The sequence below is a fragment of the Pleurodeles waltl genome, chromosome 6, assembly GCF_031143425.1.
Source record: "Pleurodeles waltl isolate 20211129_DDA chromosome 6, aPleWal1.hap1.20221129, whole genome shotgun sequence".
NCBI classification, from domain to species: Eukaryota; Metazoa; Chordata; class Amphibia; order Caudata; family Salamandridae; genus Pleurodeles; species Pleurodeles waltl.
In genome coordinates this window covers 997,492,356-998,645,788 of record NC_090445.1, presented here as the reverse complement: position 1 = coordinate 998,645,788, position 1,153,433 = coordinate 997,492,356, and the positions used below count along the sequence as shown (strand labels likewise).

The following is a 1,153,433-nucleotide window of genomic DNA, read 5'->3' as shown; positions in this document are numbered from 1 at the left end:
TGGTGCATCATAAGTCCCATGCATCAGCATCATCCTGTGTCATGCCAGTATGTGTGGGTGACTGCATTATAGGTGTTCCCACTGGTGACAATTGTGGTGAGTGCGGTGGGGACGGTTGTGGTGAGAACCTTGGTGGTGGAGATTTGTCCCTAACCACTTTTACCTTAGGTTGCATTTCTGTCTACTGAAAAGCATGTTTCCTTTTAGATTTGAGTGGAGGTAAGGTTTGTATTTTTCCAGTCTCTTTCTGGATATGTAACCTACTTTGTGTATGGTCCGGTTCTTCCATACCTAACTCCTGCTCAAATCTATGTCTTTCCTTGAATTGGCTGGAAAGTCCTTGCTCTTCTGTATAAGAGCTTCTTCTCGGCTCCGAAGCTGCTTTTTTCGGTACAGAGGTTTCTGTTACATGTTTTTTTGGTTCCGAAGATATTTTCCTTACTTTGAGCGAATCGAACTCTCGGTGTCGAGATCGTTCGGTGACGGAATCTCGACCGGAGTCGGAAGTCTTCGGCAATTCTTTGGCCTTTTTCGGTGCAGATGATTGGTCACCTTCCTTTCGGTGGGTTGAGCCATGGCCTGCTGGCGGTGGCGTCCCCATGGACTTAAATGTTTGTGTGAGTTTTGGACGGGGCAGGTTTATTCACTGTTCGCTGCACCGTCGAGTGTCGTTCACTTTTGGATTCATCCGTCCCCTGGATGGAGATGCTTTCCTCCTCTCCGACGTCAAGTTGATCTTTCGGTTTCAACGCCATTTGTAGTCTTCTTGCGCGTAGATCCCTCAAGGTCTTTTCCGATCGAAACGCTCGGCAAGCTTTGCAAGTATCCTCCCTGTGTTCAGGTGATAAACACAGATTACAGACCCGGTGCTGGTCTCTATAAGGATACTTCGAATGACACTTAGGACAGAAGCGGAAGGGGGTCCGGTCCATTAGTCTGGGACGACGGATGTGGTCGGGCCGACCAGGCCTCGGTGAAGAGTGGAAGCCCCAAAGGGCCGCCGGAGAACTCTAGATGTCGGTGCCGATACACTAACACTAGCCCGGTAACGAACGATATCAATACCGTCGAAATTTAGATAATTTAGCTAACTTTCCCGAATCGAAATACGGAGCGAAGAGGAACAAGTCTGAACCTGATGGCGGAAAGAAAACAATTTAAAATGGAGTCAAAGCCCATGCGCAATGGAGCCGAAAGGGAGGAGTCACTCGGTCTCGTGGCTCGAAAAGACTTCTTCGAAGAAAAACAACTTGTAACACTCAGAGCCCAACACTAGATGGCAGGATAATGCACAGCATGTGTATATGCAGCTACACGTGCCACCGAACATATATATACATATATATACACACACGCACACACAGTTGCCAGCGTACATCCAAAATGCCTATGCCTTTCAATTTCGGTAAAGGTTTGGAGAGTACCATGCAGTTTAACTATAGGCATGTTCAAGGTTTGGTGATGTTTTGTTTTTGGTTTAAAATCTACATTTAACCTTCATATCTGATGCAATATATGGTTAGCGGAAGCCTTTCGGCTCAACCAGTGTGTGTGTGTGTGTGTGTGTGTGTGTCTATATATATTTATTTGGTGCAAGCTGAAACTGCCACACTGGCGAAGAGTTGTTGCAACAAATTCTTTTGACTTCGGAGAAGCTGAATAAGCAAGAAATCTCGAAGTGGTGGGAAACCAAATCGCTACAGAAATATGTGGAAACGGGACATCTCACATGGGTTGAGAATTATGATTACTCCTAGTTACGAACATCCAAATCCAGAGCTAATCAAGGAATAGGCAGAGCAGAACTGTGCGAGCTCAATGGGCACGTTAAAAACCCTAATAAAATATGCAGAGATCGACAGAGCTAATCTACTTCGAGAATTGGATCGAATTAAAGATATATCCAAGGATGAAAACATAGCTGTAGTGATTTAATTCATGAACGTAATTCAAGCTAGACTCCAAGTATGAAGAAGAAAATAAAATGAAAAAAGCGATGAAATCCTAGAGTGATCACATGGACCAAGAAAGGGGTCAAATCTATACATTTGCTAGACATTTTTTACATTTAGTTAAACAGAGACTAAATGAACAAAATTGGTCCAGACGAGATGCATCTCTTAGTGATGTAAGCTCCTATAATGATCAAGCAGGCTTGAGCAAAGACCTAAGACCTACAGCAACTATCCATTTCTGATCAATTACTTTTTTTTTTTTTTTAACATTGGCAAGGAGGACAGACCACAGACCGGGGAGAGGAAAAGAAAAAGCAAAAGGAAACTGAGGAGGGGCACTCAAGGGAAACGACAATATAAAGGAATTTATTACCAGGAAAATGAGAAGCAGTAACAACAGGTAAAGACCATAATACAATAATCAATTTGATTCAGTCAATTTTATCTGAAGCAGAGACACAATTATTGCCATGGGACTCTTTCAGCCAAGAGTAAAAAGTTTTACTATGCCCAGTCCAGGAAAGACGTGTACCTGTTTATTAGAAAACAGAAAGATTGATATGGCAACCTACGTTAACACCATCAGGGAATATCATTCCAAACTTAAGAGATGGCATGAAAATGATTTTTTGAATGATAAAGTAAGATTTCTTTGAAATGACGTACCTAGACTGCCTATTTTTCACTTGATAACCAAGAATCACAAAAATTCCACTGGGCCACAAGGGAGATCTATTTCAGCTCACTACAGTTTTTGGATAATACATCTAAGTGTATTGACTCCTACTCAGGGGCTTTTGTAAGGAGCTCACAGCCAGACTCCACAGATCTTCTTAGAAGGATTTTTGACTTTCAGTGGGAAGCGGACATGCTTATGGTAACACCATTCTAGTATAGTCCACGAAGATGGTCTGAGTGCAGTCAAACATTACTTAAGGTCAAGATATTATAAAGCACAATATCATGTTGTGCGACAGGATACAATTTTGTCTTATCAAGAACATGTTCTTCTTTGATGGCCAAGTTTATGAGCAGCAACGGTGTTCCGGCTTTGCCCCCAGATATTCTAATTAGCAGATGGGCTGGTGGAAGGAGCAGGTTGTCTTCGGCAAATACAAAGCATGGACTTAACACATAATTCTATGGGTAAGGTTCATAGAAGTTGTTACTAATTTCGAAATGGGACCAATCGCAATTATCAGCATTCATCGATGAACTTAACACTAATGATTTAAATTTGACCCTTCCTGGCAACATTAGTGCCACCAAATGTGTATTTCTAGTTGTAGAACTCACTATACAAAATGGGAAGGCCATTACCACTGGGCACTAGAAACCCACAATGGGGAATCGCATCTTACATGCTTGCAGCTGCCATCCTGAGAGTCTGAAAAAAGGCATGCCATAAGCGGAATACTTGGCAGCGAGACATTTTTAACACTGACACTGGTTTTAAAGTCACCAGTAAAAACACAAGGGAAAGATTTAGATAAAGGGGCTATAGCAAAGGAATTCTCAAATCAGCTCTTCAAAGAGTGGAAAAACTCATGCACGAGGGGGTACCCTTCAACAAACATCTCACACATCCACATACAGAGAATAAACAGACATTAAGATTCATTACTTCCCATTACACTGACCATTATTCAGTAAGGAAGATTCTGCCAGACAATGGTATTTGTTGACAAGTGTCCCAGTGACAGCTAACAAAATCTTTCTTAAAACGCTTATCACCTATAGAAAAGCTAGATCATTCTGAGATAGGCTGGCTACAAATTACATCAAAAGTGAGAAATCATCTTGGCTAAAACCTTGGACAGGCTTCTAAAAAATGTATCACATTGAAAGCGTGTAAACATGGCGAACATATTACAGCCATACAAAACACCATTCAGACAAGAACTGAAATTGACAAAAACTTGACATGCAGAAGTAAATATGTAGTATACCTGTTGAAATATGACTGCAATAAAATCTATACTGGCAGCACAATCTTGCAGGCTCATAAAAAGATCTTGCAGTATGGGCTATTAAAAACAGACAATGGCTATCTCACACCAAGACATTTCTGGCAGTCACATCAGGGCAATGTGGATGCTCTGCAATACTCAATTGATTCTGCCCCAAAAAACCTTGATGCAATAGGGAACAGAACCTTTGCAGATTAGAAGCTTAGTACATTTTAAGGCTGGACAAACTAGAACCATATGGTTTAAATGTGAATAAAAAGCTGCGTGTTTTTATTTCATTTTTGTTTTTCTCGCTGTAATACAGACATGACGTTTTTGAGTTGAAATAGTTTTTATTTAACTTTTTTTTCTTTTGACAGGTTCTACACTGGAAGCTGTAAGTGTGGCAGCCTAGGAGGGAGAAAGTAGGGTGCGATTGGGCTATTTTCTTGTGTTTATTTCCTTTTCAGGTAAAGATTTCGGCAGTATTCTGTATTCATTGTATTTCATGTTTATTGAAGCTGGTTGCAGATCCACTTTGTTGTTTTTATTAGATGTATCATAATTGATCAGTGTACAGAGGAATGACAGCCCACTTGGGCCACATTGATTCAACCATGGTTTATTAGCATATTTGGGCATGTTATATTGAAAACATAATGGATACTGCCCAGCATTTAATTTTGTCTAAGTCACCAGATATATGTATTTAAATAAAATATACCTTAAATTGTTGTCCGAATATTGTTTGATTTAATCATAGTGCAGTAGTACATTTGGGGATGAGGAAGTGTAAATAAGCTCTTTTGATTTAATCAGGGTTTAGTAGTACACTTTGTTATAATGTATGGCAAAAGTAGTGGACACTGCACAGCATTTCGTTTGATGCAAATCACAAGATCTGCTTCTTATATAATCAAACTATTATTTAAAATCATGTTTTGCGTTGAACTCTTAGTCCACTCGGATGCTACGTACAAAGCATTAATTACTGCTGTTTATGTTATTATTTTTGCCCATTAGAAGATGACCTCCATATGTTCATACCAAGGGAATTGCTGTTGTCCTTCACTCATTCATGTTTTGTGCACCATGCCTCATGTATAAATAGTGAGTGCAAAATGGCACCCGGAATCGTGACAAAGGTCATTTTGGGACCGAAACACGTTGATGCAGAGCAATTAGTCATAAAAACACTCGGTCCTATTAGTGTGGAGTGCCCTGTTCTTCAATATGGTTGGAGTCTTTGATTGGAGATAGTCTGTGTGTGTGTGTGTGTGTGTGTGTGTGTACACACACATTTAGTTCTGTATAGATAATATATACCACACACATGTATATACACACAAATTCACATAGTGTATGTGCAGACCTTAATATGTATTTAGATGTGCAGGACATGAAATGCTATTTAATATAATTGTAAAGTGTGTGGTACAGACATGACTCATAGAAGACTAAACCACACGTTTAGCCTCGCCTCCCCTATACACCTGTATATATGGTTTATGTCATTCATTTTTTTTTATAAACGCATGCAAATGAAAAAAAGAAAAAAAAGTATTTCACCACACTCAAAAGACCTCTTCAATGTGATATCTTCCTTTGCGCATAAATGTGACTCCTTGCATCTCGGTTTTCGTTTTGCCTCTGGTGAATTCCAACCCCTTTCCATGCTCAACAATGCAGTAAACCGAAAATTGCATTATACATATGTGTATATATGTGTATGGAAGTGAGGAGCCCACCATCCTACTACACCAGCGTCTTCCTAGAGGAAATTTACCTTGCTAGTTTTCGTCTGTGAAATTCAGCAGTGGCATTTACAGCCACCATTTCCAAAGTTCACCATGCATCAGTAACTGTAACCCGATACTGACCACTTAAAGATAGCAAGCTGTTTCATTTGCTTTTGGTAACTATTTAAAGGAAACCAGAAAATAGAGGAAGCAGAACAGCCATATTATCTTAACTTGGCAGCCCTGCTTGCGATTTCTGTTAACGATAACTAGATAGCGAATATTTAAGCATTGGGGCCGCCAGATAGTTATCCCCCAATAATGGTAAACCGTTACAACGCTATGGAAACTAATTATTAAAAACAATGCTATCTTTCCTCGTCTGTCTAATATTGCATACAAAAATGAGGAAAACATTATTAATGCAAACGGAACGGTTCACTTTGCTTATGAAATACGTTGTTACTTTAAGTCTATGACAACTCCAAATAAGAACGTTCTGAAGGATAACGGTTGCTCATCTTCCTCAGTGGCAGCTCAGAAGCTCTCAGCATCATTTAGTCTTGCAGTTTTAGACAGACACGATGTGTGCATGCATGCAGCCAGTGAGGAGTGAACACAATGATAAACCAGGCCCCATCATATGGATGAGGTTTGACATCCTTTCACGATAACTATGGCTGCAAAAAGGTGCAAAGATCACCATTTGCATTAGGTATATAGAACCCACTCCATATATACAACCACCACTTTACCAATCCAATATATGTATTTTGAGAAGTATAACTTTAGCTCAATTTAATTACATCAATTGAATAAACACGTCTGAAACTAAATATTTTGAAAGAACAGCCTAGGACTGAAAAAGTTGTGGCCCCGTGCCATGGAGACATCTAGTAAACCTAGATGCCAGCTGCACAGTGGCAGAGTTAGTCACAGGGCAGATACACTTTATATGTGACTGACACAGCCCTAGGCCTATGACCCACACAGAGGCACTGACGTTTTGGAAAATGCGGCTCAATGGATCATTTCACATTCTGGGTCTATAGTACGGTACTGTATTGTATTGTTTAACATACATGTAGATTTCATCAGCTGGTTTCAACCCGGGAGAGAGGATGTGGTCAAAGACTGACAGTCAAACTGAGGCCGCCTCTGTTTCTCAACAGGTCGGAAATGCATCCGCCTACACACTTCAAACTAGCGCTTAAAGATTAGATGGAAGAGCACATGGACTTCTTAAGAGAGGTGCAATACTTGTCATGTAGTCCTGGTGTTACTTTTTATGAGGGATTACTATATCTTTAATGGGAACTATTTAACATTTTAATTATGAGACACGGAACACTCATCCAGAAACAATGAGTGCTGCACATAGACTGCGCTACAGTTAGCCAAAGCACAAAGAAGTGGAACGGGTTACGTATTGATCAGGAACCAGCTATACAGTTGAATGAGAGACCGCTTTTATAGAACTAAAGTGGGAGAGGGATGATTTTTGCAGGCTAAGGCTAGCACATTACCTTTAGATCTGATTAAGCGTCTCTGCCGTTCATGCTGGGCACTCGCTAACGTTTCTTGGAGGGCCTACTGACATTTAATAGAATTGCTATTGTTCTAATGAGAATGTTCTGGCACTTCTCTGGGGGATATGGAACGAGGGTGGACTTAAAAGGCTAATATTGCAGTTATTTCATCGAGTCAGATTATTTTGTTTTTGTTTACTACTTGTGGAGCCCTTTTCAAACAACCCTTTTATATGTATGAAATGTCATTAGACTACACCTTCGGAGGGGTACACTGGGTCCAGACATCTAAAAATACTTCCTGTAGGTAACTGACAGAAGAGAATTGAGGCTCACACCAAGGAGCTCTCAGCCACATTAGTAACATTAAGTGTGGCACAGTGAGTTTTTAAGACAAGCAATCGGTGACAATCAAAGAAGGACTAACATGCCATGCCGCAAGGGATTGCTCTGTGGGCACAAACTTCAACTTTTCTTTCTCATTACAACTCCAGCTGAAAAAATGTACTAAAAAGCGGCATCACTCAATTGTAAAAGGGAAATGACTTGCAAAACTTGTTCATCCAATTGAAATCTTTGCTGGATAGTCAACAGTTAGCAAGCAGGTCTTGGAAACAATTTAGAAAACAGGTAACTGCTGCTGAATAGCTAAAACCATTACTGGCTGCAAGGTTAGTTGATGGTGAATACTGTTTCTAGCATAAGTAAAACACTGATGATACCATCACAAAGAACTGTAAATTTTGCTGACAGAATGCTACCAACAACTTCTCAGACAATGAGTTGTTTCATAAATGGGCGTACAAAAGGAGATATCCTTGGCAATCCGACTCGGACAATATCTTTACCTTCCAAAACAAGATTCTTACTAAAGGTGAACAATGGATTTTTTTATGTTTTTTGATGCCTTGGCTGTATCCCAAACTATCCTGCATCACCAGGCTCTTTTAGGCTTATCCACCGATTTCACAAGCAACCTTTGAGACGTGGCCTTTGGAAAACGATTCCTTTTAACCAGAAAAGGAGACCCAGCTACAATAGACTTTGACACAGATGAAAGATAGATTAATGACAGCTAATAGGTTTTTGGCTAATCAGGCTGCTTCCACTTATATAAAAGTGCTTTTCACAATTTATGTCTGATATTAAAAACCAAGCTGTGAGTCACACTTATGCTGCTTCTGTTGGAAAAAATAGTAATATCATATTTAAGTCTTCAGTATGCAGATAAAGCAAAAACAAAGCTATCGGGTCTGTGAGTTAAAGAGCAATGTCATAAGAAAAGTGGAAATATTCGGAGTATATGATTAAATCAGTAAAGAACTTAATATTAGACTTGGAAAAAGACAATAAGGATGAATCTTGATATAAAAAATAAATAAAAAAAAAAACACACACCAAGTCACGAAAGCAAGAGATATGAAAATGTTCCGAAACACTATAGGTTAGGAATCTTTTTCAGCAGTAGTAAAGTACACAATAATTATAAATTAGAAAATCTGGGGAACCGCAAAGAGCAGTTTTAGATATAATTAAATGAATAATTGCAGAAGCAAACCTAATTGGAGTTCATATTGCTACAGAAGGACCGGATGTTCTTTATAAAACCTAAGGTTGGGGGTAGGGGTTGCTGCATCAAATAAGGTTAGGACACTGGAAGAAGATTCATTGTGGTGTGGAAATACAAGACATTCCCATGGAATACTGGAGTATGGAAATACAAGACAAACCCATGGAACACTGTAGTGTGGAAATACAAGACAAACCCATGGAATACTGTAGTGTGGAAATACAAGACAAACCCATGGAATACTGTAGTGTGGAAGTACAAGACATACCCATAGTATACGGTAGAGTGGAAGTACAAGATGCACCCACGGCACACCACAGTGTGCAAGTACAAGACGTATCCAAGGCATGCCATAGCATGGAAGTAAAAGACATAACCAGAGAATGCCGTACTGTGGAAGAGCAAGACATATCCATGTGTTTTTTTTGGCTCTGAAGGAGCCCCAATACCGGTACCTTCGTCATACATTTGTCAAAAAGAAGAAACTTGCAAAGGATGCTCAACTGTTCCATCGTTTTAATGTATAATTAACAAAGAAATGTGCTTTATTGTTTAATGTTTCAAACAGGAAGTCTTGTTAACTTCATGTCAAAGTTCACATCAAAACTACAAAATAAAATTAAAAAACTGTGCCAATGTAATATATTCCTGTCCTGAGAGACATACACGGACTGCGAGTGCATCACACAGCTACTTTATCCACTGAGAAAAGAATGGCATTCAGAACAGCAATACAAGCACATAAATCTTTGAACAGCTAGGCTACAAATTATATGAAAAAGGCTCTTCAGTTAATATACACTATCTTGTAAGATCAGATCTCCCAGCACCATACAATCGTACTTGTTTGCGGTTCCCACATAAAACACACCGAACCTCTGTTGTCATCAAGCACCTGCAGACCAATTACTTTTACACTTGGAACTCATACATTAAGTGTAAATGGTCTCTTGGCTGAAATACTACACTAAAGCAGTCTCAACTTGAGAAACAGAATTGGAAAACTCGTAACTTCTTAGGTACAACAATCTAAAACAACCTTTCAGGTGAACTCAAGGAAGACGAGAATCTGTTCTCAATCCAAAAGAAGCTGAAGACACTCTTATTTCACTCTCATTAGAAGGACTAACCATGGATAACAAGTCCTGAAACTAAGATAAGAACACAAACATGTTCCACCCAGTGCTTAATCTGAACTTGGAGTTGCAGGTGGAGCCCACCAATGCTCATTTTGGGGACTAGCACATATTTTTCCTCATGCCTTAACTGTCCAAGTACTAATGAGAAGACAGAAAAAAAACAAGGAAGAAAACAAAAACAAGTCACAAAGGGAAAGCAGGAACCTGCAAGACAGAGATAAAGGAGCAAGGTGTTAGATTGTTGATTAAAGAGACATACAGTGAAATATAGAGCTCATTTTGGGTGAATAAACATTTAATGGCACCTGCTTTGGGCTTCTGAGCAAAACTTTGGGCATCTGCACTAAATCTTTCAAACTAAGCACTGGTTCCATCTGAAGGGCCCATATAACAGATCACAAACACCCACCATTGCCCGTTTCTTTTAATGCTAATCTTTAGTTCATGGACATGTGTGTTGGTGTGTACACTTTTGAATTTGCCATACCGAGCCTCCAAACCTTTACAAGATGGGAATCCCGGTTTGAGGAAATAGGAAATATTAAGTGCTCTACAGGCCTCTCACTATGGGGAGTGAGATTTTATCAGGTCGAGCTATTTTTAGGGCCTACTGGTCCTTTCTGGTGAGTGAACTAGAGGTGGAAAGAACAGGTTTTCGGTTCATTCAGGAATGAATAAGCAATAAAGATGCATTTAAATCTTGTTTTATCTTGACACATTTCTTGTCTGTTCAAAGACAGAGCTCAAATGCCAGTTTGCTTTATTACTAAGTGCTGCTTATCTCATCCTGAAAAATTGTGTTTATTTTTTTTCCTCTTGCTACAGTTAGATGATTTTATAAAGTGAGCTTTCTGACAATCATTGAGAAGCAAAAAGCTTTCGGAAGTCAGTTTTTTTTTTTTTTTTATAACACATTTCGTTACCTTGTAAATAAATAGTGCAAATATTTCAAAATATATCAGTAATTACCAACGCATTTTTTGCAATTCAGAAGTTTGATGGATGAAAAGATTTAAATAGCAGCAAAACAAATTGTAACACTTTTCTCGTGATGTCCAAATGACAAATATTTGCAGAAACTCTGTGTCAAAACATTACTGTTTGTACACTATTTAGTGTTAACATTAAAACCGCAGGCCATGTGGAAATTTTGTGGCTATTTCAATATAAAATGTGCTGATTGGAAATGACAGTACGCTCCCACTTCATGCTTTAGTTAAATATTCATTAAAAGTTATCATTTTGAACCATTATTAGAGAGAGAGTCTTGCCCAGCCCTAATGAACAATGCTGTTCATGAACTAAGAGCAGAGCCACTGGAATTGTGCAGCAGTAAAGGTCCAAATTATGTGGCAGGTTTGAGTAAATTATGTGGCAAGAAATGGCAAATTATGTGGCATACTGCAGCACATTTTATAATATTACTTAATTATTTTCTCATTTTTAAACGTTGTAATACAATGTAACACCCAAATAGAGCAATAAGCACCAGTCCAGCTAAGCAAGGGCCTTTAACTGCTTGGCAAGACATGTGTCACATATTTATGAACTTTATAACTGTTTTAACTAGAATCATTTTTTGTTAAAGTCTGTAGATTATGCAGTAGATAATGGATTATGTGGCAAATGTTGCAAACCTATGCTAAAATCGCAGCGGCCACACAGTCGCATAATTCCAGTGTTTTTTTTTGTTTTTTTTGGGGGGAGGGGGGTTGTTGTTGATGTGGAGGCTGGCAGGAGGTGGGGGGTAGATGTAGATGGATCCAATGGCTCAGCGGTACCGCACAGGGTCACATAACATTCCAACCCAATCTAACAGCTCGCACATGACAGCAAATGACAGCAACTAAAGTGTAGGATGACCTTGGTATTCACTGAGGGTGCATATGAAATATGATAATGCCATATACAAACGTTTAAGGGCCCCAACTCCTTCTCTCCCACTTAATAGCCTTAATCTGTTTCTTAATGGAGGGTATTCTGTGGTGTATGTGCTCCCCATCTGGGTAAGGCCCTTAATTCCCAATAAATTCAAAGCATGTATTAATAGACTGAAACCACCAGAGGGGTAGTATGATCACCTCTTCTAAATTTACAAGAATTAAAACTGGGATTACGTAACAAAAATAGAATACTTTTATTCCTTGTTAATAAATTAGTTTTTAAATCGAGGATGGGAGCATGCACTCTTGTACAACAGTATTTTTTTTACGTTTCAAAAATGTTTCGTTTTGTAGTTTGCAGGTTCCCTCTTCCTAAAATGCAACCCGACTTCCACCCTCCTTTATCGAACCAATGTAAATCCTTAGCAATGGAAAATAGAGATTACTTGTTCACTTGGGAAAATAGTGTGAAGAGAAAACTGCTTTGACTTGGTATACTGTTTCCTACCCAAGTCCAATAAGTCCCAGAGGGTAAAATGTTCTCAAATCGGATTACAAATGTATAAATCTCAGAGGAATTCAACTGCCCCTCTCCTAAGGGCAGTGATGCAAATGTTTATTATTCTGACTGAGGATGCAGGTTTTATGAAGCCAACCCAGAAAATTCAAGTGCTGTAGGAAGAATGAAATGCTTGGTATGCTGAATAAGTCCTCAAGAGAGGAAGAGGACAAGCATAGCCAAAGTCTGCCGGGAACAGAGTGAAGATGCAGGGTTACAATCCAATGGTGCTCTAATTAGGTCACCTAAGACTGTATTTGTGTATGTGTATGTGTGTATATATATATATATATATTTTATTTTTTAACTTAAATTAAGATGTCCACCACCGTGCGTGGTGTGGGGGTTGGATGCCGGTTCCAGGCCCTGCAACCAATCACTGGATGGCACCCCACTCCTCCCCCACATGCTGCAACGGTTGGGTACTGGCCAGGCAGCCATCTATGCACAACCTTTGGCGTGCATGGAGTTGACTTCAGTACAGAGTATGGCCAGCAGCTGTGCAGTGTGTGGTGTGTGGTTGGGTGCAGGACCTGGTCTGCAGTCAGGGCCTGGGCTTAAACTTGTGTAGCTGTGCACGGCTAAGTGTAACAATAAGAAGGATGTAATTTTAAGTAAAGCAGAAATACTGGCTTTGTCAAAAAGTCACAAATATCACACATTGTAATGTTTAATAGAAGTGAAGGTCATAAAATCTTTTCAATAAAGCATTTAAAAAAAGGTGGAAAAAAAAAGCATGTCTTGAACTTCTTTTTGTTTTTAAAAAAAAAACTTTTCACAGCACAAAGGGTAAAAACGGAACATAGAACCAACCACTAGAGGACCCTACACGCCAGCCGAAGAGCACAGTGCTCCAGCTCGAAATGCTTTAAATAGGTTAAGATCTCCTGGGGTGCTGGGATTAAAGATCCAGGAAACTTACTGTTAGTTTTCAGGATTTTTTTTTTTTTTTTTTTAATGCTGTTCAGGGGCTGCTGCACTTTCTACAGCCCCTGGCAACATTAAGCATTATGGTTGGTGTTGCCCCTACCTCTTCTAGGGGCACCAAGAGCAAGAAAATAAAATACTTCAAAAGAGCTCTACAGTATGATTGGGCACTCCTTCCCAGAGATGTGAGTAATAGGTGAAGGGCTCCTGCTGCTCATTTATTATTCTTTAATCATTTTTTTAAAATATATTTAATTTGAGCTCCCTGGTGCCCACCTGGGTCCTGGCAGGAGCCAGCTGCATTAGGTTGCTGGCAGCCAGCGGGAGCATCTTTCTTCACCCCTTCTGCCGGGCAGGAGCAAAGGAAGGAAATCGATTTCTATTGCTTATCCGTACTCTCCCAACCAGGGAATTGCAGTGTCCAAGGGATGGGGTCCTGGGAACACTGCAATCCGGCTCTGGGGACCCCATACCCTGGAACTCATCTTCAGGAGGGGAGGCTCCACACAATCCCCTACAAACACACACCCACACCCACACACAGAGACACAGATAATACACTGGCCCCCTGGGGCCTATGAGGCTTCAGAATGAGAGCTGCATGCCCATACCCATTAAAAAAATATCAGCCTCGGAGGGTGGTGGGCCCCCGGGGCCCCTACGAGGCTAGAGGAGGGCAACCACGTGCCTCCCTACCCCATTATAAAAATAAATATCAGAACCAGGGGATGGAGTCCCTGGGGCCTCATGAACACCTCTCCCCAAAAAACCCAATTCACCGACCTGCACCCTGGGGTGTGTTCAACAGTTTTGTCGGTACTGCCGTTAAATTTTCCTCTGGAAAAAAATAATGTGGAAAACGCATTTTGGGACCCCCGTTTTTTCAGCCCCTGCTTGAGTGACCTCGAACCTTTCCAGGAAGGTGCTAAGGTGGATGAGACTATTTTATGAGAAGTTTCGTCAAATGGCGCCAAAGTTATGAGCAAACCAATAAAAATAATTTCTAGGGAAACATGTTCCGTTGGATTACACCCAATTGCCATATTTAATTCAGTGTTACTACAGATACCAAGGGCCTGTAAATGATAAATGAAATGCTACTTGTGGGTTGCAGCACTTATTGTGCCACCCACTTGGGCAGCCCTTTAAAACCTGTCACAGACCTGCCATTCCACCGTGTGTGCGCAGTTATAAACGGCCATTTCTACCAGGTGAAATGTATTTAACAAGGTGGGCTTTAGTTTTAAGTTTTGCATTCATGATAATGAAAACCTCTCAGATTTGTATTCCTTCCTGGTTTTTGTGTATGCCTCCCATCCTTCAGGGTGCCCCAAAGGAACCAAAAGCCAACTGATATCAGTGAGCTATGGGAGTGCCAAGAACACTTCACAACGTTTTGAAGACACTGACACACCTGTGGAAATTCCCCTCTTATGCCTGCCCTTCAGCTTGAGACTGCTCATTAGTGTCTGTTTAGTCCAGTGAACAGCAGTATTCCCCAGCCGCAGTACAGGACTATCCTCTTTCGTATTATCGTCCACATTACTCTGCTCACTGAAGCCTATTTAATTATAATGCTGCTTCCTTTATTGTACTGCCTCTTAACCACGATCAAGTTAATCTCATTATTAAACTGAGCCTTTGCTGTTAAAAATGTTATGTTTCAAGTCAGCCAGACATTCACTTTCCCTGGGGGTGAAAAACAAGAAGTCTTAGGTATGCAGAAGGTGCAGCATTCTATATGCACTTTGCTTTCGCCTTAAGCTACACAACAGAACTGATCACACCGCCATCCAAGGATGCAACATTTTTCATCAGTGTTGTTACACACATGACCTGTAGGGCTTTCATCCATCCATCATCAGGACTCTCTTTTGGACACTGTCCCTGCTGTCACAGGGAAGGAAGAGTTCCCCAGCAAGAGAAGTAGCCCTACCTGCAAAACAAATGCTTCGCTTTAACGCTCCCCTCTGTCCTTTCTCCCTGGCAACCTTGTTTCTCTAGCAGGAGAAAATAAAAAGGTTCGAGTTAGATGTCCTAGGAGATACTCATTTGTCAGTGGGCCAGCCGATTCACCCTTCACGCTGCGAGTCATGGCACCTGTCCCCCTGTGGCTTCAGGTGGCGATTCAAGGTACGAGCTTTCCATTCTCACATCTATGCCACAGTAGAAGCAAGGGGCAGGCAGGGATTACATGCTGGTGCCGTAGTCTACCATGATCTCAAAATTCAAAGTATCTTGCTTGCCAAGCCGGTCTGCAGCATCACCTACTTTCCAAAGCGCTGGTGGGCGCCATGTTGAATCCCCGTTTCTCAGCAGGAGGCGGCGATGGCAAAAATAATACAAGAGCATTTGAGAGTCCGCCACGGGTTGCTTCTTACAGGTCACGTAGCTAGTTGCATCACCTACAAATCTTCTTTCTCTGCGCTTCTCCGTACATGCCCGTGACAACCACCCCAAAGTGGGAGCCAAGCAGAAATGTGGGTACTTCTCTGTATGACTGGCTCCACTCCAACCATTTTTCACTGTGCGAAGAAACATTTGACATTTACAATTACATTTTGTTGCTCCTTTTTTATTGCTTTAGTATAGCAGCAGTCTCACGTACCATTTGCTGCTCAAAGGGTGCAAGCATTGTTAAAGTGAGTATTTTACATTGGAAACTGGGATAAAGTGGCAAGTGAACATGCAGTGCTATTAAATGAAGTTTGGATTCAGGAGCCAAAAGCACGTATTGCATTACTTTACAACTCCCGTGTGCAGCAGTTGTAAATGTACTTAAGCTCCGGGAGAAGAGTAAAGCTAGTCTCACTCGACTTGGAAGAATGAAACTGCATAGGCACAATCCACGCAGATGTTCTGCTCCAAATGCCATACATTCAAATATTGAATACAAAACACACAAAATTAATAACCTTTGTATGTTATGAAGCAAAAACTGGCATTTTCATACCTTATACAGACTCTCAGGGGTTAGTTTAAGTTAAGAAGTGCTTCTTCTGGGCTCAACCTCAACTCTGTCCCTTTGGCTTCGTGACTCATTGTGAGACTGACATCTTAAAAGCTGGCTGTCTGGTCTTAGAAGTCCATATTAGTGATGTTTTACTATAAGCCATTAGTTCGTAGTTCACGTGGCACAAAGTGGCATGGACATGCGTTAAACGTGCCCTATCGGAGTCTCTGATCCTGAAACAGAATGAGGAATCTGGATGGTTAGGTCCTATTAAGACCAGAAGTAAATATTAGCCCTCACCCTAATAGTATGTGTTTTTTGCAGTTTCAATCTGGTCCAAGAATCTCTTTATCAAATGCAGATGGAGGCTATTTTGTTACAATAAATACAATAAAGAACACCCTCAATGTACTTCTTGAAGCCTGCAGCCAGAAGCCAATGTCAAATTCCTTGATCTGTGATACCTGTGCTAGACATGTTAAAAACTGTTATTTACAACATTTACGATATGTGGGATGTTACGAATATGATGTGAAACTATAGGTTTCTTTGAGAACATAACCGTTCCTACTTATGCATCATATAAGCATACCCAATTTTTACTACTTACAGGACATAGTGAGGTACACCCACACCTGCCTGCTAAAGAGGTTCTCCTGATAGGAGGAAGAATTCTTAGAGTTTGGAGCTCCGAGGAACGGTTGAGTCTGAGCCTTATCTACCAAACGGAAGGTGGAAGATTTGCGGAGAGGGGCCATTGGTAACAACAAAAACCTTGGCAGGAAGTCAGGGGTTGTGGAAGCAGCCAGAGGCGCTTGTGTCAAAGGAGTGCCCCTTGTATTCACCTGTACCTCTACTAGCCGCTACTTGCTGTGGGCAGCCTCCCACGACATCTCCTGCTGCAGGCACGTACGGTACAGCCCCCCCCCAGGTGGCTGAGGTGGGGGGTTTGCAGGTGATTGGTATTTGGGGAGCTCTGGTAGAACATGGGGTGCAAGAGTGGTTGTGCTTTCAACTGTGATCACACCATGGCATCTTTTGGTACATCGGGCAGGCAGTCTCCGATGTAGCTTGCACCCCCTACTCTCTTTTAATCGCATCAGTTATCTGTGAAAGATATTTGGAAATTGGTGATTATTAATATAATGGCAACAGCAACAGCAATAGACTGGATCACCATTACTACTGATAACAGTGGATACATTGGAGCAGTCTGAAGCTCCGTGACAGGTGATAAATGTTGTATGCTACATTTACCCTGATTTTTAAGCTGGCATGAGAACCACAACAAAACCGCCTCAAGTGTTATGTCTGTTAACTTCCTAGGAGGTTGGGAAGGGCAGTTGGTTTTGAGTTTAGGCTTAGGGGCAGCTTATGGTCTAGGTGACGTCGGTGGAAGGCATGGAGCAGCTTTAACAGAACACATGCCCAGGGAACTACAAGACCACTAACCTCAAATGTGCCAATATTCTGAAGTTGTGAGTGGTGGCTGGTATATCGCCTGGTTTCCTTCCTTTCCTTGATTAACGTTTAATAGTGTATGGCGGCACAATGACAGTCAAAAAGCTTAGCTATGGAAGGGTAATTTCTACTAGGACCTGTGAGAAAACAAAGTCAAATCGACTCAGAAATAAGATTTTTTTAGGTAAATGCTTCAACATGACAACTCAAATCCTGCTTTTTTTTTCCCAAACAATGGAGGCAAAGGTTGTGTTTTTTTTGCCCTACGGTGGTCTAACGAGTCCAGGAGACAATGGTAGATAGAGGATGACATGGGCCTACCACCAATATCACAGTGGCTAATGATAGAGGATTGGATAATGTGCCAGAAAACAGTCAAGCTATGGCCCAAGATGAGGGAGAGTTATATCCAACACTCAGATTTCACTTTGCCAGATACTGGGTTTTAGCCTATAAGTAGACCAGAGATGTCTGAAAGACCCACAGAATTGTCTCAGACCCCAATTTATGCCACAAAGACTTTGAATAATCTTTTCAGTAGCACTCCATGTGAAGAGATTCAGAGCATCTGCAAAATCAGGGACACATGATCTTAACTGAAATGCTTCATGTAATTTAAGGAGTATGTGCAGTATTCAGAGTCCCTGCAATGTTTGGAGATAATTTTGTCCCCAATTCTAGAAAAAAAATAAAAAAATAAAAAATAAAATCAGCAAACAATCCTATCCATAATCTGAATTCCATATAACCAAGCTACACCCTCTTCTACCACGGTGTATCTAGCTTCTTTCTCAAATTCATAGATTTCCCAATGTTGGAATATACACAACTTAATTTTTAAGCATGCTAATAAAACAAAACCAGGATATAACTAAGTAACCCCATCATTGGGCAAACAATTGTTTTTCTATCTCATCTTTGCTACTTTGGTTTTCCTTGCAGGGTCCCCCTTGCCTGAGCAGTGAAGGCCAGTGTCCGTTCATGTAGTAGGCTTGCAGCCTGTATTTGAAGAAGTTGCACATTTTGGTTTCTTTGTTGGAGTTATTCCCTTTGATGGTGCGACTTTTTATGAGCCTCATAGAAGAGGAAGTGATGTGGCAGAGAAGGGATCTACTTGAAGAGGCATGCTAACCGATATCCTTACCTTTTTGCCTTTAGCTGCTACATAAGGGCAGCACCCTTAAATTACATCTTAAACCCCTTTTTAATGCCTGGAAAATATCCTCTCCTCCATCTCCCTTCACACAAATATTTAAGCAGTACTGGAGAATGTAAAGTAAATGAACCTCTTGGACTAACTGGTTAAAGTTGCACTTACCCAAAATGTTCTCCGACTGGATTTTGAGTGGTAAATTACCTGTCTGCTACCCAGAAGTTGTAAATTTCCTATGAAAGTGCAACATTTTTGTTTAAAACTCACATTTTCAGTTTCACAATGTTCTTTAAGAATTGGGTCCCTAATTAGGTCTGGCGTTAACAGACATTTTTTTATTTTTTTATTAAACTTCTATTTCTCTCTCTTTCTATCGGCTGGCTTTACTGTGGGTGATCGCATTCTGCTCTACCACAAGGAGCATATTGGCACACAAAGTACTTTTGTTCAGTGCCAGGAACTACTGTGGCAATCAGTGGCGTAACAAAAAAAAACTGGAGGGGGCCCTCCTGCAAAGAACATGGAGGGGACCCCCTCTCCAGACTCACGGTAGGTGCTGTGCTGAGGGGGCCCCTAGGAGAGAGGCTGCCGGGTCTTTGCTATGCCACTGGTGGCAGTGAGTTCTTTTTTAGACCAAAACCCTTTTTCTCTTTTTGCCAGTGTTTGTTACAATGGTGAGGGCCTGGCAGCTCCCACAACAATAAAGTGTTACAAAAGCCATGTCAAAACGAGACATGCATCCACAAAACCAAAAGACTTACAAAAATTACGGATGGGTTGACTTTGCCAGTGCTTGTTTATTTTCATGCTTCCCATAATCTTGTTGAAAATGGTTACACTGATTTTGTATTAAGAATTGTTTTTTGGAAATACTAGCATGCATCAACACATTTTACTAAATGATGGTTAAAAAATATCACCTAAAATATCTAGTTGCAAGACTTTTTTTTCCTACTTGCATTTTTTTCTGAACATTTTATTTTGAAAGCAAAGAATCACCACTCTTGCTTACGAGATTCTGCAAACATTTGCATTTAATCAGTGAGCATTCTGGGAGTATTATACTTAGGCCTCATAACGTTAAACTTTTCAAACGTGTGCACACTTTTTTTTTTTTACGGGAACCACTCTCAGTAGTGCAGTGTGACCTTAAAGAATATATTCACAGCGCTAACCTAATAATGAAGGCTTTTCATTGAGGAACCATAAATACAAGTTCGAACAGCATTAAAATATAAATGCACATATTACCTCAACTGCAGATAGTTCCCTTCTCTGTAAACTGGCAGCCAAGGGGTTTGTAATGCAGAGGGTTGCGCCTGCTTGTCCCAAGGACAAAATAAACATGAAAACTTGTTGCCCTTAACCCCAAACAACGTATCCCAGGCGTCAGGCAACAGGAATTCCACACCCGTGTAAATGCTGTAATGAATCTTTCTATACATTGCCTGTTTTAGGAAATCTGCCTTTTCTGTGAGCTCACCCCAGATTTTTGACCTTTTGCAGGAACTATATTTTTGCTAACATTAAAACTTTGGGCACTTTACCCCTTCTAATCAGTAGTAAAGTCCCCCTTTAAACCTGGCTGAATTTACATATTCCTAATAGGTGTACGTAACTTACCTATACGTCCTTAATATATAGTACAAGATATAACTAGGGTCTGGAAGTTAAATGCCACTAATGGAAGCAGCACCTATTGTGCCATCAATTACAGTGGCAATGCAAACATGTTTTAGGCAAACCAGTGTAAAAACTACAATTCATCCTTTCAAAATGTGAAAATGAATAGGTCACCACTATGTAGGCCTTGCAGGCCACAAAGCAGGGTGCGTGGTATTTAAAAGTAGAACACTTAGAAATGTTATGTTAACATGACTAGCCCCAAAAAAAGCTATTGTTCACAGACGGGAGGCCAGCTGGTAAATGCAGAAAACCAGAACACTTTAAAATACTAATACTTTTTCTCAATAATAGCACATGCTAGAATAATAATTACAACTAATTTAATAGTCATTAAAAATCCAAATTGATAGCTAAGTCAGATTTTTTATAAATATTAGGGAAACATAACTCCTAGAACATTACACTTTCCCCGCCTGAAGTTCATGGAGGTTAATTTGTGTTTGCTCTAAGACTTCTCCCAATCAGGGATTAGCAAATGAACAGGTGCAAAAAGGTGTGAAAGGACTCCACGGAGCCAACAAAAGGCTGGCCTGAATGGACAGAGAGGACTCCTTTGCAGCTCATATAATATGCAGCATAGGGCTATGGGCATCCTTTATGAAACTACATTGTCAAATCCTGCTTGACAGGTCTTCTGAGTTTACATACAACACTAAAGGTTCACTTAAAAGGACGGGAACAGGATGGGAAGACAATTCTTGTGGTACCACTGTCTGGTTGCTGATGGACACTTCTTTGCTCTAACAGACTTCAATTTCACTCCCCCAATTAGGATGTGCCCAGGATTCATTCCCACCCACTGATTCATGCCAGGCTTTGGCACCTCCAGCTACCCACTGCAGAACATTTTCTGGACCTGATGAAGAACTGAAGAAGACTAGAGCTGTTGTCTGGGACATGAGCAGAGCCCTGAAAGGACTGGATCTGCTCCAGTTTGTACCCAGAACAATGAAATGGTGTCCAGTTGTCATAATGCTGACATGCTGCTGAAGCTATAGGGACACAACAAGCTACAAGAGATCTTTTCTGGAATTACCCAGCTAACCAGTGGCAACAGGACCCTTCCGTTGACCCCTACCTGACACCTTGAGGTCCTCGGGGCTTTAGAAGTGTGCACTCTTGTGGTTGATTGGGACTTAAAGGACGCATAGCCTGATTTATTTTTGGTAGACTAGTTACTCCTTCACAATGGTGAAGGATATCTTGTCCATTGAAATATAAATCATGTTAATTTCCTATGGGAATTATATTTTGGCTGATAGGATATTGATCACCGCCATGACGGAGTAAACGGTCTGTTGAAATCTAAATCAGGCCCTAAATCAGAGGGTAAACACTTTGACCAAGACAAACCTGCCTGGTTTATCCGGCCTGCGCTCCATCACATTCACCCTCAAATTACTCCTAGGTCCCGGTCTATCACAGTCATTGCCAACTATTGCCACTTTGTGCTTATTGGCACTATTCATACATAAATATGTAGAAAAAAAAATCGTATCTCTAGTTCCCCTTATTAGATTTTTGTCATTTTTGTTTCCTTTTGTTTAATGCATTTACTCTATTTTGCTAATTCAGTTTGGGATTTTTAGTGTTTTGCATTTTGACCATTACTTTTTTGGTACTGCATAAATACTTTACTCCATAAGTTAAGCATGTGTGCTCTGTGTCATAGCTACCAGAGGTGGTGCTCAAGTTAACTTAGCAACTTAAGATTTCATCCTGACAAGGGTTGTGATTACTCCTTGAAGTGGGTAGTCCCATCAATTAATAATCCATTTTCTAACAGATGCCAACAAAACTGCAAGCATATGCCTCGATGCAATCTGCTTCATCGTACACAAAATTTAACTAGTACAAAACACTGAAGAAGGACTTCTCCACTACCTTACCCGCAGAGAACGCACACCACAAATCTTGAAAACCCTTCACTGGCAACCCACCATGATTCAAAGTATCCAGGAGCATTTCATGTTCAGAAGAATGGAGAAAACATGGTTATTCCCCAAGAGAGTTCCATCACCCACTGACTCTGGAATAAAACCCAAAAGGATAGTCTTTCTATTAACAAAAGCATGGCTGAGAAGTAAACAGTCCTCGCCAGCACAACAAGCCAAGAAGTTGAACACAGACATTCAACGAAAATTTGGGAGCAGCTCCACCCAACATAACATTGAAATGCCCTCGTCATAAACTGCCTCGCCATCAACACTAGAAGTGCTCACTGTCATGTTGTCACCTGAAGTCCTACAATCTTCCAAATGGCATATGGGACTCTAACCAAAGCACCTCCCACATTTAATAGACATATTGAACAGCGTACCCTACCTTCTTCTAACCTAATATAATCAACTCAGCAGGCCATAGAAAAAAGTCACAATCTTTGATCACGGACATCCTATAATGACAAAAAAATAACAACGTAGTCCATCTTGGGGGAGAAGGAGAAATAAAAAAAAAATAAAAAAAATAAAAAAAAATCTTGAACTGACATCTCAGGAAGGCATATAAAGGAGGTTTTTAATAGTCTTCCCGAGGATCTCTCCCATCCCCCTCACTACGCATGACCTCCTGCCAAAGCCACATATGAAATCATATCAAGAACCTGAAAGCTAAAGTATCAGCACACTAATTAGGCCTACAAAGCTAATCATAGCTGCTTGCATAACACATTATAAACACGCGTGCCTGTCTCATTTCCTCATTCATCACACAGCAGGGCTGCACGGGTCACCATACATCTCATGCAGACTTCCAACCACACACCCGTGCAGTCTAAAATGCTACCCACGTGGACAGGCGCACCAACGTGGTTAGTATCGCTATACAAATAACAATGCAATTAGGCGTGTAAATTGTGGCACCATTTCTGTTTACAAGAAGAATTAAAGCGATGATTAATACTTATTCCGTACATGTGGAAAACGTTGCCAACATGCACTTTGATTTGCAAATAACCTTCAGGATGCCTGTGCTTAATCGACCGTCCTCTTCGCCACAAATATTTCTCCGTTCTCTTATGTAAAACGTCATACAATTCTTGCATTTCACAACGGACCTAATTTGACCCTAAAAAAACCCAAACAATTGTTGCCAAGCCTTAGATTCCTCTGTAACACTGCCATCGTGTGGTAGACTGCTTAAATGTGCAAAACAATTATCTGTGGAATCTGTTCCAAAATTCCAGAAATCTCAGTAATATATTGTTCAAAGACCCAGCAATGAATGTGCATGCCTTTTTATACAACGGCGTGCCTGAACGTATACATTTACAATTTTTGCTGATGAGAAGTGGATCTGTTATTACCTCCTGTGTCTAGGGTAGTCTATTTCTATACTACTACAATCGTTTTCCCACAGTGACACTGTGCTGAAACAGAATGTTTCATGCCTGCATAAAGCAATCACTAACCCAAGCAGGATCAGTGTTTCAATGCCTGCCTGAGCCTTCTAACCACAGTCGTAAGGTTGCATAGGACAAACACCACGATGGTATTTTAATTGAGGACTCTTGTTAATGATGGGGAAGACGATAGGTAAAGAGAATGCTACAGAATAACAGTGAGGGAGGCAAGCAACAATGGCAAAGCCAACAGTTTGCACCATTTGGCTGCCAACGCAGACATATTGACTTTGCTTTCCACCAATACTGCTCAGCATCTCACACACCCTTACTATCCCCTTATCTTCAATACATATACACTCACTCTATTTCACTTAAGTTCTCTCCCTTTCACCATCTTCTTACTCAAACCACCCTTTCTCTTTTGTATCACACACCATACTGCTGTCACCTCGCTCAAACACCTTTATTTCATTGGGAATGTTTTGAAAGCTTGAACATAGCCACAGAATGCAAGGTAACACTGAAGGATACATAGCCTATCACCTTACAACATTCCTACCCAAATCTCCTTTTTATACTGCTTTCTCTTTCACAAATCCGCTTTTCCACCTACTGATTCTTTAAGTCTACCATATATATATATATATATATATATATATATATATATATATATATATAAAATGTCACTTACCCAGTGTACATCCGTTCGTGGCATGAGACGGTGCAGATTTACATGCTGTGCATATCCCGCCATCTAGTGTTGGGCTCGGAGTGTTACAAGTTGTTTTTCTTCGAAGAAGTCTTTTCGAGTCACGAGATCGAGGGACTCCTCCCATCTCTGGTCCATTGCGCATGGGCGTCGACTCCATCTTAGATTGTTTTCCCCGCAGAGGAAGAGGTAGGAGTTGTGTATATAGTAATAGTGCCCATGCAATGGAGTAAGTATGTATGTACATAATGTGACTTAAAAGTGATATATTTACAAATTTACAAGTTTTATTTTTATCAACTTATAATGGCTACAGGCTCCCGGGGAGGTGGGAGGGCGCATGTGAATCTGCAGCGTCTCATGCCACGAACAGATGTACACTGGGTAAGTGACATTTTCCGTTCAATGGCATGTGTAGCTGCAGATACACATGCTGTGCATAGACTAGTAAGCAGTTATCTCCCCAAAAGCGGTGGTTTAGCCTGTAGGAGTTGAAGTTGTTTGAAATAATGTTCTTAATACTGCTTGTCCTACTGTGGCTTGTTGTGTTGTTAACACATCCACGGAGTAATGTTTAGTGAATGTATGAGGCGTAGACCATGTGGCTGCCTTACAGATTTCTGTCATTGGTATATTTCCTAGAAAGGCCATGGTGGCACCTTTCTTTCTAGTGAAGTGTGCCTTTGGTGTAATAGGCAGTTCTCTCTTTGCTTTCATATAAAAGGTTTGAATACACTTAACTATCCATCTGGCAATGCCTTGTTTGGATATTGGATTCCCTGCAGGAGGTTTTTGGAAAGCTACAAACAATTGTTTTGTTTTGCGAATTTGTTTGGTTCTATCAATGTAATACATTAGTGCTCTTTTTATGTCTAATGTATGTAATGCTCTTTCAGCTACAGAGTCTGGTTCTGGAAAGAACACTGGGAGTTCCACTGTTTGATTTAAGTGGAACGGTGATATGACCTTTGGCAAAAATTTGGGATTTGTGCGTAGAACCACTTTATGTTTGTGTATTTGTATCAAGGGTTCTTGTATGGTAAAGGCTTGTATTTCACTTACTCTTCTGAGAGATGTGATAGCTATTAGGAAGGCTACTTTCCAGGTTAAGTATTGTATCTCACAAGAGTGCATGGGTTCAAATGGTGGACCCATGAGTCGTGTTAATACAATATTGAAGTTCCACAAAGGAACTGGTGGTGTTCTTGGTGGAATAATCCTTCTTAGACCCTCCATAAATGCTTTTATGACTGGGATTCTGAATAGTGAAGTTGAATGTGTAATTTGCAGGTAGGCCGAAATTGCTGTGAGATGTATTTTAATGGATGAAAAAGCTAACTTAGACTTTTGTAAGTGTAGTAAGTAGCTTACAATGTTTTTTGCGGATGCATGTAATGGTTGGATTTGATTATTATGACAGTAATAAACAAATCTTTTCCATTTATTTGCGTAGCAATGTCTTGTAGTAGGTTTTCTAGCCTGTTTGATGACCTCCATGCATTCTTGTGTAAGGTCTAGATGTCCGAATTCTAAGACTTCAGGAGCCAGATTGCTAGATTGAGCGATGTTGGATTCGGGTGTCTGATCTGTTGTTTGTGTTGAGTTAACAGATCTGGTTTGCTTGGCAGTTTGATATGAGGCACTACTGACAGGTCTAGTAGTGTAGTGTACCAAGGTTGTCGTGCCCAAGTTGGTGCTATTAGTAGGAGTTTGTTTTGACTCAATTTGTTTACGAGATACAGAAGGAGTGGGAGAGGGGGAAAAGCGTAAGCAAATATCCCTGACCAACTCATCCGTAATGCATTGCCCTTGGAGTGAGGCTGTGGGTACCTGGATGCAAAGTTTTGGCATTTTGCGTTTTCTTTTGTTGCGAATAAGTCTATTTGCAGTGTTCCCCAGCTTTGGAAGTAGGTTTGTAGTATCTGGGGATGAATTTCCCATTCGTGGATCTGTTTGTGATCCCGACTGAGATTGTCGGCTAACTGGTTTTGAATTCCTGGTATGTATTGCGCTATTAGGCGAATGTGATTGTGAATCGCCCAATACCAAATCTTTTGTGCTAAGAGACAACTGTGTTGAGTGTGTCCCTCCATGTTTGTTTAGGTAATACATTGTTGTCATGTTGTCTGTTTTGACAAGAATGTGTTTGTGGGCTATTAGTGGTTGAAATGCTTTCAACGCTAGAAACACTGCTAGTAGTTCTAACTGATTTATATGAAGTTGTTTCTGCTGAGTCTCCCATTGTCCCTGGATGCTGTGTTGGTTGAGGTGTGCTCCCCACCCTACCATGGAAGCATCTGCCGTGATCACGTATTGAGGCACTGGGTCTTGGAAAGGCCGCCCTTGGTTTAAATTTATAGGATTCCACCATTGAAGCGAGGTGTATGTTTGGCGGTCTATCAACACTAGATCTTGAAGTTGACCCTGTGCTTGTGACCATTGTGTTGCTAGGCACTGTTGTAAGGGCCGCATGTGTAATCTTGCGTTTGGGACAATGGCTATGCATGAGGACATCATGCCTAGTAGTTTCATCACTAAATTTACCTGAAACCTTTGGTTTGGGTGCATGCTTTGTATTACGTTTTGGAATGCTTGTACCCTTTGTGGACTTGGAGTGGCAATGCCTTTTTTTGTGTTGATTGTTGCTCCTAAGTATTGTTGTATTTGACACGGCTGTAAGTGTGATTTTTGGTAGTTTATTGAGAACCCTAGTTTGTGAAGGGTTTCTATGACGTATCTTGTGTGTTGAAGACACCGTTCCTGCGTATTGGCTTTGATTAACCAATCGTCTAGATACGGGAATACATGTATGTGCTGTCTTCTGATATGGGCTGCTACCACTGCAAGGCATTTTGTAAATACCCTTGGTGCTGTTGTTATCCCGAATGGTAACACTTTGAATTGGTAATGTACTCATTGGATTACAAACCTTAAGTATTTCCTGTGCGAAGGATGTATGGGTATATGGAAGTACGCATCCTTGAGATCTAATGTTGACATGTAGTCTTGTTGTTTGAGCAAGGGGATTACGTCTTGAAGTGTCACCATGTGAAAGTGATCTGATTTGATGTAAAGATTTAGTGTTCTGAGATCTAAGATGGGTCTTAGAGTTTTGTCCTTTTTGGGTATTAGAAAATACAGGGAATAAACACCTGTTCCTTTAGGATGATTGGGTACTAGTTCTATTGCGTCTTTTTGCAACAACGCTTGGACTTCTAGTTGTAATAGATCCATGTGCTGTTTGGACATGTGTGTTCTTGGAGGCACATTTGGTGGTAATTGTAGGAATTCTATGCAATAACCATGTTGGATAATGGCTAGGACCCACGAGTCTGTTGTTATTTCTTTCCAGTTTTGGTAAAAATCTGTAAGTCTCCCCCCCCCCCACTGGTGTTATGTGTTGGGGATTTGTGACACTGAAGTCACTGTTTATTTTGAGGGGTCTTTGGAACTTTCCTCTAGTTTTAGGGAACTGTCCACCTTTGTATTGTCCCCGAAAGCCTCCTCTTTGATACTGGCCCTGGTATGTGGGTCTGGTTTGTGAGGTTGTGGGTTCTGTGCTTTGGGCCCGAAACCCCCCTCTAAATTGTGTCTTCCTAAATGTGCCTCTGCTCTGTGGGGAGTAGAGCGCGCCCATGTCCTTGGCCGTATCCGTGTCTTTCTTCAGCTTCTCTATAGCTGTGTCCACCTCTGGCCCAAACAACTGCTGTCCATTTAAAGGCATATTAAGCACAGCCTGTTGGATTTCGGGCTTAAATCCGGAGGTGCGTAGCCATGCGTGTCTCCGAATAGTGAACGCTGTAGTCACAGTTCTTGCGGCTGTTTCTGCTGCATCCATTGCCGAACGTATCTGGTTGTTCGAGATACTTTGGCCCTCTTCCACCACTTGTTATGCACGCTTTTGGAACTCTTTGGGCAGATGTTCTATAAAGTGCTGCATTTCATCCCAATGAGCCCTGTCATATCTTGACAACAAAGCCTGGGAGTTGGCAATGCGCCATTGATTGGCCGCTTGTGCTGCAACTCTTTTCCCCGCTGCATCAAACTTAAGACTTTCTTTGTCGGGTGGTGGTGCATCTCCCGAGGTGTGTGAATTAGCCCTTTTACGTGCTGCGCCTACTACTACTGAGTCAGGTGTCAGTTGTTGCGTGATGTACACAGGGTCTGTAGGGGGAGGCTTGTACTTTTTCTCCACCCTAGGTGTGATGGCTCTGCCTTTGACGGGCTCTTGAAATACTTGTTTAGCGTGTTTCAACATCCCTGGTAACATTGGAAGACTCTGGTACGGACTGTGTTGACGACAAAGTATTAAATAAAAAGTCATCCTCAATCGGTTCAGCGTGCAGTGTCACATTGTGAAAAGCAGCTGCCCTGGACACCACCAGCGTGTAAGCAGTACTGTCTTCAGGTGGTGATGGCCTCGCTGGGTTGCAGTCTGGACTATTGTCAGATACTGGTGCATCATATAGATCCCATGCATCTGGGTCATCCTGGCTCACCCTTGTGTGCGTTGGAGATTGCATCATAGGTGGGGTCGCAATTGGGGATGGTTGGGGTGAGTGGTGTGGTGATGGTTGTGGCGAAAAGCGTGGTGGAGTTACTTGTTTTGCCACCTTTGCTTTCGGTTGTTTTTCTGTGTCTTGGAAAGCAAGTTTCCTTTTCATCCTTATAGGAGGGAGAGTTCTTATTTTCCCCGTTTCCTTTTGAATATGGAGCCTTCTTTGCGTTTAATCTGGCTCCCCTGCTTCTAGCTCTTGTCCAAATCTATGGCCTTGTAGTTGTTCTGAAAGGCCTTGTTCTTCGGAGTAGGAGCTTGTTTTCGGCTCCGAAACTGGGTGTTTTGGTACCGAAACTTTTTCTACAGTCTTTTTCGGCGACTTATTTCGGAGCCGGTCTCGAGTCTGGTCTGAGCCAGGTTCTCGGTGTCTAGTATGCTGCGTGCCGGGATCTCGACCGGAGTCGGAAGACTTCGACACGTGCGTGCCCTTTTTCGGTGCCGATGGTTGGTCACCAATTGTACGGGTTAAGCCATGGCCTGCCGGCGGTGGCGTCCCCTGGGCCTTCATGATTTTGGCGTGAGTTTTGGCCGGGGCTGGTTTACTCACGGTTTTCGGCGCCTGCTCTGTTTCGGGCTCGTCCGAGTCAGAGTCAGCGATGGAGAAAGTCTCCTCTTCCTCGACGTCACGGTGTCCTGACGGCACCAATGCCATTTGAAGCCTTCGTGCTCTCTGGTCCCGAAGCGTTTTCTTCGACCGAAACGCCCGACAGGCCTCGCAGGTATCCTCTTTGTGTTTGGGGGGCAAACACAAATTACAGACAAGATGATGATCTGTGTAAGGATACTTGTTGTGGCATTCGGGTCAGAAGCGGAATGGGGTCCGTTCCATTAGCCTTGAAGACGCACGCGGTCAGGCCGACCAGGCCCCGCCGGGGAATCGAAGCCCCAAAGGGCTCCCGGAGCTCTTCTTGATTCGGTGTCGATGTGCGTTAACTAACCCGATACCGAACGTCAACAATACCGTAGAATTTTCCGAGATTTAACTAACTTTCCGAACCGAAACATGGAGCGAAGAGGAACAAGTCCGAACCCGATGGCGGAAAGAAAACAATCTAAGATGGAGTCGACGACCATGCGCAATGGAGCAGAAAGGGGAGGAGTCCCTCGATCTCGTGACTCGAAAAGACTTCTTCGAAGAAAAACAACTTGTAACACTCCAAGCCCAACACTAGATGGCGGGATATGCACAGCATGTGTATCTGCAGCTACACATGCCATCGAACATATACATATATATATATATATACATATACACACACACACATATACATACATATATACATACACACACACACACACACTCACTCTTAAAAAAAAAAAAAGTTACAGGGACGTTATAGTTAGGCTCTCATTTTAAACGTACAAAACCATAGAAATTCGCCTGTTAGCATTATCTCAAATAACTATCATTCGTACTGTAAGGTAACTAACTCGCACACCCACCATGCACAGTTTTCATCAAAAAGTTTACTGCAAATATTTCAATGATATTATCAATTATCGTATCAAAGATGTCATGAGTGTCTTAATTTGTGGTGGAATTAGCAGTTAGTTTCTCAAGGGAATTTCTATGTTTTTTTATAAAAATCTATTTCCCCAACTATAACATTCTGTAACCTTTGTTTTTTTTCCAGTCAATTCTATATATATATATATATTTTTTTTTTTAACGTAAAGTAATTTTCATTACTATACGTTAATCCAAACACCGCCGCACACGGCCTGCGGCCCAGCGAACCTCCTATAACCACCAACCCCACGCTGCGCACGGCCTCTGGTCATGTGCAGAGGGAGCTGGCCACAGGTTTGCGTGGCTACCCCCACCCCACCGGTCGATCTCGGGCCCATGACCTCCATCCCCCAGGGCTATGTCACCTGGGTGCCCCCATGGCACCCAGTCAAAAAGGTTAGGGACTGCAGGGGGAAGCCTGAAGGCCCGTGGTCCCACCTGGCTCCCCTCCTCCTCCAGGAGCCGGCACTGCTGTCACAGAGAGCACGTTGCTACAGGTGCTGCTCCCTCTCTGTGAGAGAAATAGAGGAAACCTCGGCTTTCACTAAGTGAGAGCTGTCAAACAGCTCTCACTAGCTGGAACCTGAGTGTTTGCTCTTACTTGGTGATAGCTTTTTGCTCTCACTTGGTGGTAGCTTTGACAGCTAAGTCCCAAGCCTGGACATCACAGGACATAGCAGGAGCCAGACGTAGAGGGTGGCAGTCCTGATAGGGGGCCACATAGCCCCGCACCACCCTTCCAACATGAAGGACAGTCATCATCTTTAAATTCAGCCCTGGGGAGGTGGCGGTCCCCAAGGCTGCAGGGGGCTTCATTTAATATTTGCCCCAGGGAGGTGGTGGTCCCAATGGCTGTGGGGGCAGGCACCCTCTGCATTTCATTGTATGTTTGGCCCCGGGGAGAAGACAGTCCCCTGGGCACAGGGGTGGGGTGTCAACAGAACAGACCCCCCCGCACCATTCCCCGCCCCTTCAATAAAAGCATTGTGCCCCGGGAGGTGGTGGTCCCCAGGCCCCACGCAATTAATATAATCATTGCCCTGGGGAGGTGGTGGTCCCCGGGTCTTCACTAAGCCTAGGGGCCCTGTGCGCCCCTTATTTTTGACATGGTCCTGGGATCTGGCCAACCCTGGGCTTCATTAAAACAAGCACAGGAGACTTTTTTTTTTTTTTTCCCGGATCCGCCACGGCTCTGCAATTTATTTTTTATTTTATTTTTTAAATGCTTTTTTGCTCCTGGGGAGGTTCCAGAGCTAAGGGGTCAGGGTGTCGCTATCCTGGCCCCCTTTTTAAAAAAAAATCTTTTTCTGGGACTCCGCTTCAGCCGAGTCCCAAGATGGCTGCCAACACTTTTTTGTTGATATTGGCAGCCAATCAGATCTCAGCACGAGATGGGGAGGGCTCCCTGAGCCTCTGTGTCGCTATATAAACACATTTGTTTTTTCTTAATTTTCTCAAAAACTACTGAATGGATTTTCACCAAAAAACAAAGAGGGTGCTTTCTGGACCAAGAGTTACCTTTCTGCCAAATCTGTTGTAATTTCATCCAGTGGTTTGGGCGCCATTCCTGTTCAAAATTGAAAAATGCATGGGAAAAACAGTGTCAAGAAGATTCATCAAACAGTGCCAAAGTTATTAGCAAAACAAAAAACACTTTTTCTATAGAAACTAGGTCCCAACTAGAACTACCTAGAGGCAACTGCCATTATTTTATAGTCTGTCGCCACTAGGTATATTTAGGACCATGTTTCCATAGAAAAAAGTTTTTTTGACTTGCCTATATCTTTGACAAATCTTCACAAAATAAAAAAATAAAAATAAAAAGTGCCCTGGTGGTTCTTGGTGCACACTGAAAGTTTTGCAGTGATCCGTCAAGAGGGTGTCAAGAAAGAAGGGGGGGGGGGGGGGGGGGGAAGGGGGAGTGTTTAAAAAGAGTTGCATTTTCCATGTTAATTCACAGCCACTCACAGAACCACTCAGACCCTCATGCACACCCAGACAGGGTGTCTCTGGTTGTGAGAGTCTCTCTCACACCTATTCTCACATGAAGAGAGACCAGACTGTTTGGCTGTGTGGGGTAGGGTGGTTATCAGGTGTTAGCCGCAGGCTGTGTGTGGCGGTGGTTGGATTAACGTATAGTAATGGAAATTAATATACGTTAAAGAAACAGAAATTCACTGAAAAAAAAAAAACAAAGATTACAGGGACATTAAAGTTAGGCTCACATTTAAACATACAAAACCATAGAAATTCACCTGTTAGAGTTATCTCAAATGTAACTCGTGCCCTACAGTAACTATAACTCACGCCCTCGCCATGCACTTTTAATTACCCCACAAATTACAGCACTCATGACATCTTTGATAACATCAATGTAAAGTTTGCAGTAAAAACATTTTTATGAAAAAACTGTGCATGGCGGGGAATTTTTTAATCCGCAGAGTTAGTGAAACAGTTAAATGAATATCTTACAACCATAAATAGAAAGTGGTACCAGGAGTGGAATGTGCTAGGTACCGATTCTACCTTTCTTTTCTATAGAGATAACGGTAGCAGACATCCATTATGAATATCTGTCCACTTACAAAAATGAAAAAGCATAAAAAAATTAAAATTACATAAATTCAAACAGACATGAATCATATACTGTGTAATGGTGTCTGCAGATTATAAACAATCTATCGACAGTTTTACATGATTACTCTATCTAGGATTTTTGCTTAAGCATTCCTTGTAACTGCATAAACAGTTCATATTTTCTTTTCTACAGCTAAAGTGTCTTCTCTTGCCTCATAATGAACTTCAGCTTTTGCAGGACGCTCGTTTTCTGCCATCAAGTTCACTCAACATGAGAGCTAAAGATTACATTTCCTATAGACCTTAAAAGAGAAGTTAGATTAAGGGAGCGATCACACACAATGATGCAAGGATAGAAAGGGATATCCAGGCCCTACATTTTACCGATTCCTTTAATAAAATGAAAGTCGCCTGAAATATTCGAGTCCCTTCCTGTCCTCATGGTATGCAACCAGTCACCAGCCGCGGTGCAAAACAGCTGCAACCATCTGCTAGAGAATTTACAGAGGCACGTGGGTATCTTAATTGTTGCTTAAACTGGAGCAAATATGCAGGGTATGGATTGGCCTGGTTGATAAATGTGTGCCAAGTCATGGTGCACCCCCAAAATATCGAGGTAAGAATGTTGACTGCCTGAGGATGCAGGACGCAAAACGGAATAAAAAAAATACTAAAAAGATAAATTCCTATACATTTCGTATAGCTAACCCAACATATGTACCATCTCTCTCTATATTATTATACATATCTATATCTATATTCCAAAAGGCTCCCACTTTAAATTAAGAGATCGGCACTCCGGGAGTGGTTGCATAGCGAAAAATATTTAGCTGAGGAACCTGTTTGAGAATCCTTGATCTTGCCGAAACAAGTACCATGCCGTACTTGCATTTTTAATTTTGTGGTTGTCCAAATGGCAGTAACAGCTTTTATGAAGATATATTTCATACAGTCACAAATAAATAGCCCAATGTTCCATGACTCCTTAGATGGACCAAAAAACGCTGTTACCAAATGTAACTCAGCACGCATTATTATGGAGGTCCTCCTCCAATAGTATGGGCTGCCAACAATTTTCCAAAGTGTCATAACTTCACAGTGTTCATTACCCCTCATCAACCACAAATGAATCCTCGCCTGAGTCTGTCAAACGACTTCACATCGTCAGCAAAATTCATAGTTTGCGGCGGTTTAGGCAATATACCAATAGTAATTTCCAAAATCCTTTCACCCCAAACTGCTGAACTCTTATGTCTTATGACGGGTGCCTCCGTAACCGTAAGGGGGACGGGTGCCTCCGTAACCGTAAGGGGTAAGGGTGGGCTCACGTGCAAATAATCACAAAATATGACACTGAGCACTCCTGGGGTGTTGAATCCATGTTTTTTACTGAGCGCAAATGTGTTTTGGCGAAATGTGTTCCTTAAATGCTCCTTAAAAATTACAACATGATGGTTTTCACATAAGTTTAAAAATCATACAAACGTACATACATACATACATACATATATATATTCAAGGTGCATAGATACGGAGTTACAAGTAGTGAATCTAAACATCCTCTAAGTGCTTTTACCTTTCAAAATTATGTTCCTCGATTTTCTGTCCATATTAGTATACCACAATATTCCTCGCCTCAATATTCCATAGTTACCTGAAATCTCCTTACCAATATAATCAGTATTTCTGGCACTGATCTTTCCATGAACTACCTCAACTTGCAATGGGTGGTAGGTGAGAGACATTTTCATAAAGAGTGGATGATCTATCATGGCACTCTTAAACCAGAAAATCCCACCATTAAAGATACTTATAATGTTTCCTCTAAACAGTTTCTGAAATGGACTTCATCTTCATCAGGGCGCGCACATATCTACCTATCACACAGGTAGCATTTGCCGATTTCAGGGCCATACCGCAGGATGAAAAAGTCTTCTCGCTGACTGCTCCATTCTCTTGGACTCTCTGTCTGAAGGAATAACAGGGAAGGAGCCTGGTGCCGAACGAGCTGGACAGGAGGCCTGGACCACTAAACTCTACGGAGTCGGATGCTTTGATAAAAATCCCAGATCTCCCGGAGCCACCCTGTACCACCTTGCAACAGATCTGTTCACAGCTGGCGATGACAAAGGCCCAATATAGGCTCCGTAAGCGCATCATTAAATGGAAGCAAGGGTTCTGCTAAAGCCGAAGAAGGATGCAGGACCTCGGTCAATATGTTAGTTTTAACCTCAGCAGCCGGCAATGGAAAGTCCAACAAATTTGTCACCTTCCTGACCACAGAATGGAAGGAGGCCGCTTCCTCTGTAAACTTCCCTGGAGATGAAAGATCCCACTCAGGGGAAGCGTCCAGCCCACTGGCTGAGTCTAGACCCTGATATTCTCCCAAGGGCTCAGCAATCTCTCCTTCTTCCAGCAGCTGTCTCTGGTACTCCTGTTCTTTTAAGAGCCTCAGTGCTCTCCTCCCCGACCTCAACCTGGCCTCCAATCTCAGCGTCGACAGAGTTAGCCGACGTAAACACCAGCTTCAGGACCGATAGACGCAGACCACGAGAAGGAGACACATTACGATCCAATCGGGACCCATCCGTCACCAGAGCTGATCCCATCGGCGCCGTGGACACATGAGGTTCCAACATCGGCGTCAACTATGAGGCGACGTCATTGGTGCCGCAGGCCTATAAGGCGATATCATCAGCGGCGTAGGCCTATGAGGCGATGTCATCAGCGCCGAACTGGCACCCTCAGCCGGATAAAAAGGCATGAACAGCGCTGACTTATATGGAGCCAGAGAGCCCAATGAGAATGCCAAGAGACCCGTGGGACCAGCCGGTGCACCAGCAGGGGCCATAGCATTAAACATGGCATTCAAAAATGCCACCGGATATGCTCTCGGAGCAGGGAAGGCAGGATACCGCTGATCTTCCTGCGGCACTTGCGCCGGTCGGGCTCAGAATCCTGCACCCCAGGCGAAAAGCGAGGATTCTTGGGGTGCAACCACCTAGAAGACCGATGGGGCCGGAGAAGCCTGTGGGCGTTGAGGCTGTGAAGTCACCGCAGGACTAATCTCCCACGTCGCCATGTAGATGGAGACCTGGATCATGAACGACCTCTAGCCGAACAACGCCAAGAGTCGTGTCGGGGCCGCTTCTTCGAAGAGTTATGGAAATATGATCGCCGATGACTTCTGTGCGCTTTCTTCGCCTTAGCCAGAAAGTTTGGCTTCTTCATCGCCTTCAGATTCATCCTTTGGCAGGACACACACTCCTCCACGTCATGCTCCGAACTTAGGCACTATAAGCAGTCATCGTAAGGGTCTGTGACCGACATACTGCCCCCGCACTCCCAACAAGGTTTAAACCCAGACTTTCTAGGAGGAGACATTGTAACCAGAGACAAAAAGGACACCTTCGAAACATTAGCTCCCAGAGAGCTAGGAGAAAACTGTTAGCATCAAAGGCATGGAAAAAAGGGAACTGGCGTGAGCACGCCGGCAAGAACCGCTTATTGCCACAGTGACGTCAGACAGTCGTGTGCGAAGCAGTGCAATCGTAACGTCCTCCTCGATGTGGAGAGCTGGGAAGAAAATTTTCCGTAGAATGTTGGCGCACTGGGAGAATTCATAAAGGTGAGGAATCTACAGGTAGTTGTATCCATCAGAAAGCATTTTACTTAATGGAGTTATAATCTGGGTTGGGTGGAGGATGAACAACAATTTGACCCTCAATCATGTATTTTACCAAGCTCCTCTAAGGAATTTTGGTGGCTCCCAATCACGCCATAAAATGCAACTTTACTCTAAAAGCGTGGGTGCCAACATGCAGCATAATGCTCAGAGAGTAGAGCTTCTGAGACTAAGTCCATCCTGATGGCCTCCTGCTGCTGTGTTTAGTTCAAACCCCAAAAAACACAAAAAATCCACAGCTCATACGAATGAACATCGGTGTAGATGTACAGAACACAACTGTTGACATAATATTCATGTTTAAGAAGAAGTGAATGTTAACAGTTAAGCATGTATTTAGTGTGAAATTGTTTTGGTGTAGTGCACATCAAAGTGAAAAGGGATTCCTTTAAAGGACCGGAGTACCAAAGAAATTAATTTACATTACAGAAGTGCTAGTTAATAAATATGAGAGGGCTCACCTTTGATGGATCAACAGAATAAAGGAAGATAAGTGGGAAAGCAGCAAATCTCATTTCCCTCGAAACCTAGTCCTTACCAGATTCTGTAGGCGGCCACCTCTGCTCTCTGCAACATCTCACCTGATGCCCCACATTCTAGTGCCAGAGCTCTTCAATATATTTCAACAAGCACCTCATCCAGTAATGGTCTGCAGTAATGTGCAATGAGAGAAATCCAACCATTCTCTCACCCCAGTCTCATGTTTGCAAGCTGTGAGCATGAAAGTTCTGTTGGGCAACATCAGTCCATTTTCAGGGCCCATATGGTGTTCTTAAGCCCCCGCTTTCCCGTAATATCAGATTAAATTAGGTTTTCACTAATGAAGCTTCTGGGTAAAACTACATCAAACCTGCAGATCAGAGGGAAAGGTAAGCCAAGTAAAAAGTGTCAAGAGGGTGTGAATCACAATTAAACCACGGGGCAATATATTTTCCACACAAAGACATTTTTTTGTAGAGGTGCGCGAAATTTAAACTCTAAGCTCGGAGCTATGAAACTGGACTTTGCAACCCTGGAAAATAAGATTTCTGCATGAACGTTTTTGTTACAGCACTCAACCACTAAACATGTAGTTTGTTCTCCTGAAAACGTATGTTTTTTAGAGGGTCTCCATCTCATTTTCTAAGATGATAACTCTTCAAAAATCTGTGTTCAAATGAAGATTGTAAAAGTAAAATTAAATAGGTTTACAGCACTTCACAGGAGAATCCTTCACATTGCTGTGACTTCTAACTTTTGTCAGCGGGTTAAAAGAACTTGCCTAGCGAATAAGTCCCAGGGTGTTTCTTTTACCTAGCCCCAGGTGCAGACCTACAGTGTGGACAAAACTCCAATTATACTAGAGCCATGCTCCTGATAAACACATCTGGCATGAAAAGTCACTGCGGAGTAAAATGCGTCTTTGTCTGGCTTTTTGTTTCAACTTATCGTATGTGCTGTAAGTGGGTGTGTAAATGACTAGAAAACGTTGTAGAACAGTTATCGCCTCCTGTCCTATTAAACAATGTAATTATTATAGATAAAACCACAGATTGATAAAACTCTCTACAAGTGACCACCCAAACATAACGTGTTCCATGAAGGGAAAGTGATGTATCCTCACAGCTTCCCCAGAATGAGCAAATGTCAACTGCACACAATTACTTGATCTGAAAACAGGAATGGGAGAGAGGGTTAAGTGGTTCATACAGGCAGGGGCCCCTGGTGACCAGTCACTTTAGACCATTCAACATTTACAGGGTCTGTGCTCTGGAAGAATTCTTTGCCGAGTGGGAGATGGTGGAAGATGTTCTTGACCAATGACGTGGACTAAGCAATTAACATGGTGTTGACAGAAGCCAATCAGTGCAACTGATACAATAGGTTAGGCTTCACTGGAAAAACAAGCTGCAGGGAGGGAAAAGAAAGTCATTTCCGGTATTCAGTTATGAAGCCCTTGATGTTCTATTGGGAATTGAGGGAGCAGCATATGTGTCACACTTTAGTGACAATTAGACCAAAGAAATCTCCTGCCTTTAGGGTAAGAAGGGCTAAGGGTGCAGTTTCTGGCTTGGATACCTCTCCATCATCGAGTCCATCTCTCTGAGCAGACAATTAGACTCGGAAATTAAGTGGGCTACTTCCGAGGGGCTTAAGGATGTGCAAAAATGTGCATTTTATAGAAGTGCAAAATGTAAACTATAAGGCAAGTTGGTAATCCCAAGAAACAAAACACAAAGAATCATTGGCTTGGCGCCCACCTTTGTTGATCTCAGTGCTAAACAGGCTCAGAGTCAATCAAAGGTTGACTAGAAGTTTCTATTGGAAAGAAGATCAGCATCATTGTCCGGAACATTCTGGTTCAGCAATGTGAAGTGAAGCCATGGATTCCTCCACACAGTCACCAAAGTTGACAAGCTGAGACCTGCTGTTCATACACTAAGCTGCACCACAGCAGACATTCTGACCAGAAACATGAAATGTGCATGTCCTTCAACAGATGATCTTGGCAAGAACTTTGCTACATTAGCTTTGCAGCAGTCAGATCTAATGAATTTATCCTAAGCAGTATGGGGCCTTGGACATGCGCACTACGGAAAATGAAGCCAAAGTAAACAGATGATCCCCCAATGTGAAGTGATAGCGAGGACCACTAATTGAGCTGGGGAGTGAGAAGAGAAAAGCAGTTCATCTGAAGCAGAGCTGAATGTCACATTGATTGACTTGGACTCAAATGGAGGCAAAAATGCAAACTTCATTTGCAGCCTACACCTAGTTAAAGGGCCTTGGTCCGTCAGCAAAGAAGCTAAAATTACAGTAAGGAAGTAGGAATGGGGTGGAGAATTAGAGGGTGGTTTTAAAGACCCTACCACACCGAGCTGTCTCTTTCTCAAAATTCCAGGTAGGTCTACCTAAACATTATTTTGATATTAATTAAGGATTTGCATAAAAATTAACTAAACTGACAATAAATCTCCTTTCTAGCTAATTGCAAGAAGGTATGCATACATGAGAATGTTAATAAAATTTTTTTTTTAAAAAGCTGACTGAAATAATCTGTTACTAGTAATGTCAAAGACTTAGAGTACGGTTATCGAGCGATGAAGAGGCGGTCTTGCCATTCCTTATGCTTAACTGCGGGGGTCTCTTGTCCATTTCATTAGGCACTGGATGGTCATCTAACAAATATAATGATCCACTTGCACAGATCCATTTTATCATCTGCTTCCTCACTCCAGTCATTACCTCATAACAGGAGCCAGACTCCTATACAGACACTGAATAGCCCGATCCTGAAATTGCAAAATATAGTCCCTCCTCTCTGCCCAGGGCAACATCAGATGAAATGCTGTAAATGCATTCTGCCACTTGTGGCACTTATGGTGGAGGTTGAGGAACTCATGGTAGCTCAGTGGCATGAAAAAAGTGTAGTGAATCCTATCTTGTTTTAATGGGAAGCAGGAGTTAGCTTAGCCTTCTGGCTTGTAAACGTTGTGCCCCCATCACCCACTGACTATTACCCTACTTAGTTTGCTCTGTTTTAGCTCATTTTTTAAATTATATCTTTCCAAGATGGTTGCATTGTTTTTAGTTAGGTGAATGTTTTGTTTCATGTTATCAGTGCCATTGTGCTAAGGCATCACTATCAGCGACGAAGATAAACAACCTGTAGGTATTCATATTAGGTACTTTCCCTCTTTGTGCTTTTGAGGGAATTGTTTATGTAATTGCTGTAGGAGGCTGGACTGGCTTGTAGTGAGTACCAAGGGGTACTTGCACCTTGCACCAGGCCCAGTTATCCCTTATTAGTGTATAGGGTGTCTAGCAGCTTAGGCTGATAGATAATGGTAGCTTAGCAGAGCAGCTTAGGCTGAACTAGGAGACGTGTGAAGCTACTACAGTACCACTTAGTGTCATATGCACAATATCATAAGAAAACACAATACACAGTTATACTAAAAATAAAGGTACTTTATTTTTATGACAATATGCCAAAGTATCTTAGAGTGTACCCTCAGTGAGAGGATAGGAAATATACACAATAGCAAAAATATGCAGTATAGTCTTAGAAAACAGTGCAAACAATGTATAGTTACAATAGGATGCAATGGGGAAACATAGGGATAGGGGCAACACAAACCATATACTCCAAAAGTGGAATGCGAACCACGAATGGACCCCAAACCTATGTGACCTTGTAGAGGGTCGCTGGGACTATTAGAAAATAGTGAGAGTTAGAAAAATAACCCTCCCCAAGACCCTGAAAAGTGAGTGCAAAGTGCACTAAAGTTCCCCTAAGGACAAGGAAGTCGTGTTAGAGGAATAATGCAGGAAAGACACAAACCAGCAATGCAACAACTGTGGATTTCCAATCTAGGGTACCTGTGGAACAAGGGGACCAAGTCCAAAAGTCACAAGCAAGTCGGAGATGGGCAGATGCCCAGGAAATGCCAGCTGCGGGTGCAAAGAAGCTTCTACTGGACAGAAGAAGCTGAGGTTTCTGCAGGAACGAAAAGGGCTAGAGACTTCCCCTTTGGTGGACGGATCCCTCTCGCCGTGGAGAGTCGTGCAGAAGTGTTTTCCCACCGAAAGAACGTCAACAAGCCTTGCTAGCTGCAAATCGTGCGTTTGGCGTTTTTGGACGCTGCTGGGGCCCAGGAGGGACCAGGAGGTCGCAAATTGGACCTGAAGAGAGAGGGGACGTCGAGCAAGACAAAGAGCCCTCACTAAAGCAGGTAGCACCCGGAGAAGTGCCAGAAACAGGCACTACGAGGATGCGTGAAACGGTGCTTGCCGAAGTTGCACAAAGGAGTCCCACGTCGCCGGAGACCAACTTAGAAAGTCGTGCAATGCAGGTTAGAGTGCCGTGGACCCAGGCTTGGCTGTGCACAAAGGATTTCCGCCGGAAGTGCACAGGGGCCGGAGTAGCTGCAAAGTCGCGGTTCCCAGCAATGCAGCCCAGCGAGGTGAGGCAAGGACTTACCTTCACCAAACTTGGACTGAAGAGTCACTGGACTGTGGGGGTCACTTTGACAGAGTCGCTGGATTCAAGGGACCTCGCTCGTCGTGCTGAGAGGAGACCCAAGGGACCGGTAATGCAGCTTTTTGGTGCCTGCGGTTGCAGGGGGAAGATTCCGTCGACCCACGGGAGATTTCTTCGGAGCTTCTGGTGCAGAGAGGAGGCAGGCTACCCCCACAGCATGCACAAGCAGGAAAACAGTCGAGAAGGCGGCAGGATCAGCGTTACAGAGTTGCAGTAGTCGTCTTTGCTACTATGTTGCAGGTTTGCAGGCTTCCAGCACGGTCAGCAGTCGATTCCTTATCAGAAGGTGAAGAGGGAGATGCAGAGGAACTCGGATGAGCTCTTGCATTCGTTATCTAAAGTTTCCCCAGAGACAGAGACCCTAAATAGCCAGAAAAGAGGGTTTGGCTACCTAGGAGAGAGGATAGGCTACTAACACCTGAAGGAGCCTATCAGCAGGAGTCTCTGACGTCACCTGGTGGCACTGGCCACTCAGAGCAGTCCAGTGTGCCAGCAGCACCTCTGTTTCCAAGATGGCAGAGGTCTGGAGCACACTGGAGGAGCTCTGGACACCTCCCAGGGGAGGTGCAGGTCAGGGGAGTGGTCACTCCCCTTTCCTTTGTCCAGTTTCGCGCCAGAGCAGGGGCTAAGGGGTCCCTGAACCGGTGTAGACTGGCTTATGCAGAATTGGGCACATCTGTGCCCAACAAAGCATTTCCAGAGGCTGGGGGAGGCTACTCCTCCCCTGCCTTCACACCATTTTCCAAAGGGAGAGGGTGTCACACCCTTTCTCAGAGGAAGTTCTTTGTTCTGCCATCCTGGGCCAGGCCTGGCTGGACCCCAGGAGGGCAGCTGCCTGTCTGAGGGGTTGGCAGCAGCAGCAGCTGCAGTGAAACCCCAGGAAGGGCAGTTTGGCAGTACCAGGGTCTGTGCTACAGACCACTGGGATCATGGGATTGTGCCAACTATGCCAGGATGGCAGAGAGGGGGCAATTCCTTGATCATAGACATGTTACATGGCCATATTCGGAGTTACCATTGTGAAGCTACATATAGGTAGTGACCTATATGTAGTGCACGTGTGTAATGGTGTCCCCGCACTCACAAAGTTCAGGGAATTGGCTCTGAACAATGTGGGGGCACCTTGGCTAGTGCCAGGGTGCCCTCACACTAAGTAACTTTGCACCTAACCTTTACCAGGTAAAGGTTAGACATATAGGTGACTTATAAGTTACTTAAGTGCAGTGTAAAATGGCTGTGAAATAACGTGGACGTTATTTCACTCAGGCTGCAGTGGCAGGCCTGTGTAAGAATTGTCAGAGCTCCCTATGGGTGGCAAAAGAAATGCTGCAGCCCATAGGGATCTCCTGGAACCCCAATACCCTGGGTACCTCAGTACCATATACTAGGGAATTATAAGGGTGTTCCAGTAAGCCAATGTAAATTGGTAAAATTGGTCACTAGCCTGTTAGTGACAATTTGAAAGTAATGAGAGAGCATAACCACTGAGGTTCTGGTTAGCAGAGCCTCAGTGAGACAGTTAGGCACCACACAGGGAACATATACATGCACACCTATGAGCACTGGGGCCCTGTGTGACAGGGTCCCAGTGACACATACATATAGGCCACAAACCTATGAGCACTGGGGTCCTGACCAGCAGGATCCCAGTGACACATAACAACCATACTGAAAACATAGTGTTTTCACTATGAGCACTGAGGCCTGGCTATCAGGATCCCAGTGAGACAGTGAAAACAGTGACAAACACCCTGACATACACTCACAAACAGGCCAAAAGTGGGGGTAACAAGGCTAGAAAGAGGCTACCTTCTCACAATTGCCGCCCCAAGCATGTTGTGTTATCTACTGTTTGGGAACAGACCTACATCAGGCGTCCGATCAGATCTGTATCAATGCACCCTACACAGACAGATTCCTACCAGATACCATTGACGCTATCAATGCTGCACATCGCCTTGACGCTGACCCAGTCTTTGTGTCCCCACAGAGTCTGATCTAGAGACCTCATTTCAAGGTAAGGAGGGTTGGGTGGCATTCTCATGAACACGGCATTAGCAGATTAGGTTTATCACACCTAGCTCTCTGTAGGTTAAGGGTAAGGTTCATCATGTTAGGGTATTAGGACACACATCATATCTCATGTCATTTTACGTTATTGCAAGATGGTGTGGGTCTTTGTATTAATGACTCGTGTTCACAATTCTGTTTCTAGCATTGTTCATTATCTTTATCATTGCAGCCCATGAAATTTATCATAGATTGCAGTATTGTTAATAAAAACTTCACTGCATCTCGTTCATTGCTTGTGTGTTTGAGACATGCTGTTCATGTGATAAAGGGGTAATCTCAGTTCAACCACGACACTCCCTGAGATGTCACGCTCTTGACTCCATGCGCAAAGGCTGCTACGAGTCACCTTTTACTCTTTAGGTTTTTGGCGAGGTACTGCTGGGAGCCGGGAGGGTTGGGACAACAGTTGCAACTTGTTGTAGGACTGGCATAGTAGCCTATAAACATAGGTACTGTCATCATTAAACCAGCAGTCTTGCCTAGAGCAAGATTCAAACTATGACAAACTCCTTTGAAGTGGATAACTTAGCGTTGAGAAAAAGGACTTATGAAGCTTCTAAAGCTCAATCCCTATGCAAGGACTTTTCATTTTTGGCAGGGGCTATGTAAGAAGGTGAACATTGCTCCGAGTAACTTTATAAGACGGAGAAACAAGCTTGCTTAAATTTTTTGTGATGCAATTAGGGTTTCTGTGTTGGCATCCAGAGCATATATGTTAGCTTAACGTCATATGTGGATGACCGACTGGAATGCAGATGATGCAGCTTTTCTTAAAATTACCTTTCTTGGTATTAATTCATTTGGAGACAATCTAGATAGAATGGTTACAAAAGCATTTAAGGAGCAAAAGCATGAATTACCATACAAGGGCAAAGGTTTAAGTTCAGCTTATGCCAGTAATTGGAAATCAAGTACACAGTTTTCGCGATAGTCAAAGTATTTACACCACAAGTCTTTTCAGTCTATGAAGTCTGCAAAAAAACAGATTCAGTATACACACCTTCAAGTCAAAAGCAAATTAGTTCCTGGGTATTGGAGTACTGTGGAATATGCGAGCCCCGCTGAGGCTCAAATCCAAGAGTTTTGTAAAACAATTTAGGAAGAGTTGCTTCAGAATTTCACCTTCATAAACAAGCTCCAAGATTCGAGTTTTAACTTTACGGCCGAACCCAGAAACCAGTTGAAAGCACAGGCATTGTGGAAGGACATTTCTTTACAACAAATGAAGGTAGATGTTCAGATTCCTGTTAAAGAATATGGGCTCTTGGCCTATTCTGGAATTTTGCAAAATATTAGGTCTAAAGATAGTCAACTTTTGGGTGCTTATTGTTCACTTGAAGATAAACTTGTAATTACTATAGTTCCACCAGAAAATGTACGAAGAACCTTAGATGTGCAAGATGTTTATCTCTATGTTCTGATCGCTGGACTCAACAGGAAGTCCTGAGATTTGCACTACGGGATCAACATTTTCAATCTGCAGTCCTTTCGTTGCATTTCATGTTGGCCCTCCACTGCATTTTGTTGTACATAGGTAAAGGCTCCTCTGGGGACCTGCTTCAAGGATAGGTATCCTTCTACACTCTTACCTAGACAATTGGTTAATTCACTCAGCATTAAGATTAGACGGTAAAGGATTTGAAATTGATAATTCCTCAGGATCATGGGCTGCTAATCAATTGGGAGAAGTCCACATTGAAGCTAGAACATGATGTTGAATTTACTGATTTTGCGCAGACCTAAGACCCTTTTTTCCACATCAAAGGATTCTGAAACATCAGTAACCAGCTAATCTGTGTCAAAAGGTCTCAACATAACATCCTAGATGCAGAAACAGGGAGACTTGGTCTTTAACCTGATGGTAGTTCCACGAGTCGCATACCAATTGTGGATAGTACTGTAGCATATTCTCCTTCGCAGAAAAATATGCTAGGAAGAGGGTCTGTGGATCTTTTCACCCAGCACATAAGGGTGTGGAGACACCTAGCATAAGACTTCAACAATTCATTTTCAGTATGACCCATTAAGTCACACTAATGATACTTCAAGCTGAAACAAACTTCAAAGAGCTTTATTACAAATTAATGCTCAGTGTTACATAAATGATTCTCAAAACAAGACTATAAAGATACAGATTCATTATAGGTTGTCTAAACCTCCTAAGGAAATTCAAACAAACTAACATCAAAAACACTAGACAATGTGTGACAGACACACATAAGCGCAATACAAAAACCTGAAAAGGATAAAACATGTGCTGCCTAGTTCTGTTCGTTATTTAGCTTGTTCTAAGCCTGCATTCTTCAATAACCTCAACAAGGGGAACCCTACGAATTAATAAATCCATTTAGTATGAGCTGGGACAAACACAGGCAAAAAGCACATAAAGGACAAAAAATTGGAAAAGGGAAATCTGCGGAATCAAACGAATAACTAGAATTTACAAAAAGGAGGTAAAAAGGGAAGGGGTCAGCTTGTCAGAAGCTCAGTCAAGTGTCTTTTCTTGGTCAAGGAAAAGTCTTTCTAAGACTGAACAAGGAGCAAACAGTAGAGAGGAATATACCTCTCAGAGTCCAAAGGTTTCAGCAAGCAGTGAAGAATAGAAAAGCCTCTGGGGTCTGGAGTGGGGCTCTGCTAGGAAGGTGTGGGAAGTGCTGCAAGTCCACCTGGGGAAAGGCATATTCAAGTTCATAGGGCAAGATGATCCGCCCATCCATCACTCCAGATGACGCAGAAGATGTACTATCCAATGAAAATTGATCATGCAAAACAGCAACATTGCCAAACGTTCCCATTACCAACAGATCGCAAACATTTCCACCTGGTCTCATCCATGTGAACTGAAACATGTGTAGAAATCACTTCACAGTTCCTGAATGTACTGTACTTCCCAGGCTTACTTATGGGTAAGATAACAGAACATCTATTACCAAGATAGCATTCTCATGAGAACGAAATCTGGAAGAAAGGTTAATGCTAGCAAGGATGACTAAACATTTTCTGCACAGTCAAGAAGCAGGGCCTTGCAGGCCTCACTTAGGTTAATGCAAGTGAATTAAAACACATTCATTTATGTATTTTATATACATTTAGCATCTCTAACCTTAAATTCATTATTAATGAGCTAATAGACATATTAAAGATTTACAGGAATAGACTCCATTAACCCTTTATGTAACTATAACATATTACTGTCTTCTCTACGTTTACAAGTCATTAAAAAAAATAATTTTCCAATTAAAACTAATAATATTTCAATGCAAACTGTTAACATCATGTACTATAACAGAAAGGCAAAATAATACTTTAAACAAAGTTAAAACATTATACCACATGGTTTTCATCTGCTGATCTAGTGTCAATGCACATTGAAATGATTTTCAGTGCACCACTTTACAACCATACTATTAGTACTTTAATTAACACAATGCATAAATTGTCACGCATAGATGATCACTGACATACGGGACAATACTAAAATTTCTGCTTTATCAATGGAGATGAGAAACTTTCTTGCAACCTGGAATCACCTATCTAAGGACCTTAATCAACTAGTCAGAATGACACATGGCATTCTGTTTCAGCATTGTTCCGCTCCTCCTTCTTTCCTCATCTGACACTGATGAGGACTTGCCCAGTATGGGTACTTCCGACCACTTCTTTTCTCAGGTACCCAGAGTTGACACTGGAAGCTGTGGGGTCTCTTCAGTTTATTGGCTCTGAGGTTGTCTGGATTGGTTAACAAAACAAAAGCTTCTTCAGGGGACTAGATATTGCTCTTCAAGGACCTAGATTGTGGCAGATTCGAAAATCTTATTTAGGTAATGAAATGTCTTTCAGAAAATAGGGTGACTGCAAAGGGGAAGAGCATGGTGGTGCAATTACCCCCCTTTTGAACTTTTATCTACATTAGACATAAAATTTAAGACCTCATTTTTTCGGGTGGCTAATACCATACCGAGGAGTCTGTGTGAGCTGTGGGCATTTTACTACAGAGCTCCTTTGCTCAGACTTTTTGCAGCAGACAAAATAGTACTAAGGCGAGAACCACTGTTTATTCCTAAGGTAACTTATTCATTTCAATATCTACAGGAGATCGTCCGTTGAGCATTTTCATTGTCCTTTTAATTTCACTGGCATTTATTCATTGGATTAGAGGAAAGCACTTTAGATTTATCTAGAAAGAGTTTTCCCTTTTCATCAGGCAGACTGCCAATTTGTGAATTATTGTCCTGCCAAGAAAGATCAAGCCTATTACTCCACTGTAGAGATACAAGATCAAATCCTTGATTGTGAACACTAGAGAGTCTTAGCAGACATGTTTAAAATTACCAATTATGTCCTGTTCTATACGAGACAAAGCACAAAAAGGTACAATTGGTGTAATAAGTTAGTCTCTACCGCCAGAGGACATTCTTTGTACTAATGACAAGTGTTGTTATGGAAAATGTCACTTACCCAGTGTACATCTGTCGTGGCATTAGTCGCTGCAGATACACATGCTGTGCACAGTCCGCCGTCTGGTGTTGGGCTCGGAGTGTTACAAGTTGTTTTTCTTCGAAGAAGTCTTTTCGAGTCACGAGACCGAGGGACTCCTCCCACTTCGGTTCCATTGCGCATGGGCGTCGACTCCATCTTAGATTGGTTTCCCCGCAGAGGGTGAGGTAGGAGTTGTGTATGCTAGCAATAGTGCCCATGCAATGGAATGAATACGTATGTACCAAATGAAGGTTAAAGTAATATATTTACAAATGTACAAATGTTGAAGATATACTTCCAAACGGCTACAGGCTCCCGGGGAGGGGGGTGGGCGCATGTGAATGTGCAGCGACTAATGCCACGAACAGATGTACACTGGGTAAGTGACATTTTCCGTTCGATGGCATGTGTAGCTGCAGATACACATGCTGTGCATAGACTAGTAAGCAGTTATCTCCCCAAAAGCGGTGGTTCAGCCTGTAGGAGTGGAAGTAGTTTGAAATAAAGATCTTAGTACGGCTTGCCCTACTGTGACTTGTTGTGCAGATAACACATCTACACAGTAGTGTTTAGTAAATGTATGAGGCGTAGACCATGTTGCTGCCTTACATATTTCGTTCATTGGAATATTTCCTAGAAAGGCCATAGTAGCACCTTTCTTTCTGGTTGAGTGTGCCTTTGGTGTAATAGGCAGCTCTCTCTTTGCTTTAAGATAGCAGGTTTGGATGCACCTAACTATCCATCTGGCAATACCTTGTTTTGAAATTGGATTTCCTGTATGAGGTTTTTGAAAGGCAATAAATAGTTGTTTTGTCTTTCTAATTACTTTTGTTCTGCCAATGTAGTACTTAGTGCTCTTTTGATGTCTAATGTATGAAGTGCTCTTTCAGCTATTAAATCTGGCTGTGGGAAGAACACTGGTAATTCTACTGTTTGATTTAAGTGGAACGGTGAGATAACCTTTGGTAAGAATTTTGGATTTGTTCTTAGAACTACTTTATTCTTGTGTATTTGAATAAATGGTTCTTGTATGGTAAACGCCTGTATTTCACTTACTCTTCTTAGAGATGTGATGGCAATGAGAAATGCAACTTTCCACGTTAAGTATTGCATTTCACAAGAATGCATGGGTTCGAAAGGTGGACCCATGAGCCTTGTTAAGACAATGTTGAGGTTCCATGAAGGAACAGGTGGTGTCCTTGATGGTATAATTCTCTTTAGGCCTTCCATAAACGCTTTAATGACAGGTATTCTAAACAGGGAAGTTGAATGAGTAATCTGCAGGTAAGCAGATATTGCGGCGAGATGTATCTTTATGGAAGAGAAAGCTAGATTGGATTTTTGCAAATGTAGTAAATATCCTACTACATCTTTTGGAGACGCATGCAATGGATGAATTTGATTATTATGGCAGTAATAAACAAATCTTTTCCATTTACTTGCATAGCAGTGTCTAGTGGAAGGTTTTCTAGCTTGTTTTATGACCTCCATACATTCTTGTGTGAGGTCTAAGTGTCCAAATTCTAGGATTTCAGGAGCCAAATTGCTAGATTCAGCGATGCTGGGTTTGGATGCCTGATCTGTTGTTTGTGTTGTGTTAACAGATCTGGTCTGTTGGGTAGTTTGACATGAGGTACTACTGACAGGTCTAGTAGTGTCGTATACCAAGGTTGTCTTGCCCATGTTGGTGCTATTAGTAGGAGTTTGAGCTTGTTTTGACTCAATCTGTTTACTAGATATGGAAGGAGAGGGAGAGGGGGGAAAAGTGTACGCAAATATCCCTGACCAATTCATCCATCGAGCATTGCCTTGGGAGTACCTGTGTGGGTACCTGGATGCGAAGTTTTGGCATTTTGTGTTTTCTTTTGTTGCAAATAGATCTATTTGAGGTGTTCCCCAAATTTGAAAGTAAGTGTTCAGTATTTGGGGGTGAATTTCCCATTCGTGGATTTGTTGGTGATCCAGAGAGAGATTGTCTGCTAGTTGGTTCTGGATCCCTGGAATAAATTGTGCTATTAGGCGAATATGGTTGTGAATTGCCCAATGACATATTTTTTGTGTTAGGAGACACAACTGTGTCGAGTGTGTCCCCCCCTGTTTGTTTAAATAATACATTGTTGTCATGTTGTCTGTTTTGACAAGAATGTATTTGTGGGTTATCATGGGTTGGAATGCTTTCAACGCTAGAAATACTGCTAACAGTTCTAAGTGATTTATGTGAAACTTTCTTTGATGTATGTCCCATTGTCCTTGGATGCTGTGTTGATTGAGGTGTGCTCCCCACCCTGTCATAGAAGCATCCGTTGTTATAACGTATGTTGGCACTGGGTCTTGGAAATGCCGCCCTTTGTTTAAATTTGTACTGTTCCACCATAGAAGCGAGATGTATGTTTGGCGGTCTATCAACACCAGATCTAGAAGTTGACCCTGTGCCTGTGACCATTGTGATGCTAGGCACTGTTGTAAGGGCCGCATGTGCAACCTTGCGTATGGGACAATGGCTATGCATGAAGAAATCATGCCTAGGAGTTTTAATACTATTTTTGCTTGTATCTTTTGTGTTGGATACATGGCCTGTATTAACTTGTGAAATGTTTGAACTCTTTGTGGACTTGGAGTGGCTATCCCTTTTGTTGTGTTGATTGTCGCTCCTAAGTATTGCTGTGTTTGACACGGCAAAAGGTGTGACTTTGCATAGTTGATGGAGAAACCCAGCTTGTGAAGGATTTGTATAACATAATTTGTGTGATGTGAACACTTTGTTAGCGTGTTGGTCTTGATTAACCAATCGTCTAAGTAAGGGAACACGTGTATTTGCTGCCTTCTGATATGTGCAGCTACTACTGCTAGGCATTTTGTAAAGACTCTTGGCGCAGTTGTTATTCCGAATGGCAACCCTTTGAATTGGAAATGTATTCCCTTGAATACGAACCTTCGGTATTTCCTGTGCGAAGGATGTATCGGTATATGGAAATACGCATCTTTTAGATCTAATGTGGTCATGTAGTCTTGCTGTTTGAGCAGTGGGATTACGTCTTGTAATGTGACCATGTGAAAGTGGTCTGATTTGATGTAGGCGTTTAGTGTTCTGAGATCTAGTATTGGTCTTAAGAGTTTTGTCTTTTTTTGGTATTAGAAAGTACAGTGAGTAAACTCCTGTGTTCTTTTGTTGACGTGTACTAGTTCTATTGCGTCCTTTTGCAGTAATGCTTGAACTTCTAGTCCTAGAAGGTCTATATGCTGTTTTGACATATTGTGTGTTTTCGGTGGGACGTTTGGAGGGAGTTGGAGAAATTCTATGCAATAACCATGTTGGATAATTGCTAAGACCCAAGTGTCTGTTGTTATTTCCTCCCAAGATTTGTAGAACTGGTTTAGTCTTCCCCCCACTGGTGTTGTGTGAAGGGGTTGTGTGACTTGTGAGTCACTGTTTATTTTGAGGGGTTTTGGGACCTTTAAATTTTCCCCGGTTTCTTGGGAATTGGCCCCCTCTGTATTGTCCCCGAAAACCTCCCCTTTGATATTGTCCCTGGTAGGTAGGTGGTCTTGTTTGTGAGGTGCTGGTTTCTGTGGGTTGACCTCGAAACCCTCCCCTAAAAGTTGTTTTACGAAATGTGCCAAATGTGCCTCTGCCCTGCGGGGGAGTAGAGTGCGCCCATGGCTTTGGCTGTATCGGTGTCCTTTTTTAATTTTTCAATTGCAGTGTCGACCTCCGGCCCAAACAATTGCTGTTCATTAAACGGCATATTGAGCACAGCCTGTTGTATTTCGGGTTTGAACCCAGATGTGCGCAGCCATGCGTGCCTCCTTATCGTGACTGCAGTATTTATTGTCCTTGCAGCTATATCCGCTGCATCCATGGAAGACCGTATCTGATTGTTCGAGATACTTTGTCCCTCTTCCACCACCTGTTGCGCTCGTTTTTGGAACTCTTTGGGGAGGTGTTCGATGAGATGTTGCATCTCATCCCAATGAGCCCTGTCGTATCTCGCCAGGAGTGCTTGCGAGTTGGCGATGCGCCACTGATTTGTCGTTTGTGCTGCAACCCTTTTTCCCGCTGCATCAAATTTGCGGCTCTCCTTGTCCGGAGGTGGTGCGTCGCCTGATGTATGCGAGTTGGCTCTCTTACGAGCTGCCCCCACAACTACTGAGTCTGGTGTCAGTTGTGATGTAATAAAAACAGGGTCTGTGGGCGGAGCCTTGTATTTTTTCTCCATCCTTGGAGTTATGGCTCTGCTTTTAACTGGCTCCTGAAATATCTGTTTCGAGTGCCTTAGCATTCCTGGAAGCATGGGAAGGCTTTGATAATGGCCATGGGTGGAGGACAGGGTGTTAAAGAGGAAGTCATCCTCAATAGGCTCCGAATGTAGCGAGACATTATGGAATTCGGCTGCCCTAGCTACCACCTGTGCATATGATGTACTGTCCTCAGGTGGTGACGGTTTAGTTGGGTACGACTCCGGGCTATTGTCCGATACTGGAGCGTCGTAGAGGCCCCATGCATCCGGATCATCCTGGCTCATTGTGGTATGAGCTGGTGAGTGTGTTAATGGTGGAGTTTGTGCCGGTGATGCATGAGTTGATGGTGGAGGAGAGGGTGGTGGAGTTACCTTCTTTACCACCTTTGCTTGTGGTTGCTTGTCTCCTTGCTGGAAGTCAAGTTTCCTTTTCCTTTTGATTGGGGGAAGAGTGCTAATCTTCCCTGTATCCTTTTGAATAAAGATCCGCTTTTGCGTGTGATCTGGCTCAATTGTTTGTAATTCCTCCTCAAATCTGTGTTTTTTTTTAGTTGAGAGGACAGTCCCTGTTCCTCTGAGTAGGAACCAGTTTTCGGTTCGGTTGCCGGGTGTTTCGGCACCGAAACCGTGTCTCTGGATTTTTCCGGCTCCGACAAGATCTTTTTTCTTTTCGGCGTCGTGCCCTCTCGGTGCCGACCAACTTCGGTGCCGCTGTGTCGTTGCCGAATTTTTTCTGCGTCACTCTCTCGGTCCCGAGATTGTTGCGTGCCTGTATCTCGACCGGAGTCGGATGACTTTGACAGCAGCTCGCCCTTTTTCGGTGCCGATGGACGGTCACCTACTTTCCGGGTTAAGCCATGGCCTGTTGGCGGTGGCGTCCCTTGGGCTTTGTCAGTTTTTTCGTGTGATTTTTGTTTCGACGTCTTACTCACGGTTGGTTGTTCTTCGACGTCGAATTCTTCGGAATCCGACTCGTGGATGGAGAAAGTTTCTTCTTCCTCCTCCTCGAACCGTTGTTGTCCTGTCGGCGTGGACGCCATCTGCAACCTCCTGGCTCTTCGGTCTCGGAGCGTTTTTCTCGACCGAAACGCGCGACAGGCTTCGCACGTATCCTCCTTGTGCTCGGGGGACAGGCACAAGTTACAGACCAAATGTTGATCCGTATAAGGATATTTATTATGGCATTTAGGACAGAATCGGAACGGGGTCCGTTCCATCAGTCTCGATGTTGCAAGCGGTCGGGCCGACCAGGCCCAGACGGATGATCGAAATTACCCCGAAGGGCTACCGGAGCTCTTCAAGATTCGGTGTCGATTTGTTCTAACTAACCCGATACCGAACGAAACAATACCGATGAATTTTTCCGAGATTCTGACTAACTTTCCGACCCGAAACACGGAGCGAAAAGGAACACGTCCGAACCCGACGGCGGAAAGAAAACAATCTAAGATGGAGTCGACGCCCATGCGCAATGGAACCGAAGTGGGAGGAGTCCCTCGGTCTCGTGACTCGAAAAGACTTCTTCGAAGAAAAACAACTTGTAACACTCCGAGCCCAACACCAGACGGCGGACTGTGCACAGCATGTGTTTCTGCAGCTACACATGCCACCGAACACACAGTTACCTTCACACATCCTTGGGTGGCATGCTTAATCATCGGGTCCCTCCTCACACCAGGACTAACCATACTTGGTGTGGGCTACACCTCCCTTCAAAATACAGGAGGAGCTCTTGAGGATTTTGATGGTCGGGGCACTATGAGAGTCAGTGGTGAGGTGGGGTAACAATGTTGTCTTGGAAGCATGTTTTGATAGGCTGCCCCAGAGAGGATGTTAGGAGGGCCTAAGCCATTTTCTCTTTTTAGGATTGGAGTAAGAATACCTGTCTGTAAGAAGGGGCTTGCCTCACAAGGTAATGACTGAAAAAAAAGGAAGACTTAACTCAGAGTAATGGAATTACTGATAGGTAATTTCATGGTTAATGCATTTTCACTATAGGGGACTTATTTAATGAGCCTAGAAGTCAGGAAAACGTTCTTCCTTTGGTGTGCATTATAGTTCCATCAAACGTGTAGCAATTATTTTGTGAAGTTTCTTTTTCATATGGTTATACTACAACATTTAAGCTTGTCGGTTTCTAAGCCCAGAAAAAACAGCTGCGTTTGTGGTGAACATTAAAATAGAAAAGTAAAAAAATACCACTGATACAAAATAGTTCTGAACACAAGCATTTGGTTAATTTCTAAACCCTTTCAAATTTCTTAAAAATGAGAAATAAGGGCCAGAGAGAGTGTAAGGTATTTTTGCTCAGGGGCACATAAAATGGTCAATTCTGAATCAGACCAGACCCTCCAATGCAGCCACTAACTCACATGTCTTCTCAGACAGACGCTTGCTGGCCTAAAGGGGAACAGAATTTTCACCAAGATAACACCATAACCTATGATAACATGTATAAGTGTGCAAGCATTCTTCCACTATGAGATTTAGTCTCGGTGTAATGCCTTAACCCTCCTGTTTGGGTTCAATCACTTAGGGCCTGAAGCTCAAAACACTTGTAGCTGCAAGTTTGCAATACACAAAATTAAATGTTTTGCAAATGCAAGTGTTATGAGACGAATACAAGTGATAGTAATGGTTGTAAAATATTTCCAACCCACAAGGTAACTTTTGTAAACTCTTCTTAATCGAAAATAGGAGGCGGAACGAAAAGGGTGTTACCCCTTCTTCTTGTGAGTCACAAAGGCATGCGACGATGCAATTACAGTCAAAGACCACTAGTGGTTACCAACCCTCAAGTTGGCACGGTTACTTATGTAGAATAGGGAGCTGCCAATGGTCCAGAGTGCCACTGCATGGTCCCCCTGATGTTTTCCTAGAAGCAAAGATTTTCTGAATAAGCACCTGCTCCTTTAAGAGACAAGAACTTCTTTAAAGAAGAAAAAAGTGAGTTTCAGCTAGGGAATGAAAATGCAGGGAAGCAGGATTGCTGACCCTTGGAGGCCTTTGTTACTGTGTTCGCAGGGCACTGGAGAATTTCTGCTGCCTAATTAATGTTCATCAGACAGGAAATGTTGCCACCTACTGTAAATCCACATTCAAGTGCAATGGATTAGTACATCAGTTGGCCATGCAGCATCCACGTCTTGAGCAAAACGCCAACTACACAGTGACCAGGCCTTTTGAACATCGGGCTCATGTATGACCACAGCCCAACACAATATCAAAAAGTTGTAAGATTTATTGGTTAAAATTAGGACCAGTCTAAAAGGATGGTGTGGCACAGTAAAAGTCAGTTACATGTACATGAATGTGCCCCCAGCACGACTGGAATTTCCATATGGTGCTAGAGACTCCCTGCCTAAAAGCGGGAAAGTCAGTGGAACACTTCTGAGCAGGTTACTTTTTTGCCTGTGTTTGAAATGACAGCACCAGGCTGTTCTACATAAATAAAACTTTAAGAACATAAACTACATTAATTTATAAAATGTGCATTTTAATGTAGGAGGTGAAGCAGGCCTGGTTCTATTACTTTTAATCTGCATTTCCTTATACTTCTACAGCAGCATTTAGTCAGTGCTCTTAAATTTTAACAGGTAAGAAAACTGTGCTGTAAAGAGAAGTGGTTTACCCAAGATTGCCTAATGTGGTTAAGGACGCGTGCCAAGAAGAGAATTTAGGTCAAACCACAGTCACCAAATGAAGTCATTAGACCACTTCTCTTGACAAGTCTAGGCCTGCTGACATATGGTGAAAACAGGAAATTTGCTGGGGCAGAGCCAGCTCTTTTTCTTGCCTCTCAACTTCCCCTGCTGGTTTTTACACATAATTTAGTGAGCTGCTGCCTAATAGAGTGCAGGGCTCAAAACATCTACTCCGCCACTCGATATGGTGAGTCATATTTGATCAGGTGGAGCTATATTTTTAGGACTTATTCGCCCATTATGGCAAGTTGACAAAGTATACGTATTGTTTTCAGTCACAAATGAAGGGACAAGAAAAGATGCCTTTAAATCTTGTTCTTGTAAATCACATTTGCTCTGTGTTCAGGCAGAGGTCAAAGGTCAGTTTGTCTTACAATTAATGTTTCTGAACTGCAAAGTTCTCCAGAATTTTGTAAGGTGAACTGTCTGACCTGCTGTTTACAGTGTGAAATAACAGGCTATAGTATTTTAGGTTTTTCCTAACACACAACATTTAAATGACTAAGTCAGCTGTACAAACATTTCATAATATATATCAGTAGTTGTGAAAGGCCATTTTTTGTATTTGTGTGATGAAAAAAATATTTTAATAGGATGAAAATAAATTAGAATACCCTACGTGTTTATGTGCAAAGGATATGTTTTCTGAAACCCGATTTTCACAGATTGTTAATACACTATATAGTTTTATCAGTAAAGCTGCAAATTAGTGGAAAGGTTTTGGGACATTTCTTGGAAATTTACTGAGTGTAGACAGTATGCTACCACATCATGTTTTAGTAATATATTTTTTCAAATTGAGTGTTTAAACAAACTGAGAAACACTCCTGCCCGATGGCAATACTATTAGCAAACTAAAAGCAAGTCATGGCGCATGTGTCCCCAATACGTGGGCTAGTGTCGTGAGATACATGCAGCAAATTTTAGTCTACTTAATCAAATAGAGTTTTTCTGTACTGCAGAAATGTTGAGCTCACAAATTTGAAGGTGCAATCATATGTGGGAATAAAGAAAAAAGCGATTCTGTAAACTATTTGCCTAGGATGCCACAATTTGAGACCTGTTTACAGGTCAAGTACAGTACAGTTAGGTTGAGTAGATTATTTAAGTTACTCGACCTGCAGGTCTAGTAACATTATAATTTTTCGAGGCCTGTGAGCGCCTGCTAGTAAAACACAAAATACATACATTACTTCAATTTTAAAGGTGCGAAAATGCAGTGCAGTATCAAGCTGTTTCGCTTGAGTGCACTCAGGAAGAACACCTGCTAGAAAGGATAGCTCACAGGAGTTCGGCACATATTGCAACAGGTCACATGTTGGAATCCCAACAGCTTTCCACCATTCCAAAGTGATTAGAAGGAGTACCACCGAGTTGGGTGCGAAGAAAGTGAAACAACACACAAAGCACTGCACTGAAAGACAACAACAGTCTTAATACTAATTATACACAGCTGCAAAGCAAGTGACGCAGCTACTCTTTTCTAGCCTACTTTCATGTTTTTACAAGTATCATCATTTTACCAAGAAAAGGGTTACCGTTAAAAGGGTATATCTACTCAGCTTTGCATGTGGCTACCGTGGGCCTTTACACACTGAACATATGTTAATCACTAAATGCATACATGAGTATTGCAGATATAGACCTGCGTCTGCCTTAGCTCCTTTCCAACATAAAGCAGCATATCCCTGATCCTCTTTGCTATCACCCACATGTTAGTTTTACAAACTATTTACATTTGTCGTATGTACCTCCCACGTCGTTGTGTGGTGCATATCTCAGCAAAATACTCGGCTCGCCCAATAAATAACATAAATCACTTTTTTTGTAATCATCTATAGATACTGACTTCTAGAATAAAGTCTACTAACACCTTACTTCTGGCAGGCCATGCAGCATACTACCCTAGAGCGGTGGCTAAGGTCCCAACCAAAAACAACAAGTGATGGACGGAATGTTGAACATTGTCAAACACTCACCCCCAGTCACAGATCTGGGTTTAATCCATCATTCTTTTGCTCACCATGCCACCCCAGTTTTGACCCAGCCATATGCAAATCAGTCTTGACCCTGTTCCTCATGGGAACAGTCCAGCCCGAACTGCCAAGCCAGGTCCTCACTGGACCGGATCAGCAGTTCGGGCTGGACTGTTCCCATGGGGAACAGGGTCAAGACTGATTTGCATATGGCTGGGTCCAAACTGGAATGGCATGGGCAGCAAAAAAACGATGGATTAAACCCAGATCTGTGACTGAGGGTGAATGTTTGACAATGTTCAGCATTCCGTCCATCACTTCTTGTTAAGGTCCCAACCTCCTTTCAGCTGGCTACATTAGGTAGACTGCATTGCGGCCCCTTACTTTTTAAATGTACTTCCAAAGTTTTATATAATTCCAGACTTCTATACAGTGGCAACAGTCTTATGAAAGTTAAGAAGTTCTGGTCTCTGCTAGTAAACCTATCACTAACTCTTGGACTACGGTGTCCCTTTTTGCATCTGACGTTGTGTCCCGATCGTTTATATTGCAGTCAAATAACTGAATAGCTCTAAAGATAGCTTATCCAAAAGCTGCGTTACACTCACTCCCATAGATCGTTATTAACATTATCTGCATCTTTTTTCATAACTTGACAGAAAATAGAGTAGGTACTAATGACCGGAAACCGGATGTACTTGAGCATTCTCTGGGAAGCTGAAAGAACACATCAGCAAAGTTGCCTTTGAAGGCCGAGGCAAACACCAAATAATGCATCTTGCACATTAGAGGCCACAGTATAGCCACACACAAGCCTCTTTACTTCTGTCTGGGGAGCCCATGAAGGAAGAGGAATCATAGGGGTCTTGAGTTACTCTTGGTAGTCCCAGTCAAAACAGTGTGGAATGTCCTATACAATCCCAGAGAGTTCTCGGTCAGCAACTTTTGAAAATAGGAGGGAAAAAAAAGCATACTCTGGGGTGGTTTAAATATAACTGAAGGATAAGATACGGCGGCCAACTTTGTTTCTAATGTGGCAGAGATATTGGGATTACTGGAAGCAACCAAACTGGCAACAGGAACATGAGTTCTTGTGATTCAAGGCATAATGATGGGGCGTTATTTTTCCCACCTAGGACAGATTCAGGGTGCTCTAAAAGGGGATTTTAAGTCTGTCTGTCTCTTTAGACATTTAAGGGGTCTGATTTTATCTACAGAAGGGGACGGGTTTTAAGAACCTCAACTTCCTCATTGACCAAAGCTCTTTAGGGGAAGGATCCAAACCCAACCACCCCAAAATGACTTGACACAGGAGACCAGAGTCTTTGCTCGTCCCACAGACCTCAAATATCGATCCCAAATAAACATTCACAAATGCACTGGTTGGACTTTTTTTGGTGTAACTGGTATGCTTGACGTTTGGTCTCTCCTCTCAACAAGGTACATCCAGTTCTTCCGGAGCTCGCTCAATGTCCCGTGAGATATCACTGAACTATCTTTGAACCATACGAGACTCTTCCTGTGGCACTGCTCTGCAACCATTACATAAACAGACAGGCACAGCTCCTCCGTTAGGGTGAAGGAGCTTCGCACCCTCACTCACCCTGCCAGCAGCAGCAGCTGCAAACCTTTTGTGCATGTGTGTTTGGCCAGTTGGCTCTGGCCGGCCAAACACGCATGCAGAGTAGGCTCTCTCCAGCCTGGCACTGTTGAGCAGAGCTGGAGAGAGCAGGGACAAGCTCCCAGTCTGTCTGGGAGCACCCTGCCTGGGCGCTCTGAGCAGCGTCAGGATTGGCCGCAGGGCAGGCTGGGAGCCTGTGCTTGCAGCAGCGGCACTGTGGTGGTGGCGGAAGCGACGATCCAGGTCAGTATTTATTTTTGTCTTATAATTATACCCGTACAATCCGCCTCCCCCACCCACCAGCACTCCCCCGCCCCAAAGTGCCGCCCCACCCCTGAAAAGTACTGCGAGACGCTCCTGTAAACAGACCAATCAAATGGAAATTGCTCAACTAACAGCAGCAGTGCCGCAGCGCGTGAAACAAAGGCTTCCAAGAAGCATCACTTTTAAGTACTCCGCTTTATTTAATAAATCATGCTCTTAAGAGAAGAAAATGGACAAACTAAAATGCTTTCCACAAGAAAAAAATATCCAAAAGGAAAAACAAACCACTGGACACCGGTCAAAAGATAAGGAAATGGGAAGAAATAGGTCTATGTAGAATAATAAGCACTGGTGATCCAACGAGCTCATTCCATCCCCAAGAACCACTGGGTTGGGGAATATTTAACGCCTATTATCGAGATTAGGCATATGGATTAAGTGCTCTTTATATGTATTTATATCAAATAAATTGATAGTTGCAGTTCTCTGTCTAGCCACACGGTGGCAGACGTTCCCAAGAGTTGCGATTAATAGTTAAAAGTAACGTAAAAGGCCTGGCTATGATATATTCATACAAGGAAAAAAGGCCAACGAGGTAATTAAGTCTTGCTTGCCCGCCTTCTCTTGCAGAACCTATTAAGACCCACCCTCCAGCTCTCCAGAGTTCTCAAAAACGATTTATCCGAATACAGCCCAAATTACTTAGAATAATGAATAAAATGGCTGAAAACTGCATACCTTCACACAGCCAAGCGTGGCGGCAGGAATGTGTGAAAGCAGGTCTTAATGACGCAGAAAAAAGGGCTGAATAATGCAGGCCCATGAACTGCTAAAGCTATCAAAGACGAACTCGCAATAAACAAGACGACACTAATTCTCTTACCTTTTGCTTTCAGTGACTGCTCGATCCAAGTGTTTGAAGATATCCTGAAACAGAACGCAGCTGGCTCGACTATTGATGTCATACCCGTACCCACGCTTCCAGTACTGCTTCAGGTCATTCAAATACTCTAGTACCTGCAAGGAGACACCAGATCATCTGTTAGATAACCAAAAGACTTGCATTATTCTATAATGGGCAAAAGCCAAACACTCCTGGAGAGGTAACAAGAGAAATACAATTTTAAAAAATACATACTTGCAGAGCAGAGTCACTTTGCAAAAGGTAATTTATTCTGTAAAGATCTACAAGTGATAACCAGTTTTAGAAACTGCGCTTAGGTAAATGGGAGTCAGGGTTCAGTATGCATGTATTCAAGTCAATAAGCCTGGGAGTAATTTTAATTTCACCAGAAAAAAAAACTGAGTAATTTTGGTAATTCCACGTTCCTGTTTGGTACGGACTTACTGATAACACCATTAAACGTGCTTGTGTACAGGAGCACATTTAGCAAGCGGCAGCTCGCACTGCTGTTTATGTTACATTGCATCTAGCGCTATTTTGGATCTGAGGCTGCATTTTGCACCAAGAAACTTAAGCTAAATGTCGGGAGTAGGATGAGGGCAATCCTATCCCAAGTGAAAATTTAGCGAGCACATGCGCCTACTCGTGCTTGCTATTCATGCATGTTCTGTTGCATTTAGCTCCTTTTCTTATCGCAAAATGCATTCTTTGGGTCCATTTTGGACGAGAGGGGGGGATTCGTGTGACAAGAAAGTAGTGCTAAATGCAGAATTTCTCCTCTAGCCAATTTCTTTTTAGGGAATCCTACATGATTATGCTACGCAGATTTACACGAGTTAAGTCCACTCCTAATAAGGAGTTGGCTGGTAATTGAAAAGTCTCTAATTTACAGAGAAAGTGCTAAATCCAGAGGTGAATCTATCATTGAGACAAGTCGGGGGAAATGGGAGGAGCAGATTGCTGTACGGCGTATGTTAAGGGAAAGTCAATTAGAGTTTTACAATAGAAGTTCAAGCTGGGACAGATTATGCTGTAACAGAGACAGGAGTACTTCAGTCCATAAATCGCTAGGGTACTCTGTGAGGGACATGATGGGGAAAGATCCATAGGGTGTCCAAAGGGACAGTGCGGAAAACCAAATGACGACATGGGATTGCCAAGACAAGTTCTATGGTGAGTAAATGGGGACCGATCTTGCGGACATTCCTCGGTAGCGAATCAGACGTAAAGCTAGAGAGGCAGCAGTAAAAGAGGTAGAATTGGTAGGTGAGATGGAGGGAAAGACAAAAGAACATTGACACTCATGCCCAGGGTTGCCAAGAGAGAGCGGGGGTAGACATCAAAATGCAAGGAGAAATCATTGTGCTGGACAGAAATTATGAGGCTGGAAATGAGGCCGAATAACTGTCGGGAAATGGGAGGCATACAATGGAAGACAAATTGCATCAGATTCTTAAGGTTATACAAGGTGAGCAGGTGATTTGGGTCTGCCAGAGAAAGCAGAATCAATTATTTAAAAGATGCAGACATCAAGCAAAATTAACCCAAAACACACCAGTCAATAGAATTCGCATTCTTTCCTCCTTCCAAAGTACCATTATGGTAAGCACTGATATATATGTTTGCAGGCACGAAGTTAAGCTGACCAAGTAGGAATAAGTGAGATGCACAATAGGCAGATGGTGACAAGTAAACAAGCCCCATGCAATAACAGCAGGATTCAATGGGTATGTGAAGAGCAGCCCTCCCAAATGTCAGACTGGGAAATCAAGGAACCCGACGTTATTCTGCACCAGAAGGCGTATGTAGTCCTGCAAGTGTGCGGCACACACTGCACCAGTTCACTACACTGCTCTACTGTCTGCAGGTACTGGCTTAAGCCATTTCCAGTCCATAATGGCAGAGGTTTGTGAAATAGTTAGTAAAATAGCCCTTCATGAATATAGTGAGAAAAATGTGCCGACATATTTTAGTGGAAAAAAGAAACATACATACATCATTACATGATAATAAAAGAAGCAAACTACCAAACACTGATCAAATTTGTCATCAGGCGAGTGCCCTAGAAAGCAAAGGAAACGAAGTCTATCCGATGTAAAGGCAGTAAAGAGAAACATGAACTTGAAGCACAACATAAAGAAATGTACAATCATCATAACTAGCATTGCTTAATACCTGTAAAAAGTCCATGAAAAACATCTGAAAAGTTCCCAGTAAAAATTAAATTGTCCATCTTACCAAATCCACATGCAATGGTAGTAACCGCTAAAAAGATGACCTTTTATGAAAGAAGAAACAAAATAAAAAGGATTAAGAAAAAAGTAACTGGTTCAACCTACAGACCAAGACCACCTTCATAAGAATACTGGAAAACCGCCAAGCCCCATGTAGTTACCCGTAACACAATGTTCAAGTGGTATTACTGTGAATGAGAAAAGAAAAAAAAAATAGAATCACAGTATCTGGGAGAAGGTCATCTATGTATGACAGACAGACCCTCAGAAGATATGTGGCAACACTTGATAAACTGGAAAAAAAAAGGCGCATTATGGGCCTTTTGAAGGTCAAGTGCCACCCTACAAGGTTGTAGTACCACTTAGTTATGCTCCTCAAGCTCAACGGAATCAACTTTATCTATACCTTCAAGATTGTTAGTGACGAGTCTAAACGGAACCATACCTTTTAAACCTAAAGTCTGGAAAATACAAATTATTACATGCCTCTGCAACCCAATCTACAACAAAGAAAGCACTTAATCCATCTGTTTCTCTAGGGACTGACTGAAATAGGTGTCTCGCAGAAGTCTCATAAAACATACTCAAAAGGACAGTTTCTACAAAGGTTGCTTGACAAAAAGCATATCTTGTAAGCCACAGTGGACATATCTATTCATCATCTCAGCTTTCAACAAGGAGGCATTGACCAGAACGGACATAATACTTAAATCAAACAAAAACAAGTAGCAGCAAACGTTTGAAACCCAAGTGTGGAATATCCACAGCCTAAACTAATGCTATGCACTGAAAAACTGGCTGCACACAAAAAAGATCAAACATACTACTCACTCCCAGATTTATGGTAAAGTAGACGACACAGAAGACAGGGAAGGCCTGCAGGCTTTGTCCTTCTAAGGTCTGCTTTTACCCATCATAAATACTCAAGGGTCAAATGTTCTGCCCATTAGACAACCAAAATCCTCTCTTGAGAAGGAGGAACTACTTATCACGGTTCGGGAGAAGTATCTGTCACTGTGGCATACCCAAAAAAACACTGACTGGACAGCCAGCCTGCCTATGATGGCTATACGTCAAGAGAAGGAAGGGAGAGACCATCAAGTAAAGATGTTGGAGACACTAACTTTGACATCCACCAGCCATTCTCATGATATTTCTGGGGAGGGGGGGCAAAGGGGCACTGGCAAAAAATAAAACTCTGTCCTGCTCTCCTCATGCAACTGAAGGCAGCATCAGACGTGTTGAAGTAGGGATTTGAGAAATGTCAGGTTCACATTCAACACTCAAACGCTTAAACTCCTCAGGCTGCATGGCACACTGGCAGTGAACATGCAGGACTTCACACTTAACACCACGAGAAGAGAGGAAGTCAAACATATATAGCAGAAAGGAATAAGATCCATGGCAAGAGGTGGAACTCACTCTGCTGTAGAAGCCTCTCCTACAACAGCAAGGCAACCTCTAGGCAAGACCGTTGACTGCACAGTTAGAGCTAAAAGATGAAACGCAAGGAGACACTACTTGAAAATGGGTCTAGCTAGCGGAGGTATGCACCCTGTTCAATTAGGAACCAAAATCGTAGTTAGGGTAAATCAGTTACACACCATAAATTAACATGTGCTCAACTTCTGGTACCTTGGCACACAGCAGGCAGGCTTAACTTAAGAGGCAATGTGTAAAGTATTTACACATCACTTCAAATAGTAAAATGGTATAAACACTATACAAAAACAATACACACCAGGTTATAAAAGTAGAGCTTAAATTTGATGAATAAAAAAAGACCAAAACGTGAAAATCTAATAAGCACAAGTCGAGATATGAATTTTTGAAAGAATATTTGTAAATGTAGTGCTTAAAAGCTTAAAGTGCCATCTGTGGCTATCTGGTCGTGCTACACCGGGGTAAATCCAATGTTCACACCACCCACGATGGATCGTGGGCCTGCTACAGGGATCAACCTTGTTCCTTTGATAGAGTAACTTGTATGGAGGACTGCACTGATGTTAAAGATCCGATGCAAGGAGCAGAAGAAACGGTCCAGAGGCAATGTGTTGATTCCAATTTGCAGTCAGGGGATGCATCCTCGCAGTCATGCAGCCTTCGATCCTCGAGAATTGGTACAGCATCAAACCCTTTGTGATGAAGCTGATATGCTTTCGTTGAGCCACCAACCAGTGATGCTAAGGCGATGCGACGGGGCTGAGGGCAATGCACTGGTTTCGAGCCATGCAGTTGGTGATTCAATGCCTTTGTCCTCAGAGGCAATGCGTCCGTTCCGACCAGCGCACCGACAACTATTTGTGGATTTCTGATGAAACAGCTGCAGAAACCAAATTCCAGCGGCCTAGGACTGGATTGGCACCACTTGGCAGGGTAGGACTTACAGCTGGCAGAGTCCAGAGCTGTTGCAAAAGTTAGTGACGTCTATGATGTCCCCGAGACTTCAGAACAGGAGGCAAGCCAGCAAGCCCATGGAGTCACTTTGGTTCTGGGGGATGTAGAGATGCAGGTCCAGTCCTTTTAACGCCCAGCCATGGTGGGCAGAAGGGCAGGCCCAGCAAAGCAGGAGTCCAGGGACATCCAGCAGAGTTCCAGCAGTGTGACAGTCCCTTCAGTACAGCAGTCCTTCTCCCTGGTAGAATGTCCTCAATCAGTAAGTGTACCGATTTGGTTGGGTTTTCGGTCCAGTACTCAAATCCAATTGTGCCTTTGAAGTGCTGGAGACTTTAAAGAGAGGCATATGAAGTGCACAAAGTCCCTGCCCATTCTACCCTAGCCCCAGACACTACCGGGGGTTATGCAGCCCACTGTGAGTGGTCAGGACCCAGCCCATTCAGCTAGGTCAGCTCCTCCCTCCCATCCTACTTACAATGGGCCAACAACATGCAGATGGCCACTCAGTCACACCTAAGTTCCCTGTGTCTGTCAGGAGGGAATGCACAAGCGGTAACCCACCCAGAGACCATTCAGAGAAAGGAAGAGGCACAGACTGATTAAAGTAAGAAAATGCCAACTTTCTTAAAGTGGCATTTTCAGACTTACAACTTAATATATAACTTTACCATAAGTTGTGATTTTAAATTTTGAGTCCAGACACTCCAAACTCGAAACTAATATCTAGCCCCAATTGGAAATTACAATTATGTAAGATGTAATAAGGCAAGCCTCATGTTAACCTAAAGGAGGGATCGGACTTGCAGTAGCGAAAAACAAATGAGAGTTTTTCCATCACCGGGACCTGTAAAACTGAAAGTATATGTCCAACTTTTTTTTTAAAATACACTGCACCCTGCCCTCGGGGCTATTAAGGGCCTACACTAGCGGAGACATATGTATTAAAAAGGAAGGTGTGTGCCTTGCCTGGTCGAAATGGCAGTTTAAAACCTCACACACAGGCTCTACAGTGACAGGCCTGAGACATGCTTAAAGGGCTACTAAACTGGGTGGCACAAACAGTGTTGCAGGTCTACTAGTAGCAGTCAAGTTATAGGCTCTGGTCACATGTAGTGCATTTTACTAGGGACTTACAAGTAAATGAAATATAGCAATTGTGGACAGGCCATTGTTACCATGTATATGGGAAAGTGCATATACACCGTAACACTGGTCAGCAGTGGTAAAGTGTCCAGAATCCTAAAGCCAGCAACAACAAAATCAGCAAAACAAGAGGTCATAAGGAAAAATTTGAGGAGTGAGGAGGGAGGCAGGGGGACGATGACGCTAAGGATGCAAGGTCTAATGCACTGCTTCAGAGATATAATGTGGGAGGAGCTCTGCTAGTCATGTGAAGTTCAAGTGTTCTTCTACATGGACCAGTGTAGTAGCCCAATGGGTCACTCTAGAAAGCTCCACAGGAAGGTCATGGATGGAAGACATCTACTGCCTATGCAAGGGGGATCTGAAGAATCTTAGGGAAATTCTAGAAGACCCGCAATGAAGAAATAAGCTAAAGACATTTGGGGGTCCACAGAATTATTGAATCATTGTTTTTAAAAAAAAGTTTCACTTTAAAGTGTCCCAAGACCAAAGGCAGAAACATTCTCTATTTGTGGACTAAGACTTGCACCAAGTGTAACCAAGAAATTACCATAAGCATCATGTCAGTTATCTAACAGATGGCCATAGAAAAGTTTTGAAGGAAGAAGATTTTTCGTGGCGATTTGTCGTGGCCCTGCCTCACCCCTGCCCAAGGCAAAGAGAAATTTCAGTGGGCTTATCAGAACACATCAGAAGCAGTTCGGGATAAAAGTTTATCAAACTAAACTCGATGAACTGTTGTGAAAAGAGATCTTAAAGACTGCTACACCCTCAGGCTTTTTTGGTTGAGAAAAGGCTACCAATGTCTTAACACCAAAAGGTTGCACCATTGTGATGTCCATTAGAGTGTATTCCCAGAAAGCACTTTGGGGGTGAGGTGAAGGAGGATGAGGGAGTGTGAGGCTGGGCCCAAGCAGAGTCCTGCAGACCCGATATAATATGGGGCTTGCAGGAAAATGCAGAAAAAAATAAGCAGGGTAGGCCAGAGGCAATTCAAAAAATAATTCCTCAGAACATCCAAGAGCTAGGAAGTTAACTAGAGAAGAGAAAAGCACCATATTTACATAAGTCTTTCAAAGAGTATTAAATAAATACAGAGGAAAACAGCATAAAAATACTGTCAACCAAGATTTTTTTTTTTTTTATTACAGAAAAACAAGAGAAAAGCAAATGGAAGATGAAGAAGTGTGAGTAAACAGGAGAGGTAAGCACACAGAAGAAGGGCCTATGAATCGTTTCAACGCAAGAATAAATCATACTTTCCTTTAAACAGGGTCGCCACTGCTAACAGCTTCCTATCATGGCCTGGATGGAAACTGCCCATGATGAATTGGATTATTTAACTGAAAAGCACTATTGGCAATCATCCTGGAATGGTCTAAGTGCGACATTCCACCATCAGATGTCACTCTGCTGAAGGACGAGCACATACTCTTCCGATGAAAAATTTAATCCAGAGCCTTTCCCCTTGCTCAGGCAAACTTGGTGGATTCCCCAATTTAAAAAAGTTTAAGCCAGCAAAATCAGAAATCCAGCTCTTCCCCTAAGGTGCTGACTGGTGGAGCACTATTGCGTAGCCCAAAGAAATTAGTACTTGGGCTGCTCGGCTAACGTAGTCTTGTCTCTGTATACGCAGGTGGCCAGGTCAGAGTAGTCAACACCTGTTTCTGCCCAGTTGTGAGTTTTAAAATGAATTCCACATGCATTAGAGACCTTCTACCAATCTCGAGTGGTTAATGCTTTAGTTCTATCTAGTTTAGATTATACAAACTCAAATAATTGGACATCTCGGGTCACGTTTCTCCACTGTCTCTTATCATGGGGCTGTACAAACGCAATCACATATTTTATGTGCTGAGATCTATCACCAGGTTATCTATCTGAAGCGGGCCATGTTTAAAACAATGACGGCAGTACAAAAGGTCATCTTTCACGAGACCTGGAATTTCTAGCTTGCAAACTCATCTGGTACGATCCTCCTCAACCCCCCCCAATGCTCCTCCAACTTCTGTCTTCATATGGATCCTATGGCAAATTCAGTGAACTACAGAGGCAGGTCTTTTTTCATAGTTGCATCAAAACTCTGGAATACGAGGACATTCAGCCCACATTCTGAATTTCATTTAACTAAGACCACAAAGAAGTCAGAAAAAACTGGATTTATAATCAGTTGTTCCAATTTAGATCTAGATGTAGAGGTTAGATTTTCTTTAGCACAAAGAAGCTGTGAAGACGTGTTAAAAAAAGAAAACTAACATGACATAACATAGCAGCTCCCTCAGGCAAACACAGGCCAGCTCTCACAGTCATAAGCAGATTGCTAGCTTATATCCCAACAACCACACACAAGCTCTAGCATCATTTCAGCAGCAGCATACTTTGTATCCAACCACTTTTAAGAAGGGAGTAGGACTCCTAAAGCCTTGGTTGGGAGTAGAAATTGAAGGAAGAGTACCAGTAAACAGTCTCCAGGAGGCACCAAAACTATCTGGGATAATCTTCTATAAAAGGTAATAAGTACACACCAACTAAACTAAACCAAACTCTTACTTCATTTGGGATGAGCACCAGTTTTATGATCAACCGCAAATTTAAAGCACTCCGGTACCATAAAAAGTACGGTCTTCATTTCATTAACTCTGCAATGATTCATAAAAGAAAAGAAAGCTAAATAACGTTCTCATGGAAAACCTGGTATCTCTGGCTTAGAAGAGGAATAAGCGGAAAGCCCAGGTCCTTTATTGAAGGACAAAGACCGATATTGCACCAACATTTAAGTTGGACATGTCTCGGTGAAACTGGGGACAAATAATGCTTGTCAAAGCAGAAAATACAATGCGAAACCTTGATGGAAACTTTGTTCTATAACAGGATTGTTGATATTGGGAAGGGCTAGTGAGTGAGACACAAGAATCGTCAGTCTCAGAGTACACAGCTACTTTAAGAATGGAGGACGTCACCTGATAGGTTATTTTTACAAATTCAGGGTTCACATACCCTTTTCTCCCAGTGATTTACTGACACCGCCCACCATCTGCCTTGTTTTTACTTGCTTCCGGCCCACCACCCAGCTCAAACATCGCTCTGTTACTGCAATAAAGAAACTGGAATACGTCAATCTGTTACTTACCCAAAGGATAAATATGCAACGTTCCCCAGCTATAGCACTGTGGTGTAGAATATCAGGCAGGATTCAGAGGATATGGAGATGCATGGAAGTCTGCATAGTTCAATAAGCAATTATGTACATATAAAAGCTTTGCATTGCTCCTCTGGATACAGTTAAAAATTTGGCATGCTAGGGTACAATCAGTCTCCCTTTCTGCCAGGAAGGCTCGTGTGGCTTCTAGCTCACAAGTGGAGCTAAATAAATTACACATTTAGATCAATTTCCTGACCCTCTTTTAGCTTGCTCACTGCATTGTAGTTTTATCATTTATGTTTAGAAGCACAGAGACAGGCCACTCGTCTATTTTAGAAGCTTGTTTACATTTTTTATATTCCAATTATGACTCGCAGCAAATGCAAGAAAAACAGATGTGTGGGTGCATATGAAATGGCACTTGACATGGACTGACATTCCATTCTAATGATTTGTGAAGAAGTTCATAGGCCAAGTTGAAAGTTTCAATCACAGCAGGTGGATTTCTAGAGTGACGTTGTGTAGACTCCAAGCAAGGTTTGTGCATACTGGTTTTAAGACCTTTATTTGTCTGGAAACTAGTGGTGTGTGCCCATCAAAGACCTATTGCAAGTGAAATGGATTTTTGTTATTACAAGTGTTGCAAGACCAGCCGTGCACTGTGAATTTTCGTGTAGGCGGCCTGAAGACTTAAACGAGAAGGGATTTGTTACTTACCTTGTAAGCATCTATTTGTGGCATGCAGTGATGTAGATTCACGTGCTCTGCATACTCCTGTCATCTAGTGTTGGGCCTGGATGTGTGCAGGTGGTTTTTCTTCAAACAAAGCCTTTTGAGTCATGTGCTAGTGACTCCTCCTTTTCCATGATACTGCACTTGGGCATCAACTCCATTTCTATTCTGTTTTGCTGCAGGAGGGTGAGAATACAGTGTACATTACGTGTACGTTTTGAGATGTTCATGTGAGAAAGAGCAGAATAAACAGCAACTGCCACAGGTGTCCGGAGAGAAGGGTGGGGGTATGCGAATCTATAGCAATACATGGCACAAACCAATGCTTACAGGGTAAGTAACAAATTCCGTTTGAGGCATGTGAGGTTGTAGATACACATGCTCTGCATACACTGCAAAATTATAAGCGGTGACTAACCTGTGGGTGTTGCAGTTGGTTGGAAAAAATATATATATACGTAGCACTGCCGGACAGACACTGGCTTGATGGCATGCTAAAACATCCACACAATAATGGTAGGTGAAGATTTGTGGTGTGGACCATGTAACTACCTTAGGTTTGTCAGCTATGAGAATGTTTCATAGAAAAGACATGGATGCTCCTTTTTTCGAGTAGCTTGTACTCTTGCGAGGAGTAGGTAAAGGTCTTTTGGAGTTAGACTAACAAGGTTGAATGCATTTTACTTTCCATCTGGCTATTCCCGATTTGGATACATGGTTGCCTTTATGTGGAGGTGAAAACGCAAGATAAAGGTTAGTTTTGCAGAAAGATTTAGTTCCATCAATAGAAACCCAAAGGGCTTTTTAAGAATCTAGTGTATGAAGAGCTCTTTCTGCAACAGAAACTGGTTGTGGGGAAAAAAATAAAATAAAAAAAATAGCAACTCAATCGACTGGTTGATGTGAAATTGAGAAACCACTTTAGGGAGAAATTTAGGGTTGGTGCAGAGACTCTCCATGCGTCTTGTGAGGACAACATTGAGGTTTCATGAAGGTGCAGGTGGAGGCTGTGGTGGAATAACTTGTTTAAGCCTCTCCATGAAGGCTTTAATAACTGGTTCTTTGAACAAAGAAAGGTATTGCCTACTTTGGAGATAGGCAGCCATTGCAGTCAGATGGAATCAGATATATATAAACGCTAACCCAGCCTTCTGTAAATGAGGCAGGTAGCAGACAACGTCTTGTACACTGGCTTTGAAAGGATTGATTTGTTTCAAGTGACAGCAGCACTGTCTACAGGCTTCCTTAAGAATGTCCAAACATTCTGGTGGCAAATTAAGGTAACCAAACTATGACCTCAGAAGCCAAATTGCTACGTTGAGAGCTTTGAGATCTGGGTGGCCGATTGTTCCTTGGTTCTGAATAAAAGTCTGGTCTGTTGGGGAGCTTCTTGTGGGGGACTATGGATAGATCCAATAGTGTTGACAAGCCTAGATGAGAGCTACTAGGATCATTGTGAGAGATGTTTGCCTGAGATTCCGAAACAGAAATGAAAGGAGGGGAGAGGAGGAAGAATGCGGGCAAATATCCCCGGCCAACCCATCCACAGTGTGTTGCGCTTGGATAGAGGGTGTGGATACCTGGTGGCAAAGTTTGGGCACTTAGCACGGTCTGTGGTTGTGAAAAGGTCTATTTAAGAAAAACCCCATTTATGGAAGTATGGAAGTAGAACTTGTGGGTGGAGTTACCTTTCGTGGACTTGCAGCTGCATCCTGTTTAGCAGGTCTGCAAAGTCGTTGCCTGGGAGATAATCTACTATTAGGTGATTGTTGTGATGCAGAGCCCATTTCCAGATGGTCCGCAATAGTTGTGAAAGTTGGGAAACTGTGCCGCCCCTCACCTGTTTTTGTAGATAATACATGGCTGTCATATTGTCCTTTTAGACTAAGATAATCTTGTGAATAAGCTGAGAAAAGAAAGCTTTAAAGGCTAGGTGAACAGCTTGGAGCTCGAGGAAATTGATATGGTTACCCTGGTGCTTGGCGTTCCATATACCCTTTGTCCTAAGGTCTTTCAGATGTGCACCCCATCCCATGAGGCGTCCATTGTCAAAGTTAGGTGGGGAACAGGGTCCAGAAGAGGCCGCCCCATCAACGGGTTGCTTGTATTCCACCACTGCAGAGAGCAAGAAGTCTGTCAGTCTACCAATACCAGACCCTGTAAGTGATCCTATGACTCAGACCAGTGACGAGCTAGACATGTCCTCAACAGACGCATTTGTAGACAGGCATGGGATATTATAGCGATACAGCAGGTCATCATCCCTAGAAAACGCAGGACTGTCTTCACTGTTATTTGCTGGTTTGGTTGAAAATGAGGTAATAGGGCCTGAAAATTCTTAACTCTTGCAGAATTGGCATAGGCTAACACGATTTATATGTTCAGGAAAGCACCTAGATATGGTTGTATCTGTAGAGGTCATGAGATATGGGAACACCGAATGTGAATGACAGGCTGTAAAGTAGGTCTATTGTTACCAGACTATACTGGTGACATTGTTGCCGGGTTGTGGCTTTTATAAGCCAATCGTCCAGTTAGGGAAATACATTAATGTGTTTGACAAGATGTGCCGCTACTACTGCCAGACATTTGGTGAAAACCTGTAGTACAGTTGTGACCCCATGGACTTTGAAATGGTAGCGTTTCCCATCCACTATAAACTTGAGATATGTACGATGGGCTGGGTGTATTTGTTTGTGAAAGTATGCATCTTTGAGATCTAGTGTAGTCATGAAGTTGCCCTGCTGAAGCAGTGGAATTACGTCTTGCAGCGTCCATGTGAAAATGCCCTGAAAGTATATATTTGTTCAGTGGCCTTAGATCTAGGATTGGCCGCAAAGAGACATCTATTTTGGATATGAGGAAGTATATAGAGTATACTCCTCAACCGTGGTGCAGGAGAGGGATGGGAGCTAGTGCTCCTTTGAGAAGGAGAGCTTTAACCTTGAAGTTTGAGGAATGTTTGATGGTCTGAGAGCCAATGAGGGTGAGGTGGAATGCTGGGAGTTGCGCTAATGAGCTCCAGACAATAACCATGTTGGGTAACATCCAACACCCACTGGTCTGTTATTAGTTGCCAGATGGGTAAAATAAAATTGCATATGCGCCCCCGACAGGTGTAGTGTGATCAGGGGGAAAGTAAAGTGAGTCACTGTTTATGTTTTTGGCGACACCACTTGGGGAAGCACTTTTGCTTCTACCTTTGGTGTTGTACCCTCTATGGGAGCCCCTAAAGGACTTTGTGTCAGATTACTGGCTCTGGCCACAATGGTTGGAGGTGAAGGCTTCTGGCGTGGTGGTCTTTGAGCCTCTGCGATAGATGGAGTGGCAAAAGGAGCCCCTAGATATAGGGATCTGATGAGCTCCCATGAACTTCGCTGGCACCGTATCTTTTTATTTCCCCCCCCTCCCCCCCTAACATCTCATCGTCCTGTAGGCCGAAAAGATGTTCCCTGAAATACGCAGCCATGCATGCCATCAAAGGAGTATGCATGTATTAGTAGTCCCGGCTGCTGTGTTCGCAGAGTCAAGAGCACATCTAAGTGACATGTTCGATATTAGTTTACCCTCAGCAACTAATTCCTGCCCCCTTCTCCTGTGCTCATCTGGGATATGTTGGAGGTGTTCCTCCATCTCATCCCAGTGAGCACTGTCATATTGTGCTAAGAAGCCAATGGAATTGAGAATGAGCCATTGATTTACAGACTACACTGCAACCCGCTTACCAGCAGCGTCAATTCTTTAGCTTTCCTTATTGGGCAGCAGGGTGTTGTCTGACACTTGGGAATTAGCTCATTTTCTAGCACTTGTTACCACTAGGGGGTCATGTGATACTTTCCCTCATATGTACACTGGATCAGAGGGAGAGGCTTTATAATCTTTATATATATTATAAAAATAAAACTATTTAAAAAAAAACAATCGGCCCTTGGAGTGATAACCCATGCCATAACACGGTCCCTAAAGATGTCCTCCGTATGGCAGAGCATGCCTTTTAACATAGGCAGGTATTGTGTGTCTGAGTGTAAGAGAGAGACTTAAAAAAAAAAAAAAAAAAAAAAACATCCTCTTCTAGAAGTTTGTGTTGTTGTATTCAATGAAAATTACCAACCCTGGCTAAAACCTCCTGGTATGTGGTGGAGTCATCAGGAGTTAATTGGTGTGTTGGGTACAGGTCTAGGTCTGTATCACCTTGTGGATCTACATGGTAGGAGTCCCAGGGGTCAGTGTCTTGGAGAACATGAAAAGAAACATCTGCAGTGTCGGGGGGAGGGTGTCATATCCAAGGAGCCCTGATATGAGATACCCAATGGCTCTACATCAGAGTGCACTGAAAAAGGCATGTCAGGTAGAGGTGGTGGTTGTGGTAATGGTGGTGGGGGAAGGTGGCGTTGGAAGCAAAGGGCTGATGGCCTTGTCTAACGTTTTCTGTTTGGATAAAATGGGTACATGAAAAGACTCCTGAAACAAGATGCCTCTCCAGACTCCAGTGAAAGTCTGGGATCTGATTCCAGGCTGGCCTCAATGGATAAAGCCTCCTCTTCAGCCAATGAAGTCCCTGGGTGTTGTCATGCTCGATGTCCTGATGTTCAAAGAGAACAAGCGTGTTGCCGGCAGATCTTCTCTGCATCTCGAGGGGAGTGCTCGACAATCACTGAATGTTTATTTCAAGCTAAAAGCTCGACAGGTTACACAGTCAGCCTCCATGTGGTCCAGGTAAAGATGCAGGTTACAGACCTGGTGGGAGTCTGTCCAGGTGTACTTTGAGTGGCAACGTGGACAGAATCGAAATGGTGTTCGTTCCATTACTGGGATGGCATAGTTTGAAAAGTAGATCCACAACGAAGATGGAGGCCCTTGACAAATTTTCGTTGACTCGACTGTCGCTTGTGGATCGACGCACAGAAGAAGAAAACGCAATCCAAGGGGTAACAGAATAATACCAAAAGAGAATCTGACAATGGTCTCGACTTAGATCAGTAACATACACGTCCGAACCCGACAGTGGATAAAACACAATCTAACAATGGAGACAATGTCCATGCGCAGTATCACCGCGAAGGAGGAGTCACTCATTTTGGGTATCAAAGACTTTTTTTTTTTTTTTAAGACAACAACGTGCATACATTAGAACCCAACACTAGATGGCAGAATTATGCAGAGCATGTATTTGTACAGCTGCACATGCCTTGAATAGGTTACTACTTTTTTGTACAGATTATATGCAACAGCCAAAAAACCTAGCCCAAAACAGCACATTGCAATTTTAACAAATATTTGCTTTTCAGACATTTTATACCACGCAAAAACTGAAATGAGTCATGCACATCTATAAATCTTATACACACCATGAAAAAAAGTACATAAACTTACATTATGCAGCATTTTCCTAGCTACCACGTACCATCAAACACACAAAGTCACCCAACAAAAAAATAGTAAGAAGCAAGAGAGGGGAGCAGCAACACTTGCCTTACTGTCCTCTTCATCAAACACGGAGCACCACGGTGAGATCACATTGTTAATTGCCAGTTCAAAGGAGCAGGTGAAAAAGGCCACTTGAGCTAAATCTGAAATAAAATGAAAGCTGTTTACATGCAAATGAAAAAATAAAGCATGTAAGTGGTCGGCATATATACTATTTGGTGTAGTGTTAAAGTTAATGAAAGGCATCATTCAATGCATGAATATTTGCTTTGTGATTGGATGAAAACGTACAATCTAATTTTCACATTTTTTGAAGAGTTCATAAAGTTGATGAAACAGCATTCAATTTACACCCTGAAATGCCCCATAGGGAAGAGGCAAAAAGGTGACCTTTTCCACAGACATATCACACTTCAGGAGTATCTGCAACACCCAGTGTGCACTTAATATTTTGTTAAGCTTGTCCGACTGTCATTGTAAGGTAGGAGACCTAGCAATGACAGCTTCAGGGAACTTTAGAGATGTGTTTGGCAGACATGTGAAACAAAACTGTATGCATTTTTACTTTTGGTTGTAGCGTTTGGGCGAAATGTATTGAAAAGGTAGAATTTTAGGTTTGATTTAAAGCTTACCCAGTCCAGACTGAGGCCCACAAGCCCCCACCTACCCCCATTTGCACTGTGCAGGTCAGCTGTAGCTGAATCAGGTGTTTCGTTTCATTGCTATCGTCAGAGCTCATTATACAGAGGAGCTTCAAATGTCCACTCTGGTCCTCCATATGCCCATTTTAATCTTTAGCATCAGAGTGGTAAATTATTTCCCTGAGATTTCCTGCGGAAAAAAGTCTTAAAAAGAAGCCAAGCAAAAGCACTTCATTTAGCATCACCCATCTTCACAGGAAATGACATAATTGGATTTTCTGTTTACCCAAGGCACCCTGCACTCCTTCCACCTCACAGGACCTGCTTAAGAGACTGCAGCTCGAATGTGCCACTGGTGTGCTAAGGGCAAGCCTTTCTGTGCCCGTCCACTTCTAGACTGCACCCAGAGCCAGGAACTCTGGATTCCCCCCCCCCCCACCCACCACTACCGTGCCATGCTCCTCACTGTTCCCAACCCCAGCCTCACTTGCTGCACTGCTGCCACACCGCACAACACAGAAGTGTTCACATGCACCTCCTGCAAGTTCACATGCGTACATCCACCAATCCTTCACCAACACCACCTAGCTCCCCACTCGTTCACACAAACCAACCACCTGCACACACAGACCAAATACCACACATACAACAAGCCACGCTCCCATGCATACTAAACACCCACTCGCTCAGCAAACACAGAGCAATGGAATTTGCTGCACGACAATTCTCTGGACTTTCTCTTCCTCAAAGAAACAAGGCTAAACCGTACCCCTGCACTGGACATCGCCTCAGCCATCCCCACCAGCTAAAAGATCACTTGGCAAGAGTGCCAGCACAAGCATGGAAGTGGAATTGCATCCTATACAAAGATACAGTCAGCTGCACCACCTACGCGGGAACCCCCACAAGCTAGGTGGAACAGCTCACCTTCAAGATACGCATCATAGGCAACTTCTCTCTGGGCGGCACCATTGTAAACAGACCACCAGGACCCTGCATCAATTTCCCCAGGGACATAATGCCTCATTATCAACACCAGCACTTTCATTCTTCTCTAGGTCCTTAACTTTCATCTAGAAGACAACACCGACTCAAACTCTACTGCCTCACCCAACATGTTACCAAACTCACCTACAATGCAAGACACCTAATCAACCTGAATTTCTCCTCGATCAGCAACATCACATCGACAAGACAGCAAAAAAAAAAAACTGAACAGACCATGCCCTAGTCAGTTTCAGGATACCCTTCCTGCACCACTACAGACCTACCTCTACTATAACAACCCGCTGCGGCTGGAAAATCATCACAGAAAAGGTGAGGGCTTCCATTCTCTCTGTACCCTGGCCCAAGCACACCAACAACTTGCCAAAAGCCATCAAGAACCTCAACAGCTGGATCACCACATGCGCAGACACCCTGGCTCCTCTCAAGCACAATCCAATGGCTAGAGTCCAACCACATGAAAGCTGCTACAGAGAGGAAATCAGGCGCATAAAATGACAATGCAAGTAACTGGAGCACAAATGGAAAAAAAGTCAAGACATCAAAGATAAAGACATCTTCAAATCAACCCTAAGAAGCTACCACCACTAGGTACTGAACAGCAAGCACTCATCTCTTGCAGAGCGCATCAACACCACTACTAACAGCCTCAAGGAAATCTTCGTCAAAGAGGTCACTGTGCCCCCTGCTGCCTTGAGTAAAGTCTCCCCACGCCCACGATCTTTGCAACAAGCTCTCAGAATTCTTCTGCAACCAAATCACCTCCATGAACGGCAATTTCGACCTTCAACCAAGCCCAGTCACTGTCTCAACTCAACTTACCTTCATGTTGACAGAACAAACCCAAACCTCATGGACCACCATCAAAATCTTTGCTACCATAAAGATCATCGACTCAGTGAGCCTATCTGACCCTCTCCCCCATAATGCCTTCTCCAATGAAGTACTAAAACCCACCTTCAATGCCTCCATAGACTCAGTCACATTCCTAGTCACCTGGAAACATGTCAACATCATGTCCCTGCTCAAGAAACCATTGCTGACCCAGCCACGCTGTCCAACTACAGACCTTTCTCCTTCCTACCATTCAGGGAAAAGGTATAGGAGAAACTAATCAACCAATACCTCAACGACCACCTCAACAACCACCAGCTCCTCAACCCTATGCAGTTCAGATTTAGGCTTGACCACAGTACAGAAACAGCACTCATCACCACCACAGGCGACATCCAAGATCCCTGACAGAGGAGACAAGTCAGCCATTATTCTCCTGGACCTATCTACCGCATCCGACATGGTTCAAAATCCAAAAACCCTTAGATGCCTGCATGACATTGCCCTCCAAAGACATCCTTTCCACTGGAGGTGCTCATTCTTCATGGATAGAAGACACTCTGTCAGCCCGACACCTTATACCTTGGAAGCTGGCCAACTAGTGTATAGTGCCTGAAAGTTAATTGCTCAGCCCCACTGCCTTCAACGCATAATCTCTGCAAACATCATCTGCACAAACCACCTCAGCATCCTCTCCTACGCCAATGCCAGGCAACTCATACCCTCCCTTTGGGACAAGATTCCCAGTACAAAAAACAAGCTCATAGTCTGCATGACCAAAGTCGCTAACTGGATGAAAGCCAACTGTCTCAAGCGCAACACCGACAAGACAGAAGTAGTGACCTTCTGCAAGAACACCTCACTACAGGACTCCAACAGGTGGCCAGTTGAACTCCGGTCCACACCCAGCAGCCACAGCAGGACCCTCGGAATAATCATCAAGAGCAAACTGCAAATGATTTTGCATGTCAACACAGCTACTAAATCCATTTTACGGACCCTGAGGATGCTGAGGAATATCTTCAAATGGCTCTCAAGCAACACTAGAAAAACAGTCACTCACACCCTTATCAACAGCAAGCTGGATTACACGAACACCCTTTACGCCAGGATCACGAAGCAGCTCACTGGAAGAGTGCAAACTATCCAGAAGGCATCAACCAGACTTATCCACAACGTCCCACAGAGAACTCACATCACCCCACACATTAGAGAGCTCCACTGGCTTCCAAAACACAAATGCACTCATTTCAAAACTCTCATCTACCTGAACAGTCACATCTCCTTCCATCAACCATCCAAACACCTCTGCTCCAAAGGATTCCTACTGGCATACATTAACTAGAACAAGATCATGAGGATAGGCATTCTCTAATATCACTCCTAAAGCATAGAATGGCCTCCCACTTCACAACGGAGCCTCCACCTCTTTTCCTGAGTTCCTCAACTAGCGGAAGAACTGTTTTTTCATTTAACCAACCCACCATAGGAAGGGACATGCACGTGCCTACACACACACACACACGTTTACTTTTCTCCCCCCTCCTCCACCCCACTTGCTCAGCATGAGGATTCCTTTGAGGGTGATAATGTGTTTTAAAAATACACATACTGTTAGAAATGGGGTCTCTAGTTGGCAGTCAGTTTACACCCTGTGCAAGTGTGACCCTCACTTTCGTCAGGGTAAGGCATATACATAGCTGAGATAACCCCTGCTCACCCCCTTGGTAGCTTGGCAGAAGCAGTCAGGCTTATCCCAGAGGCAATGTGTAAAGTTGTTGTACCAACAAACACAGTAACAGTGAAAACACGACAAAAGGACTTCGCACCAGTTTAGAAAAATAGCCAATATTTATCTAAATCAAACAAGACCCAAAATGACAAAAAGCCAACATTTTTTTTTGTTTTTTTTTTTTTAAGTAAAAAGTAAGTGTCTTAATCCATAGAAATCAATAGAAGCGTTGTTTTAGCACAAAGTACCTGGTATGCATGAAAAATAAAGCTGCTTGGGCAAGCATGAGTTGGAAAACCAAGGGCGGCCCTGTGTCGACTGATTCTCCACCAGGTTAGCAGTGGGTCGGCTTCCGGACCAGCAGCCTCAGGTCCGAGCACTATTGTTGAAAATGTTGACGCTTAGGGGAGATGCGTGGAAAATCCACACACAGCAGTGATGAATTTGCACTGAATTGGCGATGCGTCGATTTTTCAGATGCAGTGCATGTGCTGCGGCCATTTTTCTGCTGCTTTGCTCTGGTGCATGGATTTTCTCTCTGGTTCTGCCAGCTTTTCCTTACAGGGGCCCAGGGAGTGGATGTGGCACCACTTGGCAAGTCAGGGGGTCTCAGCAAGAGAGCCCAGGTGCTGTCAGATTAAGTCTTTGATGCCCCTGAGACTTAACAGGAGGCAAACGTAGTCCAAGCCTTTAGAGAAACTTCACAAGCAGGATACACAGCAAAGTCCAGTCTTTGTCCTCTTTAAGGGGCAGTACTCCTCCCCCAGCTCTTCTGCTGGGCAGAGGTTCCTCTTGATCCAGATGTTTTCTAAAAATCAGGGGGTTTGGGTCCACCACTTATACTCATTTCTGCATTTGAAGTAGGCAAACTTCAAAGGAAATTATTTTCTTCACAAGATCCTGCCTTGCCCAGGCATGGCCCTAGACACACTCCAGTGGGTTGGATACAGTATTGTGTGAGGACAGGCATAGCCCTTTCAGGTGTAGTGTCAGCTCCACCTTCCCCACTCTAACCCAGGAAGACTCATTGATATATGCATGACACAGCTCAGCTCCCTTTGTGTCACTGTCTGAAGGGAATTCACAAACAACCCAACTGTCAGTCTGACCCAAACATGGGTTCCAAAGGCAGGCAGAGGCACAGAATGGTTAAGCAAGAAAATGCCCACTTTCTAGAAGCGGAATTTTCAAACATATAATCTAAAAATCAACTCTACCAAAATACGTTTTTTTTTTTTTTTTTAATTGTGAGCTCAAAGACCTCAAACTTCACATCTCTATCTGCTCCCAAAGGGAAACTACACTTAAAATATATTTAAAGGTAGTCTCCATGTTAACCTATGGGAGAGATATGCCTTTCGATAGTGAAAAACAACTTTGGCAGTATTTTACTGTCAGGACATATAAACCACACCAGTACATGTCCTACTTTTTTAATACACTGCACCCTGCCTATGGGGCTACCTACACCGTAGAGGTGACTTCCATGTAGTAAAAGGGAAGGTTTGAGCCTGGCTTGCCAGGTCAAATTGGCAGTTCAAGACTGCACACACAAACACTGCAATGGCAGGTCTGAGACATGTTTACAGGGCTACTTATGTGGGTGGCACAATCAGTGCTGCAGGCCCATTAGTAGCATTTGATTTACAGCCCCTGGGCACCTCTAGTGCACTTTATTAGGAACTCACTAGTAAATCAAACATGTCAATCAGGGATAACCAATCATAATCACAATTTATACAGGGAGCACTTGCACTTGAGCAGTGGTAAAGTTTCCAGGGTACCAAAACCAGTCAAAACCTAAATCCAGCACACAGTCAAAAAGACAGGAAGCAGAGGCAAAAAGACAGGGGAAATCATACTAAGGATGGCATGTCTAACACATACTGTAACATAACACCAGTGTATTTGGTTTTACTGCAACTCAAAACAAGATTTAGTGTCCCACTGTATTTTCCTGCATAAGCGCTCACCAAGGATCTCTTCTGGGAAGCCCTCTTTCATTACTGCATCTGTTCCCCACATTCCAAAGTAACTATATTCACATTTTCAGTAGGTGAGAAAGGGGGCCTCACTTTCTTGGTAAGTAATACAAACATCATGGTGCACCTTTGTTAGGCAGGTATGTGATCGATGGTAAAAAGTAATACCAGTGGCAATATATGCGCTAGAAGGCTTTCAGGAAATAAGAGTCATTAGACAACAACTAAAAAGCACAACCATCAGTAATATACAACTCAATAATTGCAGCCTCACAATAAGAAGGAAAAATGCAACCACAATTGCTACCTCTTCCGCACATTACCCAAGCCTGAAAATGTATTTTCAATAGCAACACTCCAATATGTCTGGCATGGTCAATGCTTGTTTAAATAAACTGCGAGTGAGCCGGCGAACATGGCTGCTTCCAATGCACCTACTCTGCTGCCTGCTAAGCACCGGCACTGACTGGGCCTAAAATAAGGGACATTTTCAAGTAGCTTATCTTTGTCTTCTTCAACTACCACCAATAGGTAGGTGGAAACAAGGGAAATACTTTAAAAGGAAGGGTAAGAATGACCTTAAACAAAGGGGAGAACCTTAAGTTCTCTCCCTTAGAAGGTGGTTAAAAAAAACATTTTAGTGATGCTGCATAAACTAGTGCTTGAAAGTCACGTTTTAAATTCTGGATATGCTTTTGGTAGTCTGCTGGGTGACATTCTGAAAGCTGAATTTGTTTCCTTTCACTCGCATAAGCACTAAAGTAGTTTATTTTTCTGTCTTCCTTCCCTCCGAAAGCAATCAGTATTTGTTTTTACTCTTCAAAAGGTACGGTCTTCTTGCCAGGAAGAGATACTTTTGAGATTGCAAGTGCTCTATGCTAATTATCCAAAGGCACTTAAAAACCAACCAAATATAGCCATGCTGTTCACTTGATCTTTACAGTCCATTAACATAATTGGCCGTACGAGCTATTTTTCATCACAGGAAGGGCTAATGTCATCCTGGTAGTGGCTGTGTCATTATTTGTCTGATTGTCATGGGACTAGTTTATTATTCACATATTTAATTAATGAGAAACTGATTCACACATTCTGCTATTGAACATCCTGTATAGGTGGGATTAAGATTTTGCATGTTTTGATATGGTCATGTATGTGTTTCTAGGCTCATCATTTAGGTTCTGGATCCTTAAAGCTACAGTTACACTCGGACAAAAACGAGAATACTAGGTGGACTGCACTTAATTTTGAGTGCAGTGGCTTCAAGATTTAAGATATTGTTAGAAAAAAACAAAAATTGCATAATTAAGTAGTTTTGCAAAAGGCATCCAAAAGGGCCCGATTTACAGAATGTGCATGCAAGTTCAACTTAGAGTGCAGAAAGCTGAATTTGCAGTTATAATTTCTGTATTTGCAAAAAGATTCCAATCACAAATTTCACGGGGGAAAAATCTGATACTATGGCAGGGTTTTTGCAGTCGAATGTACAGGCTTATGGATTAAAGGGGAACCAGGGTGGCCATGCAAATTGCCTCACACATCAACAAAGAAAGAACTGTGCAGGTATTCACCAACGCCTTGAGTGGCCATTTCGAGCCAGGAAATACATGCAAATTTCAACCTACAAATGATAAGAATGAGTGAATTTCCAAGGCGGTAAGAAGTATTTAAACACCCCCTTATGCCTTACATAAGTTAAGCATGCTGTGGGGGTGAGGGTGGAGGTGAGGTTTTCCAAAGTAAAATATTTTGACTGATGGACTCTAGATATAAGAGCTGACAATTAGGCCGAGAACAGAACTGGCTTTTCAGAGACTGAATTGTTAATGTTGGGGCTCGTCCTTTGCTGCAGACCACTTGATCAATGTTAGTTTGCAAAGGCACGATGAAGACCAAGACCGTAAACTGGTCGGTGATCGAACTACAAAGAGAACACTACTGGTGACCCAAACGAAGCTGTTAAGTGCCACTCACAGGTGTCACACGATAATCTTCCAGGACCCTCTGGTCTAGGTTTTGTTGTCCAGGATCACTTGTCCTTGCTCAGATTGCCAGTGCAGAGGTCTCATAATTTACAAATATTTCCATGTTCTTCATGCACAACTCACACTTCACGTGAGATATCTACGTAAATCTATAACAAAAACGGACACTATATAACCCTGCACAACTTTGCACATTGACAATTTTCAGGCCTTCTGTTCAAAGAATCAAAAAAAAAAAAATCCTTCATTCCAATTTAAGATTCCTCCGACAGTCTTCCGTATACACAAGAACATTAGCATTACCTGCATTCAGATCCTTCAAAGGCACATCTAAGAGAGCTGCCATTTTCTCCAGAACTCTCTTCATCTCCGGACCCTCCTTGAAGGCGTCCACCTGATGCATTGCTGTGTCATTCTCCTCTATATAGGTTACAAACTTCTCACAGTGGTCGAAGAATCGCATCAAGTAATCATTAATTACAGGTTCGGAGCACGGGGCATCTGTGAAGTTAAAAAAACCATGGAATTTAGCTATTACATCAGTTCACCCCCAAACCAGTCAGTAAAAACAAGAAGCCATTGATCAGAAAATGCACTGCTATATTTAATAAATATGCACAATACGAGTGCAACCGTTTTTTTAAAACCCTGGTTTCCTCTTTATCATTAATTCGCCATCCTACTTTTTCCCCCCCAATATCTACAGTTTTGTATTTCATTAGAACTAAATTTTTGGAATGTGGCAAATTGTTATACAGCATGTTGTCAAATGTGTTAGAAAAAAAAGGCATGAATGAAAGAAAAAAAAAAAATAATAAAATCCTAAAAACAGAGACACGGGATTTAAACATACATTCCTTGCACAAACCCTTAAGAGAGGTAAGCCTTCTCCACTGACATCCGATGTGATCTGCAGATCACCGCAATCCAGGGACAACAACTTTTGTCCTTCTCAAATTCATAAATTAGGTTCCATTACCTTGCCAAATAGGAGCACTAGTCGCTTTTTTTTTTTTGGTGAGAAATACCCCAAATGTGGTACTATTAAAGGCTGAAAGTGTCTTCGATCTCTCAGTAGCTTCAATGTACATTTTTAACACGTTTTAGAAAACAGTGGTCCCTGAGAGCGAGAGACCACACCTACAGTGTGATGCAAGAAGAAGGTTGCTTCTAGCCACTGCTTTTAACCTACGACAGACCAAACGGGGTATTTGTAAGCAGTGTGGTAAGGGAGCGATTGTGCGAGATGTCTGGAAAGAGCTAGTTATAGACCTTAGCCACTTGACAAGTGGATAATCTGCCTTCAGTACAGTCAAAAAGCTCTCGCTGCCCAGCAGCCAAGATAGGCAGCAGGGATGACTTTAAAATTAACATGTGCCAGGACTACAGCATGGTGGAAGCCCAGGCAAGGCTGGCACTTACAACTAGGACAAGATCTGGTGGTCGCACTTTATGACCTTTAAAAACAGATCCTATCCCTGAGGAACACAGCACACTGTAAAAGATTTTGGCCACTTGAAGAAAATGGATAGGAGTGACAGGAAGTGCAACGTGTGTAACGTGCAGTAACACAACACAGAATTAAATGCAACACACACCACCGACATCTTAGATACGAGCAAGAAATGGGGTGCAGTTATTTTAGTGTTAAACCAGTGAAGGAAACTACTGCACAACTCAAGAGGTAATTGAAACACCAGAAGGTTTTACATTTTCATTTTTGCTAAGCAGTGCTTGAGGCTAAAACGAAACTATCAATAAGAAACGACTTTCTGGAGTCAACATATAATGTTCACTCGCACCAACTCACTGGCATCAATCTCAACTCCGGATACTTTTGTGCATATAAAATTGATTATTCGTAGCAAGAAAATGTGCTCTATAGTCTACATTTATGTTAAAGTTCAGACGAAGGAGTCGCTAAAGGCTTCTGACTAACAAGAAGATTACATCTTAAGCCATGACTTCTGCCCACATACTTGATTATTAGATGTTGATCAATAAAAAAGAAAAATATATCGTAATGTCTTTCACTGAAAGTATCCTGAACTGGAGCAAATTAGTATTAAATGCTAAATTAGCATATGTGTGCCTAACCTGCGAACAGAAGATAATGGCGTAGGAGGACTCGTAGGTGGTCAAGACAGTTCTTTAAAAAAGAAAAAAAAACGAATTAATCAGTGGTTGCCAAGTAGCTCCAACTCAAAAAGATCAAGCTCGCTAAAGTCTGCTGACATCCTGCATTGTTGTAATGATTAACTTGCTGCCAAGGAGAAGGTCATTTGCATTTTTGGTTAACGAAACAATCCAAAAACCATCTAGTGATGTCTGTAAATGTAAGTTCTGGTTCCCCAGGTCATTGAAGAGGTCAGCTATAGATATAAATAGAAGCTGAATAATAAGGGGGAAAGGACTGACCTCTGCGGAATGATGAACTTGAGACCTTTGAAACAAATAGGTGGTAGGGCTACTGTCTGGAAACAATCGGACAAGGAGAGAAATCATGTAGAGTAAGTTCCTTTATGACGGATTCTGACAGACTGGTTATGAGAATGGTTTGATTAATACCACTGAAGGCAATCAAGTGATCTGCCCAGAAGAACCAGCAAGGAAACCTCCACAGTTCAGTGTTTCCACAAGCCTGGTAAGAATAAAATAAGCAGTTTGTTTCCACAAAACTATGGAGATGATTTTGCAGAAGTCTGTGAAGATGTGGAAGAAGCTATCTTCAATATAGTTATCTAGATTTGATGGATTTAATTAAATTTTTTCGGAAAAGGTTTGATGGCAGCAATATTTCAAACTTTAGAAACAATGCGCAAAGTAGGAGAACTGTCAAAGATGTGCACGATCTTCCAGTTAGAGACCATGGATCTAAAGACTGGTACAAAATTACACCCCAGTGCTAAGCAGTAAGCAATAAAAAAGGCATAAGACCACACAGAGGCAGACAATTTCTGGAAACAGAAAATGTCAGCTTTTGATACAGTCGAAAATCTGGTAGGATTGGGCTGCCACCTAATGTACTGACTTTCCAATCAGAACAAGCAGGCCATGAGAAACCAGGAGCAGCGGTGGGCGGATTCATGAAGGGTTATACTGTGAACCCTCATCCCAAGTTCAAAAGCCTGAACCTTCAAGCAGAGGCAAATCCTTAAACCCCAGATCAATTAGGTTTGTGAAAACACTGGCGGCTAAAGAAGAGATGCAATACTTTAGTATTTCACATGGAAAGTAGAATGCAGAACTGTACAGATGGGAATTTGCAACAGTCAAAGGAGGCACACTTTCTAAAGTGTTCAGAGCGCCAGACACAGTCAAGTCCTATGGAACACCAGCAGTAGTAAAGGTTGTCAACTGGAGTATATGGATTGGTTGTGTTTTGGTGTAATCCATCATTCTTCATCCCTCACCCTCATATTGCCCAACCAACCAGCTTTCACCAAGTTGCCTCCAGTGAGCCCCATATAGCATCTAAATATTTATTGAAGAAATGTTTTAAAAAAATCTAAAGATAGATGACAGATGAAGTTGTAATTTCCTGCTATCTGTTCCCCCTAACCACACCTTACCATACCCCAATCTGTGACTGGCTCAGGGTGGTACACTAACTACATCAAGCTGGAACCACGTTGAGGAAGGATCGGAGTTCAAGACAACTCATTTTGGATACTCCCCACAGATTCGGACAACGATAAACCACAACAGCAAAAACTACAGAATTGGCAAATAAAATCAATGTCCCATCAGTCATTCATGGTACTTGATTGATTCATATAATGGTTACTTGAATTTTGAGGAAAGCTCTAGAGCCAGAGCGTACAGGAGAAAGGGCTCCAAAATCTGCCGGGCACCTATTTGGCCAAATAACAAGCAACTTATCAACGATCTTTAACAGCAACAAAGTTTAGCAACAGACCTGAAATTGGTGAGAACCTTCAAATTGAGAAAGATGCTTTTTTCCTTTTTTTAGTCAAAACTGTATCATATCCTCTCAAAGTCAAAATGGATCCTCTTATTTATGGACGTTTTACTGATGAAACACAGTGGAATTAGCATGTAGAGGAAATGAGTTTAAACAACAATACTAAATAAAAGAGTCTTAGCTAGATTTCTTATATTACTTCAAAGATTAGCAACTCTGACCTGTGTAAACACTTATTTGAATGTTGTCTATATTCATCATTTCAGAACATATGCTCGCTGACAGATTGAGCCAACGCACCCGCTTTCAATTATTTGCAATAAAAGTCAGGTCAAGCCCTATTCAAGCTATTTTAATATCACCCCTTATGCGCCCAACATGGTCCTTCCAATTCTTAAGTTCCCGCCTAGCTCAATGAGGGGAGGGCAATTGAAGGTTGTGGGGCTTAAATCAAAACTATTTGTCATTTGATAGTCACAAGTTTGGTTATATGCATTATTACATGATATATTTACCAACTGAATCCATCCTCATAGATATAGGGATCGAGTATATGGCAGAAAATCCCCATCACTGTTAAAAAAAGATGTCACTAGATCAGCAAACTGCTACACTTCAAAACTATTACTGGTTAGCAATCCAAATTTAGTAAAGTAACACTGCAGCACTCTCCCCAGCCCTTGAAAGCATTGACAACTCCATCAATTTTTCAGAAGGATTTCAAAGAAGGTTTTCGGTATGATCCCTCTCCCCCTAAACCCCCCCCCCCGACACACATTTTCTCATGCCAAATAAATACATGTCTGCAGTACAGAACGGTCTGCAGCCTTTGCTACACTTTGTCTACTCATACTCATCCTCCATGGGCATCTGTATTCCTGTTTTCCCTTGTTCATGCACTTACAGTTTCCTTTACAATCTCTGCAGCTCAGACATGGAGATGTTTAGAGTCACTGTTCATTCCGCTCATTATAGCGGCATGAGTCAGAATTGTTTCAAATACAATTCATCTCCTGTTTTTTTATGAAAGCAACTAACTGGAGACCTCTTGCAGTAGGTCACCAGTTTTTAACCTCAGGTCTATGAGCTTCTGGAGGATTACAAATCCTACTCAGGCAGTCCGCAACTGTTAGAGCCCACCATATCGATTTGCCATTCAGAAATATAAACAAATTAAAATTTCAATTTTTGTATACTTTTGGTTGTCAATTAAAGAAAATATTTCATTATTTATTTAACTATTTGATGTATACTTCTTTCAGTGTTTCAAATCATAGCAATTGCTTTAGCTGAGGGCCTCAGCTTCCAGGAGTGATTCAGAAGGGAGTTCACAGAACCCACAAGGTTAGGAACCACTGCTTTATGCCAGTCAGAATATAAGCAGAATACTGCATTATATGCATGTTTAACTAATTCACTTTGCTGTCTGGTCAAACAATGGATAGGAATGTTTAATGCCCTGCCTAACTATATTCCCATTAGTCGACTTTCCCAATGCACCTGAATCAAACAGTTGTTTGCCAACCAGATGCCCAGAGCAGATGAAAAGGAGTAGACAATTTGTAGCAAAAGCTTCAGACCTATTGTTGAGGTCACGAGGAGCTCTGGTAGGCTAAAATTGTATTCTGGTCAAATCAGTCTGAACCTCGCCCTGGCAATAAGAAGTACAGCAATTTGGCTGAGCAAATTGGGCAGGACAAAGAGTATCTTAGGCGGTCGGTCCTAGAGCAGAAATGGAAAGCCAAGGCCAGCTAAAGAACTATGGAATGGACTGCAGCCAGAGGATTCAACTGTGTTTCGTATTTGTTCAGCCATTTCCATACAGTTGACAGGTCTATAAAACAGATAAAGACCACCTTGTAAGTGTGCTTGGATTTATTTTTACCTGTGTCAAATCGATGTAATTAGCCATAGTACATGCATTCCTCAATCGAAGCAATGCATATCTATTAATCCAATATCTGGTTTATCATGTTTTGGTGACATTTTGTTCACACTGTCACGGATGTTAATGTCTTAATAACGACCAACTATTTTAGTTCATTGTTAGATGCCACTTTTTAGCAATATTAGGGATTCTCAAGTCACAGGTTTGAGTGAGCTAAACGAAAATGTATTGCTGTTCTCAGATAACAGAAGTAAGTAGTTTTTAATTATTTCAGCCATTTCAAACCATAACAATTTAACATAAAAACAGTATATGATTTCATTGTAAAGTGCAAATAATTTCGTCATACAAGAAGCATAATGTTGTTGCTTTACATCATCATACAAACTAAAATAGAACATGTAACATTCTAAGAAGTCACATTTTTGGCAGCTGAAGAAACCTGCCGACAATAACGTAACTCAGTCTTGCGGGGGCATCATCAGCAATACCAAATGCTCTAATAATGCGGAGACCATAGTGGAGAATGCTGTTCCCAGGGCAGGCACTTGAAACCTTAAAAGGAGTGGAGAACCTTAACACACTGTCTACTCTCACCAGCAAAAAAGGCCACATCTGCAAGTCTGCCAACAGAAATGTGAAAAGCAGTGGTGTCAAACACGCTGCACATCATATTTCTTGCCCCAAGAGCAAAAGGGCCAGACGTAGCAAAGGCTTTTCCCCCAATTCTGTGTCTATAGGAAAAAGTGTTCGTACATATGGCCCATAGTCTCTGCACGGACTTCAAATCTTGGTGCGTCTCCTTTCTAGCACCCATAAGAGTTAACATGGCTGTACCTTGTGACTCTTTACTGTTATCAACCAGGCACTCACTTGGGATCCTCTCAGGTAGTCTGCACTTGGGGGGCACCACTGAAGCCAAGGGGTTACCAGCTTGAGGCTTGTTCAGAAGGTCCTGCTGTGGAACAATTAACTTCCATGTGGGAGATAAAACTTAAAACAGCTTGCCAAGCAGCATGAAAATCCAGGACCCTGGAGGACTGCAAAGACTTTGATATTAAGATGATCTCTATTTAAACAATTGAAGCCTGTGGAGCAACTAACACTACAATAGCAGGTAGAAGACAGGCAGGGCGAATGGGAATCAAGTAATTGCCTCTTAGAAGCCCATCACATCTTAGCAAGAAAAGATTTAGAGGGAAAGAGTTTTCAACTAATCTCAGAGAGTACAACCCTACGTTCTATGTACCCTTTCGCAATCTCTTAGCCCATGTGATTTCTCACTTTTCCAGCTTGAACTCCGTCTTCCCGGCTGCCTGAGCGCAAGCTTTCGCAGTTTCTATTCCTCTCTCATTCTTCTCGTTTGGGCAGTTCTAACTCGCTATCCATCACTTCGAACTCTTCCCTTTAATGCATAGGTTAGTCACGTTATTGTGTGTGCAGGCAAGCAGGAATAAGCCAGAGTTACTCTGGTACTCTCCCGTGACCTCCACACTGGGTTGGTGAGCCAAACAATATTCAATCTCTCTCAGTGGGACAGTCAGTGCCTCTCTAAGACATGAGGGTTCTTGCAGTCTGTCGTATTTCTTCCTTCTCTGTCTCCCCATATCATCCTTATGCTCAAGGGCAGCAAGCAGGGTTCTTCGAACACCTAAGAGGTCCTTCACACGATTCCCCTGTGACAGACAGTGCACCTATCACACATACCAACTTTAACTCCCCACATTCCTATTCGACTTCTAGATCTTCCAACCATCACCCATTCTGCAGGTGCACCACAGATCACAGTGCCTCTAGTTTCTCCTCATCTAAGCCCTGTAAAAAAAATCGCAGTTTGATCCCCCTGTCACTGTAATGATACCACAGAGTTCAAGTGTGTGTGTAGAATCTGTTTCAAAAACAAGTGGTTATCAGTTAGAGAGGACAACCAGTAAATCATTCCCCACTCAAAAACAGCCAGAGAGCTACTGGACAGTCACTGATGCCCAATGATGAGATGCAGCCATAACATAATGCACCTCAGCAAGACCCAGAAATAACTGTAATCAAGATCATTAATCATGGTACATTAATCACAATAGCCTGTTCCACTGACTAATAACTACAATAGTGCATACATACTCAGTGCTAAAATGTCACCAAGGAAAAATATAAAGCATTCACCTATTCTCACTTAAACAACGCCACTAAGAAATTCTTAAGGCAGAAGACAAAACTCTGAAAATCATTAAGAAACAAGCAGATATTGCCCATTATTCAAGTATATCAGGTTTTGTTCTAGAGCCTCTGTGGTTCACAATCTAATCTGGGAGCAGCACATTGACAACACTAGACGCAAAATGGGCTGAACGGGCTTCTGACCAGCATGGCTCTGAACCTTACACCACAGTTCCGGACAGATTATTGTACAAAAGGTTACAATAAAACTGCTGCTGTCAAGCAAATGAGCATTATAAGCCAGACAAACAAAACTGCATCATTATCCTGGCAAAGGTTATCCGACTCGTGGATAGACAAAGGGAGTGCCCGTCTGGAGGCTTTATGTGACAATGTTTGCCTCATGGCAATGCAGAGCCACACGGGTATCCTTTTATGCCAGTTTGAAGCAAATTGTAAACTAAAGCCAGGGTGATACTGCACAACATAACCATTTTCCATCTTGGTTTCCCGGATGACAAAAATGGAAACAAAATTATATGGAATCACTGAAACACGACAGAAACATATTCCTTACTTATTAGCAGCTCCTTTCTGCTATGTTACTTCAGGCCATAAATTGTTCTGTCTCCTTCAGGCCTGTAACACGGAAGCCACACCTTTACTACTGCACTAAGCCTGAAATTCACCAAAGGCCCCCACAGGGAAATCTCTTCAGGTTTGTAAATGGAGAGGAGGATGGTTTGTTTCAGAGCACAGCATTTCACCTACCTCTACGAAAAGACCGTCAAATGCACCTGAGGTTCACCCAGGAGTCCGAAATGTTGTGTGTAGGCCATGAATGCACACGAACCCCAGTCTAGGAGCCTATTTCACTTATTAGGGCACGGTCACACTAGCCAACTACCTCAAAGAGAATAGGACCTCTGTGAAATACCTTTACACAGGGTAGAATACTACGATGATTCCAATGCCCTTATATAATAACTCATCCTTTTACTACTTTCATGCCCTTTTCCCCCTTGTCATTGCTGTGGATGCTGGAAGCAGTGCACTTTATGTCCGAAATTACAGACTAGCCGTGGTGATAACAGTTGCCACCACATGCTATACAGACCCAGAGGACTTCCACTAGAGTTCCAAAAATCTGCAAGTAACAACTGCCTTTTCTGCAAAGGTCATCTAACAGGCTGAACTCTTGCACCAAAAACAAATGGTTGAACACTCACCTCAGTATTTTCTATAAACAATACAGCTGGTGTAGAGGCAGACCACAGAGTGACATGGCACTGCAATTATGCAAATCAATTTTTCATAAAACTTGATAAACGCACTAAAATGGTGACATCTCAGATGATGTGCATCAATTACTACACAGAGCCACGGATACGGCATAAACTAATGGTTTTAGGAAATTTTAGAAAGCATAGGTTTACAAAATAACACGTTTAACAGTTTAATAAACTGCCACAGTTTTCTGCAACTAGGCCCACCGTGGGAGAAACAGTCCTGACCTCAAGTCATTTTAACCTAGGAGCTTTACTCAATAACTCTACGTTTAATTTCAATAAAAACACTCTTCAAATTCGAAGTGATGCAATCAAAAGTACTTTAAAAAAATACGAAAAGACATTATTTCACGGAAAACAAAATAAAAATAAAATTAACAAGGTACAAACTGAAAGAACATATATTTACCTGCGTAGTACGAGCATTATATTAACACAATTGGGCCCTAAAGGCTCCCCCGGGTTGACTGAAAAAAAAAAAAAGCCATCTCTCTCTTCATGAGACAATTTTTAACTGCGTGCGATTTTCTCAACTATTACTATTTAAACATGCAGGTGGACGTGAGGATCTAAAGAGGGACATACTTGGTAATAACACGGCAAATCTAAAGCATTGACACAGGATGAACAACAGCACCAGTGCCTGAACTGGCATAGTCATGGAAATATGCCTAGTCTAACAGGTTGATCCTTTTCCTGAAATTTGTATCTCAGTTTGGGCCTTTCATAGTTTAATATTCTGTTAGGTGAGAAAGCGCAGTTTACACACATAGGCTAAACTTATAAGGGTGGGGGGGTTAAGGGGTCAACCATTACATGTGTTTAAAGACTCTATAATCACAAAGAAGTTGGTTAATCCACAGGTTACAACCACACAGATAGATTTTGATATCCAACATACATTTCAAGAATAACACATAGTGAGAGGTCAAAGTGAGAAAACACATGTGGTATGACAATAGGTGTTTCGGGTGTGTCTGCATTAGTTATTTATATACACATTACAATGATTTAGAACGAAGTAAAAATTGGAATTGGGACAACTGGAAATTCGCCAGAGGTGGCTGGAAAAAAAACACCCTTGATGAAGTGCTCACATAAGGTACTAAAGGTATCCATTGCCCCTCTCTATATGAAGTTAACCGAAAACTAGAGTTTGTCTGACAGGGTTAGCTCACTTGGTTTCATTTACTTGGTAAATACTTAATTATTCGGTATCAGTATTTGTGGGCTGTGCCATTTGCGTTCAAAATAATGGACAATACATAAAATGACCCTAAGCTGATTAACGGGACTCACTTTAATACTTGTTTAGAGTCCATTCTGTGGGTGGGACTTTTGATCTATTTACAATGATAGAAATTGTTGAAGGGTGCTCCTTACTGCCTAGCATATAAGGACAATGATTGTGGCTACGTACTCTATATCCCAGGTTTCAGCCCTACAGGTAAAATAATAAATGGTTGTTGTCTATATTTAACAGCTTGTGTCCTGTCCTCTCTCAGAGAGATAGGGCTATTTGCCGAGGAAACTGAATATTTTGACACTTTCTAGACACATTTCAATAAAGTCGCAGCTCTGTGGTAATAGTCCTGCCAGCAGTGGAAGGTCTTGGCAGGCTGGTTGATGGGGAAGCGTCCCAATACAGATTCTTTTAGATCTGCCTGCTGTGCACAAGACCATTAACCACAACCGCCTGGTCAAGACCTTGGGCGAAGCCAGTTTACAAGATACTAGCCTTAACTGACAATCATTTTTCACAGTAAAAAGGGAACAAATTGTTGCTTTGAGGATGTTTTTTTTTATCATAAGTTAACATTTTCAGCTGCCCTGTCTTACAAGAGTCAATTTCATGCCTGGAGAAGGCCATAAACAATGGCTCCAGAGAAAAGGGGGGGGTTCTATTCTAAGAGTCAGATTAAGTATAATGAATATAAATGCATAACCTGGATTGACGAAATCATTCACAATATATATTAAATATTTCAGAACAGCTAAAAAAAAAAAAAACACCAGCTGACATATAAGCTGTTTTCTTCCAGTCAAGTGATTACTATGGCGTCTTGGTCTGGTGCATCAAGTGCCTTCTAAACTAGTTTTGGTGGTGAGAACGAGCTTACCTCTCTGCACGTGGCCTACTGCTGTCTGTCCTACCCAAGACAAAATAGTTTTAGCTGACATTTCCTAGGAAGCACACAAGAGGATAATTTATTGAACAAATCTCTAGTAAGAAAATAACGTCAAAGAGGTTTCACAACTTCGTGAATTTAGTTCTCAAAAGCAAAAAAAGAAAAACAACCACACATTCCATTTTTTATTTAAATGCAATCACAAATCAATACAATTAATCTGGAGTAAGGGTGCGTTTACTTAACTCAGGTCCCAAAATGCGTACGACCGAAATGATGACTCATTTTAAAGAGTGGTTTAGGAATAAGCTCTTACCCTACTTAAAAAAAAAAAAAAAAAAAAAAAGAACATACAGACCATTGTGTAAAAAAAAAAAAAAAAAAAAAAAAAAAAAGTTAAAAAAGAACAACTAATTTTGATTGCTCCTTAATAATCAACATTACGAAATGGGATGAACACACACAGCATTTCTGTAAATGTTTACTGAGTTTGAAACCAATGGCAATTTTATTTAATTTGCCTTTCAGTGTTATTAAAAAGCATATGTTCATTGTACACACTGTAATCGCGGGTGAAGCCACTACCGTGTACTGTGTTTAGGGGTCGCTCAAGAATAATAATGGATAGGCAATTCTACCTTTTTAATATATGTTGGTAATTTAGTGAATTGGATATGAGTTTGCAGTGTCATCTCTAATCAGGGCTCCAAAATTCAATTAAGATGTCTTAAAATCTTATTCTTGTCACATTTGCTGTGTGTTTATAGACTAATGTCAAAAGTCTGTTTGTGTTCTTGCAATGCAAATACTGTTCCTTCTGACTGCAGAGTCCCAGTATTTTGTAAGGTGAACTATCTGACCTATGTGAAATGAAAGGCTTTTTGTATCAGGTTTTTCCCAACACACAACATTTATATAACTAAGTCAACTTTACCAACATTTCAAAATATATTTCAGTAGATGTGAAAGACCATTTTTGTACTTCTGTGTGATGAAAATAAATATTTTAATAGGATGATAAAAAGTCAGAACCCTTTACTTGGTGATGTGCAAATGATAAATGTTTTCTGAAACTCAATTTTCACAGATTATTGTTAATACACTATATAGTTTTTCAATAAAGCTGCAAGTTAGTAGGAAGGTTTTTGGATATTTCTTGGAAATGTACTGTCTGTAAATGACAGTACGCTACCTCACCATCCTTTAGTAATATAATTATTAAAAGTGAGTGTTTAAACAAACTGAGAAGCACTCATGCCCTGATGGCAAAGCTATTAGTAAACTAAGAGGCAAGTCATGCATGGATCATGTGTACCCCATATGTGGGCTAGATTTATTATACATGGAGCAAACGTTTACTGTATTTAATCAAACAAAAAAGGATTTATTTCACAGCAGAAATGCTGAACTCATATTTGAAGATGCACTCATGTGAAAATGAAGAAAAAGGCTACTGTAAAATACACTATTTGCCTAGGATCACCCAATTTGAGACCCGTCTCTGGGTCAAGTACATTACAGTTAGGTTGAGTAGATTATTCAAGCTACTGCACCTGCAGGTCTAGTGACATTTTTATGATTTTTCGAGGACTGCTAACCCCTACAATAAATCTTCAAATATAATCGCCAAGTTTTATGAAAGGCTGACCTGTTTGACCCTTTTATTCAACAAAGTTGCAAGTTGTAATTTCGGATTTTAGTGTGGTTTGAACCTGTAGAAATTCTGAAGGCAGGGGGCCCTTGTGAGCTAGCCATCGGTGACATGGCTCTGACTCCTTTTAAGTGCATTTATTTTGCATGAGCTGGGAAAGAATGAACTCACACCTTGATTAAACAGCCCTAAATGCAATGTTAAGTGGGTACAATTTTAGAAACCTGTTCAATCACTAATGCATCATTGTCTGACTAATGTTGTGGTGAACTTAATTTGCATTTTATTGCATGAAGGGGCGCCTCTCCCTTTACGTACCTCTGAAAAGATGATAGGACTAGGGAGCAGATATCCCATATTTGCGCCGAGGCATCATGTGAGGTCTGACCAGAAACAAGCTCACAATTATAAATGGAAAAAACTAAACTAGGAAACTCAGGTTGCAAAGTGCTGCTGGACTCTCTCAAGGTCACTTCCTATGTAGACTACACTATTCCCTCTTTCATCATCAAATCACTCCAACAAATGGCCCCCTACACTCCTCCTCTACATTATGAAAATGTAAGCCAAGGAAAATTCTCAAGTGTTCTTAGAATATCTCTCTCCTGATAAAAATAAAATAAAAATCCAGTGTATCTAGCCTACTTCACCACCTTATTCCCTATTATGCATCTTCCATTCATAGGGAAAACCATCAAGAAAGCAGTTACCACCCAGCTAAGAGAGTACACTGGCAAGAATAACGTTTCACATAACTATCAATCAAGCTTCATGCCATGCTACAACACTAGACTGCCCCGTTTCAAGTAATTGATGATGCTCGCCTCCTCACTGACTGGAATGACCCATGTCTCCTTTTCGATCGCTCTGCAGCCTTCAGCACAGTCTACTATTCAGCTCCAATCCACACCCTGAAAATAAGTATGGGACTTTAACAGATCTTTCAATGGTTCACATCCTATCTCATCAACCTGCACCAGCTCATGCAAGTAAGCGCACAGGATAGCAGAGGCACCATCTTTAACCTCTACATGGTAAATCTTAGATCGAATCTTGCAGTCAGTAGCATCATCAATAAAAAGATGATACCCAACTAAACATAACAAAATCCTCACCCCACATCAGAGAGAGTCAAATCGATGTTAAATAAATTCCTTAAGCTAAACCCCACAAAGATTGAATTCCTCCAGTCTGCCAACAGCTCAAAACAACCGCAGATTTAAACTGAGCTCTCAAACTTAAAACTGACAAGTTTCAGCTGACAGACCAGGGACCTGGATATAATCATACTGTAGGCAAAACATTGCAAGAAGGAACAAAAGCCTAACATTCTCTGTTTTTGCTCCCATGATCTTGAACAACAACTTGACAATAGATCAGCAGCATATCTCCTACTATTCGGGAAAAAAGCTTTAGACAAACCATTTCAATAAATACTGCCCCTAACCAAAGGTTACCTGTTACCTTCCTCCCCAATAACTTTATCTTACCATGTGCCACGACCCATGTTCAGCGCGTTGTTGCTCTTGAGCAGAGTTTGCGCTGTACAAATACCAACACCTAAATACAAGAAGGTGGCCACAGAATTTGAACAGGAAAGAGACGACACGACGAGTACACAAAAGAAAAGTAGGGGGAAAGAGAAAGGTGCTAACAGTCTGTGGCACAAATGAATAGGAGAAGAGGGGCAATGTTAGCGATGGAGACGGTTGGGGAGCAAAAGTACAAACAAAATTTGCTGGTATAAAAATCATATTTGTTTTGAGAAAGCCAATGCTAAACCAGGGCAGGGTGAACCACGTATTGGTAAATCAAAACCAAAGGAATATTCATGATCCTACAAGAACTTTAGCAATATATACTTTGGAGTACCTTCAGATGGTTAACAATACAAAGAATGATATAAATGATGGATTGAGAAAAACATTTTGGAGAAAATACTCCAATTTTAAGAAATGTGTTTCTAAAAAAAAAAAAAAAAAAATAGTAACGTAACTATAACAACATTATTTTGTAAATTCCTATTTCTTCGTGAAGGCTTTTCAGTGATGACGCCGTCTTCACACTACTGTATTTGCTACTTATCACTAGAGAAGACTACATTATTACATATATATATATATTTATTTTTTTTTAACTTACAAATTTAACTGTTGCAGGCAATTATTCAAAAAAAAAAAAAAAAAAAAAAAAACACAAACCCACAACAACACACTAACAATACTCGATGTTGCTCGTCCTTAATACAGAGGACTAGACCTCTTCCAAAATCTAAACAGGTTTCGGGTGCCATTTGAAAATGCACTTCTCTTGAACGACGGGAGCACCACGTGAAGAGAACTCTTTAAAACATTGAATAAGCATCTCTGGCGCATACTCGTTTCTTTCTAGCTCGGCTGGCTTTCTCGTAAACAGTTACATTGGGCAAGGTTGCAAATGCTCGGTTTGTGAGAGCGGGAAGGTCTTCCCTAGACTGCCCAATTCTAACTAAAGTCAAAATTCACACAAACACAATTCTGTCCATTATGACGCCCTGTGCTGTACTCCAGCTCTCCGTCGTTTGACCTAAACCCCAATCCTAGCCTGCGTCTCACTCCGGGATCAGAACGGCCACAGAAAATCAGAGAGACAACTCCACTTTCAGATGCGCAGGGCACTTCCCTTTTATTGACAACCATCCACAATCTCAACTCTAAGACCAAGTTTTCAGAAGATAAAGTATTGAGAAAACTTCAAAACTTGGATCGTCCCTATCCACAGGCATCCCCCTTTTCAGCTAATACTTCTCATTTACACACCTTACATGGTATTTCCTGTGCACTTTTATTCCAGCACACTAGCGCCCTGATTACAATTGATACAAAAAAACACCCGTGCCCAAACCTGTTTGAGTAGTTGCCGGAATTATGAGCTGAACGCAGTTTAATACACCCAGTAATTAATACGTGCGGTAAAGTTTACACCACTCTTAAAATTCCGTAGCACAAACCTATTAAAACTATCCGGATGTGTAGTGTTTGGTACAGTATGCACTAAAGCCTGCATGTGTTCACACTATTTGCAGGGACATCTAGAGGATTTCTGTGGCCTCATGCAAGCCCTATTTTGCTCCGGCCCAGTTCATATTAACTTTAAAGCACCGATTTCAGCAAATTCAGGCCTTCGTGATTACCAATAATATTGACTTATACCTTAGCCTTTGAGAAACCCAGTAGCTTAAAGTGCTAAAACATGTGTTTATTACATATGCTCCTGAAAGTAAGCTTTCCCTCTCCAAGTACTATCTGGCGACAGCACCCTTACTTACAGTGAATTTTACTAATTGTGCCATGTATAAACCTCTGCATTAGTGAGCACCACGGAGGAAGCACACTGAATGCACCTGCCAATCAAGATCTCTTCCAAATGACACTATGCAAGGGGTGGATTAGTCTCCAGGTTGAGACTGGAGAGGTAATAGCGAGGCAAGACAGACAGGGGGATAGACGTAGAGCGAAAGGTAAGGAGGTGTAAGCAACGTAGCGTGAAAGAGAAAAAAATAAGAGCAACAGACGTAATCTAGAGAAAGACTAGAAAGAAAATCAGGGTGGTGCGATATTGATGGGGAGGGAGGTGTAATCATGGAGTGGCTGAGATACAGTTAAGGTCTTATGTACTAAGTTGCGTTAGAAAGGGGGCCTTGGAAAGTGGGGGCTCTGGCAACTGTCCGCTTTCCAAACGACGCCTTAAAGCGTCTCTATTTGTGGAAAATGTAATAGGAGCTGTTATCATACCTGATGCACTGCAAACCCCAGGACGCCGGATTTTCTTTGGGTGCGATAAATACCTTTATCTCCACTACAAGCGTGCACTCATGAAACCTCTTTCACGATCTATAAGCAAGTTTACTCCAGCAAAATCTGTTTTTTAATAACTTTCATCCGTTTGGTAACAACTAATCTGTGTCTGGAGAAACTAAGGAACGTGTGCCGTGAAAGGGAGGGCCGAGGGGCACAAACAGAGATATTCAGTGAGAGAATGGGGACACGTCAGCTGCCAGTGCGAGTGCTTAGCGCGAGCATATTTTTTAGAGAAAAGCCGATCCAGGAATGATTTCGATTTACTTTAAGGGGGGGGGAGTGGGGGGGGGGGGGGGAATAGAGCAGTTGCAGGAAAATATTTACAGCAGGACACGTCGCGTGATCAGTGTACCTTGCAGCTCTATCTCCGAGGCCTCTTGGTGGCCCTGAAACCTGTGTGCCAAGCCCCGGATAAAGGCCTTGGCGCTGTCCACACACCGGTGCTTGGAGCTGGTGATGAACTGCATCTGGCGGTGCCGGAATCGGTCCTTGGTGAGGAGGGAGGGGAATGATGCCGAAAGCCTGGCGGCCAGGTGCTCCATATCCCGCTCTCCCTTCCTCACCAGCTGCCCGTCCATCCATTCCTCGTACCACATGGGCCAGTCCCGCAGCTCGCGCACAAGGGCGGACTGGGAGCCGCCCCCGGCCCCCACCAGCCGGTGCACCTTCTTCATCTTCTGGATCTGCTTGCGGGTGGGGTAGCGGGTGCCGTGGCGGATGACGCCCACCATCTGGAGCGGAGTACAACCGGAGGGCAGAGCGGTGTCGTGGCCCCGTGTCCACAGCGGGTCGGCCCGCAACTCCAGGTTGACGTCCTCATAGCGGGTCTTGGTCCCGAAGTAGGATGACTGCAGCGAGGCCTCGGTGGAAGCCGCGCAGCCCCCGGGAGAGCAGAAGCGAGCCACCGAGAGCAGGAGCAGCAGCGCGGGGCGGGGAGCGCGCCGGCCCCATCCGCACAGGGCGCCCTGCATGCTGTCACCGGCCGGGGAAGGGACCCAGCACTAGTCCGGTCCGAGGACTCGAAGTCAGGCGCCCGAACTCCGTGCAGGCCCCGCCCCCCGCGTCACTGCCCTGGGAAGCCACGCCCCTCTCGCCATTGACCTATGAAGCCACGCCCCTTGCGTCATTGACCTATGAAGCCACGCCCACATGCTTTGGCCCACACTGCGTTAATGTAATACAACTAATTACAGAGTACAAAGGATTTGTTCCCACCCACACTGTTCAAAGTGAACTTGTTTTGTCCCTTTAATGAAGGAGGCTGAGTTTCTACTACTACACTTAGCTCTAATGAAATGGGATATAATATATTTGTCTTGTGAAGCGGAATAGTCTGGCGAGTACCTTAGTGAATGTAAACTTGGATTTGAATAACTGGTCATTTCATGTCCGCGCGTTGCTGGGTTTATAGTAAAAGTCGGATTATGTCGTTTCAAGATGGCGTATGTTCTAGCCGAATAGTGTTTTTCTTCCCATTCACGCGTTTCGTTTTGATGTTAATCGGGCATAGCTTCCTTTGGTGCTCTTTAAAGCAGCGATGGCTTTCCCTTTCGTTTTCGCTGTGCACGTTAGCAGCAAGGGAGGTGCTGCCACGTTTTGAGGAGGTCCTCTGAACTGAAGTTGTGCCGATTCTTGTACGTAGTCTCGGCTAGAGATGGGCGAGAGACAGCAAATTAACCACCGACGCAAGGGTCTGGCTTGGCTCTTAGAGCTAGATTTGTAGCAGAAATATTATTGTTGCTTTGGATGTCACATTAATCATCTATGCATGTCAATCTTTGCATTTCGTTACTTGGAAAATTACTAGATTAATTGTAAAGTGGTGCAGCCTATATTAATGTGCATTCATTGTGGGGTAGTCATTTTGATTGATATGGTATAGCCCTAATCCTTCATGTATAACCAACTAATTCAATTCCATGTGATTCTTTATGATGTTAATAGTTTACACTAAAACTATAACAGATTTCTGAAGATAAATGTTTTAAATTTTACAAAAGTGGAGAATGCAGTTCTATACTAAAGTTAAAGCAATGTATTAATAGTCATTTCATTTTAAAGCTACTGTAACACAAACACTGACATTATTAATGACGAATTTGTAATTCTGAATGTTATGTGTCTATTGCTTGATATAAATTAATGTGCCATTTAATTCAAATTTATTTTGCTTAGCCTAAGTGAAGGTCTGCAAGTCCCTATTTCCTGGCCGTGCAGAAAAAGGTTTAGTCATTCTTGCTAATATCAATCAATCAATTATGGATTTGTAAAGCGCAGCTGATCATCCATAGCGTTTCAAGGCACTGATTGTTGGCATGCTGCTCATTCGAAGAGCCAGGTCTTGAGGTCTTCCCTGAACTTCATCAGTGATGCGGTCTGCCTGAGCTTGAGGGATAGCGCGTTCCATGTCTGGGCTGCCAGGTAGGAAACGGATCTTCCTCCTGCTGTGCTTTTCCGGAACTAGGGGACTGCTGGGAGGAACGGAGATGTCTGTTGGGTACATAGAATGTGAGGCAGTGGTTGAGGTACCCACTTTAATTTACATCCATGTCACGTCCCAAAAATCCCTGTATTTCTGAAGATGAGTTGGGAGTCATGGTGGATGAAATCATAAGAGTAGAGCCACAATTGTTTGGAGCACAAGTCCAGCATGCTCCTCTCTGTAGAAAATGGAAATGTGACAAAGGATAGTCAAGAGAGTGAATGCTGTAGGCACCACCCTGCGCACACAGGAGGTCATTAGGAAGAGGTGGAAGGACATGAGGGGAAAGGTGCGTTCCTTGGCCTCCAGGCAACACATGGAGTCCCTGAAGACTGGTAATGGTCTTCCCAGTGCCCCATTACAACTCTTTCCCTGGGACGAGAAGGCCTTGGCCATCCTGCGGGCTTGACAGGAATAACTGGGAGAGTGGAGTCTGGTAAGTTACAACACAAAAACTGTCACAAATCATCAATGTCCGGTATGCTCACATCGCATTTCACCTTTTGCCACAGTTTTGTTCATCTACTTTCCCAACATGCAAAATCCAAAGTTGCAGAGATGTAAGCTTGTCAATGTGCATTGTCGTACATAACATCACATGTATTAATCCACATTACATGTCATATGTTGAAATGGGGCCTGTAAGTGTTTTAATATCAAAAGATCATCCCAGGACCCAGGATAAGTGTCAACATGTAAATATATGGGCCAACCTAACTGCAGTGTGGCAACATATATGTAAGACTACACATTTGTCAAGTGTTGGGAAGTACAGAGAGTGACATGACTACAGGAGGCCCTGTTTCTGTACATAAAACCAACAGGCCTTCTTGCAATTGTCAAATACACATGTGTGCCATCTCTCAAATAATGTACTCTCCCCTAGGAGTTTAGTATTTGTGTATTGTGGGGAGCCAGCAAGTGACATGACCCAACTACAACAAGGCCATATTTCCATACCTCAAACCAACAGGCCTTCCTGCACTTGTCCAAATACACCTATGTGTCATCTCTCAAAGGATGTTCACTCACATGAGAGTGAGCAATCTACATATTATGCTCAACTCAAAGACCTGGTATCCCAAAATGAAACTACCGAGGACACAAATGACACCTTACCAAGTTTCTGCATCAAGTATTTCTAAGTCATTAAGCTGCTTCATCAGATTTGTAGTGGCAGTTAACACATTGACTCAGCACTGCTCATTTGATGGCTACAGCTACAAATGTAACAAGGTTGTGTGTTCACCTGTATCTCACACAACTAGCCATTGAAATGGTCAAATACACAGCTCCTCTCCACTATGTTGGCTTAACTGTTTCTAAGATGTCATGTTCATTCTCTCATCTAAAGTGCAACTGATCAACACATCTAATTGAGTCTAATAGTTTCTGCAAGCCTTACACGTCATATCAACAACTTCAATATCGTGGTCAGTCAACAAACCTACCACTTAAGAGTGTCTAAGTTCTCTGCTTATAGTGACACAATGCCTTTGGATATAGATTCCACACTTTAACCAAAAACAGCGTACTCTATTTCTCAACAGGTCAAGCTGGCACGGTACCTGGCCAAACATTGTCCACCAACCAGACTCCCAGCCCACCTCTGGATGAAGCCCTCAGCGATGACGACACTCCTGGACATGTGGATGTGGATGGTGGTCCTGGCCCATCTGGGCAGCATGGTCAGACGGCAACAGTGAGTCTCACTGTAGCCACAACAAAACCTCTCACCCCAGTTGCTTCAACATCACAGATAGCGTGCCCCCACCACCTGTTTACATAGTACAGTTGCTAACCTCTTATGGCCCCCACTATTGGATCCTAAGGTGCAAATCAACAATCCGGACACTGAGGATCCAGGATCCATTTGGAGAGGGCACAAGGGCAGACTGAGGCCTCTGGGGCCACTGAAGACCAGGAAACCATCAGCCAAGTCTTGGGGGTCTATCATGAGTCTCGAGGCGTGATGGGCCTGGTGTTCACCGAACTCCAGGAAATCAGGCAGCAGCTGCGAGGGACATGAACCAACATATGGAGGCCCATAACTCGTAATTTGGCACCCTAACACAGGTGATTAGGGACATCTATTCAACCCAGAGCAGGGCCTTTCCCCCAACATCTACCCCTTCCTATGGGCCAACTACATCAAGCCCAAGTCTATCTGTGGCAGACACAGGAAGGGAGGTCCTGCCAGAGGACCAACCACCTTCAGACACCCCTGCCTCTATAGCAGTTGACCCCCCCCTCGCAAGCGGGAACATCCATGTAGAAATCCAGGAGGGGTGTATGGCAAGACACGCACCATTGCAGGCAGGAAACTTCATCCTCAATGTCCTCCTTTGTGTATCACTCATTCACTTTGTGGACTGATTGTGAAACCCATTCCATTTCTGATGGGAGGAGTACTCTGGACTTCAGACTTCGATGATGTGGCATCTACTCCTATGATTTCATTCACCATGACTGACCCCTTCACCTTTTATTTATGGTACTTTTTGTCACAAGTTTGTTTTCACCCTTAGCACTGCAATAAATTCACCAGTCACAAACTCATTGTCTGCTGTCTTAAATTTCACATTAACAATGTAGATATGTAAGAACATGTGAACCATACAATGAAAAAACAAGCTACTTGTGGAAGCAGGGATATGTTGCATGTACACAGTGGCCAGCTCAGAATTACAACCGTTCCACACAAACACATATATACAAGTGTCTTGTCAAAGAAGACATGTTATTACATTGTTCAGCTCATAGGCTGTCAATATGTCTGAAACATAGCAAATCATACATGATTGAGTCATACAGGGTAAATGATCAGATTTACAGATAAAGACCTCAAGACCATGTAAGAAAGAGATATATCAGACACTGTCCTGTATAATAGGCAAACGTAATTGGTTGATGTCATCATCTGGAGCCATATTACCTACCTCACAAAAGGAATCCAACAGCATATAATGCAAGACTCAGTACAACAGTTTATGATCACAGGGTCATTACAAGCCAGTGCTTCTGCATCTGGTGGTTTAACACAAACAAATGCCAGTGGTATGCCACAGGCACTTTGGCCTACAATAATGAAACACATCAGCAGGTACATTTAGTTCATACAAAAAGAGTGTTCAGTCAATGAGGAGGAAAACGAACATGAATTCAGCCTAGAACTGCATATTGTCTGACCACATGATGACACACATGATGCATCAGACAAGGAATAAGTCCAATGGAGTCTTTGAAACGTCCATCCTATCACTGTGGAAGCTGTCTTGGCACAGGTCTTGTACACCCAAAGTCTCTGACCTACATTCCCAGGTACAATCCATGTCCACTTCGTATGTCCGAACAGCATCATATACCTGCCAATGTCACAACTCAGAAATGTGACAGTGAAGATGTCATGGTGAAGGTCCTGAACATACTCAATACCAAGTAGTATAGGTATGAAACCATACATATGACACAATTCACATAGCAAACATCTGGAGAACCCAGTCCGTTATAAATCTCACACAAACAAAGCAACAGCTCCAAAATTTGATTGCGTTAAAAGCTTCACCATCAGACACACTTTGCCAGTATTTGCCAGAGCTTCAGCTTCCAAACTTTTCCAACAAATATACTTTTCACATTGAGAGAGCGTAGTTTAAATAACACATATTAAAATGAAATGCTCATATCAATGCTTAACGATGTTGCATAGAAAACGACAATGATAGTGATTTTGCTTAAACGTGCATTTGAATTATGACTATAATGTGTGTGGCCGCCAATGTATACGCAAACTAATAACTTATAAATAGAATCATTAATGCTATGGTTAGTCAAATTATATTAACGATTACGATATTGCATTTGTATAAAAAATCTCATAGGCCTTAAGTTAGCGTGAGCTATGGGTTTTAGTTGCCTGGCTCTCATATTAAAAGCATTTTTCTGTTTTCCAGTGTGCTGACTCGCAAAGGGCCTTAACCGTGCAAATGTTCTTTTTCTTCAACTTGGAAGATGAATGTATCATTACAATCCTGTTCTCATCCGCATGCTTGCTGCTTTAGTATAAGTTTTCTGCACAAGATTGAAACAAATGTAGAATAATGTAATGTACAAGGACGTTTAAACCATGGACAAAGGAACTCATGACCCGAGAAGACGTGCCAAGATGTGAAGTAACCCCCGGATGTGCCACCTCCGAAGACGTCAATTATGAAGACCAATCAAAATTTTATGAATAAATGTGGGGTGACAATTGGTATTACCTAATGTATAATTTGATAGGTTAAAGATAGTGGGGTATAGCAATTGTCCAATAAAAGTTTGGGGGAAGGTATCACGAAAAAGGGATAAAAACCCATGTCACAGAAGGGTCGAGAGAACTAGGTAGGGAATGCTATTGATTTTATCCAGAAACTCTGTCACTCTGTTTAGTGACTTGAGAATTATAGAACCATCCTCATCCATAGACTGCCCATGTTAAACTTCTTCTCCTTATGAGGGAAGTGTCCCTTATGCCCTATGGTTGAGTCCTGACTGATGGCGTTTTGACTGCTGTCCTGAAGACGAAGACTGATTCAGTGCGCTGACCTAATCCTTGGAGGTTAATTATGACAATGCAATTTGTAATTTGTCTGTTTGCTTTTCCTTTCTAGGTACCAACTGCTCCCTTTGGTAGAGACCTTAGTTAGATGTTTTCCAAATTGGTCTTCTAAATCGTTTTGCATGAAGCCCAACATGCTGATGCTAATCTGTGGTTAGGACAGGAATTCACTTCAACTGACGCAAATAGACAAATGACTGACATTACGCTATGCTGAACTGAGACGTATATGACATTTGCTGTATTCTGATCTATGCATTGTCAAACCTAAAAGGGGAGTATCCTATAACCCCCGCCTACTTAGGATACTAGTCTAAACATACTCACAACAGTTAGCAGGCAAGGGACAAATTCAATAATTATTTGAAACAACCAATATAAACTCTTGGTTTTAAGGGGTAAATTATTTGCCCTTATTTATTCCATTTATTTGCAAAATACAGCATCAGAATCATTAGAGAACAACCTGTCTCGTATTCTATCATTATAGTGTAGATATATACAATTCTATATACATTTTATATTTATCACAAACATTTCTCACAAACAGTACACAAATGATCAAAAAATTAACAATAATCTAAAAGAAAACATGTGCCCATCTACAAAACTTTATATGATAGTCACTATAACACAGTTAACAATGTGATATAATACCATATGGTGATCAAGGGTCTTGCACCCAGCTGTACAATACCTAAATGTTTTTTGGAAAGGTATAATGTAGTGCTAAACCAATTTTGTTTATCAATTAATTATCACTCCAAAACCCTTGATTCTACTAGAAAGATGTCGACGCGTTTCGGCCTTAACACTCAGGGCCTCGTCAGGACTGGCAGGGGGCACTGGCACCACTGTCTTTCCATTATGTTGAGTGTCCAAACTTATGACGATGGAGATTTGGCAGGTTCTAAAGTGCACTAGGATGAGCCATTGACAAGTCGAGAGTAGAATTTGCGGGTCGAATTCTACTTGCGTATGTAGGAGCTGATAAGGAGAAAGTAGCGGCTGAGGCTTCAAGTGAAATCTCTGTAAAGTTCTGAAGCGAATGAGTTACCCTTCCTGTAGTAAACCTGCAGATTTGTGTTGTCATTTAAGGTACTCGCAATAATTTGTATTAGTTGTGTGAATCCAGTGAAGAGCGGACGAGCCGCAAGACTTTGTCAGCTGCAGTGTGTGTGAGTGTGACGTCAGTGGTGCCGAGCTGAGATAGGTCAGTTGTCAAGAGGGGTTGCGCACGGATTGGCTGCCGTCCGTGAGAGGCAATAGGTTGAGAAAGGTGGGTGAAGAGTGTCCTGGGAACTAAGGGCCAGATGTGGCAAGGGTTTAGCGAGTCGCAAACGGCGAAAATCGCCGCTTGCGAGTCGCTAAAGCCTCATTGCTATGTAGAAATGCATTTTGCGAGTCGGATCCGACTCGCAAAATGCATTTCCGACTCGCAAATAGGAAGGGGTGTTCCCTTCCTATTTGCGACTCGCAATGCTATGCATTTTCATTTGAGACCGCGATTGCGGTCGCAAATGAAAGCGCAGTTACCATCCACTTGAAGTGGATGGTAACCCAGGCGCAAATGGGAAGGGGTCCCAAAGGGACCCCTTCCCCTATGTATCTGGAAAAAAAAAAAAATTCAGGGCAGGCAGTGGTCCAATGGACCACTACCTGCCCTGAAAAATACCGAAACTAAAGGTTTCGTTTTTTTTCAAAGTGCAGCTCGTTTTCCTTTAAGGAAAACGGGTTGCACTTTGAAAAAAACAACTGCTTTATTTAAAAGCAGTCACGGACATGGTGGTCTGCTGTCTCCAGCAGGCCACCATCCCAGTGAGTGCCCTGAATCGCTATGGGGTCGCAAATTGCGACCCACCTCATTAATATTAATGAGGTGGGTCTGTGCGACCCCACAGCGACTCGCAGAAGGTGTCTGAGACACCTTTCTGCATTCCAAATTGCGAGTTGCAATTTGCGAGTCGCTGGGACTCGCAAATTGCAACTCGCAATTTGGAATTTTGCTACATCTAGCCCTAAGTCACTTCTGATTAAAATACAAATAAGAGAAAAATCGCAAAATGAATTTTGTCAAGGCATTTAAGAGCGCTCTGAAAGGAGACGTATATATTGTAGCAACTGAGGGGGAGCCTACACCACCCGAGGGTACTCCAGCTTATATATTCATGGAAGAGAAAGGTGTCGTGCCTTGTCTATGGATGAAACATTGGCGCAAATTAACAGAGAAAGAGGGATGTTTAGCATTCCCAGAACATGGGACGTTCAATACGAGGGTGCTAGAGAATTTGATACACAAAAACCACCTCCGAGGCCAGCCCAGTATGAAGCTTTAGCGGTTTGGGATCTAATGGCTCTTAAACAAAGGCAAGAAAAGTTTCAGAGAAGACTGAGAAGGGCAGAAAAATCTTATGCTGAGGCTAGATGGGATAACGAGAGTAAAATGTGGAGAAGGGGAATTGTTGACAGACTAAAATTGTTCCCAGCAATAGCACAGGGAGAAGAAACACAGGGAAAGAAAGCCTCCTGTAAGACAGATAAAGACTCAAACAATTCTAAAGAAAATAAAAGACCTTGGGAAGAGGAAGATGATTCAGACGATGAGGAATTCATGGACAGATTATTACATGATCGCCCGCCACCTTATGCGGTGAGCGACAGTGCTCCAAGCACTAGCATGGATCCTGGGAACCAGACGCAGGAAAAGGGAGTTGCTGATACGGTACAGACTAGTGATACGGTTTAGATACAGAATGGTGTCACTGTACCCACTGCACCAGACATACCGATACAGTTTCAGCCTCCACCGCAGATACAGAGAATCTACCCAGACGTTCCAGTGCTTGAGACTACTACAAATCTGATAGTGCCGCCAGACCCGATATATACGAGATCAAAATTAGTGCAGATTGAGTCAACTCCGAAATGGCTGTTTCAGCCACAGCCACAACTGATACCAGGGTACAACCCAGTAGCTGGTCCGCCATTAGTGCCTGTCTCGGGTACTTTGGAACAGACCTACGGAGTTACTGCTCCACGAAGCCTGGGACCAGGTCAGACACCTGCCGCCATATCATTACCGATTACTGTGGGTCCACCAGTGCCATTGTATGCGCAAGGCAAAACTGGCGTATGTGACCAGGGAGTAATGACTCAAGATGTGATAAGAGGAGGGTCTATGGGAACTCCCCAGATAATGGCCCCAGGGGAACAAGGAGTTGAAAAGCCACGATCTTTAATAGACCTTAGCCCAGTAGGAGCACCAATAGAAGCAATGTGTCAAGCAGGGCTAGGGGTTCTAACCCCGCAGACAATGAGTACAAACACCTCACAGTCACCGATGATACATGCAGGGAGCATCTCACTGCAGGGTTTCACAGTTCAACAGCTAAACAAATGGCTAGAAAAGACATATACTTCACAAAAGGCCGCAGTAACTACAGTCGAACCAGAAAAGGAAAGGCAAAATGAGTACCTAAACTTCGTAAGGTTAGGTGCAGAAGCTGCTGAATTAGTGGAAGGTACAATGGGGGTAAATAGATTGGAGTCATACACAGAAGCAGAATTAAGATTCTTGTGCCCCAAGATTACCAAAGAAGTAGGCAAGGTGCATCAGAGATTAGCTAACCTGGCAGATAAATACAATGTTGATATCGGAAACACTAAACACCTGAAAAGAAGTTACAGATTGGATTTTGACTCCAAAGACTTTGAGCACATGAGATCTACGGGAATGAAGGCACATTTGAAAGAATTGTTGCAAAGTGCGCAAGTTTGGGGTGCGCTGGAAAAATGGGAAGGCAGGTGGGCAAAGAAGAGAGATAAGGAAAAGGGTGACAGTCCAGGGTCAATTCAAGTCAAGGCCTCACCCGATCTGGAATCAGTAAAAATATTACCTATGAGAGAAACAGCTGGTGGTGTCTTAGTTCATGTACCTTGGACCAGAGGAGACATCCTATCTTTTACCAATGATTATCCTAGATTGAGGAAGCCGATCGAGTGGTACCAACAGACAGACAGGTTTGTGAAACTTGCAAAGTGTCTTTGGGAAGACTTGAATACTTTATTCGAAATAATTGTTCCGCCTGATTTGTGGCTTGAGTGCAAGAGAGGAGTAGATTGGCCGACGAAGGAGCCGGCAAGGGATAAGGTGACCGGGGCACCCTCTGAAGAGGTGATGAAGTATTATCATAAGGTGATTGAGTTTTTGAAACAAAAGGTGTCGCCCAAGGTGACTGATTGGCAGAAGATTGACCGGACCTCACAAGAGGTTAAGGAATCTGTACACGCTTACTATGAGAGATTGTTAAAGGCATTCAAACACTACAGTGGTACTGAGACTATTGAACCGAAAGACATGAACTATCTCGTGTTTAGATTCGTCGATGGACTGAGACCAGAAGTTAGCCAGATGATTAAAAATCATTTGATTTGTTGGCAAGCGAAGCCGATTGATGAAGTGTTGCAGTATGCAAAATACTGTAGTGATGAGATTGAGCTGAAGCAGAAAAAGCTGAAAGAGAAAGTGATGGTGATGCAGATAAGGGTTGCACAGGCAGGAATACAGGGACATGGAGTTCAACAGATGATACGGCAGCAACCGCAAATGAATGGGGCGTTTCAGACACAGCCGAGAGGTTGAGGCCGAGGGTTTGTGAATCGCGTTCCGGACTTGAATACCGTTGTGGTTCAAAATGACGTACAAGGGGCAAAAAGGATGTCACCATGTCACGCGTGCGGGGGCGTGGGGCACTGGAAACAGGAGTGCCCGAATATGGTGCAGGATGGTGTTGTTCAGCAAAGCGCTAATGTTGGTACATTGCAAAATGTAAGAGGCCCAAAAATAAGACATCAAAACCCGAATTTTCAGAACAATCTGGTACAAATGCAAGGGGTACAGCCCATGCAGCAGATGCAAATGGCACGTTTACAGCCAGTGCAAATGCAACCAGTACAACAGCAGGTTCCCATGGTACCTAGACAGCAAATGCAATTACCAATGGCTCCGATAGGACAGCAACAGGTGATGCTTCCTCAACAGGTCACAGGCCAGGTAATGAGTCAAAATAATATAGTACAACAGTTTCCATTACGAGGTGAACATGGCATGAATGGAGAGTGGTCAGATGATGGCTCAGACAGCGAAGAGTGCAGGCTTGCAGCATCCTTAGAGGTAGATCAGAGGGGTCCATATGTGAAAGGAAAGGTGATGGGCTACAAAGTCTCATTCTGGTTGATACCGGAGCTACGCGCTCTACAGTCAGAAGTGTGGAGGTTCCAAAATTACCACTTTCAGGGCGTACCATAAGGGTAGTTGGAGTAGCAAACCAATATCTGACAAACCCGATTACAGATCCAGTATAGGTTGAGATCGGCAACTTCCAGGGGCTACATAGGTTTGTAGTCTGTGATTCAAGTACGGTATCCCTACTGGGAAGGGACTTATTGTGCAGGACAAAATGCTCGATTACCTGTTCCAATGATGGAATCGAAGTACAGACAAATAGTGACGATGAAGGAGACGAAGGTCAGTTTTCAGAAGAAGAGACAGGAACAACAAATGAGGATTACCCTTTAATTACCCTGTTCCCAATGCTTACCATGATCGATCTACCTGTTGAGTTACAGGGAACTGTGACAGAGAAGGTGTGGGACCTGACAGGAAAAGAAGTGGGACTAATAAAAGGCGTAGAACCAGTTAGAGTCCAGGTAAAGCCGAATGCGGTGTTTCCTCAGGTGCCACAATTTCATATGGCACAAGATGTCCTTATCGAAGTGTCACAGAAAATTGCAGATTTTCTAAGACAGGGAGTTCTGAAAGAGGTCTTGAGCAGTCCGTGTAATTCTCCGATAATAGATTTAAAGAAGCCATGTGGAAAGGTTCGAATTGTGCAGGATTTGAGAAAAATAAACAAAGTTGTGGTAAAATGTTGCCCCGTAGTGCCCAATCGAGCAGTGATCATGTTTCAGGTTCCATGTGATGCTGAGTGGTTCACCGTTATAGATCTGTCACAAGCTTTCTTTTTGATACCTCTTCATGAGGACAGCCAATTTTTGTTCAGTTTCAAATTCCTGGATAAGGTGTACAGTTGGGGCAGAATTCCACAAGGGTTTTCTGAATCACCGTCCATCTTTAACCAGATACTGAAAAAGGATTTGGAATCCTTAGTACTGCCTTTAACTCGACTTTAGTGCAGTACATTGATGATTTGCTGATTGCATCTAAAACTAGGGACAACTGTAAATACAATACCATTGCCTTGCTGAATCATTTGGGAAAGAACGGACACAAGGTGTCACCTAAGAAGCTGCAATACTGTCAGAAAGAGGTGAAATATTTAGGGCATCTAATTGAAAAAGGGTCCAGGAGAATATCAAAAGAAAGAATAACAGCTATTTTGCAAATGAACCCTCCAACGACAAAAAGAGATGTCAGTATGTTTCTGGGAATGGTGGGCTACTGTCGTCAGTGGATACCCAACTTCTCGATCATCTCGAAACCCTTAATAAGACTGACAGGAAAAGAAATCAAGGATGAGCCGTATACCATAGCTTTGTCCAAAGAGGAGCTTGAGTTATTTATGCAATTAAGAGAATGCATGTGCAGGGCACCAGCGTTAGGCATGCCTGATTACACGAAGCCTTTTCTACTGTATTGTCATGAACGTGATGCCTGTTCTTTGTCTGTTTTGACACAGGTCCATGGAGGTGCAAATCGCCCTGTAGCATATTTTTCAGCTACCTTGGACCCAGTTGCAGCAGCCTTACCGGGTTGTTTGCGCGCAGTTGCAGCAGTTGGTCAAAGCCTTACGCAGTGTGAAGGCATAGTCATGGGATATCCCTTAACAGTAATGGTTCTGCATTCAGTTGAAATCTTGTTGACTCAAACTAAAACTCAGCACATGACAAATGCTCGTCTCACTAAGTACGAGACAATCATTCTGGGGTCACCAAATGTCTCGCTCAAACGATGTACTGTATTGAACCCAACAACTCTACTTCCTGTTGAAAACACTGAAATTAACTACGAGGAAGGGTTTGAACATGCCTGTCTTGAGGTAACCGAATTATGTACCAAACCATGTCCAGATATTCAGGACACACAGTTGAAAGAAAATGACTATATCATGTTTGTCGATGGGTCCTGTTTAAGAGATTCTGTTGGAACACTGAGAGCTGGTTATGCTGTATGTACCATAGCTGGTATCATTGAAGCCTCCTGGCTTGAAAAGTGTTCTCCGCACAAGTGGCAGAATTAATTGCCCTTACCAAAGCATGCCACGCAGCTGTGAATCTGAGAGTCACTATCTATACTGATAGCAGATACGGATTTGGAATTGTACATGATTTTGGCCAACTATGGTCACAGAGAGGTTTCATGACCTCTTCTGGTTCTCCTGTGAAAAATGGTGACCAAATAAAGGATTTGTTACATGCAATTCAGTTACCTCTTGAAATTGCCGTGGTGAAATGCAATGCTCATGTTAAGTCGCAAGACTTTGTGTCCATGGGAAATGGTTATGCAGACCAAGTTACAAGGTTTTGTGCATTGAACTGTATATCATTCAAGGAGCAGTGGGAATTGTTACCGCAAACTGAAAATGACACATGTTTGAACCTTGCATTACGAGTGGTTGATACTCTAGATTAATTAAAAACATTACAAGGACGTGCAAGCAAAGAGGAAAAACGTTCCTGGCAAATAATGCAATGTGTACAGAGGGCCGATGATTTGTGGGTCTCAGAGGAAGGAAAATTTGTCCTGCCAAACTGCCTTCTATCTCAGTTTGCCAGGCAGTATCATGGACAGGCTCACCTTGGGAGGGATGCAATGATCAGGTCATTTAAAATCGACTGGTTCAACCCAAAATTCAGACATGCTGCAGAGGTTATTTGTCACTGGTGCATCATCTGTCAACAGATGAATGCTGGAAAGGGAACAGTGGTAACCTTGAGCCACACTGGGAGAGCTGGCGGTCCATTCAGCAAAATGCAAATGGACTTCATTGAAATGCCTGTTTGTGGAGGATTGAAGCACGTGTTGGTGATTGTGTGTGTTTTCAGTCACTGGATTGAGGCCTACCCCACACGTAGAAATGACAGTCTTACAGTTGCAAAGCTGCTACTTAGGGAATTAATACCAAGGTTCGGGATTCCGGTCTCTATAGAGTCAGATAGAGGCAGACACTTCGACAATGAGGTGATTAAACTCCTGTGTGCCGCACTCAACATCGAACAGAAACTGCATTGTAGCTATCGCCCCGAAGCATCAGGACTAGTAGAGCAAATGAATGGTACTCTGAAATCGAGAATGGCAAAAATGTGTGCAGCTACCAATATGAAATGGCCAGATGCATTGCCCTTAGTGCTGATGTCAATGAGAAACACCCCTGATAAGAAAACAGGACTATCCCCCCATGAGATCCTCATGGGCAGAGCTATGAGGTTGCCAGCAGTACCTGCAAATGCTCTAGTGAATATCACAGGTGATATGATGTTGGACTACTGCAAAGGTTTGGCTGATGTGATTCGCTCTTTCTCTCACCAGGTAGAAGCTAACACATTGCCACCGATTGGAGATACAGGCCACACCCTACAAACTGGTGACTGGGTGGTTGTCAAGAAGCACGTGAGAAAATCGTGTTTGGAGCCACGCTGGAAGGGGCCGTATCAAGTAATCTTGACAACTACCACTGCTGTGAAGTGTGCAGGAGTTCCAAACTGGATACATGCCAGTCACACAAAGAAGGTAACGTGTCCTGCTGATGAGGAACTTGAAGTTTCCGGCACAACAGTTCCAGGAAGAGAAGTCTCAGGGCTAGAAAACAGTCAAGAAGGAACTGAGACTGCCAGAGGGCCCACTGAGAACACCCTCGTCCCTCAAACAGTGAATGAGTTCGAGAGAGGTGACAGAGCGCAGATCTCAGTAGAGGCAGCAGGAGAACTAAGTCAAGGAGAAGTTCTCCCAGAAGTAGACAGATACGGGTTAGAACTTGAACCCAGTAACGACCCAGAAGAAGAAGAAGAAGGAGAAATAATAGAAAGAAATCGGAGTGTACCATAATCTCCTGAACCAGCTGCAGGTCCATCAAGTGAAAACACCATATCACAAGAGGAGGGTACTGTCCAGCGTTCTGAAAAGACACATTGAAAGAAGACGCATAAGGGTGATAACTGGCCAGAAAAACCACTCTTAAGGATAAGAGTCACACCAAATGAAACAATAACAGAGGAGAACGATACATCCCGAGTAGAAGACCTAAGTGAAGGAGAACAGCAAGGTGAACGAAGGCTGAAAAGAAAGAGAGTCGCAAACAGAAGATATACAGGTCCTGAATGGGCGTATGCTACAACATCTGAATGGCAACAAGAATTCCTAGCATTCTGTTTTGATCGAGAAGTACCAGGCCAATACTACAGTACCTGAATAAATCAAAAGGAAAGACCTGGTTAAAATCGAAAATTGAAAACTAAGAAAAGAGACTTTATAAATTACCGAATGTGACATTAAAACCGGATTTGACTTTGAGAAACCCGATTACGACAAATTGCTAACCTGATTTGACAGAAGGGGTCCTGGTGTGAGTGAAAAATGCTGTAAATATACGCAGAGAAAGAAAGAAAAAAAAGAGAGTTCTAAATCATCCTCTAGTTGATTGTTATTCTACTATCTGATTCTATATAGACATGGCTTATAATAGAAGTAGTAACAAGGGAAGTAAGGTGTGTGGTTGGTTAGGTCTTATAATAGGTATTGTGTGTGCAATAATAATTGTGGGAGTGATTGTGGGAATGCCATGGATAGAGAAAGAGACTATTAACGCTACTTCAAAACCTGAAACTACAACACTAACACTGTGGGAAAGATTTGAGCAGAATGCAAGACACTTACATGAGGGAACTAATTCAAAAGGGGAACTTTCTACTAATGTCTTCTATCGCTTGCTGAATGAGTATGTGGAGACCATGGATGCGAAAGACTGTTATGTGTGCACTAAAATTCCTTCATCTGTGCAGGAAGGAGTTACCTACCATAGCCTTCCTCTAACCTATGGGATTAGCTGCAGTTTGCTACTAACAAGGTTCTATAATCAAGAGCATGTACAATACTTTTATTCAAATCTGGATGTTGTGTTTTCTTTTGTGCCTGTGATTGAATTCCTGAACAAACTGGCTAAGGAACATGATATAAAAATAGAGGATTCTTTGAGCCAACGCTTACATTTGGAACTGCTTATGCACATCGCAATAATTTGACTTGCTTGCTATCACCTGTAGAGAAAAGCTTTTTAGATAATACTGATGATAGACGCAAAGCATTGAAAGAAAGTTTAGAAAAAGGATTAGAAAAACGCACATATGCAAATGATTATGCTTACACTGCAATCAAGACACAAGGCAAGCTAGCTATAGATGCATTACATGTAGGTAGGCTTTGTAAATATAGGCCAAAATCTGAACAGGACAATTTGTTTGTGGGAACGAGTGAATGCAGACGTGTTTTTGTTTCAGAGTAAATGGACATTTATGTTGAATGGACAGGATCCAGCGATCCCTGGGATCTATTACATCTGTGGGCTTAATGCTCATTACCGTCTCCCTAAGGGATGGTATGGGACATGTTATTTGGGAATAGTTTTCCCAAAGATTTACCAGATTGATGACTTAAAACAAATACCTAAAACGTCTGAATTACAACATGCTAGACAAAAACGAGAATCAGTGGCTGCTGTCATTGGTGACATATTTGGAGCAATAATCCCTTCAGTGGGGGTTATCTTGAATTCTATGAAGATTCAAAAGTTGTCTACTATCGTGGATAACATGTTGACAAATTTCACTGGGGCTATACTCCTGATGGATACTGAACTTGCTGCAGAAAGAGCTATGACTCTTCAAAATCGGCTTGCTTTAGACATTCTTTTAGCAAAGAGTGGAGGAGTCTGTAAGATGCTCAACGAGCGTCATTGTTGCTCGTTTATTCCGGACAATAGTAAAAAGATTAGAGGTATGCTTACTAACCTAACTAGAGATAGTACAGATTTGAAAGATTTGAAGGAACCTGGTGTATGGGAAAAATTTGGAAAAGGAATTGCCAGAGTAGGGAGCTGGTTTACCAATATTTGGAATGGGGTACTTGCTAAAATACTAATGGGCCTATTAATTGTTCTGGCCTGTCTATTAGGATTCTGGGGGGGCATCTAAAATCAATGACAAAATTAAGAAAAATTGGACAAAAGATCCAGAAGAAATGAAGAAAGTGAAAGAGAGAAAATGTTCAATGAAATATGGGAAAGTTCACATAAAGGGCAAGATGTTGAAATGTGCATTATGCGCAAAGTGAAAAATTAAAAGTGAAAGATCAAAAGGGAAAGGTTTGTGTGATGACGAGCGTCATCAGAGGAGGGACTGAGAGAGCGTAGTTTAAATAACACATATTAAAATGAAATGCTCATATCAATGCTTAACGATGTTGCATAGAAAACGACAATGATAGTGATTTTGCTTAAACGTGCATTTGAATTATGACTATAATGTGTGTGGCCGCCAATGTATACGCGAACTAATAACTTATAAATAGAATCATTAATGCTATGGTTAGTCAAATTATATTAACGATTACGATATTGCATTTGTATTAAAAATCTCATAGGCCTTAAGTTAGCGTGAGCTGTGGGTTTTAGTTGCCTGGCTCTCATATTAAAAGCATTTTTCTGTTTTCCAGTGTGCTGACTCGCAAAGGGCCTTGACCCTGCAAATGTTCTTTTTCTTCAACTTGGAAGATGAATGTATCATTACAATCCTGTTCTCATCCGCATGCTTGCTGCTTTAGTATAAATTTTCTGCACAAGATTGAAACAAATGTAGAATAATGTAATGTACAAGGACATTTAAACCATGGACAAAGGAACTCATGACCCGAGAAGACGTGCCAAGATGTGAAGTAACCCCCGGATGTGCCACCTCCGAAGACATCAATTATGAAGACCAATCAAAATTTTATGAATAAATGTGGGGTGACAATTGGGATTACCTAATGTATAATTTGATAGGTTAAAGATAGTGGGGTATAGCAAATGTCCAATAAAAGTTTGGGGGAAGGTATCACGAAAAAGGGATAAAAACCCATGTCACAGAAGGGTCGAGAGAACTAGGTAGGGAATGCTATTGATTTTATCCAGAAACTCTGTCACTCTGTTTAGTGACTTGAGAATTATTGAACCATCCTCATCCATAGACTGCCCATTTTACACTTCTCCTCCTTATGAGGGAAGTGTCCCTTATGCCCTATGGTTGAGTCCTGACTGATGGCGTTTTGACTGCTGTCCTGAAGACGAAGACTGATCCTGTGCGCTGACCTAATCCTTGGAGGGTAATTATGACAATGCAATTTGTAATTTGTCTGTTTGCTTTTCCTTTCTAGGTACCAACTGCTCATTTTGGTAGAGACCTTAGTTTGATGTTTTCCAAATTGGTCTTCTAAATCGTTTTGCATGAAGCCCAACAAACTGATGCTAATCTGTGGTTAGGACAGGAATTCACTTCAACTGACGCAAATAGACAAATGACTGACATTACGCTATGCTGAACTGAGACGTATATGACATTTGCTGTATTCTGATCTATGTTCACGCCGTGCTATGTTCTTATGTTTGTGATTCTTGCATTAATGAAAACTTATCACAGTTGCCATATCGTGACTATGCTCTTATGTTTCCTGGTATTAAGATTAACTCTTTTGCTCGTAGATTGTAATCAATAGGGAATAAAATTCATAAAAATTCTATCAAAGGTGTGGTTATTCATGGCTGAAAGGTCATGGTTGCGCCGACAATTTGATTAATGTCTTTATCCAAAGTAAAGTGCATTGTGGTGGTAAATATTGATGACATTATTGATATATTGCTTGACATATTGATCAGTTATCTCGTCCTACTGTGTCTCTCCACTGGGTCACAAGATTCATTGGCCTAAAACGAGTCCTTATGTGTAATAAATTAACATAGAAGGACGCGTTATCAACATCATCACAAGAGTTCATTGTACAGTCAAAGTCATGACTTCTCATGATATACTTACACCCATGAGAAGCTGTAGATGAGATCTTACCCCAAGACAGCTCCTTCCTATTCACCACTATCATCTTCATTTGGTATTTCCGGATTCTCACCCGGTGGCACCGCAGGCTCCCCATTCTCTGGGATGTAAGCGATGTTCCTTCGTAGGACGATGTTATGGATCATGCAGCATGCTACAGTGATTGGACACACCTCCCTGGGTGAGTAGCGGAGGGCTCCCCCCATTTTGCCCAGACAGCGAAATGGAGCCTTCAGGAGCCCAAAAGCCCGCTCAACTGGCCGCTGTGTTGTTCCATGGACCTCACTGAAGCAGTCTTTCCTTGATGTAGTTGGATTCCTCAGCGGTGTTAACAACTGAGGACGGTTGGGATATGCTGAATCTCCTGTTTTGTTGTGAGACATAGGTGCCAGAGTGCGTCACATACTTCCTGATTGTAGCATCTGACATTGCACACACAAGATCACAATAGATGTAACTTACCAACAAGCCAGGCCCTCTCCGGTTGCAGTTGTGACATCATCTGGGGTATGGTGCTGTTCCACATTACAAAGGAATCATGGGCTTAAAAAGGGAACTGGCCACAGACCTTTGGAATGTACATATCTGACAAGCAGACAACTTGCACGTTGATCAAATAGAAGTGCTTGCTGTTGCAATAGACTTGTTCACTGGAATGCAGTGGCACCAATGCAATATGGGTGCTATCAATGGCTCCCACAACACGTGGAAGGTGACCAAATCCCTTGAAGTCAACCTTCACATTAAATTCTCACATGTGGGGAACCTGATATAGGCCCTCATTCTGACCTTGGCGGGCGGCGGAGGCCGCCCGCCAAAGTCCCGCCGTCAGATTACCGTTCCGCGGTCGAAAGACCGCGGCGGTAATTCTGACTTTCCCGCTGGGCTGGCGGGCGGTCGCCTTCAGACCGCCCGCCAGCCCAGCGGGAAAGAGGCTTCCACGATGAAGCCGGCTCGGAATCGAGCCGGCGGAGTGGAAGCTGTGCGACGGGTGCAGTTGCACCCGTCGCGTATTTCACTGTCTGCGCAGCAGACAGTGAAATACATGTAGGGGCCCTCTTACGGGGGCCCCTGCAATGCCCATGCCAGTGGCATGGGCACTGCAGGGGCCCCCAGGGGCCCCGCGACCCCCCCTACCGCCATCCGGATCCCAGCGGTCGGACCGCCGGGATCTGGATGGCGGTAGGGGGGGTCGGAATCCCCGCGGCGGTGCAGCAAGCTGCGCCGCCGTGGAGGATTCAATGGGGCGGCGGTACACTGGCGGGAGCCCGCCAGTGGTGCCGGTCCGACCGCGGCTTTACCGCCGCGGTCGGAATCCCCATTGGAGCACCGCCGGCCTGTCGGCGGTGCTCCCGCGGTCCTCCGCCCTGGCGGTCAAAGACCGCCAGGGTCAGAATGAGGGCCATAGTCTTCAATGCATTTCCTCACTGCTGACAACACGTCTTTTTAAAACACCACTGAACATAGGTTGTGAAATACCACAAGATATAGCCACTGTATATTGAAATGACCCTGTGGCCAGGAAGTGTAATACTGACATGAGTCTCACAATGGGTGGTATACATTTTGTATTATTGTTTTGAGGCATGAGATCTGGCTCCTACTGATGACATAGATCTTGGATTGTTTGCCTATTCAGACGGAACTGCTTTATTGTGTATGTTCTTCTATGGTCTGGAGGTCTGGAAATGGACGGTAGACTAGTGGTTGTCCCATCCTCCCTCTCCCTATGTGTAGAATTAAATGAGTTGGAGCATTAGTCACTGTGTCCAGACCAATATATCTGATGAGTAAGACCAAAGTCATGTGACAAAACATTATTGACTGGAAATACATTACACCCATTATACATCAAAACTGTCTGCTACTCAAGGTCCAGCTATGATCCCAATGGTGGTCTAGACATGTGTCTACAACATGTATTGTAGTGCATTGTATTGTATTAGTATTTATATAGTGCTTACTACCCCTGACGAGGCATCAAAGCACTTTTCGGAAGTAGCACGCTACTCCAGAACCCAAGAGGAATTAGTGGTGGATTAGTATAGGGAAATATGAGTACAGTTTTCAGTTTTAGTATTATTATGAGGTAATTTAAGCAGAGGATATGTGAGTTTGTTAGTTGGATTGACTAGATTAATGGAGGGATAGAGGAGGGGAGAATCCAGAAGTGTTAATTGGGAGTTTATGTGCACATAACACACCTATCTGCTCCTCTTGAGATTGTAAAGTACGTTCTGACCACCAAAAATATCGTCACCTGTGTGGTACAGTGCACTGTAATTGTACGGCATCTGTGACCAGCAACGCATTATACTGATGATTGTGTAGGAGAATCTACATATCAAAGGAGCTTTACATCTGTTGAGATGTTTCTACACATTGATAGATGTTATGACACATTTAACAGTCACCGAAACTGTAGTTTCAACTGCCAAAATAGTGGATGTCTGACATTGTTCATTGGACCTTAGGAACCTCCCACCACATGTGGAACTCAACTGCGCGGTGGGCGGTTCCAACCACGGCAGACACAGCCATAGGCTAACGTTAAAAATGTGACGGTCGCAGCCCAATTGCTGTGCCTATCGACATTGATGAGCATGTACGTGGTGTACATGTATGCTGCGGTTTGAAAAATATCCCACTTGCCTCCTGACACTGCTGCCCTCAATACCTCCACCACTTCAGCTGCTGTGTGCCTCCTATGGGAGCAATCATGCTAGGCCAAGCAGGTGAAAAGGCTGCTGCCTTCTCTCCAGAGGAGCTGGAGAAACTTGTTGATGCGGTCCTTCCCTGTATGGTCAGCTCTGTGGCTCAACAGAGTAATAGGTAACTATCTCACATACATATTTGACTATGTTCAAAACCTCCTTTCCTTCCTCACATGCTAAAATGTGCCTCTGAATCCCAGTGAGTTATTTGGAAGTCTGTTGTCACAATATGTGGTCCATACATAGGATGTACAGGTTGTGGATTGTGAAGCCCTGTACTCTGAGTATTTAAAATGACATTGCGTTGTGTGCTGTGTGATAAGCCCTAGAGCCTCCTTGTCTTGCATTCATATATCTATGCAAGTAAACTTTGCAGCCAAACAATGAATTATCTGATGATGGTAAATAACAATACACGTATTTGCATTACAGCAAGTGCTGTGTAGATATACTGTTTGAGTCAATTGAGGATGTTGTTAACAATGTGTAAAGTCCCACAAATCACTCAGCTTAGATCAGGCCTTGGCAAACTGTGGTATGAGACCAATATAAAACTTGCTGTGCCCTTCAGCGTGACACACAATCCTGAACTCACACATAGGATGGCCACAGGATATACCGTCATGCATAGAAGTGATGGAAATGTGCTGTTCATGTAGGTTCTGTATGCTCAGCCTGCAGAGGACAAGGCTGGTGAACGCCTTTTCACAGTATGGGACTTAGCCCATTGCAACTGAGGCACTGGAACCACTTCCTGATGACCTTTTGATCCCAGGATGTGGCCAAAATGAACCTTCAGAAGCAAGATTTGTCCTGAATAATGTTACATAGACTACATTAGGAATAAGCACTGAGGTAACCACCTGGTCTGGTACTTATTTCCATTGACCCTCATTGTCAATGTGTGTCATTGCCTAATGGCAGGCCCCTGTTGTCACATTTCCAGAAGTCATGTTTGTACAGTACAGGCCTACTGCACAAGTGACAAAACCACAGTGCAGATAGTTGGTTAATGCAGGGGAGATCATGATATGTGAATCACTAGATGTGATTCATGCAACCAATCAGACCAAAAATACCTTGATATGTTGAATGTAAACTCTGTAGGAGTGCCACATATGGTAAGAGGTGTTTCTTGTGATACAAGCAAATACCACACAAACCCACTCCAAAGGGGTATGAGATTCCATTATGTAGACCACATTTCCACACATCCACAGAGAAGAAGCTTACATTGACACCTATGCTAGCACTTTCATTGTCACTTAAGTCTTACGGTGTAGTCTCTACCATGGTAGTTGCCTGTATGGACCATATGCAGGGAGTCAATGTGTCTGGATGCAAAGGTGTCTGTACAGCCATGCACAAGAAGTTTACCCTTCAGAAGGTCACAATGGTGTGTTGTGTTTCCCAGTGGCTCACATCACCGTACATGTTGCTTGGCCCTGGGCTACATGATGTTAGTGGACTTGCTTAATGAGTGTAAGTCATGACCAGATTTGTGGATAATGAGCAGATGACTCCAAAAGTGTGTATTTATATCCCCTTACTTATCACCATGTGTACTTTACACATTTTGTGTGTTGACTATTACAAAATGCTTGTGCTAGGTGTTTCCAAAATGTGTGTTAAACAACCACTTACCTTGAAAAAGTACAATTGTGGCCTCTTCATTTGTCTATTGCATCCATACAGGTCAACACCCAACAGAAGCAAGGGATTTGGAGAGCCATCACCCGGAAGGTGTGGACCCTGGGGGTCTATCACAGGCAAAAAAGGTGGGAGGACCTGAGCCGCTGGGCCCACAAGATTGCAGAGGTCCAGCTGGGGCTGTCCTCCCAACATGGGCGGGGTACATACCAGACCCTGACCCTAACCCCCCTGATGGCCCACATACTGGTGGTGGTCTACCCTGAGCTTGAAGGGTGTTTGAAGGGAGCACAGCAGCTACAAGGGGGTGAGTCCTGGGCAAATTCATGCCTGTTACGTTGGCAGGTTGATGTGTTAGAGGCAGCCACCCCCCATTAATATTGGGCGTGGCCAATGTGCGATACATAATATGAGTTATTGTTTGTGTAGGTATGGTGATTGGTACATGGTGATGTGCCTTGCTTCTTGTCCTAGTGACCAAGGACACAACAGAGTACGGTCCAGTACTAATATACTCTCCTAAGCAGACACATGACTGAGTGCAGTGGTCAATCATCTCATGTTGTTTCATGCTCTGGGTGTCATTTGTACCCAACAGTCCACTTGTCTCCAGTGTGTCAGCCACAACATGAAGCAACATGAGGTAATAGATCACTGTACTCAGTCATGTGTCTGCTCAAGAGAGTATATTGGCATCTGTACCCAACAGGACACTTGTCTTCAGTGTGTCAAGAGTGCTAGTGCCTCATTACTGTCTCTCATGTTGTGGTGGCCATCATACATGTGACATAGCATACATAGGGGGCCATTCCAACCCTGGCGGTCGGTGTTAAAGCGGCGGCAAAACCACCAACAGGCTGGCGGTAAAAAAAATGCAATTCCGACCCTGGCGGAAACCGCTAACAGAGACCGCCACTTTAACACACCGCCCGCCACGGCGGGACAAACAAACAGTGCGGCGGTCACCGCCAACAGACAGGCGGGAGACAATGTACCGCCCACCCTATCACAACCCACCAATCCGCCACCTTTTCCGGGGCGGTAGCCCCGCCGATAAAAACACGGCGGAAACAGACATTTCAAACGGAAAACGCTCACCTCCATACACCCAAAGAGGAATCTGGACAGCATGGATCCCGAACTCCACATCCTCCCAGCTATTGTCTTCCTGCTCCTCTACCAGGAGCACGAACGCCGACGCAGAAGACAACGGTGAGTACTGCACCTACGACACAGGGGTGGGAGGAGGCAAAAAAATTCGGGGACACACATATGCGACACACCCACCCTCACCCACTACAACACACACATCAATGCATAGCAACATATCACAGTTACCCCCCCAAACCCCCCGGAAGAATGCAAAGACAAAAGGAAATGATTATAAACTTAGAAATATATTGTATGACTGAGTATAAAATATATCACACATCTATAACTTTATATACATAAATTGTCCAGTCCGATATGTGTATCAGCCATTGTTCGTGGGCCACTGGGCCAAAATCACATGGGCAAAGCCCACACAGGATACCTGACTCCAACGGAGAGAACACTGCAGGGCCATCAGATAGGAAAACTACAGGCACCTCAGGGGGAACGGAAGGGGGGGCACCTCAGCCAGATGAGTCCACGACGCCAGATCCAAGAGGGGCCTCCATGGCCACTGTGCCATCCTGGGGAGTGCAAAGCCACAGTCTCTCAAGTCTCTACAGTGGGTGGCTTGCCCACTGTGCCATCCTGGGGAGTGCAGAGCCACAGTCTCTCAAGTCTCTACAGTGGGTGGTTTGCCCACAGTTCAATCCTGGGGAGTGCAAAGCCACAGTCTCTCAAGTCAATATCAGTCTCCACTGGTACTGGAGGGGGACTAGTGCCCAGAGTGCTTCGTGCAGCCCTGCCCGACACAGATGCGGGCCTGCCCCTTCCGCCAATGGACCAGCGGTGCTTGAGGTGAAGGGCTCAGCGGAGCGGTGCTTGAGATGAAGGGCCCAGTTCAGCGGTGCTTGAGATGAAGGGCCCAGTTCAGCGGTGCTTGAGACGGCGGTGCCCAGCGGAGCGGTGCTTGAGATGAAGGGCCCAGTTCAGCGGTGCTTGAGATGAAGGGCCCAGTTCAGCGGTGCTTGAGACGGCGGTGCCCAGCGGAGCGGTGCTTGAGATGAAGGGCCCAGTTCAGCGGTTCTTGAGATGGCGGTGCCCAGCGGAGCGGTGCTTGAGATGAAGGGCCCAGCGGAGCGGGGCTTGAGATGAAGGACCCAGTTCAGCGGTGCTTGAGACGGCGGAGCCCAGCGGAGCGGTGCTTGAGACGGCAGTGCCCAGCGGAGCAGTGCTTGAGACGGCAGTGCCCAGCGGAGCAGTGCTTGAGATGAAGGACCCAGTTCATCGGTTCTTGAGACGGTGGTGCCCAGCGGAGCGGTGCTTGAGATGAAGGGCCCAGTTCAGTGGTGCTTGAGACGGCGGTGCCCAGCGGAGCGGTGCTTGAGACGGCGGTGCCCAGCGGAGCAGTGCTTGAGACGGCGGTGCCCAGCGGAGCAGTGCTTGAGATGAAGGGCCCAGTTCAGCGGTTCTTGATACGGCGGTGCCCAGCGGAGCGGTGCTTGAGATGAAGGGCCCAGTTCAGCGGTGCTTGAGACGGCGGTGCCCGGCGGTGCCCAGCGGAGCGGTGCTTGAGACGGCGGTGCCCAGCAGAGCGGTGCTTGAGATGAAGGGCCCAGTTCAGCGGTTCTTGAGACGGCGGTGCCCAGCGGAGCGGTGCTTGAGATGAAGGGCCCAGCGGAGCGGTGCTTGAGATGAAGGGCCCAGTTCAGCGGTGCTTGAGACGGCGGTGCCCAGCGGAGCGGTGCTTGAGACAGCAGTGCCCAGCGGAGCAGTGCTTGAGATGAAGGGCCCAGTTCAGCGGTTCTTGAGACGGAGGTGCCCAGCGGAGCGGTGCTTGAGATGAAGGGCCCAGTTCAGCGGTGCTTGAGACGGCGGTGCCCAGCGGAGCGGTGCTTGAGACGGCGGTGCCCAGCGGAGCGGTGCTTGAGATGAAGGCCCCAGTTCAGCGGTTCTTGAGACGGCGGTGCCCAGCGGAGCGGTGCTTGAGATGAAGGGCCCAGTTCAGCGGTGCTTGAGACGGCGGTGCCCAGCGGAGCGGTGCTTGAGACGGCAGTGCCCAGCGGAGCAGTGCTTGAGATGAAGGGCCCAGTTCAGCGGTTCTTGAGACGGCGGTGCCCAGCGGAGCGGTGCTTGAGATGAAGGGCCCAGTTCAGCGGTGCTTGAGATGGCGGTGCCCAGCGGAGCGGTGCTTGAGACGGCAGTGCCCAGCGGAGCGGTGCTTGAGATGAAGGGCCCAGCGGAGCGGTGCTTCGGATGAGTGCCCAGTTCAGCGGATCAGCCCATGGCGTGGAGGTCATTCGCCACCTGACCTGTGGCTGGCTGCGCCTTCCTGCACACCTGGGATCGGCCTGGTGGGGCCCTCCTGGGCAGCAGTCCCGGGCCTGTTGGTCTCCTCCTGCCCACCTGGGATGGGGCATGCGGGGACCTCCTGCTCAGCTGGGCTGCTGGCGGTCTTATCGGGCGTGCTGCCCTTCCCAGCCTTCCCTGGTCGCCTGTGGCCCTTCCCCACCTTTGTCGGTGTGCCAGGTGGCACCACACACCCTGCTGTTTTTGCGGCGGTGGGCTGCCCGTGCCTTGGCTCCCTACTGAGCTGCCTGCCCTTGAGGGTGGGGGACTCCACAGTCCATGGCAGACTGTCTTCTGAGGGCCCGCTGTTGTGGTGGCTGAGGTGCTGACTGGAGTCTTTTTAGATGGACGGGGTGGGGGAGTTTTTGGGAAGAGGTCAAGTTTGGAAAGAAAAATAAGTTTAGGAAGAGAGGGACGGGTAGGTGTAGTAGGTATGGGAGTGGAGGAGGAGGTTGTGGTTGTAGGAGTTTGAAGTCTGGTGTCTTTGGGTGCAGGTGCAGGTGCTTGTGCTGGAGGCTGTCGTGAGGTGGATGGCTGTTGGGTGGGTGTCTGCCTGCGTTTGTGTAGCTTGGAAGAGGGGGTGACAGACACACTGGGAGAGGACACAGGGGACGTGTGAATGGTAGTGGGAGTGGTGACTGCACGTGTGCGGGGGTTCTGGTGGGTGTGCTGGTGATGGATGTAGTGGCTGAAGATGTTGTGCATGCAGGTGTGAGTGTAGACGTGACAGGGAGGGAGGAGGGAGACGAGGAGGAGGGGGACACAGTGGAGGCAGTGGGTGTTGGTATGTCTGCATGTGGATGTTGCTTGTGTGAATGCTTGTGTGATGTGTGGTGCTTATGTTTGGGTGAGCTTCCCTTGGGTGTTGAGGTGTGTGCAGGCTGGTCTGATGGTGTGTCTGGGATAGGCAGAGGTACAGGGGATTGGGTCTGGGTGGAGGAAGTTGGAGGGGGGAGGCTAGAGACAGGGACAATTGCTGCCATCAGTGCTGAGGCCAGAGTGTTGAACGATCGCTGATGGGCAGCCTGACCCGAATGAATGCCCTCCAGGTATGCATTACTCTGGTGCACCTCCCTTTCTACACCCTCGATGGCATTCAAAAGAGTAAACTGCCCAACAATGAGCGTCCGCAGGAGGTCAATGACCTCCTCACTGAGGGCAGCAGGGGTGACTGGGGCAGGGCCTGAGGTGCCTGGGGCGAAGGAGATGCCCACCTTCCTGGGTGAGCGGGCACGGGGCAAACGCTGAGGGGCTGCTGGGAGGGTGGTGCTGGTGCGCTGGGTGGCGGCTGTACCTGTTGAAGCGGGGGGCACGGATGTTGCCGCCACCACAAGGGAGCTCCCTTCAGAGGACGAGTCGCTGTCACTGACATCCGCACGAGTCCCCGCTGTGGAGCTCCCCTCGCCCTCCGTCTCACTGGTGAAATCCGAGTCAGTTGCATGGCCCGCCATGGCCATGTGAGATGCAGCTCCCTCGTGCTCCGATGCCACTTCTCCTCCGCCTGATGATGCTAATGCACAAATGAACAGGAAGACAACAAAAATGGGGGGTGGGGAAAAAGAAAGAAATGTTGAGTGCATGCATTGGCGACACCGTTGGCGGACAGGACAGACACAGAAGCCCCCTGCACTACGCCGCGCACTTGGGGTCGACTATGCAATCCGTGGGACATGGCCTACAAGCCTATGGGCGACCTCTGCTCCCATACATGACACAGGGCAATGAATAGCTGTACTTGGCACCCTACAGAGATGGGGGCGGGGGCACAGGGCCATGCCTTACGGAGGGGCCTAGCCTACAGATATCGCACTGGCCTAGGGATACCCACAGCCCTCCTCCCCCACCCAGACACCTCCACTGCGCGCAAAGTAACCAGGATTTGAGTGTACTCAACCCCTTGTGTCTGCTGTGATGTCCTCACGCGCCCATCCAACTCGGGGTAGGCCACCGCCAGGATCCGGGACATCAGGGGGGTCAAAGTACGACGTGCACCCCTCCCACGTTGGGAGGCCATCCCCAGCTGAGCCTCCGCCGTCTTCCTGCTCCAGCGTCGGATGTCCTCCCATCCCTTCCTGCAGTGGGTGCCCCGTCTCTGGTGGACCCCCAGGGTCCGGACGTCCTTGGCGATGGCACGCCAAATACCGATTTTCTGGTGGGCGCTGACCTATGTGACATGTACAGGGAGAGAAGAATAATCATCACCTTCTGCATGCTCGATGTGAGTGGCCCCCCATCCCCACCCCCGCACATGCTCTCATCTGTCGTTTGATGCATGCCTCAATCGCTCCCCTCCCAACCATCTTTCATCCACCCGACTCAACACAGGCATTGCCCACAAAGCATGGTCCCAGTGTACTTACCTGTTGGTCTGGAGGACCGTAGAGTTGCGCATACTGGGGGAGGACCCCATCCACGAGTTTAACCAACTCCTGATCAGTGAAGGCAGGGGCCCTTTCCCCAGTCGCATGAGCCATTGTCTCTTCCAGACCGTGGTCACAGCAGCACTTGCAGTGTAGGTCCTCTCCTGTGGAAGATCAGGTATCGAGTGATTAAGCTGATAGAAAATGGCGGACACGGCCGCGGCGGTGTGTACCGCGGCGGTGCGTTCCGCGACCGCCGGCGCACATCGTCATTGGCTCCTGAGACCCATAGGGTTCAATGTTAACCAATGCAGCTTTGCGCCGCGGTCTTCGACCGCCTACCGCCACGGTGTCCCACGCCAGCGCATTGACCTCACATCCCATTGTCGCACTTCACAGGTCAGGCAGCCGCCATTTCAAGGGCCCACATGCCTTATTTTCTACTGCGTCACACATACCTAGGCCTTGCATCGACACTCATACAAGCCATTCAATGCATTGGGAATCGTGTTATGTGCAAGTTGTGGTTACGTACCTGTGGGTTGATTGACTCTGTGCTCGCTGTTGTCCTTCATAGGCACCGTCCACTGGGACATGCGAGGAGATGGAGAAATCTTCCAGTGTACAGACCGCTGGTGGACCTGTCGACAATGGAGGAAAGACATGTCATACTGACATACAGGCTTGACCGAGCCACTATACAGAAACTGTGTACCCAGTTGGAGCCAGACCTGATGTCACCAATCCGCCAACCCACAGGGATCCCCCCTCTAGTGCAGGTGATGTCAGTACTCCATTTCCTTGCAAGTGGGTCATTTCAAACAACAGTGGCCATATCATCAGGGATGTCCCAGCCCATGTTTTCCAAGGTGTTGTCCAGAGTGTTGTCTGCCCTGCTGAAACACATGCGGAGCTACATCGTCTTCCCTGAGGTGGGGGATTTGGCTACAGTGAAGGCTGATTTCTATGCCCTTGGACATATCCCCAACATCATTGGTGCCATTAATGGGACACATGTTGCTTTGGTCCCCCCCAGCAGGAGTGAACAGGTGTACAGGAACAGGAAGAGTTATCATTCCATGAATGTCCAGATGGTGTGTTTGGCGGACCAGTACATCTCCCATGTTAATGCCAAGTTCCCTGGGTCAGTGCATGACGCGTACATCATGCGGAATAGCAGCATCCCTTACGTGATGGGTCAACTCCAGAGGCACAGTGTGTGGCTATTAGGAGACTCTGGTTACCCCAACCTGTCATGGCTACTGACCCCAGTGAGGAATCCCAGGACAAGGGCAGAGGAACAGTACAATGAGGCCCATGGGAGAACTAGGAGGGTGATCGAGCTGACCTTCGGCCTCCTGAAGGCCAGGTTCCACTGCCTACATATGACAGGTGGATCCCTAATGTACTCACCAAAGAAGGCGTGCCAGATCATCGTAGCCTGCTGTATGCTTCACAACCTGGCTTTGCGACGCCAGGTGCCTTTTCTGCAGGAGGATGGTCCAGATGGTGGTGTTGTAGCAGCTGTGGAGCCTGTGGAGAGTGAAGAGGACGAAGGCGAAGAGGACGACATAGAGAACAGGAACACAGTAATACAGCAGTATTTTCAATGACACACAGGTAAGAATCCACACCGGCATATTACATATACTTAACCCCTACTACCTCTCTACTGTCTGTCCTTTTCCCCCAGTGTATGGTAACTGAGTTGTGAATTCCCTTCCAATTTCAGAGATGTGGGCCCCACTGCGTGACATCTGCTTTATTTCCCCATGGATTACAGCTGTGTGACATTGGTATGTTGGCATCACAATGTGAATATGCCATTTGGCACGGTAATGTCTAATACATTTGTACATAATCACAGCCAGACTCCAGATTGTTTTATGCAATAAGTGTGTTTATTACAGTGCTCTAAATTGTTGGGTGGTTGCAAATGGTTGAGGTGTGATGGTGGAGGATTGTCCATGGCAGAGTCCAGACTATCAGTATCACAGGTGCATTGTCCAGATGCCTGTGGAAAGTGGAGCAGGGGCAGTGTAAGAATGGACAGGGTGTCAATGTGGGACAGTTGGATGACAATCAGGGAGGTATCCTTTGCTGGCGGGGGTCTTGGCATCTTACTCTGTCTTGTTCCTGGATCTCAGGGCCCGCTTACGGGGTGGTTCACCTTCTGCAGGGGGTGGGGTTCTGGTGGCCTGTTGGTCTTGTGTAGGGGCCTCCTGTCCACTAGCGCCGGCGGAGGTGGTAGGCAGTTCTTGGTCCATGCTAGTGTCAGGGGCCCTTTGTGGTGCAACAGTGTCCCGCAATGTGGTGACTAGCTCATTCAGAGCCACTACGATGGTGCCCATGGCGGTACTGATGTTTCTCAGTTCTTCCCTGAACCCCATATACTGTTGCTCCTGCAGAAGCTGGATCTCCTGAAACCTGGCCAGGACCGTCGCCATCGTCTCCTGGGAGTGGTGGTATGCTCCCATGATGGAGGAGAGGGCCTCGTGGAGGGTGGGTTCCCTGGGCCTGTCCCGCCCCCCCCTGTCGCACAGCAGCCCTCCCAGTTCCCCTGTTTCCCTGTGCCTCTGTCCCCTGGACCGTGTGCCCACTACCACTGCCCCCAGGTCCCTGTTGTTGTTGGGGTGGTGGGTTAACCTGGGTGCCCTGTAGTGGTGGACACACCGCTGATTGACGTGTCCTGGGGACAGAGGTATGGGCCCGCTGGGTGGGTGCTGTGCTGGTGTTCCCAGAGGGGGGAAGGTCTGCTGTGGCCTGTGGCTGTCTGAGGGGAACTGACTGTCTAGAGGTCCCCGATGGGCCGAGCTGGTCATCTAGATCCAGGGAGACAGAGGTGCTGTCATCACTGTGGGCCTCTTCTGGGGGTGGAGTGGACATTTGTGGACCCTCCTGCGTGGTGACGTGGCGTTCGGGTCCTGCAGAGGTATAATAGTATGATTATTGCTTCTGTGTGTGCCATAGAGTACAATGGGTGGGTGCCCGTGTACCCCTGTGCTTGCATTCCTGTGTGGGGGCTTTTGTGAGGGTGGTTTGGGGGGGGATGGGTATGTGAAGTGGGCATGCTTAGGTGATGGGTGTCCATGCTTAGTGGTCGCATGCAGGGCTTGGTGTTGGGATGGGTGGGTTGTGAGGGTGAGACATTTGCAAGGAGTAGGTGTGATGGGGGTGGGGGTGGGGGTGAGGGTGGGGGTATGAGTTGGCATGCTGGTGGGGTTGGGGGGATGTAGTAATTAAGATATGACTTACCAGAGTCCATTCCTCCGCCTACTCCTGCGAGGCCCTCAGGATGCAGGATCGCCAAGACCTGCTCCTCCCATGTTGTAAATTCTGGGGGAGGAGGTGGGGGTCCGCCGCCAGTCCGCTGCACCGCGATGTTGTGCCTGGATACCATGGAATGCACCTTCCCCCGTAGGTCGTTCCACCTCTTCCTGATGTCGTCCCGATTTCTTGGGTGCTGTCCCACAGCGTTGACCCTGTCCACTATTCTGCTCCATAGCTCCATCTTCCTGGCAATGGTGGTGTGCTGCACCTGTGTCCCGAAGAGCTGTGGCTCTACCCGTACAATTTCCTCCACCATGACCCTGAGTTCAGCGTCAGAAAACCTGGGGTGTCTTTGCGGTGCCATGGGGTGGTTTGGGAGATGTGTGGGGTGGATAGTGTGGTGCTAAGTGTAGTGATGTGTATTGGTGTGTATTTTGACGTGTGTGGTAGTATAGCTGGGTGACAGTGAATTGCGCGTCTGTGTGCTCGTGTCTCTTATCTCTGTGCGTGTTCACGAATCTCTAGGAGTAGGGGTTTGTGGGTGATGTGGGTGTGTGTTTTATATTGTATTGGGTGTGTGGGTGTGGTGTGTGTTTGTGTATCAGGTGTGTGTATTTCGAATTGTCCAATGTGGCTGTGTTTTGTATATGTGTGTGTATTTTGAGCGCGGCGGTGTGTACCGCCAATGGAATACCGCGGTTGAAAGACCGCCGCGTGGATTCGTGTGTCGTGATAGTGTGGGCGTATTTCTGTTGGTGTGACGGTGGAGGTTTGGTCATCGCCAGTTTCTCGCTGCCCTTTGGTGTGGCGGGCTTTTGTGGATGTCTGCATTTTGGCGGTTTGCCTGTTGTGGGTCCGAATGACCGTGGCGGTTTACCGCGGCCGCAGCGGTGTTATGGCGGCCTTCTGCACGGCGGTAAGCGCCTTTTACCGGCGAGGTTGGAATGACCCCCATAGTCCTTTGTGTGCAGTCACTGGGCAATACCTTCCCCTGGTAAGTATGAAATGTACAGTCAAATGATTTGGGTAACATCACTGTTGGCACCAGTATTTGTGTCTACATGTTAGCATATGCACCTTGCACGTTTGTAGTGTCAATTACACTACTGTTTCATACATAATCTACCTATCTTCATGGGATGATATCTGATTCCATCACATATGTGTGCATGACAAAATCTCTTTGAAAATAGTATTATATGATGGGCATACAGTTCATGCGGTACCACAGACAGGAGTGTGTCAACATTGTTTGTTGGGTCACACATACCTTAACCCATTACTCCATGTCATTTATCATGAACAATTGCAGAAGCTATGAAGGATATGACAGTAATTACTTGCAATGTGCATTTCCATGCCAATTATGTTGAATCACTCGGCTAAGTACTTTGCACATGTCAACTGTTGAAGGTTCATTACCTGACTGTTGACATGCATCAGGGAGTGGCATGCAGAAATGCTGAAATCATATGAGTGTGTGTACACTCAGTAATCCAATGGAAAATGTGTTTGCATGACATAAATGTACAGAGATGTGCCTTCCCATCAAGGAAAATGTTAAAGGCCCTCTTCAGATATTGGAAATTCCATGAGCCACAACAACATTCAATGGATCATTTCCTTTTAGTTATGCAATGTTAGAAGGATATTCTCAGCAATGCCAATCGCAATGGGAGATTTTTCTAGGCCTAGCTAAGTCATTGTGCTGTGGATATTTGTAAACAAATCTCCCAGACAGTTTGACCAGATTGTCTCCAGAGTACTTCTCTGTGCAAGATGTGTTATCCAGCAAAGCAACATTAGTACAACTTCCATTACACTCTTTAGACAATGTACATATTGTGAAATTACCATTAGTGAGTTTTTACAGTGCGACATGGGTGTATCCATGTCACCTTCTTCGGCCTACTGTACTTCTTCCTACAACATGGCTGGATTATTTGCCCATCTTTTCATCATGATGTGGTATTATGTTTATAAATATTTGCTGATTGCAGGGCTTTGTGTGGAATCTGTGAGAATGTCCCTAGCAATGCTGTTATATTTGATGACAACAGGTTAGTGAGGGGTGCTACAAGAGCCAAAGCTTTCAAGGTTACAAGGTCTCCTACTTGATCCATGGGTAATGTGACTGGACAACTTCACTCATGCAATTGAAGATGTCTGTCATTCTCATTTGTCTGTGTGCAAATGTTTATAGTTCATGTAGCATGCATGCATGTGGTGCTGCAAATATTGGAGGCACTTTAGAGGAACTTGTGGCTGGGGGCTACTGTACATTATGGTAATGTTTTACAATCAAAGCTGTTGTTCAAATGTGTCTAGACACAGGGACTGAACCTATTTGTATTTGTCATTTCAGCATCATCACAGGCAAGCAGAGGAGATCAGTGGGGAAGCAGCTCGCCACTGTACCACCGGTCACGAAACATCAGACACAGATGGACCCAGTGGCTGAGTGAGTGAGGGGAGTGCAATGGAGGAGACCAGCTCCACATCATCTTCTTCTGAGTCGACCTCCAGAGGACACTCCCTAGTGGTGGTGGAACACTCAGGACCTACACCTGCTTCATCCTTGTCCACCACCCCCAGTTCCATCTCAATACCCCAAGACACCACCCTAACACCCCCAGACACAGTCACCACATCCATCATACCCCCAGACACACCCTCAGACACAGTCATCATATCCACCATACCCCAGACACCACCCCAATACCCACAGACATGGCCACCACATCACCATACCCCAAGACACCACCCTAACACCCCCAGACACAGCCACCACATCCACCATACCCCCAGACACACCCTCAGACACAGTCATCATATCCACCATTCCCCAGATACCACCCCAACACACAGACACAGCCACCACATCTACCATACCCCCAGACACCACCCCAACACTCACAGACACCACATCCTTCATACCTCCAGACACCATTTCTACCCACACAGACACAACCACCACTCACACCATACCTCCAGACACCACTCCTACCCACACAGACACATCCACTACTCCCAACATACCCATCACATCCATATCACAGCCAACCAAGAGACGCAAACGCCCATATTCACACACAAAACAGACACCAACAAAACACAAACATATTTGAGACACACACACACCAGCACCAACACCCAAAGCCATACCTGACACAAGCACTTCCTTAACCTCCCATTCTCTGCTCCCTCCTGCACACCTTCTCCATTTTCCCAAAGAAAGTTTGATGTTTGCCCTTGCCTTTACCCCTGTGGATCCCACTCCTTCCTCCCAAAGCAAAAAGGACCCTGCCCACACTCCAACCCATCCCTTCCACATCCAAGTCCTCCCCTGTGACACCTGCCCCCTCCCCTGAACCCAACCATATCCCACCCAAGCCCAAAGAGGGGACCCTCCGAAGACCTAACCCATCACTTCCATAATCCAACCCCATACTGCCTAAGGGTGATCATTGAGGTGCCTGGAATGCCCACTAGATACCCCTTACTGTGGAGGGTCCAGTGGCAGTGATCTGTGAGTCAAGCTGTGGGGCACAGCATTGTGCTCAGTGCACTTTTTACCAAGGACTGGCCTTTGTCCTTTACTCCATTTTTGGAGTGTTGTACATAGAGTTCAGTTGTTTGCTTTGGTACACATTGGTCCTGCAATTACTTTTCTACCTTTTTGCTGTTCATGAATAACTTGGGTGGTATCACTACAGTTGTGTCTGTTTCGCTGTGATTGATGATCCATTTGATGTGGTTGTTAAGATCTGACTTTGGAACCAGTGCTGGAGTCACCCAGGACAAGGGGAAATGTTTGATGGATGGATGTAAGGGATGTAATCCAACTGGGGTGGCATTGCATTGGATGTTGTTTTGTATGGTAAGTATTTATTCATGGCCTGCCCACTGTCAACATCTATTGGGTTACATTTCTCCAACTGATGTAGGTTGGGCATTTGTTCAATGTGTGCAGGCTAGAGGTTTCTTTGTCCACACATGGAGGGTGCTCAATTGTGCTACCTTCCTATACATTCGAATTGACATGTGTCCATTTTAATGTGTGCACCTTATACTTACTTTACCTAAATGTGTGACCCATGCTGTTACTGGTGTATTTGAATTCTAGACTTGCACTTACACATTTGCCACATCGGCATGACACTTGGTTATACTATTTATCGTCCATTATATTCACCAGGTCACAGTTCCTGTGCAAATAGTGTTTTTGAGGCATTGGCAAAGTGAAATTTGTCCCACAGCAGCAGCCTTCCTGGGGTCCCCCTGATGCCGCCATACCTATGCTGCAGGGATTGTTTACATTGTGTGCTTTGGATGTTTGTCATACAAATTATTCTGCATCCTATTTACCTTACATTCCCTTGAAATGTGGGTGATATGTGTGAGTCCATTACAAGGATATTTCAGGGAAGGTGTGTTTGGGTTCACTGACACATCCATACAGATGTATGTGTTCTGTGACGACAGGCAATGGCATGTGGACAATGTGAGAGTGTCACTTCAATTTGTAGGTGTGATATTGATGGGAATTTGCTGTTGTGTGACACAGTATTGTGAACACATCACTATCCCTGAAACTGGGATATGCACATATATCAAGTTTAGTAGAGTGTGGCAGTGCAGTGTCAGTGACCTGGCCAAAGGTGGCACGATGGGGCTGTGATAGGGAAATACGTTGTGTAAAAGTCCAGAGCGGGTACATAACTTATTTGGGCAATGGAGCACAGCTCACATACCAGGTCAATGGCAGCCTGTCGAGTTGCTGTGGAGTTGGAGGAAACGGGTAGGTGTTTGGACTACCATCGTTTGCATCCACGATTTCGTACACCATCGAGCAGCACAAGCAGCAGCAGGACTTGTAGAATTAGATCCAGGATGTGTGTCGCTGCCTACAGGTACGTTTGGTCTTATATCCCTCTGTTTCCGCCAGCTCAGATGTGGCTTGACCGCCACTGTCACCTCAGAGGAAAGCAACATCGTGGCTGGGACGACGGTTGCAGTGGTAGTCTGCCTTCTGATAGATGCATTGGCCTATCTCACCCACACAGCGGCCTAGATTTTATGGTGGTGTGGGCAGGACCACGGCAGTCTTTCATCTATCTAACCGCATGTATTGCAATACGACGGTCGAACCACCCACACTTCGGCGGTTGGGCCACCGCCGTAATGGTCCAGGACCGCCAAACTTGTAATCGGGCCCTAAATTCTTACATTCAATATGTATGCACATGATATTTTAGACATCATGACATTCCTGCAACAATATTTATGTAGCACAATATTTTTTTCAAACTTTTTTCTAAACACGACATAATGCACAAGACTTGGGCCCTCATTACGACTTTGGTGGTTTCCGGGCAAGATCGCAGTACATAATACTGCACCATACCATCAGTGCTGGCGGTACAGTGACCTCCGTATTACGAGTCACAAAGTGAAAACCGCACAAATACAGCCACAAATGCAACACCACCAGGCCTACAGACGGCAAAAGAATGACTGTCCGACCACCAGTTCTGCCACTCCGACATCATTCCATCCACCCTATCATGTGTCAGTTTCCTGCCCAGCAGTCCATGCATGCGGAACACAATTGGCGGTGTGCACCACTGCAGTTCAAAAAGGTACTGCCAATAGTAGGCAACACTACATTGGATACCCCACACCTGGGACCCATACACAAACCACACACACCGGCTCACGGCACTATAAAACACCTCCCCTCACACACCCACAATCCCTTGAGATTACTACGAACAGCAAACATAGCGATCATCAGCCCCAAATCCTGCCACAAGTGCACTTACAGCCACCATCACCCCAACATCAGACCGGCATACATGCACACCATACACCACATGCGCACTCAGCGCCACTGTCAACACCCCCACATGTATCACACCAACCCTACCTGCAGACACCACCACCACATTCACTCACACATCCCCCCCCTCCCACTACATCTAAACGCCCACAGTCACCCACCCAACGGTCATGTAGCAGACACAGCATCCAAGCACACACCTGCACCCAAATCACCTCCACGTACACACCTCTCAACCACTCCCTCTACCTCCACTCCCATACCTTTGTACCATGACTGTCCCCGTGCCTCCAAGAAACGTTTCCTTTGTGTATTTTCCCTGTTCCCTAATAATGAACTAGTCCCTGGCTCCCCAAGCGCCCTGTTACCCTCCCCACACCTCTGCCTTCCACCTCCCAGTCCTCCCCTGGTCATTGCCATCCCCCTCTCCAACCTAAGACTTCCACCCTAAACAGGTCCACAGTCACCCCTCACAAACCCAAGACCACTCAACCAAAATCTAAGGTTAAGCCCAAACACCCCCTCCAAGCATAAGGCCCCCCCCCCTCCAAACCCAAACCCCCACTGCCCCTCACCCCTGAGGTGCCTGCATGCCTCATTGATGCCCCTGCCCAGTGGAGGCCAACAGTTTGAAGTCAGTGGTCAAATTGGGTCCTTATTCTTTGCCCAGTGTGTAAGCGGCACTATGGACATTCCGGACTGGCCCTTGGGCCCCTTTTTACATAGTTGTCATTTGGCTTTTTTACTGTTTTTAATTAATCTGCACCACTGCACCATTGGTGTCGATGGCAACAACCTTGTCCTGTCTTTCCTTTCACATGTATGCGTTGTTAAAATGTGATTTGGCGTGTGTGTATGTGTGTGTTGGTACAGGTGTTTGTTTGCGTGTGTGTGTGTGGGCAAGAACAGGGCCTAAAACAGAGCTGTGTGCTAGCCCCAATGCTTTTTAATCTCTATATGGCTGACCTAGAGAAGGCTCTTCAAGGAGCAAACTTGGTCACCCCAAAAATTGGGCCTCACAAATTGCATTTACTACAGTACGCAGATGACCGGGTAATCTTTGATCACGGCAGAGTCGGCCTACAGAGGGGACTGGACGCCCTGAATTCTTACAATAATACAAACAAGCTAGGGACCCAACCCCTGGAACAACTACATGTACGTTGCGGTGGCAAAATTTAACTTGGTAACTGCAAACAGGTCACCGAAAGAAGTAAATTATGCTGTGATAAAGAAAGCTTTAAATAAGCACATTTTCTAATGATATAACTTTAACTTGCGAATCCCCCCCAGCCTTTACTTTGGACTGATCATTCAGTTATTAGTTTCTGGATTCCCAAGCAAATAGAGATTGATAAAATGCCTAAAGCCCACAAAAAGCTATCCAGACATTAGTGGAAAATCACTCTAGACTCTTGCCAAGGAGTTTGAATTTACCAACACATGGATAGGCACAGACGTCTACCAAGCACTCTTACATTTTCATAGAGTCCTAAGCTCAGCTCTTGACAAGATTGCCTATCTTAAATGGTATCTCAATTCCAAACATCGATCCCATGCTCTTTGGTACACAGCTGAATTGAGGACAGAGAAAGCTGGTTGTAAAAAATTAGAAAGACGGTGGCAATTAACCAACAATAAAATTGACAAGGAAGCCTATAGAGCAGCCTTAACACTGCATCACTGTGACATAAAAAGAGCCCTGAAAACGTTCATCTCTAGGCAGATTGATTAGGCCGGATATTCATCAAAAGTGCTGTTTAAAGTGCTTAACGCTTCATAAAACCTGGAGCTTGCTCTCAAGAAGTACTTGCATCACAAGACCTCTGTGATTCTCTAGCCAACCACTTTGAAGGCAAATGAAAGTGATTTATCAAAACTTTCCTAGCTTTCCTAAACAAGCAGGTAAGGAGATTAATCTTGTTCCACCTCCCACTGCCAGAGCCTCCTGGCTAAGTAAGTTTATTGATTTCTCGCTGTAAACAATTGAAAAAGCGCTTACATTAGCCAAATCAGGTTCTCCTTTAGATATCTGCCCTCCCAGGATCTCTGCTGCTCTTTCCAACCAGCTCGCCCCTGGTATTTGTTCTTTATCAATTTATCAGTCAATATCGAGAAAATTACATCTGCCTGGAAGGCAGCTCAGGTCATGCAGATGTGAAAAAGGCCAATTTGGCAGCGACCAACCTCACCAGCTATCATCCTATCGCTGCTTCCTTTATTGGGCAAGCTTCTAAAAGGACTAATAAGTAAACAACTTATAGAGTGCCTAGAGACCAACAAGATTCGCCACCAGTCCCAATCTGGCTGTAGACCCTCATACAGCACAGAGACAGCCCAGGTAGTGGTCATGGACCTTATCAGATGCTCTCTCTCAATGCTAATTTACCCTCTATGCTCATGTTGCTGGACTTGTCCACAGCGTTTGAAACTGTATCTCATCCCAGACTACTCCACAGGCTGCAGGAGTTTGAAATTCATGGGACAGCGTTACACTGGCTCTGTGATTTCCTTTCCAACAGAACTCAAACCATTGTGATGGGTGCATATAAGCCTCACACAATGTCTCTGAATAAGGGTGTGCCTCAAGGCTCTTGTCTCAGCCCTACGCTTTTTAACATATTTGTTGTACCCCTTACCAAGATTGTTAAAGATTTTGGTTTCGAAATAATATCTTAAGCTGATGATACACAGCTAATAATTTCTTTTGACAAAGATCTGGTCAAAGCAAAAGAATGTTTCTCACACAGGATGAAAGCTATAGCAGCTCGGATGACCTCCAGCTGAATCCAAGTAAAACAGAGATTTTGCTGTTTGGCACGGCCCAACAGCTTTGGGCCCTGGATTGGTGGCCTTCTGAACTGGGCACAGCTCCAACGCCCAAGCAGGTAGTCAAAAACTTGGGAGTCCTTCTTGACCAATCCCTCACCATGAAAGCGCAGGTTTGGTCAGTCACAAGTTACTGTTTTCAAACGATGCGCCTGCTTAGGAGAGCTTTCCCTTTCCTCCTGCTCACAGCGAGGAAAACTCTGGTTCAAACTTCTGTTATCAATTGTTTGGATTATGGCAATGCTCTATTAGCCTTGGCAAATGAAACGTTGTTATCAAAACTTCAAGTTGTGCAGAACACTGCAGCCCGTCTCATTTGGAATCTTCCATTTGGGGCTGCATCCTCTCCTCTTCTGCGATCCCTACATTGGCTACTGGTCCGGAAGAGAATTGTTTTTCAGATCTGCTGCCTAATTCATAATGTTCTGATAGGGAAAGGTCCCACCTACCTATCTTTGAAGCTTACCCACTATCGCCTTTCTAGACTCCCAAGATCCAGTGACAAAGGTTTGCTCACTGTTCCACGGATTAGGAAAAGGCTCGATCTGGGGGCAGGCCATCTTCCTTCCCAGCCTCTTTCTATGGGAACAAGCTGCTGCTTCATATTCGTACATGCACGGACCACCTTCTATTTAGGAAAGCACTTGAGACAGCTTTGGTGCCTCCATTTGTCTGTGACCTACTGCTGCGCAGAGATACCACCTACCTGATTTGTGCGTGTTATAAATTAAAATAACAACATAACAACGTTGAGGGAAGAGGATATGACCCGATATAAGGACAATGGAGAGCTGCCAGGCATAAACTCATCATATGAGGCAAATAACATCCAGCCATACTTGAATAATGCCCTGGGAAAGAAATGTCTGAAAGACATACAGTGGGCCAGGATAGTGTAACTAACTCTCAATCATGAAATTAAACCCAGGAGGGAAATCTTTAACACAGATAGTCAAATGCAGACTACGCAGTTATAGAGCAGAGTCCCTGCCACATCTCATGAGAGCGGTTCGAAATGAGCTGAACAATGCAATTGGCTCCGACAGGCAATGGCAAATATTAAATAAGTGACATCAGATCAAGATACTCGGTAGAGGCAGAAGTAAACAGCCCCCTAGAGCAGGGCAGCATTGCTAGCCCCCGCTTACTGGATAGTGAACATAGAACACTTGATAAAATCTGAAAAGTACGTGAGAGCGGCTCGAAGTGAGTTGTACAATGCAACGGGCTCCGATTGGCAATCGGGAATCCAAGGAACTGACACCAGGTCATGCTACTCGGCAAAGGCAAAATAAATCAGTCAAGTCACCCAGAGCGGGGCTGCACCATGGGATCCCCGCGGACCGGATAGTGAACATAGGGGCCAGATGTAGGAAACTAAAAAATTGCGAGTCGCATTTTGCGAGTCAATGCGACTCGCAAATTGGTATGCCAGGAAAGAAACCGGTCCGATTTAGCGACTCGCATCCGGACTCGCAACGCTGTGTGCGAGTCCGCAGATTGCGAGGTCGCTGTTTGCGAGTGTGCAAAAAACGAACTCGCAATTAGCGAGTTGGTGTCGCAAATTGCGAGTTCCCTCAAAATTGCTTGCAGGTGCAGCAGAACACTCCAGAAAGCACACCAAAACACTCTGGAAACACTTCCTGGCACATGATGATGACATTACAGCCAGGAAGTTAACAAATACACCTGGGAGGAGGCTGGACCACACCCTTTTACAACCGCCAGTCTGCACACTGAGCTAGCTGCAGCAGCTATGGAGGGAACTCCCCGAAAAAGGAAAATTAAATTCTCAGAGAGGGAGCTTGAGGTGCTGACAGAAGAATGTTGTCAGCACCATGATGAGCTCTTTGGGAGAGCTGCCCTCACTGTTCCAGAGGCCACCAAAAGAAAAATCTGGCAGGAAATGCAGGAGAAAATCAATGCCCTGGGGGTGAGCCACAGGACAATTGAGGACATAAGGAAGAGGTGGTATGACCTCCGCTCCCGGACCAAGGAGAGGGTGGCAGAAAGGCTCCGGGAGATGAGAGGCACTGGAGGGGGACCATCATCTGTGCCACCACCCACACCCCTTGAAGACAGGATTGAGCAAACCTTTGAGCCGGAGGCAGTGTGTGGATTTGGGGACCTGGACACTTCAGAGCCCAGCACATCAACCGGTGAGTACCATGTGATAAGCCTGTACCCCTATCAATGTCATACCCCACCCACCATGTACACATGTGCATGCACAACCAAATTAGCTCCATTTCAGGGTAGAAAAAGCCAGAATGATGCATTATGGGAAATGTAGTCCAATAGGCAGTGCATAGGCAAATGTTTATTAGGAATTGTGCAACAGATACTAGACACTGACAGTGTGTTCCCCATGTCCCACAGGTCTCCAGCAAGACACCCCCTACACCCCAAGCACCCAGGCCCAGGAGGACACCCCAGGACCCTCCAGCACCCCCACATGCACAGTCAGCAGCATTCCTGCAGTTTTAACGCCTGCTGCAACAGGAACGCCAGGAGCTGCCCCAGCAACAGCCAGGGAGGATACAGGTGCGAGGACAGGGCAGCCACCACAGCGCAGGCGTCGCAGGGCAAGAGCGTCTGATATCCGGATTCATCCTCCAACCAGCAGTGAGGCACATCTGCTGCGGGGTCAGCGCCTGCAAAACACAACATTGGGCAGGATCAGTGGGGTGCTGCACCGCATTGAAAGACAAAACCAGGCAAGCATGCGGCACCTCAACAGGCGGATGGACCTGATGTGCCAGAACACTGGGGACATTGCCTCTGCCATCAGGGAACTGGCGGCCGGACTGCTGGGTCAGGCAGAGGCTGGGCGGCGCAGGGATAGGCAGATTATGTTAAGACTGGACAGGATGGCCACATCAATCGGCAGGCTAGCCATCAACACAACAGGCCTGTCGAGGAGGACAGTTGGCCTGCAAATTGAGATGGGCCATTTTGCTGGGGATGTTGCCAGGGGCCTGGGACGTCTCACACATATCATTGAACTAATGGAGACACGTGAGATGTCGAGGGCCACCGGGGAAACACCCCAAGATAGTGAAGAGGGCTCCACAGTGAGCAGTGTATCTGCCACTGACAGTAGGGTGCTAAGGAGTGGGAGGCAGAGCACCGTAGATGCGGCTGGGACCAGCCAGGCTGGCAGGAGGGGCAGGAGAAGTTAGCCAACAGCCCGGACAAACAAATGTGGCACATGGCTTTAATGTGCCACATGAGTGGTTGGCATTTCCCTGCCCATGGACAATTGAATCATGTATATAGTTCATCCATTACATTATTAAAACAGTTATTTCTCTTCCACTTAACAAAAGGAGTGTCTGGTTAATGGGTGAGTATGGTGGGAGTTTACACGTACCGTCCAAAATATTGCGTTGCAATGTGTTCCCGTCTCAGTCTGCCTTGATTAGCTAGACTCCTATCCCCATGATGGCGGTGTGGTTGTTCTTGCTCTTCCTCATCAGGATCTGGGTCTGCAGGGGTGAGAGGTAGCCCACGTCTGGTGGCTATGTTGTGGAGGATGGCGCATGCGACCACAATTTTGAAGGCGGTAATGGGGGTGTATTGGAGGGCGCCTCCGCTGCGGTGGAGGCATCGGAATCTTGCCTTCAGGAGTCCGAAGGTGTGCTCGATCAGGTTCCTGGTCCTCTTATGCGCACTGTTGTATTGCCTCTCTGATTCATTGCTGGGTGTTAAAAATGGAGTCATGATCCATGGCCTTAGAGCATATGCACTGTCACCTGTTGGGCACAAAAGTACACTGTTAGTAAGTCCAGATAGTTGTGCACAGTGACCTGTGTGTGTGTCTGCAAGGTGTATGCAGCTCTACCTAGGAGGTATCCGTCTCCAAACTCCCCACGTTCCAGGCGTTGATGGATCCCACTATGTCTAAAAATGTATGAGTCATGGGTACTGCCTGGAAACTTAGCTACGATGTCCGTGATGACGTAATGGGCATCACAAACAACCTGTATGTTGAGTGAGTGGGTACACTTTCTGTTGCGAAAAATATGTTCCAGATTAGCGGGGGGCATATTTGAATGTGTGTCCCATCTACACATCCAATGACCTGGGGGATGTGGACAATGCGGTAAAAGTCCAGCTTCGTGCTGTTAATTTCTGCCTCATTCCTTGGTAAGTATATGAACTGAGACCTGTGCGCTACTAAGGCATCTAGGAATGCCCTGAGGAACCTTGACACTGCACTTTGGGATACCCCACCTGCCACGGCAATGACCCCCTGATAGCTCCCTGATGCCAAGAGGTGCAGTGCGCATAGTACTTGCACATGCGTAGGGATGGCGCAGCCACGCAGGGTCTTGTGTTCTAGCTGTGGTTTTAGTAAATCTATTAATTCTAGAATGGCAGCGCTGCTAAGGCGGTATTTATCATAGATCTCCTCTTCAGTTTGCTGGAAAAGGGTCTGCCTTGTTCTATATATCTTCTCCTGTCTGTGGCCCCTCCTCCTCCTCTGCTGGGCTGCGTAGACTCTCCTCCTCACTGCTATCAGGTATATGTCCGCCATCTTGAGTGACCCAGATGCCTTCTGGGTCTCCTTTTATACTTTGGTAATGGTTACCACCTGCTCTGAGTTAGTGGTAAATGCGACTTGCAAACTGGGTTTTTTGCGACTAGTCGCAATTTGCGAGTTGCAATTGCATAAGCTTTGCGAGTCGCAAATTGCGACACGCACATTTCGGGTCGCAAAAGGGGGTCGCAACGGGTGCGACTCGCAAACGGGGCACATCGCTTTTTGCGAGTCGGAAATGGGCTTTTTGCATCCCATTTCCGATTTTGCACTGTCGCAAATTGCGATTCTGCCCGTTTGCGAGTCGCAAACCTTTGCTACATCTGGCCCATAGAACCTACGAACATGTAGATCAGGTAGCACAGTGATAAACCAGCTTCTAATCAACTTGCAGGCATGTTTTGTACATTGTTATTTTAGTTAAAGTGGTGCGATGGAGCAGCTACAGTCAAACCGAACTACAGCATTACTCCAATTAACTTGCAGGCATATTCTCACATTGTTATTTTATTTAAAGTGATGGGGTGGAGCAGACACAGTCAAGCCAAACTATATAGCATATGCACTTTTTACGCTAGGACAATCTGTAGTGGGAAGGCATAGGTTTGTGTTTTTTTGTTTTTTTTTAGTTATGTTGTTATGTCATTCAAAGTGGTGGGAGGGAGTGCCCACAGTGAAGCCCCACTATAAAGCATAAGCACTTTATATGCCAGGACTATGCGAACTGGGAATGTACGAGTTTGTCTCATTAGTCATACTGTTATTTTACTTAAAGTTGGAGTTGTGTTGCAAGACATGATACAGCCTAAACGCAGTGGTAGCGGCCCTATTTTTTTTTTTTTAGAAAGCATAAGCACTCCACAAGTTATAATTAGTTGAACTGGGAACGCAGTGCTTGTTTTTAATTCATATTATTACTTTTAAAGCTGTAGGATTAAGCCCTATGATAAACGACAGCCCTTGCATAGTGGTAGCGCCACATTTTTAAAACTTTGGGGCTTATTTACAAGCTCTTACGCAGCCGGTGCGTCACTATTTATATGGGAAAAGTGACGCTCCGGCTGCGCTAGGGTCTTGTAAATACGCCCTTTTATCTGATCTAACCAGAGCCAGCTCGGCGATCCATAAGACGCCCGGGCAAAATCGTAGGCAAAAGTATGAGTACTTCATTAGAGAGGCCCATGCGCATGGGGAACGCATATGTTGGTTCCTTAGGAAGATCGCTTATTTATAACACAGGGGCTGGGCCGAGCATAAGTGACTTAAGATGGACAGTCCAAATACAGATGCATAGGCTCGTCTCCTCATTTTTGTTTTGAATTTTAACTTGTAAAATCACAATGATTTTAAGCAAGTATGCAATAAACTTTCATTCATTCAGTGTCTTAATCATGATTTAGAATGATGTGTGCATATGCTTTTATTGGCCTCATTAGGTGGCAGTTTCAACCAAGGACTAGAGGTGGGAGGGACAGCAGTTATTTTCCTTAGGAACAGGAGCATTAATGTATGTGATTCCTATGTAGGGTCTGGTTGCCGGTATATTTGACGTGAGTATGAGCTTGGTCGGATAGATGCAGTGTACCCTGAGTCTGCCTAGTGACAGAATATGGCTTGTGGTATTGAGAGGACTCTCACAGAAGTGTCAACTTTGGTGGTGTTCCTGTAAGTGACACCAAGACAAGATAGGGGAAGTAAAAGAGTTGGTAGATGGCCACTAGTTCTGTCCTAAGCTACTCCAGGGTGTTCCTCTTTACTTTATTTTTTTTCTCATTTTTTTCTCATTTGAACACTTACCATTGCGGCCCGAAGTGACTGGAAGATTTTTTTACTTCTATGACTCGGTAGGCATCCTCTGGCCAAAAAAAGGGAAAACAGAATACAAGTCACTTTGACAACAAGTGAAATGTCCCTACTAAAATGAAAGTAAATAAGATAAAGATAAGGGGTAAAAGAGATTAGTGTTCATGTGTTATATAATAAACCTTTATGGCAATATTTCACAGGGAGGGGCAAGGAAGTAGTGACAGACCTAATATTAAAATATGATTGTTTTGTGAATAATCAGATGTTTCCAATGCAATTGCTTCAGTTGATGCATTATCATTACTATTTTAAGATTGAAGATACATTTTACCACTAACCAGTTGGAATTTCCATGGACAACAACAAGGCACCAGCATATATGAAACTTTATGCTTAAAATAGAACAAGGATGGATTTTGATTAAGCAGGAATGAAAAAGCATATAGTAACATGGTGGAAACACATTAACAATGTTTTGGTGTATGGTGAGACACTGAAGTAGAACTATTAAGATTTTTGGATTAGATGAAAAACATTAGTAACATAATAAGATATACCCTAAACATAGGTAACCCAGAGTTATCCTGTCTAGATGCACAAATACTACAGAATGGACTTGAATTTATAATGCACTTATATGTGAAACAATACAGGTAAACGTAGCATACAACATGAAAGTAGGTTTCAGCAACCACAGTTAATTGACCACAGTTAATTGACAACATACCGTGTAGTTAATTTTGATTTTTGAAGTGCATAATATCAGATACTGAAAAATATACATTTAGAGAAAAAAACAAATGCTGTAGAAATATTTGGTCTGGGGATATAAAAGCGCAATGGATAGAGCACTGATGAAATTGAAGAGTAGAAGCTCTAAAAATGAAAAAAATGTACTTAATAGAACAAAGATGATATTACCTTACACAAAAAAGCAATAAAAGAAGAAAAAGTATTCAAAAATAAATATGCACTGAATTCCAGAATCTTAAGTATCTGTAGAGGGGTGAGTGGAAAGGGAGGTAGAGAAAAAAAGAACACGCCATAAGCCTCTTGACCTGCTGACCTCAGTAGCTCAGCTGGTGAAAGGCGTGTGCCAGCAACCCTTGGTCTACAGCTGAACTGACTAGTAATCCCTGCGATTCTTTAATATAAGGTACCATTATTGTAAATATATTGATGTATAACAGGATACAGTGTCTTGTGATTAATAGTAGAATGACTTACCAGGGGATGATAGTAGAGAGGCTGCCACTAGCCCACCGACGACCAGGATACAGTTTGGAAACCAAATACAAAGGCCCGCTCCAATAGTAGAAACACCAGGAGACAGGATGACACTGAGTACTTGAAGTTAGAACAGGAATTCTGGAAAGGTAGCAAGCAAAGCTCAGTATCAGGAGGAGATGGTTAACCTGGGCTGCCCTAACCACTCGAGGAAACAGAAGGTGAGCAAAACAATAAAGGCATTCAAAAGGTGCAAACAGTGCGACCACAGCAAAGATCCCATCAACCTCTGTTGCAAGATATTGTGTAGTCCTGTGACTTGTGCTTAAATCCTCCTTCCTCTTACTGACCTGGAAGTGTCTGTAACCTTCAAGCTTCTTCCAGAATGTTCTGGCTTTTCCAAAATGTTACAGCTCTTCCAAAATGTTCTGGCTCTTTCCACCTTGCCCTGGAAGTGCTGATCTGTGTTACTCTGGAACTGCACCTCCTTTATCCTCCCCAACTACGACTAGGCAATCCCCTACAATCTGCAAGGCTGGCTCATAGCCAGTTTGTATTGTGGAGTCTGAGAAATGTGACCACTTCTCTGCCACACAGGACACAATCCACAAAGAGTACAAACTCCATGATTTCTGAAACTGAAGGAGGCATCATTTCATTTGTTTTTGTGAAAACGTACTGCAGCTATGAAAAAAAAAAAAAACAAGACTTGCATATGAAATTAAGAAAAAAAATGACAAAAAGACTAAAGAATGGACGACAGCAGGAAGGCTACAAAAGGCATGAGACAAAATAAAAATTCAAAGGATGAGGCATACTGAAGGTATACCGAATATTGACTACTTCTAGAAAGTGTTAAAAGAGTGGTAAAAGCACTTGAGATGGTGCCAGAAATCTGAGAATTACATCGGTTTCAATACACAGCAGGGTGTTGGAATTCCAGAAACAAGACTAAGGGAGTAGAACAAAAAGAAGGAAAATAAGAAACAATAAAACTACAACAGAGGATGAATTCCATCATGCTACACTGTCGACTGTATGCAGAAGGAGAAGGGCACTTAAAAGAGGGCATGAGGCTAAACATATGGTGAACAGAAACGGTATGAAGGGTAGAAAATATATTGAAAGGCAGGATGTTTCAAAGTCAATTTGATATTCTTGGGTTCCAGCAAATGTAATTACCCCTGCAGGTGGGACATAGGTCTCACCAATGCACTTGGTTATGCATTAAGATGTAGTTATGTTATAATAACCTCGTGAATTATGGAGGAGATGTAAGTGAATAACTGCGAGTGATGTACAGCAGGAATTATATAAAAGGGTGAGACCGCTGTGAATGTGCCCTTTTTACTGGGAAAGATTCCCAGAGACTGATATGGATTTGATTTTTCCAGGTAGTTCGGAAAGACAAAAGGTGCACAGTCACCTTAATAAAAGAGGTCAAAAAGAGGAAAGGCAGTAAAATGAATTTGTTGTTGGAATAAGAGAATCGTCCTCCAGGTTCTTACTCAGGAGAGTCATCTTGTGGGAGGGCCACTTTTGCACCATTATATTCCGCGCTCCAGCACGATTCAGCATGTAGACCGGGAAGCTTCCCAGGGGCCACTGGGGGGGCACCAAGCTCCTTCTCATTTTCACTCACAGGGCTATTCTCAGTGCACGCGGGCAAAGAGTTTTTGGAGGGGCCACGCCTTGGTATAAAAACAGGGGTCATTAAAAAGTTCCAGTAGATTGCAAACATCTTGTGCCCCGGTCGGCCTGCACTCAGCTTTTATCCTGCTGGGGGGTCCCAGGTTTCTGATGACAGAGGATTTGTGGATCGGGCCTACTGCTTGCACCAGTTCAGATACGATTAGCGTTGTATAAATTTGACTAAGGTATGTGAGATGATTTTAGTAATGATGTATTTGCCCATCATTTAACATGTGTGTTTAATTCATATTTAGGAAAAGTGGAGGTACTATGAATTAATAAAATGTTATTTCCTCTTGGATAGCTATAGACACATAATATAGAACAAAGCACAACATATTTGGTATAAGGGCTCAGTATGACTGATCCTCAGTTAAACTGACAGAGTGAAACCCCATCTCTAAGTCTTTCACAGGTGGGGGCTCACAATCAGATATGCAGTGTAAAAGCTCTGCTGTGAAATCTGATGAAGAAGGTGCCACACCACCAGCCAGTTTGAACAACTGACTTGATAATTCTTGAGAATAGTGTACTTTGGATGTTGGATGGAACTTTTAAATCAACACCGCATCCTTTCGCCAAGACTCTAGCTGCAGATTCTGCCAATGTCATCTAGAATCATCATTGCATCTCTTATGTACAAGCCCCAAATTGCGAGATAATAGAATTTGCCTTTTAAAACCCCTTTTTAACTTTCAAATATTAGAACTTGTCGCCAAGTCATGATTGCTTGCTTACATGGTTATAACAGTTAATTGTGTTGCCGGTTCACTAACGGCCGGATGTGCAAAAATGCAATTTTGCATTTCTTTAATAGTGACTTCAGAGAACTCGCTATTTAAGAAATGCAAAACACTATGTACAGAGATTCTGATTTCCTAATAGCAATTCCAAAGTAGGAATCGCTATTAGGAAATCGGTATTAAGAAATCCTATTGCATTTTAGTCAATGGGCCGGTTTTGCATTTTCTAATTAGCAATATTTTATTAAGATCTTTTATTTTTTAAGAGTAGGCAGTGGTCCGTGGGACCACTACCTGCTCTTAAAAAACGTTTTTGCATGCATTCACAAAGGGGAAGGGGTCCCTTGAGGTCCCCTTCCTCTTTGCGAATGGGTTACCACCAATTTGAAATTGTTGGTAACTGCGATTGTTTTGCGACCGCATTCACGGTCACAAAACAATCATACATACCTCTGCGATTCGGTATTAGGAAGGGACGTCCTTGACACACCACTTCCTAATACCGAATCAGTATGCAATCGCAAATCCAATTTGTGATTCGGTAACAAGTTACTGAATCGCAAATTGGACATTTACATACCAAAATGCATTTTTGTGATCGCAAACAGCCCTTTGGACCGTTTGCGATTGCAAAAATGTTTGATACATCTGGTCCTACATCTCCTAAATGCCCAAGTTGCATTAAGGAAATACTTTGTACATCATAATAGGAATCGCAAATAGGGAATCCATATTTGTATTTCCTATTCTGGGAATCGTAAATTGTGATTTCTACAAGGTAGAAATTGCAATTTGCGATTCCCCAAGGGCCTTTGTATATAATAAAATGCTCTTTTGCATTTTTCTTAACAGCCCGAAATAGCAATTTGGATCGTTAGGAAATGCAAAAGGGCTTTGTACATCTGGCCCTAAATTCTTCACTGCTGTGGAAAAGAAAACAGCCAGCAAGGATACTCTGCTGGAATGAACTTGAGATCCCAGACATAGCTCTTACAGTTGCTATCTAGACTAATATTTTTCTTGCTCAATCAAAAACATAAACACAACTGTATCTGCTTTCGAAAGTTCTCCTAATCTTGGTACACATCAACCAGTTCTTAGATTATAACTTTCTTGCACGTAAACAAACCAAGTTACCCAGGTAGTCGTTTTTTTTAAAGTACCTTTATTCTTGCTATGTATTAGTCTATCGCATTTAGATGAACCAAACCTTTTTTTATTTTTTTTTATTGTAGTGTAAAGATTTGTATTAATTTAACAATAAATATTTTTCTACTTATACTATATCCTTTCATCCAAACTTACAATATACATTGTGAAATAAATAACATAAAAGCATTACTAATGCATTAATATGAGATATGCAGTACCTAACTATAATTAATTTGTAACAATTGTTAAGGAAAAAAAAACAATAAAAATCCTGAGAAAATAATAATTGATTTTGAAATGGCAGAATCATCTGTTGTTCGAAAAACGTGCTGAGAAACACATATACAAGGGTGTTTTTTCCTTTTTTCCCTGGCAACTTGGGAAAAATACAAAAAAGATCCTTAGCAGCTGACTAGTCTGATAGTAATTGCAGTTTGAATCAAATAACCTTGGCACCAGCTTTTGTTCCTCTTGCACAGTAGATGATTTTTACACAGCCATAATAGAATCAGAATATTTATTATAGAATGAAAAACGATTGGCACGATTGCTAAATTACATTGCTAAATTACTTTAAAAAAACATGGATTGACCACCCAAACAGGGCAGATCACAGAAGGTTTGCAAAATTCCATATTGAATGGTGGAACTGTTACCAGATAGGTTTGGGGGGAGGCGCAAAAACTAATAATGCTGAAACGAATAATTTGCAAAGTACATTCGAATTTCTACCAGTTTCTGGAAATTTTGAAAAAGGAATAAAGTTTTCTGGAAATAAGAGAAGGACAATTGTTTAAAAGTAATCCAAGAATCAGCAAACAAAAAAAAAAATGACTGTCTCTGTAAGGATTTGCTCAACCTGTCCAACCTGCTCAAGTAAGAGCGTAATCCTGTAGGAAGGACTACCTGTGTAGTCCTTCCAAATGGAGTGTCACGTTCACATGCGGGTCTTATGAGATTGCGGACTAGCGCATGAACAGAGAACCTACTTGTATGCTGCACAGTTTAAAGCCATGTCCGAATTAGAACCTGTGCTTGGCTTCTCGTCTTGTGACAGGAGAACCCCCACACTATTTTCTGGACTTTGCTGGTTCCTGTTTTGCCTCGCTGTCCGCTTACAGTCTTTCTGACTTAATTGTACTATTGGGACAACCCTTTCTTTCCCTGCTGGCCCCACTCCCTGCATCCATTAACCCTTAGTTAATTCCTGATGTGCAGAGTCTCTTCTTCCATTTGCCAACCCTGTTTCTGCATCCTCATAGTTTTTGCCCTACCCTACATACCTGGAGGTACTTACCTGTGTTCCGTGTAGCCTTTTCTTGCTTATGACTTCAGCAGGCACCAGTTCCTCAGAATTCCTCACCTTCAACAGTACATAGCTGGATCCATTTCTAGTACTGTCTTGTGGAATTTTCTTGTCGTCAGCACTCTTTTAATGGATCTTGGGAAGAGTCTTCAACAAAGGAAAACACATCAGTAACATCATCATTCAGATCAGTGCACTGAGCCTGTGGCTCCAACAAACTTGTGGAAAAAATGACATTCAACATATGAGAGACTATTGAGATGAACAAGGGGGTGATGATCCTCTATATTTGATATGGGTTGACATAGCAGGATTATTTGGAATTCCTGACCAGGATAAAAGATGCTTAGTGACCCTCTCTCCTATGCTAGGTAAAGGATTGTCAAGGAGGGAGGGTGGAAGAAAAAAGACACTTATAAAATCGATGCCTGTATATCAATCATGATACTTATTGTGTTCTCTGTAATTTTTTAGGAGCCACAGAGACTGGGTCGTCAGACTAAGATATGAGTCCACTGAGGTGCTAATCCTAAACCCTTTTATCTTCTCTTCCTGCCTCCCTACCTACTCCTTTCCCTACCTCCTTTTACCCCGAGGCATAAGCCACAGAACACCTGTTCCCGTTTTTAAGTGCTCTGGGGTTGTTCCTGGGAGAACTATCTTTGCTCCTACAGATTTCAGATCCACAGTGAGTGGAGCCTTGACAGTCTTCTTTCAAAGGATCAGCTAGTTGGTATGTTTGGTGGTATGGACTACTTGGAACATACTACCTACATCATATACTACTAATACATTGTCAGTTAATAGCAAAGCAATAATATAAATTCACTTTCCTGTGTTTAAAATCACATTATTAGATTGGATACTTTAAAATATGTTTAAACATGTCCTACCTTCAGCAGCCTTCAGTTTCAAGAAAGAGTAGTATTTTAATAGCCTACTACTGTCTCTCTCTGATAATCTATATAGAAACTATCCATGTAGAAATCCATACAAATCTGGAAAACTGGTAAAATGATAAAATACCCCCAGGAAAAAAGTAATTTGCCATCTAACTGCAAAACCTTAAAACTCTGAAAAAGTTAAATAATTTAAAAAAACACTCCCAATAAAAGGAGGAAAGAAAGGAACGGTAACATCCATTTTAAGTTTGAATTGGCGCTCACACAATTCCTTGCAACAAAAACTTTGATGGTGACCAGAAAAAAAAGTTGAGAAAACAATATATAAAACAAAACAAGAATGTAGTGGGCGAATAATGAAAATTCAACCTGCCACATTTGAAGTTAAGACCAAAAATAAGTAAAAAAATGAAAAGGCTCCTAACCAAAAAGAAAATAATAATCTTCACCTGGTAAGCGCAATTTCCAGCAACCAGAATTGGGGAAATATCTTAACAAACATATAAAATATCTAAAATACAACATTATGTAACTGACTAAGCTCACTTAAGCTTTTCCTGCAGTAAATGTTCTCTTAGTAAAGTAAAAGTATACATTTAAAAGTTCCTACATGTCCAAAGCAGCATCGTCTGGCCTTCACCAACTAAAAACACAAACATAAATGCCACAAATATGTGAAAAAATGCCAGTGGTAAAAGTAGAAAAAATGCTACTTCTACCACTGAGTGGATAAGAAGGTGTGGGAAAGTGATTTAACAATGTATTTTAAAAAGTTATGTAATTAAAAAAAAATATTCACAAAGGTATGTCAAGTAAAAATAGGAGATGCATATTATACTATGAATTCATTAAAATCTGAGAAAAAAGAATAAACTTGTTATTAATTTTTTTAATAGTGAAGATTCATTGTTTAAAAAAATAATTATGAAGTATACTCTTAAAAAATACAGTTTTTTTTTGTAAAAAGATTATGTTATCAAAGTATAAAATACTACCTGTACTGAGCTCCTAAACCCCCAGCCTACCGCTTCTACAAAATCCAAACTTATAGCAGTTTTTTTTAAACCCTATCATCCAGCTCCCAAGAAATTAAAATCATAGATCTTCTAAACAATAAGTGATATTCACAAAAAACAACAATAGTAATTGCTAAAATTAGAGTATTTTTAAAATTGTGTTTGGCTTCTTTTTATCCTTTAAATGTTACAATCCATAAGTTTGCTTTGGATCCCCCACTGGCCCTCTTTTTCACCCCAAAAATATTATAACCCAAAACATTGCTTTTGAGATGGTAAACTCTCCGACCTTGACTTTTTAACCCATTAAATATTACAAGATAATGTTGTTATTGGGGTGTGAAGCCCCATTTGTGTCCATTATAAAATATAAGCAAACACCCTATGTAATTTTTAAAACTCACAATACTATACATTTACTTTACTCACTTATCACTACATGTACTTACATAACTATATATGTGCATATATTTTTTTACAAAAAACAAAGGGTAAAGGAATGTTATAGTTAGGTGATAATGCAACTGTAACTCAAACCTTTAAGTAACTATAACTCGCACCCTAGCCATGCACAGTGTTGTCATCAAATATGTAATTTAAGATGCAGCAGTCATGTTATCTATGATGTTATAGAAAATGTCATGAGTGATGTAATATGGGAGGTAATTAGCAGTGGATGGTGAGAGCAGGAGTTACAGTTTTTTTAGGGCTCAAGTTAGAGTTACTTGAAATAACTATCACTGGTGAAATGTAGTGGTTTTGTTCCTTTAAAATTATGTATTTCAACTGACATTCTCACCATAGCCATATAGTTGATGTAATCTTTGTTTTTTTCAGTGAATTGCTAAAGTTTTTTAAATGCAAAGGAAAGTGTTATTGCTATCCTTAACCATAACATCGCTTGAACCTTTGATTTCTTTAGTGAATTTCAACTGTTTATAACGTAAAGTGATGTTTAATTATCATATGTAACAGCAACCCTGTGCCACGTTTGGCAAAGGAGAGGTGAGGTAATACTTTTGTTTTTTGCTTTCTTGACAGTTGCTGTGCGGAGTTGGTGGGTATACCAAAGGCTGCTGTCTAGGTGTAGTTTCTTTCTCCATATATGCTGTTGTGGGCTATTTATGCATTTGAAGGCTGACAGGTCCTTGCGGAAACATTGAGCTTACTGAAGGTGAGTCAGGTGTTTGTGGTCTGTGGACAGTTTATGTGTAATGCTTTTGACAGCCATTCATTAAATAGTGACACTGCTTGAAGTCACCTAATGTCTGAGAAGCAGATATTGAGCTGGTAAATATGCTTTCCAGAGAATGCAGGTCCAGATCCCTCCAAGCAAGAACTTGTATTCTGGGTGACAAGGGTCATTTGGTATTGTAACCTTTTGATATCATAGGGTTAAAAGAATTGGCAAGATGTTCACTTCCCTGCAGAGGTCTGAAAATATGTAATGTTGCCAGTGTTGTTACAAATTATGTCCAGAAGTGGGTTGGGTCTATGTTGAACCGTGTGAATGCAATGCTTTGAATCAAATGAATCTACTTGCTGATTGGAGCTCAAGTTTTGTGAGACCTATGTTGAAGGTAAAACAATGGGGTTATTTAGGACAACAGATATATATTTCAAAGGAAACAGGGGAAAAGTACTTTGTGTCATTAGGAATTTGTTAGGGTTTGATTAGAACTTTGTATTCCCATGAGTGGGAGTTATTTCACATACAAGGTGTGAATGGATTACTAATGCATAATTGCAAATACTTCGTCCTTTTAAACACAAAAAACAGTGCTAGGTAGAACTAGTCCACACCTCCCACAGTGTTCCTCAATATCAGATCTGGTGCAGACATCACCTACTCCCAGCCGCAGAATGGTAAAACTGCAAAGCAGATAAATCTAGAAAAATTAACAGCATTGTAACAATGATATTTAACACATTTATCATAATTGCTGAACTAAAGGAAACATAAGGATTACTGGAATAAAAAGCCCTGAAGAAGTTTCCTTTCTGAACAAACTATGTTGGCTTAGGGTATACATGATTTTATGAATATGAAATAAAGGATGTCAGAACAGAAATAAAAAAGATATATGAATTTGGATGATTTTGACTTTTCTTTTTGGGTGCACCACTTACTCGTTTTTCTACTTTTGCCCTTTTTCAAGCAGTCTCTCATGATAACTTTATATTAAACAAATATTGCGTGATGCAAGATTGTAGCTGCACCATGAGCTACTCGTGCTTCATTTAAGAATAACCAGTCTATTTCCATGTTGATGATTATTTATATACTGTCTTTTTTATATGGCCTATCCATTAGTGGACATGCATTGTTGTTCTTTGATCAAAGGAGGGTGGTCAGGTAAGGCCAGGGGTAGTAGTTTGGTGGGTATGGGTTGCTGGAGTACATCCATCGTCCTTTTGTCCAAAAAGCATTCAGGTTGGTCGAGCCTCAGACCCCTACACCACAGCATACAGATGAGATACATTTACTTTTATAAAGAGCAGTCATGTGAGAGGGTTTTCCCCCTAACATAAAGGAAAAGTTGAACACGCAGGTCTGGGTTTGGGTGAATAGCTTCTTCTTGGAGGCAAGAGAAAATGTTCAGACCTACACCCAGTGGTATCAAATATGACCTCTAAAAAAGAAAATGAGAAAGTTTTGCTGAGAGTACAGCTGTCCACAACAAAGGATCTGGAATTAGTATAGCAAGGCCCCATTTTGAAGGATTTAGCTTAGTTGGTTAACAGGTACCTGTTCTAAAACACAGCCATTGATGAGTTTCTGTAAGCCATATGTGTACGGACCAGCAGAAAGGTGTCATCTGCATAATACAGAGCAGGAATACATCTGGCACCCATACTTGGCATATCCAGCACTCTACCCAGCAAAGCAGATTCTAGATCATAAATACGCAGAATAAAGAGAACGGGGCAAGGCACAACCTTATTTAACACCTTTGGCTGGTTTAAATGATTCAGAATGCTCACATTTCGGGCCAAAACGAACTCTAGCTTGCAGGTCTATATGGAGGTGCTGAAGAAAATTCAGCACACCTTAGTCTACCAACATATTTCCTAATAAAGATAAAAATTTTACTCCATTGACACAGTCAAATGCCGAGCTGAGGTCCATAAAACTTAAATGTATCCAACTCTTATGGAATGTAGTAAGTATCCCAAATAAAATGTGAAGATTGGTCAGTTTTGCCGAGCCCTGATGTGAAACCATACTGCAAATCTGATTTTGTTTCCCCATCTGTCAACACTAAAATCCTCAAAAGCAAAACAGAGAGGGTTCATGAATTGGGAGTTTTGTGGAAATAAATGGTCCTGTGTACATTACTCCCATCAAACTTAACCAAAAATGAAGGTACACAGTTCCAAACAGGAGGGAGTGAAGAAAGGTGCCCGTGAGACAACTCTAGTTAGAACAAAAGCCCTCACTCACCAATTGGTGACATGCTTTATCACCTGGCTTTTGCTCCTCGTCAGGCTGGCACTGCAATGCCTGACAGGCCCCTCAAGTGGGCTCTTTGCCGGAGATCTTTTGAGTGTAGAAAATGCCGGTTGTTGAATGCTAGAAAGTTAGATTGGTACAGGAGAATGTATGAAAGTGAAAATAAAAATGACTAAAGGTCCTCAAAACTCATATTTAATCAGGATCAGACCCTTTTCATGGTTAAAAACAGTGCTGTAGGGGAAAAGATTAGTTGTGATGTCTAATCAACCCTCAATCAAAAATATATGGTATGCTGTCTACAGTCCCTAAAATCAGAGAGTGTGTAGAGTGTCAGTACAGAAATCGCTATACTGCCTCAATAAAGGTCAACATGTTTCTCGCATCTAAAGTAAAAAATGATCGGTGCGATTCGTCAGGACCAAACCTACCTAATCCTCGTATTGTAATTAGCTGGTTATTAAGTCGTTTCTCAGGTACCTAAAGGGAAAAAGGAAATACATAAACCCATATCACAGAAAAAGTAACGTGCACTGTGAAGGGATAGGGGAGTGGACCACACAAGTGACTTTTCCCCTTGTGTAGGGTGTGCAACGTGGTAAGACAAAAACAAACAATACATGTAGTCCTCATAAGTTAAGAGGAAATATCCTTACCCTCCCTATATTAAAGGATGGGCCCCATTGGGATAGCAGCAGGCATCAGTGGTCCAAGCTGGTCTGGATATCTGCAACATCATCCAGGCCAGGAGACTTGGTGGATGGGCTCTTATCGATCACCAGTTTATCTCATCAATAGACAAAAAGCTACAGGAATGACTTAGTTGGAGGTTTGAAATGAAGGGATCTAATTCAAATGGAGCCAAAACAATACATGTTACTAAAATGGGCAATTGTCACTGGTCGTCTATTGTCTGGGTCTTTATTAAAAAAAACAGATGTTTATCATTTTTCACCAGCTACTAGAATATCTTTCTATGCTAGCATCTAACAAATCCCACCAGACTTGCTCACAGATTACACCTCTTCTGATAGCTCCACTATGTTTATGAGCTATTCCACGTAGGGCGATTTTGTTTGTATTGCATGAATAATCACATAAGGCTAGTTTAAAAATGGAATTAGCTACAAAGCAAAACTGGTGGAACTAGACTAGAGACCTTATCACTGATAATGGCCTGTTTCAGGGTTTAATTTCTTTGATGGAGCAACAAATGATAAGTCTTTATGGGTTGCTAAATTACAGAAGCCACAGAAATTATACATAGGTTAGTTTTTCACAATAATTGATGGATGTAAGTCGTTTTACAAAATCTGGTGGAGTGATACGTGCCCATTTTATCCTGAGGCCTCTATATTTGTTAATTTCTTCACGGGGAACCACAAAGGGACATGCCTTGTAAGGGTTTGGAAGAGAGAAGCACAGGATCAAGGGATTATGATCACTAAATTCCGATATCAAACCTGATGAGTGTAAAACATTGCTAATATTATCAGTGGACACAAAAATATAATCGACAATAGTTAACTCACTCTGCCTTTAAAAATGGGGTGGCAATATTCCCTTTGCATGAGTGAGCATTTAATAAATTCCTTTACACTATCAGCATTCTGTAGAGATTTTCCATGTTTGCCTCGTCTTAGTAATAGATTGTGATCCATGGCAGGATATTCATACTCTCAAGAACGTATAGAAGCATAGGAGGGACCAATTTTGGCTTTAAAACCACCAGCCAGAATGTGTGAGCAGCCCAGATATGATCTTTAAATCTTGCGAGAAAGTAAAATATCTGATGTAACAAAACAGATTACAAAAATGTTTTTAAATCAGTCCACACAAAGGTGTCATTATAAAAATTCACCAGCGAAATACTAAATGACTTTTCTCCTTTTACATGAAAACCCTGTAAATTAGGGCTGAGATCAAGGGACAACAGTGCAATCCAGTAATATAGACACTCACATCAGGAGATCTGCTTGATATCTGCCACAATAAGTTGAAGACGCAGGTACTATTTAAGTAGCATAATCATCAAGGTTCCCACCCTTCCAATGCCCAAATTTATTGAAGCAAGGTTACATCAAAATACCTTATCCAGTCGTCTCTCTGTATTTTAGATGTTCCATGAAGGAATGTTTAATTTGTCTTTCAGGATGGTCAGCTGTGTTACTGGTTGGGCAAGAGGACGAGAAGCAGGACGTACTAAAATGTTTGATTTGTGGTCAGTCTCATTCACTCTTCCAGATTTGGCCAGACAGTCATTAGAGGTAGCTTAAATGAATAAAACAAAGAAATATTGGTGCAGGGTGCAAGAGTGGGGATTTCAGCTTAATATCGGTTTATGAGGTAAGGCTTACCAACTCCTCAGGGAGAAATCCCCACCTTTCAGGCCAATGGACCTTTGACGTCAGGGTGAGATTAAACAGAAGCTGTACATCAATTAAATAAACAGCATCTTTCCAAGTATTATTTTCAGTCAATAATAAGAGTTGGTGTGCATTTAAAAACTTTATTTATCAGTCTTTTTAATAGTGCATCTTTATTGAAATCAGCAAATGATTGTCATCAATGTAAATTATTAATTAATAAATCAAAAAAATATTCAGTATATCCGAATAAATGCATTCGGCATATTTCATCAAGGAAAAAACCCTATTCTAAGATCAATAATGGTTTTGGATAGGATGGGAAAAAGGTGTCGGTCAGAACCCATAAAGAGCTTCAAATAGAAAGATTAAAGCATAAAGCTTTAGAGCCAAATATCAGTTATCAATCAAAGAAGAACTTCCCATAAAGAGAGGTTCAAGGAACTCAAAAGAGTCTCACAGCAGCATAGATTCAGGCAGGGAAAATGAATAAGTCTGGAGGGACCTCTCGAATGAGACTGGCCACCTACTCTAGGAATACGCACTATGGAACAGTATATCTAAACTTTTGCAGCATGTTTTTTCTCTGTCCTCACTAAAATGTTTTGAAATTAGCCCCCACAAAGGTGTCATCATAAAAATTCACAAGCAAACTGCTAAATGACCTTTTTCCTTTTAAGAGAAAACTCTTTATTTAAAGGCCAAGAAGATAAAGGGACAAGAGTGCAATCCAGTAATGTAGACATCCACATTGGAAGACCTCTTTGATGTCTGCCACAAGAAGATGAAGATGCAGATACTATTTAAGTGGCAAAATCATCAATGATCCCACCACACCAATGCCCACATTTCTTGAAGCAAGATTACATCAAAATACCTTATCCAGTTGTCACTGTGTATTTTAGATGTTGCAATGTTCCATTAAAGAATGCTTTATTTGTCTTTGAGAATGGTCGGTTGTGGTTCTAGGCAGATGAGAAATGAAAAGCATAAGGTTCTAAAATGTTTGATTTTTGGTCAGTCTCATTCACTCGTCCAGACTTGGCCATACAGTCATTATGGCATAAATGAATGAATTAATAAATATTAGTACAGGGTGGGGAAGAGGAATAAAAAGGGATGCATGAGGCTGAAACAAGAGTCTAGGTGGGATTGAAAGACAGTCTTTAGAAGTGGCTAAAATGCATAAAACAAATACATATTTGTGCAGGGTATTTCTGAGGAATAAGAGGGGTTGCATAAGGCTTAAACAAGAGTCTTGGTGGAATTGAAAAAACAGATAGGTTGTAAAAAACCCAAAGGTACAACCTTGATAATGAATTTTAAAAGCATGAAAATATGTCCAAGGTGGGAAACATTTTTCAAGTTGATTACCATGTAATCCCCCTTGCCTATCAGTCTGGCCCACTCAAGCTATTTGCTGACCATAAATATTTCATCCAAACAGACAGGTAGGTTTATGAAGTCAATGGACAGTTCATTTTTTTAGTAATTCAAAAGATTTTCATTTCTCATTAAATAAAGGAGGGAAGTTAGAGAGATTCATAACGTTCTTGACTGTTCTTGATGGCTTGTGGAGGGCATAGTAGATACTGTTGTATTATTGGCGTGTTATAATGTGGGTAGTAGAGGAAGTAGGTAAATTAGGGATGCACAAGGGATAACATGAGCCCCTGATGCAGCATCCGGTAAACAGCCCTTACAATGAGGCAGGAACCAGGCATAGCCTTTACAACAACTCAATTACAACAAATGCATCTTTACCATGAGTGTCTTTACAATTATTATTTTTTGCACCAATATGCCTTTACCACATATAACTTTACAATGAAAATGCAAGTATTTTACAGGTACAGGTATGTCTATTATACATTTATATTTATTACCTAATGGTGATCACCACTAGGTAGTTATATTTAGGACCTTGTTTCTATATAAAAAAGTGTTTGTTTACTTGCCTATATCTTTGGCGCCGCTTGACGAATCTTCACAAAACTTTTAAAAACAAATTTGCCAGTCACGTCAGCTGCTGTCTGGAAAATTATAGGGTGATCCGTCTAGGGCAGGGGGCGAGAAAAAGGGGTGGTCCCAAAACATATTTTCCCCTTTTAGCTTTCCAAAGGTAATTTGAACAGCAATAGCGCCTAAACTACTAGTTGGAAATACACCAAATTTGGCAGAAAGGTAGGCCCTGGTCCAGAAAATGACCTTTCTTTGTTTTGGTGTAGATCTGTTCAGTAGTTTTTGAGAAATTAATGGGAAAACAAATTTGTATTATATTGGGACGCAAAGGATTTGTGACCCCTCCCTATCTCGTGCTGAGACCTGATTGGTTGTCAACACTTCAACCAGGAAGTGTTGGCAGACATTCTAGGACTTGGTAGCTGAGCCCCAGAAAAAAGTGTAAAAAAGAAAAAAAAAGTGGCCAAGGTACAGACACCCTGACCCCTTAGCTCTGGTGTTGCTCAGGGCTAAAAGCTTTTTTTTTTTTTAAATGTTTGGCTGGATACGTGGCGGATGCACAGATCAAATGAAGATTGTTTAAAACACAAAGCGCGAGCTCCCACGCTTCGTGTTTATTAAGCCCTGGGTGGGCCAAGTCCTGGGGCTTTCTTTTTTTTTGAGTGTGAGGGGGCCACTTGACCTCCCCGCTGCCCCGGGGATCACTACCTACCCTGGGCAAAGATAAAAGGATAATGAAGGGGGTCTATTTTGGACTACCTTTAGCCCTGGAGGGTCACCACCTTATGGAGCCGCTGATGGCCCTGGGGACAGCCACCCTCCCAGGGCCACCTCTTGTTATGCCCCGGGGAGCCCACCCCAGGGGCATAGCTGTTTGTTGTGGCTGCAGAGCTGCAGCCAAGCCACAGCAAACACTTCAGTTTTTTACAGCGGGACCTGTCAAACAGGTCCAGCTGTCAGAAACTGAAGCTTTCATCTCTGTCCCCTGCACAGGTTACAGAGACAGGGATTACATGTTTCAGCAAGCAGGAAGCTGCTGTTAAGAGGAGCTCCTTGCTTGCTGAAGCAATGGCATCGCAAGGTAAGCCTAAAGGCTTACCCTGCGGTGCCAGATAGCCTGTAAAGGGCATTTTGCAAAAAAAATAATCTGTCAAGCAGGGGCTGACAAAAAGGAGGGGGGCACAAAAGCGTGTTTCCCATCTTAATTCCCATAGAGATTTTAAACACGACTACAGCCAGAACTGCAGGATGGAATGACACCAAATTTGGTAGTAAGGTAGCTCTCATTCCAGACAGAATGCTTTTTGTTATTTGGTGTAAGTCTGTCCAGTAGTTTTTGAGAAATTAAAGGAAAAATACATTTGTTTATCTGGGCAGAGCCTAAGCACAAATCTTATGGTGAGATCTGATTGGCTGTGAGCACTTCAACCAGAAAGTGATGGCAGCCATCCTGGGACCAATGTCCATGATAGCAACACATTGAAATGCATTGTAGTGAATGGCAGATTTTGAGGGTCACAAAAAAGGAGTGGGCATAAAGGTTGATATCAATTATAGTTACATTATGAATCATTTGTTAATGGTACCATACTAAATTTAGGAATTGTGGTGTGCTCTAAGATGATTTTATCCTGGTGGGATTACATCAATCATGTTTGAGAGAAAACTGTTTTCTCTTGATTCTTTTCATAGAGGTTATGGAAGGTGCTCCGGAAGCTAAAATGAGAGCAAAACTTAAAATATTTAATTTACAGAGGAACAAAATGAAGGGATTCATTTTGTCATAGAAATAATGGTTTGTGCTGTAGAAAGAAAAAATAGCACATGTAGGGATTCATTTTGTCATAGAAATAATGGTTTGTGCTGTAGAAAGAAAAAATAGCACATGTTTTAAGTGAATTCTCAAATATCTTTCTCTTCTGTTTCATTAAAACATTCTGACTTGTTGACTGGAACATGCACTAAAAAATGTTCTAGCTAACGTATCAAGAACTATCAGTTCTATTAAGGATACAGAGGCAAGGATTATGCTCCTCCTTCTTTGCTGTTTAATAAACTTCAAAAGCACAGTAGCTGATGAAAATAAAACTTTTATAGAAACTACATTTCCATTAACAAACAGTGTGACATCATGTCCTTTACACCAATCGCAACACAAATCCTCGTATATAACTTGTTGGCACCATCATACATCCTATTTTTTTCGTCCATCTGTTGAGCAACTTCATAATCTGTGTTGGAACACTCAGCCACACTTTCCATAGAAATCACCACAAAACCAGGCGGGTTTTGAACCTTAAATCATCAAAGGACCTGCTTGGTCCGCAAAATGATGGGTTGGCAGCAACTTTGTGCGTTATTGACCCATTCTTCTGGACAGAGTCTAAAAGAAGGGAGAGAGAAAAGCTGCATCGTGATACTCAGACATCTAGGGCGAAAATCACTAGAAGCCATTAATCAAATACAATATAGATACACAAGATTTGTATGTTGTAGAGCGAAAGGGTGGGATAATCCTCGCCTCCGTGATCTTCATAGAATTGTAAATTCTTGACGAGTTAGCCAGAAAATATTTTATTCTATGTCAGGGCCAGAGGCTTCGGATTATGCTTGTTTGAAGCTGTTGAAGTTCTATGGAAGCCACATTTAAAATCAGTTTGTAGTAGAAGATTTAAAAGTAGACTCAGCAGACCAGCCTGCTGCTCTCATTATGTCCTGAAGATGAGACCTTTAGCCAAAGGATTTGAATGCCATGGTGCCCTTCTCTGAATGGGCTCCAATTTGGAGGTGTCTATGCCTGCTTCTGAGAGAATCCTTTTCACTCAGTGAGCCAGAGTGGCAGATGACACAGGATGAAACAGTTCCTGAAGAACAATCAAAAGTTCACCCCCAGTAGATTGACGGAACGGTCTTCATATTCTTTCAAACATTGAACAATACACAATTTTGGATTGTATGGAAAACTAGGATAAATAATTTGTCTAGGAAGAGTCTTACTTCTCCTAGAAATAGAAAAGGTGATGCCATCCGGTGAGTACACTCAGCCCGAAATGTCTAAGGTTTTGACATTTGACATCTTTCTACATGATACTAAACACAGTAAGATAGTCAATTTTGCTGACAGTTGTTTCCTGGATAAGTCTGGATTGTCAGGCAGTCTTTGAAGACATTTTAAAATTATATTGACATCCCATAGGTTAGAGTATTTAGGGAGAGGAGGATTAGACAGACGAATGCCTCTCCTGACTCCACTTACCAAAGGTTGTTCACCATTTGATCTTCCCTTAATAAGGCAATGACCCACAGAAACTGCAGATCTGCAGTTATTGACAGAAAAGTATCCCAAACAACTGGATGCCATTTCCGCTAGCAATTTAATGCAAGAGGTAAAAGGGGACCCAGGGCATCCAAAGCCTGTGCATTGCACCAACCCAGCCATTTTCATCAGGCGGAGGCATAACTTTTATGGGTACATTCTGACCAGAATGGTGCAATGAATGTAAGAAACTGTTCCAAAAGGTCTGGCACAAACCAGCGTGTCCTGAAATGCACCAGGCCATGAGCTGTAGTTTGTCTTGAAGAAGAAGAGGATGAGTCAGGCCAGCCATGTCCATCAGAATTTCCAGAAACTGGTAAATCTGGAGTGTAAAGTCTTGAGACATCTCCAACAGAACTGGGAACCAGGGCTGAGCTCTCCATAGGGGCATAAACAGGATGAGCTCCGCTCGTTGATGAAGAGTCTGAGAAGGTACCCTCGGGATAATGAAGAAAGGAGGAAAGTCATAATGAAGGGGCCCTCCAATGTTGGAAAAAGGCATCCATGGCGAGAGTCATGGGATCTGGTCTCCAGGAGTAAAAGCGGTTCACTTGGTGGGACAGACATGGTGTGAAAAGATCCGCGTGAATTCTGCTCCACCGATCCTGAAGAGCTTGAAAGACTGCATGACGGAGCTTCCACTCACTGGCATCCCTGAGAAAACTCGAGTTCCAATCGGCAACTATGTTGCATTGACCTGGGAGGTATTCTGCTGTCACCGAAATGTGGTTCTGGAGACAATAATGCCAGAACGTCTTTGCGATCTGCGCTAGAACCTAGAATTGAATACCCTCTAACTTGTTTATGTAACAAACTGCTGAAATGTTGTCCATTCACAGCAGTACGCAACAACTGGAGTGGGGAGCTAAGGTCTGTATTGCGAAAGACCGGCTAAGAGTTCTAAACAGTGTATGTGCAGACGGGTTTCTTCTCGGGACCAATGTCCTCCAGTGGAAACCGCACTGCATCTGACACCCCAGCCCCACTAACTGGCGTCGGATTCCAAAACTAGGTCCGGACGGGAGCTGAATATGGCTCAGCAGTTCCAGGCTGATATGTGTTCTAACCACCTTTGTAGATTGCTCCTGGTGTCGGGAGTGAGGGTTATGGAATCTGAGTATGCTCCTCCCCTCTGAAGATTATGTAATTTTGGGCGTTGAAGAGCTCTGTTGTGTAAAGGAGCTGGAAAAATCACATGAATATCGGAGGCTAACAGGTCTACTATCCTGGTGAGCACTCTCGGCGATAAAGCGTTCTTGGGGAAAGTGGGCTGGATCTCCTTCCGGATCTAGCATAATTGCTGGGCAGAGAGGTAGAAGAGACGATCTCAAGTCTAAAAAATTCTATACGACAGGCGGGAGACAGAGCAGACTTCTTTGCATTGATCAGAAAGCCTACATCTTGCAGGAGTTGAATGGTCCAATCCAGACTCAGAAGAAGGATCTGTACGTCTTGGGCCATGAGAAAAATGTCTTCTAGATAGACAATCAGGCGTACTTCTCTGGAACAGTGATTCTCCACCACTGGGCACATGACTTTTGTGAAACACCATGTAGTCGAGGATAGTTTAAACAGGAGAACCTTGAAATGGAACCACTGGCCGTTCCAAACAAATTGAAGAAACTTTCAAAATATCTGAATGGAAAGATAGGCATCCTTTAAGTCGAAGCTGACTATCCTGTCACCTTGAAAAGATTAATCCCCTCCATTCTGAAATATCGGTATAGGATCCAGCTGTTGAAATCCCACAAATTGATTACCAAGCAGAAACCACCCCCTCTTTTGGTCACCACAAAGTTGTTTCTGCAGAAATCTGAAGGGTCTGAGTGACAAAGGCCTATTACATTTTTGACCAGGAGTTGGTCTAATTCTTGTTGAATAAAAGACCGATCAAGTTGGGAAAATGGATAGGAGTTGGTAAAAACGTTTGTTGAGGAGCCCCAAAGCACTTCAGTTTGAACGCTGAAATTGTGTCCAAAAACCACGGGTCAGAGGTCAGGGAGGACCAGTTGGTCAGAAAGAATTGGGTTCTGCCCCCCCAGCACAACTGAGAAAGGTTGAATCAGACTTACCCTGGCCGTTAGATCCTGTGGTGTAATTGCTCTGGGAGTGAAAAGAACCCCTGCCATAGTGGTTTCGGCCACCCTGTATTCTGGCAGGATAGAATAGTCTATTTTACAAGGAGTATCCTCAGCCTCCTGCAGTTGTGGTAGACTTGCAGCTATCGGAAAAGGCTCAGCCAGATGGGCTGTCTCGATACTGACTGCTCCTGGCAAAAAGGCGCTGGTGGAAGACCTTGTTGAGCGAGGATTGGGCCCTGTCTAGAGCCATAAATGTGTGAAGAAATTTCCCTATGTCCTTTACAAATGTGTTGGCCAAGGGACCTGGTTCTGCAGATGCTAGCTCAGTGAGTTTGTCGTCAATGTGCAACAGAATTGAGCGCCTTCTCTCCATAGATATTGCGCAAATGGCATTGCCCAGTAAACATAATGTGCGTTGCCCCACCCAACCAAAGTATCTGGGCCAATGGGTGCGTCACTTTCTTTGGCGGAGACCATCATGTTTAAAATTTTACAAAGTGGGCCAGCCACGTCGAGAAGCTTATCCTGGCAGGAATTTCAGGGCCGGTCGATCCCTCATTTGGGATCCTTAGATGACCTTTTAAGAAAGGTGGCAAGTTTAGGGTCAAGCTCTGGGGTCATAGCTACCTTGTCCGGGATGTCCAGTCGGGGACATTCGGAGCGGAGGAGATTCCGGACGTCTTTACCAAAGCTTTTCCAGAGCCAGTTGTGAGCTTAATTAGAGACTGAGGGAAGAGGGGTCTAGTCCGAAGAATGGGGGTGGACAGTAGTGTCATAATCAAAAATCAATGTGGAGAGTGAGTCAGAGGACTCACCAGGAGGTGCAGCAATGACTTGGTCGTGGTTGGCATTGCAACAATATTTGGGCTGGATAATGGAGTTGTCGTCTGAGTCTGAGGGGGTGGAATGGGGATCGTCAGAAACGTTGTCTGGTGAGACACTAGAGCCAGTGGGGGCACTAGTAGATGGGTAAACCGCAGAATAGTCATCATCAATGGAAAGGTCTGGGACAATCGGGCCATTGTCAATGGGTGGGGCAAGTTAGGAAGCTGGGATGGGCTTATGTTGCACACTAGGGTTAGAGACCTGGGAGAAACAACTGCTCACAGAGAAGGTTCTAGCTCCTAAGGGTAACCTGTATAGCCAATACTTCTTGCCCAATTGAGGGCAAGGGAGATGTTTTTTAGCTCAACCGCTGAGGGATCCGACTCAATGTGCTGAGTCCAGGCGTGCACTCGCAGCTCTGATACATGTCGGAAGAGGGCCCGTGGCGTGTAGGAATTGCATGTGTGCAGCAGGCAAGAGGACTAAAGTCCCTGCGCTACTGTGCTGTCTTATCCAGGTGACTGATTGACCCCTGATCTGTTCGATATAAGTCAATAAGGATGCTCAATGAAGGACCACACGCCAATTATGAACTCAAGTCAGCTTTACTAGAATTTCAGGTAAATGTAAGCATTTGGCACATCAACGAAGTAGAATGAAAAATAGCAAAAAAGAGCATTTATTTATATATGAGCACACAACAAAGAGCATCTATTCATATATGAGCAGAGAGTTCATTGACATCTATTTATAAATATAAGCAAAGGATTCATTGACAGATATAAGCTTTGATTAACTGTATACGAAACGCATATTTCAATTACTGCAGCAAGCTCACACTAAGATGTTCAGAAAGCAAAATATAAACGAGCTGAATACTTCAGATTATAAACATAGTGCAGGCATAATAATCAATCATAGTAGTAGAGCAGAGAAACAAAGGCCTTCCATCCCTGGGTGGAACTTAACTTAGTCCACAAAATGCTGGGAAGCCCTATACCGCCCGCTTGGACCTGTCTCCCCCTTGAGCGTCACGGTCTCTGAACAGCAAAACAGGGAGGCAGCGCTGTGGGCCTAGCGATGGCAGCTTTCACAACCCCATCTGCGAGCTTCATTTCCCTCACCCGCACTTCAGTGCTTAAATAACCTGAAGCTTGGATTCTATCCCTTTCTCGCATTTTCTAGCTATGTTATCAGCACGTGTCCCTTTGCTGCTGTGCCATTCCCTAGCCATTGTTTTCATTCCATCTTTTTCCTGTACTCTCGTTCTCAAGGTTGAGGCGACCTCCGTCTTTCTCTCCTACACATCCTGTTTCTTACTCATGCAGCTGCGAATAATTTTATCAATGGAATGTTGGAAAACAAACTTGAAAACGACATTGTGGACTTTTCCGCGTTGTTCAGGTTTTAGCAGGCATCACGCTCATCCACCCTGTTCAAGCTAATTAACTCTTCGCGTCACAATGTCTCCCGCACCTTTCCCTATACTGATCATGTGCTCAATCTCCATGCCTCCTACCACCCCTCCATCGGGTGCCGAAGTAGAAGAAAACAGCCACTAAGCAAAAAGTCACTGGCTGATTGCGAACAATAATCAGGCAGATATTAAGAGCACAATAGTACTAATTATGATGAATATAGACAAAAACACATCAGAGTACTTATCTGTTGCGAAAAACAGCAAAGAAAGAGGACGTATGATGGCACCTACAAGTTATATACAAGGATTTATGTTGTGATTGGTGCAAAGAACATGATGTCACACTGCTTGTTATGGGAAATGCAGTTTCTATAAAAACATTGCATTTTCCTTGGCTGCTATGGTTCTGAAGTTTAGCAAATAGCAAAGAAGGAGAAGCATAATCCGAAGCCTCCGGTCCTGACATGGAATTTCAACACCAGCAGAAGACTGCCAGTAAACTCCCTGGTGATCAGCAGCTTACAGTGTTCTAATGAGCAACTAGAGAGCTAATATTCAAAATTTATGCCAAATGTGCACCACATCTGAATGCCATCTTGATGAACTCAAAGTGGAAAACTGAAAGTATTTTCTACTGACGATACTGCAGTGAATAAGGAAATCAGGGAGCCAGGCCTTGCGTCCAACCCCTGCAATAGGCATCTTACCCAACGTAAAAAAACAAAAAACTAGGAATTCACTGGGAAAAAAACAAAGGTTACAGGATTGTTATACTTAGGAAACAGAATTTTAAAAAACCTTAGCAATTCACAAAAAAAACAAAGGTTACAGGGACGTTATAGTTAGGTTCAGATTTTACATGCACAAAACCATAGAAATTCCGCTGTTAGAGTAATTTCAAGTAACTATCACTCATGCCCTAAGGTAACTATAACTTGTGCCCTCACCATGGACTGCACTGATATTTACCCAAGATATTACATCACTCATGACATCTTCTTTGAAATCATTGAAAATATCACTGCATCATTTGCTGTAAAGTTATTGATGAGAAAACTTTGCATGGCGAGGATGCGAGTTATAGTTAACTTTGGGCATGAGTTATAGTTAGTTGAAATAACTCTAACTATAACAGCTGAACTTTTATGGTTTTATGCGTGTAAAATCTGAACCTAACTATAACGAGTATAATGAGATATTTGTGTTCAATTTAAAATAAAAAATGTATTTATTAAAAAAAATCTATAATATATTTTTGTATTTAAAAAAAAAGGAGGGCAATGAGTCCAGCTGGACTCTCAAACCCCCAAAGCTCAGAGCAATGGGGGTTTATTTTAATTTTAATTTTATTTTTTAGACCTTTATGGGATTTCTGGGACCGCGAGGGTCCCTGTATATGTTTTTATTTATTTACATATCTTACTTCTAAAAATAAATTAATCAAAAGCCCTTACGGGCTGCCTGGCACTGTGGGGGAAGGCTTCCCTCATAGAGCCATTGCTTCAGCAAGCATGGAGCTGCATTGACGGAAGCTCCGTGCTTGCTGAAGCATTTCAACTCTGTCACGTGCAGGGGACAGAGATGAAAGCTTACATTTTTGACAGCTGGGCCTGCTTTACAGGTCCCTCTTTTATTAACTGAAGTGTTTGCTGTGGCTTGGTGGGCACCCCGGGACATATCAGGAGCCAGCCCTGGGGGGTGGCAATCCCACAGGGCCATCTGTGGCTCCTCGAAGGGGGCCACGCAGCCCCCCTCCAACGTAGACATAGCACCAGGAGTGGTGGTCCCCGTGGCTCGGGGGTCCCATAGGGATCCCCTTTGTTTGTTTAATGATTTGCCCTGGCCCCTGCTCTAAATACAGTGTTGCCCCAAGGGTGGTGGTCCCCGGGGCAGTGGGTGGGGCCTCAGAGCTCCCACATATAAATAATAAGCCCCAGGGAGGTGACGGTCCCTGGGACTTGACCCACCCAAAGGCTTTACAGTAATGAAGGGTGGGAGACCGTGCTTAGTTTTTTTTAATTTTATGGCGGATCCGCATCTCCACCGCGTCTCTTCTTGTAAAGTAAAAATAAATGCTTTTTAACCCTGGGGGGTCCCTTTGTGACCCCACCACCAGAGCTAAGGGGTCAGGGTGTCCATACCGTGGCCCCTTTTCTTAAATTTTTACTTTATTTTGGGACGCGGCTTCAGCCGAGTCCCAAGATGGCTGACAACACTGCAACGGCTTCTGTTGCTGAATTGTTAACGGCTTCTGTAGCTGAAGTGGTACCAGCCAATCAGATCCCTGCACAAGATCAGAAGGGGTTGCAAAATCTTTTTGCGTCCCTAGATATGCAAATTTGTTTTCCCCTTAATTTCTCAAATACTACTGAACGGAATTATCGACAAGTAATTTTTGAGCCATTGCCGTTCAAAATCCCTTAGAGAAAATAAATTTTTACTCAGCCCCCCACCCCCAAGCAGATCACTCTAAAACTTTCAAAGCAGCAGCTGCCGGAACTGTCAAATTTTTGGGGAAAGTTTCGTGAAGATTCTTCAAGCGGCACCAAAGATATAGGCAAGTAAAAAAATGCTTTTTATATAGAAACTAGGTCCTAACTATAAATACCTAGTGGTGACAAACACACACAGGGCAATGGCATTTTTAGAGTTTAGGGTGGGTATGGATTTTTGGGTGGCAAGGGCATTTTTAGGGTTTAGGGTGGGTATAGGTTTTTGGGTGGCAAGGGGATTTTGGGGGTTTAGGGAGGGTATGGGTTTTGGTTGGCAAGGGGATTTTTAGGGTTTTGGGTGGGTGTGGGTTGTTGGATGGAAAGGGGATTTTTAGGGTTTATGGAAGATATGGCATTATGGGTTTTTGGGTGGCAAGATTATTTTTAGGGTTTAGGGTGCATATACGTTTTTGGGTGGTAAGGGAATCTTTATGGTTCAGGTGGGTGCAGGGTTTTGGGTGGCAAGGGTATTTTCAGGGTTTAGGGTGGGTGTGAGTATTTGGGTGGGAAGGGTATTTTTAGGGTTTAGGGTGAGTATGGATTTTTGGGTGGCAAGGGTATTTTTAGGGTTTAGGGTGGGTATAGATTTTTGGGTGGCAAGGGGATTTTGGGGGTTTAGGGTGGGTATGGGTTTTTGGTTGGCAAGGGGATTTTTAGGGTTTTGGGTGGGTGTTGGGTTATGGGTGGAAAGGGGATTTTTAGGGCTTATGGAAGATATGGGATTATGGGTTTTTGGGTGGCAAGATTATTTTTAGGGTTTAGGGTGCATATAAATTTTGGGTGGCAAGGACATTTTTAGGGTTCAGGGTGAGTGCAGTGTTTTGGGTTGCAAGGGTATTTTTAGGGTTTATGGTGGGTGTAGGATTTTGGGTGGTAAGGGTATTTTTAGGGTTTAGGGTTAGTATGGATTTTTGGGTGGCAAGGGTATTTTTAGGGTTTAAGGTTGGTATGGGTTTTTGGGTGGCAGGGGTATTTTTAGGGCTTATGCTGGGTTTAGGGGTTTATGGGTTAATAAAAATTATATATATATATATATATATATATATATATATATATATATATATATATATATATATATATATATATATATATAAAATTATATATATATATTATATTTATTTATATATATACATTCACATACATACATATGTATGCATGTATAAACATATATGTATATATACACATATACCTATATATATATTTTTATATATATATATATATATATATATATTTTTTCACTGAATAAATCAAAGGTTACAGGGACGTTATAGTTCTGAATTTACTCGTACAAAACCATAGTGATTCAGAAGTTATAGTTAGAGTTATTTCAAGCAACTATAAATCACACCCCGCCATCCACTGTTTTTTCTTCAATAATTTGACTGCTTCTGTTTCATATATATTTTAAATTACATTATTAGAGTTGTAATTAGCAGTGCATTACTAGGCGCTGCAGCCAACCCCCATAACCACCCAACCCACACCAGGCACAACTGAATGGTCTGTCTCTCTGGGTGTGAAATTAGGTGTGAGATGGTGTCTCTCGGTGTGAGAGTGTTTGTCTGGGTGTGAGAGTAGAGGATGCGTGAGGGTCTAAGTGGGTCTGTGAGTGGGTGCATGAGTGTCTGAGTGGTTCTGTGAGTGTGTGCGTGAGGGTCTGAGTGGGTCTGTGAGTGGGTGCATGATGGCTTAAGTGAGACTTTTAGTGGGTGCGAGTGTCTGAGTGGGTCTGTGAGTAGGTGCATGAGTGTCTGAATGGGTCTGTGAGTAGGTGTGAGAGTGCTACTATGAGTTAATGAATTAGGCCCTCATTTGGACCTTGGCGGTAAAAAACACCTACCGCCGTGGCGACGGCTGCCAAAAGACCGTCGCTGCGGCTACCAACCATCCGCCATAACATGACCACAGCCGGATTTCCACCACAAGAATGGTGGAAATCCGGCTGTGGCCATGCCGGCAGATGGCACAGCGCCACGCCAGTACACTGCCGCCGGCCGTATTATGAGAAATAATATGGCCTGGCGGTGTTCTGCTGGCGGACGCTCCTGCTGGCAGCAGAGCCCTGTCCCGTCTCCTGCCGGAGGACCCCCTGGACACAGGTATGAGGGTGCTCCGACAGGAGAGAGGGGTGTTGTGTGTGTGTGTGGGTGTGTATGCCTGTGCATGCGTGTATGCAGGTGTGTGTTGCGTGTTGTATGTGTGTGCATGTCTGGGGGTGTGAGTGCATGTATGTTGAGGTGTGTGACTGCATGTGTGCGTGTATGTATGAAGGTGTGTGCCGATGTGTGTGTGAATGGATGTATGCATGCATGGATGAATGTGGAAATGGGTGTGTGTATGCGTGTGTGTGGGTGTGAAGAGAGGGGCGTGTATGATGGGGGGTCTGGAGAGGAAAGGGAGTGGGGGGAACCTGTGGAGGGGTAGGGGTGGTAAGGAAGCCACGAAAACCATGGCGGTAGGCGGGGTCATAATCCCGCAGGCGGTACAGTGATGGCTGCCAGGCTGGAGATTGATGTCTCCAGCCAGGCGACCATTACCACTGTGGCGGTCGGTGTGGTACATTGGCGGTTTGGCTTCAGCCAAACCGTCAATGTCATAATATGGAGGAAAGTACCGCCAGCCTGTTGGCAGTACTTTCCTACACATTACCGCAGGCTGCCGGGGTCATAATGACCCCCTTAGTGTGTGAATGACTCCGTGAAGGTTTTTTTTTTGTTGCTGATATTCACAAATTCATTGCGACCTTACACGAGGGCCGCCCTGAGCGCTGCAACGTATTTGTGAATATCATGTGATGTGTAGAAAAATATTTTTAAGGACATATTTCACCCTCATAGACCCATATATCACAGCGCTGGGGTCAGGGTACCTCCACTCTGACCCCTTATGCCACTTTTCATTTTATTTTTCAGCCCTGGGGACAGTGTCCCGATACCTAAAATGGTGGCCACAACTTTCTGTTCAGGTTGCAGCCAGCCAATCACAGCATTCCTGTTGGCCTGCACATACGCGAAAACTCCGCCGCGATCGCAGCAAAAACATCACACAGGATGCTTGACTCTAGATATACACATTTATTTCCCCTTTAATTTCTCAAAAACTACTGAACAGATTTACACCAAATATGCAAAGACATAATTGGCTAACAAAACGTACTTTTCTGCCAAATTTGATGTAATTCCGGCCAGTGGTTCGGGCTGTAGTTGTGTTCAAAACTCCTATGGGAATTAACATGGGAAATGCAAATTTTTGACACCCTCCTTTTTCTTGGCCCCCGCTTTATGGATCACCCGAAACTTTCCATGAGGGACAAGAATCACTGGGGCACTTTTTTGGAAAAGTTTGTGAAGATTCGTCAAACGGTTCCACACATATAGGCAAGTCAAAAAACGCTTTTTCTATGGAAACATGGTCCTCACTATAACTACCTACTGGCGACCGCGAGTAGATCATAAGTATATATATATAAATATATATATATATATATATGTATACATATATTACCTGAAAAAAACAAAGGTTATTGGGACGTTATAGTTAGGCTCACATTTCAAGTGTACAAAACCTTAGAAATGTGCCAGTTATAGTTAGAGTTATCTCAAGTAAGTATAACTCGTGCCCTAAGGTAACTATAACTCACACTTTGATATTATCAATGATGTAAACAAAATTTGTGGGTAATTAGCAGTGCATGGCGAAGGCACAAGCTATAGTTACCTTAGGGGATGAGTTATAGTTACTTCAGATAACTCTAACTATAACTGGCGGATTTCTAAGGTTTTGTATGTTTAAAATGTGAGTCTTACTATAACGTTCCTGTAACCTTTGTTTTTTTCATTGAATTTCTATGATTTTTTAAAATTCTCTTTTCTAACTATAACGTCCCTGTAACCTTTGTTTTTTTCAGTGAATTTCTATGATTTAAAAAAAATTATATTTCCTAACTATAACTTCCCTGTAACCTTTGTTTTTTTCTGTGAATTTCTATGTTTTTTTTAACGAATAGTAATTTTCATTACTATACGTTAATCCAACCACCGCCATGCACGGCCTGTGGCCAGGCCCCTTGGCCAACATCCTATAAGCACCCAACCCTACACCTTGCACAGCTTTCACCCATGTGCAGCAAAGGTTGCCCGCAAGACCTGGCCTGCAGCCAGACCCTGCGGCCAACCTTTGTAACCACCCGACCCATTGCTGCGCATTGCCCTTTAGCTGTGCGTGGCGGGAGTTGTCCGCAGACTCTATGGGTGTGAAAATAGGTTTGAGAATAGTTGTGAGAAGGTGTATCTGGGGTTGAGAGTGGCTGTCAGGTTGTCTGTCTGGGTGAAAAATTGCATACATCAGTGTTTTAGGGGGTGTGTCAGTGGGCGCAGGACTGAGTGGGTGCATGAGAGTGTCAGTGGGTCTGCGAGTGGGTTTTTGACAGTCTGAGTGTGCCTGTGAGTGGGTGTGTGAGGTCCTGACTGGGGCTGTGAGTGAGTGCATGAGGCTCTGCGTGGGTCTGTGTGTGGGTGCATGAGTGTCTCAGTGGGTCTGTGAGTGGGTGTGTAAGTGTCTGAGTGGGTGTGTGAATGTGAGAAAATGATTGAAAGAAAGAAAGAAAGTGAGAATGAGACAGAGAGATTTTTTTAGGCTTTGAAGTCTGATTTACTTAGAATGAGATATCTATGTCAAATTTAAAATAAAAAAATGTATTTATTACTTTAAAAAATATATAATAATTTGTTTTTATGTGAAAAAATAAAAAGATAAGAGGGAAATGAAGCCAGCTGGACTCAAACCCCAATGCTCACTCTGAAGGTCGGCGGCCGCCACACACAGCTATGGGTTTTCTATTTATTTTTTTTGTCCTACATGGGCTATCTGGGTCCGCAGGGGAGCCCTCAAGGGCTCCCCCAAGGTCCTATCTCATTTATTTATTCTTTTTTTAAATATATATATATACCTTTTAATAAAAAGGCCTTTCTGCGCTATCTGGCAGCACAAGTGAAGCCTAGCGGTGCCATTTCTTCAGAAAGCAGGGAGCGCCAAAGTGCACACAGCCCTGGGGAGGTGGTGGTCCCCGGGGCTTGGCTGTCCCAAAGGGACCCCCTTTCTTTTTTTAAATAATACCCCGGGGGTGGTGGTCCCCAGGGAGGCGGGGAAGGGGGCGAGCTGCCCCCCACTCATAAATCAGTGTAGCCCCTGGGAGGTGGGGGTCCCTTTCTTTTTTTAAATATTTGCCCTGGGTGGTGGTGGCCCCCGAGTCCCAAAATAACTGCCAACACTTCCTTGTTGAAGTGTTGGCAGCCAATCAGATATCAGCACAGGTACAGATGGATCCAAGGAGGATCCGCGTCCCTATATATCAATAATTTTTGGCCTTACATTACTCTGAAGCCACCGAACGGAGTCCCACCAAACCACAAAAAGCATAGTCTGTGGAACAGAATCTAGCTTTGTGCCAAACTTGGTATAATTCATTCAGCGGTTGGGACTGTAGGCATTTCCAAAGGGCCTATGGAAAAATGAATGGGGAAAACATGTTTTGGGACCACCCCTTTTCTCAGCCCCAGCTTCACAGATCACCCTGATACTTTCAAGGCAGAAGCTGAAATAAGCAAAGTATATGTTTTGATTTTGTGAAGATTTGTCAAGCGCCACCAAATTTATAGGCAAAACAAAAAACACTTCTTCTATGGAAACTAGGTCCTAACTATGACTACCAAGTGGTGAAAAAGGCATGCGTGGTAAAGGCATATGTGTGGTAAAACAATTTGAGGTAAAGACATTCATGGTGAAGACACCTTCATTGTAATGGAGTCATTGAAAAGGCATGCGTGGTAAAGGCATACATGGTTCCATAAAAAAAACGCAGCATCCACACAGACATAACCTTTGGCGTGAGCTTCTACCTCTACAGATTGGGAGGAAAAGTTTATAGAGCAATTGCTTGTGGAATTGATGTTTACAAGGAGTTGAAAACATGCTTGGTAGCAGTGGCAACGTTATTTGCAGAGACGTGTGGAAATATGACTTTTGTCAGACTCTGCAATTTTATTTTCATTGGACCCCATGGCACAAACCAAAATGTTGTCTATGAAATTGGAAGAGGTAGGCTTCTTAACCTGAGAGCCATCAACCGGGATGGAGGTCGCTTTCCTTTTACCCATGTTGATAAATAATGGAGCCAAAAAGGTTGCACCTACCTAAAACTGTAACACTTTATCAAGGCAGAGATGGAAAATCAAAGAAAAAGCATATGACAGCCTGTGACAGGCACAGACAGGCCCGGCCTTGACCCAGTCTTATCCCTTGAGCATCCCACACAGCAGTAGACCAATGTACTTTTTATACAGACCACAGGACTGGAAAGGTGCATTCTCCTCTTTCCATCACCTCTATTGCCTTCTGAGCAATGACGTTCAATGAAGCTCAGCAGGAGACCAAGAAACGTTTTATGGTGTCTCTAGTAGGGGAAAGGTACTTCCTCCTTTTTTCACCCACCGCATGGCCTTCTCGTGTACTTTAGCGTGTCCCATAGAGTGGGAGCTGAACATGCTTTTTAGAGTGTCCACAGAAGGGGAAAGGTCCTCTTCCTCTATCCATGCACCTCCTGGCCTTCTGGTCAAGGAAGTTTGCAGTCAGCTTTAGTGCTTCCCCTGAGAGCCACTCTGTAGGTGGGCAGAACCCTTATCTAGAAAAGTATCTTTCTTTATCAACACTACTATAAGCTTGGGAGCATGGCCAAGCAGAAAGTGGAGTGAGAGATACTCTGGTGCTGCTCCTGCAAGCCAGCCAGAAATCGTCGCAACTCCTGTGTACTATGGGAGGATCTGCAGGCTGATCTCACTTGGCAGAGACAGCTGAGCAGACCAGGATTAGAAGAGGTTGACGGGACTATCGCACCCCAGTAACAAGTGAGAAAGGAAATGCAGCCTGTGGGCTGCTGCCCTCAAGCAAGATGGAAGCAGTCAAGAAGTTGCCAGAGTGTGCCAACACGATCAGAGCTCACATTGAACTCTGTGCTGCTGCTGAAAAAATGATCGGAGCATTTAGGGCTTGGCTGGGAGCCTGCAGAAAGCATTGGGAGACCCAAAAGAGGAAATGGAACAAGACCGTGGGCAACCATGCTGGTACCTGCTGCCGGCAAGTACCAAGAGTGGAACCTACAGCCTCCCAGATGGGCCGGATCGCAGGGCAGTCGCAGAGGATGTGGGTCAAATCACATTGTGTCTCCATGCATCATCAGCAGTCCGCGTGGGGTAAAAGACCTGTTCTGTGCAATTTCTGCAGGAGTCCAGTACCAATCATGAATTATATTAAAAAGGCAAAACTTCGGGTGGGCTTCCTGCGTACTTCTATCCAGGGCAACTATTATATCTGTCCAGTCCTCCGTTTCGAACTCCATCTGGAAGCTTATCTGCCATTTAGTGCGTAAATTGTCGAGGAGGGGCTGCAAATGAATATGATGTGTAAGAACATCATATATGCCCGCCATCACGCCCTTAAAGCGAAATCCACATCTCAAGGTAAGACAGTCCGGGGAGACCAGGAGGATACAGGGACTGGCTCCCATGCTACATAGGAGACAGTGTTCAAGTTGCAGGTATCGGCACTCCTGATGGGGGTAGATGCCATATTCCTCTCTCAGGCTCGCAAATGATTTCATTTCACCATTCTCAATGATCTGGTCCATACTTTCAATGCTGGTTGAACTCCATTGCACCCAATGGAGGGTGGCTCCTCCAACACGCAGGCCGCATTTCCCCATAGAGGGGCCCGCGAGTGAAGAGAAGAGTGAATGTCAAGAAGGTGGTGTGCCCTGCACCAGGCTGCATGCATCGCCCTCAGCATCGGGCTGTCGGGGCATGACTGAGGGGGACCGATTCTACAAGACACTGAGTCCGCCCTGGTTGGATAGCAACATTCGTTCCGTAATGACACATTGTGGTGGATCCAGAACCTCAGGGAGCATATACACTAACTGGGAAAGATGAAAGGCAAGGGCATAGTGTTCTCCTGATCGGAGCTCCATGCCTCCACAGGAGAGCTGCGCCATAAGTTTAGCTGACGATAAACCGGGACAGGAGGAGCCCCACGCAAAAGCTCTGATCGCTGTATTAATCACCCTAAGAGATGAAAGAGGAGCTTGAATGGGTAGCATACCTAGCACATAGCTGAAGCGTGGTAATGTAACAATCCTCACAGCCTGTAGCCTGCCCCACATGGAAAGTCCCAGATGGGACCATTTCTCAAAATCCATATTCATATTGGCAATGAGTGGGTCTAGACTGTCCGCAACCATATGGTCTAATCCTCGGTTAACGAGGATCCCCAGGTATTTGAGGTGAAGCGGCATCCACCGGAAAGGAAAGTTGTGGATCTCTGCCCACATGGTGATGATGGAGAGGGGCAGAGCTTTGCTCTTGTCCCCGTTCACCCGATACCCAGATAGGGTCACAAAGCCATCATTAATCTCCAATAAGGCCGGGAGGGAGCAGCCTAAGTCTGCCAAGGTGAGTAGGATGTCATCTGCATAAATGTAAAGCTTGGACACTTCCCCTTGCAGAGGTATTCCAGTAAGGAGGGGAGATTGGCGGATAGTTGCTGCTAGTGGTTCCACAGCAAGGAGAAATAAGAGTGGCAAGAGTGGGCAGCCTTGTCTCGTCCCTCTGCGTATTGGAAAAGGTTCTGATAGAAAACCACCACAGTTGACCTGTGCCATGGGGTGATCATTCAGCAGTCTTACTCTGGCAATTAATTGTTTGCCCAGACCAAATTTCCACAGGGTCACGAACAAGTAGTCCCATTCAATACGGTCAAATGCTTTTTTAGCGTTGAGGGACAAAGCTAAGGCTTCATCTGTTATGTTCTTGGCTTCCCACAGGGCGTGTGAGAGAGTGCAAAGGTGATCTCTAGTGATGAGTCCCGGGACGAACCCTACTTGTGTATGATGTATTAAGGATGGGATAACCTTGCATAAGCGGGCCGCCAGGACGCTGGCAAGTATTTTGATATCTCCATTCAGAAGGGAATGGGGCAAAAACTGCCACAGAGAAGGGGTTCCCACCGAGGTTTGGGTATAACCGCAATTATTGCTCTGTTTGAGATAGAGCCCAGTGATCCCTCTCGGTTAGCTTCTCAGAGAGCTTCGTATATGGAGTCAACTACCTCCTCGCGGGCCCATTTGTAAAATTAGATAGGGAAGCCGTCCTTATCCGGTGATATATGGTATGGGAGATTAGATATGGCCTGTGCTATTTCGATGTTGCTGATCTCCCCGTCTAGCAGGGTTTGGCCCTCTTTTGACAGGTGGGGGAGGCGAACCCCCTCAGGAAACGCCTCCACTTGGGCAGGGCTAACCACATTTTCTGGGGTGTACACACGCTAGTAGAATGTCGACAACTCATTGACAATATCCTGTGGTCGGGTAAGGAGCTCGCCGTTGGCGGACAAAATAGCGGGGATGGCCTGTGCGGCTTCCCTCTGGTGAAGCTGAGTTGCTAAGAGCCTGCCATTCTTTTCCCCCTGTTCATAGTGGCGTCCCTGCAGACGTTGCAGTGCATATTTGGCCTGGGACGTATACAGTTTGTTGAGGGCCACACAGGCTTGCCACAGACGCAGGCCTGCTGGTAGTGAGAGTTGGGCTGTGTACTGTTGAGTAAGATACGCAATGTTGCCCTCCAGTTCTGCCTGGCAAGCTATCCTTTGCTTGTTGGCCTGCTCTGCATTGCGCATCATTTGCCCGCGAATGGTTGCCTTTGCAGCCGCCCACAGTACCCTTTGGGATGAAACAGTGCCCTTATTATCCTGCATGTAGGTGGAGACATGGGTCATAGAGTTGTGCTTTGCCCTGGGGAGTGCGATAACGATGTATGGCTAAGCGCCAGGGCTTTTGACCTGGGGTAGCAAGGCCTGTGTCAAAAGACAGCATGAACTGGGAGTGATCCGAAAGCCACACTCCAGTATACAAGAGTTGCAGACCTGGGCCACTGTGTTTTATGTCACAAGAAAATAGTCCAATCGCGACTGAGTACTGTGTACTTGCGATAGAAATGTGCATTCTCTATCTGCTGGGTGTGTAGGTCTCCAATAGTTCACAAGCTCATGATCTGAGGACAGATCTGATAGTATTACCCTGTTCTGATTGCTGCCGACATCTATGGGACCGGTCCTGTCAAGCACTGTGTCTCAACCTAGGTTCCATTCACCCCCTATAATATAACGGGGAGCCCCGATCTCGGTAAGAAGACTGCTGATCTGAAGGAAGAATGAGCTTTTGGGGCCTCTAGGCGCATATACTGAGCCAATGCAGAGCGAGAAGCCCCCAATCTTCAGTTTAGCAAAAACATATCTCCCCTTTGAATCAGACTACGATTTCATAACCACTACACACTTCACAGGCATCCCACCCCCTGCAGTCCACGACTTTGGGCAGCAACTAAATATCGTTTTCCCTACCCAGTCTCGACACAGTTTACTGGATTAATCATCATCATAAAGATGAATCTCCTGAAGGGGAGCCATATCAGACCCTTTTGACTGGAGACAGGAGAGTACCTTCTTTCATTTCACATAGTGGGCAAGCCGTTGATGGTCCAGGACAAGACCTGGAGTGGGTGGGAGGAGAGAGGGGCCCAGCCAGCCATGACGGCGGAGAGAGCGTGTGATGGACAGGAGTGGGGGAGATAGGGAGGCCAGGGGAGAAGAGGTGCTGAATGGGGCAGTGGAGGAGTAGCTCTTGAAGGGAGGGCGGGAGGGGGGATAGGGCTGTTCGCCAGAGTCTCGTCAGTGTGGGGGGGGGGTGTGAAGAACGCCAAGTGCCTTCCTGGGGTAGCTATGGGAAGTTAGAGTAGGGTGAAGCGGAGAAGACATAGAATTGGATGGGAGAGGTAGCGGAGACAGAGAAAAAGGGAGGTGGAAAGATCTAGGCAGGTGAGAAGGAAAGGAGGAAAGTGAGAGGGGAGGTGGGAGCAAGGTAGGGACTGGGGAGGAAGACGCGCCCGGATGGGCCCTGGCAGAGACAGGGCGCAGAAGGCAAGCTGCGGCTAGGAGGAGGGCTCGTGGGGGGGTGGGCAGTGTAGCGTGAAATGTCAAATGCCAGACGGGACTAGGTGTGGTGCTGCAGGTTCACAGGGGAGTCCAGCCGGGCCACCGAAGCCCGGGTAGGGTGTGTCTCTCCTGAGTAACCAGCTTCGCAGGCGGGGGGACATGCAGATACCACCACAGATAATAATAGCAACTGTGGGGCAGTGGTAGGTAGTAACATTGACAGTAAACAGCCTAGAACACATTGGCAACGCATAGCCGGAAACAACTTGAACAGTGAAACATCATAACTCTTAAGTCATAAATCATAAGGCATTGTGGGCATTAGTCCTGTGAATAGTACCATATAACACAACAACAGCACGCACATTGAATCTTGCATAACACCGTTATAACACTAAAATGAATAATATGATACGCCAGTTAGGTGATAGGTGAAGGGGGAGGAAAAGGAGGACAGAGAAAGCCAGAGCAGTAATAAAGCAGTGCAGTAGACAGCAGGGCTTAAGATGGCCTTCTGATGGGCAAAATCCTTGATCTAATTATGACATAACTAGGCCACATCACATTTAAGCGTGCAACAGTATACTCAGCTGTCCGTCGCAGCAGGAGTGTAACTCTCAGGGCCCCATCGCATCCCGACTGACATATAGGACGCACATAGCCGCTAAGATTTCAGTTGGAGATGTGAAGAGGCTTCAGAGCGAAACAAGACTTATCCCTATCTGATTGCTGAGTATAGTGCCCCACTGCTTCAAGCACTTGGTCTCTATCGCCATGGGGTCTCGAAAGCCTCTCCAGGTTCCTTTGTCTATTATGAGGGTCACCGTTGCATAGATTCTGGTCTGTCGGGGAAGCATGTGAAGGTGGTGCGTCAGGGGGGTCACTGGTCTGTCCCGAGGGCAGGTCCGGGGAGGTCGTGTCCATGGCCTGGTCTGACAAGCCATCCAAAAAGAGCAGTAGATCTTCCGGCTCATAGAAATCCTTTGACTTGCCATTTTTGGTGATCCACATTTGCGCTGGTTTGAACAGTCCATATTTCACGTCCATTTGAAGGAGTTGGGGTTGAAGTGACAGCAATGCCTTGCGACGGTTGTTCATCTCGTATATGAGACCTTGTATCCCTCAGTTCTGAATGAGCCATGAGAGCGGGCTGCCATAAGGAGTTGGCAGGTCTGTCCATGGTGCAGTAGGCAGGCAATAATCGGGCAGGGTCGAGTTGCGCCATCCTGCTGCCGTGGGCCAAGGCAATGCACCCTCTGGAACGCCAACTGAGAGTCATAGAGCAGGCCTGTGACTGTAGGGACGGTGTTCCGAAGAAAGTCTTGGATGTCTGACCCCTCCAATTGTTCTGAAAAATCAAAAAAACTGACATTGCCTCTGCGACTCCTGTCTTCCAGGTCAATGAGCTTACAGCTTCCTGATCTCGTTCCGGCATGGTATTAAAGTGGTTCTCCATTGTCGTTACATGCTGCTCCAGCTCTGTCACTCAGGACTGAAAACCTGCAATATCCAGGAGTATGGATTTAGTCTCAGCCACCAACGTAGATATAGTACAGTTCATTCCTTCCAGTCTGCAACCCACAGCCGTAATTTCCAGGAGTATGCATTTCATAGTAGTGTCCTGCGCTGGACAAACTGAGGTGATGAGCAAGTCCACCGGCTGTGGTCCCTTGGCAGATGTCATTGAGCGTGAGTGTTGAAGAAGGGCTTCAGAGAAGAGAAGTTGCCGTGCATGCTTACTAGAGGGTTTAATGGCTAATTTGTGCTGGGCATCTCCAGGCCAGGAGTGTAGGTGCTGGAGGCTCCTGGTGTTACTGTGGGACTAGTCCTGAGAGGCAGTCGGGTCCCTCCCTCTGGGAAGGACCACCCCTGACCTGCTGCACTTCTAAACTGCAGGTGCTGGGCCAATGCTGCATCCAGTAGGACCCCCAAGGGGCCAGGCTCTAGCCTGCTGTGACTCCCAATGCGGAATGGGGGGAGGTGTTCAACAGTGAGCCCCCAAGATGTCAATTGCAGTGGTAGGTGCTAACAGGGGGCTGCAGTCTCCGTAGTGTGCTCCCTGCGCTCAGCCAGCCTCGCCTGGTTGGTAAGTGAGGCCGCTGCCTCGTTCAGCCGAGTAGGCCACTCTTTTGCGGCTGCAGGGGAAGACAGGCACCCGCCCTGGGGGGCCCCTCTCCTGGTTGCCTGGCTGGATCATGCCGTCAGCAGAATCTCTTGGGTTGCAAATGGTAGCCCTCACTGCCCCCGAGGCACCCCCGTCTCCGCCAGGGACCGCCGCTGCAAGGGACTCCGGAATCAGGCGGCCATCAGCATCCGTGGCCAGACCCGCCCCTCCCCCAATAATTATTCTTAATAATAAGTAACGTGGCGAGATCTCATTTACATTAGTCCATTAGCAAATTGCTCTCCGCTAGATTAAATGATTGAAAGATCGCAACCATTTTGGGCCTTACTTGGATTCTGATGTCAATGATTTCACCCTGCTCTTATCCAGTGGGTGACAAGGAAGAACATTTTTAATCCCAATGCACTAATCTTCATCCTGTTCTAAAATGAATTACTAACAGTAAGGGAAGCAAACTGCACTTCCTCAGACTGGATATTACCACAGGTTGTCCCAGATTTGTTTTTAGACGCTCATGCTTTAATCCTGAGATATTATTAATCTTAATGGTGGGATAGCATACAATACATGTAAGTGGCAAAATATGTTCATTGGTCTTGATATTGACATGGAAGAATAAATCAGTAAGCTCACATTACACATGTTGGCGTTAGTACTAGGGTCATGCTCATTCTGGTCTGTATCAGTGGTCACCTCACTCCTTTCATTCCCATGGGGAGGGTTTTAGCTAAAGGATTAAGTGATTGATCATTAGCCTTTAAGGTTTACATCTAGCGGGAGTTCACCATATAAGGTAGCCATTTTCATCACCAGAACTCAGGTCATTAGGATCATTTTGTAATGGCACATTACTAGTTTCTTTTGTTTTAGTCAAAACTTGTGGTGTTGTCAGTAGTGTTGATGTATGTTCAGCTCCTCCAGTGACTTCTCCATTATCAAGAGTATAGAACCTCTTCATAAAACAGATAATGATGTGGAGCAGATAACATTCTGCGTGGTTGATTTCTTAGTTGAATGCACATTGTTTGCTCTGACAAGGCATACTCAGAAATAGTGAGTTTCCCAATGATAAACATGAACAATCATCACCTTATTGCAGGCAGGTGTCCAGGCTCAGCATGTAGTAAAAAGCTACTACACTTTGATATTATTCAGTTATTTTGACCACAGTGGCATATCAGGAAGGGAACACAAATGAAGCACATTTTTGTTATTTCTGAAGTGTGTGAGAAACAAATACTTCAATATGATCAAAACAAATCGTTGCACTAGGTGCTGCAATTTCCACACATTTTCTTCTGTGCACTGAATAGTTTTATTAGTAAAACTGTCTGTGCATATGTAATGGTGATTTTAATTGAAAATGGGTTGTCTGTAATGGCAGTGTGCTACCAAACCATGACGACCTCACTCTACACCACTCCACTCCACACCACTCCAAACCACTACACTCTACTCTGCACCACCCCACTTTACACAAGTCCATGCCACTCCACTCTATACCACACCACTTTACATCACTGCACTCTACGTCACTTCACGCTATGCCTCTCTACTCTGTACCACTCTATTCTGTGCCAATGCACTCTTCACCATTCTACTCTCCGCCAATGCAATCTACCCCACTCTGAAACACTACACTCTATGCCACTGCACTCTATGCCAATACCCTCCATGCCAATACACTTTACTCTGTAACACTCAGCTCTATGCCCCTGCACTCTATGGCAATCCACTCTATGCCACTCTAATCTACCCCGCACCACTCCACTCTGTGCTACTTCACTCTACTCTAAAACAACCTACTCTATCCCACTGCACTCTATGCCACTTTACTCCACTCTGTGCCATTTCACTCTATGCCACTGCACTCTACGCCACTCTACTCTTAATCACTGCACCCTACGCTATTGCACTCTACACCACTGCACTCTATTCTGCATCACTGTACTCTACACTACTGCTCTCTATGCCACTCTGCACCACTGCACTCTGACACTATTTTGCAACACTGCACTCTCTGCCCCTGAACTCTATGCCAGTCTACTTTGCACTACTCCACTCTACAGTACTCCACTCTACGGCACTGCACTCTGCGGCAATATTCTCTACTCCTCACCGCTCTATGGTACTGTACTCTTCACCACTCTCCACCACTACACTCTATGCCACTCAACTCTGCTCTGCACACTGCGCCACTCTACTCTGTGCCACTCTACTTTGAGCCACTCTACTCTGTACCACTCCACCACTTTAATCTGTGCTGCTAGACTCTGCAACACTCTACACCAATGCACACTACACCAGTCCACTCTATAGCACTCCAGTGTATGACACACTACGCAAATCCATACTATGCCACTCCAATACACAACAATCTGCCACTCCACAGTACTCCATGGTACTCTTTGTCATTCCACTCTACGATACTCTACTCTTCGTCATTCCACTCTGTGTCACTCTACTCATTGCCATTCCACTCTGTGGCACTCTACTCTTCGCCATTCCACTCTGAGGCACTCTACACCACTCTTTGTCATTCCACTCTGTGGCATTCTACTCCACTCTTCGTCATTCCACTCTGCGGTGCTCTACTCCACTCTTCGCCATTCCACTCTGCAGCATTCTACTTCACTCTTTGCCAATCCCCTTTGCGGTGCTCTACTCCACACTTCGCCATTCCCCAATGCGGCCCTCCATGATACTCTACTAACTTTTAGCCATGCTGAACTGCAGCCACGCTGGTGTACACCATGGCTAAAACATACTGATACAGCTAGTAGCTCTTGCATAGGCGTGACCTATTGGCTTTGCCAATACTTGTTTTGCTATCTTTTTGTTCCTTCTGCGGCCTTCTTCACTGTGGGTCGCCCCCAACGCTTCTGTTTCGCTGCAGTTGCATTTACTGATCCTTTTGTGGGGAGTGGCTGTTGACCATAAATAACCTTTGACATTAAGGTGCCTGCCTAAAGGCAAGATATCGCATATAATATCTCTACAGTGTGATGTTGTGAAGGTCATTTTAGTGTACATACTGTTTTGAAAAAGGCTTGTGTCTGAAAATAAGTGTGCATTTATCATTGACTGTGCTTTTGAAAATGTGTGAAGGACAAACACTAATTACACATTACATCATAAACAACTTTTGATGGGTTAGTAAATGCAAAAGTAAAATATGGATTCTAAAAACATACTTTGAATTCCTCGTACACTACCTTACTTCCGCCCTTAATCGGTTTTAGTTTCGGCAGTTTTCATGTTTTGTCTTACATTGAGCAGTAGACAAACTCCCCTAGTTTTAGTTCTAAAAATACATGAACGTTTGTTTCAAGCACAAGCTTTTCAGTTTTGGTATGCAATACATATATTAATTCAACCAAGAAAAGCTTCTAATTTAGTAGACTGGACTGCACAAAGGAGAGCAACTAATAACTAGCTGAAGAGCTACCAGTATGCCATGAGCTACTCGTTGGAGAAGAATGTTTTAAACAAACAAAAACACTAGTCTTAGGTTTGGAGGACACAATGTATATAACATTGAACTGTGAGTAGGTAAGTGTGAAATGACCCACTAGATCCTAGGTGATGGTATGAAGTAACACGCTCCAATACCCACAAACATCCAGGGGCGACAGGGGCTCTTTAAGGAGACTCTCGAACCTCTAGCAACAGGTATAGTGCCTGACACCACTCTTTAGTATTTGAACGAAATAAAAAAAGGGCAGGCTGTTTCTAGGTCTGTTAGGGTATTCGCATACTGCAAATTATTAATCTTTAATTACATTTGGGATACATTTTTCTGTTGTTTTATTCTTTATGATTTCATCTGAAAGACAGTGACTATTTCTAATTGTTTAATTGCTGATTAATAATTTGAAGCATGAGCATATCCTAATAGACCTTGAAACAGCATTGACCTCAAGAAACTCTGGAGACCAGATGATCTGTAACAGAGGAGGTCACAGAGAACATGCCAAGAAAAAAATCACAAGAACCCAGACCCAGGAACAACAAAGGTGAAGGGACAGAAAGCCAAGTGATGAATTATACTAAAGTGAAATGCCGGGAGTAACTCAAGAAGTATTGTCAGCAAAGGTGTAGTGAGAGAACTTATTTTTGTACTGATTCTGACTTCACTGCTTAGGAAATAAACCCATTTAACACAGAAGTCTCACCCTATAGTTTACCATGGGTCAGCCTCCAGAGGCCCATTTCCCACAACTTCCAGGCTTCCGATTAGTTAATTCTAGAGGTAATGTAACTGTAATGTGATATTGAGTGAATGGCATGTGGAGTATTTAAGATCTTTTGGTGTTTTAAGTGTGTGATAGCCCCATGTTCCTAGCCCCATCCTGAGCCCGAATCCTGATGCTGTCCCAGTCTGCAAACCATCTAAACTGGCACATGCCTGATCATATCCTCTTGTTGTCTACTTAAGAGGAACCGATTAATATACTATCACATATTTGGACATTTAACATTCTGTGATTGTTCTCTGTCAATAACCCTGAAAAGAAATCTTCTGAGTTCACGAGATGCACAGAGTCAATGCAGGTTTGGGGAAAATCAAGCACACAGCTTCATTACAGTTTATTTATTCCTGTCTTGAACAGCATAATAATTATTCTAATATGAATAAAGCACTACATTGGTTTCATTCGAGACTGTTGAGGTCCTTGATCATGAGTTTCCCTATGAATATGTCTAAAAGAGAACTTCTTGTTATGCGTGGGCCGGCCGCCGACCAGCAGCGTCCCATTTTCAAACAATGGCGGCGTGCACAGTCTGTTTTCCGTCCCGTCAGACCCTCTGCAGTCTTGTTTGGTGGCCTGTGGTGGTGTTACGGCTATGTCCGCAATGCACCGATATACATTGCTGGTAGCTGAGTACCCACTGTGACACAAGTTCACTACCTCGGTGCCTCTTGCCTGTTTGGATCCCTGGGGCGATATCTTGCACGTTTCTCTTAATCCTATTACTGGGGCCATGTTCTGTTCTCTTCTTCCTCCCAGGTTCCTTTGCTTGTTCCCAGCATGTTCATGTTTGGTTTTTTTTAATTCCTAATCCAATATGGTGTGTTCTCTGTTTTCTTTTACTAAGCACTTCCTTATCCAAAATGGCGATGTTTCTTTCCTGTTTTGTCTCTTCCTGCTTTGTGGTATATAATGGGTGGATTCTTCTTTTCCCTTGCGTTGTAACACTTCTTGCTTGGTGATGTTTCCTCACTCCTGTTGACAGTCCTGTTGATGGTTCCTGTTGGCAGTTTCTGTTGGAATTTCCTGCTCGGTTACAGACTCTGCATCTTCTTGTCCATGGCTCCTGGTATTCCCTGGAATCTTCGTTCCTTCTTTTGGAATTCCTATGTTCTGAAGGTTTTTTCCCTTCGGGGTTTTTCTTCTGTGGGACTCCTTCTGAAAGACATAGGCCCTCATTCTGACCTTGGCGGTCTTTTCGCAAGACCGCCGAGTTACCGCCGCGGTGAAGACCGCCGACCGCGGCGGTATGCCGCTGTGCGCATTCTGACCGCTGGGAGCGTTCCGCCGGAAAACCGCCAGCAGCCACACTGGCGGTCGGCGGGAAAGTGGAGACTGGTCAACCTCCACCGCCACGCCAGCAGAACACCGCCCACAGAATTACGACCCACATTTCTGTGTGGCGGTCTTCTGTTGGCGGTCTTCTGTTGGCGGTCACCTCCCCATGGCTCCCGTCGCCTCCCGGAGGACCAACACACAAGGTAAGTTGACCGTCCGTGAGGGGAGGGGGTGGGGGGGTGTTGTGTGATGTGGGCGTGCATGGGGGTGTGCGTGTGAGTGTGTAGAGGGGGTGTGTGAGTGCGTGTATGCGGGCGGGGGGTGCTGCTGTGTCTATGGGTAATGTGTGCTGTTCGGCAGGTGCGCATGTCTGCATGTATGTGTGCGGGTATGTGTCCCCGTTGTGTATGTGTGTGTAGGGGGTGTGTATATGTGCATGTTGGGGGTGTGTGCATGTCGGGGTGCATGTATGTGCATGTCGGGGTGGGGGTGGGGAGGGGGTTCGTACCACCTCTGGGGGGTGGCAGGGGGGTGGAGGGTGTGGGGGGAGGACTCGGGTGGGTAGTGGGGGGTGGGGGAGACCCCTATCAGTGCCAGGGAAGGAATTCCCTGGCCCCGATAGTGCTTACCGCCATGGTTCGCACGGCGGTTCCCGCCCGCAAGAAACCGCGGCGGTAGGCAGGGTCATAATACCCTTGGCGGTCTTGGGACGACCGCCGGGCCGGAGTGCGCAAACTCCAGCCCCGCGGTCATGACCGCCGCGGCGGTCGGAGTGGAGAAGTGGCGGTCGGTCGCGGCGGGGACCGCCGCGGTCAGAATGCCATTTTTAATACCGCCGGTCTGTTCGCGGTCCGACCGCCGTCTCTCCGCCGACCGCCAGGGTCAGAATGAGGGCCATAGTCTGTCTGTCGAACTCCCCCTCAATCCAACAAGAATGGTAAGAGGAGGTCAGAACGTAACAACATCTAGGCATCATAACGTCATTCATTGAGCTTCTTAAAAAGAGTCACCTTCTCAAAATAATTTATGTGTTTCATGAGGTACATTGAGGAAAGACAGTCAGATATGAAATAAACAGGATATAGTGAGTGCACATTCATAAACTTCCTACTTGTCAGATAGAACAGAAGTAGCAGAGACCTTTCGTAGAAGATTTCCATAATGGTTAAGAACAGTAGAGCATCTATGAAAAGACTCATATATCCAACTGGCACATAACTTCTCACACTGCATGTTTTAATTAATTTCTAATGCCCTCTCCTGCTCAAATATCAGAATAACTAATAAAACGGGCTAGAATATTTTTTCTAACCAAGTTCCCAATAATTACACTAGCAACAAGGCTCACAGCTGTCTAATTAATTATTACTCATATTTAGTCATCCCTTTCATCCACCACGCGGTGTTCGTTTATTCAGCCTATCTGTTAAGCAGTTTCTAAGTTTATTGACAAAATCTATATGAGTTTGCAGGAAATCTATCAGTTTCAATCCTGCAATAATTCAGAGACTCTGAGAGATTCTCAATTTTTCCTTGTCTACAGTCTCAGAGCCAAATGAATGGAAAGCTAGAGCTATTATCCCTTGCTAAGAACAAGTTAAACAAAACAATCACAGACAATTTCCCTCCTCTCATGTTGCTTCAGCATTAGAAAATGTGAATATAAGAATTGCAGGTATGCTACTGTCCACGTACCTGGAAGAATTTGAAATCTTACCCCAATTGCAATTTGGAATTCATGGAGGTAGAGTCACCGAGATTGTCCTGGTAATAGTGGTGACTTAAATAACTACCATTCCATATTAGCAAGGCACAGCGGGTATAATCTTTTAAGACCAACACACTACATTCAAAACCATTGACCATTTTGTTCTTTTGATGAGACTTGGAGAAGTAGGCCTTCTGATACAGTGGAAATCTATTTTACATTATTCCTCACAGATCGTTCCCCCACTCTTACTCTTCCTTTCGAAGGGTTTATCTTTGTAACCTATTGCTTTAATATATGTACAAAACCCCTAATACAGGCCATAAGATTTCTCTTGTCAAGCAATTACCTTTGCAGGTGATACCCATCAGGCTGTGTATTTAGTCAATTTTATCCCATGCTCTACCTCTATCTGAATGAATGTTTGACAGATATTCAACACAGTATGAGTGCTATTATACGCAAGGCAACCAGGGGTGAGTGTGTCTATATTTGTGCTAAACTTGCCATGTCATGCTGAGCGAGTTCCCTAAGATGCTTTTAAGGAGTATGTAGAAAGAACAGAATACTTGCAAAATACTTCTTGACTCTTCATGTACTCTTTTATCTATGTGGTGCTCCAACTCTAGATCACTGTGATGGAAAACGGGGTCCCAGTGAGAATCAGCATGGAGTGCAATGGTGACATTGTAGACCCTGCATTTGGTTCCCCTACATGTAACTAACGCAGCGGTCACTACAACTGATGCATTAAACTGATGGGAGTGTGATGAGGTCTCTACTATTACTCCGTGTGGACAATTTGCCAAACTCAGGTCAGAACAATGAATATTAACAAGGATTGGCAAAGTCAATAGGTCTCTCTTATGGAAGAGCTATTGGCTTTACCAATGTGTTTTAGCCATGTTGTTCACTAGCGTGGCTGCTGTGCGGCATGACTAAAGGTTAGTGGCTTAGAGGAGAGTGGGGTGGAGTGTCGCTGAGCGAAATGGTGAAGAGTGGAGTAGAGTGTTGTAAGTGGAGTGGTAGAGAGTGTTGTGTATTGTAGTGGCATAGTGTGGAGTCATGTGGAGTGGCATACACTGGAGTGGCATAGAGTAGAGAGGACTGGTATAGAGTGCATTGGTTTAGAGTGTTGCAGAGTATAGTGACGTAGAGAGCAGTTGAATTGACTGCAGTGGCATCAGCGGCATACAATGCAGCATTGTAGAATGCAGTGGGATAGATTAGAGTTGTGCATACTGGAGTGGAATGGCACAGAGTGGAGTGGCGCCAAGTAAAGTGGTAAAGAGTGCAGTGGAATGGCATAGAGTGCAGTAGTGTAGAGTACAATGGTGTAGAGTGGAGTGGCGCACAGTGGTGCAGAATGGTGTGGCGTAGAGTTGAGTGGCACAGAGGGCAGTGGTGCAGAGGAGAGTTGAGTAGCACAGAATGCAGTGCAGTAAAGTGCAGAGTAGAGTCGAGGGGCATAGAGTGCAGTGGCATAGAGTGGTGCAAAGTAGACAAGTGTAGAGTGGTGCAGGATAGAGTATAGTGCCACAGAGTGGCATAGAGTTTAGTGGTGGAGAGTGCAGTGTTGCAAGTTAGAGTGTCAGAGTGCAGTGGTGCAGATTGGAGTAGAGTGGCATACAGAACAGTGGGGTAGAGTACAGTCATGCAAAGTAGAGTGCAGTTGTGCAGAGTGCATTGGCATAGAGTGCAGTGGTTAAGAGTAGAGTGGTGTAGAGTGCAGTGGCACAGAGTGGAGTGGTATAGAATGGAGTAGAGTGGCATGGAATGTAGTGGCATAGAGTAAATTGTTTCAGAGTAGAGTGAAGTGGCGTAGAGTGGAGTGGTGCAGGGTAGAGTGGAGTTGCATAGAGTGACATAGAGTGTAATGGCATAGAGTAAAGTGGTGTAGAGTGCAGTGGCATAGAGTGTAGTGGGTCAAAGTAGATTAGAGTGGTGTACAGTAAGATGGCATAGAGTTGACTGTTACTGAGTAAAGTGCATTGCCGTACAGTGCACTGGCATAGAGTGCAGTGGCGTAGAGGGCCGGGCTGCAGAATGGCTTAGGGTAAAGTGGCGTAGAGTGAAGTTGTGCAGAGTAGATTGTGGTGCCCTAGATTGGAGTGGTGTAGAGTGCAGTGGCAAAGAGTGAAATGGTGTAGAGTAGAGTGGGCATAGAGAAGAGGGTTACAGGGTAGAGTAGAGAGGCATAGAGAGAGTGACATAGAGTGCAGTGGTGTAAAGTGGAGTGGTGCAAAGTATAGGGCAGTGGTGTGGAGTGGTGCAAAGTAGAGTGGAGTAGCGTAGAGTGGAGTATTCATGGTGTGGTAGCACACCGTTATTACAGAATTGAAATGACCAATACATTTGTATAGACATACAGTTTTACTAATAATAAAATGTGTGGAAATTGCATCATCTAGTTTAATGATTTGTTTTGATCATATTAAAGTATTTGTCTCCAACACATTTCAGAAATAACAAACATTTTGCTTCATTTCTGCATTCCTAACTCTGATGTATTTTCATATACTCTGAAATACTTACACAGTTCATTTAAACATGGATGTGTGGTTGAAAAAAAACTCTTTCCCACTTGCAGTATCCAGCACAATTGTCACTTAAATCCTAACTTTGAAGTTAGAGAAAGAGAAATGAACAAACATTTAACCTAGGTCTTTGAATGCACTGCAAATGTGACGAGATAAGAAGCAGATTTAAAGGCCTATTGACAGAAAGTTAATTCATGGAAGGATACAGAAAACATGATTTAGGCAATGGGAGGGACGAACTGAACCTGGACAGCCTAAATCAAATAAAGGCAGCAAATGAAAAGCCAGAAAGTATGGGTTACAAACCACAGAGCCAACAGTAATCAACGAGCGGAATGCATTCCTAGGTCATCTTTCTGAAAGTCCCCAAGATGTCTTTAGCAAACCAGAGCGCTGTGCCATCTGGTAGGCTGCAATCTAAAAAGCAGCAACGGCTCTGGAAGCAGACTTTAATCCCCATATCAACCCTAATTACAAACACTTGCTTTTGTGCTAGGCCATCAGTGAGAAAGCAAACTATACCTAAACTATAACTTTCACTCTAGACTATGTGAGCCAGCATGAACGTGTACCAATGATGAATGAATTAAGAAGGTGAGAACACAGAAAATAACCAATTGCAAGCCTTTGTTTTGCATCGCTTGATCCTGCACAAGCTAAGAATGAATTTGAAGCCCATCCTGCCACTAGGATTACCCCTCAAATTCTTGCATCTATGTTTGTAGAAAACAGAGTCAACTCTGGCTAAAAAGACAGTGGAGAAGGAGTCCTGTGTGCACAAGGTGACAGCATTAGCTATTTAAGTTGCACACTAGTTTGCAGACTCTCGCTAGTATGAAAAGTCTACCGCTAAGTGGGAAATGTGGCAGTGACATGCATGGGCAAAGCATTTGGACCTTGTGAGGTAACCTATTTCAGCCCACAATAAGATGAAGGAGTTTGCATGTGCATAACGGAGCACCTGCCCTGAACACCCAGGCCAATGTCAAACAGCCAGTATGTGCTCTCACCAGACAACCACTCCCATAGCCTTCACCTGCTGACAGGGAAGAATAGGTCTTCCTCTTTATTCTCAGCTGTTAATCGGAAGACACAACTCAAACTCTGAAAATCTAAATGCAAGATCACCATTCAGGGACTGAAATTGTTGCCTTGATTCATATCACCATGTCTGTGAACATGGAGGAGTCCTGCGACTCAAACCATGCCCTCAACTCACTGAATTAAATGCATAGATAAATCCATATGGGATAGTGGACTGCTCCCTTGATGGGCACCTTCTTAACCGTGACAAAGCATGATAGCGAGTAAATGAAGACCACATTCTAAGTCAGGGTATGTAGTGCTGACACACTCATCAGCTACCACCCTGCTAAAGCACAATGGCTAATTTGATTATGTGATCTACTTGCAGATCCTAAGTTTAATGCATTGTACTGATCTGCACTATTAGACTTCATTGCTGCCTATGACCACTGTAAATGGATAAAACCACCAGATACCTACCCACTTTCTCTGCTTAGATAGGATTGCGATGTTACAAAAGACTAAACTTTTGAATATTCTCACCCACTGAGGCGTGGCAGAATGCAATTGGGAAATCCCAGATCAGGTTATGTAAGGAACATCAATGATTATATTCTGATTCTTACTACCACAATATTGAACATCATTTCAGACTAAAAGAATTTCAGAAAGTGGATTAAACCAGACAAGATCAAATGCGAATGTATGAAATACACATTTGCTTTTATGGAAACATATGTGTTCTCCAGCAAATGAGTACAAGCAGATTTGAAACAGATAGCAGACACTCAGGACTGAAACTACCGCACAACGTCACCGCGGTACCCATATTCTTAGGAATGGTGATTTTTGGCGGCCACTCCATTTTGCACTTGTCCCCAATCACCTACACCTTCTTTGAACTAATAAGAAGGAAGACAGAATTGACCTTAGTAAGAATGACAAGAAAAGGCATTTCGAACTACCAAGAATGCCCTCCTTCAGGATGCAACAGTTAAATACTTTGACCCCAAAAAAGCAACAGAGCAGGTAGGTGATGTCAGTCCATATGACCTGGAAGCAATGCTCCTTCGAGAACAAAAGACTGATAAAAGGCTACAAATAGAGTTTGCCAGCTGGACCCTTACAGGCACATAATGAATATTCATATTATGAGAAAGAGGGAATCGTGATTAAGAGGGAATGCCAGTGTTTCAATTTATTCGAATAGTACCTTTTTGGACACTGTCAGGGTCATGACTGACCGCAAGCCACTAACACCCCTATTATTTAGCACCACAACCCCCACTGACCATTGAGAAGTGTGCCCTCCAACTGCAGGTGTAGAACCTTGACATCCTGTACTGCCTAGGGTGTGAATAACCCAGCACACTCCTTGTCCATACATGTCTGGTGAAACGCTACTACTGAATGCAGAGAAACAGACCTCATTGAAGAACACATACAACTGGTTGCCTACGGGGTTTGCCTGACAGCAATATAAATGGATGAACTCAATGATACTACCACCAATGCTCACAGCCACCAACCCACATGATACAAAGCTTGAGAGCAATTCCTCGGAGGACATTCAAACTGAGATGCTGCCACACAAGCTAAACTGTGACCTATCTGAAAAAAATGAGACACAAAGCAAACTAACCAATGAAAGGCATAGTACTAATTGTACACTGAATTGTGATGCTTATATCTTAATACGTAGAACTCCAAGGTCAACAGGGAATGGAACAATTAAAGTTACACTACACAATACGGTGTTGCTGCCAGGCTTTACCAATGTGGTAGGTCTCCTGAAATGTTGAGCTACAAATTACCATAATGACAGAAGATGAAAGCCAGAACTAAGCTAAGCTGCACATCTGTTTCTGCACCTATAACTGATGACTTGTTAGTTGCTGGTCATGAATGCATGCATCAAATACTCAGCAGTATAGCTGAACTTGTTGCTTTCATTACTTTTATGTACTTTGCGCCCAAACTTGAAAATAACCTAATGACCTATAGAATCTCAGAAGAACTCACGAACATCAACAGATTACCAGTTTCAAGGGGCAGAGTTAGAGGAATACCTCAGAAGACAATGGGTGATGACACCCAGATAGCCACAGACAAACGGGGTGGTTGAATGCTTTTTGTCAACATTAAAGAAGACCATGCGCTTTGGAGTAGAACAAGCATACATGGAATGCGCCATACACAATTGTCTAGGGACATAACATAATACTTTTGCATTATGCTATTCACTACATGCTTGGCTCATGCTGTTCGTATGAGCAGTCAGGGACACTAACCTTAATGAATTGGCTTGGACAACCCACTGCTACCACTAGGGCAGCAGAGAACAAAGTGAAATGATCCCACAACACAAGCATAAGTTCAAGAAGAGAGACCAGACTGCATGCCTCAGATGTTAGTGATGAGGTTCTGCTCCACAATCCTTATCCCGGAGGTAAAATCAGCGTGCCATACAGGGAATGTGACACATCGCAAAGGCATAGGTATAACTTTGAAAACAGACAATGAACGAGTACAAGGGACCACATCAAGTTTCAAATACCTCCAGAGGTAATTGACAGCACCACTAGGTCTGAGAATGAGGAGACCACCAGAGATTAACGTATCTGGCACGAGCATCAGGAATAGACCCGAACAGTCCATGACTCAACTTAAAAGACAACAAGCTCCTGAAAAGGAGGCTTGAGGATTGTTTCCATTAGGAGTAGCAATTAACACAGAGGACTAGAGTGGTATGCACTCTGCTAGCATGCCTTCCCACCTCAGAGATGAAGAGAATTTGAACCATACTTGTGATGCAGTCAAGATATATTAGTCCAGTGAATCAGACACTTTATTTTGCTCACTCCCATGTCATTTGTTAGTTCATCCTAATTTGTTTATTTTTTCCTTTCTCTTCCTTTGTTTGTGTTTCCCTCTTTTTATAAGAAAGGTGTTAGTTACAACCTGTGGCACCTAAGTGTGATGTCATAGCCATGTTGTAGAACTCCCCCCATAGCTGAACACGGTTGGGAGAGAAAGAATTACGGAGTTGAGCTTGCACTGGTGTCTATCCATGCTAGGTAACCACGTGAGAGTGAGTCTTTACTTGTGCCAACCTCACCATGTCCCATTAAATTAGATGGTTTTGTGGGCATGTGACCTCCTAATATTAGGCGAAGGTGACACATAACAGAGCAGTGACATCTACTAATAGGTCGACTCAAATCTTTTGACTAAGAGAGGAGTAATGAGATCATCCAATCAAACTATGAGAATTAATAATCATAATCAACAACAATATGCAATGAGGAGTCAGTAATTTATATGCACCATGACCTATGTGGTCATGAATCACCATACCAATTTAGTAAAGTTTAAACATTTATTGTCCTTAAATTGACAATGCTAAGGTCACGTAAATGATGCACAAAACCAAATGATAGTAATATAGAATCAACAAAGGCTGTCCAAATTGTCTGAAGAATCTCAATTTTGTAAGAGAAATTACCATTAAACACTCTAAGAGAATTATGCAGACTAGCAACATAATTATTTGGAAAAAAGCAACAGAATACATTTAGTTGTGCAACTGAATCAATTACAATGAATAAACATTCAAATTAAATGTTGCATCAGACCTCCTAACTACCAAATTCTAATTTTGAAAAGCATATGTGGGCAGGGCTTTGTCACATGCAAAAATTAAAAATAAGACAAAAATTATTTTGGAAAACCTCTAACTATGGCGCTAACAAAAATATGCAGTTGGATTTCTAAAGGGAAAAACAAATGCCCATTGGTTATACCTCTCCGAAATGAGACAGCAGCTTGCAGAGTGTTCATCAGCTGAGCACAGAAACAGCAGGTCTTTAGAGATCAGGAACATGGAAAAGAAAAACAGTTCCGTAATGTTGGGCCTAATGTAAATGATGTGTTAAAATCATAAGCTAAATATCAGAGCTGCAAATAACTGACACTGGCAAGAGCTGAACAGAATCTGACTGCACAGAAAGCTAAACAGAAACTGACTCTGAATGGAACTAAAAGGAATCTGACTTCCATCACCTAAAGCTTGCTAAATTAAAGTCCCAAAAGTTACTAGCTAGGCCTCTATTGGACAAGACCGTGAGGTGGGTTAGTGCGCAGCCAATAAAATTGCATCTGGACTTCAGTTGTATCTTTTTTCATTACTTTTCCAAGATAAGGTCAGGTTCATGCTCCTCTACGGATGGAAGTTTCTGTAATAACTAACGTTGCTTCCATTAAAAAAACTAAGGCTCATTGTTAAAAGGTGCAATTTTTATCACAAGGAGGACAGAGAACGCAGTAGCTTACCACTATGAACATTTAACAGGATGTCCAATAAATAGTGTTTGCAAAGCGTTTCAGTAAAATCAGCATAACATTTAAACACTGTCTTTCTGGAAAAATACTAAAGTGTAGGCCTTTTTATTCATGCTAAAACATGAAGAATAAAACATTTCTAACAATTTGAAACCATTAGTTTTGTAGTACAATAATATTATTTATGTTTTGTCAGTACATGTAGTTATAACTGATCAAAATACATTTTAACAGATATTTATTACATCACAATGAACCCGAGGTTTTTAAACATGCATGGTTTATTTTTCCTAAAGCATGTTTCTCTATTTAGGCCTTTCAATACATGTTAATCACTTTGCTTTGGTTATACATTTTTATTAGTAAAGTTTGCTCTCTAATAATTCCTCCTCTGGTGGCTATATGTGCCATCACAAAAGAACATACACTAATTCATTAATGAGACAATTCAAAACTTAGTTTGTTTAGTATATCTACAGTTAGGCTTTCTCAAGTTTTCAAAATTTCTCAAATTACGAAAGTATCCGCTTCTTATGTTTTCCATTTCTATTTCTTCCCTCCTCTGTTTTTTTCATCCCTTGTAGTTGTATGAATCTAAACAGTTTGTAAAATCCAATCATGCAAATAAGATACACAACCACTATTAATAATGGTTTTAGTATTGTTCCCACAAAACCCTGACCAAGATTTCCCAACCAGTTTCCCATTTTGGTAAAACTTTTGCCTATACGTTCCCCCACACTTTGTTGTTTCAAATCCTTTAATTCAGAATTCAAATTTATAAATTTTCAATTCAGCTCCTCATTTCCTTACTGTTGTCAAGGAAAAAAGTGTAACAATGTTGCACCTTAAGCATCCAACAGATTCTGCCCTCTTTTGCTGAAAGGCTGTCTAATGCAAGACTGTTTTGAAGAACGTTTGAACGTACCATAGTAATTTCTGTGTCCATAAGAAATATGGTCCCAGAAAAAACTGTTAACATTTTGTCCACAATTGTTGACAGCCTTGTTTTCCTGTCATTCAGAAAAACTCCTACAGAAGGAATAATTGTTCCCAATATATCCTCATTTATTTCTGAATAACTTGCTCTTTTTGATCGGGGCCTTAATTTCTCATGTGTATCATTTATGTTGTCAATCTGGTACATTTTCGGGAAAACCACTCCTAAGTAACAAGTCCGATACTATCCCCTAGGAAGATATTAATAAGCATTTCTTCCACAGATGTAATATACACCTGGAATAGCAGGATCCTGTCCATTTAGCATAAAGTCCCATGTATTCTTAAATAGAAATACATGTCTGCATTCACTCGTTCCCACAAACTTAGTATCAGTTCTGGATTGAGGCCTGTATTTACAAATCTTTCCTACATGTTAGTAATCTAAAGCAAGCTTCCCTTGTGTTTTAGTTACACTATATACATGGTCATTCTTGTAAGTGGGTTTCACTAAACCCTTCTCTATTTTCTCCTTTATTGCCTTTCTTCTATCATCCGTCTGATCCAGGAACGTTTTCTCAATTGATGAAAGCGTACATGTGAGGTTATTCCGGTGTGCATAGGCTGTCCCAAAGGCAGAAAACCACTAGACACCAGGGATAAAAAAAAAAATTGTTTACTTTTATTTTTTTATGTTTGGGGAGCGACCCCTTAGGCAAGGGTCGCTCCCGGGGGGGTGGGGGGGATTATTATTAGGCCGTTTCTGCCCCCCGGGGGGCAGACACCACAAGACACCAGGGAATTTTTTTTTTTATACTAACGCATAAGGGGAGCAGGGCAAAATATTTTTAGGCCTTTTCAGCCCCCTGGAGGCAGATCGGCCTAATATAATTAGGCGGATCTGCCCCCGGGGGGGGCAGAAACCTCTAGACACCAGGGATATATATATTTTTTGATTTACTTTATGTTTTTATGTATGGGGAGCGACCCCTTAGACAAGGGTCACTCCTGTGGGGGGCAAATTGTATTTAGGACATTTCTGCCCTCCTTGGGGGCAGATCAGCCTATTTTTGTTAGGCCAATCTGCCCCCAAAGGGGGCAGAAACCTCTTAACACCATGGATTGGTGTGTGTGTATGTGTGTGTTTTGTTTGGAGGGGGCAGCCCCTTGGGCAAGGGTCTTTCCCATGGGGGCACATTACTGTTGGCCATAACTGCCCCCCTTGGGGGCAGACTGGCCTATTTTGGAAGGCCCATCTGCCCCCAAGGAGGGCAGAAAGCCCACCAGAGAACAGGGAAGATTTTTTTTTCAAAATAAGAGGTTGGGGGTATGGCCATACCCCCACCTCAAATAAATGGGGCCAAAGTTGTTCTGCCCACCAGTGGGCAAATTGGGCAATTACCCCCGATCCACACCCCGGGGGGACAGAAAGTCTACTAGATGCCAGGGAATTAAAAAAAAATAAGAAAATAATGGGGTGGTGGCTACCAACCAGTAAGGGCCTGGTTATGCCCCCACCCGAACTGAAGGGGCTAACAGTCTTTTAGCTCTCGCCCGCACACTAAAACATCTTATCCCATGGCAAGCAAGAGGACATTTGATTATTTTTGGGTTTTGTTTTACATTTGGGCCATGAGAGCTTGGTAACTCTCAAAATCGTCCCACTTGGAATGGTGAGGGCTGTACTTTTTTTTACTTTGGGACGCTGCCATGTAGAAAAATCCACAAGACCTAGACACATCTGAAAACTAAACATCTAGTTGATTCCAGGGTAGTGTGCTTCACATGCACCCCGCACTATTTCCTTACCCACAATGCCCTGCAAACCTGCAACTTTGCTGGAAAGCACACATTTTTCCCACATTTTTGTGATGGAACCTTCCGGAATCTGCAGTAATCCACAAAATTCCTACCACCCAGCATTGTCTCATCTATACCGATAAAATTTCTGCTGCACTTGTCAGCCTAAAAATGTTTTTTTTCAAACTGCCCTTTTGGACCCACTTTGGTTCCCCCTCAATTTCAACGTGTTTTTGGCTCTGCCCTGTCACAAACACTTGGCCCACCTACACAAGTGAGGTATCATTTTTACCAGGAGACTGAGGGGAACGTTGGGTGGTAGGAAATTTGTCCCGGTGCAGTGATCCCACACAGAAATGTGGGAAAAGTGGGATTTTTTAGCTAAATTTGTGGTTTGCTGAGGATTCCGGGTAAGAAAATATTCGGGGATCCACGCAGTCACACCTCCCTTGGCTCCCTCGGGTTTCTAGTTTTCAGAAAGGTCTGGGTTTGATAGGTTTCCCTAGATGGCTGCTGAGCCCAGGACCAAAAACGCAGGTGCCCCCGCAAAAACAGGTAGTTTTCTATTTGATCATTTTGATGTGTCCAGATATTGTTTTGGGGCATTTCCTGTTGCGGGCACTATGCCTACCCACACAAGTGAGGTACCATTTTTATCGGGAGACTTGGGGGAACGCTGGGTGGAAGGAAGTTTGTGGCTCCTCTCAGATTCCAGAACTTTCTGTCACCGAAATTTGAGGAAAAAGTGTTTTTTAAGCCACATTTTGAGGTTTGCAAAGGATTCTGGGTAACAGAACCTGGTGAGAGCCCGACAAGTCACCCCATCTTGGATTCCCCTAGGTCTCTAGTTTTAAAAAATGCACACGTTTGGTAGGTTTCCCTAGGTGGTGGCTGAGCTAGAGGCCAAAATCCACAGGTAGGTACTTTGCAAAAAACACCTCTGTTTTATTTGAGAAAATGTGATGTGTCCACTTTGTGTTTTGGGGCATTTCCTCTTGCGGGCACTAGGCCTACCCACACAAGTGAGGTACAATTTTTATCGGGAGACTTGGGGGAATGCTGGGTGGAAGGACATTTGTGGCTCCTCTTAGATTCCAGAACTTTCTGTCACTGAAATGTGAGGAAAAGGTGTTTTTTAGCCACATTTTGAGGTTTGCAAAGGATTCTGGGTAACAGAACCTAGTGAGAGCCCGACAAGTCACCCCATCTTGGATTCCCCTAGGTCTCTAGTTTTCAGAAATGCACAGGTTTGGTAGGTTTCCCTAGGTGGCGGCTGAGCTAGAGGCCAAAATCCACAGGTAGGCACTTTGCAAAAAACACCTCTGTTTTCTTTGAGAAAATGTGAGGTGTCCACTTTGTGTTTTGGGGCATTTTCTGTTGCGGGCACTAGGCCTACCCACACAAGTGAGGTACCAATTTTATCAGGAGACTTGGGGGAACGCTGGGTGGAAGGAAATTTGTGGCTCCTCTGATTCCAGAACTTTCTGTCACCGAAATATGAGGAAAAAGTGTTTTTTTAGCCACATTTTGAGGTTTGCAAAGGATTCTGGGTAACAGAACCTGGTGAGAGCCCAACATGTCACCCCATCTTGGATTCCCCTAGCTCTCTAGTTTTAAAAAATGCACAGGTTTGGTAGGTTTCCCTAGGTGGCGGCTGAGCTAGAGGCCAAAATCCACAGGTAGGCACTTTGCAAAAAACACCTCTGTTTTCTTTGAGAAAATGTGATGTGTCCACTTTGTGTTTTGGGGCATTTCCTCTTGTGGGCACTAGGCCTATCCACACAAGTGAGGTACCATTTTTATCGAGAGACTTGGGGGAACGCTGGGTGGAAGGACATTTGTGGCTCCTCTCAGATTCCAGAACTTAATGTCACCGAAATGTGAGGAAAAAGTGTTTTTTTAGCCACATTTTGAGGTTTGCAAAGGATTCTGGGTAACAGAACCTAGTGAGAACCCGACAAGTCACCCCATCTTGGATTCCCCTAGGCCTCTAGTTTTCAGAAATGCACAGGTTTGGAAGGTTTCCCTAGGTGGCGGCTGAGCTAGAGGCCAAAATCCACAGGTAGGCACTTTGCAAAAAACACCTCTGTTTTCTTTGAGAAAATGTGATGTGTCCACTTTGTGTTTTGGGGCATTTCCTCTTGTGGGCACTAGGCCTATCCACACAAGTGAGGTACCATTTTTATCGGGAGACTTGGGGGAACGCTGGGTGGAAGGACATTTGTGGCTCCTCTCAGATTCCAGAACTTAATGTCACCGAAATGTGAGGAAAAAGTGTTTTTTTAGCCACATTTTGAGGTTTGCAAAGGATTCTGGGTAACAGAACCTAGTGAGAGCCCGACAAGTCACCCCATCTTGGATTCCCCTAGGTCTCTAGTTTTATAAAATGCACAGGTTTGGTAGGTTTCCCTAGGTGGCGGCTGAGCTAGAGGCCAAAATCCACAGGTAGGCACTTTGCAAAAAACACCTCTGTTTTCTTTGAGAAAATGTGATGTGTCCACTTTGTGTTTTGGGGCATTTCCTGTCGCGGGCACTAGGCCTACCCACACAAGTGAGGTACCATTTTCATCGGGAGACTTGGAGGAACATAGAATAGCAAAACAAGTGTTATTGCCCCTTGTCTTTCTCTACATTTTTTCCTTCAAAATATAAGACAGTGTGTAAAAAAGACGTCTATTTGAGAAATGCCCTGTAATTCACATGCTAGTATGGGCACCCCAGAATTCAGAGATGTGCAAATAACCACTGCTCCTCAACACCTTATCTTGTGCCCATTTTGGAAATACAAAGGTTTCTTGATACCTATTTATGACTCTTTATATTTCAGCAAATGAATTGCTGTATACCCGGCATAGAATGAAATACCACTGAAGGGAGCAGCTCATTTATTGGCTCTGGGTACCTAGGATTCTTGATGAACCTACGAGCCCTATATATCCCTGCAACCAGAAGAGTCCAGCAGACGTAACGGTATATTGCTTTAAAAAATCTGACATCGCAGGAAAAAGTTACAGAGTAAAACATATAGCTTTTTTTCTCATCTCAATTTCAATATTTGTTTATTTCAGTTGTTATTTTTTGTAGGACACCCTTGCAGGATCTACACAAATTATCCATTGCTGAATTCAGAATTGTGTCTACTTTTTAGAAATGTTTAGGTTTCTGGGATCCAGCATTGGTTTCACACCCATTTCTGTCACTGACTGGAAGGAGGCTGAAAGCACAAAAAATCGTAAAAATGGGGTATGTCCCAGTAAAATGCCAAAACTGTGTTGAAAAATTGGGTTTTCTGATTCAAATCTGCCTGTTCCTGAAAGCTGGGAAGCTGGTGATTTTAGCACTGCAAACCCTTTGTTGATGCCAATTTCAGGGAAAAAACCACAAGCCTTCTTCTGCAGCCCTTTTTTCCAAAAATATTTTTTTAAACAAAATGTTCACTATATTTTGGCTAATTTCTTGGTCTCCTTCAGGGGAACCCACAAAGTCTGGGTACCTCTAGAATCCCTAGATGTTGGCAAAAAAAGGACGCAAATTTGGCGTGGGTAGCTTATGTGGACAAAAAGTTATGAGGGCCTCAGCGAGAACTATTCTAAATAGGCAAAAGAATGCCTGGCACAGGAGGAGGAAAAGGCCTGGCAGCGAAGGGGTTAACAGGATGTCTAATAAATAATGTTTGCAAAGCGTTTCAGTAAAATCAGCATAACATGTAAACACTCTCATCTTTGTAAAACCTGTCTAACTCAGAAACTGAAGTACTCTCTGGACAAGGTGTGTAAGTAGTTTAAACTTTATCAGAAACACTCATGCTTAAGATTAATAACAAACTTATCAACACATGTACAGCTGCCAATCTAATACACACACACTTGCACCCATTGTTTCTATTGCAATTGGTATTCATGGCCTGTAAAGAATCAACAAGTGAAAGAAAAAAATATATATTCATGACTATGCAGGCAAACAAAAATCAAAATAGTCTTCAGTTTTCTTTGTGATTATTTACAGCAGCTTTCAGGCTCTCTCCAGAATTTGTCAAAAATCGGTTTAACAGCTTTGTCAAAATCAGTTTTCGAATGTCTCTCAGTAGATCACAATCTGCTGATCGCTAACTATTACTTCCAGTGTATGTCTTTCTTGCTCATTTGACAATGTAATTTCAAAACTCAGCTCAATTTTGACTTCAAGTTCCAAAATGTAGAACTGGATTCTCACGATCAAACAAAAGGACATAAACTTGTGTTCCCACTCATCAGCTGCAAGCTGCGAGGTATACACATTCAGGACCTGAGTATCTTTTGTTTTAATTTTCGACTTGTACCAATTTCTTCTTCACTCAGATCTGTTCCTTCTGTTTTTTCTGCTTCTTCTTTATGCTTGACAACAAATCAGAAACTTTTCAGTTGCATGCAATGAAGGACATTTATCTCCTTTCACACTTTTTCTAGACAGTGATGGCACGACTGGAATTACAATTCTCCTTCATTTAGCAGGAATTTGACAAGCTCTTCTTTGACTTTGACTTGCTTTAACTGCATCATTAGCCACTTCAGAAGGAGTCAAATCTGCATGACTTTGATTCAACTCAACTCAACTTTCGGCTACTTCAGGAAATGAGATCTGCTTTATCTCTTTTTCCTAATCGTCTGCTTCAGAGAGAGTCCTCTGATTCAGACTTGACTCTCCTGCTACTTCCACTTCTGCTTCTGGTGATAGAGGAGTATCAGGATTGTCTTCTATTTAATCTCTCAGAGGAGTACCTGAATTTGGATCTTCACCAGTTTGCTCTGTCTTCACTCCTGCAGTTCCTTGTTTTTTCTTCATAACTTGCTCTTCATGAGACTGTACAGTTTCGTTTCTGCTGGTGCTCTCAGGAACACTGGATTTATATCATCCAAGGGATCTGGCACTTTACGAGTGTGGCTGGCAGGAATCCAGTTTGGAATTCAAGCACACTTCACAGCAGTCGTTGTTTTCAGGATAACCTGGAAAGGCCCCTTCCACTTAGGCTCCAAGCAAGTCGTCTGCACATGCTTCTTGATCACCACCAAATCACCAACCCGAAGACTGTGATACTGGTCTTGGGATGGTGGCACAGCTGTAGCTTCCACCTGGTGAGACAAAGAGCAAACCACACCAGCTAGACTCTTGCAGTAATCCAGCACTAAGTCATCTGTTATGCTTACAAGCTCATTTGTGAGAACCGCTGGCAATCTCATTGCTCTGCCCATCAGTATCTCATGAGGCGAGAAACCAGTCTTTCTTTCACATGCTCATCAGAACCAAAGGTAAAGCATCAGGCCATTTCAGATTTGTAGATGCACACATTTTTGCCAATCGAGCTTTCAGAGTGCCATTCATTTGCTCTACTAATCCAGAAGCTTCAGGACGGTAGCTACAGTGCAGCTTCTGCTCAATGTTTAAGTCTGAACATAGCATTTTTATCACCTCGTTATTGAAGTGACCTCCTCTAGCTGATTCTAAAGCGGCCGTAAAACCAAATTGTGGGATCAACTCCCTAAGTGACAGCTTTGCTACTATGAGGCTATCATTTCTACATGTAGGTAGGCTTCAAGCCAATTACTAAATATACAAACAATCGCTAACATGTATCTCAAACCACCACACACAGGCATTTCAATGAAATCCATCTGCATTCTGTTAAATGGACCACCGGCTCTTCCAATGTGGCTCAAATTGACAACAGTTCTCTTTCCCAAGTCCATTTGTTGGCATGTAATACATCTGTGACACATGGCTTCTGCAACCTGTCTAAATTTTGGATGGATCCAAGATTGCTTGAATGTTCCAATCATTGCATCTCTGCCAATGTGAGTTTGACTGTGATAGTATTTAGCCATTTGTGTCAGTAGACATTTTGGCAAGACCACCTGTCCTTCATTTAAAATCCAAATTTCATCAATTTCTCTTTATCCTCTTTGATTACAACCCAATTTTATCCAGCTTGTTTTTTCATCTTCTGGAACCTCATCTAGCAATTTTTTACTTTCTTCAATTATGAAGTATCAATCACTGTCAACAGAAAGCTTTGACTTGTCTTACAGTATTTGTTACATTTTTCCAGTCTTCATTTAAGTGCCACAATTAAGTGTAGAAAATCTAGCAATCTGATCTGCACATGAATTGCCTATAGAGATAAAATCATTAACTTTCAGATGAGTAGCAAACTTAACAACTGCAACCTTTTCAGGTAACTGTAAAGCTTTCAGTTAATCATGAATTCTGTCACCGTTCCTTATTGGTGAACTAGTCATGGTTATGAAACCTTGCTGGGACCATAACTGCCCAAAGTCATGCACAACACCAACACCATATTAGCTGTCTGTAAAAATCGTAACTTTAGGCTGTGATGAAATACAGAATTCTCTAGTAAGAACAACCAATCCAGCCATCTATGCAAAAAATAATCCTTGAGCTGTGAAGCTTCAAGTACACCAGAGATGGTGCACACAGCATAAACAGGTATCAATGTTCCCACCTTGTTTCTTAGACAGGACCCATCAACAAAAATAATTTGATCATTTTTATCTACCGTTGTATCCTGAATATCAGGTCTGGGTTTGGTGCACTGTTCAGTAACATCCAGGCAGTAATGTTCCACTTCATTACATTTTCAAATTCAGCAATGTCTATAGGTAACAAAGTAGCAGGGTTAAGCATAGTTCACCTTTTCAGGGTAAAATGGGAAGAGCCCAAAATAAGAAGCTCATACTTTGTCAAACGGGCATTTGTCAGGTATTGTGTCTTGGTCTTGATAAATAAGACCTCAACAGTTAAAGGATGACCCATCACAATGCTCTCACTCTGAGCAAGGCTGACTCCAACCCAAGCCACATTTTTCAAGCAGCCTGGCAAAGCTGCAACAACTGGATCCAAAGTAGCAGAAAAATATGCTACAGAATGATTTACGCCACCATGTACCTGTGTCAGGGCAGAAAGAGCACAACAATCATGTTCATGACAAAACAGTGAAAATGTAGTTTAGTGTAGTCAGGCATTCCCAGAGCTGGTGCTCTTCAAAGACTCTCTCTCAGCTCAGTAAAAGCTTTCATACATGCTTCCTCTAAGGGCACAGGATCAGTAACGTCCTTGTGGGTCATTCTTTGCAAAGGCTTGGAAAAAACAGAAAAACTGGGAATCCATTGGCAGCAGTAACCCACCATTCCCCAAAACATTCTGACATCTCTTTGAGTAACAGGAGGGTTAATTTGCAATACAGCTGTAACCCTTTCTCTGGACACCTTTCTTGCACCTTTCTCTATTTGATGTCCCAAGTACTTCACCTCTTTCTGACAATACTGTCATTTTGCTGGAGACACTTTGGCCCTCATTATGACCCTGGTGGTCAGGGATAAAGTGGTGGTAATACCGCAAACAGGCTGGCGATAAGTACCGCCAAATTATGACCATGGTGGTTAGATCTCCGAAAGACAGACAATGTATCACAACGACCGCCAGGGTGGAAACAACAGTCACCACGGTGGTAGCTGCCTACAGCCAGGCAGAAGACAAAGTTCCACCCACCATATTATGACATGTCAATTTGCCACCTTTTTCCGGGGCGGTACCAACGCCATCAAAAGCCTGGCGGAAACACTGCACAGAAGTGAAAGGACTCACCATTAGAGACACAGGGAAGAACCACGCTGCCATGGAACCCAAACTGCAAGTATTTCCGATGATCTTCTACGTTATGCTCCACCACGAACACCAACACCGGAGAAGACGGCAATGGTGAGTAAAGCAGCCTAGCACACAAAGGAAGGGGAGGGGAAAATGACAGTGACACACATGCGCACAACACACACACCATACACACACCATACACACAACCAGCTGCACAAGAAAACAATTTATCCCCGTAAATCGTCTGAATAATTCAAGGATAACAGGAATTGACTAAAGTGATTGTAATAAGATCAACACAAGATTAATAATATGTTTTGCCAATGCAACAGATATGTACAAATGTACAAAAAAGGGACACTGCCCAATCTTCAGTTCACGGGGGCCACATGACCACAGGGAAAAGTCCAAGGCCCCATTCGTTACCTGCACCAATACGGAGAGAACACTGCAGGGGCATCAGTTGGCAAATAAGCATGCACCTCGGGGAGGGGGCACCTCAGCCGGATGCGGGAAGAAGACCACTGGTTCTGGAGGGGTCAACATGCCCTGTGCTTGGACCTGGGGAGTTTAAGGCCACAGTCTCTCGAGTGGGTGACTTGCCCACTGGTTCTGGGGGGGAGCAACAAGCCCTGTGCTTGGTCCTGGGGAGTGCAAGGCCACAGTCTCTCAAGTGGGTGTCTCCCACAGTGGTTCTGGAGGGGTCAACATGCCCTGTGCTTGGTCCTGGGGAGTGCAAGGCCACAGTCTCTCGAGTGGGTGACTTGCTCACTGGTTCTTGAGGGCGCAACAAGCTCTGTGCTTGGTCCTGGGGAGTGCAAGGCTGCAGTCTCTCAAGTGGGTGACTTGCCCACTGGTTCTGGAGGGGGCAACAAGCCCTGTGCTTGGTCATGGGTAATGCAAGGCCACAGTCTCTCAAGTGAGTGTCTCCCACACTGGTTCTGGAGGGGGCAGCAAGCCCTGTGCTTGGTCCTGGGGAGTGCAAGACTACAGTCTCTCAAGTGGGTGACTTGTCCACTGGTTCTGGAGGGGGCAACAAGCCCTGTGCTTGGTCCTGGGGAGTGCAAGGCCACAGTCTCTCAAGTGGGTGTCTCCCACACTGGTTCTGGAGGGGGCAACAAGCCCTGTGCTTAGTCCTGTGGAGTGCAAGGCCACAGTCTCTCAAGTGGATGACTTGCCCACTGGTTCTGGAGGGGGCAACAAGCCCTCTGCTTGGTCCTGAGGAGTGCAAGGTCACAGTCTCTCAGGTGGGTGACTTGCCCACTGCTTCTGGATGGGACAGGCCGCACAGCAGCCCATGGAGGCTGGATCACATGGCATCAGCCGGAGGTGACGGCTGTACTGTGGTGGTGGTGGTAGTAGTGGAAGGCTTCTGCTCAGCCCCTGCACCCTGCGATGGCTGCAGTGTGGTGGTGGTGGTAGTAGTGGGAGGCTCCTGATCAGCCCCTGCACCCTGCGATGGCTGCACTCTGGTGGTGTGGTAGTAGTGGGAGGCTCCTGCTCAGCCCCTGCACTCACTGATGGCTGCACAACCACGGCTAGCGGTGGGGCTCTGTGACAGCTGCTGCTGCAGACTCCTTCCCCTTCTTTCTTGCTGGTGCAGGCTCTTCCCCTTCTTGCTTGCTGGTGCAGGCTCCTTCCCCTTCTTGCTGGCTGGTGCAGGATCCTTCTCCTTCTTGCTTGCTGGTGCAGGTTCCTTCCCCTTCTTGCTGGCTGGTGCAGCCTCCTTCCCCTTTTTGCTTGCTGGTGCAGCCTCCTTCCCCTTTCTGCTGGCTGGTGCAGGCTCCTTCCCCTTCAGTATTTGTGGCCTGGAATCCTTTCCAACACAAGCAGGTGCTGATGGAACTGGGCCCATGGACTGTTTGGCTGAGGTGCTTGGCTGGGTTCTTAATACCCTGGCCATACGTGCAGGACGGGTGGGGGGAGATAAGAGGTCAATGGTGGAAAGGAAAAGCTTTTAAGGGACATTGGGGCGGGAAGTGGGAGAAGTAATGGGAGTGGAGGATGAGGGAGTGGTTGTTGGAGGTGTTTGCTGGATTTGGGTGCAGGTGCATAGGTTGTATGCTGTTGTGAGGTGGATGGCTGGTAGGTGTCTGAGTGCTTGCGTTTGTGTACTTTAGAAGGGTTGGACAGACACAGTGGGAGAGGACACAGCGGACATGTTCATGGCTGTTGTGGGGGTGTCTGGCAGTGAGGTGTGTGTTCTGCTTGGTGTTGTGATGATGCAGGTAGTGTATGATGATGTAGTGCATGCAGGTGTGAGTGTGGACTTAACTGGGCTTGAGGTGGAGAAGGAGTAGGAGCGTGAGACAGTGGAAATAGTGGATGTTGTTGTGTCTGCAACTGGATGGTGTTTGTGTGACTGCCTGTGGATTGAAGTGTGGTGCTTGTGTTTGCCTTTGACACTCTTGGGTGTTGTCTTGTGTGCATGCTCGTCTGGCAGTGTGCTTGGGATGGTTGAGGAGAATGGGACTGGGAAGTGGAAGTTGGAGGGGGGATGGTTGAAACAGGGACAATCGCTGCCATCACAGAGGAGGCCAGAGCCTGGATCGATCTCTGTTGGGACGCCAATTCACCATGAATGCCCTCCAGGAATTAGATTGTTGCATCTGGGCTACCAGCCCCTGGATGGCATTCATAATGGTTGACTGCCCTACAGAGATGGATCTCAGGAGGTTAATAGCCTCCTCACGCAGGGCAGCAGGGCTCACTAGGGCAGGGCCTGAGGTGGCTGGCGTGAAGGAGATGCCCACCCCCCTGGGTGAGCGGGCACAGGCAAATCGCTGAGGGGCTGCTGGGAGGGCGGTGCTGATATGGGGGTGGCGGCTGTAGCTGAGGTGGTCAAAGAGGTGTCCGCCACCACCAGGTAGCTCCCATCAGAAGAGGTATCTGAGTCTGTATTGTCCCCTCCAGTCTCCGCCATGGTGCTCCCCTCACCCTCCATCTCACTGGTGCCCTCAGTGTCGGTGGACTCTGCCTCCAGGGTCCTGTGGGATGCAGCTCCCTCTGGTGCCTCTGCTCCTCTGTCAGATGATGCTAATGCACATAAGGACAGGACGACAAAACAATAAAAGGGGGGAGAGAGACAAAGGGTACACTGGGTCAATGACTGCACCAACACCACCGTTGGCATACACAGCACCCTCACACACAGAGTACAGGCTTACGCACCATGCATTGCACTACCAGTGATATTGCTAGCCACCAAGGCGGGAGGAGGAGCACACACCGCCAACTGCAGCACACCTGGGACCCACGCAGCCCTGATCAGGAGTGGATGCTAACAAGCTAGGTAGGCAGTATTTCCCTTTCAGACCCGTAGCCACCAGAGGATCTACACTGCTATGTCTGGCATGGCCTAGGGGCACCCACTGACACACAACCACCACCCGGATACCACCCCACCAGGCATAAGTTGTAATGATAGCCACTGTACTCACCCCCTTGTGGCTGCTGTGTTGCCCTCAAGCGCCCATCCAGCTCTGGTTAGGCTAGTGCCAGGATGCGGGCCATCAGGGGGTGTTAGGGTTCGACGGGCACCCCTTCCTCGTTGGGAGGCCATTACCAGCTGGGCCTCCGCGGTCTTCCGTGCCCAGAGTCTCAGGTCCTCCCACCGTTTGCAACAGTGGGTGCTCCGCCTGCCATAGACCCCCAGGGTCCGCACCACCTTGGTGATAGCACGCCATATACCCTTCTTTTGATGGGCGCTGACCTGCAGAGGCAATACAGACAGGAGAACACCATTAGACAAACAGTCCAGTCAGTTATACAAATGGCCCACCATACACGCTTACAGCACTATTGGCACACCCATAGCCCAGCACTCAATGTGTACCCAGCCAGGAGGACATCCCTCCCCCTTACACAATGCCTTCACACACACCTCCATACATGCATGCCACATGCATCGTGCCCACAGTGTACTCACCTGTTGGTCTGGAGGCCCAAACAGCAGTCCGTACTGGGGTAGGACCCCATCCACCAGTCTCTCCAACTCCTCCGAAGTGAAGGCTGGCGTCCTTTCCCCGGTCACACAGGCCATGGTAGGTTCCAGACACAGGTCACAGCAGCACATGCAATGTAGGTCCTCTCCTATGGAAGGTCAGGAAACAAGTGAGGAATATGATAGAAAATGGCGATCACGTCCGCAACGGTGCATACCGTCACCGCCGGCGTAGATCACCTTTGGCCACTGTACCCCATAGGGCCCGATTTTAACCAATGAGGAATTGCACAGCTGTTCCAAACAGCCTACCACCACGGCGCACAACGTCAGCGGGATTACCTCACGTCCACCTGTCCCTCCACACAGGACAGGCGGATGCCATTTCAGTGGGGGGAGCAGGCCTATGGAATAATGCTGCATCACAGGAGAAATAGGCACATACTGTACATATCACACTGACACATTTCATGTATACAGATTGCAAACTCCTGTTGTGGCTCCATTGTTCAGTTTGTGACAGGCTCCTCACTCTTTTGTCCCTTAGATTCCTACCACTGCGGATGAATAGAAGATTGAGACATACCCCGTGTACAGACCCCTGGTGGACTTGGCTACACTGGAGGACAAGCAAATAATACTCACCTATAAACTGGACAGGGCCACAATCACAGAGCTGTGTGCACAATTGGAGCCAGACCTGATATCTGCTATCCGTCACCCCACTGGGATCCCCCCTCTTGTGCAAGTTCTATCAGTGCTCCATTTCCTGGCAACTGGTTCTTTCCCAGTGACAGTGGGCTTGTCAGCTGGAATGTCACAGCCAATGTTCTCAATAGTGCTGACAAGAGTGTTGTCTGCCCTAATAAACACATGTGCAGCTACATTGCATTCCCCCAGGTTGAGGATTTGGCCACTGTGAAGGCTGAGTTTTATGAAATGGGACATATCCCCAATATAATTGGGGCGATTGACGGAACACATATTGCATTTGTCTCCCCCTGCCAGAATGAACAGTGAAAGTTTCCACACTATGAATGTGCAGATGGTGTGCTTGGCGGACCAGTACATCTCCCACGTCAATGCTAAGTATCCTGGGTTGGTGCATGATGCTTTTGTCCTGAGGAATTGCAGCATCCCAAATGTGATGGGCCAACTACAGAGGCACAGGGTGTGGCTAATCGGTGAGCCCTGGTTCCCAACCAGTATATGTTAGTGTATGGGTATGGTGTTGGCTATATAGGATAGTGTGTGGCTAAATGTTGTCCCTCAATATTTGCAGGTGACTCTGGTTACCCAAGCCTATCATGGCTGCTAACCCCTGTGAGGAATGCCAGTGTAAACCACGATCCAAAAATACTTACAAATGCATTTACAAAGGAGTTTAGACACGGAGAGTTGGAGTGGAGAATCAAGACCAAGGTCTTATTTATTTTGCTGCAGCAAAGAGAACAGATTTACAACTGGCATCCCCAGCCCGAAGTAAAGTGTGCTAACATGGTGCGTTTAACAGTGATATTTATACTCATACATCAAATGATACATAAAATACGTGACACGTCATACAGGAATTTAAGGAGGGAATCAGCACACTGGTTCCCGTCCTTGCTCTGTCCTTGACTCCCTTCTGCAGCTGTCTGACTTCTCACATTCTGAGAATCCTTCAAAGGATTTCATGGTTCAAAGATATAGATATCACATTCAGGCCTTCCTGACATATATTATCATCCTTTCCCTCCCCAAGATACAACAGCCGAGGTCGGATAGTTTATATTTACCACATGATTATAATGAGTAATGTGCCCCAGCTAGGGAAAGAAACCAGCTGCAAGCCCGTTGTAGAACCAGGCTTTTTACTAAACAAATATGTATAAGATAGCATATGCAATAGGTAGTGCGTTTAGAGAGAGAACTCAAACTAAATGTCTATATGGAAAAGGAGCAGTACAAAATGGATTCTTACAGTTGGCCCTTTTTGAGTTTTCTCTCAAACATAACGAACATTCTCACGAGGTGTTCTAAATCTCCTCATATATGTTAAATTTTACTCCCACAGCCTTTGAATTGCTGTTCATGGGGACATAAACGACGGGTGGGAATGAGCAACCGGTATCTTTTGTGAGAATAGTGGGATCGATAGCCATTAGGGATTTGATCTCTTCTCTCTGCATCATAGTTCGATTTGTTTCTTGTATTTTAACTGGAGGAGGCTTACACATTTTTAGTCAGGAACATAGAGCAGGTAAACACTGTACTAACAAACAGCTTAATACTATAGCTATTATTATAAACATTATGGGCCTTATTACAACTTTGGAGGAGGGTGTTAATCCGTCCCAAATGTGACGGATATACCACCCGCCATATTACAAGTCCATTATATCCTATGGAACTCGTAATACGGTGGGCATGATATCTGTCATATTTGGGACGGATTAACACCATCCTCCAAAGTTGTAATCAGGCCCTATATCTTTGAAAAACCAGCCCGCCCGCTGAGCCAGGACCATAGCCATGATAAGCTCAAATTGCCTCCATCATATTGGCCCCCCTTTTCAAATACCTGTACTGCTTCTTTTATTTTCCCAATATCCAATTCTATCTCTGATGATTTGTTGACAAAGTAGCAGCATTTTTGCTGATACTGATGTTGGATTAAAACACATATTCCTCCTTGTTGTACCGTAATTAAATCTAGAGCAAGACGATTTTGTATAGCCAATTGGGCTGCAGAGTTTATTTCTAGCTGTACACTTCCTATGGCCTCCCAAGTGGCGTTAAATGCAATGGCTAATTCAGCGGACATGTTCATCATTGCCAGCTGTAAGTCGAAAACTCCAAATCCCGGAATAAGAACGTGTAGTACTTGAAATACCCAGTTCTTTCGTTCCTCCAATATGGGCGTCCCTCGTTTGTACCTATGAGCAAAACTCCCCATGTTAAGGGGCTGGGAAGATGTTATATTTGATATCAAAGTAATGTTGGGTCCTAAATATGCCAGCGAGCATATCCCTTCCCAATTTAGAGGGAGTACCTTATACGCAGTTCTTCCACAAACAAAATACATGCCTCCCTGGACTTGTAAGTTTATAATGCCGTACTTTACGCAGGGCAAACCCACACTCTCGGGTGTGTCATGCTCAGAACTATTACAATACTTGTAATCCCTCCAAATTTCATTTAACAATGATACATTTGCCCAGGGTGCAACATAGGAGCATCTAGCCGTCCAGAGGGGGCCAAGGAAAACCCATGGCAATATTAAAGGTGAATTCTTCCCATTTCTATCTCTTTCAGTTGAGGGATCATATAACAATTCTTCTGGATCTAACCGGAACCTCCTCTCCTCCCACCGTCAGGTTCCAATAATTTACAGTGTAATTGTGCTGAGTCCCATTAATTAATGAGGTCCAATTTCTGTCTAATTTCTCCTCTCCTTCGAGTTCCCAGTTCCCCTTGTTATTATCAAAGAACAGAGTGTAAACACATTGTTCGGGTGGAACCTTCCCCATGTATTTTGCCTCTGGGTTTTGCCCATTGTGATGCTATTAATTGTGTTTGACCAATGACTTTGTGTTTCACCACTGCGCATATTAGTTGCTCAATGTTCACCAGTAGCACATTATGGCCCTCATTCTGACCCTGGCGGATACAATCCGCCAGGGCCAAGGGGCGCGGGAGCACCGCCGACAGGCCGGCGGTGCCCCTAAGGGCATTCTGACCGCGGCGCTAACGCCGCGGTCAGACAGGGAAAACTGGCGGTCTCCCGCCAGTTTCCCGCTGCCCTGGGGAATCCTCCATGGCGGCGCAGCATGCTGCGCCGCCATGGGGATTCCGACCCCCTTCCCGCCGGCCTGGCTCTGGCGGTTCTTACCGCCAGAACCTGGCCGGCGGGAACGGGCGTCTTGGGGCCCCTGGGGGCCCCTGCAGTGCCCATGCCCATGGCATGGGCACTGCAGGGGCCCCCTAACAGGGCCCAACTAGGCTTTTCAGTGTCTGCGATGCAGACACTGAAAAGCGCGACGGGTGCTGCTGCACCCGTCGCACGCCTTCCACTCCGCCGGCTCGATTCCGAGCCGGCTTCCTTGTGGAAGGCGCTTTCCCGCTGGGCCGGCGGGCGATCTGATTCAGATCGCCCGCCGGCCCAGCGGGAAAGTCAGAATACCCCTCGCGGTCTATTGACCGCGGGGCGGTATTCAGGCGGCTTCCGACGGGCGGGCGGCAACCGCCGCCCGCCTAGGTCGGAATGACCACCTATATGTTTTGTTCAGTTCAGCTGCCTATTGGCTTTGACATGGCATTAGCCATTACATTCTGTATTCTGCCTATTGGCTTTGACATGCTGTATTCAGTTTAGCTGCCTATTGGCTTTGACATGATATTAGACATTACATTCTGTATTCATCTTAGCTGCCTATTGGCTTTGACATGATATTAGACATTACATTTTGTATTCAGCTCAGCTGCCTATTGGCTTTGACATGACATTAGACATTACATTTGATATTTAGGTTAGCTGCCTCTTGGCTTTAACGTGGAGTTAGACATTCCAGTTGAAACATTACAGATGTCTGTATTCTTCCAAGCTGTGTTTTTCCACAAGATGGACCAAGCTGTTTTCTTCACTCCAGACCTTAGCTGATAAGAGCACGTAGATTTTGTGTTTACCTCGCAATCCAGTCTGAGACCGGAATGGCTCAAGAGAACTGCCCATTCTCCAAGGCCGTTCAAGTCTCACACTGAGTTTGCTTTTAAGGATGGCTCTGGGCTACAGTGAGTTGGATTCAAATCTGCTTGACTTCAGGCTGAAGCTAGATGTCAGTTGCCAGTCTCCCATTTGGGTAGATAATCTCTTTCTCGCAGTTGACCGGAGTCATCAACTTGCAGACCCCAGAAATATGAAGCTGAAGATAGGCCCTACTTGCCCATACGGTGATGAATTTTGACTTTTATGCTTTGCTTTGATATTATAATCATATATATTTGCTGTGTACATTGCAACTGAGAAGTACTGGGATATATTTTGCTTTCATTGCTGCCACTACTGTGTGCTTGAAATCTACTAATTTGTCTCTCAAGAACTTGTGGGTGGGGAAGAATTAACAACAATAAAGGTCTTCTTTGAACTCCGAAGTGCATTCCAGCGAGGTTCTGTAAGCTCCGACTGGAGATATGTAGGAAGGCAGAACATTATGGCATAGCCATCAGTCTTGAAAGTCGAATTATAGATTTCTACGTGCACAATTTAAAAGTGTAATTGTTTTTTGTTGTTTAGAGAATTACAGAAGCACGGCAGACCATGTTTGAAAATGCATGTGTAGTTAAACTACCTGATGGTGCTGTGAGAAACATGTTTTCTTGCTGTGATAAAGCATATTTAGAAAATGTGCCTTTTGAAAGCAATGATGTTCCTTTTGTTCTTGACAGAAGGGTTTGGATACTTTTATCTGCTTACAGAAAAATGCAGGAGAGATGTAGGCAGTTAGAACATGAAAATAAGAATTTACGTGAGCAAATTAGCCAGAACACATTAATGCAAGATAATGCTGAAATATATAAAACTGCTGTTTTAGAAGAATCTGGGGGTCATTCAGACCTTGGCGGACGGCGGAGGCCGTCCGCCAAGGTACCACCGACAAATGACCGCACCGTGGTCAAAAGAGCGCCCGCCGGCCCAGCGGAAATGCCCCTGCAACGAGGACGCCGGCTCAGAATTGAGCCGGCGTAGTTGCAGGGGTGCGACGGGTGCAGTTGCACCCGTCGCGTATTTCAGTGTCTGCAAAGCAGACACTGAAATACTTTGTGGGGCCCTCTTACAGGGGCCCCTGCAGTGCCCATGCCATTGGCATGGGCACGGCAGGGCCCCCCAGGGGCCCCGCGGCACCCCCTACCGCCATCCTGTTCATGGCGGGTTTCCCGCCATGAACAGGATGGCGGTAGGGGGTGTCTGAATCCCCATGGCGGCGGAGCGCGCTCCGCCGCCATGGAGGATTCAATGGGGCAGCGGTAAACCGGCGGGAGACCGCCGGTTTACCCTTTCTGACCGCGGCTGAACCGCCGCGGTCAGAATGCCCTTGGGAGCACCGCCAGCCTGTTGGCGGTGCTCCCGTGGTCGGTGACCCTGGCGGTCACCGGCCGCCAGGGTCAGAATGACCCCCTCTGTCTTTTCCCATTCCAGTAATGAGGGGGTTAAGACAGCTATGAGCCAGTCTGAGCCTCCGTGTGAGCCAGGTTTTTTGGCAGTCGAAGAGCATTCCTTAACTGATAACACGGAGGACAGAGCTCAGAATGTGATTTACGAGGTACCCTCGCAAAATGTGCAGTTACTGACACAAGCAAAAACGAAAGATTTTAGAGTTTCTTACTGTTTGCACTAAGCAAGAGACACCGAGTTTCATTTGCTTGTTTGATTTTTGGAAACAGTATAGCCCTCATCTGAGTGAAATCTTAACACTTTGGTATAAAGTCACTAGGAAAAAATATAAGCAGCTGCGCGCTTGTGATTTGGCAAATGAAATAATGCAGACTTTAGGTTTCTGCGCAGTGCAAGAGGGAAACACTGATTTACATGTAAATCAGGGACAGGGGAAGAAAAGAGTGCCCCTAGCTAGGATCATACACTGGATCTGGTACATGCAAGCCAGGGCTAGAGTTACTGCAGCCCTACATGAACAGGTGCCACAAGCCCCTTTTCAGGATGTGGAGAGGGTGCAGAGTACCACAGGTAAAAGAGTCACCAGTGAAATTGAGTGCACCATTTGATTTTGTGTCCCCTGAGGATAAAAAGCATGTTTGTTTGACTAATGATTTATTGACTGAAATGTTGTTTTCTAGCACAGTAGAAGGAACAGTGTTGTACAATGTGTGTCAGACTTTAAAGCAAGAGCTGCGTGAGATGTGTCATTTTTATACTGATTCTTGGTTCACTGCCAATGGTTTGGCTGTTTGGTTTTCCACATGGCTTGTGCATAACTGGTTCAATTCCCTTGCAGATGTTAAAGAGAAAAATTCAGAGTCTGAAGTGTCCACCCAGAATTCTGACTTAGTGGGGATGGCTAAGTGGGTGCACCAGAAATGTGAACAGCTGGGAGAAAAAGCCACTTACAGGTGGGCAGAGATTAGAGAGATGCACATTCCCCTAGATTTGATAAAAACTGTGCAGCACGCACAAGAGCAATCTGTCCCACAAACAGTCACAGAGCAGTTGGAGAGAGGAAAGTTACCAGGACAGATATGACAAATTGATCAGGTTTTAGGGCGAGTGATTGCTGCAGATTCCCAAGGAGAAATCAAAATTATGCTGATAACTAGAAAATAATTTGATTCATTCATACAAATTGGAGACAGAATGGCCCAACTTGTCAAAAGTGCAGTGAATGGAGGTTTGGTAAAGAATGAGTCTGCCCCAGCCCTTCTGACAGTGCAAGAAAAGGGAAGCTGTGGTGCAGCAGATAAAAACCTCAGTGCTGAGGTGTGGGTTAAAGCCCCAAGTGACCCTCCAGAACCTGCAGAAATTATAACGAAGGTCCCCAAAAACGTCTTGCTGATTATAAAACAGGGAAAGGAAGAGGAAGGGCACATTTCAGATGACAATTGTTATTTGCAAGAAAAGTCATACTTTTTTCTTTTGCAGATTCTACCACGTTTTGCCACTGTCCCTGAGTGTGCTGTGTGGTCCCCCTTCAGGTGTGTGAGTGTGGGGTCGGGGAAGGGACTGAACCCCCAACCTGAACCTGACTGAGTAAAGTGCAAGCACCATGGATCCATTTTGCGCAACTGGCGCCTTCAGTTCAAGTTCAACTTGTTTGATTACATTCTTCCACTGGAACTAAGCAACCTTAACAGTTAACTGTCTGTGTTTTTTCGTGTGGAACTCTGACTTTCACTTATCTTCCAGCCAACCTTTCAGCTGGACCGTGCACCTTTACATGAGTAGAACTCATGCTACATCAAATTGCTATTTTAGAGACACTATTATCTCATTCAGAGTATAAAAGTTTCAGTCTTTTCTGTGTAGATGTAGCTGATGTGAAAGGTTATAAGATCTATATGTTAATCCACTTCCATTGCTTCACAGTGACTGCTTTTATCATTCAAATCTGATTTGCTTATAATGTTTTTTGTGCTAATGTTTTTTTGTTTTTGTTTGAAATAAGAGGTATGTGAAACAAAAATGCATTGGTCATAGGGTGGAATGTGATGCTATTAATTGTGTTTGACCAATGACTTTGTGTTTCACCCCTCGCATATTAGTTGCTCAATGTTCACCAGTAGCACATTATATGTTTTGTTCAGTTCAGCTGCCTATTGGCTTTGACATGATATTAGACATTACATTCTGTATTCTGCCTATTGGCTTTGACATGCTGTATTCAGTTTAGCTGCCTATTGGCTTTGACATGATATTAGACATTACATTCTGTATTCAGCTTAGCTGCCTATTGTTCTTTGACATGATATTAGACATTACATTTTGTATTCAGCTCAGCTGCCTATTGGCTTTGACATGACATTAGACATTACATTTGATATTTAGGTTAGCTGCCTATTGGCTTTAACGTGGAGTTAGACATTGCAGTTGAAACATTACAGATGTCTGTATTCTTCCAAGCTGTGTTTTTCCACAAGATGGACCAAGCTGTTTTCTTCACACCAGACCTTAGCTGATAAGAGCACGTAGATTTTGTGTTTACCTCGCAATCCAGTCTGAGACCGGAATGGCTCAAGAGAACTGCCCATTCTCCAAGGTCGTTCAAGTCACACACTGAGTTTGCTTTTAAGGATGGCTCTGGGCTACAGTGAGTTGGATTTGAATCTGCTTGACTTCAGGCTGAAGCTAGACGTCAGTTGCCAGTCTCCCGTTTGGGTAGATAATCTCTTTCTCGCAGTTGACCGGAGTCATCAACTTGCAGACCCCAGAAAGATGAAGTTGAAGATAGGCCCTACTTGCCCATACGGTGATGAATTTTGACTTTTATGCTTTGCTTTGATATTATAATCATATATATTTGCTGTGTACATTGCAACTGAGAAGTACTGTGATATATTTTGCTTTCATTGCTGCGACTACGTGTGCTTGAAATCTACTAATTTGTCTCTCAAGAACTTGTGGGTGGGGAAGAATTAACAACAATAAAGGTCTTCTTTGAACTCAGAAGTGCATTCCAGAGAGGTTCTGTAAGCTCCGATTGGAGATATGTAGGAAGGCAGAACACCCGTAAGAATGAGTACCAAAACATATGGGAAACATTTTATGTGTGACATTCTCTCCAGGAATCGGGGAAAGCTTATATTCTGGCTGGGTATTAGGGAGCAACGCACACCTAGGGTACTACTGATATTCTCGTTGGTCACATTTCCAAATGGTATTGGGTACAAGACACACTTCCCCTTTTCCATATTCTCCTGGTGAGACTGGTACTTCATAAAGTCCTATTGGGTCATCGGGGTGTCTGGACAAGTGCTGGCAAATCCAGCAGTCAGTGAGACTTAATGTTTCGGCCAACTTCCCATGAACCTTTATTAATGGATGTGAGGTGGGATTTTGCAACAGTGATGTAACACCGCTGGACATTGTACATATTAACCTGAGGGTCACTAGGTACTTCATTATTGTTTTGTGTAAATAATTATAAGGCCACTCTTCTCTATTCTCTCAAGGGATGTCTGTCCTGCCAAATGGATATATTTTCATAACTTTATTCTACTCTCCTCCTTGTTCCTACTACCTTTGTAGGGTGCCGCTTTACTTGTCTCCACCACCTATGTGTGTTCAAGAATATACCCACACAATTACCAAATATCCAAATGCAAAGTATTGAGACCACTATACTAATAATATATATATATATTTATAAATATCTGAGTTTCGTGCAATGTTCACAACCCACTAGAGTTCAGCAGCGTCGAGCTTCCCACTCTAATAGTTTTGCTGCACTAGTTGGTCCATAAACAATTTCTTTGAACACTGGGCAATAGGTGCCGGATTGATCCTCGGTCCCTTGATCACTCCTTGTTGGGCATTACTCTTGATGGGAGCTCAACTCCTAGTGGAGGGCGCGATACTTCAAAGCTTTCCTCTGGTACAGTTCGTTAATTGTTCAGTATTTCTGCAAAGGGAAGGGAAGAGGCCAGCAACTGAAATCAGGTTGGTGATCTGCTGGGTACTTAACAGAAGAGGCCCCTTTCCCGCTGGGACTACAAGCTGTACCACCCCTAATGACTGGCCACTTCTGTAGAACTGGGATTAGTTTCTCTCATTACACTGTGGATAGCCACAGAACTGTTAACCCCACTTACACACGCTCTTATAGCAGGTAATATTGTTGCACAAGCTGCATCCCACTATGCTTGTGTTCATGTTGAGACAGTGTTATACTGACTAATGTTCTGGTATCGTTGCACAGGCTAGTCACCCGTGTTCATGTTCATGCTGAAGTTTTTTTTTAATCTGCACAATCATTTACAACCTCATCGCCCAACAGGTGCGTGACAACAATGAGGATAGCTCGCTTTAATGCTGGTACATCAGGTGCATCGGAAATGCCTGTGTCATTGAATGCAGGAAACTGTATTTCGTGGAGACAGGCGTACCATATTCTACTGAGCAAGGGATTCCGTGACCATTCAGAGAAGACCTCAGTTTCAAGTTCCAAGCTGGGAGCTATCAGGGTGATGTAAATGTAGTTTGTTGTGGGTGCCACCACTGTACACACCTTCAGAATTCTGTTCATTTGGATGGGCGAGGACGCAGGTTGTATCGATGGGTTTGTTGATCTTCAAACAGCAGACCTTCGTTGCTGGGCTGATGTATTACCTCAGGGGCAGGAGTAGTAATACTTGAATCGTGTGGAAGTGTCTCCTGCCTCCCTACTTCACTGTAGTCAGGGGGCAAAGGTAATTCTGCTGTTGGAGTAGATTGTAGTGGAATCGGTGCACGCTTACAATGGCTAGCATGTGTCCAATTTGTCCTTTCTTCCACTTTCACTGCTGTCTGTGTAGCAAGCAGTACCTGGGCCGGCCCCCGCCACCTGGGCTGAAGACTGTTGGTTTCTTTGAAAGTTCTTTGTCATAAGCCAGTCCCCCGGCTTGAAAGGGTGACCAGGGCCTTCAAGAGGAGTCGGTAGGCTGGCCTTGACCTGTTGGTGGATCAAACGTAAATCTTTAGTCAATTGTTTACAATAGTCTACAAACAAAGGATACTGGACTTCAGAAAGCTTCTTTGGCCACGGTACCCCCCCAGATACTGGCTGGCCTTCCTATGACTCTCTCGTAGGGGGATAATCGTGACTTGCTACTAGCAGTTGTCCTAATGGACAGCAACGCTAGGGGCAAAGCATCCGGCCATTTTAAATTAGTCTCAGTACAAATCTTGGCTATTTTGCTCTTCAAGGTGTAATTATACCTCTCTACAAGGCCCGCTGTTTGTGGGTGATTTGCAGCATGAAATCGCTGTTTGATGTTAAGGGCAGTACAAATTTTTTCCATCACTTCATTAGCAAAGTGGGGGCCATTGTCGCTCCATACTATTCTAGGTAATCCATATCTAGGAAAGTACTTTTTCATTAGTATCTTGGCAGTAGAGAGGGCACCATTGTCTTTAAATGGGTAGGCCTCTGTCCATTTTGAAAACATACATACTACCACTAACACATATTTTAGTTTGTTACATGGTTCCATGTGGATAAAATCCATCTGTATAGCTTCAAAGGGGAGATCAGGAGGGGCAAAGTGACCAGGGGTGTTGGGGTCCCTTTTCCTGCATTGTGCATTGCACACACCATACAACTCTAGACCAGGTTATTAGCAGCTTTGGATATCATAGGATTACTCCAAACGTGGTCCAAAGTTGTCTTGATGCCTTGGGCACTGATGTGTGCAGGACTATGGGCCATAGTGACCATAGCGTGTACATAACAATTAGGTAACATCCATCTTCTCCTATCTGTGTCATCTGTGTAACAAACCTCACTGTCCAGTCTACAGTTCCTCTCCCACTGCTCCCTTTCCTCTGCTGTTGCTTCTGCTTGAATGTCTCTCACACACTGCAAGGTATTTTCTTGTACTCCGTTCTTGGGCTCCCACTTGGTACTACTCTCAACGTATGCATTGTCAAATGGTGCTTCTTCTGTTGCTTTCGCAGTAGAATCTGCAAAAGCATTTCCTCTTCCTATGTCATCAGTAATTTTCTAGTGAGCACTACATTTAATGATTGCGACCTGACGGGGCAAGCCGAGAGCATTCAGAAGTGCCACAATCAAAGTGCCATGCTGAATGGTAGTGCCATGTGACGTGATAAAGCCTCTATTCGCCCAGAGTCGCCCAAAATTATGAGCTACTCCAAACGCATACTGGCTATCACTGTAGATATTAACACTAAGATGTTCACTTATTTCACAAGCTCTGGTGAGGGCAATTAATTCTGCAGCCTGTGCTGAATGTTGCGTGATTCTATGAGATTCGACCACTGTTTTTAATGTGGTGACGGCATAGGCTGCAGTAGTTGTACCATCTGGTAACTTGAAGCAAGACCCATCTACAAACAGCTCTCCCTGTGGGTCAGATAGGGGAGTATCTGTTAAGTCTACCCGTCCCTTGGTTTCTTCCTCAGTGGCAAAAAAGCAATTATGGTCAAATTCCACATTGTCCTGAGGGAGGGGTAGTAACGTAGCTGGGTTCAAGACATTGCACTGCTTCAAAATGATATTTGGACTGAACAATGTTAATTCATAACCCGTTAGACGAGCACTGGTGAGGTGCTGCGTCTGTGTTTTGTTTAACAAAATATCAACTGCATGAGGAACCATCACAGTGAGCAAATTGCCACCAACAAACCCTTCACTTTGTTTCACCACAGCAGCTGCAGAAGCCATTCCTCTAAGACAACTAGGCAGAGCTTGTGCCACAGTGTCCAAGGTGGAAGAGAAGTATGCACAAGGGCGATGTCTCCCACCTTGAACCTGTGTCAAAACAGACAATGCACAGCCATGCTTTTCATGCACAAATAAAACAAATGGTTTGCTGTAATCCTGATTACCCAATGCAGGAGCAGAGCACAACGCCTTTTTTAATTCCTGAAAAGCCTCCTCACATTCGTCAGTCCAAGGTACAGGAGAGGGCACACCCAAAAGTGTCAGGGCAAACTGTCTGCAAAAGGATGTAAATCCCAAAAATGCTTAGACTTCAGTGGGGGGGGGTGGTGCAGTCATAGTATGAACAAGTTTTATTCTATCTGGATGTAATCTCCTTCCCTCCTTAGAGAGGAGGTGTCCTATATAGGTGACCTCCTCTTTACAATACTGCAATTTTGGGAGGGACACCTTATGACCCAGGGTTGCTAAATTATGTAATAATGCAACAGTATCAGTTTTACATTGAGCAATAGAATCAGAGGCAATTAAAATATCGTCAATATACTGCAACAGTACAGAGCCCAAAAGTGGATTGAATTGGTCTAGTTGACGTTTGAGAGATTGACTATATATGCTGGGACTCTCCACAAATCCTTGAGGAGATGTTGTGAAGGAAAATGATCAACCAAATATTGAGAAACTGAACAAATATTGGCTTTCTGGAGCAATCGGAATCCTGAAGAAAGCATTCTTCAAATCGATAACTGAGAAATAACAAGCAGTGGGTGGTATCGTGGTGTAAAGACTATTCATGTCTGGGACCACAGGAAACTGGGGAATTACTATTTTATTGATTTCTCAGAGATCAATAACTAGTCGATATACCATGTTATCAATAGCTGATTGGTCAACATCTGATTTATTAGTATCAATTTGTTTCTTAACCACAGGGAGTATTGGGCTGTTACAGGGGCTGCCCACTATTTCCTTTATTACACCTGCATGCACGAGGTCAGAAATGACTGTCTTGAGCCCTTTTTTGCTTGCTTTAGATAATTTGTATTGAGGAATACAAGGTAGCTGGTTTGACTTTTATTATAATAGGGCCGATATCCATAACGTCTACATCATATTTGCCAGTGGCACATAAGAGAGGGTCTACCTCCTCTAGCTCTGGGGGTAAGTCGCATTCCTGCAAAAACATGCACCGGGTAGGGGCAGTGCTACCCATAGTTATAAAGACACCATCCAATGAACAGTGAATAACTGCATTTAATTTCTTTAACATATCCAATGCAAACAAGTTTTCATTGCAACATGAGGTTAAGGAGAGAGGCCTGTCTACTGTAAATGGTGCTACAGTTACTCTCATAGGTGTTGAGATGGGGCTCACTACGGGGATCCCAGAAATCCCTATTGAAGTGGTGTGAAGCCCAGACAGGGGAGCCCCGGGGACTGCAGCATGTGCAATAGATGTTCTGGTGGCGCCAGTATCTAGAAGAAACTTATGGCCCTTCCCTTCGATATTTACGTCAATATAGGAACCACTCAGATCTACAGGAATACTGACTTGTCCCTGGCCCTGTCTGTGGCTGTCCTAGTAATCGTATAACTCAGAAAGGGAATCACCAGCATAATATTGTCGTTCAAATGCATTGTCAAAAATATTAGTGTTAATGCCTGACCTGGTTTACATTCTGCAAATTTTGACCATTTCTGCCTCTTCCTTGCCCTCGTGGGTTACCTGACGCATTCCCTCTATCAAGTGACATGCTCTGTCTCCCTTCCAGCAATGGGCAAGTATCACGCCAATGGCCATCCTGTTTACAGTAGACACATTGGTTGATATTCAATCGGCGGTCTTGGGTTGGTGCAGATACACCTTGCCCTCGGCCCCTTCCCCTTTGTGGGCCACCCCTCAGCTGAGGGAATGTGTCCCGCTGGGGATATGCCTGCTGTAATAGTACCTTTTTCTTCAATTCTTTTACTGACTTCTCATTCTAATTCTAATTCTTCCTTATACCTGCTCTCATAATATTGTGCCATCTGTAAGATCTCTGCCTGCCCTTTTGTCATCCACGAACTCTCTGTTGCTTTGAATTTTTGTGATATTTCAGGTAGGAGGCCATTAACAAAATGTTCCACAAATAACGTGACACCTGTTACGGTGGCAAGGTCTTGACCGCTAAAATCTGTGAACGCTTGTTCAAATCTAGTAAAATAATCTGGGACATCTTCATCTGTTTTTTGTTTATAAGTGGCAAGATTTCCCCAGTCCACAGCTTGAAGGGGAATAACAGTTTCTAATATATAGTCAATATTTGGTCAGGTAAATTTAAAATGTCCTGGTGAGGCACGGCTCCTGGTGCCCTGTCTGCTTCATGTTGTTCTAATGCCCCCCATGCAGCCCCTAAGGTAAGTATGTCATCTACTCTTCAAATTTTATTCCAGACGTCAGGGCCCAATAAAACACCAAAACAATAATCAATGTCTTTGAGGGTCATGGTGGTGGTGTAAATTGTAATTCTAAGGTCATGATAGAACCCGACTGGATTCTTTCGAGGATCTGGCAAGTCTTTTTTTATAGCCATCACCTCCTCTCTTTTCCATGGGATATGGACAAACTGAGCCACAAGTACAGGAGGTGGTTGGTTGGCGTCAGCTGCAGCTTCGATTGCAGCAGCAGTTGGAGGACCAGGATGTGCTTCCCTCATTGGGTATCCCCTTTCGTACATCTTGAGAACATCTTCTCTGGCTAAAACTCAAATGCGTACTCCCTCTGTCATGTCCTTTTTATCAAGTATACAAGCCATGCTGTCACGCCAAAGTTGGTTTAATTCCTGTTTATAATTGAGAGGGGTAGAGTCGCTAATACAACAATTCCAATCCTCCTCCAATTTTTTGATCATATACTGAATTGCTAATTGTTGGTCAAAATGTGGCATTTGTTGTGCTGTTTGTATAATATCGGTGTAAGTGTAAATAGGATTTGCCATCCAAGCCTCTGACTGTTTTTTAATAATCTGTTTTACATCCTCCCCAATAGTGGAGTGTGTATTAGGGGGCAAAGTTAACTTCATGGGTGTACCCCACGTGGGCGACAGTGGATGCATGGCTGTATATTGTCCATTTGGGGCATTAGGGGTAGAAGCCATTATTTGTACAGCTGTGTTGTTTGTGAGTGGTGGCGGAACAGGGGACAGAGAAACTAGGACCCGGGCCGAGGTCTGTGATTGCTATGGCACATGCTGAAGCAACGGTACAACTGGATTGCCCAAATTCTGCCCTTACTGTTGTTGCTGGGCTCCTATGATAGGTTGGACCACTACAGGGGTGTAAGGTGGAGGTGCAGTGGGGCTATTATCTAACAATTGTAGCAATACCTCGTCTTCTTCCAATGCATGTTTGGATTCTGTCTGTTTTGATACATAACTTCCCTCCACCTGGGATCTATGGACTCTATCTTCAAAATCAATTCTCTTCTGGGTTTGGGAGTGGTGATATTGCACCGCATTTTGCATTATTGGTTTTCGTTTTTCTTTCTCTACCAATTTATCCGCCTTAATTTTCCTCTTGGTAGCCTCAGTCTCCCATTTTCTATCTACATCAAACATGTGCTGTCTAGCCTTTTTATGAAACAAACATTCCTGCAGGTAGGTTATTTTCTTTAAATCAAAAGATCCATCCTCCGGCCACTGGAGGTCATGACAATGTCTAGTATATCTGCGCCATATACTGTTATACAAATTATTTTCGAAACCATAATCCTTTAATATGTCCCACCCTGGTGTTCCCTCTTTTGGGATTGGTTGTCTTTCGTCCAAATGTGGAACACGATTTCAGCGAAAACAACAACATAGCCCTTGCCAACATTTTTTATTTCCCATATCTAACTTTTTAAATTTCAATATGTAACATGCAACAAGGTAACTTTTCTCAAACCCCCTTTATCAAATGCTTACCAACCTACAAATTGGTCCAGGCCTGGACAAAATATTCAAAGTTAACAAAGCACGTGCAATACAAATTATTAAACGGTACCTTTACAAATACAAATTTACCAAAAACTAGTTATTCCCAAATTGATAACAGTTATCTAAAACAGTTATTCTTTCAAATGCAAGTTGAACAGACAACCGGTCAGCGTGGCACAGTCTCACCTGATTATCTGTTTTTCCCAGATCTCTCTCCGGCCGCCTGTGTCAGACTAATCAGTCAAGTTCAAAGCCGATGTTCAGGATCTTCGTTGGGACGTCGTGAAAAGCGGGGAGAGGCCTGCCCGGTGGATAAGATGCAGCTGCTTTGAAACTATGTCTTTGTGAAGGGGCCCCTGGAATCTACACCTCCGGAACGGCGTCCCCCCACTGGCAGCACGTCTTGTGACAGCGCTATTGGAGACCTCCACTGTAAGATACCGGACGAGCCCCCATTTGTAAAGCACGATCCAAAAATATTTACAAATGCATTTACAAAGGAGTTTAGACACGGAGAGTCAGAGTGGAGAATCAAGACCAAGGTCTTATTTATTATGCTGCAGCAAAGAGAACAGATTTACATCTGGCATCTCCAGCCCGAAGTAAAGTGTGCTAACATGGTGCGTTTAACAGTGATATTTATACTCATACATCAAATGATACATAAAATAAGTGACACGTCATACAGGAATTTAAGGAGGGAATCAGCACACTGGTTCCCGTCCTTGCTCTGTCCTTGACTCCCTTCTGCAGCTGTCTGACTTCTCACATTCTGAAAACCCTTCAAAGGATTTCATGGTTCAAAGATATAGATATCACATTCAGGCCTTCCTGACATATATTATCATCCTTTCTCTCCCCAAGATACAACAGCTGAGGTCGGTTAGTTTATATTTACCACATGATTAAAATGAGTAATGTGCCCCAACTAGGGAAAGAAACCAGCTGCAAGCCCGTTGTAGAACCAGGCTTTTTACTAAACATATATATATAAGATAGCATATGCAATAGGTAGTGCGTTTAGAGAGAGAACTCAAACTAAATGTCTATATGGAAAAGGAGCAGTACAAAATGGATTCTTACACCAGGACAAGGGCAGAAGAATGTTATGATGAGGCACATGGGCGAACCAGAAGGATAATTGAGAGAACCTTTGGCCTCCCGAAGGCCAGGTTATGGTGCCTCCATCTAACAGGTGGATCCCTGTGCTACTCTCCCAAGAAGGTCTGCCAGATAGTAGTGGCATGCTGCATGTTGCACAACCTGGCCCTCAGATGCCATGTCCCTTTTCTGCAGGAGGAGGAGACTGGAGATGACCCTGTAGACAGTGAGGATGAGGAGGCAGAGGATGAGGACAACATAACAGTACTTCCAATGACACACAGGTGGAGACAGTGTAACTTTACATTTCAATGACTTTGGTTGTATTCTGTGTGGCATTGGCATGCTGGTATTTCCCAATTCTATGCCCACTTACTGTTCCCTCTGGCTATTCATTTTGCAGATGTTGGAGATATGACAAAAACTCCTGGTGTGATCACAACAGCCAGCTACAGGTAATTAATTCTATGCTAATTCTATGTACAGTTCATTTGCACTGGTTGCACCTGTTTCAATCAATACATATTTGAAATACATGACATACTCGAAATCGATTTTTATCAAAGAGTGTTTATTGAAGTGCTAACATATGGGGGAAAGTGCAATGGGATGAGGTGATGATGGAGGAAAGTCCAGGGTATTGTTCCAGTCTGTTTTGTAGCACAGGTGCATTGTCCAAGGGGACATAGGAAGGGGAGCAATGGCAGTTCAAGGTGGACAGGGTGACTGTGTGGGGCTCAAGGGGGACAAACAGGAGAGTCTCATTTCCTGGCAGGGGTCTTGCCAAGTGTCTCTGGCTTCTGTCTGGATCGCAGGGAACATTCGCGGGTGGTTCACCTTCTGCAAGGGGAGGGGTGCTGGTGGCCTGTGAGTCCTGTGGTGGGGCCTCCTGGCCACGAGCGGCAGCGGAAGTGGAAGTCTGCTCAGATGACTGGCTAGTGGCAGGGACCCGCTGGTGTGAGACTGCCTCCCTCATAATGTTGGCCATGTCTGCCAGCACCCCTGCTGTGGAGATCAGGGTGTTGTTGATGGCCTGCAAGTCTTCCCTGATCCCCTGCTACTGTCCCTCCTGCAGTGGCCTGTTCTCCTGCACGTTGTCCAGGATCTGGCACATCGTGTCCTGGGAATGTTGGTAGGCTCCCAGCATCTAGGAGAGTGCCTCCTGGAGAGTCGGTTCCCTGGGCCTGTCCTCCCCCTGGTGCACAGCAGTCCTCCCAGTGTCCCTGGTGGCCTGTGCCTCTGTCTCCTGAACCGTGTGCCTACTGCCACTGACCCCTAGGTCCTGGATTGTCTTGGGTGCGAAGTGTAGCCTGGGGTCCCTGTAAAGGTGGGCACACTGCTGATTGACGTGTCCTGGGGACAGAAGTTTGGGTACGCTGGGTGGGTGCTGTGGTGTTGTTTCCTGATGGGGAGGCTCTGTGGTGGTCTGTGACTGGGCTTGGGTAACCGGCTGTCTAGTGGTCCCTGATGGGCCAGGTAGATCGTCCAGATCCTGAAGACCAGAGTTACTGTCATCACTGTGGGCCTCTTCAGTTGGGGGACTGGATAGTGATGGCACCTCCTCCTCGGGGACATTGGCTGGGGTACCTGTGGGGATGTAAATGATGTGTTATGGTTAATGTGTATGCCATATTTTACATCCCTGGCTTCCCCTCTATGGTTGGTGTTGCCCTGACAGCTTTTATTTGTGTATGTTGATATATGGTGAGATTGTTAGTTCTCTCTGCTATGCATGCTTTAGTGAAGAGTGTCCATGCATGGCCGTGAGGGTGTCCATGCATTGGTACAACATGCAGGGATTTGCATTGGGATTAGTGGGATGTGATGGTGGAGTGTGTGGGATCGAGTGGAATGATGGGGGTGAGGGTGAGGGTATGTGATGGCATGCAGGTATGGGGGGGGTGATAATTGTTGAAAGTTGACTTATCAGAGTCCAGTCCTCCTCCGACTCAGGCCAGTCCCTCAGGATGCAGTAATGCCAAGACTCGCTCCTCCCATGCTGTGAGTTGTGGGGGAGGGGGTGGGGCTCTGCCACCAGTCCTCTGGATAGCGAGCTGGTGTATTGCTGCTATGGAACGTACCTTCCCCCGTAGGTCGTTCCACCTCTTCCTGATGTCGTCCCTTGTTCTTGGGTGCTGTCCCATGGCGTTGACCCTGCCCACGATTCTCTGCCATAGCTCCATCTTCCTTGCAATGGATATCTGCTGCACCTGTTGTCTAAATAGCTGTGGCTCTACCCTGACAATTTGCTCCACCATGACCCTTAACTCCTCTGTGAAATGGGGGTGTCTTTGTGGTGCCATGGGTGTTATGTGAGGTGTGTTGGTGAGGGTGTGTTGGGTAATGTTTTGGGGTGTGTGATGTGTAGTGTGTGAGTGGTGTATGGGTGTGAGTGGTTCTAGTTGGCTAGGTGCTCTTGGTGTCAGTCTTGTGCCAATGAATTGTAATCGTAAAGGGTTGTGGGTAATGTGGGTGGGTGTTTTATAGTGGTGTGGGTGTGTGGGTGTGGTGTGTGTATGGGTGTCAGGTATGTGTTGTTTGAATTGTCCAATGTGGTGTTGTTTAGTCTGTGAGTGTCCATTGTGAGCGCTGCGGTGTGTACCGCCAATGGTTTACCGCTGTTGAATGTCCACTGTGGTGATTCGTGGGTCATAATGTGGTGGGTGTTGTTCTGTTGGCGTAATTGTGTGGGTTTTGATACCGCCAGTTTATCATGACCTTTGGTCTGGCGGATTTGTGTCTGTGACTGGATTATGTCGGATTGGTGTGTGTGATAATATTGTGAATGGATATCCGCCGCCGTGGCGGTAAATTGGCGGTTGTCAACATGGTGGTAAGCGGGATTTACTGCCAATGTCATAATAAGGGCCTTGTAGACGGGTCTCGGAGACCGCGTCTCTGATACCTCGGATCCGCCATCATTCCGCCGGCTGCATGGATACGACGCCGCGCTTCCCTGGCAACGAGGGGACGCTACGCCGCGGCAGCAGCGTCAACTTCCTGGTTCGGGGAGTTAAACAGACGACGGACAACGATTCGGACGGACGGAACGCCACAGAGAGGACGCCGACCGTAGGAGAAGACGCGCAGGAGACGGAACCCCCGAAGACGCAGGACCCCTTCAACGGAACGGGTGACCCGACGCTGGAGGCCGGAAAGACACCGAAGACGTGAGATTCCCGCCACGGCCCCGGAGGGTCGTGGCTTTGGAAGTTACAGTCCCTCTTAGGGACGAGAGGGTCACGGGGAACGGAGGGCACTGGGGACGGGAACCAGGGAGGCAAGAGAAAAGGGAAAGAGGGGCACTGAGTCACAAAAGGAAAGGAGGGAAGAGATTAAGGAAGTGTACAGTCACCAAAAGAACCCCAACCCTTCCACTGTGACACACCCCACCGCCCACCCCCCCCTGCTTGCTCCCTTTTTCCCCATTTTTGAGCACAATAATAACTCCCCGATCCCTCAGAAGGACTTACCCTTTCTTTCTTTCCTCCATGCTCCCGGAATCCGAGCGTGAAGTCCGCTTTCCCACCATCAGGACAAGACCGGCGAAAGAACCTAAGGAAGAAAGAAGAACGTAATTAGAACCAATACCAGGAAGAACCAAATAGACCTAGAAAAGTATAAAGACCGAACAAAGTGAATGTTCTGTGAAAATACAACAGAGAATAAAACTTACAGTATAAAACCCCTATACTATTTCTCAGAATCAGTTTCTATATACGCTCGTGTACATTAGCCTACCACAGTGGTGTCAGAAGTGGGATTCGGTTCCCTGGATAGGCTAACGAGCGGTATCCACCATGAGCGAATCTCCAACACTTGAGGACATGATTAAACAACTCGCAGAAGGACAAAGGCATCTGCAGTTGGTGTGGGAAGCACATCAAAGAGAGGCTAAGGAGGACAGGGAAGCTTTACAATCGGCCATAAAGAGTCAGGCTACGATTTTAGCCAGTAATCAATTGGTACATGAAACCGCATTACAAAAGTTGACTGATACAATAGCGGCCAGTAAAGTACATCCAAACGTCCCTAGCTCGGTCCTACAAAAATATCAGGAAGGCGAGGACCCAGACTCTTTTTTCACCAACTTTGAGCGGGTAGCCTCATCCGCTCAATGGCCTGTGGACCGATGGGGTCAGTATGTGGCACCCCTACTTACTGGATTCCTACAGACAGCCTATCAATCCGCCAATCCGGACGGTACTACCCCTTATAAAGATATAAAAAAAAATATTCTTGCACGTGTAGGCCATGATACGGAATACTATCGGTTAAAGTCCCGAAAAATAAAGTGGAGTACGAACGAAGACCCTCGCTCCTTCTACTTCCGGGTGAAGGACTTGGCTTTGAAGTGGCTGGGTCCCATAGGGACCACCCGGGAGGATGTCATTACGACTATTATCTTGGAACAATATTTGGATTCCTTACCCCCTAGTACTAAGAACTGGATCCGGCAACACCCAAAGGTGGACACTGAGGTCGCTATCGACCTAGCCTGCACTTACCATCGCTCCACAGAAATCAAACCCTTATCACCAAGGCCCTTCCAAAAGAACCCCACACCTCCACCAAAACCCGTGCCCAGATACATTCCGGAAGAAGCCCGGTTCCCTAAACCAGTGGAACATCACCCTATGCAGTCCCCACAATGTTTCCACTACGGAGAATGGGGTCATATTGCAAGGATATGTCCTAGGAAGCCAGAAGGCCCAGAACCCATGGAAATCGGGGTCACTCGTCGTAGGGTGCTCTGCACGGGGAAAGGGAATGAGAAGTTTAAATACACTGTTAAGATAAATGGACAGGCCATCTCTGCATTAATCGACTTGGGATGTAGCCAATCAGTAATCCGGAAAGACCTAATCAAACTTAATACCCTAGCCACAGATCAGTGGGTCTCTATCTGTTGTATACATGGAGACAAAGGAAATTATCCCCTTTCAGTGGTCAAAGTAGAATGGGGCCCCTTTCAGGATCTGGTCCCAATAGGGGTTATGGACCGCCTAATCGAAGATTGCATTATAGGAACTGACTATGTCCGATTCTACAATCTCCTAGACCAGACACGCGTCCATAACATACTCCCGGACTGGTGGGCCAAAGCCCATTTCTCCAATGTCACCACTGAAAGCCCTCCCAACCGGAAGAAACTCACTCGAACAGAGAAAAGACACGAAAAAGCTCGATATCACGAAACCCGAGAGACTAAGGGGGACCCTAAGATAGTGGCAGAAATTAGCAGCACGCCCATGTCCTTTCGGACCAGTCAGAGAGAAGACCCTACCCTTTCCCACGCATGGAGCTCGGCCAAAACAGAGATCACCAATGAGGTGGGTCCTTATTTTCTTGTCAAGAAAAACCTCCTATATTGTATAACCACGACTGTCACGGGAGAAACTAAGCAGCAGTTAGTAGTCCCGGAACCATATAGGGCCCAAGTATTATTTCTGGCCCATAACCAACCCGGGGGAGGCCATTATGGCCGGGAAAAAACTGAAGAATATCTCATGCGTAGATTTTATTGGCCCGGGGTCTATGCCCAGATAAGAAAATATTGCTCCCAATGTCCTAGATGCCAGTTAACTGAACCAGGAATGCCCCGAAAAGCACCTCTATACCCGTTACCCATCATTGATATCCCTTTTAGCAGGGTGGGTATGGACCTAGTTGGTCCTTTGCTTCCCTCCTCTAAAGGACACACCTACATTCTAGTTATAGTAGACTACGCGACTAGATACCCCAAAGCCATTCCCTTGTCCAGTATGACAACAAAAACAGTAGCACAAGCCATGATAACAGTTTTTTCCCGAACAGGTTTTCCCCAGGAAATCCTGACAGATCAGGGTACGCCCTTTATGTCAAAGCTCATGAGACAAATATGTCAGATTTTGGGAATCACTTAGCTAAAGACTTCGGTCTACCACCCCCAGACAGACGGGTTGGTAGAACGATATAATCGTACTATCAAGACATTGTTGCGGAAAACTATAGATGAGTCCGGTCGCGACTGGGATCAGAAACTTCCCTTGGTCCTGTATGCCATACAAACACACGAACAGTCCTCTACGGGACACAGCCCGTTTGAATTAGTATTCGGGAGACAACCACGTTGTCTCTTAGACATGGCTGCTGAGACATGGGAGGAGGAATAGGAGGAAGGGAAACCCCTGCTTGAATATGTCCACCAATTAAAAAGTCAATTACAAAACCTGTGGGAAGATGTCCATAAACATTTAGCGACGGCTCAAACCCAACAAAAAACTTACTATAACAAGGGAAGCAAACTACGCTCTTTCCTCCCAGATGATCAGGTCCTCAAAATGCGGCCCACATCTGACCATAAACTAATCGCTAAGTGGCAAGGCCCCTATAGGGTAGTAAGAGCAGTCTCTCCGGTTACCTACCTCGTAGAGGTAAACACCCACCCAAGGAAAACCCAGATTTACCATATAAATTTATTAAAACCATGGAGATCTACAGAAGAGGCAGAGGGACAAACAGCCACTGGGTGTTTTGTCTCACCATGCAAAGAACTTGAAATAGACCTGTACCCGCTAAGACCAACAAATCCCGATGAAAAACCCGGTATTAATAGGACCCTCACCGACACTGAGAAAAATCAACTATATTCACTTATAGAACAACATCCCCGTTTCTTTTCAGAAAAAACGGGTAAAACTACGCTGATCCGCCACGATATTAAAACCCCTATAGGACACATAGTGCGTCTTCGTCCTTATCGCATACCTGAAGCACGGAAGCCCATAATCGAAGACGAAATCAATTTTTTTTTAGCACTAGGTGTCATTGAGCCCTCTACCAGTCCTTGGAATTCCCCTGTAGTATTGGTCCCAAAACCTGACGGGTCCATTAGATTTTGTATCGATTTTCGCAAACTTAACGATATTTCTTTATTCGAAACATACCCTATCCCCAGGGTCGACGACATCTTGGAAAAGTTAGGGAAGGCCCGATACTTATCCACTCTTGACTTGACAAAGGGTTATTGGCAGATTCCCCTTAACCCGGACGCTAAGGGCAAAACAGCCTTCTCAACCTCGTCCGGTCTCTATCAATTCACAGTTTTAACTTTTGGTCTTCACGGCGCCCCCGCGACATTTCATCGCCTGATGGATCAAATCTTAAAACCATATCAGACCTTTACCGCAGCATACCTAGATGACATTGTTATCTTTAGTGAGACCTGGCACGATCACTTACGCCATCTTCATGAGATCTTTTCTGCGTTAACAGAGGCCGGATTAACAGCCAACCCTAAGAAGTGTATATTAGGGAACACTGAAATCTCATACCTCGGGTACATAATAGGGAACGGCACTCTCCAACCTCAGAAAACTAAAGTTGAGGCTATACTCCAAGCAGCTAAACCCAAAACGAAGAAAGATTTACGGTCATTCCTAGGCTTAGTGGGGTACTATCGACGATTCATCTGAAATTATTCGACCATTGCAGCTCCTCTGACTGACCTATTGACTAAACATAACCCCACGAAACTCGCACAATTCACTGAAATCCAAAACTGTAGTTTTGAATGGTTGAAACAATCCCTTACCAAAGACCCAATATTAAAATGTCCTGATTTTTCGAATACCTTTCACCTGTATACTGATGCCTCAGACGTTGGTCTCGGGGCTGTACTCAGTCAGCCCGATGATGTGGTGTTCGACCACCCTGTGGTCTTTATAAGTAGAAAACTGTTTCCTAGGGAGACCCACTACCCTACTATTGAAAAAGAATGTCTCGGCATTAAATGGGCGATTGAATCCCTGCAATATTATCTTTTGGGTAGATCCTTTGTCCTCTACACCGACCATGCCCCTCTCACGTGGCTCGCCTCCCACAAAGACTCTAACTCTCGAATATTGCGATGGTTCCTAGAGCTTCAACCATTTACATTCCAGGTACGCCACGTTCCTGGCTCCCAACAGGGTCCCGCCGACTACCTCTCACGGTTTCCTCCCTCTTCTTCCTCGGTACTCGAGCAGTCCCGTTCATGGGAAGGGGAGTGTAGACGGGTCTCGGAGACCGCATCTCTGATACCTCGGATCTGCCATCATTCCGCCGGCTGCATGGATACGACGCCGCGCTTCCCTGGCAACGAGGGGACGCTACGCCGCGGCAGCAGCGTCAACTTCCTGGTTCTGGGAGTTAAACAGACGACGGACAACGATTCGGATGGACGGAACGCCACAGAGAGGACGCCGACCGTAGGAGAAGATGCGCAGGAGACGGAACCCCCGAAGACGCAGGACCCCTTCAACGGAACGGGTGACCCGACGCTGGAGGCCGGAAAGACACCGAAGACGCGAGATTCCCGCCACGGCCCCGGAGGGTCGTGGCTTTGGAAGGTACGGTCCCTCCTAGGGACAAGAGGGTCACGGGGAACGGAGGGCACTGGGGACGGGACCAGGGAGGCGGGAGAAAAGGGAAAGAGGGGCATTGAGTCACAAAAGGAAAGGAGGGAAGAGATTAAGGAAGTGTACAGTCACCAAAAGAACCCCAACCCTTCCACTGTGACACACCCCACCGACCCCCCCTGCTTGCTCCCTTTTTCCCCATTTTTGAGCACAATAATAACTCCCCGATCCCTCAGAAGGACTTACCCTTTCTTTCTTTCCTCCATGCTCCCGGAATCCGAGCGTGAAGTCCGCTTTCCCACCATCAGGACAAGACCGGCGAAAGAACCTAAGGAAGAAAGAAGAACGTAATTAGAACCAATACCAGTAAGAACCAAATAGACCTAGAAAAGTATAAAGACCGAACAAAGTGAATGTTCTGTGAAAATACAACAGAGAATAAAACTTACAGTATAAAACCCCTATACTATTTCTCAGAATCAGTTTCTATATACGCTCGTGTACATTAGCCTACCACAGGCCTTTATGTCCATTTTCACTCAAATGATTCAATAAGGCAATATTACCTTGCCTGCATGCTTCTCGTGTTTTTGAAGCAACCAGTAAGTCATCCATGTACTGAACCAATGTTGATTAAAAATGCATTTCCAATTATTCCAAATTCTTTTTCAACACTTGATAAAATATTGACAGGGATTCTGAAAAGCCTTGTGGAATTCTACACCAGGAATACACAAAATTGCCAAATTTGAAACAAAAGAGAAACTGACTATCCTCACGTAGAGGCACTGAGAAAAATGCTTGTGACAAGTCCACTACTGTGAACCATTTTGCGTCAAATGGAATTTGGAACAGAATCACAGCTGGATTAGGAATCACTGGACAACATTTGACCACTAAATTATTGATCTTTCTCAAATCCTGAACTATGCGAAATCTCTCGCTAGGTTTTCGCAAACCCATAATAGGTGAGTTACCTGGGCGTCTCAACACTTCTTTCAAAACTCCTTGCTAAACAAAATCTGCAATTACAGGAGTAACTCCTTCAATTACATCTGGTGCCATGTAATATTGGAGAGTTTTCAGGAAAACGGCATTAGGTTTAACAGTGACTTTGACTGGTTCCACTCCTTTAATTAGACCAATTTATTTTCCAGAAAGATCCCACACTTTCAAATTACCTGTGTCTTGTAAATCAGTTGGCAGGCCGTGTAATGTAAATATAGGAAAAATAGTAATCAATTAAAACTCTTCATTAACTAGATTACAGCTCATTGGTATTCCTCATCATCACTATTTGTTTGGATTGCAATTCCATCATTTGTGCAATTAATTGAACATTTTAATTTGCACAACAGGTCTCTTCCTAGCAGGCATACTCGACTTGAGTCACAGACTACGAATCTGTGCATGCCTTCAAAAGTACCAATTTTAACAGGAATCAGTTCAGTAATCAGATTCGTCAGGTGTTGATTCGCTACTCCTACAACTTGTACTGTTCTCCCAGAAAGTGGCACATTGGGAACTTCTGCAGTTCTGACAGCAGAGCGTGTAGCTCTTGTGTCTACCAAGAATGAGACTTCATGACCCCTGACTGTCCATTTACATAGGGACCACACTGATCCACCTCTAAGGAAGCTGCTAGCACACATTCTTCTTCATCCGAACTCTCACTCACAATGTCATCACTCAATTCATCCTCACTGCGTGAGGGGTACCTTGTTATCAATTGAGGATTATATTGACTTAACCTTTATCCCATGTTCTGATGAGGAACCACTACCTGCTGCTGTGCCATTGGAGCTTGGGGTATTTGCATTTGATGCAGTGGCATCATTTGCATCTGCTGTTGCATTTGCTGTTGTGGCACCTAAAAACGAGGCACCTGCTGTTGGGAAATTTGCTTTGGTGGAATCTGCATTTGATTATTCATATTCTAAACGTTTACATTGGGATTCCAATTTCTCTGTCCTCTCAAATTTGGAAAAAGATTATGTTCATTCATCTGCACAACACTTTCTTGCACCATCAAAGGACACTTCCGATTCCAGTGTCCAAGACCCCTGCAAGCATGACAAGGTATATTTTCTTCATTGTCTGCATATCAACTTGATTAACATTAGTATTCAGATCAAGACGATTTCCATTTCCACCACCACCATGTCCTCTTCCTCTCGCCTTTCCCTGACTCTGAATCACATGCATGTTTCCATTTTGTTGTGGAATTGCCTGCATTGCTGATTATGCTGCTCTAATCTGCATCATCATCGCTTTTTCTTTCAGTCTTTTCTGCTTCATTTAAATTTCATCACTGCAATATTTAGCAAACTGCAATACTTCATCAACTGCTTTTGCTTGCCAGCAAATCAAATGACTCTTCAGCATGTTGCTAATTTCAGGTCTCAATCCCTGCACAAACCTGAACACAAAATGAATCATGTGTTTGGACTCAATTGTTTCTGTACCACTGTAATGCTTGAATGCCTGCAACAACCTTTTATAATATGCATGTATTGACTCCTTTGCTTTCTGAGCTGTCCTATCAATACTCTGCCAATCAATATATTCAGGGGAAATGAAAACTTTTGTTTTTAAACATTCAGTCACTTTGTAATAGCTTTTCATTACTTCAGGAGGTGGTGCACCTGTAACTGGATCTCATGGAGGCTCTCGTTGGCCAGTCAACACCCCTTTTGGATTCAGTCAATAAATCAGCTGGGACCACTATTTTTAAAAGAGCATTTAAATCCTCCCACAAACATTTTGCAAGTTTCACAAACCTATCTGTCTGCTGGTACCATTTCACTGGCTTCTCTCTCAATCTCGGGTAATCATTTGTAAATGGCAAAATATCACTCCTGCTCCACGGGACATGAACACAATTCCCCCCAGGAATTTCTCTCATTGGTAATAATTTTACTGGACTGTCAGTCTGCTGAGTGTCTGAGTTCGAACTCACAGACTCTCTTTTCTTCTGCTTTCTTTTGTTCACCCATCTGCCTTGCCATTTATCTAATTGTCTCCATGTTTGAATGCTTTGAATTAATTCTCTAATATGAATTTTCATTCAAGGTGATCTCATGTTTGCAATGCCTTTTGAATAAAATTCTAATCTGTAATTCTTATTTAATGGTTTGGATTTCCCAATATCTACTACATAATGATCTGCAAGTTCTGATAATTTCTGATGTGCCAATCCTGCTCTGTTTTTGACATCTTTACACATGAAACGTAACTCATCTTCATTACATGAGTCAATTTCTATTTAATTCACATTTTTCCTCAATCATTTAATTTCATTCTAATTTTAATCTTGCCAGATTCAGTGTTTTTTCTCCTTCAGCAACTGTTTTCACTCACTTTCTCCAACTATTCTGTTAATTGCTGAACTGTCAAACCTTGTAAAGAAACATAAGTATTCACATTAGGCACACATTGTGGAGTATTACATGGCAGACTCCTCACTCTTTCAGGTGACTAGAACTGAACTTGTATTTGGAGTCTCAAAATGTTGTGAAATCCTAGAATAAGTTAAGTCTATAAGCGGACCTGTTTTATCAGAGGTCTCATTTACTGGAGACATAACTCCTGCAGTAACATTGAGTTTCTCCATTTCTGCATTTGAGTTAAAACGATTCTGCATATTGCTCTCTTTATTACCCTGGGCATACAACAGAACAACTGGACAAATTGTGACTGGAACTGTTAATGCTTCTGGGCTTGATGAAGTATTCTGATTCCTTGAGTAAATCACTCCAGAACTCTGACTTGTAAGTACTGAGGACGTTGACTGCGATATTGTTACTGGAGTATACCTTGGCATTGTCTGAGCTTGACTAACAACTTGCTCAGGAGTTACTGAATTAGGTGTAGACTCCATCTGGACCATCATTGGTTTCTGAATAATCTGTGGTGCCACTGGTACTGTAATACTAGGTGCAGAACTAACAACAGGAACCGTAGAATATATTACAGGCTGAGCTACATTTTGAATAATAGGAGTCTAAGTTACTGTTATAGCAGGAACATTAGTTGCGACTTGTACTTTAATCTGTTTTACCACAACTGGAGGTGCACTTGGACTAGTATTAGTACCTTGATTTGACTCTTCTGCTGCATATAGAAGAGGACGAGTTCTCAGTAATTGTGTTATAAATTCATCATCATCTGAGTCATTATAAGTCAGCAATCTTTTAGCTTCATCTGACTTCAACTCAGTTTCTTCGTAATTCTTATTCTTTTTTTTTTTACTTAGGTCTGACTGTTAGGGTTTGTACACAGCAAAGAGCATGTCCCCTCTCACTGCACTAGTGGGTTCTGTAATAGCTCCCTTTTAAACTTACTATTGAAAGCCTTTCTTGTTACCTCACCTTCCCCCCCCCCTAGGCTTCTGTGTATGTAGTTTAATGTGCTGTTTTGTTTACACATTGGGCCTTGCTTTTACCAAGGCTTCTTTAAAATACTCCTCCCTAGGCCATGTGTTAATCCAATTCATTTGTATAATAACTGAAACTCTGCACACCTTTCAAGAACATGTGCAGCATGTGAGGACCACACCCAGCTCTTCAAACCACACCCAGCTCTGCACACCTTCCAAGAACATGTGCAGCATGTGAGGACCACACCCAGCTCTTCAAACCACACCCAGCCCTGTCTATAAAAGGCATCCCCCGAGCCTCACCCAGTGCTTGTGCTCGTCTACCTCCCGCTTACCTGAGAACAGATCCCTCGGCGCTGGCACTCCTGCTCTTTACAGACTTTCATTGACTTCAATGGGCGCAGCTTCTGGCTCTTCCTTCTTCCGGTTTCCGGTTCCTCCTTGCTTCAGCCTCTCTCCTATGAGTAACCTGCAAAAGAGAAAGAAGACAAGGTTAGACTGATCAGTATCTCTTGCCAGCAACAAGTAAGTGCAAAACCTTTTATTACCTGAAAGAACTTTGACAACAATTTCTGGATTCGTGTATAGACAATTTGAAACGAAATACCTTCCACGAACATTGTGATTCAAACTCTTTGTTACAAGAATATTTTGCAGAACTTTGTGAAGCAAACATTGTTTTTTCTCATGGAACTTTTAAGAATCCAGTGGAATTTTAGTGGAAACCATTAACAGCAAGGCAAACAGTAAATCAAGGACTTGCACAAATTACATGCTGTATTTTGATGTAAAAGTACAGTATTTGTTTTATAAAAGATTCTGGAAATATGGGAAAAGTGAGTCTGCTATTGGGAATTTAGGCTTTAGTTATATTATGATGAATGTTTGATATTGGTAATTCTGATAACGGTATTTGTTTAATGTTTTAGAAGCTTTACAGTAATAGAAAACACATCCCAGAGCAGTAACACATTCCAAACCTGGAAACTAGAGACCAGGATCCAAGAGGTACTTTTAGAAGAGAATTTCTAATAAATAAAGGGATAGTCAGGAACCCATTTAGGAATAGGTTGCACTTATCTGTTCTTTGTTTATGTTTCATTAGGCACCAGTTTCTACAGAAGTCAGAAAGGGCCGCAGATTTGTGCAGCACTTCAACAGTGGAAACGCAAGAACGGTGTTGTCTCTCTTTTTTATTTTATCCACTTCCCCCCTTCCCTTGAGCTTCTGTTCTTAGTGCACTGTTTTAAAAACTAGTGTGCTGGAACAAGCAGTTTCAGGGTGGGGTCGGTTTGTCTTTAACCTCCATCAGAACTGAACAAGAACTCAGGTGAGCTGGGCTTTGACACTGACACTGTTCCAGTGCAGGAAACATTCCAATACCTTGTAAGGTTTCTGCTCTCCAAAATTTCTGCTCATTGTCCCATTTAGCTTCTAACAATGTTTTCGCAGCTTTTCTCATATATCTCTCAAATTTTAATTTCTCTTGTTGTCTGGCTACTAGCTCCCAAATAGCCAATGCTTCATATTGTGCTGGTCTCGGAGGGGGCTTTAATTCATAAAGTACTCTTCTCAGATTTATTTTTTAAAATTCTCATATTAAAACTTTCATGAGCAGGAAAACCTAAACTCCCTTCCGTCTCAGTTATTTTGCACCACTTTTTTAACCAAATACATGGCAATACAGCAGGCAACCTTGTGTACTTATCTCCCCTCTGTGCTCCTCCATTGTGTTGCTTGCTCTCATCTGACTACCCTCGGTTGATTCCTTTTTGTGTTTATCCCAGGCCCTCTCTCCCACCTTCAGTTGTCTGTGTTACCCCCAGACCCTCCCTCCCATCCTCCATTGTACGGGTTGCCCCCCTTGCTCCCTTTAAGTTGCCTACTGAGCCATCCACCCGCCGCAATAAATAAAAAAGCGTTATGACTTGCCATGTAATAACTTTTATTCCCTAACTTTTTAGGTCAAGCCTAGCGGTGTGCAAGCGCTCCTCTCTCAACATGTTGTAATATACTCTGTGGGCTTCAACCGTGCCGATCTCATGCCCATCACTTTCAATCGTTCCTGGGCCTACCTTTCAAAATTCCCTTGATTTCCTAGATAAAAGCTTTACGTTTGTCCCGCCTTGAGGCTGTCTTGTTATGCCTTGCAGACTGACCCTGTTACATGGATTATTGCATGATCGGCCATATACTTTGTGCGATAGCAAGGCTTTTTTTCTTTTGTCTCTCCCCTTTGCGCTCCATGGTGGCAGGAGAGCCACTATGCTTCAGCTTGTTTTGTTAGTCTCTTGCTCGTGTTCTGCTCCTTGTTTCGGGGCCCTTAGCTTGTGTCCACGAAACGCGCTCAGCTGAGGCAATTTGCCAACCAGAATGTAGCCGTGTATGCGTGTGTACACAAACTTTAATTCCTGATATGCTTTTGGAGGCCACGCGGCTCGGCGCTATGCTCATAGTTTCATATTACTGTATTTTTTTTTTAATTAACTGCTCCTTGGACTAAAGACAGCAGCTCTAAATGTTGTGCCACATACCCCCTGTTGTGGCAATAAAGCATTATGTTGTTGTGCTGAATTGAGGACGTGAGATGTGTAGACTTGGACTAGTTAATTTCTCTCCAACATATGCCTGACACCTGCTGGTAAATCACATATGTCAAATGTCTCAGAATGGCTTCACCCCAGACAATAAACAATGACTAATTCTGTGTAAAGTTCCAGCTTCATGCAAACATGAATGTCATTCCCAGCTGATCCTCTCCCTCCAACCTCCACGAAGGAATGAAAGCTATCGCCAAATGCATGAAGAGCAGCTGCCTCAAACTCAATTCCGACAAGACGGAAGTCCTCCTCTGTGGCTCCACCCCCTCCGCATGGGATGACTCCTGGGGGCCGCCCACTCTCAGAGCTGCCCCGACTCCCACCGACCAAGCACACAACCTAGGATTCATCTTGGACTCCTCATTATCCATGACCCAGCAAGTCAACGCCACCTCCTCCTCCTGCTTTAACACCCTCCACATGCTCCGAAAGATCTACAAATGGATACCCACTGAAATCATTAGAACAGTCAGCCAAGCCCTCGTAATCAGAAAACTGGACTACTGCAATGCCCTCTACGCAGGAACCACGGCCAAACTCCAGAAGAGGCTGCAACGTATTCAGAACGCCTCCGCATGCCTCATCCTGGACATCCCTCGCCACTGCCACATCACAGACCACCTGAGAAACCTGCACTGGCTCCCAGTCAATAAGAGAATCACCTTCAAACTCCTCACCCACGCTCACAAAGCACTGCACAACACCAGACCAGCTCCCAGTTAAGTATGGATTACATCATGATGTCGGCAGGTAGGGATGTGCAATGCAAGACTGTGTACATTTCAAGCCTCGCCTACTGTAGTACTTGGGTGAGAGTAAAAAATGTTCTAGGTTGACAAAGATTTTTGAATTACATTAAGGACACAGAGGTGGGGATTATGCTTCTCTTTTCTTTACTGCAAAAATAAAACAGCCAATTAAAACATTTCAACATTCTAGTATTCAAAACATAATACATATCACATGAACAGTGTATGACATCACAGTCTTCCTCCAATAACTGCGTAAATCTTCAAGAAGGCAAAACACCTGATCCTCCAAGAGCAAACACAACTCCAGAGTGGAACCATTTCAACTCGAACGTAATTCAGTTAATCAGGACTCAGACCTGTTTTCCATCTGTACCTGGGTAAAAAGGAAAACATCACTCAATAACGTTCAACATTGCATATTTGAGTCAATTAACAAGGGTGGGATGTTTGAGCATATGAACACAATAAATTCATGAAACAGGTTAAATAAACCATTTCAGAATTGCCATGATATACAGTTGGGTGAGAAAATCCTCACCTCCGTGTCCGTAATAGAATTGAAAACTCTTTGTCACACTAGCAAAAAAACATTTTATTCTATGGCAGAACCGGAGGCTTTGGATTATGCTTATTCAAAGCTGTCCCACTATTATAAAATGCCACATCCACAATGAGTTAATGGTAATACATTTTAAAAGTAGAATCAGAGGACCAGCCTGCAGCTGACATGATGTCCTCCAGGCAAGAACTTAAGACAAAATACTTGGATGCCATAGCCTCCCTTAAAGTTTGACCTCCAAAACATGAAGTGTCCATGTCAGCTACAGACAACAACCATTTAACCCACCTTGCTAAAGTGGCTGAGGTGACTGGTCTTAAAGGTTTCTGTAATTAAATCAGTACCTGACACCTGGGGATTGTCGAAACTCTTGAGTGCGATCCTCATATGCTCCTATGTTTTTAAACATTTTACCACACAAAGATTGTGATTAGCTGTAAATGTAGGATAAGTGACACAACAAGAATGAGTTTAGTTCTGTTGGATAAATGAAATAGCACTCCAGTAGGAGAAAATACTATACCTGTTAGACACCAGCAGGTCAGAGACTTGCCTGCAAAAAACAAGGCATAGAAGTACAGTAAAATTTGCGGACAATTGTTTCCGTGAAAGATCATCATTATCAGGCTAGGAACAAATGAAATTAAGAACCACATCAAAGTACCATAATTCAGCATATTTGTTTTTCAAAGCTGAATCAACTGTATGTATCTCACCAATTTGGAGACTAGAGGATGTTCATCTTTCCCATCTATAAAATGATGGCCGTTGAGATGGCCGATCTGAAATTGTTAATAGAACTGTACGCTAGACCCTGGTCTGCTAAAGAAGAAAGAAAATGAACTATGAGGGATAAATCTGTGACCAAGGGATCCACCCACCTTTGTCGCACCAACAAACCCATCGCCGCCAGGCTGTGGCAAAGCGTTTGTGCATGTGAGGGGCCCAGGATTTTTAAAGTAGATAGAAGATCAGTCCAAAAGGCCTGGCATTTGCCAATGTCTCTCAAAACCCTCAGGCCATCAGGACCAACTGATTTGATAAAATTAGAGGATGAGGGTTATCTAAAAAGCCTGAGAGAAGGTCTTGGAAGATTTGAATCTGAATTGGACTCTGTCAAGACATTGCCAGCTACAAATGCAACCAAGGCTGAGCTGTCCACCAGGGAGTAACTAGGGTTAACTCATCTGATTGATGCTGCGCCTGCGCAATGACTTGTGGAATCATGAGAAAGAAAGTAAAGGCATAATGGAGAGCCCCATACCAATTCTGTAGGAAAGCATCCTAATTCCTTGCAAGAGGATCTGGTCTCCAACTGAAGAACACTGGGAGTTGGGCATCCAGACGGGACGCAAAGAGGTATGTCACACAAGGACCACACAGGGTGTTGAGTTGGCAAAAGACTGAGGCATGTAACCTCCAATCGCTGCAGTCTTTCAGAAACTGGGAATTCCAGTATGCAATCACATACATACTGCCTGGAAGACATTCTGCAATCACAGAGATCTTGTTTTGAAGACAGAAATGCTCAAAGTCTTTGGCACTCTCCACCAGCAGGTGCGACTTGGTTCCCCCCAGTTTGTTGATATATCTAACCACTGAGATATTGTCTATCCACAGAAGGATACAGCACTGCGTTTTGATAGGGGACAAACTCTGGATTGCAAAGGAGCAAGCAAGAGGCTCCAAACAATTTATGTGTAAGTGAACTTCCGTGGCAGACCAACAGCCCCCATTGAGATCTGACCACATCCCGCTCCTGAGCCCCATCAGCTGGCATCCCATTTGATCACTACTTCCAGAGTGCAACCACAAATGGCCTTGCCATTCCAGGCCTCCAGGTGGTCCAACCACCAAGAAATCTCTGTTCTGGTGGAGAATTTTGAGACGCTGAAGGGTTGAATAATGTAGCGGGCCAGGAAAAATTTGCCTGGATGGAATAGGGCTGAGTCCCATCAGCCAAGCTAGGGATCTCGAAGACACCGTCGAAGATAACAGAGATCATCTCAATTCCCTCTTGATCGAAGCGATCTTCTGAGATGGGAGTTGTAACATCGCTTGAACTGAATCTACTCTGAAACCTAGAATAGTTTGAGCGGGAATCAAGCAAGACTTCAGAACATTGATTATAAATTCTAGATCCTGAAGTAATTTGATTGCCCAATGCAAATGAAGAAGAACTTTGTCCCGACTCTGAGACATAATGATTATGTCGTCCACATAAATTAGAAGATGCATGCCTCGAAGAGGTTCAACCACTGGTTTCATAAACCTGGAGAAGCACCAGAAGGCTGAAGGCAGCCCGAACGGAAGGGCGGCAAATTTGTACTACTGGAATTTCCACCAAAATTGGAGAAAACATATGTGAAGGGAAAAATAGGAACTGAAAGGTAGGCGTCTTTCAATTCCAGAAGCACTAACCAATCATCAACCTGAAGAAGGTCCCTGAGCAGGAGGATACCCTCCATTTTGAAATGGCGGTAAACAACCCAAGTACTGAAAGTTTTACATTGTAAGAGGAGACTGCTCTGGCTGAGGTTGAGGGTCTTTGAAATTAGTTTTGCGAATATGCTTCGCAGGGGGGAGGAGACGCCTCCCTAGAAGAGTATGATAAAGCCAGAGATTCTGAGTCATCTTGCATCAGATCAGAGGGCTGTGGGCAGATGTGGCCAAGCCTTGTCCACAAATTGAGAATCTTCAAGCTGAAGATTTGATACCAAACTTAGAGCCCCATGCTCTTTTTCTCCAACAGCATAATTTGTCAATGGGGGCAGAAAAGGTTGCAGTGCAACCGCCAAGGCTATGTTGACTGAATTCTAAATGAAATTATCAATTGCCTTCACCAAATGATCCTCAAATTGAATATCAGTTGGATCAATGTATTCATAATAGCCTTCAATATCATCATATAGTGCACAACCTGCCATAGTTCACCTTTTTCACTTTGTTATGTTCCTTGGCAGTTTGGTGGTGAAGACAGAAAAGGGGGGGGGAGTAACCCTAAGCAGGCACGTGGCAGTAGGCTTATTGTAAGTAAGGGTACCCACTAGTGAAATTTGTAAGAGAGTCTGGAGTGAGGTGTCTGACCTCTCTAGCAGCGCTCATAATCCAAAATTTGAAGCCTAACTGGATGTAGAGGAGAAAGTTGAGGGTGCATCCTGCAGAGTGGTTGACTTTTACCCTAATCGCTCCTCAAACAGTGTGCTATCACTTTGCAGGCACCTTGCTCATGCGCGATCAAGCCCCTGCAATAAACAGAGAACTGTGCGACTATCACGCGTCCCACTCCTTTCTCCCTCCAGAAGGACGGATACAAGGCTGTGCTCCAGATCCCTGAAGAGGTTCTTGGCAAAGTGGGAAACAAGAACACCGATGATATCCCATCTTGGAGCGTAAAATTTACAAATGCTTTTAGTGACCCAGACGTCAGCTTTAGGTGTCATTTATATTCACGTTTAAAAGCCTAAAATAGAAAAAGCTGCATTGTCAGGTATTTTAAAAATGCTCATGTTTTATTATTTTGGTGATGGACATCGTGCCTACCGGAGCTGACAATGTGCTAACAGGATTAAAATAATGCTGAAGTATATTTTATACATTAGAGTAACCATTAGCAGTGAAACGAATTTGATTTATAATGTTTTATGTGATGTATTAGTATAAAGTTATGTGGGCAGAAAAAAAACACTTCTTTGTCATACTTAATGTGATGCTTTAAGGAAGATTGGAATTATTAATTAAATGTTTTTGCATATTCTGATGATATATTATTAATGCTGAACATATAAGTTTGCATATTATGTGTGTTTTATGAATAACAATATTAATGCATTATATTTCTTGCGCTAGCATAACTAGGCCTGCAGACTTCATATTTGTAGTCATGTAAGAGTGATGAATCATTTATTTTCCCTTAACATGGATTTTTCCACTTGGGTGCTTCTCATGAATAGTGAAGAGTCCTATTGTTCACTGTATAAGATTTGTTTCCCAATGATCTTGATTCTAGAACATTCATACCTGGAGATTGAAAGCTAAAGTAGTTGATACTGTTGAACTGGGTCTTTCTCATGAGAACTGTTGAAACCATCTTACTCCATGAGAAAATTCGGATTGCAACAAGTGATGTACAAAACTGAAATAGTCTACTGGATTCACACAGAAAGGAGAGACGACTTCTCACCAAACCTGAGAACTTTCTGTCATGTCAACAACTCGATTTGTGAAAAAATTCTAATTGGACATTGTGCCTTTTGTGTGATGTGGACTCATCGAACTGACCAAACAGTTTGGAGTATTTCTAATTATGGATGGACCTTGTACGTTTCAGTGAGTCCTCTTTAGAATCTTGTTCTGTATACTTGCCCCTTGGATGTTTCCTGATTTCCCTGTGCAGCCTGTGTTTTGCACTTTTTCCTGGATGATGCTTCTAACAGTCTTCGCTGATGATCTACATGATTTGCTGAAGAAACTGAATTGAATGCTGACCCTTGGAGAGGTATATTCTATTGCAAATGCTATTTTCCCCTGACCTACTTTTCTTTAGTAGAAGTTAACATCCTGACACCTGCCTATTTTAGTTTCTAGCTAGTGTAACTTAGCCCGAAATGATGTTTTTCAAATTCTTTTTTGTCTTCCTTTTTAGGGTCGAGCCTGCGTTGCATGCGCTCGCGCATGCGTATCGCAGCGAGACGCTTTAGGGTTTAGAAAAGGGCTCGGAGCCCTGTCGACGTCACATCAGTGTTTTTCATTGGTTAGTGGGCGTGCCTATTAAAATCTGCTTGCTTTCATTAGTCTAAGGCATGCATACGTCATACCTTTTCCGGTGGCTAGCCCTCCTCGAGCGCAGCGACCAAGTACAGAAAACATGCGAGGCTCGCTGTTTTCTGTCCGGCTCGTGGACTACTTTTTCTCTAATTTACTAGCGCGATTTCGCTTGGCAGAAGTCGAGCGCTTTACATAGTTAAATGCACTTTTTCGGCTTACGTACATAAACTCACTTTTGCCGATAGGTGAAAAGTCAGGTTAAGAGTTTACAACGCTATCAGCTCTAACATGAGCAAACGCGAGACCTGTTGAATTGCAAATGCTTGTTGTCTTTTGTCCCCATGTGTTAGCCTGTTCCTACATGCTTGTCCTAGTTTGGTTATCCATAGGGATAACATGTCTAAATCCTGACTTCTGAATCTTTATAATCTGATTTGACTAATGTATTCACAGTCTGATTTAAAGGGTATTTCTGTTTCTCAAATTGTGTCATTAATGATATGCATTATTCTTCTCGGATGTCTAATGGTGTTGATGCTGAGTAGATTAAACTTGTTTAGTAGATTTGGTCAACTCATGGTTTTTATTTACCTTTAAAACTTGATTCTTCACACTATTTAAGTGACTTTGGCTTTGTGGTTATAAAATACAGCTTTGAAAGTTTCATTAATTGGAGTTTTCTTCAGTGGCCACATTGTTCACGGTGGTTAAATTTGTTGTTGGGTTAGAATTGTTTGTGTACCATAAACTACACTTTTCACTGGGTCCAAAATCCCATTGACCTTCGGGAAGCGTTTTTGAATCCTGTTAAAAACAGTTAAGACCTTGCAATGGGGAGGGAGAAAAACATGGACCTCGTGCTCGTACCAGTCGCTTAGTTGTTAAGCCGGAGACGGTAACGAGCGCAGGTGAAGTGTTTTCAGTGGTATTCTTCACACACAAACGATGTAATATCAAATAAATTGAACTGCTCTTATCTCGCAGTTCCTAAGCAAAAAGGAGAAGAAGAAAGATGGTGTCAGCAAGTTATATAGGCTGCATAGGGACATGAATGGAGGAAGAGTGTGATGCCATACACTGTTAATGGGATATGTAGTATGTTTTCCATTACTATAATGTTGAAACGTTCTTATTGTCTGCTGTATTTTTGCAGTAAAGAAAAGAATAATCCAAAACCTCCGGTCCTCATTTGATAACACGTGGTTCAGGGATACTGTAACACTATCCCAATTATCTGACACTATTTGAATCTGAAAGTGGATTTAAGTTCCATTGGCTCATACTGAGTGGTTCATAACATACTAAAATAACATTTTGGAAATGTTAGCAATATATGCTTCGAAGGTATAATAGTGCATTCCTGTATAATTATTACGTCCAAGTCGTTGCTTAGACAGTAGAGAAACCAGAATTCAAAATATTTTTTAAGACTAGCCAGTATGTTCCGGTGATACTATCCTAAGTATGCAACAGGTTGGCACACTTCCAACTTTCGTTCTCCCCTTCAAATTCAGCATGCAGCGTAGTTAAAAGATGCATTTCTGCTGAACGCAGCAGCATGGCCCCCGTTACTGGCATCTTCAGCAAGTGAAGTCCGCAACCTAGCTCTTTAATAGACCTCTGCTCACAGTGACAGCCCAGTGGCTTGGCAGAGCTTCTTTCAACCAAGAAGGCGCATCTTCCCGAGTGTTTGACAGAGGGCGTGGCTAAACTCGTCATACTTGGGGAGCGCGGCTCCAGGATCACTTGGGAGCGAGGAGCGTGGTTTATCCGGGATGGCCACTGGGGTTAGTGAGAGTAGTCCTCTAGTGTGACCTGCACTTAGTGCTGGACGGCTGCCTTTTAGAAGCTTGTTATTTGTATGTTTTAAAGTTATTTGCCAGCGTTCGTTTTCTATTTAGTTTCTGTTGAACACTTGTTAGCATTTTAATTCCTCGTTTCTGGAATCCGCGTGTGTTGTTTTGTTGGGCGGGACTTGTTGCGGGCTTTTTTTTACCATCCATTGAGCTTGTTTGGGAATTCTTTTTAAGGAACATTGTGCTTGTTTTCCAGTTCAGACCTGGCAGCGCTGGGTAGAAGCAATCGCGGTTTTGGAGACCCTCTGTCGGGAGACAGGAGGTAAGCCGCGCGTTCGGAAACCTGTCGCCTTTTCCGGGACATTTGACAAGTGTGCTGTAGGAATGCACCCGGTGGCTGGGGAAAGCTCTCCCGTTACAATGGTTGTATTTTAGTGTGGTTTCCATAGGTAATTATATGACGTAGGGGAATGTTACCGACTATATTTCCCCCCCACCTACACATCAATACGTGTTTTATTTTATTTGCTGGTTGCCGCTTGGCTGCTTTTGAACGCTGCCAGAGAAGGGTATAAGCAGCAGGGAGAGGAAGGTACAGCTGGACAAGATGACGGTATTACATAAAGCCATTTAGGCCAAAGTTTAAAATATAACATAATTTAACATATACTACTTTACCCTGTCTTTAATCGTGTTACTCGCTTTGAATGTAGCCGAGGCGCAACATATCGTTTTTAATTGTCAAAAAATATTTTCTTGGTCGCCCTACAGGTGCTTGCACTGGTTGGTCTCTTCGGGGAACCAACGTCGAATGAACATGTATATATTTTTTTTGGGGCGAATATGTCAATGAAAATAAATCCCATTAGTTGTCGTTGGTTGTAGCATAGAGGAAACCCTGGCGATGGATGGGGGCGCGTGTTGCATATAAAACGTTGTCCCCGTGTCTTTGAGATATTGATCATAGTTACACATCTGTACAGCATCCTATTTATATAACAAACAAATATTCTCTCTGGCTGGTTTGGCCTTATGTTCTGTTATTTAGAGATGGTGTTAAATAAAAATGTAACCGTTACGATGATAAAAACTCTTTTTACATAGTGGACTGACAGTGTCAGTCTTGTACGTTTGGGCGAAGCTTTGGTCCTGCTCTAGGACTTCATTCCTTTGAATATGTTGCCCAGTTCCGGTACAGGAGGCAACATATAACTGTGAAATCTTCAGCTACAGTCATTGTCTGTGTACATATGGATGGGTGAGTTGTTTTTGCAGTAAACCTGACCTGTTTGTGGCTCTCGAAGATTAATGCTAGCCATTTCTTAGTTAGGCGCACAGGGCGAGTCGAGTAATGTAGCTTTCAAGAAGTATTTAATGTTTATTTCTGATGGTTCGTTGAGCTGCCTATTTTTTTTTAGTTTAACGAGTGACATTTATTATTATATTCCATCAACAGATGGATGCTACTGAACAGCATTGGGAGAAAACGTTTGCCTGTTGGAATAATACATTTTTTAGTGCGCTCAGCCATCTTAACCCGGGACAACAGATGGGTATCATAACCATGGTTACGTAAGACGCCTGGCGCTATGTGCAGTCGTAGCATAACATTTTTGCAGATGAAGATTAACTACTTTTTGAAAGCAGAAACAAACTTTTACCTCGTTCTACTTGTTACATGTAATGTAGATACTGGCACAGATACCCAATATCGCCTGTGATTTAGGATTGGGTGGGAGGGGTATGTATTTTGAAACCTACAGGTGTGTCACTTGGTCATATGTCTTGTTCTACTCTGTGTACACTGCTGCATTGTGCGGAGAGGTTGCCTACATTCGGCATATTTATTCATCATTATTAAATTGGGTAAAAGCCCGCCTGAGCTCTACGTGCTGAAAGCTTGGAAGAGGATTATCTATTAGATTTAAAGCACAACACAGTGCTATTGTTAGGTTTTAACGGGGAGGCTGTGTAATCCAGAGACAGCCTGGACTTCTGCATATTCTCTTCATGATGTGCTTTTATCTAAATAAATGTATTACTTTGAGTTAAAAAGGTCATTACTGTGCTCACCTAATTCCACCCCCAACCTTAACTTTGCTGCCTCTGTCTTACAATGGCTAGAGTGGTTGTGAGAGGGTGTAATCATACAGAGTGAAATGAATTTCAGTGTATCCCACTTATTCAACATGGTTGTTTCTGCTAACAGATGTTTATTGTAATATAAAGGCATGTGCCTCATTAGAACTTTGTCCACCGAAGACTCGGAAGTCTGGGTCTGTGTCTCATTTTCAACATAACTTCTGCCTTTATAAATTATTAATGCTTGATTCATTTTTAGTAAATCTGTAATGTGGCTATACAGAAAAGTGTCTTGGATCTGGGCCACATAGACTTGTGGTGGACATCCTTATTCAATATGCCTTTTCCAGGCACAATTTGTAGTCTATTTATTGTGATACTTCATTGTTTTTGCAATCCTTGAGGTGTAGTGTTGGATGCCCTGAGTGTGGGTAGTGGCCATCTATCTGGATCCTAATTTACATTTTAATTTTTTTCTAAAGTTGTTAACATGTGGATGGTTTTACCAATATGTCTGTTTTTTTTTTTTTCTCCACTCCCAAATAACGGTAAGCTCCCTTTAGAGAGAGAGTCTAGTAACTGAAGTGTTTTAATTTATTGTGATCAACTTGCTATAGTCCAAGTGAAAATCGTACTGTGTTTTCTGAGCACTGAAGAGCCCCAGTTAGGGTGGAACTGATCTTGGGTTGCTTGTGTTCTGGGAGGACCTTGCCAGGCAGTTTGGGCTGGACTGTTCCCATTGGAGCAGGATCACGTTTAGCTGGTTGATAAACGGAGCGACTATCAAAACATGAAGACCATAAGCCAGTCTGTCAGTCTTCCTAAACATTGAAAGTTGAAGAAGTCCTTTAGACAATAAATGGCTCGAGCTGCCAGGTTTCGCATCTCTATCATACTGAGTGTCTTTAATGGCTTTTTGAATAAATGTAATCATGGGATTGTGTTTGTGTGTTGTTTTTTTTTTTTTTTTTTTTTTTTTAAGTTGTGGCCCCAAACAGTTAGTTTCCTTTACTCTCCTCTCTACTGTTCTGCATTGCTATGATGTACCAATAGTCGATATTGTCATAAAACCTTCTATGTGGCATTTCTGCACTGACATTAGGTTTGTAAAATTCTTTCTGTATTACTAGAGCATTAATCGGAGAGCTGAGACTGCCTCTGTGGTGTTGCCGATTTGTACTTAACTGCGTCTTTTGAGTGGTACATATTTTCTTCGTTGGCTTTCTGGCCTTACATAACTGTGTGTGTGTGTGTGTGTGTGTGTGTTTTATATATACATATATAAAAAATAATAATCTCCTAGAGTTGATTGCTACAAGGCAGTTGTAGTTGGGATTGTTTTTTCATAGGAAGAGTATAATATATATATTTTTTTGTGTGTGTTGCTAATAACTTTGGCACAGTTTTGACGAACCTCTACAAAACGTTCCGAAAGGATGCTAGTTTGTGCATGGAATTAGGTTAATTCGTTAAGCAGGGAGTCCCAAAACAGAAAATCCCCATGCATTTGGGTCCTCATGTTGAGGACCCAAATAATTGCACTACCAGATCCTTACTCTTGGATAAGGACGCTCTAGATCAATTAACTAAGGGCTCTATGCATGTGAAGGGGCACACAATCGATTTAGTTTTTACAAACATAGAGGAGCTGATTTCCATGCCTCCACTCCCTCTGGCCTGGACTGACCACTTCCTTATAACCCTCAAATTAGTCATTCCTATTAGTAGAAGACCTTCTCATATTACAGTTCAACCCCTCTGACGCTGGCATAATCTCAAAGCCAGCGCCTGGATTAACACCTTGGAGAGGTTGAAACCCTCTTTCAAGGACAATATTACGTGCTTGCTAGAAACCTTCAATGGTGGGATTTCTCCTGATGTGCTGCTTCTTTTTTCTACTAAAGCCGGAGATTGTCGTAGGAAAGGTGTTCCATGGTCCCCCCCACCACCTTCACCACATTAAAAGAGAATGTAGGAAATGGGAAAGAAGATGGTGAAAATCCTATGATGATTCCTTAAAACATGAATATAGGAGAACCATTAGGGATTACCACGTAGAAATTAAATTAGCCCAATCAACTTGCTATGCTGCTAGAATAGAGCTGGCGTCAAACTCCCTGAGGAGATTTTTCAGGTATTTAAAAAAACTATTCAGCCGCATCAGAATTCTGTTCTCATGGAGGCCACTCAAGAATCAAATCAAATCATTAACATTTATAAAGCGTGCTACTCACCCGTGCGGGTCTCAAGGCGCTAGTGGGAAGGGGTTACTGCTGCTCGAAGAGCCAGGTCTTGAGGAGTCTCCGGAATGCGGAGTGGTCCTGGGTGGTCCTGGGGAGGGTGTTCCATGTCTTGGCCGCCAGGTAGGAAAAGGACCTCCCACCCGCCGTGGAGCGGCGGATGCGAGGGACGGTGGCGAGGGCGAAGCTGGTGGAGCGGAGAAGACGGGTGGGAGCGTAGAAGCTGAGTCGACGGTTGAGGTATTCTGGTCCCTTGTTGTGGAGGGCTTTGTGTGCGTGGGTGAGGAGACGGAAGGTGATCCTTTTGCTGACGGGAAGCCAGTGCAGGTGTCTCAGGTGGGCGGAGATGTGGCTGTTGCGGGGTATGTTGAGGATGAGGCGGGCGGAGGCGTTTTGAATTCGTTGCTGACGTTTCTGGAGTTTTGCGGTGGTCCCAGCGTAAAGGGTGTTGCCGTAGTCCAGGCGGCTCGTGACGAGGGCGTGGGTCACGGGCTTTCTGGTGTCGGCGGGGATCCAGCGGAAGATCTTCCGGAGCATGCGGAGGGTGAGGAAGCAGGAGGAGGATACGGCGTTGACTTGTTTGGTCATGGTTCCATCTTGCAGGTTGGTCTTTGCGCTGGTGGGGTCCTTGGTGAGGGAGAGTATCAGTTGAGTTTCGTCGGCGTAGGAGGTGATGATGATGCTGTATTTGCGTACAATGTCGGCGAGGGGGCTCATGTAGACATTGAAGAGTGTCTGGCTGAGCGAGGAGCCTTGTGTGACGCCGCAAATGATCTCGGTGGGGTCTGAGCGAAAAGGAGGGAGGTAGACTCTTTGAGAGCGGTTGGAGAGGAAGAAGGCGATCCAGTCCAGGGCCTGGCCTTGGATCCTGGTGGAGCGGAGGCGGGTTATTAGGGTGCAGTGACAGACTGTGTCGAAGGCAGCTGAGAGGTCGAGGAGGATGAGGGCGACTGTTTCACCGTTGTCCATCCGGGTTCTGATGTCGTCTGTGACTGAGATGAGGGTGGTTTCAGTGCTGTGGTTGGCTCGGAATCCGGATTGAGAGGGGTCGAGAAGGTTGTTGTCTTCAAGGAAGTTGTTAAGCTGCTTGTTGACGGTCTTCTCTATGACTTTGGCAGGGGAGGAGCGAGATGGGGCGGAAGTTCTTCAGGTCGCTTGGGTCAGCCGTAGGTTTCTTCAGTAGGGCGTTGACTTCAGCGTGTTTCCAGCTCTCGGGGAAGGTAGCAGAAGAAAACGAGGAGTTGATGATGGTCTGGAGGTGCGGGGCGATGATGTCGTCGGCTTTATTGAAGATGAAGTGTCAGGGGTCCGAGGGGGCACCGGAGTGGATTGAGTTCATGGTGGTTTTGGTCTCTTCTGTGTTGATGTGGGTCCAGGGGTTGAAGGTGATGGCTGGGGGTGTGGGTTCAGTGGTGGTCGGCTGGGTCTGGTGTCCGAAGCTGTTGTGTAGGTCGATGATCTTACGATGGAAGAAGGTGGTGAGGGAGTTGCACAGGTCTTGTGAGGGCGTGATGGCGTTGGCGTTGGGGTTGGAGAGCTCCTTTACGATGTTGAAGAGTTCTCTGCTGTTGTGGCTGTTTTTGTCCAGTCTGTCTGTGAAGAAATTCCTTTTGGCTGCGCGGATCAGGTGGTGGTATGCGCGGGTAGTGTTCTTGAGGGCAGTCATGTTGTCTGCGGTGCAGTCCTTAGGCCAGGCTTTCTCGAGGGTGCGACAAGTTTTCTTTGATTCCTTAAGGGTGTCAGAGAACCAGAGAGGTTTTTTGGTGTTGGACTGTTTTGGAAGGCGTCTGAGGGGAGCGAGGTTGTCTGCGCAGTTGGTGATCCAGTTCGTGAGGCTGAGGGTTGCGTCGTTGGGGTCGGCGGAGAAGGTGGGTTGGTTGTCGATGATCGTGGAGAAAAGCTGTTCGTCGGGGATTTTGTTCCACTGTCGACGAGGGATGGGTTGAGTGCGGAGGTGGCGAGTCTCGCGTCGGAAGGTGAAGTGGACACAACTGTGGTTGGTCCAGTGTAGAGCGGAGGCGTGGCTGAAGGAAACGTGTTTGCTGGCAGAGAAGATGGGGTCGAGTTTTTGTCCGGCGATGTGGGTGGGGGTGTTCACCAGTTGCTTGAGGCCGAGGTTGTCGAGCAGGGCGGTGGTGTTGGGGTCGTTGTTCTGTTCTAGATGGAAGTTGAGGTCGCCGAGGAGGATGTAGTCTGGCGAGGGCGTGCGGGCAGATGAAGTCGGTGATGGAGTCGCTGAAGAGGGCGCGCGGTCCGGGGGGGCGGTAGATGAGGGATCCTCTGAGGGTGGTCCTGGGGTCTGTGCGGATCTGGAAATGCAGGTGTTCGGCGGCGAGGGGGGTGTCTTCGGTGGAGGTGGTGACGCTGATGGAGTCTTTGAAGATGATGGCGATTCCTCCTACTTGGTTGGTGCGGTCTTTCCTGGAAATCTTGTAGCCTTCGGGGATGGCTATGGCGATGTCGGGGGCCGAAGAGGCGTTCATCCAGGTCTCAGTGATGAAGGCGACGTCTGGTGCGGTGGAGTCCAGGAGGTCCCAGTGCTTGTGGACGGATCGAGCGTTGATCAGGATGCATTTGAGGTGGTTGATGGCGCGTGGGCTGGTGGTCGTGGTTGTTTCGTGGTGGAAGGTAAGTTTGCAGGTGTGACATGCAAAGGGTCCGTGGGTACTGTAGGAAGTTGGCTCTGTATGTGCTATTTCAAAGTAAGGAATAGCATGCACAGAGTCCAAGGGTTCCCCTTAGAGGTAAAATAGTGGTAAAAATAGATAATACTAATGCTCTATTTTGTGGTAGTGTGGTCGAGCAATAGGCTTATCCAAGGAGTAGTGTTAAGCATTTGTTGTACATACACATAGACAATAAATGAGGTACACACACTCAGAGACAAATCCAGCCAATAGGTTTTGTATAGAAAAATATCTTTTCTTAGTTTATTTTAAGAACCACAGGTTCAAATTCTACATGTAATATCTCAGTCGAAAGGTATTGCAGGTAAGTACTTTAGGAACTTCAAATCATAAAAATTGCATGTATACTTTTCAAGTTATTGACAAATAGCGGTTTTAAAAGTGGACACTTAGTGCAATTTTCACAGTTCCTGGGGGAGGTAAGTTTTTGTTAGTTTTACCAGGTAAGTAAGACACTTACAGGGCTTAGTTCTTGGTCCAAGGTAGCCCACCGTTGGGGGTTCAGAGCAACCCCAAAGTCACCACACCAGCAGCTCAGGGCCGGTCAGGTGCAGAGTTCAAAGTGGTGCCCAAAACACATAGGCTAGAATGGAGAGAAGGGGGTGCCCCGGTTCCGGTCTGCTTGCAGGTAAGTACCCGCGTCTTCGGAGGGCAGACCAGGGGGGTTTTGTAGGGCACCGGGGGGGACACAAGTCCACACAGAGATTTCACCCTCAGCAGCGCGGGGGCGGCCGGGTGCAGTGTAGAAACAAGCGTCGGGTTTTCAATGTTAGACTATGAGAGATCTCGGAATCTCTTCAGCGCTGCAGGCAGGCAAGGGGGGGATTCCTCGGGGAAACCTTCACTTGGGCAAGGGAGAGGGACTCCTGGGGGTCACTTCTCCAGTGAAAGTCCGGTCCTTCAGGTCCTGGGGGCTGCGGGTGCAGGGTCTCTCCCAGGCGTCGGGACTTTAGGTTCAAAGAGTCGCGGTCAGGGGAAGCCTCGGGATTCCCTCTGCAGGCGGCGCTGTGGGGGCTCAGGGGGGACAGGTTTTTGTACTCACAGTCTTAGAGTAGTCCTGGGGTCCCTCCGGAGGTGTTGGATCGCCACCAGCCGAGTCGGGGTCGCCGGGTGCAGTGTTGCAAGTCTCACGCTTCTTGCGGGGAGCTTGCAGGGTTCTTTAAAGCTGCTGGAAACAAAGTTGCAGCTTTTCTTGGAGCAGGTCCGCTGTCCTCGGGAGTTTCTTGTCTTTTCGAAGCAGGGGCAGTCCTCAGAGGATGTCGAGGTCGCTGGTCCCTTCGGAAGGCGTCGCTGGAGCAGGATCTTTGGAAGGCAGGAGACAGGCCGGTGAGTTTCTGGAGCCAAGGCAGTTGTCGTCTTCTGGTCTTCCGCTGCAGGGGTTTTCAGCTAGGCAGTCCTTCTTCTTGTAGTTTGCAGGAATCTAATTTTCTAGGGTTCAGGGTAGCCCTTAAATACTAAATTTAAGGGCGTGTTTAGGTCTGGGGGGTTAGTAGCCAATGGCTACTAGCCCTGAGGGTGGGTACACCCTCTTTGTGCCTCCTCCCAAGGGGAGGGGGTCACATTCCTAACCCTATTGGGGGAATCCTCCATCTGCAAGATGGAGGATTTCTAAAAGTTAGAGTCACTTCAGCTCAGGACACCTTAGGGGCTGTCCTGACTGGCCAGGGACTCCTCCTTGTTATTCTCATTATTTTCTCCGGCCTTGCCGCCAAAAGTGGGGCCTGGCCGGAGGGGGCGGGCAACTCCACTAGCTGGAGTGTCCTGCTGGGTTGGCACAAAGGAGGTGAGCCTTTGAGGCTCACCGCCAGGTGTGACAATTCCTGCCTGGGGGAGGTGTTAGCATCTCCACCCAGTGCAGGCTTTGTTACTGGCCTCAGAGTGACAAAGGCACTCTCCCCATGGGGCCAGCAACATGTCTCGGTTTGTGGCAGGCTGCTAAAACTAGTCAGCCTACACAGATAGTCGGTTAAGTTTCAGGGGGCACCTCTAAGGTGCCCTCTGGGGTGTATTTTACAATAAAATGTACACTGGCATCAGTGTGCATTTATTGTGCTGAGAAGTTTGATACCAAACTTCCCAGTTTTCAGGGTAGCCATTATGGTGCTGTGGAGTTCGTGTTTGACAAACTCCCAGACCATATACTCTTATGGCTACCCTGCACTTACAATGTCTAAGGTTTTGTTTAGACACTGTAGGGGTACCATGCTCATGCACTGGTACCCTCACCTATGGTATAGTGCACCCTGCCTTAGGGCTGTAAGGCCTGCTAGAGGGGTGTCTTACCTATACTGCATAGGCAGTGAGAGGCTGGCATGGCACCCTGAGGGGAGTGCCATGTCGACTTACTCGTTTTGTCCTCACTAGCACACACAAGCTGGCAAGCAGTGTGTCTGTGCTGAGTGAGAGGTCTCCAGGGTGGCATAAGACATGCTGCAGCCCTTAGAGACCTTCCTTGGCATCAGGGCCCTTGGTACTAGAAGTACTAGTTACAAGGGACTTATCTGGATGCCAGGGTCTGCCAATTGTGGATACAAAAGTACAGGTTAGGGAAAGAACACTGGTGCTGGGGCCTGGTTAGCAGGCCTCAGCACACTTTCAATTGTAAACATAGCATCAGCAAAGGCAAAAAGTCAGGGGGCAACCATGCCAAGGAGGCATTTCCTTACAGGTACGTTTTGGGTTGGCTTGGAAGCAGGTGCTGGAGTGCCCTGGGTTGAGGGCGTGGAGGGTGATGGGGTCATAGCGGTGCAGCGGGGTTTGGGAGTGCTATGGGCCAGGGGTCGTGGCGCTGGGCGCGGGCCAGGCACGGACGGGTGCAGACGGGCTTGCCTTTGGCGCGCCAGCGGCGCGGTCGCGCAGCGGCTGCCATAAGAGGGAGGAGGGGGCGGGAGGGGTCAGCTGGAGGCAGGGGACTGGAGTGGGGCGACGAATGGAAGCTGGGGGGGGCGGGGGCGTGCAGGAGGTGGCGGCGGGAAAGCGGAGGGAGGGGGAACAGGTAGAGGGGAGAAAAGATGGGGGAGGGGGGGTTAAGGGTGGCGGGGAGTTTAGGAAGAAAGTTAGGAGGAAAGTTAGGAAGATAGGGGAGGGGGGTTATAGAGGTGGAGGTGGGTGAGGGTGAGAGGTATAAGATAGATGAGGATGAGGGATAGAGTGAAAGGATAGGAAGATTACAGAGGAGGTGGCGAGTGAGGGAGGTCAGGGAGACGAGACAGGAGCAGGAGGGCAGACGCGGGAAGAACCAAGCAGAAGGTAAAAGAAGAAGAAGAGCAGAAGACAAAAGATCGCAGAAGAAGGTAAAGAAGAAGAGGAGCCGAAGATCAGAAGCCAGAAGAACACAGAAGAAGGTAAAGAAGAAGAGGAGCCGAAGATCAGAAGCCAGAAGAAGGTAAAGAAGAAGAGGAGCAGAAGAGAGAAGAACACAGAAGAAGGTAAAGAAGAAGAGGAGCGACGAGCAGCAGAGGGAAGAGCCAAGAAGAGGGACACAGAAGAAGAAAGCACACGCAGGTCGTGGTGCAAAGGAGAGAGAGTAAGAAGCACACAGAAGAAGAACACAGATGAAGACAGAAGACGGGGAGCAGGAAAGAAGAGTACAGATGAAGAACAGATGAAGAAAAGAAGCAGGAGAGGAGGTGAGTAGCGAGGGGCTGGGAGGTGGGGGGGGTACTTACTGTGAATTCGCTGGGCTTGCTAGGAGGTCTCAGGAGCCTGGGCTGGTGGAGCTGCAGCGGCAGGGGGAGCGACCTACCCTTGGGTCTGAATACATCAACAACCTGGCAAGGTTCTTCCAACAAAAAGCTTTGGATATATATTCATCTCTTACTACAGTTGTCGTTCAGTCCTCAGAGGTGATAGGCCAGCAGACCTTGTATCCTTCCACTTTTTCTGAATTTCTTCCTATTTCCAAAGATTCGGTGATGAAATCACTTACCACTCTTAAGCTGGGTTCCCCTCTCGATCCATCCCCCCCCCCCCCTTATGTGTTGGCATTAGGTGCTCCAGTCACTGTACCTGTTATTACTGATCTGAACTCCTCCCTGTCCTGGAGCATAGTACTGGAACAGTGGAAACATGCCATCGTCAACCCCCTTTAGAAAAAACCTAACCTGGACGCTGCCTTGCCTAGTAAAACAGACCTATATCATTGTTGCCTGCTCTATCCAAAATAACCGAAAGGCATGTTAATACTCAATTATCCTGCTTTCTGCAGGATAACCATATCCTTCATTCTACTCAGATGGGTTTTAGACCCCTTCACAGCACAGTCAGCTTTGATTGCAGTCACAGAGGAGGCTAGAAGGCGTCTGGATCAGGGTACTGTGACAGCAATCCTTCTTCTGGATCTTAGTGCTGCATTCGTTACTGTTGACTCTGCTATATTACTTGTTAGAATAAGAGGTCTGATTATCTGGTGCTGTCCTGGACTGGATCGCATCCTTTATGAATGGTAGATTGTATCAGGTCTTGGACAGGTCCTACTTTTCAGACCTTGTTAAGAGCAGTTGTGGAGTGCCACAGGGGTCTGTTCTTAGCCCCACCTTATTTAACATTTATATGTTACCTCTGACAGAGGTTGTTAAGCCATTTGGGCTGTCCCTAGTGTCGTATGCTGACAACATGCAGTTGGTAATATCACTATCTACAAATTCCAGCACAAACAGTTCATTACTTGTCCCCTGCCTTCAAACTGTAGCGGGATGGATGTCCTAAGTAGGCTTAAGCTCAATGATAATAAGACTGAGGTAATGATACTTCAACATCATCCACAGCTGAGATCTAATCCTTCTATCTTGGAAGGTTGGGGAATTCATCTGCCTCCTAAAGAAGTCCTCAAGAGCCTGCGAGTCTGGCATATCATGTCAATAAGGTCTCTTCTACCTCTTTTGGCTTGCTTAGGCTTTTGAGGAAGGTTTGTAGAAGCCTTCTATTTGTTGCCAAAAGACTTATCAGACAGGCACTGGTAAGTTCGCCCCTGGATTATGGTAATGCTTTGTATATTGAATCTTCCAAATTTGTGATTTGAAAGCTGTGGCTGGCGCAGACTGCCTCGGCCCGTCTGCTTCTAAATATACTGAGGCATGAATCACTCAAATCAACAATATCTTCTCTTCATTGGCTTCCTGTGGTACACCGCATAAGACCCTGTGCTACATCCACAGACCTCTCTATACTAGAGGTCTATCTTTGCTTAGGACATTGGCGTCCTTTTATACACTCTCCAGACACCTTAGATCCTCTACAGCCCCCCCAGCCATGATTCCTAGAGTAAAGAAGTCTAGATAGGGTGGAAGTTCTCTGGCCTATCGTCGGGCCAAGTTATGGAATTCCCTACCACTCAGTCTTTGCCTCACCAGCCATGAACTATCCTTCCAGAAAGCTCTAAAAACTTGGCTGTTCAAAGCATAACCACTCTGTCGGTTTTCAGAGTCTCGCTTCCACGCTGGGAGGCCTTCGGGTAGCCATGCTCTTTATGAATTTACATAACATAGACTTCTTTAAGACTTGTTACCGCAAAAACTACTGAATGAAATTATAACACATTTGGCAGGCTGCTGGATATCGGCCAACAGAGTGTGCCTTTTGTGATTTGGTGTAAATCTAAGTCGTCTTTGAGAAATGTAGGTAAAAAAATATTTGTATAGCTGGACGGTTGGGTCTGCAAGTTCCTCAAGACTGTTGATAGAGTGCCAATTTAAAAATGGAGCATTCTGATTTGGTCGAGGGATCTTTATTTGCCTTGTGCCACCTCACATCTCGCGGGAGTCAGACTCATGGATTTGGTCCCCTGTTTTTGAAGTGAAAAGCAACATAAGGGGACAGGGATCTAGGGGACCCTCTGGGAACAAAAAATAACAAAAACAACATAATATGCTGCAATATTGCCAGACACCTGTGGGGTAGCGGAGGAAAAAAAAGGTGGCCAGGCTGCCTTCACTATTTAAAAGCCACGGGAAACCCACACCCGGGACAAATCTGTTTCCCTGCCTGCACAGGCAGGGAAACCTGTGTTTGCTCCCGCTTGGCAGGAGCATTTTTGAATCTCCTGCCATGTAGAAGCAAACACCAAGTCCTTTCCCAGCGGGTGGAAAACTTTGAAAATGTTCACTCCTGCTGGTAATGGACCTTTTATTCTGTCTCCTTGCCCACACTGATCAAATTAGTAGCTGCTCCCTCCAGGCAGTAGCAATGCTGACTCCCACTGCATGTGGGAAACTGGCTGGGGTAGTGGCTCCTAGGGGTTCTCCCAGCAGCCCCCAAGGAGTATATGGTGGGTACCAGGGGGCACACCTTTTAGTGATGATCGTCCCAGGGGATGGAGTCACAGACCCTAGCAAGGCTTTGGAAGGGGTGCCATGTGGCTCCCCTTTGTTTTTAGTAATGGCCCTCCATGTTAATTCTCAAGTCCTAACAAGGCTTTGTGGGGGGGAGGGGGGGGGGAGAGAGAGACATGCTACCGATTTTTCCTTCTCCACCCCTCCCCTTTTAATTTTAGTAGGGTCCCCGAGCTGGGGTCCCCAGGGTCTAATGGAACTCTGGGAGGTGTACTGCGTGGGTTACCAGAAATAAAAAAAAAACTGGCCTAATGAGGCTCGGAAAGGAGGGCCACGCACCTCCACTCCTTTATTTGGAAAACAGACCACATAAGGCCCGGTGGCCAACCCCTTGCCCCCACCCCCACGCAAGGATATTTGTTTTACATATGGTAATAAAATATTAATTTACTTTAAAAACCTAGAAATTCACTAAAAAAGGTTAAACTAACATTATACTTAGGTCTGATTTAAAAAAAAAAAAAAAAGTTTTTTTTATTATTATTATTATTATTTTAACCCTAAAAATTAATTGAAAAAAACAAAGTGAAAATATTGTGTGTGTGCGTGTATATATAATAGATATAAAAATAATATTCCAAGAGAGCTCAGTAGTTAATGGCATATTTTCCTTGTCACTTTTTGCCAGCAATATAATCCTTTATCTTGCTTTAGAGATCACATTGGTGGCGAACTCTATTATCACATCAAGTTGTGGCTGGCCCATTTTATCACCAGGAAAAGAGTCCTACTGCTTTTGAGAGAGCTCTCAATGTCAGTAGTCGAGACCCTGGTTGGGCCTGTTTTAAGCTTCTCAGATGTTACGGAATATTTGTATTGGAGACTGCCAGAAGCCAGTTGCTTCGTGCGATGTGATGTGATGCTGGACACTGGAATATGACAATATTCATTCCATTGAACATTAATACAGCAGATAATTAGGTGGACACGTTGAAGCGATTTATGAGACCTAAATCATGTTTACTAAAGAAATTTAAAAGCTGTATAAGATATCTGAGTTATGGTATTTCATTTTCAGACAATAGCCACAAGTGTTCAAGAGCTAATTTCCATTGTATTTTCTGAGGATGAAATGATAACTTTTGTATGGAAAACATCTTATTTATATGTTAATGTTAAACCTACATGAATGAGGAAACTGACAAGCTGACTTTTAGGGCCTAATCCTGGCATTTCTAAAACTACTGCTTTTGTGAATTCAGGTTCCGTTGGAGATTATTTTTTGTGATTTGGTGGTGCAGTACCCATGGGGTCCGCAAGCAGTTCCTTGTTGCTACATTGGTTATGGCATGAACAACATGCCAGTTACCCTTTATTGGTTTGTATTCATGTCAACTAATTGTTTCACATGTGTTTTTAATAAATGAAAGCTACATGATTTTTTTTTTTTTTTTTTTTTTTGTGTCGCATGAGATTAGATTTATCTACTGTTGGCAGTTTGTGAATAGTAAATCAACATCTAGTAGATAACAGCATATAAATTTAGCCTTAAACTTGTATTTTCTCGAGCTAAATCGGTAGGCTCCGACAAAGGGAAATCCATTCTTTATCTGTTTTGTAAAATGGTAGGTGGTCAATGCCACTTTGCAACCCTTAATTCGTTGTATTGCATGAAAAACATGGGCTTAGTCAATTTCTAAGTAAAATATTATTTTAAAATGCACCAGTAGCTTTCCCGCTCCTACCCTCCCCCCTCCCCCCCCAGTCTTCCCCCCCTCTCCCCAGGTATTCTAGTCTGAGACGCCCTTTAAGACTCATTGGAAGATCAGGGTGTGTTTTCTCCTTTTTTTAGGGTTGAGCCTGCGTTGCATGCGTATCGCAGCGAGACGCTTTAGGTATTAGAAAAGGGCTCGGAGCCCTGTTGGCGTCACGTCAGTGTGTTTCATTGGTTCGTGGGCTTGCCTAGTAAAATCTGCTTGCTTTCATTAGTGGAAGGCATGCACACGTCATGCCTTTTCCGGTGGTTAGCCCTCCTCGAGCACAGCGACCAAGTACAGAAAACATGCGAGGCTCGCTGTTTTCTGTCGGATTGTGGACTACTTTTTCTCTTATTTTCCTAGCGCGATTTCGCTTGGCAGATTTGAGCGCTTTACACAGTTAATTTCACTTTTTCGGGTTACGTACATAAAAGCACTTTTGCCGATAGATGAAAAGTCTGGTTAGGAGTTTACAACGCGATCAGCTCTAACGTGAGCAAACGCGAGACCCGTTGCAGTGCAAATGCTTGTTTTATATATGTTCTCTCTCCCTCCCTCTCCCTCAGAAATACCTGACAAATTTGTGTTAACTTATTTTATTCGACCATGTATATTTATATTCATGCACTCTTAACTAATGTTAAGTGCTTAACAGCGGGAAATGTAATTACGTGCCATAAAAATAGTTTCTATGTGGTCAAGTAATAAAACTGATTCGATTTTTAATGATGCACATACCGTCTGGGAAAAAAAACACTTGTGTTAGCAGTTTAGGAACAGAACATGTATTTTAAAAATGTAGCTTAGGGCTGAACGGGTCAGTTCTTCCCTGCGTTGATATCAAAATTAGTTTTTAGAAATATTTTTTTAAAGAAAAAAAGTGCACACGTAGTGAAAGTGCCATGTAGTTTCCAGCATGTATATTGCAGAAAGTACCATTTGCTGAGAACGTTCTTATTGGCGTCAGTGCTTGTGTGACGTTTGGGTTGGAATTGCACACTGAATGTGAAGCCCACTTATTATTGTATATATATTTTTGTTTGTTTGTTTTTTTGTTAATGCAGGATGAGTTCTCGGAACCAGGGGTTCGACTATACTGTTTATTTCCTGAGTTGTTCTTCAGAAAAAACTTGTGCACACAATGACAGTCAAGTAGTGCATATGATGAGTTTAACAGGGATTGATAACATGTAAATGACTTAGATCTAATTTTGGTGTGGTAGTTAAGACATTAAAAAACTACAGTGCTTATGGTGATACTTCTAATTTGACTCTTTTGTTTTTGAAGAAAGAAACAAAAAGGTGGAGCACATATATGAAGACTTCATTGTCCATACATCAGCAATCCTGTCCCTGGTTTAGGAATAATCGCATACACTAAAGATATTTTTGAAGCAAACCTGACACACTATTTATTTATTTTCTGAAGGACCTAAAAGGAACAAAAATATAGGGAAATAGGAAACAAGGGTTAAATCAAGCCAGAAGAATAATTCCTAAAAAAATAATAATATATATTGCCGTCTCCTTCCGTGACCCTAAAGTACATTTCAATTTCAGGTGCCATACCCTATTCTATTCTTTCCTTTTCCACCAGTTACGTTCTACAAGGGCATTTTAGGTTTTTATTTATTTATTTATTTAAATTTTTTGCTTTATTTTTTTCTTCGATTGGGTACTGGGAAGTTAAGAAGCAATTTGCGCAGATGTTTTGCCAACGCAAAGACTTGAACCTAGTTAACAACTTCCAAATTAGTCAGTTCTGACTGAGACCCACATCCTCACCCTTTGCACTTAAGTAAACTTGACTGCACATTCCAATCACACATAGCACTTGCACACTGTAAGTATTCTGTCTGCAAGCTTTCTAGAAAGTTTTGGCAAATTATTTTTGGGAGACCATGAAAAGTTTTCCTTGGTGGACCATCTTGGGTATTACAGGACATCCAAAGCAACCAGATCCAGAGTTTTCTGTTCTCTTTATATCGCTTGTAACTTTTTATTCTTAAGAGTATTGCAGCTCAGATTTTGAGAAAACTGAAATGCATTTCGTGCCTACTTTAATTTTCCTTCCAGTTGCCACTGCACTATTTCCTCTCTTTAGTCTGCTAAAAGCCAGGTCACCCATTAATATGCCTTTCAAGTTAATTGTCGGTTTTCTGGGCACTTTAATATAGCCTGATGGCATGTTTCAAAAGCAATTGCTTAGACTCTGAGGTATCCCAATTGGTCCCAGAAAATATTTTTGTCTCTGCAGGTGAATCAACTGAGACCAGTGAGAGAACACATAGAATTGGGAGATGTGCTTCGCTCCTCAAATTGTTAAGGGATCGATGTTTGCTTCCAACTTTGATTATCCCTGTCACACAGTCCATGGAACTAAGCGTATCATTCAGCGTTATCTGTTTTCCCGTAATACAACCCTTGATGAGTAAGTTCTGCCTGCAGTCTTCTGTTTTGGCCCATGCTTTGTACTCTACCAGTTAAACTATTCAATGTCATTGCATTGCTTAGCTCCTCCGCTGCCAGGTCTTTTGCCTTTTCTGTGCCAAGCCTTTTTTGGCTATTTGGGGTAGTTCGCGTTTAGGCCTTCATAACTTTTTGTCCACATAAGCTCCCCCCGCCAAATTTAAGCTTTTTTTACCAACATCCTAGGGATTCTAAAGGTACCCAGAGTTTGTGGGTTCCCCTGGAGGAGACCAAGTAATTAGCCACAATACAGATAGATTATTTTTTTTTTGAGGGGAAAAAATGGGGGGGGGGGGGGAAGTGCTGCAGAAGAATGCATGTGCTCCCCCACCCCCCCTGCAAAGGCATCAACAAAGGGTTGCAGTGCTAAAATCATCACCTTCCCAGCTTTCAGGAACAGGCAGACTTGAATCAGAAAACCAACATTTTCAACAGTTTTGGCATGTTACTGGGACGTTCCCTGTGTTTTTGTTTTGTTTGTTTGTTTGTTTATTTTTGGGCGTTTTCAGCCTCCTTCCAGTCAGTGACAGAGATGGGTGTGAAACCAATGGTGGATCCCTGACATCTAAATATTTCTGAAAATTAAACAAAATTCTGAATTCAGCAAGGGGTTATTTGTGTAGATCCTTCAAGGTTTTCCCTTTTATAAAGTAACAGCTAAAATACAAATAACAAAATTATTGAAATTTTAGTTGAGAAAAAAAAAAAAAAAAAAAACACCAGCCATTTCTGTTTGTTTTTTTTTCCTTTTTTTTTTCTGTAACTTTTTCCAGTTATGGCAGACTTTTAAAAGCAATATACCGTTATTTCTGCTGGACTCTTCTGTTGCGGGGATATATAGGGCTTGTAGTTTCATCAAGAACCCAAAGTATCCAGAGCCAATAAATGAGCTGCACCTTGCAATGGCTTTTCATTGTATATCGGGTATACAGCAATTCATTTGGTAAATTATAAAGAGTGAAAAATAGGTATCAAGGAATTTTATGTTTCTGAAATGGGCACAAGATAAGGAGTTTAGAAACGGTGGTTATTTGCACATCTCTGAATTCGGGGTCCCCCATGCTAATGTGAATTACAGGCCATTTCTCAAATTGACTTCTTTTTTACACACCGTCTTACATTTGGAAGGATAACATGTAGAGAAAGTCAATGGGCAGTAACACTTGTTCTTTTATTGTGTTCCACCAAGTCTCCCAATTAAAAATGGTACTTCACTTGTGTGGGTAGGCCTAGTGCCTGTGACAGGAAACGCCCCAAAACGCAACATGGACAAATCACATTTTACATTGAAAACTGACGTGTTTCTTTTGGAAATTACCTAGCTGTGGATTTTGGTCTGTAGCACATCCAGCACTTAGGGAAACCTACCGAACTTGTAGTGTGATGTGTGTTGTTGTTGTTGTTTTTTTTTTTTTTTTTTTTTTGTTATTTAGGGGAACCCAGGATGGGGTGACTTGTGGGGCTTTAACCTGGTTCTGTTACCCAGAATCCTTTGCAAAGCTCAACTTGGCAAAAAAAAAAAATTTCAGTAATGGAAAATTATGAAATCTGAGGTGAGGCACAAACTTCCTTCCACCCAGCATTCCCCCCAAGTCTCCTAATTAAAAATGGCATCTAGTGAGCTTTCTGCCTAACCTAACCCTGCCTAATCCCGAGAAGCGGATCAGGGGTAGTTGCACCATCTGCCCACAGGTGGGCAGAATAACTTTGTCCCCATTTAAGGGCCATACACCTATATTATTATTCTTATTAATATTATTATTATTTCTTACCTGGTGTCTAGTTTGCTTCCTGCCCTCTTACACCCCCCCCCCCCACCTTGGCAGAAATGGCCATCAGTAATGTGCCCTCATGGGGAGCAACCCTTGCCCAAGGGGCTGCCCCCAAACAAATCCCACCCAACACCAATCCCTAACGCCTAAGTGGTTCAGAAATAGGCCGATCTTCCCCCAAGGGGGTTAGAAATGGCCTAAAATAATATGCCCTATGGAAAATGGCTCTTATGTAAAATGAAGACAAAAATCCCTGGTGTCTAGTAATTTCTGTACCCCCTGGAGGGGGTGGGGGGGGGGAGAGAGAGAGCAGATTGACCTAAGGCACCTAGCACTGGTTGTGGACAGCAGGATAAAGCCATTGTAGCCTCTCCTTTCTGGGGGCACTAAGTCCTCCCTTAAGCAGGATTTGAAATTCTGCAGTCTGAAAAGAAAATTATAAGAGTGTCCATTTTATTAAAAAAAAAAAAAAAAAATTCATCTATCTGCCGATGTGTGAACCCACGGACTTGAATTCGGGACTTGGAATCCAAAACAAAATGATTGCTCATCTAACTAGTAAATGTAGTCCTATATGTGAATGTTAGAAAAAAAATGGTGATCCTTAGGTCTGGCCTAAATTTATAGTGTATAATGGGCATTCATAAACAGTTAAAAAATAAATAAAAAAAATATGCTCAAATATACATCCAAAGAGAGATTTGGGACGGCCTTCTTTATTCATTGTTCTGACTAACTGTTACATCTTACTTCAGCCTACCACAGAATACTATATGGGTCAGATAACTTGAGCTATTTGATCTCTGTGAGTGATGTCATTTGCTATCACATGCACAGCCACCTGAACAGAAGTGCACTTTTGTACTGGATGGTGGGCCAGTACTTTATCATTGCCTTCTTTTCTTTATATGCTGTCTTTTCTAAAAAGAAAAAATATATATATATATATTTTTTTATTATAATCGTTATGTGTTTAAACTATGTCTTCTGTTTACACTAATTTAAAGCCATTAGTGAATTTTCTTTGCACTAATACAAATTGTATTTTCATGTGGTATGTATTAAAGCTAAAGTGGTAAATTTTACTTGTTCCAAGTATACTTGCCTGCTGGGAGGGACTGGATATGGGCAATATATTAATGCAGTCATTTTTTTTTTTATAGTATTACCCAGTGAAGACAGTGATGGAGTAGCCAATGTGTTATGGTTTTTGAGGTAGGATCTCATCATGCACCGCTCTTCTTTTCATATTGATTAAGTGATGCTCTGTTACCTCCCCATAGCCCCCTGACCTACTTTAGTTCTAAAATACCAGCTTTAAAACCTGTTATCCTGCAGTAGATATGTCTAGCTTGAGAAAAATGTCTTTAGTCCAGATGCAGATTAATTGTTTAGCACAGTTCATGAAGACACAGTTGACAAGAGGACGTTATCTGCGTTGATGTGAATGCTGCAGTGCGTGAAGGCATTGAGAACAGCAGTCGTAGCGAGGGCCCAGAATAGTATTCTGTAAATTGTGGAACTTGATCAATGCCTAACAGTCACTGACTCATTTTCTTTAATGTGCCCTGTTCACATTATGTCTAGTCTCTATATGCTACTGAAGCTGTGTAAAGCATGTTGGGAAGTTCTATTTGGGCAATATTTATTTTTCTGCTTTGGAAACTGCCTTTCCAAGTTTTATCTTGGATAAATAAAATGCATATAATTAAAGCCATAATATAATGCTCCTATTCATAACAGCAATTCTCTTTGGTGCTAGACATTTGTTGAGCCCGCAAATCACTGCATACTGCATCGTATAACTGGATCGACATAAACCGTAATGACAGTCTTACATAGGCACATGTTTGTAAATGAGTAAGACGAACAGCAGCAGCCCTTTGTTTGCTTCTGTCATTATTTTAAAAGTTTTTTCAAATGACTTTGGAAGATTAATAACTCTTGATGCTGCTAGTGCCTGTCTTCACCTTCCCTCGCTAGCCTAATACTTTGAAAGTATGGGCTAAATTTAAAGTGCAGAACAAGTCCAGTAGGTTTTAAAATACATTTAGAAAGGAGTTGTTACAATTTTAGGTGTTTATAACTTGGAAGGTTACTTGAAGGAATGGTTCAGTAAAACCTTGTACATAGTATTCACTTCTAGACGCTTATGCTTTGTGAAGTTCATCTTCACAGCCTTTTCTTGCCCAACCCAAACCTGGTATCTGCCTCCCAATATGCAGTAGAATATATAAATGTTTCTTGTCCCACCCACACTCTAAACCTGTCTTATGTACTTTTAGTTCTTTATGGTGGTTACGCCAGGTCATCCTTTCTCTGACCTTAATTTCTTGCACCCCTCACTGCATACTTGGCCATCCTAAAAGTTTGTGGGTTTGCTGCCAACCCCTCTTCCCTGCCGTTTTTTTTTTTTTTTTTTAATTTATTTTTTTTAATCCGACTTTTGTCCAGATCCCAGTGCCAAAGCGGCAGGGGAGGAGAAGCTGGCTCCTGAAGGCGGTTATGGCTAACATGGACTGGAGGTACAGGACAGGAAGCAGGCAGCAAAAGAAAGGGGGAGGGGCACTGCAGCGGGGTCCCTGGCCTTTCCTGTTTCTACTTCAGTCTCATGGGAAAACAAGCAAGCTGGGACTGGCAAGTTGTTTTTTGGATGGGCCAATCTGGTAGGGTTGGCTCCTTCCAGGTGGCATACATAGCAGAGAGCAGCCTGTGCAATGAGGCAGATTAGCATATTGCGGTTCGCTGCTTGGTTATTGCTGGTCATTGCATGGATGTTGCTGCTGGCCGCAACTGAGGTAACTGTTTTGTAGCCAACACGCAATCTGCGCTGTGTTGACTGAGTGCAACTATCGATCCGGCTTAGAAGGTGGAACATAAGGCAACATGTGTTGGCTGGTGAAGGGGGATTTATTGTCACAGGAGCAAACTGAGCAGTGTGGCTGCCTCGAGAGTTACGAGGGCTGGTTTTTATTTTTTTTCTCCACTAGAGGGTGATGGGAGGAGGGTGCACAGCGACAGAGGCCGACTGCTCTCTTTCTGCACATGGGGCCACTGGCAGAAGCAAAGGAGCAGCGTGATGGAACAAAGTCACCAGAGAGGGCGTGGATGGAGTCAGTCTAGTAGCAGAAGCAGGAAGGTCTTGAGCAGGAGGCCCAATGAAGACAGAAGTGAATCTGGGGCAAGGAGGCAGTGCAAGAAGCCCGCTTGCTGCAGGGCAGAATAGGAAGATCTCACCCAGATGGCATGGGAGGAAACGTGGCAGCAGGATTTTCCTAGGCAGGCAGGAGGGGCCAGGCCTGGGGATCAACATTAGGTGCAGTACCTGTTTGAGAAGGCATGAGAGGCGACAAAAGAGCTTTGCCACAAGTGAGTTTTGGTGCAGGATTTGGATGGTGCACATGCATCGGTTTGTGCAGCAGGTTGAGAGTGGGTGGAGTGACTGAATCACCGGGAGCAAGAATCGGTCCAGAAGGCCCCAGCAGACCAACTTTCATCAACCCAAGCTCCCTGCACCTGCAACCATGTCAGTGTTGCGGGGAAAGAGGCGCAAGGCTGACCTTCACGGTGGCGACTTGGGTAATGGACTAAACAAGCATAAGGCTTACTCCAGTTCAGTGGTTTCGCTTCCACAGCAGTTTCTGATAGGTTAGACGCAGAAGGTTCATGGTAACGGCAGTCCGAGGACTGTGGTGAGCATAAGGGTGCAACGATGAGCCAGAATTGGGTTATCGGGGGGGGGATTGCAAGTAGTGTTAGGTCAGGTGCTGGCTGGGGAGTGCAATTGCTGTGGTAAATATTTGTATTCTATACAAATATTCCTCAACAACAAGCTCTTGAGTGTGTGAGTCAAATTTTGATGGATTCCTATTCCAGCCCCTTAAACAAGTTTATCAGTAAATGTTTGGAGATAGTCTTATATAATAATTATTTTGTGTTTAATGGGACTATTTTCCAACCGACTAAAGGAGTTAGCACGGGAGTGGCTTGCGCTCCCAGTGTAGCCAACCTTCACGTTGGAGCCTTCTAAAAAAAAAAAAAGTTGATCTACAATGAGATTGCCCCCTTTTTTGAGAATATTACTTGGTGGTCTAGATACATAGACAATGTGTTTTTCATATGGAAAGGAGAAAAAGAACTATTGGAAGAATTCTTTGAGTGGCTCAATCTATGCAAAGCAAACCTTTAGTTCACAATGAACAGTGATTGCAACCAGTTTGAGTTTTTAGATGTTCGTATCAAATATAAAAACAAATGTCTTGCAGTATCACTGTATGTCAAACCAACAGCTAGGAACACTCTTTTACATTTTGACAGCTATCACCCCAGATGTCAGAGGCAAGGCATTCTGTTTAGCCAGTTTTTGCGCATTAGGAGAAATTGTACTGACATGAAGGACTTTTTGGAGCACTCTGATGTATTAGCAGAGACATTCTTGCAAAGAGGTTATCCTCCAAAATTGATTAAAGATTCCCTGAAAAGAGCAAAACACTGCAATCATCAATCAATGTTTCAAAAAAATGAGCAGAAGGTGAATGAAAGGTTGGTATGTGCTATCCGCCACTCTAAGCCTTAACAACAAAATCAGACGGATTATAAACTCCCAATGGCATATCCTAAACGTTAGGTCAGATTTGGAACCATTGAACAAACCTCTGTTTGCCTTTAAGAAGAACCACAATTTAAGAAACATTCTAGTCAAGTCAGTAGTGAATATCTGTAAAGCACCTGTACAGAAGTCCATCACAGGTTATGATCCAATTAAGGGTAACCATAAATGTGGAAACTGTTTAGCCTGTATGGGAGCTATAGTTTCAGACAAACCATGTGTAACAACAGATTTATAGACTTGACAGTTATGTCAAACTGTCGATCAAAGAATGTTATCTATCTGATCCTGTGCCCTTGTAACTTAGGGTACATTGGCGAAACATCTAGGGAGTTTAGGACTAGATATTATGAGCATAGATCATCTTTGAAGACCCAGAAACAAAATGCCTAACTAGTTACACATTGGTCTGAACACAAAGAAGAGGAAATTAGATGGACGATTCTGGAGAAGGTCGTTCTTAAAAGTGGTTATGATATGGACAAGATCAGGAAGAAACGTGAAGCTTATTGGATTTTTTATTTAGATACATATGAGGAGGAATTAAATGATGAAATTCCCTGGCATAATACACTATAGGGACTCTTTAGCAAAAGATCCTGCCGTGAGGTATGGGTCATGACACTCAGACCTATAGAGTAAGAAGTTGCGTTCATTTACATGTTTGTATTAGCTAGCTTCCTTTTTCTATCTTTTTTCTGTAATGAGCCCCTGCCATAATTCTTTTTTTGTCAAAGCACCTGCTGTTCTACTTCGCTATATTCGGGAAAGGTTTGTATTATCTCCCTGCCTTTCCAAGATGGCCGCCACGTTTGAAAGCGTTTTTTGAGAAACTATTCTTATGAGCAGTCCTTCTTTGATGTTTTGTTTATATTGAAGCCGCTACGAGTTAGAACAGGATTGTCGTTAAGGCTACTGACGCCTAGTACATCTTAGACCAAGCGAACGGTTATCTAGTATGAGGAGGCACAATTGTAAGGCACGTTTTTAAAGATACTTACAAATGCATTCACAAAAGAGTTTTGACACGGAGAGCCAGAGTGAAAAAAATCAATGACCTAAGGTCTATTTATTTTTGCTGCAGCAAAAGAGGTCAGATTTACAACTGGCATCCCTGGCCCGAAGTAAAGTGTGCTAGCATGGAGCGTTTAACAGTGATTATTTATACTCATACATCAAAGGATACATAAAGTATGTAAATAATGATATACGTCATACAGATATTTTAAGGCGGTAATCCGTTTCCACACACCGGTTCCATTCCCTGCTTTGTCCTCGACTCCCTTCTGCAGCTGCCTGTCTTCCCACATTCTTGAGACCCTTCAAAGGATTGAGTGGTTCAAAGGTATAGATATCATTCTTTCCCTCCCTAAAATACAACAGCCGAGGTTGGTTAGTTATTTTTACCACATGATTATAATGAGTAACGTGCCCCAGCTAGGGAAAGAAACCAGCTGCAAGCCCGTGGTGTGGAGCCAGGCTTATTTTACTTAAATATAGATAAGATAACATATATGTGATAGGCAGTGAGTTCAGAGAGAGAGAACTCCAACTACACGTGTTCAAGGAAAAGGAGCAATACAAAATGGATTCTTACACATCCCCTGGCTGTAAGGTAAGTGGGAACTTACAGACCAGAAGAGAGCTTTATCTTTTTGTTAGAAGAAAGAAATGGTTCGGTCGTGTAGAGTCTGTTATTCTTATATGTATATTCCACGACCGGCGCAGCAACCTGGACGTTAGTTCGACCTTGTCGAAGGGGTACGAACTGCAAGTAACACTGTCACGCGTCAGTACATGTCTTTAGTAATATATTGCTTGCCGTGTTTGAATGGTAGTCAAGGCGAATGTTTACACCTAGTGCATGTTCTTTAGAACCTATTAGTTAGAGCGGGGACACGGCCCATCTGTGATTGCTCTAGATGGATATTTCCCCGAAGGACTCAAAAATAAGAATCAGGTGGTCATTTGACACACACAGTGCGAGCGCTAAGTGAGAGCTATTGTATTGGTGTTAGTATTAATGTTTAAGTCTTTAATTGAGTTTGTGTATATGGTATTACGGTTAAATGTATTTATTATTTTTTTTTCACACTTTGGGTGTTTCTATTCACTGGTGCTGTGAATATTCACATCCACCTTTTTGGCTAATGGTAACTTTCAGATTAAAATTATATGTTAGTGTAATGTACAACATAGAGACCCTTAGAACTGAAGAATACGTTCTTTTAATTCTTTGATTTAGATATATATTGTATTTCCTTGGTGCTCTAAATGCATCTGCCCTGAGGAAGGTGGTTTGAAATATCCAATGTTGATTGGATCCACCGAAAAGCGCGTCGGCGATGGAGTACTGAATGTTGTGTTTCTTACAAGAAGATAAAGGACAAGAAAGATGTGTTAAGTCTGACACATACCTTTTGGAGACTGATAAAGAGTGGCAGAACATAAACATAGCAATATAGGTGGACAATACATGCAATACTGCCATTATTGTGAAAGGAGGAGCATCTCCTTTTGTGAAAATAAAGGACAATGAATGTGTGATGTTTTGGACATACATCTCACAAATTTATGGAAAGTGGCAGAAGATAAATGCATAGGGTGAATAATAAGTGTTACACTGTCACTTATTGAAAGAAGATTTATCTTCCTTTGAGATGCATATCAGAGTTTTGGTTATCCATTTGTCACTCTATCAGTGAAAGATTTGTTGTTAAGATTGATTGAAAATATTCTTTTTAGATATGTAATAGATCTTTTGATTATTGTTGGGTGTGTGTTTGTCTTTTAATGTCTGTCTTATTGTCTTGTTAATCGTGGTTTGTTGGGTCTGTTTGTTGTTCGAAGGTTTTATTGATGGATGGTTTTCATTTGTTGTTAAATATTAGGTTCAATATATATATATATATATATATATATATATATATATATATATATTTTTTTAATAAAAAGGTTTTTTTCATGCTTTAAATATATATTAGGATGATTGTTGCCTTTGTTTGTTTTATAAGATAGGAGAGTCTTACTTTTTGTAAAATGGCAATCTGAATTACAACACACAGGTAAGAGTTGTAATTCACTCGCCAAGTGATCCTTTTTGGCCATGGGCATGAGTGCAGGATATAGCTATGTAGGAGCAACCACAACACATGGTTGTAGGATACACGTGGCAAGGTCTGCAGAGCCAGCTTGGAGACTGCTTCTTCTCAGACATCTTACCCCAGCAATATCCCTACACGCCCAAGTTATTGTTGACCACTAATGCAGGGCTGGTGGCTATACCCATGGGCAGGACCACTCTCCTATACTCTGAAAGCTGGCGTATTCGCAAATGCTGGCAAAGAAGTTTGCTGGGCAGGAAAGGCACAGACACAGCTTGTGAATCACACTGCTGAGGAGAATGCGGACACAGCGGGTGGCACAGGTGCATCATCACAGATGTAGTGATGGGAGGAACATCGACTGGGCCAGCATCAGTAACTGGGCAACCTACAGTTAATGGAAAATGGGGAGGTGAGGTGTTTATGCTATTAATTGTGTTTGACCAATGACTTTGTATTTCACTACTGCGCATATTAGTTGCTCAGTGTTCACCAGTAGCACATTACATGTTGTATTCAGTTTAGCTGCCTATTGGCTTCAACGTGGCATTCGACATTACATTTGGTATTCAGTTTAGCTGCCTATTGGCTTTAACATGGCATTAGACATTGCAGTTGAGACATTGCAGATGAACTGTGTTTTTCCACATGATAGACCAAGCTGTGTTTTTCAAATTGAATGCACACCAAACCCTAGCTGATAAGAGAGCATAGATTTTGTGTTTACCTCTCAATCCAGTCTGGGAACGAGTCAAGTTTGGAGACTTGGCCACTCTCCAGGTTTATTCGGTTCCCACACTGAGCCAGCATTTTTGCTTTTAACGGTGGCCCTGGGGCGCAGCGATAAAGATCTTCCAGGACTTTAGGCAGGAACAGATGTCAGTTGCCTGTCTCCCGTTTGGGTGGAAAATCTTTCTCGCAGTTGAACCGGAGTCATCAACTTGCAGGCATTAGAAAGATGAAGCAGAGTGACAGGCCCTACGGTGATGCAATTTTGACTTTTATGCTTTGCTTTGAAGTTATGCTATAATATAATCACATGTATTTGCTGTGTACATTGCAACTGAGAAGTACTTTGATATATTTTGCTTTCATTGCTGCGACTACTTTTAAACGTGTGCTTCCAACCTACTAATCTCTTCTTTCAGGAACCTCGTGGTGAAGTAATAATAACAAATGTCTTCTTTAAACTAAGAAGTGCATTCCAAAGAAGTTTTGTAAGCTCGGTCATAAGATAAGATAAGAGAAGGAAAGCAGACATAAGGACATGGCACTGGCTACAGTGGATCCCACTACTGCATGGGGTCAAGCATCGCATACCAGCAAGCCTGCCGGTGCTTATAGAAGACCTTCACCGGGCGATTCACTGAAGATTGCCAAGGAAACTGGGTTAGCGAGCCTCATGCCCATAGCAGTTTAGGAGAGGTTATGGAAGAAGGAATTTCTGCACATTCTTCCTACTAGACATAAGGTGGGGCTTAGACCTGGTCACACAAGACAAAATGGATGAGGAGAAAAACAGATATGCAAGCCTAGGATAGAGCACTTTATAGAGAACTGGCTATAAGCCTTTACGACACTAGCAAGTGTAGTTGAAAAGTTCTCTCAGAGCTCAGTGCCACTGCTGCGCTATGAAGAGAAAATTCATGATGAATACTGCAAATGTCAAGGGGATGCCTTGCTTAGGTATGCTCAGGTCTTTAGGGAAAAGATGCAGACTTGACCTATAATAGAGTGGGATCACCAAGATGTGGTGCTATACACAAATAATGGCAGCAAGAAAGGGCGTATCAAAGGTCAACCACCTTTTTTGCTCCTCAAAGCAGGAGGGGCCCTTTCAAGCATGGAGGCCCAAACACTTCTTTAGGAGCAAACACACCTGGGACGGGGCAGCAATTTTCTGGAAGTTAGACCAAGGTGAGTGTAAGTAGGAGCGGCCTGTAAGTTTAGACATGCCTGCAGAGGGCTGCACCACTCTGATTGTAGAAGAAGTAATCCTCAGGCAGAGAAGAAAGTGGTCCGCCTCACCTTCCTCCAAAATAAAATAAAAAATTCACAGAATCAGCTGGACTAGCCAGGGCTTGGGAGGCTGAGACCGATCTGGGGCCCATACTCCAATCAATGTAGACAAGTTTCAGCAATTATTGAATGGGTACCATAGGCAAGCCGATCAGATATTGGAAGCTGTTTTGAGGACTAATTTCCTTTGATGGCTCGGGGGTATATCACATAAGCCAGAATCTGCAGTCTGTCGGAGCATAGTGAAGTGGTGAGATAGAAAATAGCGAAGAAAGTCAGCATTTGCCGAGTTGCGGGTGGTCCCCAAGAAGGAGCCAGGCAGCTATAGGGTGATTCACCAGCTCTCGCACCCAAAGGGGTGTCAGTAAATGACAGCTCAAGGCCAGACAAGCTTACAGGCCTCGTGGTGGTGACCTACTTTGCAAAGATCTACAAGGTGAGAGGGACCTGCCGAAGTTGTTTAGATGAAGGTCATGATGAAAGGTTGGGGCGTATGAAGACGCCAGATGGGTAAGAGGCTGCCCATTGGCTTTGATAAACTGAGACCCATCCAGAGCAGTGTTGGGGTAGGATGCCGCAGTTTATACAAAGTGACCCTTTTCAGAGCAGCTTTCACTATGGCGTCCTTTGTGGCATGGAGGGTCAGTAAGATGGTAACCCCATCTAGGTCTGAGTCAGGGGTGTAATTCCTGAGGTGGTGTGATATGACTCATGGGACAGACTATGATATTATGGCTGAGTTGCTCCAAGGCAGAACAGGGAGCCAAGAGTCTGAGGTCTAGGCTAATCTGCATAGCAGTGCTCACTTGCTTCCCAGTATGCATAATGCGCAGCTATGTGTTACAGGACTCCTTTAGACACTCCTCTCTTTGTACACTAAGATGGTACTTTCTTAGGCAAGTATCAGTTTTCAGCAGTACTGAAACTGCTCAGTGCAGCCAGCTAACCTGCAAGCCATTTTTGAAGTCATTCCTTTAAGATCCGGACCGCCAAAGTGGCAGCCATCTACTGCCTGCAGGAGCAGGATATTAGGCAGCTAGGCGGTTGAAAGTCCTGGGCCTACAAGTCCTACATCAGGCCTGATCAATGCCAACGCCCTGTGTTGTGTTTTCTGCTTCTGTGATCAGCAACTGGCACCTGGATGGTGTTGCTGGTTGGGCACTTACGCATCATGAGGGCTCAGAGATGGGCCAGCTTGTGTAAGCAGTACAAAGGGATATGGCTAAAGACTACAAACCTAGTGCAGCTGGAAGTGAGCAGATTTGTTTTATTTTCTTACGGGACTAGATGTTTGCAGATTTGTTACAGTATCAATTAAAAAAAATTATTAAGACAGTTAAGTTATGGTGTAAGCAAGAAATGTGACCCTGGAGAGCATTGCAGGATAATAATCTCTCGATATTGAGGTGTGTTTTTTTTTTTTTTTTTTTTTTTTTATGTCCTCAAAGTGTAGGTTAAGTACCTGGCTATCTGGGAGAGATGAGATGATTTGAGGTAGTCGTGTACTATCTTAACATTGGTGATTGGCAAGACTGCTTTTTTCATCATTGAACTCCAAGTATCTGTGGTTGAGCAGGGTAGAGTCTACAAAAACCCTTAAGGAACTGGACCAGAATGCCTGTCTGTTCAGGGACTCACTATGGGGTCGCAAAATGCAACCAACTTCATTAATATTCATGAGGTGGGTCTTTGCGACCCCATAGCGAGTCGCAGACGGTGTCTGAGACACCGTTCTGCATCCGATATTGCGACTCGGAAATTGCGAGTCGCACCAACTCGCAATTTCCGAGTCGCAATATCGGACTTTGCTACATGTGGCCCTAAATGCAATCCTCCTGACCTCACAATATCCGTACAACTAACAACACCAAATATTACAGCCAAATTAATAAGCACTTGAATCAGCTGTCTTTTACAATATGGAGGTAATGTGAAATGTAACTAATCTGTAAGGTTATTTGCAACATTTTTAATTGCGTCTATCACTTAAAGAGTAAGGTCATGCACTGCATTTGATGTGTTGGGACTTGCATAGCTGCTAGACGAGGTATGGATTGTGGTGCAAACGAAAGCTTGTTGTTATCAGTGCTTTTTTTTTTTTTTTATAACTGTGCCATAACTTCACTTTTTTCGCGACTGCTGGTGTGTGTGGGTGTGTGTGTGTGTGTGTGTGTTTTTTTTATTTTTTTTTTATTTATTTTTTAAACATATGTTATGGTGTTGTAACCAAAGCTAACCATAACTCCATTAACTTTTTAAATGTTTTTTTCTCAGTGATCCTATATTACAAAGTGTCAGTCACCAATTTGTAATTATAATTGGGTCACAGTTCCCATAGAAAGAGATTTTTGTTTTGCTAACATCTTTGGCTCCATTAGATGAATCTTCACTGAACTTTCCAAAAAAAGGTCTAACTCTGCTCTTTCCTAGAACGTTTTGTGTTGATCGGTGAAACGGGGCAAGACAAAGGTCGGGCCGTCCCAAAAAGTTGTTTTCCAAGTTAAGTCCCATGGGACATTTTGGGAAGCAGTACAGAAAAACGACTTAAGGGAATTGTGCCAGATTTTGCAGAAAGATAGAACATTACTTGGGAAGCATGTTTCATTATTTGGTGTAAATCTCTACAACTTTTTAAAGAAATTCATGTTTAAAGAGGTGCTTGGACAGTCATGAAAGGCAAAATTTTTTTAGTGATATTGTGTCACCATAAATGTAAAAACGAATGGCCTGTGTTTCTCCGTGAACACTTTTTCTCCCATCTACCCTTCTAGTCCTGCAAAATCGAATGATTTGTTGCTGGCTGCACCGTGCAGAATAATTTTGCTCCTTTCATTAGAGGTCTCTGGTACTCTGTCCCTGTATCGCCACTTTGCCAGAGAGGTCACTTTACACATGAAGATGTTTTTTTGTTTTCCTAATACCTTTGTAGTGGTTTGAATCTTCACTTACGTATCCAAAACCAAAAGTTCATCCAACTCCGCTCCGTCCGAAAAGTTTTTGGGGTGATCCGTCAAATAGGCCAAGAAAAAGGTGAGGGGGAGGCCCAAAACATATTTTTCCATGTAAATTTGTACATGAACTTTGGAAAGTTATACTCAAAGGCTTAACGGAATTACACGAAATGTGGCAGAAAGCTAGAACTTTACTCGGAGCATACTTTTTATGATTTGTTGTAAATCTGCTGAGCCATTTAAAAAAAATTAATGTTCATAATATAGTGAGCTCTCGAGGCTAGTCCTGCAGGAGTACCCAAGTACCACAAAGCAATTTTATTGGTTGAGAGAGGATCCCTAACCACCTAATCCTTCCTCGCCCCGTCGACTTTCTTGATCCCACAAGACCGAGCAATTTGACTGGCTAGTAGCAACAAACAGAAATGTTGCGTCTGCCATTTCTAGACTCTGGCACGGTCTAATTTGACGTGCGATGACTAACATGTCATGAGTGATGCAATATGTAAGTTAATAAACTGCATCTTGGGGCACATGCTGTAGTTCGCCCAGTAAACTATAACTGGTGATTTTGTTTTTATTTTTTTATAAACAATACTATTTCTATTATTACACTAGTATGTCACTTCAACCTTTGGCAAAAATATTACTACCTAATTATACCACCACATTAACCTTTTGTTTTTGATTGTGTGCACATGAAATAGATTTTTTTTTTAAACCTTAGAAATTAATTTATAATTAGGTTCTGAATTTACTTGTACAAAACCATAGAAATTCACCTGTTACAGTTAGTTATCTAAAGTAACTATCTCAAGCCCTAAGGTAACTAACTTGTGCCCCCGTCATACTGTGTTTTGTCACAACTTTTACTGCAAATATTACGTTGATATTATCAAGGATATCAAAGATGTCATGAGTGTCTTAATTTGTGAGGTATTTAGCAGTGCATGGCGAGGGCACAAGTTATAGTTATGTTAGGTAACTTATACAGGTGAATTCTATGGTTTTCTATGAGTAAATTCAGACCCTAACTATAATGTCCCTGTAACATTTTTTTTATTTTATTTTATTTTTTAGTCCTTTTTTATGGTTTTTTTAAATTCTATTCTTAACGTATAGTAATTTTTATTACTGTAAATTAATCCAACCACCACCTTTGGCCGTGCACAGCAGCGGTTGGCCGTAGGGCCGGAGGCCAACCCCCTATAAGCACCCAACCTCGCACCGTGCACGGCCTTCACCCATGCCCAGCTGTGGTTGCCCGCAAGGCATGGCCTGCAGCCAGCCACCCAACCCTACCCTGCTGTCAAAGCTGCAGCCAAGCCACAGCAAACAGCTATGTCCCGGGGGTGGGCACCCAGGGACACAGCAGGAGCTAGCCGTGGGAGGGTGGTAGTCCACAGGGCCATCGGTGGCTCCTCAAAGGGGTGAGGGGGCGCACAGCCCTCTCCAGCGTAAATAGACCCAGGGAGATGGTGGTCTCCTGGGCTGTGGGGGAGGGAGGGGCCATGCTGCCCCGCTCATGTTAATATATCGCTCAGGGGAGGTGGTGGTCCTCGGGGCAGCCATCGGGCCTCCTGCCGCATAAGAAAAGCATTTTTCCTTCGGGAGGTGGTGATGGTCCCCAGGGCTACAGGGGAGGATGGGTGGTGGTGGCATGGTACTGCGCCCCCCCCCCCTTACACATTCAATGTACCAATTCCCCAGGGAGGTGGTTGTCCCTGCTGGGTTGGGGAGGGGGCATGGTGGGGTTGCACGCGCCCCCCCCCCCCCTCCCCTTACATCATCTCCCACCCTGCACATATGTTAATCTATTGCACCTGTGAGGTGGTGGTCCCCGGGGTTGTCAGGGGGAGGCCAGTGGGCCTCCCCCACATAATAATACGTTTTTTGCCGCTGTGAGGTGGTGGTCCCGGGACTGTACTTTTTTTTTTCTTTACACTTTTTGTGTGTAGCGAAAGTTAATCTGCGTACTGAAAGCTTGCTTTCTGCCAAATTTGGTGTAATTCTGTCCAGTGGTTCGGGCTGTAGTCTTGTTTTAAGGTCCTATCGGGAAGGCTTTTTTTTTTTTTTTTTTTTTTAAAACCCCTTCCTCTTTCTCGGCCCTGCTTGACTGTTCACCCTAAAACTTTCAGTGCTCAATAAGAATCACTGGGGCACTTTTTTTGGAAATGTTTTGGAAGATTCGTCATACTGTGTCATAGATACAGGCAAGTCACAAAAAGTGCTTTTTCTATTGAAACCTGGTCTTAACTACAACTACCGAGTGGCAACCACCATTAGGTAATATATATATCTTTTCTTCTTTTTCATATTTCCTTGTTTTAATAATACAACTTCACCAGCTGCTATTTTATAGGAATCCCAGCTGTGATTTGGATTGCTTTGCCAATGCTTGAGTTAGGAATTTTATGAAAGCCTTAGCTTTTTGATAACTATTATCAACTGCAACACCTAATAAAACACTGGTTGGACTGGTAAAGAAAATCGCCATCCGTTTATAATAATAGCTATTCTTGGACCACGAGTAGTTATTTTGTGAAACAAAAACCTGAATTTCACTGGATTTTGTTGTATTCAGAGGTGAATTACGTATTGACAAGTATCCTATTGCAGAATGGAAGACTAACACTATATTTTTGTGTAGAATGAAATCAATGAACAATTTAGCCCCTCCCTCCCCCCAACTAAATCAGTTTATTCTTGGTATCAGTGATGGAATACTCATTCCTGTTCTATTGTTTAATTGTCTTTGTTCGATGGTGCCTAAACATTTCTGAGATTATTTACTTTTGAAGAGCAACTTGGAGCCTCCTATGGGTAAAGGATGGTACTTTTTAAAGTGCTGCCATTTTTTTTCTTAAAATAGCTGTATCATGTTCAGGGATGTGGAATTAAATACAATATCTACTTGTTCATGGGACAGGTTGCATCATATATCTATCTACCTGTTCTGTTACAAAACAAACAAAAAAAAAATACAAAATCTACTTATCCCTTTGATGCCATGTAGTGCTTTGACACATTATGGTAGCAATTTCATTGTAGAAGAGCTTGGATAATAACCTCTGTGATTATGCCAGGGCTAATACTATAGCAGGGCTTGAATACAATACATTTTCTTATTTTGTTTTGTATTTCATCTATTTGGTTATTTTGCCACCTTTCTGCAACAACTACATACTGGGGCTGGAGGAAGCACTAAGCAGTAGTTCCAGGGTTGATGTGCCTTTGAGTCTGTGCAAACCTACTAACTTGAATGTTTTAAGGTTTTTCACCAGCTCTTCTCTGATCTTTTCCAATACTGAGAGGTTGGAAATTTACTCCTGACAAGGGCAGAATTAGAAGTTCTTCCGGGGATGGCAAGAAGTGGTTGGAAGGAGAGAACTTGTAAACGCTCAGATGTTTGCATGAGCAAATCTACACATGCATATTTGTTCATGCTGAAATTCCGTTCACAAATATTTTCTAGGAGTATGATTTCCTGGTCTACTTCTGTAACTGCTTGAGAATTCATGAAAGCCATAATGCTGCACTAACACAGAGACATGTACAATGGGTGCACTTTTGTGACTTTCTTTAAGAATTGGGCCCCTAATTACATTGGGCGTTAACCAAGACCTTTTTGTTTTCATCAATTTTATTTCTCTCTCTGTCCATCTATTGGCTGGGTTTGCTGTGAGGAATAACATTCTTCTCTTTCACAAGGAGCATACTGGCACTCAAAGTAGTTTTGTTCAGTGCCAGGAACTACTGTGGCAATGTGTGCTTTTGGAGACCAACAGGTGTGTTTTTTTTTTTTTTTGTTTTAACTTTTTGCAAAAGACTGACCACCAATACAAGATTGGATGGCTTTGCAGATACTTGTTTATTTTCATGTTACCCCTAGTCTTGTTGAAACCGGTTACTCAGACTCTCCATTATGAATATTTTTTTGGAAATACTAGCATCCAGCAACACATTTTACTAAATGATGCTTAAAAGAAATGGTACCTAAAATTTCACAGTAATTTAGCAAAACGCTTTTTCACAGTTGCATTGTTTTCAGAGAGCATTAAGGGGGCATTACACATAGCCTCATCTTGTTAAACGTTTCGTGTGTAAACTTTGTTGTTTTTCTTTTTTTTTGGTGGCACCACTGTCAGTAGTGCAGACCGAGCTTGCAACTTGTTTTTTTTTTTTTTTTTTGAGCACTCACCCTAATAATAAAGGTTTTGTATTGATGAACCATAAATACAAGTTTGAACAGCATTAACATATGGACGCAAATATTACCTCAACTGCAGGGGGTTCCCTTCCCTGTGAACTGGCAACCAAAGGGTTTTTGTTGCTGGGCGTTGGACCTACTTGTCCCAAGGGAAAAATAAACATGAAAACTTATTGTCCTTGACCCCAAACAATATGTCCTGGGCATCAGGCTTTAGGAATTCCACACTCCTACATCTTTATTGCCATTTGCGTTTGTTTGCTTTAGAAAATGGTGTGTAAAACGTTACAGATAGTTTACAAGACTGATTAGGGCAACAGCTGTCTTTCTTTTTTTTTTATTTAAAAGATCTGCAGATGATGTGTTGCTGGCGTTCACTCTTGAGTCCAGACTGTCTCAATTATGGTAACTGCTGTTCTAAAAAAAAAAAAAAAACTTTTTTTTTTTTTTTTCTTTAGTCCAGTTGTTAATAACTGATATCCACAAAAAACAAACTTCATGCAGCTCTGTATGTATTTCGTTTGTTTTTATTAACCCTCCCATGAGCAAGTCAAAACCTCAAGAATAAACTTGATTTTTGAGTATTTTCTTGAAACTGGTGTATTGTGACTGCTCACCTAGGAACATGGGGAGCCAGGTTTGAATCCCGGCCTTGACTCTCCATCCTTTAATTCGTGGCATGTCACTTGCTCTCCCATTTTATATTAAGAAATAAAAACCCAAAGATTCCTTTACGAGTAACGTTTCAACTCTGATAAATGCAAAAGGTGGATAGCAAATATTTTGTTACACGGACATGTATTTTGTGCAACCTCCATTATGTTAAAGAAAACTTTACCAGTCTGCTGTTAGTGATTTGGTTTGGCTCTTTATTATGCATGCATGTACCTGAAGAAGGTGTATCTTTGCACCAGAGAAAGATGTATTTTGGCCCAGGAGGCAGACGACTTTGAAGATTGATGCAGGTGTATTTTTTTTGAGCCGTGTTTGAAATAGCAAAACCTAGTTGGCTTTCAGTGTAGGGGGTAAGGGTATTCCAGTTAATCTGTTCCTTAACAAGTGTAATTTGTTTTTAATTATGATTCCTAAATTGCACGCTGTTGTATACGACGTGGTGAACTGGCCCCAGTTTGTAAGTTCACTAAGATGTTGATGACGTGATTAAGCACCAAAGATGGCCACATCTGTTTTTTCGGGGTTAAGCTGTAAAGAATTGTTTATTCTGACTTCAGTGGTGTGCAAAAGTTCTTAAAGGTTGTTAGAGGATGTAGAAAATGTACTTTCCAAGCCGCTGATTAACTCTATATAGCAACACTAATGGGTGAGTCTTGAATGTCTGCTTCTTGCCTCCCACTTTTTTTTTTTTTTTTTTGAACGGTTTTAAAAAATTCTTTTTTTCAAATGGAGCCGGACACTGGGTTACCGGGTTGAACACGGTCAGTAAAATGAAGGCAGCTATTAGTCAGTCGTCCTGATGAATGAAGTCTGTCATTGAGGTCTATGACCAAATACTTTCTTTGCTGTAAGTTCAGAATGCTCGATAGATGGTGGTCAAGAATATGATTCTCTTCAAGAAATTTGGAAAGTTGCTGTGGGCTGCACTTAAAAAAAAAAACAAAAAAAAAAAAAATGCAGGGGAGGGAAGCGGAGGAATGGCCCAACAATTAATTAGTGGCCTTAATTATGACCTTTTTAATGGCAGCAGTTTACCAAGTTTTTGGGACATGACCAGAGGCAAAAGAGGACACCAAATTTCACTTTGTAATGAGAGATATTTGTTGGCGCCATTAGGCCTGCTCCAGACATGAACATGGATGATGGAGAGAAAGTAGCTTTTTAGCTTAGAAAAAGGCATCTATCCGCATGGAAAACAAAGTTAGTGATTCAGGTAGGGATATAATTGAGTATTCTGTCTGTCAGGAAGTCAGAGTAGTCAAATAGCAGTAGCGATAGTGAGCATGGAACCAATGATTTGCCGACTTCTGGGCAGGCTAGACTATTAACAGGTGGCAAAGGCTTTGTCAGTGGGCCTGCAAGCTGATTCAGTGCGCAGAGCATGTGAGATCCTATTACTTCGGTAATAGCTTTCTTGTTGGTCTGAAATCCATTGCATATATGATTTTTATCGGAGCACGAGAAGAAAATGTGCTCTGCCTTTTTGCATTTCCTTTTCATATCACCAAGCTTTATTAATGGCAAAAAGAAGAAATAGTTGTCTGCTTGTATTATTCGAAAATTGTTGTCTCGTGTGACATTTAGTCTGGCAGAGGCTGACTAAGGTTGAATCTGTCACTGTTGTATAAGAGCAGAGTTAACCAAATGACTGGCATGAGCCACCATTGCTGTTCTTTCAGAGGCACAGCCTCATTTGAACCACCTAGATTAATCTGAAGCTTAATTTTCTCGTTAACCTTGTGTTGAAATTCAGAAAAATAATTGAATATGAAAGAGTCCAAATCCTACCTTTCACAATGCTCTGGTGTGATTTGAACAGCTTGCAGCACTACATAAATGTTGAGACATTTAAATATCTAAGTACATTGAAGTAAAAAAAACTCACACCAGTCCTATGAGGGAGAGCTTATACCTCTCTATAGAGTGTGATTTGAATTGAGAAGTGGCACAAAAAAAAGCACGCATTGACAACATAAAAGGTTTTGCCTAGGTGAGATTTATTGTCTCTGGAGGAGTGACATTTTAGGGTGTGGTTTGGTGTGGAGTGTCATTGTGTGGTATGAAACGTTGCCGTAGGTGCCACTGAATTGCCCTACAGCACTTCAAAGTCTCCAGCTATATAAGTGGAACTGTAATACAATGTTGCCATTTATCACAGATTTCAATTATGTAAACATCTGGTGCCTTTGATTCGATAAAGGAGCTTGCTATCATGTTCAGAGTTTCTGAGATAATTGGTTTGTCTAGCAATAATCATGTTTTTGATTGTGAGGGACTAATGGGCATAGGAGCAATATGTTATCAGATGGTGTTAAAAGAGATGGTGGCAGAAATGTTGTGGAGCTACAAATTTTAAAAGCCTTTTCGAAATGGGATAAGCAGATGTGCTCAGTACACAATTATGATAGTAACAATCACCTAGTTGTTTTAAGAGGTGAACACCCTGGCGGAGGTTTAAAGCAATGATGTTCCAGAGTTGAAACTTGAAGAGCTCTGTGATGACTCTGACGTTGGGGTGGGGGAAGTGATGGGAATGGAAGAAACAACATAGAGAAGTGGTATTTGAGAGGGGGGAGGAATCGCCATGGAGAAGAGGGGTGGGAAAACAAATCCTATCTCAGTCGAAGTGAGCAGCTGACAGTTACTAATTTAAGATCAATCAGGATTTATAAAGAGCAGCGAATCACCCAATAGGGTATTCAGGCGCTTGCAGGTCCCAGCGGCTTATTCGAAACAGCCAGGTCTTGAGGGCCATTTTGAATTCCGGAGTGAGGTGATGGTCCGGAAGTGCGTGGGGAGGCTGTTCCAGTTTTTTGCTGCAACATAAGAGGAGGAGTTTGCTCCACTTCTGCTTCAGTAGATTCAGGGATTATGGGCAAGTGAAAGGGAGGCATAGCATAGTCTTCTTGATGGTTTGAAGTTCAGGCGGTTGTTAAGGTATGCAGGAAAAAGAATTTAGCTGCAGCAAATACATTTTCCCTTTATGGATAAATAGTCTGTACCGCTGCAGCAGTACTTAATTTGTAACAAAATAAATGCTGGGATCCTCATCAGGAGGCTACTGCAACATGCACCACACACTCCTACAAGTGTGACATTCAGACTGTTCCAGATCTCCCCTCCCCCCCCCCCCCCCCAAAAAGCTGTAAGAATGGCTTGGGTGGCAGATGATATTTATTTTTTAAGGTGTATTAAATTAATAAACCACTGTTGTGCTAATTTCTAAATTAGACAAACAGCGCCACCATGTGGCAGAACGACATAAGTGCCGGTATTGCCAATTAAGTGCCCGTGCCGAGTACTAGAAACCACTGGCTCACATTAACCGGTTCTGTGCCAGGGGTGTAATGGTTACGTCCGCCGGCACAGTGCTCCTGTGCCGAAGACATAACCATTACGTCCCTGGCACATGAGCTTGGACGGAGCGCTAGCGCTTCCTCCGTGTGTTTCCCTCCCACCCCCCAGGGCAGAAAGCCCACCAGAGACCAGGGAAGATCTTCTTATTTTATATATTTTTTTTTGTACAAAATAAGAGGGTGGGGGTATGGCCATACCCCCACCCCAAATAATGGCGCCGAAGATGTCCTACCCACCAGTGGGCAGATGGGGCAATTACCCCGATCCACACCCCGGGGGAGCAGAAAGTCTACTAGATGAAAGGGAATAAAGAAAATAAAAAAAAACATTTTATTATAATAGTGGGATAGTGGCTACCAACCAGTATGGGCCTGATTATGCCCCTGCCCCAACTGAAGGGGGTAACAGTCTTTCAGCTCTCCCCGCACACTAAAACATCTTATCCCACGGTAAGCAAGAAGACATTTGAATATTTTGAGTTTTGGTTTTACATTTGGGCAATGAGAGCATTGCTAACTCTCCAAATCGTCCCACTTGGAATGGTGAGTGCTGCACTTTATGGACTTTAGGACGCTGCCATGTAGCAAAATCCACAATACCTAGACCCATCTGAAAACTAAACATCTGGGTGATTCCAGGGTGGTGTGCTTCACATGCACCCCACACCATTTTCTTACCCACAATGCCCTGCAGACCTCCAAATTTGCTGGAAATTACACATTTTTCCCACATTTTTGTGATGGAACCTTCTGGAATCTGCAGGAATACACAAAATTCCTACCGCACAGCATTGTCTCATCTATACCGATAAAATATTTGCTGCACTTGTCAGCCTAAAAATGTCTTTTTCAATCTGACCTTTTGGACCAGCTTTGGTTCCCCCTCAATATCAACACGCATTTGGCTCTTCCCTGTCACAAGCACTAGGCCCACCTACACAAGTGAGGTATCATCATTTTTACCGGGAGACTGAGGGGCACATTGGGCTGCAATTTTTCCCGGTGCGGTGATCCCACACAGAAATGTGGGAAAAATGTGTATTTTCTTTTTTTTTCTTTTTTGCTAAATTTGAAGTCTGGGTTTGGTAGGTTTCCCTAGATGGCTGCTGAGCCCAGGACTAAAAACGCAGGTGCCCCCCTACCCCGGAAAACAATAATAGAGATTAAGCCAAACATGCATGTGATAGCAGTTTGTGCTCAGAGCAGGGAGGCATGCAGTGGATGAACGGGAAGGTGAGTGCCATCTGGGAAAAAAAAAAAAAAAAAAAAAAGTAGTGGCAGTCAGAAGTTGTAATTAAAGGCCAGTTTTTATGTTGGATTTTAGGGATATAGATGATACTTTTGAGACAGCGTGCAATCTGAAGATGGAAGACTGTAGAAATTAACAACATTTTCAATTGAAGATTGTACTAAATGATCAGCACTGGAATCAGGCAAGTTTTTAGGAACCAACCTCTTATCTGCATCCATTAAAGGCCCGATTTAAGAAAATTGGAACAGGTCATAAGAGGCCATGATAATGTATGCCTGGAGTCATTCCCACTAAACGTAGGAAGTTTTACAGTAGAGGTGAAACAAAATATTATAGTGAAGAGAAAAATATATATTTATTTCCTGAAGGGTAAGAAAGGTAGCTCACTTGTTGATGCAATCACTGCAGAGCAGTGCTTAACCCCTTCGCTGCGTCTGGTGAGTTTTGTGGCAGTCTGGGAGTAACTTTTTTTCTTATATAGCTGTATAATCGCTTGGTAATACAGGTTATGCCATTTCATAGCGCAGCAAAGCAGGTGCCATGTTTAACAAAATCACTATAATTCATTTGCAGTTAAGCTGCCTCTTCTGTTATTCAGTCAATGTTTTTTAAAAGTTAGACTGGGATTGCCAAATGTAGAGGAATACATTTCTTTTAATTTTAACACTCAGAAGTATATGGTTGCCCCTTTGTCTTTGCTCCTAACTCTTTTCATCCCCTCATTCTCTCGGTTAAATGTCCCAAAGGTGCCTCTTTGTGGCTTGTTTGGTGCTATGAAAGTTTAGGTAAACAAACTAGAAAGGGTTACATCTCTAGGGTCTCCCAGCCAGTCTGTAGGAATGAGGCAAAAACATTCCAAACCTAGCAACCTTGTTGTGTCCTCTCCTGCAGCGACAGGCCTGGGAGGGTTGCTGTGGCACCTGGCATACATCCACAACACTCCAAATGAAAAGACCTTGTCAGTTACATTGCTAATAGCTGTAACTCTCAGACATTAGAAACTTATTGCATAGCAAATGCTTGTTTTACAAATGGACTAGAGAAGAAAATGAAAGTGAGAGCTGATTTAAAGATTATTTTTTTTTTTTCTTGAACACCTTCCTTAAATCATAAGTGTTTATGTAGTAAACATTTTGAGCCTTTGAATTTCGTCAAGGTACCCTCAGATTTTATGTTAAATAAAAATGAAGCACAGTGAAGTCAAGTTTATTTGCTTAGGACCACACAGTCTTGTACAGTAGGAAAGCCGGATTTGATCCCAGGTTTCCTAATAATGCCTATTGAGCGACAGGCTGTCTGTCTCTCAGAAGCGAAGGACAATCCCCCGCATGATACTGCAGCATAGATTTGCTAATTTTGCGGCACAAATATGGAAACTTTGCTGCATTATTGCAGCACTTTATTTTACTCGTATTCATTGTGGAATTGTGGTGTCTTGGGGGGGAGTGGTTCTAAGTTCCAGAGCCATCCGGTGTAGGACATCAAACCTCTTCCTCAGGCGCCCTAGGGCGCACTATTGTTGTGGGTGGAGGTGCATTGCCACAGCTCCATATAAGCATGTTAAATATTGCTTTGGGCGGATCAGTGCTATGGGGATGGGTGTAAGCCCTTCAACAATGCAGCACTAAACTCCATGTGACTTGCAGGTGCTGTGTGCAGTCTACATACCAAATATGAAACCATTACCATCACAGCCCCTGTGCTAGCAAACCCCCTCCCCAGGCTATTCATACCAGTAAATGCCTTTAGCAATATGGTACAAGAATGGCATTATCAAAATATTGTTGGACTGAAAATCTCTTTGGAGTTAGTAATAGGGAATGCATGCACACTGGGACAATATTTTTGTAAACAAAATATAGGACACTGTTTCTGTCAGGCAATATTTTTGATAATGGTATTCTAACACACTACCATCCTTAGCATGTTGGTAGCATATTTATTTATATAATCAGTGGAAGTTAGTTGCATACAATGGGCGTTCCTTGATGCATACACTCATCATTCCCTTATTGCGTAACATTTCCCCAGATCTTTATTCCTGTACACTATTTCATTCTCTTCCACATCAGGCTTTCTTCATGCTCAATTTCCCCTGGTAAATCACTGTTACTCCTCCCCCCCCCCCCCACTTCTATCTCCCTTTTTGTCTTTTTCACTCATTCTAACCAACTTTCTTTCTTGTCTCTATTTCTCTCTAAACTTGTTTTCTTTTCCCTACTACCCCTCACAACCCCCTCCTCCCTTCCTCTTTCCCTTCTGACTCTTAGGTCCTCCTCAGCTTTCCATTCCTTACCTGCTTCCTATGACCTTCCCTCTGCCATTCTTTCCTCCTTCGACCAGCCTACCATCTCTTCACCCTTCTCCCACTTACATCTCTAAATCTCCTTCCATGCTGCACTTCTCTTGCCTCACGGCCTTATTCCCCATCTTCTCATTGCCTCTCCCTAATCCTCCCTCACCAGTCATTCACTGTACTACCCTCTCATGTGTTCATCTTTAGTTCATGTGCAAAACCTTGCATTATAGTTCCTGTTGATGGGAACACAAATACATTTCACCAATATACACCTATGAACGCGCATGGACAATACAGAGTGTACGCATATTTAGAGATACCTCTAGCTTATCAAGAACATAATAATTGGCTTGATGGCTCCCTACCCCATACAACAGTGGTTCCCAACCTGTGGTCCGGGGACCCCGTGGGTGTCTGGGAAGCCTTGTCAGGGGGTCCGCGAGAGCCTAGAAAATTAAAAAATATTGACAAATTAGGCCCCCATCTTCCAGGAATGACTCAGGCGGGGGTCCCTGGATTCCCATGATTATTCAGTGGGGGTCCCTGGGTTCCATTAATGTTAAAGTGGGTGTCCACAGAAATCAAAAGGTTGGGAACCGCTGCCATACAATATTACCAGTAAGGTTAGGTCCACTAAGTAATGACGGTCCTACCTGGCCTTTATTGGCCACCTATACACCACATCCTGCGGTTGGAAATTTAGCAGTAGCTGAGGTTCGTCGCTTATACATTGAGTTAACAGCAATACATAGACGATTAGTACAAATTCACGTTTGAAGTAGCAATGTAAGGCCAGATATCCGGTACCTCCTTAAATTTGGTGGGGGGGGAAACAGTAAGTTCCCGCAGCATGTAACGACCTTGGAGACCAAAACAACGTAAACTATTCTGGCTCGCATGCCACAACAGTCTTCACTATTTAGAAGGATGTAGCTGCCGTTTGAAAGCACCTGGAACGTAGGTCTAATCAAGGGGACTGGAACTCCCTTAAGATAACAAGCCAAGTTTGCAGATGAGGCGTTACACGCCCCATGCAAGGACAGCTGTTTACAAATCATCGAATGGCTGACTGAAGTCTCGCATTCATTACATCCCAAAGGGCAAGCACATTGTTAATATTCTATGTTTATCCTGAGGTCCCGTATAGGGGAAATACTGCCTCCAGCGTATTAATTTTTTGTGCTAACCAAAACGGAGTTTCTTCTCGTTTGGCGGGTACTTTACCCATAATCGAATGTACAGTCGCAGTATTTATACCTGGTGTTACCGCATGTGGGTGTACTGGAGCAGCACGTGCTGGGTTTGTATTTAATGTTTGCATCACGAATTGTACTAGGTAAAGCACATCTGTATATTTCTGTTTCAATGTGCTACATTAAACAAATAAATCAAAAAATGTAAAACAAAAAAAAAGGACTTTAGCTATCCACCATAGACATCTGTTATAGGGATAGCAAAAATATAGGTGCTGATTTACAGTCTTTTCTGCGGGACGTTGTGGAGTGGAGGCAGAATGTATAATGTTTTCTCTCCTGACAGAGGTGGGGTCAAAATGAGGGTGTGGTTTAATACTGCTTTCCCTCCAGTGCAGGTACTGTGTCATTCTGTTTTGCACCTCTTTTCACTTTGTTCGTTTCAGCAGTAGCCCTCCAGTGCTGCTGTTTTTTTTTTGTCCCCACTCAGTCATGGTTCGTTTCTCTGACATCTTGACAGACCAGTATCGCCGAGACCTAAGATAGAAATGCAACACAACGTCAAACTAAGGGAAGCAGTTAAAAACACTGAACAACTGCACAGATGGCCTGGCATTGCGCCAGCAATGAAGTGAACTATGGCCCATAAGAGAAAGCATCGACCCTAAATAAGGTGTGATGACTGTGACCTGATGAACCTGTGAAAGATGGGCCATCAGGTCAGATTTCCAACAACGAAGCCCGTGGAGCTTCCATGATTGTAAATAGGTTGGAAAAACTGGGCGCCCTGGGAATTTCCACAGATGTCACTATGGTGGTCATTACAACCCTGGCGGTCGGTGTTAAAGTGGCGGTAAGACCGCCAACAGGCCGGCGGTAAATATTTTGCAATTACGACCGTGGCGGAAACTGTCAGCAAAGACAGCCACTTTAACACTCCGACCGCCACGGTGGTACAAACAAACAGCGCGGCAGACACTGCCAACAGACAGGCGGAGGACAAAGTACCGCCCACAGTATCACAACAGGCCAATCCGCCACCTTTTCCGGGGCGGATTCACAGAGGATAAAAACACGGCGGAAACAGGATTCCGAAGGGAAAACGCTCACCTCTTCACAGCCCACGAGGAACTAGGACACCATGGAGCCGGAACTCCAAATTCTCCCTGCAATAGTCTTCCTGCTCCTCTACCAGGAGCACGAATGCTGGCGGCGAAGACCACGGTGAGTACTGCATCTACGACACAGGGGAGGGAAAAAACGGGGACACACACACACGCACACGCACACGCACACGCACACGCACACGCACACACACGCAACACCCTCACCCACTACAACACACACACACACACACACACACACACACACACGCAACACCCTCACCCACTACAACACACACACAAATACAGCATGACACATTAGTTACACCCCCAAAACCCCCCCCGGAAGAATGCAAAGACAAAAGGAAATGAGTGTAACCATTGTAATATATTAAAATCAAGTATGCAAAAATATAAATATACACCATTAACAAAAAGTACACCAAGCATACAGGGAGTGCAGAATTATTAGGCAAATGAGTATTTTGACCACATCATCCTCTTTATGCATGTTGTCTTACTCCAAGCTGTATAGGCTCGAAAGCCTACTACCAATTAAGCATATTAGGTGATGTGCATCTCTGTAATGAGAAGGGGTGTGGTCTAATGACATCAACACCCTATATCAGGTGTGCATAATTATTAGGCAACTTCCTTCCCTTTGGCAAAATGGGTCAAAAGAAGGACTTGACAGGCTCAGAAAAGTCAAAAATAGTGAGATATCTTGCAGAGGGATGCAGCACTCTTAAAATTGCAAAGCTTCTGAAGCGTGATCATCGAACAATCAAGCGTTTCATTCAAAATAGTCAACAGGGTCGCAAGAAGCGTGTGGAAAAACCAAGGCGCAAAATAACTGCCCATGAACTGAGAAAAGTCAAGCGTGCAGCTGCCACGATGCCACTTGCCACCAGTTTGGCCATATTTCAGAGCTGCAACATCACTGGAGTGCCCAAAAGCACAAGGTGTGCAATACTCCGAGACATGGCCAAGGTAAGAAAGGCTGAAAGACGACCACCACTGAACAAGACACACAAGCTGAAACGTCAAGACTGGGCCAAGAAATATCTCAAGACTGATTTTTCTAAGGTTTTATGGACTGATGAAATGAGAGTGAGTCTTGATGGGCCAGATGGATGGGCCCGTGGCTGGATTGGTAAAGGGCAGAGAGCTCCAGTCCGACTCAGACGCCAGCAAGGTGGAGGTGGAGTACTGGTTTGGGCTGGTATCATCAAAGATGAGCTTGTGGGGCCTTTTCGGGTTGAGGATGGAGTCAAGCTCAACTCCCAGTCCTACTGCCAGTTCCTGGAAGACACCTTCTTCAAGCAGTGGTACAGGAAGACGTCTGCATCCTTCAAGAAAAACATGGTTTTCATGCAGGACAATGCTCCATCACACGCGTCCAAGTACTCCACAGCGTGGCTGGCAAGAAAGGGTATAAAAGAAGGAAATCTAATGACATGGCCTCCTTGTTCACCTGATCTGAACCCCATTGAGAACCTGTGGTCCATCATCAAATGTGAGATTTACAAGGAGGGAAAACAGTACACCTCTCTGAACAGTGTCTGGGAGGCTGTGGTTGCTGCTGCACACAATGTTGATGGTGAACAGATCAAAACACTGACAGAATCCATGGATGGCAGGCTTTTGAGTGTCCTTGCAAAGAAAGGTGGCTATATTGGTCACTGATTTGTTTTTGTTTTGTTTTTGAATGTCAGAAATGTATATTTGTGAATGTTGAGATGTTATATTGGTTTCACTGGTAATAATAAATAATTGAAATGGGTATATATTTTTTTTTGTTAAGTTGCCTAATAATTATGCACAGTAATAGTCACCTGCACACACAGATATCCCCCTAACATAGCTAAAACTAAAAACAAACTAAAAACTACTTCCAAAAATATTCAGCTTTGATATTAATGAGTTTTTTGGGTTCATTGAGAACATGGTTGTTGTTCAATAATAAAATTAATCCTCAAAAATACAACTTGCCTAATAATTCTGCACTCCCTGTAGTAGTCCAGGTAGTGCTCCAATTAAGTCAGTTGAACACTGGGCCCACACGGTATGGGCGAGGCCCACACAAGATCCCCGACTATGATGGAGAGAACACTGCAGGGGCATCAGAGAGCAAGAAAACCGGCACCTCAGGGGAGGTAAAGGGGGGGGGGGGGGGGGGGGGGGGGAGGGTGCACCTCAGCCGGTTGAGTGCATGACGCCAAATCAATGAGGGCCACATGCCCACTGTTCAATCCTGGGGAGTGCAAAGCCACAGTCTCTCAAGTGGATAACAGTCTCCACTGGTTCTGGAGGGGGCATGGTGCCCAGAGTGCTTCATCCTGCTAAGGACAGAGGTAGTGGATGTATCTCTCCACTGGTTATGGATGGGGCATGGTGCCCAGAGTGCTTCATTCTGCCCGTGACTGACTCAGTAGCGTCAGTGCCCTTGGCGCCTCATGGGCCAGCGGTGCTTGAGGCGACGGTGGTGCCCTCTTCAGCGGTGCTTGAGGCGACGGTGGTGCCCTCTTCAGCGGTGCTTGAGGCGACGGTGGTGCCCTCTTCAGCGGTGCTTGAGGCGGTGGTGGTGGTGCCCTCTTCAGCGGTGCTTGAGGCGGTGGTGGTGGTGGTGGTGCCCTCTTCAGCGGTGCTTGAGGCGACGGCGGTGCCCTCTTCAGCGGCGCTTGAGACGGCGGGCTCCTTTGCAGTGACTCAGCTGCTGGCGGTCCTCTCTGTCCCAGCGGGGCTTGTGCTGGCGGTCCTCTCTAGCCCAGCGGGGATGACGGCTGTGGCCTCCTGGGCAGCAGGGTTGATGGCGGTCTCCTCCGCCGTGCTGCTCTTCCCAGACTTTCCTGCTTTCTTGTGGCCCTTCCCCACCTTGGAAGGTGTTGCAGCTGACTCCACACTCCCACTGGGACCCTTGGGAGCGGCTTTGGTGGCTGGAGTCTTCCCCCTCTCCCGCCGGGCACTGGCCAACTTCTGATGCTTCACAGGTGGGGGACTGTCCATGCCACACTGGCTGCCCTGGTGGCTGGTGCACTCCATATTCCGGTGACTACAGGCACCATTGGTCCCGGAGATGTTGTGGCTGAGGTGCTAGTTCGGGACCTAGGAGACGGACGGGTGGGGAGGTGTGGGAAAGAGGTCAAGGTTGGAGAGGAAAAGTTTTTGGGAGACACTGGGACGGGTAGCTGGAGGGGGTTTGGGAGTGGAGGAAGAGGTTGTGGTTGTAGGAGGTGTTCGTTTGCTGACTTTGGGTGAAGGTGCATGCGCTGGAGGCTGTCGTGAGGTGGATGGCTGTTGGGTGGGTGTGTGCCTGCGTTTGTGTATCTTGGGAGGTGGCGTCAGACACACTGGGAGAGGACATGGGACGTGTGAATGGTAGTGGGGGTGGTGACTGCACGTGAGCGGGGTGTGGTAGTGGGTGTGCTGGTGATGGCAGTACTGGCTGTAGATGTAGTGCATGCAGGTGTGTGTAGACGTGACTGGGAGGGAGGAGGTTGACGACGAGGAGGGGGACACAGTGGAGGCAGTGGATGTTGGTGTGTCTGCATGTGTGCGATGCTTGCATGAGTGCCTGTGGGATGTGTGGTGCTTATGTTTGCCTGAGCTTCCCTTGTGTGTTGACGTGTGTGCATGCTGGTCTGTAGGTGTGCTTGGGATAGGCTGGGGTACAGGGGATTGGGTCTGGGTGGAGGAAGTTGGAGGGGGAGGCTAGACACAGGGACAATGGCTGCCATCAGTGCTGAGGCCAGAGTCTAAAAGCCCGGTGAAGGGCCGCCTGACCAGAATGAATGCCCTCCAGGAATGCATTGGTTTGTTTCAACTGCCTTTTTACACCCTGGATGGAATTCAAAATGGTAGACTGCCCAACAGTGAGGGACCTGACTAGGTCAATGGCCTCCTCACTGAGGGCAGCAGGGGTGACTGGGGCAGGGCCTGAGGTGCCTGGGGCGAAGGTGATGCCCACCCTCCTGGGTGAGCGGGCACGGGGCAAAGGCTGAGGGGCTGCTGGGAGGGCAGTGCTGGAAGGGGGTGGTGGAGGCTGTACCTGTAGATGGGGAGGGGGGCCACAGATGTTGCCACCACCACAAGGGAGCTCCCATCAGAGGACGAGTCTGTGTCGCTGGTCTCAGCTCCTGTCCCCACCGTGGAGCTCCCCATCCCTCCATTCCACTGAAGTCCGTAGTGTGGCCCTCCATGGCCATGTGGGATGCAGCCCCCTCGTGCTCCGGTGCCACTGCTTCTATGCCTGATGATGCTAATGCACACAAGAACAGGGAGACCACAAAAAGGGTGGATGGGGGGGGACGACAGAAGAAACACATGTTGAGTGCATGCATTACGGCTACCGTTGGCGGACATGACAGACACACAAGCCCCCTGCACTACGCCGCTCTCTTGGGCTCCACTGTTCAATTCCTGGGAAATGGCCTACTAGGCTATGGACGACATCTGCACACATGGATGACACAGGGGCATGACTAGGTGTACTTGGCACTCTACAGAGGTGCAGTGGGGTGCCACATGGCCTGCCTTACGGAGGGACCTTGCCTACGGAACTCGCCCTGGCCTAGGGAAACCCACAGCCCACCTCCCCCACCCAGACACCTCCTCCTCATAATCGGCAGGATGAGAGTGTACTCACCCCCTTGTGGCTGCTGTGATGCCCTCAAGCGCTCATCCAACTCCGGGTACGCCACCGCCAGGATCCTGAACATCAGGGGGGTCATGGTGCGACTGGCACCCCTCCCACGTTGGGAGGCCATCCCCAGCTGAGCCTCTGCCGTCTTCTTGCTCCAGCAGCGAATGTCCTCCCATATTTTCCGGCAGTGGGTGCTCAGTCTGTGGTAGACCCCCAGGGTCCGGATGTCCTTGGCGATGGCACACCAAATAGCTTTTTTCTGGTGGGTGCTGACCTACATGATTTGTACAGGGGGGGGAGAGAAACTTATTACCAACTGCCCCGTCACAGTCATTGGCCCCCATCTCTACCCTTGCCATGTGGCACATGCACTCCCCATCGTTTCATGTACGCAGCACTCTCCCCCTTCCTTCTTCCATCCACCCCTCTCCACACAGGTATAGCCCATACAGCATGCTCGCAGTGTACTTACCTGTTTGTCTGGAGGACCGTAGAGTAGCGTGTACTGGGGGAGGACCCCATCCACGAGTTTCTCCAACTCCTCCGATGTGAAGGCAGGGGCCCTTTCCCCAGACACTCGAGCCGTTGTGTCTTCCAGATCAAGGTCCTCTCCTGTTCAAGATCAGGTATAGAGTAATTGAACAGATAGAAAATGGCGGTCACGTCCGCGGTGGTGCGTACCGTCACCACCGGCGTACATCGTCATTGGCTCCTGGGACCCATAGGGTCTAATGTTAACCAATGTAGCATTGCACCGCGGTCTTCGACCGCCTACCGCGACGGTGTACAACGCCAGCGCAGTTACCTCACATCCAATTGTCCCACTTTACAAGTCAGGCAGCAGCCATTTCAGGGGCCCACATGGCTTAATTTTTAACTGCGTCACACATACCTAGGCCTAGACTCAACACACATACAGGCCACTTTTTAGATTATGATTGGTGTTGTGTAAGCTGTGGGTACGTACCTCAGAGTTGTTTGACTCTGTGCTCGCAGTTGTCCTTCATAGGCACCGTCCGCTGGTACATGTGAGGAGATGGCGGCATCCTCCGGTGTACCGACTGTTGGTGGACCTGTCGACAATGGAGGAAAGACATGTGATCATCACCTACAGGCTTGACTGTGCCACAATCCAGGAACAGTGTACCCAATTGGAGCCAGACCTGATGTCAGCAATCCGCCATCCCACAGGAATCCCCCCCCCCCCCCCCCCCCCCCCCCCCCTCCCCCCTCAAGTGCAGGTGCTGTCAGTGCTCCATTTCCTTGCAAGTGGGTCATTTCAAACAACAGTGGCGATAGCATCAGGGATGTCCCAGCCTATGTTTTCCAACGTGTTGTCCAGAGTGTTGTCTGCCCTGCTAAACACATGCGGAGCTAAATCGTTTTCCCTGAGGTGGAGGATTTGCCTACAGTGAAAGGCGATTTCCATGCCCTGGGACATATCCCCAACATCATAGGTGACACTGATGGGACACGTGTGGCTTTGGTTCCCCCCCCCCCCCCCCCCAAGGAGTGAACAGGTGTACAGAAACCAGAAGAGTTATCATTCGATGAATGTACAGATGGTATGTTTGGCAGACCAGTACATCTCCTATGTGAATGCCAAGTTCCCTGGCTCCGTGCATGACGCCTACATCCTGCGGAATAGCAGCATCTCTTATGTGATGGGTCAACTCCAGAGGCACCTTGTGTGGCTATTAGGTGAGCACCTGGAAGCTAGTCAGTGGGAATGGTTGTCTGGGTCTGGGGGATATCCCTACAGGTTAGTGTGTGTCTAACAGTTGTCCCTCGCCATTTGCAGGTGACTCTGGTTACCCCAACCTGTCATGGCTACTGACCCCAGTGAGGAATCCCTGGACAAGGGCAGAGGAATGCTACAATGAGGCCCATGGGCGAACTCGGCGAATAATAGAGCGGACCTTCGGCCTCCTGAAGGCCAGGTTTTTTCCTTGGGAGATGGCCCAAACTCCTTGGCAACACAAGTACCGACAGCCCTTTCTGGCATATATTGACTATAAAAGGCATGGGATGCAGGGTCGTAGAAATAGTCTATCCCTTATACTCTTACATCCGTAGAATGGGAAACCACTAACCCATTAGCATCAGTTCAATAGGAGAAAAGTGAACAGAGTTGAGTGACAAAGTAGCATTTCAATTTGGATTCCAATGTATACTGAGAGTCCATGAATAACAATTTATTCTTTCAATTTTCTCTGGGAACTCTCCAGTAAGAATTGTAGGGTGGAAGAAACCAGCCAACACATTTTTCATCCTTCTCGATAATAACAGTTCGGCAAAGTGTATGCTGGTTTCTTAAGAGCATGAGCTTGGCCACTGCGAGAAATAATACATTTCCTCCTGGTAGAGAAGCTTCCTAATGGCCCAAGCAGGGCCCCAATTCTATTAGGAATCGTGTCATTCCTCAGTTCATTATGAAATCCCCAGCACAATATCGCGACTCACCGGGGTGTTGTGATCCCGGTGCCTCTATATAGTTGCAGAGGTACTCAGTAAATTGGGTGCAGACTTCTCTGATGTAAACGAATTACGGGGTCACCAAGCCTGGCAATAAGCGCTGTGTAGGTCTTGCTAAGTCAGTAACAGAAGGCTCGGTCCATGGCAGCCCTCTCCTGGCATATAGGGGTCTCCGAAACAACTCTGCACACAGTGGGAGATTATGTCTCGCACAACTTGCAAGAATGCAGCAATACCCAAATCTGTCAGGGTAGATTTCTCTGCCCCTCATATCTGGTCTGGGCTTCTCAAAATTTAACCCAGGGGCTTCCATGTAACGCACCATTGCAGAGGGTTGCACTCAATGTGAAAACACAGCTTACTGTCCAGCACTGTTACCTCCATGCACTGTACCATTAAAAGTACATGTTCATTCAGCACACATTGTCTGTGCGCACTGTTCAGCACTTAATATTTTCTATACTGTACCTCGGTGTGCTATTTGCACACACACCGCACAACACTTTATCCTTAGTTTATTGTATTTCCAGAAAGCATACATAGACCCAGCAAATGATTTCATTGCGCACACACTGCACAGGCCTGAATCTCTTAAATATTCGATTTATTCCTCAAAGCCATACATCTACCCTGTACATGCACTAACTACACATGCACTGCACAGTACTACTCTATCCGTGTACTGTACTCTTCCCAGACACCCCTACTTCCAGCACAGAGTCACTACTCCTGTGCTGCAGAATACTCCACATCTGACTGATATAAGCCGAGGGGGAGTTAAGCACACAGCACAGGAACTTTTAAAAAGGCAAGTGAGCCTGTATGACTCACTCCAGTGAAGCAGAGTAAAAAGGTCATTTTGACTACTACAACTGATCACTACACTGTGTGCTTCCACCACTGCTTCACTCCTGGTGAAGGTAGCCTTCCACCACTATGAGGGTAGCGCTTTGGGCACCTCTCCTGGTTCAGCAAGACTGCAATCCCTAAGATACACATGATCCTTGTTAACCTATGACAAAAAAAACAAGCATTAGGGATACATACAACAGTACATTTGAGCACTCGAGGCGGGGATACACATTTTTCACCATGCAGAGGACTTTTTTGTCCAAGCTGTTTTTCTTTCTAAAGTGGATGAAGTGCGTTTGTTAAGCTGTATGCTAGTCGCTATTTTTGATCAATTCAGATGCATCTGCAGAGCATTAAGGCAGTATTAACACCTAACGGTTTTAGGTCTGGTTTCTGGTACCTTGACAGGACAGTATGATGGTTCCAGCCATGGATGGCTTATGGTCCTTTTTGAGAGCCGTGTGTAGATCTTCGCATTTGGTGAGCTCAGATGTACTGCTAACTTACTGTAAAACTTTCATTCTTGATGCATTAAAGTGGTCTGCCAAACCAGTACTGTGGCTGGATGAGCTCAGGTGCATTTACTGCCATAGCACCGTGGTGGTCATCCCTAGCCTCGAGTGGCGTAAGGTGCACTTTTGGACTTTTACAGTGATCAGTGCCTGGGTTAATACTATGACGAAATTACATAGTATTTTGTGGGATCGGTTCAGGATGGAGTCCAGTTTCAAATGGAGCAGAGCATGCGGGGAACATTTTCTAGTTACTTTTTTTTAATAACTCTGTTTTATTCATTTTCAGGTTATATATCAAAAGGTAAACAACAATAGAAATAAATGTGTTGCAGTAAGTCGTGCTCGCAGTACCCAGATGCAGGAGATAAAGGAATATGAGTCAGATGCACAACCTAAATTAATCTGTTCTCACCCTCTGGTAGCTTGGCACAGAGCACTCCGGGTTAACTTAAGAGGTAATGAGTAAAATATTTGTGCAAAAACTTTACAGTAGCAGAGTGAAAAATAGAGAATATTTATCTGGGTAAAACCAGACCAAAACCCAATAAGTAAAAGTCGAGATAAGAATTTTTAAAGATTAAATGTGAAGATAGTGCTTATAAGTTAATAGCAGTCAAAAGGTTACTTGAGGTCATGGGGGACTGGTGCAAATCCGAAATCCCATGCTGACCGCAATGGAGGGTAGGCCTGCTACAGAACACATGCAGGATCCACTAAGAGTACCTTTGATGGATCAGTGTGTCAGTGGCGAGGACACGATGTGTCTATATTTTTACTGCACTCTGTGTTGTTGTGGGGCTCCGTAGAAGTAAATGTGATGGATCGGGTTGCGCAGAGAATTGTCACCGTGCAGTCAGAATCCATTGTTGTTTGGCAGCTGTCGATGAGAGATGTGCTGCTTTTTCTCCTGCACTTGGGGTGATGCATCACTTTTTGCAGGTTTTACTGCAGAGCCCACTCCTGAGGCCCTGGACTAGAGTATGGCACCTCAGGCAAGGGTAGGACTCAAACATGGCAGAGTCCAGCAGCACCAGGAGAGTTGCAAGAAGTCTTTGATGTCGCACATACTGCAGAACAGGGGGCAAACCAACAAACCCTTGGAGATTTTTGGTTTGAAGGATGTAGAGAGCAAGTCCAGTCCTTCTCATTGCAGGCAATAAGCAGAAAGCAGCAGGCCAACACAGCAAAGCAAGTGGCAAAGTGGCAGTCTCTGCTACAGCATAGCATGCAGTAGGTCCACACAGCTATGCAGATGCAGAGTGGCAGTCCCTTCTGGCATGGCAGCACAACAGTGCTTCTTCCTGGCAGAGTGTCCTTGGTTTCAGTAGAGATCTAATTTGCTGGGGTTGAGGGTCCAGTAATGTGCCTTTTGAAGGGAGGGAGCCTTTAAAGAGGCCTTTGAAGATCACAAGGCCCCTGCCCTTCCGTGGCACCAGACACTCTACAGGGGGGTTATGCAGCGCTTTGTGCACAGCCCTGTTCAAGTATAAGTGTCTGCTCCTCCCACTCATCTAGCCCAGGAAAACCCATCAGCCTGTTGAAGGGCCACCAGGATGCAAATGTCACACCCAAGCTCCCTTTGTGTGTGATTGTCTAGAGGGACAGCACAAAGCCCAGCTGTCGCCAACCCCAGAAGTGTATTCAGAGAGGGGTAGAGGCACAGATTGGTTAAAGTAAGAAAACGCCAACTTTCTAAAAGTGACATTTTCAGACATGCAATTTAAACTCTGACTTCACCATAAGTTGTGATTTTAAATTGTGAGTCCAGAGACACAAAACACCTTTTTTTCCTATTTTTTCCCAATTGGAAATTGCATTTAAAAGATGTGTCCCCCCCCCCCCTTGTGTTCAAATAACTGTCTTTGAGATATTTTGCAAAGACAAAATACAAAAAAATCAAACTAGCATAAGAGTTAATTAGGAATCTATTATCAATAAGTAAACTTATCAGTTTCTAAGCATATGTTGCAAAGGCTAGTAATATATCAATTAGGTTAGGACATTTGTGGAAGTACACTTATTGGATAAGGAAGCGATTATTATAAGATTAGTGCAACTCCATAGAACGTAAAAACTACATATAATATTTCTTGATGTGCCGCTGATGACTATTTCAAAAGAAATATCAAACCAATAATAAGGGTAGGAGGATGGAGAAGGACAGGATGGTGGGGAGAGCAGTTGTAAATGTGAAAGATATGAGTTAACGTGCTCCATAGCCGTTATGGGTGCACTTTAAGTATCTGCTTGGGTAAGAATGGTCCCATTATGTTCCATGAAATTGTCTGTGTGCCAAATTTGTATTAGAGATCTTGAGGGTAAGATGGATCGTATCACTGAGGTTATGTGAAACTCTAAGTGTATTACCCATGCCCACCATGAATGATGAGACATGACTGAAGGATTTCCATTCTGAGTGAATAACTTTAATCACAGTTGTTAGAAGGAGATCCAGTAGTGCCATGTCTTTATAGTTAAGATTGAATGCATTTGGCCTGCTCCATGGCCCCACTACCACCAGCAGGAAACTGAAAGTAAAGAGTTGAAGAAACAGGGAAATTCTCTCTGAATAGAGGTCCATAAAGGTTAAAAGAGTGCACTGAAAGTGCATATGTTCGCATGACACTGAAGCAGAGTCGCAGTTCCAGAACATATCATTATTTCTCAAATTCGTTCTGTGTAGCTTTGCAGGGGTCCTGTGCAAATGGTTCAGTGTGAAGAACTTGGAATTAATCCGAGTGGGGGCAATCTTATTACATAGTGCATTTTTACCTACCATTAACCAGTCCTCTTCCAAAGATATGGGACAGGATGTCAGGACTAAGGTGTTTAGCCCATTTAGCATACAGGGCCGAATCTGACCTTGTTGGGGAGAGGCTAAAGCCTCATACATTTTGGAGGCCAGATGTCCTGAGGATCGCCATGACTGCAGATTGTGTATAATAGATGTTCTTTGGTGCATGAGTATGGCTGCTTTGACTATAAGTTTTAGGAACCTGAAGAAGCCAATGTTGGGAAGACCAAAGCTATTTGCATTTCTTTGTTGCCATATAGGTCTCGGATTTGATGGATACCCTTTGAAGCCCATAAGTGTGCCATAGTATCTGAGAAATCTTATTTTATGTTTTGGGTTCTATCAGAGCGATGTCATTGTATATACGTGCCCTGAAACTTGTAATTGTTTATCTAGGGACTTGAGTGCATATGCAGTATCGAAGAGAATCTTCTGGGAGTGTGAGGGTTTGAATTTAGACATGGTGCGGTACGTGATAGCACTGAAAGGAGAACATAGGATGTTTGCAATATCAAGCCAGCCGGCAGGGCACCCCAATCCAATGCTGTCGTGTTGAGGGATAGTGAAAAACGAATTTGAGTTTTTCATTATCTGGACATGATAAACACAAAAGTGCATGTCCAACGTTTTAAATATGCTGCACCCTGCCCTGGGTCTATCTAGGGCCTACCTTAGAGGTGATTTGTATATAATAAAACGTAAAGTATGAACCTGGCAAATGGGTACACTTGCCAGGTCGAAATGGCAGTTTAAAATTGTACACACAAGCTCTGCAGTCACAGGCTAGATACATGTTTGAAAAGCTATTCTAGTGAGTGGCACAGTCAATGCTGCAATCCTACGAGTAGCTTTTAATTTAACAGGCCCTGTATACATTTAATGCACTTTACTAGGACTTGCAGGCAAATGAAATATTCCAATTGTGGAGAAGCCAGTATTGCCATGTTTAGAATACAAAGCACTTGCACTTTAGCACTGGTCCACAATGGTTAACTCCCCAGAATCCTAAAAGCCAGGAAAAACAAAGTCAGAAAATGGGAGGTCAGAGGGCAAAAAGTTAGCAGAAACATGCCAAGGGTGCCAAATCAAATCCGAATGGAGAGAAGGTTGATTTAATGATAAACGGTTACAACCTTGGCCAGCGGTCTGTTACAAAAATACTTCATTTTAAAACTTTTTATGGGATTAATGCATAAAATGCAGAAATCTATGTATTCAACATTTTAGTTCCACCCAGTAATGGCATTGAAATACCTCTGAGTAATTTGCTTGCTGGTGAGAGCTGTCTGCTGTATAGTCACATCTTTGATTTTTCATAAAATAGCATGGGTAACTACCTGCTGCAATGTACAGGCAGTGTGTAATAGTTGAAAATATTTAACACTGCAAGTTATTGGGCACTCTTCCATACTTTCATCTGAAAGCTGAACTCTTTGGTTTTTAGATCAGTTCAAGACTACATCTTCTGTATTGCTTTATAAACCTTATTGCGTTTTCACCTAATTTATAATATAAAAAATAGCTTTAAAATGTACCATTTGCTGTTTGTCACACTTTCCTTAGCGATAGAACATTCCTGACCCTGAACCCCTCTTATATTAGCCAGACTCACTTGCTTCATGTGTCCACCTCGCTCCCAGCTTTTACACTCCACCATTTTGAAAAGTCACCTGCCATCACTGTTTGGCAGGGTATCAATAACTAGCCCAAGCACAATTGTTAGTTTAGGTTTGCAGAACTAAAACCGGTGGTGCTGCTGGGTATTTAGCCACTGTATCTGTTTCTACCTGTGCAGCCTTTATCTCTCCATCTGTGGTATTACTAATAGTGGCAAAAGGGTGCAACAGTATGACTTATTTCTCCTTGAATTATTCATTTCACATGGGTACATAAGGTATGCTGTGATGTTGTGTATAAACTGTTGTTCAAGTTGTCATGTTGGCCCTACTACCTGTACAGTGTGGGTTGCTTCACTTGCTCCATCTTGTAAGTGTAGTGGCTGCTCTTGGAGTTAGTCTGCCTTGTGCATTGCTTTACACTTGCTGAATTGCTAACCCTCCTTCCCAACTGTTGCAGTAGATGAACATGTCATGGTCCCTGTGATGTCTCTACCTAGTAAGACAAAACACTGTTTGCTTCCATCAGAATTTATTGGCCGAAGGGAAAAAACAAACTGCTTGACATGAACTCAACACAAGTTCAAGCGAAAAAAAACTGAACTTTTATGGGCAGCTATTGCCCTTAGGAAATACTGGAAATGTTTCATTAACTGGTTGTATTTCATTACCTTTTATTATATAGAATGGTTTGGAAACATGGTGGAGCCTTTAATTGAATTCAGGGAGCCTGCAGGAGACCTGCGTTGCACAGCAGAGTCTTCTGATGAGACAATTGGGTTAGAGCATGATTAACATATGATGAGGCTAAGTAAAGGTCACTGCTATTGCAATTTGTTTTTCTCTTGCTCAATACTAGCAGAATGTCTTCGTAAGATTAGTGAAGTAAGGTATGGAGCCAATATCTGGCAGGGGAGATTGGCTTCTTATTCAGGTAAATGAGCTACTGATCAACAATTTACAAGCTTAATAACTTAAGCCACACAATCTAAGAAGGGTACTAGATTCTGCCTGCTTTATCTCCCCAATTAGCCTTTTGTGTGTTCAGTGTTAGATTTAATCCTTGTTGCAGGTGGTACTTGTACAGGGGTGAAACTTAAAAGCTTATTATTTTAGGCACTCATTAATATAATTTACAATTATGATGTATTTATTACAGAACGCAACTGAAAATTCTTAAAAGAATAAGAGTGCAAGACCTTCCAGGTGCTGTTACAATCATTGTGCTATCTTATAGTAGATTTAAGAGATCAGTGAGGTTGTGGAATTTAGTTATGCAAGGTACGAGTGCATTTTCATGCCTTTCTCCAACAATGAAAATATTATCTGATTCTCAAGTTCGTGAACATCAGTACAGCCATCTGTAGAAGTGGTAATCTTACTTGCTTGGCTGAATCGGGATCTTGAGCTCTGAATTAAGAGCAGAAGTACTTTGGTACGTCTGTCACTGTCTTTGGTTTCATCCCATTAAAATTGGTTTTGAAGATCTACGATGATGGGTAGTTCCTAGGGGAAAGAATGCACCAACTAAGGTGTTCTTTTCTGAAGCCCTTAGTTGCAAAGGAGCCACTTATTCAGTTCCAAGTACTTGATATGATGTCCACGGGGTAGTTTGAGGGACATTTCTACTGGACAAAAGAGGTCACTTATGCTCCAGCCTCTACCCACTTTAATGTGACTTGATGACCATATGTGGTGTTTCCCATCTAATCTAACTAATTGTTTAGCTCTGTCCTTGCAAATGCTGGATATTCCACCTTAGGAGAGTCTTATAGTTTGGGGTCCCTGGGGATAAATTGTTTAATTGACACTGGAAGAAAATTGATAACCTTCGATATTGATAGTGAAGACTAAGACGATTTCTTGTTGATCCTTTGACAACCTTCCACATCCCTTTTACCTGAAGCTGTGCTTGCAGTCACACTACAGAAATATACTCCTAAGAAGGTAGATTCCCTTCATTTTGAAGTGCATGGTAATGATCATGACAGTGAAGCCTTATACTTAATTTTGTATTTTTTTGTGTGGGTCAGAGTCATTTGCCCATGTGTTGGGTCAAAATAAGTTTGCTGACAAATCAGTTTGGCATGAGCTCTATGCTAGTTATTCTGCCGTTCAAGGCACGTTCTGCTACTTCACTTCAGGCACCATGATTTTGTTCCTGGATAGGAAGAGGTCCCTTTCCCTATTGCAAGGGAACTAAAAGTAAATGTTGACCAGGGTTTGAGCAATGGCTTTCTCTAAGCTTTCCACTGCTATACTTGATATTGCCTTTAAAAGCTGCCTCAACCCCCTCCAATATCCCCAACTCCCCTTTCTGAAGCAGAGAGCGGACTGCTGGAACTATCATAGCTTCGGTAAACATACCTTCATCTGCCTTGCCTTTGATTCCTGCTTGTGCAACAAAACTGGATCTGGATTCCCCCAATATAAGGTTGTAGACAGTCAGTTTTCTGAAACCTTAATTCTGCATTGTTGGGGTGTATTGTCTAGTGTCAGTAGCTCCATAACATTGGGTGAATCTTCTTTGACTTTCCCTGGTCTTCAAGAAGTCTATAGGTGGAGTTCAGATGATGGGGTAGGGAGGTCTGTGATGGTAAGTCATAGGGAGTCTGTGGCACCTACACAGACCAGACATAGAAATTGGAATATGCTCCAATGTTTGGATCACTTTTACTATTCAGTTTGCTGGTACTTAACTCTGCAGTAGTCGGCAAAGAAAAATAGTTTGCTGATAGGGTGGGAAAAAGAGAAGTATTGGAGGGAACATAGTGAAACGTGTTAATTTTTTCCTTTTCCTTAGTGCTTGCTGACAATTTGACTTTGGCAGCATCTGCTTTTTTGCATATTGTTTGCTGCTGTTTTGGAGTAAGGAAGTGAAGGGCATACTTTTCTTCTCCAGTCTGTAGAATGTTGATCTAGGCTTTGAAATTGCTCAATCCTGTTTAAATTTTTCTGACTAAAGGTTTCTGTTCACTGACTGATCCGGAGTCTCTGACTCTTTGAGACTCTGTTTTCGCTTCATAGAAATAATTTACTTCTTCAGCCCAAGCTACCCTTTCTGAAGATGATTAAACTTTTTCCCCAATAGACACGTTCAATTTGGTATTCCTAGGCAGTTACCAAGCAGAAATATTGGTTAACACTGGCTAACATGCAAATTTAGGAGTTGACTAACATTTGTGGGTTTTTTCACACCCAGCGTAGGTACTGTTTTGAAAATGTTTTTTTTTTTTTTTCCAAACGCGTTTTATCTGGTAATCTGTGATTGTTAAAGTTTTGTGCACATTCCAGAAGGAGTTTGAATTGTGAAAATTGCATAAGTCTATGCAAGTCTCATACATCTTTTTTGAATCTCATTCTTCGTTTTTCTGGATCTGTTCAATGGTGAAGACAACGGAGCAACACTGCATTGGACAGGCTCAAGGGTTCTTTCATGAATAGTGTAGTTACTTGGACCTTTACTTAGTGGGTCAGGTAGTCTGTCAGAGTTAAAAAGTTTGTTACATGACCATGGGGATTGTGTTAGTGGGTGGTTTAGGATTCCAAAGTGCATAAGGTTAATGTCATGGACAAGACATTTTGAATTGCAGTGTGAGGGAGCTAGATCCTGATTTCAAGACTGGTTCTGTGAAACTTGGGTCTTGTTATAGAAATCTGTGGTTTTGGTCTAAAAGAACGAATTAAAGATTCTGACTTGTCTGGCAAAGTTATTCCTGTAATTATGTTTTTGTGGATGTGTGATTGTAGTGTAACTTTGAATTACAGGTCACTCTGTAAAATCATACAGCTCAGGCCTATCCACCTTTGCACGTTGTCCCTTCTTGGATGCCTTGGTGAAAGGAGTGGAGTGGTTAAGTGTGAAGCTCTTGTATATTGTTTGGTAAAAGAAACTGCTAAGTCATATGTTCCAACGAAATGCGCTTAATTTTGCAAATAGTGTGTCTTTGTGTTTTTTTTTTTCTTTAGAGGTTTCTTTTTGCAGATGCTGATAAAATATTCTGTTTGTCGGCTTCAATTAAAAGAACCGTTGAGGCATAGGGATCTGATGATTATTGAAAATCAGCGTGAGTCGGCTTTTAACTAGGAAAGTGGTTGGGATTTGACTACTCATTTTCACTTCAGTTCTCTAAAACCCTTCTGTCTCTAATTTCCATGTGCTGAAATCTTTCAGGTGCATTGAATTCCAATCTGCAGTACAGATCTCTCTCCCCTGAAGGTACTGTACTGTGATGGATATCTTTTTGGCCAAGCAGAAATGCCAGTAGTTCCTGGCTAGATCTGCCAGACGTTTTGATTTTGTCCCCCAAATCTGTTTATGCATCAGTTGACTGACGCATTGTCCATCTTTAGTTGGAGAGAGCAACACACCTTGTTCTTAATCGGGCATTTCACCACAAATGATTACAGTTCCAGGCAATTGATTTGAAATATTTTTTTTCTTGTTCAGGTTATCAACCTTCCATGCAGATAGTTGCACATTTAGCTCCCGTGCTTGAGCGACTTGCATCCAACTGCCTGGGACTGAGCAGAAGATTCCCTTCCAATTCTTGGCCTCCATATGAACCAACGACCATTGATTTTTGGGGTCCTGACTGCCCACCAGACCCCAAGATTCCTCTTTTTATTCTACCTTCACCAGTCAGGATCTCTAACGCATCTGTCACTCCTTTCTGGGTGGGCTATGCAGCTACTAGCTGCTAGGTACAAGATTTGTCTGCTCGGGTTCTCGAAGGCCAACAGGACTGCCTTTTGCAGAGATGTATCAATAGCATCCACATACTTCTAATCAATGTAGAGCAATGGACTATATCCACATGCTCTTGTCTGAAAAACACTCTCCAGGCACCTGGAACAATGTTTTATACTGGTGTATTGGGCTGAACTTATCGCTGTAACTGAGTGAAGTACACCACACCAGAGGTAACCCTTGTGTAAAATCACCTTTGGATTCACAGGGCACTCCGAAACCCTTCCACCACATTGGAAGTAGAGTGCCATATTAGGAAAGGCACATAAGGAGAAGCGGGAGGGAGAAAGTGCGTTCTACGTACAACACTCCTAGAGGGGACAGTGCACCATTACGGTCTGCTCTTCATTGCAGTTCCAATCCTCCACATTTCCGGGTGTACCCGCCATCTGTTCAGACCTATCGCTGAATGTAAAGTGGAGCAGCGAGAGATTCCTTATCCTGCTAAATGAAGATTGCCAGGCACGCCTGTAAAACTATTAATTATACACAGGAAGCATCATGATCCTTATCAACCTGCTGATCAGTGAAGAAAGAGGAAATGCTTTTCCTTGGACACATTTATATGGACTAAGATTTGAATTGGTAGAATATTGTTTGTTTATTTCAAGGACTCAGGGGAGTCGTAATCCTTGTGTAATGTTTTGGGGTGCAGCACAGGTAAACTGAATATTGAATGCAGAATCTAAACATCCAGCCCTGACACCAAAGTCTGCTCATCAGACCTACCAGTTTCCTAAACCTGTTCCCATTGAAATGGTTTGTTAATCCCACTACACAATGGTTGTCCATTCTCGGGGAAAATGCAGCATGCGCACACTCTCTGACCAAACTCTGGATCTAAAAAAAAATAAAAAATAAAAAGAATCCAGGAGTGCTACATATTTCATTTGTAGTTTAATTATTTCTTCTGGCCATTCCCTCCTGTGGAATACCCCTTCCCCAAAATAGAATAGTCTTCCCGTTGAGTCTTCCAAGTGGCTGTAGTGCCATTTGATTTCTGGTCTAGCTTCAGAGAATGTGGATGCCTGTGCTTTGCAGACTGATCTTTTCATGAGCACATCCTTCCTTCATTGTAGCACCAGAAAACCTAGTCCCAGCCTAGCATTGAAGCTAGAAGCCATAAATTGCCCCCCCCCCCCCCCCAAAAAAAAAAAAGTTTCGTCTTTCAACACATTGCCCTGTGATTCTCCTTTCCACTCTAGAGGCTAAGAGAAGTGCCGTCCTAACCCCAGTGTTGCCATAAAATACATTTTCCTTTTGGGAATTAGACCTGCCTTGTCTAAATTAATTGTTTCTCATTTGGTATGGAAGGTTGGTAGTACTTTGCACTTCATGAATAAGATCAAATTTATGAGGCATGATCATGTGACCATACTGAGCCTGAAGAGCTGTCGCAGACTGAGCAGCTTGGTGAAATTCCAAAGCACCAACAATAGACTGAAGAGGAGATTAGCAAAATGTAGAAACTGGCCTTACCAGAGGCACTTACTAATAGGGTAAAATGCAAATCAGAGACAGTGGAATTCTGTTTTTTTTTTTTTTTTTTTTTTTTTTTCCCTTTTTCTTTCTTCTTAGCCAATTTCCCCCAGATGAATATCCTGCTGTAGATGAATACCTTCATTCTGGACATGTCTTAACAATCAGGAATTGATTGTATTGTATTTTAACAGTGGGGGCAAGCCTTTAATCTGTACTGCAAAAAGGTAATGTTGCTCGCAAACCTGGCAAAATGCTATAAAATTCTTACAATGGTGCCGTCGTAGGTAAAGTCTTTGATTTCCTTTACGATTAGGTCCTTCTCCTCTTAGGAAGGGGAGGGGTTTCGGAACTCAGGCTGGATCAGCTTTCACTAAAACTTTATCCAGAAACTGTCTGAAGAACCAGTCATTTATGAAATCTTTTTATTTATTTGTTTATTTTTTTATTTTTTTAAGGAACCTTCTAATTATACTCCCTGCTCCCAGATCCAGTTCTCCCTGTATGTAAAGGACAGCCTTTCGCCTGAAGGGGGGAATTTCAACTACTCTGTAGCTCTGCCCAGCTGGTCTCTGCATAGACATAACTTGAGTGGTAAAGACGGGTTCAGCCTTGCGAGTCGTGTACATCCTTCCATGGTATACATTTGAAGGTTTTGAATGTGCAAGTGATGGGGTGGCTTAAATACCTAAACAAAGTGTTTAATTTTTAATTTTTTTTTTTTAATTCTTCTTATCAGTTATCATTATACAGAAAATACATATACATTTAACAGACTCCCAACATTCAGGAGAGGCAGTAGGTAAGATTGAAATATGTAAACGTTTAGTATAGCACTTATGACCAAATACAATATGCGGTGAGGTCATAAATCAACTATGTATCAATATAGCAACTCCCACCAGAAGCGTAGAAACAAATGCATGTAGGAATCCTTTAAGTTGATGCATCAAATTCCGGGGATTCAGGGTCAGAAGGTAGTCCCTCAGTTGCTGCCAAATGTTCTTTGACCGGGGTGTGGGTGGCTGAAGGGTGGCATACAGTTCACAAGTAGTATCACATTATGTCGGTCTTTTTAGCCAGCCTTTTGTTGTAGGCTGTGTCTTTGTACTTCAGTGAAGACCCATCGAGCAAGTGTTGTACAATTTTGGATATCAGTCCAGTACCCCCACCGTTTGTAATGATCAGCGTCAGAGGAGGGAATTCCTCCGGTGCCAGCTCGTATGTTGGTATCAGGGCCCACAGTGCACTCAGGAGGCGACAAAGTATAAAATAGTCGCAGGAACCGTTCGTCTTCTGTATGGGAAAACACAAGGCCGTCAGGGAAAAGGTCTCCAAAAGTATGAGGATCCAGTGCGCTCAGTGTTCATTTAACCAACTTCTTCTGTATGAAGACTGAAACAAAGTTGATCATAATTACAGATTATTTTCTGAGCACAAACACTAGAAGGTAAAAAAAAGCCATAGCCCATGTATCTAGAATAATTCTAAACTGCAATAGCTTTGTACTGGCAAGTAAAGTTTCCTAAATGTGCAGTGAATTTCAAGGTATGTTAATATATGTAATTAAACATCTTCTATCACATTCAAACATGTATACACATGTAATTACCAACCATCACAGATCAAAATCCCAAACCCAAATATCACTATGGTAACATTATAGCCCACAGCCAAGACATATGTAGTGGTGGTTAATCCCCTCTCCTGAATTTTGGCCAAAGCAACTAGCAAGGGCTATTATTTAAAAAAAAAAAAAAACTGATAAAAATAATGAAAAATAGCTATGATAATGCTGCATTGCATATATTGAGGTTAGAGTGTTCTAAATCAAAGATTGATAAGGACACTAAGGTTGATTCAAGTGCTGGATGAGGAGATTAACGTCATTTTATGTGTTGAATTCTTTCATATTGTTGTCTCCTTGAGCTTCTGAAATTTTAAACGTAATCAACATTTCAAAGATTTTTAAAAACATTACATTTATACTTGAAACAAGTCTGGGTTTGAACCCAGAAAATGGAATTGTTAGCCTGAAGAAATCCAAAGCATGTCCTTTCGAAAAGCACAGAAAATGCATTCATTCAAAATCCACCTTCTAAACAAACAATTTGTGAAGAAGACATAACCATAACACTTAATTGCCACACCTGGCGTCATTCTTGTTGTACATGAACTATGCACATCACTTGGCTGTTTGATGTTAAGTGTTAATAGGTTCCATACCATTGTACGAATTTCAGCTCCTTCAAGATGTTGTAAAACTATGACGTAATGAACTATAAACTCCTTCCTCCTGCCTTCCATGATCTATTGTGCTACTAGTGAGGACACAGGCCTTTCCTCCTTGGTCGGCTTTCCATCCCTGCCCCTTCGTGTCTGAGCCATGTGGCCTTTTGTGCTGCCACTGTCCCTCACGCTTGCCCTCTGTGCTTAGCTTGCAGCTCCTGTATGCCTTCCCTCTATTGCCCAACTCTACTCTTGTCACCTCCTCTGCCTGCCCTGAATGGTACGATGTGATGTCACTTCCCATCCCACTTGCCCTCCATGGGTAGCTTGTTATCTCTATACCCCCCTGCTTCTGCCCTCCATGGTCTATTAAGCTGCTACTGCTCCTCCAGTAGCTGCCCCTATTCCTGCACTCCCACCACCTTTTATTCCATCCTAGGAGTTCCTACCCCTATCCTCTCCCCTCTCCCCCTCCCTTCCATGATCTGTTGTACTGCGACTGCCTCTCGTTTCTGACCTACATAGTCTGCTTGGGAAGGGTGACTTAAGTGCATACAGTGGCACAGCACATATGATAGTACTTACAGGTGCAATAATCTCTACTAGCAAGCCTTTTAAGGTGTGTGTGTGTGTATATATATATATATATATATATATATATATATATATAAAAAAAAAAAAAATCATCTTTTTTTTTATATAGTTAACGCAATTTAAATAAAAGATGATCTTGTCACGGTTTACACTGGGCTTACCGTCGAAGTTGATGAGAGTTGGGGAACGACCCCAGTTCCGGCAGGTTCTGCTCTGGCCGAGGTAAGGGCGACCCCTTCCGGTAGCCACGGTGCTGTTTGACAATAGCAAGCCACTACAGTCTGTGCCCTCCAGAAGGAGTCCCAGAGGAAAAACCCCAAAAGGGTAAAAAAAACTCCAACAGGAACTCCCTGAAACAGAAGGAGGACACAAGGACGTTAGAGCTGAAGATCCGAGAGTACAGGAATACTGGAGACGAAGATGGATCAAGAATAACTGGCTCCACAAAAGGAAACCAGCCGGAGTGTTACTACCACCAAAGGAGTGTTGCAACGCAATGAGAAAGAAGCTAAAGTCCCCTTATATACCCATAGACAGGAAGTGAAAAACAGGAAGTAGAAATACCACCATCTTGGATTGGGGAACAGGTCATGTTAAATGATAGGGAACATGTGCCTAGAAAAGGAAAGCAATGCATGCAGGGAAGAGAGGATGTGAACAGCATGCTCGGAAAGGAGGAAGCATGCATAAAAAGAAATCATGTGCATGCAATCGGCTTTTGCCCTTGTAACCAGTAAGTAAGTGACAAGAGGGTTTCTACATGTAAAAGATTATGTAAATGCACCTTTAGAATGTTCAGCGCACTAAATGCGCTATACGCAGCAGGTTCGAGACCCGACTCCGAGTCTCTTCCCCTGCCGCGTCTGCCCTTGATGTGTGAAGCAAAAGAAGGGAGCGCGGCGAGTGCCGCGACCCCTGACCTGAGTCGCGGCTTCTCCCGCGGCCCGCCTGCAAGCCGCGGTTTCCCCCGCGGCGTGCCTGCGGGCCGCGGTGTTCAGAGAGTGCCGTGCGGCGGCGGCCCGTGCTTGTGGCCGCGGCGCAACAGGAGGTCCCCCTCCCCGAGGCCCTAGGTTTGTGAGGGAAGAGCCGGAAAAAGCAACGGACCAAAAGAGGAGCATGAACCGAATGGGCATCTTCCCAGGAACAATCACTCATAGGATAGCCCTTCCAATGAATAAGATATTGGAGGCGTCCATGGAAAAACCGAGAGTCACAGATTTCCTGGACCTCGTACTCGGGCACATTATCAATCAACAGAGGGGGAGGACAGGAGAATTGTCTGTGAAAAGGATCTGGAAGGTGAGGTTTGAGCTGAGAGACATGGAAGATACACCCTGTGTTCCAAGTCTGGGGCAGGCGAAGACGCACAGACACTGGATTAATCTTTTTGAGAATCCGGAATGGACCATAATAACGGGGTCTAAATTTGTTCTGAGTAAGTCGGAGAGGTAGAAATCTAGAGGAAAGCCAAACTTTATCATGGACCTGATAGTGAGGAGCCTCACAACGTCTCTTATCAGCCATCTTTTTCATGCGTGACTTAGTGGCCACAAGGTTTGAATGGATAACACGTTGGACACCCCGTAGCTGTCGAACATAAGAGGAGATGGCAGGAAGATTGGAGGTATCTTTTAGGGGAGTTGGGAAGGCCTTAGGATGGAAACCTTAAGAGCCATAGAAAGGGGAGACTTTCGAGGCACTGTGTATGGAGTTGTTGTAGGAGAATTCTGCAAGTGGTAAATAGGTAAACCAATTACTCTGCGTAGCATTGCAGAAGCTACGTAAATATTGTTCGAGGCCTTGATTTAGTCGTTCCGTCTGTCCGTTAGTTTGGGGATGGAACCCTGATGATAAGGCCACTTCAATTCCCAAGGTCTTACAGAATTGTTTCCAGAATCGGGAGATATCTTGAGGATCCCTATCCGATATAATGACCTGAGGTAATCCATGAAGTCGAAAGATTTCTTGTGAAAAGATTTTACCTAATTCTTTTGCAGTTGGTAACTTTCTTAAGGCCGTGAAGTGAGCCATCTTGGTGAAGGAGTCCACGGTTACCATTATTACGTGATTTCCCATTGAAGAGGGTAATGAGCACATGAAATCTGTGGAGATAGTGTGCCATGGACCTGGGGGAACTGGAAGTGGGTGAAGTAATCCTACTGGTTTAGTATGAGTTGTCTTGGCTTGAGCACATATAGGACACATATCTTCAGTATCTGTCTTAAGAGTTGGCCACCAGAAGGAGCAAAGCAGAAGTTCTTGGTAGCTTTCATTCCTGGATGACCTGCGATGGGGGAATCATGGCACATACGTAAGGCTTCAGTCTGTACTAGTTTAGTGGGTAAGAACAGGGCCTTATCATGATAATAATACCCTTGATCTATATGAAGTTGCGGACGCAACTTATTCAGCTCTGTATCTTCTAGACGGGCATATTCGGACTTGACTTGGTCTAAAAAAGTCTGTACTAACCCAATGATCTTGTTATTGTCAAATAGGTTCTGTACAGGAGAATCGCTGCACTGAGGGTAACGTCGGGACAAGGCATCCGCCAGGATGTTCTGAGAACCAGGGATATATGTGATATAGAAGTCATATTGGCTGAAAAAGAAAGCCCATCGAACCTGCCGGCTATTCTGACACTGAAAGTTTCTTAAGCACTGTAGATTTCTGTGGTCTGTCCGGGCTTCAAAGGGTTCTTTTGAGCCCATCAGAAAGTGTCTCCGTTCTGTGCATGCGGTCTTTAAGGCGAGTAATTCACGTTCTAGCACGGAATAGTTCCGTTTTGAGTCGGATAGAATGTGGGACAGGTAGAATACCGGGTGCTCTAAATCATCATCGTCTTGCCTTTTCAGTAAGGCAGCCCCAATGGCTCTTTCGGATGCGTCTGCGACAACAATGAATTGTTTGCTGGTGTCTGGGTGTCATAGAATGGGGGCTTGAATAAAGGCTTTCTTTAAGTCTTGAAAGGCTAACTCTGCGTCTTGTGTCCAACAAAAGCCCTTCTTTAGATGGTCTTTTTTAAGGGTTTGAGTAATGTAGCTGGTTCTCTGGGCAAAGTCTGCTATAAATTGTCGATAGAAATTGGCTAATCCCAAAAAACACTGAGTCTCCTTGATGGAAGAAGGAGATGGCCAATTCAATATAGCTTGCACCTTGTCTGAATCCATGGCGACTCCAGTTTGGTTAATGCAATATCCCAAGTATTTTACTTCCGTCTGATCAAACTCACACTTTTCAGGTTTGCAGAATAAATGGTGTTGTCGGAGTCTCTCTAGAACTTGGCGAACATGCTTAGAGTGTTCCTCTGGGTGAACAGAAAAGATTAAAATGTCGTCGAGATACACCACTACTGTTTGTTGCAAAAGATCGGAAAAGATAGAATCCATGAACCTTTGGAAAAATGGAAGGGGCATTGGTGAGTCCGAATGGCATTACTCGATATTCGTAATGACCAAAAGGTGTTCTAAAAGCAGTCTTCCACTCATCACCTTTTTTTAATTCTTAAAAGATGGTAGGCTCTTCTGAGATCCAGCTTGGTGAATCTCTTTGCCCCTCTGACTGCTTCTAGGATGTCCTTAATGAGGGGTAACGGGTACCAATCCTTAATATTGATCTTGTTTAATCTTCTGAAATCAATACAGGGACGCAAATCTTTAGTCTTCTTATGCACAAAGAAGAGACGAGCCCCTGCAGGTGAAGAGGAGGGAGCAATCAACCCGCTCTGTAGGTTCTCATCAAGGTATTCTTTAAGAATCTGCTTCTCAGGTTCTGTGAGAGAGTACATTCGCCCGAAAGGAACCACTGTATCTGGTTCTAAAGGAATGGCGCAATCGTATTCTCTATGGGGTGGCAGTTCAGGTTTTTCTGGCTTCTGGAATACATCGGCATATTCCTGATAATGCCTGGGAACTCCCTGTAGGACGTTAATAGAGCATCCCACCTTAGGGGGTGCTGCTAAGAGACCTTTTGGGGACCAATAATCCCCTGCTAGGTTGCAGTGGTGTTGGCAAAAGTGAGAGGATAAAGAAATAGTTCTTGTTTCCCAGTTGATGTAAGGGTTGTGCTGTGTGAGCCATGGAATTCCCAGGATCATGACGTGGTGTGATGATGAAATTAAATCAAACGAAAGATTTTCTTGGTGTTTTCCTAACTGTAGACAGAAAGTAGGGGTGGTATATTGTACGGGTCCTGAGGCCAAGAGTGATCCATCCACCGTGTGTACTTGTTCTGGTACTTCCTTAGGTATTTGTGCTATCTGTCGTTCTTTGGCCCATGCTTCATCTAAATAGATGCCACTGGCTCCTCAGTCTAATAAAGCCAGGGTTCTTTCTTCATGGCCATCAGTTAAGTGAAGGATAACTGGTAAAAGAAAAAGAGCAGTTCCTTCCTCCCTGGAAGAACAAATGGAAGGTATTTCATGTTATCCCGTCCTCACCCTTCTCACTGAGGACGAGAGTTGGCGTTTCCCAAAGGCTTGGTTGGACGAATGGGGCAGGTGCGAATTAGGTGACCAGCTGCACCACAATATAGACAAAGTCCCTTCCTTCGTCTGTGTTCTCTTTCACTAGCTGATAAAGGTCCTCGAGACGTATCAATCTGCATTGGCTCTTCCTCGGTAGCCCCCTTAGGTTCAGAACGGACTTCTTCGGTACAATGAGGGAAGGTGCAAGACGTTACTGAATGTGATGGCAAACGACTCTTCTTTTTCTCCATTCTTCGTTCATTCAACCGATATTATATCTTCAGAGTCTGATCCATCAAGCCTTTAAGGTTTTCTATTCTAGCAGAGTGCACCAGTTCGTCCTTAATGTCCTCTCTGAGACCTCTGCGGAACAGTGTCACCAAGGTACGTTCCACCCAGGATGTTTCGGCTGCTAATTGTCTGAAACGGGTGATGTATTGTAATACATCTTGATTTCCTTGTTGGATATCGCAAAGAGCTTCTTCTGCTGAAGACTCAAGTCCAGGGCGTTCAAACACCTGTTTAAAGGTAGTGACAAAGGTGGAATAATTAGACAGACAGGGGTCATTTCTTGTCACTAAAGGAGTGGCCCAAGCCAAGGCTGGCCCCGATAAGGCGCTAGTCAAATACCCCACCTTGGTCTTGTCTTGCACAAATTGCGAGGGGCGAAAGGCAAAATAAACAGTTAAAGCATCCAGGAATTCTCTCAATTTGTTAGGATCCCCGAAGAAACGAGGTGTAGTGGCGGATACTGAGGGGACATCAGTGGTCCTGGATGCAAAGGCTTGTCGATAGACGGTATTTTCAGTACGTAGCTGTTGGAGTTCTTGAGCCTGTTGTTGTATAGTCATGAGCAGGGTCTGGCTGGTGGGTTTCGTATTTGCCACTGGATTATCCATGGTTCCGGACTGCAACTGGATTTTTGGGCGTTGCAATCTGTCACGGTTTACACTGGGCTTACCGTCGAAGTTGATGAGAGTTTGGGAACGACCCCCGGTTCCGGCAGGTTCTGCTCTGGCCGAGGTAAGGGCGACCCCTTCCGGTAGCCACAGTGCGGTTTGACAATAGCAAGCCACTACAGTCTGTGCCCTCCAGAAGGAGTCCCAGAGGAAAAACCCCAAAAGGGTAAAAAACCTCCTACAGGAACTCCCTGAAACCGAAGGAGGACACAAGGACGTTAGAACTGAAGATCCGAGAGTACAGGAATACTGGAGACGAAGATAGATCAAGAATAACTGGCTCCACAAAAGGAAACCAGCCGGAGCGTGACTACCACCAAAGGAGTGTTGCAACGCAATGAGAAAGAAGCTAAAGTCCCCTTTTATACCCATAGACAGGAAGTGAAAAACAGGAAGTAGAAAAACCACCATCTTGGATTGGGGAACAGGTCACGTTAAATGATAGGGAACATGTGCCTAGAAAAGGAAAGCAATGCATGCAGGGAAGAGAGGATGTGATCAGCATGCTGGGAAAGGAGGAAGCATGCATAAAAAGAAATCATGTGCATGCAATCGGCTTTTGCCCTTGTAACCGGTAAGTAAGTGACAAGAGGGTTCTACATGTAAAGGATTATGTAAATGCACCTTTAGAATGTTCAGCGCACTAAATGCGCTATACGCGGCAGGTTCGAGACCCGACTCCGAGTTTCTTCCCCTGCTGCGTCTGCCCTTGATGTGTGAAGCAAAAGAAGGGAGCGCGGCGAGTGTCGCGACCCCTGACCTGAGTCGCGGCTTCTCCCGCGGCCCGCCTGCAAGCCGCGGCTTGCCTGCGGACCGTGGTGTTCAGAGAGTGCCGCAGCGGCCCGTGCTTGCGGCCGCGGCGCGACAGATCTGCATACAGAGGCAAAACCTGATGTAGTAACAAAGAAATAACAAATTATATAAATGTGCATGAAATACAAATAGAATTATGGGCCTGCAGGAATATTCTTAAATTAACTGTACAAATCTGTACACTTTTTTTTATTTTATTTTGTTATTCTGGAACCACTTTCAGTAATGCAAGCTGAGTGGCAGCTGGTCACTGTATTTCCTTAGTGCACGCGTACTAACATCAAGGTTTTAAAAAAATGAATCTCACATAGTTTTGACCATCTTATATATGTAAATTAATTCGTTACCTTAGTAGATAAGCCTCCCATCCACAACTATTTTAGGGTACTGTGATAAACTGACATCAAAAGTATTTGTGCTGCAGGGGTTTCATTGTACTTGGCCAGTAGTTAAAAAAAAAAATGAGTGTCGGACTACAGGAATTCTCCACCCTTCGGTTTCCTGCAGACATGCTGGAAACATGCTGTTAGAGTAACAAATTAGTTGTTTAAAATGAAAATAAAAAAATCCTAACCTTTGAGTGGATGCTTCTCAAAAGAGAAAGATGGCTTTTAAACTGGCATGAACTGAACAATGTAGGCTTCTATAAACAATTAAGGCTATGGCGTCACAGAAAAAAATCAATAACATATAAAAACTATGGGCCTCATTTCGACACTGGCAATCTTGAGACCGTTAGTCTTGCCGTTGAGTTCGGACTGCTGCACTCCAGGCTCTTCGACTGCTAAATTAGGACCCTGGTGGTTAGACTGCTGCCTCCACCACCGCTAGGAACAAGTTTCCCGACTGGGTGGGGGTGGTCAGAGTCGTAGTCGGCCATGGCGGCACTTTGTTCAGCACTACCGTGCTGATCACAAGTCCATTTTCCACCAGCCTTTTCATGCTGGTAACCCTGCCAAGAAAAAGTTGGTGGAAACCCAGTGCTGGGGGACACAGGGGGACCCCTGTATTGTCTGACCATGTTGTGGGGAGTGCAAGGGCCCCGCCCCTGGCCCTCAGAATGCAGTGTCTGCTACGGCAGACAGTCTGTATTCTGAGGGTGCTGGGGGCACCATCTGTGTAATGGCATTGGCCTCGGCTCCATGAGGCGCTGAGGTCAAAGCTGCTGCACGGTTTTTAGTGGACTGACCGACAGAAACCTTGGACTTCAGAGGTTTCTGCCTCTCAGCCCAGTGCAGATCTTGTAATCGGCCCCTGGGGGGTTGGGGGGTGCCAGCTCCGCGACAGTCTCCTCTACATGGGGCTGGTGGGCCAAAAGTCGACCTGCCAACCTCATAATGAGGTCTTATGTCTTTAAACGAGTCTCTTACGTCTGGTGAAAGAAATGTTGGCCCTTCTCTAACTCCGATGTTAAATGTTACTAAGGGCCTCATTCCATGAACCAAGACATTCGCGTTGACAGTCAGAGCGCCGCACTCGGATTACAATCCTCGGGGGAGAATCCGCCAGGGGACCATCGGTCCACTTGGAACATGGCTTCTGACGATGTGACAGCAGTCTGAGTTGTACTCAGCCAGTGCGGTGCGGAACTCTGTGCCGTCTTGCTGATCTCAAACCCCCCTCACTCCACCCACACCCCTCAACCAGCACCACCACCATGGCATGGAAAGACTGACAGTGCAGCACCATTGGAATGCACACTGTGTGCTGTGCACACAGCACGTATTTTGAAGATGTTCGTTGCCCCCCCCCCCCCCCCCCCCCCCCCCCCTTAAAGGAGCAGAGTGCTATCTTGTAGCACTGTTCCTGCCGGTCTGACTGGCAGGAACGCTCAATTACAATGCTCCCGCCAGTCAGAATGGTGGGGACATTGTAATAGGGCGGGGAGGGCAACCGAACTTTAAATGAGGCAGTTTGTCTAAACTAATGCCTTCCTTGGCCCATGAAAGTGTTTTAATTTTTTTTTTCCTTTGCTAGAAGGGTCTGAGGGTGTGGGAGTTGTAGTTTTCCAGGTGGTCACTGTAAGCTTAAATCCGAAAAGTACACGGTTCCTCATAAGCAGAGAGGGGTAACAAAGGACCTTCTGTACTTAAGAGCTAGAACCCTCACACGCCCACTGGGTGTCCTGCTTCATCAGGTCTGCTCCTCGTCGGACTGGCGCTGCAATGTCACCAGGGGGCTCTTTGCCGGAGATATTTTGAAGTGCGTGCCAAGGAAAAGAGTATGAAAAAAATTCAGACCTACTTGAAAGAGAGGTGAGCTGGAGAAAATAGATTAAAATTGGCTTGAGTAAAACACATCAACAGATTTATTGTACGCTATAGATCTCTGTCAAGGTTAAAAACAAAGGGGAGTAGAAAGGAAATAATGTTCCTCTACTCTATCCAACAAAATGAAGGGTAAAGGGACCGTATCTCTTGCCCTAACTACAGGTCAACATATTTCATGCTTTGGTTGTCCCTATGAATCACTTGGTGTTTCATCAGGACCAGAAGAAAACTCCTTAGCTACTCTTAAAAATACCCAAATGAGTGTGAAAATAAGTAGAAAAAACTGTAACTTACATTAACATCTATGCAAAAATGCCCAGAATAGGTCGACATGTGAGGAGAGAACAGATCAAAACAAACCCAGTAAAAAAATCACAGAAACAATAAACACCCTAGTGTGATAGCATGAGTGCATGTCATCGCTGATTACTATGTGTAGCAAATACATTTGCAAGTCGTGAACCAGTCATATCCGATAGGCTACCTGTAAATAAAATAAAATAGTAAAATGGCTTACCCTCCTATATTAAGGGAAGGGCATCATGGGCAAAGTGCGAGCTGAGAGACTGTTGTTGCCTTTTATTGAAACAATAGTAATTGATAGAAATGTATATGTACTGCCACACGCCACTGGACACGAACATATCAATTTCAATGTTATCAAAGCTAGTAAAGAAATAAAACGATCTGTATTCTGAGAAATCGGTCCCCAGACTATAAATGAGGTCATAAGGTCTAATTACTGGCATCCAAGTGGATATAAGGAGGTAAAATTATAATTGCGAGAAGTGGGGGGGGGGGGGAAGGGGTTAGCCCATCTGAAATCAGGGTCTAGAAAGAGTGAAGATGGCTACCAGTAAAAACGTATGGGGGGGGGGGGAGGGAAACCTTCATAATGAAGGGAAGCAATTATGGTTATATGGCAGTACAGTATTCAGAGAAACAGCAGATAAGTAAACACAATGCTGTAAACTAAAAATAGGGGTTCAGAAAATGATGTTGCCCTTCCTGTTGAATTTCTAAAAACGGGCTCGAAAAAAACAGTCCGGTTGGGCAGTTAGAGTAACTGCATCATTAATGCAAGGATGCGGGTGTGCTGTGAGCCTATTATGAGGGTGGTGCAGATCCCACCCGAAATCTCAAACCCTTCCTATTAGGAGGGAAAAACATTATGGGAGTTTGTAGTGTGTAGGTAAGAACAGACCAAAGGAAAAATTCAGTTCAGGGAATGCTGGCACATTGTACAGGAAGAGACTGGGGACTGTATAGCTTAATTAGGCATCAGACGAGTCTTGCAAAGAATGAAATTGAAAGTAATACTCACAAATAGTGACAAGGCCCCTGCTTCGTGACCTACCTGCGGCCGCACACCCGGAAGTAGCGGGATTGAGAGAGCAGCTGTGTTGATATGGGAGGTCATTGATGGGGAGCCAATCAGGGAAGAGGAAGCCTAGTGACCAGAAATGGGGTATTTAGGTTAATTCAATAACATTTATTGGAAACAGCTACTAAGTGTTGGCTTAAGTTTCTAATTAGCATTACATTCTTGAAATGTCCAGTAAGAATAGAAATTAGATCATCCCCAGTGGGTGTTTGAAACTCTGTTAAGACTGAAGTAAATTGACCTACTTTGCTCCTGTGAACAGAATTATCAAGATCCAAATGCAAAGCGTGCTTGCATTTTGTTTTTTTACAATACCTTATCTGTTCACTGCTGCCATATTTTAGACCAGTTAGAAACTTGAAACTAAATTTACAAGTTGAGATTGTGTCTACCGCTATGAATGAGCTGCGCCCAAGCGGGTAACCATCTTCCTTTTTTTTTTTTTTTTTTTTTCCTGTTTAAAAAAAATATATATATCTTTATTGTGGTGACCAAGGATACAAGTGACCATAGGACTGGGCAGCAAAAACATTGTGTAGACAGTGTAAAAGAATCTACAATAAGACCATATAAATGTATCCAACAGCCCCCCCACCCCAAAACCTCTGTGCTTGTGCATATCTTCTCAGACAGTGGAGTACACATTCTTACAATAAGATTTTTCAATATAATTTGTAACCCATCTGTCAGACATGTTCACACTCACTAGGTTCCCGAGGGGAAGTCCCCGTAAGAGGCTATCACAAGTCGGCTATCATGACAACCCATGCTCACATGAGCAAAGTAGGTCAACCCATGCCCTTAGATCATTGTCTAGTTTTTCATTGTTCCTGGTATGTTTCATTTACATTTCCTCTGCTGTTTCCTATTCAGAGAAGTCTCTGTGCCAGTCCATATATCAAAGGCATTCTGCACTCATCCACTTTATGGCTATTCAATGTTTTGTTAATATGAAGCTCAACAAAACAAGCTTCTTAGTGAGTTTTCTGCTTGAGGGGGAAGGGATCAGACCCAATAATGCAGGTTGCATGTCCCATTGTATGCGCTACCCGGTAGCTCTTTTCAAATTGTTCAATACCACCTGCCAATAGGGAGACAGGACTGTACAAGTCCAGACCATGTGTATAAAGTTTGCCTGTGAGCAGTGGCAGCTGGCAGCTTTAGGAGGGACTGGGGAAGGCATTAAAAACACACGCACACACTCTCATTCTTACACACATACACTCACACACACTCATTCTTTCATACACACACGCACATACATTAACACTCATAACATTAAAAAATGCATGCACCAAACATCATTTTAAAAAACATCACACACACAAACACACGCATACTTACCTTCAGCCTCGGAGGTCCCAGGAGGGTTGAGACTGCTGCCTTCCCTTATTGGCTGACCTTGTGTCAGCCAGTGAGGGAAGGCATCGGTCCCAGCCTCCCCACAGAGTGGGATGGGGGCAGTGAGACTGCTGACCCCACCCCACTCTGTGACAAAGTGTCATTGATTGACACTCGCCCTGTACGCGTCAGGCTTTGAACCTGAAGCGCCCAGGGCGAAGTCAGTGGGTGACTCTTTCCTCGTCACCCAGGGGAGGGCCTCGAGGCACCTTTGCTGAGCCGAGGAGGTCACACCCATAGGAGCTGTGACCTCCTCAGCCCAGCAAAGTTCAGCTCAGGCAGCCAGGAGTCTGCGCAAATCGTGCATGTCTGTTCCTGGCTGCCTGACCTGAACATGAAGAGTGTCTGTCAGGCTGACCTTTGTTCAGCCTGACAGACACTCTTTATGATGAGCAAAAGGTGGGTGTGTGTGGCCCCTCTGCCCTAAAGGATGGGCCGCACCTGCCTGCCTGTGAGTATCCATACTGGGAGCAGGCCTCGGACTGGGCAGGGTTAATCATATATGCAGTGTTTTTGGGGAGAGACCTGTTTAGTGAGTATAGTTATATTGGACTAATTTGAATCTTTCCTTTTGATAATGATTATTACCATTGCTGTCCTGGAGAATCAGTGTTGAATTTGTATTTGTTGTCCTGCTTTATGTGAGGGTCATTGGAAGCTACATTAAAAAAAAAAGTTAGACATATTAGGATTTAGTTTGTGTTGGGCAGCAGTTGAGAAATGTATAAACAGTGATTGCAGCCACTAATAATCAGACTAGGTACATTTATTCAATCTTTCTTATAGCAGAAGTCTGAGAAAACCTGTTTTAACTTAGTCCTGGTTTTATTCATTCATCCCTGAAGCTAATCCTGCATTTTTTTATAGGGCCAGAGTAAGATCCTGAGATCTGTGATATTTTGTTAATGTTTAATTTGATTTCAAGGAAATTGCTGCTTTGTAATAATATATTTATATAATTATTTACTAAGGTTTTACTTCACTTTACAATTAAAGATTTAATTGATTTGGTCTTAAATCCCCTGACCTTGGTAAATGTTTGGTACGTTTCTTTGCTAAGATCAAATATTAAGGCATAATAAAACAAATTAATAAACTGCCATTTTGTGAACAAACATACTTGGAATTGTCCAGATGTGGTAAGAGTTACAATTATAATGCATCCAAGTGCATTGCTCATGACTTTCATATTACGCCATGATGTGAGTAAATCATACTTGCAAAAGCTTGAAACTTTTTTAGCATGCAGAATAACCACTTTGGTACATTTTTTTAAATTAATTTGATGTCTAGTGGAAGTAGGATGTTAGTTTTTGGAAACTGTGGCTGCTCACTTTTTGAAGATAAAAACATTTTCTGGACACATCACATCTTTTTTAACAGGTCATGGTCTTTTCTAACTGTGTTCTTTGAGGACGTTTGTTCGGTACAGCATTATATTGCCTTGTAGTCTTTGTAAAGTAGTCTAGATAATGGCAAAAGTACTGAATGTTTTCATTTTGAAAGATTTTTCTTGAAATTTATGAAACAATCATATGCAAAGAGTTACAAACAAAATGTGTTGCCGTAGAAAGCATACATCATAGTACATCTAATTGATTAGTGAATGCATAATTGTTTTAGAAGAGAGTATATTTAAGAAAGGGAAGTATTGCACAATATAAACAATTTACGAATATGGGCAGTAAAAAAAAAAAGAAAATGGGAGGGGAAGAGGACCCCGCAGAGAAGGATGAGTGTTGGATATGGGAATAGATAAGAGTGGGTAAGGACTAGTTGTGGATCATCTTAAGTTTGGGACTCAAGATGTGGGGGTAGTGCAGGAATATTTGCATTGATAGTAATTGGCATGTGAACGTGTTGGGGGGTGGGGGAGAAGTGAGAATTAAGTTGCTGTTCCTGGAGTTTTGGATTTTTGCATGAGCAGGTCTATTTTATTCAATAGGTTACATGAGCATTGGGTGTTTTAAATCTTATAAAAATGTGTTGAAGGCACTTATGGTGAAGCGCACTCAACAAGTATGATGCAAAAGTTTCTTATGATTTCCACTCACCTAAGATGATTATCAATTCCTGTTAGGAGGTGACGGTCTTGGCGGCTTATGTCTGTTGTGGGTAGGATTGCCACATGGCTGTTGTGGGAGCATAAATGTTAAATTGAGCTACTGTTCTATGTTTTCACTGTGATTTAATGAGCCATTCAGCTGTTCAAGCCATGATTTCTGCACATAGGCCAGAGGAGAGTAAAGTCTGAGCACTGTTTGGTAGCTACCTCTTTGTTTTCAAGAACAAAAGGAACAGATAGATAAGTAGGATAACCGCAGATGTTGTAACCGCAGCTGTCTTCACACCTTTAAAATGTATTCATGCTTACGAAACCAACTGTCTGCACACATGCCTGACTTGGCTATTTCTGTGTATGTCAACAAAGTTTAAACAGTATATAAAGATTGCACCAGTTGCATCTGGCAGAGCATACTTGGAAGCTGACCATTTCCTATCTCTCAGACTCAAGCATAAAATAAACATACCTCCACAACTTTGTTTGAATGCCATCTCTCATTAACAGACAAGTGTACCTGATTCGTTTGCTTACACAAATTTTCTACCTGCAGCACCAATACTTTGATGTCACCACTGGTATTTTAGTGTCCATAGTGTTATGATTTAGTGATGTTTGTTTATTGCTGGTGTTCAATTTGTTTCCAGGAGAGTTTGAGCATTGTATAGTGAAAACTCTTGTGACCTAGGCAACCAGTCTGAACTCCACAAAGCCAGCATTTGTCAACATCTGCAAGGCCCACTTTGCCTAGAATCCCAGGGGTCTTAAATGATCTGTGTAATGTCCAAATTTTGCATTGTGCTATTACTGGGCAAATTTAGCTTTTGGTTGAAGAAACCCATTCCTCAGACTACTGTTTCAGTTATGGGAGGGGCTGTAGGCAGCGGGCTCAGAGTAGAGCCTTTTGTTTTGGATAGCGTTACTTTGTTATTATGGTTGGCAAAATTTAGGGTTTTGCGTCTACATGTGTTTATGGTGTTAGTTTAGTAAACAGTTTGAGGTATGTTCTATGCGTCTTTTTTTTTTCTTTTTTTTTATTCCGTAGACTGCTACTTGAAATTTCAAAACATTTTAAAAAGTTGAAGTTGTTTAATCCATATGTTCTTTGTAATTCTGCAGATGTTTGGGATGCTCTGGGGTTTCCAGGTCTGATAACTAGGATGCCTTAGTTTGCCTAGTTAGTGTAGTTAGTTGAAGTACCATCATTCTTAACTTTCATGTTTGCCCACAGTGACGCATGATCTGAATCTTGAACCCTGTCAAATCATTCAAAGGCCTGAATGGTAACCCTGATAATGTCCTACGAGTGCAAGACTTTTTTCTTCATAATTAGGGTTGAGATGAAGGTGTAGGAAGTATTATTTAGTTAGGCCCATAGTGGTACGTCAGGTGTGTCTGGTTGCGTATACCACACCCATTTGGCAGTTAAGGACATTGTGTGGGTTTACTCCACCTTGTAATTTATTTTTTCTCTGTATAGTGTTGGAGATTCTAGCTTTGTTTTTCTGTATAAAATCTGAGATTAACTAGTCTGTTTCTATAAAAACAGGCATCGGCAAAGTTAATAGGCCTTCCCCCATATGCTACCTATTGACTTTGATAGTGTCTTTTAGTCATGTGATACAGCAGTGTGGCTGCTGTTAAGCATGGGTTAAGAAGAGTGGAGTGGCTTGGAGAAGAGTAGAATAGTAGAGTTGTGGGTGTAAGTAGCTAAAGCATCAATAGAGACTGCAGATACGGTGAAAGTATCAAATAAGATGCTTTATGCCTGTGTTACATGTTAAAAGTAGGAAAGCTAACTGCATGTTCACGAATAATTTTGAAATGCTATAAAAACTAGTGCTTTGCAAAAAGATGAGGAAGAAAACACGTTAGCTATGCAATGGAAAGATTGCAAATGAGTGAGAGTGATGCTTGGGGAGTGGTAGGGGGTAAGCCCACTAAATAGTAAACAATACACTTTTTATCATAGCACATGTGCCGCATAGTTGAAACCTAATTAGAGCAAAGCTGTAGAGGGAAAATAAACATAACAAAGTTCACTTGGGAGCAAGCACAATTTTAACATACTATTCGGCACTACCTTGTTATGTATTTGGGAGACCATGTGGACACTAGATGTTTTTAGCTTGTCTAGAAGGATCTCTTTGAGTATTGTGGTGTCTTCTATGTTGTCTTTCAGGCGTAAGCCAAAGTTTTTAAGTTTATTTTCCTTGCCAGCATAGTTTGGTGTTTTATGTTTTGAAGGGTACGGAGATCATTGAGAGGAAACATGTTAGTTGATCTTTCCGAGAGGCAATGCGATGGTGGAATCTGCCACTCTATAAAGAACAGAACGTTATCCAAGTAAGCCTCCACCTTGTGTACGTTGTTAGACATATTATGGGTGGTAGCACAGGTTCCATAGCTAGTAAAGAAAGAATTGGGGAAAGTGGGCAAACTTGTCTAGTTCCTTGGAAAAGATTACACTTATCAAATAAGGATCTGGTATCATTCATACAAGCTGAGGTTTGAGCGTATAGAGCAAAAACCATCCTTTAAAATTTCTCACCCACATTGAGCTTCTGGAGAGTTAAGTGCAAAAAAGACCATTATGAAAAACCTTTTCTGTGTCCATTGTTGAGGGATTTTAATGAGTTTCTTCTCTGTTACATAGGCATAACTTTGCCAGCCGCAAGCCTTCCCTTGACTAATTTCCTGATTTGTGAATTAAGGGGTAAGACTTTTTCTAATCTTATGGCAAGGATTGTTGTATAATATTGGCCTATGCTTTTTCATTTCGAGAGCATCTTTGTATCTATGAACTACAGTATAATAACATCTGAAGCAGTTCCCTGAGTCTTCGCAGTGTTTGAATAGTTTTCCAAGGTGAGCATTTAACATATCATGGACATGTTTGGGACTCAGTCTGCAGGTTCATCAAAGTAGGTTGTCAAAGGCTTTGAAGGAAAAAGAGGCCAAACTCTTTTTGGCCAAGGCAAAGAAGGGTCAAAAGAGCCATCGTAGATCCTCTTCCCATGCTTCTTCGAAGAAGCATAAGAAACAGCATTGTCATGACCCTCTGCATCGTTCAGCTCGGATCAAGGTCTCTATCTAGTCGTTGCCGTGTGACATGGGAGGTGAGTCCGACGGTGACTCCACAACCTCAGAGCCTTGAGGCTTCTCCAGCTCCGTCAGTCTTCGAGGTAGTTGCACATCTGGACAGTCCTCAATTTTCACCAGCTGCTCATGAGTCCGATGTTCAGCAAGCACAGGTGCAACAGGGAGACCAGTGGTATCCTGCCTTCCCAGCTCCGGGAGCGGATCTGGCGGCATTTTTGAATGCCATGTTCTCTGTGTTCTCTATGTTCAGTGCAGTGGCCCCTGCTGGTGCACTGGCTGGTCACACGTGTCCGTTGGCTTTTTTTCGGTGGGCCCCCCCTGCTCCATACAAGGCGGTGCCCTTTATGCCATTCTATCTGGCTGAGGTTGCCGGACCGGCCCCGATGATGTCACCTCGAGGCCCTGTGGTTTCCATGACGTCGCCTTCCAGGCCTATGGCAACGATTTCATCACCCCGTCAGCCGGCGCCGGTGGTGAAACCGCAAGTATCTTCGACGCCATTAGGATCTGTGCCGGCGCCGTATCCGAGTGATGGATTCGACCGAAGTCACCCTTCCTCTCCTGTTCCACGTCCGGTATTGAAGCCGGTGTCTTTGACGTCAGCCAATTCTATGTAGACGCCGAGGTTGGAGGCTAGACTGAGGTCATGCAGAAAGGCCTTGCGACTCTTTGAGGAGGAAGGGTATCAAAGGCAGTTGTTGGAGGAGGGGGAGATTGTGGATTCGGCCAATGGGCTTGACACTTTCCCAGAATGGGACTTGTCTACACCAGGGTAGTTCACGGAGGAGGCAGCTTCTTTTCACACAGTGATTAGGAAGGTGGCGGACTTTTTAGATCTTTCATTGCCTGCTGTGGAGGTTAAGACTAACATCTTAACAGAGGTCCTGCATCCTTCTTCAACTTCTGTGGATCCTTTGCTTTCGTTCAGCGATGCTCTTAGGGAGCTCATCTTAGAGCTTTGGAGGAAGCCTGTGTCGTTGCCTGCTGGGAATAGATCTGTAGCACGAAGATACAGAGTGGCGTCTGGTGATCTGGGGTTTTTGTCGAGCCATCCTACCCCAGAGAGTCTGGTGGTTCAGGCCTCTTGCTCTACACGGTCTGCTCCAGGCTGCTTCCCTGCGATTCCATCAGACTGGGGATCCAAACGGATGGAGCAATCCGCAAAGAAGACTTTCTCGTCTGGCAGCATGGCTCTCAAGGCTGCAAATGCTACCTGCGTGCTGGGTAGATATGTCCATGCCCTTATGGACTCTGCGAAGGCCATGGTTCCTGACCTACCGCAGGATGTACAGAGACCATTTGGTGAACTCCTATCTGATACGCAGGCTGCAGCAAAACAAATAATCCAGTCTGGTCTAGACTCTATGGACTCGGTGGCCAGGGCAGTGGGCACATCTATTGCTACCAGGAGGCACGCTTGGTTGAGGTCCTCTGGGTTTTCTTTGGATGTACGGACCACTTTATTGGATTTGCCCATTGATGGGGAAAAGCTGTTTGGCGATAAAGCGGACTCTGCCCTAGAGCGCTTTAAAGATAGTCGGGCCACGGCGAAGTCTTTGGGTCTGCAAGCCTCCTCTGCTACCACTTTCAGGTCCTTTTTGGAGGTTCAGGGGGTTTGGCCGTGGAGCCATTTATCGAGGGAGACCCCAGTCCATGGTCCAGCAGCCTACCAGCCTCCCAAATCGATCCTTTAGAGGGTGGGGGAGGGTTAGGACCAGAGGGGCCATCCAGCAGCACCCTGCATCATCCTCTTCCTCTGGGAAACAACAGCGAGGGAAGCAGCCCTAGTTTTCTCCCATTTATCGACCATACTTCTCCTGTAGGGGAAGATTATGTCTTTTTCTCCACGAGTGGGAGTTAGTTACATCAGACTCATGGGTTCTAAACATTGTGGGGAAAGGATATACTCTCCCTTTTCAGGAGTTTTCTCCTCCCATCCCTCCCAGTCCCTCGTTTTGCTCAGAAGACCATCTCCTGTTGTTACAGCAGGAGGTTCAGATCCCATTGTCAAAGGGTGCGGTGGAGTTGGTTCCAGAGCAGGAAAGGGGTCAGGGTTGTTATTCAAGATCCTTCCTGATCCCCAAGAAGGACGGTCGTTTGAGACCAATCCTAGACCTGAGGATTTTGAATTGGTTCCTCAAACAGGAATAATTAAAGATGCTGACTCTGGCACAGGTACTTCTGGTGTTGAACAAAGAGGATTGGATGGTGTCTGTCGACTTGCAGGATGCTTACTTTCATATCCCTATTCTCAAGTCGCACAGGAAGTATCTCTGGTTTGTGGTGGGGTCGCAACACTACCATTTTGCGGTCCTTCCGTTTGGTCATACTGCAGCACCTCAAGTCTTCACAAAGGTGATGGCAGTGGTGGCGGCAAGTCTCAGAAGGAAGGGTATTTCTGTATTCCCTTACCTGGACGATTGGTTGATCAAAGCCAAGTCTCCAGAGCTTGTGTTGCGTCACTTGCAGATGACAAATCAGTTGTTGTTCAGGCTGGGTTTTTTGATAAACATACCCAAATCTCACCTGGAGCCCTCCCACTGCCTCCTGTTCCTAGGGGGCAGTACTGGATACAACATTGAATCGTGCCTACCCTCCGCGGATTCAGGACTTTCAGGCGTTGATTCCAATGATTCAAAATGAAGCGGTTGTTCCAGTCCTCAAGGTCTTACGCCTGCTCGGTCTGTTCGCTTCTTACATTCTGTTGGTCACGCATGCACGTTGGCACATAAGGGCTCTCCATTTGTGCCTCCGCATGCAGTGGTTTCAACACAAAGGGGGCCTTGGAGTCGATATCTATCTCCAGAGACGCTGCAGCGGAGTTACGATGGTGGGCTGTGGATGGCAACCTTTCTCGAGGAAGGCCGTTTTCACTGCTGCCTTCGGTGGCCACAGTCATGACGGATGCTTCCACTGTCGGGTAGGGAGCTCCTCTGGGGGACCTGGAGATCAAGGGTCGTTGGTCTCCAGTGGAACAGACTTTTCATACAAATCTGTTAAAATTGCAGGCAATACCTTTGGCTCTCATGGCCTTCCTCCGTCCCTTTGCGGTCAGTCATTTCAGGTCCTGACGGACAACACTACCGCGATGTGGTATATAAACAAGCAGGGGGGAGTAGGGTCGTATCTTCTTCTCTGCAGAGAAGCTCTGTGACTCTGGTCCTGGCTTCGGGACCATCAGATTTGGTTGGTAGCGAATCATTTGGCCGGGATGCTCAACGTATGTGCGAACACTCAGTCAACATTTTTTGGCCGATCACGAGTGGCATCTCCATCCGGCTCTGGTCTTACACCTCTTTCAGATGTGGGGTTTTTGAAGGATAGATCTGTTTGCCACTCTGGAGAACACGCACTGCCTGTCATTCTGCAGCCTCCAGTATCCGGTGCAAGGAGCTCTGGGGGACGCATTTCACATCTCTTGGTGCAAACCTCTGCTTTACGCATTTCCCCATACCCTTGATTCCTCGGGTTCCGAGGAAGATTCGCTAAGACCGAGCGCAGGTCATTTTAATAGCCCCGGATTGGCCAAGAAGGGTGTGGTACACGGACTTTCTCCAACTCTCGCTGTGCCCTCCGCTCAGTCTCCCTCTCAGGGCAGACCTCCACTCAGTCGCAGGGGCAGGTTCTACAACCCCACCTCCAGAGCGTGCACTTTCATGCCTGGAGATTGAACGGGGCAACCTGAGTTCCTTTTCTCTCCCACCAGATGTAGTGGATAATGTTATTTTATCGGCCAGGCGACACTCCTCTGACCATTTATGCCGGGTGAAATTTGTGGCGTGGTGTGGAGAAAGACAAATTTATCCTTTGAAGGCCCACCTTTCTCCTATTTCATTATTTGCTTTAGATTTAGCAAAGAAGGATTGTGCAGAGGCTATGGTTAAGGGTTATTTAGCTGCTCTGTCAGCCTTTCTTTGCCTTCCAGATCAGCCCTCATTGTTTAAATCACCTACTTTGTTTAGGTTTCTTAAGGGTTTACTTAAGTTTCCTCCCACTCCTTTTCATGTGCCTCAGTGGGACTAAAATCTTGTATTAACCTTCTTAATGTGGTCACCTTTTGAGCCCATGCACTCTTGCCCGTTAAGGTTTTTAGTGCTTAAAACTGCTTTTCTCATTGCTATAACCTCGGCTAGGCGGGTTAGTGAGCTTCAAGCTCTTTCTGTTAAACCCCCCCCTTTACCTTGCTTTGCCCAGATAAAGTGATGTTGAAAACCCAGGCGGTTTTCCTGCCAAAAGTTGGCACCCCTTTTCATATAGGGCAGACCATTACTCTTCCATCTTTCTACCCTCCTCCTCACTCCTTGAAGGAGGAAGAAAGGCTCCACCGTTTGGACCCTAAAAGGGCGGTTAGTTTTTATATTGAAAGGACAAAAGACTTTCACCTGGAGGATCAGCAGTTTGTGGGGTATATTGGAAAGAGGACGGGCAGAGCAGTCCATAAAAGAACAATCTCCAGGTGGGTCATTCTTTGTATCAAGATCTACTACTCGTTGGCGAACAAGGTTACCCCTGAGGGTATCGGAGCCCACTCCACCAGGGCTAAGTCCGCTACTTCGCCCCTGGCAAAGGGGGTGTTCCAGTGGTGGATATTTGCAAGGCAGAAACTTGGGCGTCCCTTCACACCTTTGCAAAGCATTATTGCTAGGACTCTGAGGTTCGGAGGAACAGACATTTTGCACGATCTGTGTTGCAGGATTTCTTGGTGTAATCAGGCAGGCACCCACCTCCGAGTGCAGTACTGCTTTGGGACTCTATTCATAAGGGGAGGAATCTACAGGCACTAGGATATGTGATTGTTTAGATGTATGTGTATATTGATGTTTTTCCTGTATAAATAAATGATGGTTTTGATTATATTTCATCATGGAAGTTGTATGTATTTCTTGGATTTATTGTGGGGTGGGTTCTCACCTGTTCACCTCAAAGGCACGTAAAAAATGGGTGAAACCGATGTCAGCACGCCGGTGAGGACCTCTTATTGGCACGGTGACGTCAGACAGTCGGGTGGAACCATGCAATTGTGACATTCTTGTCGACGTGGGGAGCTGGGAAGATTTTCCGTTGGATGCTGGCGCAAGGGTGAATTCATAAGGTGAGGAATCCACAGGTAGCTATTGTATCCACCAGAAAAAGCGTTACCGAAGGTAAGTAACTTGTTCTTTTAGCAGAAGTGTCCATTAATTTCTTTTGTATGATGTGTCCATCTTCTGGTCCGCTAATCCTTGATTCTGTTTCATTGATTCTAGAGGACAGACATTGGACATCCTGCCTCAGCTCTTCCAGCTGACTTGCACAAGATCTGTATTAATTTTGGTGCTCAGTCAGGTCGTGTAGTGAGTTTAAACATTACAAAATCAGGTCCATCTGAGCTTCGGGGTTGGCCTTTCCTTTGGCAGTGTATAGGATTGGTGGATCAGATTTTGATCTTTTCTGACATCCCTTTTGTTTTTACAGGTAGGCGTATTAGTTGGTGCGAGGTAGGCTGTAGTATGAGCATGAGGTGATTGTTGTACTTGCTGAGACTGCGCAAAAGCAGCTGTTTAGATGACTAGAAGCTTGAAATGCCACTCTCCAGTATTCAGTTGCAGACAGTAGTGGAGAACAACCACAGCATCTGAAACCACGGGAAGTAGTGAACGATTCACAAAGCTGAAAGAAGAGTGGAAGCAGGGGACAGACCGAGATTGTATCATGTATAACTGTCCTGTTCCTTGGAGTCGCAGGGCACAATCCAATGATTAGAGTCTGAAGTACTGGAGAGCAGACCCATTTTAGTGCATGGACGCAGACGGTCACCACCTTCCCAATCCCTCACATTAGTTTTTGGTACGTCCCTTTACCGCCAAGGGACAAGCGTCTGTATGGATCTTGTGTGATGACAAGCTGTGAAGTAGAGGCACTAATGGTGTCCTTGTGTACAGTATTGCTGTTTTTTGCGTCAGTGGTTTAGAGCCATAGCACCAGTAGACTTGGGCCTCAGTCCCGAGCCAGACTGCCATATTATTTAGCATTTGTACGCTTTCAGTCACACTGTTCCTCAGAAATAGCCTCTTGCAGTAAGTGAATGCCTGAGAAACTGGCCCACACAGAATCTTATTGGCTGAGAGAGAGCTGCTGCCTGTTGCCATACTGTGGATATAGTTCACTTTTATCTATGAGCGCTGCTGGGTCTGAACACTACAGATATGAGCACTACTTACCATTTATACTGTACACCACATCCTTTCTACCTTAAAGAGGGGGGCACCCAGTTAAATAATTCTGGGACGATACTGTGGGCCGCATAACGTGTGTGCTGTTGGATGCTCTACAGAGTTAGGGAGATGGTCGGTGTCAGTAGACTTACCGTTCTAAATCTGCGTGAACAGCTCCTGGTCGCGTTCATGGTAATGTATTCCTGGTGCTGGAGTATTTCATCCTCCTCAGAGACCAGTTGTCCAGGGATGTACCCACAAGTCTGGAGGCTTGGTGCTCATGTACGTTGGGGTGTGGGTGAAGATAACTCCATTTCCGATGACTGGAAGTAATCATGTTCCATCCTATTTTTATTTATTTATTATTTTTGGAGCAGGACAGTCCAGCCCGGCTTTATTTCCAGGGTGGCATGGTTTACTGTCATGCATGAAACATGCATCCAAAGCCTCTTATTTTGGGGTACGGAATAGAGGGTTTGGATTGAATGTTTCTGAATGTTCTCCAATGCCTGGGCAGATTTTTCCGGACTTGCTGCAGGACACTGGATCAGCTGGCCATCTTCCTCGGGCTCAAGGGAAGGTCCAGGAGCCCAGTGTCTTCTGTCTTTATTTGATCATTGTGGGAACATGTATTGGGTTTTAGTTGAATTGTGGACTTTAATAAGTGCATATACCAGTGTAGCCATTATCTGTTAGTGTACCTGCAGCCTTACATATCTGTCATTTGTGTGAGATCATGAGCTGCAGTTTAGAAGGCATCAGTATTCTGTTACTATCCATAAATGGCCATGTCACTGGTTTTTAGATTTACAATTGCACCAATAACATCACTTCATCTGTTTTGTCCTTGTAAACGCCAATTTTCTTCATAGCGTATGTTATGTGATTTCAGGAGGTAGAAAAAATATTTCTTTATCAAAGATTTTTATTGAATTTCTGTGTTTTCCTGCTGTGAACACTTTGACTACTAACACAGCCTCCGATGGGCCCAGAATGTAGCTTATTTCTTTCTATGCCCATATCCCAGTTGTCCCTGCCCACTTGGTATAGGGTATGGTCTACAACCATGCCCTGTACCAAGTTTTGATGCCTACCATACCTACTGGGTATGGACTGCAATTGTTCTCCGCGGGCACTGAACACAATTTGTGGCCTTTTACCAGTAGTAGTTGTCTGGCACAATCAGGACGGTGCCTGGAGAACCCACCCAGTGGGCACAGAACATTCTCCCTGCACCTTGGTTTGCAGTCTGCTAATGTCAAGACGTGTAGCTGTGATTAGTACCCATGTCTGCAATCTTCATTCCGAAATTATGTTAAATATTTAAATGAAGAGCTTGTAGTTGTGATGACTCGCATATATTTAGTTTTTCTTCCTTTACACCCTGTAATCCTATCCATTGATTTCTTTTTTTTGTGTAATTTATTTATAAAAAATATTTAAAAATTTAGATGTTGAGGAGTAGTGGTCGAGTACGTCTCTTAGTAGTCTGTCGAGTACGACATCATAAAGCGAAGGACATCGAGGGGAGCTTTTGGTCATTTGTTGATTCAATCAATCAATCACGATATTTATAAAGCGCGCTATGTACCAGTCAGGGTTTCGAGGCGCTGGGGGGAAGGGGGGGAAGCGGGGTGGAGGTGTGCTGCAGTTAGCGGTCGAAGAGCCAGGTTTTGAGGAGTCTCCTGAAGGCGAGGAGGTCCTGGGTCTGGCGTAGAGATGTGGGGAGAGAGTTCCAGGACTTGGCGGCGAGGAAGGAGAAGGATCTGCCGCCGCAGGTCTTGTGCTGGATTCGGGGGACGACGGCGAGGGCGAGGTTGGCGGATCGAAGTTGACGTGTGGGGGCGTAGAAATTGAGTCTGGAGTTGAGGTAGGAGGGTCCGGCGTTGTGAAGTGCCTTGTGAGCGTGGGTGAGGAGTTTAAAGGTGATCCTCTTCTCCACCGGGAGCCAGTGGAGTTCCCTCAGGTGAGGGGAGATGTGACATCGGCGGGGTATGTCGAGGATCAGTCGGGCGGAGGCATTTTGGATACGCTGGAGTCGTTTGATGTCTTTGGTTGGGATGCCTGTGTAGAGTGCGTTGCCGTAGTCAAGTCTGCTGCTGACGAGGGCTTGGGTCACCATCTTTCTGGTCTCTGTTGGAATCCACTTGAAGATTCTGCGGAGCATGCGGAGGGTGTTGAAACAGGAGGAGGAGACGGTGCTGACCTGTTTGGACATGGTGAGTGCAGAGTCCAGGATGAAGCCGAGGTTTCTTGCGTGGCTGGCAGGGGTGGGTGGGGGTCCGAGGTCGGCGGGCCACCATGAGTCGTTCCAGGCCGAAGGAGAGCGCCCAAGGATGAGGATTTCCGTCTTGTCGGAGTTGAGTTTCAGGCGACTGTTGTTCATCCATTCGGCGATGGATTTTAGTCCTTCGTGGAGGTTTGTTTTGGCGGTGAGTGGGTCTTTGGTCAGGGAGAGGACGAGCTGGGTGTCGTCGGCGTAGGAGATGATGCTGAGGTGATGCTGGCGGGCCAGTTTTGCGAGGGGGGCCATGTAGACGTTGAACAAAGTAGGGCTGAGGGAGGATCCTTGGGGGACGCCGCAGATGAGGTTGGTGGCTTTGGAGCGAAAGGGGGAGAGTCGGACTCTCTGAGTTCTGTCGGAAAGAAAGGATGAGATCCAGTGGAGGGCTTTGTCTTGGATGCCGGCTTCCTGGAGGCGGGTCAGTAGGGTGCGGTGGCAGACTGTGTCAAAAGCGGCTGATAGGTCGAGGAGGATGAGGGCCGAGGTTTCGCCGTTGTCCATTTGATGTCTGATGTCATCTGTGGCGGCGAGGAGAGCAGTCTCCGTGCTGTGGTTTCGTCTGAATCCGGATTGTGAGGGGTCCAGGATGGAGTTGTCTTCGAGGAAGTGGGTGAGTTGTGTGTTGACGATCTTCTCGATGACTTTTGCTGGAAAAGGGAGGAGAGAGATCGGACGGAAGTTTTTGAGATCGTTGGGGTCGGCCTTGGGTTTCTTGAGGAGGGGTTGGATTTCAGCGTGTTTCCAGCTGTCCGGGAAGGTGGCGGAAGTGAAGGAGAGGTTGATGATCTTGCGGAGTTTGGGGGCGATGGTGGCGTTGGCTGTGTTGAAAACATGATGAGGGCATGGGTCCGTGGGGGAGCCTGAGTGGATGGTGTTCATGGTTGCCATGGTTTCTGCGTCGTCCACGTGGGTCCAGGCGGTGAGGCGGCAGTCGCGGTTGGAGACGTCGGGGGGGGGGGGATCTGGCGGTGGGCCGGTGTTGAAGCTGTTGTGGATGGTAGCGATTTTCTGGTGGAAGAAGGTGGAGAGGTCGTTGTTGGCGTTGGCTTTTGGATTTGAGAGTTCTTTCACGATGCCGAAGAGTTCTTTGCAGTCGTGGGCGTTGTTGTTGATGCGTTCGGTGAAGTGGGCGCGCTTGGCGACGCGGATCTGTTGGTGGTGTTCACGGTTTGCGTCTTTGAGGGAGGCGAGGTTGTCGGTCGTGCGTTCTAGGATCCATTTCTTTTTGAGCTTCTGACAACGGCTTTTGGAGGTGGTCAGTTCGTCTGTGAACCAGGCTGGTTTTTTCTTTCCTTGGTTGGCGGTGGGCTTCTTGAGTGGGGCTAAGGTGTTGGCGCAGTCGAGGATCCATTGATGGAGGTTGATGGCGGCTGTGCTCGGGTCGGTCGCGTCGGGTGGAGGGTTTTTAACGAGGGTGCTGGTCAGTTGGTCTTGGGTGACTTTGCCCCAGCGGCGGTAGGGGGGTAGATGGATGCGGTGCTGCTCGGTAATTTTCTTATAGGAGAAATGGACGCAGTGATGGTCGGTCCAGTGGAGTTCGGAGGTGTGGCTGAAAGAGATGTGGTTGCTTGAGGTGAAGAGGGGGTCGAGGGTGTGTTCAGCGATGTGGGTGGGAGTGTTGACCAGCTGGCGGAGTCCGAGGTTGAGGAGGTTGGAGGTCAGTGCTGCGGTGTTGACGTCGTTGTTATTTTCCATATGGTAGTTTAGGTCTCCCAGGAGGATGTAATCCGGGGAAGCGAGGGCGTGGGTGCTTGCGAGGTCGGCGATGGTGTCGCTGAAGGGGGCTCTTGGTCCTGGAGGGCGATATATGAGGGTTCCTCTGAGGGTCGTGTTGGGGTCTGTGTGGATCTGGAAGTGGAGGTGTTCGGCTGTCTTGAGGGTGTCGTCAGTGTGGGTGTGGATTTTGAGGGTAGCTTTGTGAGCGATGGCTATTCCGCCGCCGATTCCGTTGGTTCGGTCTCTTCTGGTGATTTTGTAACCGTCCGGTATGGCGATGGCGATGTCCGGAGCCGAGGAGTCGTTCCACCAGGTTTCGGTCAGGAAGGCCACGTCGGGTGCAGTTGATTCGAGCAAATCCCAGAGCTCGATGGCGTGTTTTCGTGCGGAGCGGGTGTTGATGAGGATGCAGTTCAGGTGGTTGGGGTTGAGTGATTCTATTGTTGGTTTTGTCGTTCTGATGCAGGAGAAGTTGCAGGAGCGGCAGGAAAAAGGTCCTTTAGTGTGCTTCGGGGACGCCAGGAAGCACTCCGTGGAGGAGCCGGTGTTGAAAGCGCGGAGTTCGTTGGCTGAGTAGCGGACGCGGGGGGCGTGAGGACCAGGGGGGGTGGCGCTGGGCGCGGTCCAGGCGCGGACGGGCGCAGACGGGCTTGCCTCTGGCGCGCCCGCTGCGCGGACGCGCAGCACCAGCCATTAAGAAGGGAGGGGGGAGGGAGGAGCAGCTGGGAGGCGGGAGGTGGGAGGGAGGGGCAAAGGGGGGCGCGAGGGGGGCGGGGCCGCAGGGAGGCAGCGGCAGGGATCGGGGAGCGCACAAGGGGCAAAAACACAGAAAACGAGCAAAATTAAAGGCAGTCACAATAAGAAAACCACACAATCCGAAATACAATAATGGCACAATACACGATCGGGGAGACAGCAATCAGGGGTGCACAATGGGGGCAGAAGCGCCGGCGGCGAGGCGCAGAAAAAGCGAAAAAACAACTTACAGGACGGCGGAAGCGGCACACGGGTCAAGTGAGCCCACTAGCCACCAGGGATGAGGCGCAGGAGGATGCCTGCGGGTGGAGGAGGGCCTCGAACACGCAAACGGCAGCGTGGACGGGGGACACAGGCAGGAGGCAGCAGGTTGGTGCTGCGGTCGTCGGGGGCGAGCTCAGGACCTGAAACAGGTTGATTGCCTTTCAGCAGCAATATAGATGTGCCTGGCTTGAATTTTTCAGAATTAAGTTTAAACTGTTTTTATTGGGGGAGTTGTATGAAGAATCATAGCAGAAAAACCTCCATGCACATCTAAGAATTTTTAAATGTTCTAGACTAAACTTACTCTAGGGTCTTCCCTACACAAGAGTTTGTATGTTTTGAAGAACGAGTTTTAGATACTGTGATTAAACATGTAATCGTAATCAGATACAAAACAGCAAATTCATTGAAAGTAAGCTAGAACACCTATCCCTCTCGTCTCGTTTTAGTGGGGAGTTGAGGAACGTAATACCTTGTCCTGAAGTATCTAAATATAGGAGATCGTTTATGCTAGTGAAAACGAACACTCTGCTCTGCTTCCACCGATCACTGCTCAAATGGGATGAGACTGAGAATAGAAGTAATGTTAATTTTTTTGACTCATAGTGGCTAAGTGGCGAATAATATGCATTTTGATATGGCTATTATACTAACAAAGCAATAAATAGATATAGCTTTATTTATTGCACTCTGCTGTCACTGCTCAAAATTATCTATCAGAAAACAACCTGGTTTTGTAAGGCAGGCACCTACGTTTTTGGTCCTTGGCTCGGCGGCCATATAGGGAAACCTACCAAACCCAGACATTACAAGAAACTAGACATCCGGGGGAGTCCACAGAGGTGTGACTTGTCTGGATTCCCCAAAGTTTTCCTACCCAGAATACCATGCAAAGCTGAAATGTTGTATAAAAATTCTATTTTGTTTTTGCATTTCTGTCACACAAACTACAGGAATATGCCGGGTTCCACAAAATTCCTGATACAAACGCTACCCCACTTGAGTGCCTGTACCTAGTGCCTGTGTCAGGAATGGATCACCCCAGGGGTCCACAGTTGCCCTCGTGTAAGGACAAGCATTGACCGTTGTGTGATCTATTCCTGACACAGGCACTAGGCCTACCCACACAAGTGAGGTACCATTTTTATCAGGAGACTTGGGGGAATGCTGGGTGGAAGGACATTTGTGGCTACTCTCAGATTCCACAACTTTGCAGCACCGAAATGTGAGGGAAACGATTTTTCTTTTTTGCCCAAATTTTGAGGTTTGCAATGGATTCTGGGTAACAGAACTTGGTGAGAGCTCCACAAGTCACCCCATCCTGGATTCCCCTAGGTGTCTAGTTTTGAAAAGTGCACAGGTTTGGCAGGTTTCCCTAGGTGCTGGCTGAGCTAGAAGCCAAAGACCACAGCTAGGCACTTTCAAAGTCCGATTTCAATGTAAAAATGTGATGTGTCCATGTTGAGTCTCCTGTCACGGACAGTTGGCCTGCCCACACAAGTGAGGTACCATTTTTATCGAGAGACTTTGGGGAACACAGAATAGCACAAGTGTTACTGCCCCTTGCCTTTCTCTACGTTTTTTCCTTTCAAATGTAAGACAGTGTGTAAAAAAAAAAAATGTTTAAAAAAATACACTTCTATTTGAGAAACGCCCTGTAATTCACATGCTAGTATGGGGACCCCAGAATTCAGAGATGTGCAAATAACCACTGCTTCTCAACACCTTATCTTGTGCCCATTTTGGAAATACAGTGGTGTCCTTGATACCTATTTATGGAGAAAAGAGTGGTGGTCAGTTATCAGGAGTCTACTGCCCAGATCAAATGTTCCCCTATTGTGATTCATTTTCGATATGGAAGGAATACAGTGAACTGCCAAAGGTAAGACATTGGCTACTAATATTTACTGGAACAGATTCTAGTGATTCTAGAGACATCGCTTTTTTTTAATCTCCCAACAATTCTGCAAAGTGTTCTCCAATTTAGGAGCACTAAGTTGCACAGCATGTGGAGGTAGTTTATATTGTGGAACCAGAGGCAGAACGGCAGGTGCAGCATCTTTAAATTGAGCCTTGTGCACAGCCTAAATGCTCTTGAGTTTCTATGTTGGACACTGATTCACTCAATAACTTGCTTTGTTTTATTTTGTTCACTAAGTCATACGGTATGGAGTGAGTTCAAGGAATGTTTACGTTGTATCCTAATTGGATTGAGAAAGAATAGTCCTTTATATGTGGCCGGACATAGTGCAAAATGGACAGCCTATGAAATCTTTGGTTATTAAGCAGGAGGCATGGCATTTTTTTTTTTTAGGCTAAAGAGAAGTTTATTAAATACATTTGAAACAAGTGTTACAGAACTACAGTAATTGTTATAAACCTGAAGATTTCACAAGGATCGTGTGAAGAACTATAATAACTTATTGGCATAAAATGAGTTGCAATCGTAATAAATACAAGCAAGAGAAGGAAAAGGGAAATAAGAGCAGGAAGAAGAGTAATTGACGAGAAACCATAATTGATATGAGTAAAAGGGAGAATACTGGAAGGATAAGTTTAGGGATAGTCAATATCAACAAAGTTTGAGCAAAAACCATAAGTATCATACAGTGAAAAAGAACAATATCATTCATGGTGGTTCTGGTACTTCTTCCAGTGAAGGCTGGTAGGTAATAGAGGTCCGAGCTGAAGCATCCAAAAAGGCAGTAACTGGAGACCAAATAATGTCTCTTTCAATAGCCAGGGAAATGGGTTGACGTAATCTTTATGAAGTCTGAGTATAACAAACACTGGCCCACCAGGCTTGAGATTAAAGTTCAGAAGAGTTTTTTCAATGTTTCGTAATTAGCTGAAAAGCATCTACAAGTAATAAAGTATAACGATTTGATATGTATTATTTTGCCAAATATCTGAAAATGTTTGAAAAATAGAATGGAATGTTTGTATGAAAGATGGAATTCATTTGGGCCCTAGCGCTCACCCAGAATTGTGTGGATGGGCAGGGGAAGAGCATATGAAATGCATTTGCAGAGGGAATATTACATGTCCAGTAATGTGTCAGGAATTCAGGGTTTATCTTATGTAAAGTAACAGGAGTGACCATAAGTCAATTATAAAATAAGAAAATACAGTTTGAGTTGGTGGATTATAAATTTTAAAAAAAACATAGAGTTAGAGTGGTGTTAGAAGGTTGTGATGTTTTCTGAAGTTTCAACCATATTTTATCCCAAATCTTGATAGGCCATGAGACTTGGAGATCTGTTTCCCATTGTATTTCAACTTCAGATATATTTCTGTTGTCAGATGGCTTAGTAAGTAGTTTGTATATGGGCGAGGCAGTGGTGGAAGTGGAACGTTAAGGAGTGAGCTGACTATCCCAAAATGCAGTAGAATATGTGAGGTCAGTGTATTTAAGATACAAGCGCTGGCATGATTTAAAGTATTGAATTTATTACACTGTCTTTCGGAGATTGTAAAGTAATTGTGCTTGTGGAAATGTAAGAAAAGAGTGATTTAATATAAATTGGTGAATCCAAAGTAAACCTTTGTCTCTCCGGGATTTCCAAAAAATAGGTTTATAGTTTATTCTTAGCAGTTTGTTATGCTAGGTAGAGGGAGGAATTGGTCTTTGTCAGAGAGGTGAGATAAGAGCATTGATCTGAGTAACTTCAATGCAGTTTAATAGGATATGACATTAACTGTGTAATTTGGGTAAAGGTTAGTAATTCTTTAAAAAGGTAAGGGTAGTACAGTAGTATGCAGGTGCGGTACTAGAACATCTGTTGGATTACCATGAGTTGATAGATCCTGCTGAAAAGGCACAAATCCTAGTGTAAGGATCAAAGTTTGATGTATAGAATGTTGGCAGTAAAATTATCCCTCTGAGTTAATTGGCTCATCAGAAGAACTATTAAATAAGAGGTGTAAATAAACTTGAATTACATTGGATTAGGATAAGAGATATTGGATCCTCAAAAGCTTGGTACAAAGTAAAGAGGCTCAACCCTCTGTAATGGCCAGACCCTGTCAGGTGCTTACTGATTTTTTTTTTTTTTTTTTTTTTTTTTTGAATAAAAAGCTTCCCAATATCACACAGAAAGTCGGAGGACAAGGAAGAACCAAAGAAGAATCTCCACACAAAGTAATAGGGAAAGACCATGCTCTTGATTAGGCAAACAAAGCAATAGAGCTTTCATAATATACATTATGAGAATACAAATGGATGTAAGATAACATTAATACTAAAATAGATTTGAGAGCTTCACTTGCTAAGATTGAAAGTCAGTGTGTTCCTTGCCCTCAGTTGCTCTTATCTATACTCTGCAGAATGAAAGCTGGGGGTTGGTTGCGCTGAAGACGCCCCAATGGCAAGCCCGCCTGCACCCAAATGGGATTACGGGGGCCAGGAACACTGTCCCATCAACTTCAAGTAAGTTAATTTACTCTTCCCCCCAACGTTGTGCTCTTAGAGGAGCTACCAAGAAAGAGTGCTTGCGCTTTATTGATCTGACTTGGAACTGCAGTGTAGGTACTGCTCTACCCCCCACCGCCTTCACATCCCTCTTTCCAAACCCACAAGTAGCGCCACCTGCATTTTGGAACATGTACGTGATCAATTGCAGTCCTTCACAAATTACAACTCTTTTCCCTCCTGGAGGAAACAAAACCAAGCATAGTTTTTCTGACTGAAACCTGGCTCCTTACGGAATCAGGACCAGATTTGTCTAGGCTTGCCCCAGGCGAATGAATATGAATATATATATATATATATATATATATATATATATATATATATATAGAAGAGATGGAGCAGACAGGAAGGGTTCACCATTATTTTTAATGATATTTTCAGATGCTTAAATGAACCTATACCCCTCCCGGACTCAAAGTATGGCATTCACCATCTCCCTGACCCTCACTTAAACCCTTCTCCGGTGTGCTCTTCTATAGGCCCCATAGCCCCTGTATCCAATTCGCTGTAGCCCTTCCAGGCACCATTGCCAGCTGGGCAGTCAACAAACCCAAAATCACAATACTGGGCGACTTCAGTATACACTTGGAAGATCCAACAGGCCCGCAAGCCTCTGCACTCCTAATTTGCCTTGCAGCCCTACAAATGTCCCAAAAAGTCATTGGCCCCACTCAAGGGAAAGGTCACCTTCTCGACCCCCACCATCTTTTATAATGTCCCCCATGTTAACATTCAGGAACTGATTGCTGTGGTATGACCAAACATCACTTGATCTCCTTCCTGATTGACACACCTGATGATAAATCACTCTCCAGCCCTATCACTTGGAGACCACAACTGGTCAAAACTCCACAGTGAAAACATACCCTTAGGGGATCCAGTCCTGATCTAGGCATGGACCCATAGATTTGGGAACAAGCAGGTCACCGAGTGGATAAGATAGTCTCTGGATCAATCCACCCCTATCAAAACACTTAAGCAGTACACCAAGAAATAATCTACTCTGCGGTATAACCTTCCTCACACAAAAAAAGGAATGAAAAAAAAGCGGCAAGGAATAGGAGGAGACACTATGGAGGATCAAGTAAAGCAAAATATTGTGAGACTGAGTAAATATCACTCTGGAGAAAAAAAGCACAAGCAGCCTGCTTTGAAGCCAGGATTAACAATGCCCCTAACTCCTTGTGTGAAATGTTCCAAATTGTGAAATCACTGATGGAACCCACCCCATACACCCCAGAACCGACAGGAACGTGTTGCAATGACCTCGCCAAATGTTTCTTTAAAATATTTTTTTGTTTTTAATCACGGCTATCTAGCCACCGTTGCCTAACTCTGATTGACATCCCTACTTAACCAACAATAACCAGGCAGCGAAGGAAGGTGGACTTGCAAAGTTTCCTAATCTCACCCTGGACAGCTTTACACTTCTGTTCAGCAAAGTCAGATCAGGTTCCCTGTATGATCCAGCCCCATTCATATCTCACTAAAGATGCCAAAGCCACCTTTCTGGTCAAGTTAAAAATGGCATACCTATTTCTGACAACAAGTTGAGTACCTCACACATGGAAACATGCCATGGCTAAAGCCCCCATTAAAACAAATTACCCTGGACCCCCTTTGCCCAGGTAACTACAAACCGATCTCACTTCTCCCAGGTGTCAGTAAAGTTGTAGTAAAACATGTCAGCTCGAAGCTCTCAGATTTTCTGGAAACAAGCCTTTTCCTTGATCCTACCCAGACTGTGTTTTTCTCTAGACCCAGAACAGAAACTGCTCTCTTGGCGGTAGTAGAGGAGTCAAAAGTACTGCTTCATCAAGGTGGTATAGCAGCCATCATACTACTTGACCTCCGTGCATTAGACACAGTGAACCATGAGATCCTCATTAAAAGAACGAATAGTGCAGGCGTTTGGAGACCAGTACTACATGGCTCATCTTCGTTCCTGAAGGACAGCCCTTTCAAAGTCTTTGAAGGACCTTGATCCTCGTAGACTCTCAATACAGTGCCGAAAATCACAGGTCTCGTCCCCGAGTCTGGGAAAAAAAAAAATAATATATATATATATATATATATATATATATATATATATATATATATATATATACACACAGGGAGTGCAGAATTATTAAGCAAATGAGTATTTTGACCACATCATCCTCTTTATGCATGTCGTCTTACTCCAAGCTGTATAGGCTCGAAAGCCTACTACCAATTAAGCATATTAGGTGATGTGCATCTCTGTAATGAGAAGGAGTGTGGTCTAATGACATCAACACCCTATATCAGGTGTGCATAATTATTAGGCAACTTCCTTTCCTTTGGCAAAATGGGTCAAAAGAAGGACTTGACAGGCTCAGAAAAGTCAAAAATAGTGAGATATCTTGCAGAGGGATGCAGCACTCTTTAAATTGCAAAGCTTCTGAAGCGTGATCATCGAACAATCAAGCGTTTCTTTCAAAATAGTCAACAGGGTCGCAAGAAGCGTGTGGAAAAACCAAGGCGCAAAATGGCTGCCCATGAACTGAGAAAAGTCAAGCGTGCAGCTGCCACTTGCCACCAGTTTGGCCATATTTCAGAGCTGCAACATCACTGGAGTGCCCAAAAGCACAAGGTGTGCAATACTCAGAGACATGGCCAAGGTAAGAAAGGCTGAAAGACGACCACCACTGAACAAGACACACAAGCTGAAACGTCAAGACTGGGCCAAGAAATATCTCAAGACTGATTTTTCTAAGGTTTTATGGACTGATGAAATGAGAGTGAGTCTTGATGGGCCAGATGGATGGGCCCGTGGCTGGATTGGTAAAGGGCAGAGAGCTCCAGTCCGACTCAGACGCCAGCAAGGTGGAGGTGGAGTACTGGTTTGGGCTGGTATCATCAAAGATGAGCTTGTGGGGCCTTTTCGGGTTGAGGATGGAGTCAAGCTCAACTCCCAGTCCTACTGCCAGTTCCTGGAAGACACCTTCTTCAAGCAGTGGTACAGGAAGAAGTCTGCATCCTTCAAGAAAAACATGATTTTCATGCAGGACAATGCTCCATCACACGCGTCCAAGTACTCCACAGCGTGGCTGGCAAGAAAGGGTATAAAAGAAGGAAATCTAATGACATGGCCTCCTTGTTCACCTGATCTGAACCCCATTGAGAACCTGTGGTCCATCATCAAATGTGAGATTTACAAGGAGGGAAAACAGTACACCTCTCTGAACAGTGTCCGGGAGGCTGTGGTTGCTGCTGCACGCAATGTTGATGGTGAACAGATCAAAACACTGACAGAATCCATGGATGGCAGGCTTTTGAGTGTCCTTGCAAAGAAAGGTGGCTATATTGGTCACTGATTTGTTTTTGTTTTGTTTTTGAATGTCAGAAATGTATATTTGTGAATGTCGAGATGTTATATTGGTTTCACTGGTAATAATAAATAATTGAAATGGGTATATATTTGTTTTTTGTTAAGTTGCCTAATAATTATGCACAGTAATAGTCACCTGCACACACAGATATCCCCCTAACATAGCTAAAACTAAAAACAAACTAAAAACTACTTACAAAAATATTCAGCTTTGATATTAATGAGTTTTTTTGGTTCATTGAGAACATGGTTGTTGTTCAATAATAAACTTAATCCTCAAAAATACGACTTGCCTAATAATTCTGCACTCCCTGTATATATACGTTAGCTGACATTGTTCTATTGTTCTATCATATGACACAACATATCATTGGTATTTTATGCTGATGACACCCAACTTCCCCCACATTAAGACCTTGCCTGGAGAGAGTAGCAAGCAAGATGGCAGCCCTGCTTCAAATTTAATGGAGAAAAAATGATGCTCATGCTACTAGGCAACAACTTCAACCCATATCTGAATCTAGGCTGGCCAGATTGTCTGGGTGTGGCCCCTCCACCCAAGGCGGTTAAGATCCTGGGAGTATGGTTGGACAAATAATTAGGCATGAAAGTCCAGCCACAAAACTCTGTGCCTACTGCTACAGCATTCTTAAAATGCTGTGCAAAATACTACATCTTCTCTCTAGAATGCTCATAGTCCAAGCATTAATTCTCGCCTGCTTGGGCTATGGAAACTTGTTACACTTGGGTACAACAAAAGCTATGACCAAAAAATTGCAAGGGTTGCAGAACACATCAGCCTGCGCCCTCCATAATGTCCCCAAATCCAACTCCGCCCAGCGAGCCCTAGTCACTCTACAGGCTACCCGTTGAGCAGAGTGTCCATTTCAAAGCTCAATGGATTGTTCATAGGGTACTTCAACTAAAAGGCCCTTTCCCCCTCAGGCCACTGATTTCTTTCTTTATGCTAAACGGAGATCTTTGATCCTCCTGTACCCAGCTTACTCCGGTTCCACCCATCCGAAGAGTGAGAAGTGAAGGGTAATCCTGAACTAGGTGAGCTTGGGTTCCATAAACTGTTAAAAGCATAGTTGTTAGAAACCAACTGCTGCACACGGGGAGTGGGGACAGTTGTCAGTGTCGCATTGCCAGCGTTGGGATGCCCTGATGTAGCCATTCGCTTTATAAATTCACACAGAATAGGATGTCTATGTACAGGACATGAGTACAACTGCAGGCTATTTGAAGCTGATATGGTGGTTAAAGTTGTAAAAGGTAATGTAAATGCCACCAAGGCTGGCAGTGGTGCAGTGAATCCTGGCATTCCACAGACACACCCAGGCAGTAGCAGCAAAGGTGAAGATACAAGACTGAGGAAATGTCGACCTAAGGAAGTAGTGATGGGACGGCAGTCACTGTGAAAAAGGTATTAAAAAAAAAAAAAAAAAAAAAAAAGTAGCTGAAATGCAAGAAACAGGAATGCATTAACACACACAGTACAGTAAAGGTAGGAGTTGCTGCACCGCAGCAGTTTTAAAAATCTTTGGAAAAGAAGTTGTTCAGACAGGAATACTGCCACAGGAATCCAGATTACCAGGTCCATGCATGAATAGCTTATCCAGCGTAGGTTTTTTCTTTGAAGACTGGTGCTTGCATTCATATGTATCACTTAAAATCAGGACAAAACATTCCAGAATCCAAACAGTAAACTAGGACTGCATGAGCTAAGTTAGCCTCTCCCCATTGGACCTACAACACTTGACAGCTTTACACTTCATCAGGTGCCAACACTGGACTGATGCAATCAGAGATTATAATACATCTTAATCATTATCCCATGCCTCGGGTATGGTCAAGTTAGAAAATAGCCATAGGTAAGCTCATTCCTGCAGACGAAAAGTGAGCAGAAAATTCTAGGAAATGCAGTGTTTAACAGGAAAGGCATCTGAACTGTTGCATAACCAAGTGTGTTCAATCATTCAAGTTAATTGTTGATTTTTTTCTGAAAAGCAGGGAATACATACTCAAACATGAACAAGCCCGTGGCTACTGATAAATACACTCTTTGACTATAACTATCTTGGCTGTCAAAAAGCCTCCAGTGCACCAGGAATTAAAGGGCAAAACTGTTTTTTAATTTATTTTTAGAGACGTAAATTCACTGACTTAGATAAACAAAACAAGTAACCCATCGACCAAGAGGTGGGGGAGGGGGTAGAAATCATTAGGAAAATGCAAAACAAATATATACAGTAATAAGCAACCAAAATCGTCAGCAGTCAAACAAATATATATCGATTATACAGAATAAGAGGGACGTTCCATAGTGAGAGACTGAATATGAGAGCAGATCTCATGTGTCCTGCTCAGAAAGTGCAGCTGTTCAAAAATTCTCACCTCCAATTCCAGGGATTGGGGATCCTACTAGAAAGCCAAGATTGTGCCAATTCGACTCTAGCACGTGATTGCAAAGAAAAATATACCCAATAAACGAGAAGGAATATCTGACGAATGTTCCAGAATAATCAATGTCAGGTCAGTCGACCCTGGAATGTTCTGAATACTGTACATCTTAGCAAAGATATAGCCCAATATAGCCACACAAGCAGCAAAGATATGAACTAGGTTAGTGCTTTCACTGCCGCACCGAATGCAGTGATCATCCGACCGAAGTTTCATGAGAAAAAGACTGTGTGGGGTATAGTAAAGATCGTTGATACATCTCAGATGACGCACCTTAACACATGACACGTTGAAAATTGACTTTTCCAGAATATTACCGCTTCTGAGATCACTTGCCATCACTGCGCTGTTAAGGAGTTGGGCCCATTTGTTGGCCCTCACCTGAAATGGATCCACACTATGGTCCCTGGAATGCTGATAGATTAACCTACATACTAGACCAATATTTCTCCTAGCAGGGACTTTAGCAACCAACTCCCGCAAGACATTATTCACACACCGGATCTCATCAGAGAGGCAGCTAGCAAATGACAAACTTGTTGATATTGGGGAAAAAAAACATTTATGGGGCAACAATACTACTGCCCCAAGATATCCAAAGGAATAGATGCGCCCAACTTTAGTAATTGACCAGGGGTAAAAAGTCTAGCCTGTTACCAATATCCACAGAACCAGTCGCGTACACTAGAACGTAGATTGAGGTTATCACTGAGATAGGTGAGCTGATTCAATGGGGTGAGATCAGGGAAAATATGCTTTAGAGAAGACCAGACAATATAAAAAACATTTAGGGTCTTAAACAGAGTCCTCTTAAAATGCATTGTGTCAGGACCCCCACCCCAAGACCAACCAGGGTCTTTTTTAAAACAATGAAACAGATGGAGGTAATTTGGGAGAATAGTCATTTTTATAAGATTACAGCATCCGATCAGACCTAGATAAAGACAATGCCACTTGTTAAAGATATTTGAAGACTAGGGGAAAGGGAAATTCTTAACATTGTTCTAAATAGTAGAATACTCAACTGTGATATTTCAAAAGATCACAGCACTTAGTCCAGCATTGGAAAGTGCCTACAGACGTCCTGTGTAGTGGTAGGCACAGGAGCACATGAGTGAATGATGATCGCATCTTGGTCAAAAGTAACAAATTAAAAGGTTATCACCCAGTGGTAACTGTTGAACCTGGCTGTCCCTATGGGTACTCCTGCAAACCTTTTGCCTTCACCCTCCTCTTTTCTCAACCCATTATTTTGTATCTTTTAGATTTTAGGACTCTGCGCACTTTACCACTGCTAACCAGTGCTAAAGTGCATGTGCTCTTTCCTTAAAACATGGTAGAATTGGATTATGCCCAATTGACACATTTCATTTATTTGTAAGTCCCTAGTAAAGTGTTACTTCATGTGCCCCAGGGTCCAAAAAAAAACTGACTAGGGGGCTTGCAGTACTGATTGCCCCCTCCACACTTAAGTAGCCCTGTAAACATCTCTCAGGCCTGCCATCGCATGTGTGCAGTGTTACACTGCTGGTTAGACTTGGCAAAAGAAACATTTTGCCAGGATCTAACCTTCGTTTTGAATGCACATAGGTCACACCTAGGGTAGGACGTAGGCAGCCCAGGAGGCAGTGTAGTGTATTTAAAAAGTTGGAAATGCTTTTAGAAATGCTTTTAGGTTTTACATATCCTCGTAGTAAAATAATCTTACATTTTGTTTTTCACTACTGCAAGGCCTAGCTCTTCTATAGAATAATGCTGGTGTTACTTTAATACATGTGTTAAGCTGTAACGTCCAAATAAGAACGGGCAACCAGTTCGTGTTTGGTGTCTTTGGAACTGTAATGAGAAATCCTCTTTTATAGTAAAGTTGGATTTTGAATTACTATTTTGGAAATACCACTTTTTAGTGCCTGCAGCCTGTCTCTGGGTCACTCAGTGTAACTGACAGTTGAGCGGTGTACTCTTCCTAACAGCCATACACAATAGAGGGCTTAGATGCGCCTGAATGGGTCCTCGCTGACAGGGTGGGGAGGCTGAGTTTGGTACAACCCTACTTGCACTTAAATAGGCTGCGCCCGGCATCCACACAACAGCTGCCATGCGCCCTGTAGTTAGTCTGGAGCCAGGTCAGGGGAGACTGGAAACACGTGCATTTCAAAGGGAAAACACTAGAGGTTTCTCGCACTTCAAGGGAGACGCCTAGTATCTGGCCTCCAGGTGGTTCAAATGGGGCAATGATAATCCCTGATTCTCAATGAGAACTGACAGGGCAGCAATTGAGGGGACACTGTAACCCTAGGAGTTTCCAAGAGGGGGCTGGGGATTTGGATTGAGAGCAAAAGAGAGAAATACCAGGACCTCTACTTACTCAGATGTCTCCACTTTGGGCACTGCTGGGCTCAAGGATATTTTGGTTTCTGATTCTGGATTCAGGTTACTGTGGCAATCAGAATTATTCAGATACAAGGGTCTGGACTCGGATTTCCCTGTAATGACACCTCACTTTAAAACAGGAAAAACTAAACAGATCTTTTGCATTAGCTAACATCAAATCAACATATTATTAATTCACACTAGAAACATTCACCAGTATGATTCAAGAATTATTCAGGAGCTATGAACTGTAATGATCTTGTACAAGGATTTCACTGAGCGAAAATAACTTTGTTAATCACAACAAAACTACTTTAAATTCTTCAGTAGTTTAGGAGTTCAAGAGTCATATTGCAAATATGCAAGGGCAATTCGATTATAGTTATCAATTGTCCGAAACGTCTTTAGAACACCAACATCAGATTCTGATTGAGAAAACCAACTATGAGCACAAGATCCAGGACGGTGCAGTAATAAGAAGAAATACAACTTTTCTCTAGTGTCTTTTCAGGTACCAGATTGAACTGAATATTATTGCTGGCTTTAGATAAGTTTGATTACTCAGTGCTGATCAAGATCCCAAATTAAACAGAACAACTTTTGTTACCTTATTTGGGATGACTTGTGTCTTTTTGCCTGCGCATGAAAGTGTAATACGAAAGATGAATTGCAAGCTGCTGCCCTTTACAAGTACTGTGGTAACTGCGGGGAAGAGTGGAAATACTATGTTGGAACCTACGAAGTGAGTCACTGTGAGGAAAAGCCTGTTGCTGTGAAGGTATGGATGTCGCTGTGAAAAGAGGACTGCCAATGTAAGGGGAAGGCTTCTGAAGACTAGAAACATGTAAGCGTTGCTTTCAAATTAAACGAGGCTAAGTAGGGTTTAGGCTGAAACGCCAGCTTTTATAGCCGGTCTGAACCAGGTGCAAGGAAACGCATGGGAAAAACAAAGGAACCCGTTAGTTGATAAATGTGCAATTACATTAATAACTGTCATTTTTTTTGTTCCATTAGAAGAATCACTTAAAGAACAGGCAGTTGTCGACAGTTGACATGCGCTTCCTGGATTACCTGGGTGAAGCCCAGGTGTTCAGAAGTTATGTTGACAACAAGCATTGGTCGAGATCTGTTTTCAACATTGCCATTATATTAATAACTGAGTTTTCAAATTACACAAGGTTTCAAAGGCATAACATGATTGAAAAGAAAGTAACATCTCTGGTCTCACTCATGGGGGATGTCGGGGGGGAGATAAGGCATGACTATCCCTGCTTATTGCTGGGACCATGACACTTGGTATGACCTCAGTGGAGCTGAATTGAAGTTTTTGTGCTCTTCATGACTGAGACTGGGCCCATTCGCACCAAAACCTTGTTGGTTGCACTGTACCTCACCAAGACGTTCTGTCAACCCACTCCTTTGTGCTACAGAGGTGACGACTTGCGGGGAGCACCACCGCAAAGCTCCGGCCCAGCCGACTGAAAACAGGATCTTTGCACTACAGCGACAACTGGCCTGCTATATGTGCTGCAGCAAAGACTATCTGCAACACTTCTCATCTCGCTGCGTCTTCCATCCCGAACCAGACTCTTTATGCTGGACTGGAAAGGTTACTTTCAGCAGGACTGACCTGGTCCCTGTATCCGACATGTGCTCCATAGCGTTCGGCCTAAAATGACTTTCTCCCAGTCTCTCACAACTAGATAGCTATGAGTGGTGATTTGGGCTTTTTGATGCTATTTTCATTTGAATCTTGAAAATTGCATATCTTCAGTTCTGTTGATTTTGAATTTTGTCGTTTTGGTCTTGATTTATTTATTAAAATGTGCTCTGTTTTTCTCATTTGGTGTGGGATTTTTCCTGTGTTGCTTTTTTAGCTATTACTATTGAAGTTCTGCATACATACTTTACACACAGGTGCTGAGCAGTCAGCCTTGCCTTACAGGCAGGCACTGGTTAATGTGGGGTTTGCTAATGCCTCATCCTGACAAGGATTGTGATTGCCGCTTGGGTAGGGTTTCACCTCCCTTAACCAGTAACCCAATTGCTCACAGTAACCCAATAGCATGATCTTTTATAACTGAACTTGCATGTGCAGGACGCTAAGAAAAGTCTCCCTGATATGGTAGTTGGGTAGGCAGTTTAAGCAGTCAGCAATTTTTAAGCACTCCTAGACCATCATATTATCTTGACTCATAATTAAAGCAATTATCTGTGAAACATATGCATCTGTCTCCATGTTAATGTCATATAATTCCACCGTTTTTCTTTTTGTATGAGAAAATCGGAAAGCTCCCCAATGGGACGCGCTGGGGAAGCAAACTAACAACGGAAGGTGGGCGGGCAGGGATGGGGGAGCAAACAGAAAAGGAGTGGTGGAAAAGCAGGAACAGCAGCTGATAGAAGGTGGTGAGAAAAAGGAACATGGAGAGGGGAAGCGGTACAAGAGGAAGATAACTGGAAAACACATGCAGTATTGGAAATTATTTAAAAGAAAAAAGTATCTTCTAAAAAATGAGCAGAGGAAGTACACAAGTCATGTGTCCAGGTAGCAGGGGAGAGACGAGCTCAAGAACAGGCAAGAAACCTTTGAAGTTCACGAGCATGAAACAAATTAATGCCATTGAAACCAGCCAGTCATAACCCCACTGTAAGCTAACAGAAGGCACTGTCTTAGAGACCTAAAAAAACATCCAAAATTTGCTCCAATTGCAGAGTGTTTTCTTTGTGACGGTTAATTGTCCTTTTTAAATTTATCAACAAATTCTGTTTAAGGCCTGCCTTTGATTTATCGGCCAAAATTCAGAAGTCCTATTGTTTAATTCGATTTTGGTTATAGTGACCGTCCTGTAACAGCTGTTTGAGGGATGAGAGGAGTTGATAGATCTCAGATGATTCTCTTTGATAATACTTTTTTAACAAAGAACATTTACAAATTCATGTAAAAGTTTCTTTTGATCTTTCTTCTTAAGACCCATTCTTAACCTTCCACAGTTGTGCGATTCCGTGAGGAGTACAAAAATCCAAAGGCATGGATATGACGGACTCACAAAGACCAAATGCATCCTGTTTGGTATGTACTGCCAACCCAAATAAGCAGAGTAAATGAGCAGAGCTTGGAGATTTGGGTGTCTTCATTACATTAAAATAGAGTTAGACCACATATTTGCTCTTGGTGCTTTGTGGCTAGTGTTATTTATCGTTAGATTAAGGTTCTAAGCGATGAACAAGTTCAATCAGTTTTATTGTGAAAAGTCTCTGTCATTGAGTTGTTATGGATTGAAACTTTTCATATCTTTTTATGACTGTTTCCATTTAAGGGTGTCCACTCTGCTCTAAGACCTTACTTTTAAGGAGTAAAATACACAACATCCCTGCCCTCTTAAAGTTGTTTTCTGAAGCACCCCAAATTTGGGGTCCTTTCATTTGTACTCCTCCTTCCTGACTGATGGTGGCTTTTGCAGTTTAGGGTTTAATACATACCAGTGAGTGCGCTGGAAATCTTTTTCTATATCTTTAGCTCTTTCACTCCCTCTTATTAACTTGTAGGACAGGAACAATCAATACCTCTGTGTATTTTGCAGCTACGTGGGTCTGTCTCAGTTTTTTTCTTTCTTTTTTTTAAATGCCCCTTTCATCGCTTCGTGTTCCCGTACCACTGCACAGATTACATTACATAGTAATATCACTGGTGCTAATACCCTGTCCAAAATCTGTCTTCCCAAAAACGAGCACCTTGAGCACCCTGGAAAAAGCATTCAGTAGACTTGCCAGTGTCAAAAAAATTCACGCTGTGAGGATGGAATGGGGCTTCAAGTTGATGACTGCCTGAGAGGCACTTCTGACCATGCCCCACACTGACCTCCCACCAACCCAAAAACAGAAGCTTACTGAGGCTGCTGCCGGTGTACGCGGGTGTTTTAATACCCCTTAATGGACATCACCTGCTAAGAGCCTCCAAATCAGAGCTGGAAAACCAGCCGGTGAAAGGGTTTCCAGCTTTTTTTTCACAGGGTGACTCTATGAAGGGACACACTATTTTGTGACATGGTGGCACGGCAGCTTGAAAATTAGTACATGGTCCATGAACTATGACTGCTCAGTGGGCCCACTACACTGATAGCGTGCAGTATGGGATTTGTTGTGCAGTAAGCGAGATTTGTTGTAGAAGACTAAAAAACATTTACTAGAGCAATATCTTCACAGAATCCAGTGGGTAGCACTGCAACCTAGTTCCACCATATCACACCCACAGTTTAGTGGGCAGGAAGGCTTGTTGCCTCCGCAGTGGGCTTCTAACTGCTATAAGCAATAGGGAACTGAGAGAAATACATTTGTATGCAGGCTCTTTTCCATCTCCACTTTCTCGCATGATCAACATGGCGAGGTGTTGTGTGATTATGTTGGGCCTGGGTAAGCCATTGGTGTAGGCCCTTGTGCCCTTAGTGATTGATAGTATTCAGTCCACATAACCCATATCTTATAATTGTTTTGGAGCTGACTATGTGCTTTGTAAACGTTATTTTCCCCATAATAGCACATCTGCCAATTTCCAGAAGCCAGTCTCATGTTTGGTGCTATTTCAGACACTCTCTTCAGGCAATGTCCCATTTCAACAGGATACACCCTATCCCCAACCACAGACCAGGGCATTGTGAACCTCCCTCTTCATCAGGGTGTCCATGTAGTGGCATCTTTGAGTTTGGTCGGGGCAGGAATGGGGGATGGGAGGGGACCAGTGGTTAAGAGTTTGAGGGGTCTGCTAATTGTTGTATCTTGGACCATCTCTGTCTGAGACCGTAACCTCAGAATAACTGTCTGGGTTGTGTGGTTAAAGGAACCCTTTCTGACCAACAATGGGACCTGTCCTCCAGAGATTTTCCAGGGTAGAGTATACAGAATTTCAAGTTCTTTAGTTCGACCAGGTGGAGGCTGACTTATACTGCCAACAGCTGTGGTACCATCCAAGTCTTCTTCCGTTCATTGTGCACTGTCTATATTTTCTTGCCATTTCTGTCTCTGGGTTATGAGTGGGTCTGTTGTGTTTGCAACAAGAGATCGATATAGCCCTGCTTTCCTAGGTGCTTTAATGCTAGTTCACATATAATGGGTTATCTGAGAGGGATTCATTTATTGATGGCACAGGGTCTAATATACTTCTGAGCTGCAAAAATCGAGAAAAAAAAATGAATTCTGCAAATAAAATTAGCTCCTGTGTTCTTCATTGAATTTTACACATCTCCTGATTGGGAGTGCCTTATTCTGTCCCATCCTGTGACATATGGGGACATTTGGGAACTTGGCAGCCAGTTTCCCTCCCAGAGTGGTGCAACTTTTGTGGGTTTCTGGAACCATTTGCGTTTTTAATGTACTGTGCCAGGACCGTAATGCTGACTTTGTGGCCTCTGGCAAGGAGGGTGGCTTCCTAGAATCATATAGCAAGTGTGATTGATATATAATTTTTATTTATTTATTTTTTGACCTAGGATTTAAGCCAGGTAGTAATGAAAGCAGTTGGTGCCAGGCCTTCCGTTCCTTCAGTGATCTGTTTTTCGTATATTATTTAGCATTGAGCGCTCTTCAGCAGTCTCAGCTGTTCTTCCAGTTGTTACATTATTCTTTACAGCATTGTGATTTCAGTTGGGAGTGTTTGAATGGAGTCCTCAGCCTCCGATATTCTACCATGTGCCTCTGTAACACTGTCAGCCGCGTTGTGCAAGTCTTGGTAGATTGAGTTTTTGCGGGAGGAGGAAAGTTCCAGACTGCTCTATCCAGTCTTGCTCTGTAGGGATTCTTGTGATTCTTTAATCACTTGTTATATGGATGTTGTGGCTTTAGAGAATGCGCCCGAGCTGGCTTATCCGAATTTTGTCAGTCTAGGACCATGTGTAACAAAGTGAATTTTGAATTTGTTGATCTTTCCTTGTGTAGACGTAAAGAGCGGTTTGTCTATGCCTAATGTGAGTGGCCGGCAATGTTTTTTTTTTTTGGGGGGTTTAAGTGAGAACCTGTGCCAGAAATTGTGGCTCAGTTTGTCATCTGTTTGTGTATGCTCATGATGTGTGGTAACCCAGCTCACTTGTCACCTCTCACTGCCTGTGCATGGTGGGATAAAAGGATGATGTGCCCTACGCTCCGACTCCCACAGTGATTAGTTCTGGAATGGTATACTTGCATACTTGTCTCAGTGGCCAATATTCACATTGGCAAGACTTGGAGAGGTGTGATTATTCTCCTCTAGTGGTACATGCAAGACGAAGGGGACATCAGCTCGTATTCTTCTGTTAATGTCTACATGTGAATTTCGCCATGCTCAGCACATCTGCCTCTGTAGTCTTGAGTCACTGTGGGGGCTCCCAGCGCTGTAGATCTGCTGCAAACCATTCAACGCGAACCTCATTCGCCAGTCTGGCAGATGGCTTCTTGTTCCGATCATCTCTGCTCCACAATAGGCAAAGTCCCACCTCTGGATGGCTGAGGCTTCACCCTCGCAGTAAGCTCCTCATTCGGGCCCGCCTCCCGGTTCCTTTACGGATGGGCACCTGAAGTATTTCATGGCCTGTGCCAGCTCATGTCAGCTGTTTGACACGCAGTTGAGGTGCCCTTTTGCTCCACAGCTGGCAGCTTGGTGGTTCTTTCTGGAGTGCTTGCTGTTACCTGGTCTCTTGATTCGCCAAGGCCCCTATGTTGCCTAGTGCAAGCTCACCCTGTCCCGAGCCCTTTGTTCCAGAGATCGGCTCAGTGACAGGAATGTTCTAGGGGGTGGTCTTTGCCTTCACTGCTGTGTAAGTGCCCCCAATGTAATGGATTGTCTGATGTTAAAGGCTTTGGTGTGGAGCTCAATGCTACGCGTCATCCATCTTTGTCCAGTCAGCCGCACCCCCCGAAAGTTGGAGGGTTTTCTTAAATTGCTTACCTCCTCCTCCACTACAGTGGGAACATACAGCCCACTGTGTACTCAGGCAGACACTATACAAGTACTTTATTTGGCAAATAGCAAGCTGATGCCTGTTTAACCCAGCAGTGTAGTTTACCATCGTGAGCACGTCGAAAATGCAATATATAAATCCCCTCCCCCAGATCTTATTTTTTTCTTTCTTTCTGTTGTCTGTAAAAGACATCTCTGTTGATAACTGCAACAACTACTCTGTTAGTTCTCCAAACCTAAGGAACAATGAATTGGATAGCTGTGAGAGTGCAAAAAGATTTCATTGTTATGAGTCTTTCGCTTCATTCTACATGAAGTCAATCCTCTTACCTGCTGGTGTATTTTCTATGTTAGAATGTGAAGTGATTTCGATAATCTCATCCTGGCTATCAGTAGGTGTGATGTGTTTTGTAAGTAATAGATATGTCAAAGAAAATGCACTAATTCAGTGCATCCAGAAAATGAATTCATTGGCACTTGCATAGATAAGTTAAACACGCTGACCTAGGAGAGCTGTCCCACCTCTTTTCTAAGGATGCCACTAAATACAGTAGATCAAAGTTTTTGAAATATTGCTTCCAGAAATGTGGGGCAATGGAAAATATTTTTGAGATGTGAGGGGTTAACAGATCTCAGTCCTCACTATTTGCTGCCCCTCTAGTGAATAAACAAAACGTGTCTCAGAACACCCAAGCTATCTTATAAAGAGCAATACTTTATACTTGTGGATAACACTTACTACTTATTATTATTTTTTTCTCAAAGATTTTAATGATAATTTTTTTTTTTTTTTAGACATCCAGATTTTGTAAGGCAAAATAACTAGGACACCGTGAGGTAAAGCAAGTCTGTCCAGGATTGTCCAGTGTGTAATTTAACTAGTGTCTTCTTTTGGTGGAATGATCATTATAATCTTTGGTTATAATGGCTAGCAAATTCAAAAACCGAAATATGAAACATCTTTTCAATTCATAATGCTTATGAAATGACAATCCTAAATCTATGCATAGTGAAGAATACACTTGGGAAAACTAGTCAGCGTTTCCAAAGATTCAAAAGTCTCTAGAGACCCATTAATTCAGAGCTCATTTGAGAAATAACTGCATCTGCATGCCCTGGTGATTCTCCTTAATTCTTACCTTTACGTTCTGAAAATGGGTAAATATTGGTGACAGAGTCATCTCTGGTAGTGTGTAAAAAGAAAATTGTGACAATTATGTGTTTAGTTATAGTCCCACTTCAAGCAATTTGACAGTATTTGTAATTATCATTTAAAAAGCACATTATGCCCACAGGCGTCGAAGAGATGCTCACGGACGAAGCATCCAGATAAGCAAGCCAGGGTATAGGGAGCATTAGGAGCGGGAAAAGAGCCAAGTTTTAATTGTTTTTTGAAAGGCGATATGGGAGTCGGTCAGTAAGTGATCCGGCCATGTGTTCCAGAATTTAGCAGCCACTACTGATGTAGAGGAGCCACCCCATCTGGATCTCTGAAACCTTGGAACAATAACTTATATCGACAAGACCTCAGTTGCCTTCCAGGACAATACCACTGAAACACTGATCTTCAAAATAAAGAGCCCTGCTGCTGCGAGGCCTTATGCACAATACAGAGGGCCGTGAAGTTGATTCACGTCATAACAGGAAGCCAGTGAAGGGAACACATGCCCTCTGTAGCAGAAGAGCATTTAGGTATATATGTAATACCAACCGAGCAGCCATGTTCTGAATCATCTGAAGTTTCTTGAGAGATAATTTGTTAATATTTAAATACAATGCATTGCAAGACAAGAGGTAATTAACGCCATTTCTACTGCTGATCTTAATTCCAGAGAAATGAAAGGCCAGACTTGATCAAGAATCTTGATAAGACAAAAACAAAAACTAGTAGTGTCAAAAGTAAGGGTGCTATGAAATATCACTCCCGGGTTTTATACCGAGTGAACTGATGTGGAAAGAAGGGCACTCATCTCTGTCCACCTTCTATTTGACCACACGATTGAGCTTCAGAGACCAGGATCTCTGTCTTTTTAGCATTTAATTTCACACATTTGTCCTTCATCCAGATCCCACTGTTTGTCATACACTGTTTGACCTTCTCTGCAACGATTGACAGATCCTCAGAAATAGATATTAGTAATAAATGGTTTCATCTCTCACACAAGACCACATCTAGCTAATGTTAAAACAAAAAAAAAAAAAAAAGCTGCTTGGGTCAGGAACTTGTGGCAGTGTAATGTCTGGTGTTTCTGAAATGGTCTGACACATTTAATACTGTGGAGCATCCTATTTTAATTAAAGAGTTGGTAATTTTATTTGGAATCAAATGGAAAGCCAGAAGTTAATTGTTTCCCTTTTGGACAGCTGAACACAGCCAATGGTAATGCTAGTCTGATTGTTCTCTGCTGTGGTTTACCATAGTGGTTTTCACTTTCCCTGCCCATATGTAATGGTTATATACAGCTGCTGGCTGTGGTCATCTGGGTACCATAACTTGATTTTAGGGTGCACACTGATCGCCCCCAAGATAAAGGTTATGATGGAGAGGGTTTTTAAGATATATGAATCGGCCTCAGCAATTTACCTTACATTTGGACACAACTGAGGTGATGGTTGAAGGCGCCATCTGTCTAGAGCCTAGAACAATTGCACTACTGTTCTTTTAAGCAAAGATCTGGCTGCTTGCTCTAATTATAATAGTTTGTTAAAAAAGGTTAGGGATGTGAGTGGTGAAGGCATGCATTTTTTTTTATCTATGCCTCACAAAAATGGTTTTAATAAATCCGCAGGAGTGCCTTTAATTGATGAAATCAGTCATTCTGTCTGGGTGAGATTATGCATGTATTGATAACTCTAGATTCCACCTTATTCAATAGGAAAGCTCCAACTCCCCAAAAACAAAGCATAGAAATGTACATTTAATGAAACTGAGTGATCATAATACTTGAGAAAGTTGTAGGCATCTTAAGATCTGTGTGGCTAGAAGACATGACTTTTGTAGGGACCCTTTGTTCCTGGGTTGGTCACCCTTAACTTAGCTTACTTCCCTAATTTGTGCCTTTTATAACATACATGTTTTATTCTGCATTTTAGCAAAGCCTGCTTTTAGCAATTATGTGACATATTTTATCAGCTGCCTCTTCTAGGAAGGCAGAGTTTACTCTGCATGTTTTATAAAGCCATTGTATGACATGTAATCTGCATCTTTGTCCAAAGCCGCCATGTATGGTACATGATATGCGAATTTGTGTTGCCAGCTCTATCCTCGAGGCACATCATTACATCAGGCCCTTGCTCCAAACTCTGTATGAGTTATTATATAAACAACACATAGGCCTAAGGAGGGTAGAGGGCATTCTTGTCCTGACAGTTCTGGGACGGAAACCACAGTACAGACAGCTTTGCTGATCCTGGCGCTGACTCTTCAGCTTCTCGAAAGGATTGCTAGCCAGACAACATGCAGACCCCTGCTATTCTGTTCATGTATGGGGTTGTGGCTACTCCATTAGGTCGGGCCAGGCAGAAGGTTACAGCTACTATTCTCTCAGATCTAGACACAGGGTCTAGTAGGATTCTATAGAATCCCTAGACTTTCTACAATCCTACAGAATGGTGGGGTTGTTACTCTCTTTACTTTGGTTGTAATGATGATCACGTGTTCTGTTTAATCTGCCTTATTATCGCAGCACATGCTTTTTATACTTGGATGCAATTGCTTCATTAAATGTATTGAAATCCAGTCTGCATGCTGTGTCCTGCCTTGACATGATCGAGTAACTGAGTGAAAGGGGTATGATCTGTTTCCACAACCTCCCTGAGGAGTCAGAGCGTCAAGTTTAGGTTGCCACAAATCACCTCTCCCCTGATAGGGTTAGGTGAGGCACTGCGCAAGTGGGCTTGACACCTGAAGGGCTCATCCATTATTGCTCAGCCGTTTGGCCCTGCTTCAGAAGAATATTCTTGATGTACAGCTGTGATGCAAAAAGCAGCTGAAGCCTTGGAATTGACCTAACCCACTGAGGAGTTGAACTGTAACATTTTGACTGAGATCTTGCAACCCTCTTCCTTAATTGGGGGGGGGGGGGGGTCACACTTGCTTTTATTCAGTAAGGTTTTCTTTGATGGTAAAAATGGATTTTGGGCCTAACGGTCAACAGACCAATTCAGACAACAAAGGCCTGCTCCCCACCTCCAAGTTATGGTCTCTCACATATCCCTGGAAAGTTTGGTAGTTCAAGCCTTCAACCTCCTCAAAAGAAAATCCCCTCCATTTACCATGCCCCCTGCCATCCCCACCCCAGCCCCCATGGCTATTCACGAACTAGAGTTGAAAAAGTTTGACTTCAGGCAAAAACATGCTTTGCTTCTGGTAGTCTTTCCCGCTACACTGGTTATCTACACAGGTTATCTTCTAGCCATTACATTCATGCCCTCTCGGAGTTGGCAGCCCTAGTCTGTGATGGCTTAATTGCATCCAAACAGATCTTTAAATGTGTCCTGGAATCTGTGGATAGCATTTCTTGCTCCATGGCCATTGCTGTCATGCTGTGCCTACGTATGTGGATGTGTTTTGGCCTGTCTGGAGGTGTCCAAGCCACACTCCTTGACATAACCTTTAGCGTTGAATTGCTGTTTATAGAGAATGTGGATTAATCTGTTTCATGTGCTAATCCTTGCTTCCTGAGTGTGACTGTTTGACCAACAATACCGAAAGCTTTCTTGGTCCTCCATAAAAGAACAGCCCTGGCAGAGGCAGCCTTCTTAGCCAGTTCACAGGTTCCTGCAGCTGTACTGCTCCTTTTGTGGTATTTGTGGGCCTTCAGGATCCCATTAGATTCTATTGTTGACTCAGTTACCTCAAAATCTGTGTTTTTTTTTCTTTTCTTTGCAGCACCATCTTAAATTCCAAGTGGTGGAGGTCTCACTTATTCACTATGTTAGACTGTTACATTAAATTACTTGATCATCCAGCTAAGCCTCAAAGGCAACATCCTTTCTTTTCTGGACCATCCTCCTTGCACCAGGATGTGTTGTCTGGGAAATGCCTTAATTATGAAGGTTGGAGTCCTTTCTTGCTGAACAAATGGCATTTGTGCCTTTTGTAAGAAAGTGGTACAGGTTTCTGTTTGCCAAGAAGAGTGGGGGGCTAAGACCCACGCTGGATATCAACCTTTTTGAACTTGTTTATTTGGCAAGACAAGTTCAAGATGCTGTCCCTGATCCAAGTCTTACTGTCTCTGAATGCATATCTCCAGGATGCCTGTTGTCATCTTCCTATTCTTCCCTTTCACAGACAACACATGAGGTTTATGGTGAGATCCAAGAATTATCTGTCAGGTTCCTCAGGCGACTGACTTCTATTCTCAACTTTGGAGCGATGGGAATATCTGCGAATCCAGGTTTTGACTGTCCTGGTCTCCCAAAGGTAGGGGCGACCCCTTCTGGTAGCCACAATGTTTTCGACAATGGAACGTCTAAGCAGATGGTGCCCTTCAGAAGGAGCCCACAAGAGTTAAAACCCAAAGGGGGAAAAAAAACTTTGATGGCGATAAACTCTGGGGATACTGATGGTAGAAGGCCTGGGCTGCAGCAAGGCTTGAAAGGTGCAGATAAGGCTAGTGGAAATGCCCGAACCAAGAGAAAAGAAGGGATCAGAAGAACACGAGCAGGATCGAGAAGGCACCAGCAGGAGGGAGGTGTCTTGCAACACAAAGGAAAAAGGCAGTTCTGCGCCTTATATACCCAAAACCAGGAAGTGACATAGAGGATGTAGTGAGGCTGCCATGATGTACTGGGAAATGCTGGTGGGAGTACATGATAGAGCCAGTATGATGGACTGGTTAAGTAATAACCCTTCCTCATTATTCTGGGAAGAAGAAACTACAGAGCAAGAATAAGAACCCCAAGGAGAGGAATGCCTCCAGCTGAGTCGACTAGAGGTTAATAATGGCCCTTGATGGTCTCTTGCAGGACTCCCCAAGATGCAGGTAAGTGTTTAGGACGTCCCACTGTATAACATGGGATGCAAGGGAGGCAGTGGAGAACCTTAGATCATGTTGTGACCCGTGACACTACCATTTTTTGGTTCTACCATTTGGACTGACAGTTTTTCCATGTATTGCTAGGTAAGACATGGCAGTTGTGCCTGCTTCGCTGTGATTTATTTTACTAGACAGTCCAAGTACGGAAATACAAGAAGTGGTGGAGGTCTCATATATTCACCATCTTAGAGACTGTTGTGTTAAATTACTTGATCATCCAACTAAGCCTCAAAGGCAACATCCTTTCTTTCCTGGACCATCCTCCTTGCACCATGATGTGTTGTCTGGGAAATGCCTTTATTATGAAGGTTGGAGTCCTTTCCTTGCTGAACGAATGATTCTGAAATACAAGAACTTCTGACAAGTCCTGTGCTGGTCAGAGAACCCTTTCAGCAGACCAAGACTTCTCCACAAGTTGGGTATTATCTTCAATGCCTATAGGTCCCTTCTCTATCCTGTATGCAAGCTCCCATCTAGGAGCAATATTAGAAATGACCCCATAATCTTTCCTCTCCTCAGAGAATCACATTTTCTCGAAATGTTTTCAGGAGTTTCTGATGGGTAACTCTATCTGCAGGCTCCCCACTTCCTGAATCTTCTACAGGTGCCACACTGGATATGGAAATGTCAAATTGCTTTTCTTTGCTAGTAAGTTGCGCCTCTGCTCTGACATGTCTTCATAATCCACCTGATACGATGTCACAGGGCAATACAAAGACGTGCATTTGTGTGTGGAGTTTAGCCTATGGGCATTTCTTGGTTGGAATGGATGCTCCATCTAGGAGCTGGCACCCACCCAGGTGTGGAACTCTGACGTCCAGTACTTGCAAGGTACATCACACAAGGGGGAAGGACTCTAAAGGGACAGTTTTAAGTTTGGGGGGGGGGGGAGGTGAGTGGGGAGTTTGCTATAGGGACAGTTTTAAGTTTGGTGGGGAGTTTGCTATAGTAGTACTTATATTAACTTGCAGGTGGAATAAATATACAGTTGTTCACCACTACAAAGAGCAGCAGTGTGTTCCTTCATTCAGAGAGGGAGCCAGCAAAGCATAATTCTCATCAATCCCAAGAGGAGGTGATGATGCCCCATGCCACCCACACCTGGTCAAAGATGGTCCCCCATGGCAGCTGTACTTATGAAATTGTCAGCCCAGGAGATCATTGGCAGTCCGTGGAGTGACTCATGGGAACAGTGCCATGCTGCCCCTAGAATCAGAATCTGAAGTGCTGCCTGATGTTGAGCTGGTACTGGAGTGTGGTCAGGTATCCGGAAGAGTAGTTGCCGATATGAGTACAGCTTTTTGGCCGTCCAGGGCCAGTTGCGGGAATGGAGCTGCACTCCTGTGCCCAGTGGAGTGGCCCACGGCGTTGCTTTTGGGGTGGTTGTTATGCATTAAATATCAGTGACTGCAAGTTCCTGGGTCTCCGGTAATCTTGAAAATGTTCCACCCAATCCCACTCTGCCTTCAGGGTGCCAAGAGTCCTCTGTTCAGGGCTCACCTTAAGTCTGGCAGGAAACAGTAAGACGTAAGTGAGGCACATGGTACGCAGCTGCCGGTTCACTGCTTGGAAGGAAGATTGTTGGCGTTGGACTGCAGTTGTATAATATGGGACTATTGCGATCTGTACATTGTCCATCAGAATGGGCGCTGCCTTCCTAAGCGCTTCAGAGGAGCACGTCCCAGTCCCTGTAGTTTAGTATGTGGGCCACAAATGACTGCTGCGGCGCACCTGGCAGTGGGCCTCTCTGCGGGGACCTGGTGTGCTCTCTACAGAGTGAATAAGTCCAACACTCTGGTCGGTGCCACTGTGCTGGGGAACCAGTCCTCCACATCAAGTGTGGCATCAGGACCTTCTGTTCATCCGGCATTCTTGTGATTCAGACATTATTACGGCTAGCTCACCCTTCAGCATCCTCTGCAATGCATGCTCCTGTAACATTTCCACCTGCTGTTGATGGTGTACAATGATGGAAGTCTGCTTCCTCTTCCAGGGTCTTAAAATGGAGAGGTTTTTGACTGTCAGCTAATTTCCTATGATCATCTTTAAGAAAGCTGAGATCTTTGTTGATAGATCCTAGGCGCTGTTCAGTAGCTGCTCTGGAGTTGCATATCATCTGCAGATTGATGTCTAATTTGTCCTGTGGGGGAGCCAGCAAGCATGGGTGACAGTGTAAGAGGATAGTCAAGGGTGGCCGAGTCTTCAGCTCCCCTCTAGGAGTCGTGTGCATAGTCCACATCAACCTCCATGCCTTTGGAATACAAGGTGAAAGATCTTACCAGCCTTGTGAAGGAGTATGTGAAGAGAAGCGGCTTCAGGTAGCAAAGATCTGTTCCCGCAGGGATTGTCCTCCGTGGTACAGGTGGCCAGGGCTGTGCCCAGAGGATTCCTCCATACCTGTAATGTTAAACGCAGTGTGTCTGGAGAGGGAAAGATAAGCCTCGCTCTCCCTGCTATGTTGGTCTGCACAAGGCACTCTGAATATCCCACAGGCAGTGCCTCCAGCCAAGAGGGTGTAGTTCAGTTCTGCCAGGCGATCCCAGGCCCTGGTGTTGACCGGATCACAGGGACATCGAGTGTTAGGAATCCAGCTTGTGCCGGTAGTGCTGGTGCCGACAGGGACCTCTAGCACTCTATAGGGTCCAACACATAGGCATTAATCAGGGCCTGGAATTGGCAATTTTCAAACTTCCCAATTCACCGCTGCACTCGGGCCCCTCTGCCATCTCACTGTGTTTTCACTGAAGGTGCACTACAGCCCTGCGCTGCTCTACGCGGCTCCCGATGTCACGGAGCCCCAGGCTGCAGTGTTTCAAAGATGTCAGTCCATGGGGCTGAGCCACTGCCCCTGCGTGCCTCTGGTGGTTTTTATGGCAAGGTCAATAGAGCCTTTCCAACCGACCACCGCTTCTCAGCCGCCATCTGCCGGTGCCGAAGGGGCCCACAGGACCTGTTGTGTGTGTGCGGGCTAAGTGGTACCTGCCCTCTTTTCACCTGCCATTCCCAGATGCTCCAGGCCTCTGTAGTTTCCCACAGAGTGAAGCCGGGTCAAAAACTCTGCTTAATTAGGCCCCCTCACAGCAGTTAGGTCCCGGAGCTCACAGCCGATCTCCAGCTCATACCTGCTGTAGCCTCCATTCGTCGGCATCTTTAAGAGATACCTCCGGGGCAACAGCAGCTGGCGGCCTTGTGCAGGGCTCCTCTCGAGGGATGGAATGCAGGGTTGGCTGCCGGTTCAAAGCTGTGTCACAAGCATTCCCCTCAGGCCTCCGGCAGGAGGCTAGAGCACCATGCGGTTTGCCACCTGAGGGGACTACACCACCGCTGTGCCTGTCAGGGCATGTCAGTGGCTTTATTCTGTGCCTTGTGTGTGTGTGTTTGGGGGGGGCTGCATGCAAGCTGGATTATGCCGTGCAGGATGCCCCCTTTAGTGCCTGATAAATTTGGATGTCCTGGCCCAGGAGCTTCCACATTATGCAGCCTCCATCTTCAGTGATTAGCCATGCCTCCCTTATGCCACCTCTGGAGGAAGAACATCATGCGTAAATTCAGGAGTTCCCAGTCCCTTGTGCTAACCCTGCACAGATCACAGCTTTCACCTAGCCTGTACTAGCACAATTTTGCTCCTCTCACTCCATTTGGTGTGCCTGCATGCTCCAGGATGCCCGTAGTCCACCATAATGGGCTTCTGCGAGTGGCTCTGGCACTGGTTGAGCCGGTTTTGGTGCTTGATGTCCTCACTCTGATTAGCTTATGTCTCTGCCAGTGCCACCTTCAGAGCTGCTACACAACTAAGTAAACTTTTCAAGGCCTTTACCTCTTAGTAAATACTTTGGAATGCTTGTGGAGCTTTTTGGGTTGGTTTCAGACCACATTCAGATGTCATCCATCACTTATGATGGTAGCAGTGTGGCAAAACCGCTTATTCTTACTGCCCCATGCAGGTGACTATCCAGCCCTGCAAAATGTCAGTGCTCTGGATACCTCACCAGAAGTGAATTTAGAGTGTCCTATTGGGTATATTCCTAATTCATAGCTGTTTTGCATAAGGCAGTTGAAGTCTTGAGGTGCCATTCATGATATGTAGAGGAGAGAAACGGCAAACTCCTCCGTTTTTTTTTTACCTGCCTCTTCTGCTGTCAATCTTTTTGTCTTTTATTAAGGCAATACTGAGCCCCATCTAGTTTGCTCTGAGAAAACCAACCTTTGCACCAGCGGTGATCAACCCTCATTGCCCTGCATCTGGGGATCCAGGAGTCTTGACAATGCCCTCTCTTCCTTTAGAGAGCCGCCGTGTGCAGGCTTCCTTTTCTCCAGACACAACTAATTGTGCACAGTGAACAAGATGTAGCTGATAAAGAAAATGGTTACTTGGGAGCATTCCTAGAAGTCAAATGGACCAAAGTTTCACCTGCTGATCAGCTGGAAAATGCCAGGCCAAAATCTATACATTTTTGATGCTACATGTGCACACTTTTCTGTCAGAGCAATGAGTGAAGGAAAGAACAGATAATGCAGCTGGAACTACAGCAAGACACTAATAAGCAGATGTTGAGCTCCATTTTTGTGAAGACTATGAGGGAACCTCGAAAAGGGATACAGTAAGCTGGATTAAAATGACTTGACTTAACTAAATGTGAAGTTCTCACTTTGTTGTGTCAACTTCAGAGCAATGCTATGCTATAGCATTGCATTTGAAACTTGTACCTTTGCAATAATGCTAAGGGTTTCGTATGCTTTGAGCAGTATAAACGCAAATTCTCAGTTCTAAATGGAAATGTACATGCATGGGCATACTGAATTTGGTAGTTAGATCCATGGGCTCCTCATATCTCATCCCCAGGCATGCTTGGATGTGCTCGATTGTTTTTTTTTTTCAGGCGATAAACAAGCAAATGTCATGGACATGCCATTCGATGAAGCCCACCTTACCAGTGAGTAGACGGTGTGAGCCATGGAATGGCTGAAGCATGAAAGAGACATGTTCTAGGAACCGACTTCCCTTTTGTGACAGTTCAGTTATCAGTTTCTCAAGTTCAGGGGGTATTCCTAAGACTGCCCTTTCAATGCCACCAAACCTCACAACTTCTTCAGCAGAACAAGTTCTTTTGTAGCTACAATTGACATGGTGGTTCAAGAGGCCATTGTGGGTAGTAGCAAGTTTCCCTCCTCCTTCCTGTCCCCGTTAAACTCCTTTAATCCACTCTTAATGAAATGTGTTATCTGTGGGCACAACCTATTTCTTGGTGTGCTGGCAGTCCATCACCACAGTTTGTGTCCTTCAGGTTATTGATCAAGCCTATGCTCTCCCGCAGCTTTATCACCTCCCATTCCTCCAATTCTGTTGTTAAATTTATATGACCAGGCCTGCATTTTTGCACCAAGAGACTTTAGCTCTGAGCAGAGAAGTCCTGGAGTGGGTTTCAGGAAAACCAAATCAAACTGGGGTTTTCTCTTTTTGCAGTAAAGACCTCTGTCCAATTCGAGATCTTCATTCTTTGGACACTTTGCCCCACAAGAAGAAGTTCATTATGTTCTCCCTTGCGCAGTTCCTCTTTGTCCTGGAGCTGTAATATGATGGGATTGGGGCCCCTGACTTTTTCTATTTTGTTGTAACGATTCTATAGTCACATAGGAAGAATCTGCATTTTGTGGTGTCCTCCACCCACCATCAATTAAATGTCCTGTCATTTGGCTTGACTTTTCTTCCTTGAGCCTTAACTGACGTAATGTCGGTGGCAAAGGCACTTATTCAGAGATTGAATCTCTGTTCATGTACTTCAAAGATTAGCTGCTGAAACTACGATTTCTGCAGCTAGTGACGGACCACCTACTGGCTGCTTTCTCCTCGTTTTTGATGAACGTTCCCAAGTCCATCTCCGGCCCTCCCAGCATCTCTTCTTCATTCAGTCATAGCTGGATATTGCCTCGCTCAAGGCTCTCCTGCCTACCAAGTGAGTTCTGGATATTCAGGCATATTCTCCAATGGTTCTTTTGTTTTCAGTGGGCCCGCCCTACCATAGACATAATTTGCACTTCCTGAGGTAGATTCCTGCTGTGGTGGCTGGTAATTGACCACCTCATATTCAGGAAGCCCTTCTGACCTGCCACAGTAGTGATTAGGGCTGTCATCTTGTCGAGCTGGAAATCAGAGTCCGCTGGTCTCCTTGGAAGCAGAAGTTTCATATCAACTGCTCAAGCTTCGGGCAACCCACTTGGCCCTCGGAGGTCCTGCCCTCCAGCTGTGGTAGGTCAATGCAGGAGCTGATCAACCACACAATTCTGATTTGGTATGCCAACAGGTTACTATGTGCTCAAGGTTATAGTCTTGGGCTCAGGCTCCTGATGCATGGCTGGTTGTGAACTTTCTTGCAGGGTTGACAATTTGAGTTAACGCCACCTGGCCAACCATTAGTGGTGTCTTCACCTGCAGGTGGTTCAATCAATCCTTGTTCGCTGGGGTGGCCCTGCAGCAAACCTTTTTCTGACTTACAAGAACAGATGCTGCCTGCAGTTCTGTGGTGTGCAGGTCCTGCTACAAGAGCGTATGGGAGACTTAAAGCATCTAAGGTGGAGTTCATTGTTACTCTGAGCGTCCTCCCATCCTTCTGATCGATTTTGAATCCTTGGGTTCAGAGGAATCTGCATCATTGTTGAGCACAGATCTTAATCGTGCTGGACTGCCCATGGAGGCTGTGCTACTCTAATTTGCTGCAGCTGTACCTGTGTCCTCTCCTTCGCTCCCACTTGGAGCATACCTCATCTTGCAGTGGGAGTGACAAGCCATGCATCCAACCCTCCACAACCTCCCCCCTTTGTGCCAAAGCTTTCAGCCTGCCTACAAATGTGGTCAACATAATTTTGTCAACCTCTTACTCCTCCACCACGTCTGTTTATTTAGGGCTATGAATCTGATTTATGGGTTAATACACCATGCAGTAAGTTGATATGGGTGTTTTTATGTGATGTATTACAATTGGCCTTACCTCTTACCTGACATGCCTCTGCTGTGGGAACTCTTAAAGGATATTTGTCTGCCCTTCTAGTCGTTCTTTGCCAGGACAGCCATTGCTATTTGAGTTTCCTAAAGTCCCACCCTTTCTGAAGAGATTTGTTTCCCCATTGGCCCTTTTTTGCACTTTTATTTGGTGCTAAACTTCCTCATGTGTTCACTCGTTGAAACGCTGCACAGTTGTCCTTTGGAGCTCTTGAATCTCAAATTCGTCTTTCTGATTGCCATTGCATTATCTAGATGCGTTGGTGAGCTGCAGCTGTCTGTTCAGCCTCCTTTTACGTAAATTGTTTCCACATAGGCTGATCAGCAAGCAAAGGCTTCCTTACTTTCTAAAGTAGTCACTTCTTTGTACTCGAGCCAATTAATCACCTTGCTGATGTTTTCCCATTTCCTCATCCACCAAGAGGAGGGCTAATAAAGTCTAGATCTTCGTAGTGCCTTCAGTTTTTACGTTGACTAGACCGATGAATTTCAGGTTGATCATCTTTTCCTTGGTTACACAGGCTCCAAGGAATGTAAGGCAATTCAGAAGCCAATAGTTTCAAACTTGGTCATCCTTTGTACTGCGATCTATTACGCCCTTGCCAAGAAGGCTGTCCTGGTCACAAACACGATCTCTCTGGGCTAGGGCATCCATTTGGGTGTATAAGAATGTGGGAGCTTTGGTACGTGTTAGCAGAGCACCTGCATGTAAATATGTTTGAACTGCAGGCAGTCTGCCTCAAAATGAAGGCACTTCTTTTTTCCAACTCCTTGTGTCCTGTAGAGCAACGTTCAGATTCTGTCAGACAACACTACTGCCATCCATTACAGCAACAGCTGGGTGTAGGCTTGCACACCCTTTGAAAGGAGGTGATTCACCACTGGCATGGGGCTGGGAATCTCTCCTGTAGGAGCTTATCACGCAGGCTTACTGTGTGTGAGGGTGGATGCTCTGTCGCCTTTTACTATTGGACCATGAGACACTGCTTCCTAAAATAACAGTGATTTTCCATTCATGGATATATTCGTCATGGCCCAGACCAGAAAATGTCCTCAGTTTTCTGCTGTACACTACCTGTGAAGGGTTCCCTAGGGGAATGTGTTGAGGTTCATTTGGTCTCCGGGCCTGCGGTATATATTTTCACTACTTCTGTTAATCTCAGATGTGCTGCAGGAGGATCAAAGAAAGCTTGTGCTCGCCCCAGATAGTGGACAGATTATCTGCAATGCTACTCTGTTCCCATTCAGCATTCATCCTATCTGATCCAGTACAGAGAGGACTTGCTCTTCCAACAGAATTTCAGGTCCTGCACATGCCTGGTGATTGAGTGGTGTCGAATAGAGTCCTTTTTTGGCAATCCAGATGTCATCATGGTATCCAGCATGCCTGTCATCTACACAGGTCTCTTCTTTGGTCATTGGTTCAAGTAAGAAAGCTTTAATCCCTTTTAATGCTTATCTCTGACATCTTAATATTTCTATTGCTTCTTCAGCAGGAGGGTCTGGCATTGGGTATTGTTAATGGTAATCTGGCTGCCCCATTAACCTTCATGTGCTTTCCTGATCCACCTTCCCTGTGTAGATAGCCACTAGTGGGATGGTTTTGAAAAGATTTGCTTTTTTTTATCTTCCTACTTATCCCTTTGTTGTTCTTTAGTACCATCCGAGTCTTGGGTTGACTTTCTTGATACCATTCTTATTTCAGATGGTAAGTAGTCAAACTGGATAACTATGCACCAAGGAGACTGTTTTGTTGATGGCAATAACTTCTGCTCTGGGTTCCAATACTTTCATGCCCTCTTAGATTGTCCACCTTGCAATTGTCTGTATAGATAAGTTTGATACTTCGCAAATGACAATCCTCTTCTCCTCCAAGTCCAGTTAATGGCTGCGGTGTCTTAGTACATTGAAAATATGTGGCAGGATGGATTGGACAATGAGCTTTTTTGTGGGTTTTTCCAGAGCCACAAATGGCAAGGTGATTCCCATATACACCATCCCACATTGGGGCACCCCCTATCTCAAGGTCGCCTGTAATTTAACCAAGAAAGATCTTTGAGAGGACAGGGTTGTGCTTATTCCATTGAATTCATTGATGTTTCCGTAACTCTTCTAGAACTGATAGTTGCCAGGAAGCTGCATGTTAATGCTTGCTTACTTTTGCCAATTACTAATGCCTTGCATTGCATTGCAGGCATGCAGTGACTGGTATTTTGCCTAAGCTGCAACATTATCTCTTTGGGTACCTGACACTACTGAAACATTCCTCTATGTTTTGAGACTCCTTCATAACGTGCAGAAGATGTAGCCATCAGAAGCAAAAGTTACTTACCTTCTGCAACAACCTTTGTAATTGATACATATTCTTCCTGCATATTCACCAGTCTGTTCCTCTTCTGGTGAATCAGTGCTTGGATTAACAAGATCCCAAGATATGCAAACCTCTTATGTGCTGTAATTGTCGCCTTTGTCGCTGCTGTTTTGATTCCGCTCTGTATGCCTCAATAAGATTCGGAGCAAGTAACAGCAATTGATGGCAGTTTGTACCCAATATGCTCTGGTGTTCAAATGTATAGACTTACAGTCGCAGCTCAGGCTGCATGGCAGCACCGACGATATGTTGCTAAGAAAAGCATTTTCAGAGCAGCCTGAAAGGATCGTTCATAAGGTGAGTAATCTGCTAGAAGATTAAATGTCCATCAGAAATATTACCACTGAAGGTAAGTCACTGTATCTTGTAGTACAGCCTCTTGCTAATTAAAGTCAAATAAATGCATAATATGTTGATTACTTTAATATACATTACAACTCTACTAAAGTGTGTTGCAGAAGACAGTCATTTGTTAATTTGGTCCCTCGTTAACAGTGCAACAGAAGTGAAATATGCGAGTACTTTTCTGCAAACAAAAATAAAGGTTACCCTAGGGGCTCCGGGTTCAGTAGGTTGGCCAACATTCCTTTGTTATATGTTCTCCTTACAACAGTCTGCCGCAGATATCTTGTGACTTTTTTCATGCAAGACGTACCGTGCAAAGAGTCATACAAAATGCCAGCGAGCCACATTGTAAGCTATATGACTACTTAATGTTAATTTTACATATTTTCTAATGTAGCCTGGTAAGGTTACTAGGCCATATTTAAAAAAAAAAAAAAAAAAATCCCAGTAGTTGACAGGGCAAGGAAAAGTTGATGGAAAAGATGCTCCCTTGCCAAATAAAAAGTACATAGAATCTGTAGTTTTAGATGTGCATGTGGAAATCCCTTTCAGGACAACAATACGTTGTGTTTTAAGTGAAAATATTTTAATGATGGTTTACTTACTGAAAACCCTGTTAGAATGTTGGCAGTTGGCTGGTGCACACTGCTTTCAATTCTAACAACTTCAACATGCACATCTAATTCTATGTCCGGACCGGAGGCGAGGATTATGGTTATTCTCTCCGCTTTATTTTTACAGCAGCCATTTCACACTATCAACCCAAAACAACCTTTCTCAAGAACCTTACGGAAAGAGGAACAACATAACATAGTCCAATCAGCATAAGGTGAGTCCCTTTATGTCCCCTCCTTGTGTTCCCTCCCTCTTTCTTTGCTACTCTGCAGCCACCGTTAAGTTCCTCCTCAGAGTTCGGCATGCATTACTGTATAAATTTAGTCTTTCTGCCATTTGTTTATAGTAATCTGTCCTTTTCCGCACTAGTATTACAGAGGGTCCCACTGATTGTTTTTTCAGCATTCCTCATGCAACACACGCAACACCAGTGTTTCATCTCAGTGCAGGCATATATATGTACGAAGACCCCCTCCACACACTAGAGGACACCGTTGCTTCATTTTGAACCATAGAGACCCTGTAAAACGCTGCATTTGTGGCATTAAATTCTATTGTGACTGCTGGTCGCCCTGGGAGCTTTGAAGTCCCTCTGCTCCTTATCTCTGCTGGCAGTACCTGTAAGGTTTACACCCCTGCTAGGGTCTGTATAGGCAAGTCTGCCTTTATTGCGGTGTGGCCGCCCCGAATGTGCTCTGCATGCTCAATAAGGCTCCTAAAACCAAGAGTTGTGGTGAATATAGTATTCATTTCAGGTAACCTCCTGCCTAAGCACCGTAGGGACACAACGGGTGCTCTGCCCATATTAAAAAAGGCCATTTGTCTCAGGGGTTACCCTTTGGAGAGCATTTAGCCTCCAATTGCTGTTTACTGTGTACTGTGTACTGAATACTGCTCAGCCTGTGACTGCCTTACAAATAACTGAGCCCCTGCCACAGTCATGCATCACTCTGGGGACTATGGGGACCATGAGGGAAACCCTTTCTATTTTACCTTTGACTTTTGTGATGCAGTGGATGCAGAACAATAAGCGCTGTGGCAGAAGCCACCACCTGCTGAATTAACACATCCTCATGATCACTGTTTCACCATTCTGCTGATTCCTCCCTGATGGACCGCCCCACCCCGGCGCATAAGGTCCTGCACCATGGGCAGCTGTGACCCCTTGGGGTGAATCGCAAACATGTCCAGGGAGTGGATTTGGATGCTTTGGACCACCTAATAGGGCATTCCTTTCACACCCCAAGCCAAGACCCACTCCTGGAGGTCTGCCTCCCCCCAGCCTGCTTAGCACTCTCACCTCCACCTGACTGGGATGAATCCCTGGCATAGGATTCTCGTGAGGGTTCGGACGGCGACCCAAGTCCTTCCTGGCCGCAGCATCCATCCCCAGACCCAGTTGCCTCCATCCCTAAATCCTACTCCATACCCTTCAGATACGCTGGTCCCCAAAGAGTTGATGCATCCTCATTCCTCTGAGTGGGCTCCAGCTCCCAAAGTGGTGACCTATGCTGTAAGAAGGCTGAGGAAGCCTCTAGAAAGACTTGAGCCTGCCTTCGGGTGGAATGCCTCTGCCCTCCTGTGGAAGGCAAGGTAGCACTAACACCAGAAATAGATGCATGAGTGACTACCTTTTTAGGCAAGTACATCAGAGACCCTAAAAAGGGTATAAACTGCTCCTGGCATTAATGTCAGGACAAGGTACTGGATGTGGCACACCCCATTATTGAGATCCTCAACATGGCGGAGAATGCAAAGCAGTCTGGGTCACTCATCTTCCCCAGTATCCTCACTGTATTGGCACAGCAAGCAATAATATTCTTGAGCAATGCCAAGTGCGCCCTGTCCATGGAACATGGGAGATCCCTTTTCATCAAAGTGGACCCCAAGCTGGGCGATCTCACAGCCTCCAAATCTGGTCTGGTAGCATAAGGGGGGCTCTTTGAAGATTATTTTGTGAAGGAACTAGGCAAATTTGTTGCAACCTTTATGTCCCTGGAGAAGGCCCAGGTTTTGCTGAAAATGTTCCACCCACGGGTTTTCTCCGGGGCCTGTCAAGGTAGAGGACACTAGGCTGACTTCATTGTTTCCACCCACCCTTCCAGGGGTCAAGGCTCTAGATGTGGACAATGGCAAGACCAGTCCACGTATAGCAGTTTTTGTCCATCCAAGGGACCCCACCATTGGGGTGGTAGAGGAGGATCCCATGTAATATTCCACTCCAGTGGCTCTGGTCAGTGTTCTCCCTTCTTCCCAACTTAACTAAAATTTGTAGACAATTGGAAACACCTCACATCAGACGTTTGGGTCTGTTGAAGCAGATATGCTAATTAGACATTATTAATAAATGTTTATGTATTTTGATTAACAAAATTTATTGAGAAATTAATCGTAGAGAAAATAATGTGCATGTTTGAAAATGTGCCCACAGAGAATGGTAGCCACTTATACGAAAGTTGTACTAAAATGATTAAAGATGCGTGAAATAATTAAAATGTGTAATAATAATGTAGTAATGTGCCATAATGAGATTTATAACCTTTGTTTTGCATTATATCATAGAGTTAACTTAGCCGAAGTTGTGGCCTAGTCTTTGCCAGGCCTCATGCAGAAGCTGAAATATTAGAGCATGCTGGAGGTAAGCGACCATGATAAACTAACCTTGAACCACCCAATGTTGAAGTCTGCTTAACTAGAGTTTTCTGCAATGTTCCGACAGACAGGAGATGATGGAATCAAATTGCTACAATTATGGGTAGAGTAGACGAGATGTACTTTCCCAGGACTCAGACAATAGAGACACTGACTGAAGAGGAAGATGCAACATTTTTGATACCTGTTGAGCCGGATGAGGAGGACATTGTACAGTGAACCAATCAATGAACTGATAACTCTGAACTACTAGAATTCATAGATTTGAAGAATTGAATGTATTGGGTAGCGTCACATATGGTGATTAATGAACCAATTAGGAATTAGGGGGATGAACTGAAAAACTTGAAGTCATGGCAAGGGGCTAAAACTTCAGATGCGAGGGGAGAATTGATGACGTCAAGAGACGCGGTTCGAGATTCTGTCATTGGGCTCATGCTCTTTGAGAGCTTGATGCATTGCTGATCGATTGATGACTTGAAGACGAAGACTGACTTTGTTGCTGATCCTTTCCGTGGATAGGTAGCTATGACAATGTGACTGATTAACATTTGTGCCTTTTCTTCTAGGTACCAACTGCAATGTTTTGTAGTTTTCCTTCTAGCTAGATTTTTTTCCAAATTCATGCGAAAACGATTTAGAAAACATGAAGTCCCACATGCTGATGCTAATCTGGGTTAGGTAGGGTACCTTTGGGTGACGTTGACAGTGACAAATGATTGACGAACTGATTGCTGAACACTGCTATTAATGTCGATATATTCATCTTTGTTGGCTTATGCTGAAGCTTTTGAGCACATGTTTTCTCAAGTTCTGATTAGATTGTGTTATTTGTGGTCTCTAATAAACTAATTCTGAACTGATCGAATAAAGTTTGAGTTAACCTTATGCACTGGAATTGTAACTAATAGGGAAATAAAATTGTTAAAACGTATATTGAGTTGTGGTTATTCATGAGATGTTACTAATGATTAACTTAGTAGGTATTGATTGATTGTATTAAATATTGATAAATATGCTTCCCTTTTTAAGTTTATTTCCTAAGGACCAGGTGCGCTCGCAGGTCCTTAAAAAAATGATGATTTTGCATAACCAATTTTACTCCACCCCCATACAACGGCAACTTCCTCATCCACTCAGGTTATCAGAACAAGATTCTGCACTGATATCCCAGAAGGTGGAAGAACTGTTCTCCGAAGAGGTGACTTCCCACATCTCTCTACATCCCGGGGGGGGGGGGGGGTGAGCAAACTGTTCATAGTGGACAAAAGGAATGGGGTTGGCACCACGTTACCAATCTGCGCAAATTCAGTGAGTAGTTGATTTATCGCCACTTCAAAATGGAAGGGATTCAACTTCTATGGGACCTTCTCCATCCTTCAGATTGGATGGGCAGACTAGATCAGAAAAGACGCGTATCTCACGGTCCTGATCTTTCCTGTGCACTGACGATTCCTTCAGTTCATCTGGGTAGGACAAACGTAAGAGTTTACTCCCCTACCCTTCGATCTTTCATACGTACCTTAGTGCTTCACCAACGTTTTGAAGCCAGCCAATAGCATCTGCGGTCCCAATGGTTTTGGCTGATCTTACATCTGGATGACATCCTCATTATGGGCCAGTGTTGGGAGAAACTCCAGTCTCATCTTCAAACAATGGGGCATTTGTTGGAAAGCCTGAGTTTTGTCATGAATGTGAAGAAGTTGTTGTTGACTCCCTCTCAAACAACTACCTTTCTTGGATTTGTCATAGATTCTCACTAGGCTATTCTGAGTCTGACAAAGAAAAAAGTGGCAAAAATAACCCAAGAGCTATGCGAGACACTTGCAAAGGAACAAACCTCCTTGAGGCAAGTAGGGTGCTTGGTGGGCCTCCTTTCTTCATTGATTTCAGCCATCTTTAATGGTCCTTTACACTACAGGGACCTTTGGGGCATGAAGGCTTAGCATCTCAGATGGGGGTGCAACATATTTGGAGATGGTTCCATTGATAGTGGTTCACGCACATGAAAGCATGGAATGGGAGAGCGATTTTCAGTTCGCATACTAGATATCATTATCTTGCAAGGCTCCAGCCGAGGGGGCTGAGGTGTTCGCTGCAACGAGTTATCCACTGAGGACAAGTGGCCTTCTGAAGAATGACAGTTACACATCAGCTGTCTCGAACTTCTGACAAGTTAATTTGCAGTGCGCTGTTGGACCAGAGAGACACAATGCTATGTGCTGCGGAAGATGGACAATGTGTCTCCTGTCCATTATATCAGTCACTTGTGAGCTCTGGTGGAAGTGGCCAAGGGTTTTTAGCACATTTGCCTAGACTGGATCATTTCACTAGTTGTGGAACACGTCCTTTGCAAGGCGAATGTGCGGTCTGACTGGAATTTCAGGCATCTTCAAGACTCAAGCCTATGGAAGCTCCATCCTCAGATTTTCAAAACCATCAACGTGAGATGGAGGTCCATTTTCAGTGGATCTGGTTGCCTCAAGGCTGGATCACCAGGTGGGGAGAACTTCAGCTGGAGACCAGATTCCATGGCATCAGCGATAATTGTGTTTCTCCAGGATTGGAGTCAGGAGAGAGGTTATGCTCCCCCCACCCTCGATGATCACACGCCTGTTGGTACCAGCGAGGTGCCAAGTGGCAGATCCTCTGTTTCTAAGCCTGACCTGGAGATCGCAAGTCTGGTATCCAGTTCTTCTAGAACTTTCCTGGGATTCTCCAATGCCCCCCCCCCTTTGTTTTAGATGTTTTCTTGGCTCCCCAGGGAAGCCCTCATTCTCTTGTTTCCACTGGCAACTTTTTCATTCAGCTATATTGGCAGGACATCCCCCTATTGATGGCATTCCCAATTCCCTTCTACTAGAGACAAGATTTTCAGCCCTTTTGAATGTGAATTTTGTCCTCAACTTTTTCCTCTCTTGGCAGAGTAGAAATGACTTTCCTGGAAAGAACTTGTGGGCAAAATGACTGTGTGGTTGTGCCTTATCTCATGCAGGAGAATTTCCAACATTAAGGCACGTAGGGTGTTTGCCTCGGAAGGGGTTACTTTTCATGTCTAGACGCACGCAATGTAACTCAGTTAATATCCGGTATTTGGAGACCACCCAAAGTTGTGTTGTGAGATGTATTAAGGCATAATAGGCCTTGACAGAAGAACTCTGGCGTCCTGGCAAATGACAACTTCTCATTGCTTTTTGAAAGCCTTTCCATGTAGTCTCCTCCCATACCATCGCTAGGTGATGCAAGAGGCTGTAATTGATGTTTAAAAATGTGGTGCTCATTCTGCAATGCAGGTGCAATGGCGTTGAAAGCCTCCTCCCTGCGGGCTTGATTGGAGGACATCCTGAATTTGGGAGATTGGTCCTCACATTCTACCTTCAAAAAGTTTTACTTTAAACCAGTGGTAGATGGGGCCTCCCTCGTGGTCGGGAAACTTTGAGCAAACCTAATCCTCACCTCCAGTCCTGACAAAGAACTTAAGCTTTAATAGCTATCGTAACAAAGTTTCAGTTCTATTAAGGACACGGAGGGGAGGATTATACCATCCAAGATTTACTCCAGACCCACGCGATACAGACCCACCTGATATGGAGGGTAAATAAGCAATTTTACATACAATGTATTACGGTAAGTATCCATTTTATGGACTTGGTGATCTGTTGTTTCCGATACGCTATGCTGAATATTAGTGATGTTAAGGAATAGTACAGGTTCTTTTTATGTATATACGTGTACAGGTTTTTATCGGGCATCAATTTCATTTATGGATATTTAGATTTTTCTCCAGGAAACGATTCAGGCAAGGGGTGGCGTGAGCACCATGAATGGACTTATGCTGATTGGACAATGTTATGTTTCTCTGTGGTTCTTGGGAAAGGTAGTTTTGGGTTGATATTGTGAAATGGCTGCTGTAAAAATAAAGCAGAGTATGCGTAATTCTCCCTGCCTAACTACAAGTCCATTCTCCAGCCACTGCTGTCTGAAGTCCTGCTTTAATTTAAAACAGGTATCCAATCTACTGAATTCTTTGCACCTGTACTTCTTTGCCTGTAAATCCAGAGCTGTACAATTTTTGTAATTACTCTGTGGTTTCTAAGGACCTATCTTTGCAGTGCAAGGATAAAGATTCTAGAGCAGACTGCTCTTGCTTTAAACAAGTAAATTCATATAAAGCCAAGACATATATTTTAAAACCGAACTGTTTTATAGCCTTTTGTTTGGGCCCAAGATAAGTTGTTTTTGCCACTGCTTCACTCGTTTCTTGATATGGACTTGTGTTCTGTTCTAGCCCTACTATGCATGTATCATAGTTTCATAAGATGTTTATAGCATCGCGTATGGTCACCATGGTCATCATGGTCTCAAAGGATTTGTTGAGCGCAAGTTAAATATTAGTTTCTGGACAATGGAGATTATTCAGTGGACAAGAGCCGTCCAAGCCAATCGGGTGTTTTACATTTCACTGGTAGTGGCTTGGTTGATAAATATGCAGAATGAAATCACAGTCAAGAGAATGTATAATGTAATAATAATTACTGCAATGAGTGGTAGGTCTGCTGACTGTACGGGACTTGAGAGGTTTCGAATTATAAAGTTTGCTGCTCACCCTTAGGAATCCTGTACGTTATTATAATAATGGATTGGAGTATAATCATGAGCAAGATTTGCATTTTGTTTTATTATTTGTACAAACTAAGCCTGAGGTACTTTAGGCCGCTGAATACTTTCAATGTGACTAGTTTACTGAGAGAGAAGAGGGTGTCACCGGAATCGGGTGTAGGATCTGCATGCTTTAGTACTTTAACTCAGGATTCTGATTACATGGACATGCCCCCATCCAGTAGCTTTAAGTTACACAATCAAGCACTTAAGTAAAAAGGCCTCCAAGGTTACCGCACACGCAATGTCAGTCAACGCAGTACTCTAAAATAAAATTATCTTGATAAGAAAGATACTACAGCTATATATTGTTAAAAAAAAAAAACTAATCAATGCTTCATGTGCACCCTGCTTTCTTTTATCAAGGTAGAAAACTTGTAAAAGTTTTCACAATTGCCTGATTGATCTTATTCCCTTTTCTCTAGCTTGTAATAGATAATTAGTAGAGCATGCTTACACGTCACTGTCAATATCAGATGTAAGATAATAGCGTTTTTGGATGTGAGTAGGCATGTTTGACATCATTTTGTTGCCAAATGTCGCTCCTCTGTAGTGTATTCTGTGTAAAAGCCTCCCAGGTTTGAATTCCTATTTACTGGTTACAATTTTTCTTCTGGATACTCTTGATGGGCATCTGGTTTTTTGACCGTCATCAGGACTGCTACGGTGAATATTCCTGTTAATACCATTGATTCTTGGAATTGGTTATTGGTGGCTCAATGGTTGTTGTATCATAGCGGAAAATGCCTGTATGAGTAATTTAAAAGTTTTTCTGCTTTACTAATGGACCCAAGGCAATGAACCTTAGAGGTTTAGTGTGAGACGGAGTGAAGCTGCAATCAAAACACTTAACACTTTCTTAATACGTCAGTGACATTTTATGAGTCCATGATGAGAGTTTTGAAGAAGGTTTAGTACTATCAATTTTCTTACTTGCTCATCTTTGATCTGATTTCTGATTCTATTAATAAAGTTAAACCGAACCATCCATAAGGCAAGTTCAATACAATACAATTTCCTTATCTATACGATGGCTTTATAAAAAGACAAATTAGTTAGCTAAAGGAACCCATAAAGAGTCGAAGATGTGAAAGCATTTAAAACCCCTGTAGTGAGTTTCAGGCAAAATGTCTCCGACTGAATCTAAGTGTCAAAAATAATTCAGCTCAAAGTGAATCTGAGTAGTATCTCAGAGCATCTGCAAGAAATCAGAGTATCAGAATGGAGGAGAGAATTGCTGCTGAAAGAGGCCAAGCATCTAAGGATTCTTTGCTAAACCTCTCTCTGAAAAGCATACTCATCCTAATCTAGGATTGAGACCATTTTGAAACTTGTAACTTCTTTCTTTCTCTTCAGCACTCATTCGACCAATCAATTTCGATGTCTTCATGAGAACAGGACAGCTTCTATCAACAAATCTCTCTAAACAAAGCAGCTAAAACATTATTTATTTTGTTCCAACATTGCATCTAAACTATCGATTGGAAGCCAGTTATCACCATTTTAAGAAACGAGAGAAAGTTCATGATTATTGTAATACATATTTGCAATTCAAATTTCCTTTCCCATATGCTCTTTCTATCCAGCTTATTCATAAAGAAACAGGTTTTCATGATATTAGTATTTTATTCATTAGTTAAACCTATGAACGTGCGAGGGTTAAATATACTTCATAGCATCGTTTATTGCTAAAGTTTCTAGAATTTTTTTCTACGTCACTATTGACAAATCGAGAAAAATATGTGCTCGATGGTGCATCACTCAAGTAAAACCCACAGATTGTTGCCTTGTGCTTTTCAGCTGGTGAGATAGCACAGAAAGGAAAATAAATACATTTCTTTGTCGTTTTCAGGCCTACACCTTATTTCTACACACAATATTTTTGTTAATTAAGTGGTTGCCCAGTAGAATGGTAACTTTTGTGTGCCTGCTAAACATACACATTTAAATGTCCACTACTGAATCTAGTAGAACCAGTTCTAAATGTTCAATTTAAAATTCCACTAGTGGCATTCTCTAGAAGGATGGGGAAAAAAATTGTGTATTTCCTAGAATGTGTTTTCCGTTACTGTTGAAATGCCCGTTATTATAGTAGCATGTTTTATCTACCGTACCTCTGATGTTTTACTACTTCTAAGCCTGGAGGCATGCTCCCATAGTTTATTTGTAAAAGTGTTGCATTCTGTAGCATGAGACTGTGCTTTCTGTTGTGAACTGTATTGCTTTTTGAGGATGTCAGCAGCTGGTACTAAACTGAGGAGGGTAAAATGAAATCCAAAGTAGAGTAACAGAACAGATCGTCTCACTGAAACTGTATTCTGCCCAGTCTCCTCCTGTACATCACTGTGTATGGTGCCAGAAATAACCATTGTACGCGCTGTTATAGGGAAAGACTGCTTATTGTCTCATTCGACTTGTGGTATGAAAGGAACCATGCTTTGACTTGCACAAATTGGAATCCGCCTGCATTCATTTCTGGAGAAATGTGATCTCATTGTTTTAATGTCACTTACTGATAACTCCCTGTGTGGCGCCGTAGCACATATTTAGTTTCCTTTTAAGAGTGGAAAAGAAAGCTATTGAGTCAGAAAACACTACAAAAATTGAACTGATTTATCAAGTTGTACAAACTGTCGTGGTGGTATATTAAACGTATGTTCAAACATTTCATTTAAAATGTTAAACTTCACAAAAAAACGGTAGGGCACGCATTCTAAATGAGATGGCATTCCCGATGCAGGCATTTTTATACTTGTAATTATAGATACCTTTGGGGGACAATTTTGGTAGTTCGGTATTCTGAGCTATCTCTTGGGCATTTGAGAATTACATGGACAGTCTGTGTAACTGCTCTTATTTCTACAGGTAATTCCAAAATACCAGGACTTTCTGACTGGCATGTTTCCCCAGATTTGGTTTTATGAATATGTCCCCAGAAACAACCCCAAGGTAATTCTGAGTACTGTATACGTGGCCTTACTCACAGCTGGAATTCCGAGACCCTCGTAATGGGGGCCTAGGGTATGAATTCATGCACCAGCGTTGCTGCGTCCATGTTGAATGCTTTTGACACTTCAGAACTGAAGGAATAAATGTATCTACTTCAAGGAGCCTGGGGCAGAGTTGGTAACACCAGAGCTGTAGATGAAGTGAGCTACATGTAGATGCAGTGAGCTGAATTTTGCAACTCGGCCCCTGCAAACATTTCCTGTTGTGCAGATGCTGACCCTAGGAGTGCTGATAGGGTTGGACTTCACAGCGTACTTGGTGCCTTACCTTGCTGTCTCTTGTAAGTGTGAAGATTTTGGTGGCATTGCGATTGAGGTTCCGGTTTCTGCAGATAAGAACGACTGTGCACTTACACCTCCGTGCCATTGGTGCATAAGTTTTAATAGTGGCATAGTTTCTGTACCCTTGAGCTGGCCTTGAATCTAGCATCCTGTGCGTAATGAAATGTGTGGGCAAAGAAAGTGTATTCGTATTTCTCCTTGTTAACCCCTTCGCTGCCAGGCCTTTTCCCCCTCCTGTGCCAGGCCTTTTTTTGGCTATTTGGGGCAGTTTGCGCTTAGGCCCTCACAACTTTTTGTCCACATAAGCTAGCCAAGCCAAATTTGCGTCCTTTTTTTTTCCAACATCCTAGGGATTCTAGAGGTACCCAGACTTTGTGGGTTCCCCTGAAGGAGGCCAAGAAATTAGCCAAAATACAGTGAAAAGTTCGGTTTTTTTTTTTCAAAAACAAAATGGGAAAAGTGGCTGCAGAAGAAGGCTTGTGGTTTTTTCACTGAAAATGGCATCAACAAAGGGTTTGTGGTGCTAACATCACCAGCTTCCCAGCTTTCAGGAATAGGCAGACTTGAATCAGAAAACCCAATTTGTCAACACAAATTTGGCATTTTACTGGGACATACCCCATTTTTACAATTTTTGTGTGCTTTTAGCCTCCTTCCAGTCAGTGACAGAAATGGGCGTGAAACCAATGCTGGATCCCAGTAACCTAAACATTTCTGAAAAGTAGGCAAAATTCTGAATTCAGCAAGGGGTCATTTGTGTAGATCCTAAAAGGGTTTCCTACAGAAAATAACAACTGAAAAAGAAAAATATTGAAATTGAGGTGAAAAAAACATCAATTTTTCTCTACGTTTTACTCTAACTTTTTCCTGCAATGTCAGATTTTCGAAAGCAATATACCGTTACGTCCGCTGGACTCCTCTGGTTGCGGGGATATATAGGGCTTGTAGGTTCATAAAGAACCCTAGGTACCCAGAGCCAATAAATGAGCTGCACCCTGCAGTGCGTTTTCATTCTATACTGGGTATACAGCAATTAATTTGCTGAAATATAAAGAGTGAAAAATAGCTATCAAGAAAACCTTTGTATTTCCAAGATGGGCACAAGATAAGGTGTTGAGGAGCAGTGGTTATTTGCACATCTCTGAATTCCGGGGTGACCATACTAGCATGTGAATTACAGGGCATTTCTCAAATAGATGTCTTTTTTACACACCCTCTTATATTTGGAAGGAAAAAATGTAGAGAAAGACAAGGGGCAATAACACTTGTTTTGCTAATCTATGTTCCCCCAAGTCTCCTGATGAAAAAATGATACCTCACTTGTGTGGGTAGGCCTAGCGCCCGCGACAGGAAACGCCCCAAAACGCAACGTGGACACATCACATTTTTTGAAAGAAAACAGAGGTGTTTTTTGCAAAGTGCCTACCTACCTGTAGATTTTGGCCTCTAGCTCAGCCGGCACCTGGGGAAACCTAGCAAACCAGCGCATTTTTGAAAACTAGAAACCCAGGGGAATCCAAGATGGGGTGACTTGTGGGGCTCTGACCAGGTCCTGTTACCCAGAATCCTTTGCAAACATCAAAATTTGGCCCCAAAAAAACACTTTTTCCTCTCATTTCGGTGACAGAAAGTTCTGGAATCTGAGAGGAGCCACAAATTTCCTTCCACCCAGCGTTCCCCCAAGTCTCTCGATAAAAATGGTACCTCACTTGTGCGGGTAGGCCTAGCGCAGGGGGGGCATAAAAGGCCTAAAATAAATTTGCCCCCCCCCCAAACCCCACCCTGGGAGCGACCCTTGCCTACGGGGTCACTCCCCCTGCGTGACATTGGTGCCAAACAAAAAATCCCCGGTGCCTAGTGGTTTCTGCCCCCTTGGGGGCAGATTGACCAAATGGCCTAAATACAATTTTCCCCTCCAGGGGAGAGACCCTTGTCCAAGGGGTCGCTCCCCATCTGTAAAACAAAAAATCCCTGGTGCCTGGTGGTTTCTGCCCCCCTTGGGGCCAGATCGGCCTAGTCAAAATAGGCAGAACTACCCCCCGGGGGGGGGGCAGAAATGGGCTAAAATAATTCCCCCCCCCCCAACCCCCCCAGGGGAGCGACCCTTGCCTAAGGGGTCGCTCCCCTTGCGTGAAATTCACGTAAAAAAAAAACTCCCTGTGGTCTAGTGGTTTCTGTCCCCCCTTGGGGGCAGACTGGCCTCATCAAAATAGGCCAATCTGCCCCCAAGGGGGCAGAAATGGCCTAAATATAATTTGCCCCCTAGGGGAGCGACCCTTGCCTAAGGGGTCGCTTCCCACACCTAAAACAAAAAAGTAAACAAAAAAAATAAAAACAAAAAAATGTATCCCTGGTGCCTAGAGGTTTCTGCCCCTCCCCCGGGGGCAGATCGGCCTAATAGCCCCCCAGGGGGGGCAGAAAAGGCCTTCCAAAAAAATGCCCCCCCTGGGAGCGACCCTTGCCCAAGGGGTCACTCCCTTATGACAATTTAAAAAAAAAAAAAAAACATCCCTGGAGTATAGTGGGCGTTTCAAAAGCCGGATTGCAAGCAATCCGGCTTTTGAAATGCTTGGAGAGACTTCAAAGGGAAGGAAATACATTTCCTTCCCTTTGAAGCCTCTCCGGGCCAAAGCATTTCTCTTTCTGTCGTGCTGGAAGCTGAGCTTCCAGCGCGATGGGGGAGGCTCTGTGATTGTCAGCGCGCGCTGACGTCACAGGGGGGGTGGGGGGGTCGGGGTGGAAGGGGAAGGGCTTCCCCTTCCATCCCTGACTTGGGGGGGGTTGAGGGGGTGGCTAGCGCTCCCTCTGGGCTGTGTGCCTAGGACGTAATGGTTACGTCCTGGGCACAGCAGCACTGCCTCAGGACGTAACCATTACGTCCTGGGCACAGAACCGGTTAATGTGCTATACAAAGTAGGACTTCATTTGTTTACTTCTGCTTCCTGAGATGTAGCCTTTCTGGTTATTTTTAAGTATTGAATGCCAGGTAGTGGAAGCTGTTTGGTTACAAAAGAACTATTAAAATTTACAATGGTCTCCCAACACCCTGGTTGCTTAACATTGGTTGCTTTTGTCACTTTTATTTACTTGCTTCCTATTCAGTGGCTTGTCTTTCTCTTTGTTGATCTGTATACCTGCAGTCCTAATTTGTAGGAAAGTTTAAATAAAACAAATATATATGTGTATGTATATGTTTGTGTGTGTGTGTGTATGTATGTATGTGTGTATATATATATATATATATATATATATATATATATAAATAGTTATGCACTCCATGAGAGTGCATGTTTTCCGTGTCTTGCCTTGTGTGCTTTTCACCTACCAAATACCTGCTGTTTATGGTCTGTAGCTCTGTTCCTTATGCGCCTTTCTTTCAATATAGAGCGCTTCTCTCCCACCCTGTGATTTGTGTTCTCAATGTTTTGCTCTAGCCAGTGTGGCTGTCTCCCTTGTGTGCTGCTTTTCTTCTCCCCCACCCACCCCATCCTCATCCTGCATAGAATCATTTTTTTTTTTTTTTTTTAGCTTGCACTCTTTGCCCTCCAGTTTCATCCTGCTGCTTTACCCTTCCCACTGCTTGTGCGCCCTAATACCTCCTCCTGCTGTTTGTTCTTTTTAAAAAAATTTTTTTTAAATAAGGCAATTTTAGACTGGCCACATTTCTGTTGCTTATTGCTAGATATACATATTTAATACTTATAATATAGTAAGATAGAATACAAAAGAAAAAACAAAGACGAAACCTGTTGGCTTTGCCAATGCTTGTTTGGCTATGTGGTATAGTTCACATGTAGGACTCCATAACTTTTTTTTTTTTTTCCCCATATAGGGTATCCAGGCCGAATTTGTGTAATACCTAGGGATTTTAAAGGTAACCACAGTTTGTGGATTCCCCTGCAGGATACTGATAAAATAGGCAAAGTAGAGCAAACAAAGTTTGAGGTTTTTTTTTAGAAAAAATGGGGAAAAGTGCACTAGAAAAGTGTCTGTTTTCTTCCTAAAAATGGCATCGACGAACGGTTTGCTGTACTAAAATCACCATCTTCCCAGCTTTCAAAAAACCTAATTTTGGACCACTATTTTTGGCATTTTTAGGTTGAGCGCACAATTGCTTCTTCAGTCTCTGGGCTAGTAACCAATCCCCTCACTTTCACACATTCATGGGCTTGCCTTTCAAAAATCCCTTGACGTAATTGCTTTACATTTGTCCTGCCTTTTTGTGTGGTTTTGTTACTGCCTTGAAGACTGACCCTGTTACATGGATTATTGCACGATTGCTGATGTACTTCAGTGTGGGGCCGAACTATTTTTCATTCTTTTGTCTCTTCCCCTCATGCTCGATGGCGGCCATAGCACTCACAGGGCAGAACAGCTCAACCTCTATTGGTAGTATTGATGCGCTTGTCACGTTGTTCACACTGTTACCTAATCAGAGTCCTTTCTTTTGGCTCTCCCATTCATGCTCCATAGCTTTCACAAAAACACTTGTAATTGATAAATGCTTTACGTAAAAGACACAAATCTTCAAAGTGGCTCTCCCGACACAGCAGGAGAACCGATATTACAATATTCACTGCACTCGGGGAAACTCGCCTCTTAATGCTTTGCAGGCAATTACTTTTACATAACATTTGTGCTCATAACTCAGCTTGTGGTGGTGCTAGGACAATGGGACCACCACCAAAACTTTCATGACAACGTGCTCTTTCTGTCTACATCATCTCTGGGTCCCCTGGAATAATAACCCCTCCCACCATTGTGTTTTTTTAAGCTCTCTTATGGCTAGAACTCTAGTTTTACAGCTGGGAGTAGTTTGTGTTTTAAGGTCCTTGTTAGTAATATCATTGCAGTAGGCCTGTTAGCTCAGAAAATGTGTAAAGCATTACACCGTCTAGGGGCTAAATATATAATTACACTGCATTACTTTCTGCCATTTTCTTTTCATGTGTTTATGCCCTCTAGGGGCTAACTATATCATTACATGACCATGTTTCTTACAAATGCTATTTTCATTCTGGTGCCTGTAGGGGCTGGGCTGTTCTAAGCATTACAGTCAGCACATCAACATAGTGCAATATTTGCTGCATGGAAACTCACCCCGTGATGCTTTACAGGACATTACTTTTACAAAACATATTTACTCATAACTCAGCCTGTGGTGGTCCTAGGACATTGGGGCCGCCGTCAAAACGTTCACCACAATGTGCTCTTTATGTCTAAATCATCTATGGGTCCGGACCCCAAAAAAATAACCCCTCCCACTATTCAGTGTCTTTTTAAGTCCTTTCGTGGGTGGAACTTTGGTTTTGCAGCTAGCAGTAATTTTGTTTTAAAGACCTTGTTTATTACATCACTGCAGTAGGCATGTTAGCCTTAAAAATGTGTAATGCTAAATTATGAGTCAGGGTTGACCAATTTATGTGCAAGAAAAGTCCAGTTATGAATTTACAGGCCCAATAGCTCCAACTATAGCAAATGCGAGATCTATTACATTGCAAATCCTTATTTAAAGAGGTAGACCATTTTTCTAATGCTTCTGCGTCCAACCTACTTCAGGTTTGTGGTGGAAGCTAATGTGAAACCTATGGGCGATCCAGGAAAGCTGTAGATTTCTGAAAAGTAGACACAATACAGAAAGGTCATGTGTAGATCACTCATTGTATTCTTAAGGAAAATAACTTGAAATAAAGAAATAATAAAAATGAGTAAGAAAAAAACGCAATTTGTGACATTTTTCATCTGTAACTTTTAGTTATGATGGCTAATTTACAAAAGTAATTTACCATTACTTCTGCTAGACCCTTCTGTTTGTGGGAATACATAGGGGTTGTAGGTTCTCCAACAGCCTAAGGTACCCTGAGCCAACAATAGAGCTCTACCATACAGTGGCGTTTCATTGAGTACAGAGTATACAGGGAGTGCAGAATTATTAGGCAAATGAGTATTTTGACCACATCATCCTCTTTATGCATGTTGTCTTACTCCAAGCTGTATAGGCTCGAAAGCCTACTACCAATTAAGCATATTAGGTGATGTGCATCTCTGTAATGAGAAGGGGTGTGGTCTAATGACATCAACACCCTATATCAGGTGTGCATAATTATTAGGCAACTTCCTTTCCTTTGGCAAAATGGGTCAAAAGAAGGACTTGACAGGCTCAGAAAAGTCAAAAATAGTGAGATATCTTGCAGAGGGATGCAGCACTCTTAAAATTGCAAAGCTTCTGAAGCGTGATCATCGAACAATCAAGCGTTTCATTCAAAATAGTCAACAGGGTCGCAAGAAGCGTGTGGAAAAACCAAGGCGCAAAATAACTGCCCATGAACTGAGAAAAGTCAAGCGTGCAGCTGCCACAATGCCACTTGCCACCAGTTTGGCCATATTTCAGAGCTGCAACATCACTGGAGTGCCCAAAAGCACAAGGTGTGCAATACTCAGAGACATGGCCAAGGTAAGAAAGGCTGAAAGACGACCACCACTGAACAAGACACACAAGCTGAAACGTCAAGACTGGGCCAAGAAATATCTCAAGACTGATTTTTCTAAGGTTTTATGGACTGATGAAATGAGAGTGAGTCTTGATGGGCCAGATGGATGGGCCCGTGGCTGGATTGGTAAAGGGCAGAGAGCTCCAGTCCGACTCAGACGCCAGCAAGGTGGAGGTGGAGTACTGGTTTGGGCTGGTATCATCAAAGATGAGCTTGTGGGGCCTTTTCAGGTTGAGGATGGAGTCAAGCTCTACTCCCAGTCCTACTGCCAGTTCCTGGAAGACACCTTCTTCAAGCAGTGGTACAGGAAGAAGTCTGCATCCTTCAAGAAAAACATGATTTTCATGCAGGACAATGCTCCATCACACGCGTCCAAGTACTCCACAGCGTGGCTGGCAAGAAAGGGTATAAAAGAAGGAAATCTAATGACATGGCCTCCTTGTTCACCTGATCTGAACCCCATTGAGAACCTGTGGTCCATCATCAAATGTGAGATTTACAAGGAGGGAAAACAGTACACCTCTCTGAACAGTGTCTGGGAGGCTGTGGTTGCTGCTGCACGCAATGTTGATGGTGAACAGATCAAAACACTGACAGAATCCATGGATGGCAGGCTTTTGAGTGTCCTTGCAAAGAAAGGTGGCTATATTGGTCACTGATTTGTTTTTGTTTTGTTTTTGAATGTCAGAAATGTATATTTGTGAATGTTGAGATGTTATATTGGTTTCACTGGTAATAATAAATAATTGAAATGGGTATATATTTTTTTTTGTTAAGTTGCCTAATAATTATGCACAGTAATAGTCACCTGCACACACAGATATCCCCCTAACATAGCTAAAACTAAAAACAAACTACAAACTACTTCCAAAAATATTCAGCTTTGATATTAATGAATTTTTTGGGTTCATTGAGAACATGGTTGTTGTTCAATAATAAAATTAATCCTCAAAAATACTACTTGCCTAATAATTCTGCACTCCCTGTAGACCAATTCATATAGCAAAATAGGCTAGAGTGAAAAATGGGTATTGGGGAAACCTGTGTATTTCTGAAATGGGCAGAAGATATGGAGTTTAGGAGCAGTGGTTATTTTTGTACATCTATGAATTTTTGAGAACCCATACTACTGTATGATTTAGGGGGTATTTTTCAAAATGTCGTCTTTCTTGTACACAGGCTTAAATTTGAAAGGCACGAATGCAGCAAAATCCAATTGGTAATAACAAATGTTCTATTTATGCTCCCACAAGCAGGGGTGTGGAGTTCCTATAGTCTGACACCAGGACATATTGTTTGTGGGCAAAGACAACAAGTTTTCATATTTAGTTTGTTCTTAGGGCAAGTAGGCTATAGTAGGCTAAGTGGGAATAATGTGCTACCTTGCAGCAAAAACCCTTTGTCTGCCAGTTTACAGGGAAGCAAACTGTTTGCAGTTGAGGTAATATTTGTGCTTCTGTATCAAGCTTTTCAAACTATTTTTGGTTCATTAATGCAAAGCCTTTAGGTAAGTACCACCCAGCCTATTTTAAAGTTACCACACACTTGTTTTCTTTGTAATGACCGAGTACACAGGCATGTGTGTGTGTGTATATAATGGTGTGTGTATGTAATATATACGTGTATGTAATATGTACGTGTGTGTGTGTAGATATATATATATATACACACACACACATAGGTTTTAGAGGTTGGTAGTAGTAAAGGAATTTTAGTACTTAGGAATGGACTGGGATAATACATTAGGAAAGATTTCTTATATATAAGGGACAAGTATGAGTTAAAGGGGGTAAGAGTTTTGTAGGGTTTAGGACTGTGTAGATAAGGTAGGTAAGGTGATAGGAAGGGATTTTTAGATTTAAATGATGGGTGGGATTAAACCATGTTAAGCGTGTTTTAGGGTTCTGGGAATGATGAGATAAAGGGGTTAGGGTTTTTTTAGGCTTAGTGGATTCATAGGAGAGTAGTAAGTGGGTTTTAGGGATGGTTAGGAGTACAGAGGTTATGTAGGGTTCAGGGATTGATGGCAGTAAAGGAGGTGAGTAGTAAGAGGATTCTAGGTTTTAAGGGGGATAGGTAGGGGTAAGGGATAGTAAGACCTTTTTTGGTTTAAGGGATGGGTAGGGAATAAGGGATATTTTTCAGGATTTGGGTAGTTGGTGTGTCCACATATATACTTATGTGTTTATATTTCTGGAATTTACCACCAATTAAGTTTATTGCAATGGTGACTTGTTTAGGCAATTCTGCTTTTCTTGAATCCAACAAGTGCCCATCTACCATAGAAACAATAAATTGGACCTTAATAGACTTGACAGAATACTCCTCCTAGCCTCACATAATAAGTTATGCAAGTTCATCTGTAAAATCTTAAAATGGATACACATAATGCATTCTTAAAGTGCTAATTTAGCTTTTAGCTAATTTACCATTTGAAAATTTTGTGCGCAAAGCGAACAGAGTCTGCTAATAACGTGTATCCTGTCACACTAATCTAGGCATTGTGGATGTAAATGGCTAAATCCTGTATTGTAAATGTTGTCCCACATTCACACAAATCTTGTCTCAATTTCACAATCCCGTTAATGCCGTATACCATGGAGTAAGAATGAATGAGTTGACATCAATTTTCTCAATCTCATGCCCTTCTCAATACACAACACAGAAATCAATTTACAGTTATCAGAGACACAGATTATCTTTTTAATGGCATAATTAAAGAAAACCATGGAATTAATGACCACTTGATCATTGGCATTCCAACCGTTGTAATAGATTCCAAATTCATCAAATTGAGACCACAAGAAGCCCGGCACCACCTTATCAACTAGCCCAATAGGTCCCCGTTTGCAAAGTCCGTTGGTAGTTTCAAAGTTCCATCCTGCCCAAGTGAGCTTATTTCAGGAAACTCATGTAAGAACAGTATTTCTTTTTCATCCATTAGACCTAGTCAAGGTAAAAATGACATACAAATCTGGGGTGAAGAAGGGTATACCCTACCCAGCAATGCCTATCTTACAGGCAGTCTATCAAGTGGATTCAAAACAAACCTGTCATAAACACACACATACCCCAATACACAGTTTTTGCAAAACATGACCAGCTCCGCAGGACCGGAATATGCCGGCCGGTAATGCTAAACTCCTAACCCTTTAAATGTACTGACATTTCTTTGTCCTTGCTCATCCCACGTGGGTGTTTGGTATGAATTATTAGTTTGGATTCACACTGTTTTAAGATCCTCTGCCCTCCTTGTTTACAATGTTTCACTCTGTCAATACCCAAGTACTTAATTAGTTTATCAGGATTACTCTTGTGTACTTCGGTAAATTGGAGTTTTTCTGGGTAGATGGGTCCCTGTTCTTAATGGCCATGCGATGTTCCAGAATTTTCTTTTTTTTTTTTTAACCAGGAATAATGTGCTACCAACATATCTTAGGCTGCAAGGGAATTCCGATGTAAAGACGCAGTAATCTGATATGCACGTTGTCCATTTCTGTATCCTGCATGTGTGCCCAAAACAAGTGGTATATTGCTCCATGTTTGTACTCCTTTAACAGACCTTGTGTTAGCCACAAGTATGGAAACCCACTGGGGTGTGCAACCAATTCCCTGGGGTTTACTTTTTAATGTCAGTATCTGCTAACTGATCCTTTAAGGATTTAGGCCTGCCATATGTTACCCCTTTCTGGTGAATTGACCTCCCTGCCTATGATTGTATCAGATGTTACTAATCCAGTGCTTGGCAAGGATACTACGTATTTCTGGGGCTCATTCGTTAAATGTTGTAATGACTTTTGTGTATGCAATTCCTCTTTTGCATCTGGTGTTTTGTACAGCACCAGGTTTGTCTTTGTCTTCCACCCTTTTAATTGCTGGTTTTTATTTTATTTTTATTTTTGGGGTAGCCTCTTTTACAGAAATGAGACACCCGTTTTAGCTTTGTCCATGTGGCATATATGGTTTTGGTACTACACTTTCTCTTGGATCTAATAAATTCCAATAAGGAAGGAATTCAGAAAGACAGTTCCTCTGAACTTCAATGTGACTGTCCAGTAAGTGTTTACCTTTGGCACTAATTCATCTAGAAAATGACCGGTTCAGGTAATTTTCGTGTAATTGAGAATTAACATACTCCACCACTTCTTTCACTGTCACGGATCAAGACCAAAATTATCGCTGTAGCAAACTCATATCAGCATTTGTTGCACAAATCTCTCTCTTGGATCTGTCCAAACCACCTGTTCCTTCGACCAACCCATGAAGAGATTTGCATTGCTGGGGCAAACCAGGTACCTATTGCAGTCCCAAGGTCTGCCTGTTTGTAATGTCTCTTCAAACACAGAGATATTTGTATTTAGACAGAAATCTATCATAGCCATTCGAATATTTGTGTGCTTGTACATGGCTATAGGTCTACTCTTCAAAAAGTATCTACGAGCCTCTATGCCACTTTTCTGCTGAATGCAAATACATGATGAGTTGGTAACTTATGCCACAAACCGTAGTACTTTCCCAGTGCACGCTCTGAATTCTTTGGAGGAAGTCAGTGCTATGTCCATAATAAGAACTTAAATTAAGCATTAAAGGATGCATGAAATAGACTGGGTGTTATTCAAGAGCCCACCATCCGAGGAAATGAAGGGTCTTCCTTGTGATTTAACACAGTTATTATTTACAATTGTGAGCAAATTGAAGCATGGAGTGGTGGGGTTCTGGTCCTTAAGAAACCATATTCTTCAAAATCCATCCATCCTTTCTGTTTAAAATCCCATAATAAGTTATTTTTTGATTGTACATAATTTTCATTATTAATCATGCTTTGGTAGCCTCAAAGATGAAGTTGTGACGAAGGCTCTTTCATGGCCCAAAAGACAACTTTCTCTCTTCCCCGCCAACCCCCTTTTTGTCTGAGGGGGTTTTATTAAATTTCAGGACCATCCTGTGGCGATTGAAAAGTCCTTTGCTGTTCAAGGAAAAGATTGCTTCTGTGACTTTCATTTCGTCTTTTAGAGGTATGAAGTTTCATGAGGTAATGCATTTCCAGATCGTGAAAAATGCTGAGGACGTGGGAGATTAGGGTTATTTTTGGATTTCCCCTTAAAACAACTTCCACTATATGCATTATTTTCTAACTCTGTATTAATCACGGGCTCCCTTTCTTCGTACCAACCAGAACACAATTTTCCAAAGTTTACAGTGCCATATCTCCCAGACACAAATTAACCTCATCCTCTTTTTCTGTTAACAATTGCATTTGGTTTAGCTGGACACTGGAGCTTTCATCAGTTTAAGCTTCCTTACGAATATAAACAATTCAGTTCTAGTTTAACTATATTCTTAATCAGTCTCTGGGTAGAAGGATAGGCCTAGGTTTACAAATTATCTTGCAGCGTTTCATCACAGTTTTACATTTCTCAACCTTCTGGTTAAATTCTTGTTGTCCTTAGTCATCTTTTTCTTTCCATGAGGTGTCTAGTTTATTCCTTTGGTTCCTACTCCTTCTCCTCAGCTTCTTCCTCTTCTTACCAGCTTCCTTTTGGTTGACTAATTACCTATATTGTTTGATATTTCCCTTGATTCAACAGGTGATACTCATCTGAATGAGTTCCCTGATTATAAAAAGGATCATCTGATGGTCCCCACTTCTGCACCTGAATCCGAACTAGCATGCGCTCTTTCACTCATCAGTAACTCAGGCCAAAACGTGCACCTGTAGGTAGTTCTGTTTGTCATAAATGTCCTCTTTTTTCAGTATTTGTTCTCTTCCTCAAATTTTGTCAGCCTGACATACATCATTTTCCTGCTTAGAATTCTCATTCCGTTACTTCTCAGCTGATTCTTATAATTTTTTCTCAAGTGTCCATAGTTCTTGTTGTTTTTTGTCAAGATCGTTTTTTGCATACATCATCAAAAGTTTAGGCATCCCTTTGCAAGTGTCGGCCATGAGTTCTGAACATTCCTGGGGCAGCTCTGTGGTCTCGTAGGTAAGATCCGCAAACATTTACAAGCCACGTAGTACCATGTTAACTTTCATATATTTCTCAAGATCAATGTGTCGTCCCCCCCCCCCCCCCCCCCCCCACCACCACCACCACCACCACCACCACCACCACCAGTTGGATAGCTTGCATTTACACAGCTTTTCCATTAAATTCAACTTTTGTTTGAGGTTCATGGTGACTATCAAATTTGTTTGTTTCCACTTAGCGGGTCTATATATATATATATATATATATATATATATATATATATATATATATATATAACCATGTTGTAAAGAAGTGTGTGGTAAAGGCTGATAATCACTAAACATTATCATTATTTTCTGCCTATATGGGATGACTGTGTGTAGGTGAAATTTTCGATTTTCCTAGTCTCATGACGGAAAGTCTTAATTTCATTAAAGACACGGAGGCGAGTATTATGCGTTTCTTTTCTTACTTTAATAAATAGCAGCAGTCAAGAAATATACTACAATTCCCAGAAGGCAAAGAAACAACAGCCAATGGGAATAAAAACGTAGTCAGAACAGTGTACACCAATCATATGTATGCAGAGGCATTGTGACATCACTTGACTGCGACCAGCCCTCTTTTCTTGCGAGAGAGTCAATGAAAGTTAAACAATGGAACAATAGAAAACAGAATAAGAATTGCCATAATGAAAGACAACACATGGGAACAAAAGTTCAAAATCCAAGGTAGCCAGGATGGATTCCGGTAGGTAGTTCCAGCGGAAAGACCAGCTTGAAGAGTAGACAACCAAGCTGAAGGCAGAGACTTAAGTGGAAGGTTGAGTGATGGCCAGCGGTGCTGAAAGAAGGGAGGGAAAGATAAAAAACAAAGTTACTAGAAGTGGAGGGATAATACTTGCCTCCGTGTCTTTAATAAAATTAAGACTTTCCGTCATGGGACTAGGAAAATCTACATTTTATGACAAGACCGGAGGCTCCTATTATGCGAGTTTAAAGCATATTAATTACATCCAGAGACACATTATTGATAGGTTTGCAGTAAAATACTCTAAATACATTGTCATTAGAACAGTCTGCAGATTTAAGAATATCTTCTAAACGGGAGCCCGCCTAGAACGCTTTAGAAGCCATCGCCCCTCTGGAAGAATGAGCTCCGAACATAGAAGTATCTATGCCCGCCAGCGACATTAACCATTTAACCCATCTAGCTAGGGTAGCCGCTGAAACAGGAGAGTGGGGTTTCCTAAATGAGATTAATAATTGGGAATGAGAAGAAGATCTTAAATCTGCAGTCTTTAATTCATACGCTTTTAAACATTGTCCAACGCATAGTTTAGGATGATCAGGAAAATATGGATTAAAAAACTGAGGATAAATTGGTCTTGGTTCGGCGAAACACATTAAACAACACCCCCGTAGGTGTAAGTTGTCGATTAGAAATATCCAAAGCTTTAACATCTGAGATACGTTTTATAGAAACAAGGCACAATAACATGGTTAACTTGGCAGATAACATTTTTAACGAAAGCATGAGAGTATCAGGCCATGACAGAATAAATTTCAAAACAATGTTAACATCCCTTAAATGACTGTATTTAGGTAAAGGAGGATTGGAAACTTTTACTCCCTTTAATAAGCGGCAAATCAGTGGAAGTTCTCCCACCGGTTTTCCATTGACTGGTACATGATTGGCCGATATGGCTGATCGATATAGGTTGATTGTACGGAAAGCTTTGCCTTTACTGGCCTCAGCCGCTAGGAAATTGATGATATAAATCAAATCCGCTGAAAAGGGATCGATGTTTTTTCCCAGACACCAGCTGTGCCAAATAGACCAGGCTGATGTATAAGCCTTTTTTGTGCCTGGGGCCCTGGACCGTGAAATGTATTGGGAAGCCTCTGTCGAAATGCGCGGGAAAGATTGAGATTGCCCGATATTTTTCATGCCGACAGGGTTAATAAATTGTCTAGTATGAGAGGATCAGATCGGCCTAGAGGGTCTAGAAGTAGATCCGGGAAGGAAGGAATCAATATCGGGAAATCTATTGAAAGCTCTAGAAGAGCTGGGAACCAGGTTTGTGATTGCCAAAAAGGAACTATGAGAATTAAAGAGGCTTGTTGACACCTGACATGGTCTAGGACCTTGCTGATCATAAGGAAAGGGGGAAAGGCGTAATTGAGGGAGAGGGACCAGTCCTGTAAAAAAGCATCTGATGCCAAGGCCAGTAGATCTGGACGCCAACTGTAGAATTGGGGAAGGTGGGAATTGAGGTGAGATGCAAAATGGTTGATTTGTAGAGGACCCCATTTGTTTTGAATGATATGGAAAATTGAAGTGTGCAGTCTCCAATCGCTTGAATCTCGAAGATGACGGAAATGCCAATCTCCCACCGAATTTTGAGACCCCGGAAGGTACTCTGCATGAACCGAAATGTGGTTTGAAAGGCAAAATTCACAAAACCCCTTGGCTAGTTCCGCCAGAGGTTTGGATCTTGTGCCCCCGAGATGATTTATATATTGAACAGCCGAGATGTTGTCCATTCTGAGGAGAATGGCACAACAAACTCGTTTTTTTGCAAGGCTTCTGATTGCAAAGGAGCTGGCAAGCATCTCTAAACAGTTGTTATGCATTTTGGACTCCTCTGACGACCACGTGCCTCCAGTCGAGATTGGTCCACATCGGGCCCCCCAGCCGGAACGGCTTGCATCTGATTCTAATACTAGATCTGGGGCTGATGCAAAGATAGTCCTTCCGTTCCAGGCTTCTAAATGGTCTATCCACCACTGAAGTTCTGTGTGCGAGTCGACATCTAATGGAATGATATCTGCGTAAGAGAGGCCTTTTCTTAAGTGACGAATTTTCAACCTTTGAAGGGCTCTGTAGTGGAGAGGGCCTGGAAAAATGGCTTGAATTGAGGAGGAAAGGAGACCCGCAATTCGCGCTAGCGTTCTGAGAGAAATCTGAGAGCTGCGCAGGACTTGAAGTATTTCTGACTTTATTGTCTTGATCTTTGCAGAGGGTAGCAAAAGGGTGGCAGAGATTGAGTTTATTTGGAAACCTAAGAATTCTATAATTTGAGAAGGGGTTAAAATAGATTTTTCTCTGTTTATGATAGTCTGAAAGGAGTGAGCACGTGAGGGATAGGTGAGACAACAGGGATTGAGGAGACTGGCTCATTATTAGGATATCGTCGAGGTAGATGATGAGTCGGACACCTTGAGCTCTGAGAAAGGCTACCACCGGTTTCATGAGTTTGGTGAAACACCACGGGGCGGAAGAGAGACCGAAGGGTAGAGAGGTAAAATGAAAGTACTGGTCTGACCATTGAAATTGAAGAAAATTCCTGAAATGAGGGTTGATTGGAACCACTAGATACGCATCTTGGAGATCCAATCGCACCATCCAATCCTGTTGAAGAAGAGTATTTCTGAGATGGAGGATGGTTTCCATCTTGAAATGGTGATAAACTACAAACTGGTTGAAACCCTTCAGGTTTATCACAGGCCGCATTTTTTTGTTTTTCTTTAGAACTAAGAAAATTTTACTTGTAAAACCTGTTGGGTCGGGAAGGGTAAGGGCGATGGCTTGTTTTTGCAATAGTGATTGCACTTCTGAGGTAATGAGGGAAGCCATCTCTGCGGAAAAACGAGGGGGGGGTAACTGGGTCTGAATAGGGGTTGCATAAAGTTCTATGGAATAACCTTGAACAGTGTGAAGAATCCAAGGATCTGCCGTGATTTCCAACCATTTTGGTAGGAAAAAACGGAGACGTCCTCCTACAGGTATAGAAGAAGGTATAAGACTTACTTGGTTGAGGAGAGGATCTCGAGTTCCTGAAGCGTCTGGAGCGGAAACCTCTTGATCTCTGAGGGTAAAACTGCGGCCTATACTCTTGGTAGGGTGCGTTGTGGTATCCTCTGGAACCTTGGTAGTAGTACGGACGGCCGGCAAAGCAGTTCCTGCCTCTGCCAGCCCTTGCAAAAACCCGCTGGGCAAACATCTTTTTTAGAGATTGCTGGGCTTTATCCAGCGAGGTGAAGGTTGCTACGTACTTACTCAAGTCTTTGATAAAAGAGTCCCCAAATAGAGCACCGTCAGTGCGAGCATTAGGTTGGACGGTTGCCAGGTTGACCAGTTTAGGTTCGAGTTTTAGTAGTAGATCCTTACGTCTCATGTGTAAGAGCAGAATTTGCATTTCGTAGAAGGCAAAAGGAACGTTGGACCCAAAGCGTAAGCTCTTCAGGATCACTGAAGGAGCCGTCAATTCTAGCTGCTTCAGCAATGTCAAATATGCGAGTTAGGGGACCCATAATGTCAAGCAGCTTGTCCTGGCAAGAGGCCCACGCCTTGTCCACTCCTTTGCGTGGATCCTTGCCTAATTTCGTGAAAAAGGTCGAGGGGCTGGTCAATAGAGGGAGTGACTGAGAGATTGCCAGAGAGGGAGGGGCGAGGATTTTAACTTTGCCCTAGTTTGTTTATCCAGAGGACAATTCATTTTAGCAGAGACATATTGGGTGACATGATCTGCAGGAACCCACTAAGTAGAGTTGGGGTGAAGGATATTGGAAGGGTCAAACATAGGGAAACCTTCAGGGTCTAGAATATTGGAAGATTGAAGAGAAGATGGTTTAGATTTCTTGGGGGGGGGGGGGGGGGAGAGAAAGGGAACCATCATCCCCAATGGAGGACATATCAGAGTCAGAGTCCAGGTCAGGAAGGTCATCATCCGTGTCGGGGATAGATGAAATTATCAAAGGAGCAATAACATTCTTTTGCTTAGATTTGTGTTTTAAATTTGATTTTAAAGTTGGTTTCCCAATGTCCAAATGTTTATACTCCTTGGAGGGAGCCTTTTGAGGAACCGCGTCCTCTGCCACATGTGAGGATGACTCACCTTTCTTTTGCGCCAATTTTTTTAGGATTTTTAATGGGAGAAAGGCGCTGACTGCATTCCCCGCAGCCTGGGCCGACATAGACCTAGATATCATGTCAGAAAAGGAAAGTTCTAGGTTATTAGATTTTTTTTGCATAGAGGATGATACTGCTTGTTGGACAGATGTTTTAATAAAAGCAGACAATTCGTGTCTGATATCCTCAACATCCTTAGAAGGAGAGTTGTCTGAATCCATAATAGGGCTAAAGGGAGAACAGGAGCGTGAAGGGTTAACAAAACCAGGAAGAAACTGTAAAGCTCCGCCTGTGGGCATCGCTAAGCCTGCCAGACATGAGGGAACACAGGAGGAGGAAGGACTGGGGCTCCTGTGTGAAGGCAGGAGGTAAGGGCAGAAAGGAAAGTTTGTCCGGTTTTTTAAAAAAGGATTAATGTCAATTCTGATATTCTTAGAAAACGAGCGCTCAAGCCGAGGAGCGCTGAAAAATGTTGTAAGCTGCCACAGTGAACGGGGAAGCTGTAGCGAGCAGACGCGCTGGAGCAGAGACGCCGGGTTTCCTCAACGTATCAAAAGCAACTGCCGTTGAGGAAACCCGGTCGTGTGAACTGAGTGTGCGCTGACGCGCGCAGCAGGAATTCAGCGACGGTTGAGGAAGCGCGAGGGGGCGCTAAAAGGAATGCGGCAACCTGCTGACTAAAACGGGGAAAAATACATAGAAAGAGCACGTTTATGTGGCGCGACTGCAATAAAATATATAAATGCAAATAAGATTAAATAAAGCAACAACAATGACATTTTTTGTAACGGAGACAAGATAAAAAGGTACTTAGCTTGACTGCGAGCAGCAAGAAAAGAGGGCTGTTCACAGTCAAGTGATGTCACAATGCCTCTGCATACATATGATTGGTGCACACTGTTCTGACTACGTTTTCATTCCCATTGGCTGTTGTTCCTTTGCCTTCTGGGAATTGTAGTATATTTCTTGACTGCTGCTATTTATTAAAGTAAGAAAAGAAACGCATAATAGGAGCCTCCGGTCTTGTCATAAAATTACTCTTATAGCCATGTTGAAGGATTGGCAATAGTCTTTTGCTGTTAGTCTTGCATCTTATTTCATATTGTTGCCATGAACGTTTCTAGGCTTCTTCACGAGGGAGCTGAAGTTTCTTTTAAATACTTTGTTTTTCCAAAAGCATTGAACTGAATGGCATCTTTTTTTTTTTTTTTTTTTTTTTTTTTTTATTAAACATAGCATCTCCCAAAGGGCTCTCTTTGAGAGCAGTCTCCTCACTGACTAGGTTCTTGTATTTCAATTCTTTATTGAATCTCCATACAGGTACATGTAGCTACATTGGATCCTCTGGAATTTTTGTGAGCCATTTGCAATTAATAATTAATAAGCAAAGGATGACGTCAATACCCTTCCTTCAAAGTTCCCTTTATTTCCTATACAGCTTTTTACTTTAATACAAACATCTCCTTTATCGTTAACAGCAATACATTTCCTAATTTTGAAAATAAATAAGTTGGACAGAAAGAAGTGATGGGGGTGAGACGAAGTTACTTCTGTGTTCTATTTCACCTCCCACTCTTTACAGTTTTTATATGCAACAACATCCAGTCCTCTTATCGACACTACCTTTCCTTGCACACACACATGCCTACGAAAATAGAAAGTTATGATTTAATCCATGTTATGCTGTCTGCTTCCTTCCTGTCGTACCCCTGTACTCATATCACTGACTATATGACACACTCACTAGGATCATTGAGGATAGGGTTCCCAACTCATCAGCCTCTTTTAGAAGGGTGTATTTGAGGGGTTTGATCACTTATTCTCATTGCTAGTCTCCATAATTCCATTTTCAGTTGTATAGTGATATGTATAGTCACTGACTATGGTTGCTCCTGCCCTGTTCATGTTTGTAAGATCTATTATTGATGTATTCTCTGGTGGTTCATTGACTCCTGGAAACCCTTGGTGACATGTAGATTGACCCCACCCCTAAACGCCACAAGAATCAATCTGTATGTGCACTTGGCAGCATGTAATCTGTGTGATCGAACGTTACTAATGTAAAGTGTTGCACTTTAGCCCTGTAGCGTAGTGCATTCAGTGTAGAACTAGTGAATTCATATTCTGTGTGTGCTTTAACCTTATTAAAAGAAAGAAATGCAGGTTAAAGAGAAGATAAAAACCCTTCTCACATTGTTGGAATTCTTTTTGTTAAAAACAAGACGATTAATGTAACTTGTGGAATAATATCTTTAATTGGCATATAAAATGTATTTAGTTACACTCATATTCATGTTTTTTTGCATTACTTTTTACGAAATGTAACATGAAATAGATCTAAATGTGTTTACTGACATTTTCATTAATTTGCAGTGATATGTGCACCATAATATGCATTTTAAATGTGCACAATTACATTGTACGGTTACGTTGTCTTGACTAGGCCTGAAGTTCTTTTGATATGAAATGCTGGTTTTTCATTTCTGCTTGCATGACTTTCTTTGCAGGAATGTTAACATGAAACGTTAGCTTTGGAATAGATGTTGTATTGTCGTGGTAATAGTGAGCCTGAGATAGTGACCTTGATGGCAGTACATGGAAAATCAATGCATGAGCAGACAGTCCTCTTTCAGCAATGTAACTGCTGTTCAAGACCCTCATCATTCTCAGGACTGTCCTAGGAAGACTGTGAATGTTGTAGTTTACAGTGCCAGAATGGCAAGGACAATGAAGCTCCTAATGGCAATAGCTAGTGGAGTCCAATAAGAAGATTTGTTTAGTATTAATTAGTGCTCACATAGGTTGTTGGAGGCTGTTTCTTTGGACCTTGAGAGATACAGACATCTATCCATTTTCCCTTCATTTTGTCCCCTTTGGCTAAGGGTGGCTTGGGCTAACACCTATTTCCTGACTTTAGAAGACTCTTGACTGAGCTTCTGACATGCTGACACTTTCCTTTTTTGTGCTTTCATATTGTTTCCTTTTTTAGTTTTTTCAGTCCTTTTGAGAGTTTTCCATATCCTTAAAAGCTTGATTGATTTAGCTCCCGAGCCAGATGACCTCGGATACTACTCATATTGAGGAGGGGAAAGCAGAGACTGTTCTCGGAGCACCAGATTTTATTACCGATCTTTTGTATTGCTGTGACAGAACTTCTTGTATGCCTTATGCGCCTTAACTTTTTCAGGAGATTTGGCTATCCTGTTGTGACGTATCTTTACAGCTTATTTTTTAGATTGATTTATATTAACCTGAGTGTTAATGTGTAACAAATTCCTTAACTCTATTCCTGATTACTGGTCCTTACTGTGTAGCCTAATGAGTTACACTGTTAATTGGAAATTGTTGTGAATTATGCTAACTCCCAACATATTATGCATCGCTATAAAAAGGTCTGTTGCATGAGTTATCAAAGCAAAGTGGCTAAACCGCTTCATTACCCTTTACCTGAGCTTTACCAGGACTCTTTGGGAAGTTATCTGTTATGCATTTATTGGTTATGGTATTGTTTTATCAATGCATTTGATAAGTAGTAAATTTCTTATGAGTAAAGGTTCTTATGCTGGCAATAGTCTTCCCTTTTGCCTATTTCATCAACATATAGAGCCTCATTGTGAGTGTGGCAGTCCGACCACCACATTAAAAACATCGCGGTCAGACCACCAGGGAACAGCCAGCACCGGCAGGATCCCCGTTACCAGCGACCTGGCGGTAGCAGAGATCTTTATGCAGCATGCAGCGCCACCCTGACGATTACGACCTTGTTCTCCACCAGGTAACACTGCTATCAAAAAGCTGGCGGAGAACAGGTGTAGTGGGGGCCACAAAAGGGCCCCTTCACTGCCCATGCACTTGGCATGGATAGCCCAGGGGTCCCCCTGCCCAGCACCAGCGCAGTGTTCACTGTCTGCAGAGCTGCCAGTGAACATTGCGAGGATGCTCAGGCACCCTGCGGGCTACAGCATTGCCGCCGGCTGGATTACAAGTCGGAGACAATGCTGTAGCTTGCTTCCTGCTGACCTGGCTGGAAACTCCTAATTACTCCGGCGGGGTGGTCACCACGAAGACGGCAGCCACCCTACCGGGTGTTTGGGGGATGGGCATTCCCATCCGCCAAACTCTTAATTAGCCCCCTAATTTACTTTCTTTCAGAGTATAATTTCTTCACGAATGCGATCTTTCTTTTAATCCTTCCATCACTTTCACATCTTTTGCAAATGGTTCCACGGAGTATGCTTATTTGTATTCCTTTAATTAAGTTCTAGTCCATAATGTTCTCCTCCCTTCCTCCCCTCCCCACCACCCCAATGTCCTATAGGTCTGTACCCCTCCTTTTTTATTTTATTTTTACACTCCTGTATTTGTGACTCTGCCCTTATTTTGTTCTGATTTGGGTCTGTTCTACATGTACAGTCTTCTTCCATCCACCTTTTCACATCCAGTGACCATATCACTCTACTACCCAGCTCTTGTGGCTGAAGATTCCTAACCATATTTACCCTAATTCCTTGAGCCGAAGGCGTGATAAGCTCTCCCACTCTAATAGTATGCATTATCAATGTAGATGCCTGATTGGGATGTGGCCTAATGGTGCGTAGGGTCCCTACAACTGTTACATTCATAATTGAGAATCTAAGGCAATACTGCGATCCAAAGTAGGAGAAATGTTTAAAACATAATCCATAATTTGTCAGTTTTCTACCATCTCTGATGACCAAGATGACATAATTGTCCCAGATAATTGTGTAACCTAGTTCCACAGTATTGTTTTCTTTATAATGTCTCTAGCTTCTGAACTGTAGTAGAAAAGTGGTAAAATGGAAACCTGGTGAAAAGTAGTATCAATTATGCCAATATTTATTATTCTTAGAGACACTGGTGACGGACCACATTATTGACACAGCTATCAAGACCTTGTTTTGAGTAGCTGCTGATTAGTGCCACAGTGCAGTCCATGAATACGGTCACCTTACTTAATACTAGAAGCATCAGAGTCAGTGTGAGCTAAGTTGATAGAAAGTTGCAAGAAAATAGAGGAAGTGCATGGAATAAAACAATTGAATGAAGTAGAACTCCCAGAATTAGACTGTCCATTTCCTGGTAATTGCTGTTAGCACCTTTGGGAACTAGTGACATCATTACAAGTTTGGTGGTTCCGATGAGGGACCTCCAAACTCGTGGCAAGGGCGCTACCGCCATGGGTTTGGCAAACCACCCTATTACATTGTTTGGCGGGACCATTGTAATAGTGTTCCTGAAAGTCAACCTGGTGGGAACAGTGCTACGAGATAGCTCTCGGCTCCTTTAAGGGAGCCGAGTGCTATCTCGTAGCGCAGAGGCCCTTGGTCTCTTAAAAATGTTTAAATATGAAAGCTTGAAACTTACCTGTGACGGGACAAATAAATTGTTTGACCCCTCCATCTTTCTGATTCCTCCTTAAGAGAGTATGTGCTCAAAACATTGAACTGCTTGTTTTGAGAGACAGAGGCCCAATACACTTATGGAAGGAATCAGACAAAATTCCATCCAGTTCTACTCCGCTGCCGCTTGCCCACTAGCCAATACTCCCACCCTTCAGCTGTGGAGGGGACTGCAAGACAAAAACAACAGATCCGCTAGCCACTGACAAGTCGGGAGCAGTGAGCTGCTGGTAATAGTGACAAATGCATGTCATGGGTAAAGAAAACTCTGATATAAGTATCACAAGAGACCGGCTGAGTTCTGATGTCTAAATTTAGCAGTGGTTCTGTAGCACAGTAGTAACTTAGAGCCTGATTCAAATCTTGGCAATTGGGTTACTCTGTCACAAACACAACTGTTATTCCATTTGCCGTAGTACAATTTCTATAGCATATCATAGAATTGTTGTACAGCAGGTGGGATATCCATCACGTGTGACTGAGTAACCTCATCTGCCAAGATCTAAATCTGGTCTGGAGTAGCTTAACATAGCGATGTTACAATGTGAGGTAGGTAGATTAAGGAGCTGGCCTAATCATGTAGGTTGAAGAACAAGATCCATGTATATTGCCATGGGCATTACTACATACTTGGCAATACTGTTGCTCGCCACTGGGAGAAATCTTCTTTTAAGTTTTTAGCTGCTGAGATGCATCTTTTTAAATGATCAAAAGGTGTAGCAAATAGAAAATGTTATTTACTTCAAAGTTGTATAATAAATTTTCTATTGATTTTTATCTCGAGGTCAAACATTTTGTTAAACAGTGTTGTTTTTAAAGATCTTTTTCATAAATTTTACCAAGGTTTATAAAAAAATCGTTCATTTAGCTTACCATTTGATACTGTGTAAAACCCCAATTCCGCCTGGTAAATAAAATTCGAAACACAAAAGCCATGTCAGTAACTCATAAAAAAACAAGTTCTGCTCTTTAAGCACTGTAATTGAATTGCCTCTTCCCTGACATAGACTTAAAGAAAATCTACAATTAGCTTACCCTTTGATGCTGCATAAATCTCACTTCCTTCTGGTAAGTACAATTCTAAACACAAAAGCCATGTCAATAACTCATGAAAGCCAGGTTCTGCTCTTTAAGCACTGTAATTGCCTGTTCCCTGATTAGATTTAAAAAATTTTTTTTTTTTTTTTTTTTTTTTTTTTAAGTCATCAAAAAATACTGAGTTATTTTCTAGCCAGGGCATCTTGAGTTTGCATACATATGACCCTTGTTTCGTTACTTTTCTCTAGGGCTTGATAATCTCCCTTTGCTTCCCCCTGTTAATAAATCTTTAATCTTTCTTTTTAAACACAGTTGTTACCCTTCAATCTTCAGCATATAAAATATATCACCAGCTCTTATCATAAGTTTAACCTCAAAAAGACATGTAGTCAACGTTTATTCTAGTAGAAAACCAGACGCTATAAAAGCCATCTACTTTTTGTTGATATGTGCCCCTGTCCTGTCTGAATTGATGCAGTTTGGGTGTTAGTTGCCAAAGATACCATTTTATTTTTGGGCTGAGAACCCTGACACCTGAAACTGGTCTGTGTGCATCACTTCTTGCTTTTATGCAGTAATCATAAAGGATATACCCGTTTCGCCATCCATTATTCTATTAAATAATGAAATCTATTAATGCAATGAAGTACATTCCTTTATTTTAGATTATTTAAATTATTATTTCAAGTTATACTCCTTTACTTTAAATGTATTTCCGTGAAAGGTCCAACTGGAATGTTCATTCGTACTTCCTTGAAATCGGTCACTACTGTGTAAACACCTACTGTATTTCAAAACTTTACATTGGAATAAATATTTTCAGTCTTGATAAATGGCCTGTCTTATTTTTCAAATACCTTTCACTCAGAAAACTCTGAACATAATTTGAAAAGAAGGAGGAATGGTCAGAATTTAGAGGAAAGCACTTGCTAATGCCTAATTTATTTTCCGCAGGACTCAGTACTGAAACATGCTTCAGCCATATGATCCTCTGTAGTAACGCAGGGAGCAGATGTGTGGGCTCCATGAGAAGAGGCATCTCCTTTTTAGTTGCCCCACTACACACTCTGCCTCAAATGCCAGCTGGGTGAGTGCAGCAGCCAGCAACTCCACCAGTGCCATAAAAGTATTTGTCTGCAAGGGTCTGTTGTGCGACATCTGTGCGTTAATGCAATAACTGGAATGCAGGAGAAAAAAAACTGTAACACCCTGTATGTCTGCTTTTTAGTTATACACCGGCAAAAATATACCTATTCGTGAACTTTTAAAGACAAGCTGGGAGGGGGGAGGATCAACACCAATCACAGAGAGGATATTGGAGTAGGAGCAGGACGCGAGAGAGACAGAAAACACATGCAGTCCTAGTCCTCCAGTCAAAAGGATTGTAAAGAGGCTATGCTTCAGGTAACCGACATACACAAGAAGAGGAACAAAGGCCATGAAATAAGTAAGCAAATTAATATCCAGAAAGCTAGCCAATGCATGCAACATACAGGGCCATGCCCACTGTAATTTTTTTGGTATGGTCTGCAAAAGACTCAGACGAAACTCAAGGACGTGGTAGGTTGTCAGTTGTATATAAAACAGGACGCACACAGCACTTAACCCAATCTACTGTCAGTGGGGGCATGAGTTTATACCTTTAAACTTTCATGACCCAAGTCACAAATTACATGCAGAGAATTCTTAGGCATTTATAAATTTGTCATTATAGAAGAATCATCCAGTACTAGTTGTTAGTGAGCATTGTCATGATTATTCATATTGAAATCCCAAATCCTGATTATTATTAATATTTTTTATTTTTTTTGTTTTGCACAACAGTGACCAGATGTGAACAATTTTGTGCAAGATCATGCAGTGCATCAGTTTTTTTATGGTATACGTTATTAGAGATGTGCGAGCCACTAAAATCGTGAGCAGTGCTCAAGTCCTAAATCTGGCTCTGGTTCTGCTTGAGGTCCTCTTTGAACCGTGAGCCTAAAATGAATCGAGCTTTCATAGGATGTGACAACCAGGGGTCCACATCCTGTTTATCTTGACAAATCTCCATGTGTTGGGGAAAAAAAATGTGTAAAGTAGCTTGTCTGTTCTGAAGCGCTCTTATGTCCTTGGACAAAGTTTGCGCTATGTAAATCATCTAAACAAAAAATTATTCTGCCAGTCACCCACTCTTTAATTTCATCCTCCAGTAATTTAGAAGAATCATCACCATTTGATATCTGAAAGAAATGTCCATATAGTGGCTGAATTGCACTGAAGTGAAACTTTAAACTCCTGGCTCAATCCCGACTTACCTCCTTGACCAAATTGTGTAATCTTAAAACACATGGGTGAAATGAGTGTGGGAAGCGTGGGGAATTTATCCCCTCCAGATTTTGGGTGTGAAAGAGGGAGGGGCACAGGGGACAAGGGGGAGGGAGTGATGTGTGGGGACAAATAACCCTGCAGCTTTAACATAGGCTAGGATGCAGTCCCTGTTGAAACCTTGATTATTATTTTTTTCAGTGTATTAAAAGCATGGGACTAAAAAAAGAAAAAAAAAAGTTTCAAATGAGACTGCTGACTTAAAATTTAGCATAATTATTTTCACAAATCCAAGCATGCAGCACCATTGGGCTAAAAGGAATTTAGACACCCGTTGTGTGCTATATAGCCTGCACTGCTGCAGCTTCCATAACACACAGGATTCTTTTTGCTTATGTATATTGGGCTATAGCACTTCACAGATCATTCATAGGTATTTTAAAAGTAGAAGACGTTGTGTATTTTTTAATTTTGTTGTGTCCATGCGGTCCGACTCTCTTCAGCTGACTTGCATGTCAAAGACTTGGTAAGATCCAGATAAACAAGGGTGAATGCCTCCATCTCCATGTCCATGTCATATCTCTCCTTATTGACAAATAGACTGCAGTAGCACCTTGTCACGCTCTTAACCACTACAAAGGAGAGGTTATGTAAGTGTCCTTAAATGTAAATGAGCAAAACAGTTATAATTAATTATATTAGCTATTTCTATAGCACTTCCCTAACCCTTGTGAGTCCCAAGAAGTTGTTACATAACTATTCATGACATTAGAGTAAAAAAAAAGTTAAGGAGTTTTCCCTTTTTAGCATAGAGCGTGCAAGCGCTCTGGCCCCTGTTGTAATCTCTCTGTGGGCTTTCAACCACGCCCATCAGTTTGGTTGGTTCCTGGGCTTGCCTTTTAAAATTCGCTTGAATTCATTAGTGTAAGGCATGCATATGATGCCTTTTCGGATGTTTAGCCCTTGAGCACACCGGTAAACTATTGAAAACATACAACGCTGTTTTCCGAATGGCTTCTGGATTACTTTTCTTTTTATTTCCTATGCAGTGCGATTTCGTTGGGCAGTAGTCAAGCGCTCTGCATGACATCGACCCTGTTACATTGATAATTGCACTTTTGTGAGCAAACTTCTGTTTCCTTTTGTGTGTCTCCTTCACACTCATGGTGGCCGTCGGCTCGCTTATGCGAAACTGCTCTACTTTTCATTTTCAGTTTGTGGCAAGAAAAGTCCGGTTAGGAGTTTACAAAACTAATACCTCTAACTCAAGCAACTGAATGGTTAATGAATGATGGATATGGTGTTATTATTGGTGTCTCGTTGCCTAAGGCACTCTTAAATTGCAGTTCAATAAGGCTTACTACAACTATCCCATGGCAGCAACAGTGGGCAGTAAGTATAGTAGAGTTAAGAGGGATGGCAACTTCATTACAGCATGATACATTCATGACACCCAATTCAATTTTTATGTGTGATTACAGCTGTATCTTTTGAATAGACTGGGAGCTTATTGTAGAGAAGGGCACTATGGACTAAAACTGGCTCAGACCCACAAGGCACCATTGCCCAGTACAAAGAAATTGACCCTTTGATACCCTGAGCTCAGTTAACTATATTATCAAGTACCAGAAATGGGAAACATACTCTGAAAAATACTTCCTGCAGAGAGCTTTTGTTACATAGGTTGAGAATTCATTGGTCTCTACTGACTGCAAACTTGATTAAGGTCAACTATGTCCAGGAAAAGATTGAATCATGGCGCCATACGGAACATACATAAAGGGATGATGGAGCCAGTTGCGAGACAGACAATAGCAAAAAATAATTGTTCTACATTGAATGGCACAAGAAAATATTTGTTGTTTTCAAATTAAAGTTCAGGATTTAATTAACACTGCCTACAACAAGTCCAAGTCTAATAAGAATATTTTGTTTATTCTCCCCCCTCCCTTTTTTGGCTTGATGCATGAAGACATGAAAACTTAGTTACAGCAATAAAGCATACTTGCTTATTGTGACTACATGCCTCATTTCTTGCTATTTCATTTCAGAACTATCCGATTTATTTATATCTTCCAGACCACAGGTCACTTTGTAAAGGGTTAGTGGAAAGTGCCCAATGTTGACTCTGCTCTCCCAAGCCCACCCTCCTCCACGCGTGACGACTGACATGCCTCTTAGCTCACTAAGAGCATTGCCGTCAACGAGGGGGGCAGGATTGTTTCTCAGATCATGTTTACAAACTTTAATAAATATTTCTCAATGCAGAGATACAGTGTGATGTACTAAGGCGAAATACTTATGTGTTAAAGAAATACACTTTAAAAAGAAAAAATTGAAGACACCATATCACGCCCTAACAATGTTCTGATTTTCATGACAAATATTTTCAGGATTGGCTTGTGCATGGACTCTTAGAGTCAGTGCAAACCTTGGCTTGGCTCCATATTAATTTGTTGGTTCGTCCATCTCGATCTGCTGTTCTGATAAAATACAATTACTTGGACGGAGCATGTGCATTTTGACTCGCTGCCTCTCATTTGAGATCAGTACACGTAAAATCCATCATTACATAGATGTTGCCTTTGTCTAGAAATTCAACCATATTTTGCTGGCACAGTCTGATGGGACTTTGTTCAAGCAGCTAATTGCAGAGTCTGTAGCAGCAGCGCATACAGCCACATTTGAGGCCTGTGCAACCCTCGCGTTACTTTAGACTGTGCCCTGAATGCCAGTCGTGTTACAGGATATGCTGATTTGTAACTCTGTACAACTGCACAATACGTGTTAAGTAAGGCATTAGACAAGAACTTGTTCCTGCTTGGTGCCCCGCATGGCTCCGTGGCTGTAACTCAATTCACTGTAGTTGAATAGCAACATTTGCTCATGAATGAGGGCTTGATTTCTTGTAAACAAAACCTAAATGAATTAAGTGGTCAGTAAAAGTATTGGGTTACTTCACTTGCTGAAAGTATTACAGCGGGCGGCCAGTAATGTGGTTAACTAGCGTGGCCCAACGACCCGCATTTTCAATAACATTATGTTTTCGAATAACCTCTATGCCTACATTTTGTCAGCAGCTGTAGTTAATAGATTTACTTTTTTCACAATAACTTTGAACAGTTCCAGGAACTATTTTCAATATAATAGTAGGAAGTGGAAAGTGAAGTTTGCTGCAGCAAAAGTTCCAGCTGCACAAGAAGCTTTGCTGTGTTGATGATGCTGTTAACATGACCATTTGTAGGTTACTGGGAATTACCCCCACATCCAAGAAAAGGAATGTGTATGCTTGTGAGTTGGGTAGTACAAAGTCATTCCTGCTGGTTTATTTTGTCTGGTAGTTTCAATGGTAATTAGTAGGGATGTAAACCATATATCGTGTAGAACTGGGTTAATCGGGCTTTTTTCTAACTGCTCGAGCAGGAAGAAATTCGTTTCATAGTAAAATAAATATATGTAACAGCCGCTTTACCGAAAGTGTTGGACTACAGCCTGCCAACAAATATCTCAGTACTGCATGGTGACATGACCACATTGTCCCTGCAGGATGCGAAAGTTGAACAGGACACAGTGGCGCTGGAATTAATGATGCGGGGCGCGGTGGAGCAGCAACCCCAGAAATCGTTTAATGCGTTCAGAGGGAGAATTAACAATGAAAAGGCCTGTATTAGTCCTGAACAATTTACTGTGTGTTCATGCTTAAGACGGGCAAAATCGGTTGACACAAAGTGATTATTATTATTTTAACCTGGGCAGCTGTGTTGCATTTTAGGGTAGTTTGTAATTTCAAGTAGTGGCACCCTTGCTAGGATACAGGTGAAAGGAAAAGGCCGCAGTCTACACATACAGACACCTGCTATATTTACCTTGTACGGCACAAATATCTCAAGATGTGCCGATGAGCAGCATGAAAAGTACAACCCAGGCACTTGAATGCGGTGATGCTGATGGCCAGCACCCTCCCAGTAAAAATGGTTCCAGCACCAGGATGATGAATTCTAAAAAGTTCCTTCTACAGAATGCGCATACTTAGGCATCTGCTGTAGAAAAAGCTCTGCTCCTTAAAGTAGACCACTTTGGGATAGCACTGCACAGGTCTAGGAAAGTGACCCTGTTCACATTTCAAGCATTCTTTCTGAGTAGAGATTGTTCAGTGAGACCGTGAAAAGGTCTCCTGAATCTCGTACTCTGCATGAAAAGTGAACACTTTCTGCTCTCATCCCAGTATTGGGCTGTAGGTCGTTCAGAATTAACTATGGGCATCTTTCAAGTACATTTTTCAGCTGTAAAGAATTATTGCACCTACATTTAGAAGCTGCAGTCGGTTTTGATAAGTAGTAATCCCAAATGTCATTGACTTGACCAACTCCAGTAAATGGCTGCCACTGCCTTAAACATTTCTAGTCTTGAAGCATCCTCTGGTTTCAACTTTTTGTTCCTTAGGAAATGGAGAGAAGAAGGTTAGCATCACAGTTAGTTTAGACTGGCTTAAAGTGTTCTCCATAAATGCATAAATTTGCATTGAACATGTGGCATCAATATATTTATCTCACCTATGGAACCTTTGTAAGAGTCCTTTTCAATGTGTTTGAAAGACTGTGAAATAAGTCAATTATTTGTCACTTTGTAGTATCTTTCTCTGATTTTGGGCTGAAGTTTTTATTATTTATTGGTCATAATAAATGTCGAGAGTCCCAGGATAAATTGGAGGCTGAAAAATATGGCAATTCATTTTCTCCTGTTAACTCTAAAGAATTTCTTCACCATTGCAAGTGTGAAATTATATTATCTCCATTTAAAAATCCGGTCACTAGACAGGAGATTTTTTTTCAGTGTTCTCCTAAAAAATTTACGAGAACTGTATTGTTGGCTGTCTCTTGAACAGAATGATTATTTAGCTGAAAATTTAGCACGTTTTGGTTTAGGCTAATCTTTCTTTTCACCAGACCTTTATTTTTTTGTCATGGAAAGTAGTTTTGTTTTATGAATTAGTTTGATTTGATACTACAACAAATTACCCAAACCCCTGACAAACTTTGAACATTTTCCATTGTGCAAGGTGAAAGCAGAGTAATTTGGCTATCTTGTCTTTCTGCCAGTGGTGAAGAGGGGTTTTCGATTCAAGGTGTTTGTCATATAGAAATTGATATATCCCGTAGAGTAGAATTCTGATTCAAGTTAATGATTTTGACATGAGGATTTAAGAAATAAGGAATACGTTCTGATTTGGATTCAAAATGCGTGTTTTGTAGCTAGAAACCTAGTTGGAGAAAGACTTGAGGGGAGTCACAAAGGGCCGTTGATGCAGCAAAGCAATTCTGCATAGCTCTGTAAGGCGGAACCAGCTAGGGTTTGGCATATTGCCCTATAATGCTCAAATATGGCTCCCTTGCAAGGGAGGAGTGAGAAAAAGCCCTGCTTCTTAATAGAGAGCACCAGAAGTAATAGCAACAGCCTGGATTCAACATGGCTGGGCTAATTAAAAGGGAGATGGTTTTTAGTTCATATCCCAGCCATACCTGAAGTCCTGGGTGCCAGTGGAGATTGTCCTGTAAGACCACAATCTGCAGAAGAGGTGCCAAGCGAAAACAGTAAGAAGCAGACTACAGCTATCAGCCAGTGCTCTAAAAATCTATTTGGAATCCAGCGGGTGAATGCCCATTGAAATTCCTTTTTGCAACACAAGTTATTATGCTTGTTTCACCTACACAAGTAAACGCGAGACAAACGCTTAATTTATGAACATGTTCTCTAAACTGCCATATGGAGAGTGCAAGAGTGCAGCCGCACAATGTGTGGCTTGTGTTTTGGGGTGCTATGAAGATTCCTCATGAAGTTGCATTTTAACATCGTTAGAAAAGGAACAGCTTACATTTCATTAGCCAAAAATTTCTTCTATAAATGATTCTTGTACTAGCATGTATCACTGATCAGAAGAGGGGCCAGCTTCTCGTTTTGCAAAAGTGTGACTTTGCCAGGGAGAGCTGAGGCAGATTCAGAGTAAAGTCACTATAGAGTCAGGTCTGTGACAGAAACTGCTTTCCTTTGTGAAAATTCTAGCTGTCCATACAGACCAGTCTGATTCTTTAAGCTTCTGTTTAGATTGCTAAATTGTTTGGATTGGATAGTGTCCATTGCATAGTTCTTATAGTGCTTGCGACAACTACTTGAGGTATGTGCTACTGGAGGTATGCATTGCTAACTTTGTCAATGTGGCAGGTGAAAGCATCTATACATGTAATAAACCTGAATATTACCGATACATTAGAAATGAAAGACGCTTCTGTCACCATTTGACGCAGATTATATCTCTGCTTGTAGTTTGGCACAGGAGCGGTGCGTGGGGCTTTGTTCGGGCGGCGTAAGGGTGCAGGGGGGGGTGAATTAATTGAAAATAATAATAATAATCACTTACCTGCTTCTCTCCTGCCACTCCGCACCTCTGCTACACTGCAGGCACAGGCTCCCAGCCTGCCCTGCGGCCAATCCTGACGCTGCTCAAAGCAGGACGCTCCCAGGCAGAATGGGAGCCTGTGCATGCTCTGTCCAGCCCGGCAACTGTGTTGCTGGGCTGGAGAGAGCCTACTGCGCATGTATGTTTGGCCAGCCCAAGACGGCTGGCCAAACATACATGCGCAGTGAGGGGAGTGCACAGTGCATTCCCTTCATCCGCTCATCCCCAATGCCCCGCCCTTTTAACAAATGAAATAATGATAAACATGGTTTATTATCGTTTCATTTGTTAAAGGTGATTTGCAGCAGGTGCCGCTGGCGGGGAGCTGTGTCACGCTCCTTTGCCGTAATAGAGGAGCCACACCTGGTTTGGCAGCAGAAATATCAGAAAAGAGTGAGTAGGTGGAGTCTGTATGATATTTTTGTTTGAAACTGGAGACTGCAGTCCTCACTGTAGAAGGCCAGGTGTCATCTGCTGTGTTCTAAGTTCAGGCGGCTGATAAAACTTTCCCCATGAAAAATCTCAGTGAAGACCAGGTAGACACACAGCTTTTGAGATCTGGCGGGGAGAGGCTTGCATAGTATACCTGCCAGAGGAAGACACCGGTGGAATCTTTCAAGGTGGTTTCTGGCACCTAAAAGTTAAATCCATGGGCTTAGAAAAGTCAGTAGGTATCACTTTATTGTGCCAAAGCATGCAAATGCTGGTGTTCACAAATACTGTTCACCTGTGTTGCATGCACAAATACAGTTTTTCACATTAAAGCCTGTCTCTAGTGGCTTTGCAAGTTCTGGGACAAGGTAGCAAAAAAGGATTGCTTTGTGTGAAATGTATACAGGAAATGATAAATTGAACGCAGCAGTGAGATGATCTGTACTTTACAGATATAAACTAGTCCCTCATGCGTAACATTAAAAAACATTTCTGGGATGGTGTAACAATACACAAGATAGGCAATAACAGTGAGCGTAATACTCGTCTGGGTGGATCCAAAACCTACTCTGGTCGTTATTTATTTTTCTTTTCTTTTTTTTTAACTGGTTACACCTCTTGCAGACAGGTGTACTGCCAAGCTAGTTCTTTAAAAAAAAAAATCAAAATAGCAAATACATAACATCAAGGTTTACACGCCTCTACCATTTACACAGCTTGAGATAGCTAATTACAGAATACCAAACGGGTGTTAGTATTACCCATTTAAAATACTCGCTTTTTTCAACTCGTGAATGTAGGACTTTTTCAAACATACCCGGGTCTCAACCTTTGACTCACACTTTGAACTCCGCATCAATTTTAACTTCGGCTGTTTTGCTGGCAGAATTGTCCTTTGGTGGCCCCCCATTACATAACCTCTCCGCACGCAAGTGGGCGCCTGACTTTTAGAAATATCAAATGTAGTTGTCAGGGGAGAACGGCAGTATAATGTCAGTACGTCGCTGGTAACAAGAGAAAAAGCACCTTTACATCAACAGCGATCCAAAACAAATCTAACGGCAAACTCCAAGTTAAAATGAAAAAGAAGGGAAAAGGTGCCATGTTACTGCGATCATGTTGGTACATCCACTCTTGTCTCGGAAGTATCCAAGGTGTGATATTCATTGAGTAACTTTCTACGTAGTAATCCCTCATGGATTATGCACAAAACCAGTGAAAGTAAAATGTCCACAACAAAGCAAAAGTGGGAATGGCGACTGCTTGTAAATGGGCAAGGCCTTGCCTCTGTCCGGCGAGTTATATGGGCGAATCCAGGGAAAGGTCTATATTAGAGCAAACCTGCTGTGGTACTTAATATTGCATGCTTCACTGGCGGCAAATGTCATATTCTAAAGCGGGTAAGAGTTTGATAACTGCTGCACCCCAGAAGCCAAAGAAACGTGCTACAGGAAACGTGAATTGTTGTTGAAAACTAGTGAAAAGCAAGTCAGCTGTTTCAGTCACAGTATTGAGTTTTGAATTTGGTTATTGCTGCTTGTATACATTTGTTTCTGGTCCTGGCCGAGCCCTTATTTTTGTCGTATTTTGTACTGCGTCCATTTGCATAGGAAAGTGCATGTTGATATGATTGAAATTCTTTCTTTTTTTTGGTAAATCTCTGATCATGGCGATTTCATTTGAAAGAAACCTACTTTTCACCTGCATTGTTTGAAGTATTACTACAGTGCCCAGTTAATTATTCTTGAGCATAGATTCAGCTACTTAGACCCTTATTATGGGAGACAGATAATCCTGTTATTGGTGCAGTCAGGAGTAAAGGTCTGCTCAGTTACCCTGGATTGCTCGCTTTTACTCTGGAGAGCTCAGCTACATTACGCAACTGATACCTGTGGCTGAAACTACGGGAGAGAATGACCTTGCCAGGGAAATGTGAACCCTGAATTACTTTTCATTTTTTAAACTTTTTTTGAACCCTTTCCCCAAGATTCCTCATTCCTCAGTGATGTGCGTTGTTTGACCTGTACTAACGGGAACCCATGTATTGTTAGCGCTGGGAGTGCTAAATGAACATTCCCACAACCATGGACCTCTTAATGCGGCCTATGGTGCTTTTCTTGTTGGCCATATTCTGGTATGTCAGCCATACCCCATCAGTTGTATAACCTGTGCAGTGTCTTAGCAAGAACCATAGCAGAACTGAAATGACTTGTAATGCATGGTAAGACATTAATCCTCTTCATCGCTTTCGCAGGCCATGCCTAGTCATTTAGGATTCATGTCTATCCAGTGAACTACCATAATTCACTAAATAATTCATTGTGTTAAATTCACATCCTTTGTAAAGTATCTGTCCCACATTACGAGCACACTCGATCCTTTTGAACCTCGGTTGTGTTTTGTGACCAGGGCAGTATTCTCAAACGTGTTATGAAATTGCATGGGGATAAACAGAACTGTCAGTTGAGCTTCTATTCTTGTACTGTATGAGCTTATATATATAGTTTGTTTGTATAGTTTTTTTTTTTTTGGTACATATAGAAGGTTAATTTTCAACATAGTAGTTAATTTGTAAATGGTAGTTTAACCAATCCGAGCAATATTCCATAAGTGACATAATTTGAATGCTCGCAGCAGTTCTTAGCAAGTTATCGCTTAGGTGTGAATTGCAGTTAATAACAACATTTTTTTTTTTTTTAAGAACTAAGTATCTTAACTACTATGTATATTTAATTGGAAGTTGTTCCTTATCTGGGTGGTGTTGAGTAAAGGGCTCAAAGAATGAAAAATGGAACTACGTCGTACATGCCTTGCATTTTTGCAACGTTTGTCAGTTTTTAGCCACTGAGGTAACTAACACCCCTTAATATTACCTTTTTCAATATTATTGTCACAGAATAATGGATTGTTCACCTGGTACCCGTCTTGTTTCCTTTGAATTCAAGGCATTTCCCACAGGTGTCTGCCAGTATGACATTCTACACTTATCTCAGACCTTCTTGTCCTCTTCCACCCTATAATTCCCTAAACCCCTTATTCCATTTCTGTCATCTGTGTGACCGGAGTCCAGCTGCAGACCGTTTCCACACCCTTCTTTAACGACCCACTCTGCTTCTCCAGAGACTGTGTTTCATATTCGTGCATATTACATAGACTCTTTTCCAACCTCTCTAGGATTAGTCAATGACCTCTCTTTGCCCTGCCTTGCTACTGTGATAAGATATAAGACCCATTTTCTATCTTGGGAGTTCTGTATTTCGAATACTACCTACATGGCACAGCTTGTGTTCTGGTGTTGACTCTAACTTGCTTCAAATCTACAACGACCCCCTAACAATCCTCGATAAGACACTTTTTTGTGATGTTATATAGCACATATGCTCTGGTGTCTCATCTTCCCATCTTTAACAGTCTCCCAGATGATTAGTGGTATATCTGTATTTGAAATGCACGAGTCTTAGTCTTGCACTTATCCCGACCTCGTTTGGTACCTGTAAGGCTGTTCCTCATTTCCTCTATGGCCTTTTGGAACATGTGCCAGCCTTCTCAGTATTTTTTTCCCCAAAATTTGTGAGGACAAATGTATTTCCTGGAGACGCATACCACTTTGATCTCATTACAGGCAGTTCCAGGGGGGCGTGCTGTCATTACTTCTATCTACTTTCGAACCGAATTGAAGGTAATTTGAAAATAACTACTGTTTTGAAATTCTACCCGCTTGTACATGACTGACCTATCCTTTGCCTATTTACTTTCTTGGAGCATTTCTTAAGGACATATTGTATGTCTCGTGCACCCTGTAGCCCCATACAAGACCACCTGAACTTCGTTTCGTCACACCTGTGATTTCCCTTCATTTTACCAGTGTTTTTTCCCCCAGCTAACTCCAAAGCCCAGTGCTGCTTTTTGTAGTGGAGGAGATTCCCTAGAAAAAAAATCGCAGTTTTGTTTATGACCATTTTCGGAAGTGGCTGGGGGAGGCTGTGAAGAGTAATCTCAGATTCCAATATTCTAAAAGTAATCTCTTATCGAGCGCCGCATGTACTTTAGTTTCTCGGAGCTGCTCTAACCTACCTGCAGTTATTTGAATTGTTTATAGGATAAATAAGTCTCCATGGCCACATTTGATAACATATTTCAGTAGTGATTTATACTCTATTGTAATATGATTCTATCTATCTCAGAGTAGCGGTAGCCACTCTGTAGTTATATTTTGTATTAGGAGTTACCACGGACAGGAATTCCTCAGATTTTTCGCCATTAATAACTTTACACCAGTTTAACGAATCTCCACACGGAATTAACACGGCACATAGGGATGACAAGTCATTATGTGATTAACTAATGACTAACTTTACAAAAGGTAAAAGCAATCATTTAGTTTTTAGATTCAATCTGGGCGTGTCTGTGTTACTCCCTTAGATATAGGTAAGTATTAGGTGTCATATTTTCCCACTACCAAATACCCCTTTTCAAAATTGGAAATCTATCCAGAAAAATATTCATATTTCTATATTTTTATAACCATGAATGTAGTACTGCAGTATGTCCTCTGGAGTACAGCAGTACTTCAAATAAATTTAGAAAAATGTTAAAATTGAAAATACACCGAACTACACTATATTCACCAGTACGGTGTACTACAGTATATTTTCAATTTCTAACATATATAAATATTCACAAAAAGTCTATGTAGCCCTATGGTAATACCTACAAATTACTGCACTACTTACATAAAAAAAAATAAAAAAATACAGCTCTCCCTAAACTGCCACTGTTTGTTTAGCTCTCCCTAAACTGCTGCAAAAATATATAGAAAATTAAAAATTGTTCTCCATTATCATTTCGATACACTGGTAATAAGTAGGGAACAGCAATAAAACGTAATACTTAACTATATATAAGGCCATGAGCCATACCGCAGTGAAATGTGCTTAAAAACTACGTGGCTGCCTTTTATGTTTTATAAAGACAGCTATTAGCCAATTAGATACTGCTTTATCGGCATGTATAGCCGTATACTGCAGAGTTACAGCGGTACAATATATTACTAAGTATTTTAATACTTATTACTTTAACACTTCTTACACTATTTATAACTACTACCAAATATTAGCATATACACCTACTAATCTATATCCTTGGCATATTACATTTACATCCGTTCACCCACTTTCATGCTGCTGCTGTTTAAATTACCCCACTCCACTGTATGCTATTAGACTATATGCCGCTCCACTCTACAGTAATCCACTGTATGCCACTTCAGTCTACCACAATCCCATGCCACTACATTCTATGCCCCTCCACTGTAGACTACTCTTCTGTATGCTGTTTCACTCTACACAACTCCACTGTACGACTCTACACTGTACGCTATTCCACTCTGCCACTCCAGTGTACATTATTCCTCTGTATGCTGTTCCACTCAATGCCCCTCCACTCTGCCTCTTCACTGTATAAGACTTCAGTATAAAAAAACTCCATTGCACTATATTCCACTCCATGCCAATCCACTCAAATGTATGCTACTGTAGTGTAAGCTACTCCACTGTACAACACGCCACTCTATTCCAGTGTATGTCACTCCACTCTACGCCATTACATTCAACGTTATTCCACTGTATGCTGATCCACTGCATTCTCCTCCACTGTATAGCACTTCACTCTATGGCACTGCAATGTTTGCTATTCTGCTCTTCCTCACTCTATACCACTCTATTCTATGACACTCTATTCTTCGCAACTTCACTGTATGTCCTTCCACTGCACGCAACTCCACTCTGATCTATGAGACTACACTCTGTCACTCCACTGTATGCAATTACACGCTACACCACTACACCTCACTCCACTTGACTGTATGCTATTTGATTCTGCCCAGCTCTACTGTGTGCTGTTCCACACTACCCAGCTCCACTCTTCACCACTCCATGACACTCCACTGTACGCCACACCACTCGACTGTACCCCACTCGATTCCACAGTATGCAACTTTTCTGCAAGCCTTTGCACTGTATGGTATTCCTCTGTACTCCACTCTACTCCACTGTATGATATTCTACTGCATGCCACCCCACTGTACGATATTACTGTATGCCATTCTGTTATATGCTACTGCACTTTACAACTCTCCACTGTATGCCACTCCAGTGTACGTCAGTCCATGGACACCACTCCAGTCTGTCCCACTCCACTGTACACTAATACACTCTTTGCCACTCCCCTCTGTGCCAATCCATTCCTCGCCCTGCCACTGTATGCAACTCTACTACACGGTACTCCACTCTACGCCACTCCACTGTAGGCTATCCTGTGGACGCCATGCCACTCCACTCGACGCTGCTCCATGTAGCAGCACTCTGCTGCTAGACTCTACAACACTGCCACTCCAATGTACCACACTGTACTCCACTCTGACAGTTTTCTACACTCTGAACCAGCATACTGCTCCACTGTACGACACGCCGCTCCACGATATTCTACTTCATTAACTGAAACACCACTCCAATGTACAACACTTTACTCCACTATACGCAGCGCTACTCCACTCCACTCTGCTCCATTCTGTGGCACTAAACTCTACAACATCGTAATTAACAATACCATACAACACTGCACTTAATTAACTGGCACTCAAATAAATGACACTCCCTGTTATTGGAAACCTATTTTTATAAACAGATAAAAGCACTTTAAATTTAATGAAAATACAAAAGGTTTGAGCTAAGTTGTAGTTAGGAAAACGTATCTTTCTATACAGCCCTAAACTATGCAAACATTTAGAAATTCTAAGGTTATAGTTATACGTTTTTAAATTTACGCATCACCATTTATAACTCACACTTATAATTTTTGCAACATTTTCAATTTGCGAAACATTGTGCACCTAAGTACACAATCTTCTCGCATCACTCGCCACACTACATTAACTATACCACGCCACTCTACCATGGACTGTGTTCTCCGAAATTGCCATTTGAGATGTAGCAATTGTTATTATGACTTCTATGCTAGGAGTCGTATAATAGGAATGGGTTTTAAGTGCATGGAGAAAGGGTGCGTTAAAGTTAATGTAGTGTGGCGAGTGATGCAAGAATGTTGTGTGCGCAGGTAGGGGACCTAAAATGAATTGAAGGTAGTGCCTAAATTATAAATGTTATAACTGGTGATTAGTAAATTAGAAATGTAATATAACTAAATTTTGATTTTCTAAAGTTGGTATAGTTTACGTTGGGTTTGTATAAAAAGCATTTTTTAACTTGGCTGAATCTTTGGCACTGTTTGAACAAATCTTCCTGAAACGTTTGAAAAAATTGTGCGCAGGGGTGTTGTGCATGGAAAGTTTTGGGGTGATCCGTTAAGCGGGGGCAGAGTAAAAGGGGTGGGGGTAAAAAAAAAGTGCATTTCTCATTTTTATTCCTATAAGGATTTTGAAAATGGCTACGCCAAATTTGGCCGAAAGGTAGCTCTTGGTTCATAAAGAGTGCTTTTTTGTTTGGTGTTCAGTAGTTTTTGAAATATTAACAGAAAACCAAATTTGTATATCTAGAGGTGAGAAGACTTCACAAATCCTCCCGATGTTGGAAAGAGATCTGATTGGCTGCCAACACTTCAACCAGGAAGTGTTGGAAGCCATTTTGAGACCCCACCTCAGCCGAGTTTAAAAATAAATAAATAAATGAAAAACAATGAAAGGGGAAGGCAACCATTACTCTACCCCCTAGCCTTGGCTCAGGGGTCCTCCTAGGATTGCTCACAGCTCTGGCCATGCAATAGCAAACACTCTGCTAAATTAATAATAATTCAAAATGTCTTTACGTCAAAACCATAGCAATTGACTGGGGAAAAAAACCCTAAAGGTTACAGGATGTTATAGCCAGCTTAAGAATTTACACACAAAACGATAGGTATAACTAACTGCTGAATTTCTATCTCAAGAAACTAGATCTTGTGCCCTAAGATAACTATATCGCGCACCCTTTTTTCTCTACCCCACTTGAAAAATCACCCCAAAACTTTCCAGAGAGCTGCTGAAGTGAGTGTCTCACTAATTTTGAAAATTTCGTGAAGGTTCGTCATGGCACCACAGTTATTAGCAAAATCAAAAATACTTTCCCTCCGGAAACTAGGCCCTTTATCTGTTTATCTAGAGAGATAGTTTTAGATGTGTTGCACAAAGTATATTCAGCATACGCTTGAAACACTATTATGTCTTTCGGAGGATAAAACAAAACTGCATCTATTCAGCAATCACTCAGTAAAAATTGTCTAAGGCTAGCCACAGTACACCATTCTCTCCATTTATATGGTAGTGTCAAGTACGTAAAACTATGGCTGTGAGCATATTATCTTGTAACCATAAATCTACCATTTCGGCTTTTCTTATCTATTAATGTTGGAGCCTTCATCACGATTTGCATGCATACTTTCATCATCCGGTACCCCATCCTGCTTTCTCGTGGTAGGGAATACTGTTGTATATCTAAAATTGAACACGAGTAATCCATAGTTTATCAGCTCTGCCATATTCTATCTTTTATTTTTTTATAGAATTTATTTTATTAACCACTGAGTAACGTACCACTGACAGATGCAAACAGGGACTAGCAATTCTATAATATTACAGGAGGAGTAATCTTCTGTTGATGCTTCCCCCTCCAGTTACGTGCATCATTTCTCGTACCCGTCTGTTTATCCCTAACCTTTCGGACTCATGCCTATCATGTGTAGAAACCTTCTCTTCAAAACTCGTAAGGATTCTCCTCCATGTTAGCAAATCCTCTTCTGCATGTTCATCCCTCCTACACTGACAGAGCCTCATCTGTTCCGCCACCATCCATTCCTTCACATCTTTGATCCATTCCTGTTCCCTGTGCCCCAATGGGCTTATCCATGAGATGGCAACCCACTGTTTCACTAGCAGCAGGGTCAGTTGCAAAAATGTCCACTCCATTTTTCTACCCTTTTCTTTCTCAACCAGCCCCAGTAGACACGTGGCCGGGTTCAAATCGACGGCTACAACCTCAGCACACTCCAGTTTCTGGACCGCCAACTCCGAATAGGCATGTTCAGAGGGACAGGTGAAGGAAGGTTGCAGATCTACCCTGACGTCTGTGGCATCTGTCTGTTTTGGTGGTGGGATCTATTTCTGTGCAGGAACTTGGGGGTGATATATGTACGGCACAAGTAATTAAAGTGTACCAGTTTAAACCTTGCATTATACATTCCCTGCTTAACTAGTGCACAAATCCCCTTTCATCTCGTCTCCTACCAATGTACCCAGTTCTTCTCCCAAGCTGCCAAGGGATGGTTCTAGGCATATCTGCAATCATGGCCCTATATAAGTGCGAAACTAAGTGTCTATCTTCACCAAATTCCAGTAACATCCTAAGCAGTTCAGAGGAAGTCGGGACCTCTGGGTTTAATGGCCAGATGTCTTGCACTATGTCCACTATACTTGCATACAATAGGAATTGGCCTCGACTTGGACGGAAGGTCTCCTGCGCTGCCTCAAACGTAATGAACATCTTATTGGGGTAAATGCCAACACCTCCCCCCATCTCTCCAGGCACTTGTGTCAACCGCCGATGTCAACTGTCGAAACACCTGGAGATGACAGAAATTAAGTTCTCATGTGAAAGGAGCTCTTAGCACCATCTTCACTGCGGGTTCCCAGAGTGATGCTGTGTGTTTGATTAGATATGGTGCCACGGGGTCACCTCTCCCACCCCCCTGGAGTAACTTTGGCCGCCTCCCTTCCTGTGAGTCATCAGTGAGTAAGTCCTTTTTCCAGTTGCCTCCATTGGACAACCAACGTGCTGCATGTTGCAGCTGGGATGCTAAATAGAACAGTTCTATATTGGGTAGTGCCAATCTCCCGACCAGCAGAGGTAAGAGAAGAATCTCTTGGGTCACTCTACTGCGACCTCCTGCCCACACCAAGGTTGTCAGTAAAGAGTTTAGATGTTTAAAGACTGCCCTGGGTAGTATCTAAAGAGTGCTGCAAAGTATATAGGCAGCGCAGCAAGAACACCATCTTTGCCACTGCCACATGTCCCATCAGGGACAGGGGGAGCGTGTTCCAGAATTGAACCGACTTTGTTAGCCCCTCCATTACCCAATCAATATTATATTGGTTCTGCTTTTGGGCTGTATGAGCCACAATTATTCCCAGGTTGCGAAAGTGGTCTGTTTCCCAGTGCAACAGTAAAGCCAGCAGTGTGGTGGGATCCTGTGCTGCTAGCTGACCCAGAGGGAATATGCAGTCCTGAGATGTGCCCAGTGGTATGTAAGTTCTCTAGAAGCAAAGGCAGTGAATCCTTCAAAGCCATCAGATAGAGAAATGTGTAATCTGCATAAAGCAAGATCAGATGGTCCTCCCCTCCTAATCGGATTCCCAACCTTCCTATGTCCTCAGGGCCAGTGGCGCCAGCACCATTGCAAACAGGGGTGACAAAGGGCACCCCTGTCTTGTGCCCTTCCTGACCTTCAGCAGGCCAGAACGTAGTTTAGCTAGTCTAACCCTGGCCATGGGTTTTGTGTATAGGAAACGTACACAGTTTCAAAACGGAGGGCCAAACCCAATTCCCTCCAGGACTACTAGGAGATACCATCAGTTGATTGTGTCAAGCACTTTGGCAATGTCAGCGGGTACCAAAGCTAATTCTCTTTCCCTGTCTTCCACTTCATGCAGTGCATGCACCAATCACCTAATGTTCATATTAGTGTGCCTCCCAGATATGAACCCGCATTGCTGTGGGTGTACCAGCCCGACTATTTTCAGTCACAATCGTGTTGCAAGAACCTTACATAGAATTTTCTTATGTGTATAGAATTTTCATATGTATATTTATCATCATGATTGGACAATAGAAGGACGGATCAGATGCCTTCGCACTGGGTTTCAATAACATTGCAGTTGTACCCTTGCGCATTGAGGGCTGGAGTACTTTGTTATTTAGTGCTTCGAAATAAACCTCTAGTAGGCGGGGAGCGAACTCTGTACCGTGGGCCTGATAAAATTTGGTAGTGAAGCCATAATTACCTGGCATTTTCTCTGCAGGGAGAGACTTTATGGCCACCCTGGTCTCCTCTAAGGTAGGTTCAGAGTCCAATTCTTGCTCTGCCACTTTACCCAACTGTGGGATCTGTAACCTGGACAAATAGTGCAGGAGTCATTGGCGGTCGGGATGCCTAGGGCTGGTGTATATCCACTCCAAGTGTTCATGAAACACGCCCAGTACGGCACTTTGGGTTCACGCCTCACCTCCTTGGGGATATGTAAGGTGGAGTACTGGGGAATTTGGCAGCTCATGGCAGAGAAGCCGACCTATCTCCCTCCCGATGAAGCAGTTCTCTGTATGATTTCAATGTGTAATGCTCTAGCCTGTCCCTAGTTTCCATCAGTTGCCTCTAGTTCTATTGCAGTTTCCTGTTCACACTCCGCCCAACCCGTCCACCTCTTCAGTGCTGCCAATGCTTCCTCTTGATGATGGAGTTCAGTTTGTTGCGTGCTTTGCACTCCACAGGAAAGACCCACACATCTACCCTGTAGGACCGCTTTCATTGCTTTCCGTTACACAACTCTGGGTAGCCAATCAGTTGGTGTCAATATAGTTTGTCAGGTACTCTATCGATTCCTTACCTATCTGGTTCTGCAGTATCACCGAGGGGTAACCTCCATGTGTAGGGGAATTGAGGTGTCAATAAGCAGAGTCACTAGGTATGAGTGGGGCCTTCCCTTGTTACCAAGTCCTGGACTTCACTTACTGTACTTATAGCGTGTCCAGCTTAACAGGGGTCACAAAGCGTTGGGCAGGGTGCTCCCCAGGTCTGCTTTTTCAGGACATGCAGGCTACTTCACAGGGTCCAATTGAACACAGGGAGTGTGACGCACCCCGCCCAAGAGAGGGCAGCTGACGCCTGCCCAGCGACCGTTCAATTCCCACTGTTTGCCTTCACCACTCTGCCATTGCCTGCAGTAGCCCAGGGGCCACACAGTGCCTCGCCCGCAACCTCTGGGCAAATGTACTGACAGGCCCGAGGCGGGAACACCCCCGGTGGATTCTCACAGGAGATGCCAGTCTGTGTTGTGGAGCCCTTTCGCATTTTTCACTCTTTCCGCCCTTCCAGCTCAGTCAGTGGTCGCGTGTTCAACCAATCATCTCCGCGTCCTCTGGCCTCTGGTACCGCAGCACACGCCGACACTCCATTCACAGCGGGTGCCCTGCTGCCGATGTAAACATGTAGAGTGCAGTGCTCTCCCTCCCCCCCTCCAGTGTTTGCATAGTCAATTCACATCACTCCTCCCAGGGAGGGAGTATACACCTTTGTTGCCATCCTTCCTAGCTGCGGCGTGCAGGGAGGAGTCCGGAGCAGCAGCAACTCCCGTCCTTAGTCTCGTTCACCACCTCCTACTCTGAAATGAGGCGGCCCGCCCAGCTGGGCTGCAGTTGGGAAGCATGTCAAAATCAGCTTTATTGTTCGGGGTCTGGAGGCAGTATCAGTGCGACTGCCGTCTGCTGCGTATAAACCATAGTAATTTACACCACTGTAGGCAGGATTATGCAGGAGAGAAAGTCTTCCGGCTGTGTGAGAGCTCGGGAGCTCATGTCCTAATGGCCATTTCCAGGCCACTCCCCTGTTGTATTCTGTCTTTGGTGTTTTTTTAGATTGTGCAGACTGCAGCAGTGTTAGATTTATTTTATTTATTTTGAGACTAAGTACAAATACAAAATTGTAATTGTTGACCTAGTTTGTGCTGTTTTAAACAGTATTAGAAATAATTAAATATTCTTTCTTTGTGCTACACAATTTTTCCTAAAACTACATAATTTCTATGTACATCGGGAATCGGAATTTCTGTCTGTAGTAAATAGTATTTGAAGAAGTACGAATTGCTACTAACGTAACTGGAATATCAGAAATAGGCTACAAATTATATTTGTTGTTCCCTACCTTTGATACGAAATATGATTAGATATTTTACGGTACTAGCTGCTGCTGGAGCATTCATACCCCTACAAATTATTTAATGGGGCTAGCTATCGAAGGAGTAGCAAGTTATTGGCATTCCTCAACAAGTACAGCAACTAGTTCCCTACCGAAAAATATTATATGCCAAGTCTCTTGTCAAGTCAGAACACCCAGGTTTGTTAAAGGGCAAGGCAATGGGGTATCGAATCATCCATTTTCTTGAAGCATAAATGTAGCTGCATGGTCAGGCATAAAACGTTGGTGATCCTGAGGCAGGCTTCCAATTGAGTATGGTTCGACGGAATGTAGGGCTTAGTTTCTGTGTTATAAATTAAATGCATCAAGTAGAGGGCATCGTCATAGTCTAATATAGACCTGATACGAGTATACACTCCAGCTCTACTTTATCATCATTAAGCTAACAGAAGATCTTTTTTCATGTGGACAAACTCGAGTCACCGAACTAGTCCAAACCAAAGATTTGTTTATGGTATTTGATATATGTATGCATTTTTGGTGCTTTTTTTCTCCCTGGTCATGGATTTAAATATTATTTCAAGGAATTTAGAAATCTACATTTGTGGGTCATATTTTTCTTCTTGAAAATTTTATAACGAACAAAGTAAAGAGAATGCCAACTCTCAAGACAGTTGTCTAAACCAGCCTGCTTAATGTTTCAGGGAATGGTGTGGTGCTTTGTAGTTTCCATTACCTGAAATGTCTGCCAGTGGTAGCAACTTGTTATTCAAATGTCAATCTCTGATACCATTTTCTTAAGTTTACCCATTTCCTTATCCAGGCATCAAAGCCATGATGGCCTCTTTTACACCTACAAAGAAGTAGAACAAGCATGTTCAATACAGTGGGTCTCACGTTTGCTCGAGTTAGAGCTATTAGCACTGTAAATTCCTAACTGGACTTTTCTTGCCACATACATTGAAAATGAAAAGTAAAACAGTTGACCTAAGCAAGCCGACTGAAAGTGCCATGAGTGCGAAGGAGTGAAACAAAATTAAAAAAAACTTTGCTTGCTGTCAAACACACGGGCAAACGTGCAAATATCCAAACTAAAAAAAACTTTGCTCGCTGTCAAACACACGGGCAAACGTGCAAATATCCATGTAACTGGGTCGGCCCTCAAGGCGGTAACAAAACAGTCCCAAGGTGGGACAAACATAAAGCATTTACCAGTGTCATCAAAGGATTTTTGAAAGTCAAGCCTATGAACGAGTGAAAGTGATGGGCGTGAGGCGGCCGTGGTTAAAAACCCACATAGATAGCAACACCTCAGAAAAGTGCTAAATAAATCATGTCTGTAAGGAAGTGCCTCCTTGGCATGGTTGCCCCCTGACTTTTTGCCTTTGCTGATGCTATGTTTACAATTGAAAGTGTGCTGAGGCCTGCTAACCAGGCCCCAGCACCAGTGTTCTTTCCCTAACCTGTACTTTTGTATCCACAATTGGCAGACCCTGGCATCCAGATAAGTCCCTTGTAACTGGTACTTCTAGTACCAAGGGCCCTGATGCCAAGGAAGGTCTCTAAGGGCTGCAGCATGTCTTATGCCACCCTGGAGACCTCTCACTCAGCACAGACACACTGCTTGCCAGCTTGTGTGTGCTAGTGAGGACAAAACGAGTAAGTCGACATGGCACTCCCCTCAGGGTGCCATGCCAGCCTCTCACTGCCTATGCAGTATAGGTAAGACACCCCTCTAGCAGGCCTTACAGCCCTAAGGCAGGGTGCACTATACCATAGGTGAGGGTACCAGTGCATGAGCATGGTACCCCTACAGTGTCTAAACAACACCTTAGACATTGTAAGTGCAGGGTAGCCATAAGAGTATATGGTCTGGGAGTCTGTCAAACACGAACTCCACAGCACCATAATGGCTACACTGAAAACTGGGAAGTTTGGTATCAAACTTCTCAGCACAATAAATGCACACTGATGCCAGTGTACATTTTATTGCAAAATACACCCCAGAGGGCACCTTAGAGGTGCCCCCTGAAACTTAACCGACTGTCTGTGTAGGCTGACTAGTTCCAGCAGCCTGCCACACTAGAGACATGTTGCTGGCCCCATGGGGAGAGTGCCTTTGTCACTCTGAGGCCAGTAACAAAGCCTGCACTGGGTGGAGATGCTAACACCTCCCCCAGGCAGGAGCTGTGACACCTGGCGGTGAGCCTCAAAGGCTCACCCATTTGTCACAGCCCAGCAGGGCACTCCAGCTTAGTGGAGTTGCCCGCCCCCTCCGGCCACGGCCCCCACTTTTGGCGGCAAGGCTGGAGGGAACAAAGAAAGCAACAAGGAGGAGTCACTGGCCAGTCAGGACAGCCCCTAAGGTGTCCTGAGCTGAGGTGACTCTAACTTTTAGAAATCCTCCATCTTGCAGATGGAGGATTCCCCCAATAGGGTTAGGATTGTGACCCCCTCCCCTTGGGAGGAGGCACAAAGAGGGTGTACCCACCCTCAGGGCTAGTAGCCATTGGCTACTAACCCCCCCAGACCTAAACACGCCCTTAAATTTGGTATTTAAGGGCTACCCTGAACCCTAGAAAATTAGATTCCTGCAACTACAAGAAGAAGGACTGCCTAGCTGAAAACCCCTGCAGAGGAAGACCAGAAGACGACAACTGCCTTGGCTCCAGAAACTCACCGGCCTGTCTCCTGCCTTCCAAAGATCCTGCTCCAGCGACGCCTTCCAAAGGGACCAGCGACCTCGACATCCTCTGAGGACTGCCCCTGCTTCGAAAAGACAAGAAACTCCCGAGGACAGCGGACCTGCTCCAAGAAAGGCTGCAACTTTGTTTCCAGCAGCCTTGAAAGAACCCTGCAAGCTCCCCGCAAGAAGCGTGAGACTTGCAACACTGCACCCGGCGACCCCGACTCGGCTGGTGGAGATCCAACACCTCAGGAGGGACCCCAGGACTACTCTGATACTGTGAGTACCAAAACCTGTCCCCCCTGAGCCCCCACAGCGCCGCCTGCAGAGGGAATCCCGAGGCTTCCCCTGACCGCGACTCTTTGAATCCTAAGTCCCGACGCCTGGGAGAGACCCTGCACCCGCAGCCCCCAGGACCTGAAGGACCGGACTTTCACTGGAGAAGTGACCCCCAGGAGTCCCTCTCCCTTGCCCAAGTGGAGGTTTCCCCGAGGAACCCCCCCCTTGCCTGCCTGCAGCGCTGAAGAGATCCCGAGATCTCTCATAGACTAACATTGCGAACCCGACGCTTGTTTCTACACTGCACCCGGCCGCCCCCGCGCTGCTGAGGGTGAAATTTCTGTGTGGGCTTGTGTCCCCCCCCGGTGCCCTACAAAACCCCCCTGGTCTGCCCTCCGAAGACGCGGGTACTTACCTGCTGGCAGACTGGAACCGGGGCACCCCCTTCTCCATTGAAGCCTATGTGTTTTGGGCACCACTTTGAACTCTGCACCTGACCGGCCCTGAGCTGCTGGTGTGGTGACTTTGGGGTTGCTCTGAACCCCCAACGGTGGGCTACCTTGGACCAAGAACTGAACCCTGTAAGTGTCTTACTTACCTGGTAAAACTAACAAAAACTTACCTCCCCCAGGAACTGTGAAAATTGCACTGTGTCCACTTTTAAAGTAGCTATTTGTCAATAACTTGAAAAGTATACATGCAATTGAAATGATTCAAAGTTCCTAATGTACTTACCTGCAATACCTTTCAAACAAGATATTACATGTTAAATTTGAACCTGTGGTTCTTAAAATAAACTAAGAAAAGATATTTTTCTATACAAAAACCTATTGGCTGGATTTGTCTCTGAGTGTGTGTACCTCATTTATTGTCTGTGTATGTACAACAAATGCTTAACACTACTCCTTGGATAAGCCTACTGCTCGACCACACTACCACAAAATAGAGCATTAGTATTATCTATTTTTACCACTATTTTACCTCTAAGGGGAACCCTTGGACTCTGTGCATGCTATTCCTTACTTTGAAATAGCACATACAGAGCCAACTTCCTACAATGTCCAGAACATTTGAGACCTTGCATTGTTCATTTAACTGTAAAGGGAAGAAACTCCTTTTGTGTTGATGGCCAAGACAGCTATTTTGCTTAGGTGGTGTGATAACCTTTGCAAGTTCTTTTTCATTCCCCAGGAAGTGTCTGAGTAATAGTGATCAGCTATAACCTACCAGTTAGTCTCAACTTTGAATTTCATTGGATTTTGTTTTCCCCAGTCCCAGCACAATCTGATCCCAAGTTTGAGTGGAGTGCACATAAAACTGGAAGCAGCACAACATCAGTAAACTGCCAACAACACATATAAGATGGAACATTCTCCAGCAATTTAAAGGGTTTCATTAGCAGTATCTGCTGTGTGCTACCTGAATGACGAGCTGCATGCTGTCAATCTCAAAGTTAGGACTAAGCCTTCTACCATATTGAACTTGTTTGGGCCTTCTGTACCTGCTTGGAGGCCCGTTGCCATGCAGCGGCCCACAACTTTGCCAGCCTGCGTGATAGCCAAATCCTAAATCTTAGAGAGTACCACCTATGCTACAGTTTGCCCCTTAAGTACTGATATCTGCCACAATTGGTCATGGAGCCATTGATCTGGTATCATTAGCACACTTGGGTGTCACAAATTCCAATTTTTAAAGTGATGTATAACCCTAACCCTAAACTGAAAGACAAAGCAGAGTTCCTGGTTAAGTAGCTTTTTACTGTAAACGCTGAAGTACTTGGTTTCTTCGCACAATATTTTTTCCTTTGTCACAGGTTTAATTTTATCATTTATTTCATGTACAATTCTACGGGGTTGCGATCAGCCCATGATTGTAAACCACATTTTAGGCAACACTATTTTTGTTAGTAGGATTGCAGTCCTCAGTGTAGCAAATGGTTACTAATTAATCCATAATTATAAACCAACTTTGTCATGAACATTTGTTGACCATGAAGAGTATATATTGTATGAAAAGTCGGTGCCTATTTTATTTTTTATATGTTTTGCTATGTTGAACTGTAATTTCTTCTTATACATTAGGTCATACTCTGCATACAGCTGTATAAGCTAACTGTTTTGTTACCTGATATAGAAAGTCCTGACTCTTTCTGGACATTGTATATTTATTGCCACTTTGCTAACTGTTATACTATATCTCTCCTCAGTCCTCAAGCTCCGTACATTGAGATAGTGCTTGCCCAAGCTACACACAGTGTCAAAGAGGATTGACAGAACAGACCCATGTAAATAATGCATACTGTCCCGTTATGTTGGGAACATGTCTCATTGCCTCGTTCATTTTCATAAGTATTCTTTGCAAATTATACAACTTGGGGTGGGTAAGCATGATAGAAGTAATTTACTAGGCCACTATAGGAAATCTGTCTCTGTCTCTCAGAACATGCTCAGGAAGGTGTTTCTTCGAGATCGACCAATATGGTTGAAAAAACTGGAAGGAGACGGTTCTAGAGTTCTTTATCCTTCTTGTGCAGGCCTGATTATGTCATATGATCAAGATTGGCAACATCTATAACCTTTGTTCGTGTCTGGTGGTTATGGCTTGGAACTCCCGTAAGCTGCATTAGATAAGATGTATTTTGCAAGGATTATCAGGAAGGCTTCAATGGTTCTTATTAGTCTGATTTTGCAACCCTTGACTTGTCTTCTGTCATTTTTACGTCTTGCATACTAGACAGTGAATATACTATTTGATGTGAGCCATTAAGTTGCAATTGGCTTGGATTGGTTGTCCTTGCCACTCACATTTGCTTGCTTCTTATCCATTAGTGTGTGGGCTTTCCCTCTGCTTCTTTCTTGTGCCTCACCCGGAACATGAATGCATTATTTAGGTCCTTCCAGTGCTCATTTTTCAGGCGCTGCCATATTCGTTGCCAAATAAAGAACAAGTCACTGTTTAAATAGAGACCTCATTTTAATTGGTGTCTCTTGTGGTTTCCTTGAAGGTCCTAGATCAATTAGAACTGCACTCTTATATCGTCTGTATCTATTACAAAATATTGAAATCCCCCTCAGACTGGCAATATTATGAAGGTTCCGTATGTTAAGTGTGTAAAAACCGCATCAGAACTCATAATTTAGAAGTAGTATTTATAGTAATGTCTTCAGCTGTCACATTACTCCATATGCTGGAAACTCACATGTTAGAATGTTTCCCTTATAAAAATGATTGAACAGCAGCAATCTCGTATTAGCACCGAATGTATGACACCTAATTTAATTGAATATTCCTAGTCAGATGAAAGATCTATTCTCTCTATTCACTGTACACTAGGGCACCAGCATATTTAATTAAAACACTACCATCATCAGACTAATAAAGAAATCCACATGGCTAGATAGGAAGGAAATGATGACATTGGCCATTATACATATATGAAGAACCTAATTGACCTGTTGCATTGTTAGAGATTTTAAAAACTAAAATAGGACCTTGAAATAAGTCTCTGTTGATTAACGTGCCATTAATTTCGCGTTCAATAACGCTTTATTGAAGAGAAAAAGCAAGTGCATTGTCTATAAAACCAGTCATAACGGATAAAAGATAATAAGACCCTGAGTGTTAAATAACTATTTATCTATTCCTGTTTTCTTCATTCCATTGTTTGATCTCCCCCCCCCCCCCCCCCCCCCACACTTTTGCTGCCTCTAACTTCAGTGGTGTCCAGTGTGGCTTGTGTAGCATTTTATATTGTCTTAGGTTTGACCTGCCTTCCCATAAAAATTTGTCATGCGTCTCTAAGTGTTCAGACCAAGTCTCTGTCTGTGTATTCTTCCTGGAGTCTATGCGACCACCAGTCCCTAAATTGAGATTATGTTGGGTGTGGCAATAGGCTATTCTTCATAATTCTGTGTCGTCCCAAAACTACACCTTTGTGGATTCCCCTTGCGCCCTTCCCCACCCACGATAACTTCAGGTAACACATGAGCTTCTAGTTTGAGTGATATCTATTGTATTTCTAGCATTATAGCTAGACAGTGTGACAGCTGTTTGTAGTGTTAAGTTTGTAGTGTTAAGTTCTCTGCAGCACTAATTCAGCGTAGGCAATTACTAAAGGTTTAAGTTTGTCATTTGCTGTTAGTTGATTCATATTCACCCCTTTACTTGATAGTTCGGTCAAAAAGGTTGGTTGTCACTAATCAGTGTCTTAACGTTGCTCCAAAGTGGGGCCCCTCTTGTGTCCATCTGTCTTCTTGCAACCAGCGATACACACATTGCCATGCAAAGGACAGTGCATGCAAGACCGGGTAATTACAAATGATTTGCCTTATATCACTAACCCAGAGTGATCCCAGTCCTCCAGTCACCCACAGTAGTTCATCTTCCATCTGTAACCCACCATTACTTTGAGGTTGTGAATCAGGTCGCACTAGCTGGAACGTGTGGCAGTATCTCTCAGTGTAAGCTTAGACCCCCCACATCCTGAGGCTGCTTGTAGTGTATTCATCTTTAGACGAGCCCCCTCCCCACGCCCCAACAAACATTCACCATAATTGTTTTCACAAATTACCCTTGAGAATTCAAAAACAAATTAAGGATAGGTGCTGTGTTCGTTTTTTTTGTTTAATCCAGTAGTGGGCATAGGTTATCTTTTCTAGCGCTATCAAGTTCTTTGTTTAATACTGTTCCCAGATATGGCAACCTTTATGACATTGAATGAAAGGGGTGTCGTGCTATTGTAGTTGCTCTAGTGGCATTAGTCACGCTTCCATCACTCAATCCAATATTCTGCGAGTTTTGAAAAGTGGGAAATAACTGCAATGTGCTGTGTTGGCCGGTTATTAGAATATCTGTGTAGAATAGGGCTTTGTACCCGTCCGTTGGTGTGGACATGAAGGTGATGTCTGTGATTGTCTAATGGCAGTTGCAAGTGGTTCATATGCTAGAACAAAGAGCATTGAAGGCAGCCTGCATCCTTGTCTCTTACCCCTTTGTATCTCAAAAGGCTGCAATGTGTTGCCATTACATGACACTACTGCTGTGACATTGGAGTATTGTCATCTCATTTTAGTCAAAAGGTCTGCCTTTGTCCCAAAACGTGTATTCATGTATCCCCTTTCTGGCTTTTAATCTGTTAGCCAGTACTTTTTCTAATATTTTGGTGGCCACATTGATGAACCAAAAAGTCTGTAGCTCGCGCAGCTCAATGGGTCTGTATTCAGTTTTAGGAATAACAAGACTCTTGCTTTATTAGGTTCTAAATGTGGACATTGTCTCTGCTTTATTTCCCCAAATCCAATGTGAGAGACTGTTGATTTTATCAAATTCTGCTGGCTGACAATCTATCCCCTAGGTCCTAATTAGTTGCCCAATTTCCTCTTTGAGAATATTCCCCTTGAGCTGTTGAGCCAGCTCCGATAACCGCATTGGCAGGTTTATTTCAGAAAGAAACTGACCTGCCTTAAGGGGCCCTTGGCACCCTGCAGAGTACAAGCATGAAGTATTGGTAAAATGAATTAAAAACTGAAAGGGCATCGAATGGGTGAGTAATCTGCTGATCTTGGTCCTAGTTAATCTCTGGAATGGTATAATTTGCCTCCTGTTGTATTAACTGGAGGGCCAATAGGCAGCCTGCCTTTCTCTGTCCTCATAGCACTCAAAGCAGAAGAGCGGTTTCTCTTTTATTTGATGTGTCTAAACCATGAAGATCACATTTTTCTCGGAGCATCTCTGGTGAGTGACACACTGTATATTAACTTAAAGTTTTGACTGTTCTAAATTATTCTGGGTGGAAAGTCACCTCTCTTAGTGTTAAGTCTCTCATTATCCTGCCCCATATGCTCGCTTTTCCTGCCACCTAAAGATATTGGTGGAGGTAACAGCCTTTATACTCTTCTAGGTGTGTGTAATGTTTTCTTTAACTTACTTTTGCATGAAGGGGTGTGTAATGTGACAAATTAAATCACCATTGGCCTAGAGGTGGTTTAAGTAGGCCTAAGGAGATGTGGCTCTCAGTTGCATCGTGGTCCAAAATACTGTTGGACGTACTGTCCATACCTGTGACCTGGTATGATATGGAAATTGTCACTAGAAATAGTTATGTTTGTGTGAGCAAAAGGTATTTTATAATCTTTCAGGTGGGCTCACCACCATGATTCCAACAGTGATGGGTCTTGCATCAGGTCTGTGCAAAGGGGGCTGTCCCTATATTTCTATACTTTGTAGCTGTTGGATTTGTCCAGCAGTTGTTTCAGTACTTTATTCCTGCTCCTGATTTTGTGCATCGTCTGCAAGTCCAGTGGAGTATTGAATTCCAGTTTTGTTCGCTCTGGGATAAAACTGAGCATGAAAGCCATCAACGGTCTTTTTTTCCCTAGAATGTCTGGGAATCCAGAGCGCATCAGTTTATCTCTATTTCTGTCTTCCAGTTATGTTAGTTTCTTTTCTATAGACTACTGACCCTGCTCCCAATCGACTGATGTGCTCAAATAAAGTTCAATGTTTTCCAATCTGCCTTCTGTCGCTAACAAATGAGAACTAAAGGCATGGAGGTCTACTCTTATTGAAAAGATGTCCATCGATGTCTCAGAGGTATTTTCTTCAGTTGAAGAGACAGAAGTTCTTAAAGCAGTTGGCTCTTTCAGTATTGTCTCTAAAAAGTACGTTTTGTATCATATTCTCAATCTTTGGAAGCCCTTTGAGGTTTGACTGTTACTGCCTCTGTAAAGCCATTGCCTAGCTGGATTTGACATCTAAGGGGCTAGGTGCTGATCACGGGCCTAGTAGCCGTGCCAGTAATGCAGCATGGTGCCTTGAGTCTGCCCTTAACCAAAGTTTTATTTACTGGCTAGTTCCCGCTGCATCACCCTTCCAATTAAGTTCAGTGAAGGAGAGGGCTTTTTACACTATAGAGAACCATGAACTGCTACCCCCAAGACAGACAGACGGACGCACACACCCCCCACAAGAAAATACTGAGTTTTTTTTGCAAATCCAGGAGTATTGTTAGGAGGACTAGGAGGACCCATTGAGTATTTGAGTTGGGTTCCCCTGCTTAATTTTAGTTTTACAGTTGTCTTATTTACATTTTTTACACATTTTTATTTATGCTTACCAAGAGTCAATTCTTGGAAGGCAAGGACCATGGTGTTCATTTAATCAGCTTTTTTTCTACATGTAATCTGTACCTTTTGTCCAAAGCTGTTACACACAGTACGTTATGCTAATTTGTGTTGCCAGTCCAGGAGCCAGCTTCTATCTCCAAGACACAGCATTGCATCAGAACTGTGGTCCCAGTGTGACATGGGTTATTATATAAGCTACACACTGACCCGCAGAGGGCATTCTGGTCATGATCATCCTGGTACGCGTGCTGCACAACAGGCAGTTTTGCTTGCACTGAACTTCCAGCTTCCCTAAAGGGTTGCTATCTACATGACAGGCCGATTCCTGATAATCTATCCAGGTATGAGGTTGGGGCTAATCCCTTATATCTGGCCAGGCAGAGGGTTACAACCACTGTGCTCTCAGAGTTAGAGATAGGGTTAGGTATACATAAGTGGACCAGAATTGGCTTCATATGTCGTGCGATCGTGAGCATTTGTTATGGGTAATTAGCCCAATTCGAAATGATGCCACCAATCATATGTGTGGATGTCCTCTTTCTTCTCACGATCTCACTGGACCTGGGAGCTTTTGAAGTCACTCCAAACAGTCTGCCTGCTGCCCTGTGATGTGGGCCCTTTTGGCTATAAGTGCAACATATTTGAGGCCCTCTGCTTCTCTCTCCTTTGTGCTGCCAAAAGCCTGCCGTTCCAATATTTTCTTGTGGGCTGTCATGCTCGAATAGGACTTTGAAGCCTTTTAACGGTGTGCTCCCCTGTTCAGGCACTTTATCAGTGAATTGTAAAGGCTGCACTAGAGGAGTGCCTCCATCTTCAGTGTGTGGGCCTACTCCCACTTGGCAGACATTATGAAATATCGGATAAAACCATTACTGAAGCCCTCAATAGCTTCACCTACAAAAGTGACAACTAAATCTAAATTAACGATAGGGCATCACCTATTTAAAAGCGTATGTCAGAGTAACTCCAGAGGTACAGCACCAAGGGAACTTTAAATGCTCAGTCATAAAATTAATTATTAAGGCGTACGAATATGATTATCACATATTATAGTCACTAATCACTGTAATGATTAGCACTAATTCTGTGCACTGTAATGACCATGATTGCAATATAGAATTTATACTGACCTATGTACTTCAATCCTAAAACCTTGGAGCTAAATAATTATACAACTATCATTCAATCAACTAGATATCTTTGTATTTCAGAATCATCTGTTGACATGTAACAAATGAAGGAACAACGTCTTTTTACTAGGAATTCGGTGTTTCTTTTCTCTTATTGTGCGCAAATTTCTAAATGGCAGCAATGATATCTTTGTGAAGTATGATGGCTGAAACCACTGCTTTTTGTGCATTGTTTCCAGTCTGTGATTTATGCAGAATTCATTAATTTCGAGCGAGGGATTCAGTCTTCCTTCAAGGTGCCTATTGAAAAATGTTTTTTTTTTTAAATAACGTTTTTGATTTTACAGGCATACCCAGGAAAGCAGCATTATCGATCAGCCCACTTCGAATTAGAAGCACAAAAATACTGATATGTTGATGAATCTCAAACACCCGAAGTTTGATGTCATTAAATGTATTATATTTAGGTTGGTCAGGGGCTAATGGGGCACCATTTCATGAGTGTGCATCAACTAATAGGGCACTATTTCATGGGCGTGCATCAGTCACACATGTCAAAGGCAGATTGCAATGAGAAAAATATATGCTGCTCGCCGACCCGTTTTTTTTTTTTTTTTTTAATGACAAATTTTATTTTAGTATTCTAGTTGGCTACTTAAATTATTACACAATCCCCACACCTTCATGTTCTGTTGTCACTTGGTACTGTCTTTACGTTGATGCCGCAGTTCAGGAGATCGCGCTGTCTACGAAATAAAGAGAAAAACTAGTGCAGAAACCTTATGGAAAACATGGAGCCTCGTATGTTTTCAGTAGTTGGCCGGTGCGCTTGAGGCGGGCTAAACACTGGAAAAGGCATGACATATGCATAGCTTTCACTAATTAAATCAAGCTAATTTTAAAAGGCAAGCCCACAAACCAACCAAACTGATGGGCTTGACATGGGTGGGGTTAAAAGCCCACAGAGATTAAACCAGGGACAGAGCACTTTTGTGCTCTACCCTAAAAAGGGCAGAGCAAGCTGGTCCCCAGACTCTTAATTTCAGAGTTAATGAGGGTTATTTACAGTAATGTTTTGTGGCGCCAGTGCTTAAACTTACATTTGCCAGAGGAATTCACAAGACTTTTAGTTCCATAGAAAAGAAAGTGGAAAATGGTTGTTAGAACAATGACGTATCCAAAAGTCTGTTGTTGTTAAAAGTCTAACATAATAAAAGTGCAATCAAGTTCAGACCCCTGTCAGTAAGCTAGCCTGTGGAGAGCACTTCCATAAACAAACCCTCTGTATGTGCAGAGCCTATGAATATTCAATGATCTGACAAAAATAGAACGCTGGTATATTTAGCATAATCATGAAGGTGGCATAATCAGAGTCTTGCTAGAATCCAAACCCTGACATAACATGATCATTGGCATAATCAGAAGAGTTGTTGTCAGAGCTCTAACATAATGAAAATATTGGTGTTATTTGTCACTTCGCTGCATGCTACCAAAATAGTAGTGGATGTGTCTTTTTTTTTTTTTAACTGATTTCAGAAGCATCTCATCCCTTTGGCAAGTAAATATTTTATACATTTTCTCTCCCTGTACCTAGACAAATAGGTATGTGTAACTGAAACACTTCATGTTCATGGATGGTGCATCAACATAAATTGAAATCTGATTTTTTTTTTTTTTTTTTATAAATCACCCACGTTCCCCAAATCATTTTGTCTTCAGCAGCCATTGCTATATTATATAATTGTAGTAATGGCTCTTGACGTAATTATTGATCAGGTTTAACATATAGTCTTTGATGGCCACCTTGATCCACGAGAATCGAGTCTCTGATGAGAACTGGAACTGGAAGGCCGGGAGACCGACAGCAGACTTACCATGGTCTCCGGACTCCCGTGTGATTCATGTTAGATCCTGCTTACTTGTGTAACATCCGTAACAATAATAATCCCATATGAGTAAGAATACCTCCATAAAATTAAAGCCTTGAGAAAGTCCAGTTGGACGAAACACGTGTCGGCTGTTTTCTTTCAACCACAAGAAATTGTATTGGCTTACTAACCACTTACCTAGTGTACCTTATTGGACCTAGGTCACCTACTTTCTGGTAACCATACCAAGGAATAAATGATTTAGACTTTGACCTCAAGATGTGCTGTGGTTTTCTTCACTTCATAAATATAACGATATGATAACACTTATGCATAGATTTACAGCACGATATAACTGCGTACAGTGTGAAGTACAAATGCTAAGTGCTGTGTTTGCGAAAAAAGCGTTCTGTTTGGCCAAATGAATTTTGGAGGAGGAAGGAGACCTCAACTTCATTCCATTTGTGGCTTTGATACATCCAATAAGGCTAAAAAAAAAACAGCTAAAGCCTTTTAGGCTCAAAGTCCTTACCACGTTCAAGCATCATTTTTCTTGAATAGATGCATGGCGTGTGGAGCATCCACAGCTCAAGCAATATACTTGTTACTCAAAACAGTTCAGCTCAGCCTCTCTTATAGATGTCAGTTCTCATTAGTAGCTTGATCCAGTGCCACACATCTGACATCTGGGATTGTGTTTTTTCCGATCACTCCATAACGTTGATCCAAGTTCAACTGAGCGCCCAGCCAAAAGACCAATCCAGATGGCAGTTCAACTTTCTTTACTTTCGGATTCCATTTTACCAGAAAATACTTTCTTTTATCAATGAGTATTTTAAGAACATTCAGGACACCGCTGGTGATGTAATGATTTTGGAGTCCTTCAATGCTGCCTTTCGCATGCATATTAAAGTCTACCAGGCTTATAAAAACCGAGTATAATGCCACAGTTTGCTCACTGCAAGCAGCAGTCAATAGTGCGGCCAATATAAACACGTATATAGAGATTACAAGGGTGAGAAAAGAGGAGCTAGCCATAACTAAACAAAAGATGTTCAACTTTTTCTTAATTGAAGAGGTTAATTCATCAGGGTTTTCAACAAAAGATTTACAAGGAGAGTCAGCGTGTTGGCAAGGTTCTTGCTTGCTCCACTAGGCTGCGAAAGAATAAACAAATAGATTGGATCGAAAACCCAGATACCCATCTTTTAGCAGATGAAATGAACAAGATTCCACAGGTCTTTGTTTAGCAGTACCATAATGTTTATGAGAAAACTGAGGGTGTTCCAAGTTCTAGATAAGAACACTTCTTTTAGGCACACTGCAGCAGGTGGTGAAAGAACAAAGGGAGGTAGTCTTTAGAGGAAAAACATGTCGCTGAAGCAATGTGGGCTCTTAAAAGCATGCCAAATGGTAAGGTTTGTGGTAGCGATGGCATCTCCACAGAAGTACTTAATATCTTTGCTAAGGAGTTGCTACTCTTAGTTAACCTGTTTAATCAATTTAGGACTGGGAAAGCTATCCCCAATCTTTCAAGGAATCAATAATTGCTAGCTGCCTCAAAAAAGATAATAGTGCCACTAGCGATAGTTCTTACAGACCAATCAGTCTCCTGAACTCTAAACTATTTACAAAAAGTTTGGACATTACGATTCATTACATTAGCCAATAGTTGAATACAAAGAGATGAGTGCAATTGTTTTACTGGGAAGACAAATATCTGCAAACACTAGTTTTGTAATTCAAGCCATCAATTATTTTTCTTGTAACAAAGCTGCTATCCTAATGATGGATGCTGAAAAAGCATTCGATTTGGTCAACTGGGGTGCACTGTTTTTTTATTCTTAGGAAATTTGGCTTTCCCAAGCTATTGTTTTACAATATTATGGAATTTCAAACAAGTTGCAGTGGCAAAAGTATTTGTCAACGTAAAAGACATAGGAGTGGTCAAAATTAACTGTGGAACTTGTCATGGTTGCCCTCTGTCCCCAGTACTGTTTACTATCTTTATTGAACCACCACCAGCTAGAATCCATAAGGATGCAACAATAATCCCCTTGGTTAATTGGGATGTCTAAAATCAAGCTCTTTCCCAATGACATTATATTTTACCTAAAATCTGACACAGCTAATATTCAGAACATTGTAAACGTTATTGCGGAATTCTAAGGGGTAAAGGTTATAAGGTCATCCAAGCTAAAAACGGAGATCCTTCAGTTTAATTCATCCCCCATTGATCGTCCTTATGACCTTCAGCTTCAGTATTCACCTCACCCCTTGACGTTCACAAAAAAGCAATTACTCTCAACTGTTTGATTTTAAACTACAAAGTGACCTATCGCAAGATTAGTAAATCTTCTAGACAGATGGAGCTCTCTTCTTCTATCCTTAATAGGCAGGGTGGCTTTGATAAAGATGTTGATTCTTCTCTTGGTGCGATTTTTAGTGACCAAGCTCCCTATTGCAATTAATGGCTCGTATTTTAAGGAACTTGACCCAACTATTCCAAAAATGCATATGGAATAACAAGCAGCTCAGGACTAGATAGCAGGACTACAGCTAGGTAAATTGTGGTGGTGGTGGGGGGGGGGGAAGGGCACTTGCTCTACCTCACAGTCAAACACATTATCAAGTTGCTCTTTTAGATAATATTACTCGAATATTGGATAATGCAGATATGTTTGACAACTTTATCATGGCACGTATTGCCAGTGAGTCAGCAATCAATCTCCTATCTCATTTAAAAGTAGCTAAACTTCCGGAGAAAACGAGATAAAAGTCGCTTCACGCTCTTGAGCATCGTACAAAGACATTTTTTTTGCTGCTTGGTGGATCTCAAATTGCCACACCTTTTTATATTGCTAGAGAACTGTAGATTTTTTTTGGCTTACCCTTTCTCTGCGCCATTGTGGAATGCTAGAAGAAGGGGTTCACTAGGCTAGGCGACTTTTACACTGGTGCCTAAGATGGGATGAAATAGCCCTTGGTGTGGGGGATGAAACCTGAGGCCTAATGTTTAGTGACCAGCAGATATTCAGCCTTCTCTTTACAACTTATTCTATCATGAGACCAGAGACACATGCAATGAGGCACCTTTTTATATGAAAGCCAGCGGGTGTGGGGAATTGATATTGGATTCTGCGTAAGAATACCAAGTCTCTTAATAGATGATATCTTGGTTAAAATGTTCCATACTACTGGCTGTAGAATCACCAAGGGAGAGTGAACTTAAATCGCAGAAATCTCTATGGGCTTCAGATTTTAAAAGAATGGCCTTCTTGTCTAGGTGACTGACAGATTATGCCCCCACAGGTTACACAAGAGTGTCAGTGCAGTCCTCAATCAGTGCTTTAGTTGCCAGTCCGATGTGACTGGAGAGTGGTCCCTTTTTGTGTTTTTTCATGTCCAGTTCTTCATGATTTCTGGGATAAGGTATTCCGCGCTCTCACCGATACTACACATTTTCTCATATTACCTGACCTATTTGGCTGCTCTCAGGCCGTTTGGAAGGCTAATAAAAACGTTCAGAGCCTGGTGTTTATTAGCATCGCTGTGGCTCTTAGCTTAATACTACAGAAATTGAGAATGGCAGAGATTCCTTCCCTAGAGCACTGGCAGGCTAAAATGCAAAGAACAAAAGTATTTGAGGAAGCGTATGCCAGATGGGTGTGCGCACCTTGAGGTTCTCCACAATCCGGGCAAATGCATAAGTGTGTAGTCTGGGCAAGCCGGACACCAGGCATAGGTGGGAAGGGGCAAAATTGTCAGTATCATCAGATGTGTTTCCCGTTGTAAGGCTGTGCTTACTGACAGACTGGACCGCCACACTGGGTGTTTTTTCTATAGTATATATGAAAAATGTCAGCCTGCCTCCCTCCTGTATATCATGAATTGATAATATTGTTCACACGCAACTCTTCTCCTCTGCTTTAACTTGAACTTTATATTGACTTCATGAAATACGCTGCTACATGAGTTGATGTTTAATTAGATGTGTATTTGTCCATCCTATATGTATAAGATAGAAACTCTATCTCATTTCTCTTACTGTTTATTGGTTATGGACTGTTAAAAAAAAAAAAAAAAAAAATTTTAAATCTGAAGTTGTTGAACAGTTTTGTCTTTTTGACTGGCGGAAGAGTGCGGTGCTCAGCCTTTGACATCCATTGCGCAGGTTGACTCAACTAGAACAAGTGTCCTAGGTGAGCTAGTATACAATCTAAATGTGAGCCTTTATACGACTAGCCAATTATTATTATTATTTTTTTTTGTAAGTATTAGTGAGGCGCGGGCAGATTCTCGCTTCCTATTTTACGAGCTTGGGTTCAGGTAATGCATTACACCCAGGAGAAAGGCGAAAGTTAATACTTATGTACAATATACAGTTTTGAAAGTACTGATTCCACATTATTAATTTTCAGTGTAGGTGCTTTCTCTGAGTTTTGTTAAAACAATTGTAATTATTTTTATGCCTGCAAGTCTCAGAATGTGACCTATTAGAAGTAAAATGTATGCCTATCGGGGAAACACCGTTCCCGCTAATATTCATTATTTCTTTTCTCAAGTGAACCTTTCTTGCAGTTCAGTTACAGGTTTAGAGGTGTGTAGTCATCTGGCACACTTATGAATTAATATTTCGCATGAGCAAGCACACTGTTCATGTGAAATTCTAACTTCGTTTCCTTTTTAACGTGCTGGGCTTTGAGACGTATGGTTTATAATTCAATGGGTTTACACCCTGCCCACAGCATACCGTTGGTTGTTTTCCTTGTCACTGAACTTCCAATCCTTCAAATGCTAAGCTCTCCTAGGTTTCTCTTCCTTTCTTTGGTTAGCTCTTGCTTGGCCCATGGAACAAAGTTTTGTTCTTACTCGTCTTTTTGCAACACACTTTTTTTTTGTAGCCTTCAGGTATTATTTCTGGAAGTGCAACATACTTTCCTACTTTTAACACAGGCATGCAGCTTCTTACTTGTTGCTTTGACCTTATCTGCTGTCTCTATTTATGCTTTTGTTGCCAACACTCATAACTGTACTATTCAGCGACTCTCTACTTATCTGTATGTCTGTCACTCCCCAGAGTGACAGACATACACTCTGTGGAGTGACAAGCCACTCTCCTGCACTCTACTCCATGCCACTCTACACCACTCCATTCCACACAATGCCTTTGTACGCCCCTCTACTCTGCCACTTAACTCCAAGCACCTATGCCACACATTGCGACTCTACGTCACTGAATGCCACTATACACTGTGGCACTCTACCCCACATCACTCTACACCACGTCACTCTCCCCTGTCCTCTAAGCCACTCTCCTTCACACCACTAACTTTACTTTTCACCACCCTGAACAGTAGCCAGGCTGGTGTACAACATGGGCAAAGGACACTGGCAAAGCAAATAGCTCTCAAATAGGCGACCCCTTTTGACATTGCTAAAGTTTTTTTTTTTTTGTTTCATTACGAAGAATCCCTTTCTGCTACACTCCCACCAGTTTTGTGGCTTTTCGGATCAATTTCACACTGTATAAGGGGGTTAAGTCAAGCCCTTGGTGGGAAGAAATTTCTAACCTTTTTCAGTATGTGAAAAGGTAGGAGGAGGAGTGTTAATAGCCACATGTGTATCTTTGTGGGTGTGCACAAAGTCAAATGGCATTTTACCCCTAACATAGCCCTTACCCTGCCTACTCCGACCTTCTGGGAATAGATTTACTCACGTGAAAATATTTGTGCTTGTAATCTGTGTAGCTGCACAACCAACATTTGTGAATTAAAAAACTGATTTGAGGCTCGTTAAAGTTACTTGCTGGTATGAGCCAAACATCCACATGCAAATCAAATAATGTTGGGAATATGGCATTTGCATTTAGTTGCATACTGAGGATGGCTTCTGCTACTGGCTCTACATCCTTTGTTTTAAAAGAACGTTTTTAAAAGCTCATTTGGGCGAATTGAGCTTCCTTTTACTTTAGCACACCCTCTGGGAATCACTAGATATAAATCGGCTCTCCGTGTATAATAGTTTTGTCAAACAAAAGTTTGCACTGCCTTTTTCCTGTGCCTACACATTTTCTGATGTTTGTAAAAGATGACGTTTCCTTATTAGAACATCTGAGTTCTGCCTTGTGTCTTTTACATCTTTCATGATGCATCTGTCTTGATGGGGATTACGTTTTCATATGCATGAAGATTTTGAAGAAGAAGTTATTGTGCCTAGATCTTAACAAGTCCCTAGCAGTGCAGAGTAGTCATTCCTTAGTGGTGACCTCCTTACTGCACATCCCCTCGCAGTGCCAGAAGCAGTGCGTGGTCAATCCTTCTATGTAGTTCATTTATACTGCTGACTGAAGATTAGCGACTTGATTATGTTTAGAGATGCCCCACTGTAGATTTGCTTAGACTTTCTAATGGGGGCATAAACCTTCTGAGTAATTAATACTGATGTGAACAGTTCACCTCATCAGAGGCTGGACATCAATGTGCAGACTCGAGACAATAGCCAATGGACCGGCATTTTGCTCCAGTTATGCATTATCCTCTCCTTGGAATCTTTTAAGAGCTGTTTTGTCTGTATTATTTTAGACTTTAGTCAGTGCTTTACAACTTTCCACAGAAGTCATTTTGAAACACCGAGAAGTTCAGACTCTTAATTGATGGTAATTGTAAAGTAGATCTGTGTGTCAGTGGCATGGTGGCCATTGTTGCTTCGAGATGCTTGCTAGCTTCACAGTAGTAAACGTCAGTTATTGGAGTGAGTCAGGGGTGGTGCCTTCTTCAGCATCCGCAGCTTCCACTTCTCTTCTGGTACTTTGAGTCGAGAGAGGACTCCAAGGTTTATTTTTCTGCACACTTTGATTTGTTGTGTCAAACAGGTAATTTATTACACATGGTATCAAATTACTTTGGTGTGTAGAACAAAGGCCGTCAACCTAACAGGTCGGCATATTTGGATACATGTTATCACAAACATTAAATGCCTTTGGGCAAAGTTCAGTTTGGCAATATGTGACTGGTAGTCTTCTTCCCGTTATTAGGTTTCTGTGATAGGTTTGTACACCATGGGAGTGGTTTTTTTAATGATAAAATATGTGAACTGTAAGTAACTGTCAAATGTAAATTAAAGATTAAAGGAAGTAATCGTGGTAGTTAACGTTAGGTGCACCACTTCTTCAGTAGTAATTCTTAAATTAAATGTCAAAATTCAGTATATTTTCGACATTAGTTCGGTTTATTGTGTTTGCTTATTGGGATTGTGTTTATGGTTCGGCATTGTTCCTGCTTCATGTAAAACCCATGTCACAGGAGTTTGCAAGGCATTTATTTATATTAATTTATAATATTATCGACGTTTTTTTAAGCCTTTATAACTTTCTGCAAAATGACAAGTTTTCTTTTACATTTTCTTGTGCCTAGGTGTAATTTTGTTCCTGACAACGAAAAGATTCTCTATGACTATATGGGCTACGGTCTTCTCCAGCAGTAAGTAGTGTACATCTTAAGGTCTCTTGTGAACCGGTCACTGACAAAGGACTATGATGTTTGTATGTGTATATCTGTATTTATGTATTTCACTATGAAAAGAGTACCTTTTTTATGACTGTCACCTTAGGCACCCAGTTGTCTCTTTAGAATGGGTGCAGCTGATTTTGAAGCCCAGAATGTAATACTGTTGAAGAGCCTAGGTGTATCCTGATAAATTAGGGAAAACTCTTATCCTCATTTTTTTGTAGACTTGGATCATCATTCTTTTGCAATATGCTTGACAAATTTTACCTGGCAGAGTTAAAAAAAAAAAAAAAAAAAAGTTAAGGCTCATTACTCTTCTTTGTTTTCCACAATACTTCTTTTGGATGACGGAGCATTCCCACTGTAATACACTACTGCTGTTTGAAATGCCCGACCTGTGCTCCTTACTTGAGTAACTACCTTAGATCCTCAAAACTTCTAAAGGCCTGCTTGTGCAGTTTTTAATTTGGACTTTTAGTTTCAGGTTTTACCTTTTCTTTACTGTGATGCCAAGAGACTCCATGTAAGTGAATGCTGTGTTATATAAATGTATATCTTAACGGAGTATGGTGTATTAAGTGGAAGAATGGTTCTCTGAATTAACTGTAGAAACACTTTATGCATTTGCCTAGTAGCGGCTGCAACATATGATCGATGGGGCCCCGCCCACCCAATTATTGCTAGAACAAGTGAAGAGGCAGCGCTTCCTTCAGACAGAAGCAAAAGACTTACTGAAGTGTGCCTGCAGCATTTGTTAAGTGACTGAAGTTTCAACCAGTTCTGTTTTAGACTATAACTGCATGTACAGACAGGGTGCACACTTGTATAGCCTGCCTTTCCCCACGTGAAATTTCCCATTGTCCTCCATTCACCATTATTAGATCGCATTAGCATACCTCTTCACAGTCTGAAGTAGAGGCATTGACCATGTATTTCTTTGCTGTTTCCTTTACTCCTCTTCTGATACCACTCTTTTTGTTATGTGAGTGAGTCGGTAACCCCACTCCACCCTCTCACAAGAGAGAAAGTGGGCGGGATTGGAGGAGGATACTGTCCTTTCCATCTGTATAAAAACATATCATTCCATCTGTGTTATACATATCAAGGATTTACTATTTTTCACTATTGGTGAGCTACACCTGTCACATAGGTTCTCCTTATCATAATGAGACTACTGGATTTGGGCAGTAGAATCACCTGTATGGCGAGGACTGAGTCTGATCCTGCACCATCTGACACCTGTTGGCCTACTCCGGGTTTTGTTCCGGCTAACTAGCAGTGCCTCATCTCCACTCAAGAGCAGGGATGATTGGGGCAACCGGACGCATGACATCAATGACTCCTCAGGGGAATCGTAGTCCCTCAGATCTTTTCCGTTTCTCTCAGTAATATGAGTCTCACATATGCAAGGACAATCAGAGGCAGAGTATAGTTCAATAAGGTTTTATTGAAGTAACTGCCTCTTAAAGAATAAAGCATGAATTGTAATAACTAGGATGATGAAGCACAACAGGATTAAAATTGTGACGAGAGTAAAACACAAGAATGACGCTACCATCCTGTCACTAAGGTTTTTGGTGATAGTTCCTACCTAAACTATGTTAGAGCACAGCATGTTAAACTCTGATTCTGCCATTCAGGTTCCCCCTGGGAAGACATCATCCCTCATACCTGAGCAATAGGCCTGTAGTGCCTACATAAGCAGCTGCAGCGAAGCGTTCGGCAATCAGCATAGTCGTGGTCATCTGGCTGGAATCTACCTCTAACGTACATGGGTCAAAGTAGTGTTTTTATAATAAAACAGCTGGTGTTCCAAGAAAGGATCCCCAGGTAAGAGAGTGTATGTTTCTGTGAACATTGGAGACAAAGTGTACCACTTTTGCCGGCAAGCTATCTTACTGCAGCCTTGAGAAAAGCACAGAGTGAAAAGAAATATCTTGTTTAAGATCGTAGTGCTGACCTAGGCGAAGAACAGCTAGATAGAGAAAATAAAACAAGACCGCAAATGTGGTTACTGTTAAAATTGTATAAACAAAGCTAAATAAAATATATCTAGGGTAAAGTGCACAGCGGCAGTCCTAGTATGCTAAAATAACGTGGATAAAACTCTAACTAAAAAGGCCACACAACACACCTGCACCTTCCTCCTCCAAGAGTTCAGTTCTACTGCCTAAGGCGGTTCACTGTGAGTGAAGTTTCTTTCACTGCTGCCTGCAGTGCACTTGTTTACTGTACAAAATGCAGGTACCGACATGTAATGCTATTACTTTCGACAAACGTTTCAATGTATTTGAATGGCATATATTCCCTGTAAATGAAGCTAGCACTTGTGCTGCCTTCAAAGTACCTCCCTGTGTCAGTAGAGTCATGCTAGCTTTGTGTCTGGCCCAATGGTGTAACGAAACTTGAGGGGGACCCTCTTAAAAAATACATTGCACCCCCACCCTCCACTGACCTTTTCAGGAGCTTTCAGACCAGGGGTTGTGCATAGTGCCGGCCAGTGCGTGACTGTGGGGGGTCGGGAGGGTGGTCAGACAACGGGAGCTGTGGGGGGCTAATGTTACACCACTGGTCTGTCCTTGAACCTGATTTTGCGTGACAATTGCTATTCATCTGCCTCTGCTGAATGCAACCTTTGTGTATCGGGAAGCTTGCAACACAGTTTGCACTTCTGATTTTGCTGAACACAATTCCTGTGGGAGGAAAAGTGTACTACTACCCAGGTCCAGCTGTTTAATGTGCAATGCAACCTTGTGAAGCCTGTGCCAGCTTGTATAGCCCAAGCTTGCTCTGGAGCTGCCTGCTGCTGATTTCCTTTTTGTAGTGAATCTTGCACTTTGATGTGCAATGCAGCCTTGTGCTTCCTGTGCCTTACCTGCTAAGCATGCACAGCCCAAGCTTGCTCTTGAGCTGCCTACTCCTTTTTGTAGTGAAGCTTGCAGTTCTTTCCTTGCTGTGCTCCTTCTATCTATTGAGAGAAATTCATGCTGCTGCTGTCACAAAATATTCAGGTCATGGCTAATGCAAAATTAGCACTTTTGTCAACATTAAACGCGGGTGTTTGAATGATTACAGGCACTGTCTTGGAGACCATTGTGATGTTATATCAAATGTAAAGTTGGTGTTTGGAAACAACACACATTTACCGAAAGATGAGTGATTTTCCTAAATGGATGAGATTGATTTTTGAGTTTCAATTCGTGCTGCATTCGGGACACCTATAACCGGTTGTTGCACAATTTTGTTTGTACGAGGACACTTTTGGAAGCTTCAATGTAATTCTTTTGATAAATGCTGCAAGATTGTACTGATAGCTATTCATGTGAGAGGTGTTTTTCTGTTGAAGCTAGTAAAGTCTTCGCATTAAAGGAGTCGCTCAGATGGCTGATGCTTGAGATTGTGTGTTCTGTTTAACTTTTTGTTTTCACACTGCGTTTTCCATCGAGGTTCTTAGTCATGTGTTAAAGACTGATCATCTACTTGGATGTGTAGGATGGGAAAACAAGAAGTGTTATACTTTTTGAAAAATTATAAGAGGGGGTGTTAAATTGCATGTCGGGGTAATCTGAGCTGACGTACAACCTGTGGTTTTTTAAGGCGTTTTCAGTGAAACATTGTGACTACAACCTAGTTTGACCAACTTTTTTTTTTTTTTTTAATATTGGAGCAGGGAAATTACCCCCAGCAATCAGTGGGGAGGTTCGGTGCACTATGCATGTGTAGAACAGTCTGAGTGCCTCTTCATTAGTAGCTGTAAAACCTGACATTTAACTCAGTTTATTTGTAAGCTGTGTCTACAGTGTATCTTTTGTGCATATTTTTACACATTTTCTTGTGAGGGAGACGCCACTTCTCTGCAAGCCCCTCTTGGGGGGCTCAGGCTCTCCTTAGTCGTGCTTGAAAGGTGCAGTTCAGGACAGTGATTCAGCCCCACCACTTTCAGAGATGTTCAGCCGTCACTGCATGTGCCCACTTTTCATCTCAATCAGTTGGTAACCTGCTCTCTTTTTAAGACTGGTGCGTAAATCATCAAAAGTCTGCAGGAATGTAGATTAGGTACCAACTTTGGCAAATTGACCATCTATTTAGAGAACCTAATATTTCTGAGCAACTTTCCGAGGGCAGGTAGACGATACACAAATGTGCAATTGCCTGGCACCATTTATCTAGCATAATAGTGATTGCTGAAATGCATTTAGGCACTTTGAATTTGTGTGTACTCAGGACACGTGGGTAATTTGGAACAATGGTGTCCCATCTATGATCAGTGAGAAACCTTGCAGTACTAACGTCTCCTTCAGGCAATTAGGGATGTGTTCTTATATCGCCGTCCTAATTTGGGATGTCACACACTTTATGCCCTGAGGTCTTGGATGTTTTTAGCTATTTGGTTTTCCATCACATTCCATCCTTTGGCCTTTTAACACTGATGAGCCTCTTCAATATCATTTTATCTCGCTCTAGTAATTTTATCCTTTGCATTCTGGTTTTTATTGAATATATTTTTTTAAAGAAATATACATGACATAATGATATAGGACAAACTATATAAGGCGGGAGACTGCTGTTTTTCTTTTTTTTAAATATAAACTGAGTGCCGAGAATGCAATAAAAATAATGTTTTTGGTGCTGCACCCACCAACATTTAAAAAAAATAACACACACATTAAGTCTCCCAGGTCAATAAGTCCATCATCCCAAGAGAGCCTACCGTATTTTTAAACTGGAGATGTATGCTCTTCAGGTGTAGTTCAGGGACTTCTAACTGTTGCTTTTATGGCTGCACTTTGTGACTTGAAAAATGTTTTTTATAAAAGAAAAAAAAGCCATGTTAAAATGTTTTCATTAAAGCCTTTGAGAACACAGTATTGCAATCACCTTATAATTAAGCATTCCAATGTGTGAATTTATTAAATATACATTTCATTATGAGGTTTGGTGACTGTGACAAAGCAAACAGGTCTGCTTTGTATATTTGATGTGCTGACCTCTTGAAACAGCTAATAGACCCTACCACTATTGTTTTGGTACTTTGAACCTTTGACAAAGCCTGTAGGTCTGCCTTACTTAAAATGATACTTTTTATATTGTTCCATGACATATCCAGCCATGCACAGCGGCAGGGTCAGTTGGGCACCCGCAAGGGTGGGAGCTACACCCAGCCTCACATTTTGAGGAGGTATTTCATGACTGGCAAGACTCCTCTAGGCAAACATTTGGTGACAGGACAAATACCACCGACTCATTGGCCAGGGCCTTGACCTCCTCAGCAACTTTGGGAAGACCTGTTTGGCTCAGGTCAGCTGGCTTTTATGGAGACATCCAGGACAATGCTAATAGATCTACCCTGTGATGGAGCACATCTTTTTGGGGACAGAGCTGATGCTTCCCTGGAGATATTTAAAAAGATGAAAGAGACAGCTTTATCTTTTGACTTAGTCTCTGACTAGAGACTGCTGACAAATGAGGGTTCTTGAGGGGTTTCTAATTCCAACAACATCGGCCTCTCGAGTAGCAAAATAGGCTGTCCCATCAGTACAAAGGGAGAAGCAAGTGTAGGAGCTGTAAGACCAGCATCCCTTCTCCTCTTCCTCTGCCTATTACAGACAATTAGTTTAGCTTTTCCTTGAAGGAGTGTGTGCAGTCCACTAGAGAACAAGTGTCTTCTTCTCTACAGGCCTTGGAATCCATAAATTCAGACCAGTGGTCCTTAAATACTAGATAGGTGGTAGCCCCTATCTTTACAGCAGACCCGACTCCACATCTCTCTGCCTCAGTCCCTTATATCAAAAACCCATATTTGGATGCTGCAGTAGGGGGTGGCAACCCTGATGCAAAAAGGAGTGGTGGTGTTTGTTCCAAAGCAGGAAATTGAGCAGGGGTGCCAACAACAAGCTAGATCTCTATCCGGAGGTGGGACAGCACCTCTTTGCCCTATGGTGCACCTCAATGGTGGATCATTTGAAATGGGCAGATACTGCATCCAAAGCTCCAGGGCCTCCACCTTCATAACTGGAGATTCATCAGGGGCCCAAGCCCCTTGCAGCGTCTACGAGATGCAGTTGTGATTCTGCCAGCTCACCGCCAAGATGGTCTACTCTAGAAGGTGGATTACATATGTAATCTAGTGTGCAGAGCAGAAAGTGACTCCCTTGCTTGCTTCCCTATTGGAGGTTGTTTGCCTCACACTGGTCCAGCCGGGCTGTGCAGTGGGCATTGTCGGGTGGATATATTGTGGCCTTGTCAGCAGTTCTCTGCCTTCCAGACCAGCTATCCATATTCATATCCCTTATTATCTTTTTCACAAGACTGACAAACCTGTTTCTATCAATTCCTTTAGTTAGTTCCCAATTGAACTTGATTCTTGTTTTGACTTTTTTGATGGGTGCTCCTTATGAACCCCTCCATAGCTGTCACTTGAGTCTGACTTTTGAAGCAGTTTATGTGACATTTACCTTGCCAGCACTTAACAGCCATCCACTCTGCATATGCTTCTTACTTGTCCTCTGAGAAGGACAGATGTTTTAGTTCAAAGTAGTGGCCCTTTTCCATCTCAGACAGTCCATTGTCCTTCGTATCTGCTTTCCCTCCCTTATCTTTCCAAGGAGGACAAACTATTACAGTGGTCGGAACCTAGAGGAGTGGTTAATTTTTACATTGAACGCTCCAATTATATTAAGTCTGATGATCAGCTCCCTGTTCTACACGGGAAGCAAAAAAGGTGTATGCAGTTCAAATGCGGACATTATCCTGATGGATAATTCTTTGCATAAAAATATGCAACACCATTCCCAAAAAGAGTCTCCTGTCTGGAATTAGGGCCCATTCCATTAGGGCGGACTCTTATACATCAGCACCAACTAGAAGTCTTTCTGTGACTGAGATTTGTTGTGTGGAGAATGGGCTTTCTTTCACACCTTGGTCAAACGTTATTGTTTCTCTTCATAATTAGAAGTGATGGCCATATTGCAAGCAGTCTGCTCCAAGATTTCCTCATTTGAACATTCTTTCAGACCCACCAACTAGGGGTTTTCTGCTTTGAAATCTATTCAACAGGTGAGGAATCTATAGGAATAAATATTAATCAGAAGAAAGTTACATACCTACTGTGACTATGTTTTTGGTAGATACTCTACGTGCAGATTCTGGCCTGACCCCTACGGCCTCCCCTCTTTGAAGGATGGCCATGGTGCACATTTAAAAACGTTCCACTTGTTTTTGCACTGCACTGCCTCAAATTGATTGCCATTTCTCTTCTCTGGCTCTAAAGACACAGGAATAAATAGACTTGGAACTGACGCCTGTGCTCCAGGATACGATACTGTATGGCCCTAGGTATGCCTACCAGAACGGAAGAGCTATGTAAATGTTTCTGAATCCAGTTGCGTGTCTGCAAGTATTTAACAGGAAAGTAATCTGCGGGTAGACTGAGTATCCACTAGAAAATAATTATTGAAGGTAAAAAGCTTTTTCTTGACCCACACTTGGGCCCTCATTACTCAAAGCAATTTTAGAGTTGCAAAAGTCAAATCCGAGCCTTTGCACCCAAAAAATGACCTTTTTAATCGTACAGAGCCCAAATTGTGATTAGGTAACACTTTACTGAACCACAATTTGAGTATGCGAGTAAAAACTGAATCCATATTCGGCAGGGGTGTGTGTTAAGGGGGTTCTTTCTAAATACAGATTCCTGAAGCTCTGTATTAATGTTTTGTGGCCAAAATATGATCACAAATCAATATCCTACCAGCAATTCAGAGGTGGCAACTATTTGCAAACAGGAAGGGGTCACCAAGGGACACCTTCCCCTTTTGTGAATGTGGCCCAAAAACATTTTTTAGGTGCCGACAGTGGTCCCCGACATCACTGCCTACTTTTGAAAAACGGTTGTATGTTTTTTTTTTTAACTTGTCCCGTTTTACTTTTAGGATAATTTTTTTAAATAAAATTATGATTTAAAAGCAATCAGCGACCTGGTCATCTGCTATCCATAGCAGGCCACCATGCCCATGACTGTAGTCACTTGAAATAGGTCACTATTTACGATCTATCTCATGCATACTAATGAAGTAGGTTGAATTGCAACCCACTACAATTCAGTATTTTGTGTACTTGCATATTAATACATAGCTTGGCTCACAAAATATCAATGTATTCGGTATAAGTCTGCATTCAGATGACAACCACTTCTAGCAAATCCATTCTAATACATTCAAATAAGAAACTGTAAATGGGTATGTGTCACAATTTACGATTTCTTGATTGGAGTATTAGTGCATGAGTCCCGTGGTTTCCTAAGTATTCAATCCATAGATGGAAGAAAGGATTAACTCTTCTGCCTCTGTGGTCAGGGGACAGTCTGTGTTCAGTGGTAGTAAAAAGGTTGGGTTTAATACAGTTGGGGCCATATGTACAAATTGCAGGAATAGTTGTTGCCTAATTGCGATGTTCTGTGAATCACAATTAGGACATTGCTATGCCTAATGTATGAAACACATTGTTTTATTTAGCGATACCTTGTGGATCACTAATTGACCTACCTCAAGAATATTAATAAGGTAGGTCTCAGTTTGCGACCCATTGGGAATTGCAGCCTTCAGAGGGATGGTGGCCTGCTGGAGTCAGCAGACCCTCCTTTCTGTGATTGCTTTTCAATAATGCAGTCTTTTTTTTCTTTTTGAAATGCAGCCCGTTTTCCTTAACGGAAAACTGGATATGCTTCAAAAATTAAAAATAAATGTTTGTTTCATTTTTTAAATCACTGCCTGCACCACTGCCTCCTCTTAAAAAATGTTTCAACAACCACAAAGGGGCAGGGAACCTTTGGGGAATCCCTCCCCATTTGCGGATGGGTACCTTGAGGTGTTGGTAAAAAATGTATGTTTTGGGACTGTAATTCGGTCGCCGGACGTTCATAATTAGCACTGCAATTCTGTATTTGGAAGTGATACTCTTCTTCCAAATACCGAATTGCTAAACACAAATTGCGATTTGGTAACATGTTACTAAATCACAATTTGTTTTGTATATACGAAAAAGCATTTTTGTGGTCCGTTTCCGGCTGCAAAAAATGCTTTTGTACATATTGCCTTGGATTTTCATCTTGCTGCTGAGGATTAAAAACTAACTATATTCCATCTTGATGCATGACATATGTACTCTCAAAAGTCAAACAACATTTGTGTGGAAATATTTTCTGTTTTGCAGTTATTGTTCAGTGTCATCAGCAGAGTGTAAATTTTTAGACCTGCTTCATGTGCTCTGTTATGTCCAGGTTAAAATGGCACCCGGTACTTGACAGTAACTGCGCAGGGTATCTCATACTTATAGTGGATAAATCAGTGTAACAGGCGAGGATCATGCACAGAGAGGTGGGTGATACCAGTTTGGCACGTCAAGCAGTAAATGCCTTTATATTATGAAATGGTTTTGAAATCTACAGTACCTACAGACATGGTGGCAATTAGAGTAGCTTATCAGCTGAACAGTATGACTGAGCCAGTCCTCAAAGACCAGTACTGATGGTGTCACCTTTCAGGAGCATATAAGACCCAGAAAATGTGGAGGAACCCTGACATCCCAAGGGAACTGCAGGATTACCGTCCCCTCCACCATACGTCCCCAAGGAAGGTTGGAGGAGAAAAATCATACGCAGATCCCTGATGCTGTTGCTGGATGTTGTTGTTGTTGTTAGACTCTAGTTAACTGAGCAGGTAAGCAACATCACCCTGTGGTGTACCGGAGTGGAGCTATACAAATTGGAGGAAACGGCTAACTGCATGAAACATGGAAGTGATAGGTGACTTAAGTACAACCATAACAAATTATGTAATTGCATTGTGCCAGAATACAGATTTGCAACATTGAGGTCCAGAGAGTAATGGTTTACCTATGTAAAGGACTTGCAGGATTGGCTAACACAGCAACACATTATCTGACTCGAGGCTTACATCCCCCTCCTCCGGGCCTAAAGTAGATGGGTACTGTTAGTGGCCTAGTCTGGCACAGGCTCATGAGCCAGGTTGCATTTTTTTGTGATTACCTTCTATCAATATTTGTGTGCTCTGACACTGGGACAAAAGCCAGAATGGGTTAAAATTCTGTAAATCAGCGAGAAATATAATGTTAAACCACAAAATTTTCATCTTGTGCTATAGAAGCAAACTATGGACACTTTAATAACATCTTTCAACATTTTGGGAGAGAACGTGCCATTCCAGTGTACCCACATAGTTCTCTTCCAAAGTGCCATTCCCTTAAACTGACTTATAGTGCGATCTAATTTTGGTCCATCGAAAAGGAACCCAGTATCCTCATTGTGGACCTGTGAAGTCTTGAAGGACTTTTGTTCAAAGACAATAGTACGCTAATATGAGCGTCTAAAGATGTATGTATTGTGCATGTGTGTAACTAATTGCCAGCGCATATTCTTGTGCTTATAAATGTTCATTTTCTTGTTGCCATCTCCTCAAATTTTGTTGGCGGTTAGCATAATAAAATAGACACCAAGAAGTGCTAATGGACGCTAATTGATGCTGTTGAGTGTACATTGTTTCCAGTCAGTAGGCTGTTAATGGCTTCCGTCCCCCAGAGGTAATATGTAGCACGGTAATGGACCTTTCAGATCTCATACATTGCTGTGGATAACTGGGAAGCCTGCGTAGGTCTGCTTTCCCATGAAGGTAGGGTAGGGACACCTACAACCTCTCTTCTGCACATTGCATACTAAGCTGGACACTGTGTTGAAGGCAGAAATGGCGAAAACTTGGAGAAATTTGACTGAATACTAAGCATTCTCTCTTGACGTACGAGCTAGTGTCAGCTAGGTGGCAGAAGAGATGCTTCTAGCATCAAAGAGAGCTGCTTTCACTTGTTGCTGTTTTTTTGGGTGGCTTGACAGCACAACGGTCTGCATGAATTTACGTTACCAAATCTTTAAAATATACAGAGTGGGCTTTGGCTCCGCTCGTAGGAGTGTTTTTCACCTCATGCTATAGGTTATTTGAAATAGCATTCCATCTTCTAAAGTGACTATTTTACATTTCAAACTGCTCCGAATCATCACACATTAAATTATTTATCTCCTAGATAAACTGTATTAAAAAAAAATGTTACTGTACGTATATTTGATATCAAATATTTTTCTATTGCAGATGAGATTAACACAGATATTGGGTGTCATCCATGTTTGGCCTTTGACCTATCTTCTTGTCTTTTAACGTTTTCACTGTGGTCAAGTCATTTTGGAGATTATAAAATTTAAACTTTTGTTATGTCCGAGTGTGAAACGTAATTTCCATGACACCTTCGCTGAGCCTGCCAGAGGCTGCCATATTAAGCTTCTGTTTTCAAAAGGCAGGACCAGCGACTGATGTGCACTGAGCATTCGCTATAATAAGGCAATCTCGTTGGGCAGCGACATTCACAGTACAGAGGCACTTCTTGATTCTCTGAAGTAAGATAACGATCACTATAACAATCCATTGGTGCCCAAAGTTGAAAGCTTTGGCTTATTGTGACAATCTGTAAGGGGGTTCGAGTAAGTGTAACACCTCATGGCATAAAGGGTGCAGACTGGGGGGGCGGGGGGTTAGAGGGGGTGTGGTCTTGAATCCTCTTACTCACCATGAGTAATAGTTCCTATTCATGGCGTATTATTGTGCATGGGAAAATCCCTCTCAGGGTATGGAAGAGGGTGATTGAGGGTGGGATGATCTGGGTATGGTTGGGAGCACCTTCTTGCTCAAAAGTCTGAGGGTACTATCCAATACCTCTCAGACCCTTTTCCACCGTGAAAATGGTTAGATTTTTCTCTAGCCAAGGGCAGGAGTAAATCCCTCTCACTTACATTGATTTGGATGTAGGGGTAGTTTTACTCATAGGGGAAAATGATTTCTGCTGTAATCGTATGATTACACATGTGGGAAATAATTGTGCACAGGCGAATACCAAAGGTACCAAATGTTTTCCTGAAATAGACCTGGAAATCTGCAAATGGCAGCCTGTTCCAAGAATATGTTGGAAAGTATTGTGTACTCCCTAAATTTGTAGGTCTCGCTTACGAGGGTGTAACTCTTCTGTTGCTGATGTAGGACTTTTTTATGTAATTAAAACAATCCAGCAATGTTTTTAGCTGCTTTGTGTGCCACTTGAGTTTCCTGGAAGTAGACTGCATGTTAATGGTTTCCATTCTGCTACCCATAGTACCATTGTTTTTTTTTTTTTCAAGTTATTTAATGTTCTCCAGCCTAAAGTGATTGACCCAAATGTAAGATGCTTTCTTCGGCCTCGTTGGTTTGGAATCTCATTTATTTTCTGACAGTCAGTGTTTTGGATGGGAGAGTTAGTAAATGTAAGTAATTTTTCTGACTGGTGCACAGGCTCATAACGTAGAACATCTCTTGCAGATGTTTCCGAGTTATTCAAGTCTGCATCGAAACCATTATAGTAACATTGGTTAGTGGCTTGAGTAGGGCAACAGATTTGTTAAATGTTGAACCCAAATCAAATTGGTTACTCTTAATGAAAAAGCTAATGCTTTCTAACACTGAATCCTGTTCACTGCACATTTTAATTCAGTACCAAATGCTAGCGACTTTAAAATAAATAAAAAAAAAGTGACAAACTCTAAAGATTACTAATAAGCTACAAAAACAGTTTAAAGTGGTAAAGCTGTTGTTTTGGATATATTACTGGTGTTTCGGCCAACAGACCTGGCTCAAATGTGTGTGCTCTGTAATTTAGGGTCCCAATCACCACATTTTAGAGCAAAGCATAAGGTCGTTGGTTGGTAACTGACCTTGACACCAGTCATACATTTAGCAGCTAAATCTAACATAACTAGGTTCCTAAATCCTTCAGCTTGTGAGTATTGTGTGTGGTGGATGAAGAGCTCGAAAGGTTATCCCCTGAAAGACCTAAGCAACCGTGAGAATATGGTAATGGGTTACTCTGGACCTCCGTTATGCACTGGACGAACCACTCATATCCACTGCATAACCTTTGCAGTGCAGAGGGCGCGTAATGTTCGTCCATCGTATTAAAGAATAAAAGGAGAAATTCATAGCTTGCTCTGTGTTGTGAATTTCTTTTTTTTTTTTTTATTTTATTTTTTGCAAAGCACGTCATCTGTGTCAAAAGTGAAAACAGGTGGCGCCATTAGGTGCTGTCTGCTTGCACTTGGATTAGTGCTCGGAGAGCCTAACTCTGCCCCATAGTATCGTTCTGTGCAGGAGAGGTACTACTGGAAAGGGGATTTTGTTCCCTTTTTAGCAGTACCGCTCCCAAGTTGATCCCTCTGTGGGGAAAGCCCCAGGACTTCGATACCCAAGCAGGAATCCACCCACAACACACACACACACACACACTTTTTTCTTTGATAAGGGCAACAGCTCCCCTACCAAAAATTCCAAAAAAAACAACACAAAAAAAAAAAAACATGTTTTTATGAACTCCCCCAGTGGGAGGAGGGGCGGCAATTGAGGGCCTTACCTCTAATTCTCAAGACCCCTTCCTCCAGGAGGGCAGATTGACCACCAGTGCTAGCTATTATTATTATTATTATTATTATTAAAGGGTGGTGGTGGCCTGGCCACTGATCAGATTGTACTCCCACCCAATGACAGCGCAAGGAGTCTCTCGACTTCTACATGGATTCTACTTTGCAGGGATGGAAAACCCCACTGGGGAAATATAATGTATTTTTTTTGCTTTAAAAAAAAGAGGATGGTCTCTGCTCACCTTTGTATGACATCATGACCCGTTGATGTAACGAGCCTAACAGTCTTTCTATTGCCACCCGAGGGTGGGGATGGGGGAGTGGAGGGTAAGTTTAGGAAAGCCTACTAGGACCAGGGTTTGGGCCATGAATCCACCCCATAATGGCCTCAGCAGTCATTCTGCCACTGGAAGGGGGGCAGTCTGGCCTTGAAAGGGGCAGAAAACTAACTAGACACCAAGCTAGCATTTAAACACAAAACAAATGGTGCTGAGGATGGCCCACTCTGGCATTGGGCCATGCCCCTCTTTCACACCATAACTGGCCTACCAGTCTACCTAACTGGGGAAGTGGCAGATTAGCGGATGCTCTCGTCCTCAGGAGACAGACTATTGGGACTTTAGGGTGGGGGTGCTGTCTTATGTCTGGATGGGCAACCTCTACACCATTTAATTCCATAGTATTTCTGGCAGCAAGGGATTTTTTCTGTTGACCTTTTTAGTATGTGTAGCTGTATTAAATCATTCTATCAAGATGAACAACTTAACTTAAAAGTTATGTTGCGCATTCCATTGTGCGATAGGCCCAACCACACAGACGGGGGTACCGATTTTATTAGGATAACCGTGGGAAAACAGAATAGTGTAACATATGTTATTATAAATTTAATTTCTGTCCGCTTTTGTCTTGCAAAGGTAAGCAAGTGTGCACAAAAAGACTCATCTTACAAAATGCCCTCTGAATCGCACGACATTAAGGATAACCCCGAATTCAGAGTTTTACAAATAACCACAATTCCTAAACTCCGAATCCTAATCAATTTTAGAAAAAGTGCAAGTTTTCTCTTTTTATACCCATTTTTTTATTCACTAGATTTTACCATATAGGTTGAAGTATAGTTACTATACAATGAAAAATGATAAGCTACAGCTTCATTGTTGTTTCTGGGATTTGAGTGTTTTTGGATAACCAATAAAAATTCTATAACCCTGTGATGTTACTGTTGTAAATAGCTATCCAGTCAAACAAAATTGCATCTGAAAACGTTTATCATTTCTATTTTTCTCAGACTGGTTTCCATTATATTTATGGCAACAACTAGTTTCTTTGGGAAAATCATGAGTGACTTACATAAATGACTGTGTGCTGAATTTGGAGTTTTGTCTATTTTTTTTTAATGTATGGATTTTTGGGTTTCACACCGATTCCCACCATAAACATCATGCAGGTGCAAAGCAAACACAAATATAGAAAAAATGGGCGACTACTTGGAACAATGCAAAAACTGGTTAGAAAATTGATTATTCTAATCTGGCTTGACAGCACAGCTATCGCCAGCCAATTATGTGAGGATCATCTGGATAGTGCTGTGGCTCTGCCCACATGTTGGGAGCCAGAAATATGTTTTGATTGGACATAGGTTGGCTGCTTCTATAAAAAAGTGCTTGCCCTTGACACAACTGTGATCTTTTATTTATTTATCCAGTTTCCTGAGATTGGACTTTCAGGGGGCACACAGATAAGGATTGTAACAAAGGCCCCCACAGCCCCGTGATGCGGGGGGCGTGCCCCAATTTGCCCCCTCTGCACAGAAACCTGGCATGAGAGCTCCTGAGTGAGTCCAGGGGTGGTGGGGGGGGGCCTCCATGTACTTTGCAGGAGGTGGTGGGGGGTTGGCGCCCTGAAGTTTCGTTAGGCCAGTGACACAGATGACCTAGTAATGCTATTGAAATGTTGGAGATAACTGCATAATTTGTTTTCTCTGGCAGCAGCACGTATAGGAGAGCAGTCATTAACCTACCCGGATTTTTAGGTCTGGCTGACCGTGCAACTGTCACTTGACCTTGTATTCTAGACCAATATTATTTTACAGTTCTTTCGTACCATTCAAGTTAATATTCATGCTATCTAGTTGTGATGCTTAGCATCTCCAGACAACATTCCTTTAAAGCCAGACCTGTTGGCGTTGGTAATGCTTATTTATTTATGTATTTATATATTTTTTTGCAACTCCGTTTCTTCCGGAAAGTAGTTGGTGAACATTTGTCTAAAGCCATTTTCTGTTTTTGGCTGTTTTTCAGTTCCGTCTTGAGAAATCCAGAAACTCTGGTTACTTTTAGAATCTGTAACGTGGGGGGAAAATAAGGATGCTTATTTGTCCTGGATTCATTTTATGGAAATGAAATTTTAGGAAAGTATAAGCGCGAAGTGCTCCGAATGCCCCTTCCTCTCCCTCCCCCCCCCCCCCCCAATAAAATATTTCAGGAGCACAAATTAAAGTGTGTGTGCATGTATGTATGTGTGTGTGTATGTGTGTGTGTGTAATATATATATATATATATATATATATATATATATATATATATATATATAGTGTTCCTGGTATCTTGGTGAAGTAATAGTGAGTGGTTTTGTTAGTCGTAGTACTTAAATCTGTTGAGAATAGAAACCTATTGAGGTATGAGAAAAGAAGGCATTCCTGTTAAAGTGCTAATACCTAAAGGCTTTAGAGACAAATGGTCCAGTCACATTTCAGGCGAGGGTTGACTCGTCTTGAGTCAGCTAGGATGAGGTGTGCACACGGAACCCTGTATTTGTACTGTACCACGTAAGCGGCGTGCCTAAAGGCATCAGTGGATTAAGCTGCTTGTTGAAAGTCTCTTTACAGTGTATCCTGTTAGAGAGAGAACTCCACCCCGTAGCCATAATCCTTGAGGGGCTGAGTGGTGCTGGTTTGTTCACTGTTAAAATCCAAGGGGGAAAAAAAGAAAGTGCCAAGATAAACGCGTACTCAAACATGGCCCAGGGCCAAACAAACGACAGTTTTGGCAGCACAAACAGAAGAGGACAGGTGATAGCAGCGCTCTTACAGGGAGTGCAGAATTATTAGGCAAGTTGTATTTTTGAGGATTAATTTTATTATTGAACAACAACCATGTTCTCAATGAACCCAAAAAACTCATTAATATCAAAACTGAATATTTTTGGAAGTAGTTTTTAGTTTGTTTTTAGTTTTAGCTATGTTAGGGGGATATCTGTGTGTGCAGGTGACTATTACTGTGCATAATTATTAGGCAACTTAACAACAAAAAAAAATATACCCATTTCAATGATTTATTATTACCAGTGAAACCAATATAACATCTCAACATTCACAAATATACATTTGTGACATTCAAAAACAAAACAAAAACAAATCAGTGACCAATATAGCCACCTTTCTTTGCAAGGACACTCAAAAGCCTGCCATCCATGGATTCTGTCAGTGTTTTGATCTGTTCACCATCAACATTGCGTGCAGCAGCAACCACAGCCTCCCAGACACTGTTCAGAGAGGTGTACTGTTTTCCCTCCTTGTAAATCTCACATTTGATGATGGACCACAGGTTCTCAATGGGGTTCAGATCAGGTGAACAAGGAGGCCATGTCGTTAGATTTCCTTCTTTTATACCCTTTCTTGCCAGCCACGCTGTGGAGTACTTGGACGCGTGTGATGGAGCATTGTCCTGCATGAAAATCATGTTTTTCTTGAAGGATGCAGACTTCTTCCTGTACCACTGCTTGAAGAAGGTGTCTTCCAGGAACTGACAGTAGGACTGGGAGTTGAGCTTGACTCCATCCTCAACCCGAAAAGGCCCCACAAGCTCATCTTTGATGATACCAGCCCAAACCAGTACTCCACCTCCACCTTGCTGGCGTCTGAGTCGGACTGGAGCTCTCTGCCCTTTACCAATCCAGCCACGGGCCCATCCATCTGGCCCATCAAGACTCACTCTCATTTCATCAGTCCATAAAACCTTAGAAAAATCAGTCTTGAGATATTTCTTGGCCCAGTCTTGACGTTTCAGCTTGTGTGTCTTGTTCAGTGGTGGTCGTCTTTCAGCCTTTCTTACCTTGGCCATGTCTCTGAGTATTGCACACCTTGTGCTTTTGGGCACTCCAGTGATGTTGCAGCTCTGAAATATGGCCAAACTGGTGGCAAGTGGCATCGTGGCAGCTGCACGCTTGACTTTTCTCAGTTCATGGCCAGTTATTTTGCGCCTTGGTTTTTCCACACGCTTTTTGCGACCCTGTTGACTATTTTGAATGAAACGCTTGATTGTTCGATGATCACGCTTCAGAAGCTTTGCAATTTTAAGAGTGCTGCATCCCTCTGCAAGATATCTCACTATTTTTTACTTTTCTGAGCCTGTCAAGTCCTTCTTTTGACCCATTTTGCAAAAGGAAAGGAAGTTGCCTAATAATTATGCACACCTGATATAGGGTGTTGATGTCATTAGACCACACCCCTTCTCATTACAGAGATGCACATCACCTAATATGCTTAATTGGTAGTAGGCTTTCGAGCCTATACAGCTTGGAGTAAGACAACATGCATAAAGAGGATGATGTGGTCAAAATACTCATTTGCCTAATAATTCTGCACTCCCTGTATTTTGTAGACCCCAGTACTTTGTGTCTGTGTGAAACATCCGGCTGTGGTCTTCGGAAGTCACTGTTGCTGAAAATGGAGGGTGAAGCAACAGGTGGCAGTTACTCGCCTTTCAGTGCATTACTGAAGGTGAATCTAAACATCTGTGGTGCTTAATTTGTAATAGAATGAGTGCCAGTACCCAAAGCTCTGTTCAGACACCCCCGACCAGTGTTATTAAATGTCGGCCCACCTAATACAAACGATGTGTAGTCTTAAAAGGACCTGCTGGCTCCTGCGTTCACTGTCAGGCACTCCCTGCCTCTCCATCTGACACGCGCACGTTCCTGGCTTGCTGCAGCTCTCTTACCTGGTCTAGGAAACGAGTGACAGAATGGAGGTGCGGGACGGATGGCCACAGGAGGGCCCAGCCTCACCCAGACAAGCGCCCTTTCTCACTGTTGAGCCCTTTTGAATCTTGCTTGTTGCTCCCGTACTTATTAGTGACATGGTCGCCAGTCAGATGATTCGGTGTATCTGGTAATGTTTGTTGACCGAGTGGGTTTAGACTATTTGATCTGCAACTGGCAAGTGCTTCAGAAACCTATTTTATAGTTTACTTCCTCGCCTCTTAGTTTGTTGGAAGCATTGCAGAAGATGAGGAAAATACCTCTTTGTCCAACATAGCTGAACGTACAAGAATGTCGTTGTAGCCTTCATACACTTATTTCATTTGTATTGCATATTGGATGAACAGTGCAGCTGCACCATAGAAAGGTTACTTGAACTGCCTCCTGTAAGTAACACCTTGAGGATAGAACGTCGCTTTTAATATACTCAACCATTGATCACTCAACCCAGAAAATTAAACAACAGAAAAAAAACAGCTCACCTTGCTGAATTTGACAGTTGGTTGATGACTTGATATTGATGATTTTGTAATCTTTTCGGGGTGAAAACGGGTGTTTTTACAATTATGCAGGAAATAGTAAGTGAATGCTCTAAAGTAATTGCCAAATTTTCGAAAGTTTAGCAGAGGCATAGCATGAGGTTTTTCACTATTTGAGCACCTATTTTCTAAAAAATACTTAAAAAAAAAAAAAAAAAAGTTGAAATAATCGCAAGGAGGCGGCATGTTAAACGAATTTAGCAATCTGATCAGTCCTTCACTTGTCACAAGTACTTTGAACTAAATCATTTCAAAATACCACTACTGTGGGTGCATTCACTGATGTTTCTTGTTGCATCTGGTTTTGAAGTACTCTGAGTTAGTATATGTGAACTTTAGTTTTTGGTCTGATGTAGTAGAGGACGTTTCTAGTATTTTCAGATGCTAGTCTGAACCACTTATGGACAGTATAATCAGTATGACCCCCTGAATTGTGAATATCTGTAAAAACCAAGCAGGTGTCAGCAGGGTGGTGGGTACTGAAACTGTGTAATGGGAGGTCAACAGATCTCAAAACATCACCCTGGGTATGCGCTCCTGCAAATTGGCTCATTCTTGCTGTTACAGTTTGGTTCTCTTTGCACTTGATATTTATTACGAGCATCATTGTGCGTTTTTGATGACATAACCGAACGAGTGTAGGGAGTGCTTTAATATGAGCTCCATAGATTGTGGGAGAAACAGTGATCGGATCCACTGGGGAGAATATACCTGGTCTATAAGGGCATCACACAAATCTGAAAACGAGGACTTGCTTCCATTTTAGTGTCTAGTCTTGATACTCAGACCTTGCACATCTTTGGTAGCTCTGTGACAGGGGAAGCAGAAATCCTAATGAAGAGTGATGATGTGTCGGAGTGTGAATCCTTCCATGTGAGACACCTGATTACCGTCACTGGTTACAGAAGCAAGCAGATGGGACGATGCACTAGGAAGCCATGAAATTTCTGCAACTGGAGATATATTACTGATTTTGGAATGAGACACTTGTTCCATAACTAAGTGATGGAGCTGACATTCGGAGTTATTGAGAAATTAGATTCTTAAAGGCTGAGAAAAGAGTAGTGTTAAAAAAAAAAAATAATAATAAAAAAAATCCCATCAGCTGCAAAGCCTAACACGTTTAGTTTAAGGTTGTGTTCTGCAGTTGCACTGAATCAGTTCAACTGTCTTCATTTTGTTTGCATCACAGTATCCACTTCATTTTCTAAGTAGCATTGCTTGGTGGTATGAGGTTGATATGATACTCGCCAGTGCTGATAAGGAGACCGTTCTTTCTAGGGTCCTGAAGGGGCTTTTGTTTTCATTGTTATTGACACCCAGTTGCCAGAGGCTGAATCAGCAGCACTGAACTGTAGTTGAACCGCAGTGTTTTGAGATGCACTTTTTTCACCTAAAGGAAACTAGTCAGCAATTGCCCCAAAGAAGAAGGGGATGCTAATGTTTGTATTTGTTTTAAGTGCAAGTTTTTCTGTTTGGATTAAAAGGGGAGATGGTTCCATTTTTTCTCTCTGATTCAAAGTGTGGGAGGAGCTAAATTTAAATTACGTTAATTTATTAGGAGGTTATAATAGGGACATAGAATACACATAAGAAAGTAGAAAAGGGAAAGATAATCCAAGATCTAAGCTATAAGTAATAATGTGGATGGCTGCAAAAGTATGGGCAGTTGATGATTGGAAAAGAGATTGAGGGATACTTGTGACTGCAGATAGATAGTGCTTGGCACCAATGAGACCAGTAGTGAGATGTGCAGAGGAAATGAGGTTCTAGAAAATGGTATAGCAAGAAAGAGTGATTTTTTTTTATTATTTATTTGTGACGATATAGCTAGCAAGATAGAAAGAAGGTAAAGGGTGAAAAGGTTGGGACAGTGTGGCTGACGGGGAACAGAAAGGTTAAATGGTTGTTGTAATTTCTTTCAAAGTGTTAATCTGAGCAAGATACGCCTTTTTCCCGCCATCAGCCAGAATTGCATCTTCATTTTAATTTTTCACTGCCAGTGAATTTTCGGAATTTAATACCTTTGGGACTTATAGTATCAAATCTTTTTTTCAATTCGGGTTTGCCTTTAAACTGCGGTTTCAACACTGTACATTTTTAATATTACTGACCAGCAAATTCTAGGAACTTTTTACCCTTCCCAGGTAGACCACACCAGGTCCCAGACCTAAGGAGACCCTCAAGACTCGGGATTGGACACACCAACAGTCTTTTGCAAGGACAAGCGATTACTCTTTCAAGCCAAATGAGCAGATGTTCTCCCTCAAAGAAAAATGCAAACAATGTCCTCCATTAGTTCTCCTTACCCTCTCCTGCTTGTCTTAAAATGAGGGAAATAATATACGTGGATATTTCACATATTATTTCCCTCACGCTATAAGCCATATGGACTGTTTACTGTATTTACATATTTATGTACACTTAGGTGATGAAAAACGTTCCAGCCCACTAAAGCATTTAACCGTGCAAACACCCTTCTTCATTAGCCACATTTAATCATTAGTGACAATTCCATCCTTCAAAGGTGTTTTCTTTTTTTAGTTTGGAGACACAGCTGATGCTACAAATTGTTGTAGTGTTTTATGGTACTTAATGTACTGACAATTCAGTAAATATTGAATAATGAACAACCAGTGCTTAATTTGTGCTTGTTTCTGGTGCTGAGCACCAGCACTTATTTTTGAGGGCCGGGGCTTATTCTTCTGCCTCAAGCATTTGCTGCGAGCAAAAGACACATATGGGAAAGATGGATGAAGGGAAAAACGAAAAAGCGTCACAAAGAGAGAAAGTAGAAAGCTGCAAGAATGAGCTGAAGGGGCAGGGAGTGGCTTTATATGGTTCAAAGAGGCCAAAAATGGCTTCAGGATTACCCTGCCTGAGTATTCCGTGTTCACACATTTAATTGCAGGAACCGCATGTTTGAGGAGGGCTTCGTACACCAGCACCTTTTTATTTACAAATTAAGCACTGTGAACAACTTGAAAGTATTGTAGTTTATGGGATTATTCTTTACTTACAATGGAATAATATTCTTCTTATTCAACAAAGTATATGAATTTAGCTAGCTGTGCTTAATGGTCTTTGGTTTATTGGATCTAACTACCCTTGGCCTGACAGGGGCCCAACCTCGTTGTGTTTTACAAGTTCACAACTGCAGCCGGAACCTCTTTAGCGATATGCCTGCTTTTTCAACCCTCTTATAGTTGTTAAGTTAATACAAACGTTGCGTGGTCCATTTAAAGTGATTTAGTGCAGAGGTTTTGTCTCTTGCCTTATACTCTAGAAGACCTGGTTACTGTCTCAAATATGAGGTCCTGATTTAAACTGGTTCAACAGAAAGGACTTGTGTAAAATTAATCAGTTCTTGGGTCGTCCTTGATGAAGCCTGCAGGAAGAGACCCGGGCTTCTGCCTATATGATACTATATGTAGAAACACCAGATCTTTCAGTGGAAACTCTTTCGGGGGCATTGTCTATGTTTGGGCCACTTCTGAAGTTTATAACGTGAGAGGTATACTTTTGGCTACTTGTATATCCTGTGAAGCACTTGCTGGTTGTAATTGTAACCGGACAAATGACTGGCAAATGGTCTGTCATTCGATGATAAGGAAAGTGATAGTTCGACCTATGAGAATGAAGAAGGACAATTATGAAAAGAAGGTTAAAGTAATACCTACGTGGATTGATTGGATCCGAACCTTTCGCATCATTGTATTCTTAATTGATCCTTATGCAGTATTTTTGTAACATTGTGAAGTATGCTACTTATTACGTTATTGTTGAGGGTGGAGAGAGGCCACGGCTCTTGAAATTCTTTGTGCATATATAGTTTATAGCATTGTATTTTTCATATGTACTTATCTTAAGTTACTTACCTAAAAGTAGGACGCAAGGGATTACAATTAGGTGTGGTAAAATCAATATGAAGAGACCTGTAACTAAGAAAGTTGTTTTCTTGTGTCTGGTTACATGCCCTCCATGACTCATTAAAAAGTGTTTTTATCGCCTAGTCAGGGATAGTAAGCGCTACATAAATACAATGAGTTTTGCGGTACTGTGACCCCAAACTCCACTTATGGTCACACATTAGTAATAAATGTGTTTAATAGTTCAGTTGCTCAAAATTACGTGTTACTGGATGCTACATTTATTTTCATTACCATGCTATAAATATATGTATTTGAGTAAATTAGGCGTTGTTATTTTAGGATGCCCTAAAGAAACTGTACATGTGGGAATACAAATATTTTTTGCTAGTCTCTTGCATAATGGAACTGAGCTTGCTCTCTACAATTTTCCACCTCGCGCTGTTACTTTAATCGGGCTGTGTGTGATTGGTAGAAAAATCAGACGCAGATTTAACGAACAGTGTAGATTTAATTGTTTTTTTTTGTGTGGTTATTTCGAACTAAAACGAGCCACTTTTAGATTGGTGCAATCCAGATTTATAGTATTTACTTCTGATGAAGTAATCGGAGTTACTCTGGCGTGCTCGCTACAATAAATCACGGCCCTCAGGAGTGTCCTGCGGATGATCAGCCGTCGTATCTGATTACATGGCCGGGAGCTGCCCTTCTGCCGTCCATTACACAGCGGTTGATGTGCAGGTCTCATGGTCTGTAATCATGGGCGTGTCACGCTGCCTGGTCTGGCCTTCTTAAAATCGAGGCTTCGAGGCTGAACACAGTTAAGCTGTAAAAATAGTCCAAGGTCTTCCTGCTTGTCAGAGGTTCACCAGTGGTACTAGAGATCAAAAGGGAGTAAATATATAGCACTTGACTACAGGCGAGAGAACATGCACTTTAACATGCCACAAGAGAACTTCAAACACACTAATTACACCGTTGGTGTACGTGTTTTTAGTTAAGCAACCGGGATAGGGTGGCATGGATATCAGATTTTTGGGGCCCAGAAATGTAAATGTGTGCTGCACAGGATCGTAGAAGCAAATATGCCTTATATAGGATGTATACTACTAATGTATTTTTAGAATTCATTTCTGTGTGCCTTTTTTGTGTAGTCCTCATTTAAAAACCAGTGGACCGCACACAACCCAACCGTGCCTCGCTGACACTACTCCGAGCAAACGTATATTCAAATTTGCTCTTGGTCTGTTATTTGAATGAGCTATTTTATTGAAATAATAACGAAGATGAGGGGTTTTGCACTTTCGAGCAGGAATTTGAGAAATACTCTGCCACCTCAAAGTGTCCACTTTTTAGCTTTATTGTAATCCCTAGTAAATGGAGTCTGTTTAGTAATGTATTGCAACAACTGAAACAAAGGAATTTAACATTTTTGTAATGCTCGGACCCAACCCCTCTAGCCTTAGGTATCCACATAAACTTTCAATACATAGCCATGCAGCGCGAGGGTGGACAGGAACCGTTGCGTTAAATGGCGTGCACTGTAGTTCTCAACAGCAGGGTGGAGTATCAGAGTGCCTGGCCGGAGAAATTATCAGAAGCCCCAGTGACCGACCGTCACAGTCACCCAACACCAGACCACCACACTTAGGTTTTTGGTACACTCTACAAGGCTATACATGACAGGGATTACATTTAATAACAAGTGAACAAGTATCATGCTTAAAAAGTCTGATATAACTCCATGTGAATTGAACTTCATTTTTTTCTATGTTTAGGTGTGGAGAGTATGTTGCCTAGACAAATATGTCAATATTAGGGCTTTACAATAATAACTCCTTTTCAGGGTCAAGCCTGCAATAGCATGCACTAGCACATGCCTATCGATAGCGAGACGCAGTTGTAGTTGGAAATGGGCTTGAAAGCTGCCCTGGCATACCATTTGTTGGCTGCAACATTCCTCTTCTCTGCAGCCTTAATTGGTCACTGCTGGTCAAACATCACTTCCGGTTCTGTCAGTGAAGCAGGGACCAAGCACAGATTAATTAAGCTTAATTAGCTCCCATCCGCTGCTCGCACTGTAATTGAGATGCTATTTCATCACGTACTCAAAGTCTGGTATTGCCAAGGGGTTAGATATAGGTGCATTGAGCTGCTCGAGGTAAATGCTGTGATTGTGCAATACTGAGTAGTGTTAGGAATGTTGCCCCCTGTTACTATTTTGTATTGTGGTTAGCCTAAAAAGGAGTGTATTTCGAGATGTAACGCCTTTCCTTGATTTGAGCTAGTTGAGTTTTATTTGGCATTAAAAATTCGTATTTTTATTGCACCATTTACTGACGTTTCTTCCATTCTCTTACTTGCCAACCCACTTTCATCCGTCCCAAAAAGACATCCTTTGGAGAACTACGCAGCTCCAACTTCCTCCCATAATAACACAAAGTTGTATACTTCAGTAGAAATCCTAGCTGTTTGGAAATGGATGCCACGGCTGCTTTTCTGTTGCAGTGGATTTTTGTTAACCAAGAAGCCTCACCCTCCCAAGCACTGACGCGCACTCACTCACCTCTGGCACCGAAGGTTGAAGCGACATTTGATATCACTACACCTTGTGGCAAGAGAGCGGAGAGGCTGGTCTTGGGAGAGAAGCTTAAAGGATGTTTCTCTGCCGCCTAATAAAAGCTCCTTGCAGAGCACAAGGAATCAGAGGTGCTGGACAGGGTCATCTGCTGAACAACAGGACAACAAACTTATGAGGCTCTTGACTCTCCCTTGGAGTAAGCAGCCATCTTTGACAGGAAGCAGTAGCGTTCAAAGTGTTTCGTGCTCCAACATACCTGGCTTTTGCCGTTGGTGTGCCTGTTTAGTACACTCTGACATTATTTGCCTGCGTTTCTTCGCCATTTCACAGCTTTAAGTGCTTGTAGTGTCTCACATATCACTCTGTAGTGCCCCTTTTCAACCCACTTATCTTCAGTTGCTTTTTTCTTTTCTCCTTCCTTCTACCTACTGCTTCCCAAGAGGTGCCAAACCTGCACGGAACTCCATACCATACAATTCCAATCCACACTATTCTAAAACTAACAATTCAAATACAAACTCACATAATTGCACTCCACACCACATTACACCCACTACACTCCAAACAAAACGCATAGGTAAAAAACATTGTCATTTCCAACACCAGTAGCTCTAAATCTAGCAAATGCAAGACTTACTGAGTTCGAAATGCCTGTTCTGCTTAGGTTGGGCCACATCTCACCTGGCTATATCCTTTTAATGACTAGTCCTGTATGAAGTATAATATAGTTCCTTTTCGTGATGAGCCCTCTGTAGCAGTGAGCATGTTAAAAACACACTCCGCTTCCACATCTAACTCACCAAACCTCACTCTACTACCATGACCTCCCAAACAACCCTACTAAATTCGCCCTCATTTATCCCACCCTGCTACTATGATCTCCCTAACCCTTCCACAGACTCTTCCCTCCTCCATCCATCCCCCTTTACTCATCCCAAGCCTTTGTTATCTGCTCTTACTGCCTTTTGTGGTTGCCTAATCAACCTTCCTTGTTTAAGCCTCCTACTGTTTATAGGTTCCCCAAAGGTCTTACTTATAATCTTCCCTCCTTCCATATTCTTTATGCCCCAGTGAGATCTTACTATGGCTCTGACCATTTTTGATGTGTGCTCCTTTCTAGCCGCTTCACAACTATCCCCTCAGGCTTCTGACATTGAAAACCGCCTTCCTTGTGGCAATTACATCTGTTCGCAGAGTGAGTAAGCTGCAGGCATTAGCATCTAAGCCCCCCTACATCTCTATCTATCCTGACAATGTGGTGCTTTGCACTAGGGCCTCTTTACTGCCAAAAGTGGTCATGTCATTTTCATGTAGGCCGATCTATTACCCTTCCTAATCTTTACATACCCCCACATCCTTCTAAGGAAGAGGAAAGACTCCACCGTCTGGACCCAAAAAGAGCATTGATGCTGTACTTTGATTGTACAAAAGAGCCCTGTGTGGATGACCAACTCTTCGTGGGGTATGTGGGAGCGAAGAAAGGTCAGGCCGTGCAGAAGCAGTTCATCTCCAGACGTGTCATACCCTGCAATAAAATCTGTTATGCACTGGCCAGAAAGCTACCTCTTTGAGGGCTTGCAAGCTCAATCCACAGGGCTAAAACTGTGACCACTGTATTAGATGTCTAGGACCGTCCCACAGCGTGCTGTCTGGCAGCAATGTGGGCATCTCTGCACTCATTTACCAAATGCAACTGCCTAGACAGTCAGATCTGTAGGGATGGGAACTATGCCTGTTTGGTCCTGCCGGACTTTTTTGTTTGAAATTGGTTCACAGCCCCACCTCCTGGGGTGGTATTGCTTGGGTATCTATTCAAAGGTAAGGAATCTACAGATAGAAGTCTCTATCAGATGGGCAAGTACTTGCCTTCGATATCACCTTACCTTCGATCACGCCTTACCTGGTAGATGCTATATCTAGCTGCAGATTCCTTACCAACCCGCCCATCCTTCTTGCTCTGTGAACAGATTTCTAGGGGCAGGAAATTCCCTTTCAAGGCCCTAGTTTTGACCCACCAGTAGTCAGTGTTCTTCATAGCTAAGCACTTCTGGTGTGTAAAGTTGTGAAAAGAAACTAACATTGGGTTGCCTGGTTGGTGCCTATATATGAACCCTAACCTGATTTTGCAAACTTAGGATGTTTGTTTGATTGACTGATGTAAGTCGGGCCTCCAATTTCAGGTCAATAAAAAAAAAAAAAAGATTTTTGTGCTTTTTCTTTTTTTTCCTGGCATCTGCAAAAAGCATTCTGATATTCTTTCTAATTCTGTGAAGTTCAGCAACAACAAAAAGCATTGCAAGATTTTTTTGATTTTTTTTTTTTAGCCTAGTTTACATTGCTGCAGCAAGTGCTGTACAGCATCAGCTGCTCAGGAGTTTATTTGTATTGGTAACCGTCCAGCCTTTCATTGGCTTCAGGTAACTGAATTGTAGAACACTATCTTTGTCCTGGCTTGCGCTTTAATTTTACGATCAAAGGTGGAATGGAATTTACAAGTCCAGCAGTAAACGTGCTTACATTCAAGCTCAGTGGGCATATTTACTATATCTACAGATAATATGCAATTGTATTAAAATAAAAGAAAGACCAAATTATAACACAATATGCAGAATGGTTGAAACATTTATTCGCGCACTTACTCGGACATTTCTGTCCTCTGTAGCCTGTATGGGAATTGACACCAACTTCCCATGTGGTGTGAGGGCACAGAGCTGCTTGTTGCTGCACTGTGCACACCTGAATAATACAGTCTCTTAATGCCAGCTATTGGAATTATACATACCTTGAAACGAAAACATGCTGCTGAAGCATTATCACATCAGATACAAAATCAACAGGCAACCTTATGACGGGAAGCATGAAATTGCTGCAGTCCCATCTGGTTTGTGTTAGTTCTTTAAACTGATTGCTATTTGAAAGTCAGCAAATGAGACTTGTCAACTCACACGTTGGTGCATGATATCGGTTCCCTTCACAGGCTCACCTAGAGAAGAGCAGATGTCAAACAGTGGCAGGTAAAGCGCACTGGGAACCACTCAACTGAGTGGGTTTCCAGTTAGTATTTGCAAGCTTGGAATAGCCGCTGTCCGAATAACCAAACAACCGAATAGGTGTGAACGAACACTCGGGGACTAGGTGCGAACATGATCAGGTCTTTTTTTTTTTTTCTTCAGTAGGGGGAGGCCAATTGGGAACGGTTCTGAGATGCTTCTCTGACATTTTTCCGACCAAAACCCTTCTCTTGACCCAGTGTTTATATTTTTTTTTAGTATACAACTGTAGTATAGCCTACATTTAGGTATGCACGAGAAATTGCATCATAAAGGCTGTTGAGTGTGTGGTATGTACTATTTTCTTTTTGTTGTTTAAACTGTGAATAGTGTAAACAACTGAATGTTCTGAAGCACAGGAAGGGCAAAGGTCAGCTCGTGAAATTGTATAACATTTTTATCGAAAGAAGCATAAAGTACAATCTGCATGCTCATTGATCTAATTCGGTTGGCTAGCGAAGTCCAAAGTCCCCTCCTGCACAGGGTGATTCAGAGGACTCGCTGTTATGCAAGTACATTTAGACTTGCATCCAGCGCACTAAGGAGTATTAGAACATTGGAATGTTGGCATGTCCATTGAAGACAATGGACTGCTGCGGGCTTTTACAGGCTGGTAAAAGCCCGGAGCGCCAACATTCCAATGTTCGCTTTGTTCACAGCAACAGCTGTGAACAAAGCCTCACGGAGCCCGAGGGGATTTAAATCCCCTCGGGCTCCGTGAACATTTTTTTTTTTGATAGAACATTCTGCCCTGTGTGGCAGAATGTTCTAATAGCCTTAGAACCCGCCGTAGCGGGCTCTACCGGCTATTAAAGTCCCTCTCCCTTGTTAAATGCCCTTGCCTTCGGCTCGGGCATTTAACGCGGGGAGCGGGCCTTTATTAGCCGGTAGAGCCTGCTACGGCGGGTTCTAAGGCTATATTAGAACATTGGAATGTTGGCAGCTCCATTGAAAACAATGGAGTGCTGCGGGCTTTTACTGGCCGGTAAAAGCCAGCTGCGCCAACATTCCAAAGTTCGCTTTGTTCACAGCAACAGCTGTGAACAAAGCCTCACGGAGCCGAGGGGATTTTAATCCTTTTCATTGGCAGGGTTCTACGCTTCCACTTCTCACATTTAAGGAACTACTTTGTTTCTTTTTCTCTCAGCACTCCAAGAAACATCGAGCTTTTTATCTCGCTCTCATGTGCTTCTTCCCATCCTCAAAGACCCACTCTCCTGCATGCTCTGTGTTGCTCTTTGATCTTCACTCCTCCCCGTGTTTTCTGTGTCTGTCCCGACCCAGCATCAAGCACCTCCATTGCGCCCTTTGTTCCTCCACTGTTGCTCCCCACAACCTGTTTTCTCCAAAACCCTTGTGTTCTCTAACTTTTTTCCATTTTATTTATTTGTATTTTTAGGATGTCTTGCCAACTGTCATTTGTTGCTAGGCTGCTCTACATGCAGAAAACACTTTTGGGCTAGTAAAGCTTTTTTTTAGTTTTTCGATCCATTTCATCCGCCCTCTTGTGTTGTTAAATAAATCATGGCGGCTGCCACATCATTGCCTAAGCATATGTTTATATGTGGATGCATGCACACATGTTCTCAATGCATGCATGCCCCTAGGGAATTACCTGTCAGTGTTGTCACTTTTTTTTTTTTGTGCTAATGCTACACAGCATTGATAGAAAGCTTAGGTATTGCCAATGCTTGTTGTCTAATTGCTTCTGCTGTAGCAGTAAAGGCTTTCTAGAGTCCCATTGTAATTTCATTCCAGAGGGTATTAAAAATTAACTGTCCGCTTCTTATTCTTTTGCATCTCTCCATGACTCGTGAGTTTGGAGTATTTCAGAACCTCTTTAGATGGATGACAAGTTTCCACTGTGACTTTCCATGTTACTGTGTTTAACTCACAATTTTTTAAATAATACTGAGGCAAATCCGAACCCTTTAGGACCACATACTGCCAAGTTCATGCTCCCTGAGATGACCCGATTCCTCACAATCACCAGCGTGTTGGATGTCTTCTGCATCACCATTTTCTTTCTTGGAAACCTTGCTGTTTTTTTTTTTTTTAGTAGTTTAGTTGTCTTCGGCCCACTTCCTCTTGGATCCTCTTTTCCATGCGCCTTCGCACCTCCTCTCAGATTCCCACTGATCTCGCTGCCACAAGTGGCCTCTTCTCCACTTTTTTCCAGCAGCTCCTCTTAGCTTCTTTGTGGCAAAAAGACCCTGTCATCCCTACATATTACTTTCTCATGATTCTAGGTGAGGCATTCAGGGAGGAACATAACTTAAGTGCCCACCTGGGTTCATTGTCATGAGCTGTGTGCTGGTTGATGCTGTCTAGGCATAGCTGTCTTATGCTGACTGGGGTTATAGGAACATGGAATCCAGACAGGGAGGATCCAGACAGGTGATTGGGCACAGTGTGGTAAGTCAAGAGTGAACTCTAACTGGTGCTGAAAAGTATCCTGTGGTTTGTTCGAACCCTCTTCCCACAGCATCCAAAAGAAAGATCAATCTAGATCTCAACAGGAGGGTCCTTTTCTGTAATGGAGAGCACTTTACACTCTTAAACAAGCATTGGTTATGCCAATAGTTGTGGCTTAGGAATGGAAGTGTGCTTTTTTGGAGGTTTTAGGCACACCGTAAGTCATCATACGTGCACTGTCATTTATCTTTGAACTCATGCATCCATCCGTTCCATCACCCTCTGACACAACTGCAGCAGAACATGCACAAATGCAACAAAACATGCAAAATAAATTAAAAGAATACAAGTGGAAAAAAGCAAGCATGCTGCTGCCTAAACACAGCAGTCATATGCTAGCTATAATGAAGCTAAACCTAGCAGTGTGTGTCCATCTTGTAGAGCCATTGTAAATAGTCTGTCATTGTTTTAAAGTTCCAGCATGGCTGCCACATTTATAACCAAAATGTTGTTTATCTTTGAATGGTAAAATGTTGATACACAATGTACAAAAAGATTCCATACTGGTTCCATACTTTAGAGGAAGTTGCCCAATGGGATGTAGTACACTACGGAGGAAATGAGCAAGGAAGCAAGTGAACTGCTAGCACTGCCAGGAAAGCTGTAGTATCCTTTTTTTAGAAATCCTGAAATAGAAAGAGGAGAAGCTAAAAATGAAAGGGGAAATATAAAATGAGAAAATTGAATCCTAAAGGACAGGGCAACCCATCCATATTCTGAAGCACAATAATTGTCAAGTGGATTAGCATATTTCATCATAAAATGCAGCCATTCAGAAGGCAAGAGAGCCAATGACTGATGTGGACTGCACTATTACCTGACACAGGATGCTGTACTAGATAGAAACCAAGTGTAAGTGACCCTCTAGCAGAGGGTTGACCCCTATGTATCTTCATGTATGTATGTGTGTTTACATATGTATGTATGTGTGTTTACATATGTGTGTGTGTGTGTGTATACTTAAGTATGTATATGTCTATATACTTTGTGTGTACATACATATCTGTTTATATACACATACACTGATATATGCTTTTTGTAGGTTCCCCCCACTTTTGCCCACATTTGGACCATTAGCTCCTGGTCTTTGACTCTGCAAGGTCACTGAGGCCTGCTAACCAAACCTTAGTGTCAGTGTTTCAGCCCTATTCAAATTACTTGTACAATTGAATACACCCAATTGGCAAGGCCTGACCTACTCATAAGTCCTTAGTATATGCTACCTAGGTCTTGCAAGAAGTGGGTCTACTCCGGACTGCAACTTTGTTTGTGCCACACTTCGCGTGAGAAGATACAAAACGGCCCCCAGCCTGCCGCTGCAGACTGGAAGGACAGTGTTTCCACTGCCACCCTATCTTTTAAGATTATATATAAGCCTCCTCTAAGGAAGATCTGAAGGGTCCTATGGCAGGGAGCTGTATTTTGTTAACAAAGACATGATGTTTTATGGTATTTCTTAGCAGCAATACTTCCAAATTGTCATTTTGCTGTGGGTAAGTTGGTAGCCCTATTGGCTAATAGTTACCAGATGGCAACCCAACCCGGATAACGTTTGTCTGGGACTATCAAAGTGGGCCATGTAAGGTATCAAATTAAGCATGGCATTAAGTGCAACTTGATGGCCAAGTCAAAATTAATGTCACTTTTAAAGTTAAGCAACTCGTACAAAGTTGCCAGTCTGTACCTTAGCTAGCCCAGTGGCCTCACAAAGGAAATAGCATACAGTCAGCTTTCTGCCTGCCTGGGGAGATGTGTGAATGACTACCAGGCCAGAACAAAGGCTGTTGCCACACAAGACGAGGTGTGACCTCCTCCCAAAGGATGACTGTCTAGGGTGTTGGCCCAAAATGCAGGCTTTAAAGGTGAAGCTGCTTTTGAAGGTCCGCAGTGACAACACTCATGGGAAGGATGCCTACTGTTTCTTGCAGACAGAGTAGAGCCAGGGACAGAGGAGAGAAAACTAGTCCACAAACCGATTTTCCAGAGGTGTGTAGCCCCATGGTAGCCACACCTCTGAGGCTGGGCTACTAAGGTCCTTACAGTTAAGTAAGGATTCTGCCTGTTGGTTGTGGCAAGAATGTTGTACTCTGGGTTAGCCAGATGCCATACATCTCCGGAACTGTCACCAGAGAGGAGGGGACCAACTAGCCCATGGGTACTCAAACGTTTTTTTCGGGGGCCAAAATTGCAGTATGGTTTGCGGCCGAGGGCCGCACTGAAGTGACAGCGGGGGTTGGGGGGGACAGGGCTTATAGGCCACTAGCCAGGATCGTCATGGAAACGATATAAGATAATGGCGGCCGCACGTAAACATAGAGGAGGGCCGCGGGAGCATGTGCAAAGAAGCTACTATTGCGCATGCTCCTGCGGCCCTCTTCTATGTTTATGTATGGCGGCCATTATCATATGGCGTTTGTCGGACGTGTCCGTGGGCCGCCAAGGTAGGTCCGTGGGGCCGCTGCCGGCCCGCGGGCTGTACTTTGAGTACCACGGAATTAGCCCATTGACTAGTGACCCTGTTGTCTCCTTGGTGTACACTGCTGGGATATAAGGGGCACCCAAGACTTAAATACTCACTGGACTAAGGAGGAGGTTGAGAAGTCTACTTTGCACCTGTTGGAAGCCCACAGAGAGGCTGCGATGCTGGAGAAATAGCACCTGCTTCACTTTGGGCTTCCAGGTTGTGAACCCTGTTCTGTGTGCCTGGCTTAAGGAAACGTAGACTTCCAGCCCCCAGTCCAAAACAGAGACTCCAAAGGTCAGTTGGCTGACCCCCCAGAATGGCACTGGGGACATTAAACCTGGAAGAGCCCAAGTCACATCACTGGTAGCCACTGCAGACTTTTTGCTGCTACAGGATGCCAGGCACCCCAAAGGACAATTGGGCAATAGCCAAATGGTGCACCGGTGTCTGCTAGACTCGTTCGTGTTTGTTGTGACCGGATTCGCCACCCAAGGCAGACACCAGCCTCCACCAAATATTTGCACCATGACCGCTGTGTTGCAAGAGCTCAAGTTCTGCACTGGTAGCCCATGGAATCCTGCAAAGAGGACTTCATGGGATCACAAGGTCTGTGGACAGTGCCGCTCACTCTTCCTGTGGACTCAACTGGACTCTTCCCCCAACCCCTCTCCCCCATGCACTGTACATCAGGAGCATCCTTGAGTATCTTTAGGCCTACACCCCTCAGCATAAGGACCACTCCATTGTTGCCTATAATGGTCATCCTGTAAGGTTGGGATCTTGCATAAAAAATGCTTTGGTGGCCAGGTAACTGTCCAAAGTGTCCTTTCTGCCCCCTCACCTCTGGCCTGTCAGACTTGGTTGCCCAGCTCTGACCCGAGTTGACAAACTAATTGATTCAGACTTTACAAAAGTTTCTACACTCTTTTTGTCAGTTAATGCTGGATGCAGTTGATGTAAAAGTTATTTATTGCTGCTAAAATCTGTATCTCCTGAACCCTCTGGTGAATTTTAATGATTAAGATCTCTAATAAAAAATTAATAAAAATAAGCTCTGTTTTTAGTTTTCGCCTGCACAGTGCTTGCAAAGTCTCATGTTTGTTCACTTAAACGTCGCTTGAATGGACTTGCTTTTTATTGGCTAGTAGGTCACTCTCTGCTCTTCTGTTATGCGTTCTGTTCTTGCTATTGTGTGGAGTGTCGCTGAAGTACACCTTTGGTTTTTGATAATAGGTTACTTGTTAAAGTTTATAAGTGAAAAGATGAACTGAACGCGTTGAAATGTGTGCAAACGTCAGCCATCATAGCACTGAAGTATCGAGTGCAGATTTAAAGCGAGTGGGCTCATTATTTTGTGTTTTTTATTACTTAATTACATTTCTGATGAATAATAGTTGTCAATATTAAAATTAATTGTGTGTTTTTCTTAAATTACAACTCGGACATTTATAAAGAAAAGTCATTTGTATAATTGGGCGACATTTTATTCCGAATTGTTATCCTCTCAGTGACTTATTAACTGGCAGTCACAAGCGCAGTTATCTTGCAGGCACTTGGGTCATGATTTGAATGTTGCAGCAGGTGCAGTGGCACCAGGGCCAAAAGTTGCCAGAACTCCGCTAAACACCAGATATTGCTATATATTACTATTAAACAGGCTGTCACAAGAGCAGTTATCTTGCAGGTATTAGGGTCATGATCTGAATGGTGCAGCAGGTGCAGTGGCACCGGGGCTACAGGGTGTCAATCCCTCTAAACCCTAGATATTGCTAAATTTTGCAGCTAAACTGGCAGGCACAAATGCAGTTATGTTGCAGGCACTAGGGTCATAGTTTTAATGGTGCAGCAGGTGCATTGGCACTGGTGCCAAAAGGTGCCAGACCCCTTCAAACACAGATTATTGCTAAATTTTACTACAAAACTGGCAGTCTCAAGTGCAGTTACCTTACAGGCATTAGGGTCGTGGTTTGAATAGGGCAGTGGCACCAAGCCCAAAAGTTGTCAGCTCCTCTAAACGCCAAGTTTTGCTATATTTCAGTACTAAACAGGCAGTCACAAGTGCAGTTACCTTGCAGGTGCTAGGGTCATGGTTTTAATGGTGCAGCATGGGCAGTGGCACTGTGCCTCAAAGCTGTAGGAACCCCTCTAAACAGAAATTATTACTAAATTTTACTTCTAAACTGGGAGTCACAAGTGCAGTTATCTTGCAGGCTTTAAGGTTATGATTTGAATGGCGTAGCAGGTGCAGTGGCACTGGGGCCAAAAGTTGTCAGCTCCCCTAAATACCAAATATTTCTAGATTTTACTACTAAACAGTCAGCCACAATTGTGCAGTTAAAAGGGGTGCAATTTGAATGGTGCAGCAGGTGCAGTGGCACCTTACCAACTGCACATTACTATACTCTAATACAATGCCATATTAAATAAGGTACAGATTACAAGTTTGAAACCCTAGCATATTAATTCAACATACATCACAGCATAAATAACTATTGACAGTTTATCTAATATAAAACAAACATTATTATAACCTTTTTCTAATATTTATAATCCAGTTAGTAAGATGAAATGCAAAAGAAAATAACAAAGGCGACACCTCTATTCAGTTTACCAATGCTTATTATAAATTGGTGTCTTGTTTCTTTCATGTTGTGGGACTTTCTTATTTTGTTGTTTGGTACTGTTAAATGCTTTACACATTGTTCATTTGATAGGTTTTCCTACTCCCAGCCACAGCTACCCAAGGTTGAGCTTAATGTTAATTAAACATACCCGACTGGACCCAAGACTGTGTTTGAGAGTGTACTGCACAACAAAGCTTCCCAGCCATCAGGCTACCCACCAGGGCTCGTATAGCACTTTCTAAAATGGTCATGCTTCAGAGACTACTTTATTTCTTCATAAATCTCGCAGTGAGGGTTCTTGTGGCCTGGTTTCGGAGGCTCAGCTTACTACTCAGCATGCCAATTCGGGATGGTGGGTACCAAAGGGTTGCACTGTCTACTCCCGACAGATTGGGGGTGCTAGCTTTTCAGCTGTACTACCTGGCGTCTCCGCTCCAGTGGATAAGGGAGTGGATGGATTCTGTGGGCCTGTCAGAATGTGGCCATTTGGACACTTAACACAACCAGGGACTGTTGTTGGCGAAGCTATTAAAACCTGCACTGCAGATTCTTCGCCTGTGTGTTTTACTGTTTACTGCCCTAGATTGTTGGTGACGATGGCTGCAGCATACTGAGAAAATGAATTCCTAAGCCCCCGAGCTACTGTTTTTGGGTCTCCCCTACAGTGACCCCCCTGACCACCTTTGCAATAGCACAGTTGACCTCATGGATGGAGGTGGGCTTTGTGACCTTGAGCGACTGCTTTCAGATGGGGGCCCTGAACCCCTTTAGGGACCTCACCAAACAGACAGGCCTACCACTGGGGCAATTCTTACTTACAAAGCGATTACCTGTGCTTTATAAGAAATGTGGGGGGCTGCAGGAGGAGGAGCAGAACCAACCACGCATGCTGTTCCTCCGCTTCTTCTGACACTGGGAACAAGCACTCGCTTGGTTATGTCGTTCTAAAGGGTGCTGAATGGCTTGCCCTCAGGGCCTTTTGGAAAGATGACCTGGGTCGGAACCTGTCAGACCTGTCAGACACTGACTGGGGAATGGTGCTTGCCTACCCCAGAAGGTCTCCCGCAACTTGCGACTTAAATACATACAATTACACCCTCAAGACTTAATTAACCCCCGCTGTGATTCAAACTATTTATGACGAGGATCCTAGGGGATGCCCTCTCTGTGCGATGTTAGTCTCTGACTTTGGCCACATGACTTGGGGCTGCCCTGGGCTCACTAGATACTAGGATGAGGTAATCTCATGACTTAACAAGACCCTGCATTGAACGCTCGATAACACTCATGCAATTCGCCTCCTGGGCCTCTTCTACAGGCCGGCACCCAAAAGGTGGGAAACAGATTTCAGAACCTAGGGCTGGCTGTGTCCAAGCGCTGAATAGCCATGGCTTGCAGGTCGCCTAAAGGGCCAAGCGGGGAGGCCTTGGCAAATTATGTTACACGGTGGGCACGGGCCGAGGAGAGAGCCCTACAGTGGGAGCAGGCATGGGGAGGCCGATGTAAGTAGTGGACAAGTGGGATTCTCCTAATATAGGGAGATCTTTGCAGTCTGCTAAGTGTGCTATGCTTTCTGAATAGATTCTATCAAGAATTATTACATTGCAAATCGTTTACCCCTAGGGATTTTCAGAGGTGCTAACCAACACTTAAATCTTTTCTTTCAAAGGGAATCTGAGATTTAATGTGATAAAAATACCTGTTTGTTAGCACCAAACACCCTTGCCTACTACAGTAACCTGTGAGCTTCAGTGTAACAAAATACCTGCCTTACAGCCTTTAGCACAGTGTAATAATGCATCCTTGAAAACCCATTGCCTTTAACACATGTGCCTGTCAGGCCTACTTGCCTTGTCATAATGTTTCATTATAAATTTTTCTCGCCTAAGGAATCTTGCATAACTTATCAGTCAACTGAAAGACCTGTGGCTATCTGTAGGACGTTTCATGAATCATCACATTGACAAATCCTGGGATTTGAAGATTTTCTGAGTGAATGATAAGCTCTGAAATCCTTTCCTACTACAGTAATAAGATTTCATGCAGTACCTGCCTATAGGCTTTAGCACAATGTAATAACAAGCCATACTGAAATGCCTATTGCTTTTCATACTTGCTGTTGTCAATGAGTAGGTCAGGCGTACAGAAATTGTTATAACATTTCAAATCTATACAATCTGGCATGACTTTTCACAATTAATCGATTGTCTAACATTTACTGTTGGCTTTACACTTTAACCAACTCAGGCCTATTTAAGTACTCATAAACTTGCAACCTTCATGCATATATTTATAAAATTACAAATATGTAAAAAAACAATTGCCAAAACAATATACAACCCTTCTCAATAAGGCCTAAGAAAAATGAGCTCAGTGGAAACCTCCCACGTTTGTCACAGTGGTGGACCAACTACAAATGTTTTCATACTAGGGTAATCTGCAACAAAATACATTTTTGTAGCCTGATTTACAATGTCATAACAACCAAGCCTACTGTTTCTAATGCATTCTTTCCACAGTAAATAAGCTAAACCTATTGTATTATCTTTTCATGATAAGATCAGGCCTATGACCTCAGACCACAATGTTTCTCAGTGGACCAGTCGTCCTATAGCTTGAAACCATAATCAATTAAGACCTAATATTTTGAGTGTAAGCTTTTTCACAAGTTAACTATCAGGCACACGTATACATACACAATTGCAGCTGGTTAAGCAAAATATTATCTCTCCCAAGGTGGCCTAGAAAGGATTCTCAGAAAGCAAATGCTGCATATCCATGGTATCTGTAGGCTTTAATATGGAGTATTAACATTCCCCCCTTAAAGCTCTATTGATAACATGTTTTTCACAATACATACATGTCAGGCCTGCTATCTTTGACAACATTGCATAATAAACATATCAGACCTATAAATGATTATTGGTCTGTCACCATAATCACCTCTGTTATGCTGTATTGTGTATGATTTGCCACAAAACAAAATGTGCAATACAAGCAGTCTTTTTAGTCTAATGACACCAGTTTGGGACAATTATATTCTGTGCTCTGGGTAACTACCATGTGGATTGAACTGAATTCCCTTTCTCAGTCGTACTCTGAAAACCTTTTATTCTTTATCACATAAGGGTTGGCAACATCTGCAGTGTCAAGGTACACCTAAAAATGCATGTAGATTAGTGTAGCCTAGGCATTCCATACTGCTCACAAACTTGCATCTCCAGTCTGAAGTCCAAACACTCTGGAGTTCAAAGTTAATGAAGGGTGGGACGGGTGATGGAAATTAGAAAAATACAATACCTTCTTTGACTTCTCCCATTTGTGCTGCTGCCAGAGAAAATCAAACGCATAAATTATCTACTTATCTAAGACACTTTAACAGCATTGCAATGCCATGCGGGTTCCCCTGAAATGTCAAGAAGCTCAATCATTCTATAAGCTTGATACTTTATGCATTTTACTGAAAAGTCTCCAGAAAGTCATAGTGCGGCAGATTCATGCAGCTGGAAAGACCAACATTTTTCCTGTGGAAGCATACAACTTCTCCCCAATCACATACTCATTTCCACCAAGATGTGGGCCATAATCAAAGCCCATCTCTATAGTACTTCTAAAAGTTTTTTTTTGTTTAGGTTGATTCCAAAAGATTTCACTGCTATGCTGTCAAGCAAGACCTAAAAAGGGGAGACCAACTACTGTGATGTTCTTTTCTGAGGCTGCACACATGCCCTTCCTAATGTTTGAGACCATTATAATTCACTCTGTCAGAACCACAAGTACTTTTCTTCTCACTAGTAGAACCTTGCATATTGGAGAATAGCTGGAACAGAGTTAGAAAATTCCTCCCTTTGCAAGGCATGTCTGGCTTTCAACACACCCGTCCACTACATTCCTTAATATGTGAGTTTTAGACCGGACAATGGTCACCCCCAACTTTTTGCCTACCTCCCTCTACTTTTTTGCCTTTTTTTGTTGGTTTTAGGACTCTGTGCACTTTACCATTGCTAACCAGTGCTAAGGTGCAAATGCTCCCTCCCGTAAAACATGGTGACATTGGCTCATACTCAATTGGCATATTTAATTTACTTGTAAGACCCTAGTAAAATGCACTACATATGCTCAGGGCCTGTAACTTAAATGCTACTTGTGGGCCTGCAGCACTGGTTGTGCCACCCACATAAGTAGACCCCTTACCATGTCTCAGGCCTGCCATTGCAAGGCCTGTGTGTGCAGTTTCCCTGCCACTTCCACTTGGCATTTAAAAGTACTTGCGAATCCTTAAACTCCCCTTTTTCTACACATGTCACCCCTAAGGTGGGCCCTAGGTAACCCCGAGGGCAGGATGCTGTGTGGGTGAAAGGCAAGACATTTATCTGTGTGTTTTAGATGTCCTGGTATAGGAAACTCCTAAATTAGTTTTACACTGCTCCTTTCACAGGCTAACATTAAGGCTACCCTCAAACTGTTTGAGTGATAGATTCTGACTAGAAAGTGGTAAACCAGTCATATTTAGTAAGGCCAGAATGGAAATAAAAAAATCCTGCTGACTGGTGAGGTTGGATTTTATTACTATGTTTTAGAAAGTGAGCATTTTGCTGCACTTAAATCCTTCTGTGCCTTACAGCCTGTCTCTCCTCCACGTCTGGGCTGGGCTGGTTGACATCTCCCTTGTGTATTTCAACCAGACAACCACAAACACAGGATGCTCAGTCACACCTGCACACATCCGCATACTGAATGTGTCTTCCTGGGCTGGAAGGGTGGAGGGCCTGACACTTGCATTTCAAAGGACAGTGTCCTGCCCTCACAAAATGGACTGCCAAACCCCCTACTGGGACCCTGGCAGACAGGGTTGTACTGAAAGGGGACCTTGTGCACTTCAAAACCACTCTTTGAAGTCTCCCCCTCTTCAAAGGCACTTTTGGGTATATAAACTGGGTCTCTGATCCAACCAACTTAGACACTTCTTGGGACAGGCACTCTGCGCCAGAACTTGCAATCTGCCAAGAGAAGCTGCCTGGCTGCCTAAAGGACTCACCTGGACTACTTTGCTGTAAAGGACTGCTGTTTTGTTGTTGCCCTGCTGCCTTTCTGGCCTCTGGCTCTGCTGAGAAGTGTTCTCCAAGGGCTTGGATTAAGCATGCCTCCTATTTCCTGAAGTCTCAGAGCCAAAAAGACGTAATCTCTGCAAAGAAACTCCATGTGTGGCGAAAACTGACTCACAGCTTGCCGGAATCGACGCACAGCTTGTCCAGCGGTGAGAAAATTGACGAACCAGTACAACGCAGCCCAACTCCCCGAGTGGAGATCGACGCAGCGCCAGCGTTGCGACCGGAACTTTGACGCACAACCCACCGGATTGATGCATTACTGAGCCGGAACGACGCAGGATGGTTTCCTGCAAGAGGAATCAAGGCAGTGCCAGATGCGTGACACTCCACAGCCTAGCACACAGAAGGACACAACAACTGTGATTTCGTCCCGCACACCCAGGATTTCCACGCATCGTCCCTGGGTGTCAAAAGTCCCCGCATCGTGAAGAGGATTCAAGCCTGCGCACCGGAATTCAACGCAAATCCCGTGTCGCGTGGAAAAGAATTGACGCATCTTCTGTGTACGCCCGGACATCCGACGCACACTTACCTTTTTCCACGCATCTCCTCCTTTGCAGTCTTTGTGCATGTAATTTTGACGCAAACCAGGTACTTTGTGCTTGCAAGATACAATTGTTGCTTTTAAGAACGAACAACACTTATCATTACAAAAGTAATATTTTAACGTGCTATTATCAAATCTTTGACCATAATTTAATCAGATAAATATCTTGTATTTTTCTAAACCTCTGTGTTGTCTTTTTGTGGTGGTCTTACTGTGTTATTGCATTATTTATTGCACAAATACTTTACAGATTGCCTTCTAAGTTAAACCCGACTGCTCAGTGCCAAGCTACCAGAGGGTGGGCACAGAATAATTTGGATCCCTGTTTGGGCAAGGGTGTATACCTCTGCCAACCAGAGACCCTATTTCAAACAGTGCTCTTCTGTTCTCAGTCAAGAGGCAGTGTTACTATGAATTCTTTTCAGTAGACCAAAGGCTTTTTATTTATTTAGATCAATTCCTTTCTATGCATTTGGTATTACTCCTTTTGAATTAAATACTCAACTTTTTTTTTAAATGAGTTTGAAAGATTAGATAGATTCATACCCTACAAAAATTAATAAAGCACACAGCCACATTGTAGGAAAGTACCATCTTGCCTGGCATGTTACCCCCATTTTTCACTGTATATATGTTGTATGTGTCACTGGGACCCTGCCAGCCAGGGCCCCAGTGCTCATAAGTGTGCCTGAATGTGTTACCTGTGTTATGACTAACTGTCTCACTGAGGCTCTGCTAATCAGAACCTCAGTGGTTATGCTCTCTCATTTCTGTCAAATTGTCACTAACAGGCTAGTGACCAATTTTACCAATTTACATTGGCATACTGGAACACCCTTATAATTCCCTAGTATATGGTACTGAGGTACCCAGGGTATTGGGGTTCCAGGAGATCCCTATGGGCTGCAGCATTTCTTTTGCCACCCATAGGGAGCTCTGACAATTCTTACACAGGCCTGCCACTGCAGCCTGAGTGAAATAACGTCCACGTTATTTCACAGCCATTTTACACTGCACTTAAGTAACTTATAAGTCACCTATATGTCTAACCTTTACCTGGTAAAGGTTGGGTGCTAAGTTACTTAGTGTGTGGGCACCCTGGCACTAGCCAAGGTGCCCCCACATTGTTCAGGGCCAATTCCCCGGACTTTGTGAGTGCGGGGACACCATTACACGCGTGCACTACATATAGGTCACTACCTATATGTAGCTTCACAATGGTAACTCCGAATATGGCCATGTAACATGTCTATGATCATGGAATTGCCCCCTCTATGCCATCCTGGCATAGTTGGCACAATCCCATGATCCCACAGGTCTGTAGCTCAGACCTGGGTACTGCCAAACTGCCTTTCCCGGGGTTTCACTGCAGCTGCTGCTGCTGCCAACCCCTCAGACAGGTTTCTGCCCTTCTGGGGTCCAGCCAGGCTTGGCCCAGGAAGGCAGAACAAAGGACTTCCTCAGAGAGAGGGTGTTACACCCTCTCCCTTTGGAAAATGGTGTTAAGGCAGGGGAGGAGTAGCCTCCCCCAGCCTCTGGAAATGCTTTCATGGGCACACATGGTGCCCATTTCTGCATAAGCCAGTCTACAACGGTTCAGGGACCCCTCAGCCCTGCTCTAGCGCGAAACTGGACAAAGGAAAGGGGAGTGACCACTCCCCTGACCTGCACCTCCCCTGGGAGGTGCCCAGAGCTCCTCCAGTGTGCTCCAGACCTCTGCCACCTTGGAAACAGAGGTGCTGCTGGCACACTGGACTGCTCTGAGTGGCCAGGGCCAGCAGATGACGTCAGAGACTCCTTCTGATAGGCTCCTTCAGGTGTTGCTAGCCTATCCTCTCTCCTAAGTAGCCAAACCCTCTTTTCTGGCTATTTAGGGTCTCTGTCTTTGGGGATTCCTTAGATAACGAATGCAAGAGCTCATCCGAGTTCCTCTGCATCTCTCTCTTCACCTTCTGCCAAGGAATCGACTGCTGACCGCCTGCAAAACTGCAACAAAGTAGCAAAGACGACTACTGCAACTCTGTAACGCTGATCCTGCCGCCTTCTCGACTGCTTTCCTGGTGGTGCATGCTGTGGGGGTAGTCTGCCTCCTCTCTGCACTAGAAGCTCCGAAGAAATCTCCCGTGGGTCGGCAGAATCGTCCCCCTGCAACCGCAGGCACCAAAGAACTGCATCACCGGTACCCTGGGTCTCCTCTCAGCACGACGAGCGAGGTCCCTTGAATCCAGCAACTCTGTCCAAGTGACTCCCACAGTCCAGTGACTCTTCAGTCCAAGTTTGGTGGAGGTAAGTCCTTGCCTCCCCACGCCAGACTGCTTTGCTGGGAACCGCGACTTTTGCCGCTACTCCGGCCTCCGTGCACTTCCGGCGGAAATCCTTTGTGCACAGTCCAGCCTGGGTCCACGGCACTCTAACCTGCATTGCACGACCTCCTAAGTTGTCCTCCGGCGGCATGGGACTCCTTTGTGCAACTTCGGGTGAGCACCGTTTCACTCCACTTCGTAGTGCCTGTTCCGGCACTTTTGCGGGTGCTGCCTGCTTCTGAGAGGGCTCCTTGTCTTGCTCAACGCCCCCTCTGTCCCCAGACGCAATTGGCGACATCCTGGTCCCTCCTGGGCCACAGCAGCATCCAAAAACCCTAACCGCACGATTTGCAGCTAGCAAGGCTTGTTGGCGGTCTTTCTTCAGGAAAACACTTCTGCACGACTCTCCACGGCGTGAGGGATCCGTCCTCCAAAGGGGAAGTTCCTAGCCCTTGTCGTTCCTGCAGAATCTTCAGCTTCTACTGTCCAGTAGCAGCTTCTTTGCACCCACAGCTGGCATTTCCTGGGCATCTGCCCATCTCCGACTTGCTTGTGACTTTTGGACTTGGTCCCCTTGTTCCACAGGTACCCTAGTTTGGAAATCCATCGTTGTTGCATTGCTGATTTGTGTCTTTCCTGCAGAATTCCCCTATCACGACTTCTATGTCCTTTGGGGAACTTTAGTGCACTTTGCACTCACTTTTCAGGGTCTTGGGGTGGGCTATTTTTCTAACCCTAACTGTTTTCTTACAGTCCCAGCGACCCTCTACAAGGTCACATAGGTTTGGGGTCCATTCGTGGTTCGCATTCCACTTTTGGAGTACATGGTTTGTGTTGCCCCTATCCCTATGTGTCCCCATTGCATCCTATTGTAACTATACATTGTTTGCACTGTTTTCTAATACTATTACTGCATATTTTGGTATTGTGTACATATATCTTGTGTATATTTGCTATCCTCATACTGAGGGTACTCACTGAGATACTTTTGGCATATTGTCATAAAAATAAAGTACCTTTTATTTTTAATATATCTGTGTATTGTGTTTTCTTATGATATTGTGCATATGACACTAGTGGTACTGTAGGAGCTTCACTCGTCTCCTAGTTCAGCCTAAGCTGCTCTGCTAAGCTACCATTATCTATCAGCCTAAGCTGCTAGACACCCTATACACTAATAAGGGATAACTGGGCCTGGTGCAAGGTGTAAGTACCCCTTGGTACTCACTACAAGCCAGTCCAGCCTCCTACACACATCGACCAGAAAACATGGCATTTCATTCCTAGGGGTCGCCTCAGTTTCTATGGCACTAAATAAACTCAGACCGAGACCTACATCAATAAGGTGTCTGCAGTAAGGATAACAGGGTGTACAATCATTCTGTGGCTCACACTCTTCAGTCAACTTATTATGGTTCAGCCATGATTCTTATCTGCTACAATCTCAAGGTCCGTTTCTGCATGCTGGAGAAGATGCATATGGAGAGGTCCCTATATATCCTTTGGTTTAGACCTGACCGCATATGATTCACATAGACATCGAGCTACTAGTTGCAGGATGTTAAGTCTTTAAGCGAGTCTGAAGCTGGAGGCACATCCTCAATGTACTGTTACCCTCCTTTTTTGCCTGGAACGGACAAAGTGGTTAGCTTTCTAAAACTGGGTGGGACATCCTTAAACAAACGCGTACAGCAACAAGTGGGGTTATGACATCTTCACACCCAATCATTTTACTCAGTATCGCCATTATTTCATCCCAAAATCTATTAACTGCTGGCCACACCAAAGTCCAAATGAAGATACCCAGCCCTGAATGCCGCACATCTAGTGCAGTGCACATAGCCTCTGAGCGCCCGTCTGTGTAGTGTTTCAGGAGTATAATAGATTCTATAGAACCACTTATTGTGGCTTGCTCTCAGTTGATAATTGTGAGTCGGAGTACAGGCCTCAGTTTGATCGCAGCAGAAATTCCATTGGCTTTTAATGGGGGGGGGGGGGGGGGGTTGTTCAAATCTGTGCACAATTTTGCTTTGGCTTTAGAATCTCATAGTCTGATTTCTCTCTGGATGGCAGTATACAGGGCAAGCCACCAGTTTTCTGGATGATGGAGAGTCGGTCAGTAAAGCTAGTGCGCCAAATCATGGCAGGCGGTCGGGTAAAGGAGTATTAGCGGCTTTACACATTTTTCAAAGTCCAAAGTAAAGGAATATGTCCAGTGGGTGTGATTTGTGTTTTCTGAAGTGTTAGTTATTGAAAGAAGCTACTGTCCTGGTATGTTAAGTGTTTGCTATTGTAGGTGTATTGGTTGCACACTGTTTGTGTATAACTAGCCAGGTATTGCATACCAGAGTTATACCCAGCGCGTGCATGTAATCGGGGTTGGCTCTGCAATGGAGTCTGTCCCCTGCCTAAACAAAGCAGTGAACAGTGTTGGTCTCTGTGTAGGGCATACAAATGAAATGCTTAACTTGATTGTGGCGACTGTGGTTCACTTAGATATTTGGTTTCTTTGAAGAGCGGAGTCTGCACCCTAGTTTGAAAAAAGCACAATAAAACATGGAGACACAAACCCGAGCAGTCTGGATTTGCTTTCCTTTTGGCTTTTCAATGCTTTTATGTTTTTTTTTTTGTAAAACATATTACTGGAGCAATAGCCGGGACCTCACAAGTATAATAACATTGTCTTAAAGCAAAAATATTTTTCCCCAAAATTACGCATTGCCATAGTAGTCCCTAGCCTTGGAGTGAAATACTTTGGTTATGGATCTACTCCTTGTAAAAGAGTAGAATGGTGTTACAGAGAGTAAAGGTAGCCAATGACTAAAGTGGGCTGACCTATTGCTGCATACCACATGCTTTTGAGGGAGTAATATGGAATGACACAAACACTGCAATGTATGGTTGTAAGCTCCTGTAAGTAAATTCTATCTATTGATATTAGTGAAGTGAAAAGGTGCTGGCTAAAGCCAAATCTAACAAGCCCTAGCAAAGCCAATAGGTCTCACTCTTTTGCAGATGCCGCCGGCGCACGAGAGAAAGCATCTGAGGCTGGGACTGGGGAGGAAGTTGTAGTACAACAGGGACGAGAAGCAGTGGGTGGGTTTTTGGGGGAAAGGTGGATGAGGGAGCAACACTGAGCATGGGGGGCATGCGTTGGGTTTAAGCAGCTCGGGGAGGAGATATCTAGGAAACTCTTGCATTCGTATTGAGTGCTTAGTGGAACATAAAAAGAGCTGTGCAGTGGGAGGATACAAGGCAGCCCATCAGAAGGATGATAATGAGGCTATGCTCCAGGGAAGGGACAAACACCAGAAGAGGAAAGAAGGTCATTGATGAAGAAGGAAGCAAATGAGTGACAATAGATTGACAATAGGGCCAACCAATGGTAAATAGTGGGAAGGATCTAGACCCGCTGTAAGGTTCTGGTACGATCCACTAGAGGTTTTCACCTAACAGACTGCTAAACGTGGTCTGCTATGGGAGCGCTGAAAACGGCCATGGAGAGCATTAATAAATCAAACTACCACCTTTGAAAATTAAACACTAATGAGAGAAGAGTAACTCAGTACTTTGTGTGAACACTGTAGAGTACTGTCTGCTGTTCAGATTGGTTTTCCTTAAATAGGTAGAGACGTGGTGGTGAATATGTATCTTAGAAGGAGAAAAGCATTCTGGGTCATAATTGTTATGCCAAAGCTGATCGAAGCGTCAATCAGTAAGCTGTTATGTTCTAACCTATGCTATCCTAAGGTATGCTGGTCTTTGCTTTGTTTGTTAAATGTGTAATGGCTTTAAGGGAGGGACTTTTACGAATGAACAGTGGGTTTATAGTATGAATCTTTTTCAAACATTTCAAACATCTTAAAAGTCAATCTGAAGTAAATAGCCAGACTCCATAGAGGTTGGATGACATAACGGTTTATTGTAATCTTGAATGCCCCCTCGGCACAGCACAGCTTCTTGCGTCTTCTTCCGCTGACGTCCTGGCAGACATTCCTAATTCTCTTTATACATTCTAACATTCCTATCACATTCTATACATCATCTTACCGCACACTCATATAGCAGATATTTGAATTAGGGTGTGGACACGGAATATTCAGCCTCCTACGAGTGCCGTTGTTTTGAAAAATGACATAGGACAAGGAAACGCTAACTGTCCAAGGTATAGTGTGTTAGTCAATAGTGTGTGTAACCGACACAGAATGAGGACTTGCCAACTCAAACTAACTCTTTATCGGAAGATAACAAGGGGACCGTTTAATAAAGGCATTTACTACCAAAAATACAAAGCACGGTAGGCTCAGTGTCGATGTACTGGTAGAAAAGTATTTTCTCCAACCCAGTCATTTGCATCTATCTTCAAACATAATTTTCTACCATGCAGTGGGCCACACTGTTAATATAAAGAGAACAACTTTTGATGCAGGTCGTACCTCTTTATTCAATGAGCTGCAATGAATCAATTGTTTAGTAATTAATCATCGCAGCTGTCTACAACGCTGTTGTCATCGGCCTTCTATTTGCACGTATCGCAGGGATTTACCTGAGAACAGAGCATGTGAGTGAGGGTGCACATCTTTGCGTATAAAAGTAATGCCCCTCTATGGGCATATGTCCGCTCCCTCTATAAAGAACCGCATTATTACCATATGTGAAGATAAACAAAGAAAAGACAAAGATGCAGTGATGCGCTCCTACTGCCGGGCCTATCATCAGTGCATGTATGCATGAAGACCCATGTAGGCACACGTCAGTGCTCATGTGCCCAGGAATGGAATGATGTCATTTAAAAAAAAAAAAAAAATGAAAAAAAAAAGAAATGTAATTTGTGTGGGGTTCTCTTTAGGTAGTGGATGTGGCCCCCCACAGGCCCTTCAAAAAAAAATTAAAAGAAATAAAATAAAATTATTAAATGACCACAATGGTGCTGGAAAAAGGTGAGTGGATGGGGGGAGAAAGGGAGGAGCCTGAGGAAAGCAATGGGGGGTGGGTGGGAGAAAAGCAGCACATAAAGGAAAGACCAACACTGTTGTGTGGAGAAGCACGCCAGTGGAGAGAGCATTATTGAGCAGGGGTCAGATATGTGGCTGGGGGAGAAGCAACAATGGTGAGCGCTTGTAAAAGAGCTATTAGATTTGTAAATTCCAAGACTTTTCTTGCCACAAAGTAAAAATGAAAAGTAAAACAGTTGACCTAAGTGAGCCGATTCGAAGCGCTATGGCTGCCATGAGTGTGAGTGCGAAGGAGAGAGACAAAGGAAAAAAGTTCGCTCGTAGTCATAACTTTTTGTACGTATAGGCTGTCCACACCAATTTTGCGTCCTTATTTTCTCCAATATTCTGAGGAATCTAAAGGTACCCAGAGACCAAGAAATTAGCCAAAATATAGCTACAATTTTGTTTTTTTTTGGGAAAAATGGGGAAAAAAAGTACTGCAGAAGAAAGCATGATTTTTTTCCACCTGCAAATGGCATCAACAAAGGGTTTGCAATGCTAAAATCACTATCTTTGCAGCTTTTAGGAACAGGCAGACTTGAATCATAAAAACACATTTTTCAACACAGTTTTGACATTTTACAATTTATTGTGATTTCAGCCTCCTTCCAGTTGGGAACGGAAATGTATGTGAAACCAATGGTGGATCCGGGACAGCTAAACATTTCTGTAAAGTAGACAAAATTCTGAATTCAGCAAGGGGTCATTTGTGTAGATCCTTCAAGGTTTTCTTATAGAAAGTAACAGTTGAAATAAAAAGAAATATTGAAATTGAGCTGAAAAATCCCCGTCTAAGTTTTCTTCTGTAACTTTTTCCAGCTATGGCAGATTTTTAAAAGCAGTATTCCATTACGTCTGCCACACCCTTCTGGGTGCGGGGATATATAGGGCTTGTAGGTTGATCAAGAACTCAAGGTACCCAGAGCCAATAAATGAGCTGCACCTAGCAAAGGGTTTTCATTTTATACCGGGTGTATAGCAATTAATTTGGTAAAATATAAAGAGTTAAAAATGTGTATCAAAGAAGCCTATGTATTTCTGAAATGGGCACAAGCTATGGAGTTTAGAAGCAGTGGTTATTTGCACATCTCTGAATTCAGGGTTCCCATACTATCATGTGAATTACAGGGCATTTGTCAAAATAACTTCTTTCTTACAAACTGTCTTATTTGGAGGGCACAAATGTAGAGAAAGACAATTGCCAATAACACTTGTTCTCCTATTTTGTGTTCCCCCAAGTCCCCCGATAAAATGGTACTCCACTTGCGTGGGTTGGCCTAGTGCCCAGGACAGGAAACACCCCAAAACGCAACATGGACACATCAAATTTTTTCCACGGAACACAGACGTGTTTTTTGGAAAGTGCTTAGCTGTGGATTTTGGGCTGTAGCTCAGTGGGCACTTAGGAAATCTACCTAACCTGTACATTTTTTAAATGCAGGCAACCAACAAAATCAAAGGTTGTGGTGACTTGTGGGGCTCTAACTGGATTCGGTCACCCAGAATCTTTTGCAAACCTCAAACTTTGGCTAAACAAACACTTTTCCTAAAATTTCGGTGCTTCAGAGTTATGGCATCTGAGGGGAGCCACAAATTTCCCTCCACCCAGCATTCCTCCAAGTCTCCCGATAAAAATGGTACCTCATTTGTGTGGGAAGGCCTAGTGCCTGTGACAGGAAATACCCCAAAACACACAATGGTCATTACATTTATTTGACAATTAATCAACACTGTCAACAAGCCACCAAGAGCAGGGAGACTGAAGAGGGGAGGAGACTGAAGTTCACCTATGCAAGCAAGAGTGTAAGTGATATGCTACTACAAATCCATCACAGAGGGACTGAACACATTGAAGAAATGGAATCCCACTGTATGGACTTGAAGTTCCAACATTTAATTATGTATTTATACCTGGACCGCTATACAGTTTTCTATTGTTTTTCCAGCTGTTCTGTTATACATTTGATAATGCCGACCTGTTTCTTTCAACAATTGTTGCTAATTTTAATGTACTTCTATGATTTATACATGCTTGGTCTTTCTTGTGTCCAAGTCAGTCTTTACTCTATTGTTTTCACCTCACCATAGAAATAATGCGCACTGAGGTCATCAGAGGTTGCCCCCGATGTGCTGGAAGGTTAGCTTCCAGTGCGTCCAGAGGAGAAACTAATTTGTTTCTTCTCAGGAAGGGGGAGGTCAGACAGGCATGAAATGAAAGGCTTTTCCTATCCATTCATGTCACTTTTTACATAAAGGGAGCAGCCCCTTAGGCAAGGGGCGCTCCCCAGGGGGGCATTATAATTTAGTCCATTTCTGGCCCCCTTGAGGACAGATCAGCCTATTTTAATTAGGCCCATCTCCTCTCAAGGGGGGGGGGCAGAAACCACTGCACACTAGGGATCTTTAAAAAAATATATATATATATTTTACATAAAGGGAGCGGCCCCTTATGCAAGGGTTGCTCCCCATGGGGGCATATTATTTTAACCCATTTCTGCCCCCCTGGGGGAAGATAGGCTTATTTTTATTAGGCCCATCAGCCCCCCAAGGGCGGGCACAAACCACTTGGTCACCAGGAAGTGTTTTGTGTGGGTGTGTTGTTTGGTGGGGGTGGGAGGGGGCACCCCTTGGGCAAAGGTTGCTCGCTATGGGGGCATATTATTTTCTTTAGCATATCTCTCCCTTTCCCATCACCCCTGGAGATGTCCTTATGGGCAAACAGTAGAAGACGTAAATAGTGGTGTCACTGTTTGGGTATCTGCTCAGATACCCGAAGCATGTGCTCCTACTCAGGCTTCCTTATACCTGAATGTACTGTGAAGTATGTCCGGGTTATGCAAAGGTGCAATCAGGTTAGTTGTATACTGACATGATCTCACTGCAGTTAGCAGACGATCTCAGAATATGCTGCTTTATGTAATTGCCGAAGTCTTATAAACAATTTAAAGAGCCATGGAAGAAATGAGAAGTGACGAGGAGCTCTCATGGCCTTCGTTAAACCATGGTGCTCCTTAGCCTATCTTTATGTCTCTGTCCTTTCTTCCTATTTGTTCTGAGCAGCATTGAGCCTGCATTGAAGGGGTTGGTAGCTTACTGTTGATTAACCTGTCGGACACGGCTCAGTGGCTCTAACAGCCTTTGGATCAACTCCCAGGAGGCAGGTAAGGAAATGTATTTGCCTTCTTTTGATCTTTTCCTTTGTATGATTGGAATACACACCATGCATTGTGGACATATTTGTTGCCAGTTCGCAGGAGACGGTTTGATTATCTAGCTGCGTGGTGTCCCTGCTTTCTCTTGCTGTGCCTGGACACACTGTTGTTAGGAAATCTTTCTTATAATATATGTATTTGAAGCCGAATTTAGCCTTGCTTCTTCCTTGTGACACTCTTCCCATGTGAAATTAGGTGAAACTCTCCGCCTAGTTCCTAGTGGTGACGTGATACCAGACTGGAGCATCGCAACAGTTGACAGCTCGATGCCTTGTGGCAGTCTCAGCAGAAAGGCTTTAATAGGATGGGACATGGAGTCCGCACTAAGCTCTCCCCTTTTTGTGCAGGTTACGTGCTTGCTGGCAGGGAAAGGAGGACTTCAATCTTCGGTTCTCTCAGGGGGTGGACCTTTCGCGAGCACGTGGTAGGGGGCTCCATGTACTTTGCAGGGACCCTCCTTTTACTTTGCAGGGAGTCCACCTCAAGTTTAGTTTTGCCACTGCTTTGGCAGCGGAGTTATTTGCCTTTGTCCAAAAGGTTAACCATGACATTTCGAGGATGGTAGCTGCGCAGGTCATATCTGAATCTGTGTGCGCCTTCTTCCGAGTAAGGATTTGTTGGATTTATGCACTTCCTTTGATGCTGCAGTGGACACAGTCCAGATGCCCAATTGAGTTTTTTTCCAGCCCTGCACAAAGACTGATCATGCTTCTAAAAGCATGCATGTTCATTACACTTTGATGAATCTAATTTTAAACATGCACCTTTTCCAGTACCACGCAGTGGAAGGCTGGGTTCAAATAAGGTTTAATTTTATTTTCATGCTTCATTACATATTGTGTATACACTTGCGATTGAGTAAACTGGAAAAAGTGTAAGGAGAAGAAGCAATAGTTATAGTAACCAGATGTGTTGTGACTGAAGCCCATTGTTTCTGAAGAGCTTGACCTTGGAAATCTTGGATATATGGTACTTGTAACATCAGCGGGCCTCCGAGTACAACCATAGCTGTTCATATTATTGCTGGGCCACTTCTAAATATAAATGTTTGCGGCCTATTAAAGTCTCATCCAAAAATAGTTTCCGTTGAACTTAAAGGAAGCATGTTGCCCAGCTGGCCAGCCTTTTTTAATGCCTGCTGAATGTTGATCACACGGGTTAAAGGAACAGTGCACACAGTCCGCATGGAAAGTCTCCTGCGTAGCTGAGGTAGTTAGACAGCCGAATGCACAACTTTCTGGCGTCAGCCTTGTGCCTTAAAAAGTATGTGAGAAGAAAGATGTGTGTCGTCCAAAATCCATGCACAGAGGATTAAGATGATAATACAAACTTGTTTTCAAGTGGCATTGGTTAATGTGGTTCTGTTTAAAAACGTTGTGTACATCTGGTGTTATTTCCCAATTTAAGGGTGTTTGATGTATCGTCCTCAGAAAGAGGGAAGGCTGCTCTGGCCCTGCCGACGTTTCCACTTTAAGTCACTGAACCGTTTTGTCTTTTAGATGAAACGTGACTACTGTAATGGTGGTGCCTGTACTTGTGACCCACCTGCACGTATTGTGGATTGTCTATGAAACCTGGCTTTTTTTAAATTTAAATTCATATTTATTGAGATTTAATCAAGCAAGCAGTACAGAAGTAGAGGAATGAGCTTTGGATTCATATTGGAATATGATGGTTGGGATAGGATGCATCATGTTTTTTTTGTTGAGTCCTAGTATCACAATCCTTATGGGTAGGCAAGAGATGCATGTGACGCTGTGCGTGTATAGTCAGTGCACAATATATTGGGTTACCCCAGTTTAGTATTGGGGCATGGAGAACTAGAAGGGAAACAGAAATCAGAGTGCACATATAGAGGAAAGATGAGGGCAATGGTGGAGAGGGCTGAGTTGGGAAGAGGGGTGGTAGAGAGGAAGAAGGAACTTAGGGAGGTAAGAATGGTGGGCCGTGGACAAGGGGGAGGGTAGTGGGCAAGGAGGGGGTTGGTAGGGAAAGTATGGGGTAAGGGAGAGGTGGAAATCTACAGTAGTAAGTGAACAGAGATGCGTCTCTGGTCTTGATTGGAATTGTTGTTTTTCTTTGAGGTTTTAAAGTTAGTGTTAGATAGTTATTCACCCTCTGGTAAATTGGACCCCTTACCACCATGTGTGTGATGTTTGGAGATATCTTTCCATTCCGACAGGATACATTTAAGACAGATTAAAACTAGTATGTCCCATAGAATGTTCCTTATGGTCTAGATGGTGAGATGATTTAAAGTGAAGGCCACCCAGTGATGTACAGGCGAGGTGAGGGGCCTGGCTTGTATGTAGGATCTGCAAAATAGTTACACAAAACTCAGACCAGAATTTAGTACATAAAGTACATTGGAGGAGCATGTTGTAGGTCTCCTGTCTTTTTTTTTTGGCAGCTCCAGCAGGTGTCTGAGTATCGGAGACCGTTTGTAGTTTTTGGAGGGGGTCCAGTGGGCCATGTATGCTGTCCAAAGTCTACATTGTGTTAGGGTGGGTGTAATTAGATAGCCAGTTCAAGGTCTTGTCATGTATGTTTGGTTTGCCCAACCCAGAGTCCCATTTACTTCCAGTTGAATTTGGTAGATTTAGGTTTCAGAATTGAGTACAATTTAGATGCAGTGTGCCCCCCCCCCCCCCAGTTAGGTTATTCAATGTGCTGGGAGGTCAGGTTTTTCTCGGAGTCTGTTTGGTGATAATGGCTTTAATCCTTACAAGGTGATGGAAGTCCATCTCTTATAGCTCAAATTTGGATTCAAGATGAACACATGGTGTAGGGTCAGAGGGAGAGCCCAGGTCTCCTACTAAGAAAAAGCCTTTCTGATGGATACAACTACCTGTGGATTCCTCACATAATGAATACTCCCATGGTGCCAGCATTCGACGGAAATCTTCTTCCTAGCTTCTGCACGTCGACGAGGATGTCACATTAGCCCACGCGACGCCGTCTGACGTCATACAGGCAATAAGAAGTCCTCGCCGACGTGCCGACGTCTGTTACCTTTTTTCCGTGCATTCGAAACGCTTATCTTCGAGGGAGCTACTGTTACTTTCATAGTTACAGTGTATTTTCTGCTGCGTGGATTTTCTCTGCGGTTATTATGTCTCAGAGGAAGTCGGGTTTCAAGCCCTGTCGGGAGTGTGGGGGCAAGATGTCCGTTACTGACCCTCACCCCGACTGTTTATGGTGCTTAAGCTCTGACCACGACGTCGCAACATGTGATTCATGCCAACACATGAATCCGAAGGCCCTTAAAGAACGAGAGGCTAAACTCTTCATGGCGAAGTCGAAGAGGAAGGAGAAAAAGCATCATAGGAAGTCTTCTTCGCCGAGGTCTCATCGGCGTCATCGAGACTCCCGGCGCCGTAGGGATTCACGGCGCCATTCCAGCAAGGAGTCTCGTTCGAGGTCGCCTTCGGCTCGGCGTCAAAAGACTTGGGAGGTCAGTCCCACGGTCACGCCACATCCGTCGACGCCGCTGCCTTCTGCGGCGTCACCGCCTTCGCCTGGGCAGTCTTCAGTGATTGAGGTGACACAGCCTCAGGTGTTTTCTCCGGCGTCGCAGACGTCGAGGCTGGCGTCGGGGTCGCCTTCGATCCAGGCACCCCAGTATCTGGCATTTCCTGCCCCTGGAGCCGATAATACCGCATTTTTGAATGCGATGTATACCATCTTTCAGCAGATGGCTCCAGGCGGTGCTCCAGCTGGTCCTTCGGGGCCGTTGGCTTTTTCCTTGGGTGCTCGGGCACCTTTACGGCCGGCACCCTTTATGCCCTTTCTCCCCTTAGGGAATGTGGGCTCGGCGCCGGTGGCCGCTCCGGTGGCTCCAGAGGTTTTGGCCCCGGAGGTTTCCATCCCGAAGTCGGCTTCGGGATTTCGACCTGTGACTCCGGCGGGTCCATCGGAGACTCCAAGATGCTACTCTCTTCGTCCGGCTCCTACCTCGGCACCGAAGCTGCCTGTGGCGCCGGACATGGCGTCGGATGGATCCGGAGATCGGCGCCGATCCTCGACTTAGGCGGAGGCCATGTCGACTCCGCGTATCGAAGAAAGACTGCACTCGAGACGGCGTGCTCTCCGTCTTTTGGAAGAGCAGGAATACCAACGAGTCTTGGAGGAAGGAGAGATTGAGGACTCTGGTGATGGCCTTCATGGTTTGGATACAGCCAGTGGGCTGGATACTTCCCCTGAGTGGGACCTATCCTCTCCAGGGGAGTATACGGAGGAGGCTGCTACCTTTCACGCTGTGGTAAGAAAGGCAGCTAACTTTCTGGAACTGCATTTGCCGGTGGCAGAGGCGAAACAGAATTTGCTAACTGAGGTGCTACATCCGGCCTCTACTGCAGCAGAGCCTCTTTTGCCATTCAATGAGGCTTTGCTTGATCCGGTGTTAGAGGTGTGGAAGAAGCCAGTATCTTCCTCGGCTGTTCATAGGGCTGTGGCCAGGAGATATCGGGCTGCGCCATCTGACCCTGGCTTTCTGTCTAGACACCCTACGCCGGAGAGCTTGGTGGTGCAAGCCTCCTGTTCTTCTAGATCAGCGCCTGGATCTTTCCCGACGGTGCCAGGGGACAGGGACTCCAAAAAGTTGGATGCTCAATCCAAGAAGATATTTTCGTCTTGCAGTATGGCGTTGAAGGCCACCAACGCGACTTGCATTTTGGAGAGATACATCCATGCTCTTATGGACGACATATCATCTTCGTATACGGAGCTGCCCTAAGGACTTTTGAACATTGTTTCGGATTCCCAGGCTGCCGCAACCCAGATTCTGGATTGGATACGACTGACTCGGTGGCTAGGGCGATGGGCACGGCTGTGGTGGGCAGGAGGCAGGCTTGGCTCAGCAACTCAGGGTTCTCTGCGGACGTGCAGTCGACCCTGTTGGACCTCCTGTTTGATGGGGACAAACTGTTTGGAGCCAAAGCGGATTCGGCCTTGGAAAGATTTAAAGAAAGCAGAGCACCTGGTGCGGCCAGTTGCTTTACGCGTTTCCCCCCATACCCTTGATTCCTCGAGTATTGAGGAAAATTCGCCAAGACCGGGCCCAGGTAATCTTAATAGCTCCGGATTGGCCAAGGAGGGTGTGGTATTCCGACCTTCTCCAACTCTCAATGTGCCCTCCGCTCCATCTCCCTCTTAGGGCAGACCTCCTCTTGCAATCGCAGGGGCAGGTTTTACACCCCAACCTCCAGAGCCTGCACCTTCATGCCTGGAGATTGAACTGGGCAACCTGAGTTCCTTCTCTCTCCCACCTGATGTAGTGGATGTTATTTTAGGGGCCAGGCGACACTCCACTAAAACTAGCTACGCTAATAGGTGGTCTAAATTTGTGGTATGGTGTGGAGAGAGACAGATTGATCCCTTACGTGCTCATTTGTCAGATGTTTTATCTTTTGCTTTGTCTCTAGCGCAGAAAGGTTGTGCAGTGGCTACTATTAAAGGTTACTTGTCTGCCTTGTCAGCCTTCATTTGTCTGCCAGACCAACCATCGCTGTTTAAGTCCCCTATTGTTCTTAGATTCTTGAAGGGTCTTCTAAATAAATATCCTCCAAAACCATTCGTTATGCCTCAATGGGATTTGTCCTTGGTCCTGACTTTCCTTATGGGGTCCCCTTTTGAGCCTATGCATTCTTGCCCCTTAAGGTACTTAGTTATTAAAACAGTTTTCCTGGTGGCCATAACATCTGCAAGGAGAGTGAGTGAGTTGCAGGCTTTATCAGTGAAACCCCCTTATACAACATTTTATGCGGATAAGGTGGTGTTGAGGACCAAGGCTGCTTTCCTTCCGAAGGTTGTTTCACCCTTCCATTTGGCCCAGACAATAACTTTGTCCACGTTCTATCCTCCGCCTCATCCTTCAAAGGAAGAAGAAAGACTTTATCGCTTGGACCCAAAGAGGGCGTTAAGCTTCTACATTGACAGAATGAAGGATTTCAGGCTGGAGGATCAGCTGTTTATCGGATACGTGGGCAAGAGGAGAGGAAAGGCAGTCCACAAGAGAACACTCTCCAGGTGGGTTGTTCTTTGCATTAAAATCTGTTACTCTTTAGCAAAGAAGGATCCTCCTGATGGTATTAGAGCTCATTCCACAAGGGCTAAGTCGGCCACTTCGGCTTTGGCTAGGGGTGTTCCTGTGGTCGACATCTGCAAGGCCGCAACTTGGTCGTCCCTTCACACTTTTGTGAAGCACTACTGCTTGGACTCTGAGGTCAGAAGGGACGGCCATTTTGCACGGTCAGTGCTGCAGGATTTCTTGGTTTGACCATACAGGCACCCACCACCGAGTGCGGTACTGCTTTGGGACTCTATTCATTATGTGAGGAATCCACAGGTAGTTGTATCCATCAGAAGAACGAGTTACTTACCTTCGGTAACGACTTTTCTGGTGGATACATTAGCTACCTGTGGATTCCTCACGGTCCCACCCGCCTCCCCGTTGCCTTTTTGGTCTCACCAAGTAATCCTTGAGTGTGCTCCTCTTGGTCTTTAGGACTGCAATAGATCTTGTATATATGGATACTTCTATATGTATATATATATTTCTTCGTGTATATACATATTTGGTATATATAAATGTTTTTTAAAAAGATGCAAAAGTTTTATTAAATCTATAGCCATTTTATTGAAATGTTGTGTACTTTGCAATGTTATGAGATGTTGCCTTGATCTTTCATTGCATAGGGTTATTGTTCTCATGCACGTAAAAAGATTTTGGTACTGACGTCGGCACGTCGGCGAGGACTTCTTATTGAATGTATGACGTCAGACGGCGTCGCTTAGGCTAATGTGACGTCCTCGTCGACGTGCAGAAGCTAGGAAGCAGATTTCTGTCGAATGCTGGCGCCATGGGAGTATTCATTATGAGGAATCCACAGGTAGCAAATGTATCCACCAAAAAAGTCATTACCGAAGGTAAGTAACTTGTTCTTTTGTGCCCATTTCTCCAGGAACAGCATCTTGTCTTCCCATTTGAGGTTATTGTTATGCTATAACGAGTATTTACTTTGTTAGGAAGTTTGTTGTCAATTTTCTGTAGGGCCTGTGCTGTGCTGCACAAAAAATGATTGAGGAATGTTCTGCCATGATCCTGTTGGTTATGATAAGAGATGCAGGAGAGGTAGGACGGGATTGTTTTCAGTGATGAGCCAGATTAAGGGTGCAGTATTGAGCAAGAAGAACCAGGAGAGGCCTTGTCTCGCTAGGTATGCTGTGTAAAGTCTGCACTAGTTTGGGAGGTTTAGGCCCCCAAGTGTTTGTGGAAGTTGTAGTTTTTTAGTGCGATTTCTGTTTTTTTTTTTTTTTTTTTAAGTGCTGTAGAAAATCGTTAAGCAACACCACCACCAGGTGGTGAATCTGGTTGACCATTTATCTATTAATAATTGTAGCAAGAGATTTTTTTCATTATGGTCAAAAGATTCTCTAAAGTTTTGGTTGAATCAAATGTCTATGTACTTGGAGATACTCGTTAAGGTTTGGGTATAACAGAGTCTGCTTTGCTGTGAATAAAAGGATGTTGTCTGCATATGCTGCCACTCTTTGTCGACCTGCAGGAAATGGAATACTGGGGATAGAGGGTGTTAGAAATGGGGTCTCTATTTGGCAGTAGGTTTGCACCCTGTCCAAGCAGGGACCCTCACTCTAGTCTTGATAAGGGAGATACCCGCTCAGATAACCCCTGCTCACCCCCTTGGTAGCTTGGCACGAGCAGTCAGGCTTATCTCAGAAGCAATTTGTAAAGCATTTGCACCATAACACACAGTAATACAGTGAAAACACTACAAAAAGGTCGCCACACCAGTTTTAGAGCAATAGCCAATATTTATCTGTGTAAAACAAGACCAAATAGGATTAAAAAAATCCAACTTACAATAATAAAGATATGTTTTTTTGTAAGAATTAACTTAAAAAGACAGTTCCTTGAAATGGATTGCTCCACCTGGGGCTATCACAACATCGTGATCAACAAAACCAACAGTACAGGGCCGGCTGCGGCGTCGAGGGCTAGCTACAGTGTCGGGAAGACCCGCAAACAGTACCTTTGGATTTGTGGGGCGTCGTGATCTACGCGGTGAGCTCCGGAGAGCGGTGTCGCAGTGTTGGTGTGAGGGTAGTCAGGCCCTTGAAGTCACACGCGTAGTGTATCGAACTCCAGGTTGATGAAGTCAGGAGCGCTGGCGTGGATGGTGTCAGGGCTGCGGTGTTTAAGCGGGACGATGCAATGTGTGGTGCCCACAGGTCACGGTGCAGGCAGCGGCTTGGTGACTACGTCCAGTGACGTTGGTGAGACCAGGGCTGCAGTGTGAAGCAGGGCAGTGCAGTGCGGTGTGTGGTGTCGCCAGGTCACACTGCAGGCAGTGGTGTTGTAACTGAAGCGCTGTTTTCGACAGGCAAAGTTGGTGGTGCGGCACGGGGCAGACTCTGTGCGGCGTTCACGGGTCGCAGTGCAGGCAGGGATGTCTGGTGACGACACTGGAGTCGATGGTGCTGGCGTTGGTGGAGTGGGGCTGCGGTGCGGTTCAGGGTGGTGCTTCGAGTAACTAATGAGTGGTGTTCACAGGCCACAGTGCAGGCAGGGGTGTGGGTGTCAGCAGGAGCGTCTGGGATACCCAGGCTGTGATGTGAGCAAGGCGATGCCGGAGTGCAGGGCCCACAGGACGTGGTGCGAGCAGCTGCTCGGTGAAGCTGTCCGATGACTGCTTCTGTGAGACTAGTGTCGCGGTACGAAGCGGGGCAGTACGGCTCCGTGTGACCAATGTCAGCAGGTCACAGTGCAGGGCAGCGGCCTCGTTGACGGCATTGCAGTGGTTTTTCTCCTTGAACAGCACAAAAACCACAGTTCCCAGTGCTATAGGAAGATGAAACTGGCGTCTTTGATAACCCTGAGACTTCCAACAGGAGGCCTGCACAACTCCAAGCCCTCAGAGAACTTTCTCAAGCAGGATACACAGCAAAGTTCACCCTTTGCTCTCTTTTAAGGAAGAAGCAGCAACTGCAGGCCAGTCCAGCAAAGCAACGTAGCAAAGGGACAGTACTCCTCCTCCAGCTCTTTAGCTCTTCTCCTTGGCAGAGGTTCCTCTTGATTCCATCTAGATTCTAAAAGTCTGGAGTTTTGGGTCCAATATTTATACCCCTTTCTGCCATTGAAGTTGGCCAACTTCAAAGGAAAGTCTCAGTTGTTTGCAAGATCCTTCCTTGTCCAGGCCAGACCCCGGAAACACACCAAGATGCTGGAGACTGCATTGTAAGAGGGCAGGCACAGTCCTTTCAGGTGTAAGTGACCACACCTCCCTCCACTCTAGCTCAGATGGCTCATCAGGATATGCAGGCTACACCCCAGCTTCCTTTGTGTCACTGTCTAGAGGAGAGGGTTAAACAGCCCAACTGCTCTCAAACAGGGAATCCACAAACAGGCAGAGTCACAGGATGGTTTAAGCAAGAAAATGCATACTTCCTAAAAGTGGCATTTTCAAACTAACAATCTAAAAACAAATTTCAATAGAAGATGTATATTTGAATTGAGTTCAGGGACCCCAAACTCCAAATTTGTATCTGCTCTCAAAGGGAACCTTCACTTTAAAGTTATTTAAAGGCAGCCCCCATGTTAATCTATGAGAGAGATAGGCCTTGCAACACTAAAGACTGAGTTTAGCAGTATTTCACTGTTAGGACACGTAACACACATCAGTAAATGTCCCACCTTTAACGTACATTGCACCCTGCCCATGGGGCTACCTAGGGCCTACCTTAGAGGTTCCTGACATGTATAAAAAGGAAAGGTTTAGGCCTGGCAAGTGGGTACACTTGACAAGTCGAACTGGCAGTTTAAAACTGCACTCAGACACTGCAGTGACAGTTTTGAGCCATGTTTACAAGGCTACCCGTGTAGGTGGGACAATCAGTGCTGCAGGGCCTCTAGTAGTATTTGATTTACAGGCCCTGGGCACCTCTGGTGTGCTCTACTAGTGACTTACCAGTAAATCAAATATACCAATCATGAATGAACCAATCAACAGTACAATATATATAAGAGCACTTGCACTTTAGCACGGATTAGCAGTGGTAAAGTGCGCAGAGACAATAAGCCAGCACGAACAGACCTGAAGAAATAGGAGGAAGAAGGGAAAAAGTTTGGGGATAACCCTGCAAATGCATTGGGGGTTGCATGTAAAAAAACAAAAAGGCCACAAGACTTTGTCGAAGGCCTTTTTGGCGTCTAGTGCAATCACAGAGATGGGTTGGTTGAGGTGGTGGGCTTTGTGGGTAACATGACCAAATAGTCTTATATTGTCTGTGCTGAATCTACTTTTAATAAAGCCAGGTTGTGACTGGGGTATTACATTTTAGAGGACAGGTTCCAGTATGAGGGCAAGAAGTTTCACATTCATTTTACAGTCAGTGTTTAATAGCAATATTGGGTAGTTCTTGGTGGTCAGAGGGATATTCATCTTCCTTAGGGTAACAATAGTAGTGTCTTCTGCGGCAGTACTAGTAACCGATCCTGTGGATAAATGACAAGAAGTCCTTGAGGGGTGTGAGAAGTGTGGGTCCCCCAGGTGTGGTAGAAGTATGAGGGGAAAGCTTTAGGTGATTTAATTACATTTATAATCTCAGTGGGCTATAGATTCTTCTAGCCTGATTTTAGTTTTGTTGCCTGTAAATGGGATCTCATTGAGGTACTATAGGTAGGATCCTTCCTCCTTGGACGGAGAGCAGTGTTCATTAGTGATAGATGTTATCTTGGGGTGACTATAGTTCCCTATGTTAGGATGCTAGTAATTTTTAAAAAAATTGCATCCACAAAACGAAATACCTTTGTACAGTGAGGTGTGCTTTATTACTAATATTCTATTGTATTCATATTTTATAGCCGTTGGCTAGTTAGACGTGATCTTTTGGGGGTTTGGTTTAGATATTCCTCTAGGTTTTTAATTCGCTGTTCTACGTTATATAGATGGAGATTGTCTTGGTTGTTTTTTCCAAGACATGCTTGATAATGTGGCCATGGATGATGTAATTGAGGGCATCCCAAATTATTTGGGGATTAGGTCCAGAGTCCCTGTTGAATTTTAAGAATTGTGTAATTTCACATTTAATCTTATCCTTAAATAAAGGGTCTTCTCCAAGGAGATAATTCATGCTAAAGGTTTTCGGTTTGATTATGGAGTGAGAGACATTGTATAAGATGGATATGCAAGCATGGCCCAATATTTGGATTGGCTAAGTAGTGTGGTTAGAAGTATTGGGGATGTGGGATTTGTCCACTAAGATATAGCCTATACAAGAAAAGGAGTTAGGAGGTGAGAAAAGAATGTATAATCTTTGCCTGTTTGCCCTATACATCCTTCAGCTTATAGTTACTACATAAGTTTAGCAACTGTTTTCAGGATGTGCTTGGTCTGAAGAGGTAAGGGTAGTTCCTGTCTACGATACCATCCCATGGTATATTAGCCTCCCCATCCCTGACCAATAATCTTGGAGTTTATTGGAATGAGTGATAAACCTTTATTTAAGTGTGGCAAGAATATTCATTGTTAGTGGTGTAAAATGTTAACAGATTTCTGTGCTGCCTTTTCATAGTTTTGCTATTACCCATCTGCCTTCCGGGTCCATTCACGAAGAAGTAATTAACAAGCTAGAGGAGCTGGAGATAAGGGTGATGCCATTTTTTCTTTTTGACAGCTGGGGCACAGATGAGATCACTCCCCCAATTCTTCGTAGGAACATGGCTTCCTTAACAGCGACCTTTGTTTCTTCTAGGTGAATCAAGTCCCCTTTAAGTTTGTGGAGATAGTCTCGGATTTTCTGACATTTAATGGGATGATTTAAGTCCTTCACATTGAGAGATAATATATTTTTATGCATTTGTGATGGCTGGAAGTACTTGTTTGGGTGTGTCAGTAGTTGTGGAGTAGTTACTGAGGTTAGAGTAATGGTATTGATGCCCACACAAGGTAGGATGGGGGGGGTACACAGTTAGGGTGGAACTGGGTTGGCAGGAGGTGGAGAGTATGGGGAGTGGCGAGGGGGAGCCATAGGGAAGGAGAAACTGAGGGAAGAAATATAAGGAGAGATGGGGAGAGAAGAGAAAAGGAAAAAGAGGAGGAACAAGGGAAGGTAAGAAGCAAGATAAGAGTAAGAACAATGTTACAAAGGATACATAGGTACAACAACAAGTGTATAGGAGGTGGAGGCCACAAGGGGTCAAACCTAGAACCAATGAGGCTAGAAGCCACACCATTTGTGTGGTGTAAAGAGGCAAGATATGAATAACTGGCTTAACCTACATGCCGATTATGACGGGATGTAAACTGACTATAGTAGGGCATTGAACAATACCTGAGTGGTGATACCAGTAGACACAGTATTAGGTGTGTATGTGGTAGATAGGCATAGTGTAGATACAGACACATCTTGAGACTTGAGCAAGCACAGCTAATGGTAGCAAATGTTTTAGGTGCTTCTTGTTAATCTTCCTGAGTGTGGGGCCCACTGTTGTGTAGCTAGACTGAGTGGACCAGCTTAAAACCTTAAGATCCCCTAGGCGATCCATCCCTCTAGTAGGGTGTGATGCAGACGATAAGGTTGTAGCAGTATTCAGTCAGAGGTAGGTACAAGCATATCCTAAGGTAAGAACCGGTATAGCTTCAAACAATATAGCTTGGAATGTGAACCCTCACATCGTGGAATGTGAATAACGACCTAAAGAGTCTCGATAACAAATTCTAAGTGAACAGAGACTATATATTTGGGAGATTGGAGCATTGTGAGAACGAGTTAGTGTTTTAGGGGTCATCTTAACAATATCAGGAACTTAAAGGACTTCCACAAAAAGTAAAAGCCGGTGATTGAAAGTTGTTGCCAAACATGGGAGGAGTCCAACAGCAATGGAATGTCATGAGGGATGGCTAGCTATGTTATTTGTATATGGTTATGGTACGAGGAGCTTGTGGGAGATAATTCCGTTAAGGGAACATGATTAACCGGTTATGCTATAGTACTACAATAAGGGGTAGAGGAGTGTGATTAATAGCTGTTAATAGGAAATAATATGTATAAATAATGGGATATAATGTGGAATCTGTTAGTAACTTAGCCAATTAGAAGACCGTGCGTTTAAGTGTGGGAACTAGAGTTAATAGAGAACCTAAGTAGAATTAGTGGGTAATAACGTGATACAACTAAATATTCATTTTTGAGTCCTGAATTTCAGCAACAATGGGATCCAGATCTGTAGGGTTGTCAGAGAAGGACATTTTCGCATTAAAGATGATCTTGAGGCGAGCCGGACCAATAAATGTGAGTTGTATTGTGAGGTCCTTAAGTATCTTCTGCTGAGCTAGGAATGCTTTCTCCTTTTTAACAGTGTCCTTAGAGTAGCACTGGGAGATTTCAATGGAGGGACTATGCCAAGTGATCCTTTGAACCTTTTTCATATGGGATAGAGTCATTTCTGTAAGTGGGTAGCAGAGTTCTGAAGATCAAAGCCCTGGGTGAAGAGGTTCTCTTTGGTTTAAAAGTGGGGATTCTGTGGGACCTAATTATTTCAAACTCCTTTGTAAAGTTTATACAGGCAGAAGGTCCCAAAGGTAGCAGGAATCCACATTTAGTCAGGTGAGGGAGAAGGCTGTATTAAAAGTAGCAAGCAGTTTTTTAAAGAAATTGTGTGCTACAGCCTACCATTTTGAAGTCGGGCCCAACCTCCAACTATCATAAGGGTGCCATGTGTTGCGGTGCAAGTGTGGTCTGCATCTAGAGGCCCGAAGAGGATGAGGTAAGTGGTGCATCACAGTGCTGTATATTCAGCGCTGGTAGCAGAGATTGCCAGCGACATTTCTGGCCGGGGCTTTTAGTGAATGTGTGTTTTAGGCCGGTGTCATAAATACTGTCCTTTCTTCACAGAAAGAACTAGTGGGCAGCTAACAATAAAATGAGTCATCTGCTCTTAGATAACATTCCCCAGCCCAAAAGTTCATAGTGGCCTTTTTGAAACAAGTGCGTTGAACATGCTGTAATTTCAGACCTTCCCATTCTCCTACGAAGACTTTAAGAGCATTCGGAGTGGCTCACTTGAGTCATTTCTATATCTTAAAATGTATGGCGAGTAATATGAAGTGCTTAAATATATCTAGTTCTCCTGGGCGACCTTCAGAGTGCCTGGTTGAAACTGTGTTGTTCGTAGTTAAACACACCTGGGGCATGTTGGGTGAGGTGTTTGAGGTTTGAACGACATGGGGGGCGCACGGTTCACTTAATGTTATAGTGCATAACCACGGAGTGTAACTGATTCATTGAGAGTTTATATGGCATTTACTGCAGAGTAAATCCAGTCAGGCACCTAGTTGGAGATTGCATGAGAATATATGAATATTGCTGTGTAGAAAAGCATCCAAAAATAAAATCACAGATATTAATTTGAAATTATAGGTTTTGTGAAGGAGAAACTTGTGTAGGTTTTTAAATGAGTCCCTATTAAACTTGATCTCCTTTTAAACTTAATGCTGCAATGGAGGAATATATGAGCTAATAGCCAGGTAAAAATGTCTTGAATTTATACTGTGGTGGGAGTTGCAGTATTCCGTATTTACTGTACATTCCTACTAGCGAAAATGCTCTCCCACACATTGCATTTAATTTAAAGCTTGCGTGGCTGTACCACTATTGAAAATACTCGGAGACTTAGTGACTAGTGAGACCAGAGCACATATATAAAATATTGCAGCGTCAACAGTTTTACATAGCACGAAAAACCAAAAAAATACCTAAGCACTGGGTTTAGGGGAAGGGTTAACGGATTATCAAACCTAAAAACACCTACAAGAAAGAGCTCCTAAATAACACTTTACCCTCCAGTCTTGTCACCGCTTGTAGTTTATTCTAGATTCCAAATCCCCGAGATGGAACAAGCAGCTTTAGTTCTATTAATGACATGCAGAACTGGGAGACTTTTTCGCAAATTTTCAGTTTTATAGGGTTGATATGGTTGTAACTTGTTTTTTGAGTAGCTGGGTACATTTCCAAAACAATTTGTATGGACTAATGTGAAGATCTTGAACTTGTCTCTTGTTTCAGCTGAGAGCCATTGCATTCTACAGGGAGTTGGGGGAAGGGGTAACATGGTGCCTTTTGGGATTGTTACTAATGGCTCTAACAACTGCGTTCATTACCATTTGAAGTATTATGAGGTTTTCCCTCTTTGTACCTACACAAAGCGCACTAAAATAGTAAAGTGTTGCTCCACTGTCCTTGTGGTACTAGCGCGATCTAGCTCTTTTCTAAAAGGCTGTATTAATCTTGAAATCAAAAGATGGCAATTTGTGAACATTAGTAATTTTAGTGTTGCTTCTAGTGGGGCTGTGTGGGTCCAATTATACTACCTGAGTTCTGACTTCCCTTTGATTTGATATGGGATGTGACAACTGTAAAGGGAGGTACTCTTTCACTTTTTAGACAACCACTTTTCTGCCTTTTGTAATTCTCTTACCTTGGTTCAGACTTGGCCAAAGCTGTTTCAATTTGTTTTTTAAGCAAAACCTTCTCCTACTTGTGGTCTTGTTCTGGATTTTCCTTCAGGTGAAAGTTTACCTGACTACTGTTGGCATAGCTCTAGAAAATGATGTTCAACTTAACTAGGAACTTAGGCAACAGCTTTATGTCTGCCTTCAATTGGAGAGGCAGCAAATATAAGTCTGGTGGAACACCACAGACCTGCTTAGATTCAATTAAACTTGCCTTATCAGAAGAAGCTTTGCAGTCTTTGAAGACAGTCCTGAGTCCAAACTCCATACTGACATCCTTCAACTCCCCAGTCACCACTCATAATCTTTCATCAGGCTGTTATATTATAAATTGAGATCACTGTCCTCCTGTTACACCTCAAACTAGATTGTCATTTCCCCAAGAGATCTAAAGATCTGAATTACTTCTAAAATCGCTTTGTGGCTTTTTTTTTCTAGAAGTTCTAAAAGCAAAGGGGCTTTGGGAATGGGCTACACGGTTGATCCACGCCTCTTTGACCTGAATGTGCCTGGGGTGGCTCATACTTAAAAACCTGGTAGTCTGCAGTGAAATGTGCCAATATCTTCAAGCAGTCCTTTAACTTTAGATGGATTAGTCAAATCTGCAGGTGGTTGGATTCACCTGATTATGCGTGAATAACATTTTATTCACTGATGCGTAATGGAATAGTATCTTGTCACATTTGCTGTGCATTCAGAGACGGAGTGCAAATGTCAGGCTCTTTCTTTCAGGGATCTTCGTGTTTATTTTTCTTTCTCGGACTTCAAAACGGGAAAATTTGTGACAATCTGCTGAGTACTCCTTGAAGACAAGAAAGGATGTTCATTTTGTTTTTTTTATTGTGTGCTAGAAAAAAAGAACCGTGCTGATGTTTGATTATATCAGAATTAGTACAAATGAAGCTTAGTTTTTTTTTTTTTTTTTTTTTTTAATTCTGAAGTGTGGTGAAGAAAATGTCAATACGATAAAAACACATAATTACAATAAGTGATGACATTAGCACACATTATCATTTGCGTGCAGTAAAACTATACTTTGGTGCATATAATGGTCATTTCAATTGAAATGTGTTTCTGTGATGGCAGGCTGTCACCACACCATGCATACTCCACACTCCACTCTATGCCCTTCCACTTTATGCCACGCCACTCTATTTTACGAGACTCCACTTCAAGACATGCCCCTCCAATCTACGCCCCTCCACTCCACTCCCCTCCAGTCTGTCCCATCCCAATCTACCCTACCCCATTTCACTACAATGTACCTCAATCTACGCCACTCAAATCTACCCCAGCGCACGCCACTCCACTCTACCCCACCTTAATTTACTCACCCCATTCTACACCACTCAAACCCAGTGTACCTCACTCGAACCCAATCTACCTTTCTCAAACCCAATCTACCCCAATCCACTACAACCTTCCTCACTCCATTATACCCCACTCCACCCCAACCCACTCCAGTCTATGCCACTCCAACCTACTCCAGTCTGATCTACTCAACTCCACTTATTCTGATAGTCACCCCTCCAATCCACACTCCTGCACTCCACTCAAATTTTCCCCAGTCTGCTCCTATCTACCCCAGTCTACCCAACTCCACTCTACCCAAATCCACTCCATTCTACTTCTCTCGACTCCATCTTAGTCCATGTTAACCACCTCCATTCCAGTTTACCCCACTGCACTCCAAACTCCACTGCACTCTATCCAACTCCTCTCTGCTCTGTTCTACCCAACTCCAATCTACCATACTCTACTCCAACACACTCCACTCTATCCAAATCTACACCACTTCTCTTCAGTCTGCCACACTCCACTCCAATGTATCCCACTACACCCCACTTCAATATCTCACCCCACTTCACCACTCCACTCCAATATATCAATCCCCAATCTACCCCTGTCTGCTCCACTCCAGGCTACCCCACATCACTTCAATCTGCCCCACTCCACTCTAAGCCCCCCACCAAGTACCCCACTCCACTCAGCTGTCTTCAATCTCCCCACTCATTCTACCCCACTCCATTCCAATTTACCCTACTCTAGTCCACCCTAGTCTATCCCAATCCACTCCAGTCTACCAACTCCACTCCGCCCAGTCTACTCCAGTCTATCCCACTCCGCTGTACCCTGGTCTACCCACTCTGATCCACCCAGTCTACCCCATCCCACACCACCCTAATCTACCACACTCCATTTCAGTCTATCCCTCTCCATTCTACCCCAATCTACCACACTCTGCTCCATTCTAACCCAATCCACCCCACTCCAGTATACCCAACTGCACAATCTACCATACCCCATTCTACTTCAGTCTACTTTACCCCACTCCAGACTAACCCACTCCAGTCATCCCTTTTCAGTATGCCCCACTCCATTCTACCCCAATCTGTTCTACTCCAGTCTACCCCACTACACCCATTCTAATCCACCCAATCTACCCCACTCAACCCCAATCTACCGCCCTCCATTCTACGCTACCCAGTCTACCATATTCCACTTCACTCCATTTTACATCAGATGAAATACTTAAAGCCACTGAGTGTTCTGCTACTGGTAAGGCTCTTGGAGAAGATGGTTTTCCTGTTGACTTTTATAGGAACACTAAAACACACATGATTCCTTATGTGCTCATATTACTGTAATTTGTAAGCCTTGTAGGATCCCATGGAGCGCTCCAGCTATAGACCCATATCATTGATAAATTCTGACGTTAAAATACTTGTGAAAGTCTTAGCTATTCAGCCCAATTTGGTTAAAACTTCTTATTCATCAATCCGAGGTCGGTTTTGTTCCAGGTCGCTCTCCCAATAATCATCTCAATACAATATTACATTTATCATAGCAATTGCACAATAGAATGTCCTATTATTCTTAGGTGCAAAAAAAGCTTTTGATTGGGTGGAATGGGAATTACTCTAACAAACAGCATGCATTCTGCTTCTGCTGCTACTATATGTAATGGTTTTACTTCCCCATGTTTTCATATTTATCGTGGGATGCGAGAAGGATGCCTGTTGTCCCCATTACAGTTTCTTCTTGCTGTGGATCCATTAGTTATCGCAATAAGACAGGATACAAATATAAAAGTTATTACTTCTTTTGCTGATGAAATTATAGCCTTCTAGTATGCAGACAGTATTCTTTTGACTTTTACATCAAGAATCCTCAGCCTCTTCTTTGATTTCTCTTCTTAATAATGTTTCATCCTTTTCAAACTACAAAATTAATTGGTCTAAATGTGAAGCTCTGTCATTGATTAACTATACAATTATTGCTTCTATTGGTACTATTCCCCTCAAATGGAAATATCCTCAACTTAAATATCTTGGGATACTTCTTACCCCAGGTTTAAACAAAAAAGAAATGATGGTTGCTAATTGAAATCCTATCATTGATCAAGTTAAGAGACTCTCTTGAACCTCTCATTATGGGATAGAATACAGGTCATAAAATTGAATACAATTCCTAAATGCAATAATGTCTCTTATCTTCCCAAAGAAAACGGGATCTCATTTAAGTGGCGTAAAGTTACATTCGTCTACTTTGAAAGGTGGTCTCTGTCTTCCATATGTAGAAAAATACTGGATAGCTCTACAAGTGGCTCATTCAATGTATATGCTTTCAACATATCAAAATATCTCACTTTGGATTAGGCTTGAACAGTGTTTATTTAAAACCAATACTCCCCTTGCTATTCATTATACTAAAAGCCCTCATTTTACGAAATCCTCTAATCAACGTATACACTCTTCTCAGTTAGCTCGCTAAAAAGCACACAGAATCTCATGTTCTATTACATTCTCAGGCCCCATTTTGGAATAACACGGATATTTAATATATGGGGAAAGAACTTAATTTGCATATTTGGACTAAGCATAAAAGAAGCACAATTTCTGAATGCTTACACAACAAGATTCTGTAAAATACCTTAATTGCTAGAGGAATTTAATCTACCAGGATCACAGCTCAATAATTATATTGAATTAAGTTCTACTTTTAATTCAGTTTTGTCTAAATCCCAGCCTAAACTCCTAAGCTTACCAATCACACAACATATTCATACATGGAAGAACTTCAAGGGTACAGTTTCAGGTGTATACTCCATATAAATTAAATATTCATTTTCTATCGAAACATCTAATAACCGGAGATCTTGGTGGTCCTCTAAAAAGGAAAGGACAATACTACTGGAAAATTATAATAAAGGTCTCAGAAATTCACTTCTGAAATGTAACCACTTAAAAATTTTAGACCAGTGACACATGTCTTCCACTAAACTTTACGCAGCTAAACTTAGCCGTGACTCAAAATGTTGGTGATGCCAAGAACATGATTGTGACATAGTTCATATATTATGGGAATGTTCAAACAGTTGTCCTTTCGGGTCTCAAATTGAATATTATTTAAAGAAATATTCTCCTCTCTCTTACCCCTCAATTATCATTATCACATGATACAACAAATGTTACATCCATTTGTACACATACCTTTAAATGGCTTTCACATCTTTGTTTAGCGAAAATTAACATATTACAGTTTTGGAAGTCTGATACTGTTCCGATACTTAATTCCTGGTTGAAAGATGAGTGTGAAATAGCACATTGTGAGAAAACAATATATAAATTGAATGATAATATACATCATTTTGATTCTATTTGGAGTCCTTTCTTAGAACTGTAAAGATTGCTCTTATTTTCAAATATTATCTAGTCAATAATAGTTTACAACACATTTCTTTGATTCACCATCAAAATTATTGTAATAATTTATTATGTACTTGATCTGGTCTACTGTTAGTATGTGAAAACAACCTAGTTATTCGATATTTCTTTTTATTTCTATAGTTTCTTTGTATACTTTTTTTTTGTTTTTCCAAAGCAATATACTGTTGTAATGTTCACTGATATTATTTGTGTTTTATAGTTGAAAATTAATTAAAGAATTGTTACAGAAAAATAAATGAAAGTACTACTCTCAGCAACAGACACAGACTTTTTTGCTGCACTCTGATACTGTAGGTATCGTATTCCCTCATCCCACCCAGTCACTGGTGAAAAAAATTTAACCAGGAAAGTGGCCTCGGGCGCATGCTGCTAAAAATGAAAAGCAAGGGGCAAATGCCTCAGGGCTAGGACACAACTTTGCGCTCTTTAAAGTTGGCATTCCGACACCACGCGAAAATAACCTCCTCTTGTAAATACACAATAACAAGTGCTGTATAAAAGGGACAACAGAGGGATTTAACCAAATTGCACAGGGCATTCAGACCAAAGAGCAGGGGGTAATGAGAAGGGGCTGGGCTGGAAAGATAGGGCTCAGCCAAACTTGGACCAGTAAAGAGTCTTTACTCACCCAACAAATCTTTCACATAGATACCCTTCCTTATTTTGCGACTTCATGCGCCAAAGATATGAGCTAATAAATGAGACAAAGGACCACAAACATGCAGTCACCAAAGGATCCAGATAAATTTAGTTTGTATGAAATACAACAAAATAGATATGTCACGAAAAGGCACAGCAACAAGTATTGGCAAGGACAATAGGTCTTCCGTATGCAATTGTGTTTTAGCCATGTTGTCCGCAAGTGTGGCTGCTGTTCAGCTTGGCTAAAACTTAGAAGGGTGGGGTAGATTGGAGTGGGGTAGGACAGGCTGAGGTAAAGTGTAATGGGTTTGGTTGTCATAGAGTAGAATGGGGGTAGAATAGAATGGGTGGATTGGGATAGGACGGAGTAGGGTAGATTGGAGTGGCAACGTTGGGGGGATTAGCATTGTAGATTGAAGTGGGGTAGTTTGAACTGGGTTGGAGAGGGGTAGATTGGAGTGGAGTACAGCGGGGTAGATTAAAGTGGCATAGATTGGAATGGGGTAGATTGGAGTGGGGTGGATTGGGGAAGAGTGCAGGACAATGGATTGTGGTAGATTGGAGTGAGACGGGAGTGGGTTAGATTGAAGTATATTGATTGGAGCGGGGTAGAATGGAGTAGGTCAGAGTGGAGCTGAATAGAGTGGTGTGGGGTAGATTCATGTGGGTAGATTTGGTTAGGATGGGGTAGATTGGAGTGAAGAAGTAGATTCGGTGGATTGGATGGGGTAGATTGGAGTAGGGTAGTTTGGGTTGGAGTGGAGTATGTGGTGGATTTGGGTGAAGTAGGTTCGATTGGACTAGAGTGGGGAAGATTTGAGTGGCATGTTACATTTTTTCATAATGCCGCTGATGATCTATATATATATTTGTTTATTCGGTCTAAAAAAAAATTAGATCATTAAAATACAGAGTAACAATCCTACATAGTGATAATAAAAGCTTATAACCGGCGTTCAAATGGATACCGTTAGTACGTTTCTTGAAACTAAAACCAAAATCATAATTATTTTTATAAATACAATAAAAAGATCATACTAGGCAATAAGAGAAAATAAGTAAAAAAACTTGTGTCCATCCTTCAAATAAATACAGTTAATACATTCCCTGAAGCTATATGATGACAATGTTTTATAAAATGCCATGACAGCTGGGCTAAAACTTCATCTGTATAGGCTAATAGAGCCACAGCTTCTCATAAGAGGGACCGAATGCTCCTAAAATTCCTAAAAACCGCAGGAGGATTAGGGAAGATTCACGTCAATATCGGGAGATATACCACAGCTAAAACATTAAAAAGGGAAATATATCTATCTTCTTAAAAACCCCATCTATAGACCAGAGTAACTAGCCAACTTGGAGCCCCGTGGCTAAGATAAACCTACGGCGGATGGACCAGGCTTCAGACAGATGTTTGGTGACTGAGCTGACTACCAACGTAGATGTATCATATTTGCATATTCTGATAGCATTAGCTCGTTCCTGCAATAGTAAGGTTTTGCACAGAGGAATGATCCACCTCCCTCTGGGCCTTTTGTATAGAGGGCAGAAGAACATCACGTGCTTAGTTGTTTCCTTGCATTGATGACAAAGTATACATCTGTCAGTCGAAGGATTGCTTGATGACTAACGGGCCGTGTAGCTATTGACAGGCAAAGTGCCGTATCTTAGCGGGAGATATAGGGCGCAAGCACGAGCTGGCATAGGAAGGTCCATGAGGTTCATGTTTGACTTGGAGGAATTCTACTGTTAGCCTACCCTCCCTATTACGGTGGAAAAGATCTTCGTTAATTTTCTCCCAATATCTCCCTTTGACGAGTAGCCTAGCATTAGCAGGGATCAGCTCAGGATACTTCCAGTAATGAGGGAAACCTAGCTCATCCCAGTCGGATTTCATCTCCTTCAGCCAATAGATCTTTTCCAGTCCCTGTGGAGAATGGTTCAAGTTCGTCAGTTTTCCATAAATGTATCCAGTAAGAGAGCGGTCTCAGACCCACTGTGGCTTTGATGCTGTATAGTCCTAGGTCGAGTCTGAGAGGGGTCATTGGTGTGCCCATCCCTAACCAGGAGACATGTCTGAGAAAATGATTTTCTTTAGTTTGTAAAATGTCCAATTTTCTGTGGGAACCCCAAAGTTCTGCTCCGTACAGGGCCGCCGCACATTCTTCCATTTGATTGCCAGGAATCTCAGGACTTGGTCTATGGTGCTGACTGCAGGTCTGAACCCTGCCTGTAGATCACATATGGCTTCAGACTCTGAAACCCATTTATTGAGGTGAAGCAGAAGTTGCTTTGCATAGATTTTTTGAGAATTGCCTAGTAGGCTTATCGGTCGATAGTTGGCAGGATCATTACGACTACCTTTTTGGAGGATGGGAACTATCTCAGCCCTTTCCAAGATGATGGGGCAGAAGCTCCTGTTGCAACTACATTACAGATTAGATTTAGGTAGGGGGCCCAAATGTCAGGTCTTGCCTTGTATAGGTCACCCGGGATTTTATCGGGCCCGAGTGCCTTTCCCCAGTTCAGTGAAGTTATTGCAGCTCTGGTTTCAGCTGGTGTAAATTTGGTCGGGGTGGCCCCATGGATTGCACTGTCGTCCGGAGTCCTGAAGCCAAAGTGCTCAGCCCACACTGCAGAGAGGATTGAGGTACCGGGCAAAGAAAAAGAATCTCTGCTGTCATCTGCTATCAATTTCCAAAACCTAGAAGTATCGTTTGTGCTAGCAGTCTCCATAAAAGCTGCCCATCTGGCCTCCTCCCAGCATCTGCGCGACCTAGAGCATTCCTGTTTATATTCCTTCCTTACTTTTCTTCTAAGCTCTGGGTGGCCATCTTTCAATGTTCTCAATAGGTTGTGCTGGGCTACCCTACAGGCATTGCTAAACCACCGTGCACGGCACTTTTTCCTCGGTTTGCTAATAATCTCTTTTGTAAAAAGGGGCTTTAGAGAGTTAAACAGTTCTGTGTGAGCTGCTAATAGCCCATCGCCATCCTCTAAGTGTAAAAGCATGCGCTCCATTTGATCTGCTAATAGGCTGTATGTTGATGAGTGAGTCAGAGGAGGTAATAACAGACTCCCGTTTAACATTACGTCTGTTGTTTGACAGGGCGAGCTGTTGTGCATATGCCTTGGAATGGGGAGCTTCAAACAAAGGCAATAGGCCTCTGGTCGATAAAATCAGTGGGTCATGGTCACTCTCATCATGCTCTTGTACCCTCATATCAGACATGTGGCCCCACAATCGGATGTCCAGTAGCATATAGTCAATCTGGCTACTGTAGGCTCCACGCCTAAAAGTGGAGTGCAAGTTGGTGTCTGAGCGGGAGCGACCATTACACGCTCGGTGACCGTGAGTTAGGGTAATATCAGTAACTTGGTGCGCTATTCTATTCAATCTAGGTCTTTTATTTGACACTAACTACCCCAATAGGCATCCTCTTCTTTATATAGCTCTTGGGCCAGAGGGTTAGGCTCGAATGTAACGTTAAGGTCCCCTGCAATTAAGATGAAGTGTTGTTATGGAGATAGGTATCCAATATGGTCAGGGCATCAGAATCGTAGTGACTGCCCAAACTCCTATTATAGATATTGAAAATTAAGAGGTCTCTCCTTGAGGGTCGATACTAGTAAGCCCTGTAGGTCAGGGCAGCCCGTATTCATGACTTCAACCTTGCACCTGAGAGAACTGCTTAACCATATAAGTAGCCCTCCTGATGGTCTCCCAGGAGACACCTTGCGCGCTGCAACCCAGTAGCTTTTAAAGCCTGATCTATATTTGGGCCCCAGTGCCCATGTTTCTTGGAATAGACAAATCTGATAGTCATCAATAAATTGACCCCATCCTGGACTTTGCGGTTTACTCTCCAGCCCAGCTATGTTCCAACTAAGAACTGTAGTAAAAACATTTATTTTAGCATGACCGACTTGTCTTGGGGATTGATCACTAGAAGAGGGGATGCAGCTGATATCCTTGTTATCCCCCACAAACAGACAATGACCCTTTCTTTCTGGTCCTGTAATTTGCTCGCCCCACTGAGTGCGGAGCCAACCATATTCATGTCTGATGAATTGACAGAAGAGGTAAACCCAGAGATGCGAGAAACACTTGTCGTAAGGGGTCCCCCCTCCTTACTAACTGCGCAAGTGGTATTCTCGGTAATTCCCAGCTTGCAGGGATCTGTCAGGGTGAATGGTATGGATGGGATAAGACCACTAAGAACTAGGTGATCGGTATGCTCAATCTCATGGCAACTCATATCTGCTCCCCGCGATCCATCCCTGAGTCAATCTATCTCAGAAAGGGAGACTGAGGAGCGTCTAAGGCCTAGTTTGGGATCAGTCTGCAGCTGGATATCAGGGGAGACTCTGGGCGCCGTTGGCATCATATTATTCGCAACTATCGCTGGTGGAGGGTAAAGCACTTGCAGTCTGCACAGAGAGACTTCCCCTGCTAAAGGGTAGGGTCTATTAGCATTTAAAGAGAGCTGCTGGACAAGAGCAGGTGAATTAAAGTTGATGACAATACAGTCCCCTGTACCAATCATCTCCAGTGATCCCACCCTTCTCACCATCAGTATCGAAGGTATAATATGGAATGCAAACCTAGCATTTGCATGTAACCAATGTATAACCTTATTTTTCAGTTTGGTAAAGGATTCCGGGGATTTGGTCTTAAGTTCAGGGACATTGGTAATGACAAGGACGTATGGGCAAGACTCAGGTGGGAGATGCAGCGCTCCCGATCCAGTCCTGCTGATGTTCTGCACCGTCTTCAAGGTGCCTGCTGAGCGATGCTCATAAATGGGATTGGCTGCACCGACATTTGTTACTGTGTTGGTACAAGAAGCAGAGCCTCCAGTTTCTTTTGAGAGAGGGGCTGGGACCTTTGGGTACTTGTTCTTTAAGATAATAGCTGCTCTATCAGAAAGGTCCCCCTCATGATTGTTGGGAGGGAGGAGACCCTTGTTCATTAGAGCAGGGGATCTGCCGCCATTAGCGTGGGGATGGCTCAGGCGGGAGGGATAAGGATAAGATTGGATTTCTGCAGGTGGAGGAACTGCCGGCTGCTGAATCTTGATGAGTCCTTCCAATTTCTCCTTGATCGCTTGAAGACGAGCTGCTATACGGAGGAGCAGCTTGGTGAGCTCTTCTTTTATGAATACCATTTTATGGTCATTTGCCTGTCGTCCGTTAACAGTTTTTGAGGCGGTTGAGATAACTGCCTTCCTATGGGCCAGGCCCGGATTGGGAGAGCTCGAGACCTGTTTTTTTTTTTTATTTATTTTTTTATAATAGACTCCTTACGTTTCCTTTTCCCTTTGTTATTGGGGTCGGCAGTAATTAGGGACCTTCCTTTTGAAGGGCCCTAGGCTGGCAAAATTGATGCAGGTAGAGCAGTAGGTTCATTCAAAATTTCAGCCTGGTACTCCTGAGGGTTTCTAGAGGGGGTAGCAGGGGGGGGTAATCGATGCGGGCTGCGAATCTACTGACAGAGGGGGCTGTATGACTTGGCGGCTGAGGATGTGGGGCAGATAAGCGGTGCTGGACCAGTTCTATCTCTTTTTCGAATGCCCGACAGCCTTTTTGAACAAATCCATCTAGAGTTTTATTATTCCCATTCTTTTCTTCAGCTCCCGCCCCCCTCCGTCTGCCCATTTTTTTTCTCTTGTTTCAGGCCTCCTCGCTTGGACACTGCGAAAGCAAATGCGAATGCGAGTGGCCCTTCTGGCCCCACCAACTATTGTCCACCTAGAAACCCCTCACCTGGGATGGACTTGGAGCTCCTCAGGCCCTGTTGATTGTCAGGCTAATTTGGCGGTATTGGGCACAGACAGAAAAAGATAGAGATGTGGCCCGGCCTGGCCTCCTCCGGTCGCTGACGGGTGCAGGACGGGCCCACCCTTAGCCCAAGCTTTACCCGGGCGCGTCCCGCGGAAGCGGGCACAAGTTTAATTTTTAAAGGGGGCTGTTTCCCGCTCCTGGTTCCCGGCTGCAATCAGCGTGACCCGCGGCAGCGGGCGCGCACACAGTTGAAAGGGGCTTGGCTCTTGCCCCCCTACACAATCAGAAGGGATGCTTGACTCCCGCCAGTTGCCAAGGAAAAACACAGCGCTGATGATCTACTAAATCATGGTCTGAAAGACTACAAGGAAATATGTCTGTATTAGATACTAGCTGTTGGAGTGAAGGGGAAATTCAAAAATAACGGACTTTTGTCTGAATTGAATGTGGACAGGATGTCAAGGTGTAATTCCTTTTATTTGGATGGAACAGTCTCCCTGGTTCTTGGAGTGCATAATCTTAAATAAGATCAAGTAGAACGTGTCTGTCTTTAGTATGGTGTACATTAGGTATCCCTGTTCTATCAATAAATGGGTCAATGGTTAAATTCCAATCTCCTCCCAGTATTACACAAGTGGATCCAAAAGAAGATTTTAATCTACTGAGTCGAGATTGTAGGTCATTTTAGAATTAGTAGGAGCGTAAATTGAACCAACAATCAAAAAGTGTTACATTTTTGCCAAAATACCAATAAGTATCTTCCTTCTTAAATATTCCAAAGTTTGTGTGAATTTTTGTTTTTTTTACAAGGTACATTTTTGTTAAAGCATAAACAGCACATTTGTGTGTAGGGGTAAATCTTTAAATGATTTACTGGAATTGATACATGCGTGTGCGACATGTCTGACCCAATCTCTCTTCAGTTTGCCACTTTCTATTGCAGTAAGATAAGTTTCTTGTAGTAATGCTATGTCAGTTTTTGTTTTTTTGTTTTGTCCAAGAAAGGTGAGCATTTTTTCCTTTTACTGTATGTGACCATGAACATTTGAAGATACCATTTTTAATGGCTTTGTGGAGGAAGATTGCATGTTATAGATAACGTGGAAGGGGATAAAGAGAAGATGGAAAGAACAGGGGAGAAAAGGAAGATGAAGAAAGAAAAGGTAAAATGTTTGTACTGTAACTATGAAAGAATAATGAGACAAAGATTGAAAAGAAAAAAGTATTGATAGTGGAATATAAAATGACAGTATATTAGGGAATATTATTCTTTATAGAACTGTAGCAGAAATGTATGTAGAAAACAAATTTTAATATTATTTTTCAATCTGATTAGGAAAAACAAAGAGAAGTATCTTAAGAGAAAAACAAAGAAGGATATCCCATCAGAATTATGATTAATGGATAATTATTGATATCAGCAATCAGTGGAAAAAGGATTGTCCAACACAGTGATAAGACAACAATATGCACTTAAAAAAAAACCAAAAAAACAACTCTGGAGTGAGTATCTGGTGTCGCAGGATAAGGTGGGAGTGAAGGGACTGCACCAATAACAGGAAAAAAAGGATTAGCACATTTTGGATATCTCGTGCTTCACCAATAAAAATAATTAGAAGTAAAGAATAAATATTTTCTTCTAAAGATGAATAAAAGAAAGAGAAATATGTACCGTCAGCATGTCATAAATAACTAGAACAAATGATAATACGTATTATTTGTAAAGTCAGAATCCGATAATATCAAGCTTTCAAAGGCGATCTAGATTTATCTCTAGGTTGTGAATTCTTACAAGTTTTTAATTTACTGCCACAAGACCAAGTAAGTTGAACAGTTTCCCTTTGATCTCGGTCTTCTGCGTCTGAGGTGGAGGCAGTTGTCGAGTCATAAATCTTGGTCTCATCCACTTGCACATGTTACATTTCTAACCCTGTCATCCAGATCATTTAAGAAAGAATCTAAGGCATGGGGGTCTGAGAATGCTTTGTTTGGTCCTGGAAAGTTAAAATCATGATTGCTGGTTTAAGAAATCCATATTTAATCTTTTTCAGTCTATGGCATAGAGCTAAAAATGTTTTATTTTGAGATTTGTGGCTGCTGAGAAATCTGCTATAATAAGTTGTGATTTATTGTTTATGTAACAACCATGTTTCCTAGCTTCCGTGATAATCTGACAGGCATGTTGATGTACACAGCAGGCTAAGATATGTCGAGGATGTGTGGTACTGTTTGAGGGCTTCGAGCGAACACTATGAGCGTGTTGGAAATTGAGTTGAGAAGTAAAGTTAATGTTCATTAGGGTGGGAATTAAATTAGTATAAAATTGTTAAATATCGTCTTTTTTCTGATTGTTCCATGAGACCTATAATTCTGATGTTGTCTCTTCTACTGTGGTCTTCTAAATCAATAATTTTTGTTGTAAAAACCAGATGTCTTGACCAGTATCAAGACTTTTATCAATACGAGATTCAACATCCATCAGATGGCCTTCCATTATTTGCATACAAGATTGAAATGTATTTACCTCCGCTCTTAAACCTTGTACTTTTTGAGGATTTGCTGACACTGCTGAGTTTGCAGATGCTATCCAGTTTTTAATATCAAGTAACTGAGTAGAGTGTCCATTGCTGGTGATGGAATATCAGGTGAGTTTGCTATCGTATCCGAAGAAGCAGTATTAAGAGGGGTTAAGATTAAGGCCTTACTATATGGTAGTTGTCAAATATGTTTACATTTGGACATATAAATGGCAGTAAAAGAGAAAAAACGGATCCATTTTAATGAAAAAGTATCCAATAAATTTCTCTAAAAAAAAAAAAGAATGATCTTCACAATTTGGGCAAACAACCAAAATAAATCTCATTATTCTTGATATTGACATTATGTTCATAAAAATCACAATTTCAAATGAGGTTAATAATATTTTATAAATAATTTATAGGACACTAAACCTTTTCAATATTATGTTTGGAAGAAAGGTTTAATTCGTCCTCATTAAAATGCCCAAAGTGCTTATATTACCAGTCGTTTATAAAAACAGGTTTGTGATCAGAGGTTATTGTAAGTAACAAAAGAAATCTCAATTGTATCTCTTTTGCCCTATAAAGTGAGGGGGAAAAAAATTAAAAACTAATTCTGGGTGTGCCACACTTTTATAAGTTCAGCATATTGTGAATTTGCCACAAGTAGGGCCAGAAGTTAGAAGAGAACAGGATCTAAGCAGATATAAAAAAAATAGTATGTCCAAAGTAATTAAGGTCTGGTTGTAGGTCATTTGTAGGGGAAGCGCAAAGCGCTCAGTCCCCTGATGTAATCTCTTTGGGCTTCTAACCACGTCCATCCTCCAGCGTAGTTCCCCCTCCTACAATCAGGAAATGTGTTGAAGTAGGCATTTCTAAAAAGAATATCCAATTTGGAGAGATGCTGTGAGTTCCAAAGATGAAATCCAGTGCCAATGTAAGGAGAGGTGAGCAGGGAATTAAATATTGGTCTGCGGCCTCCCCTCCAATCACAGAGCACTAAGAAGCAACCATTTTCTGTGGTGTCAAGCTCCGCCCCTATACTTTAATTCTCACTGTCATTTGACACAAGTGTGTCCGGCAAGAGTAACATCCAAATATAGATGCTAATTCAGGTTTATGTGCAAAGATATAATCTAATTTTTCTAGTAAAAAACAGTGGAGATATTTAAGATTCCTAGGTTTCCAAATTTGTCAGAAAAATGTAGTGTAGTTCCAAAATATTCTTAATGCCGTGATTACAAAGTCACAGCCTTGCATGCTGGGGTGTAACAATGGTGATGTTTGCAGGCCTGGTTTTGTATCTGGTTAACACAGAGGTTGTACTTGCCAGCCACATAGCGTTTTGTGTTGGAGTTGCAGTGTGCAGGCAGTTGTTTCCCACAGCGTTTCTCTTTTCTGCCTGTGTTTCATGCAGACTGTACAGCCCTACCATGAGCCAACTTCAGAACAAAAGAGGCAGTCTATGACAACGTTTACTCACAAGGTTCTACAGTCTGAGCTTGCACCACTAGATGGTGAATGTGTGTTTGCCTTACCCTTGTAGCCTTCCATTTCCTGTTCCATTTCTTAAGGGGTGTGAGATGGTCATTCTCAACTGTTTATGAATACAAGTGGGCTTCTTGGTGAGGGTTTCCTAGTATGCTTTAATGACACACAACTTCACTCATGGCTCTTGTTCCTGTGGTCGTAAGTAGCAGCAAAGTCAGACGACCTTTTTAGGTCCATAATATTGTGAATTGGGTACACCAGCCAGGAACATCCTAAATGTTTCTGTGCTTAAATGATATGGAAATAAGCTTGATCAGTAGCTGTGCAGGAGTGAAATATAGCTAGTAATCTCATGAATATACCCACACAGCAGTTACATCTGTACAATATGATGTACATCTTTACACTTACTGCATCCAATAGCAATGATGCAATATCTCCAATATTAATCTCTTGCACATCTATTAGTCTAAATGTCTTATTTAGAAACTTTGTCTGACATAAATATTGAGCCCTTAATGTTATAAACAAAAATATAATTCCACAACGTTTATATTTTCAAATAACTCCAATGACACAATATTTTTCTAGACGGTATGTAGGACACAAAACTTGGGTTAGACCATATGATAAAAACAATTTTCTGGTGTCTTGCCCCACACGACCCTCACGTAAAGGCGTTTACTGACCATAATGCACAAAATCTGTAAATGAAACAAGAAAGTTGAATGCAAGGACAGAACATGGTGTCTGGAAAAGTTGCTTATATATGGGTGAAGTATCTATATCTGGCCAAATGATCGGATGAGCATTGGTGCTGCTTGAGCAACGTGGACAGAATCTTTATTTATTCAAACCTCATATTAACAACATACTTTATAACACGAAGAGGTGAGTCTCTGGCGCAGTAGCAGAGTTCGGTCCTCCTTAAGTCATCATTCTGGTAGAACTGAAGATTTTTATGCAGAGATGACCTATAACATTAGTCCACGGTAGGTACTGTACATAAATGTTGTAGTTGCTCCACCATTATAAATTTCGATTCTACTTGACAAAGGTGTACCCATAGTGCTAATCCTTTTCACATGCAAGACTACCATCTACATTGCTGGCGCATGATAGACTAACAGTTGGTAGCAGCTGATGTATAATTTGGGAAAAGGCCATTTTACTCCCGCCCGACCCTGACCAATAGCGGGGATAATGCCTACTGCTTCTACCAGATAAAACTGGTGTCAATTATGATTAAACCCCCTCCTGCTCTTGAGTGTAAGAGGAAAGGTACTTATTGGGATGCACCAAACGTTTGAGTACAACTTTATAGTGGTTAGTTGGTTTATCTACAACTGCCATTATTTCTGCATAAAATCTGGCCCATGTGTCCTGTTTGAAATTTCACCTTTTTAATTTGAGGTACCAGCACAGTGTAAGAAAGATACTTCATGAATGAGGAACATACCTGCTATTGCCGAGACCAGAAGGAGGTAGACAAGCTGGCATGCTGAGAACTTCCACATTTAAGCACCGAAGTATGGGACTACATGCACATGCTGCTGCTAGGGTTTACAGCAGGTAGCTGTGGTCAAGAGTAAGCTGTGTCAAATATTGACTGAACACTAAGCTCTGGTTGTGCTTAAGCTATATAACCTAGGTGAAGCTGCTGCCATATCACATAATGCACATGGAGTATTCAATGTCTCCTGTACCTTTCTCCGTATTGAAATGTCACATTACAGCTTTACGATGAGATTGAGCATTATTGACAATTGAACTTAGCAGGAGTAAGTCAGCCTCCTTTCTACATAAAACACTTAATTAACAATGATCATCATGGTGTCCCTCAACTACGTGTATTTGATGTACTATCCCACACCATCCTCTAAGAGAAAATCACAATTGTTTAACTTAGCTCCTCTTTTTTTGTTGTTGAGAATTTGCTTATTGGTTTTACAATAGGTTCAACATGAACAAAATTATAACATATAATAACCCTCCCCAGCCACATCCCACTCATTTGATAATATTAAATGCACATATTATTAAGCCATTAGGCTTGGTGTTTACACGTCTCCCTTCCCTTGAACAGTTCTCATAGCAGAAGTCACTGCACCCAAGGTGCTGCACCACGATATAACCTCTCCTCCCCCCAGTGAAGTATGCGGAATGTCGTAAGAGCACCCTGGAAAATGGGATCCACCCCATGGGTTTCAGATTTGGGTTGGGGGGGTGCACAGAACCAGGCCCACAAATCTATTGTGCCAAGAGTGATCCTCAGGGTATTGTGACTGAGATGTTGTCTGGGTGTTGAAGTAGATACGTGTCCAACAGGGCCCAGATGTCTCTAGGGCGCGACGAGGGTGGCTGTAGCTCAGTATGTGTCTCCAGCTGAATTTGAATGTATAGTTAATCACAGAGCCATTCTTTAAATTTGTGTGCCCTCCCTCTGCCCCATTTGCTTGCCACCCTCTGTTTGGCCAGAAGGAGGCTAAAGTCCACATATCTGCACTGCCCTCCCGTTATCTTCTCAGTGTACCCCAGTAGAGTAAGTAGTGGTCTGTTTCTGTTGAGTGGATATCATGGTGGATAGCGCCCTCTCAATTTCTTTCCAATAGTTCAGTACTGGGGGACATGACCAGGCCAAGTGCAGGAAATCTGCGTCCCCTGCCCCGCACCTGGCGCAGTTGTCATCTGACCTAAGGTTGTGGTGATAGTTTCGCTGGGGTGTGATACAGACGGTGCAGATATTTATAGTGTATGATCCTCAATCTACTGCTTGCCCTGATTCTACCAGTCTGCTGACAGCAATATGTCCATTGTGCATCTGATAATTGCATCTGTAACTCTTCCTCCCAACCCTTGCGCGCTCTCCCCTTAATGATCAACTGTTTTTGTTGTATTGATTGAAAGAGGATAGAAAGCAGGTGCTGTGGTGAGTTTACTTGCAACAGTGCAGGAAATGTATTCATCCTAAGCCGTTCTGAGGGGAAGGATGGTGTGAGGTGTCTGGAACGTTTAAGGGCCAGATATAGAAAGGTCTCTAGTGGGGATTGCAGCCTGTCCTGCGAGAATGCATCTTGTTCCCGAAAATGGGAATCAACATAGAGATCCTGCTCCGCCCACCCCTAATTTGAGAATGTTAAGCTTTGTTAGCAATTTCGCGCCTGCTGTTTCGCATGTCATCGATATTGCCTTGTGTCCCAGCAGCGGCATGTCTGGCGAATATAGCAGGTTGTTACCTGCTTGATTAGCTATTTTTTTCCAGGCTAGCTGTGTGCATGCCACCGTAGAGTCCTGAGGGGAGGTGACAACCATGTCTGGTCTCAAATATGCAGAATGGGGGACTGGTCTCATATATCCCTGTTCTACCAAATGTGCCATATGTGGAGGCGGGCGCTACCAGTAATGCGCAAAATGCGCTTGTGCACAATGGATAGTACAATTCAAGATCTGGAGCCTTGAAGTCCCCATATGCAATAGGTTTTAGACGTGGCTGTTCATCTGCCCAAGCCAGTCTAATCATCTGTGTTTTTAGCGCTAAAAAAAAGTTTAGTTGGTGGGAGCGGTATATTTAAAAAATAAGTAGAGTAGCTTGGGGAGTATGATCATTTTCATTGGTGATATCTGACCTGCCATCGAAAGAGGCAAGGCTATCCACTGCGTGACCATAGACTGTTTATCGTCCAGCATCACTCCATAATTCAAGCGCATCAGTTCCTGCTTATTACGAGTAATCTCTATGCCTAGGTAGCGGAGACTGGTGTCAGCCCATTGAAGGGGGAAGTCCGGACAGTAGCGTGTTGTACATGTAGTTAAAGGATATACATTTTATTTTTCCCCAGTTTATTTGGACTCCTGATATGTAGCCAAATTTGATAAATTCCCATAAAAAATGATTTAAGCTCTCAGCTGGGTTCCTTTGATCTAGTGTTACGTCATCTGCGTAGCGCAAGATTAGGATATGTCTAGTGGGGGTACGGATGGCATAGTCATTGTGATGTTGGTGGAGCATAGCCGCCAGGGGCTCCATCGCAGAGCAAATGGCAATGGCGACAATGGGCATCCTTGCCTGGTACTTGTTTCTATGCGAAATGGTGTGGATCGCATGCCATTTATCTGCACAGTGGCTGATGGGCCAGAATATAGTAATGCAGTCCAGGCGATATATGTATGTGGGAACTCCACACACTTTAATATCACCATTAGATAATCCCACTCAAGGGAGTCAAAGGCCTTTGTGCCATCTAAGAAGGCAGCAACAGCAGGAGTTTCAGGGTCTATGCTTTGTTGGATAGCGACAAAAGTGCGCAGATTATGTGATGTGGACCTACCCAGGACAAACCCAGATTAGTCCGGCCTAGTCAAGAAAGTCATCAGCAGACTTTGCGGGTCATTCTGACCCCGGCGGGCGGCAGGAGCCGCCCGCCTGGAGGGAACCGCCAGAATACCGCTGCGCGGTCAAAAGACCGCCGCGGGTATTCTGGGTTTCCCACTGGGCTGGCGGGCGACCGCCAAAAGGCCGCCCGCCAGCCCAGTGGGAAACACCCCTCCATGAGGATGCCGGCTCCGAATGGAGCCGGCGGAGTGGAGGATGTGCGACGGGTGCAGTAGCACCCGTCGCAAATTTCAGTGTCTGCTGAGCAGACACTGAAATTCAAAGTGGAGCCCTCTTACGGGGGCCCCTGCAGTGCCCATGCCATTGGCATGGGCACTGCAGGGGCCCCCAGGGGCCCCATGACACCCCTCACCGCCATCCTGTTCCTGGCGGGCGGAACCGCCAGGAACAGGATGGCGGTGAGGGGGTCGGAATCCCCATGGCGGCGCAGCAAGCTGCGCCGCCATGGCGGATTCCCATGGGCAGCGGAAAGTCGGCGGTACACCGCCGACTTTCCGCTTCTGGCCGCGGCTGTACCACCGCGGTCAGAATGCCCGGCGGAGCACCGCCAGCCTGTTGGCGGTGCTACCGCCGACCCCGACCGCCGGGGTCAGAATGACCCCCTTAATCTTTTGGCAAGTACCTTTCCAGAATCTTAACGTCGCAGTTGATGAGGGACACGGTCCATATGAGTTGCAGCTGGTGGCCAATTTGTTTGGTTTTAATAAGGTAATTAGAAGAGCTTCTCTCATGGTGGGTGGGGGAGAGCTCTCTCCTGTTTGGCTTCACTCTAAACTTCCTTCAGCCATGGAACGAGTAGGTCCACATAGGTCTTGTAAAAGTCGGCCGTATGCCTGGGGCCTTACCTGATTTTAGCTGTATTATGACTTCGCAGATTTCATCATGTTCGAGTTCAGCTGCAAGGAATTCCCGTTGAGTATCACTAAGCCAGGCCAATGCTACATCTTCTAAGTATCCATGTATATCGGGGGAGTTTTCACTAGTGGAGGAGCATAGGCGCTGATAATACATGACAAAGGTCTGAAGGATCTCAGGGGTGTCCCTAAGTAGGAGGCCAGAGGGGTCTCAAATCTCCAGTATAGTGTTCTCGAACCTAGCTGCACGGACGGTGTGGGCTAGGGCTCTATGTGGTCTCTCTCCCTTCCCATAGGAACGTGCTTGGGCGAATTTACCCTTAAATAGGAGACCTCACTTTGCGCTGTCTCCTGAAAGTCTGTTAATGTCTCCTGGCGGTGCCGTGCCACATTAGTGGAGTGCATCACAGCCTGCTGCGTCTCCAATCTCTTAATTTGTCAATCCAGGCGGGCGAGTGTGGAGCATATGTCTCGAAGGATGCATATGCCCTTTGCCAAGCAAAACCCTCTGAGTGTGACCTTTAAAGGCCTCCCACATCAAACCCAGCCTGGCCCCCGTGCCCTTGTTTCTGTCCAAAAGGTCCCCCATCTCCCTCCATCAGTTCCACGCGAAATGCGCCGTCCAACAACATAGTTCGAGATAGTCGCCAGGTCACGAGGGGAGCCTGCGCTGTGGGCAGTAATAGCTTGAGTTCGACCGGGGAGTGGTCCGAGTATGTGTGGGCTAAATGTGCGACTTCTGCAAGCCAGGGTACCATGGATTGGGATATGAACCAATAGTCCAATCTGGACCAGCTGGAATGTACAGCAGAGTAAAATGTGTCCTCTCTGTCCTGCAGGTGCAGCCAACACCAGCCGTTGTCCACTTATCGTGCGCTATGATGTGTGCTTTGAGCCGCTCTGCAGCCCTGTGGTTGTGGAGCATAGTCTCAGACCCTCTATACTTCTGGGGTCTATGTCAGATTGAAGTCCCCACTCCATGCAAGATATTTTGAGCCAACTTCCACCACGCAGCTCCATATTGAATCAAAGAAAGTGGGGTAGTCATTATTGGGTACCTAGCAGTTGACCATTGTGATGTGTTGTTGCGCTATATGGCCCCATATAATGGTGTATCTACCCTGTGAATCGTTCCTAGTGCCCAGAGGAATATATGGGGCACCTTTGCGTATTAAGATTTGTAGTGAATCCTAGTTTGTTTTAATGGGATACAGGAGTTAGCTTATCTCTTGGCTTGCAGACTCATGCCCCCGTCACCTAGTGACTTTTACCCTACTTAGCTTGCTCTGTTTTGGTGCTTTTATTTAATTCAATCTTTTAAGATGGCTGCCTTGTTTTTAGTTAGGCCCATGTTTTAATTTGCATTATCAGTGCCAAAGCGCTAAGGTGTCAATATGAAGCGACAAAGATAAACAAACTGTAGGTGTTCACTTGAGGTACTTTCCCTCTTCACGCTTTTGAGGGAATGTTTATATAAATTACCGTCCAAAGCATGCTGTGTTATCTATTGTTTGGGAACAGACCTACGTCAGGGGTTCAAGCAGATCTGTATAAATACTCCTCATGTAAATAGATAGTCAGAGGGATTCCGACCAGATGCTATCAATGCTGCACGTCGCCTTGCCGCTGACCCAGTCTTCGTTCGCATCCTTACGGAGTCTGAGCTAGAGACCTCATTCCAAGGTAATGAGGGTTGGGGGCTCTTCTCATGGACATGGTATTGGTAGATTAGGTTTAACACGAATAGCTTTCTTTTAGGTTAGAGATAAGGTACATAACATTAGGGTATTAGGGCATATTTCACATCTCATGTCTTCATGTTATTGCAAGATGGTGGGGCTCTTTGTGTTAATGACTCTTGTCTTTACCATTCTGTTTCTTGCACTGATCATTATCCTAATCATTGCAGTCCATGCAATTTATCGCAGATTGCAGTTTTGCTAAAATAAAACCTATTGAAACTTTACTGCATCTTCTTCATTGCCTTTGTTTGATTGTGACATGTTGGTAATGTGAAAAAGGGGTAATCTCCGTTTAAACATGACACTCCCTGAGATGTCACACTCTTGAGTCCATGCGTAAAGGCTGCCACAGATCACCTTTTACTATTTGGGTTTCTGGTGAGGTGCTGTTTGTGAGCCGGGAGGGTTGGGACGACAGTTGTGATTTATTGTAGGACCGGCATAGTCGCCTACAAACATAAGTACGGTCATCCTTAAACCAGCAGTCTTGCTAAGAGCAAGAGACCAACTACGACTGATTGTTGTACCCCATGAGTAAGAAGAATAGGTGGCATGTTGACTGTAGGAGGACCAGCGAGTCACAAATGCAACCTGCGTTCACCTTACAAAGTGGGTCTTCTGTAGGAGTGCGGTATGTATGCTGTGTCTCTCTAGGTATGCTAATATGTTGCCGCTTGCGCGGATCGGCCAATCCCCGCACGTTCCATGTCAAGCATTTTAGTGCGTGCCCACCTTTAATGAATTGGTTTAGTCCCTTGACCGCTGACAAGTTGATTTTCTGTCACCTGCTGGACTTGTTTCGGGAGGAGTGCGGTATGCAGCTGGGTAAGAGCGAGTGTGGTGTGCAGTTGAGATGTGTGTTGATGTTACCCTGGGTAACTGTTGAATTCACCCCCCCACCCACCTCAGGTGGGCCAATCCCACCCTGAATTACCCTCCCTTTGAAATCCCTAGACATAACTACAAGCTTGAAACACTGCATCTCCAAGGGTAATTGGGGGCTTCCCTGTGGGCAGCCAGCCAGGGACCCGTGTCAGACCCCTCAGATATCAGAGGGTGTCCAGGCATCGTGTGAAGTGCCCAGGGGTGCCTACTGTGACTAGCTAGTCATTGGTCCCAGAGCGAGGCATGGCGTTCAGTCGGCTTTATATAGGTAGTAGTTAATGGTTGTGCATGTCGTCTCGGGGGAGGGAGGGGCAGGGGCAACCCCACACCCAAGGCTATGATGGAGTCAGTCCTGGTACGACATGGTAGAAGCCTGTTCTGGATCTGGAGTCAGTCCTGGTACGACATGGTAGAAGCCTGTTCTGGATCTGCACAGCTTTGTCTCTTCGGCAACTCTCGCCCGCAGCTGCGTTTCAAATAGTCATTGGCCTGTTGCAGCATGGTGGAAATCATGTGTCTTCCATTATGTGTGATCTTTAGGCATGCTGGGTATAGCATGGCATAAGAAATGTTCGCTTGTCTCATTTTCTGCTTGACAGTAGTGTATTTTTTTAGAGCCTCCTGCACCGCTATGGTGAAATCTGGGTGGATCGAGATCTCGTGCCACCGAACTGTAGGGGGTCTTTTTCACAGCTCAACCTTAGTGCTGTGTCCCTGTCCCTATAGTTCAGCAAGCAGGCAATTATTGGCCTAGGCGGGGCCCTAGGTGGAGACTTAGCCACCAGGGCTCTGTGCGCTCTCTCCACTACCAGCATCCTGGAGAAGGCTTCCTCACTAAATAGTGATGAGCATGCGTTCCACATATTGTTCCACACATCCAGTATCCCTGGCTCCGGAACTCCTACAATGCGTAGATTATTTCTCCTGGACCTGGCTTACAAGTCTTCATATTTGTGCGCTATGATTTTAAGGAGTTTATCCATTTGCAGGAGTTGCTCGCTTTTTTTCTGCATTGTGTCTCCGACATGAGAAATGTGATGTTCCGTTTCAGATATACGCCCTGCCTGCCTTTCCAGCTTATTAGTGAGCAGGTCCAATCTGGTGGTAATATTGTCCATTTTGCTATCCTTACCATTTCTGAGTGCTGCCCCTGGACAGGCTGGGCATCATTATTGTCCATGGTTTCTGGAGGCACGCCAGTAGATTATTATTAATTTTGTTTTTGGCACCAAACTGTAGCTGCGGCTCCTTAGCATCAGATTTCACCATCCCAGCTGAACTGAAGATCCAGACCTGTGATGATTCCTCTTCCGCAGCGCGGAAGACAGGAACCCAATCAGGGCACCCACCCCGCTCCACAGTCACTGTCCTGTCAGAGCCGGTCCACGCACAGTACAGCAGAGAGCCGCTCAGCTGTTTTGATTCGCAGCACCTGTCAACATTGGCACGGGTAGCAGTTCATGCAGCTACAGGAGAGTGGCCCGGTCTGCTGTATTTCATCTGCTGGCGCCCAGTCCCACAGCTGTTGTCCGTCGTAGCGCCCCTATAGGTGGCGCCGCAGCGCCAAACACAGCACCGCCGTCCTACACCCTGGCACTAACACCAGGCCCGCTGTGGGTGCCCCAGTGCCAACCAGTCCACTTGCCGCCAAGGGGCGTGTCAGCCCCCCTCCTGGCTCCCAGCCGTGCTGTACCTTCTGGGTGCCGGCCCCGCTGACTCAGCACCAAGTCTGCCCCCGCAGTGACAGGCGTACTGTCCCGAGATCGGCCCAGCCAATCTCCTTGGGTCACGCGGTCACAGCACCCCAGCAGCACCGCACATCCATCCCTGGGAGAGGCCATCAGCATCCCGCCGCAATGTTCAGTGTCCCGGCAAGGGAATTCCCTGGAGCAGCAAAACAGGCGCGGCCATCTCGTGCGGTGGCTCTCTAGCACCCCCCCCCCTTAGCTCCTCTTTGAAAGTCGCAGACTAACATAGGAGATATTTGACCATACAATCAGTGCCCAGTGGTTTCTGTGTAGCTGTCAGGATTACCCAGTAACACCCTAGTTCATAAACCCTAGGGAACTGGCCTGACAAAGTAATACATTTCTTAATGTTTGGTAACTGATTTTGACCTAATCTTAAAGGAGACCCTCCTTTTTTCATAGGGTATCAAGGTCTGTGCTTCTAACTGTCCATCAGGTGGAATGATCATTTCACAGTTTAGTGTGTTGTTGTACAACCACCTATTTAAGATTTACTGTTGCAAGTGAAGCTTTTCTACAAGGGATTGTGTAGTTACAAGGCTGAATGATACATTAGCAAACATATAGCTTACAATTTTCCTTGATTGTTATGATTATTTTTACATTTAACATTTACATATATAGGCAAATTGAAACAAAATGTTTGCCCTTACTGACAGATACTTCAGTCAAGTAGTAAATCCCAAGGCCAGCAAAGGCCAGCAGCAGTTCAATCACTGAAACATGTCTGCAAGGAAAAGGCTACCAAATGGAGAAGTGTCCAAATTAAAGTTTAAAAAAAAAAAAAAAAAAAAAAAAATTGTGCTATGATGTGAGCAATGCTGGCCACATCTTAGTACTTTTTTTTAAGTCACTTTGCCAAGCAGCTTGTGCTACCGCCAAGAGATTTTGAATGGCGAAGCCTATTGGTTTTGCCGATGCTTGTTCTCATTTTGAGTACATTTTTCAATATTTGTATGCATGTAAATGGAGGACTAACTACTCGTTTAAATTGAATATCACAGTATGCAAATGAAATACTTGTCACTGGGGATGTAGACGTGAACTATAGTGCACACCACTACCAGTTGCAGGTAGTCATGCCAAAGATCATAATCCAACTGCTTTCTAAACTATAGAATCTCTGTAATTTGTACAGGATTTTAAAATGCGTATTTTTATTTTATGGGCTCTGTATCTAAATAAACCTGTATAACCTTAGTGCTGCACCAGTAACTGGGAGAACAAGCAGTTCCTTCTTTGCTGTGCTCTTCCCTATTCTGTGCTGACTGCAAAGTAGAGATATTATTGTAGACTCTGCGCCTGGAACGTGTGCAACCCTATCTGCAAACTACCATCACATCACTTTGCACATCTTTAGAATGAAATGGTCTGTTGCGAATCGAAAGTCCAAGGAAAATCAGCATCAGCAGAGCCATGTGGTTTCTCTCCTCTCAACTGGAGTAGGGCACATTCCCTTCCTTCCTACATTTCCCAAGTAGAAAAGTTAAGGCAAGGTGGATAATAACTTGTAATTTTAACCACAATATGTGGAAAGATGAGGTGAGAAGTTGAAATGTTCATTGAACTCCCTTCATCAAATAATGGCTCTTGTCTAGTGTACATAAAAGCAAGCAGTGTATCCTTATAGCATATTCAGCCTAAGATCCTCCTTGGAATCTGTTCATCTGGTCTACCAGGAGTTTATAAGTAGAGATTCCTTTGCCAGACCTCAACCGAGAACTTGCATTGTGCCCTCTATGAAAAAGGCAGCTGTAAACCCCTGACCAGAGCTTCTTGTCTGATGCCTCACAAACAATTGTCCCTTCTGACACTTCCTCCTATAATGTTCATTCTGCGGTATAGTGTTGCTCCACCATTTTATCCATGTATCAAAATCACTTTTCTATCCATGCAGACCTGAAACAAGGCTGTTAATGCAGATCATCTCTGCTTATTAGGGCCATTCTAAAGTGCCGCAAAAGACTAAGCACCATACCCATTTTCTACTTTTCTGAACTGTGTCTTAGTAAGCCTTAAAGGCAAACATCCTATAGTCATATTTCCACAACCTTAAATTTAGACATTAACCTATTGTAAGGAAATGCCTCCTTGGCATGGTTACCCCCTGACATTTTGCCTTTGCTGATGTTATGACTTGAAAGTGTGCTGGGACCCTGCTAACCAGGCCCCAGCACTAGTGTTCTTTCCCTAAACTGTACCTTTGTCTCCACAATTGGCACAAACCTGGCACTCAGGTAAGTCCCTTGTAACTGGTACCCCTGGTACCAAGGTCCCTGATGCCAAGGAAGGTCTCTAAGGGCTACAGCATGGTTTATACCACCCTGGGGACCCCTCACTCAGCACATGCACACTGCTTCACAGCTTGTGTGTGCTGGTGGGGAGAAAATGACTAAGTCAACATGGCACTCCCCTCAGAGTGCCATGCCAATCTCACACTGCCTGTGGCATAGGTAAGTCACCCCACTAGCAGGCCTTACAGCCCTAAGGCAGGGTGCACTATACCACAGGTGAGGGCATAGGTGCATGAGCACTATGCCCCTACAGTGTCTAAGCAAAACCTCAGACATTGTAAGTGCAAGGTAGCCATAAGAGTATATGGTCTGGGAGTTTGTCAAACACGAACTCCACAGTACCATAATGGCTACACTGAAAACTGGGAAGTTTGGTATCAAACTTCTCAGCACAATAAATGCACACTGATGCCAGTGTGCAATTTATTGTAAAACACACCCAGGGGGCATCTTAGAGATGCTCCCTGAAAACATACCTGACTTCCAGTGTAGGCTGACGAGGTTTTGCCAGCCTGCCACACACCAGACATGTTGCTGGCCACATGGGTAGAGTGCCTTTGTCACTCTGTGGCCAGGAACAAAGCCTGTACTGGGTGGAGGTGCTTCTCACCTCTCTCTGCAGGAACTGTAACACCTGGCGGTGAGGCTCAAAGGCTCACCCCCTTTGTTACCGCACCACAGGGCATCCCAGCTAGTGGAGATGCCCGCCCCTCCGGCCACTGCCCCCACTTTTGGCAGCAAGGCTGGAGGAGATAATTAGAAAAACAAGGAGGAGTCACCCACCAGTCGGGACAGCCCCTAAGGTATCCTGAGCTGAGGTGACCCGTACTTTTAGAAATCCTCCATCTTGTGGATGGAGGATTCCCCCAATAGGATTAGGGATGTGCCCCCCTCCCTACAGGGAGGAAGCACAAAGTGTGTGTAGCCACCCTCCCAGACCTAAACACACCCCTAAATTCAGTATTTAGGGGCTCCCCAGAACCTAGGAAACTAGATTCCTGCAACCTTAACAAGAAGGACTGCTGACCTGAAGCCCTGCAGTGAAGACGGAGACAACTGCTTTGGCCCCAGCCATACTGGCCTGTCTTCCAACTTCGAAGAAAACTGCAACAGCGACGAATCCAACAGGGACCAGGGACCTCTGAAGCCTCAGAGGACTGCCCTGCAACCAAGGACCAAGAAACTCCGGTGAACAGCGGCCCTGTTCAACAACCTGCAACTTTCTTGCAACAAAGAAACAACTTTAAAGACTTCACGTTTCCTGCCGGAAGCGTGAGACTTTCCACTCTGCACCCGAAGCCCCTGGCTCGACCTGCGGAAAACCAACACTACAGGGAGGACTCCCCGGCGACTGCAAGCCCGTGAGTAGCCAGAGACGACCCCCCTGAGCCCCCACAGCGACGCCTGCGGAGGAAATCCAGAGGCTCCCCCTGACTGCGACTGCCTGTAACAAGGGACCCGACGCCTGGAACCAACACTGCACCCGCAGCTCCCAGGACTTGAAGGAACCGAACTCCAGTGCAGGAGGCCCCCCCCTGTGCCTGCCTGCATCGTTGAAGAGACCCCCGGGTCTCCCCATTACTTCCTATCTAAAACCGACGCCTGTTTGCACTCTGCACTCGGCCGCCCCTGTGCCTCTGAGGGTGTACTTTCTATGCCTGCTTGTGTCTCCTCCCCCCCCCCCCCGGTGCCCTACAAAAAACCCCTGGTCTGCCCCCCCGAGGACGCGAGTACTTACCTGCTGGCAGACTGGAACCGGGGCACCCCTGTTCTCCATTGAAGCCTATGTGTTTTGGGCACGTCTTTGACCTCTGCATCTGACCGGCCCTCAGCTGCTGCGTGGTAACTTTGGGGTTACCTTGAACCCCCAACGGTGGGCTACCTTGGACCCAACTTTGAGACTTGTAAGTGTTTTACTTACCTGCAAAACTAACTTCTACTTACCTCCCCAGGAACTGTTGATTTTTGCAGTGTCCACTTTTAAAATAGCTTATTGCCATTTTTACAAAGACTGTACAAGCCATTGTGATTATTCAAAGTTCCTAGAGTACCTAAGTGAAATACCTTTCATTTGAAGTATTACTTGTACATCTTGAACCTGTGGTTCTTAAAATAAACTAAGAAAATATATTTTTCTATATAAAAACCTATTGGCCTGGAGTAAGTCTTTGAGTGTGTGTTCCTCATTTTTTGCCTGTGTGTGTACAATAAATGCTTAATACTACCATCTGATAAGCCTACTGCTCGACCACACTACCACAAAATAGAGCATTAGAATTATTTATTTTTGCCACTATCTTACCTCTAAGGGTTACCCTTGGACTCTGTGCATACTATTTTTTACTTTGAAATAGTATATAGAGAGCCAACTTCCTACACCTATACTAACATCATCGATATCATCACCGTTCTCCAGATGGAGACAAGATGATGTCCACCACCTATTAGAGCTGAAAACTATGTTCCAAGCCATCAGATCGATTTCTCCACCTAACATGTCGAGTGGCCTCTGTCTACATACACAACACCATTGCCATATTCTGTGATTTTCTTTTTTTATGTTTAATTCACTTCAACCCACTACAGACCAGGTTGCTCTCTGGGCAGGAAGGAATTATATACATCCTTTATTTTATTACAGTACTTGAACAGTACATTATCTAAATGTATGGAGTCTGGCATCCATAGGAATGTCTTTGGATCAGCTGGGTCCCAGAAGAGCTTTGAGGCTAACAAGATGGTGAATTTCCTAACTGGCTATGAGGATACTTACTAGTGTGGCTTCTCTCTGATCCGAATAGTCCTGGGCATGACCTATTATATCCTAGGGCTTTCTGCATCCGAGTAAAAACAGAAAGTTCGCTCTTCGTCAGTAGCTAGGGTTCCTTTTCTAAATGTGGCAGAGCTGGTTCTTGAAAAAGTAGCTCTTTACCATCTCAAATGTGAACAGCATTCAGTCTTGTGATTGTACAATTAGCTACGTAGTTATCTTCCCTTATTAATGTGTAAGAATGTATTACTTTGACTTTTCTTTAAAATCGGAGTGGGGATTAAGGGTCACATGTACAAAGCATGTCTCTAGTCACAAATGTGCCGATTCTCGGAATCGGCCTACTTGCGACTAGAAAAATGCTGTTTGGGATGTACAAAGCTCAAACTGCAATTCAGTAACTTCTTACTGAATCGCAATTTTGTTTTTGCGATTCGGTATTAGGAAGGGGCGTGTCCAGAGCGTCCCTTCCTAGTACTGAATCTCAATGGTATGAATTATTGTTTTGTGACCATGAATGCGGTCGCAAAACAATCGCAGTTATCACCAATTTCAATTTGATGCTAACCCATTTCCAAAGGGGACGGGGTCCCCAAGGGGCCCCTTCCCCTTTTTTTAATGCATGCAACAACGTTTTTGAAGAGCAGGCAGTGGTTCCACAGACCACTGAGTAATCTTCAAAAATGAAACTGAATCGTTTCATTTTTTTTCTTTTTAAACGCAGCCCGTTTTCCTTTATGGAAAACGGGCTGCATTTAAAAAAAATAAAACAAAAAAATACGTTTATTTAAAAGCAATCGCAGACATGATGGTCTGCTCACACCAGGAGGCCACCATCCCTGTGATTTTGCGATTCCCGGTAGGTCACAAATTGTGACCTACCTCGTTAATATTAATGAGGCAAGCCTATTTGCAACCCACCGGGAATCGCAAAAGAAGCTCACTGGAGCTTCTTACATTTGGAATTGCAATTCCCATGGAATTGCAATTAGGAAATCGCAAATCCAAATATTTATACATGGAGCCCTAAATGTCTAAGCAGCCCTTTTGGCAGTGTAATTTTTTGTTGTTTGTGTCGCTTAGCAGACTCAAACTCTCAAATTGTGACATTAAAATGTACTTGGGACCTAATTTAGCTTGCAGAGATATGAAGCCTCTTCTTTTCTTTGCCCAAACCTGTATTTCTTGTCCTTGCTGATGAAGCCAAAGCCCTACTTGATGTGATTACTTATTGTCAGCACAAGCAAAGCTTTAACTTGAAGTTATTTTTAAAAAAAAACATAAAAACACTACAAGACTAGGATTTTAATTAAGTGCATTGTTACGGCTAGCCCTCCGCAATGCAAGTGAGACTAAGGTAGCTATCAAACATACTGAACAAAAGGAAGAATCATCTCCTAGCTTCCACAGACCTCTTTCAATGTTAACCTTCTTATTCCTGTCAGAAGTGAATGTAGCTACATCTGCCGATGTTTCAACTTTTCCCCAGCCCTTTTCTGAACATAAATATGTCCCATATATGACTGTGTATTTATATTCCTCATTTCATCTGCACAACCTAATCTTTTTCTTTAGAGGGTGTAAATTGTTTGTATTTTGAATTAACAAATAATACACCTGCAATAGTAATGTATTATATCCCATATTTCACCCCAGTTACCACGTTTGCTAATATATTTTTAGGGGTGTATGCAGCTCATTGCTGATGGCAGTACTCGTAATTTGATAAGTGTAACGTATGTAAAAGCAAATATGAGCATTTATCTCCTATCAAAAAGTGAGAATCACATTTAGAAAACAGTGTAACAATAAAATTCAGCCAATATGGAAACACATTTAACTAATTAAGCATAAATGTATGATGGTAATGTTTTTTAAGTTAATTTTGCAGTGCCTGTAAGTTGTTCGAATTAAAGTAATATACTTTGAACGCATTGACTTTATTAGAAAAAATATATTTTTGTTTCCCATAAATAGCAGGTACGGTGGTCCCAGTTTGACTTGTTTATATTTCCAGTTGCAATTAATTTCATTAATTTGTGTCATAGCAGCTGCCTGAATTATGATGGCGTCTAGAGACAATCTTCTTATTGCAGTACTTGATAAGAAAGGTATTTCGAAAGATGTTTGCTGAGTAATTATGTAAGACAGGATCCAAATACTGTTGAGCCTGACCTTGTTTATTTCAGTATGTTTATTGAATTCTGCATGAACAATGTGGATGCGAGATAACTAATTATGGATCAGCAGCAGTGTATGACGCAGAGAACTGGGTTATGGAGGATAAGAGTGACCTACAAACAATAGAAAATGCTTTCTTACTGAGATTGTCAGTACCCCGCTCCACCCTTGCATTCATGGTTCATTGGGAATTGAGTGTTGATTTCTTATCAGATATCCTTGAAACCAAACCGCTAGTATTGTGGTGATCAGTTTGGTCTAAAGAAACCTAGTTTATTAAGCTAATCCTTAGATTGTGTTGGCCTGGCTATGATGAATAGACTTCTGTGGGCAAAGAATATGAAGCGGGCCCTGCTGAGTCTGGGCCAATCAGAGAGGTATTTATGGTCACAATCGTAAGATATTTCAAGGTATTCCAAAAAAGAGATTTGACAACATGTGTTTGAGGTCTGCCAGGTGAAGAGGGAAAAAGTAGATCTCTCTAAAACAGTGGGGCATTATATAACATTAAATGAACAGGTTGGATGTAAACCGTACCTTCTGTTATTCATAAATGTACAAGATAGGTACCTTTTTAAATTGTTTCCAGCTCCTTATTTTTCACTACCTGACTGCCTTTCCAAAACCGAGAGATGGGGTTTCATTAATCTAAAAATCGGAGCAGATCAATCAGCACCTAATGCTTTTTTGTAAATGTTATTGGTCTCCCAGAAAACCTTTTCTTAAACCCTTTTTTGTTCATGAGAATAAGCGATTACCCATATGAACCAGGGGATGTAAAAGTATGCCACAGGGTTACCAGGTTTATCTCTAGACTAACTGTATTAGAGCCTTATTAGACGATTCAGGGTCTCAATTATATAAAGGGGGGTTTGAGACGCTAAACCTCATTTTAGGTTGCCTATGACTCTAGCATTTAAATGGGTATGCTTATACTAGGATGGACGGACTTAATTTTAATGGTAATGATAGCCGCCAGATTTTGGTGAAATTATTTAATATGCTTATATTTTAGCGTTTCATGTGATGAATTTTTTGTCACACTTTATATTTTTCGTATGTCTTATATTTTTATCTTGAGTTGCTGCTTTTATAGTTCACACAACTTGTGGCGAATAAAGCTTTTTGACTTACTGACAAATATGAATAATATATTTGTGAATACAAGTTTCCTTATAAACATAGGGCAGAGTCCGAATCATCCTGAAGCACTAAATCTAAGAAAATAGTGCTTCTAGTACAAGGAAGTTCATGGTAAATTTGCACCTTTTCATTTAAAATTTATTGCACTTTTTTCAAGGTTTCAGCGTACAGGATGTGTGATTTGTACACATGTATTGCGATTACTGAAGCATTTCTAGTAGTACAAATATCCACTGTTAGAAATGGGGTCCTAGATGGCAGTGGTTTGCACCCTGTCCAAGTAGGGACCCTCACTTTAGTCCAGATAAGGGAGTTACACAGCTAACGATTCCTCTCCCCTTTGGTAGTTCGGCACATGCAGTCAGACTTATCTCAGAGGCAATGTGTAAAGTATTTGTACATACACACACACACACACACACACACACACACACACAGTAACAAGTGAAAACCCCACAAAAGTACTCTACACCAGTTTAGAAAAATAGCCAATATTTATCTGAGTAAAACAAGACCAAAACAACAAACACCCAACATACACAAGCAAAGATACAAATTTCCAAAAGATTAAGGGGCTTCTTGTGAGTTTGGCGGATGGTTGTTGCCGTCTGCCGAAGTTCAAACGGTGAGGTTACCGCCACACAGGCTACCTCCCTGCCGGCCCCATTAGTAGTTTCCCGCTAGTCTGGCAGGCAGAAATCTCAGCAGGAAACAGGCTACAGTATTGTCACCGGCTAATCGAGCCAGTGGCAAAGCTTTAGCCCGCAGGGTGCACTAGCACCCTCGCAATGTTCATTGTCTGCAAAGCAAGTGCACTTGTTCTCGGCCAGCCTTTTTATGGTGGTGTTACCACCATGAAAAGGCTGGCAGAGAACGAGGTTGTAATCCCCAGGTCAGTGCTGCTGCTGATCACCAGGGTTTTAATGTGGCAGTCCAGACATCCACTGTGAGTGTGGCGATCTATAGACCACCACACTCCTAATGACCCCCCTCAATATTAATTTAGCGCTTAGAAACATAATAGCTCCAACTGGGGCTATCATGGTGTCTTAACGGTCGTTCCCAACTGTCCGATTCCACTCGTGAGGGTGTGCGGGCCAGTCACGGAGTCACATGGACCCCAGGTACAGTACCTTGGAAAAAGAGGAAACAAAGACTTTGCATGGAGTCAGAGAGGTGAAGTATCGCCGGTGCAGCATCAGTTCCTTACTGCCACCGGGGAGGTGAGGTGTCAGTTCCTTATGGTGCAGGGGAGGTGATGCAGCATCAATGGCGAGGCATCTGTTCCTTATGATCCAGCAGGGTCGCTGAATCCAGCAGATCAAGACAGGAGGCTTCGACTTCACGGTGTTGCAATCACACCACTGGGCCACAGGTGCTGCGGCAGAGTTCGAGTGGGGTGTCATGGACGTCTGACACATGCACTCGAAATTCACTGTGTGGCGGGATTTCAGAGGTGCTGCAGCGCTGTTGAGCCTGTGGCACTGGTCTCAGTGAGTGGGGAACCACGGCTCTGGTGCAGGCAGCGGCACGGAGTCAGACATCGGCATTGCTTCTGTAGTCGCTCTGGAGTAGATGTCCTTGTTACTTCATGGTTACACCAGAACTCACTCCTAGGGCCCAGGAATTGGTTTTAGCACCACTTGGCGAGTCAGGACTCTCAGCAAGAGAGCCCAGGTGCTGGCAGATGATGAAATCTTTGATGTTCCTGAGTCTTCTTAACAGGAGGCAAGCTCAGTCCAAGCCCTTGGAGAATCTTTGGAAGCAGGTTGTAGAAAGCACAGTCCAGTCCTCTCATTCCCAGGACAGAAGCAGCAGGCCAGCACAACAAAGCAAAGGGCAGAGTGGCAGTCCCTCCTGCAGCATCCAGCTTTCCTTCCTGGCAGAATGTCCTCAGTCCAGAAGTGTTCTAACTTTGTGGGGTCAGAGATCCAGTACTTGTAGCCATTTCTGACTTTGAACTTCAAAGAAAGGTCTTTGCAGTGCACAAAGATCCTGCCTTTCCTGCCCTAGCCCCAGACACACTTCAGGGGGTTGGAAACTGCTTTGTGTGAGCACAGGCACAGGCCTATTCAGGTGCAAGTGTCCGCTCCTGTCTAGCTCTGGCAAAGACCCCCCTCGAGGTTTGCCAGTCAAGCGAGGAGCTGCCCAGTGATGAAGCATGACACCCATCTGGGTTGTGAGGGCTCTTGCTTCTGAGCTATCAAATTCCCCTGGTTTTCTTGCTCCAATCCATCCAGACCTACTGCCTGTTCGGTTTCTTTTTCTGATTTCTTTTAGGAACATAATACTCCACTTTTATACATGTACATAAAGAGAGCTCGTATGCTGAACCTCAACGTGCTCCCATTCCCCCCCCCCATTATTGTGTTCCTAGAGCCGTAAAGGCTCGGCCTCCAAAGAAAGACTTACAAAGTCGGGCCTGTTTTGAAGATGTAGTGAACTGAGGCTGTGCAGATGAGTACTTGGTGATTTTTGCTTAATGAAAGGAAGGAGCTTTATCAAAAAGACCATTATCAAAACAGCACAACACCTTAAACCGAACTCGAGCATGCACCAGAAGCCAGTTAAGACTGACAAATGTAGTTTTTCCTTTCGAAAAAACTGGTGCATCATTGGTTATTCTGGCTGCTTGCTTTTAGATGTATTGAAATCTCTGAAGATTTTTATTCAGACAAAGACATAGGGTGTTGCAATAAATCAGCCTGAAGCCGATTAAGGTGGATAGTCTTGGTTTTCTGCAATCAGTGCATGAAAGAGGAAGAAAAGGTCTTAATTTACGCAGCAAGATTGTGCAGTAGAATGTAAGTGCATAAGGGGGTTTTACCGACAAAGCCTGCAACTCACTCACTCTCCTTGCAGATGTGATAGCAACCAGGAAAACTGTTTTAAGAACTAACAATCTTAAGGGGCAAGAATGCATAGGCTCAAAAGGGGACCCCATAAGGAAAGTTAGGACCAAGGACAAATCCCATTGAGGCATAACGAAAGGATTTGGAGGAAATTTATTCATAAGGCCCTTCAAGAATCTAAGTACTATAGGAGATTTAAATAACGAAGGCTGGTCTGGAAGGCAAATGAAGGCTGACAAAGCAGACAAATAACCCTTAACAGTAGCCACTGCACAACCAAACCCCCCTGTGCTAAAGACAAAGCAAAAGATAAAACATCTGACAAATGAGCACGTAAGGGATCAATCTGTCTCTCTCCACACCATACCACAAATTTATACCACCTATTAGCGTAGACAGATTTAGTGGAGTGTCGCCTGGCCGCTAAGATAACATCCACTACATCAGGCGGGAGAGAAAAGGAACTCAGGTTGCCCCGCTCAATCTCCAGGCATGAAGGTGCAGGCTCTGGAGGTTGGGGTATAAAACCTGCCCCTGCGACTGCGAGAGGAGGTCTGCCCTGAGAGGGAGATGGAGCGGAGGGCACAGTGAGAGTTGGAGAAGATCGGAATACCACACCCTCCTTGGCCAATCTGGAGCAATTAAGATTACTTGGGCCCGGTCCTGGTGAATTTTCCTCAACACTCGAGGAATCAAGGGTATGGGGGGAAACGCGTAAAGCAACTGGTCGCACCAGGTTCTCTGAAATGCGTCCCCCAACGCTCCTTGCACCGGATACTGGAGGCTGCAGAATAACGGGCAGTGCGAGTTCTCCCGGGTGGCAAACAGATCTATCCGGGGAAACCCCCACATCTGGAATATTAGACGGACTTGATCTGGATGGAGACGCCACTCGTGGTCGGCCGAGAAATGGCGACTGAGACTGTCCGCACGTACATTCAAGATTCCGGCCAGATGATTTGCTACCAAGCAAATCTGATGGTCCTTTGCCCAGGACCATAGCCGAAGAGCTTCTCTCTGCAGAGAAGGTACGACCCCACTCCTCCCTGTTTGTTTATATACCACATCGCGGTAGTATTGTCCGTGAGGACCTGAACCGACTGACCACGAAGGGATGGGAGGAAGGCCTTGAGAGCCAGATGTACAGCCCGTAACTAACAGATTGATATGAAACATCTGTTCCTCTGGAGACCAAAGTCCTTTGATCTCCAGATCCCCCAGATGAGCTCCCCACCCTAGAGTGGAAGCATCCGTTATGACCGTGGTCACTGGTGGAGGCTGCGTGAACGGCCTTCCCCGGGAAAGATTGTCGTCCGCAATCCACCACTTCAAATCCCTGGCAGCATCTCTGGAGATCTTGACAGAACCTTCGAGATCTCCTTTGTGTTGAGACCACTGCCTTCGGAGGCACCACTGAAGAGCCCTCATGTGCCAGCGAGCATGCGTGACCAACAGTATGCAGGAGGCAAACAGACCGAGCAGACGTAGGACCTTGAGGACTGGAATGACCGCTCCACTTTGAAACATTGGAACCAACGCCTGAATGTCTTGAATCCGCTGAGGCGGAGGAAAGGCTCGATTCAATGTTGTATCCAGTACTGCCCCTATGAACAGGAGGCGTTGAGAGGGCTCTAGGTGAGATTTGGGCATGTTCACCGAAAAGCCCAGGTCGAACAACAACTGTGTTGTCGACTGCAGATGATGCAACACAAGCTCCGGCGACTTGGCTTTGATCAACCAGTCGTCCAGGTAAGGGAATACTGCTATCCCCTTCCTTCTGATCTCTGCCGCAACCACCGACATCACCTTCGTGAAGACTCGAGGTGCTGAACTAAGACCAAACGGGAGGACCGCAAACTGATAGTGCTGCGACCCTACCACAAACCGGAGATACATCCTGTGCGACTTGAGTATCGGGATATGAAAATAAGCATCCTGCAAGTCGACAGACACCATCCAATCTCCCTTGTTCAACGCCAAAAGCACCTGAGCTAGGGTCAGCATCTTGAACTTTTCCTATTTGAGGAACCAATTCAAAATCCTCAGGTCCAGGATTGGTCTCAACCGACCATCCTTCTTGGGAATCAGGAAGTACCTTGAATAACAACCTTGACCCTTTTCCTGCTCTGGAACCAACTCCACCGCGCCCTTTAAAAGGAGGACTTGAACCTCCTGTTCTAACAACAGGAGGTGTTCTTCTGAACAATAAGATGGGCGGGGCGGGATGGGGGGCAGAAACTCCCGAAAGGGAAGGGTGTAGCCTTTTCTCACAATGCTGGTAACCCAGGCGTCTGATGTGATGACCTCCCACTTGTGAAGAAAATACAGTAACCTTCCCCCTACAGGAGAGGAGTGAGTGGGAACTGGTGGAAGCCTAAGGCTGCTTCCCCTGCTGCACCCCTCCAGAGGAAGAGGAAGAGTGCTGCTGAGAGGCTCCTCTGGTACGGACCCTACCCCTCCCTCTAAAAGATCTAAAGGTGAAGGAGAGGTAGGCTGCTGGAATTTCCCCCGAAAGGAGAAGGAGGATGAGCCACGACCAAATCCTCAAAACCTCCTAAAAAATCTGGAGGAGGCAGAAGAAGTGGCTTGTAATCCTAACGACTTGGCCGTGGCCCTGCTCTCCTTAAATCTCTCCAAGGCTGAATCTGCCTTGACACCAAAGAGCTTGTCTCCATCAAAAGGGAGGTCCAACAGGGTCGACTGCACATCTGAAGAGAACCCTGAGTTGCGAAGCCAAGCCTGTCTTCTTGCAACCACAGCCGTGCCCATCGCTCTGGCCACCGCGTCAGTTGTATCCAACCCAGATTGGATAACTTGGGTTGCAGCAGCTTGAGCGTCTGACACGGGATTTAACAGCCCTTGAGGAACCTCTGCATGCGTAGATGTTATTTCGTCCATCAGAGCATAAATGTACCTCCCCAAAATACACGTAGCATTGGTGGACTTTAACGCCATGCTACAAGACGAGAACACTTTCTTGGATTGCATGTCCATCTTTTTGGAGTCCCTATCCGCTGGCACTGATGGAAAAGACCCAGGCGCAGATCTTGCCGAGCAGGAAGCCTGGACCACCAAGCTTTCAGGCGTAGGGTGTCTGGTAAGAAAGCCAGGGTCAGTTGGTGCAGCCCGATACCTCATGGCCACAGACCTATGGACAGCTGAGGAAGATACCGGCTTCTTCCAGACCTCCAACACAGGCTCCAGCAGCGCCTCGTTAAACGGCAAAAGAGGTTCTGCTGATGTAGAGGCCGGATGTAAAACCTCAGTCAGCAGATTTTGCTTCGCCTCAGTTACCGGCAAAGGCAGTTCCAGGAAGTTAGCTGCCTTCTTTATCACAGCATGAAAAGTGGCCGCCTCTTCAGTATACTCCCCTGGAGATGTCAAGTCCCACTCAGGGGAAGTATCAAGGCCACTAGCGGTGTCCAGCCCATGAAGACCCTTGCCAGAGTCCTCAATTTCTCCTTCCTCCAGGACCTGCTGATACTCTTGTTCTTCCAAGAGACGGAGAGCACGTCTCCTCGAATGCAGCCTTTCCTCGATCCTCGGCGTCGACATGGCGTCAGCAGATGTCGAAGAACGACGCCGATCACCGGATCCTTCCGACGCCGGGTCAACAGGCGCCACAGGTAGCTTCGGCGCCGAACCAGGAGTCGGATGAAGAGAAGACTGCTTCGGAGTCGCAGAAGGCCCAGACGGCGTCACTGGCCGAAACACCGAAGCCGCTGGAGTCGAAACCTCCGGAGCCGAAGTCTCCGGAGCCACCGGAGCCGACACCGAGCCCACATTCCCCAGGGGGAGAAAAGCCATGAAGGGTGCTGGTCGCAGCGGAGCCGGAGCACCCAAACTGAAAGCCAAAGGACCCGAAGGCCCAGCCGGTGCGCCACCTGGAGCCATCTGCTGAAAGATGGAAAACATTGCATTTAAAAATGCGGTATTATCGGCTCCAGGGGCCGGAAAAGCCGGATACTGGGGTGCCTGGATCGAAGGTGACACAGACGCCGGCCTCGACGTCTGCAACGTCGGAGAGAACATTTGAGGCTGTTGCACCTCAAATACTGAAGGCGGCTGGCCCGAAGACCCGGGCGAAGTCGGCGAGGCTGAAGAAGGCAACGGCGTCGACGGATGAGGAGTGACTGTGGGACTGACCTCCCAAGTCTTCAGACGCCGAGCGGATGGCGACCTCGACTGAGACCTCTCCTTACTCGACCGGCACCGTGATTCTCGATGACGTCGATGAGACTTCGGCGAGGAGGATTTTCTATGGTGCCTCTTCTCCTTTTTCTTCGACTTCGTCATAAAAAGTTTGGCCTCTCGCTCCTTCAGGGCTTTCGGATTCATGTGCTGACATGAATCACACCTGGCCACATCATGGTCGGAACTCAAACACCACAAACAGTCCGAATGTGGGTCAGTAACTGACATTTTGCCCCCACACTCTCGACAGGGCTTAAAACCTGACTTCCTCTGAGACATAGTAACCTCAGAGAAAAAACACAGCCAAAAACACACTAACTGCCGAACAGCAACAGTAGCTCCCTCGAAGATAACCGTTTCGAATGGCACGGAAAAAAGGGAACTGACGTCGGCACGTCGGCGAGGACCTCTTATTGCCTGTATGGCGTCAGACGGCGTCGCGTGGGAAAATGTGACGTCCTCGTCGACGTGCAGAAGCTAGGAAGAAGATTTCTGTCGAATGCTGGCGCAATGGGAGTATTCATTAGGTGAGGAATCCACAGGTAGCTAATGTATCCACCAGAAAAGTCGTTACCGAAGGTAAGTAACTCGTTCTTTTGTCACTTTCGTCATTAACTTTAAGTAAGGTGCCATATTATTAAAAGTGGGTAGATCTGTCATACTTTTTTTTCCATGTCAATTTAGCCTAGTAAGAAATACAGCCTCAGAGCTCTAGTTTATTTTGAAAACCTGAGATTGATTTAGTGGTCAAACCCTTTTTAAACCTGAGGATTTGACTATTGATTAGGAGAGGTTTTAGCACCAGAATTATCACCAGAGATAACACCAGATTGCCATTCCAGCCACTCTCTGTCTGAGAGCTGAGCTGATGCCGAAGGTGTCCCCGACCAAATGCACATATTCTCGATCCCCCGGCTGAGATCTGAGAAAGAACAGCTGAACTAGCTGATCAATGGTATGATGTGCGATTCATCGTGAGTAACTCAAAAGGCAGATTTCCTATTTAATGCTCTAGCTACAATTTAGCATAACGCCTTGAAATGGCATTGGGGACAGTTTACTAAAATGCTAGGAATGCTTCTGTTTTCGATGATCATAACATGCCTAACTGCATTAATTTTACATCCTGTATGGTTACCATTCGTACTCAAGGCTCAGGATTTTATAATGTTTTCATCTACTTGTCCTTGTTTCTTAGCGGCATCTTTGAGTGTGGTGTTCACAAGTAAAAGATTGTCTGGATAGCACTGTCACAAACTTGAATGGGACTGATAATAACCTGAAAACACTGCCTACTCAACATTGCTCAGCAGATCTGACAGGGCTGTGGTACAGCATGTTTCCCTTATTTGAATAATGATGCGCTGAACTAAGTCCTTGCTTCGAGGCGTAAGCAAACTGACCCCTCAGCTGTGGGAGCATCCCCAGTATTCATATCAACAGGTTCTGTTCAGTTCAGCCATTGACTTTTCTTTCTCTGAGTAACAGCATTCTGTGAGTGGAGGTTTTCTGCTCTTGCACAATGTGCACTCTCACAAAAAACGAGTCCTTGTACAGTTTTATAGAAAAAAACACTTGCCTCACCTCACTAAAGCTGACTTTCTCTGATGTTCTCCTACCGCTCCTGGCTCTGGGGGTCCTCCATGCCCTCCAGTGTGTCTGTTTCAGTGGCATGCAAGCACAGCACATCCAGCTGCCCGGCATTCAGAGTAGGGCACGCCTGCTGGCAGTGCCTGATCCTTGTAGCGTAACAGACACATCAACATTGCAAAGACAAAGTTGGAAGCGAACAGACGTATTGGCTTTACTAATGCTTGCTTCAGCCATGTTATGAATAGGGCTTTCAGTTTTATGGTATTTATATTTTTAACATTTCCGTCAGTATTTATCCATATTTATTTTGTGTTCTGTGAATTAATGAAGGTGTAAAATGCTATATTTCTACATTTATTTAACTAATAAAGGTGCGCTTATACTTTGACGCCTGTTGTGTTTTAGCAAATTAAGCAGCCACATTTAACATAACAATCCACCCTCAGGTCCATATTAGCATTATACTATAAATACATGTTTACATATGTTGCAATGTAAGGAAATGTCATCTTGTTTTTAACTCTCCATGCCATCTATCTGCCCAGTGGTTGCCTTGGAACAGATGAAAACGGTATGGAAAGTCACTCAAAAGAAACAGATTTTTCTGTATTTTTCCATTTTCAAAAATAAATACAGACATGAAACACTTTGGTTTCTGTCTGTATTTATCTGCAAAAAATCTGTAAAAAGGGAAAACAGGGAGCCTTAGTTATAAATTAGATGTGAATTAAACTAGCTCCAGTGACTGCTCAAAACGGAGAATGTACAGGCTAGAGTAGTAGTTTTTTTTTTTTTTTTTTTTTTGTAGTGCATTCACTTTATTTTAGCAGATGCTTTGGATTTTAAGAGATTAGAAAATGTCATCAAAGTAGATTGAGTGGTTTATTCTCAAATGGCACGAATGTGTGTTGGCAGAAATTGATGTAATACATTTGGTCTAGTGTTTGCAACCGTGAAGAGCATTTACAATTGAAACTGTTTTCGGAGGTATTTGCAGCCTCACACCTTTTTAATCGTATGCTGTTTTACAGACGCCTTGCCTTTGTGTGGTAATGCTTGTCTGAATCGCACTCGGAGAACATAGACGCGATTGGCCTGCCGATACCAAGATTTAGCCGACTTCTGATCAGTGTCAAGGGGATCCGTGCAGGGACAAATAAACAACGTGTCTTGTTCGTTTAGCATACCCAGTAAAGCTGAGGAGAGGCTTTGGCTTTGACGACTGGGGCGCCTTATTAGGACATCGTTTGTGTCCTCCCCAAATAAGCCCTTGTTCACTGTTGTTTATATGTATATGTGCAACAACCGTGATATCCATTAACCGAATACTATTGGGAGATTACAAAGAACCCAGTGTGACAAACTGAAAAACTGGGTGGTAAGAACCATCTGTGTCTTGGTAAACGTAGACTTGCATGGAATGAACAGTTATGCCCCATATTCTTTTTTTTATTTTTTTTTATCGATCTTATTGTATTATTCGTGTACAAACAGTTTAAATTGACAAAACCAGTATAACAGTTTCGCATACACTCGGTACTGAGACTCGTAATAAAATCGCACAGTAACATTTTGCATTTGATGATGGGAAGCATGCGACCAGGCCTGCATAAGTGATTGAGTGAATCCAGTAAATGCCCTTTTGGTATCTCTCCCTACTGTCTTTTTCCTTTTGAACACTGACCTCCCAGTTCTCATGTCGTCGCCCTGTTGTGTCTCCATTGTTACCAAATTTTGTTGAATTTCTTAGGCAATCTTCTTGCTTTGTAAATGGATTTTTCAGCTTGCATGCACCAATCCAGGTTCGGCGGAGCTTCACAGCCCCACAGTTTGAACACAACCTGTTTCACCATCACCAGGGGAATGTTGCAGAATAGGGGGTGGTAGTTGCTAAAGTCTGCCCATCCATATTCTTAGTAGCGCTCTTTGTGGTGTTATCTCTCGTGCCATGTCCAGTACTCTGGACAGTTGTATTGCCACTCCCTCCCAAACCCAGTGTATCTGGGGGCATTCCTATAACCTGTGAATTAGGGATCTGTTCTGGGTTCAGCCCTGCAAACAACCGTCGTCAATCCGGCCAGGGTTGTATAATGTAATCTCAGTAAAATAACCTCTGTGCAAGATTTTGAGGTGTACTAGACAGATACCTGAGCTGATTGAAGCTCTACATGGGTCTTGGACCAGCCATCATTATCAATGATCCCAAGATCTTTTTCTCATTGTTCACTGAGCACCGTCAATGGCGCCTGTGTTAAGTGTCTTATAAATATGAGGGATTCCGTGTTTGCAATGTAGATCTACTAGGTGATTGGCCACTTAACTGGGGTACTTGTGACCCCTCAAAACCTGTACTGTGCTAGTGAGCGCACCCTGTGTCGAGGACACAATCTTGGAACAGACCACTTCACCGCTTGGGGTGGCAACATCCATCAGTTACCCTCTGGGTCAGCAGTATCTAGTCTCTGTTGATGTTTACCTCTCTGCTGTATGAGGTATACCTCACAGTGCCCCTTTACTTTCCCCTGCCTGACACCACCGACTCCAGAGACGCGGGTGCTCTACTTCCCGATCTGCCCAGCAGCCTTTCTCCTCGCCAGGGCCCAGCCCTCTTGCTGCATACAGCAGGGTTTATGCTGGACAGCATGCACCTCACTTTGGTTTGTCTCAAGAGCAAAACCTGGTAGTAGAATCCTCTTTTCCGTTGATGGTGCCTCTCTGACTCCAACGCCTCGGCCACAAAGACTGATGCACAGCTGGCAAGGTCAATTTCCACCGTCCTCATGTTGGGGGAGGGGAGCAGTATGGGACTGAACAAGCTGGATTCTGCACTGCGTGAGTTCAGTTTGCTGCTGCTCTGTAGACCGCTGGCTCCCCTTCCCTCAACCAGTTTCTTGGGGGACCCAGGAGCTCTCCACTGCTGGGCCATGTTGGTTCAGCACTTCTCTTAGATGTAAGACCAGTCACAGTAAACAGAAATAAAACTGCATGACTGGCGCCGCAGCAATCCATGTCCAATCAGAAGTAATTACTTTGATATGCTACCCAGTAAGTTTATTTCCTACTAGGTGTACATCCTACTTGTCTGATCAGTCGTCTGGTTAGCTATGAATTATTGTTTCCTTGAAGACAGCCCTTTCATAAAAACAAATGAAGGGAGGACAACAGAACCTGAACACGGATGAAAAAACACTAATTGGAGCTAATAATTGTGCTTTTGTGCTTTCTTTTCCTGTTATAAGGAAATAACACTGGATATCTTTGACTTGCACCATCCATGCAAACACATTGCAAGTTATATGGCAACCAGTAAAAACTAGCCACAACTCATCTGGCACCGATTTACGCTTCGAATGCTTTAAGTGCAACTAGGGTAATTGAGCAATATCACTTTAGTTACTTCCGTTATTTATAAACGAAAGTCACACATCGAACAGTGTTCATTCCTCGTAGCATCAGATCGATAACCAGCACAACTCTGGTTAACCATTATGTAAATTATCATGTTACTCCCCAAAGCAATTGGCACTTACCAGGGCCACGTACACACCTACACATTAAACAAACATATTAAGCATATCTTCCATGTACCAACACAGCCCAAAGATTGCATAAAACCCATAAAAATAGGTCTACGCTGTCTTTAGATATTGGGCAAAGGACATGTTAGTGTCCCAAAAGATGCACAAAAAATTGCTAAAAGCCCTTTTACATACCTCTTGGATGCTAAAATTCACATACTCACACTTAAATATGGTACTACCTCCTAACCATGCATGTGCTAGAGCTCTGTAGCCAGAACAGGCAATCATAGCATGACTGTGACTAGTGAGAAAAGAAAATGTACAAATAACGATGAGAGCGAGTTTAGGCTGCATGTGGCAGAGATCAGCATGTTTCTCATAGATGAAAGTATTCGTCAGAAGGAGATGGTTGCAGTAGTTGAATTTATGACCCCTTGGCGCATATGTGAGAAAGGTGCTTCATAAAGGGCAGTTTTAGCAAATGTTTAGTGATGAGCTGACCTGAAAGCTGCGATGATGGCAGAGCTTAGCTTGCTGTTCATGTGCACCCTAATGTTACAGGTATGAGGGAGGCAAGTAGAAGGGAATGCTAAGAGGGGCTGAAGAAGGGGTTAAGTTGTTGGTAGTGTGTACAGAAATTGGACCTCTGAGCAACCCAAGTGTTAGAGGCAGTGTTTAGGCAAATCAATTGAACAATTATACACTATTATACACTATGAAACAGTATTGGTTAAAACAAGAACATGTGTTTGTGTCCCCCCCCACCCCATAGAATGATTTAATGCAAGTTAATGTCATGCACAATGTAAGATTTGCTCTTCTTGCAAGTCTGCTAGAAGACTCATAGTTCATCTAGGATTGTTGTGTAGCTGGAAAATGTCATTGTATTCTTGTGACTGTGACCCCAGGTTTACACCTTGACATGCTAGTTGAACATTGGGATATATTTGTGTGATAGTTGCATAAATAACAAATACAGTACTAATGCATTAGCTGTGTTCTGCGCTCTCTATCCATTCCAGTCCTGCTTTAAAGTCTACAAATAGCCATTTAGGTGTGTTTGCTAGTGGATTTCCCTTAGCTGTGTGTGTGAATCTGTGTGGTCTGAGAGCCGACGGATGGGGTGTCAGAACCCTTTTTTGGAGGATCCACGGAGCAGGCAGGGGTTACTGGGCCCAGCCGTTGTGTTTGAGACCTTTTAACTCCAGAAGTCCCGTGCCTGACCTACTATGGATCCTGCTCAACAGGGACAAGTAGCCCTTCTCTACTTGACTGTCAGTTGTAGCTGTGGCCAAGCAGTGATGGCTCCCTCGGGAAGGGGGAAGTGGAGGGGAGGTGGGGGTGTAGATACAAGTCAGTGAACACCACTCATAACTCAAGTGCAAACAGTACGAATAATGAATTGGTGCCCTGCCAAATACTTGCTTTTATAAGAAAAATACATATTTTATTCCTAACTCCACACATGCAATATTCAAATGCAAGAATACAATCCCCTTTGAACACTGGCTCTAGTTGTTAGGTGCATCCCTGCCCCACCCTCCTTCATGTAACGTTTTCTTTTCACTGGTGGCCACATTCAGTAAATGCACACTATTAGGCCATACTCAAGACTTCCCTTTGTTTCTTCAGGATTTGGGACAAAAATGTCTATTGTGCTACAGCACCTTCAGCCGTGAATCTTCTGGAGCCCCGGAGGTCTAATACAACGCTTACCCGCTCCTGCAACATGGAAGTATTTAGCATTACAGCGCAAGCCCTCAAACCCGGCACTTGTGAGATCAGATCCTGCTTGGAGAACTTGACTGCTCGTGGTAGAAGTGTCAGTTTAGGTGGGTGGAGGCTCACTCTCTGGAATGCTGAAGCTGCTCCCCCTATCAATCGGAGCAGCTTCCAACTCATAGCGGTGCAGTAAGTCAAGTCCTTCCCAGTGGGGGGTATTTAGTCAGGCTCCCTCCTGGATTCCCGCAAAGTCATGTCATACTCCTTGGTTTCCTCCTGGTCTACAGTGGTCAGTGAGGACAGGTCCTTTGGTGCGACTAGAGTCGCTGGTCATAGCCTCACTCCAGTCCTTGGTGAGAGCCCAAAGTATTTGATGATTTGGTCACGGCAGCCCTTCCTAGCTTACGGGTTGCCTCTGTGCCTTCTGGAAACGACATACTCAGTTGCAGTCATCCACACCACGACGGCCCCTCCTGTCATACAGGATTGCCTCTCAAGCATTCACAACACACTGGTCACACAATTTCTTCACTGGTGGCCCCAAGTAGCATACTGGACCACTGCAATGAGGCCTTTTGGGCTTAGTGCCCTACACACTGCCCTTAATACTTGGCTCAGTCTGCAGCAGCAGCCCTATCCTGGCAAATGGGGATTGCTGACAACAGGCCTACAGATATGCTACTGCCTGATTGGTGCACAGCTGAATCCTCAGACCTCACACAGGGAGTCCTCACGGTAGGGCTTCGCTATTGGACTTCGCTCCCTCCAGCACTGTCCTCTTTCTCACAGGGCACACTGGTCTTGGAAAGCAGGCAGGCGCTAGTGCCCCAGGGCAGGTGGTTTTGGTTTCCCTGGGTGATGTCCCCTCACCCAGCAGGGAGATTAGCAGACGTTGGCCCCCAGTCCTGGTCGCAGGCAAAAGTCTTGCAGAGCTTCCCCTTCACACACAGCCTTTCTGACTGCTTGGCAGATGACAATTTTTTGAAAAACTCAACCTCCTCTTATAGTAATTTTCCAGATACCAAATGTAATTTAGGGTCTAGGCCTTTGAAGTTTTATTTTTGACTTCTGCTTCTTTTGAATAGGGGCACTTATCCCTTTATACTTTATTCATGAAAGAGGTGTGTCACAGCTGGCCGAACCTCAAAGCTGATTGACCACAACACAATTCATGGGATGTACAAGAGGTCACACCTGGATGTCAGCCACAGTCATTTGTGCATCAAACGATGAATATCAGACACCCAGTCCTTCTCTTTATGATTCCCTTATCAGCCCCATTTCCCAATCTGAGATGTATCCAGGACCCTTCCATGTGATCTATCACTAAATCAACAAGCAGTCTTTTGAAATATGAAGGAAGTCTCCCCCTCTTCTCTCCAGTATGTCCCCACCCAGCTCACAGAAATGAAGAAATACACAAATCTGTCTGGGGAGATTCCCCTCATCTTCATATATTCACTAGGCAGGCCTGGGCTTCTCAAAGTGGAACCCAGGGTCCTCCATGCATTGTACCATTGCAGATACGCTATCTCAGTGTACATTCACAATACACTTTGGGTCCAGAACTGCTACCTCTATGCATTGTACCCTTACATGTACACATGCATTTAGTACACACAAGCTCCATGCATTGTACCATTGCAGATACGCTATCTCAGTGTACATTCACAATACACTTTGGGTCCAGAACTGCTACCTCTATGCATTGTACCCTTACATGTACACATGCATTTAGTACACACAAGCTGCACCCACTGTTCAACACTGAAGCTTTTCAGTCTTTAACCAGTGTGTTTTATTTACAAACACACACAATGCCTGCACACACACTCACTATGTGTGCACTGCACAGCAAGTCCCCCCTTCATGTATTTTACTTCACACAAGCATACAAACGCCTATGGCATGCTTTCCCTGTGCATGCACTGCACAACACTAAGGGGGTTATTACAACTTTGGAGGAGGTGTTAATCCGTCCCAAAAGTGACAGTAAAGTGACAGATATACCACCAGCCGTATTACGAGTTCCATAGGATATAATGGACTCGTAATACGGCTGGTGGTATATTCGTCACTTTACTGTCACTTTTGGGACGGATTAACACCTCCAAAGTTGTAATAACCCCCTAAATCTTTCATGTAATGTATTACTCTAGGGCATGCATAAACCCAGTACAAGTACCAGCCATCATTGCAGTGTATAGGGCAAGAGTGAGTTAAGCACATAGCAGCAGAACTTTAAATAGGTGAGTGAGCTTGTATGCCTCACTTCAGAGACACAGGGTAAAAGGTCCTGTTCACTATTACTGATCACTACATTGTTTGCTGCTGCTGCTGTGATGCATAACAACTGGTGAAGGCGTTCACCTTTCACCACTGTGAGGGTACCTCTTTGGGTGTCCTTCCTGGTCCAACAAACCGCAGTACGTGAGAGAGGTCTATGTCATGGTGCACACGCCCATGACAAAAATCAGCATTAGGGATCCAGAAAACAGTGCAGTTGGGCTCTGACGGCAGGGATACACGTCTTTACCATGCAGAGGCCTGTTCTGTCTCTACATGAAGGTAGATGGATGTGCCTTGTGAAAGATTGCTGAGAGTGCTTGAAAGATGTATACCCGTTTCACTTATTGATTCAGGTCTGATTTTTGTGGTTACATGTAGGGTGAGTTCCTTTAGAATGTGGTTACTTTTAAAGGCTTCTAGACTTCTGTGTTTGTTATTTTAAGCTTAATGTTCACATAAACCTTAAAGTTGCACAATATTAAGGTGAATAGGAGCTAAGCCTGACACTCTTCAATGTCTACATGAGCCCCCTCGCCGACATCGTACGCAAACACAGCATCATCATCATCACCTCCTACGCCGACACTCAACTGATACTTTCCCTCACCAAGGACCCCACCAGCGCTAAGACCAACCTGCAAGATGGAATGAAAGACGTCGCAGATTGGATGAAATTCAGCCGTCTGAAACTGAACTCTGACAAAACAGAAGTCCTCATCCTCGGAAACACCCCGACCGCCTGGGACGACTCCTGGTGGCCCACGGCCCTTGGCACCGCACCGACCCCCTCAGACCACGCACGCAACCTCGGTTTCATCTTGGACCCACTTCTCACCATGACCAAACAAGTCAACGCCGTATCATCCTCCTGCTTCCTCACCCTCCGCATGCTCCGAAAGATCTTCCGTTGGATCCCCGCCGACACCAGAAAGACCGTGACCCACGCCCTCGTCACGAGCTGCCTGGACTACGGCAACACACAATACGCAGGAACCACTGCTAAACTCCAGAAACGTCTTCAACGAATTCAAAACGCCTCCGCCCGCCTCATCCTCCACATACCCCACAACAGCCACATCTCCGCCCACCTGAGACACCTGCACTGGCTTCCCGTCCACAAAAGGATCACCTTCCAACTCCTCACCCACGCACACAAAGCCCTCCACAACAAGGGACCCGAACTCCTCAACCGCCGCCTCCGCTTCTACACTCCCACCCGTCCTCTTCGCTCCGCCAACCTCGCTCTCGCCGCCGTCCCTCGCATCCGCCGCACCACGGCGGTGGGAGGTCCTTCTCCTACCTGGCGGCCAAGACATGGAACTCCCTCCCCACCATCCTCAGGACCACCCAGGACCACTCCACTTTCCGGAGACTACTCAAGACCTGGCTCTTCGAGCAGCAGTAACCCCCTTCCCCCTAGCGCCTTGAGACCCGCACGGGTGAGTAGTGCGCTTTATAAATATTTATGATTTGATTAAGCAAATTTGCAATTGATGTTAATTCGTGCTTGTATAGGACACAGTGGCCAAAACTGACTCTGGCGCCAACATTTTGCTGCAGTTTTCAATGCTGAGATCAGACAAACTAAAGATATTTTCACGTTATGTACTTGTAGTAAAACAGTAAATATTGATCGGTCTTGCTACTTTTTGTATTCTATTGCAGTAGTACTGCGAAATAAGCATTATTTCTGTATTTAGTGTTTAAGTATGTGAAGTCTGCACGACCTCCAAATTTGGTTTCTAAACTTAAAAATTTCCAGATTGCCTAAGACGTTTGATTTTCTTTCCGCTTATCTAGGTGTAGCTTGACTTTTCGAAAAAGAACAGATACATTGAACGTGCAGATAATGTGTTCAGGACAGAAGGTAGACAGCTTTGTGTAGTCGGACTGTCCCTGTTAAACTTCTTGCTTCTTCCTGTCGGTCGTTGTGTGGTGAAAGTACATAGACCGCCTCGAACAACCGATGAAGCAGTGTCTGCTGTACTTAAAGAATGGTTTTCCGTTATCTCAGTGGTGCCCTTACATAATGCTGGGTGAGCCTCCATGCCGACTTTCTGCTAGTACAAGCTGCAGGTCTAGATATGATCTTGCAGCTGTGGCTGTAGAGGGAAGGACTCAGCCCCTTGGATGGAGCCTAAACCTTGACCGTCCCATTGCCATGCACTCTGTGGGACACACAATGTGGAGAGTTCCCATTGTGCTACGAGCCCCATCTCAGTATAACCAATCAAAGTTTGTATACAATTACCCTTTTGTGGTCCCATGTATGAACCCTTTTCAGAAAGGGTACAATAGTCTCTTGTCTTACAATCTGAAAAAAATGGCAAAGATACAATTATTCCTCCTATTATCTTTAGTATCTTTTAGGGAAAAGAAAACCGCTCAGCTTATGATCCGAAGCAAGGAAAGGAAAGTTTTTACTTATGAGTCCCCAAGAAGCCTAAAGGCAAAAACTTCCATGACATGTTGTTTGGTTCTTATTTCTATAGGCAAATTGATTTAGAATGTGGCTATTTTTTTACGTCTTCTAGACTTAAGTGTCTACCAAGTGATTTCTGCATGTTGTTTCAGGCTTGAAACCAATCAACATTATTTCATACTGTACATGACAGGATAATCGCGATGCAGCACAACAAGAGGGACCTGCTTGCATACTGGCAAACAGAACACAGTGAAAATTATAAACTTACTCAATTATTGCTTCATGCAAGCATAGCAGTGTTTTAAAGCCAGATGTTCACTGGCTGTATTACTGTACTTGGGAAAGATGGGGTCTCCTGAGGCACACACAAGTAAACCAGCATTTGCAATGCAATGGGCCTCGCATTTGCTATTGGCGTTGTAAATTCATAACTGGACTTTTCATGTCACTTCAATTGGTTAGCGATGCCTCAAATGAGGTCTTTTCCTGCCACATAATTTCAGTGGCCCTGCACATAACAAAAGCATTTCCATTTACCTTCTTCCTCGATCTGCAGCCAAAAATGAAAATGTTGCCATCTAGCATCTTAATTTAATCCTGCCATGCTAATTCCAATACGATGCCACTTTCACCACCCTACCATCAGTTGTTGGCTGGCTAACAATTCCCAAAACAAGACAGACATGGAGGAGTAACGAACGAACGAAAGAAATAAACTATAAGGGTCACCCAAACAAATCAAGAGTGTTCAAACAGTCATAGTGTAATAAGGATATTAAGTTGGCCTGAATCATGGTTATAACTGCAATAAGGAGAAATGAACAAAACATATACAAGTATATAAATCCAATAAAAACATTTATCTGAAATAAACATTTGGCATTAGACTGTAATGCTCAGAACTGCCCCTAGAAGACACCACAATGAAAATAGCACTTGTAAGAAACATGGTTGTGTCGCCATATAGTTAGCCCCTAGAGGCCATAACTGCATGAAAAGAAAATGACAAAGTATTGCAGTGTAACCATATATTTAGCCCCTAGAGGGTGTAGTGCATTATACATTTTCTGGGATAGCAGGCCTACTGCAATGATATTAGAAACAAGACCATTAAAGCACAAGCAACTCTGAGCTGTAAAACAAAAGTTCCAGCCATGAAAGATTAAAAGGACACTGAATGGAGGGATGTGTTATTATTTTGGGGTCCCCACTAACCTATAGCAGGTTGTTGTGAATGTTTTGAAGGTGGTACTATTGTCCTAGGACTACTACAGGCTGAGGTATGAGCACAAATGTTTTGTAAAAGAATGCCTTGCAAAGCATTATGGAAAAGAATGCCCTGCAAAGCAATATGGGACAACCAAGTTTGCAAATATTGTAGTATGCGGTCTTTCATTCTCAGAACAGTCCCTAGAGGACACCACAATGAAAATATCATTTGTAAGAAACCTGGTCATGTCACCATATACTTAGCCCCTAGAGGACGTAGTGCCTTACACGTTTTCATGCCTAGCAGGCCTACTGCAATATTAAAGCCCTTAGAACACAAACTACTCCAAGGTGTAAAATAAAAGTTCCAGCCCTAAGAGAGCTTAAAAAGAGTGAATGGTGGGAGGGGTTATTTTGGGGTCCCCACTAACCTAATTTGGGGATCCAGAAATGACCTAAACAGTTAGTGTGTCATACTGGACGTTTTGGGGGTGGCCCCATTGTCCTAGGGCCACCACAGGTTATGGGCAAACATGTTTTGGAAAAAAATGCTTGCAAAGCATTATGGGGTGACTTTTCCCGACTACAGTGAACATTGTAGTGTCGGCTCTCCTGCCGAGCCGATACTAAATCAGTTACAGAAACTGAGGTGTACCTTTTTCTAGCCCTCTCGGCAATCTTTCACACAGGGTGCCCTCTAACCCACATCGGCCTTCAGACCACACCGATACACACAGCCAGCTAAGGGAAATCCACTGGTAAAGAAGCTTACTTTACTTTTTGGGGGAATTTCTTGGATTTTAAATGTTTTTTAAATTTTAAATGTTTTTATATTGTTTGACCTATAAGCGGAAACAGTAAAATTACTTACTGCAAATTTATGCAGTTGACATCCCTATCCTCATTGCTAATATACCAGTTTGTAAGCCACATCCATAGCTGAGAGAAGGTTCTTCCTCTGCTTAAACTCAGCTAGAACCAAAGCCTTAATCAAAATAATTTTCCATTAAGTAATATTGTGTAGTTAGCCTGTAGGCACACGAAACAGCACTTATTGAATCAGAGGTGTTCAGCTGTGTAACCATTCCATGTGTTTTCGTGAGTTTCATAACACTGAGAAAAGATCATGCCTTTACCTGCCCCATAACTTTGAATTGTGGGGTGTCCGATCAGCAGTCATTACCCTGCTGGAAGTCAGTTTGCCACCAGAACAACAATCAGGAACTAGAATTGGTCTACAGTTGGCATATATTTACCCAGATTGACTCCGCAAGATGCTTGGATTTCTTTGCTTCAGGGTTTCAAGAGATGCTCGATATAGTTTATGTATGGCCCAGGCTAATCTAGCCTTCTCACCCTATCAGCAAAGAGGGATTTGTACTAAAAAAGATCACTATCCTTCCATAAGTGATGGTCATTTGCATAACAGACAGCAACTGTTACACAACTTTAGCAGCAACACTGCCCTAAGTTGAAATTAACCTTTCAAACTATTCTGGAGATGAGTGTTTCAAAATCACTCTGTCAAACTGTTCTAAAGACTCCCTCTAGTCTGTTAGCAGAAAGTGGATTAGTGTCAGGACACTCATGCTGGTATATTTCTAAGACTAATCTCCATAATATGGACTAAACTGTTTTGCTGTTGCTGAGGGGATACATCATTTATCAGTGTTGCCACCGACCTTCCATTGGTTTTTCAGAACCTGTGGGTGTTGGTGCAGTGGAGATCAAAGACTTCTGCTTTACTGAGTTCTTGACCGAAGGATCACTCATTGATAAATCTGTCTCCAGCAAACATTCTTTTTTCGGATTTCTGGTAACTGAATGGAACTCCAGTCATCCTGTAGGTGGTATTGTTAGAAAAATCACGTTTCTATCTTCATAGTGACTGCTTATTTGCAGCTTCAGTCAGCTAAGGTTTGCAGTTCTATTTCACCTCCCTTGAACCTGGAGAAAATAACTACTATGCACTGCTGACCACAGATTGGAAACAGTGGATGGGACAGATCAAGTTTATATTGTAGAATGCTCTGGTCCTCCCCTCCATGGTCTAGGACGAGGACTGACATGTATTTTTTACCACATTCCGACTTGTCTCTAAAGAAAACTTGTGTGATGATACACGCCAAGAAAGACTATTTAATTTATAAACCGGTGATAATGGGGCTGAAGGGACCCTCATCAGAGGGCCTACTAACATGGAATTCAAATGCAGTGAGGTAAATTGGTAAGAGTTTTCAAAGTATACTGTTCTCTTTTTCCATGACGCAAATATATATTTGAATCTTGAACATGTTATTCTTACCTCTTGTTGGTTAGTGCCTGGCAAACCTTTACCTTGGTTGTGTTAGCATAGTAGAACATATAACACAGATGCAGCTGCTATTAAAAAAATCCCCATTAGTATTTCTTCAAAAGGATTGCTGCTGCTAATGTGATAAAGGCAGCACTTGAGGGCAAGCCCTTAGACCAGAGATGGGATGGGGTGACTGAGGAGGGAAGATGAAAAAGAGGAAAGTGCAGATTGACTGCATGCTCAGGGTTGGTGAACCAAAAGCATAATTGGCTGGTCAGTGCATAATATGAGATCCTCCTTGCCTGAAAGCACAACATAGCACAAGTTAAGACCAGAAGAAGACTATATCTAAAACACACTAGAGTCCATGAAATCTAGTTGTCATAGGTACACTACTCTGAACTCCTCAGTTTTGTTGAAACATTGAAGAGTGTATGCGGAAGGCAAGCGCTTTTTTGTGGAAGTACAGAACGTCGGCCCAGTCAAAGCATGTACTCCTGGTTTCCAAAATGTGGACAGAACCAGGAGTACATCTTTTGATTGGGCAGAATTTGTGTTCGTCCACAAGAGGTGCTTGCCTGCCACACGCGTCCAGCTGTCTGAGCTTGAACTTTCAGGGGCACACACATGACAATGTAATGCTATTAAAGTATCTTGGGTAACTAAATACTTTATGGTGTTAATCTTTGCAGTAGCACAGATGAAAGGAGACCAGTCATTAACCTATATTGATTTTCACCTCTGGCTGGTCATTGCTTTTCATCTGACCTTTTAACCTACACCGATATTTTACAGTTCTTTGCTTCCACGCGAATACACCCCCTTGCTATCTACTTTCAGTGCTTCATGTTGCTGTAGTACTTTAAAGCCAGACCTAGTGGCATTGCTAGTGTTTGTTAAGGTTGGTTATGAAGTGTTTAAGTGACATAGTAATGTGGTTGAATTTGCCTGCAACTCGAGTGCTAGGTGGCTATTTCGTCTTACTTCCTTCACACTTGATATTATCTGTGGACCAACCGAAAGAAGGTTTGTTCAGAAAGCATTACTAGTAAAAACAGCTGCATTCGTGAATGTTTTTTAACCTGCGGAGTGCAGCACATTACTGCGTTCCGTGTACTTGCAAGCTGCCCGTAATGTGGAAACATAGATGCTAAATTAGCATGGATAAACGCAGTTACATTCCATGACCTTTGAATATCTGAAGATCGTTGTAACGATATGTGTAGGGTGGGAAAGACGTACATTTCTAAAGGGCAAAGGCCATAAACGCATTACTTATGGAGAGAAATGCCTCCTTTCATGAGTAGCAGTTGCTGCTTTAAAATGTTACCAGTGGGAGGAGATGTAGGTTTTTCCTGCTCAGTGAAAGTCGATGCTTTGTCGTTTGTCCAGGCATTCCTCATTGAAAGGCATAGCATGGCCCGTGCGGTGATCACCCCGCTCGTAATTATGCCCAGAAAACGAAAAATAATTTGAAGTCTGTATTATCGTTGAATTTGAACTGTCTGACGTTGCATGTTGCGAACTAAGGCACAGAAAAGTGCTACATTGATTGTTGCGAGTCTTCTTCCAGCTAACAGTAATAGCAGTCGTTAAGTGTGCACGGCATTACTGTTGTATGGCATATAGTAATGTCCCCTAACTCATTCCTGTCCAAAGAAATGGCAGTCCCCAAAAGCAATTAAAAATGTTCTGTTTATAATACGGTGTTGCCCCTGAGAATGCTAGACTTTGGGTGGGGTATAAGAATAGATCATTATGAAAGTCCGTGGAATTAACTTGTATTCGGGTTGGAAAAAGTCTACATTACTAATCCCAAAACAGGCCACATCATTATGTTGTTGTCAGAAAGAGGGGATTAACGGGTCTTTGTTGAATGCAGGCAGACCTCAATCAATGTACCTGTAAAGCGCGGCTATTCACCCATTAGGGTCTCAAGGCGCGGGGGCTCCCACTCTGTGGAGGCACAAAAGCTACAGGATGAGATGACTTTGGCGCAATTCGGCTGGAGCAGCAGAAAGGCTGCCAGGGCTGGGTCCAGGTTAGGTGCTTCTTTATTAGCTTTTGCTGCTCTTTAGTAGTGTTCTTCTTAGGCCAGCAGGAATCTGATTTCCTGGTAATAGGGGCTCCCCTAAATACTGCATTTAGGATAGTTTTGGGGAGTGTAGGATAGAAGCCAATGGACTGTTTGCCACTGGGGTCACTACACTCCCTATATGACCACTTCCTGTGGGAAGTGGGCATAACCCTGTCCCAGAGTTCCTGAATCTGCCAACACCAAAATGGTAAATTTCTAAAACTCGTGTCCGCATCAGGCAGAGCATCTCAGGGGTGGGACTGGCCCAAGGGGTGGTCACACCTCCCTGAATACAAAATTTCCCACCTGTCCAGGTGCCAAATGGGCCCTGGGGCAGGGGAGTCAGCACCTCCCCTGTGAGTGAAGCCAGTTCTGCATACCAAGGGCGGTGGGCCTCTTTGAAGCCCCCCTGTCTTGGAATGCAGATTCACAGGTCATTCGGTTGGATGAGGTGTGTAAGTACCTCTCCCAGAGTAGGCTTTATTGTTGACAGCCTGAAAGCAAAGGCTGTCACCCTAGAAAGTCAGACTTGTGTCTGGTGGTGGCAGGCTGGCTATAACTAGTCAGTTCCACAGAGGTAGTTGGAAGGTTTTCAACCTAAGGTGCCTTCTAAGGTGCCTTCTGGGTGCATGTATGATTAGATCCATCACTGGCATCAGTGAGGGTTTATTAATACAGAGTGTTTGATACCAAATATCCCTAGTTTCAGTGAAGCCACCATGCAGCTGTGAAACTCGTAGTGACCAGTGTCCAGCACATGTACTTGAAATGGTCTCTCTTCTCACTCACTATCTCTAAAAATCAACAGAGACATAGCAGGGGCATATCTGCTCTTCATGTGTCCTCACAAGCAATATAAAGCACCCTGCCCTAGGGCTGGAAGGCCTGCTGTAGGGCTGACTTGCATATATATATATATATATATATATATATATATATATATATATTGCATGCAGTGTTTAGGGGTCATGGCACACAGCTGTGTGCCATGTTGTGTTTTCACTTTTAGCAGCACCAAGAAACACAGCTTGCAATGGCAGCTTGCATGTGCTAGGTGAGGGGTCCCTGAGGGTGGCACAATACGTGCTGCGATCATTGGGGACCCTTCTTGGTACCATGGGTACCAGTTACTAGGGACTTATATGGTGGACCAATGCTATTGCCGATTGGAGAACAATTGCACAGTTTTAGGGTAGGAAATCTGGCACTGGGATCCTGGTTAGCAGAATTCTAGTGTACTCTCATTCAAAATTGCATTGAATACCAGGCAAAAAGTGGGGGTGACCATGTCAAAAAATGGCACTTGCCTGCTGTTTTCTTCCATGGTTGAGAATGTGGATTCTGCATAGGATTTCTGTCATTTTTAAAGTTTGTAAATTGACCTAAATACACTTTTTTGTAATGCAGTAGCACATTTCACTTCTCTAACCTAATAGTGGTTGAATTTGATGTTTCACATTTTCTCTATTTTAAGTTTGTGTACTCATTTCCCCGGTTTCTGAGTGAGGTATGCATGGTTTTTACATAATTAGATAAATAAGATTTAAAAAAAAAAGAAAAAAACCTTCAACAGATTGGCCAACAAGACACCACCTTAGGTTGGTATCCTTTGCTCAGAAAAAAGGCATGTCATATAAACGGATGGAATTTAAGGGGACTAAGGAGCCTGTCTTTGGCCTAGGGTTAATTTGTGCTGTGTAGGATTGAACTCTGGAGTCTGGCTTCTTTTTTGAGCCAAGGACACAAAATCTATCCTTAAATCCAAGAAATACCTGCTACTGAAGTTGTCATCAATCTAGTTTCAATTTCAATATGGGAGCAAACTGTGTGTGGGTGTGGGTGTATATTCAAGACACTAAAGCCCCCAAGTCAAAATCGGTCACTTGATAGACGGCAGTGCACATGTGGGTGGGGGAAGCCCATTACATCACACTGCTCACTTCCACATGATCCTCCTGGAAAACAAATAAGTACACACCTGTTTGACCACAGAAAATTGTTTCATTTTCTCAGCTGCAAGGCCCGGACCGACACATTTAGGGTGAGGCAAGTTGATTTCTTTTTATTTTTTATCTCCAGGTATTTGTTAAGAATGGGAAAGTGGAAACGAGATTGATCAGAAAGCCAACAGCTGGTAATATAATTTTGTACACCTCTAGTTTCCACCCTAAAAACACTATTTGTAATATCTCTTATGGTGAATTGTTGAGGGTAAAAAGAAACAGCAGCACGTGGCAGGATTGGGAAGCTGGTGAACATGAAACAATAGAACGCTTCCTGATTTGAGGTTACACTAAAGTTATTAAGACAGCAATAGCTAAGATGGCGGCGGTCAGTAGAGTCCATGTGGTTGTCATAGCAGGAACAGAGGAGGGAAACTTCTTGGACTAGGATGATCACCACATATAGTACTGAGCATTAAGAGCTGATCTTAATATTCAGAAAACATTGGCACCTTTTAAAGGTGGATCAGGTACTAAGTTCAACTTTGCCTACATCTCCCCAAATGACCTTTCGAAGAGCTCGTGCCATGAAGGATTTGCTTGTAATGAGAAGTTCTGAGATGAAGAGCAAAACAACTTGATTGTTGAGGAGAGGTTTTCACAGGTGCCACAAATGCAAGGCATGCAAATATGGTATAGAAATGGAGGCAGTTAAGTCACTTTTCTGCACCAGACCCATTGAATTTTATTGACCATACCAATGCAAGATAAAATTTGCCATATATGTGCCACAATGTGCTTGCAAATTACACAATGTAGTCAGCATGACATTGCAGGTCCATAAGAGGATACTGCAACATATAAGGGCAGCCATCAACAAGGACTGGCCGTATCCAGTAACAAAGCACATTTCGGAAAGTCATGGGTGGTGATGTTACCAGCTTGAAATATTTTGTTATAGATGCAGTTTCCCCAGAAACTTGGGGGGGGGAGGGGGGTGGGGGGTCTGAGAAAGGCATCTAAGGCAGACTGAAAGCAGGCACATTAAGAGATTTAATAGTAAAGCACCCAATGGCCAGAACACGGAGAAGGAGCTCTATACGTTCTTATGAATTGAGTTGTAATTGAGCCCAGTATGAGACAGGTGAAGACAGTTAAGAGTACTTCTGCCAGGAGTAATGGTGGATATAGTCATGCCAGAATGCAAGTTGTAAGATTGGTGTAATGAGGTTGGCATCGTTTTGAAGCAAATATAAGGGATGCAGGTATTGCCAGGCATGCGAGGAACATAACAGTATACACTACAGGTGGGCGCACAAATGAAGCAACTATGTTGGTGGGTAATGGGGGCTGTAACCAGGCCATACTTTCAAAGTTGGAAATTGACAGTACTTGTAAACAAAAGTGTGACTCAGTACATTGGCCCACTTGGGCATGATGGGTGATTGAGTTGAGTTGAAATAATAGTGAGACCGATTAATTATAAATATTTGTGGTCAGATTAGCTACTAGTGGGCAGCTTGAAACATTTCAGTGTGATTGTCAAACGTAGGAGTTAACCCACTTGGGTTTAATTGTAATAGGCAATGTTGGTATTTGACAAGGCAATTCTTTTTTAGATGTATACTCGAATGTTAACTGCTAGAGTGATAAATATGGATTTTTCACAAAGAGCACAACACAAAAACAAAAGTGGTTGATTTTTAAGGTTCCTGTCATGTGGGGTGTTCAAAATGAAATCGCATTCAGTTTCAGTGGGGCTTAATCATGAGTGATATCCAGTGTTTACCACCAGTCAGGAATAGAAAGATTGTGTGTGCTTTCAATATCCTTTAAGCACCACAAGTAGCATGCGTGGTAAAATGAACATTCATATTCACATTGTGATTAGGAAAGAAGGGTTAATCAACTCCCTTGCTGATATATAGTTGTCATTGAATTTGAACATATATGTATTTTAGAGTAATTAATCCCCCCCCCCCCCCCCTGTTTTTGCTGGTGCGTATAACATTGGGTTAGATAAATAGTTTTGGAAGTGGCGCTGCACGTCATGTGAGCAAGTCCAGTGTGGTGGCCGTAACCCGTTATGGTGGACTAACACCAAAATAAATTGTTGACGAAAGTAAGAGGTCTGTACCTGGCATCTTTTTGCCTAGGAGCGGCAGGATATCAATATCACTTTGGCGTTTGACACATTTTCACAACGTTTGGCAAAAACATGCCCTACTTTGTCTAGTTCTGCATGGAAAGTTTCGGGGTGATCTGTCAAGCAGGGGCAGAGAAGGGGTGGGAGTCACAAAATGTGTTTGAATGGTGTTTCCCACAGAGATTTCAGACACAACTACAGCTCATATTCCTGAACACAATTAAACCAAATTTGGCAAAAGGCTAGATCTTGGTCCAGAAAGATCTTTTTGCAATTTGGTGTAAACACCTGCAGTAATTTTGGAGTTATTATTGTGTTTATCTACCGACTCCGATCCTCGCCATATCCGATAGATCTCATGCTGAGATCATATTGGCTGCCAGCACTTCAGCCAGTAAGTGCTGGCAGCCATTTTGGGACTCACTCAGCCGTGTCCCAAGAAAAAAGTGTAAAAATAAATAAATATATATATATATATATATATATATATATATATATATATATATAAAAAAAATATATATATAAAAAAAATATATCCGCTGGGGACCAAAAACATATTTTTAGATTTTTGTCATGAAATAGCGATAGATTTGCAAATCTTTGGCAAAAACGAAAAAAGGCCTGGCTTTCCCTGTGCTGCTGCTTCAATTACTCTTCTTGTTTTCCTCCCCCATTTTTAAGTGCCTTCTCCTTGCTTTTCCCTCGTTCTCACTGCGTTCTCCTTGCCTTTTCACCTGTTTTTGGTCTTCTTCGCTTTTCCCTCATTTTCACTGCTTTCCCTTGCTCCCCTCCTCTGTTTTTTGAGTGCCTTCTCCATGCTTTTCCCTTGTGGCGTGGGGTTGGGTGCATGCAGCAGGACTGCAGCCAACCAAGCCACTGCTGCTAAAAAAAAAAAAAAAAAAAAAAAACACTGAAAAAAACAAAGGTTACATGGGTGTTCTAGTTGGGAATTAGCATTTAAAAAACCTTAAAAATTCACTCAAAAAAAATAAAAACAAAGGGTACAGCAACATTTATAGTTAAGATCAGAATTTACATGCACAAAACCATAGGTATTCAGCTGTTATAGTTGGTTATTTCAAGTAACGTAATATGATGTCATTGGTAGTGCATTGTAGGGATGTAAGTTCTAGTCCGCTAGGATAACTGAAGAATTTCTATGGTTTTGTGCGTGTAAAATCTGTATATGAATATGTAAGTGTTTATAGGTGTGTTTGTGTGTGTGTGTGTGTGTGTGTGTGTGTGTGTATATATATATCTGCGCACAAAAGCCCTCATTTTCACTTCGGCGGTCTTTTTGAAAGACCACCGGAGCCCCTGCAGCCAACAGACTGCCATATTAGGAGTCATTGGAGGACTTCTGCTCATTTATGGGTGGAAGTCTGACTCCGAAGAGGCAGTTGCATTGCCAGAACCCATCCCCTCCTGGAGAAGGTAAATGATTGTCTGAAGGACATGGGGCGGGGGTGAGGAGTGTTGGGTGCATGTGCGTGTATGTGTGCAGACGGGGGTGTATGAGTGTGTGTGGGCGAGTGAGTGGATAAGGGGGGTGCATATGTGTGAGTGTGGGTGTTAAATGGATGTGTACGGTTGGGGGGTGTTGGTGAGTGTGTATGCCGTGCAGGGGGTGTCTGCATACTCTCTCACATCCAGACACGTACCCACAGAGGGGGGATGTGAATGCGTGCGTGTATGTTATTGAATGTGAAAGTTTGTGCGCTTGAATGGGGGTGTGTCCCCATGTATGGGAGTGAATAGGGGGGGTGTCTGCATGTATGGGAGTGAGTGTGGGTTTCTTTGTGAATGTATGCATATGCTGAGGGGTGAGTATGTGAATGCATGTGTGTGTGAGAGGGTGGGGGGGGGGGGTGCCGGTGACAGGAATGGGGTTTCCTGTCACCGGGTCCATTTCTGCCACGGTTTTTGTCACGGGGTGACCGCCACAGAAAGCCTGGCAGTCTGCTGATTCATAATCCGGCTGGCAGGCTGAGGCCTGCCGCCGGGATGGAGGTGCTCACCGCCGGCCGCAGTAGTGCGACCTCACTGCCGGGCCAGGTGGCGTTGTGGAGGTTTGGCATCTGCCAAACCCCACAACTTGTGATGTGGCGGTCCTTCCTGCCGGGTCTGCGGGTCTTCCTCTCTGGAAGGTCATGCCAAAACTTTTTGGCTTCTCTCCTCTTGTTTTGCTGAATTCATTTTTGTTGGCTCTGTTTGGGTGCACTTTTACATTGCCAACCAGTGCTAAAGTGCTTGTGTTTGCTCCTTTAAACATGATAAAATTGTCTTATACCCAAATGGCACATTTAATGTACCTGCAAGTCCCTAGTACTTGGTACTCAGTACTACAGGTATCCAGGGCCTATAAACTAAATGCTACTAGTTGGCCTGCAGCACTTACTGTCCACCCATTTATGTAGCCCTTTTAACTATATTTGTAGTTTTAAACTGCCGTTTCGACCTGCAAAAAATGTTTTACCAGGCCTAAACCTTCATATTTAATACATGTCACCTCTACAATAGGATCTAAACTGCCCAAAGGGCAGGGTGCCTTGTATTTAAAAAGGTTGGACATGTACATTTAAACTTTACATGTCCTGATTGTAAAAAAAACAAAAAACAAAAAAACACTGAAATTCGTTTTTCACTATTGCAAGGGCCCCTCTCCCACAGGATAACATTGTGTTACTTATCACATTTAATAAGTGATACCTTTTGTTTGGGAGCAGGTGAGAATGCCATGTCTGGTGTCGGATTTTAAGTCACAATTCAGAAAATGCCGCTATTAGAAAATTGCCATTTTCATGCCCTAATCATTTAGTGCCTGTATTCTGGGTCACATGACTCTGTACTTGGCAGTTGGCCTTTGTATATTCCTCCCAGGCAGCCACACATTAGAGGGTCCAGGTGGTGACAGGATGGGTCATCTTCACTTGATGAGGGGGCAGAGCTGTGACCTTGTCACACTTGCCCTTCAAAGACCCTGTCTCAGTTCACACACACACACACACACACACACACAACCACACTCTAGCTTGTTGTTCCTACAGACAGACTGGGACCAGGGTAGGAAGCAGGACATTCCAGACACTTCTGTAGGTGGAAACTCCAAATGTTTATTCCACTTGAAAGTGGGCACCAGGTATAAAAAGGGGACTTTACTTCCCACTCTTCAGTACACTTCTGGATCAATGCATCCTACTAAAGAACTGCTGTGCCGCCAGAGTACTATCTTTCTGCCCGAGTCCTGCCTTTCTGTCTGAAAAATAAGACTGTACCCTTCATCCCAGGCTGAAGTGACTCCAAGGGCTAGCTGACTGATCTGTTTTGAGCTACAGGGACACAACAACCTCCAAAGGTCGGTCTATCTGCAGCTGCCCGCTGACCTGCTGCACTGGACCTGCCTGTGTCCTGCAGGTCTCTGCTGGGTTGAGGTCCTGATCCCCAAGAGGCGAAACTCTAGGTCCTGGACCTTTGGTGTGCTTCAGTTGAGCGCCTCTTCAAAGAAAAGGTGAAATTCTGACGTTTTGCGCCTGTGAACTTGCCTGTTTGCGCCAAGATCTTGGTAGACCTCCAATGCAAAGCTCCATGAACCTGACTCTTTATGGTACAGCAACCACCAGCGTCGTCCAGCACCTGAAGATCTGCTCTTCAGGCTACAGCTTTGACATCCGTAGTAATCGCCAACACGGAGTTCCAGCAATGAGTGTCAGCAACTCTTGGCAGGATCTTCGCTCTACAATGATGACCATCCAAGATGCTCTCCCTTCTCTTGTAGCCTACTCCACTGGAAACAGAACTCGACACAGAGGACTTTAGAGGGTAATTTTCCTAGCTGGCCCTCCCACACTCCATCTCAGTCTTCCTGAACTTGACTTTTAACCGGTTTTGCACAACAAGATAACCGCAAGTGGTGCTTTATGTTTTCAGGCGATATACTTACCTTAAATATTTGAAACTGCATATCTCTGGTTCTACTGATTAGATTTTTGTTATTTGTGGTGTTAATTTATTCAAATATACGCTGCTTTTCTAAATTAGTGTGGGATGTTTTGTGTATGGTGTTTCCTTTGCTTAAGTTACGCCGGACTGCTTGGGTGCCAACTAAACTACCAGAGGGTTAAGCACAAGGTAATTTGTTGACTTTTTGTGGTTTACCCGGATAAGAATTATTGCTGTTGCTTGAGTAGGGTTTCACCACACCTCAACCAACAACACAGTTTTTCACACACATACACACACTGTCCATCATCAAAACTTTGTGGCTAAGTTTTAGTCATAATAACACAATATTTTCACACAAATAACTTAAAAATATAGTAATCAAAAACAATAGAAATAAAAACAATTAATGCTTTCTTAGAAATATATAAGATCAAGTGTAATTCAGTAGGTCTTTACGAAGCCGGGAAATGCAACAGTTCAGGCCCAGAGACCCTCCAGCAGGCTGATCAAGCATGCATTCCCTACTTATGTTTGTCATTCCGAGGTCAGACTGTTAAATTGAAGATCTAATAAGATATAGATTGGATCTTGATATGAGCTACATCAGAATCTGTTTTTTCTAGACCAGTGATCAAGGATTGCTCGATGCTGGATAAAATGACAGCCATCCCAAGGCGTTTATACCTTAAACAAAAATATTTTAGATTTTTGCCAGTGTTTGTTACCATGGTGAGAGCCTGGCAGCTCCCCCAACAATAAAGTTTTACAAAAGCCATGTCAATACAAGACACGCATTGACAAAAACAAAAGACTGTCTACCAATTTCGGATTGATCAGGTTTGCCAATGCTTGTTTATTTTCATGTTTCCCATAATGTTGTTGAAACTGGTTACACTGTTTTTTCTTTTATGAATATTTTTTGGAAATAGCATGCATCAACGCATTTTACTAAATGATGTTTCAAAGAAATGGTATCAAACTTTTCACGGTAATTTAACAAAATGTTTTTTTTCCTAGTTGCATTGATTTTCTGAACATTTTATTTTGAAAGCAAAGGATCACCAGTCCTCCTTAGAAGCTTCTGCAAACATTTGCATCTAAGCGGAGAGCATTCTGGGAGCCTTATACGTAGCCTCATATTGTTAAACTTTTTAAACTTGTGTTCATATTTGTTTACTGAAACCACTGACAGTAGTGCAGTGCGAGCTAACAACATTTACTTACTGTGCTCACACTAATAACAAAGGCTTTGCATTGTGAACTATAGATAGGTCAAACAGCATTAACAAAGAAGCACAAATATTACCTCAACTGCAAACAGTTCCCTTCCCTGTAAACTGGCAGACAAAGGTTTTGTGCTGCAGGAGCTTGGGCCGCCTTCTCCTAAGGACAAACTAAGTATGAAAACATGTTGTCCTTGACCCCAAACAATGTCCTGGACGTCGGGCTATAGGACTTACACATCCCTGGCTTCCCAGAAACAGTACGTTGTTCTTTTATTCAAATGTGTTAACATCACACAATACAAACCTGCTATGTTTCTTATACAACATCTTTCCATAGAATTAACTTGTTTTGCTGTGATGAATTTAATTTGTACCGCAATGAAAATTAGAAAACGCTGTAAGAATGTAACTGTTTAATGGGAATGAATGAGACAAACTGTTCCAGTGTTTTAATAATATTTCTATTGCTTTATACTAAATTTTTTGCATGAAAATGTGGTGCTTTTATGGCTAATTCTTAGCTGAATAAAGTTTTGTTGACTGACTAAACATATACAGAAATATATATAAGGGATCAAGTACCCCGCCATACATTTCAAGGATTTTGCAAGTCATCGAGGGGATCCATAACCATATAGAGGAACAAGAGCAAAGGCTGTAAAGGTAATGGAATGACAGGGTGACCTGCAGTATCCTAATGTACACTAGGGGTACTTTATTCCTTATAATATATGGTCACACCATCACCTTTCCCACAAACCACTTAAAACCGTGGTGCGTATCTTTCATATGAAAGAGCAAGCGTGTTTGCAAACTAAGAATAAAAATAAAACATCTGGTTCAAAATTCAACACATCCAAAACCTGTTAGATATTTGTTATACACAGATATTAGAAACTGTTCAATAGAAGTCAGTTTTTATATAAAAAAAACAAAAAAGAAAAAAAAAAGCTTCAGTAGCTTTCATTTGTCTAATTGGTGCAAAAAAACAAACATTTTCTCTCAGCTTGTCATTGTAAGCTATTAAAATAGAGCAGAAGAAAGAAAAGCAACATTCAATTTTCCTTGCTTTAAACAGCTGCTTCAGTTATGCTCTGTGACCCGACCTGCCTTTCACCTTGGTTGTGGCTCTGACAGCAGGCATTGTGAGAACTCAACTGTAATAACTTAAAATATTCGAGGTCTGACTTCTTTTCTTTATAATAGGCAACTGGGTGCATCACAAGTTTCTGATTATGAAGAATTTAGAGAATTACGTTTATGTAGGGATTACAGACTATTTCGTATACAATTGGTACATTTGCATATATTCTATGTATATTTTTGCATTTATAAAACTGCGTATGTATACGTTTTATCCTCCCCTCTTTCAACCATGTTATTAAATTGCCTTTTTTGAGGGTCTCAGTTTAGTTCCTCTGTGTCCTCATCACACCGAAGAGCTTTCGGACTGTGGATTTTGTCATTAAGAGCAACAACAAAAAAAAAGTCATATACAAGGTTTTAAACTTAAGTTGGCGATAAGGTTACAGGACATGATGACCTTAAATATCAGTTAGAGGAGTTGGGGGAACCGAACCACACCTTAGCACAGATTACTGTTTACTAATGAAAGATAGTGCCACTTGTAACCCAGTGCCAATGAACTTAATGTAGGTCAAGAGAACCAGGAGCATTTTTCCAATAACATTTATCAAGTTTCATGGATAGGTGTATGCCTATACCTCAGATGTCATGCTGATAAAAAGAAATCTGGCCCAATAACGTAGCATATTTGGAACAAGTTTAGGGAAACACTGATTCACAAAAGTGTAGTATGCAATTGTGCTTGTTAATGGGGTTGTGAAGGTACCACTTTTTAAATTAAAAAATATCTGATGTTATTTTGAGGATTTGGTGATAGAACTACTTTGCTGGTGCACATCACAGGCCTCAAAAAGATCCATGCTGTAATGAGGCATAGTTTCACAAAGTTTTTAGTAAATCCCATCGACATTTGGGGTCAAAATCCAGTACTTGACTCACAAGATGAGGAATGGTGGGATTTTGCTTTTGTTGGTATTTACATACACAACTTCTGCCAGTATGGGAAAATGTATATGCAAACAGGTTTGCTTATTGAGGGAGAGGGGTTGTGGACTTTTGGGAGGAGTGTCCATGTTCAGAGGTTAGTGAACATCTTATAATGTACACGTTTGTAGTTATTCACAGGTTTCTGATGGATACAACTACCTGTGGATTCCTCACCTCATGAATACTCCCATGGCGCCAGCATTCGACGGAAATCTTCTTACTAGTCTCTGCACGTCGACGAGGACGTCACTCTAGCCCACGCGACGCCGTCTGACATCATACAGGCAATAAGAGGTCCTCGACGACGTGCGGACGTCAGTTCCCTTTTTTCCGTGCATTCGAAACGGTTATCTTCGAGGGAGCAACTGTTACTCTTGCGGTTACAGTGTATATCTTGCTGCGTAGTCTTTCGCTGTGGAAATAATGTCGCAGAGAAAGTCTGGATTTAAGCCTTGTCGTGAGTGTGGAGGCAAGATGTCGGTGACGGATCCTCATTCCGATTGCCTTTGGTGTTTGAGCTCCGACCACGACGTCTCGACTTGTGATTCATGTCAGCACATGAATCCAAAGGCCCTCAAGGAACGTGAGGCGAAGCTGTTTATGGCCAAGTCAAAGGGGAAACATCACAAGAAGTCTTCTTCCCCAAGACATCGGCGTCATCGAGACTCCCGGCGCCGTAGAGAATCTCGGCGTCATTCGAAGGAGACTCGTTCCAGGTCTCCGGATCGGCGCCGAAGGACATGGGAGGTCAGTCCCACGGTTACGCCGCATCCTTCGACGCCGTTGCCCTCTCCGGCGTCTCCAATTTCACCTGGACAGGCGTCGGTGATTGAGGTATTGGAGCCTCAAGTGTTTTCTCCGGCGCAGACGCCGAGGCCGGCGTCGGGGTCGCCTCCGAGACAGGCACCCCAGTATCCGGCTTTTCCCACCCCTGGAGCCGATAGTTCCGCATTCTTGAATGCGATGTATGCCATCTTCCAACAGATGGCTCCAGGGGGTGCTCCGGCTGGGCCTTTGGCCTTTTCTTTGGGTGATCCTGCACCTCTTTGGCCGGCACCCTTTATGCCCTTTCTCCCGTTTGGGACCGTGGGCTCGGCGCCAGTGTCGGCGCCGGTGGCCGCTCCGGTGGCGTCAGAAGGATTGGCCCCGGGGATTTCCATCCCGTCGACGTCGGGATTTCGGCCTGTGACTCCGGTGGGTCCATCTGCGGCAGTTGCTCTTCCGTCGGCGCCGAAGTTACCTGCGGCGCCGGATGCGGCGTCGGTGGCTTCTGAAGATCGGCGCCGATCTTCGACTTCGGCGGAGGCATTGTCGACTCCGCGTATTGAGCAACGACTTCATTCAAGGAGATGTGCTCTCCGTGTATTAGAAGAGCAGGAGTACCAACGAGTCCTAGAGGAAGGAGAGCTAGAGGACTCGGGTGATGGGCTCCGTGGACTGGAGTCGGCCAGTGGGCTGGACACTTCCCCTGAGTGGGACCTTTCGTCCCCGGGGGAATATACTGAGGAGGCTGCTTCCTTTCATGCAGTGGTACGGAAGGCAGCTAGTTTTTTGGACCTGCCTTTGCCGGTGGTGGAGGCAAAACAAAACCTTTTGACAGAGGTGTTACATCCGGCCTCAGCCGCGGCGGAGCCTCTGTTACCATTTAATGACGCTCTGCTGGATCCGGTGTTAGAGGTGTGGAAGAGGCCGGCATCTTCCCCAGCAGTTCACAGAGCCGTGGCCAGGAGGTATCGGACGGCTCCAACTGACCCTGGTTTCTTATCTAGGCACCCTACGCCGGAGAGCTTGGTGGTGCAGGCCTCCTGTTCGTCCAAGTCAGCGCCTGGTTCTTTTCCGACGGTGCCTGGGGACAGAGATTCAAAGAAGCTAGAGGCGCAGTCGAAGAAGATTTTTTCGTCCTGCAGTCTGGCATTAAAAGCCACCAATGCAACTTGTATCCTGGGGAGGTATATTCATGCTCTGATGGATGACATTTCCTCTTCGTTTACAGAGCTTCCTCAGGGTCTTTTGGATCTTGTCTCAAATGCCCAGGCTGCTGCGACCCAAATTATCCAGACGGGACTGGATACCACCGATTCGGTAGCCAGGGCAATGGGCACAACTGTGGTGGCAAGGAGACCGGCCTGGCTCCGTAACTCCGGCTTTTCGGCAGATGTACAGTCCACATTGTTGGATCTCCCGTTTGATGGGGACAAACTGTTTGGAGCTAAGGCTGATTCGGCCTTGGAACGTTTTAAGGAAAGCAGGGCCACGGCTAAGTCGTTAGGGCTCCAAGCTCCTCCTTCCACGGCCTCTTCCAGATTCTTCAGGAGGTTTCGTGGATTTGGGCGTGGCTCTTCCTCCTCTTCCTTTCGGGGGAGATATCAGCAACCTGCTTCTTCCCATCCCTATAGATCTTTCAGGGGGAGAGGTAGGGTCCGCACCAGAGGAGCCTCTCCGCAGCACTCTGCCTCTTCCTCATCCTCTGGCGGGGTGCAGCAGGGGAAGCAGCCTTAGGCTTCCACCATTTCCCACTCACTCCTCTCCTGTAGGGGGAAGATTACAGCATTTTCTCACCAAATGGAAGACTGTTACAACGGACACTTGGGTTCTCAGTGTTGTGGGAAAAGGCTACACCCTTCCCTTTCGGGAGTTCCCGTCCCTCATCCCGCCCCGCCCTTCGTATTGTTCAGAAGAACACCTCCTGTTGCTAGAACAGGAGGTGCAAGTCCTCCTTTCAAAGGGCGCGGTGGAGTTGGTCCCGGAGCAGGAAAGGGGTCGAGGAGTTTACTCAAGGTATTTCCTGATTCCCAAGAAGGATGGTCGTTTGAGACCAATTCTGGACCTGAGGATCTTGAATTGGTTCCTCAAGCAGGAAAAGTTCAAGATGCTGATACTAGCACAGGTACTTTTGGCGTTGAACATGGAAGACTGGATGGTGTCTGTCGACTTGCAGGATGCTTACTTTCATATCCCGATACTCAAGTCACACAGGAAGTATCTCCGGTTTGTGGTGGGATCGCAACACTATCAGTTTGCGGTCCTTCCGTTTGGTCTTACTTCAGCACCTCGAGTCTTCACGAAGGTGATGTCGGTGGTTGCGGCAGAACTCAGAAGGAAAGGGATAGCAGTATTCCCTTACTTGGACGACTGGTTGATCAAAGCCAAGTCCCCGGAGCTTGTGTCGCATCATCTGCAGTCAACAACCCAGTTGTTGTTCGACCTGGGTTTTTCGGTGAACGAGCCCAAATCTCACCTAGAGCCCTCTCAGCGCCTCCTGTTCATAGGGGCAGTACTGGATACAACATTGGGTCGGGCCTTTCCTCCGCCTCAGCGGATTCAAGATATTCAGGATTTGGTTCCAATGTTTCGAAATGGAGCGGTAGTTCCAGTCCTCAAGGTCCTTCGTCTGCTCGGTCTTTTTGCCTCCTGCATTCTGTTGGTCACGCATGCTCGCTGGCACATGAGGGCTCTTCAGTGGTGCCTCCGAAGGCAGTGGTCTCAACACAGAGGGGATCTAGAGGGTACTGTCAAGATCTCCAGAGATGCTGCTGTGGATTTGAAGTGGTGGATTGCAAGCAACAATCTTTCACAAGGAAAGCCGTTCCAGCAGTCGCCACCAGTGGCCACAGTCATAACGGATGCTTCCACTCTAGGGTGGGGAGCTCATCTGGGGGATCTGGAGATCAAAGGTCTTTGGTCTCCAGAGGAACAGATGTTTCATATCAATCTGTTGGAGTTACGGGCTGTACGTCTGGCTCTCAAGGCCTTCCTCCCTTCCCTTCGTGGTCAGTCGGTACAGGTCCTAACGGACAATACTACCACGATGTGGTACATAAACAAGCAGGGAGGAGTGGGGTCGTACCTTCTCTGCAGAGAAGCTCTTCGACTATGGTCCTGGGCAAAGGACCATCGGATTTGCTTGATAGCAAACCATCTGGCCGGAGTTTTGAATGTGCGTGCGGACAGTCTCAGTCGCCACTTCTCGGCAGACCACGAGTGGCGTCTCCATCCAGATCAAGTCAGTTTAATCTTCCAGAGGTGGGGGTTTCCTCGGATAGATCTGTTCGCCACTCGAGAGAACGCGCATTGTCCGTTGTTCTGCAGCCTTCAGTATCCGATGCAGGGAGCGTTGGGGGACGCGTTTCAAATAACCTGGTGCGGCCAGTTGCTTTACGCGTTTCCTCCCATACCCTTGATTCCTCGAGTATTGAGGAAGATTCGCCAAGACCGGGCTCTAGTAATCTTAATAGCTCCGGATTGGCCAAGGAGGGTGTGGTACTCCGACCTTCTCCAACTCTCAATGTGCCCGCCGCTCCGTCTCCCTTTCAGGGCAGACCTCCTCTCGCAGTCGCAGGGGCAGGTTCTACACCCCAACCTCCAGAGTCTGCACCTACATGCCTGGAGATTGAACGGGGCAACCTGAGTTCCTTCTCTCTCCCGCCTGAGGTAGTGGATGTTATATTAGCGGCCAGGCGACACTCCACTAAATCTATCTACGCTAATAGGTGGTCTAAATTTGTTGCGTGGTGTGGAGAGAGGCAGATTGATCCTTTGCATGCTCATCTATCGGACGTTTTGTCTTTTGCTCTATCTCTGGCGCAGAAAGGTTGTGCAGTGGCTACCATTAAGGGTTATTTATCGGCCTTGTCAGCCTTCATATGTCTTCCAGACCAACCATCTTTATTTAAATCCCCTATTGTTATCAGATTCTTGAAAGGTCTTCTAAATCAATATCCTCCAAAGCCATTCATTATGCCGCAATGGGATTTGTCCTTGGTCCTGACTTTCCTTATGGGGTCCCCTTTTGAACCTATGCATTCTTGCCCCTTGAGGTATTTGGTTTTAAAAACAGTCTTCCTGATAGCTATAACATCAGCAAGGAGAGTGAGTGAGTTGCAGGCCTTATCAGTAAAGCCCCCTTATACAACTTTTTATGGGGATAAGGTGGTGTTGAGGACCAAGGCTGCTTTCCTCCCGAAGGTTGTTTCACCCTTCCATTTGGCTCAGGCAATTACTTTGTCCACGTTTTATCCTCCGCCTCATCCTTCCAAAGAGGAAGAAAGACTGCACCGTCTGGATCCAAAGAGAGCGTTGAGCTTCTTTATTGATAGAACAAAGGATTTCAGGCTGGAGGATCAGCTGTTTATTGGATACGTGGGCAAGAGGAGAGGAAAGGCAGTCCACAAGAGAACACTATCCAGGTGGGTTGTTCTTTGCATTAAAATATGTTACTCTTTGGCAAAGAAGGATCCTCCTGAGGGCATTAGAGCTCATTCCACCAGAGCTAAGTCGGCCACTTCGGCCTTGGCCAGGGGTGTTCCTGTGGTCGACATCTGCAAGGCCGCAACTTGGTCGTCCCTTTACACTTTTGCAAAACATTACTGTTTGGATTCTGAGGTTAGAAGGGACGGCCATTTTGCACGGTCAGTGCTGCAGGATTTCTTGGTTTGACCATTTAGGCACCCACCGCCGGGCGTGGTACTGCTTTGGGACTCTATTCATGAGGTGAGGAATCCACAGGTAGTTGTATCCATCAGAAGAACGAGTTACTTACCTTCGGTAACGACTTTTCTGGTGGATACATTAGCTACCTGTGGATTCCTCACGGTCCCACCCGCCTCCCCGTTGCCTTTCTGGTCTTACCAAGTAATCCTTGAGTGCGCTCCTCTTGGTCTTTGAGGGTGCAATAGATGTGTATATAATATATTTATATATATGTATATATCTTTGTGTATATACTTGGTGTGTGTATATATTTTAAAAGAGAAAGTTTTATATATATATATATTTATATAAAAAGATTTACAGTTATTCATACAATGTTGTGTATTTTTACAATATAATGGGATGTTGCCTTGCTCTTTCATTGCATTGCTTGGTTGTTCTCATGCACGTAAAAAAAATGATTGGTACTGACGTCCGCACGTCGTCGAGGACCTCTTATTGCCTGTATGATGTCAGACGGCGTCGCGTGGGCTAGAGTGACGTCCTCGTCGACGTGCAGAGACTAGTAAGAAGATTTCCGTCTAATGCTGGCGCCATGGGAGTATTCATGAGGTGAGGAATCCACAGGTAGCTAATGTATCCACCAGAAAAGTCGTTACCGAAGGTAAGTAACTCGTTCTTCTGCCTGTTTATTCCCAGTCTGACAATGTTTAGAGATTTACTTCTGTAAAGGCAGGAAAATAATTTCAACTAATTTCAATTAAGTGAATTGTTAATTCTGCATGGGGTGAAAGTGCTTTTGAAGATTGTCCATATTAGGGCAAATGCTTTCAAACAATTGTAACACTAGATTTATGCTGATGCTGTGATCACCAAGACGTTCTCAAGCCTACCCTAGAAAATGTGTCCCCTTTACCATGATTGTCAACAAGACTGCTCTGTCAGTTAAATGTTCTCCTCCTACATCTTATCTGGCCTTCAAGCCACAAGCTCATAACCGGGGATTACCAACCCAGGCTTTCTTCCATTCAGTGTTGACATCTTAAGTACTGTTATATTGGCAAGTACTAAGACATGATTTTGCAGGTATTAAAAACGGTGGCATTGAGTACTGTATACATTGAACGAGTTGGCATTATGCAACTGGCAGCCTACAGCTTCAGAGGTGGTTTGTGCTGACGTTTGTAGAATGGTATCAGGACTGTCAGGTTCTTACTACGTTTCAATTTTTAAGAACCAAAGAATTGTTTCCAAGAGGCTCAACATACAGTAGGTTTCTCACTGCCGGCACTTCAATGAAGACTGCATTGCACGGTCTTGTGACAGTACGCAGATGCTGTTTTTATACCTAAGATGGCATAGGTGAAGAACAATCCCAGGAAAACCATTGGATTATGTTTATGCTTACCAAAGTTGCTGTCCTCAAAATGTAAATGTTTTATCTACTGCAGTATACTCTTTGATAACCTGGAGATGAATGGTGAAGAATCTGAGGCTTTGGACCCTTTTGTAGGGAAAGCCGTTCATTTCAAAGATCCCAGAGGCTTGCATGCAGCCAGTTTATCTCTTATTTGCTGTAAAAGCACTGTACTCCGTTCATGAGCCTTTATATGTTGTGCAACACCTACCTTTTGTTAGAATTTGGGTCTCAAGATGGCAGAGGTATGCACCCTCTCCCCGTAGGGACCACAGTCCCAGTCAGGGTAAGTCATTTACACACCATACATTAACCTGTGCTCACCATCTGGTAGCTCAGCACAGAGCAGACAGGCTTAACTTAGGAGGCAATGTGTAAAGGATTTGTGCATTACTTACCAGTTTGAAAAATATAGCTTAATGTAATGAATAAAACAAGAGCAAAACAAAAGAAATCCTATAAGTAGTAGAGAGATGATTTTTATAAAAACAAATATATATATATATATACATATACACACAAATATAGTGCCTAGAACAGTGCTTCCCAGCCTATGGTATGGGGACCCTTGGGGGTCCGCAAAGCCTCCTCAGGGGGTCCATGACTGGAAAATGTAATAATAACGGATTAGGGCTGCAGCTTTCAGTAATGACTTATTGGGGGGGTGGAGGGGCCTGGATTCCAATAATGATTCAGTGGGGGAGTCCCTGTGTTCCAGTACTGATGGAGAGGGTCCACAGAAGCCAAACGTTTGGGAACCACTGGCCTAGAAGCTTAAAACCCTAACCGGGGCTGTCTGGTCACACTAGACTGGGTCAAATCTGAAAAGTCAAGCCGACTGCGATGGCGCACAGGTCGGATACAGGGACCAACCTTGTCCTGCTGAAAATGTACCTTTGGGGTGGTGGGTACTTTAACATCGAAGTCCTGATGCGGGAAGCAGAGGAGGTGATGTGGTTCCGAACCGAGCTAGTTGGGGATGCATCGGCTGTGAATCTTTGACGTTGAAAGTGATGCGCCGTCAATGAGCTGCGCAGCAGACATTGCATCAGTGCTGAGGGCAATACATCAATTCCGAGCTGCGCAGCAGGCATTGCGAGATCCTCGTCCTCAGCAGCAGCGGCGCGTCGACATCTAGGAGGGATGCGGCAGATCCCATCAGCACAGTGAAGGCAGTGAGTGGATTTTGCACCAACAGCGGCAGAACCCATTTGCAAGGGCCCGGGACTGGAATGGTACCACTTGGCAGGGCAGGACTTACATCTGGCAGAGTCCAGAGGCTGTTGCATGGGGTGATTGGAGTCTTTGATGCCCCTGAGACTCAGGAACATAATGCAAGCCAGTAGGCCCTTTGAGCCACTTTGTTTCTGGGGATGTAGAGACGCAGGTCCAATCCTTCTCACTCCCAGGCAAGGAGGGCAGCCCTGCAGGCATGGCAGAGCAGGATTTCAGCAAAATCCAGCGTAGTCCAGCATAGTGACAGTCCTTCCAGCAGCATGTCAGTCTTTCTTCCTGGCAGAATTTCCTCAGGTCCAGAAGTGTACTGACTTGGTAGGTCAGAAGTCTAGTACTTATACCCAGTGGTGCCTTTGAAGTGGGGGAGACTTCAGAGAGAGGCTTTTGAGGTGTACAAAGTCCCTGATCTTCCTGACTGGCTCCAGACACACTACAGGAGATTATGCAGCCCTTTGTGAGGGCTCACATTACAGTCTGTTCAGGTGTCAGCTCGATGGGCCACTCTGCCACACCTAAGCTCCCTTTGTGTGTGGCTGTCTGGAGGGAATGTACAAGAGCACAGCGGTCACCCACCCACATGTGTATTCAGAGACAGGCAGAAGGCACTAGATGATTTAAAATAAGAAAATACCAACTTTCTAACAGTGGGTAAAATCCAACTTCACCATAAGTTGTGATTTTTTTAATTGTGATTCCAGAAATTAAACTTATAAAATGTAATAGGGTAATCCCAATGTTAAAAATGAGTTTGAGTTTTTCACTACCTGGACAACTAAAACGTAGAGCACATGTCCAAGTTTTTAAATACACTGCACCCTGCCCTCTGGGTTGTACAGGGCCTACCTTAGGGGTGACCTTTATGTATCAAAAACGAAGATTTGGGCCTGCAGGAGGGTTAACTTGCCAGGTCGACATGACTGTTTAAAATTGCACACTGGCTCTGCAATGGCAGACCTGAGTCCTGTGTCTTGCTTAAAGGGCTACTAGAGTGGGTAGCACAATCAGCGCTGCAGGCCTACCATTTGCATTCAGTTTACAAGCCTTGGGCAAATATAGTGCACTTTACTAGGGGATTACAAATAAATTAAATATGCAAGTTGTGGATAAGCCAAAATTATAGCTCTAGCACTGGTCAGCAGTGTTAAAGTTCCCAGAGTCATAAAGCCAGCAAAATGAAGTCAGCAAACAGACGGTCAGAAGACAAAAAAGTCAAGGGAGACTACTCTAATGATGCCAGGTCTAACACCTTACGTCTGTAAATCGTCCCCCTCCCAAACACTGCTGTCTGATTTTAAGTTGTAGATCTTGAGCTCTAAAAAAAAACTGCTGCCCCCGCGCTTTGGGACTGTTCATGGCCATTTCACTTCAGCAACCTCCCTAATCTAAGAGTTTACTTCAAACCAATGATTCTTTGCTCATATTGCTTAGTAAAATATACTTGTTTTACGTCTTTCCCACCAGACCACTTGTTCATACTCACTGTGCTAATTTATGCAATGCAGCTCGCTTGTGCACAGTAAATAATGGCTGTGGCTGAGCAGCTTCCAAAATAATGTTACTGCTAAAGACGGATAACAAGAGCAATGACCCCTGCAACAAATTCATTGTGTTTGTCTACTAAGGCAGAACAAAATAATTTTGATCCTTTTAGATCGGACACTGTACACACTGAATCAAGTTTAGTTGTTTGCAGATAATTTCCTCCTAAATCCCTACAGTTAAGCGTCTATTTAAGAAAAGAAAAAATACATTTGGTGTGCTAAGTGCTGATGTTTTGCTGCTTTGCTCTCTGTTCTAATGTAGAAATAGGAGTTAACATGTTGGTAAAAGAGAACCTTACTGTTCAATTACTGTTTCTACATAGAACACAGGTAATGCTTGTGAGACAAAGGGAAACTAAGTCTTGGATTCATTTTATGTGCTAATAAAAGCAGAAGAAAGGACCTGTTCCTCACTAGAATTGTCTTCTGCAGCATGCACTGCATTCACACAGGGATGTTTTTTGCAGTGGATGCTGCAGTTCCTACTCTGGACTGTTCTGAAGCAGATGATGTGCTCCTAATTCCTGAAGGCTCCACACAATCTCTTCTTACATTTTCTGGCACAGGCAGCTTGGAGTCTGAATTCCCGGTGGAACCTGAATGTTGTAGGGTGGTGTTTCTGAGTGGAGGGAACAGTAAAAGACACTAGAATTATGAAGTGGAAGCCTTGTATCAAGGATGAGAATTTCTTTTAATGTGGTAAAAGCTGACTAGTCTTTTAGGAAGTTTAGTTAGTATTATACCAGTGGAGTGTTGAGAGTTCCATTGAAGACCGTGAAGTGGCTAGGGGCTTATAATGGCTGGTATTAGCCTTCTCTTCCAACATTCCAATGTTTGTCTTTTTGTTTCTCCCTTTTTTCATTTTGAACATTCTAATGTTCAAACAGCCTTCTAGCCATCCTATCTCAAGATATACCATTTGTTAAGGCCCTCTGCCTTGTTATAGGTGTTTAGGTTCAAGGCCTTTAACAAACAGTTTAAATCCTGCAGTGGGCTATAAGACTTTAATAAAAGCTTTGGCAGTTGCTGGAGAATTGTCATCCTTCACAGGAATCAGTGCTGATTGAGGTCAACAGATCTCTGGACCCTGCACAGGATGTGTTAGAACCATACAACCCCATTTTAATACAAACCAAATAGATTACACAGTATGACCAATGTGGCCATACAAAGACTCCATTCAGAAATTAAGTTAAGGGTTTTGTTACAAACTTAAGCTCAGTCATGTAGACAATTCGCAAGACAAAGTAATAAAGATGCAGAATCACCAAGGGTTGCCCAAGGCGAAGAAATAAGTTCAGGCAAACTAACATTAGGATAACTAGGCACCTAACAAATAAAATACAAAATATTAATAAGATAACTTGAGGTGCAGAGAATAAGTGTTGCTCAGTCTTAATAAGAATCCAGGCAGTTTCATATAATCAATTTCAGTTTAGCTGGGCTTAGCAAAACCCTACAATTTAACCAATTCGGGAATAATGTGTGGGGCTGAACACTTGTGCGTGAAAGACAAAAAGACCAAAAAGGACAAAGAATTTGGAAGGGGGTAATTTTGGACAACAAATTAATTAACTATGGTGGGCAAAAAGTGGATAAAAAGGGAAAACGTCAGCATGTCAGAAGCTCGGTCAAGTGTCTCCTGTAAGGGTTAAGGAGAAAATCTGTCTCAGTAAGGCATTTCAAAGGGGCAAAGGCTGAAAGGAAGGTACCTCTCCAAAGGGCTCAGCGTTCAGGATTCTTCTTCGTAGATCTGAACAAAGTCCATCTGGATATGGACATATTAAAGTTCATACAGCAATCTGATGTCAATGCAACAGTTAATTTGATTTTGAAGAAGCAACATCCAATCAAAATCGGTCATACAATTCAAAGTTGAAACAACTCCAAATTTTCCCAAATCTGTCATGAGAACTGCATACGTCCATGTAGCTCCACACAAGATTGAAACACATGTTTAAATTGCTAGACTTTAATCCAGGATGTTCTAGATCCAAAGTTGAATTCTTACAACTCTGTGTAAAACAATAGCTGTTTATTACTATACTAGTCTTCTCGTAGGAACAAAGTCTGAAAGAAAGGTACACATTAGCAAGATGACTTGACACTTTCCGCACAATCAGGAAGTACAGGGCCTAGCAGGCCTCACTTAGGCTAATGTGAATGAATTAACACAGAACATTAATACATCAAATAAAACACATTTTATTTCACAAACTATAAATTCTGCATTAATGATTCTCCATTAGCATTCATGTTACAGTAACTTTAAATGAAAAGACGTAATACATTTCAGTCAGTATAACACAGAGCTACATTTCTCAATTTTTGCTAACATTTTAAACATTTATTAGAAATCCAGTATAGTTTCAATACAGGCTGTCAGTTTAGAGTCTAAATTATAACTCACTCAATTTAATCCTTCAAACATTTAATTAAACTTCAATACCACCTATGTCGAAGTCTATATTCTAAACCCATGCACACTAAAATGGCTTATTGGTGCATCACTTTACAATCAAACCAATAATACTTCAGTTAACATAATGCATACATTGTTACCTATAGATGATCACTGTGACTTGAGGGACAGCACTAAACTTATTTCTACATCACAGCTCAATCTGTGAAAAATGTGTGCAGATGAACAATGGATGCATATGTTCAAACACTGATAACGTCCTTCAAAAAACGATCTTACACTTTAATTTGTATATTAACCAGCATGTGTTTGTTAGGAAAGTGTGGCTCAAAATAAAGTTAATTTAGATGCAAGTTTTCATCCTCATGCACCTGCAAGCTTTTTGAAGTCATTAGCATTGCCCATTTAAATCACCTGTGCTTGCAGTCTACTGAGCGCCTCAAGAACATAGATTGCAGATTTGTTTATGCCTTCTCAGTATGAGCAGTTCACCAAGGCACATACTTCTGACGAGACTTGCAAGGATTGACTAAACATATGATTCAGGAGGCTTGGTAAAATCATTTTAAAGCATAATCTGCAAAGTGCACGTGCGTTCAGATTAGTCTGTCCACCCCCAAGTGGTATGTGGAATAAAAAGACTATTCATAAGAAATCATTGTGACACCTTAATCATGGAAGAAGCTGCTAAAGATTGTTGAAAAATGATTCCTTATGCGAGCAAACGTTAGCAAATTCAGTTACCTGGTCTGCGGCTCGTGGTAGGAAGCAAAGTTCAGTTGTTTTGTAACTGGGTTCGGCAGTTGAATAATTGAAAAGGTTACAGCCCGAGGTAAAAATGTACGCTCACGCGATCAGTTAAAAGATATTGTTAAACCTTAATGTTTGCTGAAAACACTTTTTTTTTTTTAAGAGCTGTTAGCTTCGACGTAGACATAATTTGCATCTGGTCATGTTCTAAACTGGTTCGGGCCAGTCTGAGAAAGTTAAATAGTGGCGAAAACCAGTAAAACATGATTACGTTCCTATCAGTCGTTGGCGAGGTTTTTAATGTGTAACTATCGTTAAATAATCTTAATTGCCGCAGTCTCTAAAGTAGGTGTTATACGAAATATGTTGCAGAAAAGAAAAACGGATACTTTAAATAGTTGTGTACAATTGATTTTAAACAAACGATCGTACTGTACTGACAACAGTTACTTTGAGACATTGCTCACTTTGTCCTTCCAGCACTGAGGTATTAAAACATAGCATCCATCTATTTGTTCAAAATATTGCAGGTTATCACAATACAAGCTTCCTTGTCAAACGGTCGAAAAACATTTGCCTATCGGTATCAACAATTTATAGAAATTGTAAACGTTTTCTCCATAAAGGCACAAAATAATACATGTACAAGTTCGTGTGTTAGTTGACTGCCATCAAAAATCTAATCACTATTTTGGGTGAGTACTTATATCGAATACAGTTGGTTATTTTGACGTTGAGGAATTTTAGAAGTTAGGCAAATGAGACAATCGCCTTTGGTATGAGGAAACGTATATTGCTCTGTGTATTTGTGCTGAAGTGTCTTGGCCCGAGTACATTAATTCAACTAAATGTTGATATTTTTTCAGGATTCTTGAAGGATGAAGAGAGGATTACTTTGAGGAATCCAACAGCTGGTCGAAAACCGGTAAGTTTGACTAGTGATATTATGTTTTGTGCATCTGACAACTGTTCACAATGCAGTACGGTGTGTGGTGACACATCAGGTGCAGTTAACGTGAAGGGCAATAGATGTTACTTAGCGGTTCCATGAAGGTGGAGTGTATATAGCAATACATTGTGATGGTGTTGTATAGCAGTCTCAAGTGAACATAAGTGTGTCCGGCGTAGGTCCAGGAAGGCTAGATCAACACATTTTCATTCTAACCAGTGACCATGTACATTTTTTTCATCTGGAATTACTGTAGGCATCTATAGCTTGAGTACATTTCCTGAAAATTTGCAATTGATCTGACACCCCAGAACCTATGTTGGACACCACCGGTAAATTCAGAAAGCAAATATGGCCTCTGCCTTGTCCTGCACCAGTGTCCTTGGTTGAGAGTCCATTTGTTGATCGTGGGCTGGCTTGCATCCCCTGGCTTTGATGAAACAATATCATACCATATATGGACATTTGTATGCCTCGCTACAAACCTCATAAAAAAGGACTTTTGGCACTAGAAAAAACGTGTTTAAGACACCAGACAGAAGGATGAAATGTGGATTAAAGAGCAAAATCAATCAACGAGGTCTTTAAGGTGTATCCAAATTTAAAACCATTTGTCTCTGGTCTTGGAGTCAAAGGTGGCCTCTTCCAGTACATGAAGTCAAGATGAAAAAAGGACTTCCCACCCCATTCCTTTTTTTGGGCAGTTTGGAGTCTCTAAAAAGAAGCATGGAGATTGGACTCCTGTGAAGGTTGATTCTTGTTGAGCTTATTAGTCAGATTAGAAAATCGATTTAAAAAATACCCACTTTGTAAGTAGGAGCGAGTGAAGACATCTGATACACCTAGCACAGAATGAAATGCGTTTTTAGATGATGCATCTAGTACTGGCATGGCAGTACTCTAATCTGGGATGGAGGAAAACATTGGTGAGGATGCCCATATGATTAGAAGATAGGAAACAATCCACCAAGCTAGCATGGAAAAGGCAGATCTTCAGGGCGGCTTATGTGTACTGAACACAAAAAGTTAAGTGCCCTTATATACTCCTAAGCTCTTTACAGCTGATGCAAGGGAGGGGTAATTGCCAAGTAAGTCAGACCAAAGAATGGAGTTGCACTGATTTTTGGGGCTTTAGTAATAACAAGGATCTCTGTTTTATAAGGATTTATCTTCTGGAAGTGGTAAGCCATTCAGTCACCGATGGCCTTCAGAGCTTTTCGGTGTTTCCCCAACACAGCTGTATTCTAACCCTACATCCATCAGGATCTGCATATAATCTGTATCAATAAGAACGAAAAACCTAACGTATGCTGTACGAAAGGCACCCATAGATAGACACCTACGTTTAAATTAGCTCCCTTTTTGTAGATTGAAAACTGATTAAAAGAAAGTATATACACTCAAGACACCAAAAAATAAATCTTTGTACTCCGGTTATATTGCACATTTTCTCAATGTTATCTCCAAGTTTGAATTTATATTTGAACATTTAGTAAAATAAAAACAACATAAACAATGAGTAACCCTTTAAAGGAGTTGAGTCCTGTTAAAACTGTAACAAAGGATTTATAGCCTTGACTAAGAATTCTGCTCGTCTCTGTAGTTTTCTGAAAGGCCCTTTTTGATGCACTTATACATAGCAAACCTTAATTGTTAAGTTTCAGTGGTAGACGAGTTAGATCCGAACCTGTAGATCACATTTTAGCTGTTGTAGTGAATTTAATTATTGGCTATGATTTACTTAATTTTCAACCTCCCGGGGCCAACAGCTAGACCCTGCTCTCAGACTGCCATGACCGCCCAACACACTTTGCACACAGCCCTGTGCCCAACCCACTGTGTCCATCTAACTACACTGTGCACAGCTTGCCTTTTACCCATTCCGTGCTCTCCACAGCCTTCGGCCAGGCCCGTTCCCAAACATGTTCCGCTGTGTACAGTGGGGTGCTGGTAGTAGAGTTTGCCTGGCCTTGCACTGAGTTTGATGGGTGCCAAATTTCATGAAGTTTAATTTAGCAGCAATAAAATTATTAGGGAATGAAACTCTAATTGGCCTACCAATTATTTTTGCACCCCATTGACTGATCTGATAAAATTGACATAATCAACACTAAGCTATACCCACAAAATATCTGCCAAATGTTGTGTAGATTCATTAAACATTGCCAAATTTGTTAACAAACTAACAGTTCTTTCAATCCACCACCCATCCCAGCATCCTTAATCTCCCCACCCTACTTTAGTAGGCGAGTATAACATTGAGCAAACTAAGAGTAGGTTAAGTCTCTGCCAAATTACATGTTGATCCATCAGACGGTGCTAATGATAATAGTAAATCAAAGTTTTGACCTTCTCATTAAGTCTTTCTTCCTCCACCTCCCAATTCCCTCAATGGATCTACACAGATTTTGAAATAGCGACACAGTGTGTAACTTGGTTTCTGTCTGCCACATTTAATGCAGATTGAACACACAGAGCTAAAGGTATCAACAAATGAAAGTTTATTGCACCAGCCACCCCACTCAATTTATAGAGTGGAACCAAGCTTGATATACCAAAAAGAAACAAGATTTCCAGGCTTTTGACACATTTTATGCAAAATAATCTTGCAGTGCCAATGTCATTAGCAGATGAATACTTTTTTTGCCTCCCTTTTAACTTTGGGGGGCAAGGGGACCCTCGCAGTCCTGTACATACTTAAATATAGTATGTCCATACCATTTCATGAAGATTCACTGAACGGTGCCTGAGTTATTAGTATATTTTAAAAAATTGACCCCACCCCTTTAACTTTGCAGTCATAATGGATCTTCACAAAATCTAATATACTTTCACTGGCAGTCACTTAAATTCTAATTTCAGGCCAAGTTTGTTGATTTGTTGTAAATCTGTTCAGTGGGGTTTTCTCTGTTTTGACAACCTTTCTAAAATGATCTAAAATATGAAATTAAACTTTTTCATCCCACCCATAACACAATCCTCCCCACCCCCCCAAGCTTGTTGGTTTGTTGTAAATATGTCCAGTGGGTTTTTCTTTGTTTTGACAACATTTCTAACAGGATCTAAAATATGAAATAAAACTCTTTCATCCACCCATAACATCCCCCCTCAAGCCCCACCCTCAGGTGGGGCAAAACATAGCTGACAGTGTTAGTAGATTGGCAGATTGTGTGCAACTCTCTCCACAGGGTCAAACATTAGGAGCAAACACTGCCTTTTCAATGCAAAGTGTGACTGAACCATAGCTATATAATGGTGACTGCCACTGTTGCATATCTTTATTCATCTTAACTTAAATATTTGTATTAGTTTTCAGATCAACACTGCATTCAAACTGAGAGACTAGGCTACTGGAACGTGCTAGGTGGTGTCGGGATATTTGAAAGATATGTTAAGGGCTTCTGAAATATTTAGATATTGTCCCTTAAATTCACAGTGTAAATGCTTCCAGAATCCAGACGAGGGGCAGTCACAGACAGTGCAGGGTAGGTAAGGGGCAACACCTGGGATTAGCGGAGACAATAAGAAATACTGAGACTCAAAGCCTCAAAAGGAACATGGGGCGCACAGATCAGTGAATAATTGGCCTAGAATCCACTCAGAAGAAAACAGTGATACAGTATGGTTGGTAGGGAATTACAAAACTGGTAACGTCTACCATACATCAGCAAAATATTGTCTAGCTTATAAACATTTATGACAACAAGAGCCATATTTTGTAGTGTAAAGTTTTATCAAGCAGTTGTTGTGAATTCTCCGGTGTACCCATAGTTGGTAGCAGATGTTCATTATATGGGATGCAGCATGGCCTGTATTTTTGCACTGAGTTGTACACATAGCTTTGTGATTAGTGTCAGAAAACTGTTTTTTAGCACTGAAGCCAATAGATATATAAAAGAAAACTTGGCAGTTGGCTCGCTATGATACTAGAATCGTTAATGCCAGCAGTTCTACTAAATCACAACATCATATGCAGTGCATTTGGAATCTTTATTTAGCTCCAAACTCCTTCAGTTATTTTATATTGTCCTTTATCTTTGGGGGTCATGGTCCAGAGTTGGCTCATTTTTGCTGGAGTAAATGTGTGCATGAATTGGTAGTTCATGACGGCACTCAAAATCTTCTGAACATTAGGTGGACTAAATAGTCATTGTTATTCACCAATAGTACCAGCACTTTCTACCTCAGCTTAGCCTCCACACCTTTTGTTTTGATAATCCTTTATCTGTTAGTGTAAATCTCAAGAGAATCAAACATGCTTCTTATCATCCTCAGATATTTGAATGGAGCCGTGGTGGACATTGTCCTCAGGTTAATCTGACCTCTGTCAAATTCCATAAGAAGGTACACTAGACAAATATTGAGACAGATCCATTTACAGTCAAATGTAGGAAATCAGACTCTGGCCAATCCATTCTGTGTTAAAGATTTAAATGATTTTATCAGAGCCATCGTGATTTTGGTGATCCCAGATGTAGATAGAAATTTAACAAAATTCTTTGAATGTTTCATAGTTTCTCATATTGGTAGTCACAAAGATTTATATGACCCCTGCTAAGTACTGTATCTCAAATTGATTTCTTCTCACTCTGCCCTGGAAAGAGTATATTAAGAGACAAACAATTAGATGAGTTGTAAACCTGCCAGCTCTACCCTGGAATCCCTGTTTCTTTAACGATAGTAATCCAAATTCCAGCAAAACTGACTAATACAGTCAAAGGATCCACTGACAATAACATTTGATATTGGGTTAGAGAGCGCACTGTAGGGCATAGAACCTCAGGTAGTGATAGAGGAACCAGATTTATCAACTCTTGGATGTGAGTTATGCTGTGAGGTGGAAGGGATGAGGTGAGGTTTGGGAGTAAATGAGGGAAAGATGAGGGATGCTAGGATTAAGGAAGGGAGTTTGCAAATGTCATGTTGGCTTGTATTTTAGTGCAGGAAATGATAGCAAATTATCTGCTAGTAGCAGAGACTGTGCGAAAACAGTCTGAACTGGGATTAAGAATGGAGACTCCAGTTGGCTTGAACAGGTGTGGAAAAAGGAAAAATATTTGAAGCGTTTAGTGAGGTAGCAGGAACATTTGTAGATGGGAGTTTGTAAACTGAGCAAGCCACGAATGGGATGGGTATATCTTTTGCCATTTCCGAGGGTGGACTAACATCCAGAACACATTTTGCAAAAGGAAGGGATGATCAAAGGTTAGACTTTGGATAGAGAAGATAACTTGTATAACACAATGAAAATACAATAGAAATATGCAGAGGGCATTGCTGGATGAGTCTGTGTGGGATACATCACAGCAGAAAGGTAGATGAACTCCAGCTATTTAGGTTTGATTTAGTGACAATTTTTGCCTGGAAATCGGGCAAATGGGGAAAGGGAATCTGTGTTGGTGCTGCACGGAAATCGCTCTTGTCATGTGGATAAGGGAGTAAGAGTAGAATTTTATTTTCTATGACAGTTGTTTTAGTATTCAGAGCCCAGGATTCTGTTGTATTTGAATCTTGCCTCTTTATGTACTGGTTTAGTACAGTGACATTTAGAGCAATTTTAGACACTTTGTATTGGAAGTCTAGGGGCTGGGAAAGGATGCAGTTGCACGGATGAGAATTGGTGAAAACAATGGTGTCAGCAGAGTTCCAGAAGTTGAGAGGGGATTACTTGATTGATGTCTATTCTATGTGCTTGCCATGGAAATACTGCGTTAGGTGGAGAAGTCTTGATTTTGGATCGCCATAGATCAAGGACCATCCTCAATAATGGCCTATGGTGGTCCTGTACACAGACTCCTAAAGCTCTTTAACAGTCTTATTTCAGTGAAGAAGATAAGAGGAAGCAGTCATACTTTTCTTGCATCAGGATGCTTTTGTGGAAGTAGCAACATAGTTGCATGGTATTAAGTTAGTGGAATAGGTCCTTTGGTGCTACGGGTGAGTAAAGGGCTGTGATGGGCTGTGGCTGAGGAGCTTTGATGGGACTATAATTAAACTATGTTTTGAGTAGCTGTGGCTGACAAGTTGAGTCGGCTGTAAAGAGTGAGTGAAGCTCGGAGCTCTTGGTGAGTGGATTTGAAAAAGCTTTGGGCAGAAGTGGTTGTGGGTAGCTATGGGAGAGAAGGCTTGTACTCACAGCTGTGGGTGAGGTGTTGTCTGAGGCAGCAGTAAGCGGAAATAGAGGCCCATTATGAGTGGATCTGAGTGCTGTTGAATGGGCTCAGTAGGGATTACAAAAACTAAGTGGCTGGGATGTGGCAGACTCATCTGCCACCATTGACATAAAAAATTAGTCAACTCTTCAGTTCTTTACCTCCCCTACTTGGGTTCTATCCTTATGCTCTGTTATTAAAACATGCTAGACAATGGTTACGTTAAAAAGTGTATATTTAGTATCGCAGAAAGTCTAATATATCCTCCGAGGTCCTATAGCTGACCCTTGTCTTTTCACCAAACTCCTATTTGAAGGGGTGAGACATTTTCCCAGCAGTTTGTGTAGCCTTTTCTTTTTTCGAAAATATATATTTTTAAAACAATGTAGCAATGTTTTGCTTAAAAAAATAAAGTAGTACCCTTTTTTAAAGTGTGCAGCACTGTGCCCTCCAAGGTAGTTGTCCTAATCTAAGCAGATCACAGCTTGCTTGCTTGGGATATTAAGTGCTGTGTTAGCTTCCTGCTCTAAGTGGGAACTAGTATAGCAGCAAAGTAATTTGTGTTTTAGAAGTTGTGTCTAGGACATTTATACATATAGGCTATATGAGACTCAGCTTCAAAGATTCTCCCTTCCACACGGAGTGTAATGTAGGCAGTTCATTCACTCAACTATGCTGTTACAGGAAAGTAACCTTTACATTTGACATTAGTGAGGGGAAATGCTTTTGAGAGGCAACTGAAAAGGATTAATAATTGTGCATGTCTTTCTCTTTATAAATCATCTACTCCTTTTTTCAGTCTTGTTTTGGTCAACTGAATCTCCTAATTTGGCTGCACATGAATGGCTTAAATCTTACCATCTACCTTCCTCGGGCCCTTGCAACAGTATCCACCGATTGACCGTAACTACCTCACCCTCTTAACTCTTTTCCATGCTATTTTGTTGCTTAGAAATTGAGATATCTATCTAAAGAGTGTGACTTTTAATGTAACAAAAAAGGAATGAGCAACTATATTTGTACCAAAATTGTTCACTGAAATGATCAAACATGAAATTCAAACCACAACGTCAGTTTTTAATGCATTGTTCGAGTAAACCCTGATTGAAGACGACTCTGTATAGCTAGCATGGAAAACTCCACAGCAAACTAGTCTGATATGGCATGGTGTTTGTTATGCACATAGGTGGAAGAGCTGGATGAGCTCTACAGTTGAATTTTCTAAAGGCTGTCACTTCAGATCATGTGAAGGAAAATAACATATTTAAATATAAAGTGAGAAAGGGTCTCTCTGCATTCTTATACACTACGCAGTAGCATACTTTAAATACTACATGAGGCAAATTTGTGGAGACTGCCAAAAACAATGGCAATAGTTTTCAGCCTAAAGATCTCGATCTAGAAGACCATGGAATACTGTGCTCAATTTTCTACTCATTGTTAAGCTAAGGCATGCATTACGCACATTTGTTCAAAGCATGTAAATTGTAAACTCTGCCAAGTCTTTCCTATGCATGAAGTAAATTGCAACCTCAAATATGTTGCCTTAAAACAAGGAAACTACAAGGTGAAGCCCATAGCACAATCTATTATAGTTTTTGGTACCAAAGCAGGTGAGCAGTCGTGTAAAATAAGTGTCTAACATATAGCACAAATCAAATACTTGGAATGTTAATGTACAGAAAAACAGTGAATGGATCATTTTGAAATACACTTGATCTGATGTGATGTATCAGCTGCTTTACAAGTGCTGATTTGTGTCCATATTTGAATACCTTTTCATCCTTTATAGTTAGTCTATACTGCTTTAGAGTTGATAATTTCTGAAAGTTGACTGGTATTATCTGCACTACAGAAGAAGCTTCTTGTGTTGTCAGGAAAAAAAACGTTCTAGATACAGTTCATTTCTAGTGGGGCTGATAGTACAATGCCACAGTTGCTGATTGTTTCATTCTGTACTCTTTAGGCCCCTTTTTATCCTCTGCATGTGTCTATTAGGTTTCTTTAAAGTATCTACAAGTAACCTTCTAAACTCACTGTTTGAGGTAGTTGATGTCTTCTCATTTGAGATTTTGTCTGGGCCAACATCTACTTAAAAAGATTGGTGCTGATGGTGAAAACCCTTTAAATGATCTGGCCACGTCAAATCTGCTACTGGTGATGAAAATCATGGAGCAGGTTGACACATGTCAGCTCATCATCGGGAGTCAAATCAACTCTGAGAAGATTCTCAGTTAGGAAGAGTCACACACATGCAACTGACCTAAGCCTGATTGACATGTAGGATAAGTTTCTACTATTGAAGTGAGGACCATTGTGTGGCTTTGATTTTCGTTGATTTCTCTGGAGCATGTAACCTAGCAGGTCAAGGTAAATCAGGTGCACACAAAAAGAAAATTAGACTGCCACAGTGTGTTTAGAAAGGTGACCTTTTTGGTGTGTTCCTTCCTAAAAGATAGAACACATGAAATTACATTTAGGTAGATTTATATGTAAGAGGATTGAGGAGAATTAGGGGTGAATGATTAGTCTTGACACTTTGTCCTCTGGGGGAAAGTGTAAATGCTCACCCTTAGCTGATCTAATCTGCATCTGCATCTGCACTGTCAAAAGCAGGCAGACGACGCTCCAATATTAATGCACTTACATGAACTCTCAAATAGAACTGCTTGAAATAGTGTCTTGACCTCCTGAGGTAGATGCAGGCCATTTATGTTTGCCTCAATGCAATAAGCTGTAGGGCTTCATAAGTCCAGTTATATTCATTCTTCTTTTGGCCTCTTAAATGATATAATCTCTGGATGTTGCTAAATTAAGCTTTAAAATGTCTGCAGTGTTATGTTATTCTTGGGTCAATACACTCTTTCTCTTTCACATAATACATCTACCTCAAATGTGTTATTACCCATACTCCCCAGCTACCCATGAAAATTCTAAAGGTAAGCTTCTTGTCATTTAAGTATGTATCTTTATTCTGATCACTACTCCACTTTGCGGAAGACAAGTCTTGTTATGATCTTAAGCCTCTTAAAGATGATGTCTCTTTTAGGGAGTGTGAAAGACCTTCAGATGTATTGTGGTTTGGCATCCTAGGATCTTTACTGATCTTCATAAATATAGATTATTTGGGTCTTCATGCTGGAGTATTCTACTTTTATGACTTTAGTGAATATAGTTATCCAGCACATGATCTCTAATAGAAACACTTGTCCGAATCATTCCAGGTTGTCAAAGTGGGTGTCCTGCTGTAACTTTAACATAGCAGTACAGGGCAGTGACAGCGTAAAGAAGGCCAGGGCAGTGGCCACTGTTGTAGCACAACCACCTCCGTAATATGGAGCCAAACTTCTGCCAATGGTGTGAAAGTGTTGTCTGCCTCACCCCTCCCAGAGAATCACACCTCTGATTTCGACCATGTGTCTTGTGGAAGAAAGTTTCAGAACTTTGCTCTTGCTAAAAGTGAGATAAGTTAACTTTAAAAGTTCTTTTTGTAGGCCTTGGGTGTACATTTGGACCAAACTGTCTCTGGAAAATGGTAACTATGGGATAATCCAAGAGAAACATTTTTAAAGCTCAGGATTCTTGTTTGAAAATGAAGGTTTTCTCAGATGCCCAGGTCTCACAAAGCTAAGGGCAGTATAATCTGCAGAATATTCTATGCCAAAACTCTCAGTGAGAAAGATGTGAGACTTCTATGATGGATAGAGAAAGATAGGCCTCTAAGCACCCCTCTTCTGGGGGTGATTCTAAAGCAAACTGCTAGAAAGCTGGAGAGAGAAAGGGGAAAAAAAATAAAGTCTGATGTAGTTGAATCCTGAAAAGAAAAACCAGGCTGAGGGAATCTCTTAGGTGACCCTGAGGAAAAAAGACACAAAGGTTTTAAACAAGTCTGCTGGCACACATTCTTAAGAAGAGTGTAAAAAGAAACCATTACTGACATCTATGCCACCACAGTCCTCTTTGCCGATTGAAAAATTGAAGCCCACTGACCGTCGATGGTAAGCCTGTTCACTACCATGACTGGTGACGATGAACCTTCATTGACAGCACTAGAGATGAAAAAAGTGGTGAGCCACAGGAAAAACTTTACTGCTACCACCATTGTGAAGAACAATATTGATGGACTCATAATTGAAGAAAGCAGACAACAGACCCTTTGACGAGACTGTCAATGACAAACCTGTCAACGGTACAGCCATCAATGACACCTCCATCAAGGACAACCTGACTGACAATTGTAGCCTTGATTGCTCCTTCAAACATGACTACTTTGACCGGAAAATGCTTCACCTTGGAAAATTCCACACTGCCACCAGGCAAGCTAATGGACACTGAAGCAGAATTCAGCTCTGATCCACATGACCGTTTTGGGGCAGCCTGTAGTCCAGGACAGGTTAAATGAAAGGACATAGAAAGAAAAACAGACATATTTGCCTGAACTGCAGCCTGAAGCCTTCCATCCAAGCATCCATCCACAACACTGTTAAGAAAGAGTTCTATATTTGGCACTATGACCCTTATCAGTCAGTGTACGAAAACGAAGAGCAGCATCCTATGACGGAGGTGCCGGTAGACCTTATAAATGACCTATGACAAATGATGCCAGACAGTTATTCACAATTCCCTCCAGGCTCTCAACCTCTGCCCACTCAAGTTTGCACCGACTTCACCTACACCAAGGGTCTTTACACAACAAGTCATTTGCCTTCAACTCCACGTCAACTAATACAGCAGTTAATAGATGTGCTCCAAGGACCTATCCAAGTCGACTCATCTGATGATAAAATTGCTGATGTACATAAGGGTGAAATGTTCTTATCAGATATACCAAGGGGTGAAAAGTGGGATGATTACATTCTCTGTTACTAGCCCACCCAGCTTGTAGATTCACGGTCAGAAGTCTTTCGCAAACTCCATGCTACAGTGGGTAGAGCAGCAAAGAGATTTTACTTGCCGTCAAAGTAACATTCCTGTTCTGTTAAATTTACTGACGGCCTCCAACTTTGCATATGTGAAACCACAGTAACTGGTAAGTAACTGGTAAGTAACTAATTTCATGCGATACAGAAATAAGATGAAACGTAAAATGTAATTTCCTTAATTTGACATAATGGCATTTAAAATAGTTTCCTCATCAAGGACAGCGGAACAGGGCATACAATTGATGTACTTAAAAGCGACTTTCAAGTACTGAGTCTGGCATAATATGTGCAGCTTTTCACCTGAATTATTAAGCACATTATTTTTGTCTTACTCTTTAGCTTGTGCAATGCACATGCAGGCAAATATCTTGTCACACCTGTATGCACTATAACCAAAAACTCACATGCCCCTTTTTCTGGATCCTTGTTTTGCCAGGAAACCACTTTCTGGGGAAAATATGACCTGTAGCCCACCCACTGTCTGTGTAATTGCAAACTCTATTTCATTAGATGAACAAGAGATGGAGCATAACTTTGTTTCCAGTGTGTAAGAAAAGTGCATTATTAGTTGGGTCTGCTTGTGAGACCTCACCAAGTAATGTCACCATTCCTTATCAGGTCCAGTTAAGCTCATTTAAATAAAATCTTAGCTCAGTCCTGGTTAACTGTGGCACAGAGCACTTAGGCTTAACTCAAAGTAAAACAAGTATAAAGCATTTATCACTACCAAAACAGATAATAAGTAAGGCACACAGCAAAGTAAAAACCGCGCTCCGATGTATAAAAGTAAGTTTTTTTTTTATCTTCAAATAGACACCAAACCCCAAAAAATCTGATGAAGAGAACCAGGGTTATGATGTTTGCAAGGTTCTCATAAACCTCTCTTCACTCAAAAAACAGCCTGAAAAGGTTTTGCAAAGTTTGTAAATCAATGTTTTTTACACTTATCAGTAGTCTGTGAGCCTTGAATTTGAAGGTCTGCGGCAAAGTCAACTTTTTAGGGCGACTCCAATGGAAGTCTGGTTCGAATACAGGTGCCAGGTTAATTGCAGTCATGGTTTGCCTTCATACTTAGAAACTTTTCTAACTATTTTGTATCTCAGTGGTGAGGTCGGCAGGGCCCTCTGCAGCTTTAGTCTGGCCTTGAGGTTGAAGAATCAGTGAAGTCTGGGGTCCTAGGGAAAGTCTTAGTTTTCAGCAGAATTCAACCTGGAAGTAGTGGTAGTCTATGAGCCTCAGGTCTCAGAAACCATTATATTTAGCTTTTAGCTCACAAGTTGCAGTTCTGTGACATGAATGAGTACACTCCAGCACCAACCAAGAGTCCAGGACATGAAAAGGACCTCTTGGGAGCTTGGACGCTATCTCTCAGCTACACCAGTAAGATGCACGACAAGTCCAGGGTGAACTGGTCTGCTGGGCACTTTGCAGGTTCAGGGCTTCTTCAGCTTTGGTATGCCCTGAAGGTTAATAGGAAGCTAGCTGGCTTGCCCTTGGAGTTCACCCACAGGTCCTTGGCACAAGTGGGAGCAGGTCTAGTTGGGGGTGGGGAGAGTTTGGGGGTGGAGGGGCAGTGTCTCCATGGGTACAACAGCAGGAGCACTCCTCTTTTCGATGGCCTGCCTTGGTCCAGAGCATAAAGCAGATGTGGCTTTCCTTGGTACAGCCTCTTTCTGGGGTCCACAGGTTCAGCCGGTAGTCATTCTTTTGTTCTTTGAGTTCAGCATTGTTCTGAGGTTGGAAGCCAGAAATTCCACTTTAAAGACAATTTTGAATATGTGAGTGGGGTGGACTCCCTAGCTAATGGGACTACTATTTCCACAGGGCAATCCTACCCACTTTTACATCACTTCTGTGGGGTTGGCACTAAACAATCCCTTGGTGCATATCTCTGCCCAAATCCAATATCCTTGATGTGTGTCCAGTATAATTAGCCACCCCTCCTGGTAAACAGTTTCTATAAAAGGTTTTTCCCCTCTGGAAGAGATGCCAGCCTATCTACCTATGTGGCCATAGGCAAGCCTGCACCCTTGACACCCCAAAATTGACGTCAGTCAGAATACCCACAATTCGATGAACTGGAGACTTTGGTAAACCTCAGTTCATGAGGCATTGTGCCCTCGTGTCAGGGCACCTCCCAACATACCAAAACATCAGTAAACGGAGTCAGATAGGTAAGAGCCCACTCCATAACTGAGTTCTAGATCAGTGGAATAGTTAAAGGGTTTTATTGCGAATTCAAAAGGAAGGCACTACTGACTTAATGCCATGAAGAGTCTCAATGAAAAGGACCATTCAGAGAAATGCTAAATCGGAAATTAATCTAAGCCCAAAATGGGAAGCAAAATCAAGAGAGAAATGGACAGCATCCTTAGTAGAAAAGAAAAGTCTCTTCCTTCACCTGCAAAATCAATGTTTTTTTATACTTTATTTTCGCATTTGAAATTAACACAACTACAAAATCACTGTGGTATGAGCAAATGTATTATTTCATCAGTAAATCAGAGCAGAGGACAATAAAATGATACATTTCCTTTACATCTTAGCACAATCCTGCAACAGGAATAATTTTTTTGCCTCTTTGGAGATGCTAGAACAAACTAGATACATTCACAATAATGTATTCTATGAACAAATTGGAGACAGGGATTTAGCAAAAAAAACTTGAAGAAATTGTTTGGTGACTGGGAAAGATTATTGAAGACTGCATGAACAATAACAATGGAAATAAACAAAATATTTTACTTGACTACATGCTGCAAAATATCAGGCAGTAAGATGTGCAGAGAGAAAAGCACAAGAGTGACGAGTTAAATCAATTTTGAACAAGATGGCACTTAGGCCCAAAATGACACCTAGTTGACAAAGGTCAGAAAAACACACCTACACAAGATACAGTACTTTTGTCTTTGAAACAAATTCTCTATCTGTGTGTACATGTGTAATCAACTGTCAAAATAAATTGTTGTTAATGATGCACAAAAATGTAAATACACAAAACCTCAACACCTGCACAAAGAAAGGCAGGCAATATGATTCACTTTAGCTTGTCAGAGGCCGTAGCGGCTTTGAAGCTGGGCCTTTTGTGGCCACAGCCCTCTGGCCATCCTGCTCGAGGAGATCCCACTTCCCCCATCCTATACTCCTGTTTTTCCCTGTTCATGAGTGCACATCACACCTCTTACCAGGAGGGCTGCAGGCTGTTTTTAGGTGACAACTGCTGTAGTTAATCAGAAAAGCCTCCTTGATCTTTGAGGTAAGAAAGTGTTAACTTTCTAAAGTCACCTTTGCATTAAACAGTTACTTACAATCCGACTTCAGCAATACGTTGGGTTTAATTAAACAATTAATTTGATACGTTGGAGTACTATATTTGGTGGTCCCACATGGGAGATAGCGTTCCGCAAATGGGGTAGTGAAACCTCATGTTAACCAGTCGGACAACCAGCCTTACCACAGTGAAAACAAAAATTTTGAGCTTTCTCTGTTGGACATGTAAAGTTTAAATTCAACATGTTCTTTTTAATATCGGACACCCTGCCTTATGGCTGACATAAACATATTGAAAAGGAAGGTTTGGACATGGCAAAAGGGTTATTTTGCCATGTGAAGTTGGCAGTTTAAGCCTGATTAAGCTGCAGTGGCAAACCTAGAGATAATGGTTTCACTTGTCAAAGCAGTGATGGCACAATACGTTTTGTAGTCCTCTGGTGACATTTAACTTACTAGCCCGGAGTACACCTTGTACCGTATACTAGGGATTTATAGGTAATTTAAATATTCTAATCCATTATTACCCTATTCCAAGTCTAGTTTTAGGGGTCCAGAGCTCCTGAACTGGGGCCTGGTCTGCAGAGCCCAGAGCACTTTAGGGTAAAAAAAACTAGCAGCATAAGGTACAAAAAAAAATACAGGAGTGGGGGGCCGTGATCATGCAAAATTGATAATTTCTCTACCACAGTGCATAGCAAATTCCGACTGGAGCAGACACTGAGACTCCCTCAGGTTAGGAAAACAAAAACATGCTATTTTCAAAGTGAACATTGAATCTTCATCTCTGCTCAAGCCTATAATGTTGACATGCAAAGGAGACATTGATAGCCTTTTAATTATTGTTTATTTTTCATTGCTGTCAAAGGCAAGTTCTGAACATCGCAGGCAGAAAGAAGTCCGGACAAAGTGGGAGAAAGAGGCTGAGGTACAACATTTAAAAAATCAGGGTCATTAACATGTATGTGTCACAACCACGTTCAGAGGGCCACAGGGCAAGCAGGAGCTACTGGACCCAACTGTGTGGCGGTCAAGGCATTTTTCTCCTGATGTCCCGGGATGCATCTTCCTATGGATCCTGAACAACTGGGCAATACCCCTTCAGCACTTGACTGTATCGTAGTGTGGGTTGAGCAGTCCAAGGCCTCTTGGAAAAGGGGTGGGTAGTCAACACAGGCTCACAATTCAAAATAATTTCAATAGCAGCTATAAAGGATTGTCCAGTCAAATACTTGCTTTTTTGACCAAAGGAGCATTTATATACGAACACAAAGTAAAATACTGCATACAGAGCAAATACAGAGTCCCTTGAGATCGGGGCTTTAGTGCTCGATAAGATGACCCTTGAGTCCCACTTCCCTCTCACTAACTATAGTGATTATTCCCCATTCACTATAGTTAGTGACATTCAGGTTAAGCTCCACTAATAGCCTGAGTCTCGGGAGTTCCACTCTAACTCTTCCAATGTCAAAAATGATCCAGAGCTTCCACTGGCCTTCCAGCCCTGTAATCAGTCATATCTGCTCCTGCGTGGGTTGGGCTAGTGGAGTCCCCAGGAGCGTTAGTGATGGTGAGTAGCACCTGCTCCTCTCAAGAGGCAGCAGCTGGATGTCCATAGTGGTTCCTCTGGTGAGCGGTTGTTTCTGTGACCCCTTTCACAGGTTTGTGGGGATCATCGCCAGGGTTTCGATCATCGGTCAGAATTCAGGCACCCATGAGTCACCACAGTATCCTCTCCTCTTGACGACGGTGAAACCAGGCAACATTCCTTGTTCTTCACAGTGGGCCCCCTCTGGCATACGGGGTCACCGACTTTATACCACACATGGGGGATGACGCGATTGTCCAAGCAATCATGCAATCTTAATGGTGGCTCCCTCTGGCCTGTGGGGTCGCCAACTTGAATCTCCACGTGTGTGATGACCCGAATAGTGCAGCAGCCGTCTCTTCACACCCACCACGGGGATCCACTCGCGAAAGTCCCCCACTGGACCTCTCTCCCTCCATGTGCTCTCCTCTTTCTCACAGGGCACACTGGTCTTGGCATGCATGCATGCATGCCGGCAGGCACGGGTTCTCCTGGGTATCTTGGATTTCCCTGGTAGATGTCCCCTTGCTCAGCTGGGAGAGTGGCAGGCCTTAGTTTCCAGTCCCAGTCTGAAGTCTTGTGGAGCTTCTCCTCAACAAACAGCATGGCTGGCTGCTTGACTGTTGACAGTTTTGGGGTCCTTGAGATTCCCTTCTTATAGGCCATTTGCAGACCCCAAAAGTCATTTTAGAGTCTTGAGTCTTAAGTTTGTTGGAGGTCTGCTTCCATTTGAATTATCCTCACCTCTGTGCTCTCGTCATCTGGAAAGCAGCCTGTCACAGCAGGAAAAACTCCAGATCTCATAGCCCCACAGCACAGACCATGGGAGTTACTAGAGGTTCACACCTGGATGTCGGCCCCAACCATACTCTAATACTCTCGCCAGCCCAATTTTGGGATGTGCCCGACCCCTTTTCAATGTCCTCTCCCTGAATCAGAGCATCCTCTGAAGTGTACTGAAAGCTGGCTCTTTTCTCCAGTGTGTGTCCCACCCAGCTCCCAGGAATACAGCATTCCACAAATCTGTCTGTGGGAGTTCTCTACCTGCTCATGCTCCTCCAGTCCGCCCTGGGTCTCACAAAATGGAACCCAGAGTCTTCCATGTATTGTTCCATTCACAGGCACACATACACCCAGTACACACATGCAGTCACACATGTGCTGCACAGTACTACATACTAACTTGATGTAAGACCAGGGTGGGTTAAAAACACAGCAGTGGAACTTTTCAATAGAGATTTGGTAGGTCTCACTCCAGTGACGCAGATTAGCAGGTTTGTTCACTTCTACTGATAACTCCTGACAAATGCAGTAAACATTTGCCACTATTAGGGTAGCACTTTAGGTGACCCTCCTGGTCCAACATGACCGCAGTCTGTGAGACAAGCCTATATTATGGCACATATTCATGATCCATGTTCACTCATAACAAAAATAGGCACCAGTGGTCCAGACAGCATTGGAGCTGGGGCACTCAGGTCGGGGGTACATGCCTGTCACCATGTGAGGGACTTTTCCGTCCCAACAGTACGCCACATGTGAAATGTGTTATGAGGGACACCAAGGTAGATGGTTGTAAAATATTTAATAGTGTTTTTAGTGTGTATGTTTAAGTTTTTAGGTTTATTTTCTTAGGGTAGGAAGGGATGATTTGCTAATAGTTGCTCCTTGATAGGTCAACAAGCAGCTGGCAATTGATCAGGTTTCTTCCCTAAAGACAACCATTATTGGTATCAGGGAGAAACTACTTGGCTTGAGAGTTTTAGAAATGGGGTCTCTAGTTGGCAGTGGTTGGCACCCTGTCCAAGTAAGGACCATCACTCTAGTCTGGGTAAGGAAGTCACCGAACTAAGATAGCCCCTACTCACCCCTTTGCTAGTTTGGCTCGTCTCAGTGGCAATGTGTAAAGTATTTGCACGCACACACAGTAACACAGTAAAAACACCAAAAAAGTACTCTACACCTTTTTACAAAAATCTAACATATACGAGTAAAGAACACTAAAGGTTTAGATGAGTCTTCATCCATAGGAATCGATGGTTGTATCTTTTTAGCACAAAGTATCTGGGATGCGTCAGTAGGCAATGCGGGCCAGAGTGGAGGTGAAGCTCCGCAAAGCGATGCATCGGTTTCTTACTGAGTAGGAGAGGTGATGCGTTGATTATTCCTTTGCAGGAGAGGCAATGCGTTGGTTCCTTATTGGTAGGGGAGGTGATGCGTCGATTCTTTCCTCGCAGGAAAGGAGTTGAATTCTGGACACGCAGCCTCGATTCCTTCCTGCTGTGCAGGGTTAATGAGAAATGTATGCCACGGGGACAATGCGTGGAAAATCCAGACATGCTGTGTTGATGGAGCGGTGGTGAAACAGGTGCTGTGCCAGTGCTGGAACTGTGGGACCGGCTCTGCGTCTATTCTCCAGCCACGAGACAGGTGCTGCATCAATTTTTCAGCTGCAGCACATCGGTGCATGGATTTTCTCCTTCTGGTCACCAGGTTGCACTTCCAGGGGCCCAGGCACGGGAGTTGGCACCACTTGGCAGGACACTCAGCAGAAGAGCCCAGGCACTGGCAAATTAAGTCTTTGACGTCCCTGAGACTTCTTAACAAGGGGCAAGTGCAATTCAAGCTCCTGGAGAACCTTGGAAAGCAGGATGTAGAAAGCAAAGTCCACTCCTTTCCCTCCCAGGACAGAAGCAGCAGGCCAGCACAACAAAGCGATAGGCAGAGTGGCAGTCCCTCCTACAGCATCCAGATCTTCATCCTGGCAGAATGCCCTCCGTCCAAATGTTTTCTAAGTATGTGGTGCCAGAGGTGCAGTACTGATACCCATTTCTGTCTTTGTAGTAGGCAAACTTTAAAGAGTAGTCACTGTAGTGCACAAGACCCTGCCTTTCCTGCCCTGGTGCCAGGCGCAACCCAGGAGGTTCGAGACTGCTTTGTGTGAGGACAGGCACAGCCCTATTCAGGTGCAAGTGTCAGCTCCTCCTACCACTCTAGCTCAGGAAGACCCATCGGGATATGCAGGGCACACCTCTGCCCCTTTGTGTGACTGTGTAGATTGAATTCAGAAACAGCCCAACTGTTATCCTGACCCAGCCTTGTATTCCACAGCAAGGCAGAGGCACAGAATGGTTAAGCAAGAAAATGCCCACTTTCTAAAGTTCAAAAAAACAACTTCACCAAAGGTTGAATTTTTAAATTGTGAGCTCAGAGACCCCAAACTCAAAATGTCTATCTGCTCCCAATGGGACATTACACTTAAAAGATATTTCAAGGCAATTCCCATGTTACAATATGGGAGAGATAGTCCTTGCAATAGTGAAAAACACATTTAGCAGTATTTCAGCAGCAGAACATGTATACCACACCAGGGCAGGTCCTAACTTTTAAATACACTGCAGCCTGCCCATGGGGTGGCTGCCGTGGGCCTGCTTTAGTAGTGACATACATGTAGTAAAAGGGAAGGTGTGGGCCTGGCAAATTGGTGCTCTTTCCAAGTCGCAATGGCAGTTTAAAACTGCCCAAACAGACTCTGCAGTGGCAGATCTGAGACATGCTTACAGGGATACTCACTTGGGTGGCACAATCAGTGCTGCAGGCCATCTAGTAGCATTGGATTTACAGGCCCTGGGCACACATTGTGCACTATACTAGGGGCTTACTAGTACATTAACTATACCAGACATGGATAAACCAATCACAAATAGAATTTAGACAGAGAACACTTGCACTTCAGCACTGGTTAGCAGTGGTAAAGTGCCCACAGTCCTATAGCCCACAATAAGAGGTCAGACAAAATAGAAGGAAGAAGGCGAAACGTTTGGGGCTAACCTTGCAAAAAGGGCCTGGTCCAACAGATAACCTCAATTTTATTGATCTTGAGAACAGTGTGGACCCCTAGCTTTCCTTTGCTCCTAAGGAACAATGCTTTGAAATTACCACAGTCCCCTGGAATGGATTTGCTTCTTCCTAGTGGGAGTGGTGTATAGAATAAAATAGGACAATATATTTATCAGCTGCCACATCTACCTGTGGAGTCTGGAGGACTTTGCATTTCAATGCACCGCTGTCTACTTGCTGCTGTTGTCCCACACAGTTGAGGAAGTGGAGGAGTTTACGATAAATCCTGGGTGCACCCAGTTCTTGATAGAGCACGAGAGGAACTTAGAGGGTTCTGTATGACTGACTTCTTAGTCAACCAACTCCTCTAGATATTGGCAATAACTTCCGTTTTATTTGTTAGTCATCAACACATGCATGCTAAGATTGGCCATTTCCCTCATTTACTGTATCAATACGCACTGGCAAAGCCAATAGATCATACCTTGGCAAACTGGTGCAATGGTTCAGTATTTTTATTCCAAGCATATGCTACAAAAATAAAAGGATAAGAAGAAAACAAACCACATCGTACGTCTGGCTGCTATGTGTTTGCAATACAAATGTACAATTCAAAAACAAAATCACTGATGTAGCTGTTTCACAAGTAAATAGCAAGCCTTTTGGTTGTGCCATGCACTGTATTATTAATTGTTAAGGGGATGATAATAAATTATTACATAACCAAGGAATCAAATCTCAGGCAGCTGAGATGTTAGTATTTCCTAAACTCTTTTTAACAGGTTTAAAGAGGAGATGGAAAATAGCTACTTACATTGGCATCGCAATTGGAAGCAACGTAAAGAGCTGGTATTTAAAGTTAATATAAAAATAAAAAGCACACTTTGAACCACATTTGTAAGAGAAGAGAAAGAAACTACTTTGGTCAAATATGAAAAATGTACACATACTTTGGCTTCGTTTTCATCGAGGGACTGCACAAATGGAACAGTGGCCTGATGCATTGCTACGTTCTGTATGCTGTGGTGGGCAGAAGCAAAACGTGAATGACAATTTAACAAGCTGATGGATGAAGATTGCTAGCCAAAAGCTACTTTCTGTATACATATTTTATATATGATTTAGCTAAAATACAAAAGCCGTGCGAGGCAGCTAAAACCAGACCTAAAAATTAGTCCAAGTTTTCGAGTAAAATGGGTATTAAGGCAGTTGTACCTTCTTGACTAAAGTACATGGAAACTGGAAAAACGCATTTGCTGGCAGTCTCCGGTTAATTATTGATTTTTTTTTAACTATTCAGATTTTAAGGTATGTAGGTTTCCACCACCGTTTTGCTTTTACTAAAATTATATGTAGGAAGATGTCCTGGTGTGTGGTGGACACCAATGGTATTTGCTCCTTATACCCGATCCAGGCAACCCTTTTTAGTGAGTGAGACAGTTTCTAGGAAGCCAAGGCTCTCTAGTGGTAGCTTTGGTGAGCAGCCAAACTTATATAGGAGGAGTGTAAAGCACTTGCAATACCACAGCGGTCACACAGCAATTTATCACACCTGAAAGGAACCCCACAATATTAGAAAAATGAAGGTACTTTATTACAGTAGCACTGACCTAGATTACTTATAGGTAGTTCTGCAGCTCGAGGTAAGTACACACTATATATACTCACACACAGTACTGGTTATGGATTAGCATAAGAAATAACAAGCATTGACAAGAAATAGCAGAAAATAGGTAGGGGCCCAAGGGGAGGGCCAAACCGTATACTAAAATGGTGGAATGTGAAGTGAGGGCCCCCCCACTCAATGATATGGAGTAGTTAGAAGGGAGTTGGCAGAACTTGGGACCCCAAGAGGTGAGTACCTAGTTGATTCCCAGCAACCAGGAGAGCAGAGGTAAGTTACCTAGTCTTCCCAAAGACTAACAAGGGGACTTGGAAAAGGAAGATTGCAAGACCGGGACCAGTCTGGTGGAACCCAACAGTGGATTTCCGAAGAAGAGAACTTGCAAAAGAATGGGACAGAGTCCAGTTCACGCAGGAGTGTCCAGGCGGGGCACGAGCCACTGCCCATCTGTCTGGGGATGACGATCCGCATCAATGAGGGAAGATGAAGATCAGCTGTGGATCCCAGGAGCTGCAGAGTGGTCCTTGGAGTCATGCAGATGTCCCACGTTGGTCACCGGGTTGCAATGGTCAAAGGTCAGATGGATCACCAACAAGCCTTGGCAAAGGCAACTCCAGGCAGAAGAGGACGAGCAAGGTCCAGGGGACTCGATCCTTGGAGGAAAGTCCAGGCAGACCCTGAGCAGTCAGGAGAGCCAGCAGAAGCAGTTGCAACCCCCACAAGCAACCCACTGGCAGCAGGTACAGTAAGTTACAGTGAGGCCCAGTCATCACACCTGGAGAGGAGTCCCACGTTGCTGAAGCAGCAGAGGAATGACGGTCCTTGCAAGGATGAAGTGCTGGGGGCCGGGGCTACTTGGAGCCTGAAGATCCCTTGGAGGAAGAATCAACAAGCCTTGGTTGTTGCAAGAGTCGCTGTTCACACGGGAACAATCCTGCAGGGAGAAGCAAGGGCTCACTGTCTCCCAAGTTGGACAGCAGGTAGAGATGACCAATAGGACCACTCAGACCCATCACGTGGTTTCAGGGAAGTGACTCCTTCACTCCAAGGGAGATTCCTTCTTGCTCCTTTGATGCAGCTAAAGGTTCGCCGGCGCCAGTGAATGCTCAGCCATCGAAATGTTGCAAATGCCTGAAGGAGCCAGTGAAACAATGTTGTACGGCGAGGTTGGCTCGGGTGTTATAGGCTTGTTTGGTTCCTGTGAAGTCCAGCAGCAGTTCCGGTGGCCAGGAGCAGAAGAGGTGGTTACTTAGGAGTCTTGGTGGAGTCTTGCATGTCGAATCTGGAGACCCATCTGCAAGGGAGTCCCTAAATAGCCCTAACAGGGGGCTTGGTCACTCTGCGGGGTGACCACCTATCAGAGGTGCTCACTGACATCAGGCACCTATCCTGACCAACCAGATGCTCCCAGGGGCCTCTGCACATCTTTCTGTCAAGATGGCAGAATCAAGTGGCTACCTGGAGGAGCTCTGGGCACCACCCCTCAGGTGGTGATGGACAGGGGAGTGTGCACTCCCCTTTCCTTTGTGTGCTTTCACGCCAAAGCAGGGACCTAGGGGTCCCTTGACTGGTGCAAACAGGATTATTCAAGGAGGGCGCCCAATGTGCCCTTCAAAGCAAGCCAAGGTGCGGGAGGCTACCCCTCCCAGCATTGTAACACCTATTTCCAAGGGAGAGGGTGTTGCCTCCCTCTTCCACAGGAAATCCTTTGTTCTGCCTTCCCCTGCTTGAGCTGGTCAAGCAGCAGGAGGGCAGAAACCTGTCTGAGGGGCTGCAGCAGCGAACCCTAAACGACTGGTAGGAGCAATAGTGTGGGGGGGGGAATCCTCTGAGGAGCCCCCAGAGTACATGTCCGAATACTGTCATTAGTATTGGGGTATGAATCTGACATGTTTGACACCAAAAAAGCCTAAGTTCGGAGTTACCATTATGTAGCTGTACCGCAGGCAGTGACCAGTTGCCAGTACAAGGGTAAAATGGCTTCCCCATACCTTTGATGTCCAGTCTTTGGAACTGAAGTTCAGATGGGCTTCTCGGCTCATGCAGGGGTGCCCTCTCACACAGGGACCTGCATCCTGCCCTCTGGGCTAGGCGGGCCTACCATAGGGGTGACGTAGTGACCTGGTGCAGTGACAAGCAGTGAAAGGGTGCTTGCACCTTTTCACTCAGGCTGCACTGGCAGGCGTAGTTTGCATGGGCTCCCACACATGCTGAAGCCCATGGGGGGGGATGTGACCCCTGGTGTACCAATGCCCTGGGTACCTTAGCACCATATACTAGGGACTTACAGGGGTACATCGCTATGCCAATTGTGTGGTGTAAGGAGTACCCAGTGAAAACAGTTTAAATACACTGATAAACAGGCAAAAGTGGGGTATACATGCCAAAAAGGGTGACTTCCCTACATTATATACTTAATTATAAGGTTTTTCAGGCAGCCCTCTTTATTCATTGGTCCACTATTCTCATTCATATATTTCTTCCACTTAGTACAGTATACAGCAAAGGGCATTGGGCCAGCCAACTTTGGCCATTCGCTAAGTTTACTGTGAGTGACTGCGCTCTGCCTTTTCACAAGGCATGTAGCACATGCACACACAGTTGTTCCTTTCAGTTTCAGAGACTACTATGGCAATTTTTACTTTTTACTTTTTACTTTTTGAGACCTGAAAAATATTTTTGCTTTTAGCAGCTTTCCAAACAAAGCTTTGCACAAGTAATGACAAAACATAACCAGCATTGACAGTCAAACATCTGGCAGCCAATTCTAGATCTATTTGCTTTGCCGGTGCTTGTTTTACTTGAAAGTGACACTTGTGTAGTACTAGTCTATAGTCTTTGACTGCCCTACATCCGTTTGATTTTACCTTTCATTAGCACTTGATTCACTGCACATTAGACTCTTGCCCACGTATGCTTTCTTAAGTATCTTGACTAATTGTATTGTTTTAGTTGTATCTGTAATACTTGTATTGTTTTGTCACGCGTGTGTATGTATGTATGTATGTATATATATATATATATATATATATATATATATATATATATATATATACACACACACACACACGTTTGCAGACGTAAGTGTTTTGTTTGGTGGCAATGACATTTTGCTTAGGAAATATGTTGAGCTAGTTTTTTTTTTCTTAGGGGCATTAGAGGAAATGGACGTGGCTGCGCCGAGGCTGCTTGCTTTTGGCTGTTTTCAACATGGAAGTGAAAAATCAGCTTCTGTTATTGCATTGGAGTATTTTCTATTTATGACAAAGTTGTTTGATCTGCAGCTTAACCTTGCATTTTAGTAGGGTAGAAGCCTATTCTTCGGACCTTTGTTTAAAGACAGTTGGTAATAAGATCGGGTATTTGCGGCTCCTCACCCACTGCTTAACTTGAGCTAGGTGCAGGTGGGGCCTAACAGAACTCATTTTGGGAGCCCGGAACTTATTTTTCCTCATTAGCTGCATAAAGGGGGAAGAAGGAGAAAGATGGAAAACCTGTCAAAAAAGAACAAATCTGAGAGTCTATTAAAGAGGCCTGAAGTGGATTCCAGACTATGGAGCCTTGGTATTCGGTGCACTAGTGCCAGCCGGGGGATAATGAGCAGAGCTGTGGGCCAAACACTTAGGGCCTGATTATGATTTTGGCGCACAAAAAAAACTGTCTGCCGAAATCCCGACAGGTAGGTTGCCACCAGTGTAGCAGCTTCCCCGCCAAGCCCATTTTGAGTTTCCGGTTGGGTCAGCGGGCAGAACCTCAGTTTCTGCCCACTGGCCCAGGGGGAAACCGCCTACGTCATTGTCTCCAGCTAGTAATAGAGCCGGTGGCAATGCTGTAATGCGTAGGGTGCAAATGCAAAGTGCATGGGCAGTGCAGGGGCCCAACTGGGCCCCCCTGTACCCGGTCTCCGCCAGCCTTTTCATGGCAGTATTACCGCTGGGGCCACTAATCCTGGCGGTGCTGGCGGACCAACTGTGGCGCAGCTGCCGCTGTCATAATGTGGCGCTCGGACCACCACCGTGAGTCTGGTGGTCAGTAGACTGTAAGACTCGTAACAATGCCCTTATTCTTTTAAAAATTAATACTGTCATCATATATACATAAAGGTTTTCCACCTGTTTTTTTCCTGTCTGATTCAAATGTCATACATAGATTCTTATGAATGTTTACATTGTTTACTTTTCCACTTTTAAAGACCTTTAGCCTTTTTGCTTTTTCATCTTAATACGCTCATTAAATATTCGGTTCAATATGGCTTTTTCCAGACCTTGAAGTTCCTTTCTTTTAATTTTTTTTTTTTTAATTCTTTTAGTAAGCACTTATGCACCTATAGACACACTCTGGAAATAGCAGTGCTACTATCCAAGCATATTGTGTGGATTATCTTACTTTTCTTTGAATATATAATTTACTGTTTCACCTCACTGTGTCATTCAGTAGCTAAAATATACTGCCTGTCCCCTTTCGCTCACCTGTTGATTTCCCAAAGCGGGCCCGTCAAAATCCACGCAAGGCCTTAGGACGAAGGTGCTGCCATAAAAAAATGCTTCATACCAAGATTATACTCATTTACTGCTTGTTCCTGTTGAGCTAAATTGAAGATATGTTTTGAGGTGTGGTGCCAAATAGTTGTGGCACGGACGGAGCAAAATAAAATCTACATTATGCTTTTTAGCTCCCAGAGAATCAACACCCAAATAAATTCATATGGCCTCTTGAGTTTTTAATAGTGGTCTTCCTTTCTCAGCACTCTCATGTTCTAATGGTTGTCCTAAGTGGCCCAGTTTGTTGTTTTTACAGATTGCCTGCAACCACTTCACCTCTGCTCTTCTTTCCCATTTGAGAGCCATCTGCACCACACTGATTACGACTTAGGTACACTTACTTGCATCCTATTTCTTACGTGCCCTCCTCCTCACTATATAGATTTAACGTGCAAGGCGCTTGTGCAGCTCATAGTGAACGTGTTGTATACTACACTTACTTTAAGGGGTTTTGGTTGTTCTGTTTTCCTGCAAATAATTATTTTGCTCCAAAACCATCTAATGTTGGAGGGAGGCGTTGTCAATCACATCTTGAATCATTCTCCGCAAGTGTGTATTAGCATCACCATGAGCGACTTACTTATATCTGAAAGCAGCCCGAGAGTGGTCAGGTTCAACCTGGGATCCAATGATGACAAAAGCATTTGAACAATGGATGCTAAAAAAAAGTTACTTTGATTTTTGACCATCCATTTTTGTTGCTTTTATCTGAGCTCCCCACCAGTAAAATCAGTATGTTTGGCAGTTGTAAGGCATGTAAATGTTGAATTTGCAGGACAAACAATGCTTGTTCCTATTTTCAGTACAGCCTTTTCATTGCTAGCAGCAAGCCACAATGTTTCATGGCAGCAGACCTCAGCAAGGCTTTGCTCTCAGACTTTCTCAAGAGAACTAAAGCTCACGTTTCAAGTGTTCTTGTGGACCTTTGGCTCCTCCTGCAGTTGCACTTCGCCCTCAATCAGTCATCAATAAGGATGCACATCACTTGTAAGGTTTTGAGTGTCTTCATACTGCCTCATTTGTCACTGCTCTTGTCAATTGCTTTGAGCTCCGTAACTGTTAAGCAGCACAGCGTATTACACTAAAGTTTCTGGGCAATGTTCTTTTGGAATATGTTATGGCAGAACCCCTGCTGCCTGGCTTCTCTTGTGAAATTAGAATAGAACTTTCACCCCAGAACACTCTGACATACCAAGGTACTTTTAATGCTTTTTTTTTGTTGATTTCTTTGACATTTTTGTTATAGCTTGGTGGCAAGGGCTGTGCCCATGACCCAAGTTATAGACCCAAGCCACAGGTGAGGGCTTATAACAAGGGAGGGGGTGCTTACTATAGCCTTATAGCCCATTTCGATTAGCAGCTCCTAAAGGCCCCCAATTCAGCTTCTAGACACAAGCCATAGTTGAGGGCTTATAAACGAGGGAGGCATTCTGCTTTAGGCTATACTCGTCATTAGAACGCTGCAATGTTGTGACCTCCAATGAAGATGCTAGAGTGATTCAGGGCCAATAATGGCTGATATAGACCTGCAAATCAAGCATTCCAAAGTTAGTCTTTCTGTTTCTTCCTGTTTAATTTATACAATTTTACCCTCAGTGGGTGGAATGTTCTAATAGCCTTGCAGGCCTTCTGCCTCAGGCTAATACCAGCTGTTAAAGGCATTCATCTGTGTGCAGCTCAGGCCTAGAACTCTGGGTGAGGGGCCTTTAACAACTGGACTAACCCTTGGCAGCAGGCTCCAAGGCTACAGTCTAGCCGGAAACAAAATGGCAGTAATGTTATTGAAACATTACGCCTATGGAGGGTAAAATGGGAAGAAATGGAAAGACAAGCGCTGGGATGTTGGAGCAAAAGCTTTGTACCAGCAAATTTGCATTCCTTCTCAACTACATTGTTTTCAGTGTTGCTCCAGTCATTCCAGTTTCTAATTTTAGTTCCTGCCTTTTAGTCCTTGCATCATATTACTTGTAAGTTTTCCTTTAGTTTGCCTGTGCGGTTTTCACTCTGTGACTTTGACTTTGTTTTTCCCCTCCTAACAATGGTCAGTGTTAGAAGCACTGTGAAAGCTTTAACTAGAAAATTTGTCAGATGTTTGGACTTAGTGTTATTTTACTTTGCATCACTGGATACCAAATATTGCCATATAAAGGGTTTACACTGGTGAGTGGCACACAGTGTAAGTGATTTGTCGCCATTGTGTCTTGCCTCATCATGGACCATGATCTCTACATAACCTGCTGGATCCAAAATCAAATCCTGTTTGAGATCATGTTTTCAATGGGTCAGTGAAATGAGTAACACTGAGAGGCCTAACAAGAAATCATATTAAGAAAGCTCTACCAGAAATGCCAATTTGTGGAATATGATCCATAAATGGTCATTATTATTTTTCTTGCTATTTTTTAGGTTTTGTTTACAAATAACAGAATCTTCCCTCCATTGGTATGCTGCAGGGAATAGAGCGAGTTGACTTATTGCTGACAGTAGAGTAGGTATGCCAATTTCTTTACCAGCACTAAAATAATATGGTTTAATCCAGAGATGTGCCTTGTTAAATTTGTTTGGGTTAATGATATTGGAGGTTTCACATACTCAAGACAGCATTTACAGGCAAGTGAGCCTCTAAGTTCTAACCTTAGTGTGTCCTTTTGGACGTATATCGCTCAGACTGATAAAAAGAAATGGCACTGAGTTGGATGACTGTAATATTTGCCATTAAAAATGCAACAAACCTGTGAACATGAGGAATAAAGCTGGTTCATCAAGTTAATCTGAAAAAACTAAAATGATTGCTTATAGGTTTCCCCGTACCTTTTCCACTTTAATAGATCCATAGATTTTCCCTGAATAGTCCAGCTGCAAAATACTTAATCGCCAGATGCTCCACTGTAGCAAAACAGTTGCCAACCTCCATTTAGCTAATAAGAGGGCAAGCTGGGAAAACCTGTATGGGAGTTTCCGACCTCTAGGCTGTTGCATCACTCCCAGCAAGCATGCCAACAGTGTTAGAGGTATCGCTATATTGGTAGCATGTGTGATTCTAGGGATCACGTCCTTCCAAAAACCCCGGATCCCCGCACAGTTTCAAGCCAGGATCATGAATGCCCCACATCATGCACATTTTACTTTTTTGGTGGGGTCAATTATGCTCATCTTTCATACGATGTAGGAAATTAAAGTGGAGCAGTTTAAAGCGCTGATTGCAGTCAACTGTTCATACCAACTAACAGACTTGTGCCCTATCAGCATCTGTAATGAGTACTTCCAGGTCCCCTTCCCAGTTCCTACGTGCCACATATGAAGTATTTACCATCTCTTTGCATAGTACCTTGTAAAATATGATCAAGTGTTTCCCCTCTCCTCATTGACTCAGCCCCCCCAGGACTACAGAGGCCCTTGGTGCTGCAGGAAACCACACCCATAACTCTATAGTAACTCTTTCCAACACAGCATTCTAAAGCAACTGGGCCTGTGTCTCCCGGAATGCAATAAAGATTTCTCCAGGCTATAGATCCCCTTCCATCTGACATCCTCCTATCCTTCATCGATTCATGGGCATACCCTCCTCCAGCAATTTAAACGGGCCAAATTCAAGAGCTTAAGCACTTTGTCAAAGGGGGCTCTGTTTACCACCTTCTCTACCACCTCTTTCCACATCACTGCTGCCTGCTTGACTAAATAAGGAGTGGGAAGTCCGATCTGCCCCCGCATCAGTTGGCACGCCAGACTGTCCTCCCAGCATGTCTATGTACAATCGTCTCTCCCAGTTATCGTGGTTCGTCAGCCAGCATGCTGCTTGCTGTAGTGTCGCATAATAATAGAAACGCACATCTGGAATGGCCAGGACTCCACATTCCAAATGTTGCATAAGTGCTGACATGGCTACCCTACTATGCTTCCCAGCCCATATTAACACAACCAATAGGCTGTCTAGAAGGCGCAAGAACGGGGGTTCCAGTGGAAACACCGCATTTTGAAGGAGATAAAGACATCAGGGAAGAAAAAGCATTTTGGCCACCGCTGCCCGGCCTATGTCAAATGGGGGAAGTGTGTTTCAGAACCGGATTGAACCCTCCAGCCCATTCAACACCTTATTGACATTGAGAAGTTTACATAATGCCTCCGTGTGTGTGACCTACATTCTGAATTGGTTTTGCTTGAATTTAATTTTCAGCTGTTCTGTGATATCCGTGATGCTTACTCACATGTACAGGTGAGGAAACGTTGGAGTCTACTGATTTATGTGAAGCCAAAAAAGTATCTGGGTATCATGGGCATAAGCATAAAAGTCAAAAATCTAAGATTTGACAAGTGTGGTCGAGGGGAGCCACATAGTTAAGTAATGGTGCCCCAAGGGTCCTAACAAGGACCCTTGGGGCACCGTTGATCAAATGGGTTTAAAAATACACATAAAAGAAGGTAATGCAGATGCTTGCATTCTGTTCTCCCAAAAAAAAAAAAAAGATTGAAACCACTTCCATTCTTTGCCAGCAATACCTATATCCAATAGCAGGGAGAATTAATGAATGATCGACAGTACTGTATGCAGCTGATAAATTTAATGGAATATGGCTGCAGTACGTTCAGTCTAGGATAGCACCTAGATCATAAAGGTTATCAGCACTCTTTGATTCCCATGAGTGGGTCAAAATCTAGCTTGAGCATTAAGGTTCTTGTTCACTTAAATATATTCGGGCATCTGAGCACTGACTTCTTTTTCCAAGGTGTTTAACAAAGTTAGCAGAATGGATATTCACAATAGTTGTCCTGGACACTAGGGTCTACAGTCGTTCTTTCTTTTTTTCATTTTTTAAAAAGGCCCAAGAATAGCTTGTTTCAGGGTGGCTGGGAGTCGCAGAGCCCAGTTAAGTTCTGGTCTACTCCATTTAATATGTTTTATTGTGTATGAATGAAGGAGATCTGAATTGGAGAAGCCATGCTTTTTCAAGTTTTCAGGCTTGAGAGGGAAATGCCTTAAATGAAGTAGTCTCTACTATAGAGATTCTCAAGTGCAGGCTGGTCATAGCTATGTTTTACCAACTTGAATTTGAGACTCATTTAACGAATTCAAAGATGTCTTCACTAGTGCCATTGAAGAGAAGTGGAGGTGAAATTTGAGTGTAGAAAAGGAGGCCCTGATGGAGTCTGTTAACGAAAACAGTGGTTCCTGCCTTACAAATCTGAAACTAATGTGGTGCCATGGAACTGGCACAGACATGATTAGCAAACTCCTTGCCAATTGTTAAGACCTCTCTGGATTTGTTGAAAGATTAGCCGATTTGAAGAGGGCAGTACATAGCTCTGGTCCCCCCATGTACAAATGTACACTTTTTATGAATTGTACCATATTCTGTTCCTTTTTCAAAGGATTATGTTATCTTCCATTTTCCCTCTTGCCTTGTATGCTGGATAGCTTAATTGCCTCGAACTTCAGTTTAAATCATAAATCAGGAAGACCTTAAAGACCTATTGTATTAATGAATCAATGCTTATCAAAGCCGACGGATGTTTGGACCCTGCAACAGAGTGTGGTAGAACCATTCAACTCAATTCCCATACAGATCAATTAAGTTAAACAGTATGACTCATGTGACCATACAGTCAGAAATAAAGTTAAGAAGTTTATTACAAACACAGTCATGTAAATCACTCTCAGGACAAAGTCCTAAAGAAACAGAATCAGCAAGGGCTTGCCAGAGGCGAATGAATAAATTCAGGCGGACTAACTTTATTAAGACTAAGCATTCAATAAGAAAAACAGAAAACATTAATAAAATCAATTGTGACATAAAAAGTAAAGATTGCTCAGGCTTATCAAGCATCAGTCAGTTTCAAATCATTAAAGTTATAATTTTTAGATGAGCAAAGGAAAAACCCTACCATGGCCGAATTAAGGATTAAAGTGTGGGGCGGAACACATGTGAACAAAAAGGGCAAAAAGAATTTAGAAAAAGAAAATCTCGGACAAAAGGGTACAAACGAAGGTGGGCAAAAGATAGGTAAAAAGGGAAAGCGTCAGCCTAACAGAAGCTCGGTCAGGAGCCTTCTGAAAGGGATTAGGAAAGATGATCTAATTCTCATTGGGGCATCATAAAGAGGCAAGCAGAGAGAAATCCACCTCTCAAAGGGACATAGTATGTGGGGTTCTTCAGCAAGGGTTCTGGTCGAAAGGCATCTGGAAAATCTGACCAAAGTCCAACTGGTCATCAATATATTTGCATAAAGCAATTTGATTCGCTCCCAAAAGCAATACATATTACGTTGAAGGGGCATCAGCCAATAGTAATCGATCCCAATAGGTTGCAACATTTACTTCCATTCCCAGGTCTGTCATGGGAACATCATCCATCCATTTAGTTCCACACAGGATTGAAACATTTGTATAATTTATTACTCCATCTATTCAGTGTGTTCCGATGTTAAGAAAACAGTTGCACCTTCACTCTGTCTAAATAGTAGAGCCTGTTACCAAAGCTAGTCTTTTATCATGGGAACGAAGTCTGAAAGAAAGCTCACGTTATGGAAAAAATGAATCAGCATTTCCTGCACAGTCACGAAATACAAACTAACAGGCCTCACTTAGGCTAACGTAAGTGAATTAAAGCAGTACATTTAATTAATACGTTTAATAAACACTTCTAATTTGCACTTGTAAGTTCAACATTAATAATACTTTATGAGGATTTCATTCACTTTAAACGAGTAAAATAAGTTTTTTAATGCATTTCCTTAAGTATAATGGGGAAGTACATTCCTTCCATGTTTGCATACAAGTTTGTCATTAATCATTCGAAATTCAGTATCGTTTCAATATATTCTGTTAGTCTAAGGCCTAAACTATAACATCATGTCATTTAAATCTTGTAAACACTTAATTTATAAGCGATACCAACAGGATTGTTAACACTAGTTTAAGCGGATGCACATTATTATAGAGTTGTCAGTGCAATTTCTACATTCAAACTATTATTACTTTGATTAACATAATGCATATATTGTCACATATTGATGACTTCTGTGACATGAGAGAGCACTAAAATTACAAGTACATCAGCTATATTTCTTCAGTTTTGCACGGACGTGAGTGTTTTTATTAAATATAAAGGGATGTAATTGGTGTATAACATTTGAAAATAAAATAGATGCTGCTATTATAATTCCAAGGATATCTTTGAATAAAGAGAATGGCCAATGAAAAAATAAAAAGATCCACTGTGTCCTTCCTCATGCAGGAACTAAAGACATAAAGAACTACATGTTGAGATTGACTATACTGCAAGACCCTAGAAAAGATTGACCATCTGTGTAATCAATAGAACCTGCCCAAATACTGAAATCTCCAAGCACAACTATTTTGGAGGCTTTCAAAATAAATGTGGTGGAGATCTCAACGAAGAAACTATTAAATATGGTTATAAATTCAGGCGGACTAACAATAAGACTAAACATTCAATAAGAAAAACAAAGCATTAATAAAATCAATTGTGATCATAGTTTCAGAATAGCAAAACGAGGGGTCACCCTAAATTAAGCAGGAAGTGTGCATCTTTTCTTGCTTGGAAATTGTGGAAGACAACAACGCTGTCTTCATAAATAAGATCATCTACTCTCATTACCATGCTGCAGTCTAAGTGAGCAATTTTTATAAATGGGAGATATTGATAAATCAACAGATTGGAAAAAGTACATCAAGCTCGCCAAATGCAGGCATTTATTTGATGGTCAGGAGGTGATTAAAAAATATAAACTGAAGCACGGGTAACCACTACTCCAGCCACATCTGTAGGCTTTGTCAAGAATCAATATTCAGGCCAGGGGAAGAGCAAGATTTCAGTTGAAGGCGATACTGGAATTAAATAAACAATCCGATCAAAGTCTGTGCAATTGTAAGTTAAACAAATGTACAGTGAGGAGTAAACAAGATAAGGGCTGTCAGCCAGCAGTACCCTAAATGGTGAAATGGGAATCTTTCACAATAATTCCCTCTTGCATGTATTATTTATGTGTTATTGTAAATACGAGCAAAGGTTAAGTTGGATTTCAGGTTTATAACTCTGCATTCATTCTTGATCGGATGTCTGATGGATATGCTTGTGGATGTGCAGCTAGTTCACCATGACACATGTACATGTGTGGCAATTTTAAAATCGGTTTTCCGACAGAAAAAACATCCCAAAATGGCTTTGAGTTCAAGCAAATTTGTCATAATGTCAGAATGCCTTGTAACATACAGTGGCCGTTTTGGCTTGTTTTCTTTTGTTTTGTGTAAGTTTAATGTTTCAAAATGGCAGATGACTATTTTGAATGGTCAATTAAATTACAAAAAAGTAAATATGAGAGTGCAGGAACAAAGGTGGTAATGGCGCGGTAACTATGTGCAGCTGTTGGGTCATGCAAAAGTAAAAATAAATTTATTTCAAGAATGAAAATAAAAATTGGGGAAGGGGGATGAGAATGTGGTAGTATGAAAAGCTGCAGGAACGGATGGCAGAAAAGTGGAAGAACTGTTGGGGAGATGAAAAACAATGAAAGCGGGGAAGGTTGGCAGTGGAACAGGTTAGGTGATGAAAAATGGAAGCCAGTAAAGGGGTGGAATAGAGCAGCATAAGAAGTGAGGGAAGAAACATACACTATTGCTAGAAGTGGGCAGCAATTGAGATGAGATACAAATTGAATTACCAGCAAACCGATAAACTAGAAACCAGCCTTCTTACCAGGGTGCCGGCTCCCTCAAAGAAATGAAATGTGTGCAACTGGTTAGTTTGCATGTGTAAACGCTGCTTGAATCCTGGTATAGGTGTTAATTGATAGAGTTCACTTTAACGTGACCAAAGTGAAAGATTACTTTTTTTTTTTTAGAGGTGTTCTTAGGGTGTTCCAAGCTGAGCTGTGAAGTGTGTGCTTATAATGGGCAGTTGTAAAACTGAACTAGGTGCAGTTTGCATATTACTAAAATCAACACTATGAAAATCCCTTTTTTGTCCTCTACCTAAATTTATTTCCACATTTTGTGGCAGCCTATCTTATACTGTCTGTAATTCAAATTTAAAGTAGTGACTTACACATTCACAGTACTTTCTGTGATGGGCAGGGACCTCTTAGCACTAAAAGACAAAATACACTATTCTCTGCTAACCAAACAGGATTAAATTCCATGTGCCCCTGGTTGCCCATCCATACATCTTCAGTGTTCACAATAATCAACAGAGGCTTCATAATATCAAATAGTGTATTTCTCACTGATTAGTTAACTTGCATTTATTTTTAATTTAAGGTGTGAGTTATTATGTGTGCAGTTACCTGATGGTGAAAGATCAACAAAATATTCACAATATTTTCTTCTTTTTAGCTACACTGGTGATTTCACCTACGTGCTCACTGATCCCACACTAATTGGACTCAGGATAACACATGGTTTCCCGTAATCCCTCACCTTCATTGTGAACCTTTTTAAGGTTGAGCATAGCAGCGCACCAGCGCTGCTCTTCTCAACATGTTGTAATCTGCTCTGTGGGCTTTAACCATGCCTATCTCACACCCATCACTTTCATGTGTTCCTGGGCCAATAATCCCTTGATGTTGTTGTTGGTAAATGTTTTTGTTTGACCTGCCTTCAGGCACTTTTGTTACTGCCTTGGAGACTGACTCTGTTACATGGATTATTGCACGATCTACACGGTACCTTAATGTGGCGCACTATTTTATTTTATTTTGCCTCGCTGCTTCAAAGTTATGGCGGAATGTTGTTTCTTCTTCCTTGGTTTCGGGCATATTGTTTCTTTGCAATGCCTGTGGGGTCTTTTTTCAGTTTTATGTAGAGCAAGCTTGACACAAAAGTATTGAAGTGCTTTATTTACTTTTTTGCAGTTTTATGTAGCGCAAGCGCAATACAAAGGTATTACAGCGGTTTAGATGAGCACCGGTTACATTACACAAGAACACATTCATTTTTGGTAGCAAGGAGAGTTTAAGTGAGTTCCCCAGAATCACAGGATGTTGAGCCGGCGCTAAGACTCTGTGTCCCACAGCTCCAAAGTCAGCAGCTCTGGCCTTTACACCCCATCCTCTCCAGTAGGGTTCTTTGTCTTCTACTGGTGCGTGTTGAGGCAGTCTGGGAATAACTTTTTTTTAATATGTAATATCTTCGTAATATAGGTTCTGCCATTTCATAGCGCTGCAAATGAGGTTCCATTCTTAACAAAATCACTAATTCATTTGCATCAACCGTGCAGAGATGAAGAGGTGAAAAGGCGAGGTCGAGATTGTAATCTGACATTCTTGTTCTGTTAAGACCTCTGCAGTGTGTGTATTAACCAACTGACTTGAGTAGAGCGTAACACTGGGTGATAGAACGTGCTCTTGGTAACCTCCGGAGGGTCACCAACCAAGCATATAGGTTAGTTCTAGGCAAGAAGATGGCAAAAAGGGGTTGTCTCCAAAATGTTGGAAAAGGAGTCATGATTTCAGACCCAAACACTTCATGGCCTCAAGCTTGATAGCAAAAAACATCAAGCTTTGGATGTAAATTGGACCTCTTCCAATAGAGTTCAGTTAGCGCAAACTCAATACAAAGATATTACAGAGATTTACATGAGCACTAGTTACATCACACAAGAACACATTCGTTTTTGGTACAAAGGGGAAATGAAGTGATTTGCCCAGAATCACAGGATGTTGAGCCGGTGCAGAGACTCAAACCATGTTCCCCAGCTCCAAAGTTGGCAGCTGTGGTCCTTACCTCACATCCTCTCCCCTAGGGTTCTTTGTATGGTGCGTGTTGGGGCAGTCTGGGAGTAACTCTTTTTCTTTTTAGGTACCGCATGGTAAAACAGGTTATGCCATTTCATAGCACTGCAAAGCAGGTGCCATTCTTAACAAAATCGCTCTAATTCATTTTCAGTTAAGCTGCCTCTCCTGTTAGTCTCTTTGTATACAGCAGGGGCGGCTCCTCCATAAGGGCGGAGGAGCGTTGTCCCACCCCCACAAGCAGTGGCAGCTGCAAACCTTGTTTACGATAAACGATTCTAAACTATGTTTATGGATGTTTTTTGGGGGGGAAAGGGGGCGGGGCCACGGGGTGACATGCACTGAGGGGGAGTGCATGTGTGTTTGGCCGGCTGTCTAGGGCCGGCCAAACACACATATGTACAGTGGTCTCTCTCACAGCTGCGACTGGTGTACAGTCAATGTTTTTAAAAGTTAGGTTGGTATTGCCAATGTAGAGGAATAATTTATTTAAAAGTTTAAAACAGAGAAATATATGTCTGTCCCCTTTTCTTTGCTCCTAACTCTTTTGACCCCCTCATTCTCTGGGTTAGATGCCATGAAGGTTCCTCTTTGTGGCTTGTTTGGTGCTATAAAAGTTTAGGTAAATGTACTAGTAAGGGTTGCATCTATGGGATATCACAGCCAGTCTGTAGGAATGATGCAAAACACTCCCAAGGTGATGGCCTTGTTGTGTTCTCTCTCCTGCAGTGACAGGCCTGGGAGGGTTGCTGTGCCTCCTGGCATAGATCCACTACACTCCAAACCAAAACACATAGGTAAAAGACATTGTAATTTACAGCGCCAATAGCTCTAATTCTCACAAATGGGAGGCCTGTTGCAATGCAAATGCTTGTTTGTTTTAGATGTGTCAGATTTACTTGTGATCTGTATTTACTTAACCCAGTCTACTATTCATCTGACAGAATTGGACAGAGCCACTGTCCTCAGGTGCAAAAGGAGGATTGAGGCAAAAAAAGTAATGTAGTCAGTTGCTTCACCTGGGTTCAATTCTTTGCTCACCCACATGACTAAAGTGTGTGATTTAAGTCAAGTCAACTTACTTAATGTGTCTAGTTTACTTGATAGTGACATTTAAGAGCACTTTCGTGTTATTCTGTTTAAGATGGATCCTATACAAAAATCTCACTTGTGTATGCTTTAACAGTCTGTACTGTTACACCAGCCATAAATATATTATTGGCCATGATATTAAGGGCAACAGACAAGTGCTTCTTTTTGCTCACTCCTGGCTTTGTGAGTAGGGAGGATTATCAAATGTTTTTAAAGTTCATGTTTAGAAACGTATTCTTCAAATAAGTATCAGAGCAAAGTTGTTATCTAACACACTAAACTAAAACACTTCCATGTCTTAAAGAAACACTTTATACACACTAAATTCTTCATCATGTTCATATATTTTGTTTTATCTGAAATTTGCATCCCAAAAAGTCTGAAGATTTTACATGTTCTTTGGCACTTAGGGAGACCCCTCCATAAGCACTAACAATGCACCATCAGAGTTTGACAGATTTGACACTGTCACCCCCACCATCTGCTCTGCCTCCATTTTTTTTTAGATTTGATGTCCAGAGGAGGGCGAAGTGAGAAGGTGGAAAAGTCACTTACCTTAGTGTTTCTCAAACTGGTTGCTGTAGGTATTGAATGTTTATTAATATAATCAAAGGTTTGCTGTTGCTTTCTCTCTTAGACAGACTGGGTAGGTTTGGATATGGGCGATGCACTGGACATCGTGGTCATGGGCATCAATTTACTGTTGAACAAGAACATAATGCACCATTCCAATGTAGCTTACTTATAGGTCTGTCTCATGTAGCACAGTGCAGAAAAATAGTAAATAAGTGTGATTTAAAAAATAGTAAATAAATGCATTAATAACGTAACCACCTCTGAGTGTCTATAAAGTTGACCTTTTGTCCTGCATTTTTGACTTATTGTCCTGAATTTTTACAGTCCTGTTTTGAATTGTCTTCCATGCCAGGTGGTCATACTACCCTGCACCTTCAAAGTCAAAGTGTGTATCCAGTGATGAGTTGAGTGATGTGATGTGATGTGATAGGGTGAGCCCAATTAAAAACGAGCATATAGTGATCAGCGGAGTCGAGAATCCTGGCCAGATTTAAAGACGTGGTAACTAGCGCAGGGTGAAACTCTTATTTGGCATACAAGAAATCGGCCAATCTTTTAAATGCACCTACAGTGTGATGTTAAGTTACACAAAAAAGAACAGTCAAATTCGCTCTACCTAGAAACACACAGATTTTTTGTTCTTGTACTTAACGGGGTTGTCCCTGGCAAAACGAGGTCTGGAGAAAACCACTCAAACTGTCTATGAACCGAGATGTTTGTGTGGTACTCACTGAATTTTATGCACTAGGGAGAACCACACCAACATGGCCATTTTTCTCTTCCGTGCAAGGCATTTCGTAGATTTTGTTCGCATTTGCTTACTTATACCAAAGAAAATAAATGCCCCGCTCTTCTGGCAACAGAGTGCCTAAAACACAGGAGACTGGTAGATATTTTGACAAAGGACAACCAGATGTATTTCTGCTACCGGGAGCTCAGATAGGCCAAAGCTAGCAAGAGCTTCATTTTACTTTTATCACATACTTACTCTTAATTTAAGAGTTGCAGCCGAACCCCCCCCCCCCCCCACCCCCCTATTTCCTCGGGAAGTACTAAGCCTGAAGGAGGTAATGCTGTAGAACTAATCCTGTGACGCAGTAACCTACCGGTGGCGTCGAATCTGAATATAGCACTCATTTTATAATTACTTTTTCCTTTTACCACCGAGCTCAATGTCAGACCCTTTATTCCCTAATGTTTGTTAATCCAGTTTGGCGGTTTGTTTTCAGCTGCTAAAACCCGAGTAAGTGTGCCATCCCAGCAAGGTCTACCGAAGGGAATGTGCAGAAGATTGTTAAAACGATTGTCAAAAGTAAAATCAATCAGTTTATTTTGTTTACAGAAAACAGTGTTTACTGTGCTTTGATTTCTGTGCTCTGAGTGTTAAGATTGTCGTTTTCTTTAATCTACATCTGACGGATGTTTCCGAAAGCGCTTTGATTCTGTGTTGATTACTTTTGCAACCGCAATCACAGCTGCAAATTGAAACAGATGTTGCTACTGCTAATCTTTCAAGTGTGCACAGCGATGCTTACTGAAATCAGGGATATGTCTTCGAGGCTACTTGATTCAATGAATGCCACTGTTTTTTTTGGGTTTTTTTTTACCCAGGGATTGCTTCAGAATTTAACCCAGTAGGTAGCAGGCACACGTGTAGGCGCTCTCCAACACCCTGCCTCTCCCCAAACTTCCTCTCCTCTGCAGATTCACCCTGATGCCTGTTGAATAAGAAGCAAATTGAGGTAGAAGAAAACCGACCGCCTCTTGTGCAGGGGCTGTGCGTTAATGATTTTCCAAGCTAGCCATGTTCGATGTAGCATTTCTAACGATCAGAGCAAATTTTTTAATTATGCACTTTGACAACAGTTCAATCCAAGGTGCCCTTTCAACAAAATCATGGTCAAAACTTTGACTATTGTGCGCCTTACGTCTGTTCTTAAGATTTGTGTAGATTTTACTCGTTAGAGGGCTTTTCTAAAAATGTCCATGACTGTCTGTAGAAATCTATACAAATCATACATTTTCCGACTAAGGAGGCACCACTTTTACTTATTGAGGAATATATGTATAAGCATTTCCAGCGCGGTTATGCCTGTTAAACGGGGTCTCTGGCAGTGGTTTTCACCCTGTCCAAGTAGAGTCCCTCACCCTAGTCATGGTGAGGAAGTCACACAACTAAGATAATCTCCTGCTTGGTAAGAGCAGTAAGGCTTATTTCAGAGGCAATGTGTAAAGTATTTGTACACACAGACACAGTGAAAACACCACAAAAATACTCCACGCCAGTTTAGAAAAATAGCCAATATTTATCGAAGTAAAACCCGACCAAACCAACGAAAGTCCATCATACACAAGCAATGACACAAATTTTAAAAGTTTAAACGCCAGTAAAAGCTAAGAAACAAAATAGCTCAAAGTGGGGCTATCATGACGCCTTGACAGTCGTTCCCAACAGTCTGAAACCACTTGCCAGGGAGTGCGTGCTGGTCACAGAGTTGCATGAACCCCAGGTACCTTGGAAAATGAGTAAACAGACATTGCACGGAGTCCGGTAGGTGAGGAGTCGCTGGAGCTAATGCTGCATTGGTTCCTTATTGTTACTGGGGAGAGGTGAGTCATCGGTTCCTTACTGCTAGGCAGAGGAGGTCAGTTGTCAGTTCCTTACAGTTGCAGGGGAGGTGATGCGGCATCAGTGGCGAGGCGTTGGTTTCTTACGACAAGGTGGGCTCATTTCATCCAGCAGATCAAGATACAAGGCGTTGACTTCACGGTGTTGCGATCACACCATGGAGCCACAACTGCGGCAGCATTGGGCCTGCCACATTAGTTGCATTCAGTGTACTCAGCGGGGATCACTGCTCCGGCACAAGCAGCGACTTGGAGTTTGACAGCTGCGCCGGTTACAAAGTTGCTTTGGAGTCAATGTGTTTGTTTCTTCTTGGTTACACCAGAACTCACTCCCAAAGGCCCAAGAACTGGATTTAGCACCAGTTGGCAAGTCCGGACTCTCAGCAAGAGTGCACAGGTGCTGGTAGATGAAGTCTTTGGTGTCCCTGAGATTTCCAACAGGAGGCAAGCACAGTCCAAGTCCTTGGAGAACCTTTGAAGCAGGATGCAGAAAGCAAAGTCCAGTCCTTTCAACCCCAGGACAGAAGCAACAGGCCAGCACAGCAAAGCAACAGGCAGAGTGGCAGTCTCTCCTACAGCATCTAGCTCTCCTTTCTGGCAGAATGTCCTCAGTCCAGAAGGATTCTAACTTTGTGGGTTCAGAGGCCCAGTACTTATACCCATTTCTGCCTTTGAAGTAGGAAAACTTCAAAGGAAAGTCTTTGTAGTGCACAAGACCCTGCCTTTCCTGCCCTGGTCCCAGATACACTCCAGGGGGGTTCAAGACTGCTTTGTGTAAGGACAGGAACAGCCCTATTCAGTTGCATGTGTCAGCTCCTCCCACCACTCTAGACCAGGAAGACCCATCAGGATATGCAGGGCACACCTCGGCTCCCTTTGTGTGACTGTCTAGAGTGAATTCCAGAAACAGCCCAACTGTCATCCTGAGCTAGACCTGGATTTCACAGTCACACAGAGGCACCAAAGAGTTAAGCAAAAAAATACCCACTTTATAAAATTTGGCATCATTTTCAAACTTGCCATTTAAAAACCAACTTCATCAAAAGGTGCATCTTTAAATTGTGAGCGCAAAGACCCCAAACTCCACATCTCTCTCTGCTCCTAATGGGAAAATGACACTTAAGATATTTCAAGGCAATCCTTATGTTACCCTATGGGAGAGATGGGACTTGCAATAGTGAAAACTTAATTTAGTAGTATTTCGCTATCTGTACAAGTAAAACACACCTTTTTTAATTTACTGCACTGTGCCCACGGGGCTGCTTTAGGCCTACCTTAGGAGTGACTTAATTGTAATAAAAGGGAAGGATTGGGCCTAGCAAGACGGTGCACTTGCCAGGTCGAACTGGCAGTTCAAAACTGCACACACACACTGCAGTGGCAGGTCTGAGACATGTTTACAGAGCTACTCCTGAGTATGGCACAATCAGTGCTGCAGGCCCACTAGTAGCATTTGATTTAGGGGCCCTGGGCACACATGGTGCACTATACTGGGGACTTACTAGCAAATCAGATATGCCAATCATGGATAAACCCATGCCGTCTAGACAGGGAGCACTTGCATTTAAGCACCGGTCAGCAGTGCTAAAGTGCCCAGAGTCCTAAAGCCAGCAAAAACTAAATTCAGCACAGGATCAAAAACCGGTCAGATGCAAAAACGATAGGGGAAACTACTCCAGAGCTGACGGGCCTAACAGCTGTGCAAAATATTTGTGAATTCTTAATACTTCAATAGACTCCTCCTTTCCAAAGCTTCCCCTAAACCGGTTGCTGAGGAAAATTCACCATGGGTGCTGCTGTTTTCAAAGTTTTAAATGAAATTGCATGGAGGACAATCTGGCACCCTGATTTTTATGAATGAGTTTTCATTCTATATATACAACTTTGTACCTAACACCTAGGTTCCCCTTCCAACTTCCCTAGTCACAAATTGTCTTTACAGCCAAAGGGATAACTCCCCTCCCTCGACCCCTTTCATTCCCATTTTATATCATACCACCTATATGTTTCTTTGAAGTCATATTCAATAAATATTGTTTATGTGCCTCATTACTTCTCGGTTCCTTCTTTCTGTGAATCGAGGATTAATTCAGTGATAAGTGTTGCATACTCATGGTCCAGTGGCTTTCATCATGTATTTGTGTGTTAACATGATGTAAACAAGTATTGGCAAAGCCTATACAAGTCACTTATGCAAGGGATGGTCTTCGTCAATGTTTTGTTATCCATTTAGGTACAGAAGGATGGCTGTTGTGCAACCTGGTAGAAAGTCCCTCAAAAAAAAAAAATGCTTTGACACAGCCAGTGCTGGCCACATTAATGTTTTTTTTTTTTTTTTTTTTTTAATTGTGTGAGAGAAGGCAAGGGTTAACACAGAAGGAGGGAGAGCCAGCACAGAGAGTGGGTGACGATGGAGGAAGTTCTATAACGCGACTAGCTAGAGCCAAGTAATTATTATTCTTTTTTTTCTTTTTTTTTTTCTAATAGGCTGCAGGGGTGACAAAACACACACACACACAAACACACACACAGCAGAGGGAAGGCGGACGTGTTGGATGAGCATAACAGACAATTGAAGTGTAGAGGGCGGCGGAAGGAAGAAACCCCTAGACAACAGGGATATATTTTTTTTATGTTTATCTTTTTCTTTTTTTTTTTTTTTTATATATGGGGAGCGACCCCTTAGGCAATAGTCACTCCCCTGGGGGGCATATTTATTTTCGGATATTTCTGCAGAAACCACTTAAGCACCAGGGATTGGTGTGTGTGTTTTGTTTGGGGAGGCAGCCCCTTGGTCAAGGGTCACTCCCCATGGTGGTAAACACCCGGAAGAACGAGTCTGGAACCACGAGGTTGTGAAAAACGAAAGCGAAACAACGCTTTTATTTTCCACGACTTCATGGTTTTGGTACCTTAACCACGCATGTCTGAACAACGTACATGCGTGGTTAAGGTACAGAAGGGAGTCGGAGTGGACGTGGTGAAGGAGGAGGTAAGTTGGACTGGGGCTGTTTTTTTGGGGGGGCTGGGGGTGATTAGGGTTTAGGGGGGCAGGGTTTAGGTTTTAGGGGCATGGTGGGGACTCAGGGTATTTTTAGTTTTTGGGGTGGAGGCTAGGGGTTATTAGGGTTGGGGGGTCAGGGTTTAGGTTTAAGCGGTGGGGGGCTGGGGTGGCAGCATGCTGGGTCGTGCATGCTGATTGCTAATGCTTTTATCAGGAATACGTTTAGAACGGTAAGATCATTGTAAACGCATTCGTGGTAACGGCATTAGTGGTTAGAACAAGGTCGTTGTTTCAACCTCGTTGTTGAGCCACGGGTGGTTTCGGCACCCGTGGTTCTGAGATATAACCCCCATGGGAGCTACATTGCTGTTGGCCATATCTGCCCCCCCAGATCAGCCTATTTTTGGAAGGCCCATCTGCCCCCAAGCGGGGGCAGAAAGCCCACCAGAGACCAGGGAAAACTTATTTTCAAAATAAATGGGGCCAGTGTTTTTCTGCCCAACGGTGGGTAGATGGGGCAATTACCCCAGACCCACTCCCCAGGGGACAGAAAGCATACTAGATACCAGGGAATTTAAAAAGATATATAAAATAGTGGGGTGGGGGCATAACCAGGCCCAGAACGGGCCTGGTTATGCCCCCACCCCTACTGACAGGGGTAACAGTCTTTCAGCTACTCCGCACACTAAACATCTTATCCCACGGCAAGCAAGAGGACATTTGATTATTTTGGGTTTTGGTTTTACATTTGGACCATGAGCGCTTGGCTAACTCTCAAAATCCTCCTACTTGGAATAGGGAGGGCTGCACTTTTTGGACTTTGGGACACTGCCATGTAGAAAAATCCACAAGACCTAGACACATCTGAAAACTATACATCTGGGTGATTCCAGGGTGGTGTGTTTCACATGCACCACAGACCATTTTCTTACCGACAATGCCCTGCAAACCTCCACCTTTGCTGGAAATCTTCCCCACATTTTTGTGATGGACCCTCCCGGAATCTGCAGGAATCCACACATTTCCTACCACCTAGCATTGTCTCATCTATACTGATAGAAATGCTGCTGCACTTGTCAGCCTAAAAATGTTTTTTTTTTCCAAACTGCCCTTTTGGACCCGCTTTGGTTCCCCCTCAATTTCAACAGGTTTTTGTCTCTTCCCTGTCACAGGCCCTTGGCCCGTCTACACAAGTGAGGTATCATTTTTACCGGGAGACTGAGGGGAAAGTTGGGTGGTAGGAAATCCCACACAGAAATGTGTGAAAATTGTGATTTTTTTTTTTTTTTTTTTAGCTAAATTTTAGGTTTGCTGAGGATTCTGGATAAGAAAACATTGGGGGATCCACACAAGCCACACTCCCTGGATTTTGTCGGTGTCTAGTTTTCAGAAATGTTTGGGTTTGGTAGGTTTCCCTGTATGGCTGCTGAGCCCAGGACCAAAAATGCAGGTTCCCCCTCCCCGAGCCCAGCAAAAACAGGTAGTTTAGTATTTGATAATTTTGATGTGTCCACATAGAATTTGTGGCTCTTTGTGTCACCGAAATGTGAGGAAAAAGTGTTTTTGTTTTTTTTTTTAGCCACAATTTGAGGTTTGCAAAGGATTCTGGGTAACAGAAACTGGTGAGAGCCCCACAAGTCACCCCATCTTGGATTCCCCTAGGTGTCTAGTTTTAAAAAATGCGCTGGTTTGGTAGGTTTCCCTAGGTGCCGGCTGAGCTAGAGGCCAAAATCTACAGCTATGCACTTTGCAAAAAACACGTCCGATTTCAATGTAAAAACGTGAGGTGTCCATGTTGTGTTTCCTGTTGCGAGCATTAGGCCTACCCACACAAGTGAGGTACCATTTTTATCGGGAGACTTGGGGGAACACAGAATAGCAAAACAAGTATTATTGCCCCTTGTCTTTTTCTAAATTTTTTCCTTCCAAATGTAAGACAGTGTATAAAAAAAAAAGTCTATTTAAGAAATGCCCTGTAATTCACATGCCAGTATGGGCACCCCGGGATTCAGAGATGTGCAAATAACCACTGCTTCTCAACACCTTATCTTGTGCCCATTTTGGAAGTACAAAGGTTTTCTTGATACATATTTTTCACTCTTTATATTTCACCAAATGAATTGCTGGCTACCGGGTATAGAATGAAAACCCATTTCAAGGTGCAGCTCATTTATTGGCTCTGGGTACCTAAGGTTCTTGATGAACCTACAAGCCCAATATATCCCTGCAACTAGAAGAGTCCAGCAGACATAACTTTATATTGTTTTTAAAAATCTGACATTGCAGGAAAAAGTTAGAGTAAAACGTGAAACATGGCAGTTTTTACCCTCAATTTCATTTTCTTAATTTCAGCTGTTATTTTTTGTAGGAAAACCTTGTAGGATCTACCCCTTGCGGAATTCAGAATTTTGTCTACTTTTCAGAAATGTTTAGCTTTCTGGGATCCATCATTGGTTTCACACCCATATCTGTCACTAACTGGAAGGAGGCTGAAAGCACAAAAAATGGTAAAAATGGGGTATGTCAAAATAGCAAAATGGCAAAATTGTGTTGAAAAATGGGTTTTTCTGATTCAAGTCTGCTGGGAAGCTGATGATTTTAGCACCGCAAACCCAAAGTTGATGCCATTTTCAGGGGAAAAAACCACAAGCCTTCTTCTGCAGCCCTTTTTTCCAATTTGTTGTAAAAAAAAAAAGGACACACATTTGGTGTGGGTAGCTGACAATGTCAAAAGGTTATGAGGGCCTAAGCGTGAACTGCCACAAATATCTAAAAATGGCCTGGCAACTGAGGGGAAAAGGCCTGGCAGCCAAGGGGTTAAAAATAAATATTGCCTCCTGAATCGCAGTCCACTCACGTTTGGTAATGGTTCTTGGAGACATTCTTGGAGACATTGTTTTGTCATAAGATTCCAGTTTATGAAAGATAGCATTTCTTATAAATATCAAATGTCCAGAATATTAACTGTATTTTTTTTAGTCTCTACCTTGCATCCGCACACACCTATAAAAGTGAAAAGTTGCAATAACATTTTCTAGGTCAAGTACAATTCGTCTTATAATTGCAAGAGTAAATTGTTTCTCCAGTAGCCCTAAAGCACATTCTGTGTTTATCCTCCTTCTTAATGAAGGATTCTTTTACTCCTTCATAAGACTTGAAACTTGTCTAGCAAGGTTTGTAAACTTTATTGGTGCCACTGGCACCCTGCATTTCAAAGCACAAATGTTTAAGGGTATAGTCTTCCTTCCACTTGTTTTTCTTGTCCATTCGACACCCTTTCAAGTACTCTTAGTCCTAACATACCTGAGACATTAGAGCATGTGGAGAGGGAAGTGATGAAATAGATACCACAACTTCCAGCCTTGGATAGCTGAACCAGCCTCCAAGAAGTCAAAATATCCCATTGGTTACACTTAATTTATAGACTTAGGTCCACGATGCATATATATATATTGAGAACAAGGTCATACACAACTTTAATATAGATCATAACATGTTTGTACGAGTGACCAGAATAAACCACTGTAGCAGCACAAAAGTGCCTTTAAATGATGCACCAAGTAAATGATGCCATAGCAGCAGCAGTAACTGCCCAAAAATCCAGCATGTCTTATCACTCAAATATCCACATTTTGAAAATGTACTCTGTCCCAAAATATCAGCTTATTTTCTGAAACTGAAATTTTCTGTCCCCAGACATTCTTTTACATTATTTTCAAGATATAGCAGACACAGTTAACATTTAAGTCCAATTTCAGTTCCGGATCCATTAACTGTGAGGATGCGTAGAAAATAGTTCAAATCCTTTTATTGGCACGCAATATTTTTCTTGTATGGTCGATACGTGTTTCATCACATCCATGACTTTGTCAAGGCTGTGGAAAGTTAATAAAATCTCACACTCTTTATATCCTAGATGACAAGGGTACATGAGGTAGAAATCAAATCCACAAGATTGCGGTAACGATGGTGAGTACCTTCATTACAGAGTCACAAGACCCCAAAGAAACACTGTGAATAAAGAAAGAAATGAAGGACACCTAGTGTCACATGCAGATTAATTGCTGATCCAAGAAGCCCATTCAACACCTAAACAATATTGTGCATTCATTAGAAACGTGATAGTATATTCAAAAGTAATTTACTCGAGTATCAAAGAGACTAATGTTCTCCTACAAAAGGGGTAAGGTAAAGTAAGAGCAAAAAGTGAGACCAGAGGGGGTGGCTGACCTAATAACAATTGGGTTTTTTTCACGTATTTTGGTGACTTTGTAGGATGATTACATACCAGTCTGCACCGAAAACCTTTTTTGAGAGAAAAGAAGATAATGTAAAATACATGGAAGACAATGGAGAACTTCTGTCTTAGAACAATCCTCTTTAATCATAGAAAGGCAACCTGCTGTGAGTTGAGCAGTAGGATGTAAAAGTAATATCTTAGTCACAGAAGGGAAACTCCAGAGACGTCTACTTCAAAGTTGCATTCTTTCATACAGTGACTTCATAAGATGATTCAGTATGAACCCATACCCACGAAAATATGAGAATGAACATAAAGTGAAACCAGTGGGAAATGTTAAAGATTTCAAGTCATTGAAGCATACTGTATGCAAAAAAGGACAACCTACCATAAGGCCAGCAGTAAGCCATAAAGGAAATGTCTAGTCAAACAAGGGTAACTCCAGAGACGTCTATTACAAACTTGCATTCAGTCTTGTGAAATAGTAACATTAGGGCTGCCATGATAGATGAGGATTTGTTATACCGAACCCGCCACATAATCCATTGACTGTGAGAAACTAAAATCATAAATAACTTATTGAAAGTCACAGAAAACCTACAGGGAAAGTAATCATAAAAGTAGTGACAGTTCCAAAACGTTTTAATGGGTATTGTACAAGAAGGCCGATAGTAGGGTCAGGTATAGCTGGAAACAAAACAGAAACATGGTATAAGTATGCCGGGCTGACTGTAGGTGATACAAATATTAAAACCTGCCCAATACTAAAGGCATAACCTAATGAGCTACCCACGAACCAATGCTAGTTCTGTGTTGTCCTAGAGAGACGTGGCTTCGCCCTGCACAGACCCCCGAGTTTCCCTTGTGTGACCAAGATATTACTTTTACGGCTCACTGCCTGCTTTGTGGTAGGTTGGCTTTCTATGATTAAAGAGAATGGTTCTATGTTGGAGTTTTCTATCGTCTTCCATGTATTTTACATTATGTTCTTTTCTCTCAAAAACATTTTTCGGTGCTGACTTATATTCATCCTATGAAGTCACCAAAATATGCGAAAGGACCAATTTTTATTATACCAGTCTCATCTCTCGTCCAATGTGAGTGGCTCAAGGTTTTAGGCCCTTTCACGGCCGGCACCTGACGAAACCAAGCCAGCCTGTACAATTTTGAAAACCAGACACCTTGGGGTATCCAGGGTGGGCTGACTTGTGTGGCTCACACAAGGTCCTGTTTTACCCAGAAACCCTCGCAAACCTCAAACTTTGATTAAAAACACATTTCCACATATTTGTGTTATGGAAAGTTCTGGAATCTCTGTGGAGTCACAAACTTCCTCGTACCCAGCATTCCCCCAGGTCTCCTGATTAAAAAAAAGGCACCTATCTTGTAGAGGTGGACCTAGTGACTGTGACCCGAAATGGCCCAAAATGCAACATGGATGCAGCACATTTTTCCACCAAAAACTGACCCTTTTTTCCCCAAAGGGGGTAGCTCTATTTTGGACATTAGCTTAGCCGGAACCTATGGAAACCTAGAAAACTTTGTACATTTTTTAAAACTAAACACCCAGGTGTAATCAGGATGAGCTGACTTGTGGGGCTCATACCATGCTTTTTTTACCTAGAATCCGTTGCAAACCTCAAACGTTCACAAAAAATATAATTCCCTCACGTTTCTATGAAACTTCTGGGACTTGCGGGAACTCAAAAACTCCCTTCCACCCACCATTCCCACAGGTCTCCCGAAACAAAATGGGACCTCACTTGTGTGGGTCGGCGTAGTAGTTGCAACAGGAAATGGCCCAAAATGCACAAGGACACAGTGCATTTTTCCACCGAAAACTGACCCTTTATTCCCAGTGGGGTTAGTTCGAGATTTTGGACCCTAGCTCAGCCAGCACTTAGGGAAACCTAGCCAACCTGTGCATTTTTCTAAAACTATACACCTAGAGGTAGCCAAGGTGGGCTGACGTGTGTCTCTCACCACGTTTGACCCAGAATCCCTTGCAAACCTCAGACTTTCACTAAAAACATATTTTCCTTACATTTCTGTGATGAAAAGTCCTGGAATCTGCATGCAGTCACAGATTTCCTACCACCCAGCATTCCACAAGTCTCCCTAGGAAAAAGGTGCTGTGGATGGGTCAAGTGCCCACATTAGGGAAGAGACCAAAATGTATTGTGGGGCTAATGATGACAATGCTGGGTGTACTAAATAGAACTGGGATTGGCAACCATGTAGGGAAACCTATCAAACCCAGACACTTTGGAAAAGTAGACATCAAGGGGAGAGGAGCAAGGTATCGCTTATGTGAATCCTCCAAAGTTTTCTTATCCAGATTACCCTGAAAAAGTGAAAAATTTAAGAAAAACACATTTTTTCCTTTCATTTCTGTGTCGTAAAATACATGTGTGCAGGGATCCGCAAACTTCCTACCACCCCTGCTCACACACTTGTCCGTATAAAAATGCTACCCTACTGCTTATCTAGTGAGCTTCCAGCACTATATAAAAAAAAATATGAACTCCGCTTTAAAGAAGTAAACCGTTTTGACTCTAAGGGCCTCATTATGAGTTTGGTGGGTGGCGGATGCGTTCCACGAAACTCTTTAGGTCGGAAGACCACCAGTTCGGTTTTCCACCTGCTTGCCCTATTATGCATTTCCCGCTGGCTCAGCAGGCGGAAACTGCGTTTTCCCCCACTGGCTGAATGAGAAACTACCCACAACATTGACACTGGCTCGTGATCGAGATGGCGTCATTGTTACAGTGCATCAGGTGCGACAGCACCTGTCGTGCTTTTAACTGCTTGTAATTAAAGCAGTAAAAATAGCAACGGGCTGACCATGGGGGCCCCTGCACTGCCCACGGCAAGTGCAAATACCTGTGGGCACGGGACTCATAGTCCCCAGGGCAACACTGCTTGCAGCACTGCCGTGGCGGATTAACAAAGCCGGCACCGCCAGGCCGTTGGTTGGCAAAAAAGTGGCAGTGCTGGCAGTCGGACCGTGGCGCTTTCGCCACGGTCATAATGTGGCTGTTGGACCGCCACCATGAATCTGGCAGTCCTAGGACCGCCAGGCTCTTAATTAGGGCCTAAATCTTCTAAATAGCTGACAGCAACTGTTTCCAGCTGGTTAAAGGTAGAAAATATCGCCTTTTGAAGTTGTGTGAATCGTCAAGTGTTTCCTGTTACTATCTACTGCTGCTCACAGAATGTGTAGGGGGCAGTTCTTGTCAATTAACTTGGAAAAGTGCACACATGGGGCAGCTATTTTATAATAAATGTTAAGTGCCTATGCTTTAACCATTGAAAACTTGTTGGTGACCCCTAACGTCTTTGGCGTTTGTCAATCTCATGTCATAATGTTGGATTCTAGCACCTTTTTTTTCCCATGAAGGTCCCCATACATATTTTATTGGTCTTCGTGTTTGCAGCGCATGTGGTTTACTGCGTGGCACATCTTTTTATGTTCTATTTTTCGTTCACCCATAAAACTGGTTATGGTTGTTGGACGGACTGAGAAACCAAGATAAGCCATTGTGCATAGTTTAAAGTTACAGAAAGATAATGTGATTATTGGGAACCTTCCTAAAACAACATTGAAGTATGTCCTACGCCCAGCAACCTTTTCTGTAAGAAAAAAAGGATATGGAATTATGTGTTTGTAAGAGGATTTGTCTTTATTTGTGCAATAATTAAATACCAGAGTGCTTTCTGATAAGTCCCATGTGGGATTTGGCAAGTTCAGTTAGACCTTTTGCTGAAATACCAGGAGGGATGAAATGGGAACTCAACTTGTAAGCTACGGAACCCACTTTTATTATTGGCTTTTGTTGGTGGTTACTCGTGCAACTAAAGAGCACAGTCTCTTTGTTAGTCTTATTAAATCAGAATGGCTTCTCTGTTCTTAGGAGAGAGGCAACATAGTGTGTGGGTTATTGTTCTTTCATTTGGTCGTGGTATAAATATATCTGCCTGTCAACATGACTTACTAGTTATGTCTCATAGGACGGTCGCCTTTCTGTACATGAATATTGTGTCTCCTATTTTGCTTCATAGCTCTTATCTAATATTTTTTGATGTTATGTTTGCCTTTTTGTTTTTCAGGAGTTTTCTGCTGATGCTCTTCTTATGGATGGGATAATTTAATCTTGTCCATTAGAGGTCCCTTTGTTTGGGTTCCTGGTTTGTAAACAATGCAGTACTTAATCTCTCTGACTATGTCACAGCTGGAAGGTTGTTTTAAGAGTTCATTTTTACCATTTGCAACATATATTATACCTTTCCTTGGTTGTTGTGGGGCTTAAGTATAGTTTGTACCTTGCCGTGAATTTGCTCTGTCTACACCATGGCTTTCTGTTAACTTGTTCCATGCTTTTTGCATTTTCTTGGATGAAAGCTGGTGTGTGGTACCCCCATCCTGCAGTGTTAAAATAAGACATCAATATACTAGACCTGATTGGGTCTCTGAACACCAGGGCCATTGTGCCCTTACTGGAGCTGCGTGCCTCTTTGCATCAACGTTCCACACCAGAGATTACAGATCCTCACAGGGTAAGAGAATGGATACCCTTAAAGAACTGCTCCCTCTGTACCCTTTTTTGGATCACCACGAGATTTGTAACCTCTGTTTCTTTCCTGGCTAAGTTGATGCATCGTGAAGCTTGTCATTTTCCGGTCAAAAAAATCTATATAGTACAGAAGGTAGAGCTATTAGGCACACAGAAAAATGCACCAGCATTCTGCAGCCTACAAGCCTGTCATCTTTGGTGAACTAGACCCCATCATTGCCAAGGAAGATGAGGATGCTGGCCCTTCAGGCATTCAGCTGCACCAGACGTTGTTCGTTCCAAGGGGCATCTTTTCCAGCACTCCTACCCCAAGGAAGAAGAGACTTCACAGATTTCACCTTACCCCAAGACCAGCAGCCCTCGAACCAAGACATTTGCCAGTGTCGTAAGTACTGTCAGCTCTGATACTCACTCCAAGCCTCCCAGGCAGCCTCATACTGAGGCAGATAATCACTCCAGAGGGTGTCTGGTGTCGAGCCCCATGCACAAAACACAGCATTTAAGGCCTCTGCTGCCTACAGTCAACAACAAACTAAAGCCCCAGATTTAAAAAAGGGCCCAACCAAGGGCATGAAGCTCAAGGCCACAAACAAGCCTCAATATCATTCAAAGCTGATGGCTCCTTTTATGCCTACCACCAATACCTTGTCAACGTCAAGCCATCATCAATGCTCAGAAGCCCCTTGATGACCAGTTCTAAGATCTTGAGCAGCCAATTCTCCAAAGGCTGCAGGAGGAGCTCGATTTGAGGCAGAAGGACCTCTTTATCGATTTTCTTACTGGGAAGAGTTTGGTGAAACCACATCTACCGAAACTTAAAAAGAAAGTGCCTCGGAAGAGGAGACAGGCATTTGACCAAGAACCTGCACCTCAAGCCCCTTAGGGCATATGCCCAAAAACCTTTTAGAATGAGGCACTAGCTCTCACCCTTATGCTCCACCAACAGAACCATGTATACCACCTCCACTGCCTCCACCAGAGTGATCACCACACTCCAGTCCCTTCGACCTACTGATCCTTATCGTATACACTTTGAATACAGACCCACCTTCCCCCACCTTCCCCCCCCCCTCTTCCACAACACCACCACCTTCTGGACCTGTCAGGGCCACAGACCTGCCACTCACAGACACGTCCCCCCCTCCCCCACGACCAGTCAGGGCCTCAACTGTGTCGGTCCCTAAGATAACACAGCCTATCACATGGTCATCCAGTGAAAAGCCACCATTCAATAGGTGGACATGTATGTACTCTGAGAGGAGGAGGATTTCAGTGTTGAGACACTATTCAAGTCAGAGTGGACGTTGCCGTTTCTGTCAAAGCTGAAGGGCATGCACAAGTATGCCCAGAGACATTCATGGGACCAATGAAGGCCTGAAAGACCTCAAACCCCTCCTCCCCTAAACTCCCGCCCTCCCTCTCTAACCCTGTCTATATCAGGGGCTATGCCTCACACAACTCCCTGGTCGTTCATACCACCCACAAGCAGGCATGTACCCAAGCCACATGGGACACCCCTCTGCTTGACAAGGTGAGCAAGATGCTAGATTCAGCTGCTAAATGTGGCTAGAGGGGCAGATACTGGCAGGTGCACAGCCTGCTCTGTGTGGCTCCTCTCCCCTACAATAAAGCCTAGTGGAAGGAAATGCAGCAGCTAGTGAAATATCTTGCGAATGAGTTCAGGAAGAGGGGGAAGGAGATAGTGTCTGAAGGCAAGACCGTCTCCAGTGATATCCATCCATTGCCGCATAGATACTGTGGACACAGCCTCCTGGTTGTGAGGGGGGAGGGAGGAGGGTTCCACACCTGTGTCCTGGTCAGGTGTTCTGCCTTAATTTAGATGTTCAGTAGCATCTCAGTTTGCCCTTCAACAGGCAATTCCAACTTGGGGCCTCAGGTTGATGCAATGCAAGAGAAGATAAGGAAAGGCACTGATATTGAGAAATCCATGAGTGCCCTTTGAACTTTGATTTCCAGAGCCTCCTTTCGGAAGGGCCAAAGCATCTTCCCCTGATTCCATCCATTCATTCCAGAGGCAGAAGCAGCGTTTCCACCAGCAGGCAGGCAGTGGGGTACACCATTGGTACCTTCAGGGGCAATAATAAAGCCATGGTGAGAAGTGGCTCCTGCAAAGGAGCTTCCAGCTCTTAGAATTGACTTGTCCCTTCTTCCTCCCACCTTAATCACATGCCACATGTTGAGAGAAGATAGCTAGATTTCCTCTCTTGCAGAGAGGAGGAAATCCTGTTTCAGTGGGTACTTAGTGGTTCACCACAACCTCTGCCTAGAGTTCCTCTCACGCCCTCCCAACATCACACCTCGCAAAGATACCCTCAACAGAGGACATCTCTGTTTTCTAGAGGAAGAGGTCCAGGCACTCCTCCACAAAGGTGCCATGGAAAGAGTTCCGCCTCATCAATGAGGCATGGGTGTCTACTCTTTTATTTCTTCATTCCCAAGAAGGACGGCTCCCTCAGGCCTATCTCCGTAACCTCAATCGATACATCATGTGGGAACATTTCTGCATGAAAACTCTACAGGATGTCCTCCCTCTGCTGCTCCAACAGGGTGACTACATGACTGCACTAACCTGAAGGATGCATGTTCTCCCTACCTTCACCTTAGGGTAAGTGGACATCATTACCCATTTGAAGTGTTGCCTTTGGGGTTGCCACCGCTCAAGGGTCTTCACAAAGGTTTACCAGCTCATCTTAGGACGGGTGGGTATCCACATTTTCCATTAACTCAAGGTGTGATCTCCCTACTTCATGGCCTGGAATTCACTATAAATACCACCAAGTCTCCCCTACAACAACTGCAGGTTGAGCCCTTCCTGGGGTCCATACTCAATTAAGTTACAGGCAGAGCATATCCCAACTGGCAGAGCGTGTTAGCATTCAAGCAGCTCCTGCCTCTTTTTCAGCCAGTCTTCAGATCGGACAGAACTGTCATATGCCTCCTAAGGATGATGCTTCTTGCATCTCACGAGTACACCATGCCCGACTTCACATGTGCCCACTGCATGAATGCCTCTCTGGTCAGTGGTCACAAACAGAAGATCACTGGGAAGATCCAGTTTTGGTAAACACCCATTTCTCTCTGCAGTGTTAGAACAGCAATAACCTGTACCAGGGCAGGCCTTTCTCAGACCCTGTTCTGCAAATCTCCATTACCACAACTGGGAGGCCCATCTCAACCATAGGACAATACTGGAGGTTTGTCCACCTTTCTCATCGACGGGGATGGCACATCAACTATCTTGAACTGCTAACTATACTTCTCTCTCTTAAGACATTCCTTCAAAACATTCAGAGCAAGTTAGGCCATACCAAGACAGACAACATGAAAGCAGAGTATTACCTTCAGAAGCATAGTCACTTGTACTCTCCCCTGCTCTCCGAGCTGGCATTGGAGACTTTTCACTGGGCTCTCCACCATCAGATACATCTTTTGGTGGAGTAGCTTTTGAAAGTGGACAGCAAACTAACAGATCTGTTCAGGAGGACACATCAAGTGGGGATTCGACCTGCAATCTTACTTGAGTACTTTTAGTGCTGAGAACACCCCACAGTTGGACTTGTTCACCATTCCTGTAAATGAAAAATACTCAAAATTTGTTCCAGGTACCCATAGATCATGGGCAATGCACTGTGAATGAACTGATCAGGGATCTTTGCATAAGCTTTTCTGCCTCTTCCACTGCTTACATATGTGGTATGGAAGATGTCACAAACATTTCTAACCCTTATTGTGGTGGTGCCCAAGTGGACGAAGACAGCCCGGGTACTCAAAACTCCTTGAGATGTCCACTAGCCCCCACGAGAAGCTCCAAAACGGGGTGGACGTTCTCACTTGGAATCAAGGCAAAATAGAACACCCAGACCCCAAGCAGCATTCTGCCATCCAAGGTCTTAAAATGTGGTTACCTGCATCTCCTGCAAAAATGCATAGATATTCTGTGTGAATCGCCCAGGCCTACCTGATTGGGGGGGTAGATCCTTCGCCTATAGAGCAACTAAGATCTCGAACTCTCCCCCCCCCCCTTGGAACTTCGTCATGACATGTCAGAATCTTCTTTTTGTAGAAAATGTAAAACTGTATTGTTCCCTGATTAGGTCTGTTCCTCTTACCTAGTGATCTTCCTCAGCGCTGGGAGGCCTTCGGGTAGCCATGCGCTCTACAAATCCTCGAAACTAAACTAAAATACCAAGTTATGCTGCAAAATGCAAGACGTTTGTCCACTATTGTCTCCAACCACATGAAGCCTCTTAAACCTAGCTTACAGGACATCATTTGTTATTCTCTCCAGCTACAAATGCTAGATTTCCACACTTTTATGCCGTTACATCAACCAGCCATGGCTGTTTAAATGCAGAACGGGTAACACTCCTCCCTTTTTTGCATCCAAATGATTATAGCCTTTATGGAGGTCCTCAAGTGGAACATCCCTCCCAGACATCTCCCTGCATAGAAGCTCAGCATGGTCCTTAATCATGCAACCCCCCCATCCCCATTAAGCCCATGCTGTCTTGCCTCTTTCAGTTTCTATTCTGGGAAGTAGCTTTCTTTGTAACCTTAGCTTCCTTCAGGTGAATAAGTGAGTTGCAGGCTCACACTCCAAAAAACCCTCATTCAGGTCCACAGAAACAGGATTTTTCTCAGAAGCAACTCAGAGTTTCTTCCTAAATAGGTTTCTCTTTTCTACCTCAACCAGACTATTGAGGTGTCAATCTGTTACTCTCAACCAAACTTAGTAGTTTAGAAAGCCTTTAATTTCCAACTTGTTAAATGCACTCTTATGTTTTTACATCAACAGGATCAAGCTCTTCTGCAGGAACAAATTGTGTTTTGTGGGGCTTTGCCAAGGTTAGAAGGGCCAGCCTATTTCTAAGGATGTATTGCTAGGTGGATAACAAGTGCATCCAGTAGCCAAAGGAGGCCTACTTACCTCCAGGATGTATTCTACACACAAGAAAGCAGTAAGCATGGTCTTGCTTGGTAATACCCCCCTAGGTGACATGTAAAGTGGCCACTTAGTCAACCCTGCACATATTCACTAAACATTGTTGTGTGGATATCTTAGCTCGCCAGCAGGTTATGGTTGGCCAGACCCACATCTGCATCACCCACATGCTAGCTCATAGGGATTAATGCTTTATAGTCTATATTGAGCATGTGTATTTACAGCAACACATGGTATGAATGGAAAATGTTACTTGCCCTGTGAACATCTGCTCATAGTACATAGTGCTATATATTCACAGAAGCATCTGGCTCTACTTAAAAATGTTTATTACTAAACTTACTTTCACAGTACACATGGTGGACCATACTGTGTTCATTGATTAGTCCATACTTGCACTCATCCGCTGTGTGAAAAATTCTCTAACTTGGTCAGTACTCATGTGCATTGTGCACTACGGGGTGAGGCACAAAGTCCCTGTGACTTGGAAGCCTTTCTTTGAAGAAAAACAACTAGCAAACGTCCAAGCCCAACACTAGATGGCAGGAGTATGCAGAATATGGGAATCTACAGCACTACATGCTACAAACAGATTGTTACCGGGTGAGTAACATTTTCTTTTCAACAAAGACTGGATTTCTTTCAGATGGCATAATAGTATCTCCTGATTTATTAGTGCCTATGTAATAACTTAGATCACCAAACTCACAGATGTGAGATATGCATCCAATGAAATACTTTATTATTATTATTTTTTTAAATCTAAACCCAACAGGGTAAGTGGCATTGTAACAGTTCATAGCATACATGTAACACCAGCGGTCGTGTCAAAAGAGCCTGATTTAGAGTTTGGTGGAGGGGGTTACTCTGTCACAAGCATGACCGCTATCCCGTCCGCCGTACTGTGATCCCATTATAGCCTATGGAGAAGGTAATACGCCGGATGGGATATATATCATGTTTGTGAAAGAGTGACCCGTCTGCCAAATTCTGAATCAGGCCCATTCTTTCTCATTCATCACTGCTATTCCTTTTCATGATGTAAATGTAAGCTCTGCTATTATGTTTTTCTTAGTCCTGCTAATTATCTGAGTTGAGGTTCATTAAAAATGTCCTCCTTAATTACCCCCTGTTTGTTCTTATCAGCAGTGAGGGTTCCTATGTATCACCACTTCGGTCCTTATTCGCCAATAACTGCAGGAACAGTACTCTTCCTCTGCACAGCAGTCAACCATTATTTCCCAATCACTCCATATTTTATGTCCATGAATGTGGGGCATGGTACAAATAAGACTAACTGGCTAGAATTGGCATGTCTTCCATGAGTCCATAAAAGCTAGGCATCCATTACCTAAGTAACAAATATTGTTATTCCCTGGTCTTATCCCAAATTCATATTTTAAAAAGTTAGCATATTTGAAAAGGGCATCTAAACAAATTAATTAACTCTTCATTGTAAGCATTTCTAGTAACTTGGTCTTGCTCATACTAATATAGCATTATTTAGCATTAGGTAGGATTTATTATGTCCTACACTGTGTTTTGTTTAGAAAATATGTCGGATTGAAATTTGTGCCGAAGGCTCATTTTTTATTCCCATGCAACTAGAAACTTTTGTAGACCTCCCAACTCACACGGTACCACCGTGTGACACACAATTTTGGCTCCACTCACGCTGTCTTCCGGGGTGGAGCCAATATCACACGGTAGCAGGGAAAATTAGCTGAAAACCCCTGTTTTCAGCTCATTTTCAGAGGCTTTTAACTGCCAATGTTTATTAGTGTGTGTGAAAACACCCCAGGATATCGGCAGCCAGCAGCCTCAGCAAGCTTTTTTTTTTTTTTTTGGGAGGAGGTTTGGGGCTGGGGTGGGAGCAAAAGTGCCTCTTAGGTGCTTCTCGGCACGAGGCCCCGCCCCCTCCTCACACTGTGAGGTTTTTGGTGAAGTTGGCAGGTCTGCTTTTGCCTTTTCAAAATATCCCTTTTAAAACTAGATCACAACTTGATGCAGTACAGTAGCCTTGTAATAATATAGAGAGCCCAAACCATCTTTTGCTAAGTCAAACTGATTTTGTTTCATGATAACCTAATTTTTTCTTACTTGCCAAACAAAAAAAGTGTAGATTGTGTATTTTGCAGCAAAAGATATCCTCAACGTGTTGTGTTAGACATCTGAAGACCTAAAATAATTCAGGCAGAATAATCATTTCGATAGTGTTCACTTTGCCTCCTAATGTGCATTGCACTTGATTTGTATCTTAGCTAGTTCTTTCATATATCGAACAATCCACATCACAATTTCTTTTTGTAATGTTCCTGTAAAGGTTCGAAGTGCTTCTTCAGATAACTTCTAGATAGGAGTTTCTCATGACTAGAGTGTGGAGTGATAAGTTGATGAAGATGGTAGAGACCTGCATTAATAGGGGTTAGCTGATTACTGATATGCTTGTGTATGGAGAGACAGAACATGCATCTCAGTCTGATATGCAAACTATACATTGATCAAGCTTGAAGTTGGTGTGACTTTGCAGCTTCCTTCACCTCCCTGATGGCCTATACGTTTTGCTGTGTTTTATGTACTGCGTTTTATCAAATTAACCCCCTTTTTAGCAAGCCTGCATTTTCTTTTAAAACCAATAATGTTGTTGAAAGAAAAACTACTCCAAAGTATACAATATCAATTAACTACACTTGTTTATTTTATTTTTATTTTGTATCATTAATTAGGAAATTATGTATATCACGTTTAACAGTTCCACAACTGAGTAATAATTTTCTCACCAGCATACAATATACCCTTTTAGTCTACAGCTTTATAATTAATATTTTTTTTCATTTCATCCTATTCGTATTATGAAACGTTCCAGAAATATGTGAAGATGGAACAAACCTGTTTTTCCCCCTTGTTACATTAAATGCTTATGAAATCAAGTGAATGTGAAATGCACCATTCAGCTTTATTAAAAATGTGAATCAAGGCCTAAGAATCCTTAAGGAAAAACAGACTGTTTAGGGGTTACACACATGTAACAGTCATTCCGCTTTTTCAAATGCCTAATCAGCATCAATTGATGATTTAGCAGTGATGTGTTCACTGCTTTTAACTATGTAAATCAACGTGATCAATTGATAATGTCACTGCCTTGTCTTTCAGACTCAAGCCTTCTTTGATTTATTGGAGTCGTTTTCGTAAGAATGTTGTTTTATCGCTTCATGTGTTAACAAAGGATTGTTTGCATCTACCTTGATTAAGGAGATTGGACAATAATCTTAACAATATTCCACATTTTTGGCTTAAATTATAATAATATTAAAGCTGTTTTCAAATATTGGGGAATTGCCTTTTAAACATAGAACCATTTTTGGCAACACCTTATCCTCTAAAGTTAAATCACCACTATTTTGTCCATGTTCACTTTAAAGCTAGAAAACCTTCCTAAAGGTAGGTCCCCTCTGCCAGTCTGGAAATAGAGGCCACTAAATAAGTCATTGCCATAATGAAATCATGTGGAGATATTGAGTTTTTCAGTGCCCTCATGCATGATCCATTTTTTCCCCAGAAACTGTCATTCTCTAATTAGCTGTGACTGGCGCTCACTTAACAAAAAGACCATTGGTCAAAAGAGTCATCCCTCTCGTGTACCTCTAAATCATTTTACGGTATTTGTCATGCATTCATTTAGCAGGTACTTGTAGTCATTGGGAAAGAATTGTTTTGAATTGTGAATCCTCTTCTCTCTAGAGTCAGGGTTATAGTGGCATAGTACTGCCCACTGTGAGAACGGCATCAAGAAGAATACTGAAACTCTTCACATTTGATTGGATTTAACGATCATTAAATCAGTCTAGCGCAGTGCAATTAATTCAGATGGTTCTACAAAAAGGTTCCCCAATTCTTCGTACCAACAAGCAAGCACAGCCTTGCTGGTAGTAAATTGTAAGGCTGCAGAGCAGGGATAGCAAATCAGTATTTACACTTGTAGGTTAAAGAGTTAATGTAGGTTTAGTACATCATTCCTGATGGACACCCGAGAAGAGATGGTGTGAGGAAGAGAAATCTGCGTCTCCATACTGTGGTTGCCAAGCCTTGTCCTAAGTGGGATGATGGATTCAGATTTATATTAAATTAATAATGTGTGTATAATGGGAAGGTGTTTTTTATTAATTGAAAACCACTGAACAGGTTTATGGTTTCATCACTTGACCTAGGGAATAAATAAATTATTTGATTTTCGTCTTGGCAACATAGCTCATGCTGAGTTGAGGATTAATGAAAGGGCTCTGTAGTTCAAGGATTGCATCTCATTTTCCAGCACCATATGAGGAAAGCTGAAACAAAGTGTAGGATGCACAAGGTGTTCAGCGTCCACAAAGCACATTAGTCTCCAGGTTTATACTAACCTATAAGCATCAATTAAGGACATAGCTATCAAACTGACACAACAATGTGATGTAAGCTAATTCAGAACAGTAATATAAAATGCACACAACAAAATACACAGCCCACCATGGAAATCATGGTGAAATTGCAAAGATACCCATTTTCGGGGAATCACTAATTAAGCAAGGGGGGGCAGTTTTAAAAAGTAGCTATTCTCAAGAAAATGCTACTAGCACAGGAGATTCACTATTTATTGACTCACTGAATTGCGCTTCATAGTGCAGCGTTCATGTCGGGTGCTACTGAAATCACAGAACGCTTCTGCACATAGAGGAAGGTAGAGATTTCCATAGAGTGCAATCCAGGGTACGTACACTGCAATTCTTTCTGAAATGGCCTCCGGAGAGCTTAGTGAGCCAGAAGCGGATAAAGAGATTTACAGAAGCGAACAGATTGACTGTCAAAGTCACAAAGGCGAAAGACAAACATTGTGGAAAAAGCGCTTGAAGTCCCAAATGACATCAGAAAAGTGGTATCGGCCAGGTCACATACCAAATTATGTGCAGGGAGGGTAGTCGCATACGAGGTAGAAGAACGGCACAAGCATTGGAATGGCGTGAAATGACAAGCAAAGAAGCTTGCAACCAATGTCTTCCAGGCGGCTAGGTGGACAGGTGAAGGCCTCTGATACCTCTGTAAACCCTGGTAGAGGGCACCCCGATACCCGAGGCAGGGTGCAGTGTACTTGTAACTGACTAATCTGCCAAGGATGCTGTGACAGAGGATTTAGGAAGGGTGTGAGGCAAAAGTAATAAACACAAATCCCATGGCCCGTGGATGAATTGAAATCTGGAAAGGTGTACCCATGAATACGGACGCTTTTATAGAATCCAGTACTTGGTGCACTACCACAAGGCGATGCACCTGGGACATGAAGCCTGTTACTACCAAAACTCATCCCCTAAAAGTAATAGCCATAATCACGATGACCTTATGGTTACACCGTTAACATACAAGCTACCATTCCTTTGGTATGTAATGTACAAAGTAGATGACACTTCAGTTCCTCTTCAGAGGCATTTTCACACAAGTGTGCGCCGGAGAGGAGGCCATCCAGGTCTGTGCTCATACTAGGCATCATGATACAAGTGGCAGGGCCAAGCATAGAAAGCCTTAAGTCGAAGTAGATTGTTGTGCAATCTTCACCCAGTGTAACCTAGCCGATGTGTGCCCCTGTACTGTTAGCTTCCCATGCCATGGCCACTAAGCAGAATGCAAGTCTGTCACTTCTGTGCACATGGCAGGAAAATGCTTTGTGTGCAGAAGAGCAGCTTTTGTGCTTTTTACACGATGTTGGTCGCCTTTTGAGTGAACATGTGTGTCTTTACAGAGGCATGCAGTGACAAAGTGCAAGTGCAGGGTATGAGTAGGGAAAGGAAGGCCCTAGCTCAGCCTATATTGTGTAACACAGGCTACACTCACTACATGCCCACACAGGGCCGTAAATCGCCATATGAGTCAATTCCATGTCCATCTTAAGCGTACGAACTGTCAACTGTAGGAGGCAACACAGGCCTAGCACAGTTGTTACAATCTATTGCAGCCATAGGCCATTCCACTGCTGTCACAAGCAGCACATTAAACTGTCAGCTTAATCCGGCTGGCAGTGAGCATTGGGAGTGTGCCACCCTCATCATCACCAAACACAAAGAGCTATAGTAGTGTATGCAGGGAAAGCCATGGGGGCGATGTGGACATGGGGCATTGTGAACATGCACATGCCAGTGTTAGCAGACTTTTTATTTTAAAATGTAGTACATGCTTTAATTTATTGATGTTATTGTGTTTTCAAGACTTCAGTTGAACTGTCGTTTTTGCTGCCACTGCATCCATTAAAGTTACATAAAGTTAATGTATGTTTTAAAGTTGTTAGTGGTCTCTTTGAACTGTGGCTCTCTTGCCTCAAAAAATAGTTATTCATGCCCCCTGACACCCCCATGGATCATTTGCCATCTTACATATGTGCTGCCTCAGGATTGTCATTTTCGTCCTCAGTGTCATTTTTATGCATCTGTATGTTATGCTACGTGGTACATGGAGCAGTGGTCTTGCAGAATGTCACTGGCCTATATTAAAGTGCACCACCTTATTCGTGAAACACAGGAATGTCCCTTTCAGAATCTCAGATGTATGTTTTATCACATTTCTTGGGCTTCTGTGAGCACTGTTTTACCTACTGGGTTGGAGATAGGTTGTAGACATTGTCCATTGGCAAAGACAATGCGCTTTGGTACCATGTGCAGGGATTTCATAAAGCACATGCTTTAGTACAGCCTTACTGCGTAGTCTTAGGTCGTTATGATCTCTGTTCTATACTCAGAAGTGACTTGGACTGATTAAATGTATGGCTGTCATGTATGCTGGTTGGGTGCTTAGCCACTAAAGTCACTGATAATATAAATTGCGTAATGGGGGGTGGTGGGGAATTGTTTGGGACATCAGTCCCTGACGGTGCTAATTATACTGCACTCGTAATATAGGAGTGCTCTATTTGTCACATCTCTGAATAGTCTCGGGCTATGCTCATACAGAACATTTGTTTGTATGCGATCTGCATAGGCTACACTACTAATCATTCTAGGAGGGCGGAAATTCCATTTTGTTTTACTTCTGATTACAGCAGAGATTGCTGGGAGTGTGCGTGGAATTTTGTATACGTTGCCGGTTTCCTCGACAACAAATGTAAATAAATGTTTGTTAATTTATGAGCAGTCCTAATTGTATGCTTATGCAAGTTCACAGGCCAGCGGGGAAACGTCTGTGATTTTCTTTTTAGGACTGAGCTCTTAATTTTTACATGCTCCATCAAACACATTGTATTTTAAGATGGCTTGTTAAGCAATTGGTATTAAAATTTGTCCTTCAAAATTAAAATATAATTGAGCGAAAGTTTCACATTAGTTCGCTTTTTTCAAGTTGCACATAAGTTTGGGTACATGTTATTTTACAAGCAAACAATCGCTAATGTTGCTTCGAATCATTTGCTTGTATTTCCTAATTGAGTATTTCGACACCACAATTAATAACCACAAATTAAGTTTAATAATTTGTTGTGTTGTATTGTAAACTCGCATCAAAAGGGCATGCCCTTTCGGGGCATGAGGCTACTTGTCTAGTGGACAAAAAAAAACAAGGTTTGTCATGCTTGACCCCAAACAATAGGTCCTGGGCTAGAGGAATTTCTCATCCCTGATTTGACCTGATCTTCATTTGAGTATTATCAGTTTATCTGTGGAGTGCTATTGGTCTTTAATTAGTTACTTAAGGGAATTTGCATTGTTACCATACTTTTATGAGCCTCTGATGTTTTCATTAGGGATATATTTGTTTAGATTCCTAAAGCACACTATCCATACTTGAATTGCCTAGGTAGCTAGGTATGGCTTCAGACTTATTTTTTTATTTATTTTTTTAAACAGCTCCCAGACAAAAACTAGTTGCTGCATATTGGTATTTTGGTTGTGCTTTACATTTACTGTATTCTTTTAAATTAGATTAAACCGGGTTGTGACCTTCTACACTTCATTTCAAAGCCATCCTCCCGTCGGTTATTGCGTTTTGTGTATTTCCCTGTCGTATTCTGAATGATCATGTTGTTGCCCAGAATAGGATTTAGGTTTCTGGCAGCTTGGGTGTGTGACTGCTGTCTCGGTTTACATTATAAAAAGGCAAGCTTGCCTTACCTCTTAAAATCATACGCATATATTCCACACCTCCCATAAGATGATTTTACCCAGGTTTATTTGAAAATGTTAACCGCTCAGACATGAAAATCATACCCCGGGCTCTAACGGGCACCTAATCCTGGTTGACGACACATTATCGCAAAGCAACTCTTTTTGTTTTTAAACACATTACTTTTATTAATCTTTCTAACTAAGGGAAACGTTTGCTTACCATTATAAAATTATAGTAAGAAGAGGCTGTACAATGAAAAATATTGTAGAGTGCAAAACATAACACATGTACAGACCTCCTCAATGGAGTAATAAATGGAGGCATTGAATTTGCTGTCTCGTCCAGAAGAAATCTCGATCATTCTGTTCTCCCTTCATTCACATAATGGCAAATCTGCCATGCCTTGTCCAGGGAACACAGCACAACTATGTTAACCTGGGAGCCAATAGCGGCAATAGAGAGCATAACATGACAGAAGAGGTGAAAAGAACTGGACAACAAAATGAAGTAAAACTGAAAGTGTGCCCACGGATTTAAGAAGGTGCAGGTAGGCAGCAGAAGTGTTCACTTGCATGAATGAGTCCTTTTTGCTCAGGGCAAATATTTAATTTGCGCTATCCAAGGTAATTTGGGTTATAAATTATTTATTGAGTTTCAGCAAGTCCTTCTTAATTATAGTCTGTTTTACCAAAAAACAAAAGTTCCTTCTGAGTTCTCCCTCAAACTGCTGTGTCCCAGTCCAAACGTGACTTCACGTGTGCTCTGTGTTGAACTAAAAATTTGAACCCGCAAGCCCACGTTGGCTATAAAAGGGGGCAAAGCATCAGCTCAGGTTCTTGCAAAACATCAAACCCCTTAACCCATACACTGATCTAAAGCATGTGGTTCAAGCACTTACTTTGCCAAAGCTGGAATAAGGAAACTCACTATGGGAAGGTAGTCCTAAACTACACTAAGGCCTTTTTATAGGTGAGACTCGAGACAGATTTGGAGTGCGAACTCCCTCCACTTGAAGTTTCACCATTCAGAATTGCAAAGACCCCTAGGCAATGTGGGCCCGGGTCACGAGCTGATTTTGGCCGTATTGTGAAAGACCAAGTATCAAATCAAGATGTCTTTTAAATTCTGTATTCATCTTGTCACATTTGCTGTACTTCAGAGACTGAGGCCAAAGGTTGGGCTATGTCTTTTGATAAATTGCTACTTATTTTTGACACAGGAGAAAGATTGGTGTTTGCAGGCCGAGAAAGAAAAGTAGAGGGAATTATGTGACAATCTGGCTGGGGAACAGGAAGTGTGAAAGGGAAGGCTGCAGGATATCATTTTTTGTAACACAACAACATGTAAACTGTGGAGGAGCTTTACACATTTAGCAGTCAGGAAAGCAAAAATGAAGCACATTTTTTTATTTTTGAAGTGCAATGGAAACAAAGATTTTGTTGGTATCAAAACAAATCAAGACACTAAATGGTGCACAAATGATATTCATTGAAACATGATTTCCAAACATTATCATTTGTGTGCAATATAATTTAATCAGTAAAACTATGTCTGTGCAAACTTACTGGCCATTTCAATAAAAAATATGAATGATGGTGCGCTACAGCAAGACTAGGTGGGTCGCAAATGTTTGTCATTTTTAAAAGTGGGTCGTGGTTCCAAAAAGTTTGGGAAGCACTGCTCTAAAGCAATAGTTTTCTGGATGTGTTTCTAGAACATAGAATTCCATCTCATATGTCACCAGGACACCTATCTTGTACACTTAAAACACAATTAAAGTACTTGTTGCTTCCAAACTACCTCATTCCCCAAGTGTCCATGTTGGTATCAAATTGCTTGAAATTTTGAAAGTCTTCAGCAGTAATTAAGACTGATATATATCCAAGGCCACTGGAACTGTGATTCTGTTGCCACAGCGTTTTCTGCATAGTTATGAATTTGCCCCATAATTCACCTTCTGCTGCATAGTGTGTAGATTTAAATACCAAATGTTTCTAATGGTTACTTCTAATTACAGATTCCTCACCTTGTGAATACATCCGGAAGGCAGACTGGTTGTATAGATTTTTGTCAGCAATTCCCTCATGCCCTGATAGGAGGCATCATGTGGCTCTTTGTCGGATTCATCCCACCCAGTATGTGACCTTGGGGCCACATTTTAACCACCACCCTTCTCATGTCCACGTCAGTTCCTTTCTTTCTGTGCCTTCTGGACATGGATCCAGAGGGCGTGCCCATAATTTTATTACTTGACAAACTTTTATTCTAGGGTGTGCCTCTATCTCTCATATAAAAAATTGTGAAGATGAGGAAACATCTCAACCTAGTGGCTCTGAATTGGGGCAAGAGAGCGTGGTACCCAGAACTTCTGGCCATGAGCATCTGTCCTCCTATTCGGCATTCTCTTGGGAGTACCTATTCGCTCAACAACAGGTCCTTACGTGAGCCTGCACAGCTTGTCCCTCCGTGCCTGGAGACTGAGCAGCCAAAGTTAACAGCCTTCGATCTCCCTCATGAAGCTGGAAATGTGATTCTGGCAGCCAGGTTTCCCTTTATAAAGATCTTCTATGTGTCCCACTGGGAGAAGTTTGTTACTTGGTGTTCTTCCCAGCATGTCCAACCCTTACAGGACCAGTTGTTGAATGTGCTCCTTGCCTCCCATCTCCAGCCCAGCAAAGCCTTGCTGTGGCAACAGTTAAAGGTTCTTCGATTGCCTTATCAGCTTATCCTCGATTTCCTGACCAGCCATCTCTTTAAATCACCCACCAAAACTCTTTGTGATGAGCCGCTGGGACCTCATTCTGGTTCTCACATTCTTGATGTGCACTCCATTGGAGCCAATAAACAGTTGTCCTCTAAGGTCTGAGTTGTCCCCTAAGGTCGCTCGCATTAAAGCAGTATTCCTTTTTGAAATCACATCTGCTCCTTGAGTGAGTGAGCTGCAGGCACTTACTCTCAAGCACCCATACACCACCTTTTCCAGAACAGCTGGTGCTAAGGACCAAGGTAGTGTTCCTTTTAACACCTTTCTACGTTCTGCAGTCTATCACCCTGTCAGCATTCTTGAATTCTTTTCCTCATCCACCCAAATCAAATCATAAATATTTATAAAGCGTGCTACTCACCCGTGCAGGTCTCAAGGCGCTAGGGGAAAGGGGTTACTGCTGCTCGAAGAGCCAGGTCTTGAGTAGTCTCCGGAAAGCGGAGTGGTCCTGGGTGGTCCTGAGGATGGTAGGGAGGGAGTTCCATGTCTTGGCAGCCAGGTAGGAGAAGGACCTCCCACCCGCCGTGGTGCGGCGGATGCGAGGGACGGCGGCGAGAGCGATGTTTGGCGGAGCAAAGAGGACGGGTGGGCGTGTAGAAGCTGAGGCGGCGGTTGAGGTATTCGTGTCCTTTGTTGTGGAGGGCTTTGTGTGCGTGGGTGAGGAGTCGGAAGGTGATCCTTTTGTTGACAGGAAGCCAGTGCAGGTGTCTCAGGTGGGCGGAGATGTGGCTGTTGCAGGTATGTTGAGGATGAGGCGGGCGGAGGCGTTTTGAATTCGTTGCAGACGTTTCTGGAGTTTAGTGGTGGTTCCTGCGTATAGGGTGTTGCCGTAGTCCAGGCGGCTCGTGACGAGGGCGTGGGTCACGGTCTTTCGTGTGTCAGCGGGAATACAACGGAAGATCTTTTGGAGCATGCAGAGGGTGAGGAAGCAGGAGGATGATACGGCGTTGACTTGTTTGGTCATGGTGAGAAGTGGGTCCAAGATGAAGCCGAGGTTGCGTGCGTGGTCTGAGGGGGTCGGTGCGGTGCCAAGGGCCGTGGGCCACCAGGAGTCGTCCCAGGCGGTCGGGGTGTTTCCGAGGATGAGGACTTCCGTTTTGTCTGAGTTCAGTTTCAGACGGCTGAGTTTCATCCAATCTGCGACGTCTTTCATTCCATCTTGCAGGTTGGTCTTGGCACTGGTGGGGTCCTTGGTGAGGGAAGGTATCAGTTGAGTGTCGTCGGCGTAGGAGGTGATGATGATGCTGTGTTTGCGTACGATGTCGGCGAGGGGGCTCATGTAGACATTGAAGAGTGTCGGGCTGAGCGAGGAGCCTTGTGGGACGCCGCTGATGATCTCGGTGGGGTCTGAGCGAAAAGGTGGGAGGCAAACTCTTTGGGAGCGGTTGGAGAGGAAGGAGGTCATCCAGTCCAGGGCCTGTCCGTGGATCCCGGTGGAGCGGAGGCGGGTTATTAGGGTGCAGTGACAGACGGTGTCGAAGGCAGCCGAGAGATCGAGGAGGATGAGGGCGACTGTTTCTCCGTTGTCCATCAGGGTTCTGATGTCGTCTGTGACTGAGATGAGGGCGGTTTCTGTGCTGTGATTGGCTCGGAATCCGGACTGAGAGGGGTCGAGTAGGCTGTTGTCTTCAAGGAAGTTGGTAGGTTGCTTGTTGACGGCGCCCGATGAGAGCGCTGAGCTTCTACGTTGATTGCACCAAGGGTCACCAGGTTGAGGAGTAGCTCTTTGTGGGTTTTCCGGGATAAAGAGGAGGCTAAGAGCAGTGCAGAAATGGCCCATCTCCATATTTTCTTTTGTATAAAGATCTGCTATGGACTGGCTAAGAAGGGCTGTGGGTTCATTCCATCAGAGTCCAAACTTGCTACCAGAGTTCCGGTTATGGATATTTCTCTGTGACGTAGTTCACACTTTCATGAAGCACTACTGCCTGAATAGCGAAGTTTGGCGGGGGTGTCGGCGGCTATTCACCCATTCAGTCTGTGGGATTTCCTGACCTAAGCCATTCCACAGACTTTGTGGGTTTTCTGGGATAAAGAGGTGGCTTAGAGCAGAGCAGAAATGGACTATGTCCATATTTTCTTTTGTATAAAGATCTGCTATGGTCTGGCTAAGAAACAATCTCCAGAAGGGTTGTGGGTTCATTCAATCAGAGCCCAAACCTGCTACCAGAGTTCAGGTTTTGGATATTTCTCAGGCTGTGATGTAGTTCACACATTCACGAAGCACTACTGCCTGAACAGCCAGGTTCGGCAGAAGAATCTATTTGCCCATTAAGTCTGTGAGATTTCCTGGCCTAAGCCATTCCACAGACCCACCATCTGGGGAGGTACTGCTCTGGAATCTATTCACAAGGTGAGGAATCTGTAGAAGTATCCATTAGAACATGGGTACTCACAAACTTTTTCTCGGGGGCCAAAATTGCAGTATGGTTTGCGGCCGAGGGCCGCACTGAAGTGACAGCGGGGGGTGGGGCTTAGAGGGGGAACAACCACCCCACCCCCTTTTTCAAAACAATGCCCCTACCCCAGTAACACACACACACAGCGCGCACACATACAGCGCCATCTGCTCTCACCCCTACCCCAGTAACACACACAGCGCGCACACATACAGCGCCATCTGCTCTCACCCCTACCCCAGTAACACACACAGCGCGCACACACACAGCGCCATCTGCTCTCACCCCTACCCCAGTAACACACACAGCGCCATCTGCTCTCACCCCTACCCCAGTAACACACACTGCGCCATCTGCACACAGCGCATCTGCTCCCACCCCTACCCCAGTAACACACACAGCGCCATCTGCTCTCACCCCTACCCCAGTAACACACACTGCGCCATCTGCTCTCACCCCTACCCCAGTAACACACACTGCGCCATCTGCACACAGCGCCATCTGCTCCCACCCCTACCCCAGTAACACACACAGCACCATCTGCACACAGCGCCATCTGCTCTCACCCCTACCCCAGTAACACACACTGCGCCATCTGCACACAGCGCCATCTGCTCCCACCCCTACCCCAGTAACACACACAGCGCCATCTGCTCCCACCCCTACCCCAGTAACACACACAGCGCCATCTGCACACAGCGCCATCTGCTCTCACCCCTGCCCCAGTAACACACACAGCGCCATCTGCTCTCACCCCTACCCCAGTAACACACACAGCGCCATCTGCTCTCACCCCTACCCCAGTAACACACACACACAGCACACACACACAGCGCAATCTGCTCTCACGCCTACCCCAGTAACACACACTACATTAAAAACAAATAAATAAATAACCAAAGAGCCTTACCTGACTCAAAGCACTGTAAAGATGCCACAAATGTGGAACAGCAGGCAGGCAGGCGGGCAGCAGACGTGGAGCCGGTGACAGGAAGCAGACGACCAAAGCCCCATAAAAGTTAGCTGCAAGCGCTGACTTTTATGGGGCTTTGGCTTCCAGGATCGTCAGGGCAACGCCATAAACAATGGCCGCCGTATGTAAACAGAGGAGGGCCGCGGGAGCATGCTCCCGCGGCCCTCTTCTATGTTTACATACTGCTGCCATTATGATGTGGGGTTTGGTGTGCGTCTCGCGGGCCGCCAAGCTAGGTCTGTGGGGCCGTTAGTTACCTTTGGTAATGCTCTTTCTGGGTGATAATCTATCTAGCCATAGATTCCACACAACTCATCTACCTCTCCGTTCTGTGAAATGGATTTCTATGATCCACACTATAAAGAGTTCAATTAGAGATCTGCAGGCTAGCACAATCTGATTACTAAGGGCTCTGTGCCTGACAGTGCAGACAGATATCCAAAAGAAACTGACATCGACATGTGTAGGTGGTGGTTACATTGTCGCCCTGTCATCACTCATTGAGTGGGCTGGAGCAGACAAGATGCCATCTACCGGCTCACGAGGGAATCGCTCAGGAAAAAACTCTATATCAGTCTGACTTTTTACAAGTGATGTGAAGTTGTGGAAGAATGTTTGCAGAACATATTAGACTTCTGTGCTGTGCAGGGAACACAGTTAAAGGATCTTGCAGGGTGCATGCCTTTCAATATTGTAGATATTTAGTGGTACCTTCTAATCTTTATTTTATATATCCTTATCAGGGAATTGTGTCGTGAGGGTTTCCTGAGTCAGAGTTAGTCTGCTTTGTCACTATGGCCTGCAGTGCATGTTCCTCCTCTGTACTGTCCTGTTCTACATTTCTGGTACTCTCTGCAGTACTATATTCCAGGATCTTTGAGCGTTGACACTTGCGGTGAGCCACCTGAATTGATATTACGAAGTTAGAATAATATGCTATTATCTGCTTTGCTGAATACACTTGGATTTGAGAAATACTTTGTACTGTCTTTGCTTAGGATGTATTAACAGCTTCCTACTTATCTGTGGTTGCTGCGGATGCGTAACAGGATCTCACATTGTGGGTGCTCCTTGGTCTCCCTATGGAAATGTTTTCTCCTCTTCCATTCTCTCACCTCAGATGTCTACATGCAAATACAGAGCTGTGCTTGGGAAAGACTTAAAATGACTGATCTGGTTTGGTTTATGTGCCTTCCTCACTGATGCTCAGAAGCTTGAAACAATATTTGTATAAAATTTGTGTAAGTTTTGAAACTTATACCTCCTCAGATTTCCTCTGTAGTTTGCATTGCTGTGTTTCTGGATTTGCACACATATCTACACTAGGATGCTGGAAAAACATACTTTTTATTATTTTTTTTAATCGTGTTGCCCTGTTGCGCTCATTGAGGATTGAGGCTAATTCGGCAGATGTGGTTGTGTTGGACTAAATTAGACCTCAGCACTCAAGTTTCATTTTTGTGTACACAATTTCATTGTATTTGTACACTGTGAACAACATACAACAGTAACATTTAGCATAATACTGTCCAGAAACTACTCAAGCAATATCAAATGAGATAGACAGCAAGTCTAAACCTAAACATTAACTTTCTAAGTTCCTAGCTCACAAAAAAAGTGATGGCAGTTACTTTTAGCATAAACCACGTTAAATTCAAAATTGGTCCATCTCACTGTCGCATGTAAATTGTAAAATTTTCACTGCCTGATATGATCACTGGTGGGGATTTTGGAATTTGCACTTTGTAAGTTTCTTGGATGATGATCCAAATGGAGGCCTGGCACATGGGGCCTGATTAAGAGTCTGGCGGTATCAAGACTGACAGACTCGTGGCGGCGGTCAGACCGCTGCGGCGGTCCAACTGCCACATTATGATCCTGGCAGGCCGACCGCCAGGGGATCGCCGTCTCTGGCAGGATCTCTGATCCCGACAGAATGACGCCAGTCTTGGTTTTGCTCAGCCAGGGCGGTGCTGAAGCCAGTGTCCCCATGCTGATTTCAGCCTTGTTCTCTGCCAGACTTTTCATGGTGGTCTGACTGTCATGAAAAGGCTGGTGGAGAACAAGTGCAGGGGGGGCCACTGCCCTGCCCAGCACCCTTTAAATATGCACTATTTGCTGTGCAGAAAGTGCGCATTTATAGGGTGCTGGTGACCCTGTGTGCAGCAGCATTGCCGCTGGCTCAGTTATCAATTATCAAGCTTCCGATGAGGCTGAGGTCGGTCTCCTCATTGGAAGCTTGACGATGAGATGTTTCCGACCGCCAAACTCGTATTGATCCTTATAGTGTCTTAAATACATGGAGCATTGCTGTGTCTTTAATTTTAACGCAATGGTCTGTTGGATTTCTTTCTTATTTATTGGTGCTTCTTGAGAATCTGTATGTTATTGCATCAACCTAGGGACCTGGATCACTAATAATTACCTCTATTGCTACCCTCCACTCTCCTTCCTTGTTCTGTAGAGATCTTTGCAGAGCCTATTAAAAGCTTAATGTTGTGTTTCCTTGTAAAATATACTGGCCTGCTGGTCTTCAATTTCCCTCATATAAAGTTTTTATCCTAAATCCCTCTTTCCACCTTGTTTATGTTTCTAACATTCAGAAATCCGCCGACCCTGGTAATTTGGAAGGTTGATTTTAGTAAGCCTTTTAGAATGCTTGGTTCTCTTTTGTATTCATCTGCTTTAAACAGGGGTCCTATGTCAGGATGTAAGCAAATCCTGTGATTGATCTTGGGTAGGCATAATATTGATTGGGTTACACACAATGTGTTTTTTATTCTGCAATGGCTAATGCTCAAGAGATGTTTCTCTTCGATTGTCCTGGCCCCTTGATATACCTCTGTTAAAAAAAATTTTTTAAAGTTATAATATTTCAGGAACCGTGAGACCTATATACTTCATTTTGGTGTCAAAACATAGGTTCTGGGGGTCAAGTAGTCTTTTAGAGACTGAAAATAACTTTTCAGAGCAGCCCTTCTGCCAGTTCCCAAAATGGCGGCTCTATCATGATGTGCTTTAGCCACCATATTGGTAATTTATTTTAATTTTGTTTTTGTTTCAGGTTTTCGTTGATTCAAATTCATAAACATGAGTGAAGCAGGTGGTAGCAGAGGATCTTTACCCCCTGACAGAGTTTTGCTAACTACAAAATCTGAGGAATCCTTCAGGAAAGAAAAATGTTTCATATGCCAAAGTAATCCGAAAGAAAACCTAACATCAACTGGGGCAGAATAGAAAAGAGTTTGTGATGCTGCAGAAATCCGCAAGACAAAGTTCACAAAAGATTGAAACTAATGGGTGAAGAGGATCAAATATTTTATCATTGTAACAAGTGCTACATGTCACATACAATGGAAAAAAAAGCCTGGAAAAATTCTTCAAAAAATAACAGAAACCAGTGAATCACAGGAAGAATCGGAGTCTTCTGAGAAAGTGAAAACAACCAAACCCAATGCCCATCCAAAATCAGCAGGAACCATTTCACAAAACGTCCTGAAAGATTTTAGATTTTGGAGTTAATGACAAATTTTGTGATGCCCCAGAGCTCCGCAAATCATGGGAGTCGACAAGAATGCCTTCTGTTGTCCTAACATTTTTTTACATCATTGTTTAATATAGGCAAAGCAAAACTTTTACAAACTAAAGTTCTTGAGTTCAGAACAGAAGCCAACAACATTGATGATGGCTTTGAAGATATAAGCGAAGAAGTGGAAGACATTCTCATGAACCGACACATGTGCTGTGCAAATGTACTGTCTTTTCCGAATCATGTTTTATGAATGACATCACGGCAAACTTAAAACTCCAATACACATGATGTCCACACGATCTATGACAAGTGCAAAAGTAGAGAGCTAAACACTTCAATGAATAGGATTGGTGTACCAACAAGTTTTAATGACATAAAAGGATGTGGAATTAACAAAGTATCTACTTTTCCACGGGACAGGTTGCTTTATAAATCTACTTGTCCTGTAAAAACAAGTCTACTTGTATCTTTGGTTCCATGTAGTGCAGCGACAAATTATGGCAGCAATCTCATTATGTAAAAGCTTTGATAATAACCTCTCTGATTACTATAATATGGTTTGAATGCTAGCAATTTCAAGCACTACTATAGCAACTAACTTATTTTCCCACCTTTATGCAGATTTACATACTGGGGCTGGAGAAAGCAGTAAGCAAGGTTCCAGGGCTGGAATGCCTTTGAGTCTTTGCAAACCTGCAACTTTGCATGTTTTAGGAATTTTCACCAGCACTTCTCTAATCTTTTCCCACTGAGAAAGGTTGATGAATTACTCCTGACAAGGGCAGAAGTATTGGGTTGGGGGAAAAGTGAACTTGTTAGTGCACAATAGATTTACGCATGAGCAAATCTACACATGAATATTTGCTCATGCTAAAATACAGTTCACACATTTTCTAAGAGTAAGATTTCCTGGTCTACTTTTGTAAATTCTTGTGAATTCATGAAAGCCACTAATGCAAAGACATACACCATGGTTGCACTTTTGCGACTTTCTTTAGGAATTGGGCCCCTAAATAGGTCTGGTGTTAACCAAGAAATTATTTTTTAATTAAAATGTTATTTCTGTCTATTTATCGGCTGCCTTTAATGTGAGTGATGGCATTCTGATCTTCCACAAGTAGCATGTTGGAGCTCAACGTAGTCTTGTTCAGTGCCCGGAACTACTGGGGCTATGTGTTCATTTTCAGACCAATTTTTTTCATATTTGCATTTGTTTTCTTGGGCATTTTATTTTGAAGACAAGGATCATCAAACTTGCTTACAAGCTTCTACAAACATTTGCATCTAATCAGAGAGCATTCTGGGAGCATTATTGGTATCCTCAGTTTGTTAAACTTTTCAAACGTGTGTACACTTTTTTTTTTTACTGGAACCACTGTTCATAGTGCATTGTGACCTTGCAATGATTTAGCACGCTCACCCTCATAAAGGTTTTGCATGCAGCTCATGCTGTAAAATCTTGTGAATCCGACAGCACACCACTTCCAAGTCACTTTACCAGGAAAGGATTTACAATGGCTTCTCTTGATTTTGAAGACAGCTCTCCTCGGTCTAGAACATCCAGCACACATTACACTGCCATGGTGCTTTTTCAAGACTTTACCAATGAAGTAGCTGCTGGAAAACAAGCTGTGTCAGCTGTAGGCATAAACAAACAAGGCTGCAAACTTATAACACAACTGCCTTGCCAACCTTTGCAAAATCATTACAAGCCATCAACCTGACCAAGTCTACCAGAAAGTTTCAAAGTGGCTGAGGAAATGGAGCTTCTACTTGATGCTACAGTCTGCAAAGCTGATTTAACTGAGTTTATCATATCGCTTATTCGGTGTGGACTGAAGGATGAAAAAAAGCCAGTTCCTCTGTGGGCTGGAATTCATGCTCTGATTTTTCAGAATACCATCCCACTGAAGAGGGTTGGGTTTTTGCCACTAATACCATCTCCAGTCACAAACTACGCAACAGTATACACAACTCAATAAAAAAATTGGAAATGCACATGCTCAGCTTGAAGACCAGCCTACCCTGCCATTTTTCTGCAACAGAGGTGTTTTCTATATTGTAGCTGACAATTTTATGAGCAATCCAGTAGAATTTGATGATCTCTATCCAATGATGGGCATTTTCCACTTGGCAAAAGTTGTGTTGCGGTATTCAGGAAGTTATCTCAGTGGATGTGGAATAGACAATGCACTTACTGAAGTTGAAATCTTTGTAAGGAAAACTGTGCAGTCAGTATTGAGCAAACTCATGTTTGTTTGTAGGAACATTGCGTTGGAATGTTTTCTGGAACAAGAAAAACTAATTAGGTTTTGCATAGCTTATCTCAGGGTGCACTTCATTCAAAAGACATAATGCAAAGCCAGGCAATGTTCATTACACTCTGTTCAAAATCAGAAAGCCAAATTTATAGAGTTTGTCAAAGAAGTGAAGAAAATTCATAACTTTGCAAGTACTGGGGAAATGTTTTAAACATGATAGCTCTAGTGAAGAACTCAGTAAATGCTGATCAGGAAGGTGATTTGGAGGTGCATGTGAAGACTGTGGAGTCACTGTTTCGCAAATTTTATAGCATAAACTACATCAGATATGGGTCCTGGTATTTGGGAAGATTGAAGAAACTATAGGTGAAATAACCATACCTCTACAGAAAAGTCATCCAAAAACATTTTGTGGTGAAAAACCAAGAGGGAAGGTTTAATGCTGTGGCTCCAGATATAATACTGGAGCAGCTGAGGCAGATCACAGAAAAACTCCAAGGGAATTGTTGGTCAGACACGTAAAAGTGAATATGTTGCTCAATGGCAGCTATTTTATCACAAAGTCCTTTCTATTTGCAATGTTTTCAGAGAGATGCTAAATGCAAAATGTATGGATCATTGTGAAACTGTTCCTCACCATAAACTTGTGGCAAAGAGAGGGGATAATTTTAATAAGCATGTTGACAGCCTTCTTCAGTTCATGCAGCAGCAAGGAAACCCCCTCGAAATGACTGAACCTGTATGTGGATAGCGATATAAAGACACATCTAATAGATGACCTGGAACATGGATCCAAACTGTACGCAAAAATGAAGCAGAAAGACAAAAAGCTGTTTGACATAATCACTAAATCTAAATTTCTATGTTTTAATTGCCATAGTAAGAGTTTCGTCCAACAAGCCACTACAGAACAGGTTACTAAACAAACAACGTTCGCAAGCATCTAGAAAGATGGATGTAGCAAAAGAAAGCAGTGTATTTATCAAGGACATTCTGTTGCATGGTCTTCTTCCATCAAACACATTATTTGATGGAGAAGCTGCAACCAAACCAGTGAATCACAAACTTGTACAAGAGCTTGAAAAAAACTTACACTGGAAGAATTTAAATTTTAAACGGTGTTCTCAATGAAAACTGCTGTTGCGAACAATCAAGATTTCATCAATGCAAAACTTAGGGGATGTCCTTCAGACTGTTCGACAGATATCAGTCAGTGTGCACCTTGCAAGAAACGCTCATTGACATTGACAGTTATTTTGAACTAACTGTCAAAGAATGTGAGAGAATCAGGCATGTGTGTAAGTGGGACAATTGACCTTGCCTGCATCAAAAATTGAACACCTATATCTGTGCAATTTCACATTCTAGTCATCAACATCGAACAAGATGAACTTGGAGATGTTAACTCACCAAAACATTGCTGATGCTTCAGTGAACACTGAATTTTCAATTATTGCAAGTGGAATGATTGTCAATGAGGAGCTGGTGTCTCCAGAACGAGATTAAAAAAATACCTTCTGGGTGTGGAAAATGAGTTCGGACTGTCACACATTTAACTATCTTCGATACAGTGAGTTCAAGAAATCAGCCCCACTAAGTGACCTTCCACCAGTGCGATATTGTGTGCATAGACACATTAAAAGAGCATACTACTTGATAAGAAGATGTGCAAGCGTTTTGGATTTAGCATATGTAGAGAAAGATCCGTTTGCATTTGGTTGGGAAAATATTGATGGGGTGCTAAGACCTACAAGAATTTCTAAAGCCTCAACACACAGAACTTATATGTCCATGTACTTGTTAAACCTGTGCTACAAAAAGATGTCATTGTCAATATGCTCTTCTCAAATGTTCAGTATTCTGAAAACATGTCACAAGTAATTGCCGAAACAAATGAAGTTAACTATGAAAATGTGTTTGAAACAGGAGTGATAAACATTTTCTTTTCATAGTCAGATCATAAACATTGTTTGGTGTATACATAAAAGGATTAAATGCCATTTTTATTTGTTTCATTTCTATGTCTCTTTTTCCTCTATTTAGCTGCAGTTTTGGAGAATGGCAGAAGGGTTTCTCTGAGAAGTTATTTTCTGTCTCTATAAGACAACTTGACCCCCGAAACCTATGTTTTGACACATAATGAAGTATATAGGTCTCATGGTTCCTGAAATATTATATCATCACTTCAACACATCTACCATTTTTTTTAAATGTCCTGAAAAAATCGGACCGATCAGCAATGTCTACTCAAACGAAATCACTTCTCCAATGATCCAAAAACACAAATCAAAAATTAAAATCTCTTCACCTTTTTTTTTTTACGGAGGTATATCGGGCTGGAATTTGGAGCTGAACTCACTTAATTGAGCCAGTGGAGGCCACCAGCACTTATTTTTCCTCATCAGACCTTTCAAGAGTGCATGAGAGAGAAACACACAAATCGGAATGACAGGACAGAGGAAGCATGCTGGAACCTGCAAAAGTGAGATAAAAAGGCGGGGAATGTCCAGAATTGGATTAAAGAGGCATACGGTTGATTGAAGATAGTTAATAGTGCTGACTGCTGACTTCCCATTTGAACTTTGGGCACCAGCATCCCAAGAAAACATTTGGTGTTGCCGGACTGTGGCAGTAAAACAGTTCTGTTCCTCGGAGGCCATTAGGCATAATTGTAACATTTGTAAGTTAATCATTCTCCAGTGATTACTGTCTTCCTTGTTCACAATAAATAATGTAATCCAGGAGAGAAGGGCATTTGTGACAATTGTGCGTCTACATATTGCTGTCCTAAACTTCCTCTTCCCCTTCCTCTGGAGAAAAGAAAATAGCTTTAGATGCTTTCATTACTTTTCTCAGGGTCTTTCTGTGATGCTCTTTCCAGTTTCTTTGCGTCTGGAATGTCTAGGTGTGCTTTTTCACTGTTCTAGTTAAGGCAGTGACCTATAGGGAAGAACCACGTGTAATAGAGCTTTTTACCTTATAATTCTGCAACTACTTAACTGAATTGCTGCTGTCTCAGAAGTGTGCTGGTGTGAGTTCTGACATTTCTTCTATAGAGTCATTATCCGGATTTCCAAGTTGGTGTTGGATAAAGCTGTAGGTTGATGTCAGTCACAGTGCGTAAAGTTTGTATCCTTAAATGCAATCATGTGTTCTGACCTATTTCAGGGCAGTTCAAATTCATTTCAACTATGTGTTTTCTTAGCCTTGTGATATTGTGGTGCTTTAGTTTTCCCCCTATAAATTATGCGATAGTTTGCATGGATAAATGCTTTGATATGTATCCAACTGTTTGCTCGCCCAGTACGTAATCATGTATTAGTCAACCATGAGCTGATTCATTAATATATTTCAAAAAGGCTAGGACACCAGAAGGTGATAAATGAACAAGTTTTGATTAATCTGAACTGTCAATGTTGGTACATTTAATTCCATTATTTTAGTTTGCCTGTGTCAGAACTGACGGGCCAATTATGTGCAAATCAATGTTGAGCCTTCCGCTAAAGTCTGTTGAGCCAGATATACAAAGCTCCCTCTCCTCTAAAAGAAAAATAGCAGGCTACAGATGTTTTGGCCTTGCTGGGCCTCATCACTGAGGTGCAGAAGTAGCCGATATAGCAAACGCGATTGGATCCTGCACTACATATGGTTGGTTCTTTTCTGTAGTGACACTGACATGGTAAAAAGTAATGGAATGTTGTGTACACGCAATACATCACAGGCTGTACTGGCAAATAATTCTAAGATGTCTGGCACTACACGTTGCAGTCATCCATTTCTCTAGTGGGCTCAACTGCTCGTATAGTCTCCTACAAAGAGCAGCAGCTAAGCTCCGGTGGCTCAAAACTTGATTATGAAGAAGTCCGATTCATCACTCGTTTAAGCTTTTATCAGCTTCGTATTTTCTTTTTTTGCTGTACTTGACTTGAGACTGAATTGCTATCCAATTGCGTCCACAAAGTTGTACATAACATGCGCTGGGGGCACATATTCATCACCCTGGCTGAACCAAATTATTGACGTCAATGGTTTGCTGTACTCCTTTTACACATTATCCATCACACCCATCCTGTGTTCATTGCAAACTTTAGGCATTCGTTGAAATGCCCCCTTCACTATTTTCTTGGCTTGCTTTGGATAATTACTCTTTTTTTTACCAAATCTCCGGGGTAGATGGTTGCCACTAAGTCTAGATTGAGTTCAGCAGCTCTAACACTTGAGAACTTTTACCTGAAAGGTGTGATGATTTCTGCATTCTTAATGTACTGGAGAGCTTAAGCATAATTTGGAGATGGGGGAAAAATGCATCTTTCACCTAAAAGCATAAGGCTCGAAATGTAGATTAACGGGGATAGTTAATCCCAAAAGATAGTTAATCACAAAAGAAATGGGCAACGTTTAAGTCTTAAAAGTTTTTTATGAAAAACCTATTCGTCAAAGATATCTTGTCTATGGACAAGCCTATAAAATTAATGAACCTAATAGATGCGTGCATGATGGATAACTGTTTGCATTATTTTAGAATTGTGAGCCCTGAAAAATCGTTGGGACAGTGTTGGCTGATGAATAAAATACTAGTGGCTACATAATAATTCAGTGATAAACAGGAAAGAAATTAATGAAAACTCCCTCCGAACTTTGTTTAATAAGTCATAGGAGACATTAATACAAAGCAGAATTTGGCTTGCTCTTTTTTATATGTGATGATGTCCAGCCAGCATATAGAGATAAATGTTTGGTCTGTATTTGTAGCCCCAGTTCTTGCATCTTTAGTGGACAGGATGCCTGTTTAAGTAGTTAACACCCTAAGGAAAACCTAGGTTTTCATATCAATATAGACAAGTGTGGTCAAAAGAAAGGTGTGCCTCTATTGCCTACTCTGGTTTCCTCTATATTATTACCAGAAACGTTGGCACTTATTTTCAACAAAAAGTTTTATAATTCCTAATTACATACAAGCTGCAGTTACTTTCTACATATGGTTCTGTTAATACTTGCATTATAGAAATAACTTCTTGGTGGTTTCTAGCGCTTTTTCTTGTGATTAATTTGCACTGGAATTTCTATAAAACTAACAACATTAATTTTGGGGAAAATTATATAAGGGTCTAGGTCAAATTTTCTTATGTCTGGTGTTAGCCAAGACCGTTTCATTTTACTAAAAGTATATATAATTACATATATAGGAGCCTTTAGCCAGCCCTCTTCATCCATTGGTCCACTGTTGTAATTCACATTTCTGTTCTGCACGTTACAGTATACAGCATTTGGACAGTGTCAGCCCTGTAAAGTCATTGGATAACTTCACTTTTCTTTGCTTCGGTGAACATTAATATAGAAATAGCCAAAAAACATGCAACTGCTGCAAAATTGCACTGTCCCTGGGCATGGCAGTTATTCATATTTTTGAAGTGACATTTTACGACTGTTCTTTAACAAGATTGTAGATGGAAACATTCTGGGCTCTTGAAGAGATATGTTTTTTTTTTTTTATATATTATGCATCAAAAGGAAGTTGGGGAGATCCAAAGAATTGTAGGTTGGCAGCACCATTGTGTAGTGACACTAAATTCTTCCTCAAGCCTCTGTATGATCATTTATCAAAATAGATTAGTTTCTGTCTTGGAATTTCATTAAATATAGAAAGAAGTTTACATTTGCTAAAACATTAGCCCTGACATTGTTTTCTAGATAATTGTCATATTTGCATGCTTCATCAAGTAACCTGTGGCAAACAAAGGCAAATGAGGATAATTAAAAACTAGTTTGTCTAATCAGGGAATGGACAGTTGTCTGTCACTACTTTGACACCTGCGCATGGACGTATGGTTGAGAAGCAGAAGGCTTTTCCACATATTTACATTAATAATGGGCTAGGTTACGCTGGGATGTATTTTGTTTTTGTTTTTCAGTCTGAATATGGCAGCCCTGGGTAGCCAATCAGAGATTTGCAATGTTTTCAACTAAAGTTGAGGTATTTAAAATTGATACTTTAAAGGACGCAGGTGATTGGTAAATGTTTGAAAAATGCTTGCTGATCTTTAAAGACAATTTTCACACTTAAATAATTAGAAATGTAGTAATTACATGAATGTACATTCAAATACAGAGTAGTTGTTAGGAAGAAATTGAATTTGCAATGATGTCAGGGAGGTTCGTATTCCAGCACTGTAAAATTGTGTGTATCATTTTTCGGGTTGGCTATTTGCCATGCCCTGAGTTGGAGTTGACGTTTGGAACAATGTTGATTAAAAGCAAACTCTGTACATACAGGTTAGACCAGGGGAAGTATTTGTTTCTGTGGCTGCTGCATTTTCAGCATGATTATGAATTCACCCGACCGCAATATAAACCAACATCTGCTGTATAATGTGCTGATTTCAGATCTATCCTGTACTCCCATAATATTTACAACACCAAAGTGTATGCTACCTTCCCATTAAGGTAGACAAAGGGCTAATCTGCTACCTGGCTTTCTTTGGGAACAAAGTTTGAATACTGAAGAAAAAAACATTTTTAAGAAGCAATCTTTCTTGTCCCCTGTGAGATCTGCCTTTCCATGCAAATCCTATTTGCTGTAGAAAGGAACCTGGTAACCTTGTCCTCTGAATAAGAATTCCTCGCCCACTGCTTGTTGCGTTGGTGTGAAGAGCTCCTGATAGCAGGGCTGGTTGAGAAAACTCAACCTCTTCAAACATTGTGGAAAACATTATGGCTGAACATCATCTTAATATTTTGTTTACCGTTTTTAAAGCTATAAACTTGTAAACAAAAGAGCATATCAATTTCAACCCTTCCAAGGAAAGGTTGGTATTGGAATTGCCAAGCAGACAGGTGACTGTCCTGAAATAACTGCGTCAGTCAATTTCAAAATTTGTGTAAGGAAAACCAAAGTTTCCCAATATGTATCCAAGTAGAGTAAGTTATTCAGCTATCCCACTATGCAAGAAAATTCACAATTGGAGGCTTTATCTCTAAAGCTCTGGCTGCAGTGTCGCCAAAAGCAGGACTAGAATGTTCAAATTTCATTCTGTTATGATGAAACGTATATAAGGTCTTAGGAAATGAGAAGCAAAACCCTTCCACTATATCCTGAAGCTATTCTGAACAGTGGATGTCAATCCCAAGTTGTCCAATATCACCATCCTATGATTATCCAAGACTAGAGAGGGCCACTAGCACTCTTGCACAATCCCTTTTCCTTGGTGTTTATCAGTTAAGGCACTTCTGATGGCCTCTAATAATGTGTGTCTGAAACTGCTGATACCCTTTGAGTGTTAGCACTCACAATGGGGAAAGCAGCCAGCTCTGAAAGGGATCTACCCATTGTACCCCTAACCAAGTCTGTTTGTAAGAATGTTTCAATAAGTTTCATCTGCTTCTATTCATCTGCTTTTCTACAACATTTAAAATCCTCTGAAGGGTGTTGGGTGGTATATCCTTTGAACTTGCCTGAATAAGAATGCTCAGAATATGTCTAAGGAAGTGGTAAACACGGCTCCACCGTGTAAAAGAAAATATTACTTGAACTACCAGAAGAGTTCTTCATGGACCTTAATACCATATCTAAAACAGAATGCACACAAACTGATCTGGATTTTTCTGTGGCTGTGGAATCACCAGACTCCACCACATGATGTATGAACCTAGTTGGGGTCCTGTCAACAACCTCTTTTACTTTATAATATTATTTGTCAAGCCTTTGAGGGACAAACTAAGACTGTGTACCCAGTCCCTGCGTGCCCCCTGCCTGCCAGCTGCTGTATGCCTCATTCATGGCCTGGCCTGCAACTTGTATCTGTCACCTCTGCGCTTACCCTTTTGCTCATATAAATGTTCCTTCCAACACTAGCACGGGCTCCTGCACTGACCAGGGAAGAACCCCCATTAGGGAGCGCTGTAGATCATGAAATGATGGGTAGGTCTGCACTCAATAGAAACCAATGCAGAGAAGACAGTACAGCAGGGGTTGTGTGGAAAGCACGATACCGCAAGTAGTAGGTTAAACGTCTTGTTTCCTTTATTAAAATAAGCGGTTCTTAATAGGAGCAATGCCGGCACACCACGCACTGGCAACCGTCCCCAGCAACTGTCCAAACTCCCCCCAAACATTCTATTCCCTATTTGATTTCCATTCCATTACGACCCCCACATTCTAATCCCCACACATATTCCCCCTCAACAAAAACATTTTATTTTTCTATAATAAAAAACAAAACACATATTAAATATATATCAATAACAATTCTCTGTTTAACACAAATCGCAATTATTTACTTTCCATAACAAATTCTTTAAGGTAACTTCCTTTCTCTCTGACTTTTCCGAATAGAAACAGTATGACACCCAGATCCAACACCATCACCATCATCAGAGCGCACCACATCCGATTGCAAAACAGGCTCATTCCCCCATAAATATCCATTAACCGCATCTTGTCCGCTGCACTCCTTCCCCTCATGAATGCCACTTCCTTTGCTCAAACTCACATGCCGCAAATTACGTATTCTCCCATCTTCAAGCTTAACAGCACCATCCAAAACTTTCATCATTTTCACAGGATTCGACCACTGAGCAGCCCCTTTACATATTAAGCCAGGATTCCTCACACGTACATACTGTCCAACTACCAAATGTGGTATGGACCTTCCATTACATTATGAACTCTATTCAGCACCTTGCCTTGATACTCTGGTACTCGTTCCCTCACAGAATTAAAGTCCTCTGTAGCCGACTCTTTATTTTTTGTTCTACAACCACCAAGGAATTCATTTAGAAGATGGTTTCCGTCCCTTCAATAGCTCAAAAGGTGTCATGCCCATAACAGAATGGGGTGTAATCCTGCAAGATAACAACATACTTTGGATGGCCTCCTTCCAAGATAAATTGGATGCTAATGCTAACCGTATAGCCTCCTTGACTACCCTTAGAATTCTTTCGACCTGAACATTTCCTTCTGGATGACACAATGAGACCCCCACATGGTTCCCCCCACAACTCTATAGGAAATACTGCATCTTCCCAGAAACAAGTTGTACCCCATTATCCGAAACAATTGTTTCTGGAATGCCTTCCCTTGCAAATACATCTTTCAAAAATTCAGTGACCGTATCAGTAGTTACATTGCCAACCATACGAACCTCCGGCCATTTGGAAAAGTAATCAATCAGGACAATACCATATGATTCCTCAGCAGGTAGAGTAACAAACGGTCCCAGGAAATCAGTTGGTACCTTCTGCCACGTCCCATCAGACAATTCAACCTTCTGTAACAGTACCACCAAAGGTTTAACAGTCTTATCACTCAACATACACGCACTACACTCTTACCCAACGATCCACCATACCATCCAGAACTGCCCACCAAACATTTTCCTCAATTTTTTCACCTGGTACTTGCCATACCCCCCATGACCGTCATGCCCCAACCTAACAATAGTTCCTTGCATTCCATAGGAAGGTACTATTTTGTCACCCTTCAAAATGATCTCATTAGACACTGACAATTCATCCTTAACTTTCCAATATGTACTACATTCACCTTGCAAAAGCTGTTCTGACGGCCACCCCTTCAAGATGAATTCTCTCACTTTCAACAAAATCTCATACTTCTGCATTTCCTCCATCCACACACATTCAGATATCCCCAATTCCATTTTCTCATTTTGCAGAAGCATCACATCATCATGAGTAAACGGCACATCACATTCACCATCATCAACCTCCTCAACCCTTCCAGTGGCCAGACGTAATCGAGACAACCCATCCGCCACAGTTACTTTTCCCCAGAAGTTGCAAAATGTCAAAATGATACATTTGTAATTTCAAAGCAAGTCTTGCTAACCTTGGAGTAAGTTTTGTTTTCCACCTCCCGAACTCAAGATGTTAACCAGAAGTTTATGGTCTGTGCAAATCTTGAATTTACACCCCCATGTATACATTCTAAATCGTTGCACCGCCCAAGTAGCAGCCTACAACTCCCTTTCAATCACAGAATAGTTCCTCTCTGCATGGGATAAAGTACGAGATGTATATGCAACTACCCATGAACTTCCTTTTCTCTGAGATAATACTGCACCGATACCATACCCACAAGCATCCACTGATGCAATACTTTCTGCAGCTTCAGCAAATGATCTTAAACAAGATGCATTCTCAATTTCTTCTTTTATAATTGCAAATTCCTCAGCATGTACTTGTTCCCAGAAAAATGTTGCATTTTTCCTTAGTAACGCTTGAAGATTCTCCACCTTGGATCCATGGTTTTCCACAAATTGAGAATAAAATTCAGTCGGCCCCAAAAAATATAGCAATTGCTCTTTACATTTCGGTTCCAGAGCTTCATGAATAGACTTCACATGGTTGATCTTGGGTTGAATGCCTTCCTTAGAAATAATATGACCTAAATATTCCACTTGTTTTCTCCAAATTTACACTTTTGGTCTTTCACTGTTGATTGTAGTCTTTTAATGCTTGCAACAGTGCCTTTAAAATGAAGTCATGCTCAATTTTATCCTTTCCATATATTAATATATTGTCTTGAAACACTTTTGCACCATTTATATTTTAAAGTATTTTGGATAATTCTCTTTGGAAAACTGCGGATGCACTAGCAATCCAAATGGCACCTTTTATACTGGAACATCTCATCTGGCGTAAATAAACGCTGTACAATGCATAGAATCTGGATTCAATTGTATCTGATAACCATTTGCCAGATCGATAGTTGAAAACACTGTAGCATCACCAATGGATGACATTAATTCCTGTAAATTAGGCAATGGAAAAGCATCTACCCAAATAGCATCATTGAGTTCTCGCAAGTCCACACACTGCCTGAGATCCCCACTCGATTTCCAGAAATTACAATTGGAGAAACCCAATCAGAGCTTTCGATAGGTTCAATAATGTCTTTGTCGCCCAAGTCTCGTAACATATTCTTCAATTTCCCTCTAAAGTTAAGTGGAACATTCCTTAATTTTTGTCTTACAGGAATGGCTTTCTCTTTTAACACACTAGTATGTTGGAAATTCTTCATACTACCCAGCTGACTACTGAAAACTCTTGGAATTTTTTTTTAAACCAGAATGCGAATCATTATTAGTCCGCAAATTACACACATTTACAGCATACACCAGTGGACTAACACTAGGGTCTGCCTTCAACCCAAGTTCACATCTATGTGGCCAACCCAAAATTGTAGTCCAACTTTCAGCTAGAAGTACCTCTCCTGTACATTTCCTCCCAGCAAATTCAAACTCTGCTTGCATTTTGCCCACTATCGCAATTTTATGACCAGAATAACTAAAAGGACTGTTTTTTGTGCTTTGCAATTCTCTGCCAGGCTACAACTGGTTAAATGGAGTTTTCCCCATTATAGTATACCATGCACATGAATCCACCATAACATCCACCTGCATGCCATCAATACACTTAGGTAACTGAACACTTCTCCCTTTGACATTGCTACTCTGTATACTTAACACCATATTTTGCATACCATTTTCGAGTCCATCATCATCAACATCCTCCATAATACCACTCACCTTCTTCCCAAAACCTTTGCACAATTGTGAAAAATGTCCCTTCTTACATGTATTAATAATTTTGACAATAGCTGGACATCCCTTAAAATTTGCAATATGCGTACTAGCACCACACCTGAAACGCACCTTAGCATTATTGGTCATGCCAATTTTGTTACCTCCACTAGCAGAATGAACTACAACCCTTTTTTTTTTTTCCTTACAATCCATCACCACCCACAGCACATACTCTACAACCGCCAATTTTCTTTTCTCGTGACCTGCTACCTCTATAGCCGTTTTCAATGATACTTCTCCTGATTACCATAATTTCTCCTGTATTTTTTTAGATGGTCTTCACCAATAATTGGTCTCTTACAACCTGGTTGTAAGTCATGTGCTCAGAAGTACAAGTAACCGCAAGTCCTCTTAACACCGCCATATGCTGGTCAATGGATTCATCATCTTTCTGTTCCTTGCAATAGAACTTATACCTTTGCATAACCATGTTAATCTTACTGCCGTACTTCTCCTGTAATTGTTTAAAAGCACATTTGTACACATCTTCTTCATTAACGTTATCTACAGGCGGAAGATTTTTAAATTCTCTCAATCCAATAGCCCCCAATCGATGGTTAAGTAATGACAAATGTCTTTCTGGCGTACATTCACCATCCTCCAATACATCCACGTACACTTCAAATAAATCTAACCATAATTCCCATTGAACAGGAGGATCTCCTGGCTCAGCCAAGAAGGGTGGAGGGTTAATACTAGACATAATGCACAAATATGCACAAATATCCAAAGGCAAATAACTGAAGATAGAAAGAAAGAAAACAAACAAAAAAAACAATATATAAAAAAAAAAACTAGGATGAAATCCACTATGCAATAATTATAATTTTCTCATACTCCAGTAATTATAAGATAGGCTCCAACAGATGTGCCCACCACCGTGAACTTGACCAAGGAAGAATACTGGAACAGTGCAGTTCAATAAAGTGCAGTTAATGTGCCATTCAATTCAGTATGTCACAATATGTAGTAGATCGGCATGAAGGTGTGCCAATCACTGCGAAAGTAAAATTGTCCAATGCACAATTCACTCGACAGGCATAGAGGTGTGCCTATCACTGTATAAGTCATTGTTAGGCATACAAAGTTTCCCAACCAGTCATATGGCCGCCAGCACGCAGCGCAACGTGGTTTCTAGGGAAATTTGGGCACACTCCTACCCATAATTCTATGCGCTTCCAGTACACGGCCGTCTGCATGTGCAGTGAAATTGCTCAGCTTCGCTCTAATACACTGGAAAACGGCTCGGGGGGATCGCAGAGTACAAAAAACGCACAGCCCACGGTGTCCGCTCCGTTCCAGTACAATGAAGATGCCTCCAGAAGATCGCCAAGTGAAAAATGCATGGCACTTCACCACCGACTGGGAATCACGGTGACACTGATCCTGCCTGCCTCGTTGCCATTGTGGAAAGCACAATACCACAAGTAGTAGATTAAACGCCTTATTTTCTTTATTAAAATAAGCAATTCGTAATAGGAGAAATGCCGGCACAACATGCACCAGCAACTGTCCAACTCCCCCCAAACATTCTATTCCCCATTCAAGTTCCATTTCATTATGACCACTACATTCCAATCACCACACGTTGTTACAAGAAACAGATGAGCAGTCCTGAATTTTGGGAACTCCAGGCATAGGCCAGCCTCCCACAGTGAGAAGCGGACTACTTCATAGCACCTCCATGACCCAAAGGCCTTGGGAAAAGCACAGCAAGCAGTTCAAGGAACTTTGTAGGCCCTTTGGAATGACCAGAATTAGGACTTGAAGAGTATACAGGGAAAAAAACAGGTAGGGAGAAAATTAATCATGGGTGATAAAGGTGTAATCAAACATTGAGGACCAACACACTCATGCAGACAATGGACAGGCAGGGGCCTGACGAGATTGGGGATTAGAGACCCCAGCAACCTCTCACAGAAGGTTGAAAACACAATGGTCATCAGGTGAACAAACTGCACAAATCACCAGGTTGGGGCAGTCACTTGAAATCGAAGATTGCCCTGGTGTAGTACGAATAGGGTGGGAAATTGTACACTATTCATTTAGAGTATTGAATGGTTTTGTTTAGTATGACAGAGGACGGTGTAATGAAAAGGCCCTCGGTTGTTACTAAGTTCTTTAGGAATGTGATGGGATGGGAGGATTTACTTGAATTAGTAAAGTTTGAAAAAACACAACTTGCGTTAAGTACAGCAAAAGCGAAGATGCCAAGTGTAGCACATGCATAGCCGACCCCCCAAAGTGGAACAGTTCCCAATGGGCAACTACTGGTATCCTACTTTACATTATAAACTATGGGGACTCAACTCACACTGAAGAGGGGGGTGGTATGGAGGTCCATTAGGTTTTCAAATTTAGACATATGTCTCCAAGAGATGCATGATACAAGACTGGACCATAATAAGATAAAGCATGGATACTGTGCAATGTCTTTCTATTCTTCCTTGGTACATTAAGCATAATGGGGTTTCCATTTACCTGTGGCTAAGACTTCCCATTACAATGCAGGGCATCTAAAATGATAGGGATAGAAGATATATCTTAGTCCAGTGTACCATGGAGGAAAGCACATTAACTCTAGCTTCAGTGTATGCCCATAACACTGCACAAGACCATTTCCTCATTGACTTGATGAAGATCCTGGGGGACTAATCAGGGACCTCAATTTAGTGTATGACCTTCAAAAATAGGACGATGAGTGGTAGAGGTCACAGGTACCTTCTCAAAAAGACTTAAAAGAAAACTGAAAGAATTGGGACTCTGAGTTATATGCAAAGACCACACATTCTCGTATATCATATTAGTTAGTAACCCCCTTGTCCCATTCGCTCAGGAAGTGACCACAGGCCTGAAAGGGGTCTCTGACTATGCATATCTTACAGGAGACATTGACCATCGCTTGAAACATAGTAAAGCTGCCACACAGCGTCTACACACCAGATTGTTCCAGGACCCTGTACAGCAGAGCAGATTACTGAATATTTTGATGTTAACAATAATGACGAAACCAACTCCATCCCTTCCCCACCACTGCTCTCAGTCATAAATTCCTTTTATTTGGCATAAACCTTAAAAGTATAAAAACAGTAGAGTGTACAAATTCATTTAAAAAAAGGGTTTCCTATTACATAACACATTCACATACCAAATTCCTGATTCAATCTAATTCTTGTTAACCCGCTCTACTTACATAATTCCTTAAATTATTTAACCCTTAAACCAATTTCATTTCTGGACTTAATCTTCCGGACGCACCATGCCAACCAAGTTATTCCGCATATAATTCTAACAGGACTTAGGTCCTTACGATATCAAAGTGCAGTGTGCTAAACAAATTATCCCACATACAATTCTAATAAAACTCCAGTTCTTACAAATTCCTAAAGTGCAATTTCCAATATAAAGTGCTCAGCATTTTACTTCACGCCTCGCTATAACGTGGCAAATCTTCTATAATACCTTCCACCAATATAATTTTAAAATAATCAATTATAGAGATTAAAACTCTCCAATCTCTTTAGCTTCCTACATTATGCCAGACCCTATAAGTCCGGTTAAAACACCTCTTAAACCATTTAGAAATAGGCCCAGAGCACAGGTTACATTAAAAAAATCTCATGTCTATAAGTAGCCTCAACGCTTGATCACAGCTAATAATATTATATTCCTTAAAAATTGGTTTTAAAAACTTCTTAAGCACTTCTAAAAAACAATAACCGTCCAAAAGTAGGTTTTGCATACTATATTTGTGTTGTAAGCCACTTGTGCATAGGCCCTGGGTATCCTTAAGAAATGTTTTTACTTTAGGATCCCTATAGCCTGGATTCAACCCAATTTGAAACTGTAACACTAAGGGGGTCATTCTGACTTTGGCGGGCGGCAGAGGCCGCCCGCCAAAGTAACCCCGTCGGAAGACCGCGGGGGTCATAACGACTTTCCCGCTGGGCCGGCGGGCGACCGCCAAAAGGGTGCCCGCCGGCCCAGCGGGAAAGACCCTGCAACAAGGAAGCCGGCTCCGAATGGAGCCGGCAGAGTTGCAGGGGTGCGACGGGTGCAGTTGCACCCGTCGCGATTTTCACTGTCTGCAAAGCAGACAGTGAAAATCTTTATGGGGCCCTGTTAGGGGGCCCCTGCACTGCCCCACGACACCCGTTCCCGCCATCCTGTTTCTGGCGGTGTAAACCGCCAGAAACAGGCTGGCGGGAAGGGGGTCGGAATCCCCATGGCGGCGCTGCAACCGCCAGACCCCCTTTTCTGACCGTGGCTTTACCGCCGCGGTCAGAATGGCCCTGGAAGCACCGCCAGCCTGTTGGCGGTGCTTCCGTGTCCCTCCACCCTGGCGGTCCATGACCGCCAGTGTTGGAATGAGGGCCTAAGTCCCTTAATCTTGGGTTGGGTAGTGCCTCTATATAGGGAAATTTTCCGCCTACCATAGCCTGAGTTGAAATTTTGCTCTCTAAATACTTCAGATCTACTTCTCTTGCCCTTTCCTTCGCCATTATTCATAGATTTTGTTTCAAGATTTGTGCACCACACCACTGGTTGCCGGGTAACCCTAAGAGGATCAGATCTTTTCTAACCGTCCTCTCACTTGTAACACCCAATGTAACTCACTTCTTGTTATTTCTTTTTTGCACAATCTCGCGATTTTACAAATCCCTTCATCTCTTATACTCAGCCAAAACGTCTGTGCAGCTTGTACCTGTGCAGCTGGTAAGTCCATGCCGTCAGTTGACATTCTACTCTTATAGCTTGTAGCATACTTGATGGGGGCAATGAGAGCATACGCTTTACGCAAATGCTTTCTTCTGTCTCCCAGTTTAGTTTCCCAGAAAATGTTAAAACTTCCACCCCATATTGAAACTGGGGACGTATATGGCATTAAAAGCAAAAATAACCGGCTGGAGGGAAGGACCCCCATACTTACTACTGAATTGTTTCAATCCCCAAACTGATGATAAAGCTTTATTTTTTAGGGCTTCAATATGATCTTTCCATCTCAATTTTGCGTCAAACCACATACTTATATATTTATATTTTTTTACCTTCTCTATTTTTTTTCTCCTCCAAGGCGGTAGGTGAATACACTTTTTTCTCTTTCCCTATAGACATTTTCGTTGTATCCATATTTACTACCATTTTTTTTCCTTTGACAATAGGGAGTAGAACACCTCCAGTTTCCTTTGTAGCCCTACCTCGGTCATATCCATTAGCACTAGATCAGCATATAATAAGCAGGAAACATGTACGCCATCTATTTTTGGGCTTAGGCCTTAAACCTCCTGCAACAACACTGGCAGGTCTGACAGAAATAATGTGAATAATATTGGGGCCAACACACAGCCTTGTCGAAGACCATTCCTTATGGGGATCCTTTTTGAAAGTGAACCACTCATGTCTAAAATTACTTGGGCCCAATTTTGTGAATGGAGACCCTGAAGGAGAAATAATACATCTAAATCAATCCCTAACTGTTTTAGCTTATCCCATCATTTCCTATCTACCAAATCAAATGCGGCACGAAAATCAACGAAACAACAAAACATACTTCCTCGCATTTTAATTGACTTTTTTTTGCTAGTGCCCACAGACTGAAGCAGTGGTCAATTGTGGAGTGCCCTTCTTTAAATCCACCTTGTTCTACTGGAATCAAAGCATTATCCTCTGCCCTTTCTTTAATTAGCCCCAGCAGTATCTTCGTAAATACCTTTTTCACCTACGTCTAATAGGCTTATCAGCCGGTAATTTTTTGGTTGTGTTGGATCCTCCTTTTCTTGGATCGGTCTGATTATGGCACCCTTCCAATTCTCTGGAAAACGGCCATAATCAAAAATTTACAACACATAGTGTGAAAAACTTTTGTGCACCAATCTGTTCTTTTTTTATTATTATTGTTGGAAGATTGTCTGGACCTGCCACTTTAGTTTGTTTCAAAGCTGCAATAGTTTCTTTTATTTTTTGTGGGACAAAAGCTAATCTCGTTTTCTCACCAAGCCTCCTAGTAACCCTATCACCTTCCTCATCATTGATACCTTTGTATATAGTAGGCAAATATTTATGCCAGTCCTCTTCTCCTACCAAACACTGCATCGTTCCTGACATTTTCCCCTCCCTTACCAGCTGCCAAAAGGCCCTTATATTCCGTGTTCTTATCACCTCAATCATTGTATCCCAATTTTTATTAACATATTCCCTTTTCCTCTGTCTTATAATTGTTTTGTAACTTGTTTTGCCTGATGGAGTTTTTCTATATCGACGGAGGGTCTTATCTTACATTCCCTTTCTAATCTTCGCATCTTTTGCTTTTTACGCCTACATTCCCAAGTAAACCATATTTTGCTAGTATTCATCTGATATGGTTCTCCCTTCATCTTTCCCTCTTGCTGTATTTTTAATTTGTTTTTTAAGCAGTCAACCATTAACGCAATACCCCTATTATAGTCTTTAGAGAAATCTTTTGGATCTTCTTCCATACTAAGGTTTGGATAGTTTACTATCAATTTGTTGAGTGCTTATAGACTACTTTCTGTAAGCAGAGTCGTAATCCTGCGAGGGTACTCAACAAGCACTATCAATGCCTTTTCTCTTTCTTTTTGGGTTTTATCAGCTGATCGTATTATTAAACGGAGTGGCCAGTGATCACTGCCCTCTATATGCTTGACTTGGAAGTCCAGCACTTCTTTAAAAAAAAAAAAACAGGTGTTTACCAAAGCATAATCAATAGGGCATACCTGATTGCCTATGCAAAAAGTCTGTTTTGCCAGGCGATCCATCTTCATGCGTCCATTTAGAAAAAACATACCTAAGGATCCTAAGGTTCTTACTAAGGACAAATCCTGAGCAGAACATTATACATTTTGAAAGATGCTGTTGGGGATTTGTGCAGCTGCCAATGGCTCCTTGTACAATTTATCACTGCTATCAGGATCAAGCTTATGATTAAAATCTCCCAGCATTAGTCCAGTAACCTGCTTTACCAATGCATAGTAGTTCCAAATCTTCCTCAAACAGACCCCGTTGGATATCATAGTCATACATGTTCCCCGGTTGTATTAAGACATTGATAATCATAAGCTGTTTAGCAACTCCAATTACATTATAGAGATCTACTTGGCCTGCCAATAATCGGCGACAATTGGTTTTTATTTATGTGAACTTATTCGCTATTCTAGTTGAGGCAAGGGTTATCAGGCCCCCCTGATGGGCGTCCTACCCCTTGCTGTGTTGCTCCCCTAAAAAGCCTCAGAAAACCATCTACTAGTTCAGGTTCGTCGCACAGTCAAGTTTCCTGGAAGCACATTATATCCTACTTTTCAAACTCTCCTTTAAAAAAAAATCTTGTTTTAAGTGTTTATTATAACCTCCCAAATTCCAAGATAAGATCAAATGGCTGTGCGCGGGTCTTAATTCCTAGTCCACATCACTCAATTCTGCCCCACTATACTTATCATGGGGGCTTTCAAGGGGCTCAAAACAATTCCTCCACTGTGTGTCTTTATACTCTGTAACTACAGTTACACTTAAACTGCCATTGTTTCCATCCACGCACCTTGTGCGATTTTTATTATTTAAAAAATTACACTGCACTTGATTTGGGAACAGACCTGCATGACACATGAGGGCTCTCCTATCTTGTGTCTCACCCTCTAACTCACTTTGCTGCACTAATCTTACACCCTCATTCATTAGCCCCGCCTCAGCTTGCAGTACCAATCGTCTAATGCAATCAGAGTAGAAGAGTGCTTTAGTCACCTCTTCCCCCCCCTCCGGGCCTAATATAAATCCTATTTGCCTTATATCCTCTGACTCAATCTCAAATAGGCCTGGACACAAGGCCATAACTTCTAAAAGGCGGGTATGATTCAAGGGTTTTAACTTCCTTCACCATTTCCTCCTGATCTCTCTTCCCCAAGGCTCCAAATATATCCACCTACATTTCCTTCCACTAGGAATGTCCTGCTCCCTCTTGATCTCAGGCCCGTTGGGTGAGAACGAGACCCCGCTCTTCACAGAGCAAATTGGCTTATCTAAATCTCTGCATCCCCTCCTTCTTACTGATCTCATAACATTGTTCTCTCCCTCTAAACCACTACTTTCCACTCTTTCTTCTAATTCTTCCATTACTTATATTTCCACTTCTACCCCTTGACTTTCTTTTTCCTCGCTGACTAAGTTCTCTGTGGGGGTATACTAGGTATTTTTTGTGATGTGGCTCCTTGCTCTAGGGCTACTACTTCCCACTCTTGGCCACAGTCAGTCCGTAAGGTGTTAGCCTGAACTGCCTGCACTATCTTTCCCTCTCTCCCTACAGATGTTTTGCTCCCAATGTTGCCCTGCTTACTTCGCTTCCTACATTGGGGTTTATTGTGGAGACTATGCAAACCATATCCCTTTCTCCTCCATCTGCGATTCCTCTATATCACCAGCATTGGATGTTTGGAAACATATACTGACTGTTGATTTAATTACTGTATTATGGCTGTCTCCTCGCTTTCTTTATTTTGTTCAGAGGGGGGTCAAGGGTGTCTATTCCTTGATCCCTTTTTTCCAATACAGGTCGTACTAATGCTGGTATACTACTATTAATACATTTCAGCTCATTTGTAATCCCTTGCAATTGATTATTATATACTTTACCAAAACTATTTTTTGCTGTCAGCACTTCTAAAATTGCTTGCAGGTTCTTTTACATCTAGTAGTGACTCAGAGGGTACGGCAGTGGTATCTAACGCAAATGCAGACTGTCTGCCCAAGGGGGAAGACGGCATAAGTGCACTTATTTCTCTCTCCTCTCTGCCAAGTCCCTCCAAGCCTCCTATAAGACCCTCCCTCTCTTCCATTCTCTCAGAGCCAAGCCAGGGCAGGACAGGGGTCCCTGTTCTAATCTTATACCAACCCTGGCTTGCGGTGGGGGGCGTGGGGATGAAGACTGCTTAGGTTCCAATGAAACCTTACGCCCATTTGCCTCCTCTAGCCCCTCCTCTAGGAATAAATCTTCTATTTGCATTAAGTCTGAGATCTGAGAGTCATTCCTTCAGGGTCAAGCAATTGCACTCTGATTAGGATCAAAGATATTATTTCCCTCTGATGCCTGTGATATATAATGAGTCTTTTTAAAATAATTACCCAACAAATTCTCTGATACTCCCAGTGGGGTCACTAAGGGTTTTTCACCGCCATCTCCATTGTCTCTGGGTATCCTTCTGATCCAACAACTAAGGTATATTTCCTCCTTCACCTTCTTCATAATTCCCCTGTAATACCTCTGAGAGCTGAAGCACCCTCAAAGTCTCCTTTGATTTAAGACCTGTCTTTGGTCCCTTTTTTATGCCACGTGCTCGAGCTTTGCTCACCAGCATACTGTGTACTGTATACTGTATACCAATACTATTCTAGGCACTGGGTAATATTTCACGATAAATCACAGTACTCCACACCCCACGAGCTACACTGTAGGGGTTCTTTTAATTCTTACTTTGATCAAACAGGCCGCTTCTGTAGGGGTCCGTACGATTCGCGGGAGGAGCAACAAGCTACGAGGAATTCCTGAGGAGCGCGCGCCGCACCGCGCTTCTCTTTCTGCTGCCGCTTTGACGATCTTCTGACTCTAACCACTCCTCTGGGATACATTTGAGGTAGTCCTCAGACGAAAGTGCATTGCTTTGATAGCACACCTTCATAAACGTCAATTAAGGCAAGTATATTGGAGAAGGATTTGAGAGAGAGAGAATACAAGGAAGGTGCCCATTATGGCAGTGCTGTGGAACCGAACTAAAATCCAGGGTTAGCTGAGAGCATTTTACACCAGTACGGGTAGAACTCTCCATGTTGTATCTTAAGAAAAGCTTCTACATTGCTGAAATTAAATAGGTCCTTCCCTGGCTCAACAGTGGAAAGCAAATGGGAAAGGGAATACTTTTAGGAAATTAAGACAGGAGATGTAAGAATTTCTAGGGCAGAGTGGAATAAATTGGAAATCTTTTTTGCCTTTTTTTTATTAAGAATTGTAGAGTTAAATTAAGTAATTGGATCACTTTGACTCCATTGATCTTTAACAGTAAAACACTGCAAGTCCTTTTGCCCATTAATGTTACTGGAAGTAAGACAGCAATAACCTGGGTCGAAAATGCACAACATAAAACTACAAGGAATACAGTAACTTCGAATCATAAATAAAATAGTTGTGCAATCCAAATTCTTGAGGAAGTGTTGTATAAATATTGATCAACGGATCCAGCCACCTCCTATTCGCCGCAAAGTAATCATTTTTCTGTGAACTGTTGTTCAGATCCCAGAGCTCCCTATATGGGTTTAATGTAGGACACAAATCTCTAAATATTCAGATAGTACTTGCCAGAATAAAAAATCATGAGTTTTGCAGCTCGTGCGATTATAGATGCCTGGCCTTTTTTGTTAAGAAAACTTTATATATGTTTTATGTCAGCGTCCGTTTACTTTGACCCTTTGATGTAGTAAGGGGTTCCTTGTTAAACTTTGATCCATAAATGACAATTAAATGTGTAGGGAACGTTGTTCTTCTCAATTACGCTGCATTGAAATTCATTGCTTTCTTGGCCATCTTCCCAGTTTAACTCGTTTCTGTGCGGAAATCATGGCATAAATAAAATTTCTATGAATACACATGTAAAACGCACACACCATGCCACATCTGAATACTATATAAACCACATAATAACTTGTGGTTATGTTATGCTTCAAGCCCCTGTGTTGCACTACAAGCAGACATATGACATTCCATTAGGGGAGTAGTTTTGTTTATAGTGTTTTCATGCTGTTTTTATCCAAGTTCAAAATGATTACTCACACAGAAGCCGTTTTCGATAAAGAGCGCATTCAATTAAACTTAAATAGCGTTTATGATTTCAAAAAGAGAGGCAAGCTTCTGACCGGTTTGCTGGAAATAACCTTTACCGTGGCTGCATACGTCATGCGCTGAACAGGGCGCCCTCAGGTGTCGAGTCATAGCTTACACGATTGGAATGCACTGGTCGTCTTGGCAGCTCATTTCTCTCAAAAAGGGAACTAACTGGTAAAGCGAGTGCTACCCCTCCCAGCATACCGTGAAAGCTGCTTTCGGTGACACACCCCGTTCCTCGCGGGGAGGGCGGCTCTGGGTCGGCCTCGCACCATTGGCCCGCGCGCCTGCACGGGCGGAAATGTATCCGCCCACAAGTGTCACTGCAGGCTTCCTCTCCTGGGCTGGGCCTCCCGCTAAACACTTTTACCACTTCTTTCACAGAACTGCGGACGTCCCTTCGGTCTGAAGGCTGCCACTTCGGGGAAGAAACAGTCCTGCGAGCGCCCGGTTTTTGGTAAGTAAAACCTGCATTTTAGAACGCCGAAACGGTTTGCTTATTCACTTTTCAGAGCCTGGTGCGTGTCGGTGTATCTCGCTTTCATACAACCCTCCTCCCCCCCCCCCCCCCCCCCCAATTGTCTCCAAGTTTATCTAGCTAGACTTCTCAAAACCATACCTGAGAATGAAAAAACGAGAATGGTTTTGCCTGCCTTAGACGCCTGCTTACCACTGTTTTTCTTCTGCTTTGGAAACCGGTAACGTTTCCGTGAAGTGTACGACTTTCAAGTTTAGATCACATGCTGTAAACAAACCCCGTGCCTGAAACCTCAGTCAAAGGCACCAGTAACGCGCTTGCAGCTCATTTCCCTGTGCTGGCAGTCTGTTTTCTTCGTGTCAACAGTTGTCCCGAGTCGAGTTTTTGTTAGCGCAACAGGGATTGTAGGTACGTTTCATTCAATTCGGGTTCTTGTCTACTAATGTTTAGGGAGTGTTGGTTTTGAATCAGACCCCCGAGTTGCTGTTTTCATTGTGGCTCAAGGACACGAACATAGCTCTCTTGGTTAACAAAAGAGTAATGTTGCTCTATTCGGCCCTCTGAAATAAATTGGTTTTCTCATTTATAAAAATTGAAGCTGCTGTTGGTTGTACTGGGAAAAGGGTTCAAGGTTCTTGGGAAGATTTACCTGAGCCAGGAAATGTTGTCTGCACACGTGCACCTATCATCAGTAAGTGTATATCAGTTGTGAGTCAGCACTCGAAGATTGCAAGTTGCCAGGCGCCAGTACCTCCTACAGTCGTTTTTTCCCTCTGTTATAGTTGCTACTGGAATCTTAACTACATTTTTTCCGGGAAAAGCCAAAACGTCTGGTTGTACAGGTGCATTTCCCGATGGTAAATACACAACTACACCTACCAGAACGCACAAGGAAACAGTCCTGGGGAAACTAATCCACACCTGACGAGACCACTTGAGATCTCTGTTTACAGGCGTGGCCTTTGTTTTTTTTACTGTTATTTAGGAAGTGCTCCACTTTGAGTCACTGTGTTATTAATACATTCACTCAACGTTGAAATGGCAAGGAGCAAATTCTTTCAGCGTGGATGCGCTAAAAAAAAAAAAGAAAAACACAGAAACTGACTTGACTGAATGGGAGAAGTTCTTATTGTAAGCAGATTCGGGAATAATTGCCCCGGGGGCTTGGTAGCCGCGCCAGAACTGCAGCTTCTTTGGCTAGCAGACGGATATAAATAAACAAATCCGGCTCATACAGTAATGTTGTTGTTGGCAGCTTTTAGAATTGTGTTTACATTTCGTGTCCTTGGCGAAGTGGTGATCTTATCTCTGTTGGTGGTGTGGTATCTCCTGTTCACATCCTGGAGTTCGCACCATTCTGTGACCGTCGTTCCGTTGTGTGCAGTCTAGTTTTACCGACTGTGCCTTGTGCATTCACCCGATACATAAGTTTATTTTAAATGCTTATTGCTTCCATTCTCCAGCTTCCATTGCGATTTTAAAATTACTTTTTCATCACCTCCATTATTGCATTTGTTTACCACTGATACAACAGTGGGCAGGGGCGCAACTAGACCCTGCTTTTGGTGGTGGTGGGGGGGGGGAACAGGGCGTAGCCGGCGGCTAACACACCAAGCAGTGGAGGCTGAGCAAATATTTTAAACAGTTCAGAGCCAATACAACAAGCTGTGTATTTTAAAAATATTGGACAAACCCAATAATACTAGAACAGACTTATTTTGTGGATTTTACAATATTTATAGGTTACTTACTGAGGACTTTAAAGGAGGTTTGAGAGTAACAATCAGTTTGAACAGATTTTAGTGCATAGCATATTACAGCAATTTTCAAACAGTTACTTCAGGATGTTGGCCCTTTATGCCAATCATCTGTCAATTCTTTCTTGGCAGGATAACACGCTCATTTATAATTGCATATCAAGAAATATGCTCTTGTCTGATTGGTGACCAAAGGTATGATTACAGTCTGCTCACCTTCTACAAACCCTCCAGACACCTCCGCTCAGCTGGACTCCTACTCGCACACATCCCACACAAACAGAAATGGATCCGGAGGCCGAGCCTTCTACTAGAGCCCCTTCTTGAGTTCTGCAAGCAGCTAAATACCTGGCTCTTTGAATAGCCCTGCCTGGCCTAGGTAAGGCTAGACTCTCACCTGTTTAGTGCCCCTCCCAGGTGATAGTGCGTGCTACAAATACGTATAACATAACACAGCGAAGAAGAAAGAAAAAGGGGAACACAAATATATGTGCACCTTCGATACACGTATGCTCCAGGGTGAGGGGGGCTGTAGAGATGACCATGTCAACAATTCTAAAAATTGTAATTTCGACTCTGTCTTCAAGGCACTAAATCAGGGTTGCTTGCTTCCCCACCCTTTTCTCACAGTTTACAAAATATAGACACTTATGGTTAAGTAACATTTCCTTTGAGGGAGGGACTCCAGAATTCTGCTGTCAGCCTACACTTGCTCATATTCCAGAGATATCACCTGCAGGAGATGAACTTCAAGACTGCATTTCTGCTCAACTTTCTTGTGAAAGTATCCACTCATGCTGCATCCAGGGGGTGTCAATGGGCGACATAAAACCAGTGCATAAATAGAATTCTGAGTGCACATTGCAGCCCAAGTTAGGAATGTTTTAGTATGAGATGAAGGGGTCCGTGACTGCTTAGGAAATGTAATAATATTAACAGATTAGGTCCCCAGCTTTAAGTAATGGCTCACTGGGTGCCCTCTCAGCTAAACTGCTCTTCTTATTTTTGTCACGGCTTTCTTGAGACTGTTTTCTGGTTCTTACTGTTAATTGTTTCAGTATGCCTTTTGCTTAGCAGTGGTTTCATTGCAACACCATCTTAACTCGCCAAAGTTTCCTTGTAGTGTTGCTTTGGTTTACTTGTCTCCTTGTACAACCCTTTTTATGCACCACCCCCTCTGTTTTTCTGTCCTTCACCCATACCCTGGGCTTCGTAAGTTTTTCCTTTATGTGTGATAACTGTTCCACCAACACTACAGTGGATTCAATAAACAACACATAGTCTCCTTGATTTTTGGGTAAATAATCTTTGGCAAGAAGTGTTTAACTTCTGTTACAGTACAGGTATAAAGATGTTTTTATTTTCTTGTTTTTTTCTAATGGCCCTAAAGGCACATCTTTTGATCATTCTGAAGCAGTAGATGTACAGCAAGAATAGTGGGAACTAAATAGTAGCAGTGTAACACACCCTGGGCCATTCTGCTTCTGCCCTCCCACCTCACCCCACCCTGGGCCATTCTGCTTCTGCCCTCTCACCTCACCCCACCCTGGGCCATTCTGCTTCTGCACTCCCACCTCAACACACCCTGGACCGTCCTGCTTCTGCCCTCCCATCCCACCTGTGGCGGTGTTGCTTCTTCCATTCCATCCCACACTTGGCAGCACAGCTTCTATGCCCTGGGCCGTGTTACTTCCACCCTCCCAACTCCGCATGTCCATTTTGCTTCTCACTTGTCTGTCTTGCTTCTTCCCTCTCAGCCGTTGTCTGTGCTACCCACCCACCATAAGCATAAAAAAAAGTGCTATGATGTGTCCAGGGCACCTTTTTGCAAACATTTAGCCATGCTGCACAGAAGAACAACATGGCTAAAAACATTAGAAAAGCCAATAGGTCTTGCATATGCAAGACCTATTGGCTTTGCCAATGCTTGTTTTAACTTCTAATCTGCCTCTTCCTTGCCTTCTTATTTTCATCTAACCCCCTTTCACCGCACATCAACCGCTGCTCTCAACAGACATCCCTCCAATTCTCTCAACAGACCACTTGGCAGCATCCTGGGGGATCCAAGTGGTTTGGAGGAGAAGCAAAAATGCTGATGTTAAGAGGCTGGGTCACTGGTATTTCTCTGTTTGCAGATCAGTCTCTGGCAGATTAAGTAAGACCTCCCTGGTGCTTCATTTTGTTCACCAGCAGTAGCGACGGCGCCACATTGCCTTTTGTCCTGAGTGCTATCCTAGCAAAGGCCGACTCTGCTTTCACCTTGTGTTGAAACTTGTGCAACATGCCTGCCTTCCAGACAGTCTGCTCTAAGAATCCCACGATGATGTGACACTTGTGCCAAAAATTTGCTTTGTATTGCATGTTAGTTTGAACTTAGCTGATTATGTGGTCTTGGAATTGCATAGTTAAAATACAAAAAGAGAGCTATTCGTTTTTGGCGTACAGGTTACTGAGATGGCAGAAGATATATTATTTAGGGTGTTATAGAACAGGTTGTCTGGAAGGCATTCCTGCATCACATGATTTTATGCAAATGTTAAAGGGCTTTGCAAAGAAAGGTCTTTTTGCATTTTCACCCCCACATTTTTGGACTGATGCTGCTTATTTTTCGGCTTGTAGTGTACTGAGTCCTGCAAACCAGATCTCAGTGCTAGTGATCTGACCACATCGAAAGTATGTCGAATTGGATACACCAAATGGGCAAGGCAAAGCTTATTTATAAGTCCTTAGCATATAGTACCCAGGGCATGTAAGGCAGAGTGTCTACTCAGGGCTGCTGCACTGTTTGTGCCACCTTTCCTGTGACAAGACACAAAATGGTTCCCAGCCTCCTGCTGCAGTCTAGAAGGGCACCGTTCTCAGTGTCAGTTCGACTTTGCCAATTAAACTCATGGCAACGCCACCATGTCCCTCAACGTTATATGTAAGTCTCCCTCAAGGAAGGCCTGAAGAGCCCTAGGGCAGGGAGCTATATTTTGTTAATTGAGGCATATCTACTTAGATATGCCTTGACAGAAACATTTCCAAATTGTCGTTTTGCTGTCTGTAAAGTTGGTAGACCAATTCACTAACACAAGGTTACCAGGTGGCATCCACACCAGGCTTCCTTTTGACTGGGACTGCCAAACTGAGTCATGTGAGGTATCAAATTAATTGTGACATTAAATGTGATCTGGTGCTCAGGTTGAAATTATTGTCTCTATAGATAGTTGGCCACTTTTAGAAAAGTGACTATTCTGTGGTTTGCTCGTCCAGCTGCCTCACCAAGCCACACACATAGAGACAGCTTTTTGACCACCTGTAGAGACGTCTAAACTGCTCCCAGGCTCAAGGACAAAGGCAGTGCTGCAGCAGCAAGGTTTTTACCACCTCTGCCAGGATGGCCACTCATGGGATTAACCCGAAGGTGTGCTTAAAAGGGGAAGCTGCCGTTGATGGGCCACCTGGCCCAACACCCCTGAGCAGGATACCTTTTGTTTTTGTAGACAGTATGGAGACAGGGCCAGAGGTGGGAAACTCTCCTCCGAGCCAGTTTTGCCGTGGGTGTGTTTTCCCTGGTTAGCCACACCTCTAGGGTGTTTCTCGCAACTGAGGAAGAGTCATGCCATCTTGGGGGCAAGCATGTGGCATTCTAGAACAGCCAGATGCCGCACATCACTACAGCTTCGTCACTAGGTAGGTGGGGGACCCAGTAGGCCATTGGCTAGTGACTGCATGGTCCCCTCAGGGCATGTTTCTGGGATAAATGTAGCACCCTGGCACGTTGACCCTCAGTACTCGCTGGATCTGGAAAGAGGATGAGAGGAAGACCACTCAGCACCCGTTGGAAGCACACAAAATGAGGTTGCCAAGCTAGAGCGACTGCCTCTGCTAAACCTTGGGCTAGTAGAGTTTGGGACCCTGCCCTCCATGCCTACTCGGGTAAACGCTGATCCCCCGGCTCCAGACTGAAGCACAGACTCTAAGAGTCAGTTGGCAGGCACCCTAGAACAGCACTGGGGACAATACAGCTGCAGATGTCTTGCATGTACCAGACATCTGGTACCCCCAAGGACAATTTGGAGATAGCCAAAAGGTGCACCTGTGTCTGCTGGACTCATGAGTGTTGGTTGTGACCAGATTCATCATCCAGGAGGGACAGCAGCCTCCACCAAAGATTTGCACCATTACCATTATGTTGCAAAAGTGCAAAGTTGGAATCAGCATCCATCAGAACCCTGCAAAGAGGATTTTGTGGGACTCCATACTCTGTGACCAGAGTTGCCTCCACTCAGCTGTGGACCAATGACTCGACTGGACTTCATCCCTTTGGACCGCACAGCACCCCTAGCATCTTTGAGCCTGTATCCATCAGCATCATTATCGTCTATGGCGATCATCCTGTAAGGTTTGGATCTTTCACTAAAGACACTCTAGTGACAAGGTAACTGTCCAAAGTATCCTCTCTGGCACCCTGGACTTTTGTTCTGTAGGACCTAGTTGCCTATCTCGGGCCAGAGTTGTCAGACAAATTTTTCCAAACTTAAACAAAATTGTCCAAAGCTTTTTGTTGACTAGTGCCTGTTTTCGGTTGATCCTAAAGTTATTTATTCCTTTAAAAGCCTATATCTCCAGAACCCTCCAATGGATTTTGATGATCAAGGTCTCTAAAGGTAACATAAAAATCTAATTGTTTTTTCCTACCCTGCTACTCTGGTGTCTTGTTTATTTCTGTTTGGTGTTGTTAAATGCTTTGCCCCTTGTTCTTTTGCTAAGCCTTATTGCTCGCAGCCACAGCTACCTAGGGTTGTGCATAAAGTTGAGTAAACATACCTAACTGGACCCAAAACTATATTTGTGAGTGTACTGCTTGTTAGGGCTATCCAGCCATACCATATATTCCACCCCAAATCCTCGCAGGCTGCAATAGGTTTGCGGACACCAATAAGGAGTTAAAGGAAGCTCTTTTCTTTTTGTAAGTTAACACCTTCCTTGTTCCTAATCATGAAGAAGATTGGATGGTCCTTTAAGATTCATACCAGTTACTAAAATTTTAGTATCTCTTCCAGCATCAAATATCTGAGTTGTACTGCATGTAGACATGTTTATATTATGGTTTTCTTGGGTTATAGTGTGCACAAGTGTAATAAGCCTGGATTGGGATTGTGAGTTATTTTCTCAGTTTATCTCTCAAGTTAATAGGGTCATCAGGAGTAGTTGCATCACTTGTGTTAACAACTCCATAAAGGTTTGTTTCAGGTCTTGTGATTACAGCAAAATCATTTGCATTTTTTTGTGCCAGGTACTCTTGGCTCCCAGCCAAAACCCATTAGCAAACTGAAAAGAACCCATAACCACACTGTACATCCCATAATGCTGTGCCACACAGACTGTTACCATAGCCTTTAGGGCCCTGGTCAGAGAATAACCTGCTTCAAAATATGTTGCATCCTCTAGAAGGCTGTGCATGAAGAATTGCAGTACCCTTTCTGTTACTATAGAAATGTATGCAGGTAGTAAGCCTAACGTTGATCTTTCTGAACTTGCTAACCATCATGACAGCTGGATACTAATGGTTCAGTGCAAGATCTTACAAATGCTCTGCTTGTAAACCTTTGCCTATGAACCGGGCTATCCTTGATCTTAGATGTTTCTTGAAGTTCCATGCCCTCACTACTTGTTCCCTGAAGCAGTTTAAAAAGTCTGTAAACACTAAAAGTGCTATGTAGAAATCCTAAATAAAAACAAGCATTTGCATTGCAATGGGTCTCACGATTGCTCGAGTTACAGCTGTTAGCGCTGTAAACTCCTAACAAAACTTTTCTTGCTACATAAACTGAAAGTGAAAAGTAAAACAATTTCACTTAAGTGTGCCGACAGCCGCCATGAGCGCAAAGCAGACACACAAGGAAACAGAAGTTCACTTGCAGTGAAAAGTATACCGGCAAAAGTGCAATTATTCATGTAACTGGCAAAAGTGCACATATCCATGTAACAGGGATGATGTCATGCAAAGTGCTCTACTACTGCCCAGCGAGATCGGGCTGCCTATGAATTAAAGAGAACATGTAGTCCAGAAACCATACTGAAAACATGGAGCCATGTATGTTTTCAGAAGTTGGCAGGTGCGCTCCAGGCGGGCTAAACACTGGAAAAGGCATAACGTATGCATGCCTTTCACTAATTGAATCAAGCGAATTTAAAAGACAAGCCCACTAACTAACCAAACTGATGAGCATGGTTAAAAGCCCACAGAGAGATTACACCAAGGTCAGAGCGCTTTGCGCTCGATCCTTAACACACAATGCTGTCTCAGGAATTTGGCATTTTAAAATGCCTACTCCTTGCCTCATTACTTGCCAATCAATTTGCAAAGCAACCAAAACTACTTTGAAGCAATGCTACAATGCTTAGTATACATGTCAGTGTCCTCTTTATGACCTAACGGAAATTAATGTGTGACTAGCCTGAAAAAAGAATAGGAAAATGACAAACCAATCTGCATTACAAAAAAGATGATTTAGAAAACAAGATCAATAACATATCAAAGAGAAATGGCATGACCATTGGGTCTTGCATAAGACAGCCCACATGCTGTCTGTTCTAAGATGCTATGTAACTTGCAGTGGGATTGGAGCTTGTTCATTGCTTACCTTTGTCACTCATTTCCTTGCTTCTCACTCATTAGCCATGTGGACTTGGCTTTCTCTTCTTGTGTTTATCCTGCCCCTAGAGCGTGGATACATGACCATGTCCTTTCACTGCTCGCTTTTCTAGTCACTACTTTGTTCTACTACTTTGTTCTACTTTTTTCTTCTTAGTGCTTTTGTTTTCCTAATACCTCCCTTGTGTACTTTTCCCCTGCACCCCAGTGAGGCTCTTGCCCTTGTGTGCTTCTTCCCCCAAATCACCCTTCTTCCCAGCCCCTGTCAAATTGCTTTCTTAGTCAATTGATCCCCCCTTTAATTCACTGTTGCTCTTTCCCCGTTGCTCGCCAATCCCCTCCCTACTTTGTTCTCTTCCAGTTTCCTGCCACCCCAGCATCCTCTGTTGTTTCCCCTCCAGTTGTTCTGTTGCTTCCTGCCACTTTGACCTTTCCGTGTTGGAAGTAAATAACGATTGTAAATGTAGAGGCTCGCTCAAGAGCGTACACTACATTCCATATATTTCCAAATAGGAAAATTGGGAATATAGGTCAGCTAGCGAAAAACAGACTGGAAAGTGTTGCTAGGTAAAAAGTAAAAACTGACTGATGGTGTCATAAGTGACATGGGTCAGTTGGCATGTCTGGGCAAGCAGAAACCAGCATTGGCAGAGCTAATGGGTCTCGTCATTAAGACCTATTGATTTTGCCAGTGGTTTTTAGCCATGCTGTACAGCATCCCGAATGGTCACATGGGTGAGACTGTTGGCTTTTCCAGTGCTTGTAATTACTGTATAACCAGCAGTGCTATGAATATAGTAATTTGCATTGATGAAAATCAGAAATGATGCACCTTTTTGTTTTCACCTACATGTAACTAAAATGAAATGAATTGCATGGAGAAGGGAAAAGTCAGCTAAGTTAGTGCAAGAAAACCCAGAGAAAGAGGACTCCGCATCCCCCTCTCGTACAAGAATCTGCACTTCTCCTCCCCACCCTACAATAACTGAAAGCAGATGTTCTGGCTCTGCTTGCAATTCAAACTCTTCCCAAAAAGCCTCACCCCTCCTAAGCCCCTAGAAGGAAAAGCAAAATGACATCAGAAGAAATGGGGGATGGATTCGTTCTTGCTAGTGCATGTATGTTTAAGAACATGATCATGTGCTCCCTGCTTCCAGATAAAAGCAAGATGAGTAACGGAAGTCCCAGTGACTTGGTTCCATTCACCCTCCCAATGGCAACAATAAGGGAATAGTGGAAAGAAGGAAGGAGCTGCAAAATGCCAGCCAATAAATACACACCCTAGGTTGGCATAACCGTCCGTTCCTGAGAGTTCAGTGGTTTAATTTTCAGTCAGTATACAACGGCAAAGAACACTAATTGAACCCTACTGCCACGAGGTCTGTGTGAGGTGGGGAACCTTAAGTTATGTAATGATAAGTTCGGATCTCAGCACTTGATGCTTTTGTTGATTTGGCCCTACAACAGACATATTGTCATCTTCTTGGCTACTTAATTTACTTGGACGCTTTTGTTAATTACTTTAATGGAAGCTAGTTTGTGTTGAACTCCATGTGCAAATGGAACACATAGTGTGTGTGTTATTATTATTATTATAATTAATGTGTGTGTGTATATGTATATATATATATGTGTGTGTGCATATATGTATATATATAGTATTACCTACTGGCAGTCCCCACTATGTAGTTATAGTTAGGACCATGTTTCCATAGAAAAGGCATTTTTTGACTTGCCTGTGTCTTTGGCACCGTTTGACAAATCTTCACAAAATTTTCCAATGTTTGGTGTAAATCCGTTCAGTAGTTTTAGAGCTATCAAAGGGATTACAAATTGATATATTTCTGGCCAGGACAACTTCGCGAAGATAAGGAGCTTGTGCATAGCTAATGCAGAGCTGTGATTGACTGCCAACACTTCAAACCAGGAAGTGTTGGCAGCCATCTTAGGACTGTGCTTCAGCCGAGTCCCAAAAGAGAGAGGGACCAGGTTAGGGACACACTGACCGCTTAGCTCCCCCTCACTGCCTACAGCCCCAGGGACTGCCACATCTCCGGGGCAAATGTTAAAAAAGAAAAGGTTTTTTTGGGTCACGCATCCCCCAAGCACCACCACCTCCCTGGTGCTTTTTTTATTTATTTATTTTTGCTCCTGGAGGGAGCAGACAGGGGGTTGCACTCGTCCACCTTCGAGGAGCTACTAATGGCCTTGGGGACCGCCACCCTCCAGGGACGACTCCTGCAATGTCCTGGGGTTCCCACCCCGGGACATAGCTGTCTGCTGTGGCTTGGCTGCAGCTTTGACCACTGCTGCCAAGCCCGAGCAGAGGTTTCATTTGTGTCTCTGCCTTCGGAGATGCAGGCAGGGAGACAAAGACAACTACTCTTAAAGGGAGGGAGCTATTTTAGCATCTCTCTCTCTGTGAGCCACAAGAGGCGGGGAGCCAGCTGGGACTGTGGGGGCTTTCAGGCCCCCCCCCCCCTCCCGTGGTCCCCAAAATTTGTGTGCCCAGAGTTCCAAAAACACATTTCCCCATTCCTTTTTCTGTACCGATTTTGAGAAGCAATAGCACTGAAACCACTGGACGTAAGTACATCAGATTTGGCAGAAAGGTAGCTCTTGGTCCAGAAAGATCCCTTTTTGTTAATTTGTGTAAATCCGTTCAGGAGTTTTCTACTTACTACATGAAAACCAAATTTGTATATATAGGGATGTGGATCACCTATGGAGTCTCCTTAGATTCGGAGGAAAAGCAAGGCCCTAATTGGCTGGCCGCAACCTGACACAAATATTAGCATGCGTGTTAAAAAAAAAACATACAAGTTCACTGAAAAATACAAAAGTTACAGGGACGTCATAGTTAGGTTGACATTTTAGCCATACAGAACCATAGAAATTCAGGGGGAGGGAGGTTGTATAATGTATTTAAGTGTGTGTGTCCCCGCCAGGGGACCAAGATCCACCCACAAAGCCATGAACTTTGTTCACTTTTCAAATGAGTAAATAAAGGTGTGACAGTTGTAGATTTTCTGGCATACTAGCTGCATGTGTGGTTGTTTAGACATTGATACATTTAGAGTGTTTGCCATGCCCACGTGTAAACACTTTAAAAAAAGCGTATTTCCTCTTTCAAACATTTTGTTCTTTTTCTCTCTTGGGAATATTTTTCTGTGGAGAAGCCTCTTGCCCCATACAATTTTGAGGTTGTTCATTTTTCTTTCCCACCCTGGACAGTAAATTAGTCCTGCCCTTGACAAGAAAAATCTTCCACCGTGTCCAGGGCGAAATTAGGCCTTATAAAAAATAAAAATAAAGAAAAAGTTAATTGTCAAAAACTCCGGAGTTTGTAAGTGTTGTCTGGCTTTCTAGGGTATTCCCCACCCTTTTGACAGTTGAGGTCATCTTAGGGAAACAGATGGTTTTGACAGTCGGGAGCTTAAGTTCTTCAGGCAGTTTCTGCACTCGAGTGGTAAACTTTCAAGGCAAATCACAAAAGCGGAGACCTCAATGTTTTTATATACAAGACAGTGGATTAACCAGCACACAGCATCTGCCTTTCAGCATATACCTTCAATTCCCCTGTTCATTCCTCATTGGCTTGAGTATGCATGCATTATGTGCATGGTGTGCTCCTAGTTGCAAGAGAGAAACACTGTACATGGGCGAAGACAGGAATACAACCAGTGAATCAGGGAGGTTGACTAATAACTGTTATGATTTAGCCTTCTTTAAAGAAGTGCCTTGAGCTCTATCTCAAATTAAAGAAGGGTCGGGCTGTATTGATGATACAATGAGATCCTAGGTGGATATATGTGGAAGGCCTGTCAGTTTTTTCTTTCTTGGCCTTCTTCATCGATTATGTTTGGGATGTATGTGTGCCAAAGGCTACGGAGATGGTAAGCTTGTCAGCCAGATAGGATAGGAACCTTTCACTAGTTGTAATGGTTTTGTAAGATGATGCATGTGGTATTGAAGGTGGTGTGGCCTCCCAAAAGGAGCCAGTGCTGATCTTTTAGTAGAGTTTTGATGTTCTGAAATTTCTTATGACTTAAGAAATTTACTATGGCTTAAATGTTTGATGCTGGTATTGGAGCCATTGTGGAGTCTGGGTGTCCACTGAGCAGGATGTTGCCATTATCTAGAGGCCAGTGTACTTGGGTTGGAACAGTAAAGCCACTTTGTGGAAAAAAAGATTTTACTTACCTTTGTTATCTGTTATGTTGAAACACTCTGCTGTCAATCAAGTGACTATTAGAGTTCTTCCCAAATCGTATAATCTTATTTCACTGAACATTGAATATTAGGTCCAGTATTTGGGCCAAAGCAAAATAGTTCATTTTTAAGAATTTAAAGATCATAACTTCGTAAGTAACCTTTATAAATTCAATTACTGCATTGTCAGGCTTTGTTAATGTTTTCATCTTTGATTATGGACATTTGTACTTTGCACATTCCTCGATTGATACGGCCCCATATGTCTTTCAGTCGCCTGGTAACTTTCCACATGGTTCGAGCTTCAGCCTTAAACACCTGAGCATATTACATTTTCTGTTAGTAGTACCTTGATTTAAATGGGCAAAAAAAAAAAACAGACTTCTGAGCACAAGCCACTTTCTTGCACATGAATCATCAATTCAGTCGATCGAGGGTATGGTATAGTGCTACAAATATAACTGTATGCTAATTACTGTGTAGGCTTCCTGCATACTCCGATCTTTGCAGGCGAAATGAGTCCTTGAGAAGGAAGTTCTTGTGCATCTTCCTACAGAACATTAATTCTTGAACGTTCCGAGCGTTACTCGAGGGAATTGCATTCAGAGTAAGCAATATTGGGGAAAGCCTTTCGATCAGTCTTCATCCTTGTGTTAGGGAAAGATCGAAGCTTTCATATCAGTTGAAAGGAGCCAACTTTAAGATGATGGTCAAGAATGATTTGCATTTGGCTGGTCTATGTCTAGAGAGGTATAGTGGTTGCAAAATGATGGACTGGGGGTGTGGCCCTGTGGCTGAGATTAAAGCATTCCGTTCATTACCTGTAGGTTGACCACCCGTCCGCCCGTAATTTCGCCATGCCGTCCATTGTCCGTGATGAAAAGCTTAATGGACAGCATTTGTCGTTAATTTTAGCCTTTCACCAAAAGGACAAAGAACAGCAGGACGAAATTACGTGCAGGTTAGTTACCCCATCTGGAGTGGAAGGCAGGGAGTCTTCTGTGCTCAGAGGGAGGGAGGGGCAGACAGATAAGAAACAGACCTTCTCACAAGTGTGTCTCCTTCCCTAAAGAAGTGCAAATGTGGGCAACTGGTAAATCTGCAAATGTAAAGGGGCTTGAAAACCTGCATCCACTTTAACCAAAGGAGTCACTTGAAGCTTTCTGATGGCAAAGATAAGGTGAGCTGTGGAGTGTGTAGTTTTAATGGAGTGTTATAAAAAATGTTAGTACTAGGTATAAACTGTATATTATTCAAATCTGTATTTGAGATGCACGTTTTTTAAATTTAAACAACATGTATTTGTGCATTTTGTAGCAGCCTATATTATGATGTAATTGTATTTATATAGCGCTTACTATTCCTGACGAGGCGTTGAATGCATGTTTAAAATAAGGACTTACACATTCACAGTTCTTTTAGGGGCCTCAGTATCTCATAGTACTAACAAATGTTGGCAAAGCCAATACGTCTCCTCCACGCAAGAGTTATTGGCTTTGCCAATGTGTTTTAACCATGTTATACACAAGACTGGCTGCTGTTCATGGCTAAAAGTTAGTGGCATAGTGGTGTGGAGTGGAGAAGAGCGGCATAGGAGCAGTGGCATAGAGCCCAGTGGTGCAGGGTACAGTGCAGTTGTTTAGAGTGCATTGGTGTGGAGTGCAGTGGTTTAGAGTGCAGTGGCGTGGAGTGGCGTGGGACGGAGTAGAGTGGCATACAATAGAGTTGCAGAGAGTGCAGTAGTGCAGTGGCATAGAGTGCACAGTAGACTCGTGTGGCAGAGAGTGCAGTGGCATAGTATAGAGTATAGTGCTGTAGAGTGAACTCACGTAGAGTGGAGTGATGTAGAGTGTCAGAGTGCAGTAACATAGAATGCAGTAGTACAGAGTAGATTGGTGTACAGTACAGTAGCGGAGAGTGAAATGTTGCAGAGTAGAGTGTCAGTGCAGTTATGTCAAGTGGAGTAGAGTGGCGCAGAGTACAGTGGTGCAGAGTAGAGGGCAGTGGCGTACAGTGCAGTGGTACGAGTGGCATGGGGTAGGATAGCATAGAGTGCAGTGGTGTAGAGTGGCATACAATAGAGTGCCAGAGAGTGCTGTAAAGCAGAGTGGTGCAGTGTCATAGAGAGCAGAGTAGACTCGTGAGATAAATATGGAGTCCCAGATGTACACTCTAGTGCTGTGAGACTACAGACAAGTTGTGGGTACCTCCCATCCTGACATTAGGTGTGAGACTGTCGCCTACACCATCTGCCCTGCCTCTTTAAAAAAAAAATTAGGTTGAAAGTCCATGAGCGGTTGGGGAAAGCCAGATGTTTTTGTTCAATTTGTTTAAACTAGCATAAGGTTAATTACCTTTGTTTCCCAAACTGTTTGCCAGGGTTTTTAAAATGTTGAGAAACATAATCGAAAATTTGCTGTTACTTTCTCTTCAAGAAAGATTGGGTAGATTTGGGTAGGGGGTTATGGCCTTGCTGCAGTACTGAAGGGAATTAATTTACTGCTGAACAAGGACGTAATGGGACACCGGAATGTATTATACAGGAAGCAATCACAAAAGGACCACAGTGAATAAATAGTGCTATGTTAAAAAAAAAAAAAGAGTAAATAAATGCACTGACAACATACTGAGGCATGGCTTCTTTTGCGCGTGTGTGTGTGTAAAACTGACGTTTGTTCTTGAATTTCTGTCCTGAATTTTGACCCTTTGTCCTGAATTTTTGTCCTGAATTTTGACCCTTTGTCCTGAATTTTTTTACAGTCCTGTCCTGAATTTGCATCAATGCCAGGTGATCACCCTATTACATTGCTGCCTTTAACAACCAACTCTGTATTCTCCTCTTATAACCAGAGTGTGGTGTTAAAAGGCATTTTGGCAAAGCAAACATCTCTGAACCTTGAATCATTTTATCCAAGCACCTGTTCAGAGCTATTAATATGTTCGTTTTCTGGATGATGACCACAACAATCATGTTTCTAAGACAAGCAACCATTAGAATTTGGTGTTTTGATAAGCTTTTAAAATGCTAGTTTTCATCTGCCTTCCACATAGCTGCAGCAGTAAATTAAGCACCAAAACATGGCACAACTGATGTGATCAACCTAATCGTGATCCTCTTTTTTTGATTGTGTCTAAACACGCTAGTGAGACTTTTGGGTGAAATGCCTTTCCTGGTTGTTTTACCTCAGTTGTTCTGATAGTCAACAAGCTGCGAAATAAGCACATTGATATTTTAGGCGTAATAGTGCTGGAAATGAAGGCATTTGAGGGAATTCTAGAGGCGGGAATAAAATGAAGGACTGGCATTTTTGGATAGTGACTAATGAGCACTGGGCCTGTACCTGTTTTTCTGACTCATGTACATTCGAAAGAACAATTACTCTTACACCCTGAGCGACACGCTGCATTCCTTCATAATATGATGCTAAGCGCAAAGCAATATTCTCTACTTTCCTGTTACCCACCAGACGCCGGGTGTCTAGTGGTTCCATGATCCTTGAAATCGATGAAGAAAGTGAGCACGAAGGCCAGATACAAAGTGCCAGATAAGGGTTAGCCAGTCTGGCCCTCGGGTATCGTTAACTACTCTCAGGCCCAATTCCCGGCTGCCTCGAAGGAACATAGCACTCGGCCTTCAAAGGAGTTTCATATCCCCCAAGTGCTGCTAATTTTCTATGCCCCGTGCCTACATACAAACGTTTGACCAAGACAAGTTAAGCTAGTAACTCATTTAGAGTTCTTTAAAATTGTTGACAGTCTGCCTGCTGACAGAAAGGACCCCTAGGATTTGTTGAAGTTCATAAAACAAGCTTAGCGGGTAGAAGTGCCTCGAATGAGCAAAAATGGAGAAATATGCACTACAATAATCGTTACTTGATCTGAGGAGAGGTTACAAAATGCGCGGAGCACATCTATGTTTTTGAACAGTAAGAATATATTTTAAAATCGTTGCCTGCTTACACACATCTCCAACAAACCATCCTACTCCCAACTTAAAGTGGAGAGCAATGTAAACTTCAACATTTGCTTGGAGGCCACCTTCGAAGAAGACTAAGAACATTGGAAGAAACGAGGTGTATGACCAGGCACACACTTCAGCTAATGATTGGCGAGAGGCTCCAAACACAAGAGACAAGATGGAAGTATCATGTATTTTTCTGACAATGGTGTTTGTTGGAATATGCGCTGGAGTTTAAATGATTACCTTGCTGTGTTGTGTGCTGGATATTATTTTTATGGTAATACCAAAACAAGTATAACACAAAAAATGATTAATGTAAAAGATCCTTGTACACCTAGCTTAAAAGTGTAAAGCAAGAAGTTGGTTTACCTGATTAAATGCATCGATTATTATATTCTGTTTAGCAGGGATGATTTACCTGTTAAAAGCAAAGTTGAGATCTTTTGAGTCTTGACATGAGAAACTAGGAAAACATGGGATGAGGTTTAACTGTATTACTCCTAGTTAAGAGATCTATGCACTGATGATTTTTTTTTTTTTTTTTTAAATCAGATAAGCACTTTGATTTACACAGTACTGAAGCATTCATTTACAAGATCGCTACAAGCCTGTTCTCCTGCTAGGAGAACTGTTTTACTAGGCATTTCAGGCGAACCATCCTGCAAGCATGATTGTTGAAAAATTATTTTATCAAGCCGAACCTCTGCTGTGGAGCAGAAACTCAAATCAGTGCTTGCGGAAAACATTGATGGTACTGGATGTCACAACATAATGTCCTTATGTATGTGAATTTAGAAATAGTCCTTAAGTGTGTGAATTTAGAAAGACACGGACTGAGAGACAGCACTTGTGCAGTGTGCTATGACTGAACAGAAGTTTGTGAATATAGTTGCAGTGGCTTCTTGAGAAACATTGTAAGATAATAATGCATCATAAAAATTGTTCATGGAAGTCAAAAGTGTGAAGAAAATCTTCACAAAAACAGAATAAGGAAAATGAGAGTAAGATTTAGCAGACCTAAAAATCCCTCTACCCTTTAGAATTGACAGTGGCTACTGTAATGTTACTTTGCTCATGTTAAAAAGCGCTTATGCTTCTGAGTAACAAAGCACTGCTTTAAAAGTGATAGCAACAATAAGGCATGCTCTGGAATACACCTCTTAAATCACACAAAGATATTGACTGAGGTCTTGTAACTAACCAGTCACTATCATGCGCTTGTACTTTAAGATCTGTTCGAGCCCTTCTTGGGAAATGTGGTGGCTTTAAGGACCTGGAAAGGCTTAAAAAACAGTAGCATTATTTAGTGAATCAAATTTCCAAGGTTCAGAAGGGAATAATGCGATAAACTATTTAGAGAAGTTAAGGAGCAAATTCTATTTTTCCCAGCTTTCCTAACTTTACAGGGAGTGCAGAATTATTAGGCAAGTTGTATTTTTGAGGATTAATTTTATTATTGAACAACAACCATGTTCTCAATGAACCCAAAAAACTCATTAATATCAAAGCTGAATATTTTTGGAAGTAGTTTTTAGTTTGTTTTTAGTTTTAGCTATGTTAGGGGGATATCTGTGTGTGCAGGTGACTATTACTGTGCATAATTATTAGGCAACTTAACAAAAAAAAATATATACCCATTTCAATTATTTATTATTACCAGTGAAACCAATATAACATCTCAACATTCACAAATATACATTTCTGACATTCAAAAACAAAACAAAAACAAATCAGTGACCAATATAGCCACCTTTCTTTGCAAGGACACTCAAAAGCCTGCCATCCATGGATTCTGTCAGTGTTTTGATCTGTTCACCATCAACATTGCGTGCAGCAGCAACCACAGCCTCCCAGACACTGTTCAGAGAGGTGTACTGTTTTCCCTCCTTGTAAATCTCACATTTGATGATGGACCATAGGTTCTCAATGGGGTTCAGATCAGGTGAACAAGGAGGCCATGTCGTTAGATTTCCTTCTTTTATACCCATTCTTGCCAGCCACGCTGTGGAGTACTTGGACGCGTGTGATGGAGCATTGTCCTGCATGAAAATTATGTTTTTCTTGAAGGATGCAGACTTCTTCCTGTACCACTGCTTGAAGAAGGTGTCTTCCAGGAACTGGCAGTAGGACTGGGAGTTGAGCTTGACTCCATCCTCAACCCGAAAATGCCCCACAAGCTCATCTTTGATGATACCAGCCCAAACCAGTACTCCACCTCCACCTTGCTGGCGTCTGAGTCGGACTGGAGCTCTCTGCCCTTTACCAATCCAGCCACGGGCCCATCCATCTGGCCCATCAAGACTCACTCTCATTTCATCAGTCCATAAAACCTTAGAAAAATCAGTCTTGAGATATTTCTTGGCCCAGTCTTGACGTTTCAGCTTGTGTGTCTTGTTCAGTGGTGGTCGTCTTTCAGCCTTTCTTACCTTGGCCATGTCTCTGAGTATTGCACACCTTGTGCTTTTGGGCACTCCAGTGATGTTGCAGCTCTGAAATATGGCCAAACTGGTGGCAAGTGGCATCGTGGCAGCTGCACGCTTGACTTTTCTCAGTTCATGGGCAGTTATTTTGCGCCTTGGTTTTTCCACACGCTTCTTGCGACCCTGTTGACTATTTTGAATGAAACGCTTGATTGTTCGATGATCACGCTTCAGAAGCTTTGCAATTTTAAGAGTGCTGCATCCCTCTGCAAGATATCTCACTATTTTTGACTTTTCTGAGCCTGTCAAGTCCTTCTTTTGACCCATTTTGCCAAAGGAAAGGAAGTTGCCTAATAATTATGCACACCTGATATAGGGTGTTGATGTCATTAGACCACACCCCTTCTCATTACAGAGATGCACATCACCTAATATGCTTAATTGGTAGTAGGCTTTCGAGCCTATACAGCTTGGAGTAAGACAACATGCATAAAGAGGATGATGTGGTCAAAATACTCATTTGCCTAATAATTCTGCACTCCCTGTATTTTGAATACCTGGGTGTGTTGTTTAGCTGACATTATTAGATTTTTTTTTTTCTCTTATCGCAGCAAAATAACGTACTGCAGTTACATCAGTGGTATGAGACATTTTGGTATATTGTTACTTGGCAAGAATATAAACGTCCATTGTGCTTTGCAGGGTGTCACATCAACACCAACACTCTCCCTGAGTGCCAGCATAAGATAACAGATCAGGGAAAGGCCAAGGGCAGCACCCACATGGCTCTGTGAATCTCAACCAACTCTTAGCTTGCCGTCTTCAGCCTAACTCTCCATACATGTCTGTCCCTCCATCACTCGATTTCTATTTGTTAAGGTAGCCCTTGAGAGATCCCTATTAGCCAACCGATTTTGCCATGAAGTGTTACAGAGTGGCATAGTTCTCTATTGTGGTGTGGCATTCAGTCCCTACTGGTAGCCATGTTGCGACCGGGCTATGAAATAAGCCACCACTGGATCCCCATTGGTTGCTTAACTACCATCAGCATTATTGCTGCTTGCTCTTCAGTTCAGGCTGGAATGCCCCAAACATCCCAACTGGGCGATCAGTGACTCCCGAATATCCTGTTGTGTTAATTCATATAATCTTCTACCTACTGCCCCCAGTATACTAATGCCAGTGGACATTGTCATACAAGTTATAAAAATTGGCTGGGGAGGTTCAACATTTATGGCTTTTGGGATTGCGTGTAAGCTCAAATCTATGTAAGGTCGCTGAAGAGTAGTACGTACATTTTCTGTATTTAAAGTACAGTAACTTGTGCCTGCGATTTGGGGAGCAAATGTTGTGCCAGAATTACTGCCATTCGTCCATAATCTTTACCCATCAATCAAACTCCCACTTCCTTCCAGAATGTAAAGTTGTTTCTGTCTGCTCAGTGATGCTCATTTCATACAGCATTGTACTCCACCATCGCGTAGCTTGCATCCGAAGCAACTGCTTAAGTGTTTTTTTTCTTTAATTCTTCCAAGCTTAAAATGTACCTTCTAATAAATGTGAAACTAAAAATTCTTTAACATCATAAGCTACAATTTGAAAACTACCAGCATAGCTTTGTCTAAGGCTGGTATCATAGAATCCATTGGTCACATGTGAGGAGAGGAATCAACTTAAATTTAAGGCAGTAGAGGAAATCCCTACTCCTCGAAATGCATCTTACCTAATACCTGTGAAGTTACAGAGCATAAGCATCTGAGCATCACTCTGAGTATTGGGGAAAAACTGCACACAACCAGGGCAGGAACCTAGGCCAAATTACCCACAGAGCCCACGCCACTGCTCTATTTCCTGTGTACTGCTTTGCTACTCATATCCTCACCAACTCGCTCTCCCTGTTGCTCCCGTGCCCCGTCCATCACTTCTCCGCCCCTCCCCACACTGCTCATCTTATGTAGCTTATTGCACATTACCGTTTGGCAGATTTGCTTTCCCATGCTCCTATTCCTCAGTTTCTCCGCCACACCATCCCTTTGTTTCATGAGGTATGTTTTTTAGGTTTTGGTGCCAACGTCTTTAAAAGTCGAGACCTATTTGTTTTGGCAGGGCTTATCTCTTTCTATGCATTTAAACTGTCTGATGCCCAGGAAGCATACCGAGATCCTCCGAGGTTGTGTGAAGGACCCTTTCCATAACCTTTATACGCCGGCAAGTTCCTTCTGCTAACCTGCACCTGAAACGGTCTGCTGGTGTTACAATGCTGGTACTAGGATGCTGCCATATGGTTTGGGGGATTCCATAAGGTACTTAGTTTACCACAGCCTTGGAAAGGTTTCCCAGTTTAAATAGACACTGCTTGCCCTAAAAGAACATCGTGTGAATCTTTTGTGCATGCACTTAACTACTGCTGGATCGCTGTTGGGGTCAATGGCTATTAAGACCCAAGTCTTATATAAACTCGGAAATTGAAAATACTTGATGTACACTACTAAGATTAGGAGCTTGATAGCTTACTCATAGCTTGATATTTGGCATGAATGAAACGTTTCTGTACAATTTTTCGTTCTTTTACAAATATTTTTAACTTGTTTTTGTATAGCACAGTTTGCAGATGTTTTACCACCAATAGCACTGCACTATATAGTTGTATTCCATTTACGAACCTATGAAGAATTGAATGCTGAGTTGATCTTGCTGGGATATATTGCTTGCTCAGCAAATTTATTTTTCTTTTACCAGCACTCTATTCTTGTCTTCTTTCTTCTCATTTTTTTGGCATTGTTCAGTGTTCCTTCCTTGCTGGCAGATCTAGCCACAGCATTATTGTAAGTTCCCTTGTGGTCAGTGTCCTGCCAGTGCACCGGGTATGCCAAGACGTGGGTCCCGGGCTCACTGTGCCACTGGATTCAAGCTAGCCTGGCTGATGAGGGGTGAAACCCCGAAACCGGTCCCAGGATGCTTGTTTCCGGTCCAGGGAGAACCTAGCCTGGCAGTTCGGGCTGGACTGTTCCCATGAGGAACAGGGTCAAGACTGATTTGCATATGGCTGGGTTCAAACTGGGGTGGCATGGTGAGCAAAATAATGGATGGATTAAACCCAGATCTGTGACTGGGGGTGAATGTTTGATTGGTTCCGCATACCGTCCATCCAGTTACGCTATCCCACAGCGTTTGTGTTTTGCTTGGCAGATCTAGCCACAGCATTATTGTAAGTTCCCTTGTGGTCCGTGTCCTGCCATGTCATTTGTTTCATTGTAACTGGTGTTTACTTTGCATCACAAGCACAAAAGAATGTGGTTGGTGCAATCTTAAGTTTGCTAGGTATGGTATTACATGCCTGTCCCTGCGTTGGAATGTTATCTTTTCCTGTGCTCTAGTTCACGCCCCTATCTTTGGCCAGTTTAATTATTATCTATTTTGTTTGTGTTTAGGTTATTTTCTTTACCCTTCCTTGTCCTGCTTGCTCTTTGCTTTCCCTCCTTACTTTTTCATATCTCCTTTGCTTCACTTCGAGTTACACTTAGCCTGTTGGTTTCTGTTCTGCTGTTTTAGCCTATTAGGCCATGGTGTTGTATTAAGAAACGCATTCTTCTCTCCTTTCAGTTAAGATCCTCCGTATAGATAAATTCTGATTTCGTTTTTTGATAGCTTTTGTTAGGTGCCATTCAAACAGAGAACAGAAAATATTTGTGTGGATTCATTCACAGTGACATCCAATATCAAGCCTGAACCTGGCACAGGGTGAACGAGGAGCCTGGTTTCTTACTCTTCATTGGAGTACAGAGTGCTGACCTTGATTGCATTTATCTATGCCTTTGGGCAAGTGCCGATAATGCCAGTGTTGTACTGCAGAACATCTTGCACAAGCTCTAAAGTTGTGGATTCAGAGCACAAATAATCATTCTGTCTTGGCTAAGGAAAACGTAATAAATGCAATATTTTTTAAGTCCCCCCCCCCCCGCTTTCTTTAATCTGTTGATGTGCTCTTTAAGATCACTTCTATCTGAAATTGAATCTTGCAGAGCATCTTTGAAGCAAGTCTCCTTTTCACTTTTACCTAGTTTAGCACTGAATGATAAATAGCTGCACATTCCTCGTTTTTAAGCGAACTTCTACTTATGATCCAGCTCTCATATTCTGGTACACAGCTGGGACTTCGTTCCTCACCTCTGTGTTGGCGACTTTCTTTTTTGGCCAGTGAATCTTCCATTGATAAGCCTTCAAGGCAGTAGAAAGAGCCATTGAAAGCAGATTGGTATAGTCCAAAAAATTAACGCTTTGAGTTGAAATTATCCCTATCTTCCTTGATCTGAGTACTAATATGTGGAGACTTTGTTAAAACATAAGAGATGAGTTGTTGGCTTGGAATAATATTCCCTGTTGTGGGATTGTCGGGTTTTCCCGAACGTTGTAATAAGTTTGCCAGTTAAAAATGTGGACCCTGCAAATTGAGAAGGGTTAGTCTTATTTCACAAGGTGCCATTGCTTCCTGTTAATATTTCCGATAGCTTGCGAAGGCACTTATTAGGAATCTTGCTAATCCTACAGTTTTCCTTAATTTGTCTGAAATATGTGAAATTGGGAGTCCTATGTGCTTATCAACGGTGGTGCAAATGGCCGAGCCCCTCTTATTCCTTTTTCCTGGAGAATAAATCCGAGCTCATGGGCTTTTGAAGATAAAACCTAACACTGTTTTTGGTTACTGAAAATAATATTTCACATACTATACTGTTAGTATTATGTTGCCATCGTGTCCACTAAAAAGGCGAAGCTAAAAAAATCTATAATATCGTTTTGCATAGCGCAGAGTAACAACCAACATTCATCGAAAGCACGGGATACCTGCAGTCAGGAAGTGGACTTTTCTAATCGCACGCCTTGGTTTGGAGAAAAAAACATCTGTTTATATAGAAATGGACTTTTCTAATCGCACGCCTTGGTTTGGAGAAAAAAACATCTGTTTATAGAAATGGATGCGAAGAAGAGGAACTGCCTTTATAGTAAATGCGTGTTTGTCCGAGAATGTGCATCTAGGATACTTTTCAGCTGCTCTGTATATTTCTGGCTCGTGTTAAAGCCTGCGTGATGAAGACTGGTGCCACATTACGGACCGGCTTAGTACGGCTGCCCTACATTTGGATGAGCAGAACGCCTGGTGCTTAAGGATTCTAGTTGAGACTTGGTTTTCACAAGTGCAGACCTGCCGAGGATCCTGCTCCGGGCACGCTTTAACGCAAGGGTTTGTTGCAGGCATTAGCATTGAGTTGGGTGTCTGTGGGGCAGAATGTGGAATATGGGTGTGCTTACAGAGCCTCTCCGAAACAAATGTCCGACTGGAGTTTATGCAAGATTCATTTTGAAGTGAAATCACGATAAAGGGCTCGTCTCAAAAGTGCGAAGAGTTTTATTTTTTGGGATAATGTTTAGTGATATTCTTAACTACAGCATGCCACAATTTTTATGCTGCCTACAACCATTGTATGTACGTACATTTCCTAACCATATTGTCTGAAACTCCAAAATTAATTCAAATATATCCGGGTTTTTGCAGCTTCAGAATGTGTATTTTTTTTTTTTTTTTTTTTTTTTAGGCCTCTCCTCACTTGTACGACTGAGCTTCTAGTTATTAGGAGGGTTTGTAGTGGGACACAGATCTTTGTCTACTGCCATATTTAGCTTTGAGTGATGCACGAGGGGAAGATCTGTTATTACAGGAGGGCCCTACCTCAGCCACACACACAAAAACTCTAAACCTTGTTGCAGGTATTTGGATGGTGGCACCCTCGGACCGATTATTGAGAGGATAAGTCTGTCATAAGATTAGACTCTAACATCTTCATTACCGGTTGCTTGAAGAGCGGAGTCGTTTCCTCTGGTATTTGGAAGAAACGTGAGTGTCCGATGATGTGACGTGGGAGAAGGAGAGTCTTTGTTCTAGGCCTCTGTCCTCGGAGCCTACCTCTGGGTTGGCTCCGCACAGCCCCAAGTTTCTGGGTGCCAGAGCCACCCCACCCAATTGAAGGAATTTTACGAGGCCATGCGCCTCATCTTTGGCCAGTTCTGCACCGACGGCTCTGGCCTCCGCTCCAGAGGGCACCCAGGGATCTGCTTCCGAACTGGCGTTGGTCCTACCATTGTGACCTTCCCTGACAACGGTTATGCCTTTAGCACTCCTGACATCACGTAGGTGGCGTCGATCCTATACTCATTGCCAACTCTGATACTGAGCCATACCGGTGTCGCCCAATATGGATTCCAACTTGGGTCGATCACGAATGGGGTCTCCATCCGGAGGTGGCACATGGTCTCTTTGAGCAGTGTGGAGAGCTTTGGATAGATCTGTTCACCTCCGCAGAGAACACACAATGTCAGCTGTTTTGCATGTTGGCGTTTCCAAGGTGGCAATTGTTCGGCAACGCTTTTCGTCTAAAGTGGATCACAGGCCTTCTTTATGCCTTTCCCCTCAATGCCACTTCTACCCAGAGTGCTCAAGATGATCAAGAAGGACTGGGCCCCCAAGTCATTCTTGTGGCTCCGGACTGGGCACGAAGAGTATGGTATCCTGAGCTCTTGAACATGGCCATCAATTCCCCGATCAGGTTGACACTTTGGGAGGATCTTCTGTCGCAGCAGCAAGCTAGGGACGGTTCTCCACCCAAACCTGTTCCGTCTCCGTCTTCTTGCGTGGAGATTGAGTGGTGGCAGTTGACAACTTTTTACCTTGCTCCCGAAGTCTGTGATGTGATGTTGGCAGCCAGACATCCCTCCATCAAAACGTTATAGGCCTGTTGTTGGAACAAGTTTGTGGCATGGTGTACAGACAAGTCTGTGGACCCGCTCTTTTCCCCTCTTTATGAGGGTCTTTTGTTTGTTAATCTCTGGCCCAACAGGGCTCTGCTCTGGGCACCCTCAAGGGTTGTCTGCCGTCTTGACTTTCCTCTGATTGCCTGACCAACCCTCCTTGTTTAAATCTCCTATTGTTGGAAGATCTCTTAAGGGTTTTACCCATCTGTTTCTTTCTTTTTCGTTCATAATGCCTCAGTCGGATGTGAACATAGTTCTTACTTTTCTTGTCTGTGCTCTTTTTGAGCCACTTCACAACTGCCCACTTTGCCTGCTTACTCTAAAAACAGGCTCGCAAGGTGAGTGAGTTACAGGCTCTTTCCCCAAAGCCACCTTTCATCCCCATCCATCCTGACAAGGTCATGCTTTGTACCAGGGCTTCCTTTCTACCTAAGGTGGTCACCCCCTTTCATATAGGCCGGTCGAACACTCTTCCTACTTTTTATGCACCCCCCACATCCTTCTAAGGAATAAGACTGCACAGCCTGGACCTAAAAGAGCATTTGCATTCTGTCTTGATCGTACCAAAGAGTTATGGGTGGATGATCAACTTTGAGGGTTAGGTGGGGCGGAGAAAAGTTGGGCTGTAAAGAAGTTAACCATCTCCAGATGGGTTGTTCTCTGCATTAAAATGTGCTACGCTTTGGCTAAAAAGCGAGCCCTGGAGGGCTTGCACGCTCACTGTACTAGAGCAACAGCTGCAACCACTGCGTTAGCATGCAAAGTCCCAGTCCTGGACATCTGCCTGACAGCAGCGTGGGAGTCCTTGCACATGTTTACCAAACACTACTGTCTGGACAGCCAAGTCCAAAGAGACGGGTATTTAGCCCGTTTGGTCCTGCAGGACTTCCTAGTATGAACTTGGATTGCAGACCCTCCTCCTGGGATAGTATTGCTTGGGGGTCTATTCTAAGGCAAGGAATCTGCAACTAGAAGTCTGTCAGGTAAACAAGTTACTTACCTTCGGTAACAAATTATCTGCAGGCCTCAAAGTCATAAAAATGTCACCAGACCTGCAGGTCGAGTAGCTTGAATAATCTACTCGACCTAACTGTAATGTACTTGACCCAGAAACGGGTCTCAAATTGTGTAGTCCTAGGCAAATATTTTATTTTACTGTCTCCTTTTTTTAATCCTCACATATGAGTGCACCTTCAATTTTGTGAGTTCAGCATTTCTGCTGCTGCTGCAAAAAATCCTCTTTTGTTTGATTAAATACCCTACATGTTTGCTCCATGTATAATAAATCTAGCCCACATATAGGGTACACATGATCCATGAATGACTTGCCTCTTACTTTACTAATAGCTTTGCCATCAGGACAGAAGGGTTTCTCAGTTTGTTTAAACACTCACTTTAAATATATTACAAAGGCATGATGTGGTAGTGCACTGCCATTTACAGACCGTAAATTTCCAAGAAATGTCCAAAAACCTTCCCACTAACTTGCAGCTTTACTGATAAAACTATATAGTGTATTAACAATAATCTGTGTAAATTGGGTTGCAGAAAACAGTTCTCACTTGTCCATCACCAAGTAAAGTGTTCTGGCTTGTTTCATCCTATTAAAATATTCTTTTCATTACACAGAAGTACAAAAAATGTATTTCACAGGTACTGTAATATATTTTGAAATGTTTGTGAAATTGACTTAGTTGTATAAATGTGGTGTATTAGGAAAAACCTGTACCAAAAACCTTTTATTTCACACAGGTGAGACAGTTCACCTTACTTTTCCTTGTGACTGTAGAGTTTCAGGATTTTGTATTTGAATTGCAAGAAGACAAACTGATGTTTAACCTCTGTCTCTGAATACAGAGTAAATGTGACAAGTATAAGATTTAAAGGCATCTTAATTGCTAATTCAGTTTCTGACTGGACAGAACACCTCTTCTTTGTCCACTTGCCAGAAGGGTGAGTGGAATATTAAAATAGCTCAACCTCATAGTGAGTGGTAGTAGATTTTTCGAGCCCTGATCTGGTAGAGACATATTCTAGTTACAGATTCCTTACGGACTCATCCATCCCCCACTCCCCCCTCTGCGAACTGATTTCTAGGGACAGGGACTTTTCTTTCAGGGCCCTAGTTCTGGCAGCCCAGGGTCGGTGTTCTTCATGGCTTTGCGCTTCTGGCGTCGAAAGTTGTGAAAGTAACTGAAAACTGCACGCCAGGTTGGTGCTCGTATATGAGACCTGAAGTCATATCTGGCAACCACAAGGACAACGACTGACATGAAGTCGACCGATTCCACCTAATGGTGCGCAGGGGTACTGGTTGAAGAAAGATCTCTAGATCCAGCCTGCCGCCTGGGGTAAATATTAAGGTAAATCTGCAATTAGAATGTCTCCAACAGATAATTTGTTATCGAAGGTAAGTAACTTGTTCGTTTCTGTCATCCTGGATTTGGAGTGCTTTTGGTAAAAGGATTTATGCCCTGTTGAGATACAATATTCTTGTAGCTGCCTATGTGAAAGCTCAGTAAATAAGATACATTTTGGCTTCTGGAAAAAAAAAAGCCTCTATAGGCTTCAAATCATTTAGATACTTTTGAGTTTCATTCTAAGTGTTGTAAAAATTTCTCTCTTACGCTGAACATTGGGCGTCTAGTGTTCCATTCAATACAGCTCACTTTAACTGTGCCAGTGTGCTTATTTTAAAATACTATTTAATATCACGTTTATTCCTGAATGTGACTGTTTTCTTATTTTCCTCATTTCGTCTGCGACCTGTTAAGATATTTGAACATGAAGTGATCTCCGTGAATGGAGTGTTTTAACTCTGCATGAGGCCTTTTTATATCGATGAGCTGCTAGTGTCTCGGGCCTCTTAACAACTATAGATGCGTCTCAATTCCCGCATTTGATTTCCATAATAGTTTTGTCGCCTTTTGCCTTTATCACTTTTATGGCCCCTCCGAATTTGCTGTGCCCTCTCTTCATATTCCTCTTACTCTTGCCTAGGTTTTTTAACTGGACTGCGTTGGCACAAACCCCACTACGAGTATAGGTAACATAACTGTGAGGAGATAAGCAGTATTTTTGCGACTCTGCTTCCTTTGTAGACCGCAACAAAGTGCCTTATTACTAATACTCTGTTTGGGAAAGTCTGCCTTGATGCCATGCAGTACTACAGCAGCCACCCTTGGCTTGAACCAGTCTCCTTGGCTTTATCTATCAGTCCACATTCTACTCATCCAGTTAACCGCTCCCACTATGGCAGCCTCTATGTTACATGCAGGGTATGAGGCAAGTAATTGCACATCTCCTAGTTTATGTGACAGCATGTCTGTGACAATCCTCTCAATGACTTATGCTGCACTTGTCAAGTTCAGGGTCCCCGATACCAGATCTTCCACGCAAGGCAATGCTTTTAGCAGCATTTATTTACATTGAGTCATGCCGCCATCCTCCTTCCACTGCTGCTCCAGTGCCAGTCATTCAACAGCTGCCTGCCTCTGCACATGGCTGGGACACACACATATATTTATATTACCCAGCGCATCATCTGTATCTTTATGTATAGTGGGCATTTGATTTGTATACAGCAAACATCCTGACTGTTAAATTAGAGAGGACCAGGACAAGACATTTGTCATGCTTCCCCTTCTAGAAACAATTCTAGGGTAGTGTTCGTGGACATCATGAGCGAAGCAGTGACACCATCACACATGTGCAATAGGTGGTCACTACAAAGGCCATTTTCTGAGCAGAATGTTACTCCATTCAGGAAGAAAAACAAACAGTGTCTTGTATTGTACGTTTTTTGGTTTCCACTTGTCAGCTAGTTTAAAGGAGACTGTGAGCCTATCAGCTCAGTGATGGACAGTTTGTTGTATCTGGAGAGACTGTTTTCTGTCATATTATTGCTGGAAGACATGTCCCACGTGTCTCACGAAGACTAATTAATAGGCTTACAATGAATAATAGAATTGTGTCTTGACTGGAATTAACCTTATATGCCTTCACTGAGATTTGAAGAATATCGCTAAAGATATGCCTTCACATATTTCTGGTGATGACGTTGGTGCTGGCATGAATACACTAAGGAACTCTGTCTCGGAGGCCAGGCATAAGGTATTATAGATCACAATGGTTCTCGGATGCAGCAGCGAGGCTTCTTTTCAGTCTTCCATCTTGGGACTCTTTTTCCACAGCTCTCTGTCCTCTCTGTGGGTTTCCATTATGCAGCTCAGTTTCTCTCACTGCTTCTGCATCTTGCAGTGCTCCCCACGGTGCAATGTTATATTGTCCCTGGTGTTAACCTTCGCTCGAACATCTAGGGCTAGATAGAAATCCTATATTTCAAGACCCCTCTACTTGCCGATGGAATATTTTACGTGCAGTCTACTAAACTCGAACTTGAACTTGCATTAGGAATAGCTGCACTTATTTTCTATAGGACCGTTAAGACATGGATGATACCATCATATAAGCTACCATTCAAAAACAGTAATTGAGACTCTGGACTGCTGCCAGCTGTGGCCATAAAAATAATTTGTATATCCATCTATTTTGTATCTCCATCTATGCATGCTCTTCATAAGATTTCTGTAGCCAGCAAAGTTTCCCTCAAGGTCTTTTCTATGGTTCCCCATGTATTCGTTCAATGGTTTTGCCTCCGCTCTCCCACACTTCAGAAAAAAATAATCTGCGCCCCCCATCTCTTGAAATCTTTAATGACCATCTACAATTTTTTTTTTTTTTTTTTTTTTTTTTACTTAATCCTGCCCTTCCTCGTTACTCTTGTTATACGTATTGACTGTTTCCACCAATTCACTCTGGTATGCTATTTTATAAGAACGTTTTATGGATGTAATACATAAATGTATAAACGCATTTAAAGAACACTGCTTTCTCATCACTAAAGCAAAATCCTCTGTCTACATTCAGGTGTCCGTGTGTTTATTTTGCAGATATTCCTGTTCTTGAACAGGTTACTAAATTGTAGGTGAATCTCAAGCTTGTGAAATTTCCCTACCAGTAATTTTCATTTCTCTATTGTAAGGGAACCTCAGATGAAACTTTTCCTAGAGAGTGTGCTTGCACTGTGAACGAGTTTGCCAACTTACAGGCCCCTCAAACATTTTATTGGATTTAGATAGTAGTGTAGCATTTCACGCTTTGCAAACAACGTCTGTGGAAAAAGATTGTTTAGTACTTTTGTTTTTTTTCCAAAGTGCATGGCACTGTGAAAAAGCTCTTAAAGCTAAGTGATTTATTTTTAGATAATTTTTGGCAGCATTTTGAAGTTGTGTGAAGATAGTTTAAGCTCCATGAAGAACACACAAGTGTTTTGAAAAAGGAGTTAGATCTAGGACTTGAGTACCGACTAAAGCATGAGTATTCCCCCCACCCCCTTTTTTTTTTTTTAATGTTGACGCCTAGCAGACCGCATAGCTGTCGGGCTTGCTAATGTCTTCAGGACATTCTAAAAGCTTCCTTGGGAATGCATTTCACCCGTTCCTTACCACTTAGGTAAGTGGTTTGTAACTCGCATCTGCTTGCTTACTATTTGCTGGCTTTATTTGTTTTAGGCTGTCCAAATTGAGTTCATCCCTGCCATTGTCTAAACCCTGTTTACTGTATTCTTCCACCAGTACTGGATTTCTGTAAACAGTCCTTTATATCTAGTTTTCACACTTGCTGTGCACTCAGACATATGTCAAATGTCAGGCTCTCTTTTCCCAGGGAACTTGGTGTTTACTTTTCTTTCTCTTACTTTATTTCTTATGACAGTCCTGGATACAGGGACTATGCTTGAGGAAGGCTGTATGATTTTTTTTTGTTCCTCCACACAAGAACATTTTAAATGTCTGTAATTGAATTGTGCAGATATTTCACAATATATTAGAAATGGAAAGCACAAATGAAGCACATTTTTAAGTAATTGTGAAGTGTGGTGGAAGCAAATATCTTAATACAATCAATTAAAAAAAAAATGATGCACCAAGTGATGATATTTTCACACATTGTTGTGTGCTGTATACTTCTATCATTAAAACTATCTGTGCAAATGTAATGGTCATTTCAATTAAAGATGTATTTTCCGTTATAGCAGTACACTAAAACACCATGCATACTCCACATTACGCCACTCTGCTCTGCACTACTGCACTCTAACCTGCTTCACTGCACTCTACGCTAATCTACGCTGCACCACTGTACTCTGTCACTATACTCTGCAGCACTTTATGCCACTGCACTCTACACCATTGTACTTGTATCACTGCTCTCTACGTCACTCCACTGTGCAGCACTGCACTCCACATCACTCTACTATACACCACTGCACTTTCCGACAGTCTACTCAGCAACACTACACTCGCTGCCACTTTCCTCCACTGCACTCTACTCTGCACCATTGCAATCTACCCCACTCTTTGCCACTACATTCTGCATCACTCCACGCTACCCTGCTCCACTCCACCTACACCACGCCACTTCACTCTATGCAACTCTACTCTGCAGCACTGCACTCTCTTCTACTGAACTTTTCACCACTCTGCTCCGCACAACTGTACTCTATGCCACTATGCTGTACACCACTTTACATAACTGGACTATAAGCCAGTGCAATCTATACCACTACACCCTGTGCTGCTCTTATCTACTCTGCACCACTACACTATGGCAGTGCACTCTCCGCCACTGCTCTCAATGCCACTACACTCTGTGCTACTCAAATCTGCTGTGATCCACTGCACTATGACACAGCACTATATGCCCCTTCATACCTCTCTACTGAACGCTGCGCCACTCTAAGCCAGTGCACTCACTCTACCCCACTTCTGTCTAGGCCTCTCCACTCTTCTCTGTACTATACCACTTCACTCTGCAACACTGCATTCTATGCCAGTTTTACTTTGCAACACTTCTCTGTGCAACTGCAGTCTACCTTTCACCACTCAGCATTTCACTCTGCCACTCCTCTTCACACTATTCTGTTACTACACTCTACACCACTCTATTCTAAACCACTGCACTCTTCGCCAATGCACTCAACTCCACCGCACTATACGCCAACTAATCTGCACCACTACACATTATGCCACTATACTCTGCAACGCTACCCCTCCACCCTATGCATACTTTACACCATTGCACTCCACGTCACTGCCCTCTACACCACTCTATTTTGCTCTGTACCACTCGACTTCTGGCCACTGCAGTCAATGCCACTGAAATCTACGACACTCTGCTCTGCAAGACTGCATTCTCCACCACTGAACACTAAGCCGCACTACATCATTGCTGTGTCACTGCATGCCCCTTTATTCTACTGTACCACTGCACTCTATGCCACTCTTCTCTATACCAATGCACTTCACGTCACTACACTCTGCAGCCCTCCATGCCACTCTAATCTGTTCTGCACCACTGTACTCTAGGCCACTGCACTGTACACCACTCTACTTTACGCCACTGCACTCTGCAACTCTATTCTACAATTCCACACCTCTGCACTCTACCCTGCACCTTTCTACTTTACCCCGCACCATTCCATGCCACTTCAGTTTGCTCCACACTATGCCACTGCAGTCTGCTGTGCACCACTCTATGCCAAAGCAATCTGACAATGCCCTCTCCACCACTTTACTGAAAACCAATTGTTTTTCCATATCTACTCCGCACCACTGCACTTTACCGCACGTCATTCTAGGCCTCTCTACGACACTACACTCTGCAATACTCCACTCTGTTGCTTTGATCCATTAAACTTTGCTCCACTATAGAACTACTCCACTCTGCGACGCCCTACACAACTCCCTGTATGCCACTCCATGCCACTTTACTCCACTCTATTCTATGGCACACTACTTCACTATACTCCACTCTCTGCCATTTGTCTCTATGCCAGTCCAGTCTACTCGACAAGTGTACTCCACTCATTCCACTCTCCTACACTACTCCATTCGGCCACTCTACTCTGACAGTCTTTTTCTCTCTGCGCCACTCTGCTCTATAACACTGTACTCCATGCAACACCCTCTATGCCACTCTGCTCTATACCACTCCGCTCTATACCACTCCACAGCACTCGGACACACTACTCCACTTGGTCACTGACTCTACTTCACTTTGAGCCCTTTCACTTTACAACACTACTCCCTCCACAACCCTCAACTCCCTTCCACTTCACTGTACACCAATCTACACTTCTCTACGCAACTTCTTAACACTCCACTCCAGTTTGACACTCCATACCTCTCTCCTTTACCCCACGTACCTTTATCCATACGGAACACCGGTCATGCTGGTGTACAACATGGTTAAAACATATTGGCAAAGCAAATAGCTTTTGCATATACAAGACCTATTGGCTTTACCAGTGCTTGTTGCATACAGTATTGAACATATTCTCACTAGCTGAGTTATTCTGTAACCTCCAGTCATTTCCTTATCTTTTTAAAATCCACCATTGGGATTGCGACAAATTCTGAACAGGTGCAGCTCTGTAACTATTTTATTTAGTACTTAGTAGAGCATAACTATTGAATAATGCATTTGAACTAATAAATAATTTATCCAATAATTTATATTTCTGTTGTTGATCTTGCATAGTAAATATCACATTATCTGATAAGTTTAAAGAAATGCAAGAATTTGGCTAGCATTAACTGATTTTGATTTAAATGAATTTCTCCTTAGGGGCAGTCTGTTATGTGATGGGGTGAACTTGTTCAGATTTTGTAACAGATTTGTTAAAGCACACATTGGCTGTGTGCAATTCAATAAAACAACTATACAACCACAGCACAGACTACAAACAAATTGGCCAGGACTTGAGCCTGTCTATCCCTTCACAAGTATTGTCCCTTGGGGTGGATGCTCTTCTCATCCTCCTCTTGGTTGTTTGACATACAGTATTAGCAATAGGAGTTGTGATTGATTATTAACATCTGCAACTCTGCTTACAAAGATTTGCCATCTACAGTGTCTGATATATGAGCTTAACACCGAAAGAAGGATGAGGGGTTGAAGTCAAGTAGAAGACATAGAGGAGAGCATAATTCTGTTAAGCCGTCTCTCTGGTTCTTTGAACGTTACCGCTGCAGATTAGTGAGCCTCATAATTTGTACTCCTTTTGTTTGGTTTAACCTGGCAGTGACGATGCACTTCATTTAGGGTTTTGCCAGAATTTAGGAGAATGCACGCATTTGGTTTCCAGGTAATGGATAATGGTTTAATGCCCCATGCCCATATCTTGCTCTCTGTGCTTATGTCCCTTGTTTTGTTGGGTGTTTTTCTCTACTTTCATCTACTAACCAAGCACACACCAGTCACAGTTAACGTTTTCTGCCTTTTCGTGTTGCTTTTTCATGCCTACATCTTTTGGGGGTCCCCAAACAGAGCTAAGACATGTTGTTTTGGGGGTTGTGACCTATCCAAAGACCTCATGCCAATGCCCATTTGCTCTTCCCTACGTCCAGCACACTTGAAAGTAAATACCTATAATTTAATTACATTTCCAGAATTCGACATATTTGTAAGCTTTTGTTTCGGCAACATTCCATCTACACAAGATTTTGGGTCAGTGTTTTCATAATATGCCAGTAATCAGACTTTAATTTAGCCACATATTCTATCCTGTACCAGTTCTGACTATGCCTTTCTTCCACTGGTACAGACACAAAGTTTCTGTACTTGTACTTCTCAATTTTCAACTGATGCAAACTAGGGATTAGTCCTGTACTATTCCAAATTTGTTCAACACTGGTGCAAAAAGACTGAAAAAATCTAAGCATTTAGTTTAAGGGCTTCTAAGATTGGAACACTTCTGCATCCCGAAGAAAATTATTGGGGCCACAATAGGTGCACAACCTACTGAACTTGATCTAGGTTTGTGTTTCGGAGGCAGGTAATTTATAAATCTGAAACATTTACAATTCAGTCTTGTATTGTTAGGCACCGATTCCTTTCTAGATTGTTGTGTGAATGTTCCACCCAAAGTTATAAGGCTTCTCTTTTTGTGGGAATCCTTCTGTTTCGAGAAAAGACTTTGAACTGTTCATTGTAATTTCTGATGAAGCCTGATGATGATGTAGCAATGACCCTGGACAAGCCAGAACTTCCTATGGGTGTGATTCAACTCATTCCTACATGGTTGAACTTTGGTACACAGATAGAAGCATTTATGTAGGGTACAACCTTTATGTAGTTTTAGTCCAGCTTTTAAAATGTGCCATTATTGGTCATTATTAACTGTATTTTTAATACATTAACTTCTCCCTCCTGCTTTTTAAAATTTCAGGAGTTCATGGTATCTTCTGAACGTCAAAGTCCACAGTGGTGATTTTCAGTCTTTATCTACCCAAGTACAGTGAGTAGTTCTGTAAATACTTTAAATTCTAGGGTTAACTTTACAGAATGGTTCTGCATCACTCACCAACTTATCTAGTACCCCTTTTGGCAAAATACGACAGGTTGCTGTACCTAGTTCTTATCAGTGGATACAGCTGCTTTCTCCCTACTTGGTTTGTACAATTCACTGTTATTCAGTTATGTAATCTAAAACAAATTAATGTATGTGTATAAGTGTTTGTGTGTATCTATATTCATGAAACATCTCTCGTGCCAAAAATTCATAAAAATAATATGGTTTGTCTATTAAGTTCTAGCACATTTACCTCAATGTACACTTGGATTGAAAAGTCCATTATAGCCATTGTTTAAATATTCCAGAGGGACCACCACTCCATTGTGTAAGTGACTCTCACAGCGTACAGCCAGTGGGTATTCTGCGGTTATGACACTGCTTCTTCAGTGCTAAGTGTCATTATTTTCTGGTCACTTCCCACAAATTCACCTGTGTGATATATTGCATTTCAGCTCTCCTGGGAGGTTGTGTATTTCCTTGGACACTCATCCTCCTACCCCACCATACCCCCCTTTTTAAACTTCTTGCCCCAGATATCCCAGCGCCCTCTAACACCATGGTCTATTACCTAACCTCATCGTTCATCTGTTGATCGTCTGCCCTCCCTCCCCGTCCTGCTCTGCTTGCGACTTCCAATTTTTTTATTTTTTTTTATTGTTTTAACAGGAAATTGCTATGGGCTAGGCTGTTCGTTTTTTGTTCCATAGCACATTCTCTTTTTAACAATAAACTTTCCGTCTGGAATTAGCACTCAGTAATGGCCATTTTTCTTTTACCGAACAGGCCCATTGGCTTTGCCAATGCTTTGGTTTTGTGAGAGGATCTTGTACATTTAAGATAAAATGTGTTGTTGCTTTTTAGGATAGATGGATAGATAGATGGATATCAGGGTGTACAGGACTGTGAAACTGATATACAGAACCTATTTTTATGTGAAACCCTAAAGAATGGATGGATAAGCTGCCATTGTGTGGTTTGCTTCCAGTCTGAATACTTCTGCCAGAGTGTATTGGCAGGGAGAATGTATACGCACTTGCGATCGGTCTGTTTCCAATAAACAAAACAGTGAATTTAGGTGCAGTGCCCAGTCTGGCACATTCGCAATCCATGGGCCATGTAGTTGACGGGTCTCCACAGATTGAGCACCGGGGCCTGGGGCTAGCCAGGAAGTTACAGTACTACAGCTAGGCCTTAATAACCTTAGTAGATATAGCTGTAGCTCTGGGCTAGAGAAGGGGCTACGGCCAAGTTATCATTGTAAGGAATAGCAGTATCAGAATAATTATTTAGTACGCCAGTGTGTTTTACCTATGGAAATATGACTGACTGGGTATGCAAGGTACACATCTTGTAGCTATACATTAGACCAGATTCTTGAATCTTCCAGCAGTCTCGAAGATAACACGGATACTTTCTAAAATGGGATCTTGAGGCAGTGGGAGCAGAGGGCTGGGGAGGGAGGCCATGAGTAACCAGGCATGTGGCTTTTAAGTGCTTCTTACATGTTGAGATGAAAAGGGCATTTTCTTTCTGGGCGTGTCCTAACTCTCCTCCCTGCCCTTAATCTCTCTGGCGCTGCAGCTTCCCGTGAATCTTCTGCTTATCCTGATTTGCTGCGGGTGGCATATTCGCAATACTTTGGACGTTTACCAGGGTTTTGTTACTCATAACCTTGCATGACTCAGTTGTGGTTTTGTCAGTTGAGGCATGACTGCCACCCGGGCTCATGATGAATCGTCGATTTCGTCACGAAGATTAGTGAACGTTTCGTTTTTTTCTTACTTGGTACTGCACGTTTTGTGTTTTATGTATACATAGTGTATATCACTTAACAAACATGGTGAGCTTTAGGAGCCCGTCGTGTTTTTTTTCGTCTTCTGACTTCTCTGGAGATTGCTTGCTGCACAACAGTCGTTCCCAGGCCCATCCGTCTGTTGACACGGGAGTTCCCTGGCTTTCAGGGCCCCGCTTTTACCCCTGCCTATCAACATGTATAGTCATCGCAGTGTGGCAATCAAGGTGGTAACCATGCCAGCAGTCAACATACCTAGAAAATTAGCAGAATTGGGTGCCTCCCCAGACACTAATGTAAGATCCCTTCCCTTGTGATAAAATGTGGGTTGCTGAATCTTGGAGAGCACATTTCTTTCTAAGTGAATCACTTTAAATAATTTTCGTTTGCTTTCTCTTGAAGTGTCTTTCACTGTTCTTCAATCTTTCTGGAACCCACATCAGTGCTCCGCAAGCTGTCTCTTTAATCTCTTGTTAGCTTTCATTTCCTACTTCTACGTCTCCCCGTATTTGCGTTAATTCCTTCACTTATCTGTTCTTCACCTGCTTTATAAACCATTTCATGTGCTCCGCCCCAACATTTCTATTTTTCGTTTTATCTACCACTTTTTCTCCCTCGCGTCTGGTTCTGATTTATTGTTTATAAGATACAAACTTTCTGCTCCTGCAACATGACACACATTCAGTTGCATGCAGAAGGCGCCCATATTTCTCTTCAGATTCTCCGTTCAGTTCTGTGCTCTCAAATTAATGGTAGGTTGCTCCCTGACGGGGGGTGGAGGGGAGGGGGGAATAATCATGAAAAAATGAACTAGATTGAAACTATGACATAATATAAGGTATATATAATTTGCCCATCCATATGGAAAGGTACAGGAATAAGAGAGCAGTCGGCAAAATAGTTACTTTGAGCAGTGCACTCCTTTAGGTCTATTCTGCAGATCATCACGGACTCCTTGTGATGGCCCAGGTGCCTCAAATTGATGAATGTGTGCCTAATAAACAGATGAAACTAGAATCCATCAGGCTGTTGGAATACATTCAGGATAGCTAAATAGAAGAATTACAAGTTCTAACATACTATCTAAGGATGTTTTTTTTTGGTCTCGTAGAGAGTACCCTTGACTTGGCCAATCCACTCCCCGGCAGATGTGAAGTGATATATCCATGGTTTCTGCATAAGGGCTAATAGTAGCAGTCTAGAACAGTGGTTCCCAACCTGTGGTCTACAACGGCTTAGAAAATTGTATAATATTAACAGATTAGGTCCCCAGCTTTCAGTAATGACTCAGTGGGGGATCCCCAGATTCCAGTAATGATTCAGTGGGGGTCCCTGGGCTCCATTAATGGTAAAGTGTGGTTCCAGAGAAGTCAAAAGGTTGGGGACCACTGGTCTAGAACCATCTTGTCCAGATAGATATCAATAAGCATTGCAAAAGATCTTACAAATGAGACGGTGACTGATTTGTAATCTCCTGTTAATGACTGATACGTTTGTCCTTCCCCCGTCATTCACCAAAGGTATAATTTTTCATCTAGTGATATGTTTTCAAGATAGCAGTACATTTCACCCAATATTTAACCATCAGCGGGTGACATCCTGCCAACAGGAATCCAAAAAACAAACCACATTTGCTTGTTGTACACCAACTGTTGGGCAGTAACATATTAGCTCAGTTTGGTAATTGGTTTTGTTACCTCATTTCAAGTTCCCGTATCCACTGCACAAGGCTGTCTGTGGGATGATGGCAAGGTGACCATGACGGAGCTGAGCTCCTGACCTAGTTAAGAGAAATTCTTCTAATCTTTAGACACCTATAATTCCCCTTTCCTCCAGCCACGGTGCCATTGGGATTTGTTCTTCCTATAAGACACTGTTGTGACATGAATGTTTCAGTTTGGAAGACTGCGTTTCAGGAATTAAGTAATGATAGCCTTTGACTACCTTGGAAACTCCATACACCAGGGAGGACACTGCTGCAGCTCTTTCCACTGTCTGTCTTCATACTTCTCAAGCAAAGCCCTAGACATGCTGTGTGCTAGCTTGAGATCTGCCATGAGTCTGTTGGAAATGGGCAGAATCTGAAAGGTGCATAATACTGCTGAACTGTTGTGTGAAAGTGTGGGTGGGCTAATTCAGGAATATGGCTGTTTTAATTGTGAAGCATTTGATTCCGGCATGGCATAATATTAGTATATTGGTACGCTGTCCACTCTCTCTGCTACATTGCTTTTGGTTATCAGGTTGCAAATATATTCTTGAGTTGTATCCTAGGTTGCATGAAGGGTGAGGAACCTAACTAGGTTCTAGTACTTGGTTTGACTGTTGGTGATGCTCTGTTCGGATAAGGAAGGTTGTACTTGCTGGCTCACAGTGCCTCTTCACAAAAATAGTGTTGACAAACTGATCGCTGCAAGATCTGAAGTAGGACTTTCTCTGATTGAGCGCCTTGAGCTCCCAGGAAGTGACTTCTGATAATGAGCACAGGGACTCTTGCATTTTAACAGACCAGCATTATTGAACATACTTTAAAGGTGTCCTTCGATATGAACGTAAAATGTAATATGAAAGGAGTCTGAGTCTGTTCAGAGTATGCTTATTGACAGCAGCACCTACTTCATTTAGAATGCCAAAGCTCTGGGATTCACCCTTAACAGGTGTGTGAACCTCCAGAACCATATCTCCTCCATGGGAAGAGTGCCGAATTCCAGCTAAGACTTCTTTGGGGAATCTGAAATCTCATACCAGCACACAGCCTTAAATCAGTTGCCCACACACTTGTGCTTTCAGACTATATTACGGAATTCCACTCCTTTCTGGCATTCCCAAAGTTCACCTAAATCCTCTCAGAACAGTCCTTCATGCAGCAGCCCGCTTCATGGCGGGTCACAAGAAATTTACAGGTCACATTTGCCCAATTCTGCACTTCTTCAGTGACTTCCCAGAGGAGTAGGGCTAAATTTAAAGCTGTGTAGCTGTCTGCATCTCTCCTAAAGCCCCTCCACTCCTCTTTACCCTCATAACTCTCAGAGAAACTGAATAACTCCGATGCCGGCCAATACTAAAAGATACATTTCTCCTCCTCGAACTCCTTACTTTTGAGCACAAGTGATACATAAACCAATCCTTCTCTGTAAGCGCTTCAAGAACATGGAACTCTTCTCCCGCCGAGCCTCCATCTGACAAGTCAAGTTCCCTTAAAAAAAAGACTGAAAAGCATTTCCCTTTGAACGATACCTAACCTAACCCTCTTCTACCCTCTCACGATCCTCCCAAGTGCAAACCAACCTCAACCAGCACAAACTATGATGATGATTTTGTGGTACTGTACCACCTGCCTGTCTCGGCTGCGTTTTACAATGAATATATATGAAACGCTCTACCTCACGCAGAGTCTAACCTGGTGTTCTTGCCACTTTTAATGTACGTGTACATTTTCTATTTGTTATTGATTCATTCTGCTTTATTGTAAAACGCTCTGATACTTTTGTGATTTTATATAGCACGGACATGGCCAATAGGTAAGTAATGAGTAGATGAGGAGACACATGAAAGTTAAACTGGAGATGTGCATTTTTACATTATAGTGCTCTTGACTTTTCAGAAGTATTCGTAATCCATAATTTAATCCATATTAAGGAGATTGATTGGTCTGTAAGAACCTCTGTGAGCAGTTGTTTCATTGGGCTTTAAAAGAACACATTTCTTCTCTAGTTAAATGAGGATGAATTTAATCTCCTAAATAAATTAGATTATATAAATTTGCCAAGTTGGTAAACCTTTCTGAAAAGTTTTATAAATCTCATTTAGGAATGCATTGGTTACCAGAGATATACAATGAAAGAGAGCTTCAGTAGTGATTTTCTTCATCCGTTATTGGTTCAGTCAACCAAACAAGGCATTGTCCAGTACTCTTAATGTGGTTTCTATCAACTTCTACAAAAATAACGATATAAAGAAACCCTATTTCCTTTCCGCCTATGGTTGGCGTTTCCAGCAGTTCAGCGAGGCAGAAGCGAAAGCTCTCACCTCCCTGAACCTCATCACCAAACTATGAAGTTTGATACAGGGAATTGGAGGGGAGGATGGGCTAAGACCGGAAATTTGAGTTGGTTGAGGGAGAGTGTCTACACTCTGGTTATCTGAGACTTCTGAATCCCGGTGTACCTTCAGAGTAGCCTGAGGGGAGGAACAGAATTAGTGTGAAGGTGAATACGATTCCCAATTTGAAGCTGAATACTGCCTTAGAATGACACAGTACATGACTGGGTGTGATCCTGCTGACTCATTTTATGATGAGCTACTGTGATCACTCTCAAGCAGCTTTTTTTATGGAATGACTGCGATGCTACTTCTCAAGTAGTTATATTCATAAGCTTTTTCAGCCATGCTTACCTCTGTCAGCCACAGTTTCAAGTAGTATCCAGGCATGCAAGAGACGGTTAAGCACTTAATTATTTTGATGATTACACCTTTAAAATATTATTTAAATTAAGTCCCTTAAATTGCAAGGAAACCCATCTTCTTGATATGTTATTTTGATAGGTTTATTGATAACTTATATTCTGAATTAATACATGAGTTAGCAGGCCGCCCCGGATCTCAGAAAGACTGACAGGCTGAAATCAGTGTCACTTAGAACATGATAACTGTAAACCTGGGAATTTTGCATGCCTGCAACTGCTGATCGTGTGAGTCATTGGATGACCTGGGTGATAACGATGCAATGTAGAATACCCGACGAGCAGATGCACTACGAAGGGGCAGTGACCCGACAGAACATACTGCATCACAGTTGATGGGCTAAGTGCAAAATAACAAGGCGCACTTTTAAGGAGACTTCTAACAGTTCCTTACAATGATTTGACAGTTTCTTGCTCCAGTCCCGTAATTGTTTAACCCTCCCGCACACACCCCACCTGTAGCTTCTAGGCCCGTTTGATGAGGAGGAGGGTCCCTGGTAGAAGGTACATGATGAGATTACAGGGTCAGTTTCTTGCCATTCTTCAGCTCCGAAAATTGCTTGTGCGTGAGTAATGGAGACCGGTGTGTCTTTTCCAGGATGATGTTTAGTGATGCAGATTGAGATAAAAAATTAAAGTTGAGTTTATTGTCTCGATGGCATGTTTTTCTGTTGCTGCGCTTGTGGTCCATATGTAGGTCGGAGTGTGGTTAAGGCTGTAGGCCAGGGGCAGAACCGACAAGTAGATTTGAAATTTGTCTCCAAACACCTTGGAATGTTCAATATTATTGATTGCATGTTTAGTGCTGGTGTTCCATTGAGGGGTAGTGCTTATTCAATGCTCTTTCTGTCTGCTGCAGCTGGAGTTAAATCACTTCAGTGAGAAGACTTTCTGTTTCTAGGTCTTTTTAGGGTTTTCCTCCAAAAAGCTTGAAAAAAAAAAAACCTTAACAGGCTTCTGTGCAGTCCCATTAAAACAGGACTCTTTAGGTCTGGCCTAGAGACTGCTGTAGCTGGTTTTCCAGGGTCATGCGTTCCAAATAGTCTCTAATAAAATACGTGTGTGTATATCACTCCAAAAAACTCGAAGGTTACAGGTATGTTATGGTTACGAAATTGAAACAAAAACCTTAAATTTAATAGTTAAAAAAAAAAAAAGGTTACAGGGAGGTTATAGCTGGGTTCAGATTTTAAACACATAAAAACACTGAAATTCAGCACTTAGTTATCTCAAGAAACGGTAACACGTGCCTCAAAGTAACTATAACTCGTACCCCTGCCATGCAGTTTTCTCATCAATAATTTTACTGCAAATGGTGCAGTGATTTTATCAATGATGTCATAGATGTCATGACTGTAATGTATGGGGTAATTAGCAATGCAAAGTTAGGTAGCAAGTCATAGCTGTCTTAGGGAAGGAGTTACAGTTTCTCTTGATAACTATAACTGCTGAATTTCTAAGGTTTTAGGTGTGTAAAATCTGAACCAGAATAGAACGCCCCTTAACCTTTTTTTTTTTTAAGTGAATTTCTGCGTTTTTTTAATTTATTTTTTTATTCCATTTCCGAACTATGCCCCTGTAACATTTGTTTAAGTGAATTTCTAGTTTTTTTTAACCTGAAGTTTTTTTTACCATAAGGGCCAGGCCTCGTACTAGGCCCTGTGCCCAACCCCAGACATGTACCCAACCCCACTCTGTATTTGTGAGTGGCAGTATTGGTGTGTGAACGGGGGGGTGAGTGCCTGTGTGGGTCTGTGACTGGGTGTGCAAGTGGTTTGTTGCGCCTGTGAGTGGGTGTGAGAGTGGTTTGTTGTGCCTGTGAGTGGGTGTGAGAGAGGTTATGCAAGTGTGGGAGTTTGAGTGTGTGTGGTTTTGCGGGTCTGTGAGTGTTAGTGTGTGGCTGTATGGGTGTGTGAGGTGGGGTATGAGGTGGGGTATGAGGTGGCTGTGCAGTTCTGAGTGTGTGAGTGGCTATACAGTGTGTGGGTCTGAGTGGGTGTGTGTGTGAGTGGCTGTGTGGGTATGTGGATGGGTGTGGTTTTGCGGGTCTCGGAGTGTGTGAGTGGTTTTATAGGTCTGTGAGTGGGTGCATGGCCGTATAGATGTATGAGTGGCTGTGCAGGTTTGTGAGTTGGTATGGTAGTGGTTGTGTGGGTCTGATTGGCTGTATAGGTGGCTCTGTGGGTCTGAGTGGGTGTGTGAGTGGACCTGTCAGTGGGTGTATGAGTGGCTGTGTAGGTCTGTGAGTGGGTGTAATAGTGGTTTTCCGATTTTGTGAGTGGCTGTATGGGTGTGAGTGGTTGTGTAAGTGGACGTGTGAGTGTATGAATGGGGGGTGTGAGTCTGACAGGATTTTTTTTTTTATTTTTTTTTTTAAATTGGGGTCTGGATCCACTGATCCATTGCCTATTCTCATGTCGGGCTGCACCGAATGGCGCTGGATCTGTGGATCGTCACATGCCTTCCAAAAAAACATTTAAGGCAATTTCTTGCCTGTGAGGGTGCTCTCTAACAGACCCCACTATGGGTCTCATGGGTTTAAGGTTCCTCTACTGTTCCCCTTCAGTCACTTATCCTTATTTTTTCCCCAGGAGCAAGTCCTGATACACAAAATGGTGGCCACAACTCTTGCTCTCAGGTTATGGCCAGCCTATCCCGACATTGCTGTTGGTGCTTAGATCCATGGATCTGCCGCAGCGGATCTGCGTCACTAGATATACATACATCTTTTTTCTTTAATAACTGCAAAAGTACTGAACAAATTCACACCAAATTAGAAAGATCTTTCTGGATGAAGATCTAGCTTTTTTGCCAAATGTGGTGTAATGCCATCCAGCGGTTTGGACTGTAGTCATGTCTAAAATCGCTATGGGGAACATGTGCTTCGGGGGACCCCCCCCCGCCTTTCTCTTGGCACCCAAATGGGGAAAAAAGGGGTCCCAAAACTCAAAATCCCAGTCATTTTCAATAGTTTTTTAGGGATGGCTACAGCAAAACTGGGGAACAGAATTAGACCGAATTTGACAAGAAGCTAGCTCTTGGTACACTGATTGTGCTTTTTGTGATTTGGTGTAAATCAGTTTAGCAGTTTTTGAGACATTAAGCTTTGGGTATGTTTATGTATGTGTATATACACACTGTCCCTCCCTCGTGTCTTCCTTTCTTCAATCATTAGTCTGTTCAAATGCCATTGTTTTTCTTAACTGTAAGTAATGGCATTTTGCTTTTGCACAGTCGCTTAGTGAAGTAATATATTTAAGTAACTTTGAGGGCTGGTCGGTCAATCAGTGTTGTGATTTCAGCTTTCATGTTTAGTTTTGTGTTTTTTTTTTTTTTTTTTTACCAATTTGTTTTTGCTACAAGTGTTCTTGTTTTTTGCCAACTTTTCACTCTATCTTTAGGCAGATGACATTTTTAGGTCGCAGCCTTTGCTAAAGGCATCTTGAGGACATTCAGAAAGTTGATCTAGGAATGCATTTTACCTGTTGCTTGCCATTGACTCTGTGGTTTGTAACTCACACTTTCCTGCTTTCAATTTACTGGCTGTTTGTTTTAGGATGGCCAGCTTAAGTTTGGTCCTTCCCTAGCCAAAACCTTATTCACAGAATCCTTCAAAGTGGTCCTTTTCTGTAAACCGGGCTGTATATCCTGTTGTTTTGTCACATTTGCTGTGCATTCAAAGACCAGTTCAAATGCCAGGCGCTGTATTCCAAGGGCACTTGTTTACTCTTCTTTCTCTGACTTAAAAGTGAGAGGATTTATGTAACAATCTTGCTGGATAGTGTGGGTACGAAAGAGTTATCTTCTAGTACACCCCAACATTTAAATGAACTGTGTAAGTAGTTCAGAATATATCAAAATTATGAACGCACAAATGGCACACATTTTTTGTTATTTCTGAAGAGTGTTGGAAACAAATACTTTATGATAAGAACTAACCCTTAAACTAGGAGAAGCATTTTCCACACATTTTCGTCTATGCACTGTGTAGTTTTGTTAGTGAAGCTGTGTATCTGGGCAAATGCATTGGCAATTTCAATTCAAAATGTGTTGTCTGTAATGGCAGTGTGCTACCACCCCATGAATACTCCACTCTACACCAGTGTACTCAATCTGCACCACACCACTGCTCTCTTCTCCACTTCACGCTGCACCTCTACTCTAGCCTGTACCACTCTGTGGCAATGCACTCTTCACTACTCTGTACCACTGGACATTTCGCCACTGCACTTCAGTCTTGGCCACACCAATCTCCTCTGCATAACTGCACTCTATGCAATGCACTTTACTCTGTATCACAACTCCATGACCCTGCACTCACCGCCACTCCACTGTATGCCACTCTACGCAACTGCAGTCTGTTCTGCACCACTCAACTCTACACCACTTCACTCTACTCTGAAACAGTCTACGCATCTGCGCTCTTCGTTACTCTACTCCACTCTGTACCACTCCACACCACTGCACTCTACGCCACTCTACTCTTAAACACTGCATTCTAAGCCATTGTACTTTACGGCCATTGCTCTCTATGCCACTCTCCTTCACTCTTCTTCTCTGCACTCTGAAACGCTACTCTGCAACACTGCACTTTCAGCTACTGAGCTCTACGCCACTCTGCTCCATTCTACACCACTGCAGTGTATGGCACTGTACTCCACTCTGCACCACTGCACTCTGCCGTTCGACTCTACTTTGAGCCACTGCCCTCTGCATCACTCTACCCTATGTAACTCCGCACCACTCTATGCCACTGCACTCTTCACCACTCTAATCTGCCCTGAATTCAATGCCACTGCACTCGACACCACTATACTCTGCAGCACCCCAAGTCAGTGCACTCTGCACCAGCCACTCTGTGCCACTCCAGTGTATGCCACTCTACGAAACTCCACATAGTGCTCTCTGCCACTCCACTCTACAATACTCTGCTCTTCACCATTCTAGTCTAAGGCTCTCCACCCCACCCTTATCCATGCCACTAACTTTAAGCCATGCTGAACAGTAGGCAGGCTGTTGCACAACATGGCTAAAAACACATTTGCAAAGCCTCTTGTATAGGCGAGACCCATTGGCTTTGCCAGCGATTGTTGCTTTTTGTTATGGCTACGTATTTACCGTCTGTTCTATTGTATACATTTGGGAAAAAAAAACAAGCATTTACAATGCAACGGGTCTCGCGTTTGCTCATGTTAGAGCTGATCGCGTTGTAAACTCCTAACACGACTTTTCACTTATCGGGCAAAAGTGCATTTATGTACATAACCCGAAAAAGTGAAATTAACTATGTAAAGCGCTCGACTTCTGCCAAGCGAGATCGCGCTCGTAAATTAGAGAAAAAGAAGTCCACAAGCCCGATGGAAAACAGCGAGCCTCGCATGTTTTCTGTACTTGGTCGCTGCGCTCGAGGAGGGCTAGCCACCAGAAAAGGAATGAGTTATGCCTGCCTTCGACTAATGAAAGCAAGCAGATTTTTTTAGGCAAGTCCACGAACCAATAAAAAACACTGACGTGAAGTTGACAAGGCTCCAAGCCCTTTTCTAAATACAAAAGAGTCTTGCTGCGATATGCATGCGTGAGCGCACGCAACGCAGGCTCGACCCTAAAAATGGAAAGTTTGAGTTGCTTCCTTGAGTTACAGGACAGATATTTCCCATTCTAAGTGAACAAGGGTTCTAAATTAATGGTCATTGCCACATATTTTGCGAATTTATAAGTTAGGATAAATCCTGTTTTCAAAGGTCATTCTTTATCAAGGCAAATGAAGTTCTGATTTTTTTTGGTCTTCAACAAGTGCATCTAGTTCCAGAAATACATAAGAATAGTAACAAAGAATTTCCGATGCAAATGTCTACACTACATTTTAGCATTAAAAAAACCTGCATGCGCATCGGGAAAATATTTTCGCCAATGAGAAACCCATTCCCTGGCCACAGAGAATGAATTTCCTACTATGGACTGCTATGAGTTTTAAATGTTGTTTTGTTGTGCCAAAAACGGCTACCGGCATGTGTAAGTTATACCTAAAAGAGCGAATGGCTTTGTGAAACATTTCGGTCTACGTTTTACCTTTTTTTTTTTTTTTTCTGCTAAAGTTTTGTTTATTTTTCTACTCTACGATATAGATTTTGATCTTGGTATGGTCTCAGGTTGAACCTGGGACGGACGATTTTAACACATGCTGTTGTCACAAAAGCCAGCACTCTCTAAATATGTGTTTTCCCCTTATTGTGCTAGATCAGCAGTGAGGGGTGAAGGTAAAATCAAGCGTGTCTTGGAGCTGCGGCTTCAGTTACTTCCGTGGTGATCTGATGATGTGTATTCAAAGCTCAGTTAAAACCATTTCCTAAAAAGATAACGCGTGTGACACGTATTTGGAGCAGCTTAAGTCTTTTGGTTGAAAGCCCGCCTTTTTGTAGAAGACATTTTATTATCTGTTTCCTTGTGAAACATCTATATTCTTGTTGCATGCCATGGTATCAGATTAACATCTTGAATCCATGTTTAAGTGTTTGGAGGCACCTCAGAGTGCCAGTTACTGCATGTGTTGTCGCCTCGATCACAGGTTTTCTATGGTTCTTGTTGGCTGACTTGCTGTTACATGTTGCTCTTTAACCTACATGTAATTAAATAATACAGACACCTTACATGAAAAATTAATGCAAATTAAAGTAATATGTGGAACTGCGTTGTTTGGTAGGTAAGCTTAGTTGGTTAACGCGATGCCTATAGAATTCATATGTCTGTGTGAGTAACTGGAGGGTCACCAAATTAAATCCTGGTTGGAGCACAGGGGAAAAGTAATGTTTATTTTTAATGCGAGGACCCATCCTGTGATAGTAAGCCCTTCGAAGTATGCAAGTCATTAGTTTAACATGATTACAAACAGTATGCATAAGCTAGGCATAGACGATGCAAAGCATGATAGTCTGCTGAAAAATGTGCACAAATACTTTGAAAGAAAGCATTTTCCAGTAATCTTTTCCAAATGTGTTTTCTTTTCTGCCCCCTAATCCACACCCTACTGCGACTCCTTGGGAGTGACATGGCATAGATGCAGCGCTTCACACACCCCACCCAGCCTGTACTTTTTGCCCCCTGAGAAATTGAGTAGCGATAGCATACATCCTGGGGCTGTGGGTCAGACAATGTCAGCCAGTGACAAAATTCACTGTGGGTTATGGTATTCCTAGCACAACCTGCACACCCACACACAAAGTAGTTCCCTTATATGCCATTATCCACTGTGGCAAATTGTGCTTTTGCAGACTTGTAGACCATGTAATTTTGCTTTTGGCATGTGTTTTTTTTTTTTTTTTTTTTAAAGATTTCCTAGGGCATGTCAGGTTCATGAACAATAGAGTTTTACAAAACCATTACAAAACAAGCATTGATAAATCTGAAAGATTGATGGTCAATGCTAGCCCACTTGGTTTGCACGAATCTGCCTCCTGGGCATGCACCTCTCACAGGAGTTGCCTCTTATCAAAATAGTTCTTTCCTACCTCGGTGTAGGATGATAATCAGCAAGAGATGCACAGAACTGCAGTTTACCCTGAGTAAAGAGAAATGTACTTTTTTTGTAGCTGTGAAAAGTACTCTGCAGTAAACTCAGGATGTGCTAGTTTATTTGAAATGTCGTATGTTGCGGATTAGGGGGTAGCAGTGCTGTTGAACAACATTCTACAACAATCCCTCTTAAATAGTTAAGATTAATACCTTTTTTAATACAGTTCTTTATACTGCATGTTTGCATTTTGAGTGCTTTACATAACAGGTATTAATATTACCGAATTTATGATATACAAAGGTTGCCGGTCATGGCGTTGGGCTTTTTTTTTCTTTTTTTGTGGTCACTATTATTTTTTGTTAATAACAAGTTTAAAAAGCCCCACTAAACAACGACGTAGTCGTGCAATAATAATTCCCCTAAGGAACCTGGAGCCACCTTTTGTGTCACCGCGAAGAAAACAGGCGACTCCCACCTGCAGTCCGCCCAAAAAATCTTCCATGGGTTCACAAACTACTCAGCCTGGAAACTGATTGCTGTGCTTGCAATCATCCGTAGTACCAATTTTTAGCCATCACAGGAATTAAATATTAATTGTGGTTTTCAGGTGATAGCTCAATCAGCAGATAATAGACCTCCCAAATAAAACAAATAAATAAAAAATTGCTGTCAAGGTGACTTTCATTAATGTCCCCACCGACAATGTTATATTTTGGCAAAATAAAAACAGTCTCTGTGTATTTTTATGCCTAATTTAGGAGGTTGTTTTTTCTAAATCTTATAAACCTTGACAGTTTTTGAAGCTTATCTATTTAAAATTGTTGCCCAGCACTACCAGTCCCTTCAGTCAAGGTTTGTGGTACTGAAAAAAATAAACATGTCACTTTTGCTGTTTATTCCACTGCAAAAATATGCTTTTGTATATAGTGATGGTGATTGGCTGGAGCTTTTTTTTTCTTTTGTTGCTGTACATGTCTGTCTCATAACTGCCTGACCTGAACCCATGCCTTAGTGCTTCAGAATATCTTCTGATTGCTGAGAGGTTTAGCTGAGATCAGTTGGCATTTGCATAATTTCTAGGCCTAGGCGAAATTTTAATTACACAGTCTTCATTGACATAATTTTGTGTAACAAAATGTATGCAAAATTACACCATACATGTTATTTTGGGGGGAAGTTTTAACTTGAGGTATACTTTTCGGGTAATTTTTTAACATGAACCACTTTTAGTAGCAAGATGTTTTTTACCTGAGTAAACCGTTTATTTTTATTGCAAAACTACAAATATGAACGTGACCATTGGTGTTTTGAGCATGAACGGCAGTTCATTTACCTTGGCGGTCAACAAACATTTCAGGTATACTTTTTAACTTATGGTCTTTTTGGGTAATTTATGAGTGGAAAACTACAAATCTGGGTTGAATATTTGCCTGAACTTGCCGTTTGGGCAATTTTTTGAGTGAGAAGCATTTTGTGTAATTTTGCATAATTATGCTTAAGCAAATTACACACGTTTTGCACAACTTTAGTAATTCCATGCTCTAAAATACTTATTTTGGGTGGGTGGGCAAAAGTGATTGCAGATCTTTTGACCTGGGATGGTGGCCTTTTGCTTTCGTCTCTCAATTAGGTACGTTGAGTGATAGACAGCTGGTTGTTTGTTTCCGCTGGATTCCTGTAATAGTTGTAGCCGTTTAAAAATGTACTTCTGCACGTGTGTGTTTTTTATGGGGGAACGGGGGCAGGTGATGTAAGGTTCGCACAGACTTTAATCATCAATATCAATTTCGCAGTGGTGTTTAGCAGTATTATGCTAGAGTATACATCCTCTCCCAGTGCCATTGGAAACAAAATTATCTTCTGTCACCAGGAATAGTTTTGAGTTTTGAATACTAACTTGCCTATATCTAATTCGTTTTTGGTGTTACCCCAACAAATTTGTGCAGCAGTTAGACGTTACTGTATCTCTGGGAGATGATCGTTTTATTTTTTTCTTAAACTAGCTTCCATATCTTTGACTTGGAATAATTCTCCCAAAATCTCCAGTGAACCTTTCTCAAAAAATACAAGAATTATTCAATTTCTTTATATTTTAACAAAAGATTTGATGGGTGCTTCTAACTAGTTTTTATTCGCAAATAGTATCTTATGTTACTTGCTACATTTTTACATACAGGCCAGAGTTATTACTTGTGATGTTGGTGGAATAATCGGGGCTAAGGAGCTGCATATTTTGTATCTCAAAAGATCTGCACACTCTTATCCAAACTGTGATGTCCTTCCTACGCATACACCTTTGCTTAGTTTAAAAAAAACGGGGTGTATACAAATAAATACAAATATAACCTCTTTTCCAAGTAATGATCCAGTCTCGTCTATGGCAGTACGAATTTGGGCATTTTTCTTAGTTTGGTATGCTGCAGTTGGTCTGAACAGGTGTTGGCTAAGCCAGTAGGTCTCGTATCAGTTACTTAATGCAAATTCTTGTTTTGTTATATTTTTGCAACACTTTGTTGCTGGAGAAGCTGCTGGACCCTTGCCAATCTTTGGAAAAAAAAAAAAATTGGCTTAAAGCAAAAGCATTTTTTGTCTCAAAGCACACATTGCTATCAGGGTGCACTTCAGGAATCTAGTTTAACACATTAGTCAAAAAGGGAAGGGAGAGTTAAGGATTATAGGTTCACTTCACATCCAACGTCAATATAGATAATAAAAAAACGTGAACCTCAAATCAAAATTAAGTTCTAGAAAGTTGTTGAGGACTCAGTTGAACACCCTCATCAGTGTATTCAACTTCAGAAGCGGTATATTTTTTCTGCTGGGGTGATTTTGTGGTTAGCATCATCATAAGGTCCTTTTTCACCTGAGTGTCCCATTCTCCAGGTAAAAAAGGCCTCCTTCCTGGAGGTAAACTCTCCTGTTAGAACGAATGTGATGTGAGGCTGAATTAAAATGATCTCCAATCCATAAGTGTTTTTAAAAAAGATAACACGGGACGGGATAAGGTTAAAAGGAAGGCGATGTTAGGACGAATTACTGCGGATCTTGTGCATCAGGTCGACATGTTTCAGCCGTTAGTATCCTATACTTGTTGGCAGCTTTCGTCAGGACCAGGTGAGTAGAGGTTGATCTCAGTTTATGAGCATCCTTGGTAAGTACTTGTTAACTTATATACATGTCATCCAGAGGGCTATTCCAAATGGACATATCGCAGTTGAGGCCCAATCAAGTAGCCTTTTTAAGTGGGAGACCGAACCTCACAGGATCGAGAGAACCGCCAGGTCCATGCACATTTATGTCCCGATTATCACGAGTGGTTCTCAGCGTCTCTCTTTCCCAGCAGCCATAGCAGAATCTAGTTTGTGACCGATGTGCTCTATGTGAAAGAGCAGAATGGCGTCATTCACAATGAAGTAAGTCTGTCGCTGACCCATTGCCCTGTGCTGTAAGCTGTAGTGGCTGGACTGAAAATGTGCTTGCCACAGTAGCAAACAAATGGATTAAGAGGGCTTTGTCAAAGCCCCAATAAGTTTGTATATTATGCATATCATTCTAGAAAGTTAAAAAGGCTTGGACATTACTAGCCCTAGAAAGCATTTGGAAAGCAAGTAGATCTCACTTTTGGGACCTATTTACCAAAAGGCACTGGCAAGGCAATTTACATCTTTGGCATGATGCTGTGCAGCAGGACCAGAATAAAAATTCAAAAGCCAGACAAATTGTGTCGTGGATCGGCCATGCTTGTCACTTTTTGTATGCAGACACACATAATATTATGCATATGTGCTTACAAAGTAATGCAGGTGCCATTATTTCCTATTTTCAGATCACTAAATAAATAGAAACGTTATTTTTCTTTAGTGGAGGGGCCAGCAGCTATTTGCTTACAACATGGGGGTACAGCTACTCCGAATGCGGGGGTGGGTATTTGGTGAGGGAGAGAGCTTTAAAACACATGCACTCTCATGGAGAGCAACAAAATTGTTCCCTCAAATTGAGCAGTTAAAAAATGGAATCCAGTCAGAGTATCCCAGCAGCGGGGCAAACACAAGATGGACAAGAAAAAACATCGAACTATAAACAAATGGGAGTAACAATAAATCCAGCCATTGGTTGGTTAGCATTGCCCGGTCTAAGTGCCTGCTTGAAGTACTTGAATTTAAAAAACGGAAGTGCGGGTACCTGATACCAGACTACCTACTTGGTTGCTCTTAAAATTAAAAAACATAAGGGTAGGTGCTCACTACCTTACAGTACCAGGCCTATTTAAAACACTGCTTGTAAATTCTTGATATGCTCATAAATAGGTATTTTGGAGCCAGTGCTCTTTGCTAGGCTCGACCTGTAAGTGAGTTTGGAATTCTCAGAAAGAGTAAAGTTACTACCTTAGTTTTACAGTTTTGCCTGCTGTTCACATTTCGTACTCAGTTTACCACCGAAAATATTAGCACGGTCATGGGCAAATCTGGTTTTATTACCACTGTGCGGATTGAAGCCATGCAGTGTAATTACTTGCAGGGCCAGCTCCAGGGGGGTTCGACCAGTGACATGGCACCAGATGCTGACTTTGAGAGGATGTGCCATGTTTCCAAGTGTATTATAGTTTTAAAAGCCCCTGCTTCAGCCTTCCTTGCCTCCAGCAATTTTCAGGCAACAATAAAAATGTAAAGATAAGTCTGGTGATTAATGTTCCGTAGGAGAGAGTTCAGAGTTTTCTCTGAAATGTTTGTTGCACAGGGGGTTAATATGCCTCCTGCAAAGAACATATACTATGAAGATCACAAAGTGCAAATAACTCAGATAGATCATTGGGTTACTGCTTTTGTCAGATCGTTTTGTTACTTATAGTTTATAAGTTAAAATCCATATATAAAACAGTGAGCAATTTACTGTCCTCAAAGAACTGCATGCAAGGTATAGATTAGATCGATGAAGCATTGTTTTTTTTTCCAGTCTCTCAATATCCTAATGTTGCAAAAAGAGTTCATTTGGGTATAAATCAGTTATTATTAAAGAGAACACCCAACCGTGTTGTTATATTTTAAATTCTCAATTTGTGCTTCTCCAGACCAAACACTCTTAAACTATACCATCTACTGGTATGGATGACATGCTACTCCTACACCTTGTAGTGCTTGGTCTTATGTAACATTTCTTATACACTGATGTACACTTAGGATTGATTGTGTAATTTGTGTGTGATATAAAGTGCTCTGACACCCTACACTGGAATGAGTGGTGCTGCAAAAACGAATTAAATGCACCTGAGAGAGAATGGTTATGTGGACCTGTTCAAAAGGTGGTAGTGAGGGAATCGCTGCCGGAGGTGGTCACTGGGGGCCGCCAACAAACATTGTCTCACAGGGCCCGCCAGCACTAAGGATGGACCTGGTGACGTGTTTTTTTTTTTTATTCCGAGTTTGTGCTAGCAGGAAAGCGTAGATCTGCTGTTAGTTTTGTGCTCCTCTGTTTCTTTGTGTGGGTTCAGTATGTTGCTGGCTTCCAATCTAAAGTACGTTTCTGTTCCGCAGTAACTATTACTCTCCCGCCCTTTGTTTGTTCCTGGGAGCACAGCCCAGCCTTTTGTTTTAATATACTTAGTTTTTAAAATGTCGCTTTACTGTTGGTCTTCTCCAGGTTGAGAAAGTGGTGAGCATCACGCTAGCCTGAAGCGCCCCTCCTTCCTGTTCGGCGACCCACGTGCCAAACAGGGAAAGGTTTACATGCTGCTTCTATTACCCGAAAGGACATGCGTAGAAAGGAGGGAAGAGACCTCAGCACAAGACTGGTCTTTCTCCGAGGTAGCTCCGGACCGGCTTGTTTTTGGTATAATATTTCCCGTTCTCCGGTGCATTGTCATGCTTACTTGGGTATGGCGTTTGGGGGGTTTTGTGCCTTTTACTTTTTCCACGTATTCAGGGGAACACTGTAGTGACATTTATGATTAAAGCCGAAATACCCTTGCCCATTGGTGGTGCCTCCAGCGAGTTGGCTTTAGTGCTGTTGTGCAGGAGGTGCAGAGGGTAGCTATCCCTAGTGCAACAGATGGAGTGGCACCGAGGTCCAAGGCTTTGAGTAGCTCACTTCACCCCCAGATTAGTGCTATTTTTTATTACCAAATTCGGGAGTTTGGGGGCTTGGAGGGGACCTTCCTTGCATTAGAACTTAGTTATGCTCTTGTTATGCCATTCGTTAGGAGTCATCTGTCCCTAAAATCACAATGGTTTGGGTAGCCTGTGGAAGGCCTACTTGCGGAGTGAAGGGATAACTTTGTACAACATGGACAATATTTTTCCTCTAAAGTTACACCTCAACCCCCAGCAGTATTTCACAGCTTAACTGCGCACTCTCTTGGTGCCAGATACTAATTAACCTTGTGGAAAACCATTGTAGCACAAACCATACTGGAGGAAGTGGCATAATACAAACTGATGGAGCCCCATGCAGAATGTGACAAGGGGCCCAAAGTTTCCAATATCCCTCAAATATTCATGGGCTTTGAGCTGAATCAGGCCCCCTTAACGGGCTGTGGGGCCCCTGTGCCACAGGGGCCTATGTTACGCCCCAGGCTGAAATGTTTTAACACCATGTCAGGGGTTTAAGTAACTGGGCTATCGAAATGGAAAGTGGCGCTTGGGTCAATGCACTAGTTTTCTAATGGAATGGTCCCATCACAATCCCATTAACTGCATATCAAATAAGACACCTTAAATGAAAAGAAAATGCAAGTTAACTAATCAGTAAGAGGTGCTTTGTTTTACCTTGCCTCTATTAATCACTGCGCATGCGTGTGTGTGCCTGGGTGCCACAGAACTGAATTCTAGTTGGTGCAGTGTGGAATAGTGACTTGTATGTTTATAGTGTTACAAATTCCCATCCCAGCACTGTGAATATTTACACCATTATTTAAAACTTGCATTGCACACAGTATAGGATAGGCTACTACAAAAGGCACAAAAAGATGTAGTGATTCCAAAATGTAGATTTGAGTAATATCCAAACTCTACCTAGTGCAAATATGTTGCTAACTGTTCCTTAAAAGCACACACTCAACAGCAATTCAGGTCACCTTGCAGTATGTCCCAAAAAGAATACTATTCAAGTGACTCCATCAATGAAAGGCAATACAGGGTTCCAAGTAGTCTTTACATTTACAGATTAACCAAATGTGCACATTGAAATCTCTCAGGCAGTAGGCACCCTGGCTGTCTACCTTGGCGTCTCACCCCGCAGGAGACTCTTTCCCCTTCAGCTGAGGCATCTCTAATGTCGGAATTAACAAATCTGTTAGGGTTCCTTTTTAATGTAAAGTAGGGGAAATGTTTTTACCAAAATGCAGAAGTATGGGTACGTCTTTCCCCTGAGATCCTACGCACTTCGACCACTGAGTGACAGTAAGAAATATGATAGAAAGCTATTATGCTTGGAGATAAACTGACCATGTGGCTGCTTCTCCCGTAGTTCAGTCGAACTTAAAAGAGAATAGCACAGAGGATTGAACATTTTTGTGGAGTGACCATATGACAGCACGATTGTTTAGTGAATAGTAGGATTTCTTTACATAAACATCAGCGCGTGGGTGGTACTGCCACTTCAGATTGATATACAAATATGTGTTCTGCAACTAGTTGTTTCTATTTCTCCATTGTCGACATGGTTTGAGATCACTGCTCTGAGGGCAGGGGGTGAAAATCTTCATAAAGGATATTCTGTTCCTTTCTTTGCTTAGCTGTTCTCACAGTAAGCAAAGCCGGTTTGTTTCATTTCAGAAAAGACTTGAGTGCCTAAGACCTGCCAGTTACTTGAAGCTTTAAAAGACATTCAGCATGAAAGAAGTGGCATACTAGAATTAAGCCTTTAGCAAAACTGTAGTTATGTGCTGCCGGTTTTTGCAAGAGATGGTGTCCTTTCAGATTGTACATGCCAGAGAGGCAAAAAGTATGTTTATTATATCAAAACTTAGTAAGATCCTGCTACGGTAGTACACATACCTAGTCCAGTAATGTGCAAGGTGGGCCTGGTTGGTAATTTAGAATTAAGTGAGATGTCTTATCACTATTCTATTGATGTCTAGATTAAATTTAATCTCATAATGTTCCTTTGAGACTTTAACCAATTCTTCCATTGATAGTCCCTGCTTAAACATCAACTCCCCGCAATAATGGATGTAATTCAAAAATAAGTGTTAAAAACTTGTCAAACAAGGTGGTTGGGGTATGCCAGACCTATGTTGTGCAGTGTTTTGTAGGTGTGGATCAGGAGCTTGTATATGGTGTGCTTGTTGACTTGGAGCCAGTGTAAGACTCTGAGGTGGGAGGAGATGTGGCTGTGTCGGGGATGTCCAGGATGAGTCTGGCTGCTGCATTCTGGATTCTTTGTTGCTGTGATTGAAGTTTCTTGGTAATGCCGGCATAGTGCGTTGCCGTAGTCCAGTTTGCTAGTGACGAGTACGTGGGTGACTCTCTTCCTCTTGTCGGAGGGAATCCACTTGAAAATCTTCCACAGGAGTCAGGTGGTGTGGAAGCATGACGAAGAGATGGCGTTGACTTGTCGGGTCATGGATAGAGAGGAGTCCAGGATGTTGCCCATGGTGCATGGTCCATGGGGCGGGGGCGTTTCCTAGAGCGGTGGGCCACCAGGAATCATTCCAGGCAGAAGGGGTTTGAGTCGATTGCGAGGATCTCTGTCTTGTCCGAATTGAGTTTGAGGCAGCTGGCTTCCATACAGGCGGCAGCTGCTCTCGCCCCGTTGTGGAAATTTCTCTTGGCCATTTCAGAGTCCTCGCACAGGGCGAGGATCAGTTGGGTGTAGTTGGCGTAGGATGCTATGTTTAGCCTGTGTTGTTTGATGATCTTGGCAAGTGGGTCATGTAGATGTTGAAAAGCGTAGGGCTGAGTGAAGATCTTTGGGGCACTGCGAAGGATGCATCTTTGGATTCTGATGTGAATGGTGGTAGTCTGACACTCTGGGGCTCATTACGTCTTCGGTGGATGGAAAAGCCTGTCCGCCGAAGTCCTGACGGGCAGGTTGCCACTGGATCAGCGGGAAACCACCAGCAGCATTGTCTCAGGTTCATAACTGAGCCGGCGTCAATGCTGTTGTGCGTAGGGTGCACCAGCACCTCATTGTCATGTTTGCCATCACGGCGGGGCCCTCCTGGGCCCCCCTAAACCCCTTCTCCATCAGCCTTTACATGGCTAGGCTACTGCCATGTAATCGCCGGCGGAGAAGGGACTCTTAATCCCCAAGGCAGTGCTGTTTGTGGCACTGCCCTGGCAGATCAACTGCTAGTATTGCCTGCCCCTCCTGTGGAGGAAAACAGTCTGTCGCCAGGGCCATAATCAGCCCCTCTGTGTTCTTCCTGTGAGGAAGGACCTGATCCAATCCAGTGCTTTATCTCGGATGCTGGCGTCGTATAGTCTGTCGCAGAGGCTGAAGTAGGACACGGTGTCAAATGCAGCTTAGCGATCGAGGAGGATGAGGGTGGCCATGTCTCAGTGGTCCAGTATGATGCGTATGTTGCCAGTGGCTGTTAGGAGTGTGGTTTCAGTGCTGTGGTTGCTTCTGAATCCGGATATGGATGTGTCTAGGATATGGTGTGTCTCGAGGAATTCAGTTAGTTGCTGGTTGATGCCTTTCTCTGTTTGGCTGGGAAAGGGAGCAGAGATGGGTCTGTAGCTCTTCAGCTCCCGTGGGTCTGAGGGTGTTTCTTGAGTAGCGGGTGGTTCTCGGCATGCTTTCAGTCTGAGAGGAATGTGGCAGTCTGGAAGGATCGGTTGATGGTTTGGCAGAGCTCCGGTGCTATGGTGGCGCAGGGCAGGTTGAATATGTGATGAGGGCACGGATCCGAGGGTGCTTCCAACACTCACACATACCACTGCGAGTCGCTTTTAGGAAGGGATGCCCTTACCATGCCCCTTCCTAATACCGAATCACAAACCCTAGTAAAAAAGTACATGTACATGTAAAAAAGCTTTTTAGCTGACCCAAACAGGCCGATTCTCCATTTGCGACTTTAAAAAAACCTTTTGTACATGTGACCCTTACTCCTTTCAACAAACTTAGCGAAAGAATGATTTGTTCTTTTAAAAAAAAAAAAAAAAAAAAAACTTTACAATTTTAGGAACATTTGTATGGTACTAGGAAAGTGAGCCTTTCTTTTGTTCTTTCTCTATTTTGCATGCTTCCACTGTATGCATACAAATTTGTTTCCTTATAGTTTTTTTTCTTACAACAACCAAGCTGTTACTTATCGCTATAATTTCCATCACTCTAATATCAATAGCTGCATCTGACCCACTGTCTAGTCCCAAGGGGCACGGCTTCTCTAGTTTGGGCTGCCAGAGCTTACAGATATTGAATATTAATGAATGTTCACCCCTATTCCTTTCTCCCTGCCTCCACTCCCCACTATCACATTGCCTTGCACATAATTCCTCAAAGGCTTAGCTGTTGGTTGATGTCAAGTCCCGGAAGCTGACAGGTTTCTTTATTTCTTTCCTGGTTTGTCTAGTTTCTGAACATTGTGGACAATAAAATAAAACATGTAAGCCACAGTCTCCCTTATTTCTTATGAATGACACAATATTGTCAGATGTTTACATCACCAACCCCAGCCCCCTTCCTGTAGCCTTTATCCTAGGAGCCAAGCAGTAGTATTTTAAATGGTTTCAAAAGATGATCTCTGACATGGCCCCTTCTTTCTACTTTTAAACTGTAATCTACTCTTACGAGCCTCTAAAAGAACAAAAGGCTGATCAGCCTTCAAGATTCCAGCGGAACCTTTGCCGGCAGGTGCCTTAACCACAGGCCCTTTCTCACTTTGCCAAAAATTTATTGTTTGGACGTTGCTTGATGCAACATTAATATGCATGTAATACTTTAATTTGTTATGCTTTCTAGTCCTTAAACTACACAATACAGTGTCTGGGCTGCAAGCCACTTTTACCACTACATTTGAATGCACGAAACATCCTTCGCTGCCCTGTTTACAACGTCCACTTTCTATCCATGTAATTTCAGTTTCGGTAGGGAAGAATAGACCCAACTGAAAGCGGTCTTCTTTTTCTGTTAAAACCTGCCTGCCTCATAACTGTGGAAGAACTGATCTTAATGATTTGACCGATTGAGTCTGTTTTTTGTTAGGTGTATTAAGCACTGTGAGAAAACTTGAGTAATTCTTGTTGGTAATTAAATGTCACCTGAAGCCTGCCAGTAAGAACCTTAGATGACAACGGTCTAATCTGGCCTTGGACATTATCCAGTATATTAGCACAGGATTGAATTATCTGGAGGTATTTGGTGGTTCAGTCGAGTCCTGAACTCAGCTGGTTTATTCGGACTAAGTTCTGTTTAGATGTGTAGTGTTGTATAATGGTTTGCAGTAATGGCATGTAGGGCTGTGTTAAACTTGCTAATATCCCCCTAAGTGCTATTTATGTGCCATTTTAGATGGCGTGGAGAGATCTATCTAATGTATTGTGTTGGAATTTCTTGTGCGTTATTGCTTGGTGTTATGTGCTGTTGTGAGCCACCGTGGCACCCAGCTGTATGCCATGTCTTCACTGTTTGTGGAGTTCTGCCTAATCCTGTATTACAAAGTGAAGCCTTAGAAAATAAGGCTGGGTTGCTATATAGCAAGAAGTTTAGGCTTAAGCACAAGAAATCCATATGTTCCTACTGTGCCTGTAACGCTGCTGTATGACTCCAGAAGGATGAGTTTCACCACTGTAGTGTTGGTGCAGTGGTCAGAACACTACTGACTGTTTATGCACAGATTAGATAAAGCACAGACTGAGGCATGTCAGTATGCTGCCATTGCACCTCATCCTTTAGATCAGTGGTTCCCACCCTTTTGACTTCAGTGGACCCCCACTTTATCATTACTGAAACCAGGGGACCCCCACTGAATCATTATTGGAAACAAGTTTACCCCAGTTGAGTCATTATTGAAAGCTGGGGACCTAATCTGTTAATATTTTTTTATTTTCTAAGCAGTTGCAGGCCCCCTGAGAAGGCTTTACAGACCCCTAGGGGTTCCCAGACCACAGGTTTGGAACCACTGCTTTAGATGCAGGGAGCTCTGCTTCTGGTACACACGTGTCTTTGATTCTGAGCTGCTCCCCATTCACCTGCGATATTATCCGCCCCACAGGACTGCCAAATAGTGCAACTGCTGATTTTTTCTTTTTTTTTTAAATGCTAACCTTAAGTTTGTGGTCATGAAATATATTTGTACTGGCTACAGGACATCAGACTTTTTTCTTAATAGATCACCAAATGAAAGGTGTGATGACAACCAGTTTGAATCCTCACTAACCTTGTCTTATATGAACTGATCACCCTAAAGAATCAAATGTTCTGTAATCCTTCATCAACAGTGAAACCATAAAAGAATCTTGCAGGAGTAGCTTATTCTTATGGTTTAGCAGGCTTGTTCTCATTCAAGGGTATTTGTACAGCTACAAACATTTTTCAATGGCTTTTTATTATCATCTCCAAGTACACGTAAACAAACAACATTCTGATATTTTTCTCTCAGAGCAATGTTTCATGCTTTGGTTTGAAGAAAACTCGGATATCCCAGTGTCCATTCCAGCCTTACACCTCCTTTAGTTGCCCCTTCGTGCTATTGACCGCACCCCAATGTACAAAGAATGTTTATTCCTGCTTCCTACCTCTTGATTTTTCATCACTTTTTGTGTCCACAGAGTTGTTCATTGATTTACCCTCATCTACCACTTGTTAACTAGTTCTAATTAGCTCCATGCACATATTGCCCCTCTACTTTCAGAATATTGCACACTTCTGGCAGTGACTCTTGGAAAAATAAAAAAACTGGGTATTAGTAATAATGTACAACAGTAGTAAATTGCACTCTACTAAACATTAAATGCAATAGAATCTCATAGTGTTCTATTTTTTCTTGTATTGCAACTACCCGGCAGCTGGGGTCCGAAATGCGCATGAGGGCAAGGGAGATTGGGTTTAATTGATTTGAAAAATGACCGATTGTTTGGGTGGTACCCTTGCTCTACAATTTCCATCTGTACAACATTGATTTCCGCCTCTGTTATGATTTTTAAGTTCATGCCTTTTACTAGTTCTTGCTGGTCCTTGTTTTTTCGTGTCCTGCTCCGGAATCATACATGAGATTGCCTGTCGTGCATCATCCAAATCAGTATTCCACCCATGGTGTTAGTCTGTTCATGGCTGGTTGGCAAGGAGACGAGTTTGTTGCCTTACCTCGTGTTCGTTGCTCTTGATTATTTGTCTCTTTCCAGGTGCTGGTGTTCTAGGGCAAATGTGCATTTAGTGTAGGCTTCCTTTCCCCTTTTAATTGGCACTGACTGTTATCCTCCACCTGCTGAACCAGTTATTGTTCAAGCTGGTATGATGTTGTTCCTTGTCCTCCTTTAGTCTTCTTATGGTATTACATTTATCAATTCGTGTTTGCCTAGTTTTCACTGACTAAGATTCACTATCATGAAATAGGTATATTTTCCCTACACGTCTTTGCAGTGTTTTCTCTCCATTTTCATAATTCAGGTTTAAAAGAGATGTATATGCTTTTGTTGATGTAGGGTGTTTGCATTTTTAATGGTTGTATTGTTTATGCCCGTGCTTACATGATTTCACTGTGATCATTCTGAGTGTCATGAGAGTTTTCAGAACGCCTGGTCACTTTGACTTGAGTCTGGAGCCAACCGAACACTGTCTGATCGTTGGTCTGTTAGCCTGCAGTTTCCTTTTGGGAATAAAAGGATTTTATTATATAACTTCTCCATGTGGGTATTTTTGTCCACTGAAATGATCATGCTACACAGATCATCAGCCATGTGACAGCATCTATTGCAGCTCAATTGGGAAACGAAATGCTGGTGACAGCGTGAGCAGCCAGTCTGATGGTAATAGGGAACTTTCTGTATATTGCAATATCTAGCATGTCTCGCCCTCTCTCTAATTAAAAATATATATGACCATGTCATGAGTGACCTAACGTGAAGTCATGTGCAGTGCAGGTGAGTGTTAGGTGTGGTATCTATAACTGCTGAATTTCTGTGGTTTTGTGCGAGTAAATTCAGTGAATTTCTAAGGTTTTTAAATTCTATTTTCTAATTATAACATCCCTGTAACCTTTGGTTTTTCCAGTGATTTTCAACTTTTTTTTTATATTCCATATCCTAACTATAACGTCTGTTTATTATTTAATGTACTCACTGCTGGGCTGTGTGTTCATAGCTGGAGAGCTGCAGAATCGAATCCTGGTTGGAGCAGTGGAGAATAGTGACTTAGTTAGTTTGTTTTGGTAATTTGTAACACGTTACTATGCTTAGTTGCTTAATCAAGTAAGTGGTTGTTAATTTTGTGAAGACGTGATTGTATTTCCGTGTATCAACAATGCATCTCTAAAGTAGGTGGTTAATGAGCTTCAGAAATCGTTTTAGTATGTTGTTTATCAGCCGAGGAATTATGATGGAAGATGATACATACCCCTATTGTGTATCAGGCAGTGTTTCTAGGTGATTTTTCCATGTTAAAGCATTCTTATATATGAAATTGTGCTCAAATGTTCCAGGGGTTATTGTTTTTTAATTTGCAAATTTGTTGCGAAATGTTGCATTACGTATATTCTGGTATTGAGGATATTCACGAATTTGGTGTATTTTCCAAAAAGTGTAAAACACACATATTCCCATATTGTAATTAATTTTTGAGATCAGTAGTTTACTATTTTATTGTATACATTTGTATTTCTGTAGGTAACTTTTTATTGTCAAACACTTATTCTATTTGCGGTATTCGAGACAACAGTTATTCGCGACGACATTGGCGTTAGCGAAAATCACATGACATAACAAAAAGATTTGATTTGTCAGGACACTTTTCAGTAATCTTAAAAAAAAAAAAAAAAAAAAAAAAAAGTTCCAACCCAGTTGTCTCTTTTTCACACTTTCAGTGCAGATATTGGAAGATTATTTTGAGATGTCCTTTATTTTGCACTGCTAGAACTCTTTCAGTTTTTTTTGTATATAATCTTCTATCGAATGGCATCTGGAGGAAGTGAGGAGGAGGAGCCACACCCCCAGGATGAAAACTCTTCAGATGAAGAACCAGCACCAAAACGCCAATCCATCATGTGGGATTTTTTCACAATCCGCTGGGAGGAAAAAAGCTGTCACTCAAGTGCTTCTCGTGAAACAAAACTCTTTCGAACAGAGACACTCAAAAAAATATTCATGTGGGACTACCAGCAGCATGTTGTCCCATTTAAAAACTTACTGTAGTAGACACCTGGGAAGAGCACATAGGGAGAGAAGTGCTGATGAACCAGCAACTTCAATTCACGGCTGAAGTAGGGCAATATCTGCCTGAAAAGTCCCAAGAACTGAGGAGAGTAGGGACATTTTGTTTAGACTGTAGTAAGGTGCTTACAGTAGGCGAACAGTCTGATACTGTTTTGGAGGCAGGGAAAAAAACACTTTTTTTTTTTTTTTTTTTTACTGGCCCCACTCGTTACCCTGTTTTTGAGTTTCTCCAGATAATGTTTTTTTACTAGTTGCCAATATATTAAAGAAAAAAACAAAAATACAAAAGGCAAAAAAAAAAAGTTGCTCGTTAGTAGCCACCTTTCATGATAAAAAACTGTGTATATATAAGGAAGAGTGGCTTTAAAAGTGAGTGACTGAGGGTGTAAGTGGCTGTATTGGTGAGTGACACGGTGTATCAGTGTTTGAGTGGCTGTGTGAGTGAGTGATTGGCTGTGTGGGTAGCTGTAAGAGTGAATGAGTGGGTGCGTGAGCTGCTGTATGAGTGTGATAGTGGGTATGTAAGTGCCTGTATGAGTGAATTAGGGTGGTGTCCATATGGGTGAGTGAGTGAGCTTGTGAGGGCCTGTATGACTGAGTGATAGTGTGTGGCTGTCGGGGTGAGTGACTGTGAATGAGTGGCTGACTGGGAGTGTGAGTAGCTGTATGAGTAAGTGACTGCCTCTGAGTGGCTGTATGAGTAGTTGTATGATTGAACGATTGGGGACATAAGCTGCTCTGAGTGAGATAGTGGCTGTGTGAGGGCCTGTCTGATAGAGTGAGTGGCTGTATGGGTGCAGTGTTTGGCTGTGCAACCAGCTGTATGGGTGAGCGGGTGTGTGAGTGTCTATATGGGTAAGTGAGTGCCTGTATCATTGAGTATGTGAGAGTGACTGTCTGAGTGAATGTGTGAGTAGCTGTATTAGTAACTGAGTGGCTGTATGAGTGACTGGCCATATGAGTAGCTGTATGAGTGAACGCTTGGCGTGAGCTGCTGTATGAGTGTGTGTGTGAGTGGCTGTATGAGTCAGACTGTATGGGTGAGTGGGTGCGTGAGTGGCTGTATGGGTGAGTGACTGTGGTAGTGCCTGTATGAGTGAGTGACTGGGTGTGTGAGTGGCTGTGGGGGTGAGTGACTAGTTGTGAGTGGCTGTATGAGTCAGACTGTATTGGTGAGTGATTTGGTGTGTGAGTGACTGGGTGTGTGAGGGGCTGTATGAGTGAGTGACTTGGTGTGTGTGGCTGTGGAGGTAAGTGACTTGTGGTGAAAGACTTGTGGTGAGTGGCTGTATGAGTGAACAAGTGGGGCTGTGTGAGCGGCTGTATGAGTACAATAGTGGGTATGTGAGTGTCTGTGTGAGTGTCTAGATGGCTGAGTGAGTGGGTCTGTGAGTGGCTGTATGATTGAGTTTGTTGTGCTAGTGGCTTTATGGGTGAGTGATTGGGTGTCTTAGTGCCTGTATAAGTGAGTGATTGGTTGGTGAGAGCTTGTATAAGTGAGTGACTAGGTGTATGAGTGGCTGTGTGGGGGAGTGACTGGGTGTGAGTGGCTGTATGGATGTGTGGCTGGCTGTGTGAGTGGCTGAATGAGTGAGCGAGTGGGGGCACCAGATGCTGTATGAGTGACTGAGTGGGAGTGGCTGAATTAAGGGTTGACTGGGAGTGTGAGTGGCGGTATGGGTGAGTGGCTGGGTGCGCTAATACCAGTTTGTGTGAGTAGCTATATGAGTTACTGACTGGGAGTATTGAGTTTATGGATAAGTATGTGCCTGGAGAAAGTAATGTATGCATGTGTGTGATTGGACATGCCAGTGTATGACTGAGTGTCTTTTTCAGTGTGTCAGTCTGTAACAGTGTGTGTCTGAGTGTGTTGGTGTATTAATGTACGTAAAAGAGTGTATGCTTGACTGTTTAGAGGAGTTATTAGATGTTTTCGTAGCTGGATATGTAAGTGATTGGGTGTGCCAGTTGCTACATAGTAGACTGAGTGGGTGTGTTAGCTACTGTATGCATAGCAGGAGTCAATGAGAATTAGTTGCCACATCCTGTTGAGCATAGTTCTTTGGAGGACAGACTGTCGGCAAAGTATGTCAGGTGCTCTTTGTGTGAGAAGACCCTCTCCAGGAGTACCTCAACAAATACTTATGTGGCACTACACGTTTGTTGACCATTCGGAAGAGATTTCAGTGCAACCACTGTTGAAAAGAATATAAATTAGTATTACATTTACACATTTCCAGAAACAGAACAGTGCACATTACATATAATGTAATAGTACATCACATTATTGTAAAACATTTTATTTTCCCTTTTTCTGTTCTCAGCTACTATTATTGTACAACTTGAATGTTGCATCATATAAGGATTCATCATTGAACAGTTCGGTGGGGGGGAACTATTGCATGACTTATAGAATTAAAAAAAAAAACTGGACAGTATATCAGTACAAATAAGAGACCTATACATGCCCTCAATACAAACACTTGATTTACGTACAATTTGTAAACAAATCTACTAAATTTTCGTTCTGACCTGCGATTTCATTTGTATTTGTGCCCTTCTTGTACCCCACTTAGTTTCTGCTGCTGTTCTTGCTGCCATTCTTCTCCCTCCGGCTCTTGCCGGTTCCCCGTCCCTGCTGCTGCGCCCCCTGAGGCCCCGCCCGCTTGCGTTCCCATTGGCCACCCCCTCCCACCTGCTCCTCCCTCCCACGTCCCCTTTTTAGTGGCGGCTGCTGCGCGGCACAAAGAGTAACCCCTGACCTACCTTACGGCCAGGCAACGTCTCCTCAACGTCGAGCAGATCCTCCATTCTGCCCTCGTGTCCCTGACCCCGTCCTTGCTGACCTTGCTGCCGCTGTGGTAGGAGTATTTAGCATTCTTTGCACTTGCTCTGTATTTCAAATTTCGTTCTGACCTGTGATTTCATTTGTACTCGTGCCCTTCTTGTGCCCCACTTCGTTTCTGCTGCTGTTTTTGCTGCCTTTCTTCTTCCTCTGGCTCTTGCCGGTTCCCCGTCCCTGCCGCTGCGTCCCCTGTCCGACAACACAGAACACCTATACTTCTTAATTCACATAAACGCCAACACCACCCTCGGAGGAACCCTTATTTACAGACCACCAGGCCCCCTCCCCCCTTTCTGCGACGCCATCACTGATACTATCAGCTCTCACACCCTCACCTCCACAGACTATATTCTCCTTTGTGACTTCAACTTTCACCTGGAAAACACCCACGACCACAACTCCACAGTCCTGCTAGATAACCTCACGAACCTAGGACTCAAACAACTGGTCACCTCAACCACTCACTCAGAAGGACACACGCTGAATGCAATCTTCACCTCCAGCAACCACATCACAGTCACACACACACCACTGAACTCCACTGGACCGACCACCACTGCGTCCACTTTTCCTTCACGAAACCCCCCACCCACTACCGGCAGCACCCCACCCCCTACCAAATGTGGGACAAGATCCCCATAGAACACCTGAATGCCGAGCTCACACAAAACCCACCCCCTTCACAAACGACCCCAACATCGCTGCTCACAACCTCACGCACTGGCTAACAACCTGCGCAGACTCCCTCGCCTCACTGAAAAGTAACAATAACACCTGCAACATTAGACCGCCCCCTGGTTCACCACTGAACTCCAAGCGTGAATGCCGCAAAACTGAGAAAGCATGGTGCCAAGAGCCCTCCACGAACAACTTCTCCACCCTCAAAACTGCCATACGCAAACACCACCAACTCATCCAGACCACCAAAAGGGTTTACTACAAAGAACGCATAGATAGTAACTCGCATAACAGCAAGGAATTCTTTACCATCATCAAAGAGCTCACCAAACCCAAATCCTGCACCATCGACCCCCCCCCCCCCACACACATCCTCTGCATCTCCCTCTCTAACTACTTTCACCACAAAATCTTAGACATACACAACAGTTTCACCCCATCTGCTCCCACCATCACCACCACAGACATGACCGACAACACAACACCCCCCCCTACTCCTCACCGGGACCCACACCAACGAAGAAGAAACCGAAAAAAACATGAACTCCATTCAGGTTCCCCCACAGACCCCTGCCCCTACCACAACTTCAACAAAGCCAGCCCAATCATCGCCCCCTAGCTCCGCGCCGTAATCAACAGCTCCTTCGATGCCACAACCTTCCCAGACACCTGGAAGCACGCCGAAGTCACCGCACTCCTCAAAAATCCCAAAGCAGACACAGAAGACCTCACCAACTACCGCCCCATCCCTCTTCTCCCCTTCCCCGCCAAAGTCGCTGAGAAGATAGTGAACGCCCAACTGTCTCACTTTCTAGAGGAAAACAACGCACTCGACTCCTCCCAGTCTTGATTTTGCAAGAACCACAGCATTGAGACCGCCCTCATCACCTCCACCGACATCAGAACAAGAGTCGACAAGGGCGAGACCACCGCTCACCTCCTCCTGGACCTCTCCACAGCCTTCGACACAGTTTGCCACCAAATCCTCCGCGCACGCCTTTCCGACACAGGAATCCGGTACAAGGCCCTAGACTGGCTTTACTCCTTCCTCGCCGAATGCACCCAGAAAGTCCGCCTCCCACCCTTCCAGTCCCCAGCAACCAAGATCATCTTCGGGGTCCCCCAAGGGTCCTCCCTCAGCCCTACCCTCTTCAAAATTTACATGGCCCCGCTCGCCAACATCCTCCGCCCCCACGGAATCACCATCATATCGTACGCAGACGGCACCCAGCTCGTCATCTCCCTCACCAGGAACCCTTCCACTGCCAAGACAAACCTCCACGCCGGACTCCTCGACACTGCCAAATGGATGTCAGCAAGCCTCCTCAAACTCAACTCCAACAAAACAGAGATCATCATCTTCGGCCCCAACAAGACGGTATGGAACGACTACTGGTGGCCCACTGCCCTCTGATCACCCCAAACACCCTCCACCCACGCACACAGCCTTGTTATTATCCTAGACTCATCTCTCTCCATGGCCCAGCAAATCAACACAATATCATCCGCCTGTTTCAACACCCTTCGCATGCTATGGAAGACCTTCAAATGGATTCCCATGGAAACAAGAAAAACTATCACCCAGGCACTCATCAGCAGCAGATTAGACTACGGAAACGCCCTCTACGCTGGTACCACAGCCAAGCTTCAGCAGAAACTCCAACTTATCTAGAACGCAGCTGCACGTCTCATCCTCTCCCTCCCACGCCACAAACACATCTCCCCTCACTTCAGATCCCTTCACTGGCTGCCCATCAGAAAAAGGTTTGTCTTCAAAGTCCTCATCCAAGCTCACAAATCCCTCCACAACACTGGACCAGCCTACTTCAATGAATGAGTGAACTTCCACACACCCACTTGTTTCCTCCGCTCTGCTGACCTCTCCCTCGCCACAGTCCCATGCATCCAACGTACCACCTCCGGAGGCGGATCCTTCTACCTCGCCTCCAAGACCTGGAACTCACTCCCCACCAACCTACGCAAGACCCAGGACCTCCTGACCTTCAGAAAGCTCCTACAAACATGGCTTTTTAAGCAGCAATACGGCATTCCCCCCACTCCCCTACAGCGCCTTGAGACCCTCCCGGTGAGTAGCATGCTTAATACATTTTTTGATTGATTGATTGATTGTGCTAGTAGCATGCATGTGTGGCGATGCATGCTGGTGCCGGTGGAATAACGCATGCTTCATTTGCTTTGCCTTTTTATTTACTGACCCAAGATGGCAGCTACCACTTGGATCAATAAAAAAAAGTGGGGTGTTGGCTTCAGTAGGGTGGGTGGGCGTAAAGCATTGCACAAGGGTGAAGGCATCACAGAGAAAGCAAATGATGAAGAAAAGAACAGCTGCACACAAGAGTGAGCACATTGCGGGGTAGAAGCAAATAAGGGTGAGAGCAACAGGAGGTGCAGGAAGGGTGGGGGAGAATTGTGAGAGGGAGCACTGTGTGAGAGCACAACACAACGCATGCAGGTTTGTTCTTTTAGATGGGGAGCACACATTGGAGAGTGCTGGGAAACATGTACATTCTCATGGAGCGTGCAATCAAAACAAAGTAAAAAGTTTCCTTAATGTGGGCAGAGGGAGGCTACAAGACAAAAGAGGGACAAGGAAAGCTGGTGAATAAGAAACTAGCAAATGAGTGACTGTAAAGCCAGCTAGAGATAGCAGTGGGTAGGCTGTACACTCTCAATAGTCTTAACACAACGAGAGAAGGGAAGAGAGAGGGTATGGACCTCATACTGCCTTCCCAAAGTACAAAGTGTGGGGTCTGACTAGGTGTGCCATTGAGCGTCACCCTTCGAAGCAGTAAGTCGACGCGGGGCTCGGCCCGCACCCACCTTTTGCGGCATCCCCTGGCGACATCCTCGGACAGATAAGGCCTTACCTTCTGATTTGCCCTATATTGACAGGATAAGAGACAACTTTTTTCTTTTTCCTCCTATAATCTGTGGCACTAAGTTCCACCTTAAAGTTTTATCCAGTGTGACTAATTGTAATGCATGGTTATTTGCCTGTTTTAGCATGCTTTTTCACTTTTTCGTGTCCAGTAGTTTGCCGTGTCTAGTTTCACGTACATGCAGTTTCTATGTCTTATTTGAATATCTGTTCTGTTCCATCTACAGTCCCACATGGTTAAATGATCCACAGGTAGGCCCTTCGTATTACCCTAATTTTGCACTTCTTAATGAGGTAGGCCCATTCCTTCTTTCAGCACACAACTCGTTAGTGCATGAATCTAGGGATCCTAGGCCCTGATGAATGCCTCCAGACCTCCCTTGGCTTTAGTTACCGGGCAGAAACATGTTGGGCAGTAAACTGTAGGTGCCTCTTCGAGTCATTACCCTCTAGAAACGTCCCACTGTTTTTTTAAATCACACCAACAGTCACCACGAATAAAAGTGCAATATGATACAGGTGACTGATTAGGTGATTTTAGATTCTCTGTAGTACAACTGGATCCCACTATTATCCAGATAATAATTATCTCTGCACTCCCTCCAAGTTCTTTTAACGACGAGGTTGAGTCCATCCAGTTGGGGCTAGTTGGTCAAATGATGATGAAGCATGATACTATATATATAGTGTGTGAGACCACCTAGTCCGTAAGGAGAAATTCCCCTCCTGATAACCACATTCAGCACACAAATAAGTCCCGATGTTCGGGATACACAGAGGGTCCAGGGCAATTTAACTCTACTTGGTACCCACGTAAACACCGTATACTCCTTGTGCAGGTGGTCACTCTCACAATAGGTTTTTTGCAACCAGACATCTTGCGATGTTATGTAAGATGAGATCTAAATAGACAAATAAGCTTAGTTTTGCTTTGAGTCTGCTGTTGGCAACCCTGAAGGAGCTGTAGTAAATGTCTAGGAGATTAATAAATGCACAAGAACGAATTTTATGCACATTTTGAAAAAGTTCAGAAATTCTTGGGTTTCCTCTTTTTAAGTGATCGACAGCAGTTGCAAAATGGTATGTAGTTAATGTGTTTTTTTTTATCTCCTACTTCTGCTAGCTCATTTTTTCAGTGCATTTCCTCTTGATTTGCAAGAGACTGTGCACATTGGAACTCCGTTATAGAGTCAGTCTATAATATAAAGCAGAACAGAAACTTGTATAAGATCGGGGTACTTATAATGAACCTTACCAGTCATACTATTCGAATATAAATAATTCTTCACACCTAACTTTGGAAGAGAGGAAGATAATAGTGAATAGTTGGTATGCACGTCCAGTTTGTGGTGAGTTAGAAGATAAATCGAGTGTGTATTCATGGTAAGTATAATAGCTTAAAATCCGAGCAAGAAGGGTGCCAATTCACACTACTATTTAGCCCTCTCGGAGCACGGAATCCGTCACGAAACCCGGTTGTGAATGAAAATGTGATCTATTTCCGCATTTAACGTGAGTGTTTTTGTTGTGACTTCGAGGTTGAATTTAAAACAAAAAAGCATACCCAAGAGAGGAGGGCAAGAAACGCGGCTCAGGATATTCCTATGAAAGAACTCTCTGGCCTTTCAGTCAAGGCACTAAGGCTCTCTCAGGTGATTTATATCCTCTAGCACGTTTCCGGTGCATTCCTCCCTTCTCATTATAAGGACTCTGCAGCAGTGTGTGGATAATCCGTTGGCTCAAGCGTGAGCAAACCTTGAGTTTTTGTGGCATCCAATGCAAACCTCTAACAAGCATTCGCAGAGCCAGTAGGTCTGGTGTTGGCTCCTAACCTTTCAACTCTCAAAGTGCTTGTGTTTTTCTTATCATGTTTTTGACGAGCTGCAGGACCTACGCCAATGTAATGAACATTGGTTAAAAGCAAAAAAAATGTTTTGCCTTCACAAAACACACTGTCATATTATTCCCTGTAAGAAATCGGGTCATTGGTTGAGAGGGGTGGAAGCCCCACTCAGACAACAACCAGAATCCAAAAAGTAATTAAATTAACCTGTGCATAATTCTCTAGTAGCTTGGCACAAAGCAGTCCTGCTTAACTTAAAGGTGATGTGTAAAGTATTTATTCAACATATAAACAATAATGTGAGAACACTATACAAGAAAAATGCTTGCCATTTTAAAAAACAAAGTACATTTAAAAAAAAAAAAAAACAATGACAGAACTCTAATTTGTAGAAACAGAATTATTCAGTTTTAAAGCTTTTAAGTGAAAATAGTTCCTTAAAAGCACAAGTGTCTCTCTTGATCACCTGATCTCTCTAAACTGGGGGAAAATCCAAGTGCATGCTGACCGTGATGGGGTGTGGGTAGGATACAGGAGCCAGGGTACTCCCACTGAAAAGTTACCTCCTGTATCCAGTGCTGAGGGTTCCGTTCATGTTGGAGGAGGCCAAAACAATGCGGCTGAGGATTGCAGATGGTCATCCCTGTAGTGCAAAGAGCAGGTCGAGCACCACAAGTGGTCATCACTGCAAAACAAAGAGCTGGTAGTCGCCGCAAGCTCCTCTTGCTGTAGTGCAGAGTGCAGGTCTTGTGTTGCTGGACACCATAGACTGTCGTCGGCATAAGGAACAGGTCTCACCGGAACAAACCTCAGTATTTTCACCGTGTGTTCAGAAAGAGTACTCCGATGCCAGCCAACGGACCAAGACCTGAGGAGGCACTTCTTGGGGACTCAGTCCAGCAGGTCCAGTTGCAAGTGCAGTTGCAGCAGGTCAGCTGGGCAGGAAGGCCTCTGAAGCTTATTGTATCCCTGTAGCTTACCCAGGAGGTATGCCATCTGACCCTTGGAGTGACTCTGGTTCGTCTGGGGTGGAGCAAAGCAGGTGCAGACTTCCTTCTCAGACAGCAGGCTGTCTTTCAAGCAGCAGGTCATTCCTTCTTTAACATTCACAGGCCCTGGAGTGTTCTTATGAGTGATTCTGGTGCCAGCCTTTGTGTGGTGGGACTCCCTATCCTACCCCCACATCTAGTTCTGGAAAGTTCTTCCTCTGTCAATATTCCGAAGTGTCTGTTGTGACAAAAGACCAGGCTGGCCTGGTATAGGTTTCGTGTTTGTGTGTGTGTCTGGGTCTGTGTCTGTAAGAAATTCACAAACCCCAACAGCAGAGCCATTCACAGTCATGTAACCCAGGACACTGGCATAAAGCACAAAGGGTTGGGTCAAGAAAATGGGAATTTTTTTAACGTGACATTTTCAGAATTGTGACTCAAAATCCGACTTTACCATTGAAGAGAATTTCAAATTACAATTCATTGGAGTGTATACAGCATATTTGTCTGCTCCCAATCCAGAGTTATCCCTTATTATGCCTACTAAGGTAATCCAGTTTTAGTCATTGCAAGAGATAGTCTATGAAAAACAACTTTTAGTAGTTTTACACTGACCGGCCCTGTAAACCTTAATTACGCAAATCTGACTTTTTAAATACAATGCATCTTGCCCTGAGAGTATAAAGCCTACCTTAGGAGCAGGTTTTAAGTATTGAAAGGTTTAGGCCTGGCAAGAGTTTTATTTTGCCAGGTCAAAATGGAAGTTTAAAATACAGGCTTCAGTGGGAGGTCTGAGACATGTTTGACAAGGCTACTTTAGTAGATGGCACACTTCTAGAGGCCCATTGGTAGCATGTAATTTACAAGCCCTGTGTACATATAGTACCATTTGCTAGGGACGTACAAGTAAACTAAATGTGCCAATTAGGTGTAGGCCTATTTTACCATGTTTGAAATAGAGCACATACACTTTACCTCTGTTTAGCAGTGGTAAAGTGTACAGAGTCCTAAAGCTAACCAAAACAATTTCAGCAAAACTGGTGGGGGTGGTGAAGGCAAATGGTTCGGGTGAATTCCACATCCCAGGAGGTCCGGTCTAACAGTTCCTAGTACTTGAAGGACTGTGCGAATGAGCTATTTGTGAAAGAGGGGAATGCCGTCGCTCACTGTGAAGATAGTCAATGGCTGAAGTGGGCTGACTTGCTGCCCCATGCTGTAGTACAGCAGTCCTTAACCTTTTGTCTTCTTTGGACCCCATGATTCACTACTGGAAACTGGGGATCCCAACTAAGCAATTTTATGATTTGAACCTCAAGGCAAGGCAGTACACAAAAACATTAAAACAAGTGTATATCAGACAAATACTCACATTCTGAAATATTGTATTTAATTAACAAAAAATATGCAGAAATAGAAATTTTAATGGAAAGGTTGAAGTGTTTAAAAATAAAAAATAAAAGGTATATTCACTTCTAAAAGACAGAGCAATATGCTATTCACACTCATTTTGTATTTTTGCTCCAGTGCACACTTTCTGTGGGAGTATGCTAATGCTGCTGTTGAAGTCACCACTTAGCCATACTAAATTTGTTTTGCTGTACTTAAACGGATTCCACAAATGAGGATTCCAACTTAATTTTTATGATGCAATTTTAGGTTCCCTCAGTTACAAAGCTTCATAGCAGCAATTTCAATCCTGCTTTTTAGGATTGCTAGCGCGCCTGGTCCTTTGTAAGTAAACTTACAAGGGGACGCGTATAGGTCGATGAACCTTTTGAAACGCATGGAGTATCCTAGTCATGTAGTGACCTGTAATCAATAACTAACCTCAATAATCAATAGACATTCTATAGGAAAACAGCCCAGCTCAGTAATGAGTTAAACAATATTTATTTCCCTATTGATTACAATTCTAAATGATCCTTTAGTTCATTCTTTATTCAATTCACCCAGTTATTATTTTGTTAACGAAAAACATTATCGCATAACTTGAAGAAAAACCATATGCATAAAGCATCTAACACAATTCAAGAATCAGTATTAATAGCAGAATTCAGCTACTAGTTTGTCAGTCAAGTCCAGCTGTCGACGTCATCCCTAACAGCCTTCCTAGCCAAGATTAACATCAGCATGTGGCACTTCATGCAAAAACATTTTAGAGAAAAACATTAATTTGGAAAAATCTATCTAAGTGAGAAATCTATAATAAGCGCAGTTGGTACCTAGAAGGAAGGCACAATTTGTCAGTTAAATTTTCATAGCTACCTCTCCAGGATGGATCAGCAACAAGTCAGTCTTCATCTTCAGGTCATCAATTAGTCAGCCACGCATCAGGCTCACAGATTATGAGCCCAACGACAGAACCTCGGACAGCGTCTCCTGACATCATCAATTTTCCCCTCGCATCTGCTAAAAGTCTCTCGCATCTCCTCTTTAGCCCCTTGTCATGACTTTTTATTAGGGTCTCCCAGTCCATCCCCATAATTCCTAATTGATCAGTCAGCGGATATGATTTTAACCTATAGTATTTGTTTACCAAATCTACTAATTTCAATATCCGTCTGTTCACAAGATGTAGATTGGTTCGCCATACGATGTCCTCATCATCCGGCTCTTCGGGTATCGAAATTGTTGCATGTTCCTTCTTCCGTCAGTATTTTCATTGTTCAAGTCCTGGGAAAGTACATTTAGCCTGCCCTACACATAATTGTATCAAATTGTCTTCATCATCTCCTGTCCGCCGGTACATTGCAGAAAATTCTAGCTAAGCAACTTAGCATCGGGTGGGTCAAGGCCAGTTCTGGCAGCTTCTTTGCAAACGCGATTATTTTCTGCACTCTGTTGTGCAAGGCCTAGGGAGACTAGGCCTTCAGTTCGGCTAAGTTAATACTACAAATTAAAGTAAAACATAGGTTATACTTTTCAATATGACATACTACTACATTTTTCTCATATTTTTCATTATTTCAGACAGTTTCAGTTATATTAGTACAATCTTGTACACATGGCGGTCGTATCCTGAGGGCACAATTTCAAATGTGCACATTATTTTCTCTACGATTGATTTCTCTACATATTTTCATTATTAATACACACAAACATCATTAATGATTTTCTTAATTAGCATATCTGCTTCAACAGGAATGTATACTTGGTTTAATTTTCCAAATGGCGGGCTGTCGCCGTGATGGGGTTTCGCTGACCACAGGTTAAGCATCTCTGCTGTTTTGGGTGGAAGAAAGATGTGAATGACAGAAAAACAGACTCATGGATGAAGAGGGGTGAATAAAAGCTCAAGGGAGTAGGCTAGATATATAATTTTAGTAAAGTAATCAGGTCTTAGTTAACACCAGAAATCAAAATGCTTTTTTTTTTTAATAACTCATCATATTTGAATAGTGTTTACATACTGGGATTTGTTTTATGGTCTGTGACGCCTTTTATGACTTAATGTTTACACAAATCTGAACTTACTTTTAAGACCGGCATGATGGTATCCTGCTTCTCTTTTATTTGCTATCATACTTCATTAGCAATACAAGATCACTGCAAACCCCATGTTCACAAGGGTGTTTAAGCCCCAGGCCATGTCAGACCTAAATATCGTCTAGTAGATGTTGGTACTTTATTTACTGCCTCCATCTGTTGCTTTGAATTTGGTCCAAAATGCCGAACTTAAAACTCCACATTGTCTCAGACTATTTTTCTCCAACTCCATCACATATCATTGTATTTCCTGATTTAAAAAAACATGATTTAAAGAGGGTCCTATTAAGCTTCTTCAAAGCTTGTCAAGTCAGCCGGTTTATTTGGGGGATTTACCCCATTAAATGCACAAATATATATTACCATCATTTAATTAATACGATAAACAACAAGAAGTATTTTAAAAAATATTGACTTTTTAACTACAGCTATAGTCTCATTATTATGCCCTATGGGCCACACTTTAAACAGTACTTCTTTCTAAAATACAACAGAGAAGAAAGAAACTTGGCTGAGCTAAGGGATATGGTTTCTCGTGTCTGATCATAGTTTTCTTAAGGCCAATATATATTGTGTAACCCCCATCCAGTTACAGACTTGCAAAATAGGAATTGCACCTCGCAGTTAGGAAGGGGCTTTTCCCTTCTTAATTGCGACTTCAAGACCCATGTATTATTGTTTTGTGACAGTGAATGCGGTCGCAAAACAAGCAGTTACCACAAATTTCAAGTTGCTGGTAAGCCATTCACAAATGGGAAGGAGTCCCCGAGGGACCCCTTCCCCTCTGTGAATGTGGTTGCCAGCATTTCATTTGTTCTGACCAGGAGACCAGGACCACTGCCTACTCTGGAAAAAATGAAAAGGTATATTTTCATTTTTGTTTTTTAAAAGCATCCCGGTCTCCTCCCCCCCTCCCCAGATAGCAGGCTGCATTAAAAAATATATAGTTCTTTATTGACAAACCACTCCCAGACATGGTTATCTGCTAACCCTAGCATGGCACCATCCCTGTGGTTGTTGCCATTTACAAATTGGTCCCAAATTGTGACCTGCATCATGAATATTGATGAGGCAGGTCCCTTGCGACCCTTTTGCAAATAGCAAACAGAGCGCTTGACACTGTTGTACATTTTGTTTTGCGACTCATGATTTGCAAAAAATTGCAATTTGCGAGTCACAAGGCAAAGTGGTCTTGCATCTGGCCCCACATATCCAAGTTTAATATAAAGTTGCTTAGCTGTAGAAGAATCAAAGAAGGGAGCAAATATGGTTGCACTTTTGAATCTAAAAATTGGTCTGTGTAGGCATCTATGTCTAGCGGTTACTTACTCCCTCCCTGAAACGTACAACCAATATTTTACTTTGAAGTATTCCTTGGTTATCCTTGGAACTTGTCTCGTTATTCGATAGTACTTTTAAAAAGATGTTCTGTAGGACGACATCTCTTTTTCTATACTGTAATAGGTGCCAGTAAACCAGAGGCCTAACATTCGCCTTGTCGGCTATGCTTTTTACTCCCAAACCCAAATATAATAGCAGTAGTGGGACATTTATGGGGCACGTTGACTAGGGACTTCAGGAATTTATAGTCTGATGTTGATAGATTGGTTACTTTATGTCCCCACAGTACTCTGCACCATGTAGATCTGCCCTCCGAGCTTTGACATTATATGTTTATAAGGCTGGGGAGACTGATCTTGAGGAGGTTGGCTTGATTTGGTATCACAATTTTGCTGTAATTGTAGTGCACTTTGGTGGTCTGACAAGACCATGACGTACTTGTTCATAGGTTTTACCTCCAAATAGTCCATTACCCTTTTGATCTGAGATTCTCCTGTCAATAGTGCGCCCCAGTAGGTTTTATGGGGGTTGGAAACATGTATTTGTTTTTGTGTGGTTTTGGGGTTCACTTCCAATCCACTCTGATTCCAGAAGTCTACGGTCCAAAATAAGGGGGCCTGCAGACCCATAGGTGTTTTTGAGATTAGTAACATGTCTTCCAGAAAACACAGGGCTATTACCCTGAAATTATCTCATTCGGGGGTCATTTATGCATGTTTTGAGATGGTTCAGTACATCATTCATGTATAAGGAAAACAGTGCTGGGTCTTCAAAGCTTATCCAACATAGAGAAGGTCCTCTTAGCTTGGTTTAAATTAAAACTACTTAATACACAAATTACTTGATCAATCCACAACCAGCAAAATATCCTGTAGTCTGGCCCGCAGCTTGAAGGCCTTTGCCCCACAAGCCCCATCTACCACAAACACTACCTCATCAGTGTGTGACTGATGGATATAATTTAGCAATGCTTGTGTTATTGGTGCCTCAAATGGTTAGCGCGAGTGAGCTTATTACCTTTCTTTTTCCGACAGCACGTTTATGTTAAATAAATGCTGCCTTTTAATTTGAGATACCTAGAATTTAGGATATCTCAAATAAAAGAGGTCGCCCCTGTATTTTTCCCCAACCGTGTCCTTTGCTCGCGGGTCACCTTTGCTTTACTTGGCTACGATCTCCTCGGCCACATTAATCGGTCACGCGCTGTTGTACTGAAACCGAATGGTAAAGCCGAGGGAAAGAACCCTTTACAAAGGAAACGTGATGAGTATCACTGTACTTCAACCAACATTCTTTCCGCGCCGTATGTTCTCTCAGTTGGTAAGTCATCGTCTTTATCGAAAACTAATTGAAAGAACAGAAAACAAATGATGTGCTTACACTAGTGCCCGTTCAGGCCTTTGTATACAATTTTGCCGAGCACCTGCAAGCAGATCTTCCACGTTTTCCTTTAGGGATTCTGGTCAGTGGCCTTGGCAACGGCAAACTGTTTCCATTCAGATGTGAAGATTTTTCAGCGCCTGCCTTGCACAACGCTTGATTCCAATTGCTGTTGCGAGAGTGTGTTTCAAGTTGTTACACTTCGCTTTCCTGGCCGTGGTTCACTGCCTGCCATTTTTTTTGTGTCCAGTTGAGGCCAAGCCTGCTCCTGGCACTGCACAAATTTATGCTTTCTTATTGAGCAACCCTGAATGTTCTTCCCCCGCTCCACGTGCCCTCGCCCCCGTCTCCTTGTGACTCAGCTTTCACAACTTCTCTTCCTGTGTTTTATCTTTGGAGCCTTACTCAACCTCAGTGCGTTGCCTGCACCCACTGTTTTTCAGGGGTTTCCTGCCTCCCTAATCTATTTGCTTTTTCTCCACAATTTCTTTACATTTAAACACAGGTCGCATCGGCTAGACTTATATATGTAATACAAATTAGAAAACCTGGTATTCCTATTCCAATATCAAAGAAAAACATATTAGCCAAAAGTCTATTTACTTCAGTTTTTGACCATGCCTGAAACTGTAAAAAATAGGGTTTTAAAAACGTAATAGGGGTAGTTTTATAAAAGGGGCAATCTGCGAGAACATTACATATCGTGCAATTCACATTTAAGAAACATTGACAAACTGCTTTTATCCCGTGCATGTTATACCATTCTCATCGAGAGAAAATTTTTATACCCCGTTTGGGGTCGAGTAGATTTCAAATTCACATTTGTTAAATGATGAAGTGTTGTCACAGTTGACAATTGACTGCCTCTCTGCACTCCGTGCACATTCAGCCGTGGCAGCCTCTCAAACAAACAATGTGAACTATACTATCCTAAATGGACAGTAAATTGGTTCCTGTGTGTCAGTGCTTTCAGCGTTATAGTGCCAGATAACCTTGTTCTGAAAATCGTTGTTTACAGGAACACATGAACTTTATATAGACTTGAATGAATACTCCAAGTCCAGGAAGCAGGAAAAAGATTCTCACTCCCACCCTTCACTCAGGTCTAGATGACTACACCTGCAGAGTGATACCCCGCTGGAAGCTAAACAGAGGAAGGACAGTACCAATAGACTAACCTGTGTCACTACATTTAGTCCAGCGAGTAGTGACATTAAAAAGGTTCAGAAACACCACTGGGAACTTTCCCTCTTTAAAAAAAAAAAAAAAAAAAAAAAAAAAGTTAAGAATGTGAAAGATGCATTAGTGAGAGCAGCCTTACCACAACCTGCAAATTACAGATGTGGACAATGTTCAGCATTCAAATTTAGTTTTAATACGAGTGACTTTTGATATGATGATGTATTTACTTTGGCTTCTTTCAGTAATTGAAACACAAGATGTGATATATGTAATCTGGTGTCCATGTAATTTAATGTACATAGGGAAAATCACACAGATAATAAGGTACAGAATTCTGCAGCCTAAGAGTAGAATAAAATGTAAAACCGTGGGGACACCCCTGGTGGAGCATTATCGAGACATCAACATAACAATGAGGAGATGAGATGGCAAGTCATCGAACAAGTGACCTTGGGACCCAGAGGGGGAGATAAACATATCCTACTTTAAAAACGTGAACATTATTGGATGGAGAAATGTGGAACAATAACCAACGGGCTCAACACATTGAATGATTGGAGACAGACTTCTACAATGTGAATGGGCCCTTTCGGATGTATATTTAGGTATCTGTAAAATGAAAGTATGAGCCATGTATTCTTTGGGCGAGATGATTACACGTTGTCACCTAATGATCGTTTTTAATAATATGAAAATAATTCTGGACATATATGATTTTCATCCTCTTATATCACATAACTATAGAAAATTGTTTGAGTAATGTTAATTTGCCACATCTATGGTTTTCCACATCACATATAGATAGGAATGGAAGTATATTGAGAACAACACATATTGATCCTAGCAGTGATTGTTGTAATTAAGGTTAGGCTTGCCCCATACCTCTTGTGACAAATCTGGTTTCTCAAAGCAAAATCCTCAGTTAAAATTAGCGGGCGTTCACAGGCTGTCGCGTGCACGCTACACATGGCCTGATTCTATTTAAACAGGCAGTTATGGCGCGATTTGGAAGTTGTAAGGTGGCGTCCTCCCACGCACCGTGACAGAGTAATTCTGATCAAGTAATTTTATATGGGGAACTTGGGGATACATCAGGGGCCCTTGTAGAATCTAGATCTGTGGCTTCAGGGAAATCCACTCTGTGTTAAGGTTGTAGAAAAAGAGGTCGATCCGAGGGAGACCGAATCGAGGTGGATCGGAGGAATGATTCCATCAAAATCTATACAAGGATGGGCATGCAAAGTCAGTTCTTGTGGTGAGTGAACAGACAGCATTAAATATACTTCTGTGTAAATGTTGAGAGAGAAAAGGATATACCAAGCACAGCAAAGATGCATAAGGGCTGTTCACACATTAGTCATTTTTCATGTGTTGTTAGAAGAAAGATAACAATTTGGAACAATATTGCTGAGATTTATTGGGCACAATATTGTCTCTATAGCTCACTATAATATTATCACGCAAGGAAGGGAATGAAAAAGTGAAGTGTTTAGCAATTCAAAGACATACAAGGATTGTCTGTTTCCCTTTTAGGAGGAACAACTAGACTGCCAATAGGAAAACTTTAGTGAAAATCAGTGGAAGAGTAGGTAAGTGGCTACATTTTGTAGGTTTCAAATAAATAAAATGAAATCTACATAATGGTAACCATATATCCTTACGAAATGATTAAGGAAGAAATTTACATTTTATTTGTTTTAGGTGCTTCTAACACAGATAATCTCAGTCCTGATGATGACCCATTACTGATTTATGCTAATATTCAGGGTTGAAATGTCGACATATTTTTTATGTGGAGTCACGTAGAAATAAATGATGACTTTGGGACACCTGGAATTAAGGAGTCCTTCAGAAGATCACTGTACTTTTCTAACCACACCTTGTACTTTGTATATATAACACTTCGGCACTTTTTCACATCTCACTCTCAATGCATCACAATTATAGGAGCACCTAAATCTGTTTTAAATTAAAAATCAGTTTTAATGTCAAAGAAGTGAAATTGATGAAAGAATAAAAATTATGCATTAATCTAGCAATACCATACTGAGACAAAAGCCGTCTTTTTTTCTGATAATTGCTTTGGTCTGTGCTGTGGAAGTCAAGGCATACACTTTCCCCTTGGGGCAAAAAATGTTTTGCTTTGTATTTACTTACCCAGGGGTCACTGGCTTTGCCTCATTTTTTTTTTAAATAATACAACTGCAGAGTGGGCACATTCGTTTTGCAGGCCATTTTAATTGACAGTAACTCCAAAATTACGTACGTAAATGGACATACTTGTTGTGAGTGGAACACTTTACAAACAGAAGATCGCTACTGAAATAATGAGAAGCTTGGACAATGATCCCTTCGTCATGTACTTCCCATCATATCAAAGACTTGAACAAAGGAAACCCCATCTTTGCCATACAAGTCTATAAAAGTCTTCTTGCAGTGCCCGGAATCACCAGATTTGAAATGATAGTTTGTCATGTAACTGACTATGCTTTGATCATGGGCCAGGCAGTGTTAATTGTGTGGCTTTTAGCAAGACTTTCCTTGCACTACCGTCCCAGAGCAGTTTTAATGCCATGGTTTTGCATCTGTCACAAGTTGTAGTCAGAATAGTTATTGCTTCTAAAGTGTGCCACATTAGCTATACTGGCTCAGATGGACCTAACACAGATAAACTGAACTAGAGTACCACAAGACCAGCGAACAGAATTATTTTTAGAGCTTTACAGAAAGCAAAGTGACATGTCATGGTTCTGAGACAAAATGCATGACAGACTTTCCCACAAAATAAATTGTGGCGAGTGCCCTTCATTTATGAACCCTTCTGTTTTTTATGACTGAGCAGGAACTGTATTTAAAGATTGCAGTGATGGGTATAGTTCTAAAGCCTGGTCCTATGAAACCAGGATCCATGACATTAAGTGCATAATGAGCCATGGATGAAGCTTAGAAGTTGATCCTTAGCCAGCTCAGGAGCTGGTGTAACATCCGCAGAGCTGTGGTGAGACAGACATATTGTGGCTGGGAAACAAGATACTGGCATCTTCTGATGATGCATGTTGCAGTTTGTTCTGTGCCTCTTGGTGAGTCTAAGATCTACTCCATTGGCATAACTTAGCCTAGTATCATTTAAGACTACTGAAACAGAAGGACTTATTGTGTTGTCTGTGAATATAAAATTCGATCTTCATGTACAATAATGAAATTAAAATCTGGGTTCTAGCCCTATGTTCTCTGGAACAAAGATTTTCCCAGGCGAATGAGTGAGTCGAAAGTGCATTATGCTGCACATATCTCAGTTTTGTGACTTAGGGCCTGATTATGACCTTAGCGGAGGGGATTACTCCGTCACAACGTGATGGAAATCCTGTCCACCATATTACAAGTTCCGTTATATCCTATGGAACTTGTAAAATGATGGGCGGGATATCCGTCACGTTTGTGACGGCGTAATCCCCTCCGCCAAGGTCGTAATCAGGCCCTTAGTATTTTCTGCAGACCCTGCCACTCTTGAGAAGTGGGACGTGTAGTAGCAGGTTAATTTTTAACGTAGCAAACACAATGGTACAGCTGCATGAAGGCACATGTAACTAATATGTGCGGCAATCTCCTCCCCAATAGGTGCTCACACACATGCACCAGAAAACCTACACCACTGGAGATGGTTACTGGGAGTCTGGCTGACACTAGTGGCACTCAGAACCGGTTGACACTATCTGCTCTTTCAGTCAATGCACTGCTGATGGGGCCATGGCATGTGAAAGAAAATGCCTTTCAAGGCTGTGGGGTGGAAAGACAGAGTTCTCACTCTGTCTGAACAACCAGTTCCACAGAAGCTAACTGGTTTAAATAAAGGTAACTTTTGCTGCTCTTGCACAATGGGGGTCTGAGCTCCAAGGCCAATCTCATAGCAGTGTATGTTGTGTAACAATCTACCACAGAATTACAGTCAAATCTAGAACCTATTGTCCCCACCAAATTAAGGTAAGAAGGGGTAAAGCTTTGCTAAGAAAAATAAAGTTGAAATGGAAAGAATGACGAAAAAAACCATTGAATCAAAAAGTCGTAAAATGTTTGTTTCCTCGCCACCATCCAGAGAGCCTTGTATCAGTAGTATTCAGCAGTAGTCAACAGTGCACCAAGAAAGTTGAACTCGCCTCGGATTTTCAGAGACAGTTAACTGCGTGATTCAAGTTGCCTCCCAGTGTCAATTTTGCTGGTGTTTAATTATATGGCTAGTGTGCTAACTTGGACATCCAGTTTCTAAGCAGGTGTTTTTAATGGTTACTTGGGTTGCCTGAATGGCTGCCTCAAACTGGTGCACATCTCAGCAGCTCTCCATCAGCACACCTTTTAACAGAGTTTCTCTGACCTTTCTTCAAGGGTTTCTGTACCTTCTCCGTCTTTGAGCCTACCTGGTTTCTTAGAGGGTGAGATTCTCCCTATCTGAGGCGTCTTCTAATAGTCAAATACGCTAGTACCTTTTTGGTCCAGTATGAGCTGCTTATTAACAAGCAGTATGAGCTGCTTAGTAATACGCCTGTAGGAATCCCTCCCAGGCCCAGAACACCTCCTCGTTCGATAATAGCCCACATCTTCAACTTTGGAGACCATGATGATTCTTCAAGCAACACGCTGTGCCCCTCCGGTCAAGTTTGAGAACAGTTATTCATTTTTTCCCTATATTTCACACTCCAAGTTCAGCAGCTTCGATGTAACTTTTAAGGTGAAACGGGTCTTGAGGGAGCGAGACCTCAAATACTCAGTGATGTTTCCAGGGCAGCTCAGAGTGGTAGTAGAAGGGAAAACTTGACACTTTGTGACCCGGAAGGTGGCATGGGACTGGCTACATTGATAAGACAAGCCAAGGGGGCATGACCGCTGAGCCAGTCTCACAGATGGCGACATGATCAGGTCGATCCAGTCCATAGACAGGATGATGATGAAACTAGACACAACAGCGGTGAACACAGCAACAAGCGTTTGGGAGGCAATGCCACAGGGGCCCCAACAAGACTGGTTCGATGGAGTGGGCCAAGACCGACAACAGCACGAATAATCCCAGTCACAGAGTACCAGCGCCACAAACCAAAATTTATAGGACGATGTTGATGAAGTTGCGCGTCTGACAGAGCCAAATGATTCTTGGTAACAGTGTGTCCGTGGGGGAGGCAGTTGCTGGTAGTTACCACTGTCACCTACTCTTTAAGTATTGGTTATGGGCGACAGGCACTCTGCAAAGTTGTGGGGGGCAGTTTTAAATCCGCTATGCAGGGAGGCATTGTGGGGGAATGAGTTTAGGAGTTTTGCCTTTTATCATTGTTTATTTTGGGAGGTAAAGTTTTTTTTTTTTTTTTTTTTTTTTTTTTTTTTACAGCACTGACCACTGTACCAGCATGCGGAGGCATCTTCATTAACACACATGGGTGGTCGGGCTGACAAGCTGGCCATGAAGCTGTTACCCTGGAATGTGAATAGCCTGAGAGACAGTTAAGCGTGGAGTCATTCTGAAAGATGCCAAGTGACAAGCACCTGATGTGGTCCTTCTACATGAGACCCACCTGAAGGGTAACATATATAGAGCGCCAGACAGATGGGGTTACAAATTAGTTGTGCATGCATGATATACCACGGGCTCCAGATGGGTGTTTTAATAAAGAGGTTGCTTCCGCTTATGATTCATCCGGTCTTGCCAGGCACCAATGGGAGATGCATTGCTCTTACGAGGGGTTGGGAGGGGGTTGACCGTCAATGTCTGCTTGGTCTATGTCCCACCACGCCTACATGATGCTACGCTGCCCCACTTGAATGCTCTACTATGTCAACTGCTGGGGGGGTGGTGGGGTTGGGGGTGGGAGGGGGAGGAATCTTCCTGCTGCCCACTGTTTGGTTTCCTTACAAGCCTTTGGGCTGACTGCCTGGTGGCCCATAACCCCACGTAACAGCAATTCACATTCCACTTTGGGGCACATGGCAGCCTTTCCCGTATTGACCGTCTTCTTGACTTTGCACACCACCTTCATTATTTCTCAGAGGTCCATCATCTGGATAGAGGTGTTTGCTCTTGTGGGTTGGTCCCAAAACACGTGTCATATCACTTATCCCCTGGTAACTTAAGTTGCCCAATGTTAGAAAGGAATTAATAGGCGCAATGAAGCATTATCTTTCTGAGAATGAGACTTTAATTGACTCCCATCTGACACTCCGGGGGCATATAAGGTAGTAGTTAAAGGTCAGGCACTCTTGTTCATTGTTAGACACACAAAAGAAAAAGGGGCTGTGCTCGAAACACTGGAAAGGGGACTTAACTCACAGAATAATACTGTGTGGCCAGTTATTTGCTCCTGTTTAAACAGAAAGAATATAGGTACATGGTGATCGATGCCGCCCTGAGGAGCCATAGGGCCACGCAACACCACTTGTATGAGGTTGAAAACAATGCTGGCACGGCAAGATAGACCAGGCGAGGCACATGCGTTCACTGCCTACTACGCCCAGTTATACTCCCCAGCTGTGACAACCACAGTGGAGGAGTCCCAGGAGTTCCTGTCTGATATCCACCTGCCAAGCCACCTGACCTAGGACCACGTTTTTCTTGAAGAGGAGATAAGCGAATGATGAGTAAAGCACCTAATGAAAGGTGCTGTTGAGGTGGTGGACACAATGGTACTTTTTACTATATGATATTGGACTGTCCAATACTGCAAAGCTTTTGGGTGGTGGTGGTTGCATGTATGGGTGAGGTGTGTGATGATTCCCTCAGTGCCTCTGCAAAGTGGTGTCTCCTGAATATCCGGAAGGAAACAGATCTGCTCCGTATGGAGCATATATGAATCATCCTAGGGTTGGCTGTATCTAAATGGAATGTTTCAAGATTGTGGGATGCGGAACAAGCCCTGCAGTCCTGAAGTGGGCTAAGATCTTGGAAAATTGGCAAAACTACAGAAGTAATATATCCTCCAGAGCTCACCCCTGTCACTTTGGAGGAATTTCTGCCCAAGGTGGGCTTTTCAAGCATTGCTGTTGGCGATGTTGAGGGGGCGGAATGGTTTAATGCCGCAGTGAAGACAATGTCAAAGAAATTACCAGTGAGATTTTTGTATTCGTTTTTATTGAAATGCCAATAAAAAGATCTGTGTAAAATGAAAATTAAAAAAAAACTATATGAACTATTTATGAGGGGCATGCATCGCTGACTAGCTGAAAAACAACTGACTAAAACTCAACACAGACAAAACAGAATGCTTATCTTCAGGAACAGTATCTTCCCATGTAATGACTCCTGGTGGCTTTCTGGACTAGGACCCTCACCCACTCCGACAGACCACACTCACAACCTTTGCATCCTCCTGGACAGCAAACTTACCATGGGAAAAACCAGATCAACACAGTCTCTTCTGCCTGCTTCTTCACTCTTTGCATGCTCCATAAGATCTTCAAATGCCTCCACGTCAACACCAGACAAACTGTCACTCAAGCCCTGGTTGCCAGTTGGCTGGACTACAGCAACACACTCTACGTAGGAATCACCACACACCTCCTTAAGAGACTGCAGACCACACAGAATCCAGCGGCCAGACTCATCCTTAACCTCCTTAAACGTTTCCACACCAACCCCACCTCAAGATGTTCCACTGATTTCCCCATTCAAAAGGGATGTCAATTTTAGATGCTGATCCACACCTACAAAGTCCTTCACAATCAAAGACCTGCATACATCAAGCACTGTGTGAACTTCCACCACCCTCCAGACACCTGCCCTCTGCTTCCCTCAGCAACCGTAGAGAACACTACTCCTACTTTGAGGCAATATCCTCTTGGACACACACTCACACTTTCTTTCTTTCTTTCTTTCTTTTCTGATATTGGTAATTCACCCCTTTTTAGACAGCACTTAGTAGATTGTAAGCAGTGTAATTATGGTGTGAGTAGGGATCTCTGCTTCTCTAGCTAAAATAGTGTTATAGTTATTGAACCGTTTCAGCTGTCTACAGGCAAGGACAATGCCATCTCTTTTGTCTATAAAATAGATTAGTTCTCATGCCGGTAAGGCATATTCATCCCAAATTACCTACTGTATTAAAAATGTTGAGGGTTGAACCTGCGAGTGCATGCGCCAGCACATATATGTCTCGCTTGCGAGACAGTTGTCTACAGTAAAGGGCTTGGAGCCCACCTGTCGCTTACCATTTGTTGGCTTGCGTGGCACTCTGCTTTACAGCCTTGTAATTTGTCACTACAGGACTTGCATCATTTCCTTTCCTCTGTCTGGAGCAGGGACCAAGCACTGATTGATTCAGTTTAATTGGTGCCCATCCGCTGCTCCAGACATGACTGAGTACTATTTTTTTCTTTATAACTTCTAGTGCCCTGCAAACAGAAGGCATGTGCGACTGTCAAAAACTTACCCAGCAGGACATACATAATTGCTACGTTTTTTATTTTTTATATCTAACTTTTTTTAATTTTTATTTATTTTGCCAAGTTGTCTCATTTCAATTTATAATCGTGTTTTCTATTGTTTTTGCTCGTGGGCGCTGTTTTCAAAAGATGACGATTATCTTGTTCTAAATATTGTAAAGCAACATTTTTTCTTTATGTATAATTTCTGAAATGATGCTCTAACACATAATCGCGCAGTACACCCTAATTCGACCTACTACAATCCACCCCAACCTAATTCACTTCAACCCGTCCCACTCCAGTCCTTCCAACCTGCCACAATTTAATCTGCCCCACTTCAGTTCGCCCCACTCCAATCCAAAACAATCTGCCCCACCTCAATCCAAAACAATCTGCCCCACTCCAGTTTGCCCAATCCAAAACAATCAGCCCCACTGTAAGCTGCTGCACTCCAATCCAAAACAGTAGGTCGGACTCCAGTGTGCCCCACTTCAATTCAATCTGCCCCACTCTAGTCCAAAACAATCTGTTCCACTCCAGTCCACCCAATTCACTCAACTCCAGTCCACCCCAATTCACTCAACTCCAGTCCACCCCAATTCACTCCACTACAATCTGCCCTATACCAATTCACCCTATTACAGTCTGCCCCACCCCAATCTACCCCACTCCGATCTGCCCCGCTCAATCCAAAACAATGTGCACTACTTTAGTCTGTCCCCCTCCAATGTAAAACAATCTGCCCCACTGTAGTCTGCCCTCCCTCCAATCCTACCCCTCTCCAGCCTCCCCCACTCCACCCTGCCCCACCACAGTCCAGTCCACCCCACTACAGCCCAGTCCTCCCCACACCAATACAACCCAACCCAATCCAGCAGTCCAATCTACCCCGCTCCAATCAATATACCTCTGCCCCAATCTGATACACCCCAATCTTTTCCACTCCAGTCCAATCCACCCCACTCCCCCAGTCCACCCTACTCAAATGTAACTCATTCCAATCTACCTCATGCAACCCACTCCAGCCCAACCCTCCCCACTCCAATCCACCCCTCTCCAATCAAGTATTTTGCAACCCAATCCACCTCACTCCAGTCCACCCACACACCCCACTCCATACCTCTCCAATATAATCCACTTCAATCTGCCCCCAATCCAATCCACATTAATCCACCTTAGTCCAGTCCAAACCACCCTAACCTATCCCACTCCAATCCACCCATCTCCAATTAATCCACCCTACTCCAACCCACCCCACTCAACTCGCCCTAGTCCACTCGGATCCACCCCACTCCAATCCACCCCACCTCAATCCATTCCACCCCAATCCACTCCAGTCCAACACACCCCACTGCAGTCCAATACACCCCATCCCATTTCAGTCCCCCTCACTCAAATCCACTCCACCCCATCTCATCCTACTCCAATCCACCCCATTCACTCCAATACACCACACTACTCCAATCCACCCCACTCTATCCCAGTCCACCCTACCCCATCCCAGTTCAGTCCAGCCCACTCCACTCCAGTCATCAAGCCGACTTCACTCCACCCCAATCCAGTCCACCCTACTTCATTCCAATCCTCCCAATCACCATCTAGTCTACCCCACTCCAATCCAGTGAATCTAGTCCATCCCACTCCAATCCAGTGAATCTAATCCATCCCACTCCAATCCAGTGAATCCAATCTACCTCACTCCAATCCAATATACACCACTCCAGTCCAATCCACCCCATCCCAATTACTCAAATCTAAACCACCCACTCCAATCCAACCCACTCAAATCCACCTCACCCCATTTCAGTCCACTCTATTCCAATCCATTCCACCCCACCCTAATTCAGTCCACCACACACTATTCCAATCAAATCCACCCACTACCTCAGTCCAGTCCAACCCACTCAACCCTATTTCACCCTACTCCACTATACGAAACTCTGCCACTGAACACTACTCCCCTCACTCAACACTGTACTCAACCTACCCCACTCGACTACACCACTCCACTACACCAACAAATCCACTCTACTCCCCCACTTCACTCTGACACTCCACACCACTAACTTTTAGCCTTGCTGGACAGCAGCCGCACTGGTGTACAACATGACAAAACACATTGCCAAAGCCAGTAGCTCTTGTATAGGCGTGATCTATTGGCTTTGCCAATGCTGGTTATGTTTGAGTCGGGCCTAGCAGAAAAATGCTATTTGTCAGCCCACAGCTGTCCACTGCATGACATTTGTTTTAGGCTGCTGGGCCTAGTTTTATAACTGGCAAAGATCAAACGGGAAAGGAACCAGGAACAACTACACTTGTGTGCGTCTTCCACTGACAGCCTAGTCCTAGTGTCGGTACACGGTGATGACAGGCCTATATTAACAAAGGATTCACAGAAAGAAACAAATACAGCATATAAACAGAGCGCTATAGGTCTGAGCCTGTCAGGAGTGTCCTTGCATCAGAGGTCTGAATAAAAAGAGTAAGCGAGGGGAACACAATATCGATGACTGAATTTACCGCAGCGTTCCTCAGTTTTCTCCTGGATCTGGTCCAGGAAGGCGTTGACTTGCAGCATCTCAAATAAAGATTTTTGTCCTTTTCTCAGGGAAACGCACTTCATTAAAAAATATATCAGTACCAAAAAACGTGTGTGCCTCTGAAAGTGTTTATTAATTCATAGAAATCCCTTTGACTTGTAGTTCTTGCCGTTCAAAATGCATGAAATCATTCACCACCGTTACCGACTGGAGTGCCGCACAATAGTTGTCTTTACATTTTGATAAGCTTGGTGACCAGTGATTACGGATTTCAAAAGTAATAAATGTGTGCTTCCCTGGGGGTGCCTCTGGCACATTGAAGTTACCTGCGTGATTCGTGTGTATATATAATTATATTTTATATGTTCATTGTCCTCCGATATCTCATTTAAAAGCCTTGTACCCGAGAGCTTTTCAGTCTTGAACCTTAAAGCTGTTATTTCTGGCTACCTTTTCTTGGCTTTCACGTAGTGCTTTCAATTCAACCTCCTTAATTATTTTAGGATTTGCTGCACGTTTCGAGGTTTCAACCAGATTTACTAATGTATAATGGAGTTGGTAACAACACTGATTGAAGGCCTACTTATATGAAATACACCAGAACGAGAAAGTGCGAGTTCTGACGAGAGAAAATGGAGCTGCATTCACGAATCCCAACAGTAGTGTTTTGTAAGGAAAATGATTTTACGACATGCAAGGACTATGTAACAGATAAGAATCTGATGCCGCGTCCAAGCTACGTGCCGTTGTTCTGATGCTTACACAATATCTTACTATTTTTGTAACAAACCTACTCGAGCAATTTTTACATAGATAACTTGCCACAGAGTGAATTCTCTCGTGTTTCGCTTTCCTTTTCACCAGTATGATCACTTCAGTGAGATGTGTATGAACAAATCGGTTTCGAACGTTTGCGGTACATTTGGCAGTGAAACTGTATAACAAAGAACAAAGCTACTAGGTCCGAGACCTCATTAGAAGTCAGGTGTTTGGCCTTGGCACCGCTATCCGCTCCCTTTTAAGGCTACGTGCATAATTCCGTTTGCGAAAGACGCGAGTTTTACAGTTGCTGGCTTTGTGCCATCGCAAATGTAAATACATGGATTTTGGCTTTAAAGAATATTGATCACGCTCTCCGATCAATGAGCACCACAAGCATTCAAACTGTACTGCTTCACCATATGAAACGTGTCTGAGGCTGGTCCTGCATAGTCTTTAAACATTACACGGTTAGTGCAGCGTAGATGTTTTGCACGACCGTGGGACAAAGAAAAATGCAGGAGAGCGGAGGATGTAAGCGCTGCAGACTCAACCCTCCTTTGAGTCTGGCGAAATGGAAAGGTTTCGAAGGGTGATTCCATTTAACTCAATGGGGAGAAACTATTCTTTCCAGTCGAGAAAGGTTTTCACGACGAGTGATCCAATTCAGGTTAATGGGAGATATTTTGCACGTTTTAAAGGGTGAAAATTAGTCCTTGCAAGGTGACACTTTTAACGTGAGGGTGAGTTGGGTGGTATGTCATGCAGGGAAGATGTGCTGCTAGAGTCGCATGGTTAGCATGGTGGGAAGAGGAAGAGAAAGCTGCAGGAGTTAGTTGGGGCTGGGGGTAGGCAGGAGATTGATTGTGCAGGCTTGGCAGAAACAATTCAGGAGTCAGCAGTGAGAAGGGGCTGCAAGAACGTGTATTGAGGTGGAAAGAGGAAAGGTCCACTGCCTTACCCCTATTGGCCCAGTCCTTTGTACACCATCTGTGTTCCCAAAAATGTAATAATCATTCCACGCAAGTCAGATTGAGGGGTGACTAGATGCGAAAAGTTTGCTTGGGGATGGGGGCTTGGCATTATAAAGTTTAAAGACAACTGGTGTAGATTCACACTCTTTTCAAATGTAGTTTTCCCATCTGAATTTAAGTGATCCCATGGGTTTTTATTTCTCTTGCAAGGTCTTTTGTCACCTTACGGGGGGCTTAGAGGACACCCTATTGCTTACCATGTTTGCTTTATTGTCACTCATTTGTTTTCTTCAACTGCCATGGTTTCCCTGGTTTTCCTGTATGTCCCACCTGCCAGAGCATCGGCCCATTACTTATATCCTTCCACTGCTCGCTTTTTCAGGTGCTGCTTTTCTTTTTGTTTAAGCAATCTATGAAAGCATGTTTTTTTCTTCTTTTTGCTGTCTTCCTTGTGTTCTTCTCCACCCTCCATGTTTCCTCCAGTCCCTCCATTGTCCATTTGCTTGCCCTAGCCCCTCAAGGCCTCCCACTGTTGTCTCAGTGCATGCTTTAGCCCCTCCAGCCCACCATCCATTGTCTGTCTGATTGCCCTTCGGTCCTACCTACTATCCTCTCTTGTCCGTGTGGTTGCCCTCGCCCACTCTCCATTGTCCTTATGCTTGCCCCCAGACCATCGAGCGCCCTCTCTCTGCACCCTCGGCCCTTCCCAGCCATCCTCCTTTGTCTGCTTGCCCTAGACCCTTCTGGCCACCTGCTATTGTCCACGTGCTCCGCCACGATCTATTGGCTGTCCTCGCCCTCCACCTGTGTCCTTTTCTCCCGCTCTATCCCCTTCCTCTGACTTGCCTCGGGGAAGCACACGGCTAAAAGTAAAGGCTTAAACTTTTTGTTATTTAAAACACTTTGTCTTCCTTATAGCACTATTTTGAAATTAATCAGATTTGGCAATAGTGCATGACTACAAAACATGACAATAGCTCTCATAGATGTTGGCATGGCCAGCGCTAGTTTAATTTTGACCATACCCCTTGATTTTTTTTTTATTTGAAGCCTTGATGTGTTCCAGTCTCAGTCTTATAGTCTTATTATTGTGCGATTTGTCAAATTGTTTGAACTGATTTTTTCAGTTCCATAAATAGTTTAGAGTGTTGGTAGAATATTACAGTCATCTTTGGAAAAACGCTATTGTGTGTGTGTTCTTGACCATTACCATCTATTCAGCTTTTTCTGCTTATGTATTCTATGTAGCCATGTCTGGATCTTCCAGATTTGTCCCCATGTTCATTGAACTTTGCTCCATGCCTATCAAGGGTCCTAATATTCTGCTTCTCCCATTTTGTACTGTTGAACTTGCTGGTCCTGTCTGGGATGATGTATTGTATATGTAGTTTAGCCTGGGATTCTTTCCCTTTCTTCCAAATTTCCTGTTTTTTGTATTGTTAGGATTGACATCACCGGTCTACTTTTGACTTTTGCCTTGTATGACTCCGAGGGGACCAATTTTGTATTTCTCTTGTAATCTTGTTTGTATTTTCGTGTGTTTGATAACATGAGTCATCTAAGTATAGGGTTAGCTTATTATCCTTTGGCAAGTCGAAGGTTAAATATAGTTTTTTTATAAGTTCACTTCGAAGCTTTGATCACTAGGGGATTAAAAAAAAGACTCGAACAACTGGTAGTAAATTTCAGAGGCCTTGTGTAATCTGTTTTGTGCCGGTGAAAATCATTAAATACTGTTTTTCATGTTTGTGGTTTGCATAATTTGTTCTTTGCTATAGTTAAATTGTCTTTACTAGAAAATTACCAGAGGTGTACTACACGTAGAAGCACAAATTATGAATCTTCAAGTATTTAAACAATGTACTAATGTCTTGCAAATTTTCAGACATTTGCCTTAGATGTCCAGGAACCTTTAACACGTCTGGGACGTAAACATTTCATCCATGACTTATGGAACAGGTCTGTTGATTTCATAAGCATGTTTCGACGTTCACATTGCCTTTTAAAACATCCTGCTTTGCGGTACAGCAAGTCTGCATTTCATTAAATTGGGTAGTTAATCTCTCAGAACAACGGAAAAGTAAACCTTCTACAAATGCAGTTTTGTAGCCTCAAATGTGTTTTTGGCTAATTTGGGGATCATTTTGTTAGAAGTCATTGAAAATTGATTGTAGAGTTACATTGACATTGGCCTCAGGAGGGCATTCCAATGAAGGAATAGTAGGTGGGAAGGGTGGAATAAAGCCAGAGAGCCCATGGAGACAGCAAATTGGAAAAAGCATCACAACACTAGATCCTATTGAAGATGCGTAATTTGTCTTCCGTGTGGGCTTGTTACTGTAGCTGATGGAGCAAACACAATGTGACAAATGTGGGATTGTAGTTTTTTTTCTTTCAATTTTTATTTAGAAAGTTCTTAAACCAGGTACAGAGTTAACAGTAGATCATCATTGTCACCTTTTGAATGAATAAATATCAATAATAACCTCATTACAATGCTTTTTGCATAACTAGACAGAATAACGGTTGCAAATCGAAATGTAACAAAGCCGTTTTGAATTACTACTCATATCTCATTAGTTTCCTGCTCAGCTGCAATGTTGTTTGATTTCAGTGAGGCTCGTTGTGTAAAATAGGATGTGCAATATCGTCCTCATTCCCAGACGGCAGGGAAGGGGTAGGCCGACACAATCCAGACCTATGAAAAGACAGAGACATGTACCCCGGCCACCTCTCTGGTGACAAGTGCTTTTAATTATGGTACAGAAGGGAGCACATGCTTTTCATTTATATCCATATGCAACAGGGGCCTGTCCTTTCCATACTTTGTATCCTCTCATATCATATACAAGGCGGCCATAAAGCGTTATTTGATATGAAATGTCCCTTGTCAAATGAGTCAAGACATATCATGGAGTAGGGGACCGTAAAGCGTTATGAATAAATTAGGATGCCAAAAAAAGGGGTCCTGTAATTTCCACTCATTGCATATGGATAGGAACAAGGCTTTTCTGATACCCTTGAAGCAGAGTCCCAAGATGGCTGCCAACACTTCCTGGTTGAGGTGTTGGCAGCCAATCCGAGCTCTGCAGATCTCTGCACAAGCTTTTATTATTCAAGAAGCCGTCGTGGAGGAACTGCTGCCCTAGATCTACAAGTTTGTTTTTCCTTTAATTTCTCTTAATCTATTGAACGGATTTTCACCAAATAATAAAACTCGTAATCACCGAACCAAAAGCCACCATTCTGCCAAATTTGGTGTAGTTCAGTCCAGCTGTTCGGGCTGTAGTCGTGTTCAAAACTCCTATGGGAAAAACAATTTTTTTGACCCTTTCTTTTTCTCAGCCCCCTCTCGACGGATTACCCAGAAACTTTCAGTGCGCAACAAGAATCATTCGTCAAATGGTGGCAAAGGTACAGGCAAGTAAAAAAAATAAATAAATAATAATTTCTATGGTAACATGGTCCTAACTATAACTCTATAACTGTGTGTGTGTGTATATGTGTGTGTGTCTATATATATATATATATATATATATATATATATATATATATATATGTGTGTATATATATGTTCGATGGCATGTGTAGCTGCAGATACACATGCTGTGCACATCCCGCCATCTGGTGTTGGGCTCGGAGTGTTACAAGTTGTTTTTCTTCGAAGAAGTCTTTTCGAGTCACGAGACCGAGGGACTCCTCCCCTTTCGACTCCATTGCGCATGGGCGTCGACTCCATCTTAGATTGTTTTTTTTCCGCCATCGGGTTCGGACGTGTTCCTTTTCGCTCCGTGTTTCGGGTCGGAAAGTTAGTTAGAATCTCGGAAAAATCGTCGGTATTGTTTGCGTTCGGTATCGGGTTAGTTACAACAGATCGACACCGACTTTTGAAGAGCTCCGGTGGCCCTTCGGGGTTTTCTCGATCCCCTGTCGGGGCCTGGTCGCGCCTGGCCACGTGTCTCGTCAAGGCTGATGGAACGGACCCCATTCCGCTTCTGCCCAAAATGCCATAACAAGTATCCATATACAGATCAGCATCTGGTCTGTAACTTGTGTTTGTCGCCCGAACACAAGGAAGATACTTGTGAGGCCTGTCGAGCGTTTCGGTCCAGGAAGACACTAAGAGACCGAAGAGCAAGGAGACTGCAAATGGCGTCGACGTCGACAGGACAAGAGCGTTTCGAGGAGGAGGAAGAAACATTCTCCATCCATGAATCAGACTCGGATGAGATCGATCCCGAACAAACGCCGAAAACCGTGAGTAAGACGTCGAAACACAAGACTCACGAAAAAACCACTAAAGCCCAGGGGACGTCACCGCCAACAGGCCATGGCTTAACCCAAAAAATAGGTGACCGATCATCGGTACCGAAAAAGGGCACGCTGGTGGCGAAGTCATCCGACTCCGGTCGAGATACCGCCACACAGCAATCTCGGGCTCGAGATAGTGGCTCCGAGCAGGTTCGGCACAGACAGCGGCACCGAAATGAGTCGGCACCGAGAGACCACGACGCCGAAAACAAAATAGGTTTTGTCGGAACCGAAAAAAGTAGCCGAAAAGGTTTCGATACAGAAACATCCGGCTTCGGAACCGAAAACAAGTTCCTACACAGAGGAACAAGGACTGTCCTCGCAAATGAAAATACATAGATTTGGACAGGAATTAGAGACAATGGAGCCAGACTACACCCAAAGACGGCTCCACATCCAAAAAGAAACGGGAAAGATCAGCACTCTCCCTCCTATTAGGATGAAACGCAAACTTGCCTTCCAGGAGAAAGACAAGCAGCCACAGGCAAAGGTGGCTAAACAAGTAACCCCGCCACCATCTCCACAATGCTCTCCGCAACCATCACCGGTAGCCACTCCACCTATGATGCAATCCCCGACCCACACAGGGATGAGTCAAGATGACCCTGGCGCATGGGACCTTTATGATGCACCAGTGTCAGATAATAGTCCTGACTGTTATCCAGGTAGACCGTCGCCACCAGAAGATAGTACAGCCTATGCACAAGTGGTGTCAAGGGCAGCGGCATTTCATAATGTCTGCTTACATGCAGAGCCCATTGAAGACGACTTTCTATTTAATACTCTGTCGTCCACACACAGCCAATACCAGAGTCTTCCCATGCTACCCGGGATGCTAAAACACTCCAAACAAGTGTTTGAGGAGCCTGTAAAAGGAAGGGCCATTACTCCAAGAGTGGAGAAAAAATATAAACCGCCACCAACAGACCCCGTGTACATCACACAACAGCTAACACCAGACTCAGTTGTAGTAGGGGCAGCTCGCAAGAGAGCAAACTCACATACTTCAGGAGATGCACCACCTCCAGATAAAGAAAGTCGCAAATTCGACGCAGCAGGCAAAAGGGTGGCGGCACAGGCAGCAAACCAGTGGCGTATTGCAAATTCACAGGCTTTGTTGGCCAGATACGATAGGGCTCATTGGGACGAAATGCAACATTTTATAGAACATTTGCCCAAGGAGTTCCAGAAAAGAGCACAGCAAGTAGTAGAAGAAGGACAGAGTATCTCCAACAATCAGATACGGTCAGCTATGGATGCTGCAGACACAGCTGCTAGAACTGTCAACACAGCAGTAACAATAAGGAGACATGCATGGCTGCGTACATCAGGATTTAAACCAGAAATACAGCAAGCTGTGCTAAATATGCCATTTAATGGACAGCAGTTGTTTGGGCCGGAGGTGGACACTGCGATCGAAAAACGTAAAGGACACTGACACGGCCAAAGCCATGGGCGCACTCTACTCCCCACAGAGCAGAGGCGCATTTCGAAAAACACAGTTTCGGGGGGGTTTCGAGGGCAAAGCACAGAACCCACGACCTCACAAACAAGGCCCACTTATCAGAGCCAATATCTGCGTGGAAGTTTTCGGGGACAATATAGAGGGGGACAGTTTCAAAAAAATAGAGGAAAGTTCCAAAGTCCCAAAACTCCTCAAAATAAACAGTGACTTACAAGTCACACATCCCCAACACATAACACCTGTGGGGGGGAGACTAAGCAAATTTTACAAACATTGGGAGTAAATAACAACAGATACTTGGGTACTGGCAATTATCCAGCATGGTTATTGCATAGAATTTCTCAAATTCCCCCCAAACGTCCCACCGAAAACACACAATATGTCAAAACAACATATAGATCTTCTAGGACTAGAAGTTCAGGCGTTGCTACACAAAGAGGCAATAGAATTAGTACCAAACAAACAAAAAGGAACAGGAGTTTACTCTCTGTACTTTCTCATACCCAAAAAAGACAAGAGTCTAAGACCTATATTAGATCTCAGAACATTAAATACCTACATCAAATCAGATCACTTTCACATGGTGACATTATAGGACGTAATCCAACTGCTCAAACAACAAGACTACATGACAACACTAGACCTAAAGGATGCATATTTCCATATACCGATACATCCTTCACACAGAAAGTACTTACGGTTTGTATTCCGAGGGGTACACTACCAATTCAAGGTGTTGCCATTCGGAATAACAACTGCTCCAAGAGTTTTTACATAATGCCTAGCAGTCGTAGCTGCACATATCAGAAGGCAGCAAATACATGTGTTCCCGTACCTAGACGATTGGTTAATCAAAACAAACACGCTAGAACGGTGTTCACAACACACAAAGTATGTCATAGAAACCCTCCACAAACTAGGTTTCTCAATCAACTATACAAAGTCACACCTTCTGCCGTGTCAAACACAGAAATACTTAGGGGCGACAATCAACACAGCAAAAGGTATTGCCACGCCAAGCCCACAAAGGGTTCAGGCTTTTCACCATTTAATACAGACCATGTATCCAAAACAAAGAATACAAGTCAAGACAGTGATGAAACTCATAGGCATGATGTCCTCATGCATAGCCATTGTCCCAAACGCAAGGTTACACATGCGGCCCTTACAACAGTGCCTAGCATCACAATGGTCACAGGCACAGGGTCAACTTCTAGACCTGGTGTTGGTAGACCGCCAAACATACATCTCGCTTCAATGGTGGAACAGTATAAATTTAAACCAAGGGCGGCCTTTCCAAGACCCAGTGCCACAATATGTAATAACCATTGATGCCTCCATGATAGGGTGGGGAGCACACCTCAATCAACACAGCATCCAAGGACAATGGGACACTCAGCAAAAACAGTTTCACGTAAATCACTTAGAACTATTTTCCGTATTTCTAGCGCTGAAAGCATTTCAACCAATAATAAGCCACAAACACATTCTTGTCAAAACAGACAACATGACAACGATGTATTACCTAAACAAACAGGGAGGGACACACTCAACGCAGTTGTGTCTCCTAACACAAAAAATATGGCATTGGGCGATTCACAACCACATTCGCCTAATAGCACAATTCATTCCAGGAATTCAGAATCAGTTAGCAGACAATCTCTCTCGGGATCACCAACAGATCCACGAATGGGAGATTCACCCCCAAATACTAAACATTTACTTCCAGAGGTGGGGAACACCACAAATAGATCTATTTGCAACAAAAGAAAACGCAAAATGCCAAAAATTCGCATCCAGGTACCCACAAGATCAGTCTCAGGGCAATGCGTTATGGATGAGTTGGTCAGGGATATTTGCTTACGCTTTTCCCCCTCTCCCACTCCTTCCATATCTAGTAAACAAGTTGAGTCAAAACAAACTCAAACTCAACTAATAGCGCCAACATGGGCAAGACAACCCTGGTACACAACACTACTAGACCTCTCAGTAGTGCCTCATGTCAAACTACCAAACAGACCAGATCTGTTAACGCAACACAAACAGCAGATCAGACACCCAAATCCAGCATCGCTGAATCTAGCAATTTGGCTCCTGAAGTCCTAGAGTTCGGACACTTAGACCTTACACAGGAATGTATGGAGGTCATAAAACAAGCTAGGAAACCTACCACTAGATATTGCTATGCAAATAAGTGGAAAAGATTTGTTTATTACTGCCATAATAATCAAATTCAACCCCTACACGCATCTGCCAAAGACATCGTAAAATACTTACTGCATTTGCAAAAGTCAAAGCTAGCTTTTTCTTCCATTAAGATACATCTTACCGCAATTTCAGCTTCCCTGTAATTAAGCACTCAACTTCACTATTTAGGATACCAGTCATAAAAGCGTTTATGGAGGGCCTAAAGAGAATTATACCACCAAGAACACCACCAGTTCCTTCATGGAACCTCAACATTGTCTTAACACGACTCATGGGTCCACCTTTCGAGCCCATGCACTCTTGTGAAATGCAATACTTAACATGGAAAGTTGCATTTTTAATTGCCATCACATCTTTAAGAAGAGTAAGTGAGATTCAAGCATTTACCATACAAGAACCATTTATTCAAATACACAAGCATAAAGTAGTTCTACGAAAAAATCCTAAATTTTTACCAAAAGTCATATCACCGTTCCACTTAAATCAAACAGTAGAATTACCAGTGTTCTTCCCACAGCCAGACTCTGTAGCTGAAAGAGCACTACATACATTAGACATCAAAAGAGCGTTAATGTACTACATTGACAGAACAAAACTAATTCGAAAAACAAAGCAACTATTTATTGCTTTCCAAAAACCTCATACAGGAAATCCAATTTCTAAACAAGGCATTGCTAGATGGATAGTGAAGTGCATTCAAACCTGTTATCTTAAAGCAAAAAGAGAACTGCCTATTACACCAAAGGCACACTCAACTAGAAAGAAAGGTGCTACCATGGCCTTTCTAGGAAACATTCCAATGACCGAAATATGTAAGGCAGCTACATGGTCTACGCCTCATACATTTACCAAACACTACTGTGTAGATGTACTAACAGCACAACAAGCCACAGTAGGCCAAGCGGTACTACGAACATTGTTTCAAACAACTTCAACTCCTACAGGCTGAACCACCGCTTTTGGGGAGATAACTGCTTACTAGTCTATGCACAGCATGTGTATCTGCAGCTACACATGCCATCGAACGGAAAATGTCACTTACCCAGTGTACATCTGTTCGTGGCATTAGTCGCTGCAGATTCACATGCGCCCACCCGCCTCCCCGGGAGCCTGTAGCCGTTTAGAAGTTGATCTTGAACATCTGTATATTTGTAAATATATTACTTTAAACTACATTATGTACATTACTCCATTGCATGGGCACTATTACTAGCATACACAACTCCTAGCTCACCCTCTGCGGGAGAAAACAATCTAAATTGGAGTCGACGCCCATGCGCAATGGAGTCGAAAGGGGAGGAGTCCCTCGGTCTCGTGACTCGAAAAGACTTCTTCGATGAAAAACAACTTGTAACACTCCGAGCCCAACACCAGATGGCGGGATGTGCACAGCATGTGAATCTGCAGCGACTAATGCCACGAACAGATGTACACTGGGTAAGTGACATTTTCCATATATATGTATGTATATATATATAGATATATAGATATATAGATATATAGATATATAGATATAGATATATATAGTGCCGGTCACCAGTAGGTAGTTATAGTTAGAACCGTGTTTTCACAGAAAAAGCATTTTTGACTTTCCAAAATCTTTGTTGCCGTTTGAAGAATCTTCACAAAATGTTCCCAAAAAGTTTTGCAGTGATTTTTGTTGGGCATGGGAAGTTTGGGGGTGATGCATCAAGCCGTGGCTGAAAAAGTTGGGGTGGGGGGGTGTAAAAAGTTGCATTTCCCATGTTAATTTCCCTAGGAACCTTAGACACATCTACAGTCCCAGCCACTGGTCGGAATTACACCAAACTTGGCTCACACTTACGCTTATTTGGTGTAAATCTGCTCAGTAGTTTTTGAGAGATATGTGAAATCCAAATTTGTATATCTCTGGTGGTGGCATCTTTGCCACTAATTAGCAAAAATTAGGGAAATTTTCAAAATGATGCGTGCGAAGAGAAGTACTGTAATTGGCTGACCGCAACCTGACTAGAAAGCTCCGACCGCCATTTTATTTCACGGGACATGGTCCTCGGGGGTGAAAATCCAAAATGAAAGGTACCCTGACAACAGGGGAGTGATATAGGTGTGTTTTGGGGGTAAGCTATGGGTTTTACATAATTTTTCGTCACCATGCGCAATATTCATGAAAATTCACGAATTTTCACAAATTGTTTGCAAAAGATTTGCAAATATGAAAAAAATGGAAAGAAAAACGAGACTCATTCATAAACGAATTCATTCACTCATACATGCACTCAGGGACTCGTGTGCCCTCTCACACAACCCACTCAGACACTCATGCACCCACTTAGACGCACTCAGACTCTCACAACCACTTCCACTCACAGATCGAGATAGGCTCTGTGGCCAGCCTGCACTGCCTGCAGCCAAAGGCCACGTGTTGTGTGGTGTGGGGCTTAGTGGTTATAAGGGCTTGGCTGCAAGGCCTGGCCTTGCCATCAACCCTGCCACAGATGGTCTCAGGGGTTGAAATAACTTACATTAATTAAAATTAATTTATGTTTGAAAAAAACATAGAAATTCACTGAAAAAAAAACCTACGTTTACAAGGACGTTATAGTTAGGTTCTGAATTTACTCATACAAAGCCAAAGAAATTCAGCACTCCTAGTTGGAGTTCTTTCAGGTGACTATAACTCGCGCCTTAAGGCATCTATAACTCTTGCCTTAGCCATGCACATATAAATACTCCACATATTGTATAATTGATGACATCTTGTACAACACCTTTGATATTATCACTGCAACATTTGTAATAAAATTATTGATAAGAAAACTGTGCATGGCAAGGGAAGGAGTTAGTTACTTTAGGGGACGAGTTATAGTTACTTGAACAAACTCTGCTGAATTTCTGTGGTTTTGTAGGAGTAAATTCAGAACCTAACTGTTATGTCCCTGTAACCTTTGTTTTTTTGTTTTCAGCAAGAGAGAAGAGTGTGTGTGTGTTAGTGTGTTAGTGTGTTAGTGTGTGTTAGTTATCCACTGAGGTGCTTTGGGTCAGCCTTTTTAATCCATTGGCCTGTCTAACAGTTAATCAACTTTTGCTCTTGCCCACCGACTTAGCCACTGGCTCATTTGCAGTCTAACTGGTAGTATTTAGCCAGATCGCGTGTGACGTCCACCTAAAAGGAAGTCTACAACAGTGCCAGAACGTTTGGGTCAGGACCTTGTTATTGCTTTTTACTTTCAATCCCTCTTGTGTTTTAAACTATGCCTTAGGTTTATAGTAATTCAAAGCCAAGTATACCCTTTCTGCACCAATTGGAATCCTATTTTCCTATGATCTGCATTAAAAATAAAACGAGTTTCTAGTCCTGTTTTAAATACACCTGCTGGCTTTGAATCATCATTCTATTCTGTTAAAACTACATTTGATGGTTAATTTATTCGTAAATGTAAATTTTTTGTTGCATATTTATGACTACCTCTTTAGGCATGCTCTTGCCTAATCTCGCTGATCGATTCAACAGCCAAGAATTTAGGCCATTTGATACTGGGCAAATTAGAATCCTGGGCAGAGGCCAATTCCTTTTTTAGTCCAGTTCAATATGGCTTTCACCCAGGTTAAGGCACTGTAGAGCAGGCCTTAAATCTCACACTTATCCTAGGCAAATATGTCAAAGCCAGGAGAGGGGCTCTGCATATAGCTTTTATGGGCCTCTCCTGTGTTTGTGACCTTGTGGATAGGGAAATGCTGTGGCATCTGAGGAAATAAGCTGGTTTCAAAACTCCATGATTGGATCTTTCTAGGTGCCTACATTGGGACTCCTCAACTAGAGTGCGTTACTCACGAACTGGTGAATGCACAGCACCAATAAGGGTGGCGGTGGGGTTAGGCAGGGTTGCATATTAGCTCCCTTCCTCTTTTTAATGTACATAAATTCCCTGGAAAGGACCTTAAGAACATGCAACAAAGATGTTCCTAGAATTGGCACCCAGGTAGTCCCGGTTCTGCTGTATGCAGATGATGCAGTTCTTTTAGCGCACACAACAAACTGCCTACCAGTGCTCTTAAATGTTTTTAATTAGTTTTCCGGTCTTAAGCTAAAGGTGAATCAGCAAAAATCCTTTGTCTTATGGCCCTAAAAAGCACTAAATAAAAAAATTAAAAAATGATTGGAAAGAGACCAATTGCTTAAGTAGCTACTTCTAATTGTTTAGATATTTTATTGGACGCAAATGGGCGATGGGATAGGTTATTGATTCATAGAGCACAAAAAATTTAGTCAGCAGGTAATGCTATCTTCAGATTTGCAAAAAGGCTAGATCGGAAGTCGTACAGGAGATTGTTCAGCTTTATAAAAGCAAATGTTTAGTAGTGGGTAAATATGGAGGTAGAGTCTGGGGTTATGCTGCTACAGAGAAATTCCAGGCAGTAGAAAATTGTTTTGTGTGCAAGCTCTTGGCTATCCCCTAGAGCCACTGAGAGTTTCATTTCACATATAGAATTAGGATTACATTTTATAGAGGGCCTGATTAGCCTGGCACCACTCCTATGGTTAAAAATGAGTAAACCAGATGGAAATTTTTCAAGGCAGGTGTTAGTGGAATATTTATGCCTGGATAACATGCCTGCAATCCCATGGCTAGGTTATATTAAAAAAACAAAAAACACCTTTTACAGCTTGGGTTGTAAACATTTATTCAATAGTCCTGAAAGTATCGGCTCTAAATACAAAATATTACTGGAAGATGCTTATAAGTCTTAGAGAGAGGACCCTGGATATGCCGTCAGTAACCAAGTATATGCAGATATTTAAAATTGTGGATATGGAACCCTATCTAACCCGGTTAATCCATCTTCAGTTTAGATTCTATCTTACCAGGCTAAGACTAAATTCTGTCAATTTTTTACTGACTTTTCCCACAGCAGACTATTAGTACACTTCCCTTCTGTGCTGCTCTTCAGATGCTGTCACTTCCCAATCCACCCTGCTCTTTATGCTCTTTTGCACACCGATTCCTTCCAAACACACTTTTTGTGCCCGGTTCTCTTCACAAGACACTTCAAATCTTATAAAGACGAATTGATTTACTTGCAATCCCTTTCTTCTATTGAAATTTGCTCTTCTGTTCTCAGTTTCATTGTTGCCGCTAATACTCTGAAAATAACTTATGTACTTTAATGATCAGTTGATGCATGTTAAAATTGTACATGTTTTTAAACCTTTTGCTATTTATGAATTTTATCTGTTGATTGGTTGGTTTTACTGATAATTTATTTTAACTATTTTAAACCAGTCTTGATGTGTATATGTATTTTACATTGTTATTTCGCTTCGATGCTCATACCCATTGGCCGAATAAAGATATTCTTGACTTAACCCAGTGAAGTCTATGTATGTGCCACTTTGTCTGGTAGTTTTTAGGCGTTCAAATCATAATACATTATCACTTCATGCCACTTTGTGATGGTAAGCTGGGTAAATTGGTGCCTTCTGGATTTCAGGCTCTCTGTTTAAAATTGGTGTTTTTTTTTTTTGTTTTTTTTGAGACCATGCTTGAAGTTTATCGTGATCTTCCTTTCCCATACCTGGCTTGATTTCGTATTGAGTAAAATGAAGTGTCCTAAACGTTGTTAGAATTTAAATCTCTCCCTTTCTCTCAACAGAAATGATAATTTGGATAACAACATTTCGAGTTCAAGTTAGTGGTGCATTTCTGAGGAAGATCACAAGTTACCTGAAGTGTTAAGTTTGCTTGCATCATTAAGAAGTTCACACTCCACCTTTTGCTGCATGCTTGACAAGATGAGCACTGAAAGGCGAGGGTTCTTGCTGTACTGCAAAGAAAGGGACTGATGTGCACTTTAGAGGTAAAGGACTGAAGATTTGCCCATTAATAAGATGAAGGAAGTGGTGCACTGGTCACCGAAAGAGGTGGCTGCTTGGCTTACAGAAACGGGCATGCAAGAATACTCTGAGACTTTTCAGAATCTTAATGGGCAGAGCTTGCTAAAGCTAACAGAGGAGGACTTTAAGAGGCCACCTTTATCGCGGGTTACTTCGGACAATGGCCAACAGCTACTGGAGATGATAGAAACATTAAAGATTGAACACCACATCGAGGAACACAAGAATGGACATGCTAATGGGCATCTAAGTATCGGCACTGCCGCCCCAAACTGTGACAACAGCTTTACCAGCAAAAGCAAAAAGAATGTAATGCCAAATGGATACAGGAAGGAGATGGTCCAGATTCCCATGCCAGAGCCAGAGCGATTCAATGCATTTCCTGCTGAATGGGGAAAAACGTGTCTGGCTTTTTTCTATGCACTTTGTTGTTTCATCTTTACCACAGTGATGATTTCGGTTGTCCATGAAAGAGTGCCTCCCAAGGAGGAGCAACCTCCACTACCAGACACGTTTTTTGATCATTTTAACAGAGTGGAGTGGGCCTTTTCTATATGTGAAATTAATGGGATGGTCCTCGTGGGCGTATGGTTAATCCAGTGGCTTTTTTTAAAACACAAGTAAGTAAGCCGTTTACTAAGTATTTATAGACACTTTGTTGCCATATGTAGACCAACTTGCTCCAATGTAATAAATAGTGTTTTAATCTAGAATTAAGATATTTTGTCACCTTCTTTGAATGCATTTGAAAAGATAACGTGGCAGTGTAAACACTTTTGCATTAAAACCATGGTTTTCTGAACGGCCACTGGTAATCAGAGAACATCTATTTGCTGAATTTCATATTATTTGCTGAAGGGCTTCATGCATGTTTAGCATTGTTAAGTCACTAAAAATAGGAGTTGCCTACTGCAATTATCAGATGTTGCACTGGTGCAAAACCCGTGTAAGGTGCAATACGACCAAAGTGTAAGCTTTCATTTTTGGCTGGTGATGCCATTCATTGCTTATATATTTGGGAATGCTTTTATGCAAACCTTTGAGTGATGATGTGGGGATTTGATGTTGAGTGACTAGTATGGAAGTTTCTTGTTGGTTGAGCAATTTGGACTAAGGTTTACTTGTGATATTTGTTTCAAATCGTAAAGGGAATGGTTATTAATAAGTCAAATGTTTATCAGCTACTGGGTACAGTTTGAATAAACCTGCGGAGGAAGGAAAGAAAGACTTAGCCAAAAGTGGTTGTTTGGAAGGAAGTAGTACATCAATTCACCCCCAGTAAGAATGCTGCGTCTTAAGTACGCTCATTGTGCACACATTGAAGTAGTTTTATCTGTTGTGTAGTTTAACTTGTCCTAGTCTTAGCATGCATTCGGGCTACGTGTCACACTTGCTTTCAGTAACTTGAACACTCTAAAAGAGAATGAAACACTGCAATGACTTGAAACTTGTCTCTGTACCTTGACAAACAATGCAGCGAGCTTTGCAACTGATGAGTATTATTTTTTGCAAACATATACACATCATGAAACCATTCTCAGAACAATGCAGTCATTAGGACGGAATTATAATGTTTACACATTTTCAGTTAGCATTCCTTCCCCGTGCTTCTAACTATTTGATAAACTAGATAATACGTACTTGCATTTTTTTTGTTGTCTTACTTCACACCATCACACTTCCTTAGTTGTTCTCTTAAAGTAGATGTATTTAGACGTTTTACTTAAAGGTTAACTAGGAAGCTGAAGGTGTTTACTGCACTTTCCTTTCATTGGTAAAGGGCTGGGTGCTGTGCAATAAACCTCATCAGATATATACTCTGCTATATATAAGGTAGGAGATACCAACAGAAAAAAAGTATCAGTCTGTACTGTGCTGTGTACAAATGGCGCTCTTTAATGAGTTAAATCGTGCAGTTAGCAATCAGGATTTCTCACAGAGCCACCCAACGATTGATTTTAGTGTCAATGCTTTCACCACTTTTCCTTCGAATTTGTTGATTTTTATGATAAGAGCCGGATGGACAATTAACACAGAGGTATAGCTTAAACTGTGGGGTGTTTCTTTTGTCTAGCCGAAGTAATGCTGGAACGTCTCGCATGGTAACCTGATGGTAGAAGTGACTACTTGCTCCATGGAGGAGCACTATAAATGAGTGTGCTCTTGTGAATCAAGCAATGTCTCTTGCATTATTGATCCTTGGGTTAGAGTGCCATCCTGGTAGCCAAAATCCCTAATGATTGGTTCCTCTTTTAGTAAGTCTGCTAAATGAAGCGTAGTGTTAAAAAGTATTTATTAATTAAAGATATCAGGAAAACCGTGGGCAACTGTAGATTTTGTGTAGTTAAGTCAGCTATCAGCATTTCTGGCTAAATTATCCTCATCTTTGGCAGCACGAATAAGTTGTAGGAAACAAGCAATAAAATACTACAAAAGGTAGGTTCAGAAGCGAACTGCAAATTAGCCACCTTGCTAGATAATTCCTCCATCAAAACAGGCGTTCAGCAAAAATCTCAACAAAAGCGTTTTTCCAATAAATATTGCAACATCATGAAATTGCAGCTGTCAGCATTGCACAGTTCCACACACCCTTAGTTTTGAGGTAGTTTCCAATATTTTACTTTATTGCCTGCAAAGATTAAATTTGGCTTAAGGGAACTGGTTTTAAGCACACACACATTTTATATATTATGAGATGTTAACTGCGATACTATAACTCGGTATGTTTAAAATGGTGCATAATTGAATAACTGAATAGTAGGTGCATAATTGCATATTTGCCACGTGTTAATATGGTAGTTAAACAAGCCTGAACAGTCACTTCCAACAGCAGAGTTACACGTATTAGCCATCACTAGCCATGGTCACTGCTAAGCTAATTCTTCTTCTTTGTTTAAGGTTTTAATAACTGCTACAGCATCCTTTTACTTTGCCTGCTTCAAAAATAACAATTCCTTTAAGAAGAGAAAGATATGAATAAGAAATTAATGATTTGATGCTTGTCTAAACAGGTCGATCGGAGTCCCTTTAGAAGATCAATAATAGATGTTTTTCAGTGGAATTGTATCTGATAGAAAGAATCTACAGCTAGAATAGTTATGGAATAAGAACAGAAGACAACAGACTGCTTTGCAAAAATACCTTTTATGACCTCATGCCCCTTTCTTTTGTCCTGCTTGCGGGTCTTGTCCATATTTATCCAGTATGGTAGCGCTACCTATAGTGTAAGTTCTTTGCCCCTTACAACTTACTTCTTGCATGGCATCTTAGCTTTTGTGACTGTTAGTGTGTGGTCTCCTTGCTGGAATTGTGCAGATGGCAGTCCATTGTAAAAAAGGACATTTGCAAACTAAGGGCCAGATGTAGCAAGCAGTTTTGTCCATTCTGTGTCTATGGGAAAATGTGTTCGTACATATGGCCCTAAGATCCCAATACAAATAACAGCATACCATTGCTTGATAGGCAGAGCCTGTTGTTTGCCTCCGCTTTTGCAGATAATGGATGTGCCACTTAACAATCGTCTAGTATTAAAGGACCCAACAGTATTTTCCCAATACAATAGTAGCAACTAAGGAGTCCTTACCGCATCCATGCTGAAGACACAGCTCCGATTACACTTGCTCAGAATAAAATAATAAAAAGTTATGCTCAGGGACCACAAATGATGCAAATCTTTCCATAGAAAATACTGCTATAACTGCAACAATATTAGGTTTCTGGAAGTCTCTGAGCTCTGGACAATTGGAAGAAGTAACAAGAGGGAGTTTTGTGAAAATGTTCCTTCATTGTGGTGCTAAGTACCTTTCTTGGTCCAGTATTCCCAGCCCATTCATGCACTCCACTCAACAGAAAAGGCAGCTGCCCCATTATTATTATATTTAATGACACCACCAAATATACTCCATCTCTAACTGAAATTTCTCTTATGTCTATCCCACATCAGTTATATTTGAAGGCACCAGTCTCAGCATTAAAAGGACTAACAGTTGAAAATGTGGAGCCAAGCAAATCGCAAACTTGAGATCTGTTTACTCCTCCTGCATGCCGAACGCACAAGGATCAGATTCCCCCAGTGAAGCTGTAAGACATCCTAGTCTTGAAAAAATATGATCAGAAAAGTGCGAACTACTTAAAATCAAGGGAGGAACTGAGGAAAATAAAAACCTTTGCATGGCGTAAAACCAAAGTTGGCTGAGGCGTTCATCAGAAAGGGAAAATGAGTGCCCAATAATAGAAATTCCCAAATTATTGTGGGGTAGAAAATGTGTGGTAAAAGTTACCTTCATGAGTAATTGAGCAGGTGCATTGAACTGAAGAAGACCAACTCAACTCTGAGCTATTGATGACCCTCTGAAAGTACTGTGTGATCTATGGAATCAGCTAAATGAGGATTATGAACCTTAGGGTGGAAGGAGTGAGTGAGCCCCCTATTACTCAAAGTATTCAGCAAATTCTGAAATACAGTCTAAGCAGTTTTGCCATTGCTCACAAAGCAATGACAGCTAATACTGAGGGTAATTATGCAAAAGAACATCAAGTCTGAGTGAAGGAGTTTCATCAGGAGCCCATCATACCATGCAAAAGTATAGCTTGATAACGCATTGCAAGAAAGACAATGGTAGATTATGGAGAGACTTAACAAATTGCATGAGTGAGGTATACTAAAAATGGGATAATATGAATCTGGTGAACATATGGCAGACTTGAGTAGGAGACGTGAGAAAGGCAAAGGGGGCGGGGGGTACCTTGATTCACTATGTAAAAGCATGAAGACAGTTCTGGGTGGGAGGGATGGAATACAGAACTGTATTACAGGATGAGACAGCGATCAAGCCTTGAAAATCCGGCAGTGGAGCAGGAGGGGGGATTTTCAGGCAATGCAAGTTAGCAGGTGACATAAGTTGTTAAGAGTGGCAGACACCTGACCTTCTCGTCTCAATATGAAGAGGCATAGGCGAGGGTACTGGGCCTGAATTATGACCAGCTTGTCCAGTGAGTTGGGGAGGAACCTAGAGGAGGCTTATGAGGACACAGAGATGTTTAGCTTCTTCCATATGTAGAGTCACAACTTCGGTCCTAGCCCATGACTCCAGTGTTTTTTGCCAGACCTTGCTGAAGGGAGGGGGAGATGGGTTTTTCATTTCATGGTGATAGTACACTTCAGAAGTATTAGGGCCAGATCAAGAAAAAGGACAGCTGTTTTAAGTTTCCTAGGCCTTTTTGTAAATGCCCAGGGCTCCAGCCACCCACAAGTCCACTCTCTGCAGACATGTGTAAATGATAATCTCTGTCTCACCTTACCCCAGTATGACTGCAAGTGAGGACAATCCCACATCATATGTTTAGGATCTGACTCCGGGACACCAAATCTAGCACAGGTTTCCAAGGCTCCAGGGGCTGCAACAAGATCTGGTGTGGCCAGTGAGGGCCATGGACAAACAGTTAACGGGTCTTCATCCATTCCTCTATCACATGTAATGAGTTTGAGTTGGTAGATGGCTGGCTCAGACTCTTCCAGCCCGCACTTATGAAAGATATGGCACTGAAGACCATATATGAGAAACCATCCCATTCTAAACGTCAAATTGTTTCAGTAAGGCCTGAAAAAGCATGAGCAGACAGGTTTGAAAAGATTGCCCAAGGTGGAGATTCTGGCATGACCCCTGTACTGCAGGTCACGTCTGGTCAGGCACCCTAATCCTTTGGGAAGACCCAACTGAGTTTTAATGGAAGCATTGGAAGAAGAGCCTCCTGGTAATCCAGTGACCCGTAACTAAGCATTTCTGAGCCACCCGTTGAAGGTGGGGAAAGGTCACCTTTTATGCATGCCCTTGTGGAAGTCAAGAGGAAGTGTGCCGACAGCCAGCAGGATAGGCATTGATCCTGGGCCGCCAGAAAATAGAACTAGAAGTTCGCGGCACTGGGGCCTCTCTGATCAGGTGGAAGCTGTGATTGCGGGGTATTGGCACCAGACGGGGGCAGTTTTGCCAGAACAGTTCACTGAGCAGCTTATCACAGTATTGCCAACCCAGTACTATCGAGAGGTTGGTGAAATGGTAGAGAAGGCACGGAAGCATCACTATCTTGGAGACTGCTATCCTCCCTGCTGCTTGCACCCAAATGAATGATACCGCGGCGGTGAGGATTACCATCAGGTTGGACTTTCTCAGCATGAGATGTATGGATTCCCAAGTTTCATAAGAATATATCCTTCCACCTCACTGGGCCCTCCCCTAGATCCAAGCATATCAGAGCTGCAAAAGGAGAAAGGGCAGGATTTACTCGCAAACATAATCTTGTTCCGAAAGTAGTTAAGAGATGGTCTTTGCTGGATCGGCATACCCTTAAGGTAGAACAGCACTAATTGCATTTAATGTTCCGTGGCTACTTAACATTGCCCTGCACTGTCTAGAGGCAAAACATATAATAGCCACGCACCCTTTTTATTTTATATCCTGATTTCTCTGACGTTTGTCAAACCTGTTACCTCTGACCATTTAGAGGCTGACATAGCTGAAGGTGTGGTAAATAGAAATTCAAACTCTGACACAGCTGAAAATAGTGTTATGCACAGAAGTATGGATTCCATTGACTAAAGAAATTCTAAAATGATAAACTACAGAATCTGTGTCATAAGACATCAAGCCATAAATCAACAACTGCATTGGATTCCTGTAACTTTGGGAGAAGGTGTGTCCTAAGGACAGAGGCCCTCACTCACCCAAGTGGCATGCTTTGTCATGGGGTCTCCTCACCATGGTTCTTTAAAGGTCAACATGTTTAGCTCTCCCTGGGAAACTTTTGAGGAGGTCTGCATGCCTAGATACTGTGAGTTAGATGGAACCTAACAAGTTAAGTGTGTGAAGGACAGTTAATGGTGCAGCTGTTTAATTTGAAATTGTATTATTACATACATAAAATTGTGTTTAAGATTCTGTGCATCCAAACTCTTGGTTTGGTGTCAACATGGTTCTGCCCTCTGATCTAAGGCCATGTTGTGTACCGAGCTATGTGCTCGTGCCACGTCTATCCTAACCCAATACTTAGGTGTTGGTGGTCTAATCATGTCTCAATAAAAAAGAGAAATAATAGAAAGGAGAACTCTGATCCTTGCCTGGAATGGTGGAGCTACCATTCTGCTGGCCTGTAAAATGCACAAAGAAAAACAGACATTTTAATTACTTAATGGTAATACATCAAAGTGTGTTGTCCACACTGTTTAGCAATTAATAAAGTTATTTTGTGATAGATATTGTTATTGGGGGGCTGCTCCTGTCCTGCTGTGGAAAAAATAAAACTTGACAACCTCTCTATTGTTCTGCAGATGCAAAACCTGATCACTGTTATTGCAAATCATTTCTCTGATGACATTTGCACTGCCCCTCCATTGCAGCTCCAAAACAGAATGTATATAGTATTATGTATCCTCTGATCCCAGCATACCCTATTTCACTTTTGCCTTATCCAGTGGGTTACAGGGACCTTATAGTTAAGCTCACATTTCACTCGTCCAAAGCCCGTGAAAATCAGAAGTTATAGTTATCTTAGCTAACTATAATTTATGCCCCCGCAATGCAGTGCTTATGACCTTACATATTACATCACTCATGACATGGTCAGTAGCATCACTGATGTACTACTTCCTCCACAACTCTTGAGTGTCTGGCATGCGTGCTTTGTGCAGAGGGAAAATTAGCAGCTATGCAGTCCGTTGCTAGTTAGATTCGTAGCTTAACTTGCTATTTAGAATAAAATATGCCAGCTGTTAATTGAAAATAATATATAAAAGGCGACTCAGTGGCATCTGCATAGAGGAGTTTGTAGTCCCCGCCCCCTCTCCCCCCCATTGAGGTTGAGAAATACCACTGAAGGCAAGCTTTCTGTCCCTTTTGGGTACTGTTATATCTTTTAAGTGAGATTTTTTAGCATTTGCTTGTTTGGCTCCCTATACCAAGAAAGACGGTTTTCCAAACCACCTGGAAACTGAAATAGACTACACTAGCCAAATGCTTTTTTGCACGTCTTTTTCAAAGCTTGTATGCTCCAAACAAACTTGTGATTTAAAAACTATGTCCGAGCTATTTTTTAAATACAAAAAATCCATCCCGGTCTAAACAAAAATGCAACCAACATTCAAATAATCCGCTTGTTTGCAAACATTAAAATGGCTAGCAAAAAAAATAGGAAGCAAAAGCATACAATTCGAGCGGAGGATTCTGTTTCAGTTCACGATATATCACTGTGGTTTCCATTTGCTTGGTCTATCCCGTACTGTTGTCAGTTTCGCCTGCATGCTTTTGTGTTGGTGGGCATGTATTCTTCATGTTGTTCGTTTTTTTTTTAAATTATTTATTTCAGATTTAATTCTCAGTCTCCCACTCGGGCAAAGAATGAAACTGAATAATTCTCCCCTGAAGTGAATGAGAGATTGGGCGCAATTGGATATCAAAAGGAAGGGATATGAGACTCTTGTAGAGTAAATACAAAGCATAGGATCAGGCAGAAATGTAAGTGTAACTGGTAAATTGGAACTGAAAGTCGCAACTGGATTAGAATTGGAGGTACAGAAGTGAATTTAAAAGAGGTAGAACTGTTTTGGATAAAGAGAAGAGGAAGAGAACCTGATCCCCAAAACCAGTGAAATTGCTTATGCTTTAAATTGTTGACACCCGTAGACCTGGTTATGAAAATAATGGATATCGTGCATGATTCAATGGGGTGCATTCTTCATACCGTGATCACTATAGCTCAAAGCGCACCTTAATATGAAATTAATGAGACGCCGCAACAAACAAAAATAAACCGGCACAGTGATGGAAGTGGAGAATAAAAATTAAATTGTAGGGTGTAATAGTCAACAAATTACATGCTCGATGAATAGTGCGAACGTTTATAAAAATTCTACATGTATCATCAAAATTCTCAGTCCTGTAGGGAAGTATGGGGTATTGCTGAGTTTCTTAAAAACTATTGGAGGAACGATTAGCCTTTAAAGTAGATGGGGGGGGGGGGGGGTCAGTGTGAGCTCTGATTAGGCATACCTCTACAGTACCTTGGGAACCAATAAGAATACTTAATGTCGTTCATTTCAGGATTAGCGATCGAATATTAGGAGTGAAAAATAGATCATGAATTCTTAGTACTTCACTATAATGTTGTATAACTCAAATACCCTGCTGATCAAAAACTGCAGCTACATATTGGCCACGTTAAATAGAAAAGTAATCATACATATTTGCATTGCCATGCCGTATTAAAGCAATGAGAATGGAAGAGTTGAGTTTTGAAGGCTCGTATGTTTAACGAGAGCTGAAAAAGAAGAAAAGTATAAGGATAGGAAAAATACACGGGCAGAGGGAAGGGATGAAAATGTAGTTGAGAGAACTTGTGATAGAAAGTGGAAATATGGGCTGTCTCGACCCAATGTAATGAAGAAAGATCATAATTAAATAGAACACCCTATATTGCTTTAAGGTATCACATGACATGCCAGGATTGTAAACTGTTTGTGACTGATTAAAAAGTAGATAGGCTGCCACCCTAATACTTGTATACTATGGAGGGCATACATCAGAGTCAACCCGCTTCAGCCATTGGCTCTCTTGCTCAGAGTGACCACATTCCACCTGATCAAATTCCCTCGAACAGAAATTCTTGTCAGAGCCAGAGAGGTGGAGGTAGCCCAATACTTGATTATGCCAGTGATTTCTCATTTCTATTATGTACCTTTTTATATTTTTGGTCATCCCACTTTGTTTAAACTGTCTCCAGGTTACTGTAATTCAAAGCCAATAGTACCATTTATTTTCTCTAATAGTAATCATTTTCCTGTGATGTGCATTAAAACCAGAGGTTTCTGTGCATATTCTAGATATGACTGTCTGCTAGGAATCATGAGTACAGTCCAGTATGAATTAGATGTGATGGCAACTTTTTTGAAGTTTTTTTTTTTTCAAGTATGTTCCTTCCCTGTTTGACTGTGGCATGTTTTCCTTTTTTTATGGTTGAGCGTGCAAGCGTACTAGACCCTGATGTAATCTCTCTGTGGGCTTTTAACCACACCAAGCTCTAAGTCGAAGAAATTTGCGAGACCCATCGAATTGCAAATGCTTGTTCTTCATTGTTGTCACACATTTTTTATTTTTTTTAAATTATCTATTGCATCAGCTTGGCATTATATTTCCAGTGTTTGTTGTTACTGGTATGAGGGCTATATTTTTCTCACCAGTTTTCAATGAAATTGAGGGATTTGGATTTTGTAATGTCATGTGCTTTGAAAGTTTTGGAGTAATTAAAAATAATTTCAATAATGTTACATTTTCAATGTCACTGTGGTAGACCTCCGCATGGAAGGACACGAGACTGGCATTGATTGATTAAAAGCATTTGAACGGTATCAATCCATTTGCGTTTTGCACATGGAAAAGCGCCAGTCAGTAGTAAATCTGGCAGAGTTTAATGTAAATTTTACACTCCAGCATTTGTGCTGAATTGTTCATTGTAGAGCAATGGGAGAAAGGGTTACCAGTCTGCCATTACAAATAGAAGATGGCTCAGCTGTTGGTGAAAGAGGGGGTGTCCAAAAATATCACTGGCTAGGATGATGCTTGAATTGGGCCCCAGCTTTTAAGAGTTCGTAGATAAATCTAATTAATATGGTGCCATAGACTTGCACAATAGATCATAAGGGTAACTGGGATTAATGGCGCTCTCTCATACAGTATGTCAATGGGATAAGTCCAACATATGTTGTTCCCCGGAGAGAAGAGCCACCCAGTCTTCCTTAATTTAGAAACTCCAAATTTGCAAAGGATGCTCCAGGCACTCAATTTCATTTGTAGTCCACATTTTATTCTTTCCTCAAAGAATTCCCATATTTCATACAAGCCAAAACCTTTTCTTCAAAACAATTTCCATTTAACATGACCAAGCCAACACATGTTTAGTCAGTGCTTCATGTGTAGCAGCTGACTTTCTCTCAGGGCTGGAAAAATCATGCACTACTATTCTTATCTAAAATCGGATACTATCACTATTGTGACATGAGGAAAGGAAGGGATTGTAAGTGAAAAACTGAAACACACTGAGAACCTCTATGCCTTATCCGTAGTTATCTATACACCTGTGTATAGTAAGTCACTCATTTCTTATTGTACATACATTGGTAGCATATCATATCCTCAGTGATAATACAATTCGATTTCCAAATATTTTGGGTATACTACCCATAATAATCCACATGCCAGAGTGCGAGTAAGCTTTCCTAGTGTATATGAGTAGAAGTACACTAACGTTTACTGTCCTTACATACCTAAGCGTCTTGTACATTAATTTTCTGTATCCCACTAGTCTATCTGACAAGGTAACACGAAGTCCTATAGACAGCTATCTGTAAACCGAATTGAATATATTACAAACAAATCCAACGTTGTGTGCCCATATAAAAGCCAGTCCCACTTGTCACATCTTACCTATTATAATGTGTTTGACGTATATCACGCCCCTCTTGATTTGGAATGTATCTGAATACACAATAATACTAGATTATAAATTGGTTGTTACAAGGATAGCTAATAGTTCCATATTAGAGGTCTAGTCTCAAATTATTGGTATTTCTAACACAATATAGTGATCTCATTCTAGTTCAGTCACTGCTCAGTGCTTATAATAAGTAACGAGCATTTGCAATACAATGGGTCTCACATTTGCTCGAGTTAGAGCCATTAGCGTTTCTAAATTCCTAACTAGACTTTTCTTGCCACATAAATTGAAAAAGAAAAGTAAAAAAGTTGACATAAGCAGGTCAGTTCAAAGTACCACAGCCTCCATGAGCGTGATCGCGAAGGAGAGACAAATGGAAAAACAATTTCTCTCACAGTCAGACCTGTTGGCAAACGTGCAATTATCCATGTAACCGGGTCGGTCCCCAAGGCAGTAACAAAACTGCCCAAAGGCGGGACAAAAGTAAAGCGTTTACCAATGTTATCAAAGGATTTTTGAAAGGCAAGCCAATGAACGAGTGAAACCGATGGGTGTGAGGAGGGCGTGGTTAAAAGCTCACATAGATACCAGCACATCGGAAAAGCAGCACTTGCGCACTGCTATGCTCAACCTAAAAATGGATACCCATGTTTACTAATAATATCTGCTTGTATTGCCAGTTCAATCCTGAGCTTCTATTTATGTTGAACGCAATAATTTTAATGTCATATAAGCGTGACATCCGGTATCATAATGAAAAAAGATCTGATGTTACAGGTTCTAAACTTCGTAACCGACGACTTTTATTCAGATATCTATCACCTAAAAATGACCCCCAAAAGAAAACCATATTGTCCAACCAAAAGTTGCTACCCGGGTGTGTGCTTCCATCAATTATGGTGTATATCCCGAAGTGGCATGGTTCATCGGCGCCATCCTAGAGTTCCTGTTTATGTGGAACACAGTGACATTGTCAGTAACTTTGAAGTAGGACTAGGCAATAAAGCCCATTGTCCGAAAGTCACAGTAATCATTTAGGAGAGAAACTGAGTATCTGAGATTTAGCAGCGCCATTTTAGCCGACCCAGTGTAATCGAAGTGGGACTAATAATCGAGTAGGACTGATTATCTGAAAATGGCAACAGCCTCATAGGTGTCCCGAGATAGTCAGAATGGGGCTAAACACAAAGTAATGATAGTAAAAATTAGAACTAGGTATCTAAAATAAGCAGCACCATCATCGGTGTTCCAATAGTAAGTTAAAACTAACTATACTGGTAAGGCTACACCTCTGACTATGCTCCTTGCAAGTCCAGTTTACCGGCATTCCTACGTGTCTAACGGTAATTACCGTTCTCCCATATTATCATACCACAAGTGAGTTGAAGTAACGGGGGAAGGAAACGAACAGAGAAACGTAAAAGTTAATGAAGGTGCTACCCCAAAGGTGCCCCTTCCAACTCACCCGCTTCTGCCATAGACGTGTTAGGAAGAAATGGACAACACCAGCTTGGACAAATCCAGAAGAGTTCGTGTTACAGCCGCCCCTTATTCACAGTCGCCAATATTGTTCCCTTATGGCTTCTTTTTCTCCATGTCCTTGAGAATCTGAACCTCGTGTTCTCCTTTCATAAAGGAGAACTCGAGAGTCTATGTGGTGGGGGAACTGGCATCGTCTCCAGGGCCAGGGAGCCTCTCCAGGTGATAGAAGATTGGCCGTGACAAGCACTGAGCTGCATATTGGTAGGAGACGATTGACAAGTGTTCAGAGGGAGTGAAGTGCATTCGGTGTTTACCAATTGTACTAATCCTATGTCTCTCCGCTGATGGCGAGTGGAAACCGAGCGGGATGGCAAGCGATGATCAGCAAGTTGTTCCTCAGCCCAGCTGCTCACAGAGGAATATTGAGACCTGAACCACCATCAAGATGTTGTGGCAAATTCTAGGGTTCAGGAGTTAGATTTTTGCTACCTAGGTTACCAAGCTCGTGGTAACGAGAAAAACAACATAGTAGGCCTATGAATTGTGCCTGCGGGCTGTCTCTCTTGCGTGTTTTCTGTCAATTTTTGGGAACATTTAGCGTGTCACCTGTAACTTGTACCCTCGCCGGGACCTCATTTTCAGGGTAGAGCCTTTAATTTCAAAGCTGGTAATTCCTTGAAAAGCATCTGCTGACAACAGCCTACCTCGAGTCACCTGGTGTCGCTTCAGTGTCGTCCCATGCCACAGTCCACTCTGTTGCCATATCAGTCAAATTAATATTACTAAGCAAAGACAGTGGCTAGGAAGTTGCGTCTTTACTTTTTTCTTGTAGGCTCTTGATTGTTACCCAGTTTCCTGGTCGACAGATGATGCCCTTTTTTACTTTTTGTTTATACTTCATATTAAGCTTAAATACCACTGGAGGATGTGCGTGCATACACGTGGGTTGTGTGATGTTTTTATTTATGGTGTCATACCTCACTTTTTCCGTTTCCGACCCCCCTACATGATAGACGTTATTACCCTATTTGAAAGTACTCAGTTTATTGGCCTTGGAAGGATGAAAGGCTCATCTAGAGAGAAAACAAAGCTAAGTGTACTGAAAGCTTAATTCATGTGACACAATAAAACATGTGGCCTCTGTATAATACCATAACACCAGATATAAGGAATGGCCTGTTTTTTCCTAGTTATGGATATACGTTTGAGAACATTCCCGAGGACTTACAAAGTAATTCGCTGGCAGCTGCCCGAATAATTTAATAATCCTTTTCCTAGCAGGTGTATGACGAAATATGTCCGTGAGTTTCTACCAACAAGGGTATGTTATCCGACGTGATAGGTTCAAGTCGCCCCCTTTAAAGTCTGTATTTTGTCTTGCTATTGCAGCAAAGATAGAGTAAGTCACGCAGGTAAAAGAGGTCTACGGCAAGTGATTTCTGTGTCGGAATCAATAGTTTCATCACCGAGTGATTCGATTGTTTTCTTTTATTAATCATGTTTGAGTGTACGAGACAAAAAAGCGAAAAAGTGGTATGATATGGCATGCAATCATTGGGATCCAGCATTACAGGTTTAGCTCAACGGAATCAGTCGATACCACACATGCCTCTATCGCGCGGATTTTACGCTTTGACGTTTACAACACGTAATACGGCATGGCGCTTTACCACGCAGTTTCAGTAGTATTGATTGAGATAAATATAAATATGTGGTGTATTCACTTCTATTGTACAAAACACAATGTATATTTCTGGTTTCTTCCTAGTTCTGCCTCTGTTCCTCTGAATTGCGTTCGTTTGCCCCACCTGTTCAGGTGTTTGTGTTGTTGCCTCCCTATTTTGTATGTTGGTATTTCTTGAGGCTTGCAGTGAGCGAGCCCCTGCGCACATTCTTATCGCATTCTTTTTTTGACATCATACCTCTTGACCCAGGTACAGTAAAGCTGATATATATTAGTTTGTGTCCAGTGCGTAATTTGAACCGGTGATTTCGGGTGCGAGGCACTGGCACTTCGTTTTCTGCATCAGGCATTTACTGCGAGCAAAAGACATATGGGAAAGAGAGAGGAAGAGAAAAATGAAAAAGCGTCACAAAGGGAGAAAGCAGAAAGCTGCAAGAATGAGCTCAAGGGGCAAGGAGTGCCTGTAAATGGATTAAAGAGGCCCGAAATGGCTTTAGGTTTACTATGCCTCAACAGTCAGTGCTCGCACACTTAAATGAGCAGCCACATGTTTCAAAAGAGAGCTTTGGGCACCAGCACGTTTTTGTATAGAAATTAAGCACTGTTTGTATCCAAATCTATGGATAAGAGAAGCAGGAAGAGCCTATACTTTGTAGCACTGCGTCCCAGAATGGCCTGATCTGGGGGTATTCCCAAATTGTCTGAAGTTCGCCTGTTTACCATGGCATCTCAGACAGTCTTGAAAAGCCACCATGCCAATTTTCCATTATGACACCTCTGTTTGACCGGTAAATGTTTTTAAGACAAGTAAGTCTGAATTGGGTGGCTATAGTGCTTCGCACTGTGCCATTTTGGCCTCCTTCCATCTTCCTCAGTGAACTCATCCACTTCTCTCTCAGGGGCCGCCCTCAATGTCTCAAATGTACCTGGGGTATGGATTACCAAGTGATTAGTCCTTGAATGTTACATTCTAGACCTACTGAGTTTATTAATTAAGCCCCATCACATTTTTGACAGCCTTCCAGTCTGTAGGGATGTCTGAATTGGTTGATAAACCAAGCATGAACAGTTTAGCACTTTGGCCTAATATTTATGATCTTTGTTAGTCATGGGCAAAGGCATTTCAGTTGGTGAAAAGCTTTACAGTACACTGGTAATTCAAAACCTTTATATTTTTTTGCGAAATACAGGCATGGAGGGCAGGATTGGGGGATCAATTTATGAAAGTTTGTATTAAAAGCAACTAACAAACTTTAAATCAAAATTGGTTGCACGATCTGAGCCAAACATCAATTTTTGACCATTCACTGGCATTATTTTAGGTACAGTTGCAGTAGGCCGGCCTGCTTTGGTCATTTGTGGATAAATATTAATCACAATCTCACCTAGTTGTTCTCATTGGCCCATTCTTTGGTAACCGTATTGGAGTTCGCATTACATGGAAGATGGGGTAGTTGACAATAGCAATATTTCTGGTTTGAGTGAGAGAGGGTCTGAAGCTGAATTAGGTATCTGAAGAGAAAGCCAATGGTTGTATAATTGAGTTGGTTGGTGGCAGCTCACTGGATCAGTTTGTAAAGCTGCATGGGAGTGTTTGACGAGTTGTTTACTAGTGACTTGCCTGGGCATTTTGACGTTTTTGCAGAGACGTTTGGAGTTAAAGATGGGAGTTTCATCATTTACCAATAGTAAAGATGCATTGAAGGTTTCAACAGTTAATTGCAGTTTGTTGATAATTCTTGGTTTTGGTTGCCAAGAAGATAGGCCTGGTTGACTGCTGCCTATTTGAAGTTTGTTTTAGATCTGTGCCAGACATCCTCTAGTTGAATACAGTTGCCCGTTTTTGGTGAGAACAGAGTTGAAGTGGTAGGCATCGCAAGTGTGGAGTACAGTGGCGCAGAACCAACTCCCTCTGTAGCTTTGGAGAGCATGTTAGCAACCAGAGTAGACAAGGTATCAGTCAAGAGGATCAGGAGGTTGACATTCAGAGAATTATTTTACTATGCACCTGAATAATGTTGTTGAGGCTGTTCGCTGCTGTTTTTGGACGCAGCGGTCGTTTAGAATTTGCCTGATGGGAGAAAGATGCAGTGTCCTGACAGACCTACATCATGTGGATGGACCCTAGTAAGGTGACTATCAAGTTTCTGGAAGAGACATCCATGTATTATTCCTAGATGTGATCAGGTGCTGTGGTGAAGCCCCTTGAGATTCTGGAATAGAGGTCTGAGTTTGGAGGTAGCATGCCAGCCAGACTGCTTCATCCAGACACTGAAATTGCTTATCTAATTTTATTTGGGTGTGACTGTTCAAGTCTTTGAAACGGAAGCGAAAGGGGTTCCATAGCAAATCTTGTTCTAGATGGGTAGATGGTAATTAAGGGGTGTGGTTTCTTCACTAATGGAAAGGCAACGATGGGAGTGACTAATACCACTGCTTACTTATTCCAAGTTGGCACTAAATGAAGTTGGTTGCCGTGTATGTTCGGCCAAGTCCCAGTGAAGAAGCGGTCTGCTGAGGCTTTGACTGAGGTTACAGATAAATGTGTCCTGCATGCTGACAAAGCACCACTGAGTGAAATGTTAGTCGTGTAGCTGATGATTCGCGTAGTGGTAGTGAGGCCTCATCTGAATACATTTGTATGTATTGAGGTCCTACGTTAAGGACAGTATTTGGAGAGTGTGATGTACCTAAAAAGGTTCAGCATTTACATCCATGGCCTCCTGCTTCCACCTGTATGGATTACCTTCGAGGCTGGAGATGGTTTCCTGGATAAATAGCTCAATTACAAGCCCTTGGTACATGCCTCTTTGTCTAACACGCTTCACCTCTGACTGAGGTACCTTTATGACTTCGAAACCAGTCTCGTGCGGTTCAGGCCAATCCACCAGTGTTATAAATTGCATCAAACGCTTTAGCACAGATGTGGTACTGGTGATGCCAAAGGTGGCAGACAACCTCTGTGACTTGCAACGCAATCATCCGCCATTTAATTGATAGAAACACCGGAAGGTTCTCGGAACACACGCCATATCTTCCGGTTTTAAATAAACACTATGCATGTTTTTCTCTCGATAGTTAATTTCATAATTTTTCAGTAGGAGCAAAGAAAAGCATCACAGTAAGTACAAATATAGTATGTAATGCAGAGTTAAAAAAAAAACTTCTGCATATTTTGTAGATGTTTCTTCTAGTATTTCTGTTTAATATAGATTTTTTTTTATTAGCTAATAAGAGCCATAACCATTGTCCGGGACATGCTTCTCTAATAACAGGTAAGGATATCTATCTCCTTGGTAGGTTGTTACTTCAATGCCCCATGCCTTCAGAAACTTTTCATTCAAGGATCTGGGCAGGGAGATCCTAAAGCTGCAAAAGTAACGAAGATTGGGTCCGAATGCGGTCTCCCTCTTGCTTGTAAAAACTTTATAGTGAGGATATCTTCGGAGATTGCGTGATCTAGGCCGGGTAGTGCCTTTATCAATTTTAAGATACTTGTGCGGTTAAATACGTCCTGAGGACCCCTAGACTTGTTTATCTGCACTCTTGCTATTGACTGTTAATGATAATGAACCGTACCGGTTAAATGATGCTTGGCAATCATTTGTTCTGCAAATACACTTGTCATTGTCTGCATGCAAGAGAATGGTCAGAATAGTCTATGTTGGACACAGATTTGTTTTTCCCCACACTTCATGGTTGGTGTATTACATGTTGCTTTCTGTTTTAGTTTACATTAGCTTTTCCAAATTATGCTTTAAACCTTAATTTTGTGTGGTTGGCTTTATTTTTGCTATTTGTTTGTAAATTACCCAGTCCTTTGAGAGTATTTGCTCCCTTTTGTTTAAACTTTAAACTGCCCATTTTGCCCATTGTGGTGTTTTCAGTCTCCCCCATCTTTTAAGGTTCCACAGAGATTCAGTTAAGTAGCCAAGGAAGTTGGGGGCTAGAGTGAAGGGATGTGTATGGTCATAGGTTTGTGGTTGCAGCAGAGCAGGCTCGAACACAAACCCTAATTGACTCAAGTGGAGGACTAAAATTGCTGTATCAGGGCAGCATGGGGTATCAAGGATTATAGGGAATAGGGAGATGCAAGTATACCATACACTTGGTCAAACTCTAATGTAGGGTTTGAGACTATATGAGAAGCTGAAACATGCTGGATGTTGGAAAGAGTTGCAAACAGAGAGCACGCTCCAGTTCCTGCAGGATAACTTTGAGGGTCTTGATGGGAAGGACAGAGACAAGCAGGATGCAAGACTGCAAGGAAGTGGAGAAAAATGTTAGGAATGTTAGCTCTCCTGGATGTTTCTTGGGGCTACAAGATAGAGTGGCAGGTGGAAAACAATAGACATGAAGACAGAGGAGTTTCAATGTGAGGTTTACCATGCAGTAGGAAAGGAGGGACATTACTACTTTAGTAGCACATAGATATGTGCTAAACCGCAAGTTCAAGATGAGAATTTGGTGCAGATGTGAGAAAGGGATACTGCTTGGGTAAGAGGCATACATTTATTTATGCAAGAGGCATAGTGGTTAAGTTAGAAGAAGAGGAGACCAGTTCCATTTTGAGCAAATTTTGCTGTGCGTCGGGGTGTCCGGTGAGGGGTACTAGAGGTACAAGGAATGAAAGACCTAGAATAGAAGGCAATTATATTTTATTTACATATGAGCATAAGATGCATTCGAGCTAATGAGTAAGAGGCAAGCCAGATGGAAGTGTTGAGTGCAAAAAGGAGAGGAAGAGACGCTATGGCAGCTGGACCAGATGAGGTTTTACTGGTACTGGACCTAGGAGAGTGAATAAAAACACAAGATCTGATTGAGAGGGTGCAGAGAGATTTGAAGGTGCACAGGTACCCAGATTCTCCACCTAGACCTCCAAGCAGAAACACATTTGAGAGGCAGAATAGAATCGTAAATGATGGCCGTATTTGGTGGGCAAAAATAGGAGGACAAAAATCAGCTAAATATGATATGGAAATGGAAATTTGAGAAACGGTTTCAAAGTCCATGAATATTCGCACAAATTATCATGTATTTAAATAGCACTAGTAACATTGGAAGACAATTGTTTTACCTTTTGATTCACCTTTCAGAGAGAATCCTTAGCTGCAGCATGTACCATACATAAGCAATTATCTTCTGACGATCTGACTTTTATTTTCATTATATTATAGGTCTATTATTGGCAGAAGATTTTTCTGTCTAGTGGGCACGCTCTACCTTTACCGGTGTATTACAATGTACGTAACTACACTCCCAGTACCTGGAAAGCATTTCCACTGTTCTCCTAAGGTAAGTTTGCTTCTCTTAGTTTACTTTGAATGATGATGTGATTCTGCATCCAAAGTGCAGATTTGAAATTTGGTTTGGCAAGCCTACCTTAACAGTTAAACACACCATTTGAATCCAGACACCTAGTGAAATATAGGAAAGGGCATCTGGTTAACCTTCTGTGAGCTATTACTGGCCCAGAACAGGTCACAGGTGTACTCAGTACCCCAGATCCGGTACTCATTGGGCACGGTTTGTGCTTCGGCTCTGCAAGCACAAGGCATTTCTTGGCAGTACGCTGTTCCCAGTAGCCCTTCCTTTTGATGCCCATTCCCAAGTTACCCACTGTTTGTTGCCTGCTGCTAAGCCGTGTAGGTATGTGGTACACGTTATGCAGTGCACCTGCAGAGCCTACTTCCCAGTGAGCATAGCCTGCTGCCATGTCCACTGGGAAATAGTGCATTGTATGTGCGCAGTCTCCCCTGTATACAGTGCCCTCTTGGCACACACAATCTTCTTGGCTCAAAGTCTATTCCTTTTACCCTTGCCTATGTTCACCAGTAGGCATCATTTTCAGGTAGCTGTTCTTGACTTTGTGATATTCAAGAGCTCCATATGAGGATATCACTGTAAAATGGGATCTGTTTCTTTTAACTCTGCCTAGTGCAATCTGCAGACAGTTAAGCAAGATCAAACCTAGGTGGATGTATTTTGCTCAGTACCCACTGATATTAGTGCAGGATTAAAGTTAACATCAGTTGTAAGGGGCAATGCTCATGTCAGTCTACGTCTGGCAGGAAAAATACATTTGTATAGTAGTTTGTGATCCAAAAGTAGGGTTTGCACATCAAGTGGTCACTTTTTATCCATTTGTTCCAGGGAGTAAAGGGAGAATTTTCCACCTAAGCTGGGAATCGCAGAGTCTTTCTTGAAGATTAGTGTGGGTATGGCGCAATGTAGGGGGAGTGCTTGCCCACTCTACTGCCACATAAATTTATTAAAACTCCTTTTTCGGACTATAGGGCCACATGTACTTATGTCAGTTTTTTCAACGTGCAAATTTGCAAGTTCTAGCGACTCGCAATTTGTGAGTCACAAAATCTGATGTACAACAGTGCCTCAGACACTGTCAGTGATTCCTAAATGAATCACAAGGGACCTGCCTCGTTAATATTCATGAGGCAAGTCGCAAACTGCAACTCATTTGGGAATGGCCACATGCACATGGAGGGTAGCCTGTTGTGGTCAGAACACCACCACATCTGTGACTTTTTTAAATAAAGCAGTTTTTTTTTTTTTTTTTTTTTAATGCATCCCGTTTTCCTTAAAGTTTCACTGCCTGCCCTGAAAAAATGTTTGTTCCCCCATTCACAAAGGGGTCTCTTGGGGACCCCTTCCCGTTTTCGAAGGGGTTAACACCAATTTGAAATTGGTGTTAACTGCAATTGTTTTGGGACTGCATTCAGTCAGACATACCACTGCGACTTCCAATTAGGAAGGGACACCCTTGGCACGCCCCTTCCTAATTGCGATTCACAAACTTATTTTGCAATTTGGTTAATATATTACTGAATCGCAGAATAGCATTTGTGCGTACCAAAATGCTATTTTCAGTGCTTAAACGGCCCAATTCACAGAATCGGGCCGCTTGCACACAGAAAATGGCTTTCTACATTTGGCCCATAGCCTGGTTTACAAACTGTAAATTGATATCCAAGGACACATTTCAGCCTCAAATGTTGGTTTTTCAGCGAGTTTACACATCCACTGACAAGACACTTTTTTTCTAAGAGCATGTAAAGGATTTAGATTAAAACAACAAAAGGGGGCAAAGTCTGCCTACTGGCTATACTGTTGCCCAAGTGTAGTGGGTTTTTCCTTTAGAAGAGAGAAAAATACATAGGGGAATTCTACCATTTGGGGTCAGCTGAGTTAACCAACGCCCACCACCAAGTTTTCTGGCACACAACGCAGGTGGGCAGATAATTACTTTTTGACAGATGCATGCAGATTCATCAAGTGGAAGGAAGCTACTAGCAAAAAAATATTTTTTTTTCCTTTGTACTAACTTTCTAATCCATGAACTATGCAGTCACTGTTTTCAGGATTGCTTTCAATACATTTATTAAAAAGACCGCAATCTACAATAAAATGCATGAGCTGCAATAATTAGGATAATGAGGAACAACAAAATGTTGTGAAAATCGGTGATGTGACTATAAAAACTACCAACATATTGTAATGACATGGATCTATCATTCCTACCTAATCTCTAGCCCCTAGCGAGAGCGGGCCGGTGTACACCAAAATCAGGTTGTGCAGTATCCATGAAAAGCACACCCGCGTTACCTTGGTACAAGGTCAGGCCTCCACTCTCTAGATCAGACTCCTTAGAGACACGAAGGCTGAGTTTGGCCTCCAGCTGGCATGCAGTATGGATGGGAAATTTTGGCTGAAACTCCCTCTTATGCCCTTTGTCCTACAAGATGACTATATACAGGACATGTTCTGTTCTTGCACAGAAGTCTGGCGCGGTTATGTACCTAATCGCTGGACTGCTTATGCAGTCTTGTGGCGGCAATACAAAATATTATCCTGTATGTACCTCACATTCTGTTCTTATTAACCCGGAGTACAAGAGCACAGTGAAGAATGTCATCCATAACACTCATACTGACTTTCTTGCAGAATAACAACGAATTATGACCATAAAAACACTGCTTCTAAAACAAGCTGTGCTAAAATGAATAAGCAATGAATAAATAAATATAGAACATTATCTAGGTAAAAGGGCACAGGCCACAAGCCTAAGCTAAGCCTAACACTGTGCGCAGGCAGGGAGCTAAAAAGTGACCCATGGTAAGTTCATGTATATAAATTGCACTAGTAGTTATGTGCACTTTTTTTTGGTTAGTTTCTATGATCTGTCTGGTGGGTGTGTACCACTCTGACTGCACTAATTGGGTTTACTATCAATCTGTCCTAATTTATTCATTACGCTTTAAGTTCCCCCATTTTAATTAATTGCAATCACCATCTTTGTTCTTACTTTAGGTCTTCCTATTCTCCTTACATCCTGATGAGACCCCGCAATAATTTGAGGGTCGAAACGTCGTCTACTGCGCTATAAGGAGCCTAGTGGCTTGACCCTTTGCATTGCAATTGGGTCTAGGAATCTGATGTATTAATGTTCTAGGTCGTTTGCTGGATTTTTGAAACTTCTTGTTCTTAATAGTTTTTTGTATGTTTTTCACTGTTTTTGCTGACTGAGAGTTCCACTGCATTTAAGGCACCGTGATCATTTTTTAGACGCTTGTTGCTACAATATATTAACTAAGACATCAACAATCAGTGTTGTTCTTATTCTTTGTACTGTACTTTGAGGTGTTGCCTATACCTGCCATTGAGCCATTAACACAATTGTGCTATTTCTTCATTGAATATACAGATATCACTAACACGAACTGTTGTTTTGCTTAAAGCAAAAATATGAAGGTTAGGGATAGAAATATTGATGTGCAGGTTTCACCACTGAGAAGCTGCCCAAGGGTGGGGCAGCATTAGTCATTTGTCTTGGTGGTGTAGCATGAGAGGATTTTTTGTAGATTAGTTGTATGTTGGAGTTGGAGTTGATGAAAATGCAGTCTGATGTTTCTGAGGCCACCAAGACAAGTGTCCTGCCTGGCCTGCATAGTAAGTCTGAAGGGTGGAATTAGCCATGCTATCTTAGTGCCTTTGAAGGATCAATAGGTTTTTGCAGGATTCTGCTACAGTTTCGGAATGCCTACTGATTTGAAATCTTTTGACTGTGAGTGTCTTTTTAATGTTTGTGAACTTAGCACATTTTGAAAAGCACCCAAAGTTGAGTAATAGTGTAGGGAGGAGAAGGTAGACTGGGTGGACACTGCCAAAGGCCAAGCTCCATAGCCTCAGAGGCCATGCTGATGGGTGTACCGTTTGAACCTTTACATAGTTGTCTGTTGAGACTCCTTACGATAGACTGTTTTTCGTGTAGTGGTCGCGTTAGCTAGATGTGTTACTGAGCTGCAAGCTTTGAGTGTTAGACCTCAGTATACCACTTTTCATGCCAACAAGGGCAGCTTTCCTGCCAAAGGTAGTGACTCCTTTTCATTTTGGGGAGTCCACCACTCTTCTGTTCTTTTACCCTCCTCCCCAAACCTCTAGGGAAGCGGGAAGGCTGCATCGTCTGGATCCAAAGAGTGTTGAGTTTCTGCATGGACAGGACCAGAGCATTTAGAATGGACGATCAGCTGTTCATCGGCTACGTAGTCCAAATGAAGGGCAATGCCATCCACAAAAGAACATTGTCAAGTTGGGTAAGCCTTTTCATCAAACTATGTTATGCTTTGGCATAGAAAGAACCTTCTGAGGTTATAAGAGCTCATTTGACCAGAGCTAAGTCTGCTACATCAGCTTTGGTTAGAGGTGTACTAATTGTAGACATTTGCAAAGCGGCGACTTGTGCTTCCCTCCACACTTTCGCAAAGTATTACTGCTTGGATTCATAAGTGAGGAGGGACGGCCATTTTGCCCGTTAAGTGCTATGGGATTTCTTAGTATAAACAGACAGGTACCCACCTTGGAGTGCCGGACTGCTTTGGGACTCTGTTGAAAAGGTGAGGAATCCACAGGTAGATGTATCCATCAGAAGAACAAGTTACTTACCTTTGACACTTTTTCTGGTGGGTACAGTATCTACCTGTGGATTTCCTCACTGACCCTCCCACCTCCCCCGTTGCCTGTCTGGATATCCAAGAAGGAAAGCGGTTGTATATTCTGTTTGTATTGAAACTGGTCAATATGGAATATGTCTTTTTAATATGAGTGTATATAAATCTTTGAGTTGGGTATGCACATACTGTGCTTGTGATGTTGGCGTTCACCTGTTCGCCTTGAAGGCACGAAAAAAGTGGGTGAAACTGACGCCAGCACGCCAGCAAGGACTCCTTATGCTCTGATGACGTCAGACAGAGTCTCGTGCGGAGCTGTTTCATTGTGATGTTCTCGTCGACGTGGAGAGCTAGAGAGAAAAAAATTCCATCGAATGCTGGCGCATTGTGGGTATTCAAAAGGTGAGGAATCCATGGGTAGGGACTGTATTCACCAGGAAAAAGTGCTACCGAAGGTAAGTAACTTGTTCTTTTAGGACCTACTCAATTGACAAAGAACATATGTTCTGATCAGTCAGAAAGAGAAGGAGCAATGACGATGCTGCTAAATCTTATTCTTGTCACATTTGCTCTGTGTTCTGAGACAGAGGACAAAAGTAATTTTGTCTTACAATTAATTTTCCTTCTGACTGCAAAGTTCCAGGATTTTGTCAGGTTTTTAAATGTGTGTTAAGAAAAAAACTAAGTCATATGTACAAACATTTTACAATTAATTTCAGTAGTTGTGAACGCTCATTGTTTGTACTTCTGTGTGATGAAAAAAATATTTTAATACGATGAAAACAAATCAGAACTTTTTACTTAATGTGCAAAGAATAAATATGTTTTCTGAAACCAGATTTTCACAGATTAATACATTATATAGCTTTATTAGTAAAGCTGTAAGTTAGTGGGAAGGTTTTTGGTAATTTCTTGGACATTTTCTGTCTGTAAATGACGGTGTGTGACCACGTCATGCTTTTGTAATACATTTATTAAACCTGAGTGTTTAACACTCATGACCTGGTAGCAATGCTGTTAGTAAACTAATAGGTAGGTAATGTGTCCCCTATATATGGGCTTGATTATTTTTATACATGGAGCAAATGTTTAGTCTGTTTAATCAAACATAGCAGATTTTTTGTACAGCAGAAATTCTGAGCTCACATATTTGAAGGTACACATGTAAGAACGAAGAAAAAGGCTACACTGTAAACTAAAATATTTGCCTAGCATCACACAATTTGAGACACTTTTACGGGTCCAGTACATTACAGGTATGGTCAAGTAGATTACTCAAATTACTCAACCTGCAGGTCTAGTAACATTTTTATGATTTTCCAAGGCCGGCCAGGGTCAATGATAGTTGCTTTGCAAGACTCCTATTGACCTTAGTTAGATGCCAAAATGCCACACACTACTCCCAGCCACATGTGGTGGTAGCATTTTTATAAGGACGAGTGCTGAACGCTGGGTGATAGTTTTGTAGATTCCTTCCGATTCTGGACGTTTGTCACAGAAATGCAAGGAAAATCTACAATTTTAAGCAAAGTTTGAGGATTGCAGGGCATTGTGGGTAAGAAAGCTGTGTGGGATCCACACAAGGCAACCCACCCTTGACTCCTCTGGGTGTCTAGTTTTCAGAAATGTCTGGGTTAAGTAGATTTCCCTCTGCGGCAGTCAATGCCCATTGACTAATCTGATCGGCTTTGTGATGGGAAATGTTAGACTCCACATTATATTGTAGTGCTTTTACTGTTGCGGGGAATAAGCCTACCTGTACAAGTGAGGTGCTATTTTTATCTGGAGGCTTGGGTGAATGGTAGGACATGTGTGGCTCTCTGCAGAGTCCAGAACTTACCATCACAAAAATATGAGGAAAATGTATTTTTCAATCATAGTTTGAGATTTGCAACGGCCTCTGGGTAAGAAAACCCAGCAGGATACCACATGTCACCCCACTCTGGATTCTCAAAAGTGTCTGCTTTTAAAAAATTTACAGTTTTGCTAGGGTTCCGTGTATGCCAACTGAGCTAGGGCCCAAAAACCACAGCCAGCCACGTTACAAAAAAGGGTTGGTTTTCAGTGGAGAAATGTGATGTGTCCATGTTGCGTTTTAGGGCCTTTCCTTTTGTGGGCTCTTGACGTACTCACTCAAGTGAGGTACCATTTTTATCATTAGACTTGGGGGAATACTGGGTGGTAGGAAGCTTGTGCGTCCCTGCAGATTCCAGAAAGTTTCCTCACAGAATGTGAGGGAAATGTGGGGTTTTAGCCAAACGTTAAGGTTTACAAGGGCTTCTGAGTAGGAAAACCTGGTGGGAGCCACAGAAGTCACCCCACACTGGATTCCCCTGTATCAAGCTTAATAAAATGTACAGGTTTGCTAGGTTTTCTGATGTGTCTGCTGAGCTAGGGCCCAAAATTCACAGCTACCCATATTCTAAAAGTCCGCTTTCAGTGGAAAATGTTCATGTGTGGATGTTGTTAGGGCCCTTTCTTATTTCAGGCACTAGACCTACCCACACAATTGAGGTACCATTTTTATTGAGAGACACATAGGAATACAGAATTGTAGAGCATTTGTTATTACCAATTGCATTTCTCTGCATGTGTGCCTACCAAATGTAAGCCAGTGTGTTAAAAAGGCAAATAAAGTTCTTGCCTTCCCCGCAGCTGTGATAATATCTATCCAGTTGCCTGAGTTTGAACTTTCGCAGGCACACACAACATAGTAATGCTATTTAAGTGTTTTAGATAACTAGACAATTTGTTGTTTTTGTTTGGCAGCAACACAGATTGAGGAGAGCAGTTATTAACCTACTTGGATTTATAGGTCCAGTTTACAGTGCAACTGTCACATTCCTTTTAATCTACACAAATGTTAATCTGCAGTTCTTTTCTTCACACAAAAATGCATATTCATGCCCATGTTATATACTTCTTATTCTTCTATTACTATACATGATTTTAAAGCCAGACCTTGTGCCATTGCTTGTGCCAGTTTTAGACAGTGGGAACTTGCTAAATATGTTCTAGTTGTTTATTTATATGATTACCTTCTTCACAGTGTACTATCGCCTTTCATCCGAAATGACGTTATATTCACCATATTGTTATGTTTACTATAAGTGCAATTTTTTTTTAAAAAGGAAAGAGAATGCTTAAGCCTGACAGGTTCATGCCTATTACTATCCATTCCTACGGTATCTGTGGTCTAACAAAGGTTTCTTTAGCCAAGGTAGCCACCATTGTCCATGGAGATGTGGCAGTGAAGTGCCGTTGCTCTATGGTCGTTAGGACAGTCTCCCATGATAGCTTATACTGCTGTTGCAGCTTGGCATTTTCACCTGTAATGCCTGGGCAATCGAGCTCTCAGGTGCAGGATCTCGGATTCCCCGAAGTAGCGCGTGGTTTTCCTGGCTGCCAGGGCACATTTTTCTGTTAGTTAAAAATGAATTGAAATGAGTGGTTTTGTGGCAAAATTAATTTTCGTGCTGACCATTTGTGTAAATGTGTTTTATGCTGCCTTAGGTATAAAATGGTATTTATTCTAAATAAAAGCTATTGCTTGATTTTGTTTCTTCTCATTATTAGACCTGTTGGCTAGGAAATGTATTTACACATCCAGTGAGTTACCCAGTTTTGTTGAACGGTTTATTGTGCTTTATTTGTCCGCTCTAGACTGCAATCCAGCTCATTAAATTGTGATGGTGATAATATGAAAGGCAAGGCAGGCCGAAGGCCCCATTGCAATAGGTAGAATGTTGTTGGAATATTGGGTGATCTACGTTTAGGTGCATGCGGCAGTCGGTGCCAGGAGTGGCGTTTTTTGGCACCGCGTGCTTAAAATTGTTACAGCCCAGTACCTGATCTCCAGCCGCCTGAGAGGTAGTAAATATGGTGCTCCGAACAGGATAGTCCAGTCAGCACTTCAGTTGAATGATGGAGAAGAATCCCTGAACCTTAAGCGCTAATGACCTCCATAAGTAGGGATTTGAAAATAGGCTGTGAACTGTGTAGTAATTCACGTCAGCGCCACCGCCCTCCTCCCCGCCTCTCGGATCCGTGGCCGGCTGCTTCTTCAAGCTGAGGATTAGGCCTGTGCAGACTTTGGTGCCTCCTTTAACATTAATGATTTTCCTTGCGGCCTCTCAGTCGTGCCGTGTCTGCTTGTTAGTAATCAAATTATTCACCGCATGCCTCCTGTTTCCAAGAGACACAATATTGAGTCCAGAGGCACTGAACGAGCTAAATCAATTTCCTGATTGAAGCCCAAGAACGACGGCTGTTTAGCAGATATACGAGCAAAACTGAGCAACCCTAACAGGAAAAAAACGTGCTGATTAGCGACTGCGAAGGCCAAAAAATTGCATATTGTGATCAGCGTCACCCTCTTTTGAAATGGTGTGTTGGCTTACAGGAAAGACCGGTTAAAATGACAATTTTCGTTTCCTTCTGGTGACGTGCAAGCTATTGTTACTGGTGCTTAATGCTTTCTAAAAGAAAACTGTTGGTTTCCCCATGACTAGAATCTTTCACCGATCAATAGCATTTTGTTTTTCTGTCATTTGTAGCACTAGGCACATCACTATATTCACTTGAAGCCATTCAAGCTTAGGTAACGCTGTGTGCAGCTTGAAATCCTTAACGTATGATTGTACCATTATCCATGAAACATTGAGGTGGCTGCCTAATAAATGCTTTCATTTATTCATATATCTTGCCAGCAATGGTGCAGTTGTTCTCTAAGACCTATTCCCGAATGGAGATGAAGTACATTTTTATTTCTTTGCTCCTTATGCAGAGATCGACACTTATTACGCCAGCCCCTTTAGATTGAGGGATCAGTGAAATCCCATCCCTCTTGAATTCCTACAGTTCCTAAGGGTATGTGTACAGTAGTTGATCCAGATGGTGTTGAATGGATCCATTTTTCAGAGTGGGGCCGATATTGTTATAAAACATGTAGAGCCAAAAATATGGCCTTTTCTGTTCCACTAATACACTTTCACGACCTTTTCCCCCATTTCAGTACTGGGAGGAAAAGTATTTTAATCCATTTTCTGATCAAACAATAACATTGACCCGATAGGTAATTCCTTAATCTTAACACTATATTGAGTCACACATCTTATTATGGTTAAGGATTTTGACAGGAAATTATCACACACCAAGATTTTGTGGGTTTTAGTAAGGATGTCAGCCTAGCCCTAAATTAACTTGGAAAATTATCTCCGATGTCAACACTTTACTGTGTGAAAACCGGAAGCATATGTCAAATTTTTTTTAAGAAAAAGTTAAGATTTTCAGTTTCAAAATAGCTATTATAATATTTTCAAACCATCAAATACATAAAGCCTTCTAGTTGCAAAATAGCTCTGCTCTGCGGCCACTTACATCACCCAAGATGTTAATGTGCCTGCTGAATAGGCGGACGGACACCATTTACATTGTCGGCAAAAACCGCTTCTTTACCAATTTGTGCTTTATCTAAATAATTTTAGTTTTGAAAGTTTAGCATAGTTCTGCTGTTAACGGTAGGTGTTTGTCTTCATTCATTACCTTTACATCCATCAAAAACCTATCATTTTTTTAAATCGACATTTTGTCAACCTTTCAATGCATAGACCTATAGAGTACCTATGGGAAGCTGCATACGGTGCTCTGCCACTGCACCAAAGACACATAAGGAGGGGTCTGCAATGAATACTCAATCATTTTACTTGCGCCCCTCATTAAAATAGCAGCAATGGAACCGATTGACAGCAGTGTGCATTGCATACGGTTGTTGATCACTGTTTATTTTGAGTATATTGCCGGCTTCAGTAGAGAACGGTCACATGCCAGTTGACACACTGTAAATAATATGGAGTAGCAGCGAAGTATGCCCCATCCCTACAACAAAGCTTAAAATATAGGTCAGTTAAACATCGTCACATATTGAATGTACTCATTCACACCGAAGCTTAATTTGTGCTGATCTTTGCCAAAGACCCTCACCTATTTCCTAACACAGGCAGTTATTTCTGACAGTTCACCACGTGGTGACGTGGTCTTGTTTTTTTTTTTAAGCAGAGTACAACAGCGTATAAACATTCAGTATACATTAAAGAAACAAAACAAAAAACTAAGTGACCATGGCCATTCTCACGGCTTCGGGCAGGGTGGAATCATCCACATTGCCGCATCTGTAGGAGTGGTGGTGAGTGCTGTCTGGGTCCGTGGCTGGTGACCGCTGCATTGCCCTCCTGTGAATTACCCTTGACACCAGCGCTTATTTGTCTTTACAAATTAAACCATGGCCTGCATCTTCCCAAGATTTGCATGTTCCATTTGTCCAGAAACGACACAACTGGCATTTAACCAATGTTATAGTGATGATAAATTAAATTGAAACTTTATCCTTTCTTTTACTTATGCCAGTTTGAAAAAGTAGCCTCATGCACCTCACGCCAGTGAAGATTCAGATTTTTTTTAAAATTTGCGCATCATAGATTGTATGACATAAGGGACAAACTACCTTTACTAAACACGCCCCCATTAGTGATTAGTGATTATTTATTTGACGCATAAAAGCAAGAGAGGTCGTTGTCCTGCCCCCTTTATAAAGTCACAGGAGACGGTTGTGTCTTGCTGAATACTAATTTGGTGCACTGTTTTTATACCGTATGCCTTCAAATACATGCATCCACCTAATTTTAAGGGTGCCATGTACAATGTAATTGTCAGCGTGTATTATTTGCATTTGGTAGTCAACTAAACATCAAGATTGTAGACTACACTGAATCTATTGCGCTTAATTTGAGCCGGTGGCGTCCACCTGCACTTATTTTTCCACAGCGGAAGTTTCCCGAGAGAAGGAGAGAAGACACACAACGGGGAGAGCAGTAGTTAGAGAAAGCCTGAAAAGACGTCACAAAGAACGAGAGCAGGGACCGATATGAGTGAGATGAAGGGGCATGAATTGTCTGGCAGTGTATTTAAGACTTCACAGCCTGGGTGTTGTGTGCGCTGAAGAGTTATTGGAACCAGCACTCCTGTTTTTTGCAAATCAAGCACTAAGTAAGATGTATTATTTTTATTACCCTAACATACTAGTCCGCAAGAAGATTACACTAAAGTCGATAAACTGAAATAACAGCCAAGCTGTCCCATAAAGATTATGCATTTAGCAAGGACATTTTGGGCATGCATCAAAAACTAGTGTGGTGTAGTTCGTACGAGAAAATAACTCCACTGAGAAAAGTAAGGCTGCATTGTCTTTGGATTTTGTGATCAAATAGCACTGACCAGGGCTTGCTTTAGGACAGTGCAACTGGTGCTGCCGCACTGGGCGCTGACCTGGGTAGGTGACGGTGACCTTGGGAGAGGGCGCCATGTTTAGCAGTAATTCAAGATTTAAAAACACTTGCTGCGCAGTTCTTTGTATCCAGCTTTCAGACAGCACTACAAAAGTTAAGACAGCACAATCCTGTGATTAATGTTCATGCTAGAGACACAATGGAGTTTTGTCTAGTGTCAGTTTTGATTCTCCATCACGTAGCAGAGTGGTGATATCCCTGCTGCAAATAAAGCGTACAGTCCAGATCACAGATCTATATTTTTCGTGAATAGGTTAATGGATTTCTGCTTTTGTCACATAAATTATTTTGTTACCACAGTTCATAAGACACAACCATAATATAGAACTGTGCCTGTGTCGAAAGTTCATTAAAGAGCTGCATGCAAACTGCATAAAATAGGGTAGTATTGTGATTTGATTCGATTCAATTACTTGTTAAGAGAATTACAACCTTGTATCAATTGCTTCATGCTTCGGGCTGGAATTTCTAACAGAATAATTTTTTTGTTCAGCATCCAGCCGAGCCTTATGAAAGTAAAAAAATGTAGATACGATCGGGGTGTCTGGTAGTCTTAGACATCTTCAGTCATAAGAGGTTTCTCTTGATTGAGACCTTTGGAGTTTGGTGTCACCCCACTGGAATGGAGCTTATCCTTTTTGTCTTATATTTTACAAATGCTGTTCTTATGCACAGTCACCTCTTCTCCAGTTAAAATCCGTAGATAAGTCCTCTAGTGCTTGACGATGTACCCCTCTTTCTTTAAACATCTACCACCATTCTTTAAGAAAACGGAACCTTTGAATATTTCTGGATATTATGAATTACGCTAATGAGACCAGATTATTTTAAGAAGAAGCAGTTTGCAGCAAATATCCTTCCGAATTACATTGTGCTCTGCTTTGGAAACTGATCCCTATCTGCTACCTTTTGTTTGTTTTGCTACTACTACTGCTGGTTGGTTTCTAAAGAATTGTTTGTCAATATGCATAATTCCCACTACAGAGGGGATTTTAAATTTTGTTAGCAGTAAAAAAGTTAAATTCTGTGGTGTAGATGCTAGTCATGTCACTGAACCCCTAGAAATCATGTGCAGTCCCAGGTCATCCTATTCTGGGATGATTCTTCTCCAGCATGAAGGTTACCTTCACAGGACATACTCTCCATTGACAACTAATTACTGGGTCAAAGAAAGCACTATGTTGGTCATTTAATTTTCCATTATCATAATTTAACTTTTTACTACAGGATCCAGTCAGGATGCTTTAGAATGGGTGTTTCCCACTAAGGAGTAGATGGTCCGCAGGAAACCAGACTGTTGTTTGGCATGTGTTGTTGTAACTACACATGCTCTGCATGCTCCTGCCATATTGTGTTGGGTTCAGAGAGTTGCAAGTTGTTTTTCTTCAAAGAAGCATTTTCGAGTGACGGGATCGAGTGACTCTTCCTTCTCAGTGATGCGATGAATGGGCATCGACTCCTTTGTTATATTGTTTTCTCTCCGCCATTAGGTTTGGACATGTCTCTCCACTCCGTTCTCTCTTTGCTCCGGTTTCAGAACCTTTCTTCCATCTTTCCTAAAATAGACGGTAAGCACTTTTCTACTATTGCTCTCGTCTCACTCCGTTGATCCAGGAACTGACAGAATGCCTTGCGGGGCTTCTTCACCCATTCAGGCCTACCTCACTGTGTGGCACTTACCAGTATGCCGTACTGATGGAACGAGTGTCATTTCGATTCTGTCCTTGGTGCCACTCCAAAATCGCGCACACCACCCAACATCTGGTTTTAACCTGCACCTCTCCCCGACCATCAAGAATCCTCCTGCAACACTTGCAGATCCTTTCGGTCGAAAAAGACAGTTCGAGACTGGAGAGCTCTCCGACTAGACATGGAGCATAAGACCCCAGAAGACACTCCAGACATCTTCAGGGAGAACCACAACCACAAGGAACCCGAACTGTGTAGGAGGCCTTTTCCATCTATTACTCAGACTCCAACATCCAGTCGGTTATCAAAAGCCATGAGGTGACATTGGCGCAACCTTTGAGTACAGTGCCCCCTCCTGCCCCGTCAATACTTTCAAAAGGCCCATTATCAAGGTAGTCGGATCGCCACTGCCTCTAGGCCATTTCAGCTCTGAAAGCCAGGCTCCTATGCCTCTCCCTCCAGTTCAGAACCAAAACCTTCTAGAGCCAAGACTCAGTCTTCAGCATCAACGTCTTCCTCCTCTTCAGTTTGAAATGTGGTCATTTCAATCCGAACCTCTGCACCAACACCTTCGACTCTGAGGCTAGCTTTCACCCTCACTTCGGCTCAGACTGAAGGACACCGACTCAAAGCTTTGGTCCCGAAAACCAGGGACACCACCTCTTTGGAGCAGACAGACTCAGGCCAATCCTTGGCCACACCCTCCCCTTTTGAAACCATTTTGGAGACCGTGGATGCTAGTTGGCACCACCTCCATATTCAGGAGGGTACAGGGCACATCATCGCTTCTCCCCCTGTTAGTTTTAAATGTAAACTCACTTTTCTGCAGGCCCTGGACACCTCTCCTCCTCCAAAGAAGGCCAAGAACAAGGCTGCCACTTTACACAAGCCTTTTTCTCTTCCTCCTCGTCCTCCCCCTTCAACTTCTCCTCCTCCTTTACCTGCTTCTCCTCCACCCAGTCATTCACCTGCCTCTCCTACTGCAGAAGATTTCACACCACAGGGTTCTCTGCTATTCACAGGGTGATTTAAGTGGGACACAACAGGACCCAGATCATTGGGATGCCTATGACCCTGATTATCCACAGATCCAGATCTATACTTAGCACAACCCTCACCGGCAGAGGATGCTACATCCTACCAGCAGCCGCTTTTCACAATGTCAAGCCTCACAGGGACCCCATTGAGCAGGACTTTCTATTTGATACCCTAACGTCCACACACAGGGATATCCAGTTCCTACCCGTGCTCATACATGCTTCGACATGGGGACAAATTCTTTAAGGAGCCAGTTCACTCTAGGGATATCACCCCTTGAGTTGACAAAAAATACAAACCCACTCTTTCTGATCCACCATACATAAGGTCTCAAGTCCTGCCAGATTCCATTGTGGCTACATGTAAGCGAGCCAGTAGTCAGGCCACAGGGGACTCTCCTCCCCCAGACAAGGAGAGTAAAGTGATATATGCCACACAAAAGAAGATGGTTGAGCAGGCTGCTAATTGCTGGCACGTTGCCAACTAACAAGCCCTACTTGCAAGATATGATCGAGCTCGCTGGGATGAGATGGAGGAGTTCCTCCACTATCGCCCAGATGAGCACCACAAAAGAGGACAACATATTGTCACAGAAGGGCAAACAGTCATTAAAAATCTATTAGATGTGCCCTTAATGCTGCAGACACCACTGCACATGATATCAACTCTAGCGTCCTTGTAGGGAGACATGCCTGACTTAGATGCTCAGGTTTTAATCCTGAGGTTCAACAAGCCATGCTAAACTTGCCCTTTGATAAGGAGCACCTTTTCTGCCCTCAAGTGGTCACCACCCTTAAGAAGCTGAAAAGACACTGATACCGCTAAGGCCATGGGTACTTAACAGTCCTCCTTCCAAAGAGATACTTTTGATCACCTCACATCCAGAGGTGGTTACAAAGCAACAACCTCAGAGGCCTACACCTCCAAGACCAGGCAGCCTTAAAGCTCCTACTCACATGGCTTCTATAAAGGCCTCTATGTAGAGGCCCCTTTAGAGGTAGCAGCATACGAGGTAGAGGTAAGGGCGCCATTACCTGTGCCTCTACATCAACAGTACCTACTTACCCCCCCCTTCAAGAAGTGATTCCCCTCTTACAATAGGGCGACTTCATGACCACCCTTGATCTCAAGGAGGCTTCTTCCATATTCCCATCCACCCTGAACGCCGCAAATATCTCAAATTTGTGATTGCGGGAAATCACTACCATTTCAAAGTTCTTCCCTTTGGGGCCACTACGGCTCCTGGAGTCTTCACAAAATGCTAAGCAATAGTGGCAGCACATCTGAGGAGGCAAAACGTACATGTGTTCCCTTACCTAGATGACTGGCTCATCAAAGCTAGCACATTGGCACAATGCCAGCGTCACACTCAGATGTAAATGTTTCGCACTCAACTTTCTCAAATCCCACCTTCAACTTTGCCAGATACAGCCCTATCTAGGAGCCATCATCAATGCACAATTGGGGATAGCATACCCCAATCCAGCTTGTGTTCACAGCTTCCAGTCTCTCCTCCTGCAGTTTCGAGAGAACTCTTCATACGCGGTCAGGTCTGTGATGCGCCTTTAAGGGGTGATGGCCTCCTGTATTGCCATCTTTCCCCATGACAGACTTCGCATGCATCCTCTACAGCACTGTCTCTGGTAAGTGGACTCACCACAGGGTCACTGGGAAGATCTAGTGTTAGACCTCCGTACTTGCCGCTCTCTGCAATGGTGTAACACCACCAACCTATAGAAAAGTTGTTTTTTTCTGTACCCTGTGTCCCAGATCATACTGATGAGACGCCTCACAGGCTGAGGAGCTCACCTTCAAGAGCTCTCAGTACAAGGCCATTGGAGCCGTCATCAACCCCCACACAAACTTCCTAGACCTTCAGGCAGTATTTCTATCCATGAGAGAATTCCTTCATCGCCTCTCACAAAGTTGTCCTAGTTTGCACAGACAACATGACAGCAGTGACTACCTTCAAAAATGGGGGTGGGGGCCACACGTTCTCTCGAGTTATCACAACTCTCTGACAATAGGGAAATGAGCTCTCCACTGTCACATACACCGAGTGCCAGAGTTCCTCCCAGGAACAGACAAGAACTTTGCAGTCCTGCTCAGCAGCATGCAGCAACAAGTCCACAAATGGGAAATTCACCCGCAAGTCCTTTAAACATACTTCCGAAAGTGGGGCACACCTTAAATAGATCTCTTTGCCACAGCAGAAAAATGCCAAAACTTTGCCTACCGGCATCCTCATCCCTTATCAAAGGGCAATGCTCTATGGATAAACTGGTCAAGGATATTTGCCAGTACTTTTCCTCCTCTCATTCCCTTTCTAGTGTGACGGATCAGGCGCAAAAGTCTCAACATGATCCTCGTTGCTCCCATATAGGCACGCCAGCCTTGGTTCACCACAGTATTGGATCGCCTAGTGGTTCCCAACGAGAAATTTTCCAACAGGCCCTAGCTTCTCACTCAAAACCATGGTCAGGTTAGGCATCCAGATCCCAAATCGCTCATATATGGCTCCTGAGGCCATAGAGTTTGGTTTACCTGGACCACCTTGCAGAATGCAAGGACTTTCTCAGAGAAGCTTGTAAACTTGCTACCATAGCATGTTATGCTTCAAAGTGGAAATGGTTTGTTTGCTACTGTCAACCAAAACTCATTAATCCCATTAAAGCAACTGTCCAAGATATTGTCTGCCACTTGCTTCATCTACAGAAAGCTAATTTAGCTTACTCTGCCATTTATTTACATCTCACAACCATAACTGCATACTTACAAAACCGGCAACATACATCCCTCTTTAGGATCACAGTAATCCAAGCATTCATGGAAGGTCTTAAACGGGTTATTCCACCAAGACTGCCCCCTACATCATCTTGGAACCAAACATTGTCCTTACCAGGCTTACGGGTCCTATGTCCTCTTCACTACCTCTCATGGAAAGTAGCCTTTTTAGTCACCATAACATCTGTTGCTTTAATAGGCTCCAGGCTCTAACTCTGGAAGAGCTATTCTTCCAAATACATCGGGACAAGGTGGTTCTTCGCACCAATCTGAAGTTCCTCCTTAAAATGGTCTCTCAATTCCATTGTAATCCATTGAGTTGTCTGTCTTCTTTCTGCATCCTGCCTCAGTTGCCGAAAGAGCCCTTCACACTCTATTCGTTAAACATGCATTACTGTTCTACAGTGACAGAGCTAAAGAGTTTAGTAAGAGTAAACAGCTCTTCGTTGCTTTTTCACTGCCTTATGAAGGCAATCCAATATCAAAGAATAGCGTAGCTAGGTGGATAGTAAAATGTGTTCAAACTTGTTATGCTAAAGCAAAAATATAATTTACTGTTACTTCCAGAGCACACTCTACCAGGAAGAAGGGAACCACTGTTGTTTCCCTTGGAAATGTACCTATAGCTGACATTTTGCAAGGCAGCTACATGGTCTACAGAGCATACATTTACAAAACACTGTTGCGTAGATGTACTTGCACGACAGCAACCCAAAGTAGGCCAAGCAAAACTAAGAACACTTTTCCAGTTAACTGCTACTGGCATGAAAGGACTTCTTTACAGTCTATGCAGAGCATTTGTATCTACAGACACACATGCCATCGAACGGAAAATGTTACTTACCCAGTAAGCATCTGTTTGTAGCATGGTACTGTAGATTCACATGTGCCCTCCCTGGACGCCTGTGACCATTTGTTTCCCTTATACTTGTATATAGTTGTACATATATAGTTACATTTGCATGGACATCTTTCTTTATACTTCCTCTACATTCCTTTTCTCAGTCGCCTGTGGAGAAAACAATCGAACAAAGGAATCCATGCACAGTACCACCCAGATTGAGGAGTCACTTGATCTTGTGACTTGAAAATGCTTCTTCGAAGGAAAACAACTTGCAACACTCAGAACACAACAGTAAATGGCAGGAGCACACAAAACATGTGAATCTCCAGCACTACATACCAAATACATATGCTTACTGGGTAAGTAACATTCTCCTGCCTCCCGCTGCAGAGAGTGTTAGTGTGATAGTTTCACTCCCTTTCTAGGCATGATGGCTTCAAGCAATAATTAAGTAGTGTGGTTGAGCATGACTCAGTCAAGACAATGATTTCAGCAAATTGCACTGCGAGGTAGAGTGGCTTCCTTTCTGGGTGTGTAATGGCAGTGCAGGTCTTCCCCACACTCTTGTAAAATGGATGCTTTGCACTCGGGAACTGAATCAGACTCCTCTAGTGATATCAGTATGAAAAGTCCCATTCAAGCGAGGAGTGTTCACCTCCATGTTCTTTTGTTGGTGGTCGTTGAATCTACCTTCCATCTGGTACCAGTGAGGGTTGAAAAATAGGCATTGCCTTAAGCAAGTGCTGAGCCCACAAGAGAAAGTGAAAGAGAGCAAGGTTCCTAAAGTAGCACAACTGCATGTCAACCCACTAGTATTTATGCATAAGAACCACGTGTTTTGAAGCTAGCCACTGTATCCCAGCTGCGTCTGGGTGCATCTGTCTGAATAGTCCCTCTGGTTGGTGGCTGTCTTGTTGAGTCTGCTGTTAAAAAAAAACAAAAAAAACATGGGATATGTGATTTGTCTTTCCTGGTACTTTGAATTCCAGAGGTCAAGAAGTGGGGCATAGGGAGAACCCATACAGATTTTCACCGAGTATTCCAGCACTACCACTGCACTGGACTTCCTTGATGGAGGAATTCCTCTTTGTGATGCCTGTTTCTTGAAAAGTCAACCAAGTGGTGGACCCATTCGGCCAAGATTAGGATTGCAGTGAGGTTTACTCAAATGAACCAGTAGGCGAGTTCTCCAGCATACACTTTCACTTCCTGATTTTTTTTTTTTTTTTTTTGACTGTCTTTAATTTTACGTTTAAAGGTCCCACCAAGAAGCTCTGAACCTACTACATTTCTGGTCATTCCATCTAGGATGACTCACTTAGCACAGAAGTGATGGAAGGACCTTCTTCTGTAAATCAGAGCCACTTGGAATGTTATTCCATCACTTGTAACTTATCTTTATCAACAGAGACGTATCAAAACATTCTTAGCCTCTCTTCAAAACGTATACTAACGATGTAGACCACGTCCCCTCTGAAAGGGAGCACAAATAATGTTACAATGATTTCGTCCTTTTATGTATGAAGAACCAAGATTCTGCATTTGACGAGGGCACATATGATCAGCTACCAACTCTTCAAGCAGCTGAAACACTATTGGGGTCTATCAGACATGGCAGTTTCTAAATTGTAGAATGCGTTGAGACCCTAAACCTGTTGCAAGTACCTTCAGTATTGTAATTAGAGCTCCCAGTCTTGTGGTATTTATTTTTTAACATTTCCGTCTGTATTTATCCACATTTATTTTCTGGCCATCTTATTGGTAATTATCCATATTTATTTAGTGTTTTGAGAAGTCATAAAATGGTATATTTCCATATTTATTTAACTGATCAATATCGATTCAAACTTTGATCAGTTTCGCATTTTAGCAAATTAGCAGCCAAATATTAGAGAACATTACACTCACAGATAAATATTAGCATTTTATACAAATATATGTTAACATATGCCTGTATTTAAGGAAATACCATCCTGTATTTTAACGTCCCATGATGGTCTCATTTGGGCTGTTAAATGGTCATAATGTGGGGATTCATTTACTATAATGTGATCATTTCCTCTGGTAAAAAAATATTGCATCGAGCATGGCCAACCTGTGGCTTAATTGTTTGTCTTTAATTAGCTGCACCGATTCCAAAAAGCAGGGGGACACAACATACATGTGAAGGTAATAGCACTATTCTTAATGATCTAAATACAGTAGCAGAGGACAAGTATCCAACTTCACTAACCAAAGGAATGTATTTGCGTCTTACCAAAACCATGACCCAAGCCAGTGCAATAACCTTGCATTTGGCACCGACCCTGGACCCAGAGGTTCAGTATGAAAGTATCTGTTGAACCATCAGCTCTCCACTGTGGCCTCACAGTAAAAGCATACTTCCTCCTTGTTGACCGGTCTCTTGCTTTGTAGGTAGGATTGCGCTATATACATCTAGATACATATTTGCCAGAAGACGTCAGTTGCATAAAATCGGATGTATGTGACAACATCCAGCAGCCTTACTAACAAGCATTTTCAAAGCCAATAGGTGTTATTGGCTTTGCCAGTGCATTTTGTAAAAGCTAAATATTTTTGCCTATGATCAGCTACATCAGCAGAAACAAAAAGAAAATAAATAGCATTTATGCATAGTGACCATGCCGGAGCCAGTATTATTCAGTAGGTACACGCATGTGTGATTAATTAGCCATACCCACGCATGCGTGCGCTTACTGAATTATGCAAGTGACATTTTGTTATTTACCTATCCAAGATGGCGCGGACTCCTCTTGGATTAGTAAATTAAAATAAATAAATTGCGCTGAAGCCCATTCCTCCAAGTTGAGCAGTCCTCCACCCAGTGGGAGCTGCAAAGCCCTCTAAGAAATATGGAAAAAAGTATAACGTGCTGTGAGGGGTAGGCACGCAACAGAGGTGTGGGTGGGGTAGGCAGCAGAGTGGGTGGTGGAGAAAAATTAAATAAAAATAAAGCGAATGGGGCCATAAAGGAGAGGAACATGGCACACAAGGAAGAGAGCAATACAGCATGGTGGGAATTAGTGGAAAGAAAAGCACATGAAAAAGCAGGAAACGAAGGAGAGTGCAACATGGAGCGCAGGAAGTGGGTATTTGACTGGAAGGAGAAGTACATGAGGAAGTGAGCGGGAAAACACGTGCACTTTCATGGACAGTTTAATGAAAAAGAAAAAAAATAGTTCCTAAAAAGTGATCAGTGGGAAGATAAAACTCGGCTGATCAAACAGGATCGTAAGGAGGATATGCTCCAGGGGAGGAATGAACACAATAGGAAGAGGAAGACAAGCCACGGAAAAGAACCAAGCACATTAATAATAAAGCCAACCAGTAGTAAGCAGTGTTCATGTTCTAAGCCCACTAAGTTTAGTATGGTCAAGAAGATGCCTACAGACAGCTAAAAGCTTTCTGGTAGCCTACACCTAATAACTAGTCCAAGGCCAGTCCCACGAATCTGTCTTTTTTCTAGCCAAATATGTACAGGCTTTACCAATTGCTTACTTTTCTAACTGCGTGCTTTTTCACATGCTGTCATGACCGTGGCTTCCTTCATTCCCTATGTCAAGCTAAAAAAAGAAACCAAGGCAGCTGTATTACAGAACACAGTTAACGTCTCTTAGTAGCAGGATGTATGTGGATGGTATTCTCCTGGCTACAGAGCTCCCACAGCGGTTGGCAATTCAATTACTCCCTTAAAAGGTTCCCAGAAGATGTGTTTTTTCCTTTCAGTAATGAGCGTTATTGAATTGTACTGCTGCTGTAAACCCTATGACATAGTGTGGTACACAACGTTATACTCAGACAAGGCCGTCACATTAGTTGGCAGATTTTCTCTGCTTCCTAGAAGTGTAGGCCCGGCTGATTATGCTTTTAAATAATGATACCACGCGTTCATTTCAAAATTGCATTTTGGTTATGACTGAGAAGCTGTAGTTACATCTTATGCTGCATTACTACAAAATAAATCTGTTTTATTGTTCTAAGTGCACCTCCTACTTGGTAGTGCCTGCAGCTTTCTTTTGCATGAACAGTACAGAAACTTCATTGGAAATTGCGAATTAAATTTTAAGAAATTACCATACTTAAGATGTTTCAGTGAAACATTTATGTTCAAAACCTGCCCACTACTTACTTTCAGGGACTTCATTTGCAATGCATGAGAACATTGCTTTCTTGCGGATGGTACTTAAAAGTGGTGTAAAGTGCAACACCTGGGTTCCTCAACCCAGACTTAACTGTGTATCTGGACAGAAAGGGTGCATGTTGGTCCACTGTTTACCACAAAACTATATTGAGGACTTCGACAGCCCCTGCACCCAGATTTCACATTCAACTTATATTGCTTTCCAGGTTCCTGGACTGAGCATAGACCCTTTGTTCTGCACGACTGGCTTTCTTGATGGGCAAGGGTTTATTGCCCCGACAACAACTAGATGTCTGTATTTGACACAAAATACTCTCTACTCCCGGTAATTCTCTATGTACCTACTAAAGTAGTGTCTACTGCGGCCACAAAGCCTCCAGTTAATCGGGTCATTTCTAAAGGCTAAGTGCAGGAAGGTGGCTTTCTCCTGAGTGTGTGTGTGTGTTGGGGGGGAGGGGGTGGCAAGGAGGGGTGGGACAGGAGGCTCTGCATCCACAGTTGTCCAGTTAGCTTAGTCAGCTTCTTGCAGAAGTGTCTTAACTTGACACCCTAGAGTATGTCTGTAGCAAAGTGTAGACCACTCATATGCAGTTACTAAATGTTACAGGTTGAGCAGTCTAACCTGTGGGATCCAGATCTGCAGTTTAAGGAATGAAGTACGTTATTTGGACCAAGGATTTGTTTTAGAATATCAGTCTCAGCAGGCCTGTGGTAAACGTGTCCAGTAGCAGCAACAGCCTATGAATGTGAACTCCCTTACTGAAATAGTTTGAATTGTGGCATCCAGATTCAATGCACAGGCGGAGGGTTTGACTCCCACCCACCATTCCTCTAACATGCAGTCTGCTATAGGCACACTCAGTGTAGCCTGTAGCTTCCATCAAAGTAATTGAATTTTTGACAACCCCAACCCAACCTGCCAACAGCTAGAAATCTGGTTTCTTCTTCTTCCTTGTCATGTTAACACTCAGGCCAGACTACTGCTGGGAAGTGGCGAGGAATGTGATGTATGTGTGGAACAGGTGATAAACTGGCCTACAGGTCAGAATCTCTCCTGCTGCTTGACTGGATGCTGTAGTGAGGTCACAGTGGCAGAAGAAATCTGAGGTGGGTGTTGTAGTTCCTGGTTTGTGGCATTCCTGAATTGCTGTGAGTTTGCTCAAGCAATACGATCTGGGCACTTCTCCTTTTGCTTTAGACCCTCCTATTGACAGTCCCCATCGGGAATAAAGACAACAAAAAGTAGGCCTTGATGAGACAAATGTTTTGTTTTCTTTTTTTCTCCTAAGTCTCTTACTAAAGTGGGTGACCATAGAGATGAGGGACGGGATATGACCAGAGACCTGTCATGTGACAAGTTCATTTGTATGGTATTGAGAAACAATCTTCATACCTTAAAAACTAGATTTAAGAAATTGTCTAGATAAGACTGAAGGCCATGCAAGCACACTTACAAACAAGCCTGAAGTTCCTGAGGTTGCTCTGGAATGAGGAAATGTAAAACCGCCACTCTTAAACCTTATGAGAAACTGTGAACTCTTGCACTAATTTAAAGATTGTCTTGCACTCCATTGTAGAAATGATGTTAAATGTTGAGATGCTGTAGGATTCCTTTATGGCCTCGAACTTTTTTATCCTGCATTTCCTGACTTGTTCAAGTAGATGATGTTCCAAAGACTGTAGTGCAGGGTTCCTGGTGTTAGAGGTACTTAAAGGTAAACTGCCTGAAATGGTTAGTGTTGAAATTGTTGTATTTCTGCTAGAGGGTCTGGCACTATTCTTAAAGGGATCCATCTTGTGTCCTGCAGAACCTGGCAGTGCAATCCTTGGTCTTAAATGCTGCAATAGAGAAAAGGGTCATAAGTAGGTGGCAAACAGGACTCTTCTATTTCAGATTTGAGTAGGAGCATGCACTCAGAAGAAAGATCTGCCAGCAAGTTCCTCAAAAATACACAAAGCCTAGATTTGGGGCATCAGTTTCACATCCGCACAGAAAATAGCGTTTACCTAACTAGAATCAAATGAGAATATTAATGGGAGCTTCTGTAGGTTTAAATAGAGGCCTTCTGAACTGAAGGTCAAGTTTACTACTTAATTCTTCAGTCTAGCAGTGTTCTCACATCCACTGGAAAGGTATTTCCAAATATTGGAGATGCCTCTTTCTGGGTATTTTGTTTGTGTGTTGATTTTTTTTTTTTTTTTTTTTTTTTTTTAATGTCCTCATTCGCGTTATACACTTCCAGACTGACCTCCAAGCTTTTCGTCTGCTGATGTAAGCCACCCTTGAGGCGACCAAATCTTCTTAAGGAAGGGGGATATCATCTTAAGTGTACAAACTGCCCGCCACCACGTCTTGACCCAGAGTGGCTATAATCATTGGACCATCTCACAAGACCATCCTGTACAAAGCCACTCTTTTTAACCCTTTGGTGTTACACCCTGTCTTGTCCTGCTAACCACCCTGTCGGGGGGGGGGGCACAGTTTCTCTACATTTATTTGTTTGCATGGGAGCGATTTAATTCCATCTTACAAACATAGATCACTGAATTCAGACTTGAAGGGGCCAGCTGGGGATATCCACTCTTTACATATTTCTCTTCTGCCCAATAAGGTAAAATAGAACAGCAGTTTATTATCATAACCCTGAGGATCTCCCACTTCCAGCGACCATCCAAAAATGATTTGTTCTGGGCTTACCTCCATACAAGTGTGGAATACAATGCTTAGCACCTTACCGACCTCTCCCCAGAACATCATAGGCATACAATGATATATATTCTATTCACAACCACCATAAGTTAAAGGTTTAATCATCTGCTCTCTCCTAATCTTCCCTTCTAAGGGCTCAATGTATTGATTGAGTAGTTAAGGAGAGAGGGGGCAACCTGCCTGGTCCCTCTTGTTACGTTAAAACTTGCTGTTAAGTTTCCATTCTGCAGAATTCTAGCTGACGGGGTCTTCTACATTTCCCATATTACCCTTCAAAAATTGTCTCCCAAATTGTAATGGCCTACAAGAGTATCTAGATAGTGCCAATTCAGCCTGTCGAACGCCTTAGTGACGCCCAACTTTATTATAGCCATGGGGTCCTTATTTACTGCCGCCAAATCGATGGTCCCTATTAATTCACGAGTTAAATCGTGCATAAATCTCCTTTTTTAAAAACCTTTTCTGATCTCTATCAATTCTCCAACAACTATTAACCAAAATGTTTGCAAATAACTTATAACTCTTATTTATAAGAGAAATTGACCTATATAACTCGCACATTAAGGGGTCTTTTTCTGGTTTTAAAATCTGCATAATCACATACTCTTCACGAGTTCGGGAGAGGGTCTCTCTCTTGAAAAATTCCAACATAATTCAAAACCGGACTTATTACATCCTTTAGCATCTGGTAAAACTCATTTTGGAACCCATCAGGCCATGCTGCCTTCCCCTTCTTGGTCTTACTAATCGTCTGCCGTACCTCCTCTAAAGTTATTACCTTATCTAGACTCTCCTTCTCCTCTTCTGAGAGTTTTAACACTGCCAGACACTCCAGCCATTCATTAACCTAAGACTTTATTGTCTTTGAATCCTTTATATATAGAGTACCAAAAAAGTCTAGGAAGGCCTGTTGAACCTACCACATTCTCCCCTAATCTGTTCCCTGTGGTCCTGCACTTTACCTCTCTCACTTCATTCCTCACTGAATCTGCCTTAATTTTCCACATCAGAAGTTTTCCTGCACTTTGGCTATAGTCAATCTGTGCTATCTTACTAGCCTCCCATCGGGCCCTAAACCTAACTTCCACAACAGCAGCCAAAATAGCCCTCTGTTCCTGAATCGCCTTCAACAGGGCCTCATTTATCACCTCTGGGTCCTGCTGATCCCTGAGTTTTCTTTCCGAGAAAGCAATCTCCTGCTCTAACTCCACAACTGCTTTCCTATGTTCCCCATTTTTCTGGTCTGAGAGGCTGATCAAGACACCCCTTATAAGGGCTTTGAGAGTCCCATACTACATGTAATGCATGTATTTAATATTGGTCTCAAACACATTCAACGGCCTGTGCTCTTAAAATCTTTATAACTTCCTGTTCATTTAATAACAAGCAATCTAATGTCTTTCTTAAACTTTTAGCAGCTTCTATCTTCAACTCCAAAACCACTGCTGCATGATCAGACAGATGGGGAACCAGATGTTGGACATTTTGTATATCTGCCTTAAGAGGTTGATCTACCAGGAAGTAATCTGTCCTTGACCGATGTTTATACTTCTTGTTGTGGAGTGTATATCCCCTTTCTACTTCTCTCCTCTCTCTCTCCAAATGTCAGACGGGGCAAGTGGTTTTATTAGGGACCTGATGTATACCAGAGACTTGGAGCAACCTGTGACCTATTATTGCTTGACCTGTCCAAAAGGTTATCCATCACACCATTGAAATCACCTGACATTATTGGATTGGGGGGGTCGGGTCTAACAACTCAAAGCATATATTTTGCAAGGGTTCAATGTCATCTGCATTTGGGCCATAGTAATCCACCAGCATGTATGTCCTTCCATATATTTTAATCCTTGCTAATCCATTTTCCCTTTCTTTCGGCCTTATAATCCAATATAAAAGCCCTTGACTGTTTCTTAATGAGAATAATCTCTCTTTTTGTGTAACCAGTTTGGTCCGTACATGCAATCTGCTGCACCCAGTCCCACAAAAAAGGTTAAAAAAATAAAGAAAAGGTTTGAGGAAAGAGTCACTCTTCGCTCTGGTGGTGGGGTCCAAGCAGGACCCCCCCACAGAGCTAAAAAGCATTTTTGCTTTCATTTTTGCTGCAGAATTGCAGGAGAAATAGTTACTTGTGCCCTAAGGTAACTATAACTTATGCACTGCTCATTACCCCACAAATTATGGCACTCATGACATCTTTGATAACATCGTTGATAATATCAATGTAATAATTGCAGTTTGACCAAAAAAAGTACATTGCAGGGGTGCGAGTTATAGTTCGCTTAGGGCACAATAATAGTTACTTGAGGTAAATCGAACTATAATTGGTGAATTTCTATGATTTCGTACATTTAAAATGAGCCTAACTATAACGTCCCTATAACCTTTGGTTTTTAAGTGAATATATATACTCTGTAATATGGTATTTAATAACATTATTGAATATTTTGAGGGATGGCCCACAGTGGATGAACTACTACGGTAAGAAATAGCCTAATATACACTGAATAAATAGATTGTTCCATGGTATTATTTCATGTTCACTTGCCTAAACAAAATACATCTTACCAAAACCAGGATGCAACAGGTTATATTTGTGCATTATATCAAAGTAATTCTTAACTGGAGTATTTGAGGCAGTAGAAAGTGTTTTTCTCATGTCAGATTTGCGATTCTGTGGTAGCAGGTTCGATTTGACCTTTGCGCTGCAGTAAATGTTTGATTATGCTTTCATTAGGAGAGTTGCTCGAGTTAATGGGTCACATTTATTTTCACTTCAATGATATATATTTACCATAGGATGAATTACCTGTGACCAGATGTGCCCTGTTGTATCGGTCCTTTGAAAAATTCTGATTTTGGAGAGGATGAGGTTGAAAATATTCCAGTCCTGTGATGTTACAAAGAAGGAAAGATCCAATATGGCTCTGTATGGAATACTTGTAAATCATTTATAATGTCCAGCACCAGACATTCATAGACTCAAACCTGACTTTTCCTTTTTCGGAGCATATGATTGAACAGACTAAGGGGGTTATTCTAACTTTGGAGGAGTGTTAATCCGTCCCAAAAGTGACGGTAAAGTGACGGATATACCACCAGCCGTATTACGAGTTCCATAGGATATAATGGACTCGTAATACGTCTGGTGGTAAATCCGTCACTTTTCCGTCACTTTTGGGACGGATTAACACCTCCTCCAAAGTTAGAATAACCCCCTAAGTGTTTTGACAGTATGTGTAGAAGCATCACACTATGTAATGCCTCTTGGCCCTGCCTTCTCCATCAGAAACAGTGCTTCTTTCTTGATGACACAAACAGCATACACTGTGCAAGTCAGCTCAGGCTTTTTTAGGTTGAACACTCAAGCGCTTTGACCTGTTGTAAGTCTTGTGGGCTTTTAACCCCGCCTACCTCATGCTCATCACTTTTCTCTCCTTTGTGGGCTTGCCTTTCAAAAATCCTTTACAATCATTGGTAAATGCTTTACGTTTGTCCCTCCTTGGGGAGGTTTTGTTACCGCCTTGCAGACTGACCCTGTTACATGGATAACTGCCCGATTGCCTATATGTTTGACTGAGCGAACTTTTGTCCTTTTGTGTGTCTACTTCGCACTCATGGCGGCCATGGCTCTTTGAATCGGCTCACTTATGTCAACTGTTTTACTTTTCATTTTCGATTGATGTGACAAGAAAATTCCAGTTAGGAATTTACAACACCAGTAGCTCTAACTCGAGCAAATGCGAGACACATTGCATTGCAAATGCTTGTTTTTCTACATACCATCATCTGTCTGGGAAAGACAATGAGAGATAGGACAAACAGAACACAGGGCATTGAGATGTCTGATTAACAATACTGTATTCTCTTGTTACTACGCTAGTGCTGGAATCGTACTGATAACTTTATATCATCACCTGTAATAAAAAAATAAAAAGCAGAGTACCGCTCGGACCTGTTTTGTATGTACATTGTTTCAGTTACTTTGTGCTTTGTTTGTCTTTAGGACACCGAAAGTAATGGAATTAAGTATTTTTCTTTTGTCTTTCACCAGCTGTTGGGAGATTGGGAAGCCCAGCTGAGGAGGATAATGAAGATGATCGCAGGAGGAGGGCTTTCTATCACAGGGTCACACACCTTGTGTGGAGACTATCTGTACAGTGGTCACACTGTCATATTAACACTCACCTACATGTTTATCAAAGAGTGTAAGTGGAATACAGATTTTGTTATATAAGGAGACTTGTATCGGGTTACAAAACAGTACTAATCATGCATACTTTTGCTACGTTTTCCATTATTGCAACAGTGAGTGCTGCCATGTTACTGATTTTGCTGGTTTCCAATTGTTAATTTCAATCATTTGAAGTTTGCTTGATTTCATTATTGCTCTTTTGTGATTTTTCATAATTTTGCATGATTCAGATGGGCCGATGTTCGTCTCAGATTTCTTATTGTGTTGTTTTCTTTTTTTTAATGTCTTTACTGTTATTTTGTTTTTTGAAAGAGACAAATCTAAGATACAGGATTCCAACCAGTTATGATGACCATGCTGTCCCCTGCAACAATTAAAAAAATCTTAACAATTGTAGCTGTAAAATTTAGGCTGTTAAAGAGCTCTGTGTGTGTGTTGAGTACATTTCTGAGGAGAATACTTTCTATAGGGTGAGTCATCATAGTACCAGCTCTAGCTCCTACCTTACTAGACCTATTCAATCAATAACTATAATTCAATTAGTTGAACATCTTCACCAATTAAATTTAAAGGAAAACACAATAGAGAAAAAGAAATAAAACATTTGGACTCTTGGAGTTGCAGTGGTAGGATTATAATGTATCAAAGTTCTCATCATCTAGTGGGAAAGGTCTGTTTGAGGGGGGGCTTCCCTTGCTGTAGATCTTCCTGTTTGTTGTCATGTTTCTGTTCCATATGTTTGGTGATAACATTGCTCTGATCTTTGTTAGAGGTGGTGCAGATGTGTTCAAGGACCCTCTTCTTGAGCTCACAGGTCGTGTTTCCCACATATGAGTTTGCATGGTCATTCAATTACATGTACTGCATATTTACTTTTGCATGTAATGTGCTGTTGTATTTTCCATGATTGGCCGTTTGCTTGGGTGAATTCTTTCATTTTAATTGCTCCGCACCACCACTAACAAAGACAGAAAAGCAATGCTGTAGCCAAACATATGGAACAGAAACATGACAGCAAATGGGAAGATCTACGGTACTGTGCAATAGATAAAATCGTACAGTCCAAGAGAGGTGGAAACAAAGAGAAACTCCTCAATTCTCAAAATGCTATGGCCCTGATTGACAGTCCACCAAAGCAGTGGCAAACCATAAAACAAATAAAGCCCAATGGCTGGAGGGGGAAACACAAAGGCCACTCTGTACTTTTTTTATTGTAGCTTTTTGAAAAATTGTGGGCATGAGTTTTTCTAAACAGATACATCCATCACACACCAGACCTGAAAATCGTAGGTCTACAAGAGTAAGGCCTTCATTAAGGTGCATATTTCAGTGTAATCTAGTTTGCCACGTACATCCATCTGGATAAATTTATTTTGCTGTCTGTTCATTTACTGTTGACTTCAAAAGATTTGCCATACAGTTGGCTTACTTAATTTATTATATGTCTTTAGGACAGCTTATCAAGCACTGTTGATATGGTTCATGAACACATCTTTGGGAACCACCCTCATACGCTGATCACCAATGTCATTGCCTATTAATGACCGAGTCACAACCTCATTGCTGTTACCAGAAGCACTTCTGGTATGCTGGACAGTTCTTAATTTTTCCTTTGTATGGTGTGCATGCAAATATAATTCACTGACATTTGGAGAAGTATGCAGGAGAAGTATGCAGGGTCAGATTGGGATCAAAAATAGGCTCGGGCAACCCTACATTAGAGACCAACATTCACACATCGCAGCCTTTCATGATACACTGCTGCATTAGTATTGGGGGACTCATTTTTGGTATGGTAAATTAGGCACTTTAAAGCTTATAAGGGGGTCATTAATATTGGTCAAGACTAGAAAAACTGCATCTTTGAAATCTGAATACTTACTTGCAGTGCTGATGTCTTGCACAACAAAGTGAGTTTATCCTTTCCCATCTAACTGTGTCCTAGACGCTGACCATCATAGAAATGTAGTCTAAAGCCAAGATGGAAGAGTGTAGGTGATCCTGCATTGGTCAGTCCTTGGGTTTTGGGGGGGTGGGGCAGGGAGTGGGATTGAAAGGTGAAATAGGTGGTCTCATGTAGTTGGTGCTCTGGGTCTGTAATTCTACTGGCTTGGGTGAGTTACAGAAAACAAACAGCTGGGAAACCCTGCAAGGTTTTGGGTAGGATGTTTGTGGTTGGACTCCTTCTTCGACCTTAGTAACTGACGTAGGCCCCTGAAGGCTGTGATTTCTTCCTCTTAGGCAGGACTGGAGGTTTATGGGATATAAGGAGTTGAAGAAGTGGGCTGTAGCAGTACTATGCTAAAGCATGATCTTCTGTCTACCCGGGGGCTGCGTAGCACTTGCTATTTCCAGTTGTGACCTCTAGATCCTGCTGGTAGTGGGCACTGCAGAATCCAGCTTGTTTCAGCTCTTTCTGGTGAAAATGGGCATTGAAATTAAGAGATAGGAAGGAAATCTTTATATTAGCACTTTTCTTCCCTCTAGACGCTTCTGGCTGGATAAGAGAGGGGTGAGGTAAGAACAGTAATAGTGACTTGGAGGATGCTTAGTGTAGCAGTGCATAATATGAAAACATGCCCATAGTGCTTGAGGGTGTAGTTTTCATTGCTAAATATTTGTGAATACACATAAATCCCTCTTCACCATTTGCACGCTTGCTGCAACAGTGAAAATTAAAGCACTGCTCTGAGGATTTCCAATGTTATGTTAGCGGAAATAAAATAATTTTCTGTTTAATTCTGTTCCTGTGCCTTTCTTTCTCTGGCTAGGTAGTAATCTCAACCTCTGCTGAGTAAGCATAATAGGAAGGACAGTGTGGTGATGTAAATGCCAGATAGAAATGTAGAGGGAAGATGGAGGTAGAGGCAGTGATAATGTAGAGAGATAGGTGAGATAAGGAGGCACATAAGGTCAAAAGAGAATGGCAAGGTGGACAGAAAGAATGATATTGAGAGGTAGAAAAGGGAGCGGTCGATAGAAAGGGACTTTGGAGTGAATGAGGTAGGTATATACAGAGTGATAGGGATACTAAAATGTTAAGAGGTGGGGTGCACAAAGGGATGAGGTGGAGATAAAGGTATTGTAGGAAGAGGGTTCAATTGGAGAGAGCTATAGACAGAGGACTGTAAAGGTAGACAGGCAAAGAGATGAGATAGCAGTACAGAGAAATGCATAATAGAGACAGTGGTGAGGTATACAGAGGGCAGAGCGACAAGTTTAGCGTAGAGAGATAGGTTTGGTAAAGTGGAAAGTGAAGAAGAGAGAAAGGTAAATTGAAAGAGATGAGTATCGGGTAAAGAGTTTCTTTGTACAGAAAAGAGATGAAGTAGGGAGACAGATGAAGTAGAGAAAGAGGGATTCAAACAGAGGAAGAGTGAGAGTGTGTGGAAAAGCCCGAGAGGTGACGTAGAGAGACATAAAAAGAAAGAGGCAGAGAGGTATATTATAAAGTTGTCCAGATACAGATTTGAAAGAGAGTGAAAAAATGCAATGATAGTCCAAGAAGAGGTCTAGTGGTAGAGAAAGAGAGCTAGTAGCAAAGGAGTACGTTTGGGAGAGATGTGACTTAAGAGGAGAGAGAGGTAAAAATAAGTGGAGAGGTGAGACAGTGATCAGATGAGGTTAATTGAGAGGTTGGGTACTGAGAGAAAGAGAAATGTAGGGGATAGAAAGATTGAGTCGTGTATAAGACAAAGTAGAGAGAGAAAGTCTAGAGAAGGAGTGGAGAGATAAAGAAATAGATACAGTTGAGAGAGGGGCACATTAGACGGAGGAGGTGGACAGGGCAGCACAATGAAAATTACAATGATGTGTTGATAAAGGGGTGCGATGGAGATGGAGTAGAAAGAAAAAGATGTGGAGGTAGACACAGATAGTGGGAAAAAGAGAGAGAGGTGGTGACAGGTGTGACATAGGGAGCTGTATATTAAACAGAGCTGAGGTAGACTAAAATGTGGTAGAAAAAGCTGCAATAGAAATTGAGTGTTAGATTAATGGAGGTGTAGAGATCAATGAAGAGATGGGGAAAGAAAGCGGTGAGGTAGAAGAGCTGGAGTCCAGTAGGGGAGAGATCTGAGAAAGAAAGATAAGTGAGGTGTAGAAAGTGTTATAGAGAGTAATACAATAGGTAACATAAAGGTAGTGAGAGAGTGGGGGGAAGGTAGATCTGTGATTTAGTGACTGGTGAGCTAGAGAGAAATGAGACATAAAAAGATCTGTAGAAAAAGAAAGGAAATAGCCAAAAGTGAAGTACAAAGTAAACATAGGGAGGTAAGGTGAAGAGTAAGTTAGAGGGAGGTAGACAAAAAGTAGAGCTCAGTAAAGACGAGTGAAGGCAGATACTGAGTGACGCTGGAACAAAAGTTGGGTGAGGAGAGAAGGGTAGACCGTGGAGAGACATGGACAGAAAGAGAGGCAACCGAAGAGAGATAAAGATTATTATAAAAAGTTAGAGATGAGAAAAAAAGAGTGAGGTTGTTATTTTCAGGAGGGCGTTGGAAGAGGGATGACTTAATAGTTGTCCAAATTGTGCATTCCTTAAAACATCTCTGGTTGTTTTATTGCTTGGAAAAGCTGGAGAGTGACAAAGGTGGCCCAGCCATAGGGAGGTGAGGTCTTACTGTTGGGGAGGGGAAGAACATCATCGAACATTGCTAAGACCCTTATTAGAAATTCAGATATTGTCTCAAATTATTCCAGTGTGTTTAGAAGTCTCTTAGCTGTCCTACATTTAAAGTGGAACCTGCTTAGAAGTGACAGTACTCATTGAATGTGTTGTAAACAACCTTGTGTGCTCCAAAGGTTGGGGAAGGGGTCTACTTAGTTTGGTTCACGGTTGAGTTCTAGGGCATAAGCAGCAATGAGTGTACAGGCCTTGTTAACAGGCAGTGGCCCATGAAAGCTCCTAGTGTATGTTGGCTCTTACTGGTAATGTGATCCAGCAAAAGGGCACAGGGAGTCATGGTTGCATGTGACATCTGGTGTGACCTGCCGGGTAAGTGTTCTAATAAAGGCAAAACTAAATCATCCTTATGAGGTAGGAATATTGGGTACTCTTCAATTGGATAAAAGGGACATTTGAATACACAGTGCTTACAAAAATGTACAGTGAAGCACTGTATTAAAGCCATCTTCTGCAAATACACACTAGAGATACTCTTACCTGTTTATCATGTGTAGTCCCCGGTGCAGAGCTTGCATCACAAAAAATGAAAACACACCACTTGTACACCCCCACTGAGGAAGCACAGCCAGTGTGACACATCACAAAATTCTCTACTGCTCACCTTCTTGCACTCTCTAACTCAGCAGTGCGCCTTCTTTGTGTTCTCATTTTTACTGTCTCTAATATCTTGACCTCTCTTCCACTCACCCATACTACTCCTTGTGTAACTTTCTCTCATCTACTATTACCACAATTGTAGTCTTACCGTCCAGCACTTTATTTCTAATTTTCTCTCTTTGTGTCTTTCTGTGCTTCTTTCTCTTTCCAATTGCCCTATCTCTGTCTTTTCCTCTCTCCTAGCCCCCACGTCTCTGGCTCTATCTCCTCCCTTACAGCCTCTTCTCTACCCTTTCTCTGCCCCCTTATCCTTTAACTTCTCTATCCTAGTCCTCCCTCCTTGCCTCCTCGCGTAGGCCCAAAGTCCGTGGGCTTTCAGTAACAGCACTGCTGCAGGGCATGTGAGTGAGCCTGACGGGCTGGGGCAAGGCAGTGCAAAGCAGTGTCCTGCAAGGAAGAGTGTGTGTGAAATGGCCTACCTCGTCTGGGCTCCAGTGAAGCTGTTTAAGGCACCATAACCCCCGCACTCGGCCCACTCCCATTCGTGCAAATTCCACATCTGTCTCTGAATAAACTAACACTAGCCAGGTGCTTATATTTTACTGGGGGACTACTTGGCCGCAGTTTTATTACATGCATGGATTCTTACAGTACATCATTAACCTGGTAAATCACAGTGGTCAGTCCTATTTCGAGACGACAAGGCCATAAACATTATTTACAGTGTCTCAACTCATTCTTAGTGCCACAGATAATTCTTGACATAATCATAAATCATAACTGGGAGATATGTCATAAATCATGGTTGATAGGCCATAACATCATCTCTCCAGTACATCACTCATTTTGACATGATCATAAACACATTGCTGCCCAATAGGTCATAAACATCAACGGTTGACATGTCCTCGGTCATCTCTGCCATACGTCAATCAAGTACTTGTCATTTGCTTGTCACAATCCTGCCACCTGTTATTGTTGAGGCCATCTTCCATGCCGTTTTTTGGGGTCATATAGTTTTTGTTGGTTCCTCCTCTGATTGTGAGGGGGTCATCCTCTTACTGCCGTTAGGCTCAACTTGCTGCCTTGTCCATTTTGTGGCCTGCTAACTTGTGGGCCTGGGCTGCGAGTACTGTGCTCCGCGTACTCCCTATCTGTCTACTTACCCTGCCGTAAAGCATCCCAAGGTAAGTGGCTTTCCTCTGGCACACCATCCTCCGGTGTGCCTCCTTTACCAACCAGCATACCCTCTTTACCGCCACGCCGCATGAGGGGCTCACCTCCCCATGTGACTCCCCCTTTTATACTTTGACGTTTTGCTCTTTCCTCCACTCTTCAGTGCAGCTCCGCCATTGGGTTTCATTGTTGCACCTCAGTGTCCCGGCTGTCAGGCCTCCCAAGGATCACTGTTATGGCAACGCATTCCTTTCTGCCGGCCTAGCGGACACTTTTATGCTTGAAAGACTGTCTCTGCCACCCTGGCGGTGGTCTCCCGACCTTTTACTTCTCTTGTAAACCCGTACTCATGTCTGGTACTTGCTAGGCAGTAGGCCTGGCTGCTACGCTGCTTCACCAATGTGCCCAAAGTTCACTGCCCCCCCATTTGTCAGCATGGAGGAACACACCTCCATGACTGGAGTGCCAGGGACCCTTCCTGTGGTCACCCAGGGTTCTATCCCCGACTATAGGTAATAGTTAACCAACAGTGTTTGTTCCCATCAGGCACCTGTTGACCCTGATACTCCGTTCCCTGGTTGCCTCGCCAGCTGAGTCCTAATGGCCAGCTAGCTACTTATGGAATCAAGCTGTGTCCTGTCTTCTTCTCAGTTACTTCTGCCATTCCTAATATTTATTTTATTTTGCTTTTAAGTCCTGCACATAATCCAGTCTGGTTTTAGCACTGTTTGAGTCTCCCGCATATTGCTTAGAGACCGTGAAACCCATAGCTATCCCTCAGTGTATAGGACATGTTTCCTAACATAATGAAGGACTCCCATGTGTAGTATTCTAGCTCTGGGTTTAAAAGTTACCCATTAAATGATGTAATTGGCTGTACCCAGAGGATGTCTTTATACCCCCCCCCCCTCCCCAACCTTTCTTAACAATCTTAAGATAATTATAGCTTGGGATGTCTTAGAGTTCTAAACTATACCATGCAGTTTGCATGCAGCCCTTTCATTCTACCTTGATTACCATACCGTAAGTGTCCTCTACAAATCGACTGGCCGATCCCTGTTGCGTTGTCCGCAGATACTCAAGTGTTATCAAGGGAAAGCCCTTTAAATTAATTGGGGTGCTGGATTAGCAATACTAGCCATGTTTGTGGGAGATGGTGAAATATGTTGAGCTCCCTTTGTAATCTTCCCCATATGTACTGAATTTGCTCTGCTCTGTCCTCACGGTTATGTGCAGGCATGATCAGATCCTCTTTATCCTCCCAATGTGTTGTGTACCCTTGCGGATGTCATAAATGAAATAAACAGTTGTGACAGTCAAACACTTATTTTGGAGTAGGGCTGCAGCACACCGTCACCAAATGACAACAGTTGCTTAACTAACACCCATAACAGCTCACTCAAAGTCCAAATATTTGTGACCGTTAACCTCTCCAGGGTGGCATGTGAGCATTTGCATGCATACCACCCGCTGCAGCAATTGAGGTGGCGGACCCTGCATACTTGCAGATTACCTCAAATTGTTATATGGTACCTCAAAGCCCTGAATTGCAGCTGTCAACAGGCTAGCCCGGTCTGCGCAAACCTCTAGACATATCTTTGGCAGTTTTTGCAACGCAAGTTCGCCCTAGCTGTATTGGGACACTTTTCCTGAGCACTCATTATCTAATACAAAGCATTGCACTTATAAGCATTGGGAGATTAAATAGTTGTGCTTACAGTTAAGTCAGAAATTACGTGTCAAAGAGAGGTTAAGTAGGAGTGCCCAGCATCACAAGACTCTCTCACTGCCTTTGTATAACATTTATTGCCCCTCAAGCGAGCAGAGACTTCTATACTCCATGATTCACTACATCAATCCAGCCTTCTCCCAACAGAAGGCAACACTGCACGAGTAGCAGTCCTGTAGGCCTTGTCACACCAAAATAACCGGGCGTCTGTCCCAGCAGATAAGCAGCTAAATTAGACCAAACATTGCAGCGAGATAACACAGCTTAGTGGCCAACGGTCTCTGGTGCACAGGTTCACATCCCAGTACAACAAATTTAACTTGCTCAGTTCGATGTCAGCAGTCCTACAACTGCCAGACTACAATAGCATTGTAGAGAAAAAAAAAATACCCGTAAGAGGCATAGATGGTGAGGGGAATGGGTTGGGGTTATTGTTACGTAATGCCCTCTGGCAGCGAACACTTTTTTTTTTTTCTTCCTTTCCTCAGCCTCTTCCTCAACTCCCCTTCACTCCTTGTCACCTATTTCCCATAAGCATGCCAGCAGTCATCTCTTTCTTCCCCCAATAGTGCTCATCTCCACATCACCTCGCAGGAAACTTGGACATGTTTAAAGTACTTCACACAGGGTCCTTCCACCCTCTCTTACCCCCCACCCACACTGATGGGAGGTGGTGAGTAACTATCAATTAAGAGATAGAGCCAAGTAAGCCTTTAATCATCTGGAGGTTACATAATAGCAACAGTCCTTGCTTACCCAGTTTTTTTTATGGTGCTATCCATCACCACCATGCCACCTAATGAAGTGGTTCCCAACCTTTTGACTCCTGAGGACTGCCACTGAATCACTACTGGATGCCGGGGACCCCCAAGCAATTTGTACAATTTAAATTTCAAACATTAAAACAGTTATTCACAAAGAATACTAAAAAAAAAAAGTACACACCAAACAAATACCCGAATTACTAAAGATATAATTATTTTATGTTTATAAAATCTGCAAAAATCGATTAAAATTTTAATGGGAAGTTTGGCGATGCATCTTGGCCACTAACTTTTCAATGTTTGGTTTTATGTAGGAAAGCTGACTTTTCAGGTCAGAGTCTACATTTCCCAAGCAATTTCTGTTTTTATTTTTTAGGTACATAAGATCTGAGAAGATTTTTTGACATAAATGTGTTGAGGAAAGGAAATAAAACCATAAGGGCCTCATATCTCCACAGCGTCCCTCACGTAATTCATTTGTTTTATAGCACCTCGCATACCAGTGTAGGGTGTTGGAGCACTTTACAGGGGACTAAAAGGCGTAGGATTCATATGTGATCAACACTGGTAGGCATTTTCTAAGAGTGCTTGGCCTGGAGAAGCACAAACTATAGATTCAGAATATAACACATTGGTTAGTATTGCTTTTAATAATAGGAATGTATTTCTACACAAACAACCCATTTTTAGCAGCATAAGGTTAATGAAAGACTGGGAAAAAACAAACTTTCTAATTTGTGCCATGCAGTTTGGATGCAACTCTGACAGTTCATAAGATTACCATTGTAACTTATAAACTGCACAGTAACACAAGAATCTCTGTGACAAAATTAGTAACCCACTGTGCTATTCACATAAAATACTTTTCTTTGCATGATACACGTTTTTTTGCAGCAGGCATAATAACCACCTGCGCTACCATAGATGAGACAAGACTGACACTAGACAAAACTACCTCTCTCCAGCAAGAACATTAATCACCAGAGTTATCTTTACGTTTTTATTTTTGCCCGAAAGCGGAAGGTTTTACAGGGAACTTTGCAGTGCTTTTAAAACTGATGCACAAATAAAGTCTTAAATATAAAAGCAAGCACGTATTTCTGTCCAGAAGCCTAGGCCTGCAGACCCCCTGGGAATGTGTCAAGGACCCCCGGGGGTCCGCGGACCACAGGTTGGGAACCACTGACCTAGTGTTTAATTTGTGAATAAAATCATACAGTTGCCCAAAGCTCTCCTTGCAAACATGTGGCTGCTCTATTTACATGTGCGAGCTCAGAATACTGAGGCAGCGTAATCCTAAAGCCAGCTTCTCAGATCCAGATATAGCCACTCCCTGCCCCTTCAGCTCATCCTTGCAGCTTTCTGCTTTCTCCCTTTGTGAAGCTTTTCTGTTGTTAATTGCTCTGCCTTTCCCCTATGTGCCTTTTGCTCGCAATAATTGCCTGGCTTCATGCCGGCCCTCTTGCCTCCCCGTATCCACCAGCTCCAATTTAGTTCTGAAACCACCCAAATGACCGATTCTGTGACCTTTATTAAAAATGTTGCGGGTGTAAATGCTAGCGCGCCTGGTCCTTAGTAAGTAAACTTACAAGGGGATACGTATAGGTCGATGAACCTTTTGGATCGCATGGAGTATCCTAGTCAAGTGTTAGACCAGTGAACCATTAATTTTCACTATAATCAATGTAGAACATTTATGAAAACCTTATCTAATTAAATACCATCACTCTCAAGAAGGGTAATCGTTTTTATTCCCTATTAATTACAATTCTTAATAAAACCTTTATTCTACTTTATTGTTAGTAGAGTTTATTAATCATCACAAAACAATTGTTCATCAAGAAAATCTCCAGCAACCAAAGCACAACATAAGTCAGCAAAATCTTTAACAATCATGGAATAATTCAGCAATGCAATTCAGTCAGTCAGTTGTCACCGTTAGTCACCCTTGTCAGCCTACCTAACCCAGATTAGCATCAGCATGTGGGTCTTCATGCAAAAACAATTTAGCCAAAAACATGAATTTGAAAAAATCTATCTAAAGAGTAAAATATTTAAAACAGAACAGTTGGTACCTAGAAGAAAAAGCACGCATTAGTCAGTCACATTATTATAGCTACCTATCCAAGATAGATCAGCAACAAGTCAGTCTTCATCTCCAGGTCATCAGCAAAGTAGCAGGCTCACAGAGAATAAGCCCAATTAACAGCACTTCGGACAGCGTCTCCTGACGTCATCAACGCTCGCCTCTCCGCTCTAAATTTCCTTCCCTTGTCATGACTTTTTATTAAGGTCTCTCAGTCCATCCCACTAATTGCTAATTGTCAACCTTATCGGAAGTTAGGACTCTAACCTATAGTTTTTGTTTACCACATATACGCGTCAATTCAGGATTCAAGTTCCATTAGTTTGATTGGTTCTTCTGTCGATGAGAACATCACCCAGCTCTTCAGGTAACAAAATTGTTGCTCACAGTCTTTTAGTCAGTGCTTCCATTGTTCAAGTCCTGGGAAAGTACGTTTAACCTACACTACACATAATTGTATCAGTTTGTCCTCATCATCTCCTGTCCACTGGTACATTTGCAGAATTTTCTAGCAGAGCGCTCTCTCAACTTTGTACAGTTCAAGGTCCTTTTCTCCAGTTCCAGTCCTCGGCAGCTTTGTCGCGTCTCCATGTTATAGCAAGCAAGGCCCAGCGAAGACCAGGCCTCGAGTTTGGCTAAGTGAAGAACACGAATTATCATAAAACATAGGTTATACATTCAATTATGACATTAATATGTTTTTTAATATATTTTCTCATTATTTAGCATCTTGTTAATACACATGGTCGCCACTCCCCATGGGCACATTTCACCCATGCACGTTATTTTCAAATATTAGTTTCTTTATCAATATTTCTCATTAGTATTCATACGCAAATCATTAGAAATTTCTCATTTTAGCATTTCTGCTCAACAGTCCCTCCTCTGATGACTAAATGTCATCACACCTTTCTCTTGTCAATCATTTTACAAATTGCGTTCAGCTACATTTTGATTTCTCCTCCTCATATGTTCCCCTATAGATTCTTCTCCTGTGTTGTTCTTCCCTCCTCTGATCATTTGTGACCCTTCTTAGTTTTATTTTCTGCCATAATTTACATGCCCCCCATAAGCCTATTATGACAATGATCACAATTAATATTCCTTGGACAATTTTCCACAATATCCCTCCTCAAATTTGACTAAACCAATTTCCCACTGTAAAAAAACAATTTCCAACCTTTTCCCAAACTCCTGGTCCCTTCAGTTCTTTCAAATCCTTTCTTGTATTAGTTAAATTAGTAAGTAGATATTTTATCTCTCTCAGGAGTGTATGAACAACATTAATCATTTTACAGACTCCTCCGTCCTTCGCTAATATTATCTCTAACGCAAGCCTATTTTGAAGTGTCCTAGCCCTATCCGCAGCTAGTTCAGTGTTTAGTGAAAGTATGGCTCCTGTAAAGTTAGTTAGCATATTATCCACAATGGTAGACAGTTTTCGTATCTTATTTGCATTCAATATAACTCCCACAGAAGGAATTATTGCTCCAAAAATATCCCCTACGATTGCAGAGGCTGTTTCTCTCTTTTCTCATCTGGTGTAATTCAGTCATTTTTTGGTATCTTTTTCAGATCATCTATTTGATAAATCTTAGGAAAAACTATTCCCAAGTAACATGTTCCATACCATCCTCTAGGAAGACGGTAATAAGCATTAAGTCCACAAATATAATAAATTCAGGACTCATAGGGTTTGCACCATTCAGCATAAATGTCAATTTACTCAAACAAAAACACATGCCTACATTTACACGTTCCCACATATAGTGTCAGTGCGTGATTTTGGCCTATGTACACAAAGCTTCCCACATGCAATGCATCTAAAGCTAATTTCCCTTGTGTTTTAATAGCAGTGTAAGCATAATCATTCTTGTAGGTTCTTTTCTCCAACCCTTTTTCTAGTTTCTCTTTTAGGGCTTTTCTCCTGTCGTCAGTATGCCCAATAAAGCTCTTCTCCATAGTTGTTAGTAAGCAGGTTAAATTGTTACGATGCGCATAATGGCTCAAAGAATCCTCTAATACTATATCATGATCCTTAGCTATCTTACTCAAATATCTAATTATAGGAACCAAGGAAAATACATCATCTTAATTTGAATAAAAATACTGTATATACTGCTGATTATAGAACCTGGTTAGTAGCAAACTACAAGTTGTACCGTAAGTCAGAGGTAGACTATAAGTGACCCCCTCTTCCATAGAGGAAGGGATCTGCATGCACACAAGACAATCCTTTGCATCCATCGTCTCCACATATTCACTCAACAACCGATAAAAGATGTTAGAAGACAGCTCTCCCTTGGCGTTACTATAATCATGCAAATATTGCTCATCTAATTTAAACCTCTCTAAAGCTGTTGTAGTTTGACACAGATGATGTAACATCAGCTTCTCGCATCTCACGAAAAGACATTCCCACAATCATTATTGCAAACACTATACCACACACAATCGCCATTCCTACACTCAAATACCTACAATACCTAATGTTTTTAGTGCTAATATCTAATCCAGCCATGATCTGTAAAGAATCAGGAAGTAGAATTAACTCTTAAGCAAAGTGCAACAAGAAAAATCAAAAATATACTTTTCTCACGCTTCAGAGTCATATAAAAAGACCCCTTTTTCTTCCTTTGCCAAAATCAGTTAGCAGCTGGTCGCATTCAGATTTTTTTATGTCGTATCAGGTTATCAGTGTCTCTTCCGGTTAAATTTGATGGTTTTCTCGATTGGTCTTTTGCTTAGTTCGACAACTCAGTCTATTGATTCTTTTCAGGTTGCATCAAAATACCGATTCTGAACTTCTCTGTCAATGCAAAAGGACATAAACTCGTTTTGCCAATCACTTGTTGCGGCATATGCTCACTCGGGTCCTGCGTATCTTCGACTTGCTACTCTCTTCCTTTTGAACTTTCGTTTTCCTGCTAGCTCTCCATCACTTAGTTCGTCTTCCCTTGTAGTGTCTATTTCTTCCTCTATTGTCTCATTTATAACCAAATCCTTTTTCTTGCATATTTGAGATTCAGGCCAATGGTTTCCTTTTCTTGTTCCTCTGTCAGCAATCTCTTCAAGATCAGACTTTTCTCTTTCGCCTTGTCTGTAGTGCCTTCTCTTGATGGACCTGCAACGGGTTCAGAAGGAGTCTGATCACTTTGGCTTTGACCTGTGTCAACTCTTTCCCCCTCAGGCTCTGGCACTGGGTCTCCTTGTGGTTCGCCACCATTTGCTTCTGAGGGAACCTCCCCTGTGCTTGGTTCTCCAGTCACTTCCGAAGAGTTAATTTCTTGCTGTGTCTCCTGAACTTCTGTACCCTCGTCTCTCACTGGGGTGATCAATCCGTCTTCCACCAGTTCTGGTTCTACTTCAGACTCAAACTGCTCTGCTTCTGGTTCAGGGAGAACTATTTGCTTTGCTGCTGTTGGTGCCCTCAACAACACTTCTTCATGGTCCAGAGGACTACTACTCTCTTGGTATGGCTTGCATGTATCCAAAGTACCAGTCATCTGCTCCACAAGTCCTGATGTTTCTGGATGGTAGCTGCAGTGAAGCTTCTGTTCAATGCTGCACATAAGAGCTTAATTACTTCGTTATGGAAGTGCCTTCCCCTGTCTGATTCTAAAGAGATCGGGAATCTTAACCGTGATATCAATCTCTAAGCAACAGCTTTGCAACTGTGAGGCTATCATTCCTACGTGTGGGGTATGCTTCAATCCAATGACTAAACACACACACAATCACCAACACATACTTCAACCCACCACATGCAGGCATCTCAATGAAATCCAATTGCATTCTGTTGAATGGTCCACCTGCTCTTCCAATGTGGCTCAGATTTACCACTGTTCCTTTTCCCGCATTTAACTGCTGACAGATCACGCATCTGTGACACACTGCTTCAGCTGCTTGGCTGAACTTTGGATTGAACCAATCAACCTTCAACAACCTACTCATGCATCTCTTCAAATGTGTGCCTGACCATGATAATACCGAGCCATCTGAGTCAACAGACAGTTCGGCAAAACTATCTGGCCCTCTTCCGATACCCAAATCTCATCTGATCTCTGTAAACACTTTAGCTTCACCCACAACTTTTTTTTCTTCCTTGTCTGCCTTTTCTTGTAATGTTTTCAATTCTTTTAGGGTGTCAATTATTTTTAATGGTTCTTCTGGCATCAATTCCCACTCACCCTTAAACGACATACAGTTCAGGGCGCAAAACCTTGCGACCTGATCTGCATACCCATTTCCGAAGGAAATGTAATTTTGTGTCTTTTGATGTGCACTGCATTTTACTACAGCAATTTCTTCAGGTAAGTGAATTGCATACAGTGATTCTTTTATCCTCTCGCCATTTCTGACTGGTGTTCCACTGGAGGTCATAAAACCTCACTTCAACCACAATTGACCAAAATTGTGAACAATTCCAAATCTGTATTGACTATCAGTGTATATCGTCACTCGCAGCCTGGTAGACACATAACAAGCTCTAGTAAGTGCCACCAGTTCTGCTACTTGTGCAGAATACACACCGGGAAGCCATGAAGCTTCTAAAGTTCCTGTAATTATACATACAGCATATCCTGCTCTAAAGGTGCCTGTCCCATCTCTAAGACATGAACCATCAACAAAGACAATTTGATCATTTTCTTCTAACCAAGTATCTCTAATATCAGGCCTCTGCTTTGTACATAGTTCGGTCACCTCAAGACAATCATGCTCTGTATCTTCTTCTTTTTCAATTTCAACAGTATCACTTTGCAATAATGTTGCTGGATTCAACACTGTACATCTTTTCAAAGTTACATTGGTCAGTCTGGCCCCCGTCAAATGTTTTTTCGTTCTTGTCAATATCTCAACAGAATGTGGTACCATTACGGTCAATGGGTATCCCATGACCACCCCTTCACATTGGGAAAGACTTTGACCAACTGCAGCTACTGCTCGCAGACAACCTGGTAAAGCTGCTGCAACCGGGTCCAAGGTAGCTGAAAAATAAGCTACTTGGCGATAAGCACTTCCATGGACCTGTGTCAAAACAGACAAAGAACAAGCATCACGTTCATGACAACACAATGTAAAAAGCTTTGTGTAATCAGGCATTCCCAACGCTGGAGCTCTGTACAAACTCTCTCTCAATTCAGTGAATGCTCTCATCTGGTCCTCATCTAGGATAATGGGATCTGTAATTCCCTTGTGCATTAACTGCTGTAGGGGTCTGGCTATCTCAGCAACATTTGTAATCCACTATCTACAGTACCCTACCATTACCAGAAACACGCGTACATCCTTCTGAGAAGTCGGGGGACTTCTCTGCAAAATCATTGTTATCCTCTCTCAGGAAATTCTTCTCAAACCTTTCCCAATTAGATGTCCCAAATATTTAACGGATTTCTGACAATACTGTAATTTCACAGGTGAAACCTTGTGTCCGAAGTATCCCAAATGATTCAACAGGGCAACTGGGTCATGCTTACTCATCCCTGGTTTTGGATGCAATCAATAGATCATCAATGTACTGTACAAGAGTCGATTGGCAGGGTAATTCCAACGACTCCAGATTCTTCTTCAAAATCTGATTGAACAGGGATGGTGACTCTGTGTACCCTTGTGGCAAGCCTACACCAGCTATACAGTTTATCTAGGAATTTGAAACTGAAAAGAAATTGACTATCCTCGTGAAGTGGTACTGAAAAGAAAGCTTGTGACAGTTCAACCACTGTGAACCACTCTGCCTCCCATGGAATCTGAAACAGTATCTCTGCTGGATTGGGTACAATCGGACAGCACTTAACCATGTCATTCACCTTTCGCAAGTCCTGCACAACTCATACATTTCCACTTGGCTTTTTCAGTCCCATTATCAGTGAATTACATGGGCTGCTCAACACTTCCTTTAGAACTCCTTGTTTTAGAAAATCTCCAATTATCTATGCCACTTTCATCATCACATCTTGCGCCATTATATACTGTGGAAGTTTTGGGAGTTCAACATTTGGCTTCAAAGTGATTTTAATAGGTTCCACTCCCTTAATTAATCCCACTTCCTTTCCTGTCAAGTCCCAAACTTTCTCCTTTACAGTTCCCTGTAAGTCTGCATCCAGCTCTTTTATAGTGAACATAGGGAAACATTAATTCAGTGGGTATTCTTCATGACCATCACTGAATACCATGGCTGACACCTGTTCCTCCTCATCATCACTATTTGTTTGGACTTCTATCACTGCATCTGTACAATTTATAGAGCATTTGGTCTTGCACAACAAATCTCTACCCAGCAAGGACATGGGACTTGAATCACATACCACAAATCTATGTAGTCCCAAATAATTTCCAATTTCAACCTGCACTGGTTCCGTGATGGAGTTCGTCAACTGTCTATCCTCCACTCCCACAACCTGAACTGTCCTGCTGGAAAGAGGTAAATTAGGTACTTCCACACTCCTCACTGTGGAGCGCGTAGCTCCGGTATCAACTAAAAATGAGACCTTGTGACCCATTATCTTTCCCTTCACGAAAGGCCCTCTCTGATCTACCTCTAAGGATGCAGCAAGTATACAGGCTCCCTCATCCGAACTGTCACTCATCCATCCATCGCTTATTTCATCCTCACTGTGAAACGGGAATTGGTGTACTGTATTGTTACTATTGTCCTGTCTTTGACCTGTGACCTGTTGCGTAAGCATAACCTGTTGCTGTTCCATCGGTGCTTGGGGTATGTGCATTTGCTGTCTAGGCACCATAGAAACCTGCTGCTGTACTGGTGATAAAGGAGTAAATTGTGCTCGAGGTACCTGCAGCTGTTGTACAGGCAAGAAATTCTCACCTCGATTTTGAGCATTCGTAACTATGCCCCTCATTTTCGGGATCCTTACAGTTTGAACTGTACTAACATCACCTTGCTGAACCATTCCTTCCTGCACCATCAATAGGCACTCCCGCTTCCAGTGACCCACGTTTCCGCACAAATGACATGGCAACATCTTTTTCATGCCCTGCACGTCATTCTGAACAACTACAGTGCCTAAATCCGGACATCGCATCGTATCCATTCTGCGTCCTCTACCCCTCACTTGAGGTTGAAACATGACAGCTCTCTGTTGCGGCGGCATCGGCGGCACTAAAGCTCCTTGTACTCCTGATTGGGCTGCCTTAATCTGCATCACCATCGCTTTCTCTTTCAATTTCTGTTGTTTCAATTCGATCTCATTACTAAAATATTTAGCATACTGCAGCACCTCATCAATTGGCTTTGCCTGCCAGCAAATTAGATGATTTTTAATCATCTGCCTTACTTCTGGTCTCAACCCCTCAACAAATCTGAACACGAAATGCAACATGTCCTTTGGTTCAACCGCTTCCTTGCCACTGTACTCTTTAAAAGCCTTCAGTAACCTTTCATAGTAAGTATGTAGTGACTCTTTAGACTCCTGGACTGTCCTATCAATCCGTTGCCAATCAATGTTCTTAGGAGAAATCCTAGTCTTCAGGAACTCAATCACCTTATAATAATTCTTCATTACCTCAGGTGATGGTGCACCTGTAACCTTGTCTCTCTCTGGTTCACTCGTTGGCCAATCTACTGCCCTCTTAAACTCGACCCATAAGTCGGCTGGAACAACTGTCTCCAATAGTGTGTTCAGGTCTTCCCAAAAACATTTAGAGAGCTTCACAAACGTCTCCCGGCTGATACCATTCAACTGGCTTCTCTCTCAATTGGGGATAGTCATTCGTAAAAGACAATATATCACTTCTATGCCATGGAACATGAACAAATTGACCCCCGGGAATTTCTCTCATTGGAAGTATTTTGACTGATTCCCCTTTCTCAGTTCCCTCTGCTTCTTCTTGGGAATCTCGTTTTTGTTTCTCCTTTTTCTTTGTCTATCTACCTTCCCACTTTTCTAACGCTCCCTAAATCTGTGCACTCTGCAGTATGTCCTTTAAGTGTGCCTTCATTCCAGCTGATCTCATGTGTTTAAAATCCTTTGCTTCAAAATCTAATCTGTAACTTCGTCTTAGATGCTTTGTTGTTTTAAGATCAATGTCATGCTTTTCTGTAAATTTCGCTAACCTCTGGTGTATTTTCCCCACCTCCTTTGTGATCCTTGCGCATAATTATCTCCACTCTTCTTCAGTATAGGATTCTAACCTATTCAGTCCCATTGTTCCCTCGACTAACTCATTTGCCTCAATATTTAATCCCACTCGGTTCAGCTGATTTTCCCCTTTCGATGCATTCTGAGGAATATTTAGGCTGTCCAACCAATTATTCAACTGCTGAGCTGTTAACCCTTGCAATGAATTATTTGCTTTCAGGACTGGCAACTGATGTGCCACTGTGCCAGACTCTTGCGGTGTCAGGGGTCTCCGGCTCTGACTTGCATTTGAGACATTTACCGCATCTGGCAATGCCACAAGAGGACTAAAACCCATGGAAGGTCTAGGTTCACTAGAACCCTGTCCTGCAGATGATGTCAATTGTGTTGAATCTCCCGCTCCCCTTTTCACAATACTCTGTGAAATGTCAGTTTGTTCCCCTGTCTCCATTTCTTCTGTGCATATAAAGGTACCGCTGGACCAACAGTAATTGGTAGCGATATTGCGTCTGGAGCTGCCCTAGCACCTGCACCCTGTGCGAGTGGTACTCCCATTGCCTGATTCATAACTGGGGTGAAATCAGTCGAGGTTCCTGTCAAAGGGGTAAACTTTGACTGTGCTGAGGGTCACAACATTGGCGTCGGGTCTGTTTGAATCAACATTGGGTTCAGAAGCACCTGCTCCCTTGGCACCATGATATTTAAAACAGTCTCAAGAACTGGTACATCTGGATAAATCCTCTGTACTGTAGGTGGGTGCATTTGTGCCTGAGCTACAGTACTAGTTTGTGCAACAGTTGTACTCTGTACTACCCCTGGTAACTGTCCTCCTTCTGCTTGTACAGCTCCCACAACTCCCTGGGATGTTCTAGGAGTGGTAGGAGGAGGCTGTAGCATTAGTTCCCGGACCCCCTGCATAGGTGGTCATAGGTGGAGGTCTGTCTCTTAACAACTCTGTAATGAGATTCTCAACATCAGTCATCATCATCTACATAAGATTTTTTCCCTTTTCTTCTTTCCCTCGCTCTCCTCTTCCTTGGCACAATCCCCTTTCTCTGAATCATTGCCCTCTGTAATTGCTGGAAACATTTTAATCTCCTTCATGGTCGCCATTCTCCATCTTTTTTGCTCCCAATCCCATCTAGCTTCCGCTAGTGACTTTTCTACTTTCTTCATCCTTCTGTTGAACTTCAGCTCTTGCTGCTGTCTGGCCGCTAGCTCCCAAACTGCTAAAGCCTTGAACTGTGCTGGTCTCTGCAATGGCTTCATATCATACAATGATAATCGCAACTGATCCAAAATTCCTAAATTAAACGTTCCGGAAAAGCTAATGTCCCTTGATTCTTTGTCAATTTACTCCATTGCTTTAACCAAAGACACGGAGCTATACCTTTCTCTGTCACCACAAGACACGCTGGAGAATCCTCTGGGGGGGTCGACTCCCCCCACTGATGCCTTAATGTAAGAATCACCCCTCTTTGGACTCTTAAATGCCTTGAAAAACTTCATTTTGCCTGTTTTTGTGTACTATTAAATCAATAAATGAAATGACTTTTACTCCCGAGAGTCCCTTCACCCGTTTACTCAACCAATTGCCTCTTACGGACGGCTGCCAATCCGGTCGCAGCTCTTTTTTACCGACTGATCTATCCCAGCGTGGCACACACTGATGTCACACTGACACACAGTGGCTGACAAAGTCTTGCGGCCTGTCTTCCTCATCTCTATTTCACTCAACTAATGCAATTTTATTGCGAGTGCCTTTACCAAATAATAACTAAAACAAACCTGCTGGTTTACTACAGGAAGGGACACAATTGCTTTAGGGACCTTACGGATTTTCACTTACGGCTCTTTCTGGCTCCTTAGCTATTCCTCTTTCTCAGTCCCCCACATTCGCAAGCAAAATTCGACCCACAAATTTTACTCTCAGCTGATCAATGGGTCTGTCCTGGTGCACATAGGACTCATCAAATCTCAGTCGAAGTTTCTCTTACTCAACTACCAAGCACTCTGACTTGTTGACCACGCCCGATCAACCTACTAAACCAGACAGATTACAACATATAACCAAGTGTCTCCTACACTTGTCAGTATACTCCGGAGTCTTAGACCACGCAGGGCCCGTACATCACCAACAACCACTTAGATAATTTTTTAGCACAAAGCGCCACACATGTGAAGTTCGACGTCTTCCCTACTCTCACACTATGGAGTACGCACACTCCTAACCCTTAACTGGAGTTTGCAGACTCCCTACCTTACCTCACATACTTCACAATTCACTTGCGATTTGCTTAAGCCTGTGCAAGCGCAGCCTACTACTCTCATACTATCTCACAAATACGTCGAGAACATACTCAACCTTACCAACGGGATCCAGGATCTGGGAAAGTCATTTCTGGGTTTAAGGGAACATCATCTTTGCTACCACTGCCATTTTAGAAAAACAAAATTCAAACCTCATAAAATACAAACAACTGAACCTAAATTAAACTACTACCATAACTACTAGTCACCACTTAACTAGTTCCCCAAGGAAACTAACCATCCAGCTGCTACCAAAAACTGCCAGCGCGCCTGTTCCTTAGTAAGTAAACTTACAAGGGGACGCGCATAGGTCGATGAACCTTTTGGATCGCATGGAGTATCCTAGTCAAGTGTCAGACCAGTGAACCATTAATTTGCACTATAATCAATGTCGAACATTTATGAAAACCTTATCTAATTAAATACCATAACTCTCAAGAAGGGTAATCGTTTTTATTCCCTATTAATTACAATTCTAATCAAAACCTTTATTCTACTTTATTGTTAGTTGAGTTTATTAATCATCACAAAACAATTGTTCATCAAGAAAATCTCCAGCAACCAAAGCACAACATAAGTCAGCAAAATCTTTAACAATCATGGAATAATTCAGCAATGCAATTTAGTCAGTCAGTTGTCACTGTTAAAGTCACCCTTGTCAGCCTACCTAACCCAGATTAGCATCAGCATGTGGGTCTTCATGCGAAAACGATTTAGACAAAAACATTAATTTGAAAAAATCTATCTAAAGAGTTAAATATTTAAAACAGCGCAGGTGGTACCTAGAAGAAAAAGCACCCATTAGTCAGTCACATTATTATAGCTAACTATCCAAGATAGACCAGCAACGAGTCAGTCTTTGTCTCCAGGTCATCAGTCATTAGCAAAGTATCAGGCTCGCAGAGAATAAGCCCAATTATCAGCACTTGGGACACCGTCTCCTGATGTCATCAACTCTCGCCTCTCTGCTCTAAATTTCCTTCCCTTGTCATGACTTTTTATTAGGGTCTCTCAGTCCATCCCACTAGTTGCTAATTGGTCAACCTTATCGGAAGTTATGACTCTAACCTATAGTTTTTGTTTACCACATATACGCGTCAATTCAGGATTCAAGTTCCATTAGTTTGATTGATTCTTCTGTCGATGAGAACATCATCCGGCTCTTCAGGTAACGAAATTGTTGCTCACAGTCTTTTAGTCAGTGCTTCTATTGTTCAAGTCCTGGGAAAGTACGTTTAGCCTACACTACACATAATTGTATCAGTTTGTCCTCATCATCTCCTGTCCACTGGTACATTTGCAGAATTTTCTAGCAGAGCTCTCTCTGAACTCTGTACAGTTCAAGGTCCTTTTCTCCAGTTCCAGTCCTCAGCACCTTTGTTGCATCTCCACGTTAAAGCAAGCAAGGCCCAGCAAAGACCAGACCTCCAGTTTGGCTAAGTTAAGAACACGAATTATCATAAAACATAGGTTATACATTCAATTATGACATATTAATACGTTTTTTTAATGTATTTTCTCATTATTTAGCATCTTGTTAATACACATGGTGACCACTCCCCTTGGGCACATTTTACCCATACGTTATTTTCAAATATTAGTTTCTTTATCAATATTTCTCATTAGTATTCATACACAAATCATTAGAAATTTCTCACTTTAGCATTTCTGTTCCAACATAAACAATTAGGCTGAAGAGCGTGGGGAGAAATTCAACTTAAAGCATTGGCACAGGCGCTGTTCCTTTTACAAATGTGCCAACGCTCTGCCTATTGATAAACGTGGTTCTTCTGTAATTTCACCGATTGTGACACGAAGGTACTGAAGCGCTTTAGATGAACCAGTCACGTTAGAACAGACAAGTTTTGTTTTTTGTGTGTTTTTGCAGCCGTGGGGGGATTAACTGATTTGGTCCAGTGAAACACAATGCTGATGTGTTGCCGATACTCAAACCTGACTCCCCAGCTCTTACTCCCATTCCCCGCTCAATATGCTTGCATTATTGTGTGACAACAGCTGGCCCAAACCTGCCCCACACACTATTAATGGGCCTGCCCTGCAGGGTACTGGTAAGGACGTTGCCAGCCCCTGGTAGGAGGGACATGATTCCTCCTGTCCCCGCTGCAGGCTTCCATGGAGACAGCGCGCTTAGGCGACAGAGAATCACTAGCGAGGCCGGTCTCCACAACTGATCCTCAAACCGCTCAAAACGGCCACAACTGGACAAAAAAAAAAAACAGACCACGACTGGCCCTCAGGCACCAGCCCGTCTGCCTTTGCCCGAATGACTGGTTTACCAATCCGACCCTGTGTTGCAATGCTTTCTGGGTGAGAAAGTGGCTTGAAAAATGCAGCCATTTGATTCACCCAGATGTTTCGATTTACAGATATATCGACTGGGATATTTTACTATTTTTTTGAGTGCTGGGCGAACCAAAGGCCAATTGCTTCCATCGCATGCTAAATTTCTTTGAACACTGTCGTCGAAAAGAAATAATTGAGTTGGTTATTGTTTTGGCATGTGTAGCTCCCTTACTCATCAACACATTTGGTTCTCCGCTTTGAGACAAAAGTGTGAGAAAGCAAAATTGGTGGCACTGCAGCTTTTTATGGAAAATGTAAGTCACTTATGGCGTGTAAATGTTAGGGAATTGGGTTTTAGCCACAGTTTAATGTTTTCAGGGCATTATGAGTAACAAACAAATGTGCGATTGGCAACACTCTGGATCTTTAGTTTCTAAAAATATCTTAGGTTGGTAGGGTTTCCGTTAGTGTCTTCGTGCCCATGTCCTAATGTAGTGGTTCTAGCCTGTTCTCTCTGTGTTCATTGCAACAGCGCAATTTCTGTAAAGAACTCAACATGAGTTTTCGTTTAGGAACTGACTTGTCAGCTGTCCCAGGGTTTCAACTGATCTCCTTAGGCACAGTTCGGTAAAGAAAGTTTCAGTTCACTTGTTTGTGCTCAACTAATGGTTTGCTTGGAGACAGGGGAGTTCCTGGCCCAAAAAATCCCTTTTTAGCTTCATACTTAATTTATTTCTAAACCACTCTTGCATGCATGTGGCATACTATTTTTATCGTGAGAGGTGTGAAATAACAGGATATTACATTTGCTAATATCACGTGATTTTTGCAAAACTTTGGAGCTCTTCAAAATCCCCTTCACAATTAGAAGGCATTATGGAAAATCCAGAATTTATTGGTGGTAAGAGTGACACTTACTCTATGGTAATAATAAAAATGTAGAACTTTCCCGAATGCCTAATTTCAAATAAGTTTACGGTTTTTAATGACATTTGATGCATGGTTGGTACACAAAAGAAGCACTGTAAGCCACACTCAGTTGTTGGTTCTGGGTTTTTGGAGAATACATTTGTGAATGTGTGTTTCAGAATGGTAAGGGATATGTAATAAAGTACTCTTTTGTACATCCACCTTCAGTGAAAAAAAATACAAATCTAAACCTTAGTGCCAATCAACACTTTTTGTTCGGGCATACCTTCCCCATGCTACACAAATGTCCCCTTATTGAATTCAGGATATTATCTAATCTTCCAACTGTATCTTTGTGAGATCATCCATAAGTATCTCAGCTGTTTACCCAAATATGAAAACAAGTACAAACAACAAATATTAGAAGTGTTGGGCTCAAACGTAATGGCGAAAAAAGAATTTTTCACCAGGAGACGTTTTCTTGATCCAGTTGTTAGAAAACAGCACAACACTTTTTTTTTTTTTTTAAAGGACCCAATTTCACCACATTTTAATTACTTGGTAGTCTAAGTTTTCTTTAAAATCCTCAGTATGTAGGGAAAAAACAATGCAAATTTCTTTAAATCTAGTTTGTAGGAAAACGTAGTGATGCTTAAGTGTGACCTGTGCCACATTGCAAAAAGGGACTGACACTTACGGAAACCCTTAGGAAGTAAGTGGCTAACCATCATATTTTGAAATTCTTGTTTTTGCCTTGCATTCCTTGTTTATGGCGTATGGCTCACTAAAATGGTGGGATTATTTTCACATGTTAGAAGATCATTTTCGTTTGTGTTTCCAGATTCACCACTGCGATTCCGAATATACCACTGGATTTGCTGGATCCTCAGCATTGTGGGGGTGTTCTGTATTCTCTTAGCTCATGATCACTACACTGTGGATGTGGTTGTGGCTTACTATATCACTTCAAGACTTTTCTGGTGGTATCATACAATGGCCAACCAGCAAGTGAGTATTCAGTTTAGTGTAACATTTGCTCAGTGTTTGTTATAAGCAAGGTACAAAAATGTCATGTCACCCTTTTTGCACTTCTGTTGATACTAATTGGGTATGTTGGACGCCACCACTGGGTGTTGGATTTGTAAGGAAAAGGAACCAGTGCAGTTGGTGAATTATAGTATCTGCTGCTTTTATTATTCCTTTCTCAGAAGAGGTTTTGATGTCTCCAGAAAATGATTTAATAAAATCAGATAATATAATTCACTCTAGGTTTGAGGTGATCTGTTGCTTTGCAAATATTGTGTTGTCTCCTTAGCAAAGGAAATCACTTACTGTTGATTTGGGGCTGCAGAAAGCCACTTGTTAGTGTACACTGATTATTTTTGACTGGACCAAATTGGCTCAGGATATCCCATAAAACAGCTAGCAAGGACGCTTAATCACAGCCATTAAACTGCAGACTGACTTTCTTAAATATTATAATTGAGGCCTTCACAGATGTCAGTTAAATGCAGTTAATACATAAGCAGGCAGGGGCGCACCCCCACCACCGTGCCCCTGCTTCACCAGCCTCAGCGTGTGAGGCTCTTTGTAAAAGGGCAACATTAACACCGCCGGGGTTTCTGTGTCCACCAGGAAGTGCCAAGAGGTGTTCCAGGAGGTTGGGGGCATACCGTTGCCCCTGCAGACATCCTGCTTTCCAAGAGAAGGCCCTGGCCTGGACCACATCCTTCCTCTCCGGCAGAACCCAGAGCGTCTGCCTCCCACCCTTCCGCTCCAAAACCACTGAGATCATCTGCGGCGTCCCACAGGGATCCTCCCTCAGCCCGACACTGTTCAATATCTACATGGCCCCCCTCGCCCACGACAACACAACCTCAACATCATCTCCTACGCTGACGACACCCAGCTGATCATATCCCTCACCGAAGATCCCCACACCGCCAAAGCTAACCTCCACCGAGGAATGAAGGCTGTAGCCAACTGGATGAAGGACAGCAGACAGAAGCTGAACTCAGACAAGACGGAGGTCCTCATTCTCAGACCCACCCCATCAGCCTTGGACGACTCTTGGTAGCCCATGTCACTAGGCCCAGCCCCGGAACCCACGGACCACGCACGCAACCTGGGGGTCATCCTCGACTCCACTCTCTCCATGACCAGGCAAGTCAACGCCATCTCCGCGTCCTGCTTCAACACCCTCCGTATGCTCTGCAGGATCTTCAAATGGATCCCCCTCGACACGAGAAAAAACGTTACCCAGGCCCTCATCACCAACAGACTTGACTACGGGAACGCCCTCTACTCAGGAACTACAAACAAGCTCCTGAGACGACTCCAACGCATTCAGAACGCCTCAGCCCGACTCATCCTCGATGTCCCCCGACGCAGCCACATCACACTCCACCTGAGAGGCCTGCACTGGCTCCCCGTCAACAAAAGGATCACCTTCAAGCTCCTGATCCACGCACACAAAGCACTGCACAACACCGGACCCACCTACCTCAACAACCGACTCAGCTTCCACACCCCCACCCGAAGCCTCCGCTCACCAACCTCGCCCTCGCCCCATTCCCCCGCATCCGAAAAACCACCGCCGGCGACAGATCCTTCTCCTACCTCGCCACCAAGACCTGGAACATTCTCCCCACCATCCTACGGCAGACCCAGGACCTGTTGGCCTTCAGAAGACTCCTCAAGACCAGGCTCTTCGACCAGTAGCACAATCCCCCCCCCCCCCCCCCCCCCCCCTAGCGCCTTGAGACCCTCACGGGTATGTAGCGCGCTTTACAAATGCAGTGATTGATTGATTGATTGATATAAAGAAGAATAAGATGGGTTATTAGAAAAGGGGTAAAAGGGTGAATTGGACGAGTAAGTAAACGAATGAGTGGGTAAAAATGAACAGATGAGTGGGTGAAAGGATGGCCTGGAGGAAAGGATGGATGTGTAAAAGGATGGATAGATGAGAGGTTGAAATGATGGATAGGTGAGTGAAAGGACGGATGAGTGGGTAAAAGGTGGGTGAAAAGATAAATTGGTGGATGGATGAATGAAATGATACATGGATGTTTGGGTGAAAGGATGAAAGGATAAGTGTGAAATGATGGTTAATGAAATGGCGGATATATGGTTGTCTGGATGGGTGGGTGCAATTATGGACTTGTGGGCATGGAACAATACACTGAGAAGATAGGGAGGTGGAAGGATGAACGAGTGGGTGAAAGATGGATGATGAATGGGTGAAAGGAAGGGTGGGCAAAAGGATGTTTGGATGAATGGTTGTAAGGATGATGGGTGAAAGGATTCATGGGTGGGTATGTGAAGGGATGGATGGGGCTGTGAAAGGATGCATTGATGGATGAGTGAAAGAATGGATTGATAAATTTGTGAAAGGATGAGGGATTAAAGAATGGTTGGGTGAAAGGATGGATGAGTGGGAAATAGGATGGGATAATGAGTGGGTGAGAGAATGGGTGGGTTCAGAGGTTAGGTGGGTGAAATAATGGCAGAGTAACCGGAAAACTAAGAGGAGGGATGGGTGGGGGAAAGGATGGCAGAGTAAATTAAAATCGGTGAGGATGGATGCAAGAATAGATGATTGGGTGAAAGGACGGTTGAATGAGTAGGCGAAGGGGCAGTTAGATGAGTGGGTGAGAGAATAGGTAGGTGAAAGAATGGATAAATGGTTAAAAGGATTGGCGGCTAAAAGAACGGGTGGATGAGTGGGTGAATGTCTGAGTGGGTAAAAGGACAGATGGATAGGTGGGTGAAAGGGTGCATGGATGGAGTGAAAGGACGAGTGAGTAGGTGAAGGAATGGGTATATGAGTAGGTGAGAGGATGGATGGATGAGTAGGTCAAAGGATGGGTGAATTACTGGGTATGGGTGGGTGGTAAACTTCACTCTGCCGGCAGAGTTGGCAGGGTTTTGTCCGCTCCATTTGGAGCGCCGCATGGTGCAGTTTACTGCCCACCAAAAGCTTTTGCCCACTGTGCCGTTCTTCACAGAATATGCACATCACAGTTGTTCATGCACTAAACCAGTGGTCTCCAAACTTTTTAATGCTGCGCCCCCCCCCCCCCCCCCCCAGTTGAAAAATAAAAATCACTGGGTCCCCTCTCAGAATTTTTCACAATTATTTTATAAAGTGACTGCCTAAATATGTCTAAACCTATTTAAACATTGCAGTTAAGTACTGTTACCTTTCTAAAACTGCAATAACATGCTTCTGCTTAAAACGAAGGCCTGTTATCTGTATAATATTTATTTTGCCCAGAGTTTGGTGCCCCCCCTGGGATCACTTTAGGCCCCCCAAGGGGGACCCGCCCCCCAGTTTGAAGACCTCTGCACTAAACAGTAAGGAACAATAAAGACGAATGTCTGCTTAGTGACACCTGGGTGGGGACAAAGAACACAATCAACTTTAAAATGGCCGCCAGTGTCACGAATAATATAGATAATAGCCTGGCCAAAGATGGAGGAAACTCAGACTGCTGTGAATAGAACGTCATATTCTAGCTGTCAATTCAGCCTGCACTACAACGTCTGCCATCGCCGGGAAGTTCTTTGTTTGAGCCGCACAAGGCACCACTGGGAGCTCCAACCTGGACTGTCGGAGGAGAGCTCAGCTTCGTAAGGTGGGCGGTCGAAGAGTGGAGCGGTATCGCTGTCCAAAACTGCAAGTCTCAGAATGCACTTTGGCAACAGTTAAAAAAAAGAAAATATTCTTTGCTTCCAGTTGTCTCAGAATGCTTCACGCAAAGGTTTTTCCACAGGCCTCTGAGTGAATACAGCCTTTCATTTGACAAGGACAGGAAGGCTACAGCCTTGAGGACTCTGAGTAGGCATTACTTGCAGTTCTCTGATGTGTCTGGGCAATTTACTTGTAGTGATACGCACGGCCTGAAGATAGCATTCAAATATTGTTTATACAGATGACGCGTGCATTTACTTGTGCACTCCAAGCACCGTTGTTTAGCACCCACCATATACTATATATCGCAAGCATAAAAGTGGATGGGTGGGTGAAAGGATGGGACCATAAATGGAAATCGGGGAGGATGGATGGATGGGTGAGGATAGGTGAATGATTGGATGAAAGGATGGGTGGGTAGAAGGGCGGATGGATAAGTGGATGAAAGGATGCATGGAAGGGTAGTTGAAAGAATGGGTGGGTGAGGAAATAGGTGGATGGGGTGGGTGAAAGCATGGCAGAGTAAATGACAGTCTGAGAAGATGGATTGATAAATGGGGGAGGAATGTAGAATAAACGGATATTGGGAGAATAGATGAGTAGGTGAAAAGATGGCAAATGAAATGGAATTCAGGGAAGATGGATATATGGGTGGATGAAAGGATCACCGGGTTTGTGAAAAAATAGCAGAGTAAATTGAAATCAGACCGGTTGAGTGAAGGTTGAAAGGGGGCAGAGTAAATGGAAACCTGAGATGATGGATGGATGGTTTGATGGATGTACAAAAGGATCAGTTGATGGATGAAAAGCTTTATTTATTGGTGGACAAGTCGAATGATTGGTCGATAGAGTTAGAAATGGAGGTGTGAATGGGCCAGTAGATGGAAGGAATGGTCAAAAATGTAATAAATAAATGAAAGAATGAATAGATGACAATGCATAGGTGAAATAGTGGATATCAGTTGGTAGATGGAAGGGCGGAAGAAGGATTGAATATATGGTTGGATGAAAGAGACAAGGAAGCTATTTTAGGCAGGGTCTGCTCACTTGCTTGGTACCATCATAGGTTTAGTTCTAAGTGGGGTCATTTTAATTTTCTGGCTACTCCCTTTTGAGAGGGGGCTTCTTCTTGTATCAGACATCGATTATTCTACTACCTTCAAGGAAACTGATCACTCAGGTTGCAAGTGGATAATTTTGAAATGTAGTCTCTTTACATATGGAAACTTGGTACTTGCATCCTAATGGGTAGCGGTAGTGGCTTACCATAGGATAGCTAATGCCAATAGACTGCCTGAATTATACTTTCTAGAAGTTATTCTGTTCTCTGTATATTTATCTAATCTCCAAGCTAAATGAATCAAGAACACTTCCTTATTCAATAGCAAACATTCCAATAACTTCATATAGTAAGCCGATTGGATCCTTTTACAGGGAGGATTAAGTAGAATAACTGCATATTCAGCCCATCATAATTTGCAAATATGTTGCTGATTCTCAACAAGAAAAAAACAGTTTTTAGATTGCACGCTTATGGCTACAATTTCCATTGCGACTTTCCAGATTTGCAGAAATCTCAAGGTTTTGTGCACCTAAATTCGTGAAAATTGTAGAATTTTGTGTGTATGCTTAACACTTAGCTGGCACAAAATCCCCTTGTTTATCATTGTTAATGTGCAAATACCTTAACTGCCTTTTTCGTCTCCCTTAATAGTTTAATCCCAGTATAGTAGGAAGCAACTTTCCCTGCACCCTCATTAAATATGGTGAAGTTGTAGGTGTTTATCTCCACCTGCTGTGAACATTTCCTTTAACTTTTCTAGGCATTAACGTTAAGTAGGGGGTGAAAAAGTTCTGAATTTGCGAGCGTTTCCCATTTCTGTCACTATCTATCTCTGGCAGCACCCATAAATTGGAAATCTAGAAACTCCGTCATTTCCAGCTCTGTCCTTAAAGGTGCGACTATGACACCCTGCTCCCCAACACTTGCAGATTTGCCACAGCTGAAATGCAATGTGTTGTCGTTTTGTCATGCAGACATGAATCAGGAGGGAAGAATAGCCAGAAGATTGAGCCTTCTGCGAGAGCCACGAGTGCCAGAACTGTAGCTGCTTTCCAAGGGGAAAAAAGAACACAACGTGGGTTACCTGGGAGGTGGTGTGATTTTATTAAACCCTTCTCTCTGACCCTGAGCTCCCCACACTACGTGCCAAAATTGTTGCCTCGCAACATGAGGAAGAGGAACCAAGGGCCAGATGTAGGAAGCCTTTTGCATGTCACAAACTGCGAAAAACGCAGTTTGCGCCATGCAAAAGGCCGAACGCGATGCTCATCCTCAAATTGCGAGTCGGTACCGACTCGCAATTTGAGGATGCGACTCGCAAATAGGAAGGGGTGTTCCCTTCCTATTTGCAACCGCATCGCAATGCTGAGTTGCTTTGTGACCGCGAATGCGGTTGCAAACCAACTCAGTTACCACCAGTGTCACACTGGTGGTAACTCATTCGCAAAAGGGAAGGGTAACGCATTCGCAAAAGGGAAGGGGTCCCCATGGGACCCCTTCCCCTTTGTGAATGCCCCCCAAAAAATGTTTTCAGGGCAGGGAGTGGTCCTATGGACCACTGCCTACTCTGAAAAAAACAAAATGGTTTCGGAATTTTTTTCTTTTTGCAACTCGTTTTCCTTTTAGGAAAACGGGCTGCAAAAAGAAAAAAAAACTGCTTTATTTATAAAGCAGTCACAGACATGGAGGTCTGCTGACTACAGCAAGCCACCATCCCTGTGAGTGCAGGGGCTCGCTATGGGGTCACAAACTGCGACCCACCTCATTAATATTCATGAGGTGGGTCTTTGCGACCCCATAGCGAGTCGCAGAAGGTGTCTGAGACACCTTTCTGCATACAATTTTGCGAGTTGCAAATTGCGAGTCAGTCAAACTCGCAATTTGCAAGTCGCAAAATTTTCTTTTGCTACATCTGGCCCCAAGTGCACTCTCTTCCACGTAGCACGACTGATGGTGTCCCTCTGTGATTTACTGGGTGCACTTGTCACAAAACCCCAGTTATTGTAAAGTGGTCTCCCATTTTTCTGAAGTCCATTCTTCAAGGAAGCCTGTAAGGTGTCTGCAAAATATCTGCCCAGCTGAATTGAGTACGGCTATTTGACAGTAGTTGGTGAGTCAGTCGTTAGCTTGCTTGATGTAAATTGTGACTTGAATCCTACCCACCAGGAATTTCGAAGATTCCAACTCAAAAGAGAAACTTAAAAAAGGGAGTGAGCATACTCCTAAGTTTTTTTTTGTTTTTGTTTTTTTGTTTACTTAATACTGACCAGTGGACTCGGAGCATGTAGTTGGCTTGATCTTTGTATGAACTTAAACAGAACTGTGTACGAAATGGCTGTGGATGAATTTATATGCATTCAAATATCATAAACTTGTTCAGCGGGCTGAGTAAAGATCTGATAATATTTTCCACATTAGGTAACAAATTGGGATAGTATTAATACACAGAAAGGCACAGACTGTAGAAAATTACTTACCAGAAAGATCTTGTGGTTTGAGATTGGGTTGTTTGCATTCAAGTGAATCAGAATTCATCACTCATCCTTGAATGAATGTCGAGCTTTCTAGAGCGAAGGCTACTCCGAGGAGTGTCCCGGCACTGAGTGGATTGTAAGATAGCACAGAAAGTCGAGTTAGAAAGTGAAAAGCCCGGTCTTAAGTTGCTTTCTAAAAGGCTGTTCACTTTTAATTTGGTATAATTCGGCAGGCAAGCTGTTCCAGGCTTGGGGGCCGAGAAGGGAGCAGGAGCGTCTCCTCCGTTATGGCGGAGGAGCAACGCCCCACCGCCAGTAGCAGCAGCTGCAAAACGTTTACTATAAAACGATAATAAAGTACCTTTATTACTGTTTTATAGTAAAAGGGGCAGGGCCATGTAGGTGTGATGAGATGGAGGGGGAGTGCACGGCACTCCCCATCAGTGCGCTTGGCTGGCCCTTTCGGGCCGGCCAAACATGTATGCGCACTGGGCTCTCTCCAGCCAAGCAACGCAGGCACTGCGTTCCTGGGTTGGAAACAGAGGGCAGAAACTTTCACTCTGCCTTGGAGCACCCTGGATGGGCGCTCCATTCAATCCTAACGCTGCTCTCATGCTGCCAGCAGCATGAAAGCAGAGTTAGGATTGGAAGCTGGGTATGCTGGAAGCCTGTGCCTGCAGAAGAGGAGACAAAAACACTGCGTGGCGCGCAAGGTACGTTTTTTGTTTTTTTGTTTGTTTTGTTTAGTTAATATATTTTTGTTGTTGTTCTCTCCTCCCCGTGCACCCCCCAGTATCCCTGCGCCATGTGCCACCACTTTTCCCTCCCGTGAGCCGCCACTGAAAGGGAGAAGGATCTGCCCTCAGTTGTTCCTAGTCTGACCCTCGGAACTTTAGCAAGATGGCCATGGGAAGAGCGCAGACTTCTGAAGGGAGAGTAGAGTTGAATCTTGGAAGACACGTTTTCAGGTCCGAAATGATTCAAAGCACCGTGTATCCTTTGCGTTTCCCCGTATTAACCTGTTTTCTGTCTGTAAAAAGTTTAAAACATTAGTCTGCTACCAAATTGCAAATTTTTCTTCATAGTTCCTGCTCATTAGAAGAGCAAAATGAAATACCCCTTTTTCCACTCTTTTTCCCTCAGGTTACCTTCTTCACATGATTTAGCCTGCTGCATAAAAATACCAGATCGGTATGTTTTATTGTCAGCTCTTTGTTGGATAAAATCTCCTGTACTATCCACCAGAATATCGTTTATTTCCCCTTATGTCCCGTGCAGTGTAATACAAAGTTATTTTTTTCACACTACTTACATTTCAGTTGAGTACTTCACTCGGTTTACAGTCGGATGTCAAATCATTTTTTCATGAGTTACAATTAGTGAGCCATATATATATATATATATATATATATATATATATATATATATATATATATATATATATATATATATACACAATTTTGGTACAGTTAGACTCCTAAAACTCGATTGTCATTAGGACTTCAAAGCAAAAAGTCGGTGGGGTAGTTCACAGCATGACTGGAGACAACTGAAGATCTCCTATCTAGTTCAGTTTAAGTATACGTTCCAAGGGCTTTATGGGGGTCTAAAGCCCAAGAGCAGTCATTGTCTGAAACTGATTTTTCGACTTATGTGCCTCAAGCATGTTTCAATAACCCCATAGTTCTGCTTCATTCATGCACGACCACTGCCTTAATCGGTCTGTTTAGGATTGCCGTCACATTACCCAGAGTTACAGAGCACCTCTCCCACCATAGCAGCAATTGCGATCTTGTCTTTTTATTGCGTCCAGGATAACTTTTTGTCAAACGTCATTACCTAGATAGTCAAAGGTTGTCACTGTTGAAAGGACTCCATTTACAGTAAATGATTGTTTCAAATGGGTTTTCTGATGCGCAATCATCTTCTTCCACTTGTGTTAAGCCCGAGTTCCACAGCTCTCCAATGCACTATGTATTGCCAGTACCATCAAGGTAAGAAGTACAGCATAACCGGCTAACAATTAAATCACAGCTTTTTCACCCAGTTTTGGCACATTCTAGTTAACTCCCAATATGTGTATCCATATGTAATTGATGAATTAAATAAAAGTCCAGGTAATATACAACAATGACATATTCCAGATATTTATTGCAAAGCTGCAGGTGATTTCCTGTCCTTTCGGTATCTGGCCTTTGCTAAGTTGTTTGTGCAGCTGTATCAAGGCTCCGAGCTACTGCTGGGCTTCCCTTTTTTCCCTTCACTGAAATCCATAGGATGTTTCTGTCAACTGAATTGACAGCAGTCTTGACAATGACAAACGCCAGATACAGACTAGTTTCCTTGAAATGAGTGCATTTTATACAGATCAAATAGACTTGAAGGCCACTCAGTTATGGTCAGGCCTGCACAAAACCTGACTTGGATTTCACAGTATATTTGAACTTTTGGCCCAATCTTGCAGCTGGTTGAACCCATGTATTTGACAAAATAAACATTTTCAAAGCCATAAGATAAAGACCCAACCCCAGACCTATTGACTTCGCCAATGGTTGTTTGGCTTCTTATAAAGCCATCCATTGTCCATAGCCTGTGTCTCCTTTAAACAAAATTTATTGTGTTTCATAACGAAAGAGACCCAATCGCTGTAACCTAGGTTATTTTTTTTATTTTATTTTTTTACTCCTGCTGTGCCCAGTTTTGTTTATTACATGCCCCCTTTAGTTCTTGCCTTAATCACCAATTTGCTAGACCGACTGGGCCACGCACTTTGCGGTAAATACAAAGAAGTCCTGCTGGGGGTGCTGACTTTCACTTTGTTTTCCCACTTCTCCTTTCAGTATGTGTTTTGATCTTGTCACAGATAGCTTAGTAAGTGATTCTGCTTGTATTAGTATTTTGTTGTATCCCCATTTCTGGTGGCACTTACAGGTGTCCGATATATTTATTTCATGGCTTGAGTTTTATGCTGTAGGGTAGAAAAACGGGTTATTAGGCTAATATTTTCTCCACCGTGGCCCTGACTCATTTCCCTTGGTATGATCCTTGGCAGTGGTGGAAATGATGTTCATATGCAATTAAAAAAACAAAACTCAAAGCTTGTGAACACAGTCTACTGTAGACAGCAGTGTCAACTTGATAGGCTTAGCTTTGCTGGAGATACCTTTCAGCCTTCTATTTGAAAAGAAAAACTAGTCTCCGTTACTGTTCCCCCTTTATTTGATATCTCATCAAATACCCATGCTCTAAGATGTGCTGTTCCTGTAATTGCTGTTGCTCTTTTAAAAAAAAAAAAAAAAAAACTCGGATGGTCTAGGTTTTGCAATAAAATAGGTCAGTGGTTTTCAACCTTTTGACTTCTGAGGACCACCACTGAATCATTACTGGAAGCCAGGGACCCCCAAACAATTTGTACAATTAAAATTTTAAACATTTAAAGCAATAATTTTGAAAAAAAAAACACACAAACAAGCACACACTAAACCAATACTCTTCTTACTAAAGATATAATTATTTTAGATTAAAAAAGTATGGAAAAATTGTAATTGGAAGGTTGGAGTTGGATCTCGGCGACAGATTCTAAATTTCCCAAACGATTTATGTTTTTATTTTTTAAGATTTAAGAAAGATTTTTCACATAAATATGTGGTGGTGAAAGGAAGTAAAACCATAAGGGCCTTTTCTCTCGATAGCCTCTATCACATGTAATTCATTTTGTTTTATAGCACCTCTCATACCAGTGTAGGGTATCGGAGCACTTTACAGGTGACTACAAGATGTAGGATTCGCATGTCATTCACACTGGTAGGCGCTTTTTAAGAGTGTTTGATCTGGAGAAGCACAAACTCGGGATTCAGAACATAACACAGTAGTTAGCATTGACTTTAATAATAATAATGTATTTCTACGCAAAAAACTTTTTTTAGCAGCATAAGGATAATGAAAGACTGGGAAAAGACATAACTTTCTAATTTGTGCCATGCAGCTTGCAGGCAGCTATTTGATGGCAATTCATAGCTCACTGTGCTAGATTATGATTGTAACTTATGAACTGCACATTAACAAAATTTCTGTGACAAAAGCAGTAACCCACTGTGCCATGTGCATAAAATACACGTTCTTTGCAGCAGACATATTACCCATCTGCGCTACCTTAGATGAATCAAAAGTGCCACTAGGCAAAACTCCTATCTCTCCCCAGCAGGTACATTAATCATCAGTTATCATGGCCCGAAAGCTGCTGGGTGTACAAGGAACTTTGCATTTCTTTTAAACTGCTGCATAAAGAAAGTAATACATATAAAAACAAGCACGGGTTTTGAGAAGACTTGGGGGGTCATTCTGACTCCCGCCGGGCGCGGTCACCGCGCGCCCGGCGGGAGCCGCCAAAATACCGTATCGCGGTCGGAAGACCGCAGTGGGTATTTTGAGGTTTCCCCTGGGCTGGCGGGCGGCCTCCAAAAGGCCGCCCGCCAGCCCAGGGGAAAATGTCCTTCCCACGATGAAGCCGGCTCGTAATCGAGCCGGCGGAGTAGGAAGGTGCGACGGGTGCTACTGCACCCGTCGCATATTTCACTGTCTGCTAAGCAGACAGTGAAATACAAGCGGGGCCCTCTTACAGGGGCCCCTGCAGTGCCCATGCCATTGGCATGGGCACTGCAGGGGCCCCCAGGGGCCCCGCGACACCCCCTACCGCCATCCTGTTCCTGGCGGGCGAACCGCCAGGAACAGGATGGCGGTAGGGGGTGTCAGAATCCCCTCGGCGGCGCAGCAAGCTGCACCGCCTTGGAGGATTCCAACGGGCAGCGGAAAACCGGCGGGAGACCGCCGGTTTTCCATTTCTGACCGCGGCCAAAGCGCCGCGGTCAGAATGCCCTGCGGGGCACCGCCAGGCTGTCGGCGGTGCTCCCGCCAACCGCGGGCCTGGCGGTCTAAGACCGCCAGGCTCGTAATGAGGGCCTTAGTGCCTTCCTGCTGGCCAGGCCTGTGGACCCCTTGGGAATGTATCATGGACTTCTGGGGGGGACGCAGACCACAGGTTGGGAACCTCTGAAATAGGTGTATAAAATAACCCTATATTTAAAATAATCGGATTGTCAAATTTCCTCCATTAAGGAAGGATTGTGAGTAATTGCTAGTCCTAACAGGTGGAATTTACAAAACAAATATTAGGATGCTACAAGCTGTAAAGTCCCAAAAGTTAATGTTACCAAGGGGCAACCATGGGCAGGAAACAGTCTAACCTTTGTCTTGTGCTTGTGGTGTGATGACTAGTTTTCACGTGTTATGTAAAAGGATGTCAAACCCACACCACATCTGCAGCTTGCGCTGTCATTGGAATTGTTCCTACGTGGTAAAAGCCTAAACATAGTTAGAAGAAACCCTGTTTGTACTTTGAGTACATGGTATAAACCTCTGGTTTTATACCGTACAGAGCAGACTTTATATTATGGGTCCTCATCCTTTTATTTGTCGTTTAACTTCCTAAATGGATCCATCAACCATCAACTGTATTAGGATTGTCATTTTATTGTTACCTGTATGTAGGCGAAAACATCAAAATTGTGTCAAGGTATGTTAAGCAGGGCTTTAATAGGCCCTCCTTCTATAAGGTTAAAAGAAAAGAGAACAGTTGGTATGCCTTGTTGTTACATGGTTAGACCTACCTGTTTCAGAGCTTTTATTTGCTCTTTTGGGCCACTCATATTCATCAGGAGTTGAATAGTCTATGATGAACACAGAAGTCTCCCAATAAGACATTCCTAAGTGTAGATAATCTCCTTATTTACCACAAGTATCTGTATTCTCTCCCCATACAAATTTATTATTGGATTTGTTTAACAGCTCACAATACAACCTCTCTACAGTATTGCCATGCAGACTTCAGAAGCCCGTTTTTCTTAAGATAGTTTGATTAGTAAGAACAGACTCGCCTCTGTAAATATATGCTGGCTCTGGAATCTTTAGCCACTAGGCTGAAAGGTAGCATGCATATGAGATTGCTATGCATCGCAGACAGGGGATCCAGGTGCTCTACTAACAGCCAAGTTCATATTTTACTGAAACGAGACATTTGTCTCTGGTTTCTATACTCCTATTCTGTTTTCTCAGAAGACTTCAGGTGCACGTAGGAGTGTGAAAGAGATAAATGAGGTTATGTGTGATAGCCAACCCTGAACACCGGGAATGGATCCAGGGCTAAATGGGCAATAAGATTGTGTGTTCTGCAGTGTATTTCTTACATCAGAAAACATGTCACCCAGAAGCTTCTTAAATTGGTACAGTTGTTAATCATATTAATTTAGTTTGTGCGGAAAGATTTGTTTTCCCTATGGGTTATAGAAGTCCAGTACATGTGCAAATAATATAGGTGTGGTGTCAGGAGAGAACTGCGGCACAAGCTAGATTTGGGTGATGGCCCCAACCTAGAGCCAATAGTTACACAAAGTCTTTGTCATATTAAAGATGCCATAGGTTACAAATCGAAAGGATTTTAAAATCACTGGTGTTCTCCTATTTATCCCCAATAGTATTGAAAATTATACCTTTTTGACCATCAGTCATATATATTTGTATTACATATACACAATTGTTATCTAAGCTTAGAGTTTGACATTCCAATTAAAATTCACATATAGTAATATTGACAATATACCACTTTTTGTGCCCTCTGCATGTTAAGATGTTGCCCCAGTGAGAGCAATAATCGGTTAAAGGGTGGTAGCCTTCAATTTTCTAGTAACAAATGAAATACATCCCATTTGGGCTAATATCATATAGTTTTTGTCCTGAGTTATACCATCTAGGTTCAAGATATATGTAGTTAATCACAGTCTAAGATATATTCAAAAGTCTGGTGTTTCTGGGGAACAAGGTCAGTGCTTCAGGTAACCAATCCCAAGATTGTGAATTAGTACGACTAAGGGGTTGAGACGGATTTAAAAAAAAAAAAAAAAAAAAAAAAAGTTTTGCCGCCCTCAGTCCATGGTCTGTTTTAGTTTTTTTTTTTTTTTTTTTTTTTGTTTTGTTTTAAACACATTCAGCTATTACATACTTACATACTTTAAATGAGCTGGAGATATTTATCAATGTTCTGATCCTGCTTTACCCATGCAGGATGATTGTAAGGGCGTTGCTGTAACTTCAGTTGCCGTAACGCATCTGTTGTCATAATGCTAATTTTATATACCGTTAGTGCCTTGATGGACATTTATTCTCCATAAATGAAGATCACAAGTTGATCTAAGAGTAGGTATTAAATACAAAAGAAATAAAACATACCATTTTGTTATAAAGATCACATATCTGCTTCATGAAATAGATCAATGAACATTAAGAGTCATGGATTCTTTATTCCAATGCTGGCTTTGGGACAAGAAGTAATGTGGCCTTGCTCAGAAATTATAATTTTCTTTAATTTGAGTAAACTCAGCAGCAGTATGATCAACATTTGGGCTGGGAAGATTTAGTTCGCTTATAGAAAGTTCCTTGAAAATGTAACTTCCTTTATTCTTTTTGGATATCTGCCCTGTTATTGTCTTCTGAGAAGTATTTTTCCCAGCGTGCTTATTAAATATTTACAAATTGGTAATGCTTTGGGTGCACTCAAGCTCATTAAACCATACATCTTCCTAAAGTGATGTTTTATTACTTAAAGGGAGGTGAATTCTTATCACTTTTCAGAGCAATATCACCATAAGTATTTGCATCGCTAAATATTTTTTAATTGAGTACATTCACTTATCTTTTTTATTTTTATTTTTTCTTGGTTGTTTCCCCTTTATTTTAGTTTCAGAACTCCTGGATTGTTTAATATCAGAGCCATAATTTTAATACTATTTGATGATAAAGACTTCTGAGATTCTCTCATCAAACAATGGTTATTTGGCCTGTTTGAATCCGTTTCAGTGGAGATTTAATTTCAGAACCCTTAAACTTCGGATCACAAAGGAGCACTTTGAGTACCTGGTCCAAACGATCCACTGATCTTTTTGAATTTTTTGTCATTTTCGGCAGGCCATTTGGATCAGTTACATTATCCTGTTCATTTGGTATATGTATTCAGAAACCAAATATAACACCTTCAATGTTTGGATGTAGGGCTACTTTTTATGCCTCCTCCCACAGTGCTGTGTCTTCATAATATAGAGAGGCGAGGGAGAATTAACTTCGGGTCTGAGGTGCTGAGATGAGAAATCAAGTTTCTAACGAGGAAAAAAGCTGGAAAAGCCAGTTGGGCCGATTTCTGAGATAATATTCAAAAACTTCTCAACATTGGACTTGAGAATGATTGACTTTAAGAAAGGAACCATTAGTAAAAGAATCAGTCTTTGGGAGAAAGTTGGATATCTTTACAGCATTGGAAGTGGGAATTTATGTGCATATAGTATTGGAGAGATTCACATTATCAACTTCTGAGTAACCCTAAAATTATAGTAAATATGTGCAGTGAAACTTTAGACTAGAATAATAAATGCACTAAAGAGAAAGACAGTGCATAGTTTCTCGTCAGTGCTGTAGTGCTGCCACTGTTACTTTCAGCCTTTTCACTTGAGGCTAGGGTGGGTACAGAAGGGAAGGCGCCACAGCAAGTCATTTTGGCACCAGGGGAGGAAATGCTGGCAATTAAAAATATGTACCCCTTCCTTCTAAGACACTGTGCACATGCTTCTCAAAATTAAGATGAAGTATTTTGTTTCAGCATTTTTAGTAGTAATCTACATTGTATGGTGACTGACTAGGGTATAAACAAATAACTATTTTGTAATTACTAATTTCGGATTGTTGCAAGCTACATCTCTGAGTCAAAATAGATCTCTGAGTCAAAGAACCTTGATTTTTGGTATATTTCCTTGGTGTGCATCATTGTCTTCTGATTGGCTTATGGCGGCTATAGAAGTTGACTGTGTAATCAATTTATATCGTGGGTTTGATGCAATGCTTTACCCATATGGAATGTGGTATATTTAACATCATCTGACTCTGGGGGTTGGTAACCAGTTATGGAAACGGTACTGAGATGGAAGTACTTAGTCAGCTATATTTCTCTGGTGCCATGGTGTACCCCTGATGTGTCGGATGGCTTGACATGTTCTTCTGGTGTAAGGCCTTGACACATATCTTGATGTAGATGTGCTATAGAGGTGACAAGGCTTATCCAACTACATGATTTTTGGTGCTTTTAAATGCATGATAGAACAAGGAGGCCTTTATACTGCCTTCTGTTTGTGTAGAAGCAAGTATAATTCTGTCTATAAAAAAAAATGTACTTATGAGGCTGATTTAGTCAACTAAATGGCTTTGGTGGAACTTGTGATGGTGTCAGTTGGTGTGTGTAAAAGGTTCTATTAGAATGAAGCAAAGTGATGAGGTGCTAACTACATGTAGTAACTGCCATTTTGTGTGCAAGAAGTTTCCAGGAGTTGGTGTACGGTTGGCGCAGGGCGTAAAATAAGCCAAACTAGTCAACGCAAATTCCCAGATATGTTATCTATACATGAATTCTGTCCACCATACACACACAGAAAAACAGTGCGACTCTTAAAAGCAAAGCCATGTAGATTCAATAGCAGCAATTCAGTTAAGAAAAAATAACTGAATAAATGTTGACTAAGTAATACAGTACACCATCCCTCCCTTCACTTGATAAAAAGGACACATGAGGGGAAGACTTGGTCATCCAAGACATTCTTCCCTCTGGCTTTCTGCCCTGGTGGTACAGAGACTCGCTGTAGCTCTCCTCCAGACAGTGTGTGATGTTTCAGTATAGGGCCTGTAGTCAGTTGTGAGGGCGTGGATGGAACACAGGGCCTAGTAGGCACATCTCTAGTGAAGTGTGTCACTGACCACCCTCAATGATAAGGTGGTGGGGGAATTGAAGACAAGAACACATTAGCCTTTAAAAAGACGAAGAGTCGAGATATTAATTGGAAGATAAGAGGATAAGTAGAACTGTACCAACATTATGGTGCTTCCATCTGGCCTCCACATTAGCACGGACTGCAACAGTTTGAGGCTTAAACATGATGGTTGTTTTTACTTATTGATGGGGCTCAGTCAATGCATTTCCTTTGTGTTTTAAGCAAATAATGGTTCACTGTCCGAGAGGATTGGTAAAGGTGAGAACTCTGCATTTTTGGGAAGATTAAGAATTACCAATTGAACTACATTTTTAACCAATCTGGAAGTTACATTGTGGATTAAAAGGTTTGCTCATGTTCAGTGGATTTGTATAGTGTTTACAATTGTATGTGACCAGGTTCTTGTTGGTTTAGGGCATTTGTGAATTTACAATGTAAAATCAAAACCTGTATAGTTTCCAAATGGTAAACAAGTATCTCAAGAAGGCTATCAGATGGTTAAGCCTCTAAGAGAGAATATTCCTGCTTTAGCCAGCCATCCGTTTCCAACCACAGCAGCGACTCTTACACTTAGCTCTCTGTACACCTCAATTGGTTTGCTGTCTGAGCAGTGCCGGTTACCTAGTTCCTGAACACGGCTCTTCCTGACACCATTGAGGCTCCTGTCTCAATTCTGGACGAACTGAGGTGAGCGTCTGAGGTGGATGCCAGTGGGCTGCAGGAGGATTTTGTCCACTTATGTCGCTTGTAACCCACTTGTCCGGTGGGACTGGCTGCAGTCACTGTGTGTCGTAGCATTACACCCATTTGCTTACTGGAGACCTAGGGTTGGTTGGGAGTGGATGAAGGACTGCTATCTTGGTTGGAGCTGGTGTGGGTTCCAGCTGTTCTCCGCCCAACCCTCGATCCTGTTGCTGCTTTCACCGTGCCTGTCTATGCTCTGAGCTGGGGAGCTGCACGCCAAATGACTAGGTTCAGCTGAACACCACAGACAGTCCTTGCAGCGTCTGTTGCCTTCCAGCAGTGGTTCGGTTTCAATGTGCTTGATGTTTGAGCGCTGCGCTCATGAGCTTCTCTTCATGTGACCAGGTTCGGGCTGAATTCCACATAGGCTCAGCGGGTGTGCTAGTTGCACCGTGCCCTCTTTTGGAGGTGGAGGTCCGAGTGCTGCGCTTGCTTCTCAGATTATCTGTTCGGCCCAGCCCTCTGGCACTAAAGCGGCGCAGCCGGGTGGTTCCCTTGGCCTCCCTGAGGCCCAGTTCGGTAGCTGCCCCATACGAGGCCCCTGCCGATTTCCAGGTTGCACTGCTTGCCCTGGCCTTAATAATTAAATTGATTAGTTTATTGTAATTCTAATGACTGCAGATCTTATGCCCACAGTTGAAGAGTGGTAAGCAACCACTTGGCTTTGCGTCTTTCCTCTCAAATGTATTCAACGCCTTACACCCCCTGTTTCAAGACTATCACACATGGCACCTCCCGAATGAGCCCTCTTGCCGATATACCATGTGTCTAAATTCTTGCCAGGCCAGGCCCGGACCTGCATGACTCCCCTGTCCAATCTGTCGTGATTAATTTCCCCAGCATACTTTTCCTCCCCTTTTTTTAGAGATAGTTTCACCTCTATTTGAAAATGTTAATCTATTTCATTCTCTATTTGCCATCCAAGATTGCTACTTAGTAGCACCTCACTGCTTGCACATAAAATTTCACTGAAACTGACATAGGGCTTTCTATTTCTACTCAGAAACTGAAGCAGAAAAGGGATTCTTTCCAGTAGTCTCCACTCCTGCTCCCAAAACGGCAGCCATCTTGGACGAGGACCGCACCTGCTCTTTTGCTGTTCCCTGCCTACATCATCCAGCATAGAACCAGCCTGTGGCAGCAAGCTGAAAGCTTTACTGTCCCCTGCAGGAAATAACTCGCACAAAATAAACTACCCTCCTAACATAATCAAAAACGCCATTAGAATTCTCAAGCATAAAATTATCAACCTAAATAAACTCTTATAACTGACCTCTACTTCTGCCACAATAAGGGTACTTTACTGAATGACCTCATCTTCACTACCAATCGTCGTGCTCAGTGGAAGAAAGCTCTAGATCCCTTACACAACACCTCCATCACCAAGAAAATTCCACTGAGGCATAAACTCACTATTGCACCCTCACCTTTGTAAAGTGCAGAGGCTGCCATCTCCATTTATAACAACGGCACTGTGCTTATTCAAACTTCAGATCGCAACCTAGAACTCTTTGCTGATCTCTTTTCCTATCTCAGGAACAAGCTAGACCCGGCCACTGCCTTGCCTGCCTCTTTGGACCTGCCCTCCTCGTCATATGACAACCTCACCTCTCCCACCCACCTTAGCACCTCTCTCCCCTGTTGAACACCCCTCAACCCACAGGTATTACTGCAGTCCCTCATACCCATTCAATCGATAACACTGACACTGCCCAACGATGACAACAACTTCACCAATACTACTTCTCATCTTTCTAACGATCCCTGTACCAACACGCCCATCAGCTGGGTTAGTGTATTCACCTTCCCATATCTACCAGCCATTACCAAGACTGTCTGTGGATACTATATACACATTTCCCGCTGTCCCCCTCCTCCTCCTCCAAATCAACTGTTCTGACTTGGCAAGAACTCCACATCACAGTGCACCCACCAGCCAGTAGCCCATTGGGAGTGGCTACCCTTACTCTACACTTGGTACTATAAAATCAGAACTGCAGTTGATTAGAGCTGATATCCTTGAACTAGTGCATATTATCTTGAACACAAGTGGACCTTACATGCGACTCACCTCCAGATTAACAACACCTTAACTGCAAATGCTACTCTGCTGCTATCCCTGCCTATTCCTGGGTACCATTACCTACCTGGTGTTACAAACTGAATCATGACCACTCATCCCGACCCAATAGGCTAGTCTTTCTGGTACAACAAATAATCGACCAAATAAAATGTTTGAAATTGTTGGCAAACAAATGAAACGGAAAAGCAATGCCCCATCCTGAGAAAGCAAAACCCTACCTAACTGCAAAACTTTTGCATCCACATTGCTCAGAAAACCATGCTCATAATCAACGATATCCAGAATGCTATGAAACTCCTACAGTTTGACCCCACCCCACACTCTACCCTCTTGACCAGGAAGAATGGCTGACAAGGCACCCCCCCACCCCCAACCAACCAAACTCTTCAATAAGTCCACCCACCGCCTACTTCCCTTATGGACGAGGATTATCACTGCCTTAGTTACCCAAATCTCCATACCCAACTGCCTAAAAAGTGACCAGGTTACTCCTATCCTTTTAAAAAAAAAAAAAAAAAAACCTGACTTGCCCAACCTCAATAATTACCTCCCTTACTTCAACATCCCAACTTTGGCAAACTCTTAGAATAATGTGTGTACCTCCCGCTTCACAGTCACATCGAGCAATATCAACTCCTCGACCAATGTTCATCTGGTTTCAGAACGGCCCACAGCACCGAAACTGCCTTGGTCCACATTGGTGACGGTGCTCTACGCATACTCGATCAGAATGATTCGTGCCTACTAATCCTACGTGACCTCTCAGCTGCATTCAACACTGTCAATCATGAACCCTTTTAAACCTATTCGAACCCAGGATGGGTCTCTCCGGTACTGTTAAAATGGTTCTCCTCATTCCTTCACAACAGATCTCTGCACATTCTAATCAACCACGCTCTTTCCGATCAGTCGCCAGTGACGCTTGGTGCACAGTAAGGTTCTACTGTCTCCCCGACACTGTTTAAAGCTGTATACTGAGCCCCTCACTGAAATCCTCACTCTCTCATATCTCCTGCCACATGTATGCAGATGATACTCAACTCTACAGGACAGTTGCCTCTCCTGATGACAATCCGCATCCTCAATAACACCTTGATAAAAATGCAACATTGGCTGACTCGTAACCACCTCAGTCAAACTCAATGCCCTCAAAACTGATGTCACTGCCCACAATGCCCATATTATCACATACTGGCTCCAATATCTTACCTCCTTGAACTGTACCCCACATTTTATTGACTCAACTGAACCCCTGGGAATAATCTTTGACAATACCCTCTCCATGCACTATCACATCATGTCGCCATCAGAGGAACTAACTATCAACTACATGCATTAAGGAAACTAAAACTTTCCTTCCCATGGGAGATCTCAAAACAGCAGTTTAAACTCTTGTAATTTCGAAATTACACTAGGGAAGTGCTACCAATGTCTGCCTCTTTAAAATCATACTTGCACTGCTGAAGGCTATCTGGAACGCAGAAACTAGGCTCATCACTGGCTTAAAAGAAGTGATTGTATTTCCCCTGACCTCCAGTCACTGAAATGGCTATCCTGTGAGGCTAGATTCAACCTAGAAATGGCCTGTATGACCATAAAGTGCTGCACAACAACCCCAATCCTTACCTGACCCAGAAATTGACCCTATCTGGAGGAAGCAGATTTTCCAGAAAGACAATCTCCCTTCTGCTTACGCCACAAACATTCAACAAAAAGAAAACCTACAATTGGTCCTAAAATCTGGAACTCTCTTCCTCCAGACACCAGATGCAACCCGTCCACATCTGTCTTCAGGAAAGAAGTAAAACTTATACTATCCAACAAATTCATCCCACATTGAGGCAATACCTCCCTCTCATGCGCAACACTTACCTGCCTGTCAAAGGTCCCACTTTCTCACACCTTGTCCATACCGCCAAAATCTGCACAGTTTTTCATTTTCCCAACCATCTACACTCCGCCCCATCACCTTTCAGACTTTTCCCATGCCACTGTTTGCAAATGACTGTTCCTGTCTGTTTCTTACCGTTTGCTTATGTAATTGTTGTCTACATGGCCTATAACATGTGTATCGCTTACTTTTTGTTACTCCTTTAAAGCGCTTTGTCACCTGAAAGGGTCTTGTTCGCTCTATATAAAATTCTAAATAAATTATAAAATAAAGAACTTGTTTACATGACTAATCACATACAGAAGGATAGAGATTTGTTATTGGCTTCAAAAGACTTTTCGTCCGATTCCAAACTAGCTTTTTTTATTTTTTATCCATGACCATAGCTGTAAAAAGTGTTTTTATATACTCGTAATTAATTTGGTTGCAATTTGGAGAGATCTATATTTTTTAGAGTTACCTTTGCTAATTTAAGCCCTCGTTGCGAGTGACGGATGGAAAAGCCTGTCTGTCAAACTCCCAATGGGGTGGCTGCCGCCCTAGTGGCATCCACCCTGCCAGAGCTGTTAGTGTTTTCCTTCACCCACTGGCCTAGAGGGAAACGGGCAGCAGCATTGTCTCCAGCTTGTAATCGAGCCGGCTGCAATGCTGTCGCTTGTAGGGTGCAACAGCACCCTCGCCATGTTCACTGTCTGCACAGCAGACAGAAAACAATTCAACGGTGCTGGGCAAGTGCATGGGCAGTGCAGGGGCCAGGGGCACACGCAGTGCTGCCTTGGCGGACTACGATCTCTGCCACCACCAGACCGACTGGATCATAGATCCTAGCGGTCTGAGCGCCAGGGTCTTTTTAGCGCTGGTCCTGACCGCCACAGCAGTGCTGGCAGTCTGAAGACCACCAGCATCGTAATGAGGCCCTTAGTGACTTTGGGGGTCATTCTGACCCCGGCGGTCGGCGGGAGCACCGCCGACAGACCGGCGGTGCCCCGCAGGGCATTCTGACCGCGGCGGTTCAGCCGCGGTCAGATGCGGGAAACCGGCGGTCTCCCGCCGGTTTCCCGCAGAATCGCTCCGCCGCCATGGGGATTCTGACACCCCCTACCGCCATCCTGTTCCTGTCGGGTCTCCCGCCAGGAACAGGATGGCGGTAGGGGGTGCCGCAGGGGCCCCCGCAAAGTATTTCAGTGTCTGCTATGCAGACACTGAAATACGCGACGGGTGCCACTGCACCCGTCGCACCTTCCCACTACGCCGGCTCAATTCTGAGCCGGCGTCCTCGTGGGAAGGTTGATTTGCCCTGAGCTGGCGGGCGGCCTTTTGGCGGCCGCCCGCCAGCCCAGGGCAAATCCCAAAATACCCTCAGCGGTCTTTCGACCGCGGAGCGGTATTTTGGTGGGGGAACTTTGGCGGGCGGCCTCCGCCGCCCGCCGAAGTTAGAATCACCCCCTTTGTGTTGTAAACATTTTCAAAGATGATATTATTTTTTAAAGATATGGGCACATATCAAGGTCCGTCAAGACAGCAAATCCTGTGAGATACATGATACAAAATAGAGTAACTTATCATGTAAAATTAGGCAACACAATTATAACTTTTAAGAAAGGAATTTTTAATCTTTAAAGTAGGAATCCGAAATATTTCACATGTATATTGTGGGAGTGTGAGGCACAACTAATGAGTGTCTTTTTTTTCACTCCTCCAGGTACTAAAAGAAGCTTCCCCAACAAACCACCTCTCTCAAGTGTGGTGGTACAGACCCTTCCAGTACTTAGAAAAGAATGTTCAAGGCACAATACCTCGCTCTTATCACTGGCCTCGTTCATGTCCACTTCCATTTATAAGACGCTTTGGTCGACCAGTGCAATACAGCAGACTTGTGAATGATACATAGCGTCTGACATTTACACTGAAGAAGGAGCTGTCCTAAGTGCTAAGAACTCCATAAGAGACCATTGCCATAAAGCAAATTCCTCTCTCTCCCAACTTTAACATTTACCCTGACCCTAGCCTGTTAAGTAACATGGTCAGCACTGTGATTTTGTTTCTCTCCAAAGGACCTGCGTTGGACAACAACAAAACCTAATGTGCACTGTACAAAGTTCCTGCAAACAGAATCTCCATCTACATGTTCCATAAACGTGTTCCTTTGTATATCAGGCAACCTCATAAACGTTTTATATCCTGGGTTGTGGTCTTTCCAGTCGTGTCTGGGAAAAACATATTATTTTCTTGGGAAAACATACTTTTCATATCTCTTGCCCCAAAGATTGGGCTGTAAGCCATTTTCTAAGAAACGTCTCTATGAAGGCTTTGACATACCATAATGGGTTAAAGGCTGAAATCTTTTTACTGCCTGCAACAATGTTCTAAAAATCGTAGCAGAAGAAAGGTTTGATAACTTTGATTTTGTAAAATCTGCAGTGGCAGTGTCAAAAGTGCAAAAATACTCTGTTGTAAAGTGATTTTCTAAGTATTTCCTAACTTTATTTTTCAAAATATGTATGAAAATTATTGATGATTTTTACATGTCTGGAAAATGAAAGTTAACATTGGAAGAGAATTGTCTGTTACTAGTGCCTTTCTTGTCTTGATTGTATGGTCAGTAGACAGTCTTAAATGTTTTTATTTTTTAATAAAGTATTCCATGATAAATGGCATTATATGTATATGTTATTGAATTTCGAATTTAAAGGTAAATTAAACAAATACCTGCATCAAGTTAAATTTGAAAAAAACAGAAGCATTTATTTTTATGTTCTGAATTCTGTTCACATGTTGTGAGTTCTGTTCAAGTGATTTCTGACTAAAAGGAGAGTTTGTGTGCATTTTTCTAAAAATAGAAATGAATGCTAATGTATGTTGTGAAATGTTTTGTCTGGAAAATTATATATGAAACTTCACCAGGAAATCTTACCTCTACCTCCTAAAAGCTGTGCATATTGTGCTCTTCACCTTTACTTGTTTTGTTTAATGGGGTTCAGTAATTCTGAGATTAGATGATCTTCATACATATGCAGTATGTGTTGGTTTGTGGAGTAGAGGACTGGTTTCAGTGGTGCTCTTTTATTTCTAGTTTTACAATGAAATCAGATGTCACAATTGTCTATGGCCAACGAACCAGAAATATTTTAAGAAAAGTGGGTATAAGCTCGCCTTTTGTGTAACTTTGTGTTCTGTATTCTGAAACGAAACTAATTTCCCAAGAATACAGACATCATTTTTGTTTATACATTGCCTAATTTAAACTTGAATACCTTATCACTAATTATACATACTTCACAAAGTTGTTAATGAATTACAAGAATTTTCTATTTCTTTTAAATTCATTTGTGCAGAAAAAGCATGTATTTTGAATTTCACCATATTTTTTGAGAAAGTATTCTAACCTATATTTGCCAATGTGCAGATTTTAATGAACTATATATACATATATAAATTTGCATTTATAGATATGTGCAAACATATATATAAATACATATCTATATATTAACACATTCATAACGTATTTTACGTGAAGCAGAGTTCTCTTCTGTAGGGTTTTGTGTATTCACAAGGTGATATTTGTATTGTAAAATACTAATGGTGACGGAAAATAAAAGACTTAAGTTCACTAATGTTTTTCATTGCTATATTATCCTTGTTATATATTGATAAATATTGTTTAATATGTGTAGTGTGTGGTGCTTTCATGCCTTTGTTTTTTTCTTTACCGGCTTCTTGCAATCAAAATACATTCTTGCATACCGGAGCATCTACACTTAAGGCTAAACGATTTTGAAGAGCATAGAAGGTTTCTGAAGATTTTCTGCTAAATATTATCATTTGTACTCCACTTTTTTGTTACAGCATTTAAATAAGTTGTTCACTGTACCATTTTCTAAGTACAGCATGTGGTTATGGATAGCTCAGTGGTCTGATCCATCCTTTATTTTTACAGTGAGGTGTGAGTCTTTTCTGAATTCAGATACAGTGCATTATTCCGCCATCTAGCGGATAGGTCTGACATAATCTTTCAGTATTTTTTTAAATCTTTCTAGGCATTGTCGACAATTTGTTGCTGTCTTGTCTCTCCTCCTTAATTTCAGGCAAACACCCTAGAAAGCTCTCTGTGTGGTGGCCATCTTCAGATCTTGTTTTTTCGCCATTGGGTATGAAGGAAGTTGTGGCTTCTAGGGACCATTGGAGTAAATTGGACCCAATTTGTCAAATTAGTTTTAAAGAAATAACTGAAAATCCAGGGAGTCCAGAGGGCACACAGAAATCGAGAGACATGACAGGCACTAAGAAACCAGTTTATTTTTAACTGTTTAGAACTTGGCCAACTGTAACATCAACACCATGTGGGTTGGAGAATGCACAGCCAGATATTCAGAGGTACTGGAAGGGTTAGAGCATACTCTTATTAGGTTTTCTCCAAAGTGCCACCACACCTTTGCACATAGGACAGCCACATGGTATGCGATCTTTGCCGAAGGCCCACAGCTCAGAGGAGTGTTAAGCATGTGTGGCTCTCCTGCTCAAGACCAAGGTGGTCATAGAAATGCAACGGTGGGCACACCTTGCATTATACAAAAGCAGCAGGAACAACACTCCTTCCAGAATCTGGGGGTAGTCAAGACAAAACAAACTGAAGAAACCAAGTTAGTGCAGGTTGAAGGATCTGATGCCAAAGAGATAGTTATCGAACAGAGAAGGAGTTCTCGGTGAAGAAAATGCAGAAAGGAGGGGAACACAAGAAGAATCAGTTAATAGCATTGGACTCTTAAGTATTGTAAGTCACCCTTGACGTCAAAATCATCAATGACACATGGGAATTCAAAACAGCAAACCTCAGTGGTTGAAGCAAAAAGACACCGTTGGTGGCTAACCCTTAGACGTCTGTTTGACCTGAAGGGGAGAACAGGAGATAGAAAAGGCGTTCAAGGCGAGGCAAAAACTGATGCCGAAGAGAAGTGATGCTGTATAGGGGCACTCCATGTCAAAAGAAAGAATCTCTGGTTGGAACTCGAAATGGCAGTGCTTAGCCAAACAAAAGAAGGATTTTGACGGCTCCCTCGAGGGATTTCGAGTCACATCAAGGACGGAGACTATCCACCTAGCAGACATTTTTTCAGTCGCCAGCTTAAAGAGCACTACACATCAGACATCAAGAAGGCAGCCATATGCAGGAAAAAAGCCAAATCAAGAAGCAAATTCTATCCTTTGCCACAGTAACCAAAGGCTCACTAGTAACAATGAGACTATTACAAAATGGAATGTGCAGAGAATCTAAACTCTTGTAGTTGAACTCTCGCTCCCTAGCGAGACTGCTGGCTTAGGGATGACAGCACTTTTGTTTGTAGGTGACTGAGTCACTCCTACAACAAGTCACAACTGTCAGCCCAACCCTCCCGGCTTAAAAGCAGTAGCTCACCAAACCTCAGACAGTAAATGTGATTTCTGGCAGCCTTACGCATGCACTCTAGATTAGACCTCTCAGATAAGTCGTGGTGAGACGGAAGTTATCCTTTTCTCTCGTTAGCAACAGGATTCATACACACATAGGCAGTGAAGGAGATGCAAGAGATTTTTCAAAGATTTTATTGAAAAGTCTGCAGTCTACGATAAAATGAATGTGCTGCAATGATTAAGATAATGAACAGTAATAAAAGCAGAATCGTGAAGATGAGTTGTGAATATAAAACCCCCCATCATCTTGCAATAAACATTAGATATACAATTCCTAACCAAGGAACCCTAATCTCTACCCTAGTGAAAGGTAGGTGTGATAAACCTAATCTGCCAGTACCATGTCTCTGAGAAGCCCCTCCCCCCCACAACCCTTGTTACCTTGGAATGAGGTCTCTAGGTCAGACTACGTGATGACACAAAGACTAAGTTCCGCAGCAAGGTGACGTGCAGCACAGATGGCATCTGGAAGGAAACCCTCTATTCACCTTATCCGTGTGAGCTGTATTTATACAGACCATGTAGGATCCCTGACGCAGGTATGTTCTTAAACAACTGATAATGTGGCAGACTTGCGTCAGCAATTGCACAAGCAATCCCTAACAAGTGAGCATGATGTTCCTATAACACGTAATTGAGAAAGGGACATGATGACAATACCCATATGTATCAATGATCGTGACGCCGATAATGACACCTTCTCAGAATAGCACTGATAATGAACATCAAAACATTTCGTATAAAATGTAAGCAATTATAAAAGCCAAAATAAATGGAATAAAACCGAGCATACTAAGTGGATAAAAGGTCGCTAGGTGACAGGTGCAACAGGCCTGCAAGCCAAAGGCTGTGCCCAGTGGGTAACTAAAGTGGATTCACCGCACACTCCCCATTGTCGAAACAAGGAAGCTAACTCACTTGCGAGGGAGCATGAGTCCAAAACTAAAAATGCTCTGAGCTAAAAGTCTAAAATCCAATTAAAACTAAGTTAAAAACATACAAAAGAGAAACCATGACAAGCAAGGCAGGCCAAATGCAAATCAAATTAGTAAGTACATTTGGTATCACATTTTATACTTTTGAGAAAGCCTATGGTCGAAATTATTCAACAATAGGTATGATGGTGTAGAAGGTCTCCGAAGTCATCAAATGGGAGTACGACCAGAAAGGACTTCACATTGGCAGATGTCCGATCGATCACTGGATTGGCAGAATGATCCACGGAGCACAAGTGCGCAAAAGCTTCGGACGCAGGATCACCCGCATAGGCAGCACCATCCATAGTGCCAAATGTCATTGGAGCCAAGTGGTTCACAAGCGGTGGCTCATAATTGGCCTAGCGTATCAACCTCATTTTCACGTGGCATGACCATGAATGAGCCCTCATCGGGAACATTAACAGTTCCTTGTCCACTGGAGGCACTGGCTGTATAGCAAGACACACCACCGGGATACACTCGAAGAGGCACCAGGTGCAAAAAAAGACTGGTTGCACGCAACACAGGACTGTTCGGAATGACAATGACCAATCATTCTTCAATTCTTCCACCAACGGAGTGCCAAAGTTCTGCATCATTCAATCACGACACAGCTGGGCTGGTGGTAGCTTCATCACTCCTCTTAGCTGAAAAAGCACAACCACTGCATATCAGGAATAGCAGTAGCAGTATTCTGCCAATCAGCGCCAAAGTTATAGAAAATCCTCCAAGCACACTCTGAAAGAGTGAATGGATTACTGAAGGAATGACTCTGAAGACAGGCTGGAAGACCCAACGGCCTTAACAAATCCCTGCAGTGCTCGAGGCACTATTCTGCAGACCAGCTCACCTAAGTTCCTGGGGAAGTTGGTATTTAATAAGGATTATATCTCAGATGATGAGCTCACAATCTAGAGAGTGTAAGTATCCTTGGCCGATGTCAGTGCCACTTGTTTTTGAAACAGTAGTGCCTTTAAGCTGCTCAGCCTGTCAAAATTTACATTAGTAGTATCAATGTGAGGCCACATTTCTGCTACTCTTATCTCTTGTGTGGGGGGAATAAAACATGTCCACAACATCTTACAGTTTGAGAAATTGAAATTGCGTAGGCAATTCCCAGTCTTAGTCCGCAGCAACTCTGATAATTCAGAACCACATAACTTCCATTTGAGGGTATATGAAATGCTGGCGAATCAAAGGACGAGAGTATCCTTCAGAAAGCATGACAAGTTTGTGACCTCCAGATTGCAAAAGCTGTGAATCGACACCTGTTTACAAATCATTGAATTGACTAATAGTAGTCTCACATTTGCTTCCGCTCAGAAAGACCTTATTTTTGTCGTTCAGACATTTCAACTCAAAAAGCAACTCACACTCTTCCCTAATAGTTATCTCCTAACCACTCGTATCTGCCCACAGCAAAATGTTTCAAACGTTTTGTGAAGCGAAAGGTAGAAATTGGTCGATTTATAACCCTATGTACTAACAATACTGTTGATGGTGTGTCTGCTGCGGTGAAAGGCAGCTTTTCTAACTTTTCAGTGTTCAGCATGGTGTAACTTGCCTCCTTTTTATCCATTATCTGTTGTTCCATTGACAAATTAAAAGCAGCAGACAATTCACTACTATTAATGTATTTCCCAGGGACGCAGCCATTTTTCAGAATCTTCAATGTCCAACCCAACTGTATAACGGAACGCTGCTGACATTGCCCATGTAGTAAAAGGAACATGTCATTCTGAATGATGTCAATCTCAGATGACACAATATTATTAAGTGTGTATATTCTGTTGGAAAGTGTTCATGCCATCATTGAGAAAAACTAAAGCCTTTTCCATATTTTCCTTATCTGCCTTAAATGTGCAGCCGTTTCCATTGAGAGAGCTTCCACATTTCATTGTATGTGGCATACAGAGTGGGGTTTTCTTGGACCTAACAAGACATCCTGCAAGTCTACATCCTCTGATAGCAGACTAAGATGTTCTTTAACTACTGCTAAGGTGTTAGTGTGTAACAATTGTTGGCACAGTTTTCCCACACTGTTAGGCTTATTATGACTTCGGCGGCCGGAAAAGCCTGTCCACCGAAGTCCTGCCGGGTAGGTGCCGCCATTGTGGCAGTCTCCCAGCTGGGCCCATTACGAGTTTCTCGCTTGGTCAGGTTCCGCCCGTTGGCCCAGCGGGAAACAGTCTACAGCATTGTCTTCGGCTCACTATAGAGCCGGCGGCAATGCTTTAGTGCATAGGGTACACCAGCACCTTTCACAATATTGGTTGTCTGCAAAGCAGACAGTGAACATTGCAAAAGGGCTGGCCAGGTGGGGTGGGGTTGTCTAAACTGTCCGTGCCTAGTGCAGGGGCCCCCCTGGGGGCACCCTGACTCCGCCAGCCTTTTAATGCCAGGGTTACCACCATGAAATTGCTGATGTAGAAGGGGGTTGTGGATTAGGACTGCCAGACAGTCATGTAGATGAAAACTGGAGGTTTACCGCTGCAGTCGTAATATGGCACTCAGACCACTGACTGCAACCACGACCCTGGCGGTCATTAGACCTCCAAGGTCGTAATGAGGCCCTGTATGTGGTATAACTATACTACCAGAGTGTTGACCCAAGACATAGCAAAGGTCTGGCCGGCTAATCTTGAAACGCCCTGAGGCATTAACAAAACATGCATGACAGCCATTTGTGTCTAAAGGCCACAATAACCACCACCGGATTTGAGTGTGTGAAATTATAGGTACCATTCTGGACCCAAGCATTTAGTTCTTCTTCGGTAACATTGCCAATTGGTGAATTTGGCTGGTGTGGGGATACTGGGCACATTCATGTGTTTTATTTTTAACACTAAACAGGATTTTGTTGAACTTTGTCATTTAAAAATATTATTTGGAAAGGAATGAAGCAAGCTCTAAATAAAGTTTCCCTCACCTGAATTTGCCAATCTTGTGATCCCCATACATTTTTCACATCACTAGTGCTCTTCCAGTATTCATAACCTCCAGCAGCAAGCCGGGAAACAAAGGAATCTGAATAGAATAATTTGGTGTTGGTTAGCAAAATTTCCTGCATTTTAGAAGGTGGTTATTTAAGATATGACTGCATTTGTAGTGTCATGACCAGAGAAATATGCAGTTTTGTCTACATATGTTTTGGGGCTTCCCACAGGTGGAGTTGAACAATTTTCCCATTATGTGTAATTAAATACTGCTCCGTCTAGTTGCTTGGTGCAGAAAGTAATCTCTCCAATGATAAGAGTATTACCCCATAATTTGCTGTGTTCCTATACACATCTTCACTTTCAAATACAGTAAAATCCTGCAGCTCAGACAGCACAGAATCAACTGTTTTAACATCCCAGTCATCCGAAACAACACCAGGTGTAATTACATCAGTCATTGAAATTTTAAATACATAAGGAATATGGATAACCTCATATGTAGGTCCATATATCTAAAAAATAACTTTATCCATCAATCAAATTTGTTGAGCTCGCTATTCACCCGGTAGGGTCTCAAGGAGGGGGCGGGGGAGGGTGCTACTGCTCGAAGAGCCAGGTCTTGAGGCGCTTTCTGAAGGACTGGAGGTCCTGGGTCTTGCGTAGGTTGGTGGGGAGGAAGTTCCAGGCTTTGGTGGCGAGGTGGGAGAAGGACCTGCCGCTGGATGTGGTGCTGTGAATGCGAGGGACTGTTGCGAGGTCGGCAGAGTGGAGCTGACGTGTCGGGATGTGAAAGTTAAGTTGATCGTTGAGGTAGGTCAGTCCGGTGTCGTGGAGGGCTTTGTGAGCGTGGATTAGGATTTTGAAGATGATCCTTTTGTTGACAGGTAGCCAGTGTAGGGTTCTGAGGTGGGCGGAGATGTGTTCCTGGCGAGGGAGGTTGAGGATGAGACATGTTGAGGCGTTCTGGATGCACTGGAGTTTTCTCTGCAGCTTGGCTGTGGTTCCCGTGTTGAGGGACAACAATCCCATCAGAATGGGTACTGCTGAAATGTTCACAAGGGACAAGTCTCTTTGAACCTTATATGAGGAGAGATATGGTGTTAAAACTTCATCCACTGGCTCAACAGCAGATTGTTCAGGAAGATAAAGACCATTTATCAAGAGAAAGAAAAACCGCCCCAACACCAATACTTAACAGAAAGGCCGGATAAACCAAATAGTTAATTTTAAGCCATATATATACAGTTTACCTGTCTTTGAAAGAGTTTCAGTTGCAGATGTAGATGAAGTTGTAGAAAAGTCACCTTGATCCATGAAATAACCAGAAGCAGTCTCTGCAAACACAGGAGCCGGTGCGGAGTTGGTGGCTGGATCCACTTCCCTTGGAGGTTCATAGTAGACAATGTTGTCCGTTTGTGTTGCATTGGAGTAATAAACAGCCATATCTTGGACAGTTCTTGTTGGTGAAGTGGTTACTGGAATTAGCAGAAACTCATTCTCTACCCCAACTTTTGGAATCAAGCCTATAGAAGTTGTTGGCAAATCCCTTATTCCTAAAATGATGGCCCTGGTGGATGAATTGTCACACAATTGATTAAGCTCCTGTAAGACAGTGAGACGTTATGTCAAACCGTGTGTCTGCCTCCACCATTCCAGGGCCATCGAGATCTGGGACATACATGGGTATCCCAGAGAGGACCTCATAAAGAGTGTGACCCTCTCTCTCTCCCCCCCCCCCCACCCCCCCACACACACACATCCTTCCCACCCACCCAAGGACGGTCTTGGCAGGTTATTCAGTGCTCTCTGGTGATGAAGCAAACTGCAGCCTGAACCTAATAATCTTGCTGTTAAGGACTGCTTTAGGTCACGATCCCTCCTGTCCACAACACTATTGCCCTTGGGATGATATGGGAAAGAGTAATGGAGTTTAACACACATCGTCCTCATGGTGTCCCTGAATGCCCTAGAGGCAAAGGCAGGGCCTGGTCCGAGTGGAATGCCGCAACTGCATATGTTCAGATAAATCCCAGCAAGTCTTAAACAGTTAGTGTCAGCCAACCACTGTGGCTCAACCCACAGGAATCTAGACCAAGAACCAACAGCGAATAAGATGTATTTGGATGCACCATCAGCTTGTAAGGCTCCTCAGTGGTCCAGATACACAAATTGTAGTGGCCTATTGGACACTAAGAGATGTCTGCGGTGGGCATTTGATGTTGGAGCCCTTCATTTGCTGGCAAGTGTCAAAACTAAGGACATGTTGCTTGGTCTGTTTGTATAGACCCGGCCACCAGAAGCGTTTCTGTAAAAGTGATATTACGGCTGCGACACCAGCATGAGCAGATGCAGCACCCTTGGCGCTGCTTTGATGATATCTAATCTCGTCTTGGTAGGGGATCATTCGATCTTCCACCCCAGGGATTGTTGCAAAGACCAGTCTGTGCACTGATATGATAGGAAGATCTTGTAAGGTATGCTTTTGGAAGAGACTTGCCTACAGCTGTAGTTTTAATGGCAGCCTGAATCTCTTTATCCAATCTAGTGTGAGAACAAGCCAGTGCAGCAACAGAAGCCGTAGCTACTGCGGATTTGGCTGCTTCATCAGCCAGTGTTTCCTACAACGTGTACTCCTACATGTTGATGACCCAGTGTATGTACTACATGAGCATCTGGTAGTTTATCCTTTAGATCAGCCACCTTCCCCCATAGAGTTCTGTGTTTTATGGTGTTCCCCTTTGAGTCCGAACCTGTTCAACTGCCATTGATTTAGATAATCATTGTAGGACTGGACACAGTAGTACGTTCTGGGTCTGTATGTTTTAGTGCCAAGATAAGAGCTTTAAGCTCAGCCAACTGAGCAGTGCACTCCCCCAAGGTCTACGTGTAGGTATGTTGAGGGTTGAATACACAATTCTTCATCACTCAGCTGCACAAGCAGCTGAGTATTAATGTTTTGTGCCTACAGCTGGTTGTACTGAACAATCAGTGTAAATGACAGTTTGGTACCTGTCAAGTGACAAGATGTTAGTAGGTGCGGGGTACTGCTGTTCGTATTGGGGAAATTCTTGTGTTTGAAGTTTTGGGTCAAAGATGTAGTCAACATCTGTGGAGGTCAGGGAGGTTGCCTATTGAATCCAACATGGATGTAATGCTTTAGCTTTAGGAACTCTTGCTTTGGTCACAGCCTCTACGACGTGCACCAGGGTAACAACAAAATGTGTTCCCCTTGGGCAAGTGGCTTCTTCCTAATGACAGCCATCTGTACATCAGTCAGATTTTTTTCTGTTGGTGCAAAGCATTGTTCTCCGTTTGAGTACAAATTTGATTTGTATTATTTGGGTGCTGTCGCCCTCGTTAAAGTAGACATAGGTGAACCCGATGGCACCAGCAATTATTCTGATGACCAAATTTGCGTTGTGTGTGTGTAAGTGTTTTGCTTCTAGCATGACTTGCTGCAGTCCTCTAAGGGTGTACATGTGTTCGACTGTCCAGTGTCTGCTTAAGAAATTTGGGTGAATTAAATCAGAGTGTGTTTGTGTGGTGCATAATCTGGAATGTAAATTCTGGCAAAGTTAAAGAAACCAAGTAATGACTGCAGTTTCTTGATGGTATTTGGTGGCTGAAGTTGAGTGTATTTTTTCTAAAAAAAATAAAAAAAATGCAGTGCCAGGCTGTTGCCCTCATCAGATCACTCGTTTCCTAGGAACAATACATTGATAACGGCTAATTTAGTTTCAACCGTGTAATCTCCTGGAGCTGCTGGCGTATAGCCAATGCTACAGCTTCTCCTTTAATGTTACTGAGTATTATTGAGGAGACTGTGTCGAAGTTGCCCATCAGTTTTATCCCAAATCCAGGGCTGGTGGAGCCCTGTGGTCTTTCTGAGTTTGTTATAACACTTCCAGTAAATTGGCAAGTGTTGGGGTACCATGTGTGGTAGTGTAAATTGAGGTAAAGACTGTACCCCATCTGGCGCAGTCATCCACTGAGGGAACCATTCTGAATGGCAAGCACATTGTGAGAATTGTATCTTTTTCTTGGGGTCCCGTATGGGGGAACACTTCTTCCAGCTGGTTAGTTTTTTGTCCTATCCAGAACGGAATCTTCACACTTTCCGTGGGTGCCTTGCCCATAATAGAATGTATTGTTTGTGGGTTAAGCCTGGTAATGGCCAATTGGTGACCAGCTGATGCAGCCCGTGCTGGGGCGGTATTCAAGGACCTCATGGCGAATTGTACCAGTCCTCCTTAAAGTGCTACTAGCTCATTATAAAGTGTGCATACATAAGCTATTTGCATTGCCTCCAAGTAGGTTAAAATGTCACTAGGTGACTGGGGCAACAGGCCTGCAAGGCCAAGGCTAATCTGACTTCTGTGCCCAGTGGGTAACTAAAATGGATTCACCACAAAAAGCCATGGGACAGGAGTGTCTGGTGGAATAACCAGGAGCACACTCGACAAGGAAAAGGGGAGCAACACACTTATTTTTTTTTCACCACCATTTGAAAAAGGACGTCTCCTTGGCAGTCACATGGTCATCTATGTATACTTTCCTCAAACACTATTGTGTGGACATTCAAGTCAAAAGAGAAGAGAGGTGGGAAAGAAAGTGTTAAAATGCCTATTTGCAAATGTACACATGGCATTGCCAGGAGTGCGAATACCACTAAAGGTTCTATTCCCAACATGGCAAGCCAGAAAAGATTAATGCTGCAAAACGAAATGGGTACCTACCTATAGGGTTAATTTTGCAGCTTGAAGTTCCTGGATACAAAGGCAAAAAAAACTTTAAAATGGGGGCATTACAAAGAGGCTTCTGGGGGCATATGCCTGAGCTCACAACACAAAATTGTCAATGACTCCGAGAGGGGGGAAAAAAAAGACAGTCCCTTCTGGACCCAAACACTAGATGGTAGAATAATGCACAGCATGTGAAATCAGGGAATTCTTCAAGCTGCAGAACTACTTCTACAGGTAATCAAAGTCTGACTCTGTCCCCTTCTTCTCTCATACATGAAGGTTGATTACGTACAAGCGGCCAGGTTACAAATTCCTCTTATCAGTGTCTACAAATAAGTTCACATGAGTTAAACCACCAATTGGACAAGAGTCAAATATATAGTATTCAGTTGCATAAAACCAGGACTAAACAGAGGGAACTACGAAACAGGGCACCTACAAGATTAATCATTCTAAAATATCATTCATATTGGACACTAATAATACTTTTTTTTTTTTTTTAACAATCAAAAATTCATAGTCGGCAAATTACTATATCCAACTCGTATTTCAAAAAAATATGTACAATTAATTTGATTTAAGAAGTTCCATCATAAAATGCCCACACATCTAAAGGAAAAGGAGTGAATATTAAAATACACATCATTCAGTATTTACAGCTTTTAAATACATAAATATAGATAAATTATCACTGTCACAAACGCCTATAAATACCAAAGACAAGATTACAATCCCCCAATTCCAAAGTTCATCAGTTATTGATATCAAAATATTAATTATTTCTTCAGCCTCCTCACAGAAAATATATAGACCTGTAACGCAACTGTGATGTAATTTAATTGTTCAAATAAATTTAAACAGAACAAAGAAAAGGTGCTCTGATAAATATACGTATCTGCGTATCCATCACCACAAAACACCACGTGAAAATCTAAATTGATGAAAGTGAAGATAAAGTAACTGGGATCCAATTATCATCCATCCGACCCCCCAATTTACGATAAAAAAAAAAAAGACTAATTACATTTCATAACATAAAATACATTATAAAATCTAATACCCCCAAAAAATATATATTCAAAGAATGTTACAAACATATTAGCTGCAGATGTAAAATAGTATACATAAAGCCTTTTTAATCACCCAATTGGGATAACCTCATTGTTTAAACCTCAGAATCATATCTTTTTGTTCTCTCTCAAAGGTCTCCTCAGTGCTGTAAATTCTCAGCCCTCAATTTCCCAATGGGATACTCCATTTTAGATTATCTGGATGTCCATATATAGAGTGGAGAATTCACATTAATATTTTTGTATATTTTGTTCATATATATATAGAGAGGAGAATTCACATTAATATCTTTGTATATATTTTTTCTTTTTTCTGCGTTATTTTGTATATATTTTGCTTTTTTGTTTGACACAATGAATGGTGATATTGAGAAGGAAAGACAATTGGCTGCTCAGGCACTGTTTTCCAAGACTTCCATCAAGAGGCTATTTTTTTTGAAGGGAGCAGGAATGTAATAATGATTTAAGTACTATGTTACGTAAATTGGAAAAATCTTGCAAATTGGAACTATCGAAATGGTTGGAAGCAACATCTTTTCAAAATTATATTGACCCAGAAATGGTACCTAGGGGTTTAAGATTTTTCATTACCTAATCCTGAGATTTTAAAGGAATGGGCAGAAAATTCATCCATGAGTTCGAGACATATGTTGGCAATTCTTGTAAAATATGCATGGCGAGACAGAGAGACTTTATTGGTGGATATTAAAAAAATGAAGGATGACCTTGAAATAAGATCTGAAAAAGATACTATCGCTAAATTTATGGAGACTATGAATATTAGATTGAGGAAATATGAAGATGATATAAAGGTTAAGAAACAACAAAAATTACACAGAGACATAAGAGATTATGAAAGTGGACGAATTTTGACATTCAGCAGAAAATGTTACCATTTATATAAACCCGCAAATACTCAATCTGTTGTGGATAGGCAGCCTTCTGTCTCTGAAAGTGACTTGTACCGTGCCAGAGATACGGATACACCAAGCTCTACAGATAGTGAAACATCCAACTTGGAAATGATGAATAAACCAGTGACTTTTTTTTAGACTAATATCGCCTATTACGATGAGGCAGGTAGATTGCCAAAAATCTGAAGGATGTGTCAACGAACAGAGGCAGATCAATGGCTCAAAGAGGAAGAAGGAGCGGAGCCAGAAGAGACGAGAGAGACTTAGAAATCGTTACAAGAATGGATTCAAGTATGGGACAAGTGGGAAAAATTACAATAAGTTCCAACGTGCAACCATGATGGATGTCGATATGTTGAATAAAACTATTGCTAATTTATCAAACTATGTATTGACTGAAAACTATAAGAGAACATTATGTTTAGGTCTCTCTTTTTGTCCCATGGAACGGTTTAGTTATGCTGAAACTCTGATTTTTTTTCAAATATTTTAGAAAATTGAAATTCAAGAAGTGGTTTGAATTGAAACGCTCAAATCACATTGAGAAGAATGTGGAATGTCCCATTAACCCTGGGAGTCAGGATGTGCTATGTATCAGTGATGTTGATTCTCTTATAACTCTTCATCAGTTAAAGAATAATGACCCTTTGTTGGATGAAACAAAAGATGTATACCAGAGTTTGGATGATTTAGGTATTATGTATGATCTTACTGTACCTTCTGGTTTCAAGCCTAGATCTACATTCTTTCCTAATATGAACTATGATAATATAGATATCTTTTATGACATGGTTGTTCAGAATCTTGCTCAATATCGACATAGAACATGGTTTAAACCGAAATACAATCAGAATCTGTCCTTAGAGCATAGAACCATTATTAAAGCTTTGGCTGTTGATAAGGATACTATTATATGTCCGGCCGACAAAGGCGGTAATATAGTATTGATGCCTAGACAGATGTACATTGATGAGGTTATGCGTCAGCTTAGTAACACACACTATTACATGATTATTACCAAGGAGACATATGTTAAGAGTAAAACAGACATTTGGCATTTTTTTTACAGAATGGAAAGACAGGGGTCTATTGATATGGGATGAATATTGCTTTTTGAAGAAGGATTTTCCTAAACTACCGGTCTTATACATTCTCCCAAAGATTCATAAGGACAGGAATTGCCCCCTGAGGAGACTAATTGTGTCCTCCTGTAATACTGCATTGGAAAATGTATCACGATATGTTGATTTTTTTTCTAAGGAAGTTTGTTGTGAATTTGCCCTCTTGTGTCTGAGATACTAAAGATTTTTGGGGCAAATTGGAAGGGATTGGCTGGGAAGATGATTTTATATTGATAACCCTGGATGTGAACTCCTTGTAAACTATCATTGAACATTATAAGGGTATACAAGCATGTAGACATTTTTTGCAGACTCGATCATTGAAGTACTTGGCACATACTGATGTGCTCATTGACATGATCAAATATTGCCTGACTAATAACATCTTTCTGTTCAATGGAACTTTATATAAACAAATCCTCGGGACTTCGATGGGGACTTGTTTTGCTCCCAGTTTTGCCCTTCTCCAATGCAGAATGATTGCCTTTTGGTAATACACCTCCATCTACTACTTAGCAGTTGTTTCTCCCCCGCCACTGCTCAAATGCCTTGTTTTGACTTTATCATTACCATTCCACTTAATGATTAGAAAAGCCAGTAACTATATTTTATTACATCATTTATTTAGTGATTCATACACCTGATGAGGTCACCAATCATTAAAATTTGTAACGGGATCCTGTGTACCCTTTTCAGAGTGCAGGGTTGAGCAAGGTGATGGTTGTAGATTTAACTACGTGGGAGGTTGCGAGTGAGATGCGTGAGGTTTGGAGACGTCCTATCAACATGATGCAGAGGCATCATTGCACTTAAGCATAAGCTGCTGCAAATGTGTGGGTTGATTATAACATAGGTAAAAATATAGGAAAAGAACAGTTTGTAGTGGTCTCTGTATTTAAGGATGATTGCAAATTACTCTTATTCTTGCAGGGAGTGTGTTCCATTACGTAGCCTTTTTGATAGTGTAGAACTTTCCTCCAATATGAGAGTTATTGGAGGAAGGGACAGGTGGTTATTGAACAAGCTTAATCAAAGAGATCTGGATTTGTGGCACAGACATAGTCTTTGCTTAATGAACATGAGCATTAAATGATGAGCTATGCTCTTTTTCTTTGAAAAAAAGTCTAGCTACAAGCAACTCCTCTGTTGTGTGTGTACATCAGTGTCTTTCCTCATCTTGTCTAAAATATTTTGTTTCCCCCAGTCTTTCTCTTCTAGAGTCACAGGACTGTTGTCATACCTCAGGGAGACACCAACACACTTCGGAAAAGGTTATTATATTCTTTACTTGTGTAGCACAGTGTATTTTTTATTGATGCATCCAGTTTTCTTTCAGCCACAATAAGTGTTCTCTTCCTTTGTCAACATGGCCAGAGCAGACTCTTGGCATTGACCAAGTGGTCTGCTATTGGACGTTGTAATAAAAAACAGTAGAAGAAAAACAAGCATGGTGTTCTGTGCAGTATGTAGTAGAACTTTATAGGCTTTCAGTTTAACATAGTTTGACATGTCCATTCCTTGGGCTTGTCCAGTGTATTTGCATTCTTCTCACCTTCTCACCTTTGCCATGTCCAGTTGTGACCTTTTTCATGAGTGCAAAGACCACTCACCTAAGGCTCCTGAAAGGGCATATTCAAGGCATTGAACGCTTGGCTCCTCACTTTCTGAAGAGGTTGATATCTTTTTTACATTGCACAATATTAAGTGGCCCAGGGAAGCCTTAAGGAGTGTCTGACTGCCACATACCCCATTTGAACATGGAGGTTCTGATCACCTCTGAACACGTATTAACTGACATCAGGGAACCCTTGGTGGATCGAGTCTTGAGGCAACTGTTGCTGTTAAGTCTTCAGATTTATCTTTCCTCAGAACAGTATTGGTCAAGAGAATTCCTTGCAGGCAGCTATCAACTTTGCATCATGTGCCATCTTTCTGTATTGTCTTCTTTTGCCTGAAGTTTTTTTTTATCTGTTTCAAGCTACCATGATTAAGGGATCCTCTCCCAGCCTACATGGAGCTGTTGAACCTTCTTTCACCTTGACCATGTTCCTCTGGCCCCATGTGAGCTACAAAGAAAGCTCAAAATATAAATTGACCTTTTACCACTAGGACTTACTTCCAACACCAGGGCATTCTCTTCCACATGCAGGTTGACATGCCATTGAGCTCAGTAATGCCCAAAAGACCCATAGCAGCTTTGTTTTCAAACATTACTCCTTTCTGCAAAGACTTGCATTGGGACTCGATAAATTTCTTCTAACGGATTGTCTAATGACTTCAAATAAAAATGGTTGTCAGTTTTAGTTTTTTTCTAGATCTACTTTTCTCATTTGTATATTGATAATTAGTTAATACTGGTTTAATATTTGTACCCAAGCTTGGTTTGAAATGTAATTATTGCAATCTCCAGCACCTCCCTCAGAGTCAATATTTTTCTCTGCCCATGCTACAAAAGACCACCTAGGAATGCTTCAAGGAGTTTTTTTTCAGTAGACGTTTGCTTGTGTGTTGGCTGTACTTCACTAAATGGCATAGTAAAATCTCTAGGCACTTACCTCACCTTCAATTACAGTGGATTGTTGACACCAGACTTCTGTTTTAGATCAAAGCTTGTTTATTATTTCTTAATATCAGAAAAAAAACAGAAGAATAAAAAAAACTTTGAGGCTGATGCAACAGAAACATTAAAGATTTCTGTGATAAGCACGAGTTGCAGACTGGACTCTTAACTATGAAATCTTTCTGGTGGACCATCTCTCCCATATATACATTTTGAAGCTCAGCACTGTTTTGATGCATTAAGGTTCTGACAGACGTCTTACATGAGAGAGATCACATTTTATTAATAAATTAAGGGCATAGAAGTAGTTTTATAAAGCTTAACAGAGAAAATAACGTAGAAATTAAAATGTGCACGTTTAAATTGTGGTGGACATTTGTGTCTACTAATTGTATTTTGATATAACTTTTAACATGAAGTCACACATTTGTAATTTGAGTGAATTATTAATAAATATTAACCTTAAAAGTATTATTTTCAAGTAGAAACAGTAGAAATAACATGTATTAGGGATTTTAAATGAATATGAATCAAACACACTTGTATTGAATCAAATGAATTCCACTAACATGCACAGAAAATTAAATATACGTTGAAAAATTGTCCAACATGTCATAAATAATCCTTGCAATTAAATAATTTTCGTTGCATATTTGAATTTTAAGGTGCACAATAGGTTTATTATTGTATTGAACCTATTAAGGCACATTTAAGTTTCTTAAGCGTTTAGGTTTCTTAACTTGACTAGGCCTTAAGATTCATTTTGCAAGCAGTCACTGAACAATTTTGTTTATTCTGTCCCCTCTAACATTAATTCTTTCCCTAAGCAGCTAATGTGATGTTGAATGTCCTATTGTATTATAGTCAAGAGACATGTTTCAAATGCAATAATGTAGCAATATTTGTTCTAGCTGTCGAATGGAGCAGGAAATCACAGTATTCATGTGAAAGAATATTAGTTTATTGTGGATTGTGGGAAAGGAAGTGTGAGTTGCAACTTATTAGAAATGTTATATTTTGGTGGAACTATGTAAAGTCATGTAGTTGACAATGTGTTTTGGCTGAGAGGATTCCTAATAGTATCAGAACTTGGTGGTGCCATCTACAGTGATTGAATGCTGAAACTGAAGCCCAGTATATGCCCACCTGGAGGACCAATCAATTGGATTTTGGTTATTTTAATTGGTGAAGGCCTTTGGAATTGAAGTCAGTTCCCTTCTGAACCTGCTTGAAGTCAGTCCATTCTTGTCTTGAAGCTGTTTAGAATTCTGTTCATGTCTGTCTGCTCTCACACGTCTTTTCTCTAAGTTCCCTGATGTGTTTTCTCATCATAGCCTTAACTGCCCTTTGTTATGTGGTCCAGTACTAATATACTCAACTAATTCTGAACTACTGATCTGTCCTTTGTGCAACTTGTGTTCTACACCATCCTGATGCTGCTGTCATCCAATTCCGGAAGATGGTGACTGCTTTGTCTTGACGAACTACTACTGTCTGTTGTTCCATGAGGAGAGGTATAACTAAATGTGGTTTCTTCTTTCCTCTTTAGCTTAGTCACTTAAACCAGCATATTTGTGAAGTACGTTATTCTAGTTAAATGTTCTCCAAATTATTTTTGTCTTTGTTTTTGCTTTTTCCTGCATGTTAGCCCGTTCCCACACATGCAAGTCTCAATTTTGGTTAGTTTTATGAATGGCCCAGCTCGAAGAAATTGATTGTTAAAAGTGTATTTTGAAAAATCTCTGTTGTCCCCATCATCTGCTTTGAAATCTGGTGATAATTTTCATACTGTGCTGGTGCTAATCTACATAATTCATTTGGAGTTTTAACAGTATTAATGTTTAGTAGGTTGAATCTTTTCAGACGTTTCGGTCAGCCTATGGTTTTCTTGTATGTTTATAACTTAGTTTCACACACCAATTATGCGACATTGAATTTGGGATTGTAATAAAACTTTTCAACTTTATTCGGTTTGGAGTTTAATTTACTGTTTAAAAAGTTATGGTATAATGGCATTGATATGTGATTGACTGTGTCTGACTACTACACTCTTCGTGAAGTCCAAAGATTCAGTCGACCTCCATAGGTGAGAAAAGTGATGGTGTCTGACCTGCGCAGTGGAGTTTTTTGAACCCGTAACAGGAGAGTAAAAACTCCTTTCAGGGGCCGCGGTGACATGCCAGCAGATTTTGGTAGTAGAGTTAGTTATGTGTTGGGAGAATCAGAATTTGCCCAGTTTGTGAGTTGTTTTTGATGCAGTGTAAGGGTTGATGAAATGTCAGTGTTGTTACAAATGTACAGTATGGGATCATCTGTGATGGCTCGAGTAGGCTATAAGAGGCCCATGCAATGTTCCACACTTTGTGCCCCGTAACAACAGTAATAACTTTAGCTTACAAGATTTGACAGCCCAACAGTTGACTGAATGGTTAGATAATTTAAGTGGAGCATCAGTAGTAGGAAATACACCAAAGGGAGAAAGGAAATTAAACTTGGCTAGAATAAAATTGGAATTAAATTAAATGATTGAGGGAACCCTTGAGTTGAACATATTAGATTTGTGTAATGACAATGAATTGCACTCTGTGCAAGGATGTTACTATTCATGCAGGACAGGTTTTTGAGAAATTAAATACTTTGGTAGAGAAATATGAAATTGAAATGGATAAATCTAAACAGTTGAAGAATAGTTACGGATTAAAATCTGATTCGAAAGACATTGTAAACATAAGAACACTTGGAATGAAAATTCACATTGAGGACTTGATTCAAGGTATTCAAACTTGGGGAGCATTCGATAAATGGAAAGGCAGATGGGCAAAGAAAAGAGACCAGAAGAAAAAGCCAACTACATCTTCAAATGATGTACAGCGGGCTGAAGGAGCTGTTAAAATTATGCCAATTAGAGAAATTCCAGGAGGGAATTTTGTCCATGTTTCTTGGAGTAGAAGTGACACATTGTGATTTACAAACGATTACCCAAAGTTGTGGGTTTGAAGAGGTGATGAACTATTACAAAGTGATTGAGTTTCTGAAAACTAGAGTTTCCCCTAAAGATATTGATTGGCAAAGGATTGGCAGGACATTTCAGGAGACAAAAGTCTGTTCATGCTTATTATGATTAAGAATCATTTGATTTGCTGGCAAGGAAGGCCGATTGATGAAATGCTGCAATACGCAAAATACTTCAGTGATTAAATTGATATAAACAAGAAAAGGTTGAAGGAAAAGGCAATGGTGATGCAGATTGTCTGCCCAAGCAGTAGGTATACAGGGTACATAAGGAGGGATGAAAGTAGGAAGAATGCAGGGATGCAACAGCAGGCCAATATGGTGCTTCACTTCAGAGGTAGAGGTTGTGGGATTCAAGTAGATCCGAATATGAATGTGTCTGATTTTCAGAACATGAAGAAAATGCTGCCTTGTCATGGGTGTGGCAACATCAGACATTGGAAGCAGGAGTGTCCCTTTAATAATTTGGTGCAGGGTGGTGGTGGTGCACAGATGGTTGACAAGTCAATTTCAAAATGTAAGAGTCCAGAGGCCCCAAAATCAGCGCATGTTTGTCCCTAATCAAAGCATGTTTGCAAATGCAGTTTCCCCAGCAACAAGTACAATTTCCCCAACAGCTAATACAAGTCCTGCAGCAAATGCTGATACCACGTGTTCCAATGGCATAGCAACAGGTGATGGTTCCTCTCAGAACGCAAACCAAAGAGTAAATGCAAATCAGTTAATCACAATATGCCCATTGACTGATTTCAGTGATTAAGTGAGTGAAGAATGAATGAGTGAAAGTTCAAAAGAAGGTGTGTTGGCTTCCTCATTGGAGGTAGATGAATGTGGTCTTTATGTGAATGCGAGTGTTATGGGTCATGAGGTTTCATTTGTGGTTGACACAGGAGCAATACAATCCACTGTCAGATCTGCAGAAGTCCCAAATGTGCTCCTTTTATTAAGAACAGTTCAGTTTGTAGGAATAGCAAAGCAGCATTTGATGAACTTCATAACAAAGCCCATTCCAGTTAAAATTGGAAACTTTGAGGGTCTGAACCGATTTGTAGTTTGTGATACAAGTCCTATGAGTCTGTTAAGAAGAGACTTACTATGTCAATTAAAATGTTCCATTACTTGTACACAAGAAGGAATAGAAATTCAGACAAATAGCGATGATGAAACTTTCGATCATACTGATGAGATGTATCCTCTCATTATATTGTTTCCTGCCATGACAGTCAAAGATTTGCCTGATGGATTACAAGGGATGGTAACACAGAGAGTTTGGGATCTTTCTGCAAAAGATATTGGACTTAATTGAGGTATTGAACCAGTCTAAATGACAGTGAAGCCAAATGCAGTTTTCCCCCAAAACACCACAGTATCACATGACTCCAGAAGTTATTGAATGTATCATTACCCCAGTAATTGTAGATTTTGATGAGCAGGGTGTGTTAAAAGAAGTGATGGAAAGCCCATGTAGTTCACCGATTATGGGTTTGCGAAAGCAAGTAGGAAATATCGCATAGTTCAGGATTTGAGAAAGGTGAACAAAATTGTAGTATCCTGTTGTCCCATACTGCCAAATCCAGCAGTGATTTTTATTTCATATCCCTTGTGTAACAGAATAGTTTACAGTTATTGATTTGTCACACACCTTTTTCTCAGTGCCGTTGCATGAGGATAGTCAGTTCTTCTTTTGTTTCCGATTCAGCAACGGGGTGTGCGCATGGTGTTGTACTCCACAGTGGTTTTCGGAATCTGTCTATTTTCAGTCAGATTCTGGAGAAGAACTTAGATCCTTTGAGCATACCATTTCAGTCTGCATAAGTGTAGTACATTGATGACTTGATAGTTGGGTCCAATAGACGTGAAGCTTGCAGACAAGATACTATAGCGTTACTGAATCATTTGGGTGAAAACAGGCACAAGGTTTCCCCTGCTAAATTGCAGTACTGCCAGAAACAAGTAAAGTGTTTAGGTCACCCAAATGAGAAAGGTGTGAGAAAAGTGTCTTGAGAGATAGCTGCAGCAATTATCCAAATGAATCCCCCAGTTACAAAGAGAGATGTCAGAATGTTTTTGGGCAAGGTGAGATATTGTCGCCAATAGATCACAAATTGTTCAGTAATTTCCAAACCATTGTAGAAGTTGACACACAAGTATCTTTCTATTAAGAGTGCATGAAAGCTTTTACTGAGCTGCAAGAGAGTTTGTGCAGTGCTCCACGTTTGGGAATGCCTGATTATACGAGAGGTTTTGCACGGTTTTGCCATGGATGTGATGGTTTCTGGTTTGATGCATTCACATGGAGGATGAACAGGCCAGTGGCATATTTTTGCGCCACATTGTTTCCTGTAGCTGCAGCTTTTCCCAGTTGTTTGAAAGCCTGGACTTCACTGGTGTATGTCAATGTGAAGGAATTGTGATGGAACATCCTTTAACTGTCTTTCTCGCACACTCTGTCGAAATACTCCTGAGCAGGTTAAAAACCCAATATTTGACCAGTGCCCGACTTAACCGCTATGAGTTATTAATTCTTGGATCCCCCAATATTTTTCTTTTGATAACCAAATTTGGATTTTTATGCAAAACCACATTTGTCAAACAACAAGGTTGATACAGCCTTACATATAACTGCTTCCCCGGCATACCCAACCACTCTAAACAAGCTCTACAAGTGAGGCTCACATTCATTTCATCAGTACACATGTAGAACAGATTTACAGGTCTTCTAACTCATCGGTTCCTTGGTCGCCAGTCCATTTAGACCACATTTTACTGTATTTCCATGGACATCCTCTTGCCTCAAAGACAGGTTTCTCCATTTGGGCACTCCCCTCCTTCATTGCAAAATTTCCCCAATGTTATGATTAAGAGGTGTTCAGCTTTGAATCCTGCCATTTTAATGCCTGTAAATGTGGATGGATCAAATGATAATGAAATGGAACATGACTGCCTCAATGTCGCTGAACTGTGGACCAAACCCAGACCTGATACTCAGGATATTCCTCTAGAGAAAATGACCAAGTTGCTTTTGTTGATGGCTCCTGTTTAAGAGACAATGAAAGCACCTTGAGAGCAGGGTATGCAGTTCGCACCCACTCAGGAGTAGTTGAAGCTCCTAGGCTTCAGGGAGTCATTTCTGCCCAAGTAGCTGAATTGGTTGCTGTTACAAGAGCATGCTGCGTTTATGAGCAGCTGAAATTGACAATATTCACAAACAGTCAATATGGATTTGCTGTGGTCCATGACTTTGGGCAGTTATGGCACCAGTGAGGTTTTATGACCTGTTCTGGATCACCCATTCGAAAGGGTGAAAGAATTCATGATGTGTAAATGCTTTACAGTTACTTGAGAAGATTGCGGTTGTAAAATGTATCGCACACGTAAGATCAAATGACTATGTAAAATTGGGTTATGCCTATGCTGATCAAATTGCCAGATATTGTGCACTTCTTGCGCCACCATCTATGAAGAGTGGAGTAATGAAAGTGACATCAGTGAGACAAATCAATATCTCCTGATGTTAGTGGTTGATATCTGGGATGCAATTTAAAGGTTGCAGAAAGAGGCAACAGAGAAAGAATGCAAAGGTTTGATAAACGTAGGTTGTGCGCAAAGAGAGGGAGATGTCTGGATTTCAAATGAAGGGAAAGTTGTGTTGCCAGATTTTGTTGAACTCGATGGTTGGGTATTATCATGGTCAAGTTCATCTTGGTAGAGATGCCATGATTCGCACATTCAAACAGACATGGTACAAACCCAGATTTAGATTGGTTGCAGGAGTGGTTTGTCACAGATATGTTGCATGCCAACAAATGAGTGTAGGGAAATGCACAGTGGTTAATTTGAGCCACATAAGCAGACTGGGAGGTCCATTTAACAGAATGCAACTTGATTTCATTGAGATGCCTGCTTGCAACGGATTGAAGTATGTGTTAGTCATTGTGTGTGTATTTTCCAAGTGGATTGAGACTTATCCAGCACGTAAGAATGATAGTCTTACTGTAGTTAAGCTGCTGCTCAGAGAACTTTTTCCACGTTATGGATTCCCAACTTCTTTGGAATCAGATTGAGAAATACATTTTAATAATGAAATAATAAAGTTGTGTGCAGCACTGGACATTAGGCAAAATTTGTTCTAGAATTACAGACCAGAGGCATCTGGATTGGTGGAGCAAATGAATGGAACACTGAAAGCTTGATTGGCAGAGGTTTGTGCCTCAGCAGCCTGATGCATTGCTACTTGCACCTCTGACAGGAAGACAGGACTGTTTCCTTATGAAATCCTGATGGGTTGTACAATGAGGCTACCAGTTATACCCGCAAATGCACTTGTGAACATAACAGATGACTGAGTGCTGGATTATTGCAAAGGTCTGGCTGATGTGGTTCACTCTGTTTCATCAGGTTGAAGCAGCAACAGTTCAACCAGCTCAAGAACAGTGCCACAGCCTGAAGGCTGTGGAGTGGGTGCTGGTTAAGAAACAAGTGCGGAAGACTTGCTTGGAGCCAAGGTGGAGAGGCCCATTCTAAATCATGGTGATGACGACAGCTGTGAAATGTGCTGGACTTCCAAACTAAATACATGCAACCCACACATGCAAAGTTCAGTGTCCTCTTGAAAACAAAGAGTCTGACCTTGCAAGAGAAAATGCAGATGAAGGAGTTCGACTTGACCAAGCTGTGAGGACAGAACCAGTGGCTGAAGAAGAAAATGGGCAAAGTGGTGAAGGCACAAGCAGGCTGCATGCAGATAAAGGTGCAGACAAAGACACAGATCAAGGTGGGGACAAAAGTACAAGCAGCTTGCAAACAGATAAAAGTGCAGGAGAACCAAACCCTTGTTGACCAAAGTAAACTGAGCCCTGCAACTGCAGCAAGCGTTGTGAAAGCAGCTGCACATGGAAAGAGAACTGTAAAAGGAGACAAATGGCCTTTAGCTGCGCATGAACTGGTTGTTGATAAACTTCCATGAATAACAGAAGCGATATCAGAGTGAAGATGAAGATGGTGCTGTGAGGAAAACGAAAAGTAAATGAGTGTCAAGTCGCAGATATTCTTCACCTGAATGGATCTATTTTGCCACAAATGAATGGGAGAACACGTTTATGGCCTTTTGTTTTGACCGTGAGAATTCAGTTGAACATTCTGGAACTTGAAATTACATTTGACCTGAGCTTTGAAATAACCTTGCCAAGTGATCAACAGAGACATTACACTCTAGAAATAACAATAGGTGATCAACAGACTGTGTTTTATTGAGAATGAACATTTGAACTGATTTAGACAACTTTTTGCTGAGCTCAAGAAGTTTCTTAAAGATTGAGAACTGCTGTAAATAGTGCGAGATTTTGAAAATAATTTTTTTTGAACTTTTATATTTTTCCCTTTTTTGATTTCTCTCTGATACAACAGAAACCATGAATCCTGGCCAGGGCAAACTCAGTAGATGTAAATGTGTGCATTAGTATGCATGATTGCGTGCATTTTTATTGATTGCAGGAGTGAGTGTTTCAATGAAAAGAGATGTGCAAAGTACAGCAACTCCAGTGCTGAGAATGACATCTGAGCAGGATACTTTTATAAAGATGAGGGATTGCTTCACTTAGATGACACAAAGGGAGATTTGTTTTCCAATGTATATTATAGCTTGCTGCATGAGTTTGTGGATACCATGAATGTGCATGATTTTTGTGTACACAAATTCCTGCATCATTACAAGAAGGAATCACTTATCATAGCTTACCACTAATTTATGGGATTAGTTGCAGTCTATTATTTACACGTTTGTACAACCAGGAGTACATTCAGTATTTTTACTCAAATTTTGATCTAGTTTTCTCTTTTGTTCCCATTAATCAGTATTTGAGCAGCATTGCAAAGGCTAGCAACATAGACAAAGTGGGAAGTTTCTATGAGCCTGCAGGCGAGAGCTTGCTTCCTCGTCAATCCAACCTGGGGTGGGACTTCATCCCCCAGGCTCCCCGGTCACCGGGGCACAAAAGGACGGTTCTCTTGCGCTGCGCGGGACGCACGTGCAGGCGAGAGCTTACTTCCTTGTCAATCCAGCCGGTGGTGGGACTTCATCCCCCAGGCTCCCCGGTCACCAGGGCACAAAAGGACGCTTCTCTCACGCCATGTGGGACGCGCCTGGGAAAAGACTGGGCCAAGACGGGCCCATCTTTGCCTGTTATCGCCTGTTAGAGGCCGGGCAGGGCGCACCCCTTTGCCTGAAGGAAGTAAGTGCTAAGAGGGATTTAACTTGGCTCTTTGGGCTTGCTTCTATTTTTTTCAACTCTCATTATTATACAATGGGAAAAAGGAAAGCTGTAGATGCTCCTATGCCATTAAGTGGCACCAAAAAATAAAATAAACGCTCCAGCACATAAGTGAGTTCTGTTATTACCCAAGGAACTAATTCTTTTGACGAAATTGACTTATTGTTTGAAGAAGTAGAGGCCATTTTGAAGAGTAATTCCCATTCATCCGGCGGTGCGTCCATTAAGAGGGGGTCGTCTGGGAGTGGAAAAATCCCAGAGATATTCACAAGGAGGAAGAGGATGCAATCATCACATTCCCCTGTGGAGTCTGCTACAAATGGGGAACTGCATATCCCAAGGGAAATCTCTGTACCTTTATTGTCGGTAATACCTTGTAGTGCCCCCAGTCCCTTGTCGTGTCAGAGGGGCGCGCCTCCTAAGGAAACTAGGGCTTTCCCTCCTCCGCTAAGCCCAGTGGTTAGGGTGGTCCCAAACATATTGTGTACTACTCGATTTGTCCCACTGGCAGAGGATGGGGACCTTCCTGCTTGTACTGTACTTTTTCCATCGGGAGCTTTTATTGATGACAATACTTCGATTAATCCACAGCCTGATTCTGATGGATTGAAATTGCTAGAAAATGGAATTGACTTGGCTCTTGTCGTTCGGAAGGTGGATGAAGTTAAGAGTTTGGTTTTATTATTAATAGGATCAATGAAGGAGAAATTGACACAGAACTGTGGTTGTAAATGTCGGTTGAATGATGGGGAGGCAAGGAGGGGTGGGAGCCTTGTTATGTCCAAATTAAGGCTAGTAGACGATATCCCCACAAGGGGACAGCTAGGCCTCCCACTTGTGATAATCCATCCACATCTTGTGCAAAGGGTCATCAGTTAGAGCTTGCAAGTGATAGGCGGAAGTACAATAGAGCTCCTAATTCCAGGGATTCCTTGGGGAACCATAACATTATCATTGCCCAGCCCGATGTTCCTGAAGATAGGCCAAGTGGGAACATTATCCCCTGAGTACTTGGTGGGGTGGTTAGCTCCCCCGCTCCTCAGATTAAATTTGTAAAACCACCCATTGACACCACTCTTCAATATGATGTTAGTAGGTATGCACCTATGGATCAGGGTCTAGGTTTAAAAAGTAATGATAGTACAGTTTATACGGTTGATGTGCCCAAGCTGCCGTTGGATTCCTTTGAGAACCACGAGTCCTTGATTAATAAGGTCATTCACTGGTTACGTGTCCGATGCAACTGCCTTTCTGTTATTCGCACTGATATCCTTACTGTTGACAGATGTAGCCTTGAATTCTGACTTTATTTCTGTCCGCCTTGTTGATAAGCTATTGGCCGACCAATCATGGATTTTGAACTACACACTCGCCTTTTTAGGGAAACAAGTGGGGTTGGTATTAGCCTTGCATTAAATCCACCCAGTGTTTGTCCAACTGTAGCTTGGGAAAGGCCAGCCTTCACCCAGGAATGTGAATTACCTATGGTATCTAAAAACCCTTAAACACCACTAGTTATCGAATGACTAAATGCTGTACAGGAAGTGTCCATTGGGATACATATTGAAGATTTGCATGTGAATGAGGTCATTCAGGAGGTGTCTTTTGGGATATACAACGAGGTTATGTATGTGAAGGAGGTTGTCTGCCCCACTCATGAAATTGAGTTAGACAATCATGAGTTATCTATAATGACTTGGAATTTAGCTGGTCTTGACAGGAAGTTGGTTGACTCAGAGTAGATCACTTATTTTAACAATCAGGATGTCTGCCTTTTTCAGGAAACTTGGGCCGAGGATCAAATTTATATAGATGGGTTCCTTTCATTCAGCATCCCAGCTCAACCAGCAGAGGAGGGTCTAGGCAGTGCTAAAGGAGGCCTATTGGTGCTTTTAAATAAGAAGCTGCAATGTGACCACTTGATATTAAATATTGATTCTGTTGACCTAATGGGTGTACAAGTCATTTTCCAACAGGACCTCAAGATTACCCTTATTAATGTTCATGCTTGGTCTGTTCCTCGGGGTTCTGAGTCCCAGACCCTAGTTTTATTGTCTGAATTTTTGGACACTTTGCGTCCCTCAACCCTTTTAATAATAGCAGGTGATTTGAACTGTACTTTTGAACCTTCTATCTTGATTAGTGGATTAACGGTTGAAGAAGATGAACTTTGGGGGATCCCACAGTTAACCAACCCTCGGCATTGTACTCGTTTCTGTGACACTTCCCAGTTGGCTTCCCTATGCCTAAAGTATGGTCTCAGGGCTTGTAATGATCCCATGCTTTCTGATTTAAACACCGCGCCCACATTTAAACGAGGTATGTCTACCAGTGTTATTGACTATTTTCTAGTGGATGTCAGGCTGTGGTCTTTGTTGAGGGATATGAGGGTGGAGCCCCGGTGTGAGAGTGACTATCACCCCTTGCTTCTTACTCTATGTGGGGGTGTATTCAGGAGGTCACTTAACAATCAACATACAGCGGTTCCATCTCCATCCCTGAACAACAATCATACACGGGTTGGCTGGCCAAGGGTGTTGTCCAACCTCTATCTGATAGGTGGGATCTACAAATTGTTTGTTGATGAATTGGCAGTCTACGAGGAGCAGGAAGCTAACAATATCCCTATTCTTAGTATCCATGATAATATGCTGAAGGAATTACAGAGTTTCTTTTATAAAAAAGGCTGGTCTTAGGCCCCACGATGATGACATGAATAGTAATGGATGATTTAATGAAGTCTGCTCTAGGGCTAAGTCTGCATTAAAAATTGCCATCACAACTGGTTCCCTAGGGGAGATTCAATTAGCCAGACGAACATACAAGGAGACCATATTGCAAGCAAAAAGGTCATGGGAAGACTCAATTTGGCGGGAATTGCTTGATGCATCAAAATCGAATAACAATATGTTGTTTTGGGAATTATTGTCCAAAAGACAGAGGAGGCAGGAGTTATATTAGGAACCACATACAACCCGAGAGTTGGGTGGATCATTTCACCCAACTCTATGCTACCCCCTACAATTCCTTACCTGGTAATCCCCAAATCGCTGATTCCGCTTCCCTATCCATGGCCAGTCTGAATACTAGCCTTGATTTATCATGGGCGGGTATTTATACCCCTGATAACTGTATCATCTTTTCCATAGAGGAAACTATTGCTGCAATTAATTCCTTAAAATCAGGAAGAGCACCTGATCCGGATAAGTTACCGGGAGATCTTTATAAATTAGAGCCAAGTATATGGACATGCTATATAATTCTGATCTTAAAATTGCTGCAGGTGGTGTAATTTCGAGCATGTGGAAAGGGGCTGAAATCATCCCTATTTACAAAAAAGGGTAATACAAATCTTCCAGCTAATTATAGACCTATTAGCCTTATTGATAATCTACAGAAAACTTTCACTAAACAACTAGTAGGGAGACTAATAAGTTGGGTTCAAGATCATCAGGTCCTTTCCCCATTACAGGCGGGCTTCCGCCCAAAAACCAGCATGATAGATCAGGGTTTTAGGTTGATCCTCTAATATTGGAAATACGTAATCCTCACCAAGCAACATTTATTTGTTGTTTTTGTGAATCTACGATCTGCTTTCAACTTGGTCCCAAGAGAAAAACTGTGGGAAGTACTACATAGATTGGGCACTCTAATTAATATAATTAATCTTTTACAGCGGCTGCATGAAAATACATACGCGCAAGTGTGATGGGGTAATCAAGGCGATTTGGCTGAAAATGTTCCTATTCGGAGGGGAGTTAGTCAGGGTTGTGCCTTGGTTCCGATCTTATTCACCTTATTTATTAATGAGGTGGTACAGGTTGTGACTTCCTGCCAGAGTGATGCCCCCACACTGAATGCGCAGAAAATCCCTATTCTTCTTTTTGCTGACAATTCTCCTCTTATCTCTAACACCCCTATGGGTCTTCAAACCCTTGTTGCTAGATTTAAATCATTTTGTACAGACTATGGGCTGGAGTTGAATGTCAGTAAAACCAAATTGATGGTGTTTAGTTCCGGACCTTGCAGGAGATGCACCATTAATTTGGATGGGTTTTCCCTAAGCAAGGTTAGTTCAATAGACAACCTGGGTGTGAGGATATCAAGCAAATTACTTTGGTAGGATCAGATCAGTAAAAGTGCAGGGCTCCTTCTGCATAGAGTGGCCGCTATCCTGCATTTTTACAAAAGTTCGGTATCAAAAGCTGTATCTCCAGCTATTAAGATTCATTTGGCAAAGGCGCAGGGAGCGGCCGCCTATGGTGCTGAGATATGGGGGTTCTCTAACAGTAAAAGATTAACTGTGGGTGAAAATTGTTTTACCAGGGCCCTAATTGCATGTTCTCACGGCACACCCTTGATCCCAATTGTTTCTGGACTTAGGGTTTAATCATATAGCTGATCTGATAGCTTTAAGACCCTTACTTTTTTTGGATAAGGATTTGGACTGTTCCCGAACTTGACATATATAGGTTCTCCCTCCTTGATCTATTAAAGAGACTGAATGTGGTTACAATCCCATGGTTTAGACATGTGTCCAATTGGTTACGCACTTTGGGTCTGGAAAGCTTTTGGGAGAATCCACATAAGCTGGTGGAAAAATCCCATAAAATTATCTTGAAAACAGCATATTGGTCCCAAGTAAGGAACGACTCCATCTGTTGTAAACCATACGGTCGATTGACTAATCTATTTATCGATTTTAAGTGGTACCCACAGTATGAACCATATTTAGATATAATAGCAGATTTATTTGGTAAAGGCATGTATGCTTGTTTCCGTTTTGGGAGCTTACCGTTGATTTCCTTAACAATTAGCTGGGGATTGACTCTTCTTTCTGATTTATGTCCAGCATGCCCTGGTAGCTCAAACTGTTGAACATTTCATGTTTTTTGCCCTGCCTATTCCTCTCCTTGGTCAAAATGGATTCGCAGAAACTGTCGAGAATTGGGTTTGAATCAATGTTGTACAGTGATAAGGGTTTTAAAAAGTGATAGTTCCAATAACTTAATTCTTGCAGTTAGCAAGTTTCTAGTGGCAGCATGGCATATACGCAATCGTTTTTGTAATAATTCTTTATGATGGAACACTAGGCGGATAAGTATTTTAGACTTGAAGTTTAAGATTGTATGTATTTATTAGTTTTATGTTTTAATATTTTGTATAGGTTTTAAGTTTTGAATTTAAATTGTATTGTGATGCTTTGATGGTTATTTGACCGAATTAAGCTTGTTTGATTGATTAATATGAGCCTACACTGACATTTGGCACAGCATATGCACACAGGAATATCCTGACATGTATTCTCACATAGGTGGAAAAGGAGTTGATTAATCAAGTAGACAATAGAAGAAAGGCATTGAAAGAAAGGAAAGATAAGGGAATAGTTAGCAAGAAGAAATCATTTACAATACACCAGACACACAAGGATGCTTAGCTTTAGATTGGCAACATGTTGAAAGCTTTGTATGTATAGGTGGCAATCACAAGCTGACAATAAGTTTGTAGGAAGGAGTGAATGCAGACAAGTGTTCTTGTTTAAGAACATATAGGATTTTATGCTAAATGGACAAGACCCCGATGTACCTGGTGTTTATTACATCTGTGGTGAGGTTGCTATGGTACATGCATTTGGGAGTGGTTTTCCTGAACATTTACCAAGTGGACAACATTGCCAATCCAGAAGGGATTGAGATGCCTAAAATGAGATTTAGAAGAGGAGCAAGTGGTTCAGAGATTACAGGAGATATTTTTGGAACTATTATTCCATTAGTGGGAGTGATCTTGAATTACATAAAGATAATGAAGTTATCAACAATTGTAGATAAGATGACAACTGATTTTTCAGGTGCGATGCTCCTAACAGTCACAAAAATGGTTGTGGCAAGGTCCATGATTCTTCAGCAATGCCTTGCGTTAGACATTCTTTTAGTAAAAGAGGGCAAAGTCTGCAGAGTTTTGATATCACAGCAGTGCTGCACTTATATCCAGAATAGCAGCAAGGAGATACTCCTCTAATCTGTCAAGTCTGAAAACTGACTTAAATGACCTAAAAGAGACAAATGTTTGGGAAACAGTAGGTGAAGGATTCTCTAAGGTAGGATCTTGGTTTGGTAACTTGGGAAATGGTTTTGTGAAGACAGTCCTGAAGCCTTTATTAATTGTGGCACTGTGCATAATTTGTGTACTTGAATTTTACAAAGCTTACAATTTCTGGAGAAAACAAAGAGCAAAGAATAAACAGTGGAGGGAAGAAATTGAAATGGAAAATATGAGAAATGGGTATAATCAGACGGTGAAGAGAATTGATGATTATCGCAAACCTAGACCTATATGTTATCATACTACAAGGTTTTGACTTGTCTCATTGTAAATGAGACTAGTACATTTGTGACAGCATAGATTGCCGTAGGAGGAGGGATTGAGAGAGATCAAGTTTTATTAATATATTAGCGACATAGAAGTAGCATATGGTAGATAATTAGGGGGTCATATTTACTTTGGCGGGCGGCGGAGGCCGCCCGCCAAAGTAACCCCGTCAGAACACCGCACCGCGGTCGAAAGACCGCTGCAGTGATTCTGAGATTTGCCCTGGGCTGGCGGGCGGCCGCCAAAAGGCCGCCCGCCAGCCCAGGGCAAATCAACCTTCCCACGAGGACGCCGGCTCAGAATTGAGCCGGCGTAGTGGGAAGGTGCGACGGGTGCAGTGGCACCCGTCGCGTATTTCAGTGTCTGCATAGCAGACACTGAAATACTTTGCGGGGCCCTCTTACGGGGGCCCCTGCAGTGCCCATGCCATTGGCATGGGCACTGCAGGGGCCCCGCGGCACCCCCTACCGCCATCCTGTTCATGGCGGGTTTCCCGCCATGAACAGGATGGCGGTAGGGGGTGTCTGAATCCCCATGGCGGCGGAGCGCGCTCAGCCGCCATGGAGGATTCAGAAGGGCAGCGGTAAACCGGCGGGTGACCGCCGGTTTACCCTTTCTGACCGCGGCTGAACCGCCGCGGTCAGAATGCCCTTCGGAGCACCGCCGGTCTGTCGGCGGTGCTCCCGTGGCCGGTGACCCTGGCGGTCACCGGCCGCCAGGGTCAGAATCAGGCCCTTAGTCTGTAGTTTTATAACGTTTAACAGAGAAAGTGACATAGAAATGAAAATGTGCATATTTAAATTCTGATGGACATCTGTGCCTACCAATTGAATTTTGATATCACGTTTAACATTGTCATGCAATTGTAATTTGAGTGAATTTTTAATAAATATTAACCTGAAAAGTATTATGTTTAAGTAGGAGCAGTAGAAATAAAATGTATTATGAGTATTAAATGAATATGAATGAAACACTTGTATTGAATCAAATTAATTCCACTAACATGCAACCAAAATTAAATATACATTTACAAATTGTTCGAAAGTCATAAATAATGCTTGCGGTTAAATCATTTGCTTTGCATATTTGAATTGTAAGGTGCGCAATAAGTTTATTAATGTATTACATGTATTAGTGTGCATTTAGGTTTCTTAACTTGACTAGGCCTTAAGATTAATTTTGCAAGCAGTCACAGAAAAATAATTTGTTTATACTGTCCCTTCTGACCTGTATTCTTTCCCTAGGTAGCTAATGTAATGATGAATCTGCAATTGTATTGTAGGCATGAGACATGTTTCAGATGCAATAATGTAACAATATTTATTCTAGCTATCAAATGGAGCAGGAAATCAGTATTCATGTGAAAGAATGTTAGTTTAGTTTATTGTGAATTGTGTGAAATGGACTGGAAGTTGCAAATTATTAGAAAAGTATTATTTTGGCGCAACTGTATTAAGTCACACACATGGCAACGCATTTTGGCTGAGAAGATTCCTAAAAGTATCAGAACTTGGTGGTGCCATCTGCAGTGATTGGATGACTAAACTGACGTCCAGTATGTGCCCACCTGAAGGACCAATCAATTGGATTTTGGTTATTTTAATTAGAGAAGAACTTTGGAATTGAAGTCAGTTTCCTTCTCAACCTTCTTGAAGTCAGCCCATTCTTGTCTTGAAGCTGTTTAGAATTCTGTTCATGTCTGTCTGCTCTCACGCATCCTTTCTCTAAGTTTCCTGATGAATTTTCTCATCATAGTCTTAACTGCCCTATTCTGTTATGTGGTTCAGTGCTAATATACCCAACTAATTCTGAACTATTGATCTGTTCTATGTGCAGCTCGTGTTCTGCACCATCTTGATGCTGCTGTCAACCGACGCCGGAAGATGGTGACCGCTCTGCCTTGACTAACTACTACTGTCTGCTGTCCCATGAGGAGAGGTATAACTAAATGTGGTTTCTTGTTTCCTCTTTAGCTTAGTCACTTACACCAGCATATTTTTGTAGCGAGTTACTCTAGTTAGATGTTTTCCAAATTTTTTTTTTTTTCTTCTTTTATTTTTGCTTTTGCCCGCATGTGTTAGCCCATTCCCACACTGCAAGTCCCAATTTTGGTTAGTATTAGGAATAACCCAGCTCAGAGAAATTGATTGTTAAAACTGTATTTCGATGATTTACTGATGTCACCATCATCTGCTTTGAAATCTGATAATAATGTTCATATTGTGCTGTTGCTAATCTACATAAATCTTTTGGAGTGTCTAACAGTATTGATGTTTACTAGGTTGAAGCTTTTCAGACATTTCGGTCAGCTTATGGTTTTCTTGTATGTTTATAACTTAGTTTTGCGCACCATTTACGTGACATTGATTTTGGGATTGTAATAAAGCTTTGAAACTTTATTCGTTTTGGGGTTTTGGTTTACTGTTTAAAATGTTATAGTTTAATGTAATTGATTTGCGATTGAATGTTTCTGACTACTACACTCTATGCCAAGTCCAAAGATTCAGTCGACCTCCATAGGTGAGAAACGTGATGCTGTCTCACCTGCAAGCTGGTGTTTGTTGAACCCGGAAAAGGAGAGTAAAAACCCCTTTTTGGGGCCCCAGTGGCGCCCAGCATAGATGACCCTTCAGATGCAGGCTGGATCTGGAAAATTTTGCATACAATAGCATCTCACAGTGCAGGGTGACTCGGGCAACATAATTGTCATGCCCCACCATATAAAGAGCACTCTGTACTAGTTATGTCCATTCCTTTCCACACTTGTGCCTATGTTCCAAAGAAGGTGTTTTTTTCAGTTTTTATACTCTTTTGCGAGGTTTTATAGCCTTCTATTGGAATGAGATTTTCCCCTTGCACCGCTTTTCAAGCAGCACAACTGTCCTGAGTGATCCCTTGAAGTAAGTCTCTGTTACTTTGACCGTTTCATTTTTTTATTTTTTAAATCAGTGCACTCTACAATCGGATGCATATTGGTAGCCTCTGAGTCATTGATTCGGATCCACAATGAGCTTAACAGTCATGGAGGGAGCCCGTTGCTTGCCCTACATATTGAACGCGACTCCTAAGGGCTAGAATGAATTTTCCTAGAAGAACAGTAGTGACAGAGTGTTAATAGTGGCAGGTCTGGCTTTTTACCTGTTTTTTGCCTCACAGAGTTTGCCTGTTGGTCTTGCCTTTTAAAATGATCCGTCCATTCTTTTTCCATCTGATCCTTCACTGCATTCAGTGCGCATGGGTAAGCATATGTGTGCGAATGTCTGCGGCATGGATGTCTCTAGACACAGTCAAATTCAATTCGTATTGCTACTGTAAGCAGGTGTTACCAAAAAAAAAAAGTTGTAGGATGACAAGTCAGTGGTCTTTTTATGAGTACAGAGATAGCCTTTTGTGAAGTCCTGCTTTTGTTCATTCCAGGTGTCCCTTACACCTACTCCCACCCCCACTCCCTAATGAAGTTGGTAAGTGATGTGGGAGGGCAGGAGAGAGCTGGCCCTAAAGTGTAGAGTTAGTCTTTAACCTGACCTTACATTGCCTTGGTTATGCTGCTTCCAACAGACTGATAAATGAAGGCTCTATATATATATATATATATGTAAGATTCTCATCTCCATCCCTCCTCCTTGCTATCATATGAAGACAAACTTGCTGGCCTGCCTGGTGATGGATATGTATAGTGACATAACCTCTCAAACCAGTCCTAGAACTGTGCAGTGGGAGCACACAAAACAGTGTCTTGCAAATATGGTAGGAAAAAGGAACTTAGGCCCTCATTTCGACCCTGGCAGTCCGGAGACTGCCAGGGTCGCTGTGAAGACCACCACATTACAAGTGTGTCAGTTTGGCTTCTGCCAAACCGCCCCATCCCTGCTGGTACCGCCAGGGTGGTAGGACATCGGGCCGGAGGACAGCATCTCCAGCCCGGCTGTCCACTGAAGACCGCCAGTGGTATTAGGAGCCACCTGTCCGCCAGGGTTTCCCCGTGGTAGCACCTCCACGAAAACCCTCGCGGAAAGGCTGCTGGAGACAGGAAATTTATTTCCTGTCTCCGGCAGACGACTCCCCCAACCCCCTTCTATGACCGCACCCCTACCCCCCTTCCATGACAGAATCCCCCTCACCCCACCCTCCTCGCATTCACACACATGCACCCTGCACACGCATTCACCAGCACGCATACATCCGCATTCACTCGCACCAACATAGGCACATTCCCACAAACATACCAACATGCACTCACTTCAACAGTCACACACGTATACACACATGCTTACACAGACACAAAGCCCCCAAGCCTCCCACCTCCCTTCCCTTGTGGGACGCTCAACTCACCTTGTCTGGCAGGAAATTCGTCTACCAGGGGACAGGACCCGGCGCTTCCACTGCCGGCAGCGCCCTGCCATCAGGACTCCCACAGGTGGAGTTCTTGTGGTGTGGTGGTGATGGCTGTGGAACTGCCTCTAGGCCGCTAACTGCCAGCACGCCAAATTGTGGCAGAAATCCCTCAGTACTTGGAATATGGAGGTCAGAAGACCAGCAGCACTGGCGGGCTTCTGGTGCCCGCTGCTTCAGCAGTCTATGTAATAGACCACTGAAGTCGTACTGGGCCCTTATTGTTGACCAGTGTAGCTGATATCCAGCATGGTGTTGGAAACCTTCTGAGATTCAGAGCTGATGTGCTTGACAGCCAACTTCCCAGCCAAGCAAGGGACATCGCCTGAGAAGTCCACAACATTCTGCTAAAGGATCTGACTCCTTTCATTTCTATGTAGATTTAAACCGAAATGTAGACTTGAATCTCCACTCACTCAAATGAGTCAGGTGGAGACTGACTTTACGAACATAAAGTGAGCATTACTAACTTGCTACCTGTTTGTGGAGATATTGGCCACCAAAACGGAAATCTGCCTGTAAGAAAGCATAATGGAAATGTTCATTTAAAAAAAAATATATATATATTTATTTATATATATATATATATATATATATATATATATATATATATATATATATATATATATATTTACTTTACCTGTAATGATAATAGTATGAAACAAAAAGAAGGGGAGGTAAATGAAACATCTTTAACAGTAAGTCTTGATAACTAAAGTTATCCAGTATACCTATACATGAACCAGATAACAGCTTATCCTTAATACTTAATTAAAGAAATATAATCATCAATTGGCATCCGAAATAAATATCTAGGAGTGTTGTGTACTTCACCGGATAGTCAAATTAACTCCTATTTTTGTAAAAAAAAAAAAATATATATATATATATTAATTATCCAGGACCACCATGCATAAATTGACAATACTGGGGCGTTTTTCCAATTTGTAGTCATTAATTTTAAAGCTGTAGAAATAAAAAAATATCTAAAAGCTTGCTATTGATAACACACAACTTAGTGGTAATTAAAAAAGATTTACAAATTATTACATTATATGATAAAGTGTCTGTGATATTCAATGTTTTCCCAATAACCTTCCAAACCTCGTTCCAAAATGCACCAACAATCTTACATTCATAAAGCATATGTTGTAGTGAGCCTGAGTTCAGAATGCAATTAGGAGAATGTTAAAGTTTTGTGTTGAATAATCTTAAGGGGGTCCATAAGCAATTGAATAGTATAAGGGACATAGTCGTATATAAAGAAACGGGTAGCCATCCATAGATATTCGACCACATTTTCTTCCATATATCTTGAGATAACGATAAATCAAGTTCTGTGTTCCAAAAAGAAGAGCAAAAATTAGTATTGTCTCCTTCCTTATTATTTAATTATTTTAAATAAAATAACGATACAGCTTGGGATGATGAAGCAATTGTTTGGATATATACTTCTAAATATGGGGTAGCATTGAGGAAAATTATCTAGAAATGAATCAAGGGTTGAATTACATAAAAGCTCATATTTGTAAATATCTAATGGTTGTAATCTAAATCTTAGCTGTAATTCATCAAATGATAGAAGGAACTATGATTAACCTTTTTTTTAATGCCAGCTTTTATCCAGGGTTGCAGAAAAGTTATGTGATGATCTACGTTTAACACAGGGTTATATCATAACGACAAATTTCAAAGCAGATGATGTAGGGGATTGAAAAATAGAGTCAGAATCATATAAAATTCATTTTGTAGACTTCAATATTATTGCTCTTTTTAACAAGTCAGCAGAGTTAGCCATTGTGAGTAATGCAGGTAGAGGAAATGGTGACACCAGACTTTGTTCAATATGAAGCCAGGAAGGAGGATTATTAAGCGCTATATGATGAAACCACATGGATCTTTGTAATAAAATAAATGTTTTATGACAAAGAAATATGGTAAGCCAAATCACCATTGCTTTTAGCCATTTTAAATTTTGTATAACTTAAACACAGAGATGTGTTATTCCAAATAAATTTAGAAACACATTTGTCTGTATTTTTATAAAATTTAAGAGGGAATTGCATAGGTATCATGGGAAGGAGGTGTAACATTTTTGGAGCAATTACCATTTTGATAGCAGCAACCTTTCCCAACCAAGATTGATGTAAGTTAGCCCATTTTTTAAATGTGTCTTTAATATCAGCAGGAATGCATTCACAATTTAAAGTCATTGATTCTTTTATGGTATGAGAAAATAATATACCAAGATACTTAACTTTATCTTTTTGCCAGATTATTACTTTGTTGGGAAGCATATCAGGGGTATAATGAACATTTAAAGAAAAATATATAGAAGTATATTATTATCATAAGCTGAGGTTTCAATAGTAACTTTATTTATAATGAGGCCTTTAGTGTCTGTACAATGCTATGGCAATAAGTAACGGTTCAAGAAGAAAAAATAAAGGTGATAATGGGCAACCTTGTCTGGTACCCTGAGAAGAACAAAGGTATTTGAAATTTGCCCATTAATGAACATTTTGGCAGATGGACCGGAATATAGGATTGCTATCATACAATTAAACGAATTGCCAAAATTAAATGCATGTAAGGTATGTAAAATATATTGTCAATGGATTTTATCAAAAGCTTTTTTAAGCGTCTAATGCCAAGACACCTGCTGGTAATGGTAGAGATGGTCCAATTTTGATCACATGGAATAATAATCTAACGTTATTTTTAGAATGTCTATTTTTCATAAAACCAGATTGGTCAATATGCACTATATTAGCAATATGCACAAATTCTTCACAGATTTTATCAGTCTCCTCTGCAAAGTCTTGATGAATGAAAATGTTATTCCCATTAACGGCTGAATTTCTCTTGCTGCCTTCCTTATCACTAGATGATGGTGATGATGCAGAACTTTAAATATTACTTGCCGAAGTTTGTTCTGACTTTGACTAAGATGTGAAGGAATTCGGTGAGCCTTGTCAATTTCAAATTTTTCTGGGAATTTTAAATGCAAAAGACCAGATAATACATTTTTCAAGTACGTCCTCCAGTTATTACCTTCCACGTCTTCTGGTAAGTTAAATATTCCCAAGCTGTACTGTCGATTACAATTTTCCAAGTGAAGTAATAATGTACTCATTGGCCCAGTTTTTGCTGTAATAGGCAGAAGGCTGTCAATTTTGGTTTTATTATCTTGAATATTTATTGCATTGTTGGATATTTTCATAGAAAGACTCAACATGTCTTTGCATACATTTTTAATTTCTGAGGTAATATTATCAGTATTGGAGCGGATTGCTTGTATTTCTTCAAGTAATGTAAGTAAAGAAGGCTTATTAGAGTCCTCTATTTTTGACTTAACTGGTGGAGGAGACAGATTGTTTATGCTTGTTATTTACGATATAGATGTTTTTGCCTGCCATATTAATGAATAACTTGTATTGAAGACAAGAAAAATAATAATGATGAACTAGGCAAGTTGGAATAAAAGTGCGATGTAAGGCTGTGCAGCAGCTATAACCAGCTGTAGGGGTGGTTTAGGCTTCAGCCGTGCCCTTTCCTCAGCTTGACTCCACCCTCCTGACTGGAAACTCAATAGCACCTGATAGAAAACTCCGGTGAGAAGTCATGTGGAAAAAGCTCTTGGTAACTGCAACTGGGAACCGCAGCAGTTGGATGTGCTGAAAGCGTTGGTCTTGTCTGGTATTCAGACTAGCCTCAAATATTAAAATATTTGTCAATGAAGGGCACGCACCGTCAAGGCTCCACGAAAGGCATTCATCTTACCTTGCATGCTTGCACAACTCCCTGAAAATATTCTTTGATGACTGACCAGCACCGCAGAGGCTCAGTGAAAGGCAGCCATCTTACTTTGCGAGCTTGCATGACTCCCCAAACTTGTGTTTTTTAACACAAGTGAAAATATTGTATACATGTTCAATCTAGAATTGTTTCAAAATAGTTTGTTAATTACCATGGGTGTTAGTGTTAGAGACTGCCTCCGCTATCTAAAGAAGTGTGTTACCGTACCAAAAGCTGGACAAGTGTGGGGCTGGAGTGCTTTTAAGCCTGTTTTTTTAAGCTCTGTCACAGTGGCAGAGACCTCCAGATAGAAAGGATAGGTGAGGTGGAGATCTTGTAAATTGCTTTTTGTAGTATGTGAAGTAGTAGTACTGCTATAGCATACCAATCTACATACTACAAAATGCGTTTGTGATTCTGGCCCTCTGTTTTCCAAATGGCAGGCTCATCAGCCAACCTTCGCATCCACTGACCCATTTTACAATCTTCCAAGATCAGCATAACTTCATTGCCCTGTAAATACTGCAGCTACAGTTTCATCATTACTCTGATGTGCTGCCCACAGGCTAATGAGTACAAATCGCAAAAGTAAACCATTGTGGCCACCTTCCTTTCCTGCTTACTGACATATTGGTTAAATACTTCTGTGGCACTGCTCATTATTTCTGAGCACAATTGACACTTTGTTTTTAAATACAGACTAATGAAGGGTTAACCATGTCAATGGAAATGTGTCCGACAAGCATTAATGCTAAATTACATTTTGTTTCTAATTAAACAAATGCCTGTGCACTACCTTTTAAAGTATAGAATGGATCTGCTTCCCTTTATGGGGTGGTCTAGAATTCTTGGCCCAGGGACGTTAGATCCAGCCTGGAAAATAAGTGGAATTCTGCAATCAGTTGCCAAATGTATCTACTGCTACTGGGGCCCTGACACCACTTAGGTGATTGTCTTCAAATGTTAATTTCCTTGGTGATCTGGTGAAACAGAGAAAATTTGTACCAAGGAGCCAATAGGTACTGTTCGGCTTTTTAAGCTGGACTGGCACATCTGCATGGTAAACTGGTAGGAAAACATGCTGGCATATGCTAACTTCTAGAGACGTAGTTTATCATAACCTCAAGCTCTGAAGTATTTAGTTCCCTGCTAAGTATTGAACACTCACCTGGTTCCAAACGCGGGGACGACACTGGAGCTGATGCTAGGCCCCCTCTCCCAAATATAGAAGAAGCGGAGCCCAGGGATCGTACTCACCACCTTCCAGAAGGGGGAAGGGACAAAGTAAACAGAAAACTTACAGTACTGTTTCTGCTCTATGATGGTGTTACTCTGCTTAGCAGGACCATTAATTCTTGACATGATTTAATCAAAGATTGATATACACGAGTCACACTTCCGGTTATTGTGAAAACACAATGTACTGGAAACCACAAGAAAGGGCAGTTACCATCAGTGCCTATATTCTCTACACAGTTGGCAACACAATGCTTTTGGTATTTCACACGTGAAGATTTCTTAAATTATCATAACATAGGAGCAGATGAAGCAGATACTCAAGTGGAATATTCTGCAACTCTTAAAGAACGTGAGTAACTAAGAGTTAAGTCATTCTATGGAAAACTCAGAACATAGATTTGAGTTAATGGCACTCCAAAACCAGCACTCTGTACGTATTTTAGAAAAAAATACATTCATAAGGAAATAGAAAAACAGGTATCTCTGGGCACATAGGTTGAAAGTCGCTCTCATGGTATGTTTGAGACCAGGTTAATCTTGGAAATGGTTAGCATTCAGCATTACATGAACTTGAAACAAGACTAGGTGGGACATAAGGTTGGGATACTGACTCTCCCAAGGTTGTGCTGTATACATAGGTCAGACCTCGATACTATACTGTAAACTCACATGAAAGAGAGCTGTTCTAGTCACAAGGCTGGAGTTATTGACACTCCCAGGATTATACTCTACATTGACTTACACTTAAAAACATGAGAATATATGGAACAAGATTACTTCAAGTCACAAGGTTGGAATCACTAATAGTTCCATGGTTGTGCTGGGAACATGGATTGGAGTTAAGAGGCTCTCCCAATCGAGACAAAAGATTACTTTTGGTACACAGATTGGAGTTGAGGGCACTCCCAAGGTATACTAGCAAAGACAATAACGCTCGGTCCAGGGCGGGAGTTGTAAATACTCCCAAGGTATGCTAGAAAACACTGTAACATTCAGTACATATTTTGGAGGTATAGGTTGGTTCACTAGACGGTCTGTAGTCCATGAGCAACTCAGTTCAGAAAACCAAAACTTGCAACAAGAGTCCAGAGGCAGAAGCAAGGAGATAACATGTCAATATAAACGATACACTGTTCCAGCGGAAAGAAGAGAAAGGATACAGGAGGGGGGTCCTAAATTTTAGGAGCAAGAAACCTCACACACCCATATGGGTGTCATGCTTCATCATCGGAGTTGCTCCTCGTCAGACCGGCACTGCAATGTCTGACGGGCACCACCCCAAAAGGGGGGGCTCTTTGCCGGAGATCTTTTTAGTAATGATGCCACGACCCCAAGTGTGAGTATGAAAAACAGAAATATAGGAGAATAAAGCTAGGGATTAAAATTGGCTCTCAAACCTAAACAACGGGTAATCAGTTTATTCGTCCATACGAAGGATGGAGGCCAAGATTAAAAATAGTCACAAGAGTGAAACAGAGGTAATGGTCAATCACTCTATACAACAAGAAAAGCGACGATGGGGAACTTCCAAACCATCCCCATCAAAGGGTCAATATGTTTCGCGTCTCTGAGGTCCATACGGATCCAGCGACGCTTCTTCAGGACCTAATGACTGTGTTTTCTCCTAATTGTAAAATGCAAGGATTACTATAACCTGAAATTCTCAGGTAAAATGTATCCAGTCACTTACACTAGTCTGGAAAAAAAGGATGTACTATTCCTAAATGTCGGCATGTAATTGAATAAACACGGGTCAATCAGGGGAAGCAAAGTCAGTACGTATTTACATAGTGACGATGTCATCAATATAAGGTAAAAACGATGGTGTCAGACAGTGGGACGGCACGGTGAAAGTGTCAAACGTGGTACATATATGCATGCACGGAGAAGAAAACCAGCTTACCATCCCCATTGGGGAGCGCGCTTCATGGGACCACACAGACCAGTGGTCAGGCGCAAACTACTTAAAGCCGGGGTACAAAAAATCAAGAGGCAGTAAAACAATTAGATCATGTATGTAGTGGAATGTCTTAATAAAACATATGGGAAATATCTCAAATATATTTATGCCCAAATGGCAATATACATATCTTAGTGCTGATGTCATTATCTCAAATACAATTCAGAAATCATTTTCAATTTATAAAAAACATATACATGGTAGGTAATCAAATCAAAATAATCAGTAAGACAAGGACAAGTTAATCCTATTTCTTCATAAAGAAAAGGTCTTATGGTACACAGTAAGGCACCCACTGTAAGCCAAAATGGGAGCAATCCGTTGGCTGCATACAAAAGGAATGCATTTGCAAAGCTGGATTCGGCAGTGGCTACTATAAAAAATAATGCTCGTTATAAGTGAAACAACACAGGCGAGTAAACCTCACTCTCCCTAGGTGTTGAAACATAGTCGGATATACATGGTGAAATAAATAAAAAGAACCGATAATGAGGGCTCAAGACGGTCCAAGTCTTATTAAGGGATAAAAATAACAGTGACCATCAATATACGGGAGTATTAGATAATAATGGCTTACTCGGTACGCTGCCGCCAACGGGTAACCTACCCGGGTCTGTGTTCCCGAATGAATAGGGAACACCGCGGTGCGCTTAGATTTAAAAGCGTCCGCGGCCCGGAAATGGTTCCCATGTGGACCAGAGCGCGCTGCTGAGTCACCAGGCATGACGTTTGCCGGGACGAAGCACAGGGGAGTGGAAAGAGACGAAGGACTCTCTCTTGGGAGCCACATGAATGGAAACAAAAAGAGGACTCAAACCAATCTAGAGTCCATGGATCAAAAGACGAGAGAGCATGCGATCAAAACATTATATTGAAGCTACTTTCCTAATTAGAAGTAATGTGCATATAAAAAAAGAAAAAAAGTGATAAATGGACACAGGTAAAATGGAAAAAAACAACTATGCTTGACATAAGAGTGACACTTGGTCATAATCAAGACAATAGTTGTACACACATAGGTAAAATGCTAGTATGAAGAGACTAATGGTCCAGACTGGTCCATGGAATATCATCATTGAGTCCATTAATATGGGTGCGTAATTTAAACACCCACCGTTGTTCTAGTTCGAAAAGCGAACTGGTGTTGTTGTGTGGGTAAGTCTGTAAAACAACCCACCACATGTCATCTGGGCTGTGTTTAACTTCTAAGAAGTGAATGCTCAATTTGGTAGTAGTGCGACCGCATCTAATGTTGCTGCGATGTTCATTAATTTGCAGTTTCACTGCTCGTGTGGTCATCCCCACGTAGTGTAACCCACAAGGACATGTGATCAAATATACACAGTTACGAGTATTACAATTCTTATGTTTAAATAGGTGCCATGTACCTATTGGTTCAAGATCGAGGGACTTTAAACGTTTTGTTAGGGCACATGTGTTACAGTTGCCACACGGAAAATGACCGGTGACGGGAGGAATGTCCCAAAGAAATCTTTGTCTAGGCGGTAGAGAGACAGGACGGGGTCTAGTGTGGACTAATAGGTCTTTAATATTAGTAGTTTGTTTGAAAGCAAAGAGGGGTTTTGGAATCTGTTCTCCTCCACTGCATAGTATGGACCATCTCTTATTCACAACTTTCTTTATGGAATTAGACATAGGGGTGAAAGTGGACACACAAGTGAGTTTAGTGTCTGAAGTTCGCGGAATAGTAGATAACAAAGTATCTCTATTGCAGGATTTCGCCCACTTGTAGGCTGTATTTACCACCGGGTTTGGGTAGTGGCGGTTACTGAGTTTGTTGGACAGGTCTCCTGCTTGCGAATTAAACGTATGCATACTGCTGCAATTACGTCGTAGTCGAAGAAACTGACCGTCTCTCAGTGCTTTTGGATGATGGCTCTCATATAACAAAAGTCTGTTTCGGTCAGTAGATTTTTGGTAGGTGAGCGTGTATAATTTGCCACCCTCTATGCTGATCAGAAGGTCTAAAAAAGGTATCTGTGTACTAGATACAGAAGAAGTAAAATTCAAAAAAGGATCCAAAGCATTGACCCAAGTCGTAAATTGGTCGAACTCAGCAAGAGTCCCTTGCCAACCTATTAGGATGTTGTCAATATATCTACACCACAATTTGATGTTGCCATGAAATGGATTAGTATTCGGCAATATGAATCATGACTCAAAATCAAACATGTGGAGACAAGCGAGACTAGGGGCAAAAGTGCTGCCCATTGATGTCCCGCGAATCTGGTGGAAAAGGTGGTCCTCAAATTGAAAAAAGTTTTCTTTCATAGCTAGGGCAGCACAGTGCATTATAAAATGAACCGGGGTGGTGAGTTTCCGATTAGCAGACAAAAGAGCAGTTTCAACTACTTGCAATGTGGCCTCTTGCGGAATGTTAGTATACAAAGCCTCGACATCCAAGGTAATCAAGGCATGAACATGAACAGTAGACTTAATAGTCTCTATCAAATTGAGGACGTCTTAAGTGTCTTTGAGGTAAGTAGCAGATTCCTGAACAATGGGTTGTAGAAAGTGGTCCCAGAAAATTGACAACGGTTCAAGGACTGAGCCAATTCCAGAGACTATTGGACGACCTGGTGGGGGCACGTTGCCTTTGTGAATTTTGAGACGGCAGTAGAAATAGGGGGTACGTGGATTCACAGTATCCAGAAATTCTGCTACTCTGTGCGAGATCCATGAATTACTCAAGGCCTCCTCTATCATCCCACGTATTTCAGCTTGTAGTCTCTCAGTGGGATCATTACTAATCTGGGTGTAGTAGGTGGAATCCCCAAGTAGACGCAGACATTCCTGTCTGTAGTCAATCGAATTCATCACAACTATGGCCCCACCTTTATCTGCTGATTTGATAACAATACTTGTATTGGTTGCCAAAGTCTTAAGGGCACTTTTCTCAATATTAGAAGTATTGAAAAAACTCTGTTTAGGTTGCAGTGTAGTAATGTCACTTAATACTGCTTTTTCGAATGCTAATACTTCGCACAGCATTGATGTGGCTGGGGGCATAAATTTGGACGGTCTCTTGAGACCTGAGTCTGGGGACTGATCCATACTGGGTCTATCATTAAAGAAAAACCGTAGTCTGATCTTTCTAAAGAACTGGGACAATTCACAATAGAGACAAAAGAAATCTTCTTTTGGTGTGGGTACAAAGCCCAAACCTTTATTCAGGACCTGGGTCTCGGCTGGGGAGAGCGGTCTGGATGAAAGGTTTACCACTAGGTCCGATTTGGTGGGTTCTTCCCTTGGCTGCGAGTTACCATTTGTGGTTCGTCCTGAGCCCAGTGCAAGGAGATAACAGTCAGGCCTCCAGTGACTTCTAAAGATTAGTGCGCACTAGCCTGTGGGCAAGTACTTAACCTGAAAAGCACTTTAGAGGAGTTCAGAGGAGGCAGGCGGGTCATTGCTAGAGGTTGGAGAGCAGGTGGAATTGTAGCTCATGGAGGGAGACACTGAAAGGTTATTGTGAGTCAGGATCGCAAAGTCATCGGAAATGACATGGAAGACTGGAACGTCGGGGTTTTTGGAAGACTTGACAGATGGTGCAGAAACAAGGTTACGCAGGAACAAAGCGAGGAAGGTTCGGGCAACTCTGAAGATGAGTGCAGGGACAAAGCCTGCCTTGAACAGGAATAGAGAGATCCAGGTGACTCAGGTGCATAAAAGCTGCTTGTACAGGACTTCGCGGAAACTTGTGTGGGTCCGGATACAGCTACGAGGCCAAGCCCCAATGCACATTCAAAGGAGCTATTTATACAGGAAGCCAAGAATGGTACGTCTCACTTGTAGGCTTCCAAAGAAACCTAGGAAGAGTCACATGGTGCATATAAACGGGCATGGTTTAACATGCATTAGGTTCAAATGAAAATTGACAAGTACAACGAAAGCCAAGTGCATGATGGTACAACCTAATGGTTCTTAGTGGAAACTTAGCTATCCTAAAAGGACATGGGATATCTGCATGTGCAAACTAGATGAAACTTGCATAGCAACTCACACAGAAGGGTCAATTGTTTAGGCCTAACAGGAGGGGGAATCATGAAACATTAGAGCCAGAAAGACACCTCAATGGAAGGAATGATATGAGCCCGGCGAGTATTACCCACTGCACATAGGGCACAAGATTGAGTTGTGACAGTAAACACTGCTTTCAAGGTGGACCAATAATTTTATATTCCTGTGGTCAGGATGCCCCAGGACAACACTTTGTGCTGGGATATAGAGTCATTACTAAGTCAATATACAGTCTAATCAAGTCCATTATATGGCAACGGATAAGTTAAAGATAGGTTCTCATTGAGTTTTCCAAATTACATCATTCCAGTATTGTCTTGACTTTTTGATAAAAGTAAGGGTAATGTCAACTACAGCATCTCAGAAGAGTTAGTTCCTCCCCACTATCAACTGTGGGTTGCACTCTGCACTCCTGCTGCTTGAAGGCCTGTACTCACTTCTGACCTGTTCAGCAAAGTAACGTGTTCCCTAACCCTAAGAGATATTGCAGGAGTTAAGACAGTTTCATGAAAATAGGCCTACCAGTCCCTGAATACCCGAACTAGGCTATAGCCCCTGGAGGAGACTTCCACCGTTGGAAAGTTGAAGCCTCTCAATGGTTCTGTAGTGTATGAAAAAATAGATGCCTGAATATTGGGGAACGTCTTTCCCAGCCACGTCCTCCATTGTGCCTTGACTCCCCTCCAATATTGACTTGATCTCCCTCTATTCCTCTCTTCCATCCTTCTCAAGTGCATTTGCACTTGTCTGCTGTCCTAACCATCTTCAACTTCTCTACTCAAAATGCTACTATTACTTGAGCTTCCACAATGTGACATCATGTGGGACTGGAAGTCCATTTCCATGTGACAGGACTAATCCCTGCACTCTTGCTGAACCACCTGTAGTTCAGAAGTGTTGTACTGTGCAATGGTATCAGAGGTTTGTTGTTTTGTCGAGTGAATCAGTGCTCGATGTGTGCAGAGGTCAGAGGAGCCGTCATGTGGCAGAGTCCAAGTGCCAGATCAAGACACCTTGGACAGAGGGTCAGCCAAAAACCCCTGCCAAAACAACACAGGATCCGACCAGTATATCTGCTGAGTAAAGGGTATGTACCACCAGCAAATTGATCTGGAGATATGACCGGCACTAAAACTGACCACTGGAGACCACGCTGCAGGATCCCCCCTGGCTGTAGTTATGAATGGGACACAGATGCCACTACTGCACTCATCACCTCTCAAAGGTTTTTCACAACAACAAAAAATGCTAGTTGCAGTAGCAATCAATTAAGCTCTTTGGAGAACAAGGTGGACCTGATCAGTGATCAAAGGTTCCAGGCTTTGCAATCCTCCTTCCTTAACTCGAGATTTGTGTCCCCTCAATCTGGCAACCCTACCAAACTCTCCCAGGCCAAGGAGGAGTGAAGATATGCTTTGGGGGCAGCCAGGATAAGCACTTCAGTAGCTCATGGTACATGGTATCACTGTAACTCCTTACAGAATGATTATTCTTCCACTCGTTCTTTTCCATTCAGCAGTCACCAGTTTCTTGCGTAGCCGTTGTTCTGTCTGGGTGGCTCCTCAACCAGGTGTCCACCTCTGGACATCTTTGTCCTGCAGGCATAACTCCATCACCCTTCTCTGAGGATAAAGGAACAGGAGTATACCTACACATATGTAGATCTACATAGTCACACTGGGTCCAGAATGTTCATGTTAGTTGGGGGTTCTTAATTTAGACAAACGTCTGTATATGTTGATATTTTTCGTAGGTACTCATAAGCAGCCATCTAGTCTGAAATCTGTATTTTGTGAATCATCAGGAGATGATTACTTGGGTAAAGTGTTCTTTATTTGCCCTGAGTAGTAGTGTATTTCATCCATTTAAAAAAAAAATGCATCTTCAGGTACCATTTGTAGATCTGGGTTTTAACAGTGCTGCTGGTCAGATCTGTTGCTAACAATATACGTAAAGTGGGCTTTGGGTCCGACCACTTTCACCATTGGATTTCTTCAACCAGCCTCTTTCAGCTAGTGTCTTGGGACTTGACCAAGTCTTGGCTCTGTCCAGTGGAGCATTCATCCCTCATCTAATGCTACTGCTATCTGTGAGTATCCTTCCACTTCCGTGTTTACATTAAACTACATTAGTTTACATCTATAGCCCTCTCTCCCATTTCACACAAGCTGACTTCCTCCCATGTGTTAGTACATTAAACCAAGACCTATTGGCTTTGTCAGTGCTTGTTTCCCTTTGGCAAAGCAGGGAACGTCTCTGAACCTATTTGTTATATGCATAGCTGTGCGTGATGTTATTCCTGTTTTTATTATTTGCAAAGCGCTACTCAATTGCCATCTAAGAAAGCTAAGAAAGCTAAGAAAGGCTTCAAAGCGCTAACAGATATACAAGCAAGCACAATTTGCAATAAAACAGATACAAAACAGACCTAACAAAACATTAATAAAATACAAAAAAATGTTGGTGCCAGCGTGTTTAAAAGCTTAAAATTTGACTGAATGTTTATGATTTATTAGATTTTTTAAAGTGATAATGTTAGCTTTGTGATTTATTCACTTAAGGGGCATAATATAACACACGTTTTTTGGGATTTCCAGAGGTTTCTTCTGGGGGACCGGTGGAGGAGTGGGCGAACGCTATGTGGACTTGCTCTCGGAGGAGAGTTGCATAGTTTGGAATGGATGCTGGATGTGAGATCACTGGAATACAAAAGATTCCTTTCTTATTGACTACCGGTGTGTATAACAGATCTTGGATGATTCTTTGATTTACTTCGGGGGGGTGGGGGGGGGGGGAGGGAATCATATAGCATGGAGGAAGTGTGACCGTGTTAACATTAGTCAGGAGTGAATGGAAATTTTCAAACTCTGTATTATGATTCACCCTATTTGGTGGGAGGGGCGGGGATCGCAGCCAGCTTGGATCTCGAGTTAAAGCATGATAATGGCCCTTGTTTCTAATCTTTTAGAGCATATTGTTAATAGTCTTTTAACTTGGTTTATTGTAACTGTAGAACTATTAGTACAAGATTGACTAGGGAAAACCTCAAACAGCCAAGATGGTTCACTCTTCACAATGCACCTCCCGACCGCCCCTCCGCCCCTCCGCAACCCCCCACATACACACACGTCCACACGCACGCGCTCGAAAGGAGATTAATTACGTCAGTTCCAGCCTTCTTGTTAAAGGGCTGACACCGGGAAACCACGCTTTGCCAAATGAACATCTGACAATATATGAATCGGAGAAAGCTATGAATAGGAGAAAGCTCTTGAAGAGTTTAATTCGCATAAATCCCTGGACGTAGAACCTTCCCAACAGAATTATTTAAATGACTGCCACCAATGCTTCCATCTCCAGGAGCTGGCTGAGTCGCCCTTAGTTGAATGTATGCTACTGTTGGATTTACGTGAAGCCACAATTACAATATCGCGGAATCCCGAACGCTCAGTAAACAAATGTGCTTCTTGCAGGCTAGTCACCATCGTTAGTGTCTAAATTGAGATTGTCGTCAAATCTCTGGTGGACTGTCTTGGCCGTGCCATTGGTACCCTAAGGCATGCCGATCAAAGTAGTTTCATGCTGAACTGCTCAGTTTGTCACTTTAGGCTCATCCCACAATGTCCGGGCATTGTCCCACCAGCTTCCAGATGCCTTTTGCAGTTCTGCCAATACATTTTAAGAAAGCTTTGATGCCATAGTTCTTAGCTTTCTTGTTTTTTCTTTGTGTCTCAGATAATCTTCAGCTTTATAATAGTATTCAGTGTTATATTTATGGGTTGCTTATGTGAAGCTTGGAGCTAGAGTCCAGGTCAAAGGCACACGCTCTGACCTATTCCCTATTAAACGAAGCACAAGACAAATGTGCCCTTGCATTCATTCCGGTCATTGATACACTGCCTGAATTACTCAGGACTGATCAAACAGTCTTAGCAGCCTAAGTTAAAAGTCTCATACCCTAATACCCAACTAAATGTTGAAATTAAATATGAAACCTCTTTTAAATTATACAAGTAACAAATATTTATTCCTCTTATCACAACCCTCCTACTCGTCACACATTTATATAATGTTCCAATTCACATCAAAAAAATATCCCAAAATCTTGTTTGCTACTCCATTAGTGAATTCACAGTCGAGCATCCTGTCAGTAAGACATCAATCCATAAGAAATTTGAGTGATGTTCCAATTCACATCAAACAATCCTCGTGTTATCTTTTTCAAATTTCACTGGTCAAGTCCATTGTTTGATATTCAATCAGTTACATCATCCTTTATGCCAAGCCAACACGTGTTTCGTCTTCGGAGTACCTTTAGACTTCCTCAGGACTTCCTGAATAGTATCTGCAATTATGATGTGCTGCCCCTTTGTTTACCAAGTCAATGATTTCATGTTGTCTTAACACTGAGGGTCGTGTGACTAACTACACGCCATCGCGAGTACGCTGAGACTGCCGAAGAAAAAAGGACTGATACTTCAACCTGGGGGTTTGAAGATAGTCTCACTTTTTTTCCCCTGGGTTTTGTTTAATGGTTCTGCTAGATCTGTATGGTAATATTTCAGTCTCAATGTGCATCAATCTGAACCAACCACTTTTCTGGTTCAGAGTAAGGTCAGCACTGATGGGTGGAATCCCGAGTGGTAGATGGAGCTTATAATATGCAAAAACTCTGGGTCATTCAAGGCGAAGCTTGAGCCTCTGAACTGTTTTGGAAATATGTCCTCCATGTTGTATTCCTTCAATCATGATTTGGTCCACTGGACTCCTCAGGCACAATTCATTCTGGAAAGGGAAAGCACTGGTCAAGATAGTCCCGCTCCCAAAACATATTTTGCCCTTCTTAATTACCCCATACAATCACCTCCCCCCTTTTTTAGCAGCTATTTGCAAAGCTTCACACCTTCTGGATGGGGAGTCGGATAAGGGGAATAAGAGCCATAGGGTCTCCATGATCAAATGATGCAAACCACAAATGAAGGAAGTTCACTCATAGAACTGTTAATGCGTCCCTTTATGTTAATTTATTACACATTAGGACTCGTTTTAGGCAAATGAATCTTTTGACCCAGTTGAGAGACACCGTAGGACCAGATAGCTGATCAATATATCAATCAATATATCAATAATGTCATTAATATTTATCACAACAACACATTTCACTTTAGTCAAAGTCATTAATCAGTTCATCGACGCTACCATGACCTTTCAGCCATGAATAACCACACCAGTTTAATAGAATTTTATGAATTTTATTCCCAGTTGGTTACAGTCTACTAGCAAATGAGTTAATCTCAAAACCAAGAAGCATAATAGCATAGTCCCGATGTGGCAACTGTGATAAGATTTCATTAACGCGAGAATCACAAACATCAGAACATAGCACGGCGTAAACATAGATCAAGAATAGCAGAGTGTCAAATACGTGTCAGTTCAACATAGCATAATGTCAGTCGTTTGTCTATTTGCGTCAGTTTTGGTGAACCCCTGTCCTAACCACTGATTAGCATTCGCATGTTGGGCGTCATGCAAAAAGATTTAGAACACCAATTTGGGAAACATCTAGCTATGGTCTCTGTCAAAACAAGCAGTTGGTACCTAGAAAGGAAAAGCAAACAGACAAATTACAAATGCATTGTCATAATTACCCTCCAAAGATTTGGTCAGCACACAGGATCAGTCTTCGTCTTCAGGACATCAGTCAAAACGCCATCAGTCAGGACTCAACTAAAAGGGCATAAGGGGCACTTCCCTCATAAGGAGGAAAGTGTAAATGGGCAGTCTATGGGTGAGGATGGTTTTAATAAGTCTCAAGTCACCAATCGGAGTGACAAAGTTTCTGGATAAAATCGTTAGCATTCCCTAACTCGCTCTAATGACCTCTCTGTGACATGGGTTTTTATCCCTTTTTCGTAGTACATTCCCCCAAAATTCTATTGGACATTTGCTATACCCCACTATCTTTAACCTATTAAATTTGACATTAAGTAATCGTAATTCTTCACCCCATATTGTCTTACAAGCTTTTGATTGGTCTTTGTAATTGACGTCTTCAGAGGTGGCACATCCGGCGTTACTTCATCTCCTGGTAATTCTTTGTACATCTTTTGGTGAGCAATTCTTTGTCGTCCCCGGTTTAATGACCTTGTACATTACATTAATCTACACTTGTTTCAATATATTATAACATTTATTCCAGGGCACAGAAGATGCGACTGGGAACGGATTTAACATGGTTACATTCATCTTCCAAGCTTGAAGAAAAAGAACATTGCGGGGTCATGGCCCATTGTGAGTCAGCGCACTGGAAAACAGAAAAATGCATTTAATATGAGAGCCGAGCAGCTAAACTGCAGCTCACGCTAACTTAAGGCCTATGAGGATTTTCAATACAGATTCAGTAATGCGAATGTTAATATAAGCTTAATTGCACATAACATAAACATTTTATTCATTATTATTAGTTTGCGTATACATTGGTGGCCACTCATCGTGGTCATAATTCAAGTGCACGTTTAAGCAAGATCGCTATTGATATAGTTTCTATGCGGCATCATTACACATTAATATATAAACGTTTCATGTTAATATAGATTATATAAGCTACGCTCTCTCACTACCATGCGTCACATTTGACTATCATGCATGGGTGACTATAGTTCTGCCTTTAGCCCAGCTTCCAAGACTGTGTTATGGACTCTAGATATCTTAAGCTCACAGTGGAATCAAGCAGGAATCAAAAGCATGATGGACACAATTTTTATGCCACTGGCACTTTATTACACAAAAGAGACCCTGCTTTTAATAATTAAGAGACCAATTAGGTGATTTGTAACTGTGATTTTTCAGCTTATTGGATCTAATTTAAAAACTTCAAATAAAGATTGATTTAGTGAATCAAATTTATTGATTAAAGAGATTTGGTGATGCTATAGTTGAGTAGAGAAATATATTTTCTTGAAATTTTCCAGTAAATTGTTGACGTAAGCAATGTGGGACAGCGCTAATTACTGTGACTCTGTTTCACAAAAAAACAATTATTGAGTTTGAAAGAGTTTTGTTTTTCCCTTGATTAATTAGTGGGCAAGAGTTTCCCCACTCCCTGTTTGTTATGATCTTACTATAATCTTTTCAGCACCCTCTTCACCTGTGAAAACTTTGCTTCTCGTCAGCCATCCGCCCACCTTAACTTTCTCCCCTACCTTTACTTCGGGCTGTCGGCCTTCAAACCCCTCACTTGTCTCATTACTGCGATTCTGTTATAATGTTATCAGCGTAGAAGCCATATAATGTTTTTTCCTGGCAGGATGATTCATGTAAATACTCTTAAACCTAGAATGCTGGAAACATTAGTTACTCTGTGTTTAATAAAGCACCTAACATCAGAGGGGTGGTAAGCACCCGTACTTGAGGATGGAAACATAAGAACAAACTAAGGGGCTCAATACAAGTTTGGAGGAGGGGATTACTCCATTACAAACATGACAGATATCCTGTCCGCCATATTACAAGTTCCATAGGATATAATGGAACTTATAATACAGCGGACAGGATATCTGTCACGTTTGTGATGGAGTAATCTCCTCCGCCAAACTGGTAATGAGGCCCTAAAAACTTAAGTTCAAGCGTCTATCTTGAGTTCAACGGGTTTGCTGGAAAGCCTATGGATGAGCTTGATGTGAAAGAGCACATTCTTTAAAGGAAAATTGTTTTATGTTAGGTGCACTTCTGAGTTCTCTAGGGTATAGCATCAGTAAAGCTCAGGAAGAGAAGTATCAAGATTCAGTTTAGGAGTAAGCCTCCCCTTTCATATGTCTCTTACAAAGATGGATTTTCTGAAGAGATGGAGCGGATTCATGTTTGGTGGAAAGGAATGCTAGGCCCTTAGTCCATTGCCACAGATGGATTTTCTTCATGTTTTCCCTTCCAACTCGTATTTAGTGCATGGCCCATCTTTACTGTACAACTGTCAAGTGGCACCTGAGATTAAACATTTGGCAGAAAAGTTATGGAAAGTGAAGGTACGCCCTATGACAGACAGATGCCCTTGAGAAAACTAATCTTAGAAATTTCACAGAGTACCTTGGACATCACTCATTGGACACTTCTGGATGGCAGTGTCTGATAGTCGAAGTGATGCTGTAGGTTAGTTGGACCTTTTACAATCAGTGTTGTAATTTTGATTTCCCCAAGGCAGCCATAGGGTAAGCCTAGAATACCTATTTGGATTATACCAAAGAAGGTTTGTGGGTGCCTGAGTGCTATAGGGCCAATGTGTTTTTGGGTCTCCTCAACTGCAAGTATTATAAGGCTAACTATGACGCAGCACACTCTTTAGGTTTTGCTTATCTGTGTGGTAAAGGAATGGACCTACAGCACCCGGTGTAACATACTTTCAGCAAAATTGCTCCCTCTGTCATAAGTGTGGCTAAATCTAAAGGGGCAGGGGAGCACAGGATGCAATAATGTAAAGGAGGACATGGAAAAACTATCAGAAAGAAAGAGGGTAACCACTTCATTAGATTAAGGGCACTTATGTAAATTAAAGAAAAGTGAGGAGAAAAGTGCTAACCTTCATAAATTGAATTAAACAACAAGGAACGACTGTCCAAAGAGAGAAGTGAGATAACTTGACAAAGATAGGTTTAAAAAATATAAAATCTTGTTCAAGAAAAAAACATGTTCCACTGTGCTAAACTGGAACTATATCAAATTGTTCTGTGAAAGAAAGAAATTAATCCAACTTCTAAAGTGTAACAGCTGCACCAAACAGGAGCCTCCCGGCGCTATGCTCTAATGAGGAAGCAGGGTCCTATTTCTTTATCTAAACAGGAAAGTCATCAAATGTAGCAGGGCCCTATTGCACTTCTCTGATCAGGTGACTCTTCAGATGCGCCTTCAATATGGACTCCACAGATACCCCTCCGAAGATGTTCTTGGAGGGAATCACAGAGGCTAGGAGCCAAAAATAGGAGAGGCCTTCCTCCAGCTATTGCTTTATGTACCCTAGGAATGCATATAAAATTTTGGCTTGCAGATTGGGGGACCCTATGGGATCTGTGTTTTTTCAAATTTGTCTTCAATACAAACCGGGCCCTTCTTATGTACTGACCTGCAGGTGATCATAAGGGTTTTAATCTTTGTTTGCTTGATCTGTAAAAAATTTAACTGTCATGTTTTGGGAAGTTCCAAACAAGATGAGCTGCGTTGTTCTGAACCCGTTGCAGCCTGTTAGTAAACTCCAGAGGTGTCTCCAGAAAAAGAACATTAGCATAGGCCAATTTTGATGTAATCAGCACATGGACAGTATCTTTCAGAATGGCCTCTGAAAACTAATTTGAAAGTCTTTCTCAAACATTTTAGTAAACCGAAGCAAAATCCTGCAATACATTTAAATGATAGGGCGTATCTGTTTTTATCCCATGATTGTTTGCAACAGATGTTGGAAAAGAGGGTTCATCCAGCTCCGTGGAGGTTCACGCAAATCTGAAGGCCATATTGTCATCATATCAAAAGGAGAAGCGATGCCAAAAAACAATATTTCAGATTTATCAGAGTGGAGGAGTATAAAAATGTGTAGCTGGAGAGATTGTGTCTAATTGGAAAATAAGCAAATTAGGTGCAAATCAATACATTTTGATCTAAAAATCTAGGAAGTAACTATGACTTGGAAGGAATTCCACTTGCCTGTTATGGGACAGGAGTTGTCCAACAAGAAAATTCAAATAACCTATTACTGAAATGGTATAGTCATTGCTGATACAGAATTAGTACCTGTTACAGGCAATATTTGTTCCAATACAGTGCTGCAACCTAAGAACATGATCGATATTTGACTTTGATTGCTCCTTGTCAAATTGCCGTATGAATACCGCAATACCTTTGTGCCATGGTTGTTGAAAAGAAAACACTTACAAGCTATACACAAGAAGGTTAGACACTTCTTTATTTATCCATCTGTTCTCCACACCACAGATCTAATCTAAACTAATGTTCCACAACCAAATACCCCCAGTTGTCAAAATGGAACGTTCTACTTGGGTATAGGCTAGAGGGAAGAGAAAGGAAAGGGTTTTACCAATATAACAGTAATAGAGAACATTGTGTAATGGAAACCTAACATTATACTGTAATCATAATATAACATTATATAGAAGTTCCTTATTAATGTTATATGCAATAAAATTATAACACATCTTCCCTCTTATACAACCAAAAGTACATCATGCTAAAGTTCCATATGAATATTGTAAAAATGAACATGACTTAAGATTACAACACAGTACATCCTGTTATCTCTTCATCATATATTCATCACGCCATTTGGGTGCTAATCTTAGTCTTTTTTTCAGCTACAAGAGTATCATCATTGGCTTGTTTTTCTGACACGTTGGGATTCTTCAAACTCTCTATGCACACATTCTGGTGTTTTGACAATCATATTCATACTCCAGATCTGGCCATTATTTTGTTTTACAAAAAAAAATTCTGACCTCAACAGTCTTCAAAGGCCTAGAAAATGTACTCACATTTTTTTTATCCTTGGGAGGTCTGTTAATTTGTCCCGGTTCATCCACCTCCCATTGTTGTCCTTTTACTCTATACTTTTTACCATACCAATTTGTCTAATTTGGTTTTGGTGGTTGACTACATTTTCTCTACAGGTTTCGTCATCAACCTGAACATGCTTACCTCCGCACAGCGAGCCAAAACTCAGTTTAGTGCTTGTTTCTCTCTCTTAAAGTACAGTGAATGGAGTTACACCTGTACACATCTTAGGGATTGCATGGTACGACCACAGTAATCTTTGTAATGCCCTGTCAATCGACAGTCTAACATTTGCCAACTGTATGCGTTTCTTTAGCATCTTATTGTTCCTTTCAACCAAGCCATTGGTTGGGGAAAATACAAAGCAGTTCTTTCATGTTTAATAGATAATTTGCCCAATAATTCTTTCGTTTCTTTTGAAGTGAACTGGGCACCATTAGCAGTGACTAAGACCATAGGTATTCATTTGACACAGAAACTATCCTTCAGGAAGTTTATGACATCTTTAGTAGAAATCTGATTAACCAGTATTGTGACAATCTAGTGGAAAGTGCAATCAATTAAAGCAAACATACATTTTTTTGATAAGGTTTTATAGTTCATGGGTCCTATGATATCTAAAGCCAGTTTGCACAATGATTTTTCCAATGCCATAACCGGAGATAAAGGAGTTTTATTAGTCAATTTACTTTTGTCACCTTAAACGCATTTACAGCAATCTTTTACTTTTTGTTCAACATAAGCATCCGCCCTGGGAAACCAGAAATTTGCTCTCACCATGCTTTTCATGAAACTTCCCCCCAAGTGTACCCTTCATGAGCTACATCAATGATTTTGTTCCACAATTTAGGAGGTACAGTTCCGCACTGCGATAAACATTTTCCTTTTGTATGTTCAATTCATACCTTCCTTCCCAGAAATGTCAAATTTCAAAAGTCACTATACTTGCTGCGCCACCCTTCCACTATAGGTTTCTTGATTTTTCTCATACAGGTGTCTAAGGTTGTGTTTTCAGTCCATTATTTTTCCGTTAGAATAGGCACCAAAATTTCCAGAATTTGAAATTCAACAGGTTCTTCTAACTCACAAATTAGTAACAGAGACATTTACAAACAGTCTGCAGCTTGATTGCCTTTACCTGGCACATATCCAAGTTTATAAGTGAATCCTTCTAAAGCTAACACCCTTTTGCAATCCTAGGTGTGGCGTGATCTGCACCCCTGGTGGTAAACATATACATAAAAGGTTTATGGTCAGACCTGATGGTGAATGGCACTTCCCAAAGAAAGAACTTAAAATGTTTCACTGTCCAATAACAAGCTAAGGCTTCTCTTTCTATTCTGAAAAATGTAGTTCAGCATTATATAATGATTTTTTTTTTTTTAGAACAGCGTGCAGCCCATCACACTTACTAGCAAGATCTTTAATATAATTTGACATGTATTCAAGCAACCCTAAAAACATGCTCTATTTTTCTTTGTTGGTAGGTGTTAGACTTGACAGCCTTGGGGTGGTCACCCCCAACTTTTTGCCTGCCTCCCTCCACTTTTTGACACTGTTTTTGGAACTCTACACACTTTACCACTGCCAACCAGTGCTAAAGTACACATGTTCTCTCCCTTAGAACATGATGACATTGGCTCATACCCAATTGGTATATTTAATTTTACTGGTAAGTCCCTAGTAAAGTGTACTGCGTGTGCCCAGGGCCTATACATTAAATGCTACTCGTGGGCCTGCAGCACTTATTGTGCCACCCACTTAACCATGTCTCAGGCCTGCCAATGCAAGGCCTGTGTGTGCAGTTTCACTGCCACTTTGACTTGGCATTTAAAAGTACTTGCCAAGCCTGAAGCTCCCCTTTTTCTACATGTCACCCCTAAGGTAGGCCCGGGATTACCCACAGGGCAGAGTGCTATGTAGGTAAAAGGCAGGCTGTGTGTTTTATATGTCCCAGTAGTGGAAAACTAAATATGTTTTTCCCTAGTGTGAGGCCTGCTCCTTTCATAGGCTAACATTAGGGCTACACTCATATACTGTTTGACTGGTAGCTTCTGATCAGAAGTGGGTAGAAAGGTCATAATTAGTATGGCCAGAATGGTAATACAAAATCCTGCTGTTTGGTGACGTTGGATTATATATTACTATTTTAGAATTGCCGCTTTTAGAAAGTGGGCATTTTGCTGCACTTAAGATCCTTCTGTGCCTTACAGCCTGTCTCCAATCCACATCTGGGCTGGGCTGGTTAGCAGCTCCCTTGTGCATTTCACCCAGACAATCACAAACACAGGATGCTCAGTCACACCTGCACACATCTGCATACTGAATGTGTCTTCCTGGGCTGGAAGGGTGGAGGGCCTGACACTTACATTTCAAAAGACAGTGGCCTGCCCTCACACAATGGACTGCCAAACTCCCTACTGGGACCCTGGCAGACGGAGTTGTACTGAAAGGGGACCTTGTGCACTTCAAAACCACTCCTTGAAGCCGCCCCCACTTCAAAGGCACTTTTGGGTATATAAACTGGGTCCCTGACCCTACTACCTTAGACACTTCCTGGGACAGATGCCCTGAACCAGACACTGCAACCTGCCAAGAGGAGCTGCCTGGCTGCCCAAAGAACTCACCTGGACTGCTTTGCTGTGAAGGACTGCTGCCTTGTTGTTGCCCTACTGCCTTCCTGGCCTCTGGCTCTGCTGAGAAGTGCTCTCCAAGGGCTCAGATTTAGCTTGCCTCCTGTTTACTGAAGTCTCAGGGCCAAAAAGACGTCACCTCTACAAAGGAAATCCTTGTGTGGTGAAAATCGATGCACAGCCTGCCAGAATCAATGCACAGCCTGCCTAGGGGTGAAAGAATAACTGCATCGCTGACTCAAAACAATGTAGTTCGTCTCCCTGAGAGGAGATCGACGCAGCGCCAGTGCTGCCACCGGAACTTCGACGTGCAGTCCACTGGATCAACGCATTGCTGAGCAAGAAAGATACAGCCCGACTTCCTGCAGGATGAATCGACACAGCACCAGCTGTGCGACAGAAACTCTGACGCATCGCCTACCGGATCAACGCAGCACCTGTGACTTCATCCTGCACGCCCAGGATTTCCATGCATCGTCCCTGGGTGTCAAAAGACCCCGCATCGCAAAGAGGATTCAAGCCTGTGCACTGGAATTCGACACAAAGACCTTGCCGCGTCGAGAAGAATTGGCGCATCATCTGTATGCGCCCAGAAATCCGACGCACACCCTTCGTTTCAACACATCTCCTCCGTGTGCGTAATTTGGATGCATACCAGGTACTTTGAGCTTGCAAGAGACAATTGTTGTTTTTAAGAACTTTAGACTCTTATTAATACCAGCGTGATATTTCAGCTTGTGATTAGCAAATCTTAATCGTTTTGTCCTTAATTTATTCAGGTAAATATCTCATATTTTTCTAAAACTGTGTGGTGTTTTCACTGGTACTGCATGATTTATTGCACCAATACTTTACACATTGCCTTCTAAGTTAAGCCTGACTGCTCAGTGCCAAGCTACCTGAGGGAGAGCACAGGATAATTTGGATTGTGTTTGACTTACCCTGACTAGGATTGTGGTCCCTACTTGGACAATGGTGTATTCCTCTGCCAACTAGAGACCCCATTTCTAACATTATTGATCAGCGGTGGGGACAGGACTTGTATTTGGGCAGTAACAAAAAATAGCTACATGTACACTACCTACCTACAGTTAAAGTTCAACTTGATTTCTTCTCTTTTTCTGCAATTTCGTTTTACTGCTTGACATTTTAACCAAATCCTCAACCAAAATGTCTCTGGCTGGGTTGCAAGTAGGAGCTGTAGAGTTGGACCTAGCGAAGCTGGAGACATACACTGTCAGTCAGCTGAAAGGGTACTTCAAGTGGATGGGAGTACCTACCTTGGGTACCTCCAGGAAGGAGTACAACCAAAAGGCGCAGAGGGCCTGGGCAGAAGCCCGTTCACAAGAGGATGTTGGGGTAAAGGAGCCTGAGATTGGCCCCCCAGAAGATTTGCCACCAGCAGTAGGGTATGTTAGCCTTGGAATTGTGCCCCCTGGTAAACCAGGGAGCAGTGCCTCTAGCCATGGCTTGACTGCAGAGGAAAGGAGGGAGGAAAGAGAATTTCAATTGTAAATGGCAAGGTTAAACATGGAGGCAGAGGAACGGAAAGCTCAGAGAGAGGGAGAGGAGAGCTGAGGCTGCAGCTGAGAGAGCCTTGGCTGAAAAGAAATGTCTTCTGGCACACAAACTGAGTCTCAAAGAGCTGGACCTCAAGTCTAGGCAGTCTGAGTCCAGCAGTGATGTTAGCAGCATACATGCAGGACCTGCTGGAGAAAGGAAGTTTCGTATGCCCAAAGTAGTAGTGCCTGGTTATATGGTGGGGATGACATTGATAAATGGTTTGCTGCATATGAAATTGCACTGAGGACCCATGGGGTTTCTGAAGACCAATGGGGGGAGTGTCTGTGGAAACATGGTCCAGCTATTGGGAGGGACACACTCCTCACATTTGAACTAAAGGATCAGGACACATACTCCCCTATGAAGGCTGTTTTGATTGCCCGGTTTGGGCTGACCCCTGAGAAGTACCGTCAGAGGTTCAGGGACAGCACCAAACTCTCCACACAAACTTGGGTAGACTTTTTGATTTTTCCAGTAAGGCCCAGAATGGATGGGTGCGGGGCAGTAAAGTAGATAAACATGTGGGGTTGTGTAATTTTATCCTGAGAGAGCATGCGCTCAGTGTTTGCTTTCCAGAGTTGCACCAGCACCTAGTTGACAGTAAGCTGACTGATCCTAGGAAGCTTGCTGAGGAGGCCGACCTCTGGGCTAGCACCAGATTTTCCAAAAGGTATCTGAGGGGGACACCCACAAAGGTGATCAGGGTTCCCATCAGAAGAAAGAGGGGGAAGAAAAACTTAAAACTAATGAGTTCTCAAAAGGCCCCCAAGGCAATTCCTGGGGGGGTGGTGGTAACCAGTCCCAACCTGATTCTGAAAAGAGGCCAGGGTTCTTTGATAAGAACAAAAGGGAAGTTTGTACCCAAATGCTTATAGTGCACCAACTATGGTCACTTCAAGGGCGACTCCAAGGATCCACTGAAGGCACAGCTCCCCACTGGAGGGCAGACACCAGGATTAGCTAGCGTAGCGCTCGGGATGAGGTCGTCCCAGATAGCTTTTGGGAACAGATAGAGGTTACCCTAGCATACCTTGGAGATGAGGAAATGGTGCCAAAAGCCCACATGCCTGTAAATATGTCCAAGTATAGGCAGCAGGTCACCATTAATGGGCAAAAGATGGAGGCTCGTGTGAAACAGGGGTTAGCGTGACTACTGTCAGTGGTCAGCTGGTATCAGCAGAGCAGGTCATCCCCAATATATTCCACCAGGTTATAGTCGCTGACAATTGTGAGAGTCACCTACTGGTGGCTCTCGTTCCCTTTGAGTGAGGGAGGTCCTCTGGTACTCTAAAAGTAGCTGTGAGTCTGGCCATGCCTTTAGATTGTCTGTTAGGCAATGACCTTGTGCATAATGCTTGGAAAGAGGTAGAGCTCAGGTCTCACCTGGAGATGTTAGGTTTGCCTGAGTGGGTCTGCATGACCTACGCTTCATGGCTGCCCGGGAAGGGTGTCAAGAGTGTCAGGAGCCTGGAACAATGGCCCAGACAGCTGCAAAGAAGAGCGACAATGGGCGCAGGAAACCGGACCCAGAAGTTCCCGCAGTTGTTGACTGGGTCCCAGAGGAGGAGGCCTCTGAGCGAACTGGGGAGGACATTGCCACCCTGGGCAAGTTGAGGGTGGGCCAAACAAGGAGGAATTCTGCAAAGCACAAACGGAGTGCCCCACTCTTAAGGGTTTGAGGCGACAGGCCACGGCACAGGCAGCAGGTGAAGCCTCTGGCTATCACCATATGTATTGGAAGAATGATCTCCTTTAAAGTGAGCCCAAGCTGTCAGAAGCTGGGACAGCATGTGTTCTGGTGGTCCCCCAGTGCTACAGCGCCTTCTTACTGGGTTTGGCTCACGATATCCCCTAGTGCAGAGGTCTCCAAACTTTTTAATGCCGCGCCCCCCCCAGTTGAAAAATAAAAATCATTGGGCCCCCCTCAGAATTTTTCACAATTATTTTATAAACATGACAATGTTTAAATATGTCTAAACCTATTTAAACATTGCAGTTAAGTACTGTTACCTTTTTAAAACTGCAATAACATGCTTCTGCTTAAAACAAAGGCCTGTTATCGGTATAATATTTATTTTGGCCAGAGTCTGGGGCCCCCCCTGGGATCACTTGAGGCCCCCCTAGGGGGGCCCGCCCCCCAGTTTGAAGACCTCTGCCCTAGTGGGACATTTAGGGCGGGGCGTGGTCACAGGCTCATGGAGTGAGCCGTGTAGAGGAAGAGCTCCGACCAGGGGCATCCGTCTACAGCCATCCTGACGAGCCAGGTCGACCCCTCTGTCGCCCCACCGAGACTGGGGGCTGGGAGGCTGTGGGCAACCTGATTGAGACCGGGGGGGCTGGCCCGAGGCTTTGGGGCTGATTGCTGGGGGAGACTGGAGCGGGCCGCCTGTCCTTAAAATGGTGGCTGCAACTCCAGTGACAAGCCCCCGAGTACGAAAGACCTGAAGATCGCTTGCAGAGGGGCTCCCAGGGGCACGGACTGGGCGGTAGGTGCAGAGAGAGACAACCCTCATTATAACCCCGACCCAGCACCTCTGAGGTGCTGACTCGGAGGTGAAGATTACATGCCTGACCCTAAGATGGCAGTCGTGCTCGAGATCGCAGGAAACAAAACGAGCGCGACCTGGGAGTAAAGCAAACCAGAGGGGCAGCCCAGGCCACCAGATCGAACTTGTGCCCAGAGGGGGGAGTGCCTGGCACGAGATACCACCCTGCGCCTACCTGAAACGAGGTACATGTCTTGGAGAGAGGTCACTTGATTGAACCCTTCGCCCTGCTCCGCGCAGGTGCCCACGACTGCAGTGCATTAAACGCCCTGGTGCGGCGGACCCACTGAATAAAGATTACTGCCCCCCCCCCCTGCTCTCGGACGCTTGAGGTGAGGAGAGCGTGGGAGGAGGAACGGAGGACTCCGCGGACTGTGAGGAGAAGGGTGGAAGCGGACCTGTGTTCGTGCCCTGTCGGGACCTAGGGGAGACCTGACTGTGACTGCTGGGGGCCCGCGGCTGATCCTGCAGTGATGGGCAAATCTACCAAGCGGAGAGAAATGGCCCAGGATGCCGGGGGCTGCTCCGAGGATTCTACTCCTTCTCGTGAGGCCGCGGGGCCGGAGGGAAACGCTGAGAGCCCGTCTCTGGGGGACATAATGCAGGCCATCACCTCCTCTAGGCAAAGCCTGGAGCTCAAGATAGACACTCTCACGCTGGACCTGGGCTTAGTCCGGGAGGATCAACGCCGCCTTGCTGAAAGAGTAGCAACGACGGAAAAGACTGTCACAGAAATAAGACCAGAGATGAAGTTGACCGATGATCGGGTGGCGGCCCTTGAGAAACAAGTGGGCACTCTGGTGGCCCGCGCTGAAGATGCTGAAAACAGGTCCCGGATAAATAACATCTGGATAGTTGGACTCCCTGAAACCGTCGAACAACAGAACTTAGCGGAATATGTGGAAAAGTGGATTCGGACGGAGGTAGCTCCTGATGGCCTCACATGATTCTACACGTTTGAAAGAGCTCACAGGGTGCCGGCGAGGAGGCCCCCAGTACGCAATGCTATTTCCATCCACGCTTCGAGTGGCGGAGGACGGAGGAACTAGATTCTTCTGGACATCCCAGAAAGCCCAGGAAGTCAGGGACTGGCTGGATCTTCGAGAAGGCTCTACACGCGATGGGGCCTGCCAGGGAGCGGGGCCCGGAGATGGGCGGCCACGGAGATCGAGGCGAAGGAAAGCAGCACCCACAGCAGATGAGATCAGAGCAGAAAGACAACGGGCAACAGTGGCAGTCGCGGCCCTGAGTGGAGGGGAAACAAGCCCAAGACCCATGGGACCATGCGGAGAGGACCGAGGATCCGATACTGATGCGGGGTCGGAAAGTTCGACGGCCCGAGGATTGAGATGCCAGTGGTGACGCCGGGTACCTCCGAGGACATCATCTGAATCCACTTCAGGGCTCAACCACAAGAACACGAATAAAGGCTCTGGGGAAACAGATCTATCATGCCCTGGCAAGAAGTAAACTGATAAGGTGAAAAATATTAGAGTGGGGGCCCCTGGGATCGGTGGAATCAATCGGTTGAAGCCTTTGTACTTTTTGATTCACCTCCCCACAGGCATGGACTTTTAGTTTTGATCAAGTTTGGATGGGAGATTGTAAGGATACCTGTCCTGGGGCCGGGGAGATTTTTGTTCTATTTCGAGTTTTGGGACCCTGCCCTACGCCTGATGATGAAAGGAAGTGCACTTCTACCCACCGCTACCCTGCTGTTTCACCACCCTTGGAGGGGGTGCAGAGACAATTTGTTTCGACATTATCTCAATGGGTGACCCCCAAGAATATAGAATGATTTCCTGGAATGTAAGGGGCATGCATACTATGGGCAAATGCTATAAAGTTCATTCATACTTATGTAGAAGAGGGACTCACATAGCGCTATTGCAGGAGTCTCACCTTACAGCTGCGGATGGGGCGGCGCTGCAGAAACGATGGAGAGGTCAAACTTATCATACAGCCTACTCTGCATTTGCTAGGGGTACCCTTATTTGGATACGTGCAGGAATTCCGTTTGAGATGACTCACACACTGGTAGACCCGAAGGGTCTACTATGTATTGGTTACTGCTAGGCTGGGAGGGTGTGATGTCACCCTGGTAAATGTATATGCACCTAATGTAGAACAGGGCACCTTCCTAGGTCAATTATCGAATGCTTTGGCCCCTCACCAGACTGGTTCTGTTCTGATAGGGGGGGGATTTTAATTGTACAGCTGTCCCGGACCTGGACAAATCGCACCCTCCACTGAGAGACTCTGTGGTGAACACTCTGGCTAAGAGGTTCCTTGCGTGGCAGACAAGGTGGCAGTTATTGGAATCTTGGAGGACCCTCAACCCACAAACCCGGGAATACTCCTACTACTCGGTAGTACACAACCTGCATGTAAGGCGAGACACGTTCCTAAGCACACCAGACATGCATGCTAAGATACGTAGTATAGTACACTTAGGGAGGACCCTCTCGGACCATTGCCCTGCGCTGATGCACATAACATGGACAAGAGCTATCACTAGCATTCCAACATGGCGACTTAAACCAGATTCACTCCAAGACCCGGCATATCGGGACCAAATTAGAAAGCACATCACGCAATACTTTGAGAATAATGAAACAACAACACCATCCCCTCACACACTTTGGGAGGCATTCAAGGAAGTGATTCCTGGGCGTTGCACAGCTGAATCTACGGGGGTTAGGAAAACCCTACTAAGGGCAGTAGAGAGGACTGGGGACGAACTACGCAGACTGGAAGCACAGGTCCCCGGGGACCCCAGATTATGGGATGAGCTTCGAGCAACCAGAGAGCTAGTGGCCGAGAATACGGAGAAACTTCGTTGCTTCGATTACAAACGATATATGGCAAGGGCCCACACGGAGAGAGACAAGGCAGGAGCTCTTTTGGCGTGGATACTTAATCTGGCTCGACGGGGCTCCATTATCACGGAAATTAGAGTCCAGGGAGGTGTTACGCTCTACCGACAAGATGATATGAATCGCCACTTTCTTGAGTACTATACCACTTTGTATGCTAGCACTCTGAGAGGAGAGGGGGAAGAACTGGCAACCTTTTTGGATGCACTCCCGTGCCTAACTATAAGCGAATTAGAGAGAGCGAGAGGTGCTGGGGGATGAAATAACTGCCCTGGAAATCACTGTGGTCATAAGAGGTCTAGCCCAGGGGAAAACGCCTGGGACAGACGGCTTACCGGCTGAGTTCTATGCCACATATGAGCAAGAATTGACTCCCAGACTGGAGCGACAGTTTAGTGCTGTGCGGGCAGAAGAGTGCTTCCCACAGTCCACCGGGGAAGCCATGAGCGTCCCACTACTTATACCCAGCAAGACCCCCACTGACAGCAGAGCTTATAGACTCCTATCTATGTTAAACACTGATTACAAGATATTGAGTAAAGTTCTAGCGGCCAGGTTGCACCCATAAATGACCCGCATAGTACATCCTGATCAGGCAGGATTTATCCCTTCCAGGAACACAGCTCAAAACATCAGGAGAGTCATACGTATCATGGACACCATCACCCCACTATGTTGACAGTGGACATCGAGAAGGCATTTGACAGTCTTGAGTGGGAGTACCTTTATGCGGTCCTTCTCCGGTATGGGGTTAGGTGAGGGCTTTGTCCGTCGGACAAGGCTACTATACACAAACCCAAAGGTGAGAGTTAGAACGGGGGATGCTATATCAGAGCAATACCCAGTGGAGAGGGGTACTAGGCTGGGATGTCCCCTTTCTCCGCTGTTATTCGCGCTGGCGATGGAGCCATTGGCGGCCCAAGCTAGGACTGCGGCCTGGCACCAAGGACTACAGCAGGGCACAAGGAAACATACTACTACACTATATGCAGACGACCTACTGCTCTTCCTACAGAATACTGGTAGAGAATTGACGGGAGCCCAATCTCTATTAACATTATTCAGCCGGTTGACAGGATTAAAGGTCAACTGACAGAAATTGTTCCTGTTTCACTTGACTGCAAGAGTTGACCCACCGGAAGGGATGGGAAGTGTGCCGTGGGAGCCCCAATGTATGGCATACCTGGGGGTTAAAATATACCACTCCAGATCCGACCTATTGGATGGTAACATCGGCAGTGCCATAAGAGCCCTGAGATCCAGTATGGCTTTCTGGAGCACGCTCCCGATCTCGGTAGCTGGAAGAGTGGCAGTCCTTAAGATGGTGGCACTCCCCCGCCTGCTCTATTATTATGCGTCCCTGCTGGTCTGGATCCCGGAGGCAATGTTTAGGGAGCTGGATTCCATGCTTACGACATTTATCTGGGGGAAGGGGAGACGCAGAGTGGGGCTTGCTAAACTTAAGAGACCCCGAGAGGAAGGTGGCCTGGCGGTACCCAATTTCGAATCCTATTACCTGGAGGCCCAGCTGCAATGGCTGTCCAGATGGATAGCAGTGAGAAGGGCTGAGGAGGGAGGTGAGGATATCGTTGCGCCTCCTGAATCCTCGCTGGCGAGAATGTTTCTGGGTCGCACTATCCTGGGACTGGGACTCTCCCCTGAGGCTGAGGTGTTGGCTCGATGCTGGAGACGTTGTCTTGGACACTCCAGATCGACAGTGCCTTATGCGCCGGAGATTCCGATGACCTGGCTTTGATGGCTGCCTAAGGCAGGGGACTGGAGAGGACTATGGCATGGCAAGAGGCGGGGGCCCTGGAAATGGGGGACCTCTATAGAGAGGGCACCCTATTGCCCTTCGAGGACTTCCGTCAGGAGCACGGATTATCGCGGGCCAGATCTTATCGCCTATTGCGATCATCCAAGGGGTTTGGGCGTATATTGGCGGATGGGAGCGAATGAGCCAGCTCTCCATCTCCCGAGCACCTACATTATAACATCGGATGGTGCACAAAGGGCGATTACTACCCTATACAGATTGGTTGTCGATGGGACGCCGGGGCCTCTAATGGAACTGAAGCAAAAATGGGAGACTGACCTTGAGACCCAGATCTCCGATGACGACTGGGAGCGGGTCCTAGAGAGGGTCCCGAAGATATTCAGGAACTCACGATTTCAACTCATCCAATTTTACATCATACACAGAGCCCGAGAAGTCTCCGAGACCACTGCGGGGCAGAGGCAGATAAATTCTTCCATATGGTTTGGTCTTGCCCCAAGTTGGGGACATACTGGAGTTCAGTGGTGAATGAAGTAGCAGCGTTCATAGACCGTGAGATCCCTGTCGACGCCACGCACTGCCTATTGCACTGGTCCCCCCACATCCCCAAAAAATCGAGCAACAAGTAGGTTCCAAGATCTAGCATTCATATTGGCCAAACGGGAATTGACAAAGAACTGGAAGAGCAGGGCTGGACCCCACCTTCCTAGCTGGAGGAGGGAGCTTCAGAGGTGGTCGGCGAGTGAGAGTATGGCCATACACATAGACCTCAGGAGGAGTGGGGGGTCCCCAAAATTGAAGGAGGCGTATGATCGGCTTCTCAACAAGCTACGGGGGAGCCGGACCCCGCATCAACAGGAGAGGCGGGACGAGTTCACACACCCATTGATTGACCGGAAGTGGCCCACCAGTGGACCTGAGAGGATCACTGATCAAAACAAGAGATACACCAGATTGTTCTACCATGGGGGACAGATGAGACAGCGGGGAGGATAGAGGAGGGATTGCAAACTATACTTGGTCAGGCTCAGGGAGGGGAAGACAGGGAGGAAATAGGGGGCATTTAGGTAAGGGAAACAGCAGCCATAACTAACACAAGGCAGCACCCCACCATCCTAGCTCACAATTTCAGCCATTAGCATTTGAAAATTAATATGTGAAAAGAGGAGGAGTACTGGGAATAGGGCTATTCACAAGCTTTAAGATACGTTGGGGGCCTGTATATACAAGACTGCCAAATAATGGGAGTCTTCTTAATAAGTATGATTTAACTGTTGTGGTATTGTTAAAGTATGTTTCAATTGGAATGTATCATAATTCAAATTAATAAAAATGTGTTTAAAAAAAAAATAGTGGGACATTTAGGGCAAGACAAGACCTTTGCCAGGCTTGTTACCCACTTTTATTGGCCTGAATGTGGGTATCCTCAGATGCTTTCTGTAGGTCCTGCGCAACCTGCCAGGCTAGTGGGAAGGCAGGGAAAAGGCTCAAGCACCTCCCTGATCCCACTCCCTGTTGTTGGCACCATCTTTGAAAGGATGGGCATCGACATCATTGGTCCCTTGGACCCCAAAACTGCCCTAGGCAACAGGTTTATCCTGGTTTTGACAGACCATACCACCGGCTATTCAGAGGCGATCCCTCTAAGGACAGTGACTACACTGGTGGTGACCAGAGCTCTAATGGGGATATTTACCTGTGTGGGATTCCCAAAAGAGGTTGTGTCTGACAATGGCACAAACTTCATGTCTGCGTACATAAAGTCCATGTGGGATACGTGTGGGATGACCTACTGGTTTACCACCCCTTACCATCCTCTATCAAATGGGCTTGTGGGAAGGTTCAACAAGACCCTAAAAGGCAGGATCACAGGCTTATCTGCGGCCATGAGGCGTAAGTGGGACGTCCTCTTGCCAGGCCTTCTCTTTGCTTATAGAGAGGTGCCCCAGAAAGGGGTGGGGTTCAGCCCCTTTTAACTTCTCTATGGGTCCCCCGTCAGGGGACCCCTAAGCATAGTAAAATAGGGGTGGGAGAAAGTTCCTAGGAAACCCCCCAGGATGTCGTCAGTCACATGCTGGCTCTCTGCAACCAGATGCAACGCTTCTGGAAACAGGCCAAGAGCAACCTTGAGGCCAGTCAAGAGGTGATGAAGCAATGGTATGACCAGAATGTCACCCAGGCAGAATTCTTACCTGTAGACAAAGTATGGGTAATGGGGCCAGTAGAGCCTAGAGCTCTCCAGAACTGCTGGACTGGCCCATTCGAGACCAAGGAGCGGAACGGGGAGGTCACCTACTTAGTAGACCTCAAGTCCCCTAGAAACTCCATAAGGGTGCTCCATCAGAACAGACTGAAGCCTCATTTTGAGAGGTCTGAAGTCAGCATGCTCCTGGTGACATATGAGGGTATGGAAGAGGAGAGTGAGCCTCTACCCTACCTCCTCTCCACCAAGGAAGGTGATGGGTCAGTGGAGGGTGTCAATCTCTCTGACTCCCTGACCCTAGATCAGAGAGGAGACTGCTACGAGTTATTGGAACAGTTCTGTTACCTGATTTCCCTCACCTCTAGACTCACACTCTTGTGTGTCCATGATATTGACACAGGAGACAATCACCTGTAAAGAATACAATTTACAGTGTCAGATAAGGTGTGGTACAGCATCAAGAAGGAAGTTGCCAAGATGCTGAAATCCAGCAGTCCATGGTTCAGCCCAGTGGTGTTGGTTCCCAAAGTTGTTGCTCCTGGTGCCAAACCAGAGCTTAGGCTCTGTGTGGACTACCAGGGTCTCACCTCTGTCACAAAGACAGATGCTCACCCCATCCCCTGAGCTGATAAGCTCGTAGACAGGCTAGGCGCTACCAAGTTCCTCAGTACCTTTGACCTCACGTCAGGGTACTGGCAGATCACCTTGACTGAGGGGGCAAAAGAGAGATCTGCTTTTTCTACTCCTGAGGGTCATTATCAGTTCAGAGTAATGCCATTTAGACTAAAAAAAGCCCACACTACCATCCAACGGTTGGCTAACGGGGTCCTAGCTGGCAAAGATGCATTCTGCGCAGCCTACCTAGACGACTTCGCCGTCTATAGTTCCAGCTGGGAAGAACACCTGCTCCACCTCAAGGAGGTGCTTCAGGTCCTGCAACCGGCAGGGGGGTTGGGAGCACACTGCCTCATATCCCAGCACAGTTCGCCCCTTTGAATCCTGGTAAATGCAGTTCACAGTTAGCGCTTACTTGAAAATTATCTGTCGTTTTTCACCAAGGTTGGTGCAGACATTGCTGTATATCTCTAGACACGTGTTTCTGGGTTTGGCCCTTCATCAGTAGGGAGTAGAGAACAAAGAAAATTCATCTGGGGTTGCTGGAAATGCTGCCAACATCCTCTCAGGTCAAGTACCACTCACAGGCGCACAGGTGCATCTCCAAAGGGAGCCTTTTAAACAGGAAGGGGGGTTGGGAGCACACTGCCTCACATCCCAGCACAGTTCGCCCCTTTGCTTCCTGGTAAATGCAGTTCACAGTTAGTGCTTACTTGAAAATTATCTGTAGTTTTTCACCAAAGTTGGTGCAGACATTGCTGTATATCTCTAGACATGTGTTTCTGGGTTTAGCCCTTCATCGGTAGAGGGTAGAGAACAAAGAAAACTCATCTGGGGTTGCTGGAAATGCTGCCAAAATCCTCTCAGGTCAAGTACCACTCACTGGCACACAGGTGCATCTCCAAAGCTCGTCAGCTCACTGGCTCAAGGGAGCCTTTTAAACAGGAAGGGGGGTTAGGAGCACACTGCCTCACATACCAGCACAGTTCGCCCCTTTGCATCCTGGTAAATGCAGTTCACAGCACTTACTTGAAAATTATCTGTAGTTTTTTTACCAAAGTTGATGCAGACATTGCTGTATATCTCTAGACATGTGTTTCTGGGTTTAGCTCTTCATCAGTAGAGAGCAGAGAACAAAGAAAATTCATCTGTGGTTGCTGGAAATGCTGCCAAAATCCTCTCGGTCAAGTACCACTCACAGGCACACAGGTGCATCTTCAAAGCTCGTCAGCTCACAGTCTCAAGGGAGCCTTTTAAACAGGAAGGGGCGTTAGGAGCACACTGCCTCACATACCAGCACAGTTCGCCCCTTTGCATCCTGGTAAATGCAGTTCACAGTTAGCGCTTACTTGAAAATTATCTGCAGTTTTTCACCAAAATTGGTGCAGACATTGCTGCATATCTCTAGACATGTGTTTCTGGGTTTAGCCCTTCATCAGTAGAGAGTAGAGAACAAATAAAATTCAGCTGGGGTTGCTGCCAAAATCCTCTCAGGTCAAGTACCACTCACAGGCACACAGGTGCAACTCTAAAGCTCGTCAGCTCACTGGCTCAAGGGAGCATTTTAAAGCGGAAGGGGGATAGAGAGCACACTGCCTCACATCCCAGCACAGATTGCTCCTTTGCAGAAACATGTGTGCAGAGATTTACAGCACTTGCTGCACCTACTAAGGTGAAAAACTTTAGTTTACTTTATGGATTAAAAACGAAATTATACTGCATTTACCGTGATGCACTGGGGCTGACTGCATGCTGGAGTGTGAGCAGGGTGCTCCCTTTCTGTTTTTTCTGTTTAAGAAGGCTCCCTTGAGCCAATGAGCTGACGAGCTCTGGCTGAAGCAACTATGTGCCAGTGAATGGTACACAAACCTGAGAGGACTTTTGGCAGCGCTTCCAGCAACCCACAGACAAAGCTGCTCTCTGCTGATGAAGGGATTACCCAGGAACACGTGTCCAGAGATTTACAGCACTTGCTGCACCTAATAAGCTGAAAAACTTTAGTTTACTTTATGGATTAAGAACAAAATTGTACTGCATTTACCATGATGCACTGGGGCTAACTGTATGCTGGCATGTGAGCTGGGTGCTCCCTTTCTGGTTTTTCTGCACTGCAACAGGCAGGCCGGACCATCAAGGCCAGTAAGTGCTGGATTGGGCAGGGTTCCGTGGTGTGCTTGGGACACCTAGTAGGTGGTGGCAAGGTGCAGCCCCTCCTTGCCAAGATTGAAACACTAAGGCCTGGCAACCACCTAGAACCCAGACAGAGGTATGGTGCCTTCTTAGGTCTCCCTGGATATTACTGCAGATTTGTAAAGATTTATGGCACCATAGTCGCCCACTTAACAGAACTCACATCCAAAAAGCAACCTAGGTTGGTGAATTGGACAGAGGCTTGTCAGAAAGCCTTTTATTCCCTGAAGGAAGCCATGTGCACGGTACCCATGCTCAAGGTACCTGACTACTCCAAATAATTAATCGTGCAGACAGACTCTTCAGAGCATGACATAGGGGCGGTTCTAGCACAGATGAATGAGGACGGCCTAGACTAACAGGTAGTCTTTATTAGCTGAAGACTATTACCACGGGAACAGAGGTGGAGTGCTATTGAAAGAGAAGCAATTGCTGTGTTCTGGGCATTGAAGAAGCTGAGACCATACCTGTTTGGGACTCACTTCCGGGCCCCTCAGATGGCTCATGCAGATGAGGGGTGAAAATCCTAAACTCTTGAGATGGTCCATTTCCCTACAGGCGATGGACTTTACGGTACAGCATCGCCCGGGGACTGACCAAGCCAGTGCTGATGGTCTCTCCAGAGTCTTCCGCCTTAGCGATGAGAGCTCCAAGGAGGTTGGATAGCTCTCCCCACTTTCAGCTGGGGGGGACACATGTTAGACGTGACTACCTTAGGGTGGTCACCCCCAACTTTTTGCCTGCCTTCCTCCACTTTTTGACACTGTTTTTGCTGATTTTAGGACTCTGCGCACTTTACCACTGCAAACCCTTGCTAAAGGGCATAGGCTTGCTCACTTAAACCATGGTGACATTGGCTCATACCCAATTGGCATATTTAATTTACTTGTAAGTCTCTAGTAAAGTGCACGTCACGTGCCCAGGGCCTGTAAATTAAATGCTACTAGTGGGCCTGCAGCACTGATTGTGTCACCCACATAAGTAGCTCCTTAACCAAGTCTCAGGCCTGCTATTGCAAGGCTTGTGTGTGCAGTTTCACTGCCACTTCGACTTGGCATTTAAAAGTACTTTCCAAGCCTTAAGCGCCCCTTTTTCTACACATATGTCACCCCTAAGGTAGGCCCCAGATAACCCACAGGGCACGGTGCTATGTAGGTAAAAGGCAGGCTGTGTTTTTTATATGTCCTGGTAGTGGAAAACTCCTAAATTTGTTTTTCCATAGTGTGAGGCCTGCTCCTCTCATAGGCTAACATTAGGCTACCCTCATACACTGTTTGGTAGGTTCTGAACAGAAAGGGGTAGACAGGTCATATTTAGTATGGCCAGAATGGTAATACAAAATCCTGCTGACTGGTGAGGTTGGATTTTATATTACTATTTTAGAAATGGCACTTTTAGAAAGTGAGCATTTCTCTGCACTTAAGATCCTTCTGTGCCTTACAGCCTACCTCCTCCAATCCACATCTGGGCTGGGTTGGTTGACAGCTCCCTTGTGCATTTCACCCAGACAACCACAAACGTAGGATGCTCAGTCACACCTGCATACATCTGCATACTGAATGAGTCTACCTGGGCTTGAAGGGTGGAGGGCCTGGCACCTGCATGTCAAAGGACAGTGGCCTGCCCTCACACTGTGGACTGCCAAACCCCCTAACGGGACCCTGGCAGACGGAGTTGTAAAGAAAGGGGAACTTGTGCATTTCAAAACCACTCTTTGAAGTCTCCCCCACTTCAAAGGCACTTTTGGGTATCTAAACTGGGTCCCTGACCCTACCAGCGAAGACACTTTCTGGAACAGAAACCCTGAACCATTATCATTATCAGCTTTATTTTGTTAATAAAAATACCATAAAAGCACATCCCACAATACACATATCAACATTAATAAAACCGTAAATTAAAACATTCTGCATCTAAAATCTATGGAGCAAGAAATACAATATTATTAAGAAATAAAAAAGTTAAAAAAATACAACCATATTAGCAATTAATATCAGATGGTCTCTATAAAAAAAGCGTTTCCATTATTTTCTGTGAGCATACACTTTTTCAAAAGGTGCCTATCAACGTTTTGCTCTTACATGCCAAATCGCCTCTAAAAATCTAGCTAGCGCACATACCACTAAGCCATGGGTATTTGTTTTACATATCCTAAGTGCTAAAAAACAGTTATTAAAACCCATGGATCTGCAAAGGGGTATAATCCATTGCATCTGTTGTTTATCGTAAGCCGGACAATGAAATAATACATGCGCAATACATTCTGGTAAGCCACAGCCCATAGGGCATAAATCATGTTGAGAACATTTACAGGTGAAAGTGCATAGGGGTAGCCATCCCAGCCTAAACCTAATATAAAGTGCACATACTTGAGGGGATATAATCAGATACATGTAATTTTTCAAATTCACAGTGGCATTTGACTGACATAAATTTATCTGTCAAGCTAAGCGGAGACACCTCAGCCAAATTACCTAGTTTCAATTTTAACCAGTATGCATCCTTGACAACTTGCTCCGCATTTTTGGGAAGACCGCGTGGGGCTGACCAGAAATGGGCCAGTCCCAAGTTAGTCAAGCTGGCTTCCACGTGTTTGCACCATGTGATTTTCCTTGTAGTACTATTGCTAATCAGGGCATTCAACCATATCCTAAAAGGTCTAAAACTGTCCGTGGACCATGTCCTAATCCAGTACAATGTTGGTCTTAAAGCAGCAATATGTGCAATAGAAGCTAAATTCAGGTCCATCCGGACAGGCAACGTGGGAGTGCTAGTGGGTATTTTGAGCAAAACCTTTATAAATCAGTTTTCAGTGAGCTCTAGGTCCCTCAAGTTGCCATGCCCCCATAGCTCTGCTCCATACAAGGCACTCCCTCTTGCTTGTATTTTATATATTTCTATTGCAGGAGAAATAGCATATCTAGGAGACCTATTGGCAAATCTCAAGACGCCACCCGAATTCTGCTTCAGTCTCATATGAGCCTTTGATAGCTGGGCCTGCCATCTGTGCGTATCCTCTAACCTAACTCCCAAATAATCAAAATCAGTGACTCTCTCCAGGACTTCCCCTTCCATTACAATTGCCTTCCTTGCTGTGCATTTTTTGTCACCAAAGATCATGTATTTGGTTTTCGTGGAGTTGACTTCGAGACCATAATCTTTACAGAAAGACGTAAACTTTGCAAGTGAGTTTGTGAGACCAGAAGCAGTTTGTGATAATAATAAAGTGTCATCTGCGAAGAGTAAACACGGGGTTTTTACCCCATCTAGTTTGGGTGCATCATTATCACAAGCAAGCAAGTAAGTAAGGAATACATGTGTTAATAAATATTCAAAACAATGTCGGAGCCAAAACACACCCCTGCCTCACCCCCCTTTTAATTGGAACTTCACCTGTTACCTCCCCATTTTCTCCCCATCTTATTTTTGCAAAGCTCTCAGTGTATAGACTTTTAATTGTGTTTAGTAAAGGACTCAGGAATCCAGCTCCATCCAACACCTCCCACAGCTTATAACGCGGGACCAAGTCAAATGCAGATTTAAGGTCCACAAAGGCCACATAGAGGTTCCCTCCATCCAAATCCACAGACTTCCATTTAATCGTGAGGAACCTAAATACCTGATCGATTGTGCTAACTATCTGCCTGAATCCTGCTTGGAGATCACTGAGGACTTGACTCTCCTAACCATTCCTTAAACCTTATCAGGACCTAGTAACAGAATATTTTTTGAAGATTGTCCAAGAGGCTGTTTGGCCTGTAATTTTCCGGAGCAGCCCTACTCCTCTTTTTGTAGATGGGTACAATAATTGCACCGTTCCACTAGCCAAGACCGCATTTGATACATTGTTGACATATGGACCCCATAGGTCTAAATCAGATCTATATAGGTCGGCAGGTATGCCGTCTAGACCAGGGGCTTTTCCGGGCTTTTGGGCCATTATAGCCATTTTGGATTCATTCAGCGAGACCGGAGTAAGGCTACTATTAGAGGGGGGATCTATTCTAGGCACCACACTATCGGCGGCTTCAGCTTCGTACAGTTTTGTGAAGTGGGCCACCCAATTTTCCGATGAAATATGACAATCGGGTCTAAAATTATGGCTTCGTCCATTAGAAGCCACCAGAGACCAAAAACGTCTTGATTGCTTTTTCTTGACCTCTACCAGCAATTCCTGCCAGGACCCTGCTTCCCAAATGTTTTTACAGGTCTTTAATGTTAGGGCATACTCGCGCCTAGCGCTAATTATCAGAGATCTATCGTTAGATTTGATTGCCTTAATCAAGCCACTCTCCCAGACTCCCTGCACGCTTTACCAAACCACCTATGTTGGTGACCCACTAGTGGGTGTTTCGATTCTTTAGCAGTTCTAAAAAAAGAGTTCCCTCAAAGTAGAAAATACATCTATTTGCAGACTCATGACGTTATTTGGTAAACATAAACAAGATTCGTCCACTAGTTGATGGGTTGAGACTAAGTCATGCATGGTCCCCCACAATTTTCTTGAATTTTTAAAACGATCCCACTTCAAGGTGCGCTTGTTGGAAGAGACTACTAGGGGTAATGAAGTTCCCTTACTTGGTTACATGACTGTTCTTTTAGCAGTGAGGCCATCATATGTGATTGGAGCATGATCGCTGATATACTGATTTCCTACGCAAATGTATTGGCTAATATTCCAAATCCTCACATCAATTACCACATAATCCAGTATGCTACTATCTTCAAAGAAGAGAAATGAGGAATATTCCATGTTACATCTTCTAACTGCGTAACCTCAGAGAATACACAATTGGGTTCAAGCGTCACATTTAAATCCCCAGCAACAAGAATAAAATGCGATGATATATAGTCTAGCACTAAGGCATTCAACACCCGTATGGTTTTGGACAATTGGTTTGGTGGACCAAGTCTATTGTAAACATTAACACACAACAAGGAGAACCCACACTTTTGTTGTATAGATAAAGCCAGTATGTCCTCTGAGTCCACTGGAATTTCTCTAGTCTTTCCCAGATCTAAAATCCTTGTCCATATAACAAGCCCCCCTGCCACTCTCCCGGCCAAAGAAGGTCTAGCTTCCTTACAATAAGAATTAAAGCATTGTCTAAAAACATTGGTAGTCGACCATGTTTCCTGAAACAAACATATATCAAATGAACTCCCCCCAATCTGGATCGGCTAGTTTATTGCAAATACCAGCCAGATTCCATGTCAGGAGTTTTGGAATTAAGGGCTCCTGAGTTGCAATAGTCTTCCTCGGAGGTGGCCGGCTACACAGGCTAACATTAGGGTTTCTGGAGGGGAGATTGTCCAATGGTATATCTATAACATCCAAAGGGGATCCCTCCAACCCAAAAGAGGAGAACTCTGGGTCTAACACCCCTTCTGCGCTTGAGTTTGTATATCGAACGGGGCCTCTATTGTTCCTATCAAGGGGGAAGTCAATCATTAGCTGCAGCCACGTACAGTTGTGCAGACCTCCTTGGAGTAAACAACATATTCTGGGAGGCACGCTCCTGTTTATTGGATAAGTCCGGTATTTCCTTTGGAGCTAGTAAGTTCATCCTTGTCGGAATACCCTCTACAGGCCAACAGTGTTTAAAACAAATATTTGATCCATTTTGCAAGGGATTCCGCGTTTCCAAAGACAAAAGGCCCCTAACAACCCCGGGGAGGTTAATACTAGCTTTATTGTATCCAAGTGACCCTCAGGCTCTGTATAACGCTGAGCAAATATTATGTCTGAATGTATGACAGAGTCACATTGCCTAGTATGCCGAATCCAGTGTGTAACCTTGTTTATAAGGGACGCCCTATCTTCCTGGGCGTTTGGCGCTAAAGGTGGGACTCTGCACATAAGAATTGGATACCTGCTGCCCTTGGACTGATGTAGGGCTGGAACAGAAGGTAATTCCGTTGCAGAAACTGCACGCGGACGAAAAGGCGTTGGAACTCCAGAATCGATTTTTATGCTGGGAGGGCTGTTAGGACCAATCTGGGGAGCTATGATAGTCCAATCGGGAATACTATGAACACAAGGTAAAGTCTTCTCCCTGAAAGCAAGTTCTTTATAAGATCCGATACTAGAATTTGACTCTAACTTATTCGTGATAGAAGTTTACCTAAAAGTACTTTTAGAGCGGAGTAAAGTCAGAACCTCCGCTATTGATGTTTTTAAGACACTTTTACTTCTTCCTTTAGCGCAACAACAAGGGTTATCAAGTGCTCCTGAGAATGAGATGTAATGGAATAGAGGTTTGCAGGTTGTGCATTGGAATGACCCGGATCTTGCAATTGGCCCTGGGGCTCCAATAAGGAAAAGCGGTTGGAGCAAGGGTTATCATAAGCAGACACACTTCCTGATGGAGTTTTCTCTGGCCTTGCCTGGACTCCACGTATGCCCCTAGTGCTTGTAATTAATCCTTCTACCTGAGAGGGCAAGGACCTCGCAGTAACGACACTAGCAGGAATGCTTCCCTTGTCACAAGTTTTAAGAAAAGATGTAAGAGAGCCATTTTTCAATCACTTCTGGGGGCCTTTGTCTTTTTTTTAACAACAAAGTTTCCACTTCCTCAATTAAATCATCAATTTCATCCGTCACACAACTAGACGAAGTGCGTGTTGCTTGATGCAATTTGGGAATTTTAGTTTGTACAATGCCCCCTGACGGACTGCTCCTAGCCTTGCGCTTCCCCATCAAGGCAGGTCACCATAGCCCTCAAAGCAGCTATATGTCTAATGGCAATATAAATAATTACATAAAAGTTCAGTATATTAGAGGGGAAACTCCTACCTCAGAACCACAAGGGGTTGCCCAGCCCGGTCAAGTGCAGGGTATCCTGGGACTGGAAGTCCCTCATCGGTGGTCATAGCGTCAGGAAGGCAGCAGGAGGAACCCTGAACCATGCAATCTGTGTAGAGCAGGCTGCCCAAAGGACTCACCTGGACTGCTTTGCTGTGAAGAACTGCTGCCTTGCTGTTGCCCTACTGCCTTGCTGGCCTCTGGCTCTGCTGAGAAGTGCTCTCCAAGGGCTTGGATTGAGCTTTCCTCCTGTTTCCTGAAGTCTCAGGGCCCCAAAAGACTTCACCTCTGCAAAGGATCACTTTGTGCAGCTAAAATGGACGCACAGCCTGCAGGAATCAATGCACAGCCTGCCTAATGGTGAAAGAATCACCACATCACCGACGCGGAATGACGCAGCCTGGTTACCTAAGAGGAGATCAACGCAGCTCCAGAACTTTGACGCACAGCCCACTGAATCAACGCATCGCCGAGCTGGAAAAACAAAGCCCGATGTCCTGTGGGAGGAATCGACGCAGTGCCTGCCATGCGACATAAACTCCAATGCGTCGCCCACCGGATCGATGCAGCACCTGTGACTTCATCCTGCACCCCCAGGATTTCCACACACATCCCTGGGAGTCAAAAGACCCCGCATTGCAAAGAGGATTCAAGCCTGCATGCCAGAATTCGACGCAAAGACCTTGCCAGGTGGAAAAGAATTGGCGCATCGTCTGTGCGTGCCCAGAAATCTGACACACACCCTTTGTTTTCCATGCATTTCCTCCTCTGAAGTGCTCTCCAAGGGCTTGGATTGAGCTTTCCTCCTGTTTCCTGAAGTCTCAGGGCCCCAAAAGACTTCACCTCTGCAAAGGATCACTTTGTGCAGCTAAAATGGACGCACAGATTGCAGGAATCAATGCACAGCCTGCCTAATGGTGAAAGAATCACCACATCACCGACGCGGAATGACGCAGCCTGGTTACCTAAGAGGAGATCAACGCAGCTCCAGAACTTTGACGCACAGCCCACTGAATCAACGCATCGCCGAGCTGGAAAAACAAAGCCCGATGTCCTGTGGGAGGAATCGACGCAGTGCCTGCCATGCGACACAAACTCCAATGCGTCGCCCACCGGATCGATGCAGCACCTGTGACTTCGTCCTGCACCCCCAGGATTTCCACACACATCCCTGGGAGTCAAAAGACCCCGCATTGCAAAGAGGATTCAAGCCTGCATGCCAGAATTCGACGCAAAGACCTTGCCAGGTGGAAAAGAATTGGCGCATTGTCTGTGCGTGCCCAGAAATCTGACACACACCCTTTGTTTTCCATGCATTTCCTCCTCTGAGGTTCCCGTGCATGTAATTTTGACACATACCAGGCTTTGTGCTTGCGAGAGACAATTGTTGCTTTTAAGAACTTAAGAGACTTATTATTATTACCAAAGTGATATTTCAACTTGTGATTATCAAATCTTGATCATTTTAACCTTAATTTATTCAGATAAATCTCTCATATTTTTCTAAAACTGGTGTATTTTTGTGGTGTTTTCACTGTGTTATTGCATTTTTTATTGCACAAATACTTTGCACATTTCTTTCTAAGTTAAGCATGACTGCTCACTGCCAAGCTACCAGATGGTGGGCACAGGATAATTTGGATTGTGTGTGACTTACCCTGACTAGAGCTGTGGTCCTTACTTGGACAATGGTGTATACCTCTGCCAACTAGAGACCCCATTTCTAACAGTAAGTAATGGGGCTCCCTTAACAGGATCTAACAAACTTATTTTAGGTTGAAATCCTTCCTTGGATATGGTATGACCAAGATAATCTACTGAACTGACTTCTAGTTGACATTTTTCTCTTAACTGTGAGTCCTGCTTTAGATCGTTTTTCTGAAACTACCCTCAAAATACTGTCATGTTTTGCCATCGTAGCACCACATACAAGTATGTCATCCTGAAAACATAGTGTATTATATATTCCCATTAGTACCGCTTGCATGATTTTTTTAAAAAATACTACAGCCCCGGATGCCAATCCAAATGGCATTTGAATCTGAAGACTCCCAGTGGGGTGATAAATGCGGTCAATTGTCTAGATTTGGGATGAAGTTTAACTTTGTGATAGGCCATCAAAAGATCAATAACAATGAAACAACAGGCCTCACCCGTAATGCTGAGCATATAATTTATTTGTGGTAAATGATGATGTTCTACCCAGTATTATTCCGGTCTCTTAAATCCACACAGAGCCTTAAACACCTCCATTAGTTTTCTTCACCAGTACTACAGGCGCCACCTATTCTGAACATCCTACAGGTTCAATAACATCATATTCAGATAAATTCTTTAACTCTTTTTCCAAGGGTTCTCTTTGGCATTTAGGTACTTGACGAGGTCTGTGCACAGAAGGGTTAGTCCCATCTTTTAACTTTTATTTTATGTTGGAAGTCCTTGTGAAGTCCTAGTTTGTCCAAGAATAGTTCAGGAAATTCATCATGTATGGAATTGGTGTCAATGCTTATGTCTCCAAATAGTACCTGTTCATTGTTGTTGGTATTAAGTTTAATACTGAGTTATTTTTGGTGTTGCTGCCCTAGAAGATTAGACTTTACAATGTACGTCCTCCCAGCTGTACATATATCCTTGAAATGTATAATCATTACTTCTAGGTTGTTTATTGTAACCTCTTGAGTTAGTATCAGAAGATTCTAATGTGATTTCATGAAAATTGTCGAACTGTTCATGAGTTTCCTTATTTATTAATGTATATGGGGAGCAAGCATCTCCATACATTCCTATTTAATTTCAATCTAATGCTACTTTGCCCTCAGGATAGTTGCTTACTTCCTTCGATTCTGTATTCATCACTTTGAAAACAAATTGCTTTTCTTCTTGTGAAGAATTTTCTATAGAATGTACCTGTTTAGAGTTAACCTCTGCTCCCTGGCCAGGTGACCCTTTGTCTTACATTTTCTTCATATCAAACTTTTAGCTTGACAACATGTATTGTTGGCCTAATGGTTGCTGCTCTCACAATGTAAGCATTTTAATCTATTAGATTCTTGTGAGTGTTGTTAACACTTTTATCATCTTTTAATGTATAAACATTCTCCCTTGATTTCTCTGTTCTGACCCCCAATACTACTTCACTAGAATTTTTAATTTCCTTTATACAATGTGCAGTGTATTCTACAGACTTTGCTAAAACTCTTAAAGTTAGGCTTATGCCATAACATTTTCTCTTGGATACAAGGATTGTTGGTGCATCTGACAAGTTGGTCTCTAATCAAGGATTCACCTAATGGACCAAAACCGCACAATGTAGATAGGCCCCTTAGTACCAAAATACAATTAGTCACACTCTCATCTTTATTTTGAGCTCTGGTGTAAAATGTATGTTCTTCTAATATGACATTTATTTTATCACAAAAATCAATTCTAATTTCATAAAAGTAAATTCTCATCTAAATTTGTATCATCCACACCATCTGGAAAGTCTGTGAGTTATGGTAGTGTTTCATAAATGTTCCTGGCATAGACTCCTAACTTATGAAGTAGTAAATGTTGTTTCCTCACTGAAGTGAACTTTTCCCAAACTATTGCAATTAAATATGATTCTAATGATGTAATCCATTCTTTCCAAGGTAACTGGTTCATCTACTTCATTTAATAGTAAAGGTGGTTTTGTCATGCTTGCTGCTGCCATAACTAATAATATAGAAAAAGAAGCTAGATTATTATTGTATAGCCGCCCATTCTTGAGACTGTCACCTGTTTAATGATGAATGGGATGGTATCCTACATTTTCTATTTGGACTAAATGCTGCGTATGACACAATTTTATGAGGCTTATCAAGAACGTGAGTTTAATTGTGTTTTTATTTTTAACTGACTTAATGGTGAATGTTTTGTTTGGTTGTATCTATTATGAAAAATCATAATAAACAGAATAAATATATATATATATATATGTATATATATATATATATATTATTGTATATAGTGTGCTTAAATATATCCCAATTGTCTAACTGTATACATAAAGGCAGTATGAATTAATCACTTGAAAATGCATGCTATTCAAATAATAAATCTTCTACTTAAGGATACCAGTGATTTATACTAACAGAGTGCTTGAATATACTCTGAACAAATAATATTCCAAGGTGAGTTTGAACTCATAAAGCTCTTTACTTTAGGTTGAGCATGCAAATAATTATATATGGTTCACTTATATTATTTATGGTACTTATGAAAATGTCTTTCTGTTTTGAGATGTCAAACGATTTTGTTATTTGTTCCTTCTACTGTATGCAGCAGAATATTTTAATCATCATACTACTTACTTTGCTTCTAAACAGTGTCCGAAACTAAATGACCCTAAACTTTTCACACCATGAGTCCCAATGTACCTCACATTTCCTTCATGACCTCAGCTCCACCATCACTTTTGAGACTCCTCTGAATACCAGCGATTTCGCCTGGTGGTCGTCTTCATCAGTGTCACTTGTCATTCTGAACAGCCTTCCAGCGATGCGGTGCTCTAGAACGATGCGAAGTCTGTCTTGCAGTCGCTCGTCATACTGAGGAAATACTCGGCTATCAAAATTACGTTACTCACTGTCAGGAAATCCTCAGTTTCTCCGATTCCCCCTTTCCAGGTTTTGGGGGTTCTTAAAAGTTGGCGACACCCGCATAATCTGCAGATTTTGTTATGGAGAGTTTCCTGAAAGCAGAGGGCTCTCAAAATGGCGGCCGCTGAGAGTCCAGGTTGCCGCTCTAGCGTTGCAGCTGGAGGAGCTCTTGTGGACAGCTGAGTGATGTGAAATGCGCGTGCAGCTTCTGAAGTGGCACACTTCACTTAGGGGATTTTGAGAGACAGAAGCCTTTCTGGAGAAGACGTGCATTTGTTTTCCTAAGTCAGTTGTTGCAGTCATGCAAGTATTCTGAGAGAAAGGGAATTCATTCTTAAGAGTTCTGTTTTCAAGTCATAGAAACCTTTACTTCCTAGAACATTCATTTTAGTCATGAGAAAATAGTAAAGAGCAGGAACAGTATTTTCAAGAACATTCGTTTCCTGTCATATTAAAAATAGTGAAGAATGGTTATTCCTAGAGCATTCGTTTACTCCTGAGAAAACAGTACAGAGCAGGAAGAACATTTATTTCAAGAACACTTGTTTTCTATCATATGCAAAAGGTGAAGAGCAGTAATTCCTAGAACATTCATTTTAGTCATGAGAAAACTGTAAAGAACAGGAACAGCAGTTATTTCAAGAACATTTGTTTTAGTCACGAGAAAACTGTAAAGAGCAGGAAGAGAAGTATTTTTAATAAGGTTCGTTTTCTGTCATGTGAAAATCGTGAAGAACAGGTTTTCTTCTACAATTCTCGTTTTCACTCAAATCAAGTGTGCTGAAGAGGAGGAAAAGAATATGAAAACAGAAGTTGTATAATTTCATACCAAAAAAACTCAGCAAGTAAAATTTCACTGTAATTTTTACCATTAATTGCAAACACAAAAGAGAAGCTAACGCCACTCTACACTGAGGTAGGTCACACTAAAAAAGATTAATCCTAGTTAAAAGGAATAGAGAAGGTAGGACTTAGAGAGAGTATTAATGTTTTGCTTTATCTTACAGCTCGAGTAACATAACCACTGAGTCCTCAAAAACAACGGGCGAAGTGACAGACGAGCGCAGAGTAGAGGAAAAGGCAGTCTCTTCTTTCATTCCTAACCCCTTTCCCCTCTAAGAGTTTTTTAGCCTCCAGATAAGAATATAGTTGGGGGCTGAGAACTTTAGAGAGCCATTGGGTTCAAAGCGTCATTCTGCTCCTGTGAGGATTTGCAATAGATACCGCTTGTGACTCACTTTTTTTTGTTGAGAAAAACTAAGTGATTAACTCTGCCCATTGTTAGTACTGCCCTCTGCCTGACCACACTACTTCTCTCCTGATGTTGTTGAAAGGATTCTGATGAGAAACACCACCCTCTTCTAATCATACTCTGCCTCTGATGTTGAAATGCTGTCCTCTCTTTCCATTAATGGCTGCCTTCTCCTTGTCTTTATTCCGCCTCCCTTGATGTTGCAAAAACAACACTCTGCCTACTTCCAGCAACACCACTTCCTTAATTTACTCCACCTCTTCACGTCATAGTGTGCAGATACTTCTCCACATTTGCTGCCAGAAACCATGGTATATGCAGCAGGAACTGTACACAGCATATAAGGTATGTCATTCAAATCTTGTATTTAAAATGTTTGGTTGCAGACAATATCCCCTTCAGAGCAAATCTCCTTGCCAATGTTGAAAAGATACAATTAAACGTCATATGCAAGAAGATTAGACACTTCTTTATTTGTCTACTTGATCTCTGCACAACAGATCTAACCTCAACCAACGTTCCTCAACCGAATATCCCCAACTGTCAAAATGGAATGTTCCACTTAGGTAGAGGGAAAAGAAATGGGAGGGTTCGACCAATACAACAACAATAGAAAACATTGTATAGTTAAAAAGTTACATTATACACTAATCATAATATAAAATTATACAGAACTTCCATATAAATGTTATTATATACAATAAAATGATTAGAGATTACAATAATGATCCCAGATACAAACACATGTCAGGAGTGGCGGCTGGTAATCTCTAACAACAGTGGGGCATAAAAGTAATAAGAGAAATCCATTTTACTGTTAAATGACACTGTTGGTTTGATAGGAAAATGTCCTTGATAGGAAAATGTCAGATCTTTTCCCAGTTTCTGTGTTCTAGTGCACACTGCAGATGTACCTCCTCCGCTCACAATTGATCTGTTGTGTGTCCTAGACAATACAAACAAGGAAGAAGTATGGCATTTTCTCCATCAATCCAATAATTTTATTCAGCAGTTCTCTGAGGTTTATGAAATTTTAAACATTCTACTTCTCTTCTGATCAACAATGTAGTTTGCCTTTCGATTTGAAGTTCCTGCTTTAGGGCAGGCTGTCTGAAAGGTACATGCCTTTCTCTAAAGCTCTTTGAGCTAGATTTATGTAGATGCAATTTTGCTTTTCCTAAATAGCGACTCCACAGAAATCGCTATTTAGGAAATACAAAAGGATATGTATCAAAACAGCGATTTCCTAATAGTGATTCCTACAAAGTCGCAATTAAGAAATCCCATGCCATTTGTGACAATGGCCTGGTTTACATTTCCAAAATGGAACTTTCCTGTTAGGAAAACGCTATTTGGTAATGCAAAACCAAGGCTATGGGCAAAAGACCCCCCGTGATGCACTCCAAAAATAGCGGTGCCCACGTAGAGCACACATATGCCCTAGGCTCATTTGGGTGCTTTATTGCACTTAAAAAAGCACCTTTTGGTGCGTTTTTTTTTTATTGCACACGGTAGACTTGAAGTCAATGCTAATTGCATTTCCTAAAAGGCCAATTCGCATTTAGGAAATGCTTCCTACATCTGAATAGAAATCGCAAATAGGTAATCCCTAGTTGCGATTTCCTATTCAGATAGGGTGACCAGACATCCTGGATTTCCCCGGGCAGTCCCAGTTTTCAGAGGACTGTCCCAGTGTCCTGACGCTTTTTTTCATTTTACATAAATGTCCAGTTTTTTTGGGCAAAGGATAGGTCAACCTGCGAAGGCTTTTGCTAATTTGAAATAAATGTCCCGGTTGTTGGGACAAAGGTCAAGTCAACCTGCGAATCAGAAGTGAAAGGTATACTCTCCTTTCACCTGTACTACTAGAGTCACTAATACTTCTGCTGCCTGCATTTCTGTGTGAATATGTATATATATATGTAGTGTGTGTGTGTGTGTGTGTGTGTGTGTGTGTGTGTGTATATATATATATATATATATATACAGGGAGTGCAGAATTATTAGGCAAGTTGTATTTTTGAGGATTAATTTTATTATTGAACAACAACCATGTTCTCAATGAACCCAAAAAACTCATAAATATCAAAGCTGAATATTTTTGGAAGTAGTTTTTAGTTTGTTTTTAGTTTTAGCTATGTTAGGGGGATATCTGTGTGTGCAGGTGACTATTACTGTGCATAATTATTAGGCAACTTAACAAAAAACAAATATATACCCATTTCAATTATTTATTATTACCAGTGAAACCAATATAACATCTCAACATTCACAAATATACATTTCTGACATTCAAAAACAAAACAAAAACAAATCAGTGACCAATATAGCCACCTTTCTTTGCAAGGACACTCAAAAGCCTGCCATCCATGGATTCTGTCAGTGTTTTGATCTGTTCACCATCAACATTGCGTGCAGCAGCAACCACAGCCTCCCAGACACTGTTCAGAGAGGTGTACTGTTTTTCCTCCTTGTATATCTCACATTTGATGATGGACCACAGGTTCTCAATGGGGTTCAGATCAGGTGAACAAGGTGGCCATGTCATTAGATTTCCTTCTTTTATACCCTTTCTTGCCAGCCACGCTGTGGAGTACTTGGACGCGTGTGATGGAGCATTGTCCTGCATGAAAATCATGTTTTTCTTGAAGGATGCAGACTTCTTCCTGTACCACTGCTTGAAGAAGGTGTCTTCCAGGAACTGGCAGGAGGACTGGGAGTTGAGCTTGACTCCATCCTCAACCCGAAAAGGCCCCACAAGCTCATCTTTGATGATACCAGCCCAAACCAGTACTCCACCTCCACCTTGCTGGCGTCTGAGTCGGACTGGAGCTCTCTGCCCTTTACCAATCCAGCCACGGGCCCATCCATCTGGCCCATCAAGACTCACTCTCATTTCATCAGTCCATAAATCCTTAGAAAAATCAGTCTTGAGATATTTCTTGGCCCAGTCTTGACGTTTCAGCTTGTGTGTCTTGTTCAGTTGTGGTCGTCTTTCAGCCTTTCTTACCTTGGCCATGTCTCTGAGTATTGCACACCTTGTGCTTTTGGGCACTCCAGTGATGTTGCAGCTCTGAAATATGGCCAAACTGGTGGCAAGTGGCATCGTGGCAGCTGCACGCTTGACTTTTCTCAGTTCATTGGCAGTTATTTTGCGCCTTGGTTTTTCCACACGCTTCTTGCGACCCTGTTGACTATTTTGAATGAAACGCTTGATTGTTCGATGATCACGCTTCAGAAGCTTTGCAATTTTAAGAGTGCTGCATCCCTCTGCAAGATATCTCTCTATTTTTGACTTTTCTGAGCCTGTCAAGTCCTTCTTTTGACCCATTTTGCTAAAGGAAAGGAAGTTGCCTAATAATTATGCACACCTGATATAGGGTGTTGATGTCATTAGACCACACCCCTTCTCATTACAGAGATGCACATCACCTAATATGCTTAATTGGTAGTAGGCTTTCGAGCCTATACAGCTTGGAGTAAGACAACATGCATGAAGAGGATGATGTGGTCAAAATACTCATTTGCCTAATAATTCTGCACTCCCTGTATATATATACATACACACACACATACTCTCTCTCTCTCTTACAGGACAGATATAAAAGTGAGACTGACGGCTTTATATCTAACCTTTCCCGATTTCTTTTTTATCTTTTTTTTTTTTCTTCAAAATCGGGTCATCCTATATTTAGAGGATCGCACTGGGTACTGGGTAGAAACCGCAAATTGTGATTCCCTAAAGGGCTTTGTACATCTGAAAAGTCCTTTTAGCATTTTTTAACAGCCTGAAATAGTGATTTGAACTGCTAAGAAATGCTAAATGACTTTGTACATCTGGCCCCTAATCCCTACTTTTTCATGGCATTTTCGCAGTTATGAAAACTGAAACTGCAATTAGAGAGCCGCACCCAAGCATAATGAGGCCTGTTCTGGAGCATTGGCAGAAGGGTAATGTCACACACACTTGTGTGCACTTAACCTATGCTGAATGGAAAAGGGTGGGCTCTGCCTACCATGAAGATGGTCATACATTCTCTCCGCCATACATAAATCATTTTGCCAGGATCTTAACTTTGCTGCATGACATCGTCCCTGCTATAAATCAATCAAGTCCTTGTCATTTGCTTGTCATAATTCTGACATCTATTGTTGTTGAGACCATCCTCCATGCCACATTTTGGGGTCATACAGTTTTGTTGGTCTTTTGTTGGTTCTTTATCTGATTGTGATGGAAGTAGCCTCTTACTCCTGTTAGGCTCAACTCACTATCTTGTCCATCCATGTTATGCATTGCCAACCAGTAGGTCTGGGCTATGAGTGCCGTGCTCTGCTTACTCCCTTATCGGCCTACTTAACCTGCGGTAAAGCATCCCGTGGTAAGTAGTTCTTCTCCTGCACACTGCCCACCGGTGTGCCTCCTTTACCAACCAACGTGCCCCTTTTCCCGCCATGCTGCCTGCGGGGCTTATGTACCCATTCAGCTCCCCCTTTCGTCCTTTGGGGTTTGCTCCCTTTCGGTGCTGTCCTCAGCTACCTTTTGGATTCTCACCAGAGTCCTTCAATGCCCCGGGGGTTAGGTCTCCCAAGGAACACTGATTTTTGCAACCCTTCCTTTCAAACGGCCTACCAGCCAACTTCAGTCTTTAATGAAGCAGCTTGAATGTGCTGTCTGCGCCACCCTGGCAGAGGTTTCCTAACCTTTGTCTACTTCTGTGATACTGTACTCCTGTTATTCAGCTCTGATTAACTTATGCCTCCAGGATCCTTGGGGATGGGGTACCGGCCTCAATAGAGGCTGTTGTAAGCTGTCTGGTGACTGTTACTTGGTCAGCAGCAGGACCTTGCATGCCTGGCTAAGCCGCCTAACCTAGGGCCCCAGGTCCATTGTGACTCCAGCTGTCCGCATGGAGGAGTACACCTCTGTTGACTGCAGCTCAGGGGCCCTTCCTTTGCTCCCCTGTGCCACACCTGACTAGAGGGAGGAAGTATCCAACCCTATTTGTCCTCCACAGGCACGTGTCGACCCTGATACTCCCTTTTCCTGCTGCCCCTCCTCAGCTGAGTCTTACTGGCCAGCTACCTTTTTAGCGACTGTGTTCCATACTCTTCTTAGTTACTCCTAATAATCTATTTGCCTTGCCCCTCTGAGTTTTATTCTGGTACTTTCTACCCTGTCCAGGCTTACTAATGTTAGTGGGTTGAACTACCCTTGGTTATGCTACCCAGGCCAAATGTAGTGCTCAGCGCACCAGGCCTTTGATATTATTGCAGCACAGGAGATTCAGGAGATGTCTGTTCTACTGCCTATTGACTATCCTTGTTATCCTCCTGCAACTCTGTCATCTTGTTTATGGTGAGCTAGGAGTGCTTTACCCTGTGGCTGAGATAATCCTTACCATCCAGTCATTTGGAGTGTGTTTCATAATGTGGGTGATACAGAAACTCCCATTTTAATTTGTAGGGGACTTCCCAGGCATTTTAAGCCTTCGGCCTTGACTTCGCTTTAAAAGACGCTGCCAGGACCAGCTTCAGCATAGTTGGCACCAAGAGTGGCTGGCCTGGTGAATCACGAGGTCCGTATTTTCAAGTAACACCCTGAATGGTGTTGGCTGCGCCCATAAGGGTGTATTTATCCCCTACCAACCTTTTGTAGCAACATTAGGGTAATTATAGATTGGGGAAGACCTAAGGTTCTAACCCAGTGGTTCCTAAACTTTTGACTTCCACTTTATCGTTACTGGAATTCAGGGACCCCTACTCAAACCTTATTGGAATCCGGGCCCCCCCCAATGCGTCATTATTGAAAGCTGGGGACCTAATCTGTAAATATATATATAATTTTCCAAGTAGTCGCGGACCCACTGAAGAGGCTTAACCGACCCCCACAGGTCCCCTGACCACAGATGGGGAACCACTGTTTTAACCTATACCTTGCAGTTTGCATGCAGCTCTTTTGTGTTGCTTAGATTACAAACCAGTGTATCGTCTAGACATTGACCACTGGATCCCCGTCGAGTTCTCAGCAGTTATCGTGGAATTACCATTAAATAAAACGAGCACTTGATTAGTAATACTAGTCGTGGCTGTGGGAGGTTGAAGTATGGTGTGCTTCCTCTTTACTCTTCCCCCATTGCACCCACTGCGCTCTGTGCTGTCCTCGCGGTTCTGTGCAGACCCGACCGGATCCTCTTTGGCCTTTCCATGTGTCATCTCACCTTGCAGATACCATAAATGAAAGGAAAAAAGGGGAGGGTCACAGTCGGACACCTATTATGTATGTGTGAAGTAGCACACCGTCACCAAACCAAATCATTTGTTTAACCAACATCTCTAATGGCCCACCTGATTAAGTACCTATGTTTTGTTTCCCCTTAACTTCTCTAGGGTATCTTGTGTGCATGCTTACGTGCGTGCTTGTGGACTTTCGTTGCAGAGAAGGTGTGGCTGACAGTATACCTTGCATACTTGTGCATTACCTTGAAATGTTACCTGCCACTTCTAAACCTCGACTTACTGTTATCGTGCTTATGCCCCTAGATATCTTTCACCGTAGTACACACTTTGGCAGCTGCTATGGGCCCTAATTAATAGATGATGGTCTCCACCGAAGATGTCAGCCTGTTGAACGTTCTGCTCGTCATGTCAGTTTCAGGTTACCCCAGAGAAGCCCTCATTATTGAATGCTGTTTCCACTGGGGCCGTGTGAGGCACGTATTACATCATACATCTGTCTTATGGTGCATGCACACTCCGCGAGAGGCGCATTCTAGGAACCTAGTGATACTTCTCTTGCCTAAGCATGTGGATGCACCCAATGGCTCATGTATGCACGCCCTCATCTTTGTGCCAAGCACACAAGGACGGACCTTGACAAGGCCTATGCGGGCCAGCACTTAGAAGCACGTACCCACACTTGCGCCTCAATAACTGGTAGTAATGGGTTTTTTGGGTTTTTTTTTTAAGCAAGTGACTTCTTTTGTAAAAAAAAAAAGTGAGAGTTCCTGCACCCCAGAGGGAGCCCCTTTAACTTGACCCGCCACTAAGTGTATGCCAAGTTCTGATACTTAACTCCCCCATTACCTAATACCATTTTTAATGAAAAACATTACCAAATCCCAGTGCCTTAGAGGTGTGCAGAACAAAGTTTTTAAATCGCTTTCCCATCACAGCCCTTTAGCTTGCACGTGAATCGAGAGTCAAACATGACATAGCAGAGATGGAAAGTGTTTTTCATGATAATCCTCTTATGCGGTTATGCAAAATTGCATAAAAAGGATCTAATGGTTAATAGCTAATTAATAAATAGCTCTGCTGATTAATTACCTTATGCATGCGGTCGCAGCTGGCACCCCTACATATCTGATAAAGGAGCGCTGTTCTCCCTAAGGGCAGCATACCTGTGCTCTGCCTCTGAGACCTCTGTGGCTGCTGACAATGCTTCTGTAAAGATGTCTGCAGTCCCCAGCTCAGTTCATTAGAATATTGTAACAATAGGGGGTGCCACCTTACCGATGCTATCCATCATGCAATATTAAAAGAAAATGATAGTTGTGCTGCCTGTCTTGCTACTCCATACCCGGGCGCCTTTACTGTGTTTCACACAGTTAAATTTCACTTGGATTGTGCAATTTTTAGAATAGGTTGCTGGTTCCATTTAATTATTTTTACAGCAGCTTTATATGTCGAGACTCGACCTGAAAGTATTGAAGTGTTTTATGTGAACACCAGCTATATTGCAAACCAACCCATTCATTGTTTGACCGTCCAGGGATTTAAGTGGTTTGCGCAGAATAACAGGATGTTGAGCCAACCCTGAGACTCAAACCAGGCTCCTCAAGACCAAAGGCAGGGGCTCTGGCCGTTACGCTACCCTCTTTAATCGATATTGCTTTGTTCCCATTTTTCCACCTCAGGCTGTTTATCGGTGTTCATTGCACCATTGAGATACCTTCGTTTTTATTTAATGTAAACCTTTTGGTTTCAGACGCCTATGATTTTTTGCACTGGCATAAACCATGCATTGTAACCTAGACATCCTGTTGACAGAAAGCAGGTGACACCAACTAAGTAACGCAGTTTTCGGTCGTCTTTGGCACCTGATTATTAGGGCCTAGGGCTTTCTGATGTTTCAGAAAGCAGTACCAGAAAGTTTACACAAACTCATTCCAAACGTTTATGTGAGCAGTAAAGCTGAGAAGCGGCCTCACTTAAACAAACACTGCTTAAGTAGAACCTTTGGTGTCCTTTCATCTTCCGTACGCACTTAAAGGGATATTAGGTAAGAAACTCTTCATAATAGCTGCATAGAGCGGCACGCTTAGCCTCTTAGTAGCTTTACTGGGACTGTAAGGAAAGGTTGCATTGCCATTGGCAAGATTTGAAACTTATGACCTGTGGGCAACATATGGACCGCAGCAGCGATTTTTCTGTAAACTGAGCTATCTCGTCAGTTTCAAAACCAAAACCAAGCTACGTAAAGCAACTTACGGTTTGGCTTGCTCACCTCCATTGCACTCAACCCAGTTTGTAGAAACAGGCTGGGAGGGGGGGGTGGGGGGGGGGGGGGGAGTTGTGATAAACAACACCGGAGCCATGTATTTGTTCCAAAGGTTGGAGGTAGTGGAATATCTCCGCCCAGGCAGAACCCTCCCCAGGAGCCATAGAAGATTTTTGGCATTCCCATACTCTTACATATCTCTGGAGATTACTGCCCATGGCACCGTGCCAAAGACAAGTGTTACAATCAAAAGAAACACACAAAAGAAGACCAGTAGAGGGGGTGGGAGGTGCAGAAAAGCACTCTAGAACATTAGATTAGGGTGAAAGACCCATAAAATCAGGACGTAGTGTGAGGATTGTAGAAAACTTGAAGTGTTAGAGTCCGCATGCCAGTTTTGTATGATTAGCTTTCACACTATGGGTGTGGAGACACATGTGGGAACGAACCTGAGAGATAGCATAGGGTGGCCACGAGGACGTAATAGCAGGGGTTACTCACATGTGTCCACAGCTGGTCCTCAAGGGTTGGCACAGCACTTCCAGGCACACAGAACAGTAGAAGGCTGACAGCTCGGGCTCCCCAGAATCCCCCAGCTGTGGGTAGGAGATAACTGGAGGCTCGGCCTCCTCACTCTCCTGGGCCACAATGCTGATCATGGAGCCCATCTCCTGGTGGAGGCCGGCCGACCTCTGCCCTCCTTCCGGTCACAGTGTCAGTGGTGTGGCAGTGACCGACTGTCAGTGCCCGGGTCTTTTCTCTTATCTGTCGTCGCAGCTGGCCCCCCTTCTCTCCCTCTCTGGGGAGGATCGTTGTTGCGAAGTTGCCCTCCTCTGTTCCTTGGGTGTGGCTGCTGCCCTCTACTCTGCTGGTGGTCGGGGTCTGCGGAGAAAGAGCATTCGAATTCCTGCGTGTGCTGCCCCTGCCCCACAATCAGTGCTTTAAATGGAAAAAAATAAGTGCAGGTACTCACTCATTGAGCTAGGAGCGTGGCTAGTGGGCGGGGTTAGAGGCAGGTGAGATATGATGATACGAAGATGCTTCTATCTAGTACGCATTTTGCCCGTGCATTGCCTTTGATAGTTGTCTCAAAGGTCCCCACTCCATTGGTTATAACTTGTTTTAGTACAGCTGCGGTGCAGTGTTTTTGCACAGTTATGTTATTTTCATGTGCAGATTTATCGTTGTAATCAGTTCTGTTGTGTTCATGGTTCTTATTGCCATCTGGCTCTTTCTGCCACACCAAACATCCCAAGATTGCCCCAAGTGCAATTTGGCTCTCTTAACAGTAACATACTCTTGAATGATGACTCAGCAAGTTGTGACTACTGCTGAAATCTGCTGTGAGTTTGGACGTCACAAATTTGCATACTGGTAAACAAATGTCAGAAAATTGAGTAATATTAAATTGGGTATTACTGATACAGACAGTGCTTAGGTTTGGCAAACATGAAGCATGAATTGCTATCCGAAAGTAACTTATATGTCTACTCATCCATTCTCTCCAAAAACACACTACACATTAGCAGGTACTCACATCAGGCAAAGTGTCAGCTGCAAGGCATGCTTCACAGAATATGAATGTAGAGCAACTGCACAGCCCCTGGAAAGCGCAGCCAGTGAGGCACATTGCTTTGTCCCTTTCTCTCTTATGGTTCACTTTTTATCATGAAAACACACCTCTCTTTCTTGTTTTTGTCGCTCTCTATTCACCATCTCTATCCGTATTCACATCTCTAGTCTCTAAATTCCTCCCCCACTCACTTCTGTTTCTCTCCCATTCTCTTTTTCCTCTTGCTGTCCCACTCGCTATCTCTCTATCTCTTTTTCCTTTAAACCCGCCTCTGCTCCTTCCATCCCTTCCCCCTCAGTCTTCACATTCTCTCACCTTCTTCTCCCTCCTCTCCTGTGGGCAGAAGGACCCGAGGTCGGAGAGCTCACAGTGGCAGATACTGAACACTGCAGGGTCTAGCACATTTGCAGAGTCCAGCAGGGTAGAGGTCAGGAGAAGAGCAATGCTTGGTAGAAAGGTCAGTAGACCTCAACCCAAATCACCAGGGCTCGAAAGAGGCCGCTAAGCCATCTTCACCACCTCATCAATGTCCCAGCAGGCGGGCGGGCGGGATTTGCAGGGACAATTGAGTCGTGGAACGACTGTCAGACCCCAGTGAAAATGGACCTTATTACCTTGGTTGAAACGTGGCCACTCATGCTCAGTGCCTCTCCCCTCCCACACATTCAAACTGCACACATCAGTTTGCCCGGGGCAGCCAATGTCCCATAAAAAGACGACCCAGCATGGAGGCCTGGCAGGGGGCTGGTGAGGACAATGAGAGCTTCCATCTGGGTGGGGATGGAGCAGAGGTCCACTTGCCCCTGCAGCAGGCCTCCAGAAGACCATTCGGGCCCCATCGGGCGCTCGCAACAGATACATGATGCACACAGGAAGCCCGTCGCTCAGTGCCCACCTTATCAATCTGACCCTGAGCACCGGTACTCTCTTTAGGAGTGGAGAAGTGCCGGTACTCAGCTCAGTAAAAATAAGAAGTGCCCGGTACTCAGTACCTGTGAGGACCGGCCCATTTAAAGCACTGCCCACAATGTATTTTCTGAATGGGCAGTGGAATCCTTTTAGCCCTGCGTCCCCCAGCTGAGGGTGCGGCGCTTTCCCCCCAATAGTGGGGTTGGAAAGATTCCTTTGTCCTTGCTGGACCCTCATTGGACTGATGTCCTTGCCCCAGCCTTGGCACGCTTTTCCTCCCCCTGAGGGAGATGCAGGATGCCCTCCCCTTTGTTGGTTAGGCACTGAGGCGCCTTGAACCGGTAATTTCGGGGTCCCCGGTGGCTGTTAATGCGCTGGCCCCTGATGCCCTGTTCGGGGGCAGCCTCTGCCACAACCGTCCGTTACTCCACTGTATTGGGGTAACGAGGATGACAGTTTTCCCACACCACTTTGTTTGAAAGGTGGGGGGTTTCAGAGGTAAGCCCTGCATCAGAGAACATGCGTTAGCATTTGTATCGGAAAGTGGTTGACTGCCGGCCCTCTGTCTGGCGAGGCACTGACTTTAGTGTGTTATAAATGACATATTGCTTCCTCCACAAATGTTTATTTCTAGGACTGCAATTTCGGAGGCCCTATTGATGAGACCACCCTGATGCCGGGAACCTAGACACTCCGTGAAAGAGCCCTGCAGGATTTGGCGCTTTAGTCCTTGTCCGTCTGTCATAAAAAGTGTGTAATTTATTTATTTATTTATTTAATGCGTTTTTATATAGCGCGGACTTTACCCGAAGGTGTCAGAGCGCTTCACAATAGGCAAAGTAAAGATACAAGAGGAGAAGAATTACAAGTGAGCCTGTTACAAAAACAAGCGTTACATTACAAGAGGCAATCGTGATAATTGTGCACGTATCAAGAGCAAAAAATAAACGAGGTAGCAAACGATACGTTATGAGAGGAAAAAGTGACGTGTGCAGGTTACAAGAGCAAATAGAGTACGAATAGAGGTAAAAAAGTTGCAATCAATGGTAGACACTCAAAACACTAAAACAATAGTTACGTTACATGAGGCAGTGGTGGCCGTTGTGCATGTATCAAAAGCAAACAAGATATAAGAGGTAGCAAATGATACGTTGAAAAGGAAAGGTGCCGTGTGCATGTTACAAACGAGTACAAGATACAGGTAGAGGTAAAATACTGCACTACATGGCAGACACTCAAAACACAAAAACACCCTGGGACGGCACTTCTATAGGCATGGAGAACAGAATATCCTATAATGGAAGGACTTCCTTCTGAAAACAGAGGGCTTGAATTAACTTTGGAAGTGTCTTTGAAGGAGGAGAGCTTTGAGGTCAGCTTTGAAGGCCTGGGAAGAGGTGGTGGTCCGAAGCTGAGGCGGAAGTGAGTTCCAGATTCTCACCGCGTTGCCTGAAAAGGATTGGGCCATCAATCTTTCCTTCTTGAAAATGGGAGGTTCAAGCAATAACTTTTCTGCATTACGTGATGGTCTGGAGCCCCCAGAGAATTTCAGTTTATTCACCAGGTAGTGAGGGGAGGAGGAGTGCACGGCTTTGTGGGTGATACATGCAGTTTTGTAGATAGATCTTGCCTCTATGGGAAGCCAACGGAGGGTGGATAAAATGGGTGTGATGTGGTCGCTTCTTTTGGCCCCATATATGAAACGAGCTGCTGAATGGAGAATAGACTTCAGGGGGGAAAGGTGGGATTTGGGAAGGCCAGTAAGAAGAGAGTTGCAGTAGTCCAATCTGGAGAGAACCAGCGCTTGGACCAGGGTTTTAAGGTCGTGCTCCGGGAAGAAGCGACGAATCCCCCAAAGAAGGCACAGTTGGTGTCGAGCAGACTTTGCAATGGAGTTAATGTGGGAGAGTAGATTGAGTTTTTTGTCGAGAATGACACCAAGGGATTTTGCGCTCTCGACAATGATGGGCTTATTGTTCATTAGATTGATCTGATCCATCCATGTTTGCACTGGGGGATGAGAAAGGGAGGAGGAAAGGAGGAGGAATTCTGTTTTGGAGGGATTCAGGATCAGTTGATGAGTTACCATCCAGTTTTGAATGGAGTCGAGAGTAGAGCTAAGGAAGGAGAGATCGTGAATGGAGGCCACCTTAAGGTAAATCTGAGTGTCATCCGCATATAGATGATAGTGGATCCCGGATTTACTCAGCAGATTTCCCAATGGTTCTAAATAGAGATTGAACAGTGTGGGTGCAAGTATGGAGCCTTGAGGAACACCTTGACTGACTGCTACAGGAGCTGAAAGACTGTTTGCTATTTTGATCATTTGGGATCTATCAGAGAGGAAGGAGGCAAACCATTTGAGCACAGTGCCCTCCATGCCCATTCTCTGTTGAAGAGTGTTAAGGAGAGTGTTGTGATTGACAGTGTCAAAGGCTGCAGAAAGGTCAAGAAGAATTAGAAGACAAGACTCCCCTGAATCGAGTATCCGCAGCGCGTCATCAATCACTAGCAGCAGGGCTGTTTCAGTGCTGCAGTTTTGAATGAAGCCAGACTGGAAATTGTCAAGAAGATCATTTTCCTTGATATGGCGAGAGAGTTGTTTCGCTACACATTTTTCTGTGATTTTCGCAAGAAAGGGTAGGTTAGTGATGGGACGGTAGTTGTTGAGGTCGTTCGCATCAGCAGTGTTTTTTTTTAGCAGAGGGGTGACCTGCCCAGTTTTGAAGGACACAGGAAGGGAGCCTTGACTGAGGGAGAGGTTGACCAGAGTGGTCCAGTAGGAAAGAGAATTAGTATAGAAGTCAATGGCAATGGCACTAGGGATGGGGTCAAGAGAATGGTTAGAGGGCTTTGTATCGAGGATGCATTTAAGGAGAGCATCGTCAGAGATGGGGTCAAAGTTTTGCCAAATGGTTAAGGATTTGCACTCCTCTGTGGGGGTAGGATGAATGACCTGATCTACAAGTGATTTTACCTTTTCGTCAAAGAATATAGCGAATTCCACTGCTTTCTTTGTGGAATCTTCCAATTTGGAGGTTGGGGGAGAGCTGTTAGGGTTCTTGATGAGGTCGAATAGTTTTTTGGGTCTATTTTTGGCTGAGTCAAGGAGGGATTTGTAGTGCGACGCTTTTCCAAGGAAGATGAGATTGTGGTACTTGGATCTTGCTTAACGAAGCGTGGCCAAATTTTCAGTGGAGGGTGCTTGTCTCCATTGTTTCTCAAGGGCTCTTATGAACTTCCTTTCTTCATAGAGGGATTTGTTGAACCAAGGTGCTGAGGGAGTGGGCCTTTTCTTTTTGCTTTGGAGAGGAGCGACATTATTGATTTCGGCTGCAAGGACTGTGAGGCATTGGGAGGTGAGTTCGTTGACATCTAGGTCCGGGTCTAGCCTTGGAAGTGATAGCAAGGCAGAATTACAGAGGGTACTGAGGTCAATATTTTTAGTGTCACGGAACCAGGAAGTAGCCCTCTTAGGCTGGCCCAGAGTTATAGAGTGTGTTATAGAGTGAGCGACCTCTGACCTGTTTCAGGTCCTGAGCTCGCCCCCCACGACCGCAGCACCAACCTGCTGCCTCCTGCCTCTGTCCCCTGACCACGCTGCTGTTTGCGTGTTCGAGGCCCTCCTCCACCCGCAGGCATCCTCCTCCCTGGGGTCTAGTGGGCTCTGACTAGCTTCACTTGACCCGTGTGCCGCTTTCCGCCGTCCCGTAAGTGTTTTTTGTTTTTTTCGCTTTTTTCAGCGCCTCGCCGCCGGCGCTTCTGCCCCCTTTGTGCCCCCCTGATTGCTGTCTCCCCGATCGTATATTGTGCCATTTTGTTTTTCTGATTGTGTGCTTTTCTTATTGTAACTGCTTGTATTTTGCTCGTTTTCAGTGTTTTGCCCCTTGTGCGCTCCCCGTTCCCTGCCGCTGCCTCCCTGCGGCCCCGCCCCCCTCGTGCCCCCATTTGCCGCTCCCTCCCGCCTCCCAGCTGCTCCTCCCTCCCCCCTCCCTTCTTAATGGCTGGCGCTGCGCGTCCGCGCCGCTGGCGCGCCGGAGGCGCGCCAGAGGCAAGCCCGACTGCGCCCGTCCGTGCCTGGACCGCGCCCAGCGCCACCCCCCCTGGCCCTCGCGCCCCCCGCATCCGCTACTCGATCAACGAACTCCGCGCCTTCAACCCCGGCCCCTCCACTGAATGCTACCGGGCATCCCCGAAGCACACTAAAGGACCTTTTTCCTGCCGTACCTGCAACTTCTCCTGCATCAGAACGACCAATCCAACTACTGAAACATCCAACCCCAACCACCTGAACTGCATCCTCATCAACACCCGCTCCGCACGAAAACACGCCATCGAGCTCTGGGATTTGCTCGACACCACTGCTCCTGACGTGGCTTTCCTGACCGAAACCTGGTGGAACGACTCCTCGTCTCCGGACATCGCCATCGCCATACCGGACGGCTACAAAATCACCAGAAGAGATCGAACCAACGGAATCGGCGGCGGAATAGCCATCGCTCACAAAGCTACCCTCAAAATCCACACCCACTCGGACGACACCCTCAGGACAGCCGAACACCTCCACTTCCAGATCCACACGGACCCCAACACGACCCTCAGAGGAACCCTCATTTACCGCCCTCCAGGACCAAGAGCCCCCTTCAACGACACCATCGCTGACCTTGCAAGCACCCACGCCCTCGCTTCCCCGGATTACATCCTCCTGGGAGATCTGAACTACCATCTGGAAAATGCCAACGACATCAACACCGCGTCACTGACCTCCAACCTCCTCAACCTCGGTCTCCGCCAGCTAGTCAACACACCTACCCACATCGCCGGTCACACCCTTGACCCCCTCTTCACCTCTAGCAACCACATTTCCTTCAGCCACACCTCCGAACTCCACTGGACTGACCATCACTGTGTCCATTTCACCTATAAGAAAACCACAGAGCAACACCGCATCCAGCTACCTCCCCACCGCCGCTGGGGCAAAGTCACCCAAGAACAACTGACCAGCACCCTCATCAACAACCTTCCACCCGACGCAATCGACCCGAGCACAGCCGCCATCAACCTCCATCAATGGATCCTCGACTGCGCCAACACCCTTGCCCCTCTCAAGAAACCCACCACCATCCAAGGAAAGAAAAAACCAGCCTGGTTCACAGACGATCTCACCACCTCCAAAAGCAACTGCCAGAAACTCAAAAAGAAATGGATCCAAGAACGCACACCCGACAACCTCGCCGCCCTCAAAAACGCCAACCGCGAACACCACCAACGGATCCGCACCACCAAGCGCGCCCACTTCACCGAACGCATCAACAACAACGCCCACGACTGCAAAGAACTCTTCGGCATCGTGAAGGAACTCTCCAATCCGAAAGCCAACTCCAACGACATCCCGCCCTCCCAGAAACTCTGCGACGACCTCTCCTCCTTCTTCCACCAGAAAATCACCACCATCCACGACAGCTTCATCACCGGTCCACCGCCAGACCCCACCCCGACGTCTCCTCCCGCGACTGCCGCCTCACCGCCTGGACCCACGTGGACGAGGCAGAAACCTTAGCAACCATGAACACCATCCACTCAGGCTCCTCCACGGACCCCTGCCCCCATCATGTATTCAACTCAGCCAACGCCACCATCGCCCCCGAACTCCGCAAGATCATCAACCTCTCCTTCACTTCTGCCACCTTCCCGGACAGCTGGAAACACGCAGAAATCCAACCCCTCCTCAAAAAACCCAAGGCTGACCCGAACGACCTCAAAAACTTCCGTCCGATCTCTCTCCTCCCTTTTCCAGCGAAAGTCATCGAGAAGATCGTCAACACTCAGCTCACCCACTTCCTCGAAGACAATTCCATCCTGGACCCCTCACAATCCGGATTCAGACGAAACCACAGCACTGAGACCGCCCTCCTCGCCGCCACAGATGACATCAGACATCAAATGGACAACGGCGAAACCTCAGCCCTCATCCTCCTCGACCTATCAGCCGCTTTTGACACTGTCTGCCACCGCACCCTACTGACCCGCCTCCAGGAAGCCGGCATCCAAGATAAAGCCCTCCACTGGATCTCATCCTTCCTCTCCGACAGAACGCAGAGAGTCCGTCTCTCCCCTTTCCGCTCCAAAGCCACCAACCTCATCTGCGGCGTCCCCCAAGGATCCTCCCTCAGCCCCACGTTGTTCAACGTCTACATGGCCCCCCTCGCTCAACTGGCCCGCCAACATCATCTCAGCATCATCTCCTACGCCGACGATACCCAGCTCGTCCTCTCCCTGACCAAAGACCCGCTCACCGCCAAAACAAACCTCCACGAGGGACTAAAATCCATCGCCGATTGGATGAACAACAGTCGCCTGAAACTCAACTCCGACAAGACGGAAGTCCTCATCCTCGGACGCACTCCCTCAGCCTGGAACGACTCATGGTGGCCCTCCGTCCTCGGACCCCCACCCACCCCTGCCAGCCACGCAAGAAACCTCGGCTTCATCCTGGACTCCGCCCTCACCATGTCCAAACAGGTCAGCGCCGTCTCCTCCTCCTGTTTCAACACCCTTCGAATGCTCCGCAGAATCTTCAAGTGGATTCCAACAGAAACCAGAAAGACGGTGACCCAGGCCCTCGTCAGCAGCAGACTTGACTACGGCAACGCACTCTACACAGGCATCCCAACCAAAGACATCAAACGCCTCCAACGTATCCAAAATGCCTCCGCCCGACTGATCCTCAACATACCCCGCCGAAGTCACATCTCCCCTCACCTAAAGGAACTCCACTGGCTCCCGGTAGACAAGAGGATCACCTTCAAACTCCTGACCCACGCTCACAAGGCACTTCACAACACCGGACCCTCCTACCTCAACACCAGACTCAACTTCTACACTCCAACACGTCAACTCCGATCCGCCAACCTCGCCCTCGCCATCGTACCCCGAATCCAGCGCAAGACATCCGGCGGCAGATCCTTCTCCTTCCTCGCCGCCAAGACCTGGAACTCTCTCCCCACATCTCTTCGCCAGACCCAGGACCTCCTCGCATTCAGAAGGCTCCTCAAGACCTGGCTCTTCGACCGCTAAACCAGCAGCGCTCCCCCCCCCCCCCCCCCCCCTCAGCGCCTCGAAACCCTGACGGGTACATAGCGCGCTTTATAAATACTATGATTGATTGATTGATTGATTGATAGGTGAAGAGAGAATGGGATGAGGAGGTGGTCCGACCAGTCTACATGAATAGGGGTAGCGATAGTCAGCAAGCCTGCTTTAGAAATGACAAGGTCTAGGATTGAGCCTTTAGAGTGTGTTGTTTCTGTGCAGTGTTGGATAAGATCGTTTGCAGAGAGGAAGGTGGCCAGCAAATTCGCATTTGTGTCTTGAGGCGAGCCCCAGTGGACATTGAAGTCACCCACGAAGATCTGATTGTCACTTTGCGTGAATTGGTCGCTGATGCAGTCCGTGATTTCCTCCATAAACGAAGGGCTGCTACCAGGCGGGTGGTAAATAGCATGGAGTCTGAGAGGTGAGCGGTGGTGCAATTGAAGCTCAAGTGATAGGCATTCAAAAGTGTGGCAGGAGCTGTTAGGAAGAGCCTTAAGTTGAAGGGAGTTTCTAAAGATGACCGCAACACCTCCCCCCACTTTGTCAATTCTGTCATTTCTAAGTATAGAATAGCCTGTGGGTACAAGGAGATCAAACATAGAGTGAGAGGTATCGTTGAACCAGGTCTCTGTGAGGAAGAGCATGTCAATATTGTGCAGGTTGATGGTATCGGAGATTTCAAGTTTGTGTTTTATTGCAGATCTGCAGTTGTGGAGCAGACAGCGCAGCTCTGACGCAACTGTTTTGGTGACGGGGCACTTGGGCTATGAGGGGTGATAGGGATATTGTGCTTATATGAGGGCGCTCGGGAGCATTTAGGTGGGCGAGTGGTTCTGACAGAGGAGAGGGTCGGAATAGTGTAGATTACAGGGTTACTGGGAAGTGGAAGTGAAGGAAGGGTGGCGTTCGAGCGCTTGTGTGGATTTGCAGACGACTGGCTATGTTTAGCTATAGTGGGGTGTGGTGGTGAGGTGCATCTCGTGGAAGGGTGAGTGTTAGCCAAAGGAATTGAGGTGTGTGGAAAAGTCGAGATCTTGGAGCTTAAAACTAAAATGGTAGCTTCAAGTTGGGAGATGGCGGTGATTAGAGAGCCTAGTTTTTTTTCCAGAGAGAGTAAGGAAGAGCACGGCGTAATGGGTGGCTCGATGGAAACAGGAGGGGGTGCACTAGGCAGTGTACGGCAGGAAGAGGTGGGGGAACGGGAGGGGAGTAGGGGTGTAGGGTTCAGAGGTGGGGAAAGGTTTAGGGTGAGAGCAGGAGTTGGTGCACCAGGGGTGAGAGGAGAGTTGTCGTTGTTGGCGTTGCAAGAAGGATAGGAATTAAGGGCAGAACTAGGGGGCGATAGTAGAGGAGTGGGGCGGTGGGGCGATAGGAGCGGGGAGGAGTGTGAGGAGTCATAGGGATTAGGGAGGTATGAAAGGAAGGGGGGGGAGGGGGTTGGATAGGTCCTGGCAGCTAAGTGAGGTGGCTGTGATGGAGCGGGTATCGGGCAGAATGGGGGGGATTGGGAGAAAGGGAAGTTGAAGAAAGGAAGTGATTCTGCTCGGTCCGAGGGAGGGAAGGGGTTACCAGGGGAGGGAAGGGGGTTGCACAGCAGTGCTGGAGGAGAGTGGGGAGGGAGAGAGATGGAATGTATTTGCGGGGAAATCGGGGTACATAGTGAGGGGAGGAGTGGGCGGAAAAGCAGAGCGGAGGAGGGAACAAGGGGAGCGTAGGGAACATAGACAGGGGGAGAGGGCTGGAGGAGAGGTAGTCTAAGGAGGGGGGTGGCCGGAAGGGATAGGGGGGAGGAGATGAGAATGGAGTGCCGGGACGGTGCGGAATGGACAAGGAGCGTGTTAGCTAGAGGTAAGGCTGAAGTGAAGAGGGGAGGGGCAAACTGTGAGGGGGGAAGAATGCGAGGGGAGGTCAGAGGGGAGAGAAGAGGGTCGACCTGTGCCTCCCCAGGGTGCAGCCTGTTGGAGAGTGGGGGGGTCAGGGGAGGAGAAAGGGAGTAATTGGTGGAGCTAGATGGAGAGTCAAGGGATAGCCCGGTAGCAGAGGAGGGGAGTAGGGAAGGGAAGAGGCGGTCAAAGAGAGAGAGACAGGTGTCTTTGGCTTGGATCATAACAGTACCGTTGTTATAGAGTGAGATAGTGAGGGAGCCGTTAAAACACGCAGAGAGGGGAAATTTTTAGCTGTTTCCCATGAGGGATAGAGGAGGAGGAGGTGACGTTAAAGGAATTGTAAAAGCTGGTAGACCAAGAGGGTATGTCGTGCGTGAAAAAAATTAGATCGTTTTTGAGCCCCCCATATCGACCATTGTAAAACTGATCGACAAAAAGGGAATCAGGGAAATATTCAATGGTGTTATGCTTGAAACGTTTTGTTGCAGCTTTAGACAGGTTAGAAGGGTAGATGATTTTGTAGCAATTAATTCCAGACTTAATTCGAGCGGTGGCCATGTTGGGAAATTGTGGAGGAGGAGGGTGGTGGGGAAAAGGGAAGGGTGTTACTAGGACGGTGGTGGTGAGGAGAAGTATGAGGGCAAGAAGGGGGCACGTAATCCAGACATCGGGTGAAGGAACCAGAGTTATTGTGGAGACAGGAAAGTGAGGCGATTAGGGATAGGTTGTTACTTCAGAACAGGGCTGATTCAACAAGGTAGGACTGAAGATGGAGTGGTGTAAGAGGAAAATCACTGTACTTATCATCCTGAGATATAAACCACATAAAGCACAGCATCACAATAGGTATCAAAGACATTGTACGCCCAAAATCTCAACAGTCTAATATTAGATACTTATCTCCTAAGTATCGGCAGCATTATGGGCAAACAGCACAGGGTGGAACATAATTTCACTAGCATAACCCAAAGTATGCCAGAACCTCAAAATCATAAAACACAATTTAGAGGTAGCCAGAACAGGGTCTGAAAATCAAACTACCAGAAATACATTTCCTAGCACCACAAATACACAATGGGGCTTGGCGCCCTACAAACCACCAGGAACCCCTAGTCAGCTGGCCAACCCAAAGGGGCTCAAATGCCCTGTGTCCAGAATGTTTGGAGGGAAGACGGGGTATTGACCAGAAACAGTGTTTATGTGACGATTTTAATCTTTCACCTTTCTCCTGCCACCGTGCGTTTATGATGTAGGAAACTGATCCGGCTGTACTCTTAAGTGTTATTTCTAGAGATACCATATCTCACACAAAGCAAAATACAAACAAGGTAATACTGATTTTGTAGGGCTGCAGATTAAAGAAAGACAGAAATGGTATAAAGACCATGACGGACAGACTTTGATTGAGTGTCAGTTTGACATCCAGGTCCACAGAAGTTAATTTCCCATAGTTGTCCAAGATGCATTTTAACTTAAGGAACCCTAATTCTAACACTATTAAGTGCACAGGGATTGGCAATGTGAAGGCGCAAGTATAAGAAAACATAACATGTTTTTATGGCACACAAAACCCGAAAGTTCTGGTGGAGTTGTAAACCAATATTAATTGTTTTTAGGCGTATGAAAGAGCATGAGCTTGATATAGTTGTCTGGCACAGAATGCTCTGCAAAGTTGCCTCCCTTCCAAAAGGTAATATGTGCAGCCAAAACGAAACACACCACAAGATAAAAACAAAGGAGGTGCTTAGATGTAATGTGGCAAAATAAATAACACTAAGGTAACCTGTGGACAAAATATATAACACAGACGAGGATGACGCTTGTGGAGGTAAGCTTGAATCCAGCAAGTCAGAGGGACGAAGTTAACATAGAAAAACTAAGTATACACTAAATATGTGCAGGGGAAAAGTGGGCTACACATGCTGCCTCGAAAGTGGCTTAAAAACAAGCATTTGCAATGCAATGGGTCTCGCATTTGCTCGTGTTAGAGCTATTAGCATCGTAAACTCCTATCAGGACTTTTCTTGCCACATGAGAGCGAAGGAGACGCACAAAAGGAAAAAGAAGTTTGCTTGCAGTCAAACATATCGACAAAAGTGCAATCATCCATGTAACAGGGTTGATGTCCAAGGCGGTAACGAAACCGCCCCAAGGAGAGACAAACGTAAAGCATTTATCAACGATGATAAAGGACTTTTGAAGAGCAATCCCATGAAGGAGCGATAGTGATTGGCGTGAGGTTGGTGTGGTTAAAAGCCCAAATAGATAGCGCTGCTATGATCAACCTAAAAAAAGACTAAACTGACAAGACATTTAAGTGGCGGGCTGCATGGTGATCATTTTGCAGAACTTCAAAATAAGCCACACCTTAAAAAAAGCTTCCTAGATATGTCAAACCAAATTAAAATAAAACTTGGCTCTGCAAACCTAAATAGGCACAAACCTTTGTTGCAAATGGGACCTTACATTATGTGTGCGGTGTTAGATTGCACGGTGAACAAGAGCACAAAGGAGTTTGAGTGCAAACTAAAATTTCAAGTCGGCAACAATTCTAATGGGCAGCTAATAAAAAAATCAAACTTTACCGAATGAAGAGAGAGTGGCTCTCAACCAGGAACATGTGTGCGATTCCTATGTGAACTTAACCAGTTGATTTTCCTGGCTGATGAATGGTACATGACATTACAAATTATATATGGAATAAAATCCCCTCTTCTGCACATTATAAGGCTACTGCAAGTCACAAAGGAGTTTAGTGAACATATAGAGGCACAAAGCCGCAGGACGAGTGCCTTTATTAGTCAAGGAACTCCAAGATGACGTGCAATATGTTTTTCAATGTATCAAAACGGGCTATTTTATTCCATATAATATGTGGGCTTTTATCCCTCCTTCTGAAAACACATTACATGTCCAAAAAGTGGCCATGTGTTTTGTGTGATACCTTCTTCTGTGCCTGTATTTTTAGCTCACATTACTTTGCATTTAAGGATTTTCAATTTTGAAGCAAATCTACATGTCCCAGAATGCAATATGCTGCAGGCGGCTGAAAGGTAGAGAAGCAAACAAACCAGCACCTTTAGTCGTCTGTGAAATAAATTATATATGTTTCTTAGATGGGTCATTTGCACGCATTCCTAGTCTACAATTCTTCCCAGAAACAACACACAAATATTCCCCATTCCTAAATTTAGGTACAAACAATCAATATTTGTATTTAAGGGCTTTTCACAACTGTTTGAGTATTAAGTTCTGTAACCCTTATTTCACACCCTCATAAGTCTCTTCCACATAAGAATGTATTTTCAGATTCTTCCTCATAGATCTCTGGATCTCTTTCCTCTATACAAACCTATTGAATCTGCAAATCCTAGGCAGTGCTCTATTTGTATGTGATACTCTGTTGGTGACTTTGGCAATCTTTTTGCCCCATTTAATGCTTCTGAGAAGCATTCTCCTGTTCAACGCTAAAAAGGTTTTTTCATTCTAACAAAAATATGAGAACTTTCCTTCCCTTAAGCCAACCGTAAGTATTTGTGAGATTTCATGATCACACACTGAGTATCAGCGTTTAGAGGCCATAGGTCCAGCAACACAGCATCACCTGCAGAGAAAAGTAAGGGGTAGATTTTATTTTGTGTGGTAAAGACAGATGAGCGAGCATTCATCGGTTTCTCTAAAACACCTTCCATGTATTTAATTGAAAGAGTGTGAAGACAGACTGCAGGATGCCATTTAAGTCTGACTCCTCCTCCTCTATTGTCTACTCCACTAAGTCCTTCATTGCACGTGATCAATACATTTAGAATGCCACCTTAACCATGATTCCCTAATGTGTTCCACAACAGAAGTAGTGTGAAGGTGGCAAAGGCCAGAAACCGCTTCATTGACTTGGCACTACTGATTACCCGTAGGCCCTGACACTGCCTGGCATAGCACACTTGTGCGCAGCAGCCCTTAAATGGTGGTGTGCAGAGGCAGTGATACTGAGAAGGGAAGAAGCATGTGGTCTGCACAAATACCCAATAGGGCGGACTGGGAGGCATTGATCCTAGATCTACAAACATATCAAGTGGGGGAGTATGGTTGACGCCACACTTATGCCCTTTATCCCACACAGCCCCACCACTTGAAACTGTACCATGCCGGCACTCAGCAATGACTTAGACAGAGTGCACCATATTAGGCTCCAAGTGTTCTCTACCTATGATGATGATTCATTCTCATTGGCAATAAGCATCGCAAGACTAGTTACTTACCGTTAACTTATGTGAAAGTTCACTTGAAACTGAACCTTGAGCTTCGGTGTCTAAAATGATTTCACAACCCTGTGTTCTAACTGCTGATGTTGAATTACTGTGTTGCAATGGATATGACCTATGTAATTGTCCTGCTACTCACAAATGCTAATAAAAATGGTTAAAAAATGAGGGAAGTAGTGCGAAAATCCATCAAAGCAAAATAGATTTTTCTTTCTTGCATTTAATACATTTCTCTATGAAAGGGAAAAGGAAAATGTGTTAGAGCTTGGGCAATATTCCAACCATTCACAAAATTCACCTGAACATTGACAAATATATTCTCAGTCTCCAACCATTCACTGTTCAGAGTTAACGCACAGACTTTTTTACTATATTTGTAAATCATCAATCGGGGAGATAGGACAAATCTAGATTACTATTGCTGAATCTTATCTTTTGGAGGTCACAACTATCACAGCAGGTGGAGGAAACATGCCGCACACCGGCAAGTCAAAAAGTACCATAACTTTGAGGAGACCCGGTCGCTGCACCAGACATGCTCAAGCTGCATCATTGTCAATGAAAACATTAGAACTCCAGCTAGATCAAATGTAGCTGTGGTCTTTTCTGCTGAACACTTCTGCTGTGGTCTTGGAATGGAAAATTACTATTCTTATAAATTGAAACCCTTTTTATGCAATGGCCGCCCTCAGAACTAGAACTGTTTGGAAGCATCATATAGTTTAACAAAGGGAGAATAACCACCCACCACGATCTCCCAGCTGGAAGTATTGCGTGGCTCTCCACCACCCTAAGGACACCAACAGTACCTGGCACACCTGCTCTAAGCATCTTTGAGACCAAGAAACATTGCATTGCCTCCTTTGGTTCTTCGCCTTCTTGAGCATCTAGAAACCCCAGCGATGTGCAAATTGAAAGCTCAGGCAAGAACCTCCAGCTGTTCACCATTATATTTAATCTGTACCTTGGGTATATTGGCACAAGTCTTAACCTCTTGCTGATGCTGCTGTTCTTTACTCACTCACACATCTCTAGAAATTACTTCATACAACTCATGCATCATTTCTCATAGCATCTTCACATAGACTTAAGGTAATTCTCCATAGAATTAAAGATACTATACTTCGCATTAGAAATAAAATAGTTTTGCATTGACTAATGGATATCATACCATCTATACCATGGGTGCTGGTCTGAGTTTCTTCAATTGCTATCAGAAGAAGGGATTCAACATTAAAGATCACTGTTCCATTAATCTCCATAGCACTCCCCTTACACTAGGTGGGTTTTGGGGCTCAAAAAACTCTCATGTCCCACATTTCTTGCTCTTGAAATTTCTCAGTGGCTGATTCTTCTGGATATTATTACGGCACTATCTTAGAATATGGCCTGCTTGTGAAGTTGTATTTGGCCATAAACACACATTTATGGCTAAAAATAACTCAATTTATGCCTGCCACGGTTTCCTGGCAGGAATAAAAGGAGTCACTGCTATGGATTTCTCCAGCAAGTCTGCAGAGAAATCTCTTACAGTAAATCCCGTTAAAGGGGTGGGTAGTTGGCATTCCAAGGTGTGGTCTGTTTTGAAAGTTTGGGAATGCACTGAAACATTTAGGTTTGTGGGTATTCCCAAACTTTACGAAGAAATTAGAGAGCTGTTGATGGATATCAAGTCAGGATCAACAGATGATCTAATTTCCATTTATTTTTCATAAATGTGTCCCTACCTTGTATCCACTCATGGTTAAGTCCTGATTTATTATTTGACTGATGAAGTACTGTCCGTCTGGGTGACGGAAGATGTCTTATCCAGGTGTCTGGTTGACACCTGTTCGGTATAAGTCAATAAGGACGCTCAATGAAGGACCACACGCCAATTATAAATACAATTTAGCTTTACTAGAATTGCAGGTAAAATGTAGGCATTTAGCACATTAACAATAGTAGAATAATAATAGCAATGAAAAGCATCTATTTATATATATAAGCAAAGAATTCATTGACAGATATAAGTTTTAATTAACTGTATACTAAAATGCATTGCACTACGATATTTAGGAAGCAGAATATAAATGAGTTGAATACTTCAGATAAGCTTTGATTTACTGCACACCAAAATGCATGTTTCAGTTATTGTAGCAGTTCACACTAATAGGTTTAGAAAGCAAAATGTAAACGAGCTGAATACTTCAGGTTATAAACACAGTGCAGGCATAAATAATCAGTCATAATAATAGAGCAGAGAAACAAAGGTATTTTATCCCTGTGTGGAAACTTAACTTCATCCACGACATGCTGGGGAGCCCTCTACCGCCTGCTTGGATCTCTTTCCCCCTCAAGCACCACGAGCAAACAGGGAGGCAGCGCTGGGCCATGGCAGCTTCCACAATTCCATCTGCGAGCTTCCAAATCCCTCACCCACACTTCAGTGTTTAATTCACTCGAAGCTTGGATTCTATCTCATTCTGGCATTTTCTAGCTATGTTATCAGTACCTGGCTGCTCTGCTCTGCTCCAGCCTTTGTTTTCATTCCATCTTCTCCCTGTACTCTCGTTCTCAAGGTTGAGACGGAGTCTTCTACACAAACAAGCGTGAAAATAATATCATGAACTTTTCCACGATGTTTGGGAGGGGGTTTCAACAGGCATTACGCTCATCTACACTGCTCAAGCTAATTAACCCTTCGCGTTACAATGTCTTCCGCATCTTTCCCTAATACTGAACACTCCACCCCTTAGATGAGCGTGATGCATGTTGAAACGGATATCATTTGCTTTGACATTCCGCTAGCTACGTTGCTACTAATACTGGTCAACGTTATTCTAAGCGCTTGCATCTTTAGTATGAAAATTGCTTTGTGCATACATATAGTCTACATAGCATAGTCATTAGCGTAACACAAACAATCAATAACCAAATTAGCTGTTGTAACACTATAGTTAGCGTCTTTATGGCTCTTAGTGCCCAGCCTAAGAAGATGTCATACCAATGGTGCTCAGTTATTTGCTGGATGCATGAAGCAGTGTGCATAAGCTGTTTAGTGTTTATGGTCATCAGTATGGCTGTATCCTTGGTGTATTTAGCTGCCATATCAAATTTAGCAAAGGTAACTTGTGCGTAGTGCTTGATTGCCTCTTATCTGGGTAGCTTAACAACAAGCGAGATGTTCCACTCTAACTGCGCACGCATTTGCATCTGTAATGTGGTTATGGTGAACTTGGTCGGTACAAGATGTGAGTGCTTATGTCAATAATGCTGGTAATATTGCGCATACACATTACTTGCTCTCCGGTGGTTTGTATAAATTCGTTAATAAGTAAGGGATGATTAGTAACATAACATATACTTTCTGTTCCTATCTGATATAAGTCTGTGCCACTAATAGTATAAAGTAACCATTCACATTCTCCTGGTATTGGGTGAAGGCATGGGTCTAGCGCCCGTCCAGTGTGGGTACATACCCACTCCTTAGACCAATCTGCACATCTAGTGGGATCTACGGTGTGATTTGTTTGATCAATCCATTTTTTGTCAGTGTGAGGTATCCACCATTCTTCACCTATTACTACAGGGAGCAATATAAAGGGGCACCATATTTCAGGAGGAAGATTACTTCTAGCTATATCAAAATGAGCATAACACATCTCTCCCTCACAATGGAATTGTATAGGCTTTACCCATATTTCCTCAGGCAAATGCAATTGTTGTCTCCAATATTCACCTTGAAGCTGTCCCCATTCCGCTTTGAAGTCTACATACTGTTGATTAACAATACTTTGCCATAGAATGCACTGAATTCCTTTGGACATTGTTTGGGTGCTTTGAAAGCTTTTTCCAAATTGTTCATATGTGCAATTATGCCATTGCCAATCACGATACAACCCACGCAGGACTTTCCATACTTCTTGTGAGTATGTAGGCCCCCATTGAGAAATTACTTTTATGGCCTCTCCTGTACTATATCCTGTAGAGGATAGCTTATTCCTAATGGCTTCAATATCAAAAGAATTCAGGGCCCATAACCCGATTCCAGTGGCCCCAGCTATCAAGGACCCTAGATCTCTTCTATTGCGTAACTTTAGCAAGGGCCATAACTGTGGTGTCCATGGTGCACATAATAGATCATACTTTGAGACATTCCCCTTACCAAAATTTATCTGTAACACAATACGATTAATAATGCTTGCATGCAGAACTTGCTTACATCCTATTCTATATCGCATTATAGAAACGTTGCTTAAGTTGTTAACCATGTGTCTTTCGGTTATATAAAACATGAATGCTGGTATTCTATTGTTCATTGTAACAACCACCATGTGTCCTGGTATCACAATATTTACATATCACGTTTAGCATATAATTCAAAGCCTGTACTTTTGCTGGCGTCCCCTGCAACTCGTTTAGTCTGTTGGCATGTCAGATTTGCTGTCCAGTTACCTTCCAGGTCACAGCTTTGGCAGCCATCCACTTGCCTCCAGGTACCACCATGTTGCAAAGTAAAACATTTCCCTGGTCATCAGTTATGTTAGCTGCTTGAGGTGCACAAGTGACATGACGGACTATATTCGGTCGGACTCATACACTTTTTCCGGTTATAATCATGAACCACGTCATCGATGCAGATGTCATCATTTACGACCGTGCGGTAAGTCTCACTGCAAGTACAAATACAGGTACATTTGAGTTCTTTAAAAGTAATAGCTCTCCTGACTCTGGCTTTTTTTCCTGGATGGTTCACCCATACTTTTCTTCCTGTGCTTCCAAATCCTCCCTCACCTCTCTGGGTGTTATCGGGGGGGGCAGATCTTTCTTCAATGTGAGGGGTGTACGCTTGTTCACAAATCACTTGTGCAAGTCTATCATGTGCTGATAACTTTTTTAGCTGTTCTTTCAACAATCCGTTATATCTCTGAATCATGCCTACAGCTTGTGGATAATAACTAAGGTGCACAATCCACCGAATTCCCTGTTCCTGTGCCCAGCCCTGCACTGTTTTCCCTGAAAAGTGTGTGCCCCTATCTGTTTGGATCTCATCATGTGCCCCATAATGTTTTATCAGGTAGTTTACCCCTCGCAAAGTGGACTTTTGGCCTGCAGACTTACAGGCATACCCAACATAAGGCCAGAATAGGTGTCCACCATGGTCAATACGTAGCTTTTTCCTCCTTCCTTTGGTAGCGGCCTGATATAGTCCAATTGCCACACAGTAGTAGCTACAGTTCCTCTTCTGATATGGCCGCCAGGCTTCTTTTGCAGGGGCATTTGTCTAATCCGGTTGCATGTGGGATACTCCTTTACTGCTTTTTGCACTTGTTCTTTAGTGGCTGGAATTTGTCGTAGCTGTGCCCATGCATAAGTGCCATTCTCTCCTGGATGTCCGGATGTTGCATGGGCCCTGTTTGCTAAAGCAGCTTCAGCTTCCTCCTTGATGACCACTGTTCGCGTTTTGGCCATCTGATCTATGGTGTTGTCGAATAGAGATGCAAGTGAGGTGTCCAATGGACAATGGACGTCCACATGTCCCACATAGATTTGACATTTGTGCCCTTTCTCCCACATCTCTTCCCATAGCTGCTCGCCTCCCGAAATGGGAGTGCCTTTAATTTTCCATCCATCCTTGCGCCAAGTCGGGGCCCAGCTTGGTAGTCCTTGGTAAGTGGCCCGACTGTCAGTGTACACAAATGTTTTCTCTCTGATGGGGGCTTGTTCGGTCACTGCTGCTACCCCCTGCAGTTCTGCAAGCTGGCTTGATTCATTATCCCCTTCTCGCAGCAACATAGTTTCTGTAGCAGGCTGGAATGCGACTATTTGCCTTTGTCTTTTTCCTTGATAGTACCGGGCGGTACCATCTGTGAACCATACATTTTGCCGTTCTTCTTCGGTGAGTTGTTCAAAAGGCGGGGCTGTTTTAAATGGTGAGGACTCCATCTCAGATGGCTCTGGTGAGGGGACCATTGCTTGTAAGTCCACTGCCCCCAGCATATCTTCTTGTAACTTCGATACTCCTGCTGGCCCGGTTTTTGCCCTCTGCTGCAGATACCATTTCCACTTCACGATGGCAAACTCCTGCGCTCTGCCTACTTTATTGCCAACCCCTCCTTCTCTTGTCCAACCTAGTAAGGGGACCCATGTTTTTAAAGTGACCAGCCGATCATCAGTTATGCGTCCTATTTCCACTAAGGCCCAATCTTGTGGCACCCTCTTTTTTTTCTGCCTCTGCCATAGGCTCCACATCACTACATCATCTACATCATCCTGTACTATCATTTCCAGCTCAAACGGGTCTCCTTCTGTGATGGAACCTAACGTAAAAGGATTCTGTAATGCATCTTCTGCTCCAGTGTCCCACAACCTCACCAACCATTTAAACAAAGGCTCTGCAGGCATCTGCCTTAACATACGGGTTCTCTGCAACAACTCACTCTGTGTGTAATCTCTTACCAAACAAGAATTCTGTATTTACCCGCCATTCACTCCCTTTTCACCTTCAATTTCACCTACACGTCCTTCTACACTTTCAACTCCACCTAGTTCTGTTACACGTACTTCCACCTCATCCTCCCAAGTATGTGGATCCCAATTTTCTTTGCGTACCAATGCCCTCACTTGCACAGTTAAGGGTATTTTAGGCTTCTGCCTACTCTTCTGTTTGCGTATCAGTGCCCTCACTTGCACAGTTGAGGGCATTTTAGGCTTCTGCCTACTCTTCTGTTTGCGTATCAGTGCCCTCACTTGCACAGTTGAGGGCATTTTAGGCTTCTGCCTACTCTTCTGTTTTGCTACTCGTACTGCTAATGCGGTGCACCTTGCCTCCATTTGATCACCCCGAGTCACTGCACTTTCTATGGTCTCTTTCATGAGTAATTGCCTTTCCTGCAAGGCTGCAACCTCATCCCGCAGTTTTATTATCTCTGCATTGTGTGTTAATGTTTTCCTGTATACCGTACGGAGCACAGACAGGTAAAGCCATCCCACTTGCCCTGCTGCTTTCAGCTCCAGCTTTGCCCCTCTTAGCTTCACACTCTCAAACGCATCTTCCACTAATAGAGGAGTCACTTTCTCATCTAACCACCGGCGCTGCCCACCGGTTCAGGAGTCCTGCCACACCAGAGAACGGGTCACTTGCTAACCACCCGGGAATTGATCTGACTTCTGCCCAATGCTGCCTTCCGCTCTCTGCCTCACTTTTCTTACGTCCCCAAAGAGGCATTATTGACTTATAGCCCACTCCTGGTACCAAATGTCTTATCCAGGTGTCTGGTTGACACCTGTTCGGTATAAGTCAATAAGGACGCTCAATGAAGGACCACACGCCAATTATAAATACAATTTAGCTTTACTAGAATTGCAGGTAAAATGTAGGCATTTAGCACATTAACAATAGTAGAATAATAATAGCAATGAAAAGCATCTATTTATATATATAAGCAAAGAATTCATTGACAGATATAAGTTTTAATTAACTGTATACTAAAATGCATTGCACTACGATATTTAGGAAGCAGAATATAAATGAGTTGAATACTTCAGATAAGCTTTGATTTACTGCACACCAAAATGCATGTTTCAGTTATTGTAGCAGTTCACACCAATAGGTTTAGAAAGCAAAATGTAAACGAGCTGAATACTTCAGGTTATAAACACAGTGCAGGCATAAATAATCAGTCATAATAATAGAGCAGAGAAACAAAGGTATTTTATCCCTGTGTGGAAACTTAACTTAATCCACAACATGCTGGGGAGCCCTCTACCGCCTGCTTGGACCTCTCTCCCCCTCAAGCACCACGAGCAAACAAGGAGGCAGCGCTGGGCCATGGCAGCTTCCACAATTCCATCTGCGAGCTTCCAAATCCCTCACCCACACTTCAGTGCTTAATTCACTCGAAGCTTGGATTCTATCTCATTCTGGCATTTTCTAGCTATGTTATCAGTACTTGGCTGCTCTGCTCTGCTCCAGCCTTTGTTTTCATTCCATCTTCTCCCTGTACTCTCGTTCTCAAGGTTGAGACGGAGTCTTCTACACAAACAAGCATGAAAATAATATCATGAACTTTTCCATGATGTTTGGGAGGGGGTTTCAACAGGCATTACGCTCATCTACACTGCTCAAGCTAATTAACCCTTTGCGTTACAATGTCTTCCGCATCTTTCCCTAATACTGAACAGAAGACATTAACCCCACCACCCTGACAGACTAGCATCTGTCAAATTCAGAGGTGACCGCCATCCCAGCAGTCATGCTTGTACATTGAAAGGCACAGTCATCACAGTGGTTCCTTTCAATGTACTAAAAGCTTGGTGTGGTACTGCTGCCTCACAAACACGAATTTGTGTATGAAAAACAAAAAATTAAAGACCCCACTCAATAGAATCTTTCTGTTGGGGTCTGGTGGTCATTATAGTTTTTCCTGCCCCTAACTGCCAATTTATTCCTTGCTGTGAGACAAACAAAATTTAAACATTACAATGTCCATCCAAACTTAAGCGAGTGGTGCATGTCTTACCTCCTACGGACCCTTTTCCTTTAGACCGTTAAAGATAGTATTCCGATGACAGAGCCAACTGAGGCTGTGTCAACTAAATAAATAAGGTCCATCCGTCTCTAAATGAGGCGGAATGAGGGTTTGGCAGGCAGTGTACTCCATCACATTTGAGATACCTAATCGTTCAGTTCTCATGGAGCTGTATGTCAAGTGCCTCAGGGCTTGCTCTTGTTGCCCACTTTGTTTAACATATACTTACAACTCTCCTCTCTCTTATCAAATCCTTCGGCTGTATGGTTGTATCTTAGTGGTGGTTAATGCTCAATTGATCTTGAGGTTGGCTCAAAATGCACCAGGATTTGTAGAAAAATTAACTACATGTCTATCAGCAGTTTAGTAGTTAGAATAATTAGACCTTAACACAAATAAGACAAAGCACCTGCTCGTGGGGAATCATCCGACCACATGGCAGGTCTCCATCCTGCTTAGTTTACTTAGCACTGCTGGCTCTCCAGCTACCAATGAAAAGCCTTTGGCTTTTACCTGGATGATCATCTTTCTATGAACCAATAGATTAAAGCAAGTTTGTTTTTTAAATACGAGTTTTTGAACAACAAAATATTAAAGACCCCACTCCATGGGAGCTTTTTTCCAGGGTTTGGTGGTCATTATTTCTTTGTTCCTGTCCCTCACTGCAAGTTTTTTTTCCTGGTTGTGACGGGCAGGAAAAAACAATGCCCACCCACCTTATTGTTTCCTTTTATTCAGGACCATTAGTAAAATCTTGTCTAAGCATTTATCTACCTAAGTAGTCCTAGCAAATATTTTATCCAAAACTGATTACTGTAATATACTGTATTTAAAATTGTCTGCAAAATCTGACAAACGTGTAGCAATCCTTTTGTAGCCTATGTGTGTGGGCAATCCAAACCCTTTTCCACCAGTGAAGGTTATTGACCTACTCCAACCTGGGGCTGGGGTAAGTTTCCTTCCAGACTGGGAGGAGGAAATGATCACCTCAGATTTGTTGGGAGTGTATTTAAGTGTTTTCCCTTCGAAGGAGGAAAAAAGTGTATTTGCACAAAAGACCACATTTTCCCTCTGTGATATTCTATGCTATTTAGAATTCAGCATAATGGTACATAGGACCCCATGTGCAATGCCGAATGACATTCCCAATACTATGCCTGGAAAGCTGAGCAATGCACACCACTGGGAATGAGGTGAATTGCAAAAAGTAGTAAATCTGCACCTGCAGGTTGGTAATAGAAACCTGTTCACAGGGCCGCAAGCATAAGCTACTGGGCCCAACTGTGGGGGTTGAGGTTTTTTACTCCCGATGTCCCAGGGCCAGGCCTAGTATGGATACTGAGCAACTGGGCCAAGTACCCCTTCAGCAATTGACTCTCAGTGGTAGCATAGGTTGAGCAGTCCAAAGCTTCTTGTGGGAAAGGTAGGCACGGGGGGGTTTGAACACATGCTCACAACTCATAATACCTTCAGTAAAAAAATTATTGTCCAATCAAATACTTGCTTGTGTGAAAAAAGGATTATTTATATACCAACACAACGTAAACTATGGCACTCACAAACAATACACTCACTCCCCTGAAGGCAGGGATCTAGTGTTTTAACAGGCAGGTTCCTGAGGCCCACTCCCCTCTCACTAGCAGCAGTGGTTATTCCCCATTCACTGTGAGTGATATTCAGGTTAAGTCCCACTAGTGGTCCGAGTCTCAGGAAGCCCACTGTTAGAACTATGGTTTTTGGTTGGCTAGGGTATGCACCTAAGCCAGGCAGAACACCCACTCTAGTCAGTGCAAGTATGTTACACACCAAAGATAACCTATGCTCATCCCCTTGGTAGTTTGGCGCAGAACAGTGAGGCCTATCCCTAGAGGCCATGTGTAAAGTGTTTGTGCAACACAACCACACCAGTGACACAATGAGTACACCACAAAAGGGAGTCTACACAAAATTACATAAAAATATAGTTCCATATTATATATCCGTCACAGACCAAAACAACATAATCATAAATATGGTGCATATAATACAATTACTGAGATAGCATGCATGCTCCTAAATATGCAAGAATCAAATTGACATACATTATGACCACAGTACATAAAATGCAGCAGTTGGGTTAGAGGGGAAACATATAAGTCATCAAAACATCACTGCAGTACATAGTTCCCCAAACATCACCACAAGCCCATCAGAACCAAGAAAGCCCCATAAGTATAGTAATCCCTGCACTCCTACTAGCAGGGTTATGGTAGACTTCTGAGCCTAATTAACACAAGTGTATTAGGTGTGAAGCGTAGCCCATGGACCATAAATATAATGAGTTGGGCGCATATTTTCATTTACGATGCACTTTTAAGCATATCCACCATCCATCCTGAAGAGAACAAGGTGACCACGAAATGCAGCCTGTCAAAGGAAGAATAAGAACACCAGCGGTAGTACTTGTGCTCCAACTACACAGTCGGATAATGCTGGAAATATGCAACGCTCCCCGTCGGGCATGTCCTCAATGGAGAAGTGGGGAAGGTGCAGTTGTATGGTTCAGTCTCCCCCATGTTCACGCACCATAGCAGCAGCCCATGAACACTCAGTCCAACTGCCCAGCACCTTCAACCGAGCGAGGTGCATCTGCTCTGCTGCTGCTGCTGCTGCTGAAGAGGCTCGCTGGGCCAGCCTCCAGGAGCAGTCTTTACTCAGCATGGCCGCTCCCATGCACGGTTCCTCGCTTCTCCCTTCCTGAAGGAGGGTGGCCCAGGAAATAAGGAGCACCTGACACGCACTAGGGGAAAGTAAAGGCACAGAAAGAGAATGAAGCACTCTAGACGTGCTGAAAGCAAATTAAGTGCTCCACACAGACCAGGGAGAACACAAGGTGCTCACCATGCACTGAGTTGAGAACTTCTTCTGAGCTGCAGATTTTGGAGAAAATGAAGCTCTCAGTATGTGCTAGTTTTTGGGAAAATGAGGTGAAAGTGTAAAGTGCTCAATGGCACCATAGTTGCATGACTGGGGGCAGCAACCAACGCTCACCACGTACTGGACGCTGGGAGAACACTTTATGGGTAGGAACACTAGGCAGGGAGACCAGCATAACCTGTCCAGAAGTCCTGATGGCTGTCTCTCCAGGCAGTGCCACAGGGTCCTTGCAGAACAGAGTCAAGGAGCAGCTGGCAGCAGGGCAACAAACAGAAATGCAATTCTGCGAGTCCTTTATGCCACACAGAAGGGCAACAACAGGAGAGCAGTCTAGGTGAGTCCACTGTGCATCTCAGCAGTCCTTCTGACAGATGTTTAGTCCCAGTTTCAAAAAATTTCTAAAATCATGGGGTCAGAGCCCCTGCACTTACACTCCAAGGTGCCTCTGTTCAAGGGGTGACTTCAAAGGAACCTTTTCAAGTATAGCTCAACCCCTTTCAACCCCGACCTTTCTCCAGACATCAGTAGGGGGTAAATCAGCCCTTTATGTTGGAGCAGGCCACAGCCTATTGACGTGTGGTGGGGAAAACCGTCCCTCTCCTCAGCCCAGGATGACTACCAGTATGCAGATGGATGCAGATGCCTTTTATGTCACACCCAGACCCCCTCCTATGTTGTGGCTGTCTGGAAAGAAAGTGTAGCTGTCACTCTGCCATAGATGTGAAATGATGTCAGGCTGCAAACCTCTAAAGCTATAAGCACATAGAAATGTCCACTTTCTAAAAGTGGCAATTCTAAAATAGTAATGTAAAATCTAACTGCACCAGTAAGCAGGATTTCTCACTACCATTCCAAACATGCCGACGCTACTCCTTTTGGGAATTACCACTCCAAAATATATAAGGGAATTTCTAATGCTAACCTATGAGAGGAGCAGCCCTCACAGTAGAGGAAACGAAATAGGCTGTTTGTCGCTACTAGGACATGCAAAACATAAATGTACGTGTTCTACCTTTTACATACGCAGCGCCCTGCCCATAGGGCTACCTGGGGCTTATTTTTTAGGTTACCTAGGTATGGTAAAATGAGTATTTAGGCCTTTGCAAGTAGTTGGAAAGCCCAAGTCAATGTCACAGTAAGTTGTGCATGCAGGCACTGCAGTGGCAGGCCTGGGAGAGGTTTGAAAATCTACTTCTGTGGGTGGCGCAGCCAGCGCTGCAGGCCCACTAGTAGTATTTAATTTACAGGCCATGGATGTATGGTGTAGCACTTTTCAAGGAACTTACAGATAAAATAAATATGCCAAACAGGTGTGAGCCTGTCATACCAAGTTTTAAGGTAAAGAGCACATGCACTTTATCACTGATTAGCAGTGGTGAAGTGCCCAGAGTCCTAAAGCCGACAAAAAGAGGGTCAGAAAAATAGGAGAGGAAAGCAACTTTCGGAGATAGCCCTGCAGAAAGGGCAATGGTATGCACCCTGTCCATGTAGGGATCACCATCCTAACATCCACTCTGACACTTACTAAGTTGAAAGTGTTCCAGCGCTGAAGCTTGATGTGGCAGGCAGGTTCCCATGAGTCTGTCTGGTCAGTAAATCGGTCCTACCTGCAGCAGAAGTACACCCATGACAGGAGCTTCCAATTGCATCCTCCTCCGAGGGTGCTGAAGCTGAAGCAGCTGTCTCCTTTGAGTTCCTGACACGTGACCTTGCATGAGTAGCTGTCAGGTGTTCTCAAGTTACTCACCAGTGGTCCAGCTTGATGCTGACAAGCTTCCTTGGATCCCCTCTAAAGGTGGGGGTGGACTGGACACTCATGGTGCTGGTTCTCATTCGGGGCATGGGCTTGCATGGATCGCCACAGCTAAATCTACCTCTCTGATAGTCTTGACCAGACCATGCTCCTTGCCTTCTCCTGGTGGCCTTCATTGGTTTACAGGGTCACCGTCCTTGCTCTGCACATGGAAATGACCTGATTGTCACAGCAGTGATCTTCATGACAGTCACACCTAGCATACAGGGTCACCGACTTCACTCCACCCTAGGGCTATGGCCCTATCATCATGGCAGTAGTAATCTTCACAATGGCTCCTCCTGGCATAATGGGTCACCAACTTCCTTCTACACAGGTGCTATGACCTGATCAGTGCAGAAGCTGTTCTCCTTACACCTCACTAAAGAGGTCCAATCACCAGGATCACCCACTGGAACTTGCACCCTCTATCGCTCTCTTCTTCATCACAGGGTACACTGATCTAGGCAGCATAAAGGCACTGGTGATCTGGGCTATAGGGGCTGGTGGTCTTGGATTGCATGGGGGATGTTCCCTCACATAGCTGTGAGACTGGCAGGCCTAGGCCCCACAGTCCTGGTTAGATACAGAAGTTGAGCAAAGCTTCTCCTATTTACACAGCCCGACTGGCTGCTTGACAGTTTTTGGGGCCTTGAGTTCCCCTTCTTATAGTTCAATTCCAGACACCAAATGTGAATTAGTTTGAGTCTCTGGAGTTTATGTTGGAGGTCTGCTTCCTTTTGATGTGCCCTCTCCTCTGCCCTCCCTTTCCTCCAGAAAGCAGTATGTCACAGCAGAAGCGTTTCTTAATCTGATTGCCCCAAAATACAGGCCATGAGAGTGACTAGAGGTTCACACCTGGATGTCAGCTACAGTGATGTATATATCAAAATGCCACTTCTGGGTCTCAGCTCTACTCTTTATGATTCTCTTATCCACCCCATCTCCTTCCTGAGATATGCACAGGCCCCATCCCCTCCCCCTGTTTGTGTCCCACCAGCTCACAGGAATGCAGCAATCCACAAATCTGCCTGGGGGATTCCTCTATCTACTCACATTCCATTCCCCCAGTTACCCCTGGGTCTCCCAAAATGGAACCTAGCATCTTCCATGTATTGTACTATTCACAGGCATATATATGCCCAGCACCTGCTTATGATTTAAACACACTGCACAGCACTATATCCTTCATGTATTGCACCATTCCCTGGCACCCACATACCCAGCACATGTATATAACATGCACTCACTTCACAGAATTGCACTATTCCTGTATTGCACCATTACCAGATACACATACTCCCAGCACATGTATAACACACATGCGCTGCACAGCATTGCACACCAAACCAATGAAGTCCAAAGGTGAGTTAAGTGCTAAGTACACAGCAGCAGAACTTTAATAAATGAGTGAGCATTTAGGCCTCACTCCAGTAACATGGGTAAAAAGGACCTTTTCACTCCTGCTGATCACTACATGGTATGCTGCCACCTGGGCACAAGTCCTTAAAAAAGAAGTGGGGGGACTAACCGAGTTAGGCAGTATGCAAGTGGCATCATGGCACATGACATCATGTTGCGTGATATCGCACATGGCATCACAACCCATGACCTCACAGGAAGTGACATCAGATCTTAACACCTAAGACGTTTTTAGCAGTTCTGTCCCAACTACATCTGAGAGCATTGCAAGATTTAGCAAGTGAGATTTTGTGCTGGGGTTGTGCCCAAAATGTTATGCAACCCTAACTCAAAATCTGGGCCTCAATTTATACATTTTTTAAAAGCTCTGGCAGAAAGAAATTAGCAGAACTGAGAAATGTGGCAGTAAATCAGTCCTCTTAATTGGTTGCAAAGACTGCATGTAAAGGCATGTTCGTAGAAAATCTACTTTGTTTGGAGGGTTGGAGGATCGAAGAAGAAATAAAGAGATCCAAAACGTTAAATAAAAGTTTTCAAAAACAGTGGCAGGCAATGCTCCTTGAAGGCACTTTGTCTGTTTGCTACATATAAGCAAAGGCTTTTTAATTGCTATAGTTTTGTATATGGTTGGCTTATGAATGCTGCTTGAACATTCCCTGCAGTGTTCCTCGCCCAGTCTCCTTCCTGCACTTGGCACTACAGTCCACACCGGTGCGTGTGCTGCGATTTGCCTCGCTTTATGAGCTCTGATGATATTTGGCAGACTAGGGAACATTATGACTCAGAACGCACGCTAATGGCACCATGCTTGCAATCCTTGCTGTTGTACTTACGAACAGATAAAGATCGAGGGGCATAATCAACGCTGTTCCTATTACGCACTTCTTTGTATTCAGTGTTAATTGGGCCTTCGGCACGTAAGAGGGTTCGGAACCTCTGCGTAAACGTTGTATGGCTAGAAATCCTAAGAAGTTAATTGAGGTATTTATAGAAGTGACATGTTAAGTGAATTAATGGAACTCAGCAGTTCCACCAGTGGTGTGAAGCCACAGCGGTTAGCTTTAGGATGCTACTTCCGCCACGCAACGTCTACCAAACCAAATGCCTTTCCAGTGCACTTCATGATGCGGAAGTGTGGAGCGACAGACAATCTGCATCAAAGAAAACGCCTTCTTAAAATGCCTGCTCTGCTTTCCTTGATCAAACTACTCCCTCGAGAGCGGAGGAGGATGTGAGAACGTGAGATCAGCGTGCTGCCCTCAGACCCACAATCCCTTGGGCAGGGCTGCGGTGCAGACCCTAGAAGGACCCCTCTATGGCAGCCTTAAATCAGTTATCCTCTTGTTCTAGTGTAATTTGCTTATACGTTTGTGACCTTTCAATCAGGCCTTATTAGTTATTCTGTTGGTCTTCTGAACCTGTGGAAAGATCACGTTTTACTCTAACAGACGTGTTTTCATACTATAATTTGGTAATGCACACGATTTTCCTCTGTTTTGCATTTTGCCATTGTGAGTAAACTTTAGTTTATTAATCAGGCACTTTACCTAGGAATATTAAATAATGCAAGACGTAAAACGTTCTTTCCTACTCTATGCGTCACAAGCATGTCATATATATACATGTCTACCGGACTGTTGTGAATGCCTGGATCAGATTTTATTCCCCCTCTTTAGGCCGAGTGTAGGCAACGCACAAGCGCTGTCTCTCGACATGTAATCTACATCTGTGGGCTTGTACACACACAATTCGCGCTCATGACTTTCATTCGTTCCTTGGCCTGCCTTTCAAAATTCATTTGATTTCGTAGGTAAATGTTTCACATTTGTCCCGCATTGAGGCTGCTTCATTACCACATTGGAGACTGACACTGTTACATGGATTATTTTCATGATCAGTCATATACCTTAGTGTGGCGCACTACTTTTTTCTTTTGCCTCGCCGCTTCGTGATGCGTGGCCATATGTTGTTTCTTCCTCTTCCTTGTTTTGAGCGCTGTTTCTTTGTGGTGTCAGCGCACAAAGGCTGCAAGTTGGAAGGAGGTTATTTTTCATTTATAGAATTTTTTTTTTAAAGGATCGTATAGCGCAAACTCGATTGGAGGAGCGCTTTACATGACTATGTGAAGTTTCATATAGCGCAACCTCGATCTACCACTTAAATACATTTTAGCAGTTGAAAAATATACAAACTCGAGCATTTACAACAGAAAAAACACAGAAATCCTCAACGTGGATCTCCTGGCACAGTGGGAGAGCCGATACTACAATAGTCACTGCACTCGGGAAACTAGCCCCATAATGCTTTGCCAGCATTTCTTTTTCAAAACATTTTTGCCCCTAACTCAGCATGTGGTGGCCCTACTACAATGGGACCACCACCAAACAATTCAGCATGACATGCTCTTTCTCTCTAGGTCATCTCTGGGCCCCCACAATAGGTTGGGGGGTCAAAATAGTAAACTCTCCCACCATTCAATGTCTTCTTAAGCTCCCTCATGGCTGGAACATTTGTTTTACAGCTGGGAGTAGTTTGTGTTTTAAGAGCCTTGTTTGTAATAGTATTGCAGTAGGCCTTCTAGGCCTGAAAGTGGGAACTATGCCCACTAGGGGCTACATATGGTTACACTGCATTACCTTCTACCCTTCTGTTTTCATGTTGTTATGCCCTCTAGGGGCTGACTGTATGGTTACATGACCATGTTTCCTACAAATACTATTTTTTATGGTATCCTCTAGCAGCTGTTCTGAGCATTACCGTCAAGATCCTACAATATTCACAGCACTCGGGCACTTGCCCCATAATGCTTTGCAGGGCATTCCTTTTACAAACCTTTTTTGCCCATAACTCTCCTGGTACCCTCACTAGGTTGGGGGGACCCAAAAATAATAATATAAAAATATATAATAAATAATGGAAATATTTTCGATTTTTGCTGCAGCTATAAGAAGGTAAATGGAAATGCTTTATTTATATGCAGGGCCACTGGAATAATGTGGCAGAGAGGACCAAATTATGCGGCAGAGAGGACGAAATTATGCAGCAGAGTTGATCAATTTATGTGGCAAGACAAGTCCAGTTATCCATTTACAAAGCCAATAGCTCTAACTCAAGCAAAGGTGAGACCTTTTGCAGTGCAAATGCTTGTTATTCTGGTTTTCAATACATTTTTTTTTTTTTTTTACTATATTGATTCGAATTGTGTTCTGCATATATTTCATCTGTATCCAGGTAGCTACGTGAGTGCTTTCAAAGAAAATATTGATCTGCATAAAACAACAATGGACTTACACAATAATGGGTATTCCATATGTCTCATACAGAGATGTTAGGGGCAGAAGCTGCTGTCTACTGACCATTTTGTCAGGAATTGGTGCGAACACAGAAGGCAATTTAATACCATTTCCCATTGACTTGTTAAAGTCTCAAGGGCTCTGCTTCCTCTTTCATTCTGTGAGTATTAGCGTTAATTCCCCAAAATACCAGCAGTAGCGAAAGGGACATCAACCAGTGGTTCAGCGACTGATGACATCACATAGTTACTTTTTGATCTTGATGGTGTCAGAGAAGGGGTTGCCACATGAACTAATTGCCATATTGACATAATAACATTAAGGTAGTGACACCACTGAACTAAAAAAAGCAACAACAAATAAAAGATTAAACATGACGTACAAGATGAATGATATAGCACATATATATATTTTGACTGAAAAAAACAAAGGTTAAAGTAATATTATAGTTAGGTGAATATGTCAGTAACAACATTAAAGTTCTGAATGAAAAAACACAGAAATTCACCAGTTATAGTTAGAAGGGCTAACTATAACGTGTGCCCTGCCAGGCACTGCTTATGAAATCACATATTACATCACTCATGACATGTTCTATGACATTATTTGTGACATCACTGATGTAATTTCAAACGACTATATTGATTACATCTCTGATGACATCATTGAATCAGTGTGCTAGATTGTTTTATAGTTTACATAGTGGTAGGTAACTTCCATATTACTTCTCTACCTAATTTTGTACTTTAAGGGTTTTTAACATAAACTAATACTTGATTACCATACTTATTGTATTACCATATGTAAAGCCAATCCCCCTTCGTGCATGTTTAAGGGCAGGCCCTGTGGCCAAATTGCCAGCACACAGCTGCTAACGCGCCTCAAAATCCTAGCTATTATCTACAGTGAATAGAGGACTCTGTGCTAGAGGACGATGGATCGAAGCAACATAGGTTTGAGGGGATGTCATCAATGAACATCGTGAGTATCAACAAAGGTTAATATCAATCAGTATATTAAACTTCAGTCAATAACCACACCCGCTTATTAAGAAGAATTCATATATTTATTTCCTTATATTAACAATGCTAGTGTCACGAAAATAACTCTCAAACACAAATGATAAGCATATAAGATCAAAAGCAGTTGGCTAAAGCATCTTATGTATCTCAATTTGATCAAGACAATTAAACAAATGATCTCCAAAAGAATCACACTTATTAGTAATACAAAGACAGTAGTAATGGCAAAGTATACATTAGTTCAGCATCAAAAGATTTCAAAATAAATCATGAACATTTCAGAATTAGTTCCCTCACCAACCCCAAATTAGCATCAACATGTTGGGCTTCATGTCAAAAGAATTTACTAACAGAAATTTTGAAAAAACCCTTTATCTCAGTTAATGATTAAAATATATTATTAATATGCAGCAAGTTGCAGCTGGTACCTAGAAAGCAAAAGAGACACATATTACATTACAATGACATACATTAGCAAGGATAAAAGTAGAAACAGCAAGTAGCTTGCTTCAGCCAGGGGTGACCATCAGTTATGGCCTAACGGCAGCTAACCCATTCAGCCAATACGAACTTCATCTGCTCAGGTCTGCTCTCCGAACTTTGAACTAGTAATACTCATACTAACTCCTAAAGAATTCTACTCAAGTTGTTATACTAAATCCTAATAAGCTTATGATCAGTCAGTCAATGGGGTGGTTTCATTTCAGCCAATCAACAACTAAATTAATGACCTAAAACACAACAAATCTACGCTAACTATAACATTTTCTTCAAGAATAACTTTTCCTCTTCCGTCTCATCTGTAGCTCCATTGTTTTACCGCCTCTCAAATATCTTGTCTCAGGAAGAAACTTTTACTGTTTGAACTCACTTCCATCCTCGAGGAAAGACCAGATATTAGCAACATTCTAAAACAATAGGACATTTCAACTTATGCAATGCTTGGTTAAAACATGACCTTGTAAGACACAACGCAGCAACCCACTAGGGGTAGCTATGAACACATCTACACAAACTGCGAAAACACTTTTATGTAGGCTTTTGAATCATGGAAAATAACCACAGCTTTTAATAAGGATTTCGCTCAGCTAAGAACCGAAAAGCAAACATTTAAAAAAATCACTCATTTTGCACGTTAATTCATTACCCATTTTAGTATAAAAATCATTAATAAACATATTAGAAAATTCACACTCTCACACAGCCAAGTCCATGCTGTAAACAGCCTTTTCTGAAAAACTTCAGACCCATCTCCCTACTTCCATTTCCTGCTAAAGTTATCAAAAAAGCAGTCAACAGCCAACTCACCATGTTTATAGAAGACCACAACATCCTCGAGAGCTCCCAATCCGGATTGAGAGCAAACCACAGCACTGAAACAGCCCTTCTCGTCACAACAGATGACATCTGCTCCCTACTGGACAAGGGAGAGACGGCTGCACTCATCCTACTAGACCTCCCTGTGGCTTTCAACACACTCTCTTATCACACCTGATAAGAAGACTCCACGAAGCTGGCATCAGAGACAAGACCCTCGACTGGATCCAATCCTTCCTCTCTGGCAGAACACGAGTGAGATTTGCCCCCTTCCTCACAGATCCCACACCCACCACCTGCGGAGTGCCCCAAGGGTCCCTCCCTTCAGCCCCATGCTGCTCAACGTCTCCATGGCCCTGCTAGCCACCCTCATCAGAAGCTATGGAATAAACATAATCTCCTATGCTGACGACATCCAACTCATCCTCTCCCTCTCCAACGAACCCGACAAGGCCAGACAGAACTTCCACAAAGGCATGGAGGCAGTCGCGAAATGGATGAGAAACAGCTGCCTCCAACTCATCACAAACAAGACAGAAGTTCGCATCATGGGCCCTCAACCCAATGCACGGAGCGACTCCTAGTGGCCACCCACCCTTGGAAACCTGCCAGCCAAGCCCCCAACCTCGGAATCATCCTGCACCCCGACCTCAGCATGAACCACCAAATCAACTCAGTCACCTCCACCTCCTTCCGCACCCTCAGCCTCCTATGCAAATCCTTCAAATTGATCCCCCTCGAACATAGAAAGACCGTCACAAATGCCCTCATCACCAGCAGACTACCTACGGCAATGCACTCTACTCTGGAAAAAAAAAACTCATCCGCAAATTGCAAAACATCCAGAACGCCGCAGCTAGACTAGTCCTCGACCTACCCCGACACTGCCACATCTCAACACCTACGTACACTGCACTGGCTCCCCATGGAGAAAAGAATCACTTTCAAGACCCTCACCTATGCACACAAAGCCCTCCACAACGCCAGACTACACTACCTGAATCAGCGACTCAACTTCCACGTACCCCACAGGGCCCTACACTCAGCCCAGCTCTCTCTCGCAGAAGTACCCCTCATCAGAAAAACCAGATCAGGAGGGTGCTCCTTCTCCTGCCTCGCAACATCCCCCAGGAACACCCTACCTATTCATATCAGACAAACTACCTCCCTTCTCAGCTTCACGAAGGAACTGAAGACATGGCTTTTTTAAACCACCTCCCCAGTATATGCTACACTCCCCGCCCCCCCAAGCGCCTTGAGACCCTAATGGGTGAGTAGCTCGACTTTACAAGTACTGATTGATTGATTGAAGGCTGGCCTTTGGGCCCCACTGACCCGATCTGGGGCCAAACAGAAGAAATAAGGTAGGGGCCACATGCCCCCTTCCCTGAGCCTAATTAGGCTCCAGGAATCCCATCCCCTGGGCTGATACCAATAGAAAAGGGGAGGAGGGCCACTTGGCCCCCGCTTTTTGAACTTCATTAGTCCCTGTGGATCCCATCCCCCAGGGCCAAAATGTTTTTAAAAATGGGATGGGGAATGTGTTGTCCCCTCCCCAAGCCTAATTAGACCCTGGTGTCACCATCCGCAGGACCATTTTTTCTTTAAAACTGTAAGGGGGGGTACACAGCCCCCTCCCTAAGCCTTATTAGGCCACAGGGACCTCATCATCCGGGGCCCTATGCATCTTAAGGTGGAGGTGGGGCCACAGGGCCTGGCTCACAGAGCCCATTGTGACCCTGGGGACCCTCAGGGCTGTGTGTGTGTGTGTATAAATATATATATATATATATATATATATATATATCACCTAGTGGCAGCCGCCACTAGGTAGTTATAGTTAGGACCTAGTTTCTATAGAAAAAACATTTTTTGTTTTTCAATAACTTTGGCGCCGTTTGATAAATCGTCACTCAATTTCAAAACTTATAATTTGCCAAGTTCAGCTTCTGTCTTGAAAGTTTCAGGGTGATCTGTCAAGTGGGGGCCGATAAAAACAGGGGGTCCCAAAATGCATTTTTCCCATTCATTTTTCCATAGGACTTTTAAACATGCTTATAGCCTTAACTACTGAACGGAATTCCAACAAATTTGGCACAAAGGTAGATTCTGTTGCATGGATCACTTTTTTTGCGATTTGGCGTAAATCCATTCAGTAGTTTTGGAGTCATTTAAGGCCAAAAAATATATATATATATATGGATGCAGATCCACCGCGGATTGATCAGCGGATCCAGGCGCCACAAGAAGAATGCGATTGGCTGGTCGCAACCTGACAGAAAAGTTGCAGCCGCCATTTTGTTTGTTGCGTCGGCTTGGGGGTGGGAAAAGAAGAAAGACAAAACACATAGAAATTCACAGAAAAAAAGCAAAGGTTACAGGGACTTTATAGTTAGGCTCCGAATTTACTCGCACAAAACCTTCGAAATTAAGCTGTATAGTTAGAGTTATTTCAAGTAACTATAACTCGTGCCCTAAGGGAACGATAACTTGCTCCCTGGCCATGAACTGCTAATTACCCCAGATAATACATCTCTCATGACAAATTCTGTTGACATCATTGAGAATATCCCTGTAACATTTGCATTAAAATATAGATTAGAAAACTGTGTATGGCGAGGGCGCGAGCTATAGTTACCTTAGGTCATGAGTTATAGTTACTTGAAATGACAGCTGAATTTTTATGGTTTTGTGAGTGCAAAATCTGAACCTAACTGTAACATTCCTGTAATCTTTGTTTTTTTAATTAAGTTTCTTTATATATATATATACTTCGAGTCGGCGTATCCTTCCCGCATCAAAGCATCAAAGGTGCCAGTTTTCTGACGCGCGCCACTGCGTCTTATATGAAACACTTTCCTCTTACAATGCGGAAAGACGGCACTCCACGAGCATTAAGAAGTTTATGCTTTATTCACACACAGGAACACGTTTCGGCGTTACCGCCTTCGTCAACCTGACGATCGCCATCTTGGCTCCACTTAAATATCATGTGATCGCAATAGATATTACCAAAACACAGTAAACTTGAACATGATTTCCAAAACAATAATTTAGGTAGGTGCCTGGGGGCCCATCCAGGGCACCCCCAACTAGTCCAGCATGCTGTGTGTGCTGGCACTGCTCCCGCTTGGAAGGAGCAGCTATTTATCCTGCTCCCTCCTGGCAGGAGCACTGTGTTGATCTGTTTCCCTGTCTCTACACTCATGCAGGGAAACAGATCAAAGATCTTCTCCCAGCTGGCGGGTGCATGTTCAAAGCTCCCAACAGCTGGGACCAGACTCAGTGTTTGTTCTTGTTTGGCAAGAGTCTTGCAAATGCTCCCTCCAGGCGGCAGGAGCAAGCACATTTCCTTGCCTGCACTGCTGCGGGCAGGGATACTACTCTCTCCAGGGGTGGACTCTCTGAGATACAGCAAGTGAGCCAGCCCTTGGGGGTTGCTCCCCGGTACCATAGAAGGCTCAGGGAGAGGGGCCACGTGGCCCCTTTCCCTTAAAGTAATCTGCACTGGGACTGGGGTCCTCAGGCCTTTGAAAGGTTGGGGGCTGCGTGACCACCCTCCTGTTTTCTGAACATTTTGGCACTCGAAGAGGGCTCCCCATGGCCTATAATGGTTCGGGAAAGGGTGCTGTGTGCTCTCTTCCCTTGTAAAATGAGGCCTGAACTGAAGCCTGGGGTCCCAGCCACCATGTGTAGTGTTTTTTCCTGCAATCCCATGGATTGCGACAAAAAATGCTTTTTTTTTTTTTTGCAGTTTGACACACAGCTTTGTGCTCTGTCTGTACCCCAGACGTAGCAGCAGAACATTTCAATTGCTCACCAACACGTGGGCAACTCTTTTTCAACTACAGAGTATTTCAACTCAGCATCATGCACAAAACCTTGAGGCAAATGCAGTGTTAAACTGCACTTCCCCTACTTCTGTGTGAGCACAGCCCTCAAACCCACCTTGCTGTCGTCAACTGTGATGCAACACAGTAAAGAAAGAGCAAGCGGTTTGAGAGCTTTCCTCTCACACATCTGAGACTTAATCCAAATAAAGGCTTCAGAGCATACCCCATCCCAAATAAACTTGCAACCTTTCCTGAGCAGATTACTGATGGATCTTGTCTTGGATGCATACTCAGGAATAAACGGTGAGTAGAATTCACACAACCCCAAGAAAGCCTTGACTCCACACTTGTCAGCAGGAAGAGGAACTTCTACAAAGGGCTTCATCTTCCCCGGCCTGGGTTTGATGCCTTCTTTGAAAATCATTTGTTACAAATACTTAAACCCAGTACATACAAATTGATATTTCTCTCTCTTGCGTGTGACTCCATGGTTCTTGAAAAACTTGAGAGCCTTTTCCAGGATGTTGTTGTGTGTAAGTATTTCTTTTGCAAAAATCAGCACATCATCTTGGAAAACCAAAACACCTTGCACTTCTTTTAGCATATTGTATAGTTTTCTTTGGAATACTGATGCCACCGAAGCAAGTCCGATCGGCATACAGTGATACTGGAATGTACCTACTGGGGTAACAAAGGCTGTGTCTTGACTCCGGGTGCAAATGTATTTGGTAATATGCCATAGCAAGACCAACCCTTGAAAATAAACGGGCCCTGCGATGTGAGCAACCCAAACATGTCATTAATTTTAAGTAATGGGTGTTAGTCAACCCAAATGTACTTATTTATTGATCTCAGATCAACACACAGACATAATTGACCACTCCACTTATGTGCAACAACTAACGAGGACAATCGCAATGATGACTCGATAGGTTTGATGATCCCCTGTTCACACAATGTTTTGAGCTCTTTCTCAAGATCATCTCTAACACTGAACATAACCCTAGGTAATTTGTGCTTGACCAGGACCATTCCTTCATTGACCTTGATCATGTGTTTGAAATCCTTGATTCTACCAAGGTATCTGAAAAAAAAACTTCAGGGTACTTATGGTTCTATTCCTCTGCAACATCATCACTTTCCACCACCATAACTCTTTCTGTGTGATCAGGTCTGAGGACCATCCCAAATAAGCCCTGGTGAAACCACCCCAGAATATTCAGCCCCTTTATAGTGACATAAATTATACCTTGAATCCACCTGCCCTTAAAGTACATCCTTAATATGTCCTCAGAGCTCAATCTTTCACCCTTCATAGGAAACAGGTGAATGCTAAGGTAGAAATAAACTCCTGTCACCCAATGTGTTCTTGATTAACCTATGGGTAATCAAAGTGATTCTTGTTCCTAAATCAACTAAGAGTTTTAAAGTTTTATCACCCACACTAAAATCCACAATAGAACCAACACCATGGTTTAAGGGCTCCTGAAATGGGACTGACCTTTTTTTATGCTTACGTGTATTATCAGAACAGAAATCTCCAACACCCACACTGAGTACAAGATCATTCAATCCTTGCATGTGTAGTGCTTTCCTCTTATCTAGTTTTAAAGCACTAACATAACACAACAGAAATGCACTTCTGAGGTCAAAGAAGACTTTTATTGTTGTTAATTCTTCCCCAACCACAATATTTTATGTATGACGAATTAGTAGCTTTCAAGTCCGCGTTAATCAAACAAAATATATCAGTTTGCAATATACACAGCAGGTTATATTTATAAGATATTGAATGCAAAGCAAAACAAATACTTCACCGTGTGGGAACTATCTACAGCTTCATCTTTCTAAGGTCTGCAAGCTGATGACCCCTGTCAGCCGCGAGAAAGAGAGATTCATCTACCCACACGGGATTGCTGGCAGCCTGCGCCAAGCTCCAGCACGAGGTCCGGCAGATTCGAATCTGACTCTCTGCAGCCTGTTACATTCGTTACAAAGGTGTGCCCCCTCCTCTCAGACCTGGGAAACTGAGCAAGCCTTTTGGAGACTGGCCAGGTCTCCAAGACTACTCCTGTTCCCAAGCTCAAGCGAAGAAAAAACAACACCCATGTACCCTCTCTTATCAGGTCTAGTCTACTGTGAGAAAAACATCTTGGTTCAAAAACACAGCTTGGAAAAATACAGCTTGGATTCTCAACTGCAATGTCTAACTCCACGTTAAAGGCAATGGGCAGCTAACCTAGATATCAAATGCAATGTCATGTTAAAGGCAATAGGCAGCTAACCTAAATATCAAATGCAATGTCTAGTGTCATGTCAAAGCCAATAGGCAGCTGAGCTGAATACAAAATGCAATGTATAATATCATGTCAAAGCCAATAGGCAGTTAAGCTGAATACAAAATGCAATATATAATATCATGTCAAAGCCAATAGGCAGAATATCTAATAGCATGTCAAAGTCAATAGGCAGCTAAATTGAATACATCATCTCAAAGCCAATAGGAATGCAATGTCAAAGCCAATAGGCGGCTAGACTGGATACAGCATGTCAAAGCCAATAGGCAGAATACAGAATGTAATGGCTAATGCAATGTCAAAGCCCATAGGCGGCTCAACTGAATACAGAAAGTAATGGCTAATGCCATGTCAAAGCCAATAGGCGGCTAAACTGAACAAAACATACCATGTGCTACTGGTGAACATTGAGCAACTAATATGCGCAGTGGTGAAACACAAAGTCATTGGTCAAAACAAAATTTAACAAATGGCAGTACAGCATGTCAGTCTCTGAATCGGTTCACAGTCATACAGAGGATTCTCACAATGGAAACATATATTAGATAAGGGTGCTTCAATTTTAGGACCAGAATGTTTGTTACCACTATTTTTCGTGTGAATTTTGGGCATTTTCCTAGATATGTTTCAAGATGTAACCACATTCATAGACTCTGAAGGTTTCTCCTCAAGTTCTTTTACTGGAAATTTGAGAAATCTCAATACTCTTTGCTGTTTTGATAGCTTCATCCAAGGATGGGTTTCCCATAGATAATAGTTTTTGATGGATCTGTTTATTTTTGCACTGGCAAAGAAACTGGTCTCTAATCAACTGATCTGTTTAATTTGCAAACTTATAATCAGAAGCAAGTCTACACAGTGCTATGAAATAAGCATCCACGTATTTATCAATCCTCTGTTTATGTCTGAAGAATTATTGTCTAAGAACTAGTAAACCAGGTTGTTTATCAAATCTCAGGTGTTTTTTGACAGCTACTTGATACTCATCAAGCACTTCAGCTTCATCCAACACCAGTTCAGGTAAATGCTTGCATGTGGATCTCCCTTCAAAACCTAGAGTGTGTAAGAGCAGACATGTTTTCTTTTCTGCTCTAAACCTCGAGGCACCATTTGCACCTAAATCCATCTCAAATGCATCAAACCAAACTGAACATCTGACAGGTTGATCTCCTGGAGAGTCTTGAAATGATGGAGGTGGAGCAACTTACTGCATGGTGAAAATGAGAGTTTCCATGTAGATATGCTACTACTAATACTGATACTACTAATAATAAGTATTTGTTTAGGTGGGCACCAAAACGCACTATAAATAGGGGGAGTAAAAAATACACTTTTTACATATGAGTATGGATATGAACAGCATATCCAATATCAGTGTAAGTGCTAAAAATCTTGTACTAGACCTTAGTGATAATAAACATGCAGCTGACAAACATAAGTGTGCCTGTCACTGTAGTGGTGGTCTTGATGTGACAAGCAAAATTATTAAGACATCTCACTGTTAAAAGGATGCACAAATGAACATATAGATGCCAAAACAACTAAAAGATGCAATTGGGGTGCTAGTCAGTCTTTGGCTGTCTTAAACTAGCTACTTTCAGTTGAGTAGATTGGTAGTATGCGTTGAAGATACTGCATTGCACTCACTTAAAAAGGCAGCTGAAATGACCTCCAAAAAGGTTGAAACTGCAGGTGTCATACACAAGGCTACTCACTAAACTGTAAAAGAAACTGTACTCCGAAAATGGGGCCACTCTATTATGCTATGCTAACTCAGTACAGATGAGCCAAAGACATGCGCAATGGTAAAGAAAAAATACTTTCAAAATGGCAGACCCAACATGTGGTTACCCTTCTATGCCTTTGAAACACAGCACCTGTGCAGTTATCAAACACAACCACAGGCTGTACAAAGGTCTGTAAGTCAACACTGGCAGTAAATTTAGATTCTTCCCAAATTTCCCCTCCAAGCAATAAGTTACTCACTGAGGTGCCAGGCCCTGCACCTACAATGTGGAAACTTGAGAAATACAGCCCAGTTACCTCACTCCAAATCTGAAAACGACCTGGGAACAGCCACAATGCTATAAGTGGCTGTACCTACCATAGACCGGGGTTCATGATGTAATCATCTGTACCCTGCATAGTCCTGGATTCACATGTCTGTCGTCTGGGGGAAGCACCATAAACGAAATGGCCAGCAGGTTTCATGAGGCTGCTCCAATCATCACCAAAACACCTGTAGTAATCAACTACAGAAGCAGTAGGAGATTTTACCAAGTAGAGTTTATTCTGAATGGAAGAGGAACTGCCTAAGTACTACACAGAGGTACTCTTCGCTTCCCCCAGTCTCAATCACCAATTGTATAATTCAAAAGACAACATTCTTAGGTCAGAACCTGACGAGTAGACCATTCCACTCCAGGCACTGAGCTCAGATTCCAGACAAGATACAACACAGTAATGGTGGATGGATGTTATTACACTTCAGCCTACATCTGTGAAACATGATTTCCATTATATCTAGGGTTTCCCATATTTAAAGTGGAATTGCCCACAGGGTATGCTCTAAGATATGTTTTACTCACAAAGGAACTGGATCCATGCAATTGTCCAGCTCACTTTATATGAAGTCCCGTATAGCAGTTGAGTCCACCAAAGTAGTATTCACCTATGTTGAGGTGAATAGTTCACCATTGGTGAAGCATGCCACAACAAGTGGGTGAGGTGACCCATCCATTTCTTAGAGGATATCTCCAGATGGCTTACAACAGCAACAAAATTGTTGTCTCCTATTTTTCAACTTAAGCACCTTTTGTGTTCTAACTAGACATTAAATATTTTGAAATGAGCACCCTTTTTGACGTGATACACCACTGTGTATCAGGTTCTTTACCACATGTACTTTGGTGCCTAATTATCTTGAACTTGTATTTGGGACACTGAAATTCCCTATATATTTGTGAGACAATTTGATTTTCCATCGGCTGCCTGCACTTTGTGACATTTCCTGCAAAAGAGGCAATTGTATGTCATAGAAAACACAAATTTCCTTCTTTACTAATGATCACATAAACAAAAAGCAGCTACAGTTCACCTAATAAACTCAATCTGAAAAGAAGCACCTGAGAAGGAAGTGAACCGACTCTTAACCATCATCTCTTTACCACATTTGTTCTAGGACAACAAAATAGGTCCTCACCCATAGTCCCTGATTATGTCTTAAGCGGAATTCCATGTGGTGATTTCCAGTGGGTAGATTTACCATTTCCTCTCATTTCTTCTCCTGGGAAAATGAGATGCGGGAACACCACGCTGTTTGTGATCAGGCCAAGCAGTATCCCACCCAGGGTTTACGCCCTGTCTGACCTGTAATCAGGCCATAATTGTATCACTGTAGCCATAAAAATCCCCTGTCTTTCCTCGTGGGTGATCATGTCATCTCTGTGTTTTGCTAAGAGATAGTTTAATCAAAAAGCTAAATCAGCCTCTTAGTATTTTAAGATGACAGTACATGTATTCTCTTTTTGTAGTAAATGGTAATTGGAATATAGAATTCTAGATCATTCAGATTATGTTCTCATAATTTGAAGAACTAGGAGGAGTTTCTATTCTGTACAGAAAATAGATTATTGACTGAAATGTGATTAATAGACGCATATGCTGTAATTTCAGCACATAACCTTATTGCTGGCACAGTTTAACCCTGTGTGCTAGGATGACGGCTGGGAGCAACCAGCATTTTAATTCAGTCCTGGTACTCTGAGTTGTGCAGAATTACTATACATCTGAATTTTGCCAGGTAAAATCTTTCACAAGTAATTTTCAAAGTACATTGCAATTTTCCTAGGCTCTAACGTGGAGTTTTATGGTTCTTGGATTAGTGGTGTACAGCAATTTTGATAGTAATAAAAAAACTAAAGTATGCTATACAGTTGAATAAACCAGCCATGATTGATTGGCTTTAATTTATTTGATTTGTTTTGCATAATACACTGATGAAAGCTTACCTCCACCTTCGTACAGAAAAGTCAGCCATGAACTGCTCATTTCTGCTGCCCTAAAAAACACATAACGATTCTCGCAAAGATCATGCCTGTGAGCTCTGGCACTGCTATGAGCACGTGAGATCTTTTCCTCTGGACTGAACTTTCTTTCTTAGATGTACATGCCTCTTAGTTGATGCACACTGGAAGATCATGGCTGCTTGCAGCTCCTGCGTAGTGTCCCTCTAGAAATATGAGATAAAGTACCCCTGCTTTACATTATAAGGATATTGCAATTAACCAAGGAGTTCCATAAACAACAGAGGAAGGAGGCCAAAGGCACAGTTCCTCCAAGGTGATTTGCTATACTCCTATAACAGTGTTTCCCAAACTGTGGGTCATGACCCACTGGTGGGTCGCAAGGCAATTTGTGGTAGGTTGCAAGAGTCAAGCAATAAATAAAGATGCCTTTAATTTCTGTATTGTCTTGTCACATTTGCTGTGCTTCAAAGGTAGAGATCAGATGTCAGGCTATGTCTTCTGACAAATTGCTGCTTATTTTTTTAACATAAGGTTTGGTGTTTACAAACTACTCTCACTTTGCGTCAGAGAAAGAAAAGTAAAGTGAATTATGTGACAATCTCTGGTATGACCACTACTCAAATCTGCTGCGTACCTTGCCTCATGGAGACTCTTGGTCATTATCCACCAGTTCCCTATTGATTGGGTGCCCCAACTTCCTTTGCCTACCGCTCATTTCTTGTTTTCACTGCCATTACTCAACCTGGGCAGCCCTCACCATTTGTCCATGGGTGATTACTTTGTCTGACGCCATCCACCCTTCAAAGCATACCAAACGCCATGGCCATGATCCTTCCAGCCTGATCACTATGTTCAACAATACAGCACTCAAGCTCTCATGAGGATTTGCGAAACTGGCAGCCATTTTGAGAGATGTGCACCTATAAATACCACACCCTGTCTTACCCGCTTGCTTAGTTTCATCATCCGTTCCTGAGAGCAACACTCAAGGCATCAGTCAAGACCTTTGGAATTGTTTTCCTTACCTCAGCATCTCTTGAAGATCCTCCACATATTCACCAGTTTAGATCTCCTCCATGCCCTGAACCGAAGTGGAGCATGAACCTGAAAAAGAAAAGAAAAAAGACATTAAAAAACAGATAAAACTTGATATTCCTGCGTCACATCATGGCAGTGATTAAATGTAAAAGCACTTGTGTGACAAATTCCTAAAGACTACCTGTAGATTCAAGGAGAACTTAACTAGATAATTCTGCAAAGACACGAGACAATATTTAGAAACAATATAAATAGAGACTTTGATGCATGCTAAACAATGCTATTTCTGAATGGAGCTTGAGAGACTTCATCTTGCTTGAATCAATGGTAGCTCAGCTGGAGAAAGGACATTTATTAATGCAAATTCTCAGATACTATGAGGATAGAGGTATGCACATTTACCTAGCCATTTACCAAAGATTGTTATAGCAGTTGGTACAGATCTATTGCTTGTTGTTAGAGACACACGCCAGAACTAGGCGACCGGTATGAATGTACCAAGATCTTTTGGAACCAAGACGTCCCTGTTCAACACAAGAGTCATAGAAGCAAGAAGCCAACTCTGCTTTTTTTCTCTCTCACATAACCCCCACCTCCCTTTGGAAACAGCTGCCAGATCACGACCAAACCGCTGAGTTGAGGGTTGTGTTCGGAGGGCATGTGTAGACTCTCATCGGCTTTGCAGAATACCAGAGTTTCAGTTGATTGGTATCACAACAATCTTACTGAAGGGTGCGAAAGCAAAGCCTATAGGATGTCATTGTTCGTAACACACAGAAAAACGAAAGTATCTTTATAGCAACTGCGCACATTCAGCAGCTAGGAAAGCAAAAATAAAGCACATTCTTTTTGTAGTCCTGAATCGTAATGGAAGCAAACATTTTAATGGGATCAAAATAAATACACTTTACTTGTTGATGCACAAATGATAAAGATTCACTAAAACCCGGTTTCCACGCATTATCATTTGTGTGCAATATAGTTTTAGCAGTAAAACTGCATGTCTGTGGAAATTTAGTGGTCATTTCAATAGAAAATGTGTTGTCTGTAAATGACACTGTGTTACCACATGATGATTCAGTTACTATTAAAAAATACTTGCCTACCTCATGTTAATTAAAACTAGGTGGGTCACGAAAGTTTGTCATTCTAAAAATTGGATAATGGTTCTAAAAGGTTTGGGAAGCAGTGCCTTATAATGTCTGGCAGGGGTATTTTATTCCTTATAATACATGATCATACCATCCGGCTTCCCACAACCTTTTTAAATTCTTGTTGTCTGCCTCGTTCATGTTTATTACAGACAGGAAGAATAAAAAATAAAATGTGGTGTGAAATTAAACCCACCATAAAGCAAATAGCATTTTTTACAAAAAATATATTAGAATCAATTTAAAGTAGGTCAAGCTAAAAAATGCTGTGGTTCCAATTGTGTAGAAACGCAGAGATTCCATCTTTACTGCAGTGAATGACCAATAGCATGGCAAAAATAAACGTGCCGCCATAAATATCTCCTTTGTGCTGATCGCATTTTCTTTTCAGAAAACAGAAAAGCAAGTTCCCATTGTTCTTGTTTAAACTATGTCTGGAATTTATTGCATCCCACTGTCGAAGTTTCCATAAACTAGATAAAGACAGCCAGCTTCAAGATTTGCACACTGGTGCTTAAAAAATAACACCAGGAAGAAGTTGGGATGAATTGCAGGCAGTGGAGGCCAGCAGCTTTAAGAGGGAGGGGGCGGGCGGGAAGCACACACACACTCATTCTTCCCCACACACACACATGCACATCAATTACCAACACTCATAACATTCAAACATGCACGCACGCACCAAACATTCATTTTAAAAGCTCACACACACACTCATTCTTTCACACACACACGCATGCATGCACATCCATTAACAACACTCATACCATTCAAACATGCACACATGCACCAAACATTCATTTTAAATGATCACACACACATTCTTTCACACGCACATCCATTAACAACACTCATAACATTCAAACATGCACGCACGCACCAAACATTCATTTTAAAAGATCACACACACACACTCATTCTTTCACACGCATGCATGCACCCACATCCATTAACAACACTCATAACATTCAAACATGCACTCATGCACCTAACATTCATTTTAAAAGATCCTTAACACACACAAACACACACACTTACTTACCTTCAGTCTTGGAGGTCCCAGGAGGGTTGGGACAGCTGCCTTTCCTGAAGGCAGCAGTCCCAGCCTCGTCACAGAGTGGGGTGGGGTCAGTGAGACTGCTGACACCACCCCACTCTGTGAAGAAGTGTCACTGATTGACACTCGCCCTGGGCGCTTCAGGGCTTAAACCTGAAGCGCCCAGGTCGAAGTCAATGGTTGACGCTTTCCTCGTCATCCAGGGGAGGAGGGCCTCGAGGCACCTTTGCTGAGCCGAGTAGTTCACGCCCATAGGAGCTGTGACTTCCTCAGCCCAGCAAAGTTCAACTCAGGCAGCCAGGATTCTGCTCAATTCGCGCATGCCTGCTCCTGGCTGCCTGACCTGAACATGGAGAGTGTCTGTCAGGCTGACCTTTGTTCAGCCTGATAGACACTCTTCATAAGGGGCAAAAGGTGTGGGGGCGTGGCCCCTCCGCTCTAAAGGACGGGCTGTGCCTTATTGCAGGGGCCAGTGACATGGATAAGATCCAATTATTTGTCATTGCCTAAGTTTTTGACATTCACACCAATTATGCCCATATTAAAAGTAGCTTAATTCGGACATGGGCCGCTCTGTGAACAGTTAACAGCACAACTTATTTTGGATGGTGATGATCATCGTTTTTGGTAGTATTTGCTCCCATAACTGGGACTGAAGCGGTAATTAAATTGCGGTGTTGGGTATCTCTTTACAACTGGTAGGAATTCTAGCCGACATTGTGGATCTCAATTTCGGATAGTAGTGTCTTGTTTCAAATATGACCGTTGTGCTGTGGCTCCGGATTGTCATTCAGGTGTGTTGTAGGTTTTCAGCTAAACTGCACTTATTGTGTGTGATTGCTAAGACAGCCCTAAAATGCCTTGTTGTTCCTTGCTAGTAAGCCGCTCAGCAAGTCAAGGTTGAGGTGAGGGCATCACCTCGCACTGTGCTCGTTCCTGGGGCCCTATTTTCCTTTCCTCCCATCTTCTGGAGGAGTCCTGTATCTGACCTCATTTCAGGAGCCCAGGACTCTTTGGCCATTAGTATCACCTCACCAACCCCCACGGTCTTGGAAAACCACGTTACACAAGTGCAAATTCCTTTTAATATAGGTCAGTAGTGTACAGGCAGTGACTTAGGCCTGTTTAAAGTGTATAGGAATTGCATTGCCTCACGTTATCTGTACTGTACTTTACCGGTTCTGAGCTGTACTTGGTGTGTTGTTGTGGGCCAGTCGGCATAGTGGACCAGTTTGGGGCCTGCGACCAATGCCTCCCGATGGTGGGACCGACAAGCTCCAGGAAGCTGCAAGACCATGAAAATCAGGCCTGGTGATTGGTTGGCGTCTTACAAAGCCACCAATCTGAGGGCCAGCCAGCAGGCCAAAAGCCAAGTGCAGGACAGCACTACAGCACAAAGTGAATCTCAACTTCGAGGACGATCGCCGCCAGCTGGACAGAGGATTGTCATGTTTTCCTGCCATGTGGGAGTTTGTCAAGAGACTGAGGAGTTTGCCCAGTGGAGCTATTGGACCCCGGTCTGGACGACAGCGTCATTCATGGCGTCATTTGCAAGAGGCGAGGCAGTGATCTCACGACCTGCGTCCCATCGGAGGAGGTGTATCAAGGAAGCAGCCCTGCTCTGAGCTCTGAACTCTGAGCCAAGGTGGGCGAACGTGGCAGGCCAGGAGAGCAAATATAGCAAATGTGGCTCCAGGCCGGAGCCAGCTGTGCCAAGCACACCGAACTGAGTTTTTTTTTTTTAGAGCATTTGTAAAGTGCACTACTCACCTGTGAGGGTCTCAAGGCGCTGATGAGAATAGGGTTGCTGCTACTGCTCGAACAGCCATGTCTTGAGTTGTCTCCTGAAGGTAAGTAGGTCCTGTGTCTGTCGCAGATGGGTGGGAAGAGTGTTCCACGTCATGGCAGTGAGGTGGGAGAACGATCTGCCACCGGTGGTCATTCTGTGGATGCATGGGACGGTGGCGAGGGCAAGGTCGGCGGAGCAAAGCTGTCGGGCTGGGGTGTAGAAGGAGAAGGAGTCTCCTGTATCCTAATGGTTAAGAGCTCAGCCCCTCACTCTGAAGGTTAGGGTTCAAGTCTGGGTGTGTCAGTGGCCATATCTTTGCTTTTGGGCCAAGACCTGCCTCTGCATAGCAGTTGCAGTGAGGCTGTCACTGTGAGGTCTCTGCAGACAAAAACAAAACAAACAAAAAAATGACACAGAAGCAGTTACCCCGCATGTCTGGCGTTGAGGCACCGATAAAGCAGAGAGGGGGTGAACTTTTAGTTGGTGGCACGTGCAAAAAACAAAGGAGCTAATATACCGTGCAAGAGCTGAGAGACCGCCCAGAGGCTACGACATACATGGGCGACGGCACAAGAGCAGAGACAGGGGTCTCGTGAATGGAAGAGGTCACCAGTCCAACCATGTTGAACAAGATAATAATCATGTAAGGCGGGGTAGGGAAAGGAAGCACTGGGGCCACAACAGCAGCGAAGAAGCAAATGGAGGGGGCAGGCAAAACACAGAGCCAGAGCTGCACGATGATCTGGAGGAGCTCCTCGTGAAAGAAAGGGGACTTGTGGGCCAATAGGGCAAAGACTGGGTAAACAACAACATCATCGAAAAGGTGGAGCAAAACCATGCAGGGTCGCAGGAGAGCACAAAAGCGAGAAGGCCAGGGAGCAAGAAGGTGAACGATAAGGAGAACAAAATGCCCCCCCACCTACTCGATGCCAGGGGTGTGCAGTCAGAACAGCAGCCTCTCTGAAGAGGGTGGTGGCAGGGGGACACAATGGGGGAATCAACACATGGAAAATCTGGCATGCCTAGTCACGCCCTTGCACAGACTACAGGAGAGCGGTCTCACCAACATTTATGGATGGGGTGAATTATCCGGACCCAGGGACGATGACAGCGAGAAGGAACAAGACAGGGCACCTGCAGACCAGTTTGGGGCCCGTGACAACACCTGGGACTGACTGACAATCCCTGGGAGGCCGCAAACCCATGCAAATCAAGCATGGTGATTAGTCAGTGTCCTGCAAAGCCACCAATTGGAGGGCTGGCCAGCGGGGCCAAAATGTGAGTGCAGGATCGCATTCCAACACAAAGCGAATCGCAACTTTGACCTACCCACACCTGAGGAGCGGGTGTCGCAGACGAATATCTGAGAGAACAGGGGGCGAAGCAAAACTCCAACAGCAAGAGGCATGACACCCCAAATGAAGGCCTTCTGAAACAATGTCCTTGGGATGCCTTATGGCAGGGGAATAAGGGGAGCAGGCAGGGGGGCTAGCAAAGGGTTAGCAGCACGTGGACACAGCACTTTAACCCTGGGCAATGCCAAGAGAGGGCCGCCCACAGAAATTGATAGGAAGATGGGAGCCTAGCCCCTAACGCTGGTACCTGACTTTACGCCATTGTACAGGAGGCGATGCATAAAACCGTGGTTACAAGAAGTAGGAACAAATAAACATAAAGGATAATTGAGAAACAAAGAGTTCAGACATGGAATGTGTTTATGACTACTTGTTGCGATGATCATGTACCATGTATGTGTGAGGTAATACATCTGCGGCCATTCATATTCCAACATTATCTCCCCTCTTGTCTGATGGGTAAAGGGCACGGAATGGGGGAAAAGGACAGGGATGGTAATCAGCCATGAAGGGATTGAGGGTCTTTCACATGCCTAGGATGGGTTTTTCTTTTGTGCATTTAGGGCTCTGCGAATCTGGTCGCTGAGATGTGTGCTCTCCTTGCAGCCATTTCCTTTTCATATGTCTCCACTCACTCCACTCACCAATCTTCTCGTGCAACCAGGGGCGTAGCTTTGTTATTGATTGGGGAGGGGTCAGCATCAAATTTCCCAAAAATTACGCTGGTTAAAATACATTATATGAGAAGCAGAAGGGGGGGCTTAAGAAGCAGTAGGAAAAGAGAGGAGTGCGGATTGTGAGGGGTACTTAAAACTCAGTAAGTTGTACAGTAACCATTTTTAGGACCTTTAAAACAGAGACAAGAGAGTGTGTGTGTTTTTGACTGTATGTGTATCCAAAAATCCCAAGTGAAATCCAACAAACACCTCACCGTAGCCAACTTAAAGCACTTGTACATAACTATTTACTACGTATTACATTTATTAAGGAGGTGTAACACTTTAAACACCTTCCTACTCTGTCCTCACCCGAAGCTACGTCCCTGCAGGCACCATTGTTGTTGTGATACATAACTACCCAAACCTCCTTTGCCAACTATTGGGGGTGCGTTTTTAACTTGTCTCTTCCCTTTCTTCTGCATTGGGTGAGGATTTCATTTTAAATGAATCCCCTGCATGCACTCAGTTTATTATGTGCTAGTTTTTGATATGGGTATGAGATTACCCAACTTGTTTTAGCACATCAACTCAAAGGAACACGCTTGGGGTATTGTTACTGCTGGGTGTTAATAACCATAAAAATACACAGCTACACATTAATAAACAACAACACTTTTAATTGTAATAACTTTCTGCACAAAACAAAGGCTAGCTGGAGCTAATTGATGTTTTGGGTGAGCCATGTAAATGGCTACTTCGCAACTAACCCCAAGAGCAGATTTTTAAGTATTTACTTTTCGTTTAACTTATGGGGCTCCATGTAACTTCCCTCTCTGTTCCCCTGCTCAGTTCTTGAATTTATGATTAAAAGACATGATTGTCATTGAAAAGGAAGGATGGTTATTATCTTAACTACTATAATCATGTTTGTATGACTTTCCCCACTAGCACTTCTACTGATGTAACTGTGTATTATATGTCAGTGTTGTATCAGTGCTTCAGGGCCTTTATAGTGGCAGCAGCCTGCTTCTCAAATGCTACAATACAACCTGTATCTGCTTTCATGTTATCATCTCCATGTAATAACCATGATATCTGCTACAAGTGCTTACTTTTAAAAGATCTTGGGCCACATGTACGTAGGTTCCGATTTGCGACTTGCAATTTTCGAGTCGCAAATCTGAATGTAGGATGTTGTCCTTGACACCATTTGCGATTCGCAAGGGGGTCTCAAATGCACACCTCATGAATATTCATGAGGTTGGTCGCAATTTGCAACCCCTTTGGGATGGTGGCCTGCTGGAGACAGCAGACCTCCATCTCTGTGACTGCTTCTCAATAATGCAGTTTTCTTTTTTTTTTTTAATGCAGCCCGTTTTCCTTAAAGGAAAACGAGATACATTACAAAAACAAAAAATAAAACGTTTTCATTTCATTTTTACAGAGCAGGACCACTCCCTGCTCTGAAAAATTGATTACAGTCACATTCACAACGGGGAAGGGGTCCCATGGGGACCCCTTCCCTTTTGCCAATGGGTTAGCACCTATTTGAAATGGGTGCTAACTGCGATTGGTTTGCGACCGCATTCGCGGTCACAAAACAATCCTACATTGCACTGCGAGTCGCAATTAGGAAGGGAACACCCCTTCCTAATTGCGAGTCGCACACCCGTTTTGCGATTCGGTAACCAGGTTACCGAATCGCAAAACTGGGTTTGTGCATCGCGATGTGCTTTTTGTACGTTACAAACAGCCAAATTCGCTGTTTGCGAGGTGCAAGAAGCTACATACATGTGGCACTAAGTGCTGGGGCTAAAGATTTATTGAGAAGCATGTGGCTGGAACTATCAAATTTCAGAGGACCTGAAAAGCAAGACGGCAAAGTCATGACTCTACCTCATACCTCTTTTATTCACCACCCAACACTTTATCTCAATCTTTCAGGTTCTTTTCATTATTGTTCTCCTTCTTTATTACTGTTTTTCTGTCTTTCTCTTCCTCCTTCTTCCCCCTTTTGTGTTTTTCTCTCCCGTGCCACGGGTCAAAGTTTGAAAAATAAGTGCTGGTTCTAAAAAATAATTGCAGTTTGGTCCTACCTGCAAACATACACTCAAATTAAGCACTGCGTGCTACCTTCCCTCTAACGGTATGCAACCAAGCTGACTCTGACCTAAGCACACCATCATTCCTGTTGCTGTGTAAAGAGTGTCTTTAAGAAATGTTCCTGTTGCTTTTGCACAAATAAAACAAGCATATTCATTGCAATAGGTCTCGCATTTGTGAGAGTTAGAGCTATTGGTGCTGTAAATGACAATGTTGTTTACCTATGTGTTTTGGTTTGTAGTGCAGTGGATGTATTAACAGAGATGTACGTGTAGCACTGTCTAGAGGACTGAGAATGGGGAATTGCCACTGGGAACTGCACAGTTGCAGCACTGCCTAGCAGACTTAGAATGGAGGAGGTACAAACACGACCAGAGAAGCAGTAGCAGCACAGTCTATGGGACTTAGAATGAGGAATTACCTCTGGTAACAGAGACACAGCTGCAGCGCTGTCTAGATGACTTAGAATGGGGGAGCTACTGACGGGAACAGAGAGGCAGCTGCAGCATTGTCTAGAGGACTGCGAATGAGGAATTGCCACTCGGACCAGAGAAGCAACTAGCAGCACCACCTAGAGGACTTAAAATGCGGAATTACCCCTGGGACTAGAGAAATAGCTGCAGCACAGTCTAGAGGACTTAGAATGAGGAATTACCACTGGGACCAGAGAAGCACCTGCAGCATTGTCTACAGGACTAAGAATGAGGAATTACCCCTGGGATCAGAGAAACAGCTAGCGGCACTGTCTAGTGGTCTTAGAATGAGAAATTAACACTGGGACCAGAGAAGCAGCTAGCAGAACTGTCTCTAGAGGACTTAAAATGAGGAAATACCACTGGGACAGAGAAGCAGCACTGCTTAGAGGACTTAGGAATTACCGACCGAACCGGAGAAGCAGCAAGCAGCACTGTCTATAGGACTAAGAATGAGGATTTACCACTGGGACCAGAGAGGCAGCTGCACCACTATCTAGAGGCCTTAGAATGAGGAATTACCATTGTGGCCAGAGAAGCAGCTGCAACATTGTATACGGGACTAAGAATGAGGAACTACCCAGGGACTAGAGAAGCAGCTAGCAGCGCTGTTTAGAGGACTTAGAATGAGGATTTACCACTGGGACCAGAGAAGCAGCTAGTAGCACTGTCTATAGGACACAGAATGGGGCATTACCAGTGGGACCAGAGAAGCAGCTAGCTGCACTGCCTAGATGACTTAGAATGTGGAATTACTGACAGGACCCTAGAACCAGCTTGTAGCATTGTCTAGAGGACTTAGAAAGAGGAATTACTGACGGGACCAGAGAAGCAGCTAGCAGCACTTCCTAGAGGACTAAGAATGAGGAATTACCACTGGGATCAGTGAAGCAGCTGCATCACTGTCTAGAGGACTTAGAATGAGGAATTACCACTGGGACCAGAGAAGCAGCTGCAGCAATGTCTAGAGAACTTAGAATGAAGAATTATCACTGGGACCAGAGAAGCACCTGCAGCATTGTCTACAGGACTAAGAATGAGGAATTGCCACTGGGACTAGAGAAGCAGCTAGCAGCACTGTGTAGAGGACTTAGAATGAGGATTTACTAACAGGACTAGAGAAGTAGCTTTCAGCTTTGTCTAGAGGATTTAGAATGAGGCATTACCGACAGGACGAGAGAAGCAGCAAGCAATACTATCTATAGGATTAAGAATGAGGATTTACCAGTGAGGCCAGAGAAACAGTTGTGGCACTGTCTAGAGGACTTAGAATGAGGAATTACCACTAGGACTAGAGAAGCAACTGCAGCATTGTCTACAGGACTATGAATGAGAAATTACCACTGGAACCAGAGAAGCAGCTAGCAGCACTGTCTAGAGGTCTTCGAATGAGGAATTACCACAGTGACCAGAGAAATAGCTAGCAGTACTGCCTAATTTCAAAAACAGCAGTGGAGGGAAAAGTGGCTTGGAAAACATCAATTAATTATACCTGAGCAGAGGCACAAGAAAAAACGGAATCTGAAACTTTCGGTGCCTAAGCATGATGTTTTCACTGATGTGGTGTGAACACATTGCTATGGACAACCAGAACAACAATAAGGCTGCAATGCCCAGACAGGAGGAGGGCCCATCACACGCTGTAACAGGAGGAAGCATAAACGCACATGACTGTAGTGTGAAGGCCAACAAAAATGTTCTCTTAGTGAAATCACCTGGGAGGGAACTAAGCACACAAAGGAGGGACTTTTATAAAAATGCACCAATAAAAAAAGGAAGCATTTAAGACAAGCACAACAAAGAACGAATGGCAATAGTGGGCGTGACTAAAGCCCATACACTGAATACAGTATGTCTTGCAGACAGCACATGCGCGTTGCCTGGGCTCGACCTAAAAATATAGCATAATGCTCATCAGTTCTAAATGCGTTCTCACTGGTCACAAATGTCAACAGGGCACTTGTGTTTTTTTCCTTTTACAGCTGCTGTCCTGTACTGACCCATGTTAAAAGCCCCAGATGCAGCATTCTCTTTGAAATCTAAGACCCAGATTTACCAAAATCGTACTAAACTATACTTAGCAGAAATTCAGATTTGGTCAAACAGTAAAATATAGTGCACCACCATATTTAGTATGTGTTGGGTGCCAATTATGTCATTCATGAATCTTGATGAAAAAAATGCCTTGTCAGCACAATACTAGTGAAAGCTTGGAATGACACTATGGCGCAAATGTGAGTGCTTGGTGTGTTTTTTGACTTTTGTAGTCAAAGCGCACCCTCCAGTAAAAATCTTCCCATGCAAGCAACTTCCTCAGGGTAAATTGCATAAGATGTGTGATTTCACACAAATTACACATATCACTTGTGGAAATATCATGCAGTTGAACTTTTGTCCATTTGTTGCACCTATTTTCATTTGTCGCTAGGATTTCACACAAAGCCAGGTGGTGTTGGTTCGCGTAACCTTAGTTGATCTTGCCTGGCATGAAATTCTAGAGAATTCTAGGGATGTTCACAGTGTTACTGCCCTGTTAAACCCATTTAGCATAGTTGATCCGGATGTTTGTGCTATGATTCGGGCTGCAACTGTTGTTTGCACCTTTTTAGTCAAGCCTATGAAAGCATGCTTGCGCTCTTTTGCTAGCAAGACTCTTGTGTCTAATAGTGGGCTTGGAACCCCCTACAGCTTACCATTGGTTGGCATCATTGCCGCTTCTCTTTGATGGCTTCTAATTGGGCAGAAATTGCCATGCGTCATTTTCATATGTTTCTGTGGTGTACAGACCAAGTATACGTTAATTACCTTTGATTAGTGTCCCTCCCCGAAAACTGGTGATGAAATAATCCACAGTGCAGGCTAAGGAAGATTAACAACCGGAAAATAAAAAGTAAAAGAGGCCATGTTAACCCTTCATCTTTCCCCCTCCATATCTATCTCTCCTGGTGCCTTGTACACTATTTGAGCAACCACTAGGCATTCTAAATGCAGGAGTGACATCGGGAAAGCACATGGAGAGGCAGCCAATTCAAGAGTATAGTCCTCTAACCCTGAAACCATCAGGCGCTGCTGCTGGATTGAAGCCCCATGTGCTCACAAGCACGGCAGTGGTCATGCAGAGGGTCCCTGTCACCATGAAGCTTGCACTCATTCTACTGACAGTGAAACTACTGGGGACAGCAGCAAGAAGCTGCCAATGAGGCTCCTCATTCATGTGAGGTACCTCTCACAAGCTAAGCGTGCCGCCATTGGCTCAAAGCATGGCCAGCCGGGATAATTACCACAATGATAAACAAAAACACACAGAGGACATAGGAATTCATTTTAAATCTGCACTCTGATGTTTCTTGCAAGCCATGGAATAAGTTACCACACCACTTCTCAGACGTCATTTCATCTGTTCTGTGGCTTCTCCTGTTGTGTCACAGTTCTGTCCTACCATCGACCTCTTCCCGTAGGTGCATGATGAAAAATGTCACAGGTCGCACCGGGTGTTGCCAGATTTCACGCCCCCTTGCTATAACACAATATTTGCATACACTGAGATAAAACAAGAAAACAACAACCGGTGTTCTTGAAACAAACAGACATACGCAGTAAAAAGGTTTTTTTCGAACAGGCTGAGCTGTCTGGTGCCTGAGAAGTGAGACTCTGGTTCCAGAGCAGCTGCTCCTCTGTCAGCCAGCACTTGGGTGTGCTGTGCTTGTTTTGATTAATGGTTCTTGCTTTCCTTCCGGAGAAAAGAGGAGTGCGTGTTTGTGTTTGCTAACAAGATCCCAAGTGGATTAAGTAAGAACAGATGTCCAGGGCCTTACTGTAGTGAAACAGGTCCTTCACCTGGCTCCTTGTGGAATACTATAAGCCTACCGGAGCATTACTGCCTTTGCATCATAGGTGAGACTGTTTTCCATAGCATTTCAATTCTCATTAGCGGAGGCTGGGGTGCACCATTTTAGAACGGACTTCCATTTTCTGTTCCGGAATAAATGAGGCTGCAAAATATTTTTCAGGTAAAGAGTAGAATTCTAGTGTGATAGCATGCCCAGATGTGTCTCGAAAAGGTTGTTTGCTAATGTAATCCCATATATAGTATTTGTGAATATTGAGGGTATAGCCTTGTCAAAAGAACAAATCCAAAGCGTTATTCAAGAACCAAAACAGCTGAACAAGAATGAAATATGACAAAAAGAAAATCGAACACCAATTTATAAAATAGCTCTTAATTTTATAATTTACATCCATTTTTAGACACCAAAATGAACACAATCCACCAGAGGTACCCATAAATATGAATTAATAGTATGCAGTAATAAATCACTGCTTTTCATTAAAATCTCAAGCAAGCATTGCCATCTATCGCAGTTTGTAGTTACTTGGAAACCTTTTGTAAAGTTGTTCACGACCACTCTGGCCCACTTTAGACGACCACCTCCGGCAGGGAGGGAGCCGTGGGGTCCAATGAGGCTTGGCAAGACTGTTATCTTGCAGTCAAAGCAGTCTCCAGTCCAGTTGCAGGCTCCATAGTCTAACCATTTCAGACATCAATGGAGTGGTCCTGATGCAAAGGGATACGGGATGCTGAGGAAGCTGATCCGGTTACTTGGTCACCCCTCAGCCCGCGAACATGGTGGGGCGATCGATGTCCCTTGCAGCCCTGCCAAAAGCAGTTGCTATTGGTCTACTGGTCTCTAGTTGCTGCAAAGTCAATGGTTCCCTTTAACTTGTGGTAACTTCTGTCTTGGGTGACCAAACTGCACTTAAACAACACTTCCGGGTCCAGCAGATTCAGGTGCAACTTTTGTGGGTCAGGACTGGGTCTCACGGGCTGCAGTTCAGCTGTTGGTGGCATTCAGATGCCTTTGGTTACCAACTCATCAAGGTAGGCTACTTCAGCTTTTGTGGCTCTATAGCAGGGAGTCAGCCAACTGGCTCTTGCAGTCACTTTTTCTGTGTGGGGCTTGAAAACTACTTTTCCTCAAGCAGGGTGGCACAGGCCCTGTCCTGACTTTGCTAGCTCATGGATCAGCAGGTGCAGACCAGTCTTTGGGGCAGTCTGTCCTTGCCATGTCTAGGGAACAGCAGGGCAGTCCTTCAGTGCAGGCATGACCGGTGGTCTGGGTGCTAGGTGCACCACGTTTATTCCAGTTAGTGCCCTCGGGGAATTTGGCAACTACTAGCCAATGGGCTACCAGGTCCCCTCCTGCCTAGTGACAACTTCTTGTGAAGTGTGGCATATAGCTATCCCAGAATGCACTATTCTGCCCTCTCCCAACATGGCAGAACCCTTTTCATGATGCGTGGAGCTCTCTATCCCATCCCAGAGGTGTGGCTATTTGGGGGCTTCACCTCCCTTGAAAAAGCAGTTTGGCAACATCTTTTTCTTTTCTGTCCAAACTGCCAGCCTGTCTGTAAAAACAAAAGAGCAGCTCCTTCTTTGTATAATCACCTTTTGCCATTCAAATGCAGTTCCCCTTAGACGCTCCCCTTTTGGGTTAACACCTTTTTTGGTCTTCTGCAAAAGTGAGGTCACTGCTATGGCAAATCCTTTGTGTTCCTTCGTGAGAGTTGTCTACACCTCTCTCCAGCATGGAGGAAAAGTCAGGTTGCTGGCTCGTTGCCAGCAACCATAAACAAAGGGCAACAAGGTGGCTACTTATTAAAGTTGCCAAGTACTAAAGTTAAATTAAATTCGATTGGACCATTAAACTGGTTTACTGCAACAATTCTTTTGATACCTTGAAGTATCATATTTAGTAGTCCTTTCAGAAGATAAGACTGCTGAATTGGCCGCATGTAAACCTGTGCTCAGCAATGGGGCTACTAGCTTTTTTTTCCGTAAAAACAACACTTTGGAGTGTTGACTGTCAGGACATGTAAATTCACATGACTTACTTTTTTAATATACAACATTCAGCTTTGTGGCTTTTTAGGCCTGCCTTAATGGTGACATGTAAATTTAAAAGAAAGATTTTGGCTTTGCCTTTACTTCAAATGGCAAAGTCAATTTAACAGTTTGCATCTGCTCTACCAGTCTGCAGTGGTAGGCTAGGAGACTTGCTTTACTTTTTCCCACTTGTGGTGGCCCAATAAGTGCTGCACTCCAATAGTCACACTGTAACATACAGACCCTTAGTACCCCTGGCATCATATATTAGGAACTTATAAGTAAGTAAACCTATGCCAATTGGTTATAAGCCAATTAAACATGGACTTTTAAGGTCAGAGCACATGCACTGAGGCCTGGTCAGCAGGACCCAGTACATTACACAGTCATTACACCAGTACCTAATAATGGAAAAGAGGGGCAACAAGTGGGAGTGAATGTGCAAAAAGCCATTTCCTCGTAGTGGTACTTGAGTAATGGATAAAGCCACAGTTTACAGTGGAGGTGGCTGGTGAACCTTGAAGTTGGTGAGGACCAAGGTCCTCAATACCTTGTGCAGCTGTGCCATACCTGTTGTTTACCCTTTGTCTGTGAAAGTTTCCACATTATTTGTTTCCAGCCAACGGTTTGTAGGTTCACTGAACCTAGGCAACACCTCGAAATGCAAATAGGTCCTCCTTAAGGTGACTCTTTTGATGTACTCTGAGAAGGGAGATCCTCAATTTGTCTCCCTACAGGGTAGCTTCAAAGACTCATTCCCAACCCACCCCATTTGCACTGGAGACAACAGATTGATAGTTTTTAGGGCGTATAATTGCACCCTAGAGAGCAGAATACTAGCCTCTTCTAGTAAATGTATTCAAAAGCTTTGAGGTAGATGGATGCCCCTTCATGTTAATCAATCTGTATGTGAATAACTTTTTCTGTACCTGATTGCTGTTATTAATACATATGCGTACAATAAATGTGTCTTGAATACTGGAGCAACTTTTGCTTGGGGTACAGTTGCTGTTTGAGAACATTGGTTTTTGCAGGGATGTTGTTTGCAAGATGGAGGATGAATGCTGCTAGAAGACACCTCCATATCTCAATTTATCATTATTTTTTTTTTTTTTTCTAGGGTTGTGTGGAGAGAGGGCAGCCCTTTGGAAGGTGTACATGCTCATCCACATGTAGGCAGAGACCACTGTGTTACGTCCTAAGCTGCCCTGCTGTATTGACCTTGCCATGTTGGAAGTGCCCATTCACCCCATTAAGTTCAGAGATGTTGATATAGACCCCCGAAGCCCTTGCCCCTCCTCACCAGACAGCAGAGGATAACTGGTCAAACATTCTCTGCTACAAGCGCTGTAAACTGGGTTCCAACTGTGCATGACATGCATACTCCCTCATTGATCCACCCTTTGTCATTTTTTCTTTGACCATGCTGCTTTGTGGTGGTCGATCACCCAGTTGGCTTGCTTGCTGGATTTAGAGGCAACTGTGTGGCCCAAGAATAGCTCTCTATGCTTTTAGCTTGCCCCAGTTTCTGCAGGTCAGACAGTGCTCCACCGCAGCCTCATGAAGGTTGGGTCCCAGTTGTGCAGTCCCTCACCTCACCTTCTACGACCTTTAGGGACCCTGGGTAAGAAGACATTCAGGACCGTAACAGCAGCTAGCTGTCAGATTGGAGTTAGCAGCAAGGGTGTATGAAAGGAGGGAAGGCTATTTAAGAACGAGCAAACACATGACATTGGTATTGGATTTTCACCTGGTGCTCGGCCATGTTTAAATGATGTTTTAGGTTTCACTTGTGCTGTGGTGAAATCATTTGTCTTTGAAAAAAAATCTCAAAAGGGACTTACAGTCCACTCACAGGCTTACACAGCCCGCCCACAGCCTTTGCATTACTTACCATTGGTTGGCTTTGTCTTTCCTTGCTTTTCATTGGTCAGCAGGAATTCATACATCATCAGGTTGTACTTCCTCTCCTACGGGCTTTGGTGGTGCTCTGGTGCTTGGATGGAACTTGGACAAAGTACTCCTTCCGGGTGGCAGTCAGTGGCTGGCCCCAGTGACCTTCCACATCCTGCGAGTTCCTAAGGTACTTCTTTTTTATTTACTTTCTTCCCAGCCATTGGTGCGCCTGCAACCTCATCATTTGTCGTTGTTAATTGGTTTTGCCTGCACAGCACTTAACTTTGTTACTTTTCTGTTGCTGAAAAATACATTCATTTGTATTTGCATAACTTTAATGCTTGGTCTTTGAGTTTGAAAACATCCTCTCACCCGTCTTCATCATTGACCTTTTTAGTACGTCCTATTGACGTAGTAACAATGACATTCATCTAAAAATATTGTCTGCTGCGTATGAAACCAGCAGACTTAAATTCGGGGGCATGACTTTCTCTGCCAAAATGATGTAATTGAAAGGTTACCACTCTAGTTCTTTAATGATCATATCTCGAGACGGCCATCTGAAAAACGAAGTAGACATCTTAGAAACAGTGTCTCTATTATAAAGACCTGGCCATGCACAGTGAAAGGAGGGGCACGTTCTAAAATACTAGCTTTTCTTGATAAATAGCCCATTTAAGAATAGACTCATTTCACACCTGCTTACAAGTGGCACTACGAAACTATGTTACAACAATGCGACACAATATGATTTTATTAATCACAGTTATGATTGACTTCCTTTACTATAAAAGTGCTTTATTGTTTTGCTTATTTGTGTCTGACGCATAAAATATGTTTTAGACTGCTAATATGTTTTTTAACTTTACTTATTCCACACTCCACACCTCTCTGTCCGGTTATAGGCTAATGAAGTAGCTCCAACATGGCCACTAAGCTGTCACTCAGCAAGACATAAATGGGGGGCGAAATAGGAGAAGAGTTGCTTGGAATAGACTGCGATCTCTCCTTTACTCCTTCTTTTGGTACTTCCTAGTGGTAACTGTGTGTGATACAATGGATTGAAGTAAAGAAAGTCACAGACTATTCTGCTGCACTCGAGTTTTCTAACATTGAGCTCTGTGGTAACGTAGAATCATGATTCCCCTATGTCATTTCCAATGTGACGCCATTGCGGCAAGTCACGTGCGCGGGCAGTGCTCTAAAGGTCACAGGAAGGAAGAGGCTGCTCGTTGCTGTAGCATGAAATGTGAGCGAGAGGAGGCCTGCAATGCTTGGTGAGCTGTGGCTATTTGTCTGGTTAGAAGGCCGAAAATAATGTGGTCGATGAGTCAGGAGTACCTTTTTGGAAGGGATCTTTTTGTTTAGGCATTCTACAAGAGTGTATTTGTTTTTCTTCTGGCCTCCTTGTGAGCTTCTCTCCCTCTGCCACATTCTGATTTCCTCTCTCTCACCTGTGTGCTTCTTCCGACCCCCCCACCCATGTTGCCTTCTCGCCCATGTGCCTTTTCCCACCAGCTACACGCTTATGTCTTTTGCCCCTTTGACACTTCCACCTGTTACTTCAGCTTATTGTCTCCCTGTTGCTTCCACCCCATGTTGCTTCCCACAACTCTCAAACCCACCATTTTTCCCTATGCACATTTTGCAAAGCAATGCCTTGTGAAATTGCCTTACGAACATGCCGAATGAAGGAAAATGTGCAGAATGTAGATGCAGTAACTCTAATACCGTACCTTATATCTCTCTATCATTCTATTTCTTGATGAAGTATTTCCAATCTGTGTATCAATTGCTTTTAGTAGATCATATAGGAAAAACTATTGGCTTTGCCAATGCTTGTTGTGAATTTGGCTGCTGGCTCCATGGTTCAATGTGTTGAACATTTGCTGCAGAAACATGTAGTGAACAGCAGATCACAAGTTCAAATCCTGCCAAGGCACGTTCAGCCTTTTATCTTTCTGAGGCATGTAATTTGAGTACCACTAAAACTGGTAATTGTAACACCTTTCTTCTACGGGGCTTAGAATTTGCAGACACGAGGTGTGTAGAACTATCTCGAACCTAGTTATTATTATTATATATAGACAGACACTTTCACTAACGTTGCCTTGCTTTTCAATGTACAGTTATTACATCTGCAGCATTATGAATTTCTCATATTGGCTGTCATGCACTTCAGAGGCAGTAAGTTAAAGTAATTCATGCACTCCGAAGAAGCTCATGATTCAGTCACCAGGGACACAAATAGCTGTGCACTCAGATCTCTGGGGATGAACTCTGCACCTCCTACAGAATTGGTAGAGTGAGAGAATGGTAATTAACACATGCTCCATTTATTAGTACTCTGTATAAATTCAATGTGCATATTTCACAGGCAATGAAACTTGTTATCCTTGGTAATCATGTGTCTTATAATTGCTGCAGCTTAAAAGACCACAAGGACAGGATGCGGAAGCTTACCTCCATTTCAGAGGATGGTGGGAAAGAACAGCTGCCACCACATCGTATTGCAGAAGTGGAAGACTCGATAACTTTCAGGAGTCAAGGCCCTAGGCCAATGGTTCTTAAGACCGAAGGAGGTCCGACAACTCCTGCAGGTCTGTGAGGTCTGCCAGGCCCACTCCGGGGGTCCGCACTGTGTTACAAAATTAAATAATATTAACACTACTACATTAGTAAAGAACATACAAATAAAGAAGCAAAATTGAAAATGTGAAAACCTTTTTCTATATTTGATTGAAAATTAAACAAAATATTTCAATATTTGAGCATTTGTTTAATATGCCCAGACGTGGGTCCCGGGCTCACTGTGCCACTGCAACCAAGCTATACCCGACTGAAGAGCCCTAACTAGGGAAAAACTGTGCCTAGTTTGCTTGTGTTCCAGGTCATGGATGACCTGGTTGTCAGTTCAGGCTGGACTGTTTCCATGAGGAGCAGGGTCAAGGAGTATTTGCATATGGGTGGGTCCAAACTGAGGTGGCATGGTGGGCAACAAAACAATGGATTAGGATGCTGCCCAAGTGATTGCCAGTGACTGAGGTTAATTCAGGCATCCCATCCATCACCTTGTCATTTTTTGCATTTGCCGCCCTAAGTGCGCGGGGTATGCCCAGATGTTGGTCCCGGGGTTTACTGTGTCACTGGAGCCAAGAAATACCTGGCTGAAGAGCCCTTACAAGGGCAAAATTGATCCTAGGTTGCTTGTGTTCTGGTTCAGTGAGCACCTAGACTGGCAGTTCTGGCTGAACTGTTGCAACTGGAGCAGGGTCTAGACTGATTTTCATATGGATGGGTCCACAGGGAGGTGGTATGCTGGGCAAAACAATGATGGATTGAGATGCGGCCTGAGCAATTGCCAGTGGCTGAAATTAATTCAAGCATCCTATCCATCACCTTGTTATTTTTGCAAAAGACCACAAGGGCAGGATGAGGAAGTTTGCTGCCATTTTAGAGTATGGCGGGAAACAACAGCTGCCACCACATCTTATTGCAGAAGTGGAATTGATAACTTCCATGAGTTGAGGCCCTAAGCCAATGGTTCTTAACCTTTGGTCCAAGGATGCCTGGGGGTCATACTCAGGGGACCGCACTATGTTACAAAATTAAATAACATTAAAATTACTACATTAACATTAATAAAGTACATACAAATAAAGAAGTAAACCTGTGTTAGAAATGGGGTAATTGGTTGGCAGTCAGGTTACCCCCTGTCCAAGCAAGGACCCTCACTTTAGTCAGTGTAAAAGAGAATCACCCTCAGCTAACCCCTTCTTATCCCCTTGGTAGCTTGGAACGAGCAGTAGGCTTAACTTCAGAGTGGTAGGTGTAAAGTATTTGTACCAACACACACAGTAACTCAGTGAAAACACTACAAAACGACACAACACAGGTTTAGATATATAGAACATATTTATCTAAACAAAACAAGACCAAAATGACAAAAATCCACAGTACACAAGTTAAGTTATCAATTAAAAAACAAAAAGAGACTTCATGTAATTTTAAACACAACGCTAACGCTGTTAGCGTGAAAGTGTACCTTGGGTGCGTCAAAAATAACTCCACACGGGCGAGTGTGCGTCAAAAAGGGCTTGCGATGCATCAATTTCACTCACGAGCGAGACCTTGTGTTGTTTCTCCTTTAGTCGGGTCGGTGTGCGTCTTTTCTTCTCTGCATGAGAGCAATGCATCGATCCGGTCAGCACTCTCGGGTTCGGGCAGGCCTTGTGTCGTTTTTACACGCCCTGTGGTGTTTCCGTCAGAAATTCAGCCGCGTGATGGTCTTAAAAGCACGCAGCGGGGGTTAGGATCTCACCAGGCTCCGTCAGCGATACTGCGCGTCGTTCCTCCAGCCGCGGGCGCGATCTTCCGGTTGCGTTGCAGGCAAGCAATGATTTTCAGTCGCAAAGCCGGCAGCGAGTTGATTTTTCAGCCGCAGATCGGAGTCTCGTTGATCTTTTCTCCGCACAGTGGTCTGTGCTTGGATTTCTCACTCTTGGGCTGCCAGCTTCTCTTCTCAGGGCCCCAGAAACTGGATGGGCACCACTTGGCAGAGTAGGAGTCTCTCCAGAGGCTCCAGGTGCTGGCAGAGAGAAGTCTTTGGTGTCCCTGAGACTTCAAACAACAGGAGGCAAGCTCTAAATCAAGCCCTTGGAGATCTTGACAAGAAGGAAAGCAACACAAAGTCCAGTCTTTGCCCTCTGTCTCTGGCAGAAGCAGCAACTGCAGGATGGCTCCACAAAGCTCAGTCACAGGCAGGGAAGCCCTTGTTCCTCAGCTCTTCAGCTCTGCTCCAGGCAGAGGTTCCTCTTGGTTTCCAGAAGTGTTCTAAAGTCTGTGGTTTTGGGTGCCCTTCTTATACCCATTTTCTCCTTTGAAGAAGGCCTACTTCAAAGCAAAGTCTCTCTTAATTGTGAAATCCTGCCTTGCCCAGGCCAGGCCCCAGACACTCACCAGGGGGTTGGAGACTGCAATATGTGAGGGCAGGCGCAGCCCTTTCAGGTGTGAGTGACCAATCCTCCCCTCCCTCCTAGCACAGATGGCTCATCAGGATATGCAGGCTACACCCTAGCTCCCTTTGTGTCACTGTCTAGTGTGAGGTGCAAGCAGCCCAACTGTCAAACTGACTGAATCCGCAAACAGGCTGAGTCACAGAAATGGTAAAGCAAAGAAAATGCTCACTTTCAAAAAGTGGCATTTTCAAACACACAATCTTAAAATTAACTTTACTAAAAGATGTATTTTTAAATTGTGAGCTCAGAGACCCCTAACTCCACATGTCTATCCGCTCCCAAAGGGAATCTACACTGTAATCATATTTAAAGGTAGTCCCCCATATTAACCTATGGGAGGGACAGGCCTTGCAACAGTGAAAAACGAATTTAGCAATATTTCCCTGTCAGGGCATATAAAACACATTACTATATGTCCTACCTTAACCATACACTGCACCCTGCCCTTGGGGCTACCTAGGGCCTACCATAGGGGTGTCTTACATGTAAGAAAAGGGAAGATTTAGGCCTGGCAAGTGGGTACACTTGCCAAGTTGAATTTACAGTTAAAACGGCACACACAGACACTGCAGTGGCAGGTCTGAGACATGATTACAGAGCTACTTATGTGGCTGGCACAACCAGTGCTGCAGGCCCACTAGTAGCATTTGATTTATAGGCCCTGGGCACCTCTAGTTCACTTTACTAGGGACTTACTAGTAAATCAAATAGGCCAATCATGGATCAACCAATTACCCACACATTTTGTATAGGAGCACTTGCTCTTTAGCACAGTTTAGCAGTGGCAAAGTGCCCAGAGTAACAAAAACAGAGTCCAGCACAAATCAACAACCTGGGAAACAGAGGCAAAAAGTTAAGGGAGACCACGCCAAGGATGAAAAGTCTAACAACCGGAAAATGTGAAAAGTTTTTCTATATTTGATTGTCAATTAAACAAAATATTTCAATATTTGAGCATGTGCTTGGTGTATACTTGCTGGATTTTATTTTTTTGTATTAATACGAACCTCAAAATATAGAAATTGCTTATGTGGGGGGTGCAGAAGAAGGAAGGAGTCGGGTTTCCCAGGTCCAGTAATGACTTATTGGGGATCCACAGATGTGAGAAGGTTAGGAACTGCTTCCCTATGCCATTACTGTTGGAGTAAATCATTCTGTCACAGTACAATGAGCTCTGGGTGAGTACATTCACAACTATGAGAAGTAGTGACCCAAGCAAAAGGTTGCAGTGAAGTTATGTCAGGCCTTTCCTGTTCTGATCAGCCAAATTGTTGCAGGATGAAATATTTACATTCTGGTCCTCAACAAGCAAGGAGTTAGAATCTGATTCGTGAAAAAAGCTGACGTGGACACTTGTGCACACTTCCGTGGTTTACTGTATTTAAACACTAGTTTACTACCATGTATGGGTGCAAATTTACCAGTTGCTAGTATTTCACAAGACCTTAGGACTTTACACCTGTTAACCTACACTGATCGCAGCGTTCTTGGCAAACTTTACAACAATTGTGAATTCCTGAATACACTTTTCTATTGGGATTTTCACTTGCATAATTGTACGTGGTGTCCAATTACGCCTGCAGAAATGTCAGCGCCTTTATGAAATGGCACTTTTCCCTCCATAGGATAATATGTTTCCCTTCAAGAAACTGTTCATTTCTCCAACACTCTTACAAGGTTTAATTTTCCTTTCCACTATGGAAATAAATGTACTCCTGCCAATATTTTTGCTCCTGCTCGTGAGAGGAGTAAATCTCTAACCATTTCCAGAGCATGGTTGAGGAGGAGTTTGAGACTATTTACAAACTCACGTTTGTGAGTAATCACTAACTTTTAAGGCTAACCACGCTTGGAACACATGGTCCCAACCGTTTGCATGGGATGCATCCCTGCACAATATAGTGCAATTGTGGGGTAATATCACACTTCAGTAAAATAATTTTTTTGTAGCTGAAAAGGCAACCTAGTCTGATCTACAAGCCCAAATCAAAGTGATACTCGAGATCTACGATCCTTGTAGCCTTGCTTGCTCTGCATTCCTTGCTGGGTAACCTGCCTCTTTTAGGATGGGGTTTCTCCATCTCCCCTTTGTAGCCTATTGCACGTTTTATCCCCATCTATGTTGTCTTTGGTGTCGTAGTTTTTGGTGGGCTGTCTACTATGCTCTTTATGTGTCCATGACTGTGTTGGGCTACTCTTTTGAATTTTACTTATTTTGGAAGAAATGGGTTGTGATGTTTTACTTGTTTGCTCTGCAGTGATTTGGAATTGAAGGTGCAGGGGCATTGCCTCCCTGTTCCACCTTGCTACCTTTAATGCCTACCACTTTCTGGATGTTTTGGGTGTTGTTGGTGTGCTGGCCCATATGCTCTTTTCTGTGTTGGAGTTGGGTTTGTCATCGTCTGCACGTGCTGCAACCTTGCCCCTTTGCCTTAATTGGCTTCCGGGCTGATGATTCCTGTTCCTTGTAAGTTGCTGTCCTTTTTTGTTGGTTGCTACCCTTCGTTTTTGGCCTTTTTAGCCCTTTTTACATATGTGGGCATTGAAGTTCATCTGTTTCCTTTGCTTACTTCTGTGCCTAAGCTTTTTCAAGCCTATGACCTGTTGTGGAGCAGTGACCAGATTGCCCAACTTTTGGGTTCTCCACTCACTCAATATTGTTGAGCTTGGTCCTTGTCTGTTACTTTGCCAGTTTTGCCCTTTTACCTTCCACTTGGGGTTACCTCAGCTCACCTTGCTGCTAGGGGATTCGCTAATGCTTTCTTTCTTCAGTTTATGGTCCACGCCACTCTGTCTTTGGCCTTGGGAGTTTTGTGCGACGGTCACCAGCCCCTCTATTTTTCAGCTTGTGGTACAGGGTTTTAATTTTTGCTCTAGGCTGGCACTCTTTTATTCGGGATTATTTGTGCCTTGTTCTCCTGAAGGTATGCTACTCTATGCTGGCCTTGAGCTTGTAGCTCTTTGGTTCCTCTTCCGGCTCCAGTGCTGCTTTTGTGTTCTGGGTGAAGAGGAAGTTGGGGTTGTGCATTTTCTTTAATGTTGTTATCACCCCTTGCGTTTGTTTGCTATTTGTTTTTCATATTGGCTGGTGGTGAGCTTTACCACATGCTTTGTGATCAGGTTTGAGCTCCTCTGGAGGTGGGTTCTACCCACTCTTCGAGGTGGGGCTTGTTTGCCTGGGGTCTTCTGTTATTTTCTTTGGAGTATTCTTTGGCCTACCAGCGCCACAGGGAGTGACAGCTTGCATGACCCTGTATACCTTACTTGGTACCATGTGGGACTAGTCTCTCTCCTTGCTCTCTATAGCTTGAACCTTTATATCCCTGATCTTGGGATTGAGCACTGGTATCCAATGTGCCTCGTTGCTTGCATCACTTTTCTTTCTCACCTTACTCCAGCCTCGATTTTGTAGATTTTGGTGTTTGGCCATTTGGATGCCCTGTCAGGTTCTCGCTTCTTGCTTTGTCCTCGTCTGCCATTGCTGATTGACTCTGGACGCTTGTGGGTGCTGTGTGCTCAAAGCACAACGTCTTTTCACATGGTCTTTTCCTCCCTTGTGTGTTTGGGGGCCTTTCAGTGGAAGGGCAGCTCCACTGAAGAAATGCCATATATCTGGGGCTTGTGCTCCATATGCCCAAACCCACAGCTGTTGCAGTGCACAGTGGTTACAATGTTGGTGGATTTTTTGTGATGGTCCTGCAATTACCACTCTTTGGGCCTTACTTATATTTTGCTGTTTGAGGTGGATTTTGTAGCAGTGCTGTATGGTGGTTGGCCCTCTGTTGGGACATTCACTTATGAGTCTTTGATCACTCCTATGGGATTCTGTGGTCTTGGCTGGCTGTCAAGCCTTGTCTGGAGCTTGGTTTCTTGAGTGACCGAGGCATGGTCCTTTTAGTTGGTACACACTTTCCTACTGCGTCTCTTGGCTGCCCCTACATGTTGGTGTGGTTTCTGGTGTTGGGCTCCCCTTCTGCTTGTTGTTGGGCTTTGCCTACTGGTGTGTGCCTTCTTGTTGGAGCTTTGGATTCCTGTTCCCACCATCCTTTTTTAGCGTTAGGTCTGGATGTGTTCTTTGCCCTGTACCTCTGGCTAGGCACATGGCAATACTGAACGTGTTTGTTGCTTGGCCCCTATAATTCCATACTTCAGGTTCTATGGTGTTTCTCTGCTCTGTTGGACTTTTCTTCCTGAGGTCTGTGGCTGATTTGTCTCATCAGTGCCCTGGTGTGGGTAGGAACACCTTGAGACATGGCATGTGTGTCTATCCTCATCAGTGCTTGTCTCCTTTCATGGAATGCTGGGTCCAACCCCTTATGTGGGATGTGCATCATCTGTATCTGAGGGTTTTCCCTAGGACACCTAGGCCAGGTATAACTGTTTTTGGATTGGGCACATTTCTGTAGCCTTTCAGGTTGCTGTTGTTTCTACTCCCAGGTATCATTTTTGGCTTTCTTTTGGTACTAAGCTGGTTTACTTTTGAGATCCTCATCTTGGTGCCTGTTTGAGGAACAGAACCTCAAACATCCTGAGCTCTCCAGGGCGTTTGATGTTGTGTTCCTCAACCTGGGTCCTGCATCGTGGGCTGCCTCCTGAGATGCTTATTTTGTGCTTTTGTCGCTGACCATCTCTCACTCGTGAAGGTCAGTGGTGGTCTCTCTTTCATGCTTACATTTTTGCTTCAGCTGGGGTCTGCCTTACTTCTGGGTCTCTTCCTGCTGCTGCTTTCCTTCTCCATGTCACTGCCTGTGGTTCATAAACTAGCAGCTGCCTCTGGTTTCCTTGGTAGCTCTATTGCCTCATGAGGATTAACTCTTCTGGGTGTCCCCTCTCTTGCGTGACTTGTTCATTGGAGCCCACTGATTGTGCCTCTAGTGCTTGGTGGCTTCCTCTGGCCCTTGGAGCTTTTTTGGCTTTTTGGATTTGATCCTGCCTTCTTTGTATCTACATGGTGTCCCTTTCTGCTAGCTACTTCACTGGCAGCTATGCCTGGTTTGGTAGATATTCCCTATGTGATACCTGTGAGGAGGAAGTGGTGAGAAGGAAGTGATGAGGAGCTAATGCTTTGATTACTTACCTGTTATCGCATTACTTCCTCATCCCAGTTCTTAGAACTGTTCCGCTTTACCTGTCATTTGCTGACTTTGATCGCCACTGTTTTTGGGGTGTTTTAGGAGTTGACTCAGGAGATTTGTGACTAGAGGCCCTTCTGGTACTTGTTTCTTTACAATCGCACTGGATGGCTGTCTCCATGGTGTGGACATACCTAATGCTGTAATGTTAGGGATAAGGAAGTAGAATTGGAATGTAGAAAATCCATTTTTTAATTTTGTTCCTGACATTTTCTCTGCTAATTCCAGTCAGTATTTTGATTCTGCACATTGAGAAACCACTAAGTGGTTTTTCAGTGCATATGTTTCCTTTATAGTGTATAAGTTGACTGTCTTCAGTCACAGGCACACAACCTGCTAGTTCTTTGCAGGGGAGAGATGAAAATCGGCTGTTTTCCTTTTGCTCAACCTCACAGGGGCCTGTGGAGGTGGAACAAAGGGGGATGGCCTAATTCCTAAGAGACTAAGTTGAAGATACAAAAGGAATGTCCTTCAGTGATTCTTTAAAGGGATTGGCAGGGCTAGGATTTGAGAGGGAGAAAGATATATTTTCCTCATGTCCTCCAATGAAGCCTAGGCTCAGAGGTTACCAAATCTGTTCATGTGAGACCAGCCTTGATATTCAATAGGAAGAAACCCTTGTAAATTGGCTAAAATAAGGCGACCCCAGTTTTTAAACGTTACTAGCCTAAACATGCCAAAAGTGTGAACAGACCATTCAGATAGCCAAATGCTTGCGTAAAGGAGAGACTGTCATATATTTTAGATTTGGTGAATTAAAATATGGCGTTCCTTCTCCACCTCTGCTAGGGGCTATAAGTGCTGGCGTTGCTTGAGAGCCTCAGAAACACACAGACCCTCTGAAGTGGGAGTGGTTTGTGTGTGACTGGATAGCTACAGAGACCAGACTTAAACACAGCTGGAAGTCTGAGGAAACAGACAGCTCCAGGCAGGTTTGCTTGGTGCAGGTCTTGGGAGCCAGATTGCTTCTTCTTGCACTGTAGGAGTGCAACCCACCCAGACCAAGACTTGTGTGTTTTACTCTATAAAAGGTTCTGTGTCAAGACTGAATCCCCTGGTTGTTTTAACTGGTTGACCATCAAAGAGCACTGAAGACTCTTCTTTTGAAGCAGACCATTGGACCAGTTGTAACTGGTGTTGGCACTGGACCTGATGGAGATTTGTTTTTGGAACTAGAAATGAGTGACAAAGCTACTGTACAATCACATGAACTGGTATCAAGAAAGGAGGCTCACCAGAGGACTATGGAGTCAACACCAAGGAATGCGTGGGGAGGTTAGGAGGAGAAAAAGGGGAGTTTTTAGGCAGACTCATGAAGACAAGATGACTGTTTGCTGTAGAGACGCAAGCCAAAGACACCCCTACAAGAGCTCTGTGAAGTTTGGAAGCTGTGAACTGTGCCTTCCTGCACAAGACGGCTTACTGTCATTCAGCCCGTCAGGCCTGACTGAAGGTGAGATGCAGCCTGGAGCTGGGAGTCGTGCTCTGTCACTGGAGAGAAGAAGCCTCCAGTGGCGACTTGTCACTACTGTGCAGGAACTTTCAGTGACTGTCCATTCAGTTACTAAGAGCCATGCAGCCATGGGGCTCTCACTTTAAGAAGCTACAACTTTCCAGTGACTGAGTTTTTGTCCTTTTAGCCTCATTTAATCATAAAATGTTTTTTTGAACTTAATGAGATAGTCTGGGATCATTACTAAGCTGTTTCTTGATGCAAGTGTTGTGATGGTACTGTTAACTCTTAACACACATTCTCCGAAGTTGCCCCCAGTCCGCCGTTACTAAGGGGTAAATAAAATATAAGGCACTCCTTCATGAGTATAAAAATCAGATAGTTGAGGATAAGTCCAAATACTTCTTGGAAAATATTTTAATAGCAAGGAATTCTTTAAAATAACTTTTTAAAACAGTACAAATGCTGTCCTCCTCTTCAGCAAACTGTATGATACTTCCCCATCAGGATCTCTGTAAAAAGTTAGCTGCTTTCTTTAAAGATAAAGTGGAGGACATTTATGGTAAATTAAAAGGTTTTCCCTGAGCTTAGATATTTCCACTGCCTAGTAGAATGATGCTCTCACGGAATTCCCTCTGCTAACAGAATCTCAAGTTCTGGAGAAGATAGCTTAGCACCCTCAGTTTCTTGTCCTCCACATGTCATTCATAAGATTGCAGGTACGATTACTCCTCCCTTGACATTGCTACTTAACTCCATTTTGGAATTTGGCATTTTCCCTAAGGACTGGAGAAAGGCGTTCATTTTGCCATTATTGAAGAAATCCACATTAGATCCCAGGGATATAAAAAAACTATCAACCAATATCTCGCCTGCCTTTCCCTGCAAAGTTACTGGAAAAATATATGAGCGACCTGCTTTCCAAGTATCTCAAACAGATTGATATTTTGGATTCGGCACAATTCAGGTTTATAGCTAATCACACTACAGAATTAGCTCTGGTAGTGGATGTTCATCAAAAAAATCAATCAAAAAATGTATTAAGCGCACTACTCACCCGAAAGGGTCTCAAGGCGCTGTTGGGGGTGGGGGGGAAGCCATTTTACTGCTCAAAAAGCCATGCCTTTAGGTGCTTTCTGAAGGTCAGGAGGTCCTGGGTCTTGCATAGGTTGGTGGGGAGGGAGTTCCAGGTCTTGGGGGCAAGGTAGGAGAAGGATCTGCCTCCGGAGGTGGTGCGTTGGATGTGGAGGACTGTGGCGAGGGCGAGGTTAGCAGAGCGGAGGAGTCGAGTGGGTGCGTCGAAGTTCACTCGTTCGTTGAGGTAGGCTGGTCCAGTGTTGTGGAGGGATTTGTGAGCATGGATGAGGACTTTGAAGACAATCCTTTTTCTGATGGGCAGCCAGTGAAGGGTTCTGAGGTGAGCAGAGATGTGTTTGTGGCGTGGGAGGTTGAGGATGAGGCGTGCGGCTGCGTTCTGGATACGCTGGAGTTTCTGCTGAAGCTTGGCTGTGGTACCAGCGTAGAGGGCATTTCCGTAGTCTAATCTGCTGATGATGAGAGCATGGGTGACGGTTTTTCTGGTATCTATGGGAATCTATTTAAAGGTGTTGAAACAGGAGGATGTTATGGTGTTGATTTGCTGGGCCATGGAGAGAGATGAGTCTAGGATGATGCCGAGGTTGCGTGCGTCGGTGGAGGGTGTTGGGGGTGGTCCGAGGGCAGTGGGCCACCAGGAGTCGTTCCATACTGTCTTGTAGGGGCCAAAGATGATGATTTCTGTTTTGTTGGAGTTGAGTTTGAGGTGGCTTGCTGTCATCCATTTGGCGGAGTCGAGGAGTCCAGCGTGGAGGTTTGTCTTGGCGGTGATAGGGTTCCTGGTGAGGGCGATGACGAGCTGGGTGTCATCTGCGTACAAGATGATGGTGATTCCATGGGGGCAGAGGATGTTGGCGAGTGGGGCCATGTAAATGTTGAATTGAGAAATACTCTAGTGCAGGAAAGGCTGCTTTAATACTTTTAGATCTATTGGCAACCTTGGATACTGTCAATCATGAGATTTTGTTTATTAGTTTGTAGGAGATTGGGATTGGAGGCATGGCTCTGAAGCTTTTCTGTTCTTTCCTTTCGGACACAGAACATTCAGTGGTTTTAGGTGGGTTGTCATCTAAAGTATTTTCACTTCCTTGTGGTGTTCCTCAAGGCTTCTCGTTGAGCCACACACTTTTTAACATTTTTATGGTGCCTTTGACTGCACTGATTCGCTCTTTTGCTTTGACGTCTGTGGTATACGCTGATGACCCAACTTTTGGTATCAATCAATGATAATGGTGATGAAACGGCACATCGGTTCAACAATTGTTTAAGTGTTATAGTAGACTGGATAAATAGCAACAGGCTTATGTTGTTTGGCAAAGATACACCTTTCTAGGATTACTCCTAGTGACCACAATCACTTGGCCCTCTTCCATCTCCAGTGTCTTCTGTTAGAAATCTAGGTGTACTTGTTGATTCTGTCTTTTAATGCACAAGTTAATAAATTGGCATCTTCCTGCTAATATTTGCTTTGTGTCCTTAAAAAGGTATTGCCTTTTATTCCATATGGTTTACAAAAATCAGTGGTTACTGCTTTGATTTTATCAAGGTTGGACTACTGCAATGCCTTATATCAGGGCATTCAGCAGCGCTCTCTAAGTGAACTGCAGAGCATACCAAATTCAGCTGCACACCTATTGATGAAAATTCCAAAGTTCGTATCAGTGGCTGAAGCATCGCAGGAGTTGCACTGGCTTCCTGTAAGGAAAAGAGTGGTGTTTAAAGCGCTGTGCCTAGAGAACAAGTCCCTCTATGGCAAAAGTTCAGCCTATTTTTCAAAACATTGTACTTGGTATATTCCAAGAAGAGATCTCTGCTCAGCATCTTCTAAATCTCTTAATGTTGCAAGATTCAGAAGACTTGCTGGGGAGGTAGGAGCTTTTTTCATATCTCATCTCAAACATGAAATAAGCTACCTCCTCATTTAAAAAGCCAGCCACATTTTTTCTGTTTTAGAAAACTCCTTAAGGCATGGTTGTTTTCCTGTTCGCAATTCTTTTGCTGATTCCAGCAATTGGCTTTGTTTCTCTGCTTCCTCTTACCCATTTATGCAGCTTTACCCCTAAGATGCCAATTGGTATTCGTGCGCTTTATAAGAAATATCAATATCAATAAGGTTGTCTTTTAGAAACACTGTTTCCCTAACTAGTACCGAGTGTTGCACAGCAGTAGTAGTATTTGCCCCACGGGCCAACACATCTTCCTTCCGTGAGCAAGGAGATCACAGGTAAATAATTAAAGCATTAACAGCCATCAATGCCTATACATGCTCTGTATCTATCACTGTCTCAAGATTTTCCTAAACCTTTTACAGTTACTTTGGTTAATTGCAAACTGGGCTAGTACTATATAGAGGACACACTATGCCAGTTTGCACAAAGAGGCACTTTTCAAATGGTGTGTCTGATGCAGACTTGGATTGTGGACCCTGTTGTCTTTAATACACCTCCCCAGGGCAGGTGCGTGCTTGTGCCTTCCTTGAGGGCTGCACATTCAGTGAAAGGCTAAGTGGCTGCTTACTATCCGCTCTGTGTTTCACAGTGCAGTCAGCACCCTTTTGTACTTTAAAGAGGGGGCAGAGATCCCCCTTGAGACAGGTGCAATGAGTGAGCATGTCAGCCTGCAGGGGAATGCCTGGAAGGACCAGTGGGAACCCCATGCTCCTTCCAGAGGGCTGCCCTCAGGTGGTCCACTAACAGTGCACCTTCTCTTTGTGGTGTACAGTCAGTTTGCCTATTAGATCATGTTTACCTCTACATTCCCACAATAGGGCGTGGGCAAAGAGGCAAAGTGATTTCTTCATTTGCATGCACCCATGCAAATGAGGGAACACCCTCAACAGATAGCGCTGGCGCTGAATGTGCGTCAGCACCATCAGTATCATAGAAAGGGCCACACAATTGCCTGTGGTCTCTTCTGTTCACCATAGTGCCCTGAGTGGGCTCAGACGTCCAGCGCACCAGTGGGACTCTATGCATAATACGGCCTGTGTTCATTTACCATGCGTTACCCTTGTGACTTCTTCCTGCGTTTGGTCACATCTCTGATCTTATTATTTTTCCCATTATAGAAACCTATTTAGCACATGCACATAGACTGTATTTATTTTTTCAGCCAGCCCCAGTAACTTCCGCAGGTGTTCTTTAGACTAAGAATAATACTGATTAAAAAGATAGTAAAGTTTTTACCTGATGTGTCAGTGTCTTGGGATAACACCTCTGAACCCATGAATAAAAAACACAACAACATGCATGTAATGAGTCCCCGTGAGAGAGTAAGTCATCACCGTGTTTATTTCTGTTTCTTGCTTTTCTTCCTTGCCTTAACTGAACTCAAACATCGTCAGTATTTATCCTGAGGTGACACGAGGGTGCAAACCCGTCAATCTGTACTTTTTGTACAGTACGTTTTTGGCGGCAGTTTATCGTTCTGTACAAATATTCATCAGGCAGGCATCAAGTGCTCTTTTCAAGGCGGAGGGGCTTCTCCAAGAAAATAATAAGTCCTAGGGATTCAGGTGCTCAGCAGCCGAGTGGCCAGACTCCCAATGGTACAATGCATACATCTGACCTCAAGGCCTTGCTTTAATATGTTGTGCTTCCACGTTTGGTTCTGACCTGTAAAGAAGCAATCCACGGAATCGTCCACTGTGTCTGATGAAGTCTACTTTGGGAAGCTCTGATCAAGCCATCACTTCAGGCTTCGTGTTTTAGGGTTGAGCCTGCGCTAGCATGCGCTTGCGAGACGCTGTAGTACTTAGAAAAGGGCTCGGAGCCCCGTCCATGTCACGTCAGTGTCTTTCATTGGTTTGTGGTCTTGCCTTTAAAATCTGCTTGCTTTCATTAGTGGAAGGAAGGCATGCATACGTCATGCCTTTGCCAGTGGTTAGCCCTCCTCGAGCGCAGCGACCAAGTACCGAAAACATACGAGGCTCGCTGTTTTCAGTCCGGTTTGTGGACTACTTTTTCTCTTTTTTTGCAGTGCAATCTCGCTGGGCAGAAGTTGAGCGCTTAGCATGACATTGACCCTGTTGCATAGTTAATTGCACTTTTTTCTGGTTACGTAGAGATTGCACTTTTGTTGATAGGTTTCATTACGAGTGAACTATAGCAGCTCGATCACGCTCTTTTTTTTCATTTAATGAGGCAAGAAAAGTCCGGTTGTGAGTTTACAACTGCTAATAGCGCTTAACTTGGACAAATGCGAGACCCGTTGCATTGCAAGTGCTTGTTATGTCTGTGGTTTGTTTTTTGTAATTGTTATTTTGTGATTGCTGGTTGGAGTGAGTGGACGGGAAGATGTGGTGGTAGATGTGTATATTGAAAGTGCTTTGTATATGCAACACTCTTCATTACTTAAAACGACTTAAAGGCTATTTTGTTAAACAAAAAACATTAGTTATTAAAGGGCAATTTAAAATCTAACTGAGTTCAGTTCATTACCTTATATGTTACTACTTATAGCAATAGGATATTCTCAGTAAATAATAATCTACAGTTTCACTTTCATTTATGATGCAGATTTCATGTATGCAAGGACACAATATTTTATAAATTGGCCCTTTGTGAAATAGCGCTGCCAGTCTTGTAAAATATGACACAAAACTGCCAACTGTTACGCAGTGCTGCCAAACATGGCCGCTGTATTGGCCAAGGTCACACAATGTGATCACAAAGGCCACCTTACTGTCCTGTAAAAGATAGCAATGCCCACTGTAACACCATGCTCACCACATCACAGCGTTGTGTTGCTTGAGGTAGGTCACTCTGCACCACTCAGTGTTTACCCCGCATTGCACTGCTTGACACATACGGAAACCATACTGCCCAAGCTGACACCACATCTTTCAACTTGACACAGCGTAACCAGTATGGCACAGCGCTAACCAGTAAAAGAAAGAGAGTCCCAATATAACACAAAGCAGTGATGCTGAATGTCACACAGCAGCAGCCTGTGCTGTGGTCAACCCTCCACAGTCTGAGGTCAACAGGAGACATCTGTGAATACTTTGTTTCCTATTTAGTCTCCATGAACCGCCCCTACTAGTGAACTGGTGTAACCAATTCATGTACTATTAGGATTCAAGCTGTATAGCTGGACAATGTATGCTGAGTTACATTGTAATCCACTGCTATTTATGTCTCTTTTGTATGCAAATACAATAACACTTGTGGCTACACATGATATCAGTTCCTCCACTGGGTGTCTCTAGAGCCACCTCTCTAGCCATATAGCTTTGTATGGGTTTGACTCTAGTGTTCCTTGATTTTGATTGTTCTTGGAACAGGTTGAGAGCAAGTCAAAGCCAGGAGACTACAAGCAAAGAGTAAACGTGAAGAGGAGGTGGCACAAATAGAAACATTAATGTTTTTATGTTTACATGTTTTGGCTTGTTTAGAATCGTTTGTATTTATAGATCACAAAGTGAATATTTTTAGGGCAAGGGTATTATTTCACTTTCCTAGGTAAATAATGCTCTAGTCCAATCTACTATAATCTGTCAGATTTATTTGAGGTGAACTAGACCTGCTACCCCCTCCTTTGGACTTTAAATCTCTAAAATGTACTGTAATTTCTCTAATTCTAACTGCATACAGGAAACACATCCTTCTAGAGGTATGGTCAGAACAAGAAGGACAAGCAATAAGGAGTGCTTTCTATTAAGCAGTAACAATACTTAACAAGGAATGGAAAGTTAAGAGGTCATCTTTTATGTCTCAAAGTACTTTATTAGCAACTTTGAATGCGTGATTGGATGAGTGGATTAACATATGAATGAGGTGGCTGAGTGAGTGCGGAGATTCATGAATTGGTGAGTGACTGAAAGCATGCATGGGTGAATGGCTATGTGATAGCAGAGCAGGGATAGTGGCCAAGGGGTCTGAGGGGGTGGGAGGGGGGGGGGGTATAAGCCTTCTGCCTCCAATGGGATCACAACTACATGGAGCAGCATATATGAAGTACTGATAATCAGTGGAGGAAACATGACTTGTACACATTTAGTATTTATACGTCCTATATTTAAGCGACTTTGAGAAAGAAGGAGACTTTTTCCTCAATCATAATGGAGGACCTGCTCTAACTCCCCATATAAAGTAGGGACAGAGATCCTGGCCCCAGCCCCCATTCCTGATACACACTTGCAAACCCACCAAGTCAGGCCTTGGCAAGTGTACAATGTTTCTTTTTGCACACAAATGCAAAATAGGCAAATGCAAAAAAAAAGTAAAATATACAAAATATAAAATAAAGGAGTAGCTCACCAGCCCCTGCACACCTGCCCTGCCAATGAAACTTACTCCTCTTCAGGCCACTGTGCACATGTGACCCCGCAAAATGAGTCACTCGTATTGGGTAGTGAATTGGTGGGGTGGGCTGACTCACAGCCCCGTGTTGTATTCTGTGGTGCGCGGAACGAAAAGTAGATTTACTGACTAAATGTTCCCTCCATATATGTAGCTATATCTATTTTTACTGTGATTTTTTGTGTGGAAACCAGTGAACAGCTAAAGGCGTCTCTAGGAGAGCCTAAAAATGGGCTACGTCTACTCTGCTTTTGCCATGCCGTCGTGTTCTGATGTGGGTGCATTAAGAAATCTGCTTTAGAGGCCACTTAAAATACAGTGTGCACAAAAATTAAATCATAAGCCCAGGCTTCCCATCGAAAAGCCCTGGAGCACAATACAAGGCCGGCTTTGGTTGCCAGAGAAATAAAGTGGGATCAACGAGGGACCTACGCACCACAAGGGACGCACTGCAGCCGTGTGCTTCAGGACACCATTTAATATTTGGAGGCACAAAAAATGACTTGCTACAATACCTTCATGATGTGTACGCTGATTAAAATTGCCTTCTACCAAACTGCGCAGAACTCTGGGCATTTGTATTTGCATGGATAAAGCTGACATTTCACACATGTAAATCCGTGTTACTGTCATGTCCCTCTGCCCCATCAGATACCTCTTTGGCGTACGTACAATTTATTTAAACCAGGTTGCAACACACCGGGGTGAAGCATCATGTTTGCATATATGTGCATTAAAACGTTCTCTTTGCTTAATTAAACCAGATGTTTTTTGTTGTTGCAGAAACTCCCTTCCTCCACCCTTCCGATACAATCCCCCGGTGATTTGTGAGCAGGAATCCAGCGCGCCGCCCCCTCCTCCACTTTGTATAGCTGGGTGGAAGAATGTGCTTTGTTGTTCACAGTGGGTGGAGCTGGCTGGGGCGTTGTGATGTTAATGTTGGCTGCGTTGAGTAGACCGGGGTGCCGTGCAGGGAGTGGTTGGTGTTTTGAGTTGGAGAGATGTTACTGACTGAGGGAGGTGCGAAAAGGGGAAGAGAAGCGGAGCTGGGTGCAGAACTTTAGTGTCATTTTGAGATGGGACCGTGTTGTGGTTGCACATTGGTCAGGCGCGTCCCGTATAGGGGGGACTCGTGAAGCTGTGTGACATGAGAAGATGCAGTGTTTACTTATGCGTGACATAACCGTTTTTCGCGAGTTGTTATGTAGTGCACTATGTCTAACCGATTTTAATATGGTGTGATGGGGTATACATGTTGCAGTGTCTTGTGTCGTGGGATGTTATGCTCCGGGATATCGTGGCGGCGGTGCAAGGGTGATTTGAAATACGTGCATGGTGTGGGGAAACGCAGATGTCTGTTGCAGTGCAGCGAGTGTTCTCCTGATTCAGCATAAATGCAGATGTATTTGAGTGGATGATGGACGGCAGTGTGCATGCTTGGATTTTTGAGTTTATACTACCGTTAAAAGCAAAACTAGAAGTTCTAGAATGCAACATATATTTGTTAGGTTTAATATATAAGAAAGAGTACAAGAAATGACCACTTGACAATCATATTATTTTATCTAGCAGAGGGGCAAAACTATTAAGGTTTTGAGAGAGTATGCAGATGAAGAAAATATATTTACTAAACACCATACTCCCCTAATGCTTACCACCACCATACTACCATTCCTGCCATGGTAGAACAACATTGCGGGTGAAGAGGGAGCGTCTTTTATGGATGGTTTATTGGCAACTATTTACCACTTGGTGGAGGTCACAAGTCTATCCACCTATGTGCAAAAGGTGGTTTGCGAACAATAACAGGAATAAAAATAATTACATTTTTCTTCCCCGATGAAGTCCTCTTGGAGGGATGAAACGTGTTGACTGGTATGGATTTATGTAATGAAAAAGAAATCTGTTGAAGAGTCAACATTACAGCTCTCCTGTATCTATGGACCGAAAAAAAAGCTTTCCATGTTGATGAACTGATTTAATGATTATACAAACGAATACCCAAGTGTCTTATTATAATTTGGTAGTGCTTCCTTCTCTGTTGAAAATTGTTCCTCTCTATTATCTGCACATCCTTATGGTGAGTCATTTAATCCAAGAGTGGTGAGCTGTGGGGCTTGTAGTTTTGCATGTAGCATAAATATGACTCCAAAAATCTCAGTTTGCAGAATGCTGTAAGCTAAAAAAACAGCCATTTGACTTGTGACACCTTTAGCCATAGTTAACATTTTTTTTCTTACAGCACTTCAAACTATGACTGAAATTCCGTTTCCATTATGCACCTTCCTTCACCCTCTTAACCTCCAAATCCAACTTGCTCCCTCACAATAGCCTGACATTCTCAGGGTTCCACTGCTGAAAGCGCAGGCATTGGTGAAATGGTTTGGGTGGGAAGGTGAAAGCAGAAGGAAGCAACAAGGCGTGAACCAGAACAAAGGAACAATCACTAGCATAGGCTATAGGTCTCACCTATAAATGAAAGTGCATCTTCAGTCACTGATGACTTTACACAATCAGGAGTCAACAAACATGCACTGTCACCCATCTTTGCACTCATACATCCTTTAAACCACCCACTGACTTTTTTAGGGTCACCTACTTGCCCATCCTCTATATATCAGACAAACTCAACATTGACATGAATGACAAATTAAAAAAAGAAAAGTGGAAAAAACAGAACATGCTCTTACCTAAAGTTGATGAGCATATGCTTGCAATCCAAAAATAAAATTCAACATAACTGTGGGTGCCTATATTGCAATGATATTGTGCACAGTGTATAGTTGTTTTAAAGTTCCAACTTAGCTGCCACATTTAAAAGCAATGTTTCAAACATCTTGAAGTGAAAAAAAACAATGATGCATTATGGACAATGCCATTCCCTGGCTACTCAGTAGACATCGACCTGGGCAGGCATTTTCCAGTGCTGAAGTGTGTAGTGTGTCAGTGTTGTGCAGTTCCATGATGATCAAAATAATGCTTCTAATGTTGGTGCATATCTTGAATCGTAAAACAATGATACACTGTTGACAACACCATTGCAAAATGGCTGCCTAGTTTAAAAATAATGGCCGTAGAGGATGCAGCATCCCGCAAATGAAATGAGCTGCAACTGAATGGTCCATTAGGACTTCAAGGGGAGCTACAGGGCACTTTGGAAAAAGGAAGGTGAAAAAAAGAAAGAAATGAAAGTGGAATGGAAAATATGGAAAAGTAAAGGGCTGTCTACCAGCCCAAACACTGGAGCACACACATTTTCAGGGAACTGTGCAGGTGACCAGGCAAAATGTTGTTACTGACAAGGCAATAGAGCTGATAGCCGAAATGAACTAACTCATTACCACATGCAATATTCTGTCATGGGGAGAAGCAAAATGTAAATGAAACTCAAGCAGACAAAACTACAGTTGGCAAAACAGTATACAACCCTTCCTACAAAGGCAAAACAAGGATTCTCCTGTGCAGATCTTCTGCCACAAGAGTTTATCACGGGGGCTATCCAGCACCAAAACCCTTGCCAGCTATAGTAAACTGTAAGGTGCCCTCTAATAAATTACCTGCCTACAAGTTTTTACACATTGGAATAACAATGTATGCCTTAACCGTGAACGGTTGCCCAGCCACACAAGTGTGGGGCTGTTTTTATTGGAAGAATTGTGGGAATGCTGGGTGGTAGAAATTGTGCTGATCACCACAGTTACTGGGAATTTCCCTCATAGAAATGTGATGAAAATGTCCTGATTTTAGCAAACCTTGAGGTTTGGAGGGCATTTTTTTTAAAACAGGAAGAAAGATCCATCCAAATCATACCACCCTGGACTCCTGTGGGTGTTAAGTTTTCAGAAATGTTGTGGTTCCCTTGGAGCTGGTTGACACCGGGCCAAAATAACATAGCCATATCCCACATAACAATTTGAAATGGCAAGTTGCCCTTTGTGAGTATTGGTGGGTGGGTGCAGTGTTCTGTGTGTGTGTTTGTGTCACTCTTACCCTGATCACCGGCCTTCTTTCTACACAAAATGCTTTTGAAACCAAGGCTAGGATAAGCTTTGACTATCTTTTCATTTCTCTTTCATACTGTGTGGGTGCCAATTCAACCTTTACTAATGTATTCCTGTGTCAGTCTGGTTAGGTTCAGAAGGAATTTCCTTTCATTGCCCTCCAGCACACTCACTGTTCTAAATCGAAGTGTCCCACTGATGACAGTGAGTTGGGTGTGCATATGGATGTTTTGTATTCCATCTCTAGGAGGGTGGGCACATCTACATTTAAAAATTGGGATAAACATGCTGGAGAATACTCTTCTAAGTACGAGGCGCAGCACTTTTAGAAAGAATAAGGGCCTTTGGGTTTGGTAGAAACTGTACTCTGTCAAAATGTGGCACACGTCCAATTCACCATTCTGTGCAGTGTATTGACTATAATGCCTTTGCTTTATTGCAGCAGGATCATCCAGCACATTCTAAAAGGAGGATGAAGGTGGCAAATAAGCAACAAGCATGTGTACCTATTCAATGGTGTCAGTAAAACCACATGGCTCAAATCTAATTTAGGAAGAATAACAGCCTTGAATTATTGGATTTCGTTGGTTGAGAACTAATGAAAAGATTTTCCAAATTAGATGGAACACTTTGAAAGGCTTCACAACTAATCTAGTGATATGCTATGGATAGTATACATCTATATACAGCAATTTAAAGGTAGGTGCTATTAATCTGATGGGTACACTTTTGTCATTTTCCTAAGACTTCACTTGTGTGTGGTAACAAGTGAAGCAGATTGGAAAGTACAGGCCTGGCTAAGATGTTCAAGAGGAACAATGATACTGACTCTCCACCCCTTTTCCATGCCCAGTGCAAACCCTGCATCAACAATATGATTGTCTTTTTTCTCTCATGCAAGAATGTGGTTGGCAAAGTGCCAATCCTGCATCCTTCCAATGGCCTCCACAACACATAAGGCAGATGATACTGCTCTTAAAGCAGTAAGACTATCAATAAGGCCAAACTCAAACTCAAGGAAGGACATTCATTTTCCATGGTGGGTTGCCAACTGGACCAGGTGGTAGTCAACTTATACCATGTGCAAGTTTTGTGAATTGCACTGTATGTTTGAACTAGCTGGACATTTTATCCACTCTATCCAATCAAGTTGATGGTTTGGCCTGAGGACCTCTGGCAGTGACCCCAAACCATGACTGGGGGCATGCTGTCAATGTGGGTTGTAGTCAACAAATGTACTTGCCTCCTAGCAGATAATTTGATAGCTAATAGTTTATTGCAATGCAATGAACTTTTCTGGTCCTTTTGATGCTTCTTATAAATTACTAAAAGAATCCTTTCTGGGGACGTCTAGTGGTACAACAAGCCACAGTGCATTCATTGTACAGCATAACTCCTGTGTAGAAATTATCCACACAACGGTTATAACCTTTATGAAGCAGTGATTGTGCAAGCTTCTGTGCAATTTTCTCATTAACTGCTAATGTGGAATGGCAATCTTCAGGATTTATACTAGAGTCCTTCCCAGTACCTGCGTTCGAGATGTATACATCACCAATGCAGCTCTCACACAACATTTAAAGCTTGATGTCATAACATGCTCTTTTCCTTGGCATGTACTGCTTGAACAGCAGCTGCCCTTTGTATGTGATTAGCAAATGTTAACACTACATTCTTCCCAGGAGCATATATAAATAGAAACTTGGCAGGCAAATGTTCCACATCAGGCTGAAGTTTTAAAAATCTGTCATGGTCTAGATTATCCTAGGGCTATGCTGCAGGATTATCAGTGAAATGCAGCAGAAGCTGCAAAATCAAAACCAATCTATTGCCTATGCAAAGCTTGGTGCCGAAACCGTATAAGTCAACCAGTGAGACTCATTATTTGGTGTGTGCACTATTCTCTCAGGGAGTGTGAGGACCCAACATTTTTTTCAACTCCCCAAGTGAAGTGGAAGTCCAGAAGTTTACCCTAGAAAGAAGCTGTAGAGGGCCTCTGGGCTCTCTCAGCAACGGGCATGCAAATTTGTTTGATGCACAATTTCTTCAAGGAAGATATCCAGAAAAAGATGGAAGAAGTCAGTGGGCAAAAAATGTGTAGTATTGACTTTATACCTAGCATATCCAATTAATGGAGACATTTGCAGTTGGAATGTGCTAGGGGCCTGCCAAGTAAGCACTCTCACTGTGCTCTGCATGGCACCGGCCAGCACTCTGGATTGAGCTCCACTGCCACTTTCTCTCAGCTGCACAGATTGTACTTGAAAAGGGACCCCATGACTGCCATGGCCATATTCTTTAGAATCACTGAAATTGCCATTATAGGATGTAACTTCACCGACTGAAAAAACACTTCCACATTCTGATCCATGAACCACACCGTCAGCTGCTCAATATTAAAAAAAAAAGCCCCAGAGCTCTCTTTCTCTAATTTGAGTTAGGGCCTGGACAGCAGTCATCCAGTGATGCACTAGCGCTGTTAGCTGTCTGAAACTTTCTTCCTCGAATACTATGGACCCAATTTAGAGTTTGGTGGATGAAAAAAAATCAAAGTGGAGGAGGAATCTATGTTCACCACCGTGCCTTTACTTGGCCCGCCAAATATAGAGTTAATCTCTAGCCCTGCGTTGAACTCTTTAGGTTTGTATGACCATCCACCACTGTAGTTCATACAAAGCCATTTTAAACGTTTGGTGTACATCCATCATTTGTTACGAATGTTTACACCAACTTTTAAAAGTATTTACCATTCAGAAAACAAACGCTGCACGCAGGATTTTGTTTTTGGAAAAGTAAAAGATAATGCCCCCCGACACAATAGGAGTTTTCTCCCATGGCTTTGCTTATTTTTTCAGTTCCTGATAGGTAGGATGTTGCTTGCGGTGAAGGACAGTAAATAAAATCCACCTTATCGGTTACTCTAGTTAGGGCAGACAGTCATATGGCTGATCTAAGAAGGCTCATACTCCCTCAGCAGTCAGAGGAAGGTTTACACTGGTGACGTAAACCTAACGGTCCTCCTGACTCAAATGTGAGTTTGGTGGAGAGGGTACTCTATCCCTATTGTAACGGAGTACACTGTCTGCCAATCTCTACATTGGGCCTGGTGTCATACTTAGAATGTAGAGGTACTCCTAGAAATTAATGCTGCGAGTATGAAATTCGCTGAAAGGGAGAATGCAATGCAACGCTGTGCAAGTAAGTTTGTAATAAAGAAGTCAGAGAGAAGGAAACTAGTTAGCTCACTAAAAAGAAACTCGGCACTTATCTTTTACAACTCTGTGATGCACACAGCTTCTCCAAAGAATCTGGAAGAGAAAAAAGGAAAAAATACTTCAAGTTGTAGCACAACCAAAAAGGTAAACTGAAAAACATTAGTTTTGACTCAAGAAAGACATATTGCCATAGCAGTTCCTGGCACTGCAGGGAGCTACTTTGTGTGAGGGTGTTGTCTTTGTGAAAGAGCCAGAATGTGCTTACAGTGAAGGAAGCCAATGACTGAAGTGATGCTAGATGCTGTGTGTGAATGATGCAATAGCAGCCCACTGGATGAAGTGCACTGACCCATGGCTTTCATCATGGAAGCTGTGGTGGGAAGAGGAAATATGTGAATGAATTAATAACGTACAAATGTGAGAAGTGGACAAACCTACAGGCCCACTGCTCTAGGTTGCTGAAGTGAAATCAAAATGCACACAACAAAAGTCCAGTAGGTGAAGTGGACTGACCAATGGGCCCCATGCTGTATTTTGCAGTGGTGGAAATAAAATGTGAATGACAAAATAAAAGACCAATGAGTCAAGTGAGGTGACCCATGGGCCCCATTCTATGTGCTGTGGTGGGAGGAAGCAAAGTATGAATGATACAATATTAGACAAGGGGGCGAAGTGGGCTGACCCATAACTCCTGCTGTATGCTGTGGTGGGAGGTACAAAATGTGAATGACATAATAACAGACCAGTGGGTGAGCGAATTGACCCATGACCCCATGCCTTACTTTTTGGTGGGCTGCAGCAAAATGTGAATTATACAATAATAGAAGAATGGGTGAAGTGGGCTGACCCCGGGGTGCAATCCCTCCTTAAAATAAACCAAGATGGCTTAGTGGGATACTGTTCGGGTATTGTGGTCCCAGATGTGATTCCTAGCAGTATCCATTACAGGCAGGCACTACTATTGGAAAGGGCAGACTCGCCCTGTGAGGAGGGGGAGGGTGAAAAGGAACCTTCAGTGTGAGCCTGTTTGAGCCGCCACAGGGAAGGGAAAATCCTAATTGCCCCCTGGAGGGAGTTGACTCATTGCAGGGTCGACCTTCCACTGGTGGCTAATGGGGAATCCTGCTGGTGTATTGCAGCCGGTCCACAATCCTGAAACAGAAATTCTTTTGAGAGACTCATGGCTTTAAAGTGGAAACCCTCCTCCTTCCAACAATGTATCTCTAAAAAAAGCTGAGACCCAGCGGATGCATGCGGAGCTGTGCTTATATGCTCCCTGGTGCCCCATCTGGTGCAATCAATAACATCAGGTATTGGACATCACACTTACATCATTGATGGAGAGGCTAATGCAGAAGCAATTGCACACTGGTCCAAACGATTAGGGTAAGTGAGAGAAGCCCACTGAGCAGGCATCAGGGGTTCCTCTCAGGCCCCCAGGGGACAAGCCATTCATATCCTCTGCATTACAGGGATAACTCAAGGGAACGTGAAGGTCTCATCCTCTGAACCTAGGAGGTTAATATCTACCAAACCATGGTGTGCTGTGTGAGTCTCACCATTTGCAGAAGGTGGAATTCATAATGATGAACATCATTGCATAGAAAATAAGCCCCTATGAGAATGAGTGGAAGCTGCAAACCAAACATTTGTAATAAAATAATTTCACAATTTCTCTTTCCTTCAGGGACTAAATGTTGATCAACAATTACAATTTTTACATACTATGTAGAGTACAGTACAAAATTGACCAAGGCAAATGATGGAAATGTGCCATGGTTCAGAGAAATACTTTTGGTAACGTGGCTTTCCCAAAGAATATCAGCAGATGCTGCTTTGGATACAACATTTTTGAGGAAGTAGGTTTTGAACAAAATTTTGATTTTCTTGCACAATAAGACATGACAAGTATATTAATGCATTTATATATTATCTAGGTGAAACATCAAATAACTATTGTTTAAAATGTGCTGCCTTTATTGAGGGACTTCTTCTTTCAAATGGCTTTTCCAAACACCAAATATTATCTTGCAGATATTGACAACAGTACACCACATGCTTTAATCTGAAATCCGTCCTGTGGGATAAGCCACCTGATCACCAATAGCGTGATGATGAAAGCAAATGATTCAGATTATCCAAGATGCTATGGACTGTGTCTCAGAGCAAAATCTGAAGGATGCTGACTCAAATCAAGCAACTAATGGCTGAAAGGAACTGACCTAAAACTCACTCTCAGTGTTTTTGTAAATACAAGGTCTAGAGTGTGCTAGTTTAAAAAAAAATAGAGCTTTTGCTGCAGCTAAACACATCTGTTGTCTTGTCACTGGGAGTATCTTTGGGATCCGGGCTCATACTTAGAATAAAATAAAACAAACTACAATCCCCATCATATGAAGGGGTGTTGATAAAAATTAGCTAAAGATTTTCATAATGACATAGGATTAGTTAACAACTCTGTGGTATCTCTAAAAGGGTGGCTGGAATGGACCAAGTCATCCGATTGTCAATAAAGTCAGCATCGGCGTCCACTAGGGCTGGGGAAGAGTAAAACATTTTCTAGCATTCACTTTAAGAATTTTAAAATTCTATTAAGGACATGGAGGCGAGGATTATGCTTCTCTTTCTTCACTTTAATTTCTTCAGCAGCCAATCAGAAAGTTAAAACCGAAAAAACTACAAATCCCAGGTGTATACACAACATTTGATAATCATAGAGGAAGCCCCCACTATTTAATGCTTATAATAATGTAACAGCTCCTCTTTCTTTGCTGCCTCATAGCCAGTTAAGTGCTTGAAATCCTTCTATTTACGTTTTGTCTGTGCGGTTAAGATTGTTTCTGTCAATTGCTTAACAGCTTGTCAGTGTTCGCGCAGTGCCGCATTGTTTTTTAGTATTTAGGAGCGCCCTTGTACCTATGGTCACGGCCCACGTTCTATTTGTGGAGCAGGAGTGAGGGTGTGCGGCTTACCGTGCAGTCCTCTTTCTGTTTTGACGGTTCTGGCAGTCAAAAATACAACCCCAGGCTGAGGGCATTTTAAGTTTCTGAAAAGACCTGGTTCCCAGTCCCAGGAGGGGCTGAGGAACAGTTGTCCTATTGACAAGGAGTAACTATAGGCTGCTGTTGTCTGCAGCCACAGGATGGTAACTGGTCACTGAAGTCACAGGTATGCAAAGTAGGTGCGTTTACCCACTGTGGTTGATCTCTGTACTGCTCAACTGTGTTTCAGGTGAGACTGCAGAAGGCAGACTTAAATTCATGACACCACAGAGAGAGCTACCATTTGCACGCAGGATTTTATGTGCTTCTCATGCACTGAATATTTTGTGGCTCATTGATTGTCTACAGCCCAACAGGAGTGCTGCTGGGTTTGGGGCTACAGAGATTTAGCACAGCCCCGCATTACAGTGTGCATTGTACAGTATCATTGCACACAGCTTAGTACAGGCGATGCAAATAGTAGACAATTTATACTGAGAATGGATGGATACAAAGCGAAATCATTTGTTATTACGTAACCTAAACTCACATAATTCATTGCTAAAAGAAGAAGATTTATTTTTAATATAGTGTTCAATGACAAATTTGAGCACATAAAACAGACACATTGTTAATTGCATTTTTTTTGTTGAGAATCTGTTTATTGGTCTTACTATAGGTTCAACATGAACAAAAGTATAACATAGAACAACCCCCCGATCCACATCCCAATCTCATTTGTTATTATTAGATGCACATATTAATAAACAATTAGGCTTATGGATCTGGGGGGGGATGCACAGAATCAGGCCCACAAATCTCCATTGTGCCAAGAGTGACCCTCAGGGTATTGCGATTGAGATGTTGTCTGGGTGTTGGTGTAAATACGCGTCCAACAGAGCCCAGATGTCCTTAGGGCGTGACGAGGGTGGCTGTAGCTCAGTATATGTCTCTAGCTGAATTTTACTGCATAGTAAGTCAGAGAGCCATTCTTTACATTTGGGTGCCCTTCCTCTGCCCCATTTGCATGCCACCCTCCGTTTGGCCAGTAGGAGGCTAAAGTCTCCATATCTGTGCTGCCCACCCTTTATCTTCTCAGTTTACCCCAGTAGAGCAATTAGTGGTGTGAGTGTCAATTGAGTGGATATCATGGTGGATAGTGCCCTCTCAATTTCTTTCCAATAATTCAGCACTGGGGGACATGACCAGACCAAGTGCAGGAAATCTGCGTCTCCTGCACCACACTAGGCGCAGTTGTCATCTGACCTAAGGTTGTGGTGCTAGAGTTTTGCCGGGTGTGATACAGTCAGTGCAGATATTTATAGTGTATGATCCTCAATCTACTGCTTGCCATGGGTCTATCAATCTGCTGACAGCAGTAAATGCATTGTGTATCTGATAATAGCATCTGCAACTCTTCCTCCCAACCCTCGTGTGCTCTCCTTCTAATGATCGCCTGTTCTTGCTGTATTGAGTGATAGAGGATAGAAACCAGGTGCTGTGGTGAGTTTTCTTGCAGCAGTGCATGGAATGTATTCATCCTAGGCGGTTCTGAGGGGAAGGATGGTGTGAGGTCTCTGATGGAGCGTTTAAGGCACAGACATAGTAAGGTCTCTAGTGGGGATTGCGGCCCATCCTCCGAGAATGTGTCTTGTTCCCGAAAATGGGAATCAACACAGAGGTCCCCCCATTTGAGAATGTTAAACTTTGTTAGCAATTTTGCACCTGCTGTTTCGCATGTCATTGATATTGCCTTGTGTCCCAACAGTGGCATGTCTGGCGAGTATAGCAGGTTATTACCTGCTCAATTAGCTATTTGTTTCCAGGCTAGCTGTGTGCTTACCACCGTAGAGTCCAAAGGGGAGGTGACAACCATGTCTGGTCTCAGATATGCGGAATGGGGGATTGGAGTCATACATCCCTGTTCTACTGCCAAATGTGCCATATGTGGAGGCGGGCGGTACCAGTAATGTGCAAAATGTACTTGTACACAATGATAGTACAATTCAAGATCTGGAGCCTCTTAGCCCCCATGTGCAAAAGGTTGTAAGAGGATCTCCATTTTAGACGTGGCTGTTTGCCTGCCCAAGCCAGCCTAATCATCTGTGTTTTTAGCACTTTGAAACAATGTCTAGTTGGTGGGAACGGTATATTTAAAAAGAAGTAGAGTAGCTTGGGGAGTATGATAATTTTCATTAGTGATATGTGGCCCGCCATCGAGAGGGGCAACGCAATCCACTGTGTGACCATAGACTGTATATCGTCCAGACCTACCCGGAACAAACCCAGATTGGTCCGGCCTAGTCAAGAAAGTCATCAGTAGACTTAATCAGTTGGCAAGTACCTTCACCAGAATCTTAACATCACAGTTGATGAGCGACAGCGGTCGATATGAGTCGCAGCTGGTGGCCAATTTATTTGGTTTTAATAAAGTAATTAGAAGAGCTTTTTTCATGGTTGGGGGAGCGCTCCCTCTTGTTTGGCTTCACTATAGACTTCCTTCAGCCATGGAACGAGTATGTCTACATAGGTCTTGTAAAAGTCGGCCGGTATGCCATCGGGCCCTGGGACCTTACCTGATTTTAGCTGCATTATGGCTTTGCGGATTTCATCATGTTCGAGTTCAGCCGCAAGGAATTCCCGTTGCGGTTCACTAAGCCAGACCAATGCTACATTTTCTAAGTATGCATCTATATCTGGGGAATTTTTCCTAGTGGAGGACTTTAGGCACTGTTAATATGTGACAAAGATCTGAAGTATTTCAGGGGTATCCCTAAGGAGGTGGCCAGAGGGGTCGCAAATCTCCAGTATAGTGTTCTTGGGCTTAGTTGCACGGATGATGTGGACTAGGGCTCTACCTGTTATCTCTCCCTCCCCATAGGAATGTGCTTGGGTGTATTTTCCCTTAAATAGGACCTCACATTCTGCTGTCTCCTGAAAGTCTGTTAATGTTTCCCGGAGGCGCTGCGCCTTATTGACGGAGTGTGTCATGGCCTGCTCTGCCTCCAATCGCTTAATTTTGCGATTCCAGGCGGGCGAGTGTGGAGCAGATGTCCTAAAGGATGCCAGTGCTCTTTGGAAAGCAAAAGCCTCTGAGTGTGACCTTAAAGGCCTCCCACATCATACCCACCTTGGCCACAGTACCCTTGTTTCTGTCAAAAATTTCCCCCATCCCCGTCCTTAGTTCCCCGTGAAATTCGCCATCCAATAACATGGCTGGAGATAGTCGCCAGGACACAGGCGGAGCCAGTGTTGTGGGCAGTAACAATTTGAGTACGACCAGGGATTGATCAGAGTATGTGCGGGCTAAATGTGTGGCAGGGCACCATGGATTGGGATATGAACCAATAGTCCAACCTGGACCATCTGGAGTGTACGGCAGAGTAAAATGTGCCCTACCTGTCCTGCGGGTGCAGACAACGTCAGCCATCGACCATTCCGTGTGCCGCGATGTCAGCTCTAAGTCGCTCCGCAGTCCTGTGGCAGTGGGGCATCGACCCAGACCCTCTATCCTCCCAGGGGTCTATGGCCAGATTGAAGTCCCCACCCCATGCAAGATATTTTGAGCCAACTTCCACCACGCAGCTCCATATTGAACCAGAGAAAGTGGGGTCATCAATATTGGGTGCTTAGCAAGTTGACCATTGTGATGGGCTGTTGCGCTATACGGCCCCATATAATGGTATATCTACCCTGTGGATCATTTCTAGCGCACAAAGGAACATATGGGGCCTTTGCGTATTATGATTGTTGTACCACGTGAGTAAGGGTGGCATGCTGACTATAGGAGGACCAGAGAGTTGCAAACCCAACCTGCGTTCCCGGTGCAAAGTGGGTCTCATGTAGGAGTGCGATATGTATGCTGTGTCTCTCTAGATACACTAATATATGTCAACACTTGCGCAGGTCGCTCGGTCCCCACACGTTCCATGTCAAACATTTTAGTGTGTGCCCGCCTCTAGCGAATTGGTGTATTCCCTTGATTGCTGACATGTAGAGATGCTGTCACCTGCTGGACTTGTTTTGGGAGGAGTGCGGTACGCAGCTGGTTAAGAGTGAGTGTTGTGTGCAGTTGAGATATGTGTTGATGTGACCCTGGGTAACTGTTGAACTCCCCTTATCCCACCCCCCTACCCACCTCGGTGGCCCAATTCCGCCTTGAATTACCCACCCTTTGAAATCCGAAGACATAACTACAAACTTGAAACACTGAATCTCCAAGGGTAACGGGAAGCTTCCCAGTGGGCGGCCAGCCAGGGAGCCGCATCAGAACCCCTCAGATACAGAGGGTGCCCGGGCATTGTGTGAAGTGCCTAGGAATGCCTGCTGTAACTAGCTAGTCATTGGCCCCAGAGTGATGCATGGTGTTCAGTTGGATTTTTATAGGTAGAAGTTAATGGTTGCGCGGGTGTGCCCTGGGGGCAACCCCACTCCCAAGGCTATGATGCAGTCAGTCCTGGTCCGACATGGTAGAAGCCTGTTCTGGATCTGCGCAGCTTTGTCTCCTCGGCAATTCTCGCCTGCAGCTGCGTTTCCAATAGTCATTGGCCTGTTGCGGCATGACGAAAATCATGTGTCTCCCGTTATGCGTGATCTTTAGGCGCGCTGGGTATAGCATTGCATAGGAAATGTGTGCTTGTCTCATTTTCTGCTTGACAGTAGCGTATTTTTTGTGAGCCTCCTGCACCGCTATGGTGGAATCGGGGTAGATCGAGATCTCATTGCCACCAAACTGTAGGGGGTGTTTTTCATGGCTCAACCTTAGTGCGGTGTCCCTGTCCCTATAGTGCAGCAAGCGGGCGACTATTGGCCTGGGTGGGGCCCCAGGTGGAGGCTTAGCCACCAGGGCTCTGTGTGCTCTCTCCACTACCAACATCTTGGAAAAGGCTTCCTCGCCAAATAGAGCAATGAGCATGCGTTCCACATACTATTCCATGCGTCCGGTATCCGTGCATTCCAGAACACCTACTATGCATAGATTATTTCTCCTGGACCTGGCTTCCAAGTCTTCATTTTTGTGTGCTATGATTTTAAGGAGTTTGGCCATTTGCAGGAGTTGCTCGCTTTTTTTCTGCATTGTGTCTTCGACATGAGAAATGAGCTGTTCCATTTCAAATATGCGCCCGCATGCCCTTCCAGCTTATTAGTGAGCAGGTCCAATCTGGTGGTCATATTGTCCATTTTATTATCAATCGAGGATAGGCTGGATTGCATGGTAAGCAGTAGCTTTCTGAGTGCTCCACCTGGACAGGCTGGACATCATTATTGTCCATGGTTTCTGGAGGTGCCCTGGTCTATTTTTTGGCTCCAAACTGTAGCTTTGGCTGCTTAGCGACAGATTTCCTCTTGCCAGCCAGACTCAAGATCCAGACCTGCGACGATGTCTCTGACACAGTGTGGAAGACAGGAACACAATCAAGACCCCCACCCCACTCCTCAGTCACCGTCCTATCAAAGCTGGTCTGCATGCAGCACAGCAGAGAGCCGCTCAACTGTTTTGGCTCGTAGCACCTGTCAACGCTGGTACGGGTGGCAGTTCATGCAGCTGCAGGACAGCGGCCCGGCCCACCGTCTATTTCATCCGCCGGCGCCCAGTCTCACCGCCATTGTCCGTCGTAGCACCCCTATCGGTGGCGCCATCTGGGGCTGCCGGAGCGCCAACCACGGCACCACCATCCTACATGCCAGCAGTGGCCCTGCCCACCACCACCAGGCCCACCGTGGGCGCCTTAGCACCAGCAAGCCCTCTCACCGCTCAGGGGCCTGCCATTTCTCTCCTGGCTCTCAGCTGCACCACACCTTCTGGGCGCTGGCCCCGCCGACTCAGCACCAGGTCCATGCCTGCAGCGACAGGTGCCTGGGCCTGAGCTCGGCCCAGCCAATCTCCACAGGCCGCGCGGTCACAGTGCTCCAGCACACCGCTCACCACCAGGATTGGGAATTCCGCTCAGCTCCCCGAGATCCTCCTCCGGGAGAGGCTGTCAGCATCCTGCCGCAATGTTTCAGTGTCCGGGCAAGGGAATGCCTGGGGGCAGCAGCCAACCAGGTAGGCCCGCAGTTGAGCACCGGGATCATGCTGGCGTTCCTCGTCTTGTTCTGGATGTTCCCCAGGGGTCTCCCCCGTTATCAGCGTCCACCGCACATCAAGTTGTTAAGCAGAACACTCTTTTTGGGCAAGATTATTTCGGATTGCGTGGCCAGGCCGCAGGAGCCTCACACAGGCACGGGCATCTTGTGCAGCGGCTCTCTAGCTCCCCCCTGTTAATTGTGTTTTAAGACAAAGAATTAAGGGCCTGATGTACAAAGCAATTTTGTGGTCGCAAAAGGCACATTTCGATGTTTGCGACCGCAAAATGGCCTTCTACAATGTATCATCCCTAGTTTGCGAGTCGCAATCCTTGCAAAATCTGGACTTCGACTTGCAATTAGGAAGGGGCGTTTTCAGGGGATCCCTTTCTTATTGCGACTCACAGGCCCATGTATCATTGCTTTGTGACCATGAATGCGGTCGCAAAACTATGGCAGTTAACACCAATTTCAAATTGGTGTTAACCCATTTGCAAACAGGAAGGGGTCCCCAGAGGACCCCTTCTCTTTTATGAATGGTAACAAAAATGTTTTTTCAGAGCAGGCAGTGGTCCAACGGAAAAATTGAAATGAAAACTTATTATTTTCATTTTTGAAATGCATCTCATTTTCCTTTAAGGAAAATGGGTTGCATTTTTGAAAAACTGCTGTATTTAAAAAGTAGTCACAGACATGGTGATCTGCTGACCCCAGCAGCCTGCCATCCCTGTGAAAATGCCCATTTCTAAATGGGCCATAAATTGCGACCTACCTCATGAATATTAGTGAAGCAGGTCTTTTGTGACCCATTGGGGAATCGCTACCAGAGTCTCAGACACTGTTGCACATTACAGATTGCAACTTGCAATTGCGGCTTGCAAAAAAATGCATATTGGGAGTGGCAATCTGTAGTGGTTGTACATTGTGCCCCATACGCAGTATTAACTACAAACCACCAAGATCAACAGATAGCATACATTTTCCATACCCCACACCCTACAATTAATTGGTACAAAGCACTTGAGAAAGACTGGCTTAACATATCATCTTGGAACCGGCTGTAAATGAGGCACTGATCTCCTTTGTCTGAGATTAAGAACTTTGCAATGACATCCTTTCAATAATTAATCAATAATGTATCAGGTTCGCGTTTAGTTGAGGACAGAGCACGTTTGTGGTGCCACAGTGCAGGCAGGGGCTGCAGGGCTTGAAATCACGGGAAATGAGGGTGTCTGCCTTTGATGTCCTGTGGTTTGCCTTACTGTGCAAAGTGGAGCAAGTAAAACTCCCTTCAGCAATTAACTCTCAATGGTCAGCAGTTAGTAGCTTTTCAGGAAGGTAGTGTGGAATGCTCGAGCTCAGAGCTCAACAATCACACAACAAAACAATAAATAAATGTTGAACAGTTGTTACCTTTTCAGGCAAGAAACACTTTAATGCACATTGGAATGGAATACTTCACAATATAGTGCCAAGGTTTAAATTTAGAATCCTTGACGTTATCAGGCAGTGCTGTGCCTCTCTGCTATTCTGCCCAACCTCCCCATTAATCCAGGCTCTGTTCCACGTGGCTCTGGGTGGTTCCGTCTTCTGTAGAGTATGAGGAAGAAACATGATTATGGCATAGGTTCAGTTATATCACTCCTGCAATCAGTGTGCTCAGGTTTTAGTTCTCAGTCTTACCTCTCACAATGGATCTAAAACCCATGGCAGAGACAGTGGTAATCTGTCAGTCATTGAGAACATGCTTGGCCTTCCCTCTCCATGACAGGCCTATGCCTCTTCACACAATGTAGATTAACATGTAGCCCGGATCAAAATCCATAAGCATTGACAAAGCAGATAGATATCACCTTTGGCACCCAGTGACTTTGCCATGGCATTTTAGTGATGTTGTACAGCATCAGCTTGATTCTGTGAAGCATTACTAAAAGAAAAACAAAAGCAAAAAAAAAGGTGAGATGATGTGTCCGTATCAGCAGCTTCATTCTGTAGGCCTGCATGTCTGATGATGTGTTTTCATACATGCATCATCTTCAAATTTGTGCGTTGGCTCTCCACAGCCTTTTGAAGGGGAATCAGCTCATAAAGTTCTGGATGTGCCTCCCATGCACAAGGAAGCTTACCTGAGGAATTGAGACTAAATCGGTGCATGTGAAGGCTTCACTGTGTTCTTGAGCTGAATCTGCATATGTTGTGGCTGTACTCAGTAGTCAAGGAAATGTCCATAAAGAGGATGCGTTGGACATTTGAGGCTATGCCTAACCATAATGAGTCGCTGATGGGCTTATATGGTGGTACTGATGTGTTTAAAGGGTGTCCTGGCACTTGTAAAGTGGCACACGACATATAAACCTAGAAGTCAAAAAATGAGGCTCTACATGTGAGTGTATCAGTTGTACATGGGCACATAATATTTATGGGTGACTATCTGATATTATTCTGTCCATCGGAGGGTGTGGGCTGTTTATAGAATTTCATATGATTGTGTCAAGTAAATATTGGTTGTACGTGTGCAAATAATGAGTGCATCCTAGTAGTTCATGCCTCGCACATCACGCAGTACAGTAGTTCATATGTAGGCAGTAACCAAAATAGGCATTTACCTGGTTTGATATTAGTTTTACGAGTTGAATAATCCTACACCTTTCTATTTTTAGTTGTCATGGAGGTTGGGGAGGGTGTATCAGGCTATGTGATGTCAATCCTTGTCGTGTTATGGGGAACTGTTTAGAGAATCCATGTCCAGGACTATTTCACTTATAATAGCATAACTGCAAGTAAAGGAAAAGTAGATGAAAATGTCATATTGAATGAGCCACTGACGTTTAGCATGGGTTAGATTAAGGTGTGACTACTCATGTGTCACTCTATACATGTGAGAATCTTTCATGTACGCCTGTGTGTCTCTGCGTGTGTGATTCTTCATGCATTCTTCTTGTTTGACTGCAGGGACGACCTCAGGTGTGAGACTACTCATTTGGAACTATATTATTGGTGTCAGCTCTGTTTGAGTCCCTGCGTTTATGAGATTCCTCTTGTGTGAGGCTCTCTGCTTGTAGGGCTCTATGTTTGCCTGTAACTCTGCACATCTCTATGTGTATGCAATCAACTTGACAGAATAACAGAGAGAGAGAGGCTGAGAGAGAGGGATAGAGAGAGAAAGAAATCACCACTTAATGTGAACAATCGCACACCACAAGGGTAAGATGCTATTTACCATGAAGGTATCCTGTACATAGCCTTGGTAGGCTGGCCAAGCACAAAGACTACTCTTCATAGATATGCAAGGAGTGTCTGTTGTAAAACTTCAAACAGTAATTCGGTTAAAATATAAGGAATTTAAACATCCAAACCAAGCTTTAGTAAACAAAATGCAAATCAACAAATTCAGTTTCACAAAAGTGAGGCCATTTGGATATACAGGTCGAAATCTTAGAATAAAATGTAGAGTTTGCATAAGAAGCAATGGTAAAGAATGTTTCAATAGCGGTCAATGGGACAGAGGGCTCAAGGTAGACTGACCCATGACCTACACAGTCAGATAGAACAAAGGACTTCTAGGACTGGTCAAACATTTTACTTTCTTACTTATGGCATAACGTCTGGTTTCACAGAAGTAGGGCATGTACTGTAAGCTGATGGGTGTCCTTCTATATCAAACTCCCAGATCTCCTGTCTCATTTGAAAGTTAGAAGCCATTGGGTTTCTGATGGTGAAGTCTCTGCTGACCCTGGTTTGGGAAATCCTTCTCCCATGACCTACCAACCACAGAGCTATCAGCATCTGAATTTCAGAAGGTCCACATTTTCAGTAAGAATAGATGAAAAAATGAATACAGACAGATTATTAAAGCACAGAAAATAGGGATAAAAGTTCCTGAAAAGTGAGTAAAATTAAAATAAAAAATCCATAGCCTCTTCTAGTATCACACACTGTGCCTGTATCACTGTGAGAAATTGGGTTCATAATTTAAACTGCGGGCCCTGCTAACTTAATATACACAATCTGATTAAGTTTAAAATACTGTGATTAGGTAATCTCTGCTCAACTCCTAAACAGCAGGCCATCCCCACAGAAGTGCATTTTAAATTCTAGCAGTAGCAGCAATTGTATAGTAAGGAACACAACACAATAAATTTCCCAAATCAATAAAAACAAATAGATTAAGTTTAATGAGGCAAAAGACATCAAGATAATTAAAATTGGATAAGAGCACTAGAGCTGTCAATTTTTAAAGTTTGAATGCAAAAAGCTCCTAGGAAAAGTAAAGCGCTGTAGAAGAAACAATAATTGTCAGAATGAGTTTAGGCCAATTCGATGAAGCTAAGGTTGAATATACAAAGTGAGTCTTCCCAGTCAAAGCTCTTAACTTCTCTGAAACAGTTGATGTGGTGGCAGCCAATCACATCTCAGCAGGAGATCTCTCGGTTCTGCGGAACCTCTGCTGTGGCCGCCGCCCCCTTTATAATGACATGTGGCCCCAAGAGATGGAGTTAATAAGGCTCAGGGAGGTGTACAACACTTTCCAGCTACCCATTTTAATCTCATGTGGCTCCAATGGATGGGTCTCCAGGACACCTTTTGGCTGATGGAGGACGGCTACCTGCACTGATGGATAACAGCAGCCAGGCCCTTTGGTTAACCCCCTGCTAAGCACAGCCTACACATGTGTGCAGCATTGGGGTGACTGCCTGCAGAAGATTGGACATGCCCTCAAACAAACCCCCAGCTGTGCATGCACAGCGCTGGGATGGCTGCCTGAAGGGGGTTGGCCAAAGGGCCTAAACTCATGTGAGGACCTATGGCCAACACTCTGGCCGTGGGCAACATGGGGTTGGCTGCCTGCGGGGGCTTATACGCAGAGTCTGACTACAGCCCAGGTCCTGTGGCCAAATCCACGCTCTGCCATGACAAAGGGCATGTGCATTATGGAGTTTATTGCTTGTGGGAGGGTTGGATGCAAGGGCCAACCAAAGGCTGTGCGTAGTGAAGGGGTTGGCTATCTGCAGGGAGGGGCTGGCTAGAGGGCCTGGCTATAGGCCGGGCCCCTGCCGCACGTGACAATTGGCCATGTGCGGCAAAGGGTTGGCTTTATGTACGGTAACAAAATACTACTTTACGTAAAAAAAAAAAAAGAGAAATTAACTGAAAATAACCAAACATTAAGGTAACGGTATAGTTAGGTTAGATCTGGTAACTCGCACTCTTGCCATGCCCTGCTAATTATGAGGATGTGAGTTATAGTTACCTTAGGACACAAGTTATAGTTACAAGAGATTACTATAAGTGGTGAGTTTTGGTGGTTTTGTACATTTAAACGTTAAACTGTCACTGAAATTCTCATCAAACTCTAATATTTCAGTACATATATCTGCACCCTGCCCTATTGGCTTACAAGGCATTCTTTAATGGTGACATGCATTATGAACAGAAGGTTTCTTACATGGCAAAGGCAGTTTTCTCTGGTATGTGGTTCTGCAGTACTTTTGCACTGGAACCCATCCACGGCACAACCATGCTCTTGGCAGCCATGTGTTTTTTTACGTGTGTTTGGCGAAAGATCACACTGCAGTACATATGGGACATTTAATTTAGCATGAAATACAGAAAACGTGTGCATTTTATGCACCATTTACAATGGGATTATATATAAATTAAACAAGCCAAATTGGAAATTCCAATGCACAACACCTGTGTTAGAGGGGATAGTGAGGTGCTCTAATACTGCGTAGACGTGGTAAAGTGGACAGAGTTCTAAAGCCAGCCAAATGAGACAGAAAAATAGGATTACCACAACAAAAATAATGTCATTCCTCACAACTACATTATGGCTCCAAGAGTCTTACACATGAAATAACATCCAGCTGGAGCCAGTTTTATAGATTGTTTTTAACTTTTAGTGAGAGCAAGAACAAACAACTAGGTTCTCAAAGGAATAACTATTATATTTAGAGGAATATATTTACTTGTGCAGTTGAATTCATGTTTGTATCTAAATATTTACTGGGCCGGCGTAACATGAATATTTGTATGGGTGTTTCATTAAGAAAAATAAACAATTGAACGCGTATTCACATCTAACCTGCTCTTTGAACATTATTTAACCACAATCGCTCCTTCTGTCTAAATCACCAATTATTTTGAAACACAAAAACCTACCATCTCATCTAAAGCCACTTTTGCTGTCGTTCTAAAAGCGCCTCACAATTTTCCACGGTCTTATTTATTGTTTTTGAAAGGTGGGTATTTTCGAATGACAGTTTTTGCCATTTGCAGCATCAAAGACACATAGGACTAAATAGACATTATTTCATTCAACGTTTCAGAATACCCCTGCTTTAGAGAGAAGTATGTGCCTATTAAGCCAATTTGTATTTTTAGCTAGCACAAACATCTTTAAGAACCTTTTTAGGTTTCACGTTTACAGCAATTGATAATAATAGGAATTGTTTTCTCACGGTCTTTAGAAAGATAATGAATTCCTTGCCAATAACCTTTATCACAGTGACGCTTGAGAAAAGATTCAAAATACTTCTATGCCTGTCTCTTTTCACTGCATGTTTAGTATTTGTTCTCATCAAAACAAAGCCCTGGTACACTGTGACTTTAGGTGCTAATTATGCAAAACACCCTAAAAAATGGACATTATTCAACGTGCTACTTTGGGCCAGATGTACTAACGCATTTTGTGGTTGCCAAGGGTAAGATTTGCAAAATCGGATCCTTCGCGGCAGCAAAACTGCCTTTTTGTATGTAACAAACCTTAATTGGGCTTGCGACTACATACCTAATCACTATTTGGAAGAGGTGTGTTTAGGGCATCCCTTCAAATAGTGATTCTCAATGGGATATGTTAATGTTTTGCAACCAAAAACTGGTCCCAAAACATTAATGTTTTACCAGCTACTGATAGGTTGTGGTAACCCTGTCACAAACAAGAAGGGGCTCCCGAGGGACCCCTTCCCCCTTGTGAATATTTAAAAAAAAAATACAAGAGTAGGCAGCGGTCCCTGGGAGCACTGCTTACTCATAAAAATGTTTGTGTTTTAATTTTTTGAAAAACAGTCACAGCATGGTGGTCTATAGACCCCAGTAGGCCGCCATCCCTGTGATTCTAGCCAATCGAAGTATGTTGCAATTTGCAATCTACCTCATGCATATCAATGATAGGTCAGATTATTTCACAAAACCCACACAACTGGCAAGTTAGACAACGGCATTACCATACTTACCAAGGTTGCTTGATTACACGTTGCTCCACTACTACATCAACCAAAATCATTTCACCTCATTACAGATTTATGGATTACATTGATGGGGACATACTTTTAAAAGTGGGAAAATCTGTCACCAGCCATCTGGAGTCTGATAAAATGGTTCAAAGGGTATTCAGGTCTTCATTGTTTCTTGTTTCTTGCTATTGTTTGCATACTTGCAGATATTTAATTAAAACATTATTCATCTGGTACTAAAAACTCCTGGTATTTTGTACTGAGTATCCCTACGGTTTCCCTACATTTATATTCATTTACATACAGTGATGAATTTAGATACTTGGAATAGGGTAGTCTATGCTTTTCCATTCAGGTTAAGACTATTAGCTTTTCCTACATGAGCCTATACGTTTCCAAGTGCACCCATCATTGATTATTAGTTCTGCACATTAAATTTAGGCGCAGTTTGAAAGTAGCAATTAAAACACCCGATGCATACTCGTAAGCGTACTCCATATACAAACTTTGCGGCTTTGGGCTTATGCACATACAACATTTAGTCATAGATTTACATGCGGATGGAGATTTACATCTCAGCTTGAATGAACTTTTTCTAGTTTTTCCTATTTACTACTTGGAATGTCATGCAGCTATTCCTGCAGCCTTCTATTCCCGCTTGTCCATAGTGTAAAAGTTTGCTCAGAGGGAATACAGCCTCTATGAAATGTATTTCTCAACAAGAAAAAAATACGACTCCCTGTGGAGAAAGCCCTAGCTATAACCTCCCAGAAAATCTGAGGGAGATCAGTTACCATTCCCATCATGGAAGGGAATTGATTTATCGTTACCATTTCGAGTGTGGAAGGGGTTCAGATTGAAGTTTTAGAATGACCACAAATGTACACCTAAATGCATTTACACCTACCAGGAATTCTGCTATGAGCTTCTAGCATGCCCAAGTGAGGTATTTTCGATCATAAACGTGTGTTTACAGTCAAAAATACATCTGTGAACAGGATACTTTTTCCACCCATGTTCCTCTGTATTTCGTGCTTTCATTTTAATAAGGCTATCCAGCCTAAATTTTGAATACCCATGATAACTGTTTGTATATATATGTGTGTGTGTTAAGGGGAGGTAAATCATCTCACATTTCCCACGTTTAGACTCCAACAACTGATCTGAAAAGCAGATTTAGAGTGACAGTCGGGTTTAAATATGAAAACCCACCGCCGGGGGGTCCTGTAAAATGTAATGGTTTTGTATGCAGTGCTTTATTTGAGCTGGTGGTTTCCTGTGCGGGGCACCGGCACTTATTCTTCTGCCTCAAGCATTTCCTGCAATCAAAAGACACGTATGGAAAAGAGTGAGAAAGAGAAAAATGCAAAAGCGTCACAAAGGGAGAAAGCAGAAAGCTTCAAGATTGAGTTGCAGGGACAAGGAGTGGCTGGAAATGAATTAAAGAGGCCCGAGATGGCTTCAAGACTACTCTGCCTCAGTATTCTGTGCTCTAGGGGCAGCTCCTCTGCTAGGGTCGTGGACCGTCGCCCCTTCCCCCCCAGCAGCAGCAGCTGCAAACCCTTTAATACAAAACGATAATAAGCTAGGTTTATTATTGTTTTGTATTAAAGGGGGCGGGGCCACGGACTGTTATGAGTAGTGAGGGAAGTGCACTGTGTGTTAGGCAGGCTTGGGCTGGCCAAACACACAAGCGCAGTGTGCTCTCTCCAGCCCAGCACTGTGTTGCCAGGCTGGACAGAGCATGAACAGGCTCCCAGTCTGCCTGGGAGCGCCCTGGCTGGGTGCCCCAGCCAATCCTGACGCTGCTCTGAGCAGCCTCAGTATTGGCTGCAGGACAGACTGGGAGCACCTGCCTGTACTCGACTAGAGGATGGAAGACCAAGGCAGCGGGGCTTTAAGGTAAGTTTTTGAAAAAATTATATTTTATTTTATTTCCCCCCTCGCCCACCCAGCAGGGACCGTTTTGGATTTTTGACTTTACTACCCAGGTCCACTGGTGACAGGATTTGCCCCTTTGTTTAATGTATCCACATTTGGACAGCACCAGGGACCAGGACCCCTGGTCGATCTAGGCCAGCCACCTTGAAAATCTCCTTGGTGGAACTACGGAATTTGGAGCCCTTAGTACCTAATGGGTGCCACCATGTTTTAGATGTGTTAAGGACGCAATTATATTTAAACAGTCGCTGCAGTCCTCCTGCTCGAAGTGCTCACTCAAGGGTGTGAAGCAGCACTGTGTCGCTTGGTCTTATGTAGAATTGTACTGTGTCAGGGATTGTGTTTTACCGCCCACCGGGGCCGCCAGACAATTTTTTATGTCTCTGGCAGACGCACTGCTCCCTTTGATTCTTCGTTACGCTAATTTAATGGTGGTTGGGGATTTTAATGTACATTTTGATGACGCAGGGTGTTCAGCAGCTGTAGCTCTGCTGGCAGATGTAGAGAGCTTGCAGCTCACCTAGTTTGTTGCGGCCCATACTCACAGACTCGGACATATTTTAGACCCTATTTTCGCAAACCAACCCGGTTAGTTCCTGGCCCTCCGATTCTACTTGTTTGGTCGGACCATCTGGCCATCCCATTCTCGGTCCTGCATTAGGGTGACCACCTGGCATTAAGGCAAATTCTGGACAGCACTGTAAAAAATTGAGGACAAAAGGTCAAAATTTAGGACAAAAATGCAGGACGAAGGATCAAAGTTCAGGACAAAGGGCCATATGTACGAAGACATTTTCCCATAGGCACAGAATGGGCAAAACTGCTTGCTACATCTGGCCCAAAAATTCAAGAACAAATGTTAGTTTTACAGACACCCCCAAGAGAGGCCATGCCTCACTATGTTATTAGAACATTCGAACGTTGGCAGCTCCATTGAAAACTATGGAGTGCTGCGGGCTTTTACTGGCCGGTAAAAGCCCGGAGCGCCAACATTCCAATGTTCGCTTTGTTCACAGCAACAGCTGTGAACAAAGCCTCACGAATCCCCTCGGGCTCCGTGAGCAATTTGTTTTATTTAATAGAACATTCTGCCCTGAGTGGCAGAATGTTCTAATAGCCTTAGAACCCGCCGCAGCGGGCTCTACCGGCTATTTAAGACCCTTTCCCTTGTTAAATGCCCTCGCCTTCGGCTCGGGCATTTAACACGGGAGCGGGCCTTTAATAGCCGGTAGACCCGGCGGGTTCTAAGGCTATATCAGTGCATTTATTTACTCCTTTTTAACATAGCACTATTTATTCACTGTGGTCTTTTTGTGATTGCCTCCTGTATGCTACATTGAGGTGTCACATTAGTCCTTGTTCAGTAGTAAATTAATGACCTGCGCTCTGTGTCAAGGCCATCACCCCTAACCAAATCTACCCAATCTTTCTTGATGAGAAATTAAGAGCAACATTTTGATTATGTTTCTGAACATTTTAAAACCCCTCGCAAACAGTTTGGGGAACATTAAGGTAATTAACCTTATGCTAGTTTAAGCAAATTGAACAAAAAACACCTGTCTCACCCCAATTGCCCATGGACTTTCAACGTAATTTTTTTTTATGAGGCAGGGCAGGTGGTGTGGCCAACAGTCTCACACTTAATGTCAGGAAGTGAGGTACCCACAACTTGTCTGTAGTCTCACAGCACTAGAGCGTGTGTCTGGGACTCTACGTTTATCTTAGAACTGGGAGCCAGGCCTACCAATCAAAGATAATAAAAGAGGAGGATGAAATCGAGGTTAAATGGGAGATCCACGGCAACTAATTCAAAAGGTTGTTGCTAAGAACTGGATAAATAAGGAAGAGAAGAATAAGATGGGACAATTCCTAAAATCAGACAAGATGGGTCCACCAAGACTAATGGAAGGTATTGGGTACCTGGGGAGTTGTCTCTGCAGACAGGAGAGAAACACAAGAGGCACTGCCAAATGGTTGAAGAAGCAGCACCCACCCACCTTGGGAAACTCTTCTGGTGCAATTTTCCACTATTCGTGCTTGTGAAGGGTGAGCAGGGGCCAGACCCCTTGCAAGGTTGTGCAAGGCAATTGCCCGCTTTGTCCATGTCTTAAAATGTTTTTGCAATTGAGCAAAAGCCAAACTAGTGATCTGGGTTATCCCTAAGTGTCAAGTACACATAGAACCTTCAAATTATTTCCAATGTAAATTGCACAAACAATGTAAAAAATATAAAATGTAATTCTTGTTTCTTTAACACATGGCACTGTTTTCCCCTTACAATTAGACCTCAGATTGAACTGGGAACCAGTTACCTTTCGATACCTAGTGATTAATATCTACTATTCTCCCACTGATTTGCAGGATAGAAATCTCTGCAGAGCATCACGGTCCCACCGAGACCAGTTTGCTTTTTGGTCTTCTCTTCTGCATTCTGTAGTGGGTCACATGGCACTAGTGAAGATGGTGGGCTACCCCAATGTTAATATTATTTTGCAAACCTTCCCCTGCTCGTCCTTCATTCCTTCTTCAGACATGCCAAACATCTGATTTAGTTGCTGGGGTGCTGTCGAGTAGCTCTTTCCACTCTAAAGCTACCCGTGACTGCAGGTGGATTACGCCTTCTGGACTTAGAACACTATGATTCAGCTGCACTGGTCCAATGGGTGGCTCGTTGGCTTTCTGCACACCCTCCTGCATTATATGGGATTTATCCGTAAAGATTTTTAAGGAGGGCTTACTGCATGCTCATTGTTTCCTGGAGACCATTCTATGGACCACCATCCGGGGTTATCATGCACAGCTTTCTCTTGCCTTGCTAGAACCTGTAAACTCACTGACACGAAGAAACCCTGTGCTCCTGCACTACCTTAAGGCTTCCTACTGGCACAGGACGGCTGTGCTCAGAGCAACTCCATCGGTGGCATGCTAAGGTGTCTTAAAATTGGGGGATTTGTTTCTGGACGACAAGCTACTAAATTTCCAAACCCTTGTGGCAGACTACCAACTTCACCCTGGTCAACTCCTTACTTACACCTTAAACAGCATTAAATGCCCTATTTCATATCTGCCACCTAGCACTAACCCTACATGAGATGTGCCAGAAGCTCTGTAGCATAGGAACTGGTGGCAAACTGATAGAATGAGTATACTGACCTTTCCTGCAATATGGAGAGCACTCCAGATCTTCTCTCATACTACCTGGGTGATTGATGTGGCCAAACCTCTGTAAGATACGGACTGGACTAAAATACTGGACTTTCCCCACAAAGTATCCCATGGCTGTCACTTTAAGTACATTCATAGAGCTTCCTTGGGAATGCATTCCGCTTGTTGCTTGCCATTGGCTTTGTGGTTTGTAACTCACATTTCGTTGCTTTCAATTTTCTGGCTTTATTTGTTTTAGGCTATGCAGTTTGAGTTCGTCCCTTCCCTTGCCCAAACCTTACTTGCAGTATCCTCCCGAGTGCTCCCTTTCTGTAAACAGACCTGTAAATCTTGTTCTTATCTCATCACATTTGCCGTGCATTCAAAGAACGAGGTCAAATGTCAGGCTGTGGTGGGAACTTAGGGCCAGATGTAGGTAGGACAAATTTAGCGAGTCGGAAATTGCGAGTCGTTGTGACTCGCAATTTCCGACTCGCTAAATGGCATGCAAAAAGAAAAAGCGACTACAATTTGCGACTCGCAAATGAAGTCGCACCGCAGATTGCGAGTCCGCTGTTTGCGAGGTCGCTTTTTGCGACCGTGCTAAAAACGAACACGCAAATTGCGAGTGGGTGTCGCAAATTGCGACTGTGCTGGAAATTGAATGCAGGTGCAGCAGAACACTCTGGAAAACACTTCCTGTCTCCTGATGATGACATCACAGCCAGGAAGTTTACAAATACACCTGGGAGGAGGGAGGACCACACCCATTTTCAACTGCTACACTGCAAACAGAGAGAACAGCAGCTACCATGGCAGAGACACCAAGAAAGCGCAAATTGAAATTAGCAGAAAAAGAGCTGGAGGTGCTGACTGAGGAATGCTGTCAGCACCATGAACAACTGTTTGGTAGGGCAGCCCTCAGTGTGCCAGAGGTGGAGAAGAAAAGAATCTGGACAGAAATCCAGGACAAGGTGAACTCCATGGGTGTCAGCCACCGGAGTATTGAAGAGTTAAAAAAACAGTGGTATGACCTGCGCTCCCGGACCAAGGGGAGGGTGGCAGAGCGGCTCCGGGAGATGAGGGGCACTGGAGGGGGACCATCCACTGTACCACCACCCACACCCCTGGAGGAAAGAGTGGAGGAGACCTTGGAGCCAGAGGCAGTGTGCGGGATGGGAGAGCTGGACACTTCAGAGCCAGGACCATCAACCGGTGAGTGCCATGAGACATGCATGTACACCCATATATGCCATATCCCCACCCACCTAGTACACAGCAGCATGCACAACCAAAATAGCTCCATTTCAGAGTAGCAAACACCAGAATGGTGCATTATGGGCAATGTAGTCAAGTAGGCAGTTGATAGGCAACAGTTTATTAGGAAGTTGATAACAGATGGTAGATACTGATAGTGTGTTCCCTATGTCCCACAGATCTCCCACACGACAGCACCTCCAGCCAAAGCGTCCAGGGGCCACAGGTCAGCCACCAGCCTGCAGAGGACTCAGGACAAGCCACCACAGGGACCTGCACCACCAACACACAGTCCCCTCATGATGCACCAGTTGCCATACTGGTGAGTGAGCCAGCACCTGGTCCCAGCCACAGTGCCGTTGTAGATGACACAGAGCCTCCACAGCATCGCAGGCAACGTGTAAATGTCCATCCAGTGCCGCAGGCTGAGTCAGGGGACGCCTCCATGTCGGCCGCCGAGGCTGCACTCCTACGGGATCAGCACCTGCAGACAAGGGAGATTAGGAGAATATCAGGGGCCATGCGGCGCATGGAGCAAAACCAGAACAGTGGCATGCAGCTGGTACACACAGAGCTGCAAAAGCTCAATACACACGTCGGCGACCTTGCACTCTCAATGAGACAACTGGTGGCAGAACTCATAACAGAGAGAGAGGGTGCAAGGCGCTGTGACAGGCAGCTAATACACCGGCTGGACCGAATGTCTGCCTCCATCGTCAGGCTGGCTGTGAACACCACTGGCCTTTCACGGCGCACGGTCAGCCTCAGGGAGACATGGGCCACTTTGCCAGTGATGTAGCACGTGGACTGGGACGTCTCAGCCACGCCGTCGATATCATGGAGGCACGGCAGGTGGCTAGGGGCGCGGCTGACACGCCGCAGGACAGCGAGGAGGGCTCCACCATCAGCAGTGTCTCAGCCAGTGAAAACAGGGTGTTGCGCAGTGGTAGCGCAAGGCAGGGCACTGCTGACACACCAGGCACCAGCAATGCTAGCCGAGGCCGGCGTAGAGTGTGAGCTCCGCACTGTCCTGGAGTAGGGACACATGAGGTCAATGTGTCTCATGCCAGGTGGACTATTACAGCCCCTGAACTGTAGTTAATGTATATAGTTATTTGGTGCACATTATTAACATTTCTTGTTAGTTCCACTTCACACCTGGACTCTTTGTGTGTGACATTAGTGAGTGTGGTGACAGTTAGCACGTACCTTCCAAAGTATTGGTTTGCAATGTGGTCCCGTCTCAGTCTGCCTTGATTTGCAATGCTTCTATCCCCATGATGGCGATGTGGTAGCTCTTGCTCTTCATCCTCCGAATCCGGGTCTTCTGGGGTGAGAGGTAGCCCACGTCTGGTTGCAATGTTGTGCAGGATAGCGCAGCGCCAACTATCTTGAAAGCTGTTCCTGGGTTATACTGGAGGGCACCTCCACTTCTGTGGAGGCATCGGAATCTTGACTTCAGCAGTCCAAAGGTCCTCTCTATGATATTTCGGGTCCTCCTATGGGCATTGTTGTATCGCCTCTCTGTCTCATTGCTGGGTGTTAAGTACGGGGTCAGTATCCATGGCATATGCACTGTCACCTGTTTGGCACAAAATGTACAATGTTAGCTGGGCATAGATGGTTTCCACATTGACCTGCGTGTATGTCTGCAAGGTGTATTCAGCAATACCCAGGAGATATCCGTCTCCAAACTCCCCACGTTCTAGGCGTTGGTGTATCCCACTGTGCCTGAAAATGTAAGAGTCATGTGTCCTCCCTGGAAATTTGTCTACCATGTCAGTGATAACATAATGGGCGTCACATACCACCTGGATGTTCAGTGAGTGGGTACACTTCCGATTGCGGAACAGATATTCCAGATTTGCAGGAGGGCAGATCTGTACATGTGTCCCGTCCACACACTCTATGACATGGGGGAAGTTGGCAATCCTGTAGAATTCCAACTTGGTGCTGTTAATTTCTGCCTCATTCCTGGGTAGGTATATGTATCTGGACATGTGTGTGAGTAAGGCATCTAGGATTGCTCTAAAGAACCGTGATAGTGCACTTTGGGATACCCCACCTGCCACAGAAATGACCCCCTGATAGCTACCCGAGGCCAAGAGGTGCAGTGAGCATAGCAGTGAGCATAGCACTTGCACATGCGTAGGGATGGCGCAGCCGCGCACAGTCTGGCGTTGAAGCTGCGGATTGAGTAAATCTATTAAATCTAGTATTGCTGCACTGCTGAGTCTATATTTATCATATATCTCCTCCTCAGTTTGTTGGAACAGTGTCTGTCTGGTTCTGTATATCTTCTCCTGTCTCTGGCTCCTCCTCCTCCTCCTCTGCTGTGCTGCGTGGGATCTCTTCCTCATTCCTATCACATATATCTCCGCCATCTTGAGTAACCCAGATGCCTTCTGGGTCTCCTTTTATACTTTGGTTCTGGTTACCACCTGCTCTGAGTTAGTGGTAAATTGGAAGTGCAAAATGGGCTTTTTGCGACTAGTCGCAATTTGCGAGTGGCTATTGCATATGGTTTGCGACTCGCAAATTGCAACTTCCTATTTGCGACTCGCAAAATGGGGTTGCTATTTTTGCGAGGCGATAATGGCTCGCGTCGCATTTTGCGAGTCAGAAATGGGATTTTTGCATCCCATTTCCACTTTTGCGGGGTCGCAAATTGCGATTCGGGCCATTTGCGACTCGCAAAAGTTTGCTACATCTGGCCCTTAGTGTTTACTTTTCATTCTCTGACTTCAAAGTGAGAGGATTTATGCAACAATCTTGCTGGATACTAGGGTTAGGAAAGAGTTTTTTATGTCACATGACACCATTTAAATAAACTTCAGAATATATCAGAATTAGGAGTACAAATGAAGCACATTTTTGTTAATTCTGAACTGTGCTGAAATCAAATACCTTTATATGATTAAAACAAATCATTGCAGTAGATGATGCAATTTCCACACATCATCGTCTGTGCACTGTATAGTTTTATTTGAAAAACTGTATGTATGTGCAAATGTAATGGTCATTTCAATCAAAAACGTGTTGTCTGTAACGGCAGTGTGTTACCACACCATGCATACTCCACTCCACTTGCTCTGCACCACTCCACACCACTGCTCCCTACTCTGCATCACTCCACTTTACACTACTCCATGCCACTGCACTGTGGGACACTGCACTCTTCTCCACTCTTCTCCACTCCAATCTATTCCAGTGCACTCTATTACTTCACACTACACCTCCCTACTCAACTCTGTACCACTCTACTCTATGCCAATTCAGGTTACACCTCTCTACACCACTGCGCCTCTGCACGCTATACCACTCCAGTCTAGGCAACACCAATCTAGTCCGCACAACTCCACTCTATGCCGCTTGCAACACTACACTGTATGCCACTGCACTCTTTGCTAGTACACTTTACTCTGTAACACTCAACTCTATGCCCCTGCACTCTACATCAATACACTGTACGTCACTCTAATCTATTCTGCACCACTGCACTCTATGCCACGGCACTCTACACCACTTTACTGTATGCCATCACACTCTATGCCACTCTACACAACTCCACTCTACCCTGCACCTCTCCACTCTACGCCACTTCATTCTACTCTGAAACAATCCACTTTATGCCACTGCACCACTGCATTCTATGCCACTGCACCCTACCCTGCACCTCTCCTCTCTATGCCACTGCACTCTACTCTGAAACAATCTATTCTACACCACTGCATTCTACACCACTCTGCCCCACCGCACTCTAAAGCACTGCACTCTACGTCAATGCACTCTAAACAACTACACTATACACAACTGCACTCTGACATTCTACTCTGCAACACTGCACTGCCTCCACTATACTCTACTCTGTACTACTGCATCCTGCACCAATACACTTTATTCCACTGCATTCTATACCTCTCTACTCTGCATAACTCCACTCCATGCCACTGCACTTTACAACACTATACTCTGCTCTGCACCTCTCTACACTACTCCAATTTGCACCACTTTATGCCACTGTACTCTATGCCACTCGAGTCTGCTCTGCACTCTATGCCACTGTACCACTCTACACCACTACACTCTCTGCCACTATATTGTATTGCACTCTACTCCAATGCACTCTATGCCACTCTACTGTGCCCCATGCCACTCTACGTCACTGCACTCTACCCCAATGCACTCTAAACAACTGCACTGTATGCCACTGCCCTTTACTCTGCACCACTGTACTCTACGCCACTGCTCTCTGTAGCACTCTTCTCCACTCTACACCACTGCACTGACACTCTACTCTGCAACATTGCACTCTCCGCCACTGTATTCTACTCCACTCTACTCTGTACTACTACATTCTACTCCACTGCTCTCTATGCCACTGCACTCTATGCCACTCTACTCTGCATCACTCCACTCTAAGTCACTGCACTCTACAGCACTATGCTCTTCTCTGCACTGCACCTCTCTACACTACTCCAATCTGCACCAATCTACATCACTGCACTCTGTCACGTGAGCCTACTCTGCACTCTATGCCACTGCACTACTCCATTGCACTGACACTCTACTCTGCAACATTGCACTCTCCACCACTGTACTCTCCACCACTCTACTCTGTACTACCGCATTCTACACCACTGCACTCTATGCCACTCTACATAACTCCACTTTACGCCACTGCACTCTACAGCACTATACTGTACTCTGCACCACTCTACACTATTCCACTCTGCACCACTTCATGCCACCAGCTCTATGGCACTCCTGTCTACTCTGCACTCTATGCCACTGCACCACTTTACACTACTGCACTCTCTGCCACTCAATTGTATGCTACTTTACTCCACTGCACTCTATGCCACTCTACTGTGGCCCACGCCACTACATTCTAAACCACTGCACTCTACGCCAATGCACTTCAAACAACTGCACTGTACCCCAAGGCACTCTACTCTGCACCACTGTGCTCTATACCACTGCTCCTTTGCCACTCTACACCACTATGCCACTAACTTTTAGCCATGCTGAACAGCAGCCACTCTGGTGTATAACATGGCTAAAACACATTGGCAAAGCCAATAACTCTTGTGTAGACGAAACCTATTGGCTTTGCCAATGTTTGTTAGTACTATGAGGTACTGAGGTCCCTGAAAAAACTGTGAATGTGTAAGCCCTTATTTTAGACATGCATTACACACATCATAATATAGGCTGCTACAAAATGCGCAAATACATTTCCATTAAATAAAAAAAAAAAAATTAAAATAAAGATTTGAATAATATACAGTTTATACCTGGTCCTTTAACACCACACACTCCACAGCTCACCTTGGAATACCATTACAGTACCTCTGTAAAAGAAAATATCTTCAGATGTCCTCAGAAAGCTTCATGTGACTCCTTTGATTCAAGGTCATTGCAGGTTTTCAAGCCCCTTTGCATTTGCAGATTTTTTGTGTTGCCCACATTTGCATTTCTTTAGGGAAGGAGACATCCCGGCAAGCAGGTCTGTTTCTTATCTGTCTGCCCCTCCCTCCCTCAGAGCACAGGAGACTCCCTGCCTTTCAGTCCAGCTGAGAAAACTGATCTGTCCTAATTAGTTTTGTCCTTTATGTGAAAGGCTAAAATTATGGACAAATGGTGTCTGTTAAGCCTTTCATCACGGACAACGGACAGCAGGGCGAAATTACAGGCAGTCTGTGTAAATTACACATGGGTGGTCATCCTATCCTGTATCCGGAACCACCGGTAAAACATCCACGTGCCCAGACAGTTCAAGTAGGTCAGTGGTCTAAAGTGACTGCTTTTAGGTTCTCCAAAGTACTGAATAAAAGCCGACCTAGTCTGACCGATGTGTGGAAGATTACAATTCACTACTAGAAACTTGGATCTTGGCTGCTCTCAATCAATTTGCCCAGCTGGCTCACCGATCTTATCAGAGACAGAAGCTGTCCGCGGAATGGTTCAATGAAGAACTCAGAGGGCTGAAGAAGGATTGTAAGCGCCTTGAATACCTTTGGATTAGGGCCTATGATCCGGTGAGGAAAATGAAGAATACAGCTGCCCTTAAGCACTAATCATGGGCTCATCAAGCAAGTCCCACGGATTTGTATTCTAACAAATTCCTCACGGCGTAGAACTCCACAAGTGAAGAGTTTGGGATTTTTAGGTTCCTCACTTTTTTATCCCAAGTCTCAGCATCTATCATGTTCCAGAGGAGAGTTGTTATTCCCTCGCTCAGTTTTTCTCAGGCAAGGCTGCAAGGATTTCCTGCTCTTTTCCTGTGGAGTCAAGAGGGTCGGTATGCTTTGATTCATGGTTTTCACCCAAGGAAGATCAGGCAGGGCTGCAGCATTTTAAACCTATTGAGTGGTAGGAGATGTCTGCTTTTTTTTTAGTTCTGTCAAGTTGGGTTTGTCACCAGATCCTGCACCACCGTTTTTCTCACTACAGGGTGGGGAAGTTGTGCTGCCTTTGATGCTTGAGTTACTGAATAGTTCGCTGGAGGTAGGCCAGATACCAACAAAGTGGAAGCATGTACTGGTAGTTCCTCTACTTAAAAAGCCTCTGCTGGATCCTTCCAATTTGGAAAACTACAGTCCTGTCTCACTGCTACCATTGCTCTCTAAAGTTGCAGAGAAACACTTAAACTGTCAGTTTTCCCAATTTGATGAGACCAATGATCTTCTCCACAGGATGTAGTTCGGTTTCTGACCATCCTATAGTACAGAGTCGGTCCTGCTGTGAGCCTCAGAATCGTTGCGCCTTATGATGCTACGGAGGATTGCTTCATTTTTACAGGGAAGCACCTTTCAGGTTTGCCAAAATCCATACTACTCTATAATATTTAAGCTGCTGCAGGGCATATACCTCAGGGCTTGTCCCTGAGTCCGACCTTATTCAACATTTATGTTCCACTGGCTAAGATTATTGAACAGTATAGGTTTACAGTTATTACCTATGTAGATGATACCCAGCTGATCTTCACCCTCTCCCGAGAAGAGGCAAGTATGGCCACTTCATTAAGATCATGTCTGGAGGAGGTTGCCGGTTGGATGGAGCTTAACTGTTTAAAATTATATGCAGGGAAAGCTGAGGTGTTAATCCCTGGCAAACAACCTAATATCTGGTTAGCCCTTTGGTGGCCGGAAACTCTTGGCCCCTTACCCAGCCCCAAGCCCAAGGTCAAAAACCTGGGTATTTAGTTTGACCAGAAGCTGTCCTTTGCGAGCCAAATTATAGCATTGGCTGGGAAGCATTTTGGAATCCTTAAGATTCTGAAAAAGACCCTGGACATGATCCCAGAGACAGCGAGGAAGGCAGTGGTATGGGCCCTAATTATTCTAAGGTAGCACTACTGCAAAGTGTTGCACCTGGGAGTGTCCACATGTGGATAATGCAAATTCAATGAGTACAGAATGAGGCTGCTCCTAGCTGCCATGGGATCTTCTCTAGCAAAGTAATATTGGCTTCCAGTGAAGCAGAAGATCCCATTTAAGGGGTTGTGCTACAGTTAAAAAGCCTTGGCAAACAGTGGTCCTCAGTATATGCAGACTTTTTCCACCCTACACACCTCTCAGGAAACTCAGATCTTTGAGGACTAGCAGGGTTTGTGTTCTTAAAGTCAGAAGAGTGTGTCTCAACGGCAGCTCTTTTAGTTTTCTGGCTTCAAAGTTTTGGAATTCTCTGCCACTTTTTGTTCAACAGGACCCTTCAAAGCTGATTTGTAGAAACTTTTTTTAAAAACATGGCTGTTCAGGCAAAACTGATTGTTTTTTCTGCGAGCATGTAGCATTTGAGATCTGGGTCCACAGTGCTGGGACACTCCATTTCAAGTAGCTATGCTCTTTATAAGCTGCATTATCATCATTATTATTATTATAACACTCCACTGTTGGACATGCCACTCTATGCTACTCTACGCCACTTCACTGTACACATTTCTATGGCATCCCACTCTACTCCACTCTGTGCCACTCTACTGTATGACACTCTGCTCCACTCTGCAACACTTTATTCCACTCCACTCTATGACACTTTATTCCACTCTATGGTACACAACTCTACACCCTTCCACTCTATGACACTCTGCTCCACTCTACAACACTCCAGTGTACACCATTCCACTCTACACCACTCTACTCCATGACACTCCTCTCTAATCCACAACACTCCTCTCTAAGAGACTCCACTCGATGATACTCCACTTTACCACTCTCTATGCCACTCTACGACACTCCACGACATTCCACGACACACTGTCCATTCCACAACACACTGTCCACTCCACTCCACTCCAATCCACCCTTTTCCATGCCACAAACCTTTAGATGCGCTTAACAGCAGCCATACTGGTGTACAACATGGCTAAAACACATTGGCAAAGCCAATAGCTTTGACAAGACCTACTGGCCAATGCTTGTTTAACTTAATAACCCTGAATATGTACGTATGGAGTGTGTTTAGTGATCTGAATCAATAAAACCATAATTTTTCACTTACACAAACACTGCTTTACACGTACAGATATTCCAACAATTCAGTTGCCCCCAGTAAACACAATTATAAAGAAACATTCTACAGTATTACAATTGCTAATGTTTGTGCTTCAATTACAAGAGTTGTTATTGAGCTACAGTGTGTTTAGTTATCTAAATCGATGGGACCATAATAATTCCCCTATACAAACACTGCTTTACATGTACAGATATTCCAACACTTCATTTGTCCCCAGTAAACACAATTACAAAGAAACATTCTGCAGTATCACAATTGTTAATGTTTATACTTCATTTACAAGAGTTATTATTGAGATACAGTTGAAATATGGCAACCTTAGAAACCATTCAACATAAATATAAGCAACTATCCACAAATTAAAAATAATAATTGCATAAGTAAATTCCTAAATAAAATAAATAGATATCATTGGGTATCAAGAGTTTTCATCTTAAAATAGTATATTTAATGTTAAAATGTATACTCCAATTGTTAAAAGACTATAAACACATAGGTGTGTGGAGGTGTGTGGCTATTCCTAGTAATGTGGTCAATAAATAGCAAGTGTGTATATTTCACATAAAACATATAATTAAACGACCTAGATGACTGGTGGTGTAAACCATATAAGTCTGGCATTTGTCTAGTTATACCTTGGGATTTCAAATGAAGGTAGGAAAGTATTTTGAACTTTAGTGTTTCTTAAGTTACACTGATACCTTTGGCTTAGTGTATGTGGTTGTTATTTATATATTTTTCATGCATTCATACTTTTACACTTCTTTCAATTACTATTAAAGAGCTGTGCCTTTTTGATTTATTTTCATGTGAATCACTTTGAGTTTTCTCAGATTTATTTGTGGGGACATAGAATGAAGACATCAAATGTGTCCTTACTGTTGTCTATACCAGCAAAGCTGATGACTTTCCAAACTTTTTCTTGATGCTTATACATTTTTATGTGATGTGGAAATAAAGCACAGACAAGTTAATGGTTGCACAAAATAAGCCTGTGAAGGCTTGATTGGTTGCACAGAATAACCCTCTGAAAGCTTTCCCCTTCCTCTTATGTCATGGAAAAATATTCTCTACATACTTCTGGGTTAAAGGGCTTTCTCTGTCCCTCTGTGATCTGCAAACAACTCAAATTCCAACTCTCTTAAAATAGACAGTGGTTTCATCCACTGTGCAGGGTAAATAATAAAATGATATGTCACGGTATCTTGATAATTCCTACTGTGTCCCCGAATACTACTGTTTCACACAATGCAATGCAGCAAGGCAACTTGCTACGCAGAGTTACGTGGAAGGTTAAAGGCAGACATGTGTAATTTCTGCTCTCATACTGCTAGTGCACTGTAGGTAACCTAACGCCAATGCAGGCACCCTTGTGCAAGGGTGCAAGGGTACTTGCTCTGTGGGCAGTACTGTTTTAAAGCAGGACGAGATCCCTTCCTGCTCAAAAACAACCCTTAGCAGCACTTTCCTCTTATACACAGAAAGAGGAAGCAACAAATATAAATTAAGATATTTCTTCTTGCTATGCGTCTTTTGGGTATGCACACCAGTTGTGGCACAAACCCAGGTTTATTGGCTAAGTGAACCTGAGTTTGTGGTAAAATATATGGGTAGATGCATTGGATTACGCATGCTTCACCCAAGTGATTCAGGAAAATTTTTGTCATCCCCAGACAACAACTACAACAAATTAAATTAGCTTAGTATTTAGTACTGTTAATATTATAACAGTACTTCAGCTTTGGTATTTCTTTTATGACTATTTGTGATTTTATTTGTGATTGCCTGAAGCTGAGTGTGCTGTACATACGTATAAAACTGATAATGATTACCAATATATTAGAAATAGATAACCACCTTATTGGATTTGAACAACTATCAATGGTTACACTGATTTATATGATGTAATATTTTGTTATATTTTGGTGGCATGGTCATATTTGGATTATATGCAAGTCTTAGTTCAACTAGTGTGTCCACATGAAGGACTTGGGAGATTTGTTTGTAATCCAAGTATGACCATTGCACCAAAATCTCAAACAATATTAAATCAATGTAAATCAATTTTTGACATTGAACATGAGGGGTGTTCTATGTGTGTGACGTTGTGCTGCTAGAACCCATATTATATAGACCAACTTTTTTGTGATGTGCTTTTTTTTAGATATGAGGACTAAGAAAATTGACTCATTTTGTGTGGTACTAACCCTAATTAATTTAGCATGAAATAGGGGGTTTATATTCGAAGACCTCATTTCATTTCACTAATCTAGGCCACAAACATCATCTAGGCCAGGGGTATGACACCTTTCCTGTAGTGAGTGCCACTACATTGGCTTACTGTCTGATGTTCTAGAGGCAGATAATATAGTTTGAAACACATACAATGACGACTAAAGGCAATATGGAAGGGCTGCCATGTGTGTAAGTGAGAGCATGGTCTTTGGTGATGTAGTGTGTGTATTGTATGGGTGAGTGAGAGCTTGTGTCATTTCTACTTGCAGCACATGATATACCTTTCCCCATGTGTAGCATCATGATATGGCAAAACATACTGATACTCATCTCTCAGAATATGGACTGTAGTTTAAATTGAAACAAAAACATCAGTCAACTCCAAAACTTGAAAGTTTCTTCTTTCACTTTACTTTTCTCTCATCTCAACATAGGGCTGTATTTTTCACTTGTACTACTGGTACAGTATCTACTGGCTACTGGAAGAAAGGGACATACAGTTTGTCAAATGAAATCTGGATTTGTGAGTAAAATACCTGAAAAATCAGCTTATTCATTCAGATGACTTTTCATTTAAATTTTAAGGCATTTCAAACATTGTCAAATATCATTATGTCCCCACCTAACTTATTCAGTTCACTACACTCCAATCACAACAGTTCACTTATGAACAAAAAGAGACTAATTCGCCTGTGTATGAAGAAGAAACAAGTTACTTAGAAAAACATGTACCTGTTCTTCTGAGTTCCCACACAATTAGTTGTACAGGAACAAGACCTCTGTGGTGAGGAGTTCCAAATCCTCAGGAGAGAAATTAGGGGTCCTGTCACCTGCTTTGCCCAGCATCTTGGCTCCCAGAAGTTGGTAACAGCTTGACGTATACATGTGGTTAGAGCAAGTTAAGCAGCACATACTGTCTTGGTGGCAATATTCAACAGAAAAAAGATCTAATACAATCTCAAAAGCTTCCATTCAATCACTGTGCAAGTTGTCTCTGTACAAGATCTGTACATCCAAAGCGTGTGTCTGTCCCATGATCAACCTAGGTTCCCTTTGTACTTTACAACAGCAACGTATCGCTGCAAATGTCACAAATTTGAATTGTCCAAATGAAGATAACCTGGTAAAGGATCCTAAAACAAAATAACAAGTGAATATTAATGATTTCACATAAGAATATTGGCTCAAATGATAGGTTAGGATGACATGTACTGAGCACAGGAAAAGATAATCAATGTCAATAAACACAGTAGTCAATGTATGGAAACTTTGATCATCAAATTTCTTTGGCCTTGACTTTCTTGAACTAACCATTTCTACTAAATTACCATAACAGTCTGATATGTTGACTTTGTAACATATTGTTCTGACATTTGATGTTGCAATTTGTAGAGGTAAACTTACACTCAGGTGAAGAAGTTGTCAATAACATCTTGATATATAGCAATTCTTTCTTCTTCACCACTTTCCTTTTCATTTTCCATTTCAACATCCTCACCAGGTGGCTCTTATTGGTCTTCATCCTCTGTGATGATTGGGATGTTCCGTTGCAGGGCTACGTTGTGCAACATGCAGCAAGCAACTGTGATTTGGCACACCTTATTGGGTGAGTAGAGGAGGGTTCCACCAGTCTTGCCTTGACATCTAAATCTGGTCCTCAGGAGCCCAACAGCCCGCTCCTCTGGTCTCTGTGTTCTTCCATGGAACTCACTTGAAGCAAACTTCCCATGGCATTGTTAGATTCCTCCGCAGTGATAACAACCATGGTTAGATAGGATAAGCTGAGTCTCTTATATGAAAGTGTAAAATATATTGAGGAAAAATATCTCATCCCACTGTGCATTCCTAAACTATGAACAAAGCAAATAACCTTCCTGTCATATTGTACTTACCAACAAGACAGTTGTGCCACTTGCAGGGTTATGGTGCTACTCCGTATTACAAATGACTCATGTGTTGACCCTAGGAAATGGTCACACACACTTGAGATGTACAAATCAGGTAAGCAGACAACTTGCACATTGATTTAATGGAATTTCTTCTGATTGGGGTAGACCTGTTCTCGGCCATTTGTTGGCACTAAGGCAATATGTGTGCCATCAATTGCTCCAACCACATGTGGTATGTCACACAAAGCATTAAAATCTCCCTTCACATTGGTAAAATCCTCATGTCGTGAAAATTGGATGAAGCTGTTGTTGTGTTTCATCACTGAAGAAAGAACTTCTTGTAGCACACCACTGAAAGTTGGTTGTGACATGCCTCCAGATACTGCCACAGTGTATTGGAAAGATCCTGTGGTCACAAAATGAAGTACTGCCATGGTTTTCCTGATTGGTGTTATTGGTGTTGTATTCCTATTGTGAGGCAGAAGATCAGGCTCCAGCTGGTGACATAAATCCAGAATAGTTTGCCTAGTCAATCTAAGTTTTTGTATGATGTCCCTTTCCACCTTGGAGGCAAGGTCTGGAAAAGGTCTGAAGACTTGAGGCTGTCGTCTTCTACCCCTCTCTGGGCTCTTATGACTGAATTTAGGAAAAAGTAATATCACTTTAAATGATCCTACAATACTTAGATAATCCACACACATCTCAAGTCTTTGTAAACATTCATCTCTTTTTTGTGACATATATATATATATATATGTATATTTATATATGTATATATATACACATAATTTTTGTGTTATGTTGCAACTTCGAATAACTATTTTTTACATGTATGATATTTAAAAAGAGAAACGTGTAAATAATACATTTGAAATGCACTATTTGCACATTCTTTTTTTTTAGTCCATTAACGGAAGTATTAAAAACAACGTGTCACTATTATTGTTAAATATAGTAATGGTTTCCATGTTAATGTGTCAAATGATTAAACAAACTGTGTTGTATGTATATTATATTGGTAAACAAGCACAAAACTATTTGAGTGATGTAATTAAAAAATACACTGCTTCACATCCTAAAATGGAGGGTGCTTGACCTTGACGTCAAGACATTGGCTGTCGGACGACCATCGGCGGAAGTTGGTCTCAGAAAAGACACAGCCATGGGCTAACATGTGTGATGGCTATGCATGAAAGCCCTTGGCTATGTCTGTCTCCATTTTGTATCATGTACGCCGTTCACTTCTATGTGATGTTATGAAAAAAGCTCACTTGCCCCCTGACACTGCAGCCAACAACACCTTCTCTACTGGCCCTGGTGTTGAACCTAAAATGAATTTCAAACAATATGAAGTTAAAAGTCTGGATTGTACCTCAAATGTGTCTTCAGCTACAAATGAAGCAACCTAAAAGTGAAAATTATGATAAATAGAATGATTAGGCCTTTGTGTGATTTTTTTTAAGTTAAGCTGGAAGGTTAATTTACACAGATGCAAACTTCAGTAAAAATGTTGAAGAGATGTCCTGAAATTACAAATGTTAGTTAGAAAATGTACTTTACATGTACCAGGCATTCAACGCAACGCAGTAGAGAGGAGAGTTGAGAACTAAACAATTCCAAGGCCTAGCAGGCTAAAAAAAGACTACCGTGCAACTTATTAAAATTAATGGCAGTGGTCATTATATGAACATTGTAAAGCAAATTGCTTATCAATACTACTTATATTCAGCGTACCACAGAACATGACTGAAAACTTTGATTTAACAGACTATGAATTATGCAAGCAATTACATCAATTCAATGGAGTAAAAAGTTGGTGATACCATACTACATCAACACAACAAATGACATTTTCAGGCATAGCGTAAAATGGTAAATAGCAACTGCATAACACTTTGACATATGTGCATTTATGGAAGAAAAGGGAGGTTGAGCAACATCACCTTGCTCTATTGTTTCCAGAGACATCTGGACAAAAATGATAGTTGTAGTCATTTTTAAGCTCCATTGACAATACTTGTTAAAACGTGACTTAAACATGCCTATTTAAATATCTACAATGAAAGTGAACACGCTTTTACAAGATGTACACACATATGTGAATGATGTAAATAGTTGAAAAAACACTTACAAGCACTATTTCTTCATGTGCAAAAAGATGGCGTTTGGAACATAGTGCAACAACTTACATTGAAATAAAGCAAGGAACTAGGCAAATACAAGGGATGATCCCTGGAGAACAACACACATTCTGACAAAACATATTGAGCATTGTTAAAAAGAGAGATCCAGCCATGAAGCCAGTCATTTGGATAAAACAAGAAATTTGGTTTGATTAAGTTTAGATGCATATGTTTTTGTAATGGTCTTGAAACATTCTGAACAGCTAACTTACTACATTTGTGATTAGTGAGACATTGCTAAGTTCAATTTACTAGTCTCCACTCCACCAGGGATTCCTGTCAAGCCTTCAGGCTGTAGGATCTGCAAGACCTTCTCCTCCCAGGGAACTAGTTGTAAGGAGGGGCTGGGAGAACCACCACCAGTCCTCTGGGCCTCCAGCTGATGCTTGAAGACCAGAGAACGCACTCTCCCCCACAGGTCATTCCACCTCTTCCTAATTTCCTTGTGTGTGCAGATTGTTTGCTACAGCATTTACTCTGTCAACTTTTCTGGTCCACATTTGCCTTTTCTGAGATACGGTTGTATTTTGTACTTGGGCTCCAAACAATTATGGCTCTTCTCTAATAATTTCATCCACCATGACTGACAATTCCAACTCTGTAAGACGTGGATTTCTCCTACCTGCCATAGTGATTAACTAAAAAATTATCTAGTACCCCAAAAGTTGATGAAAATCAAAAAAGGTGAAAGGAAAGGAAAATAAACAGAGGGAGAAGAAATACAGAGAAAGAACCTGACTCCTGAATGGCAAATTCAGCAGCAAAATGTTTTTCTGCATTGGAAGGGCAAAGTATCATGGTCTGAAATGCAGTGTGTTTTATAGTATAGTTTTCAGGTGTTCACAGTTGGCCAATATACATCAGGTGTGTTCTGTTAGCATCCATCCAATAGCCACCGCCATAGTACAATTCTGCATGAGTCCTGCAACGGACTCCCGCTGGTACTCTGGTGTTGTCTAAATATGGTCAGCTCAATGCAGCCGTCCAGACAGCGACAGATTGCTATAAGCCAGCATTGGAGTCTGGCACGTCAACTGCGGGATACCACTTGTGTGACGGAGTACAGTCCATTGACACAGACTGAGGTTGAACCATCATAGATCTAAATACGGTGGTTTGAACTCCGTCAGCTTGGTGGAGTACTTGGGACAGCCATCTCGACAGAACGGCGGTAGTCCCGACAAGATCTAAATCAGACCCTAAGTCCCCTTGGTTAACACTTTTAAAAAGAACACTTGGGATCATATTTATACTTTTTGATGCAAAACTGCGCAAACGCAAAAAATGCCTTTAACCAGTCTAGCATCATTTCCTGTCACAAAATCATCCGTACCACATGACTCCTGGCTCATAAAAGACAGGAGTGATGCATACCACCCCAATGGCCAGCACAGGGGACGAGGGTCCCCTGTGCATGGCCATTGCACCCAGTGCCATGTAGGGGGGGCCAATTTAGGGCCCCCAATGGCCCTTTAAAATAATATTAAAATTACTTACCTCTACTTACCCTACTTACCTGGGATGGGGTCCCCCATCCTCTCGTGTCCTTCTGGTGTGGGTGGGCGTGTTCCTGGGGGTTGGGGTGGGCACCTGTTGGCTCTTTCCATGGTGTTTGACCATGGAAATTAGTCCACAGGTCCCCTAACGCGTGCTCTGACCCAGGCTTTAAATAATGGCGCTAAGCAGGCTTAGCGCCATTATTTAGGCCTACCTCCTCCCGTGCACCTTTTTTGCACGGGAGGATAAATGAGACGTTAGGGGCTTAGAGTCATTTTTTGAGCGGGAATGCCTACTTTGCATCTCATTGACGCAAGGTGGGTTCACGCATCCAAAAAATGACTTTAACTCCAGTGTTTTGGCGCTAGACGGGTCTAGCGTGAAGATATAAATATGGAGTTAAGTTTGCGCTGAATTAGCGTAAAAATAAATGATGCTAATTTAGCGCAAAGAAAGTATAAATATGCCCCTAAGTGGCAAAAAATCAATATATCATTCTGCATGTTTTTTGTTAATGAGGTAATGGTTTGACGTTAATGCCCTTAGTTAACTTAATACCTTTAGATATTTTGTTCTGAAAGAGCTACACTAGCAACTATGCACTCCTGCAGATTTGAAAGGGTCTCCTTTAAGGAACGGATTTTGCTGCCCCTCAGTTGCTCCCACCCCAGCAAATGTCTGGATGTCCCAGGTTACATGGAGTGTTCTTGTGATAGGACATACGTAGTTAGACTAGTGATTAGATATAACCTGGTTAAAAAGTCCAGAACAAATCAAGGAAATACTAGTAATGGTATCCTTATTTCAGTATAGAATTGAACACCATTGTGTTATGTGGTTGAGGCCATGACTTTAAAAAACAAGGAATAATACTCAAATAGTTGCCTATAACATATGATA

General features: G+C 43.3%; 2 protein-coding genes across 8 annotated transcripts in view; one reads left to right on the top strand and one right to left on the bottom strand.

Moving 5' to 3' along the window:
* MINPP1 (multiple inositol-polyphosphate phosphatase 1) overlaps positions 1-102,387 on the bottom strand; it is a 169,527-nt gene extending 67,140 nt beyond the window's left edge. Inside the window, exons 1-4 of the mRNA XM_069239886.1 lie at positions 101,652-102,387; positions 84,725-84,922; positions 76,288-76,385; positions 61,147-61,280 (exon numbers count right to left, since the gene is read on the bottom strand). Of these exons, the coding sequence (XP_069095987.1) occupies positions 61,147-61,280; positions 76,288-76,385; positions 84,725-84,922; positions 101,652-102,270 (1,049 nt within the window). The 5' untranslated portion in view covers positions 102,271-102,387. The remainder of the gene's footprint in view (positions 1-61,146; positions 61,281-76,287; positions 76,386-84,724; positions 84,923-101,651) is intronic.
* A 157,550-nt stretch (positions 102,388-259,937) lies between these two features.
* On the top strand, positions 259,938-928,442 carry SGMS1 (sphingomyelin synthase 1). Of its 7 annotated transcripts, XM_069239881.1 has the most exons (9): positions 259,938-260,003; positions 468,386-468,451; positions 618,665-618,723; positions 625,699-625,802; positions 827,736-828,596; positions 847,804-847,921; positions 877,216-877,369; positions 902,859-903,025; positions 926,531-928,442. In XM_069239881.1, exons 5-9 carry the CDS (start codon positions 827,971-827,973, stop codon positions 926,717-926,719), a joined length of 1,254 nt encoding a protein of 417 aa, XP_069095982.1. In that variant the 5' UTR covers positions 259,938-260,003; positions 468,386-468,451; positions 618,665-618,723; positions 625,699-625,802; positions 827,736-827,970; the 3' UTR covers positions 926,720-928,442. The 7 variants fall into 7 exon arrangements, with proteins under 7 accessions (XP_069095982.1, XP_069095980.1, XP_069095985.1 ...); XM_069239879.1 differs by lacking the exon at positions 625,699-625,802; XM_069239878.1 differs by lacking the exons at positions 259,938-260,003; positions 468,386-468,451; positions 618,665-618,723; positions 625,699-625,802 and adding exons at positions 719,421-719,493; positions 755,603-755,671; positions 806,819-807,009.
* Positions 928,443-1,153,433: the final 224,991 nt, after the last annotated feature.

Excerpts from the sequence above, each read along its gene's own strand:
- SGMS1 (XM_069239879.1), top strand. The coding sequence starts at position 827,971 with ATGAAGGAAGTGGTGCACTGGTCACCGAAAGAGGTGGCTGCTTGGCTT. Across the intron at positions 877,370-902,858 it reads CTACATGTTTATCAAAGAGT|ATTCACCACTGCGATTCCGA; the intron begins GTAAGTGGAATA and ends TTGTGTTTCCAG. Across the intron at positions 903,026-926,530 it reads ATACAATGGCCAACCAGCAA|GTACTAAAAGAAGCTTCCCC; the intron begins GTGAGTATTCAG and ends TCACTCCTCCAG.